This window comes from Amphichorda felina (assembly GCF_050947745.1).
Source record: "Amphichorda felina strain 45539 chromosome Unknown scaffold_5, whole genome shotgun sequence".
NCBI classification, from domain to species: Eukaryota; Fungi; Ascomycota; class Sordariomycetes; order Hypocreales; family Bionectriaceae; genus Amphichorda; species Amphichorda felina.
Genome location: NW_028145045.1, coordinates 927,116 through 1,998,325, shown reverse-complemented (window position 1 = coordinate 1,998,325; position 1,071,210 = coordinate 927,116). Strand labels below are relative to the sequence as shown.

General features: G+C 55.5%; 333 protein-coding genes and 5 non-coding genes across 338 annotated transcripts in view; 172 read left to right on the top strand and 166 right to left on the bottom strand.

Annotated features, from left to right (window-relative positions):
* Positions 1-1,887, bottom strand: part of ACO1O0_005477 (uncharacterized protein) — a gene marked incomplete at both ends in the record, with an annotated part of 2,562 nt that extends 675 nt beyond the window's left edge. Inside the window, 2 exon segments of the mRNA XM_083194898.1 lie at positions 1-1,863; positions 1,879-1,887. The exon segment at positions 1-1,863 is cut by the window's left edge and continues 675 nt beyond it. Coding sequence (XP_083049811.1) covers positions 1-1,863; positions 1,879-1,887 — 1,872 coding nt within the window.
* A 641-nt stretch (positions 1,888-2,528) lies between these two features.
* On the bottom strand, positions 2,529-3,977 carry ACO1O0_005476 (uncharacterized protein; the record flags this gene model as incomplete). Its single annotated transcript, XM_083194897.1, has 2 exons — positions 2,529-2,707; positions 2,768-3,977. 2 exons carry the CDS (start codon positions 3,975-3,977, stop codon positions 2,529-2,531), a joined length of 1,389 nt encoding a protein of 462 aa, XP_083049810.1.
* A 1,987-nt stretch (positions 3,978-5,964) lies between these two features.
* Positions 5,965-6,869, top strand: ACO1O0_005475 (uncharacterized protein; the record flags this gene model as incomplete). The annotated part of the gene is made up of 3 exons (XM_083194896.1): positions 5,965-6,046; positions 6,127-6,708; positions 6,760-6,869. The coding sequence occupies 3 exons, from the start codon at positions 5,965-5,967 to the stop codon at positions 6,867-6,869; spliced, it is 774 nt and encodes a 257-aa protein (XP_083049809.1).
* A 530-nt stretch (positions 6,870-7,399) lies between these two features.
* VMA11 (H(+)-transporting V0 sector ATPase subunit c') lies at positions 7,400-8,192 on the bottom strand (the record flags this gene model as incomplete). Its single annotated transcript, XM_083194895.1, has 6 exons — positions 7,400-7,442; positions 7,492-7,662; positions 7,710-7,822; positions 7,882-7,964; positions 8,044-8,074; positions 8,145-8,192. 6 exons carry the CDS (start codon positions 8,190-8,192, stop codon positions 7,400-7,402), a joined length of 489 nt encoding a protein of 162 aa, XP_083049808.1.
* Positions 8,193-9,752: 1,560 nt separating this feature from the next.
* ROM2 (CNH domain-containing protein) lies at positions 9,753-13,644 on the top strand (the record flags this gene model as incomplete). Its single annotated transcript, XM_083194894.1, is given in 4 exon segments — positions 9,753-9,803; positions 9,815-12,539; positions 12,596-13,443; positions 13,507-13,644. The coding sequence occupies 4 exon segments, from the start codon at positions 9,753-9,755 to the stop codon at positions 13,642-13,644; spliced, it is 3,762 nt and encodes a 1,253-aa protein (XP_083049807.1).
* Positions 13,645-14,166: 522 nt separating this feature from the next.
* On the bottom strand, positions 14,167-15,475 carry ACO1O0_005472 (uncharacterized protein; the record flags this gene model as incomplete). Its single annotated transcript, XM_083194893.1, has 2 exons — positions 14,167-15,174; positions 15,245-15,475. The coding sequence occupies 2 exons, from the start codon at positions 15,473-15,475 to the stop codon at positions 14,167-14,169; spliced, it is 1,239 nt and encodes a 412-aa protein (XP_083049806.1).
* An 880-nt stretch (positions 15,476-16,355) lies between these two features.
* Positions 16,356-18,504, bottom strand: ACO1O0_005471 (Pal1 cell morphology protein-domain-containing protein; the record flags this gene model as incomplete). The annotated part of the gene is made up of 5 exons (XM_083194892.1): positions 16,356-17,158; positions 17,212-17,746; positions 17,817-18,029; positions 18,147-18,349; positions 18,477-18,504. 5 exons carry the CDS (start codon positions 18,502-18,504, stop codon positions 16,356-16,358), a joined length of 1,782 nt encoding a protein of 593 aa, XP_083049805.1.
* Positions 18,505-20,481: 1,977 nt separating this feature from the next.
* On the bottom strand, positions 20,482-21,351 carry ACO1O0_005470 (uncharacterized protein; the record flags this gene model as incomplete). Its single annotated transcript, XM_083194891.1, has 3 exons — positions 20,482-20,594; positions 20,665-21,064; positions 21,115-21,351. The coding sequence occupies 3 exons, from the start codon at positions 21,349-21,351 to the stop codon at positions 20,482-20,484; spliced, it is 750 nt and encodes a 249-aa protein (XP_083049804.1).
* A 432-nt stretch (positions 21,352-21,783) lies between these two features.
* GYP2 (rab-GTPase-TBC domain-containing protein) lies at positions 21,784-25,215 on the bottom strand (the record flags this gene model as incomplete). Its single annotated transcript, XM_083194890.1, has 2 exons — positions 21,784-24,723; positions 24,790-25,215. 2 exons carry the CDS (start codon positions 25,213-25,215, stop codon positions 21,784-21,786), a joined length of 3,366 nt encoding a protein of 1,121 aa, XP_083049803.1.
* Positions 25,216-27,177: 1,962 nt separating this feature from the next.
* PKA4 (kinase-like domain-containing protein) lies at positions 27,178-28,440 on the top strand (the record flags this gene model as incomplete). Its single annotated transcript, XM_083194889.1, has 3 exons — positions 27,178-27,361; positions 27,417-28,062; positions 28,113-28,440. The coding sequence occupies 3 exons, from the start codon at positions 27,178-27,180 to the stop codon at positions 28,438-28,440; spliced, it is 1,158 nt and encodes a 385-aa protein (XP_083049802.1).
* Positions 28,441-29,250: 810 nt separating this feature from the next.
* On the bottom strand, positions 29,251-30,736 carry ACO1O0_005467 (Endonuclease/exonuclease/phosphatase; the record flags this gene model as incomplete). The annotated part of the gene is made up of 2 exons (XM_083194888.1): positions 29,251-30,535; positions 30,600-30,736. 2 exons carry the CDS (start codon positions 30,734-30,736, stop codon positions 29,251-29,253), a joined length of 1,422 nt encoding a protein of 473 aa, XP_083049801.1.
* A 2,746-nt stretch (positions 30,737-33,482) lies between these two features.
* HRR25 (kinase-like domain-containing protein) lies at positions 33,483-34,804 on the bottom strand (the record flags this gene model as incomplete). Its single annotated transcript, XM_083194887.1, has 2 exons — positions 33,483-34,583; positions 34,793-34,804. The coding sequence occupies 2 exons, from the start codon at positions 34,802-34,804 to the stop codon at positions 33,483-33,485; spliced, it is 1,113 nt and encodes a 370-aa protein (XP_083049800.1).
* Positions 34,805-38,444: 3,640 nt separating this feature from the next.
* Positions 38,445-40,505, bottom strand: ACO1O0_005465 (uncharacterized protein; the record flags this gene model as incomplete). The annotated part of the gene is made up of 1 exon (XM_083194886.1): positions 38,445-40,505. The coding sequence occupies one exon, from the start codon at positions 40,503-40,505 to the stop codon at positions 38,445-38,447; it is 2,061 nt and encodes a 686-aa protein (XP_083049799.1).
* A 1,412-nt stretch (positions 40,506-41,917) lies between these two features.
* ACO1O0_005464 (uncharacterized protein) lies at positions 41,918-45,077 on the bottom strand (the record flags this gene model as incomplete). The annotated part of the gene is made up of 3 exons (XM_083194885.1): positions 41,918-42,063; positions 42,121-42,792; positions 43,571-45,077. 3 exons carry the CDS (start codon positions 45,075-45,077, stop codon positions 41,918-41,920), a joined length of 2,325 nt encoding a protein of 774 aa, XP_083049798.1.
* Positions 45,078-55,049: 9,972 nt separating this feature from the next.
* Positions 55,050-57,746, bottom strand: ACO1O0_005463 (uncharacterized protein; the record flags this gene model as incomplete). The annotated part of the gene is made up of 2 exons (XM_083194884.1): positions 55,050-55,333; positions 55,397-57,746. 2 exons carry the CDS (start codon positions 57,744-57,746, stop codon positions 55,050-55,052), a joined length of 2,634 nt encoding a protein of 877 aa, XP_083049797.1.
* A 2,129-nt stretch (positions 57,747-59,875) lies between these two features.
* Positions 59,876-61,490, bottom strand: LAP3 (bleomycin hydrolase; the record flags this gene model as incomplete). The annotated part of the gene is made up of 2 exons (XM_083194883.1): positions 59,876-61,181; positions 61,246-61,490. 2 exons carry the CDS (start codon positions 61,488-61,490, stop codon positions 59,876-59,878), a joined length of 1,551 nt encoding a protein of 516 aa, XP_083049796.1.
* A 931-nt stretch (positions 61,491-62,421) lies between these two features.
* Positions 62,422-64,383, bottom strand: ACO1O0_005461 (uncharacterized protein; the record flags this gene model as incomplete). Its single annotated transcript, XM_083194882.1, has 4 exons — positions 62,422-63,017; positions 63,079-63,401; positions 63,733-64,030; positions 64,371-64,383. The coding sequence occupies 4 exons, from the start codon at positions 64,381-64,383 to the stop codon at positions 62,422-62,424; spliced, it is 1,230 nt and encodes a 409-aa protein (XP_083049795.1).
* A 1,983-nt stretch (positions 64,384-66,366) lies between these two features.
* On the top strand, positions 66,367-69,685 carry ACO1O0_005460 (uncharacterized protein; the record flags this gene model as incomplete). The annotated part of the gene is made up of 3 exons (XM_083194881.1): positions 66,367-66,399; positions 66,458-66,772; positions 66,827-69,685. The coding sequence occupies 3 exons, from the start codon at positions 66,367-66,369 to the stop codon at positions 69,683-69,685; spliced, it is 3,207 nt and encodes a 1,068-aa protein (XP_083049794.1).
* A 275-nt stretch (positions 69,686-69,960) lies between these two features.
* On the bottom strand, positions 69,961-72,743 carry ACO1O0_005459 (uncharacterized protein; the record flags this gene model as incomplete). The annotated part of the gene is made up of 2 exons (XM_083194880.1): positions 69,961-70,272; positions 70,380-72,743. The coding sequence occupies 2 exons, from the start codon at positions 72,741-72,743 to the stop codon at positions 69,961-69,963; spliced, it is 2,676 nt and encodes an 891-aa protein (XP_083049793.1).
* Positions 72,744-73,316: 573 nt separating this feature from the next.
* Positions 73,317-74,384, top strand: ACO1O0_005458 (Alpha/Beta hydrolase protein; the record flags this gene model as incomplete). Its single annotated transcript, XM_083194879.1, has 1 exon — positions 73,317-74,384. One exon carries the CDS (start codon positions 73,317-73,319, stop codon positions 74,382-74,384), a length of 1,068 nt encoding a protein of 355 aa, XP_083049792.1.
* Positions 74,385-74,513: 129 nt separating this feature from the next.
* On the bottom strand, positions 74,514-75,715 carry ACO1O0_005457 (uncharacterized protein; the record flags this gene model as incomplete). The annotated part of the gene is made up of 2 exons (XM_083194878.1): positions 74,514-75,374; positions 75,443-75,715. The coding sequence occupies 2 exons, from the start codon at positions 75,713-75,715 to the stop codon at positions 74,514-74,516; spliced, it is 1,134 nt and encodes a 377-aa protein (XP_083049791.1).
* Positions 75,716-76,263: 548 nt separating this feature from the next.
* On the bottom strand, positions 76,264-76,345 carry ACO1O0_005456. Its single transcript has one exon. It is a non-coding gene; the product is annotated as a tRNA-Gly (tRNA).
* A 4,026-nt stretch (positions 76,346-80,371) lies between these two features.
* Positions 80,372-82,039, bottom strand: ACO1O0_005455 (uncharacterized protein; the record flags this gene model as incomplete). Its single annotated transcript, XM_083194877.1, has 1 exon — positions 80,372-82,039. One exon carries the CDS (start codon positions 82,037-82,039, stop codon positions 80,372-80,374), a length of 1,668 nt encoding a protein of 555 aa, XP_083049790.1.
* A 1,282-nt stretch (positions 82,040-83,321) lies between these two features.
* Positions 83,322-84,448, bottom strand: ACO1O0_005454 (uncharacterized protein; the record flags this gene model as incomplete). The annotated part of the gene is made up of 3 exons (XM_083194876.1): positions 83,322-83,984; positions 84,041-84,107; positions 84,177-84,448. The coding sequence occupies 3 exons, from the start codon at positions 84,446-84,448 to the stop codon at positions 83,322-83,324; spliced, it is 1,002 nt and encodes a 333-aa protein (XP_083049789.1).
* A 1,140-nt stretch (positions 84,449-85,588) lies between these two features.
* Positions 85,589-86,671, top strand: ACO1O0_005453 (uncharacterized protein; the record flags this gene model as incomplete). Its single annotated transcript, XM_083194875.1, has 1 exon — positions 85,589-86,671. The coding sequence occupies one exon, from the start codon at positions 85,589-85,591 to the stop codon at positions 86,669-86,671; it is 1,083 nt and encodes a 360-aa protein (XP_083049788.1).
* Positions 86,672-87,705: 1,034 nt separating this feature from the next.
* Positions 87,706-88,863, top strand: ACO1O0_005452 (uncharacterized protein; the record flags this gene model as incomplete). Its single annotated transcript, XM_083194874.1, has 3 exons — positions 87,706-87,980; positions 88,076-88,142; positions 88,207-88,863. 3 exons carry the CDS (start codon positions 87,706-87,708, stop codon positions 88,861-88,863), a joined length of 999 nt encoding a protein of 332 aa, XP_083049787.1.
* A 644-nt stretch (positions 88,864-89,507) lies between these two features.
* Positions 89,508-90,817, top strand: GCN5_2 (bromodomain-containing protein; the record flags this gene model as incomplete). Its single annotated transcript, XM_083194873.1, has 2 exons — positions 89,508-89,696; positions 89,759-90,817. 2 exons carry the CDS (start codon positions 89,508-89,510, stop codon positions 90,815-90,817), a joined length of 1,248 nt encoding a protein of 415 aa, XP_083049786.1.
* An 824-nt stretch (positions 90,818-91,641) lies between these two features.
* On the top strand, positions 91,642-95,238 carry SMC5 (DNA repair ATPase SMC5; the record flags this gene model as incomplete). Its single annotated transcript, XM_083194872.1, has 5 exons — positions 91,642-92,934; positions 92,992-93,882; positions 93,937-94,009; positions 94,065-94,803; positions 94,869-95,238. 5 exons carry the CDS (start codon positions 91,642-91,644, stop codon positions 95,236-95,238), a joined length of 3,366 nt encoding a protein of 1,121 aa, XP_083049785.1.
* Positions 95,239-96,128: 890 nt separating this feature from the next.
* Positions 96,129-100,728, bottom strand: KEL2 (Negative regulator of mitotic exit; the record flags this gene model as incomplete). Its single annotated transcript, XM_083194871.1, has 4 exons — positions 96,129-99,606; positions 99,659-99,926; positions 99,979-100,357; positions 100,438-100,728. 4 exons carry the CDS (start codon positions 100,726-100,728, stop codon positions 96,129-96,131), a joined length of 4,416 nt encoding a protein of 1,471 aa, XP_083049784.1.
* A 2,206-nt stretch (positions 100,729-102,934) lies between these two features.
* KOG1 (ubiquitin-binding TORC1 subunit KOG1) lies at positions 102,935-107,370 on the top strand (the record flags this gene model as incomplete). The annotated part of the gene is made up of 3 exons (XM_083194870.1): positions 102,935-103,429; positions 103,491-107,089; positions 107,154-107,370. 3 exons carry the CDS (start codon positions 102,935-102,937, stop codon positions 107,368-107,370), a joined length of 4,311 nt encoding a protein of 1,436 aa, XP_083049783.1.
* A 710-nt stretch (positions 107,371-108,080) lies between these two features.
* On the top strand, positions 108,081-109,899 carry ACO1O0_005447 (uncharacterized protein; the record flags this gene model as incomplete). The annotated part of the gene is made up of 2 exons (XM_083194869.1): positions 108,081-109,121; positions 109,192-109,899. The coding sequence occupies 2 exons, from the start codon at positions 108,081-108,083 to the stop codon at positions 109,897-109,899; spliced, it is 1,749 nt and encodes a 582-aa protein (XP_083049782.1).
* A 1,065-nt stretch (positions 109,900-110,964) lies between these two features.
* On the top strand, positions 110,965-112,291 carry YAP3 (bZIP transcription factor; the record flags this gene model as incomplete). The annotated part of the gene is made up of 3 exons (XM_083194868.1): positions 110,965-111,099; positions 111,289-111,677; positions 111,766-112,291. The coding sequence occupies 3 exons, from the start codon at positions 110,965-110,967 to the stop codon at positions 112,289-112,291; spliced, it is 1,050 nt and encodes a 349-aa protein (XP_083049781.1).
* A 979-nt stretch (positions 112,292-113,270) lies between these two features.
* EPT1 (CDP-alcohol phosphatidyltransferase-domain-containing protein) lies at positions 113,271-114,639 on the bottom strand (the record flags this gene model as incomplete). The annotated part of the gene is made up of 3 exons (XM_083194867.1): positions 113,271-114,061; positions 114,121-114,263; positions 114,332-114,639. The coding sequence occupies 3 exons, from the start codon at positions 114,637-114,639 to the stop codon at positions 113,271-113,273; spliced, it is 1,242 nt and encodes a 413-aa protein (XP_083049780.1).
* Positions 114,640-115,544: 905 nt separating this feature from the next.
* On the bottom strand, positions 115,545-116,771 carry ACO1O0_005444 (uncharacterized protein; the record flags this gene model as incomplete). Its single annotated transcript, XM_083194866.1, has 1 exon — positions 115,545-116,771. One exon carries the CDS (start codon positions 116,769-116,771, stop codon positions 115,545-115,547), a length of 1,227 nt encoding a protein of 408 aa, XP_083049779.1.
* A 2,085-nt stretch (positions 116,772-118,856) lies between these two features.
* Positions 118,857-120,991, bottom strand: RIM9 (SUR7/PalI family-domain-containing protein; the record flags this gene model as incomplete). The annotated part of the gene is made up of 4 exons (XM_083194865.1): positions 118,857-119,158; positions 119,249-119,355; positions 119,415-120,735; positions 120,799-120,991. 4 exons carry the CDS (start codon positions 120,989-120,991, stop codon positions 118,857-118,859), a joined length of 1,923 nt encoding a protein of 640 aa, XP_083049778.1.
* A 2,453-nt stretch (positions 120,992-123,444) lies between these two features.
* ACO1O0_005442 (ABC1 family-domain-containing protein) lies at positions 123,445-127,506 on the top strand (the record flags this gene model as incomplete). The annotated part of the gene is made up of 7 exons (XM_083194864.1): positions 123,445-123,780; positions 123,851-124,014; positions 124,091-124,532; positions 124,594-124,852; positions 124,927-125,059; positions 125,448-126,239; positions 126,306-127,506. The coding sequence occupies 7 exons, from the start codon at positions 123,445-123,447 to the stop codon at positions 127,504-127,506; spliced, it is 3,327 nt and encodes a 1,108-aa protein (XP_083049777.1).
* A 2,958-nt stretch (positions 127,507-130,464) lies between these two features.
* ACO1O0_005441 (uncharacterized protein) lies at positions 130,465-131,968 on the top strand (the record flags this gene model as incomplete). The annotated part of the gene is made up of 2 exons (XM_083194863.1): positions 130,465-130,871; positions 130,927-131,968. The coding sequence occupies 2 exons, from the start codon at positions 130,465-130,467 to the stop codon at positions 131,966-131,968; spliced, it is 1,449 nt and encodes a 482-aa protein (XP_083049776.1).
* A 988-nt stretch (positions 131,969-132,956) lies between these two features.
* On the bottom strand, positions 132,957-135,030 carry ACO1O0_005440 (uncharacterized protein; the record flags this gene model as incomplete). Its single annotated transcript, XM_083194862.1, has 2 exons — positions 132,957-133,770; positions 133,823-135,030. The coding sequence occupies 2 exons, from the start codon at positions 135,028-135,030 to the stop codon at positions 132,957-132,959; spliced, it is 2,022 nt and encodes a 673-aa protein (XP_083049775.1).
* A 679-nt stretch (positions 135,031-135,709) lies between these two features.
* ACO1O0_005439 (uncharacterized protein) lies at positions 135,710-136,308 on the bottom strand (the record flags this gene model as incomplete). Its single annotated transcript, XM_083194861.1, has 3 exons — positions 135,710-135,799; positions 135,865-136,183; positions 136,247-136,308. 3 exons carry the CDS (start codon positions 136,306-136,308, stop codon positions 135,710-135,712), a joined length of 471 nt encoding a protein of 156 aa, XP_083049774.1.
* Positions 136,309-137,041: 733 nt separating this feature from the next.
* Positions 137,042-138,574, top strand: ACO1O0_005438 (telomere repeat binding factor family protein; the record flags this gene model as incomplete). The annotated part of the gene is made up of 1 exon (XM_083194860.1): positions 137,042-138,574. One exon carries the CDS (start codon positions 137,042-137,044, stop codon positions 138,572-138,574), a length of 1,533 nt encoding a protein of 510 aa, XP_083049773.1.
* Positions 138,575-139,370: 796 nt separating this feature from the next.
* Positions 139,371-140,422, top strand: RPS4 (40S ribosomal protein eS4; the record flags this gene model as incomplete). The annotated part of the gene is made up of 3 exons (XM_083194859.1): positions 139,371-139,384; positions 139,520-139,942; positions 140,083-140,422. 3 exons carry the CDS (start codon positions 139,371-139,373, stop codon positions 140,420-140,422), a joined length of 777 nt encoding a protein of 258 aa, XP_083049772.1.
* Positions 140,423-143,824: 3,402 nt separating this feature from the next.
* DLD1_2 (FAD-linked oxidase-like protein) lies at positions 143,825-145,622 on the top strand (the record flags this gene model as incomplete). Its single annotated transcript, XM_083194858.1, has 5 exons — positions 143,825-143,833; positions 143,887-144,286; positions 144,347-144,565; positions 144,632-145,030; positions 145,096-145,622. 5 exons carry the CDS (start codon positions 143,825-143,827, stop codon positions 145,620-145,622), a joined length of 1,554 nt encoding a protein of 517 aa, XP_083049771.1.
* A 796-nt stretch (positions 145,623-146,418) lies between these two features.
* Positions 146,419-150,786, top strand: ACO1O0_005435 (RNA dependent RNA polymerase-domain-containing protein; the record flags this gene model as incomplete). The annotated part of the gene is made up of 1 exon (XM_083194857.1): positions 146,419-150,786. The coding sequence occupies one exon, from the start codon at positions 146,419-146,421 to the stop codon at positions 150,784-150,786; it is 4,368 nt and encodes a 1,455-aa protein (XP_083049770.1).
* A 221-nt stretch (positions 150,787-151,007) lies between these two features.
* ACO1O0_005434 (uncharacterized protein) lies at positions 151,008-152,449 on the bottom strand (the record flags this gene model as incomplete). The annotated part of the gene is made up of 4 exons (XM_083194856.1): positions 151,008-151,076; positions 151,228-151,460; positions 151,745-151,821; positions 152,043-152,449. 4 exons carry the CDS (start codon positions 152,447-152,449, stop codon positions 151,008-151,010), a joined length of 786 nt encoding a protein of 261 aa, XP_083049769.1.
* Positions 152,450-154,217: 1,768 nt separating this feature from the next.
* On the top strand, positions 154,218-154,742 carry ACO1O0_005433 (uncharacterized protein; the record flags this gene model as incomplete). The annotated part of the gene is made up of 1 exon (XM_083194855.1): positions 154,218-154,742. The coding sequence occupies one exon, from the start codon at positions 154,218-154,220 to the stop codon at positions 154,740-154,742; it is 525 nt and encodes a 174-aa protein (XP_083049768.1).
* A 3,661-nt stretch (positions 154,743-158,403) lies between these two features.
* ACO1O0_005432 (type II pantothenate kinase) lies at positions 158,404-159,995 on the bottom strand (the record flags this gene model as incomplete). Its single annotated transcript, XM_083194854.1, has 2 exons — positions 158,404-159,260; positions 159,320-159,995. The coding sequence occupies 2 exons, from the start codon at positions 159,993-159,995 to the stop codon at positions 158,404-158,406; spliced, it is 1,533 nt and encodes a 510-aa protein (XP_083049767.1).
* A 681-nt stretch (positions 159,996-160,676) lies between these two features.
* On the bottom strand, positions 160,677-161,797 carry ACO1O0_005431 (uncharacterized protein; the record flags this gene model as incomplete). Its single annotated transcript, XM_083194853.1, has 3 exons — positions 160,677-161,242; positions 161,296-161,722; positions 161,774-161,797. The coding sequence occupies 3 exons, from the start codon at positions 161,795-161,797 to the stop codon at positions 160,677-160,679; spliced, it is 1,017 nt and encodes a 338-aa protein (XP_083049766.1).
* A 1,582-nt stretch (positions 161,798-163,379) lies between these two features.
* Positions 163,380-164,029, top strand: AHP1_2 (Redoxin; the record flags this gene model as incomplete). The annotated part of the gene is made up of 2 exons (XM_083194852.1): positions 163,380-163,784; positions 163,856-164,029. The coding sequence occupies 2 exons, from the start codon at positions 163,380-163,382 to the stop codon at positions 164,027-164,029; spliced, it is 579 nt and encodes a 192-aa protein (XP_083049765.1).
* A 317-nt stretch (positions 164,030-164,346) lies between these two features.
* RPL24 (60S ribosomal protein eL24) lies at positions 164,347-165,192 on the bottom strand (the record flags this gene model as incomplete). Its single annotated transcript, XM_083194851.1, has 3 exons — positions 164,347-164,634; positions 164,807-164,950; positions 165,142-165,192. The coding sequence occupies 3 exons, from the start codon at positions 165,190-165,192 to the stop codon at positions 164,347-164,349; spliced, it is 483 nt and encodes a 160-aa protein (XP_083049764.1).
* Positions 165,193-166,153: 961 nt separating this feature from the next.
* Positions 166,154-166,933, top strand: ACO1O0_005428 (tRNA-specific adenosine deaminase; the record flags this gene model as incomplete). The annotated part of the gene is made up of 1 exon (XM_083194850.1): positions 166,154-166,933. One exon carries the CDS (start codon positions 166,154-166,156, stop codon positions 166,931-166,933), a length of 780 nt encoding a protein of 259 aa, XP_083049763.1.
* A 308-nt stretch (positions 166,934-167,241) lies between these two features.
* Positions 167,242-167,891, bottom strand: EGD1 (NAC domain-containing protein; the record flags this gene model as incomplete). Its single annotated transcript, XM_083194849.1, has 3 exons — positions 167,242-167,474; positions 167,535-167,700; positions 167,784-167,891. The coding sequence occupies 3 exons, from the start codon at positions 167,889-167,891 to the stop codon at positions 167,242-167,244; spliced, it is 507 nt and encodes a 168-aa protein (XP_083049762.1).
* Positions 167,892-168,557: 666 nt separating this feature from the next.
* cbp4 (CBP4-domain-containing protein) lies at positions 168,558-168,978 on the bottom strand (the record flags this gene model as incomplete). Its single annotated transcript, XM_083194848.1, has 2 exons — positions 168,558-168,766; positions 168,822-168,978. The coding sequence occupies 2 exons, from the start codon at positions 168,976-168,978 to the stop codon at positions 168,558-168,560; spliced, it is 366 nt and encodes a 121-aa protein (XP_083049761.1).
* Positions 168,979-170,115: 1,137 nt separating this feature from the next.
* On the top strand, positions 170,116-171,669 carry FUM1 (fumarase FUM1; the record flags this gene model as incomplete). Its single annotated transcript, XM_083194847.1, has 3 exons — positions 170,116-170,317; positions 170,380-171,403; positions 171,480-171,669. 3 exons carry the CDS (start codon positions 170,116-170,118, stop codon positions 171,667-171,669), a joined length of 1,416 nt encoding a protein of 471 aa, XP_083049760.1.
* Positions 171,670-173,029: 1,360 nt separating this feature from the next.
* ACO1O0_005424 (uncharacterized protein) lies at positions 173,030-173,303 on the top strand (the record flags this gene model as incomplete). Its single annotated transcript, XM_083194846.1, has 2 exons — positions 173,030-173,230; positions 173,283-173,303. The coding sequence occupies 2 exons, from the start codon at positions 173,030-173,032 to the stop codon at positions 173,301-173,303; spliced, it is 222 nt and encodes a 73-aa protein (XP_083049759.1).
* A 423-nt stretch (positions 173,304-173,726) lies between these two features.
* Positions 173,727-175,681, top strand: ACO1O0_005423 (tetratricopeptide repeat protein; the record flags this gene model as incomplete). The annotated part of the gene is made up of 3 exons (XM_083194845.1): positions 173,727-173,864; positions 173,891-175,478; positions 175,548-175,681. 3 exons carry the CDS (start codon positions 173,727-173,729, stop codon positions 175,679-175,681), a joined length of 1,860 nt encoding a protein of 619 aa, XP_083049758.1.
* A 947-nt stretch (positions 175,682-176,628) lies between these two features.
* ACO1O0_005422 (uncharacterized protein) lies at positions 176,629-177,429 on the bottom strand (the record flags this gene model as incomplete). The annotated part of the gene is made up of 2 exons (XM_083194844.1): positions 176,629-177,064; positions 177,269-177,429. The coding sequence occupies 2 exons, from the start codon at positions 177,427-177,429 to the stop codon at positions 176,629-176,631; spliced, it is 597 nt and encodes a 198-aa protein (XP_083049757.1).
* A 1,696-nt stretch (positions 177,430-179,125) lies between these two features.
* ACO1O0_005421 (uncharacterized protein) lies at positions 179,126-180,184 on the top strand (the record flags this gene model as incomplete). Its single annotated transcript, XM_083194843.1, has 1 exon — positions 179,126-180,184. The coding sequence occupies one exon, from the start codon at positions 179,126-179,128 to the stop codon at positions 180,182-180,184; it is 1,059 nt and encodes a 352-aa protein (XP_083049756.1).
* Positions 180,185-180,521: 337 nt separating this feature from the next.
* Positions 180,522-181,721, top strand: ACO1O0_005420 (uncharacterized protein; the record flags this gene model as incomplete). Its single annotated transcript, XM_083194842.1, has 1 exon — positions 180,522-181,721. The coding sequence occupies one exon, from the start codon at positions 180,522-180,524 to the stop codon at positions 181,719-181,721; it is 1,200 nt and encodes a 399-aa protein (XP_083049755.1).
* A 734-nt stretch (positions 181,722-182,455) lies between these two features.
* On the top strand, positions 182,456-183,408 carry ACO1O0_005419 (uncharacterized protein; the record flags this gene model as incomplete). Its single annotated transcript, XM_083194841.1, has 3 exons — positions 182,456-182,683; positions 182,794-183,066; positions 183,139-183,408. 3 exons carry the CDS (start codon positions 182,456-182,458, stop codon positions 183,406-183,408), a joined length of 771 nt encoding a protein of 256 aa, XP_083049754.1.
* Positions 183,409-183,955: 547 nt separating this feature from the next.
* RPL37B (60S ribosomal protein eL37) lies at positions 183,956-184,609 on the bottom strand (the record flags this gene model as incomplete). The annotated part of the gene is made up of 3 exons (XM_083194840.1): positions 183,956-184,110; positions 184,191-184,262; positions 184,606-184,609. 3 exons carry the CDS (start codon positions 184,607-184,609, stop codon positions 183,956-183,958), a joined length of 231 nt encoding a protein of 76 aa, XP_083049753.1.
* A 484-nt stretch (positions 184,610-185,093) lies between these two features.
* ACO1O0_005417 (OPT oligopeptide transporter protein-domain-containing protein) lies at positions 185,094-187,666 on the bottom strand (the record flags this gene model as incomplete). The annotated part of the gene is made up of 4 exons (XM_083194839.1): positions 185,094-186,046; positions 186,107-187,004; positions 187,060-187,353; positions 187,412-187,666. 4 exons carry the CDS (start codon positions 187,664-187,666, stop codon positions 185,094-185,096), a joined length of 2,400 nt encoding a protein of 799 aa, XP_083049752.1.
* Positions 187,667-189,134: 1,468 nt separating this feature from the next.
* ACO1O0_005416 (uncharacterized protein) lies at positions 189,135-190,112 on the bottom strand (the record flags this gene model as incomplete). Its single annotated transcript, XM_083194838.1, has 3 exons — positions 189,135-189,454; positions 189,586-189,829; positions 189,906-190,112. The coding sequence occupies 3 exons, from the start codon at positions 190,110-190,112 to the stop codon at positions 189,135-189,137; spliced, it is 771 nt and encodes a 256-aa protein (XP_083049751.1).
* Positions 190,113-198,121: 8,009 nt separating this feature from the next.
* ACO1O0_005415 (ketopantoate reductase PanE/ApbA-domain-containing protein) lies at positions 198,122-200,920 on the top strand (the record flags this gene model as incomplete). Its single annotated transcript, XM_083194837.1, has 5 exons — positions 198,122-198,149; positions 198,477-198,597; positions 198,656-198,696; positions 198,761-199,193; positions 199,255-200,920. The coding sequence occupies 5 exons, from the start codon at positions 198,122-198,124 to the stop codon at positions 200,918-200,920; spliced, it is 2,289 nt and encodes a 762-aa protein (XP_083049750.1).
* Positions 200,921-204,315: 3,395 nt separating this feature from the next.
* On the top strand, positions 204,316-206,345 carry SUB2_1 (ATP-dependent RNA helicase SUB2; the record flags this gene model as incomplete). The annotated part of the gene is made up of 5 exons (XM_083194836.1): positions 204,316-204,535; positions 205,105-205,515; positions 205,568-205,928; positions 205,984-206,241; positions 206,297-206,345. The coding sequence occupies 5 exons, from the start codon at positions 204,316-204,318 to the stop codon at positions 206,343-206,345; spliced, it is 1,299 nt and encodes a 432-aa protein (XP_083049749.1).
* Positions 206,346-211,666: 5,321 nt separating this feature from the next.
* PCL5 (cyclin family protein) lies at positions 211,667-213,755 on the top strand (the record flags this gene model as incomplete). The annotated part of the gene is made up of 2 exons (XM_083194835.1): positions 211,667-212,045; positions 212,107-213,755. 2 exons carry the CDS (start codon positions 211,667-211,669, stop codon positions 213,753-213,755), a joined length of 2,028 nt encoding a protein of 675 aa, XP_083049748.1.
* Positions 213,756-216,019: 2,264 nt separating this feature from the next.
* Positions 216,020-219,252, top strand: ACO1O0_005412 (uncharacterized protein; the record flags this gene model as incomplete). Its single annotated transcript, XM_083194834.1, has 3 exons — positions 216,020-216,902; positions 216,988-217,626; positions 217,703-219,252. 3 exons carry the CDS (start codon positions 216,020-216,022, stop codon positions 219,250-219,252), a joined length of 3,072 nt encoding a protein of 1,023 aa, XP_083049747.1.
* A 1,648-nt stretch (positions 219,253-220,900) lies between these two features.
* ACO1O0_005411 (uncharacterized protein) lies at positions 220,901-221,935 on the bottom strand (the record flags this gene model as incomplete). The annotated part of the gene is made up of 2 exons (XM_083194833.1): positions 220,901-221,473; positions 221,531-221,935. The coding sequence occupies 2 exons, from the start codon at positions 221,933-221,935 to the stop codon at positions 220,901-220,903; spliced, it is 978 nt and encodes a 325-aa protein (XP_083049746.1).
* Positions 221,936-222,718: 783 nt separating this feature from the next.
* Positions 222,719-224,495, top strand: MRS2 (CorA family magnesium transporter; the record flags this gene model as incomplete). Its single annotated transcript, XM_083194832.1, has 3 exons — positions 222,719-223,339; positions 223,401-224,029; positions 224,087-224,495. 3 exons carry the CDS (start codon positions 222,719-222,721, stop codon positions 224,493-224,495), a joined length of 1,659 nt encoding a protein of 552 aa, XP_083049745.1.
* A 1,169-nt stretch (positions 224,496-225,664) lies between these two features.
* ACO1O0_005409 (uncharacterized protein) lies at positions 225,665-225,979 on the top strand (the record flags this gene model as incomplete). Its single annotated transcript, XM_083194831.1, has 2 exons — positions 225,665-225,685; positions 225,806-225,979. 2 exons carry the CDS (start codon positions 225,665-225,667, stop codon positions 225,977-225,979), a joined length of 195 nt encoding a protein of 64 aa, XP_083049744.1.
* Positions 225,980-226,346: 367 nt separating this feature from the next.
* Positions 226,347-229,242, bottom strand: rad16 (ssDNA endodeoxyribonuclease RAD1; the record flags this gene model as incomplete). Its single annotated transcript, XM_083194830.1, has 2 exons — positions 226,347-229,130; positions 229,195-229,242. 2 exons carry the CDS (start codon positions 229,240-229,242, stop codon positions 226,347-226,349), a joined length of 2,832 nt encoding a protein of 943 aa, XP_083049743.1.
* A 656-nt stretch (positions 229,243-229,898) lies between these two features.
* On the top strand, positions 229,899-230,156 carry ACO1O0_005407 (uncharacterized protein; the record flags this gene model as incomplete). Its single annotated transcript, XM_083194829.1, has 2 exons — positions 229,899-229,928; positions 229,992-230,156. 2 exons carry the CDS (start codon positions 229,899-229,901, stop codon positions 230,154-230,156), a joined length of 195 nt encoding a protein of 64 aa, XP_083049742.1.
* A 947-nt stretch (positions 230,157-231,103) lies between these two features.
* Positions 231,104-233,174, top strand: ACO1O0_005406 (WASP family protein; the record flags this gene model as incomplete). Its single annotated transcript, XM_083194828.1, has 3 exons — positions 231,104-231,313; positions 231,374-233,084; positions 233,146-233,174. 3 exons carry the CDS (start codon positions 231,104-231,106, stop codon positions 233,172-233,174), a joined length of 1,950 nt encoding a protein of 649 aa, XP_083049741.1.
* Positions 233,175-233,905: 731 nt separating this feature from the next.
* On the bottom strand, positions 233,906-234,634 carry TIF11 (translation initiation complex factor eIF1A; the record flags this gene model as incomplete). The annotated part of the gene is made up of 3 exons (XM_083194827.1): positions 233,906-234,202; positions 234,298-234,456; positions 234,614-234,634. The coding sequence occupies 3 exons, from the start codon at positions 234,632-234,634 to the stop codon at positions 233,906-233,908; spliced, it is 477 nt and encodes a 158-aa protein (XP_083049740.1).
* Positions 234,635-235,164: 530 nt separating this feature from the next.
* ACO1O0_005404 (uncharacterized protein) lies at positions 235,165-236,172 on the top strand (the record flags this gene model as incomplete). The annotated part of the gene is made up of 2 exons (XM_083194826.1): positions 235,165-235,170; positions 235,195-236,172. The coding sequence occupies 2 exons, from the start codon at positions 235,165-235,167 to the stop codon at positions 236,170-236,172; spliced, it is 984 nt and encodes a 327-aa protein (XP_083049739.1).
* A 1,269-nt stretch (positions 236,173-237,441) lies between these two features.
* Positions 237,442-238,215, top strand: ACO1O0_005403 (polysaccharide lyase family 20 protein; the record flags this gene model as incomplete). The annotated part of the gene is made up of 1 exon (XM_083194825.1): positions 237,442-238,215. The coding sequence occupies one exon, from the start codon at positions 237,442-237,444 to the stop codon at positions 238,213-238,215; it is 774 nt and encodes a 257-aa protein (XP_083049738.1).
* A 482-nt stretch (positions 238,216-238,697) lies between these two features.
* Positions 238,698-239,984, top strand: ACO1O0_005402 (uncharacterized protein; the record flags this gene model as incomplete). Its single annotated transcript, XM_083194824.1, has 2 exons — positions 238,698-238,769; positions 238,827-239,984. 2 exons carry the CDS (start codon positions 238,698-238,700, stop codon positions 239,982-239,984), a joined length of 1,230 nt encoding a protein of 409 aa, XP_083049737.1.
* A 216-nt stretch (positions 239,985-240,200) lies between these two features.
* ACO1O0_005401 (uncharacterized protein) lies at positions 240,201-241,134 on the bottom strand (the record flags this gene model as incomplete). Its single annotated transcript, XM_083194823.1, has 2 exons — positions 240,201-240,981; positions 241,130-241,134. The coding sequence occupies 2 exons, from the start codon at positions 241,132-241,134 to the stop codon at positions 240,201-240,203; spliced, it is 786 nt and encodes a 261-aa protein (XP_083049736.1).
* A 630-nt stretch (positions 241,135-241,764) lies between these two features.
* On the bottom strand, positions 241,765-243,460 carry ACO1O0_005400 (uncharacterized protein; the record flags this gene model as incomplete). The annotated part of the gene is given in 3 exon segments (XM_083194822.1): positions 241,765-241,819; positions 241,837-243,429; positions 243,456-243,460. 3 exon segments carry the CDS (start codon positions 243,458-243,460, stop codon positions 241,765-241,767), a joined length of 1,653 nt encoding a protein of 550 aa, XP_083049735.1.
* A 2,850-nt stretch (positions 243,461-246,310) lies between these two features.
* Positions 246,311-252,575, bottom strand: SEN1 (SEN1 N terminal-domain-containing protein; the record flags this gene model as incomplete). The annotated part of the gene is made up of 4 exons (XM_083194821.1): positions 246,311-246,365; positions 246,451-246,575; positions 246,637-252,169; positions 252,223-252,575. 4 exons carry the CDS (start codon positions 252,573-252,575, stop codon positions 246,311-246,313), a joined length of 6,066 nt encoding a protein of 2,021 aa, XP_083049734.1.
* A 1,611-nt stretch (positions 252,576-254,186) lies between these two features.
* On the top strand, positions 254,187-256,241 carry ACO1O0_005398 (S-adenosyl-L-methionine-dependent methyltransferase; the record flags this gene model as incomplete). Its single annotated transcript, XM_083194820.1, has 1 exon — positions 254,187-256,241. The coding sequence occupies one exon, from the start codon at positions 254,187-254,189 to the stop codon at positions 256,239-256,241; it is 2,055 nt and encodes a 684-aa protein (XP_083049733.1).
* Positions 256,242-257,674: 1,433 nt separating this feature from the next.
* Positions 257,675-259,801, top strand: ACO1O0_005397 (P-loop containing nucleoside triphosphate hydrolase protein; the record flags this gene model as incomplete). Its single annotated transcript, XM_083194819.1, has 1 exon — positions 257,675-259,801. One exon carries the CDS (start codon positions 257,675-257,677, stop codon positions 259,799-259,801), a length of 2,127 nt encoding a protein of 708 aa, XP_083049732.1.
* A 2,168-nt stretch (positions 259,802-261,969) lies between these two features.
* ACO1O0_005396 (uncharacterized protein) lies at positions 261,970-263,862 on the top strand (the record flags this gene model as incomplete). Its single annotated transcript, XM_083194818.1, has 3 exons — positions 261,970-263,519; positions 263,583-263,647; positions 263,834-263,862. 3 exons carry the CDS (start codon positions 261,970-261,972, stop codon positions 263,860-263,862), a joined length of 1,644 nt encoding a protein of 547 aa, XP_083049731.1.
* Positions 263,863-264,528: 666 nt separating this feature from the next.
* RRP40 (exosome non-catalytic core subunit RRP40) lies at positions 264,529-265,357 on the bottom strand (the record flags this gene model as incomplete). Its single annotated transcript, XM_083194817.1, has 2 exons — positions 264,529-265,068; positions 265,160-265,357. 2 exons carry the CDS (start codon positions 265,355-265,357, stop codon positions 264,529-264,531), a joined length of 738 nt encoding a protein of 245 aa, XP_083049730.1.
* A 604-nt stretch (positions 265,358-265,961) lies between these two features.
* SSZ1 (ribosome-associated complex protein SSZ1) lies at positions 265,962-267,776 on the top strand (the record flags this gene model as incomplete). The annotated part of the gene is made up of 3 exons (XM_083194816.1): positions 265,962-266,097; positions 266,159-266,285; positions 266,342-267,776. 3 exons carry the CDS (start codon positions 265,962-265,964, stop codon positions 267,774-267,776), a joined length of 1,698 nt encoding a protein of 565 aa, XP_083049729.1.
* A 980-nt stretch (positions 267,777-268,756) lies between these two features.
* Positions 268,757-269,922, bottom strand: ACO1O0_005393 (uncharacterized protein; the record flags this gene model as incomplete). The annotated part of the gene is made up of 2 exons (XM_083194815.1): positions 268,757-269,328; positions 269,391-269,922. 2 exons carry the CDS (start codon positions 269,920-269,922, stop codon positions 268,757-268,759), a joined length of 1,104 nt encoding a protein of 367 aa, XP_083049728.1.
* Positions 269,923-271,271: 1,349 nt separating this feature from the next.
* POP1 (ribonuclease P/MRP protein subunit POP1) lies at positions 271,272-274,001 on the top strand (the record flags this gene model as incomplete). Its single annotated transcript, XM_083194814.1, has 1 exon — positions 271,272-274,001. The coding sequence occupies one exon, from the start codon at positions 271,272-271,274 to the stop codon at positions 273,999-274,001; it is 2,730 nt and encodes a 909-aa protein (XP_083049727.1).
* Positions 274,002-274,534: 533 nt separating this feature from the next.
* On the top strand, positions 274,535-275,097 carry ACO1O0_005391 (Mss4-like protein; the record flags this gene model as incomplete). The annotated part of the gene is made up of 2 exons (XM_083194813.1): positions 274,535-274,648; positions 274,717-275,097. 2 exons carry the CDS (start codon positions 274,535-274,537, stop codon positions 275,095-275,097), a joined length of 495 nt encoding a protein of 164 aa, XP_083049726.1.
* Positions 275,098-275,356: 259 nt separating this feature from the next.
* Positions 275,357-276,504, bottom strand: ACO1O0_005390 (RNA polymerase II transcription elongation factor-domain-containing protein; the record flags this gene model as incomplete). The annotated part of the gene is made up of 2 exons (XM_083194812.1): positions 275,357-276,333; positions 276,402-276,504. 2 exons carry the CDS (start codon positions 276,502-276,504, stop codon positions 275,357-275,359), a joined length of 1,080 nt encoding a protein of 359 aa, XP_083049725.1.
* Positions 276,505-279,888: 3,384 nt separating this feature from the next.
* ACO1O0_005389 (uncharacterized protein) lies at positions 279,889-280,624 on the bottom strand (the record flags this gene model as incomplete). The annotated part of the gene is made up of 2 exons (XM_083194811.1): positions 279,889-280,499; positions 280,558-280,624. The coding sequence occupies 2 exons, from the start codon at positions 280,622-280,624 to the stop codon at positions 279,889-279,891; spliced, it is 678 nt and encodes a 225-aa protein (XP_083049724.1).
* Positions 280,625-281,401: 777 nt separating this feature from the next.
* Positions 281,402-282,409, top strand: ACO1O0_005388 (oxidase ustYa family protein; the record flags this gene model as incomplete). Its single annotated transcript, XM_083194810.1, has 2 exons — positions 281,402-281,630; positions 281,736-282,409. The coding sequence occupies 2 exons, from the start codon at positions 281,402-281,404 to the stop codon at positions 282,407-282,409; spliced, it is 903 nt and encodes a 300-aa protein (XP_083049723.1).
* Positions 282,410-282,564: 155 nt separating this feature from the next.
* Positions 282,565-283,371, bottom strand: ACO1O0_005387 (2EXR domain-containing protein; the record flags this gene model as incomplete). The annotated part of the gene is made up of 1 exon (XM_083194809.1): positions 282,565-283,371. The coding sequence occupies one exon, from the start codon at positions 283,369-283,371 to the stop codon at positions 282,565-282,567; it is 807 nt and encodes a 268-aa protein (XP_083049722.1).
* Positions 283,372-285,665: 2,294 nt separating this feature from the next.
* Positions 285,666-287,798, top strand: ACO1O0_005386 (BRcat and Rcat domain-containing protein; the record flags this gene model as incomplete). Its single annotated transcript, XM_083194808.1, has 2 exons — positions 285,666-286,231; positions 286,319-287,798. The coding sequence occupies 2 exons, from the start codon at positions 285,666-285,668 to the stop codon at positions 287,796-287,798; spliced, it is 2,046 nt and encodes a 681-aa protein (XP_083049721.1).
* A 1,739-nt stretch (positions 287,799-289,537) lies between these two features.
* Positions 289,538-292,258, top strand: RGD1 (uncharacterized protein; the record flags this gene model as incomplete). Its single annotated transcript, XM_083194807.1, has 6 exons — positions 289,538-289,855; positions 289,918-289,971; positions 290,048-290,660; positions 290,753-290,958; positions 291,020-291,701; positions 291,762-292,258. The coding sequence occupies 6 exons, from the start codon at positions 289,538-289,540 to the stop codon at positions 292,256-292,258; spliced, it is 2,370 nt and encodes a 789-aa protein (XP_083049720.1).
* A 909-nt stretch (positions 292,259-293,167) lies between these two features.
* SRB8 (mediator of RNA polymerase II transcription subunit 12) lies at positions 293,168-297,888 on the bottom strand (the record flags this gene model as incomplete). Its single annotated transcript, XM_083194806.1, has 3 exons — positions 293,168-296,377; positions 296,429-296,633; positions 296,690-297,888. 3 exons carry the CDS (start codon positions 297,886-297,888, stop codon positions 293,168-293,170), a joined length of 4,614 nt encoding a protein of 1,537 aa, XP_083049719.1.
* Positions 297,889-300,216: 2,328 nt separating this feature from the next.
* ACO1O0_005383 (pyridoxamine 5'-phosphate oxidase-domain-containing protein) lies at positions 300,217-301,086 on the bottom strand (the record flags this gene model as incomplete). The annotated part of the gene is made up of 1 exon (XM_083194805.1): positions 300,217-301,086. One exon carries the CDS (start codon positions 301,084-301,086, stop codon positions 300,217-300,219), a length of 870 nt encoding a protein of 289 aa, XP_083049718.1.
* A 1,256-nt stretch (positions 301,087-302,342) lies between these two features.
* DBF2 (kinase-like domain-containing protein) lies at positions 302,343-304,443 on the top strand (the record flags this gene model as incomplete). The annotated part of the gene is made up of 3 exons (XM_083194804.1): positions 302,343-302,925; positions 302,984-304,022; positions 304,080-304,443. 3 exons carry the CDS (start codon positions 302,343-302,345, stop codon positions 304,441-304,443), a joined length of 1,986 nt encoding a protein of 661 aa, XP_083049717.1.
* A 1,276-nt stretch (positions 304,444-305,719) lies between these two features.
* GAT1 (GATA-type transcription factor) lies at positions 305,720-309,125 on the bottom strand (the record flags this gene model as incomplete). Its single annotated transcript, XM_083194803.1, has 3 exons — positions 305,720-307,813; positions 308,185-308,566; positions 308,734-309,125. The coding sequence occupies 3 exons, from the start codon at positions 309,123-309,125 to the stop codon at positions 305,720-305,722; spliced, it is 2,868 nt and encodes a 955-aa protein (XP_083049716.1).
* Positions 309,126-314,638: 5,513 nt separating this feature from the next.
* On the bottom strand, positions 314,639-315,667 carry ACO1O0_005380 (uncharacterized protein; the record flags this gene model as incomplete). The annotated part of the gene is made up of 2 exons (XM_083194802.1): positions 314,639-315,587; positions 315,663-315,667. 2 exons carry the CDS (start codon positions 315,665-315,667, stop codon positions 314,639-314,641), a joined length of 954 nt encoding a protein of 317 aa, XP_083049715.1.
* Positions 315,668-316,784: 1,117 nt separating this feature from the next.
* On the top strand, positions 316,785-317,669 carry ACO1O0_005379 (WW domain binding protein 11-domain-containing protein; the record flags this gene model as incomplete). The annotated part of the gene is made up of 2 exons (XM_083194801.1): positions 316,785-316,857; positions 316,924-317,669. 2 exons carry the CDS (start codon positions 316,785-316,787, stop codon positions 317,667-317,669), a joined length of 819 nt encoding a protein of 272 aa, XP_083049714.1.
* Positions 317,670-318,369: 700 nt separating this feature from the next.
* ACO1O0_005378 (major facilitator superfamily domain-containing protein) lies at positions 318,370-319,815 on the top strand (the record flags this gene model as incomplete). Its single annotated transcript, XM_083194800.1, has 2 exons — positions 318,370-318,838; positions 318,902-319,815. The coding sequence occupies 2 exons, from the start codon at positions 318,370-318,372 to the stop codon at positions 319,813-319,815; spliced, it is 1,383 nt and encodes a 460-aa protein (XP_083049713.1).
* Positions 319,816-320,177: 362 nt separating this feature from the next.
* Positions 320,178-321,380, bottom strand: CAB2 (phosphopantothenate--cysteine ligase CAB2; the record flags this gene model as incomplete). Its single annotated transcript, XM_083194799.1, has 1 exon — positions 320,178-321,380. One exon carries the CDS (start codon positions 321,378-321,380, stop codon positions 320,178-320,180), a length of 1,203 nt encoding a protein of 400 aa, XP_083049712.1.
* Positions 321,381-322,364: 984 nt separating this feature from the next.
* Positions 322,365-324,130, bottom strand: ACO1O0_005376 (acetyl-coenzyme A transporter 1-domain-containing protein; the record flags this gene model as incomplete). Its single annotated transcript, XM_083194798.1, has 2 exons — positions 322,365-322,695; positions 322,755-324,130. 2 exons carry the CDS (start codon positions 324,128-324,130, stop codon positions 322,365-322,367), a joined length of 1,707 nt encoding a protein of 568 aa, XP_083049711.1.
* An 887-nt stretch (positions 324,131-325,017) lies between these two features.
* On the top strand, positions 325,018-325,969 carry ACO1O0_005375 (Cenp-O kinetochore centromere component-domain-containing protein; the record flags this gene model as incomplete). The annotated part of the gene is made up of 2 exons (XM_083194797.1): positions 325,018-325,087; positions 325,149-325,969. The coding sequence occupies 2 exons, from the start codon at positions 325,018-325,020 to the stop codon at positions 325,967-325,969; spliced, it is 891 nt and encodes a 296-aa protein (XP_083049710.1).
* Positions 325,970-326,575: 606 nt separating this feature from the next.
* On the bottom strand, positions 326,576-327,964 carry ACO1O0_005374 (uncharacterized protein; the record flags this gene model as incomplete). The annotated part of the gene is made up of 1 exon (XM_083194796.1): positions 326,576-327,964. One exon carries the CDS (start codon positions 327,962-327,964, stop codon positions 326,576-326,578), a length of 1,389 nt encoding a protein of 462 aa, XP_083049709.1.
* A 1,356-nt stretch (positions 327,965-329,320) lies between these two features.
* On the bottom strand, positions 329,321-329,986 carry YAE1 (uncharacterized protein; the record flags this gene model as incomplete). Its single annotated transcript, XM_083194795.1, has 1 exon — positions 329,321-329,986. The coding sequence occupies one exon, from the start codon at positions 329,984-329,986 to the stop codon at positions 329,321-329,323; it is 666 nt and encodes a 221-aa protein (XP_083049708.1).
* A 9,199-nt stretch (positions 329,987-339,185) lies between these two features.
* ACO1O0_005372 (major facilitator superfamily domain-containing protein) lies at positions 339,186-340,640 on the top strand (the record flags this gene model as incomplete). Its single annotated transcript, XM_083194794.1, has 3 exons — positions 339,186-339,257; positions 339,315-339,523; positions 339,581-340,640. 3 exons carry the CDS (start codon positions 339,186-339,188, stop codon positions 340,638-340,640), a joined length of 1,341 nt encoding a protein of 446 aa, XP_083049707.1.
* Positions 340,641-343,591: 2,951 nt separating this feature from the next.
* Positions 343,592-345,667, top strand: TEF1 (translation elongation factor EF-1 alpha; the record flags this gene model as incomplete). Its single annotated transcript, XM_083194793.1, has 6 exons — positions 343,592-343,596; positions 343,671-343,707; positions 343,982-344,044; positions 344,303-344,441; positions 344,500-345,572; positions 345,632-345,667. 6 exons carry the CDS (start codon positions 343,592-343,594, stop codon positions 345,665-345,667), a joined length of 1,353 nt encoding a protein of 450 aa, XP_083049706.1.
* A 636-nt stretch (positions 345,668-346,303) lies between these two features.
* ACO1O0_005370 (mitochondrial inner-membrane-bound regulator-domain-containing protein) lies at positions 346,304-349,789 on the bottom strand (the record flags this gene model as incomplete). The annotated part of the gene is made up of 3 exons (XM_083194792.1): positions 346,304-348,112; positions 348,167-348,444; positions 348,496-349,789. The coding sequence occupies 3 exons, from the start codon at positions 349,787-349,789 to the stop codon at positions 346,304-346,306; spliced, it is 3,381 nt and encodes a 1,126-aa protein (XP_083049705.1).
* Positions 349,790-350,324: 535 nt separating this feature from the next.
* Positions 350,325-351,452, top strand: ACO1O0_005369 (Smc5-Smc6 complex subunit NSE3; the record flags this gene model as incomplete). Its single annotated transcript, XM_083194791.1, has 3 exons — positions 350,325-350,354; positions 350,414-350,834; positions 350,902-351,452. The coding sequence occupies 3 exons, from the start codon at positions 350,325-350,327 to the stop codon at positions 351,450-351,452; spliced, it is 1,002 nt and encodes a 333-aa protein (XP_083049704.1).
* A 119-nt stretch (positions 351,453-351,571) lies between these two features.
* Positions 351,572-351,987, bottom strand: ACO1O0_005368 (U2 snRNP complex subunit YSF3; the record flags this gene model as incomplete). Its single annotated transcript, XM_083194790.1, has 3 exons — positions 351,572-351,646; positions 351,724-351,930; positions 351,985-351,987. The coding sequence occupies 3 exons, from the start codon at positions 351,985-351,987 to the stop codon at positions 351,572-351,574; spliced, it is 285 nt and encodes a 94-aa protein (XP_083049703.1).
* A 317-nt stretch (positions 351,988-352,304) lies between these two features.
* Positions 352,305-353,655, top strand: ACO1O0_005367 (uncharacterized protein; the record flags this gene model as incomplete). Its single annotated transcript, XM_083194789.1, has 2 exons — positions 352,305-353,291; positions 353,344-353,655. 2 exons carry the CDS (start codon positions 352,305-352,307, stop codon positions 353,653-353,655), a joined length of 1,299 nt encoding a protein of 432 aa, XP_083049702.1.
* A 363-nt stretch (positions 353,656-354,018) lies between these two features.
* On the top strand, positions 354,019-356,072 carry ACO1O0_005366 (Zn(II)2Cys6 transcription factor domain-containing protein; the record flags this gene model as incomplete). The annotated part of the gene is made up of 4 exons (XM_083194788.1): positions 354,019-354,137; positions 354,198-355,001; positions 355,059-355,348; positions 355,435-356,072. The coding sequence occupies 4 exons, from the start codon at positions 354,019-354,021 to the stop codon at positions 356,070-356,072; spliced, it is 1,851 nt and encodes a 616-aa protein (XP_083049701.1).
* A 1,465-nt stretch (positions 356,073-357,537) lies between these two features.
* WHI3 (uncharacterized protein) lies at positions 357,538-359,421 on the bottom strand (the record flags this gene model as incomplete). Its single annotated transcript, XM_083194787.1, has 1 exon — positions 357,538-359,421. One exon carries the CDS (start codon positions 359,419-359,421, stop codon positions 357,538-357,540), a length of 1,884 nt encoding a protein of 627 aa, XP_083049700.1.
* A 7,290-nt stretch (positions 359,422-366,711) lies between these two features.
* Positions 366,712-367,726, bottom strand: RSR1 (P-loop containing nucleoside triphosphate hydrolase protein; the record flags this gene model as incomplete). The annotated part of the gene is made up of 7 exons (XM_083194786.1): positions 366,712-366,884; positions 366,981-367,196; positions 367,255-367,283; positions 367,343-367,365; positions 367,444-367,523; positions 367,586-367,612; positions 367,675-367,726. 7 exons carry the CDS (start codon positions 367,724-367,726, stop codon positions 366,712-366,714), a joined length of 600 nt encoding a protein of 199 aa, XP_083049699.1.
* Positions 367,727-371,887: 4,161 nt separating this feature from the next.
* On the bottom strand, positions 371,888-372,763 carry ACO1O0_005363 (uncharacterized protein; the record flags this gene model as incomplete). The annotated part of the gene is made up of 1 exon (XM_083194785.1): positions 371,888-372,763. One exon carries the CDS (start codon positions 372,761-372,763, stop codon positions 371,888-371,890), a length of 876 nt encoding a protein of 291 aa, XP_083049698.1.
* Positions 372,764-374,184: 1,421 nt separating this feature from the next.
* On the bottom strand, positions 374,185-377,639 carry EFR3 (uncharacterized protein; the record flags this gene model as incomplete). The annotated part of the gene is made up of 2 exons (XM_083194784.1): positions 374,185-377,344; positions 377,425-377,639. The coding sequence occupies 2 exons, from the start codon at positions 377,637-377,639 to the stop codon at positions 374,185-374,187; spliced, it is 3,375 nt and encodes a 1,124-aa protein (XP_083049697.1).
* Positions 377,640-379,273: 1,634 nt separating this feature from the next.
* Positions 379,274-379,686, top strand: ACO1O0_005361 (GTP cyclohydrolase 1 type 2/Nif3; the record flags this gene model as incomplete). Its single annotated transcript, XM_083194783.1, has 2 exons — positions 379,274-379,560; positions 379,632-379,686. The coding sequence occupies 2 exons, from the start codon at positions 379,274-379,276 to the stop codon at positions 379,684-379,686; spliced, it is 342 nt and encodes a 113-aa protein (XP_083049696.1).
* Positions 379,687-380,074: 388 nt separating this feature from the next.
* On the bottom strand, positions 380,075-383,059 carry SEC21 (coatomer subunit gamma; the record flags this gene model as incomplete). The annotated part of the gene is made up of 5 exons (XM_083194782.1): positions 380,075-380,307; positions 380,362-381,180; positions 381,231-382,548; positions 382,614-382,924; positions 382,984-383,059. The coding sequence occupies 5 exons, from the start codon at positions 383,057-383,059 to the stop codon at positions 380,075-380,077; spliced, it is 2,757 nt and encodes a 918-aa protein (XP_083049695.1).
* Positions 383,060-383,758: 699 nt separating this feature from the next.
* Positions 383,759-384,935, top strand: atp12 (ATP synthase complex assembly protein ATP12; the record flags this gene model as incomplete). The annotated part of the gene is made up of 2 exons (XM_083194781.1): positions 383,759-384,059; positions 384,139-384,935. 2 exons carry the CDS (start codon positions 383,759-383,761, stop codon positions 384,933-384,935), a joined length of 1,098 nt encoding a protein of 365 aa, XP_083049694.1.
* An 824-nt stretch (positions 384,936-385,759) lies between these two features.
* ACO1O0_005358 (aspartic peptidase domain-containing protein) lies at positions 385,760-387,580 on the top strand (the record flags this gene model as incomplete). Its single annotated transcript, XM_083194780.1, has 3 exons — positions 385,760-385,964; positions 386,035-387,119; positions 387,215-387,580. The coding sequence occupies 3 exons, from the start codon at positions 385,760-385,762 to the stop codon at positions 387,578-387,580; spliced, it is 1,656 nt and encodes a 551-aa protein (XP_083049693.1).
* A 958-nt stretch (positions 387,581-388,538) lies between these two features.
* Positions 388,539-390,672, top strand: ACO1O0_005357 (acyl--CoA ligase; the record flags this gene model as incomplete). Its single annotated transcript, XM_083194779.1, has 6 exons — positions 388,539-388,578; positions 388,642-388,877; positions 388,955-389,320; positions 389,413-389,833; positions 389,912-390,246; positions 390,340-390,672. 6 exons carry the CDS (start codon positions 388,539-388,541, stop codon positions 390,670-390,672), a joined length of 1,731 nt encoding a protein of 576 aa, XP_083049692.1.
* A 544-nt stretch (positions 390,673-391,216) lies between these two features.
* On the bottom strand, positions 391,217-393,112 carry ACO1O0_005356 (uncharacterized protein; the record flags this gene model as incomplete). The annotated part of the gene is made up of 2 exons (XM_083194778.1): positions 391,217-392,998; positions 393,053-393,112. The coding sequence occupies 2 exons, from the start codon at positions 393,110-393,112 to the stop codon at positions 391,217-391,219; spliced, it is 1,842 nt and encodes a 613-aa protein (XP_083049691.1).
* A 4,097-nt stretch (positions 393,113-397,209) lies between these two features.
* On the top strand, positions 397,210-398,983 carry ACO1O0_005355 (flavin-containing monooxygenase; the record flags this gene model as incomplete). Its single annotated transcript, XM_083194777.1, has 2 exons — positions 397,210-398,539; positions 398,613-398,983. The coding sequence occupies 2 exons, from the start codon at positions 397,210-397,212 to the stop codon at positions 398,981-398,983; spliced, it is 1,701 nt and encodes a 566-aa protein (XP_083049690.1).
* A 451-nt stretch (positions 398,984-399,434) lies between these two features.
* ACO1O0_005354 (uncharacterized protein) lies at positions 399,435-401,441 on the bottom strand (the record flags this gene model as incomplete). Its single annotated transcript, XM_083194776.1, has 2 exons — positions 399,435-401,341; positions 401,399-401,441. The coding sequence occupies 2 exons, from the start codon at positions 401,439-401,441 to the stop codon at positions 399,435-399,437; spliced, it is 1,950 nt and encodes a 649-aa protein (XP_083049689.1).
* A 998-nt stretch (positions 401,442-402,439) lies between these two features.
* ACO1O0_005353 (uncharacterized protein) lies at positions 402,440-402,833 on the top strand (the record flags this gene model as incomplete). The annotated part of the gene is made up of 2 exons (XM_083194775.1): positions 402,440-402,590; positions 402,664-402,833. The coding sequence occupies 2 exons, from the start codon at positions 402,440-402,442 to the stop codon at positions 402,831-402,833; spliced, it is 321 nt and encodes a 106-aa protein (XP_083049688.1).
* A 443-nt stretch (positions 402,834-403,276) lies between these two features.
* Positions 403,277-405,541, bottom strand: ACO1O0_005352 (DASH-cryptochrome; the record flags this gene model as incomplete). The annotated part of the gene is made up of 2 exons (XM_083194774.1): positions 403,277-404,984; positions 405,036-405,541. 2 exons carry the CDS (start codon positions 405,539-405,541, stop codon positions 403,277-403,279), a joined length of 2,214 nt encoding a protein of 737 aa, XP_083049687.1.
* A 3,582-nt stretch (positions 405,542-409,123) lies between these two features.
* Positions 409,124-410,782, top strand: PDH1 (the record flags this gene model as incomplete). Its single annotated transcript, XM_083194773.1, has 3 exons — positions 409,124-409,210; positions 409,329-410,106; positions 410,166-410,782. 3 exons carry the CDS (start codon positions 409,124-409,126, stop codon positions 410,780-410,782), a joined length of 1,482 nt encoding a protein of 493 aa, XP_083049686.1.
* Positions 410,783-411,245: 463 nt separating this feature from the next.
* PIN3 (SH3 domain-containing protein) lies at positions 411,246-412,076 on the top strand (the record flags this gene model as incomplete). Its single annotated transcript, XM_083194772.1, has 2 exons — positions 411,246-411,308; positions 411,366-412,076. 2 exons carry the CDS (start codon positions 411,246-411,248, stop codon positions 412,074-412,076), a joined length of 774 nt encoding a protein of 257 aa, XP_083049685.1.
* A 582-nt stretch (positions 412,077-412,658) lies between these two features.
* cms1 (U3-containing 90S pre-ribosomal complex subunit-domain containing protein) lies at positions 412,659-413,636 on the top strand (the record flags this gene model as incomplete). Its single annotated transcript, XM_083194771.1, has 5 exons — positions 412,659-412,890; positions 412,962-413,139; positions 413,190-413,235; positions 413,288-413,393; positions 413,455-413,636. The coding sequence occupies 5 exons, from the start codon at positions 412,659-412,661 to the stop codon at positions 413,634-413,636; spliced, it is 744 nt and encodes a 247-aa protein (XP_083049684.1).
* A 741-nt stretch (positions 413,637-414,377) lies between these two features.
* Positions 414,378-415,346, top strand: ACO1O0_005348 (uncharacterized protein; the record flags this gene model as incomplete). The annotated part of the gene is made up of 2 exons (XM_083194770.1): positions 414,378-415,084; positions 415,151-415,346. The coding sequence occupies 2 exons, from the start codon at positions 414,378-414,380 to the stop codon at positions 415,344-415,346; spliced, it is 903 nt and encodes a 300-aa protein (XP_083049683.1).
* An 838-nt stretch (positions 415,347-416,184) lies between these two features.
* On the bottom strand, positions 416,185-416,785 carry RAC1A (P-loop containing nucleoside triphosphate hydrolase protein; the record flags this gene model as incomplete). The annotated part of the gene is made up of 3 exons (XM_083194769.1): positions 416,185-416,248; positions 416,332-416,564; positions 416,630-416,785. 3 exons carry the CDS (start codon positions 416,783-416,785, stop codon positions 416,185-416,187), a joined length of 453 nt encoding a protein of 150 aa, XP_083049682.1.
* Positions 416,786-422,363: 5,578 nt separating this feature from the next.
* Positions 422,364-423,270, top strand: SOD1 (superoxide dismutase SOD1; the record flags this gene model as incomplete). Its single annotated transcript, XM_083194768.1, has 5 exons — positions 422,364-422,376; positions 422,633-422,812; positions 422,882-423,033; positions 423,090-423,186; positions 423,248-423,270. The coding sequence occupies 5 exons, from the start codon at positions 422,364-422,366 to the stop codon at positions 423,268-423,270; spliced, it is 465 nt and encodes a 154-aa protein (XP_083049681.1).
* A 1,027-nt stretch (positions 423,271-424,297) lies between these two features.
* On the top strand, positions 424,298-426,952 carry ACO1O0_005345 (uncharacterized protein; the record flags this gene model as incomplete). The annotated part of the gene is made up of 1 exon (XM_083194767.1): positions 424,298-426,952. One exon carries the CDS (start codon positions 424,298-424,300, stop codon positions 426,950-426,952), a length of 2,655 nt encoding a protein of 884 aa, XP_083049680.1.
* A 1,281-nt stretch (positions 426,953-428,233) lies between these two features.
* On the top strand, positions 428,234-429,694 carry TAL1 (sedoheptulose-7-phosphate:D-glyceraldehyde-3-phosphate transaldolase TAL1; the record flags this gene model as incomplete). The annotated part of the gene is made up of 5 exons (XM_083194766.1): positions 428,234-428,272; positions 428,486-428,504; positions 428,657-428,940; positions 429,009-429,392; positions 429,458-429,694. 5 exons carry the CDS (start codon positions 428,234-428,236, stop codon positions 429,692-429,694), a joined length of 963 nt encoding a protein of 320 aa, XP_083049679.1.
* A 453-nt stretch (positions 429,695-430,147) lies between these two features.
* On the bottom strand, positions 430,148-431,503 carry ACO1O0_005343 (Metallo-dependent phosphatase-like protein; the record flags this gene model as incomplete). Its single annotated transcript, XM_083194765.1, has 1 exon — positions 430,148-431,503. One exon carries the CDS (start codon positions 431,501-431,503, stop codon positions 430,148-430,150), a length of 1,356 nt encoding a protein of 451 aa, XP_083049678.1.
* Positions 431,504-432,607: 1,104 nt separating this feature from the next.
* ACO1O0_005342 (cytochrome c oxidase assembly protein PET191-domain-containing protein) lies at positions 432,608-433,155 on the bottom strand (the record flags this gene model as incomplete). The annotated part of the gene is made up of 2 exons (XM_083194764.1): positions 432,608-433,005; positions 433,059-433,155. The coding sequence occupies 2 exons, from the start codon at positions 433,153-433,155 to the stop codon at positions 432,608-432,610; spliced, it is 495 nt and encodes a 164-aa protein (XP_083049677.1).
* A 530-nt stretch (positions 433,156-433,685) lies between these two features.
* TGL1 (sterol esterase) lies at positions 433,686-435,765 on the top strand (the record flags this gene model as incomplete). The annotated part of the gene is made up of 4 exons (XM_083194763.1): positions 433,686-433,717; positions 433,782-433,861; positions 434,064-434,359; positions 434,422-435,765. The coding sequence occupies 4 exons, from the start codon at positions 433,686-433,688 to the stop codon at positions 435,763-435,765; spliced, it is 1,752 nt and encodes a 583-aa protein (XP_083049676.1).
* Positions 435,766-436,931: 1,166 nt separating this feature from the next.
* On the bottom strand, positions 436,932-440,071 carry ACO1O0_005340 (uncharacterized protein; the record flags this gene model as incomplete). Its single annotated transcript, XM_083194762.1, has 6 exons — positions 436,932-437,143; positions 437,229-437,493; positions 437,623-438,086; positions 438,154-439,707; positions 439,760-439,843; positions 440,047-440,071. 6 exons carry the CDS (start codon positions 440,069-440,071, stop codon positions 436,932-436,934), a joined length of 2,604 nt encoding a protein of 867 aa, XP_083049675.1.
* Positions 440,072-441,268: 1,197 nt separating this feature from the next.
* MYO1_2 (myosin heavy chain) lies at positions 441,269-448,589 on the top strand (the record flags this gene model as incomplete). The annotated part of the gene is made up of 3 exons (XM_083194761.1): positions 441,269-441,730; positions 441,782-448,072; positions 448,128-448,589. 3 exons carry the CDS (start codon positions 441,269-441,271, stop codon positions 448,587-448,589), a joined length of 7,215 nt encoding a protein of 2,404 aa, XP_083049674.1.
* A 583-nt stretch (positions 448,590-449,172) lies between these two features.
* On the bottom strand, positions 449,173-449,261 carry ACO1O0_005338. Its single transcript has one exon. It is a non-coding gene; the product is annotated as a tRNA-Pro (tRNA).
* A 713-nt stretch (positions 449,262-449,974) lies between these two features.
* ACO1O0_005337 (uncharacterized protein) lies at positions 449,975-450,280 on the bottom strand (the record flags this gene model as incomplete). Its single annotated transcript, XM_083194760.1, has 2 exons — positions 449,975-450,142; positions 450,200-450,280. 2 exons carry the CDS (start codon positions 450,278-450,280, stop codon positions 449,975-449,977), a joined length of 249 nt encoding a protein of 82 aa, XP_083049673.1.
* Positions 450,281-451,093: 813 nt separating this feature from the next.
* On the bottom strand, positions 451,094-452,457 carry ACO1O0_005336 (PARP-type zinc finger-containing protein; the record flags this gene model as incomplete). Its single annotated transcript, XM_083194759.1, has 6 exons — positions 451,094-451,777; positions 451,822-451,899; positions 451,962-452,037; positions 452,083-452,184; positions 452,244-452,366; positions 452,450-452,457. 6 exons carry the CDS (start codon positions 452,455-452,457, stop codon positions 451,094-451,096), a joined length of 1,071 nt encoding a protein of 356 aa, XP_083049672.1.
* Positions 452,458-453,170: 713 nt separating this feature from the next.
* On the bottom strand, positions 453,171-458,998 carry MEC1_2 (phosphoinositide-3-kinase-related protein kinase family protein; the record flags this gene model as incomplete). Its single annotated transcript, XM_083194758.1, has 6 exons — positions 453,171-455,412; positions 455,467-455,947; positions 455,999-456,479; positions 456,523-457,761; positions 457,812-458,060; positions 458,117-458,998. The coding sequence occupies 6 exons, from the start codon at positions 458,996-458,998 to the stop codon at positions 453,171-453,173; spliced, it is 5,574 nt and encodes a 1,857-aa protein (XP_083049671.1).
* Positions 458,999-460,261: 1,263 nt separating this feature from the next.
* Positions 460,262-460,946, bottom strand: MEC1_1 (serine/threonine-protein kinase M1; the record flags this gene model as incomplete). Its single annotated transcript, XM_083194757.1, has 2 exons — positions 460,262-460,287; positions 460,355-460,946. 2 exons carry the CDS (start codon positions 460,944-460,946, stop codon positions 460,262-460,264), a joined length of 618 nt encoding a protein of 205 aa, XP_083049670.1.
* A 937-nt stretch (positions 460,947-461,883) lies between these two features.
* Positions 461,884-462,913, bottom strand: ACO1O0_005333 (Hsp70 family protein; the record flags this gene model as incomplete). Its single annotated transcript, XM_083194756.1, has 2 exons — positions 461,884-462,672; positions 462,749-462,913. The coding sequence occupies 2 exons, from the start codon at positions 462,911-462,913 to the stop codon at positions 461,884-461,886; spliced, it is 954 nt and encodes a 317-aa protein (XP_083049669.1).
* A 2,956-nt stretch (positions 462,914-465,869) lies between these two features.
* On the bottom strand, positions 465,870-466,573 carry ACO1O0_005332 (gamma-glutamylcyclotransferase family protein; the record flags this gene model as incomplete). The annotated part of the gene is made up of 2 exons (XM_083194755.1): positions 465,870-465,898; positions 465,964-466,573. The coding sequence occupies 2 exons, from the start codon at positions 466,571-466,573 to the stop codon at positions 465,870-465,872; spliced, it is 639 nt and encodes a 212-aa protein (XP_083049668.1).
* An 820-nt stretch (positions 466,574-467,393) lies between these two features.
* Positions 467,394-468,555, top strand: ACO1O0_005331 (putative amidoligase enzyme-domain-containing protein; the record flags this gene model as incomplete). Its single annotated transcript, XM_083194754.1, has 3 exons — positions 467,394-467,703; positions 467,759-468,321; positions 468,394-468,555. 3 exons carry the CDS (start codon positions 467,394-467,396, stop codon positions 468,553-468,555), a joined length of 1,035 nt encoding a protein of 344 aa, XP_083049667.1.
* Positions 468,556-468,812: 257 nt separating this feature from the next.
* On the bottom strand, positions 468,813-471,089 carry ACO1O0_005330 (carbamoyl-phosphate synthase L chain, ATP binding domain-containing protein; the record flags this gene model as incomplete). The annotated part of the gene is made up of 3 exons (XM_083194753.1): positions 468,813-468,884; positions 468,937-469,015; positions 469,069-471,089. 3 exons carry the CDS (start codon positions 471,087-471,089, stop codon positions 468,813-468,815), a joined length of 2,172 nt encoding a protein of 723 aa, XP_083049666.1.
* A 479-nt stretch (positions 471,090-471,568) lies between these two features.
* Positions 471,569-472,396, top strand: ACO1O0_005329 (pyridoxamine 5'-phosphate oxidase family protein; the record flags this gene model as incomplete). The annotated part of the gene is made up of 3 exons (XM_083194752.1): positions 471,569-471,676; positions 471,747-471,921; positions 471,981-472,396. The coding sequence occupies 3 exons, from the start codon at positions 471,569-471,571 to the stop codon at positions 472,394-472,396; spliced, it is 699 nt and encodes a 232-aa protein (XP_083049665.1).
* A 505-nt stretch (positions 472,397-472,901) lies between these two features.
* On the bottom strand, positions 472,902-474,622 carry ACO1O0_005328 (auxin efflux carrier; the record flags this gene model as incomplete). The annotated part of the gene is made up of 2 exons (XM_083194751.1): positions 472,902-474,295; positions 474,352-474,622. The coding sequence occupies 2 exons, from the start codon at positions 474,620-474,622 to the stop codon at positions 472,902-472,904; spliced, it is 1,665 nt and encodes a 554-aa protein (XP_083049664.1).
* A 3,844-nt stretch (positions 474,623-478,466) lies between these two features.
* On the top strand, positions 478,467-480,483 carry wis1 (kinase-like domain-containing protein; the record flags this gene model as incomplete). Its single annotated transcript, XM_083194750.1, has 2 exons — positions 478,467-480,023; positions 480,079-480,483. The coding sequence occupies 2 exons, from the start codon at positions 478,467-478,469 to the stop codon at positions 480,481-480,483; spliced, it is 1,962 nt and encodes a 653-aa protein (XP_083049663.1).
* A 1,074-nt stretch (positions 480,484-481,557) lies between these two features.
* On the bottom strand, positions 481,558-482,459 carry SUR7 (SUR7/PalI family-domain-containing protein; the record flags this gene model as incomplete). Its single annotated transcript, XM_083194749.1, has 3 exons — positions 481,558-481,807; positions 481,902-482,385; positions 482,450-482,459. The coding sequence occupies 3 exons, from the start codon at positions 482,457-482,459 to the stop codon at positions 481,558-481,560; spliced, it is 744 nt and encodes a 247-aa protein (XP_083049662.1).
* A 1,666-nt stretch (positions 482,460-484,125) lies between these two features.
* ACO1O0_005325 (lipoyl(octanoyl) transferase LIP2) lies at positions 484,126-485,061 on the top strand (the record flags this gene model as incomplete). Its single annotated transcript, XM_083194748.1, has 1 exon — positions 484,126-485,061. The coding sequence occupies one exon, from the start codon at positions 484,126-484,128 to the stop codon at positions 485,059-485,061; it is 936 nt and encodes a 311-aa protein (XP_083049661.1).
* A 1,670-nt stretch (positions 485,062-486,731) lies between these two features.
* On the top strand, positions 486,732-488,909 carry DUR3 (uncharacterized protein; the record flags this gene model as incomplete). Its single annotated transcript, XM_083194747.1, has 3 exons — positions 486,732-486,821; positions 486,892-488,549; positions 488,609-488,909. The coding sequence occupies 3 exons, from the start codon at positions 486,732-486,734 to the stop codon at positions 488,907-488,909; spliced, it is 2,049 nt and encodes a 682-aa protein (XP_083049660.1).
* Positions 488,910-489,858: 949 nt separating this feature from the next.
* ACO1O0_005323 lies at positions 489,859-489,930 on the bottom strand. Its single transcript has one exon. It is a non-coding gene; the product is annotated as a tRNA-Thr (tRNA).
* A 1,018-nt stretch (positions 489,931-490,948) lies between these two features.
* Positions 490,949-492,496, top strand: ALO1 (D-arabinono-1,4-lactone oxidase-domain-containing protein; the record flags this gene model as incomplete). Its single annotated transcript, XM_083194746.1, has 1 exon — positions 490,949-492,496. The coding sequence occupies one exon, from the start codon at positions 490,949-490,951 to the stop codon at positions 492,494-492,496; it is 1,548 nt and encodes a 515-aa protein (XP_083049659.1).
* A 618-nt stretch (positions 492,497-493,114) lies between these two features.
* Positions 493,115-494,800, bottom strand: ACO1O0_005321 (uncharacterized protein; the record flags this gene model as incomplete). Its single annotated transcript, XM_083194745.1, has 1 exon — positions 493,115-494,800. The coding sequence occupies one exon, from the start codon at positions 494,798-494,800 to the stop codon at positions 493,115-493,117; it is 1,686 nt and encodes a 561-aa protein (XP_083049658.1).
* Positions 494,801-500,058: 5,258 nt separating this feature from the next.
* Positions 500,059-501,408, top strand: ACO1O0_005320 (uncharacterized protein; the record flags this gene model as incomplete). Its single annotated transcript, XM_083194744.1, has 1 exon — positions 500,059-501,408. One exon carries the CDS (start codon positions 500,059-500,061, stop codon positions 501,406-501,408), a length of 1,350 nt encoding a protein of 449 aa, XP_083049657.1.
* Positions 501,409-503,210: 1,802 nt separating this feature from the next.
* Positions 503,211-504,735, top strand: ACO1O0_005319 (uncharacterized protein; the record flags this gene model as incomplete). The annotated part of the gene is made up of 4 exons (XM_083194743.1): positions 503,211-503,215; positions 503,709-503,934; positions 504,093-504,271; positions 504,426-504,735. 4 exons carry the CDS (start codon positions 503,211-503,213, stop codon positions 504,733-504,735), a joined length of 720 nt encoding a protein of 239 aa, XP_083049656.1.
* A 262-nt stretch (positions 504,736-504,997) lies between these two features.
* On the bottom strand, positions 504,998-507,768 carry ACO1O0_005318 (DUF3433 domain-containing protein; the record flags this gene model as incomplete). Its single annotated transcript, XM_083194742.1, has 2 exons — positions 504,998-507,673; positions 507,754-507,768. The coding sequence occupies 2 exons, from the start codon at positions 507,766-507,768 to the stop codon at positions 504,998-505,000; spliced, it is 2,691 nt and encodes an 896-aa protein (XP_083049655.1).
* Positions 507,769-508,824: 1,056 nt separating this feature from the next.
* Positions 508,825-508,896, top strand: ACO1O0_005317. The gene has a single exon. It is a non-coding gene; the product is annotated as a tRNA-Thr (tRNA).
* A 1,360-nt stretch (positions 508,897-510,256) lies between these two features.
* Positions 510,257-511,963, top strand: MT1 (Sphingolipid C9-methyltransferase 1; the record flags this gene model as incomplete). Its single annotated transcript, XM_083194741.1, has 4 exons — positions 510,257-510,364; positions 510,425-511,548; positions 511,608-511,716; positions 511,778-511,963. 4 exons carry the CDS (start codon positions 510,257-510,259, stop codon positions 511,961-511,963), a joined length of 1,527 nt encoding a protein of 508 aa, XP_083049654.1.
* A 604-nt stretch (positions 511,964-512,567) lies between these two features.
* ERG3_1 (sterol desaturase family protein) lies at positions 512,568-513,631 on the top strand (the record flags this gene model as incomplete). The annotated part of the gene is made up of 3 exons (XM_083194740.1): positions 512,568-513,123; positions 513,180-513,246; positions 513,301-513,631. The coding sequence occupies 3 exons, from the start codon at positions 512,568-512,570 to the stop codon at positions 513,629-513,631; spliced, it is 954 nt and encodes a 317-aa protein (XP_083049653.1).
* A 957-nt stretch (positions 513,632-514,588) lies between these two features.
* ACO1O0_005314 (RmlC-like cupin domain-containing protein) lies at positions 514,589-515,470 on the top strand (the record flags this gene model as incomplete). The annotated part of the gene is made up of 1 exon (XM_083194739.1): positions 514,589-515,470. The coding sequence occupies one exon, from the start codon at positions 514,589-514,591 to the stop codon at positions 515,468-515,470; it is 882 nt and encodes a 293-aa protein (XP_083049652.1).
* Positions 515,471-517,436: 1,966 nt separating this feature from the next.
* ACO1O0_005313 (Oxysterol-binding protein-domain-containing protein) lies at positions 517,437-521,423 on the top strand (the record flags this gene model as incomplete). Its single annotated transcript, XM_083194738.1, has 3 exons — positions 517,437-517,456; positions 517,650-520,149; positions 520,218-521,423. 3 exons carry the CDS (start codon positions 517,437-517,439, stop codon positions 521,421-521,423), a joined length of 3,726 nt encoding a protein of 1,241 aa, XP_083049651.1.
* Positions 521,424-522,145: 722 nt separating this feature from the next.
* On the top strand, positions 522,146-523,356 carry TES1 (thioesterase-like superfamily-domain-containing protein; the record flags this gene model as incomplete). Its single annotated transcript, XM_083194737.1, has 3 exons — positions 522,146-522,256; positions 522,324-523,217; positions 523,306-523,356. 3 exons carry the CDS (start codon positions 522,146-522,148, stop codon positions 523,354-523,356), a joined length of 1,056 nt encoding a protein of 351 aa, XP_083049650.1.
* Positions 523,357-524,022: 666 nt separating this feature from the next.
* On the top strand, positions 524,023-525,246 carry ACO1O0_005311 (uncharacterized protein; the record flags this gene model as incomplete). Its single annotated transcript, XM_083194736.1, has 1 exon — positions 524,023-525,246. The coding sequence occupies one exon, from the start codon at positions 524,023-524,025 to the stop codon at positions 525,244-525,246; it is 1,224 nt and encodes a 407-aa protein (XP_083049649.1).
* A 1,483-nt stretch (positions 525,247-526,729) lies between these two features.
* On the top strand, positions 526,730-528,404 carry ACO1O0_005310 (aspartic peptidase domain-containing protein; the record flags this gene model as incomplete). Its single annotated transcript, XM_083194735.1, has 4 exons — positions 526,730-527,048; positions 527,133-527,422; positions 527,516-528,200; positions 528,292-528,404. The coding sequence occupies 4 exons, from the start codon at positions 526,730-526,732 to the stop codon at positions 528,402-528,404; spliced, it is 1,407 nt and encodes a 468-aa protein (XP_083049648.1).
* Positions 528,405-528,718: 314 nt separating this feature from the next.
* Positions 528,719-531,464, bottom strand: ACO1O0_005309 (uncharacterized protein; the record flags this gene model as incomplete). Its single annotated transcript, XM_083194734.1, has 3 exons — positions 528,719-530,292; positions 530,737-530,812; positions 531,012-531,464. 3 exons carry the CDS (start codon positions 531,462-531,464, stop codon positions 528,719-528,721), a joined length of 2,103 nt encoding a protein of 700 aa, XP_083049647.1.
* A 568-nt stretch (positions 531,465-532,032) lies between these two features.
* Positions 532,033-532,586, top strand: ACO1O0_005308 (Molybdopterin biosynthesis MoaE; the record flags this gene model as incomplete). Its single annotated transcript, XM_083194733.1, has 2 exons — positions 532,033-532,171; positions 532,237-532,586. The coding sequence occupies 2 exons, from the start codon at positions 532,033-532,035 to the stop codon at positions 532,584-532,586; spliced, it is 489 nt and encodes a 162-aa protein (XP_083049646.1).
* Positions 532,587-532,918: 332 nt separating this feature from the next.
* ACO1O0_005307 (uncharacterized protein) lies at positions 532,919-533,324 on the bottom strand (the record flags this gene model as incomplete). Its single annotated transcript, XM_083194732.1, has 2 exons — positions 532,919-533,063; positions 533,122-533,324. 2 exons carry the CDS (start codon positions 533,322-533,324, stop codon positions 532,919-532,921), a joined length of 348 nt encoding a protein of 115 aa, XP_083049645.1.
* Positions 533,325-533,995: 671 nt separating this feature from the next.
* Positions 533,996-536,593, bottom strand: ACO1O0_005306 (ferric reductase like transmembrane component-domain-containing protein; the record flags this gene model as incomplete). The annotated part of the gene is made up of 1 exon (XM_083194731.1): positions 533,996-536,593. The coding sequence occupies one exon, from the start codon at positions 536,591-536,593 to the stop codon at positions 533,996-533,998; it is 2,598 nt and encodes an 865-aa protein (XP_083049644.1).
* Positions 536,594-538,680: 2,087 nt separating this feature from the next.
* On the top strand, positions 538,681-539,694 carry ACO1O0_005305 (ribosomal protein S5 domain 2-type protein; the record flags this gene model as incomplete). Its single annotated transcript, XM_083194730.1, has 1 exon — positions 538,681-539,694. One exon carries the CDS (start codon positions 538,681-538,683, stop codon positions 539,692-539,694), a length of 1,014 nt encoding a protein of 337 aa, XP_083049643.1.
* A 450-nt stretch (positions 539,695-540,144) lies between these two features.
* Positions 540,145-541,921, top strand: MRS6 (GTPase-activating protein MRS6; the record flags this gene model as incomplete). Its single annotated transcript, XM_083194729.1, has 3 exons — positions 540,145-540,218; positions 540,314-541,404; positions 541,581-541,921. 3 exons carry the CDS (start codon positions 540,145-540,147, stop codon positions 541,919-541,921), a joined length of 1,506 nt encoding a protein of 501 aa, XP_083049642.1.
* A 1,414-nt stretch (positions 541,922-543,335) lies between these two features.
* On the bottom strand, positions 543,336-544,889 carry rec8 (Rec8 like protein-domain-containing protein; the record flags this gene model as incomplete). The annotated part of the gene is made up of 4 exons (XM_083194728.1): positions 543,336-544,371; positions 544,433-544,705; positions 544,775-544,811; positions 544,871-544,889. The coding sequence occupies 4 exons, from the start codon at positions 544,887-544,889 to the stop codon at positions 543,336-543,338; spliced, it is 1,365 nt and encodes a 454-aa protein (XP_083049641.1).
* A 1,149-nt stretch (positions 544,890-546,038) lies between these two features.
* ACO1O0_005302 (pyridoxal phosphate-dependent transferase) lies at positions 546,039-547,406 on the top strand (the record flags this gene model as incomplete). The annotated part of the gene is made up of 4 exons (XM_083194727.1): positions 546,039-546,044; positions 546,185-546,226; positions 546,295-546,697; positions 546,751-547,406. 4 exons carry the CDS (start codon positions 546,039-546,041, stop codon positions 547,404-547,406), a joined length of 1,107 nt encoding a protein of 368 aa, XP_083049640.1.
* A 1,056-nt stretch (positions 547,407-548,462) lies between these two features.
* ACO1O0_005301 (alcohol acetyltransferase) lies at positions 548,463-550,108 on the top strand (the record flags this gene model as incomplete). Its single annotated transcript, XM_083194726.1, has 2 exons — positions 548,463-548,502; positions 548,580-550,108. The coding sequence occupies 2 exons, from the start codon at positions 548,463-548,465 to the stop codon at positions 550,106-550,108; spliced, it is 1,569 nt and encodes a 522-aa protein (XP_083049639.1).
* A 1,798-nt stretch (positions 550,109-551,906) lies between these two features.
* Positions 551,907-552,865, top strand: ACO1O0_005300 (fungal specific transcription factor domain-containing protein; the record flags this gene model as incomplete). Its single annotated transcript, XM_083194725.1, has 2 exons — positions 551,907-552,088; positions 552,325-552,865. 2 exons carry the CDS (start codon positions 551,907-551,909, stop codon positions 552,863-552,865), a joined length of 723 nt encoding a protein of 240 aa, XP_083049638.1.
* Positions 552,866-555,652: 2,787 nt separating this feature from the next.
* kap95 (karyopherin beta) lies at positions 555,653-558,659 on the bottom strand (the record flags this gene model as incomplete). The annotated part of the gene is made up of 6 exons (XM_083194724.1): positions 555,653-555,842; positions 555,891-556,008; positions 556,058-556,301; positions 556,364-558,343; positions 558,417-558,475; positions 558,611-558,659. 6 exons carry the CDS (start codon positions 558,657-558,659, stop codon positions 555,653-555,655), a joined length of 2,640 nt encoding a protein of 879 aa, XP_083049637.1.
* A 1,566-nt stretch (positions 558,660-560,225) lies between these two features.
* On the bottom strand, positions 560,226-561,961 carry LEU4 (2-isopropylmalate synthase; the record flags this gene model as incomplete). Its single annotated transcript, XM_083194723.1, has 2 exons — positions 560,226-560,348; positions 560,414-561,961. 2 exons carry the CDS (start codon positions 561,959-561,961, stop codon positions 560,226-560,228), a joined length of 1,671 nt encoding a protein of 556 aa, XP_083049636.1.
* Positions 561,962-563,325: 1,364 nt separating this feature from the next.
* Positions 563,326-565,056, bottom strand: ACO1O0_005297 (uncharacterized protein; the record flags this gene model as incomplete). The annotated part of the gene is made up of 3 exons (XM_083194722.1): positions 563,326-563,535; positions 563,598-564,373; positions 564,432-565,056. The coding sequence occupies 3 exons, from the start codon at positions 565,054-565,056 to the stop codon at positions 563,326-563,328; spliced, it is 1,611 nt and encodes a 536-aa protein (XP_083049635.1).
* A 2,926-nt stretch (positions 565,057-567,982) lies between these two features.
* On the top strand, positions 567,983-570,051 carry ACO1O0_005296 (uncharacterized protein; the record flags this gene model as incomplete). The annotated part of the gene is given in 4 exon segments (XM_083194721.1): positions 567,983-567,987; positions 568,002-568,239; positions 568,303-569,913; positions 569,968-570,051. The coding sequence occupies 4 exon segments, from the start codon at positions 567,983-567,985 to the stop codon at positions 570,049-570,051; spliced, it is 1,938 nt and encodes a 645-aa protein (XP_083049634.1).
* Positions 570,052-570,416: 365 nt separating this feature from the next.
* On the bottom strand, positions 570,417-573,079 carry PFK1 (phosphofructokinase-domain-containing protein; the record flags this gene model as incomplete). The annotated part of the gene is made up of 3 exons (XM_083194720.1): positions 570,417-571,586; positions 571,641-572,111; positions 572,165-573,079. 3 exons carry the CDS (start codon positions 573,077-573,079, stop codon positions 570,417-570,419), a joined length of 2,556 nt encoding a protein of 851 aa, XP_083049633.1.
* A 1,246-nt stretch (positions 573,080-574,325) lies between these two features.
* SRB4 (subunit 17 of mediator complex-domain-containing protein) lies at positions 574,326-576,386 on the top strand (the record flags this gene model as incomplete). The annotated part of the gene is made up of 3 exons (XM_083194719.1): positions 574,326-574,603; positions 574,665-575,050; positions 575,107-576,386. The coding sequence occupies 3 exons, from the start codon at positions 574,326-574,328 to the stop codon at positions 576,384-576,386; spliced, it is 1,944 nt and encodes a 647-aa protein (XP_083049632.1).
* A 638-nt stretch (positions 576,387-577,024) lies between these two features.
* Positions 577,025-581,209, bottom strand: ACO1O0_005293 (SNF2 family N-terminal domain-containing protein; the record flags this gene model as incomplete). The annotated part of the gene is made up of 5 exons (XM_083194718.1): positions 577,025-578,086; positions 578,150-578,593; positions 578,660-579,491; positions 580,829-580,853; positions 581,002-581,209. 5 exons carry the CDS (start codon positions 581,207-581,209, stop codon positions 577,025-577,027), a joined length of 2,571 nt encoding a protein of 856 aa, XP_083049631.1.
* A 927-nt stretch (positions 581,210-582,136) lies between these two features.
* Positions 582,137-586,030, bottom strand: ACO1O0_005292 (alkaline-phosphatase-like protein; the record flags this gene model as incomplete). Its single annotated transcript, XM_083194717.1, has 4 exons — positions 582,137-582,588; positions 582,671-584,546; positions 584,876-585,570; positions 585,634-586,030. The coding sequence occupies 4 exons, from the start codon at positions 586,028-586,030 to the stop codon at positions 582,137-582,139; spliced, it is 3,420 nt and encodes a 1,139-aa protein (XP_083049630.1).
* Positions 586,031-586,701: 671 nt separating this feature from the next.
* ACO1O0_005291 (uncharacterized protein) lies at positions 586,702-587,628 on the top strand (the record flags this gene model as incomplete). The annotated part of the gene is made up of 1 exon (XM_083194716.1): positions 586,702-587,628. The coding sequence occupies one exon, from the start codon at positions 586,702-586,704 to the stop codon at positions 587,626-587,628; it is 927 nt and encodes a 308-aa protein (XP_083049629.1).
* Positions 587,629-588,101: 473 nt separating this feature from the next.
* Positions 588,102-590,060, bottom strand: ACO1O0_005290 (glycosyl hydrolase family 76-domain-containing protein; the record flags this gene model as incomplete). The annotated part of the gene is made up of 3 exons (XM_083194715.1): positions 588,102-589,762; positions 589,842-589,949; positions 590,030-590,060. 3 exons carry the CDS (start codon positions 590,058-590,060, stop codon positions 588,102-588,104), a joined length of 1,800 nt encoding a protein of 599 aa, XP_083049628.1.
* Positions 590,061-591,549: 1,489 nt separating this feature from the next.
* ACO1O0_005289 (uncharacterized protein) lies at positions 591,550-592,769 on the bottom strand (the record flags this gene model as incomplete). Its single annotated transcript, XM_083194714.1, has 3 exons — positions 591,550-591,891; positions 591,953-592,443; positions 592,508-592,769. The coding sequence occupies 3 exons, from the start codon at positions 592,767-592,769 to the stop codon at positions 591,550-591,552; spliced, it is 1,095 nt and encodes a 364-aa protein (XP_083049627.1).
* Positions 592,770-594,576: 1,807 nt separating this feature from the next.
* Positions 594,577-596,130, bottom strand: ACO1O0_005288 (transcription factor domain-containing protein; the record flags this gene model as incomplete). Its single annotated transcript, XM_083194713.1, has 1 exon — positions 594,577-596,130. One exon carries the CDS (start codon positions 596,128-596,130, stop codon positions 594,577-594,579), a length of 1,554 nt encoding a protein of 517 aa, XP_083049626.1.
* A 1,980-nt stretch (positions 596,131-598,110) lies between these two features.
* Positions 598,111-598,908, top strand: SNC2 (synaptobrevin-domain-containing protein; the record flags this gene model as incomplete). Its single annotated transcript, XM_083194712.1, has 2 exons — positions 598,111-598,212; positions 598,633-598,908. The coding sequence occupies 2 exons, from the start codon at positions 598,111-598,113 to the stop codon at positions 598,906-598,908; spliced, it is 378 nt and encodes a 125-aa protein (XP_083049625.1).
* Positions 598,909-599,834: 926 nt separating this feature from the next.
* Positions 599,835-601,412, top strand: ARG6_2 (bifunctional acetylglutamate kinase/N-acetyl-gamma-glutamyl-phosphate reductase; the record flags this gene model as incomplete). The annotated part of the gene is made up of 1 exon (XM_083194711.1): positions 599,835-601,412. The coding sequence occupies one exon, from the start codon at positions 599,835-599,837 to the stop codon at positions 601,410-601,412; it is 1,578 nt and encodes a 525-aa protein (XP_083049624.1).
* Positions 601,413-602,313: 901 nt separating this feature from the next.
* On the top strand, positions 602,314-603,824 carry ACO1O0_005285 (cytochrome P450; the record flags this gene model as incomplete). Its single annotated transcript, XM_083194710.1, has 3 exons — positions 602,314-603,005; positions 603,075-603,547; positions 603,604-603,824. The coding sequence occupies 3 exons, from the start codon at positions 602,314-602,316 to the stop codon at positions 603,822-603,824; spliced, it is 1,386 nt and encodes a 461-aa protein (XP_083049623.1).
* Positions 603,825-608,713: 4,889 nt separating this feature from the next.
* Positions 608,714-610,015, bottom strand: ACO1O0_005284 (FAS1 domain-containing protein; the record flags this gene model as incomplete). The annotated part of the gene is given in 4 exon segments (XM_083194709.1): positions 608,714-608,761; positions 608,778-609,704; positions 609,768-609,815; positions 609,884-610,015. 4 exon segments carry the CDS (start codon positions 610,013-610,015, stop codon positions 608,714-608,716), a joined length of 1,155 nt encoding a protein of 384 aa, XP_083049622.1.
* A 2,397-nt stretch (positions 610,016-612,412) lies between these two features.
* On the top strand, positions 612,413-613,880 carry ACO1O0_005283 (concanavalin A-like lectin/glucanase domain-containing protein; the record flags this gene model as incomplete). Its single annotated transcript, XM_083194708.1, has 2 exons — positions 612,413-612,888; positions 612,944-613,880. The coding sequence occupies 2 exons, from the start codon at positions 612,413-612,415 to the stop codon at positions 613,878-613,880; spliced, it is 1,413 nt and encodes a 470-aa protein (XP_083049621.1).
* A 3,321-nt stretch (positions 613,881-617,201) lies between these two features.
* Positions 617,202-620,094, top strand: ACO1O0_005282 (glycosyl transferase family group 2-domain-containing protein; the record flags this gene model as incomplete). Its single annotated transcript, XM_083194707.1, has 3 exons — positions 617,202-617,618; positions 617,668-619,719; positions 619,906-620,094. 3 exons carry the CDS (start codon positions 617,202-617,204, stop codon positions 620,092-620,094), a joined length of 2,658 nt encoding a protein of 885 aa, XP_083049620.1.
* A 595-nt stretch (positions 620,095-620,689) lies between these two features.
* On the bottom strand, positions 620,690-624,077 carry NEW1 (translation termination modulator NEW1; the record flags this gene model as incomplete). The annotated part of the gene is made up of 2 exons (XM_083194706.1): positions 620,690-621,431; positions 621,481-624,077. 2 exons carry the CDS (start codon positions 624,075-624,077, stop codon positions 620,690-620,692), a joined length of 3,339 nt encoding a protein of 1,112 aa, XP_083049619.1.
* Positions 624,078-624,752: 675 nt separating this feature from the next.
* On the bottom strand, positions 624,753-626,800 carry ERF2 (palmitoyltransferase ERF2; the record flags this gene model as incomplete). The annotated part of the gene is made up of 2 exons (XM_083194705.1): positions 624,753-625,526; positions 625,583-626,800. 2 exons carry the CDS (start codon positions 626,798-626,800, stop codon positions 624,753-624,755), a joined length of 1,992 nt encoding a protein of 663 aa, XP_083049618.1.
* Positions 626,801-627,938: 1,138 nt separating this feature from the next.
* On the top strand, positions 627,939-628,487 carry ACO1O0_005279 (uncharacterized protein; the record flags this gene model as incomplete). The annotated part of the gene is made up of 3 exons (XM_083194704.1): positions 627,939-628,049; positions 628,138-628,189; positions 628,258-628,487. 3 exons carry the CDS (start codon positions 627,939-627,941, stop codon positions 628,485-628,487), a joined length of 393 nt encoding a protein of 130 aa, XP_083049617.1.
* A 408-nt stretch (positions 628,488-628,895) lies between these two features.
* On the bottom strand, positions 628,896-630,332 carry SER2 (HAD-like domain-containing protein; the record flags this gene model as incomplete). The annotated part of the gene is made up of 1 exon (XM_083194703.1): positions 628,896-630,332. One exon carries the CDS (start codon positions 630,330-630,332, stop codon positions 628,896-628,898), a length of 1,437 nt encoding a protein of 478 aa, XP_083049616.1.
* Positions 630,333-632,365: 2,033 nt separating this feature from the next.
* MET16 (phosphoadenylyl-sulfate reductase (thioredoxin)) lies at positions 632,366-633,322 on the top strand (the record flags this gene model as incomplete). The annotated part of the gene is made up of 1 exon (XM_083194702.1): positions 632,366-633,322. The coding sequence occupies one exon, from the start codon at positions 632,366-632,368 to the stop codon at positions 633,320-633,322; it is 957 nt and encodes a 318-aa protein (XP_083049615.1).
* A 503-nt stretch (positions 633,323-633,825) lies between these two features.
* On the top strand, positions 633,826-634,790 carry ACO1O0_005276 (tRNA methyltransferase TYW3; the record flags this gene model as incomplete). Its single annotated transcript, XM_083194701.1, has 2 exons — positions 633,826-634,245; positions 634,296-634,790. 2 exons carry the CDS (start codon positions 633,826-633,828, stop codon positions 634,788-634,790), a joined length of 915 nt encoding a protein of 304 aa, XP_083049614.1.
* A 140-nt stretch (positions 634,791-634,930) lies between these two features.
* Positions 634,931-635,574, bottom strand: ACO1O0_005275 (Mic19 family protein; the record flags this gene model as incomplete). Its single annotated transcript, XM_083194700.1, has 3 exons — positions 634,931-635,314; positions 635,401-635,458; positions 635,528-635,574. 3 exons carry the CDS (start codon positions 635,572-635,574, stop codon positions 634,931-634,933), a joined length of 489 nt encoding a protein of 162 aa, XP_083049613.1.
* A 5,336-nt stretch (positions 635,575-640,910) lies between these two features.
* On the top strand, positions 640,911-642,824 carry ACO1O0_005274 (ferric reductase family protein; the record flags this gene model as incomplete). Its single annotated transcript, XM_083194699.1, has 1 exon — positions 640,911-642,824. One exon carries the CDS (start codon positions 640,911-640,913, stop codon positions 642,822-642,824), a length of 1,914 nt encoding a protein of 637 aa, XP_083049612.1.
* A 339-nt stretch (positions 642,825-643,163) lies between these two features.
* On the bottom strand, positions 643,164-644,936 carry MET1 (uroporphyrinogen-III C-methyltransferase; the record flags this gene model as incomplete). The annotated part of the gene is made up of 2 exons (XM_083194698.1): positions 643,164-644,557; positions 644,624-644,936. The coding sequence occupies 2 exons, from the start codon at positions 644,934-644,936 to the stop codon at positions 643,164-643,166; spliced, it is 1,707 nt and encodes a 568-aa protein (XP_083049611.1).
* Positions 644,937-645,604: 668 nt separating this feature from the next.
* On the bottom strand, positions 645,605-648,111 carry RSM22 (mitochondrial small ribosomal subunit Rsm22-domain-containing protein; the record flags this gene model as incomplete). Its single annotated transcript, XM_083194697.1, has 2 exons — positions 645,605-647,955; positions 648,099-648,111. The coding sequence occupies 2 exons, from the start codon at positions 648,109-648,111 to the stop codon at positions 645,605-645,607; spliced, it is 2,364 nt and encodes a 787-aa protein (XP_083049610.1).
* Positions 648,112-648,507: 396 nt separating this feature from the next.
* ACO1O0_005271 (thioredoxin) lies at positions 648,508-649,294 on the bottom strand (the record flags this gene model as incomplete). Its single annotated transcript, XM_083194696.1, has 3 exons — positions 648,508-648,663; positions 648,753-649,141; positions 649,216-649,294. The coding sequence occupies 3 exons, from the start codon at positions 649,292-649,294 to the stop codon at positions 648,508-648,510; spliced, it is 624 nt and encodes a 207-aa protein (XP_083049609.1).
* Positions 649,295-649,548: 254 nt separating this feature from the next.
* ACO1O0_005270 (putative RNA methyltransferase) lies at positions 649,549-650,693 on the top strand (the record flags this gene model as incomplete). Its single annotated transcript, XM_083194695.1, has 3 exons — positions 649,549-649,575; positions 649,630-649,769; positions 649,820-650,693. The coding sequence occupies 3 exons, from the start codon at positions 649,549-649,551 to the stop codon at positions 650,691-650,693; spliced, it is 1,041 nt and encodes a 346-aa protein (XP_083049608.1).
* A 223-nt stretch (positions 650,694-650,916) lies between these two features.
* Positions 650,917-652,232, bottom strand: ACO1O0_005269 (lipoate synthase; the record flags this gene model as incomplete). The annotated part of the gene is made up of 2 exons (XM_083194694.1): positions 650,917-651,209; positions 651,278-652,232. 2 exons carry the CDS (start codon positions 652,230-652,232, stop codon positions 650,917-650,919), a joined length of 1,248 nt encoding a protein of 415 aa, XP_083049607.1.
* A 2,851-nt stretch (positions 652,233-655,083) lies between these two features.
* Positions 655,084-656,260, top strand: ACO1O0_005268 (class I SAM-dependent methyltransferase; the record flags this gene model as incomplete). Its single annotated transcript, XM_083194693.1, has 2 exons — positions 655,084-655,453; positions 655,542-656,260. The coding sequence occupies 2 exons, from the start codon at positions 655,084-655,086 to the stop codon at positions 656,258-656,260; spliced, it is 1,089 nt and encodes a 362-aa protein (XP_083049606.1).
* A 204-nt stretch (positions 656,261-656,464) lies between these two features.
* ACO1O0_005267 (FAD-dependent oxidoreductase) lies at positions 656,465-657,854 on the bottom strand (the record flags this gene model as incomplete). Its single annotated transcript, XM_083194692.1, has 4 exons — positions 656,465-656,700; positions 656,762-657,040; positions 657,129-657,697; positions 657,847-657,854. 4 exons carry the CDS (start codon positions 657,852-657,854, stop codon positions 656,465-656,467), a joined length of 1,092 nt encoding a protein of 363 aa, XP_083049605.1.
* Positions 657,855-659,460: 1,606 nt separating this feature from the next.
* Positions 659,461-660,319, bottom strand: ACO1O0_005266 (CFEM domain-containing protein; the record flags this gene model as incomplete). Its single annotated transcript, XM_083194691.1, has 2 exons — positions 659,461-660,014; positions 660,088-660,319. The coding sequence occupies 2 exons, from the start codon at positions 660,317-660,319 to the stop codon at positions 659,461-659,463; spliced, it is 786 nt and encodes a 261-aa protein (XP_083049604.1).
* A 2,088-nt stretch (positions 660,320-662,407) lies between these two features.
* On the top strand, positions 662,408-664,061 carry ACO1O0_005265 (uncharacterized protein; the record flags this gene model as incomplete). The annotated part of the gene is made up of 2 exons (XM_083194690.1): positions 662,408-662,581; positions 662,646-664,061. The coding sequence occupies 2 exons, from the start codon at positions 662,408-662,410 to the stop codon at positions 664,059-664,061; spliced, it is 1,590 nt and encodes a 529-aa protein (XP_083049603.1).
* A 1,081-nt stretch (positions 664,062-665,142) lies between these two features.
* Positions 665,143-666,917, top strand: ACO1O0_005264 (uncharacterized protein; the record flags this gene model as incomplete). Its single annotated transcript, XM_083194689.1, has 5 exons — positions 665,143-665,252; positions 665,312-665,439; positions 665,496-666,356; positions 666,420-666,589; positions 666,657-666,917. The coding sequence occupies 5 exons, from the start codon at positions 665,143-665,145 to the stop codon at positions 666,915-666,917; spliced, it is 1,530 nt and encodes a 509-aa protein (XP_083049602.1).
* A 392-nt stretch (positions 666,918-667,309) lies between these two features.
* On the bottom strand, positions 667,310-668,344 carry ACO1O0_005263 (uncharacterized protein; the record flags this gene model as incomplete). The annotated part of the gene is made up of 1 exon (XM_083194688.1): positions 667,310-668,344. The coding sequence occupies one exon, from the start codon at positions 668,342-668,344 to the stop codon at positions 667,310-667,312; it is 1,035 nt and encodes a 344-aa protein (XP_083049601.1).
* A 2,113-nt stretch (positions 668,345-670,457) lies between these two features.
* On the top strand, positions 670,458-671,588 carry ACO1O0_005262 (zinc finger MYND domain-containing protein; the record flags this gene model as incomplete). The annotated part of the gene is made up of 1 exon (XM_083194687.1): positions 670,458-671,588. The coding sequence occupies one exon, from the start codon at positions 670,458-670,460 to the stop codon at positions 671,586-671,588; it is 1,131 nt and encodes a 376-aa protein (XP_083049600.1).
* Positions 671,589-671,701: 113 nt separating this feature from the next.
* On the bottom strand, positions 671,702-672,373 carry ACO1O0_005261 (S-adenosyl-L-methionine-dependent methyltransferase; the record flags this gene model as incomplete). The annotated part of the gene is made up of 1 exon (XM_083194686.1): positions 671,702-672,373. The coding sequence occupies one exon, from the start codon at positions 672,371-672,373 to the stop codon at positions 671,702-671,704; it is 672 nt and encodes a 223-aa protein (XP_083049599.1).
* An 894-nt stretch (positions 672,374-673,267) lies between these two features.
* On the top strand, positions 673,268-674,056 carry ACO1O0_005260 (uncharacterized protein; the record flags this gene model as incomplete). The annotated part of the gene is made up of 4 exons (XM_083194685.1): positions 673,268-673,469; positions 673,566-673,667; positions 673,733-673,825; positions 673,899-674,056. 4 exons carry the CDS (start codon positions 673,268-673,270, stop codon positions 674,054-674,056), a joined length of 555 nt encoding a protein of 184 aa, XP_083049598.1.
* A 1,539-nt stretch (positions 674,057-675,595) lies between these two features.
* On the bottom strand, positions 675,596-675,937 carry ACO1O0_005259 (uncharacterized protein; the record flags this gene model as incomplete). The annotated part of the gene is made up of 2 exons (XM_083194684.1): positions 675,596-675,817; positions 675,911-675,937. 2 exons carry the CDS (start codon positions 675,935-675,937, stop codon positions 675,596-675,598), a joined length of 249 nt encoding a protein of 82 aa, XP_083049597.1.
* Positions 675,938-679,483: 3,546 nt separating this feature from the next.
* ACO1O0_005258 (uncharacterized protein) lies at positions 679,484-681,210 on the bottom strand (the record flags this gene model as incomplete). The annotated part of the gene is made up of 2 exons (XM_083194683.1): positions 679,484-680,982; positions 681,054-681,210. 2 exons carry the CDS (start codon positions 681,208-681,210, stop codon positions 679,484-679,486), a joined length of 1,656 nt encoding a protein of 551 aa, XP_083049596.1.
* A 5,882-nt stretch (positions 681,211-687,092) lies between these two features.
* On the bottom strand, positions 687,093-688,002 carry ACO1O0_005257 (NADHX epimerase; the record flags this gene model as incomplete). Its single annotated transcript, XM_083194682.1, has 5 exons — positions 687,093-687,195; positions 687,256-687,484; positions 687,541-687,637; positions 687,783-687,877; positions 687,927-688,002. 5 exons carry the CDS (start codon positions 688,000-688,002, stop codon positions 687,093-687,095), a joined length of 600 nt encoding a protein of 199 aa, XP_083049595.1.
* Positions 688,003-688,631: 629 nt separating this feature from the next.
* On the top strand, positions 688,632-689,042 carry MRPS16 (mitochondrial 37S ribosomal protein bS16m; the record flags this gene model as incomplete). The annotated part of the gene is made up of 2 exons (XM_083194681.1): positions 688,632-688,708; positions 688,775-689,042. The coding sequence occupies 2 exons, from the start codon at positions 688,632-688,634 to the stop codon at positions 689,040-689,042; spliced, it is 345 nt and encodes a 114-aa protein (XP_083049594.1).
* A 531-nt stretch (positions 689,043-689,573) lies between these two features.
* ACO1O0_005255 (aspartate/glutamate transporter) lies at positions 689,574-691,299 on the bottom strand (the record flags this gene model as incomplete). The annotated part of the gene is made up of 5 exons (XM_083194680.1): positions 689,574-690,247; positions 690,391-690,457; positions 690,534-691,087; positions 691,146-691,228; positions 691,292-691,299. 5 exons carry the CDS (start codon positions 691,297-691,299, stop codon positions 689,574-689,576), a joined length of 1,386 nt encoding a protein of 461 aa, XP_083049593.1.
* Positions 691,300-692,065: 766 nt separating this feature from the next.
* Positions 692,066-692,744, top strand: ACO1O0_005254 (uncharacterized protein; the record flags this gene model as incomplete). Its single annotated transcript, XM_083194679.1, has 2 exons — positions 692,066-692,245; positions 692,346-692,744. The coding sequence occupies 2 exons, from the start codon at positions 692,066-692,068 to the stop codon at positions 692,742-692,744; spliced, it is 579 nt and encodes a 192-aa protein (XP_083049592.1).
* Positions 692,745-695,523: 2,779 nt separating this feature from the next.
* Positions 695,524-696,527, top strand: SHO1 (osmosensor SHO1; the record flags this gene model as incomplete). Its single annotated transcript, XM_083194678.1, has 3 exons — positions 695,524-695,622; positions 695,672-695,962; positions 696,012-696,527. 3 exons carry the CDS (start codon positions 695,524-695,526, stop codon positions 696,525-696,527), a joined length of 906 nt encoding a protein of 301 aa, XP_083049591.1.
* Positions 696,528-697,275: 748 nt separating this feature from the next.
* On the bottom strand, positions 697,276-697,859 carry SPC19 (DASH complex subunit Spc19; the record flags this gene model as incomplete). Its single annotated transcript, XM_083194677.1, has 2 exons — positions 697,276-697,641; positions 697,719-697,859. The coding sequence occupies 2 exons, from the start codon at positions 697,857-697,859 to the stop codon at positions 697,276-697,278; spliced, it is 507 nt and encodes a 168-aa protein (XP_083049590.1).
* Positions 697,860-699,192: 1,333 nt separating this feature from the next.
* Positions 699,193-700,092, top strand: ACO1O0_005251 (uncharacterized protein; the record flags this gene model as incomplete). Its single annotated transcript, XM_083194676.1, has 3 exons — positions 699,193-699,409; positions 699,457-699,593; positions 699,652-700,092. 3 exons carry the CDS (start codon positions 699,193-699,195, stop codon positions 700,090-700,092), a joined length of 795 nt encoding a protein of 264 aa, XP_083049589.1.
* An 847-nt stretch (positions 700,093-700,939) lies between these two features.
* RPN5 (proteasome regulatory particle lid subunit RPN5) lies at positions 700,940-702,539 on the top strand (the record flags this gene model as incomplete). Its single annotated transcript, XM_083194675.1, has 4 exons — positions 700,940-701,026; positions 701,078-701,134; positions 701,187-701,906; positions 701,958-702,539. The coding sequence occupies 4 exons, from the start codon at positions 700,940-700,942 to the stop codon at positions 702,537-702,539; spliced, it is 1,446 nt and encodes a 481-aa protein (XP_083049588.1).
* Positions 702,540-702,735: 196 nt separating this feature from the next.
* ACO1O0_005249 (serine hydrolase-domain-containing protein) lies at positions 702,736-703,676 on the bottom strand (the record flags this gene model as incomplete). The annotated part of the gene is made up of 2 exons (XM_083194674.1): positions 702,736-703,454; positions 703,586-703,676. 2 exons carry the CDS (start codon positions 703,674-703,676, stop codon positions 702,736-702,738), a joined length of 810 nt encoding a protein of 269 aa, XP_083049587.1.
* Positions 703,677-706,027: 2,351 nt separating this feature from the next.
* Positions 706,028-707,148, top strand: ACO1O0_005248 (NIPSNAP-domain-containing protein; the record flags this gene model as incomplete). Its single annotated transcript, XM_083194673.1, has 2 exons — positions 706,028-706,607; positions 706,664-707,148. The coding sequence occupies 2 exons, from the start codon at positions 706,028-706,030 to the stop codon at positions 707,146-707,148; spliced, it is 1,065 nt and encodes a 354-aa protein (XP_083049586.1).
* A 378-nt stretch (positions 707,149-707,526) lies between these two features.
* ACO1O0_005247 (RAVE subunit 2/Rogdi) lies at positions 707,527-708,661 on the bottom strand (the record flags this gene model as incomplete). Its single annotated transcript, XM_083194672.1, has 3 exons — positions 707,527-708,246; positions 708,308-708,547; positions 708,596-708,661. The coding sequence occupies 3 exons, from the start codon at positions 708,659-708,661 to the stop codon at positions 707,527-707,529; spliced, it is 1,026 nt and encodes a 341-aa protein (XP_083049585.1).
* A 571-nt stretch (positions 708,662-709,232) lies between these two features.
* Positions 709,233-710,672, bottom strand: ACO1O0_005246 (cytochrome P450; the record flags this gene model as incomplete). The annotated part of the gene is made up of 2 exons (XM_083194671.1): positions 709,233-710,475; positions 710,665-710,672. The coding sequence occupies 2 exons, from the start codon at positions 710,670-710,672 to the stop codon at positions 709,233-709,235; spliced, it is 1,251 nt and encodes a 416-aa protein (XP_083049584.1).
* A 3,246-nt stretch (positions 710,673-713,918) lies between these two features.
* Positions 713,919-714,500, top strand: ACO1O0_005245 (ribonuclease P/MRP protein subunit POP7; the record flags this gene model as incomplete). The annotated part of the gene is made up of 2 exons (XM_083194670.1): positions 713,919-713,940; positions 714,061-714,500. The coding sequence occupies 2 exons, from the start codon at positions 713,919-713,921 to the stop codon at positions 714,498-714,500; spliced, it is 462 nt and encodes a 153-aa protein (XP_083049583.1).
* A 543-nt stretch (positions 714,501-715,043) lies between these two features.
* On the bottom strand, positions 715,044-716,216 carry ACO1O0_005244 (DUF3237 domain-containing protein; the record flags this gene model as incomplete). The annotated part of the gene is made up of 4 exons (XM_083194669.1): positions 715,044-715,275; positions 715,355-715,452; positions 715,524-715,779; positions 715,849-716,216. 4 exons carry the CDS (start codon positions 716,214-716,216, stop codon positions 715,044-715,046), a joined length of 954 nt encoding a protein of 317 aa, XP_083049582.1.
* Positions 716,217-718,996: 2,780 nt separating this feature from the next.
* Positions 718,997-720,057, bottom strand: ACO1O0_005243 (CAP domain-containing protein; the record flags this gene model as incomplete). Its single annotated transcript, XM_083194668.1, has 3 exons — positions 718,997-719,064; positions 719,135-719,442; positions 719,498-720,057. The coding sequence occupies 3 exons, from the start codon at positions 720,055-720,057 to the stop codon at positions 718,997-718,999; spliced, it is 936 nt and encodes a 311-aa protein (XP_083049581.1).
* A 5,071-nt stretch (positions 720,058-725,128) lies between these two features.
* On the bottom strand, positions 725,129-725,935 carry NdufA8 (coiled-coil-helix-coiled-coil-helix domain-containing protein; the record flags this gene model as incomplete). Its single annotated transcript, XM_083194667.1, has 4 exons — positions 725,129-725,275; positions 725,368-725,500; positions 725,577-725,804; positions 725,916-725,935. 4 exons carry the CDS (start codon positions 725,933-725,935, stop codon positions 725,129-725,131), a joined length of 528 nt encoding a protein of 175 aa, XP_083049580.1.
* A 605-nt stretch (positions 725,936-726,540) lies between these two features.
* NUP57 (nucleoporin complex subunit 54-domain-containing protein) lies at positions 726,541-727,500 on the top strand (the record flags this gene model as incomplete). Its single annotated transcript, XM_083194666.1, has 3 exons — positions 726,541-726,637; positions 726,660-727,342; positions 727,396-727,500. 3 exons carry the CDS (start codon positions 726,541-726,543, stop codon positions 727,498-727,500), a joined length of 885 nt encoding a protein of 294 aa, XP_083049579.1.
* A 1,370-nt stretch (positions 727,501-728,870) lies between these two features.
* GCV2 (glycine decarboxylase subunit P) lies at positions 728,871-732,222 on the top strand (the record flags this gene model as incomplete). The annotated part of the gene is made up of 3 exons (XM_083194665.1): positions 728,871-731,517; positions 731,573-732,091; positions 732,155-732,222. The coding sequence occupies 3 exons, from the start codon at positions 728,871-728,873 to the stop codon at positions 732,220-732,222; spliced, it is 3,234 nt and encodes a 1,077-aa protein (XP_083049578.1).
* Positions 732,223-732,725: 503 nt separating this feature from the next.
* SQT1 (WD40-repeat-containing domain protein) lies at positions 732,726-734,219 on the bottom strand (the record flags this gene model as incomplete). Its single annotated transcript, XM_083194664.1, has 1 exon — positions 732,726-734,219. The coding sequence occupies one exon, from the start codon at positions 734,217-734,219 to the stop codon at positions 732,726-732,728; it is 1,494 nt and encodes a 497-aa protein (XP_083049577.1).
* Positions 734,220-734,796: 577 nt separating this feature from the next.
* On the bottom strand, positions 734,797-735,765 carry ACO1O0_005238 (uncharacterized protein; the record flags this gene model as incomplete). The annotated part of the gene is made up of 1 exon (XM_083194663.1): positions 734,797-735,765. One exon carries the CDS (start codon positions 735,763-735,765, stop codon positions 734,797-734,799), a length of 969 nt encoding a protein of 322 aa, XP_083049576.1.
* A 1,169-nt stretch (positions 735,766-736,934) lies between these two features.
* Positions 736,935-738,374, bottom strand: ACO1O0_005237 (uncharacterized protein; the record flags this gene model as incomplete). Its single annotated transcript, XM_083194662.1, has 2 exons — positions 736,935-737,485; positions 737,540-738,374. 2 exons carry the CDS (start codon positions 738,372-738,374, stop codon positions 736,935-736,937), a joined length of 1,386 nt encoding a protein of 461 aa, XP_083049575.1.
* A 464-nt stretch (positions 738,375-738,838) lies between these two features.
* SCO1 (SCO1/SenC-domain-containing protein) lies at positions 738,839-739,726 on the top strand (the record flags this gene model as incomplete). Its single annotated transcript, XM_083194661.1, has 3 exons — positions 738,839-738,961; positions 739,026-739,235; positions 739,298-739,726. 3 exons carry the CDS (start codon positions 738,839-738,841, stop codon positions 739,724-739,726), a joined length of 762 nt encoding a protein of 253 aa, XP_083049574.1.
* A 236-nt stretch (positions 739,727-739,962) lies between these two features.
* Positions 739,963-741,729, top strand: ACO1O0_005235 (HAD-like domain-containing protein; the record flags this gene model as incomplete). Its single annotated transcript, XM_083194660.1, has 3 exons — positions 739,963-740,468; positions 740,526-740,825; positions 740,883-741,729. The coding sequence occupies 3 exons, from the start codon at positions 739,963-739,965 to the stop codon at positions 741,727-741,729; spliced, it is 1,653 nt and encodes a 550-aa protein (XP_083049573.1).
* Positions 741,730-743,078: 1,349 nt separating this feature from the next.
* Positions 743,079-745,707, top strand: ACO1O0_005234 (kinase-like domain-containing protein; the record flags this gene model as incomplete). The annotated part of the gene is made up of 3 exons (XM_083194659.1): positions 743,079-743,205; positions 743,523-744,922; positions 744,976-745,707. 3 exons carry the CDS (start codon positions 743,079-743,081, stop codon positions 745,705-745,707), a joined length of 2,259 nt encoding a protein of 752 aa, XP_083049572.1.
* A 110-nt stretch (positions 745,708-745,817) lies between these two features.
* On the bottom strand, positions 745,818-747,833 carry ACO1O0_005233 (ankyrin repeat and BTB/POZ domain-containing protein; the record flags this gene model as incomplete). Its single annotated transcript, XM_083194658.1, has 2 exons — positions 745,818-747,560; positions 747,612-747,833. The coding sequence occupies 2 exons, from the start codon at positions 747,831-747,833 to the stop codon at positions 745,818-745,820; spliced, it is 1,965 nt and encodes a 654-aa protein (XP_083049571.1).
* A 695-nt stretch (positions 747,834-748,528) lies between these two features.
* On the top strand, positions 748,529-750,816 carry KIN3 (kinase-like domain-containing protein; the record flags this gene model as incomplete). Its single annotated transcript, XM_083194657.1, has 3 exons — positions 748,529-748,568; positions 748,644-749,090; positions 749,165-750,816. The coding sequence occupies 3 exons, from the start codon at positions 748,529-748,531 to the stop codon at positions 750,814-750,816; spliced, it is 2,139 nt and encodes a 712-aa protein (XP_083049570.1).
* Positions 750,817-752,669: 1,853 nt separating this feature from the next.
* On the bottom strand, positions 752,670-753,188 carry ACO1O0_005231 (uncharacterized protein; the record flags this gene model as incomplete). The annotated part of the gene is made up of 1 exon (XM_083194656.1): positions 752,670-753,188. The coding sequence occupies one exon, from the start codon at positions 753,186-753,188 to the stop codon at positions 752,670-752,672; it is 519 nt and encodes a 172-aa protein (XP_083049569.1).
* A 4,229-nt stretch (positions 753,189-757,417) lies between these two features.
* Positions 757,418-758,718, top strand: ACO1O0_005230 (SGNH hydrolase-type esterase domain-containing protein; the record flags this gene model as incomplete). Its single annotated transcript, XM_083194655.1, has 2 exons — positions 757,418-757,617; positions 757,674-758,718. 2 exons carry the CDS (start codon positions 757,418-757,420, stop codon positions 758,716-758,718), a joined length of 1,245 nt encoding a protein of 414 aa, XP_083049568.1.
* A 2,333-nt stretch (positions 758,719-761,051) lies between these two features.
* On the top strand, positions 761,052-771,188 carry ACO1O0_005229 (type I polyketide synthase; the record flags this gene model as incomplete). The annotated part of the gene is made up of 11 exons (XM_083194654.1): positions 761,052-761,533; positions 761,839-762,121; positions 762,177-762,189; positions 762,257-762,483; positions 762,524-763,359; positions 763,417-766,185; positions 766,261-768,403; positions 768,480-769,197; positions 769,254-769,426; positions 769,854-770,432; positions 771,051-771,188. 11 exons carry the CDS (start codon positions 761,052-761,054, stop codon positions 771,186-771,188), a joined length of 8,361 nt encoding a protein of 2,786 aa, XP_083049567.1.
* Positions 771,189-771,287: 99 nt separating this feature from the next.
* Positions 771,288-772,218, top strand: ACO1O0_005228 (rhamnogalacturonan acetylesterase; the record flags this gene model as incomplete). Its single annotated transcript, XM_083194653.1, has 3 exons — positions 771,288-771,602; positions 771,685-771,789; positions 771,874-772,218. The coding sequence occupies 3 exons, from the start codon at positions 771,288-771,290 to the stop codon at positions 772,216-772,218; spliced, it is 765 nt and encodes a 254-aa protein (XP_083049566.1).
* Positions 772,219-789,663: 17,445 nt separating this feature from the next.
* Positions 789,664-791,635, top strand: ACO1O0_005227 (Zn(II)2Cys6 transcription factor; the record flags this gene model as incomplete). Its single annotated transcript, XM_083194652.1, has 4 exons — positions 789,664-790,150; positions 790,209-790,683; positions 790,742-791,435; positions 791,531-791,635. The coding sequence occupies 4 exons, from the start codon at positions 789,664-789,666 to the stop codon at positions 791,633-791,635; spliced, it is 1,761 nt and encodes a 586-aa protein (XP_083049565.1).
* Positions 791,636-792,782: 1,147 nt separating this feature from the next.
* ACO1O0_005226 (uncharacterized protein) lies at positions 792,783-794,512 on the bottom strand (the record flags this gene model as incomplete). Its single annotated transcript, XM_083194651.1, has 3 exons — positions 792,783-792,860; positions 792,922-793,019; positions 793,117-794,512. The coding sequence occupies 3 exons, from the start codon at positions 794,510-794,512 to the stop codon at positions 792,783-792,785; spliced, it is 1,572 nt and encodes a 523-aa protein (XP_083049564.1).
* Positions 794,513-795,114: 602 nt separating this feature from the next.
* On the top strand, positions 795,115-796,935 carry ACO1O0_005225 (uncharacterized protein; the record flags this gene model as incomplete). Its single annotated transcript, XM_083194650.1, has 5 exons — positions 795,115-795,199; positions 795,259-795,272; positions 795,338-795,410; positions 795,480-795,668; positions 795,728-796,935. The coding sequence occupies 5 exons, from the start codon at positions 795,115-795,117 to the stop codon at positions 796,933-796,935; spliced, it is 1,569 nt and encodes a 522-aa protein (XP_083049563.1).
* A 980-nt stretch (positions 796,936-797,915) lies between these two features.
* ACO1O0_005224 (uncharacterized protein) lies at positions 797,916-799,078 on the top strand (the record flags this gene model as incomplete). The annotated part of the gene is made up of 3 exons (XM_083194649.1): positions 797,916-798,202; positions 798,270-798,336; positions 798,410-799,078. The coding sequence occupies 3 exons, from the start codon at positions 797,916-797,918 to the stop codon at positions 799,076-799,078; spliced, it is 1,023 nt and encodes a 340-aa protein (XP_083049562.1).
* Positions 799,079-801,080: 2,002 nt separating this feature from the next.
* On the top strand, positions 801,081-802,731 carry ACO1O0_005223 (uncharacterized protein; the record flags this gene model as incomplete). The annotated part of the gene is made up of 3 exons (XM_083194648.1): positions 801,081-801,283; positions 801,361-802,166; positions 802,235-802,731. 3 exons carry the CDS (start codon positions 801,081-801,083, stop codon positions 802,729-802,731), a joined length of 1,506 nt encoding a protein of 501 aa, XP_083049561.1.
* A 1,266-nt stretch (positions 802,732-803,997) lies between these two features.
* Positions 803,998-804,918, top strand: ACO1O0_005222 (SDR family NAD(P)-dependent oxidoreductase; the record flags this gene model as incomplete). The annotated part of the gene is made up of 3 exons (XM_083194647.1): positions 803,998-804,292; positions 804,351-804,598; positions 804,679-804,918. The coding sequence occupies 3 exons, from the start codon at positions 803,998-804,000 to the stop codon at positions 804,916-804,918; spliced, it is 783 nt and encodes a 260-aa protein (XP_083049560.1).
* A 504-nt stretch (positions 804,919-805,422) lies between these two features.
* ACO1O0_005221 (uncharacterized protein) lies at positions 805,423-806,187 on the top strand (the record flags this gene model as incomplete). Its single annotated transcript, XM_083194646.1, has 1 exon — positions 805,423-806,187. The coding sequence occupies one exon, from the start codon at positions 805,423-805,425 to the stop codon at positions 806,185-806,187; it is 765 nt and encodes a 254-aa protein (XP_083049559.1).
* A 4,600-nt stretch (positions 806,188-810,787) lies between these two features.
* ACO1O0_005220 (uncharacterized protein) lies at positions 810,788-811,381 on the top strand (the record flags this gene model as incomplete). Its single annotated transcript, XM_083194645.1, has 1 exon — positions 810,788-811,381. The coding sequence occupies one exon, from the start codon at positions 810,788-810,790 to the stop codon at positions 811,379-811,381; it is 594 nt and encodes a 197-aa protein (XP_083049558.1).
* Positions 811,382-824,825: 13,444 nt separating this feature from the next.
* Positions 824,826-826,399, bottom strand: ACO1O0_005219 (tRNA threonylcarbamoyladenosine dehydratase; the record flags this gene model as incomplete). Its single annotated transcript, XM_083194644.1, has 2 exons — positions 824,826-826,166; positions 826,217-826,399. 2 exons carry the CDS (start codon positions 826,397-826,399, stop codon positions 824,826-824,828), a joined length of 1,524 nt encoding a protein of 507 aa, XP_083049557.1.
* A 301-nt stretch (positions 826,400-826,700) lies between these two features.
* On the top strand, positions 826,701-828,383 carry ACO1O0_005218 (uncharacterized protein; the record flags this gene model as incomplete). Its single annotated transcript, XM_083194643.1, has 1 exon — positions 826,701-828,383. The coding sequence occupies one exon, from the start codon at positions 826,701-826,703 to the stop codon at positions 828,381-828,383; it is 1,683 nt and encodes a 560-aa protein (XP_083049556.1).
* A 470-nt stretch (positions 828,384-828,853) lies between these two features.
* On the bottom strand, positions 828,854-830,401 carry ACO1O0_005217 (uncharacterized protein; the record flags this gene model as incomplete). Its single annotated transcript, XM_083194642.1, has 4 exons — positions 828,854-829,369; positions 829,423-830,099; positions 830,162-830,277; positions 830,334-830,401. The coding sequence occupies 4 exons, from the start codon at positions 830,399-830,401 to the stop codon at positions 828,854-828,856; spliced, it is 1,377 nt and encodes a 458-aa protein (XP_083049555.1).
* A 571-nt stretch (positions 830,402-830,972) lies between these two features.
* ACO1O0_005216 (uncharacterized protein) lies at positions 830,973-832,466 on the bottom strand (the record flags this gene model as incomplete). Its single annotated transcript, XM_083194641.1, has 5 exons — positions 830,973-831,100; positions 831,155-832,101; positions 832,167-832,176; positions 832,233-832,305; positions 832,395-832,466. The coding sequence occupies 5 exons, from the start codon at positions 832,464-832,466 to the stop codon at positions 830,973-830,975; spliced, it is 1,230 nt and encodes a 409-aa protein (XP_083049554.1).
* A 351-nt stretch (positions 832,467-832,817) lies between these two features.
* Positions 832,818-832,896, top strand: ACO1O0_005215. Its single transcript has one exon. It is a non-coding gene; the product is annotated as a tRNA-Glu (tRNA).
* Positions 832,897-834,742: 1,846 nt separating this feature from the next.
* ACO1O0_005214 (thioredoxin domain-containing protein) lies at positions 834,743-837,035 on the top strand (the record flags this gene model as incomplete). The annotated part of the gene is made up of 3 exons (XM_083194640.1): positions 834,743-834,986; positions 835,043-836,647; positions 836,701-837,035. 3 exons carry the CDS (start codon positions 834,743-834,745, stop codon positions 837,033-837,035), a joined length of 2,184 nt encoding a protein of 727 aa, XP_083049553.1.
* Positions 837,036-837,460: 425 nt separating this feature from the next.
* Positions 837,461-839,283, bottom strand: ACO1O0_005213 (dynein light intermediate chain-domain-containing protein; the record flags this gene model as incomplete). The annotated part of the gene is made up of 6 exons (XM_083194639.1): positions 837,461-837,598; positions 837,650-838,255; positions 838,355-838,435; positions 838,486-838,877; positions 838,926-839,075; positions 839,130-839,283. The coding sequence occupies 6 exons, from the start codon at positions 839,281-839,283 to the stop codon at positions 837,461-837,463; spliced, it is 1,521 nt and encodes a 506-aa protein (XP_083049552.1).
* An 860-nt stretch (positions 839,284-840,143) lies between these two features.
* On the top strand, positions 840,144-841,157 carry cwf29 (IST3 family RNA-binding protein; the record flags this gene model as incomplete). The annotated part of the gene is made up of 2 exons (XM_083194638.1): positions 840,144-840,199; positions 840,257-841,157. 2 exons carry the CDS (start codon positions 840,144-840,146, stop codon positions 841,155-841,157), a joined length of 957 nt encoding a protein of 318 aa, XP_083049551.1.
* Positions 841,158-841,263: 106 nt separating this feature from the next.
* Positions 841,264-842,509, bottom strand: HSV2 (phosphatidylinositol-3,5-bisphosphate binding protein HSV2; the record flags this gene model as incomplete). Its single annotated transcript, XM_083194637.1, has 3 exons — positions 841,264-842,255; positions 842,307-842,345; positions 842,401-842,509. The coding sequence occupies 3 exons, from the start codon at positions 842,507-842,509 to the stop codon at positions 841,264-841,266; spliced, it is 1,140 nt and encodes a 379-aa protein (XP_083049550.1).
* A 1,130-nt stretch (positions 842,510-843,639) lies between these two features.
* CDC11 (Septin-domain-containing protein) lies at positions 843,640-845,223 on the top strand (the record flags this gene model as incomplete). The annotated part of the gene is made up of 7 exons (XM_083194636.1): positions 843,640-843,654; positions 843,784-843,859; positions 843,946-844,062; positions 844,124-844,211; positions 844,267-844,404; positions 844,459-844,926; positions 844,980-845,223. 7 exons carry the CDS (start codon positions 843,640-843,642, stop codon positions 845,221-845,223), a joined length of 1,146 nt encoding a protein of 381 aa, XP_083049549.1.
* A 740-nt stretch (positions 845,224-845,963) lies between these two features.
* ACO1O0_005209 (inhibitor of apoptosis-promoting Bax1-domain-containing protein) lies at positions 845,964-846,933 on the bottom strand (the record flags this gene model as incomplete). The annotated part of the gene is made up of 3 exons (XM_083194635.1): positions 845,964-846,455; positions 846,521-846,694; positions 846,775-846,933. 3 exons carry the CDS (start codon positions 846,931-846,933, stop codon positions 845,964-845,966), a joined length of 825 nt encoding a protein of 274 aa, XP_083049548.1.
* A 2,650-nt stretch (positions 846,934-849,583) lies between these two features.
* Positions 849,584-851,286, top strand: lag1 (TLC domain-containing protein; the record flags this gene model as incomplete). The annotated part of the gene is made up of 4 exons (XM_083194634.1): positions 849,584-849,806; positions 849,961-850,274; positions 850,332-850,619; positions 850,675-851,286. 4 exons carry the CDS (start codon positions 849,584-849,586, stop codon positions 851,284-851,286), a joined length of 1,437 nt encoding a protein of 478 aa, XP_083049547.1.
* A 565-nt stretch (positions 851,287-851,851) lies between these two features.
* ACO1O0_005207 (uncharacterized protein) lies at positions 851,852-853,836 on the bottom strand (the record flags this gene model as incomplete). Its single annotated transcript, XM_083194633.1, has 2 exons — positions 851,852-853,594; positions 853,684-853,836. The coding sequence occupies 2 exons, from the start codon at positions 853,834-853,836 to the stop codon at positions 851,852-851,854; spliced, it is 1,896 nt and encodes a 631-aa protein (XP_083049546.1).
* Positions 853,837-854,916: 1,080 nt separating this feature from the next.
* Positions 854,917-856,163, bottom strand: och1 (nucleotide-diphospho-sugar transferase; the record flags this gene model as incomplete). Its single annotated transcript, XM_083194632.1, has 2 exons — positions 854,917-854,984; positions 855,047-856,163. 2 exons carry the CDS (start codon positions 856,161-856,163, stop codon positions 854,917-854,919), a joined length of 1,185 nt encoding a protein of 394 aa, XP_083049545.1.
* Positions 856,164-858,692: 2,529 nt separating this feature from the next.
* ACO1O0_005205 (uncharacterized protein) lies at positions 858,693-861,060 on the top strand (the record flags this gene model as incomplete). The annotated part of the gene is made up of 3 exons (XM_083194631.1): positions 858,693-859,042; positions 859,103-860,725; positions 860,787-861,060. 3 exons carry the CDS (start codon positions 858,693-858,695, stop codon positions 861,058-861,060), a joined length of 2,247 nt encoding a protein of 748 aa, XP_083049544.1.
* A 1,240-nt stretch (positions 861,061-862,300) lies between these two features.
* On the bottom strand, positions 862,301-865,407 carry ACO1O0_005204 (uncharacterized protein; the record flags this gene model as incomplete). The annotated part of the gene is made up of 4 exons (XM_083194630.1): positions 862,301-862,417; positions 862,473-863,089; positions 863,179-865,166; positions 865,403-865,407. The coding sequence occupies 4 exons, from the start codon at positions 865,405-865,407 to the stop codon at positions 862,301-862,303; spliced, it is 2,727 nt and encodes a 908-aa protein (XP_083049543.1).
* Positions 865,408-866,872: 1,465 nt separating this feature from the next.
* ACO1O0_005203 (uncharacterized protein) lies at positions 866,873-868,064 on the bottom strand (the record flags this gene model as incomplete). Its single annotated transcript, XM_083194629.1, has 2 exons — positions 866,873-866,935; positions 867,012-868,064. The coding sequence occupies 2 exons, from the start codon at positions 868,062-868,064 to the stop codon at positions 866,873-866,875; spliced, it is 1,116 nt and encodes a 371-aa protein (XP_083049542.1).
* Positions 868,065-868,477: 413 nt separating this feature from the next.
* ACO1O0_005202 (uncharacterized protein) lies at positions 868,478-869,311 on the top strand (the record flags this gene model as incomplete). Its single annotated transcript, XM_083194628.1, has 1 exon — positions 868,478-869,311. One exon carries the CDS (start codon positions 868,478-868,480, stop codon positions 869,309-869,311), a length of 834 nt encoding a protein of 277 aa, XP_083049541.1.
* Positions 869,312-869,474: 163 nt separating this feature from the next.
* On the bottom strand, positions 869,475-872,341 carry ACO1O0_005201 (S8/S53 family peptidase; the record flags this gene model as incomplete). The annotated part of the gene is made up of 5 exons (XM_083194627.1): positions 869,475-870,101; positions 870,176-870,469; positions 870,983-871,496; positions 871,561-872,057; positions 872,117-872,341. The coding sequence occupies 5 exons, from the start codon at positions 872,339-872,341 to the stop codon at positions 869,475-869,477; spliced, it is 2,157 nt and encodes a 718-aa protein (XP_083049540.1).
* Positions 872,342-873,124: 783 nt separating this feature from the next.
* Positions 873,125-874,117, top strand: ACO1O0_005200 (class I mannose-6-phosphate isomerase; the record flags this gene model as incomplete). The annotated part of the gene is made up of 1 exon (XM_083194626.1): positions 873,125-874,117. The coding sequence occupies one exon, from the start codon at positions 873,125-873,127 to the stop codon at positions 874,115-874,117; it is 993 nt and encodes a 330-aa protein (XP_083049539.1).
* Positions 874,118-874,211: 94 nt separating this feature from the next.
* Positions 874,212-876,835, bottom strand: ACO1O0_005199 (uncharacterized protein; the record flags this gene model as incomplete). The annotated part of the gene is made up of 3 exons (XM_083194625.1): positions 874,212-875,903; positions 876,576-876,661; positions 876,724-876,835. 3 exons carry the CDS (start codon positions 876,833-876,835, stop codon positions 874,212-874,214), a joined length of 1,890 nt encoding a protein of 629 aa, XP_083049538.1.
* A 594-nt stretch (positions 876,836-877,429) lies between these two features.
* Positions 877,430-878,441, bottom strand: ACO1O0_005198 (carbon-nitrogen hydrolase family protein; the record flags this gene model as incomplete). Its single annotated transcript, XM_083194624.1, has 2 exons — positions 877,430-877,507; positions 877,569-878,441. The coding sequence occupies 2 exons, from the start codon at positions 878,439-878,441 to the stop codon at positions 877,430-877,432; spliced, it is 951 nt and encodes a 316-aa protein (XP_083049537.1).
* A 290-nt stretch (positions 878,442-878,731) lies between these two features.
* Positions 878,732-880,135, top strand: ACO1O0_005197 (uncharacterized protein; the record flags this gene model as incomplete). Its single annotated transcript, XM_083194623.1, has 1 exon — positions 878,732-880,135. One exon carries the CDS (start codon positions 878,732-878,734, stop codon positions 880,133-880,135), a length of 1,404 nt encoding a protein of 467 aa, XP_083049536.1.
* A 193-nt stretch (positions 880,136-880,328) lies between these two features.
* Positions 880,329-881,450, bottom strand: ACO1O0_005196 (Alpha/Beta hydrolase protein; the record flags this gene model as incomplete). The annotated part of the gene is made up of 3 exons (XM_083194622.1): positions 880,329-881,067; positions 881,133-881,295; positions 881,351-881,450. The coding sequence occupies 3 exons, from the start codon at positions 881,448-881,450 to the stop codon at positions 880,329-880,331; spliced, it is 1,002 nt and encodes a 333-aa protein (XP_083049535.1).
* A 2,139-nt stretch (positions 881,451-883,589) lies between these two features.
* On the top strand, positions 883,590-885,284 carry ACO1O0_005195 (uncharacterized protein; the record flags this gene model as incomplete). Its single annotated transcript, XM_083194621.1, has 1 exon — positions 883,590-885,284. The coding sequence occupies one exon, from the start codon at positions 883,590-883,592 to the stop codon at positions 885,282-885,284; it is 1,695 nt and encodes a 564-aa protein (XP_083049534.1).
* Positions 885,285-885,753: 469 nt separating this feature from the next.
* Positions 885,754-886,362, bottom strand: ACO1O0_005194 (uncharacterized protein; the record flags this gene model as incomplete). The annotated part of the gene is made up of 3 exons (XM_083194620.1): positions 885,754-885,849; positions 885,968-886,292; positions 886,358-886,362. The coding sequence occupies 3 exons, from the start codon at positions 886,360-886,362 to the stop codon at positions 885,754-885,756; spliced, it is 426 nt and encodes a 141-aa protein (XP_083049533.1).
* Positions 886,363-886,880: 518 nt separating this feature from the next.
* Positions 886,881-889,509, bottom strand: ACO1O0_005193 (Zn(II)2Cys6 transcription factor; the record flags this gene model as incomplete). The annotated part of the gene is made up of 7 exons (XM_083194619.1): positions 886,881-886,973; positions 887,028-887,504; positions 887,568-887,985; positions 888,035-888,062; positions 888,237-888,472; positions 888,534-889,277; positions 889,367-889,509. The coding sequence occupies 7 exons, from the start codon at positions 889,507-889,509 to the stop codon at positions 886,881-886,883; spliced, it is 2,139 nt and encodes a 712-aa protein (XP_083049532.1).
* A 336-nt stretch (positions 889,510-889,845) lies between these two features.
* On the bottom strand, positions 889,846-891,120 carry ACO1O0_005192 (D-galactonate dehydratase; the record flags this gene model as incomplete). Its single annotated transcript, XM_083194618.1, has 3 exons — positions 889,846-890,593; positions 890,655-890,891; positions 890,945-891,120. The coding sequence occupies 3 exons, from the start codon at positions 891,118-891,120 to the stop codon at positions 889,846-889,848; spliced, it is 1,161 nt and encodes a 386-aa protein (XP_083049531.1).
* Positions 891,121-891,748: 628 nt separating this feature from the next.
* Positions 891,749-892,870, bottom strand: ACO1O0_005191 (aldo/keto reductase; the record flags this gene model as incomplete). The annotated part of the gene is made up of 3 exons (XM_083194617.1): positions 891,749-892,196; positions 892,270-892,727; positions 892,802-892,870. 3 exons carry the CDS (start codon positions 892,868-892,870, stop codon positions 891,749-891,751), a joined length of 975 nt encoding a protein of 324 aa, XP_083049530.1.
* Positions 892,871-893,615: 745 nt separating this feature from the next.
* On the bottom strand, positions 893,616-895,247 carry ACO1O0_005190 (uncharacterized protein; the record flags this gene model as incomplete). Its single annotated transcript, XM_083194616.1, has 1 exon — positions 893,616-895,247. One exon carries the CDS (start codon positions 895,245-895,247, stop codon positions 893,616-893,618), a length of 1,632 nt encoding a protein of 543 aa, XP_083049529.1.
* A 470-nt stretch (positions 895,248-895,717) lies between these two features.
* ACO1O0_005189 (LysM peptidoglycan-binding domain-containing protein) lies at positions 895,718-897,814 on the bottom strand (the record flags this gene model as incomplete). Its single annotated transcript, XM_083194615.1, has 5 exons — positions 895,718-896,223; positions 896,507-896,528; positions 896,640-897,046; positions 897,124-897,454; positions 897,527-897,814. The coding sequence occupies 5 exons, from the start codon at positions 897,812-897,814 to the stop codon at positions 895,718-895,720; spliced, it is 1,554 nt and encodes a 517-aa protein (XP_083049528.1).
* Positions 897,815-903,905: 6,091 nt separating this feature from the next.
* On the bottom strand, positions 903,906-905,132 carry ACO1O0_005188 (uncharacterized protein; the record flags this gene model as incomplete). Its single annotated transcript, XM_083194614.1, has 2 exons — positions 903,906-904,945; positions 905,018-905,132. The coding sequence occupies 2 exons, from the start codon at positions 905,130-905,132 to the stop codon at positions 903,906-903,908; spliced, it is 1,155 nt and encodes a 384-aa protein (XP_083049527.1).
* Positions 905,133-906,336: 1,204 nt separating this feature from the next.
* ACO1O0_005187 (FAD-dependent oxidoreductase) lies at positions 906,337-907,656 on the bottom strand (the record flags this gene model as incomplete). The annotated part of the gene is made up of 1 exon (XM_083194613.1): positions 906,337-907,656. One exon carries the CDS (start codon positions 907,654-907,656, stop codon positions 906,337-906,339), a length of 1,320 nt encoding a protein of 439 aa, XP_083049526.1.
* A 1,432-nt stretch (positions 907,657-909,088) lies between these two features.
* On the top strand, positions 909,089-910,750 carry ACO1O0_005186 (uncharacterized protein; the record flags this gene model as incomplete). The annotated part of the gene is made up of 1 exon (XM_083194612.1): positions 909,089-910,750. The coding sequence occupies one exon, from the start codon at positions 909,089-909,091 to the stop codon at positions 910,748-910,750; it is 1,662 nt and encodes a 553-aa protein (XP_083049525.1).
* A 950-nt stretch (positions 910,751-911,700) lies between these two features.
* On the bottom strand, positions 911,701-912,840 carry ACO1O0_005185 (uncharacterized protein; the record flags this gene model as incomplete). The annotated part of the gene is made up of 2 exons (XM_083194611.1): positions 911,701-911,818; positions 911,906-912,840. 2 exons carry the CDS (start codon positions 912,838-912,840, stop codon positions 911,701-911,703), a joined length of 1,053 nt encoding a protein of 350 aa, XP_083049524.1.
* A 2,327-nt stretch (positions 912,841-915,167) lies between these two features.
* ACO1O0_005184 (putative Hybrid PKS-NRPS biosynthetic cluster) lies at positions 915,168-927,304 on the top strand (the record flags this gene model as incomplete). The annotated part of the gene is made up of 4 exons (XM_083194610.1): positions 915,168-915,464; positions 915,523-915,667; positions 915,747-924,488; positions 924,621-927,304. 4 exons carry the CDS (start codon positions 915,168-915,170, stop codon positions 927,302-927,304), a joined length of 11,868 nt encoding a protein of 3,955 aa, XP_083049523.1.
* A 1,610-nt stretch (positions 927,305-928,914) lies between these two features.
* Positions 928,915-934,044, top strand: ACO1O0_005183 (glycoside hydrolase family 18 protein; the record flags this gene model as incomplete). The annotated part of the gene is made up of 4 exons (XM_083194609.1): positions 928,915-928,930; positions 929,127-932,723; positions 932,904-933,019; positions 933,151-934,044. The coding sequence occupies 4 exons, from the start codon at positions 928,915-928,917 to the stop codon at positions 934,042-934,044; spliced, it is 4,623 nt and encodes a 1,540-aa protein (XP_083049522.1).
* A 1,409-nt stretch (positions 934,045-935,453) lies between these two features.
* On the top strand, positions 935,454-936,187 carry TVP18 (TVP18/Calcium channel flower; the record flags this gene model as incomplete). Its single annotated transcript, XM_083194608.1, has 4 exons — positions 935,454-935,490; positions 935,553-935,568; positions 935,710-935,811; positions 935,887-936,187. 4 exons carry the CDS (start codon positions 935,454-935,456, stop codon positions 936,185-936,187), a joined length of 456 nt encoding a protein of 151 aa, XP_083049521.1.
* Positions 936,188-939,213: 3,026 nt separating this feature from the next.
* ACO1O0_005181 (altered inheritance of mitochondria protein 21) lies at positions 939,214-941,950 on the top strand (the record flags this gene model as incomplete). The annotated part of the gene is made up of 2 exons (XM_083194607.1): positions 939,214-940,150; positions 940,203-941,950. The coding sequence occupies 2 exons, from the start codon at positions 939,214-939,216 to the stop codon at positions 941,948-941,950; spliced, it is 2,685 nt and encodes an 894-aa protein (XP_083049520.1).
* Positions 941,951-942,165: 215 nt separating this feature from the next.
* On the bottom strand, positions 942,166-943,356 carry ACO1O0_005180 (uncharacterized protein; the record flags this gene model as incomplete). Its single annotated transcript, XM_083194606.1, has 1 exon — positions 942,166-943,356. One exon carries the CDS (start codon positions 943,354-943,356, stop codon positions 942,166-942,168), a length of 1,191 nt encoding a protein of 396 aa, XP_083049519.1.
* A 482-nt stretch (positions 943,357-943,838) lies between these two features.
* Positions 943,839-948,807, top strand: dna2 (bifunctional ATP-dependent DNA helicase/ssDNA endodeoxyribonuclease DNA2; the record flags this gene model as incomplete). The annotated part of the gene is made up of 5 exons (XM_083194605.1): positions 943,839-943,883; positions 944,005-945,279; positions 945,328-945,432; positions 945,472-945,966; positions 946,024-948,807. 5 exons carry the CDS (start codon positions 943,839-943,841, stop codon positions 948,805-948,807), a joined length of 4,704 nt encoding a protein of 1,567 aa, XP_083049518.1.
* Positions 948,808-948,898: 91 nt separating this feature from the next.
* Positions 948,899-952,231, bottom strand: BRE4 (uncharacterized protein; the record flags this gene model as incomplete). Its single annotated transcript, XM_083194604.1, has 7 exons — positions 948,899-948,980; positions 949,034-949,251; positions 949,314-949,571; positions 949,630-949,751; positions 949,798-949,969; positions 950,077-951,396; positions 951,449-952,231. The coding sequence occupies 7 exons, from the start codon at positions 952,229-952,231 to the stop codon at positions 948,899-948,901; spliced, it is 2,955 nt and encodes a 984-aa protein (XP_083049517.1).
* A 951-nt stretch (positions 952,232-953,182) lies between these two features.
* Positions 953,183-953,715, top strand: ACO1O0_005177 (ESSS subunit of NADH:ubiquinone oxidoreductase-domain-containing protein; the record flags this gene model as incomplete). Its single annotated transcript, XM_083194603.1, has 2 exons — positions 953,183-953,457; positions 953,622-953,715. The coding sequence occupies 2 exons, from the start codon at positions 953,183-953,185 to the stop codon at positions 953,713-953,715; spliced, it is 369 nt and encodes a 122-aa protein (XP_083049516.1).
* Positions 953,716-954,100: 385 nt separating this feature from the next.
* Positions 954,101-955,397, bottom strand: BAT2 (branched-chain amino acid aminotransferase; the record flags this gene model as incomplete). Its single annotated transcript, XM_083194602.1, has 2 exons — positions 954,101-955,116; positions 955,178-955,397. The coding sequence occupies 2 exons, from the start codon at positions 955,395-955,397 to the stop codon at positions 954,101-954,103; spliced, it is 1,236 nt and encodes a 411-aa protein (XP_083049515.1).
* Positions 955,398-956,254: 857 nt separating this feature from the next.
* Positions 956,255-959,254, top strand: ppk32 (kinase-like domain-containing protein; the record flags this gene model as incomplete). Its single annotated transcript, XM_083194601.1, has 3 exons — positions 956,255-956,857; positions 956,914-957,754; positions 957,864-959,254. The coding sequence occupies 3 exons, from the start codon at positions 956,255-956,257 to the stop codon at positions 959,252-959,254; spliced, it is 2,835 nt and encodes a 944-aa protein (XP_083049514.1).
* A 578-nt stretch (positions 959,255-959,832) lies between these two features.
* On the bottom strand, positions 959,833-961,425 carry SIR2 (DHS-like NAD/FAD-binding domain-containing protein; the record flags this gene model as incomplete). Its single annotated transcript, XM_083194600.1, has 2 exons — positions 959,833-961,109; positions 961,179-961,425. 2 exons carry the CDS (start codon positions 961,423-961,425, stop codon positions 959,833-959,835), a joined length of 1,524 nt encoding a protein of 507 aa, XP_083049513.1.
* Positions 961,426-963,487: 2,062 nt separating this feature from the next.
* On the bottom strand, positions 963,488-967,831 carry PMC1_2 (uncharacterized protein; the record flags this gene model as incomplete). The annotated part of the gene is made up of 3 exons (XM_083194599.1): positions 963,488-964,226; positions 964,295-967,702; positions 967,791-967,831. The coding sequence occupies 3 exons, from the start codon at positions 967,829-967,831 to the stop codon at positions 963,488-963,490; spliced, it is 4,188 nt and encodes a 1,395-aa protein (XP_083049512.1).
* Positions 967,832-970,637: 2,806 nt separating this feature from the next.
* ACO1O0_005172 (SurE domain-containing protein) lies at positions 970,638-973,151 on the bottom strand (the record flags this gene model as incomplete). Its single annotated transcript, XM_083194598.1, has 2 exons — positions 970,638-971,994; positions 972,253-973,151. 2 exons carry the CDS (start codon positions 973,149-973,151, stop codon positions 970,638-970,640), a joined length of 2,256 nt encoding a protein of 751 aa, XP_083049511.1.
* Positions 973,152-973,937: 786 nt separating this feature from the next.
* Positions 973,938-975,119, bottom strand: ACO1O0_005171 (uncharacterized protein; the record flags this gene model as incomplete). Its single annotated transcript, XM_083194597.1, has 3 exons — positions 973,938-974,451; positions 974,506-974,916; positions 974,977-975,119. The coding sequence occupies 3 exons, from the start codon at positions 975,117-975,119 to the stop codon at positions 973,938-973,940; spliced, it is 1,068 nt and encodes a 355-aa protein (XP_083049510.1).
* Positions 975,120-975,952: 833 nt separating this feature from the next.
* On the top strand, positions 975,953-976,217 carry ACO1O0_005170 (DASH complex subunit Duo1-domain-containing protein; the record flags this gene model as incomplete). The annotated part of the gene is made up of 2 exons (XM_083194596.1): positions 975,953-976,150; positions 976,176-976,217. The coding sequence occupies 2 exons, from the start codon at positions 975,953-975,955 to the stop codon at positions 976,215-976,217; spliced, it is 240 nt and encodes a 79-aa protein (XP_083049509.1).
* A 601-nt stretch (positions 976,218-976,818) lies between these two features.
* ACO1O0_005169 (ribonuclease H2, subunit B) lies at positions 976,819-978,099 on the bottom strand (the record flags this gene model as incomplete). The annotated part of the gene is made up of 1 exon (XM_083194595.1): positions 976,819-978,099. The coding sequence occupies one exon, from the start codon at positions 978,097-978,099 to the stop codon at positions 976,819-976,821; it is 1,281 nt and encodes a 426-aa protein (XP_083049508.1).
* Positions 978,100-978,633: 534 nt separating this feature from the next.
* Positions 978,634-980,975, top strand: ACO1O0_005168 (Mcm10/DnaG-type zinc finger protein; the record flags this gene model as incomplete). The annotated part of the gene is made up of 2 exons (XM_083194594.1): positions 978,634-978,643; positions 978,859-980,975. 2 exons carry the CDS (start codon positions 978,634-978,636, stop codon positions 980,973-980,975), a joined length of 2,127 nt encoding a protein of 708 aa, XP_083049507.1.
* Positions 980,976-986,302: 5,327 nt separating this feature from the next.
* ACO1O0_005167 (dihydrodipicolinate synthase family protein) lies at positions 986,303-987,430 on the top strand (the record flags this gene model as incomplete). The annotated part of the gene is made up of 1 exon (XM_083194593.1): positions 986,303-987,430. The coding sequence occupies one exon, from the start codon at positions 986,303-986,305 to the stop codon at positions 987,428-987,430; it is 1,128 nt and encodes a 375-aa protein (XP_083049506.1).
* A 4,226-nt stretch (positions 987,431-991,656) lies between these two features.
* Positions 991,657-992,076, top strand: ACO1O0_005166 (uncharacterized protein; the record flags this gene model as incomplete). The annotated part of the gene is made up of 1 exon (XM_083194592.1): positions 991,657-992,076. One exon carries the CDS (start codon positions 991,657-991,659, stop codon positions 992,074-992,076), a length of 420 nt encoding a protein of 139 aa, XP_083049505.1.
* A 4,303-nt stretch (positions 992,077-996,379) lies between these two features.
* On the top strand, positions 996,380-998,801 carry DAL81 (transcription factor domain-containing protein; the record flags this gene model as incomplete). The annotated part of the gene is made up of 3 exons (XM_083194591.1): positions 996,380-996,490; positions 996,653-996,747; positions 997,049-998,801. 3 exons carry the CDS (start codon positions 996,380-996,382, stop codon positions 998,799-998,801), a joined length of 1,959 nt encoding a protein of 652 aa, XP_083049504.1.
* A 472-nt stretch (positions 998,802-999,273) lies between these two features.
* ACO1O0_005164 (S-adenosyl-L-methionine-dependent methyltransferase) lies at positions 999,274-1,001,139 on the top strand (the record flags this gene model as incomplete). The annotated part of the gene is made up of 3 exons (XM_083194590.1): positions 999,274-1,000,322; positions 1,000,380-1,000,680; positions 1,000,738-1,001,139. 3 exons carry the CDS (start codon positions 999,274-999,276, stop codon positions 1,001,137-1,001,139), a joined length of 1,752 nt encoding a protein of 583 aa, XP_083049503.1.
* Positions 1,001,140-1,001,254: 115 nt separating this feature from the next.
* ACO1O0_005163 (pyridoxamine 5'-phosphate oxidase family protein) lies at positions 1,001,255-1,002,107 on the bottom strand (the record flags this gene model as incomplete). Its single annotated transcript, XM_083194589.1, has 2 exons — positions 1,001,255-1,001,991; positions 1,002,041-1,002,107. 2 exons carry the CDS (start codon positions 1,002,105-1,002,107, stop codon positions 1,001,255-1,001,257), a joined length of 804 nt encoding a protein of 267 aa, XP_083049502.1.
* A 5,963-nt stretch (positions 1,002,108-1,008,070) lies between these two features.
* Positions 1,008,071-1,009,441, top strand: ACO1O0_005162 (uncharacterized protein; the record flags this gene model as incomplete). Its single annotated transcript, XM_083194588.1, is given in 4 exon segments — positions 1,008,071-1,008,080; positions 1,008,111-1,008,617; positions 1,008,710-1,008,983; positions 1,008,997-1,009,441. The coding sequence occupies 4 exon segments, from the start codon at positions 1,008,071-1,008,073 to the stop codon at positions 1,009,439-1,009,441; spliced, it is 1,236 nt and encodes a 411-aa protein (XP_083049501.1).
* An 825-nt stretch (positions 1,009,442-1,010,266) lies between these two features.
* Positions 1,010,267-1,012,108, bottom strand: ACO1O0_005161 (uncharacterized protein; the record flags this gene model as incomplete). The annotated part of the gene is made up of 1 exon (XM_083194587.1): positions 1,010,267-1,012,108. The coding sequence occupies one exon, from the start codon at positions 1,012,106-1,012,108 to the stop codon at positions 1,010,267-1,010,269; it is 1,842 nt and encodes a 613-aa protein (XP_083049500.1).
* A 6,286-nt stretch (positions 1,012,109-1,018,394) lies between these two features.
* GCN20 lies at positions 1,018,395-1,020,750 on the top strand (the record flags this gene model as incomplete). The annotated part of the gene is made up of 3 exons (XM_083194586.1): positions 1,018,395-1,019,177; positions 1,019,232-1,019,312; positions 1,019,365-1,020,750. 3 exons carry the CDS (start codon positions 1,018,395-1,018,397, stop codon positions 1,020,748-1,020,750), a joined length of 2,250 nt encoding a protein of 749 aa, XP_083049499.1.
* An 858-nt stretch (positions 1,020,751-1,021,608) lies between these two features.
* TUB2 (beta-1 tubulin) lies at positions 1,021,609-1,023,294 on the top strand (the record flags this gene model as incomplete). The annotated part of the gene is made up of 5 exons (XM_083194585.1): positions 1,021,609-1,021,620; positions 1,021,777-1,021,800; positions 1,021,867-1,021,989; positions 1,022,054-1,022,844; positions 1,022,901-1,023,294. 5 exons carry the CDS (start codon positions 1,021,609-1,021,611, stop codon positions 1,023,292-1,023,294), a joined length of 1,344 nt encoding a protein of 447 aa, XP_083049498.1.
* Positions 1,023,295-1,023,759: 465 nt separating this feature from the next.
* On the top strand, positions 1,023,760-1,024,720 carry MRPL6 (mitochondrial 54S ribosomal protein uL6m; the record flags this gene model as incomplete). Its single annotated transcript, XM_083194584.1, has 3 exons — positions 1,023,760-1,024,045; positions 1,024,149-1,024,262; positions 1,024,353-1,024,720. 3 exons carry the CDS (start codon positions 1,023,760-1,023,762, stop codon positions 1,024,718-1,024,720), a joined length of 768 nt encoding a protein of 255 aa, XP_083049497.1.
* A 715-nt stretch (positions 1,024,721-1,025,435) lies between these two features.
* Positions 1,025,436-1,026,078, bottom strand: ACO1O0_005157 (RING-H2 finger protein; the record flags this gene model as incomplete). The annotated part of the gene is made up of 3 exons (XM_083194583.1): positions 1,025,436-1,025,595; positions 1,025,661-1,025,867; positions 1,026,032-1,026,078. 3 exons carry the CDS (start codon positions 1,026,076-1,026,078, stop codon positions 1,025,436-1,025,438), a joined length of 414 nt encoding a protein of 137 aa, XP_083049496.1.
* Positions 1,026,079-1,027,036: 958 nt separating this feature from the next.
* ACO1O0_005156 (Hsp20/alpha crystallin family protein) lies at positions 1,027,037-1,027,549 on the top strand (the record flags this gene model as incomplete). The annotated part of the gene is made up of 1 exon (XM_083194582.1): positions 1,027,037-1,027,549. One exon carries the CDS (start codon positions 1,027,037-1,027,039, stop codon positions 1,027,547-1,027,549), a length of 513 nt encoding a protein of 170 aa, XP_083049495.1.
* A 400-nt stretch (positions 1,027,550-1,027,949) lies between these two features.
* ACO1O0_005155 (LYR motif-containing protein) lies at positions 1,027,950-1,028,306 on the top strand (the record flags this gene model as incomplete). Its single annotated transcript, XM_083194581.1, has 1 exon — positions 1,027,950-1,028,306. The coding sequence occupies one exon, from the start codon at positions 1,027,950-1,027,952 to the stop codon at positions 1,028,304-1,028,306; it is 357 nt and encodes a 118-aa protein (XP_083049494.1).
* A 452-nt stretch (positions 1,028,307-1,028,758) lies between these two features.
* ACO1O0_005154 (uncharacterized protein) lies at positions 1,028,759-1,030,621 on the bottom strand (the record flags this gene model as incomplete). The annotated part of the gene is made up of 2 exons (XM_083194580.1): positions 1,028,759-1,030,303; positions 1,030,388-1,030,621. The coding sequence occupies 2 exons, from the start codon at positions 1,030,619-1,030,621 to the stop codon at positions 1,028,759-1,028,761; spliced, it is 1,779 nt and encodes a 592-aa protein (XP_083049493.1).
* A 4,140-nt stretch (positions 1,030,622-1,034,761) lies between these two features.
* ACO1O0_005153 (uncharacterized protein) lies at positions 1,034,762-1,036,223 on the top strand (the record flags this gene model as incomplete). The annotated part of the gene is made up of 3 exons (XM_083194579.1): positions 1,034,762-1,035,077; positions 1,035,141-1,035,311; positions 1,035,370-1,036,223. The coding sequence occupies 3 exons, from the start codon at positions 1,034,762-1,034,764 to the stop codon at positions 1,036,221-1,036,223; spliced, it is 1,341 nt and encodes a 446-aa protein (XP_083049492.1).
* Positions 1,036,224-1,036,672: 449 nt separating this feature from the next.
* ACO1O0_005152 (uncharacterized protein) lies at positions 1,036,673-1,039,153 on the top strand (the record flags this gene model as incomplete). The annotated part of the gene is made up of 1 exon (XM_083194578.1): positions 1,036,673-1,039,153. The coding sequence occupies one exon, from the start codon at positions 1,036,673-1,036,675 to the stop codon at positions 1,039,151-1,039,153; it is 2,481 nt and encodes an 826-aa protein (XP_083049491.1).
* A 937-nt stretch (positions 1,039,154-1,040,090) lies between these two features.
* PTC2 (phosphatase 2C-domain-containing protein) lies at positions 1,040,091-1,041,997 on the bottom strand (the record flags this gene model as incomplete). The annotated part of the gene is made up of 7 exons (XM_083194577.1): positions 1,040,091-1,040,464; positions 1,040,633-1,040,893; positions 1,040,951-1,041,157; positions 1,041,232-1,041,316; positions 1,041,395-1,041,468; positions 1,041,555-1,041,864; positions 1,041,917-1,041,997. 7 exons carry the CDS (start codon positions 1,041,995-1,041,997, stop codon positions 1,040,091-1,040,093), a joined length of 1,392 nt encoding a protein of 463 aa, XP_083049490.1.
* A 3,061-nt stretch (positions 1,041,998-1,045,058) lies between these two features.
* AXL2 (uncharacterized protein) lies at positions 1,045,059-1,046,062 on the bottom strand (the record flags this gene model as incomplete). Its single annotated transcript, XM_083194576.1, has 2 exons — positions 1,045,059-1,045,115; positions 1,045,187-1,046,062. The coding sequence occupies 2 exons, from the start codon at positions 1,046,060-1,046,062 to the stop codon at positions 1,045,059-1,045,061; spliced, it is 933 nt and encodes a 310-aa protein (XP_083049489.1).
* A 1,417-nt stretch (positions 1,046,063-1,047,479) lies between these two features.
* EFM6 (putative methyltransferase-domain-containing protein) lies at positions 1,047,480-1,048,426 on the top strand (the record flags this gene model as incomplete). The annotated part of the gene is made up of 3 exons (XM_083194575.1): positions 1,047,480-1,047,736; positions 1,047,774-1,047,977; positions 1,048,045-1,048,426. The coding sequence occupies 3 exons, from the start codon at positions 1,047,480-1,047,482 to the stop codon at positions 1,048,424-1,048,426; spliced, it is 843 nt and encodes a 280-aa protein (XP_083049488.1).
* Positions 1,048,427-1,049,452: 1,026 nt separating this feature from the next.
* Positions 1,049,453-1,050,652, top strand: ACO1O0_005148 (RlpA-like double-psi beta-barrel-protein domain-containing protein-containing protein; the record flags this gene model as incomplete). The annotated part of the gene is made up of 2 exons (XM_083194574.1): positions 1,049,453-1,049,528; positions 1,049,772-1,050,652. The coding sequence occupies 2 exons, from the start codon at positions 1,049,453-1,049,455 to the stop codon at positions 1,050,650-1,050,652; spliced, it is 957 nt and encodes a 318-aa protein (XP_083049487.1).
* Positions 1,050,653-1,051,178: 526 nt separating this feature from the next.
* On the bottom strand, positions 1,051,179-1,053,566 carry ACO1O0_005147 (uncharacterized protein; the record flags this gene model as incomplete). Its single annotated transcript, XM_083194573.1, has 2 exons — positions 1,051,179-1,053,146; positions 1,053,219-1,053,566. The coding sequence occupies 2 exons, from the start codon at positions 1,053,564-1,053,566 to the stop codon at positions 1,051,179-1,051,181; spliced, it is 2,316 nt and encodes a 771-aa protein (XP_083049486.1).
* A 735-nt stretch (positions 1,053,567-1,054,301) lies between these two features.
* Positions 1,054,302-1,055,948, bottom strand: ACO1O0_005146 (uncharacterized protein; the record flags this gene model as incomplete). The annotated part of the gene is made up of 2 exons (XM_083194572.1): positions 1,054,302-1,054,826; positions 1,054,887-1,055,948. The coding sequence occupies 2 exons, from the start codon at positions 1,055,946-1,055,948 to the stop codon at positions 1,054,302-1,054,304; spliced, it is 1,587 nt and encodes a 528-aa protein (XP_083049485.1).
* A 1,579-nt stretch (positions 1,055,949-1,057,527) lies between these two features.
* ACO1O0_005145 (uncharacterized protein) lies at positions 1,057,528-1,059,204 on the top strand (the record flags this gene model as incomplete). The annotated part of the gene is made up of 1 exon (XM_083194571.1): positions 1,057,528-1,059,204. The coding sequence occupies one exon, from the start codon at positions 1,057,528-1,057,530 to the stop codon at positions 1,059,202-1,059,204; it is 1,677 nt and encodes a 558-aa protein (XP_083049484.1).
* Positions 1,059,205-1,059,466: 262 nt separating this feature from the next.
* On the bottom strand, positions 1,059,467-1,060,698 carry NUO24 (thioredoxin-like [2Fe-2S] ferredoxin-domain-containing protein; the record flags this gene model as incomplete). Its single annotated transcript, XM_083194570.1, has 4 exons — positions 1,059,467-1,059,835; positions 1,059,952-1,060,242; positions 1,060,350-1,060,628; positions 1,060,690-1,060,698. The coding sequence occupies 4 exons, from the start codon at positions 1,060,696-1,060,698 to the stop codon at positions 1,059,467-1,059,469; spliced, it is 948 nt and encodes a 315-aa protein (XP_083049483.1).
* A 1,693-nt stretch (positions 1,060,699-1,062,391) lies between these two features.
* Positions 1,062,392-1,064,199, top strand: ACO1O0_005143 (acyl--CoA ligase; the record flags this gene model as incomplete). The annotated part of the gene is made up of 3 exons (XM_083194569.1): positions 1,062,392-1,062,997; positions 1,063,045-1,064,070; positions 1,064,125-1,064,199. The coding sequence occupies 3 exons, from the start codon at positions 1,062,392-1,062,394 to the stop codon at positions 1,064,197-1,064,199; spliced, it is 1,707 nt and encodes a 568-aa protein (XP_083049482.1).
* A 1,028-nt stretch (positions 1,064,200-1,065,227) lies between these two features.
* On the bottom strand, positions 1,065,228-1,066,441 carry THR1 (homoserine kinase; the record flags this gene model as incomplete). The annotated part of the gene is made up of 3 exons (XM_083194568.1): positions 1,065,228-1,065,578; positions 1,065,648-1,065,946; positions 1,066,018-1,066,441. The coding sequence occupies 3 exons, from the start codon at positions 1,066,439-1,066,441 to the stop codon at positions 1,065,228-1,065,230; spliced, it is 1,074 nt and encodes a 357-aa protein (XP_083049481.1).
* A 676-nt stretch (positions 1,066,442-1,067,117) lies between these two features.
* Positions 1,067,118-1,068,194, top strand: MET22 (uncharacterized protein; the record flags this gene model as incomplete). Its single annotated transcript, XM_083194567.1, has 1 exon — positions 1,067,118-1,068,194. One exon carries the CDS (start codon positions 1,067,118-1,067,120, stop codon positions 1,068,192-1,068,194), a length of 1,077 nt encoding a protein of 358 aa, XP_083049480.1.
* A 195-nt stretch (positions 1,068,195-1,068,389) lies between these two features.
* Positions 1,068,390-1,070,165, bottom strand: ACO1O0_005140 (alpha-glucosidase; the record flags this gene model as incomplete). Its single annotated transcript, XM_083194566.1, has 1 exon — positions 1,068,390-1,070,165. One exon carries the CDS (start codon positions 1,070,163-1,070,165, stop codon positions 1,068,390-1,068,392), a length of 1,776 nt encoding a protein of 591 aa, XP_083049479.1.
* Between the last annotated feature and the right edge of the window lie 1,045 nt (positions 1,070,166-1,071,210).

Here is a 1,071,210-nt window from a genome sequence, read left to right as displayed (position 1 = left end):
GCACTGCTTGACCTTCCTTGCTCGACGCTGCCGGGCTCTTCGTAATCGCTTCCGCTTGACCTTTACGACCCAACTGCTGTTACCTAAGGGCTTTGGCATGGTAGACCGGGGACCGGTGTGACCCTCTATCCCCGTAGACTGGCTGGCGTCTGCCGTTGTCACTCCTCCATATCCCTCCGATCCCGTGCTCAAACCAGAGGACTCTTCGGCCTCGCTGGAGCTTGATTTGGTGTGTGTTTCTCTAGCCTCGTTGGATGTTGATTTGAGGTGGGACTTTTCGGGATCGTTGGGGCGTGGTTGCATGGGGGACTCTTCGGCCTCGTGGGAGCTCCATTTGGTGTCGGACGAGATGACATCCATACTGGGGAAGTTTCGAGGTTGGGGCTGGGAGTGGCTTTTAGTGGTGCGAACCGCAGGTGGTGGCGGTAGGGCTTCTGGCTTGTGGGTGATTTTGAGTCCGTTCCATACCTGTCCAGCCTCGTCTTCCCTATCCGTTCCAGGGGTTGGTGGGGTGGGAGCGTCGCCATGTTGGATATCTTGATCCTCAGGAACCTCGATATCGCTCTCCTCCAGACGGACAGCCTGCTCTGCCACCCACGATTCAACAGAGGAGGCAGGGGACTCGTTGCCGCCAAGCTGGTCCCAGGACAACCTCTCGCGCTGTGCTAGCATGTCGGCGAGCTTGTCTCTACTGCTATCGGCGTATTCCTTGAGACCGTCGTCTTCTTCCTCGTCGCTACCAGTGGCCACATCTTTGCCCTTAGGGGTATGATCTTGGTATGCCCAAGGGGCAGGTCCACGCCGTTCATCGTCCGAATAGTCATCTTGTCTGCCCCATCGGACCCTCTTAGAGCCACCGCTTCTGGCATCTTGTTCTAGGTCTACCTCGTCCCGGTCATCGTCGTCATCTTGATCTTCCGGATCATACAGGCCCTCCCCGTCGTCTCCATCTTCACTGTACTCATCAGAGCTGGGGCTATCCTCCGCCACCTCGTATGCTAGGGCGCTAGCAGCCGTAGAAATCTCGTCACCGAATGAAGCCCTCACGGCTTGAAAGCTGTCGCTATCTGCAGAGCTATCGTCGCTATTGCCGAGTCTGCTGGCAATACCTCTGCTGCTAATTCCCTTCTTCCCTGTTCTGCTATTGTCTTTCTCATCGCTATCCTCGTTCCTGTCAAGATCGGTACCCAGTAATGTAGTAGTTGGGGGCGGGGATCCCCTCCTCAATCTGGATGCGTCGATGGCGCTGTTCGCACGGATTTTGGCAACCGCAACTAGCATCTGTCTGCCTCGCATGATCTCGCCCACCTGCGACCTCATCGCGTCGTCTGAGAGTTCCTTGACCCCGGCGATGAGGTAGTCCGTGGCTTCGGAAGCTTGTGCGCGCAGGTCTGCAGTCAGGCCACCCAGTCCCTCCAAGACAGCGAACAGGCTTTTGACTTTGGCGCATAGTGTCTTTTCACGCTCGTTGCGCTGGTTCTGTTCCTTCTTGAATCGGGAGAACACCTGGTGCGACGTCTCGAACCTCTCGCCGGCTCTGTCCTGGAGCCACTCGACGGCCAGCCTATCCGGATCGGCTTCTGTCGTCCCTGCTCTGGCCCTACTGTCATCCGAACCGTAACTCATAGGCACCGACTTGGATTCCAGATTGGTACGCATCGAGAGATCTTGCCGCGACGAGCTGAGATTGACACTGCTTCTAAACATCGCAGGCTTACTCCTGTCCTCCCTACCCCTGGAGCTCCCTATCGAGCCGAGACTAGGGCCCGGCTCGCAGTCCGTGTCGCCCGGTACCGAGGGGACGTTGAGAGTCGACTTTTGGCTGCTTCTCTTCCCCATGCTCTTCCCACGATTCACAGGCCTCTTCTTGATTTTTACCCCCCTCATGTTGTCGACAAACCAGTGAGGCGGTGTGGAGTGATCGGTCAAAGGATTGGGGACTCGAGTCCGCAAGGGTTTGTCGGGTGTAGGCGGTCAGCCTTCGAATGCTACTTTGTTTCTCACAGAAATTTAGAATCTCAAATGACCATTCCCACCCTGTGAGGTGCGGTACAATGAGAGAAAGGGGAAGGGGCGCTGGTCATTGGGACGAACCAAGGGGTATTTCGAAGCATTTCAATCGCCCGCCCTCCTGGGCTAAATCTCGAGCTACCCTTGCGAATGGGTATTGAGGGGGCACTAATTGATAGCACGGACAGCTTCCCATATTGGCATCATCTCGGTCCAAATTTGGAAACCGAGGGTTATGTTTAGCCAGAGGGCAAGGCCTGGTGGTGGCGCGTGCTCGGTGCAAGTGCGCAAGGGGGAGGGCCTCGATTCTTTGTCCTCTGCGAAGTGACCACAAGCGGGTTCGATCAGTGCACAAGGCTGTGATTTTGGGAACAAAGAGCTGGTATCTCCTGAGAGAAGGGCAGCGGCGGGTGGCAGTTCAAATGGGTATGTATTATGACATGATGTAGATCATCAGCAACAGGGTTTGTTCCCCCTTAGAGCATCGTGTCAACAAGTTGTAGGCGGCGAAGCGTAGTTTAGCTGTACCACCCTCTCGCCCCTGGACCCCGATGTGCCGTCTCTCTCCTGTGCTCAATCATCGGCTCCGCGATGCCGAGAGTGTCAACAATGTCTTGCCATATCTCCATATCCATGGATAAGATGGCCTGGTACTTGTACCCACCGCGGACACGGCCCTCATCCTCCACATCTCTATCTACCGGGGCTTGAACAGATGTTAAAGACGCGTGGGCAATTAGGAGTGGGAGGGACGTACAGATGGCTGGGAGGTCATCATCGTCAAAGTCGACTTCGATTCTGCCGTCGCGGATGAGGAAGCTGAGGTAGAACATATTTTCGACAGTTTGACCAAATGACCTTGGATTGACCACGAATCTTATGAGATCAATGCCGCCGGTGCTGCGCAGACCGTGCTGATGCATGACCTCAGTCTTCTTCGCATCGTCCATGTCATCATCGATAAGCTCCGCGACTGTCTCCTGTACGTCGGCCTGAACCTTCTGAAGCTGTTGTAAGATTTTGCCACAGATGGCCGCAAGTTCATTTTCCGAGGTGGCAAAGTCGGTGGCATCGAGCACCTCTGGCCGTGTCTCGGTCAAGTTATTTGGCCGGAACGGGGCGCTGCGCTTCGTGATCTTGCGTGCCTTCTTTTCCACTGAGAGCGGTCCTAGGAGGAATCCGGGCAAGGCTGGTCGATGCGTGTATGGTAGCGCGGCAAACCGTCCCAGATGCGCCCAGTTCATCATGTCTCCCTCATCGCCGGCCTCCTCGTCGTCCTCGTCGTTGTCGCGTGGGCGGGACATTCTCCGGTGGCGCTGCGTACTGGAAAGCTCAGGGGCATTGTCGTCCTCAATCCCCCTGCCCTGTCGCATGTACGTGATGCACTTGGACACAAACTCGTCGACATCAACGCCTTGAGAAAGGCTGCCCTGCGTCAGCCGCAGGGTTTTCCGGTATGACAGATCGGTTGTGCTGACGAGAAGTCTTGAGTCGCTGGCGGCCTCACCGGGGCGCTTAACCTTCTTGAGGAAGGCATTCGCCTTCTGGATAGTTTCGTTGAGGCCGCGGGAGCCACTTTGCAGGTACTCCTCAGAGTTCTCTGTCAAATCCTGCAATAGGTTGCGGAGGCCTCTTTGCACTCTGCGCCGCTCCTCAACCGGCTGGTCGGGGTCGTACACGTCGTCGCTGTCCTCCCCCTGATCGCCATCTTCTTCATTATCTTCATCCTCTCTATCCTCGCTCAACGTCTCGGGTTCGATGGTTCGTCTCCTGTTGGTGGAAGACTCCTCGGTTCCCGTGTCGGCGCGTTTCCGCTTTGAACCCGAAACTTGACGGGATCCTTGCGCCTCCCTCACGACAAGATTGCTGCGCGCCCCTGAGGCGCGAGAGGGTGACTGAGAAGGTGACGGAGAGGCAGATGTCGAGAGATGGTCCGCGTCGGAGTCGTCCTCGACGCGGGTGGGCATGGTGGGAAGGCCAGTAGGCCGTCTAATCTAATTATGCTGACAAGAAGAACAAGTTCAGATCTGAAGATGCGAATGAGAGCTTCGCTCAGGACGCCGGCGCTGGGGATGTGGTTTGTTGCTGGAAGCTGGGAGGGGCCATGGCAAGTCGCGTCTGTGAACGCGACGGAAGCACTTTACCAAAAGTGGGGCATTGACTGCCTCGCAAGAAGAGCAACTGCAAGGCAAGGTGATGGCTTGACGGTTTGACGGCAGCAACAACGGCATGCTCCCAAACATAAAATTACTAAAATTGAAGTATACTGCAGCGTGTGGAGGTATTTTGAGGATATGGAGGAGGACAATGGTAATTCTAAAACTAGTACATACGGAACCAGGTAAAACATCCGCACGTGCATCATGTGCTCCATACTACTATCCGTACCTGTGGAGGCCTTGCCTACCTAAGCAGACAGAGACAACGAGGGAGGAAGTTCCTAGCCAAGGCTCCCATCAAGAAGCGCCTCGGCCATACGTGTCTAATAATACGAATTATATGCTCTAGGCACGGTCAGGAGACTCAGGTCGGGCCACGTCGTTGGCGGCTGCATTGGCGATGGACCCTGCATTGGTCTCCTCGCACACAGGATTCCCCCTCGATTGTGCCTTGACCGGTCGACAGGTACCATGACGGCTGAGGGCCCCTAGATCGATGCACGAAATCCGAATAAAGCCGGTGCTCGTCATTCCGCATCACGGCCGGGCTATATTCGCCGATCTCGAACATCTCGAACTCATGATGCGGCGACAGATTGCAGGTGGGCGAATGGGGATGCGCACCCCGGAGACAGTATGCTAGCTTGTATCCAACTAAAAGGAGGGGGGTTTCCCCAAAGGGAGCAAGAGAGAGAGGCAACCACCTAATTGTGCACAGCCACTCGACGGCTTTCGGTTCATCACCAAGCGACAAGCGCATCATCGAGTTCCACCCGCTTGCCAAGGGGGCAATAAACCGGATTCATCATGCCGTGCTGGTGGAACTTCTTTTTCCAGGCCTTTGCAACTGAGCTCCATTGCTGACGTCGAAGATGCCTCGATGACGGGTCCCTGTGAGTCTATCCCCCCCGCCAGCCAGTGCGTGTCACTTACAGCGACCCCGCCATTTTAGAAGCTTGTTGGTGCCATGATTAGGTAGGTTACAGGTATCCCTATCATCCGTGAATCAACCCTAGCTCATCCGGTGGGTTATCCCATTTAGAGAAACTTTGCCTAGTGATACTGGGACGTCTTCGACGTCTTCTTGTGCTCATTGTTCCGTATTGGGTCGCGCGGAGCACTGGCACAAGACCGCCTGCTCCACACCATCCTGCGGACTGGTCGCCTGGTCTCACCTGTCCCTTGTCGTTCCCGGGCCTGGATAGCAATGGACCCCTCCGCTGGCAGGAGAGGTGGTGTGCCCCCCTCAGCGCCACACTTCATGTCCATGCAGCCATGATTGATGGCCATTAATGGCCCTGGAGGGGACCAGCCGCCTAGCAGAAGGCTGGCTGCACTCTGCAATTCACAAGTCCCTGCCTGCCTGCCTGCCTGCCTTTGCTGGACCTTCTTTGCACAGAGTACCTCTTGGGGCTGCTGTGGATTATGGATCTCCTGCAGCTTGTCTCCGCCCCTGCGCCTCTGGGCTGCCCCAGCTGTGAGCTGTGCACATGTTTCCGACCTCCCCGACCCCTCCTCGCTTGCCATGCCTCACCAAGCCCAAGGCGCCTGGACCCAATCTGAGTCTCTGATATACGGATACGTCCGTACCTCTGGCCCGAGGCCGGCTCCGCCCAACCAGGAACTGAAGTCCGCACCTCGTTGAACGTCTTCTCTTCTCGTTTCCTCACTCTTGCTCTCTTCCACTCCAAGACCAGGCCTTGCTTTTGAAGAAGAACAAGTGGGCGGTTGGTACCGAATCTGGATCTCTTCTCTATCTTCTTATCAGCCTGCTCTCTCTCCTCTTGCACATATCATGGCGGCCTCCCTCGTGGCGCCGCGCTACAGCGCCGAGGACTTCGACACGACGTCGATTCGCTCGGCTGCGCCCTCCTATGGTAAGTACTGACCAAGGATACACGTTCGGTATCTCCGCCATTTCTTTATACGGAGTGTATTAGCCTAACCGGTTCGTCAGTCTCGGACGCGCCTTCATACCACTCCAACCCATCCTACCAAGAAAGTCTTCCCCCGTACGCCCCTCGGGAGAACAGAAACGCCTCCAGCGCTGCCTCCAGCAACAACATGGACCAGGGTCAGTCCCGGAACCGGTCCGCCTCCCAGCCGCAGACCATCGGCCTTCCGCCGATCCCTGCCGCGCCCCCGCTCAGCGTCCCGAGCCTGCACAACTTCCGCATCCCGACATGGTCGACGCGCAACGCTCCCGCCGCCCGCCAGCTCCACAGCGTCATCGAGCGCCGCGTCAACGCCGGGATGGAGAGCGCCCGCAGCGGCGCGGGCGGCAGCAGCAGCAGCGGTAGCAGCAGCGGCAGTAGCAGCAGCAGCGGTAGCAGCAGCGGCAGTAGCAGCAGCAGCAACCTCACGACACAACGCTACCAGAGCACTTCGAACCAGACTGAAGAACACGTCCTGAGACCACTTGAGGACCCATATCTAGTCGGCGAGAGGGCTGCCGAGGAGGCCAAGCGCGAGCGGCTGGCGCGCGAGAGGGGTGATGATATTCTTGTCCGAGAGGACAAGCAGTGGGACTGGATGCTAGGTTGGTTTCCTCCCCTTATTTTCACTAGTGTAGATGCTAACGTTTCGACAGAGCAGATGAAGAACTGGGAGGAGCGCGAGAGGAGCTTCTCTAGATTCCGGCGCGAAGTTGAAAATAGTCGTCGCGGAAAGTGGACGCGACGCATGGGAGGTCGCATCTGACCGACGCTGCGCCGTCTTGCCTTGCTTCTTTATCGTAGTAATGACCCTCTTTTTCCTTATGTCATGCATATGTACGTGTCATGTCGCATTTGTCGGCGTTCACGTCTAGAGTGGTTCAACGGGTTCTGTTCTTCTGGGTAGTCGTTATTGGCGTCTTCCTTTTTGCAGACTGGCGACACAGGTGTCGTCCAGCTCTACCACTCGCCTGCCTTTTGATGATTGTCATGGCCGGGTACCTTTGTGATTAGTCGTTAGGAATTCAACAATGACTTGAAGGCGCTCTAGGTGAATGATTTGAGTGACCGCGATCGTCTCGACAACATGGTTTTCGTATTCAGGCTTATGGACCGCAAAAGTCTCTGCCTCTTCTCTACCTGCCAGGTTAAATGTACACGGTTCCGTAACGCCATGCCCTATGCTCTTATCAAGACATTGCTTTGTACCTCGGTGGCTATCCTGTGCACCAAGAAAGTTTGTTGGGACATCCTGTTGGATGTGTCGTTGGGAGGGGTCGCATAACCGCACGGCGATCAACCCTTGCTCTTCGTGTTGAGGATGAGGGCGACAATGAGGCTGGACGAGTGTCAGTTTGGTCTAGAATGCACGCATAGAGAGTACATACCCGTAAAGACCCAGGACTTCTCCGAAAATAAGAATGAGAACCATGCCGACAAAGATGCGGGACTGCTCCATGTATGCCCGGACGCCGGAATCGCCAACAATGCCAATGCAGTAGCCGGCAGCGAGGCCCGTCAGTCCAACAGCCAGGCCGCAGGCAAGGTGCATAAAACCACTGTAAATGTTAGCTCTTATACGGCCTCTGTCAAGGATTCGACGCACGTGAAGAGGTTATAGCTCTGCTGCGAGGGAGGAGCCAGGTCTTCGGCGATGAGGACGGAGATGACGAGCGAGTAGACCGCAAGAATACCGGACATAATGACGGGGATGAGGCACTGCAAAAGTGGTCAGCAAAAGACGATGTCTGTACGTGTCAAAGCTCGCTTCGATATACCTTCATGATCAGCTCTGGCCGGAATGTTCCCACACCGGCGATGCCAATTCCCGACTTGGCCGTGCCATACGCAGCGCCGATACCTGTAGACAAATCGTTCAGTATGACCACCAGGATCAAGAGGGTGGGACATCTAGAGGCTTCTGGTAGGGGAAGTCATACATCCGAAGACCATGGCCGATGCAATACCAGCCTATCGCGGCGTATCGTTAGCAATGGAAGCCCCTGGAGAAGATGACGGCATCGGGCTGTGGCAGACTCACCATCCCAATAAAGGGCGCGAATTTGGGCGCGTACTCGGACTCGTCCATCTTGGCGGCAGACTTGGGGGGCGGATCTAATGAGGCGAGACGGAGGTATGGCGTTGCAAGGGAGCTGGCGTTGGTAGACGTCGCAGCTCGAAGGTGTCTGTTCTGCCCAGGCTGTCTGGTCGGGAGCTTGTTGCCTCGAGCATCTGACCGTGTGTCGTGGCCAATCATGGGCCATGGGGAGCTACTTGGGCTGCACGTGACTTTGGACGCCACACTTCAAGTTGATTGGCCTCCTGTGCCCAAGCCCAACGGTACTCGTAATACGCCAGGTGCGCCAGGGGAGTTGGCCTCAACGGCTAGCTTGCCGGAGGTACCGTCAACGTGCTACGGCCAAAATCAACGTTATTCCCGCCGCAGATGGCTACTGCTACCAGTATGTTATGGAATGCATAGCTGTTCACTCTGGGAAATTTGAAGCCGAACCCTCAGGCGAACATGGTCTCTTGACGCGGGTCGGACCACTCCTGAGCTCCCAGCAAGTACCTACCAAGGTACGAATACGGAGTATCCGCATCTTATCCGCCAATGCGGCGTGGGCAATGCATCCGTCTGGTGAAACGTTCCTACTTTGGCACATGTACCTTGCGCATACGACAGCTTGCTCAGCAGCATCATCAGGGAACCAAGCAGCTTTCTGCGCTTGGCCGGTAAAAAGCCAAATGGCTGTTCCGTCTTAAATACCCGCCAGTCATAAAGAACAATCCGATTTTATTTGCACCCAAAGTCTGACGGCTGGTTCAAGCTGGGGCGGGCAAAGATAAGTACTCCCACCAGCACCGACGGCTTGAAGTACCTCCAGCGCCTTCTGCCAGCCCCGTAGCCACTGACCCCGGCGTCTCCCTACCTGCGGCACTAAGTGTCACTACTCCAGGCCCGTCACTAAGACCGCCAACCCACCTGGCACCACCCATTTGCCAACCTATCCCCGAGCAGTGACAAGTCTCAGGTAGAGAAGTTACAATACTGCCTGTCCGGTGGTGCGTCGCTCTCTAGCATCACTCCATCCCTCAACCCCTCGAGCCGTCGACGACCGCCTGCGATAGCCAATCCATCGGCTTGCTCATTAGCCCGCTTCTGGTTTCTGATGCCTCATCTCTGCGACGCACGTTCCTCTATCCTCGGACAGTGGCTGTGAGGCAAAGAATCTCGACAACCCGCCTCCTCGCCTCGACGATCGACCCCGTCAAACACCCCGAAACGGCTTCTCCTGAGCGAAAGAGCGCCTTATTAGTCCTTCTGCCACCCGTCAAGGCAGGGCAGGGCAGGGCCGTGCGGCTCAAGCAGTCCAGAGCCAAGGGACGGACGTATCACGAGACACCGCACCCAAGACATCCCTCATCCTCTCCGCGTCGACCGACGGCGGCACTTCCGTCGACGTCGACGCTTCATCCTGCGACGGGCCATTTTGTGCCCTGAGGTCGAGAGCGGCCTCTGAGGCTTCGCTGCAGTGCGTGCTGCCACGCCCATTTGCGCTTCCCCTCCCCTCCCTTTACTGGGTCGGCGCCGCCTAACAAGAGGCTTTTCGCTACCTGCAGCCCTCGAAGATGGCGGACTACCATTATGATCCCCGAGCAGCCCCCCAGCGCCCACGAGGCGGCTATCCCGACTCCGGTAACTCCCAGCGAGATGCTGCCTTTTCCAACATTTTCGGTGCCGCTCCGCCCCCAGGCAGAACCCAGACCATGACATCGTCCTCAATGGGCCCGGTGCCAGATCAAGGTCGGACCCAGACTATGTCCTCCCATGGCCAGGGAATGCAGCGCCCACCGCCACAGCGGCCGTACCCGGGGTACTATGGCGACCACGATCAGACAGGCGGCCACCGCACTCGAACTATGGACTCGAGCAGCGTGCCCAATGGCTACTACCAAAGCCAACGAGCGCCGTCTGGGGGATACCAGGGATCTTCACAGCCGCAATACTCGCACTATCAGCAGCAGCAGCAGCAGCAGCAGCATCAGCAGCAGCAACTGAGACGTCCCTATCCTGGACCCCAAGGGCCGCCGCCGCCGCGGATGGATCAACGCGGGCCACCTGCTCAGGCGGCAGGGGCGAGGTATCCTCCTCAGAGACCTTACCAGGGAGGCGGCCAGAGCCAGGCGATGAACAACGACCCCTACCGGTCGCAGTCCATGGTTTCCTCTTCCCGGCCACAAATGTACAACCCGCCCCCGAGCTCGTATCAGCAGCCACCCGCAAACCATTTCCGGCATGCCCCCTACTCTCATCAGACGCAATCCAGAACGACTGCCCAGGGAAGAGTCGTCCCAGAGCGTCACGAGGACCGCTCTATGTCCATGACAGGATCCTATCATCCTCAGGATCGGGACCCCCACCAGACGATGAGCGGTCGGGTTATTCCCAACAGGCGTGCACCTGCAGAGCTGCCCGCCTCGAATGGGTATGCTACACCTAACGGTGGATATCCGCAGGCGCCCGGTGCGCAGACTAGAACTATGAGCATGGCGTCTTCTACTGCAGGTGCCGACCATGCTAGGTCAATGTCGATGGCCTCTACCATTGCGCCGACAATCACGGCCTCAGAATCTGACGCTGGCACGGTCGTTGCTTCTCGACAATCTAGAAGCAAGTCGATTGAGAGTGAACGCCCACCCACAGCTACCAAGATTCGACCTCCTCTTGTCTACCCGGCCATGCTCTCCAAGGTGGCTGAATGCTTCCGTCGAAAGATAATTACTGGTGAGCGGACCAAGAACGAACTGACGTACAAGAATGCCTTCAGTGGATCCGAAGCCGTGGATGTGCTCTCCTACATCATTAGGACCACCGACCGCAACCTCGCCCTGCTTCTGGGTCGCTCTCTGGATGCACAAAAGTTCTTTCACGATGTGACATACGAGCATCGCCTGAGAGACTCGCAATCTGAAATGTACCAATTCAGGGAGAATGTGATGGAGGAGCAGACAGATGACAAGCCGACCGTCAACGGTGTCTTTGTTCTCCTATCCGAATGCTACTCTCCCACTTGCACGCGGGATCAACTCTGCTATTCCATCGCGTGCCCCCGCCGGCTGGAGCAGGTCTCCCGGCTCAATCTCAAGATCAACCCCGGCTTGCGCAAGCCCGAGTCTGCCAATATCAACGACGATGAGGCTGATAAGACTGATGAGCAGAAGCTCTGGATCAATTCGGTACCCAAGGAGATTGCGGAGAAGGTTTCGGAAAAAGAGCAGAAGAGGCAGGAAGTTATTTCTGAGATATGCTACACCGAGCGAGACTTCGTCAAGGATTTGGAATACCTCCGCGACTTTTGGATTGGGCCCTTGCGTACCAAGGCATCTCCCATCCCACCACAGCGCCGAGAGAAGGTGGTCAAAAATATCTTCAGCAACATCATCGATCATCCTAGCATACATGCGGTCAGCTCCCGTTTTGCGAATGCCCTGACCGCTCGACAGCAGAAGGAGCCAGTGGTGTACAACATCGGTGACAAGTTCCTCGATTTTGTTCCCCATTTCGAGCCTTTCATCTTTTACGGTAGCAGGCAGCTGGAAGGAAAGTATGAGTTTGAGAATGAGCGCTCGACAAACCCATACTTCTCCAAGTTTGTGGACGAGATTGAACGCCGCAAGGAGTCTCGGAAGCTTGAGTTGAATGGTTACCTCACCAAACCGACCACGCGACTGGCTCGTTACCCTCTACTGCTCGAGAACGTTCTAAAGTACACCGAAGACGGTAACCCTGACAAGGAAGACATTCCCAAAGTTCTAAACATGATCAGGGATCTCCTTAGCAGGGTCAACGCCGAGTCAGGAAAGGCAGAGAACCGGTTCAATCTTCGCAAGCTGCAAGAGCAGCTTCGATTCAGGCCTAATGAAAGAGTTGATCTGCGGCTAACCGAGGAAGGGCGCGAAATGGTCTTCAAGAGCCAATTCAAGAAGTCGCCTACCGATCCCTCAGAAATCACGGCCTTCCTCTTTGACCATGCTGTGCTCCTAGTTCGGATCAAGCAGAACGGCAAGAATGAGGAAGTCAAGGCTTACAGGAGGCCGATTCCGCTTGAACTCCTTTCCATCCGTGAAATGGACGAGGTTATCCCCCAGCAGGGAGTCAAGCGCGCATCATCAAGCTTGATACCCTCAATCAGGGCTGCAAACCCCGACAACAAGAGGGGAGATGGATGGCCAATTACCTTCCGCCATCTGGGCAAGGCAGGATACGAGTTGACAGTCTATGCCTCCAACCAGGCAGCACGAAAAAAGTGGCTCGAGTATATCGATAGCGCACAGCAGCGTCTCCGTGCTCGGGCAGACTTCTTCAACACCACTGTCATCTCCAGCAACTTCTTTGTCGGCACAAATCACATCAACTGCGTGACACCTTTCGGTAAGCAATGCTCGGTCTTGTCCCGCGGACTTTGGGCCTCACTAACACATTCGCAGATGGCGGCCGCAAACTCCTGTTTGGCACGGACAACGGCATCTACGTGGCTGACCGCAAGAACACAAACCAAGTTCCTAGGAGAGTCCTGGAGACTACCAGCGTCACCCAGATCGACATCTTGGAGGAATATCAACTCCTGCTGGTCCTGTCCAACAAGACTTTGCTCTCCTATTCGCTGTCGGCGCTGAACCCCGACGAGCCAGCCCTCTCTAAGCGGCCGAAGAAGATTCAGAATCACTGCAGCTTCTTCAAGACCGGCATTTGCCTAGGCCGACACCTTGTCTGCTGCGTTAAGTCCTCGGCTTTGTCGACGACAATTAAGGTGTTCGAGCCCAATGATGCTATGACCAAGGCGAAGAAGCAGAAGGGTCTTGGCAAGTTCATGGCTGGCGGGCAGGACGAGCTCAGGCCGTTCAAGGAGTTCTACATCCCCACCGAGTCGACGTCGGTGCATTTCCTCAAGTCCAAGCTTTGCGTTGCTTGCGCGAGGGGATTCGAGGTTGTGTCGCTCGAGACGCTCGAGACACAGTCGCTACTAGACCAGGCGGATACGTCGCTCGACTTTGTCGCCCGCAAGGAAGGCGTCAAGCCCATCCACATTGAACGACTTGAGGGCGAATTCTTGCTCAACTACTCCGAGTTCTCCTTCTTTGTCAACCGCAACGGCTGGCGGGCCCGGCCAGAATGGCGGCTTGACTGGGAGGGCACTCCGATCAACTTTGCGCTGAGCTACCCCTGGATTATTGCCTTTGAGCCAAACTTTATCGAGCTGCGCAATATCGAGAATGGTGCGGTCCATATTGTGCCGCACAAGAATATCCGCATGCTCCATAGCAGTACCCATGAGGTGAGTGCCCTTGATGAGATGGCACGACTCGACCCCCCGTTTCCGATGCTAACTAGACCGCAGATTCTATTCGCGTACGAAGATGAGCGGGGAGAGGACGTGGTCGAGGCTCTTGATTTCTGGAAGAACACGACCAACCAGCGATCCGACACGACCGGGGCACAATCGCCTCCGGCCAGCGGAGGCCCGAAACTACGATAGGGAGCGCCGCCCGGTGCGGGAGGCCAGCGTGCCGTCTAGCAACCGAAACGGTCGCGTTGGAAGACCCGATGGCATGCAGTCGTGTTCCACACCCAAGTGTTTTTGCGCCACAAACGTCCCCATTTCCGGAGGTGACATCTGCGGATACGGATGCAAGCTTTGTTCAGATTTCCAAGACGAGGGGGCAATTTCCCATTACCTTTTCTTTCCCTCTTACGAAGTGTCCGAGTCATAATGGGCGTGTATGAGACGACAAGACGTCTGGGGCGTTTTCCAGCCCAGCGTGGTTTGCTTTTTTTTTCTTTTTCCTTATCTCCTTTGCGCAAGAACGAGGCAGAGCGTTGGACAGATGAGAGCGGAAAGTTGGATCCTGTAATCCGGGGCCGAGCGTTGATATGACGAGGTATTCTGAGTTACATGGCATCGTGGCCTCGTGTCGTGGATACTACTCGGGCGGTTGTTTACATATAATTGTATGCAGTTATTGAGAGATATCATCACCCATGTCATATGTATATCGCCTCACACTCGAGGTCCTCCAAATCCTGCAGTAGGCCTAACCTCCCCGTACTCCTTCTTCCCCTTATCCCCATTGGCAAACGCATCCACGACCCTCCTATCCTTCACCTCCACCGCGCCCCATCTCTGCTCCCTGCTTCCCCTGACTCCCCTCTTCTGCTTTTGCTCCCATACACCCATCTCATCCAACAGCACCTCCACCACCGTAACATACTCCCCCTGCCCCTGCCCCTGCCCTTGCCCCTGGGGCGCGAAAATCTGATTCGCGTCCGTAGCCGATCGAGGGATCCTCGTGCAGAGTAGATGCATATCTAGCATCTGCGTGAAGACGAGCCCAAAGGTAGGCTTGTTCCTCCGCGATAGCGCGGCGCCGGGGTAGCCCGGAATGGCCGGCGGGTTGAAGACGGAGCGGAGAATCGGGTCGAGGGGTCTGCTGCCGCTGCCGCTGCCGCTGCCGCTGTTGGTGGTGTTGCTGGCCGGGTTGGAAGGGGATGTGGTGGAGGTGGTGCTGTTGAGGAGCAGGACGAGGGGGTGGGAGGGAAGCGTGCGCGAGAGGTGCCGGAGGTGAGAGGAGACGAGCTGGAGGGCGGAGTGGGCGGCGGAGGAGGAGCGGTGGGTGAAGAGGCTGGTGAGGAGGGAAGAGACATGTGTGATGATGATGATGTCCGGTGAGGTCTTGCTCTGCTCCTGAGGCTGTTGCTGCGGAGGCGGCGAGGCATCATCATCCTCATCTTGGCTGTCCTGAATCTCGAGGGCCGGTGGTGATGGCGGAGCGGGCGGACGATCGAGGTCGGCGAGGACCTCCCACACGCCGTCCATGTCGAAGACGCACGACAGCATCACCTTGTCAAGATGCTGCTTAACTTGCGCGTCAGAGGGTGGCCCTTCTATGGAAGCGCGGATCCCGTCCCTCAGCGCCTTGAGCAGCTCGCCTGCCGGACGAGGCGTGATGACGAGCGCCGTCTTGACCACGCCGTCGCGCAGCCCTTGGGCCAGGAACTGCACTGCCAACTAGGAGAACGACATAGCTGGTCAGTACCAGTTTTGCTGCGCCTCATGATAGGTAGATAAGAGAACTCACCGTGACGCCAAACTCTTCCTTCTCAGCGCTCACACCCACGACACTCCCACGCTCCAACCCCCCAAGGAGGACGTAGTCGTCGATCTCGGCGCACCCACTCCGGCAGTGCCCGAGCTGCCGGTTCCCATCTCGCCGTCGTGTTTCATTTTCAGCAACAACGGTCGCCGGAATGGGCTCTAGTGTGAAATGGGACTCGCTCGCCTGAGACCCCCGAGGTAGCGGGTCGGCCATGAGAGGGATAGGTGATGAGGGTGAAAATGAGAGTGAAAAGTGGCAGTAATGAGAATGAGAGCTGGGTTAACGGCTGGCTGACTCAACCGTTTCTCGTCCTCCATTGAGATCAACCCGTCAGATACGATGGAATTGATAGCTCCATGATGGCTTGATGATCATTGCCATGGGACCGTGTATGTGTCGAGTTGAGGCGTCGAGTCAAGGTTTACCTTCCATCACGACGAGAGAGAGAGGTTGTACGAGTAGGTACGTGTATGGATGATGTATGACTAAGGCGAGCAGCACTAAGACACCCAGCACTACGCGTAGACTTCACAGCGGCTGGCACGATCCAACCAAGGTATTGACTTCACGACTCTCCTACCAATCTGCCTACAGGTATAATAAAGTATAAACAGTGCAAGTGACACTTTCTACACTCCCAACGCAAATGCTCTCCCTCCAAAACGGTTCCAGGCCTCAGACAACAAGCGTGTTTGCTAACATTGGGGCTCACAGTCTCACTCGGTCACTATGGGAGCGCTATCGCCTCCTCTCCTCAAGCCGAGAACATTGTCTTCTGTTGATATTCTCTAGTCCCATGCAGCAGGGAAACCGAGCGTGTACCCGCACCTTGTCCTCCCCCATGGGCATCTCCTCTGTCTCGCTGCACATCCCAAAACGCCAAGTCTAATTTATGGAGCAATATGCTTCTGCTGAGGTTTCTCGCCGGCCCCAACTGCTCCTCACCCCCGCGAACTCATGTCGAGCAAGCACTCAGGACTGGACCCCGGCTTCCCCCCCCACTTCAGTTTGCTGTTATTGTCGTTGTTGCAAGAGCTCTCAAAACAGGGTGTCACAGCCCAGTTTCATTCCACGCCATAGCGGTTTGCTTCAACTACATCGCAGTCCCAGTTCCAGGGTTCGAAGGGGGGCTAGCTGGGGTCGGATCGAGGGTTTTAGATGGTCTCCGGGGGCCGCCCTTCAAGCTCTTCATCCGGCCCAAGAAGCCGCTAGGCTTGGCAGGCTCGTCGGACGGCAAAGAACCGTCCGCAGTTGCACGTCGCTCCAGGGCCCCACCGGAGCTGGAGCCGCGGCGCCGCGGCGGGCTGTTCGGGGACATAGCGCCGTCCCGAGCCCGTACTGTGAACCCCTCCTCACCCTTGCCGTACTCGGCGAAGAACGGATTGCCCTCTGCCGAGCCAGCGCTAGTGACGTCCTTGCTACTGTAGGCATCGGGCGTTGAGGTCCGACCAGGATAATCTCTGGGACCCTTGTTCATGTGCCGGATCCTCTGAGCCAGGGACTTTTTGCGCTGCAGTCCACCATCCGCCATGTCTTGTTCTTGCTCTTGGCGAGTGCGTTGGATGGCAGTCCGAGCTGCAGGTGTGCCTTCCAGGAAGGTGGATGTCCCCAGGCCAACGCTCTGGTCGCCGTGGATTATATCGCCCCGCGCTACGGGGTCAAAGACATTGCCATCGGCCTTGGCGGCCTTGGAAGTGCCGTAGGAATAGTCCCGGAATGCCTCGTCGTTACCTTGCCCCAGGAACGTGGAGTGATCAGCCTGCTTGTTAAGGGGACCAGCTCCGCCGAGGGAGTTATTGAGCGAATCCTTGGGGAAAGCCTGCATGGGTGCCCGTCGACTCGTGTTTCGGTTCCGGTGAGGGTTGAGGGCATCGAAGGGTCCGTCATGGTGGAACACTTGTCTTGGTCAGTACGCCAACTGAATCTCATTCGCCAGGGCAAAAACATACGTCCAGTTCCATAGATGCCTGTGGCATCTAGCTGATCGATAATGTCCACTCGCCGATTCGGCCGGCCAGACTTGCTTCTTGGCTTGCCATCACGCCCCTCACGACCTTCACGGCCCTCGCGGGGCGGACGCTTCTCGCGTTTCTCCGTCTTGTCAGTCTTGTCAGACTTGTCTGCTTTGTCTGTCTTGTCACGAGATGTTTCAGGAGTATCGATATCGATAAGAGTCTCTCGCTTCTGCCGCTCACGCTCCCGACGCCTGGCAATCATTCGCTTCTCCTCCTCTGTGAGGGGCATCGAGTCGAAATCGAGGACAGACGAGTCCGAGTTGCGCCGAGGTCGTCGCTGTGATGGGCCCTTCCTCGGCGGCGGCATTCTACGACCCTTCAAAGCTTCGCCCTGAGGGCGTACCGGTTGCTTCCCTTTGTCGCGGTCGGTCGGGGGCACGTTCTCGCCTTTGCGCGCAGTAACAGAAGCTGGAAGCTGGAGACCGATTGTCGTCTCAACGGGCTTCTTATCGTCCAGCGTCAGGGAGTTCTGCAACAAGGATGGCCCAGTCAGTCACCAGCGACCCAAAGCTCGGGTTGTTTAGGAGCGGGGAGCATACAAAGATCTCCTCAGCGGAGAGAGACTTGGTGTCTGAGTTGTTGGACATGGCCCCGGGTGACTTCAAGGGCGGAGGTGGCTGGTCGATGAAGGGGTTCCGGGAGACTGGGCGAGGCGGAGGGTCATCGAAGGGGGAGGCGGGAGAGGCGGGAGAGGCAGCGCTTCTGCGGAAGGGGTTATTGGAGGAGAGGTTGATACTCAGGCTGGCGGATGCCTGCGAGTCTGTTGCAAGTTAGTATGAAGGCGATCAGCAGGTGGCGAGCGGGCGCGTGCAGTTTGTGACGCTGAGAAAACGACAGGTTGGGAGGGATAGGCATGGGTGAAACGAGACAATCTCGTCGACATGACACAGTAGGGCCAGCACAGAAAGTGGATCGACGATGATGCCGGCTGTCTTTAGCTCTTTGCTTTTCAAGATAGCGAGGGTCGCAAGGTCACTGCCCCCTTTACGGCTGGGCGCCTCTAGCTCCCTGGCCTCTGCCTCGACGGGCAGGTTGGGAAGAATCCCTCCCGACCCGGCAATATGGACGAGCGCTTAGGGAGGGGCATGAGGGATGGGGGCAAGTACAACGAGTGGTGCATAGGTAAGGAGGCCTAGGATCATGGCCATGGGGGTGGGGGGGAGACGTGTGAGGATCGAAGTCGTGGGTGTTTCACATACCTCGCTGGAACCCATCAGAGGCCGACATCGTGGTGGATTTGACAGACAATGGTTGCCACGGTGGGAGGTGGGAAGTGGGAGGTGGGAGATGGGAGTTGTTGGTAGGTGGTGGTTTGCCGCGAGTTGGAAGCTGTGGTGCCGATTGTCGCAAGAGACGGGCGAGTTAAATTCCTCTGGGACGAGAGCCAGGGCCTAGCGTCATGCCAGAAGGGCCCGGGAAATCCGTAGGTAAGTAGCAAGTACTACTGGAGTGCTGAGTCGCAATCGAGCCTAATCAAGCGATGCGGCGAGGGTGTCGCTGGGTTCCCGAGAGGCACGAAAATTTAGGTGGTCAAAGAGGATAATATGAGTAGTCAAACATTAACCTGGAACTCGAGAGGAGGTGGCCACGGGCTGGCTGGGGTCGGGGAGTGGTGTCGGGGAGAGGGATTCGCATTTCACCAACGGGGCTTGGCAATGAGCAGCCCACTGCCCAGTGTAGTACTGGGGCTGGGGTTCAGAAGGGGGGGGGGAGGAGGGGCCTGGCACAGTGGCACTGCCGCACTGGTGCGCGCCAAAAAGGGGGCGTTGGGCGCCGGCGTCTCTGGCGGCCAGAAGCGCCGCAGCTCCAGGTTTAATAAAATGCTTGTGATTAGCACGGACCATGGACCACAATCGACCACTGGTGGATCATGGCCCATGGACGCCCACTGGTAGGTAGTCTGTCTGGCACCGGGCAGGCTGGCGGCCGATGGGAGTGACGCGTGTGCGGAGGGAGCGCGAAGCAAGTGCCGTAAATCCCGAACGGATGCCACTCTGGCACTCAGTACTCGTGCTACTCCGTACGTAGAGATTTAAGGGTCGGTGAGTGGCCGGGGGCAGCGACACACTCGGGCACTCGGTCACTGGCACGAGGACAGCAGGTTGTTCGGCTTGTGATCTGCAATGCGTTGTGGTCCGGTGGCGGGGCAGCAGGAAAAGAATCGCTTCCTGTCTGCCAGCCGACTGCCAGGTTGTCGCAAACTTGGATGATATTTGATGCCTACAGGACCCTACGAGTGCATGTCAATTATTAGGCAGTATTAGGTATTAGGCAATAATAGGCAATAATACTGATTGGAGCATGCATGGTAAACCACTATCGATAAGACATACGTGGGGTAGCCGACTGCGAACTCATCGAAGGCTTAATGAGCCCGTCGGCGCTGCTGGCTCCCGAGCGTAGCGCGCTCCGAAGCTGTAGGCAATACGTACGTTCTACCAAGTTCAGTGGATGATGCTATTGAGAATCTGACAGGCAACGGGCGGGCTGGACAAATCAAATACTGCAGCGATAATTTGGAATCGCAGTCCAAAGTGCGGAGTAAATAGCATTACGTTGAAAGAGAGTGTCCGTGAACCCTCCTTCCTTGATCACAAGGGTCTCATTTACGTTATGGAGTGCCATGCTGCAGAGCAATATGCAAGGCTTCAAGACCACGGGCCCATAGTATCCGTAAAGGGGTGTCCACTGCCCACCACCAGGGCCCGGCACCCCTAAAACCTCGCTTCTTCACCGCCAAGTCACTATCGCTGCATCTCCACAGCAGCCAAGCTTCTCACCAGATGGATGCCCAGATTCTGTCTCGACTTTGGCGACGCATACTAATACCACGACTTGCTACTACTAGTAGGGAATAGTAGTACTCGTATCTGGCGGCGCGTCTTCTCGGCGCGATTCGTGCACGGGCCGTCCCACAATACGAGTTGACTTTTAATAGCAGCAGTGCCAGCATTCCAATGACCTCGTGCATTCTAGCCACTCGATATGGCCAATTCCCCAATTCCAATTCCCCAAGTGAGGTCAGGGCTCCACTCCGTATTCGGGCCCGCGCCTGCCTGCCCGCCGCCTAGATCCCATGTCTTGAAAGTTGCCTACCACGGCAGCTTCAATGGCGTGGAGAGATTTGTCCCCAGCACCGCCTCTGCTGTGCCAATGTCCCCTGGGCATGGCCGTCCGTCATTAGCATAACCCCATCATGGCCAGTTAATCAGGGCACTCACCGGGACCTCTCGGGGCCCAGAACTCGCCCGTCTTGGACATGTCCAGCTTGTCTACCCACTCAACCAACGTCTTGGCCGCCTCGTCTGGCGTAACCGCTGTCAAAGAAAAACAGAGCTCCAGTCAGCGCAGTCCCAAAAGTTCTACACAAGACGGGAAGCACATTACCGCCGCCCGCATCCCAGTACTTGTCGAACCCAACATTCTTGGTCATCTCGGTCCGCATGAAGCCCGGGTGGGCCATGCCCACGACGACACCACTCCCCTTCAGGTCCAGGCTGAGCAGGCGTCCGGCCATGTTGAGCGCCGCCTTGCTGGCGTGGTGCGCGTAGTTGCCGCCGCCCTCGCTCTCGTGGCGGAGCGTGATGCTCCCGGCCTCGGACGACACAAGGAGCACCTTTGCGCCGCGCTGCAGGAGCCCGGCCCGGGCGAGGCGGTGGACGACGAAGACGGGTGCGATGGCGCTGGTCGTGTACATGCGCTGCTCGGCACCCCAGTCGGGGCCCCTGTCGGCCGTGAAGTCCTCTGTCGCGAAGTAGCCAGCCGAGACGATCTGCGCCGTCATGAGCTCGGGATGCGGCAGCCGTAGACATGGAACCTCGTATTCATAGTACTTACGGCTGCGGACAGCGGGCTATTGGAGTCCGGGAGCTGGGATACCAGTGTGTCCCCCACGGCCGAGTCCATGAGATCAATCCCCGTGAGCCACTTGACGCTGTCGGGGAAATCCTTGGGTGCGCCATTGGAGTCAGACCTTGTCGTGCCGTACACGGTGACGTCGGGACGCGAGGCGTATTGCCTGGCGAGACTTGCTCCCAGTCCTCTGGTCGCACCTACAATCAGCACGCGAGACATGTTGAATCTGTAGCCTCGCTGTCTAGATGGAATGGGGAAGTAAACAAAGTTTCTGAGGGGTCTGTGAGGAGGAATGATGGGGGGCGTTGGTGACGTGTACTGATGCCGCTCGACATGGTGTCTTAATGATGTAATGAGGCTACCCAACTTGACCTTGACGCTAGATACTACCTATCTGAAGGTAGTACTGCGGATGCATGTTTTACTAGTACCAATAATGCGGGGGGGACCAATAAGCAAGTACCCAAGTATTCGTACGAATAGTCATGATCCCATTGAAACGCGGCTTCATGCGGTACTGCTGAGCCGTGTGATTCCAATTATCCCAGATACATCTTTCCCTGTAGTGGTCCCGGACTCCAAAGTTGTAGACCATAAAACAACGATAACCCTCTACACGTACACCGTTCTCTCTGTCCACTTCCGCACACCTCAGCCTTCAAACTCTACCACACCCGGTTCGCTCGTCGTCGACGGCCTCGGCGGCAGTGCTTTGTTAGTCCCACTCTCGGCCGCCGTCAGACTATCCCCATGATCCTTTGCTGCTCCCGCTTCCGCATCCGCTCCACTGAGGAGATCGCGATCCGAGCTCTTGACAGATCGGCGGTCGACCTCCGTGCTGCTGCTTCCGCCCGGCCCCTTTCTGACCCCAATAGCCACTCCGAGGTCCTCGTCATCTTCATCGTCGTCGTCTGGCCTCTGTCCCGGCAGTGCGTTCTTCTCCAGCTCCTTCTGCGCCTCGTCCATGCGCCGGCGCACCTCGGTCGCCACGCGCATCCCGTCTGTGATGATGCCATCCATGACTCCACGCAGGCCGCGGCCTGCACCAGCGGGACCGGTTTGCATCGGAACGGGCGCCCGGGAGCCGAAGCCGAGACTGGAAAAGGTGGTTAAGCCCGGAGCTGTTGTTGCCACTGAGCTTGGGATGCCATCAATCACGTGGAAAGAGGTAGGGAAGGATGACTCGAAGAATTGCTCTAGCAGCTCATCTGCCAGAACAACCATCCTAAAGGTAGGGAGTGTTATATGCAGAGGATGAGCCGGGTCCAGTGCTGCGTTGGCTGCCTCTGATTTGGCCTTGGACACTCGTCGTGACTGCTTTTCATCCCCACCCTGATTCACGCCATCAGGCTGCTTGGCTTTGGTCGGAGTGGCCGATGGCGAATCCATGTCTAGCAGATTCTCCTCCTCTTCCTCCTCATCGTCATCATCGCCAATGGCAAAAGCATTGCTGTCGTCCTCATCGTTGGCCTTGCCCTCGGAAACTCCCTTCCCCTGATTATTCGGGTGATCGGGGTCGGCATATTCGAAGCACCGGCGGATGAATGCGCTTACACTTCCCAGGAACCGCTCATTAGTTGATGCGCCAGGAGGCAGGCTTCCCTGTGTCTCGCGGACATTGGCATCGCCGTTCAACGTAAGAGTAGAGCCAGTTGGGCTCAGAGTCCCTTCGAGGCCTCGCCGGGAGAGGAATAGAAGGGTCTCAGAAATCCGTAATATCCCCTCCCGGTCAACCTTGCCATCCCCATCATCGTCATAGAGTTCAAAGAAGTATGTGATAGTGCCCATGATATCACGTTTGCCCCTTATCCTAGCCAGACCGGTCACAACATTTTGAAGGGTGAGAGCCCCATTTCCGTCTACATCCCATTTCTTGAACAAACGCTCTAAAAACTCGTGCTCGGCAGGCTCGGGCCCAGCTCCCCACGGGGACATGATCTCTGCCGGCCTTCGTGCACTCTGATGTCGGGGACCCCTTTCCCATTCGGAGCCCCCATCTCGTCTCGACGTGCTCGGTGAGTCTGAGATAGCCCATTTCGACATGGATGCCAGGAACTCTCGGAAGGCGTCATAGTCCATGAGGCTGGTACTTGGTCCCAGACCAACACGCCCCTTCTCCACCTGGCTCTGAGCTGACGCGGAGAAAAGATCTGAGGCCCTCCCCCGGCTTGTCTTTGCCTTCCTCTGCTTTTCTTGCTGAATCATCAAAGTTCGCTGCTGTCGATCGTACAGAATGTTGTAGAACCTGTCGTACAACGCCCCTAACTCATCTGCGCTGAGAAGTTTGCTCTCGGGACCCAAGTTGCGGATCGAAGTCCTCTTAGCAAAGTTTTCAATATTATTGAGAACGGCGTCCTTGTTCTTGAGCCGCAGCTCGGTGATGCTGCTGTGGGTGATTCCAGAAAACTCCTTGAACGCGACAACCATGAGCTCTTGGAACCTCGTCACGGCTCGCAGCTTGGGGTTCTCAGACTTGGGGTGGGCAGACTCGTCAAGACGGGAGAAGTAGGACTTCAGGACGGAAATGAAGTTGCCGTCGTCAGCAGCGTCGAGGAGCTCCTCGCCGTTGATCCGCAAAATCGCCAGTCCAACCTGGAACAGGACCTTAGGACCCTCGACAAAAAAGACGTCCAGAACCCGGAAAGCAAAGACAAGGGGCATCGAGTTAATGTAGAGGGAAAGGAACCAGGGGAGGGATACCACGGAGAGCTGGACGTCGCTCTTGACGAGGTGATCCCAGAGGATCGGCATGGTCTTCTCCACCAGGGACTCAAAGACCTTTTGGTCTAAAAGGGTCCCATACATGGTTGTTGAGTAGTATCCCGGAACGAGGCGATCGCAAAGAGCGGAGAGTAAAAAGAAGGCCTGGGATTCAGACATGTAGATGAGGAGAGCCGCCACGACGATGTTCATGGCCTGACAGTAGCCAACATCGGGATTGATCCAACTATAAGCAGTCAGGACTCGGCGTAGCCGGCTGATACCCTCATCGCTCTGGAATCCTGGGTACTCTGGCAAGCTTCGGTTCAAGTCCTTTTCGATCTCGTCAATAGCGAGCGACTCTTGGCCCTCGAACTTTGCCAGAGTCTCCGCGTACAGAGATGGATTCTCAAGCCGCAGATAGATAGATCCAGAGGTAAGCTCCCAGATCTCGCCACGCAAACGGTTGGGGAGGCCGACACGGATGAGCTTGTGAAACGTTGGTTGGCGGATCAAGGTGACGTTGCGTCCATTATCTCGCAGATACTCGGCCCAGAGCCGCATCTTCGCCCTGTCACGGAGCTTCTTAGGGTCGCCCGGGTACCTGAAGACCATACCCAGGCCAGCATCTGGCGGGCTCGCGCCCTTCTTGTCTTCGGTTCGGAGGAGGTATTCGGAGTAGTTTTCGGAGACGACCTTCCGCAGCTTCCCCACGCTGCCGACGCCGGCCCTGAGGCCCTTCTTGAGACCATCACAGAAACGCTCGCAGGCCTGGCGAGTTCCCGCCAGGTGGATGATAATGCGCTGCTCCCGGCCGTCCTTCTTTTCTTTGCTTATATCCTTGGGTTCTTCGAAGAGTAGACCGTTCCACGTAGTGAAGGCGAGTGCGAACTAAGTGGTGTTAGCGTGCTCAGCGTGCTCTGGATAGCCAGAGGTAGGGCTCAGAGGTGACGGTACCTGGAAGTTCTGGCTGCTGAGCCTCTCCACTCTCCTTATCGCGCAAAGCGGGAAGGTGAAGCCGTTACCGCTAGGCCCGGCGCCATGAGTCTGACCGGTGAACGCCGATGACGTGGAGACACTGGCGGACTGGGAGAAGCTCGAGGGCGTGGTGGAGAAGCACATGTAGCTCTCGGAGAGGTGCAGCTTGCCGGCATAGTGCCATCCTCGATCGTGCTCCTTGTCGCCCTGGGTGATGTTGGAGGGGGGGATGGTGAGCTCGGCATTGATCTCGTAGAGGGGGTTCTGGGTGGAGGGGAGGCGGAATTGGCTCTGGAACAGCGAGGCCTTGGAGGGATTGCGATCAGAGCTGGATAGGTTCAAGCCCTGGGTGGGGTCGATGAGCTGCTGGGCCTTCTGAACGATGTTGGTGAAGTTAGAGAACATTGTCCTGGGTCGGCCAGCGGCGCATGACGACGCCGGACGGGCTGGGAGGGGGGTTCGGATGGGGGATGTCAGAGGGCGACCACGGCTGTGTTATTGTCGGAGCGGCGGCTGCGTGGACGAGGGATTGAAGCACAAGAGACACGGTGGGTAACCGTCTCCTGAGGCCTGGCGTACGGAATAGAGGAGGGGGGCTGATGGACGGGCGGATGGGCGTAGGTGGTCGACCTTGTGCTGATACGGGATGGAAGTGCCAGCCACAAGCTCCCGTCAGCTGTTGACATGGGCCGTGCACTAACAATTTCGCGACGTCGCCTCCAGGGCTGCCCTGGCGGGCTGCGTGCCAGGTGCCTGGCAGCCACAGCCTACAGAGCCTGTGGCCAGTGACCACCCCACCACCACCACTGTCTCTCCCTCCCTAGTGGCAGCCTGGATCCGTAGGTACTTCGTACCAGTCTATTGGCTAAAGTACCTACTTAGGTATGGAAACCTCAACTTCACCGTCACCAGTCAAGGATACAATTCAACAATACATGTTCATCCGGGAACAAATCGCGGTACTCATGTGGCCAATCCTGTGCCCATTGTCCCTAGAACCCCTTTGAGGCCTCCTTCAGCTTGGGAGCTCCAGGTTTGGACTGATCTGGATGGAGGGCAAGACACGCTGAAAGCGTATCCCATAGGTATCCGTACACCATCCATCCAGGCACAAACGATCCGGTTGCACGGGAATGGCATCCCCGGCCAACCGTTGGCTTCAATTATCCACCAACGCTGGGGAGGTCCTACCCGCGAGGATCACTAATTGTTGTGCTTGGGCTGAGTTGTATTAAAGAAGCAGGTAAGGTATCAATACCGCGGCGCTGCCTGGACTCTCTGGAAACCAAACCCCCAAGTTTGTTTCCCTTTACGCTCATGACCCGAAAGCCGTTTCAAACCGCTATAGATAAGCCCTGTGAGGGATCATGCATTCACCGCTGTGTACAAAAGACACACGATCAAATGATGCCGATGCCCATTGCAATCACCTGTAGAGTGCGGTGTTGCGTATCATGCAAAGTCCGTCGATATGCGCGAGCCAGGTGGTTGAATCCATATAGGTACATACGTAAAAGCCACAGAATTAAGGTTGGGACGCCCCCCGCAACTTGTTCGTCTCGGGCGCCTCTCGTGAGACACGGTGGCTCCTCCGCCTCCACGATCCTCCTTCTCGGGCCAAATGCCCCCTAAACTGCCAGCCTCCTCGTGCGTTCTCATGCTGGCAGGCTCAAGGTGGCAGCCCAAGAGGCCCAGCGGAGATGGCTGCGTCTGCCACAGGCGCCAGAGCCCTACCCACCTCCCGTCATGTTGCGTCATACTGTACCCCGGTCCCACTGTCCCGCTCCCTAACGGGGGGCTGAGGGCGGGGGATGACAATCAGGATGCCCGTAGGTGGTCGCAGCAGCCTCCAGCTTGCCTCATTCTAGTATCTTCCTATAGCGATGGCGCCTTACTGCTACTGGCAACCAGTGCTGCACTGTGGGATGCCGGTGGGATGCTGCTGGCAAAGAACCTGGGATAAGTGTCCCCTAAGTGAGTAAGTACCTTGTGAGGCTGTGACTTCACCAGCCAGGGCCCAAGACCACCACAACCCATATCCAACCTCAATCTCACGTCCTCTCTCCTCTGCACCTTTGCCTTTGCCTTCGTTTGCCCAACATCCCACCCCCAGAAAACATCCATTTTGCGCCCTCACAACATCCCACCCCGGTCGGTAACTGGCTCCATTCCAATTTGCCTCCCAGTCCTTATCGATATTACTTCCCCTCCTTCCCCCTCTAGAGGCGATGGGGCCCTGCCCGCAACTATTGTAGCCGGCTTACATACAGTACATCCAGCTCGACTTGCGACCCCAAGGATAACTCCAATCAGATGTTGTCTCAGAGCATCAACACCTGTGTCTGACACGCTGCTCTCCTTGACATCATGGCGGCCACCGTCGCCAGCACCCAAGCGGCTGACTTGTCGTCCGCCTCTGCCTCTGCCATGTCCATCCATCGTGTAAACGAGCCCATCCCCGCCGCAAACATGGACGTCTCCCCGCACCCTCTACCCTCAACGCGCAAGTTCTCCCCCCGCGACTTCAAACTTGTCCGAACCTTAGGCACAGGTAGGCCCTCCGTCGCCTAACATCCGCTTAACCACTCTAACCCTCTTTCCAAAAGGGACTTTCGCCCGGGTCTGCCTTGTGCGCCCTGCCACCACGGCGTCGCAACCTCCAGAGCATCCAGATTCCCAGTTCCATGCTCTAAAAATCCTCAGAAAGACAGAGGTCATCAAGCTGAAACAGATTGATCATGTGCGCCATGAGCGCGCTATCCTTGCCGATGTCGCTGGCCACCCCTTCATCACCACCCTTCAAGCCTCCTTCTCCGACCGCGACTCACTCTACATGCTTCTCGACTATGTCCCCGGCGGCGAGCTCTTCACCTACCTGCGCAAGTTTCGCCGCTTCGATGAGCCCACCGCCCGGTTTTATGCCGCCGAAATTGTCCTCGTCCTTGAATTTCTCCACGAGGAGCAGGGGGGTGTGGCATATCGGGATCTGAAGCCGGAGAACCTCTTGTTGGACGCCGAGGGGCATATCAAGCTCGTCGACTTCGGGTTCGCCAAGCGCTTGGGGTACAGGGGCGATCGCCCTGTTGAGACGTATACACTCTGCGGAACCCCCGAGTATCTTGCGCCAGAAGTCATTCAAAACAAGGGCCACACAGCGGCGGTGGATTGGTGGGCTCTGGGCATCCTCATCTACGAATTTCTGACAGGCTATCCGCCGTTCTGGCACAACAACCCTATTGAAATTTACAAGCAGTGAGTCCCCACCCGTTGGTACTTGCTTTGACTGCAGCTTACATGTCCAGGATCGTTGAGAAGCCGGTCTTGTTCCCTTTGGAGCCTCGCATCTCCAACGATGCCCAGGATATCATTCGCTCCTTCTGCACGATCGATCGTTCCCGACGGCTGGGAAATATCAGTGGCGGTGCCCAGAGGGTAAAAGATCACCCATTCTTCCAAGACATCGACTGGGATGATGTCTACAACCGACGACGCCGCGGGCCCATTATCCCACCCATTCGATACCCGGGCGATGCCCAATGCTTTGACAACTATCCAGAGGACGATGGCAAGCGAGACACGTATTCACCCGAGATGGCCCAAAAGTATGACGACTACTTCAGGGATTTCTGAGCACCAGCGGGGTTTATGGATTACCCAACATTGTGCAGCGTAGAGGGAGGACACTTGAACCATGTATATGTATCGTTCAACCCTCGTCGGATCTCACCGCTGTCCTCTTTTCTTATTTATTTTTTTTCGTTTGTTTTTGGATATGGGATTAGGCCTCGAGTCCATGAGGACGCCTGATAATGATGGCTGAAGGTTATCCGGCGTTGGGCTAGGATCAGGAGGAATTGGATAGGGGAACAGCGGCGAGCACAATGGATTGGACTAGCGACAGTATGGCCCCTTGGTGGCTTTATTATCTGTACATGGATCGAGAGTGGCGTCCCGGACGCTCTGAAATTGAAATCCGCAAATTCCAGAATTTATAGGAGTGAAACTACGTCGGCAGGTACAAGTCTCTGTTCGGACTGTGTCGCTACCTACCTTTCTAGCGCCCCACTTCTAGTAACGAGTATGGCAATATTACTATAGTGCCCATCCCAATATCATCAAAATATAAATAGTAACATTATCGTAACATGCCCAACAATGCCATGGAAGCACGGAATTATCGGGATTTATAGTCTCAGCAGATTCCATCCTTTATAAACTTTGGGTCTTGTCCCAATCCCCAACAGTCATGTATCCCATGTGGGAATGCTATATCTATGTCACGGGTTATTAAGTCACCCCCCTGTCGTGGTCCTCCCGTGGACTATGTATATGTATCATCGTGTCCCAATATAAGAAATAAGTTTGAAAGGAAAACGCCGCCGGCCGTACAGGAAGAGAAAAAAGAGAGAGAGAGAAGACGGAGGGCTTTCACAACGATTGTCAGCTGCCACTCCCCGGCGCGAACCAGTACCAACCGGCCGCCGCGAGGACTATCGTCCCAAGCACCAGCGCGCCCTGCTGCGTGCTCCAGAGCATCATGCCCCAACCGGCCATGACCTCACGCCGCCGCGCCGCCGCGCGCCGCTCCCACGCCTCTGGGTCGATCTCGACGGGCAGCCGGACCCGTGGATCTGAGACATCATCTCCGCCCTCATGCAGTAGCTTCTCCAACTGTGGCGGAGGGATGAGCGGCACGGCGGCACGGAGAAAGACAGGCCGATGGTCGCTGGTGGCGAGCACAGGAAGCGCGTCATAGGAGCGAATTTGCATGGACTGCTGAGGTGGCGAGTTGCGTGGCGTGTCAAGGTAGAGGACGCGGTCCGTCCAGCTGGGATACCGGTGTGGCGCAAAGGACCACTTGGGGTCCTCGTCACTGTCCTTAGTTCCTGGCTTGATGTCGTACTTGTAGGTGGGCGGGAACTGGACGGGAGCCTCGCTAAGGCCATGCATGGTGCGCCCATCCTTCTTCTCGCGCGTCAGCTGGTCGTACTGCCAGAAGTGCATGTAGTGGTTGTCCGAGCTTGGGTCCAGGCTGGGGAAGGCGGCTCCGGCAGGCGGGCTGGTCGTCGAGATGCGGTAGTTGAGGTCGCCAGCGACGAACAGGTGCGAAGAAGGTTTGAAGACGGAGATGTCGTGGAGCTGGCGCTGCAACCGCTGGTGCTGCTCGTGGTGCTCCTCGTGGAGCAGACTCTGGCGCTCGCTGTCGCCGTTGTCGCTGTTGATTGTCGGTGAGGTTCTATGCCGGCTAACCACCTCCTCGGGATTCTCAAATGCCATCCCACGCATTATAGCCGCCCAGTTGGCGTTTCGACGGGCTAGGTTCCACTCCATAGCCGCAAGGTGCGTTGCCACAAAGGTGAGCTCTGTCTCGTCGCCACCTTCCGACCCGTGGAACAGGCATCGAACGCCGACTGCACCCTTGTTGCCCATGTCTGCGGGCCCGAAGCCCACCTCAGCCTCCTGTACACCCTTGACGCGGTCCGGATCGCGTGCAAAGACGAGGAGGGCGGTGTACCCCACGTTTCCTGCCTTGACAAGAGCGTAGGGCTTCTTCGGCTGGTCGGCAGTGGGCGTCACGGAGACATCGTCCCCACCGGTTCTCTTATTCTCGTCATCGAACCGGAGGGCGGCGAGATTGAGGGCTTCTTCGTAGCGGGCGATGTAAGGGTTGAGGAAGTAACCCCCAACAAACGACAAGGCTAGTGGCGCAACCTCCTGGAGGGAGCTTTGTGGAGCACGAATTCAGTCACCGCCTCACGCAATCCCGACTCATTTCTCAATCTACTTACAAGACGACCAGGTCGGGGAGGGTAGTGGCGTTCTGCCCCAGCGCCGTCTGCAGATGGTTGGCAAAGGCGCCGACATTGACCAAGCTCTGAGCACAGTTGAAGGTGAGCACCAACAGGTCGAGCGTCGAGGAACCCATGTTGTCGCTGCCCTGGACCTGAGCCTATGCACAGCAGTTGCCTGTGCCGGCCCCCGTGTTCTTACAGTTGACAACGTTCACACCAAAGGACGCGTGCGCGGGTGAGAAGACGCAGAAGAGGCTCGGGCCAAAGGGACGTGTTACGGCGTTGCTATGTCCGAGACTTGTAAGGAAGAAGATTGGCAGGGTCCTTGGTAGCTCTTTAAGTAGTACGTAGTGAAGTACCAATGCCAAGCGGTAGATAAAAACACGGGGTCACATTGCTCCTCATCGAATACCTGGTATTATTTAACACAACATTCCTCGTGTATTTGGTATCCCATGTTTTTTATAAATCCAGTATTTTATTCCTATTATAGTAGATTAGTTATTCCTCTTCTAACTAGTAGAGTTTTGTTCTATGAAATGTATTGCCTGTTGCTTGAATTACCAACAGGTTGTTCTACGTGTCTTGGGACCAACATAGCTCTAACACTCTGTCTGCGTGTGTTTTTGTCCACTGGCTGAGTTAGTACTAGCACACAGCCCATAGTGCTGGAGCTCCCAAGCTTTTAGAGTCTTGGAGGGGCTTGACCCGCGCGGCATCTCCGTCCCACCGCCGATCAGCCCACAAGCCGAGGGTCACCGATGCTGCTGACATGGCGCCTCCTGCTTCGTTCCAAGGTTTTCATGGAACTTTCTGGCTCCCAATTGCCGTGTACTGCTGCTGCCAACTGGCAATTACCCCCAATATGCCTTGCGGCGAAGGTCCTCTTCCAGACGGCCAAACGGCCTCCTCTCCACTTCCAGGCTCCTCTTGCCTACGGATGCCTTTCCGCTGGTCGATGAACCGCCCGCCCCCAATGCCATCTGTCCGTTGGGCTGACCCATGGGCGCTTCATGTCCGCATCCCCTTTATGCAGGTGATTGGCCCCAACCCACAAGATCATTCGCCGCTTGTGGGACGTTGGGTCATGGGTCGATAGCACTGCCTCGTAGTGTCTACACTTCGCCTCGTATCGACCCCGTACTGTACTGAGATCTAGGTCCCATCAAAATCGGCGTCGCCATCATCCATGTTGGTTTAATTACTATGGCAGTTGTTCCTCGATTCATGCCGTAACACCACCACACCGCGTGGGGTAATTCTAGCCTTTGATATAGAGGTGAGTGACCTGGGAGAATACCGAATCCACCCAGACCTACTCTCTCCTACACTCGTACAACCAGCTAGTAACAGCAGTAGTTTTTGCGAACGGGTCGGGGAAACCTTATTTTGTGACCAGAGCTATTAATAGCCCCAGGCGCATCTTAGCAAACTTCAGTCTGCCATCAGTGTCAAACACTAATGAAAAGTGGCTGCACGCGGAACTTCACACAAATGTGGTGGCTCCATTCCAGCGGCATTCCCCTCTCGTACGAGGAAAACAGGAAAATCGCCAACGTAGGGGGAAGAAAGGGATATAGGGAGAGGGGAATTGATTGCTATCATTGTGGGCTACCTAACGTGTAATGGTGACCAGCGTGGCGACTTATGTTCTGCGTGTTGAATCGTGTTCGCAACTAACGAGCCAGTCTCCTCTTGGGCTGCCGTTCCTTGGACGGGGCGTCATGTATGCGGACAACTGGGAGGGCAGGGCCGCATCGATATCTGTTTAGGTCTCGCGAGTGGTACGAGTTTTTCAGATATCGACCTCAACCTCAGTCCCCGCGTGCCCCGCCGCCGCTTCAATCTGTTCAGCCCAGAGGCCTCTCTGAAATATCCACCATCATCCCAAAGCAAGATATCCCTGGCCTGCGACCATCACAGTTTGTTTAGAGGGTACAGCCCCGTTGAGGCGGATGGCGGTCCTCGAACCGGCGCCACCCCCATTCAACCACCTCCCCACAAGCCGGTCCTGACATGTCCGAGGGAAATTGCAGACGGAAAGAGGAGCAAAAGCAACAATCATAAGCAGAATCCGAATGACCAAAGAAAACAGGAAAGAAAAAACTTCTGCCCATAGAGACGCAGCTATACCGCAACGACTGAGTATACACACCAGAGCGCTTCTTAATTTGTGCTGGAAAGTATTCTCATAGTCAGGGACATAATGCTTCGCAGAGGGCTAAGTCTGGCTGGAGAGCAGCGGCATCAAAGCTAGCCACTGTCTTCCAATTCTCGATACTCCTGCTAACGAGTAGTACCGGAAGTGCCGTTCAGATGAGGCTCTAAAAGACGCGCAGATTGTGAAGGACAGCGATCGAATCGCCGCCGCCCAAACCAACAATCCTATCCGTCGTTCAGAGTCATCCGAGCCATGCGTCAAGTCGTCAGTCCCCGGAAATATGTCGAAGAACGAGATAAAGCAATGCGAAAGGAAACGGGGCGGAATCGGTGTCGGAAACCAGTACAATCGACGTCAGCCGGCGAGGTTGAGCAGCTCTCTATCCAGACTGTTGAGGGAGCTAGCTGCAGCCATGCATAGAAGAAGACGTCATTCCAAAGGGTGTATTGTTGGGTGGTCGATTTTGAGTCCGATTCGCGGGTCCCACAAGCGAGAAGAGAGGGGCTGGTTCATACATCATTTCGGGCGGTAGCTGCCAGAGGCATATCCCGCACCTTTTGATGCTGAGCGAAGCCTGTTCATAGTCCACTGAGTCAGCAATACTTGTCAGCAAATTTCCCTTCGGCAAAGCGGTATCAAGCACACTCGACGCGCGAAGGAAAATGATTCCTTACGAGGAACGGGTGGGTAGGTGAATTTGGGCTGGGCTTGCAAGACACTCACATCCTGTCGCTTCCGCCAATGGCGCGGTTGGTATCCGAAGTGTCAACGCCAGCACCAGACCCACGCTCAAGCATCTTACGACGCGAGCTAGGGATGGCGTTCGGCTTGGCGGCCGAAGACTGGCCGGCGGCAACATTGCCACGGGAAGCGCGAGCCTTGTCCTCCTCTTCGGCGGGCTGGTTGGCAGCCTGGGCAATAGCCTGAGCGTTCTTCTGGTACTTGTAGACGGTCCAGTCAAAGACGTAGTCGTACTGGAAGCCCTCGCGGACAAACAGATCACGGAAGATCTTGCGGAGGTAGCTGTAGTCGGGCTTGTCGTCAAAGCGGAGAGACCGGGTGTAGTTGAGGTAGATGGCGAACTCGTTGGGGAAGCCACGGCAAAGAACCTCGGTCGGAGTCGTCATCTTCTTCTCCATGATGCGGTCGTACTTCTGCTTCTTAGTTGCGGCCTTGAGACCCTGCCATGGCAGGGATCCACGGCAGAAATACAGCATGACGTAACCCAGAGACTCCATATCATCTCGGCGAGACTGTTCGACTCCGAGATGGGTGTTGATGGACGCATAACGGGCGGTACCAGTCAAGTTCTTGTTCTCACGGTAGGGAATGTGGAAGTGCGTCTTGGGGTCGCGATACTTCTTGGCCAGACCGAAGTCGATAACGTTGACCTGGTTACCACGCTTGCCGATACCCATCAAAAAGTTGTCCGGCTTGATATCCCGGTGGATGAAAGACTTGGCGTGAATGTACTCAATGCGAGAGATGAGCTGGTCGGCGAGAAGCAGAACCGTCTTGAGCGAGAACTTGCGGTTGCAAAAGTTGAAGAGATCCTCGAGACTGGGGCCGAGAAGGTCAAGAACCATGGCATTGTAGTCACACTCGGTGCCAAACCAGCGGACAAAGGGAATACCGACACCTCCGGCAAGGGACTTGTAGACGCGGGCCTCATACTCGAGCTGAGGGTGCTTGGCCTTGACAGACTCTAGCTTGATGGCAATCTCTTCGCCCGAGATGATGTTAGTGCCCAAGTAGATGTCGCCAAAAGAGCCCGAGCCGATCTTTCGACCGATGCGGTACTTGTTGCCGACACGGAGATCCTAATGGGAGGAGTCAGCAGAACTCTTTTTTACCATCGAATGGCCCGGGACACGGTGGTGCACGAGATATGCAATATATTTCAAATGCACAGCCATTGTACTCAGCGCGGCACGATCCATCAGAAGCAGACTGCTAGGTGGATGGTTGCGGGCCTCTACCAATGTCGTCTTCAGGCATCATGTATGAGGGGTCGCTCGGATAGGCGTACCATAGTGGTCATGATTGATTCGAATTAAATCTCCGTACCGCGGACGAACGGAGGTAGGATATCTCAAGTGGTCCTTGTAGGGTCAGAGGTAGCAGGCCTTGAAGGGCTGTGTTTGGTCAGTGAACATTCGAAGTGTAGCGTGTTGCTGGATATGAGGTTGGGATTTATTGTGGATATGACAGGAACGCGGTAAGAAGGCAGGAGGGAGAAGAGGGTAGGGGAAGACGATTACGAGTCTCCAACTCTTAATCAGAAATGTCGGTGGCGATGGGTCGAAAGCCGCAGTGAAATGGTGATGCATCGGAGGCCAAAGTGCGTACGTAGGTGAAGGCATCACATGTGTGGAGGGTCAGTCACTTACCTGCGGTGGGTAGCGGAAGCGGTCAGGACGCGTGCACGAGGGGGTGCAGTCCGAAGATGGCTCAGGGAAAAAAGCCTCTCGCAGTGATGGACTCGGCAAGACTTCGTGCACACAGGACGGTGCTGTGTGTCGAGGACGAAGCCGGGCGGAGGATTGTGACGTGGTTGTTAAGTGAGGGCGAGGGTTGGGTTTGGTGGCGTGGGGTTGGAGGAGTTTTAGGCGTGGGCGTTGGTCGGGTCAAAGGTTGAGGAGAGGAGGACGGGCTGGGTGAGGAGTGAGGACCTAGAAGAGGCGAAGGGAAGGGGGAGGGAGAGGCGGGAGAAAGTCAGCACGGGGTCCACCGGGCTCGGCTGGGCTGGGCTGGGCTGGTCGCTAGCTGGGCTGGCTGCTGGGCTGGCTGACAGCAAGGGCGTGTGCAATTCGTGCAATTAGGTTCAACGGGCGGCAAGGGATGGAGGGATTTTGAGCACAGGGCAGTCGTCTCGGGTAGTCCTGTCAGTCCAGCCCACTCGTGCTGGCTATTTGGGGCCCCTGGGGGGCTTGGGTGCACTGCTGCACTGCCAGCCTGTGGTTTCCATGCTCGACGCAGCCCGACTCGCCTGACAGCAGCGCTCACCAACTGCCAACTGCCAACTACCAACAGCCTACAGAGTACAGATACTAACTGCCCGTCACCGGTCCCTGAGAGGGCCGGGGGCACCAGTGACCATCCAGGTGACTGTCACGCAGTGCCACCATCGACGCCTGGGGCTGGCCGCGCCCCTCGGTTGGGCATCACTGGAAGCATCGCTCGAATCGTATCACCATCATTATCACCGCTGCTATCTCCCACAAGCATTCACCACCGAATGCCACCCAGTGTCACCTTCAAGCAAACGCCTTGCCAATCGCCTTCGCACAATCAACGATCCCCCCTTCCTCCATGGCCAGATTCGGGGCAGCAGACAGGAGCCTCCTCACTTGGCACTCCTCCTCAGGCCTCCTCAGGCCTCCTCACCGACTGCAGGACCACCGTCAAATGTCTGTCCCCCGCCAAGGAGCCAAGGACTGCCTGTGAGGGCAGGGATTGCCATGGACGGCAGGCGGCCGAGTGATGGGTCGGCGATCGGGCCACGGCGCCAGGCCTCGTCCAGCAACTCCAGCGACTCCAAGGCCTAAGCACCGGCTGAATTCTGAATCGGTCACCGCCTCGGTTCGCAGATCACCAATACGAGTAATACCAATCCTGTCTATCGACTCGTCCCATCCACCATTTCCTGCCCTTTTCGGCTGTCTGCGGAGCTGGATCTGATGGGGGCACTTTTAATACATTTTACAAAAAGGCGGCAGCACCCCCTCCCAGTTAGCTGCGACAACGAGCCAAACACCGCCAAACACGCGGGGGTCGGCGACTGTTGCTTGTTTCTCCTCCAGTGGCTGGCTTGGTGCTGACTCGCCTCCCTCGGATTTGATGCACCGAGAGCCAAGGCCGAGTCAGGATTCACATTTCTCGATGTCGTCACTATTTCCATTCTGGAACATTGACGTTATTCGTACTAATAGCATTAGGATCAGGCCTAGTCGGTCATCGTCTGTTGCATGTCACGGTATTATAATGACTCTCAACGCCCTCGACTTCCTCGACTTTCTCGACACGGCGATGATAATATCGCAACCTCGCAAGCAACGGAGCTACAGTATTTCCTGGCCAGCTCGGCTAGGAGATTTACCAGTTCCGATCGATCGACACCCGACACTCAAGGGCCCTAGGCATGTCGGACTTTTATAATTATACCGCAATACCTCCTTATGCGGGCACTGCCCGCCGGTCAATGAAACTCCGTACATCCAACAATATGGAGTAGGGTTGTATTGATGCCGGCCAGGAGTATATCCTCAAACATCGTCTGCCTGTTGATAAGGGTTCACCAAGACAACGGGACATCCCACGAAAGAAATCAAGGAAGAGGCAACCACGAGCCATGTGCAAACCGTCAGCGCCGCCACTTGTGACCTCCCCCTCATTTAGTACACCGCATCGTGGGCAAGCCCAGTGCCCGCCAACGTCGACTATAAGCTTCTCGACAAACCACGAAGTCAGATGTTCTAGTTCTACGGCGGGTCTTCGTGCGCCTCAGGCATGTATGCAGGGGCAATCAGCAAACCTCCCCCTCAATCCCGCGACTTGAGATTTGATGACATTTTATTATTGGGCATCAAACTGGAACTCAACTCCCGCCGGAGCGATAAAGGGCCTGCGCCCTTATGGGTAAGACATCTCTACCTACAGGCTACATGTCTCCTCGGGCCGGGCGACGCCTCCGCACAACCTTGGGCGCCAATTTTGCCTAGATGCTGAAAATAGCCATCATCGCGGCAGGGGCGCATAATAATCCGCAATACCATGTTGGCTACCGGGTCCCTATAGTACTAGTACTCGGCGCCACGGCGTCCTGACTAGGGCGCGTTGGGGGCACAAAGACCCCTCTCCAGTCAAGGCGAATCCGCAAGTTCCTAACAATGAATCAATGACTAGGGGTACAAGCAATTTTCATTTGAATCTTGTCCTTCAACAAGCCTCCTCATTACGGGGGACCCTTTTCGTAGTCTCCCGGTTTCAGACCCTTTTCCCGAGTCTGAACCCAAGCCTCCCCGTCTTGGCATCAGCCCCAACGTTCTGGAATCCGAGCAGTGGTCTCGTGTTTGCGTGCGCCCTCCCCTCGCTAGTCGCTACGTGGAGCAAAGCAGTCGCAGATCGGACCCGAGGCTCGGCCAATACGGGCAATCAACTGCCAATCACCTTTTCTAGACCCCCCTTTGGACTGCGAAATGGGAGCCTGGCTGGTGGTACAAAATGCCGATCACGTTGTAGGCCCCCTCGCTAACTCCGGATTCGACTCGACTCTCGGACTACCTGAATGACGGTCCCGGGGGAGGCTGCAGGGCTGCAAAATAAGGGGTTCTAGACAATGGGTATTGCACTACTACTGTGTGCCTTCGGGACGGCGGATCCGTTGTTGTACAGGTGATCTTTTGCAAGGTTGGGCATTTACCTCAAGCTCAAGACTTCGGATACGCTGCCCGACAATTGAGGCCCGACATCTAGGTCCAAGACCATTGAACCAGCGTGGGACAAGCTCATTATCCGAAACTCAGAAATGATCATCGATCTAATTAAAACAGTTACATGCAATATACCTAGGCGATCATGCGACATGTTTTACCCGGACGTCCACACAGCCAGTCCTCGTACGCAGATATGTACTTTCCTATCACTGATACCTAGAGCACACACCCCCTCATCCAATATATCTACGGTCTAGGACCAGGCAGCGGCGGCCCCTGCTGCTGTGCATAGTGAGGCTGCTGGGGATACTGGTACTGCGCGGGAGGCTGCGCTTGCGGCGGGTGCTGACTCGGGGGGTAGTAAGGTTGCTGCTGGGGAGGGTACTGCTGCTGCTGCTGCTGCTGCTGCGTAGGGTACTGGCCCGGCATATGTTGCTGCTGCTGGGGTTGGTATCCGTACGATCCCGGCTGCGGGCGGTACTTGGGGTCCGGGTGGGACTGTAGGATCTCGCCAATCTTGTTCTCGACGAGCTGGTTGGTCTTGCGCAGCCACTTGTTGGCGTTGACGCCAAAGATCTTGCCGCTGCCGCCCCCGTAGGGACGCTGGTAGGCGGGGGTGGTGGCGGTGGCGCCCCCCTGGGGCACGTAGTGCGTCTTGGGGGGAGGCGGGTAGGCGGGCGCGGTGCTGGAGGGTCCGGCGCCGAAGCCCGTGGGCGAGACGGGCGTTGTCGCGCCGTGTGCGGACGCGGGCCGGGGAGGCAGGGGAGGTGGTGGGTGGAGAGAGTGTTGCTGGTACCCTTGGGCGGGCGGTGGGTTTGCGTATGTTGGCTGGGCTACTGGTGGTGACTGGACCTGACCCCCATACGGCTGGGTTACAGGCGGCGGCTGCCACTGAGGAGCAGCACCGTATGTCGGCTGCTGGGGAGGATATTGCGGTGGCAGCGGCGAGTGCGGAGCAGATGATGGAGCCTGAGGGAACAGGGACGGCTTCTCTTGCGGAGGAGGCTGGGACCCTGGCCTGGGGGAAATGTCGGCGTATGCCGGAGGTGGCGACTGGGGCACAGGCTGTGGTGAGTGAGGTGACTGTGCTGGCGGATAATGCCCGTGCTGAGGCTGGGGAAGTGAGGCCACCGGGGACGGAGACGGAGCCGGGGAGGTGGCATATGTTGGCTGAGCAACGTAGCCTGACCCCGACGGGGAGGGCGCTTGCGGAGGAGGTGGTGGTGGTGGGTAGTTGTGTGCCGACGACACAGAGCTCACGCCGGTGTGAGCAGGCGAAAGACTCTGCAGAGGAGACGGTGATTGGGGTGGGCGAACATGCTGGGTTGGGAGAGCAGCCGGCTCGGGAGATGAACCGGGCGGATGCGGCCATAGCACTATCTCTTCAGGGCGTGATGACGGAGGCGGGCTCGTGGCCGTAGGGGCGGTGCCTGCTGGCGGAGGCCATAGTACCGTCTCCCCAGGCGGAGGGGCTGGTGGACTCGAGGTCTGGGGCCGGGATGAGGTTGACTCTAGGGCCGGTTTCGTACTCTGGGGGACGTCGGGGGGCAGGGGCACATAGAAGTGATGCAGTGCCATCCCCATGGGGTATGGAGGCGTAGACGCAGGTCCTGGAGACTGTGGCGGCGGGGAAACATGTCCCGTAGAGGACGGCTTGGGGGTTTGTCCCTGGTCTGGTGCTTCCCCCTGGTATGAAGGGCGTCTATATGGCCGATACGTCAGAGTCGCCGTGCCGGGCGGCGGCGCTGGTGGGGTTGCTGACGGCACAGCCTGGTGGCTCTGCCCGTTGGACGGCGGCGGGGAATATGGCTTGTACTTTGGGGAGGAGGGCCGCTTCCCGATGTTCAGAGGGGCAGGATAGAAGTTCTGTGCGGTCCCTGGGCTGACGGGGCTCACGGTCGACGGACGGGTACCATGAGGCACATCGGGGCCCGAGATGGATGACACGCCGGTGTAGCTGGGCGCGATAGGATCCCCCGCAGCAGGGGGGTCTAGCCGACTCTCTGGAAGCTCTGCTGCAGGTGGCCTGGATAACGACGAGGTCGCAGAGTCGTGATTCCCCATGTGCGGATGGACCGTGGCAGTTGGTGTCTCGCCATCGCCACCGGGGCCGTGATATGGCCATGGGTTCGCCTGGGCTTCCGGGTCCGTCTCCTGCCTCGCGGGCTTCTGCTTCCTCCTCGCTGCGTCTGCTGCGTCTGCTGCGTCTGCCTGGGCTGGCGGTGCGTCGGCCGACATCTCGAATATAGGGGCGCCATCAGGGGACATGGGCATCCCCGCGCCTTGGCGAGCGTCCAACTCGGCCATCGAGAGCGGCGGTGGATAGCTGGGCCCGGGTTGGTGCCGTTGATATGCCATATCGCGGTCGTCGTAGTTGCTGTAGTCGTTGCAGTCGTTGCAGTCGTTGCGGCTGTATATGCTCGTTCTATGAATCGCAGGAGACGGGAGAGGGGGCCAAGGGGATCAGGAGTGTCGCCAGGTGGAAATCTGCAATGCGCTGAAGTTTCCGCCTCGTGGGCCAACCTCAGCCGGTCGCTTCGTGATAAATGAGTGTCAGCAGTGGTTCTTGGATTGTAGGATGGAGGTGGGAATGATGGATCACGGGCCAGGAGGTCAGACCCTTGTTGCTTGGCCCGTTGGATCGTGGGTGTGGATCTCTGTCAGTGCCCCCCCCCCCCCGGTCTCGACTGTCGACTGTAGGTGCATCATGGCGGTGCAGCACTCCAGCCTCAGTTGCAGGGGACATTTTAACAGACATTGGCCCCCCCAACAGGCAATGCGGCCCCCAGCACACAGACCCCAAGCCTCAACTCCTCAATACGCCCCAACCGCCTGGCTTGAGCCTAACAAGATTCGAATGTTCGTGATGCTTCCTTCACAGAGGTAACTTAATAGAAGATATTACGGCGGGCTGTATTTCTTGCGGTACAGAGTCCAAACAATACTGTGAAGTATGTGATATTGCGAATCTTCCTCAACGGGTACTAGAATACCAGTCTATGCAGAGATACTTCGTACGTGGCCCCTAGAAGGTGTCCTGGGAGGGATTTCATATACTGCGTACGAGGGAAAACGTAGAAAGGCATGGTAATGGTAGTCTTGTCCAACAGGGACACCGCACACATCACATATCCAGGCCCGAAGACAAGTTAAAAAACCAAACACCATATATATATTTCCAGCAAAGAAACCAAAGTGGTTCTAGACGCAGCCTCGGCCGCCGACTTCCTCCTCAATACACGGCCAAACACCACGCCCATAAACGGGTGGTGTTTATAAAAAAGCAAGACTCTGGCCCCTTGCTTCATCTAGTTACGTATATGACTGACGCCTCATCTTCGTGTTATACAATGCTCTTTTCTTTTTCTTTTCAAACCGCAGAATAATCGACGTCCAAACAAAGCCAACATTGCAAATATAAAAGGGGGGTGGGAGCCAACCACGCAAGTCGGCTCCCGAATAAAATCAAGCCAGCAGGAGAAAAACCTCGCAAGGTGGCCTAGGCGGTGCAGATTCTGCCAGAGAGACCCGACCTCCCCAGAGTCCACCTTGGATTCATGAGCAACCAGGAAGCAGTTGTCGCAGAATGGTATCGTAAAATAGTCAAAAGCCGAATATCGCAAATGCACGGGTCGATGATGATCATGTCGCATGGCAGTCCCCACGGGTAAATAGCAACGCTAGGAGAGACGGGCGATGAGAACAGTACGACAAGGAATCTAGGCGTCGTCCTTCTTCTCTCCACGCCTCATGCGGTCGTTCCATCGTCGCTTGCCGGCTCGAGTCTCGTAATGCGGTGCCAAGGCCTGGGCGTCAGACTGAGCACCTTCGATGACAGAGCGCGTCTTGTTGCGGTAGCAATCCACTAGTTGTCACGTCAGCAAGCAGTCCACTTCCCCCATCGCGTCAATCAAAAACTCACAGGCTCGCTGGAGGAAGACGGTCCGTCCAGAGAAGACACGGCTCTGCAGCCACGCCATACGGTATCCAAGATCGTTCAACTTGACCTCCCTCGCCCGAGTAGACTTGCGCGCCCGCGGGATGGCAACATCCTCCTCGCGGTTCTCGCCCATCGGGGCCTTGACCATCCTCGTACGGCGGCTAGTCTCTCGGCCCTCTGTCTCCTGGATGCCATCGTCCTCGACGTCGTCGGGGAAGAAGTGGGAGCCAGTGGCGCTGGGAGGAGGGCTCTGCATCTCGCGAGGGAAGTAGCTGCGAGGATAGACGCTGGAGCTTTTGCGGAAGCTGTCTGGAATTTCGTTGGTGTCTACCCCCTCCAGGGTGACGCGAACCCGAAGGCGGGACCCCCGGACGTTGTCCTCGACCAGGATGAACTTGCGCTTCTTGGCCTCGGGAATATTGGGGAAGAGATCGTCATGCTGATCGGCACCAGCCCGCTCATGCTGGCGAGCTGGCGCAGTACCGCCAGAATGGGGTGCCATGTGAGACATGGAGCCTCCGGGGGCATTGGCAGGGTAGCCTTGGTTGGCGTAGCCGGTGAAGACTTGTGCTTGCCTGACATCGCCGCTACCTCCTGGGACGCCATGCGACGGAGCCGCAGGGTGGTGATGGTTATCGTATGAGTGTCCATCCCCTGTTGCCAGACAGATGTTAGCTTCGAGTCGACTGTTCAAAGTGGTGGTGAAAGAGGCAATGCAAGGTGAAGTGAGAGGTGACGCTCAAAACAGCAGCAAATAAATAAACAGCAAATTGTGTTCCATCAGGCCTGGGGCGATCGTCTCGACATTGTAAAGTACAGGACATTGGAGGGTGTGAGTCATTGGACAAGTTTCTTTCTAACCATCTGGGCGCGAGCCTTGCCTTCCAGCGCTCACAGCCAATATAAATCATCTCCCTCGACAGGGCAAGGCAAACCAGCGACGCAAAGGCAAGCAACAAGAAACGAGAACAACAAGAACGACATGTGCACAGGGCGTTGTAATGTACAGAGTTGTACCACGCAAGCAGAGTCTGCCGACCCTCTTGCGTCGGCATCAGGACAGATGTTCAAGGGACCAAGTGCTAGTATTTTAATGACATGAAAGAGACTCTCTCCCGAGACGTAATCAGACCCATTCCCGACGTGAAACCACACAAGTGAACTTAGAGAAGAGGGGGGGAAATGAAAAGGAAAAGAAACAGGTATCGGTGCAGAGTACTTTTCATCCGCAGACAAAGGGATATCAAAACAGTTGTGGTATCAACAATCAAGACGATGCCAGGCATGTGAAGAGGTATTGTGCGATGCCGTGTAAACAGACAGGAAGGTAGTGTGTGAACGCCGGGAGGGGCAAAGCAGGGAAATGCAAAGCAGGGAATGCAAAACGCAGCAGATGCGAGTGTGTAATATCACATCTGGTGGTGGAACATACCGACTTCATCACCCCCACCCTGAGGACCTCCATCCGGGTGAGCCCCAGCGTGATGGTGGTGCAGCGACTGACCCATGCTGCCCACGTTAGACTTGCCCATGGGCGGGGGAGCAGCGTGCGTCATGGGTCCGGGACCAGACGGCATCCCTGACTGTCCGCCGGGGCCGGGCATGGGCCCGGGTCCGGGGTGTGGTGACGGGGCCTGCTTCCGGGTGTTCATCTTGGCCATGCGGCGAACTCTGCGGCTCCGGAGCTTGGGATCCGAATTGCTGTTCCGCCAGCTGTCCACGGCCCTCTGGATCAGTCCTCGCTTCCCCCGCAGGGGAGCGTTGAGATGTGCCAGCGCCCATCCAACCCTGTTGCAGTCCGTCTCGTACATCAGGCGGTTTCCGCGGTACTGGTCCTTGGGGCAGCATGCCCGAGGGTACACGCAATTCTCCTGCTTGAACTCCTGGGAGAGCGTGTCCGTGTTGACCGACTCGACGTCGCAGCGGATGGTGTACTCCATCTTGACCCTGTCCCTCGAGTACTCAAAGGCAATCCACTGGACGCCATTACCGTCCTGCCTGACAACGGGGGGCGTCGTTGCCGGAATCGGGCCAGGCGCAGCGTTGGGGTTGACCCCCGCTGCGGGGTTGCCTGGGCTATGGAGAGCACCGTTCTGAAGCTGGTGGGAGGGTGGCAGGGGAGACGACTGTGGCTTGTGCAGCTGCAGGGGAACCTGTGACTCGATCTTCGGTCGGGGACTGTGTGTCATCCCAGGTTGCGCGTGCTGGCTCGGGTGCTGGCTCATGGGGTTGTGGGGGGCAGGGTGCGACATCATCATGTTCGGCTGCGATGTCATGGGCTGTTGCGGGTGCTGCGCATGCTGGGCGTACGGCGAGGCGGTCGGTTGGGGGGGCATCGACTGGTAGTGCGGCTGAGGGGGATAGTACATCGACTGCTGCATGTGCTGGGATGGAGGCTGGCCGTATATACTGCGGTGCTGGTCATGTTGCGAAGGTGATGCTACTGAGGCAGGCGAGTTGGACTGAGGTGTGTGGTAGGACATCGGGGGGTAAGGCGGTCGAGGCATCTGTGCTGCGGCCATCATCTCGGAGGTGTCTGCGCAGGCCGTTGTGTTAGTCGATATCCTGAGGCCGGCTCCCAACGCGTCACGCGCGGCGCGCTTGTGTCTTTTGGGGGAAGAGAAGGCGGTCTGCTCACCTGCGGACGTGTATCCGCCGTTGCTACTAGGTGTATTGTAGGAGCTTGGGTGGTTATAGTATGAGGGAAGGTTGTCTTGCGAGGTCGAGTGTTGCCCGTTGGGCGGATAGGGCTGCTGGGCAAGCGAGTGGCTGGACGAGTACGCGCCCTGATGGTGCTGCTGTTGCTGCTGCTGCTGCTGCGACGGCGGTGGAGGGTGAGCCTGAGCGTGATGCTGCTGGTGAACGACGCTCGATGGTCGCGAGTGGTGCAGCTGGGAAGGCGGAGGACCTTGTTGCTGGTGTTGTGTCGGATGCTGCATGGAGAGGATCCCCATTAGTAAGTTATCGACATTACACGACTCTATAGACGGCCAAGGAAAACACAGAAAAGCAGGACGCGATGGTGTTTTTTAATGCCCCCTTGACACTGTCAGGGTCTGGAGAGGCACGGTGGAGTAAGCGTCCCCTGGTGGTGACTGGGATGGTGCGGGTGAGGCGGGCTAGGCCCAGAACAACCAGGCTGATAGCAAGCTGTCTGCCACTCGCACTGCCTGTGGATGGGGAGAAAGATGAAGATCTTGTACTCCGTACCGTAAAGCGCAAAGAAGTTTTCTTGATCGTCGAGTTCCTGAATAGGGCCCAAAAAATGCAAGAAGAAAAACGAGAGACGCGCAAAACTCGCGATGTTTTCCCAGGGGTGTCCGAGGTCCTTGCCCTGAAAGGTCGAAGAAGCCAAGATCGGAGTGCAAGGGCAACTGGAAAGAAAAGAGCGCGTGGATGCGCCGACAGTTGACAGTGACGGGGGGGGCCAAGGTGAAGAAGAGCAGGGGAGAAGATATTTGAACCAAGATTATGGGGGATTGGGGCATGGTAGGATCTGGAGTGGGTAGGCGGCGGCGGGATAATGTATGGGACTGGACTGGGGGGGGTGTGTCGGATACAGGAGGCGTGTTCCCCAAGACAGTCCAAAGTCGTCTCTCTCGCTCGCTCGCTTTCTCTCTCTCTGATGAATGAGGACAGCAAGCCCGTGCGGGCGGGAAAAGAGCCAGTCGGGGGCTGCCCCATGCTCCAGAGACACGCGAGACTGGCGGTACTACTAGTACATACTAGCAGACATAGCTGTTGAAGTCTTGCACCGAGGCGAGAGCTTCAGCAATTCAAAGGCCAAAAACGCTTGCAATGGCTGACAGGTGTCTCTTTCCCCTGGCGACAAAGAAAACAGGGGGCCAGCTCCTTGGAAGCCTTGGAAGCAGAGAAGCTTGAAGAGACGGGGGTCCCTCGATGGGAGGTGCAGCGGGGTGAGCACAAGAATTGCTGATGAGATTGGGGGCCCAGCGCATGGCAGAAGCGTTGACAGGGGTCGGTCGCATTTGATTGAATGGCCAATGACAGTGCCCGTGAAGAGGGCAAGACAAGGAGCAGCTGCCCAATAAGGAACTCGATGACCGGGGCTAGCAACGGACGAGGATGGGACCGGATTGGGCACGCTGCTTGGTCTCTTATTTTGGCCACAGGCGGTGTGGGTAACCATGGGTCGAGTCGCCCCTTGTATCTCTCGAGGCGCCATCGATGGTCGACCAGAGGCTTGGGCTCCAACACACGCGCAACGGCGCTGGACCGGGTGCGTTCCCGAGTGTTGGGACTTCCAGGGAGCAGCCAGGCTTGGCTGCTTGAGCCCGTCGAGACGAACGCCCAGCGGCCTCTGCAAGCGCGCTGCAGGTGACAGCACGCCGTCCCCCGGTTCCCCATTACCCATGCTGGCACCCACGCGAGAGAACAACTTGAACATGAGAACAAGAGCCGTGACGCCTGTAGGCTGTGGCATCGGGAGTCTGACCGCGGAGGCTGGACGCGGCGGGAGACTCCGCCAGACTTCCGGCCGTCATCCCGATCCCCGTCGCACTCGCGGGTGAGGAGGAGGTTGCCATTCTTGGTGCTGCGTATCCGAAGACCTCTCTGTGTGGTTTGTGTGGTTGGGGGATGATGATGGCTCCACCATGACCTAGACAGGAAAAGCTTAGCGCAATTTCGCCGGCAAGTTGCCCAGCTCCACCCGCTCGGCCGTTCTTCTGCCGCCAACAGCAGCCGCTTTTCAGCTCTCTCCACTGAGAGCACTGCGCTTGTTGAAGAGATGTCCTCGGTGCGCTCAGCGCTCGTGGCTGGAGAGGACCAACATGCGCGAGCCTTGCCCGTTGCTGCTGGGACCTACTCCGTGCATCGCGGTTGTTGCCCGAGCTTGGCCTCCACTGACGTCGGCAGGTAAGAGGTGTCAAGACTACCTCGACACCACCGTTCCCCAGCCTTGCAGCCGTTGGCAAGCCGTTCCACACGTTGGCCCTCTCCAGCCACCCGCCCCATTGGTACGGACAACGTTGGTGCTCGATACAAAGGTACCCGTCGCAAAGCTTCCGGTTTCGCAGCAACTTGCCACGGCTCCAAGGTCTTGGTGCACACCACTGGTCCCAATTCCCCCATGATGGTGAGAGCGGAGCCCCCTCACTCGCGTGAGAGGAAGCACTTCTCCGCCTCGACGGTGACCGGTCGACCTGCTCTCGGTGTGGTTCACACCGGCGGGTTCCCATCTTGGGGAATGGCTGCAAGTGTGCCACTGAGCTGACCCACATGTTCCGCGTCGCACGCGGACGCCCCGGTCTGTGGTGAAACAGATGCCCTCCCTGCTAATAGAACCCGCCCCCCATGAAGCCTGACAGGGTCAGGCTTGCGGCAAGACTGATCTGATATGCCGGGAAGTTCTGTTTGAACCCGCGGGCTGAACAATGATGGAACCGACAGAGTGAGCGTAAAGGTGTACCGCTTGGTGACCGCGAGGCAGCTCGAAGGAATCGCGTAGATAATAGGGGTTCCAAACTTCGACGACCGAGTCTGTGCTCGAGTCAAAAACAGAGGGGGATCGCCAAGGGCGACTGACCAAGTTCGTAAAGGTATTTCCATGCCAGAATGTTGCGTAGTGGATTCAAAGAAATCGCAAAACTCACAGGGTTTGGGATAGATTGTTCTCTGAATTGGCCGGCGATATGTCGATGAGTCGCCATATTTCTCGTTCTTCAACAGACTCGTATGTTTGCGAGGAGTCTTTAGGTCATGTTCTGACATCAAAACATGTCAGCGTCTGGGTTCAGCTCGTGCATTTGCATGACATGACCATGTAACTGCAGGTGTCGGCTCCTCAGCAAATAGCCGTCGAATCTGGCTGCCGAACATCGAACCATGCAGCAAGACATTTCCCAGCTGTGTGGCTGTTGACAGCTGGTGGAGGTAGTAATAGTGCACCGGCTCACCTGTAAGTCGTACCTTGAGCTTGTATACACTCAGTAACTGGCACATCCAAGTCTCTGGGGACCTGAGACGTAGTCGTATCTTTCGAGTGAAGGCGCAAATGTATGGGTAGGGAGAAAAATTGATGAAATCCACAATAGGATGGGGGATGCAGCTGTTGCAAAGACCTTGGGCCCCAAGACTGGGTGCACGACGATCTGACGCTAATGTAACGCCGTGATAACGGGCGACTGAAAACCAAGTCAGGTTCGGGTGCGAAGGTCGTTGACGAAAAAGAAAATGCACGAGTACTCGCAGATGGCTTCAGACGAAAGTGGTCTTCCACAGTCCCATTTCGTCGCGTTAAATCATCAGTCAGACGCGCTGATTACTGTTGTGGACAAACGGTGTGGTGTGGCCAGGGCCCCTGAATTCGGGCGTGAAGCACCTGTCAACTTGTTTCTTGGGCGTGCCACTCTTGGTACTCTGCCACGTGTGCCGAGGTGTTGGTGCCTGTATTTCAACGTCGATGCTACCAGAACTCATCGATAGACTTCGTATCCGCTGAACAGGTGTCATGAGTAGTAGTATTGGCCCATGAGGGGAACCAATTCTATTGACGTTGCCGTGGTCTTAAATGGCAAAGCGCTCAGGGCTTGATGAGGTGATGCCAATCTAACACCAGACGCCTAGACCCTTAGAGTCGATAGGCTTCTACGAGGACGAGTATAAACCTGCCAGGAATTATTGCGTAGCTCATTGAGACGAGATAAACGGAATCGTCTCTCATATCTACCCGCCTCCTTGCCATGCGAGATTTTAGGGTTCTTACCAGTACCAGCGCGCTGCCCGGTTTCGCTCAATTGCGTGTCGACTTGGCTCCCTCGCTTGGGTTGAAGGAAGGCACCGAGCTAACTTAGAATCGTCATCAGATACGAACGAATACTTGCGGCTCACCCAAACACGCGACACCAGACGATCCCAGCTGGGGGCATGGGGCCAGCGCGGCTGCGCTTCAGCGTCCTTTCAATCCGGGGGAATCTTCCCAAATCCCAACGGCAAGGCTGCCTGTCAGTGGACGCTACCCCCGGTCATCTGCGAGGGTACGGCCCGGAAAACACTGAGATGCCTGCAACCCCCTTGCAAAGTCATGCCGCGGGAGCTTCGCGCTAACAAATAGTGTATTGGACGGAGTAGCGCCAGGTAAAATGCAACTTGGACAAAGACTGCGAGGCCATCAGGACAAGCTTAAAGTAAGCTTAAAAGCTCAGAAAAGCCGTCGCGAGACATTAAGTTGCCACCCACAAAGAGTGTGGGCACCAACGGCGCGAACTGCATCACGGCCAAAGTCGGGCACTAGGTACTGAGGTACTTCTCTAGCAGTTAAGGACGAGAGAGGCTGTCGCAGGCGCGGTATCACGTCACAGTAGTCTGTGCCCTGTAGCGCTGCGCTTCGATATTGTCTCAAGCCCGATTCGCACCGCGAATCTTCAATAAATTGATGACTAAAGGAGCGGTGTGAGATGGCGTTGAGAGTCGAGTTTGGAATAAAGGCCTTCTCCTTTCTTAACGAACATCTGTGCCCGGGTCTCGAAGTCCAGCTGGGGGTTCGTTGGTTCGTGATGTCGTTGATGTCTCCGATGGTCCCCTGTCGTATGACGACGTGGAAACCCAGGTTCCCGATACAGCGCCACTTCGCAATGACTCAAATATCCGAGGTCGTCTGCTGGAAAGCTGCACAGAGCCCGCAGATAACCGTCGGGTTAGACGTACCTAATACTCAACGATGCAATTACTACTTCGTTGTGACTAGTAGTACTACTAATACCTCGTATGCGGTAGTACTGCATAGGTAGGTACCAAGGTACTGCCAAGTAAGGATCCAACGCCAGGGTCAATGATACGGCATTGCATCGTACCCTAGAGGCAGGTAGAAAATGTAGATGGCATAGACCTAATGTCGCAGAAACCCCCCAGTCTAGAACGAGAAGTGACTGAGTACTAGTAGGCATCGCTTCCCAAGCAAGACGGTCGAGAACATTTGGATGTTCTGGCCGACTTGGAAGGCAGGCGACGCCTGTGCGGAAAGATACTACTACTAAGGTACGCATGCGGCAAGTTCTACCAGTTGGATATTGCGACAAGCGCCTTCCACGATCGACAACACAATTGTGTGAGGCAAGTGCGACGTCAATAGGATCGCTCACACCCCCGGACAAAACGCCTTGTTGTTCTTCGATCTACACTCTCCATCAAAATGGACCCTCAAACTCAAACCCTCAATACCTTGCTTGACCGTTCCACGTTTCTAATAATAGTAGCCTTGTCGCCTTATCAGCACACATCCACGCTTTTGCGACCATTGTTCATCGGGGGAGGAGGAAACAAATATAAGAACCTACCCATCCAAGCACAGTCTGTACTTTCAAGACGAAAGCAGTTTATGCCGTGAGGGTAGTAGTATTACTTGAATTTTAACTGGCCTGGGACACTGCTAGGTACTTATCATAGTTGAGGGAAACTCGTCACTGGAACCTTCCGAGCCCACGAAACCGGAAATCCTGCTGATGCCCTGCGCTATATAATCACACCTTAGCAACGTGCCCTTTTTTTTCTCGTCTTGAATGGCTCTCAACTGATGATGGCACAGGTGGACGAGAGCCAGTTCGGCAAGTCTTCCAGCACTAATACTAGTGCTAGTATCATCATTCCCCACGATTCAAATCGGCTCCGTCATTGCGTGGAATCCCGGATGCTGGCGCGGCTCCATCGCCCAGCGCCCCCAGAGCCCAGCCCTACCACCCGTGACAGCTCCTGCAGATGCCATCTGCCCTGGGGCCGTTGTACGAGGACATGGCGGCATGGAATGGTATATCACATAGGATCATGGCGTGGCATGGTCCGTTCCAGTGGCTTGGTTCCCGCCCCTGGTTCCAGTGCAGCGACATGGCCCACGGCAGCAAATTCTAACGGCTCATTCAGCGGTATTATTACGGATACAAACGCCTCTAATATTACGTTGCACGCCGTTGTCACCCTCCTAGCTCGCCTCCGACATTGATCCCTCCCACAGCCAGGATCGGTCACAGGGGCCCATCGGCTCTTGTTGCAAGGGCGAGCCCGAATTTGTCGGGGAAGCTTGTTGGAGTCGGAAAGTCGAGTCAATCAACTCAACCGCGGGTACGGATACGTGGTAGTATTACAGGCCAACCAGGTGTCCGTACCGCCCGCAAATCCTTCTTATTTCGCGAAGCATAAACAGGTCTACGGTCTACGGATGGCTCATTGTTCGCTCCGGTCCACCCAATGGATGCGGACTTTTTGAGGTCCGGTCGGCGTTGGCTATCAACGTATTGGGTACGAAACCTTCAACGCTGCTTCTCCAACTGCACCCGCATCCTTCGCCTGTCCCAACTGCACAGTCGGCCCCACCCAAGAGAATGTCGGTCAGGGATGTGGTTCAATTCCCACACACACCAACCCCAATCTGCCCGCCCTCTCCGCCCATGTGCCCCACCAGCAGCATCCTGGACCTCAGGGGGAGGTGCCAGAGGTGGAGCAGGACAGGGCGTCAATCTGCCATCCCTTGCCAGCCCAACCACAAGGCTTCTCCGTGCGTCTCCGAGGCAGTTCGTACTGGGCGCGTCGGACGCGTGATGGCACCCTCCCACTGACAGTTTTGGCACGAGTCCCGGAACAGGGAGAAGCAACAAGATATTACAGTGTACGGATATTATACTCAGTTTCAGGTATTTATCCCATACATAGTAGAATGCGGACGGTTGTCACACACCAAAGTGGCCGAATCACTTCTCTCGTCGGCTTGGCCTTTGCCTAATCATCATCAACTTGGTCACACATCGGGTTGAATGCCGACATTTTGCACCACAGATACGGATATTTTGTAATAATACATGCAGCTGGAGCGTAATTCCACCGACGCGAAGTGGGCAAAATTAGATCAACAGTTTGTGGCGGAACTTTAACCAACTCTGGTGCTTACGAGTGTAATCAGAAGCTCCGCATCTTGTTTGGAATAACACATGCACCAGTCTGCTAACGTCGCCGCGGCAGTAGGTACCGTTTACCCGGACCAACAGGCAAACGTTACAAAGTCCATACAATTTGCGAGTACGAGTTTCCGCGCTATTACCATGGTCATTGCTTTTGGCGAGATGAAGGAAAATGGAAATATCTCATCCGCTACGAGTATTACGGAACAGACTACGCTTTCTCGGGAATGGACGTCATCCTCCGAGACCTCCTCGCCAGTGACTTTAGCCGTCTTCTCCAACCTCACAGTCGCAGAGTTAATACAGAGTCGCGGGAGCCTGGCAGGGAAAGACAGGCATGACCAACGGAACGATTCCCCTCCCACCCTGGACTCCATGAGTCGCATCCCCGGCTCGCATTCAAAGTACGAGTATTATTCGTACTATGTAGTAACAGGGAGGGTATGGACTAACTTGGTACGTACATATCAGACTCACCCCTATTATTATCCATGACAAAAGATTACGAGAAACACGACGGCCATCCTGTTATTATAATACCGAGGACGCAGGAGTATTCGTAATGATTTCTGGTATGCGCTTCATCTCGGGCTAACACAGAATACGGATACTAGATCATCTTTCATGCGCCGGCTTTCTGAGAGCCTTAACATCAATTATTGCTGGGTATCATGTACCAGTTCCCCAATCCTCTGAGAGAAGGAAGCGAAATGTGTTTGCCGGACCACGAGACGCTGTGCGTGTCCCCCCGCCATCCCAAACCTCGAGCTCCAAGCTCGAGAGACCCCGAGGACATCAAAATCCCTCAACGGCCCATGTCACTAGAACACCGAGGTGTCGGAGACAAGAAGATGAACGGTATTATCATCTGTACGGGTATTACCATATTAATAATACTAACAGTACGGATAATACCTCGTACGAAGTACTCGTACGAGTACTCGTAATAGTACATGCGAGTAGTATCATGGTGTGCTTCTTCGGGACTGTGCGCACGTTGCCACAACGGTTTGTGACCAGGGGTGAAGCTGTCGAGACAACTACCTACGGCATCTTGACAGTTGGCACCCTCACTGCGTCAACCCGGGGGACGGTCAATCCCAAAAGCCGCCCACCACCCATCCCAGATACTACCGATATTTATGTAGTATTGACAGGGGCCATCCATAACTTGGGGAGCGCTGTGCAACCGCAGGTCACAGCCTCAAGTTGGACTGTTGGAGCCCCCCAGCGGCCCAGTCCCCACCCACCCTGCCACCAGCCTCCGTCATCATTCATGGGTTTTTTTTTTGGGTTGCATTTGGGGATGATATTATTTGATGATCCTATCGTTCTGGTTGAAGCGTCGGCGCGCTAACAGATGTTTGCAGCCCCAACAGATGGATTTGGGAGTAGTATACCCGCGGGTGGACGGGAGCAGGACTGGCAATTCCGTCTCGAAGACTTACGAGGAGTGCTTCTTGTTTTAGGTCTAGGGCCCAGCGAAGACGGTCACGTCACTGTCTGACGGTCACGCCGTCAGTTGCGAGTGGCCTCAGACCTGGGCTGGTGGGCCTTGGAAGGCTGCAGCCCAACCTGGGCTGGTCCTCGTTGGGCATGAGCCCGAGGTCTCCAGGCTCCAGGTCACTGCATTGCTTGAGCTTCATGTGATCTACTGTGATGTACTCCGTTCCGTACGTGGGGACGAATTGGTGAATCAGCACCCGTTCGGTCTTCCTTTGCGGCCTGCCAGTGGCCGATTAAGCGACCAGCACTAATAGGACCAGAAGCGGCCCGGATGCTCTTGGAGGGAACCGAGACAAATCGGCCGACAGGTATATGTCTTGCATTGGACTCTATGGATACTACTCGTACGTGCGAAGTACATGGCAGCTCTCGGTCGTAGGTCTCATTAGATCTTGCGATGTATCGGAATGTGTTGACAACTTGAGCCCAGCCTGTCTCAGCCCGCTCCTCGCCACGTTTCCGCTTCTCCCTTCGGTTCACTTCACTCTCATCGCTGGCGCCGCCCTGGACACCAGGGCACAGTCCGCTGTCTCAGTTTTCCCAAAGGCTAATACTAGCCTCTCGCCCAGCCGGGCGGTCCAGGCGGTCGGTCCAGGCGGTTTACTACGTACATACCATTGTGTACGGGGCAGACGTTGTTTCACGCGTCGGTGGCACTAATATGGCAACAATCCGGTTCATGCGGACATACGGTGAAGTTGGCGGCCGACATGTCGGTGAGGGCTCTCGGGCGAGGCAGGTCGTGGTAAGGGCCCGGCCTGGAATGGCTCAGTGACGCTGCTGCTACTTAGTTTAGTGTTGTCTTGTCGCGGTTCCTCATCTCTACTCTTCTCCCTTGAGCAGGACGGAGGAGCACCCCATCGCATCATGGCGATGGAGCTTTAACCAGCACGAGGCCTTGGCTATTACCCTGCATCCGAGTCATGGCATCTTCAACGATGATACTAGTTTCGCGGAATCCGGGCCGTCCCCTGAGGTGGCCTATGCTCTCCGGATTTGGGAACTAAGGATCCTGGTTCAGCGCTGTCCTCTGTCTTTGCTTTTCAGCAACAGGGCGGCCAAGGGATCGTGGGATATGGAATCGATGGCGGCCCCCCCCCCCTCCCCTCCCGGTGACTTACACGGGTAGATCGGGTGTGAACCCCTACCTGGAAGTGACACAACCATAACCAACTCAACAATAAGACCCGGCTGGCTGGCCCTGGCACGATGAAAAATCCACGTCCCCCATTGTGCTGGGTATCTACTCGTGCTATATAGTACTCACATCAAAGAACAAAGAGGAATGGGCGCCGAGGGCCCTTGGTAAGAAAGTCGAGGTTAGATCCTCTGTAAAACCCAACGCTTAATCCATTGCTATCCCCCCTTTTCTGCAACCACATACAAAGGTATCACTAAATCATCCAAACCATAGTTTTCCCGGCGCAGTATGGGTGCCCAACAAAAAAAAAAAGAACTTACAACATCTCCCGCTGTCTCCCTTGAGCGACGGCATGCCTATGCCTCGGCCACCCCCCTGTCACGATCTCGATGAGACCGGTGATGGTGGTGATACTCCTGCTCCCGTGCGGCGCGGGGGTTATAGGCGTCCTCGTCGTCGTCCCTGCGGTGCCGCCTGCGCCTTTCATAGTCCCGATCCCACTCCCGATCACGGCCTGGGTCTTCCGTCTCATAATCCTCGTCGCGCTGCCGACGGCGGCGGCGGCGGCGCCTTTCAGCGTCATCCCTGTCTTGGTCCTCCTCTTTGTCACTCTCATCGCCGTCGCGGGCACGTCGGCGCTCTGTGAAATCCGGTTAGCCTCTTTCGGACCCGAACGACAATGACCGCATCGGATAGGACTTACGTCTAAGCACCTTGGTCGCCTCGGCGTACGCCTCAATCTCCTCCCTGCTCAACACTCGGAGCACAATGACAAAGTTGTCCCTGATCTCGAAGCGCTCCTGGCCGACCTCCAGGGCCTCGGGGTTGACAACCTTTCGGCTGATTTTGGTCCAACGGGCACCGGGTGGCACCTCCCTGGTTTTCTTATCATCCTTGTGAGGCGCCACGCCTTCTCGGATGTAGGCCCCTCCTTCGGGGAATCTGGCACTCGGCTGCTTAAGGATGCTCTTGAGCGGCTTCTCTTCTCTCTTCTCCCGCGGAGGCGAGACGACGCGGACCGTCTTCTCGTCGGGACGTACTAGTGCCATCTCGCGACCCCGAGACTCATCCCTCTCCTCATCATCGGGGACCCTGCGGTCCTTGATGGGGGGAGACTGGGAAGGCGACGGTCCCATCTCCGCAGGAGCTGGCTCCGTTGAGGCTGGCTCCTTTTCCGAAACGCTCATAGAGGCAAGCTGTTCCCTGAGGTTGCTGATGTCGTTGGCGTCATTTGGGTTGAACCCGGCTGGGGGACGGTTCCGACGGGAAGCCTTCTTGCCACCGTCAGAGTCAGAGCCAGAGCCGATGAATTCGACATCAAACTTCTCGTCATCGTCCGGCCGGCGGTGCTCCTTCCGATCGGCCTCATCCCTGGCGGCGGCCCGGTCTCGCTCGTGATTCCGGTCCTTGGGGCGATCCGCATAACGGTCTCTCTCATCGGACCCCGAGGGTCCGGCGATGGCCTCATCCTGCGGGTCACGATCCTTGGTAGGGCTCCTGCGGCGTCTGGGCTCCTTGTCGCTACTATCGCGGCTGTCATCGTCCTTGGCTGGCGGGACAAGGCCCATGGCAGCGGCGGCAATTCCCGCACCGGAGACGATTTTATCACGGAACCGCGAACGGTCCTCGTCGCTGGCCCTCCGGCCCTCCCACCTCTCTCTGGGCTGTTCCCTGTCGTCGAGCCAGCTTCGCCGGCGCCTCTCCCGCTCCGCGTCAGGATCCGGCAGGAGCTCCTCATTGGAACGCTTGGGGGGCTCCTCTACGTCGTTGACACGTCCACGGCGGCGCCGATCGTCGTAATCGTCGATCAGTGGCGCGGTGCGGATTCCGAAGCCACGAGAGGTGACGCTTTCGTCACGGAAGTATGGGGCGTCACGGGTACGCTCCGACTCGCGCTCACGGTCCCGCATCTCCCTCATGGTCCGCTCATCCTCACGGCTCCGGTAGTACTCATCATGGTGCGATGATCGAGGGACGGTATCCTGGTAGAGCGATACTGGACGGGGCCGTCTGATGTCGCGATGCTCGGAAACCCCTGGCGTAACCTCGACGGCCCTTGAGGTGCTTGGGGACGGAGGGACGGGAGCGGTCGGGGGCACATCCCGGGTCGACTCGAAGGCCCGGTCGATTCTGTCGAATCCGCGGGTCGAGGGCGGGGGCCCACCGCGCGAGGAGGCAGGGCCCTCATAGGGCCGGCTTGTATTCATGCTGTAATTGCGGCTCAGGTCGGCGCTGGTGTTGACGTTGAAGCTGCGCTGATCGGTGTTGTAGCTGACGTTGGGTCGGTAGTAGCCGCGATCTAGGCTCTCCCTCTGACTCCTCCGGGCGGGCATGGTGTGGTCGAGGTCGTACCTTGCAAGCTCGCCCGCGTTGGTATACTGGTAGCCCTCATCGCCAAGGTCAACGGTAGCGGTGCTGTGGCGCGGGTCGCTGGGGTATATAACGGAGGGGCGGGAGCTGCGGTAGGCCTCGGCGTCGCGGGCAGCGAGGGCAGCATCGGGGCGATCCCGGTCTCTGCCCCGGGCATAGTCGTCGGTGTCGTGGGGGCGATGGCCGTGAGACGGCGCGGTGCTGCGGGATCGTATGGAGGAGGCGGGCTGGGCGTAGAGGTGGCCGTCGCTGGCGCGGGGCGGGTTGCGAATGGGGCTGTGGTTGGACTGATGGGCGCCCTGCTGGCGGTCGGCCTGGGTGGTGGTGACGATGACGGGGGGTCTGTTGGTCGAGTCGAGGGTGGACCGGCGGTTCCGGCTCTGCTCGCGGCCAACGGTTGGGCCCAGCCTCGGGTCTCGGGTGACAGCGTAGGTGCGGGTGGTTGTTGGGACGCCGTTGGCAGTGGTCGTGGTGGTATATCCCCTGGGAGTAGTGGTCGGATGTCTAGTGTTGGGGGACATGACGTGCATGTCGCCAGCGTAGAGCGAGCTGTAGCCCACGCTGGAAGGCATGGGAGGCATGGAGGGCATGGAGGGCATGGTGGGCATAGAGGCCCTGGCCGGGTTGTTCATAGTCGAGGACCGGCCTGGAGGGGCGTAGCCGCCATGATACCGGTCCGTCATGATGATGGTGAATCAGGCCTGGTGAAGCGATTCGGTGGTGGGATTTGGGAAATTTTTGGCAAAGAGGGGCGCGAGGATTATCGATGCCAGATGAGGTGAGACGAGAGGAGGGGTCGGGATTCGAATGGTCGAGGATACTACTCCTATGTATGTGGCATGCACCCTGCAAGGCCGATGGGACCCAACGGGTGGGGTCAAGGCGGTCCAACCTACTGCGCAGTTAGGTATAAGTGCCAGGTAAATGGACGAAGCAGAGAGGATGCGAGAATCATACGGTTGCCACCTGGTCGGGTGATGGTATATACGCAGTCCGTGGTTGGTGCCTTTATGGCAGAGCACGACTGTTCGGATAGCTGAGGACCGGGTGGAGAGGCGATGATGTCAAGGCGGGCGACGAACGGGCGATGACTTCAGCGGGGCTTCCGTGGTGTCCTTCTGCACTTTGTGGTGCAGGGTGATCAATGCAAGAAAGCTGGGGGGGAACTGCGAGTGTCGACGCTGGGTGGGCGGTTGGGTATAGGATGGCGAGCACTTATTAGAACTAACCAGGGGAAACTTCGAGGCTAGGACAAGAGAACAATAGGACAAGGGGACGGGCGGGATCCCATATGCGATGACGCTGGTGGCCGTTGGCGCGGGAGCTTGAAGGTTGGCGTCGGGGTTGGCGATGGCGGTGGAGTCGTGGACCCCTCGCCAACTCGCCATTGTCTATCTGCGATGGATGGATTCTGGCTGGCTTGGCTAGGTGCCCACTGATGACTGCCCAGGCTGAGGCCCAAAGGTGAGGTGGCCTGCGCTGGGCTGTTGAGGCTGTCAACCAGTGTCCACTCCAACCTGGAAACCTCCAGCGTCCACTGCCCTCGAGGCCCAGCCTGCCTACTTACTTACCTGTACCTACCTAGGTACCTCAGGGCCCCGCCGTCTACCTCTCCAGGGGCCAAATGACGGCCGACGTTACGCTCCTCCCAGCTCCTATCTGTCCCTCGCCTTCTTGGCCTCTCTCCCCTAGATGAAGATGAGCCCTCGGGTGATGGTTGCAATGGCAATTCCCTGTTCCTGGCATCGTGCCCCCTCCCGGTCCCTCCAGCGGCGTCCTCGTTTCGCAAATTTAGAAACTTGGCCCTGCCACCACGGTGACTCAGTGAGACCACCATTGCCCATTCCCACCACTCAACTCAGCCAGCCAATGTGCCAACCGACACTTTTGCCAGACTGTCAGACGCCGCGGGGGCCTTATTGGGCTCCTGTCTCCTTGCGCAAGACGTCATTGCCTCCAATCGCCCCAGCCCGGCGGTTTTAGCCTGGCGCTCTGTGGGCGCCCAGCATCAGCGGAACCGCTCGACCCTTTTTTTCTCTTTCGTGGTGACATCCCTCGTCCGGCTGTCACGAGTCGCGCGACTCGCAGCCTCGTTCGCCCCTTCCCATCCCAGTAACCCCCCTCCCCAGCCGTCGCCCTCCCAGGAATAATAGGGCAGAGGGCAGACGGAACGTGCCTGGCCCGTCCAGAGACTGCTACCACCTGTCGCCGGTGGTCTTGGCTTGCCAGCTCATACATCGAGCCGAATCTTGCTCTCTTGGTAATCCTTCCCATTGGGCTCTGCACCTCCGAGTTCGGCGCGTTAACCACACGACTGGCCTTGCCTAGGCCCATTGTGAGTCTTCCAAGTCACGCGACGGGTTGCCGAGCCTCTTCTAGCACTCGTGGCTCATGTCCACCGTGGTATCTCTGAGACGGGCCAAGGATGGGCAGTCCGCCATTGTCCTCCTCACTGGTGTCGGGCAGTTGAGGTGACGTGTTTCAGGAGTTATCAAAAATGTCGTCCGTGTTATCCTCGCTAAAGGGGGCCAAGCCTCGACGGAGCTGGGTTGTGAGCAGAAATTGTAGTTGAGACTAGTCGCCTTGTTTGGACCTGTAACTTGAAACATAAGCACCCGTTAGGCTGAACGTGACCTATCTGGCAAACAAGATGAATTCAACTCCTCGCGAGTATTGTCCGACATCGTATCCTAGCCTTCGTCATTTCTAGCATATCAGACCATACACCTTGTCAGTTGACCCCCCCTATCTATTCGATCATCAGGCCCCCAGATACTACTGCAATGTAGCGCACCCTCTAGTAGCTCAACTCTCAAGCTAGGGACCCCATGGGATCCCACACGGGCAGCACCGTGGGCTCCTTCTTAAGCACATCTCTCACCTCGGAACTCACAAATCTCGGGTCGACGACGGCCTGATACACAAACTCGTCCATCCACGCGTCGCTCATGACGAACCAGCCCTTGTCGCCCGCCGAGGCGCCCCAGCTGTTCTGCACCCTCCACCGCACGGGCTTCCCTGTCTTCTCGTCGACGTGCACCGCTGTAAGCACCATGGCGTGCGTCATCTGGCTCTCGCCGGTGACGAGCCGCTCCGCCTTGTTCATGCCGAGCAGGCTCGTGCCACCAAGACCGAGTTCGTAGTTGAAGAGGTCAAGGTCCATGATGCCCGATGTGCTGTCGCTGAACTTGCCCACATCACTGCCGAAGAAGATGGGTACCCCGGCCTTGAGCATCCTCACGCACGCTCCCTTCAGCGTTGCCATATCCACGTTGACGTAGTTGATCCCTCGTCCACCCACAATATTGCCCAGCCGGTCGACCGTCAGGAGTGTCATAGGCTCGTGACGCGGGTCGTGCACAAGTGAAATCATATTCTCGATGACGGCAGCGTTGATACTGAAGCCGGCACTGGCAATGTCCTTTGCGAACGCTTTGGGCTTGATCTTAAGCTCGCGGGCCTTGCCGTCTTTATCGGCGTACTGCCAGGTGAAGTCGTTCTCCGGGCTGGGGGGCGGGCCCAGGAGCAGCGTCATGATGAGGGAGATCTCCTTCAACATCTTCGCCTTGGTGGACGAGACAATCGCTACCGAGACGGACTCTTGGTCGCGGACTAGGCTGCGCAGCTCGAGGGCGAACTCGCGCAGCTTGGTCTTTACGATGCTGTTAAGGACACCCGAGTTCATGGCGCTCCAATTGTCGGGATACAGCGCCTGAGGGACGAGGCCGTACTTGTCGACCAGGTTGTAGACCATGTCCCACTGGCCGCCATCGGACACAATGTCGCCCAGCAGATGCTGGACGAGGCGGCCGTCGAGATCCTCGTGGGCCGTGTCGATAATCTGCTCCAGGAACCAGTTGGACTTTTCAAGCTTGTCCCAGAAGAAGAGATAGGACTGGGACAGCTCAAAGCTTTCGAGATTGTAGCGCTTCATGAGGGCCACGCGGAAGACGTTGGTGGAGGCGAAGAGCCAGCACCGGCCACTGGATCGCTGGTTGGTGATGGGCGCACCCTCAAAGGGGATCTTGATATTGTAGACCTGCTGATCAGCAATCTCGGTGGGAAGAGATGTGAGGACCTTTCTGGGGTTGTTGGAGCCCAGAGCAGTCAAGGCGAGCCTGGGGATTCGAGTGTTGGCTAGCTATCACGGGTCTAATGTAGGTAGATTCGAGCGGGACGCACCTGTTTTTGGGGTCTTTGAGAATGTTGGTCTTCCATGATTCCAGGACTTTGACAGATAGACCCTCGGGGTGCCAAATGAGGGGTCCGGAGGGGTGCTTCTCGGTTTCGCTGGCGAAGCCGACATTAGTACCAGCGTCATATTCCACGTGCACTCTGTGAAGGCCCTGGGTGACGGCCATTTTATGAAAGACGGTCTTTTCAGGGACGGTGGCCGGAGCCTCCTCCTTGGACTGCTGGATGCCCATGGTGAAGCGTTGGACAAGGGTGCCCTTGGAATGCGTGCTGCCCTCTGGGGTCGTTGGATCTGTCCGGAGGGGAATCAAGGGCCAAGTGTGGGGGCCTGTTGTTTTTAAACCATGACACACATAGGGTATCGGTTTATCTAGGTTCTTGGAGAAAGAGCGAGGCGCATTCGGACCTGGAACCTTACCAGGTGTGCCACCTGCCTGCCACCTTCTAGTGGGATGCAGCTGGTATGCCACCCCATCGGAATGGAGGTGGAATCCATGGTGGGAGGCCCCTCTTTCAGTGTGCTTGCTTCCCCGGATTCCTCGTCACGGGACGTCCCGTCCCCAGAGTCAAGACAGTGTCAGAGTGTCTTGGGGGTTTCCAACCTCATCCAGCAACGTCCATTCACTTGCATATGACTATTATTCCCAGTTGGACATTGCTGTTGCCCAGTTCGAAACCCGCTGCTTGCCTGCGTGCCTGTTATCATTGATCCGCATCTGCGAACCTTGATGGTCCCGTTGGAGCTAAAAACCCAGCCATCCGTAATACCCCGTAAGCACCACACCACACTCCTCCGATCGATGGGTAAGGAACCAAGTACAACATGGGTTTAACATCTGGGCACACCAACAATGGTCTCGTGGAAACAAATTGCATTACAGCTTGTCCATGTACACTTGCTTCCTATCTAACAACTACTCCCCGTTTCCAAATTTCTTTTCCAACATGTACGCGTCCACTCTCGTCCAAAAACAACCAGATGCCACGCCTCCAAATATCCCCGAGAGCGAGACCCGAGTGGAAGGGGCCCAACAAACACCTCAACACGCCGGCAAAACAACATGCGAGAGCATCTGTCATAAGTTCGTCAAGGGGTTAGGTGAACACGGGCAGGACTATGACAAAGGAAAAATAGGGTTAAAATTTGGATAACATATGGGTGCTTTACAGGCGGGAGCCGTGGACGACCTTCATGTCGACGGCGAGCTCCTGGCCGTTGTCGTTGATGACCAGGATGCGGACGCTGCCACGGCCAGACTCGAAAGCCTTGGTGAGGCGGGCGTGCAGGTTGGACTGGTCAATGACAGACAGACCCTGCTTGACGTCGCCAGTCTCGGTCATGGCAGTGACGTAGCCCTCCGAGATGTCAAGGACGCGGTACTGCTTGAAGACGGGGCCGAGCATGGTCTGCACGACAACGCTGGGGGCAGGGTTGGAGATGAACGAAGACTCCTCGTGCAGCTGCTTGGTAAAGAGGTCGACACCAAGGTAGCGGTACTGGCCAGTGGCCGACGAGGTCGAGATACGGATCACCTGGCAAGGGCGGCCCTGGAGCATCAGGAAGTCGCCGAGGCGGATGTGGTGGCAGGGGATGGTGACGGTGTTAGGGGTGTAGTCGCCAGAGGAGCTGGCACGAGGAGGGGGAGCACCGCCCTTCTCGTGGACGTCCACGTCGATGTGGTGGTGGTGCTCATGACCGCGAGGGTGGGCAATGCGGTCGGCGAGCTTGTGGACGCCGTGGCGGAAGGAGTGGTAGTGACCTGTAGGGTCCAGTCAGTCGGTCGGTCGGTCAACAGGTGCTTAGAGAAGGGTGATGCTTACCGTCCTCGTCGTAGTAACCCATGTTGGCTTTTTGCTGAGCGCGGGTGAAGCGGGTAGGCTCAACGGTTGTGTCAGAGACGTGAACGCTTTCCCTGAAGGAAGAGCTAGGAACACGAGCAGCGGCGTCGACGGTGAAGTTGTCGACGTGGGTGGTGGCGGGCTGGTAGTGAGGCCGAGACGGGCTGTCTACGGTAGAGTGGAACTTGGGGCTGAAACGCTCACGATATTGACGTTCAGCAACGTCAATAGGGCTTGTGAAGGGTTTGTGACCGGCGTCAATCTCAATGTGAGTGTCGGTGTATTCAGAACGAGGAGCGGGAGGACTAGAAGATGTTCAGTCAGCTTGGGTGGTGCGCGTGCATGGGGGGATAAGACGCGAGACGGTTTCTCGGTCAACCACAGCCCAACCAGTCAGACACCCCTGACCCTGGCCAGGGGTGTGCAACAAGGCGGTGACGCGCGACCGATGTGACGAGTAAAAAAAAGAAAGGAAGCATGTTCATTCCGTGGTGGATGGGGGCAGAGGAGCTAGCGGAGCCCGGGAGATGGCTGGTCAATGGCGCGCGTTTGTTTGCCGCCACAACCAAGACGGTCCGTCTCCGGGGAGGCTGGGGAGGTTGGAGGGGTTGGAGAGAAGGAATATCAGCAACTTACCGGCTGTGCTCGTGGGCGAAGTGCTCGTGCTCGTGCTGGATACCGGGACGGCGGTAACGTTCTTCTTCACGCGTATAACGGACCTCTTCGTCGTAACGCTCTCCTCGCTGGGGGAATTGAGCGGTGGCAGAGATTGAAGAGTATTGACCTTCCCGTCCGGGTTTCTGGCTGGGGAGTTTGATCTCTAGCTCTTCGTGGGTCGAAGTGGTGGTCTGCGCTTCGCTATCCTTGTAGGTCGAAGGGAAGATGCTGAAGGGGACCGGGACGCGGGCTTCAAAGTCCAGATTGACGACTTTTGCTGGCGCGAGAGAATCTTCTCATACAACCTTCCGTGGCAACAGAGCGACGAAAGGAAGACAAGAAGGATCCTCTGGCTCTTGTTCCTAGAAACAAAAGTCGAAGAGAGGGGGGGAAGAAAGGGGAGAAAAGAAAGAGTCAGGGCTCTTGGTCTTCTTTTCTGCCGGTTTCTTTGGAGAGTCTTGCTTGTCTGTTGGGCTGTGAGATGATGTGGAGGGAGATAATTGGAGGAGCAGAGGAGGAGAGACGCAATGCTTTTGAGGACAGCAACGGGACACGAGCGGATGGATGGGGGCGTGTCTCGGGCGCGAGACAGCACAAGACAGTTGGGCCGGTTTGACTGGGTGGCTCCATGGCGGTGCGTTAAAGGGGCGTGTGTCGATGAGATTCGTGTTGCAGTGTTGACGACGGTGAGACGGGGGTGGCCTGTTGTTTACTTTGTCTCCAAACGGGTTAGATCCCCACAATCGTGCCCGTCGTGCCCATTTGCCCCACTGTCAGCTCGCATCCTGCGCATCGTCGCCGCCCAAAATACAATGGTTCTCTTGTTGTTGTTGACCTGTTCTCTCTCTGCGAACCCCTCAGAAGTGCTGGAACCTGTTCGTATTGTGCATCGATCCCGCACCCTGTGACTTGTGACAGCCTAAGCCTCCTCTTCATGAGGCGTTGGGCGCGAACCGTCTTTTCCCAGCCACATATTAGCTCTAGCTTCGAGGCTCGAGCAAAAGCGATGGCTGGTCAGCCTTTAGCACCTCAAGTCGCCAGCTTGCGGTTGCCCTATTATTATTGTTGTTGTTGATGGGGGGTGCGGGCGGCTCCGCAGCCAGTGTTAGACACCCAACCTCTGTTCAGCCTCGAAGTTACAAATCCTTGGCTGAAGTGACAGGTTCCGTAGATGTCGTGGACTGCCGTTATTGGGCGTCGATGCTTCTGCGACTGCAGATTGTCGTCGTATCATCACTGCAGCACCCAGCACAGCACCCAGATCTCAACCCGCTGCGCCAGCCTCCAACGACCGCCTCTGTTACTGACCATTGGCGCATTTCCCAACCTCTCCGTCCGATCAGAGCACCACCCCCTAATTATAATTGGCGATCTCGGGGGCTCTCTGGGGTATCAATTATGCGGACCCACTGGCCGTCCTGTTGTGCAATTTATGCTGCTCTTGTGCTGATCACTGAGCTGAAATATCAGGGGCTTCAAATCGATAGTTCCCGGTTGCTAGGACAACAGACTGCCTTTAGGCCAAGCAGGCCAGTGATGCCGTGTTGAGTTCGCGTCCAATTGAGAGGGAGCCTGAGCCCTCCATGTCCTTGACGCGTCAGCGACACGGGGTGTGTCTTGATGGTTCTCCGTGCAGGGCGCGCCTCCTTCATCTTGTTGGTGTTGCCGAGCGTGGAGAAGCCTTGATTTACCTCGGCCGGTCTTGATAATCATCCGTTGCGGAGAAGGCATTGGCATCTGATCTCGAACGGGATCGCCCAGGGGCGAGCTATGCCGAACATGGGAATATCCAGGTTGAGGCCGCTGACTTATCCCAGCTCATTAGGTAGGATACTGAAAGGAAGGATATATTATTACCTTATCTGCGAAGCTCTCAGATAAGTGCGGAGAGATGGTCTGACCACGATGAGTTTGGTGGGCAGTTCAACCGCCTGTTCAACCGCCTGCATCCTAGTCCTTAGCAGCACCTAAGAATAATAGCTTGAGCTCCGCTTTAGCCATTCCCGCATAGAGGCGGAACAGCCCTTTGCAATTGGTGGCCTTCGAGTTGAAGATGGAGGCTTTCTTGATGAATTCGGAGCTTCTTCAGTCGTCTCCTGTTCGTCTCTCATCAGGCCCTAGCCACAGCTTGCTGATTTGGAACTCCATCCCCAGACTGGCTTGAGAATGTGCTCCTGGGAGGTGAGGGCTGGTCAAGCAATGCCGCGAATATGACAATGTCGGTCTAGGGTGGGTGTTTTTACAATTGCAAGAAAGGGATTTGCGCCCATGACCTGGGTAATTTACTGCATCCATGGATAGTTTTTGGAACCTGATTGACTACAGGTAGGTAGGTAGTCGTTCTTGCCAGGCTTCTGGGTAGGTAGGTAGGTTTTCTCGATTGTTCCTCACTGGAATTCATTGCTTGTGTCCCACGTGATGTGATGTCAGCGACTCCCCCGAGTTTGCGAAATGCGACTTTGCCCCGCCATCAACCCATTGGAGCTGCCCCACGTTCTGTTGTCGGCGTATCGAGTCATCGCCGCGAGCTGACCTTGACAGAAAAGCTTCGATTGCTCGAGCATCCAAAGCTCTGTTGACATTTGACACCCATCTCTGCCACGAACGGCCACAATGAAGCAGAGATTCTCGTCCTTGGACGTCAAGGTAGTTCCTCCCAGCCTGAGATCAACGAGGTGCTCGCCCTGCTGACAAGTTCGCGTAGGTCATTGCCCACGAGCTTCAAGAGAGCCTGGCTACTCTGCGAGTCTCCAACATCTACGACCTCTCTTCCAAGATCCTTCTGTTTAAGTTTGCCAAGCCCGACAACAAGAAGCAGCTCGTCATCGACACTGGCTTCCGCTGCCATTTGACCGAATTTGGCCGGACCACCGCTGCCGCACCGTCTGCCTTTGTCGCCCGACTTCGAAAATGTTTGAAGACGAGGAGAGTCACCTCGGTGTCGCAGGTCGGGACCGATCGTATCCTCGAGTTTAAATTTAGCGATGGGGCCTATAGGCTGTTCCTCGAGTTTTTTGCGGTAGGCCAAACCGCTCCGCATTCAACAGTGTTCTTGCTAATATGGCGGCGTTAGAGTGGCAACATCATCTTGACCGATGCGGACCTAAAGATTCTGGCTATTTCACGAAATGTCTCAGAAAATGAGGATCAGGAGTCTCAGCGCATTGGGGCTTATTATTCTTTGGAGAACCGGCAAAACTTCAACGGGGTCCCCCCTCTGACGAAAGAACGGGTGCGGGAGGCTCTTCAGAAGGCCGTTGACAAATCCGCGGCAAACCAGTCCGTAGTGAGGAAGGGCAAGGTAAAGGCGGGCGCCGACCTGAGGAGATGCCTTGCGCTTTCCATCACGGAGGTTCCTCCGGTCCTGGTGGACCATATCCTCCAAGGAAATAATTTCGATCTTACAAAGTCTCTCGCCGAGATTCTGGAGAGCGAGACCCTCCTGGATGAACTCTTCAAATCAGTCTCTGAGGCACGCGAAACGGTCGAGAATATCACAGCCTCTAGCCCTTGCAAGGGGTACATATTCGCCAAGTACCGTACCCCTCCAGCCGCGGACGATACGGAGCCGGCGAAACGGGAAAACTTACTTTACGAAGATTTCCATCCCTTTCTACCGAAAAAGGTGGTGGAAGACAAGAGCATCGCAGTCTTAGAGTTCACAGGGTACAATAAGACTGTCGATGAGTTCTTCTCTTCCCTGGAGGGTCAGAAGCTGGAATCTCGCCTCACAGAACGGGAGGCTACTGCTCAGAGGAGGATGGAAGCCGCGAGGCAAGAGCAGGCCAGACGAATAGAGGGTCTGCAGGAAGTGCAAGCGATCAACCAGCGCAAGGCGGTTGCCATTGAGACTAATGTACAGCGTGTCCAAGAGGCTATGGATGCGGTCAATGGTCTGCTTGCGCAAGGAATGGACTGGGTGGATGTTGGGAAACTGGTGGAGCGAGAGAAGAAGCGTCACAACCCCGTGGCCGAAATTATCAAAACTCCGCTCAAGCTCGAAGAAAATACCATTACGCTGACCCTCGCCGAAGAAGAATTCGAGGAGCAGGAGGAAGACCCCTTCGAAACCGATGACGAGTCTGGCGACGAAGACAGCGCAGCAGATGAAACCAAGGGAAAGTTGGTTGATAAGGTTCTGTTGGTCGATATCAACCTATCCTTGAGCCCCTGGAGCAATGCGCGAGAGTATTATGAGGAGCGAAAGACAGCCGCCGTCAAGGAGGAAAAGACACAGATGCAGGCGGTCAAAGCCCTCAAGAACACGGAACAAAAGATTAACCAAGATCTCAAGAAAGGCCTGAAGCAGGAAAAGGCACTTCTACAACCTATACGGAAGCAGATGTGGTTCGAAAAGTTCATCTGGTTCATCTCTTCGGATGGTTACCTTGTACTCGGGGGCAAGGATGCTTCGCAAAACGACATGCTCTACAAAAAGTACCTCCGGAAAGGCGACGTGTACTGCCACGCTGACCTGCGCGGCGCCTCTAGCGTCATTGTCAAGAACAACCCGAAGACGCCGGATGCACCCATACCGCCGTCCACTTTGGCTCAGGCTGGCACTCTCTCTGTATGCACCTCCGAGGCATGGGATGCAAAGGCTGGCATGGGCGCCTGGTGGGTCAACGCGGAGCAAGTCTCCAAGTCAGCACCTACCGGTGATTTCCTGCCCTCCGGGAGCTTCATGGTTCGAGGAACGAAGAATTTCCTTCCGCCTGCGCAGCTCTTGGTGGGACTAGGGTTCATGTTCAGAATCAGCGAGGAAAGCAAGGCGCGGCACCTAAAGCACAGGCTGAATGAAGAGCCCGAAAGAATCCAGAAGCGGTCTGATGCGAAAGCTACCGAGCCTGAACTTGCGGATGATGCATCGGTAACAGATGGAGATTCCGACGATGATTTAGAAGGGGGTTACGAACAGGACGAGAAGCGTGAGAACCCGCTTCAAGGAATGGGAAATGGCGGGGAAGAGGATGACGTCGTCGAGGCGGAACAAGGGGTTGATGAAATGGATCTTGGTGACAAGACTCCCGAACGAGACCCCGTTCAGGCGGAGGATGCTCCCGGCCAAGAGCAAGACGGCGGCGAAGACCAGGAAGCGGGGGAAGAAGCCGACACAAACATGACGGAATCAGTAGCAGGTGTCTCTGAAGCGCCGACCGACTTCTCTGGCGCTACTTCAGCCAAGAGCAACGCGCCGGGGAATACGAAAGCGGCACCCCCAAAGCGACAATCCAAGGCCAAGGCCAAGAAGATGGCCAAGTACAAATATCAAGATGAGGAGGATCGCGCCGCCTACGAAGCTCTTGTTGGCTCTAAGGCTGGTAAGCAAAAGGCCGAGGCCGAGGCCAAGGCCAAGGCAGACCGGGAGGCGGAACTAGCAGCCCAGCAGGAGCGCCGCCGCGCCCAGCACCAGAAGAAGCAGAAGGAAATGGCCGAGCATGAGGAGGTTCGGCGCGTCATGATGGAGGAGGGCCTGGAGATGCTAGATGACGACGAGGCCCTGAAAGCGACGTCGCTCGACGACCTCGTCGGCACACCGCTCCCCGGCGACGAAATCATCGAGGTGATCCCTGTGTGCGCCCCGTGGAGCGCTCTCAGCAAGTTCAAGTACAAGGCCAAGATGCAGCCCGGCGCTGTCAAGAAGGGAAAGGCAGTCAAGGAGATCCTCGAGCGCTTCAAGGCGGATAGTGGTAAGAAGGCCGTGGTGGATGAGCAGGCGAGGGATACGGAGAGGATGTGGCCCAGGGAGGTGGAGCTGATCAAGGCGCTGAAGCCGGAGGAGATTGTCAATAGTGTGCCGGTTGGCAAGGTGAGGGTCATGATGGCGGGAGGCAGTTCGGGTGGGGGGAAGGGGTCAGGAGGAGGCAAGGGTGGCGGTAGAGGAGGTGGTGGCGGAGGAAAAGGGGGAAAAGGAGGCAAGGGCAAGAAATAATGCCACTTAGATGATGGGTCACATATCGTATATATACGGCACCTATACAAATGGAAGAAAACGAAAATAAGTCACCATTCAACATCATGCATCTCGTTAGCTCTTACGCGCTACATAATCGTTTGCTATGGGAACATTGCAAGCCATGTAATTGTCTCCGGATATGCCATGAGCACCACACCAGGTGTATAGGATTCGAAAGAAATCCAGGAAAAAAAAAGGAGAAAAAGGGGGAAAGCAAGGGAAAAAAAAAGGTGATGAAGCAAAAGAGCCGTCTACCGCCCCCTCTCGAACCTCTTGACATGGTTGGGCATCCGCGCAATGCACAGCTCCTCGCAGAAGACGCCCCAGTGGCCGCTGGTGGCGTCGCGGACGTCGTCCAGGAGCTCGTGGCCGTAGCGATGGTGGTAGGCCCGGCGCACGGCCTGCATGTGCGTGGCGTCCCAGTGCATGCGGACGAGGCGCGAGGTCAGCAGCTCGTGGCGGAGCTCGTCCTTGCGAGACGCGGTCAGGGCGTGGTGCAGGAGGAGGGCGTCGCGGACGGGGCGGTTGATGACGCCGTTGAGGATGTGCGCGAGCAGTTCACCCTGGGAGGAGGTCGGTTGGGTTAGTAGACTGTTGGGATCAGGGGTAGCCAGGGGGGAAAAAAGGAAGAGGGGGGGGGGGGGGGGGGTAGGTATTGTCTGGAACATACCACTAGGTTGCCGCTCTTCTTGAGGGCATCGCGGGCAAAGTTGGCGCGGAAGGCATGCTCGTACTCCTTGAGGACGGCCCGGAGGTGGCTGTCACTCCGTTTGACAACGATGGAGATCATCAGGGTCTCTCCGCCCTTGTCGGCCTTGACAGCCCGGCGCAGGTCATCGACGTCCTGGTCGACCAGCTTGTAGTCGATGGGCAGCCTACGCCCATAAGAATCGTACTCATCCATGCGGCGCTCGTCGAGGACCATGAGCACGGCCTTCTTGAACTTGTCCTCCTTGAGCTCCGTCTTCATGCACTTGGTCAGGCTGTTGTCGTACTTCTTGTCAGTGAAGGCGTTTTTGATGAGGCGAATCTCGTCGTTGGTGCGGCCCATGATGGACTCGATGAGCAGCTCGCGGCGCGTCTTGTCCCCCTGGTACCAGAAGTTGGCCCAGTACGCCTCGCTCTCCCACATGCCGAGGGCCACCGAGTAGCAGGCCTTCATGAGGTTGGGGTTCTCGTCCTTGAGGCGCGAGCGAATGTGCTTAGCAATGTTGACGCCCTTGCGCTGGGAGCCTGTCTTGACAATGGTCTTGTACTGGGCGCGTAGCTCCATGACCTGTTCGTGGGTGAGGCTGGGGAGGATCTCGACAAGAGGTTCCTTGTCGGGCGGGCCGTCGCCGCGTAGGGCCTTGGCCAGTCGAGTGGCAATGTCCTCGGGGTCATGGAATCGCGCTCGCCTGCTGCGTCTCTTGCCATCCTCATTGTCCGAAGCAATGGGCGACAACGCCTCCATGCCTCTGGGATCGTCCGCAGGATTGCCGGATGCCAGCAGCAGAGGTGATGGCATGGGAGAGCAATCCTGGTAGGTGCCGTGGTACGATTCAAGCAAAGGCGAGCCTGGTGCCGCAGCAAGGGACGTGGCGGGTGGTCGTCCAGTGTCGACAGTCAGGGAGGACATGCGTGCGGTTGGAGGCTGGGGAGACTTGTCCCGGTTGCTGCTACGCCTGTCTCTTGACCGGTCTCTCTCACGATCAGCTGGCTCAACCGTCAATGCCGAAGGGCCAGGCGACTTGTCGCGGTTCCTGCTGCGCCTGTCTCTCGACCTGTCCCTATCACGATCGGCTGCTTCGACCATCAGTCCCAGAGGCGCAGGCGACTTGTCGCGACGGCGGTCTCGGGATCGATCACGGCCCCCATCACTGGGCTCGACGGCCAGGACATCAGGTCGCGAGCCCCGGGGATCGTCGAGGTAGGAGTCGCGCTTGTGCCTCCGCGAACTCGGGTCCTCCTCCACGGCAGGGCTAACAGGTCGTCGCCGGGAGCCGTCGTCGCCGTAGCGCGAGGAGCGCCTGTCCTCCACCTGGGACTCGGAGAGATAGCTGCCATACGTCTGGGGGCTGCCGTACGTCTGGGGGCTGCCGTATGTCTGGGGAGAGTCGGGGCGGGAGGATCGTGACGGTCCGGGAGGCTTCCCGTAGGCTAAGTCATCCTCGTCGCGCTCCTTCTTCCTGCGGCGACGCTCGGCCTTGTCGGCCTTTTCCCTCTCGCGGTCCGAGTACTTGGCGTCGTCGGAGGGAATAAGTTTGTTGATGTACTTTTGGGGGAGGAAGCTGAACTTGTCATCCTGGGGCTCCCGGCCGTCATACCTGTCGCGGGACTTGGGTTGAGGGTCCTCATAGGTGCTGCTGTACTTGGAGGGAAGATACTTGAGCTTGTCGTCCTTGTCGTCGTCGTCGTATGTGTCGCGCGACTTGGACTCCTTGCCACTCGACCTGCTGCTGTACTTCTTGGGCAAGTACTTCAGCTTGTCATCGTCGTCGGGCCCGTGGTCGTCGTACCTGGACTCGGCGTAGCGAGCACGGCGGGCATCGTCGTCGTCGTCATCCCTCTCCCTGGCCTTCCTCTCCTTTCTCTCCTTTCTATCCTTGCCCTCCCTCCTCTCCTTCCTGTCACGCTTTGACTCGCGGGGCTCGGCAGTTCGGATGTGGGCTTCTGGGTCGTCATCGTCGGGGAATGCGCCAGGTGTCTTGTCGTCGACCCTTTCACGCGAGCTGCGGTAGGGATCCTCGCGCGGAGGCGAGGCGGTGCGGTAGATGGCCGGCTGGGAGTCGTAGGTGTAGAGGGTGTGGTCCCCAGGCAGCATGTGGTGGATGCCCCCCTCAGATGGGTACGGAAGTCCCCCACGCTGAGAAGTTGAAGGGTCGTCTCGACGGGGCGCATAGCGATCGCCGAGGTCGTCCTCAGGGTAGACGTAGCTGGGCTCTCTGACATCGGCGTAGGAGGATCTCTCGGGAGGAGGGGCCTCGTTCCTCGAGCGCCGGTCGCGGGACTGGGATCTCGCGCGGTGGCGGTCCTCCTCGGGGTAGAGGGACATGGTGGGGTGGTTGTCGCTGAAGCTGCTCCAGCCGTTGAAGCTGTCCAAGCGGTTCAAGCTGCTCGGTGTCTGGACGAGCGTCGATCTATCCGTAGACGAGGGTCGAGCGGGGTCCCAGCCTCTCCCTATGTCGGTGAGCTGCCTGGTTTAGCACAGTGCCGTTTTATAGGCCTTGTGCCAGTGGTGTTGCGGCTGAAGCTCCCCACTGCATCCTACTGCATCCTATTGCATCCCACTGCATCCCACCGCGGTTGCGTCAGGGATCATCCATGGCGCCCAGGCACGAATACGTAGGGCATCTACGTATCCGTACATGCACCCAGGCAATGCTGCTGATGCATTGCAGCAGCTCGTTACCCCCACGATAGGGCGACAAAACGGCTGATGGCATCTTGATGGAGATTGCCGGTGCACTGCCGCCCGACCATGACCACCTGGAGGCTTGGCCAGCACATCCCATTGGCGTTGTAGAACTTGTATAAAGCTCCGTCAGCCTCCTCCCATCGTCGCCACGGCGCCCAACGTCCACACATTCTCAATGCCTCGCATCGAGAAGCATGTAGCTTCGCAACCATGGCGGCTGAGGAGCCCTGCACACGCTCCTTCTTCTATGCTGGCGGTCGCTATGTCGACGGTGGAGATGGGCGCCACATGTTCTGCGACCAGATGTACGTCGAGAGGCTGCGCCCTGTCGGCGGAGCGACCCAAGATGCGCCCGTTGTCATGATCCATGGCCAGGCGCAGACGGGCACCAACTTTCTGAACAAGCCCGACGGCGGCCGTGGCTGGGCCTCCGAGTTCCTCTCACAGGGCTACGAAGTCTACCTCGTCGACCAGGCTCTCCGTGGCCGCTCACCAGTCTCAGCATCACCACGCCTGGCCCAGCCACTCCCCCCCGCCGCCGTACCAGCCGAGTTCATCCAGCAGCGCTTCACGGCTCCCAGGCACTACAAACTCTGGCCCCAGGCCTCCAAGCACACCCAATGGCCCGGCACCGGCCTCATGGGCGACCCCGTCTTCGACGCCTTCTACAGCTCCAACGTCCAGTTTGAGAGAGACTGCACCTACCAGCAGACGGCCGTCCAGCGCGCCGGCGCTGCCCTGCTGGACCTCATCGGCAGACCGGCCATCCTCATCGGCCACAGCCAGGGCGGCACCATGCCGCTGCTCCTCGCCGACGCCCGTCCGCACCTGGCCAAGGCTCTCGTCCTGCTGGAGCCCAAGGGCCCGCCTTTCCGCGAGGCTGTCTTCAGCGCGGCGCCCTCGCGGCCCTGGGGCTTGACCGACGTGCCCATCACCTACTCGCCGCCCGTCAGCGACCCTTCGGAGCTGGTGCAGCAGACGCACCCTGCCCGCGACGACGATTCTGTCGAGTGCGTCCTGCAGGCCGAGGACCCGCCGCCCCGGCAGCTCATCAACCTCGTCGATCTGCCCATCATGGTCCTCACGGGTGAGGCGTCGTATCACATGCCGTACGACTATTGCACAGTCCGGTTCCTCCGGCAGGCGGGGTGCCACAAGACGAGCCACGTTCAGCTCGGTGACATTGGCATCCACGGAAATGGACATATGATGTTTATGGAGAAGAACAGCCATGAGGTCCAGAAGGTTGTCCATGACTGGATACAGGGCCTTGGTTAGCTGTGGCCAACATGGCCGCCGACGCCTTGACCCCCCCATCATGACATGACGACCTGCCAACGTAGACAATCTTACGACAGCCTCCTTTCCTCTTTGAAACTTTATTATAATTAGCCTGTGGTAATTCCGTCAGGGCTCTTCTTTGGGCGCCCTCTCCCCTCGCTGGAAGACGTATAGGGCCTCGTCCTTGCCAGCAAAGCTAGGCAACGGGATCTGCACCACCCTTGTCCACGCCTTGTGCTCCCTGTCCATGTACTCGTCCATCGTCATGCCCCTGAACCCCGTGTACCCGTTCCTGTTCTGCGTCCCGACCACGGCAATGGTATCCCCCTGGTAGGCATCCACGAGACCCCGCGTAAAGCCCCCCTCCACGCCACCGCCCACGCCGCCGCCCACGACGGGGTACACCAGCAGCAGGACCATGTCCCTGCCATCGTCGTGCTTCCGCAGCCACCGCACGCCGTCTGAGATGGTCGTGTCGCCGACCCAGTTCACCCTCCACTCGCTCTGCATGTTGTCTACGGGGTGGACCGCGAGCCCGTACCGCCGCAGCATGAAGGTCCAGTAGCCGTTGCCCGACCCCATGTCGGCGACGGGCCGCCCGTCGGCCAGGATGCGCAGGATCTCCAGGCCCTCGTGGGACGGCGCCGCGCAGCCAAAGTGGTGCATGAGGATGGGCAGGACGTGGTGGCTCGTGGCCACCCTCTCGGCCGACGGGCACGGGCCGCACCACTCGAGCGCCCGGCACGACCAGGCCCAGAAATCCAGGTACGGGTTGGCGCTGGGGGGCTTCTTGGCCTTGGGGACGCTGAGCCTGGCCGACAGGGCGGGATGGAGGAACCGCCGCTGGGCGAGGTGGGCGGCGGCCTCGGAGCGGATGGAACCCTTCTTGGCGTTGGTGCCGAAGTTCTTGAGCGCCGACGCCGTCAGGGTGGCAGGGCTGAAGATGGAGACGTAGGCCTCGGCATCGGCCCTCGGCGGGGGATCCCTCTGCGGAGCAACATGACACTGTTCAGCTCCTGTACTTGCGGAAGTTGTTCGGGGATGTGAGGTCTCACAGGGGATCCGTCTTCTTGACGGTACCAGTTGTGCAGGCCGTTGACGCCTCCCATGCTGACGATGCGCTGCACCTCGGCCAGCTTGACGCTTGTCATGGCATGGTATGTGTACGCGTCGGGCTCGGGAAGGCTGAGCAGGACCTTGCTCGCGCCGTAGAGGTCATCCTTGGCCAGGAGCTCCACGGCCAGCTTCTGCCGCTCGGTATCCTGGATGAGGTCATCTGGGTTAAAGCCAGGGCTGCCGACGCAGTGGGTGAATCTAGGGCGGGCCATCGTGGCCCGGCGGAAGGCAGACGATGAGTATCCACCGATTGTATATGAGTGTTCGATAAACGCCGGTTAGTCTGCACTTTTGATAGACCTTAATGGGCTGACGCAGCGATGGGCCGTGGTTGATGAAGTCGCGCATCCTGAAATGGTGGGGACCGACACCACTACACTATTATGGCCTCGGCCCATTCTGGTTGCGGCCCCAAGATACAAGTTGGTATGTATTCAAAGCAACTGCAAATATGCGAATGTTGTGTTTCAGTCTGAGTAATTTCTAGGTACAGTCTATAGGGATTCACAAATATAACCCATCTACCACGGCCTAAGCATGCCTCAAGGCCAACAAGTCGCATGCGGATGTGCCTTTTGGGGGTCGACTCGTTGGTTCTCAAATCCCACCAACTGTCACAATACATGAACACCACAAAACCCATGTTTTACTAGTTGACGAGTTAAGACAAAAAAAAAAGCCAATTCGCAGCCAACACTCTCTATCCGTACTTGTATAACAAAGGTAAAAAAAGCAGCAATGACAAAAAGAAAGATTTACTTGCGTAATCTGGGAATCGAACCCAGGGCTCCCCGACGCTGCTCGGATGGCAACGGAGAATTTTACCACTAAACCAATTACGCTTGTGATACTAATGGTTCGCATAATTTGGTATATGCAATGGTGCATCAATACTCAGCCCCGGTCCCACCGTCCCCGATACGGAGCACCTCCGGGAAGCACCTCCGGGGAGCACCTCCGGGGAGGGCCGCCGCCACCGGTGGCTGGATCCTACCCTGAAGCGGCCCAATACCTAATCCACTATAGGCGTACGCTCCCCTATATCCTTAAATATGGATATCCCCTGATTGCATGCATGAGTCCATGCTGGGGCCGATGGGCATGCTATGTATATAACTTTGACCAAGCAGATCACTTGTTGTTGGCCCAGCATGCATTCGCGTGTCACTGGTCCCACTCCAGGCGGCGCTTCACGCCCCAGCAAACAGGTGTGAAGCCCGTCATTTTCCAAGACGTGAACGTCCCCAAATAGCTGACATCGCCAAACTCCAGCTTTTCACTTATCTCATCTAATCTTTGCGTCAATCTTATAATGGATCTATACGTGTCCAACCCAGACGACATCCCCGCCACGGACCGGTATACAGACGTGCCGTTCTACGGCCAGTACTTCCTAGGCACGATGACTTTCGTGTCAACCCCCAGCACGTCAACTCCCAGTCCGCAGCGCTGACCACAGGTTCGGCGAACACTCAAGCCCAATTGGACAAAAAGTGTGATGTAACGTTCATGACCTTGAACGAAGCAGTAAAGGGGAAATTAATGGCAGAGACATGTAAGTTTTCCCTGGAAAATGGGGGAAAATATACTGATATAGCTTGTAGATAAATTTGGACCTAAATATGCCTACTCTCGGTTCCAATATCGTCTCCAGTCCATCTACGAGATATTCAACCCTTATTGTGAAATCTTCAAGCGCTGCTACAAGAGTTTCACGAAATATTGGCCTCGGAGCCTTCATCTCGAGTCTCGCAAAGATGAAGAAAGCCAACCGCAAAGGCGAACCGAAAGCCGTCATTCACCTCCCACTCCTCCTGCGGAAGACTCTGGAAGCAATCCCAAAGAGACGACGGTTACAATCATTTGCGACAACGACGGCTCCGCGCCGAATCTATCATTCAACTGCCATGGCAGAGTTGGGAGAGGAGAGATGTACTTCATGGCTTTTATTGGCATTGTACTTCTGATTGGTGTCTTGATATTTTCAGGGCTCATCACCTACTATCGTCCTATTCAGCCTTCGTTTCTCAAAGACAATAAGTCAGTCGACCGTTATGCTTTTCCATTCACTGCTATAGGAACCGTTCTCCTTGTAGTCGGGATTTTCATATGCAGTTGGGTGGTGAAACAAAGCACTACCGAGACCTACTATGAGACTATCAGCCAAAGCGACCAGAGCGACCAGAGCAATCAAAGCGACCAAAGCAGCCAAATCTGGGTTGTTTGGCTACAAAAGAACCACACTGTAAACGACCAGGTGTTCAAGCCATTTGCAATTTATCCTATGCGCAACCGGAATCTCATCATGGAATACCGTCGAAGAGACAAGTCGAACACCACAGATCAGTCATCAGACGCTGGTTCAACCCAAGAGGAGCCAGGCTTGGGGTTGGAAACTGCAACCGTTGCTGGAGTTGGCATTTCTCTACTAGGATCTCTCGTCCAGTTTATTGGCTTGCGAGGATTGAACTGGGGCAGCATCAATCGCACAGCTTGGTGCCATGATAATCACGACCATTATCCAGGCATGGGTTCGACGGGGGCTTGCGGAACCTCCATCCGCAACTCACTTGATGCCAAACTTTGAGCTCGATTGGTTTGCACTCACTTTGGGACATCTCTCGAAAGCACCCTGGTGGGAACCAGAAGTAGGGAAGAATACTTCAGAAAGCACCAATGAGGCGGAAAACAACCCAAAAGATGAGTTGCGGAACGAGTACGCAGTGATCAGCGGTGATAGAAAGGATCATGAGCCGCTGGAAGAAAAGCCGAGCAGCATGAATCAGCAGAATCAGCACCTGGCTCGTGTTGCGAAGATTCGCCGTGAGCTGGGGAACCTTGCCAATTGGCGATATGGTTACAGCAGACTTCGCTCAGGCGGGGGACGAAAATTAGGTCTGAGGTTGTTCGGATCGAGTCCCTCTAAAGAACGGCTTGAGCGAGATCTTCGATGGTGGACACCAGAGGGTGCTCCCGAGCTTCTGGAGATCCCCAATATAAAAACCTACTATAAAGATCATGGCATCTTTCCCCGAAGGGTGGTTGGCCTTGCGACACAGGGCAATGAGAACAAAGAAGCATCTGAAGAAACTGAGAATGGCGTGAATCGAGGATCCTTTACGGCATGTCGCATCAATGAAGGCGAACCTGCCTACAACACATTTCAAGATGGAGAGAAATTTGAAGTAGATCGGTGTAAACAAGGACTAGCGTGATCATAAGCAACGCTCCCCGCTACATCTTGCAGCCAAATACCAGCGAGATGAGGCCGTTCAGGTCTTAATCGCAGCCAAAGCAGACGTCAACTTGAGAATGGAAGGCGGAGCCTCGCCACTCCATATCGCGCCCCATGAGACGAACGAGGAGGCTGTTCGTTTACTGGTCGAAGCCGGTGCGAGTCTTCAAATTGCTGATGCAGATGGCAAAACTCCACTTCATGTGGCCGCCAGATACAGCAGCAAGGAAGTCGTACAGTTGCTTCTTCGCAGTGGCGCTGATACCAACGCATTCACTGTCAGTCTGTCCCGGTCGCCACTGCAAATTGCGATCGAGCGCTGAGATATTGAAATTGCAGAAGTATTTGCGGAGCATGACAAAATGGCAGAGCGCAAATGGAGATACCCTACGGTCGCACATATAGATACCTCAAATGGGGTTTTGACGCAGTGTGCCTTATAGTCCGCCGTAATACCCCGCTACATACTGTGGCCCAATGCTGTTCTCGGTGGTCCGGCGAGATATCAGTACTTATTTTACGTCGGCTTTTAGGGATCACATCAGAAATTGATTTAAATATGCGTGATCACGGAGGCATGACTCCGCTAGACCTAGCTTTGGAGAATGAATGTCAGGGGCTGATTGATGCACTTACAAGAAGAAGGGGCATTAACGGGGGTAAAGCGTTGCAGGAGAAAATGACTGAAGGGAGCGGAAGTTAAGGTAGAGGATGAGAGGTGTCTGGCGATTGGTGTTAATCTACCACGGCGAGCACGAGGGACCCAATGTAGCATACAATACAGCCTAGATCCCTTATCAAAAGGTTCAGGGGAAATGGGAAATGCTCCCAGAGTCGAAGTTTGCCGTACAACTACGAGAATACACCTTCGTGAAATCTACATTCCGACCCTTCACAAGGCCAATGTGGGAAGGCCTGTAACCTCCTGCGTCTACGAAGATGTCAGCAGACATGTTGATCAAAAAGGTCCCCCTCAGGAGTTGGGATCCCCCGAGACGCCCTCAAAGCGGACTGCAACTTCCAGAACCGACGAGATTTCCCGAGCCGAGGCGCTCGTTCTCTCCTACATCCTCTATCTTACTTTTCTGCCACTGGAGCTCTGAATAGGCCTGAATAATATTCACAGCGTTTCTCCTCGGCGCTTCCCTTGACCCTTCTCAGCACTTTTGTCGTAGGATTGGAGAACAGATTGGTTTCAAGAATTGTTTCCTTGAGAAGAGTATGGTAGTGAATTTACAACTAATAAGCCACGCGAGAGTTGCCCTTTTGCGGAGAAAAGGGCCTATCGTCTCGCCAACACAGACAAGCTACATCGTACCAAGGAGTGACACGACGATGGCCTCGGAACCCGACTTGTGACAATCAGGCCACCATAAGCAATCATTCACTTCATCCAGGTAATCTCTTATACAATTAGGATGGCATATTAATAACACTGCCCTATTTTATGCTTTAGAAAGCAGAAATCAAGACGCTTTTTCAATCCTCCTCACATGCCATGTGAGCGTGACATTACCCGAGTCTACTGGCTACCCCCGCCTTGAGGACCAAGACCGATACTGAATAGATCTTAAGCCCATTAACAAATACAACCATACTGCTAGCAACAGGAGCAGTCAACGTCCATAGTACACTACTCATCATCATCCGCCCGAGACATGGTATTGTGTAGCTTATACTCCCTCATGAAGCTCGTCCCCACCAACCCCAACACGGCGCATCCCAGCCCGGTCAGGAACACTCCCCTCAACGCAACGCCGTACGCCTCATACACACCCTCACTCCAGCCCTCGGGGAGATGCTTCAGCTCGTCCAGAGAGTCGATGATGCGCTTGATCACCTCGGCGGACCCCTCCCAGCCGTCGAAGCGCGCGTGCAGGCCCGCCTGGAGCAGGTTCTGGTACACGACCGAGGCGACGGTGACGCCGACGGTGGATCCCGTGGAGCGGAAGGCGTAGATGGCCGAGGTGGCGACGGCCTGGTCCTCGGGGGACACGGAGGCTATGGTCGCGAGCAGCGAGACGGACATCATGCCGCCGTAGCCCACGCCGACTAGCGCGAGGTATAGGAAGGGTGGGAAGGCGGGCGTGGCGGGGGTCATGGTGCTGAGGCCGGCGAACCCGACGACGGAGCAGGCGACAATGGCCAGGCCCAGCTTCTTGTACTTTCCTGTCCGCTTCATCGTGTAGCCGCAGCCAAGGGAGGCGATGGAGGTGCCGATGCTCTGGGGGATGAGACGCACGCCGGAAGCCGTGGCCGATGAGCCGCTGACCTGGAAGAAGACGGGGACGTAGTATGTCGCCATGAATAGCACCATGGTGATGAGCGAGTTCATCGAGCAGGCAGAGAGGACGGTCCGGTTGAGGAGCAGCTTCATGGGGATGATGGGCTCCTTGGCCCATCTTGTCTCAACAAAGACGAAAGCCCCCAGGGCGACGGCCGACAGGGGCAGGGACACAAGGACAAGTGGATGTGTCCATGGGACGACGTTGCCGCCCGAGTTGAGGCCCAGCAGTAGCAGAACCAGGGCGAGGGCCAAGGTGAAGGCACCTGCAAAGTCCACCCTCGACAGCCTTGACTTTTCACTCGCCTTGGGGGCCGCCTTGGGCGTCCTGAGGGTCAAGCAGGCCAGCAGTCCCGAGACGATAATCAGTGGCACGCGGCTGAGAAAGGCAGCTCTCCACCCCCAGGCGTCGTTCATCCAGCCCCCAAACAGTCCACCAAGACCGGCCCCGACGCCGTAGCAGATGTGGGCGACGCCCTGGGTAACGCCCCTCTTCCTCAAGGGCACAAGGTCGCTGGCGACAAAGGTGCTGATCGAGTTCAGCCCGCCGCCTCCAATGCCTGCCACGACACGGCCAGCGAGGATGGCCCCCTCAGTCTGTGCAAGTCCGCAGATGAGGGTTCCGACGGCAAAGAGCGTGTTGGACACGACGAGGCCGGAGCGGCGGGAGAAGATGTCGGTCAGCCGGCCGGAGAGAGGCTGGCAGGCCGCATTGGCGATGAGGTAGGATGATCCGAGCCATGAGAGGAGGTTCAGCGAGTTGAAGCTGGTGGAGATGGGGACGGCCAGGGTGGCGACGATGGTGGTATCCAGGGCCGCGAGGAAGACGCCCATGAAGACGCTGCCAAGAACGATGACGAGGTATGTGTTGGAAGGCTCCTCTGAGAGAGACCTCGTCTGGCTGTTGCCAAGAAGGGGAGACTCCTCATCGGCGTCCGGGTTGCAAGTGGACTTGGTGCAGGTGGTGACACGTCCAGGTGCAGCTCCCGAGTGAGGAGGTCCGTCCTTGGAGACCATGCTGGGCTAGCAGAGCTGTTGGTATCCAGAGAGAGTTGGATGGCGATGAATGAACAGAAACAGATGCAAAGAAGACACGCAAGAGGAAGACGAGGGGTTGGTGGGAGAGGTGTGGATGATTGGGCTTCCAGACGGAACACCTTCTCAATCACCCAGGCATCCTCTTAAGGTTCTTGTCACTTCGCCATGAAAATTGAGGCTCATGTATCCGTAATCATACCCCCATTGTCGCCATGTGTGGTGGCTGGTTGCCCCCGAGTCAGACATGGCTGAGTCTGTCTCTACGCCATACGGAATACTCGGTATCATTCGTGTCTCGGCCACAACGATCTGAGCTGAGAAACCCCCCCTGGTCGCCCCCCCGCCAATGGCCGCCGGTGGGTCGCCTCTAGTCTCCGGCCGATCTTCATCGGTGTCCTAGTACCGGTCTTACACCGGGGGCCGCAGTGGGTCTGGGGGCCGGAGATCTGTACTTTGTATTCGTGCATTCACCAGAGTCTTAGAATACTGAGACTCTATGCAACCTTGTCAAGGCGGGGGAGGCGGAGAGGCGGGACACAAGCCGTATGCACACTACCCAGGTAAGCTTATTCAATGAACACATATCCGCACCTTGGCTCCCCGGGATGCTTGAGATGCTTCCGGGTGACAGCTGATCGACCGACCATTACAGACATCCGCCGTGGAGGAGCTCCTCATTCGCCAATAATCATGGCATGAACGCGCGGCGTCCTCGAGATGGAGTGAAGCGTGAAACCGAGACTGGGATTGGGATGATCAGAGCCCCCACGAATAGAGAGACTCTCCCACAACCCCGGATGGCAGACCAATGCTGGGAAACGCGGAATTGTGCAACAGTCTCAGTCTCTTCGCCGAGTCCAGCCGTTTTCAGGGGGAAGGCAGCAGCGTTGGAGCGACTATTGTGGGAGAGTATCTGTACATTGGCAGCTGGGAAGTCCGGATTTCCGCAGGGGATTGACCATGTGGCGGACGACACGAATTAAGGTGTGAGAGGGAGCAACAATTGCGTAGTATTCGTGTGATTCGGAGGCTATGTGAGACAGCGTGTCTAGCGAGCGGCAAAAACGAAGCGATTGGGGATGATGTGCTCGTTGCAGTCTGCAGCTGCCAGCAGAAAAGGAGGTGCGGGGCATTAGAACATCAGATAGAACAGGTCTCAGGTCCCATGAGGAAACATGACGTGTTGTCACGTGGAAAGCCCTCCCTCAAACCCAACCTCCAAGTTGCTCAACGCTCCGTCTTGGCATCTCGCTTCGCTCTCTCAAACCGATACGCCAAGGTCCCTATCCATACCCCCAGTGGCGACCGAGTCCACCCGCTGCTCCTGCAGCGTCTTGTTGAAGCTGCTATACTTGCTGAGGAACCACTGCTCCGCCGTCACCTCCTCCCCGTTGAGCCCCTTGAAGACCACGCTGTCGCCAGCCCGGAGGAAGTAGGCCGTCGAGTATCTGTCGCTGGACATCTTGCCACCGGGGGGCAGCACGCGGTGCATGGCCGACCGGAAGCGCCGCTTCGAGATGAAGCGGAGCGTGTCCGCGACATTGATGATGGCGTGTCCTGGCTTGGCAACCACATACTCCCACTCGTTGGTCGTTGGCGACAGCACCTGCAGGCCCGGCTGCTCCGTGAAGAGGAGCGTGAAAGAGCCGACATCTGTGTGGGCATTGTGGCCCCGAGCCGTCTTGTCCTCGAGGGCGTCGCTCACGGGGTGGTGCAGGAAGAACAGTGTGCTCTTCGAGGGCAGCTCATCCGGGTGGTAGCTCTCGTAACGATCACTTCCCTCGAGCCCGGCGGCGTCCGACAGCTTTCCCAGTAGCGTCTTCAGCACGTAGTGGGCAGAGAGCTGCAGCTTCTCGAAAAGCTCGAGGTTCTCGTGCACCACGCCCGGAAGGCTTGCCCGGTTGAGGAGACCGACACGGCTGATCTAGAGTTCTGTTAGTCGGGGAACGTCATGAATTGCCCATGGTGGTCCCTAATTACCCTCAATGCCTCGAAGCCGTCCCGCGTGTTCTCGTTAACACCCGACTGCACGCCTGGCGGCTTGAACCTTTGGGAAGTCAGCATTATTACTAAATATAACACCCAGAGACTGCAAGGTTATATTAGGCCGGCTTACCCATGGGCATCGGATATGGTCTCAGTCTTCAGCTTCTCCTCCAATGGCTGGTCAAACCACTGCTTCATGATTCGCCACGTTGCCTCGAGGTTCTCTATCACACTTCCCGACTGCCAATCACGGAGATCCAGGTAGAAGAAGCCATGATGCTCACAGGCAGACAACAGGTTCGCCAGCTCAGTCTTGTCCCCACCCAGCAAAGACGAGAAGTTCAACACGTGGAGGTCGGCCTGCTCCAGTGGCGGATTGGTCTCTGTGGTGGCAGCTGGCATGGTTGGGCTCGGGGAGTGCAGCACGTCAATTTAGTGGGAGAAGGTTTTTAGTCGGTTGCTCGAGCGATACTGAGAGGGTCGAGTACACGATTGAGGTAATATACCGTCAGGAGATATGTATACATGCACATTTGTTATTAATGCCTGTCAACTATATTGACCAGGTTAACCACAGACAATGAGCCGGGATTCACGGGCAGCCCGTGATTTACAGACAGGGCGGGGGGCTTGCTGAACGGCCAAACACGGAAAAACAATCAAATCGAGGGAACCGGCGATCCCATGCCGACAGTTACTGAAGAATATACGTACATCATGGAGAACATGGTCGATGTGGCGAGATGCGCGTGAGTGGCTGGGCCTCAAGCTAGACCGACTCAAAAAGCAAAAACAAAGAGAGAGACATGGGCCGACATGACGAAAGCTTGGACGTACCATAGTAAGCTTAGACGTACGCTTGGACGCAAAGCTTGGCTTTGGGCGGTTGGGCCCCCTGCCTGGCCTGGGACGGCACGGGACGGGAGAGTCCTTGTTACTCGCACTATTCTATCGATGATGCTCATTCATACATAAACACTAGTATCCGTAATACTACCCGATGTGTAGCATCAACGGGCAGATCTGAACACAGAGTACGCATAACAGTTAAGCATAACTTGTCATCTGATGGATATGTGCTCCCAAAAAAAACCTATAATTAGTGAGTGCATGGTTAAGAAGGTCGGTGTGGCTGCATAACGTAGCCACGTTTGGAGTCAATACATATCCAAGCGCAGGTGAGTCTATACACGTACCACGGAGTACTCCGTACATACTGCCGCAGGTACATACATGTACTTACATGGCAGTGTCAACGCATACACGTACATGTGCATCCCTAGTAGCGGTATCAAGGCGATATATCACATTTAGCGTGGGATTTACCTGTCTGTGAACCACCTGGCACCGTAGCTCTCGAGCAGAAGCCCTACGACGATTTATATCTGTCAGATATTTCTTCATCCCGGTTTCTTTTTGACGCTGTTTGGAACAGTACCCATACACATAGTACAGCCTTTGTTTCTTCCACCACCTAAACCATCCACAGTACTTCGTACACCAATCCACAGTCCAGACATCCCACCCAAAAGTTCCTCCAACATGGTCGTCCTGCCAGAGCCCCTGGCCTCGGTTGAGCGCACTCCTCTCCTCTTCGACCAGCCCTCCCCGCTCCACCCCCTCCCCAGTCTTACGAGACATGTGCACGCTACTATGCACACTTCGGGCAGGTTCTCGCTCTGGGCCAAGCGAGAGGACTGCTCGTCTGGCCTTGGGCTCGGCGGCAACAAGATCCGCAAGCTCGAGTACGTCGTGCCCTCGGCCTTAGCCGGCGGCTGCGACACCCTGGTCTCGACCGGCGGCACGCAGAGCAACCACATGCGTCAGGTGGCCGCCGTCGGCAACCACCTGGGGCTCAAGACGGTCCTGGTCCCGCAGTCTCATGCATCACCAGCATCATCGTCGGCCGGGCAGCCGGGCGCCTTCGACACTGCCGGGAACGTCCAGGTCAACGGCATCCTCGGCGCGGAGTATGCAGAGCCCAACACCCCGCTCGAGCATGTCGCAGCCGCCATCAAGGAAAAAGGTGGGGAGCCGTACATCATCGCCTCGGGGGCTTCGGCCCATCTGCACGGTGGTCTCGGCTTCGCCCGCTGGGCCTTCGAGGTCGTCGAGCAGGAGGCGGCCCTGGGCGTCTTCTTCGACACCATTGTTGTCCCTGTCGCATCCGGGGGCACCATTGGCGGCATGATTGCAGGCTTCAAGCTCGCCGACCGTCTGGTGGCAGAGTCTAATGCCGACTCTGTTCAGCGGGGATCCCGCGCCATCATTGGCATCGACACCTACGACAAGCCCCCCGGTGTGCTCGAGGCTACGATCCTGGAGATTGCCCAGCGGACGGCCAGGCTCATCGGCCTCGGCGAGGATGCGGTCCAGCCTCACGATGTTGTCCTCGATACAAGGTACAACGCCGGAACCCATACCGCATGGAACGAGAACACCACCAGGGGCGTCAGGTTGCTCGGGACCAAGGAGGGGATTCTCGCCGACCCCATCTATTCGGGGCGGGCCATGGGGGCAGTCCTCAACATGGCAGAGCTGGGCGAGCTGGATGAGAAGCACCATGTCATGTTTGTACACACAGGTGGACTGGCAGCGCTCGGAGCATTTCCTGAGCTGAGATAGAGCGTCAAGGGCTGCTCCCTCATCCACGACGCGTGTACGAGCACGTACTCGCACATGCGCATGTGGCTCGCAAGGTCACAGCGGGTCTGGAGAATAGGAATCATGTCGTACGTACGAGTAGTACTAGATACAAAGTTGGTGAAACAGGAGAAGTCAAGTCCATGCGCCGGCTGGCATCAATCGGGGCATGTATACGTACTCGTACTTCGTAGTAGTATTCGTAGTGGTGGCAGCATTGTGTCATTAATATGGAGTACATGGCACATCTTGTACTCGCGTCGTAATACGTGTATATGTACGTACGGAGCAAGTATGACGGTGGATACACCGTACTGTAAACGATTTACATGCACCCATGTGAGACATCTTCACCCACATCCATTTCTCGTCCACATCGTGTAAATAATCAATATGAGCATGTGTTTTTTTTTTTCAGCCCTTCGCTGGACAAGCTGGAACTGCAGGTTAAATTGCATCCTCGGCTCAGATTTTTGCAGATTTGTTTCATGCCAGTGATGCAGTATGGATACCCCTAAATGTATAAATCATGTACTCCGTACCAAGTATGAGAAGTGCGCGGCCCGGCACCTGGTCAAGTGCAGTTCCGATTGGCATATATCATGTTTGTCTGAGTTAGAGACATCAGATCAGTCTCTGCAAATGCAGGCTGGACCTGCATACTACCATGTACTGTACTGTACTATGTATGACGAAGTATCCGTGTGGAGATGCTAACAACATCGAGGAAGAGCGGAGCTTTCCTCCTCGCCCGTCGGGCCCTCCGTTGTCTCAAAGCCTTTCAAGGTTCTATTCTGCTACGAGTACCAAGCATGGCGCGAGGAGACGGGCGTGACTGTAGTTACATGTCCGGCGTGGCCGCAAGAGTCGTGCCGGGAGGGACATCTCTCGTTCAAATACTTGTAGTATTTATAGTCTACGTGTAGATGCGGTGACTACCGAGTTGTGCGCTGTATCCCTCAACGCCTATATCTCATCTGGCACTCTAATATTAATCTACTACCATCTCTCTCACCATGCCGTCCAACATGGAGTCAAATCCCTACGACCAAGTCAAGACGGCCGATCTCTATACCATCAAGTTTGAGAATCTCTTTGGCCGTGACGAGGACGAGGTGCAGACCCTCCTGAAAGCCTGTGAAAGGGACGGCTTCTTCTATCTAGATCTGCGAAGCCTGGGCTCCGAAAAGCTGTGGCAGGACCTGGACCAATTAAGCCAAATCACCAAGCGCTGGTTTGCCCAGCCTGCAGAGGAGAAATTGCAAACTCCCACACTGTCGCTGGCACATGGGTACGTGTTTTCCTCGACTTACTCCACTGGCTACATGTATACATGTACAGTGTACACGGCCAAGGTACGGACGGGGTTGCTAACATGAAAACCAGGTTCAAGGCTACGGGTAACCAATCCGGAGCCGTTGAGTCGCTCAAGGATGGCTTCGAAGCTTTGAAGGTACATCAAGAACCCGATGATGATATGCTCTTGGTGGTGCATTTTCTAACCACTTGATCCAAAGATTGGAAGATACGAGCTGCTTGGACGCTGGGCTCTCCCACCCGTTGTCCAGGACAACCTACCCCTGTTCGATCACTTCAACGCCTCGTGCCACTTCATCCTGAAGCTCGTGCTGGACTGCCTCTCCGACGGCCTGAACCTCAAGGGCAACGAGCGCCTGGACACGTACCACCGCGACGATGCGCGGTCCAAGAGCACGCTCTACTTCCTGCACTACCCGCAGGGCGCGCAGAACCTGAACGAGGTCGGGCAGAACATGCACACGGACATTGGCACCCTGACGCTCCTCTTCGCGCCCCAGTGGGGTCTCCAGGTGGCATCGCCAGTGACGGGCGCGTGGGAGTACGTCGAGCCGCGCCCGGGCCACGCCATCATCAACGTCGCCGACACCCTGCGGTTCCTGTCCAACAAGCGCTTCCGCTCGGCTCTGCACCGCGTGCTTCCGCTGGGTGGGGTGCAGCAGGAGGACCGGTACGCCGTCTCGTACTTCCTGAGGGCGGCCGACGCGACCGAGTTCAAGGACAGCAACGACAAGGCGTCGAGCGCCAAGAACTGGTACCTGAAGAAGTACGAGACGTATGAGCTGCCGCACGACATCCAGGGCAAGGACACGGTACTGTCCGGGGGGATGGCGCAGGAGCTGAGCGTGACGTTCTAACCTTCTGGGTTGAGGCCAGGAGGAGGAGGAGGAGGAGGAGGTGGAGGAGGAGAGCTGAGATGGGACGGGATAAGGAGATGCCGCTATTCCGGAGAATGAGCTAGTAGTATACACTAGCCAAATGCCAAAAGGACTATTTGTTTGCCGATTGATACCTAGTGGGCGTGCTGTTGCGATCGCTGGGCCTTGTATCCATACACTGATGTCCACGCGCCTGTACTCCGTATGCGTTTCAATATCAGATGCGAATACTACCTAGTAGCCAAGTATGTACGTACATGGAGGAAATCGAGGCTGGCTGAAAGGCGTTTCTGTATTGCATTTTTTTGTTTTTTTGCCCCAAGTCACATGTGCGATTGCGTGCACAGCCAACAGTGCTCTCCCGCAGGCCAACTGGCCGACCCAATTGGTTCCCGGTTGTCGTGAATCCTTGGATTGTTGGAAGACTGTCTCACCGTTTTCCCCCTTTCGAACCATCCCGCCGTGCTGCACCTCGCTTGTTGCGCCGAGATGCCCTCGCGAGCCGCAACGTGGTCGCAAAGCAAGCCGCCACCGCCTACACCGCTCCGCTTCCACTCGGATCGCTCCCCAGGTGAAGATCCAGGCTCGTTGGAGTCGCTGGAGTCGCTGGTGGCTCAGCACAGATGGACGAGGCAGAGCCGCAGTCAGCTCCACACATCCTCCGCGCGAAGCGCAGCGCCTCCCAGGACCTAGATACTACCACTACTACGAGCACCTCCTCTGCCCCGAAAAGGATCAAGACATCTCATGATGGGTGCACAAGCCCGGATGCCGCACCGGTTCCCATGACCAGGATCCCCTTCCCAGACAGGGTACGTTGCATGCTGCTTGGTATCTGCGACCACTGCCCAGCCAACCTTCTAACCGTCTCCAGCCTGCGGTCTTGGAAGAACGAAACGGCGAGATCGAAGTCCAGGTCGTCAACAATGACGGCGCCGGAGAGAGCATGATTATTCTTACTGGCCTCAAGTGCCTGTTCCAAAAGCAACTCCCCAAGATGCCCAAGGATTACATCGCACGCCTCGTCTACGACCGGAACCACACCTCTGTTGCCATCATCAAAAAGCCACTCGAGGTCATTGGCGGTATAGCATACCGAGCATTCGGGGCGCGCCGGTTTGCCGAGATTGTGTTTTGCGCAGTCTCGTCCGACCAGCAGGTGAAGGGGTACGGGGCCCATCTCATGGCCCACCTGAAGGATTATGTCAAGGCAACCTCCCCAGTGATGCATTTCCTGACGTACGCTGATAATTATGCGACCGGGTACTTCCAAAAACAAGGGTTCACCAAGGACATCACCCTCGAGAAGTCTCTCTGGATGGGGTACATCAAGGATTACGAGGGGGGGACCCTCATGCAGTGCTCCATGCTTCCCCGGATCCGCTACCTCGAGGTCGGCCGTATGCTTCTGAAGCAAAGGGAAACCGTGCTGGCCAAGATCCGAACCAAGAGCAACAGCCACGTCGTCCATCCGCCGCCCCGGCAGTGGGCCGGCGGCAGCGGCATCATCACGCCCATCGACCCACTTTCTATTCCCGCGATCCGGGCAACTGGATGGAGCCCGGACATGGATGAGCTGGCCCGGGAGCCGCGCCATGGACCTCACTTCAACGAGCTTCGGCGTTTCCTGTACCAGGTCCAAAACCACAAGCAGGCATGGCCCTTTGTCAACCCGGTCAACAGAGACGAGGTGCCCGATTATTACAAGGTCATCACGTCGCCGATGGATCTCTCGACAATAGAGGAGAAACTGATGCAGGATTCTTACACCGAACCGAAAGACCTCGTTGCCGATCTCAAGTTGATCTTCAGTAACTGCCGGCAGTATAATGATGCGACGACGGTGTATTCCAAGTGCTCGGTCAAGCTGGAGAAGTACATGTGGAGTCTTGTCAGGGAGATTCCGGAGTGGTATCAATTACTTGAAGATTGAAACTGATGTTAACCTTGATCAGCAAGATGAAATGTACGGCTGCCTCTAAAGCCGCCATTTGGATGCCTCTCGGTGCATTCGCAGGAGTGGCGGGGAATTAACCCAAGGTAGTGAAGAAGTATATAATAGCGGATGATTTTACCACTATCAAATCCGCGCCTCTATTTACCTTGTGTTGTACGAATACGGATAGTATGCTTTTACCAACGTGCGAATATATGTGCCCATCCCCCGGTTCGCACCGTACCACACTGCCCGTCCTCCCTGGATCATGGTCTTCTCTCTCGCACGGCTCTAGGCAACCGTCTCATGGATAGCTGGAGGGTTTTACTTGGGTAGTATTTCAAAGATGGTATAATTAGGATATCTTTCAATGTGGCATACGTTCTGGGTGCACCCACCACTACTATCTAGGTTGAACATTCAATTAATTGTTATGCTATGAAAACACTTCCATGCAATGTAGATGACCCACCTAATCCGATGTCATGTCCAACTGCAGTAAAGGAGCTTGTGGAATCAAACAACGACTGGAACTTTCTACTTCGTATAAAGCGGCACGAGCTCTTGTTGAGAGTTATTAGGCGCACCAAGCCAGAGGTGCGGAAGATGCTGCCCCACAAAAGGACATGGAGAATTGGAGATCATTGTTAATTGCCTAACGCGCTTGGACGCGTCGCCCCCACCACACAGTGACCGCCACGCCCACAGCCTCTGTGCAGGGCATCGCCAGCTCGCCAGCCTTCACCAGACTTGATCTGACGGCGCGAGTACGCCATCGACCTCGACTGTATATACTGGAGCCAACGTATCGACTCGGCGCCATGGCGCCCCCGTCCACCGCCCGCCGCCGGACGCGCGACGAGCTCGAAGACGACGACAGCGACTCGACGGTTTCGTCCGGTGCCACCGACTCCCCCAAGCGCCCTCGCCTGAGCTCCGTCGTCAACGGCGAGTCGTCTATGCAGACAGATGGCATCAATAGCACCGTCAACTGGAACACCAACGGCACCGTCGCAGCCAGCTTTTCCCCCGATGACTTTGCCCCCGGCGCCATCGTCCGAGTCTCCGTCGAGAACTTTGTCACGTACGAGAAGGCCGAGTTCTTCCCCGGCCCCAACCTCAACATGGTCATCGGACCCAACGGCACTGGAAAGAGCTCCCTCGTCTGCGCCATCTGCCTCGGTCTGGGCTTCCACCACAGGCTCCTCGCCCGCGCCTCCTCCGCCAGGGACTTTGTCAAGCACAACAAGGACGAGGCCACCATCGAGATCGAGCTCCGCAAGCGGCCCAAGGACCGGTGCAACCCCGTCGTGCGCGTCCTCATCCCCAAGGGCGGCGACTCGCAGAAGTGGTGGCTGAACGGCAAGGAGACGAACCAGAAGACCATCCAGAACCTCATGCGCCAGCTCAAGATCCAGGTCGACAACATCTGCCAGTTCCTGCCCCAGGAGCGCGTCGTCGAGTTCGCCAGCTGCACCCCCGTCAACCTGCTGCACGAGACGCTGCGCGCCGCCGCCCCTGAGGAGATGCTGGAGTGGCAGTCGGAGCTGCAGGGCCTCCACAAGGACAAGAAGGAGCTGGGCGCGGGGACCCAGACTGACGCGGAGACCCTCCGTAACCTCGAGAATCGCCAGCAGGGGCTGCAGGCCGATGTGGATAGAATCCGGGAGCGAGAGGAGATCCAGACCAACATTGAGAACCTCAAGGGCGCCCACCTGATGTGTCGCTACCAGGAGGCCCGGGAGGAGAACAGGGCAGCCAAGGGGCAGAGAGAGGCCGCCAGGGCGTCACTCCGGCGTCTTGAGCAGGAGAGTGGCCCTTCATTGGAGGCCGTGTACGAAAAGGAAAAGTACGCCCGGCGGGTTGGGACCTTGGTGCCTGCCAAGCTGAGCGCAGTCAAGGACGCTGAGCGGGAATCGCAGAGACTGGCAAGTCGCGTGACCGATGCCTCGGAGCAGGTCAAGGAATTCCAGGACAAGATAGATGCGGAGCGCAAGGGGTTCGAGGTCAAGAAAAAGGAGCTGTCCACGGCCCGGACCAAGGTCACCAATCTCCAGGCTGATCTCAAGAACCAGCCGCTGGAATTCAACGGCGCCGACTGGAATCAGAAGATTGTGAGTCCCAACACTGAGATACTGGAATCAAAAGGAGGAGCTAACGTTTCACAATAGCGAGGCGAGGAGCACAAGAAGAGAGAGTTGGAATCGGATCGGCGGCAGCTCGAAACCAAGATTCGAGATTTCAAGGAGAGAGGCCACGGTCTAGGCGTGGAGATTGATAGGATCAAAAAGGACATTCAGGCCTTCGATACTCAGCAAGGCCAGCAGCTGAGTTTCATGAAGAAGCACTTCCCGGAACTGGCTGCGGCCTGGGAATGGATCGAGGCCCACCAGGACCAATTCGAGAAGGAAATCTTTGGCCCGCCCATGGTCAGCTGCTCCATAAAGGACGAGCGGTACTCTGACCAGGTCCAGGCTCTTCTCCAGAACGATGACTTCACCTGCTTCACTGCCCAGACAAGGAACGACTACAAGAAGCTCTCCAACCAGCTCTACAAGGTCATGAGTCTGTCCGTGGTCATTAGGACATGCTCCAACCCGCTGGAATCATACAAGTCGCCAATCGACCGGGAGGCGGCGAGGCAATTGGGTCTAGACGGCTTTGCCATTGACTATGTGGACGGCCCTGCGCCCGTACTAGCCATGCTCTGTGCCGAGAAGGGGCTCCACAGGTCTGGCGTCTCTCTCAGCGATCATATTGACGCGCAGTACGAGGGTCTTGTCCAGAGCGGCACAGTTAACCAGTGGGCTGCGGGGAAGCAATCATACCAAGTGCGCCGCCGGAGGGAGTACGGCCCTCAGGCCATGACTACGGTCACCAAGAACATCCAGCGTGGCAAATACTGGACGTCACAACCCGTGGACACACAGGAAAAGACGGAGCTGGAACGGCGACTGGCTGAGCTCAGAGACGAAAGGGGCAAGTTGGGAGCCGAGTACAAGGAGATGGTGAACCAGCGAGCCGGCATCGACTCAAAGATGGACGAACTTGAGCAGGCAATCGTACGCCATGACCATCCCACCACTAGCAGGATGCGTTGACTAACATATTGACAGGAGCAACTCAAGCAAGACAAGAGTAACCTCCAGAAGGAGTACCAGAAGTGGCAGTCTCTTCCTGAGAAGATAGGTAGGCAGCGGTGCCGCTCCCTTTGGCGCCAGTTGTTGTATACTGACGGGTGCAGAATCCGAGGAGCGCAAGAAGGCGGAATGCGAGGCCAGCATGCGCAATATCAAGAAGACCATGGTCGACCTGCAATTCGAGTGGGACAAGGCAGCCATTTCGAGGGCTCGACTAGCCGTGGAGCACGCCGAGTCGCTCGAAAAGATTGCGCAAGCCCACAACGACCTCCTGGAAACTCGTATCTGGCATATAGAAGCCGAATCGGACATTGGCGGTCTCAAGCAGCGCAACGCTAGTATCATGGAGCGCGTCGAGGCCGAGAAGCGTATCGCAGAGGAAGCCAGCGCCTTGTTCGATGAGACCAAGGCTCGAGGAAAGGAACTATGCAAGCAGGTCAACGATAGGATGAACGACATGACCGAAGAGTGGAGGGCCATGATTGTGGGCATCTGCGAGGGCAAGTCGGCCGACGAGATCCAGATGGAGATCGAGGCCGAGGAGGCCAAGCTGGAGCTCATCCACGCAGCCAACCCCAACGTCATCCGCGAGTTTGAGCGCCGCGCGGGCGAGATCGAACGCCTCAAGCGCAAGATGGAGGCGTCACAGGAGAAGCTCCAGCGCCTAGCCCAGGACACCGAGGAGCTCATGGCCAAGTGGGAGCCCCAGCTGGACCAGCTGGTGGCCAAGATCAACGATGCCTTTGCCTACAACTTTGAGCAGATCAGCTGTGCCGGCGAGGTCCGTGTGCACAAGGACGAAGACTTTGACCAGTGGGCCTTGGACATTATGGTCAAGTTCCGGTGCGTTTGCAACATCCAGCCCCTCCCCTGCTCTATCTCTGCTAACAAGTGAATCCTGCTCTCAGCGAGAACGAAGAGCTCCAGCAGCTCAACGCCCAGCGCCAGTCGGGCGGCGAGCGCGCCGTCTCGACCATCTTCTACCTCATGGCGCTGCAGTCCATGGCTCAGTCGCCCTTCCGTGTCGTCGACGAGATCAACCAGGGAATGGACCCGCGCAACGAGCGCATGGTCCACGAGCGCATGGTCGAGATTGCCTGCCGCGAGCACACGTCGCAGTACTTCCTCATCACGCCCAAGCTGCTCACGGGCCTGCGCTACGACCCCAAGATGCGCGTTCTGTGCATCGCAAGCGGCGAGCACATGCCCCAAGAGGGCCGCAAACTCGACTTCAGGAGGTGCTTGAAGATCCAGAAAGGCCTCATGGCTGGGGCATAATCGGAAAGGGAGAAAGAAGCCATGAGGGCTACGGCGCCCATGTTGTACACCTTTATTAATCAAGGCGCCGGGGAGTCACTGAACTACGGCAAGGAGGATAAGGATCACGAATATAGCCTGCTCCGATGGGCGATGATAGACTTTGAAATTCATGCGGATTGAAACGTGTCTGATTAACAAAAGCTTTGAACGATTTCATGTCGACATTGGCCATATCATCCGCGTTCCACGTCCAGAAATGAACCAAACTCGCTCGCATGAAACGGAGAAATAGAAAAACAATGCCTCTGAAGCGTAAACTCTCGTCTCCCTAGCTCCAACTATGTGTGAAGCCGAACCAAGTAAGAAGAGCACCGACACCAACATCCATTCCATTCCAACCTGGGTGGGAAACCAGCAGCGTATAATTTACATCGTCCTTCCTGCGCTTTGGACGGGAACAAATAGACTTGCGTCTTCCCTCCAAATCATGGCAAAAATCCGTCGGCCTCTTGAGGCAGCGTCGAGTGGTGTATACTGATCGTCAAAAAAACAAAGAAGAAAAAGAAAAAAACACTGATGGAAGAGAAGAAAAGTAACACAGAAAACAACCACCATGCTCAGCACGTTGTTGGAATGAGAGCCTTCGAGGCCCTCAGATAGAAATTAGGTATCGTTTTGGCTGAAACGAAACCTATCCGTCTGTAAAATACGACCCCACGCCACACAACACAACATACTGAAGAAACCGAACTCCAATTCGCCCATGTCGACGAGTTGTACAGTCGTAGGGAAAACAAAGATGCGCCACCGTCGAAGAGCTTCAGAAACGAGACGTCTGGGTATTAATGCGTCGTTAATGCCTCGCGATATCCAAAAAGACAAGACATAGCCGTGATAAACGAATCAGTCTAGCCATGCCGGGCATTATCTGGGGCCACGGTACGCTCCTCGGTGTCAAGCTTCTTTCTCCAGTCGGCGAGGCTCTCGCTCAGTCCTATGGTATCGTCATCTCGCTTGCCAGTAGCAGTGGGGTCGAGGTCAAAGTTCGTGCTGAGCCTATAGTTCTTGTTGGTAGCCTCCCAGTGACTCCGGAGGGTTTCCAGCTCGCTGGCAAGGTTGTCCAACGCGGCGCTGTTCCTAGCATCCGACACGTTGTGGCTGCTGCTGGGGTTGTTGTTATTGTTGCTGCTGCCCTCGTAGTTGCTCCCGAAGTCGGAGCTGTCATTGCGGCTATGCCCGATGCCATGTCCATTGGCACCAGGGCTCAGCTCCGAGTTCATCATGCTAGGAAGCTGGCGGCTCTGACGGCGGTAGTTGTCCACTGAGTGCTCAACCTGATCAAGTAGCAGAGATACCTTCTGCTCAGCCTCGCTAGCACGCTGCTCAAGCTGCGTGTTCTCGGAACGGAGTTGCTCAAAGTTCTTGAGCTGAGTGCTGAGCTTCTCAGTGACTTCGTTGCTGTACTTGGCCGCCTCATCGCGCTGGCGGTTGCTCTGGATCAGCTCCGCCCGAACGCTCTCCAGCTCCTTCTGGAGGTGGGCGCCGGACGCCTGAAGCTCCGCCTCGAGACTCTCAATCTTTTTCTGAAGGCTGCTCCGCTCCGCTTCCCACTCGGCAGGTACTGCGGCCTTCTGGGCGTTAGTTTGTAGCTGATCCTCGAGCTCTTCCATCTCAGATTTAAGCTGACTGTTCTCGGACTTGTAACGGTTCAGCTGTTCTTTGAGTTGCTTTAGCATCTGTTCTGTGCCCTTGACGTAGTGTACAGCAGATCGGTAGTCGTTCTCAAGCTGCGATAACTTCTCGCGATACATTGTCTCGGATTCTTGGTGCTGAATGGCAAATGACTGCTTGGTTTCCTCGTGGGCAGCGTTCGCACTCAGGAGCTGGGACTCGAGCTCGCGCACACGCCCTTGTTCGGGAGAGTTGATCTGCGGACTATTGCTGAGACCACGATTTCGGACAGCACTGGTTGGGCTGATACCACGCTCGTCCAGGATATTCTTCAGTGCAGTATGTTGCACCGTCATGGCATTGGTCTCGAGCTGTTGGGCGGCGAGCTGGTTCTTTAGGTCCGTGTTGGCCGCTTGGAGTGACTGCGTGTCTCTAAGGGCAGACTGCAGTTGCCTGCGGATCCCGACACCCTCTCGGCTGGACTGCTCCTGGTACTGCTCCAAACCGGCAATGCGCTCCTCTGCACTTCGAAGCCTGTCGGCGGCGGCGTCTGCTTCCTGCTGATATTTCTTTACCAGAGCATTGGAGGAAGCCACCTGGTTCTGCAGCGCGGCGACCCGATCGCTGTCCGAATTGCCACCCTTGGACTCATCTCGGAGAGCGATCTTGTCAAGCCCGGCCATGACGGCTTCTCGGTGTGTCTTGGCTTCGTTGGCGTGCAGCTCGGCGAGTACTTCGGCATCCCTAAGTCGCTGTGTGGCGGAAACAAGCTCTGCGGTGCGAGCCTCGTGCTCGGCCTTGAGCTTGTTCAGCTTTTCCTCAAGCTTCTCATTCTGACTCCTCTCCTCGTCAAGCTTGGACTGCAGGTGTGTCTTGCCGTCCTCTGAAGCCAGGATGGCTGCTCGAAGCGACTCAAAAGTCTCATTGTGGCCTTGTGAGGTGCCCATGGACTCTTCATAACTCCGTTCAAGTTCCTCCTTCTCAGCCTTGAGTAGGGCTAGGGCACCAATGGCGTCTGCTGATGCGACTGAGTGCTCGCGGGCCTCCCGCTGTACCATATGAAGCTCGGCCTTCAAACGCTCCATTTCGCCCGAAGTCTGTTGCTTGTAGCTCTCCAGGTCTGCCATTCTCTTCTGCGCAGCATCCGTAGTGTCGTCAGCGAGTTTTCGCGCTCTTTTCTCATTCTCAAGATCCACTCTGGTCTGGCTTAGCTGCGATTGAAGTGCCTTTTGAAGTTGAAGCGCTGCGGAGAGTTTCCTGCTCATTTCCTCGGCCCGGTTGTTCTCATCGCCGTACGCACGGCTGCCAGATGGCCCTGGCTGTGCCGCCAGTTTGGCCTTGGAATAGAGGGCTTCCTGAATAGCAGCATCGCGTTGTCTCTCAACCTCAGTGATGTGCTTGGATGCCGTAGCTGCTTGCTTATCCACGGCACTCTGAACATTGGCCAATTCTGTCCGCATCGCCAGCAGCGCCTCGATCAGGGGTCGATCCTCGTCGTCAAATGTCTCGGTTGATTTTCCATCGAGCGCGGGGATGGATGTGGCGGTTGACACGTAACCGGCCTTCCTAGCTAGCTCCAATTCGGATGCATACCAGGCGTTCCTGTTGCGGGCAGAGTCAAGCTCCTTGAGGAGGACCACTGTTTGGGAGTTTCGTCCTGAGGACCTCCTGTTTAGAGGGTTGCTGGGTTGGCGAGTGGGAGCTGGGGGAGACAACGGGCGAAGGGTAGACAATCTAAGGTTGGGCTCTGTGGAACTGTCTACTGAGCCCTTGACACGACTCTGCCTGCTGTGGGTGTTTCTTGAGCCATCCCAGTTTGTGCCCTCTTGCTTTGAGAGTGCCCGCGCCGGTTGCGCCTGCTGGGATTGGGTTGGTGTCTGCCGTCCATTGACGCCGACCAAGGTCGTCTCCGATTCGGATATGATCTCGCGGGTAATGGGCGAAGGTTGAGAAGATGGAATCTGAGGCGAACTTGCGGGACCTGTGCGATCGGCAGACGCTCCGCGTACCCGACCCGCAGGCGAATCCGCGCCACCGGGTCTTTGAGGCACGGGACCAGACGGCGGAGGTCCTGCAGCGCCAAGTGCGGCTCGCGGAAGCTTGGCGCTTTGAAACCCGCCGTCCATGCCGTTGGGGGGCGGCGAACGGTGACCATTGGGAGGGGTGCCGGCGTTAGATGGGACGCCCATGATTCTCCGCTGATCGGGAGGGCCAGCCGAGCCATCGCGGCCTGGCGCGGAGCGATTCAAGCCGGGTGAATCAGTCACACTGGGGCGCCTCCCTTGCCCCTGGGCGAGTTTCTGGGCGTTCTGCTGCGCATCGGAGGGATATCTGATCTTGGTGGTGTCTAGAACGTAGAGGATCCCGAGGTCGTTGGCGGAGGAGGCGGCCGAGCTCGGCTCTCCGCCCATGGTGACGATCGACTTGCCGACTGTCGTCATGCTGTGTCCGGAACGGGGCGAGGGGGACGGGCCCATGTTCTGGAAGGTGTACCATCTGCGTGTAGTGATGCGGAATGCGGCGAGATCACCCAGATCTGTGCCGTCCTCGGTCCGTCCACCAAATACGTACATGACGTCGTCGACAAGAGTTGCGGCGTGGCCCTCGCGAGGGGCTGGTATATATCCTATGCAATCCAGCTGCATCCACCTGTTGAATGTGGGATCGTAACACCAGACATCGTTGAACCATTTCAGGCCGTTTGTGCCGCCGAATCTGCCAAGGGGTCAGCGTCTGAACCATGAAATAGGAAGCAGAGTACACATACAGATACATCTTATCGTTATAGGTGATGACGGAATGATTTGTTCGGGCAGCCGGCATCTTGGGAGACGCCTCACCGTGCATAAGGATCTCCCAGCGGTTATTGGGCATCTGCAGTTGATTTAGGTCGAATGACGAAAGATCGTTCATAAAATCGTTCTCGACCTGACCACCGAAAATGTAGATCTTGGAGCCCAGGATGTTTAGAGAGTGGCCATATCGACCCGCCGGGCGGGGACCTGATGGGAGAGCGCGAGACCATTGCCGAGTAGCTTTGACTGGTTGTCAGCGTGGTGCCTGGGGTACACAGTCCAACAGACTCACAAGTATTCAACAGGTACAGTGTCTCGTCCAGTATGTCCGATTCGTCAATCTTTGTGTCACCGCCGTAGACGATGAAAGCGTTGCCAACGAGCAAGCTCGAATGGCCTACTCTTGGCCCAGGACCCTCAGCGGTGGTGGCCAGGGGGTAGCAAGCCATGTTGCCGCCAGCCTCAATCATCCACAGGTCACCCTTGACCGTAGAGCTGTTTATAAGGCCGCCCATCATGTAGATATCTCCTTCCTTGGATGATAGCGAGTTGACGGCGGCACCATATCGCGGGAACGGGCTCGGATGCGACGATGTATATGTGAGTCTTCGCTGCGACCAGGGGTAGAGGGAGGCGTTATTCGCGTTGGCCGCCTGAGGCCCATTGCGCAACTACAGTGTGAGGGTTAGCCAGCTTCGTTTGATGCGCGTGTCGCGCCAGATAGCTTCGCAAGCTGTTCCGGTTTACTCACCGGCAAGTCGCTCTGTCCTTGTGGCTGCTGCAATTGAATTTGCGATTGCGGTTGTTGAGTGTGATCGATGCTTCCACCACGTCGCGAATGGCCCCGGTCAGGGCTCCCAGGGATGCCAATGCCATCATTATCCAACGAATTCAGGCTCCCAGTCGGCGTGGAGCGCGCGCCTTTCTCATCTCGAGGGCCGCGACCACCGGTGCTGTGGACTGAGCCTTGGGAGCCAGTGTTGCCGTCGCGACTCGCTAACGCCCGGTCCTGGCCTTTCTTTGACTTGAAGAGAAACGACATGATTGGTGATGGCCGCTCGATGGCGGGCTTAGAGCGAGAGGAACGTTGCCGGTTGTTGCCTCTGCCCCGTGCTCCCGATGCAGTCGCCTAGATTGCAAGCGAGGCAGCAGAGCACCGTAGTGCCGGGAATGATTCGATCGGGAGCCGTGGTGAGCTCGTACAAGCAGGCAGCGCGTGGTCGGCAACGGCGAAGAGCAGACAGAAGGCGTTACCGGAAGGGAAGGACGGAAGGGGTAGCGCGGCGGGTCCGTAGGGGACGGAGATGCGGCCAAACGTCCAAGCAGAGGCGCTGGCGGGAGGATTGGGAGGGCGAGATTATCGGGCTTCGAGTCTGGAGATGGCTGGATGCTCAGAGCATTGGTGGAGGCGTCAGGGGTTGGCGTCGCCGAAATTTCTGGTCAACCTCCCGTCTTTTTTTGGGGGGGTGGCCGGGTGGGAGACAGGGCTCCAGGATGGTAAGTAGCGGGAGAGACCGACGTGGCAGGCGAGTAGGCAAAAGAAAGGATCGGACCCCGCGAGATGTTTAAGGAGAGGTGAGAACTGAGAACCTGAAGGGAAGGGTCCCGTCTACAACAGCTGCTTCACGGGACTTCAGGGAGCGTTGGGGGTGGCGCTGCGGTCAAGCGAGAAATGCGAAGGCGCATCAGCTTGTGGAAGAAGCCACAGGCCAGAGTTGTTGGAGGAGGCGTTTGATGATGGGGGGAATTTGGACGGGGCTCTTCACGCACTCGTTGGGCATGCAGCAGGCTGCATGGGTCCCCGTTTCGGCCTCCGTGCTCTTGCAGTCGTCCAGGTACCAGGGAATAGGGTTGCTTGGTCTTGGTCGCTCTTGCTTGCTCTTGGCCTCTTGCTCCTGAGTCCTGCCAGTGCGCAGCCCGTCCTGATACAGCAAGCAGGAGGGAGCATGTACACCTGCTGCAGTCCAATTGGATTGCCTCGTGCCCATTCAGGGGGTCGGACCTGGACCCTGGCCAATCGCACGTCTCGCACGGACAGGTGACATTTTTAGGGGCACCGCTTGGCTGTCAGAGACCAGCAAGCGTCCATCGCAGGAGGCACTTGCGGCCCTGCGGGGGGTTGGAGTGGACAACCAACCCTCCCCGTCACACAGGACTCGCCTGGTACTGGAATGCACACAATGAGATCGCAGCCGCTCCGAGTCTCCCGCTGGTACCACGCGCCCTGCAGGCAGGGGCTCGAGGGGGACAACTGATCTCACCTCGGAAAGCTACGATGGACATTTTTACTCCCTTCCGTTCGGACAGAGAGCGATTCAAGGGACTGGCTTCCATCAAGAGCCCCTCGTTATCTGATTTTACCGTCGAAGCTGGGGCTTTTTCTCCACGGGATCAATAACCAGCGCATGTGCCACGACTGTGCTCACACACGTCAGTGTGTCTCTGGTTATGACATACATACCTGCTATGTCACTCGCCATTATCACCCGCCTAAATGTTGGTCAGTATCTGGGGTCGTGTTCTCCCGTCAGACTCGATGCCCAATGTTTGCAGGAACAACGCAGCAGGGCAGCAGCACATGGGAGCAATGGCGCGCATCTCGAGTTGCACTCTCAGCTTCTCAATTGGATGTCAGTGCGCGCTGCTCAGTGCCCGTGACCGGGCTGGATCTCAGATGGATGACGATATGGCGGAAGAGCCTCGAGGAGCAACACACGAGCTGTTTTGAGTTGAGGTGTCGCCAGGGCAAACATCCTACGAGTACCGTCAAAACGCTCAACACGCTGCGTGTCGTCCACAGGCAGGTAGGTACGAGTACAACCGTGTGTCGTGACACGACGGGGTAAATGAACCACGAGAAGCTGGGGCCTCTCTGGAAAAGGTATTTCGATGCCCAGGCGGCCGGAAGGCCGTAGAACGATAAGTGTACTACAAAGTGCGTATGCAGATGATGCAGACCACGATGTTGATGGTGATGGTGACGACGATGATGATTCCTAATTTCGCACATGCGACTGGCTGGCTTGGGCTGTTGGCGAATCACAAGCCGCGCTTGGCCGACTGTTGCACACCTCCACCGTCCCCGACTCCCAACTCCCAACCTGGTTCCCGCCAAAGCTTCACCTCTGGGCCATTGCACCTCTCTCCCTCCTCACTATACCCTTTCCCCGGGGGAATGCGCTGGGCCTTCTCGCACAGCAAGGACCCAAGCTCCTTCGCAATGATCCATTGATGCGCCGTCCCAGACCATGACGACCGCGTCCACTCACTCGCCGCCTCCACACACAACGAGCTCTTCCAAGTCGTCGTCGGTTTCGCAACCCGCTCAAACCGTGCATGCTGAAGCTGCTAATGGCACCGCTGCAGCCATGGCGCGGCCCGACCTGAATGGATCGGCTTCTAGTGGCCACGCAAACGGCGACATGTCGCGCTTTAGGCCCGCTGCCAACTGTGGCCCCGACGACGACGTTGCCTCCAACGATGATGACGACGATCGCCGACCCACGAGTGCTCCAGGGCAGAGGAATGGGAATGGCACCCTCGCGACCAGGGACGACATAGGCTCGGAACGCCCGCGGCGTCCGACCAAGCCTATGCTCCAGCGCTCTAAGAGCGAGTTTGGTCCTCGTCATCAGCCTGTGGAAGACCCGGAGCCTGCTGAGGAGCAAATCCCTGAATGGGGCGCGAGGCACGGCTTTGAGGATCACTACCAATCCGAACACATCATATCCCAGTTGGCGAATGTAGGTTGCATTTGTACCCCGAGTCTCCGACCTTTCAAATGATGTCTAACTTTGGTTTTAGAACTGGTACATGTATTTCACCGACAAGCGACATGAAACGACCGGTAAGCCGAAACCGCTGCAGTACGAGCTGCAGGATTGGAGGCAACGAGATAGGCTCAAGACGGTATCTGCGGCGCTTGCCGTCTGCCTCAACATCGGCGTCGATCCTCCGGATCAGCTCAAGACAAGCCCTGGCGCCAAGCTAGAGGCGTGGACTGATCCGACTGTGCCTCCCGCACAGAAGGCGCTGGAGAATATCGGCAAGGCTCTCCAAGCCCAGTACGAGACCCTGGCTATAAGGGCACGTTACAAGCAATACTTAGACCCTTCGGTCGAGGAGACTAAGAAATTCTGCATCTCGCTTCGACGTAACGCCAAGGACGAGAGAGTGTTGCTCCATTACAACGGGCACGGTGTGCCAAAGCCGACTGCGTCGGGTGAAATATGGGTTTTTAACAAAAACTACACCCAGTACATCCCCGTGTCTTTATACGACCTCCAGCACTGGCTGCAGGCCCCGACTATTTTTGTCTGGGACTGCTCTGAAGCAGGGAATATCCTCACCAACTACCATCGCTTTGTTGAGAAGCACGAGGAGGAGGAGGAAAAGGCTCTGGAGGACAACCCCACCTACGAGAAGACCAACTTCAGGCCGTACATCCACCTGGCCGCCTGCGCCGCTAAGGAAAGCCTCCCGACCAACCCCTTGCTGCCCGCCGACCTCTTCACCGCATGCCTCACCACCCCCATCGAGATGGCCCTATGGTTCTTCGTTCTCCAGAACCCCCTTAAGACCAACCTCACTCCCGAACGAGCCAAGAAGCTTCCGGGTCGGCTCCAGGAGAGGCGAACCCCTCTCGGCGAGCTCAACTGGATCTTTACGGCCATCACCGATAGCATTGCCTGGACTTCGCTGCCGCGAGATGTGTTCAGAAAGTTCTTTCGCCAGGATCTCATGGTGGCCGCCTTGTTCCGCAACTTCCTCCTGGCGCAGCGAGTCATGATAGTATATGGCTGCCACCCCAAGTCATACCCAGTCCTCCCAGACACCCACCAACATCCGTTGTGGGAGACCTGGGATCTTGCGGTGGACATGGCATTGGCACAGCTGCCCATGCTGGAACGAAAGGATAGCGAGAACATCGAGTACGAGTACCAAAACTCGACCTTCTTCACCGAGCAGTTGACAGCGTTTGAGGTTTACCTCACCCGAGGCGACGCCATGGCGCAGAGGCCACCCGACCAGCTGCCGGTTGTTCTTCAGGTTCTTCTAAGTCAGCAACACAGAGTTAGGGCTCTGATCTTACTAGGAAGGTTCCTCGACCTCGGCCCCTGGTCAGTCCAGCTTGCCCTCAGTATAGGCATTTTCCCCTATGTCCTGAAACTTCTGCAATCTGCAGCCGTCGAACTGAAGCCCGTCATGGTGTTCATATGGGCGCGGCTCATTGCCGTGGACATCTCGTGCCAGTCGGACCTCATCAAGGACAGCGGATACAGCTACTTTGCTCAGGTGCTCAAGCCGTCCGAGGTGCTACCCGTCGTGGATGGGGACGAGCACAAGGCCATGTGCGCCTTCATCCTAGCTATGCTTTGCAAAGACTACAAGAATGGTCAGGTCGTCTGCAACCAAACGGACATTATGACCTACTGCCTCGAACATTTGCAGAACCAGGGAAACCCGCTATTGCGGCAATGGGCATGCCTATGCCTCAGCCAGCTGTGGCAGGGTCTTCCAGAGGCCAAGTGGAGGGGCATCCGCGAGAACGCGTATGTTAAGCTCGCGTTCCTGACAAGGGATCCGTGCAGCGAGGTACGGGCCGCCATGATCCACGCCATGACGACGTTTCTAGGAATCCCCGACTTGACCGAGGAAGTGGCGCGCATCGAGGAGTCGGTGGCCTGGACAATCCTGGACATGGGAAATGACGGCAGCCCCATTGTGCGCAAGGAGTTCCTCGTCTTTCTCTCACGCTTCATTGTCCGTTTCGAGTGCAAGTTCCTTGTGGCGGCCTACGAGCACCTGGTTGAGGAAAAGGACTACCTACTTTCCTCTCCACAGGGCAACGGCCACAGCCACAAGATGGGGCTCCACTATGCCAGGTCGGAGGGCAGAAACAATGATGGCAGCGTCAAGCCTACCGCGCAAGGCCTCTCCCACAACACGGTCTACATGGCCTGCTGGAAACACGCTCTGATCCTGAGTGTAGACCCTCACCCAGAGGTGCAGAAACTAGCCACCATCGTCGTGGACTACATGCACAATGCGCTGGCCGAGTCAACTGTCGGAGCGGCGGCCTCGGGGCTCATGACGGAGATCCAGCGTCGTGCCCAGCGTCAAGCCAACAAGAACGCGGCAAGCCAGAGGTCGAGCTTGATGGGGGCGCCTAGTACCCCCCCACTACAGTCCCCTGGCCTCTTACGCAGGACGGCAAGCTTCCTTTACCAGTCGTTTATCGGCAATGAGGAGAGGCCAGGGCCCGGTGGCCTCTCAGACGTCCCCTTATCTCCCGGTGCAAAGGTGCCGCCTCCATCCCAGGTCCCGGCCCCTCCCGAGCAGAATGAGCACGACAGCCCGTCTGGCCCTTACAACGTCGCTCGAGAGCCGCTGTCTGGTGCGTTTGAGGGGCGCGATCTCTCCAAGCGGCCCACTCTACCTCTGTCAAGTGGATTCCTGGAGTGGTCCATTGAGTACTTCCGAGAGCCCCAGATGAAGCCAAGCGAAGCGGATGAACCCGGTAGCACCGAGTACAACGAGCGCTTGTGGCGTAGGGCACGGAACGAGGCTATTCTTAGGGAGACGCAACCTCTTAAGCAGTACGCTGGCACTCACCAATGGAATAACCAGCTCGGTATTATAAACAATGGGGCCCAGCCGGCCAAAATGACATTCCACCAGTTCGAGGAACACCTGGCCGTCTCGGACGATGGCAACACTGTCAACGTCTGGGACTGGGAGAAGCAGGAGCGCCTCAGCAGGTTCAGCAACGGGAACCCGGAAGGGTCTAAGATCAGCGACATGAAGTTCATCAACGAGGATGACCAGGCGATGCTCATGACAGGATCCTCCGACGGCGTCATCAGGGTGTATCGAAACTACGACACGGACAGCACCGTTGAGCTGGCCTCCTCGTGGCGGGCCCTGACGCACATGGTGCCGAGCAATGTCAACTCTGGCATGGTGTTTGACTGGCAGCAGGTCACCGGGCGCGTGCTCGTGGCAGGCGACGTGCGTGTGATCCGCGTATGGTACGCAGCGCACGAGACGTGCGTCATGGACATACCGGCACGGTCTGGGTCGTGCGTGACGTCCCTGACTTCGGACCAGATGACGGGCAATCTGTTTGTGGCCGGCTTCGGCGACGGCGCCGTCCGAGTCTTTGACACGCGGCTGAAGCCGCAGGAGTCCATGGTGCGCAAGTGGAAAGACGAGTCCGGGCGACAGTGGATCAACAGCGTCCACATGCAGCGCGGTGGCCAGCGTGAACTGGTGAGCGCCAGCCGCAACGGCAAGGTCAAGGTGTGGGACATCCGGATGGACAAGCCACTGCGCTCGTTCCAGACGACACGCGACACCTTGCGGACCGCGAGCATACACGAGCACCTGCCCGTCTTCGCAGTGTAAGTACAACCTCCGGGGTGTCTGTCGTGAGCTTGACGACGAGGATACTGACTAGCACAACAGGGGAACGTCGGCACACACGGTCAAGGTCTTCAACTTTGACGGCGCCGAGCTCTCTCGCGTAGAGCCGTACTCGAGCTTCCTGCAGCAGAGCCGCAGCTCGCCCATCTCTGCCACATCGTTCCACCCACACAAACCGATCCTGGGCTGCGCGGCTCGCGGCGACCACCACATCAACCTGTTCAAGTGCGAGCAGACGGAGCCTCTCCCATCGAGCTAGAAGCTGTTCAGAGGAGCTAGGCCGCCCTTGTGGCGCAGTCTCACGTCATGAGGGCCGCCGCGCGCTACGAGTACAGAGTATTTCCGTATTACCATATTATCATTCGAGGAAATTGTTTTTGTTAGTGTGTTGATACGCCCGCTTAGTTAATTATGCTTGCACGGCTGGCAGGCCTCCATCATAGGTAACGGCGTTGGAGGAGGCAGACACGAAGGGCTGATTGCTTGGAGTTTGGGGATATATGGCACTTATCCGGCGGTAGCATTTGTTAGACCACTCGGTAGGAGCTTTGCATTAATTGATTGATTGATTGATCGATTAATCCCGCTAGGTGTAATCCGCACCTTATAGTAGTAGGCAGAGAGGTATCAGTACCTGTCACTTACCTAAGTACCTACTAATACTAGCTACCTAAGTAGATGCACATACCAAGACGGGACTGACGTCGGTGCCCCTCGCAGTGAGTGGGTGGTTTGGCGGGGTCAGACTGGAAAGCTGGGCAAGTTGGGCATTTGCCCCGCCATTGAAATTTATCCACCGGCCAAGGAGTCACGACTTGCTGCCACCCCTCTGACTCGACACAGTTTCAATCCATTCCATCTTGCAGCCACGAGCCTCTGTTTTCTCCGTCCCATCATCGACTGCGAATCCCAGACCGGACCTGATAGAACCGACCGACGACGCATAGAACCACCTCCACCACCACCACAATGGCCGACACCCCCAACGAGTCGAAGCCCCCCGCCGAGAACCCCCCTGCGGCCGCCGCTGCTGGTGAGGGAGGCGAGGGAGGCGAGGGCGCTGCGCCCTCCAAGAAGGCCCTGAAGAAGGCTGAGGCCAAGGCCAAGAAGGAGGCCGAGAAGGCCCGTCGCGCCGCCGAGCACCAGGCCGCCCAGGCCGCTGCCAAAGCTGCCGCGGGCAACGCCGAGGACCTGGCCAAGGAGAACTATGGCGAGGCCACTTCGCGCACCCGCGTCGATGCCGAGCGTGTCCACCTCAAGGATCTCTCCGATGAGCATCTGGGCAAGACCATCAAGCTGCGCGCCTGGATCCAGAACTCGCGCATGCAGGGCGCCAAGATGGCCTTTGTCGAGCTCCGCGAGGAGCGCAACTGGGCCATCCAGGGTGTCGTGGCTGCCAACCCCGAGGGTAAGCCCGTCAGTCGCCAGATGGTCAAGTGGATCGGCGGCCTGAACCTCGAGGGCTTCGTCCTCGTCGAGGGCCGTGTCGAGAAGCCGCTCGAGCCCGTCAAGAGCGTCCGCGTCTCCGGCTTCGAGCTGCACATCACCAAGTGCTACCTCATCTCCCCCGGCCCCGAGGTCCTGGGCATGGGCCTCGTCGTCGCCAACAAGGCCGTCACCAACTTTGACGACGAGGACGCCGGCGGCGCCGTCGACGAGATCAAGCAGGGCGTCGAGGGCCTGAGCGTCGACAACGTCCCGGGGGCCAGCATGATCACCCACCTCAACAACCCGGCCATGCACAAGCGCGCTCCCGTCCAGCAGGCCATTGCCGACGTGCGCATGGCCACCCGCAAGCTGTTTGCCGAATACCTCGAGTCCCAGGGCTTCAACCAGTTTGAGCCCCCGTGCCTCATTGGCGCCGCCTCCGAGGGTGGCTCCAACGTCTTCGGCATGACCTACTTTGACAAGCAGGCGTACCTAGCCCAGTCGCCACAGTTCTACAAGCAGTACGAGATTGCCGGTGGAAGGAAGCGTGTCTTCTGTATTGGACCCGTCTTCCGTGCCGAGGTAAGCAGCAAACGAATTGGCTTATAAATGGAATTCTACCTATTTAGATCTAACGCTGGGCTTCTTCTAGAACTCCAACACCCCCCGCCACATGACCGAATTCACCGGTCTCGATATGGAGATGGAGATTGAGGAGTCATACCACGAGGTCCGCGACATGCTCGAGGCGGTGCTGCTCTACATCTTCCGCGGCGTGCGCGAGCGCTGCGCCGAGCAGATCGCCACGATCCGCACCGTCTACCCCTCGGAGGACTTCCTCCTCCCCGAGCCGGGCAAGGAGGTGCGCCTCACCTTTGCCGAGGGCCAGGCGCTCCTCCGCGCCGAGGGCCCCGAGGAGTTCCGCAATGTGTCCGACCACGAGGACATGTCGACCCCCCAGGAGAAGGCGCTGGGCGCCCTGATCCGCGAGAAGTACAACACCGATTTTTACGTGCTCGACAAGTTCCCCGAGGAGGCGCGCCCGTTCTACGCGCTCGAGGACCCGGAGAACCCCAAGGTGACCAACGCGTACGACTTCTTCATGCGCGGGCAGGAGATCCTGTCGGGCGGCCAGCGTGTGCACGTGCCGGAGCTGCTGGAGGCGCGGCTGCGCAAGAAGGGCATCGACCCCAACAGCCCGGGCATCAAGGAGTACGTCGACGTGTTCCGCAGCTGCGGCGTGCCCCCCCACGGCGGCGGCGGTATCGGCCTGGACCGTGTCGTGGCCTGGTACCTCAACCTGCCCAGTGTGCACCTAGCGAGCTTCTACCCCCGGACGCCCAAGAGGCTGACGCCATAGACGGTTATGCTTGCGCAGTTGGCAAGGGGACGCGTTGGTTTGGGACGTGTAGCATAGACAAGCAAGAGAAAAGAAAGCCATGTGATCTACGGAGTGCTCTCACTTGTAATCGGAGTCCAACGTGACTTTTTTTTGGCGGGGGGTTCCTCTAAGATGATAAGCGCCCAGACTTCCTGAGCTTACTATGCATGATAGGCCCAGAGGAAGACACAGGGGTCTGGAGTATCAATTCGGCCTCGAAACGAGCCTGCCCGTTCAACTTGGTGAAAATGTACAACAGTTAGGCCGTGGCTTAGATGAGAGTGGCCACTAGTATCACACGAGAGTGCTATCCTGTGGCCATTGAATAGGGTCCAGGACGGGATTGCCGCCAGGATAGTTGACATGGCGTAAGCCTCTAGGGGAAAATATCGTCGTGGATGGAGGGGCTAATGGTGCCCGTCCTGCCCGTTCTGTCCAGCCATACCTGGTGAATGGGTGCCAACGTGGCAGCGACGAATTTTGAGTTTGTTCAGTTCCACTGGGGAATGACTCGGGAAAGGACATGCACCTAGGTTGTCTTGTATACAGATGGGAGAGAGGCGAATTCACCGACCGATGATTGATTCAATTGGATCGACCCGGGAAAGCATGGTGGTTTGGGCCATGCCCAGCCTGCCAGCACTGGGGTGGGATCAGGGGATTGAGGGGGACAGGTTGTCTTGGAGCGTCCTTGAGGCTGACTCGTGAACTTGTCCAAAGCACAACGTAGCTGGACAGGAACACCTGCTAGAGTGGCGGCGAGTGTATCTAAGTACCTTCTAGGACGGGATAACGGAGTGAGATGGCGGATGGATGGAAGATGGATGGGTGGAGGATTGATGTGGGAGGCGGGCAGCCTGATACTAATACTAATGCTACTGCGGATATGTAGCACGAACATACCTTGCCTGCCTGCCTGGCCTTACCTAGTTTGTCCTTCGGAGGTCCATCAAATCCGTATCCCAAGTCCGTCTCCTCCTCTCCTCCTCCTCGTCCTCCAGCCTCTCCTCCCTCGCCCAGCAGACCACGACGCCCACCCTCGCCATGGACTTCACCGGCCAGTACCAGTTCCCTGGCAACCACGAGCAGGCGTATGCCCCATTCATGCCCCTCGCGCCGCCCACGCCCTCGCATTCCAACTCTGGCCCGTCAGACGACTACAACAACAACTCCCCGCCCGTCAGTCATCCATCAGTCATCAAGCACCCAGCACCCACTCCACTCCAGATCTTCCAAACACCACCCACCCCCCCCCGACCCCCCCCGCGCCTTGCTCCAATGACCATTCACCCAGGGCCTAGATGGCCCAGATGGCCCAGACGGCCCAGAAGATCCAGACTTTGATTATTACTGACGCCCCCCGTGCAGGATGCCTTCGACTGCCTCCCCACCACCAACGACCCCCAGTTCCCCGGCGGCTTCGACAGGTTCGACTATCCCCAGCAGGCCTTCCACGACCAGCCGTCGCAGCAACAACACCAACACCAGCATCACCACACCACCGCCTTCTCTGCTACAGCGCCGCCCGGCCCTCCCACTCCTCCTGCCCAGTCTGCCTTCTCTCAGCAGCAGCCTCCCCGGCAGCCCGCTGCTGCCGCCACCAACGGCGCCTTCAATGGCATCGACCACCAGATGCCGGGCGACGTGAACGCCCAGGCCAAGTCCAACTCCGATGATCTAAGCAACGGCCGCGAGGGCAGCGAGGACGACAACCTGACCCCCGCCCAGTCCAAGCGGAAAGCCCAGAACCGAGCAGCGTACGTATCACACCCCCCAGTTCCAGCCAATCTACGAGAGAGGGCAGAGAAACAAGAAAGCAATGCTAACAATCCCCGTGTTCCGCAGACAACGAGCCTTCCGTGAACGTAAGGAGAAGCACGTCAAGGACCTCGAAACCAAGCTCGCCGGCCTCGAGGCCGCCCAGGAACATGCCTCGGCCGAGAACGAGCGCCTCCGGCGCGACCTGCAAAAGATGGCGACCGAGAACGAGATCCTCAAGGCGACCTCCAGCACCAGCGGCGGCGTTGGCCACCACGCTGCCGCGCACTCCCCCGAGCCCATGACCACGGGCCCCATGCGCTACAGCCCGACCGAGTTCGCCTCAGATGTGCTCGCGGGCCACAACAACAAGACCTTCTCGCACCGCATCGTCGAGTCTGCCGATGGCCAGCGCCTACTGGCCGCGGGCGCCACCTGGGACTTTATCATCTCGCACGATCTGTTCAAGCGGGGGCTCGTCGACATTGGTGCCGTCACCGAGCACCTCAAGACGCGAGCAATCTGCGATGGCCAGGGTCCCGTGTTCTCGGAGAAGGACGTCTTGGAGGCCATTGAGCTGAGCGTCGCCTGCGGGACCGACGATCTGTTATAGGCAAAAAAACGTGGCATGGATATTTATACACGCACACACACCACAACAACAAAAAGCAATCATGGCGCGGATACCATGGTTCAAAGGATAGTTTTACGAATTTTGGATGCATACCACATGGCCTCGCAGCTCTTTGACTTTTCTCTTGAGAGTAGGCGGACCATCAGATCCTTCTGAGCCTCTTGACTTGGAGAAGTGGCGTTCTATAGGCGGTTTATATGGGAAGCGCGGATATCATTGTCAGCTCGCGCTGGGAGGATAGGAGGGCCGGGCTCGGCTCTTGAAATTTTTTTATCAAACCCCTGGGCACATACCGGATGTCATGTCAGCTAGGCTAATTTGAAGGAGCGAGAGGCGCAACTCGTCAGTCGGAGGGGCTGCCCAGACTCTCACAAAGTTTCGCCTTGTGCCGCGCGTCATTGAGTACTGTGAACTAACAGCTCGACACGGGGAATCAGTGTCTCCATCGGCGGGAGCACATACACCACAAGATAGGAAAACACGAGGAAAATACAATTGGACTGCCTTACTAGCTAGCTCTCTCTAAACCATTGCCACCAAAGACAGTCCATGTTGTCATGTCTCTCAATTGATGAAGCAGATATATACCTTCAGATATATCGAGATGGAAGGTGCAAGCCATCCGATGAAATATCGTCTCGCCATATCATACCTCTCTTCCCCCCCCCCCCTTCTACCTCTCTATCTCTCCATCTCTCTCCACCGACTACTAATGATAATCTCTCTAATCTATAAACTCTCGTCTCGATCGGGGAACCCTCATCCCGATGAGGAAAAAAGCTAAGCACGCTTTCGCCACCCATTTAAAAAATTATATATATATCCCCCTACAAGTCCCTGCCAAGAGAGACTAGTCCTGCGCGGAGCAAGCCCCCCATCATTCATCCTCCCCCGTCTTCTTCGTCTCGCGTTCCGTTTCCATCGTGGGTCGTCGTTCAGTTTTGAGAAAAAGCTCTTCTTACTGCGTCTTCTTGCCATTGAGCTTGCCATTCTGCTCGGGCACGTATGGGTGCTTGATGGTCAGGCACCAGATGTCGAGGTAGTCGCAGATGGTGACAATGACATCGACCACGAAGCTGCCGTACACGCCAATCGCAACGCCTAGCAGGAGGAACACATAGGCAACCTGGTAGACACCGTCGCCCAGGACGCTCGGCCAGCCGAAACCGGCGTGCTTCTCAAGGAAGGGGCCCAGGGAGTCGACGACGCCGAAGACGAGCGGCAGGCCGAGCATGTTGAAGAAGGGGAAGGGCAGCTTGGCGAGGTGGGCGGTGATCATGCGGCCGACGCTATAAGCATTGACGACACCGGCAAAGAGCATGAAGGGAACCAGGTGGTTGTGAAGAATGTCGGGCTGCAGGAAGAGGTACGCGCCAATCATGGCCCAGATGCTGAAGAAGGGAACGAGGCCGAACAGGGCGCCGAAGGAGCGCTCGCCGCGGGCACGGCGCGCACGGATGACGTTGAGCGACGACTCGACCGTGTTCAAGACGAGGACGATGGTGCCTTGGACCATGTACCAGTCGGTGAAGGACATGTCGTATACGCGCTGAGGGAAGCCGAGGTCCTCTGGGACGCCAAAGAGACGGAACACGCTCTGCTGCCAGAAGTGCGCACCACCGAGGTAGCCCGTCAGGGCGTAGACGGTGACCAGGAGGAGGACGCCCTCGACGGGGCCGTTGACGATGCCGAGAGTCAGGGTCTTGGTGTGGTACTCATCCCAGGTCTGAACGTAGAAGGTGAGGAGGGCTGGCTACAGCGTTAGCATATGCGCGAGCAAAATGGCTATGGAGAGCGGAAGGACTCACCGGCAAAGAATGATGCGACAGTCTTCCAGCTCTGGCCCATGTTCTGCGAGGCCGCGAACATCAGGCACCCGAGCGACGTGTTGAGGGCGTCAACGCCATGGTCGAACAGCTCGCCAAGGGGACCAGACTGCCTTGTGCGTCGCCTATCCATCCAAATCAGCATCTATCTCCCCCAACATGGTTTTCTCTCCCTTATTCTGGGCCAACTTACGCCTGGGTTCCGTCAACAGCATCAAAGGTCTGGTAGAGGAACAGCCCCAAGGCCCAGCTGTAGTAGACCCAGCTGGGGCAGTCCTGGTCCAGGGTGGGGTTGTACCACAGCAGGGTCAGGACGTTGGCCACGATGAACATGAAGCCGGTCAGAGTGATGAGGTTGGGGGCCATGCCCAGCGGGAAGCACTTGATGACGACATGGGTGTAGAAGGGCTTGAGGATGTACTTGGAGGTGAGGGAGCGGTCCACCGCCGAGTATTTGTACTCCTTGAGCATGGGCAGCTTGCTCTGCCGCACGTAGACCATCTTGACTGCTGTTTCCTCTTCAGAGTCTATATCCGGTTATAGGTCTGCTTCCGTGCCCGAGATGGTGCGTCGTGCCGGCTCTGAGCTCATTCGAGTCGCGACGGGGGGCTTCGAATCGAGGGGAGACGCGTAGATTCGAAGTCGGAAGCTGAGGGGGATCGAGTGAGGGGGAAGCACCGTATTAAAGCGGACGGACTTGTCGAGGAAACAACCTGCAACCGCGTACAACGAATAGAGGTGGTCGGCTGAACCATCCTTGGATTTTTTCCCCGGTTGGCGACCCCCGGAAATTTGTCCACCCCACCTCAGTGGAAGAGCCGAAGAGTGGGTGGGTGCCCTGGCAGCCCTGGAGACTTTTCTGTTCTGGCACAGTGGCAGGCTGCGACGTCATGGCCCTCAAGGGCGACCACCCGCTCTCATTGGCCACTCTGCCAAGCACCCCTTGATCAACCCAAGCCACCCATTCACTCCATTCCACTTCTGGCCTTGTGACGAGGAAGGTGACCTCCATTGTGTGTGGCACTCAAACGCACGACCACCTTTTAACCTCGGAGCTACAACGAATATGGTTCAACGCTCGTCCCCCATCACACTGCCATGCATCATGCACGTATTGCCCAACTCAGTTACTATTGGCTACTAACAAGTTCTACACCTGCCCGGCCATCTTTAACAATACGGCACAGTCTCTCCAACTCCTCCCCCCTCGCCATTACTCCTACTCCATTCCAAAAGCCATCCAACCCCCTCCCAAGCCAAGTTTTGCATTAAAAAAAAAAAGACCAATTGCAAGTTTCCCAGATTCCGTAAAAGTTGATCTCCATGCATCCGAAACCGCACGAGCTGCCTATGATCGTCCATGTTTCCAAAGAAATGACCGCAACGCCTCAACCCTAAAGTCATACTCACGGACCCTCCCTCATGGTCTTCGGGGAACCTTCATCAATATAACGCACGAGGCCCACGAGGGCCATGTTCAGCAGGGGCTTCGCATGTTCAGCTGTTGTCGCCTTGTTCGCCTCTTCAATGCTCATGGATCGGTACTGGGTTTTGTTCTTACCAGGACGCCCATCCCCAATCACGCCGAGATTGTGCTCCGGTTTTCGGAATCTTGCGTCAGCCATCGCATGTGTCGTAGGCTTTCCTAGGATTCCAGATCCAGAGTACCAGCACTTCTTGATTCTGTTGTTGCGGGCAATGATCTCAGGTTTGCTCAGGCAGTCGGTCCCGGGCTCAAACATGAGACGGGTCTCAGGCCTGGGATCACGCAAGTTGGGAATCCAGGGTTCGTCTGGGTCAGATGTATGATTTGGGTCTTCCACCCTGCTCAAGGGAGCGAAAGGTGGCTTCTGTAGGTCGTACACCTTCTTGGCCCTTTCTTGCTCGGGAATTCCCTGGGTGGCTAGTGTCGCGGGACGAAATAGGGGCATGGGAGAGGCTCCGGGCAACTCATCACTCCTAGCTTGTATATGAGTGTTCCCCAGTGTTCCCAAACCACTATTTCCAAACTCAGCTCCCTCCGACTGCTGAGGGTTGGTCTGGAGGGCTTTAAAAGTTGACTCAAAAGTCGACGGACGGTACTGGCGCTGGCCTGGAGGGCCGGCAGTCAATGGACGAGGGGCACCAGGGCCATCCGAAAGTGCAGAGGGGCCAAGCTTGGGCTCCAGGATGCTTCCAGCTGCGGCGAGCCCTAGAGGACCTTCACGGCCCAGCTCATATTTTCCCCGAGCGAGTCCAGTGACTCGCTGATGAAGCTGGTAGACCGAGGAGGACCCATGGACGTTTGTATCCGAGGATGCAGTGTCGCTCTTGGGGGGGGAGCCTATGGGTCGGATCTTGGTAGGCTTTGGTGACACGAGAATCCAGTCCGGCATCACCATTCCTTGTAGGTTTGCCTTCGCTCCGAGGAGGGCCTTGCGGGCTCGCATCTGATTCGGATTCGGGTACGATGCCAAGTTCTGCAGAGATTTGACTGTCATTCCCATCAAGGGGTCTGTGCCAAAGTCGCTATCGCTGCCGCCATCGTCGCTTTCATCCTCGCGGACGGACTTGTCCTCGCTTGAGCCTGCAAAAAGCGAGGACAAGGACACAGGGCCGTCGTCGGAATCACCTAGAGGCTCGCGGATTGGCATTTTGGCCAAGACGTGTTCTGGGCTGTGCAGAGGGTTGGGGCCGACAGCTCGGTCGTAATTCTGCTGGAGGGGAGAGTATTGGTGTAAGATAGGAGCTCGATTGACGGCGCCACGGAGAGGTAGTGAGGCGAGTACAGTCTTCGGTAGGAGTGCCAGGTCAGTGTTGGCACCACCGTGAGACCACTTAAACGAGCGGCCGCGTCTAGTGGGTGGCTGTAGGGGCTGGGAAGCGTTGGGATTGTATATAGTTCCAGCCGTTGTGTAAGTTGGCTGCTTCGATGATGGCGTTCGTGCGGTGGCTGAGAGTGAGGTGACACTGGTAGGTGACGATAGACGCTCCATCTTAGGCCCAAATTCTCAAAATGTTGCTATAAAATAGCGGATTCTCCTTCCAAGATGGAACAAATCTGAGGAAAGTCCAAATTAGAGGATTTTCAAATCTGATGAAGGAGTGACGGGTTGTGGTTGAGTGGCGAGAGCCAAATCGAAAACCGACGATATAAGGGGGAGACGACGTATGCTTCAAAGAAACTTCTTGGGGGGGGTCTCTTAGACCAAGAGGCCCATAAAAGCAAGGAGAATATGGATTAGATTGTCCCCCCAACATCCTAATTGTGGGAAGAGGAAGAGAGGTGGTGAGATGGGCGTTGGGGAGGCCTAGGGAGGGTTAGGGCCAAAAACAGGCAAAGCACTAGGGATGGAAGGAACGGCGGCGACGATGCTCCCTACTTCCCAAAATTTGAGGAGGCAGGAAGCAACCCCAGAAATGCCTACTAAGTAGGTAGGCATGGCAGGAACACTTCCACAGCTGTGGTGAGGGTGCCAGGTAGGAAAGACCAGAAGATAAACAGGTAATCTTGGAATCAATTACCTACCTAGATCCAAAACAATAAAATCAATGTGACGAAAAGGAACATCGGCTAATAATGCCTATTTCGGTGATCCAGAAAAAAAGGCTTTGCGTCGTTGGGTTGCATGACAAGCAGGTGTGGACGGGTTGGATGGAAGTGATCCAAGAAAGAAGGTCACAGATGATAAAGAGCGTCGGTCTCTTTTGCTATAGAGTACTGGTAAGAATTCAAAACGCAGAAAGGAAAACACCGGACGAACGTGAGGTGAAGTGACTTGGCAAGTGACGTCCGGCAAAGGTGAGCCCAGCTTATGTCGTAAGTGAATCATTGTGTGGGAGCAGTTTGACCACATGCCACACCCCTCACGTCACGATAAGATCTCGAGAAACAAAGCAGCCAGTCCTTTTGGGAGTGTGCTGGCCAAATATGGCAGCGGATCGCATCATTTAAAGTTCACAACTGTTGGTAACCGGACAACAACTGGCAGTAGATTAACACGTATATGTGTAGTTCAACAATGAGCAGCCGCCCTGAGCACCGGGAAGTCAGGTTCATGGCCTGTGTAATCAAACAACCAAGTCACGCTCACTTTTGATTGACCGCAGTTTCCATTGATAGGCCTCCAACTCCCCGACTCCCCGACTCCCCGACATTTTGACCTATCCTAACAGCCATGTTCTACGGAACGTTGTCGCCAACCCACGAGGGGCAGAACTATTGTGGACGGGGGGAAGAGACCGATAAATTATTTTCACTCTGATGCGGCGCCCGTGACGCGTCCATCAAATGTAGCTCAGTATATACCAGCCGTGCCACCGCCTCCTACCGCCGGCTCTATACTAGTCACCTAAATTTAGACCGAGGAACATAGACGACCAAGCACCCATAATCAACAGAAACCAACACACAAAGTACATTCCTCGATTGCACAGCATCCAAAGAAACACCGGGGCCGAGATGTCGAATCAAATCAGAAACCAGCGCGCAGAAAATACCCAATATATATAAGCCACAAGCCGGGCCGAGAGGCGATCCCCGTACAGAGAGAAGAGGTTATAGAAGGAGTGTTTTGAAGGGAAACAAGCAAGTGTAAGGAAAGACGCTGGTCCGGAGGATCCAGAAAGGTCGAATTAATCTCAAAATCGGGATACGCCAACATCAGTGCAGCGTCAGTGTGGGGAGAAAAGAGGATCCCAGGGCCAACCATATTTAGCAGCATTAGATGCTTGCTACTTTATAGAGGATAGGCACTGCCTGGAATCATACCGGGCCCTCCTCGCTGGCCGCCGCCTGCGCGGCCTCCAGGGACCTGGAAGTCCGGGTTGTCGAGGAGCATATCCTGACGCTGCTGAGCCGGTCGACGCGAGCTAGGACCACGTTGATTTGGCATTGGAGGTGCTTGATTCCATCGAGGATTGACACCTCGCTGCGAGATGGATGTGAAGGTTGACCTTTCCGACTCGGCAGGACTACGGGCGCCACCGTTGTTGGTGCGCACATCCTCATAGACAGGTTCGGGTGCGGACGGTTGCTGGTCTACAGGAGACGGACCAGCAAAGCGAGGGTCAACATCCTCATAATAAGTTCCCTGGTCACCTTGCGCTACGGGTGGTGGGGTGTTCCTACCAGCGGGTCCAGCATTTGGTCGACCGGGAACGTTTAAGGGCGATAGGGCGCGTGGCGAGTTTCTACCCTCCCCCTGGTTCCATGCAGCCCGGGCTGGCCTGTACTGTCTGCAAAGGGTCAGAAACAATTCACTAGTGGATTCATGGAAGATGACGGCGAGACTTACTCGTCGGAACTGTACTTACTGCCCTCACTCATATAGGTTTCATGTCTACCCACGGGCCGTCCTTGCTGGAGACCGACCATACCGGCAACATCCGAATCGTTGTCTCGCAGCTGGCCAGGATACGGGTCATAACCTTGGTTCTGTCCGGCATCCATCTCAGCAGGGGGCCCTGGGTGGGATTCGTTACCGTGCATGGGAGGCGGGGACTCAGCACGGGGCAAGCTCGTGCCGTCGGGGTTGTATGGGTCGTAGCCGCCGGCGACACTGGGCATCGAAGGGTTCGTACTCGGATACCCATCGGAGGGTTGCCGCCCATAAGAGCCGTAAGCCTCGGCGGGTGACGGTCGCCTGTCGTATTGGCCTCCGTATCCGGGGGGCGGGCTACGGCCACCTCGCATCGGGCCCGGCCCGTACGCACCTCGGGGAGGAGCTGTAAGACCGCCACCCCGTCCTCCACGCATGCCATAGCCACCTCGGCCAGGGCCACCGTAGCCCGCTCTCCCGCGCATAGGAGCTCCGTACATATCGTACCCTCCACGGCCGTAACCGCCGCGTCCACGGTATCCACTGCCTCTAGAGCGCATGCTCTCCATTGACGGGCCCCTAGCAACTCCGTAACCATCCGGAGGACCATTTAGAGGGTTTCCATATCGGTCAAGAGGGGGAGACGTTGTGCGAGCGTCCATGGCGGCAGTTTCACCTAGGTTGGAGAGATCGTTGGGTCTGCTACCCCCGGGCCCAGTAGAGGGACTCCGCTGTGTTAGGGGAATGTTTTCTTCGCTGGTCTGGTCATCCTTCTTTTGCTGCTCGAAGGTGGCGAACGCCGGCAGCGCATCAGTGCCAGCACCGATGGTGGTGGTTGTCATGGGAAGAGGCGGCGAGAAGTCGAAAGGCTTGCTCTGTGTCTCTCTGTTGTAGAAGTTCTCTCCGCTCATCTCCGCATTCTCGGCAATCTTCTTCCTACGGTTTTTGCGGCTGATCAGGGAGCGCCTCATGGCACAGGTAACGACGCCGCTGAGGCCAACCATGATCGTTGAGGCAAGGACGATATACGATCCCCAAGCGATATGCGGTAGAAACAGCAAAATATCGATAATAAAGGCCGCCAAGCAGACGAGGAAGGTGATGATGGTGAAGATGAAGAAGGCCAGGAGGAATCTGGCCGAGTGAGCGGGGGAGTGAAAGTGGGAGGCGACGGCCATGATGAGCATGACGAGGACAAGGAGCGCTGCAACAGGGTGAAGGATAAGAATCGAGGATAGAGTCTCGCGCACTCCCTTAGGCATGTCAAACGCATCATTGTTATCGTCCAAGGCGCTTCCTGGTGGCTGTCAGTTGTGGTGCGCAGAAAACATGGAGGGGGTACCCGGTAGGTAGAACGAACCTAAGTCGTAACCGATACCAATGCTTGTACATTTGCCGCCGGGCTGGCAGAAGCCAAACACTCCAAAAGTGAAGTCTTTGAACTGGCCAAGCGGAATGGACGTTATAATAGGGGTGGAAAGAGTGGAAAGAAGGAGAAGTGCAAATGCCGCTGCCAGGAGCACCGACAGCGGCGTTGACGGTCGCAACCTCATGCTGACGGCGGCGCCAATGGGCCAGGCGACTATTGGTGAAGAGTCAAGGGCGGCTTCTGAGGCCGAGCGATCTCGACGGGTATTCGAATTTCGGCCACCACTATTGCGACATTGAAAGAGTAAATATCGATCGTGTCGCAGCGCCGGTCATTGCGTGGTCGGGAGTGTTCGTACGTCTTCGTGTCGTATGCGCGGGTAGGCTCAATCGTCTTCCAGCGACAAAGAAATATAGCGAGTGTGTTGAAGCCGCAGTTCAGGGGCCCCAGCCTAGAAGCAGCGTGAGAGAACTGCGTTGCGTGCCGATTGACGGTTGAGAACCGCAACGTCGTACCAGGAACGTCTCCCCTGGAGAGCGATACTGGAGGAGACGGCGAGACAAAGGGCGGGTGAGGAAAGTGGGCTGGAAGCTGGGCCCTGGCTAACGAAGGGGAAAAAGCGGGGCGAACTGCGTGAAGCAGTCAGAAGCACTGCAGAGTGGAAGACTCGCAGTAGCCCGTAGCCAGGCTAATCCTAATACAGGAAGTGTCCGGGGCTTGTTGGGGGCACGGTGCACTAAAACTTGAAGCAGGCCAACGCTATCGGGTGCTAACTGTAAAGCCTAAAGCCTGATCTGGGCAGTGAGAGTGGAGTGTGGAGGTCACTTCAAGATTGCTGGATAAATTATAATTGCGCAAGCTCGCAAACAAGTGGTGCGAGGCTTGAGATAAGAGGGATGGAATCGGATACAATACGACTTGCCACTCCGCAGTTTGCACTGTCAAGCGAAGTTTCTAGTCCACACTGATGAAAAATATCCTCAATGCCTCAGCTCGACAACGAGACGGCTCACAGGGGTGCTCCTCGGTGGCATTGATCCCGAGAATCGCACGCGTAACCAACAAATGGTCTGGAAGAATTCCGTCATGCAGGGAACATATGAGTGGTCGACTCGTCAATCGTCATTTCTTCCCCCTCCAGAGGTCAACAAACGACGTTCTAGGCTCGTCTACAATAATACACCTGCCTTGGGGTCGCAGAGTCTTCACGATACCCCATGTTGAGTTGTGGCCTCCAAGATTAGGCGAGGCTGGCCCCTCTAAATCCGAGACAAGTGATGTCAGGATGTCAGCGGCCACTGAGCCGACTGAACCACATGTCCCTGTAAGTACGACGAGTAGGTACCAACCATGTTGGATGGAAGAAGGATAATTCTTCGTGTTACCACCAGAGCCAACCGGAATGATTTCGTGTTGCTTTTGGTGGAGGCGCAGTCACATCCATTCCGTGGAATTTATTATCTGCCCACGCAGCATGCAGCAGGCACCAATTTTTCGGCACAGCGGCAACGTGCACTTGCATCATGGGTGGGAAATTGCTGTCGCCTGGCGAGACGTTGATGCGACGGCCCCAGATCCGTTCCTGTGTCGAGGGTCGTGTGGAGCTCAGGCCTAGTGGGGATGATGGGAGGGATAACGATAGCTCTCTTATCGGACGAAGTACGTCCTTCGTAGTGTTATCATTGATGACAGTACTCATACGGGGCGCCGGAGCGATTGATGATGAGCTGTGTCGAGGAAGTTGGACTTCGTATGCCGTGTGCACTACAGACGCGCCATCGAGACATTGATTCGAAGTTGTCCGATTGATTTCATCACGTCGCTGGTGATTTTAGCCGCCAAGGTGTTATGTAGACGCCGAGAGCTGTCCATGGATGACCGATAATGTCCACAGGTGATGATGCACTGCCAGGCAAACCGCTTGCTTTGCTGATGAGTATCCAATCGCGCTCCCGTATGCTATTTTCGTTCTGAAATTGGCGGCAACATTAACCATAATTCTCATATATCAATACGCCTTACCTCGAGGCTGAGCTTTGGTGGTCCACACGACCACAGGTCGGGAACTTGAAAGTGGCCTTGTCCCTGCAAAGAGGCCACCACGATCCACCAGTCCACCTGGAACATAGCTGGAGAGACTACGTACCCTACCCGAAATCCGGGGAACTGAAGCCCAAGACCGACGAAATATATAAACAGCTCTTAAGACATGGACTCCAGTTGCTCAATCCAGCTTTTGGTTAGGATTCGCGACCTGGAGACGAGCTGTTAACCCAGATGGGAAAAAGCGGCCTGGCCATCGGATGACGTCGCTGCCTCGTACCTCGGTTTGCTAGAGCTTTGCTCCGCCTCTGGGAGCTTCACACTTCCCCCTCACGACACTTTTAGGCGACGAGATGAGGAGATGAGGGGAAGCCAGACGACGGGGAAATCTGTACCTTACCATCAAATAGCCTTTCTCAATTGATGATCCATCAACACTGACCGCACCTCGGCTACCGAAGCATTGCCCTGCCAACATCCCTAGCTATAAGTACTACCTTACTTGCGAGCCGCACAGCTCAGCCGTGTCGCAGAGACACAGACCGCTCATCGCCCCAACCTTCACAACAAAAGCCAGCGAGCACCCAGTCCACCATGGCCGACAGCAACAACCCCATCGTGCCCCTCTCGGAGCCGCCGTGGCTCAACGGCGCACCCTCGCCGTACTACGACGACTCCCACCGCAAGCTGCAGGCCGCCTGCCGCAAGTTCATCGGCGAGAACCTTAGCAGGCATGCGCTCGACTGGGAGACCACCGAGGATGTCCCAGAAAACCTCTACGAGACCTTCACCAAGGGCGGCTTCGTCCTACCCGCCCTTCCCTGCCCGCTGCCCGTCGAGTGGCTGCACCGCGTCGGCATCACCCACATGCCGGGCGACGTGCCTGTCGAGAAGTGGACATCGGTCCACGGCATGATCTTTGCAGATGAGGTGAATATTTAGCCACGTGCTGACTGCTTGTGTATCAGAGCATCCGAGTTGACTGTGGTGTCCGTTATAGATGAGCCGCGCTGGCCTCGCTGGTCCCCCGGCAGCCATCACCACCGGCATGGCCTTCGGTGTCCCCCCCTTGCTGCACTATGCGAACCGCCAGCTCCAGGACAAGTATCTCCCGGATCTTCTCACCGGCAAGACCCGGACATGCATCGCCATCACGGAGCCCGAGTACGTCTGACGAAGTTCCTGTTCCCGCGTGCGGAAAAGCATGAAGTAACTGGTAAGGCTGACGGCGAGTTTGTAGGGCTGGATCTGATGTCGCCAACCTCACGACGACGGCCGAAGTGAGCAAGTGCGGCAAGTACTATGTCATCAACGGCACGAAGAAGTGGATCACCAACGGCGTCATGGCCGACTACGCCACCATGGCCGTTCGCACTGGTGGTGAGGGCTCCGGTCCCAGGGGCATATCCATGGTCTTCGTCCCGCTCAAGGATACCAAGGGCGTCTCGCGGCGCCGCCTCAAGGTCGCGGGTCAGATCACGGCGGGGACGTCCTTCATCGAGCTCGACGACGTGTACATCCCCCGCGAGAACCTCATCGGGAAGGAGGGCGAGGGCATGAAGTACGTTATGAACAACTTCAACCACGAGCGTATGTTCATCTCGGTCGGGGTTACGAGACAGGCCCGTGTGGCTCTGAGCGCGGCCTTTGAGTACTGCCTCAAGCGCGAGGCGTTCGGCAAGGTAAGTCATCTTCTTGACATGATCTCCTCGAGGCCTTGATGCTAACATTCGGGATTCTCAGACCCTCATGGAGCAGCCTGTTGTGCGCCACCGCCTGGCCAAGTGCGCCGCCATTCTCGAGGCTCAGCAGACGTGGGTCGAGTCGTTTGCGTACCAGTTGTCGCAGATGCCCAAGGCCAAGGCCGACAAGGAGCTCGGTGGCTTGACGGCCCTGTGCAAGGCGAATGCCGGCATCGTCCTCGACGAGTGTGCACGCTGCGCCGTCCTGCTCTTTGGTGGAAACGGATATACTCGCACCGGACAGGGTGAGCTTGTTGAGAGTAAGTTGACGAGATTCCCTCGATATTAGTATTCTCATCTAGACTTGGATGCTGACCAGAGACTCACCCTGCAGAAATCTACCGTGATGTTCCTGGTGCCCGCATTCCGGGTGGCAGCGAGGATGTGCTGCTTGATCTCGCCATCCGTCAAATGGTCAAGAACTTCAGGGAGGCGACTTCCAAGCTCAAGGGACCGTCTCGTCTGTAGTTTGTGCCTGTGCTGTTAAGGAACGGACAGGGTAAAGTTGTATACATGCACTCTCGTGAGAATATAGATAGGCCGTACTACTACCTATTGGTAGGCATTCACCTTATTAGATGATACGAATGAATTCTACAGCAAAATAAAAACAGAAATAACGCATAAATATCGTAGATCAGATTAGCCTACGCCAAAGCCAAAATTTAGTTGTTCTTATCGTCCATATTTCACCCAAGGTGCTCCTCCCGGGTAGGTAGCGACCGACGACCTTCGGAGATGTGAGGAAAATCGGCAAAATTAGATGCCGACTCGCCGGCGTTATCGTCTTGACCGACGATCATACGACGCCTTTTTCTTCCCTTTATCCCCCCTCACATCCTCACCCGCGACCAGTCTGCCCGACGGCGACCCCAACATGTTTTCGCAAAGCATGTTTGGCGCCTCGAGGCGCCTCCCGCGCACGATAACACCCCGGTGTCGGGGTGGCAACCTCGCAGTCCCGTCCATCCCTCGACGGCCACAGTCCGGCGGGCCCTTCCAGCCTCTCCGGCCGCCGACCCCGAGCGAGCTGGGTGCCCCGAGGGCTGCCAAGCAGTACAAGCGCAGCAGGAAATGGGCGCGCCGGCTCGTCGTCGTGTCCGCCGTGGGCGCCGTCGTCTACGTGGCCGACCACCAGCTCTACTCGTCCGGCATCATGCGCTCCCTCCGCACCTTCACGACAGGCCTCATCGTCGCCGTCGACTACAAGCTCAACTTCCGCCCGGACCCCTGGATCCCCGGCGACATACAGCAGCTGCACGCCCGCAGCGCCCAGCGCGTCTTCGAGCTGCTCCAGGCCAACGGCGGCCTATACCTCAAGATCGGCCAGGCCATCGCCATGCAGAGCGCCGTGCTGCCGCCCGAGTTTCAGAAGATGTTTGCGCGCATGTTTGACGATACCCCGCAGGACGACTGGAAGGACGTAGAGGCAGTCATCAGGGAGGACTTTGGCATGAGCGTGGAGGAGGCGTTTGGCGTCAGCTTCACCGGCAAGGAGGGCATGGGCCTGATGGAGAGGAAGGCCAAGGCCAGCGCGAGCGTTGCACAGGTTCACTGGGCAAGGCTGCCGGATGGACGCGAGGTTGCTATCAAGGTCCAGAAGAGGGAGATTGGCAAGCAAAGATCGTGGGACATGTGGTCATTTAAGTAAGTGCATGACTCCATGCTGCCCCCATCTGCCATCTATCCAGGCCGGGCTAACAGTTTTCCCAGGACAGTGACGTGGATCTACTCCAAGTGGTTCGACATTCCCTTCTACAAACTGATACCCTTCATCACAGAGCGTCTGGAGCTTGAGATGGACTTTGAGAGCGAGGCGGAGAACGCGGAGAACCTGCGGAAACTCATCAACCAGGAGAAGAAGCTTAAGGGCCGAGTCTATATCCCCATCGTGTACCCGGAACTCACAACCAAGAGGGTCCTCACGACCGAATGGATCGAGGGCGTAAGGCTGTGGGACAAGAAGGCCATGACGTCGACCTGGCTGGGAGGGTATGGAAAGGGATCGCCCGGGGCCGGTGAGCCGCTGTCCCCCATCGACATGGATGCGGCCAGGAGGGAGCTCCGGACGAAGCCGTACAACGTCAACATCAAGCCAGATCGCCAGGAATGGAAGGGCACCCGAGGCCGGGGTGGACTAGGTCTCTCGACCAAGGAGGTCATGACGACCATGGTCGACCTCTTCTCTGCACAAATCTTCAAATGGGGTGTCGTACACTGCGACCCTCACCCCGGCAACATCTTCATCCGCCGTCTCCCCAGCGGGAGAGCTGAGCTGGTTCTGATTGACCACGGCCTGTACGTGTACCTAAAGGACGAGTTCCGGCACCAGTACGGCGTCTTCTGGAAGGCGCTTATGACGTTCGACAATAAGACGATCGCTGAGGTGACGGAGAATTGGGGCATCAAGTCGTCGGACCTGTTCGCGAGCGCGACGCTGCTGCGTCCGTACGAGGGCAGCGAGGAGAAGTTCGACGCGGGGATGGAGAACATGACCCCCTCGGAGCGCCACTACGCCATGCAGCAAAAAGTCAAGCAGGGTGTCCGCGACATGCTGGCCGACGAGGACAAGTGGCCGCAGGAGCTCATCTTCCTGGGGCGCAACATGCGCATCGTGCAGAGCAACAACCAGTACCTGGGGTCGCCGGTCAACCGCGTCAAGATGATGGGCGAGTGGGCGAGCCGCAGCCTGTACGAGGACCCCAACCTGCCGTGGGGGCGGCGGCTGCATAACATGTGGCGCCACATGCTCTTCAAGCTAGTCTTGACGGCGACGGACGTGGCTTTTTACTTCTTCCGGGCGCGGCAACTGCTGGGGCTCGGGGGCGGGATGGAGGACGAGATGGAGCAGCACATGAAGGACATGGCATCCGAGTATGGCATCGAGCTGCAGCAGGAAGTTTTTGAGGGATAGACAGGGGGGCTGGCGAGGCGTTGGAGTTTACATGGTTACACCCGGGACATGGGTACGGATACCTCTTCTCTCTCCATGGCCAATTCTCCTCTCCGTTTATTAGGCTGGGAGTTGGGATGGATGGTTGTGGTTATATACATAGTATACGAGTATATGGGCTCAAACTCTAGATGCATAGAAGCAAGAAATCCACTCAGGACTTGACCACACGACTACACGACCACCTGCGGATGAATGTGGATTTCGAAGATGACTGTACGAGTATGCTTTTACTCGTTTAATTTCGTCTCATTGCGAAGGGCTGTTGGAAGAAGAAGGGTGTACGGATAGTGGCACAAAAGAAACAATCATGCGGCGCGACGACGGGTCTTCTGCAGGTACGGATAATTGACGACGGTTCCTAGCTTTTGAGACAATGTAATACTCCGTACGTACTACTCGTATTATTTGCACTGCTGTGCATTTACAGATAATAGCCGTCCCCTAGGGCTCCAAGGAGTTGAAGTCTATATAGGTAGTACTAGTAGATGCTCCTGCCGAACCACGTGATGTTACTCGTAGGTACCGACATTACTCGTCGCCCGACAGTGATGAGGACTTTGAGGCCTTTGAAGAGCACGCTCGCGATTGGATGAGGAGTATTACGCGCCGGGGGACTGGACGGCCACCTGCAATCTTAAGGGGCAAGTTGGGCAACAGGGGAGCAAGCAGGGGGACGCGACATTAGCTTGGTGTTGCCGACAAGGGGGCGCCAAGTTTCGAAATTCGCCGTCACTGTTTCATCTCGTTTGTGGCGGCTGGAACTTCCGGCAGCCATGCGGAAAGCTTTTCAGGGACGCAGAGGAAACATTTCGCACGGTCACTTTTCAGGAAGGGCGTGGACAGTCTCGGGGACTAATTAGGGACATTGTTATGTCGTATCGCCAATGCACAACAGTCGCTAGTAAACGGTGGACTGCAGCCGGTGCTACGGACTCCCGCGCTGGTCTCTCGACTCGCGTGGCCGCCATGAGCTGTTGCGAACAGGGGGGGGAAATCGTCCGACTGTGGGCCCTCTGGCTGTTGGCGTGTACGGATACTATTATACATATTACCATGTAGTAAGGCCGTCGAAGGATCCGAGGCTCTTGGGTGAATCATGAATGAGGCGTATTATTGTCTAATGAAAGTGTACGAGCTGCAGATAGCCGGTGGGCGAGTCGTGGGCATTGTCTTCTGTGAGGCTTGTGGGATGCAAGTCGCCCTGGTACTCGTACGCCACAGTATCTGTCACAGGTTAGCAGGCAGAGGTGATAAATCGGATACATTGTGGTAATGGGGTTTAATGCTGGATGAGCAGCGGGAAGCCTCCCTGTTTCACCCAGCCCAAGTACCGATGACGGACCTGCAGGGCTGCGATTTGAAAAGTTGTATCTTCTACGGTAGGTATTGCTTGGTTCGCACGGCTATTTCTGTCTTCTGCAACTGGTTCCTCTGGCGAATGACCCGAGCTTGACATCATACGTGCGTAAGTCCTAGTTTTTGACAGAAAAGTTCCCAGACAGTAGTACTCAGTGCTAGGCAGCCTATCACAACCTGAGCTGAATACGACTCACATGAGTGGTTCTGCTCCGTCCGCGTGAGACTGCCGCGCGGTGTCTGAGACAGACTGACAAGTTTGCATTCCCTTCAGGAACTCCTTGAGGCAGGGTTCGGGGACGGCAAGTGTACAGAGTAATACTACTATGTAGGTAATAGCGTGCGCCCCCAGAGCAGATACTGGGTATCAAGCCAGCGCAATATTATTCTTCAGATGAGGCGCTTTGTTTCTGTCGCCGTGCAGCAGTGTTGTTGGTGGACCCTTTGGATATTAGTGCTGAGCAGTGCTGAGCAGTGCAGAGCAGTTGCAGCGTGCACGCATGGACCCTGCAGCACGGGACAGGCTAGCACGCATCTGGCGCAGGGCCGCAGACCCGTAGTTCTTAGACTGTGCTTAGTCCCTGAGGGGCCCCGTAGGCGTTAGACTCGTTAGGCCCCCCCGGGGTCTGTGGGCCACTGGGCTCCAGCTGCACCTCTAGGTCCACTCCACTGGGCTCCAGCTGCACCTCTAGGTCCACTCCACTGTGCTGCACCGCATCAGCCCAGCTGCCCGCTCATCTCCTGCGTCTCCGATTTCCGTCTCTGTTCTTCTGTTCGAACTGCCTGGACGCATCTTCTTCTTCAGGTTGCTGCCCAGAACGGCCAATTGGACTGGATTCACCCACCGCAGGACGATGCTCGCTCCCAGATCTTGTTGACGCCGCCACCTCATTCGTTCTCCCGCTCAGCTCGCTGACCTTTGCTTTCTTCTTCGCTCGCTACCAGTAGCTTCACCTTCTGCTCCCCGGCATCCCCCCTTGACATCCAGCTTGGGACCGCGTTGGTATCTTTACGCTCTTTTTTTCGTCACCTCCCCTTCTGGCAGAAAGGGGCTACATTCTCGTGCAACCCACGATCGAAACGAACGGGGAAATCGACACATCCATCCATTCTCCCCTTCGCTTTTATATTTTCTTTTATTGTTCTTATTCTTTCCCGCTGCTGCTCCTCAGTGACACTGCGATTGCGCCCTCTGTCTTGTCGCGCCATTACAAAGTATCCTCCAGATACGCGACAGCGACGGGAACCCGCACCTCTGCTTCCACTTCACCCATCGACCGACCGAGCTAGCGACTCTTTAACACGCGAGCGAACTGCTGCGCAACCGACCGCGAACCCAATCTCGTCCCCAGCTCACCCCACGAAACGGGAACTTTATCTGGTGGCTTCCGTAACGGACAAACTTTCGACGCAATTAGCGCCAACGGTCTCATTGATAGCACAAGTTCTATTAGGACGCTGCCATTTTGAGTGAGACCCCTCCTCGGTCTACCTACACATCCTTCCTTCGGGGAAGAACCAATGAGCACTTCCCAACAACCGCATCGTTCTACTTTCGGAATGTTGCTTCGACGCAGTAAGAGCGGCGATCTCGGGAGCAAGGGGAAGAAGGCTCAGGCCCTTAGAGAGGCCGAGCTCGAGAGGCAGCGCGCTGCCTCCCGGATCCCCCCCAAGCTGCCCGAGTTCAACAACAACACCGAGAAGCTGTCAAAGTCCTTTGCACCCGAGCTGCGCCCCGACACCTCCCACAATGAACACCCCGCTAATAACAGTGGACGCCAGTCCGTGGAGCCTCATGCTCTGACCTCAAACGTTGCCATGCCCCCCATCCCTCCAAATGGCTTCGACCCCTATGCTAGGACCGAGAGCATGGCCCATCGTGGCCGCTACAGCTATGCCAGTAGTGCTGTCAGCACCATCAACAGCCCCAGGCGCGTCCGCAGAAGAAAGGACCCCACCCCTCTCAAGTAAGCACTTGTGCCTGTGCTTTCCTGGGTCCCGCCGTACTGACATGCGCAACAGCATCCTGATCCTTGGCACTCGCAATGCGGGCAAGACGTCGTTCCTCGAGTTTCTCAAGACAGCTCTGGCGCTCCCACCCAAGAAGAGGAGTAAGAAGAACGAGGAGGACGATTTCCGGGGCCCGGCCCCTTCCGGCAACTTTGTCCCCCACTACCTGGAGACGGAGATTGATGGGGAGCGTATTGGACTGACGCTGTGGGATTCGGAGGGTCTTGAGAAGAATGTAGTTGACCTGCAGCTCCGAGAGATGAATACCTTCCTGGAGAGCAAGTTCCAGGAGACGTTTGCCGAAGAGATGAAGGTTGTGCGATCCCCCGGCGTGCAGGATACACACATTCACGCAACCTTCCTTGTCCTGGATCCCGCTAGGCTGGACCGCAACATTGCGGCTGGGCGCACCCTCTCGGGCATTCAGAATGGCAACCACACGCCTCACCTCCGTACCTTTGGCTGCCTCGATGAGGACCTGGATATGCAGGTCCTGCGCCTCCTGCAAGGCAAGACCACCGTCATTCCCGTCATCTCCAAGGCCGATACTGTTACGACCAAGCACATGAACGTCCTCAAGAAGGCGGTCTGGGACACTTTCAAACGCTCAAACATGGACCCGCTGGAGGCTCTTGGCCTTGACGAGGACACCAACAGCATCTCATCGAGCCGCATTGACGAAGAAGAGGAGGGAGAAGTTATTGCCGACCAACATGGAGCACCGAGATCTTCCCCTTCCTCCTCGCCAAATTCGAAGCGTATCTCAACAATGGATCGACACAAGGCCCAGGAAGAGGTCAAGGAGGAAGAGACACCGTTCCTCCCTCTATCCATCATCAGCCCTGACCTCTATGAGCCTGGTGTTGTCGGTCGCCAATTCCCCTGGGGGTTTGCGGATCCTTACAATGAAGAACACTGCGACTTTAATCGCTTGAAGGAGGCTGTCTTTAGTGAGTGGCGCTCGGAGCTCCGCGAGGCGAGCAGGGAGCAGTGGTATGAAGGCTGGAGGACAAACAGGCTCAAGCACCGGAACGTCCCCTACAACCGGCGATGAGACAACTTCTCCCCGGGTGCGGCATGCTCACCTGCAGGCTGGCACCCTTGCCACGATTCGAGATCTTGTTTGGTTGGCCTCAAATCAGGCCCTAAATCACGGCATTACGCAGATAGACCACCACGATGGTCACCTTTCCTTTTCAGCCTCGGTACTTGTTTCATCGCAGTATTCGGAATCTTGCGGCATACCCCCTTCTGTTTTCTTGCATCTAATTTTGGGCCTGGGGGAGGAAAAAAAAAAGGGGCGACATTTCCCGTGCTGCGCGCGTCACTTACGGTCATCCGGTGTGACGAAGAATGTCTCTCGAACCCATATGGACCTTACTCGGCCGGCGGTGCCAAGTTGTCTCCTTTCACGCTCACTGTACTTTGGTCAATTGGGATCCTGTCTTGATTCGTCCCCTTTGGGAAAAAAAATGACCTCGAGGGTATCTCGTAGCCCCCGGGCACAGACTGTCATCTTTTACGATCCTTTTACACTTTCTTTTTTTTACAAACATGGCGGGCGGCCCCTGTCTCCCGGCTTTGCGGGGCTTGAAACTACCAAAAAGAGAACAGGTTTCGAGCTGGGGCTCGGAGCGTTCTGAGCCTGTGGCGCCTAAGGGTCTGTTTTTATGTGCGTATGTGTGTGTGTGTGTGTGGAGGGAATGGGAGAGAATAACTCAATCATACCCAGGGATATATGTGCTGTATACCAGGCTCGGCTGTAGAATAGTTTTGGACGACATGTTGTTCTTTTTAAACACTGCAACCAATTTACCGTCTCTTCTTCTACTGTTTCCGGAGGCACGTTGTTTTCTTTTACTCCATGGGGGAACGGGATCAGACGGCGAGAGGCTGGGCAACTGGACTTGATTACATCGTTTCGAAAGAGACCACTGAAGTTGCAAACCTAATCGATTTCTACAGAAGAGCACCAAATACGCTGGGGCAGTATTACTTCCTAGGTATCTATGAAAACAAAACGCTGGCACTCCATTTGTACGCTACTGCTGAGCGACATACTCGGTCTTGATAGCGTTCCCATCCCCATCAATATCCTTCTCTTTGCGATATGGGTTCTTTCCGTAACTGATGAGGCGATCAATCTCCTTCCTGCCCAGGGTGACAAGGTCGAAGGAGGGGGGCAGGACGGCGTCGGTCATGAGGTAGTCAACCTTGAGGTTGCGGGCCTTGTCGCGGTAGGCCTGCTGGTGGCGGGGGTGCTCAAACTCGGCGTTGTCAACCTTCTCTATGAGGGACCAGGCGGCCTGGCGTTTCTGGATGAGGCGGACCAGGACGCTGGTGTCGTGGTCGGACCAGAAGTGGCGCTGCTTGGAGGACCAGGGGGCGGAGGCGGAGGCCCGGTCGCGGTGCTGCTTGGTGAGCCGGCGCTTCTCCTCTCGGAGGGCATCCAGATGGGATGTGGGTGGCGTAGCGGTGGAGCTTGGGGCGTCCATGGCGTATGAGGGGCGGGGGGGGGGCGGCATAGAAGATGACGGGGCTGGTGTCAGGGCGGTGCGAGTGGACTGGAGAATGTGAGAGATGGTGGCTGCCTTGCGCTTATCCACAGCGCGACCATCCTTCTCAAACCCATCGTCCTCATCACCTTCTTCTTGTTGTTCGTCTCCTTTAGCGACGGAAGAGGGTGGGGGACTCCCGAGAATGACTCTGTTGGTGTCGTCGTCGTGGTAGTCCGATGGAGCCGTTGATGCGGGACGCCGGACTTGCTGCTGTCGGTTTGAAGGCGGAGCGAGAGGTACTCGTCGACCAGCCCTGTCCAAAGCTCTCAATGATGTCTCGTCTTTGAAGAAACTCGGCCTGCGAAAATGTCAGTTCTGTGTTGGAAGAAGACCGACGGGACGGGACTTACATCTGCTGGTCGGAGGCCCGAATAATAGGCTGCGATTCAGCCTCGGACTCGGTGTAATCCTCGTTGATCAGCTCTTCGGCATCGTGGAACTCCTCCTCAGCTTTCCTGGCAAGGAGATCAAGTTGAGAGTTGTATACGCTCAGAATCCAGTCTCTGACGTCTCGGAGAATCATCTCCTGAGGAAAGCTTTCCCGCAGTTTATTTATAGCAACCGGCCGCTTTTTATGCGACTTGAAGATTTTGAAAATATGTTTGATCCTTTCCCAGAGCGACTCTTCCACCTCATCGTTCTCTCGACCACCTAGCGGCCTATGCGGCCCCTTTGTCAATAGGGCTGGGTAGTCAACATCTTCACCATCCGTATCGAATGGCTCGCAGAATATAGAAGCGAGAATGGGGAGGAAGTTGGCCTCTGCGCTGCTCTCAGCCATGGTTTCGATGAATCGCAGCGCGCGGATGCCAAGCGGTAAAGCGACATCCGGAGCAGAGTTGTCAAAGGGGACAAAGAGCTTGTAGAAGAAATCATCTAGCTCCGCTAGCCGATCGAGAACCTTTTCCTCACCTCCAGACTGAAGCATCTCAACAATATTCAGAGCTGATGCAAGATTCGCACATCCCAGGGTTAGTGCTCCTCTATGTGTATGCTGGCCAAAGTCACCGAGCGAGCCCCCTTCGATATCGATGAAGGGAAAGCCCAGGGGCTCCTCGTAAGGTTTTCGGATGATGTAGAATGTGTCGCGACTGAGTTGAAGCATTTGCTGATACAGGGCACTTCCTCGCTGTGGGCTGTTAAATTGGTTGAGGAGATTGTCGGTTGCGCTCGCCAGGTTGGGAAGGGCCATCCTCATAACCTTGCATCTTGTCGCCACAATCTCGTCATCGTCCTGTGACGCAGCTGGGATAGTGGCCTGGGCAACTCCCTCGCCATCATCATCTTCGGTATCCTGATTTGATGGCCTTGCTGGTGTTGGGGGCTCTGACGTTCCATGTGGTGCGGTGGGAGGAGCACCCCTCCGAGAGCCGATCCAGTGGGGTTTTATGCCAGTAGACTCTTGACTCCATCCAGAGCCTTCCCCGGGTATCTCCTCAGGTTCATGGCTTTCTGCCTTCTTCTTCTGGCCTGGCTGGGCAAGACCTCGACGCCTCTTGGCGGGCACGGCAGCCGGCGCGGCGTCTTGCTCTCGTTTCCCTCGACTTCTGGTATTCATGGCGCTGTCTAGGACTAGACCTGAGGTGCCTAGAGGTTGAAAATTTGCGCGCTTGAGTTCTGCTTGTCGATACGCGGTGCAGGAGGGAAAAGAAAGTTTGTTTATAATAGCTGTTTACCACCAACGGGCAAGCCAGCGACCAGAGTAACCAATCAAAAAAAGGTTACTGAACCCTAACCCTGTAAAATGATGCTGGAGCTTGCGCTCTGGTGCTGATTGGCCGCGGTGAGTCACCCCACATCTCTCGGCTTTCGCCATTATGCATTGGCGTCAAAGGCCAAGGGTGTACGAGTAATGGGTCAAACAACAGCTTGGAGTTTTCTACGACTACGTACAAACAGATAGTTGGTGTACTACTATAGTAAATTGATGGCATAATAGCAAGGAGAGAAGGGCGCGCCAAGTTGTTATGAAGCGTGTAAATTATGATACGACTTCCTCGTAGTTACCCAATCCCCAATGTCTCGGAGCATCTCGTACTTCGGTTTGTCCACCCACTCAACGGAACACCAATCTTTCCACTGACCAGGATCTTTCACAACTCCCATATTTGTGCACCAACTATACCTAGATTATGACTACACATGATGAAGGATGGGAGGTTTGACTCGTGCAATTCCGAACTCGGGTAGATATCCGGAGGCGCGTCGTACATGCACGCCATCTCGGCCTAGCCTCCTTATGCACGCTTCTTTGACGTCGGGACTGCAGCTCGGTCTTGCCCAAACAGACCGAGGAAATAGGCAGAGCGCATCATGAACAGGAAGATCTGGACGCAGAATTTCAGCTCATGTGTACAAGACTATCTGAGCCTCGGCAGCAGGATGGACTCACGGTGAAACCAATGTTTCCGCTCGTCACGGCATTCCACTCAAGCGGCTTCATGAGTTTTTCCAAACCCAGGGCATATGTGCTGAAGCCGACATGGCCAATGTCACCCAGCCAGAGGGCGAAGAGATAACCTTTGACGACTTTGGCCTCTGAGGTGGTGTGGAGGATCGCCAGGCCCATAAAGGCCATGAGCAGGTACAGATTCCCCAGCTGCCACGCCACCACGATGCTATTCTCGTTGACGCGAACAGGCTCTGTCTGAGGGACCTGCTCGCTAATAAACCATGCCGGGTCGATTACCGCGCCGCAGAACCCGGCGACGCTGCTCGTTATGTTAGGGCCTTGGGGGCGTTGCGGCCAGTCCCTATAGCAAGGCTTAACTCACAGCGAAATAGGCTCAATGACCGAAAACACCAGCCGAGGAATGGGGGGCAGGAGAGAGGCCATGGCTGCCGGGACGCTGCCAATTGGCAGCTAGGCACGGGCAGGAGTGATGGTCAACTGGCGTCGATGAGTTGAGAAGTGCTTCATTCCAGGTAACCTGTACATGACAATACCTGTAGGAAACTTGGTGCTTCACTGCGAGGTGCTTCGGGTAGCGAGGTACCGTCCCTGATGATCAGGCCATGGAGCGGCAGAACCCTGTCCTGAAACTGCCACTTCTATGCACCACCTGCCACCAAACAGGTATATAAGAATAGCTGCAGATATTAATCGGAGGGGCCTGACAAGTACTAATGTATATTGAGAGCAGCAAATCGAAGGACAATTGGACAGCGGGCGAATGGCTGGTGTCACGGGATTGGGAACGCCGACGACGGAAGTGGAATGAGGGTGGAGGATCAGCACTCAGCAAAGGGCCCCCCAGATCCAGGAACGGTTAGTCGATGGCCTGTTAGTGCAGCCGCAGGGTCCTAGACACACCACTAACAGTTGCCGTTTAGTCAATCACATGCGGCTACGAATACGGATACCTTCACGTGCAAACGTTCCGTCCGAGATGCATGGCGAGACCCTCTTCCAACGCCATAATGTCTGTGGTCCGCGAAACTGGCTAATCCTCCGGGGCCATGCCTTGAGCTCTTTTCTTCCCCGGCTATCTCCTTGACCTGTTCTCGTGTGTTTCCTCTTTTCTTTCTACTCAATGTGATGGTCCTGCCCTTCGACCCAGCAGCCCAGGATGGCTACCATCGAGCCGCGCTTGATCCACCTGCTCAACGACTCAACCACGCCCGAGCTTGCCAACGCTGACCTCCCGCCGTTCCACTCCTTGTCGCTTCCCGACGCTTCCGACCGCCCGCTCCCGCCACTCGAGCGGGATGCTGTACATCGTAGCGACCGAGTCGCAATCGATGGCTCCATCCGCTCGGTACCGCTGCATTTCGCCGTCGAGGACGAGGCGTCTTTTCATCACCGGACCGACGATGTCCACCTAGAGGGTAACTATGCGGGCAGCGCAGATGTCTACCCAATGCGCATGCTCTTGCGTGAGTCGGATGCCAACGAGTCGCTGTATCCCCTCGCCAGGATCCTCGACGAGGGGCCCGACGCGGCCTTCGACGACGCCGGCAACAAGAAGCGGAACCGAGGTCTGACTGCTAGGGAGGACTACCTGCAGCTTCCGCAGCCTGTCAAGAAGCAGAAGCCTGCCATGCACGCTTCGGTCATGCCGCCTATCATCAATGGCCTACATGAGCCGCCGCCGGACGCCGCGCTTTTCCCCCCCATTGCCTCGCGCTCCTTCCATGAGGGCGATTCGAGCCGCCTGAAGACTCTCCAAGATTCAAACCACACCTCGGATGATCAGCCTGGTACGAAACCGCGTTCTGACTCGGATAAGTCCCCCGGCAAGGGGAGAAAGCGGGCCACCAAGCCCAGGAGGAAATGGTCCGAGGAAGAGACAAACCATCTTCTTCTCGGGGTCAGCAAGCACGGAGTGGGAAAGTGGACGACGATTCTCGAGGATTTTGAATTCAATTTCAACGACCGCTCAGCGGGCGATTTGAAGGACCGGTTCAGAACCTGCTGCCCTGCAGAGCTTCGTGGTTCGAAGGGTGATGGTCAATCCACCACACCGACGCCTACGCGGTCGCATCAGCAGAGGCCCAAGAAGGGCTTGCATTCGGAGAACATCCTTCATGATGATGACGAGGGAAGTTCAGCCGGCATGATCACGCCTCCCACCGAGTCTGACGTGCCACCGCCGAAGCACAAAAAGACGCGAGCACACCGCAAGAAGCTGGAAGATTTGGAGAGCCTTGGTATACATGCACCGTTCAAGAAGTCCCTGCGACGAGAGCGGCGTCCCTTCACAGACCAAGACGACCGGGAAATTCTGGAGGGACTCGACAAATACGGCCCTGCTTGGACCAAGATCCAGCGGGATCCCAGCTTCCACCTCTCAAGCAGACAGCCTACGGATCTACGAGATCGAGTCCGCAACAAGTATCCAAAAATTTATCAGCGCATAGAGAAGGGCACCTATCAGGCCAAGGACGCAACCCGCAGCAACGACATTATGGAACCATCAGTAACCATGTCGATCGGCAACTCCCTCGAGCCGCCAAACCAGATGAATCGCACGGTCTCGAGAGAGGATGTTCCTAGGGGTCCTCCTTTAGCGCAGAGCTTTGAGTTTGGGGACTCAAGTACCCCACAGTGGCTAGGCGGCGAGATGGGCATCTCCAGACTTCTCCTTGACGACTCGAGATAAAAAGCAAAGATAGAGGTTTGGTATCGGGCAACTCCTCCCTAGCGGTTGGCCCACGGGATTCCTCACCGTCTTAGGAGGAGTGACAGACGATGAGGATGGTTGTATCAACATGTTGGATTTTCTGGGCGTTTGGATTCGAGGGAATTGTACACTGGGATACCATGTTTCACCTTTGGGTGAAGGACGAGGCAAAGGTTGCCAAGGACGAAACTTCGATGGCGTATGAAAGGGATTACCTAGACTCTGAACAATGGCGCACGCCAGCCTTCAGGTCATCCGGGTGAGAATACTGGGTCTTATTATGACATGAGGTGAGGAGATCAACGGGAGAGAAGTCATATTGGTATTAGGGTCGCTTCTGGACACGGGGTTGGGTCACTAGGTGCTCTGGTTATTAGTATTTTCACGTGCCAGTCTCGACAACTGTAATATAGGGGCAATAAGCGATGGCTTAGAATTCGCAAATACGAATCGTCTCGGGTGTACATCCCAATAAGTCAACAAAGTGTCACATGTCAGTGTGATCAGTGATAAGATACGGATTGGGTGCGATTGAGGTTCCAGGGTCCAGCTCGGCAGGTGAGGTGGGGGCATTTCTGTCACGTGATCTTTTGCGTGAGCTTTCACGTGACGTTTGCCATTTTTTTTGGCGGATGCAGGGAGGTAGGGCACAGAACCCCCACCGCTCTGGATGAAAAAAAAAGGTGGATAGGCATTTTGTATCTCGCCCTCACGACAACCCAGGCTCACCGGTCAACTTCCACACCAACAGTCGGCAAAACACCCAGTCGTCACCATGGCCCGCGGAATGTGAGTGCAATTGTCCTTACGGCCGTTGGATTGTGGAATGTGCCAATCCAGGCTCAATCAACTTTGGCAATGGCCGCCGTCGTCTCGTCTAGAGATCGATGCTCAAAGGAATCGTGGTCGCTGACTTTTTCGCAGCAAGAAGCACCAGAAGCGCCTTAGTGCGCCCTCGCACTGGCTGCTGGACAAGCTGTCCGGTGTCTATGCCCCCAAGGCCTCGGCCGGTCCTCACAAGCTCCGCGAATGCATGCCTCTGATCATCTTCATCCGCAACCGCCTCAAGTATGCGCTCAACTACCGCGAGACCAAGGCCATCCTCCAGCAGCGCCTGATCAAGGTCGACAACAAGGTCCGCACCGACATGACCTACCCCACCGGCTTCATGGACGTCATCACCATTGAGAAGACCGGCGAGAACTTCCGCCTCGTCTACGACACCAAGGGCCGCTTCACGGTCCACCGTATCCAGGCCGAGGAGGCTGAGTACAAGCTCGGCAAGGTCAAGCGTGTCCAGCTCGGACGCGGCGGAATCCCATTCTTGGTCACGCACGATGCGAGAACGTGAGTTCTGTCAGACATCATTCAGCCGTTGGATCAAGCTTTGGTCGATTCAGGTCGAACGAACCCGCATACGATGCGAGCTTCATCAGACGGCTGTATGTTCCCCCCGTATACCCTCATACTGACAGTTGATTCTCTAGCATCCGCTACCCCGACCCCCTGATCAAGGTCAACGACACTGTCAAGATTGACCTCGCCACTGGCAAGATCACCGACTTCATCAAGTTCGACACTGGCGCCATTGCCATGGTCACTGGTGGTCGCAACATGGGTCGTGTTGGTGTCATCACCCACCGTGAGCGCCACGACGGTGGCTTCAACATCGTCCACATCAAGGACGCCATTGACAACAGCTTCGCCACCCGCGAGAGCAACGTCTTCGTCATTGGCCAGGAGAAGCCCTGGATCTCCCTGCCCAAGGGCCGTGGTGTCAAGCTCACCATTGCCGAGGAGCGTGACCGCCGCCGCGCCGCTCTCTAAATTTGCGGTTGAGATGGGGAAAAATTAAATATCACGGCATGAGGACTGGAGTCTCGGATTTTGACGTTTGCTTTTTGCAGCTTTGACTACCCAGGAGCTAGCCAGCCCACGAGGCGTATGTGAAAAGACAAAGCATGAACAAATGCCTATTGGTCCGAGAGAATACACTGGCGTCACTGTGAATTTCTATCTTGCTGTGGTGGTTCCTACGTCCAAGTCAGGCAATTTCCGCAAGTGAGCTATGGATGTCTATGTCTGCTTCCCTAACACACCGTTGAGCTCCCCCATAACAGTCTCGACGCCACACCTATTTGCAACTCTTAGCCACGCTAGTCCCTCAGCCTGCCCGTCCAAATAGCCTTTCACTTGCCCTTCCGGGTATGAGCACTTAACTTGCCGCTAGATTGATGCGGACATTGTCGATGACCCGCAACGTTTTACATTCCGTCTTAAATTCAGGTTGCATGTTATGGAAACAGACACAAACAAAGTGATGCCATTTTTGTTACTGTAAACCTATGCAACCTTCGATGGTGGCCACGTCTGAATTTTGGTCCGAGGACTGTTAGTCTGTTACAGAGTTCTCTGAGCACGTCAGTTCACTCAACCCCTAGAGCCAGGACGGAACAATTCCCACATTGTGGCCTCTTCCGGATTCCTCTCCTTGAGGGCGGATAATATTGCACTGAATGTTTTTGTGCCCATTAGGAAGTTAAAACATAAGCCATCATCAGTCAGCTAGGCGTCTAGCTCCATCGACCCGAAGTCTTGACTCTTGACAGCGACGTCAAAGCCCCACAAGCCAGGCCCTTGGTTGCTCGTTGGGGTCACACATTTCCAAGTTGGCTCCAACCATCTCGTAATGGAATCGATGGACATCTGGGGAAAGTACCGGTCAGACTTAAAACGTGGGGTTTACTCTTCGGTAGCGATTTCGTTGTATTGCAGTTGGGAATATTTCAGAGCTCTGATAGGAAGCTTGACCGCCACGCTTTGCAAGTTGTTGGCTTTACTTTCCGGTGTTGGATGACGGGCACATTTTTGGGCTGACAACTATTATTTTCCCCATCGTCGTGAATTGACGGTGCTTCCTACATACTGGGTATAGATAGGAGTAATATTTGTTATCATCGGAATGGCAACCAATCATTTCCTCATCGTTGAGAGGGTTGTCTTGGTGTGTCGTGTGACGGGAACCTGACCGGTAGGATGCGAGATGCCGTCTCTGTCGTGTTGGCATATTCCAAGCCGTGCCAGCCATGATAAGCGTGCTTCAATCCCGCAGATGACCGTGCCCAACGAGGGCATTCGAGCTCCTGATGGGAAGCTGAAAAAAAAAACAAAAAACTAATGAATCCTTGCTGCAACCACTCGGTCCTAGACCTCGTCACCTGTACAGTCGCCTAGCCGTCGGGAGCCAAGTCTCATGGACGCGCATAACGTCGGCAACTTGTAGGGAGCCCGGTTGCATGGGTGCTTAGGTGTCTGCATACAGTGCATGTTGAAGTGTGGGAAGCAGGCCCTCTCTGTAGGTACGACTGGATTCGGGGTGCCATCCAAGCCAATCCCTCTGCACCTGCTGTGTAGGAGCTCCCGAAGGGTCGGCGGTGCGCCGATGGTGGAGCGATGGGTGGAGCCCGTCGGCGCCGCATTTCGGGCGTTGGGGGTCTCTTGGGGGTCTTCGTGCTCCCACCGTCCCACGCCTGTGGGAATCCTGGAAATCCCAAGAGGGAAAGCCCGACGGTCAGGCTCGAATCCGGTCGGCTTTGACAACCCGCCCATCAAACTTGAGCTTCTTGGCCCAGTTATCGACTCGTCTTGATCATGTCTGCCGTGCCACCCTCCTGGTGACAGAGCTACCTCGTCTCTCCATCATTATGATTGAATCTTGCCTGTTGCGGACCGCATTGAGGAGGGGCTGTCCCAAAATCCCCATCTAGCCAATGCCATCAACCCCCATGCTCCTAGGTGCTCGTCGCCGATATTGACAATTGACACGGTGCCGTTAACGGTCTCCAGTGCGCCAGATCACTGGTCGCAGGTGACCAACCGCAGGGGAAAGCCTGGCGCCTGCGGAGCACACTGCGGGCCACCGGCGCAACGGGAGAAGCCATTGAGAGAAAAATTTGACTAATGCAAATGCAGCCGAAGCAGCATGGAAACATTCACCGACCGGCCACGCTCAGACGTGGTGTGTTGCCCGAGGGTATCAAGTCAAGTATGTGCTGACAACTAGCACCTACTGACACCATGCTCCCGACGGGCCGTCGTTTGCATCCGGGTGTCTACCCGTAATAGTAGAGACTTTGAAGGATGAGAGGCATACCGGCGGAAGATGATAGAGGCGGGGTACGCCGACAAATCGGCTTGAATAGGCCGCTAATTGCTGAGGTCTCCAGGCTCGGAGCTGGCGGCGGTCGGGCCTTCGCCGGGCTCCATCCGTCTCAGTTGGTTCGTGAAGGACGAAAGGCATCCTGCCCTCAGTCGCCTCACTAACAACCCGGTGGATAAACCCGTCGATTGTCTCATCGCATGAGCTCCATTCTTTTCAACCACTTCGTTAGCGCCTCTCCCGAGCTGGTTAGCCAACTAACACGGGGGGTGATGGATTGATTCGAGCCCGTCGATTAGACCCTCGGGGGCCAGCACCCTCTGCGTGGAGCCTTGGCTTACCCTTGAGTCGTCCTGGCAGTGGAGTGCTTATATAGGTAGTATGCCTCCATCGTCGCGGCCCTCGTGCTCTCGTGACCATTTCTCCTCACGGCGTTCCCACTGAATCCGTCCGGCTCATTCTTGACGTACGAAACAGCCTGTGTCCTCTTCGACAGTCCGTTTTGGGTCTCCTGTCCGTTTAGCCACCCTAAGCAACATTCGCCCCTGTTTGCGAGGGCTTTCGACGCCGGTTCGTGATTCCGACTGTTGTTGTTCCAAACGAATACTTCGCGACTAGTAATAGTTCACCAAAGTGGGAATCGCCAATACCTCACCCAACCCGACCTATAACTTCCATATATTTTATCACCAACTTTTGATCGTTAGGAAGTGCGCCCAGTAGCTCTGGCTTTTGGTGACTTTTTTTTTTATCAAACCAACAACCATATAAGAGGTTCCGGGATGTCGAGTAGGAACGGAATCGGAGCGCTGCTCCGGCGCGGAAAATGCCAGGCGGCCCGTCGGTCTTTCACGACCAGTGCTGCTCGTGGTAATGCCAGACCCGCCGGTCAAGGATGCACCCCAAACGTCGGCAAGTCATGGTCGAGCCGAGGAGTCCTTGCTGTCGCAGGAGCTGCAGGTATTCTGGGCTGGGGAGTTGCGAAGGCACAGAAGGGGGACGGAAAAGGCAGCGAGAGCACATTCCTATCCGGTTCTAAGCGGGAACAGCGGTACGCGACGATACCAGAGATGGAGAAGGTGAGTGATCCTCCTCGGGAAGCGTGGGCTTGCAATTAACAATCGCTCCGTAGGCGATAAAGCAAATCACACAAGAACTCGGGGGCGAAGATATCATCTCGACGGACCCGGAAGACCTGCACGCTCACGGATACTCAGAGTGGTCAACAACAAACCCTGACAACCTTCCCGTGGCGGTGGCATACCCTCGCTCGACAGAGCAGGTGGCGACCATCGCGCGTATCTGCCATGAGTATCGTGTGCCCATCATCCCGTACTCGGGCGGCTCGAGTCTGGAGGGAAACTTCTCGGCGCCTTACGGAGGTGTCAGTGTTGACTTTGCGTACATGGACAAGATTATCCAGTTCAACAAGGAGGACATGGATATTGTTGTGCAACCGAGTATCGGATGGCAGGACCTGAACGAGAAGCTGGCTCAGATGGATAGCGGCTTGTTCTTCCCTGTAGACCCTGGTTGGTTGATGCCCTGGAGGTTTTGAGATGGGGATTTCCAACTAACGTTGAATGATATAGGACCGAGTGCCAAGGTTGGAGGCATGATTGGCACCAACTGCTCCGGAACCAACGCGGTCAGGTACGGGACGATGAAGGATTGGGTTATCAACCTAACCGTGGTGCTGTCTGACGGGAGGATCATCAAGACTCGCCGGAGACCACGCAAGTCGTCGGCCGGGTACAACCTGAACAGTCTCTTTGTCGGATCTGAGGGAACCCTGGGTCTTGTCACCGAAGGTACGTGGGGAGTCTGGACGCTGACCATGATGGCGGAAATAGAGGATAAGTGCTAACATGCGACAGCGACGCTCAAGCTGGCCATCGTCCCCGAAGAGCAGTCGGTTGCCGTCGTGACGTTCCCGACAATCAGGGATGCAGCGTCGGCAGCGGCTGGAGTGATGCAGGCGGGAATCCCTGTGGCAGCAATGGAGTTGATGGATGAGGTGCAGATGAAGGTGGTGAATCTGGGCGGGGCCACCGCCCCTCGCGAGTGGAAGGAGCTGCCCACGCTCTTCTTCAAGTTCTCAGGCACCAAGGCGGGCGTCAAGGAGAACATCGGGCTCGTGCAGAGCATCACCACGGCCAACAAGGGAGGCAACTTTGAGTTCGCCAAGGATGCTCGCGAGCAGAAGCTGCTGTGGTCTGCCCGCAAGGAGTCTCTGTGGTCGATGCTGTCGCTCCGCAAGGGCGGTGAGGATGTCTGTAAGTTTGCCATATGTTGCCCCTCGAATCATTCGTGATACTTGGTACTGACATGCAGCCCCTAGGGAGCACGGATGTGGCTGTTCCGTTCAGCCGTCTGGCTGACATTATCGAAGTGAGCAAGAAGGAGATGGACGACCTCGGCCTCTTTGCCAGCATCCTGGGCCACATTGGCGATGGAAACTTCCACGAGAGTATCATGTACAACCGCAATGACCCAGAGGAGCGCCAAAAGGTTGAGAAGTGCGTCAAGAACATGGTCAAGCGCGCCCTGAACATGGAGGGTACTTGCACCGGCGAGCACTCCATCGGTTGGGGCAAGAAGGAGAGCTTGTACTGGGAGGTCGGCCCGGAGACGCTCAGCGTCATGGGCGCCATCAAGTCATCGCTCGACCCGCTCTGGATCATGAACCCAGGCAAGATTATGGACGTGCCCTGGATGGCCGATGAGTACGCAAAGGACCACGCCGTGGACCCTGTGCGCATGCCGGCGCCCGCGGCCAGCAAGGCTGCCCAGGCCTCCCAGAAGCAGCCCAAGGACTGGCCTATTGGCCTAGGTGGCGCGGCCCTGTCGGCGACCAAGGAGTCCTGATACCCTCAAGGAGGGACTGTAGTGAATAACATTATGGGGTCTGTTTAGAAAGGTTTGACCTGGAAAAGTTTTCTCTTGTTTCCGTTGGCAATCATGAGCATTCGGAGGGTTTGTGGGTTCTCGGACGGGGCTATGCATCACTTAGGTACGCGGACGCAAACAAATACACAGCATTTGCCAGGTACATAGTTACGACGAGAGGCCAATCATATTCATATGGTTAGTGTAAACGCTCCTTGATGCCAACGAGTGGGAAACAACGAAACAGCAATTGACTTGTTCCACCTCACTCACGGGACACAAAGAGCTGGAAATCGCCCACTTGCTGATTGTTCTCTATAGACTATAGTCCACTGCCACATCTTGATTAGCCCTCACGAAGCAATCAAACACTCCATGCTATCTGGTTTTCTAATTCTGGGGGTGTGCGATGCTTGACTTACTGGGACCAGTCTGTCGACCGCAGAATGGTTTAGGGGACTTTGCTCGGTATGAGGCTCACCTCCTCCATCCAGGCTTTCTGGCTGTCTATAATAGTCCTCTATAGCACCTTCGGTCCTTGGCTGTCAAAGATACTAAGTAGCTTACCTACTACGTCAGCGAGTACTATCTACAGTGCTCTGACACTGCCAATCTAGAACTCGGCAAGAACCACCGGGCACGTCCTCCATTTGCATTCATTATCCCTCCTTAGTATCTCTCCTCTGTTTCTTCGCTATAAATTCTCCTCTTGCACCTCCTCTAGACCCTCACACCTCATTCCACCTACCCACTCTTCGTCTTCAACATCTCCATAATGTTGGAACCGCCGACGCCTTCTAATTCCCCAAGGCCACCTTCAGGATCCCCTGGTAGGCAGCCATGGCCTGCTCGTACTGTCAACATCCGCCACCGTGGTGTGTGTGGTGTCCAGTATGAGGGCTCTAGTGATGACCAACTATCCTCTGGCACAACGACAGAAGACTGGGAGCGTTGGTCCGACATCACTCTTAGGCTGGACGGGCTGCCCCCAGAGACCGAAACCGCTCACCTGTTTGAATGGTTCTCCAAGGAGGGCCGCATCGCCTGGATAGACATTTTCGCATCTCAATCTCAATTAGCCCCAGATCGGCCCGTCTCAGCCAAAATCAGATTCGAACCTCCGCCGAAACGAAACTTCTGGGCCAACGGAAAATACGTCGTTCGCCATCCAAATCGCCAGCAGTACCCCAGCGGCCTTACCATCTCGGTTGCTGCCCCGCGAAATCCTCCTCAGCAATGGATAAGAAGTACAAACGACCCTGAGCGTATTTATCCTATCCAGATCAAGCTCCGTTTGCAAAGCCTTGATATTGGTGTCCAAATGGGCAACGACTGCATGAAGACTATGAAGACTGTGGACCCCGTCAAGGGCCGTGATTTTAGGCTTGAACTCAACACTAGATCCAAGACGATCAGTGCATACTTTTCGCTTCCAGCTCAGTACAAAACTTGGAGCGGAACAAGAGACTTCAGGTTCAAGGTCGACATAGCAAGTATGAAGACCATACACCGTACGGCTCTTGACAAGGGCTCTTGCTCTCTTGTGATGCCCTTGTCGCTTCCGCCCCAGTACTTTTTCAAGAATGAGGATCCTCGTAAGACAATGTCAACTGATCTCAAAACTTGGAGTCTCCAGGATACCTGGTATCGAACAACTGATGTGTCCGAGGACCTCTTGGCTTCTTTCAAATATCCAGTCGCGTTGCACAGCGACGTAGCCGACCCTGAGTACATGGAGGTTGGACGATGGACAACCTTCCGATTTGTTCTCGAGACCAACAGCAGTGAAGCAATGACCTCAGCCCAGCAGCTTCGCTTCGCCCTTGAAGACTTCAACATTATGTACAAGGACTCCCCCAATTTTGAAATAACTCCGAGGGACAAGCCCCTCATTTGGACACTTCTGGACCATCCCCCAGTTGCTCAGACGCACGGGGGCGCGCTGGCTTTGCTCAAGTCAACCTCGCAGGTGATTCATCTCGAATTCCCAGTGCGCTATCAGCTTGAGGTCTGCATCTCCCGAGGAATTCTGAACGAGTACACCATCTCCGAGGAGTTCCTCCTCAAGCTCTCGGACATGGACCCTATCAAGGCAAGACTTCGGCTGGAGTTTTTCATGGACCAAAACATTCAGCTCCAAAACCCGATGAGCTTGTTCACGAATCCGGATGCTGAAGCATACTACCCAAACCCTCGGCTGCCTCACTACTGCACATTGGTCAGGAAGGCAACCGTCACCCCAACAACCATCCGTTTCAATACCCCCAATGCCGAGACGTCAAATCGAGTGATGCGCAAATATAACCTGCTACAGGATCGATTTCTTCGCGTTCAGTTCTTGGAAGAATCCGAGCAATCACGTATTGGTATGTTCAAAGACCAGAATGACGCCCTTTACACGCGGCTACTTCGAACGGTGCATCAAGGCATTCGGATTGGCGACAGGCACTACGAATTTCTCGCCTTCGGTAGCTCGCAGCTCAGGGAATGCGGTGCCTACTTCTTCTGCCCCACTAATAACACGTCCTGTGACGATATTCGCGAGTGGATGGGACAATTTGATCATATCAAAGTGGTGGCAAAGTACGCGGCCCGTCTTGGGCAGTGTTTTTCGACTACAAGGGAAATCAGGGGCATCCATGTCCCCAGAATCCGAGAGATCCCTGACATCGAGAGAAATGGCTACTGCTTCAGTGACGGCGTGGGGATTATTTCAGCCTTCCTCGCCCGCATCATCATTGAAGAAATGGAATTGGATGTATTCGACGAGCCATCTGCTTTTCAGTTCCGAATGGGGGGCTGCAAGGGGGTGTTGACAGTATGGCCTCAGGCGAAAGGGATGGAGGTCCTCATCCGCCAGTCCCAAGAGAAATTCAAGACAGCTCTCAACAATCTTGAGATTATACGTTGTGCAAAGCTGGCTACCGCGACTCTGAATCGTCAGACCATCACAATCCTAGAATGCCTGGGAGTCCCACCAATTGCCTTTCTGGATCTCCTCGACTACCAGTTACATCGGTTTGAGAATGCCATGAAGGATAAGAGCGTGGCGGTAGAGCTTCTCACTCAATTTGTTGACGAGAACCAGGTCACGCTCGTGATAGCAGAGTTGCTCAAGTCTAACTTCATTGGCGACGGTCTCAGCGAGCCATTCGTGACCAGCATCATTAGCTTGTGGAGATCATGGTCTCTCAAGCTTCTCAAAGAAAAGGCCAGGATTCAAGTAGATCAGAGCGCCTTTGTACTGGGCTGTGTTGACGAAACTGGGTCGTTGAGGGGTCATTTTATCGCCACAGAAGGGTCCAAAGAGCAAGACATCAACAAACTTCCCCAGATCTTCCTGCAACTTTCCGATCCCAAGAACTACAACAAGACCAACATTATACAGGGCGTGTGTATTGTTGGCCGAAACCCGTCGCTGCATCCAGGGGATATCAGAGTGGTCCAGGCTGTTGATGAGCCCAAACTGCACCACCTGAAGGATGTAGTGGTTTTCTCAAGCACTGGGGATCGGCCGGTTCCAAACATGCTCTCAGGTGGTGATCTTGATGGCGATGACTTTTTCGTCATTTGGGATAGGACTCTGATTCCCAAGGAATGGAATCATCCGCCGATGAACTATTCCGCTTCAAAGTCAATAGAGCGCAAAGAGGGTGTAACTGTGAACGATATCAAGAATTTCTTCGTCTCATATGTCAAGAACGACGTTCTTCCCCTTGTTGCCGTCTCGCACCTGGGGTTTGCTGACGAATTAGGCCCCAAATCGAAACTTTGCCTGGAGCTTGCAGATATGCATTCACAGGCAGTTGACTTTCCGAAGACGGGCGAACCAGTCAAATGGAGTAGAAGGTTTCAGCCTCGAAGGTGGCCACACTTTATGGAGAAGAAGCACTCATATCCATCCAAGAAAGTCCTTGGTCGGATCTATGACAAGATAAGCCGTCAGCCGGTCGAATTTCGACCTGACTGGGAAGACGAGTTTGATCCAAGGATTCTTGGCCGCTTCAAGTTCGACAATGAGATGCTAAAAGCCGCAAGAAAAATCAAGTTGCAGTACGACACGTCTGTCAGACGTATCCTCGCTCAGCACAATGTGGGCACTGAGTTCGAGCTATGGACTGGCTTTGCCATGTCTAAGCCTGCCGTCGGCTCCGATTACAAGCGTCAAGAACATCTGGGCAGAGAATACGATGCTCTCAAGCAGCGATTCCGGGAGATGTGTTACGAGGCGGCAGGGGGGCATAATCCTGACAAAATCGATCCATTCGTTGCTGCTATGTACAAGGTTACCGAGGAGCAGATCAAGATTGCGTTGTTTGAACACAATCGAGGACCAGTCAATGAAGGGGGTCACATTGTCGGGCCTCGTCGACTTGAGACCAGATCCATGCCCCTACTCAGTTTCCCATGGATCTTCCACTGGGTGATGATTCGCATCGCGCAGGGGGCTAAGTATGACGGCCGTAATTCCATGCTGGCACCAGCCAGGCGTCGAAACCAACCCCAGTTCCACCGCAACGTCAAGGTACACGGTAACATTGCGTCCGCAGAAGGTAGTGGAGCATCTGCTATGAGCCAAGGGGATGCCTCTGAGGGGCTGAACATTGCTGCCGGACGTCATGACCACGATTCTGAAAGCACGAGCGGCGATCTCCAGCGTAGTGACGATGTTCACCAAGTTGGTGCAGCAGCTAGCTTAATCGACGAGGGATATGTCTCGACCCAGTCTTACGAAAAAGAGCCAGAAGACCCGTCTACAAACCTTATTTCCGTCTCCGCTCTTCCTGCACGTGTTGACGATAGGGCTACTGGTACGAGTACAAGTAGGGGCTTGGAGGAGTTTGATACTGAGACATGCCATCCCCTGGACAATGCAGACATCCACCAGCACGAGCATTCGCGATCGACATGCCAGCTAGAGCACGAGTGTGACACGGCAACAAACCGGAAAAGATTGTCCAGAGTTACATTAGAGGTTGATAGGAGCCAGTCTCGGACAGGTGACGATACCAAGGTTCAGAGAGGTGAGAAGTCGACCGGGCCACATGAGGAACACGTTGGCGAAACTGCAGAAAGCTTCCACAACCAAGGGGTTGGTGGGTCGCTCATGGATCGGCTGCTTGAGATGGGGATGAATGGCTAGGCCCCGGTGGGTACAGGCGGACGCCGATGGGCCTCAGCATATCCTTGGCATTAAGGCGTATTTCTTGGTCGAGATAGGTTGAGTAGATCGATGTCGTCTAGAATACCCGTATCCGTACTTCCGCTAAAATCCAGAGATGGCTTATCGTCATGGTGTGTTACTTTACCCGTAGGTGGCGTTGGTACCAAGCAATGCCGGCTGAAAAAGCCTTCTTCTCCAAGTCATTTCCTGACGCACAGGTCGGTTCGTAGCACCCATTTCTCGCCGTCAAGGACTTGTCGCCCTTCGTGCTGCAAGGATCGTACGATGATCAGCAAGCCGTTTCCCACTTGCTCTTGAGGTTGACTCGGAGAATGCGAGGTAGTGGCGTCAAGGGGGCGGGGTGTTGAGAAGAGAGACAAGAAGAGAATTTATCATTAGGGGGGGAGGAGGGTGACGAACCAGGAGACAGTCGTCACCATGCTTATGCAGGAGGAGCATGCCCGTTTCGAGCGGCACGGCAATCTCCTCAGCTGCTGATTTGCGGTCGCGTGGGTAGAAGACGGTCTCGCCGCCGACGCAGCCCTCAGCGGCCGACGTGAGGTAGAGGAGCAGGGTCCATGTCGTGCGGACGGGGATGGGGAGGGGCTCCTCGGGGGTATCTGAGGGCAGGATCAGGGAGTTGGAGTCGTCGTCTGTGTGGCGGATCGGCTCGTCAGTGTGTGGTCCTCTGTTGCGGAGGCGCGTGGAGCACTGGACAGAGCGAGAGAGGGATAATAGGTGAGACTGGAGAGAGGGTGAGACTGGGGGACCGTGAGGCAGGCCCTCGAGGTGTCTCATGGCGTGGAGCACAAAACAAGTGACAAGTGAGACAAGGGGAAAGGGGAGCAGGCAGGCAGGCGCCTCCAAGGGTACAGGGGTGGTGTCCTCTCGCAGGGCCGTACGGCGTATGGCGTACGAGTTGACGACTCTCACTCACAGTGGCAGTCAAAGTATTGGCCCTTGGAGTATCGGTAGACGCGAATGTTGGGGCTGAGGCCGACAGGTTCGCCTCCCCTACGGATGAAGAGCGGTGCATTAGCCTATGCGACTTCGCTAAAAGGACCCAAGGGTTGGCATCGTGGCGCTGCCATATAACCAGCCACAATTTCCAGGTTCCTGTTGTAATACGAGACGAAGCCTCAACGCGGAGATTCATGGCACACATCCTTGTCTAGGGCTGGGAAGATGTGATATATCAGGAGTAACTGTAAGGAGCAGGGCCAGCTGTTACTCACCACAGGTCCTGCATGTGGTGGTTGCCATGAACAAGAGCGTCCTTGAGGCCGGTCTGCTCCCAGAGCCTGCGCGCAAAGAGCAGATCGTCAATCTGGAAGCGGTCGTTGACGCGGACAGCCTCGCCACGCTTAGGGCGGGAGGGGGTTGTCTGCATGGGCAAGGTCCTCAGGAAGCTAACGTAGTCGCGGCAGAGCGAGCGAGGGAAGAAGGAGGGCAGCAGGGCGATCTTGGGGGTGGCATCGTGCAGCTCGGCAGTTAGGTCGACGACGGGCAGCGGAGGTTTGAACTGCGGCCACGAGGGCGGAGTGGAGAGGGTGGAGGGAGCCGCGCCGGGCTGGGCAGACGTTGTCGATGTGTCTTTGTTGGCCGGCTTGTTGGACTTGCTGGACTTGTTGGGCTTCGGCATGGTGGTGATTCGGAGGTCCAACAAGACGCGGACGTGTACTACGAAGAAGTAAATAATAAAGGTGTTGTTGGGCGACGTCTCCTCCAACGGGCGCAGCGGCGACAGGGAGCGACACGAGGCGACAACAAAGCCCGTGTCTCGAGACAGCGGCAGACGGGTGTGCTTTGCGGCGTCTCGCGAGTTGATGTCGTCTCCAGACCCCAAGCTGGGACTTGATTCCAGGTTTCCAAAGGCTAGGCTGCAGGGAGAAGTGGAAGAGGACTAGTGGCCAAGGCGCCAAATTGGTCGTGAGAGATGCCAGATCCAGCAGGACGCAGAATGGGCTTGCCTGGAACCGATCGTTTATGCCGGAAGACTGCCGCGGGATGGCTGGCGGGATGACGGGATGACGGGATGACGGGATGGTGGGAGGGGGAAAAGGACGGAGACTGTGGAGGCCGTGGAGGCCGTGGAGGCCATGGAGGGTCGTCGACTTGTCGAGGCTGGCAGAGGGTGGCAGAGGGGGAGGATGATTGGAGGAGGGGCAGATGTCGAGGCAGGAGGACAAGGGCCTGCTCACCAGGTCTGGCCTGGTTCAAGTAGGCGATCCGGGCGGCCGGATAGTCGGGGACCCAGATGCGCGGTCCGTTCAAGATGGATGGATGGCAGGTGATTCGCAGATCGAGTGCTGATCGATCCGCGAGGCGACTGTTCTGTAGGTAGTACCAGGACGAGTAGAGTCGGCGACGCGCCTTCAACCTCGTGCAGCATGCCCTGTCCAACTGCAGTATAGTTACTATGTAGGTAGTCTGCAGTCTGCAGCCTGTGGCCCTGTGGCCCTGTGCAGTCTTAGCACCACCAGCTTAGCTACCTACGACGTAGCTACGTCGTACCAGCACCAGCAGCAGCAGTGCGGTCCGCCACTGTTTAGTGGGGCCGTCTTCGTTGCCTATGGCATGTATTTCGTGCTTCTGTACTATTTTAGCAGTGCTACGGATACTATTATTATTTTTCCTGCGTTAGTTCGTTGCAGTGCTAGGCTCGCCGCTCGAGCCCCTCCCAGGAAACGGGCACTTGGAACGCTCAACGGGTGATGATGTCAAGCTGGGTTCCTTTTTTGATTACTATTCATTCGTTGCTGGGGTCGACTCTGGCGTGTATGCGCCAGCAACTGCGACTCTACCAGGTACTACGAGTACGGATACAAGGCCATGGAGATAGCTGGAGGCTACTGGGGTTACACCGCTTGCCACCACAGGCCAAGCCTCGTGACAACGATAGGCCCCGCCAACGTGCATCGTCATGTGACCTGCCTTGGACGACAACTCTTCCAGGTTCGACCAGAGCAAGGCTCCAATACTGTAACGCTCCAGCCTGGCCCGTTGAAACAAAAACAAAATTGGGTTTCCATTTCTTCCACACACGTTCACCAGACTTAGGAGGCGAGAAGATGAACTTTCCAAACAAAAGCCGTAGTATTCGCAAACCAAAACCTCCCTGGCCAAGCAAAACTCTTAGTTGCATAAGCGAGGGAGGTCGTCTTCCCTGGCGCCTCTTGCCTGAAGAGGCTGCATGTCTGTCCGTCAAACGTCTTCCCAATGGGCCATTGAGTTTCAAGCTTTCAAGCATCCCTCACATTCCAGGTCCTCGCCAAACCCGTTCACGCCGTTCCAAGTGGCGCCCCCACCTGCACGCTTGCACGCTTGCGCATGCCGGATAGGCAAACGTCTGTTCTGTCTCGCCTGTCGCGCCCGTCTCTCCTGAGCGCTGCTCTGTGGACGTTTCAGCCATGGAACGCCTAACTACCGCCCCCCCCGGAGATGAAAGAGCTAAAGCCCCGTCGCCATTCTCACGCCAACTGAGGCAAGTTGGCCTCTGTATCGCCGGCGCTGGCTTCCTGGCGGCCTCCATTGCCGTCTCCAGGCGTTCCGTCCTGCGACTGAGAGCCGCCACGATCCCACCCTTCTACCTCTCCAACCGCCATCCCGCAAGCAAAGGTGATTCCCAGGACCGTGGACTGCTGGCTGCCCGCGCCCTGGGCCTGGCAACCCTCAATGTCATGAGTTTCGGGATCATGCTCGTCGGTGGCATCTCCTGGGCCTTTGACCTGTCGTCCATCGACGAGCTGCGGGAGAGAACTAGGAAGCAGCTGGCAAGGCCAAGCAACCTCAGCACGGAGGACGAGGCGCAGGTGGAGGCAGAGATGGAGAAGCTTCTCGAGAGTGTCTACTCAAAACTGGGGATACCGCGTCCTCCCGCCGAGTCGGAAGACGACGCGGAGCCGCGGGCAGGGAAGACCGACGGCAAGCAGTGATGTTGCAGTTATTATTACCAGGTACCCAAATCCACCAGGGCCATCATAGGCTCCATAGCCCATGGCCATGCATCGCCAGTGCACCACCCACTTCCCGCACCGGAATGCATCCCTACGCACGTGCTTCCGCAGATCGATCTTGGCTGCTGGCGTTTTAGTACGTTGCGACCATCGCAGGCGAAGAGACATCTTCGCCTGAAATATGTATAGCTACAGGACACGATCCTAAAAGCAAGCAACTCGGAAACTAAACCGCATAGCATTAATGGAAACACAACCTCTCCCTCGCGCTCTACTCGTATATATTACATGCAGTACTTATTATCTCTTCTCTCCCCGTTTGGTACTTCTCAACGTGGATCCCCAAGCACAGAGCCTTTCGCGCTCCATCGTGGAAGGAATCAGTGCGTCTTCGACAGGCGAGAAGGCGAGAACCACATTTCCTGATCTTCAATTCCCCACGGTTTCCAGTCGGAATCTCCGTGGAGCAGCGTCGAACAGCCAATGGGGCGGGTATCGCCGGTTAGACCACTATGCGGGCCTCATTCTGGATTGAGCCACTGAGACGCCGCTTTCTTTTCTTTTTCTTCTTCACCCCCCAGAGCCTCGCGAGTTGGTGAGTCGCAGCCGATCTGGGGGGCGGGCAACCCCCATCGAAACGCTTCTGCCTGCCCGCTTCGAGCCGTGGCATGGCAGAAATTTCTACCTGTAGGTTGGCCGTATGCCTATGGAGTACTCCATACTCCGTACTCGTACAGTACCCTAGAACGGCTCCTGGTCGACCCGAGACACCATCCAGACCTTTGCGCTTAGAGGCCATGAACAGTTTTACGAGTACAAAACGAGACACATCCCAGCAACCTAACGACTATGTATACATTAGTTCCCCGAAATGTGGGTACTTATCAAGGCCATGTCCTGGGGGCCATTTCATGGATTCTCTTCCCAAGACGTCTTAGCACAACACGCGGCAGTTCAACCGCCTCACTCCCAATGCAAGCCATAGCGTTGTATTCCCCGACGACCAAGCACTTGAAGTTTCGGCGTTTAGCTTGAGACCAATCCGCCCATGGGGCCCATGAGCCATGGCCATGCGTCGAGATGGATGGGCGCCTCTGATATCCCTACTGGGGTTCCCTACTCGATGAGCTTCCATGCAGATACGAGTACGGCAGAGACCAACCAGGCCACAACGGTGCCTTTGGGGTATAAATATAGCTGATGAGGATGCACTCGCTCTCCGCAAAATCTTTTACTACTATCCTTCATCACTCGATGTGCACTTACACCTGTCAAACCAACGAAAATGGTCGAGGTGCAGTACAATTTCCAGGGCTCCATTTGGACATATACCTATGCCAGTGGGCCCGGTGCCGGCACCATCTTCTTTCAATCGCCACAACGGTCATGGAGCAATAGACGCAAGTCACTCGTCGTGCGACAGGCGAACTCAGATAAGGAGAACGAGGCCTGGGTGAACAGAGACCCGTCTCTGCTCAAGCGGTGTGGAGATCACGACCCTGGGCTTCCCACACTTGCCGACGCTCACGGAGTCATCGCACGGGACGGCTGGGCGCCAGTCATACAACCATCATGCGGGTCAACGGAAGGCGACGGGGCACCCCTTGTTCCATATCACCGAGGCGAGCGAGTCTGGGTCGAACGGAACCTGAGCCCGACAGATACAGGGGAGTCGATCCCGGTCATAAGCATCGACACCCTCGAATTCTTCAGGATACCCTCGAAGTACATCTGCTTCGTCCCCCAGCTAGTCAAGGTCGACCAACGAGGAAAAGACTACTTTGCGACACCGGCTGGTCCCGCTCACGATATCACACGCGACGGTCGGCGATGCCAAGCCCAGGCATTTTTCAAGTGGCCAGCTGGACGGCCGCAAGAGACGACATGCGAATGGGATGGCTGGGATCCTGGTACCGGGGAAACCGGCCCAGTGTCAAGGAGGCTCGATGCTTACCGTCCTATAAGCGACGTGCATCAGCGACGTCAGCTATTTCGACAGCAATGGGCCGTTTTGAGCGAGGACCTGGCAGCAGCGGCCGATGATAGCGATGATTCCGATGATTGCGACCTAGTTGCGGGAGGTGGGAGTCAATTTGAGTCACTACCAGGGCAACTGGCGGTCGAGTCGGCCGGACGTGGCCCAGTCAACGTACGCACTCCCCCTCCTCCCGCCCGAGCCATCAGCTCGTGGCGAAAAACCTCAATGGGCTGACAATAAACACAGAAGGAAAACTGCTGCAACTTGGCCCCCGGCTGTGACGTGACCCGGTGGCAGGTTCAGGTTGCGCCAGACCAAGTGGCGGGGATGGAAAACTTGCCACATTACCACGTCCAGAGCACCGATGTCAGGCACTGCTCCGCCGGCAGGAAGCACAGACATCATTGTGTCCTCTGGAATGGCAGGACTCGGTGCGTATTGGATGGAAGGTCTGTGGAGCACAGTTGCTGTGTGCCCCTAGCAGAAGTATTGGGCCCGAGGACCCCGGGGGAGGCGAAGACGGCATCGCAATTCCCACCCCGAATCGGCGAGCTATTACTCGATCCGGAAGACCCAAGCTACGTTGCGGTCAGCGAATTCGATGGGCTGAGTCTCGAAGAATACGAAGGCCCGGGTGCGCCGTCGACAACACACCTTGCCATGTATCAAAAGCAGAAAAGGGCGGCCCAGCTACATCTTGAGCGCCAAAGGCGACAATATCAATTGAAGTTGCGGATGCAGCATAAAAAAGGTCAGCAGACTGCTCCGTCTGAGCCGACATCCGTTTACCAGGGACAGCCGCGCCCACAGAACCAGCAACATGACGGTCGTTTTGATCTCATGACCACCACCGCGCCCGTTGATCCGTCACTCAACACCATGGTGCCGAGCTCGCCATGCTCTGTGCAGACAAGGGCTCGAGGTTACGGGGGTATGTTTTCTCTCTATCTTTCTTTTCATCTGCCCTGGCATGCTTGCGCTCCGTCTAACAGGTTACCCTAGAATTCATCTCTGCGACGAACCCTTCTTCCACTTGTGCAAAGTGCTCCCACTCCCCGCCGTCGTCGACCTCTATGGTAGTGATCGACCTCACAATCAGCGACTGCAACCCTTGTACGAATGAATTCGGGACGAATACCATTCCACAGCTCGAGTGCTAGATGAGGAGCCGTTTGCAATGCCGCTAGCTAGCTGTGGTCGACTACATTAGCTGCTACAGGAGTGAGCTCCTCGCTACCCCTTTGTGCCCCATGTAGGACGAAATTTCGCACGAGGTATACGCAGCTTGGGTACTGCTAGTAATTAGGAGGATTAAAGAAGGAAATTAGACTAGGGGATACTGCCTCATCTTTAGATGTTTGCTGGGGATTCACATGCATCACAGCACTGGAGTTAAAAGGGGACTCGGGGTATTTTTTTGCTCAGCCAGGGGTTCAAGCTTATTACCTATCCAAGAAAAAATGATAGTCGAGGCTAGAGGCTCGCTCGGTCCGCTATATACAACCATATTCTTGCGCCTAGTAGTGATGCATCTTCATCGCTATATACAAACATGCTTTTTTCGCTCAGTGGTGCATGCCTTGCCTACCTGTTTTCCCGCATGACGGAACATCCCTGTGTATCTTATTCAAACATTTCTTCGTCCCCTCATCTCCCTCGTCCTCACCTGCTGTTGTTCTCCTGCTCGTTCCCCTTCTCCGTACCCGCCTTCAAACCCACCGCCGCCTCCATGGCCTCCAGGCTTGCCCTCCGCCCCCAGTTCCGGGGCTGTCTCTTGAGGAACGCGCCCACGGAGCCGAGGTAGCCCTCGTGGCGCAGGAAGAAAGCCTGCTTCTCGCCCTTGCTCCAGAACTTGATGGCGTAGCTGAGCGTATTCATAGTTTGGCGGTGTCCGCGGATGAAGGACCCACCGAAGTAGATGTCGGAGAGGTTGTGGATCTGAGACTGGAGGTAGGCGATCTGGCCAATGTTATTGGAGATGGCGTAGAGGAGGGAGCGGGAGATATCGGAGGAGGAAAAGGGGGCGCTGGATGGCGTGGGGTGCGCTTCCGTGTGTGGCTGCTGCGGTTGCGACGACGAGACGGGGCCATCTCTAGATCCAGAGCCCATATCTTCGGCCATGGATTCGGCCTCGTGCTTCATGCGGAAGACCTTGCCGAAGGAGGAAGCGATGGTGGTGCTCTTGAGGCCAATCTTGCCGTAGTCTGTCCCGTAGATGTCACCGACGAGCATGTCAACCTTAGTGTTGTCGCCGTGCTCAGCCAGGTTAAGCATATCGTCAAAGGACCGGGCGCCTGTCAGGAGGGACAGCAGCCCCCAGAGGGTTCCTCCTCCGAGCGAGGTCCCCCCAACACGCTGGTAGGAGCGCGGCCCTGTCACCTTGAGCATGGAGACGCCAGAGCCAATGTTGACGAGGAGGTACGGGTATATGGGTTCTGGTGGAGTCACAAAGTGCATGGGGTCGGTCTCGGAGTAGGTGAAGACCTCGCGGGGAATCTCGGTGATGAAGAAGTCGAGACCTATGAGCCAGACAGTTAGTCGCGTTCCACACAGTTCAACGATGCTGATTTTCGCCCACCAATTATGAGACACTCCATCTCGTCCTCTCTAAGAACATCGACACCCAGCGCATCCCGGATCTTGTCGTAGAACTTGTAGGCACCTCCGCCGGTGGCCATGACGCAGAGCTCGCCGGGGCGCGAGCCATTGAGGGCGAGCTGCTTGTCGCACAAGTTCTTCATGAGCTCGACGCAGTCATCTATACGGTCCGTCTCGAAGTTCTGGAAGTTGAGGCGGCCACCAGGGTCGGTGGAGTCGACTTCGCGGGAAAAGTATACGAGCTTGATGAGGGAACCGCCAATCTGATTAAGCAGGTCAATCAGTATAATGGATGCGAGTGTGGGCAGGGACTTGGAACGCACGTCAACGGCAATGTGACTAACTACAGCCGTGTGGTTCGGCAAGCGGATATCGCTCGTCTCGTGGAGCGAGGGACTGGCACGGCCGGTGCCGAGGTCGGTGCCACCAGCGGGGGTGGAGGTGTCGGGGTCGACAATGAAGGCACCCGTGACATTGATCTTGACACTTCCCGGCCGGGTGATGGTGTTGTCAATCTCCTCGGTGGAAGTCATGGTTCGCGGCCTCCGTTGGCGGGGAGACTCCGGGTCGTGGTCGACGACAGCGCTGTTGCTGTCCTTGTTGCGCACGTTATTGTCATGATGGTGACTGTGCTCGTCGCTGGCAGAGGTCGCCATGTCGACCAGCCGGTATCGCCACACTGGCGCAGTGAAAATATGATGTCGGGGCGAGGAATGGTATCGGCTCGAGAGGACTGCTGAGCGATTGGGTCCTATATATTCTCATGGGCGGTGTCTGGTTGATCATCAGTAGTTGGGGAAGGACAAAGGTCTCGTACCCCACAATGTCCGAGATAAACGATAACGCCGAATCGTCGATAGCCGTGGAAATCATGGAGGGGCACCTCCAATTTTTTGGTTTATCGATAGGTGTTTGGTGGGGGGTCTGACGGAGACGCAGCCACGTTCCCAGCCGCCGCTTCGCCCCTTCCAAGTCTAAACCTAAACCCTGGTCTTTTCTCCGATGCTGTTGGGCTTGAGGCAGGTACCAGGCACGGCGGTTCAAAGATGACAGCGGAAGGAAAGGAAAACATATTCAACCCACTGCTGTTTTCAGCGTCAAAGGCTGATCAACACGCCACGTCACCTCTGATCTCCCGCTGTCTCACTTGGTAACCCATCTACGTCATCTTCAGACGTCTCCATCAATTACTCATGGATAATGAATCGCACAGGGACATCTTTACAAAATGTGAAGGGGACATGACGCGTATAAACATCAGGAGTGGGACAGAGGTACAGTAGATCATGCAACTCATATATATCTAATTGCGATATGGTACCGCCACGTATACACACTCAGATGTGGAACTTGACCACCTGCCGGCACTTTGCCTTGCCGGCCTTCATATCGTCTACCATCTGCGGGAGTTCCTCTAGCTTTCTAAACTCGACGGCAGGCTGGATCCCGTGCTTGGCGGTGAACTCAACAGCCTTGGGCATCCGCTGCGGGATGCTGGTGCTGTCGGCCTTGATACGGTACCGCCCCGTCGTCAGGTCAAACGTCGACACTTGGATGTCCTTGGGCGCAATTCCGATAACCATGAGTAGCCCGCCCGTGCGCAGCAAATCGGGTGCCGATGTGTAGGCGGACTGTGCCGCTGCGAAGATGGCAGCCGCGTGGGCGCCCTTGCCGGTGATCTTCTTGATCTCTTCGGCAAAGTTAGGGATCGTCCTGGAGTTGACGACGGCGTCGGCGCCGAGCTCCTTGGCTGACTCGAGGACGTCGTCGCTGATGTCGATCCCTACGACCTTGAACCCCATGGCCTTGGCGTACTGCGTGGCGTACTGGCCGAGGCCACCGCAGCCCACGACAGCGAGCCACTGGCCGGGCTTCAGCTCACAACTGTCGACCGCGTGGAAGGCTTCAGTTGTGTTAGCAGGCTGTTCTACTCCTCCACGGGACCCGGGGGCTTACCGGTGATGCCAGCGCAGAAGAGGGGAGCGCTGCGGTCCATGTTGAGCTCCTTGGGCAGGATGATGGCGTTGCGGTAGTCGACTATGCAATACTCCTGGAAGAAGCCATCAACGACAAATCCTTGGAGGAGCGGCTGATTTGTCTCGCATCGTATGTTGTGCACCTGGCAGCCATCGCACTCGAAGCAGCATCCAAGGAAGTAGTTCCAGCCGATGGGATCACCGACTTTGAAGCCCTTTCCCTCAGCGGAAGGGTGGATCTTGTCGATGTAGCCCACACCCTCGTGGCCTATCGTGACGGTGGATTCTGGGCGGAGCTCAACCATGAGATCAGAGTGGCACAGTGACGCAGCGTGCGTCTTAACCAAGAACTGATTCTCGCCCGGCTCGGGGACGGGAATGTCGTTTATGACGACCTTCTTTAGTTTCTGAGGCGAGGGATGTCAGCAGGGCTCTTGGGGCCTAGGCGGCGGACTCACGCCATCCCACTGTCCAGCCTTCATCTTGATCAGTATGTAAGTATGAAGTGTTCAGGAGTGTCTCTGGTTGCGGGTCTAGGAGTCAAGGAGTGTAATCGAGTTGAACTAAGATAGAACGAGACACCCGCGAGAGGGCCCTCTTTTAAAGGACAAGGCGAACTAGGAGAGGAAAACGTTACGCCTTATAAAAGCGGCTGGCTCCTCCGGTTAAGCGACCTAGCTGGCTAAGGGGTGTGGTATAACGCTGGTGAAAAAGCAACACCCGCTCCTATTCCGTGCCACATAGTACCTAGCTAACAGACCGCCCATTCTGCCGATGACCAGGTGCCTCTTGTTGCAGAGCTAACAAAGAAATGGTATCAAAGATCATTTTATCCATCTCTAATATTCTGCTAGTGTTCTTGGAACAGAGAGTTCATCTCCTGAATAGTCGGATTATCCGGGGATATATCAGTTGGCTGATATTGTACGATTTTGTCTACCCTGTCGATTGCCCTTAACCCGCGTCAGTGCAAAACACGGCTCGGAGGGCTGAGCGGTGGCATTCTCAGGTGACAAGGGGGGATAATAGTACCTACCAACGTTCGAAAGCGCGTGCGCCCTCATCGCTAGGTATTATCACGGTGTCATGTCCAACGTATCAGACACCAAAGGGCTGCACTCCCACGAGTCAGGAGGACCGGCCCCAGGGGAGGGGCATAGGCCCGGATGTTCAAATCCGGGGAGTCGGGGAGCTGGTTGGAGAAGACGATGGGCCATATTGCGGGAAGTCGGTCGGGACCTTAGCAACTTATGACCCTGGCAGTTTGGTGGGGAACTTTTAATGTCTTGCGACGGCCCTTGTCTCGATCTCGCTTCTCGACACGGCGTCTCAAGCCCTCACTTTCAGCTCTACACCCCCGCATCATTCACCTGTGGACGGAATCACTTTCCCTGGTCACCACCATTGGCATCCACCAGACAGCCAAGGCACCCACAGACAGTTACGGACGTCATAGATGGACGAGCTGCTCCTCTGTTTGAAAAGCAGCCCGCTTTCCTGGGACACTCTCAATCTGATTGAATCCAGATCTACCTCGGTATTTCTGGCGAGCACTTACAAACCACCGCTAGCCTCTAGGCCTGCCAAGACGGTGTCTGCGTTTCTACCACGGGGCCCGCAGATCATCAACACGTGGAAAGTTCCTTATCAATCTGCGACATTGTGCGAACCATGGAAAATCAGTGTTCCATTCCAATACCATGGGCACTTGATACTTGTAGTACGTGTAAGATAGAATTCGGAAGGTACTCGTTAGTCTCGCTGTTCTGTTCTATGAGTGGGCCTCTCGCTTTTCACGCAGCGTTGCAGTCCGTTCCGTCCTTCGGAGGGCACCACACACACAGTCCCTACCACCCGTGGGCCGTTCCTACCTAACCTCATCCCCTCCCATATCACGCAACCGCTGGCTTTTCCCGCTCGAAAAAAAAAGCTGAGGCAATACCACTCTCCCAATCTTGTCTTCGACTGCTCCCCCAACACGTCACCAGCTGATCCGACTCTCCCCTGAGCTACTTACCCTCAGAACCCTCCTCTACGCAGAACCCCGCTTCACAGACCCCCACCATGACTGAGCTCAAGGTCGGAGATAGCTTCCCTGAGGGCGTTGCTTTCAGCTACGCCCCCATCACGCCGGAGAACAGCGAGATCACCTCCTGCGGTATTCCCCAGAAGTTTGACGCCAGCGAGGGTAAGCCACCTAATAGTCCCATCTCCTTCCCTAACCTCCACCTCGTCATTGGCCGCACAAGGGACTCACATCCAGCAGAGTTCAAGAAGAAGAAGGTCGTCCTCGTCTCCGTCCCCGGCGCCTTCACCCCCACCTGCTCTGTCTCCCATATCCCCTCGTACATCCAGAACGCCGACAAGCTCAAGGCCCAGGGTGTCGACCAGATTGTTGTCATTGCTTTCAACGACGCCTGGGTCATGTCCGCTTGGGGCAAGGCCAACGGCATCAAGGACGACTTCATTGTGAGTCTTTCTCTTCTCTCGCCTCATGGTAATGATACGCGTACCAGATTGGCTAACTCCTGCTGCCCCAGATCTTTGCCTGTGACACAGACGCCAAGTTCAGCAAGAGCATCGGTTGGACCGCCGGAGAGCGGACCGCCCGCTATGCCATTGTCATCGACCACGGCAAGGTTACCTACGCCGCCAAGGAGGAGGGGCGTGGCATTGAGAAGTCTGGTGCCGAGGCTGTCCTCGCCAAGCTGTAAACGTGGACGCCACTGGAATAGATGAACCGTATTAAGCAGTATAGATATTGAAAGATCAGAAGCTTTGGCTGCCCCATACCCAACCAGAGCACCCCTGAGTGGCCCATATCACGTTCACAGCATTGATCTTGGTTGACCTTGCACAGGTATGTCATTTGCTCAACTACCAATGCACCCTATTGCATTCCATGCACCCGAGATTTGTAGTAGAAGAACCGGCCGGAAAGACACACAAGAACCATGGACTCCCGTCCTCCCAAGTTTTCTCGTTTCCTCCCCCATCCACGCCGCCAAACCAACAACCTCGCCGTCCCCGTTTAGCGGGTACGGGCGGCAGGCTTGGGGGCCGCGCCCTTGGCGCCCTGCTTGCTGACACCCCGCACAGTCTGGCCCTTGGAGGCAGAGGCGGCGTTCTTAGCCTTCTCGGCCTTCTTGGCAGCCTGGGTGGCGGCCTTCTTCTCCTTGCTCTCCTTGATAGCCTGGAGGCGGGCGGCCGAGCGGACCTCGGGGCGCTGCGCGCGCTTCTCCTTAATCACATCGAGGGAAGCACCAACGATAGCACGCTGGGCCTTGACGGTGCGGCGAGTGCGCTTCTTGGCGACCTCCTGTAGGAATTTGTCAGTCTCACTGCTGCTTTCTCTCTATTCGGTTCCCTGCTGCTCCCAGCGCTGCTCCCAGTGGCCTCACTCCACCTCAACGCTGTCGTCACCTAATCGCATTGTGGGGAGGGGCCAACGGGGCGGCCTTCGTCGAGCTCGGGAATTGAATCGTTCGTACCTCAGAGATACCCTTGCGGTGCTGGCGGCGGAAAAGGACGGTCCAGGCGATGCGGCGGGGATTCTTGCGCTGGAGGAAGAGCGACTCGGACTTGCCGTTCTGGAAGCGGAAGACCTTGCTGTCGCCACGGACGTAGATCTTACCCTGTATTCAAAAAGAAAGAGCATGTCAGCCGTCTGTGCCTGGTTTCCAAAGTTCTTTGTGTGTGTGATGGTGATGCCCTTATGTCGCTCCCGGGCCATGTCTTCCCAAGATGACAGGCATCCCACTTATCGCCAACGGAACTCGGAATCGGGGATCGCAAGGGAAGGAACGCGACGGGGAGAAGAGCGTACCTTGCCAGGGTAGATCCGCTGGCCGGAGAACGAGTCGTCGTAGGTTCTCATCTTGTCGCTGGTTTATCGGATTCGAGGCGACAAGGCGGTTGTGGTGTGGACCGTGGAATTGGGCGATGGGCGAGAAGTTAGCAGTGTCGTCGTGATACGCTCAAATTTCTCGAATTGGTGGTGTGCGGGAATGACTAAGCGACCTAGGGCAACCTGTCGCCAAGAGTTGGCGCAGCTCGTTTCACGTGATCAGTCGCACTCCCGCCCCATTAACCTTCCCTCCCCCGTGATTGGCCGGCCCATCGTCTAAGTGCCAACACTGAACAACCAGGGCGCAGCGACCTTGCCTTTGAGTGGTGCTGGGCAGTTAAATCTTCGGGCTTCTGATCTACATATTCAACCCCAAGCTGTGCAATAGTCCGAGACTGTCGCCATGCCACGGGATAGACTTCTCAATGACACCAAGGGCTGATCTCATTGCCCACGCCGTCTTGACTGAGTTCAATCGCCTCCCCGCCAAATGCAAGCCACGTCTTCGTGATAATGGGCTTCACGAATGGATTCCTCTAAGCGGCATTGTCGCAGAGAGTAGTGATGGAAATCTTCATTGCCTAGCAATAGCGTAAGAGTAGCACCACATCAGTGTCCCCGATTGTCTATGTTCTAACTCTCTGGCAGCACAGGGATGAAATGCCTTCCGGCGTCAAAAATTCCTGCTTCTAATGGGATCATTTTACATGACTGGCATGCCGAAATCTTAGCCATTCGCTGTTTCAATCGCTATCTGCTAGATGATTGCCGCCGTCTTTTGACAGTCGGCGGCGATTCCGACATCCTGGAGCTTAATAAACAGACTCCGGTGGACCATGCAACGGGAACAGCGTCCCGTCCATTCAGGATCAAGAGCGGTATCAGACTTCACATGTACTGCTCCGAAGCTCCTTGTAAGCCTGTCCACTCGATGGCGGTGAGAATATGTGCTCACAAATTCCCAGGTGGAGACGCAAGCATGGAACTCACCATGACCGCCCAGAATGATGCCAAGGCATGGGAAGATCCTGCTCCCACAGTCGGAGCAGAATCGACAGACCAGTCTCTGGTCGGGCGCGAATTCTTCTCACGGCTCGGTGTGGTCCGCCGTAAGCCAGGCCGTCGAGATTCGCCGCCGACGCTATCCAAATCATGCTCGGATAAGCTGGCGCTTAAGCAGTGCACCTCGCTTTTGTCGAGTATCCCATCGCTATTTGTCGACCCCCAGAACGCGTACATTGATACTCTCATTGTGCCTGCGTCGCAGTATTCCGAAGTTGGCTACGAGCGCTCGTTTTCCTCCCATGGCCGCCTCAAGTGTCTGGAGGGCCGGTCTTGGTCAGAAGGCTACTCGTTTAGACCATTTGGGATCGAGACCACAGCTATCGACTTCGCCTTTTCGAAGAAGAAGGTCGCAGAGCGCTGGACCAAAATATCTCCCAGCACTGTCGGTGCTGCATGGTCAAGCGCGGGATTTGAGGAGACCATTGTCGGAGGCGTCTTGCAGGGGAGGAAACAATCGGAGGTCAGGGGAGCAAGTCAGACATCTCGAAGGCAAATGTGGATGGCGGCAAGGAACCTGGCAGGTGAGCTCGACGATGGACATTTGGACATTCAATCAGCCCTTGCAAGGAAATCTTATGCAGATATCAAGAAGTGTATTCTTCTTTCGGCCAGAAGCAAGGTCACTGCAAGCGCTCGGAACGAGGCCTTGAGCGGGTGGATACAGAACCAGGGGGACTCGGACTTCCACATTGACGTGGAGTTGTAGTTCTTTCATAACATCATGCGAGATTGGTATTTCTCTAGATGCTGATGGGACTCGTACAAATACGACAAACCAAGCCAGCCCGAATTGCGTCAGCTTTTTCCCGCCGTGACCCAACTTCGTAAGCCATGACCATTGCTTTGACTCCGAGTAAACCTTTGGTAAACCTTAGGAACGAGATAAGGATTTTGATTCCGGGTTCTCGCAAGGAGCAACCTCACCGAGGCAATGCGGACGATCGTCCCTACCGCCTCGGCTCAAATAGATACCCTTCATTCCCCCGCCCCGCCTCCGTCTAGCTTTGAGGGAGTTTATTCGACCTTGCTCTCAAAGTTCTCGCCCTCCACAAGATCGGGGATCTCGCCATCGTCCTCATCCTCCTTCTCACCCTTCTGCATGTTCTGGTAGCTCTCAGCGAGCTTGCGGAGGGAGGCCAGGGAGTCGGGGCCGAGCTGGTTAAGGATACCGGGGACGAGCTCGGTGAGCTCCTTGTCCTCACCGTTGCCGTAGATGGCAAAGGTGTTGTGGGGGACAGCGGCGTGGACTGTGTCTCATGTTAGCATCTGAGGTTAAGGGAAGTATTCATGGTCGTCATGAAGCATACCCTTGGGGGCAGCAAAGTGGATGACGTTGCCATCCGACTTGAACATGTTGACCTCCTCAATGGCCTGGATGGGCTGGGTGCCGAGCTTCTTCAGGGACTGCTGAAGCTTCTTGTCATCAGCGCCGGAGCGGGCAGGCGCACGCTTGACCTTTCTCCGGGGGGTACCCTTTCCACTATTGAGTCAATTGGCGTCAGCGGTCGATTCGATTCGATGGTTCATCGGCAATATGCCGGGTGTTGAAAACTTACCCTAATCATCAAATTAGCATAATGGCAAGCTACAGAATCAAAGGAACCGGACATACCGATACGGGCTCCCTGGCCGAGCTTCTTGAGGCGCTCCTGGACGTCCGCCATGTTGGGCTAGATGTGGTGGATTGAGGTTGCGGGGGTCGGACAAAAACTAGCAGAGCATCCTGTCAGCTGGCGGAGCTTCGCTGGAGGCATTCGCTGGGGATATGATGCCCCTAGGAATCGCAGGACGCATCAATGCCGCTGGAGGAACATACCGGTAGATCAGGGTCGCTTACAGAGCAAATGTCGCCGTCAGCTGATGCAGTCGGTGATGGTAGTTCAGAGGAGATTTTGTGCGTGCCAAGAGTTTGGGTTCCGGAATTTGTGTTTGCCCGCCCGGTGCACCCTGTCGGTCTCAGACGTGGGGTAGGTACGCCTGGGCTCGGCAGCATCAGGATCCAACCGCGCAATCGGCATTACAGAAACTGTTTATTATACCAACCCCGTTACGATGCTTTAAAAGGCAATATTATAACACATTATAGTTATCTCAGTCAAATGAGCTGTGGTTCGAATTCGTTTCCAATTCTTCAGTTTTCTGTATGTCACTCGAAAGAGTGCAGCGTGCTTCATGATGAGTAAAGTTGTCCCAAATCTGTTGTACAAGGCCAATAGACACCGTGAACACCTAAAAATGGTATATGTTCCCCCAATAGATCACATCCTGATACATATAGTACACCAGCCGCCGCTCGAAGACGGCGGACCAAGTTACAGGAAGCGCAAGTTTCACTTCCAGCCTAGCCAGCTTAACCACCCTCCCTGTTGTTTCCCGCTGTCTGAACCTGTGTGCTGGGTAATCATGTTCGCGTTTCCGTCCAGACCAGCCTCCTTCCTCATCTCCTGCCGGCGCGCTTCGGCTTCCTTGTCCTTGGTCTTGGCAGCCTCGATAGCTCTCCTCCTTTGCTTCTCTTCCTCTTCTTGGGCGACGATCCAGACTAGCAGAATATCAGTAATTGTAATCTCCTTAATATGGGACATTGAGAGCCATACTTGGCTTATCCGACTTTGAGTATTCCTTCAGCTTCGTCACAAACTCGTCAAACTCCTGCTCGCGCGCGGCCTTGCCCTCGATGCTCCTTCGTCGCAGGTCGGGATTGTACTTCGCGCGAATCTCTTCTTCAGATGGGGACACCCAGGCTGTGAACATCGGTCCACCGACGCCGAATACTAAACCGCTATACCTCTGGTGTCAGCTGGGGGTTCCCGCGAACTACGAACTGGACCTTGGGGTGGGAGGAAGATTCTAGAGAACTAACGCGATGGTGACTTTTGTCCATAGCCTCCAATTGATGGGTTTCTTCGGCATGCTTGCGAGGTTTCTGGCGCAAATAAGGCGCCTTCTGTCAAGCGGCTGTCGTGGGTAGCGTTTCGAGTTGTTCGCGATGCTCTAGATAACGTCCTGCACGATCTGCATCTCTCACTGGAGACGCTTCCGTCATCGATTTAGGCAAGCGGTCAAAGCTCTCTGGATGAGCTGTGGCTTGAGTGGCATCTTGCGCCACAAGTCCAAACTACCTATTCAGTTTAGCGCATTTGCTTCCCAAACTCTACATTTCAAACCGGATTGTTAGTAATTACACATTGGTAAAAGGAAATCTACGGCTATACAAGATCTCCAAATCTATACAATACAAATTACTTACATTGTTTACTTATCAATACCGTGATTTTTTGGGGGATTTGGATATAATAGAGGGGCTTTTTTCCACGGAACTCGAATCGGACACAATCATACTTCCGAAATAGGAAGTCGACAGCACGTGACCTCATTCTTGACAGATCAATTGAGGACCCAATCTTATCAACCAATCATATAAAGCCCTCTCCTACCCGGTTTTTTCCTCGACCCGGCGGCCACGGCTGTTAAACAGTGATTCCCAGCGGTATTATTTTGACATTTTTTCCTTTGGGCCGTGCGGGTAACGTCTAGTCTCTGGTCTAATAATTGGGAGGTCTCAGAGTGTCAATTGGGGCTTCATCTTCTCAACTACTACTCGAATCCGACAAAGGTAGAGTTTTGCCAGCGCCAGCCACACGTGAACAGTGCATCATGCTTCGATCATCCGCGGCAAGAGCGGGAGCCCCAGGCTCCAGCGTTATGAACTCGTGGCGGACAGCTGCGTTGCCGAGGACGACCGCAGTTGCAGTTGCGGCGCGCACATGTCAGCGACAGCAGCTCCAACAACAACGCTCGATCGTCACATCGACCTCGACCCCGCATAGCAGACTCCCCTCCTCCATCCGATCCAACTCGTACCGCAGCTTCCACAGCTCCGCCTCCAACATGGCTGCCAACACCCGAACTGAGAGCGATGCCTTTGGCGAGATCCAGGTCCCTGGTGACAAGTACTGGGGCGCCCAGACCCAGCGGTCGCTCACCAACTTCGACATCAACCAGCCTCAGGACCGCATGCCCCCGCCTATTGTCAAGGCCTTTGGTATCCTCAAGGGCGCTGCTGCCACCGTCAACATGCGCTATGGCCTGGGTACGTGACCTACATCGCCTAAAGCCTCCCACGATGTCTCCGACATCGCTAACATCATGCAGACCCCAAGGTCGGTCAGGCCATCCAGCAGGCCGCCAAGGAGGTTGCTGATGGCAAGCTCATGGACCACTTCCCTCTTGTCGTCTGGCAGACCGGCTCCGGCACCCAATCCAACATGAACGCGAACGAAGTCATCTCCAACCGCGCCATTGAGATCCTCGGCGGCCAGATGGGCAGCAAGAAGCCCGTCCACCCCAACGACCACGTGAATCGCAGCGCTTCTTCCAACGATACCTTCCCGACCGTCATGCACATTGCCGCTGTCCTCGAGCTCGAGAGCGACCTGCTCCCCGCCCTGCACAGCCTGCGCAAGGCCCTCCAGGCCAAGGTCGACGAGTTCGAGGCCAAGAAGATCATCAAGATCGGCCGCACCCATCTCCAGGACGCCACGCCCCTCACCCTGGCTCAGGAGTTCTCCGGATACGTCGCGCAGCTCGACTTCAGCATCAAGCGCGTCGAGTCGTCCCTGCCTGACCTGCGCCTGCTGGCCCAGGGCGGCACCGCCGTCGGCACTGGTATCAACACCTTCCAGGGCTTCGCTGAGGGCATCGCCGAGGAGGTGACCAAGATGACGGGCACCGAGTTCAAGACGGCCCCCAACAAGTTCGAGGCGCTGGCCGCTCACGACGCCATCGTCCAGGCCCACGGCAGCCTCAACACCCTCGCCACGTCTCTGACTAAGGTGGCCCAGGATATCCGCTACCTGGGCAGCGGGCCCCGCTGCGGCCTGGGCGAACTCCGTCTGCCGGAGAACGAGCCCGGTAGCAGCATCATGCCCGGCAAGGTCAACCCCACTCAGTGCGAGGCTCTGACCATGGTGTGCGCGCAGGTCATGGGCAACAACGTAGCCACGACGATTGGTGGCATGAACGGCCAGTTCGAGCTCAACGTTTACAAGCCCCTGGTGATCCGCAACCTGCTCCACAGCTCGCGCCTGCTGGCTGATGGTATGCGGTCGTTTGAGAAGAACCTGGTTGCTGGTCTGGAGGCCAACGAGGAGAAGATTTCTAGCATTATGAAGGAGTCGTAAGTTGCCCCACACTAAGTCTCCCCCTTTATGATTATCATCATCTTTATCTACCAGAAAGCTAACATGCCCCAGTCTGATGCTGGTGACGTGCCTGAACCCCAAGATTGGCTACGACATGGCCAGCAAGGTGGCTAAGAACGCCCACAAGAAGGGTCTGACGCTCAAGCAGAGCGCCATGGAGCTCCAGGCGCTGAGCGAGGAGGACTTTGACACGCTGGTGAAGCCGGAGCTAATGGTCGGCCCCAGCCCTTACAAGGGTTGATTGCGCTGAGAAGGGGCGGTCCCGCAGCTTGCAAGAGGAGGCGTGCGGGACGTGTAACAGTTATTCAGTTGGATCCTGGAGCCAACACAGCCTAGCATAAAGCATCTGTAACCTATATTATTAGACTTGATACGTTATTACTCCGCCCCTGGTCAAGCAGTGACGATATGTGTGTTGGGCGGAAGTAGCCGCGTGATGCATTAACCTGGAACATGCACAAGTAGGCGATGCTTACTAAGGCATCTATTGGCCGAGGAGTTGGAGACTCAGGGTGCCCCTCCTCTGATTGGCCACTGCCCCGCTAGCTGCCGGAAGTCTCATGCCAGGCACGGTGAGCAGCGAGGCACCTGAGGCCTGCTGGAGGGCCACTTCGGTCACAAGAGGGCCCATCCAGGACGAGCCAAACGCCTAGTCTATCTCCTACCTCGCCTCAATGCTGCTATCCTGACGCCGGGCTTGTTTGCCTTCTTGCCGCCTGGCGCTCCCGCGACCAACCGCCAGCTAGCAAACAATACAGGCACGGTTTCTTCCTGCCGCAGCGTCTCCGGCGGCTCCGGAACTCCTATCCCTAGGTAGAGGGAGATCGTGCCGTGTCACACTTGATACCGTGTAAGCTGCTCCAGTACCCCGTACTTCCTCCACCAGAACCCACAAAGGGCTGTTCCCTTCTCCCTGCTTCCAACTCAAGCCCTTCTCCCGCGGCAAGCGTCGAGTTGGCGCATTCTGCCTCCTTTCAAACGTTGCCCTCGTCACGCCCGCTGACTTGATCAAGGCACAACCTGCGACTGGCGGTTCCTTAGCCCACGGTAGCGTCAGGACCTATCGTTTGCGATTCCAGGTAGCACCCCCGGCGCTTCACGGTGTACCCCAAATCGGCTCCAGCGACTCGGTCCCGTAGAAGCGGCTGTTTTCGAAACTGCGACCGGCACTCACCCAGGGTTTGGCGATCTGTGGCCTCGTCATGCGACCGTAGCGATTCGCAACGCACCACAATCCTCGACGCCCCTGTGCCTACGTAGCGTCGCACCCGACACGCCATCCACCGAGACATGAGAGACTTGTCGCCAATTCCCTGCGCCGAACTCAACGCTTCATATCCGCTCCTACCGACTTGAATTCAGGTTTCCGTCGAGCTGCCGCAGAGTTTCTGCCATGGCGTATCCCGGAGGATACGGAGGTGAACCCCATTATGGTGCTCCTCCAGGCCGGGGAGCGCCTCGACGAGAGGGCCATGGGGCTCCGCCGCCGCCGCAGCAGCGGCAGCAGCAGCAGTACAACACATATGGAGAGAATTACGCATATGACGACTATAATAATAGTAATCCAGGATATGGCCAGAACTATAGGAACCCCTATCAAAATGCAGATTATCCTCGAGGTCAGCAACCACCACAAGCTCAATATGATCCCTACGGTCCGCCTCCGGGGAGAGGAGGCCCGTCGCCGCCGGGGGCTTCGCGTGGTGGTCAATACCCACCTGGAGGCCGAGGGGGCCCGGGACCTGGACCTGGAAGAGGCGGCGGACGTCCCCCTTTACATATCAACAACTCGGAACCAAGCGGTAGGTATCAGCTCTGGCTATTTTTCATGCTTTATACTGACACCATTCACAGCTAGTCGCCCTCCACATATGAATGATGCGCCTCTAAGTCCCCGAGACCCTCGCTACGGAGACCCTTATGGACGAAGAGGAGATATGGACCAGCAGATCGCAGACCAGATGTCAGGGATGGATCTAAACGGCCAAGGAAGGGGCCCGCCGCCGGCCCAGCATCAGGGGTACGGGGACCCCAGATATGGCCACCCGCAGCGACCAGGTCCGGGGGGTTATGGGGGATATGATGATGGATATGGCCAGGCGCCGGCGCCGCAGCAGCCGAGTCACGAATTTGCGCCCGTGGGACGGAGCATGACCATGCCAAATAACCCTGGGGCACTACGGGACATGCACCCGCCCCAGCGGACGAATACTACGATACCATACCAAGACCCTGCTGGACGGGGTATGTCACAGCGACCATCATCAGCGACAGAGCTACAACGCGGATATCCTAACAATGACCCAGGGCACGGGTACAACGCTTATGGAAGTGGTTATGACGGAGGGCAAGGATATGGGCAACAACAGGGGGGTTCTCACGATGGAAATTATGACAACTACTATGATGATGGACGCGGGGGGTATCAAGACCAGGGTAATCGTCCCAGGGAGGCAAGCCAGGCAAGCCTTCCCAACTTTGACATGATTCCGCCCAACAACCGGGACTCCTTCGAGCAGACCTTGCGACCAGGAGCAGAGCAGCCGCAGCCCGGTGCTCATCAGATGGCGCAGCTGAATCATGCCAAATCGCAGCCAAATCTACACCAACCCCAAGCTGCCGTCTTCGAGATGGCGGGGGACATCCCTGATATGCCCCCCATGCCACCGGCCAACGCCGCCGCACAGAGACATAACCAAGGGTACGGTCCGTCGGGCCATGAACGGATGCCGCTTCGAGGCCCAAGCGCGCCGCCGGGGCCGACCAACCTACCCGGACCTAGTCCCATGGGCCCTCAGCCAGCAAGATCAGACCCAGCCATCCGTCCCTCGACGGGGCAGAACCCTGACGCCCTACCGTCACATCCGACACCGGTGCGGGCGGGACTCATGGAAAATTCTGTGGTGAACTTGAATTCCAAGCCGCCTCCGGTCCGCAACTACGGAGGCGTTCCACAGGCGCCGCCACAGCCGCAGGCGGCGCAGCGCTCCATGCAACAGCAATCGCTTCCCCAGACTCGTGTAGTGCCACAGAAGCCGCCCGAGATGCCGGTAACACCGCAGGAGCTGGAACACCTGAGGCAGGTCATCAAGAACAACCCCAATGACCAGGCCTCGGCGCTTCGCCTAGCAAAGCGGCTCATCGAGGCAGCGGATGTACTGCTCGGCAACATCCCAGATCCCAAAGCCCGAGGCAGGGCCCGGGAGCGCTATGTCATGGACGCGCACAAGATCCTGAAGAAGCTGTGCAATTCCCAGAATATGGAGGCCATGTTTGCGATGGCGGACAGCCTGGGGCGCGGCCTATTTGGCGGGGATTCGGATACCAAGGAAGCCTTCACACTGTACCAATCGGCGGCCAAGATGGGCCATGCGGCATCAGCGTACCGCACGGCAGTGTGCTGCGAAATTGGTCAGGACGAAGGTGGTGGCACACGCAAAGACCCCATGAAGGCGATCCAGTGGTACAAGCGTGCCGCGTCGCTCGGTGACACCCCGGCGATGTACAAGATGGGGATGATCATGCTTAAGGGCCTGCTAGGTCAGCATAGAAATCCGCGGGAGGCTGTCGGATGGCTCAAGCGAGCAGCCGAGAGAGCAGATACCGAGAATCCCCATGCCTTGCATGAGCTGGGTCTCCTGTATGAATCGGCACAGCCCAACGACAGCATCATCCGGGATGAGCAGTACGCTCTAAGCCTGTTCCATCAGGCGGCAGAACTGGGGTACAAGTTCTCCCAGTTCCGCCTTGGCTGCGCGTACGAGTACGGGCTGATGGGATGCCCAATCGACCCGAGGATGTCCATCATGTGGTACTCCAAGGCTGCGCAGCGGGAGGAACACCAATCCGAGCTGGCGCTGAGTGGTTGGTACCTCACGGGCAGCCCAGGGGTGCTCAAGCAGAGCGACCAGGAGGCGTACCTCTGGGCGCGCAAGGCAGCGGTGGCAGGGCTTGCCAAGGCTGAGTACGCCATGGGTTACTTCACCGAGACTGGCATAGGCGTGCCGCCCAATCTCGACGACGCGAAACGATGGTATTGGCGTGCAGCTGGTGAGTTACCCATGACGATACGATTCACCTGCTGTTTGCCCGACTTCAGAAACTAACTCGATGTAATAGCGCAAGACTTCCCTAAAGCTCGTGAGCGGCTGGAGGATCTGAAGCGAGGCAGAGGTAATCCCAATGTGCCTCGGCCACGGGAGCGCATCTCGCGAAGTGGGAAACAGCAGGAAGGAGAGTGCAGTGTCATGTAGACGGTACGATGTAATGCTGTACGAGTGAGCGTAGCATTTGAAGCTTTCAAAGGGGACGGTCGCCGGTCTGGAGTTTCAAAGGCTCCATCATGTCCATAAAGGTTGACAATTCGGTGTCGGGGGGGAATCCAAAAAGCATATAGGTACGGATACTAAGTAGCCATTCATACTACGAGTACATAGGTACCTTGAGACGGAATGGGTTGAGATGAAATGGCATGGCCGCATGGGGTTTGGGACACGTACTTGCTGATGATGAGCGAGTGATCTGAGCCTCCACCACAAGTCTCCTAAATTTACTCTCACGCCATCCTCGTTGACACTAGGACGAGGTGAAACGTAGGTGGCTTGAGTTCCAAGACCAGTGTTATTTCCCCTCCGGGAAGGCCGGGGGGGGTTGGCGACGGTCCATAGCAGGCCAACGATAATCACCAGCCCGGCAATCCCCAGGGCAGCGTCAACGTCTTGTCGATGCATCGAACTTCATGTCACACAGTCGGACATTCAAGGCGTGGGTGAGAATCATGAGACCGTGTGACCGGGCCATGTGGGTCTTCCACAAAGCTTGGCTTTAGCTTGTATTCAGCGAGTGTTGGCGGGGTGAGGAGGGGAATGGATAGCTTGGCCTGTTGTGGACTTGTGGTTCACCAGGTCTCGTCATCTCACGTCGACAGCGTCGGTAGCTGCAGGTATAAGACACCATGAATTAAGAGCTTGTGTAAAAGTGCGTGGGGGGCAAACGCCTGTCCATGCCGTAGCATGCAGGGCTCCACCATATGGCCTTGCCACAGCAGTCCATGATAGCTCTAGCTTATATAGGTGACTGTCGTACGAGTAGTACATACGGATGGATATTCATACAATATTAGAACTAGTACTAGCAGTAGTATATGCGTGTATGTACGAGATTACATGGGTAAATGCCGACAGGTCAACCAGCCAGCCCGTCATTTCCAGGTGCCGAACAAGCCGCCAAAGGCTGATCCCCCTCCGCCATCACCACCGCCGCCCTTCCCGGAGCCCCCAGCAGCGGCCTGCTCGCGGATCCAGTCCACCAGGAACTGGCGGTCGGCCAGCTTGCGAGCGTCGACGACGCGGGCGGCGGGCTCGCCCCTCCGGGCGTCAAAGGCGAGCAGCGTGGGGATGGCCGTGATCATGTAGTCGGAGGCGAGCCCCGCGGCGTCTGGGGCATCGAACTCGACGGGCACGTAGTTGACGCCTCCGCGGTCCTCGCCCACGCGGGCCTCGAGGATGAGAGAGCGCAGCAGGGGCTCGACGGCGCGGCAGGAGGGGCACCAGGAGGCAGTCCAGAGGGTGAGCAGGGGCACGTCGGAGGCGGTTGAGAGGGACAGGTAGTTGTAGAGGGAGTTGGCGTTGCGGACGCTGTGGGGGAGCACACGGTCAGTTGTCAGTTGTCTCCGTTGTGGGTTTGACGAATACGAGTACCAGGTAGGTAATTATGGATGTTGGGAGTTGGGACCATGGACTCTGCTGGGGACTTGGCATTGTGGGTATGGGGAAGCTGGTGCTCGCATCAATGCGGCATCATTCGCATGTGAAGGATAGTATGGGCCAATGCGGACGTACGAGTCAAACACCTGGTTCTTGGCTGGGCGCGAGGCCGACGTTGAGAGGCGACAGAGGCGCACAGAAGGTGGCGGTGATGGTGGAGCACGGTACTGCGAGGCCAGCATCGTCCCCGGCCTCTTCAGAGGGCCCGGCATGGAGCGGATGCCACACCACCGCATCGCGAATGCGAATGTGTGACCGTGCATGTGCATGCAGAGCGAGTTAAACCGTGTTCGTGGGCTTGGCTGGCGCTCGAAGCCAAGTGACCAAAGGGATAGCCGATGCGATGGTTCAGATAGATGGTGGGGTGAGAGCGAAAACTTGGTGACGGAGCACTAGGTGGTCATCATCTGCCAGTCGGTGAACCACTGAACAGGCGAGGCTCAAGAGGCTGAGAGCGGCCAGATCAGCAGAAATGGGGAATATGGGGGCCTCGGAGAGATGCAAGGCCGCTAGGAGCCCGCTGGACCTGAGACGCCCAGGCCGCCTGCCCAGGGCCTAATAGCATCCGTTTGCAGCTGATCTCCAGGGCTACCCAGTAGCACGGTCACGAGGATAATGGCATTGCCCAGGCACCCTAGTCCCAGTGACCGAGAATAGTCGCTGTCTCGGATATTGGGGGAAAGACGCTCGGTTCAACGGGAACTCGTATCTTCCCGCACGAAGTATGTGTCCGAGGTTGCACAAATTGTCCCGGTGCCTTCTTGGGCGCTTTTACGTCGGGTGGCGTTTCGTCCAATGTCCAATGGTGCCATTTGCAGCGCATTACACAGTACCGGCGACCCCCGTGCAGTGGCGTGCAGATATTAGGGTATTCCCTAATAAGGCAGAGCCGCCTATCGACAAAGGCACAGCGGCGTCATTGTGCAGGGTCAGCAGTTGGGGATGGGGATTTGGCTCGCGCTGGGATTGGCCTCGAGGGAGATAGATCGTCGTAGCGAGGCTAGCGAGTGCCCGCACAAGCTCATCCGTCCAACCTCACTCGTTCAGCTTGGTTGCCAGGGAATGTCATCGGGGGCATAGGGGCACGGGGCATATATTGGATGCATGGCCGTGTGTCCGGTCATGAGTCGTTCCTCCCAACATCATCGTCCCAAGGACTCCCCCAGTCCTCCGCCTTCTTCATCCCATCTCCCTCTATCGCCCGCCGGCGCGTTTTAAGGTCGTCTCCACGTGGGGCTGTTCGGCGGGGTCCAGGCGCAGGTCTAGGTGCCAAGGCTTTAGGGACTTGGAGGAAGGACCTTTATCTTGTCCTCGGTCTCCTCAGGTCGCTTCCGTTGAGATCTGGCGTCAACGTGGTGCAAGACGGGGCTTGCTCCTTCTTTTGCCTTCCCTCCCGCTTGTCCTGGACTCCCCCTTCGTCCGTTGCTTCCACTTTTTTGGTGACGACTAGCAGCAGGTGGCGTATGATTTCATGGTAAGGAAGATTCAAGAACGGTTGCGCCTTCCCCCAACCATCGTCACCCACGACCCACGACGTCAGGTACCAAACTTGCAAACTCAAACTTCAAGTTCGGCCACCTGGACTCAATCACATCACCCCACCACCTCTGGACTACGCACCACTTTGTCCATCGAAAACCTCCGATTGAACCCTTTTATCTCGATATCTTCTAGGAGTATTCACCACTGCGAAATCACCCTGGACGGCCAACCCTATATCCCTAGGAATCTCATCACCTTAGTTTCTCGATACGACTATATTTTGGCTCGTCTGTTTCTCACTGGATTTGTGCTGCCAAAAGACACTTCTTCTTGTTGCACGAGACATAAGACAACACTTTGCCTCCAAAGTCCATTCCCGTCCTTGAGTCGGACCTACTGCGATAAGATCGTCACTTGCTCGACACGGCTTTCCCGCCACAATCGGGCACCATGGTGTCAGAGAAGCCAGGGGGCCCAGAAAAGCCCCGGCGCTTCGGCCTAGGGAATCTCTTCCGGACTCGCCCCGGCTCCCAGGAGCAACACAGTGAAGATGAGGGTGGACGGCCTAGGCCTCCAACATGGAGTATGGGTGTACTCAACGACCCTAAGACGGTCGAAGTTCCTGGTATGGCTCTCACCCAGCACACCCGTAAAAATGATACTAACCTTGCTCAAGGATCTGTTCTTCTTCTCGCTGCGCATCGCAACGAGCCGCTAGGCCTGCGAAATGTCCACGCCAGAACCTCTCATTCTTCTATTCCAGCCGGCTTTCCGGTCGACATTCCCACGACCCCGGGGGGTACTCGCATTCCACAGTCCCCTGGCAGCTCCAACGCTGCCGGCTCATCTGAGCCCACGTCTTCTGTCCCCACGTCTTCTGCACCTATGATGAAGCCTGGCCCTCCTCCACCGGCTCTTAACGATGACGGAGAGGAAAAGAAGAAAACGGACGATGGGCAAATTATTCTCGAGCCTCAGCCAGACGACTCCGCTAATGATCCCCTCAACTGGCCCACCTGGAGACGGGATAGCGCATTGTTGTCTCTGGGAATCTACTGCATGATTGGAGGCGGAATCACTCCTCTTATTGCTGCAGGGTTTACGGATGTTGCTGAAGATTATCACATCGAAACTGAGACTGTAGCATTGACTACCGGGCTCTACATGATGGGTTTAGGTATAGGATCTGTCATATTCTCCCCTACGGCCATCCTGTTTGGCAAACGCCCAGTATATCTCTTCAGTGCCATCATTTTTATTGCGACAAGTTTGTGGGCTGGTTTTTCCCCAAACTTCAACTCTCTGTTGGCGGCTCGGGTCTTCCAAGGTATTGCTGTTAGCCCTGTAGAGTGTCTGCCATCAGCGACTATTGCCGAGATCTTCTTCCTCCACGAGCGTGCCTATAGAATTGGTATCTATACGCTGTTATTACTAGGGGGTAAGAACTTGGTTCCGTTGGTCAGTGCCGCCGTTATCGGACGCTTCGGGTGGCGTTGGACCTTCTGGTGAGTCTATATGAGTATGATATTGGTGGTTTTCAAGCTAACATATTTCTAGGATCGTTGCCATGATTGTGGCTCTTTGTGGGATCCTTCTTTTCTTGTTCGTTCCTGAGACTTTTTGGGACAGAACCCCAACTCGAAAGCCTCGCAAGAGGCCAAGCTTTCTTCGCCGTTTGTCATCTCGCCATGGTGCTCGGACACCGAAAACACCAGTTCCAGTCCCGACAAGAACGGAAGATGATGCTGAGAGGCCCCATTCACGAGGGGCAGAGGCACGAGCCAAGGACCTCCACGTTGGGTTTGCCCCCGCCATAGCCGGTGGCGATCCTATTCAAAATGAAGCCATGCCTGAGAAAAGCCGCGATGGTGATCAGACACCCCGGAGTCCTGGTCACGAGCCTCATAAGGGCCATCATGTTGGTTTTGTAGACGCAGCTGGGCCGAGTGATCAACCCCACTCGGAAAAGCCCATGAGTTCATCTGACGCGTTTCGGGAACATCATATGACTTCTAATAGCGAGCCTATCATTGCGGGAAAGAAGGTGCCTACGATCGAGGCTCAACAAGCTGCCTCTCATGGGGAACAGGACGTAACCCATGGAACCCCTCGCTCACACCAGAGTATTGATGGCACAAGAGCAGAGTCGCCCTTTTCCAGTGCCCGCAACAGCATATCCAACGTCGACTATTTCTACAACGGGCCCAACTTAGATAACGAGAGGATTCCTGCATCCGAGCTTCGCGCTCCCCCCAAGGTTAAAGCCTACACTCATAACCTCCGGCAGCAGCCAGCCAGGTCCTTCACTCAGCAACTCAAGCCGTACCATGGCCGCCTTAATAGCGATAGGTGGCTCAAGGTCATGATCAGGCCGTTTATCTTATTCGCCTACCCGGCCGTTCTCTGGTCGTCGATTGTGTATGCTTGCTCGATTGGCTGGTTGATCGTTATTTCCGAGACTATGGCTATTATCTACCGCGACCCTACGATCTATAATTTCAGTGCCCTCCAAACCGGCCTGGTATACATCTCTCCCTTCATAGGCGGTATTCTTGGAACCGGCGTGGCGGGCAAGATCAGCGACATCATCGTGAAGGCAATGTCTCGACGAAATGGAGGCATGTACGAACCAGAGTTCCGCCTTGTCATGGCAGCACCCGTCCTTGTCACGACTTGCATAGGGCTCATGGGTTTTGGATGGTCTGCAGAGCAGAAGGACCATTGGATGGTTCCAACCATCTTCTTTGGCGTCATTTCCTTTGGCTGCTCGCTAGGCTCGACGACATCTATTACCTTTTGCGTGGACAGCTATCGGCAGTATGCCGGCGAGGCGTTGGTGACGCTTAACTTTACCAAAAACGTCCTCCATGGCCTCGTTTTCAGCCTCTTTGTGTCCCACTGGATGGCTGACGACGGGCCCAAGATGGTATATATTTGGATCGGTATCATTCAGCTTATCCTGATGCTTTTTACAATCCCCATGTATATTTACGGAAAGAGGGCTCGCATGTGGACAGTGAGGAAGAACCTTATGGAGAAGTTCTAAGTGCTTTTGTGGGAGCTGGAGGGGAACAGCGAGACGATGAGAGGGAGTATTTCTGTTCACCCAGGATCTGGCAGCACGGTACAGTGTGGCAACTTCTGTGATGGCATTGGTTTTTTCTTCTTTTCTTTTTTTTTTTTTTTTTTTTGGATTGCATTCACTGGATACATATCGGCCGAGCATGACGAGCGAGACTTGCATTCAAGATATATGGCAGCATCAGACATATACGGAGTTTTGATTGTTGGATTTGACTTGGGATATAGTTAGAACAGCATGCATAGCTTTGACGAATATTAGATTGGATGACTATTTGAACACGCTTGACTGTGGGGGTTTGGTGGTGCAGTTCGTGACTATTAGGTCTGTCCTCGCATCTCGTCCTCGTGATATTCTAGTGAGAGGATAGTTTTCGATCAGTCAGTTCCCCAATCGAGATGGGCATAACAGTGAAAGCATAGTTTTGGTTTTGTGGTCTCATATCTCACGTAGGAGTTTCCTTATAGATTTGAGACTGATAGAATGCTGCTGATATTTAACTTACAACGTTGTGGGGTAGGATGGCTTGAAGCCAAATTCGTAAGATAGAAAACCTCACACAACGCACCCCACATACCACTCAATACGCTTCTGGTCCGTCTCACTCAAATCGCCTAGCACAACGACGACGCATCCCAACCGCCCGTGAGAAAACTTTTACCGTGTAATAAATCCGAGAGGAGCCAAACAGTGCCGCCATGTCCACAAGGATACCTCCCTTCCTGGAGCCGTACCTGGCCTTGCCGCCCGAGGCGTCGCTGGTCTTGCTAACGAGCGTCCTCGGTGCGAGCTCCAACTGGCTGGTGCTGCGGTACCTGTACTCATACCTCAAATCATCATCGACTGGGGAGAATAAGGACGTCGGCGTTGTGCTGGTCAGTTTCATGAGGGACGGGGTGTTTTGGCGTGAGGGCGCAGGCAGACTGGTGAGTTTAGTTTCCGCTCTCTCAACATGGCCTCAACATAGCCCTCATGGAGGCAACTTTTTTTTTCCTATCTAGGCATGCAGCAACAAGGCTAACACAAGACAATCAAGGGATTGGATCTCGACGCCATGGGGAGGAATGGGCACTTCACCTTTGTGGACGGACTCTCGGGGCTGTTCACGGGGGCGCCAGGTACCGGGAGCGATAGGACGCTGAGGAGCAGCGGCACCGACCATGTGAGGAGTGAGCTGGAGGCGGCGCTGGGCGACGTGCGGACGGGGACCAAGGTCCTCATCATCGACCAGCTGGATGCGCTCCTCGCAGCGTCGGGTGAGGATGTCACAAGCACGTCTCTCTCCGCTATGCTACTCTCCCTCCGCGAGGTCAGTACCACCCCCTCCCGAATCCAACATTATGTACATACAACTACGAACTAACACGTCTATTTCCTACAGAGAGTCCACTCGACAGTCATCACCCTCTCGGCCGACGACCCGCTCTTGCACGCGCAGGCCACTACGCTGGAACGTGAGCATGCGGCGCTGGTGGTCGGGCAGGCGCACGCGGCGGGCCGGGTGCTGGCGCTGCGGATGCTGGACACGGGCACCGCCAGGGACGTGAGCGGTGTGCTGAGGATCACGGGCCCCCTGGAGGACGAGGGGAGGGAGTATCTGTACTACGTGGCCGGGGACGGGAGCGTGAAGGTGTTTGAGAGAGGGACGTGAGGAGACAAAGAGTCGGGTGGTTTGTGAGTGATCAGATTATATACTACAGACAAGTGCGGGCACACCCCGTCTGGAGGTTCGGAAGCCGGGGCGACACGCAAGTACCTAGGTAGGGGGGTCAATAATATATCCTTGAAATATTATCGCGCTCGGAACGTTACGCCCACATGCGCCAGAGCGAGGGTAGCCAAGAATTTGCAGAACCAAGATGCCATTCCAGCCGTCTGTGAAAGCCGAAGCCCTATGGAATCTCGCACCCCGCAAAAGAGGTGAAAAGCAAAGAAACAAGTCTTCATATGCCTTGCTCTCGCCGCAAAAAATGAACACCGTTGATCCCCATGCTCCAGCCCTTGATCCGTTCCCAGGCCATCACCATCCGCTGCCACTGTCCGTCCACTCCATCTCTCGCTCCAAGATCACGCGATGCCCTTGCAATTTTCCTCTTTTTTTCTTAACTCGACTTTGCCGTCATGGAAAGAAGTTTGTCATTGGGTTGTCGTTAAGGGGTTGTTCGGTTCCAGTCGTGTGGGTTTGGTCGAGGTCGAGTTTAGGAGGAGGTCTTGGCCATGATCTTGGTGTTGCGGGCGTTCTTGGGCTGGCCCTCCTGGAAGCCATTCTTGAAACGGCGCGAGACGTCCTTCAGGTAGCGCATGCGGCCGGTGCCGACAGTCTTTCTCCGCTTGGCCTTCTCGCTCCAGTTGACTGTTTGTGTCGTTGGTCAGTTGCCATGTCCCATCGTCAAGGAGGTTCGCCCTCCATCGTCCAAGAGGATGTTGACATACACTTCCGGGTCTTAGCAGCGGGGAAGCCGCAAGAGGAGCACTCCGACTTCTGGACGTGGTACGAACGACGTCCTAAAAAAGTATGTCCCCGTCAGCAAAAAATCGTTCCCGCCAAAGAGGCCACAGCTTCGCAGAGCCCGAATCCGTCGTCGTAGAAATGTGCCGCCGTCGTTCCGTCTCGCGAAGCCATTGCCGGTAGGTTGGGAGGATAACTAACCGCATCGTCGGCAGAGCGTGTGCGTCTTGTTGTGACGCTTACCGAAGCTGGAGGTACCCTTCGCTGTAGCACCCTGTCAGTCTCATCCCTCGCTTCCAATTCTCGGTGACGGCCGTCCGAGTCGCAGGAAATTAAAAAAGGAGCAGCAATTCTCCCATTTCGCGCGCGCAGGACGGCCGAAGGGGACTGGCGACGTACTCATCTTGACTGTTGTGCTTGGGGGTTAGTGTTGGATGACGATCAGGAAATTCTCGCTTTGCCTGGGCTTTTTTGGTGGTCTGAACGAGTTGCGAGCCCTAATTTCGTGTGCTGCGGCAGTTTCGGTGGGTGGGGCGGCCAATGAGAGGTCACGTGATTATGGAACCCCCTCCCCCACGTGATAGTCTTGGCACGCCCACCCAAACCTCCAGGAGCCGTTCAAGATCCGACGGCGTACGACAAACACTCGCAACTAGTAATGGCATTTCTAGGGGTTTTCAGTTCAAACCTGAATGGTCTCGAAATTGTAAGGTTCTGTTCATCTGATTCGTAATTCCCCCTAAAAATTCATCACCAGTAGTATCCGCAAAAATCATATCCCAACTCATGAACCCGATTAAGAAAGCATTCGCCAAAACTCCGCTATGCTGAGCCCCAAAACATATGTACATAATCTCCCATCCCCCTCCTGCCGTCTATTCATTCCTTCACGGCCATTCCGTTGGCCCAAAGGTCTCGCCAGGCCCAACGGTTTTACCCACAGCGAGGAACGCGTGGTCCAGCGTCTTCGTGGCACCCTCATTCCCCCACCAGCGAGGAGGGGCCGTCTCAGTAAGGTACAGCGTGAAGAAGATGAGGAGTGTACACATGAAGAGACCGCAGTCGAGCGCAGCCGACACAATATAGTTGTACTGGAGCCACCAGCCGGTGTACCGCCGCTTGATGAAGTAGTTGAAGACGATGCCCACCATGGCCCAGCACAAGTAAATGTACACGGTCGCGGGAGGCAGCAATCCAGCGCCACCAAAGATGACAGGTGTGTTGACATAGCGCCAGAGAGACTTGGGCCACCGGCGGGCAAGGAGCCAGGTCACAATGGGCGTCGCCGCGCCAACAAGCCAGAACCACTGCAGTGATGAGTAAAGGGCCTTTCCGCTAAAGATACGAGCAGGACCAATAGCGCCCCAGATAACGGATGCTGTGTAGAAGACGCGGCTTCCGGGGCACGTGTAGCTGTTTGCCTGGTCCGCAGAGCAGACGTCGGGGATCTTTGCCAGTGCCCAGTTCATCACGGCCACTTGAATAATGGCTGACCAGATCGAGGCAATGACTTGCGAGGAGAACATGACGCGCGGGGGTACTTTCATGTAGTGACCGAGTTTGAGGTCTTGTGCAAAGTACAGTGCCTGCGCCATGCAGATGTAGCCGTACGTCTTGAACATCATCATGGCAAGTGGTCGGCCAGGGACCATGTAACCAATGACAAACTCGGTGAGCACATTGAGGCCAAGCTGGACGTTGGTTATACCCTGGATGAGGCCGATGGGAACGAGCCAGATGATGGGCATTAGCATGCAGACAATGTAGGCCCAGACGGGGAAGCTAGTGGGCCATCCAGCGACAACTCCAAAGGAGATGGCCACCATCACGACCAAGAGCGCTATATCAGATGTCAGTAAGATGGATAGTAAATGAGCTTGGGGAGGCAAGCGATACGTACCTCCATACCACCAGTCCTCAGCATCACGGTACTTCTTCATCAGCCGCATGTGGACATCGTCCTCCTGGTGACGAGCCATCTTAAATTGATTCCAAATATCCTTGCCGTGGTACAAGGCGACGTGGATAACGACGGCCGACACAGCAGCAAACGAGAGACCGTAGGCTAGGGCGAACTGCGTGGAGAGATACAAGGGCGAATACTCCTTGTATGCCGTCTCGTTGAAGTGGTTGTTGGCATCGAGAATTCGAGTGACATTGTAAACAGCGCCCGTGTTGTCGTAGGACTCGGGTGACTGGACTGGGAAGTACTCGGCATACCAGGTGCCACTAAAGTGGACACCCATGGAAATGAAGACAAAAACGACGATGATGCCGCCTAAGACGTTGGTAATGGCATGGAAAGGGAAAATCAGGGGTGAGCCCAAGAAGCCGCTGATAACAGTCCAATCGAATGAGATGGGCATAAGGCCGTAGCCACTGGTGCCGCCGAACAGCTTGTTGATAATGACATTGTTGGGGGCGATCCAGCAGATCCAGGTGAAGTAGGACAGGCCCTGGAAGATCCAACCGGGAAACCAGTAGTAGAAAAAGGAAGCACCTCCCACGATGAGGAACAGCTTGTATCGCCCAATCTTCCAGCCATTGGTCTTGGTCGGGTCGGAGCGAGAGTGGTCGTGGAGGGTGTAGAAGAGAGCGCAGTTGACCAGGTCAGCGGGCCAGATCATGGCTGCAGGCCAGACCAGAAAGCGGCGAGCAAGACCCGCGAGGCCGTAACCAGTGCACAAGGTGCTGATGCCGAAGAGCAGCTGGAAGGCCCAGCCAAAATCCTGGCCGTAGAAGAGTTTCTGGGCCAAGATGACATCAGTGGCATATAGGGTGCCGCCGCCATACGCAGCCTAAACGGTTGTGAGCAGCTGAGTAGCCGAGATGGTGGGAAGGCTAATAACCTACATTCGACATGGCCACGATCACCACGTGCTCCTTGTAGTTGAACTTGCCAGGCCGAAGATTGAACTTCAGACCGAACAGATTCCACTCCCTATCAGGCATGACAAAATCCCAGGCCAGCCCGATAGGATAGGAGATAAGCTGGATCACATAGGTCGTGATGGCGACACTGGGGTTCCGCAGCGAGAAGAGCATGTTTACGCCAGAACCAATGGTGCAAAGGATCAGACCAATGACCCAGGCACGGATAGTGTTGGCGGGCACATCGACATCGTAGTTGCGCACGACAGCTCTCACCTAGCAAATGGTCAACCCTCCCATTCCGGGTCTCAGGCTCGCGAATGGAGAAACGTACCTCTGGATATGGGCTGTTGTCCTCCATGAGGGCATGCTCGATCTCGATGCCCTTCTCGGCATTGCCAGTAGCGATGGCGGCGTCGACATCGTTCAGCTCGTCCATGGGCATGTTGGGGTCCAGCTTGTGCGCCTTCTCAAACTGCTGGAGATGCTTGAGGGTGTCCACGCCCGACGCCTCAGCCTCGACGGGCCCGGAGATGGGCGTGATCTCCTCCGTCTCATGGCGCTTGCGGAAGATTGCTGGGACGGCCATGGCGGGCAGCCAGACAGTGTGCGGCTCCTCAATGGGTACGCTCGGGTCCTGTCGTCGCTGTTGTGGTCGTCGTCGTCGTCGTCGCCTCGCGTCGGGGCGTCGACTTGTCGGCGTTGGCGCGGGCTCTCGTCGTCGTCGTCGTCGGCGTTATCGTCGCTGCTGCTCGAGGCATAGGGAGGAGGAGCCCAGGTCCCGAAAGTTGAGAGACGCTGTGGACGCCTGCGCCTGCAACAGCGAGGGGGTTTCTGGATCTTTGGGGTTTCCCGGACTGGCTTGGCTCGGTTTCTGGTCGATTGCCAGCCCCCGGGCAGATTGGGACCAGGTGGCCCAGGCTTGCACAGGGCACGGCGGCCATGGGCTGCGCTGCGGGGCCCCTTATGGGGTGCCGTGGAATGCGGTGCGCGTGCGAATGTGTGCGAATTTGGCGGGCCGGGGGCTTATCACTGTCGTCCTATGGGAGTGGTGTGGTTGCTAGTGCAGGGCACCTGCCTAAGGGGGTGTAGAGGGCATCACTGTCACCATTCAGCTTTCGAGGATGGGCGTCGGTCTGCGCGGGGGGATGGAGCTGGAGGCTTGATCGGCCATCCCCCCCAACGCACGGTTGTCGCCGTTTACCTACAACCTTCCTGTGGCCTGTGGGCTCGCTGGCCTGTCCCATGATGGCACTTTTGCGGCAGCTCATACCGATGCTGAGCGGCGGCACTTCTCAATTCCTTCCAGGTCCTTTTGAATTTTGACAAGACCACTGCCGTCGTCTGCCGACGCATTCCTCTCTCCTCCTCGCGCACCCGCCTTCGCTGGGCGCTCCCCATCGTGGTCGACCTCATCTCCCCTTTTACTGTTCCTCATGACAGGGTACGACAGGAGCCATCCACCCCCCAAGATTCTGTGGCTGTAGGCCAAGAGGCCACGGGCCAATAAAGGGCGCCTTGGCCACAGTCGTCAACGGGTGTTCTGTGCGAGCATCTGCCATCACCCACCCACCACGGCCTTTCACGCAAGCACGCAAGCACGCAACACCATTTGCCCTTCAGCCCTTCAACCTTTAGTTTTTTGCTCACTCAGCAATTGCCGATGCACTAAGCACATAGCGATTCCGCCATTCAGAGCCAATTGCGAGGTGATTGATGTCCAAGAACTCCAGACATCCAGGCTACAGGATGAAGGGCTCTGGGCATCATACGACAACCCCCGTTGACAACCCGCCCCGGTCGAGAACGGGGAAAACCTGCGACATCCAGTGGATCTTGGCCCCTTTTCCTGGGACCGGTATTAAATACTATTACCATCCAGCTTCTCAAAGCTTCATGCACATCACCCAGCTGAGCTGGGCAAATATTGGTGCTAACTACGGTAGTCTTTCCATACATACATGAAAACGGGCACGAGCAAGAACAAGCGCCCTCTCAGTGCCCCTCGTGTCACCACCGCCTCTGAAGCTATCGGTAGCGCTCTACAGCCATGCCCGTCAGAACAGCTTCATATCCGCAACCTTTCCTAGGGAGTCATCATAGATCGTCGGCCTCCCTTGTGTGGTCTTGCGCCACTCATCTGTCCCCAAGACTCCGAGAGCGTAGCTCCGCAATGTGTCGTCCAGGAGGTCGTTCCGGTGCATGTCCATCAAGCGCGCCAACAGCGCCGTCGCCACAGCGTCCAGGACAGTCGGGTCCCTGCCAAATATATACTGCCCGTGGCTTGTCCCGTCCTGATGTTGACGCTGGATCAAATTGACCAACCCATCGATGAAAATCCGCGCTCGGGCCTCAACCCGTTGGATGTTCTCCGGATCTAGTGAGCCCCCATGTATCGTGTCGTGACTTATGCCCTTCGTTAGCTTCACGACGATACCACACAGTAGATACATTGTTGGACAACGTACAAGACACTCTTGATTTCGAGGCAGCGCCGATGCGACTCACTGATGTCCGTTCTCTCGAGCATTGCCGCAGCCCTATTTGAGATCCCTCCGCTCCGCTCCTCTGCCCTGACGGCTAATGGCTTGGCGTGGAAGGCAAAGAAGGCCTCCAGGAGCGGTTCGATATCCTCTCTGTGCTGGCCGGGAAGCAGCTCGGGCTGGATGCTGCACAGCCAAGCCAAGATGTCACGGCTCTCCTCTAGGATCTGGGCCGGGCCGTAATCCGATGCGGAGCTTAGAACGGGGACCTGTTGAGTCTCAGCGCTGAACCAGCAAAGTCTCAACCATCACGACATCATGACTGACTTGACCCTTTGGGCTCACGGTGAGATACTCTTCAGTGAGATTCTCCTCCTCCTGGAGGTTGACCAGGCGTAACCTCACAGTCGGTGAAGTATCAGGGTATCGAGACTGACCGAGTTCGAAAGCGAAGCGAACCAGGATCGAGTATAGCGAGAAGGGGGAGTAGTAGAACGTATTCAACGGCTCTCCGGCCTCGGAGGGGCCGCTCTGGTTGTCGGGGACTATCATGGCTATGCCTCGTCCTCGTCGTTGTCCAGCAACGTCAAGCCTCGATTGCCTTGAAATGTGGTTAAATTACAGTCAACCTCGGGGCGCTTTGATTTGATCCAGAGAGTGTCGAGATCGAGTCCGAGATTCTTTCAGCGGGCATAAGTAGGAGGGAGATCCAACTTCCCGGCGGGCAAAAGTGGAGCGGCGCCCTCTCTGATCGGGTAGTTTGTTTCAAGGACGGGCAAAGTTGAGATGTGCCGCCAACATCTCGTGACCCTTCGTTGACACCAACCCAATGATGCCATTGCCCAATGCCCTTGCACCCCGCGGCTCATAGCCCAAAGGGCCGGGGATGGTGTCACAAGGCCAGCATGGGGAATGACTTAGAAATGGCATGAGGGCCAAGGACCCTGCAGGAAACTACTAGACTGCGCCTCGGTAATGTCCCTCCAAAAAGAGCACTAAAAGCATGCCGCTGGCAAGCACAGCTTTGCTGCGGCGGTGCTGCGGCTCAGTCAACGGGGCCAAGGCCGTCGGCGTCGCCGAGCCCCGCGCCGATCGACATACAGTGCCGTGCGGACGGTCATGGTTCCTGATTCCGGATTCGCAACTGAATCTCAGGGACCAAATCATCAAAATGCCTTTCTAATCAATCAAGGCCTTGGTTGTTAGCGTTCCTCAATGGAAAAATGGGGTATACCTTAATCATTCATACTGGGTCGACATGGCTCCTTCCGTGCGCAGCCCCCTTTTTCATGTATAAGTGATGTCATGCCACTTCCCCGGACTATGGCCCTATGCCCCTACGGAAAGATCTCTCCCATGCCACCATCCCAGCTAGAGGCAACCGCGGAGAGAAGGCGTTAGAAGGTGCGGCCTAGCAACGGAAAGCGGTGGACTTTCCTTATCACTGTCTGTCAAAACACCACAACCTTGGGTCAGGTACGTAGATGGCTTGAACTCCCGGGTTTCAATCACGGAGCGATTTTTTTAAGAGAGTCTAGGGCTACTCCCATCCTATAGCTTAGATAAAATTAAGAGCATACCTATTCTCCATGCCCCTAGCAGCCCCAGTCGCGCAGGAGAGTACTGATAGCAGCACGGGCCGCACTTGCTCTTAGTAAAGAGCACCATGCCAACCCCAGCACTAACCCAGACACCAAGTTGCTAAGACATGGTAAAAACCCCCATGGGCTTAATTCCCGGTGCTTTACCATGAATTTTCCCAAACTTTGTGTTCCGAGGTTGCATAGTTTGCCTCGTGTTTCGGATGAGTTTTCAGATAGAGGGCAGAGAAAATGAAAGAGAGATGCCTCCAATCCGGACAACAGGACCATGAGGCCAAACTCCGCGTACACGATATAGAAATATACTCTTACTGTGTGAAAGAGACAGCCAAATAATAATACTCGAAACTTGCCGAAAGCTAGACCATCCCCGTACCAATAGCCACAATCCGAGCCTGCCAGTGTAAGCCAGCACGTATGATGCCTAGGTAGAATCAAAAAGTCTTCGCAACCCTTTCTCCTCCTACTTCCTCCGTAATTTTTATTGGCAGATGAGCTGTCTTTGAGGAGGTTTTTCTAAACTCTCGGAAGCTTCAGAGGGGAGCATAACATTGCTGTCCTATGATGGGCGTTTGCATTGGAGACAAGTCTAATGTCACTGTCCGCAGGGACTTTAGATGTCAGCAGTGCTAAACTTTACCCATAAATTATGCCGGTATCCTCTAAATTCCGGTGTTTGAATTATTACTCTTTATTTCCATGTATCCCCTAGAGATGATGCGCGCCGCCCTTTTCGATGCATAGAGCTACTTCATAGGACGACTCTCCCGCTCATGAGAGCGAATGGGAATATCTCTTTTTTTGCCCTGGTAAGTATCACTTTTACTGTGAAATATTGATTACCGGAATCATTTCCGGCAGTGCTGTAAAAAGATATGGAAATGAGCGTGGTGTTAGCCATGTGCCCTCGTAACATTAATCTCCGAGTTCGTCATAAACACTTCGGACCTGGGCAAACCCAAGACGGCTTCACTCCCCAGGAAAAGTTTTACGCTCTCTTAAGTTTTTTCAACAGTCTTCGCCTAGTTTTCCTGTCGGCTGCGAAGAGGAAAGCAACAAACAAAACGTCAGGTCATGGGAGTAGAGCGATGCGTTGTTCAGATGGCCCCACGACACCGACCAGGTGCGTATATTATCGGTCTGTAGAATATCTCATCTCTAACGCGTCTTTATTTTGTGATTAGTTTTAGAATTTGTATAATACACCCGTCAAGTGGTGGAGATCTCACATTGTGATAGATGCGAGGACTTTCAGGGGGCTTCGATGAGCTAACTAGGTACGAACAAAGCTAACAGCCACCTCAACATCTATAGCATTTTTAAGATATCTTGAGGCCCAATTCCAACTTAGGGTCGTTTAAATGGTCCTCTTTCCTCGATTTTTGAGGCATCCATCACTATGGCCTGGTACACTCGAAGCGAAACCAGGGGTAGTATGCGTTACCCTACACCAATGGTCCCATCCAAGCAACTCCAGCCATTCGATATAGACATATGGACATTGATAATTTAATTACCTAGCCCTAGTTTGAAATTTATGCATACAGGGCTGGATCATTATTTTATGTCGACTTGCCGCGACTATCGAGCGCATGTATTGCGGATACCTACCTGCTTCCTCACACATCCATAATTGAATATCGTATATAGTCTTGACATATCTAACAACACGAGTCTGCTGAAGAATACTCCGGTATTTTCATATAAAGCACACTTGAATAAAGAGATAACAGGTTGGAACTCTAGCAAGAACGTGTCACTTCGCATTTGACAAGCCTAGCGAGTTGCATCCCCCACGGGGCTTGGCTTTCAAGATAGACATGATAGACCACTCGGGCGGCGATAGAAATCTCTTCACACTCACACATTCAATACTATGGTAGTTTCCCACCCCCAGCAACGGAATCTGGGGTTTCCCATCTTCGGCACCTGGGAAGGTTCCCACTGGCAACGGCACATTGCAAATGGCCAGTTGAGCATCGAGCTCCACATCGAAGCCAGGCAGTTCCAAAGGCTGGCTTGCCAACCGGTGTAAAAGGTCCGGCGAACATCATGCCCCCCTGCTAGCAGAGAAGAAACATATCCGCTTGGGTTGTTCATGACTTCCCAAAGCCCACTCCTCAGAGTCCACGCAAGCTCACAGGATGAAAAGCCACATGGTCCAATGCGGATGCCCTTGCTAGGCAAGTTAATGGAGATGAGAGCCCCACGAGGAAGCACGAAGCGTATCCGTCCGTATAGGTCAAGCGGAAGCTCGATTGGTGTTGTGAGCTCACCGATTTGCCTTTGAAGATGACATGGAAATCCAGAAAGGGTAAATGAGCTTGATAGACTTCGAGGCTACCGGGGCCATCGCGATCCGGACCAGGGAAACGCATAAGGCTGGCGGCAGTTGGGGAGACCAACCAAATCATGAGCAAGACGCCCAAGGAAAATTTGCCTGCAGCCACCCACAGTTGCATAAGGTACATACATAGTAATGGCATCTAGTCAACAGTATTATAATAATACTATGGTAATAGAGTTGCAACGGCACCAATAGAGGAGTCACGGAGTGACTAGACAAGTTGATTGGTCTCGATGCTCCCACGTTCTCAACGGTCAGCCACTTCGCGTGGCCTGTGAGCTGTCAAAGGGCTGAGAGTTGGGTTCGGATTCGCATGGGGCCTGAAGACTGACGAAAAAGGGAGCAATGGCTGAACGCTAGAATACTATTGAACTAAAGGCTAGCGGGCGTTGGGTATGTAGAATACCTAGATACCTGAGTGTGGGATTTGGAGCAAACATGGGCTGGGTCTACGGACGTCCCGGAATCTTGTGGGTACAAGTTGCTGAACAATCAAGAGCTGCTGACTTGCATCAATTTGCACGCGGAAAATGGCTATGCAACCGACGACAAAGAACGGGTCACCCCGAAGTTCCAACCCACTGTAGTAACCTCCAGCGCTTGCTGGGTTGCGATCCGAATTCTCAGTACTGCTTCGTAGACATGGGTATAAACGGCGCCTTGTCTATCCGATCGTTGATCCCTTTCGCTGTGTTGGTCTGTTGGCTGCCTCCTAGAGTTTGCCAGGATCGAAAAGCACCGAGGGCCTTCTTCAATCATTATACTATCATCATCATACATATGATATTAAATGATCGTCTCTCGCTTATTGCACAGCCCATCAGCCCGAAGGAAGGCGCGTGCCCAAGAGCCAAAGGGTGTTGAGCGCCTGGGGGATGCCAATTTCCGCTTCCAAGTTTTCAGAGAGTGGAGGCAACGTCACTGATCGCAAGGCATCCAAGCATCTCTCTGCCTCGGGCCGTAAATAGCATGATACAGTGGATCTTGCCGACCGTTCAGTTTGACATTTTACTAGGTAATACTCCGTACTACGTACCACGTACTACTAAGTATACCAGTAGATGGTCGTGATGCCAGATTGGCTGATGAATTTTGGAATGAGCAACTGTGGCACAACGGTGTGGTTAAACCCTACTGGCCGCTGGTGTTCTGTCTAGTAATGTAGACGACTCTCTGTGGGAAAGTATGGATCTAGCACCAAGTGCGGAGTATGTGACTTCGCACCGCGTGTGTTCGTACCTGACGCTGGCTTCTGAATTCCGGGATCGAAGTAAAGGCTTAATAGGGTGTTGGCCCCTCCGGCGTCCTTAGCGCAACGCGGACATGGAGAAGCCGGACACCGGGTGGGTGGACGGGCTCTGGCTCGTTCTGGAACTGTGGGTTGGTGGGTGGTGAGTGGTCGCTGGCAGCAGGGGATAAGAATAAAATTTGCAGGGGGGTGATGCTGGTTAATTCGCAGATCCCCAAAACCGCATCTTAATTGAATGGGGGATTTCGGAACTTGAGAAGCTGGCTGTTTAACAGCAACAACAGACGCGGGTTCTGCTGCCATCTGTTGGAGGTGGCTGGACAGCATGACGATTGGAATGGGTTGCTCCAGAGACGGTTGAGACTAGAGGAATGCCATGGACTTGGGAAGAGCTTCGGACTAGGGCAAAGCTCCGTGCCTCTGGCGACAATAGGCGTCCGTTCCAGTGGCTCCCTAGGTAACGCCGTAATCCGTACAACGGTGCAAGCGGCATGCTTAGTGTTATGTCTCGACGATTTGGGGGGTTAGACAGCCGACGAGACCCGACAGCCTTTGCACATGCTCGGAAGTCGACCTTGGTTTCTATCCGTGCCTCGTCTCCTGCCTGGCTGAGCTGCGATGGACGAGATGGGGATTGTCTGGATGTTCGTAGTATAATCACTCGTACGCGCCCTGGTCATCGTGTAGGGTTGGTGACGGTATACATAGTACAGCAAGCGGTTGCGACGTCTGGATAGACTTCTGGGAAAGTGCTTGGCTCCGCAATGGAGTAGGTTCTCGAAGAAGTCTCTCTGAAAAAAAAAAATCCGTTCTGGCAGATCGGGCCAGCCAAGGAATTCGGATGTGCGGTGATCGACAACGGGAGTTGCGGAGGAGACTCGAGACTGGCTGTTTGTCGGCTGTGGCTGAGGGCTGAGGTAGTACTCACGTAGACCGGGATCCGCCCAGAGCGAACCGCCTCCAAGGCCTCGTCGTAAACTGCATGTACGAGTACGGGTATAACAGGCTGTCAAATCGCCTCGAGAACGTCGCGCCTGTCATCTGTGAACGAGAGAAGTTTCCCTGAGCTGTGCCTGGCAATAACACTGATACGGATGTTGACGACGCCGTTGGCTAAAGGACCTTGTTTCATGTTGACGCTTTTTTTCTCTCTTTCTTTTTTACCCCCGCTGGACCTTCCCCAGGCTTGACTTCGCCCCTTCCTCGTATCCGCAGCAAGCATCCATCCTTCTTCTCGTAATATTAGAAGTCGCCCTGTTGCCTGGTAATACCTTAGTACCTACGTACTTACCTTACATATATTGTAGTAGCGCTCAAGAAACCGGTATTGAGGACATTTTCCCCTCCTCTTGTCCAGGAGTCCCTTGAGATCTGCAACAATGACGGGGTTCCGTCCTGCGTCTGAACTTACACTAATATTATGCCGTAGCTTCAACAGACCCTGGAGGTTTTTCTTGGGCTGCAACTGTGAGTAGTGTGCAGGGCTCCGGGTTGCGGATGTGAGACAGTTGGAGGACGGCAGGTGTAGGTGTAGTACTGATTCGTATGCCACTGGTACCCCCACACCTGCATGCGATTAGGAGCGGACGAAGCCGAACACTTTCAATGGAGAGCTTTGAGCTCTATCGTACGGAGTAGTCGTCTCCAGATTTGGGATGATCTTCAGGGGATGAATTGTGTCCAAGACCAAGACCGGCTCGAAAGCCACGGAAAATTGTTTCCTCTAACTACTATGTACCTAGTTGTCTTGAAGGTCCGGGAACTGCCTACGAGTTCGAGTACTCGTACAGTATTTGAGTATTTTCCAGCTCATCGTCGAAACCTCTCAGCTTGGGGAAGCATACCGAAGATCCCTCTACCCGTAGACTGCGAGGAGATGTCTGACTGCTACCACTTCACTTATTGCGCCTAATTCCATCAATCGGTAACCTGGAACTGTCTCATTTCCTAGTGTTGACTCGCATCCGTTTTCGCCGGTCGTCGGCACGTATCCCACCTTCAGTGAGCTTAGGTACCTTATGTGCCAAGTCATGAGTGCCCGAGTCGCAAGAAACCCGACGCGCGCTGCTCTCAGAGGAGCATTGCATTAGTAGTATCGCCAACCTCAGGTACCTTAGGACGGAGTTCGGATAACGTACTATGTACGTGGACAGCGTATCCACTGACCGTTGTCACACACCGGAGCCCTAGACACTTCTGCCTGTTTTCGGCCACGCACATCCAGGCCGTTCTCGTACCTGAACTCGAACACGCAACCATCAGCATCTTCTCGTTCACAGGGCTCGGTTTCCGAAGTCGATAGATTTCAGTAATAGTCTCCTTCTGAGAATATTGCCCCATTGGCAAACGCAAACTGGCAATGGCTGTATCGAGGTATCTGGGGAAAACTGGAGAGTGATTACCAACCCAACGCAACGAGCCGTCGTTCTGGAAGTGTCCCTGAGAACCAAGGCAACCCGGTGAAAGAGTGGAAACGAAAGGTGCCCGAACTTGATCCTACGGGCAGCGCCCACAGGGCCACAACACCTACGAGCGCGAGTACACAGCGCAGTAATAATAATACGAGTACGGAGTAGCGCTGGAACTCAAAATCTCGTCAGGCCTTTGTGATACCCCAAGGGGTGGCTAGAGCAGCCCGGAAAGAGACTTGCAATTCCTGCTGGTCGGGCAGTTCTGGGCAGGCATCCAGGCAATCACAGCAGCGCCCTGCAAGTCCTGAACCCAACCAGGTCCCTACCGCCGTATCCGTACCACCCGGGCACTCTCCTGTTCCACGTCTCACGTCGGCCAACCATCAGTCACGGAAAGCTCCCACTATTATCCTCCCATCTTGGCCGGCGTGCTTCTCCCATCGATCTCCCAAACCTTGCTCTAGGGCCACCAGAGACGCCGCCAACGCTCCCATCCACCACATTTCCTGCCGTTCGATTTGTTGCTTTTGACGATACGACGCCAGCCCGCCTGTCAAGGCTCCAGGGTTCACGCCGATCAACCGACTCCGATCACCAATACGCAACCGCTCGCTTTCCTCGTCCCTGTGTCCAGTCGAGTCGATCGTGCAGAACTAGACGGGGTTGGCGTTTCAGACTTGCCCAAACTCAATCGACGAGAATCTCGAATTGACTTCGCTCCCGAATAAAGAAGGACGGCCCAACGGTCAACGGCGACTGGACATCTCGCCCAACATTGTTGGAGATCGCTCAGCCTAAATTATAGGCCGGAGCTCCCGCTCGCGTTGTGGAACGACGCCAGTCGACCATCGTGAGAGCCAAGCTCCACTGCTTCTCTACGGATACAACCTCAAGCAACTTGCTCCGCCCGCCATTCCCTGTTACCTACTAGTGCTCCAGAAACCATGGCGCCAATGCCGCCCCGACTCAGGATCCTCTCAGGTTCGTCCTTCTTTCCCGGCTTTACTTTCGCATGCCCAGACCCCACCATTCCCAAACCTTTCCTCAGTTTCACAAGATAGCAGCCGCTCTCTTGTGCCTTGCCTGCGCCTTCAGTGTCCAGGCGGAACGCCAAGCTTGAAACGATCCCTTTTCAGTCCTGCTCCCGTCGTTTCCTGCGTCGCCGCGCATTCACTTGACCGACGTGTCTGATTTCTTACTTGCTGGCCTCGCTGCGGAACGGCGCTGAGTGGGATTGCTCTCGAAGCAAACCCGCAGTCTTTATTCTTGTTCAAATGGACAACAGCGAGCTAATGCACATCTGCTCAGTCGGCGGCAACCCTGTCTCTGCATTCTTGTCATGGAGGCTTCAAGCAACCAATGCCTGTGACGTGACGTTGGTCTGGAAGTCCGGGTATGAGCACGTCTCGCAATATGGCATATCGTTCAAGTAAGTCAAGTCAACCAAGTCAACCCAGACCTCGGAGGCTCTAACCATTGGTTACCAGGTCCCAAAGTTTTGGCAACGAGCGATTCAAGCCTCGACGTGGTAGGATATATACCCCAATCCAGCCCGCCGTTTGCCCCCCATGCGCTAATCCACCAATCCTCAGTTGTGCGAAACCCCGAAGACGCTGCTGGTAGCCGAGAAGGCCCATTCGACTACGTTGTGCTCTGCGTGAAAGCCCTGCCCGACGTCTACGATTTGGCCTCTGTTATCGACTCCGTCGTCACCCCGCAGCATACCTGCATCCTCATCAACACAACCCACAACCTCGGAGTCGAAGCCGCCGTCGAAGAGCGATTTCCAACCAATGTGGTCCTATCTCTGGTCTGCGGTGCCGAGCTCTCGCAGCTTGGGCAGAGTGAGTTCGAGCATAAAGGTTCGACCGACATGTGGGTTGGTCCTGCGAACACGAACAGCACGATTCCCCGTGGAATACAAGAAGACATGGCTCAAGCCCTGGCCATGACTTTGAGCACTGGGCAGGTCAACTGCAAGATGTCACACAACATTCGCCAGGAGCAGTTCGAGCGAGTAATAGGGTAAGTAGCACAGACCTCCGAGCCAATTGGTACTGGGGCGGTACTGATGAATTCCTCGCAGTCCTATTTCGTTCCATCCCATTAGCGTCATCTTTGACACACCAAACCACGCGACTTTGCTCGACAAGGTCGGCGTCAAGGACATGGTCCATGGCGTCATGGGCGAACTATTACAACTAGCCGAAGCCAACAAGTGCAAGTTCGCCCCGGACTTCAAGCAGAAATTAATCGACGACATGACGAAGCAAAACAGCACCGAGAGCATTATGTGGCAGGACTACGTGGCGAGGCGACCAATGGAGGTTGAGACATATCTTGGATCCCCTATAAAACTAGCCCGCGACTCGTCGATCCCGGTCCCTCGCATCGAAACGCTGTATGCTATTCTTCACAACCTCAACATCGTCAATCGCAACCGGCCCAAGGCTGGCGATACGAACACCCTCCACCCTCCGGGCTCTCCTACCGCCACGTCATCCCCTGTCCCCCGCGCACCGTCCCAAAACAGCCACCGTCCGATGATGGGTGGTATGCCGCCTCCAGGTGGCCCACCGCGACAGCCTCGCGGGAGAAACTCTTCCAATTTCAATCAACCCCCGGGCATGCGCCGGGGACCTCCACCCTCCATGAACGGGCCGCCACCTGGCAGCTACGGCCGACCCCCGTCCCACATGAACGGCGGAGGTGGTTCGAGAGCGCCGTCACGCCGCGGGTCAATGGATGCCAATGACTTGGAAGAATTCTCGCACCTGGTGCTCTACGACGATATCCCTGAAGGACAAGAGCCCTCCCTGGGTGGGGACGAGATGGCTCTCCGCGAACGCGAGTTGCAGATGCGCCAGCGAGAGCTTGCATACCGAGACCAGGAGATGCGGCCACGGAGGGGTCCTCCGCCCGGCCCTCACAGGCGTGGCCCGCACCCGATGCGCAACAGCCAGCAAGCCTTCGACGATGATGACGACGATGATGACTACATTGATCCCATGCCATCAGGCGCTCCTACGATCGATCCCGACAACTTCGACATGATGAGCGTGACCTCGAGGAAGAACCGTAAAGTTACAGGCCCTTCGGCATCTCAATTCCGCCATAACCCTGAAGGCCAGGGACCCCCTTCCCGTGGTGGTAGATTCCGTCCTAGCTTTGGCCGCCATCGCCCTGGCCCGGCCCCAGTCCCGATGCCGAACGATAACATCTTGGATGATCCCTTGATGAGCTGCTCGTCAAATCGGTATGGCGCCGTGGATCGAGGTACGATGGGTGGGGGTTCTCGTGCGAACTCGCTCACTGCTTCGAGGCTCGACGAGATGCAGTATGGGCCCGGACCTGGTCCTGGACCAGGTGGTCCTCCCAGCATGAATGGTGCGTTCCCGCGGCGAGCTAGTCAGTCACCCGGGAACCCCTACAGCCCCTCCCTACGGGGAGGAGGCAGACGTACTTCCCCCCCTAATGGATTTGGGCCGCCCATGAACGGCCGCCCCTCGCCCCCCGACGCAGTTCGCCAGCCCGTCCCCCGGTACCCTCCCGGTCATGGGAACTCTGTTGCTCCTCAGCAAGTTGAGCAGCACATAGGGGTGAGCAGACTTCATCCACCCAAGCAGAGAAATGTTCCAAGTCTGACGGGCAGCGCGAGTGCTAGCGCGGGCAGTGGTGAGGCCGAGTCTGAACCGTCTGCACACAGCAGCCGAGACAGCTTCCACCAGCAGCCGTCGGTAGGCGTGCGTTAGACCAACCCACACCTCCTCGCGAAAGCAGCTCGCCTGATCAGCTGGGAGAGGGGTTTGGTGATTTCCTGGAGCCGCAGTTTCTCTGTATGCGGGAACGACACGATGCATGACTAAAAGGCCACGTTTGACTGTTGTTGTTTCGAGAAAGGGCGTCATTCTTCATTACAGTGGACTTCGGCAAGTTCTCATACATACAGGCGGGAAACGGTGAAACAGGGGGGTTTGATGATATCTGGTAATACCGCATTGGGTTTGGGATATATGTCGTTGTCTCATCTGAGCATATAACTGATCGTCCTATTCGATGTCGGTGCACACAACCCGGCATCTTGGACTTCCTAAACACTGGACACGATAAAGGATAAACAAGGGCGAGGAGAACTGGGAGATGACAAAGGAACACGGCAACAAGCATTGATTTTGACTGGACGGCGGTACTCAGCAAACATTAGACTACGGAGGCTTTTTTTTTCCTTTTTGTCACTAACCACACTGCTCTTTTTCCTTTTTTTTCGTGTCGGTTTACAAACCCTGTTGGATGGCACATTGGCGGACATGGGGGAGAGGGCTATAGATGCGTGGAGGATGGTGGAAGAAGAGACGGGGTATCCATGATGGCAAAGACCCTTGATGGCAGCGAGGATTTGGAACGGGGGCCCAAAGCCATGGGAACATGGTGGCTTGGATGGTGAATAAACGCCCTGGAGCGGCTCAACAGCTTGAATACTACTAATAATATATATATTAGCGCCTGAGAAAACTCATATAAGAAAGACACGAGGCATTGGACTTTGTGGAAAGAAAAAAAGATAAGAAAACTCATTGTGCCTTTAAGTATGATCAAATGCCCCTACTGCCCTCTCGTCGATGTCCGTCTGGGTTTGTAGAGAACAGATTTTTTCCTAGGTAGGAGAAGAAAGATATTCATGATAGAAGAGATAGTTTTGTATTTGGCGCAAGTAACAAGGATCCCATGCTGAGCTTATAAGAGTAAAAACGTGGATAGAGTGACGTTCCCTGACTAAGTAGGTACCTAGGCTCGGTTTGATGTTGGGGAGGAGGTGGTATTAATGGTCAGAAAGTGCTAACAGGTCGCCTGTTGTGGTGGGGTGTTTTGATACCTTCAAAACGCGCCTGGCGTCACTTCATCACCGAAGAAACAAGAACCACGCAGACAGACAGGGCAGGCCTCGCTTGAGCTGAATATCCTAATAGTTATTTCTTCTTATCACACTTCAGCGCCAAGAGACAAGTCACCTGGCAGCAGAGCCACACTGCACTGGACTCTTTCTTGGTGCGGGACCCTAAAGCGGCATAGGTAAACAGACGGGACGACAGCCACCGCTGCCTACAGTTATTTGTTGCGAGACTGAGAGTACAATGTCAACGCGAAATATTGGCGGCCTGACACAGAACATGCATCGCCAGAGCGCGGTGCCCTCAAGCGGAGGGGCAGCCAAGTCCCGCCAGCTTGTGAGTGTTGCCCCCCCCCCCCTCTTCTCCTCTTCTCTTCTGCTGCTATAGGACCTGTGAACGTGGTGTCCTGCTTATTCTGTACGTTTAGCATCCTGACGATATTTTAGGCTCAGCTGCATTCTCAACTAGCCCAGCTATCCGCCAACCTGTCCGACACGGAGAACTTGCTGCGCATGACGAGTGTGCAGGCGGAGGCGATGCGGGGTCTGGGAAGCTGGCATGGTGGGCTGTAAGTGATCTCTCACTCCCTCTTCTTTGTGTTCGGTTTGGGATCTAGGCTAATGGTATATTGCAGGTTCATGGCTGCCAGTAAGGTGCTTGGGGAGGAGAGTGTCAAAGAGGCCGGGAGGTGAAGAACACGAGGAGAGAAACTGAGGTTGTGCGTTTGGAACTAAATAATATGATACCTTATCTGCATTTGAATTGAACTATCATGGTTGAGATGTCTAAGATTATTTGGTGACGAATCTCGCTACTCTCTGTTTTGAAGAAGCCATGTGGCTTGTTATATTAACCTTCGGCATCATTGCCCTATGCGCCTATCCTTCAAATCGCCCCCTCTTGCTCTCTAAGAAGAGGGTCTATTTACGCCCTCATCTTGGTCAAGTCTTTAAATAACCAGGGGGGGGTTCTTTTTGTGACACCTTTCTGACCTCGTGGTTTGGCATTGCTTGATCACCTTATCTCCATGCTCGGCCAAAACAACATTCCGTCCATGCATCGGCGGACATGGGTATCTCAGCACGCCCCCGTTCGATAATGTCAGGGCAACTGCATCTAGAAATGGGCGCCGATCCTAGGTGCAGTGCCGAAAAGGCGAAAAAGATACTGCTCCGAGAGTACTTGGGCCAGCCGGTTGGGCCATCCGTGGTTCCCCCCGAACTAAGTCGGCGATGTAATCTCCCCCAGCTCGCTGTAAGCTAAGAGAAGTAATCTTGTGATAGTTGTTGAGACCTAATATTGTGTGGCCATGGGACTTCATGTTGGTGGTGTCGGAGCTTGGGTCGTGCCTTGTTCTGCAGGCTCCTGGGAGGCCTTCGTGTCCCGCAAGTGCTTCCTCTTCTGCTTGCGAGCACAAACAGGAAACCGTTTCGCATTTCCGCAGGTCGAGCAGCAAATGACCAAGACATCCGCCCATCGTTTCCTCCCCCTCTTGCTGGCGTTCTCGACAATGGAGTGGCAATTCTGGCCTTCGATGAGAACAGTGTCGCAGAACTTGCAAATGGCCCTCTTCATGGCAGGGCTCTGGCGGACCTGCCCCTTAAGGGACATGGCCCGCACATCGGATACCATCTGACGAGAGAGATTCCGGGCTGCTCGCTGTTCTTGAGCATCACAATTTGACGTACTGTGCTCGCCCCAGCATGTTGTGTCCTGGTTCTTGATATCCTGTTTCGTAGGTAGGTGGGCGAGATAATTTGCTGCCTGATAAAGATAGGAAGCTCTTGTGTAGACATGTTTATTCAGCACACCTGGCTGGCCCTTCGCCTTAGCCATTTTCTAGCGAGTGATGTCGTTGAAATCAATAATGGTGAGAGAGGTGACCACCATTTGGTGCTACCTTGATGAAAGCCTCGCAGGGTTTACAGTGCAGATGGTTCTAATGTTCGAGTTAACACTGTGCCAGGACAAAGATATCACGTGATGTTCTGCGCACGGTCCCAGTTTTTCCAACGCGGATCGCAGCTGATGACCTCCCTTCGCTCGTCGACATCGTCCCAGGCTAGCCTCACTCAGCTTGGTCATTGTTGACTGTTCCATCCACACTTTTTCTCCCTTTCTGTCGCCAGATCGTTGGTGCCAGAATTCTTTTCTCATTTCTCTGCGGAGCGCAAGAGTAGCTCAACTCTTCCATTCTTATTCACATCATCAACAACAAACACGACACTACCTCCCACGTACTCGCGAAGGTTTTCACCATGTCGCACGAGGAGGAGCTCATCGACTACTCCGACGACGAGATCGTCAACGACACCGCCGCGGCGTCGAACGGCAAGCAGGGCGAGCTCGCCGCCGGAAACAATGTCGACAAGAAGGGCAGCTATGTCGGAATTCATTCGACGGGCTTCCGCGACTTCCTCCTCAAGCCCGAGTTGATCCGTGCCATTGGCGACTGTGGCTTCGAACATCCATCGGAGGGTCAGTCTTGAAATCCTAATATCCCAAGTCCATCAAATCCCCTCCTTTCAAGCGTCCGTCCATCTCGCAAGCAAAGCCACGTACGGCCGATACAAAACGCACCCTCTGTTGTCTATCGTCTGGTCGTCCTTTCGGACATGGAATCTCTCTGGGTGCCCAGGCCACGGGAATTACGAGGCCATCTGCCTCACCTGCTGCGGTGGGCAGCAACGACCGATCGATTCGCGTCGCGAAGCGCATTACACTGGCGGGCGCACTCCGGTGTCGGGGGTCGAGAGAACGCAGGTTGAGATAGCTGGGGGAAGTTGAGCAGAGATGCGCGCAAATCGCCGCATCGACGCCGTGGAGAAATGCCCCGCCGGTCCCCAGTGCTCGATGCCCTCGCATGGTTTTGTTTTGGGATAACCTTTGGTTTACCCACGCGTCGCTAGTTCGACAAACATATAACCATGACGATGGCACGCTTTGTATCCCCGCGAAGCTGCGACGATGGACGGACCCTTTGACGCATCAAACCCATCGTTCGTTACCACTTGAGGAACTATGTCTAACGTCCTCTCGATCGACAGTTCAACAAACTTGCATTCCTCAAGCCCTCCTTGGTGGTGATATTATTTGCCAGGCCAAGTCTGGTCTAGGAAAGACCGCCGTCTTCGTCCTGGCTACTCTGCAGCAGGTGGAGCCTGTCAACGGAGAGGTCTCGGTCGTGGTTATGTGCCATACTCGTGAGCTGGCTTACCAGATTCGCGATGAGTACAACCGCTTCAGCAAGTACATGCCCGACATCAAGACAGGAGTCTTCTACGGCGGAACTCCCATCAAGCAGGACGTGGAGATCCTCAAGAACAAGGACACCTGCCCCCACATCATTGTCGGTACCCCTGGTCGCCTCAAGGCTCTTGTCCGTGACAAGGCCCTCCGACTTGGCAGTGTCCGTATCTTCGTCCTCGACGAGTGCGACAAGATGCTTGACCAGCCCGGTAAGCTTTCTGACCCATAGCCCCTACTTTTTACGCCTGCTAACGGTATCAGACATGCGCACCGATGTCCAGGACGTGTTCCGTGCCACCCCTCCCCAGAAGCAGGTCATGATGTTTTCGGCTACGCTAGCGGAGCATATCAAGCCCATCTGCCGAAAGTTCATGCAGAACCCCACGGAGCACTACGTCGACGAGGATACCAAGCTCACCCTCCACGGTCTCCAGCAGTACTACATCAAGCTGGAGGAGAAGGAGAAGAACCGGAAGCTCAACGAGCTCCTGGATGACCTCCAGTTCAACCAGGTCATCATCTTTGTCAAGAGCACTGTGCGTGCGAACGAGCTTGACAAGTTGCTCCGGGAATGCAACTTCCCGTCCATTGCTGTCCACTCCGGCGTTAGCCAGGAGGAACGGTAAGTTTTTCGTGGCCCCATGACATCGAACGGTTCCTCTAATTAACAATGACAGTATCCGCCGCTACAAGGAGTTCAAGGAGTTCAAGAAGAGAATCTGTGTTGCTACCGACGTTTTTGGCCGTGGTATTGATATCGAGCGTATCAATCTCGCTATCAACTACGATCTTCCCGGCGATGCCAGCTCCTATCTCCACCGTGTCGGTCGTGCCGGACGTTTTGGTACCAAGGGTCTCGCCATCTCCTTCGTGAGCAGTGACCAAGATCAGGAGGTCCTCAAGGAGATTGAGAAGCGCTTCGAAGTCGCCCTCCCGTAAGTATTTTCTTGTCTACACGCATCCAATCTAGAGACTAACAGTGGGTGACAGCGAATTCCCCAAGGAGGGTGTTGACCCCAGCACCTACATGGCTTCTTAAGAATAGTGAACACGAATCTAGCCACGCTAATCTCGTGGTAATTTGTGGGACATAGTTCAGTGGGGAACTGAAGTAGGAATGGTTCTCGTGTTATCGCCTCAGGGTCTCGGAAAAGGAATGATGGGGGTTGCTCTTGTTACGATACTACTACATCAATGAAAGATCGAAGGATCAAGAATGTCACGTCCACTTCTATTTTCCCTATGGCCACAGTATCAAAACCTTTGGCAGAGTTGGCTGTCCGGACAGGTGATCAGTCCTCGAATGACTCATAATGGGCTCATAAGTTGAGTGGGCAGACAGCCATGGCCTTGAGAATTTTCCAGTTGGCCATGCCGGCCTTGATTTACCCTGAAGGAGAGGCGATAGGTATGAGGTGATTCATTGTCCCGTCAAAAACCGAACAGAATGGTCATTTCAGCTCAGCCTAGCTCGCGCCTTGTCAGCCTCTCTCCCTAGATAGAGGAGGCACGTGGCGGGATTGGGGTCCCAACAAGAGCCTCAGGGCTAGTCCACCGCCAGGGAGGCTGCCTGCTATTACTCGTACTCGGCTAGCAGAGACGAGGCTTGTTACGATAATGAGTCACAGAGTCGCAGAGTCTCCTCAGTCGAGCTAGTTCTGCTAGGATTAAGGGGAGGGCCCATGGGTAGCCGTTCTCTCCATTTTGGCCCGGTGATCCTGTGACGGCTGCTCTCAGCGGCGCATTCCAGGCTACTACGTACTCGGGTCGAGTGGATCTTTGGCTTCCTGAGCTCCTGCCTGGCGTCGTGAAGTCGCTGGAGGCTACACGCGCGGGGCCTAGATTACAGCCCATGTTCTTCCTCCAGCCCACGTGAGCTGACAAGGGCCACATGACCCGGATGGATGGTCTCCTTCCAGGCCCCAGCTGGGTTATTACGAAGCTCCCGGCGACTGGGGGGGTTCCAACTCGGATGGTTCGATGGCGAGACAAAAACCGTCATAATTCCATGAGACTGTGGCAGTGCGGTGGAGGATGTGGCACAGCCATTATTTCGTAGAGGTGGAGATCGCATGCGTGCGTAGCACAGCCACCAACCAGACTACGCCAGAGTTCCAAGCTGGGTATTACTCCAAGCTGCTTAAAGTGTACCAAAATTAGAACTGCTGTGGACACGCTATTTGGCCCGGAATTCATGTTAGCTATTGGACGTTGGAAGTGGAAAATAGTATTAGTATAGGGGGAAAAACATAATGCATACTCGTATGCCAGGCGGCAAAGCCACCCCCGCCTTGAAGAAACGTAGAATCTCCCGTGATTGTTGGTCAATAACATAACCCAGTTGGACTACCCTAGACCGCATACGAGCATATCTAGTACTACTGATCTATCTTATGGGACAACATACTAATATGTAATAATGCTAGCATGTTCATCGGAGGGTGTTGCTGTCCCCTCCGCCGTTAGTATCGTCCATCCCGGGACAACAGGTTGTTACGTACGGAATACAAGCAATAGAGTTGATTTCATTCGAGACGCTCTGGATGCGGCCTTCCAGAATTACTAATATCTAGCATTATATGTGTCCTCGACATCATTATTACCCGGCCATCTGTGCTTACCTGTGGCCCGGACACACACGAGGAACACTGTGCATCGTTCTGTTCCCAAGATCGTGATATCTATACATCGGTACTATGCAGCAGGCCTGAGATCGCGGACAAGGTCTGCTACCCTGGGGATGGAATCGAGGAGAGGCTTAGGCGATACCTCGTGCAAGGGCTCGATTGAGAGAGAAGTCGACCACGGCTGAGCCCAACGTCTACTACAGATAGGGCGTCCCTATTTTGGTGGACGGGCCTAGTCGGTATATCTGCCGTATTACTTCGTAGTTGGCGGTGAAATCCCGTGAACTCCTACCGAGAGCTGCACAATGGTCTTTTTCCCCCCTTCCATTTCGGAGGCGCCTGCAGCTGACACAAGCATCACCCCTCTGCCCACCCAACCCAATCAACTTTGATGAGGGCGGGGTTCACCTGCATGTGGTGAGTCTCATGGGACTGAGTGCGGGAGGTGAGCAGGTGAGGTGCGGAGTAGGCGAGAGGGCTTGGAGAACAGTTGTCCTCATGAATCTGTTGACTTAATACTGACGAGGCAGACTGGGGAAACTCAGGTGTCTTGCTGTTGGCCCTGCGTTGCGAGACCTCGCGATAATCTCCATCTAGGCATGATATGATTGTCAGTCCGCCTTGTCGGTGTGCCGTTGGTGCACTTGGGTCGTGCATTGCCAAGGGGGTGATCTAACAATTTGCGGTGGCTGGCGGTAACGGGCGGCGCTGAAATTGTGCATTGTGTTGCTTGTGCAAGCGGCGAACCGTAATGCCACCGTTTCAAAGACGTGGCGCTTGTACCCTCCGTCACAACGCATTGCTAACTGGAAATGGGGCGATGTTGGGCGACCGACCATTGGCAGGTGACAGAATAATGCTAACCAGATAAAGTTTCATTTTGCTGTCAGTTGAGGCGATGCACTGTTCGACCGGCATGGCCGGAGGAGGCGGTTTAACATGGAACTCAGAGAGAGATCCACGATCTCATGGACACGATGGCAAATGGAGGCGGGGGAAGCCTTGGAGACTCGAAGGCCGGCTGCCTGCTTGAGTGGCTGTCCGTCTCCATAGTGGCCAACGTGGGTGTAACTCGGTGGTGGCGAACACGATACGACCTGGCCATCGCACCAATTTCCGAACCCGTGTGAGCCCTTGGCAGGAGACGCGAATCCGCAATGGCACTTTCGCGATAGGGATGAGGTCATTCACAATTTCACGCTGTAAGTTGAATGTCGGTAGGATATTGCCCCTCTGGTCAAGGCCAGTGGAGAACTGCTCTAAGAAGGTCGCACCCTCGCCTCCCTTTGCTCCGATCCTCGCGGGTCACCTATCCCAGGCGAGGACGAGTAAGGCATGTCTCCAAGTGGATGCTCACATATGAGGCTGCCATGGAGTCAGTGGCACGAACATCTTCACGCCGCAACCGGACTGGAGGGGCGGAAGGATAATGCATTACGCAGTATCTATCTGGGAGTATTACAGATAGGCATCGTGAAGAATAGCATGGACAGCTCCGAAGTTCGGTCATGGCCCGGATTAGTGGGCTTTTTTTAGGCAGCATGGGCGATGCAACACGTCTTTCGTGCTCGGACACGGCGATGTCAGGGGATGGCTTGGGGATGGGTTCGGGTTCTGAAGCGATGACTGTATTCACCTTTATTAGGCGCCCTCTTGGGTTCTAGGTTGGCTTAGCGGTGGCGGAGGGCAGAAAGGGACCCGCAGTTGTGGGAGTCATCGACTCATCGCGCTGGCCGTAGGCAGCGGAGCCTTTCGGGCTGGACTGCAGACTGCCTGGCGGTTTCGGCTTGGCGGTGCTGGCGCAACTTGTCCGTGGTGTGAAGAAGAGTCAGTTCGAGGCTGTACACCGGAGCACGGCCGGCGAGATGGTCACCAAGTCGTACACGGTGCTGGAGTCCTCAGCGAGCTGGACCTTGAGGCGGGCGATTATTTCCGTGATTGAAGGGGAGAGAGCGAGGGACCACCCTCTTCCAGAGCTGCAGGAGGATCCCCATCAGACTCAGACTCTCAGAACTCTCAGAACTCTCAAAACTCGCAGAGCGCAAACTGCCTTCAAACAGATGCAGCGTCAGCCAACGGGGAGAGTGCCTTGCTCCGGAGAGGAGGGGGGGGCCTCGGCCACCGACCTCCTGTGGCCGCGGCCAATGAAAGCCCATGTAAATGCAGAATCGCCGTGGTGAGTGGTCAGAACCAGGAAGAGTGGGCCGATGAGATCCAATCTTGGGTGGTGCGCTGTGCTTTTGGTGCGTCGCGCCTCCTTGGTTGTTGCGCTGTCCTGTCTTGCCTGTCCTCAATGCTGCGGGCTCCATGCTGATGACTACGCGCACGGAAGAGGCTAGCACCGAGTGGCAATGCACCCCCATTGGCCGCACATTAGGGTGGGGCCCCCTCCTCATCTCAAGCTTGATGAGGACTCTGAGTGGTCATGACTGGCCTGGCCGCTGAGTGTTCTGCAAGTAGTGCGAGAGACGGCCAGATGCTTGTCCCAGTGTGAGTGAGTCTTTGCCCATCCCTCAAAATAACCGTGGTCCTCGTAGCCTCCAGCTTCGCCTTTCCTTCTCCCCCCCATCGAACCGTCGCCATGAAGTTCGCAGTCGTCCTTATCTGAACGGACCAGCAGAACGAGTATCTCGCTGCTGTTGGTCTGGTCTCCTCCCCACTCCGGCGCAACTATCTGGTCTCCTTTTCTTGTCCCCTTCTCCCCTGTACCTATCTATCAGTCTTAATTCCTTGGGCTCTCTGTGACTCGCAGCGGCATTCACTTGTACCTTGCGGACACACGAGCACCGACCCCAGGCAAACGTCTAGTCACCGGGCCTAAGTCACGACGACAAAGCACGACGACTACGACGACCTCTTGTGTTACTCATCCCGTCCACGACTATTTTCTGCATCATCCTTTATGTTTTGCCTCGTCCTCTATTCTCGATAATTCTCCTTGCCACCAGGACCCCCCAGGCTCCAGTCCCACTGTCAGCCAAGTTCCACGTTACTCGAGAGCGAACGCGGCGGCAACAATCGGTCGCCACCCTCGCGCAAGAGTCACACCACACCACCTCGCTTTGGCCAGGCTGTCAACCACCCAACTCGACTACTTGGTTAACCCTGCCTTGCTATTTGCCGCCTTGTCTTCGCCCCTAAGGCCACCATCGATAGAGTCACAGCTCTTTTGGCCTCCCCTACATATCCCCCCTCGCCGGCTCTGCACCCGACTACTAGTAACTCGGGCATCATCGTCGACCTCACCTCAACCTCCTCAACCTTTCCGCCTCCTACTCTCCACTCCTCCTCCCCCTCCTCCCCTCCTGGTCGATGATCAACTCCTCCGACTAGTTGCTTTGATGGTACGTCGGTCCTAGACTACCGACACCTAAAACCAGTCTACATAGATCGAAGCATTGTCGCAATGCCTCTTGAACGATACAACCTCTTTCCAGTCGCCGCCTCAGCTCTGTCTCCCCGTCTCCGCGTTTGTGTAAAGTCAGCTGCCGGTTCGCTCGTCTAAACGATCGACCTCGATTCGCCCGCTGCCTCTTACATCCCGGACAAGCTTCTGTGACCTCATACTGCCCGTATGCAGTCTCGGTAGCTAGCCCCTCGACTCGGTTTCTCTCGACACGCTCAACGGTAACAACAACGCCCGACTGGTTGACTTGACCTAGACGGCGACTGGAAAAATTCGACATCGTGGCTTGAAAGTCAGGCCCGATAACACCCTACTATTCAAATCAAGATGAAGTACGACGAGGATGTCTCGCCCGGCTTCGTCCATCCGTATCGACATGCAATCTACAACTCCTCTATAGCAAGCTCGGCGTCCACCTCAGCCGCCTCTGTGTGGTCCGACGCCTCCTCCCAAACATCCGATGATGTTTCCGTTTCTGGAAACTCCTCCGACGGCGAGTCCTGCGACTCCTACTGCCGCTCGAAGCAAACTAGCGCCGATGCCATCAGGGCTCAGCGCGTAACCCAGCAGGGGGCAATCGCGGTTGTCCCCGCCGAGCTTCGCCAGAACCCTCGACGAGTGTCTGCTGGTACCAACGGACGGGGATGCCCTCCTCCTCTAGTTCGACAGACTGATCGCAAGGTCAATTTTGTCGATAGCCTTGTCGGTAGGTTAACAATTTGACTCTTTGATTGCAAAGAACCGCATGCTTAGCCTTATACTTGCAGATTCCTCGACACAGATTGTGGATGCCATCTGGCCCACCTCGTCGACGGTCTGCCGCAGCGAGCTTGGTAGCAAAGCCGTGCTCCCGTTGCGCACCTTTATTCAGGAGACGCTCCGCCGTTCCCGCACTAGTTACTCTACTCTCCAGGTGGCTTTGTATTATCTGATCCTAATCAAGCCCCATGTCCCCATCCAGAACTTTATAACCGAGCAGCTGGACGATCGCCATGCCACTCAAGCCCTCCAGTGCGGCCGTCGCATGTTCCTCGCGGCCCTGATCCTGGCCTCCAAGTACCTCCAGGATCGCAACTACTCGGCCCGGGCCTGGAGCAAGATCTCGGGGCTCAACACTCAGGAGATCAACCAGAATGAGATGGCCTTTTTGCAGGCCGTCAATTGGAAGCTCCACATTGCGGACGACGTCTTCCAGCGATGGACTGATATCGTCCTTAAGTACACTCCGTCCACCTCGCCTCCTTCCCCCGGTGGCGCTCCTCAGCTGTTCATACAGAAACAGCATGATGACTGGAGGCGCATCATCCTCGGCCTCAACACCGAGCTCACCAATCTCGAGGGGCTGCTATGCACTCCTCAGTCGAGCCACACGACTAGTGACTTGTCGCCTATGTCTCCGCGGAGCATTCTCAACACGGCGCGAGACGCGTTAGAGGGGTCCCCGGCTGCCAAGAAGTGCTCCGTGCCGATGGTTATGGAGCCGATGCCGACCTCGATGTGTGCACCGGGCCGCTTGGCGCCGGCCCTCACATTCTTGCCTACTCCCCGTCCGACTCCCCAGACCAGCGGGCTCTGCACTCCTGCAGTGTGTGCAACCGTTGGAAAGGGAAGTTCTATGGGTCTCGCCATGGCCCAAGCCAACACTGTCAGCAATGCGCAATATCTGGATCGCCTCCCCATTTCTGTGTCGCCATCCCTGCAGGCCTACTGTCCTGCGCGCCGGTCGTCGCTCGCTAACTCGATCTCGACTGCCTCCTCGCCCGAATCGATGGTTTCGGACTCGTCTCGCTCGTCTCGCTCTTCCTCCATCTCCTCTGCTTCGTCTCTCGCTAGCGCGACCCTGCACTCCAAGTCGAGTGCGTCGTCGCGATTCCGAGCCACGAAGCTGGGTAATGAGAGGCTGAGCTCGAGACCGACGGTCCCATCGGTCCCCGAGGACTATGATGAGGCGTGTTTCTCGTCCTCTCCGGAGTCTTATACCGGACCGGTGGGGAGATTCGGAGATTGGACTATGGGTAGCTCCATGGCTGGGCGAAAGCGCCAGCTTGACGACATGGCAAATGACGCTGCCTCGGATGCTGCGCGCACTCTGCAAGAGCTGCACAGCTACCGCGAATCCCCTGATGCCACGCCTACCTTGACAGCTATCAGAAGGACTGGCACATCGACCTCACTGCAGGACAATGTCCGCAGTCTGCTCAACGGCTCGACCCGAGGTGGCTCAGGTTGGCCCAACACCCTGGTACGCTCGCGGGGTATCCCTTCGGAGCCCTATGTCCAGGCACATGTTCCCGAGTTTTCGCAAAGAAAGCGTGTCTGCTGCTCAGCTGAGGCAGCCAGCGGCTACGAAGCGACATCTGTCCACCCTGCCATCGGCCTGCGGGGCCCAGGGGTGTGGCAGAGCATTCTGAATTGATGACATCGGTCACTAGGTTCACCTACCGAGGACCCAGGTACAAGGAGTGCCCACCAAGTGTCTTCCTGGACACTGCCCCCCGTCGGGGGTAGGTATCTTGATCTTGCAACCAGTTCCCTTTGTCAACCTATCATCTATATATTTCCTTGGACAGGGGAGCTCGTGTGCAAAGCTCCCCTTGTCTCGATCAGGGCTGCCCGCGGCTTGATGCAGCATGATTACGGCGCTCAGGGGTTTGACTTGAGAAAAAGCGTCTCATACCCAAGTTAAGCATGTATCATCATCTAGTGGCGAAGCGTGTCGGCGAGCAGTTGAAGCATGGCGAGGGAGTTGATGATGGGCATGGGATGATTGCTGTGGAACTCTGTACGACTAAAGGTGTTATTTTTGGCTTCCCGACTCTTCGAGCGGAGGTCCGTCATCGAAGCTCGCCTCTATTGCCTGCAGCGCAAGTTTTTAGAAAGGGGCCCGGGGCTTGGGATGTAAAGAGACGGACTAGACGTTTAGAAGAGGAGCCAGACAAGTATTTAAGTAATGAAACGTGCATACAGTATTATCCGTACCTTACTTATTGAAGGCTCTGTATTTGTCCACTTGTGTTGGGATGAAGATGAGTACAACGCTACGGTTACAATGCCTCTTCAGAACGACCACGAGGGATGATGCACTGTCCCTCTCTGATCAGGGCTATGGCGTCTCCCTGCGCCCCCGAGCTGGTTATTTGATGGAATGCTGTTTACATGTGCCTTAGTTCCTTCGATTAACGCCTCTAGGGAGGTCCCACTTCTGGGCGAGTCAACATCAACAGTTTCCAAACGGTCCCTGGTAAACCACCAAGGCCCGCCTATACCTATAGACGAACGGTTATCTATCTATACGCCCTCTATGGGGCCGGCTGGTCCTTGCTGAGGTTGGAGTAGCCAGATCCTCGTTCCTGGACAAAGGCCTCCTTGGCCGCACGTGACATGGTCGTTTTAAACTCGTGTTGACTGCCACCTGCCCCCTCTTGCTTCCTGGGGATTATTGTTCTGCAACACGAGAAAGCTTGGGTCAACACCTCATCGGCCTCCCAGATTTTCTGTCATGGAGCCGTCAACTGCCCGAGCGTCTATGTGCCGCCGGAATCGTTCCCTTGCGGCTGACAGTCTGTCTAGAAGCGGAGCCGGAGACGAAACGCGCGGCGATGAGAGTCGGGGGGATGCGAGCTGGGGCGACGAGCCTCTCCGGGACCGGTGTCGCCGAGTGGGGTTTTCCCTGGGGGGCTCCAGGAACGAGTAGCGCCTGGTGGATGTCTCTCGCGGATGGCATACCCTCTTGTGCCTGCTCAGCTGGCTGTGCAGGCGGAAAGTCTTGCGGCATGGCTCCCCCGTGCTGTCGTTATGAAGATAGCAGCACCAGACCGACAAGTCCCCGCGATCGCTATCGGCGTCCTGAGTGAAGGAACCCTCCGGGTCCGAGAGCCGTCCTTGGGAGGACTGAGAGGAGGCGATATAGGTTCTCTCTGTTGATGCGCCATGGACGCTGGCACTGTCGGAGAACGCCATGGGGGATGTGCCCCTGGTGTGGGAATTCGGTGGCGTCTGTCGCACGAATAACTCGTTGAGGGTGATTTCTGGGACTCTCTTTCGCTTGCGACCCCTCTGCCGCGGTGGGTACGAGCTGCCGGTGACATCGCTTCCAAACGACGATGCCGATGCCGCGGCAGGGCTTGTTGGAGTCGTGTTACGAGGCGGGGTAGTATGGCTGGCCCGTCTACTGCGGTTGGAGTCTGTTGGATAAGATGCCTTATGCTTCCAGTCGTAGAGATCGCCTGCCGTCGTCCCCCACGCAGGGTCGCCAGGGAGGCCTGGCAAGTATCTGGGAGGTGGCAAAGGTGGCGGGACGTCTTCACCACTCGAGGCTGGGATTGAGCATTGGCCGAATCGGGTGCTTTGCTCTGGGAAGGTCATATCCAGTGCGAGGGCGGAGACTAACGATCTTCTTTCAAGTCAAGGGAAAGGTGGCGATGGTCAGGAATATCCCCAGGTTGGAGGGGAAATGCTGTTGGAGGGAGTGCGCCTCGAGCTCAGCCTCACATTATCACTCCAGAGAGAGTCGAAGCCCCGCGGAGCTCGCTGCATGAACCCATGAAGCCGCCAATCAGCTGATGCATCCGCCACTGCGCCGATACCAAATTGAAACGTCGCATTCGTTCGCCCGTGTTGAGACAGCCTTGACTGTCCATCCATCTTCCACCATCTGGCAGCCGGTTTCGACTCTTCGCCATGGCCAGAGCGCCTCAGCTCGGGGACTACACGATCATACTCTTCTGCCCACTGGTGGTGGAACAGAAGGCCGCGTGCCTCATGCTGGATGAGGTCCATGACGGAGTCCCCGAGAGATCTGCAGGCCAGACAGTCATTTACACCCTCGGCAGGATCGCCTCTTATAATGTGGCGATTGCTGGATACCCCACGGGGGAAGCAGGGGTGGGCGTTTCGGGAAGCATGGTTTCGGAGGCCTTGAGGGACTTCCCAAACCTCGAGGCAGGCCTGTTGGTTGGCATCGCCGCGGGCATTCCGTCCCCGACTCGAGATATTCGCCTCGGGGATGTTGCTGTGGCCGTTCCCAACGGAGACAACCCGGGGGTGATTGGCTACGACCTGGTCAAGGTGGAAGAGGGTGAAGTCCGTCTGAAACAGTGGCAGAATTCGACCCATTCCCTCTTGCGCTCAGCCATCACCAGTATCCAGGTCCACCAAGGTCGATCTGGTCCTGGATTTGTGCGGCACCTACACGTCTTGGACACGGCGGCTGAGTTCAGGAGACCTACACTCTCACCTCCCAGCAGTGAGTTCCTGGCGTCGGGGACACAGCCTGATGTCCGCGATGAGCCTCAGGTCCATTATGGCACAATCCTCTCCGGCAATGGAGTTATCAAGTCCAAGGAGAGGAGGGACGAGCTGAGAGACAGATTTGGTGGAATCGCCATCGAAATGGAGGCGGCCGGCATGATGACAAGGCTTCCGGTTGCTGTTGTTCGGGGGATAAGCGATTTTGCGGACGCCTATAAGAACGATGACTGGCAGCCATACGCAGCCGTGACGGCAGCATCCTATGCGAAGGAGATTATCACTAGGCTGGGGCCCAGGAGAGAACCTGAACCAGGTATGTGCCGGCTGTAGCGGCTACTCTATCATATTTGACCCAGCACCCGCTTGGAATGGTACCAGGAACTAACGGACTGCTGTAGAAGCACGATCAGTCATCTCATCGGATGCCGAAATAGCCCTGACACTGTCTCTCCCAGAGCAGCGTCACTTCGTGGGAAGGCAGACCGAGCTTTCGCAGCTGGAGAGCTGGCTGGGATTTCACCATCAAAAGCCTCCGCAAAGATCCACCGTGGCGGTTTGGGGCTTGAGTGGTGTCGGCAAGTCGCAACTCGTCTCCGAATATGTTAGGAGGCAGCGGGAGAATCACCCAACTCGTGACATCTTCTGGATCTCGGGTGAGACGAAGGAGGCGTTTGAGCAGAGTATCATGGGCTTCCTCAAAGTCGCCCACGGACCAGAGAGTAGAAGCTCGGAATCTGGCGGAAACTACGATGAGCATAGAACTGTGCTCATCAACTCATTCTTTAAGGAACTGGGAGGCTCTTGGCGAACCAAATGGCTTCTCGTTATAGACGGAATCCCTGGCGCCTCAGTACTACACCAGCATATTCGACGGTGTATAGATGGCCTCCCACATGGCTCTATCATCCTCATTACTAGGGGGAAAGAGGTTGCAAGCTACTATCACAGAAGGATTGAAGTTAAAGGATTGCCCGAGATGGATGCCGCCAAACTGCTTCGAAGGGAAATCGACGAGCACCTTGTCGGGGCTGATGATGGTAAGGCCATCCACCTATTGTCTTAGCCAGCTCTTCAGCGATGTTGGGCCTGAAAGTTCACTTACAATCTATATAGATACTCTCCAGCTTTGCAGCATGCTAAAATACCACCCTCTGTCACTAACCCTCGCGGCATCTGTCATATCAAACTATCCTCTAACTGTGGCTGATTACGCCCAGGAATGGCTGAAGCGGAAACTGGATGCCGAGATCATCACGGCCGACAGAGCACTTCTACACTCCTTCGAGCTCAGTTTCGAGGAGCTGGAGCATACTAGCCCGCTCTCCGCCCAGCTGTTAATGCTATTCGGCTTTCTCGACCATAGGGACATGTGGTACGATCTCTGCCTGAATGCAACGGATGAGGATTATCCGGCTTGGGTCCGCCAAGTAGCGACGAGATACCGCTTCCAAGAGTTTTATGCACCGCTGCGGAACCTTTCCTTCGTAGAGGGCAAACCTCGCGGCCAAGGAAGAGGGATCATGTACGAAATCCACCCTGCAATACACGAATTTGCCCGGTGGAAGGCGAAGGAAAGGGGCAGTGAAGCAGAGTACATCAGATGTGCTGTATCTCTGGTAGCGGCCAAGGTACCGCGGTCCAATGACGAAGACTTCCTCGCTATAGCACAAAGGCTGGAGCCGCATGCTGATCAGTGCAAGATCTACATGGAGCAAGACCGGATGGGTGCTGGCTTGGATTTGGTCGAGCTCGAGAAGTTTGGCAATCTCTTCCGCCATCTGGGCCGCCACGACGAGGCGTCTAAGCTCTACCAAGGAATACTGAGCCTTCTCGAGGAGGAGGAGCACCCATGCCCTCTAGACCTAGAGCTCATGGCCGGCATTGAAAACAATCTGGGCTTGGTCTATCACGCCCAACGCAACTATGGCCTCGCGATGCAAGCCTACGATCGGTCCATTCACAGAATGCTGCAGAACACGGTGGAAGACAAAGGCGCTACTATGGTCACCATACATAACCAGGGGCGGACTCTCATGATGCTAGGGAGGCTGGATGAGTCGCTACAGTCGTTGGAGTTGGCGGCTGGATATTTTGATCGGTCAACGCAAGAGGATGACGAGGGCAGCGACCAACTTCTGCTGGAGGAACGTGGTCGGATCTATTTCCGGATCCTCAATGATATTGGAGAGATTTGTCTCCGCATGAATAATGTTGAGGAAGCAGAGAACAGTTTCAGGGCAGCCTTTGATGGGCTGAAGCAGTACCTGTATCCGCGGCACCCGGCCGCCTTCGCCGTCAGGCTCAACCTGGGTAGGGTCTGCGTTGAGCAGCACCGCTTTTCCACGGCGAAGAAGATATTCGAGTATATCATCGAGACATATATGGGCTGGTGGGGGGGACGGCACTCGGAGACGATGCGTGCGGTTGCCGAGTTGGCCGACGCACACATGCGACACGGTGAAATGAAGCGTCTGATGGGCGACGGGGGCGACGTGGAATTGGAACTGGCGGCCCAGCTCTGGTCTGAGGTCCTGGATTTCCATCAGGAGGTGTACGGGACCGGCTCAGATACTGCTGCCATGGCTAGCTCCAAGCTGCAGAGGTTGAGGCTGCTTCTCAGCGAGGCAACTTCTGAGGACCCTTATAGCATGTACTGTGCTTAACCGTGCCCTCTCGGCAAGAATATCTGCGTTAAGGGGCGAAGTTACTCGGGCTGTGGTCTCTACTATTTCCCACCCAATATCGTCAAAATAAGTACGAGACCAGCCAACGTGACCTCCTGCGACTACCATGTAGATTTGTCCAGGATGACTCTTGTGACTCTGCGTGGAACCTTTCTCCAGCATCTGAACACAGTCCGGAGCGTGACCCTCAGGTATACTGAGTTTGAGAAGAGCAGCAACCCCTGCGAGCTGAGCGACTTGGACGACTTTGCCACCAGCCTCCGCATTATATAGCAACTAGGGCCTAGTACTTGCTAGACTGTCATCTCATTGGCATCGCACGTAACCTCGAAGAGGCCAAAGACCGCAGCTACAACACCATGAACGCAATCATCGCCTCTGTCCAGCTCCTCAAAGGGCCCTGGCATTCGAGCCGGCAGTGTTCCTGTTCCCTGAACTAAGCTCCGCATGGGAAAGAGCCAGGCGCTCGTCGCGTCGCGGCTCATACTCAAAGACTCGGAGCACTGGCCAATTATCGTTCAGCATACCTCAGTGTGCTGGCGTGTTGACATCCACTGGCTTCTTCACAACCAGGCAATGGCGTTGGCAACGGACTATGTGCGTCAGAAGACTACCGAGGTCGAACTGGAGGCCACTGTGATGGAAATCCCTCTGTCGAGCTTCACATTGCCCAACCCCCCCAAGTGGAGTCTGCCCAAGCTCAGTAAGTCCCGAGTAGGGGGGTGTGTATATCCTTGAACCTGAGCTGGCGGAGAAAATAAACAGCCCAGTACATTCGTGCAAAGCTCAGTATCAATGACCAGGATCCGGTCCTCAAAACCCGGCTTATTTCTCACGAGCCTTCGCGTGAGAACTACACTTGGAAACCAAAGACGAAGATGCCAGCCGAGTTCATCGCTTCTTTGTGGCCGACATGTTTCTGGCATAGGTGAATGACAGATACTTCTATGAATGCTCAAGACTCCAGTTGAGGATATGGTACGGATCGCTGGACGGGATCGACAAAACCTGGGAAGAACCCAGTATGTAAAATGGTCTTCCAGCTGAACGACAGACTCGACACTTTCCGTCTAGGTGCACAAGTTGTGTTCCCAGGAGAGAAAAAAGCTCTTACATCCAAGGACTGATAGATATATGCTTGGGAGAGCAGATAACGAGACGCCAACATTCGAAATGCACTCTGCACAAGGCCGCTGGGCATAGTTGACCTTTGATTTTGGCGGCCAGGCTGAGTTCCGTCGGACGGCCTAGCTGAGCTTGATTTCAAAAATGTTGGACCTCCCGTCTTACGACAACCAGAGGCTGGATTATCCACATAACATTGGATGATTCTTGAGATATCATCAAACAGAACCTAAATATGATACTCCCGCGCATACTGTAGCGAAAGAAGTTGTGTGGCTGTGGTATTTCCATCGTGGGCTTGATAAATTCAAAGCGATACCATCGTCGTATCCATGTGTTGACAGCCGGGGATGATATACGTTGAGTGACGGGCTGTCAGGCTTTCTCGGGCCTGGTCGCTTTGGAAACAGTCTTGGGTTAATTCTTGACGGCTGGTCAGTTCCCCACTACGGGGCTAACTGCCCTCTGGGGTTACCACTGGGTACCCTTAGACAGAGCTCCTTTAGATCTGTCGATAGTCGAGGAACATGTCGAGGGCGTCGCGCGTCCGCTGAAGGATATACCTCGTGCCGTCGGTGTCATCCCCCCATTTCACACGTAGATCAATGTTGCCCAGTTCCTTTCTCACAACATCGCCGGGGAGGTGCTGGAAGACCCAGGCGCCCATGAGGCAGTTGATGGCCATCATATTGGGCTCGGCGGCGTTGATGACGGCGTTGCGCAGGAACTCCATCTTTGTCTCCCAGGGGAGCATCGTCTCGGAATCGGAATCTGGGGGCCCCACGAGCATGCCACCGCGGGCCAGCCAGTACAACCGTCTCTGTTGCTCTTCGGACCATGGGCCTGTGATGAGCGCCTCGGGGATCCGAGTCGTGGGGTTGATATCCTCCCCGTCCCACCGCATGGACTCGACCTGAATGGGACACCACTTCAGGGTCTTTTGGAAGTCATCCTCAAAGGACTTACGGGCGTCAAAGCGCGACTCTCGTCGAGCGGAGGCATGCTTGTCTGCCCAGGTCTGCTCTGCCTGCAGGATGAAGTCGATGGTGGCCCACGGCTGTTTTAGGACGGCCGCCTGGATGAGAGTTAGCTTCTAAGAAATGAATGACATGGGTGAGGAGATGGAACAAACTTGAAGGGTGCAGTCGCCATGAATTTGAGTCTGTGGTCTATCCTTGGCAGGACGCCCATGGAGGAAGGACTGGAGCCACGTCTCGTGGAACGCCCAGATGAAGAATCGAAGCAAGGTGGCTCGCTCTGAGAGCTTGAGCCCGATGAGCGGGGTGCAATTAGGAAGGGAAAGATTTGTACTGTAGAGGAGGATAGTCTCTAGAATCTCCGACGGGAGGGTGTCGAGGTTGGGGCGGGCTCTCGAGGCGCGTGTGGCCATGACGGTGGATATGGACCGTTTCGGCTTCTTGCTTGGCTGCTGCTGCTCCTTTTCCTGCTCCTGGTGCTGTCGCAGGGCCGCGGGAGGCTTGGTCGACGGTGTCTTACGTTTCCCCCGGATGCGCACTGGGGTGAGACCGGGACTCATGGCCCTGCGAGACCCTGAGAGACCCTGATATGCGGATGCAAGGCTGTGTGGTGAGGTAGTATCCGTACACTGTGGTGGTGTACGGATAATAGTACCAACAGTGCTCGTAGATCCCCAAGGCCGAGAACGCAACGGCTGATGGGGCTGCCAAGGTACACTGCAGCTAGGGGGTTGATGGAATGCTATGTTTCCAGAGTTGGTAATTCTGGGTTGATGGGATGGGACCCGTGTCGAGTCAAAATTCCTGGGTCGGGGAAGTGGAAGCGTTCATGGTTGTCTTGTTCAATCTTGAGTCCTTCTTGACTCTTGTCAAGTCTCAGTGGCGTTGAAGCCCCGAAAATGGTGGCAAGGCCGCTGCGGGCGGCGCCGGACAGGAGCGACGGCGGCCTCCAGAGCGGCCTCCAGGGCAGTCTTCAGGGTCTTTAGGCCTCCAAGGTCGCCCGATTGGCCTGCGAACTGGGCGGTGAGCTGACCACAGTGCATCTGCCACGCTCCGGCGCCCGACATTTTCTCCCGAGGCCCTTTTATCTCGGTTTCCTGATGCATCCAGATTTGCTCGAGTCACGGACTCGTCGCAACCTGCTCGCCCACGACGTCGTCCCAGCACTGGGCCTCGACAATTTCCCTAACCCGAGTCGCAGTCGCCGCGATACCTACTCACCGCCGATCTAGTTTGCACCCATGAAGTGACGACGCGTCCCCGGCAGCAACGTCTTTCGAGATCTCCCGCATTCGTTGCCGCGAACGACACTTCGACCCCCGTCTGCCCATCAAGGGCACATAATGTCGTCAGCAGCGGCGGCTGCGTGTCGAGTAACCGTCCCGGTCCCTTCGCGCAGCTTGCTTCGCTTCTTGCGCCTCCAAAACGAGATTGCCCTCCTCAGCCATGGGCCCAGCCAGAACCATCCTACCTTCCCCTCGTCTGCCAACGTGGTAGGCGCCCAGAAGGCTGGTCGACGGACTTATGCTACGAGGTCATGCCCCCGGCGGAAACTGTCGAATTCATGCCCATACCAATGCGTTGACCCCAAGCCATTTGATCATGGGACGAGGCTACTGCTATCTGGATGCCTGTCCAGGCAGCGTCAGACGTCAACCATCAGGAGCTTTGGAACTACGAGCTACACAGCAAAGGTCTCGGAACCAGATGCCACCAAGGCAGCCCATGCGACAAGTTGGCAGGAGAAGCTATGGGGAAGCACGGCCAAGAGGGGGAGCACGGCTCTCCACCCGGACGATCTCCCCTCGCACGAGAATATCGAGCACGGGTCAATGTTCAACAGTAGGCGCACCTTGGCCGCCAAAGCCGCCCTCGAGCCGCGGTTGCGATGCACAGAGGTGGACGAGCACGGCAAGGTGATTTTGGTGGATGGAGAGTTTAAGAAGTCCGAACTCATCGCCAAGGTACGTTGTACACATGCTGTGGCCCGTGTCCAATAGTTGCTGAAGGCTGACACTGCTGTAGTATGGTTTGCTGCCCCGGGATTTGCGCAAGATCGACTCGTCCAACCTGCCGCATATCCTCGTTCGCCCGTCGGCCATCCTTCTCAACCTGCTGCATCTCAAGGTGCTCATCAAGCACGACCGTGTACTCCTTTTCGATGTCTACGGCTCCAAGACCTCCTACTCCCAGTCTGCCTTCATGTACGACCTGCAGGGAAAATTACAACAGATGAGCTCGCCGCCTGCGGGCGGGCTGCCGTACGAGTTCCGGGCCCTGGAAACGGTCCTGACGTCGGTTACATCCGAGCTCGAAGCCGATTTCGAAGCTGTGCGCGCGCCTGTCATGCATATCCTGAGCGAGCTGGAAGACGACATTGACCGCCAAAAGCTGCGGATGCTCCTTATTCTATCCAAGCGCGTAAGCACATTCGAACAGAAGGCGAAGCTGGTGCGGGACGCTATCGAGGAGCTGCTCGAGGCCGACGACGATCTGGCCGCCATGTACCTCACAGAGAAGGCGCATGATATCCGAAGAGGGATGGATGACCACACCGAGGTGGAGATGTTGCTGGAGTCTTACCACAAGCTCACAGATGAGATTGTTCAGGAGGCGGGTAACCTCGTCTCCGGCATTCGAAACACGGAGGAGATGTGAGTCGCTGAGCTAAAACCCTGACAAGTGCGCCAAATGACTGACATGCGCTGCAGCGTCCGCGCTATTCTCGATGCCAACCGCAACGCGCTCATGCTCCTGGACCTTAAGTTCAGTGTAGGGACTCTGGGACTTGCGATGGGCACCTTCATTGCTGGTCTATACGGCATGAACCTCGAAAACTTCATCGAGGAGACCAACTGGGGCTTTGGAGGTGTTACAGGGGTGTCGGTGATCCTTTCGCTCGTCGTGTGCTGGTACGGCCTGGGCAAGCTGCGCAGGGTGCAGAGGATCAAGATGGGCAGCGACGAGCGGCCGCATTTGCCTCGGCGGCAGCATTTCCAGCACTTTGACGACGCGCTGGGCCTGCTGGACGCGCGACACCGCGAGAGGTTGAGGAGGATGAACATCCAGAAGACGACGGCGGCGGCGAAGAAGAGGTGGTGGTCGCTGCGATTTCGATGATTTGGGCCCAAGATATGCATGGCGTTTGTGTGGCGGCGGAGTTTGTTCCGAAATGAGCCATCTCCCCTACGATTCTGTACGATACTGGTAATTATCTGTAAGTCCTATTGCGGTGGATATACCCTTGGAAGCTATAATACTCCGTACACTCATGTACAATAGTACCTAGACACCACACTCATCACTTGTCGTATCTTAATTCCGATCTACATATGCGTACATCTAACATACAGAACTATCTGTGAACCCCCGGCATACTCGTCATGATAACAAAATGCAGGTGTCATGATCTCCGGAGCACGCGCAAGCAAGTCTGTCGCAGGGTGTCACTGAGGAGGTGCACGTTGTCGCGGGGGTTGACGTCACAAAAGAAAAAGGGAGGACGCAGAAACATCGAGAAACTGGAGGCGTGAAAAAAAAAAAAAAAAAAAAAGGCAGACTCAACGCCACTGGTAAGACGAATTTTCGAATGGAAAAGCATCTGTCGAAATTTGGCAATGACCTTCCTCCGGAGATGCCAAGCTCACCAACGTGTAGCCGCATACGTCAGTCATCGCCGTGCTCAATCCCGAATCGCTCTGTGACGCCACGCATCTCAGATCCCACCCTCCCTCTTGCGACATGGAAAACAGGGAAGCAAACGCCCGAGTTATCCCCAGCCCAAAAGCCGCTGTGGCTGACGCCTGTGACCACAGCCAATTCACCCACTCACACACGAAGCGGCTGCAGGGCCCTACATGCCGTATCACTACCTAAATAGTGCTATTACTTGCTAGGGGGACCCGCCCGGTGCATTCGCTCCGGGAATTGTGGACGCACATCGGAATCGTGCGCCGGTGATTTGTTCCTGCCTGCCGTCGCCCGTGCGTGGGGCATATGTGGTTGACGTCAGGCCAGCGCCTGCTCCTGCTCCGTGGTCGTGTTCCTGGCTCTCAAAGGGGTTCGTGCTTCTTGCCCGTTTGCGAGCCCATTGGGTGTGGAGGACGAGGAGAAGCGATGATGGCGTTGGGCAGGTGTGAGTGACTTGGTCGTATAAGAGCATGCCCTGAGCCGGTGCCGCGGTGCACCCCAAGTCTTCCTGCTACATCGTCTCTCCTCATACACACCTGCAAATAATCATAAGAAGCAAACACCTATACAGAGTACAGACATACGATTTATATTTCACAATGGGTGCCGTCGTCAGCTGTGTAAGTTACCCGGGTTCCTTGCCTCGCATTCTCCAGAAATGTCCTAGCCACGGAAGAGTCCCTCCCTCTCTTGATACGCAGCCTTGGACGACACCAGATCTCTAACAGTCCCTTTTACAGATCCAGGGCGTCTTCGGGGCCATCGGGGCCGCCATCATGGCCGTTATTGGCGCCATCGCCACGGCCGTTAAGGCAGTCGTCAACGCCATCGTCTCCCTCTTTGGCATCGTCATCTCCTGCCTGACCTGCGGCGCCGTTGGATCCAGGCGGAGGAGGACAGTTAGTCACGTCTAGTAGGACCCATCTACCGGACCGCCGCGGGTTTCGGGGATGACGTCGGACTGGAGAAGCCTGCGTGGTAGATGGGCCGCGAAGAAGTGGATGTGGAGACTGAAGCATCCGGATCTAGCGATCTGAGCGAGGTAGAGAGAATGGGCGACATGACGACGACGACGGGCTGTTTTGCTTTATGGTTGGGACCCTTGATTTTTTTTTTCACACTGGGGACGCTTCGAGATACCCTGCTCATGCGACTACCTATGACGATTCTTTATAAATACCCTTCTCCTAAACATTGAGGGAGATATGAATCAATGATCAATCCTATGATACTTGTCTTTGCATCCAAGTCTATTATGTGATATCAATGCCCAATAATAAATTAGTCGTCTACCTCGGCCATCACGTTCCTATTGAAGAAGCCATGGATCTGCTTCGCTGCAGTCTTACCCACCAGAGGAGCCAGTTCATCCTGGGTCATATTAACCACTTCCCGCATATTCTCCGCCTCGAAGATGATATTCTTCATATTCTGCGGCGTCACACCCGGCACGACCCTGAGCATCTCTTGCGGCTCCAAGTTGAAGGCCTGATCCTCGGCCCTTGCATCCTTGTCCAGCCCCGCCCTCACCGCCGCCATCGGGTCCGGCTCCTGCTCCTGAGCCTTGAGTGACTCGAAGATCTCGGCCGTCTGGTACGGCGACGATGACCAGATGATGCGGAGTTTGGGGAATGCCAGCGTCAGCAGCACAATCTTGGACTGCAGGTCCGACGAGACGTTCCCGGGGGCCACGCTGCTCATGCTGCCCGAGAGGTCGGCAAAGGGCTCGAGGGTGAAGGACTTGTTCTGGTCGAACTCGATGAGTAGCATCGGGTTCCTGTAGTACTGGAACATGGTCTCGGCCTGGCTGTACAGCCTGCCGTCCTTGAAGGACGATATGAGATCGCTGACCGACTTGCGCTCCACGCAAATGTTGGGCGAGAGGATGTAGTCGCCCACCGTGAGCATGCAGGGGACGATGACCATGGACCGGCCGTGGAGCAGCGACGGAAGTGAAGATCGGAATTCACGCACGTCGACAACCACGCGGGGGGGTTCGGCCGTGGCTGCTAACCTCCCACCTCCGGCGATCCTTGTGTTGACGGTCCGCAGGAACGCCTCCTGGGGATCCTCGGCGCCATGAGGATCCACCGTCATGACCAGCGACATACTTGCCCGCTCCTTGATGACTTTGGTGAAGGCATCCTTCTCCCGCCGGACGGACGATAGGTACCGCTGCTCTTCAACGGATCCCCCGTAGTACATAAAGTATACCCTCACATTCCGGTCGTTGTGGGACGATCGATATACCTCCACTCGGCGGATAAAGGACGCGTCTGGCTCATACATGATGATGTAGCGGGGCTTGACCTCCTCCAGAACATGCTCGTCCTGGTCCCCATCGTAGGGATGGATGACGACCAGGTCTTGCATTTCATAAAGCTGGAAGAAGTCATCCATATCGTCCAGGGGATCAGAAATAATGTCCGGCTTCTGTTGTGCTTCCTCCTCTGTTATCTGCACCTCAGCCATGAGGTCCGCTACCTCACCCGGTTTCTCAAAATATTGGGCGATACTGCCATTGTCGGTGCGACCCGTCATGGCGCCAATATTACCTCCCCCCCGAACACGCCTCCGCTTGTTCGCCGGGGCCTTGCCGCCTCGGGATCCGCCTTGCCCGGGGCGAGAGTCGGTGGCACCGTTCAGCGCCTTTTGATTCTCGGCAAAGAGGGTCTGGGTGGCCTTCGCGAACCCCCTCTTCCATTTCAGATAGTTTCGAAGTTTCCTCCGCATCATGAAGGCTGCCGAGGGCTTATGATCGTCTTCATCCTCCTCCTCGCCGTCCGTCTCCTGCTTGTCCGTTTTAGGCTTGACGTGCATGGTCTGTAGATAGTCCCGGAGCTGCTGACACGTTTCGGGGGTCGAGCACATGATTAGAATAGTCCCATTCGAGTCGTCCCTTGCGGGGGGTTCAAAGTACAGATCTCTGTCAATCTCCTCCAATACTTCGGCCAGCAAGGCCCATTTGGGGAGCTCCTCGAGAACTGGGCGGAGAGCATCAATGTTCTCTTCCTGGCCAATATTTTTCGGTTTGGCTGAGTAGACTCTTCTGCGAGCTGTGTCGAATATCGTTTGGGCTGCATCAAGAAACAGCCACGGAGGCTGCGTCTGTCGAGTAGATCCCGGGGGCGGAGAGTGGGCCGCATGGATGGTGTCCAGATGTTTTAGAAATGAGACGGCGTCATATGTCAGAATATAGTTGAGCAGGCCTCGGAGCGCCGTCAAGTCGTTGACAATCTGGCGGGTTTTGGAGCTGACTCGGTGCCAGTTGGGGTCGAGCTGGCGCCTCACGATCACATCAAAGTTCTTGAGAAGGGCGCTGTCCAGGTTCCAGTCGTCCATCTCGAGGCCCGAGTTTCCCTTCTTCAGCTCATGGATGCTCACCTCGACGCATTCCATAATGGCGTTCTGTATCTCCTTCATGGCGTCCGTGATGGGGACTTCAAGCTCAATGACCTCGGCCTTTTTCTTACCTTCGAGAGACCGCGCCACGGTGACGTGAAATCGCGGCCAGAGGGATGCCTTTTTGAGGAACAAGTTCCTCAGCATGGTAGCCAGAGGCGAGAACCCTGTGGTGAAGGGATCAGGGTTGTCAGAAAAGGCCTTGAGGAAGCCGACCTTATTCTTCTGCCTGTAGACTCTCAGTATGAAGGCCTCTAGAGACGTAGCAATGACTCGGTCCGCATGGAGGACAACCAGGCCAGTGATGGTCTCCGGACCCAATAGACCGGTGATGAGGTCCACAACCAGGATCCGCGAGGTGATGCTGAAGATGCCACCACCGCCGTACATCTTCTCTCTGGCGCCGACACTCTGGAAGTCGGTATTGACAACCGTGAGGCCACGGGCCTTGGGCGCGGCGCTGATGGCGGCATGCTCGGCTAGAGCCTCACCGATCCAGGCGTTCTCGCGCTCGTCAGCGCCGACGACGACGATGAGGTTGTTGCCAGCCGCATCGTAGGAGTGGAGAAGGTTTGTGATGATGCGCATCAGGCCCAGGCCGCGGGCAATGACAGCGAGCTCATCTTCGGCACGGAGCTCCTGGAATAGATCCTGCTGGTATTCCTAGGTGAGGGTAAGCTAGGTCTGACATTGGGCTAGATACGCGGCGGGATTTGAGGAGGTCTACCAGAGGCAGTGAGAGCTTCACTGGTTGGGGCGCATCGCTCGTCGACATGCGGGGCATGCATCAGGGTTCTGGTGATCCATGGATGGTGAGAACCTGGAGGTGAAGTTCAGTGGTTCACGGTTTGACAGTCATGATGCCCAGACCCCAGCGTGAATTCGAACAGGAGCCAGTGGAGGACCCGCTGAAGTGGGGCCGACCCAGGCGCGAAGGCGCTGGAGCGCGGGGGTTTACAGGGCCAAGTGCCAAGGCCCAACAAGGGTACCTATCTGTGCTCGTACGTCGTACTACGTATTAGGTCCTCTTACTACGAGTAGCCTTACCATCCAAAGCACAGACATTGAGGCTGGCTCGAGCTGTGCGAATGTCCCATGACAATGGTGAGATGCAACAGGGTGCCGAATTCCATGTCGGGGTCCAGTATGACCTTGGGAACAGGCTACTTCCAAGTTTCCTCGTGTGCTCCCACCAACCCGTGCGCCACAGGCCGCGCAAAGTGCTGGCTGGTTACGCCTCCCGAGCAGACGTCATCCCGGTCCAGTCATCAACCTTCAGCTGAGGTTCCCCGTACGTGGTAGCGTCATGCCTACAAATAACGTCCAGTTCTCCGCTTTGGTCAAATTATCTATTCTTCTACTCTCATCTTAACAAGCGGTCGATCAGCATAAGTGATATTAAGTTCCTTCGCAACACAACCGACACCAAACATGCCTTCTGACCAGGACAAGAAGCGCGAGGTTAGTGCCCAGTCCAAGGCGCCGCCAACCACCATGATACACTCGTTACTGACCCGGATGCAGGGCGAGAAGCAGTTCTCCATCCAGCCCGTCCAGGAGTCCGGCCAGGACCCCAAGTTCGCTCCCTTCAGCGCTCAGCCCGGCCCGGCCCAGCCTGCTAGCATGCCCGCGCAGGAGGGAACCAAGGAAGACCGCCAGGCCAAGAAGGAGGCTCTCAACAAGAAATGAGATGTCCTTGAACGATTATGGTCATCTCGGGGATACTGTACGAAGTACGAGTCAATGAATAATTAGTGAACGAAACAATTCTGAAATGAAACGTTCGTGATGTGTCAACCGATGGTCCTAGTGATGATTTCCCCGCCATCCGCCAACTTGGGGGAACTAACCCCACTTGCCGACTCACTGTCCGAGTGAGACATGGGCGGCATGAGAGGTCAACTGTGTGATGTCTAACATAATAGCAAACTTGGTACTCGTTGACTCTGGGGCGATGAACCCCAATAGCAACTGCACCGATTGATACTCATAGCAGACAAGGGTGTACGGACCCGTCGATTTCCACCTGCTCGCTAGTACTGTGAGATGACGACAACCTGCCACGCATTCGGGGCGACGCGCAGACTGTGGGTGTGGCTGTGGTGGTGGACAGATGGTGGGTGAGCCACTGAGCGCTCCCGGGCGTGGCTGGTGCCAAGCTGTTCCAGAATGTCAGCGACCCAAACTGTCCCCAACCCCAACGGCTGCATGCTCCGGGCGCTCCTACCTCCTCCACCGGGCTAAGAGGAACGTAATCTGAGCCAACTTCCCATCCTCTTCAACCGCCCCCTCCTCTCCTTACGCCTACGCGCTGGTCGTCGTCATTCGTTAGCAGCCCATTGTAGATGAGTCCCCGCGGACAATCAGGCACCCACTGTCCCCATTCTCCCCCCCGGCATCTTTGCTATCTGACGAGCTCCGTGCCTGCCGCCAGAATCCAGTTGCCTCATGAGGCGCCGACTCTCCGCCCCCCCGTACTGAGATAACACGACTGAACGACTGTCGCTGGACAACACCTGCCCTCTGTGGATGCTTTCAGTGCCTCTCGCCACCTGACCCCTTTTACAATCACCACGGCGCTGATCTCGACGGCAAGCATCATTTGAGAGCTGACTAGCTCCGATCGCGACGCCACAATGCCCTCTATTCTCAACGATGACGATAAGGACACCGTCAAGCGATTCGTGCCCAAGCAGTCCAACAAGATCCAGGCTGTAGCTGTCGCTAGGCTCTACGTTGCCTACCCGAACCGATCAAAATGGACATACACCGGATTGCAGGGCGCTATCGTCCTGGCAGACGATCTCGTCGGCCATACCTACTGGCTCAAGATGGTAGACATTTCGGTAGGCGCTCCCTTTCGTCGTGGCCGTGTCTCTTGCGTGCTGACTACTGATGACCCCTAGCCTTCGAACCGCGGAGTCATTTGGGATCAGGAGATCTTTGATACGTGGGCCTACAACCAAGACCGGACGTTCTTTCACACGTTCGAGTTAGAAAATTGCTTAGCTGCGCTGAGCTTTGTCGACGAGAAGGAGGCGAAGCAGTTCAAGAAGAAGATGGACGACCGTGAGAAGAACGCCAGCAAGGCCACTCGATCAACGCCATTTGGCGGAGCCCACCATCACAAGGAGAAGCATAGCTTGCTTGGAGGTTTGTTTGGTCATCGACACTCCTCTGCCCCGACGCCCCCGGAGTCTCCGCGACAGAATCTACCCCCTCCGCCCCCTTCGATGCCCGCTACGATGTCTTCCATGAGTCTCAACGGCAGCAGGCCGTCCGAATTTCCGCTTCTTGATGCGTTTGATCCTCTCTGGCGAGAACACTTTGGTGAAGATCTGAAGGAGAAGGGGTTGAACGATGACTTCATCCGGGACAACCAAGAGTTCATTGTCGACTTCTTGCGGGAAGAGCAGCAGAAGATGCAGGAACAGGCCGCATCGCCGCCACCGCTCAATGGCAATGACTCGAGGAGTTCTCGACCTCCTCCTCCTCCCCCGCCCCCTGGCAGTCGACCCGAGGCGCCGTCGCCGCCTGCTGGGTCGAAAGCACCGCCACCCCCGGCGCCGAGACGGTCTGGGAAGGTTGATGCTCCCGTGCAAGACTCCCCCGAGTCATCGCCCGCTCCGCCCCGGCCCAGGTTCAGAGCTCCTCCTCCCCTGGCTGATGCAGGCAAGTTTGCTCGCCAGGAACAGACAAAGCCTGCTCCGCCACCCCGATCATCCAACACGGCTCCCCCTCCCCCTCCGAGAGCACCCGCATCTAGAGCCCCGGCCGAAAGCGACAACTCCAGCCACAAGTTTGCTGTCCCGCCTCCTTTCCCTAACAGACGCGAGGTTCCACCTCCCACCCCTAGCCGTGGGCCCGTCCCTCCCCCTCCTCCCCCACGCTCGGGAGGCGATTCGCATGCTACACCGGCACCTAGCCTTCCCCCTCTGCCCCCGAAAGTGCCAGCTGCTGGCCCGCCTCCCCTACCTCCCTCGAGCACGCGACCTGTTCCCCCTCCGCCGGCAGCTAATAACCCACCACCTCCGCCTCCAGTAGCCAGCATGCCGCCGCCGCCGCCGCCTCCGTTGCCTCCAACAAACAATGCTTCGTCGCCACCAGTAGCTCCTCCGCTACCTCCAACATCAGGCGCGCCACCGCCTCCGCCACTGCCTCCAACATCAGGCGCACCGCCGCCTCCGCCCCTACCTCCAACATCAGGCGCACCGCCGCCTCCGCCCCTACCTCCGACATCAAGCGCGGGACCCCCACCTCCACCTCCTATGCCGCCGACATCGTCAAGCGGAGGAGCGCCCCCGGCTCCGCCACCGCCCCCTCCGCCGAACCGAGACTCTGGGTACTCTTCCAGCGCTCCTGCAGCGGCCTTGCCACAAGGAAACATGGGGAGATCTGCTATGCTCGGAGACATCCAGAAGGCGGGCGGAATTGCTTCCCTCAAAAAGGTGGACAGAAGCCAGATACGAGACCGAAGCGCAGCGCAGGTTGCTGGGAACCCCGACTCGGGAGGCGGCTCAAGTGGCCCTCCTACTGGTGCCCCTGGCGGTGGCGGTGGCATGGCTGATGCTCTGGCTGCCGCATTGCAGAAGAGGAAGGAGAAGGTCAGCAGAAGTGGTGAGTTTCCCCCAAGTCCACGCCTATGTGTCTTGGCATTCCGCTAATGCAGCTGTTACAGATGATGAAGACGACGACGATGAGTGGTAAACGGTTGAAACATGAAGCGGATAGATGTAGCGATGGTATGGAGCCTTGGTCCTGTGTACGGAGCCTGGCTTAACAGAGTTCATATTACGGATTGGGCTACTACCTGTGGACGGCGTCATTGATGGGAACGGTGAGTGGCCTTTTTAGTTCTTTTTGGAAGCGGGCGTCTCCGATTTACAAAAAGGCTAGGTAGGTAGCCCAAGCTACCTACTAAGTAGGCCCGTACGTGTGGCATCTGGTGGGCTAATAGGCTCTTTGTGTATTTTACATGGGACGTAGACAAGAGGCAGAGAAAAAAAGCCGCGAGTGCTCAAAGAGACTGGTGTATAAAAATGGAATCATTGTATTTCTTTGTCTATGAAAAGCATCCTAGCCCATGATTCGTAAATATGGTACCTCGTGCATTCGTTAACAAAGAAAAACCACAAAAAGGCGTAGGCAGACTTTTGGCAAGCCGTGACGTCCCTCCCATCACGGCTGCCCTCGACTCCACTCCGATCACTGTCGTGGGACCCGGAAGCGAAACAAAAGGAATGCTTGCTCAACGGGGTTGAGAGAGAAGACAGTATTTGGCAGCCCTCGAGACATCCCGCCACACCGGAAAAAAAAAGGTGAAGCAAGGATGGCGCGCCCCGCAGGGACTGCGAGAGAAGTGCGCGCGCGCGGGGTACAAGATAAAAAGGGAAAAAAAAAGGGTGCGCGGCGACTGGGTTTTTGCCATGGCGGTTGGTTTAGATGTCGTCGATGTCGACTTCCTTCTTGCCGCCGGCGCCGCCATCATCGGACTCCTCCTCAGAGTCGGCCTCGCCGAACTCGAAGTAGGCCTCGCCGTCCTCGCCCTGGCCGAAGCTATCGGTCTCGTTGATCTTGGCGTTCTCGGGCAGCTCGCCGTACGACTTGAGGGTGCGGGCCTCGTCGGCCGTGTACTTGAGGATGACGTCGCCCTTGCCGTCCTGGAATTCGCGCAGCGAGAGGAGGATGATGTCGCCCTGGTTGATCCAGACCTTCTTGCGCATCTTGCCGCGGATCTGTTCGGCCCAAGTTATTAGTGTCAGAATACACGATGTGGCTTCTCCTCCACGAGGAGGAGGAGCGGGTATGTAAAGAAGAAGGGGAGACGTACGTTGGCTAGGCGCTTGCTGCCGTCAAAGCAGAGGGCCTCAAGGCGGCCGTTGCCGAGCATCTTGACGACCTGGGCGTACTCCTGGCCGTCCTCCTTGAAGGTGAGTTCACGACGCTGGTCGTCATTCTCCTTGGTACCTCTTCTGCGGTTCTTGCCGCCCTGTTGTTTTTCTCATTGTCAGCCATGTTGTTCAGAGAGGTCGTTGTGGCAAGACTCAGTCCCTCCTCCTCGCGCAGTGCACGCGAATAGTGGGGGCGGGGTTGCACAGCGCAGCACCTTGAGAGGGGTGACTCCGGGAGGGGGGGTCGAACTGTACCTTTCCCTTGTTCTTAGGCATATCGGCGTTTTGTATAGGAAAATCAGAATGTGGACAGTATGGAGAGTCGTGGGGGGAGCGAGAGGATGTAGTAAGCTAGGTTGGCAGTGGGTGATGATGGTGTGGATGTGTGGGCTTGGGTGGTGGTGCAGGCCTTTTTATTCTCCTCATTACGAGTAGAGTGGCGGGCCACTGTTGGGCCCAGAAAGCCCAGCCCACAGTCCGGTTGCATGGCAGACATGGGTTGTTTCTTTGTTGACGAGATGACTCAATCCGAAAGAAAAATAACACTAGTGCGGTACCTTGTGGGCGGCCCAGAGCTCACCACATGATAAAGTTTCTCAGTAACAGTGTAGTGCATTAAATGTGGCTTACATAATCACGCACAAACATTCGAGTCCGAGCTTGATGCAGCTCCTACCTACGAGACGGTGCCACATTGCACCAACTTTGTCCCAACGAGACGCACAGGACATCACTCGAGGCCTGCGTCTGACTCCCTCGAGTCCGGCGAAGATGGTCCACGGCAGTCCGGCACTCTCATTATCACAATGGCGGTAGCACGAGCTTCCCTACGCCAGAAGCTCTGCTCTGCGCCACTCGCTCCCATCTGCCTCTCACCCACGACGAGCCCCAGGGCCTTCTTCTCCTCGACCGCAAACCGCCCGGCCGGGCCGCCATCCACACGACGAATGATACCCGAAGGGTGCAAGCCTTTCTTCCGCTCCGACGGGACACTCACCACCACCCAGACCAACCTTAACTTTCTCCGAGAGTACGATATCACCCATGACAACGGCGAGGTCTCCCGAACCCCGCCTCATGGCGCCGGCAAGGCTCCCTACGCCCAGTTTGCAAAGTTTGGCGTCATGGTAAACTTCACGCCCAAACACGTCATCTCCCCGTACCACGTGGCATTCCTCGACCCTCGGGGCCACCCCCTCGCGCCCCAGCACCGCGAGCGTTACGCGAACAAGGCCCTGACGCAGCCCATCTGGTTTATCACGACAAGCACCTCAAGCGCCAAGGCTGTGGTGCGCATCACTGCTCAGAGAAGGATCCGGGCGGCGGTGTACATGGCCCTGCAGGCCAAGGGATATGACAAGTTTGGCAAAGGGCAGCACGGGGACATCAAGGGCACGGTGTGGATGCATGTTGTAGACCCTCTCCGGGCTGTGTCGAACCCGGACAAGGAGGCCTTTGGGAGGAGCGTGGTGGACGTGATGGAGGCAGTTCAAAAACGCAAGACTGGGCGCGGCAAGGTCGACCAAAAGGACGTTTACTTCTCCGGGGACCGGCGGGGAGGAAACACGTTCCAATCACACGCCGGAAGGCAGACACGGGATACGAACCTTCGTGGCTCATCCCAACGACACCTTGAGAGTGAGACTCGGAATTTCGGCAATCGTGGCTCATCCCAACGTCACCTTGAGAGTGAGACTCGGAATTCCGACACTCGTGGCTCGTCCCAATCGCAGTTCGGGAGGAAGACTCAGAATCCCAACCTTCGTAGCCCAGACGTGGCTTGGCGGAATCCAAGGCCAAGGAAATGGTTATAGGATCTGATCTTGATGCTATAACAGTCACGAGCTACCCAGAGAAGTCGCGGCCGCAACCCTGAGAAGGGTGAGACAAAGAGCAGAGTCCCGCCGAGAAGACAGCAAAGGGATCCCCGGACGATCCTGTTTCATAAGCTCCCCGTGTGTTTAACTCTATGGAGCAAAGGTCTATGGGTACGGTTCGGGGTCTAGACTCCCACGTGTCCCGCAGCTCCGAGTAATTGTAATATTGTATAACATGTAACATTACTGCTACTACATAGTAGCAGTACTAGAGTGGACAGATAGAGATATGTGGGTCATGTATAGGTACTGTAGCGTTTCTGGTCATTCCCGACGAACGGACGATACGGGGGATATGGGTAAATTGCCCATGTTCGATGTCAAACTCCCTCAGTGCTGGTTTACTGGGGATCGACAAGTCACGACCCCGTTTCTGCATAAGAAGATTAGGGGTCTACACAAGAAAACTAGGGCCGGAGCGATGCAATATCGGGTGTGTGGCGCACATCACGAGCTCGCAATACTCCATTAGGCAACTCGTGGGATCCTTCTCAGGGGCTAGGCCGATGGGGACCTAATAGAATTATGTATCCGTACTACTACGGATACTAGTATCATGTATGCAATCCACTAGTAGGTGCTACTCTACGGGCAAATGTTACCTTGCGGCCGCTACTATCTGGATTGGCGCCACATCTGTAAGAGCATTGTTGTTGTCATTGCATAGTATGATTATTGGCCCATCTCTCGGTGCATCAGTGAGGTTTGCCATAGTAATAGGGTTAATACTATGGTGCATGTATTTCGTACATAATAACACGAGACTCGGCGGAGATCTGTAACAGATACGGGGGAGCCGATCTTCTGAAACAAGTTTACCCCCCTTGGCTACGACGTGCTGTGAAACGGGCCGTGAGAGAGCAGACCTAACCTGCCAGGCTGTCACACAGTCGCATTGCCCATAACCAGGGGTCTCAGAGCGCAAGTCTGTAAATCACAACCGCTTGTTGGCTGCCGTAGGATCCAACGCCCAGCCTCGTATAGGTTTCGCCCGGAGATTCTAGTGGGCTGTTCAGTGTACGGATTAGGGAGGTCGTTCTAAATCCTTCCTTTCGGCTCAGCCCTGGAGCCGACTAATATAAGTTAAGCGTGGCTGTCATAGCATCGGCGGTAGGGCTGGCTTCATCGTACATAGCACAAATCCTCAGACCATCGACACCCCTCTGCCTTCCATCTGTGTTATACACACGTCAAGCTTCACCCACCATGGTTGCCTTCAAGTCTCTGGCCGTGGCCTCGCTGGCCGTCTTCCCCGCGGTCTCGCAGGCCAAGCAGATCTTCTACAACTCGGGAAACCTCGACGGCTGGGACTATGTCCGCCAAGAGCACAACGGCAAGGTGCAGGAGGTCACCAACGTCGTCTACGGTGGCGACTCGGCACTCAAGATGAGCCAGAAGTACGATGAGAACTACGATGGCCGCTACCACTCCGAGGTGGACTTCAACGATGGCTACACGCGCGGCGACGACCGCTTCTACGGCTTCGCCTTCCGCCTGCAGGGCGACTGGCAGTTTGAGCAGGGCTACAACATTGCCCAGTTCATCGCCAAGAGGGCCGGCTCCCCCTGCGGCGACGAGTGGATGCCGTCGACCATGATCGCGATCCGCGGCGACCAGCTCTATACGCGCCTCGTCAGCGGCAACTACCGCGAGCCCGACTGCACCCGCAAGATCCAGGGCTTCAACTCGCTGACCAAGATCACCCCGGGCGTCTGGCACACCATCGTGCTCCACAGCAAGTGGGAGAGCGACAACTCAGGCGTGTTCAAGATGTGGTTCGACGGCAAGGTGGTGCTCGACAAGTCGGGCCTGCCCACGACGCTCAATGACGACGAGCACTTCCAGTTCCGCGTCGGGCTGTACGCCAACGCCTGGCACGACGATGGCACCATGGAGGGCGACCAGCCCTTCCGCCAGGTCTGGTACGATGAGATCGCTGTTGGCACCACCTACGAGGACGTTGTGCCCAAGAAGGGCTAAAGTTGGACGGTGCAAGACTGCGGATACTGGTGGTGTTGGTGAAAGAGGTGGTGGATGTTTGCGTTTATAGGAGGCCCCTTTATAATTAGCGCTGCACGTATCTTAATTCAACAGTTCTGCCGTCAATGAAATTGGTAAAATGGGGGGTGACGGTGTGTGTGTTTCCAGGTGAGGATTGGAAGTGAAATGATGATGAAATGCTTAGCACCTAGGTACCTTGACTTATCTGCGTGCACGTGATCGACTCAGGGACGAGCTGTCGCAAGTGGAAGTGAGCTCAGGCACTACTACCAAGTACCAACAACCTGGAAGTCACAAGTACTAGCACCCTCCAACCCCCCTGGTATCGCAACAAAGCTGCACCAGCGCAACCAACTTTTCCTCACGAACGGCCATTCGACTCTGAAACCGACGAATCTACACCGAAACATTGTCCAAGATCAACCCCGACCCCCATCGAGGAGCTCCGTGAGCCAGCCACAATGCTCGTCTCCCTGACCGTCGGCAAAGTCGACGCTGGCGTCACCGTCCTCCTGACGCCAGACAAGCGCCTAGTATGTCGTCCTTTCTTTCAGCTAGCTCGCCCGTGTTAACCGCAATGTCCCATTCAGATCGAATTTCCCTCCATCCTCCTTCCCCCCGACATCTCGTCCGGAAGCATCGTCGACATCACCGTCGGCCAGAACGCCTCCAAGGAGGCCGTCGCCCAGCAAGACTTCCGCGCCCTGCAAGACCAGATATACAGCTCCTTCGGCGCCCGCGAGCCCGCCGTCCCCGTCCTCCGCTGCCGCAATGCCACCCAGACGTCGGTCGTCCTCGAGTGGGACCCCATCGAGCTGGCCACGGCCGACCTGATATCCCTGAGCCTCTACCGCAACGGCCAGAAGGCCGGCAACATCCCCCGCCCCATGCAGATGCACAGCACCAAGATCAGCGGCCTGGCTGTCGACACAGAGTACACGTTCCACCTGGTCCTGCGCACCACCGCCGGCACCTTTGCCAGCGACAAGGTCGCCGTGCGCACCCACAAGATGACCGACCTGAGCGGCATCACCATCACCACCGGCATCCTGCCGAGCTCCACGAGGGAGAAGCTGGCTGAGGCGGTGGACAGAATCGGCGCCAAGATTGTCGACGGCGTGCGTATCGACACGACGCACTTTGTCACCACCGAGGGCCGCGGCCAGGCCTGGGAGAAGGCGGTCGAGACCAACATCCCCGTCGTGCGGCCCGAGTGGGTTGAGGCGTGCGAGAAGAACGGCCGCATTCTGGGTGTCACCAAGTTCTACCTGGACGCCATGCGGCCAGGCCCGCCCAGCGACGACCAATTGCCTGCGCCGCCAGTCGTGCCGGAGCCCGCTCCCGAGCCGAAAGCCCAGCAGCCTGCGCCTAGCACAGTACAGAACGGCAAGAGCGAAGAAGAGGGGGGGGAGAAGCCCGCGACTCCGCCCAAGGGCGGCGACGACTCGGACGATGATTCAGAGACGGAGGACGACCAAGAGGAACCCGAGCAGAAGGCCAAGGCGAGTTCGGAGCCGAAATCGATAGCTACTCCAGACCAGGATGAGCAGAAAGTGAGGTTAGAGGACAAGGAGGAACATCAAGTAGCCCTGAGGCCGGCCTCCAAGGAGCAAGAAACGGAGGATGACGAAGACGACCAAGAGGAAGAAGACGAGGGCGAGGACAAGGAGTCGGACGAGAAGGAGAGCGCAGAGAAGGAGAAGACCTCGACCCCGGATGGCTCCTCGTTCCATAACGTCGCCCTATAGACATTCCATCACGTTTTAACCAGGCGGCCGGGGGGGGTTCATCGGGGTCCAAAAAAGGAGGGGCGCCAGCCCCATTATACAGTCTACGAACCATCAGCTACAGCGGAGACCTAGCCAGCAACTACTGTAATCAACACCTATCGCTTCAAACAATTACCCCCCACCCTTTTCTTCCCAACCTCGCATTGACATACCTTAACATGGGGAGTTTTCCACTCACGGAGGGACCTCTTCGTTCTTCCAGTCCCAACACCTGCCCCTCTGGCTCACCTCCAGCCCGCGAATCACATCCACCATGCGCTCGGCCGCATACTCTGGGCTGAACAGCTTCCCCTCCCCCACGCTGCCCCAGAACTCCCTGCTCAGGCCCGTCCTCACCGTCCCCGGGTGGTACGCCATGGCCAGCGCCTTGTCGCCGCACCGCCCCCGCAGGTAGATGTCGAAGCCCCTGGCCACGCTGGTCACGGCGGCCTTGCTCGCGCGGTACGAGTACCACCCGCCGGCGCGGTTGTCGGCGGTGGAGCCCACGCGCGCCGACATGCTGAGCCAGGTGGCGTGGCCCGGCAGGCGGACGCGGTCCTCGCGGGGTGACGGGTCCAGCGCGGTGGCCCTCCGCGGGAGGAAGTCGCAGAAGTGCTTGACGAGGAGCAGCGGGCCGAGGGTGTTGATGCGGAGGGTCTCGAGGGCGTTGTGGGCATCGATCTGGCGCGGGTTCTTCTCCGGCTGGAGCAGCACGCCCGGGATGGCGCAGGCCAGGCGGAGGTGGTGTGTCTGGGGCGGGAAGAGCTCTGCGGCGCGGGCGGCGGCGGCGGCGATGGAGGACTCGTCGGTGACGTCGCAGGTGACGATGGAGAGGCGCGGGGCGACCAGATCGGGCGAGGGGAAGTCCTGGAGGAGGGAGGACTTGGTGGAGGAGGGGTCGCGGCGGGTGGTGGCCAGGATGGGGAGGGTGGTTGTCTGCAGGAGGCGCCTAGTGAGGGCGTGCCCAATGCCGCGGCTGGAGGGGCAGATGAAAATCCAAGGAGAGGACATGGCGAGCAGTGGAAGTTACTATTAGTAGGTATGTGGTAAAGCCAAGGTGTATATATCACCACTTGCCATGTCGATGATGCGCTCAAGAAAGGGGTCCATAATCCATAACACACGTCATGCCGGCTCATGCCAGATCCAAGTGGGTTGCCGTAGTGGGTCGTCCCCAGATCTCAGATCCCGCCTCCCGCTGTCTGGTTTGGGGATCGGAACATGTCTAATTCTCGATTCTCGATTCTCCATTCTCAGATTTCCCATCACATTCCCGCATCGTGTTTCAAAAACTAACCCAGTTCATCAATTGATCCAAGCGTCTGTTCGCCCTCGCGTCCCCGCCTCCCAATCTTCCCCAACCGAAGGCTCATGATAGCATCTACCCTTGTTATTCGTACATGACTAGCTAGCCTCCCATGCTGCTGCTGTTGATGATGATGATACGGCATGAATCCAACCAACGCTCGCTGTGAATAACACGACCTAACACTCGAGAAAGGAAATGTCCGTCTAGACGTGTCATAGCCGCCTGCCTCCCGGCTATATCATTCGCCCCTGGCAATGAGCATGGAGCACTCCTCCTTGTCTCATCTGTCGCAGTCGGGCCGCACCCGCCAGCTCCCTCATCAACGGCTCAATGGTCCCCAGACCCGTTACATCGTCACTACCTGCGCTGCCGCAGCATCCTTCCCCGTATATCTGTCCTGACGTGTCCGTGTACATCCTTGTTTCTCCATTTTGTGACACACGGTGTGAGCTACAGGCTCGTCGAAGAGGCACCGATGCAAATTCTCGATTCCTCCTCGCCCCCGCTGCTTCATCGTCTGACATGTATGCCCTCTCGTGGATATTCTCCTGAGACGAGGATTCGGCATTGCGATGGAGGTTGTCTAGAACGGGGACGAGGGCCCGCAACCACACATCGCCGTTTCGCTCCAATCGGTCTACTCGACGCTCCATGTCGCGAAAGCGATGCTCTCTATAGGCCTCGTACAGGCGCAGGATTTCCTTGTCGAGCGCCTGCGTGTTGTCGCGCAGCTCCTCCGGGACTCTGGTGGCAAACTGTTTGGCCCTCGCCTGGACCGCCGCCCTCACCTCTTTTGGTGTGCGCCCCTGCTCTCGGAAGGCTTTCCATTCCCGTCGGCGCGCTAGGGAAGTACGGTCGAGCGAGTTGTGCCTGGCGACAGGGGAGCAATGAGGTGGCGGGGACGGCACAAGCCGAGAACCATCACTAATATCGGGGGGCATTCCGGTGACAACTTGATCCTCCGGTTCTGGTGGCTCTGATTCCAGCGGCGCCGATGAGTATGTCAGCGCAGGCGTCGGCGGTGTATCCTCCGGCGTTGGACAGGGCTCAACATTGATGACAACTTGGATAGGGCTGAAGGTCGGTTGTCTCTTTCCCCCGGCATCCTTCTCGCTGTCCTCCTGCTGTCGCTTGTTCCGTAGAGCTTCCATATCTCTGTGTTTACGCTCGCGCACACGATCTCGACGGCTGTGCGCCGACACAGGCCTTGCTGAACTAGAATCGTCTTGGCACGATCCTAGGCGATTCTCCCCCGGGATGCTGTCGCCGGATCCTTGGGTGGTGTCCACGGCCTCCTTTGCTGGCGCGCCCTTCCCCATCATTGCAGTTGGGCTGGATTTGACTCGGACCAGCTTCTTGTCCCTCAATGGCCAGTCATCTTCTCCCATGGCCGAACTCCCATAATTGATTCGGGGTTGCCTCTCACTTCGAGACCTAGCCAGATTCATTCTTGGACTCCCGGGTTGCGAAAGTATCCCATCAATGGACATGGGTTGACCCAGAGTCCGGTTCCCCATAGAGGACCCTCGTGTGGGGAATCCTGACACCGTCCCTTGGCTCGATGGGCGTACCATGGGCATTTCCGGGGTGGTGCCATTGTCCCGTTGGTATAGAGAAACTGTACCCCGACTCAGCGGTGGAGGGGGCGGAAAGAAACCCTGGATGCCGGCCCGGCCACCTCGAGATGGGGTCCGAGGTAGAGGTCCACACTGCGTGTATGGCCGAGACAAGAAATGCGAGGTAGACGATGGTGTTTGGCGACCCTCGCTGGCCGTCTTCAACACGGTCACCATGCCCTTCTCGTTCACCACAGTCCGTATCGGATTCACATTACCGCCATTGGCCTTTAAATCCTCCCGAGTATAGATGGGATACTGCGACCGTGGTCTATTGCCCATCGGAGATGCCTCTAGCGGAATCGTGATGGCAATGTGCCTATGTCCCCCAATGGTAGTCCCCGAGACGGCCGTGTCTGGCAACCGGATCGAAGGGGGTTCGCGGGCGGCCGACTTGCTGCGCTTGGGAATTTTGGCCCACCTCAGCCACCTCCCCCGTTCATCGTCTGTCCCATCCTCGGGGATGGACATGAAGTTGTCTCGTGGCGGCTCGTGGTTTCTCAAGAAGTCGACTAGGTCAGTGACCCCATCCTGTCTAAGAGTATGGCGGCGTGAGGAAGGGGGGTCCAGAGAGTCGTGAAGGCGGCGGTGGAAGTCCTCGAGGCTGTCAAGGATGTTGGATGCTGACTTGGCACGGTGTGGCCTGTTTGCCCGCTTGGTGTTTCCAACAGACGTACGAGGCCGGGCCCGAGAGGACAAGAGAGTTGGGTCAAGAAAATATGAGGAGCCACCACCCTCCCCAGCAGCCGTTAAGCCGGGGGCGATGGCCATTATAGGGTTATGAGGCGTCGTTATATCTGAGACACGGCGTCCATATGGGTCGTATGCGGCTCGGCTACGTACAGCGATCATCAATGAACGGCATTCGTCCTTGTGACACCTGACTCGGTCAGTTTCTTGTAATGGGATTTTATCATGGGCGTTGGTGTAAGCACCAACCTTGGCCAACTTATTCTGCTTCTCTCCGCCAGAACCAACACGCACTCGCTGCCAGTGCCAACCCAACTGCTTCGTCGTAAAACCGAGAGCCCTTTGCCTATTCGTATAGACGATCACATGAGCGCTGGCCGCTGGCTAGCTGCAGACGGTGGTTACACCCAGCAATAGTAGCTGAAACCTTGGTCCCCCACGACCACGATGACGCTAGACGACCGAGTCGTAATTAGACACACCGCTCTACCTCAAGACAATGTCCTGGGCAGACGCACGTCACTCGAGTGAGATGACTTGAGGAGAAAAGAGGCGAAAGGAAGTTTGGGAGGAAAAGAAAGTAAGCCACCCAAGATCGGCGGGTAGGGGGAGATTATCACCGGTTCTGCTCAGGTCGACTCCAAGCGACCCATCGTCACGGGCCTGGGCCACGGCTTTGCCACGCTAAACAAAAGCAATGGCGAGGACGGCGTCCAATTGTCTTCGCCGACAACCCCGGACGCTGTTCGCCACGTCTTGCGACTGCAGACAGGTAAACCTGGCAGTGCGAGATTGTCTAATGTAGGGCTGTCCGGGTCCCATCACTATCACACCAATGCGCAGTCGTCCCCAACTACCGGGCCAAGACTTACATATATTGCACTTTAGTGAGGCTCCCGCTTGGAGGAGCTGGTCGTTCCCTGAGCGCAGCACAAGAGCCTCGTCATGATAGTAGATACACCGCGAAGGAACACGTGTACGAGTAGCATCCTCCTGAGCTCCGAGGGCTGATTGCTTGCTCACGGACTGCCAATCCCACTCTGTAATATTCAACGAGAGCTTCCTTTCCTTTTTTTTCCCTGGCGCCCCCTTCTGACTGGGGAGTCTAACAAGGAACAGGGCCAACCATGGTCAAGCTCGGTCGTCGTTAGCGGAGACCATCCCTGCAAGGGACCGGGGGGTTGATCACCGGTGCGTTGACTGGCCCACGGGTGACGCATTGGCCCCTTGCCGGCCTGTCAGTCTCTGTTGTTACCCTGTTAGTCTCTGCCCCAGTTGCTTGGACCGCCCACCGCGTGCGCCGTTTGGCGGGCGGCCCCCTTTTGCGGGATGACACCAGAGTGGCAGAGACGTCCACCCAGTCCATCCAGCCCATCCAGCCCACCACGGGCCTCGGGCCTTCGCAAATCACAACCGTGTTGTTGCCCACTGCCGATCAAGCGGCAGCTGATGGAGTGCCCCTTGCGTGGAGAGTCAAGACTCAAGGAAATATGACCTGACGTTGGCTTGCAGGAGAAATGAAGACCAGAAAATCACAAGCCCTTTCCGGTCCCGGCAAGTAGTACGAAGTACAGTAAGTAGGTAGTGAGTACTACTTGCCTACTTACCTCATCATTAGCAAATTGTCGTCCTGCTGCAGGCACAAGGGACGGTTGCAGCAATTTCTAGAGGCTCCTGCCGGTACTTGTGTCTCTCTTACCGATTTGCGAGATGTAAATTGGGGCTCACCTGCCTGTTGGCTTACATGAGGTGTTGAGGTGTCAGGTAGTAATTGTAGATTAACATCGCGACTGCCTTATCGTCATCGACGTCGCCAACACATCAAGTCATCAACCTCCAAGGCCTCAAACTTAACGCGGGGCAACTGTGGCAGTCTAACAGATGACTTGCAGCTTATCCCCTGGCGCCAACTGAACACGCCTTGGCTTGTCATCAACGTTTGAAAGGACTGTCCCGAGAACTCGGGTCCATCCTAGTGCCAACGGTGGGAAAGCCTCACGGCCTGTCAAAGTACATGGCGCTGTTCCTTGCGGATGCTATAGGCGCGATAGTTTACCAGGACCATTGCACTCGTAGGTACGACGTATGGATCTGGCCTGCGCAAATCAAGCATCTGGATGGAGACCAGACCAAAGAGCCCAGGCGCAAACTCCCAGTCGAAAGTCTTGAGCGCTGGCGCCAAAGAGGCGCCGCCACAAACAAGAATGCCGTCTATCCCACCATGCACCAGTGCGCTTCTCTCCTTATCTAACTACCTGAGGGGGTTCAACCGCGGTCTCAAACGCTGTAATGTCTCCCAACCCGGATATAGACTCGTGTGAATGCACACGAATACGCCGCCCTAACAACCCACTCTGATACCCCCCCCCCCCCCCCCCCCCCCCCCCCCCCAAAGATGCAAATGACACTCATGTTCCCTTGTAAACCACGAGAACGCAACGAAGCCCGTAACGCCGGTATATGCCTTGCCCTAAATACACTATGCTGCAGAATCTTGATATGTGAAACTACTACGGAAGCTCCTAGTTTTCCCCTAATGGCTACTTCTTCCTGGGGACAAAAAGACTTGGTTTTGGCTTCGGTCTTCGAGGTCCAGGAGGCGCGTTCCGAGGAGCATTCCCCTGTGTCGGCATCTGAGTGGGGGAGCAAGTTAGCCCAGTTATTAATCCAACACATGGGAAGGTAGCTACTTACTGGAGGTCCTCGATTACGCGCTTGGTGGTCAGAAGATGCCTGGCCTTGCGGCTGGGCTGTATGATTCATCTTCGGAACTGCTGAGGAAGTGGTAGTAGGTGGGGGCCGCTCCGGCGGCGTCATCCCCAAAACTGACATCGCCGATGGATCCATAGGTGGCTTCGGCGGCTTCGGTGGTGCCTTCAATGGTGCCTTTGGTGCCTTGCTTGGCTTCTGTCCAAACTTGCCCGTCAGTGTGGATCGGTGTCCGTCGCCGGCAATCTGTCTTGTTGTTAGAGCACTGCGGTTGATCAGAGAGCTGTCTCGCTCGTATCGGACATACCCTCTTGGCGCCAGGTTGGCTGGCCTCAGGGCCATCCAACGCCCGCTTCTTCGTCTCTGGAGCTTGTGGCTTGTCGGCGGATGTATGGATTATGGGCGGACCGTCTGACCGGGGAGGTGCGGGCGCTAGATTGCCGACCCCGAGGCCTGGGACGCTTCCTTCATTAGGTCGTGGTGGTTCGGTCCTGCCAGATGATGTCCGCTGTTGAGGCGGTACGTCGTGCATTGCAACATCTTCGTTGTTAGTTTGGGCTGGCGTGGAATCCCTGCTCGCCATTTCTGACGCGTTTGGGCTCTGCTCCAAAGGCTTCCGGAACTTCGCGAGAATATCGCCCGAGGTGTAGCAATCGCGGGCCCGGGCGTCTTCGATGAGCTTCTTCCAGAATTCACCCTGAACAAGAGCTCGCGAGTCACCCAGGATCCAGAGTGATGATTTGGCACGTGTCAGACCAACGTTCATACGCCGAATATCTGTCATGAAACCAATGCCACCTGTCGAGCTAGCTCGCACACAGGAGAAGATGATGATCTCGCACTCGCGACCTTGGAAGGCGTCTGTTGTGTTGAACTCAATCATATCTGTGATACCTTCGCCATACCGGGCCCTGAAACGGTTGCGCAACTCATACAGTTGGGCTTTGTATGGCGTAATGATACCAATCTTTTGCTTCAGATCACACTCCCGATAGTCTTTGCTGAACCGCTCGTACATCTGCAAGGCAACGTCGAGTTCTCGAGTGTTGACCAGCGATTGGCCCTTGTGGCCGCGCTGTTGGACACCTTGGACATCAAAGAAACGGTATGGGCCGAGAAGGGTGCTCTTGTGCCACGGCTGTTGACGGAGACGCACCATGTCTTGTCCGTCCTTCAATTGCCCCTCGTAGAATTCTTTGCTTGGGAAAGCACTGATCTGAGGGTGCATACGATACTGCATCTCTAGCAAATGCACAGATTTCGGATGGTTCTGTTGCATCCGCACGAACAAGCTCTGGTCGTAGCCGAAACGAGCAGCAGACTGAGAAAGGACGGTTGGGGGGAGCTGTTTTGGGTCACCGACGAGGATACACTTGCAGCATCCGTACTTGAGTGGAATCAGAGCACTCAGCTCGACACACTGGGCAGCCTCATCGATAATCACCGTCTCAAACTCGACGTCCAGGTTGCGGAACATCTCATGGCCACTACCACTCAGTGTCGCACAGAGCACATGTGCTGAGTTTAGGACCTCCTGTTGAATCTGGCGACGGCGCAACTCCATCTCACGTGCAATCGAGTTGCCACTGTCCTTATTGGCATCGATCTGCTTGCCGATCTGCATCTGTTGGCGCTTCAATTCGTCAAAGCGCCGAGATAGGTTGTCATATGTAGCCCGGTCCTGGCCCCTGGCTGCTTCTAGCATTGGCCGCAATTCTGCTAGTTCCTCCTTGACTTTGGCGGCATCATCGTGAAGCTTGTCTCGGTCCGCCTTTGCCTTGTCTCTGGTACCATCCCCCTCAAGACGACTTCTCACCAACTCATCAAGAGTGACATCCTTGACGGCTGCGTTGATAGCGTCGCTTCGTCCAAGACGCAGCACATTGATATTCGACTGCTTTCCGCTGATGCTTTTGATGCCATTTTTGAGTCGGAGGACCAACTCGTCGACAGCGGCGTTGCTCGGGGCGCAAACAAGTAGTTTCTTCGGCCGAGCTTGATTATTGGCTTGGACAGCAGCTCCAGGGCGCATTGGGACTCCCACATGTGTACCAGTCATTTGCGGTCCGAGTTGCTCGGATAGGAGGGCTCCAACCATGGCCACGATGGTTTTCGTCTTTCCAGTTCCAGGAGGGCCCTGAATCAGCGTGAAACCGTCGTTCTCCTGTGCTCCTAAGACGGCCAGTGCTTGGCCGCGGTTAAGTCCCCAGTTGTTCTGCCATTTGTCCACTTTTTCGTCTCCGTATCGGAGAATAGGGGACGGCTCGGCTTTTAGGATCTCATCCATGAGGTCGTAGTACTGCAAACTTTCCAGCGCCGCATACTCTCGCTCGATTGTCGTCATATTCGTTATCTTTAGTCCGTAAACACTGATACCTGGGTTGAGAATAGGTGAGAGCTGGTTGTTGCGGGAGGCAACCCGGTACGTGACCTCGACAAGGTCCTTCTTGTACACGATTCTATGGACCCTTGCCAGACAGTGTTTGGCAGTGGATTCGAGCAATGGGCTCTCGGCCTCGGATACAAGCAAGATGTCGCCTTCAGAAACACCGCGCTCTTTGTTCTGGAGAACCTGCATCGTGAATGTTACCTCTAGGAAGCTGTCAACACTAGCGCGGCTGGCAATCTTCATGCCAAAAGGCCGGGATGTAGCCTCATCTTTGGCCGTGACAAAAGAGCGCCACGCCTCTGATGCAAGAAGCGGGAAAAATGTTTCCTGGTAAGACTTGGGGTTGGAATATACTGTCGCCACCCGGGTGCCTGAAGGGCCGCTCGGGGGGTCGTTGCCTTCGTGGAAAATATCCCAAGCCAAGATAGTATTGTGCAGCTTTTCCATAGGTGGGATGAGACGTGCTCTCATCTCCTTCACAGACCGCTGCTGCTTGACCTTTTTGACGGGCCTCCGCATCTTGTCGCGGAGTGCCTGACGGTTTCGCTTCTCAGCTTCATCCAGCGTCTTCTTGCCACCCGTACTAAGGGCCGCAAGCTGGTTGTCATTGTCAGAATCGGATTCATCCTCAGAATCCTCGTCCGAACTATTAACCATGATTTCGCTTCGAGAATGGTCTTTGGCCGTTACACCGAGGCCTGCCAGACCAGAACCCTCCCCAGCAACCGTCTCTCCCCTTAGCTTCCTCGCACGTGCAATGGCGTCAGCATCGCGCCTAGCCTTTTCTTCCTTCTCACGCTGCCGGCTTGCTTTCAATGCAGAAATTGCATTCTGATCCAGTACCTTGGTCTTTGCTTTGGCTTTGGCTTTGGCTTCGGCCGCTTTTCGAGCTTCCAGCTGCTTCAGGATAGGGCTATCGATAGACTTGCTGAGTTCGCGAACATCGTCTCGATTCGATTTGGTGGTGATTGGGGTTGGGTATGAAGAGCTACCCGATTTGGACCAGGCATCAAGCTTGCTCTGCTTCTTGGCGATATCCTTTGACTTTTCGAGGGAACGGCTGGGGATAGCAGTGCTCTGCTGGGCTTGAACTTCCTCCTCAACGTGGCCCAAAGCCTGAAGGAGTTCCGCCCTCTGCTGGTCCGTCAAGTTTGTTGGTCGACGGTATCGTCCTGGCACCTCAGCTGGCACGCAGGCATCGATAATCAGTCGGCGAGAGTTGTCAGCGATCTCTAGGTTATTTTCGCGGAGTCGCTTGAGAATCTTGCAAAGTACTCTGACGGTGACATCGACGAGCCACCTATCCTTCAGTCGAATCATGTTCTCCATACCTCGGAAGTTGTCTTTGGCAGGCTGGAGAATCCTTTCCATCATGTGCGTGTCGTCCTTGCCTGTGGCCTTAGCAATAACCGAAGTGAGCAAGCCATCCTCAGCAATGAGAGCTTCCGCGAGCTCCATGATCTCGCGACAGAAGTCCTGCATGATGCTATTGGAAATGTATAGAGACCAAGGCTCGATATTGCGACATGCCAATGACACGAAATGCCACTGTTCCTGCCACCACCGGAGGAGCATCGCCACGGATTTCGGTTCCAGACTCCTGACACGCAGAACGCCAGTGGTCATATCACATAAGCCTCGCAGGATATCTCGGCTCATGTGCTGCATGGGTCTGATAGGGTCCCAGGGACACAACTGCTTCGTAAAGTTTGCGGGCGGCTTCAGCACTTTGTCAAGAACAAATAAAGATGCTCCCAGCGTTTGATCAGGATGGAGCTGTGCCATCTGCTCAAAGGCTTGACTTCGCGCGAGTTCGCCAGTCCAGCTCTTGAGCAGTTCTGCTGATGCCTCTCCAACATCGGATTCACCCTGCATAGCCACCCCAACGGCAACCTGAAATGCCCGTTGGCTGGTGAAGAGGCTACTCAGATCTGTTGTGTCCAGCTCGGAGATTCGGCTGAATATCCTGGCAAGGACGTCCGTAGTGCTGCTCAGTGTTTGATTGAACAGCCTGCTGGACTCTTCCAGGTGGTTTTCCTTCTTCTTGGGCCGTATCTGCTCCAATCTTACTAGGGGTTCTAGCGCCAGCAAGAAATCTTCAGCCAGGTCTGCTTGTTGAGAAGACGCATCAAACATCTCTACCACGCCCTCCCAAAAGTCCCTGGACTGTCTCTGGATGGCAGACTGGATATGCCCGCCCCCGTGCAGCGTGTGATACTCTACTGAGAAGAGCTTCATATCTAATCTCATGGCGGAAACCATGACTTTGCGGGCAGCTGCAGAAACATGGAAAGACCTCCAACCGACATGCTCTTCTTTCGGCGTTTGCAACTGGTTTAAGAGTAATGTCTTGTGCTTCATAACCATGTTGAAAGCACAGTTGGCGTAGAGGTGGGTCGTCCCGGACCCCGTTGTCTCCTGGTCGAGGAATGTTTCCATGGTAAAGTTGAGAGCATCAAACCCCGCGCGAATACAAGCAGCCTGTCCAGGCTCCCCAATGCCTCGGTCTTTTGCCAACGTCTCGAAAAGAGTATGGAGAAGGACCTCACAAGCGTCATATCGCCTGTCCCGCCCTAACGACTGGAGCCAAGGGCCAATCCATGACGTCGGGAACGGAACACCCTCGGGTCCCGATTCAAACCCGCTCCAGCAGTCCTCAAGAGATTGGCGGAGAAGGGTCGGATAGACAGGACTGCCAAAAATAAGGTCGGCAATGACATTTGGTCGTGCGTCACCAACAACATCCCAGAAGGCCTTAGGTGACTTCTTGATGAGGCTCGTAAGTACCCGAAGGCAAACAACCAGAACCCCCTCGCACTTGCAGAACTGGATGTGGCGGAACAGCAAATCGTAAATGTGTGGGCAACCAGGTTTCACTTCCAGACTGCGAAGACGACCAAGGATCAGCTGGTCGTTGAGAGCCTTCAAGATTTTCTCGAACCCCAGCCAAAAACGCTCGATCTCTGGGTACATCTCCGGTTGAGTAACATCTTTTCGGCTGATATCGTCAATAGCAACGATGAGGCCACCGCTGACAGCCCAGTCAAACTGCTCCTCTGTCATTGACTCTGAGTCGATATTCTTCCAGTTTTCGTGGGCCCAATTCCGTCGATCTTCGTTCTTCTGGTCGAAAAGAAAATACGTCATCCCTGGGAGAGGGTCTTTGGTTCCGAGCTTCAAATACGTCTTGCCCTGCAGCCGCATGAAGACATACTGGAACGTCGTGCGTTGCTCAGGGTTTGCCATGTAGGCAACGCAGCAGAGCGCCTCGTAGACTGCAATGTGCACCTCCGGAAGATGGCTCCCAAAGGCAGATTTCTTGAAGACTGTCCCCGTCGACTCAATCTTCTCGATAAATTCCTTAGCCCAAGTGAGATTATGATCGATCCGGCTGATGTCGAGGCGGTCGAGCAAGTCTCGTATCTGGAAAACAGCATCTTCGTTCCAGCGCCTATATCCGTCAGCACTAGACAATTCCAACCCAAATTGTAAAGGTGATCATACTCGGCGAATTTATTGAGGTGGGCTCGGCGCTTCATGTGCCAGTTGAGGACACAGTCCGAGCAATACTTCAGACACCCATCCAACCGGTTGGTGAAGTCTTCGAGCCATTTGCCGGCATCGCGCTTGTCAAAGCCAAAAATCAGGCTATTCCAATATGTAATTTCTATCCGACTCTCTCCATCCTCAATGCGCTTCTTTTTTTCGTCGATCGAGATCTCGGAAGTCGGGTCGTCTAGAGTTCGGTAGTTCTCGGCATCTTCATCTGAAATCTTGGGACACAGGAGGTGGTGCTCGCTGGGAATCTCCTGGAGCTTCTCGAACCATTTCGCCAACTCCTCGTTAAGGTCCGTCATCGTATCTATCCGTCCTAGGGAAGAACATTTCGAGGTGATGCCAAGCACAGAGGGACGCCGAGGGCGTTGGATCGGAGCGCGAGGCGAACGCGAAAGGAGAATCAACCTACAACGGCTGAGAGGTTTGTGTTTGAGATTCCTTGAGAAGTATTAGAGCCCACTGCTACATGCAACAGACAGAGCAGAGGAAGAGGAGGTGGCCAGGCGATGCTAGAGCAGGCACCTGGATAGATGGAAGGCAGGCAGGCACATGGGGAAAACTGAGAGCGCAAAAGACACCTGAATGCCAAACTAACAAGGGATAAAAGGGAATACCGTCACATCACTAGCAATAGACTTACCTGTAGGAAAGAGGTACGATCCAAGCCCTTTGAGTCCCCTACCGTGGATGCTATGCGGTGGTGGTTTAGGCGATGAAGAAATGAGCGAGATTGAGTTACCCCGACGCCCAAAACCACAAACGCGCTTTTGGGACAAACTCGCGCCAAATTTGGAGCTCTGTTGCAGGGTGTTTAATGGGGACGGGAAAAGTGGGGCATTTAAAGGTTGGGCCTCTATCAACACTAAAACCTTCCGAATCTCTGACTTCACTCCATTCAAATAGTAGTACTCCGTAGTCGAGCCATGCTACTCTTGAGTACCTGCTATGCTTCTTTTCGGCTCAAGGTAGGACAATAGATTCTAGAGGATTCGCGAGAAGGCGCCTCGATAACACCTAGAGCGACTGACTGGTCTGTCTTGTAGGACAGTCACTCTCACCCAGCCCAACACACCTGTGCATGCGGTCCTCAAGCACCAGAAGAATGCGACGCGACCACGGAACCGTAATATTCACTACCTGCTAAGCTTTTTATATACAGCGACAAAGATATATATATTTATTAGATGCCACTTGAACCCAGCTACTAGCTTGATATCACTTCCACTCATCATCTGCGAATGCTTCAACACTCCGCCGCCGTAGATGCCAAACTCTGGCTTCGTCTCATGAAGAATTACCAGACACTACATAGAGACCAGGTATTAGTTCTCACGCGTGCCTAGAATTAACTAGGGCTTTGTTGCATCTCGCGGAATGCCTCGTCCCGCGTTCATACGTCACTAGAACTACGCGATGAGGTGAATGCATCCTCAGAAGAAGTTAACATCTGCATGAGTCGAGGCTCAGACGACCTTCAATGGCAGACATCGTCTCGAATTCACTCTGAATTTTCACTCCCTTACCAAATACTATTTCTTCTACATGAGCACCTTGCTGAATCTTTCCATCTTTCTCTCCTACTTTCCCACATCCACCGCACATGAATCTACCGCCGAGCGCTTTGAAGCGCAAACACATCGTGATTATTTCCACCTTCCAGCCCACTTCAGTCGGAGATCCCAAGGTGAATCCCAAGACCACACATTAAAGGAAGACCACACATCAAAGGTTGGCGATTTTCAATGTCACCCTCTTCCCTAGCCCCCATAATTGCCCTGTGGCCGCCGTTCGCAATTCTAGTCACTAACACTCAAACAGGGTCTCTCGTAGAACCTTCTATTCACAACTCATTGGCCCCGATGATTGCTACGAGTTTTACATGATTTTCACAGTACCTGAAATGCTGCAAGATGCCGGGACGTATCACAACGGCGTTCCTCTCCGATCCTCAAGTTGTTCCGGAGATCGAACTCATCACCGAGCGCCCGAGCACCAACCCCAACAATAGATCGAGGTCTTCTTCAACATGTACACTTGGGAGATACGATGAAAGGTCCTTCCAAGAGATTGCCCCAGACGAAGTGGTTGACCTAACAATTGATGACTCTTCCACCTCCCACCAAACACTTCGTGGAGGAGAATACGCTCTAGCGAGCTGGCGAGCAGATCACGACATCATCCGTCCCGAAGACTGCATTGAAGTGAGGGGCATCAGTCTTGGAATCTACGACATTCATTTTATTGTCGTCAAAATAATCGCTCGGGCACACACTGGCAACATCACGCTGCGAGGCATCCCGCTAACGAGGACCCGTGGACTTGCAGGCAAGTTACCGAAGAAACCCAACGAAGTTTGTCGCATCCTCCACCTTGACAACGGCGACAATGACCAGATACCTGCGTTTGTGGAAGTCCCCACAAATTCCGTCATCAAGAAGCGCAGCCTCATCGTCACAAATGCACTCTACCCAGAGTACTGTTGCCAGGACTTCCGGTCCATGCGGGACGACTCGGAGCGCAACCAGGCCAAAGAATTGCACGGCACTCTTGTCTGCAGATGGAGCTTCAAGATCTTTTCAGCGAAGCAACGTACCAAGTCAAAGCCGGTTGAAGAGGTCCTCGAGAGGATTCATGTGAGCGAGGTCCACCAGGTTCAATACCGCAAAAGCGACGAAAGTCTCTCCTACCAGTGGCGGGGTGGACGAATTCCAGGGGGTTCATGGTCAGAAAAGCATCCCAGTCGCCCTCCAACTATCGACCTGGAGTCGAGCGAGCCACAGCTCCAGGCCAGGCCACGACTTCGGCAGCAGGGTCAGAAATATACTCTCTTCGACTCCTTCTCTGGCGCCGGAGGCGCATCCCGCGGTGCACAGATGGCCAACTTCAAGGTCACTCACGCCGTTGACAAGGCTGAGGAAGTCTGGCCGACCTACAGGACCAACTTTCCCAGCACAAGGCTATTCAAAAACTCCGTCGACGAGTTCATTAAGAACCACAAACATCACATCAGGGCCGACATCCTGCATCTGTCGCCACCATGCCAATACTTCTCCCCTGCGCACACCCACCAGGGCGTCAACGATGACGAAAACATCTTTGCTTTATTTTCATGCAACTCGCTAATCAACAAGGTTCGGCCAAGGATTATCACGGTTGAGCAGACGTTTGGCATCACCCATGAGAGGCACCAGGAGTACCTGCGCATTCTAATCAATGACTTCACCCAGTTCGGATACTCTGTCCGGTGGAAAGTTGTGAGACTCTGCACCTGGGGCTCGGCTCAGGATCGCAAACGCCTAATCATGATTGCAGCAGCACCCGGCGAGAATATCCCCCCTTTCCCCCGCCCAACTCATTCCGAGGGTGGCGTCGGTGGTCTAAAGCCGTACACCACGATTCACCGTGCGTTGAGTGGTATTCGTCCCGGTGACGACCTTCATGATCTTGCTACCGTTAAGCGATACCAGCCACGGAAAGCTGCTTACAATCCTAACCGCCTAGCTGGGACACTGACTACAGGAGGTGCCGACTTTGCATACCCGGATGGTTCCAGAGACTTTACCTTGAGAGAATATGCCAACCTTCAGGGATTTCCGCGGTATCACAAATTTCAGGGGACCAGGACCTCTATCAAACGGCAAATCGGAAACGCATTCCCGCCAAACACGGTTAAAGTGCTATACCAGCATTTGGAGAGGTGGCTTCTCAATCAGGATGGGATGCTCCCATGCCAGCCACGCATTGTTGACGCAATCATGGTGGATATTCAGGACGATCCCATCATTGTTGACGACTCAGATGAATCCTCGGTCTGTCAAAGGAGCAGCTCCAGTGAGGGGCGACATGAGTCACCTACCATGGACGATGTCGTGGAAATTCTCGATCCCATGGATATTGACGGTGGCCAACGGCACCACCAATGTGTGAACAACACCTGTAACGAAGTAATGATTGACCTGACTTAGCGAATATCTTGTGTCTTTATTTAATTATTTTTATTTATTTATTTCTTCTTTATGTTTTGTGGACGATGAGTTGGGCGAGGAATCAGGGCTTGGGATTGAGGGCAGGGGACAATCAAGAGCTTGGAGCTGTTTGGAATTTCAGCTTTGTGGTTGAAAGAAGTATTGAGAACTACGAGTTTGGCTGTTCATAATTTGAAGCCGCCTGAGATTTGCTTATGCCTGTATTCAATCATTTAGGGTAGCCGTGCATGGCTGAGATGGACTAGATGAGAGATGATCCCATTTCAACCCCTAGAAATAAGCGTCACCGAGTCGCCATTCCTGCATACAATCTCTATCTTCGTGAGTAGATCGTCAATACGACTTAGTTATACTTGGCCGATGACATATATATTATTTGTATGCAAAATACATACCTAGTACTCATTTTGCAGTCAATTCTAGCTTACAGGACGGACATCATATATGTATATTTATTGCGGCGATGCTGACAGATGTGATATTAGCATGATTGCAATGATTAACATCCTTATTATGATGATAGTGGAAAAGTATTCGTAGAGGATATAGCCAAAATCTCCAGAGATTTAGTAGCTCCAGCTAACAGCAAATTTCCAGGTTTGCCAAAACACGAGATAATGTAATTACTACTACCTACCTACCTAATACTACTAGTAGTACCTATACTACTTAACCCGTAGTACCTTCCGAGTCTTTTAATAGTACGATGGTACCCTAGTAGTAGATGGCAGACACGCCGTGCCTACCTGCCTGTACACTTTGCTACGTAGAAATGGAAGGAACTCTGCCTAGCCTCGGGTTCTTTACTGCTAGTAGAAAGGTCCTTGCCCAATACAATGTGGACTTTCCCCATACACCAGGTACCTAACTACTCACCTGAGGCATCACCTGTGGAGGTTGTGGTCCTCCTCCGGCTCTCGCCTTTTTCCAACTGCTCTCTCACTGCCCTTTCACCTCCACTGCCCTTTCACCTCCACTGCCCTTTCACCTCCACTGCCCATCCTATGTGCTCTTCACTCCACTGACATCTATCCTACATGTCCGACAACATTTGGAATCTGCCTTTGACTCTTGTGTCGTAGGCAAATTCAAAGATGGAGCGTCTCGATACCAACCCACAGGCAGTGCCGAACGATGTCTGTTCAAGTTTCCCCCATGGTCACAGGCAACGAGTAGACTAACCTTGTCAGGTGTCCTTCACGCTCCACACGTTTCCCTGTCAAGATGTCTTCGTCTCGCGTCACGAGCAAGGTACCATCATTGAGATGGATAATGAAGAATCCCTCTTAAAGCGATTCAACGACAAAAGAATTTCCTTCAGGACTTGGGCAATTGCCCCCATTCCGGGGTGCACGACCTCATTCACCAAGTCGTGGCTCCTTCTAGTCAGAATTCCGCCGCTCACGGACGGCATGGAGTTTCCTTCCCTAAGCGACCACTTCATTATTGACATAGAGACCACCGTGGAGCGGGATGATGGGGTTTTTTCACTAGTACATCTACCCAGCACCAGAATCCCCAATCCGTACGAAGAACTAGAAACAGTGGTCAGCCAGGTGCGGAAATGCGCCGCTTTCAAGGTCGACGTACCTCGTTCCTGGAAGAATCACAATGGGATGACCCTCGAGTTGGATCTCATGGCAAATTTTCAGGTTGCTTCCGCTATCGACGATATCCAAAACATTACTCTCAGTGGCAAGTCACAAAATATCGTCATCCAATGGGACACAACCTCGGTGACTTCCTATGCAGAGCTTGCCGCTCTACGTCATCTCCTTGAGGATAAGAGAATCAGAGCCCGTCTCCCCTCGCCAAAGTCCATCACCGCGTTCAAGACGATACAAGATTTTCACGGAACAAACAAGACCTATTTCAATCTCCATGAAGAGTTTCCTCAGCTGAGAAATCCCATCGATCCCTTCTTTCGAATCCCTCCACTCGTACAAGAAAAGTTCAGAGCTTTCAACGAAGACCACCGAAAGGCCTATAATGGTCTCACCCAGGTTCCCAACGGACTATACTTTGTCAACGGATGCCCTGGAGCAGGAAAGACAGAGTGGAATATGGTTCTTGCGGCACTCATACAGTCAAAAAAGCGCCGGAAGCCAAAACGCAAGCACAGTCCGATCCTCTTCTTGGTGGACATCAACAAGACCGTCGACGATGCAGCAGACCGCTACTTCAACCTCTGCAAAGAGGCCGGACTGAAGCTCCGGATCTTAAGAATGCACGGCTGGCCTTATGAAATGAGGAACAGCAACAAGCTTCACCAATCTGGAAGCAAATCGGGAGCAGAGTCTGCAGACATCGCGGACTTTACAAAGAGGTTCCTTACTACTGCGAGTTTGGCACGGCATACAATGCTCCTTCGGGACCCCAACAAAGCTCCGACGCTTGACGAAGCTTCCTGGGAATACTTTGAGCTCCACAAGAACGAAGAGTGCTTTTCCTCGCTTAGAAGGATTCTCGCAAGGATGGAGTCTGGGGAAACCTTGGACGGGGATGGCTGGAAAGTTCTGCGAAGCTCCGTGGGACTACTTTATCGAGCAGTACTTGCACAAGCCGACTTCGTTGCAACAACACCAGTGGCAACGTATGGGACTTTTTCAACGCTTTTTCGGCCGGAAGTCATCTTCATTGATGAAGCGCCCCACGCCAGGGAACTGACCACCCTAATTCCAATCGCCTACTTCGACCCAATTGTCTGGATATTTACAGGGGACGTTAACCAAACTCAGCCTTTTGTCAAAGGAGGAAACATAAGACAAATGGAACGGCAGGGCCTCAAGTTCAACCCGTTTGCAAATCAGTTGCGTTTCAGCACCATGGCGCGAGCGGCAGCTGTGGGTGCCCTGAACAGTCAGCTGCTGGTCAACAAACGAGCATACGGAAATCTTCACCGTCTGCCTTCAGCAATGTTTTACCAGGGGCAAATGAGGTCAGGGCATGATACCTCCAAGTCCATGTACCCTCCAAGTACGGCCTACCTCAGAAGCTACCTCCAGCGTTTGGGAGGGTGCCGAACCCCTCTGAAAGAGAACCGAGTCATTGTTCAGCTTGATTCAAGCGCCGAGCAGACGCAGCGCTCTAGTTTCTGGAACCCGGCGCACCACAAGTGGGTGATGGAGCAGACCGAGAAATTGCTCAAAGATGACAAGTTCCAGAGCGTGACGCGCACAGGCTCTCCCGGAACTATCTTAATTGAGAGTCCTTACAGCATCGCTATGCGCCAGTACGATGCTGAAGTGAAGCAGTTTCCTGACGAATGGCAGAATCGCGTTCAAGTCCTAACTGTGGACAAGGCGCAAGGCAACCAGGCAGATGTTGTGATCCTCGACATGGTTCGGACGACCAAGGTTGGTTTCATGGATGATCCTCAGCGTCTCAACGTTGCAATCACGCGAGCGCGGCAAGCTGAAATTATTGTAATGCACCACATGATGACGCTGAGAACATTCCGGGGCAAAGCCATAAGAACCAACTACACATCCCAGCTTTGGGATGATGCGCTTACGGACGGACGAGTATTCAACCTTTAGGCACCGTAGGGAAAAGAGGTTGATGGGGGGCAAATCCGAGAGGGTATAATTCAGAGATTCAGAGATGATGTCACGGAAAACTGTTTGGAGTAGTTGTGAGGTGTTAATGAAGGGCGCATGATACCAGAGACGATGCTGGGTTAACATTGAGACCTGTGATAGTTTACGGAGTAATACTGAGTGAAACCAACAAGAAACCATACTTATGTCTCGATTGAAGATATCACGAAGTTGTGAGCTCTGTACAAATATATTAACACGACAATGGGATTTCAACACCAATTCACGTATGAAGTACAGAGGCGCCTAACGGCTGGGTTGATTTAAGTATAAATTTAGGGTTATTTCGGTGGCAGCCTTAATACCAACCTCTTCGCACCTTGTAATACGTTGTACTCGTAGGGATAGTAATAGCATCATTGCCTTCCTCCAGCTCGGAGGGGTGTATGATATGACAACCTGGAGCTTATGGGGCCTAAAAGAGTCCCACGCCCACTTGCAAGTAGAAAATTTTCAGCCTTAAGATGATTTTAATTCCATCAGGCTAAAAGACAGACGCATATCACCCTTGCGCACCTATTGGTCTTTTCAACGCAAATGACACTAACGAAAGGAGAAGGCTGACGCGGCCTCACGGGAGCTGTCACAGTCAAACTGGCTGCCACGGCAGGCAACACAGGGCTGCCCCCAAACAGTAGGCCAGAGCCAGGGTCATATCAGGCCAAAAGAGTCATAGCAGTCTACAGGGCTTGGGGTCTCGAAAGAGCCCAAAAGACTCCCCTGCCTCAAGAAGCTGTCAGGATTAGCAGACATCACTACCAGGTAATTAAGGAGAACGACATGTACAGACGCTAGACTGCTAGTATCTAGCAACAAGGCTTTGCCACGGGATGAACAATTTTGCAGCCGATAATTCTCATGTCATAATTAGATAGTCCACAGAGACGCCTCCGGCCTGACAGGTATTACGAGTACTATGTATTATTACTACGAATATTAGTACTACTAGGTACTAAGATACCGGGATAGGTAGTACCTATAGTAGTATCTAGCATGACGACTGGTCCCCGCGGAACAGGGATGGATGGGTCGCGGGGAATTCAGGAAGGGGGCAATTGGAATTGGGGAGCTCCTGGTAGGCTGGAGCTATCTCTATGTACGGATACGGGTACCTAGTCTAGACACAATTACCGTCCTGGGCAAGGGAAGTAGCGCGGCGCAACCAGGACGCTGCAGCAGGTTATTATTATGGCTGTTGTGAGCGAACTTCATAATACATCACGAGGTGTTCACTATATAGAAGTTCCACAGGGACCCGCGATTCCCTTTATAGCAAAGATCCAGAGCCGCTCAGGGGACGACGTCGTCGCTCCACAGCCAAGAAAGCAGGAGCAGTGAGACACAATTGGCGCACACTAACAGTGGTACTTACTGTACGAGTACTCCCCTCATTGCACTAGCAAGGCAGTTTGCGCAGGCGGTCATTTGGGATGTTGGTCAACACAAGACGATTGTGCTCAGGCTAGTGACGGCTCTGACAGGAGAGTGGCGAAGTGCAACGGGCAGCGGCCGCATGCGACGCCAGTGTGGACACCCCTCTCTCTCCATCCTTGGGCCCAGTTCGAGGCAATCGATGTTGACGTCGGGGTCGGCGTCATTTTCGTGTGTAGTGTGCATGGCAGCGCAGGTATTACACGCAGCGACTGCTGTGGAAGGCCCAGGCGAGAGCTGGGGAGGAATACGTAAGGAGTGGAAGATTGAAGTGGGAGGGCAAGCGGGCGCCCCCACTGGCAGTCACCCGTCCACCTGCCCGCCAACCTGTACTCGTACTTGCAGGTTCGTAGCCGAGCTCGTGCCTTGTGCACACAATGGATCAGACTCGGGGCCTCAGCCGCCTGCAGTAGTCCCGGTCCCTTCCAGTTCCCTTCCAGGTTCCTCGTCTGACAGCACGAGCCCTCTCCTTTCTCTCTCTCATTCATTAATATAAGGCATCCTCCTCCAAGATGCTCTAACACGGGGTGTTGAGGAGTGAGCGTTTTCTTCCACCTCCAGCGCGTCCCTTCGCAGTCGCGCGCCCCTGCCGGCCCTCGCTGAGCTCGCTCCGTTGCAGCTTGGGCCCCTGTCGCCATAGAGGCCTCCAAGCCTCCCCTCCTCCCCTGCTTCACGTCATGGCCCAGGTCAACGTCGCCCGCCACGCCGCCAAATACGACACCTCTGCCCTCGCTTTCCAAAGTGAGGCCGGTCGTGATATCTTGAGCGACAGCGCCCCGCCGTCCGTTCCCTCGTCCAATATTTTCCCTCCCTCTTCATCCCCAACCGGCAATCTGGACGAGGAGGCATTGTTGCCGTGGGAGCTTCGAGACCATGGCCCCATGGACCGTCTCGTCGCGCGGGGCGCTGCCAATGGCCCAATGACGCGCAAAAAGATGGACGAGGAGGCCATTGCCGGCACTGTCGTCGGTGTTGTGCTGGGTGTTGCCCTCCTCATCTGCTGCCTCTACCCCGTCGTGGTTCATCGCTTAAAGAAGAGGCACAAGCGCGCCAACCGCTTATCTTTTGACTGTGAGGGTGGCAACTTTCGTGGCGAGCCTGGCATCTCTGCCCGTCGCCTCTCATCGAGCGACTCCTTCAAGCGCAACGAGTCATCTCGCGACAACCCTGGCGCGGCGTACAACTACAACCCTCACGATGCATACGGCAATATCGTGACCAGTCCTCAGGGGCAGGGACGTCAACCCTCAACGCCGGGCTATGTCAATGCCTCGATGGACCAGAATCTCACCATCGAGCCCGTCGTGTCCACCGATGGCAACTATTATCCCAACTCTTTCCCGTTCTGCAATGGAGACGCCTTTCCTGCGGGAGCTCCCCAGCCCCATCAAGTCGTTCTCAAGGGGACCAGCGAAGACTATTACAGTCCTTACATCCCCTCTGAGGCATTCGGCATGTACCCAACTCCCGAAACAAATCCGGGCATCTCCAAGCCCAAACGCACAGTTTCTAGGGTCAATTCTTTGGGATACAACGTCAAGCAACTCTTCCGCCGCCATGGCACGCGCGACCGGACCATGAGCTCGCATACGTCGGTGTCGCGAAGTTACGACGAAGCGGCCGACATGCCATCCCACCTCCGGGAGGGAACCCCTATGCAGCAATTCTTCCCTGACCGGGGACCGACTGGGTCGCCTATTGAAATGACTGATGCTTCGGAACTTCCCTTCTCCACTCGCGCTCTGGGACCGCAGGACGGCATGCCCTTTGGGCCGAGCAGGGGAGACTCGGGTGCTAGCCCCCCGCAGTCTCCCTACTCGGAGATGTTGTTCTCCCACCCGAGCCAGCCTGCGCCTGGCACAGTGAACCCAATGGATATCATGCCGGCATCGACGGAATCAGAGATGTGGCATCGCACCGACTATCAACTCTACGCCACATCGCACGAGTCCCCCCCTTGTATAGATCCGGTTCCTCTGCCGACTCAACCGTCAAATGCTGTCCATCAGTCGGATCTTTCTACTCCAGCACCGGGGACCGCATCGATAACTACGCAGAGCACGCCATCTACCCAGGTTGATAGCCCCTCCCCTGAGTCACTGCACAGCTCCGACTACCGCCAGAGTGCTTCACCGCATGGTCTGGGTGTTCCATCCCCCCGAGGTGGTGTCTATTACTGTGATGAGCCTGGGTGTACCCAAGTGTTTGACCAGCCGCACAAGCTCAAGTACGTATTTCAGCTCATCAATCGTGGCACTCGCCCCCTGATTACTAACCATGCATGGTATAGGCACCATCAGCGGTATCACAGCAAGGCTCACAAATGCCCGTATCCATCATGCGGCAAAGGATTCGGTACGAAGACGCATTTGCAACGACATATCAACGACCGCCATGAGAAGAAGAAAAAGTTTCACTGCTCAATTTCGGGGTGCGATTATTCTAGGGCTGGCGGTAAAGCTTTCCCTAGAAAAGACAACTGGAAGAGGCACATGACCAAAATCCACCATATGGATCACAGCCAACTTCCGGAGCCGGTAGAAATCGACCAAGATATGACGGGTGTGTAAAGCCTGGCTTCTTGGAAACAAGACAGCCTCTCCGTGCTCCATGGGGCGGGCACCAACAGCGCCACATTTCATCAACGAGAATGCCAGCGCTATGCATCGCTACGAACCACACGATCACGGCCATTTCCTTGGTGGAGATATTCACAGGCGGCCCGATGAATCAAGAGACCCCATGATTCTGACGCATCGATATGGTAGGAGCTGGTGGCGTATATTTTCTTCCGGGAGGCATGGCTCAGGGGTTACTTGTGGTTTAAATCGAGGGTGTTTCGACTCTCAGGCGGCACTACATGACCTTTTTTTTTTCTGCGAGCAGACAGCGTCCATTGATGCATTGCATAACACAATGTCATTCGTTGGAGCGGTTCCATCTCACTTTTATTTTTTCTTCGCCTGTATGTGCCGCCATGGAGCCATGGTTAGTATCAAAAAGGGCGGGTTTATGGTACAGCTGTTGGGCGGGCGTAGAACAGGGTTGAATAGGCGTTTGGTCTTTTATTTTCCAATAAGGGAGGGTCTTAGCCGCCGGAGGTGAAGGCCCAGGTGGATATTGGGGCTGGTGAACCAGGCGTTTCCGGAGTTTTGTAAATGGTACTAAACTGTCGCCTTGGATAAGGAGTTCAGCGGCATTGATGATACTTCCATTGAAGAAGCAAACAAACGACTTCAACTCATGTCCTTGATTAGCTTTCTGACTAGCTTTTTCTGCTCCTCGATACCCAGTCCCTGGCTGTCCGTCTCCTGGACAGCCCGCCCAACCACAATGACCGTCTTTGGGCTCTCGCTGTCCACCCAGAACCTCCCATTCCTTCCCGTAGCTGTCTCGAATTGCAGCCCCGCGGCCGCCAGCTCATCGAGCACCACAACCTTGGCGTCCTGCGTGCTCCGGGGCATCATGAGCCGCCGGGCCAAACCAAGCGACACGGCATAGAGCATTCCGCCCGTGAGCGGCCCCAGGCCCTCGGACTTGCCCGTTGACGGGTGGACGCACTCGAGCTCCGCGTCCATGTGCTTGTCGGCGAGGCAGACGCGCGCGTACACCAGGGCACCGGGGCTGAGCTGGGGCCGCGTCTTCTTGGTAGCGCCCTCGAAGGCGAGCTGCGGGAGCAGGGCCGGGGCCGTGTAGTCGGACAGGGCGACGAAGTACGACTCGGCCGCGCTTCGCTGGACGGTGCCGATGACGAGCTCACCGACACGGGGGACGTACTGTTGCAGCCCCATTAGTTTACGCTATCGGGGGAGGGAGGTTGATGTAGCTAGCATTGGGGGGGATATGCTGGGCCAGAGTAGTACTAACCCGCCCTGTCGCGGTTTCTACACGGATGGCATTCTTCTGATGGTCTGAGATGAGCTGTCCTGCGAGCGTGGGGATGATATCGTTGGGTGGTGCGTGGCGGAGGCCGGGTCCCAGGCGGAGCGGCCTCTTGGGGTGTGAGGGGATGAGGGAGGCGTCGATGTGGTCGCCCGGGAGGACGAAGACGGAACTCGAAGCCATTGCGCCGGCGCAATGGGAACTGTCGAGATATCGGATGGGGAATGGCAGAGCTTGAATTGGGTGTGTAAGTTGTGGCTGGTTGCCTCTTTCTCAGCCTCGTCGAAATTCCCAGTAAACGTGGGGCCGGGGTACGTACCGATAGGTATCTTATCGGGCAGCCTGGCGTGGCACGAAGTTGACACAAAAGGCGAGACACCAAAATTTTGACATGACTATAATGTGTGCGTGTGTATGTATGTACCTGTGTATGTTTGATCTTGACGGTCGTGTGCATTCATATATTCATTGTTAAAATTTTCCCTGATATAATTTTATATGAACCTTCTTGTAAATTCATTAGAGCAGAATGTATATACTTCACATATTTTGGTTAGATAGTACTTTGGTGTCCGGGTATTTTTGCTATGCGCTAGCACGGGTCGAATTTTTTGGCTCCCCGGACACCAGCAAAGAAACCCCACCAAAGCCGCCTTCTCGCCCGCTGGCAGTCCCAAGAAAATAAAATCTTTGAACCAGACCCCAACATCCGCGACCGTGAACAGGACATCGCTAGTTGCCACTAATTTTCGATAATTGAGAATCACCTCGAGACGAAAACGAACCGATGGCTGAGACCAGCAACAAGGCCGGCCCCGAGCCGAGCGACCGGGTGGTGATTGGCATCACCTTCGGCAACTCCAACGGCTCCATTGCGTATACTGTCGACGACAAGGCTGAGGTCATTGCCAACGAGGACGGCGGTGAGTCTCATTCCCGGAGTAGCTTTTCTTTGGACCAGTTCTAACAATACTGGCGAAACAGACCGTCAGATCCCTACTGCCCTCTCGTACGCCGATGGTGACGAGTACTACGGCACCCAGGCCAAGGCTTTCCTCGTTCGCAACCCGAACAACACCATCGTACACTTCCGGGACTTCCTGGGTCAAGAGTATGAGATCCGTTTACCCCCTGCAGATGGTCCTGTAGTCTCTGACATGATTGCAGCTTCAAGTCCATCGACCCTACTCACTGCCATGCCGCCGCCCACCCCCAGGACAATGCCGGCACCGTCTCTTTCGTCGTCAAGGACAAGGACAGCGAGGAAGAGGCCTCGACCATTTCCGTCGCCGAGACGTCGGCCCGCTACCTGCGTCGCCTCGTGACCGCTGCGTCGGAATATCTGGGCAAGACGGTCACCTCTGCCGTCATTACCGTCCCCACCAACTTCTCCGACAAGCAGCGCGAGGCGCTCATCAAGGCCGCCAACGAGGCTGGCCTCGAGATCCTACAGCTCATCTCTGACCCCATCGCTGCGGTCCTGGCGTATGACGCCCGTCCCGAGGCTGAGGTTGAGGACAAGGTCGTTGTGGTTGCTGACTTCGGCGGCACTCGCTCCGACGTTACCGTTGTCGCGTCGAGGGGTGGCATGTACACAATCCTGGCCACTGCTCACGACTACGACTTTGCCGGCGTGCACCTCGACAACGCCCTGATGGAGTACTTCGCCAAGGAGTTCATCAAGAAGCACAACACCGATCCCCGCTCGAACCCCAGGAGCCTGGCCAAGCTGCGCCTCGAGGCCGAGGCCACCAAGAAGGCCCTCAGCCTGGGCACCAACGCCCAGTTCAGCGTTGAGAGCTTGGCGGACGGTTACGATTTTTCCATGACCATCAACAGGATACGTTACGAGACGGTTGCCCGCAAGGTGCTGGAGGGCTTCAACCGCCTCGTCGAGGGCGCCGTCAAGAAGGCTGGCCTCGACGTGCTCGACATTGACGAGGTCCTCATGTGCGGCGGCACCTCGCACACCCCGCGCATAGCCAACAACTTCCGCGCCATCTTCCCCGAGACGACGGCCATCGTCGCCCCCGCCACCAGCACCACCGCCATCAACCCCTCCGAGCTGCAGGCCCGCGGCGCCGCGCTCCAGGCCTCGCTGATCCAGGAGTACGAGGCCGCCGACATTGAGCAGTCGACGCACCCCGCTGTCACCACCGTCAAGCACATCTCCAACGCCATCGGCGTCGTCACCCGCGGCCCCGACGGCGAGGATGTCTTCACCCCCGTCATGCCCGCCGAGACTGCCGTCCCCGCCCGCCGCACCGTGCACATCCCCGCCCCTGCTGAGGGTGGCGACGTCCTCGTCAAGGTTGTCGAGGGTGGTACTCACATCAAGGTCACCAAGCCCGAGCCCAAGGCCAAGGAGGAGGCCAAGGATGACGAGGATGAGGACTCCGACTTTGACTCGGATGAGGAGGAGGAGAAGCGCGAGAAGGTGTGGAAGATTGGCGGTGAGCTCGCCGAGGCCGCCATCCGGGGTGTCAAGAAGGGCAGCAAGGTCGAGGTCACCATCAACGTCCAGGCTGACCTGAGCGTCACGGTTACAACGCGGGAGGTTGGTTCCAAGACTGGTGTCCGGGGTACGCTGAAGGGGCAGTAAAGTGTTTAGGAGGCATATGATAACGAGAATCTGGAAGGAATTAGTGGCTGTGGTGGCTTCTTTTTTTTACATACTAGATGGGATGGTTCTTCTAGAGAGATAGAGCAGCGGAGTCACAAAAGTATCCGGGACAAGTTAGCCCATGATCTCACTTCTGCAACGGTTGATATTCGAGTGACACTCTCACTTTTCTCTTTGGCTTGCTCAGGTGCCAGTGGTCTCATCCCCCAATCATAGGTTACCTATGGCAGCAAGATATGACCATCATCAAGGTTTACTAGGTGCTAGCATCCGTAGTGTAGAACGATTTGGATCTTCCAACCCATGCATACTTCAACAGCGAGAGCGTGTAACATCATCCTCGTGTTGGGCCCCAAGTCGTAGCTAGACATGACGATGCCATTTGCTTCAGAGAATCATTGATGAGTTATCAATCGACAAAGCCACCCAGGCAGTAGGATGCTGGAGAAGGAGGGACATTCTGGTCTAATTCACCCGACACCTGATTGTCAACTGGTAGGGAGATGTTGAAGAGGGAGGGGGTGAAGAATGGCATCTGTATCATTATAGAAGCACGGTCACTAAGCAGTGGCAGGAGCTAGGCCCAAAGAGCGAGTTGTAAATCCGTGCCTTAGGGTTCTGACTTCTGTTGCAGCGAAGTTGTGCTACGTACTTCTAGCCGATACGTGGTCACGTAGGCATCTCAACGCTATCCCGGCCGCGTTCCTGACACTGGTGCTCGCATATAATACTCGTTGGACAGAATTTAGCAAGACGCAATTCAAGATCTACGAGAGTCGCATAACGTATGTGTCTTGGTAAATCCTTTACAATTCCGCTTCTCGCCTGCGAATATACGCTATGAAATGAATAGCCGTACCCAGTAAGTACAAAGGGACGAATACCAACGCCTAGCCCATCCCGCTCACAACGTCGCGTGTACAAGCAATGCACCAGAAAGGTTCAATCATCTTACCCTCCTACGATGGTAGCCTCCATGCAACCAGATCGTCCCGAGCCTCGGTCTCCTTCACCTCCTTAGAGATGCGCAAGGCGCCATCTCTCCTCGCATGGTCGCTCCCCGTGGTGCCAGCAGTGTTGAGACTCGTCAGGCTGGGTCGGTGGCTCAGACCTGTCTCGGGCCCCTTGCCATCGTGGCGCCCGAGCCCGAGCCGGGCGTTCCTGGCTGCAATGGCGCTGGCACGCGCTGTTGTTGTGACGGTCGCGGTGCTCTTGTCACTCGCGCCACTGTTGGAGCGCCGGGGACCGTGATGATGAGGGCGGCTAGCAGGGTTATGATGCCCCATGCGGCGGATGTCGCTAGGGCGGAGGGTGCCCATCCCAGCTTCTTCTTCCTCATCATCATTGTCGGTATCGGTGCTACTCTCCTCCGGCTGGGTCCCCCAGCCGTTACCACCAGAGAAGATGTCCTCGATGCACTCGTCGGCGGGGAGTTCGACAGGCATGCGACACCAAGACGCTACGAGAGTGCGCCGGTAGAGATCCTGGACCTCGGTTGTATCCCGTGGGTACTTGGATATGTTTGGAGTGGCTAGCAACTCGGTCAGTATGGCCGGGCGAAAACCAAGGGCGCTTCTTCTGGGATATTCTCACGTCCGGTATCATCCTCAACCTGCGTCGGCTCGTTGGCGACAATCCCTGCAATCCCACCAAACGTGGTGGCTGTCTTCAGGGGAGGGGCAACAAAATTTCGGTCTCCATCTACCTGGACTACCAGGATGCTCATTTTGAGTGTGCTGTTGATCTTGCTATCTTGCATGAGATAGCGCCGTACGATACCCTCCGGAACGTCCTGCTTCTCGCTACCAGACTGCAGGTGTGGTACTCCGGTAGTGGGACTCACGCCGCTGCTGTTGGCTCGCCTCCTCCCGCGTGTTGAATGGTCCCTAATCAGAGCCTCGCTCTCCTCGACATACTCGCTCAGGTTAATTCTGACGACGCCCAAAGTGGTTTTCTCGGTCACAGCAAACTCTTGGATAATCTCAAACTCAATGGGACACTCGGCAAGGTTACCGTGTCTGTCTACCGAGATTCGAACGTGCTGAATATGTTTGCTGAAGCTATAATCGACACGATGGTTGGCGATGGGGTGTTTCGGAGTGCGGCCGCGGTGCTCGGCATGCATAGAATGGGTGAGATGCCATTTTATAAAGGAGTTGCCAGAAACCAGGGGAACATTGTTAAGATCGTAGATCTGTTGGACGGTATGAGTAAGATGGCATGCCGTACGCCATATATGATTGTGGCCTTCTCACCTTGAGATGTACATCAAACTTGGGCTAGTGAGGAAGAAGGTCAGTGTAAGCCCCTCAGAAAGGGGGGGCAAGTTATGGAGTTGTACCTTGCGGCCTTTGCCCACTGGATTAAAACGATGCATATTAGCACTCTAATCTCCCTCGGTGATGAATGACGAGGAGCAAGATGAAAACGAGATGAGGGCTTCAGATGCTTTAGATGCTCTAGAGGTTACGTGCTCGCTTGGGGCAAATGTTGGAGGACGCGAGGGGCGACACTGACGCCTCGAAGGGCGGGATCAAGAGCCAGGGCACAACATGGCTAGCCGGTTCAATGTTCACTCAAAGGGTGTCGCCCTGGATGAGGAGCAGGGCATGAGTTGAATGAGAATGAGTTGAAGGGAGGAGTGGTGAGACAAAGGACACATGCCAGACTTACTTAGAGAATCCATGCCCTCTAGAGTGTGGCAGCACCGTCTGGGGCCATGTGGCCAATCCCAAGGGGGAGCTGCTCCGGATGAAGCGGCTCAGCTGTGGCCAAACGCCCGACACGTGAAGGCGGCGGGGATGTCGGCGATAAACACGAAACCGATGTAGCCTAAGTACCTATAGCCCAAGTAACCCAGTGCTAACCCACGTCACCGGCGTTCTGAAGCACTGGCTCCGCAACAAAGACCCTGCCGGAAGCGCCTCGGGGCGACGATCTATCGGTCAATGCCAAGGAGGCTCAGGGTCTCTCGATCAAGTCCAAGGTGTTCGAGAATTGGAGAACCAGGTCTGTGGCGACTATTAAGGCCTCGACTGTTGGAGGCGGCAACTAGGGATCGCTAAGAAGTGACGAGGGGACAAATAAACAAGGCTTGAAAAGTCTGAATAAGGCTCTAATTCGATGATTCGGAGATGCAGCGTCGACGAGGTGCTCGAAATAGGGTCGTAGGGATGCTTTAGGGGCCTAGGTTGAACTTCAATGCTCAGGAGTCCAAGGCCAAACAAGGCCAATCGACAAGGGAATGATCGTCATCACTCGAGTGGGTGGGGCAACTGAAAGTCCCTGGAGCTCATCCCAGTTGATCTGGAGGCCTGGAGGGGCGTCCACTGCCATGTCACGCCTTATCGATAAAGCTTTGGGGTGAATTTCTCGACCGCGTCGCTGAGGCAAGTTCGGCCGCGATTCACCCAAGATATACTCCGTATATACATCGCCATTGAAGTCCCAATCCTTCCCAGGGCTCCACAAACCATGCCTCCCAAGTCTGGGGCGGACGGCTCCAGCAAGCGCAAAGCCGATCAGCAGACACTCTCGAGCCGAAGCGACAAGTTCCAGCAGAAACGCGCCCAGGTCCATGCCGCCCGCTCCATCCCCGCCCAGCCCGCCGACGCCGCCCTCAAAGATGGCGAGCTGGACCTTCAGGCCTTCCTGGCCGCTCACGAGTTTGAGATCCGCTCGCTCGAGCAGAGCATGGCCACATCCAAGGCTTCTGGCTCCAGCAGGGCCTTCCAGCAGGTGCCCCGAGGCCTGCGCCGGCGTACCGCCAGCCACAACCCCAAGCGCGTTCCGAAGCGGCTGAGGGCGCGGGCAATGAGGGAGATGGCCGAGGACAATACCCCGACGGTCGAATCCCGCAGGCGAAAACCGCGAACGACGAGGGCGAGGATACGCGCCGAGACGGCAAGGAAGCTGAGGATACTCGCAGAGCGCAAGAGGAAGAAGAGGCTAAAGCGGGCCGAGGCTGCCGGTGTCGATCCCGAAACAATGAAGGACGAGGGTGTCGTTGGGCGCAAACCGAGGCCAAAGATTCGACGGAACGTTCCCAACGATCCCCCGACCCCCCCAGCCAAGTTCAGGAAGCGACAGCTCAACAAGACATGGCTCCCGACCCATCCCTGGCACGCCAAGCGGGCGCGCATGACGGACCCCAAGGAGCCCCTCTGGCGATTTTCGATACCATTGACCCCCAATGAGAAGATATATCGGCCCACTCACAGGACCCAGGGTGACAGAGGTGCCGTAGTGTGGGACGTGAGCTATATGAGCACCATCGGCCTGTATGGGAACCCAGCCGGTATGGAGCGGGTACTCAGGCGACTAGGCATCTCTCAAGAGAGCTGTTGGAATGATAGGGGGCGTAAATGGCGTCTGGGTTGCCGGTCCTGGTCTGGTATGCTCAGCAGGGAGACGAAAGATGGCAGACAGCAGATGTGCCCCTCGACGGTTTTCTGGAATCCCATCTCTCCCGACCACAAGCCAGCCGATGATCCCAAAAAGGAGAAGCGGGATGTTTTCTTGAGAATACATCCTTCTGCGTTTCTGGACGTCTTCAACGAACTATTGCGACTCGCCAAGATGGAGACTCCTCAACTATACATTGAGGATCTCCGTTACGAGATCGGAAGCATCGACCTGACGGGCCCGGCTTCGACCGAGATTCTCTTATCAGTGTTGACTCCATACGCAGCTAAGGAGAAGCCGAAACCGAAGCATGCCGAACTTTTCCAATCACTACATGGACTAACCAACCCGTCAGCCCTCCCAGCAAACGCCATGCTGGGCTTCTCTGTCCAGGACCCGCGGCTGAGACATCCGCCAAGGAGGCCAAATGTCCCAGAGGGCGAAGATCAGGAGATGGAACTCCTACAAACAATGGCAGACTGGCCCGCCGAGGCGGAGCTGGGACCCTACGGCCTTTTTGACCGCAATGCCCGACACTCGGCCTCGCAGCTACCCTCACAGAAACTCATCAACAGGAGAAGAGGTCGCATAGCTCCAGGGGCCTTTCTGAAGCCATCGCAAAGCGACCCTCAAATACCCCTTATTCTACTTGCAAGCCGCTCCGGTTCCGGGACACAGACGCAGGGAACGTGGACTCTGCTCGCTCCATGGGCATGCATACTCCCTATGTGGTATAGCATCGTTCATTGCCCACTATCTTCGGGAGGAAACCCACGATTTGCCGGCTTGAATGAAGTGGGACAGGTTGCCTTTGAGCGTGGCCTGCCCTGTTTCCCGGCGGATTTCCCAACCACGGCCGCGGGAGCTGAATGGGAGCGAGAGCAGAGACGTATAAGGAAGAAGGCCTGGGAGAGGCGTCCCAAGAGCAAGAGAGTGGCCTGGAGCAGTCTAGACTTAGGAGCTAGAAGGAAAGGTGAGGTGGGTGACGGCATGGCATGCGACTATGAGTATCTGTTTGGGCTGCCCAAGCTTGAGGACGGCAACCCTGAAAAATTCGGATCCACGAGGGCCGTCGAGGAGAATGCCATGGATGTTGATGAAGAGGAGGAAACCGGGGATAAACCAAAGAAAACACAGGGCCGCCACCCCTTACGCCTGCTTAACCACGTCACCAAAACTACATTCAACCAACTCGTCTCATCGCCAGACCTATTATCAACCCTTCCTCCCAACGCTATTCTCACCGTTCGTATAACGGTTCTGTCACGAGGCACGGTTGGGCCCTGCGCCAGGATATACAGACTTCCTTCCACGCCGATACCCGCGTCAGTCTCGTCCAACGCGGAAGTACCCGCAACGATACCCCCTGAAGCCACCTCTCCCTCTTCCACTTCCCTACCACATGACATCCGAACACAATGGCTAAACCGCATACCCTCATCGAAACCTACATGGTCGCAGAAATGCCGGTCGGCCAAAATCACCAAGTCAACCGACCTCGAATCCCGCAAGCGCATGCTTGCCCAAGAGCTCATTGGCCCACCGACGGCATTCCCACCGCCAAAGTCCAACACGACGGACATATGCGGTCACCCCCTGGTGCCCAACGCAGACGACCTGGTGGGGTTTGTCACAACGGGATCATTCTGCCTCAGCGAGGGTAGAGGGATGGCCATTGGCAGTGTCGCCGTGAACAAGGTGCTTCCAGGGGTGCGGGAGGGTCCCAAGGAGGGGCGGTTCTGCATTGTGAGGAATGCGGGAGAGAATATCGGCTGGGTTGCGAGATGGGAGGCGGTATAGGCGCATATTCTCCTTAGCCATTCGACATTGGGAGGTATTCGTGTCTGGGTGCCAAAGGCTATTGGTAGTACTTTGCGGGGCATTTAGAATCAATGCGTTGGCAGGCTATATCATGCCTCGAATACGATTCATACGGTCGACATCCACACGGGGGATGAACGGTACACAGCAACAGCCACCACATTTCCCATCCCCATACCGCGAATACCGTGAACATTGTGGTGGGGTTCTAGTGCCAAATTGAACGGTACGATCGCAGATCCCTGGACGACACTAATGCAACCTTCCGCCAACTCCCCATCATTCGTCCATCATCAAAGTCCACCGTGACGGCTATCGCGAGAATCGCCAAAGGCGTCGGTGACAAGTTCAGCTCGTGAAATAGATATATAAGTCCCTTCATGGGGGGGAGGGGGGGCTGATCCAGATACCCAACTCACTCTTCAATACAAACCTCCCAGAACTAGCCACTCTAGACCTCAACCCCAGCTTCACACATCATCATCATCATCATCATCATCATCATCATCATAATGGCTGCCGAGACCACCAAGCCCGATCTCCCCACCGTCATCCGCGGAGGCTGCCTCTGCGAAGGCGTCCGCTACGAGATCAGATTCGCCCCCGACCATGACTTTGCCAACAGCGTAAGCCTCTCTTCCAAACTTCTTCCCCCTTTTACCAAGCATGCAGCTAACAAGCCCCCAACCCAAAGTCCTCCACCTGCCAGTGCGAGCAGTGCCGCAAAAACACGGGCTCGCCCATGTTCCTCCAGCACACGGCGCCCGCCTCGCGCGTCACCTTCACCGCCGACGGCACCCTAAGGCGCTACTACGCCAGCCCGGGCAACGCGCGCGGCTTCTGCGGCGCGTGCGGCAGCTTCCTGTTCTGGAGGCCCGACGGCAGGGACAACACCTCCTTCGCCGTGGGGTGCTTCGACAAGGCCGACCTGAGGCGCTATGGGACCCTGCTGGCCGACGCACGGTGCCACCTGTGGTGCGCCGACACGATCCCCGGCGTGACGGATCATCTCAGGGGGGAGAAGTGGGAGTATGACTGCGAGGGCGAGGGGGCGAAGCTCCTCTCCAAAGACTAGTTTGGTCAAGAATCAAATAGGGGGGGTTCAAGTGTGGTGGAAAATATGAAGCGTGCTTGAACTGCCTCTATCCATGAATGAGAAAAAACTATGGGCGGATGAAACGAGCCATTTCATCTCGAGTATACAAGGTATCCAGATCCAACAAACGCCGTATTATACCATGTGTATATCAGACCCCGTCATCCTAAACACCTATACGCTAAATAACGGGGGCTAAAACATAACAAAAAAAAAGGGCATGCCTAGAAAAACCCCTCTAATCCTCTTCACTAATCTCGCTCTCGTCGCCATCGGCCGGCGTGCCATTCTGGCTGTTGGCCACGGCCTCAAACGCCTCCGCGAGGTCCTTCTCCAGGTCATCCTCGAGGTTGGGACTGCCCGCATCCTCGCCGCCATCGTGATGGTTCTGCTGATGCTGCTGTTGCTGCTGCCCGTAGTCCACATCCATCAGCTCAGGCTCATCGTCCTCGTCCTCGTCGTCGGTCTGGGGGTGGTTGTTGACAGGGCTCGGCAGCTTGAAGTCGGTGTCCGGCTCCCCCAGGCTCTCGCCGTCCGCGTCGTCGGCCTCGGACTCGCGCTGGTCCATGAAGTCGTCGAAGCGCCGCACCGAGGGGAACGCGGGCGAGAAGTCGCGGCTCTGCGACTTGCTGGGGTCGCCCCCGGGGTACTCGACCAGCAGCAGGTCGTCGTCGCCCTCGTCCTCCTCGTCCTCCTCGTCCTCGGCGGGCCGCGACTGGGGCTTGGTCTTGGGCTTCCCGCCCGTCTTACCAGCCTGCGGCAGCGCCAGGTTGATGTTCTTGGCCTGCGGCGGGGCCTTCCTCTCCTGCTTGCGCGCGGGCGGGTCCTTCTTGCGTGCGGGGGGGCTCTTTGCGCGGGCGGGCTTTGCTTTGATGGTCTTCTCCGGCTTGGCGCTGGAACTGCTCCCCTTGGTGCTGGCCTCGTCGAGATGGGGGTACCTCCGGGCCAGGCTGTCGGGATCGCTGTTTGAGGGTGTACGGGTAAGGTTCATGTGGAAGGTCGAGTCCATGCGGTCTAGAATAAAGGCCTCGCGTTTGGGGTCGAAGTAGAGGACATAGCGGCCATCGCCGACGGTGCGGGCGCCGGTAAAGGCGTACTCTGTCCGGCCATCGGCGCCCAGGAAGTTGAGGTCGTAGGAATTCTGTTGGGAGGAGCCGGCGGCGGGCTTGAGACGAGCGCGGGTCGAGTCGGTCGAGAAGGACGGTTTGTGGTTGTCTTGGTGGGAGGTCAGCGGCTTGATTGGTGACGGCAAGAGCTTCGGGTAACGAGGATAGAGAACTTACAGCGGACGCCGGTGAAGATCTCGTTGGCTTCTTTCTTGAGGAGTCTGTCGCTGAGGATGACAGGATAATTACCCGTCTGGGTCGGGTCGATGAGGTCGGCCATTGCGACGTCACCGGGCGGCCGAGCAGGCTCCAGGCTGCCCACCAAGGATGTTCGAGTCGGTAGCGGGAAGTGGTGCACCTGTGTCAATGTGAAGGCAGGCTGAGGCCAGTGTCGAGGGCCACGAGGGAGGTGAGAGGCGAGCTGGGAGAGGTCACCAGGGCGTGGCCGACAGTCGGAATGATGGGGGAGCGGAATCCAAGTTCCAGACAGATGAACAAGGCGAGGTGGGGCGTTGATCCGCTATCCGCTCCGCTAACAGGAACCTAGCAGGAACCCGCGCTTAGGTGCTTGGCAAACGGGTAACGGGTCCAGTTCCTGCAGCTCCTGGAGTAGGGTGCGAGGGCGCTGAATTGGGCAGTTCGGACAGACACAGTGAAGGAGAGCCGGCGGTAGCGGTGACGGTGGCAGTGGTAATTAATGGTGGTGGTGTTGATGGTGATGATGGTGATGACAGAAGCTGGAGGGCTTGGGGGGTTCAGTGACAAGTTCATCAGAGACAGATGATGACAGGCCCCAAGCAGACTGCCACGAGTGCGCACAGCACTTATTGGGGCGCAGCACCAACAAAGGCAACAAAAGAGTTGGGAAATGTTGAATGCGAACAAGCCGCTTAACACTAGGACAACGCGAAATAAAGACCAGAAGTTTCGCATAATAAACAATTCCCCAAATGACATCATGATGGGATTCTAGGTTTACTGGTAGTCCGAGAATTTGCCCATGACAACCTCGCCCAGCGCCAACTTAATGGGCTAGTGGCGTAGGGTAGGTAGGCTGCCACATCGAACTACTAGGCAATGCGAGCCCGGTGACGCATAATACTAGTATTATATATTGTGCATACATCGAGTGTCGGTGCCTCGATTGGGTACGTGATTAGATTAGCATTAATATTTGTGCAGTTGAAATGGCAGGGCAGAGAAGGCCGCAGAACGGAGACGGGTAACGATACTGGTGCCATGTACTCCGTACGTAGGTTTTTGCTTGCTTTGGTGCTGGCGTATTACTATTAGCACTGCGAGTATGTACTCGCACTCGCAACTGACCATCGTGGGGGCTGGTCCAGGTGAAGAACTTGCTCCAGGTCCAGGGGTTGACGAGTTGACCATGGTGAATCATACCGGCAGCTTGGGTAGACCGCTGCACCGGCTTCCGAGTGGGAGTATCCGTAGAGAAGGTGAACGACCGAGACAACATTGATGATGCAATCATGCGGTGTACTACGAGTATCTATACTGCCTGAAGGATGTGAATCCGATCCGGCACTTACATGATACTAAAATACTAGACTACTTACTAGTCGTCGTAAAATCCTTGCGTCCCAGGCTTTCTATGGTGTCTCATACGAGGACGCGCCACTCGATGACCCGACGATGTTGAGCTGGCAAACTCGGCTCAGCTGAACTTCCAAGAGTTTGAACCGTATCCGTAGAGATGGGTTAGACCCACCGAACCGGGGACAGTTCCGGTATGTCTGTTATTATTAATATCTTTGGGACCCAAGGGCCAAGGCATCTGCCCTTGCAGCCCTGCAGGCAAAACGACGCAGCCTGCCGTGTCTCAAGTCATATGCATCGGGGGTTCGGGCAAGCAAGTTTCGTGCACAGTGTGACTGCTTGACCAACGAGACAACGGGTGACGTTATCCTGGGAGTCGAGGTCTCGAGGGGGGGATTGGACGGGATCGAGAGTAAAGTATCAACATGTAATAATGTGTATGTGGCGTGGCAGCAGCAGTACTCGTACGAAATCGTAGCGTTTCTTCAGAGCCAAAATTACTAGCGAGATAATATTAGTCTCTGCTCTGCGGCTTGGCCCGACGGGATCTGGGCGATCTTTGCAAACGGCTATGCGGCTCATCGTTGTTGTCACAGGGTGCCAACGACCCAACAACCCAACGACCCGACGTTGAACGTCGTACACGTACCCGTCCGTGCCTCTGTCTCTGTTTGAAGGGAGTCGCCCACTTCGGGCCGACGAAATAAGGTCGGCGACTGCCAACGCCAGGCATCTTTGGAGCCCGATTATTTGTGTACAGATGTGTCGCTCAGAAAAAAAAACATAAGAGACGAGAAGTGAAGAGAGAAGAATATAAATAAAAAGCAAAGCAGCTCTGACAAAAACCGGACACACCAGGCCCGAATACCCGGGATGCAGAAGACCCGAGGGGAAACCATCCCAACTGGATTCTTCACACTAGCATGGGTCTTGGGGTCTTGGGGTCTTGGGGGCTGCGGCTGGGGATGGCTGGGAGTAGCCTGGGATCTGGGGCGGATCTGTTAATCTGTTTGGGCTTTTAGCGGCCGCGAGGATCACTCATAGTGACCCATGGATGCCTGGAGAACCCTGTCAGTGTCAACTGTCAACCCTGTCGCTGGAGCTCAGTGGCGGTTCTGTTTCAACCATCAAATCCATGGATGTCCTCACTCTCCACTACGGATACAGGACGAGGGGTAAGTTATTAGTACTCGTACCTAGCACTACTGTCAGTAATGGCTACCTACGAATACCCAGTACGCAAATTCCTTCTTTCCACGTACGAGTACGAGTACTCGTAGTTATTAATATTTACTAGATAGTACTACACAGTAGTAGGTGGCCGCGTTAGCGGGTGACAGAGATGATTACCCTGTGCTAATGGTCGAGGTATATGAGAACAAATAATGATACCGAGTACTATCCGTAGATTGGAGACCCGGCGGTTATCGCGATGCCCTGACGTCCCGGCCAAAGAGGTTCGGCTGGAGTTTGATTAATGGTATCCGTAGATAGAACATGTAACATGCTAGTATGGAGTGCTCGTGAGCCTATCCGTTCTCGTAGTAGTAGCTTGAGTGGTGTCCGGTGTGGAACCCGCATCAATCGCGTCTACTCGTGCGAAGTAGTACTCCTGTCCGTCTGGTACGGATACTAACCAGTACTGGTAATCTGTAGTACCCCAGCATGTGCATAGCATAACGGCCGCAGAAGCTCACAACCCCGGCAGTCCCTAAGTCCCTGGACTCTTTTACCCCTCCTCCGAATTGGGCAAAGGCCAGAGAGGATGGCGAATACAGAGCCCAATCTGGTGATCCGAGCCCATCCGCCCCGCCTAGACGCCTGTCATCCGGACGGTCCAGGCCGTCGTGGTGCTGTCATGCCGTATCTGCCATTATCCGATACTACTCCCTACTCCCTACTACGAGTAGCAATTCCGATTATCCGCCCCCGCTCTTCTCCCCAGACAGTAATTCGTGTCGCCAGACGGGTAATTTGGACAAAGTACGGAGGAGATTCTCCGAGGTTTCTTGTTCAATCTGGCCGGGGGACTATCTGATATTACCTAGACTAGCGCTCAATAACCATCACCGCCCATCTTAAGCCTGTACGCCCTGCCGTACGCATTCTAGGCCTCACGCTTCTCAACGCCATCGTCGGCCATGCGGAGAGCGTAGGCCTTTCCGTAGGCGTTCTGGGGATCACGCTTCTTAACGCCATCGTCGGCCATGCGGAGAGCGTAGGCCTTGCCATAGGCGTTCTGGGGCTCGCGCTTGTCGATGCCGTCGTCGGCCATCCGGAGAGCGTACGCCTTGCCGTAGGCGTTCTGGGGCTCGCGCTTCTCAACGTCTTCCTCGCGCTTCTTGACGCCATCGTCGGCCATGCGGAGAGCGTATGCCTTGCCATAGGCGTTCTGGGGCTCGCGCTTGTCGATGCCATCATCGGCCATGCGGAGAGCGTAGGCCTTGCCGTAGGCGTTCTGGGGATCGCGCTTCTCAACGTCTTCCTCGCGCTTCTTGACGCCATCGTCGGCCATCCGAAGAGCGTAGGCCTTGCCGTAGGCGTTCTGGGGGTCGCGCTTGTCGATGCCATCATCAGCCATGCGGAGAGCATAGGCCTTACCGTAGGCGTTCTGGGGCTCGCGCTTGTCGATGCCATCATCGGCCATGCGGAGAGCGTAGGCCTTACCATAGGCGTTCTGGGGCTCGGGGTTGGCCTCACGCTTCACGGCATCGCCAGCTGCTTTCATGTTAACCGTGCCGTTGGATGAGCCAACATTTACATGACTGGTATTCACCTGGGATCGGGCCAGCCACGCTGAGGCTGCACAGGGCAGCGACGCTGAGGATCTGGGAAACCTTCATTTTGGAATGTCGATGCTGTTTTCTGCTTGATAATCAAAGGCAAAATGCTGAATGGACATGTTCACTGCGCGGGTTTGATAGGACTTATATGTTCCAATCTGATACTACGCAATAACACCCAGGACTCGCAACGTGGTCGGCGCTATCCGCATTAAGTCCATCCCTACCTATCTATGTAAGAGCTATTACGACGAGTATGCATGTAGATATTAGGGCCATTTGTGAGGATTGGCGGTAACTCGAAATAGAAGGTCCCGTCCTTTCACAGCGTCTTGGTGTCTCTGGTGTCTCTCATTGTGCAGGTTTAGCGGCGCATAGCCTCTGACCAACTCGCCAACAGCAGGCTCACGTCCACATTTTGAATCATACACGGCTCCCTCGTCCCGGCTCGGCCGCCCAGTATCATGGAGGATGTAGGTATTTTGTGATTTTCGACTCGGGTGTTGCTGGGCTTGCCCCCGGGCTAATCGGCACGACCCCTCAAAAGTCCCAAAAGTCCCACGTTCACACGAGTCTGCTTGTGGCAGGACCCTTCGTCTTTGCCGACTATCCGGATTGATAGCATAATATCCATAGATCACGAGCACTCCCCACAGTAAGACCAAACGGCACGAGATGCATCGTTCCTCTGTGTTGAATGCTGGGTAGTGTCGACCAACTTGCTTTTTCTCCGACCCCGCTGCCCTCTCACTCGACTTACCTACCTTTATTATTCTCAGCAACAGGCAGCTTGGACGTTTGCATCTCCTTAAGTCTTTTCCTTCGGAAATTGGCATCATGTCGTTTGAGAAGGACAATGCCTCCAACGAGAGCCTCCTGGGCACCGACCAGGACAGTCAGGGAACCGAGTGGACTCCGTTGAAGCGGCGACAAGGCTGGAGAAGCCACATCTGGGTTGCCCTCAATGTCCTCCTCTTCATCATCTCTCTGGGTCTCTTCGTGGCTCCTCTCTTTGGTGTCAGCCTAGAGTCAGAGATGGATCGCATGCGCAAGACTTCATTCTATTGTAAGTTCCTCTCTTCTCTCTGAACTCTCTCCCCTCCACGCACACACACACTCTATATCTCCCCACCTGAATATGGCCGTCCCATTGGCTCACACAAAAACGCAGCTCCCGTCTGGGACTCCATCAAATTCAAGATGGCCCCCATGGAGACGGAAGGCGGCCTGTTCGAGGCCAAGAACCCCTCCAAGTACCGCGACGCCCTCGTGCCGGACCCGGCCGTGGATGCCGAGTGGGAAGACCTCGAGATCATCCGCGTCTTCCCCATCACGGAGAAGGAGGTGCGGCGGCTCGGAAAGGACCCGGAGCTGCTCGTCAAGTTCCCGCCCGAGTACGGGTTCGGTGACAACGCCTACATGGCGCAGATCGACATGTTCCACCAGATCCACTGCCTCAACCTCCTCCGCCTGCTCGCGTGGGCCGAGTTTGACCGCAACGGCACGGCCAAGACGCCGTTTACCGACCTGCACTGGGTCCACGTCAGCCACTGCACGGATATCTTGATGCAGAACCTCATGTGCAACGGGAACCTGGACATCCTCACGTTCAACTGGGTCGAGACCCAGACGAACCCCTTCCCGGACTTTAACGTGAACCATCAGTGCAGGGATTTCGACGCCATCTATGAGTGGCAGGACAAGCACGCTGTGCCCAAGGAGTGGGGGCGGAACGTCACGCGGCCGGCAGGTGCAAAGCAGATTCCCATCAGCGAGGAGTATTATCGTATATATGGTGTGGATCATAAACAGGTGGAAGGTCATGATCATGATCACGGCCACTAATTGTTGGGCCTTGAGCAAAATGAAATGTTACTAAGTTACTTCAAGGTCCTCGTCCTTCATGGGCATAGTGAAAACTTGCCTCGATCTGCTTCCTATAGAAGTTGATTGTATTTTTAATACGAAAATGAACAAGTCGACCCGGCGTCCCTTTGAAGTTAATTAAATGTATCATCAATATGGGATTGAACAAGTCGACTCGGCGTCAGGTTTTCCTTCGTCTGCCTGCCAAGAATCTTGCCGACGAGCCTCTCAACCCTTAACTCCGGCAATGACCAATCCTCAAAATAGTGCGCGTCTCCCTCATCGGCGAGCAATTTCTCGTACGCCGTCTGGATACTCGCGGCAACGTCCCGATAAGCGAGTGGGCCATCGGGTTTGCCGGCGGCAGAATACCCCAAGCCTGCCGTCTCTTGGCCCAACTCCTTCTCGTCCAGACCCACGAGTTTGGCGGGTGCATCCGGTGAAGAAAGATCATCCTCGATGACTAAAATTAATGACTTTAGACCCGCAAAGCTGCTAAGGAGGCGGAGGAAGTTCTCGGTGCCATAATGCCTCCAAAAGCCCACATCGAAAGCGAAATGCTTCACGTCGTCCATATCCAACGATCGCACATCCCGGAGGGCAAAGTTCTCGGCAATCCACTCAAATTCCATGTCCTTGTTAGCGGTGCCAATGTACAAGGTGTCGATTTCCAGGTTCATGTACGTCATGAGCGCCGTCGCCTTTTGATCGGCAAAGACATCTGGATAGACCTCTTGGGCGTAGCGGCGTGATTCGGAAGACACGTGGAGGAGGGGCGGTATAACTCTGTGGTTGAGGTGCATTTTAGAACCGTCCGGGAATTCGGCGTCAAAGCACAGTTGGACAATGGTTGGAGTCCATAGGGCTGTCTTCCAAATAGAGGCGCGTATTTCGGGCGACAGCCGGGTGAAACATGTGAACGAGTTCGCTGGCTCATCCATGATGGATTGAGCAGATTCTTACTTGTTGGTCAGCCACTCAGTCGACAGGTCTCCATGCCTTCAGACTCTTGCAGTCGAGACCGAGTAGTAGTTGATAGGACGGTGGATCCGGGATACTCATTTCATCAATCTATTGTTGACGCATCCCGTGAGATCAATGGAGGTCTGGCTCAGCCGCACACGTGACCCGGGCTCACCATATCCATGTTGCACATTGGGCTTGTCCGAGTAGCCAACGGCGGGGAGGAGCGTGCTGAGCACGAAGCAAGAATTGTGACCAGTCAGTGATTGTTGGACGGCGACGTTGGTAGGACCCGAAACTCTGGGCGGCTGGGTGAGCCCACGCGCCGGGGGGAAATGACCTGGGATGGACCGCTGGAGACAACCGCTGGAGACACTTGATTTCGACAGGGTGCGTGCTGTGGTGGCCCCGGCACTTTGAATGGTTGACAGGTTGAGTGAGGCGTTCAAGCGTTGTCGGTACTGATGATGAGATCAGTCTTGCAAGCGAGATGCATGCGCGCACAGGGCACCGTACAGTGCGCCAACAGTTTGCAGCACGTTCTGACTTCCAATCCGGGTTGCAATGCCATCTCCCTCCCTCTTGACGTCGTGATCGGCAGGAGCAGGCGACTTCCCTGTTCTCTTGATAGGCGTCGATGCAAGCCACGTACTAGGTATGGCCCTTGAAGTCATCCGTACGTACGTACGGATACTTCGTACCCTTACGGGTACTCGTACAGATAAACACCGCCAAACGCCATCGTTTGTCTGGTATCGACTTCTCAAGGGCGCCCCCGACGGCCAGCTGCCGTTTTGGGCGGGACCAAGGCGCGACCCGATGCACGGATTGGCCGTTGGGCATGGGAGTATGCTAACATGACGAACTGAGTTTGGAACTTGGCGTTGCGCGGCGCCCGGGTCGAGTCGAACCGCCCACCGACTAAGTCCCACGTTCCACCGTTGGCCATTTGCGAAGATGCTCTTAGTCCTATTAGATGGAGGCGCCTTGGAGGAGGGGTCGCAAATTGCACAGGCAAGAGGACAAGGGGGCCCTGTGAGGATCATGGAACTGAGCCCACATGATGTGATCGTGGTGTGAGATGTGAGCGGTATATCAGCTGGACCACCATTAGGGCCTCGCGATTACGAAGATATACTCGTAGGTTATCAACGGCAGCGGCGTCGGCTGGGTGGCCAGTAGCACACTACGACCACCTACCTTGGGTATGGTGTACAGTGACTACTACAGCGGACGCAAGGCAACGGTCAGCGGCCGAGGTCAACTGGTCAGCGAAAGGGGGGGGGCTAGAACGGGCAAATGGACTGAAGCCGCGGTGACAGCTCATCACATCCCTTGACAGTTGGCCACCCGGCCCTTGCTGGCTTGCTGCGTTGCCGCTGGACAGCTGATTGGCGACGTTTGTTTTTTTCCCTTTGTTTGCCGTCGAGAACTTTGCGACCCGGCATTGCTCAATGCTGGCAGTGGTTGGGTCCCCAGTGCTGCTGGGATTTGTGGGAGAGATCAGAGAACAACAGCTGGGGGGAGTCGGGACGCCTCCAATCCTTAAACCCTGGTTTGCTGCCCGGGAATTGTGGAAGCTACGCGGCACTGGCCCGGCTTGCGTCCTTGGCCCCTTCCCAGGTTGCCCTTGGCCCTTGTAACTACCCGGCAAATTGTGCTACAGTGCTCGGGACGCACGTCCTCCCACCCAAGCTGTAGGTACCCTGACCCCCCCGTAGAGCCCGTTAAGGCCGTACGAGTACCCCGTACAGTACGAGACTACCGCTATTATACTGGTACTCGTACGTACCAGTACAGGCCCACGCACCAGTGCTAGAGGGGCGACCATCGCGACGGCGTCTCTCTCTCCGACCCTCGCTCCTTGCCTCCTGCCTGCCATCGTCTCCTCCTCGTCCTCAGTCCTCTCTGCCTCTTCTTTCCTCGACAGACCCTCCCCCATTGACTCGGACTGTCTCTGACCGCCTCCGACCAACTCCCCTCCGCCCTGCGAACGCTTGGACCTGTACGCCCTCTTGGAAGCCGACCGGCGTCTGTCAATCTGAGTCTCCTGTCTCAGACTTGATCCTCCCGTCTTCACCTTTTTCCTGATCTCCACCGAGTTCCGAGTTCCAACAACAAGGCACGTCTCCGCCCTGCCGCGAACCGTCTCTTGTTTTAGCAAACGGAAATCCCTAGAGTCCAAACTCCCGGGTCGATCGACAATGATTTGGCCTTGATAAACCGCCCACAACCCAGTCGACGCCCTGTGCTGCGAGTCTGCTATCCCACAATGGTCTCGCTGGCTGTGTCAAAGTACCCGGCCGAGATGCCCGAGCCCTCCAGCCTGCCCGAGCTCAGCGATACCGTCTACTTCGCTGAGGTTCTCCGGCTCCCCGTGGACAAGTCGGAAGACCACATTGAGGACGAGCTGGTCGCCAAAGCCCACCAGCTCGGTCTATCACCCCCACCACCCTCCCGCAATGGCCTTGATGAACGTTACACATCGAGCGCCCAGTCTACCTCCACAGCACCGACATGCCATGCCCGGACCTTCTCCACGACCTCGAATGGCTCCGCCAGCACCGCCCTCACCGCGGACTCGTCCGTGTTTGCGCCCTCGAGTCCGAAGGCAGCGCACGCTTCCACCAATGACAAGCGACGTCCCCGCCCCGTCAACCTCTCTCAGTACGACAAGTACCTGTCACAGATTGACAAGAACCTCGACCAGCCCAAGTTTCGCAAGGCCTCCGTTTCCACGACGGACCCTTCATCCAAGAGCATCTTCAGCGTTAGCACTAAACGCAGTATGGCTAGTATGAGGTCAAATTTCAAGAACAAGATCCGATGGCCCAAGAAGTCGGTACAGCCATGTCTTCCCAGCCTGTCGGTTTGGCCCACCCACGTACTTGGCCATTGTGAAAGCTGCTAACCATGTCCCCATAGATCTTGTGTGTGCTGCCGAGATGATTTCGCCAACAATGGCAAGAACAAGCCTACTGCTCTGCACAACCTACCTTGCGGGCACACCTACTGTGCCCACTGTCTGCGAGTCATGGTTAGCCAAGCGACTACCGACGAGGCAAAAATGCCTCCACGGTGCTGCACGCAGCCTATCCCCGGCAACACCATCCAGGCCATTCTGACACGGGACAACCAAGTGGCCTTCCTCAAGGCTGTGGTCCAGTTCAGCACGCCGTGGGAGTCGAGGATATTCTGCCCAAATCCGGACTGCGGCGAGTTCATCCCACCTCGGCACAAGGTCGACCCGAAACACCCGTTTTGCGTGACCTGCCGCCGGTGCCGAACTCGGGCCTGCGTCATGTGCAAACGGAACGCCCATGCCATGGGCAAGGACTGCCCAGAGGACTGGGAGCTAGAGCAGGTTTTGAAGATGGGCGAGAAGTCCGGGTGGCGCAGGTGTTACAAGTGCCGAAACCTTGTCGAGCTCGCTCAGGGGTGCACCCACATGACGTGCCGGTGCAAGGCGCAATTCTGCTACATATGTGGCGGCGTCTGGGACGCCACAGTTGGCTGCCCCAATGTCTGCAGCGGCGAGGAGGAGCTGGAGCGACGCCGTCTGGAGGAAGAGGAGCGGCAGGCAGAACTCGAGGCGGAGAAGGCGGCCCAGGAAGCGGCGGCAGCGACGGAGGCCGCCGAAAAGGCAGAGGCTGTGGAGCGGTCAAAGCGCCATGAATCATTCCAGGCGCTGCAGCAATCACAGCAAGATGAGATGAAACGGTTTTTGGACTTTGAGACGTCGGTCATTGACAAGATGCACTCGCGGCACCAGGAACAGAAGGCAGCTCTCATCGAGAGGCAGGCAGACCAGGAGGACAAGATGAAGGAGAGGCACGTCAAGACGGCGAGCCACCTCGAGGACCGGCAGGTGGCGGCCGAGATGGAGCTTCGGGCGACGCTGGAGCAGAGTGAGAGGAGCGTCAACATTCGGCTGAAGCACATGGAGGCTTACTGCAAAGGGCTCGGGCGGAACCCGGAGTCAGAAATGCCGGAGCGAGCGGTGACGGAGCGCGACTTGCGGGAGCTTGGCCAGCAGTACAACCTGCGCGACAACATGGAGCGGTTGAACCAGTCCAAGATCAACGTGATGCGCGACCGCCAGGCCAAATGCATGGAGGAGCTCCTGGAGCGGCAGGAGGCCGAGCTGGACAAGCTCGGGGTCAAGCGCCAGGAGGAGCTCGAGGACCTGGCTGCCCAGTTCGCGCATGAGACGGACGCGGTGAACGGGCTCTTTGGCTCACGAAGAGAGAGACTGCGGAGGCGGTGGGAGCTTGCGATGGAGGTCCTCACCAAGGAGCTTGAGGATAGGAACGTGCGCAAATACGCGCAGCTGGCGACCCCCGAGTGGCCGGCGGAGACGACAACGCAGGACGCAGCTGTGGCCGAGCCACCAGCCAAGACTTGAAACACTTTACATACCTACCCAAAGCCTACACATACCGAGGTGGACTTCATTTATCATTACCTACACTCACGATGACGGATATTTCTTTACTACTTGGCGCTCACCACCACGTCAGATCTGTCGGTTAATTTTTTCCCCTACTTTCATTATTCATGGCCTTGTATCTTGGAGCATGCATAGCATCTCACTGTTGCGAGCAACACATCGGTCTTCTTTGTCTCAGAGCATTTTCGGGGTGGGGGTTGGGGGATTGTTTTCGTTTCACTGGGTCGAGATACCATCTCCTAGGACAGGTTCTGGAGTTTTTTGTTTTCGGGGAAAAGGAAAAGGGAAGGATGGAGGAGAGAAGGAGGAGTGCAGTGCAGCATTGCATTTTGGCCCTGGATACATCGTGCCCCCTGGTTTCATAACCTAGCTGGCCTGCCTGGTTCTAGGAAGGGAATACCTAATTGGGTGGAATGCCGAGCGGTGGCAGCGTAGTGAGGCTGCGGGGTGGTTCGAAGGTATAGATGGCGTAGATGAGAATCGACAGCAATGTTTGACAAGGCCGGAAGCCCGGAAGTGATGGTGGGACTCGATCAATATGTCACATTGTTGGGCTGCGGGTAGCCGTGTGACAAGCCAACGATGGGGCGTTGGTGCCATGGGAGGAAGGGCGAGGCTTCGAGTTATTATTTATGTGGCAGTACGAGTAGGAGTACAAACAGCGAAACGATACTTCCTCTAGAGTTTTTTTTTTGGGCGGGGGGAGGGAGAGGAGGGCCGAGATGGGATTCAACGAGTGATGCATGACCTGGTACCTGGCGTTTGGTGTCTGTTTAATCCGTACGTACGTACGTACGGAGTAGTATCAGACGGTGTCTATTAATATGACCTACCTACCTAGTAGGGAGGTGAGGCGAGGTGAGGTAGGTGGCGTGGTGGGCTTGTGGGTGCGGGCGGGCGGTGACATTTAGGGGCTCGGGGGCCTCCACCCCACTGTGGATGGGCTATGTTAGCGGTCATTTTGGCCCCTCGACAGCTCCTGTGGGCTTCATCAGCCACTCCCGACGGCCTTGAACACGCAACGCAACACGTAGACAGGCGATAATAGCAGACAATAGACTAGGGGAAGACATAGGCGAGAAGTCGGCTTGGACCTGTGATGGCGAGAGCTTTGTGGCCCCTCTGTGATAGCTTGAAGTTGGGAAGATGGCACCTCGACCTTTTACCTTCCCTGTCTGTTCATTTCCAGGCCAGTGACCACAACAGCCCACAGCGGTGCCTCTGCACATGTAGCTCCCGTGCTCGTACTCCGTGGACACCGAAGCCCCCGCCCAGAGGGCAAACCTAACGCCATTCCGTGACAAGTTATTTCCGAATGAGCAAGAATACCTGCGCAGCAGCAGCAGCAGCAGACAGTACACATCACCAGCCAACAGCGAGCGCGGCAACAAGGGTGGACCTGCAAGGTTGGCAGCAGACTTCGAACGGAGTACAGCGTACAGCGTGGCCGGTACGAATGAGGCACTGACCACAGGTTTACAACCAACGAACAGCCGACAGGGGAATGCGCATCCCAATCGACGCGACGTCTACCAGCCTGCGTCTGCGCCTGCGCCTCGTCCTCAACTCGTCCTCCTCCCCCGTCGAAATAATCCTCTCCCCTTGCTGAGCTTGAGAGCTCTAGCTGTCTTCCCTCTTCCTCCCCTGCCCTCGCCTCCTCCTGGTCTCCTCCGCCCACAGACCTCGACGACACCATGGCCGACCCCCGACCCCCGGCTGACGACGTCCAATCCTCGACCTCGTTGGACTACTACCGCGACCGACCTTCCAGCATCTTGGCCGAAAAGCCCGCCACGAGCCCTCCGCCCACCGCCTCCGCCTCCGCCACTGACGATAATGCTTCTACAGCCCCCACGGCTGCCGAAAATGCCCATGACGGCGAAGCCGCCCACGATGCCGGAGATGGCGCTCACTCCCACAAAAGCCCGACCGGCAATCCCGTTCCGCCGCCCGCTGGTGCTGAGCCCAATCCCGAGCTGCTCAAGCACGTCAACGGCGTCTTGACATCCGAGGTGTGCCCTCCTCGACCCTGCCCGCCGTCTGCTGTGCTCGATACTGACTCAATTCCTCCTAGATTGGCATCGCGACGCTGCTGAACCGCCTCAAGCAGAGCATAGCTTCCGCGAAAGTGCGTCCCCCCTTCCCCCTTTTCCCTTGCCCCTAGCTCTTCCTCCGTCGCTTCTGCTCACCCCGTTTTCTGCTAGGAATTCGCCCAGTTCCTTAAGAAGCGAGCTACCCTCGAGGAAGACAATGCTCAGGGCCTCAAGAAGCTCTGCCGGTCCACCCAGGACAGCATGCGCCGCCCCGACCACCGAGCCGGCTCCTTCGCCAAGGCCTACGACGAGCTCGTCTACATCCACGAACGCATGGCCGAGAACGGCACCCACTTTGCCGCCTCCCTCCAGCAGATGCACGACGACCTCGTCGACCTCGCCGCCTCCTCCGAGCGCAGCCGCAAGACATGGAAGACCAGCGGGCTCGCCGCCGAGCAAAAGGTGGTCGATCTCGAGCAGGCCATGCGCAAGAGCAAGGCCAAGTACGACTCCCTCGCTGACGAGTACGAGCGCGCCCGCACCGGCGAGGGCAGGCAGACGGGCAAGGTCCTCAATGCCTTCAAGAACAAGTCGGCTGCCCAGCAGGAGGAGGATCTGCTCAAGAAGGTCCAGGCCGCCGACCAGTCCTACCACGGCCACGTCCAGACCCTGCAGACCGAGAAGTCCCATCTCGAGTCCACCACCCGGCCTGAGACTATCAAGGCTGTCCAGGACCTCATCAAGGAGCTCGACGAGGGACTCACGCTGCAGATGCAAAAGTTTGGTACGAAGAAACCCCCTCTCCCCCCCTTCCTAATGGGACTGAGCTCGAATCGCCCACCCACATCACCAATTCATCTGCTGACCTTGTCACAGCCGCCTTTAATGAGAAGCTGCTGCTTAGCAACGGTCTCAGCATTAGCCCGATCAAGGGGCCGGGAGGCGAATCCCACCCTGCTTCGCGCAGTCTTCGACATGCCGTCATGTCGATTGACAACGAGAGGGATCTCCGCGAGTACGTGGGGGCTCACCACTCCAAGGTCCCGGCCAAATCGGGCGAGATCAAGTATGAGCGCAACCCTGTGAGTAATGCCATATATATCGCCCGGTGTCGGCTGCCTCCATGACCTAACGAACCTCTAGGTCCTCAACCCCCAACCAGCGCCCCTGAGCCAGGCACCGCCTCCGAGCACACCTCAGGCCGCTTCAAGTAGCCCCCAGGTTTCTGGTGTTTCAGCGGCTTCTGCACAGTCCCCCTTGCGAAGCACTGCTGGAGGAGGCTTCGGCTCGCCCAAAAGCCCGCAGGGTCCTCCTTCTTTGAACCAGAGCTTCTCCGCCACCGGCCCTCCGGAACCGGGGCGGCCCTTCACCCAACCGCACAACCGCAGCTACAGCCAGGGAAATATGCAGCAGCAGTTCATACCTCCGAGCTCTGGCGCCCCTCCTTACAACGGAAGCAGGGACGTGAGCTCTCAGGGCGCACCACAACTCGGGGCACTGTCCTTCCAATCCACTGCGGCTCCTCCGCCTCAACAAGCCCCTGCTCCCTTCCAGCCCCCTTCGCATGGCAGGAAGGGTAGTGCGCACATGGTTATCCCTGGCGGTGTCAGGAACTCTCCGCCCCCGCAGGCTCCTCCCGCGCCACTCAACCCCGTCTTTGGTGTAACTCTTGGCCGCCTATATGAGCGTGATGGCCTCGCCGTGCCCTTGGTTGTGGAGCAGTGCATTCAGGCCGTCGAGCTGTTTGGCCTGAGCGTCGAGGGCATCTACCGACAGTCCGGCTCGATGGGCCATGTCCAAAAACTCAAGCACATGTTTGATACAGGTACGTTCCCAGCCCCAACCCCAATCGAGGGCCCTTGGGACAAAACAAAACTCTAACCAGCTACTACGACAGAATCCCAGAGCAAAGCCCTCGACTTTAGGAATCCCGAGAACTTCTTTCATGATGTCAACAGTGTTACGGGACTGTTGAAGCAGTTCTTGCGTGAATTCCCTGACCCTCTCCTGACTTTGGAGCACCACGATGCCTTCATCGCTGCTGCCAGTGAGTGCTACCCCCAATCGTTTATGGCCCGCACGGTGGTTGACAGGCCTGTCTCAGAACACGATGACGACATTGTCCGCCGAGACTCCCTCCACGCCATCATCAACAGCCTCCCTGACCCTAACTACGCCACCCTCCGCGCCCTCTGCCTTCACCTCTCCCGTGTCATTGAGAACGCCCACATCAACCGCATGAACGCCCACAACCTCGCCGTCATCTTCGGCCCCACCCTCATGGGCACCGACCCCAGCAAGGCCATCGCCGACGCCGGGTGGCAGATCAAGGTCGTCGACACCATCCTGCTGAACACGTACCAGATCTTTGATGAGGACTAGTTAGTTGCTCGGGGGCGAATCTCACCCCCTGCAGGATATACTACTACCACTCCGAAAGTGGAAAAGGGGAGAGAGGGGAAAGGGGAAAGGGGAAAGGGCAAACTAAACCGGACTCTCTTTCGACGTTTGATTGTTCTCCCGTTTGCATGGCGTCGTTACTTTTTTTTTTCCCGATCTCGTTATTTGAAACCGCTATGTTTTCTTTTTGTCTCATGTGTAAGAGTAGCACGAGTACGCGGAAGCCTCTTGAGTGGTTGTGTGGGTGCGGAGAGATGGTGGCAGGGGAAGGATCCAGTTGGGACATGGTTCTTCTATTACTTGGTGGTAGTAATATCCTGGATAAACGAGGTGAATAATTACAAAAGTATAGCTCTATTCATCCGTGCATGGACTTCCATGGATAATCGTTCTTAGTATGAGGTATCATGAATAGATTCTTGTGTACTTATTTCTTATTTATGCCGCCTTCTGTCCGCCTCTGGTCTCTTCCCAGCAAATGCATACATACAAGTCACCACCAAGTTACAGGCTCCAGTAGTCCCAACCAACCAGCCAAGGAATAATAATCCCCATCGCCATGCCGCGCAAATGATAAAGCCACCTCGCTAAGGATAAAGACAAGAAAGAAAAAATCGACTGATAGTACCCAACACCAACAAAACCCCCGTCTTCAACAACTCCGACCCTCTCTGTCTTCCCATGCCAAATCATCAATCGTCTGGGTATAAGGCTTGCCTAGAACAACAGTGGGAGGCAAATGAGTATAAAGGATGAAAAACATAGACAAGAAGGCTATTGGCCATGTTCCGTGCGCAAATTGCAACCGCTTCCCCCTTATCTTTGTGTGCTAACAATGTGCATGTCGTGTGACGATCCATCTTCTCGTACATGTACTTGACCCTAGGGGATTTACTGTATCTTGATGGCCTCAAAGAGGCCAAGGCTGAGACTCGTGTCGTTCTCGCCAGTGTTTGGTGTCGACTCGCTCAGCATCTCCCAGCGCCTCATGACGAAAGGCGATAGTTTCTCCTGTATCTGCGGCCCGATACCGTACATGGCGCCCATGCCCCTCGGGCCTGAGCTGTGCATCAGAGTCGACTTGTCCCTGTGCGAAAGGACCAGATTGTCGGCCAGAGTCAGTTGCGGTGTGCTTAGTAGATAGTAGAGCCTGGGATCGGAGGAGAGGTTGGTGCTGGCCGAAGATCCAGGAAGTAAGAGGAGGTTCTTCGCGCACTGGTGCCGCAAATCATCCGGGAGTGCGTCGACGAGTAAGACGGCGACATCCAAGACCTGCTGAGTGAGGTCGCCTACAGCATGTGCTGGTAGAAGCTGCAGTTCGAGGAGCAAGCTGCAGAGGGAAAGGACTATACGAGCCCGGACTTCGTGGTTCACAGGTGCTGTAGGCTTACCACCCGCAGGTGTGCTTGTCGACGGAGGCGTTATCGGTGACTCGGATCCATTTCCTTGCAGAGTGACTAGTCTCAGAAGTGCAGGAAGCCAGTGGTCGAGCACGGACTTGCGGACGCCGTCCATCTCGGCATCTTTCGAGGCAATTATCTCGCACAAATCGCAGAGCTTGTCCACTAAAGTGCTCGTGAGCTGGGATGATTTGGGAGATGGCTGGCCCGTGGTGATGGCTTCAACAACGCCGAGCAGGCTTTCCGCAAGGTGGATCTGATGGTCCGCTGCCGCATTGCTGAACTGTGACGACTTCAGCGATGGAATCAGCTTGACTAGTCTGTCGCGAGCCAGATCTTTCAGATGCTGAGAAATGTCGCAGCTTAGGCAAGGAAGCATGCTCGTCCACGTAATATTGTTGGCCTCGATGGCTCGGTCCATGGCACTCGCAAACAAGTCGTATCGAGACTGTGCCGGATCTTCGCTCGAACTGGGATTGGATTCGCTGACGGAGAGATCAAATTCTAGCTTGAGTTGGCAGAACGGCAACGTCAGCTCCGTCGCCAGACCGAGGATATAGTCGAACGAAATATCCTCGTCCTCGGCACAGCCCGGCAACAAAAGCTGTGTCGTCATTTTCGAGACCAGCTCACTAGCCCCTTGAGGCAAATCTCTGACGCTCATGGCCTTGCTCGCTGCAGGAGCGTTCACCACGACAAGCAGCCTAAGGGCCTCCAAAACTCGGTCCCGAAACGGCACATTGTCTAGGGGGAGCGCAAGCCCGGTTTGGTGAGCTTGTAGGGCCGAGTATTCGCAGATCGAATTTCGAATCAGAGATAGGAACGCGGGCGCATTGTCCGACTTGGCAGCTTCCTGGTGGATCCTGAATTGATAAAGTTCCTCCTGTGTCAAAGGAGTGGACTTGGGCAACTTCATCAGAAACAATCCCAGGAGTTCTTGAAGATAAGTCGCCGAACCACCGTTGCCCGAGTCCATGCTGACTGGAGGGTTGGTTGTCATGGGTGGCGAAGCGTTGGCTGTATGCAGCAGTGCTGACACGGTCAAGCATCCGGCAGTGACCAAAAGAGGGAACAGATCTGAAAGACATGGGCGTGTCGGCAACGAACGGACGTGACTGATCCAGTCGGCCATCAGTTTGTCAAAGTGATGAGTGTCGAATACTCGCATCTTGGTTAGCAGAGATGCAAAGGCCCTGCAGATCTCGTCCCCCTTCGCCCACCCAGCCTCGAGCCGAGGCACAATAGTCCGAAAGAGTCGGTTCATGGTTGGATGATCGATCCTATTCCCGCTGGCCAATAATTTATCAATCTCCTCGGACAAATTCCCCTCTCCAGCGTGTGCCTGGGTTACCATGCTGTCCGAGACGGGCGAGCATGCATCAATGGCACTGCTCCGGTCGCTCTGCAGGAGCTCTTGGCGAAGCTGGTTGGCCACGTCCTCTCGTCCTGGCATCCTTTGGGCAAGGTGGGAGACGGCGGCGAGCAACGGCCGAGGCACTGCTCCTTGTTGACCAAACATCTTGAGCCGCTCCGTGAGAATGTTGAACGACTCAGACGCGGACCCTACAGCTAGAAAGATCCGAATGTTTGCGTTGATGGTATCGGCGCACGCAGCTAGAATTTCCGCGTCAGACGACTTCAGGCAGCACTGGACAACATCGGAAAGCACTGTAAAGTCCTCGGTCGCCTCCAGAATAGCCCGAACCGACGTCAACATGGCCACGGACCCAGTGTGGCTGCTACCAGCGGAGCCCCCGTGAGCCATCGTCTCCTGCAGATGAGAGCTGATGGCACACTGCAAGGCCCTGCTGCTTCTGCGTAATCGATTCAAAAGCTTCCGCATGGGCATTGGTTCTCTCTGAGACAAAGGGTCGTCGGCTGGTAAGGGCTGTCCGAGCGCATGCTGAACACACCTTAGAGCTGTTGAGACATTGACCTCTTCCTCAGCAACCAAATAGCCTCCGGCTCGCCGTAATAAATTGGCCCTTTCTGTCCTCTGCCTGCTCGTGAGACAATCGATGGGTATCTCAACAAGCAGACGTCCCGCACAGGGGCCATGTTCAGGGTCGATCTCGGATGCCTCGTGGAAACCGCCTCGGGCAATGAGCCATTGAAAATACCGGGGCACCCAGAAGATACGGCCTCGGATGAGTTCGGTGACAAGACGGTACATGAGCCCCTTTCGGTTCTGGTCGTCGGCATCAATGCCATCTAGGACCTCGAGCACCGCTGTGGTCACATCCAAGGGCTGGCTCATGTTCCAGGCCTTGAAGGCCTTGAGGACTTTGGAAGCCACGTAGACTTTGGCAAGACCAGGGCGATGGACAGAGGTAGCCCAGTCAACCAGAGTCCTGATAGTCTGAGCCTTGTCATCACTCGCCGCCCAGCATTTTGCCGATAGGTCTAGTTCGATGGCATTTTGGAACGTCGAGTCCAAGAGCCTGACAAGTCTCTGACGGCCAGCAGGTGGGTAAGCGTTTCCTGCCACGGCAAGTCGCAGATTGCGGGAGTTGATGCTGCTGTATGCCCTCTGAGCCACCTCGTCGTCCATGGGAAGAATCGCTTTTAGGGTATCGCGATAGTTCGTCCAAGCACTGGGGTAGATGAAGCTCTCGGGGTTGCTCTTGATCAGCGACGTAAGCATCAAGGATAATTGGCTCGAAAGCTGCGAGAGAATATCTCTATCGGGATCATTATGGATCTACCCTCAGTTAGTCCGGGTTTCTACTCGACGGAGGTGTCTATCACTTACACAATGCACATGACTGAGCAATGCAGAAACAAGTCGCCGGCCGTACTTGCGCGAGCGCAGTAGATCTGCCCAGTATATCCGAGCAATAAGCATCCACATGGGAAGTCTGCCCTGGGTGCTGCCTTCTAGCCCAGACATGAGCCAATCGAGGTAGTGATCTCGGTCGAGGAGCTGTTCGGAGTATAAGTTTGTGGCCAATCGGATTCTGTCACATCGCTGTCAGTACTGTATCAAACCAGGGAGATGTCGGCCGAGACTTACGCATATGTCACCTTGGATTTCCAATCTTCCTCATTGATCGACGAAACAACAGAGTCGACAAACTGCTCCACAAAGATGGTCCAGTCTTTGCACCATTTCACCTCGCCTCCCATGACAATGGCACCATTTACGCCTTTTCTCTTGAAAGCTCGGATCTCGTTGGCGCCAACGCACTTGGCCAGCCACACAGCCCTCTCGGTAGGGATGTTTTTATTCAAACATTGATCGAGAAGAGCCCTTCCTCTGATCCCATGTGGGATAGTTCGGCTAAGGCGTCGTAGCGAGGTGGATGGGTTTGCCAGGTCCTTGAGCCACACTTCCCGTTTGGTGTCGGTCAAGGTGACTCTTGGCGGTGGTTTGAATGTCGACGGGGTGGTGATCTGTCCGCGCTGCCTCCGCTGATTAAGCACGCCCATAAAGATTGTCGAAAGGGCGTTGAGGCCGGTCTTCTGCTTGAGCGCCGGAAAGATGGCGAGCCTCGCCGAGGACGATTCAGAGGAACTGTACTTCTCGCAGACACCTTTGGTAATGGACTCGCTCGTCCACGCGTCTTCCAGGTGTTTTCCGGTCCACGGGAAGAAATCCGCCCGGCCCGAGAATAGCCCTTTCCCAAAAGGATCACCAGTCATATTTTCGTTTTTGTTTGTTGTAGCCAACCGAGGGGCTTCGGGGGGGGTTTCGAAGACGTATGGCTTCGGCCGGCCATCCTTTTTGGCGGTTGAGGGAGTCGGGGTGGCCTGTCGCGGAGGCTGAGTTCGAGTGGCCGTGAGCTGGCGGATCTTTGGCATCGGCATTGGAGGGTTGTCGGATTCCTGGTGGGAGAGTCGAGATGGGGCGGGACTATTCGCACCGTCGGTTCCATCCCCCGTTGGGAGTGCTCGCGCCGACGCGAGGCTCTGCGGTGACTCGGCAGCCAGTTGACTGGCAGCCCCATGGTCGCACGACAGTTCCAGTCGTAACCTTGACCCGCCTCTCCTGGGAGTGCCGATGCCGTGGCGACTCTGCGACGCATCGGTCGACTCGGCAGAGAGATCGCTGAAGGAGGAATCTTTGCGCGCCGGGGACGAGGGAAGATGCTGGTGCGAGAGAGCCCGCTGCGGAGGCGCCGAACGCTGCGATGGCAGCGATGAGGAGCTCAACGTTCGCTGGGGCTGCTGGGGCTGTCGCTGCTGGACGCCCATCGGGGTCCTGGAGGTCATGTTGGGGGATGGGAAGGAGGCGCCATCCCCGTAGCAGATTTGAAGCCAGGAGATTCAGAGACTGGGCCTTCCAAGGGGTTTGTGCGACGCCTGAGCGGTCGTTCGGTCGCCGCTATTGTCGATGGAGTGCGGCTGCCGTACTTGCCGCTGCGCGGTGCGTAGAAGTCTGCAGGATGATGGGGGCGATGAGGGATCGGTTGTTGTGATGCTGCCAGTGAACGGTTCGCCGAGGCGGTGGCGGAAGGGAGTCGGAGATGATGCGAAATAGTGGAGCAAAATTAATCGAGACGCGATGAATGTACAGTCGCTGGCAAGGCAGAAGCAATGCGGTGTATGTACGGAAGGAAAGCAAGGCGACGATGGACGAGAATTTGATGCAGTCAGAGTTGGACAGGTTGGACAGGTTGGACAGGTTGGCAGGCAAAGACGCTTTGGTCAGACGTCGAGGCTGTACGCAGTACGAAGTACGGGGAAGAGGCAACGTGGGAGGGACTTTGGGCCCTGGGAGCACTGCTGCGTTGCGGTAGCCTGTGCGTAGGTCTCTGCGTTGCTGCTGCTGCGCTGCTGCGACTCCTGCGAGTGCACGCTACCCTGTGCCGCAACCTGCAACCTGGAGCCAACCAGCGAGCCAGTCAGCAAGCCAACCAGCGAGCCCAGCCGGCCAACCAACAGCCCACTGATCTGCGGGTGCGCGGTGGTCGCGGCTGCTTGATGGGCAACCGGGGCAAGACGGGATAAGCAGGGGGGGTCGACGGGGCTTTCCAGACGCTAAAGCGAGTAGGTGACCACACGGTGGGGCGCGTCTTGGGGGGGGGGGAGAGGGGATTTCGGGGGTGTTCTGGAGGTGCTTTTTGGGGGTGCTTTAGGGGTGCTTTAGGGGTGCTTTAGGGGTGCTTTAGGGGCGTCTTAGGGCGTCTTCTTGGAGGCCAGGAGGTGGGATTGTGGAACATTCGCCTCCCAGAGGGATGGGCAAGGAACTCGCCCATGACAAGGCATCGAGAAAGATAGCGACTCAGGACGTCGGGTGGGACCCCCTACAATTGCTGGACGGATGACGCCTTCGGCCATGCTCCCAATAGCGCACCTACGAGTAGTATTACTGCTATGTTTGTAGTACGGTACGTACATCCGATAACCACCAACAATGTCGGAAACCAGAGCCGGCGTGGCAGCTGGGCCAAGACTCAACAACAGGTACGTAAGATGTGGCAATCTCTTCCGTCGTCGATCGACTCGTCGCGGGTAAAACTGATCTGGTTGCCTTCTGGAGTTTCTGGAGTTTCTGCAGCTTCTGGAGCCTGATTCTGACCCGCCAAGCTGGGCCAAGCCATCTGGTTAAGGTTGCGCTAGGGGTTTGCAGCGGCCAAGTTGATGCTGGCGATAGAATACGAAAGGGATATCCTCCGTTCGAGTGCGGATACGTACCACGAGTCTATGACATGACATGGTTCGCTTGGGCGGTGGCGGACGCAACCTTTCCGAGCCCCGCGTCTCGGTCCAACCTCCGTTTTCTCACCACAGCCACCGTCAACTTATTATTACCGTCAGAAACATTCCAAACATGCAGCTAGCTAGTATTATTGCAGATACTAGTGCTTGTCGTAGTAGTATCCTTCGGCGCTCGCTCCAGTGTCCCTCGGGAACCCGAATTTCCGACAGCACTTACATATATTATGTGTACTACGTACGGGGTACGGATGCTCGTAACTACGACACTACTTTTAGCACAACTAGGCATGGCTGACGCACTCGGTTCTTCAACCGTCGCCCCATGGCTTGCTCGGCTTCTCCCAGCATCGGAATGTGGAGCATGGCCTCACCGCATCCGGCCCTTGAACAAAGCTGTGACTCCCTCCCTGCCTGCTTCATTGCCCCATATACTCGTACTTGGCAGCACTCCCACCGGTAATGCGATGCCATGTGGACGCCCTCAACCCTAGGCACCAGTTGGCAGCCGACAGTCGGTGCCCGATCTCGTCCCATCCAGAGGATATCGCCGCGGTGCATGCCAAGTAGTACTAGAAATTCGGATATGTACATGCTGCATTGCATCCGAGACACCCATTGAAAATTGAGACAAGACGAGAACCTCCCCATTCATGCACCATCATCATCTGGCCATATTCAAGACAAATCACCATATCATGCGAGGATTTCATGTCATGTGTATACACCATTCTGCAGTACTACCATGCAGTATCCGTAACTGGTAGTAGTATATGCTAGTAGTCAATCACCATGGGTACATTACTCGCCACGGACAGCGGCTGTCAAACTTTGTGCCTTTGACCTGATCCGTAATCGGGTTCGTTCAGGGCTCATGGGCCCTCAGAGCTCGTCAACCGCATTGACACTCCACTCGCTCCAGCCCTTCTTCTCACCAGGCAACTTGATGCCAGACCACTCTTCCTTGGTGACACTCTTCCACTCGTCGACCGGAATCCACCCGATGTATGCGCGGTCCCCGAACCCACCAATCCAGTACACGTGCGTCACCACCAGCCTCGCCCACTCGCTCTTGTGGATGGGGTTGCCCGGGAGCCACCACTTAGCATCATGATGCTTAGCCGTGAAGCACGTGGCCAGGCGCACCGCCGTCGCCGGGTCGTCGTCCGTCTTGATGGGCTCGAGGTACCCGATCAGCGAGAAGCGAGGCAGGTTGGCGGCCGAGTAGGGGACCGGATCGGGGGTGGCCGGGCCCGTTGAGTGCGGCGCCAAGTTGTACGGAGACTCGCCTGTGGCGCCGGAGAGGAAAGGGATGTGTGCGGCGAGGCGCGACATGAAGGAGATGCGCCTGGAGGGCGGGTATGGGGGGGTCCAGCGCATAGACAGAGTGAGGTTGGAGCCGGCCTCGACATTCTTGAAGGCCGTGGCAATCTTGATGGCCAGGACCGTCGGGTTGCCCTCGTCCTCGCAGTCGGCGACGTAGTCCATCAGCCCGATAGGCACCCCGCCCAGGCCACCCGGGCGGTATTCTAAGACATGGTCCGCCTCGTCCTCACGGGATCCTGCATCGGGAAAGACGGTTGACAGCTCGCCCAGTTTGGACAGGGCGAGGATTCGGCGACCCATGACGGCCGACTCGTAGCTCGATGGGATGCGGGAGACTGCGGCGTCGTTTGAGAAGGGGGATGCCGTTAGGAGCTCGGCGGCTCCGACCGCGCCAGACAGGCTGACGAGCAGCGAGAACAACTTCATGATGGCGTGAGGAAATGCTGCTGCTTAAGCTGGCTAATGTCGAATAGGTGATGTATCTTGCGTGGGAGCTACGATGGGCACAGCAGCCTGTTTTCAACCTGCTGTTCAAGGGGCCAAGGAACCGGGCGAGCGGGGAACGTACTGGTGGGTTGGCTGATCAGCTCATGATGCAACGACCTCGGCGATTGATAAGATTAGATCCTGGTGGTCCAACCACTCCAAGCCACCAGACAATGGACCTAGTGATCGTTAGCGCAGCCTCAGCGTGGCAGGTTAAACCGCTAAACATGTTGGCGTTCGTATGAGTAGGGATCTAGATCTTTTTCTGGGAAATATGACGTGCAGAAAAGGTAAAACGAGTAGGTAGGTAGACGCTCTTGGTCCGTAACCGAATGCCGATTACGGACCTGCGATATTGTGCCCATTGTGCTGTGCTGCGCCTTCCTCCACATTCAGCTGAGGCAGGGAGGCAACATCGGGGGCTTGATGCCCTGGCACTGTCAGTAAAATATTACCACGAGTTCGAATAATACTGCCTATCTAGGTAGGTATAATAATGGGCCAATTTGCATGCCAGTCACCAGAGTTGACTCGTCAAGGCTAGGGTCCATCACATCTCAATATGTTCATAGCGTCAGCATGTTTCCCCAGCGACCTGTGCACGCATGGCATGACAGGAAGGTACGGGTGGCTACAGGTAAATCACGGCGCATTCCCCGTGTCTCTCGCGTATCACAACCTTGGGAAACAAAGCAAAGGGGCACCTGGAACTTGGAATGCTCCTGGCGCTACGGATACTGTGTCGGTTATCTACAGTGCCCTCACTGGCAGTGGGCAGCGCACAGACCTCCTAGTTGTTACCACGGAAACAGGGGGCTTATTGACGCTGGGGGCTGCCCCGCGACACCCCAGTGGGCCCCTCCAGGCTCAAGCCCCTCACCCTCAGGCCTGAATGCATTTGTTTGATCTGCCCTACCCGGCACATCTTCATCGCTGTTGGCACGGCCAGCACCTGCATCTCTGCATCGTGCATCTTCCTTACATGTACTACATAGTACTATCGTACATACTAGTACCGCCGTGCCATTATCCCCCTCGCTTCGCCTCATACCCTGCAGGCTGGGTCTTTATTTGATGACACTGCGCAGGCTTTACGACTCTGTTACTCCCCCGCGCCCTTCATCGCTACATCTTGGTTGAGCGCGAGCGACTGGCCATCTCGCGACCATCTCCACCCCCCTCCCCACCGCATCGCCATGGCCAGCTTCATGTCCAACTTCTTCCCCGGCGGTAGGGACAAGCCCATCGAGTCCTCTGCCCGCCCTACCACCCCCATCAAACACAACAGCTTTGTCGAACCGACCACCACTCCCAACGGAAGCCCCAGCAAGAAGACGATCCCGCCTGGAGCCCACAATCTGCTCTCCACCTTCGACAATGGCGCGAACATCAACGCCAGCGCCTTCGAGGCCCCCGTCAAGCTCCGGCCTCAGAGCGTCATCTCAACCGCACCTCTCTCCCCGGGCAAGACCAAGGCCCAACCACTCGACCAGTCGAACCTCAATGTTGATGAGAGCGTCGTCCACAAGAGCCACTCGTCTGGGATCCCCCTTAGGAAGCAGGGGCAAGAGAACACACCGCCATCATTTCGCATGGGTGGCAACGACGCGCCCGTTCAGCATAGTCACGCTGCTCTGACGCGCCAACAGCTCTATGAGCCCAGGGAGCGCCCAACCACACCCGCCAAGAGGTTCAACACTGCACGGGGTCTTACACCGGAGGAACGCGAGATTCTCCAGAAGCCCAGCGTTCGCAGACTGGTCAATGTGACACAGCTTTGTGGGTGGCCCCCCTTGGCTATTGATGGTGCTTGTTTCCCTTGCTAACAAGCTTCCAGACTTTCTCGATTACTACTTCGACCTCCTTACGTATGTCGGCTCCCGACAAAATCGCCTTGCCGCCTTCCAGGCCGAGTACCCCCCGCCGCCCGAGACAGACGAGCAGACATTCAACCAGATGTGGTCCAAGTACGCCGGCCGAGAACGTGCGAACCTCCGAAAGAGGCGAGTGAGGCTCAGACACGGCGATTTCCAGATCCTCACCCAAGTCGGCCAGGGTGGATATGGGCAGGTTTTCTTGGCCCAGAAAAAGGACACCCGCGAGGTGTGCGCCTTGAAGGTCATGAGCAAGAAGCTGTTGTTCAAGCTCGACGAAGTTCGCCATGTTCTCACCGAGCGAGACATTCTCACCACAGCCCAGAGCGAGTGGCTGGTCAGGCTTCTCTACTCTTTCCAGGATGACAAGAGTATCTATCTTGCCATGGAATACGTCCCGGGCGGCGATTTCCGCACCCTGCTTAACAACACGGGCGTCCTCTCGAACCGCCATGCTCGTTTCTATATTGCCGAGATGTTCTGCTGCGTTAACGCCTTGCATGAGCTCGGATACATCCACCGCGACCTCAAACCCGAGAATTTCCTTGTTGACTCGACAGGTCACGTCAAGTTGACCGACTTTGGCTTGGCGGCTGGTGTCCTTGCGCCATCCAAGATTGAGTCAATGCGTATCAAACTTGAGGAGGCGTCGGAGACGTCTGTACCCTTTGGCAAGCCCATGGGGGAGCGTACCGTGGCGGAGCGCCGTGAGAGCTATCGAAACATGCGTGACAATGATGTCAACTATGCCAAGTCTATTGTTGGCTCCCCCGACTACATGGCACCAGAGGTCCTTAGGGGCGAGGAGTACGATTATACTGTTGACTACTGGAGCTTGGGATGCATGCTTTTTGAGGCTCTCACAGGTTTCCCGCCGTTTGCTGGTGCTACCCCCGATGAGACATGGCGAAACTTGAAGCATTGGAAGGAGGTGTTGAAGCGCCCTGTTTGGGAGGACCCTAACTATTTTCTCAGCAACCGTACTTGGAACTTCATCACCACGTAAGTACATTATATGTCCCTCGAACCAAGATACGATGTCGCTAACCAGCACACAAGCGCGATCAATTCACGGAGTCGCCGCTTCTCTAACATCCAAGACATCTACAACCACCAGTATTTTGCCGAGGTGGAGTGGGAGACCCTACGGCAGACCCGTGCACCCTTCGTCCCCGAGCTGGACTCGGAGACGGACGCCGGCTACTTCGACGACTTCAGCAACGAAGCCGACATGGCCAAGTACAAGGAAGTCCACGACAAGCAGCAGGCGCTAGAGAACATGGCGGACCGCGATGAGCAAATGAGCAAGAGCCTCTTTGTCGGCTTCACGTTCCGTCATCGCAAGCCTGCTACCGAGGATGGCGGTAGCCCCCGCAAGCGCATCCCCATTTCATCGGAAGACACATTTGGGACTATGCTTTAGAGTGAGCGGTCGAGCCCAGAGAGGCGGTCCTGGCGCAGGTTCGCAGATCGACAGGCAAAGTACTGAAGCCCGGCGCGTGTCTTATCTCTCTTTCTTCGTACCCTCTGCCTATCAGCAGGGATATATGTGTTCTCCCTGTCTTCTCCTTTTCTTTTCCTCTTCTTTTATTTTTCTTTTCGCTGCTGTGTTGATTCTATTGCATCTTGCATAAGTTCGTGTCAGGAGTTTAGGCGGATGGGAATCGGCGAGTCTGCTCATATGCGCGTTGGGGGGCTGGTTATTAATGGCAACCGGAGGTGTCGTGTCTTAAAGGACACTACTTGTAGGAGTCAAGGGTATATTGTTGTAGAGAGGCACAAAACGAGAAGCATGATTTTTTTTCAAGAGCATTCGTGATCACATTCAAATTCTTCACAACCCTTTTGGTTTGCAATCTTGCCGCTCGAGACGACTGTGTATTTGCAACGAGCAGAATGGACAGGCTCTATAATAGACTTCCAACACCAAGAGAGCGTATACGTTCGCCTCTCCTTGCCCACCACGTGTACTCATTAAACCGAAAAAAAAGAGAAAAGAAGATAGCCCACGATAACATCCCAGAATAAGAATAGTTTCCGTTACTCCGTCATCTCCAAAGAGGCACGATAAAGGGGTCAAAACAAAAATCAAAGGCTGGCGTAAGAGAAAATTGAAACCCCCAGCCCGCCCTGTCTACGCTGCTCCCATGATATCATCCATCCCAAACCAAGTCGTGGCAACGAAATCAGGAAAAACAAAGTCTGGTAGATGGACTCCTAGACCCCCAACAGTTGACAAGTACCATCTTCATTCGTAAGCCCTTTAAACATCATCGCTCCGTCTCGTCTCGTCTTTCCCTTAATTCATACTCGAAACTCGCTCGAGGGGCCGGAGACAGCCCTGGCCAAACAGGAGATGGCCAATAGGTGCCTGGCGCCTGGCGCCAAGCACCAGTATCCTAGGCTTCGTATTTCAAAAAGCCCATCGTAATAACTCCTCAAACATGATCGACAACTCGAATCGAGGTGCCAATTGCGATCCAACCAGAAACTCGTGTCCAAAGAGCAATAACAAACCCATGTCCCAAAGCATTCCATATAGACTGCTTAACGGGATAGTCCAATCAGAGAGCCCACAATCCAACAAATATAATATTAAGTGAGTCGGTATGGGCCATTTTGCGATAACAGGAAGGACCGGTATCGAGATAGACATCGCTTCGTAACCATCTTCTTTGCTTTCTTCCTCCAAGGTCAGATTAAAGACTCATGGTGAGCCACTCCCATTCCTGGGGACCGGCCGAGCTGCCGGGGCCACCCATCATCGGTTTCTGCTGGCTTCCACCCATCTGGACCATGTTGGATCCCATCATAGGGCGCTGCTGCGCTAGATGGTAGCTATTAGGCATCATGCCTCCAGGCATGATTGGCATGTTGGGGCCACTGTGACCACCGGGGCGGCTGGAATCGTTGGACGTTGTCGAGTTGCTAGGGCTGTCCAGGTCCATAGTACTCGAAGGCATCTCAGCATTGCCGCTCTTGCTATGCCTGCGCTGTCTCTTTGATGATGTGGCTGTGTTCCTCATGGACGATGCCCCGGGGCCGGGTGCCGTCTTCGGTGGTGCCGCAGCAATGGGTACAACACCTTTACCGCCCATGGCAGCAGCCGACGATCCAGTACTTCCGAAGTGGCTGTTTGGAGTGCTACCAGCAGTGTTGCCGCCAGAACAGGGGCCGACACTAGCTGGACTTTCAACCTCGTTCGAGCTAACAGCGCGGGTGGCGGAAGGAGGAGTAGCAGCCTGCTGAGCATTGCTGTTATTGTTGGTACTAGTAGCGTTGTTCGGTTTGGTAACGGTGTTTGTCTCCTTAGGGGTAGAATTAGATATGGATAGAGTCGAGTTCTTCCGAGAAGCGGCATTGGATGTGTTTTTCTTGGATCTGGTGCTTGTTCCCCCTACGGGCACGTTGGCGCCGGAGCCCCGATTCCTCTTCTTGATAACATCTGTCTTGAGACTCAGGGGTCGCACGACACCGTGTAACTTGAGGAACAGGCCGCAAGCGTTGCATAGTGGCTGGCCCTCGGGGTTTCGCCTCCACAGCGGCGTTGTTTGAGTGAAGCAGTTGGTACAGGTTGTCGGGCCGTCAGTATCATTCCCTTTCCCCTGCAGGTTGGTGCTAGAGTTTTGTTTTGACATCTGCGGCGACGACGGGCGGCTCGGCGCGACAGACGAAAACCCGGACACAGTTCCAGGTCTTTCTCCAGGAGAGTTTGGCATCGACTGGGCCAGATGCTCAAACCCATTCTGCTTCCCAGCTAGATGGGTGGGCGTGGACGCGTTCCGAGGCATCCTAGGCTGTCTCTTCTCATTCCCAGCCTTGTTGTTGAAGGACTGCGATTGCGAACGGTTGAGGCCTCCGCTCTCCCAATCACCGCCGTTATGATCGACATAATCGGTCGTGGTTCCGCCGATCATGACTTGCTTCCGCGTGGGTCCGCCGGGAAATCGCGCCGCCTGGGTGCTGAACTGGCCTGGGAGGGACGCATCCCATCCCAGAGGACCAGACTCGTCCATGTTAGAGAAGTCGTTGTGCATGCTAAGGTTTCGGTCTGCGAAGGCGTTGTTATCCTCATCGTCCGAGTCGGCACCGAAGGAGAACATGTTCTCATGAGGCATCGGGACGCCAGGTGATGTCATGGAGTGGTCGGACTGGAAGACCTGGGTCGGGTCAATGTGTCCATACGAGCTTGGGGCGGTGCTGTAGGCTGACACAGACTCGGAGCCAGTGCCTGTGGCCGGGAACATGGAGGCGCCGTTGTGATTGTTATTGTTGCCGCCGTTGGCATTGTTGGGGTGAGAGCCACTATACATGAATTGCTGGCCCATGTGACTGCCCATGCTCGGAGGAGGCTGGCGAAAGGCTTGGGGTCGACTTTGCTGGTTTCCAAAGTAGAAGCCATCGTTATCAGGAGCCGGGTGCGGTGTCGACACGGTCGACTGATAAGCGGATCCAGGGGGGGAATAGATGTCTGTGGTGTTTAAAGAGGAGGAGGGGACGGAGGAGGCATTGTACATGTTGGAAAAATGACCATTGGACACCATGGGCGAGGTACCGGGGGAGAAGAAGTGCTGCTGGAAGGAGGCAGCCGAGTTCATGATGGGGTCATTATCCATGAAGGTGTCGAGGCTGAAAGGGACGCCTTGGGGGTTGGAATGTTGCTGCATGTTGATCTGGCCGGTGGCGTCAAGTGAATAGTCGTTCAGATCGGAATCAGGCTCCAGCTGGTCCTGGGCCGAATTGCTGTTGACAGCAAGGACATGAGGAGAGAAGTCTGCTGGGCGCTTCCGGTTCTGTGAGGGCGAGAATGGATGTCAGTGGGCGAGCACTAATAGTAAAGCGGCGTGAACGGGTGGATGATGGTGGCTTTGCAGTGGGCGGCGAGCGGGTAGCTGCTGAGCAGCAGCTGCTGGGTAATAGCTAGAGTGGGGAGCGGAATTGGAGGTGGTGGTGGTGGTGGACAATAAAACAGAAACGCGGCGTAGGCGTGGGGGGCACTACTGGAGGCAGGGAACAGCCAAACAGGTGCAGATGTATGGGCATTTTGGTGCATGGTGTGCATGGTTCAGCGGTGCAGCGGGTCGCAGTGCAGCCGGGGGGGTGGCATCCAGAGAGGGAGGAGGGTGACAGCACAGGCGACAGCGGAAAAAGATTCAAAACTCACCCGGCGCTCGTCAATACTAGTCTTCCGGGGATGGCGCTTGACATAGTTGAACTCGGTGTTCTGGTGATGGGGAGGCTCTGGCACCGACTGCGGCACGAACTGGTGCTGCTGCTGTTGGTGCTGATGCTGGTGCTGGGCCTGGTCCTTGCGGGATTTGATGGGGATCGCATGGGCGGCCGCAGGCCTCTGAAAGTCGTCGTCCAGCTTGGACGCTGGCTGGGGCGAGAGCGAAATGCCCGCCGGTGTCGCTGCGTCTTCGGAGAAGATGAAGTCGTCGATGTTCATGGCGTCTGGGTTGCTGTGCAGAGCAGCCTGCTGGGTAGATTTGCGCAGCTGAGCGATGCCGCTGGGCGCATTCTGCATTGGTGGGCGGCTAATGGACCTGGTAATAGCGGGAGTCACCCAGTTAGCACCTGTGTCCTGTCATCGCCGCCATGGCCACCATCATCACCGTTCCCGTCCGCATGCGAGGAAAACGTGACCGGGAGATTGGGAAACAGGATAATATGTAGAAGGGCGTGTTTCTCTTGTAACGGCCGGTGTCCGTACCTTCGCTGCATTTCCTCCTTATGCCTGCGCATCCCCACGGCCATCATGCGCCAGGTCAAGTTCTCCAGGCGGTTGTAGGTTGGCTGCTGCTGCTTTGCCCGAGCAAAAAACTTCCAGACCTGCGTCGCGAGCGGATCGTCCTGCTGCAACTGCTCGAGGTTCTCGTCGCCACCAGCATTGGCATTGTGCAGCATAGGAAAGAGGGCCGGCCCTAGCAGCTTGCTGCTGTTCATGGTGCTGCTGAAGCCGTCGTCGTGGGGCCTGCCGAGCTCGGAATTGAGCTCGCGCAGCCTGGAGCGAATCTCCTCGTTGCCTCGCAACCGAGGAGGATTGTCGCGGCCCGTGGGCCGTCGAGGAAAGCGGTAGTCGTGTTCTGTCGAAGTTGGGTCCATGGTGAAGGCCGGGCTGGCAGTGGCCGTCGGCGTCACGGTCCTGGCAGCGGCCATGTATTGCACAAGGCAAGGCGAGGAATAGAGGTTGTGAGGATGGGGGATGGAAGAGAAGCGAATGCACCAATGGAGGGGAGAAATGACGGAGACGAATTGTTTCCCCCACGTCGGTTGCGTGGTGGTGTCCCAGTTGTGGTACTAGCAATAGTGACTAGGTAGTGCGGTTGAGGCAGAGTCAGCCCCTAGGCTGCACTGGCTAAATTGGTTTTATGTACTCCGTACGAGGAGCTGCGACACCGGTCGGTCGCACCCAGCAAACTCAACTTTGGCAATCACCCAGTTCAGCTCGGAGAAATTCCAAGCTTCGAGTCCGTTCACCTTGATGAGAGAATATCGACGGCCACACGATCAGAGCGAAGTTGCGAACATTGGAATATGAAAAGTAGTTTCAGAACCGTGGACAAGATCTCGAGAAGGCATGGCCGTCAACATTGTCCGCCGAAGTCATAGTGCGGCTTGGTTGAGGGCATAGGCGCCGTCATGGATGATGGTGTTTGCTAGCCTTCAGGGTTGAACTGGGGATTGAGGCGCTCAGCGGGCTTCTGGGCCCCCCGAAGTCGCCACATACGGGGATGGCCAGGAATGGAGAGGACCAATAAACGAGGTCGAGCCGAGGGCTCCGCAGAGCTCAGAGCTGCTGCCACGGAGCGAATTTACAGACCAGCCAGTGGGACAGCGGCCAGTGGGGCCCAGCCCACTTCAGTGGGGGTTCGCTGTGGCACCATGGCTCACGGCCCCTGGCAAGCCTGGGGCCCTGGGCATGGACTGTAAACCATGTCGGTCTCGGAGTGGAGGCACCGTCGCGGCGGAGGGGCACCTCCAAGCACGATGATGTCGTCGCTCCAGTAATATAGGTAGGCATTCGTACTACCTCGTACCGTAGGAATACAGACCGCAAGCAGTCACTGATCAGTTGGCCTCTCGCTCGTGGCACGACTAAGGCCCATTTCGAATCAAAGACCTGCACGACCATCATTACCATCAGCATCTCCCTCAATCCCAAGCACACTCTGTCGTAGGACAAGTCCGTTCCTACAATGCCACAACACCACAAGGCCGCAACAGCCTCCGACCACCCGACTGAGTTCCAGGCCTGCCCTGTGATTGCGACTAAAAAAAACCCTCAGATCGGTCTAATAAGGCGTAAATGCTCTCCCGCGGCCCACTTGAAGAATATGTCCATGCACGCACTTTACCACTATTCCTCACTACTACTCGTATATTATTGTTTATTACTACTAGTACTTACCTACTGTTATCATGTAGATGCTTGAATTACTCGTACTAGCTTCTGCCAAATCAACAATGCGGATGCCAACAGTGGACGACAACTCGATCGCGCGGGGACCCTGTAGCTTGAATTATCTTCCGATTTACCTTAGGTACTACGGAGTAGTTAGTACCTAGGTAAGAGCATCTGAGCAAGCAGCAGGCAGCCAGCTCGGACAATCGCCGTGCCGAAGCGCCATAACATGCTCCCTTCGTTTTGGGTTGGCAATCCCTCCACCCATCAGCAGAGTTTCACTCCTAGCAGGCGGCCCATACCATGACAGTTATTAAGATGGTGCCGGTGCCCTCTTCATATCTCCCAATTCGTACTCGTACTAGCTCGAAATGCTGTGAGGCGCTACCGGTTGCAAGTACCGGAAACTACAGGAACGACGGACCGATGATAGAAGGAGCGAACTGCCCGACCTCGGAGGCTGTCGCAACCCTCTCTTCAGTCTGCGACAGTTCGGGAAGCAGCCGCCCCAGCAACAGAAGTCCGACGGCGCCTCTCAATCCCATTTCACCGTGATGGCGACGCTTTTCAATCCAACAAACGCCTCTTCTCTTGGCTCTTCCAGCGCCCAATGACAAGGCCTACTCCCTGTCATGGCCACCCGTGCACGGCTGTCTTTTTGGGCTCTTCGTCTCGCATCATGCACGCGAACAAAACTCTGCTCTGGACCCTAAGAAACTCGCTGCTGATCAGTGTACAGCATCCTGCTTTGGACCCTGAAGGGACTCGCTCTTGATTGCCCTGTGCCATCGGAAGTAATGTCGTACTACGCACATGTTCCGTATCGGAGCTGGTCAACAAATAGCAGGCAAGCTCCCGGCACTGGCTGCAGATGCCCCGTGTGGCTGTCTTGGCGCATGCAGCCCCTTCATTCGCTGGTTGGCAGGAGGTAAAGGAGGCTCTTAGTTTCCATTAGGAGAATCTATCAGGTATTTGGCAGCATCAGAAGTGTGAAGGGTCTTGGGGCCCGCCCACCAGGCTCCAGCCGGACACGATGACCCTCCAACGGGGCGAACCAGTGCCACGGCCCACAAGGTCGCCATCGTCCACCACCGCCAAATCAATCCGCCATTTCGGATCAGGGTCCTGGCCAAGAGCTGGGCCGCCAACTTACCAAACCGACCAGCGCGCGACTTGGACAAGCGTCGGGCGCTGTCGTTTGATCCCAAAATCGCCACTCCGAGGTCTCGGAGTCGAAAGCCCGTGTGGACGGCTGGGTGAGATGAAATAATAAGCACCGACACGTCACATTGAAGACCAGCGCGCCGGGAGAACAGACCGAGCACTCGCATGAGCAGGACGTTGACCCCCACACGACAGGCCAATCGAGCCAACGGCAAAAACAGTGTGGCGGCATAGCTAATACTACCCAAGGTCCCAAACACGGCTTCAACCACCATAATAGTAATACCGCTACCGGTTTCACCTCTCTGTCTCAAGCCCCTGTGGGAAACCGATGAGGGAAATCTGTCCCACGCCGTCCCACGCGGGGAACTAAACCTTACGAGTTAAACCGTCAGACCACAACTCGGCGAATTACGACGTCCCGAAATATAATAACACACGCGCTGACCGCTGAACCGAGAACGGGCTTATACTATGGCTCTTACTCCATGGTCCCACCAACTGTGGCCTACGAAGTACGAACCATCATTTCCCCGGCGCTAAATCGCAGCCCAAGGAAAGATCCGGAATACATGTACTCCGTATTATCGTGCCAGGTCGGTCCTCCGACAAGTTCCAACCACCGGACTTCCGACCCCCTTTTTCATCCCTGGCAGCGGAACGGCCGCTCTCCTCCCGATGAAGACCTCTGAATATGCCTTTTCCAGTGGGGTCTACTCCGTAGTCGTAGAGAGCGACAGACGCCGAGCCTCAGCAAACGTTTAACCATATCAATGGGCATTGTTAGGTATTTTATCAGCCTGGTAGCAGAAGATTTGGACGGAGGTTGCTCGGTTCTTCGTCAGCCCCTTGATTACATCCCCTCACTTGTCCGAGGCTAGTTGACGTTTGCAACAACATATACGGACACCGGGCACAGCATGTGGCTAGTCTAAGCTAACGCCAGTCACCCGATGGTGTTGTTGGGGCTCTTTCAAGTTGCTCGAATCTTTCTTATTAATTTCTATTGCTACTAGGGCGCCAACAGCGGGCGCAGCGACGACACAACAGAAAGCCAAGACCCAACGGCGTCATGTTCCAGCCCAGACAAAGCGCTAGCAGGACTAAGCACGGCACCGGGGTTCAGGGTGGTTCCCTTCCTCTGGTTCGTCGAATATCAAGAACGAGGCTCGGACGGCCGAGTCCAACCATGATGGACATACTCGTACCGACGAGGGGCGGCAGAAGGGGGAGAACCCGTGTGTGTCTCCGATCAAAAGATAGAGCGGGAGATGCGGCTACCGTCGTCTTGTTTCATTTGCCAGCACTCGCATGTCTGTCGCCTTGCAGATGAACCGAGATGAGACGACGGGCCAACTGACCATCAGCGAGCTACCTTCACTTGCAGTAGCACCCGCCGTGGGACACAAGCGAGGGTGACAAAATAACGACGACACGGCCCTGACGTCGGGACCATTCCTGGCATGTGATCCACTTTCGTGAGTGGGATGCTTGGCACTTGGCACCACATGGCTCCGGGCGTTGTGGTTCTGATTCGGTCGTGGTCCTGAAACGCTATAGCTTCGTTTTTCTCATTGGCGGCTGCGTCGTCCGCCCGGCTTCCCTCCGCCATCGAGAAGTCGGACCCATCATGAAGACGGACCGCAATGGAGACGGCCATGGCCCATGTTGGTGCCGGGCAACCGGGCTCCCTGCCTTCTCATCTTTGCCGCCCGACATGAACAGGTCTTGACTCCGAGCTCTGCCTTCCATGAGCTCTCCTCCTCAGGTACATACTACTAATAGTATGTACACGAGTAGTCTATGAGTGGGTACGTCCGCCACGGTCCCGTTTCTTATATCCCGATAGCGTCCGGCCACAACAATGTTCCCCGACATGGATCTTCCGGCCGAGATGAACTACCTAGCGCCGGTTCGCGTCGTGCTTGGTGAAGCACTCGCCGACTTCCCTTAACGGTAACTACATAGTAGGCGGGTCTGTGGTGTCCGAAGCGGCGGCTCAATGCACCCTGACGATCACATGCAATAGAGAGCAAATGAAAACCGACGTTGTCATCAGTTTGACATTGTTTATTACGCTAACGAAAGCCTCACAGCGTCGCAGTACTACATGTACGTACCATGTATTAATAGTGCGTAGATCTCGCAGGTTTAGCGGTGGGTCTTCCAGCTCTGCAGCGACATGCCAACGGCGACTGGGCGTTAGTACTATGAATCTCAATAGCAGGTTGTTTGCAGCCATACTGGTCTCTGCTTGGGGATACGTAGTCGGTGGTCAAAGACATATTTTAGCCATGATGGGACTTGTATAATCAGCAAGTTCCAGCATCCCTACATAGGTATCTGTGACGAGAAATCTTTGTCTTAATAAATACTTGTATATAGCACTTTCCACCATACGAAGGAAGCTCTTCTATCATCGTCGATAGCCATGGTTATTATGTACGCCTAGTAAAGACGTAAGCAGCCAGCCACCCGTCGTAACACTCTCTGTGTAGTGTATGCCAGCATAGCCATCTTACTCCGAGGGTTGGGCGATGTAGTCTAGACGAACGAGGTCTAGAGAGTTATGATATTTAGGAGGTTATTGATCATACCTGCTTATGATGCTTCAGTATGTCACATTTGTTAGAGGGGATGGGTAGTATAGTGGGATTAGAATTCAAAGGCTATATTTTCTATATTGTATGCTGTACGGCCAAGTCCACAGAAGGCGCTTGGCCGGTACCTAACGGTCGATGGAACATGAAAGAAGTAATGGTGAGGCCACTTCAATATTCGGTCTGGTTAAAATACCAGATTAACATGACTAATGTATACTAATATAATGAGAAAAAGGCTAAGACCGGAACACCAAGTAACGATATCGTCCGCCTTTTTTTTTTTTTGGCTGACCTGTCCATGCAATAGTTAAACACCGTCTTCTCGTTTATGCCACATTGCTCCTAAATGTCACTAACGCCTTTTGGGTACCGACCCGATCCAACTCCGTGCATGGGCTAAGACGTCAAACCCTCGGTTTCTTCTTCGGAAGGTCTCCTTTATCGTTTTAAATCATACCCCCAGGACGGCGTCCCGTCCACTCACGATCCTCCTCGATGGTCCAATCCCCCTTGACATGGGGGGACGGCGGACTCGGTATTTGAGTTTCGAACCCAGCTATACCGGAATGATAGTAACGCGGCATGACGGGTGTGGTCAGGTCGCATCCTTGAAGGGGGGACACCATCCGTTTTGCCGACTGGACCATTGGCGTCTCGGGGCTGGGCTCGAACTGGGCCGGGTCGGGGTCGCACATGGTGTCACGGAGGAGCTGCCGCCCCAGCGTGCTCATCGACCACCGCGAGGGGTCCCCGGGCTTGATGCGCATCGGTACGGGCGCCGCCGTACTCGTGTTCCTCATGCCCTCATCGCTGCCGCAGAGCTCCATCGGCTGGGTCTTGAGTCTGGGGAGCGGCACGGGGGGCCGCCACAGGGCGTCGGGCGGGTTGTGGCTCCCGCGAGGCGCCTCTGCCTCCGGGGTCTCCGGGGCTCTGAAGTCGGTTGAGAGCGCCGGGGCTTCGATGCTCGATCCCCAAGCGGATTCTGTTCTCCGCTCTGTCGCCTGGGAGGTCGGTGCCGAACCAGCCTTGGTGGTTCCAGTTCGCGCATGGAAGATTCGTGCCAGACTAACGGTCGATTTCCTCATCCGTGATAGTAATCCCTCCGTATTCGAACTCGGCGGCTCGACCTCCTCCTCCTTGTGACCGAAATCAACCCGGAGCGACGAGAAGCTCGCCCTACCCCCTCGATGTACCCGGCCGGAGGGTTTCTTGGCTGTTTCGGCCCCCGAAGGACGCCCTAATTGAACCAGCTTCCGCTTGTATAAGTGGATGGCAAGAAACAAGAGGACGAGGATGAGGACACCCACGGCAACGGTCGTGCCAACCACTGCCGCGGCGATGTAGTCTGTTTGCGAGCGTCTGGCCAGTGATGTGGCTTGTATCTGGCTAAGACTTCTATGTAGGATAGGCTGAGCTGTAGTCAACGACACACCCGTCGCAGCGAGAAGCCCAGATGAGAGACGCATCGACAACATGGCTATGACTATGACAATGACAGGTAGTAAAAGTAAAGAAGCGTCGTCTACCTGGAGGACATTTCCTCGACGTCTTGGACAAAAGCAAGGTGGAGAGAACAGCCCATCTTGGACTCGAGGGGGCGGCGAGCACTCGCTCTAAAAAACCGATGTTTGGGGCCTATAAAGGGAGAAGGCTGTGAACAAAGATAGACTCATTCATGACACTGACAACAGACATATTTCGGGCACGCCCGTCTGGGAAATCATGATGAGGTGCAGCTACCACTAGGTGCCGCCCACTGCAACAGTGCGCGTTGGTGCACAGAGGCATAAGAGGCACAAGAGGCACAGAGGTGCGCCAGAAGTGCGCCAGAGGTGCAGAGGTGGGAGAGGGAGGCTTAGACGCGAGGGCGCCACAAATAGGGCGCTTGCTATTCTTGGGCGTGTTGGCTGGTCCAGGCTCAGTGCAGGCTGTCCACGGGTTCCTGCGAATGAAAAAAAAAATAGAACTATGGCGCAAGTATTATTAGAAGAGCAAACAGCTGGAGTCCTCTGCGCTGCAGCCAACAGCGCAAGAATCACTGCAGTCAGCAGAGAGGGACGCGAAAGGAAGGGAAAGAGGGAGAGGGAAGGCGGGAGAACGGAGAGCAGAACAAGAGATGCTCTTTATAGCTCGATAGCCCGAAATAGGAATTGATAAAGACCTGTGTCCGGAGTCTAGGATCAGAAGGTACGGATGGGGAGGCACTGGAAGATAAAGGAAGATACGAGGCTAGGCGCGCCCGCAAGCCTACTATGTACGTGCACCTTATCTGCAGAGGCAGGAAGCGCAAATGATGGCGATCCCAAGTTCCCTTGTAACTCTAGTGAAGCAGTGGCTGGTGTGGGGCGCTGGAGAGGTGCTGCCACCTGGCGTCCCCATCTGCTTAGTCATCGAATCGTGGCCGTGTGTCCCACTTTCCGGGGCGCGTACCACAAGCTTCCACGGCTCGGATTCTCGCTGCTTCTTGGACTTCGCTGCGCTAGAATAACCACATGTCCATCGCAGAAGACGAGACTTTCCTGCTCCAAATTTACCTTGACCGAATCTCCTCGGCACCGAAGGAACAAGGACCATAACGAAAGAGGCACCGAAATGCCCAAGGAGCGAAATTACAATCCTGTTCAGGCCCAGCGCAAGGCCGACAAGGCCAAGGCCATCAAGAAAGGTGCGCCTTCGCGCAGCTTTTACCAACCACCGCGGCACCCCGACTCATTCTAACCACATCTCACAGGCAAGGCCGAAGCGCAGGGACGCCGAAATGAGAAGCTAGCCCGCAAGAATCCCGACCGACTGCAGAAGCAGATTGACGACCTGAAAGCCATCACCACCAACGGCGGCAAGCTCAGCAAGAATGAGGAGCAGACTCTCGGCGCCCTAGAGCAGGAGCTGAGGTCTGTCAAGAAGGCCCGTGAGGCACTGGGGGATCAGGCGCCCTCCGTTGGTCGAGGATGGAACAGGGACCGGGACCACGACTCCAGACACGGCGTGCTCGGCAAGAGGCGCCGGGGATCCGACGCGTCGACGAGTGAGGAGGACATACCCGACGATGTACAAAAAATCCCCATGCCCCGAGACACCCCGCCACCGATCCCCAAGGACGTGATGGACAAGTGGTACGCCAAGCGACGTGCACGGAGGGACGCAGATAGGGCGGCGAACGGGCAGGACACGGCAGGGGAGACTAAGAAGCAAGCGACACCGATTGTTGAGTCCAAGACGGTATACTCGGCAGAGCCGGTGCGCCGAGATCTCCAAAAGGAGGCCGTGGCAGCATTTGTGCCTTCGGCTGTGCAGTTGAAGATGGCCAAGGGCAAAGGACAGGGCGGGTTAATGGAGCCGGAGGAGGCAGACAGGCTGGAGCGTGAAGGCTATCTGAAAACGAGCGGTGACCATGGCGGCACAGAGGCGAGGTCTCCGTCTGCTTCGGCTCCCAGTCGGACAGTGACTATGGAGGAGGTGGACGACGAAGAAGGTTGAGACAGTCAACGGCCAAGCATTTATGCCTAAACTTGCCTATTTTGGGCAAAAGAGGACAAGCCTGACATATCGGTGAGAGTCTCTGGGTTGGCCATTGGCTCTTTTGGGGTCGCCGTGTCACGGTGGAGAACAACGGCCGGAAGCACGCCACGGCCAGGAGCCCAGGACGCAACCGGCACCCGCCGGCCAAGAAGCAGCGAGCGCTGCACTGCATCTGATCCTGCATGGATTGCGCATGACATCGGCAGCGGCGTGATCCCCGACTCGGCCTCGGCTCTCGAATCGTCCCCCAGGTTGCAACGGTCCGGGCCTCGTCAATCCGACCAGGTGGAGGCTGCCCAGGATGGGGGGAGCTAAATGAGCAAATCATGGGTTTTGATGACACCAGACGGCAAAAACCCCCAAAGCAACCTGGAACCTTGGAAGTCAAAGGTTTTTTTTTCCCCCGGGAGCGCCCCCGCTTCGAAAGCGGGCTTTCTCCGCTGGGTTGAATAACCTTTTTATCTAGCAGCATCTCCATACTTTTGTTCGCGGAGTCAATCTCTCTCCCACACCTTCTTGTCTCGTCTCATTGTCGTCGGTGACGCTTCGTGGTGCTTGTGATGCTCGTGACAGTGCCGTGCATTCGCCCTCACCTTACATACTCGTAAGTGCACTCGCTCACCGCACGCATTTTTATTTTTTTTCAGGCAAATCAGATATGGACTGTCACCAGGTCACCTCGAGGGCTCTGCACGATGGCCCGGACGATGTGATCCAGGTCGACGACCACCAACCCCAGGACAGCAACCACCACCAGGATGGCGAGGGCAAGACGGCCCACAACCTCGAGAAGCGGCCTACTAATGTGTCGTCGGCGTCGTACGAGGAGACGTACCCGGAGGGCGGGCTGAAGGCATGGACCGTCGTTGCGGGATCTTGGTTCGTCCTCTTCGCGTCGCTGGGCCTGATGAACACCATCGCCCTCTTCCAGGCCTACATCCTCACCAACCAGCTCAAGGGCTACAGCGAGGGCACCGTCGGCTGGATCTTCTCCATCTACACCTTCCTGGCCTTCTTCTGCGGCGTCTACATTGGTCCCGTGTTTGACAAGTACGGCCCTCGATGGCTGGTCCTTGCGGGCTCCATCCTGACTGTTGGCGGCATGATATTCCTGAGCTTCTGCACCGGTAGGGTTTTTTTTTCACACCGTGTTTTTGTTGTCAGTGTTTGCTAACGGCCGCCCTCCCCAGAGCTCTGGCAGTTCATCGTGGCCTTTGGTATCCTGTGCGGCACGGGCACGTCGCTCCTCTTCACGCCCAGCATCGCCTCGGTGGGCCATTGGTTCAAGGCGAGACGGGGCTTCGCGACGGGCATCGCCAGCACGGCGGGCGGGCTGGGCGGCGTCATCTACCCGCTGATGCAGACGTCGCTCATGGACCGCATCGGCTTCGGGTGGACGACGCGCTGCGTGGCCCTCATCTGCCTGTGCTGCTCCGCCGTGGGCATCCTGCTCGTCCAGTCGCGCCTCCCGCCAGCCAAGGACGCCACCGCGCACCCGGACCTGCGCATCCTTCGCAAGACGCCCTTCCTGCTCACCACCATCGGGCTCTTCCTCCTCGAGTTCTCCCTCTTCATCCCCGTCAGCTACATCTCCACCTACGCCATGCACCAGGGCTTCGACGAGCGCTTCTCGTACCACCTGCTGCCCATCATGAACGCGGGCTCCGTCGTGGGCCGCGCCCTGCCCGGCTACTACGCCGACGTGGTCGGCCCGTTCAACACGTGCATCGGGTCCGTGGTGCTCTCCATCGCGGCGTGCCTGTGCGTGTGGCTGCCGTCGGGCCACACGACGGCGGGCGTGGTCATCTTCGCCGTCATGTTCGGCTTCGCGTCCGGGACCAGCATCGCCATCGCGCCCGTGTGCTGCGGCCGCCTGTGCAAGACGCAGGAGTACGGCCGGTACTACGCCACCATGTACACGGTCGTCTCGTTCGCGTGCCTGATCGGCATCCCCATCGGCGGCAGCCTCGTCCGCTACTACGACGGCGAGTACGACGGGCTCATCATCTTCACGGGCGTCGTCTACGTCGGGTCGCTCTTCTTCTTCCTCTGGGCCAAGGCCTCGGCGCTGGGGTGGAAGAAGTGGTGGCTGGCCGCCTACTGATAGGGGCCGGCTCGGCTGGCAGGACTTGGTTTGAAAAAGGCAACCATAGAAAAAGGGGGAAGAAGAGAAAGGTGGGCTTGGAGGGTTTGAGTACTGGTAGGTAATGGCTTTTAAAACACTTTGGGGGTCCGGGATGGGAGGGTTGGTGGTACTAATACAGGGCCGGACAACACAGGGACCCTCTACATGTGCATAGGTATGGCGTTTATAGATGAAAATAAAAGTGATTTTTTATAGAAAATCTAGCTTGAGTTGATGGCTGTTTAAACTTGATGTAATTTGTATTATATATATGAGTGTGTGTGTGTGTGTGTGTGTGTGTGTGTGTGTCTAGGTGTATAGGCTTTGTGTATCATGTTCTTCTACGTCTGCTTAGGCGACGGGTTCTGTATATGCAAATCGTGCAGCTCCTTCACGGCGGGTATAATCAGGGCCTCGATCTCCATGACGGGCTCCTCCCGAGGCACCTCGCCGGCCTGGAGGGCGCTGACCTCCTGGGGGGACCACTCGCCGGCGCGCTTGGGGACGCGCAGCCAGTGGTCGTCGCGGCCGGGGCTCACGAAGACGACCTCCCACTTGCGGGTGGGCAGCAGGTTGCCGATGACGAGGTGGTGCTGGTAGCGACGCAGGCTGTGGCGGGCCTTGTGGACGAGGATGGAGGGGTCCGTCTCGAGCTTGTAGGAGGCGATCATGCCCTCGGGGGCCCAGCCGTCGACGAGGTTCTTGAGGAACTTGGGCACGGGGTCGAGGTCGATGACCAGGCGCTTGGAGCGGGCGACGCGCGGGGTGGCGTCGAAGTTGTCAAATTCCTCCTCGTTGTCGCCGCTGGCGTTGCCGTTGTTGCCGCTGGGGCTGGGGCTGGGGCTGGGGCTGGCATTGGTGTTGGCATTGGTGTTGGCATTGGTGTTGCTGTGGCTGTTGCTGCTGGGCCTGGGGCTGGCGTTGCGCGGCTCGGCGGCGTCGGTGGACTGGATCTTGTGCTCGGCCATGCGGTCGGGGGGCACGAAGAAGTCGGAGACGGCAGCGGCCAGGTACAGCAGCCCCGTGCGGCCGAGGGGCGCCATGAGGCGCGAGAGGGCGCGCAGCTCGTGGAGGTAGTCGCCGATGGTGACGAAGGGGATGGTGAGGAGGAGGTTGTCGTCGCGGGCGCGGCGGTAGGAGTGCAGGACGGCGGTCATGGCATCGCGGACGCGGGCGCAGGGCCTCAGACTGCCGGCACCATCCTCCTCGAGGAAGTCGAGGAAGCCGCCGGTGGTGGCGTGGGAGTAGTGGCGGGCATAGGGGACCAGGCTGAACTCGCGGTGCAGGAAGATGACGGCGTAGCCGGCGTCCAGGAAGTACTCGGCGCTGGTGGCGCCACGGGTGCCGGCACTGAAGTTGTCGATGAAGCGCACCGTCTGCTTCTCCAGGGGCACGGTGGTGCCGCCAGATGTGATGAGGACCACGCGGCGGTTTGAGGCAGCGTGGGCGTCGATGAAGGACCGCGCCTGGGCGACGTGGGCATCGAGGAGGCGCGGGGGAGGGTTGGTGGAGAAGTAGGCGTGCTCCTCGTCGGAGGGCGACATGGTGGTGGTGGTGGGTGGAGGAGGAGAGTCGCTGTCGGTGGTGGTGAAAGAGGTCGAGGACGACGAGGATGTGTCCCAGTCAGGGGCAGAGGACGAGGCAGGCGACGACGAGGACGACGAGGACGACGAGGACGATAATGAGAGAGAGGGCGGATGTGAGGACGACGAGAGTGCAAAGGAGAGGGAGAGCGCCATTTTGGCCTCGTGCGTGGTCCTGGTTTTCTGTGCGGGAATCGGATCATGGACGAGCTGTGCTCACAACTACGAAGCAGCTCCTGTCCCGGGCGCAACTGGCGATGCTACTCGTACATGCCATGTTGTACTGCAACGTTCGCACGGGCGGAGGGAGGCCGTCTCTTTATCAAAACCAGCCATCTGCGCCAATCCCTCCATCTCCGCTCTCTCCCCGGACCTCCGGAAGTGTCCCCAGGGCGGATGGCTGCGGATGGAGTCGTCGGCGCGATGAATCATGATTGCATCCCTCGGCACGATGCGACGCCACGGCTGGACGGCTCGACGGGTGGATGCCAGAGTCCAAAGATGCCGAATTGGGGCCCCACTGGCTGCCCGCAGACCTCGGCGCATTTCTCCATTGTCCATATCACTGTAATTGAAACGCGGTACTATGTAATATTGCCCATTGTCGTCTCAAGGTCGTCGTCGGTGCATGCCACCATCATCTCCCCCCCCAGCAATCCCAGTCATCCCAGGCCGACCGAGGGGCCCCGTAACGCCGAATGCGGGGCTTTTCTCGGAGAGTCGGAGCTGCCCTGCACCGACGAATCCCGGCCGACGGCCCGCAGGTACTCCTCTCTGTACTACTGGGTACTAATAGTAGTAGGCTCATGCAATTCGATAGTATTCCAGTCTCCAGTCTATTGTTCCTCATGGCGACATGTATGCTATCGTATATGTCCATCATCCTCCACATCACATTCTCCAACCCGCCCCTCTGCCCCCTCTGCCCTCTCTCCCCTCCCGTCCCTATTTCGACCCTGCCAGCCGCCATGCCCTCAGCGGCAGGCTCTGCAGGTGCATCACCTTGGGCCGGATGTACCACAGGAATGTCACCGCTCCAAACACCACGCACAGCATGTTCACCGCGTAGTACCCATCCCGCAGCATCTCGCACGTGCCTCCGCCAGCCTCGCACCTCTCCTTCTCCGCCTGCAGCGCGCACGAGAACGGCTCCGTCACCAGCGCTCCCTTGAGACCCGTCGCGTCAGAGCTCCCGGGGTGGCACGTCGCAACCGTCAACGAATCCACCAGCTTCAGCACAAAGTACTTGGGGAACGTCCCTCCGAGATTCGAGACACTGCTTCCGCGTTAGCCCGCACGTACATCGTACCATCTTGGCCATCATTTCAAACTTACGTCGCGAGCAGAGTCATGTACGTTCCACCAATCACGGGATCCGAGACTTTTGCGTGGAAGGCAGAGACCGCCACAAACATGACCGTGTTGGTGAATGTCGAGAAGACGTGCTCGAAAATCACCACGATGAGATACCACGGCGTCACACCCTGCACCGGGAACATGGCGACCATCACCTGTGCCAGGATGGCTGCCGCCAGCCGCCCGACGAAGCCCCAGCACCACACCCGCATCGGCGTGTACTTCTGTGACCACATGCCCGCGTAGTACCCCAGCCCAATCTCGAACGGAAAGTCGATCAGCACCGTCAGCGCCATGTTGTCCTTGCCAAAGCCCTTGTCCAGCAGCTTGAGGTTCGTCACCCCGTCGTTGGCCTGGAATCCGATCTTGGCGATGAGGTGCACGATGAGGATCGCCTGCACGTTCTTCAGCTTGAGGATGCCCCACATGATGCGGTACACATCCCACACCCCGTCCTCGTTTCGTGACTTGTCCTCGCGCTTGAGCAGGCCCAGGCCGATGGTGATGGCAATGTACGCCCAGCCCCAGAAGGTCAGGTACCCGCCCAGGGACACCAGGCCCTCGTCCGACGGCACCGCCCGGAACCACTTGTTGGCAAAGTCCGAGGCGTTGAGCGCCAGGAAGACCGTGTACGACATGAAGTGCCCCGCCGTCAGCCCGACCGTCTGCGCCGTCGACGCATACGAGACGTTGCCCGGCGTCAGCAGCGTGAGCGCCCAGCCGTCCACGGCAATGTCCTGCGTCGCGCACATGAGGACCAGGAAGAACCACCACAGCATAAAGCTCCACACCGTAGGGCCGCCCGGCTTGCCCGTCGTCTCCATCATCTTCTCCACGCTCGAGCCGAGCCACAGCATCCCGAAGCCCGACATGAACTGGATCGGGACGATCCACGTCTTCCGCCGGCCCATCTTCGGGCTCCACACCGCGTCCACAAAGGGACTCCAAAGCAGCTTCAACGAGTACGGATATGAGGCCAGGCTGAAGGTGCCAATCTCGCCATACGACAGGTGGTTCTTAAGCAGAAACGGCACCGAGCCCATGGCAAGACCCATAGGAATACCCTGCAAGAAGTACAGCATGACCAGCAGGAGGAAGTTCCGCTGGTCTTGGACAGGCAGGTCAAAGAACCCGATGTCGTCGTTCGACCCGTGGTCCTTCTTGGGAGGCTCCTCGTCGAGGGAGAAGTCCTCCCGGGACATGAAGTTGTTGGCGACATTGTCCGCGCCCGGGTTGGCGCTCTTGCGCCGCATCTCAACGCCGCTACTCATGGTGCCGTTGGCCTCCCCCTTGAGCGACGCCGAAGGCGCTCGGTCGGACTTGGGGGATTGTTTGCGTCGGCTTCGGGTCCCCATCGGCGAACTGTTGAGAATTGTTGTGAAAAAGCAAGGCTAATCGCCGTGCGAATTGTTATAGAGAAAGAGAGAAAGAGAGAAAGAGAGAGAAAGGTTCGGTGATTCGAGTTTTGAAAATCGGCCTCGTAGCAGCGTTCGAGTTCAGGGAGCGTATATCTCGCGTTCGAGTTGGTAGGGTTGGTTTGAGTGTATGTAGTCGCGTTGGTGACAGCCTTGTGGCAGAGAGCGATGTCGCAACAGGTTTCAACAAAAAGGGAAGGACAACGATAGAACTCGGTGGGTTTATCTTCAGAAAATTACGCCGTCCGTTGATGTGAGGACGTGGCTTGACGCGCGATAGCTGTTGGGGGGCGAAGGAGGCGCGAAGCAACCGTGGCCTTAAGAGGCAAGACGGACCCGACCAAACGTTTTTTATGACAAAACCCCCGGGGGGGTGTGAACGAGGGGCTAACCGTGAATGGTCGAGGAGATGATAAATAAAAGGAAGCAAGAAAAGCTACAAGTATGTGTACAGACAAAGCGACTCCATCCGGCAGCAGTCCAGCGTGACCCAGCGTAGGGTCGATGGCTTTTGTCGGCTGGTCGTCGATGAAGATTCCGAGCGACAAGCCGAGTCAGGAGTACGACGAGTACTACAAGGACCCTGAAGCTTGGGGGACTCCCAACGGCCGCCGGTGCCCGTGCCACTTCTGGACTCATTACTAAGCAACATCCCACCCAAGGGGCCCACCCAACGCGCCCACTAAACACGTCCTGTCACAACGCACCGCCACATCGGCGTCAGAAGTACACCGCGAGCCACAGCGCGTCATTCTCCCCAGGCCAAAGGTTGTTTGTTGACATTGACACTGCTGTCCACAGCTCGGCCCTCTGCGCACATCGCAACCATGGCCGCCGAGAAGCGCGCAGCAGAGGCAGAACAACTAGATGAAGATATTGCCTCACTGAAGGCCCAGGGTCAGTCTTCTCGCACATCCTCCACCACCGCGCCTGGCGCAATATTGACAACTCCCCACAGTTGCCGCCGTTCAGAAACAACTCCAGATCGAAACCTCGACAATCATCTCCTCCAAACCCGGACAGAAACTCATCAAGTCCGCCGCGTCATCTGCCGCCCGATCACGCACATGGAGGTCCCCAGCATCCCAAACCAGGCTCCTCAGCCAGGCTGAGCGGCAGGAAGCCCACATCCAGCAATGCTTCTACCGCATCTGCACGCCCGTCACGGCATTCAAGGTCCGCGACCCGGACCCCAACGCCGTCGACGGCGGCCACGTCCTCGGCCTGCGCTTCGAGGTCATGCTCCGCGGCCAGTTCCTCAAACCCTACTACGTCATGCTCAACCGGCCCTACGCCAACTCGACGCACCTGCGCATCCACCGCCACACCCTGCCGCCCGCCGTGCCGCTCACCGGGCTCTCCGCGCGTCACCTACCCCCACCATCGACGAGTCCTGAGGGCGACGGCCCGCCCAGGCAGCAGGACCTCGACCGGTTGGTCAGGGCGCTGCGGCGGGAGATTGTGCGGTACCACAACCGCATGGGCGTGTCGGCGGACCTGAGGCGGGGGATGGGTCTGCATCTGGCAAGGGAGGAGGAGGAACTGGGGCCCAACGACATTGTCGAGGTTGGCATTGCGGATATCGAGGCCAAGCAGATCACGCTCACCTGGGCGGACGAGCGGAGCGGGCGGCTGGTCATGGACGACGATGGGAAGGTGGTCAAGCTGGTGGTCTGCGGGGACCAGGGCCGTGACTGGGAGACGGCAAGGGAACTGCGCGGGGGAAACAATCGCATTGAGGATGTCGTAAAGCAGCTTCAGGAATATGCGGCGGGTTGAACACGCGACACCAAAGCATGAGGACGACAGAATCACGCAAGGATCGCTCGAGAATCGAGACCAGTCCGAAACTTTACTGATTCCCCAAGGGGTACGCCCAAGCTTACTGGAAGGGACTATCGCAGTATTTAATATGCCGAAGTTTACAGAGAGGGCCATCCGACACTCCGCAGCACAAATTCCGACCAAGGTCGAAGCTCACGGGTTGGCAAAGTATATGGGCACGGGAGATCAAGATCGAGATCGAAACAAAGGTATGTATATCAAAAGCATCACGGAGACCCAAATCTAACTCAGATGACCATAGACGGGAAATAGACAGTGGGATGAGGGAGCCAATCGGAATTAAAGCAACTCGACTAGGGGTGCGAGGACACCGAAATATATGCGCCGAACTAGAAGTACCCATGCGTATTTACGCCGCGTTCCCAAATCATTCCCGCATTGCTATGAATCTCCCCTTAGTCAAGACGAACCGCTCTCGCTCTGTTTTTCCAAGTTTGCTAACCAATCGCTTTCGGACTGTGACAACTCCTTTCCATCCCCTATAATGCAGTCGCTCGAGGTTTTAAAACACTTAACATGCCATGCACTTGAGCATGCCGCTTACAGAAGGGCGGCAGCGGCGAAGGCAGCGAAGGCCAGGAAGCCCATGCCCTGAGTGGTCTGGGCAGCGCCGCCGGTGGGGACGGGAGCAGGAGGCATGGTGCTGTTGCTGGGCACGCCAGGCGAGCCGGGGCCGGAGGGGCACTCAGGTCCGGGGCACTGGGGAGCAGGGGACTCGGGCTCCTCAGGGCACTCGGGGCCGGGGCACTCGGGGGCGGGAGTCTCGGGCTCCTCGGGGCACTGAGGGCCAGGGCACTCGGGAGCGGGAGTCTCGGGCTTCTCGGGGTTCTCCGGGCACTGAGGACCGGGGCACTCGGGGGCAGGGGTCTCAGGCTCCTCGGGAGCAGGGGTCTGGGGCTTTCCGGGGCATTGAGGGCCGGGGCACTCAGGGGCCGGGTGGCTGGGGTGGACGGTGGTCTGGGGAGCCGGGTTGGGGTGCACAGAGGTGGTCAGAGTCGAGGGAGGGGGGCAAGAAGTGGTGGCCGGAGCAGGCGCAGCGGGGGTCTCGGTGGCGGTAGACCCAGGCTCGCCAGGGCACTGAGGGCCGGGGCACTCCGGGGCAGGAGTCGGGTCAACGGGAGCCGGGCAGATGGTGGTGTAGGCGGGGACGGTGACGGTGGTCATGACGGTGCTGCCACCGGCAGGGCAGTCGACAACCTCGGGGGCGCAGGAGATGATGGTGGTGGTCTGGGTGGCAGTGACAGTGCTGGTGGACCAGGTGTAGGCCTCAGCCTGCTCCTGCTTCTTGCCCTCCGTGGTAGGGTGGACCCAGTGCCACTCGCTGCTGTCGACGTCGTCGCAGGTATCAATGATGACATCGTGGGGAGGGTGCCAGACGTCGCTGCACTTGGCACAGGGCTCAACGGTGGGGCGGACACCGAGACGGTCGAGGTCGACCTCGATGCCGACGGGCAGGTTGATGCTGGCGCCGAGGTCCAGGTCAACCAACCCACCGAGGCCCAGGTCGACGCCCTTGTTGACGTCCAGGTCAGCCCCCGCGCCGAGGCCCAGGTCCAAGTTCAGGTCTGCATCCGCGTCGAGATCCGCGTCGAGATCCAGGTCAGCGCCGGCACCGAGATCGAGGTCGGCGTCCGCATCGACATCGAGGTCAGCGTCCGCACCAAGATCCAGATCCAGGTCGGCATCCGCATCGAGGTCCACATGGGAGCTCCCGTGGTGGCCCACATGCGCCCCGGCATTGAGGTCCACGTTGGCACCGGCGTTGATGCCAACGTTGGCCTGCCCGTCGATGTCAGCGTGGGTATGCTTGTTGACGTCCACGTTGGCGCCGGCGCTGAGGCCCACATTCGCGTCCACGTCGACGTGGGTGTCGTGGAGGGCCTCGGCCGAGGCGACCATGATGGCCATGGCAACAGTGGTGTACTTCATTTTGGCTTTTTTTGGTAGTGCTGCGAAGATAGAAAGCGAGTGACTGTAGTTGGAGCTAGGGCTAAAAAAAGAAAGGAGGGGAGGCCAAAGGACGAAGGCGTTGAAACTTGAGACTGCTGCGATGCTGAGGAGTGGAGGGGATGACAAGCTGAGAAGGCCGATTCTTATACACCAGTGCCATCCTCAAGAGGACGGTAAGATAGATGGGCCCTGGCTCGGGTTCTGCCGTTCTTGCACTGGTCGACCCCGGACTTGACTCAAGGCAAGATGAGTAGGAGAGACATAGGAGAGGACTAATACTACATGGCAGTATCAATCCAAGCTCCAACCTGCAATCCCGCCTCCAAAGGCCCCAGTTACGGTTCACGTAACACAGTACGGTTCGTCCCTCGCAGGCCTGTTATTAGAAACTGTCGCAGCTATGCAGCAACCGCCCCATCAACATGCTATCAATGTTACATTGACAGAGGGTCTAATAAGGTGTTGTAAATCAGGGGCGGCAGGGAGAGCACTTGGCACTTGTGACGGCGAGGCACTGGTGGACAGTGTTGTTATGTCTTTATGGCTAAGCTGCACATACTATTATGTACGTGTAGTATGGAGGATGTCGCATAATTGCTTTTGTCCGGAGCCAGATCTGGTGCAAGGTCGCGCCGCCGCAGTCTTGCACGTAGGTATGGCTTCTTTAGGCAATTGAAGCACGTACGAATACCCCGTGCGGTTACTTCGTGCCTACTAGTACTCGTGATAGCGAGTAATAGCGTGTTGCCTTTTGTTGTTATGAATCAGTCACAGCATGAAATGGATCCGAAAATAAGCGCAATGTTATGAGTTGTGCCTGGATAATATACCGGCAAGACATTTGATGCTATCTTGTGAGAGGCATTATGCAGGGCATGATGAACAGTCGCCACCTCTCGTTTCCCAGCAGGGGAGCCCAACTTGTGCCCGCGTGTTGTCTGTACTTTGGTGAGTTACTCATCAAGGGGGACTTCTATGTTGAGACTGCCAGGGTGTGATGGTTGAGATGGCAAACTTCAACGTCTCTAAAAAGAGATTGCCTCTGTTTAACCACAACTTTATCTCAACGTTCTAGACTCGCGGCGATCAAGTCTGGAGTCTGCCGCCTCTGGGTAAAGACGGTGCTAGTATTACGCGTCGCGCTGGTGCTTCTGTACGAGTAGCCGAGCCCCTGTGCTGCACGGTTGGCTAGCTCTCCGTGCTCTCCTAGAGAGCAGGGCCCCCCGCGCTGGACTCTGAGTGCAACTCCGAGCTTAGCCTTCTTGATACCCCTGAGGAGGTTTCCATCCCGGGCGCGGGGCCTGCGGCGTGTTGTGTATCCGGGTCTCGTTGACCTCACCAATCCAGAGGATCTCTCGTAACAGGCTCTCCCGCATGTTCGTGTGGTTCTTCGGAGGCGCGCTCCTGCTGAGGTTGAGGTTCGGGGTTGACATGGTCCAAAATAGAGCGGTCGATCTTCCAAGCTCGGAGCTGCTCCTCCAAAACGTCGGTCCACTTGCGGATAAGCGGATGAGCCAGAGCGCCATCCTTGGTCTGCAGGACATCGTGGTCGACCTCGTAGCTAGGCTCCCCGCTTGACTTCCAGTAGTCGCTGCTGAAGAGGCGTTCGACCCCAAGATCCGTCCGTGCATCGGCCAGGAGACTCTCCGCCTTGGTTAATGTCTCGCCCTCCCGCCCGTCGAGAGCCTCGACGATGCCCTCCAGCACGCCTAGGACTTGGCCTGCCTGTAGTCCGATGGCGGCGCCCATGGTGTAGCCGTCATCGAAGCCTTGCTGCAGCGTGGCCTGTTTCCCGACGTTGATGCCCTCACGATAGCCTGCTGTGGCGTGCTCGGTCTCCAGACGCCGCATGTCGGAGGGGTGGGATGTCTCCGCACTTTCATCATCATGCCCTCCAAAGACATCGTCAAAGGTGTCGTTGAGCGTCTCCGGCTGGAGGTGCTCCCCGCCGTGGACGATATAGGCGTCATCGCCCATGTTCTCTACAGGCTGGTAATGCATTCTGACTGAAGCTGCTAGAAGAATTCGCTAGGGATTCGCCGTCTGATCAAGATGTGAAGGATTCATGGGCTTGTGGGGTTGTGAATCCAGGGTAGGTTTTAACTTTTTTGATGCCCGAAATGCTGTTATGTAAGCCATTATTGGGCGCCTTGAGGGGCATCACATACTTCACATACCACCACGAGCCGAACTTAAAACCTCAAAAACAACCAGAAACCGAGCTTACGCTTATCATGCTCCGTGCGGTGCATCCCCATGGGTGGGAAGCTCTGCAGGTGAGTGTAGGTAATGATAGGCTGGCGCAATGTCTGGCTCGGCTTGATGGATGATGGGTGGGAAACCCACGCGTGGACTACTTGGAGCTGTGGGTTTGCAATACCCGTCTTCGGCGACTCATTGCGACTCGGGTGCGCTGGACAAGAATCGCGTTACTCTAGCAAGGGGGCACGCGTGTATCCCGGCCTTGAATTCGTTGGCTCATTCGAGCTTAAATCATCCTAAGAGGAAGTTACAGCCGCCACGATGAAGGAGAAACACATCTTACCAGCAAAGGTGAGGTGATTCAAGGTAGATAGGCATAACATGTGCCTAATACTACTAGTACCCAGGGCAATGAGTCGCAACGCTTTCGTTCAAGAACGGCCAAGTTTCAGTGGATTGTCCGGAGTGTGATGGTGTAATTTGGCTTTTGGTTGATATCTGGAAAGGTACCAGTGACCAAGTCGGCGCTCCTCGCTCTCACTCCCGGAGCACGATGCAGTAGTAAGGCAGACCGCCTTCTGTTGGGCTCGTCAACGATGAAGCTTTCCATATAGATACTGCACTCACCCTTTTGTGAACCAGAAGCCTCGTCCACGATACTCTGTCAAAGCAGAAGAAGACGTGTTTTTGCGGCAACCAAACCTCCCGAGTAGCGACGTACTCATATGCACCGGTGCCGGCGATTCATATTCGTACCATAGTAATACCTCGTCAAACAAGACTTCAAGACAACATGGGTAGGCAATCCGGCTACGACTGGACCCGAGCCACGGGACCCTCCCGTCCTCCTCGGCCCGCGGGGGGCGCAGGCAACGGCGCCACCCCACCGAACCCGCCAAGCGGGAGCGGGCAAACCAACGGTCCAAACAACGGATCTGGATCAGGGACGGCGCAGCACGGGAGTGGCAATGGGCAGAACCAGCCGAAGAAGTAATAGCCGGAAGAAGGAGCTGCTGCAGGGTGCCGGCGATACACGATAATACGCAGTAGCCCGGTATCGGCCTCGGCAAAGGGCAGGCAAGACAGGGCCCGAGGCGAAGCGCATGATATTATTACGGTCGATCCTGGTAGTAAGTATCCGTACTATGCAGTAGTAACATTGTTTGGGAGGACTTTTCCCGGGAGAAGGAGAATTGTTCGTCGTGGAACGGGAGGGGTTGAGGAAGAACTGGAGGGCTGACGGGATGATCCTTGGGTAATGGCGAATCAGGCGAATCGGCGACCATCACCTACGACGGCCGAGAAAAGTCTAGAATAGAAAGTGACAGGCAACCGGGACAGTCACAGTACATACTATGTAGTACTACTCTGTTGTAGCATTGGCAGCATGTCGCACCCCCTCTGGGACTCACCGATATGTTCACCAGCGCGGGGACTAGCTCACCGAGACTTGCCCGACGCTCTCTGCCCGAATTGACGATGAATCATGCCCTTTGCAAGTTTGGTGCCACTGTTGGCATGCCTGGAGAAGATGTGCCATGTAGTACGTACGATGTACGATGTACTCGTACATACATACACGATGCGCGATGATGGCGTTCCCATGGCATGGTGCCGTCGGTTGTCACAGGTTTGACACTTGTCAGTCTGGCGCAGATCTGGCTGGCCTGTCGGATTCTTGCACAAGCTGTGAAGTTTTTTTCAGTTTTTTGTTTGGTTGCTGTGTCGTCGGCCATGCTCCGTGCTCACCGTCTTGCCGGGGCTCCGCGCGTGGTGCCCGGGGCTGACGGGCTACTGCTATTGGTGACTGACCGGAGCGTGAGTCTGCGAATCTGCGAGTCTGCAAGTCTGTGGATGAGTGGCTGGGGAGGGTTCTGGGTTCTGCAAGAAGCGGAAATTGGGGAAATTGGCCCATTGGGTGCGATCCGGAAGCTCTTCCGTAGCGGGTCTAGCCGCATGGGGAAAAGAACCCCTTTTAAGGAAATATGTGCCCCGTGCCTCGGTCTGAGCTATCAAGGTCTTGCTTCATCTTGTGTTCACAACAGGAACTGCAGTCTGCAGCCCTGGACTTGTCCCGTCCTGATAATACCATGTAATAATACTCCGTAGCGGAATACCAGATCGCCGTGTTCTTCCCGTTTTGCAGCGCCACTGTCTGTTTGCTCAGCTGAGAGTTGAGGCCCCGGGGCCCTGCGTTGCCAGCCGAAGGTCCAACTACTATCATTACCTGATACGTACTACGTAGTATTAGTACGGATACAAGTACGGGTAAGCATCAGGGACCTTGTTGGACCTTGGTAGGGGCTTCACCGCCCGCCCACCGCCCACAGTCCACCGCCCAACCATCGCTGGTCCCACTGACATGGAACCGGGTCGCACACCGTCGCAGGAATGATTCGATGAAACCTCGTTGCGGATTTGCGGCGACTTAATATGACATCTCTCTGACAGAATGACCAGGGCCAATTACCAGCTTTGAACAGGGGCCCAAGGGGCGAAGCTGCCAAAAATCAGAGAACAACAACTCGCAACAACAGCAACAACAACAACAACATTGGACAACCACCCGAGAGAAGCTGGAGGCAACTGGCAAATTTGCTTGACTGCCGGTCGCATTCCATTCGTCCATCGATTGCTTTTGCTTCCCCGGGGGATCAGGCTGAGAGCCGGATAATGATTAATAATAACCACAATAAGTCGCCAGATCGAACAAGGAGGACAAAGCGACCCAAGCTGCCGTCGTATTTGCTGATTGCTGATTGCTGATTGCTCACCGACCCAGCTGTCAAAGCAATTGTGTCTTGTCTCGTCCCGTCCGCGCTCGCGGCGAATCATGGCCCGTGTCCGTGACTGGTGAGCAATGCGCTCCACACTCGCAAGCCCATCCATGATCCCGCCGCCAATTGTGAAAATCGTTGCGGCAGTCACTCATGTCAGCTGTCGACAAGTCGTGGTTGTTTGGTCTGTTTGGCCTGTATCCGTAACCTGTTTGGTGATGCCTGCTGCCGGAGGCCTTGCTCTGCCTCCCGACGAGACAAAGAAGGAAAAAAGAAGACTAGAAGAATAAAAAGAAATAAGAAATAAAGAGCATCGGGACGCTACCCTGGTGTCTGTGCTTTTTTGTCATCGAAGAATTCTCATGCTGCTTGTTCCTCTGTTTGGGCGCGATCTGCCCTCGTGTGACCCCGGTTTCGTTTAGATCCCGATACAACCGCCTCTCTTTCGCCTAACGCATCCACTGGGGCCTCTCCCGTGACACCGAAGGTGTGTGGAAGCTGTCAAGGTGTGCTGCTGATCACCGAGATATTGTACCAATACCTGACATGTACATCATCAGACGCATCCCCCTCCCTCTCCCAGCCTATGTACACAGGCCTCGCGCCCAAAACCTTCAACACACGACGCACTGGGACGCCATTTCATATTTCTTTTCTGGCATTGTTTCCCCGTGGCTTATACATAGTAGTTTCGCATCCGCCTGTTTGTCCAGCAGTCCTTTTTTTCCCCCCTCTCACCCCTTCCCTCTCTCACTCTCCTTCTTCCAAATTCCCAACATACACCCACCCCCCTGTCGATCCTCACAAAGGCGAGAAAGTCCGTTACCAGGCGCCCGCGCCCGCTCAAAGCAGGGGAGGGGTGTTTAGCTCCAGCCATCCAGGGGTCGACTTTTTTTTTTTTGCCCTCCCTTTTCCCTGACCGCCGGCGCCGGCTTCTTCTGCGCTTGGAGCTCACAGACCGCAATCGGGTCATAAAAGCCACGCGAACAAACGGGTGTGGTGTGTTGTTGTTGTTGTTGTGCGTTGTATGTATGTGCGCGCGGCAGACCGACTAATAAACCAGGGCAAAGGAAAAAAAAATCGAACAACTAAGAAAAAAAAAGCTGTTCGATTCGTCATTTCAGCGAAGAGAGCGAACCCTGGACGGTTAGGAGGATTTAAAAGCCCGAGGAGCCTTGCTTCTATCCTCGTTCCATCACACCACACTCTCTCCCACTCTCCCACGCTTCACCTGTTCATACTACTCCCTTCGAGCCGTCTCTCGCCCTCGCCATCTCTCACCCTCGCCATCTCTCACCCTCGCCATCTCTCACCCTCGCCATCTCTCACCCTCGCCATCTCTCACCCTCGCCATCTGCCTAGGGCCGCCTAGAGCCAACAACACCTCGACGTCTGTGAGCAAGAGCACAGGCCCAGACTCTCCAACCCCCAACAATCTCGCCAAGGCCATTGCCAGAAGCCAAGAAAGACCGGGAAGGATGCCGCGAGGACCGTACGATACCACGGGCGTCGTGAAGCCCAACGCCCCCAAGCCGCCGCCGAAATGAGCAACATCTCAGGCATGGGTGCCTGAACATCCAGATCGACTGGAGCCGTCGAGTAAGATCCCTAGATGGTCCTAGTTATGAATTGTCTTTGAGTCATCTCGCTAACAGGGAGAAGGGCTCAGTCGTCTCCCCAAAGACTTGATAATACCCCCCCCCCCCCCCCACCAACCGAGCGATGCTTTTCACTTCCGACGTCCCGTCGAATGGGACTCTTGGCAAAACGTGCCTTTTGTTTTCTTCCCCCGGTGTTTTCGGTGTTTGCTTTTCACTCGGACGGAACGGTCGAACGGACGGACGGATCAAAAAGAACATAGACTGGCAACGGGATTGGGGCGACATCCTCCGTCTTGCTATGACGCAACGCGCGGAAACCACATTTAGACTATAATCATTCACATGAGCCTGCAGAAATAACATATACAACCATATAATAATGCGAAGAGAAGCGCGGCGCAGGAGCCAATAATTCGATTAAACAGACTGGGGGTGAAGAACTGTGCCACGTGCTATCGATGCCGAGCTTATTCCAAAGCCGGGGATAAGACGGATCAACTCGATCCCCGTCCCCCGTATTGTGCCCTCGGTCCTTGGTCCGGGAGGGGTTTCCTGTGACTGCTGGGGACTTGGCGACGGCCTCGTGTGCGAGGTTCCCATCCGGCACATAGGTTCGGTAGTGGTTGAGAGGGGTCGGGTATTGGAACGAGGCCTCGTGAAGCAGAGGATATTGTGCGCACACTGCCGGGGACATCAACATGAATTCGTGCGGCGGCGGACGCTGATGACGTCGGGAATCTGTGATGTGGGTGGGGTGATGATGGCGTGGGCCGAGGACGGGTCGTACGATGGCGACGTCAACAGGAGAAGTGAACAGAAGTGGGAGCAGAGTTCCTCAAGCTCGACCACAGTCTGTGGGCTCCCACCTGGGAGAGGGCGGCTGGTTGTGGGCGATTGGTTTGCGACTGACGTGCTGATAGTAACAAGGCTGTCAGCCTTGCTCAAGATGCATGATGGGGCTCACATATAGCGTTGGCCAAGCTCCAATGAAAGGCACGTCGGTGAATCCTTTTTGTGGCGCAAGCATGGATGTTGTAGCTGCTAGTACCTGTGACACTACGGAAAGGGCTGATGGTATCATGCCATGGGCGTGGGGGAAATCGGCTGGGGAATCATGTTGCCCGTGAGGGTGAGGCGGGGAAGAATCGAAGTGGGATGAGAAGTTGCATCAGATTGGAGGAGCGAATGATTATGTGAGATTCCGGCAGGTGCTCAACTCCAACTCCAATCATCGATATCAACCTGCATTACTGGAGCTGAGGTATGATGATTGCTTCTAAAAAGCTCTCCTTTTCACCGACTCAGTTAAATTTCCTAGGAAATTCGTGTCCGTTCGATCCATCTTTTTTCCCAATATAAAAATCCAGATAAGTTCCACCCAATTGACAACCGCTACCCTGGCATGTAGATTTGAAAGGTTGTGTGACCTGGACCTCTGAGGACCTTTCAACTCTGCATCATCGGTTCTGTCATCCCCAAGGGGATTCCCCCGATCTTCTCGTTGTTTATTACCCGGCAATAGCATCTACACCACCAATTCCTATGCTATCTCGTTTATGCTTCCTCTTTTGGCTAGGCATCTGCGGCGACAGCTTGGTTTCGGTTGCACCCGGTCATTAGCCCCCTCTTCGAAACCGAATCCATTTCGACGACAAAATCGAGGCCAAAGGTCGTGTTTACACTGTGGCGGATCTGAATTCCCTTTGAAGTCCCTTGAACAGCTAGGGGTACCAATTCAGTATATTGTATTTCTTTCCCATGGTTACATTTAACTCTAGGTCACTCCCTAGCTTGTTGTGGAGGGACGCTGGGCCAAATATTCACCATGGTGACTTTGGTGGTATCCTTTGGTTCGGCTAAGTCATGATACAACAAATCAGGCGAGTTGTTATTAGTACTGACTAAGGATACGAATCGGTAATCTTGGCGCTGGAAAGAAGTTTCGCATAATACAGTTACAAGTAGTTCTGCCAGCTCGTGAGTCGCAGCCCAGAGTTGTCGCCTGCCTACGTGGGACACTTCGCCTATTTTGATTTACGAGATGGTTGATTCTCAAACAGACCGCAAGGAGACCTGTCATATTTCCAGAAAGGCAGCAGAGGGGAGAGACCCGCGCGGTTAAGGCGGTCTGGATTGCAGCGTGTCAACCACGTGGGGCAACCAACTCCCCTCTCTACCACGATTGCGATATCGAATTTCAAGCATCTTGAGAAGTATTAGATACTTCTTGGGAACCTCAGACGGACGATTTAACCAGAGACTGTCGTCGACGCTCTGTTGATTCCCATACCCCTCTGATGGGGTGTGATCCCACCAAGAGCTTCCCGTCTCACACTGAACACAGACACGTCGCTGGTGGACAACACGTATACGCATGCTATTACTATTCTAGGGACACATCATGAACATCCCGCTCTTTTGGCCAAAGGAATACAATGTATAGAGGCCCAATACCCCCTTGTTGCGCATAAGTGTCGTGCTGGCCCCAGGCTGGGCGTCTAAGACGATTGGCCCGACCTCCTCCCAACGGGTAATTCGGACCCTTTTGCAGCGCGCCGAACGCTCGTCCTTGTTCGAATCATAGTCTCGTGCGCCGACAACAGAGAATTGCCCTGTTTCCAGCCAGTCATGATCTGGCCAAGTCTTCGCGATGGCTGGGGTCACTCACCGCCATATGCCCCGTCCCCACCGAGACGGTGGCGGCCCCCGCCAACAGTTTGACCGCGTGGACTATCGCCGATAAACCAGGGTAACTACCCCTCCAGGGAGAGTACAAATGAGCAGCGCTCGCTGTTTGTGATTTGGGTTCCTTTTGATGTTTGGTCATCGGCAAAGGCTGTGCCTTCCGGCCAGCCAACCCTCGCGCTTTACACAGTAACAACAACTATCACCGGCCGCTACTCGGTGTTCGTCTTGACGAGCATCGGAATGGTGGCGCAGGACTCCCTATCATGGGTGTCGGCCATTTGCCTCTTGTTGGGCATCTGGCTCGCCCCGGTCGTCCTTCCTCGGAAGGCAGCCCTTGGTCAGGACCATGGGCTTGATTATGACTTTATGGCAAGCGGATGGGCCTCCTGCGTTCTGGAGTTGGCCAAGGCAGTCGCTAGCGTCATCGACGCTACGACAGACTTGGACTCGCTCTCGAACCTCTTTGGAGTAGCCCGCCCGCAGAGTAAATCGGCGTTTGGGAAGAGACAGGTGAGACTTGAACGCCAAACTTGGTCCAGGAATTCTGACTGACAATGGTACAGGGTGGAACTCCTCGTATGTGGACTTCCGGGATTGCGTCTTCTGAAAGTGTTCTAACAGCTACCAGACAGTTCTCCTGCTATACGTTACCACGATGATAACGATTCCCTCGATGAGCCTCGATTCTTCAGCAAGAAAGCTGGTGGCTTTGCGGTATTTGTTGAATGTCCCTTCGGAATTCTCTCAAATCTCAGGACATCTGGTACGCCACATCGTTTGGTGTTTGCTCTCCGTGAGACTAACTCTTGAACAGGACGGTCCTTGTTTTCCCACTGGAATCAGAACAAGTTTGACCCGGTCTGGAGTTTAGAGTGTCAGAGAGCGCATGGAAGGGACAGCCCGACTGCTGCAATCCCGACAGCTTCTTTGCATTCCTCCCATCCCGTATGGCGTCTTTGACAGCATAGGCACTTGCGCAGGGTATCCTCCAACATCGAACGGGTTATACGCCCTTCTTTTGGAGATATCGCGCAAGCTTGCTGTTAATACCCGGTGGACAGAAGGAATTGAGGAGAGGACCGACGTGAAGATGTCGGTGTCAACGAGATATGATGAGTTATGATCTAAGCGCAGCCTGATGATGGGACTACACGAATGGTATTCCCCGGGTGGCGCTTGGATAATGTCGTCGTGGAAGGCGACCGAGGCTGGACAGCAGCCTGGGACGCCAGTATAGCAAGGGGAAAGCTTTAGATTTGTTCGCAGGAAGTGCTTGTTTTGGCCGACTAGCACGGGGTTGATTGCTCCGTGCTATGCATGGTCAACTTGCATCAGCCACTGCGACCTCTACCACAGCCATGTGAGGGCACGCACCACAACTGTTTCATTTGTCATTATCTATCCAATAAAACACTTGTCGAACAAGAAATCACGTCGTTAGCTTCGCTTTAGTTTCCAGGAACAGTCCTTTCCTATTGTGGCTGAGGATCTGGCTTCCTCAGACTCCGGTGGAACGCGGCCCCGCCACGCCGCCACGAGCCCTAGAATGGACCCCGGTTCTCAGAGTCAGGGGCCGTTAGTGGCTGGACTGCTGCAGGTACTTGCATCACTGCGGGACTGTCCGCTGTGGGAGGGGTACCGCCATGGCACCGGTCCACCGTTCCTTCCGTCCTTCCGCGATCTGGTGCGACCATTGACGCTATTCGCCAACGTTGAACCTCGCTGGAACGACAAACGTAGGCGAGACGGTTGCACTTCCCGGGACGAAAACTGTCCTCATCTCTTCTTCCCCCCGGAAGATTACTTCGCTGTTCTTTTTTGTAAAGCCTTCCCTCCTTTTGCTGTTCTTAGTTGTGTTTAGCTGGCTTTGTTTTATCTCTGTTTTTCGACCTTGCGCACGTCTCCATCTCTGCGAGTACGCGCGCAGCAACCATGGCGGCATCGGACCCAGCATTGAGGAAGAGAGTCCTCCGCGTCATCTTCATCTCTCTCCTCTTGGATCTGGTGCGGCTTCATGTCTCGGGAAATGGCAGTTGTCGCGGGTGACTGACAACTTTACAGATCTCCTTCACCTTTATTCTCCCGCTGTTCCCCAAGCTACTCGAGTTCTATCGCGACCGCGAAGCGCCCTTCCTGGCAGATACCGGCCATCCGACTCTCCTTCAATGGCTTCTTACGGCGCTCAATCGTTACAAGCATGCCTTTTCGCGACCGATCGAGGCCCGATATGATATTGTCTTGTTGGGAGGAGCTATGGGCTCTCTATTCTCGTGAGGACCACACACAGAGGCCACACATACCCGATGCTGACAGGTCTCCCAATCCAGCTTGCTCCAGGCTATTGCCTCTCCCCTGATTGGCGCCCTCTCCGACCGCCACGGCCGACGAACCGCTCTGCTCGCATCCATGTGTGGCAACATTCTCTCCGTTTTGCTGTGGGTGGCAGCTACCGACTTCCGTACATTCGTCGCTAGTCGCGTCGTCGGCGGGCTGTCCGAGGGCAACGTCCAACTCGCCACCGCTATGGCTACCGACATATCCGACAGCACCTCCCGCGGCTCTACCATGGCCATCATCGGGGCGTGCTTCTCAATCGCCTTCACTTTCGGGCCAGCACTCGGTGCTTGGCTCAGTACCATCCCCACGGTGACTGCCAACCCCTTTGCCACTGCAGCGGGAGTTAGCCTAGGGCTTATTGTCCTCGAGACGGTGTACCTATACTTCTATCTTCCAGAAACCCTCCCTGCATTGGCCGGTAAGGGTGAAGAGAAGAAGGAGAAAAAAGAGGCGAAGCCGAAGCAGGCGGAGAGGACAAACTCGCATTTCCTACTCAACGCCGTTCACTTTGTCTTCCTCCTCTTCTTCTCGGGTATGGAGAGCTCGCTTTCGTTCATGACCTACGAGCTATTCGCCTTTGACTCGTCCAAGAATGGCAGGCTACTCGGCTTCATCGGGCTGGTTGCCTCCCTCCTCCAGGGCGGAGTCACGCGCCGGCTTCCCGCGCTGCTGTCTGTCCGCACGGGCGTTCTAGCGTGCCTCGCGGGCTTCATCATACTCGCCCGTGTCTCCACCGTCGGGGGACTCTACGCTGCGGCGACATGCCTGGCCATCACATCGGCGACGGTCGTGACGGGGCTCAACACACTGAGCAGTTTCGAGGCGGGTGAGGACGAGAGGGGCGGTAAGCTGGGTATTCTGCGTAGCTGGGGCCAGCTGGGGCGAGGCATAGGCCCGATTCTGTTCACGAGTGTGTACTGGTGGGCGGGGAGGGATTATGCCTACAACATGGGCGCAACGGGGATGGCGGTTGTGGCCGCAGCGGTGTTGTTTGGGCTAAAGACGCCGAAGGGGGCAGAAAAAGCCAAGGTTATCAAGAAGGATCAATGATGGATAGAATCACGTATATGTCTTTTACAGATATTGTGTATTTTTTGCGAGCTTCTGAGTAAAAGTAGGGAATGAATGGACACACGATGGTATGACACGATCAGAAGATAGCATACGACCAGACAACGACCCGATAACCGCGTAGAGGTGAAATAGAATGTTAACGTAATGAGACGTAAAAGAATAGAAATTCATTGGAAAAAGATATATATGGAAGAGTGGACAAAAGAAAAAAAATTGCTAAAAAAAGACCACCCGCACTTGGATTTGCACCGAGATCCTTGGCTATGGCCCATATCATGATAGGAGTCCAACGAGTTACTATTACTCTATACGGGCCTTTGGCCGATTGACTAGTTGTCAGGGCAGTTGGACCTTGGACTGCGTAATGTGATCTATTTATCATTGTGAGTGCCATTGAGCGCGTGTGACTGTTGTCAGAGTGAGGTGAGTGATGGGTGAGAAGGGATAATGCGCAGGCTGCACACAACGACGAAGGCCGCTCATCAGCACCTAGGTAATTCAAAATTCGAGTCACGCCAGGAACAGTATCATATAACCCGCATATGAGCACAGTATATAGCGGTAATAGTGCTTTGTGTTTTAGTAAGACATTGACGAGATCAGGTTGGACGGGGAATAGTTGGATGGTAGCTCCACCAGGCCCTTTGAGGTCGATCCGTACCTTTTTGGTCATGAGTGCCTATTAATGAAAACGGGAGATCTTTTGAGATACTAGACTAAATCATATATGGATATCAAATTAAAACCGCCGACTGGCACCGGCTGGGGGCTGAGAGGGGCACCTATTTTGGTAATCTGCGGTCACAGTGAAGCGTCTTGGGCCTCCACCGACGACTTCAATTCCCACTCAGTACGATATATATATATAGAAGCCTAATCCCAGATTGGAGGGTTTAATACTATGTACCTGCGGCTACCTAAATGGGAATAGTTTTCAAAAGTGAATCTTCGCCCTTAAAGAGGCTTCGGGTTGAACGGCAACGAACTCTTCTATTGTATGCAGACACCCCCAAATCTCACCGATTTTCGGAATTGATCCATGATAGGAGCTCAGGAATACATTAATGATATCACTCTGTATCCCGAACCCGCACTTCTATTCCGGGTACTACGTGCTATGTATTCCAAAAATTCAGATGCCTTTGATGGAGACTTGTCGCGCGAGATCGACGGAGTTCCCCACTGTGGCTGGAGGCGGCAAGCCTGAGAGCTCTCACTGAAACCTTATAACGTCGGGGAGGACGTATTTACGCTTTGGAAAAGCCAGGGAGCGGGGGGTCTGTGAGCTCCAAGTCTGGCGGGCTGGCCTGGGCCTTGGCCTGGGCCCAACGGTAGAACCTCCCTCCCTCCTGCAAGGGAGGGGTGCACGATCTGGAAGGGTGGAGGAAGTGCATGTAAGGCAGCCAAAGCAAGCAAGCGATTCGTTACAGCACATTGTGCAGGGCCTCTGGGTCCCCTTCGAAACCGACGTCGACATCCACTATCGAGGTTGGCGGTGGCAACGCCCTCGCTGGAAATGGTGGGGCATGACGTGCCATTTGCTGGCCTCAAAGCTCTCAACATCTAAACACAGTTGAAAGGAGGGGTAGAGGGGCAGGGCGGCAGAGGTTGGGTGATTTATCGCAAGAGAGTTTGGCGGTCGTGCGAATAGAGGGCGGTCAGCTCATTCTCCTATCTGGCCATGGCCGCCAGCCTGGGAAGCATCGCGAGGCACTAATACCTGGTGTAGGTGGCTTCCAAGGTTAGCTGGTTGAAGCACAAAGGGTCCTGATTCTGGCTGGCCATTCAGCGAGGGCCGTGACTCACGCCGTCTCACATGGAATACCTCCAGTTGGGCCAGCGGGCGGCTGCCAGTGTGCCACCACGTTGGGCAGAACCGGCGGGGTGTGCTGGGTCGCAGGTTGGGCAGAGATGGACCGTCGGTCTTTGCCATCCTGGGCGGCATTGAAAATTTCTTGGTATCCATTTTATGTCCCCGCTCGCAGCCGCTAGCACTGCCAGGCGAATCATCCACTCGGTGTATTTCTGTGCAGAAGGAGGGGTTGTTGTTTTTTTCTGCGCGACGCGAGGAGAAAATTTCTGACGATCCAGGGCAGATAAAGTACCATATCACGAGGGAAGTTGTTGGCTGCTGGCCGGAATTGCTCACTGTGGCCCTGCTCATGGCCTGAGAATTCCAACAAAGCCGCTCTCATCCAGATGCAAGCAGTGGCGTTAGGTCAATGCTCGGTTGGGGTTGAAGTCCCCGGCCTGCTGGGGCTGCAAGTCATCGACCGGGTAACCCAGCTATGGCATCATGAGGGGCAACATCAGGACGCAGAAGGCATCACCAAGAGAGCAAAAGTGAAAATAGAGGCATACTGTGCTACTATTATGTAGTGTAATATTACTCGTAGCACTATCAACTTGGGGGAATGCCATGACCGTTGCCCACAATGCTTGGCACTGTGAGTCCCGCCATCCACCGAGTCGCGTAGCCGCAGAGGCAGCGTTTCATCGGCATCCTCGAGGCCAGACGCCTTTCGCGCCTCAGTACAACAAGCAGGACCAACAGGCAACGGGCCAATCAGAGAAATCAGAGAAAAAAACTTGTGCACCTTGTAGGGTTTTGCCTGAGGTGGCTGCCCCACCATCGAAGATTCACCCCTCCTCTGCGGCCCCCCACCAACGCCGCCCGCCCACCTTTGTACTTTTAAAAGGCTCCCTCACACCTCCGTCGAACCTTTCCCTTGAAACTCTTGGTTCTTCGTCCACGCACACCTAGATACGAGCTATCTAATCTGCGCAACGTACGTTTTCCTCCCAGCTCGCCTCTCTTCCTTGCCTCATTGTCCTCATCAGAAGAAGACTCGAAGCAGCCGCTGACCTGACGCAGTTTTCACTCAACACTTCCACATCACCGAACCTCACGAGGAAATACCGCCAAAATGGGGTATGTGGCCTTTTGGGAGAGGCTTCCTCTCCACCTCCCAAAGCCGTGAAGCATTGGTGCTGACTCTCCTCTAGTAAGGACGACAAGACTCACATCAACATCGTCGTTATCGTAAGTTCAAGCCCCTCACCGTTGCTCTACCTCAAACAACCTTGCTGACAATCAACTCCAGGGGTATGTGACATTCGTCAAGAACGCTTGATCGCTTCCGTTTCGAATCGTACTGACGCAACCGTAGCCACGTCGATTCCGGCAAGTCCACCACCGTGAGTCTCCCTGCTGCTCGTCGACATCGCTGTCCGAGACACCCTGGCACTGTTACCCCGCCTGCTCAGGCGCGGGGCAGTCGACCGCGATGGAATAAGGTTGCTAACTTTGCCTACAGACTGGTCACCTGATCTACCAGTGCGGTGGTATTGACAAGCGTACCATCGAGAAGTTCGAGAAGGTATGTCTCAGTCTTTGCTTTTTTTCTGTTGTTTTCCCACACTTGCGTCAATTCGCCGCCCTCTTGCAAAGGCGGCCTCTTTGGGATTGCCCCTCACCACTGCGAAAATTTTTTGTGTCTTATCTGCTGTTGGTGGGGTCGGGGATACCCCGCCACCTGCCAATAGCAGTGCGACCGGCAGTGTGCCCCTCAACACCACAAAAATCATGGCGTCTAAGATTTCCCGAGGATACTGTTGCTGACTGAACTGAATTATAGGAAGCCGCCGAGCTCGGCAAGGGTTCCTTCAAGTATGCCTGGGTTCTTGACAAGCTCAAGGCCGAGCGTGAGCGTGGTATCACCATTGATATCGCTCTCTGGAAGTTCGAGACCCCCAAGTACCATGTCACCGTCATTGGTAAGTGCCCAGATCTCGACAGAATGCTGTCCATTGCAATCGCCTAACCGCCCTGCAGATGCTCCCGGTCACCGTGATTTCATCAAGAACATGATCACTGGTACTTCCCAGGCCGATTGCGCCGTTCTCATCATTGCCGCCGGTACTGGTGAGTTCGAGGCTGGTATCTCCAAGGATGGCCAGACCCGTGAGCACGCTCTGCTCGCCTACACCCTGGGTGTCCGTCAGCTCATTGTCGCCATCAACAAGATGGATACCGCCAAGTGGTCTGAGGCCCGTTACCAGGAGATCATCAAGGAGACTTCCAACTTCATCAAGAAGGTCGGCTACAACCCCAAGACCGTCCCCTTCGTCCCCATCTCCGGCTTCAACGGCGACAACATGCTTGCCGCCTCCACCAACTGCCCCTGGTACAAGGGCTGGGAGAAGGAGACCAAGGCCGGCAAGTCCACTGGCAAGACCCTCCTCGAGGCCATTGACGCCATTGAGCCCCCCAAGCGTCCTCTTGACAAGCCCCTCCGTCTTCCCCTCCAGGATGTCTACAAGATCGGTGGTATTGGCACAGTGCCCGTCGGCCGTATCGAGACTGGTGTCCTCAAGCCCGGCATGGTCGTCACCTTCGCCCCCGCCAACGTCACCACTGAAGTCAAGTCCGTCGAGATGCACCACGAGCAGCTCAGCGAGGGTCTCCCCGGTGACAACGTTGGCTTCAACGTGAAGAACGTCTCCGTCAAGGACATCCGCCGTGGCAACGTCGCCTCTGACTCCAAGAACGACCCCGCCGCCGGCGCTGCTTCTTTCAACGCTCAGGTCATTGTCCTCAACCACCCCGGTCAGGTCGGTGCTGGCTACGCCCCCGTCCTCGACTGCCACACTGCCCACATTGCGTGCAAGTTCTCCGAGATCCTCGAGAAGATTGACCGCCGTACCGGCAAGTCCGTTGAGAACAACCCCAAGTTCATCAAGTCTGGTGACTCCGCCATCGTCAAGATGGTTCCCTCCAAGCCCATGTGCGTTGAGGCTTTCACCGACTACCCTCCCCTGGGCCGTTTCGCCGTCCGTGACATGCGCCAGACCGTCGCCGTCGGTGTCATCAAGTCCGTCGAGAAGGCTAGCGCCACCAGCGGCAAGGTATGTTCTATCCCCAGTCTCCCAGGTCATTGCCACTCAATGCTAACCGAATTGTTCAGGTCACCAAGTCCGCCGCCAAGGCTGCCAAGAAGTAAACGGTTTCTCTCATCGACTCTTATCGCCCTGGCTGGGTTCCACAAGAGCTCATGTCCAGCGGTTAATGTACTCGCTTCCACGACGAAATGATGTTGCGATGATGAATACTGCGACAATGTCTTGGGGCACATGGTGATTTAGTGGGCTGGGGATATCTCCGACCCTTTATCATGTGCTGGGAACAAAAAAAGATGCTCTAGAGTAGAAGTGAATCTGACTCGACCTTTCCTTTGTAGACCACAATCTACACATCCAACCATCCGCTTGATCCGTGATATACTTTGGCCTCGTTCACATTTAATTGCCAAATGATGGTCGATAATGAAAACTGCGTTTGATGTTACATGTCTACTTCTAACTGCTGATGATAATTTACAGGTATATATATATTATACAAATCATGTCCCCAGTAATGTTACACCTGCTCTAGCAGCCTCTGTCTATAGTGCCTCCCATAAACTTTATTTATGCACGTCTTTCTGTTCCCAAGTCGTCTCTCAAGTTGAGTTTGTGGGAGGTTGTCGTCGTTTCTCTTCGCTAGGTCAAACCCGTCCATCATTCGAGCAGTGACCGTGACGCCCAAGCAAATGAGTTCCCCCGACAGTCCTCGCTTGGTAAGTCTGAACCTTGTTGCCCTACGAGGCAGATCCAGCTTGTGGAGGGGTGTTTTCCTTGAGGCGGCTTTCGTCGTGGGTCCGAAGTGTGCCTTCTACCTCCTCCACGAGAAGCTGGCTAGCTGCGATTGCCTCCTCGAGCTCTTGGCCAATGGTGGCGGTATTCTCTTCGACTAGGTTCTGTGCGCTACCTTCGCCCTGGGCTCGAAGAGTCTCCTCGATACTCTCAATGAGGTATGCACCGGCTCGCAGAACCTCCTCGAACTCTCCAACAGCGCTAGTGCTGGTGGTATCCTCTGCGACGAAGTCTTGTGCACCGGGTTCGCTCTGTGCTCGAAGAGACTCCTCGATACTCTCGATGAGGCACGCACCACTTCGCAGAGCCTCTTCGGACCCCCGGAAAACGCTGGTGCCGGTGCCGTCTTTGGCAATGGAGCCTTCCGCACCGGGTTCGCTCTGTGCTCCAAGAGCCTGGTTAACACTCGCTGCGAGATGCTCGCCACTTTGTAGAGCCTCCTCGCTCTCTTCAGCAACATCAATGAGCTCGCCTGGCCTGGGCAGGAGTTCTTCAATCAATGGCGACTCGGTAGGGCGGGTCATGTCTTGCTTCTCTGCGTCGTTTAAGTCTTGAGAGGTGCGCTCCCAGAAGGGGTCATTTTCACTCGGTAGCTCGCGCACTTGGTCGGAACCCTTGGTCCATGACCAGCATTTGCCCTCGATGGCAGTCTGGACCAGCTCAAGGTAGCTTTTCATCTGACCGACGGCCTTTTCTGGGTGCTTCACCGAGATCTTGGCTTCAAGTGAGAGCTCTTGGCGGGTTCCGCCATGCTGACCGGCCTCGATGCTGCTGTAGCGCAAAATGTGGTTTTGCAATTGCAGGTCGACTGTCTGGTGAATCTCAAGACCTGCAAACATGTACGGGAGGTCGACGGTTGAGTCTTGCTCGTCTTCCTTGCCTAGCCACCGCTTGGGCATTGAAAATTGGGTGCTGCTCGGTGTCCGCAACCTGCCCTCCGCGAGATTGAATTCAGACGCGGCAAAGAACTCCCGAATAGGCTTCTGCTCTGAGATATCCAAGGGGATCTCCCGCTGCTGCATGATGCGTACATCGACGCTCTCTTCAGGAATCAGCGTGTCTTTCACGAACCAGGGAACAACAGCGTTGAGTGTCGAGCTGCTCGGCATGGAGAAGTTGGAAAGGTCATCCTCAGAGTTAATGGGAAGCGTGAGTCTCACTTCCGGAGCCTCGCCATCGTGGGTGCCCGGCGCAGGGGCAAAGTTGAGGACAATTTGGCTCCGCTTCTTGAGCTCCGCTTCCTTCTTGGGAATGAATTCCGCGAAGGCTGCAGGGTGAGGGACCACCGGGGCAATGATGCGGCGACGCTGCTTCATCTTCCTTCGTTCTCCCGGTTCCGGTTTAGAGTGTAGAATGTGACCAAAAGTGGTAGTGAGACGGTTCCAGGCATTGTCTTCGTAGATGCTTGGTTCTGGCCCGGGGATGCGGACCTTCTCGGCAAACTTCAACCATCTTCCCTTGAATTCGCCAGGTGCGCCGATGGGAGTGACAAATCTTGACCATGGTCTTAGCTTATCCCGCCAGGACATGCTCTTGTTCTCGCGGCAGTGAGGAACGAGCATCCCGGCCTGAGAGATGGCAACCTGGCTCTTGAAACGGCGCGCTACGATCTGCTCCTCGCTTTGCAGACGCTGCGTTGGCCGCCCCCTGAGTAGCCGTAATATGATATCTGCTGAGTCTTCCATAGGAGTGACTCCTTCGTCTTTCATCTCCAGCAGATCGTCCTCATTGGCGATCCGTGAAACTTTGAGTCTCTAGGAACTGATCAGCGTGAGCCCATCAAAAAATAAATTCACTTGGAAGTCTACCTTTGCCTCTTTGTTGTGCTGGATGACAGTCTTCGTCACCCGAGCCAGTTCATCCAGCACATCTTTGCGCAGAGACTTGGGGTCAAGGTCCTCCACAGACACAGATCGGGTGATAACGGTTTTCAGTATCTCATCAAGTCTGGCCAGGAGCGTTGGGATAGCAGCCTTGCGGGCATAGATCTCGAGGGAATGGTGGTGCTCGGTTGGTGTTATTGTCTCGCCGATCGACTCGTCAAGCAATCCAGCCGTGAGAGCATCAAGGACTCCGGTGTGCGATTCTAGGCTACTGTCAGCTAGGTCCGAATACCATGGTAGAGGGCTCGACATACGCGCAACTAGTTGGAAGCTATCCGGCCGGACAGATACTGTTGCCAAACCTGGACTCTCCACTTCCTCCTGGATCTGCAACCCCCATTGTACTGTCATGATCATTCGAGCGAGATGGTGTTTTGTCGACGCGTGTCCCGGTTCTTCAGGGTTCGACGGCTTCCAAGCAGTTTGGCTCATGAGCCATGAGTAAGAAGGGGTTTCGGATGGGCGAGGCACGACAGTCTTGCCCCTCTGGCTGTAGTATAGGGCTAGTTGGTTCTTGGTGAACCCAAATGCAAGGTCATCATTCAGCTGATGGAAGCGGTTTCGGGGAAGAGTTAAGGAGTCGGTTGGGCGCATCTCCTCAATGTGTTTCGAGGCTTCGGCGGCAGCATCGACCTCTGCGTCCTCTATCGGTAGCATGCTTTTCCAGTCCAGTTCACCCGACGAAACGGTCTGATCGGGCAAAATCAGAGAGCCTCGGGGTTTCCTGCCGAGTTGATTTGGGTTCTTGATAATGAGCGCCCCGACTCGACGGCCCAGAGCGTCAATGCTGAGGTGCTGTTGCCGGAGATACTCGTGCTTGAACGGCTGTGGTGCTCGAAGATCCGGGAGAGGTTTGTGGGTATCTCGGGCCTCTTCAGACTCAGTCTCTTTAGACTCGATCTCTTCGGGCTCGATCTCTTCAGGCTCGAACTCCTCAGACTCGATCTCTTCCGGCTCTTGAGATTCAGGGGCTTCATGGTTGGATTCGGGCAGCTCGGGCAGCTCGGGCAACTCTCTTGGCTTTTCCGGCGTATGCAGATCTCGATGGGTTTCGATAGGCACCTCGGGCTTCGGCTGTGGGCGCTGCCAGGGTTGGTAGTCTTCCGGGAACGGTTCGTCTGGAGCCGCTGCAGTTCGGATCTTGGGAGCAGGAGAATTCGAGTCTCCCAGTGGCTCCTGTAGGCCTCCTCTAAAGGCGAAGGGGGCTTTGTTGTTGCTCTTGTCGGCTCCTCCCCATCCCAGGCCCTCATCCTCCTCTTTGGCCTTGCCCCTTCCCCTGCCCTTCCCCTGTGGCTTCCGGCGGCGTCTCGTCTGACGCGCCTTTTCCTGTCTCGCTTCCTTGTCTCGCTCCTCAAACGTCTTCTTGCCCGATATGAGCGCCTCGACAAGGTCCTTGCTCTGGATGCCTGTCGAGTCTGAGGCGTAGCGTCGTAGGCCAAAGCCATCACTACGCGCCAGCAGACTTGCGCCGAGGCCTGCCCTGCGGCGCGCAAGACCAATTCGGCATGAGAGGCATACGCGCGGCGCGCATATCGCCCTGGAGATCATGAGGGACAGATCGGCTGTGAGGTACCGTGAGAGCGGTACAGAAAAGCTGGGGTGCTCATCTGCGACGACTCGAGAAGAAGACCCTTGGATGCCGTTGACAATTTTGCTTATCGATAACTCTGCACTAGACAAAAAAGAAGCAACGACTAACTCACGGTACCTAGCTGGAGTTCATGGGTAAAAGTAGAATCTGGCACCAATAATCTCAATATGTAGATATAATTTTCAAGACTATTTTCTAATGTTCACATTTATGCTTTATATATAGATTATTCCTTTAGATTGCAGTCTGTGATGAGGGAAGAGTGTTTCGCGTTGTCGCCTGGCGTATTTCTGTCTCCCACTTCCCAGCTTAACGCGTACTACCGCGTTCGCCCCTCCAACTACGAAGTACGCAGTCGATACCTCAACTTCACGTTTGTCAAACCTATTGTCGCTTCTATGAACCCTGACCCTCTGAGAATCTCAGTAGAAGCCGCCTCTTCAGACCTTTAACAAATTTGCGAATTTAGAAATCACACACATACACACAAAGATGCCCCCGACACAAGTACGGCGGCGAATGGTACGTACGGCGCATCACCCCAGACAGAAGAAGTTACCCGTTAACATGTCCCCCCACAGAGGGACGCCGCCGAGGACTCAGACGAAGATGCCCGACCCCGACAGCGCCGCAACCGCCAGGAATCCGACGACGAGGCTGAGGACGACTCGGGCGATGACATGGACGTCGACGCCGGGGCGGCGCAGAGCGCCGACGATCAGCTGGCCAAGAAGCTGGTCCGCTACGCCATCTCGTGCGAATACTCGCGGACGCCGATACGCCGAGACGGGATTAAGGAGAAAGGTACAGACAGACAGGAGTCCACACGGCCCGGGGATCGTGATCAGTGGCTGACGGGGGCAAACGCAGTTCTGGGAGACCGAGGCCGATCGTTCAGGAGGATATTTGCGCTGGCGCAGAAGCAGCTGAGGCTCGTCTGGGGCATGGAGCTGCGGGAGCTGTCGGTTAGGGAGAAGATGACGCTCCACGAGAAGCGCAAAGGTACGTGCAAACATGCAACGAGGGTTGTCCGAAGGCACAGCATGCTCACGAGAGGGGTCCACAACAGCAATGAGCTCAAATTCACAACCTAAGACGGGATCTGGCTCGTACGTCCTCAGCACGACGCTACCGGCGGCATACCGCAACCCGACCATCATCCCGCCGTCCAGGACGCCGAGCACCGACGAGGAGGCCACGTACGTCGCCTTTTGCACGCTGGTCGTGTCGTGCATATGGCTCAACGGCGGGGAGCTCACGGAGCAGAAGCTTCGGCGCTACCTGGTGCGGCTCAACGCGGACCGCAACGTGTCGACGGAGAAGACGGACCTGACGCTCAAGAAGATGGAGAGGCAGGGCTACGTGATCAGGCGGGTAGACCGGCCGCCGATCGGGCAGGACGGCGAGCAGACGGTTACGTGGCACGTCGGCACGCGCGCAAAGGAGGAGGTGGGCATCGACGGCGTCATGGGCATGGTCAAGGAGGTGTCTGGCGACTCGACGCCCGACCTGGACAAGAAGCTCCGGGCCAGCCTGGGGATTAAGGATCATGCGAACGGGCGTGACGAAGAGGCCGAAGAAGAAGCGACTGGTGGTAACGAGAGAGACGATGGCGAGTAATAAGACACAGTATCGCTGCGAGTTGTAGTATTTGTGTGCCTGGGTATCTTTCCAATAACGCCGTTCCCAATTCCCTGTGTGCCGTGACAGCCCCTGACCTAAGAAAGTCCAATCGCCCATCACCTGTTATCTCGGGGGATGATAACGTCCTCGCCTTCCCTCGGAGGCGGCGGTCCGCATGGCTGGATCATTTTCTGCCGAGACAGGTCAGTCTGGTGGTTCTTCTCCCAACTCACAGCCATTTCGCGCAAGGCGAATCGTAGCGACATACCCGGATCATCTGCGCGCGGACCTTGGCCACGGGCTCGTTCTCGGCGAGGGCAATGTACGAAAGCAGCGGGCGGTGGCCGACGATGGACGAGTACGTGTCGCGCTGGATGTTGGTGCGCCACTCCCAGCTGGTCGTGTCGGGGTGGCCGGTACCAACGTACTTGGCCTGGAGGCGCTCGAGCTCTTGTTGGTTACGGAGCTTGTCGGCCTGGGCGCGTTGTCAGCATCGTTACTGAGGCCATTGCCTTTGAAAGAAACGTACCATGGTGATGAGATTGCAGCAATTGACTGGGGAACAATGGCGATGAAGATGCGAGATAATACAGTACGAGTTTGAAGGTTGGGAGTCGTCGATGATGGCGCAAATTGGTTAGCGGATGATCCTCGGGTGGGTCCCGGCGCGTCCACTTTCACTTGGCCAACGTTGGACCCTTCATGAACCCTCGAGTCATCACCAAATTCATAAAAATGCGATGAGAACGTCTTCTTCCTTTCAGGACTTATGAGACCTACATACGGCGCATCCGGAAAGCGCCATACCGACTCACTCACCTAAGCGGGCGAGAAGCGACCATCGACATCATGGTGTCATCAACCCCAGCCTTGCCCGAGCACTGGACGGAGCTCAACGCCGCGCGGAAGAACAGGCGGCTCTGCGCCGAGGACGTGGCGGCCATCAAGAAGTCATGCGAGGTGGAAGCCGGGGTGAAGCACGTGGCCGAGAGCCCGCCGCACTGGTCCGAGGCCCTGGACAGGATGCTGGGGCGGTACAAGGACAGCCAGGACCGCGAGTGGTTCTCGGAGAGGCGGGCCGTCGTGTTCGGGCTGGAGGACATGTTTGCCGAGGCCAAGGCGTGGAAGACGAGCCTGGGGGACATTGAGGCGAGCATAGGCTCCGAGAAGGAGGCGTGGTACCGCTGGGTTCTGCGCAGGTACCCCGAGTTCCTTGCCGTGGCCTGTTCTGGCGTCGACCAGGATGAGGTGAGGAGCATACTGGACGACCCGGATCGGTCGAGGGAGGAGCTCGTGGCCATGGTCAGCCGAGCCGTCGGCATGTCTGAGGATTGGTCGTCACGGGTGGATGCATTCGCCGACAAGGTCGCGGCGGCCGGTGGAGACGCGGCGGTGCTCAAGAAGCTCTACATTGAAGAATTCTTCAAGGACGCGTCAACGGGCGAGACACTGCCAGATGCGCAAAAGTACCTAGACATGTACGAGTCAGATCCGGACGCGAGACTAGAGGACATGATCGACAGGATCATTGCGGGCAACAAGGAGGACCGTGGCTCGCAGGCGCAGCGCGAAACGCATCAGAAGCGGCTAGACCAGCTGCTCAGGGCCAGGACGGCGTTTGAACAGAAGGAGCGGGATAAGAGCCAGCAGCAGGGGGCTCAGCAGGCGAACGCGGTGGACGAGCAGTATTACAGCCTCCCGGCGTGCTCGGTGTGCAAGAAGGAGGTGGATGCGAGCCGTGTCATCTCGTGCCCGCTGTGCCAGATGGTACAGCAATTGGGTGGGCAGAAGGGGCTGACACTGTACTGCTCAGATGAGTGTCACGACAAGGGATACGTAAGCTACTCTTGCACCTTTTTTTCTTCTCCCTTTTACTCTTTGCTGACAGGCTCACCAGGACGAGCACATGGACAAGGAGCACGGGTGCGAGGCCGGGGACAGGTGTGTGCAGGAGGGCGACGAGGACGTGCTGATGGAGGAGGATGAGTCTGCAGGCGCCATGGCGTGTAACGAATGTCAGGACCAGAACCAGTGGACGCTGTTCTGCTCACGGGCTTGCGCGTACCACAACCTGGGGCGGCACCGCAAAAGCAAGCATGGGCTGGAGACGGAGCACGCAGAGGAGCTGGTGTCGCCGGTGCGCCAGATGATTGATATGACGCTCACCGAGGAGAAGACGGGGCTCAAGTTCGAAGGGTGATGGGGGTGAGGGCGAGAGAGAAGTACTGGGTTGGGTTTGGGTCAGGTCTGGGTTGACAGGATACCCCAAGGTCGGCGTCACGGTTTTATATAAAGGCATCATCATCTATGGTCACCATCTATGCTCATAGTGGATTTTGGACCGATCTTCGTCGCGATGCAATTGCATGGGCGCATTTGCATTATTTACACACACCATTTACATCCGAGAGGCGCCGGATGTCAGCCCTCTTCGGCGGGTCGTTGCTCCGCCGACTTGCAGATCTCGGTGCTTGGGATGCATCTCACCATCCTCTTTCATCCCCTTTGACCTCATGCCTCATCGCCTCATCACAGCACAGCACAGCTCGCAACGCTAAGAGCAATGAATACCATCTGGTCTCACGAGGCACCCTCCGGCCGGCGCAACCAGACCGCCTGCGAGGCGTGCAGGGCCACCAAGATCCGCTGCCAGCCCAGCGAGCAGCCAGGCGTATGCAGAAAGTAGGCAGTACAGTACATTGACAGGCAGGCAGCCCATGTTCTTTGACTGACAACACCCAGGTGCCTCGACTCAAAGCGCGAATGCGTCTCGCGCACAGGGCCTCGCACCCGTCGGCCAAGGCGGGCCAAGAATGGCACTCCTCCTCCTCGTCCACCTTCACAGGCTGCACCCAGCACCTTCAGCATTGACTTTGAGGTGCCCGTCCAGGACGACGTCAACGACTCCTTCGATGTGCTACGCGAGACTCACGAGCAAGCGATGGACAAGATCTTCCCGCCAGAGGATGACGATGCCTTTACCTTCTCCTCTGCCTTGGCGACCCCGCCAGCGTCATCGTCGACTCCTTCGTCTTCTACCCCGTCGCTCTCGATCGAGACCCTCCATGGCAAGCCCCAGTTCAACCTCTCATCCGCCGAGTCCCTCCTTACCGCCTTCAGGTCTATGCTGTCCTGCTTTCCCTGCATCGTCCTCCCCAACGATGCCACCGTGTCTCGCCTTGCGGCTACGCGGCCCTTCGTCCTCCTCGCCATCCTGGCTGCTGCGTCTGGTTCGAGGACGCTCCAGGGCCACAGCCTGTACGACGACGAGTTCAGGAAGGTCCTGGCCCTCAAGTTTGTGGCCGGTGGGGAGAGGACCCTGGACCTGCTCCAGGGTATCATCATCTACTGCGCCTGGTACCCCTTCCACTTGCGGCCTAGGAACAAGCACGTCTTCCATTACATTCGAATGGCAGCCGACCTCATCCACGATCTGGAGCTAGACCAGGAATCGTCACAGGGCTTCATCCTGGGCATGGAGCCGCCGCTGGACCACCAGCTAGACGCTATGCGTGCCTACCTGAGCTACTTCTGCTTTGTCGGGGCGTGAGTCTCCCCAGATCCTGCGGACATATGTGTGCTTTCTAACCTGGCCCTTTCCAGCTTCATGGTCGGTTGGCGCAAATACAGAAACCTGTCGGCCACCTTCACCCCCTGGACGGCCGCATGCTGCGACGCCCTCGAGCACAATGCTCAGTCCAACAAAGAGGCCAACGGTGACATGGTGCTCAGCACCCTCGTCCGCCTCTCAAGCATCTCCAGTGAAGTCTCTGACGCCATCCACGACCGCCGTGGCGAAAGGACAGACCAGCAGACCCGTCTCCTCCTCCTCGGTCTCGAGACGCAGGCCCGCGAGCTCCGGCAGCGGCTCCCTCCTCACATAGCAGCAACTAGTAAGTCGGGAAACCATCTCCACTCCCCAGTCCCTCGGACCTGACCGTTCCTTTATCTCCCGTGAGGTTCGCCCTACTCTTCACAGACTTCTACCCCAACGCCGGCAGTCTCATCGCCATTCCCGTCTCTCCCGCCGCCCCCTCGGTCACTCCCACAGCCCCCAAGCTCGCCGCCCTCCTCCCCTCCCTCGCCCTCTTCCTCTCCGAGACGCTGCGCCTCGAGCCGGCCGCCTTCTCGTGCTTCACCGCCGTCGACTGGAGCCGCCTCATCGTCGCCATCATCCTCGCCTTCCGCCTGTCCCTGTCCGTCCCCGAGTGCCCGTCATTCGACCACCTCTCGGCCCGCACCGACCTGCGTCTCGGCGAATTCCTCGACGCCATGTCCCGCGAGACCGAGGTCGACCCCGCACCCAGCAGCGCCAACACCAAGGTCGACATCCTGTCCGCGAGCCGCGTCGTCATGCGTGTCGTCAAGACCAAGTTCGACCGGCGCGTGGACCTGGCCGACAGGAAGGACGCCGTGGCGAGAGGGGTCGCCGGCGGCTGCCCGATGCTGGACGGCAGCCTGGACCAGTACCTCCCGCTGTGGGATGCCGGGCTATGTGCCACCGATACGACAAACCCGACGACGACGATGTCGGGAGGAGGGGGTCAGAAGCCCGTCTTCCACGACCTGTGGGCTACCATGACCATGGGATGGGCAGATGAGGCGTGCGAACCATGACGCGCACCTAGGGCTAGAACACCGTAATAGCTTTCCTGCTTTCATGCAAGCCAGCCTTCTTCTTTCTCTTATTTTTGCCTCCCCTATTGCGCAAGGATAATAGGCCCCGTGTAACCCTGCAGAGCCTCCGGGACGCAGAGGCGCCCATCCATGTGACTCCCTCTCTCTCGCTCCCGATACAGCAACCCTGATTCCCACTCCCACCCACATCAAAAAAAACACCACACCACCATGCGGCTCCCCCTCCCTCCCATCTCGACCCCCTTCCCCGGCTGTCCGGGGCAAAGCCACCTGTCACATACGACTCGTCCGGCGCATCGCTCCAAGCGGCCCCCCCTCCCATCTTGCATGGTCCCGCCGAGATACAATAGAAGGAGTAATAATAATAATAATAAAAAGGGGGAACCCCCCCTCCCCCCCTTCTCCAAGCCACACGCAACGTCGGTGTAGAGCCTTCTAAGCTCTGACGAGCCACCACCGTATCACCACACACGAAGCGCTTTGCATCATGCAAGTTGCCCGCGCGCCAGTCTCACCCGGTCCGGCCCGCAGGGGACGCGCCGCCCCCTCCCCCCCCCTTTTTTCGTATCCCGCCGCGATTCGCTGTGGCTTGGGTGATGGGATGATGGGCGAATGGGCGCTATCAGATCCGGCAAGGCGTGAGCAGGCGTCAAGTCCACGTGAAACTTTATAGTCCTTATTTATGAGTCTAGGTAGTTGATGGGTAGAGTTAGGTATCCCTTCGTGGCATCACAAACGAGCTTTATATCGAAAGTCGCCCATTAGGGAAAAAAGGGGGGAGGGGGTGGCATAACAACGTGTACATTCGTATTTCATCTCCCGAAACCCCATCAGGGCCAAGTATGTAACACCACATAAGTCCCCTGCCATGGGTTTCAACATCTAGATACCATGAGAGCCGTAGGCAAAGAGCAATCAACGTCGCCACTCGGGCACTATCAAATCTCTGGAATATACGCTACAGTCTCTGGCAATACTGTTTCAATATAATCATAATAATCAACCCAACATCGCTAAATGTGGACACAAATATACAAATATACAAATATATAAATATATAATTATCGTCACAACAAGTATATCATAATCTGCGCCCAACCCCGAGTTCTAATACCATGCAATCCATGCTCAACCCAGTGGTATAATAATGATGCTCTGCCGAGAGCCACCTTCTTTTTGAGGAAAATAGAAAAGGGATATCCAAGGGTATAACAGAACTCCTTTCCAAACTTTCCGGTACTGCCTTTTTTTTTCTTTCTTTTTCCTTTTGCTCTTATTTTCCTCCATCTTGTCTGTTCCGGACGCCTGTGCTGAGATGCAGTTCGTCCGACCCGCGCCTTGCTATAAACCCAAGCGTTTTCGAAAGAAAAAAATAAAGAAATCCCAACAAAGTCCCCGAGAGAGATCCAAAATAGAAATCCAAAATAAAATGGTAAAAATGCTGTTACCCCTTTGATGCTCCGAACTTATGGTATCCCGAGGGGTTCCAACCAAAGGTTCTGTTTCCGAATGCGTTTTGAGGCCCGTTCGGCGGGAATCCGTTCTGGTTGGTGGTGTGGTTCCCGTTCGGTGCGTATCCATTCTGGCTGGAGGAATGGCTCCCGTTTGGTGGGAATCCGTTCTGATTAGTGGTATGGTTCCCGTTCGGTGGGAATCCATTCTGGCTGGAGGAATGGCTCCCGTTTGACGGGAATCCGTTCTGATTAGGGGTATGATTCCCGTTCGGTGGGAATCCATTCTGGTTGGAGGATTGATTGCCGTTTGGCGGGAATCCGTTCTGGTTAGGGACATGGCCGTTCGTCGAGAATCCGTTCTGCGTGTAGGTATGATTCCCGTTCGGGGGAAATCCGTTTTGGCCAAAGATATGGTTACTGTTCGTTGCTGCCGCGTTGTAATTGACATGGTTTGGAGCGAGGCCAGGAGGCATGGACAATCCTGGAGGCGGTCCGCTCGCCGTGGTAAATCCGTTTGCTGCGCTGCTCATGCTCCCATTCATGCCTCCCGTGGCCCCAGAACTGCTGCTCGAACCGGGATTGTGCTGAGAGCGCACACCCAGAGGATTCTTCGAGAAACTGAGCCGGATACCTCCCTTGGTACTATTATGTAAGGGGTGCCCATATAGTTCGTTGAGCGCCTTTGTGGCGAAGGAGATGTCTTCAAACTCCACAAAGCACATGGGGCCGTTGTGCTTGGCACGGAAACAGAGTCGCTTGTAGCCGCGTTGCTTCGAGAATAAGGTCTTGAGTTCCTCCTCATTCGTCTCTAGCGGTAGATTGCCCACATAGAGGGTGTTGCAAGGGGGGTTCTGGTCGGCTGGATTAATAGGAGGGAAGTGCGACGACCGATAGTAGCGATTCGAGGGAGGTGGGTAGCCCTGGCCCGTGCCATTAAAGGGCGTCGTGCCGTTCGCATGCGCCGACATCGGGTTACCGTATGGCGAAGGCACGGGTGCGGATGATGAGGGTATGCCCGAGGTGTTGAGACTCAGGCGGTCGAATTGACCAACGGGGATCTGTGGCTCGGTGGCACGTCTGCCATTCACAGATGATACAGAAGGGCCACCATTCTCGGCGTAGGCAATGGGGTTTCTCAAAAGATCGCTTGTCTCTTCATCGGTCGAGTTATTCTCGATGAGAGACTTGCCAGAGACACGAGTCCGGTCGTGAAGATGATTTCCCATCTGGGACGGAGGGACGAACGGATTGTTGGTCGAGAAGAAGTCGGGATCAACGTGGCCGGGGAAGATCTCGGTGTTCATGTTATTCGCGAAACCATGCTGATTTTTACCGCCCATGGGGCGCGATCCAGAACTAGGGTTAGAGGAGTTCGAGTTAGACGTCGTGGTCGGGGAAGCGGTCGCGCCAGGGCTCGGGGGGCTAATGCGGCCGAACGTGTAATTGACAGTGCCGACGGGACTCGTGGGGAGTAATTCGACAACCATCTCTGCGGTTTTGGCGAAGTTTGGTCGGCCATCTAGCTTGTTTTTGGCCTCGACCGCGGCCGCCCTGGTCCGAAACCTGACGATGGCGGCACAAAAGTTCTCGCCGTAGGGGTTTTGGTCGGGGACAAGCTGGACATCGATAAACTCCTTGGACCATAAAAACATGTGGTATACAGATTCTGCAGTCGTAGCCCCGGCCAGGCGGCTTACGCGGATGCGAAAGTACGGCGGCAGCGGGGAGTTGGCGAACGGCGTGCCGATTGGGTTCATCGCGTCGGAGGCCAAGGGAGGAGGAGGCTTGGGGTGGGAGGGAGGGAAGGAAGACTGTGTCGTCGGATGGTAGGATCGCAGCGACTGCGAATTCGAGGGAAATCCTGGCGCCGCCATGGCTAGCGAGGCGGAGGCGGAGGCGGTGGTGTTTGAAGTTACGGGTAGCGTTGCGTAGATGGCAGGAATAAGGCGCCCAGGCGCGAAACCTGCGCGAATGGCTGATATGAATCTATTGAGGTTGTCGGTCGCGTCTTGGGAACTCATTTGAAGCGCAGGTGGTTCTGATGGTACCGACGTGCAGGAGGCGCGCCTCTTTGAGAGAGGGTGTTTGGGCGATGCAGGCGACGATTTGCGCAGTCGGCAGGCGTTGTTGTCGAGGCCAGAAATGCGACGATGCGACGACGCCTGGCAAGCCTGGATGCGACGATGTAGGAACCTGGGAAGGGAAGGGAGTGGAGCGGCGAGGTCTGCAGGTGGAGGGTCTGGGCAGGTACGAGTCCCGCTGGCGCAGCTGTGCGATGCGATAGGGTGGAGCGGGCTCCCAGGCTGTGTGGAATCTGTGGATGCGTTGGGTGCGTGGAACCGTGGAACCATGGAACCGTGAGACTGTGGGTGCGTTCGTTGGTGACTGGCTGACTGTCAATACGGTGGTGTGTGGCACACAACCGCTGTGGTATCCGTCCGGAGTACGGAGTACTCGTACAGTACGAAGTACTTCGTGCTCGCAGTGATACCGTACGGTTGCGTGGTTTGTCCCGTCTTGTGCCGGTGATGGATGGGCTTACCTGTTAGCGGCTTCCAGGTGCGTTGGTGGGCAGAATCCCAGGCCTGGAGTAACGGGCACCGAAGGCAATCGGGTAGTCAAGTAGTGCTACTATTAGTGGTGTCTAGTGGTGGTGGACCGTGGTCTACCCCAGTAGTGGTGGCACTGGCTGGTAGGCGCCTGATAGCGAGGGGCAGCCGTCTCTTCTTTTGGTGGCACTGCGCCGACCCGTCAGATCCAACGCCGGTCGCGTGAGGAGATTGAGCTGCAGCAGAGCACTAGATGTGCTGAGTTGGGTAGAGCTGAGTGCTATGCAAATATGGGAGGGCTGTTCTGATTTTTCTTTCGTTTGGTTTGTGATCGGAGCATATGATGTAGGAATGGTGGCGAAGTGGGAAGGAAGAGTGGGTGGTGGGATGCCGACACCGAAGGAGCAAAAATATACAGGCAGGGCCGGCCCAATGTGATTTGGAGGCCAACAACCAGTAATCACCTTTTTGTTTTGGTTCTGGGATCAAAAATGTTCCCGGACATCAGAGCTTGAAGAAGCTTCACCATGTACGTGGTGGCTATGGTGCAGTATTCCACGGCGACCGCGCACCCTCTCTCTCTCCGAGTGTATTGTATGAAGCCCGCGTGGGAGACTGGGCAGGTGAGTGGGAGGACGGACCTGGAGGCTTGGATTGTTGCTCACAGAATAGACCAGAGATACGATTAAGCTTTCTCGCGGCTACCTGACCTTGGGTTGGTAAGCTCGAGAGCCGCAGCACCAACAAAGCAGAAGCCAGGGGCCTGGGGCAGCAAGGTATGTACGAGTAGCTGTATGTACGGATATGTATGTAAGTAAGTACGTTGGTATGTAAATATGTAGGTATGTAGGTATTATGTAGGTCTCGTCTTGCAGACAAGGCACAGCTACCGTTGCTGCAGGACTGCCCACCACCGCGGGCGACGACGGCTCTGCGAGGATCCAGCAAACAAAGAGTTACCTACTAGTGAGCCCCATCCGATGTACTCTCGGGGTACCCTTGCAGCTTGCCATCTTGGACGTCTGCTGGACACCTGTTTGGTTGCCGTATTCCGTAGTAGCCGTACTAACTAACCACTACGGTTACGATTCCCATCAGCCAGCCTAGGCGATATGAGACATCCATCTACGAAACGTATCCATCACTCCCTTCCCCGCCTTGATCGTTGTTCCGCTTGCCACGAAGTAACGGATATGCAGAAGAGGATGAGCAACGCAATCTTGGCAATGTGATAGGCTGGCCAACAGGGAAGCGGACACCACCTCCCGACCGTGTTCGAATCGACCCAGACAGCTGGTATAAGAGCTGCTCGTTCTCCAACGCTGTTGAGGCTCACCCATGGCCGCTTGCCACTACATCGGTCAAATATCCTCCTCACTTACGAACATTACCTACGAATGAATACCTGCTACATAGCAGTGAGATTTAGGTGGCCTAAATTGACGAAAGCACATGCTGAATGGAATTACCATCTGCCCCCCACCCCTAAATTGAGCCATACTCGTACCTATCCCTATCTTCGTAGAGTCTATAAACGCCATGGCGCTCCCCCGTTTGCCCAGAAAAGAAAGTATCGACTGCCCATCCTCGTGTGACCCGATCAGGCCATCGTGCCAATAGGCATCGCGACTGGCCAGAGCGTAGACGGCCGGCTGAACTTAAAAGAGCCAAGGGGCACGAGCTAGAGGAATGCTAAAATGCGCGGGGGAACCTGTGATCTTGTGGAGGATGTGAGCAATGCGTTTGCCGCACGCGGTAAACTGACAAGGACACCGGACGGACTCACCCGTGCTCTCGATGTCCGGTAATTATTTACTAATAGTTCATGGGCATATCTAGCTAGGTACTTGCAGGGTACCTTTATACAGCCCATGGCCTCAGTTCGTTTAAACCAGCACTCGGCCATTGGGTTTCCGTTTAATTTTTGTCCTGTTTCCTTGCCCCGATTGGAGCACCCTGAGCGCCTGGTTTTAGAATCTATTCATACGTACGTCGTTTCATGGGCCAAGGAGCCTCTGTTGCCCGTGAAACGCCTTTCCTGAAACTATGGCTGTTCTCCTCCCACATCGACTACCAGCCCCCTGTGGCGTTGAGGTAAACGTCTCTTTTATACAATCACTTTATTCCCTCGGGTTGACTGAGCACTTTATCGTAAGGGGTCAGCACTTCAGGACATCAAGGTTTCAAAACTCTGATGGCAGCCCTAGATTTTGCGCAGAACGAGGAAGTCAATGCGATTGCTATTCGCATGTACGAGTATGTACTCCGTATCAACCGGAAGAAGGGCGAGGAAGGGGATTTAGTGGAGGAGTGGGACCCGGATGTGAGAAAGACATGGGGGAATGTTTGGAGGTGGGGCCCCTCACCATCGCTGGTGCTGATTGACAGGCGGATTTCTCCTTGGAGCCTCGGGGGGCCAGACAGCGAGAGAACATCTGGGTCTCCACGCGCCCAGAGAGTTGAGCCGCAAAAAGAGGTCGTCGTTGCTCTCCGGGCGGTTTGCCTAGCGTCCGCTCAACTCCTGTACGCCTTTTGTCGCTGATACCCACACGAGACGTTTCGATTTTAGGTTGCTGAACCCCAGGTCCCTACTTCGAGTTTTGCTTCGCCTCTCTGGTATCGTGCGCATCGCGCTGGTCGAGGGGGACGCTGCTGACCCGTGAAAAACATGTGCAAAAAAGCTCGAGAGCAGGGGATCGCAGACTTCGATGCCTTGCCGCTCCGCAGAAAGGCCTGCAAGAGTAGCATGACTCGACCACATCAAGAAACCCCAAAACGTGCCTGTGCATCCTCCCCGTGCCGGGGTTCCCAGTGCCTCAGCCTATTTGGGGGTGCCCGGGCGCCAACTGGCAACAAGTTGTTGCCAACGAGGCTCCCCACAAGGGAGGGGCCATGTGGTTGTGTGGTGCCGGACGCGTCGTCCAAAAATTGCGATTGCTGCTGGTTGTTGTGGTGCGTATCCGCACGGAAGTACGACGGATATGGGGAGCCGACAATCAGTGATAAATCAAGCTTTGCTGCAGACTGCGAGATACAGTCACCTCCCTCCTAGGAAGGCCAATAGGCATTTAGTCATGTGGCGGCCTGGTGCCTGGCTGCCTCGGGACAAACAGGATCGAAGGCAATGGACTCGATCGTACTGGTCTCATCAGGACCAGTCGGTCACCACCGGGAGGATGAGGGGACGCGAGTCTCGTACGAACGACGATAAAAGTCCGATGTAGTAGTAGAGAGCGCCCCGTGCACGGCAGTAAAACCTCCCTTGTGGTTAGAGGATGACCCTTGTTGCGCCCACCGAGTCAGTCCGGCCAGTGGCCGTTGAGCACTGGCGACCTACGTCCGTACAGAGGTGAGACCGCGAGTGCGTCGAGAGGTGAGGGAGGTGAGGGGTCGATCACTCTCGACTTGGGACGGGCTCCGGAGCGGGCAATCAGCAGCGCAGCGCCTCAGGGCAATCATCAATTCAATTCCATGACAGGAGCGACAGGGGAGATCCCTGCAGGTGCGGCGGCGCTCCACCAGTGGGATCGAGGCCGCAGCTTGGTCCGCGCCCGCCAGAGCCAAGTTCGGTCGCGCTAAGCCTGGCAGGGTCTGGCAGGGAGCACAGGCCACAGGGCCTTAGGGCCCCACTTCCACTGCCCCGGCGAACCACGGCCACGGCGTTCCAGTGGAGTTCAGAGATAGGCCGGGTGGGATTGTGCGCTCAGGCAAGTTCCAACTGACCCTCGCTGCTGACTTCGACCTCTTACCTCACCTAGCGGTTGTCGATGGTTCGGCCTTGTGCCGCGTCGCACTACCTAATAAGTGCGTTGTACGAGGGGCAGTCATACGATTGGTGTCCCGATCATCGGACGAGAGAACCCTGAATCTACCGTAGCTGCGTGTGATGTCCAGCGCACCCATCCACAATTACAACGCCCTGCGCAAGCGGGAACTGTCAAGGCCCTTGCGTCACAGCCCCTGGTGCCAGAGGTACTAGTACTAGTACCGCATCTCGCAGGATATGGAAGACGATGCTGGTGATGGTGATCGGAGGAGCCGCACCGATATTGACATCAACCTTTTTTTGATCTTTTGAACAACCGGGTGACCATGTCAAGGCTGTATGTGTGCCCTACACCATCTATTCTCGCCTCCTCATTCGCCCTCTGAACTCTGCCTCGAGGCTCCAAAGAGGTTGGTGGATTGACTGGGCCCGGGATTGCCTCTACTACAACAATGAGTCTCTTCCGCTAGGTAAGAACAGGGAACACGGCAGACATGAAGAATCACGAGATCCTGTACAATATTAATAAGCGATGGCAGAGATTGGTCGAAAATGCGCTATGACTCTGCGATGAGGAAAGAAAAATCGGGTTGTCCATGTTAGTGATCCTATAAGATCAGCATGGTAGGAGGGGGGCAAGACAGGCAGCTATATTACCGGTCAGCAAGTTCCGGGAAAGAGCTCCTTGGGCGGCCTCAACTCCTCCACCACCAGACACCCGGCTTTCTTCCCCGTCATGTCTCCTCCCTCTGTGTTGCCCCAGGTCGCACACCCATACCGACCACACCGACCACGATGGATCATGGGGGTTGGATTGACTGATTTCTCGGTAGCGACTGATGGATTTGGTGTTGCACAACGCCCACACCGTGTCAGATCCCGCCGTCCCACCAGCCAGCCATCCCTGAAAGTCGAAAAAAAGCTGATAACCCACGCGACCGATCGACGATCACCCAACGCTCCTCCATCGTCAAATCTCTCCGAACAGAAGAGATGATGACATGCTCTCCCAACTTATTCTTTTCCTACGATCCAACCCCACCTCCGACCCTTCTTTTACGTTCGCTGAGACAACTCTTTGATCAGCCTAGGCCGATCAGATGATTGGGCGACAGCTCCTCCGTGCGGCCACAACTGTCACATCGACTCGGGAGCTATGAGTTGGTTGAGGCACCATTTCCCCGTCTTTGAACCCTCGGTTTGAGGCTTTGAGCCCCTCTAGTTTCATGCAAGAGCATCTATCCCTGTTCAACATGGACGCCTACCTAACCTCCCAACAACTTGTCTCCTTTGTCGTCGACTCATCTTCAACACACATAGCCCCCTCCCACACCCCAATACAGCTGACACCAGGCTTGGCATAAGTCGTCGAAGGATATGACTGGATCGGACCAAGGATTTATTACTATGATGTCGGGCAACTTATACCCAACGTCAGAGGGCAACGAGTAGCATCGTGGGCGATGACTGTCCATGGGCATATTCTTTCCCTTTGCAGGCCAATTATGGTCACCTTGCCCCCAGCCGTCCAGCACTTCGCCCGTGCCGCCAATGCAGGATGGGAAGGCGCGGCGATCGCCTCGCGCGTCTTGGCTGCCGATTTGCCCTGCCGACGGCAGGAGAACGGTCTCGGCCCCAGGCCCGCTTTGTCGACGCGGCCTTGCATGTATCAAGCATGACATTCCTCGGCACACGGAGAGTGTTGGGTGAGCTCTCCTTAGGTAGGCGATATAACTGTGCCACAAATAGTCGTGTGAGCACCGTTCCAACATGAAGTTAGAATTGAGGCACTCATTTGTTCTTATTGATCTTCACGATGGAAGCTGCTCTATTATATGCTTACCATATGGCATTCCTCCCAAGGATATACCTACAAAACCACAACTGCTCCTACAGATCTTGCCATTTACCCGTATTGGATTGTCAATTAGCTTTGTATTCCTAAAAAATTTATAGGCCTGATGCGATTGCTGGCTAATACTACTAGTACCACGCAGTAGTCAGTAGTCATGGTAAATATTCCAAGGATGGCCGCAAGAGGCTCGCCATTTATGACACAGTGGCCTCAATATATCATGGGAGAGTATCCTGGGGCGCTTTTGTGAGGAGGATATGTATTTATTCTCGGGCACTTAGTCTTTCCGGAGCGCATCGTTATCGCTGATAGTTCTGTAAGTTGCGATCACGAATTAGTTGCCTTTGAGATACTAGCAGTGGACAACCCTTGACCTCACTCAATAGGGCACTTCCAACATCAAGGAACATAAGAGAAACGGCCGGCGGGTTCGGCAGACAGCTTCGGCCGACAACTTCGGCCGACCACATTGCCAGTCCCGGGTTGAGATTGGCCGCAACAGGAAATATAACCGGCCATTGGGTTTCCATACTGTTCCAACCACTTAAGACCAGCATTGCCCGTAGAAAGAAGAGCTGTCTCTGAAGGCCAGATATTCTTTTGGCCCTGTCTAAAACAGCCTGCAACACCACAAAATTCTGCTGGTTGGTCTTTGGACGTTTCTATGCGTCATGGGTAATGTCTTAAAACTCATGTTCTCATTTCGTCTTCCACTCTCCAAATAGCGGGAAAACTCTGAATCGTCCAGGACTTATCCCCTTCACATACGATGTGTTCATCTTTTGATACTTCTGGACAGCCCATCTCCTTCGGAGGCAAATTGCCCAAACCGTCATGATCTAATCGCTGGTGATATCCATGGACCGCGAGGTCCGATGCTGTAGATAAGTCAAATCGTCTGCTAATACCAGATCCAAACAACTTTTGCGGTATCAAAATACAACCATTATCCGTAAGACAAAGCCGGAGTTAAGGTCATATTGCCAAATCAAAATCATAGAATGACACAAACGCGCTTACGATCACGAAGCCTTGGTCGCCCGGACTTCCTAGTCTTTAACCCCAAGCCGTCCTGCTTGTAATTGTCAGCGTCATCGACGTATCCGTAATCGTCGTCCTTGCGGAGCATTTGGCGGCAGAGATCAATGAACACTTCGTCCACGTTGGCTACGACACGTCAGTACACCTGCGTAACCTTGTACCTCCAATTCAATGCCTTACTCCTTGTCCGAGCGCTGGACTCATAATAGGGAGCTTCCCAACGTTGTGAGATGGAGAAGCCCTTAGCTCTGCGGACAGCGCGATTCTCCTCAAGGTCAGCCTTGTTGCCCACGATAACGATCGGGACATTTTCATCATCCTTGATGCGGATGATTTCGTCGCGCAAGTTGGCAAGCTCGTCGAGTGATGATGATGACGTGATGCTAAAGACCAAAAGGAAACCCTGGCCAGTTTTCATGTAAAGATCTCTCATGGCCACTGAGGATTTGTCAGTATGCTTTGGGGTAAGCTTTGAATACATGCTGACCGGACATACCAAACTGCTCTGTTCCCGCAGTATCAAGACTTTGGGCGCCGTTAGTCATCAACCTGGCGTTGTAATGGTCACCGACGTTGGGACTTACATCTCGAGTACAACTTGGCGGCCCTGCATGTCTTGGGTCAGTGTCCGGCTCCGCAAGAGTGGCCAGAGCCGGAGTGGCTGGGCGGGATAGCGTCCACTTACATCGACCTGCAGCTGGGTGCGGTACGAGTCCTCTATGGTGGGATCATAGCTCTCAATCCACTCATTGTGAACGAATTGGGCTATTCCAGCATGAGCGCTCCGCGGTAGGGTCTCCAAGCCAAGCGCGAACGGACGGACTCACCAGTTAGGCAACTCTTGCCAACACCACCTGCGATGGAATGGCCGATCAGCTGGTCGGTCGATTGGGTAGTAGTCATGAAGTCAACCAACCTGCTCCCAGTACCACGACATTGAACTCGCGACTGCAAAAGTCGTTAGCCATGCGACAGGGTAGTGGGTTGAGCCGAGTTTTGAGAGCTAGGGGCCCAAATGCAAATAAAGCAGAGGCTCACCTGGGTTGGAACCGGTAATTTCGTGGCGGCATTGGGTTGATGCTGTGAGTTGGGTTGCCGGGTTCACTGGTTCCATCAGTCGCCGTTTTTTTTTCTGTCTCAGGGTACAAATGGGCTCGTGCGGATCACCGGCCAGCGAGGCAGAAATGGGGTGAGGGGCACTCACAGAGGGGGTTGGAGAGTAGCAATCCTGGGGAAGCTGAAGAAAAGGTGTTACGCCGCCTCTTTGACGCGGTATAGAAGTGTTGCGAGGAGGGAGCAAAGGCGAATGGATAGGTAAGGCTCTGAAAGTCAATTGAGCGACAAGGCGAGCGGTGCCGGCGTTGCCTGCGTCATGCGGCAGCAGCTTTTGCCGATGGGGACCTCGTTCGTCGATTTGGGCATGCGATGCGGTGACGGCAGCGACGGCAGCTATTAGCACTAATACTAATAGTATGTTGTAAATAAAGCTTGCTGAACTAAGCCGGTAGTAGTGTGTAGAGTGGGTATGTCGGGCACAGATATCAGTCGGTCAAGGGATGTCGTGGGTGAGGACCTTGTTGATGCGAGGTGTACGTATGTAAGCCGTCAAACAGGGTTGGCGTGGAGCTGGACAGAGAGCTGGCGATTGAGCTCTTTTATTGCGGCACCGCAGAGTGCAACGAGCTGCAGAGAGGGAGGAGAAGCGACGCGGGAAATGCAGGCAGACCCCTTTGCAGCAGGCGTGGCCTGTTTACCGAAGACGAGTCGGGACGGACGAGGGACGGAATGGTCGATCCAACGTTGGGACGGAGCTGGTGGGGGCAAGTTGCAGATGTGGTAACGAGCCGGGTTCACCTACGCGGCGGTACTCCGTACTAGGATGAGCAAGAGACAACAGGAGGTACGAGTAGAGAGAGCCTCATATGGATCAAGCTCTCGGGTGCTCCGAGGTAGTAGGCAGAAGGAGCTCGACGGCGTGGAAAATGTCTGCAGAGGGCGCCGGCTGCAGAGGGTAAAAAATATCCAGCAAGTCCAACAATGAATGGAGCGAGTGGGCGCAGCGGTTGCAAAACGTTTGGTGCGAGCTCTCGTCCGTTTCCTCTGTCTGTGGGGGAGTTTAGCAACGGCCAACCAGGTCCTGGGACTCCTGGGACTCCTGGCGCAGAGGGGTTAATATCAAGAGGACCAGGGATCCAACGGAAGATTGAGGTCCCCTGAAGACCGGCACCAAGCAGGGGGGCCAAGGGGCCAAGGGCGGCCAAGCACCCCAGTCTCGACCAGCAAGCTCTGCCGGGACCAGTCACCAGAGAGTCAAAGAGACGGGAGCTGGGAGCCTGGGAGACAACAAGAGATGCGATCCGTCTCTTGTCACCCGCCGCTGAAACCAAAAAGGCGGAAGGGTGAGGGAGCAATAGAAAAGCAAAACCCGCCTGGCAGACCGCAAGGGAAAGGAAAAACACAAAAAGAGAAATGGCGGGCAGGGACAGCTGCAGTCCTGCAGGCAGTCTGCAGTCTGCAGTTTCCAGTCTCCAGTCTCCAGTCTGTAACCGCTGCACCTGGTGCAGTGGCTTGTCGGGGCACCTTCTCATGGAAGCTTCTGTGCCTGCAGCATGTGTGGGCTTGTGCCTGAGCCACTAATGTGGTCAGGGGCTTTCCATCCGGGGGCATCTTGAAGCCAGGGGTACTTTCCCATCCGAGGGACCTCTACGGCCCCTAGTTAAGGTATGTACAGGCAGTCGCACTCGCACGACTTCCAGGTTATCAAGGTATTCGTGCCTGCCTAGGTACGCACAGGTTGGCAGCGGGCAAGCAAGCAGGCACTACCTACCCAGTGTGGCCGGTAGCCGTCAACTGCACCTAGTTTGCCCGTCATCTTCACCTCTTCCTGGTCACACCCTCACCCCTCGTTTTCATCAACCTGATTGATGAGGCCAATCGATGACAGTAGAGCAGACGGGCTCTCCGACTTGTGCGAGAGACCCCAGAACGGCAGCCCATCAGTCTCGATTGCAACCCTCGTGGGTCCCCACTCCACGAGACATTTCCGGGGCGCTGGCACTGGGAGCGCTGGTCCAACAAACATCCCAGAGACCCAGACATGCCCGTTGCAACTTGGCTAGGCCCAAGGCCTGAGCTTCCCCGGCCCCAGTTGCCCAGCTGCCTGGAAGTTTGACAATCTATCGGACACGCTTCATCGGGAAGTTTCCGCAAGGCTTTCGGCAGCATACTCGGCGAATAGGTCCCCAGGTGGTTGATGACGCCTGGCTGTCCGCAGGGCCCCCGTTTCTCGCTATTTTCCTCAATGCATGATGTGATGATACAGGCATTTCAGGCCACTGGTTGCAAGCTAGCTCCGGGGTCGACAGCGCTTCATTCCCGAGGTATCCCTGCCTGACTGCACGACTTTGCCCCGTCTCGTCTCGTCTTGTCACGTCCCCTATTACGTATCATCCCCCTAATCGACGAGTAGCGCAACAGTTGGAGTGGCGCCCGCGGGTTGCCGCGATTTAGCTGGTGAGGATCTACGGATACTATACTAATGCTTATGTAGATGACAGTCACCATCACTGCCTCTTCCAAGGCCGCCAACGATGCGCGGTATCTGCCCGCTTCCCGCCTGGACTTCCACTTAGGAAGAGTGCCAGTCGTGCCCACCCACGTTTACATCACATCAGCCCCAACAGAGTTATTCCATCGTGTTGATTTGGTGGTTCCTTGGGCTCAATGTGGACAATCCCTTGGCTTGCTCACAATAACACCCTGATAGGTAATACTACTGAGGAATCTCATGGGAATCGATCGCCCTGACCGGGTGATGGTCAGCACAAAAACCCACACCTCCATCTTCAGACCCGTTTCTTGATATAATAGTAATATCCGGCTTCCACTTTGGGCACCGGGTGCGCCGTCGACTCAAGCCCCCAACTTTGGCCCGCAACGTCCCGGACTCCAGCTGCTTCCCACAGGTATTATCCCGGGGGCTATTAGTACTACATACCATGCACGTACTGCACCGTTGTCTGTAGGTAATATCTACTAGTAGGTAGGGTCCAAAAAAGGGAGCGTGCATAGGCTTGGCATCGCGATGCAACGACGTGCATCGTCTGTCCACTCGTCTACGAATCGCATTGCGGTTGACTACCTTGAGGTGCGTGTAGTAAATTAGGTACATGACAGACTCACATGCGTCCCATGGCATCGTTCCTTTTTCAGCACCACTACCCAGCAGCCTTAACCTTTTGACATCCGCGCCCTTCTGATGCAAATAATACTGGCAGAATGGGGCCTTGATACAGAGTCGTCCATGTCATCCCACGTGGCGGGCTTGCCCGACGATCGACGGGACCCCTGGCCAGCAATCCGGATATGAGCGACGGGTGACTGACTGTCCAGCCCCCAACTCAACAACTACAGTAATACACAGCACGAACAGTAGTAGCACGATTACAACCCACTGCTTCTACGACTCAGGGAAATTTGTTCCGGAAAACACGATGACTAACTCGAACATTCCCGCCCGCGATTCCTTGCGACGTATTCCTTGCGACGTCTATGATGAGCCAGTGTACTCTGAAATTGGTGCCGAGTTGACCGCCGCACTACTTCTCAACTTGTCAGGGGAACCCCCGTGGGGGTACCATGTCACCTATTCAACATATCGTCAACATGGCACGTAAAGCACGATAGCGAAGATCTCATAATCCCATACGAGTCATGCTTTGCAAACGACCGTTGCTAGTATTATTCTGAGGCGCTATTTTAACCCGCAAAACTCTATGAAGCTAAACGTCATCAACGGTCGCGGGCCGAACCTAGCCTCCAGACTATTATCTCGCTGTAGCTTGTATTATTCCATGAAGCCCTTTCTTTCGATATCGCTACTCGAAAAGAAATGTAGTCTCCTCGCATATCCGAAAGGACCAGCTCAATTGTCCACCCAAAACAAAAAGCAATTATCTCTTTCCCATGAATGCAACGCTCAATCCCAGGAGTATCAATGCCCAAAATGCTTGTAACCCGCGCCAGTATGCACCAAACACCCCGAAACACCCGACCAGTGTGCTTGTGAAGTCCATCCCCGGCCCCCTTTTTGTCCATTATTAGCCAGCCATAATAGCCCTTTCTATCCCTCAATCAAGGTCGACAATGTCCTGGACAAGGAAAGAGTAATATGAATGTGGGCTGTAGTAATTATCGTAATACTTGTTATGGTAAGCATAGTTGTCTGTATCAGAGGGGTCACCATCGCCGTCGGGCTCGTTTAGAATTGAAAAAATGATCCCAAAGAGCACGAGGGCAGCGACGGCAAAGGTGATCAAGATGGTGAGCCCCTTCTGCTTTGTCGTGCGCCAGCAGTAGACGTAGAAGTCCTGGGCGGCCTGGTGAGGGTATGGGGGCGGTTGCAGCACGAGGGGAGGCGCCTGCTTAACGTTCGCCCCGACGTGCTGCACTGGAATGGCCGGGGCTCCGGGGGCATGGTAGTATATTGGTGCCTGGTTGTTGGCTGGGGCCGCATTGCCAGCTGGAGCTGCGTTGCCGGCTGCGCCCACGTTGCCAGCTGGCAAGGCCGGTCCGCCACCACCGCCTGTGCCACCGGCGGGCTGTGGCCCCGACGGTCCGGCCGCGGGAGGAGGCGGCTGCAGCCCGGCCCCCAGGGGCTGCATCTCGACGTCGTTGGATGGGTTCCCATTGTAGGGAGGCGGTGGACCTAGTGAGCTGCTGGGGCTGGGCGGTCTATGGAGCAGCTCGGCGGCCGTGATGTTAGCTGAGGCTGTGGCGGCGGTGTTGGTTGTCAGAGGGGGCAGGGTCGGGCGCGTGGATGACTGGCCTGAGGGCGTGGTACCAGGGGTAGTAGTGCTTTGGTTGCTCCGGCTGCTGGGCCATATAGACTCGGTGGGAGTGATCATAGGTGACGACATGGTCCCCGGCGGAGGAGCGTCGTCAGGGTAGGCCTCGTTGGGGATAGAGGCGGCTGGGTGTGACGGGTCATCCTCAGGCAGATCCATGGCGGCTCGACGAGGCGTGTCCTTGGCTCGCCCTGTCCTGTGGCTCCTGTCTGATATCGAGATGGTATCGGTATTACCTGGGGTATTCTTATTGACGTGCTGTGATGCTGGCTGTGTGAACGAGTGAATGGCGGTCAGCGGTGATAGATGAGAAACGAGTGGTCATGGAGTTGATGGACAGGATGTGTTGTCGAGAGAAGCCAGTATGCAGGCAGGGCCCATGGCCAAAGGGGGTGAAGCGACGGGAGCAACGACGAAAGAAGGAAGTCGCCTTCGAGGATGGACGAGAAGGGGACGCGGGACGCGGGAAGTGGGAAGTGGGAGGCGGGAAGCGGGTACGAGTAGCGGGAAGCTACAGCCCCAACCAGTCAGTAAACCACAGGCAGAAGAAAGATGAAACAGGTCAATAGGATCAATAAGATCAACAGGATGGGCGTCGGCAGATGGCAGCAGCAAACACGGGCCTCGGAGGCTCAGGCCATCCATCAATGACGGGCAGACAGCAGTCGCAGGGCCTGAATTTGGCAGCAGATGCAAGAGGCTGAGACATGGACACTGGCACGACACTGACACGACACTGACCGTCTGCACACAGCCTGCTCTGTCGTTGGCCAGCCCTGCCAAACACGTCCATGTTGGGGGGGCCCGTGCTGGCAGAGACCCGATTCAGTGATTCACCGAACCTCGAACAAACTCACCGGTTTCGGCCTGTTTGGTCTCTGCTGAAGTTCTGTCTCACCCCACCCAGGCCACCGTCGCGGCTATGGCCTCGAGTAGTATCAACTTTTCGACCACCCTGGACTGGACTGAACCCCCCCCACATGTCCAAGTCATCGGCAGTTGGGCTGCGCGCCGATGCATAGCGCAGATCGCTTGTTGAGAGCCAAGAAGTCAAGACGCGCACCCTTGAGGCGCTGCTCGCCTTGGCACTGGCCCTCGCTCGTCGGCTCGCATTGACACGCAGCACCACTGGTCGGTGACATGCTGTGGTTTCTCGTGGTTGACAGATGGTGAAGACATTTGGAAATTTGATTTCGGTCATGTGTCGCTCTTTTTTGAATCCATCCTTTTCTCTCTTCTCTCCTGTCGCTCTCTCCCACCACAGCCTCCGGCCGCTCTCCTCCATGCATCTCCATCTTGTATACGTTAGTAGTGCTTGAGTGGTTGCTATATTATTAATACACACACCTCATTCCCCTCGCGCCGACAAGTACACACATATACCCTCTTGCCAACCTTGCACAAAATTCCCTTCCCTTCCATCTATCTGCAAAGCATAAATGTTAATGTCGCCCGCTGTGAATGCTTGGCCGCCAGCTCCCTTGTTGAGCTCTCCGCGTTTGTGAATAATAGATCCCTGCTGGATCAAAGAAAAAAAAAGAAGGGGGGGTGGGGGGACAAAAACAAGCCCAAACATGTTCCTAGTAGGGCGGCTTCGTCACGTTGCTCAGCCCGCTCTCCCCCCCGTGGCTATCAATGTGGCCCAGGAGCTCCTGCAGGTCCATCGTCTTAGGGTTCTCCTCTGATATACGACTCTGCTGGATCCTCAGGCTCCCTGCGCGGCTGCTGAGCTTCCGCCTGAGGCCCCTTGAGGCATAGTCCTGGATTGACACGCCATCGGGGCTCTTAGGGGTTGGCAGCGGCGGGACTGGAGGGACAGTCGCTCCTGCTCCCTCCTCATCCTCTCCGTCGAGTTTGGCTGTGCTCTGGTGGGGAGGGTTCAAGGATAGAGGACCTCTTTTTGAGACGGAGCCTGAACGCTTCGGGGCATCGGATGTTGCTGCACCCTCCGGTTGCTGCGTGGCCGGGTTGAAGCTCAACTCCGACGGGCTGTAGTCGTAGCTGACCATGCTATCGCCGCTGTCATCCTCCACCGTGGGGAACCCAGCCGCCTGGGGAGACATGGGAGACATGCTCCCCGACAGCACCAACTTCAGCTGATCAACCGACGCAACGGCTCCTTTGCTGGACGCGGTTGCCGACGGAGACCTTCCGCTTCGGACGCTCGGATTCTGTAGCCTAACCATTGAGCCATGCCGTTCACGGTCAGGCATCCGTGCCGACTGTGGCCGCAAGTTACGCGGGCTGCCATAGGGAGATGGGATGGTCTGACCGTTGCCATTGATCCCGGCTGTGTTGATGGTGGTAGGTCTATTGCGAGTTGTGGCCGTCGTACCGCTTCGAGACCCGTTTAGCGACTCCGTTTTGCCCTCGGACGCGAGTGCCGCGGCAACTCCCTCGCGGGACCAGCCTGTCAGCATCTGCTCGCGGAAGCTGCCTGGAAGGTCCTCCTCGTGGTCCCCAGCCAGTGTAGGGCTCATTGTTGAGCCTAGGATAGGGTTAGACATGGCGCGTCCCGGCGAAGCACCCGGGCTGGCAGGTGGCGATCGGCTAGTCTCTCCGTAGCCTATGGCGATGCACTCGACCAGAGATGATCGGTCATCGAAGGGTAGAAGTTTCTCCTTTTCCAGTGCGGTCATATCCCATGTCGGCTGCGAGCCCATCTGGCCTGGTAGTCCGACCGATCTAAGGTGAGGGGGTGGAATATTGATACTCTCTACCCAGAGACCCTTGCTACGTCGCCGGACGATCTCGTTGTAAATGGCCCGTCCCACAACCGAAGCCTCAAAGTCGAACTTCTCGGAGAGCGCCCAGAAGTATCCGTGGCAAAGAGCGGCAATGCGCACCTTGTGGACCGGAAGTTCCATCTCCTGAACGGCTTCTTGCAGCCGGTAGATCATGGGCAGCCCATAGCGGACAGAGTTGACGCCCAGGCGGAAGACAAGCTTCGTCAGAAGAATGTGGAGTACCGTGAGGTCCGTCTCGTAGTTGACAAACTGGATGGCATTGTCGTAAATGGCAACATGGAGCAGGGGGAGAAAATGCGATCTCCGTCCCGTCCAAGGAGCGCGCTCACGGGTCGACGAGGCGGAAAACACACGGCGAGGCGGATCGGGACTCTGGAGCTCACGGTTGTTCGCCATGGACCGATTGCGAACAAGTGACTCGTCCCTGGCTATCAAATCGGCCGGCGTCGTCTCGCGATCCAGCCAAGTGCTAAATGCGTCAACATAGGCCCTCCGAACCTCTCCATCGGCGTCTCGCAGAAGCCACTGTGTGCCCTCCCAGACGTGCAGGGGCACCCGGTTCCTCAAGAGATCCATGTTGCCGCTGATCTTGGTCTTGGGGTTGGCAACGAGGAGAATGGCCTTGATGACCTTTAGAGCACACACCCGCCCCTTTCCATATGAGAGGGAGGCATCAATACTAGACTGGCTCTCCGTCAGGTCGACCACCGAGGCTCCCGGCCCGCCATCGTTGCCTTCGGCCTTCTCGCCCTGCGGCGTTGAGGTTGTGCTGGACGAGCGAGTAGACTTGATCCGGCCAATGATGGCCGCAATCATGTCCGAGACCTGGTCTGCATAGTAGACGTGAGTGGCCAGGTCTCCTGTGCATTGCACAAGACGATCTAGGAGATGTTTGCGCTCCGGAGATCCCACATCAGCATCCCCATCAAGCTTCTCATCCGTGAAGCTCTCCCCCTGGCTCACGCCACCTGCAGGCCGCAACAGCTTCCTCATCTGGCGCACCAGTCCGAGCAAGACGTCCATGACGCTCAAGCCAATGAGGTTGATGTCGGAGCGAAGGAGGGAGTCGATCATGGCGACGAGGGCCATCTGGTGATGCATCTTGTCATCCTTGATGGGGTTGCGTACAAGAGTCTCCATGGCCGCAACGAGAATAACGTATCGGTCCTGGACGGGGGCCCATCGAGATATGGCGTTGTACATGGCAATGGCCCAGCCGCTGTCGTCCTTGCCCTTCTCTCCCAAGCTGGCTACCTTCTCCCCTTGGCCGACCTTGGCAAAGATAAACTTGAGCAGAGCGGCGGTGGCGGCATTAATCTGGGGGCGGTTCGGCACAACAAAAACGCTCTTGAGGCACTGCATTGCCAGAAGATTGATCTCCTCCTCAACCAGCTGGTCAGCGTCGTTGGGAGAGCCGGAGAATGTCACAGGATTCGCATCGCCCCCCGTGTCAACCGTACCAGCTGTACCGACGGTGGCCACGCTGTTTCGCCGCCGAAGCGCCTTCTCCGAGTCTACCTTTTCCTCCAGCTGAAGTCGCTGTAGGAGCATGTCGATGAAGTCATCGCTGTCGGACCACAGATTCTCCAGGATCGGGGGCATGATCATGTCAATCTGGCGTCCCGTGACGGACCCCAGGGCCTCCGAGGTCGTTATACTCCTGATGGCCTTGAGTCCCGCAGTCCTCCACCGGGCTTGTACTGAGCGGGTGAGCGGGCCCTTGTTGGCGGGCGGCTGAGTGGAGGCGAGAGCGGCGTAGGAGCGGACAATTGTTTCGTACTGGCTCGAATAGTCTTGGTCGGCGAAGAGGGACGAGGCGTCGTGGTGCTCGCAGAAGGCCTGGAATGCTGGGAGGGAGGACTCGATCATGGTAATGTCGTTGGCGCGGAGGATGAGGTCGAGGATCTTGAGGACGCAGGGGGCGATGAGGGCGACATCTTTGGGGGACTTTTCGATGAGAGCGGCGAGGATGCCGAGCGTAACCTGGACATTTCTACACGCAGAGAGGGAGAAGAAGAACCCCCCTCGGTCAGCTAATTGCTAGGCCAGGGTCCGTCCAAGTGTGCAACATACCCGATGCGCATGCGCCAGGCATCGCTGGCTGTCTTCTTCTCGAGGAAGGCGCCAATCTTCTGGATCTTGGAGCGGCGGCTGGTCGCATAGAAGAGCAGGTAGCTGAGCTCGCTGCTATTCGGCTTGACATCGACGGCGCCCTTGGCCGCGCGGGGATAGCACTTGAGCACGAGGACCTGGTGCTTCGGCCGGCACTTTTGCTTGATGGCGTTCATGGCTGGGGGCTGGCGGACAGGCAACGACCTTGCACAGGGTCGCCTGGGGGCTCGCTCGCGGTGGGCGCGCGAGGACCAGCGGACGGTCGCGTTGCCGTAGGGGTGTGGGTGGGAGTGTGGTGGTGGCGGGAGGATTCGAGATATTGAGGTGGAAGAGAACCCCCAAGAGGAAAGGAGATCGCCCGTCGAGTAGTAGAGCCAGCGCTGGAGCCGGGCGTGCGCTGGGAGATGGGGTGTATGGGCTCCAGTATGGGGCTGGTGTGTCAGCATCCACTTCAGGCCGTGTTCCCCTGGGGCAGTGCGCGAGCCACCGCTGGAGGCGCTGTAGCCCCCTGCTGGGTGACGCTCCCACGAGTCCCACCAGTCCCAGCTTTCTGGCCATGCCGCTGAGAAGACATCCATGGACATCACCACGCCGATCCGCTCGTTCTCCATGCTCGTTGCTCCGGTTTCCCTCCTGGCATATTCGTAGTCGCGGCCGTCTTGTCGAGATTTGTCGGCACCGAGCCAGTGCGAGAGAGAGCAGCGGTGCGGGATACACAAGATGCAAGGGGGAACGTGTTCAAGTCACCAAAAAGCCTCCGGCGCCGTAGGGCATTTTACTCCTACATACTAGCAACTACTGTGGGTATGTGATGGCTTCCGCCCTCGTGTATTTAACGCCAGTGTTGTCATCATTCAGCGTCGATCTCCGTCAAATGGAGACCGAGGTTGCGAGCCACACATCCCACGGGAGTCGCGGAGAATGATGAAGGAGAATGAGGGGAAGTGATGCTCCCCAGATCTCACCCGGTGTCAACCCCAACAAACTCCACAACCTGCCCAGCCCATAGGGATTTGTCGGCTTGTCTATGTCGAGACACCTCCACGTCTCGCTCCGTCCTCGCTCAGAACGGTAGCTGAACCCCAGACTCAAGTGGTAGTCCTCGGTAGCGCAACAACCCCCCAACCCGTCTTACGGTTGGGTCAGTCCCTACTACGTATGTGGGCGGCGCGGGGTGGGAAGTGGTCCTCGCAAAGTACGCCTCGCTTCAGACACTCCAGACCCAAATCGACCTCGGATGGCGGGTTTGGCTTGTTCGACGTGGAGTTGCCCCAACCGTTCGACAGCGGTCCATGGCTAGGGCACAACCTATCTCTACTACAAGTCTACAGTAGGCAACCATCTCGCCAAGGACAGTAGTAGCCGGGGACGCACAGATTATCTCAAATGGTACGGAATACTCTGAATAGACCGCTCCCCTATCATGTTCGGAAAACATTGTTAATACTAATATACTTCCACCTGTTTCAAGCTTCGGCGACAGACAGCTCGTTGCCCGGCTGCTTCTTGATACTGAGGTATGAAGCAGAAGATTATCTGTGGTAGCTACGAAGATGACTACGTAGTACGACTGTAGGTGTACGTACGTCGGAACTAAGAATCGTTGCGCTGCCAAGAGGAGGGCTGTGCGGTCGTAGACTTACGTCACAGCTAGTACGTATAGTACTAGTCGAAGTCTTAGAAGCGCGACAAATAGCCAATACGGAGTGTTCCCTCTGTACCTACGTAGATACGCACCACACCTCCCATCCACGAACTATCCTTTCCCCAACAGACCCCAAGACCATTCGCAGATCACAAACCACCCATCATGGCCTCCTCCCTTGCACGCTTCACCCTCACCTTCTACGCCCCACCCACCGCCGTCGCCGCCTGCAAAGCCGCCATCTTCGCCGCCGGCGCCGGGCGCTACCCGGGACCCGGCGCCTACACCGAGTGCTGCTGGTCCACCACCGGCACGGGCCAGTTCCGCCCGGGAGACGCCGCTAACCCGCACATTGGCTCCGTCGGCGCCCTCGAGGAGACCCCCGAGGTGCGCGTCGAGACCCTGTGTGTCGGCGAGGGGGTCGCTCGCCAGGCTGTCGAGGCACTCAAGAAGTGGGTTTGGCCTGGTTCAGCGGGCAAACCACCTACTTACAACTACCGTACCTGCTGACTGATTCATGCAGAGCACATCCATACGAGGAGCCGGCTTATCACGTCACCAAGATAGAGGACTTTTGAAAGAAATACAAACTGTAGGATTGCTTGAGGCGAATATGGACTTAATGTTAAATCATAAGCGAGACCAGTTGTTCCTTTTTTTTTTTGCAGCCTGCCTCGTCGTCTAGATATACTGCTGATGATACGAATAACCCGATGATATATAAAAATTCGCCATCAGTCATCATCAGCCAGCCACCTTGCGCTTCTCCCACTTTAACGCTACCAACCGCGCAGTGAACCATTCATGTTTTCCTGGCAACTGCAACTCTAAAGGGGGCCAAAGGGATCGTAATGGGACTGTACCGCGACAAGAAAACTTCACCAATCTCGCCATGCCGGTTGCCAGCCTACTTTGAGCCACCCATTTCAATACAACGATTAACCTCAACGCCTAGCTTGTCTAGTTTCATGCCACAGCCGCGATAACCAGCGCCGCCACATTCTCCTCCTCGCTCCTCGCCGTGATCTTTGTCGTCACACCCGTCTTGGACGAGTACGCCATCCTGACGTTGGCCACTACGCGCCCGCCCAGGACACTCTTGCCCAGGAGTTTGAGCGTGTGCGTGCTCTGGTTGACGGGGACATCTGTCCCGTCGACTGGCTGCAGTGAAAGCGCCTTGGCGAGTTGCTCCGTCGCATCTGGGATCTGGTTAGCGCGGGGGCCACACCACACTCGAACGGAATTGTACTTACCTGCAATGCTCTTCATGCCGCTCAGCTGCAGAGTCTCCTCGGCCTCTTCTCCAGAAGCGCCAATCTGCTCCCACAGGTGGTTGAAGTTGCTGGCGAATGTGGGGATGATGTAGTCGCTGCCGGTGAGGTCGAACTCTGAAATCTCGTACTCGTCATCGTAGCCAGTCTCCTCAGGCTCGCCAGTGGATGGGTCGATCTCCTTGCTAGTGAACTTGAGCACGTTGGAGAATGTGCTGACCGGGAGAGAGTTCTCTCCGTTGACCTTCTGGAACGCAACATAGACCTTTCCGGGCTCGTCGGTGGGCAGGCGGGCGGCCTCCATGATAAAAGCCTCCTCGAGCTCGTCCTCCTCGGACGGCGTCGCCACGACCGAGACATTCTCCAGAACAGTCTCCGGGAGCGTGTTCTTGATCTCGAATTGCAGGACAACGTGGTTCTTGAAAATGTGCTTGACCAGGGTAACAACGTACTCGGTCTCAGCCTCGGTGAGCTCAATGACCGGCGACGACTTGAGGACGGCGCCAAAGCTGTCGATCTCGGGGATTTCCGACAGCTCCTGGGCGTATCGCTGGGCCAGGGCGGACGCGGATGCTGCAGCCTCGGCTCCGGTGGCAGCGGGCTTGGCATCGCCCATCTTGGGGGCCTTGAGCGTCGGGGCCGTGGCCGTGAGCTTCTTTGTCCTGTCCTCGGCATCGGCCTGCTCCCTTGTGACGACGGGGATCTTGGAGATGTCGAAGGGGGCTTCGAAAGCTGACGGATCCTCTGAAGTGACGTACATGACGAGCTGGTGCTCAAAGGTTGGCAGAGAAAACATGGAGTCTAGGCAGGTTAGTTACGGCCCACAACTTGGGACAAGAAGAATTGCTTACCGTTCTTGACAAATTCGCGAGCCATATCGTCATCCTCCTCGCCCATGAGCTTCAGGTTGAGGGCCGCACGGTCTCGGACCTCGTCATCGACATCATCCAAGCAGCGCGTGAGGAGCACCCTGACGCTGCTCTTAACATCGGGATCCTTCTGACCAACGCCAAACTTGGCAAGCGCGGTGACGGCGGCAGCACGGACGATGGCGTTCTCGAGGACCACGCGGTTATAGATGTAACGGATATACTTGGTCGGCTGGGTAGTCTTGGGCCCCTCCAGACCAATGAGGTGAAGAATGCGGACCGCCAGCTTGGTGAACTCGCAATCCTCGATGAACTCGCAGAGATGTGCAAGAGCGTCCTCCTTGGAGTCGGGGACGAACTTGATCAGGTCGAACATGCTCTCCACGACGGCCCGCTTGAAGTCGTAGCCACCTTCGTCGCGCAGGATGCCGCTTAGGAATGTTAGCATGCCAGCCTGCTTGCTGGGGAACTTGAGGCAGAGGGTGCGGATTGCCTCGACAATAGTGATCTTGAACTCGTCGGTGATCTCGGACATGAAGCCAGAGACCTGCTTCATAAGCCGGTCCACGCTGGCCTCGTTGCCGGTCTTGAGCAGAGTTGTGATGGCAAACGTCGCAATCGACCGGTTGGTGTTGGAGATGAGCAGCTCAATATCGGGGTTGCAGACGTTGACAGCCTGGGGCTTGAAGGAGGCAAAGTTGTGGAGGATTCGGAGGGCCGCGAACTTGGTGACGGCCCTGGGGGAGGTGAGGAACAGCTGCAACACGTGAACAGCCTGGTTGACCTCGGCGTCGGTGACGTCCCTCATGTCACAGATGGCCTTGGCAGCCTCGAAGTTGACCATCTCACTCTTATGGCGAAGCCAGCCGTCCAGGAGCTGCATCATGGGTTTCCTGAGCGAAGGGTCCTCCTCGGCAAGCTGGGCGGCCAGTCGCACCAGCATCACCAGGGCCGCGGGGTTCTTAACAGCGCCAGCGGCGCCGAACTGCTGAACCATCTTGACCAGAGCCATTCGGTCGTGCATGCGCATCTGGTACAGGAGCCCAATGGCATGGTACTGGGACATTGTCGAGTTGTTCATGGGCATCTGGCCGCTGGACGAGGAGAATCCAAGGGAGAAGCCACTGGAGGACTTGGAACCAGCAGCAGCCTCCTGGGTCTCGCTCTGCCAACGGCGGACGACATCCTTGGCGATTGGGAGGAGATGGTAGGACGAAACGAGGGCGGCGGACGACACGGAGGGGTTCTTATCGACAATGGCAGTCTTCATCACACGCTCGATCGATTGGACGGTGGTGGCCTAGTTCACACACTGTTAGAACTCTGGGGTAGGTAGGGAGCTGCGCGTCGGATTGGGCCACAAACGTCAATGATGCGGCACAGGGCCCTGATCGCATTGGGACGGAAGATGGCGTCTGTGCTGCCGCCAGTATCCTTCATAATCGTACTAGTGACCATGATGATATCCTCGGCCGAGTTGGCCAGCTCCTTGATGACGAGGTGGACCATCTGTCGCAGGCTGGGGTCCTTGTTCTGGAACAGCTTGGAGATGCCGAAGAAGAGGGTCGTGGCTTCGTTCTGGGGGAACTTCTCCCCCGTGTAGAGGAGAAGGGCAATCTTGGTCAGGAGAATGCGACATCTTCGCGGCTGGATCGGGGAACTGTTGAAGAGTCGGGCTGTCCGCCATTTAGCTGGACTGTGGGGAGCCAACGCAGGGCGATTGTTCCTTTCTCACCTTCTTGGAAGACCTGGGTACGATCCACCTTGACCAGGCCCAGATCGGCATCTTCGTCCTTCTTGCCGTAGCTCATCTTGGGCGGCTAGGTCGGGGGTAACGTGGTTCGTAGCCGTTGTCGATGGGAATTCGGGGGCATGGCCAGGAATCACCACGTCGCCCGTAGGGACCTCAGGGATGGGGAGGTGCAATCACGTGATGGCATGACTGGCGAGCCCCACCACTTGTGCGTCGTGTCTTCTTTAGCTTACTCCGTAGGTAGCTTGAAGGACGTTGAATTGCAACGATGATCAACATGCCAAGTATTCCTTCTCATATCGAGTTAAAAAGTAATAATAACCAACTGATGAAGAATTGAGTAATCGTGGAAAGTACCAGCGTAATACTCCCAATGGCACGGGTTTATCTTCACATCATTCGAAAATAGTAGTAGGTGAATCCCTAAGAACCGTTACTTGGTTCGGAACCGTAGACGACCACTAAACAAAGACCGCCGCCAAGGCATACTATATCAAGGCCGCCTCTACCTCAGTCCAGTGTCTTGGAGATTACGATGTAGCATAATAAAATCATTGAGCCCACGGGGGTGGGCTCCCTGGTGGGATGGCAGTCTGGGGGCTGGACGGGGCCCCCTTTTGAGTTCCTCGACCGAGTCAGAGCTCCCAACTCCACGCCTGATGTCATTCGCAGCGCCGATTCGCGCCTACTTGGTCCCGAAAATTTGGCCCGGCCTGTCAACCACCCACACTTACACACTCAACATCCCCACGCAGACATGAAGCCACCTGCTCGAATACCGCTACGGTCGGTGCCGCGGCTGCTCAATGCCGCGCGGTTTGTCCGCCCGATCCATTCGACCGTTGCCAGGGGTGCAAACGTCGCGCCCATCGTCGGCACCGGTCCTCCCCCCGAGGCGCCGGCAGGGCCTACCGCCGGCGCGTACCAGCGCGTTGAGCGCCGCAGGAGACAGGCAGAGGTCCTGAAGCACGCCAAAGAGATCCGCAGCAGCAAGGATGGAAAGTCCTATGCGCTGAAGAGCAGGTTCTGGACCGACGTCCGGGTCTGCGAAATCGATGGTGAGTGATGGCACTACCTGGGGATCTTGCTTGCCCTTTGACAACTTGGATACGGGGCCAATGCTAACGGTAAGAAAAGGCGCCCTGGAGGTGAAGCTTGATCAGAGGCCACTGCGCCACCCCGAGACCAAGGAGATCATCCGACTGCCCCTTTCCAAGACCAACCTCGCGTCGGCCCTCGCGCTCGAGTGGGACCTCCTGACCTCGGCGCAGGAGGCCACCAGGCAGCACCTCATCCCGCTGACCAGCCTGGTCTGCCGAGCCCTCGACATCCAGGCCGACGACAGCGCCAAGACCCCCGAGGACTCCAAGATCCGCGCGGCCATCGCCACGACGGTGCTGCGGTACCTGGACACGGACTCGCTGCTGTGCTGGGCGCCCCCCGCGGGGCCTTACGACCTGAGGAACGACGCCGGTGAGTCGCTGCGCGACGTGCAGAAGAAGGCGGCGGAGGAGGTCTCGGCGTTCCTGACGACGCATGTCTGGCCGGGCGTCGAGATCCGGCCCGTCCTGGACGGGGACACCATCTTCCCCCAGCCGCAGCGCGAGGGCATGCGGGACGTCGTCAAGGGGTGGATCCTGGGGCTTGACGCGTGGGAGATTGCGGGGCTGGAGCGGGCTGTCCTCGCGGGCAAGAGTCTGATCGCGGCAGCGAGGCTCGTGGCGGAGTGGAGCGAGGGCTCGGCCAACGTTGGGGAGCCAGGGACGATGGGACGATTTGGCGCCGAGGAGGCTGCCACGGCTACGGGATTGGAGGTGGCGTGGCAGGCTGGGCAGTGGGGAGAGGTTGAGGACACGCACGACGTGAACAAGGAGGACGTCATGAGGCAGCTGGCGAGCGTCGTCCTGCTGGTGTCTGGGACAGGCAAGGCTTGAGGGACGCTGGGATGGAGCCAAGGCGACGACCTTGGATGTATAAATGCATCATAGATGGCATGCCCTGTATAATACTACATATGGGATGGTTATAGAGTCTTCATGGTCAGGCGGAGGCTCTCAAATGCGTCTTCTGTGCTGTCGTCAACACCAACCGCTATCACAGCGAGCTCCCTCGTCTCTGGGCGCAATACTGCCGCCTCAGGCTGGCACCACACATTCACCCTTACGAGTACGAGACACCGACAGCGGTGCGTTGGTGCCTGGCCATGAGGTGCAAATAAGCATTGGGGAGTCTCGATCTGGGGGCAACCCAAGGACCAAGAAGCGCCACCACTAATGCAATGCATTCAGCCGCACCAGAGGGGCCTCCAACAGCTGCATTCAAGCTGAAGGTCAGCATTAGCGACGATCAGAACTCGCAGCTACGTTGGATAGAAAAGCTTCGAATTTACTATCCGACTTCTTGATGATATCTCAGGTCGTATGAGTCTCCTGCTGGACTGCCAAACCAAGAGACCAATGGATCATGGACAACACATCATCGCGAGACCGCCCTCCCCGCGTCGTCAATTATGAGACCGTGGCACTGTGCCGCACGGAAGGGTGCAGCTGATCGCCCTCAGCCCGTGGACGCTGTGCTTGGCTGTGACAAGCCAAGGCAGTAGTGACATGCAGTCGGGTCATCCAACAGCCCCCCTTCCCCTTCCACCCGTACTATTGATATGCATGTATAAAGCTGAGCAGGACCCTGGCGCCCGGGCTGGCTGGACGTCCCGATGGCCTCGTCCTGGCGCCGAGACGCACCCAGCACACTCGTCAAGATGCAGTCGCTGACACTCTTCCTGGCACTGGTGCTGCTGGCGAGCAACGCGGTGGACGCTGGGCGCTTCCCCCGAGCCGTCAAGGGCAATGGCTTCCTCAAGGTGCCTGTTGGGACGGTGGAACGGGCCCGCAAGTCCAAGAGGGACGGCGAGGACCCGATCCTGACCGTCCTAGACAACGAGGACTTCTTTTATGCGACCGAAAGTAGGTTGGAGCCAAAAACAAAACTCGTGTAGCAAAGGAATTGTCTGACGCAGCCCTGCACCCTGTGCAGTCGAGTTTGGGACTCCCCCACAGTCTATCACGGTCCTCGTCGACACGGGGTCCAACGAGCTGTGGGTCAATCCCGACTGCAGCACCGCCGGCACGCAGTACCAGGCTGAGGAGTGTTTATCATATGGATTCTACGACCCGGATGACTCCAAGACTCCCGCGGTGGGACCACTGGGCCGGGGGGAGATCACGTACGGCGACCCAACAGATCCTCAGACGCTCACGTCGGTCAACATCCAGTACTACCGCGACACCATCACGCTCGGCGATGCCACCATCGTGAACCAGACCTTTGGCGTCGCCACGGCGAGCGAGGGCCAGTCGCAGGGCATCTTCGGGCTCGCGCCCGACGTGGAGCGCGGGTTCGGCGGCGACAAGCCGTACTCGATGGTGCTGCACAGCATGGCTGAGCAGGGCATCATCGAGAGCCGGCTCTTCGCGCTGGACCTGCGGCACGCCGAGGCGCAGACGGGGGCGCTCATCTACGGAGGGGTCGACCGCAGCAAGTTCATCGGGCGCCTGGAGACGCTGCCGGTGATCCGCGGGCAGCAGGGCGAGTTCCGGCTGGCGGTGGAGCTGGACACGATGGGCCTGCGGCTGGACAAGCTGTACGCGTACGAGCTGGAGGGCCCGGACCGCAACGTGATGCTCGACTCCGGGTCGACGCTCACGCGGATGCACTACGCGGCGGCGGCGCCCATCCTGCAGGCTCTGGGGGTCGTGGACGACGGCGAGGGCTACTACTACGTGCCGTGCGAGGCGCGCGAGAGCGGCGGCAGCGTCAGCTTCGGGTTCGCGGGCAAGGAGGTGCAGGTGCCTTTCCGCGACTTCATCCTCGACTCGGGAGGCATGTCGGCCTACTGCGCCGTCGGCCTGGTCATCACCGAGGACCAGCAGATCCTGGGCGACTCGGTGCTGCGCGCGGGCTACTTCGTCTTTGACTGGGACAACGAGGCGGTGCACATTGCGCAGGCGGCCAACTGCGGCGACGACGACATTGTGGCCGTGGGCAGTGGGAGCGATGCGCTGGCGGATGTGACGGGCAACTGCGACGAGGACGACGCCCTCTTTACGGGCGGGCCAGTGGTGAGTTTTCCCTACCCCTCCCCCTACCCCTCCGGTGATGTTTGATCCATTGTCTGTCTCCTCTGTACGGATCACTGACACGGGGGTGCTGGCAGCCCACCGCAACACAATCGGAAAGCGAAGAGCTGCCCACGGGAACGTACACGACCACCTACACCATCACGTCGTGCCCGTCGTTTGACCGTGGCTGCTCGACGGGACTGGTGACGACTCGGACTGTCGGTGGCAGTGCGACAGCGAGAACGACGCAGACGAACAGCCCGGGTGGTGAGAATGACAAGGGGGGGAACGACGATGGAGACGATGGGCACGATGGAGACGATGGGGATGGTGGTGATGGTGGTGATGGAAGCAATGGAGACAATGGGGACGACGAGGGCGCGGGTGTGCACGGCCAGGCATTGAGCCTGGTGCTGTTGACGATGGGAGCGGTGGCTGGCGGGATGATCAATGTGCTGTGATGATTCTCTATGAACAATACCCAGCGAGCGAATTGTTCTCGGGCGGTATGAAACTCTCCGTCGCGTGCGTGGCCGTTGGACAGCCCAGCCCCTGGTGCCTGGAGTCAATTCCACCACGTTTGTTGGCACCTGGTGATCTGTAGATCTGTAGCGGTCGCAGTGAAACAGGACCACGCGGTCCACGTTGTCTTGGCGAGAGCCCCGAAGTTCTTACCGTTCTTGTAATACTAGCTAGTACGGATACTGACAGCAGGGTGGGCCACAAGGCGATTCAAGGCGAGTCGAGATGGCTGACAGCGACTGAGACACACATCGGATCCGGTGACCAAGGCCAAGCATACCATACCTGTGATCCGGTTGTCGAAGACTGCTGTGCTTTTATCCGCGCACTGGTGGACGGCAACACTGCTATTTCGTACGAAGTGAGTACGAGCACTCGCCCAGCCCAGAGCTCCATTGGGTGATCGAGTCCATCCATGGCATTGGCAGCCCTCGAAGCCCCGCCGTCCACCACCCCATATAACCCCCCATAAGCCCCCATAAGCCCCCATAAGCCCCCATAAGCTCCCATAAGATCCCCTCTTCAACCCCCATAAGCCCCAGGTTTTTGTATCCACCACGGCTGGCGGTTGGCAATGGTGGCATTGATTGGTGGCTCCAGCGTTGGGGGAGTTGGGGAATGTCCTCGGCAATGGTTTCGGCCTTGACGGGTACGCACTACTATTACTACCTGCAGTGATTACGGATACCAACTACTACCATGTGTGTTGCTTCATAATACTATAAGGGTACCCATGCCCAGACCCCTGGGTCACCTGGAGGAGGCTTCTTCTACTCCGTACTCTCCGCACCCTCCGCACCCTCCGCACCCTCCGCACCCTCCTCTCCCTCTTCGCCCTCTTCTTTGCCCTCTTCTTTGCCCTCTTCGCCCTCCTCACTCTCGTCGCCGCCGCCCATCATGGTCTTCCTCCCTCCCTCCTGGGTGCCTCGGCTGCCTGGTGAGTCTCCCCTCTGCGCCGCCAGTGCCCGATCCCAGCTCTGTTATACTGACCCCCACGCAGAGGTACCCGACTCCATCTCCCTCGAGGAGTTCATGAGCAACGACAAGCACCGCCAACAACCCCTGGCCAAGTCGCGGAACCCCTACACCTGCGGCCTGTCGGGCAAGACCTACACAGCCCACGAGGTCGTCCGCCGCACCGATCACCTGGCCAGGGCCATCGGCAAGCGCCTGGCCTTTGATCTCAACGAAGGCACAGAGTGGGACAGGGTCATCTGCCTGTTTTCCCTCAACACGGTACTGCAACCCGAGCGAAATCCCACACCCCTCCCCTTTTTCTTTGGGCTGCCCGAGGTTGCTAACCGCCGTCTCAGATTGACTACATCCCCTTCACGCACGCCGTCCACCGTCTCAATGGCATCGTCTCCCCCGCCAGCGCCGCCTACTCGGCCCCCGAGCTGGAGCACCAGCTCCGCTCATCTGGTGCCCGCGCCCTCTTCACCTGCGCCCCGCTGCTCGACACGGCCCTCAAGGCCTCCAGGGCCGTTGGCATCCCCGACGAGGCCATCTTCATCCTGCCCATGCCTGGCGCGCAGACAAAGGCCCCCTTCACAACCGTTGACGAGCTGGTTGCCCAGGGGAGCAGCCTGCCGCCCGTCGCGCCTCTGAAGTGGATCAAGGGCCAGGGAGAGCGGCAGGTCGCCTACCTCTGCTATTCCAGCGGCACGTCTGGTCTTCCTGTAAGTGCTTCCTGACCGATATACCGGCCCCGGACAGCGGAGAGGCGGGGGAGGAGGAGGAGGAGGAGATGCTAATAATTCTCGCCTGGCAGAAAGCAGTCATGATCTCCCATAAGAACGTCATCGCCAACGTCATGCAGGCCGAGCTGCACGACACCCCCGCGAGGAGGAAGATGGGCATCGAGACGCAGGTCATGCTCGGGCTTCTGCCCCTCAGCCACATCTACGGCCTGACGCTCGTCGCCCTCCTCAGCCAGCACCGCGGCGACGAGGTCATCATCCTGCCCCGCTTCGAGCTCGACTCGTTCCTGGCCGCCGTCGAGCGCTTCCGCATCGAGCAGCTGGCAGTCGTCCCCCCCATCCTCATCCAGATGCTGGCAAACCCGGAGAAGTGCGACCGGACCGACCTGAGCAGCGTGCGGTTCGCCTTCAGCGGCGCCGCGCCCCTGGGCGGCGAGCTCGTTGAGGACCTGAAGAAGAAGTATCCCGCCCTCCATGTTGGCCAGGGCTACGGTAAGGAGACGGCCCCCATTTCTCACCACCCACCCCCACCCCACCGTTGGAGGAGTTTGGCCACTGACAATATCCCAGGCATGACCGAGGCATCACCCCTGGTGACCATGACGAGCGAGCTGGACCCCCTGATCGGGTCGTCCGGATCCCTGGTCGCCGGGTTCAAGGCCAAGATCATCGACGCCGACGGCAACGAGGTGACGGCCCACGAGTCCCGCGGCGAGCTGCTCGTGCAGTCGCCCTCCATCGTCCTGGGCTACCTGCACAACGAGAAGGCCAACGCCGAGACCTTTGTGTGGCACGAGGACGGGCGCTGGCTCAAGACGGGCGACGAGGTGCTCGTGCGCAACTCGGCCGCCGGCCACGAGCACTTTGTCGTTGTCGACCGCATCAAGGAGCTCATCAAGGTCAAGGTAAGCCACACACATCATCCCTCCCCTTACATCCTACAATGTGTTGGGGGGAGGGGGAAAGCACATCTCTCTCTGACCAAAATACCCACCTAGGGCCATCAAGTCGCCCCGGCCGAGCTCGAAGCGCACCTTCTCACGCACCCCTTCGTCGACGACTGCGCCGTCATCCCCGTCCACGACGACCGGGCCGGCGAGGCGCCCAAGGCGTTCATCGTCAGGTCCAAGGACGCGTCGGGCCACTCGCACGACGCCGCGGCGGCGGCCATCTCCAAGCACGTCGAGGAGCACAAGGCTAGGCATAAGTGGCTGCGGGGCGGCGTCGAGTTTATCGAGGCCATCCCCAAGAGCGCGAGCGGCAAGATCCTGCGGCGGATGCTGCGTGACAAGGAGAAGCAGGCTCGGAGGGAGAAGGGGTCCAAGCTGTAAAATAGTATTACTTAGACGAGCGAGCGGGGAATTTGACTTTTACTTTTTACTTCGAGTCTTCGTGCAAGATGTTAATACCCGATGCCTTCTTTATAGAGTGACTGCTGCTTCAAAGAGAGGTATACCCTCCCGAACACTCATTCGGCAAAGTATGCATACTACCCCTTTTTTGGCTGAGAGTAGCTCATTACCCGGATCATAGGTCTTCACAATCAGGTGGCTGCATATGAGTAGGTATTTGAGCACATGATTTTCCATTTATATGGATATTAAATATTACCAAGACCAGCGCAGGGGGTATATGATGCGTTAACCACATCTCCCTGGCAAATTTCCACCGTCCAATATTCCGCCTCAAAATCTGCCCCTAGTCTTTCTGTACACTAATGCTTATTATTCGTAAGGATCGTAAGAAGGGTATGGGCTGCCTCCATGAAGAAGGGAGCTAGTACATGTGCTTTGTTGTTTATACAGACTCGATCGTCCTTTTTTTTTTCTATGCGCGGGAACCAAAAATAGGGAAGTTGGAAGCTGGTCGGCCCGCTTACAGAGCAACAGCCATGACCATGACAGCCAGGCCGACACCCATGCCAGCGCGGACGTGAGCGGCGCCACCGGTGGGGGCAGGCTGAGAGACAGTCGGGGTCGGGATGGACTGGCTGATGGTACCGATGCTCGGGGGCGTGGTGGTGAGGAGAGTAGGGGCGGCGGGGGCAGTAGGCGCGGGGCCAGTGGGTGCGGGGGCAGGGGTGGAGGGAGCAACGGGATGCTCATCGGACTGAGCCGGGGCGGGCTGGGTGGGGATGTTGACCTCGGGGACGGTGATCTCGGTGGAGACGGTCTTGGTGGTGCTGCTGCTGGGGATGGGGGTGCCGTCCGAGACGCAGGGCTCCGTGATGGTGGTCTCGACAACAATGGTGGTGTAGGGCACCGAGGTGACAGTGGGAGTGCCAGTCACGGTGATGCAGGAGGTGATGGTGTCAATGCCAGTGACAATGCCCGGGTTCTGGGGGATGTAGGGAGCGCAGATACCCTGGAAGAACTGGACAGCCTCGGAGATGATGTCGTCAGTCTCGCCGTGGGCGTACAGGCAGGCATACGTCTCCTCGACGAACTCCTTGTTGGGGCAGAAGCAGCTGGCATCGAGGTTGTCCTTGCACTCCTTGACAATGTGCAGCCAGGTGTTGAGGCACTTGGGAACAACATCGGGGCAGGGCAGAGGGGCTTCGGGGAGATCAGTGGGGACCTCAGGGAGCTCATCCGAGGTGGCCGAAGGGACCTCAGAGACAGGGCAGACGGTGGTGCTGATGGCAATGGTCTCGGTGACAACCGTGGTGCCGTGAGCGGGGCAGTCGGGAACCTCGGGGCCACAGTCGGTGATGGTCCTGGTGGTGGTGGTGTAGACGGTAGAGGTGGTCATCTCAGGAGGTGTGGTGACCTCGGGAGGCGAGGGCGTGGTGACCGGGACGGACGGCACAGGAGTGTTGGGAACGGAAGGCACGGGGGTGTTGGGGACGGATGGGACGGGGACGGAAGGCTCCTCGGGGTTCTCAGGCTCCTCGGGCTCCTCAGGCTCCTCGGGGTTCTCAGGCTCCTCGGGCTCCTCAGGCTCCTCGGGCTCCTCAGGCTCCTCGGGCTCCTCAGGGTGGTCGGGCTTGTCAGGGTGGTCGGGCTTGTCAGGGTGATCCGGCTTGTCGGGATGATCAGGCTTGTCGGGATGATCAGGCTTTCCAGGATGATCAGGCTTTCCAGGATGATCAGGCTTGCCGGGATGGTCAGGCTTGCCGGGATGGTCAGGCTTCTCCGGCTCCTCGGGAGTGTTGTCGTCACAGTCAAAGTCGATCTTGGGGATCTTGATCTTGCAGGTATCCCTGGGCTTGTCGGGCTGCTCAGGGAAGATGATGTGGACGTCGGTGGCACCACCACACTGGGTGTTGCGGATTTTGTTCTTGCTGCCCTTCTTGCAGTCGGAAGAGTGCTTGCAGGAAGTGCCGTCGGGCATGTCGTAGTGGAACTCGAGGCGGCAGTCGAACTCGACATCGACCTCGAACTCCTTGACGGAGAACTTGTCAAAGCCGGAGCGGGAGCCGCAGCCGAAAGAGGGGGCCTGGTAGCGGTCCTTGCCGCACTCACCGGAGATGATCTTGCCACCACCCTCAAAGTCGTCTTCGCAGGTCCAGCCGTTGAAGTCAAAGCCAGAGTAGTGGTCGAAGCGGCCGGGAATCAGGTCCTTCCAGTTAAGGCCACCCTTGAACTTGTCATCGCACTTGTTGTCCGAGTTGCCAGGGCAGGTGAAGCGGTCGGCATCGTGGAAATTCCTGCCGAACTGGTCTGGTGTTAGTCGAGTTGCGTAGGTAGCTGGTACTGGGGGTCAACATACTGTAGCGGCAGCAGGGCCGATGCTGGCGGCAATAGCCAGCAGAGCGAGTGTGTTCTTCATAATAAAGACAATTGTTCCAGCGAGTGTGTATTGAATAAAATCAAACGAAAGGCGAGTGACAAAGGTAGTTGTCAACAGGAGTAGGGCCAAGGAAACGAATGACTTGGTCCCAAAGAAAAAGAGATGCAGCGATGTACGACTACGTTTTTGGCAAACGAAAGAAGAACAACCGGAAGACTGGAGAGGAGGGGAGAAGATGGATGGGGCATGCCGGCATCTATCTATATATTCCCCAAGTTACATCAACATGGCGGTTGCCAAGGAGTTCGGGGGTTATCAGGCGGGCACTGGCTCGCAGGTGACATGGACCACATGGTGGAAGTCACCAACAAAGGCGTCGGTGTGCTCGATATTGGCTCGGCGAAGTTGCTCCATGCTAGCCCCTGGTCGTTGGAGCACGGGGGAATGGTAACGATGCTCCCGCGACCTGGTCTCTAGGCTCTAGACCTTGGCCCTTGTCTCCACGTAGGAGCCTCACTCACTGCCGAAGCGGCCATGGACTACCCAATCTGGGTGATGTTGCTTTTCTCGTCCAAGGTTTCAAGGGCCAAGTGACAGACAGTGACAGTCTGGCTCCAAGACCGGTATCGTTTGAAACGGGGCGGTGCCATGCCCAGCGCTCGTGGTGTTTCAGTGCATCATGTCGACTAAGGCGGGTGGGTGGTGGAGGAGCGATGTTCGGTGGTTCGATAGTGTCGTCGCCGGCTAGGAGGAGCAGCTTGGCAGTCCAGGGCAGCTCAGGGCATCCAACCACAGGCAGCTACCGCCTAAAACCACCGGGATCCACCATCCAGGCTCCTGGCCACCTGATTCGGTGGGTGTCACTGGGAGAAGGCACTTGGCGGCCAGATTCATCCACCAGATTCACGACAATCCTCCGTGGCCGTTCGTATTTCTTTACCACCTGGAACCTGGCGGATGATCAGGGGTTTCCGGCTCCAGGCCTCAGAGGATTGGCGGGGAGCGGGAATACAACTGCATCCACGTTGATGCCACCTATGAGATGCCATCATCGGACCCACGCACTCCCACGACGAAGTAGGCTCTCCGGTTCCGCGTCTCACGATGCTACATATTAGTAAAGACGACGGCAGCCCTGAGACGACGGGCCTGAGACGAAAACGTTCTCGAGCTCCAGCGAACACTACAAATGTGCCGCAAGGTCGTATCTGGAGGATTGAAACGGTCATCGGCCAGGGCCGTTGAGTTGTGCAGTCCCTATTAGGAGATGTGCTTAGGCCAAGTCTCCTGAAACATAAACCGAGGCAACAGAGCTCCCAAAGCTCCATCATCCTCGAGTCTTTCGAGAATGCTCAGCATCACCTGGCTGCACGTCCAAATGTGGTTCAAGCAGCGAATTGTACTCGTACGAGTATTAGAAGCTGGAGGTGGATGAATGCCATGTTGCTCTCCCGTCTCTAACAGACAGACCCTGGACCCTGGCAGCCCTTTCCGTTTTTTCCCATTTGGGGGGAGGGTCAGGGGCAGGGGCAGGTTGGCCTCGAGGGCGCTAATGCAGGTGCGCTACTGCAGGTACAGCGCGCGCCCAGTACCTAAGGTACCCACTAGACTTTGGTCTCCCCCCCGCTGGCCGCCGCTCGATCCAGTCCTTCCGGGCGTTCCTTCCTGGACTGTCCCTCGCCGTCCCCGGCTTGTCTGGATATTTTCGTCCCCATCACCGCAATCAGAAACACGCCACCACACTTCACGCACTCTTTTTGCTCCCATGGCGGGGGGTTTTCCCGCTGCACATGACTCAATGTCCGAAGAACGTGACGGACAAACCCAGATCGATAACAACTGCCGTTCAAACACGGAGAAGAGAAGTCCTTTGACCCTTGCAGGACCCGTTTCAGCAAAGACTCCTCCGTACTCGTAAATAGCCTTCCTACTCCCTAGGCTCGACCCAGAGTGGCCCCCCCAGTCTGCTCGGCAGAGTCGGCGCTCGCCCAAGCCCGCCACCATCGACAATCGAGACTTGGAAGCGCCCATGCCCATGCCCATGGGCCATGCCCGAGGTTCCGAGGGCACCTACCATGTATGGAGTACGTACATTATACCACTTCGATGCAATAGTAGACAGGGTTCATTCTCAAAATGGCATTTGCCGATGGTCAATAGCTCAGTTCCCTTTGATGAGTATTGACAGCGGCTCATATAGCGACGGCCATTTCATTTCCCCCCATATTGTCGCCAACAGACGCCGTGTCGCCTCGTCATATTGGCTCCTACTGGCATTAGGAGGTGTGGCTGAGCAGACGCATTTCCTTCTTGGCGACTCTTTGTCATGCAGCTCATGCCATTATGGGGCCATGGGATGAAATGTACTCCGTACGAGTAGGGAGATATGGAGACCAGTAGCCGAGCGAAGCCTTCGTTTGCTTATTCTTTTGTGACTGTGCCTGGTTGGAGGAAAGCAATAGCCTTTAGAGTGACGTTTATGCTTACTTGCCTGGCTGCCAAGAATCAAAACCCGCGTGCGAAGTATTATAACGCAACCACCATTTGCGCTGTCGTGGTATTAGCATCAAGCATCGGCATACCTACATGGTACTAAGTTGACGGTGGTTAAGCCCACGAATGCACCAACGTGACCTGGGGTACCCCAGGGGAGCGCTATGTAAGCGCTTATAGCTAGGGATGGCTTATGACATTGGTTAACGAGGGTATCATCTTCCAATGTGGTGAGTCGTATCCAATGCCCGCTAATCTATCAATTTGTGACTTATATTACAAGTAATATGTGTACTCGTACATACATCTGTACTTGGGTATCCGCAACTCCGTGTTCCCAGAGGCGCACCAGTCATAATCGTCACATGCCAGCTAGACAACGCAAAGGCAGAGATACAAACATCTGTCGTTGTTGACACCCGCTATGCAAAAGGCTCCAGATAGTGGCTTATTTGAGATCCGTCAATTCAACAAGTTTGCCTCGAAGCCTAACTTTAGATAGAAATATCGTATTGATTACGAGTAGGTGGCGTTGTTGGCACATGATGGCGGGGTGCTGTCGGAGAAATCTGGGAAACCTGGGAAATCTGGGAAATCTGGGAAATCTGCAGGGGACACGATCAATTGACTGGGCTGAACCATTACGCCGGAAGCACGTGTTGGTGAAGCAGCATCTAGCTAATAGTAATACATGCAATAGCCCGACGAAGCCTTCCGACAACAAGGAGACCCATTGCGGATTCGGGGTGAATTGTCAAGTTGATAGGGTGGTTGCATAATACTTACTGGTGTTAGGACTGTGTCAAAGTCGTCCTTGGGCAAGCAAGCAAGCACGGCCTCTTCAGGGTCTCCAGGTCCATGCTGTCTTTGCAGTTCCCAATACGACCCCTGCTCGAAGGCATTTATCTATGACTGTGGCCACAATAAACGACAACGAGTATCGACAACGAGTATCGACAACGCCCATGTGCAATGGGCGACTGAGCATGACTCGTGCAACCGATTACTACATAGTACGTACCTCCAAGCCTCCAACAACTCCACCTCCTATCATCTAAAGGTTCATCAGCCTGGGTCCGCGAGGGTCCGCAAGCCCCCCCGCAACGTATGCTTGAGCGTATCCCATCGTTGTATTGACTGCCGATCGCAAATGTCGGTCGCCAAAGCCCTGGGTTCATCGTCCAAACCCCTCCTTTTGTGGGGAAATGGGAATTGGTGCCCATGCCAGCACTGCGACTTGGGCCACTCGCGCGTCGAGGTGGGGGACATCAATGCCAGGATTTCTGGATTCTTGGATCTGCCGGCGGTCAATGAACGTATATGGCCAAGTGTACGAGGGGAACAATGGACTCGATATTCCTATCCCCTACCAGTTGCGACTGCAATGTGCGGTGTGGATGGATACTAGTAGTCCCTCGGCTAAGCTCGTCATGGGGGGGAACATCTGCGTGACACTCGACCCCTGAGCCACGAGGAATAGATATATTGTGCTTGTTTAACTCTCCGGTAATCTTAAGGCTGTACTAGCTCGTATGAACCCAGAATTAGATCGTGTTCTGCGGGTGTATTGGTGAAAGTGCTTTCCAGAGCCCCAACCAACCTCCTCTCGTCGGTCGATACACCCTCAGTCCACCCGCACCACAATGGGGTCCCAGGGCAGCAACATGCCCAACGGCGATCATGAACCCCCTCATTACGATGCCATTGTCATCGGCGGTGGTTTCGGCGGCTGCTACGCCCTCTGGAAGCTCCGCAAACTGGGCTTCTCAACACACCTCTTCGAGGCCGGGACGGCCCTGGGCGGCGTGTGGCACTGGAACAGCTACCCCGGTGCCCGCGTCGACTCCGAGGTGCCCTTCTACCAGTTCACCATCCCCGAGGTCTACCGTGACTGGCAGTGGTCCCAGCGCTTCCCCGGCCACGACGAGATCAAGGCCTACTTCCGCCATGTCGACAATGTCCTCGGCCTGTCCCGCGACGTCAGCTACGGGGCCATCGTCAACGGCGCCACATTCGACGAGAAAACTGCCCGCTGGACCATCTCCACGTCCACTGGCCAGACGGCCACCTGCAGGTGGTTCCTCCCGGCCACCGGCAGCTCCCACAAGGCCTACGAGCCCGACTTTCCCAACCTGGGCGCCTACCAGGGCCGGGTGCTCCACTCGTCGTCGTGGCCCACGGCCTCCGAGGTCGACTTCAGGGGCAAGAACGTGGCCATCATCGGCGCCGGCGCCACGGGCGTCCAGCTGGTCCAGGAGATCTCCAAGTCGGCGGCCAACCTGGCCGTCTACATCCGCAACCCCAACATTGCGCTGCCCATGGGCCAGCGCGACATCAGCCCGCTCGAGGGGCGCGCCGCGAAGGGCCTGTACCGGGGCCTGTTCGGGCTCGCGCGGGAGGCGGCCTCGGGCATCGCGTGCGACGCGCAGCCCCTGGTCGCCTCGCAGGTTGGGCACGCGGAGCGGCAGCGCTTCTGGGAGGAGCTGTGGGCGCGCGGCGGGTTCGCCTTCCAGGCGGGCAACTACGCCGACGTGCTGGCCGACGAGGGCACGAGCAGGGCGTTGTACGACTTCTGGGCTGCCAAGGTGCGCCAGCGTGTGCGCGACCCGGCCAAGCGGGAGGTTGTCGTGCCGGACGAGCCGCCCTTCCCGTTCGGCACCAAGCGAAGCAGCCTGGAGCAGGACTACTACGAGTGCCTCGACCGCGACAATGTTGATATCGTGGGGCTGAAGAAGACCCCGATCCGCGAGTTCACCGAGGGGGGCATCTTGACCGAGGACGGCGCGGAGCGGAAGCATGACATTGTGGTCATGGCGACGGGTTATGACAACATGACCGGCTCTCTGACGAGCATGGGACTCAGGGGTAAAGACGGCATCGACATGAAGGAGAGGTGGAAGGACGGCGTGTGGTCGTATCTGGGCATCCTAGCCGGCGGGTGCCCCAACATGTTTATGATTTACGGGCCTCAAGGTGAGATAGAGCGTGACTGTCCTCTTTGCTTGTTGATTTGTTGATTCCCGAGTGCTGACACGCCCCTTTCCAGCCCCCACGGCCTTTACCAACGGACCCATCTTCATCGAGTGTCAGGTGGACATTATAGCAGACTTTCTGGTCAAGCTGCGCGACGAGCATATCCGCACCATCGAGCCGCGGCGGGGGGCTGAGGAATCCTGGAAGGATGTGTGCCAGGGCATCAGTGACATGCTGCTCTTCCGGCTCAACGACACCTCGTGGTACCTGGGCACCAACATCCCTGGCAAGAAGAAGGAGCAGCTCCTCTACCTGGGCGGTATCCCCGCCTACAGTGACGCGTGCAAGGACGGCTTCAAAGACTGGTCCAACTTTGAGGTCAGACATGAGTATGGTAATGGTGTGAAGAAGTTGGCCGAGAAAATGCCCCAGTTGAGTGTTTGAGAATCGACAATATTCGCATCAACCTCTATCACAGATTCGTGGGAGTGTGTTTCCCGTATTACTAGAAAGAGGGGCGAGTGACAGCAGAGAATGTGCGCAAATCTGCGTAGGATTGATTGACATGTATCCAGTGTTGAAGAGGCATCCCGGTTAGCGAATCTCCGCAAGTTTCCGATGTACCAAAGTCCATGACCCATCCGACCGTTGTGGATGCCACAGACATCCCACTCCCGTTAGCAGAAGCGGCTCGGCCCGGATACCACAGGCAGTGGGGGAGATGGCCTGACATTGCAGCAGTGAGCCAGAACAGGCAACTCCTGTGTAATTACGACGTAGTTCAATGGGGTATTATGTGGCGGACGGGGTATTTCCCAGCGTCACTTGGCATCCGCCTCGTTATATTGGAGACAAATCGATAGTGGCCAGTCGATATCGTAGTGTGAACAGTTGCTCACCCACCTCCTTGCATCTTCTTCAGCCTCGCCTCGGCCGCCCGTGCTCGCCTTTCTCGATCGAGCCTCATCCTCATCTCCGGTGTAAGCCCACGTGCTTCCTCTTCCCTCCGTTCCTGCGGTGTCTTTGTCAACCCCGCTGCCAGAGCGTTGGCCTTGGCCTTTCTGGTCTCGGCCAGTGTTGGCTCTTGTGAGCGCAACCTCTCCTCCTCGGCCTTTCGCCGCTCTGCCTCCTTCTGGCTGGCTTCCTTCTTCTCCCGCTCGTCCCTGCCATCCGCCTCGGCCTTACTCATGGGTGGAGGGACATTAGCCTTGTCCCAGGGCCACTTGTCCTCACCCAGCTCGGAACGCGCAACACGAAATGCGTCTCTTGTTGAGCGATCCCCCGCGAGCTCGAACGCGGTCTTGCCCTCCTGGCTCCGGATCTGAGGATCAGCTCCGGCTCGGGTCAGTAGCCCCAGAACAAGAGGCGCGGAGTTGTGCGAGGCCGCGAGGTGCAGCGGCCTTGGTGCGTGGTGGCTCTGCTCCGGAGGCTGGAACTCAAAGTCGGGGCTCAGGTTGTTATTCTTGAGATAGGAGAGTAGGCTTGGAAGCTTGGAGCGTCGGATGAATGCCTGTATCTGTGAGGTATGGAGTAGAGCCGTCTCTTCCTCTTCACTGAGTTTGGGCTTGGCGGGTTTCTGGCTTATGTGCTTCGCAGCCGTGGGCGGCTGGTCGGTGTCCTTTGCAGGCTCCTTTGCAGGATCAATCTCGCGAACCTTGAGGCGAGTGAGCTCGATGAAGGACCTCATGAGCTCGTTCTGCGTGGCCCGCCTTGTGCTGAACGGAAAGCCCCGCAATCTCGGGTCATTGCTCCGCAAGACCTGGCCATCGTAAGGGCCAAATAGTGTCCTCCTGTTGGCAGGACCCGTCGCGCGGACGAAGAGTAGTTCCGACGTGTCGATGAGGCCCTTCCAGTCCTCGAGCACCGCTCGCACGTCCTGTATCAGTGCCTGCTCATTGTACCGACGCAGGTCAGAGCCGGCCGAATGGGCGTTGCCTTTGGCATTGTCATTTGCCGACTGCGAGCCTCCCTGCTTCCGCCTCGTCGTGTAGCGGTGAAACGTCTTGTGCGCTAGCACCGTGGCCTCCCGGTTCATGGTCGTGGTGCCTCCCTTGCCGGGACGCGGCGCCAATGAAACAACCATAGCGGCGAAGTGACCGCCTCCGATCATGCAAAGGAAGATGTGCGGTCCTTTGTAGGCGACCTGAGGCAAGGTCCCATCCTTGGCGGGCTTGGGCATCGAAATGGGTTCCAGCTGCTTTTTCCTCAACACATCAACCAGTTCACCCTGTCGCTGCTGCTCTTCGGTGAGAATGGCCCGGTACATGCCAAAGTAGTTATTCTCTGGCAGGAGAGGTGAGGTGAACCAGAGCAGTGGCGCCTTGCCGCGATTCTTCCGTCTTAGGCTCTCTTCCCCGTCTGCTCCATCTTCGTTGCCGTCTCCCGTATTACTGTTCTTGTTAGCCAGTCTCGCCTGCCTCCTCAGCAGCGCTGTCAAAGTAGACTCTTGTCTCCCCTCATCCTCTTCGTCCTCCGAGTCGTCCGAGTCTGAGCCAGAGAGAGACTCGTCCAGGTCAACGATGAGCTTCTCAAACTCAATCTCTGAGACGGGCTTCCGGCCGCGAAGCTTTTGTTTGAGATTGTAGCTGTGGAGATCGGATTTCTGATGGCTCCGCTGGTCCTCCAGGGAGGTGAAGGTCTGCGCGCAGAGGGAACAGCTCTGGGAGCCAACGAGGTTGTCAGAGGATGCGCTGGGGCTCGTGTCTTTCGAGGACGGCGAGTCGTCTTCGTTTATGATTGAGACGGTCCCGTCATCTGGTTTAGCGGCTAGACTGTCGAGGATGTTTAGGGGGAGATCGTAGACTAAGAGCTATTGTCAGCGCGAATAGGTCGGTGATTTTGGGCGGCGGGATTGCGCACTGTAGAGGGGCCTTCGTAGGAGGTCTTCTTGGGGTTTCGCCATGACAGGGAGAGGTATTGGTAGATTTGCGGAATGTTAGGCTGGTGATGGCGACTGGTATGGCTTGTAGAGAGTGTGGTCGTTGGAGCTTGGAGCTCGAGGTTTTGTATGGAGGTCAAAGAACTGGTTTGCACGCCTCCAGTTGCTTGATGAGTCAAACGGCCAAGCCCCACCGACGACTCATCAGGTTCAGGCCTACGATTGGAATTTTCAAGGTATTCAGGATCTACTTTGCAAATTCATAGTATGAATTTGCACCTACCCAATCACTCATATGTTGGATAGAAAAAGACCAGGTTGGTCGTCAGCAAAACAAGTTGGCAGGTCGATCAGTGCTGTACCCAAGGTAATACTCCTCCTCCCACTGCGCTACGAAGGAAAGGCAGCAGCTCCCTTCGATGAGGTAAGGCACTGCATAAAATACCCCGCCACCTGGAACAGACGTCACCAGCGAGCACATTTAAGCAATAGGCAGTCTGGGTAAAATCCCCCACCATCCGTGATCCAGACCCGCCCCTGTCCCCTCCTTGTCCCTCTAGTTACTTCGTCATTGTGCCTCCTTTCAAAGCCCCAATACTACTACCTAGTAGTAGTGTGTGGCTAGCCACCTTGACCACTTCCATCGGAGCACCATGATCCCGGCCCAGCTGAATATGCACCACCACAGCCCACTGACAGCTGGTGATCCCTAGTTCTAGCCCGCCAAGCCAGAGTGAGATTGGCCCTCCCTGACCCTCACGATTCACAGATCCAGTTTGAGCCCGTCATAATACGCCAACCCCCGCAGTATCGCATGATTGCCCCCAATGTTACGAACCAAGCATGACGATGGACGTGATCTACAGCCTGGCAGCTCGATGCTAGTACCACTACCGGTTATGCTAGCTTAAATAACACCATCCTGCCCTCCGCCTTCTCCTCACATTTGTATCCCGCATATTCCCCCCACATTCCGTTATCCCAACTACAGCATATTATACTATTAGTAGTACCTCTACAACATGGACTTTATCAACAAGGTCACCGGCGGCGACAGCGACAAGCAGTCATCCGACAAGAAGGAGGAAAGCAGCGGTGGCTTCATGGACAAGGTCAACAACGCTGCTGGAGGCGGCAAGCAGGGCGAGAAGAACGAGGACGCCCTTGACAAGGGTGAGTCTCCCCCTCGGGGGGACACAAGTTCCCATAATCTCTCGTCTCTCTCTTCTGACCAAGATATCATCAGCCGTCGACATGTTCCAGGACAAAGTCCTTGGCCAGGGCGACCAGAGCAACGAGAGCGCCGCTGAGCAGGCCAAGGACGAGGCCATCTCCGACTTTATCCGTGACAAGTACAAGGAGACCACGGGCAAGGACTTTTTTGTCTCGGACAAGGACAAGAAATACGGTGCCTAGACATGTACAGTACAGATGCGTAATCTGAATTTGTATCCATCTCGCTCTGTCGACACCCTTGAAGTGACTTCTCTTAATTGATCGCGGAGAATTGTTGCAGAACACCCAGGTTGTTGTTGAAGAAAACTTGGGAAACGGAAGGTAAGTATTAAAAAATGTTGAACCGACATTATATGTTGCTGTGACCCTTGTTGAACCCTGCTTGGCAGTGAATTCCTACTCACATTCCCAACCTCGTCCATCTCACGCAATACACCTTATTCCACCTTTGAACAGCCCTCCCTTCCCCCCCTCCAACCCGGAACCATCCTGCCATCCTCTGACAGGGAATGGGAATACCCTCTACTCCCAAAGCTCACCATGTATCCCCACGGCAATACTCCGCCTCGACAGGCTACTGAGATTCTTAACTCCCTCCCGCAACGGGAGCCAGCTCCTATGCTCTACACCGTCGGGCCCATATTCTGAGGGCCAAAGTAGGCCGGCCCAGGGGGGTATCCTGTATTATACTGCGCGCCTCCAAATCCACCTCGATTGTTGTAATTGTTAGAGTTGCCTCTGCGTCCTCCCCTTCCCCGATACCCGCCACCATATCCTCTACCCCTGGTCGGGATCCAAGAGGGACTGAACCAGTGGCCATCGCCAAAATGGCGGGGATCATAGGTCCCAGGAGGAGGGAAGTTGTGAGGAACGAAACCGTTCAGATTCATCATTCCCTTGTGAGGCATGGCCCCGGGGCCACTGTGCATTGGGCGCCGCTGTGTCTGACTGCTAGCCACGGGGGGCTGCTGTGCCTGCTGTGACTTCTGTCCATCTCCTTCCCTTTTTCCCTCGGATGTCGGTTGCGATGAGCCAGGGCCTCTAGAGGTAGGCTCACTGGATCCATTAGTATCCTGCACGGCCCCTCCACCGCGTCGACCGCCTCTGCCATGGCCGCGACGTCGAGAGAATGTCTTTCGGGGCGCCTTGGGCTTCCTGTCCACCAGGAACTCGATTCTCTTGATGGGATCAGTGACCATGACATGGTTGGCAATCCCGCACTTCTCTAGGTCCTCCTGACTAGCCGTGCAGGGTTGGAAGACGTTCTCCAGCTTCTCAAGCCCCCGAGCCTCAGGAACCCACGCGCGCACATAGCTGCCATCCTTGTCGTAGTCGAACGCCTGCTTAACTGGGTTGAAGATTCGGGCGTCTCCGCGAGGGTCGTTGCCGATGCCAGCAACATACTGCCAATTCCCCCAGTTAGAGGAGGGATCATAGTCGGTCAGCATCATCTCGTACCACTCTGCCCCATAACGCCAGTCGATTCCCATGTGCTTGGAAAAGAAACTAGCAACGTTCTGCCGGGCCCTGTTGGACGTGTACCCAGTGTGGAACAGCTCCCGCTGTGAGGCATCGATGAGGCCCATCCCCGTTATCCCCGCCAGGAATCTCTCCACGATCTTTCCGATATCTTCAGCCGATGGCTTTTGGCCCGGCTTAGCGACAGACTTGTCTGCCGTTTTCCACTCCTTGGTGTAGGATGCGCCGTCGCGGGATCCGGTGAGTCGAAACAGTTTGCGACCGAACTTCTGCATACAAAGTCTCATGTAGTCGCGCCAGAGGAGCTCGAACCGCACCGATCGTGTACCCTCATTCTCTCCTTCCCCGTACCCCTCGCCAGCTTCATACGCCTGGTTAGTCCCATTTTCGAAGTCTAGGAGCTCTTTGTGAATCTGGCGGGCAGACACGCAGCCGAGGGCCAGAAACGCGGATAGCTTCGTGCTATAATCCAAGCCCATAAGTCCATTACGTGTTTCATTATACGTCGTCATGGCCCCAGATTTGATGAGATGGTTCAGCCGATCCCAGGCACTGCTTTCACCGCCGCGAAAAGGATGAGCCGAGGCAGTATTTTCGGGGTACTGTGGAGGATTGGGGATTAGGTCGCCCAGTGGCGCGAGTAGCCTTGCCTCGAGGTCTTCGATGCTTGAGGCCTCCAGGAATGGTGAATCTTGCGGTGGTATCGACTGTACATCCAGGAACTTGGGTAGTGCTGACTGCTGGGGCCGGAGAAGAACGGGGCGTGGTCGTTCGCGAAGTGGCTCCTGCGACTTCCGATAACTCGTAAACACATCTGGGAGTTCTGAAGGTTTTTCTAAACCAGTATCCCGACTTAGTGTGTTAGTATCACTGAACATGACGGGTGCGATTTAACAGACTTACTCGTCTATAAAGTACTTCTCGTCTGACCACAGCTTGAAGCTAATATCGTTGGAAGAGCAGATAGAGGCGATAGAGTCCTGGTCGTGCTGCTCCTCGTAGGAACTCTCCTCCGTCATCCAGACACCATCCACGATGAGGCCTTGGCCCTTGAGACCGGTAATGAGATGCTGTAGGACATCGCCAGGTGACCCTACTCGAACAAGGAGTCCACTCTCCAAGCTCTCCAGCGTCTGTTTAACGTCCCAAACCGCCTGTGCAAGGAATTTGGCCCTGTGGGGTCCGCAGCGCCAGAATTTGCCGACCTGGCTCACGGCCGAAGGATACGGCGATTCCTGTCCTTCCTTCAGAAAGCCCGAGATTTCGATTTGATTCGAAGGGAAGATAAAGACGGGGAGGAGGTGGGTGTACCCATGGGCCGTGGATGTGGCCAGGTGGTGAAGAATCGGGTTGTCGGATACTCTGAGATCACGCCGGAGCAGATAGACTAACAGTTTGCCTCCGGCCATAGTGATGGTGTGTCCTCGATCAGGTAGTGAAACTAGGGAGGTGCCAATAAAGAATGACGACTGCCAAGGTGGATATCGAAAGGAGACTTGGCCTTTTTCGCGAGGTTCCGCGTAAACTAAATATCGTTGGCTTGCTCCGGGAGCTGAAGATTCGTGGGCCTTAATTAAGAACAAGACAGTTCAGAAAACTAGTCCAGAGCCCACCATTGAAAAATATAAAGGCAAGCTCTGCGAAACGAGCTATATTACTTAGTATAGCTGAAAAGACTCGACGACAGAAGCAAAAGGTGAAGAAGCAACGTGGACCGTAATCGGCGGCAACGGCTGCTTGAGTGAGGCGAAATGTCCCAAGTACTCGTAATGATACATGGGCTAGTACCCAATGATCAAGCAATAGTCCAAGACCTCTCTGATGGAGCTGATGCGGCGCGATCTGAAAGTCTCGTCGGAGGGACGCAAATCGGGGTGAGCGGCATGAAGGGAGTGCTTATATAGGTAGCCGCATCCAAGATGACGGGGGGGCCAGCAACCTTGAAGATTCGAGAAGATAACAAGTAGATATGTGATATGAGTTGGAGACAAGAGACAAGAGGAATTCCGTGGTGGCCGTATTCGTAGACCTAGTAGTCCTCACCACAGAGCTTGCAGATTCCAAGTTTGAATCCCTGACCGGGGGACAAGAGTAATTGAAGGGCACAGAGAGCTCTGGCAAGCCCGGTCAGGGCTGTGTGCCCACATGAGTTCCATTGCGGCGTTAACAAGGGCTACGTCGACGTTATAGAAACGCCCTGGTGGTACGGACTAGGCAATGAGGAGGCCCAAGCGACACGACTTTGGCGTGAACCAAGTTGGTGATGAGAAGGCGGAGTCGTATCACGATTTGTACGTACCTACCACATCTCTCCGATCCAGAGGACCCCTACTAGGTATAAGTGTATCTGGAGATCGAACCAATCAAAAGAGCGCTATACGAGCGCTAATTCCGGGCCGGGCTAGCCCCTGGATCACTCACCACGCCCTCAGCCCCACACACCCCTGCGCCCAACCTGTACGTCAGGAACGACCCGAACAAGGGATTCCGCAACTGACAGCTTGCGCCTTCTCCATCAACCACCGAGTCCATGCGGTATTGACGGCATTGGACATATTTGCAAGGTGCCTTCCCCCAGAACCCGCAAGCTGCAAAACAATCGCCCTTCGTCTGTCTCACCATGATGCCAGACACCAAATCCAACAGGGCCAGTAATAACCACGTACTGGGTACCCCAGGATCTACTATATACGTCACGGGGTGCGGGATCACAGTCCTTGGTTACATGGTCCTATTATATACAGCGTCACTTTTCGGGGTTCCTTTGACGCCTCACCGTCGTTGATGGGTCAAGATCCGTTATCCCAGTGAGGCTGAACACGAGAGGGGGCTAAGGTAATACCGGATCTTGTTGCTCCCGCCGCTAGTACGAGTATTACTACGAGTATGTACGTGTGTGACCCGGCAACTCACGGTTCCGATGTCCGAATCCTTGACCGCTCCCGTCCATCACTGGGAACGCCGCCCATTGTCGGACGGCACAGAGTGGAAAGAAGCACGGATACTGCATCTGGAATATAACTCCACGGAAATACTTGCGACTCAAGGCCACCATGTACAAATACTTTGTCGTGGCCCTGTCTAGTTGCCCCCTCCATCGACCACCCGGAAGCACTCCCGAAAATGGTGACATATATTAGTAGTACGTATATATATCTTCGTATCTTGGCGATGATCCGCCTTCCTGGCTGCTATTGCTGTCCATATAATCCACACAGGCCTTTAGGTACGCCATTACTCATATAACACTCATCATCTGAAGGTCTAAAACTACTGGAGACCACAATGTATCTTTCTTCAAACACCAGAGGTTACTTGATACTACGATCTACTTCTATCCTCTCCACGAGAGCCCGGCATTCAAGATCGGCCAATTGGAATGCGAAGCCGCGCCAGCAAGTTCTAACGGTCGTCCCCTGGACCGTCAAGGGGCATTAGGGCCCCCATCCCAGATCCGATTACTGAACTGGTTAGCCCATCTGCGGGACGGGTATGCGCAGCATCATGCTAGTATACTAGCATTAACTGGACAATGCTTGCCATGTGGTGTTTATGTGGGTCGATTCGATGCAGAGTTTCTTCTTCTTCGCAGATGCGATATTACAGCCCAACTTCAACACGCATCCGAAGGCCTCGACCCGTTTACAACCAATAAGTTTGTCCTCGGGCCTAGTGTAATCGTACAGCCACAAGTCCTCCAGCCAATCCTCGCGGGGACGTACGCAATATGCGTCCAAACTAGGTACACTCTGCGCTAACACCTCGAATAATAGCCTCTGACCGGAGGTGGCCATCCAGGCGCGTTCTAACAGTATTGGTGCGGAATCCCTAGGATTCTCCAATTGGAATTCGGGGCAGCAGCTCGACTTACCGCCAAAGAATGTGAACACAAGTCCCATACTGCCCCTCTTTGAATTTCTGTCTAGGCTGCACTTTGTTTGTTGCTGCTTCATTTACATATTTTCTTCTGTAAGAACTCGCTGAGCTGGGAGCTACTCTTGGTTAGTGCCTCCAATTGGCAATCTTCACCCAATGCCATATGGCCTACCCTGGACCCCCCGGGCATTCCTGCACCATGTCAAGCAGCCATTATTGCGTTACCATCGAACAACTACTAATCTACCAAAGAAAAACTTCACACTACTTCGTATGGTGGTCCGCTTACCATACATTACAGTATTAACAGAAATTGATCAATTGACCCTAGTTTTCCAGGTTTAATGCCCTCTGTGGTGTGTCCCGTGGATAGCCGGGCACACGGATGCCTGGGATGTTAGTAATTTGAAACATCGAGGGGTCGTGGACATATGGCATTCTAGCATTCCCATGGTGAACGAGAGATTGGATGAAGCTCAATTGATATCAATGCAACGCATGCAACGCACAGCCTCGTCAATCCAATGCCGCAATGGAAAAAAGAGGTCGGCGCCGATCGGTGAACGAGCAAAGCCGACAAGCTCGGCAACTGGTGAATTGCCAGCCAAGCTGGGAAAGCCTATCGCGAAGGATCCCCTGAGCGTTTGCCCCCCACCAGACGCTGACTCGCTGGAGCTGGTGAGGCCTGAGGGGCAGTCTGGGGTCGTCGTTGGGAGCTGGGCTTGGGGGTTGGGGTTCCCACATTCTGATAACCGAGGATAGCCTGCGGCATGCGGCGGCAAACCATATCCCCCTGACCGTCGGTGAAATAGCTCTCCTGTGGCCAGACAACAAACATAAAGTTTGCGTTGTCGTGCGCAACAACTATCCTCCTCTTTGACCTCCCCAATCTCCTCCCGACTCACTGCTACCCCCCAGCTGTCGAGAGAAACATGTCTGCCGTCAATCGCAGCCTGCGCACAGCGTCCAAGCAGCTGCGCACAGCCCGCATCGGTGCAGCCCCTCTGGCATCTGCAGCTCGCTCGGCCTCCTTCGGTGTTGCCCGTGCCAGCTCGACTCCATCATCACACTCCAACTTCTCAACATCAGTCGCCAGGAAATCTGGAGCGCCCGCCATGCCTTCCGCCCCGCGAGAGTACGATCCTGAGATCAAGGACATTGCCGACTATGTCGCCAACAAGCCAATTGACTCTGAGCTCGCCGTAAGTAACCCCTTTTTTTGCTCGGTGTTTCTGCGCCCGCCAGCGTTCGCGCCGTTACCCCGCGCTTCGTCCAGCTCTTCTTAACCGCGGCAACGCTGACGCCTGACCTCAACAATAGTTTGACACTGCGCGATGGATTCTCCTCGACACTCTCGGCTGCGGTCTCGAGGGTCTGAGGTTCAAGGAGTGCTCTAAGCTGCTGGGACCTACTGTCCCCGGCACCATCGTGCCCAACGGCACCAGGGTTCCCGGAACCAACTATGTGCTCGACCCGGTCAACGGCGCCTTCAACATTGGTGCCATGATCCGCTGGCTCGACTTCAACGACTGCTGGCTCGCTGCTGAGTGGGGTCACCCCTCCGACAACCTCGGCGCCATCCTCGCTGTCGCTGACTGGATCAACCGCACCAACAAGGCCGGAGGCAACCTGGCTGGAGGCAAGGTCTTCACCGTCAAGGATGTCCTTGAGGGCATGATCAAGGCCCACGAGATCCAGGGCTGCCTGGCCCTGCTCAACTCCTACAACAAGGTCGGTCTGGACCATGTTGTCCTCGTCAAGGTTGCCAGCACCGCCGTCGTCTCCAAGATGCTCGGCCTGAACGAGAAGGGCATCGCCGATGCCGTCACCCAGGCCTGGGTTGATGGCCAGAGTCTGCGTACCTACCGCCACTCCCCCAACACCATGTCCCGCAAGTCCTGGGCTGCCGGTGACGCTTGCCAGCGTGCCGTCAACCTGGCCCTCAAGGTCCTCAAGGGCGAGCAGGGTGTCCCCACCGTCCTGTCCGCTCCCGTCTGGGGCTTCTACGATGTCCTCTTCAAGGGCAAGAAGTTCGAGTTCCAGCGCCCCTACGGCAGCTACGTCATGGAGAACGTCCTCTTCAAGGTCTCCTACCCTGGTAAGTAGAATTCCACGAGCCTAGAGGAAATATGCCCTTTTTCTGACAAACCCTCCCAGCCGAGTTCCACTCCCAGACCGCTGTCGAGGCCTCGGAGCGCATCCACCACCAGCTCAAGGCCATGGGCAAGTCGGCCGCCGATATCAAGGGCATCACTTGCCGCACGCACGAGGCCTGCATCCGCATCATCGACAAGCAGTTCAAGCCCATGGACAACTTTGCCGACCGTGACCACTGCATCCAGTACATGTGCGCCACCATGCTCGTCTTCGGCCGCCTTGAGGCTACCGACTACACCGATGGCGGCGAGGCTGCCACCTCCCCTCTCGTCGAGTCCCTGCGCCAGAAGATCAAGTGCGTTGAGGACCCCCAGTACACCAAAGACTACCATGACCCTGCCCTGCGCACCATCTCCAACGCTCTCACCGTCGAGCTCAACGACGGCACCGTCCTGGATGAGGTTGCTGTTGAGGCTCCTCTCGGCCACCGCCTGCGCCGCGACGAGGCTAAGCCCGTCATTCTCGCCAAGTACAAGCGCCATCTCACCCCTCACCTTAGCGAGAGCCGCGTCCAGGAGCTCGTCGAGCTCAGCCAGGACCCCAAGAAGCTGGAGTCTATGACCGTGGACGAGTATGTTGACCTGTACACTGTCAAGGAGAGCCAGTTTTGCCAGTAGATTGGGGGATATCGGCGTACTTAGATTTTATGTGAAAAAAGAATTTGAATAAAATACCACCACAACTACTAATAATTTGGAGTGCCCTTGATGTGCAAGATCATCATGATGTGCATGCCGCTTTTCCGACTTGTGAACGTTCACGCCACCAGCGCCCAGTGAGACGAGGCTCTTGGCCGCATGCGTGCGTGGACTCTCGGGGATCCGAGACGTGCGGCGGGGCGACAAACAGTGCATAGAGTACGGTGGTGCACTGCCCCAATGTTCCGAGAAGGCTTTGGGTCTAGGTCCAGCCTGTCATCCCATCGCCTGCAATCGCCTGCATTCTTGTCGCATTCTCTCATTTTACTACAGCACACATCTCAACTTCTTTCCTCCGGGGTTGACCTCAGGAACCCATCATCCCACGCAGTCCCTCCCCTCGCTGAGACAACAACCGCAGCCCTGACGGCTAGTCGCCATCATGGTATCCGCCGACCGCCAGACCATCATGGAGGCCAATCGGTCGCTCCGCAACATCAAGAATGTGAGTCCGGCCGCCAAAGGTCCGGCGTAAGGTATGGCCCAACTGACCATCTTGCAGGAGCTGGAGAACCTTCTCGAGAGGGGCGTTATCGACGAGACCGTCTACGACAACATCCACTCAGCCCTCCCCGAGGAGTCCCCCCTCTCTGGACCCCTTCGCACCGCGACGTCTAGCAACGCAACCCCGATCCGCACCCCCAACCCGACCAGCGGGCCGACCTCGCCCCCTACCCAGGCCTTTGCCAACCTCGACGTCAACAAGTCCAAGTCGCCGGCCCCTCCCTCGTACGAGGACACCCCGCCGCCCAACCTGCCCACCCGCAAGACCGGCAAGCCCGTCATCGCGCAAGCCCGGGCGCTGTACCGCTACGAGGCGTCCGACGCCCGCGACGTCTCCTTTGAGAAGGACGACAAGATCTCGGTGCACGAGTACATGAACGAGGACTGGTGGATGGGCCAGAACGATCGCACCGGCCGCGAGGGCATCTTCCCCCGCAACTACGTGCTCGTCGAGCACCAGGAGAAGGCCCCGGTCCCGCAGTATGGGTACCCTGCCCAGCAGCAGCAGCAGCAGGCTGGCGGGCCCCCGCAGCAGCAGAACCCGTACGACTCGAACGTGCCGCCCATGGCTGTTGCCGAGGGCGACAAGACGGAGGAGCCGAGCAAGGCACAGCAGTACGGCAAGAAGTTCGGAAAGAAGATGGGCAACGCGGCCATCTTTGGTGCTGGTGCGACGATTGGTAGCAATATTGTCAACAGTATCTTCTAAGCAACTCGATTTTGGCACTTGGTCACGGGACGTATCGGAGTTTGGGCATTGGAAGAACGGGCTATCATTGGACGGGCTGTTGTTTTATTGAATCTCTTTTGTAATTTGGAAGACTGAATTTATCCCCCGTGTAGTCTGTTATGACTGGGAATACAGTGAGTCTTTCTGGGAAGATGAGAACGAACTCATACGGGCATCGAAACGCTGGAACTTGTGGGTTTAATTCCAACACTATTATCTAGATCATGGGCACATTTGAGGCTGGAAAATATCTGGAACACAATTTATATCCCCTTATTCATCAGGTATAAGCTGAGAGCTAGCAGTTGAGGATAGCAGGTTAGGTGTAGCATTGTACAAGTATATATCGACGAGTGAAGACAGGGAGCAAGAATGAAGCCCGTTTCTTGTCCAGGCATTGGATCTGGTAGGTGGGTCGAAGTGATTGGCCAATGGGCCACATGATTGGTTGGGAGCCGTGCACTGGCTTCCCGCCAGATTCCCACCATCTCAGTTCTCAGAGCTAAGTTTTCTTACATCGACACAAGTACCAGGACAGTCTTGTGATCAAAGGAGCCAAGTATGTCTAATACCAAGAAACGGGCGGCCGAGGGCGATGTGCCTCCGGCCAAGAAGGCCAAGAAAAAGAAGAAGCAAAATTCCGAGGAGGATGACCTTCTCGACACGGAACTCAGCGTCAACACGCTGTTTTCTCGCATGGACAACCAGCTGCTTGCCGACTACCTGGCCCAGAAGACGACTCGCTTCGGAACCGACCTCAGCCCTGTAGAGCTTTCGGATCTCACAGTTTCCGGTAAGACAGAACCAATCAGCAGTCTCTTCTTGGCTTAGTGATTGTCAATTTTTGCTGACTCTTTACCGCAGCTGGCTGCATCAAAGACACCTGCTCATGGGAGTCGCCGAGAACGCTGTCTAACCTCGCTGACTTTATTGAGAAGTTTACCGAGGACAAGGAGAGCCTGAGGAAGCCTCCGGCTAAGAAGGGATCCCCTCACACACTCATCGTGGCAGGGGCTGGCCTGAGAGCCGCAGATGTCGTTAGGTGAGAATGACCCCTGGCTTAATCCTTCAATCTATGCTGACTACTTCAAGGGCTGTGCGAAAATTCCAGGGAAAGGACAATGCGGTCGCGAAGCTGGTAGGTGTCCCTTTAATAGAACTGTATGGTGCCAGCTGCTGACTTATCGCAGTTTGCAAAGCACATGAAGGTCGATGAGCAGGTCAGCTTTCTGAAGAACAAGAAGGCTGGCGTTGGCGTTGGCACTCCCGCAAGATTGAAGGAGCTGATTGAAAATGGTGAGGAGAATATGAATCTCTGTTATCAGGCGCAAAGAATGCATATGCTGACCGTTGGTAGGCGCCTTGGGTCTGGATAATCTCCAGAGGCTCATTGTTGATGCTTCCCATATCGACCAGAAGAAGCGGGGAGTCATGGATATGAAGGACACCATGATACCGCTCGCCCAATTCCTCTCACTGAAAGAGTTCAAGGAGCGCTACGCAGACGAGGAGAAGCCGTTTGCCCTGCTGTTCTACTAGATACCCATTGGATGCCAACATTTCGTTCTCACCAGGCTCACAAGGCTCACCAGCTCACTACAGATGTTGAGCCGGCAAGGCCTACCTGCATCAACCGGTAGTATAATCTGCAGGCAAAGTGATGTCTCTGGGTCGGCTTCAAGTAGATCGCCTCGCTCAAATTTGCCCCATGGGAGTTGCTTCTCGCACCCACCTCTGATGAATCCGGAGCCCCTCGCGATACCTCAAACCGCAATAGGCGCTATCAACTAGGAAACACTGCTACTGTGGTAGAGAAAGGATAAAGGGATGGTTCCAGATGCATCATATTCAGATCAGGGAGAGGCATGGTTCGGTTATAGGAGTCCTTTTTGCAAGAAGAAATGGTCATAGATGAGCATAGATTATGGTGGATTTTCTAGGGCTTATGAAGTTAATAATAGAAGCCACTATCTAGACTTTCGCCAAAGCAAGAGTTGAAAAATGGCATTCCTCATACTTTTTTGGGCTTGGCCCAAGTTAATTCCATGCTAGCATTTGTACCTGGTTGAGACATGAGACGGTGAGGCCCCTCCCCCGCATGAAAGTGGGTGTTGGGTGGAGACTTCAGGGACTTGGGCGCCCCCAAAAACTCGGCAAAATCTGCTGGCAAGAAAAAAAAAAGTTGAATTGAGTGCTCTCCTCCACGCATCACCACAACAACCAGCCTCTTTTCCCACCCAAGTTAATTTCTAGGTGAATTTTTCAGCACAAACCCTGAAAATGAAGAGCAAACGCGCAAGAGAGGCCGCCGAGGTCGACGAGAGCCCGGTCGACGTTGTGGCCGAAGTCCCTGCGAAGAAGCGGAAGCGTGACGGAGACCAGGAGGACGACACCACCGCGGTGAAGAAGAGCAAGAAGGATAAGAAGGACAAGAAGGATAAGAAGAAGGACAAGAAGGAGAGCAGGAAAGAGAAGAAGGAGAAGCGCAAGGACCTGCTGAACCTCCCCGAAGAGGATGAGGCTCCCGAGGAGCAGGCCGAAGCCCCCGTCGCTCCCGAACCTGAGGCCAAGGCCAAGGCTGTGAACGGTACCGACAAGGACAAGAAGGATAAGAAGAAGGAGAAGAAGGATAAGAAGAAGGACAAGAAGGAGAAGGAGAAGGAGAGCAAGGCTAAGGAGGCAACCAACGGCGAGGAGAGCCCCATTGACCTCGACGCCACCACGGCCACCAAGGCCGACCGACATATTGTCTTTGTGGGCAACCTGCCCTTCAGCGCGACGGCGACGACCATCTCGGCCCACTTCGCGTCGCTGTCGCCCATTGCGGTGCGCTGCCTCAAGAACAAGGACGACGACAACCCATGCCGCGGCATCGCCTTTGTCGAGTTCGGCAAGGTGTGGCACCAGAGGACGTGTCTGGATAAGTTCCACCACTCCATGTTCAATGACGGCGTGTCCGCCCCTCGACGGATCAATGTCGAACTGACGTACGTACCCTGCTTGATATGCATCTTTGATTTTTAGAAATTCTATGCTGACATGACATGGAACAGCGCTGGCGGAGGCGGCAAGACGAAGCAGCGACAGAACAAGATTCGTGAGAAGAACATCAAGCTCGACGAGAACCGCGCCAAGCGTATTGAGAAGGAGAAGACAACTAAGACGGAGTCGAAACAGCAGGAGGCCCAGTCCAACATGGAGGATAACATCCATCCTAGTCGCAGGGGCCGTGTCCCTGGAATGGGTTAATTGAGCCGCCTTAGTTTTCAGTGGCATTTTTTTGGGTCAACACGCGTGATGTGGAATGGTTATTTATCTTTGGTACAGCTGTGAATGGCATAGAGAAAAGAGCAGAGGCTTTGCTTTGCATCATATAGAGATGAGATACCCCCTAAGGAATTGGACGGATGTTGAACCTCGGATGGAAGTAATCTACGGCTGTGATTCATTGTTTCTGGGGCTATTAGTCGAAGTTGAACAAGACGACGACGAAAGGTGCCATCCATGTATATCTACAGGATATAACAAGGCGAGGAGAACAAAGTCTAGGATATCTTTTAGCCTAGGGGGGTAGAGAGAGAAAGACAAGGAGATGCAAAATTCCATTGCCAGACGCCAACGAGCAGCAAACTCATGAATCTTGCAAACCCATGTAAAAAAATAACAAGCAAGCGTAAAAAGAGAGAAAATGACAACAAGATAGTCCACTTCTTTACACCTCCCTCTCCCCTTGGATATAGACCCTCTTCATCCATCCCAGCAAAAAAGAACCCAACCTCCCAGCTACCTTATCCCAGAGCAGAAGCCGGAGGGCAGATCACCGTTGCAGCGGAAGAAGTTGGAGTTTCGGCATTAAAGGCGGCGTGGCTTGGAAACCCTCGACTACTTCCGTAGGCGTAACATTAGGGGGGGGGGGCGTCTTGTTCTCATCCGCCCGCCAGGTCTAGTTTCGGCATCTTTCATCAAAATTCCGCGTGGTGTCAACAATATCGTCTAGGGTATAATCGTCTTGGATAAATCGACCCTTCGTGTCCAAGCTGGCGTTCGGGGGGTCCATGCCGCATGCCGCCTGATCGTCGTGGCGAGTTTACAGGATCGAGCACTTGCCGCGCTTCCTGTTCGACTGCTGAGGGCGGGGGTTGAGGACGGCGCTGGATTCAAAAAGTGGTTAGATTTGGGAGCTTATATATATATATATATATATTGGTAGGAGGCTTGGGGACTGGGAGCTAACCGGATCGCCTCGTCGAAAACGCTCTTGAGGTTGCGCTGGGTGAGGGCGGAACACTCGAGGTACTTGTAGGCCTTAATCTCCTTGGCACAGGCCAGAGCCTGCTCGTACGAGACGGGTTCCATGCGCATTTGCCGGAGGGAGTCTAGGGTGGCGGGATCTTCGCGAAGGTCGAGCTTGGTGCCGACCAGGATAATGGGGATATTCGGCGCATGGTGGTCGATCTCGGGGAACCACTAGAAGTCGACATTGTCAACGCGTGTCACGGAGATGGTGCAACAGGGTTGGAGGATGATGATACCTTGGCCTTGACGTTGTCGAACGACGGCGGGCTGACGATGGAGAAGCAGATAAGAAAGACGTCCGTCTGGGGGTAGGATAGTGGTCTCAGGCGGTCGTAATCTTCTTGACCGGCGGTATCCCACAAACCGAGGCTGATGGGCTTGCCATCGACCATAACACTCGCCGAGTAGTTATCGAAGCTGCAACGGCCAGGGGTTGTCAGTTTTTAGAGTTCGCACGATCGAGGGGTGGCGTCGGGGAGGGTACTGACACTGTGGGGATGTATTCGCCGGGAAAGGCATTGGTCGTGTAGGAGATGAGCAGGCATGTCTACGAACGATGTCAGTGGGTGGGTGGTCTACGTGTACTCGGATGTTGTTCAATGACGGACCTTGCCAACGGCACCGTCGCCGGTCACCACGCACTGCAGGAGCGGTCAGCACATGTCGCTTTTCCAAGGAGCGGCCATTGAGGCGGGTGGGCGTGCCTTCAAAGACTGGACTCCAGGCTGGGCCATGATTGTGGTGCTTTGAAAAAGGAAAAGAAGGAAAAGAGGCCCGGCGATTCGTGGTAAGGGGGGAGAATGTCTGGGGGAGGTTCCGTCGCGACGTCGGGGGGTTTAGGCGGGCAGTGGGCTGGGGAGCGATTTGGTGGAAGTCGAGAAAGATCGGGGCTGGCCGTGGCAAGGCGAGGAATGACGGTGAAACGGAAGGGTGGGAGGGTCTGGTTCTGGCGGGATGGTGGAACCGAGGCGAGGGGCGCTGTGTGCGAGTTTCAAGGCTGCCAAGCTGCGTGTCAAGAAGGCCAGCAAGGGGAATCGATTTGGCACAAGGGAGACGAATGAGTTCTCCTTTTGGAAGTTTTGGCAGGGAGTGAGGGGGCCAATGGAGCGACAGCAGCGAGAGCAAAGTCCTATTACTACGGTGCCAAACAAGAAGTTAGGCCACGAGGGTTCCGACGATAAGGCCGGGGAGCAAGTACGAAGTCCACGGGGTTGACTGGGTTCCAATGGTGGTTGACAGGCGACCAGGGGATCTCTCTGGGAGGCTTTCAGGTAGGTTGTCCTACCAGCTGGACCTGGGTGGTTATTGGTGTGGCAAGTGAAAGTGGGGACGGCCCAATGGGACCATCCAGTTTCCTAGCGCTGTCTGCCCTGGGAGCGAACGAGGAGTCTAGGACAACAACCAACCCCTATAGGGGTTACAGGCGATTGTGAAGACTAGATTGGAAGGGGGCTGAGCTGTCGAAGCAGCAATAAAGCCTCAAGGTTTCCTACGATGGTGGTGGATATGTTCTGTTCTGACTGGTAGACCTACTGTAGTCAACTGGTGGGATCAAGGTGGTGGTTGGCTGGCTGGCCTGGCTGTTGGCCGTTGCCAGCGATGCTAATGTCGCCAACGGAAAGGGATGCATCAACCACCAGCGGCTACGAGTTACAGCAGCCAACCACCGACCATAACCGCCCACAACCGCCCACAACTGCTAGGACGTGCTGCTGCGAGCGCCTGTGACACCCATTACTAGCTCTGGGCCTCCAACGTCTGATACACGCTTTATTATTCTGTTTGGGCTGGCGCCAACATGCAAGCCAATTAGTCAAGTAAATGGTTCATCGCAGTTCACGGATAGCTTAGAGATGTGGGGTGGGTAGCAATGAGACGGGATTGATAACACAGGCACAGAAGACAGAGGGGGCAATCGAGACGGAGCAATCAACATAATAGCAGCTGGCTATCTTGAGCATACGAGCCATCATACCCAGCATCTCCTCCTTATTCGAGCTGGTCTGGATACACCATGGTGAGGCAAGAAAAATCGAGACTCAATGGAATACCTACACCCAAATACAAACATACACGCAGGCAAACGCATACACGAAGTCACAAACCCACTCGGAAGTACAAATGTACACGAAGGTCACAAACTCTATGTATGCCCGCACATTAGGCAAGGTCCGCAAAAGCTGCAATGATGGAAAATCGCCGCATCGCCGCACCGTGATGTATATTTCCACATATCACAGATATAATCAATTATATGCCATCTCTTACTACAAGCGCTGCTATGAGCGCTGCTACTATCTATATATCAAATAGCAGACTGTATCTTCCCTGTCTATTTTTATGTGGGCTATTGCTGCCTTTGACTGCAACGGTTGCTATTAACTTGTTAGAGGCAGAAGAGACGAGATCGCGTCGACCTACTTTCGAGGCACGAATTCCCGTGTAATGGGCCAAGGAGGGGCCACATGATAGGGACTTATAAGACCAGTCCTTCCCGTCAAGACTTGATATTCTTCAGAGATCAACACAGTCACCTTATGCCATATAACTGCAATATCGCTGCTATATTGCCGATAACGTGCCTCGTTATACCTCTTCACTCTCCTCCGTGTATCTAGTCTTGTTAAATGATTATAATATACGTATAAATATAGATTATAATGCATACACAAATATAGATTATAATACATGCCTAAATATAGATGATAATATAGGTATATATATATATATATATATATATCGTTATTATATAGCGTTTTCCTTGAGTTAGAGGGTTTTTATTATTATAGCTTTTATGGATCTTGCTCAATATTTGACCGTATATATGCGGATACGTATACACACGGAGTCACAAACCTACACAAGATAAGATGTGTGGGACACAAACCTAAAACATTATTACACTTGGCTAGAATATATATCTATATATCTGAGCCAACTGGGAGCCCTCCCGTCACTTATCATTCTTCTCTCACTTTCCCTTCTCACTGTACTTAAAGTCAAGACATTTGATCACCTCTACACCACGGTACCAGCCAAAAGCACCAAACCGGCCAAAATGGCCTCGCATTTCTATCGTCACCATTGAGCTCCGGAAGCTCGAGGCGATCACGCCGCCAAAGAGAGACCTCGTCAGATGAGAGCGCTTTAGGGGTTTTTGGCGCTTCCTGCACCAGATACCGTGCCGGTGCACCGCCGGTCCGATCTCTTCCCCTACAAAACATAAATCTAAAGCCATCGTTTGGGGAAGCGACAATCCAGACAATCAAGGAGCGCATAGGCGATATTATGAGGGAATACAGCGTCCCCAGGCCACCAAAGGCCCCGGAGAGCGAGGAGTTCATCGATTTCGGATGGGACGTTTATGACGATGAAGATGAAGATGACGACAACGCGCACATCGAAGTTGTCTCCAGAATGATCCCCGGAAACCCAGACACGGAGCGCCCCACGGTTTTGATCACGGCCGAGTGGAACGAACAGTCCTCGGGGATCTGGGATAAGGTCGTCATAAAATCCAAAATCATGGCTGACGAGATGGTCTCCCGCGGCCAACTAAGCACCACTTTTGAAATTGAGATGATTGCCACGCAAATTGCGTGGCCCATGTACATGGGCGTCATTCGCAACCAGCCATACCTGGCCTCTCAATGGCCTGTACTCGCCCAAGGTATTACACGATACTGCAGTCGGACTCTCGCTCGCTCGACTTCATGAGGACTATATACCTCTGCAGGCTCGGGTACCTTTCTCAGAGCAGCGATCAGAATCCTATGACAGTTTACATTGCTGTGGATTATGACTTTCCTGAGGACGAATGGGGTCCCGTTCTGGAGCGCATCGAGGGCTACGTCCACAGCTTTCGAGCCGATCTCCGAGTCCATCTCGAGCACAACACATGCGAGCGCAACGTAATCGGGCGACTACAACCATCAGGACCCACTGTGCTTAATTTGAAGGAACGGGAGCCTTACACTTGGGGGTCGCTCTAGGTGCAGACATCGGGTCCGTCCTGTATCTACGGGACCGTCTGGGAGAGAGGCGCCACGCTGGGGTTGGGACCCTTGGCTGCTTCGTCGACATCAAGACACACGCGAATTCCGAGTGGAAACGGCTAGCGCTCACCAACTACCATGTGGTCCGTCCCGCCTTGGGAGCGCTGGTCGTAGGAGACGGCGGCGGCGGGGTTGAGCTCATTGGCCCAGACAGCCCTGCACTTAGAGCAGACCGCGAAGGTCTCAAACCTTTCCAGTCACCCTCGGTTTTCATAGAACACCCGTCACGAAGGAGGCATAATGGGACTTTGGTCAGTCTCGAAGAGCGCATCGAACGCGGCGAGGCACGTGGGGCCAGTACCCAAGTCCAATTGTTGAGAGAGATCCATACTGCAAAAACGGTGTTTTTTGACAATGGGCAATATATTTCGGGGAAGATATGGGCGGCTTCAGGATATCTGCGTCGCTCTGGGAACAATAGCAGGATAGACTGGGCGTTGGTTGAAGTCCACCCCAGTCGGCCAAGTTCCAATGTCCTCCCTTCACTTGACACATGGCCGGGGATTGGAGACACCCCTGAGAATGCTGGCTGCGGTCCAGATGGGCGACTCCGTCTCGACACCCGAGGACCTCCTGTGGAAGAGTTTCTGTCCTGGGACTTGGCCTTCAAAGTCGGCGCAGTGACGGGCCCTACTGTCGGGGTCTACAGGGAGTTCCGCGCGATGACCAAGTATGCCAACGACAAGCACCTCAATGTACCACCCAGCATGGAACACGTTGTCTATGGCAAAGACGGGAAGCATTTTGGCTTACTGGGGGACTCTGGCGCTGCGGTTTATAACCAGAATGGTCTGTTCGTGGGGATTTTGTTCACTGGACTTGTTCCTAGACAGACAGACAAGGAGAATAATACCTATGTTACCCCGATCGAGTATGTCCTTGAGGATATCAAGGCGTTTACTGGAGTGGCTAGTACTCGTTTGGCTCCGGAGTAGCCTCTCGTTATGTATAGCTAGTACTCAGACAATAGAGTTGTTCTGTTCTATTTTGGTAATAGAACCTGTATGCTAGCTTCCGAACGTGGAGTGGGTACAGTCGCACATTAGGCAAGGTCCGCAAAAGCTACAATACTAACAGAAAAACTCAAACTCGAGGAAAACGCTACTCCGTACGGATACACAGCAACGATATATATTTGGACGCATATTATAATCTATATTTATACGTATATTATAATCTATATCTATACGTATATCGTGATCTATATCTATACGTATATTAAAATCTATATTTATCCGTATATTATAATCTATATTTATATACAGCTTTTGCGTACCTTGCCTAATGTGCGATCGTGGCAAGTGGGACTAGGTCCAGGTCAATAGCCGTTCGGAAAACAGCCTCATGTTTCCGGGGAGGTCAGCGTGGCCGAAGCGCAGAACCTTATCGTCTTTGCGGCAAACGCAAGCTCGATTTGGTAGAACCGAGGCAGATATAATACGTCACAGGCTCAATGTGTGACTAGCATGGCGCTTCTCGGCTGTCCATGTGCATCCATCGGCCGCCGAGCTGGCCGTCGGAAGCCGTCGAAAAAGCACGGAATCAACTCGTTCGTTGAGCCCATGGAACCAAGGAGGGAGGTCAAGCCCAATCCGGTGCTAGGAGGGTTTGTCGGGGAGGGTTTGTCAGCGATGGGAGCAGCAGCGGAGTTCCGCATCCATGACGACCTATGACGAAGCGGGGCATGGCGGGATGGCGACCGAGGGGAGAGAGAGCTGAGAGCTCAAGCAGCTCGAAAGTCCCCTCACTCCCCTCTCCCAGATCCTCGTAACTCCGGCCCAGTATATTACCACTCAAAACTCTGCGACGTCTCTCCACTTCTCGCCTCCTCATCCCTTCCCTTTCTCTCAACTCATCGCCAGGTCTCCAGGAATCTTCAAAAGCCCAGGAACAAAAACCACAAACAACCATCAAAATGGTCAAAGCAGGTATGGAACCCCGCAGTGTCTGTCCACGGGGACGCAGAGCCACTTTATACCGCTGCCGCCACACGGGCGAGCGCGTTTGAGCGGGTTTCTGGCGTTGCCATTGGGATTCATGTCGAACCTTGATGGCCACTACCGCGCCCCCTTGGATTAGCCCGACAGTCTTTGTCTACCCTGTTGTCCTCTCTCTGCCTACTTATAATCCAAATCGGGCAGGGTCATGGAGCGCTTCGGCTAACCAGCCCCCCCTCCTGTGCAGTTTCCGTCCTCCGTGGTGACGCCAAGGTGTCCGGCACCGTCATCTTCGAGCAGGCTTCCGAGTCGGCGCCCACCACCATCACCTGGGACATCACCGGCAACGACCCCAACGCCAAGCGCGGCTTCCACATCCACACCTTTGGTGACAACACCAACGGCTGCACCTCCGCCGGCCCTCACTGTGAGCCCAAGCCCCAGACCGACCCCCTCTGTCTTCCGGCGCGCGCCGCTGACCTGAGGCTATGAACAGTCAACCCCTTCGGCAAGACCCACGGTGCTCCCACTGACGAGGCCCGCCATGTTGGTGACCTCGGCAACATCGAGACTGATGCCCAGGGCAACTCCAAGGGCTCCGTGACGGACAAGCTCGTCAAGCTCATCGGCCCCGAGAGCGTCATTGGCGTAAGTCGAGGGGAGGATGTAGACAAGGTATACTGAGTACTGACGGAATTTTGCAGCGCACCGTCGTCGTCCACGCCGGTACTGACGACCTTGGCAAGGGCGGAAACGAGGAGTCTCTCAAGACTGGCAACGCCGGTCCCCGTCCCGCTTGCGGTATGTTCCTCGGATTGTTCTTGGAGAGTTTAGCTGTGATGTGATACTAAGTCTATTCTAGGCGTCATTGGCATCTCCTCTTAAGCTGGGAGAGCTTGAGTGAACTGCTGCAGGGCCATGAAGCTCCGAACCGAGAGTCCCTTTGAATATTGCGAAAAAGCATTTGCGCCATCTTCGATAACTGCTGTAGCATTGATCAATTGAATGAATGGTTCTCTCGAGATCAACTTGGTGATCCCACCTATGCAGCTGCCTGTGTGACGTACATACTAGTTAGGAGTACTTACCCGAGCAGGCCACGGCCTCGGAACGTGGAAGGTCGGATGTTACTACCATGAGGGGCAAGCCGTGTCGCATAGCGACGGGGCCATGCACGTCGGCAGTCCGACAGGTTTCGGGTCCCTAGGGGTTGCGGCGGAAAATTGTAGGTTAAGTTTGGGAGCACATAAGTAGAAGTGACGCAGCCCTGGCCGAGTTCAACGTGTCAGATGTCGAATGGGTGTGGTCGTGTCTGGGCCAGGTTGCGATTCTAGGTGGAATCGAGCGCCCCTCCCAACAGCGCGGTGCCCCTCTTGGCTGCCCCGCGCGTAGGAGCGACCCATGCATGCCCCTGGCAGGCTCGGTGAGCTGATGGCCTGTTGAGCTCTGACCTGACAGGAGGTGCCAGGTCCCCACACTTTGGCCTTTGGCTGGGGAAACCTGTTCGGGACACCTTTCCACACGCCACGAACTACGAGACACATTTCCTTCACCCCAAATTCAATATCCCTACCTACCCCAATTGGATCCTCTTCTCGCTGGCGACTTGCTCTGCGAAAGTCGGCAGTTCTGTCTCCTACTCTCCCCATCTCCCTGGTAAGTTGAGCTGATCTGTTGGTACCTACAAGGCGGTCACCGCTACAAGTTATCGAGCTCCTGGTTCCAACATAACCGTGTGGAAGAAGCCGCCCTCCAATTCCTATGACAAGCCAATTACCATCTGGAAGCCTCCATGGAGCTAGGATCCTGCTTTCCCCATTATTCAACACCCCTCCAGCATCTCTTCGACAGGATGGCTAACAAGAACTCCTCGACATAGACCACCGTTTCCTCCCTTTCTCCCACATCAATCATGTCGAAGACCTTTATCGGCAATGTCAAGAGTGTCTTGAGTGGAGACACCCTGATCTTGACGAGCCCCAACAACCCGGCCGCCGAGCGAACCCTCTCCCTTGCCTATGTGTCCGCACCTCACCTGAAGCGGGAGGGCGACGAGCCCTTTGCCTTCCAGTCGCGGGAATACCTGCGAAACCTTGTCGTCGGCAAGCCTGTTCAGGCCACGGTCCTGTACACGATCCCCACATCCGGACGAGAGTTTGGCACTGCCAAGCTCAAAGATGGCACCGACCTCCCCGATGAGCTGGTCAAGGCCGGCTGGCTGAAGGTCCGCGAAGATGCTGGCCGGAAAGAGGACTCCGACGAAGTATTGGAGCGTCTCGAGAAGCTCCGTGCGTTGGAGTCCGCCGCGAAGAGCGAGGGCAAGGGGCTCTGGGCCGGCGTTGGCGGCATTATCGAGGTGCAGAATGACCTGGGCGGACCTGAATTCATGAATATCTGGAAGGGCAAGACGGTCGATGGTGTGGTTGAGCGAGTTCTCAGCGGCGACAGGCTGCTCGTGCGGCTGCTGCTTTCGGAGAAGAAGCACGTGCAGCCCCTTACCCTGCTCGCTGGCATCAGGACTCCTTCCACCGAGCGCACACTCCCTTCCACCGGTGCATTGCAGCCGGCAGAGGAATATGGACATGAGGCCAAGGCCTTTGTGGAGTCGAGATTGCTGCAGCGCCTAGTTAAGGTGGAAATTGTCGGCGCCAGCCCCCAGGGACAGCTTGTTGCCAACGTCATCCACCCTCGCGGCAATATCGCCGAGTTCTTGCTACAGGATGGTCTGGCTAGATGCAACGACTTCCACTCCACCATGCTCGGTGAGAAGATGGCCCCTCTCCGAGCTGCCGAGAAGCAGGCTCAGGCCAAGAAGCTCCGACTTCACAAGCACCACGTTGCCAAGGCGGAGGGCAGCAACCAGGACATGGTTGTGTACAAGATTGTTGGCGCAGACACTATTATTGTCAAGAACAAGGCAGGCACCACAGAGAAGCGCATTAGCTTCAGCAGCGTCCGTGGTCCCCGTGCTGGCGAGCCCTCTGAGGCGCCTTTCAGAGACGAGTCCAAGGAATTTCTGCGGCAAAAGGTGATTGGCAAGCACGTCAAGGTTAGCGTGGACGGTACGAAGCCGGCCAGTGAGAGCTTTGAGGCCAAGGATGTCGCGACAGTCACGCAGAATGGTAAGAACGTCGGCCTGATGCTCGTGGAAGCTGGATGGGCGTCTGTTGTCCGCCATCGCAAAGATGATACCGACAGGGCCCCCAACTACGACGAGCTTCTGGCAGCGCAAGAGAAGGCCAAGGAGGAGAAGAAGGGAATGTGGTCTGGAAAGCCTCAGAAGGCGAGACAGTACCTGGACCTGTCTGAGAACACACAAAAGGCCAAGATCATGCTCGCGACCCTCCAGCGGCAAAAGAAGGTCCCCGCTGTTGTTGACTTCTGCAAGTCTGGATCTCGATTCACCATTCTGATTCCACGCGAGAACGTCAAGCTCACTATGGTGCTTGGTGGTATCCGAGCTCCTCGGGCCCCGCGAGCAGATGGCGAGGGCGGCGAGCCGTTTGGAAAGGAGGGGCTCGATCTTGCCAACCGACGATGCAACCAGCGTGACTGCGAGGTGGACATCCACGACATGGACAAGGTCGGTGGCTTCATCGGCGCACTCTACATCAACCGCGAGAACTTTGCCAAGGTTTTGGTTGAGGAAGGTCTTGCCTCGGTGCACGCCTACTCCGCTGAGAAGTCTGGCAACGCGGCCGAGCTTATTACGGCTGAGAAGCGGGCTAAGGAGGCACGAAAGGGACTCTGGCAAAATTGGGATCCGTCCCAGGATGAGGCTCAGGAGGAGGCTCCTGAGGAAACTGCCGACGAGCCTTCAGTCAACTTGGAGAAGAAGCCTGCTGATTATCGTGACGTGGTCATCACTAACATTGATGGCAACGGCAAGCTCAAGATCCAGGAGATTGGTAAGGGCACCGCCGCCCTGGAAACATTGATGAGCGAGTTCCGAAAGTTCCACTTGGATTCCAAGAACAAGCAACCGCTGAAGGATGCCCCCAGGGTGGGCGAGTTCGTCTCGGCTCAGTTCTCCGCTGATGGCGAATGGTACCGCGCTCGCGTTCGCTCGAACGATCGCACTAATAAGGTGGCTGAGGTTGTCTATGTCGATTACGGCAACAGCGAGAAGATTCCCTGGTCCAAGCTGCGGCCTCTGGACCAGCCGCAGTTCAGCGTCCAGAAGCTCAAGCCCCAGGCAATCGATGCGTCGCTGTCGTTCGTGCAGCTCCCGACGGGTGCTGATTACTTCAACGATGCCATCGGCTTTATTGCCGAGCTGACCGAGGGCAAGCGTCTTGTCGGCAGCTTTGACTATGTGGACAGCAAGGAGAACATCAGTTATGTCACTCTCTACGACCCCAAGTCGAACAACGAGCTCCCCGGACTTAACGAGTCGATCAATAAGGAGGTCGTTGCCCATGGATACGGCATGGTGCCCAAGAAGCTCAAGGCTTGGGAGCGCAGCAAGGCGTTTGAGTCGTACCTGAAGCACCTCTCTCAGGTGGAGAGCCAGGCCAAGCAGGACCGCCTAGGTATGTGGGAGTACGGAGACATCACTGAGGACTAAGCATCCTCTCCATTGGTTATAGGTGCAGGTGCATTGGGGAAAAGGCGAAAATCTACAGGTATCTCCAATATGGGTGGGTGTTTCGAGTGGAAGACGAGACAAAAAAGCATGGTTTGGGTTAAACATAATAAATGTACACTGTACGGAGTATTATATCATAGGAATCCTTTTCGTGATATATAATGAAATCGGCACAAACAAATTGGGCAGGCATTGCCGCGCGGCGAGGCACAATGGACATGGCAATCCTGCGGTGAGCTGTCTTGTTGGGACTCCTCAACGCATATGCGCCTCGTGTAGGGATGCCCACGATGTGATAGGGCGAGGAATCCCAGGTGCAGAGAAGGACACGGCCTTCTGCTGGCTTCCGCCAGTAGCGACGAAAGCTCCATATTTCATGCCCGCCGTTCGCAAACAGGGGGGATGAAGCGAGAATATCGGCGGGCGAGAGTGGGCGGGATGGGATGGTATTGTAATTTGTATATATGCCGCAGCAGATCGAAATCAACCACGCCCATGATGGATCCAACAAGGTTCGTACGAGTACGGAGTACGTATGAGGAATCGAAGACGGCGGAAGCCGGATTTACGTGGGGGTAGGTGGCAGATGTCTGTCAGCAAGGCCTGGACCAGTGGACGGAAATGGGGCGGGCATCCCGCCGAGGAGGCATTCCATACCTAGTCCATACCCGCACCAACGAAGCCACCAAGGGACATCTGGCATTTTACCGGTACCGCTATCGCTGCAGGCTGCAGGTGGATGCGGAAGAAACGGTTATTATGGCTGGCATTGAGGTACAACCCCGTCGATTCCAGGATGCCGTGTGAGGGACCAAATCGAGACACAGGCGCGTTTGACGGGACTTGCAAGTGGAGATGCAGAGCTCCCGGAGTATATTTGCCTCGCCCGTGATGACGGAATTGCGTGCATGGACGAGTACAATTCGGCGGGAGAGAGAAAAGATTGCGCTCATTGCAGTCCATCGCGACGATATGACCTAATGGTGCCCCACCACGGACTGGTGTGCTCCATGGCGGCTGAGTGGAAGGGTGGATAGAGTGACGATGATGGTGGACTCGCTGGAGTCCTAGACTGGCGCTTCTGCTGCTGGTGGGTGGCGGGTGGTGCTTTGAGAGCAGAGTCAAATAATCCTCCAGGCCAGAGCAGGCCAGAGCAACTCTTTCCTCCTCCATTTCTTCTACTTTTGACCCCCTCATACCCATCAATCTTCATCCAGTTCTCTAATCTTATCCATCTCGTACTTACAAACACTTTTCATCATGTCGACTTCTCTGGATCAGCTCAAGGCCACCGGCACGGTATGTTTCTCTGATCGACCTTGCACCCCACCAACGCCGTCACTGCCCCTCCAAGGAGGGGTCGCCGTGCGAAGCTTCCCAACGCTCCCGAGTTGACGAGGTCGTCCGCGCGCAACGGAAAATGACCTCGACGGACGCTTCGGGATGCTTCGAGCTTCGTCTCTGGGTAGCATTGAGAGTAGTTGCTGACATTTTTTCTCCCACCGACTTCAGGTCGTCGTGTCCGACTCTGGTAATTCCCGCACCTCCCACCTCAACAAGCTCCCTAGCTAATAAGCTCATACAGGTGACTTTGCCAGTCAGTCCAGCCCGCCCCCATCACTCCTTCGGCCGTCTCCCGGATCGAGGCCGATTTCTTGACGAACGGGAACTAACTCTCAACAGCCATCGGCAAGTACAAGCCTCAGGATGCCACCACCAACCCCTCCCTGATCCTGGCTGCTTCCAAGAAGCCCGAGTACGCCAAGCTCATGGATGTGGCCATCGAGTACGGCAAGAAGAAGGGTGGAAGCATCGAGTCTCAGGTTGAGCACGCCCTCGACCGCCTCCTGGTTGAGTTCGGCAAGGAGATCCTCAAGATCATCCCCGGCAAGGTCTCCACCGAGGTCGATGCCCGCTACTCCTTCGACATCAAGGCCTCCGTTGGCAAGGCCATCCACATTATCAAGGTGCGTGGACAGAAGAGACTACGCCGGGGCGGCTTAGGCCGAAAACAGCAGCTGACAGCTCTCCACAGCTCTACGAGGAGCAGGGCATCTCCAAGGACCGCGTCCTGATCAAGATTGCCTCTACCTGGGAGGGTATCAAGGCCGCCGAGATCCTTCAGCGCGACCATGGCATCAACACCAACCTGACCCTCATGTTCTCCCTCACTCAGGCCATTGGTGCCGCCGAGGCCGGCGCCTACCTCATCTCTCCCTTCGTCGGTCGCATCCTCGACTGGTTCAAGGCCCACACCAAGAAGGAGTACACCAAGGAGGAGGACCCCGGTGTTTCTTCCGTCAAGAGCATCTTCAACTACTACAAGAAGTTTGGCTACAAGACTATCGTCATGGGTGCTTCTTTCCGCAGCACTGGTGAGATCACCGAGCTTGCTGGCTGCGACTACCTGACCATCTCTGTACGTCTTCTTATGCCGCCCCAAAGTGATCCTTAGATACCCCGGATTTGTTCTAACATGACCAGCCCAACCTGCTCGAGGACCTCCTCAGCTCCACTGAGCCTGTCCCCAAGAAGCTCGACGGCTCCCAGGCCGCCAGCCTCAACATCGAGAAGAAGTCGTACATTAACGACGAGGCCGACTTCCGCTTCGACTTCAACGAGGACCAGATGGCCGTCGAGAAGCTCCGTGAGGGTATCAGCAAGTTCGCTGCCGACGCCGTCACCCTCAAGGGCATCCTCAAGGAGAAGCTCTCTGCCTAAGTGCATTGCGGGGAGAACAGAAAATGCTGGTAATTTGAAAGCAAAAAAGGAAAAGCATAGTAATTAGCGCACCCAGATTGTGGGACTCAAGGAAGGATCAGCTACGAACGATACCATGTCACATCTGCCGCTCGCTCACATGTCTACCGGCTTGTTATTTGTCTGACGAAAGATTTGGGTCATTTCAAACTGTCGATATAGGCCCTTGCGGGAATGGCAATATCAAAAAGAAAAAGAAAAAAAACTGAAGAAGAAAAATTATAGCGTTGTGCCTTCAGAAAATCAAGATGATTCCATGTCATTAAAGAATACCATTGTTTATGTTATGACTCTAATATATTTGCCCTGGAACCATGTACGCCAGACACCTTTCCCAAAACACGCTTGCCAGACCCAGCTGATACGGCACAGAACAAGTATAAGAGACAGAAATAGATGCAAGCCCTGTTCCAGTTACCTATTCCCGCTCTCCTTGTTTTGGCACCGGACCTGAGTGGTCATGTGTTTGAACCCACCGCCCTCAGTGCCCGCGATGACGAGAGCCGTCAGCGCCTCACCCCTGTAGCAGGCCGAGTCGAGGCCGAAAGTGAACTTGGTCTCCTTGTACCCGACCTTGGCATCGTGGCCGTAGATGACGGTGCGGCGCTGCTGGGGCGGGAGGCGCAGCTGCTGGCTGTTCCAGGCGTCGACCCAGCTGTCGCCCTTGCGGCCGTCGTTGGGGACGACGATGCGGCGGTCAAAGGGGACGGGAGAGGTGTCCATCTCGCTGTTCTCCTTCTCCTTTGTCTCTCCCTCGTCCGATCCTTTCTCCCGTTCCTGCGGCCTGTCGGCACTTTCCTCTTCGCTATCGGCCTTCTCTTGGAAGGATTCAAGAACGGGCCCGTCATCCATGGCGGGCTCTCCAGACTCAGACGAGGTCTCGTCCCGGCGTTGCTGACGGGGCGGCTCGTCGGCCTTCTTCCGCAGCTCCTCCCTGGGGTAGACGAGGGTGCGCATGTTCATGACGGCCCAGGGGTCCTGGTTTTTGATGTCCACGCCGGGCACCAGACCCGCGTGGGCAATGTAGAGGAGCAGCGGATCGATGGTGAGGATGACGGGCAGCTTGGCAAGCCACTGCAGGTGGTCCTTGGACAGCTCGCGGGCGATGACGAGGTCCTGCAGCTCACCGCGGCGGTCCTCGGCGTGGGTGGTCTCGAGGTCGGCCATGACGCCGAACTGCGACTTGAGCGCCTCGTGGGCCAGCAGGACGCGGTCCTCGTGGTTACCGCGGACGGCGCTGGCGTTGAGGGCCATGAGGCGGGAGACGACGCCGGGCGAGTCGGGGCCCTTGCTGATCATGTCGCCGACGGCGATGATGTGGTCCTTCTCGGCGTTGAAGGTGACTTCTTCGAGAAGCGTGTCGAGCTCACTTTCCATGCCGTGGATGTCGCCGATGACGATTAGGCGGCGCTCGTTCTCGGCGGTCGGGATGTATTCACTCGGCAAGGCATCGACGAGCGTCAGGCCGTCCAAGGTCGGGCGATTGTAGTCTCCGTAGCTCATGGGAAGGTCGGCGTGGTTTAGTTTTATGGGGGGGCGTTCGACCTTAACCTCGCTTCCATCATTGGCATCATTGCCCTTGTCATCGGTGACGCCGGTGCCGGTGCTGGCGTCCTGGCCGCTCGCGGGAGGGCCGGTAGTGTCGCCGTGGAAGCTCTCACGAGTGAAGGACATGGCGAAGAGGCGGGTGGTACATAGGTAGACGCTGGCGATGAAGAAGGCGGCCGTGGCAAGGACGAGGAATCGCCGGTGCGATGAGGAGATCAACATGACGACGGCGGCGGGCGGCTATGGCCTTCGTGCCCAGCCGTAGAGAGGGGTGGGCGCGTGTCGCGTGTAGAGGATGTAGGGGCGCCCTACAGAGGAACAGCTAGGTCTTTCAGTCGTTCGCTACAGGCAAGAAGGATGTTGCAGAATAATGGCTGGGCGATGCATTGGATGGATGATGATGATGCTGGTGCTGGCGGTGATGCGGCGTGAGAATTGTGAATGGATTGGATATGTGTCTTAGGCTGACAGGAGAGTCGGGAGGCCGTGCTAAAAGGGGAGAGACATGGCGATTGGCAGCATTTTCAGGCGCTTTGACGTGAGGCGCAGGCAGACCTTGTCCCTGGAAAGTGGGTATCGAGCACATGGACATATTCCCCGTTCAGCCACATCCGCCAGTCTTCAGCCCTTCACGTCAGTCTGTCAAACGGTCCAAGTTCGATTTAATGAGGCGTCGCCGCCATTACCTAGTGTATATGCTACATAATAATACTGTTTTTGCACCAGGCTAGAAGTCGTGGAAAACATATACCTCTGGCAACTCCATTTCTCGCCCACTATTTTTCAGTGGGCCGACTAGGTAAATGAGGTCCTAATACTCTTACTATGTACGGATAGGAAGATGCGTATCGAGACAGGCATCATGATGGACCAGTGACCTATATCTACGGATACTACCGTACGGAGCAGGGAGGACTCAATCACAACTCCAGCATCTCTCGAGCGGAAATATTGCGGGTCTTGTTGGCTCTGGATATCTGGAAACTCAAATCCAAGGTCATATCGGACACTGGCCTTCGAAGAACAGCCACAGTCACTGGCTGAGGGGTTTCCCTGAGATCGGAAAATTGTGGAATTCTTTAATGTTACAATTTGTATACAAATGCTAGATGTTGTACAAGCCGACGTGGACCAAGAAGTGCCAGCCCCTAATCTGACCATCCCCACCAACCGGTTGCCTTCATACATCGCCCTAACCTGTCAGGATGGGCAAGTTCCAAAGGCACCGTGTGGGTTTTTAGCTATCCCTCCTGATCCATGCAGAGCCCCAAGTCGGGAGAAAATACCCATGCTGCTGAACCAAAACGCCACCCCATGTCCATTCCCTTATTTCGACCCGTTCTGCTGCTGTTGCTGTTTCTGCTGATGTTGCCTCTGCAGCTCCAGCTGGTACTGCTCGTTCTCAATCTCCCTCCAGTCCTTGGGTATGGGCTCGTTTCCGCTCGTCTCCTTAACGCCGCCAGCAAAGGCAGCCTTGCCGGCGTACAGCTGGTATCCCTTGCCACCCTCGGCGGTCTCCAAGGTGCGGTAGGCAACGGGCATATTACCGCGGAAGCGCTTGCGCATGTCAACCATGCCGCGCTTGCACTCTCCAAAGCCCTTCTTCAGCTGCCGGCACTGCAGCGGCAGCGTGTCGACGAGGGGTTCGCGGAGGCAGTCGGCGGCGCTGTTGCGCTGGACCATGACACAGTCGGATTCCTGGAGGCATTGTGCGAGCGCCTCGCCTGGATAGGATGAGTTAGCATTGGCCGGACTGTTCTGGAGGGAGGCCACCCACGCAGCTCTTTGCAGGAGCTCGGCATCTTGCTCTTTGGTTCTGCGCAAAAGTCGCCCGAGGTTGATTGATGGTTTGGACGGATCCCGGAATGCTTCATGCGATTTCTTGGGGAGATGATTGGCCTGGGCATAAGGGTCGTGTGGCGCATGTGTGGCGCACAGGCACATGTGACACATTAATTGTGTAAGGCTCTAAGGCAGATACACTAATAGTGAGTCAATATTAATAGCGCCCTGTGCCGTTGCAGCCCGAACCTTGCCATGGTCCCTTGCGTCCTCATGCACCCGCCAAGTTATTTAGTTGCTTTGCTGTTTCTGAATTATTGTTCATAATACGTCTCCTCCAATGGTAATCGTACTAAATAGTACCGGGAACGTGACCATCGGTCGAAGCAGAGCATCACCGGACGCAGTAAGTGGCGCCTCGATCTCACTAAGCTTGTGACCGCCTGGGCTCTACATGTGACATCACTCTTTTGCCTCACAACCGCGCTCCCATCAATTGTTATCTCACCCCAGTCTCACCGCCAGCCCCAACCTACTATCCCTCCGCAACATTGCTGATGGAAATGGCTTCAATGCTATCTTTTCAAATGCACATATAGTACATCTTGCTCTCTGCGCCGCCATGCCTGTTCCGTTTCTGGGGAGACTGCACGTGTATGTCTACGCCACATGCAGGGCTCCGGCATCGCATCGAAGCCATTGCTGACGCCGGGCACAGCACCGAGTATATCGCCCTCGTTGGGTCGTTCTTCTTCGTTGGCCTCGAGGCCATCATTCGAATTCTGACCTTAGCATTGCGTAAGAACCAGGGCCCCCTCGTGAGACGCAGCACATAGTTCTGACATCTCCAGCCCCCTTCCTGGTCGACTTGTGCTACCGAGCCTCCCGCCGAATATTCCACAAATTCTCGAGCCCCGCGCAGAGGAAAGCGGAGAATAGAAAGAAGTGTAAGGCGGACTCCCACCTGGCCTCGGTTCCTTGCGCTGACTTGCGACTACAGCAATATCGACGTCGGTCCGAGATGCCGCCGACTTTGTCGAGCTTTGCCAGCTATGGGGATACGAAGCAGAAGAGCATATCGTGCAAACAAAAGATGGCTTTCTTCTAGGGATACATCGTTTGCAGTGGAGGAGGGGTGAGGAGGGACAACCAGTCAACAACGGCCCCACGAGCATCAAGAAGAGAGTGGCATATCTACATCACGGCCTGCTGATGAACTCGGAGGTCTGGGTTTGTATGACCGACGAGCAGCGATGTCTACCATTTGAGTTGCTGGAAAGAGGCTTCGATGTTTGGGTATGTAGCATGATCTTGGCAACATGGTCCATACGTTTGGCTAATCATCCTCCTCGTGCTAGTTCGGGAACAACCGCGGCAACAAGTACTCGAAAAAGGCGATACACAGCTCCCCTACGTCGATCGAATTTTGGGACTTCTCCATGGACGAATTCGCTTTCCATGATATTCCAAACACTATAGAGTACATCCTCGAGACTACACAGCAAAAGAGCCTGTCATACATTGGCTTCTCACAGGGAACAGCCCAGGCGTTTGCAACGCTTGCTATTCATCCCCAGCTCAATAGCAAGGTCAATGTCTTCATTGCCTTGGCCCCGGCCATGGCCCCTGCGGGGCTTTCCAACGGCATAGTAGACTCCCTCGTCAAGGCGTCTCCTCAAGTGCTATTCCTCCTCTTCGGCAGACGGTCCATTCTCAGCTCCGCCACCATGTGGGAGACGCTGCTGTACCCGCCGCTCTTCAGCCGCGTCATCGACATGGGCCTCTCCTTCCTTTTCAACTGGCAGACCAAAAATATCTCGGCGGCCCAGAAGCTAGCTGCCTACCCGCATCTTTACTCCTTCACTAGCACCAAGAGCGTCGTCCACTGGTTTCAGATCATCCGGAACCGCTCCTTTCAGATGTTTGATGACGACATCCACCAACTTATGAGCATCAGCACCTCGAACAAATTCTCCAAAGTTGCCAAATATCCCACACGCAACATCAGGACGCCGGTTGTGCTGGTGTACGGAGGGAGTGATTCGCTCGTGGACATCAAGGCCATGCTCAAGGAGCTACCACCGCAGACCGTTGCGACAGAAATCCCCCACTACGAGCACCTCGACTTTCTCTGGGCTCGGGACGTGGACATACAAGTATTTCAACACGTCTTCGATGCTCTAGACAGCTTCACCGATGCGGAGCATACCGAGGAGGAGTATGATCGGTACTTCACCGTCCGCCAGGAAAGCCTGATAGGATCAGGGACTATGACAGGGCACGCTCATCGCCGCAGCGAGAGCGAGGCATCTCTGACTGGTATCGGGGACGAAGGTGCTGATCCGGAAGCTCTTAGGCATCGGGCGAGAGAGAGACGGGCCATCGGCCCGCTCCCCAGGAAGGGTAGCCAATTGAGGACCTTTGGCTCGATTGATGAAGACATGTGGTCTTCATCTCCCGAATCTGCAGATCTGCCTCAAAGAGTCCGTTCTGAGGCGGCGGCGCAGTCGTTGAACGGCACTTTGGAGTCGGAAACCCCCCCGCCGGCAACAAAACTGAAGGGAACTGGTGTTCGCAGGCAAGTTATACCCGAGAAAGACGAGAGTGAGGATCGAGGTAGTACCAACGGAACAACCAAGACGGCTGGGGATGCAGTGGCTCAGAGCAACGCCGGCGACACGCCTTCAGCGGGCAATGACTAGGCGGCGTCTTAGGAAGCAAGGTAGGAACTGGCGGTTAAAGAATGCGATCAAGATATATACGTGCAAAACAAGAAATATAGCAACGAATGAAAGAACGAGATATAATCTCGAATGAGGGGGTCGTGAGGCGCGATTGTGCGCTTTGCCGTGAACCGACATGATGGGGAGGGATCCTGATTGGAGCAAACTCATCGCTTTCCACTCTGTGAGATGATGGCGAGTTGAATATGGGAATCGAAGACCTGGAGAGAGAGGGAGAGTTATGCCCTCCAGGAGGCAGCCCGTACGGATACTATGTACTCTGTATTACTTGGTACCGGATTGGGGTCAGAGACTCGGAGGGGGTCGTCATCGCGTGGATCAGTGGAGTAGCCGAGAGGCTGATGAGACAGCTGGCCCCTGAGACAAGGAGGTGGACCCATCGAGTACGAGTACGTACCGAATTCGTACCGACGCTGTCACACCTTGCTTTGCGCCTCAGCAGAGTGTCATTACTCGTATCTTGGTCAAGGATTTTCGGGACACGGGAAAGGGTGGAGTGAAGTGTCTTCTTTGGGACCTAAGGATGCGTCACAGGGATCGTTACGAGCGTGTGTTACTCGTATAGTACGTACGGATATGTACGTACAGTTTCGTTTACTTGGTCGGCTCCCGGGTAAAGCAGGGATGTACGTAGTACGTAGTACATACTTCGTACCCGTGCGTGCATGCTATTTTTATTTTAAACTTTGTTGAAAACCAGTAGGTAGTAATGAGAGTTCATATTTTGGGGTATCCTATGGGCGATACTAATAATAATAGTGGCCAATAACTCAGAGATCCAGAACGGTGATATGCTCAATTCTTCAACTACGGCACTCCATACCGCTTTCCACAGTAGATGATTTAAATGAGGCAGGACACCGATTTCGACGTAAAATGTTCTTGGTATTCCACTGTAAATGTATTCACGGCCATGTTCCGCCGTGCTGTCCAGAGTCTAGGTGGCATCCCGCCCCAGATCATGCCGCGGGCTGTCCTTTTCACCTCTGGAACTGCTGGCTGAGATTTCATCCCAGGATACAATGCTTCTCAATCCGGCAACTCCACTAATATAGCATGTTTCTGCCGCGCACGCGGCAAGGGTCTACGAGACAAGGCCGTCCAAGTCCAACGTAGCAGCTCACTCATATGCTGACGTTGCCCAGGGGCAGGATCTTGGAGGGGTCCTTGCGGAACTGTGCCCGGTAGTCGATGATACCCTGGCTGATGGTCTTGAAGTCCTTAATCTTCCGGTTCCGAAAGTTGGTGAGCAGCTGCCGGAGCCCATTGATATACTCTTGCTTGTGTTCGCCTTCGTAGTTACCGTAGGCTCCCAGCTGGAGGAGAATCTGATCATCTGCAACCCAAGTGTCTCGTCAGCATCGACCGGCATCGTCTTCTCGAGCGCCGAGTCGCTAGCTATCCTCGCCCAGGACACATACCAGGGGCTTGCATTGCCTCAAAGTGCTGGAACTCGCACTGCTGTCCTCGTGGGCATATAGTGCCGGCCAGTTGGTCAGGGCATAACTCCTTCTTTACATCAATCTTGTTGCTGTACGTTAAGGATCGCAGACCGCCAGGCACCGCATCGGAAAAACGAGGGTGGAAGCGATACGCACGAAAATACTTCAGCGGTGACTCATAGGAGACGAAGCCCGACTTGGAGTTGGGAGCATTGGGGCCACCAGCCGGTGGGGAATCTTGAACCTGTCTTCTGTGTTAGAATGCCAAACCAGCTAGCTAGAGTGAGTACAAGACTACTTCTCTCGGGGAGGGTGGTTTCGATTCTTGGTGGCCGGTGGATATTGGTTGTGTGATCGGCGTGGTGGCAGATACACCCTGGACTTCCACGTCACTCCCTTCTGCCGAAGGTATCTCTCCAGAAGGGGATGCGTTGAACGATGGCCCTTCAGACTCTTCGTTTGACGTCGATGATTCCGCTTCAGGGGGTTCATACCCATCCGATTCATCGTCTTCACCTTCGTCAGGAGTTTTGCCAGGCGCCACATTGCCCGTAACTGCCGCGTGTTGACCTTCCAATGCTGGTGTATACACTGGTTCCACAGGAGGTGCAGTCTCCTGTTCTGCTACATCCACATTTTCAAAATGTTCGTCCGGACGGACAACCATGGGCTCCCCCACGGCTGTTGTCGGAAGAGCAACATCGCCATCGGGGGCCGCGGCACTCTCAAGTTCATTATGTGCTGGGGTTTTGTCGGTAGAGCATGCGCTGGGCTGCTTTTGATCTTCGTGCAAGGATGTGCTAGTCAGTTGCGGCAGCACTGCTGGGGGATTCCGAGCTACAAATGTGCCCGTTAGTGTATAAATCCTGTAGAAAACCAACCAAAGCTTGCCGTAGTAACTCACCTGCGGCTGATCTTGACGACGAAGACTCCATGTCTTCGTCTTCGTCAGAGTTGGAGCCAGCAACAGCTTCCTCCTTTAGCATTTTCTCCTCCAGCAGGCTGTCTTCGATCTCCTTCTCCATCATCTGAACTTGAGATTGAAGTTCCTGTAGTTTCATCAGCTTCTCCCTCCGACGAGCCTCAATGATGGGGAGGCGTTCGCTAGCAGCACGCGACCGGCTCCGTCCGCCATCCGCTTGCCCACTCCGGCGTGTCTCCGAAACTTTGGGTAGTCTTTGCAATTTCAGTTCCACCGTAAGTTGCGGAGAACCTCCTTGGGTGACTGGATCCTCGGTTGATGTCAGCGGTGTGCCCGAACCAGCACTTCCAACACTCTGGGCTCTGTCAGCCGGGCCCACTGCAGGAGAGGCGGGTGTTGAAAGTTTGGCCTTTTTCTTAGCCTCGGCTTCCGCAATCTTTCTCTTCATCGCCTCAATCTCCTTATTCATAGTTTCCAGGTCACCCCTACCCGAATAGGCGGTGGGAGGTGTCGGCATCGGAGTCGATAGCTGTCGCTCCATGTGATTGGCAGGAGCAGTGTGCAGGTCTCGGTAAGAGGGTATTTTGAAAGGCGATCCGGGTCTGTTGGTTGACACTGGTCTGAGCTCGGGGGAGTCAAGATCCATGGCTTCGTCGTCCTCATCATCGCTAACATGAATCAGAAACGGCTGGGTCTGACGGCTCTGTCCAAAAGGGCGCTTAAGAGGTGCCTCGGAGGCATCGTTGAAGTCGACGGCGACTGGTCGCTTTTGTTGGCTGGTCGACGAAGGCTGTTGGGCTGGAGACAGGAAAAGACCAGGTATAGGGGGTGACGACTGCGTCCTGTCGTTTTGCGGGGGAGCCTGTGCCTGGCCTGGTAGTGGAACAACAGCTGTTTCGGAGTGCACGGCTGGTGAGCCGTTCTGAGTGTCGCCTACAGCGCCACGGCTTTGGCTGCGCTCTTGGCCAGATCTCTGCGCCCAACGGGCTCTCTCCAGCGCTTCCATCTTTCGTTGCAGGAGTTTGGATTTCTCTGACAGAGATTTAGTTGATACAGAGGTCGGAGTGGGCAAAGGTGACGGGGCTTTGGCTGCTGCTTCTGGCGGAATGGCCGTCGGCTTGGTACTCTTGGCAGCCAGCAAACGTGCTATTCGATCCTTTCGCTCTTCGTTCGGGTCGCTTGCCTGAGTTGGTTCTGTGGCCGATAGAGTGGTTTCTTTGGGCTTGTTTTCGCTTCCCAAATTGCTTACGCTTGTCGGGTGCTGAACGTCGGAATCCGGTGTGGCCTCGCTCATTTGCATAGACTTGCTCGAGGGGGCCATGAAGTCCAGGCCGAGGTCACGGAACAAATCTTGTAAAACTGACGGATCGACTCCCTCGTTGAGATAGTCCTGGTAGCGGACGTTGAGGGGCCAAAGACGAAGGATGGAATCTTGCGCTTGCTTTCTAGCCTGCGATAATGACTTTGGAGCCGAAAAATGCGCGGTCTGAGCTTGCGATAGATGGGAAATGCCACCCGCCTGTTTTTGAGGGTTTTCTGTTATATGGGATTAGCACACGACGAGGGCTGGATCTCGGGGCGCACTAACCAGGTGGGAGCTCCTGGTTCTTGACACTCTGCTCAACTTCATGAGGGGAGAGATACGGGGAGTATGAACCCCCGCGGTCCAAGTCTGTTATTGTTAGCGTTGGGTTATGGCCGTCAAGTCGATTCACTCACCCGACAGTCCAGGTTCCAACTCGTCTTGGGGCACTGGAGCCTTCGTCGCCGCTCCAGATCCGTTAGTAGGCAACGCTTTATTCCGCAAAACGTTGCTTCCAACAGGTGCCGGATCCACAATGGGGTATTTCGGCTCGTATATGTCCTCCAACTCACCTTCGCTTAGCTCACCTTCGTCCATGGCATCGTCTTGCGGCCCAGCCTCAGTCGGGCGGTGTGCCGACGCAAAGTTATGAGTGATACCCCCGCCTGCTCCTGGGCTTTGTTCCATCATGGACGAACCAAAATTTTGTCCTGGGAGGACCACAGCTGGTGCATTTGCCCATTGTTGCCGACATTCTGGCGCAGGATTCGAGAAACCTAAACCGAGACCCGGGATCACATTACGATTATGGTCGAACGCGTTTGGATTCATAGCATCCCCATTCGAATACGTTGGGATGGTTTCCGAACTACTCGGATTGTAGGAAGAGGCGCCATGCGGCGGATAAGGGTGATTTGGGTCGGGTTGTCGTTGGTAGTGGCCCTCGGGCGGACCGTATGCGTAGTTGTGGTGGCTCATTGTGATGGTCTATCAAGGGATACTTCGGTCGCATCGGGCGCTACACCGTTTCCAAATATTCGGCCAAGTTTTACCGCTTCGTCTGACGCTGCCCAGCCTAAATATCCTGTGGCGAGTCGACGTTTGATGTTTGTACAACCGGAATAGGACACAACCGACGGAGGTCGTCGGAACATGAGTCCAAACACGAAATCTGAAGAACAGAAGAAGACGGCAAATTCGAGAGCGATGCGTGCTTTTCAATGGTGAACAAGGCAATAAGCGCAAGCGGCGATGGTTCGACACAGGGGCTTCGTCGCGGCGTCGACGCGCGCTGGGTTGAGGGAGAAGCGATGGGCAATTTTTGGTTGAAGTTCGGATCCATTTGTTCAAGATCGATGATGGCCATCCAAGAATGGACTAGCGTACAGGTGATGATCGCTGACGTGGGTTCCTCTGGAGCTGAATCCCAGCAGCTCTGGGCCTCTCAGCTCTGAGAGAACTGAGCATGCATCACGTGGACACGGTCTAAACGCTGTTGTTTACATCCAGTCTCCCCTGGCAACCGCAATGCGCTGGAAGTGCTGCCCTTTAGAGGGAAGGCTCCCACCTCGGACTTGACGCAGCAATTGCTTGATGTAATTCTTCATAAATTTACCATCGTGAGCGAAGCGAAGTGGTGTTCATTTTTCTTTTTTTTCTGCTATTCTTTTCTTAGCAAAACTTTGCTCTCAGAGTCTATCAGCCACGGGGACTCATTGCTCGCCTCTTGTTTACTCCGCACGAGCTTGGTCGACAAGCAGCACCGCGAATTGCTGTCCATGTCCGCATCCCAAAATGTCCTTCAATGCCAATGGCTCGGCGTCACGGCGCAGTAACCCTTTTTCCAGGGCCTCTCCATCATCACCTGCGCCTGGAAGCGCAGGGCGACCGAAATCCAGCATCTTCTCCTCATCGCCAATTGGATCGCCGACGCCGGCCTCCCATATCCGCAGCCAGTCCACCACCTCTCCTCCGAGTTCATTAGCACCATCATTAGTCCCCGCTCCCGGTCAGCTTAGGCACTCGCGGAATGTCTCGAAAAATGGCTCCTTGACATCAAGTACTTTTGCGCCGTCATTCATCAAGGCCGAGGAATCAAGTCGAAATCATGACCCCGTCAAGGGCATCGAGGGCGAAAATGACTTCTCTGGCAAACGCTACGTCTGGGTTAAGGACCTGGAGAAGGCGTTTGTCAAGGGATGGGTGGTGGAAGACTTAGGTGGGAACCGCATTCACGTCCAATGCGACGATGGAACTGTTCGTGACCCTACTGTCCAGACGTCAAAGCATCGCTAACGGATACCTTAGCAACGAGACATTGACGCGGAAAGTGTCGATAAAGTCAACCCTGCCAAGTTCGACAAGGCAAACGACATGGCCGAACTGACCCATTTGAACGAAGCGTCCGTAGTCCACAATCTCCAGACGAGATACCAAGCCGACCTTATATACACCTACTCGGGGCTGTTCCTCGTCACCGTCAACCCTTACTGTCCACTCCCCATCTACACCAATGAATACATCAACATGTACAAAGGACGAAGCCGCGAGGATATGAAGCCTCACATCTTTGCCATGGCCGATGAGGCCTTCCGAAATCTAGTTGAAGAAGGACGAAACCAAAGTATTCTTGTCACTGGAGAGTCAGGAGCAGGCAAAACCGAGAACACAAAGAAGGTCATCCAGTACCTCGCCGCCGTTGCCCATTCCGAGTCCGTGGGGAGGAGCAGAACACAGCAGTCAAATCTGTCTCAGCAAATCCTGCGCGCCAACCCCATCCTCGAGGCCTTCGGAAACGCTCAGACCGTGCGAAATCATAACTCTTCGCGTTTCGGAAAATTCATTCGCATCGAATTCAGCCGAAACGGGGCTATCACTGGAGCATTCATCGACTGGTATTTGCTCGAAAAGTCAAGGGTTGTCCGGATCAACTCTCACGAGCGAAACTACCATGTGTTCTATCAGCTTTTGAAAGGCGCTAGCAGGCAGATGAAAAAAGAGTTTCTTCTCGAGGGCCTGACTGTGGAAGATTTCCAGTATACCCGCGACGGCCAGGATACCATTGTTGGCGTGTCTGACCGCGACGAATGGGATTCCCTTATGGAGGCGTTCGGGGTCATGGGTTTCTCAGACAATGACCAAATGTCAATCCTACGCACAATCGCTGCAGTTCTACACCTGGGCAATATCGGGGTAGTGAAGGAAAGCCGAGCTGCCGATCAAGCTCGACTTCAACCTGGATCAAAAGAACAGGCTGCCAAAGTTTGCCAGCTCCTCGGTGTCCCACTCGAACCCTTCCTCAGCGGTCTCCTACACCCTCGAGTCAAAGCCGGTCGGGAATGGGTAGAGAAGGTACAGACACCGGAACAAGTCCGGCTAGGCCTAGATGCCCTTTCCAAGGGTATCTACGAGCGTGGTTTCGGTGACCTTGTCAACCGCATCAACAGCCAGTTGGATCAGACAGGCATGGGAACAGATGACTCCCATTTCATAGGCGTCCTGGATATTGCCGGATTCGAAATCTTCGAACAAAACAGCTTTGAGCAACTGTGCATCAACTATACCAACGAGAAGCTGCAGCAATTCTTCAACCACCACATGTTTGTCCTTGAACAAGAAGAATATGCTAGGGAGCAGATTGAGTGGCAATTCATCGACTTTGGTCGTGATTTACAGCCCACCATCGACCTTATTGAGCTATCAAATCCCATCGGTATCTTTTCCTGCCTCGACGAAGACTGCGTCATGCCAAAAGCAACCGACAAGACTTTCACTGAGAAGCTCAATTCGCTGTGGGACAATAAATCAACGACAAAGTATCGCCCATCTAGACTTGGACAGGGATTTGTGCTCACGCACTATGCCGCCGATGTTGAGTACTCGACAGACGGGTGGTTGGAGAAGAACAAGGATCCCCTGAACGATAACATCACGCGATTACTGGCGGCCTCGACCGACAAGCACATTGCCACCCTCTTTTCCGACTGTGCTGAAGCCCACGATGACCCCGGCGCCGCACGCAGCCGAGTCAAGAAGGGGCTCTTCCGAACAGTTGCGCAGAGACACAAGGAGCAGCTTCACAGCCTAATGACCCAGCTACACTCTACCCATCCTCACTTCGTTCGATGCATCCTCCCGAATCATAAAAAGCGACCGAAACAATTCAACAACGTTCTCGTGCTCGACCAGCTGCGGTGCAATGGTGTCCTGGAAGGTATTCGCATTGCTCGCACTGGGTTCCCCAACCGCCTCCCATTCTCCGAGTTCCGTCAACGATACGAAGTCCTTTGTTCAGACATTCCAAAAGGATATCTCGAAGGCCAAGCTACGGCCTCTATTATGCTAGAGAAGCTAGGACTAGACAAATCCATGTACCGTGTCGGCTTGACCAAGGTCTTCTTCCGAGCCGGAGTCCTCGCTGAACTCGAAGAGCAGCGCGATGCCTTGATTACGGAGATCATGTCTCGCTTCCAATCAGTAGCGAGGGGCTTTGTGGCGAGACGTTCGGCGTACAAGCGGCTATTTCGCACTGAGGCTACGAGAATCATTCAGCGGAATTTCCAAGTGTATCTGAACCTTGCTGACAACCCCTGGTGGCATCTTATTGTTCAGATGAAACCCCTTCTCGGAGCAACCCGCACTGCCAGCGAAGTCAAGAGGCGCGATGCTATGATCAAGGAGTTGAACGACAAGATGCGCTTCGAGACAGAACACCGGCAGAAGCTGGAGGAGGAGCGCAGAAACTGCCACGCAGAAATCATACGCATTCAGCAAACATTGGAAAGCGAGCGTGCTCTTGCGCTAGACAAGGAAGAGATCTTCAAGCGGCTCCAGGACCGAGAGGCGGAACTAGAAGAGAAGCTCTCCGGTGCGATCGAAGACCAAGAACGGCTAGAAGACCAGCTAGATGAGTTTATGGAGGCAAAGAACCGCGCAGAGAGAGACGTTGAGCAGTATCGTTCTCAACTCGACCAGGCCGCGGCACTTATTGCCAAGCTCGAAGAGGAGAAGAGCGAACTTACCAGGAAGGTCACGGAGCTTGAGAAGTCCATTGCGGAAATCGCGAAAAAGCAATCCGAACGAAGCGAGCAAGAGAAAGCACTTGAGGGAGAGATTCACATGCTTCAGAGTCAATTGGCCCTCAAGGACAGAAAAGCGCGCGATCTCGAGAGCAAGCTGCTGAAAGTGGACCAAGATGCAGAGGTCAAGCTCCACGCGACCCAGAAGGAACTTGACTCCGTCAAAGCTAAAGAGTCGCGACTCACCCGTGAAAACAAGGACATTTACGAGCAGCTCGCCCAGCTGTCGAAGACATCAACTGACTACGAAGATCTTGTTCGACAGAAGGAGAGCGAACTAGCCCTTCTTCGCAATGACAACAAACGTTTCGAATCCGAAAGGCGAGGTCTCGAGGACCAAAGAAAGGCACTGGCCGCCGAAAGAGAAACAGCCACGACAAAACTCCATGACGTTCAAGCTGAGCTTGAAGTCATGAAGTCTAAGCAGACCCAGTTGCAGCGTGAGGCTGAGGACGCCAACAGCCTGCTTCAGGCACGTCTCTCTGAGGATGCGCAGGCGGATCAGAACCGTCAGCTGCTAGAGACCCAGATCAAAGACCTCAAGGAAGAACTATACAAGGTTCAGACCGAGCTCAGCAGAGAGCGCCAGTCTCGCGATGATGTCCAGCTTCTGGGAGAACACAAGTACCAGTCCCTCAAAGAAGAATACGATCACCTCAACGAGTCCAAGATCATCATTGAGAAGGAGCTTTATGCGCAGCAGGATACGCTGAGAAGGACAATGGAAGCTCGCACTACCGCAGAGAAAGAGCGGGATGAAGCCCGTCAGGAAATTCGGAGGTTGCGAGCAGCAAAGTCAGCTGCTGAAGACGCAAGGCAGAAGGCTGAGGAGGCCGGCGAGCGACAAGCTACCAAGGCAGCCCTTGAACGCGAGAACAGCCTCCGCAGAGATCTCGATGCTGCCAATCAGCGCCTACAGTGGTTTGAGGAAGAATGCGCCAAGCTCAACCACCAGGTCGAGGACCTCAACAAGCTCATCTTGACATCGGGCGAATTTGGCTTGAAGAACGACCAGGCCAAGGAGAGGATGGAGCGTGAACTCGGCACTGTCAAGAGCCGGCTTGCAGCATCCGAGAACGACAATCGGGCACTTCTCAACAAGCTGCAGCAGAAGGGCCTCGAGATTGCTCGATCCACTTCACGGGCAAGCGAGGCTTCCCGGGGCCAAGTCATCTCTTTGCAACGAGAGAAGGCAAGGCTTGAGGAGCAAAGTGCCAAGCTCAACAAGCAGCTGGGAGACGCGCAGGTCACGATTGCTTCTCTGGAAAAGAAGGCCGAGAAGCTTCAGCTGAGCGTTGAGGATCTTAATCACGAGCTCGCCCGCGAAGCCAAGGCAAGCAGAAACGCGGAGAAGGCATCTTCCAACTTCACCGCCCAGCTCACGGAGGCGAACCGAAGCGTGGAATCAGAGCGTCAACTACGGACCCAGGCCCAGTCCACAGTTCGTACCCTTCAATCGTCACTGGAAGCGAGGGACAGGGAGCTGGAAGAGCTTCGCGCCCAAATGCTAAGCGCGCTCAAGTTTGCCGACCCTGAAGTCCACATCCCTCCACAGTCAGATGCCAATAATGAAAAGGCACTGCTCAAGAACTTTGACCTAGCTAGGAAAGTCGAAGAGCTGCAGCAAAACCTCCGCATCCAAACTGCTGCAAGAACCAACGCAGAAAATCAGGTCGCTGAGCTACGGGCTTCACGCCACGAATCCCCCAGCCGACCCAAGCTGGAGGAAATGCATTTTAACGAGGCTCCCTTCCACAACGGGTCTCCAACCCAGAAGCGATCTGCGAAACTCGCCACTGCTCGGCCATACTCCAACACATCAACTCCTACGCGTCGCATTCCCGAAGCTGACCATCAACAAGAATCTGGTCGCTCCGACAAAACGGCCGATGTCCTGAGCTTCAACAACAAGCAGGACTTGAAGGCTGAGGTTGAGGAGCTGCAGAACCAGCTACAGCTGGCCCAGATGCAGAACCGTCATCTGCAAAGCCAACTCGACCGCAGTACGCCTACCCCAGATGGTTACGATGGGCAGAGCCCATCCTGGCGACGGATGCAGAAGCTTGAGAAGGCGAATAGCCGGCTGCACGACATGTTGGATGATTCCACTAAGAAGGTGTCAGCGCTGGAAAAGAGCATCCGTAGTGGCGAGCTATCGCTCCGAGACATCCAGACTCGCTCCCACGAAGAGCTCTTGGACGTCTTCAACAGCCAGGAAGAGTCGCGCCGGGCCCTTCTACACAGCCATAAGGACGCTGTTGCAGAGCTGGCCGAAATCAAGACCGGGTTTGAGAAGCTGCGCCATGACCGGGCAAAACTGCAGGTGGAACTCCGCGACGCCAAATCCGACTTGGAGGAGATGACGACCGCCCGCGAGCAAGAGTCTCAAAGCCGAAGCCAGATGCTGCAAGAGTATTCTGACCTCCAGATCCGTCTTGATGCCGAAACTTCCAAACTTGCAGATGTCACCTCGAATCTGGACGTGTACAAACGCCGAGCTGATGAGTACTTTGGAAAGCTGGAGCAGGCCGAAATTGCCGTGCTCAGGGCCAGCCGTGCTGAGCAGTTTGCTAAGTCACAAGCCAGGGAGGCAGAAGATACATACGCCGAAGTCATGGCTGAACGCCAAAAGATGGACGCAAGCATCGAGGATCTTCAGCGACAGAATCAGCGACTAGAGGAGAGGCTTGAGGACATGTCGACCGACCTAGAAGGCGTCACTCAATCCAAGAAGAGACTCCAGCATGAGCTGGAGGACTATAGAAACCAACGTGCCATGGATATTGAGGATAAGGAATCTAGCTTGGAACAGACTCGTAAGAAGTACCAGGCGGAGTTTGCAACCCTCACAAAGGAGCTCGACCTAGCCCGCGAAGAAAAGCTCTACAAACAATCCGAGATTGGTCGTTTGCGCGAGGAGCTTGACGAGTTGCGTTCTAAGTGGGACGACGAAGTCCTCAACAGCTCCACATGGTCCAAGGAGAAGTCACGCCTCGAGTCTACACTGGCTGACGTTGTATCGTCCCGCGACGAGGCCGTTAATGCACACAACGAAGCGCAGAGCAAGGTGGTATCGCTCCTGTCACAGGTGCGCACTCTCCGTTCGTCTGTTGATGAAATCACCGCCGAACGAGACTCGCTCCTCAGAGAGAAGCGCAGTGTGGAAACCCGTCTCGAGGCAGCCAAGGCAGGTCTGGAGGATCTTGCCAAGGGAGAGAGCCCGTCTCTGCGTGACGCCGCGATTACGGACAAGGAGATTCTTGATCTCAAGTCGACTCTAGCGCAACAGGAGGACATCGCCATTGCCGCCGTGGAAAAGATGCGGCGAGCGGAAGCCTTGGTCTCTGAGGTTCAAAAAGACATCGCCTCTGAGCGTGAGGCTTGTGCCTCACTGCAAAAGGAGAAGGCGACGCTAGAGAAGAACCTGAATGAGGCTCAGCTTAAGCTGGTCGACCTCGAGACGAAGGGTTACTCTAGCGCAAGCCAGGATATCAAGTTCCTGTATAAGCGGATTCAAGAGGTGAGCAGACCAAAGCATATGTTTGCGCATAGCAGCTTTGCTAACAAAGAGACAGCTCGAATCACAGGTTGAGGACCACGAGAATGAGCGCACAAGATCCCAGCGATCCACGCGCAATATCGACCGCACTGTAAAGGACCTTCAGAGCCAGATTGACCGAAAGGACAAGCAAAATACTCAGCTGTCGGATGACGTAGCACGGATGCGTGACAAGGTGGACAAGCTCCTCAAGACGATTGATGAGCTCCAGTCATCTGAGTCGACGAATCAGCTGTCTGCTCGGCGGGCTGAGCGCGAGCTCCGGGAAGAGAAGGAGAAGTCGCTGCGGCTAGAACGTGAGTTAGAAGGTTGGAAGAGCCTGCGGGTTGAGAAGGGATCAGGCCCCGCTGCCGGCAGCATCCGTAGCCGGACGGGGCCGTGGAGAGCAAGCGAGGGAGGCGATCCTTCGCAGTTTGATGTTCCAGCGAGGAAGAGCAGCCTTAGTAGGGCGCCCAGCCTCACCAAGGGATTTCTGTGAATTGAGTAGCATGGGGCAATTGGGTGGCATGGTATGGAAGTGAGGATAGGCGTTTTATGTGTTCATGTGCGACTGGCACGTCGGGGTTTTCTGTAATGAGGCATGGCAAAGGATTCTGTCGGCGAGTTGTATCTGGCATACGGTTTCTTGCTTAGGACTGGTCTGGTTATTTGTTATGACATAGGCATAAATGAGCCATTAACGTATCACTTGCACATGTAGCCGCACAATTCGTCCCATGTCGTGAGGGTGAGCCATTGAAGACAGATAAGCAGGACTTGCAATCGCGGACTTTAGAAGACACAGGTGACCGCGACAAGACGAGACGTCTGCTTTGTACCAAGCAGCAAATCACCCAAAGTTGCGGTACGAGGTGGTAAGCTAGGGATCATCAATACTGAGAAGCCGATAATATCCGCATATTTGTACGACGGACAAAACCAACAACTGCGCAAGCCTATGAATAGACTGCGCATCGTTGAAAGAAAAAAAAAACTGACCAAAAAACAAACCACGATCATCTATCTCTCCTCGTTTAATACAAACAAACCACGAGATCAGATGCATAAAAAAGCAAAAGAAAGGGTCTGGCCGGGGATTGAACCCGGGACCTCTCGCAATCGTGCTTTGGGTGAACCCTAAGCGAGAATCATACCACTAGACCACCAGACCAGTTGATTTGTGATGTTGTATGATGTACAGAGAAATATTTCAACCTATATAATTACCATAGTGGGGGTGAGTAGTATATCGTTAGTATTTACGTCGTAGTTCCCTCTCGGCCCGGAAGCCACCCTAGACCGCCGCCCAGAAACCTTCATTGAAGGGTTAAAAAGCTCGACGACGAAAGAATTCCGGAGATTGTCCTAAGGATTGAGAGGCATGGAGATTAGCGAGACTGTGGGGGCTACGTGTCTGACCTTTATGGGTTTGTCTGTGGTATGGACGGCTCGGGCTGCCGTGATGTTTACATCATCGATTTCATCACTCGTCCCAGAACTACATTAGGATCCATGCTTACAGTAGGACTTTATGCTCAACCATGGTTTTTCTTATGCTACCCTATCTACGAAGTACCGTGGTGGATGTAAAGGTGAGCCTGCTATTAAATACCCTCTCTGTAAACTGCTTGATGTTGTAACCCGTCTCATCAGGTACCTGCTTCATCACCAACTCAATGTCAGGAACGAGAGGGGGCATTCAGCCCAGGCTCGTTGGTTCGATAGCACACTACAAACAACAGCTCCGATCACTCGACAGAAATAGACGCATATGATACTTTGAGGGGATCAAATACCGGGTTGAACGTCTTGTTATCCCGCCCTCTATATCATGAGACTAGTGGTACATGGTATTTCTCATTCATTCATGAAGGCTCGATGCCCTTAGTTGCTGCTACCCCTGCCACCCTGGCCGACGTCGGGACCCTTCTTGATGCCTTGGCTTTGCCCACCGGAGGCGTTGGCATCAGAGAGGCCCTGGCCCTTGTGGGGCTCGGGGAGAGGCGCTGTCTTGTCTGCGCGGGCGACGTGGTCACCGATGTTTTGCTCGGACTGTTGGCATAGCTGTTAGGATACGACTGGCATGGGGATAAGGGATCGGCGACATACGCCTTTAGGAACACCGTGGGCGGCGTTCTGGCCAGCCTCAATGGGGCCGTTGTCTGAAGAACCGTCTCCGTGGCGAGGCATAGTGGTATAAGTGATGTAAGTGGTTTTTGGGCCTGGCAGTGATGGCGGACTGATTCGTCAATTCGTGATGGCAGATGTGATAGAGAGAAGAAAAAAAACCAGCCTTGACAACCTTGGATTGGAGCTTATTTATTCTTCGGGATGTCAACGTGTGGCTTTCTGGAACGACGTCATAAAGTGTTGAAGAAGGAAACGTCATGATGGAGCAGATCGTGGGGCCTGTGATGCGCTCGGCCGCTTTTGCTGTCTTGCGGCCTTGCCTTGCGGTACTTAGCGTTTCGGTGACGGTGGGCGGACCAAATGCCCCGAGTCCCGCGCTAACCAGGTTTCCCAGATTCCTAGATTGGCCCCCTCGATTTGGACTTTTGGTACGTACTTCGTACCGACTCCCATTTACACCTGCTCTTGGCCGTCTTCCAAGTTCTTTCGACTTCTCTTAACCTCATGGCAACCCACCGGGTCTAGAGGTAATAGATGCGGGTGCAATTGGCTAAGTAACTAGTAGTATCGCTTGGGCTAGAAGCCGCTAGGAGTCAAACCCTCGAATCGTTCCCCGAGGCGGCGACTCACATCAAGTCGGCTAGCCGTATGTGCCACCATCGCAATTGTTTTATAACTGTCAGCGATGAAAAAATATTTCTTGGTAAATTAAATACGATTGTTTGGCTACCTGCGACGCCCAGAAGCAAAATTTGTCGTCCAGATTGAATCAAATTCAGATTCCGATTATCAACATTTCCATCCATCAATTTTGTACAACTCCTCCTGTGCACCCGTACATGCTGTTAAGGGGAAAGAAATATAATGATTTCTCTAAACCTTGCGAGGCCTGCCACGGCGGCCCTTGGCGGCAGCGGGAGCAGCGGGCTCAGTCTTGGTTTTGGTGGCACCGCGCCTGCCCCTGGCCGTTGGCGCAGGTTCCTCCTCTTGGTCGCCCGCTTCGTCTCCTGACTGACTTTGCGATGGTACGATGGGGGCGGCGCCAGACCTGCGAGCCCTCTTAGGGACAGCCTTGGGTTCGCTGTTGGCTACAGCCGAGGACCTACGGCTCTTCCTGGCTGGTGCGGGTTTCTCCTGGGGTTCCTCCTCCTTGCTGGCGTCGGCCTTGGCCTTGGCAGCCGGCTTGCGGCCCCTCTTCACCGGGACGGGGGCCTCATCTTCACTCTCGGCCTTGACCTTGCCGGTGGGCTTGCGGACTTTCTTTGCCGGGGCCGTGGCCTCATCCTCGGCCTCGGCCTCGTCCTCGTCCTTGACCTTCTTGCCTGTAGGCTTGCGGCTGCGGGCGGGTTTAGCCGTGACAGGCTCCTCCTCTCCCTCTTTCTCCTCTACCCCTTCCTCCTCTACCTCTTCATCCTTAATAGCTTTGGCCGCTTTGCCGGAGGACTTTCTCGCCTTCTTGGGCTTCGGAGCGTCTTCCTCATCTTCAAGCTCCTCCTTCTTGCGACCGCGCTTGGCCTTTTTGGGAGGAGGCGATTCACCGTCCTCGGTAGCCTTGTGCTGAATGTTAGTGGCATGGAGCTGTTTAAGGGGGTGGTGCATACCTTGGCCTTCTCAATGTTCTCTTTCTGCTTCTTCGTCAACCAGATGCCCCGTTCACCTAGCTTGCACTTTTCTGGATCCTGTGATGGGAGTGAGCAACAGATAAAGACAATGAACAATTATCAGAGGCTGGTTGTCTTACGCCCTTGAAATCCTCAACATCGATGTGACCCTGTTCGATGGCCCGTCTTATCTTGGCCTGGACGTCAGGGTGGTCGCTGTGCAGTGTTAGTTGCGATGCTGTGTCTTGGACGGGGACATACTTGAGCTCATCATAGCCGTCAATTGCGTCAAAGTCGTAAGTGCCGTCAGGCTTGGCGATGGCTTCGCGGACATTGGCGATCATGGCGCCCGATACGCAGCCCCTACAAGTGCCAACCAGTAAGCGAGCGCGCTCAGCTATCCAGAGCGGAACGTGACAAACCAGTGCTTCCATGTCCAGCTTGCGCGGTCTATCGACTCAATCTCGACCCAGGTGCCCCAGCGGATGGAGTCCTTGGTGATCTTGTCGCCTTCCTTCTTGCATTTCGTCTCCTTGCAGACTGCCCTATTGTTGGGCGAAATCTCTGGACAGAGGTTAGTTAAATCTTGGGAAGAGGAGAACAATATTTGTACTCGCCAATGCGATACTGGGGCATTCTGGCGAAGTGGTGATGGTGAAGTGGTGATGAGTTACTCCAATGTGACGTCGCGGGGCTGGGGGTCCCGACAGGCGCGACGGTTGCGCGATGTAGGGGCAATTAATTCACGGATTAGAAAATGCAGAACAAGAAGTACAGTGCTAGAATTCAGAATAAGAAAGGATGAGAGCGCGATGAGAATACGGGGAAAGTCTCAACGTGGACTGCTGCCTTGGTTGGAAGAGGTGGAAAGGAGGAAACGAGATGAAGGGGAAGAGGGAGCAACCGCGTTTTGTGTCTGGGACTGGTACCTCAGGCTTCAAAGGCGAGCCCACCATTCTTGCAACGTACGTTAGGTAGTCAGCACCCAACCTCTTTCCTGATCAGCTTTTCAATAATATTTCTTTCCTCGTATTTCTAGTTTCATCGTTCCTTCTTTTCATTTTTTTCCCCCATTCTAGGCAGGGGTCACTTGCGCAAACGCGCAAGTTTTGACACTCAAGCTTGCCTCACCACCATCACACGGACCAACGGGACGAGTTCAATGATACGGCCTGTTTATTTCGCTGTGTATGTTTGACTGCCCATTGTTCCTCGTATGCACATAAAGTTAAAAGTTCAGATACATCTCATTTTAGCCTTTTGAAGTGTCTCTTTAGATATCCTACCTAGTTATATCATCCATGGAACTCCCACCTTCCACCATGATCCGCATTAAGAACCCCCATGCTTCATAGGAACGAACACCACCCAATGTACATCGCCGTCAAATTCCTTGGGTCGACCGCCTGCTTTATCAGCTCCTCCACCTGGCCCTCTACCCCCAGAGGGATGCTCTCGTTCGGCAGCAGACCCTTGACCTTCCTCTTGATACTGTCTACCACGCTCTGCGGCTGCAGCTTCACACCGCCCATGTCGGCCTTCTTGTGCGCCCGCTTGTCCTTTTGCAGGTCCAGTGTCGGGTCGTAGATAAATGCCTCAAGGATTGTCATCAAAGTCTCCTCTTGCTGCCTGAGGATGCTCAATGTCAGCTCAGAGGACTTGCGGAACGGGCCCTCGTAGCCGTAGATGCCCATGGCTGCAACCATGTTGTGTGTCAACCGGAACGGCACCCGCTCTGGCGTTGCAAATGTGAGCCCCTTGTCAAAGAGGCAGTTGAAATCTACGTGAAAGACTCCTCCGTTCCCTTCCTCTAAGTTCACGTTCTCCCCGTGACGATCGCCGAGTCCAAGAATGGTCCCAACCATCGACATGACCGCACATGATCGTGTGTATCGAAGACGTGCCGCGAACCAGGCTGACGGGTTGGGAAACTGCTGAATGAACCAGAGGTGAAGGACTGGGGGGAACCGGCCTAGAACATCTTCGGTGAAGATTCTGATCTTGCCCTCCGACATGGCTGCCTCGTTCATGAGCTGCCTTAAAACCGTATAATCTGGGAAGATTTTCCGTGAGGCATACAGCTTTAGTAGAATCTCACGCATCGTCTTGATACCTGGTACCCACTCGATGATGCCGCATTCCTCGTTCAGAGGCACCACGGCATAGGTTCGAATGTATAGTTGCCTCCGACTCGACTCTGCATCGCGTTTGAGTGATCGGTTGATCAGTCCATTGAACTCCATCAAACGCTGATCTGTTCGAAGGTCGTCTTTCGGTTTGATGAGTAGCATGTAACTTTTTCCGTCGGTGCCTCTGGCAGTCAGGCGCCGAGGCTTAGCGAGTGAGCTCAGGACTAGAACATCGTTCAGGAAGGAGTCAATTGTCACCACATCCCTCGAAAAAGCCTTATGCTTCTTGACATGCTCCGATACTGCCGGAAGCGTTGCCGTCAGTGAGCTTTCCACAGGGACAACCAGGGGACACGGAGTGCATTTGTGGTTGAACCGAAGGTCCCTTGTGAGGCTTGCATGGACTGTTTTATTGCCATGGAAATCTCCGTTCTGGCAGGCAACGAGGAGCTGCTCAGCAAGTTTCTCCCCCATCCTCAGCATCGTTTTGAGGTCGTACGAGGCTCCATCGATCTTTTTTGAGACATTCCTTAGTGCCTGGAGAATCTGCGTTCCTCGGGCCTGTCTCTCGGACACCTGGCGAGTCGTCATGATGCCGATGAGGCTCCACAACGCTTGACGAGGATGCGCCTCGACCACCTTGACGATGATGTGTGTCAGGCGGTCAAAAACATTTTGATTCGGGTGAGCAATGCGTGCGACGATCTGTGGCAACGCAGTGTAGAAGATGTAAGCCGGCAACCGGTGAATATACTTGTCGAGAAAAGTGTGAAGCAAACTGAGCTGTTCTGCTCGCCGTCGATATAGTTCGCGCGACAGCGAAGCCTTGCCCTCGGGTGGCTTGTCTAATTGAGCGCCCATATCAAGCCAAAGCGTGAGGATTCTCGGCAACGTTTGGTACAGGTACTTTGTTCCTGAATTAAGGGACCGGAGATAGTTCTCGATAACCAGCCGGGCCATTTCGCCGGTGACATAATGGTCGCTTTGGATGTCAATATGGAGTGGCTTCTCAGCTTCCAGGATCTTCTTGTAGTGGCGACCAAGATAATAGTGCCCCTTCTCCCATGTCGCGTATGTTTTTGGGGGCTGTTGGTACTTCTCGCGGAGAGCAGTAGCGTGCGTGTGTCCGGCCGCGTCGAGCCATTTTGCTAGAAGAAGCTGTGCCCGTGCCGTCAGAAGTTTCTGGTGCGAGTTGAGCTTGGCCGTGCTGGAGGTGCTGGCTGATAGTCCTGTCTGCGTCATAAACTTATTACGCTCAATAGCACCTTGGAGCATCTGAATGGCCTTGCGGCGGTGGTTGTCAAGCCAGAGTAGCTTCGCATTCTCAATGGTAGCTGCGTCGTCGCCGAGCTGCGATGCATGCAAAACCGCATTGAATGACTGGTGTAGTGAATTCGACTTCCTCGCAAGTCGGGCACTGGATAGCCACAAGCCTGACACATCCGCATTTGAGAATTTAGGCCTGTACAAGTTAGCACAGAGGGTAGAGCATTGTCGAGAAAATTCCCAAACTCACCGCGTCAGCTCCATGGCTGCTCGGCGAATGCCAAGGAGATATTGCTTGTCGTTGAAGTACGCCCCGATCACATTCAGTCGGCCATCTAGGACCTCCATCGTCTTTCGATGCTCCTCATCGTCCTTGGGATTGGACCCAACAATGAACTCCAGATCAGTCAGAACATGACACTTCAAAAGCTGCTCGTGAGCTGCTTGTAGGGACGCTGTCGCCGATGCGTTCATTGTGGCTGCGATGTTCTCCCTGATCTCTGCAACAGACTGTGTGAACTGATCGGGGTCCCACTGACTGCGAAGAGATTCGAAGAGGGTACCAATGGAAATGTTGAAATCTTGCATCATGCTGCCATTGAAGCGGCTGGTGAACTTTCCTAGACTTTCCCATCGACTAGTGACCCAGGCGGCCTCAACGGCGAATGGCATGATTTTATTGACGTTGGAAATGTTGGTCCGCATTCCCTCCACGTGATTCAGCAACACATCTGGTACTATTATCAGTTTACTGGTTAACGAAATAGTGTAGGAGTAAATACCATGCTGTCCGGCCTGCTTGAGGCAGTGGAGTAGATCCAATTGCACGTCAAGGTCATCGGGTTTCTCTGCTAGCTGCATCTCATACCACGTCTGAGCTGCAGTCCATCGTCCTGCCTTTTTGTGGCTCAGGATCTGCTGGTTGATATCAAGGGCAGGTAGGTGGGCAGAAATGCCCTCCAAGCCATCGGGCTCATCGATGTTCGCGTATATGCCCTGTAACTCCTCCAACAGCCCCATTCGTTCGCCAGGCTGTCTCGTCTGCTGCTCTATTTTCTGAGCATACTGTTCAAGATGGAACAGGGCTCTCGCATAATCGTTGCACTCGATGGCACATGAAGCAATTAGATTTGGTGGAATGATCTCCAGCTCGCGCTGAATACGGGACAGATTCTCCTTGTCTTCTGATCTGATCTTAGCCACAGATCGTTTGTCTTGTATCCACCTCATGGCGTAGTCGAGGATCCGGAAAACGGACTTCTCCTGGTTAGCGGGTGATTACCAGGGAGATAATTGGCAGACTTACATGGTAGTACCGTTTCTTGTCTTCCTTTTCTGCAAAGGGCGCATCATCGCTTGGCTTATGCCCTAGAATATGCTCCAGCTCTTTCAATATCTCTTCCTTCTGTTTCTCACTGCTCCTCTTGCCAAGAACAACATGTAAGAAGAGGTATGGAAGCAAAAACTCGGCAGGTGAGAGATCTTTGACTCGGATGACCCTGGTCAAAGGCTCAAAAAGCATGTCAGCATGCGGATTTTGCCCTTTTCGTAGAAGATCCATGACAAAAGACCTCAACCACATGGCGTACGGCTTCCCAGGAACAAAAATGGGGTATGCCACAGTGGCAGGTGGTAAAGGTGCCAGTATATACCGGGAAGAGAGAAAGGGCGTAAGCACATCTCGCACAGGCTCGGGCATTCCGATCCACTTTCGGTAGATATCCGTTCCTCCCACCATCCCAGCGTGCTTCATCGCGCATGCCGCTTTGATATCGCACCGGTCCAGAAGCTCCTGCATGGCATATGATAGAAACCCTTGAATTCGGGTATCTGTTGCGGACAGAAATGCCGGAACTAGGACCTCTTCAAGGACGAACAGGCTGAAGTCTGTAATCTCCTCCGTCGTCTCAAAATTATTCAAGATGACAATGGATCGCTGTTCACGGACAGTCTCTATCTGGTTAGAATCCAGGCAGCCGACGAGGCCAATGCATTCCATGCAAAGCCTCGAAATGTCCGCTTGGATGCCGTTATACTTGCAGGCACAGTCCAAGAGAGCCCTGAGCAAGTTCGTGATGACGGAGTCTGGGCGTTGGCTGATGGCAGCAGCATAGAGAGCAGTTTGATTTCTTCTCAAGTAAGGGGCAAGCTCTATCAAGGCCAGGTGAACAACGCCAGAGCTGTCGTTGCGAATACGCTGAGAAAATACGTCGAAAGCTGCCTCGGGAGCGAGAGTTGGCCGTAGCTTACCTAGCCTCAACTCCACTTCAGCCAGTCCCTGCATATGGCCAAATGAGGGCAGCTTGCTAATATACTTGCTTAACGAAGTTTCATGGTTATCAAGTAAGAAGGAAAGCATATTCTTGACGATATCTGCAGTGGTGGCGTCGAGCAGAGCCCAGTAGCGATGAACAATGAAGAATGTCGTCTCAAGTAATGCCTCTACATCCTCCTCTTCGAGATTGAAGAGCATCGTTGCCCAGCAAGCGAAGGCCTCCCCTCGGAGTGGATCCTGGGGTAGGGCAGACAAGAGGCAAGCGGACATCTGTGATCGGGTTAACCAGTAAACGTCAATATATGATCTCACAGACGTACCTGTGGACGAGCCATTCGGGAATACCCTTGGCAGAGTTTGATCATTTCATCTAATGCGAGAATGCAGCGCCGCTGCTCCATGACCGGTGGTCCAGTAGACAAGGAATCGCTAATGGTATCAGTGAAGCGTGCCATGAGGCCCAGGAGATAGGGCTGCAAGAAGCGACCAATGACGTGTCCCTTCTTGTTCCTTGTGTCCTTGTTGGTAGCCAAGAACATGGTGGCCATGGTTTGCATAGCCTTGCGGACCTACTCCATTTGTTAGTAAACAGGTCTGAAATTAGAATCCATGGAATGTTACTTACCAGCGCCTTCCGTGTCTGGTCAGCGTCTCCGGCCGCCTTGAGCAGCTCCATGACGATCAGCACAGGCTCTGACTGTAAAAGATCCAACAGCGGTTGCGCATGAAAGTGAGGGGATATCTCATTCAAGCGTGATTTTGCAAACCCCTCAAGGTCGTCTGTGTCTTGCACAAGCAGCAAAGACAGCGTGGCAGCTAGATTCATGCTGTCCATGAGGGGACGCCAGGCTTCCTTTTCTTGACGGGCTTCTGCAATTTTCTGGACAATATCCTTCTTCTTCTCTAGGACCAGCCACGGTAGCGCGTGAGTTTGTATGAGCAACAAGAGCTCATTGATAGACAACTGTAGCAGTTCGGCTACCGCACGACTGCGCTGCGGCCTCCGGATCATGTCTTTGGTGACAAGGTACGCAAGGCTTCTCCAATACGGCTCGAATAGGCGTCGTGGGGTGGTTCCGAGACTTTCGGCCAGTTTGACGAGTTCGTTGAACGCAAAAGCTGACACAATGTTGTTGCTGTCGCCCAAGTACTCCAAGAGTTTGATCAAGACTAGATTGAGCTCGTCTTCCTCGACGACTCGGCCAAGCTGGCCCCAAGCCATGATGCAGGTCTCGGTCAAATGTGCTCGTTGCTTTTCTGAAATAGACTTCAGGATAGCGATGACGTTCTGACGATTTCTTCCAAATAGCTCCGGGGAGATGCCTCGGCCACTTCGTGATGGGGGATTGGGGACCACAAAAGCCATTAGGGTTCTTCCAGCGGCAATGCGTAGTTCTCGCACCGAACTGTTCAGAGACTGGATACACCACTGGCCAAGTCCAGAGGTTTCAAGGTTGAGAAGCTCGGGATCATCGCAGTGGAGCACCAGCCTTCTCAGTGTCTGCATGGCAGCAATTCTAGGCCTTCTGGAATCCAAGAACGTGGGTAAGCGAACCAGTCTTGAAAATGTCTCAAACCAGGCACCACGAAAAGGCGTGTCAACTGGATTAGGCGGCAAATTCTGGGCTCCGCCGTCACATATTGAGCAACTAAGGTTCGAGGGGAGCATCTGGGGCCAGGATGCACTTGGCAATGTACTGTCGGCAAAGCACAATCCTCGTGACAAAGTATCGAGCGCGAGACACTGAGTCGATTCATCGGTTTGTGGAAAGGTCTCACTATTAGCAGTTAGAATTATACGGCGTTAACATCAACGGTATACGTACAGGAACTTCTCTTGGAAATCAACGGGCCCTTCCCCATCCAAACTCCTGATTTGGAGGATGTGATAGATGCTCCGGATGAAGGGGAAAAAATCGGGCTCCCCGTTTGACACTTTGACTTTCTTTGTCACAGGAGCTAATTTTTGCGAGTCTTTGTACCGCAAGTGCAGCTTATCAACCATTTGACGAATCTGGTTGTCGTGGAATTTTGACGGGTGAACGCTTTCGTCTAAATCGTGCGAAGGAGGTCCATTGATAGTTTGTCGAAGAAGCTCAGTACATCTCTAAGAACTTGTCAACCTTCTGCATCATCTTTTCAGGCCCCGAGAACGCGACTCACCCAGATGTCGGTATTTTCCCCAACAGCCGGATATTGGGACGACAATAAAGCCAGTTCGTTCACGAGTCTTGATTCAGCTAGCCGAGCTACCGTTTTGTTCTGGAGAGAGGATTGTGTGATAGCTACGAGAGCCTTGCAATAAGACAACCTAGCACCGTCACCAGATGCATCGATGAGAACCAATTCTCCGGGAGATGCGATCAAGTCGCTACATATTAAGATGAGTAAGGCATATGCCTTGTCCCTAGGAAAAAGCGCGCCCTCTTCCCAGTCGGACACGCCAGTCAGAATATCTTGCATAAGGTTGATGACGAGGATGGGTTGGCTCAAAGAGCTGGCCTCCCATCGTTTTTGGACGAGCCGAAGATCCATCAGAGCGTCCAAAAGCCAGGTAGCATTTTCGGACCAGGGCATTATGGAGTAGAATGTTGGGTCGCCCGACACAATAGGATACGCGAGAATGGTGACTAGGCTTGATGCCTGTCTCAGAGCATGGAACGCACTGGAGATCATGTACGACGTGTTCCGGGTTGTGTGGAACCAATTCGTGCCCAGCACCTGCCCTAGAGCAAGAGCAGGTGGTAAAATAAGCTCAGTTTTTACATCTTTATGTGATGGTATAACCGAAACGCCCTGGAGATGGTCGAGGAGTCCTTGTCTGTTTTAGGAGCCTGTTTTAAAATATTCAGGGGGGACTCACCTGTGAGCGAAGCTCTTAGGTATAGACCTAGCGCGGGAGCAACTTCTCGCAGGGCCTCACCTCGGGTAGTGACAAGAAGCAAGTACTGTAGGAAGCCTTCGATAGACCCTTGCAGCTCTAAGCAATGGGGATGGCCAAGCATCCGTAGCAACTGCGGCAGAAGCCATGTCCATAGAGGTTCCTGGCCCCGGAACAGAAATCCCTCTCCAACGATATGAGAATTGAGCACGGAAGGTGTTTCCTTAATTGTAAATCTCAAGAAATTAATCGTTTTCAAAACTTCGGCTCGGGCATAAGCACGGTCGAGGAACGGATCGTCAAGCTTGATGTTCTCGAGGACAGCGCGGCAGTACACATAAATGAGCATGTGATTGTGCTCAACCCTTTCGCTCGGCGTCTTCAGAAGGTCAGGATTATCCTTGACACGCTGGATTGTAGCAAAATGTCCCTTGAGCTCAGCATTCTCGTCGGATCGGGAGGACTTGGTGGAAGGCGAGATGTCCTCAACGAGCTGGGCGGCTAACGTGGATGGCGGGGGGCCGGCGTTTGCATATGCGGCGTCGAAGCCTCTAGCACCTGAGGCGTTGGCCATCGTCGCTCCGGCATCGTGTTCAATGGCGATACTGCTGTTGCTGCGGTGGTGCTGATGATGAAAACTCACCAACAAATCGTTGTTGGTGGGGGGTTGACGCGACAAGAAGGAACGAGGTGACGCGAGATCACATGACTATCATTGAATGCCTGTCTATTTCACCCACATCTTGCCCCTTCCGATTGGCATGGCACATCACCTCGTCAACACGCAGTTTCTTCACCCACCTCAATATTTAAGCAACACAACGACTGTGTTGGCGTTGTTGTTGGTTTATTTGTTGTTTATTCACATTACTCGGACACTTTTGGCCCACTCGGCCGTTGGACTCCCTCAGGGGCTGGTCTACTCCCCTGTGCACAATCATGGATCCCTTCTGAGCCATGGTCTTTCACTTTAATGCTCATATTTCACGGTAATCATGTCATGAACTACGCCTGCGATTGGGTTAGACTCATTTTCGAAGGATAAGTTCTATGCGTATGTTGCTCACCTCCAAGCTTTACCGCGTATGTGATCTTGGCTGACCCGTACGTAGCTTCAATGGCCCCTTCCAGAGAGTAGTAACGATGATGCCCCATGCGTGTTATTGCAGCCGTCCTCTTGGCTGAACTGGAAACCTTGTTTAGGTCAATTGACAGTGTTGCAACAGATCGAGTTTTTGAATCCACGTGTACTGGCGGCTCCTCGTCATCGTTGCAGAATATCTCGATCTCGGTCTGGGGCTCGTGGCCAAGCCCAGAGACGGGTATGTCGCATTGATACTCAATCGTCGATGGTTCTCCCTCTGGATACGACTCTCCCTGAGGACGGTTAGCCACTATCCATCACTTTCCCACAAAGGGGACCGGACGTACTTTGCGGATAAACCACAGCATTTCTGTCACTACCATTTCTTCTTCTTTTTCGGACCAATACCTGGCTCAAAAGTCAGCGTTCACACCATGCGCCAAATGATTATGTTGATCACCCACGCTTGTCTATGATCATGCCTCATCATGTCGTACCTGGCGAGCAGACAAGTCCCGTATGATCGCCGGGCAACCCTTGAGGCCACCCCCACTGGTGACAGTGTTGGGCCATATTGAGCTAGCCCGTGGATGACGGCGCCTTTGACGACGGCTGTCCAGCCACTTTCTGGCTGGAGAACCTGTGTTCCTGCGGCGGTTGCATCACGCACTTTGGATCTGAGGTACCGGCTCTGCCCAAATCCACCCACCAGGACGACTGCCGTCACCTCGTCTCCTGCCATCGAGACTTGTTCTCTGACGAGGCAGATAATGTCCTTTATGATTGGGTCGAAAATCTTTTCCTTCATTTCTTCCTGCGGCATGGTATATCGATTTCGCCTTAGCCCTAGGCTCGGATCGACCTTGAGGGTCAGCGGCTCTCCCCTGGGAGAGAAACTCTTCTTGAACTGCCACTGTGTGAGCCATGGAAGGGGTTGCGAGCGACATTGTATGTCACTCACCGATTCAAAGTCATTTAAGGCATGTACAAGTCGCTCGGTTGTCCAGTATTTGTCTCCATGAGTTTGCTTCAGATGTCGCCGGAATCTCTTGTTCAGCATAGACGAGCCACATTTTCCACCAGTGCCTTCAGTCACCTCTTTCAGCGCGAGCTTGTTGGTTTCGGCTACCTCGTATGTTATGAGGTCGACGGTACCACCGCCCGCATCGCATACTACGAATCGTCGACCGAGCTGCAACGTCGAGGGGCTAAGATTCTTCAGAGTGTATAGCGCTGCTGCTTCCTTGTTCTCGTCAGCTCCATCACGGGACAAGGTCGGAGCTGGGGCTTACTGGCTCAGATATCAGCTGAATTCTCTTGCTCCCACAGAACCCCGCCACTGCCGCAGCTCTCTCGGTAGCTTCCTTTGCAGCGTTTGACCAAATTGCAGGGACAGTGACAACAAAGTCCATAGGCGTCTCCCGCACAACCCCTGGAGACAGGCGCTTCTCCAGCATGCTGATGAAATGCGTATGGAGGCAAGACAGGTACACCTTGGTTAGCTCTTCAGGCGTCGCCCCATCCTTCCTAGCCTGAGCTGGGTCGTCTAGTTTTCTGGCGTGGAATACTGTGAGACGCTGGCGCCATTTCGGAAGGTGGTGGAACGCCGACTTACAGCTTGAAAAACCGGATTCGTTTGGACGAGTCGGGGATTTGGAAGCCCCATTGCCATCCAGAAGCGACTTTTCGCAACTCCGTGGGAACCTTGTCGCTGCTCCTGAAAGAGTTCACGGATGGCCAATTTGAGACGACGTGTTGGACATCGGGCTATTCCGAGTTAGCACGCCACCCTGGCTACTTCAGGACGAGATTGTAGCTCACCCTACTGGTTTCGGCCCAGGCAATCCCAGAGTAAGTTGTTCCAAAGTCTATGGAAACGATTATCCTCCTGTCCGTCTTCCCGCTCTCCTTCTCGCTGTCTGCGTTTCCCGAAAGAAACTGTTCCGCCCAGTTCGGCATCTTTGACAGGCACTCTTCAAAACAGCCAGTGAGGTCGAGTTCGTAGTCCCGAAGATTTTGAACGGGATCATTAACGAAGCAGTCAATGCATTTGATGTCTCACTTCACTGGTCGGTGCCATCTAGGATGCAGAGTTGCTGAACTACTCGTTCCTAAGGTGTCATGGGCAAATGACGACCGACGTGGATCTCAACAGGTAAGGCTTCAACGAAGGCTGGCCACAAAAACACCCGGGGTGGAAAGATGACTGATCACGAGGGCATAATCGTATCCTCCAACTTGGTCCTGGTTGGGCCTACATGCAGGCGACATGCAGCCGCCGCCTTGCTCGCGTCACTTGTGGAGCTGGTCTACTAATTGACCGACTCTGGCTCCAATGCTCTGACCACCTCCGTCCACTGCGCTGCACCCACCACTGGGCACCTACGCGCCCAATTCTCTCTCGTCCACCAAAAGCTTGAGGCTGCGCTTTTGGTTTTGTCTTTTGTCTTATTCGTATAATAAGCAATGATTGGGTTTGGTGCCTCGCCGGAGAGGCCAATGACGTTCGGGTAGAGCCGCTGCCCCGTCACCGAGTTTCAACATTGAACCAGTCACCAAAAACTTGTACAACGTCAATTATTGGATCAATCATCCTTTCCAACGCGACTCTTCCAGAAAAATACCTTGGCCTTGCGTTTGGTCTGCCCTTCTTCACAATGGGCGACAATCCCGAAGCATTGCAGCAAACCACGGACGGAAACATCACAATGGGTCAAGAAGAGTCGAAGCCCGAAGAAGCTGCCCCTCAAACACCCCCCGCTGAAGAGAAGTTGGCAGATGAAGTTCGCCTTCGCCAATATACAGAACAAGTCCTGGATACACGGCAGCAGGAGCTGGAAGCTCAAGAAGCGGAGAAAAAGGCGCTACAGGCAGAGCTGGATGCGCTCAAAAAGGAGCTGTCCCAAACGAAGACCCAACTCTCCGAGGCTCGCAGTCAAACAAGAACCAAAGACAAACAATTATCAGATGCCAAGGATCAGATATTTCGGTTGCAGTCGACACGGAAGGACATTACAGAGTCTGAGGCTGTCGATGCGTACCGGGGCCTCTTCGGGAACGTACAACGATGGGTCGAGAACCGTATGAAATCCATCCTGGACGATCTGGACTATGGACGACTCAGATCCCGCCCATCTCCCACCCAAGCAACTCGATTCGCATCTTTTATGAGAGAAGCTGCAAAACGTGGGCTTGATACGGATCAATCTGACCCCTACCATGTCGTTGCCGTCATTATGAACTATCTTTGCATCGTATTCTTCTCAAAGCCGTTCTACTGCCCTCTGGATGATTACGAGGGAGATGCTACGTTGGTATTTATCAATGACCTGGAAACCTCACTTTCACGTCTACCTCGAGGTAAGGCAGTACTATTGAAATTTGGTGCGCGGCAACAGACGAGGCTAACGAAATCAATATAACAGACGATGGGCACTGCAGAGAGTGGAGAAGCGAGACCCTGACAGCATTAACTACCCAGACTTCCTTCAAGTCGAGACGAGCGAGACTTTTAACCTTGGTCTCCGAGGACCTCGCCGAACTTTTATCCGTCATTGTCCCCAAGGCGTCGTCAGCGGACCTCCAAAGCTCGTTACGGAGGAGCGTTGTTGAACCAGCCGCGAGCCTAGCTCATCAGCTTCACTTGGCCCCCAGTGTCTTCTCTCTAAAATGGCCCGCGCGTGGAGCCTGGTCACGGCTCGAAGTCTATGAATGTCTCAATTTGGCCGCCGGTGGCATAGCGCTAGACCTCACCGGAACCAAAACGAACTCACCATCAAGACGAAAAGTGTCCTATCTGTTTGATGTTGCTCCTGGTCTCTTTGTAGAGAGGATTGAAGAGGGAAGGAAGATGCCGTTGAAGGCCATATGCAGGCCGACGGTTCTCGTATTTGGCGGGGAGGAGGGGGCTGTACAGAAGCCGACTGTTCTCCGATGGCTTTGGGACTCCTCCAACGGACCTCCAACACCTGGGCGCGAGAGTCCAGCCCGTGCAGCTACCCCGAGAAGTACGAGTAAGTCGGTCTTCATTTTGCCAACCCAGCATGATTTTGACGGTACAATAGGGCCCTTTGGAACTCCAGCTACCCGAAGGCGGGGATAAATGCGCCCCCCGTCGAGTCGAGTCTGAGAAAGAGAGTCAGTTGTTATCACCACTAGCGTCACCAAGATCAAAGGAAATGTTATACAATTTAGAGTTGTTTACATCCAGTTCATCCAATTTGCGCTGGGGGGGGGTTGATACGCCAAGTCGTCATGTTCCTTCGAATACCACCATCACATCATCACCCTGATCGAGACGAGAAGTGCCATTCTTCCACAACTATTACCGGTACATCCCGAAATCGAGCCACCGGGCGAGGCGGCAATGGCGGAGGCGATGAACGCGATACAACGCGCGCCTTGACGCCTTTTTTAGCCGCAGGACGGTTCGTCCGAGCTTTCTGCGAAGTCCTCTGTTTGTCAGGCGGGGTTGGTCCTTGTGCCCTTCGGGCGGGCGATGGCTCACCAGTCCTAGGAGAGGCATTCCGTTTCTGGCCCTGCGTTGCCGCTGCGGCTGCCGTTTTCGTTGTGGTTGCCGTTGCTGGTTTATTTTCCGCCCCGGTGCCAGATTCTGGGATGAATGGCCTGATGCAGTTGCTGATGTAGCTCTCCTCCATACCCAGAGCTTTGGCATCTGCGAGGCCGAAATTGATGCGGTTCACATACTCGTCCTTTGGGGGGCTGTCTTGGACATAGTTGAGACTGATGTAGACGAGAACCTTCTGCACCCAGTGTTGGGGGTGCTCAGCCGTTTTCTGGCCGTCCTGCTTGACTTGGCGTGAGATCTTGGACGGCCCACCCCTGTTAACGATCCAGGAGGTCGGGCGGCGATACAGTGGGCTAGGGGCGCGTTGAAGGTGCACGTTGATGTACTTCTTCGCGTAGGCATTCTTGGAGACGCCCTCGTTAATATCTAGCTTGGCCTCGTCAACCGAGTTGATCTCATAGACAAGACCGTCAACCCAGTGCCCCGGGGCGGCGACAACATTGGCATATCCTCTTTCGTTGATGTGCCAGCGGTAGTTGACCAGCCTGGCCATCCCAATATACTTGCTATTAGGACATCTTCGCTTCATCTGCTTCAGATGGAGGTTGCTCCCATACGCAAAGTAGAATGTGGTAGGGCGGCTGGGGGCTGGTTGCTTGCCGTTGCCGTTAGATGGAGAGGCCATGGGTGGTGGTGACACTGAGTGCTGAGTGCTGAGTGCTGAGTGGTGGGTCGGGGTTGAGATGGAGTCGGCGGGAAGAAGATCCGAATGTCCGTGGAGAAAAGAGAGACAGGCAGACGTGCTGAGCTTACTCCGTAGTGCGGGATGGGAATCGGTTATGGGGGAAGAAGCGGCTGTCTTGGAGACTCCAAGGACTCCGAGGCGATCATCCTGCTTGGTGGAGCGGCCCCTGCATGCATTGGGCACCAAACAACCTCATGATGGGCCGTGCTGGGGGTTCCCGACCAATGGCCACCCACCACGTTCTGACCGCTGGATGCCCGTCGTGGCCGGGCATTAAAAACACCTCGACTCATCATGCCAAACGACGTAGGCGCTCAGGTCGTGGCGACGCGGCCAGCTGTCAGGTGCCTGGGCAGCCTGGGCTCGTTGTCAGGAGGTTGGGCTGGTGCCACTACAGTGGGTTGGCGTGGGTTGGCGTGGGTTGGCCACCCCGGAGAGGCTCCACGCCCTCTTACACGCCGCTCATATGAGCCTCAATCGCCGCCTCGACACCTCGTTGGGTCCTGTCTGTTCTCCAGCCTGAAACTTGGACACGAGAGATGGTCATGCGCTCACCTGCTTCGTCAGAGATTAACTGCTGTGAAGCTCGTGGTACCTGACAGCTCGGAGCCGAGGACCGACATCTGATGAATGGTCGAGAAGAAGACTACAAGTATCTATCCCAATGACTGCCCACTCTGCCCCCGAGTCAGAGATTCTCGGCCGGATATTCGAGATTCTATCACCGTCAAAAGGCTCAGTCATGGTCCGACACTACAACTTTGGCATAGAAATCGAGGCCGTTGCCAAGCCCTACGGCAGCGGCGAATGTTTCACCAACGTCGACTGGTATCGCCAGTTAGCTCAGAAGCTTCGGAATAGAGGCATCGAGGCCGTCCATGACGACTGCTCACGTTACAGCAAGCACCCGGAGTACTATGGTGGGAAGTGGTTCGTCACTCGCGATGGCTCCTTGAAGCGCGATGCGCCACTAGGTACGAAGTTTCCTTCCCATAACTAATACCGCGGACGATGCTAAAAGGAAGACAGTTTGTATGGAGGTTGTGTCCCCCAGGCTCAACACCACGATGCCAATCAGCAGCACCCTCTCCGACTTCTGGGAGGCCATGCGCGTCCACTTCAACCCTCAGCGCGACATCTCGTGCGGCGGCCACGTCCACGTCACGCCGCTCAGCCTCAACAACAAGTTCTCCTTCCGCTCCCTCAAGAAGATTGCCTTCGCCACCGTAGTCTACGAGGAGTTTGTCGCGGCCATCCTGCCCCAGGCCCGCCGCGAGAACAAGTACTGCCAGGCCAACAGCCAGAGCGTCGAGTCGGGCCTGCGCGAGACCCTACTCTGGGGCAAATCGCACGCCTCGCTGGCCCGCGTCGCCGCCGAGATCAGGAGCCGTGTCAGCGAGACCGAGCTCTACTTCTACATGCAGGGCAACCGCTACGTCCTGTGGAACTTCCAGAACATCTTCCCCAACCCCAAGACCGGCCGCTGCACCGGTACCGTCGAGTTCCGAGGCGGGAACCAGTTCCTCACCACCAAGGGCACCCTCGCGTGGGTTGCCTTTGTGCTGGGATTCATCAACCTCGCGCTGCAAGAGGTGAGTTTTACCCATTATGGAGATGGAGCGTGTGTGTGTGGGCCTCGGTGAATGACGCTAACCCAATGGCAGGACCTGCTCAACAAGTTCACGGCGTCATCGTACACTTCGCCATCTGATCCCAAATTCCGAAAGAATATTGAGGAGTGGTGGAAGCGTCTACGCAAGGCTGCCAGGAAATCGATGATGAGCCGACATATACCGGAAGACTACAACAGGATGCGAACAAGGTAGACTCCGTTCGGCAAGAGGGTTTGGGTTTTCTTCTATTATTCTGTGATCAAGGAATAGCATAGGCGGAGTTTTCTCGGGACATTCAAGAAGGGGCCTTTCTTTATTTTCATAAACTTGGAGTTGGGATATTTGGGTTGGCAGGTTATACGGAAGGTTTACATAGGAGAACTCCCACATGCATGAAAGCAAAGGTGCTCCGCCAAAATAAGATGAACAATTACATTGGCTCTATCAAACATGAACTCCGCGTCGGTTGTCTACGGTGATTCTTCCTCTGTGGCGCCTTGCTCTTCAAACAAGACAAGTACAGTGCCGGCTTTGCAGATATCCTAAACAATTGTTAATAAGAATCCGTAGTATTAGGGCTCAATAATAACTTACCCCCTCTTTGTGCGCCAGCTTCTTGATGACTCCGTCCTGAGGTGACCGAATTACCGTCTCCATCTTCATCGACTCGATACTAGGTGTCTTGGTTAGCTGAGATTTTGGATCATAGACATCGTTAAAACTTACACCACGAGGGGAGCCCCTTTCTTAACCGCCTGCCCTTCCTCCACCTCATTCTTCAGAACCTTGCAAGGCATTGGGGCCACCACAGATGCGGTGACATCCTTCAAGCCCAGTTCCTTCTCATACCACTTTGGGGGCATAAGAGCGAGGTCCGTCTTGACTCCGTGCTGGAAAATGGTGATCTTGACGTCATTGTCGTTGGTCTGCGGGACGAAGGAGGACTTGATTCGCTCTCCGGGGAAAAAGGACTGGAGGCTCACGCCCTCGCCTTCCGTTTGATGCTGCGAGGAGACGTTGGCAAAGACCTCGGGTGTCTCCTCGCCCTTGCGCGTGACGGTGATGGTGAAAAGGCTCGTGCCCGTCTGGGCTACGCTGACTTCCACAATCTCGCCCTCCTTCTCGCTGTACCCATCCAGGACCTTAAGGGCAATCTTGCGCTCACTCGTCGCGCTCTGGTTGCCAAACCCTAGAGACTGGCCGTGCGGGGTGTCCTTCTGTAATTGCTGGCTCACAACGCCCAATGCTGCCTGCGCAAAAACCTCGTTCTTGATATGCCGGGGCTTGAACAGTGCGTCCTTCCACTTGTCGATAAATCCGGTCTCGACGTCGCCCTCGATAAAGGCCGGGGTTTGACACAGCCGCTTCAAAAATTCGACGTTTGTGCTAACTCCCACAACCTCGTACTCTCGCAGCACTGCCTCGAGCTTGGAGATGGCTCGCTCACGAGTCTCCCCGCGAACAATAAGCTTGGCAATCATGCCATCATAGGCTTCCGAGATGGTGCTACCGGAAAGGAAACCCCGGTCGAGACGTACATCCGGGTCGGACTCGAAAGAGGAGGGTAGGTAGGCACGAACCAGCTTCCCAGAGTCAGGAAGGAAGCCCTTTTCAGGGTTCTCGGCATATATACGAGCTTCGATGGCAGCGCCCCTCTGCTTCATGTTCTCCTCGACCTGAGCCTGTGTGAGGGGCAGCTTCTCGCCAGCGGCAACACGGAACTGCCATTCAACAAGGTCGAGGCCGGTCACCATCTCAGTGACGGGGTGCTCGACCTGAAGACGGGTGTTCATCTCCATGAAGTAGAACTTATTGGTATCCTTGTCGAGGATGAACTCGACGGTGCCGGCACCAACATAGCCGACAGCCGAGGCAGCCTTCCTAGCCTTTTCCCAGAGGTCTTGTCTTGTTGCTTCATCGAGTTCCGGGGCGGGGGACTCTTCCAAGATCTTCTGATGCCTCCTTTGAACACTGCAGTCTCTCTCACCCAGGGCGAGGGTGTTTCCCCACTTGTCGGCAAAGACCTGGACCTCAACGTGGCGCGGACGAACAATATACTTCTCCACTAGCATGACCTCTCCGCCCTCACCGAACGACGCCCTAGCCTCAGCCTTGGCGCTATTGAGCTGCGCCATGAACTCCTCCTCGGTCATGACAATGCGCATGCCCTTACCGCCGCCTCCGCGAACACTCTTCAGGAGCACGGGGAACTCAATTTCCCTCGCCTTCTCGAGAAGGAACTGTTCCCCTTGTTCGGCGCCGTGATAGCCTGGAACGCATGGAACGTTGGCGTCGGTCATAATTTCCTTGCTGCGGGCCTTGTGACCCATGTCCGCCATGGCGGTTGCGGGGGGCCCCACGAAAATGATCCCCTCCTGCTCGCACTTCTCCGCAAACTTGGAGTTCTCGGAGAGAAAGCCATAGCCGGGATGCAGCGCCTGAATACCGTGCTTCTTGGCCAACTCGATGATTTTGTCGCCGTCCAGGTAGGCATTAGAGGGTCCCAGGGCGAGAGACTGGAAACCAGAAGAGGCATGCCATGAGGCTGCGTCGACGTCGGTATAAACAGTAGTAGCGCGGATGCCCATGCGCTCCGCCGTGCGGTTGACGCGGATGGCAATCTCACCACGGTTCGCAATGAGCACCGAGTTGATGGCAGTCTGCTTGGGTGCAGGCGTGGAAGAGGTAGATACGTATCGAGGGAGAGCGCCCCTCACGGGGAGGCGCTTGGTTCTGAGAGAACGCATGACGTCTGGCTGAAGCTGTGCGCGGGTGGTCCTGATGTGAGAGGAGAAGACAGGAGCAATTGACCGCGCTAGAAGTTCATGGAGGAGCTGAAAAAGGATGGAAGGAGCAGAGGCTTCGGCTTCTCGACGAAGAGCTGGTTCGGCAAGTGGCCCTGGAAGTTGAGCATGGGGAGGACGGACGACCGCCCGGTGGGAACCGAGGCCGACAGTAACCGCCCGCTCTTCTCCCCATCCCCCAGACCAGAATGCTGGAGCACCGCTGCACTCGCCAAGCTAATAGCAGCCTAGGCTGCCTAGCAGTAACTAGCACTACCATGTTAGCAGGTTGGCAGGGAATCCCCACTCCCCCGCCTTAGTCATCACTGCCCCGCGATCGTCGCCCAGCCAGTTGGGGAGCATTGCGTCGTGGATCTTGGACTCAAACCACCACACTCAACAAACCGCAACAGCAATAGCCTGCACATCGTCAGCATCACACCATGGATAAGATCCCACTCAATTACGAGCCGTCCGAGGGGGATACTCATAAGCAGGTGACGAACGTCCTCCCGCCTGAAGTTGTCCAATGCTTGGAGAGAGCCCGATTCGTAAGTGCCTCCCCCTAACCGCCCGTTCCGAACCGCCAAACGAGCCCAACACTAACGCAAGTGACGATAGCTTCACCTGGCGTCATGTGACGACAACATCCCCCACGTCTCCCTGATGAATTATACATACCTCCCGCAATCGCCGTATAGTGCTTATCCCGTCATTGTCATGACGTCCAACCATTCCTCCCGAAAGACGGCCAGCATTCGCGCCAACCCCAACGTTTCGCTCCTCGTTCACGACTGTTCGTCCATTGCCGCCCCCGGAGCCACTTGGCAATACACAGCTGACATGTATACACAGGGATCTCCCACCGGTCGCCCACGCACACCCGCCGCGCCTCCGGCGGCTCCCCCGTCCCCGAACCCCCTTCCAGCCTCGCGTCCCTCCTCCTCAACCTCAACTCGTCGCAGATTTCCAGCATCAGCGCCACCATAGGAGGCGTGGCACGGATAGCGGAGCCAGGTTCCGAAGAGGAGAAGTACTTTTGCGATCGCCATCTCGAGAACCACACGTACGCGGAGGGTGCCCAGCTCTTCCGCCAAGACACCAGCACAGGGATCAACGGTGACGGGAGTGGAAGGACAGCCTATTTTGTTCCTGGCGGGGATGTTAACGTCATCATAGTTAAGATCAAAGACGTGAGGATCAGCGATTGGAAGGGAACTGTGAGGGATTGGGCTCTGGAGCCGGAAGCAAACATCGTTAACGGGGCATGATGAGATTGCCACCTTGACAGGTTCGTTCGTTAATGAGTTTGACCTCTAGGGAGCCGAGGAAGGCATCCCGCACTGTACGATGATAATGAGCAGGGTCAGTAATCATGATCAATCCTTGGGCTACTGGTAGTTTTAGTTATTCATCAATTCTCTTTCTGCCTGAGCTGGATAGGTTCCTAGTCCACAGCATCACTGCTATAATTACAGCCCATCTGTCCAGATACCAGTCTAACCAATCTAAATTGGACATCCTCATCCCAAGGAAGTCTATCCAGCCATTCCCCTACCCAAACGCCGAAGTTTCCGTTGAGTCCCAGAGAAATCAAAGAAGCCTGAGCGTCAAGATAATATCTAACAAGGTCGTGATAGGTCGTTCCAAAAAAAAAATGCGATTACCTGGCCCATTCCACTGTTTCCAGAGCCATCATTACGAGAATAAGAGTAGAAGGAAGAATCCTAGAATAGCGATTAGCGTTTAGTTTCACGCCGAGACATAGATAGTCACCTACCAGACAACGTAACTCTGGAAGAGAATCTTGCCCATAGTCTTTTCATAGACGTTGTTGATCTGGCAGATCTGTGCAAGTTGGAGTGCGCTCGGGGCTCCAGAAAGGAGGAAGCACACAATGACGAAGATTGGATCGTCGAGTATGCTAATGGCAAGGTATTTGGCCATCAGCGCGAGGATCGGGGCCATTATGGCCGTAGGAAGAATCATCCGGCTGATGAGGGCCGCGATGAGAAGCTTGTTCCCCAATTGTTCTTCCTCGGGGTCATCTTGGATGCCGTCCCGAGCCGTCGTGTTGCGAGCCAAATTGGCACCCAGGACCACTAAGATCAAGGGCACTGCAACGCCAGCGCTGGACTCGATGGCGTCAGTTACGCTGTTTTTGACGAAGGAGCCCTCCTGAAAGAAGAGCCTCTGCAAGGAGGGGACCGAGGCGACAAGAACAGCAATGAGCATAGCCCATAGCGGTGGGTTCATAAAGTCCCAAATGAAGCGGTTGGTCTTGGCCCCAGCCAGCTTCAGAAAGCTGAGGACGGCCTGAATTGGTCTAGGCAGGCGCTCATAGAGACGGGAAAGCCCATCTGCGGACCGTGTCTTCCAGGATTTGAGTTTGTTCTTGGTGGAGAGCTTGGCCTCCAGCCACTTCCGTTGAAAACGGCCGCCCACCTCCGGAGCCTCAGGTTCATCCTCGGTCGGGGGCCTAGGGAAAAACAAGATGTCTGTGCCATTACCGTTGAAAGTCTGATTGTTGTTGAGTGCAGATTTCATACCGGCTTGGATCCTCTTGTTCGGCGATCCATCCTCGCCAACCATGTCCACAAGGGATGAGCTTGACGCAACGGCTACAGGCGTGCGACCAGCGGGTTCATAAATCCGCGAATCGATCGTGGAGGTGTCGTTGTCGTCCTCAGTGTCGCCATCCAATCCATCCATGAGGGGACGAGCTTCGTTATCATCGTGTTCCACAGTGTCTCGATATTGGCCCTCCTCGGCTATATGGTCCTGGTATTCGAGGTATTTGTCTTTCGGGGCAAGCAACACATGGTAGCCCCAGCTCCATCGAACTAGCTGGCCTAGCTGCTGGAAGATCAGCAGATACAGAATGCCCCGCGCGCCGACTTCGTTATCATTATCGCCTGGAATTCGATCCCAGTGAAGACCCTTGAGCGTCTGGGACAGGGAAATAACGAGCGAGATGGGGAGGGAGTTTGAGTTTCCAAACACCCCCATCGCCGTGACGAAGTTGGAGGCTCGCCTATTAAATCGAAAGAGCCTAGCGACGATTTTGGCAACAATCCATGATACCAATGTCTGAACAACAAAGATGGCGGGGATGATGGCGAGGTCGGAAAGCTTCGCAGAGCTCAGCTGCGAGGCAAGTTTGGTGAAGACTATGGCAATTGTCAGAGCCCGTATCAACCAACATCGGTGGTACATGGCGACTTACTTAGACATGGCGTGAAGAGCGTGACGTTTAAATTAGCCAGGAATTTCTGCTTCTCTGCATCGAATTGGCCGAATCGCGCAACAAGGTATCCCGGCAAGCTGACGCAAACCACCTCCAGGACAGCCTCGAAGACGAGCATGCACAGACGGCCGACGGATGGGTGCGAGTCGTGGGCATTCTCGAAGGAGCGAAAGGGAGCGTCGTAGGTGTCTCGTGCGAGAGTCGCCAGTCGAAAAGACGTCGGCGCCTTCACCGCGCCGTAAAAATCCATCAACGAGATTCGCGCTGTGGAATTTACGTTGGCAATGGCAGTAGGTCTTCGAGGGTTCGCGTTGGTGGCAAGCTTTGGGCTCCTTTAATAAAACCCGTGGTGCGCGTACAGATATCGGTGGCGGCGGAGGCGCAAAGGGTCGAGGCGCAGTCGTATGGACAAGGCTGATCACTGAAAGCTTCTTCAAGGCACAACCACACCACTTGTTCGGCTAGTGGATAGATGATGTAGACAGAGGAATGAACAATGAGCGCACTGTCATTAACGAGAACTAGACTACTGACGGGGATGTCAATCTGATACGCTGACTCGCCTGAGGCAGGCGAGGACCCATCCGTAGATAGCGCTGAGCCCCAGCACTGCCAGTAAGGCAAGCAGGGTCCGGGAGCTTGGGAGGTAACCAGTCTGCCCTGCTACCTTCCCAGAGCTTTCAGTTTGGCCCATGGAAGGTCCCATGGCTGATTGCCCTCAACACCGCTTAGGTTGGGTTTCCAACCACTGACATCCCCCCAGGATGACCTCAGTTGGGCCATTGTGCTCAGTTGACGTGGACTTTGCTGGTCGCGGTGAAGTTCCTCCACTTCCTGATTCCCGCCACCCTGGTGGCTCTGCCGGCATCAGGGTACCTGACTAGTACCTGTGGGGTCATGGCGAATCTTCATTCGCCCCAGTACCTGCAGGTCCCATCCAATCCCAGGTCTTGTTGGGACCACGGGCCCAGGTCCCTAGGTGTCAGAACCTTGCAAGCTCTCAAGTTGCCAAGCGGGTTTCTTATCGCGATGCGATCACAACGGAACAGTGTTGACTTCATCTCACGCGATGTTGTGGCACCGGCTTCAACACCTCGCATGTATCAAGTGCCTAATAATAATAGTATTGACATCTTGTTTATCTGCGTGTCCGTAAAGAGACCATCCATTTATTAATATCATTGGGTTTATTCCCCCTGCACCCCACAAGTTTGACGAATCAGTTCAATGTCACTCTGTACGGATACTAAGTTGCTGTTTGGACATGGCGGGACTCACGCGAGCAAGCTATGGGCCATCCAATGTGGTTGATATTGTCGCATCAGGTATTTATGTTAACATCATGACATCCAAAGATATATTGAAATGGAAATCGATAATATTTAAGATCACCCCGCTACCTAGTGGCATTATTTCTAGTTTTTGTAAGCGGTATTTTTATAAGATACCGGAGGGAGAGCATTGCATACAAGTTAGGGATGTCTAGGGTAGGTGCTCTGTATATTATTTACAACGATTGCGGCACAAATGTGGTGAAGAGGGAGGCGTTAAAAGTATAGCACACTCAATATGTCTCATACTAACAGCTGAATATAGCTATACCGCGTGTATCTGTTAGTGAGATACTACGTACATATACATATAAAACGTGCAAGACTTTTGACGCCTCCCTTCGTACTCGTACCCCCTATGGGATGCTCAATAAAAAGTACAAGTTATTCCAACGAGTATAACGCACCTTGTCACACGATCATGATACTCCCAACACGCAATTTTCATGTCAATTTTTATGTCGGGGCGGACTGGACTGACCTTTGATGCCTGTCTGCAGCCCTGCAGCCCAATGGGGAAGGGGGAGGGGAATGGATGGGCTTACAAGGGTGTTTCCGGATCAAACACTCCGGGTCTGGTGGTATCGTCGATTTGAGCGGCCACGAGTGTGTGTACTCGCCCATCAACCTTGAATTCTGACAAATTGAGGAGTTACGCCCGGATTGGAGGATGAGAAGAGGAGGGGTTTGCGGGTCGTTTTGGGCACCCGATGTTCACCTCTAGGATTGTGACGTTCGTCTCGTGCTAATACGTCATTTCATTTGAGCCTTGTTAAGCCCAGGCGCCTTATACTCGTAGGTCAGGGTCTCAGCCCGATATTTGGATCGTCCGCGCAAATAGTGATGAGCCGTGCAAAGCTGCAACAACCGTCGTGCCCGGCCGCCAGCGGGTGCTGAAAGGATTCTTACCCCGTTCCGATGCACGCCACGTGGTTCGGGGCCACTTGGGGCAAAACCTGAAACGAAAGGATGATGTTACTATCCGTAAGAGTACCTAGTATTACTCCGCAGTTCGTACGTATGTAGGGTCTGCCGGCAGTCCATCTGAAAATGTGTTTCATGAAGAGTACAGACGTTTACGATGGCCTTGAACATCTTCGAAACCGGAGGGCTTTTCCTTGGCCTCAAGGGTGGATCTGGGCTGGGAGCGTACGAAAATACAATCTATGCACACGATCTTTGTGGGAGCTGGTTCATCTGTTTCGGGGACCAACACGCAATAAAACAAGAATCGAAGACATCATCGCATCGCTAAGATGACAGGATGACAGGGGTGTTGGACAAGGGCAGCTGCCAGTAGACAGGCCCCAGGCTTGGTGGGAACTTGGAAGCCACACATTGGGCCCTTGGGGCCTCGGGGGTGGCTTGTCGCTCAGGACCGACGTCATCACCAGGGCGCGAGATCGCCAGTTCCTGGTCCCTCCATTTCCTCGACCGTCCGCCGGCTATCAATGAATGCTGTTTCATACGGATACTCGTCGAGACTCTAAGTGGCTCCGAAAGTGAAGGACATACACACTACTAGTAGTATGGATATATGATATAACTCTGTTGACTGCGCCATGTGGGAGTTCTCGACCAACTTCCTCCGTAAATCTTTTCGCTTCATTTCCATTTACTTTGTCGACGCTCCTGGTGGTCATCGCCAAGGCAGGTCCTGGCTCTCTCCGTGCGCTGGCAGGTTTTTCGCCAAGTTCATTATTCCCACCCTGACGCCTAGCCGTCTGGGCCGAGTTCTTGATCTATTTCTACCTTACCTGTCCAATTCTTCATTTTGTTCCCCGGTTCTGTTTTCTACTTGCCTTGCTTTGCGGAATGCGCCCATGAGTGTCGCTTCACTGCTGTTGACCAGTCTGCAAACTCCATTCCTTTTCGCACCCACCGCGCAAGGCTGCATCGTGGCTGAGTCCCATCCACTTTTCGGCTGCTGCGTGGCCTCCCAGTCAATCCCATTTTCTCGCGCTCTCTTCAACTCTCCACTTTCTCGGGCTCGATATCGACTACCCGACCCTCCTCGACATCAGTAAGCAGCCTTTGCACCCAACTCAGTGCATCGTGCGACCCCTGACCTCCTAAGCTTGCCCGGGAGTGCTACAAGTGCCGTCGTCGAGTCTTTACCTTGTTGGGCCGCGCCCCTCATTGCGACTTGTTCCTCAACCCCGCACCCAGCCAACCAAGGTTGACACTTGACATCTGACTTCTGAGGTTGGTTGCTGCTTGCTGGCATCTTTCCGTGTGCCTCTGGGTTGGTAGCTGCCAAATGTTAGTATTGCCTTTCTCTTCGGCGCCTGTTGCTCGACTTTAGCATCTTCTCCCAACATCCGTGATTAACTGTCGCGTGTTAACATCATTTGTGACGACAGCAGCTTCCGATCGAGAATTCCGTTCGGCAGGGACGGTTTCGACAAACTCCTGTGATTCGAACGGACTTTTGCCACCGTCCGCCTGTGAATGGCCCAAGTCCCTGGCCCAAGACTCTCTTGACTCTTGAGTTGGCCCTACTTTATCTTGGCTCCCCAGAGCCAATTGCACGATCCCGCTGCCCTGATCCACTTCGATCCGTCGAACGCTCGCGCAACCGCCACATCCCGCCTACCATCTGCCACCGTTTTGCACCACAAGTCCATCGCCGCTCGTGCGGACGCGTCGTTTTTGACCTCAGTCTTCAGCACCTCCTTACACGAGCATCGCTTGACCACAGCGCCTGCCCTTCCTCGTCCTGGTGGATGGTAACGCAGATCCTAAACAGATCACAGTACCGCCATGAGCGGCACTGACTCAATTCCGGCTACGCCGGACGAAACATACGATGCCACTACCCCAGGCTCCCCAGACTCGGAGGTACATTCGGATAGAAGCACGCCATTAGATGAGCATATGATCGAGACCTCGACCGCGGGCCACAAGAAAGTCCCATCGCTTCGCTCCCTTTCCGACCCCCACAACATGAACCCCAGCTCCACGCCACTTGGGCTATTGGGCATGGCCAGAAAGCCACCGCCGCAGCCAACCTCCTCTTTCGCTGGAGGGGGAGCTTCGATGGACAACAACATCATGGCTAAAGCCCGGGCACTCCACCAACAACGACTCCAGGCGTCTCCAGCCGTTGGCCCAGTCGGGGCTACACCATCAGCGACGGCGGGGGGGAGCTCCAATGGCTTTGCGCCGAATCTGCGAATGCCGGAGGGGCTACATCGGCCTGGTCCCGGCACCCATCACAACTCTGCTCCTTCAGTACCGGGGCCATCGCTCAGCGAAAGGAGGGCTAATAAGATGGGCGGCAGGGGCATGTCCCTTTCTGATATGGGCGGCGGTAGCCCCTCTTCCGGCCTGCGTAGGCCGGGTGCTCCTAAGCTGATGGACATGGGGGGTGGGAACGCCAATGGGCAGGACTTGGAGCAATCCAATCGGGGTTCCAAGATGGATGATTTCAAAAAGTACATTGATGCGGACAAGGGCTGGATCACATTCGATGGCGCTGCCACTATTACTCGAGAAGGCGTCAATTTTTCCAATGGCCAGACATTCAAGATATCTCTTGACGAGGTGGAGATATTGGAGGAGCTCGGGAAAGGCAACTACGGAACCGTCTACATGGTCAAGCACTCTAAGCCACGAGCCCCCCGGTTCGGGCAAGGCCTCTCGGGCCCCAAACCGACGATGCAGCATTCGCAGTCCGACTCTTCTGTTTTGAGGAGAGATCCGGACAGCGCAACGGGCAAGAGCGATGGGACCACTGGTGTTACCATGGCCATGAAGGAAATCCGACTAGAGCTGGACGACGCCAAGTTCACCACCATCCTCAAGGAGCTTGTTATCCTCCACGAATGCGTGTCCCCCTATATTATCGACTTTTACGGTGCCTTCTTTCAAGAAGGTGCTGTATACATTTGCATTGAGTACATGGACGGCGGTTCCATCGATAAACTATATGCAGGAGGCATTCCCGAGAATGTGCTTCGGAAAATCACATACGGAACTGTCATGGGGTTGAAATCATTGAAGGATGAGCACAACATCATTCACCGTGACGTTAAGCCTACCAACATCCTCGTAAACACGCGCGGCCAAGTCAAGATATGCGATTTCGGTGTCAGTGGCAACCTTGTGGCTAGCATTGCCAAGACGAACATCGGTTGCCAGAGCTACATGGCTCCGGAACGTATCTCTGGTGGCGGTATGGCACCCACTGGAAACAGCGATGGGACTTACAGCGTCCAGAGCGACGTTTGGAGTCTGGGCTTGACCATCATTGAATGCGCCATGGGTAAATACCCGTACCCTCCTGAGGTGTCTTCGACCATCTTCAGTCAACTCAACGTAAGTAATGATATGGCCGTGTAATTACCAACGAGGTAACTGACTGGTATCGCAGGCAATCGTTGAGGGGGAGCCTCCCCGGATGCCCGAAGAGGGCTACTCGGATACATCCAAGGAATTCGTCAAGAACTGCCTTCACAAGGTGCCCAAGATGCGCCCAACCTATGCTATGCTTCTGAAGCACCCATGGCTTAAGGCTTTGACCAAGCCGCAGACTATAACAGAGGAGGCGGAAGAGGGCGATGAAGCTGAAAAGGCTGCCGAAGCCGTTGGAAAGATGCGTCTTGGCTCTAGCACTGAGGATGCTGAGATCGCCGAGTGGGTTCACACCGTTCTCCAGCGCAAGAAGGAAGCCAAGCCCGATGCCGGATCGTCTCGTCCAGCGCTGCACGCGGCCCCTCTGGATGGTGTCAGCCCGATCACGAGTCCAAAGATAGGGGCAGAGCCGTCTGGATTTTAAAGCTGGGGTTGATATTCAACGGCAATGGTAAAAAGACATACTACATCTGGGACCAGGTCATGTGCACAAACCATTTGGGAGAGAGGAACGAGCTTGTGCGCCAATGAAGCTGGCATTCGGTTGGTTTGACACCAACAGATTGGACACGCAGGACGTTCTCGGGCGGCCCTGATTGATGGATCTGCCCGCATTCTTCGTATGGCCACCACTGGACACTCAGGCCTTTTCACTTGTATACGCATCGATATGGGACTTTTTTTTCTTGAGGGTTTAGACTGGGAACCATGGGTAAAACGGGCGGCCGTTGTGTCACTTTTCGTTATTCCAATCGCTTTTTCTCTAGATCCCTCGACGGGGGTTCTTCCATATGTTGTTGATTTTGGCTGAGCAAGGGGCATGGCACGGAGTTTCCTGTACGTTAGGTATACGAAGACAGAGGAAAGAATCGACGAGGGCAACTTCTGACGCAGATCCCACGGCCAAAAAGTTTATTGGCGACATGATTCCCACCCCCCGGGGAGGGGGGGATGCCTAATGATTTCTATAGCCAATGTGAAGAAGCTGTGCTATGCTGCTCGATGACAGATAGACGTCCTCAGGTTCACACGTATATAAAGTATATGTGTGTGTGGAGGTGTGTATGTATATTGACAGACATTTATTAGTCTATGTGCAACCGTGAGCTGGCTGCGAGCTAAAGAGAGGGTTTGCAAAATCATCGATATCTTCAGCACTCGATTACAGTATTAGAAGAGACCCGTCTCGGCGTCTCCATTAGCTAAACTCTCCTTTTCTCAATCCGATCATGGTGCGATCCCCAACCATCCCCAATAAACGCCGTGTAAATGAATGTGGTAGTGTGTCAGGCATATCAGCTAGCGGTCTTCCCCCGCTGTATACTTGGTGTCTGTCATATTGCAGTTTTCAGGGAGCCGGAGGCGGCGAAGCCGGTCTTGGTGCGACCGTGGCCACCGTTGTATCCGTGTCTACCGGGGCTTCCGCGGTGTTTCTCGGCGCGGAAGCAGCAGCAGAAGCAGCAGAGGTTTCGCCGCGCAGAGGGCAGAGGAATCCTTCCTAAGAGTACTCCTCCTTGACGCGACGGCCGTCGTAGGAGCGACTACGGCGGACGCTGCGCTGGCGGCGCCATTTCCGGCCGGTGTAGCCGCTCTCGCTCTTATGGCTGGCCCGAATGCCGACGCAGAAGAACAGCAAGGAGAGGACAAGGCATGCCCACGAGGCCCACATGAAGCCAAAGGCGTAAGAGCCAACTTTGGCGCTGCGGTTGTGCCTGTGGAAGGCGTTGCGCGCCTGAACGAAAGTCGCACTATGGTGTGGGATTTGGGTTAGTGAATGCAAGTCAAGATACCAGCAGTAGTAACTTTTAGAGCGAGAAAGGGGCATATGTTGAGGTTACGTACGTCATGAGAGTGGTCCCTAGAGTGTGGAAGAAGAGCGAGACAAGGGCGGCCATGGTGGCGATGGCGGCACCGAGGCGACCGCAGCAGGAGAGGAAGGCAGCGAAGAAAGCCAGGGTCTCGAAGAAGAGGGTGATGAGGATGAAGGACCAGCCGAAGCGCCACATATAGTAGTAGTGGTAGGAGGTGGTATGACTTCCATGGCTGCCGATGAGGTCGGAGGGCGCGTTCTCGGCATGGCTGGCCCAGGCCTTGCCAAAGGCTGGGGCAGGACGCGGGTCTTTGCAGTCAGTGTTGCCGTCGCCGCAGAACCAGAAGTAGGTCCATTGGGTGACGTCGCGAGCGCCGGTGATGCCAGAGGTGTCGGCACGGAGGAAGTAGGTGCGACTGAGGGGCGTGGAGCCGCTGACGCCCGAGAGGATGACGAACCAGAGGAGGAGTAGGGAGCCGGACAGCAGGAGGATGCCCGCTGGGCCCATGAGGGCGTCTGTCCAGATGGTCAGTTCAGAGTGTGATAGCTGGAAGGGATTGGTTGAGAGGTATTGACTCACTCTTCACCATGGCGAGGACGAGTTGTCGGGTGAACGGCTGGTTATTCTAGCAGGGCGATGTGCGTGGCGTTTCACGGCGCCAAGGGAGTCAGAGATGTAAGGTGCGGGAACAAGATCAAGGGAGAAGCAGATTTCCCGTTTGTTATGTAGGTGCACTGAGTTGTAGGTTTGGCGGTGGGACCGGCCGGGGGGGGAGGGGAAGGGTAAGTAGGTGGGATGGAGTGACGGCAGCAGATTTGAAGCAGAGAGCAGGTAGGGGGAGGGGGTAAATCTGAGGCGGGCGATCCCAGCGGAGAGGAGCGGGAGCCTTTTGATGCTTAGTCCTAGCAGCTTTACTAAAAGCTTCGTCAAAGGTTCTTTGGCGCCGCGGCACGATGAAGCTGGAATGTCTCGGGTTGAGCGCGATCTCTCTGTGGCTAGCGTTGGGCGCCGGCCAACCTCTGGGGCGGATCAGAGTTTAGATCGACAGGATGTGGAGGCGGGGTCGAAATGTGATGGGCAGTTCTGTTTCGTGGGAAGCACGTTTGGAAAATAGAGGACGTGGTTATGTGTGTTTCGGTGAAGAAGGTGAATGGGAAATGTGGTGACACTTTGATCACTGTGTACGTGCGATGGCAGCGCAGTGTTGGGTCAGGTAGCTATGGATATCTACTATGTACAACAGGTTGGAGGATGCATGAATGCATTCCATTACGTCGTTGAGGGTCCGTTGGGTGGCTCCTGCGTCCGGGAGCTCGGCAGAGTGGGGAAAGCTCCAGCCCCAGTGCTCCAGTGGATCAGTGCTCCAGTGGATCAGTGCTCCAGTGGACCAGTGCTGAGTGCTCCAGTGGTCCAAGTGCCGGAGTTTTTTGGGCTTGGGCTTCTTGAGAGCTTTTTGAACCTTTTATTGGGGCTGCCACCGGGAATCTGTGGGAACCGGGCATGACGGGAGCTCCCAGGAAATCCAGCCCAATTCACTGGTAGCAACTGGCAGCCACTTGCGACCACTGGGACTAGCGGGAACCTTTTCTCCCAAACAGCTCAACTTGATGTCATGGACTCTGCCCGGCATCCAGCACCGCCGAGATGACCGACGGGAAGTGCGACGCGCAACTTACACGGCAGCTTACACAGAGGTGACGACAACCAGCATCTGTCACGCTGTTCCGCGGGCTTGATTGGTGCCCAGCAGCACATCGAAGCTTGTGCGAGGGTTGCACTGCTAGACTAGACGAGTTATTGGCCCTGTTGGACGAGACGCCTAACATGTCTGATGGTGCCACCGCCAAATTCCCACAAACGATTTCCGTGCCATATCAGAGTCTTGGACGGCTGTACGGACTACAATGGAGACTGTACGGGCCGTCATCCCACCAAGCCAGGTGTCCATAGTATCCGGGCGATAGATCGTGGCCGGTGTACGCTAGTAGAGCCCGGTGTAAATGAAAATCTACCCAATTCATAACTGTTTACAGTAGTTTATCAAGAGGACGTAAATTGACCATGAAATGCATCGTGACTTGAATGCTGATGATGTCCTTCTCTGGGCTGGGTCTAGTTAGTTCGGCCATTGGCGCTGCACGGATCCATGCTGGTTAACCCGCCATAAGCCGAGATGGCCGTTTTTGCCTGACGGCTCAAACGTTCGAGCCTTCACCCAACTCTAACGCGACAACAAGCTCCAGACGCGACCTACGATGCCACCACGTGTGGCTCCATTGAGCCCCTTGCGCATGCTCAATCCTCGTGGCACAAGATGGACCAGTTCTCTTTCACGACTCTCGTCCTCCCCTGACCTCGCCATCCTTCGACACCATCATCTACCCGCCGACGCCCCCAATGGCATTGTCCCCTACGACGACGCTGATAGACTGCAAGAGCGTTTACGCTCCGAGTTCCTCGCCTGGAAGAGCCGGCCCGAGCTATCCAGATCCACCCCCGCCGATTGCCCCCGGCCGCACCTCATATCCTTCGAGTCCACACCCACATTCACCCTCGGACGCCGCCAGGACGACCTCACCCCAGCCCAGGCCGCCCACCTCCGTCGAGACCTCCGAGTCGACCTGCCCCATCGCCGCCGGCCGCTCACAGACCTCTCCCTCACCCCCAATGTCCGCAAGACGAACCGCGGCGGGCTGACCACCTACCACGGCCCGGGCCAGATCGTCTTCTGGCCCGTCCTCGACATGCACTCCCCGCTCTACGCCAGGTACGGCGTCGCGTCCTACGCGAGCCACCTCGAGTCCACCACCCAGCGCCTCCTCGCCGAGGCGTTCGGCATCCGGACGTACATCAACCGCGACGAGCCGGGCGTCTGGGTGGCCACCCCGGGGGGCCAGCCGGAGCGCAAGATTGCGGCCATGGGGGTCCACCACCGGCGGCATGTCACGGCGCTGGGCATCGCGCTCAACGTGGATATCCCCGTGGTGGGGGGCGAGGACGTCAACCCGTGGGCTCGGTTTGTGCCGTGCGGACTCGAGGGAAGGCTGGTGACCTCGGTTGCCGCCGAGGTCCACTCGAGGCAAGAGGAGCCATGGGACTTGGACGCGCTGGCTGCTCGCTGGGCCAAGATCTTTGAGCGAGGGCTGCTGGATGCGTCGCAGCGGGTGTTTGATACGCAAGGGCAGAGGTAATCCTGGTGAAAATCCGGGGGTGCTCCGAGGGGTGCCTTCACCATGGAAAGGCCCGAATTTGTCTTATTTTCGTCCGACCATTGTTGTGAGTCGGTCAAGGCACCTTTCTTGCCCTTAGCTAGCTGCTTACAGTACCTAGGTGCATACGGCAGTTTTGAATCCCACTTCCACGAAGCCAACATCGGCCTCGCGAGTAGTTTCGACCGTTTCGCGAACCTGGACAGGCTCTCAGCGTGGGATACATGGGAGCATGTAGCACTCGGAGGAGCCCCGATGATGACCAACGCTCAAACCTCATCCTCATACCTCACCCCACACCGGATCGGGTCCCACGGCCGCAGCCGCTCTGCTTTTCCGCCAGCACGGAATACCATGCACTGGTTGGAATCATCGCTCCTCGGCCTGGTAGCTTGGGGTTCTTCACTAGGTGCAAATGCATTGTCCTTCAGGGTGCTGGGGGTTCATCTGAACAAGCCCGATGCTGAACCATAGTGACGCCTCCCGGCGACCGCCGGCCGGTGCAAGACAAGATTCTTTCGTCGTATCTTTTTTTTTCTTGCAGGGATCCTATGAGGATTGGGCTCTTGGAGGAGAATGCGTGGGGGGGGACTCGGTTACACCTGCTTCCGTGGTTTTCGGGTTCCTCGTTCCCATATCCAACAGTCAGAGGGGCCTCACGACAATTGGGTCAGACGCCTTCAATCTTTTTTATTTGTCGACAAACACAGAAACAGCTCGACGGTCATATCGCATCGCATCCTCCGGACTCTTGGCCAACTAAGATCCCTATCACTGGGTAACAATTGGAGGAGCTCCACCGATAAGGCGGCTGCATAACCCGCCATGATTGGCCTCGTCTAATTCGCCCAGGCTCAACTCCAGGATTCCTTATCGCTGCGATTCTCGGAAATGCCGCCGCCCCCAATCAAGCTGAAGCCGCTGGTCCTTATCAGCGGCATGGATCTCGGCAAGCAACGTGGATTTTCGTCTCGTCCTGGAATCGAGTAACCCCAGATAATATGCGGCCGGTTGGGGTGTGGGTTCTCGGGGTAAGCTCAAGCCTACTTGATACACAGTGTTCTATACCTCCTCGTATGCCGAGAAGATCTTTCACCCTGACGGCGTGGGTGGTCCGTGGGGGATTATACTCACTGTGCTCCGGGACATGGTCGACAATGAGAATTTGACATCTTCAAAGCCCATTACTAGACAGCTAGAAGAACTGTTTTGACGGTGGCCAATGCTTGTCCCCGCGGTGCAACGGACTTTGTCAGAGCGGGCCTCAAATTTAAGCTTGTTCAAAACTGCACCGTCTTATGCCTCTAGTCTACGCCGTTATGGGGCAGTTGGCTTGAGCTTAGCAGAGATTCCCAAGGGAATGGACCTCTAATAGCAGGGGTCCATGTGTCGTTTTTTTATGACTGTTGCAATGCTCTACGCTCCTTATCTCTGGCATCGACTTCAACACACATGCATGGGACAAGACAATACAATCCCACCGACACCGGACCATCGGTCCATCGGGCGGTTTCGTGCGGTGGGAGCGCGTCTTCCCCCGGCCTTTGCAGATGTATAATAACTGTCGCGTCGCCCAGGGTTCTTTCCTAGCCCTGGCGTCTTGCTTGTGAAGATCATCTCCAAACATTGTCGCTTTGCAATTTGGCCTCGATATGTCGACCAACTCTGTTGGCCCAGCCCTCAACCAGGGCGCTGGCTATGGCGTCGTCCTCGGTCTCGGCTTTGCCTTTGCCCTCTTTATGGTACAAAGAGCCAACAATCCCCTGCCCTCCAACGCCGTCGCATCTGTGCTAACTTGCCCGGCCTCTCCAGATCTCAATTACTCACATCCTCAAGCGCTTCAACAATGAGGTCCAAACATCAGAAATGTTCAGCACCGCCGGCCGCTCCATGAAGTCGGGCCTCGTCGCCGCCGCTGTCGTCTCGTCCTGGACATGGGCGGCCACCCTGCTCCAGAGCTCCGGAGTCTGCTACCGGTACGGTGTCTCCGGCCCGTTCTGGTACGCCTCGGGTGCCACCGTACAGATCCTCCTTTTTGCGACGCTTGCCATCACGCTCAAGAAGCGATCCCCCAATGCCCATACTTTCCTCGAGGTTATCCGGGCCCGATACGGCGCCCCGGCGCACTTCACCTTTATGGTCTTTGGCGTCCTGACCAACGTCCTCGTCTCGCTGATGCTCATTGCCGGGGGGTCGGCCACGATCAATGCGCTGACCGGCATGCACGCCGCGGCGGCCATCTTCCTCATGCCCATCCCTGTCGTCGCTTACACCTTCATCGGCGGCCTCAAGGCCACCTTCATCACGGATTACATCCACGGCGGCGCAGTTCTCATTATCATCATCGTCTTTGCCCTGACGACCTACACGACGTCCGACCAGCTCGGAAGCCCCGGCGCCGTCTACGACCTGCTAGTCGAAGCCGCCAAGGCCCACCCCGTCTCCGGCAACAAGGACGGCAGCTACTTGACGATGCGCTCTCAAGGAGGCGCGACGTTCTTTATAATTAACATCGTAGGCAACTTCGGAACCGTTTTCCTCGATAACGGATACTGGAATAAATCCATCGCCGCATCGCCCGTGCATGCGATGCCGGGCTATATAATCGGTGGTTTGGCGTGGTTTGCGATTCCGTGGTTGACGGCGACCACTTTGGGACTCGGTGCGCTAGCGCTGGAGAGCAGCCCCACTTTTCCGACTTACCCCAACCGGATGAGCGAGGCCGACGTCTCAGCCGGTCTGGCTCTGCCATATGCTGCTGTTGCTCTCATGGGTAAAGGCGGTGCTGTTGCGACCCTTATCATGGTCTTCTTTGCCGTCACCTCATCCTTCAATTCGGAGCTGGTTGCTACTTCGTCCATCTTCACCTACGACATCTACCGCACCTACTTCAGGCCTGACGCCCCCGGCAAGACTCTGGTGTGGATGTCCCACGCCTGCATGGTTGTCTATGCTACCATCATCTGCTGCATCTCGGTCGGGCTATGGTATAATGGCATTTCTATGGGATACCTGTACCTTCTCATGGGCGTCCTCATTTCCTCAGCTGTCATCCCCGCTACGCTGACCCTTCTGTGGAATGGCCAGAACCGCTGGGCAGCCACCCTGTCCCCCATCCTCGGCTTCGTCTGCGCCATCATTGCCTGGCTCGTCACCGCCAGCAAGACCTGCGGGTCTCTCGATGTTGCCTGCACCGGGACCAATGACCCCATGCTTGCGGGCAACGTGACGGCCCTGCTCTCCCCGCTAGTGTTCATCCCCATCTTAACTCTCATCTTCGGCCTCGACAAGTATGACTGGCAGTCAATGCTCGAAATCCGACAGGCTGACGACCATGATGTCGTCAAGGATTCTGGCCTGGACCCCGAGGCGCAGCGGGAGGTTGAACGAGCCCAGCAGGCCGACCATGAGGCCGAGCAGAAGCAGCTGAATAAAGCGTTCAAGATTGCCTGCACTTCAACCGTCATCCTGTATGTACTCTCCTACCTCCTTCCGAGTGTCGACCGCGCCCATGCTAACCCCTCTGCAGGGCACTCTCCTTCCTCGTTTTCTGGCCGATGCCCATGTTCGGGTCCGGGTACATCTTCTCCAAGAAGTTCTTCACGGGCTGGGTCGTCGTCGGCATCATCTGGATCTTCTGCTCCTTCATCGCCGTCGTCATCTACCCGGCCATTGAGAGCCGGCAGACGCTGTTCCGCGTGCTGAGGCTCCTCCTCACGGGCAAGCGGCCCAAGGGCATGGTGCTGGAGCCGGTCGCGGTGGAGACCCCGAGCGGATCCGCCACGCCGGTGAGAAAGGAAGGGGCGGGGAGTGACGAGGAGAAGCCATGAGTCGGTGGTGACGGAGACGAGGAATGGGGCTGGGTGGATGAAGAGCCCTCTACTACTATTTAATCAGTTTTTGCCATGCACGGAGGTTCAGGCGATTTAGATACCCAGAATACTGCTCATAGAAGCTGCGCTCACTGGCCCATGTCTTGGGCGGCGCAAATATATTACACGATCGAAGATGTGGGATGATTTCGGAAATAGTATTTCCATACTTGAACTGGGACGGAATGGGCGATTCATCGTTCCGAGTTTACCGGAAACTACGAAGGCCGCATTGGTTGATGCGCGGGTCTTTGAATTATGTAACATGGACTCAATTCGCCGTTGCGCCGAGTCGCCGAGTGGCGCTCCGAAGCCGTGGATTGGGACTCCGGTCCCCCGGCCGTAATGTGGGGCCGGGCTTTCGGTCTCCTGCGGCGCCGAGATAGATACAACACTTGCGCGCGGGGCCCATGTGACATTTCGCTGAAGACCATCATTCCGAAATCCAAAAATATAATGGGAGCGGCGAGATGTGGGTAGCTTGATTCGAGCTGAGACCAGCGGCGGACACAAGCTAGATGCTCCCCAGACCAGTCGTCGGTGAAGAAGTAGGAGGATTGGAGATTTTCAGGTGGCACGATGCCTCGACATGCTGCTCCATAGAAGCACTTGCTTATTCTCATCACAGCTGGCAGCATGGTTCCCCAGCCAATGCTGACATCGCAACCATCCCTTATTAAAGAGCATTCCTTACACTACCACTACGATACATGCGTCATGACGTGGGTCCGCAGAGTGGTGAAAGGGAAGGAGCCACTCTTGGAGTTCAATTGAAAACTGGGACAAGGAAAAAAGAAGGAGGGGAAAAAGAGAAAAAAATAAAAGAAAAATTCAGACCATGCATCTGGGTGGATGCAAAAAAAAAAAGCAAAAACAGAAGACGAGCCGGAGCTCGCCAATTAACCAATGCCCAGACGCGGAATCGAACCGCGGATCTTATCATTACTAGTGATACGCTTTACCACTGAGCCACCCGGGCTTGCTCGGTTGATGTGTTGTTGCCACCGAATTAAACATTATGGAGCTGGTGCATAGATTTGCAGGATGCGTGCGGAGGAGTTGTGGGGCGGGTATGGGGCAGGTTCAACTGCACTTGCCGCATGTGGAGGCATCCTGTGATTTTGGTCTTTGGGTAGGTATTATTCCTTGGGTAGGTACGACTTGAGAATGCGGAGATATGAGACCGCAGTTGCAATCGCGCACCCTGAGCACGTACAAGCCAACTGCAGGACTAGCTGACTGATAACGGGAGCTGTGGGACTTGCTTACAAAGTAGACATGCTGAGGTTGCGCGCATTGAGCGGGAATCACCGGACCACAGACCTGTCGACCAGGACCATGACACCATCAATACCCTTGCACACGCAACGCACCTCTGTCCACCCTGCCGGCATTCGCCTTTATGTATGCGCCCAGCCATGGAAGTGTTAAAATGACTACAACTCCTTTCCAATAAGGGCTGCTGTGTGACATGTGATTCTGGGCACCACCACTGCCGCTCGCTACCTAGTGGGCAGTGGCAGGAGGTCGAAGGCAAAAGTTGGTTCGTTCCTGCCAAATCCGAGCTCAGCAAAGTTCAGGGTCGCAGCCCACCTTGGATCGACGCTCCTCCGCCCCTCCGAACTTCCGCCCCTCCGACTCTGCTTGGCCCTCCGAACTCTTCCCCATGCTCCTCTCTATGCCCGTTGTCCATCTGCAGCTCTGATAGTCTCTTTTCTGACTGTAATAGAATGGACTTCGCAACAAATAGCGCAGTCACCTATGCTTAACGCAGGCTCGCTTCGGTCGGGCCGCCCATTCAGCGCCGAGCAGGTCCCCCCACTTGACCAGGCCTCGATGCAACTTTGAAGTTTGCGGTTTTCTTAGTTCCCGCCGCTTCGGCCCATTTATCCCTCTTAGCCCCCCTATATCTACTCTATCTGTACAGCAACGGAAAAAAAAATGTGAGCCGACCATCAACCTCCTCGCCACCAAGGTGAGCCCTTGCCTGAATCACCATGGACCCTCTCGTGACTGCTGAGCTCGAAAGGCGCGCCGATGATGGCGTCGCCTTTCGCGCCCGCCCTCACCACACCCACCATACTTGGGCGCGCACCTTTTCGTCTCTGCCCGAGCTGTATATCCAGCCCGAGACCCTCGCCGAGGTCGAAAAGACCATCGATGTCGCTCGCGTCTGTCGCAGGCGCATTGCCACCACCGGCTGCGGTCACTCGCCCTCCAACCTGACCTGCACCTCGAGCTGGCTCATCAACCTCGACAACTTCAACCACGTTCTCTCTGTCGACCGCGAGACCAACATCGTCGTCGTCGAAAGCGGCATCCGCCTCTACACCCTATGCGCCGAGCTGGAGCGCAACGGCCTTGCCATGCCCAACCTCGGCAGCATCAACGAGCAGTCCATTGCCGGTGCCATCTCCACCGGCACCCACGGTAGCAGCGCCCGCCATGGCCTCATGTCCGAGGATATTGTCGCCCTCAAGATCACTCTTGCCTCCGGCGAAACCGTCTCCTGCTCCGCGGACACTAACCCCGACCTATTCCGCGCCGCCACCCTGTCTCTCGGTGCCCTGGGTATCATCACTGAGGTCTCGATCCGCACGGTCCCCTCCTTCTCCCTCCGCTGGACCCAGACTGTCGATACCGACTACAAGGTCTTTGAGGCTTGGAACGAGGAGCTCTGGGATCAGAGCGAGTTCGTCCGCGTCTGGTGGCTGCCTTACTCGCGCCGCGCTGTCGTCTGGCAGGCTGACAAGACGGACGAGAAGCCCTCACGTCCCGTGTCTCATTGGTTTGACGGAGCCATCGGGTACTATGTATATCATAACCTACTTGCCCTTTCGCTCTTATTCCCCCGCATACTACCATGGGTAGAGCGATTCGTCTTCGGTATGCAGCACGGATTCGCCAATGGGACCACCATATCCGCAATCCAGCCCAGCGGCCAGGCACTCCTCCTCAACTGCCTCTACTCACAGTACGTCAACGAATGGGCTCTTCCCCTGCACAAAGGCCCCGAGGCCCTCCGTCGTCTGTCCTCCTGGATCAACCACCTCACCCCTGAGGACCCTGACTACGTCCCCCACAATATCCCCTTCTCCGCCGACGGCCTCTACATCCACGCCCCGCTCGAAGTCCGCGTCAGCGACACTACCGTCACTTCCTCCCCGCGGCCCTACCTTGACCCTACCGTCCGCGACGGCCCGACCCTCTACCTCAACGCTACCCTCTACCGCCCCTATCTCATCGACCCCCCCTACCGCGCTAGCTTCTACGAGGGGTTTGAGTGGCTCATGAGGGACATGGGCGGCCGCCCCCACTGGGCCAAGAACTTCCAGTCGCGCCGCCCCGAGCTCGAGGCCCTCTTCGGCAAGGACCTCGACGCCTGGCAGCGTATCCGTGACGAGATCGACCCCCAGGGCATGTTTGTCGGGCCCTGGCACCGCGAGCGCGTCATGGCCCCGGGGCCTAAGCTCGAGTTCGAGGAGATCGAGACTTCGAGGACCAAGGCCAAGGATGGGAGCGTTCTCACCGTCGGGTCTACATGAAGATCTAATTAGACACTTCTTTCAGACTCTCTTGCCATCTGTACATACCTTTTCCCCACATTATTTCCTCCATCTTCATCCTTGTTTTTTCATGGCACATACTGCATGCCATTCATCAGCGGGCGGCAAGGTCTTTATGACTACACATAAGCATTTGATAGATTTCCAAATTACTTGCCCATATGAGCTTTCACCCTTCCTTTTGAGAATTGAGTGGGATCAAACGCGAATAGATGCTCCAGTGGTATCCGGTCAATGCTAACCATCTACATTAATACACACTGCATCCAACTCCCGAACGTTAACCATTGACAAACGAAGAAACGCCCTTCATGCCGCAACTCCAGTCTTAACCCTCGTGGGAAAGAAAGGGAAAAAGAAAAGACAAAAAGCCGCTCCAATTATTGAGGCCAAAGCAAGACAGTTCGGGTCACTTCCATTGCGGCCCCAACAAGCAAAGATTATGGCACAAGATGAATGGTAGAGCGTAAAGAGCCAGGTGCAAGCAAGCCGATGCTGAGATGGTGATGTAAACTAAACACCTCTTATGGATAGAATCCCACTCTTAGTGTAGCCAGGTGCGCAAGTACGTTCGGACAAAATAGGGCGGTCTAACGCCTAAACCCGGCTGGGTTGGCTGGCACTTGTTCGGCTGCGCTCATCCTCCTCTTCAATCACATCGCTCAGTCGTGTAGGGTGGTGATGCCGGGGGACCGTCTCCCACCCCGGCGCCCCATATCCCTGGCCAGTGTAGTCCTGGGAATCCGAGTAGTCTCCAGTCCATTGGCTACCAGGTGCTGCCGTATTGGGAGGATCGTAGCTTCCGCTGGGCGGGTTGGTCGTAGCCGGGGTATCATACTCTCCTACTTCGACATCAGAATCCGAGCACGAGGACGGCGGCGCAGCGAGAGGGATCTCATTTCCACGGGTGTCGGGAACGAAGTTCCCCTGGGCGTCAGTCACGTACTCACCTTCGCTGTAGCCACCTTCTGAAACGCCACCTCCGTAAGCAGCTTGTGGTTGTCCCATCTCCTGGGGCCGGTAGTGGCCTCCGCTGCTTCCGGCTGGCGTTGGCGACGCAGGGCCGGAAGGAGACTGCGCCTGTTCAGCCGGGTAGCCTTGGTAAGATCCCGGGTCCCGAGCGCTGGGTTGTCGGCCTGGGGCACCGGACGTCATGGGAACTACCTGGACCCCGCCCACGATAGTGGGATGTCCGGACTGGAGGGACAGCGTCCGGTCACGTTCGATCTGCTCTCGTCGGCCAAGTTCCTCCCATGCACGTCGCGCTTCGTCCTTGGATATGGCAAGCTCTTTGCGCATTTCGGCTAGCTGTTTCTGGGCAAGCGATGAGCCTTGGCCCTTTTCCACAGCTTCGCGGATAGCTTCGTCCCGGTTTCTTCGTTCCTGGTCTAGGGCATTCTCCAGCATCGTATTGACCTCCTGGGAGCGCTCCAGCTCGGCCCTGGTCTCAAAGAACCAGCGTTGAAATTTCCGTTCGGAGCTCGCCCGGAGACGCTGCAGTTCGACCACGGCATGGAAGAGATTGGCACCAGCTGCGGACAAGTCGGTGACCTGGCGAGCAAGCTGCTGGCTCACGGGATCACGATTCAGCTCGTCTTTGTTCTGCTCCAATTTACGGATCCAGTAGCTTGTGAGACCTTCCCAGTGAGCTGACAAAGTCTCCCAACGCTCGAATGCATGGGGAAAAGAATTCCGCGGCTTGGAGCTGCCCGAAGCACCTGCCGCAGCGAGCTGTGTAGAAGCATCACCCCCTGCCTGGGCTGCGACGGCCGGCTGTTGCGGTTGTTGAGACTGGGGCTGTGACTGAAATTGGGGTTGCGTTGGTGGTTGGCCGGAAGGCTGCTGTGGTGCATAGACCTGTGATGGTACTTGTTGGTTTGCGGAAAATCGGTTCGTGTTTGTACGATGATGAGATGGTTGTGGGGTGGAGGGAGCCGCTGCCGCGGTCTGCGATGTCTCAGCCTGGCCTTGGGAGTCGACGAATTGCTGGGAGCCATCCAGGTTTGTGGCAACGCCAGCAGGCCGACGCTCCGCTGCCGCCCGCTGTGCTTCTTCCTGCAAGCGGGCTTCTTGCTCAGCTCTAGCGCGCTCCAGCTTCTGCCTCTCAGCCTCCGCTTTTTGGCGGGCCTCTCTGGCGGCCCGCTCCTGCATAATCATCCTAGGACCCCTGATCCCAGATGGTGAGCTTGTCGGTGCAGGAGCGCCGGTCGGGCGGCGTGGAGCAGCCATGGTATTCCCATTAGATGTAGGGGGCACGCCGCCACTACTCATGAGATCCGCCATGCTTGCGGTCTCCTCGACGATGTCCGGTGTGAACGGATTTGGATGTCGGAGAGCTTCCTCTAGAGCGTAGAGAATAGCGTTATGGGTGTGCTTGGAGACCTGGACGACAGGGTGAGGCTCAGGTCGGCTCGAACGGTAGGAACCGCGCCGGGGTGACTGTTGAGGCTGAGAGGAATCCGATGATGCCTCATCCGGGTCTTCCGTCAGATCTTGAGACGGAATTCGCCTCCGACTTGACCCAGGGCGCTCTATGGTATGGGGAGTTCGCGGGGCAGTAGATCCGGAGGCTTGCTCTCCTCGCACGTCTTGTTCTTGAGCGACAGTTGCGGGCCGTCGATGGTCAAGGCCGACGGAGGCCGCGGCAAGGTGAATACGAGGCGGCTCTGGGCTCGGTGTCGCCTCAAACTTTGGGGTTCGTCGGAGACGGTGGGATGAGGAGGCAGGAGACGAAAGTCTGTCGGAAGGATCTGGGGCTATCTGATGACTGGGCAGTGGCGTCGACTGCTGCCGGCGTTGGGGATGACTTGTGGTAGACGTGGGCTCGTAGTTCTCGTGACGGTCGTTAGAAGTGGAATGGGGGCGAGGGCGCGACAATGCTGCGACGTCGCAAGGTCCCGGGAGGAAACCCGACAGTTCGGATGCTTGAATCACCACCAAGAGCTGGCGGTGAAAGCGCGGGGAGCTCAATTCCCTCTGGAATGCGCCAAGGAGGCTTGTGCGGAAGCTTCAGGCACGCACTGCGGCGAGGAGCAGTGGGCGTTAACGGCGGTGGCTGGTGCAAGCAACGGTCTTTGGAGTACAGAAAGTCGGGTACGGAGTACGAAGTAATAGTATTCCTAGAAAAGGAAGCAAGCAACGCAGCGCAAACAAGGCTGTAAAGAACAAAACACAAATTTGGTCCTGAGCAAGCAAGACCAGAGAGGATGAGAAGACACAGCCCTGGAAGGTACCAGGGAGAATTTGGTGTCTCTTCGCTGAGGAGCAGGGCCTGCTCACCTGCTGCTGGGTGATGTCAAAAATGGTGGTGGCAGGAAATGCAGGAAATCATAAATGGGGGGGCTGGTGGCGGCGGTGACCTGGGAATCCTGGGAAAAGCCAACGCCACGGTTCGGCGACCCTCGACGCAACTCGGCGCAATTGAAAGAGCTCAGTGCCGAAAGAGGCGGTCGCAGAAGCTTTAAAGACTGTGTGCGTGTTGGACGTGGTGGTGATGGCGTTTGGCGATGGCCAAAGGGGTCCTGGTGCTGATAGTGCCTGATGCTGTTGATGCGATTGCGCCCCGCCGACCGTTGCGAGGTGCGACTCCTTGTGCCCAGCCTCTGCACATGCGCATGTATTTGTCGGCGCAAGTGACAAAATTTGGTGATGGGCCGAGCTGAGCCGTGCTGTGTGCTGTGTGCTGTGGCTCTCTGGCTGATGGATGCGGCCGCCACCGCCGACCGACGTTGGACTCGAGCGCCTCAATGGGCATCCAGAGTCACAACACTAAGGTAGAGGAACCAGCGCGCGAGCATCTGGGACGACTCTGGAGGGCCAATTGGGTCCCGTCGTCTCTTCAAGGCAGTTCAGAGTATCATGGTCTGGCGTTGCGATGACAGTGCAAAGGTGCCAAGGGGCCTGCCTGACTATGACAGTATTGACGAGTGAGTTGGCGGAGAGAGAGGTGAGGCAATCGCCGTCAAGCGCGCGAAGTTTCCCTCAAAGTCCATCTGTACATCAGTAGAACTCCGCGCATTCATACCCACCTTAGGTAGTACCTACCTTACTGTAGGTCACTCTTTCCTCGCCACATCCTCAACTTATTATTCGTACCTGCCGATAGTAATACTACCTAGTTAGTAACCTGGAAGGTAGGTAGATGCCTACCTAGTAAAACAGGGTATGCCTTCCCCTTTCAGTTCCTCATGTCAACTCTGTTCTGTGCCAGTCGAACCCCAGCAGCACTCCTCCTCTCTTTCATCACAGTCCCAACATCCCGCATCGCACAAACGCTCATTTCGATTCACTATATGGCTCCTACGTACATCATTTATGATTCTAGATATCTCATGCTCATTATGAAGCACCTACGAGTATTATTACTGGTGCGGTGTTTATCTCAGCCATCCTTCATCAAACGCACCCGCGTGACTCGTTCCCAGTACGTACCTGTTTAATCTCCCATCCAGGTGAAAAACGTTCTGTCAGTCCTCGTATAGAAACGTATATTAGGTCGGGTTATCACCGAATCCGACGACGTGGCAGTGGGATCGGGTTGCATCCTTGGGCGGTTGGACCGTGCCAGCTCATCCCTCCACAGCCCTGCGTCATCACCTCCATCGGCCATTCAACCCCAAGTCCCCAACCGCCGACAGGACGCCTCGGCGCCTGGGGCCGACATGGAGCTCTCTTACTTCAAACACGAAAAAAAAAAAACCCCCCATCTGATGGGAGGACGAATAGGCCAACTTCAGAGGGCTCCCCGGGGCACCTGTAGATCGGATTTCCCAACCCGAATACTACTGCTAATCACCAACGGCCTGCGACTTGACGGGATGGGGTGGAGGGGCGGGAAGCACCGGCCTGGTCCACTTGGCACCCACCAATCAGCCCCCCATTCATTGTACTCTCGCACCCCGTTTTGGGGTCTGGGCTTCGCGACTCCATCGACAACGGTCACTCAACCCAGAGGCAACTCGATGGAGCGTACTTCGTAGCCTATATTATTGTCATATTCTAGCATGAAACAGACGCCCAAGGTCCGCGAGGTCTCATCTGCGTTGGACTTTAGTGACCTCAAGGAACATGTGAAGCATACCAAACTAGATACGGTCCTTGAACCCATTAGTACCTCCTACCTATATAAATCCGTGTGACTTATCCGTATACTGAGTTTAATCTCGACCAGATTTAACCTTGGCTAGTATCAAAATCAGGCCATGCCCATGCAACGACCCCTCATCGTCTGACAAACCCCCCAAACTAGGATATCAAGATACGACAGTGCTATCAGTTTATTCACGAGAGGTTTACTTCACTCGGTGTAGGGTAGTGGGACTGATGTAGACGAAAAATGTGCTAATGGAATATGGCGTTTCAATACGATTGCCTCGGGAAAATGTTCCCCAGCTCTATTCGTATGCTCGGGGGCCTCTACTCGTATGCTGCTGGTACGTACTGGTATGGATGCTCGTACAAGGACTTCTCTCCCTATTGTGGCCTCTGTGTATGAATGTGTATGAACAAGCTAACCTCCTCGCAACACGAGTAGGACGCGACTGACAAAGAGAAGCGCGCTATCTTGATCTCCCCTGAGACTCGCCTCGACCGAGCCTGGCACCGGAAGTTTCGCCTCTATCCTTCAGTTCTCATCCAAGACTTGCAGTATATCAGGGCCTGCCCCTGCTCACAATTCCGTCAGTCAGGGGTAATAGCACAGCCCCTATTGCTCAAGTTCCGAGACCTGCACAACATTTTCTGCACATTATCCGTACCCGTACATGAAACTTTTCAACCTACATACTACGTACGTATTACCACGTACGGGTAATAGAACTAATCCGAATAAGTGACCACACTTCTACAACTAGCTGCATAAGACGGCTCATTCTACCCGATGTGCATTGGCAGATCTCGCGGATGCAGGAGCCCTACGTAGTACGAAGTACGAATAATACTAATCATTGTCTGCCGCAGGGCCCTCGCACTTGGCACGAGAGGCCCTGGCGCGGCACTCCTCGAGACTAGAGTACCCGTATAGTGAGCAGTCAAGCTATTATCTCCACGTCTGCGTTCGGCTCTGCCTTTGCTATCTACCAGACCTAATTCCTGCCAGAGATAACAACTGAAGGGGGCAGAACACAGAATTTGGGGGGTGGACGTCTCCCGCGCGAGGTAAATGAGTGTTTATTGACCTCTTACCGTTGCCACGGCTGTTTGTTTTCTCGGGCCCTTCTCCCTTCGGTATCGGAGACAGTGTCTTGTGGCGTTCCTTGATACGAATCGACTACGGATACTCGTACGTACCCATCTCCAACTAGGGCACTTGGGACTGCCTCAGAGAGCCATTGGGAGAGCAATTGTGCACCAGATTGATATTGGTTCAATTGTGAAGTGGGGAGTATACTCATAGCTGCTCACGGACCTTTGATGGTCAGACTCTTTGAGGCAGCGAGCGTGGGGGAAGGGAAGAGCCCTTGCACCTAGAGTGTCCGGCCACTCTCTCAAACACGCTTCCAGCCGTCGGTTGTAGCGCATTGGCCGTTGAATCCTTGTGCAGATCACTAGGGCATCACATCTCGTACGAGTACGTACGAGTACGTACGTCGGCGTCCCTCCCGGAGGCCATTGCGTTGGATCGAAGCCCCCGTCTCACCCCACGCGTCAAACCCGATCGACTGGGAGCTGTTCAATCGGCTAGCCAGAAATCCTCGCGACCGTTTGTCGATCGGGGGATTAGCTCTCTGATCAACGGGACTCGACGGAACTTGACAACGGTCGATAACGTTGTGACTAGTATCATCTTGGAGTCTTCCATCAACCATGACCGTCGGGGAAGAACAAACTCGGTCATTCTAGAACGGCTGCGACGGAGAAGGATTTTTTTTTTTTAAGTTGCTATCCGTGCATACGTGTAGTCTCCATAGTTGCAGGAGCGTGCAGCTCCCGGCTTTACTCGTACCGGGAGCATGCATGCAGATGTGGGTGTGCTTGCTTTTGGCGCTCCGCCCTGGCATCAAACAGCTCCCTTTGCACAGCTAATTCGTTATACTATCGCTAATACAATACCAGGACTCGCAATGGCAGGATGACAGCGTCACTTGAAGAGGCAAGCGGGTGGTCTGATTCCCAGCTAGCCGAGGACACGAGAGTGGTGCAGCGGGCACACATGCCCAGTTGAATACCAGCTGACGAGGAGCGAGCCTTCCACCAGAATGCAGCAGACCACCTAATTGGGAGGCAGTGTGGCAGTCCTGATGATCCGGCGCCAGGATAGGAATGTCTCCCGCCCAACAAGGGGGCGAAGCAGCTAGTTCGAGTCGTAGCAGACTCCCTCCGGCGAGTCGGTGGGCTGGCTGTAGGTGGGTGGCCAGGCAGAGCGCGTCGTGTCTCGACTACACAGGATGTCTCAAGGGACCCCGACCACGTCTCTGTTTTGTGATTATTTGTATCCGTACGTATATCATGCCGTCTCTCCGGTCCCTCGACGACTCCCTTTGCACAGCACAGGTTAGAACGTCGACTTTATGCTTGCTCTGGAGCCAACGACTTGGGCCGCCATGGACCCTTCCAGCAAGTTAGCAGATCTGACCCTTGTGTCCAAGTATTATCCAGTCGCAAATTATTCCTACCCTCGAAATGAGGCCACGACAAAACCGGGGACCCATGCCATGGCTCTCTCGGACAGGCTATCCGTGGGCTCGGAGGGTTCTGCCCCAGGGCTTGTCGACGATAGGACGGATTCAGAGGCTTCCGGGGACGATGACGAGTATCATTATCGTGCCCTCGCGGCTGAGATCTGGGATAGCTTCTGGAAGCCGGGAGAAGACGAGGAGAAGGAGGATGAGCCGGAGATTCACCCGCGCAAGCAGTATCCTGCACTGATACCCTCGCCTCAACGTCGTCGTCACCGCTCGGCCGAGGATCTCGAGCAGATGGGCCGAAGCCCTGCATGGCCGCTGCCTGAAATCCCTGGTCGCAAGCTTCGCGAAAGACAGCCAGCAGCAAGCTATTCGCCCTTTCCCAGGCCAATAGCCCTCCCGCCTCCAGGGAAGCCTGCTGCTCCGTCGTGGCAATGCTCAAGGCAAAGGGAACCGAGGGAAGGAAAGAAAACCCAGCAACCAGAGGAGCCAGAGACACCAAAGGAACCAAGGAAACAGCCTCCAAGGCCGCCTCGACCGGATGAGAAGCTCCTCACACCATGCATTCCGCAGGAGCCTTGCCCTGTGACGACTGTCTTTACCTCTAGTGTCCTGTCAATGGACACGCGTGGGAGCGACGGGCCGTGGTCTGCGCCTCTACCTGAACGGGACTCAATGTCGTCTCCCGAGCCTCGACCTCGTCCTAGGAAGTCCTCGCTGGCCAACCGCCTGCCCATCGCGGCGGAGATGCAGAGGCCCAAGACGTCCCACGGGTCGCGGCCCCCCACGCCTCCCACGCCTCCCATGTCTCCCACATCTCCCACGTCTGCAGAGGCCCGGCGGCCCAAGAGCTCGCGCTCTCTCCGTCCGATGTCCCCAGTCGAGGTCTCGCGACCGAAGACGTCTCTGGGCAGTCGGCCAACAACGCCCTTTGAGCCGCTAGATACCCCTGCCATGTTCTCGCCCACCACATGTCTCCCCATCCCCTCAAGAAGAAGGCGGCTGACGCCCGACCCGGAGCCCCGGTCCTTCTTTGAGCACGACTCGGACTGCGAGGATGATGGTGAGGGCAGCCGGTCGTTCTTCCGGTTCCACAAACGGTCGACCAGCGACCCCCGGCGGTCAGCACGGTCCTCGGAGGAGGCTCCACGTCGGCGCCGGGGCTGCACGACCTCGGGCCCGGCCTCGCCGACGCACAGCAGTAACCCAGAGAGGAAACGTCCCGCCGCCGACGTGTTTGGCCGCATGCTGGGGCGACGGAGCAGATGAGTCGACGACGACAACAGACAGTCATTTATACGACGTGTCGCGCCTCCCAGCCGCCATGGACGGCTCAACTATCTTTTGCATGAATTTCCTTTTTCCTTCCCCCTGACAATATGGTCAGCGAGTTGGCAAAACGAAAGCGCACGACCACCAACTCTCACTTTACCCACTAACTGAACATGACACCGCTACGGATTTCCCTTGTTGTCCCTTCACGCTTCTGACGGAACGATTTCCTTTTTTTGTTTTTTTGTTTACGATTACCACACATATATGAACGCTTACGGAAGCGGGGGTCTGATTTTTTTTTTTTATAATCATTGTTTCCCGCATGAGAAAAGTACGGCTATGATGATGAGTTTCGACGGTGATGTTTTCTTCTCCCTGCATTTACTTGGAGAGGCTGCTTTGGCTTTGACTTTTGCACACCCCGTAACGACGGCCAGAGAGAGTCGCGTGTTGCGTTGTTTACACCACCAGAGACATGTAACTACGTACCATTGTGTTCGGATTAGCTCGAGTTGTGTGTAAGAAAATCAAAACGGTACGATAGGTCTCATAACATCTCGTTCGGACCGAAATCTTGTCTTGGGGATAGCCCAATCGGGGATTCTTGTGGCGCACACTCAACATACGCGGGAGTACTTGCGTACACCCATTATGCACTGCCATAGGGCTGGTATGCATGTCCCTAAGGCCGCCCCCGGCATTCCTGCCCCCTTGTGTCATCTCCCTGGACCCGTCGACGCTCGTACGAGTGTTAATAGCCATGACGTGTGGCCTTGTCAGCTGCCTGGGCAACTGACCCGGCCTCTCTGCCTGGTGACTCTGCTGTGAGCATTGGATGTGCTGTTTACTTTGCATGGAAGACCTTATGGCCATAGAATGAGCGTCCATGGTTGGGAATGACCAATCACCCCCCTGAGATGGAGATTGGGGTGTGTCATATTCATGCTTGACATGGATGGGATACGGATCTGGGGATGTCATCTAATGCTATAGAAGGGAAGACTTCTAGTAGCCCACGAACTATGTGTCGCCATTCCCATCTTACATATCGCAGTGCCCCATGGCCTGGGCTTGCTCAAGCAACATCCCAACTCCGTAGTCGCTGCACACCTCCAGGAATGAAATATCGGGACAAAATCACCCCCAGCATTCAGGCAAGTCATGCGATGTGGTATCCAGCAAGACGCCTCTTTTTTTTTCTTGCAACGCCACGATATTCTAGCCCACATGTTGGAGTATAGAGAGATTTGGCATGGTTTGGAGATGATTCACCTGCTCCACTGTTCTCTCCGTAATATATTTGACAATGGTCCCTTCTCGAGTCTGCCCCATCCTAAGGACTCTCGCGGCAGCCTGTTGTTCCACTACAGGATTCCAATGAGGCTCAACTATATGGACCCAGTTGGCATTGGTCAGGGTCAGGCTGGCGGCATGTCAGTCTCGACGAGGAGGATAATACCGTAGGTAAGCAATGGACCGCATGTAGACAGGTCACATACCCGACGGCGCCCGAATCAATCGTCAAGAGCATCACACATATATCCGAGTCTTCCTGAAACCGCGATAATATCTCCATGTGGCCAGCACCATGGACTTTTCCATCAGTTCTAAGAGATCCGATTCCCCTTTCGGAGAGCATGCAGGCCAAAATATCAAGTATGGTTGAGAGACAGTGCAGATCTTCCCCTCTGCTTCTCCATTTGGTCAGCGTTGCCTATCTATTACCTTTACCTGGGACAATTTGGAACTATATAATTTTCTGAAGAACATGTAGGCCTTTTCAGACAGCAGCTAGAATGTGGTAGGTCGTTAATACAACGTCGTATTTCAGGGGCATATTAAAACGGCTTTGCTTGGCCACCTCCATGGAAATGTCCTATGAGTGTTTGGATGGGCTAAGTACCTATGTTGTAGAATGTGAATTGTATATTCGTATAGTGCCAAATGTCATCTTATCATCGCAGCCACAATGCATCCCTCGGCCTCCTACGTTCTAAATCCCAACAAAGCCTACGAAGCCCCCTCATTAACGTGGTGGTGTTTAGACTAGGGACTCCTTTCCCCTCTCCTCCTCTTTCCTCATCTCATCTTATTTCCTTACCCTGATTTATGACCGAATACGAAAACCTTAGTTAGGTACTAGTAGCCGTATCCTATGACAAGTACTCGTCCTTTTCGCTCCTTAATTCCATCTCAACAAACGTCGTCACCAATTTTACCTCTGCAAGGGTAATCTCTCAACTAGAGGGAGACACTAAATCAGCATCCAAGTAAGCCATAGCAAGCATCGCTAGCGACAGCTTCAGTAAATCGCTCGAGCGATTTCGTCAGCGCCTATCAGAAGACCAAAGGCGGGAGTTCTTGTTAAGCAATCTTAAGGATATCAAGCGTACGATCCAGCAAATCCAGGACAAAACTGGTTCAGAGAAGGGGCTACGGAACTTGAACAGGGTCAAGAAGTTCCCGGAGGGCATAAAGCAGATGGAAGATCTTGTCAAGATTTTCATCAATGTCAGCGAGGTTATGGCATTCAGATAGGTGCGTTTCCTATGGCTGGCCAAACTAAAGGCTCATTGCTAACTATAAACAAAGGGCCCTATAAAGCTTGGTTTGATGGTGAGAATGCGATGATCTCGCCCATACGGAGCTCGAATCTTTGACTGACTTGCCACAACTAGGTTACCGCCATCAAAATTGACACACTCGAGCTGTTGCTCGAGATATATCAAGTTATTGGCGAAATCCTCTACGTTGTTGCAAAGTACGACAAGTTGTTTCAGAACCATCCTGATATAAGGGAAATCCTTGAGACTTACTTCCACAACGTTTTGGGATTTCACTATGCCGTTCTCAAAGTGTTTGCAAGATCAGGTAATTCGTCATTCCCCCCATGGCCAAGTCGCCACTGTGAAAGCCAGCTAGAGGATCTCTAACTCTTTTCAAGGCTGGAGGAAGCTTTTTAATTATACTTGGCCGATCTTTAAACCCCGTTTCAAACCCATTCTTGACAGTATGAAACGGGACCGAGCGTTACTATCCGACGAAAAGCTGTCAGTGGTGATTGAGGAAGCCCAGGAGTCTCGAGATGCCACCCAGACCCAGCTACACGAGCTTTCTGCAACACTAACCAAGAAGCTCGATGAAGCAAAACAGGTTCTTAGGAAGGAATTTCTCGCGCAGCAGGAGTCTATAATGGACCAGAAATCCACGATTTTGATCAAACTAGACCCCTCCGACTACAAGAGAGACCAGCACATGGCATTGATGCAGCTTTACTCGTCGTTTTCTTCGCACCCGGCCAGGTCCGTTATTATTATTTAATCAGAATCCATGCGGACTTTTATGTCGTCTCTGCCGAATATATCGCTAAAACGCTCAATTTCCTCCCCTTCGCCAAAACTGTAAACCGGGAGTGTGTGTGTGTGCCATCGTCCAACGCCGGTCTTCATAGAAAATCGTAAGAAACCAAAAACCGTAAAACTCCAAATCGCGCGCCAAAATACGCTTTGGCAAACAAAAAAACAAACCCCCTCTATTATCTTCGTTTCGTAATCATTGTCACCGTAGAATATTATTATCGTCATCACACCATGGATCTCGTAGACGACCCCCTCCTCGTCGTCATAACCTTCTCGGTGAAGCGCCTCACGCGGCGCACGCTCAGCCGCCTCTCGTCCTTGCCGGGTACGACGCCAAAGAACCAGACGCTCTCATCCCGGGGGTCGGCCGCGCGGTCGACGCCCAGGCGGGCCTCGAGGTCAGCGCGCGAGCGCACGGCGCGGAACGCGGCGTCACGCGTCAGCTCGTCGGCGGAGCACAGGCTGATGACGCCCGCGAGGCACGTCACCTCGTGGGGCAGGCGTAGGAGGCGGCGGCGCGGGAGGAGCAGGGTCAGAGCACCGACGTAGAGGAACAGCAGGGCGAGGAGCACGCCGTAGACGGGGATATTGGGGAACATGCGGACCTGACCGGAGGGCTGGGTGGTCAGGGCCATGAAGAGCCCGCCAGCAAGGACGGGGATGCCGAGGGAGAGGGCCGCGATGGAGGACACAACGCCGATGCGCCAGTGGCCGACGCGCGCGGCGCGCCACGCGGCCTCGAGGGGCTGGCTGCAGGCAGCGTAGTCGGCCAGGATGGTCTTGCGGGCGATACCGCCGTCGGGCTGGGCGAGCTCGCCCCACGGTTGGGCGATCCGCATCGCCTGGTCAAGGCTCTGGAACAGGAGGTAGAGGATCATGCCTAGCAGCGAGGGCACAAAGCTGTAGAGGAAGTTGGCGGCAGAGAAGGCGCCCTGAGCGGGCTTGGCGGAGAGGAGGGGAACAAAGCCGGCTTCGAGGCGCGTCTGGGGCAGGAATGAGACAATGAGCAGGGCGAGCAGCAGGGCGCTGGCCGTCACTGCGAAGGCTGCTAACGGCAGGTCTCGGAGGCACCAGGGCAGGTAGCGGTAGCGCGACTGGGGCATATTGGTCGGGACGGCAAGGTCGTGCGAGGCGAGGGACGCGTCGCGGCTGATGCGCTTGCCCATGAGTTCGTGGACGGTATGGGGGTCTTGTTCGGTGGGTGTTCCGGACGCGCCGATACTGTACCAGATGCCACCGGCCTGGGTGTCCTCGGATCTCCAGTATCCTAGGCGGTCGAACCACCGGTCCTGCAGGTGGCCCTTGAGGGCGCTGGTGGACGCGGCCGTATCGGCGCCCCGGTAGCCCTGGGTGGTGTTGCTGCGGTTGAGCAGGGGGAGCAGGTCGGCGATGGAGCGAACATCCCACATGAGCCCGGTCCATTTGCCAAACCAGAACACCATTAGGACACCCGCAGCCACCGTGAGAATTAGGTACAGCGCCACCAGCGTCCAAGCGACCCCCTGAGAGACGGCCCAGATCCAGCCACCATCAACAAGGATGCATGTGAAGACGGTGCTCTGCAGTGGAACTGTGAAGAGAGCCAGCCAAGCTGCGACACTGAAGGCTTTGAATTGCCAGGGTCCGACAAGAGTTGGGAGCAGGAGCGTCGAGGGGTAGAGTCGCTGGAAGAGAGCCATGTAGCGTTGTCGGGCATCTTCGCTGGCCAGGGAGGTGAACGGTAGGATACGCAGCGACGTGGCGACAATGGCCTGCGCGTAGACGAGAAGACCGGCGGCGAGGAGCTGGGGCATGAGGCGGAAGACGAAATAGTAGCCCGAGTAGATGGAGCCCGGGTAAGGAGTCAGACCCGCGTGGCGGTCTGAGTAGATGGCGGAGAAGATGAGGGTGGCAGCCATGAGGAGGCATAGGACCATGAAGATGATGATGGAGAAGGGTCTCAGGATGCGCGGCTTGAAGCTGAGGGGAGGATAGGTGATATCGTTGGGATAGAAGTTGTCGCGCATGTCCTTGGTGACGGGAACCCACAGCTCGGGATCGGCTCGAGTGGCTCCATCACTGTTCGGTGCTGACGGAGGGACTTCATGTTGCGGCTGTTGGTGTTGCTGCTGTTGCTGCTGTTGCTGCTGTTGGTGTGGTGGAGGTGGTGGCGCCGGAGTCTGGATGGGACTGTGCATATGGGAAGACAGGGGCGAGAGGGCCCTGAACTCCTCATCTGCCGATAGAGGCTGAGGGTCGCCGCTGAGGCTTCTGCGGACGCTGGGGTCACGGTTGTTAGGACTGCTGGGTTCTCGCCTAATGTCTCGGTGGCCAGCATAGGTGGTCTGGGGCATCGCTACGGGAGGAAACCCCATCTCCTCGTCCTCTGTGCGTCGTGGCGGCGGCGGGGGAACACCCTCCATCTCGTCCTCAAAGTCTCCCTCCGAGAGCAGGTCCGAGACATCGCCGTGGCGGCTCCGGGTCAGGGCCTCGATGGCATACTGGATGTAGGGACCATCGTCAACGCCGGGTGTCACCTTGCCCGCTGCAAGGGTCAGCTCGTCCTTGAGGCCGGCCATGTGGTTGGCATTCTGGGCGGCGAACATGGCCAGCTGGGCCTCGTCGAAGTGGACCGTCGGGCCCGCTGGGGGTGCGGGATGGTGGAATGGTTGTAGCGGTGGCTGATCTTGGTGCTGGTGCCTGTCAGGCCCGTAGATCTCGTTCGACGAGCCGGATGGCGGCGAGAGCGGCGAGGGAATGTATGGCACAGCGGTGGGCTGGGGAGAGAGCGAATTGCCCGAAGAATCGTTGTCTACACCGGCAGGCTGTTGGCGATGGTTCTGTTGGTGGCGGCGGTGTTGTCTCTGTCTCGTCGGGGAGTTGTTGTGCGACGTCTCAGAGGTCTGGAACTGTGGCGGCCACTGAGCTGCAGTGTGAGACCACGGTCAGCAATGTCCTCTGTGCGAACTAGAAGTTAAAAGGGAGGTTTTTGAGGACGCACTTGGGGCTTCGACATGGTCGAAGTCGAAGTTTTGAAAATTCATGCTTGATGAGTTGTTCGTCTGGCCTGCTGCAACTCTGCGTTAATGCTGCATGCACGATGGCTTGCCACACACACTATCCGTAGGGTGGACCAATTGCTCGTGGAGCATGCGATACAGGAGGGAAGATGCATTATACGAGGCCGCTGGAATGAAATATGGTTGGGCTGTCGGATGAGTTGATGCCATTCTGCGAGGCTGGTCTGGCGCGGGTTGGGAGAGGCTGGGCGATCTCCCAGCCACCGCATGATGCCGATGGTGACAGGGGTGTTGAGCTCTTGGCCCTGTGCCGGTGCATGTGTGCTGGTGCATGTACTGGTGCATGTGGTGGTGCCGCAGGGTTCTTTGTCGTTTCCTGGTAATACTACCCCGTACTCGTACTAATATTGCGTATTTTCGATTGGCCTGGCAACTCATTATTTAATGATACAATTGTTGCAAGTCTTGATGGAACTTTAATTCTCTTGCGCAAACTCTGTTAGTCCACAAGTTTCCATGAGGGTGCGACGTTGGGCAAGTGCTGTGCTGTCGGGCGTTGCTGCCTTGATGGTGTGCTGAAGAGCACCTGGGAGGCTTGAGGTGGCGCCCCACCACGGCCGTCTGGCGGGTGGCTGAGGCCCCACTAATTCGGGTGGCTGGGCTCCTGGCGCCGGGCTCTCCTCCGTCCTGTCGCGAAGATCATGCTCCTCAATATTCTCCCACCGCCCCGTCATCCATCTAAACGGGCTCGGAGGTGGCAAATGCCTCCATCAGCGTCTCTGCTTTTGGGCCTGACCGTACTTTCCCTTCCCGTATTTGTCGTCGGGTACGGGGCATAATCGGGGCGTGCCGTTGCCGTCCTGCAGTAGTGGATAGAAGGCATAAGTTTACCTATCCGATCTCCGTATTCGTAGTCGCCATGCCATCACCTATTACTCCGCATTGTTATTCGCAGCATGGAGATGAGCTGAGTGAGATCCAAGTGGTCTTGGACTATCAGGGATGTTACGCTCGCCGATCCACAATCCGATGTGAACACATCAACCAAGCAAGCCCGGGTGGCTCAGTGGTAAAGCGTATCACTAGTAATGATAAGATCCGCGGTTCGATTCCGCGTCTGGGCATTGGTTAATTGGCGAGCTTCGGCTCGTCTTCTATTTTTTGCCCTCTGCCCTATTTCGGTGGCTTCGGCCGACAAATTTGTGGAAAGCTTGGATAGCCGGAGGGTCGGTTATCCCGAGGGCCCACATGTAGTTTCACCCACTGGGGTTAGAATGATGTGAAACTTCAGTCCAAATCCGATCGAATCGAATATGAGCATGAGAGAGGCCTGGGGCGCTTGTTTCTGTGAACATTACTCCGTATCAGTGATTGAACACGGTACATATTCAGGTGGGACCTCGGATGATGCCAACGTTCCAAGTTTCAACTGACGTGCGTTCCTGAATCCTGATGTGGCTTGTGGGGGGAGCTAAGAGCGGTTCCAGCGATAATGCAACACCGATAAGGGAGCTAGGAAGTGTCTGCATTTAAGCACGGCTTGCCGCTACGAATTGCTTTAACTCTTTACCAGGTACGAGTACGAGGTACATAGTACGAAGTGCACTCTGCTGTTTGTATAGATAATACCGTAGACCGCTACTCGTCCTTTCCACAGACACCATCTCACCAGTCTCAAGTAGAAAACTCTGCGTCAATGGATGGGCCAACGTGGCGGACGGCACCCCTCTTTCGAGTTTCACTCCTGAAGCTTAAATTAAGCTAAGGCTAAAGACCAAGTCTGATTAACTTGGGGATCCCGGCCCATCTGCAATTGCACTGCCGAGCATACTGCTTACTACTCGCGAGTCGCACGGATAGACAAAGACGAACCATCCCACTAATATCCCACTGAGCAGCTAACCCAATGCCCAACTCATTGGGCTCGTGGTACCTTGCTGGACTCGTCGGGAGAGTCGGGACACCGCTTGCGATGCGCTTCTGATAAAAAGAAATGGGACCCCTTTAGGTCCGTCGGTCCAATTGTTGAGGTGTTGACCCACCTGTCACTGGAGCGCCTGTCCAAGTTGCCTCCGGACGTCCCAGGTTGCTGGCAGTTGGCAGCTGGCAGTTGGTCTCATACACTGGAGTGACTTCGGTGGACAGTGGACAGTGTGAAGAGTGGCTCATTTGGCGGTGTGAACCTGACGGTATACGGGAGAATAAGCGGGGAGTCTGCGAGGGGCAGCCAGGGCCAGGGCCACCTATGGAGCCTAGGCACTACCTGGAGGCTAGGCGAGGTGCCAGCGTGCCTGCCCCAGTGCCCCTGGGGCTGGACAGCAAAGGGGGCTAAAGGGGCCAGAGGGGGCTATGGAAGGGAGCCAAAGGGGGCGCACAGGGGTGGCCTCTGCGCCATTTCACCCACCTGGGCTGTCTTTCACCTCAACTCTGAAGCTTCAAGAGCTCTCTCCTCAGACCCTCACTCGCACCAATTGACCACCCATCATGGCGACCAAGGCAGAGCTGGCGGCCGACATCGCCTTCATCGACACTCCGCCCCCCAAGCCCTCGACTTTCGAGACTGGCGAGGACTGCGGTGTCCCCATCACCAACGTGAGCCTCGGCCTCATCCATCCCTCCGCCATGTTCTGTTGCTAACTGACGTTTCTCAAGTCACCTACTATCCTCAATGCCCCTCTCCCTGCTGAGGGCGCTGGTGCTGAGAGCTGGTCCAATCTTATCCTGCTCGGCGTCCTCGTTGGCGTCCCCTACCTTTTCTCTCGCCTGCTAGGTGGCGGCTTCAAGACTACCGTCTTCTTCGTGATTGTTCTGCTTCTGCCCCTCCTCGTCCTCTTCTGGACCTACAAGTCCTCCTACAGCCCCCGTGTCAATGATAAGGCCAAGCTTCCTGGCCGCCCTGTCGAGCACTATGTGACCTTCAAGGACGAGGCCGACAAGGCCAAGTGGAGCGGCCGCAACAAGGTCCCCATCCAGACCTTGTCCGAGATGTACCTCGACGGCAAGGCCGACTTCAACGGCGACACCCTCGATGCCCTGGAGTACCGCCACGACTTTTCCAGCTTTGCCTTCACCAAGGAGCTCTTCCAGTTCATCCTCTTCACCTTCTTCCGCGACGTCATGTTCCACAGCCGCGAGCAGGATATGGAGCAGATCCGCCCCAACTACGACAACGGCAACGAACACTACGCCTGGTTCCTCGGCCCCCGCATGATCTACACCAGCGGTGTCATCTCCGACCCCACGCGTGAGGAGACCCTCGAGGAGCTTCAGGACAACAAGATGGCCGTCGTCTGCGAGAAGCTCGGCCTCAAGGAGGGCGAGACCCTACTCGACATCGGCTGCGGCTGGGGCACTCTCGCTAAGTTTGCCAGTCTCAACTATGGCGCCAAGGTCACCGGTGTCACCATTGCCGAGAAGGGCGCTGCCTATGCCACCGACGCCCTGCGCTCCGCCGGCATCACCGAGGAGCAGAGCAACATCCTGTGCATGGACTACCGCGACATCCCCAAGCAGAAGTTCAACAAGATCTCCCAGCTTGAGATGGGCGAGCACGTCGGCGTCCGCAAGCTCACCGGCTTCTTCCGCCAGTGCTACGACATGCTCGAGGATGACGGTGCCATGTACGTCCAGCTCTCCGGTCTGCGCCAGGCCTGGCAGTACGAGGACTTCATCTGGGGTCTGTACCTGAACAAGTACATCTTCCGCGGCGCCGATGCCTCCACTCCTCTCTGGAACTACGTTCGGTCGCTCGAGAGCGCTGGATTCGAGATCAAGAGGTGACTTTCCATGAATTTTTGTTTCACAAGTGTCCCAAGGGCTAATATTCTTTGGACAGCGTCGACACTGTTGGTGTCCACTACTCGGCTACCCTCTGGAGGTGGTACCGCAACTGGGTCGGCAACGGTGATGCTATCAAGGCCAAGTACGGACAGAGGTGGTACAGAGTGAGTCGCCATGATGCACAACACTGCAATGTTCGAAATTCACATGCTGACGCGGTTATAGATCTGGGAACTCTTCCTCGCCTGGTCCGTCATTGCCTCCCGCCAGGGAAGCGCCACCTGCTTCCAGATCATGGTCGTCAAGAACCTCAACGCTACCCACCGTATCGACGGACACAGCACTCAGTTCGGTCTCTCTGGCGCTCTTGCCGCGAGCAAGGCTGCTGGCAAGTCCTCTCTGCCCAAGTAATCGGGCGGCTGTCGCTGTGCCAGGTTTCTATCTCCCAGGCTAGGTGAGACGGCCGGAGCATAAGCCAGGCGGCTCAATTAATAGTCTGGGCAAATAATCGGTGCAAAACCGTTCACTACCGTTCACTACCGTAGATGTGGTCGATGGTTCACCATCCGGCGCAGTGGGCTACTAGGTAACGTACGGGATGGAAACGCCGGGATGGGATTGTCTGACTGGCCGAGATCTACTGCCACCGACGATAATGATCAATGGGACTGTAGACGGAGGGAAAATGAGGCGTCTGGCGGGATCATTTCGTACTCGGATAGCTTCGAGTGGAAGGGTATAAAGCAAACCCTGGTCATGTAGAGATAGCATTGCTAATCAACAACCGCGATGCCCACAAGATCCCGCCCCACTAATGTTCGTACTCGTATGTACGAAGATGGGCTGATAAAAGAATCAGGTGAGGTGTGCCTGTTGATGCCTGAGGCACCAACCTTCCTACTACATCACTCAATCCACCCCCCACACAACTCATCTTCAACTCATTCGCATCCGCGACGCCATCAGTTCCTAGCAAGCCGCACTCGTCGCCAACGCGTCGTGTCAATCGTTCACGATGGATGTGGCTCTTGAGCTTCTTGATCCCCTCGTCTTTGACAAGGCGTACGCCTGGGCCTTGCCTCGCCCCAGCGCTCCTGGCGACCTGAGCAATGGCACATATCCAGATCCCAGCGCCACTCTCCTTGGCGCCGCCCCTGAGTCCCTATGGCCGCGTGACAACATATATCGCCAGGTCATATCGATCCTAATCGTCACCCAGCTAGGAGCGACCTCGCTCTACTTCTTTTTTAGCACTCTATCCTACTATTTGATTTTCGACCGACGTCTCGAGTACCATCCCCGCTTCCTAAAGAACCAAGTCCGCCAGGAGATTCAGTCGTCGCTATCCGCCGTTCCCTTCATTAACATCCTAACTCTGCCGTGGTTCCTGGCAGAGGTCCGTGGCAAGAGCTTGCTGTACGCCGACGTAAGCGAGCACGGCTACAGCTGGCTGTTGATCTCGGCCGTGCTGTACATGGCCTTCAACGATATCGGCATCTACTGGATTCATCGCCTAGAGCATCACCCCAGCGTCTACAAGTACATCCACAAGCCACATCACAAATGGATCGGTGAGTCTATATGCTCTAGTGGTGCCGCTGCCATGCTAATGGTACATGAACATTAGTTCCCACACCATGGGCTGCCCTGGCCTTCCACCCGCTTGACGGATATGTCCAGTCTCTGCCGTACCAGTAAGTCCCTCTCATCGTCGCTTTGCCATCATTTAATTGACATTTGTTAAACAGTTTGTTTCCCTTCATCTGCCCGATCCAACGATATCTATACCTGGTCCTCTTTGTGGGCGTCCAGATCTGGACCATCCTCATCCACGACGGCGACATGATCACGGGTCACTGGACCGAGAAGTTCATCAACAGCCCCGCCCACCACACGCTCCACCATATATACTTCACCGTCAACTACGGCCAATACTTCACCTGGGCCGACAGCTATTTCGGCTCCCACAGGGCTCCGGACCCTTCCCTCGACCCTCTGCACGATGCCCTCAAGGTCATGCGCGCCAAGGGACTCGTCGACGAGAAGGGCAACCCGATCAATAAGCCCAAGGAGGAATAAAGCGGGTTACCTTTCTCACGGGAATGAACTCGTCTCCCATAACTAAAGCCTGCCGTTGCAATCGCAGTCATCGCAGCAATATGTAATTACTAATTCAATGGACATACTCGCAACCTAGCTCGAACTTTACATCATTGGAAATATAGAACGCTGTATACACTTTTTTTAATTAAGTTGACTTGCTCTATTCCGTCTCCCTTGCCTCAGAGTGCCCGAGCCAACTTCCATCCCCTCGTCTCGGACAGTACGCCAGACGGGACCGGGGCTGGTGGGAGCGTTTTGAGCTGTCGCCATGACTAGCTACCCAGGCCAAGCGTAGAGATTCATCGGTGGTATCGCAAATAGTCTTGATGACGATGCGTAACGAGCCTCACACAGCAGTAGGCATGCCTTTGTCGTCTAGAGCAGAGTGGTAATCGTCAGTTGTGCTATGGAATCTAGCAGGAATGATGAGGTAATGATTGGGAATGATGGAAGGTTGTGCCTGGACCCTGAAAATATGATTTGGATGTAAAAAAAATTAAATTGGGGACAGAGTAACGGGCAATGGCGTGCGCGCTGCAAAGCTTATTATCGAGCATTCTGTACGGAGTACGGATACAGCAGCACGCTTTGCCGAATTTGGATGACAGCGTGGGGGTTAGTCAAGATTATGTTAAGCTGAGAAATCGCCATGTGCCGCCTATGTCAAAGACCTGTCATGCTTCCAAGATGCTCAGTCATTGCCATTTCTCCCCTTTCATGTCTTGAATTTTCTTCCGCCTTCGGTGGAATTGGGTATATATGAGCCGTTTCATTCTTGGGTCTGCAATTTTGGCTGGCCTGATTTCCATCCTCATCTTCACAGTCAACGCAGGATACCTGACTTACACTGCTCCATCATCCCTGTTTCAGAACAGCAACATCAAGCTGTACCAAGACACAGCAACAACAGCAGCAACAACAACACATCAACCCATGAGCAAGGCTGTTAAGAACATGGTCAAGTCACTCCGACATGCCAAGATCACGCCACACCGGTCGGGCGCCCGCGGGCACTCGGACCACGGCTGGCTCAACACGTACCACAGCTTCTCCTTTGCCGACTGGTACAACCCGGCGTTCTCGCACTTTGGATCGCTGCGGGTGCTCAACGAGGACCGCGTCAAGGCCGGCAGCGGCTTCCCCACGCACCCGCACCGCAACTTTGAGATCTTCAGCTACATCCTGTCGGGTGAGCTGACGCACCGCGACTCCATGATCGCGCAGGGCCGCGAGGAGGGCGCCCAGGCGGACAAGTTCTACCGCATGCGCCGCGGCGACGTGCAGTTCACGACGGGCGGTACGGGCATCGCCCACTCCGAGACCAACGAGCACACGTCCGACCCCGTGCACTTCCTGCAGATCTGGGCCGTGCCCTGGAAGAACGGCCTGACGCCGCGGTACCACACGCGGCACTTTGACGACGACGGCAAGAGGAAGGGCTTCGTGCGCATCCTGTCCCCGCTCAAGGGCGGCGAGGACGCCACGGCCCAGGAGGAGCGCGACGCCGAACCCACTATCTCGGGGACGATCCCCGTCCACGCCGACTTTGCCATGGGGGCGGGCCTCATCGCCCCCGGGACGGCCTTCGAATGGGTGGCCGGCGCGGGCGCCACGCGCGAGGCGAAGAGGAAGGTTTACGTGCACGTGCCCATGACCAGGGGCGGCAAGGCCAGGGTCAGGCTGGACGGTCGCGAGGACGCAGAGCTGGCCGAGGGGGACGGTGCGTTTGTGGAGGGCGTGAGCGCGGGGGACAAGCTCGTGGTGGAGAGTATTGGGGAGGTGGAGGCTGAGGTTGTCGTGCTGGACTCGGCGTGATGCACCAGCAGATATAAATACCAGATATAATAGCGTTAATTTCAAAGCACATTGGGACCAAATTTTTGTCTCATTTATAAGTTTCTCTAGTTGTACTGATGATACGTGAAGGATCGCATCTCCGACATGATGTGTCTTGGGTTGTGTGTCCCTTAGGTCTAACATGGACATTGAATCCAAACCCCTGATGATGATGAGTGGGATGGACCTTGCCAAGCGGTTAGCAAAAAAGCGAGACACCAGACAACTACTCGTACTCGTACAGGTACAGTATGATAATACCTAGTACGTGTATAGATAGAATGCGAACATAATGCAATAGTCACCTATTATATACATCGATACACATAGATACACATAGGAGTGCATATATCCCACCCGAAGAACACAGGGAGCTGGCCTGTGAGTGTAAGAGCAGGGAGCACTTTGGCAGTGTCTTCTTTTAGGGCTTTAGCCACGGTGTCTCCAACTCGGTTAAAGACAAGACGTGCAATGAGCACGTCCTTGCAAGGCTGCGAATCTGCGCCCACTAGCACCAAAACCAGCCCTTCGACAACTTGAAGCGCCTTCTCCTCGATTTGGTCCGGCTCTACCAGGACCGAGTCTACTACACCCACTGGGGCCATTACGGACTGCCCTCCGACTGTCATCGACTACGCCAAGGACGGATACGTGACCAAGGAGGCCATCCCCATCTACACGGTCCTCTATCCCATCACCTAGACCGACGACAAGTCGCTTCCGGGACTGGCTGACAGATCAGGCGGTCCTGACGCCACTAATATCATTTCCAATCCGGTCAGACCTAATGATGTTCCTTGCGAGGGTGGCTGCGGGTGGTCATCTTGGTCGAGTGAGGCTACTGGTGGAGTACATCCTTCTGTGCCCTGTGATGGTAATTGCCCGGGTGCAACAACGACCTAGGCGATGAAGACGGTCGTTGTAAGTGTCTCACCTAGTGGCTAGAATAGCTCATTCTCTTACCCCTCGGGAATGTTACTAGTATGCCCGTCCAGGGCGGAGCTTGACTCTCGACATGACGATCTTGGCTATTTCGCTGGTCATGCAGGTTATTGTTATGTCATGTGCATGGAGTTGAGATAGACAGAATGCGTCTGTCGTCGAGACAATTCTGCTTCTTCGCCCGTCGCATTTAATCCAGGCAATTTATAGATGGCGTTTGTCGATGTTTCGCGGGTTCCACTGGAAGCGTGTTAAACACTCACTCGTCCCCAAGGCGGGCGGGATCTAGACTCGTCGAGACTTTAACGAGTCTACCCCTCTTGCGGTGCGCGAATGGAGGTGGCGGTGGACACGTTGCGCTACCACCTACAGTAGTATTAGCACTGCTGTATTAATAACCAACCAACCAAGCCATGGAAGCGGCTACAGGCGGTGAATGTGAAGGGAGACGCGTCCCAAGCTGTTTTGGTCGTGATGAGCGTTGGTTAATGAGGGTGAGTGGGGAGCTGGTACCGTGTGTGTCCTAAGTGGCACCAGACGCAGCTTCCCATTGGTCAGATCGAATTACTAAGGAGGCCTCGGGCCTCTCCCCCCCTCTGGCTTGAAAGGGGGAGGAACAACGTCATGGCGCTTGCTCTGTCTTTGATCCTCCAAAGGGACGTGGACTAAACCACAGATCCTGCACCGTCAACAATGGCATTTTCTTGACTTCTTGGTCCTCGGCTCCTACGTTCCTTTGCCATCCTAATCGACACCCTTCCTGCGCATACAATGTGCCTTTGACAACCCAGCTAGCTAGCTGTCGCATTCGCCCTTGGACCTCCGCAGACACGTCGATCCCTCTACCGAGTAGTAAACGCTCTCCGAATCTCGAACCAAGAAACCTACCATAGCCGAATTGATAGGCGTCTATTGTTTCCGTTGATATTTTGGAATTCCCTGCCGGAGGCGGCAAGGTCGCAAGAAGTTTGGGTAGCAAGGGCCATCCCTTGAAGCCACAGAGATGTCCGAAGCAGGTGAGAGGTATGTGACGGCGATATCCACGCTCGCAACAAGCTTCCCAAATCATGGCGCTTTGAGTAACTTGCCGGGAGGCGTGCGTGGTCGGTGACGACGACGTTTACCTGGGCAAGTTTAAGCTTCGTGCCCCTTCCGTGGCGGAGCAACCGCCTGCCGGAAACCTAATTTGTCCTCTCAGCTAACTTTGTCGCCATAGCTCGCACAAGCGCTCTATGTCGGCTGCCGCCCTCAATCTGCTCCGGCGCAAGGAACCACGCGACGACGAGTCGGGCTCTGAAGACGCCCAGCCAGCCGTGAAATCCGCCATGTCGCACCGGCCCAGCGTGCGGAGTCCCGGCTCCAAGCTGTCCACCGCGGGCCCAGCTTTGAGCAGGACACCCTCTGCGGCGGCCTCTGCGACGCCGTCCGCGGCCCCCTCCGCGACCGCCACATCGCCGACAAAGCCTACCCAGGGCAATGACAAGGGCCCCAGCCTGGAGCAGTCGGTCAGGAAGTTCCGCATCGTGGAGGCCCTTCGAAGTGGCGATACGGCGTCGATTTCGAAGGCTATCCGCGAGAGCGAAAATGGTCCGCGAACGAGCATATCGTCGATGGCCGGCGGATCTAGCGCAGGTCTCGAAGACACAACGATTCTGCATCTTGCTATCCAGTGCGCTGAATTCCCCGTTGTCGAATACGTCTTGTCGGACGGCCAGAACACCCTCGACATCAATGCCCGGGACAAGGATGGCAACACGCCACTGCACATTGCTGCGACGCAGGGCCGCACCCCTGTGGTGAAGCTCCTTCTCGAGCAGAAGGGCATTAATGACGCCATTATGAACTCCTACGGCAAGCTCCCCATCGATTTGGCCAGAAACCCCGAGATTTTTCAGCTTCTACAGCTGTCGCGGTCTCTCTTCACCGATGGCAAGGTGAAGCAAGTCCAGGAGCTGATTGCCAAGGGTGACTATGATACTCTTGCCGAAGTGCTCGAGGAGCCTCGGTTCAAGACCGTCATTGACATCAACAGCCCCGAGTTTGCGTCCGAGCCTGTGACAGTGGCAACGGGGGGAACCCTGCTGCATGAGGCTGCCAGAAGAAAGAACATGAAGCTCATCCAGGCCCTGCTTCTCCATGGGGCCGACCCCTTCCGACGTGACCGCAAGGGGAAGCTGCCTCAGAATATCACAAGCGACGACAATGTCAAGGCTATTTTGAAGAAGTCGCCGGCAGCGGTCGCAGCGCAAAGAGGGATCCAGGAGAAGGCAGTACTTGGCCACGCCGCCTCTCAGGGAGCTGCGGCCACAGCTTCGGGTGACCCCTTGGCTGGGCGCGAGGCTCGTGAGATGAAGGGGTATCTGAAGAAGTGGACCAACTATCGCAAGGGATACCAGCTTCGGTGGTTTGTCCTTGAGGACGGCGTCCTGAGCTACTACAAGCACCAGGACGACGCAGGGTCCGCGTGCCGTGGCGCCATAAACATGCGCATCGCCAAGCTCCACATGAGTCCCGACGAGAAGACCAAGTTTGAGATCCACGGAAAGTCGTCAGTCAAGTACACGCTCAAAGCGAACCACGAAGTTGAGGCGAAGAGATGGTTCTGGTCTCTCAACAATTCCATCCAGTGGACCAAGGACCAGGCCAAGGAGGAGGAGCGACAGGCCGCTCGGAGCGCGGAGCTTCTCAAGCAGGCAAAGGCTGAGCAGAGTGGAACGCTCTCCGTCCACGACTCTCACAGTGACAACGCGAGCGTCACGGACCTGCGCCGGAATAGCTCCCAGGGACCTATTAGTCGGTCGGTATCGAGCGTAAAGGCGTCAGTGCAGAGGCCAGAGCATGCAGGTGCGAGCACCATCGGTAGCATTGAAGATGATGAGTTTGCCGATGCGGAGACGGAGGCATCACGGTTACATGGCAATAGTGGACCCGTCATTCCAGGCGAGCCTGATGATGATGATGAGTACGATGACGACATGAGCGCACGTGAAGAACCATCATCGACCCGTGATGCGCTCAACATCACTGCTCAATCGGCCAAGCTACAGCTCGAGACCATGTCTCATGTTCACGCCGCGCTTGTTATGGAGTCTACCAAGAGCCCTGCGACCCCCATCTCGGATACCAAGGTCGCACAAGCCCTTTCAACGTATGACGGAGCTATCCGGAGCTTGACAGGCCTCGTCGGCGACTTGCTGCGCATCTCCAAGGACCGCGACGCCTACTGGCAGTATCGCTTGGATCGCGAGTCAAACATGCGACGCATGTGGGAGGAGAGCATGGCACAGGTCGCAAGAGAGCAAGAGGAGCTTGAGGCTCGATACAGCGAGGCCGAGGCCAAGCGGAAACTGGCCAAGAAGGCCTTGCGCGAGATCATGGAGAGCACGGGGGAGACACCCACGACGGAAAAGTCGCAAGAGATTGTCCAGAAGGAACAGGACGTCGTGTCGATGAAGGGCTTCAGCCGGAAGCCCAGTGCGCTGGAGCAGATGGCCACCTTGTCGGAGGACGAGTCTGGGGACGAGGAGGAATTCTTTGATGCTGTGGACGCTGGCGAGGTCGAGGTGATTGACGTTGCCCGTGGCGAAGCGGCACATGACAAGGATGTGGTGATCTCGGGCGGCATCGACATCAGCAGCTCCTTCAAGGGCTACGAGAACGGGATCCGACACCGACTCAAGATGGATGCTGACGATCGGCCTAAGATTTCACTCTGGGTAAGTGCTTCCATGCTGCTCGAGCGCCTAACAGCATTCCACAGGGTTTGGAGACTAACAGGTACCAGGGCATCCTGAAATCCATGATTGGCAAGGATATGACCAAGATGACGCTGCCAGTCTCCTTCAATGAGCCGACCTCACTTCTCTACCGCTGTGGCGAGGACATGGAGTATGCGGATCTACTTGATCTGGCAGCCAGCCGCGCCGACTCGATTGAGCGCCTGGTTTACGTGGCTGCCTTTGCTGCCAGTGAATACGCCTCGACCGTGGGGCGTATTGCGAAGCCCTTCAACCCCCTGCTTGGCGAGACGTTTGAGTACGTGCGGCCAGACAAGAACTACCGCTTCTTCATTGAGCAAGTGAGCCATCACCCGCCGATTGGAGCTGCTTGGGCGGAATCACCACAGTGGACGTACTGGGGCGAGTCGAATGTCAAGTCGAAATTCTACGGCAAGTCATTTGACATCAATCCCCTCGGAACGTGGTTCCTCAGGCTGCGCCCCACAGCGGGTGGCAAGGAGGAGCTCTACACGTGGAAGAAGGTGACGTCGTCGGTGATTGGCATCATCACGGGCAACCCGACAGTGGACAACTACGGACCCATGGAGGTCAAGAACTGGAATACAGGAGAGGTGGCTCAGCTCGAATTCAAGCCCCGCGGGTGGAAGGCGTCAAGCGCGTACCAGATCGCGGGCAAAGTCTTGGACGCTGATGGCAATGTGCGCATGAGCATGGGAGGTAGATGGAACTCGAGGATCTACGCTCGTCTGACACCGGGTTACGAAGCCGCCGTGGATGAGCCGTCCAAGGAGAGCAGGCCTGTGCATAAGGGTGGTTTCGGTGACCCGAGCCAGGCGTACCTGGTGTGGCAGGCCAACCCTCGGCCGGCAGGGATCCCATTCAACCTCACTCCATTTGTCCTGACGTTCAATCACATCGACGACAAGCTCAAACCCTGGATAGCGCCGACAGATTCGAGACTGCGGCCGGACCAGCGCGCAATGGAGGACGGGGAGTACGACTTTGCGGCGACGGAGAAGAACAGGCTGGAAGAAGCGCAGCGCGCGCGACGGCGTGTGCGCGAGGCCAGGGGAGAGGAGTTCAAGCCGGCGTGGTTCACCAAGGCGCGGTGCGAGATATCGGGCGAGGAGTACTGGCAGTTCAACGGCAAATACTGGGAGGAGCGGGAGAAGGCTGGACCCAACGGCGATCCGCACGTCTGGGAGGGGCTGGAGCCTGTGTTTGACGATGAGCTGGAGTCCAGATTGTGAGGATGATGGCAGTGTTGGGATACACGAGTCAGAAGAGGGGGGTGGATTCGCGCGCCCGTCGATAGCTAGTATTACATGTTACCGCATAAAGTACGGATATTATTATCATGATTCCAAAGCAAGTGGTAACCGTATTTCGTACGAATGTTGTGTCCAGGACCAGGGTGGGATAATAGTGCATGTGCAATGCCGCATGCACGTGTGAGCATGACAGCGTCTCCTCCAAGATCCGGCACGAAGGAACCCCCAGACTCCATCCAGCCTGAGCCCTGGTGGCTGGTTATCATTTTAGGGAGCTCCCCCACCCCACTGTGGCCTGTGCCTGGGGCCTGTGCCTGGGGCCTGTGCCTGGGCAGAGCCACCCACCAACCCCACTAACCTCATCCGCACATACGGAGTACGACGTACTCCGTACAAATCATCGAATACCGCGCACGCCGACGCGACCGAGCCTCGGCAAGTCGCCAATCCCGGGGCTTGATTATCGATTAGGTATCATTCCGCAACCACCTGCAACGCAGACGCCTCCAGCTCATCGCCCGTCCCACATGCCTTCGTCTCCTGTTCAGATTGCCCAGCCGTACTGATAATACTAGTCAAGTATTAAGTCTTTCGCTGCCCACGTCCTCCTGGGCCACGACGGGGCCGCACCACCATCGCCACGCTTCTCGCCTCCAACCCTCCTCCCTCTCGCCTCCAGCCACTCGTTCCACTCCATAGCCATGCCCTCCAGCGAAGAGCGCCCGACGCTTCTGCGGCCCCCGGAGGCGGATCCCGACAAGGCGCCTGTTGAGAATGCCCTCGAGGTGACAGAGCTGGGCGTTCTGGGGCCGGTAAGCACCTCCTACATGGTCACCCTGTCTGAATCCACCACAAGTCCACTGACCCAAACCACCGCAGGACATCTTCACCAACGCTCGCGAAGTCTGGCATCCCCCCGGCGCCCGCGGCATCTACGGTGGCGCCGTCATCGCCCAGTGCCTCGCCTCGGCCCAGAAGACGGTGCCCTCCGACTTCCTCCCGCACTCGTGCCACTGCTACTTCCTGCTGGCCGGCTCGCCCAGCATCCCCATCCTGTTCCACGTCGAGCGCGTGCGCGACGGCCGCTCCTTTGCCACCCGCACCGTCCAGGCCCGCCAGCGTGGCCGCTGCATCTTCACCACCACCATCAGCTTCGCCAAGGCCGAGGACTCGTCCAAGAAGCAGGTCCGCCACGCCGCGCCCCTTCCCGACGGCGTCATGGCCTCCAAGCCCCCCGACGACTGGGAGGAGGCCGGCCCCGGCGAGTACAAGGGCACCATCCAGAGCGCGGGCTTCACGGTCCTGCGCGGCGAGGACGACACCGCCGAGCCGCAGGACCGCCGCTGCCGCATCTGGATGCGCGCCCGGGGCCACATCTCCGAGGAAGGGGGCCACCAGGCCCACCTCAACGCCCTGGCCTACATGTCCGACAGCTACTTCATCGGCACCGTGTCGCGCATCCACCGCCTGTGGCGCTTCCCCATCGCCCCCCGCGACGTCGACAAGCTGCCCGCCCGCACGCGCGACATGGTGCGCGAGCAGCTGCGCCACGAGGGCATGGGCGCCGACCCGGAGTCGTGGGAGGGCCGCCCCCAGGTCGGCATGCTGGTCAGCCTCGACCACAGCATCTACTTCCACGAGCCGCGCCGCGTGCTCGCCGACCAGTGGATGTTCACCGAGATGGAGAGCCCCTGGGCCGGCGAGGAGAGGGGTGTGGTCACGCAGCGCATCTTTGCCGCCGACGGGACGCTGCTGGCGAGCTGCATGCAGGAGGTGAGTTTATCACTAGATCCCCTTTTTTTTTTACTCCTTCCCCTTTTTTTTCTCGTCAAGTTTCATTGTTGCTAACCGGTTGCAACAGGGCGTCGTGAGGTTGAACCAGGATGGAGGGGAGAAGAGCGGCAAGCTGTGAGATTTCACGACACAAAGACAAAAAAAGAAAAAAAAAAAGTAAAACATAAAAAGAGTCAAATGTAGAGATCGGAGGCGTTAGTTACGAGCAAGATCTTACGGTATATTACTAGATGCTTCCTACACTAAACATCTCCTACACTACAGAATACAGAATACAGAATAGATGCATATAATCCAAGTTCTTAACCCCTGTTCCCCTGCCTTGCCTGGACAAAGAACGTTGTGGGGACACTTGTACACAGTCATCCATCTTCCCCTTTGTTCTATAGTCTTTATGGTAATAGACTCTGGTGTTCTTTCTCTCTAAAGTACACATTGTTGAAATGGCATTCCTCATTTACTGCGCATACCGTCCCCCATATCGCCCTTAACGTAGAACTTGATGTTCATGGAACTTAGCAAAGTGTTCAAAGAGGCCATAGATACTTCATCAGTCTACAACCTGTTCTCAGCATCGATGGAACACATCAGTCTACCTGTATAAGTTCCCCTTCTTCCTCTCCTCCAGCATCGTTTCTCCCCATCATCTCAAAAACACACAGATCTTCAGATCAAGCCAAGTCTTTTTTTACAAATCTCGCGAGTTTACCTTAAAACATATCCCTTTCCCCCCCCCCCCCCCCCCCCTTTAACAGCCCCAACAACCCTTTCGAAATCGCTAACCATGTGCTACGAACATAGGACAGTCTACACCATCTGCGCCCACGCTACCGACACCCGGAAGTGCGAGCTGAGCCGCAAGGTGCGCACGTGCGACGGCAGGAAGTTTGCCGACGTCGAGCTGTGCCTGGGCTGGTGTCCGACCTGCCACAAGCACATTGCCAGGGCGCACCGCCGCGGGGGGGACAGCGAGCGCAAGCTCGACCCCCGCGACCCGGCCGTCATCAGGAACTACTGGGCCCTCAAGTCGTGGTACTCCAAAGACCGCGTCATGGCCATCGAGGAGGTGCCCATGGACCTGCTCGGCGCGGACGACCCCGTCACGTACCGCGTCACCACGGCGGTCCCCAAGCACCCGGCGGACGAGGAGGCCGGCTTCAGGCAGCCCGTTGATACCATGCCCGGCGCCGAGGATGAGGTGGTGGTCGCAGTGTCCCGGATAGAGCCCATGCCGCTCGAGCCCGACGGCACATTCAACTTCGAGAAGGCCGCCGTGTGCTTCCAGTGCCGCCAGTTTGGGCCGAACCAGGTCTACTGCGACATTGTCTCCAAGGGCTTCCGGTCCACGTACTCTTTCCAAGTCCACCGGCTGGTCCAGGGCGCCCACGAGCAGACCCTGGGGACATATGCCAAGAAGGCTGTCGTCCGCAGGCCGTCCACACCCTCAACTGCAAAAGGTCAAACATGGAAGGGGAGCGTCATGGAGCTAACAAAAGAAGTGGATGAATTTCTCGCCCGCAGACCGACTGTGCACCCACTCCTGGGGCCCCAGCGGGAGCAAGCTCCTCTGAGCGGCCCGGAGAGACACTTCCAGCTGAACAAGTTCATGGCCATGCATAACAGGCCCAGGAAGTATGGGTCGGCGAGGGAGCTCGTGTGGAATGCCCAGACCCGGAAGATGTCGTGGCGGCCCTCGCTCAGGCATGGCAAATTGGCGGACAAGAAGAGTGAGGGAAACATTGCCTGCTGGTCCTTCCCGGCTGAGGAGCACCGCGCCTCGGGCCGCCAGCGGATCGAGGAGATGATGGAGCAGATGCACTTGCTATGTTTTCAACACGGCAGGGACTGGGTCTCGGGATGCGAAGAGTGCCAGAAGTCCCAGGTGTTGTACTGGACTATCAACACCACCGTCCTGGGCCCGGGTCCCCCCGAGACGCCTTGCCCGCCTCCGAAGGGTGAGGAGCCGCTCATTGAGCTGCCAGAGGGTTGGGAGTACATGAGCCACTGAGCGGTCAGATATACAAGAGTACTTATATATGTGGAACGGGAACCCCCATTGTGCTCGATGTTGGGTATTAGACATGGACATGGTTTTGGCGTTTCGGAGTACTCATTGTATTATTACCAGTCATTAGGTAATAAAACATAAATCGGCATGAATTAACGCGACCATTCCTTTACAGTTTGCGTCTGAGAACAGGGCAACAACGGCTTCAGAACACTGTTGGCTGGCGCACATGTGAAACATGAGAACCAGTCAGCGGCTATTCATGCATGTGCGGCGTAGGTAAGCAATTCGATATTAATAAACTCGCAGGTCTCGAGGGAAGGCAGGCTATGGGGAGAGTTGTTGGTTGAGCCGGGACACTGAGATGAGCCATGAAGGTGGTGGTGGACCGCGTGAGGAATTAGTTGGTGGAGGTGGAGTTGTTCATAAGCGATACTAAAAAGGTGGAGGATGGAATTGGATGGATGTCCAGTCACCAGTGGCGGTTGGGCGGGATGGCGCAGCTGCCCCTGCCGCCACTCGACGATCCTCTGAGGCAGGTACGTCATGCTCCCACTGGCGCCTGCAGCAGGACGGACTGCCAGAGGCTATTATAAGCACCAATACCGTTGAGTACCTACAATGTACGGATAGTAGTGTCTGAATGGACACGTAATACCATATTGATGGGGCCCAATTTGGTCCACTGAGAGTCTGAGACGCGTGGACAGATCTTGCTTTGTGCTGTTGAGGATTCGTAGCTCGTGCACCGGTGCTACTAAGTAAGTACTAGTGCTAGTCGCCCCGTAGATCATCAACATGCACGTACTACGGATACTATCCGTATAGATACTAGTACTACGAGTGCTCGACTACTACTGCTCCGTGCTACTTACTACGAGTACTCGTAGCACCTCCATGCTTCACCTGGGCACAAAGCCACCCGGGACTGAATCATCCGGCCACTTGGCAGCCTAAATTGGCTGTCGCCGGGCCGCGGCATCGAGGCATTCTTTGGAACTTCTGCACCAATCTGAATGCCTGAAGGTCGGGCGTCCTGTCTCAGCCTCAGCCCATTCAGCCCTAGACTAGGTGCCTAATGCTAGTATGTATCCGTAGCTGTGGTCTGCTGCGGAGATCCAATCGAACCCAGGCAGCCCACCAACCCACGTTGTCCCCAGGATCACTTCAAGATTACTCCGTACCATGTACGTAGTAATCAATAACCCCCCGTCGCTCGCGTTTTCCATCCGACCATCCGCATCCATTAAGAAGACGACAAGACCCTCTCGTCTACCGTGCTATCTGATCCTAGGACTTGCTTCGCTCTTCCCCTCCTTTCTTTTCTTTCTCAGGTTCTGCATTGTCCTCCTCGGCACTGCGCTGAGCTCTGCAACTCATACTCGTAGGACCTAGCAGGCCACGCGGCCCGTATCCATCACCAACCGCCTCACCCGCCTACCTACCCTCCCTCCCGCATTCCAACCACAGTCGCCCGCCCGACATGCGCCACGCGACGCTCCTCGGCCTCGTGGCCTCTGTATCCGCCGGGCACATCTCCGTCCCCCTTTTGCGGGAGCAATTCCGCCATTCGAACCTCCACATCAAGCGAGATGACAATGCCGACACCCTGACCCTCAAGGCCCTCAACGATATCAGCAGCGGCGGCTACTACTCCGAGTTCGACATCGGCACGCCCCCACAGCGCATCAGCTTCCAGCTCGACACTGGAAGCAGCGACACCTGGGTCAACTCGGATGAGTCCGACCTCTGCAGCGACATGGAGGCGCAGAGGGCAACGGGCTTGTTCTGCGGCGAGACGTGTATGGGCTCCCTCACCACAGACTCGATTGGCCCCCCGGCCCCAAAACACAGATTGTTAGCTAACAGATGGGTTTTATTGGCAGTTGACTCTGAGAAGAGCAAAACCTTCGAGTTGGTGGACCGCAATGGCTTCAACATTACCTATCTCGACACCCGCAACATTCAGGGAGACTACTTCGAAGACACCGTCACCATCGGCGATGTCAAGGTCAAGAAACAGCAGCTCGGCCTGGCCCTGAAGTCTGTCCGGCCCACCGGTATAATGGGCCTGGGCTTCAGCTCCAACGTCGCTTCCGAGGAGAAGTACAAGACCATCATCGACAACATGGTCGACCAGGGCTTCATCGAGACCCCCGCCTTCAGCTTGTACCTGGTGAGCGCCACTCCCGAAACCTTGAGCTTAACGGGGAATGTGTAATGATGGCCGGATACAGTAACTAACGCAAGTCAACCGTTTTCCTTCTAGAACGACCTCTCCACCGACGCTGGCAGCATCCTATTTGGCGGCATCGACGCCGAAAAGTTCATCGGCGACCTCGCCACCCTGCCCCTGCTCACCGAGAACAACATAACTAAGGAGATTACTTCGTACAATGTCGCCATTGAGGGCTTCGATGTCCGCTCTCCCAAGGGCGAACACACCGTTGACATCCCAGACCTCAACTCCAAGGCCATCCTCGACTCGGGCTCTACAATCTCCCTGCTCCCCGACAAGCAGGTCCAGGAGCTCTGGGACGAGTTCGACGTCATCTCCCTCCAGGAACTCCCGGTCCCGCTCATCGACTGCGCTTACGCAGGCGACAAGGGGAGAGGCTACATCTTCGAGTTCCTCTTCGCCAACAAGACCATCCAGGTCCCCATCGATGAAATGGTCATTGACGCCTTCGGCAGTCTCCAAGACCAGCTCCTCTCCGACCGTCTCTTCAAGGGCTGGGAGGGCGTCTGCATGTTCGGCATCGGCTCCACGGCCAGCTTTGGCATCAACACGGATCAGTTCACCCTCCTGGGCGCCACCTTCCTGCGCTCCGCCTACGTCGTCTACGACATGGCCAACAAGCAGGTCGCCATAGCTCAGGCCAACCTCAACTCGACCGACTCCAACATTGTCGAGATCACCGCCGGAGACCTCCCCAAGGTCACCGGTGTCGATGGTTAGTCCCAGCCCCCCCTCCCTCCCCGCCTTCCTTTACTCTTGGCCCCGCGGCTGCCCTGTCCACTCCGGAAGTGCTGACCAGGCCACAGAATCAGAGGGCAACGACGGCATTGATGACGCGGCCGTGGGGCGCATGCCTCCGCCCGTCATGGCCGTTGCAGCCGTGGTGGGTCTTCTGGGCGTATTCATGGTCGCTCTGTAAGAATCTTGCTTGTATGCTTGCTGTGTATTTTTGGCGTCTTCCTCCTTGTTCTTTTCGGTGCCAGCTGTGATGCGCATCTTAGAGCAGACATACATACTGTGCATACCCTGTTTGCCTACGATTAGATGAATACCATCATTGCATAAATAGATGAGGCCAATGCAGTTTGATTTTCCTTAAATATGACAATGCGGTAATCCCGCAGACTCCATGAAGTTTCAGACCCAAACTCCTCGGTCTATCAGCCAAACATGAACACAGCCATACGCCCCAAAACAAAGTACCGTTCCGAAGATGGTTCCGCATATGCCGGGTCACTCCATCCGGTTGTACCGCTCCCTCGCCTTGTCCTGCACGGAGCTCACGTACTCGGAATAGCTGTTCTTTGTCTTCCTCTCCGCCAGCTGCGCCGCGTCGCCCAGGTTCCCACCTTCGGCGCCCAGACCAACGCCCTCTTGGTAGGCATTCGACTCAATGACCTCTGTGCGGCCTTCGCCAGCAGCGCCCAAGCCGGAGCCGGTTGTCCAGCCCATCTTGGCCAGCATACCGGCACCCTTGGACTGCTGAGCAGCCTTGGGAGGTGGAGGCGGCTCGTTCTCCCTTTTCGCCGGCTTGCTCGCGTCTTGCCTCGACGGGGGAGGGCCGGACGGCTTCTTAGGCTGCTTGAAGATCTCGCGCCTCTCCTTGGCTCTATCGCGGTACTGCGGCTCGGCGGATGGCGCTCCCTCGCCGTCTCCCTCCTGCCCAGCCTGCTTCTGCATCCTCTTATCTCTGGCGGCCAGCCTAGGTAGGGCAGCCTTTACCTGATCCTCGTTCTCCGTAGCCGTCTTGTGGTTGCGAGACCTCTCGTGGATGTTAACCTCCTCTACCGACTTATACTTGCGCATGCAGATTAGGCACATGAGTCGGTCGCGGTCGATATAAGAGATCTTGTCCTGGGGAGGTTCCTCCGACTCCTTGGATGCAGACCGAGGTGGGTCGGCTTTATCAGGGCTAGGGGTTCGCTTCGATGTTCCAGAGGCGGGTGACGGCGCCCCTATCTTGGCGCCACCTAAGGAGATCTTGATGGGAGCATTGGGGTCTTGCTTGGGTAGATCGTCGAGGCTTCCGACGGTCCCTCGTGGGGGCTCTATTTCCCTGTCCTGGTCAGGGGGGCCGTCCTTTCTTGCTCCGCCTTGTTGCCCGTGAAGCTCATCATGTTTGCGCTGCCACATGGCCATCTGACCTGCCATGACCACTGGCTTCTTGGTCCCTGGTGCACCCAAGGGGCCATCCGCCTTGCGCTTCTTCGACTTCTTGGCATCGTTTGCATCATCTGCTGAGGCCTTCGATTGTCCGCCAGCGTTTGGCGGCTCGGATGTAACCACTTTTTCGCTGGGGTAGAGCCGGAGGTCTCTGTACCTGACGCGGAGAGATGGGTTGAACAGCGGGTGGAAGGACATGCGCTCGATGTCCGGCGTCAACTCCCGGTCTTCCGGAAGAAACACGCCCATGTGAATGGTGCACACATTGACATTGCAAGCTGCTACCGTGAAAACCCGCGATGCCCGATACTTGGCCATGGCGGCCGTGGCATCTTCCATGGTCCAGAATTCCGCGAAGCCATACTTGAAAGACTCGTCATTGTAGACATCTCTCATGAGAAAAACGCGGTGGAGCGATCCGGGTCGAGCTCCATACCCCGAAGCATCTCCGGTCGGCGCAGTCGACTTCAGCTTCGGCACACCGCTGGATGTGTCCTTGGTAGGGTTTGGCCTTTCCAGCTCTAGACGCTTCATGTCTGCAGCGAGCATGTCTTCATTCACGAACCCCGCCAATGGATAGACGACAAGGATTTGCGAGGGGACATTGGCGGCGTCAGTCGCCCCCGTTAAGCTTTGCTGCCAATCTGGGCCCTCTGGTGGATGCCGGTCAGAACTGTGCAAGACAAACGCAAAGCGACTTGGGGAACACACCTGACTGGGGAGCGCCGCATTTCTTGCACCTGACTCGTGTAGGATAATTCGAATAATCACACTGTGGCCTGTTAGAGGAGGAGCCCATGTTTATACCAGAATTAGAGGCCAAATACCGAGGAACATGCCCAGTTCGCGGCTCCCGAGGCTCGATGATCCATTTCATCTCGGTTCCGGGCGTAATGCACATATACATCAAATTTCCCGTCTGGAACCTCATCAGTGGGATGCGGTAAGTCAAGGAGCAACTTTGGAAAGTGTTCTTTGATAAACGCAACTGAACAGTCAGTCGACTCAAACTGGACAAATGCCCGCCGGTGCCCTAGCGCTTGTCAGATGAATTCGAACAGTGTCTATCAGCGGGCACGGATGCATACCTTTGGTAGCGGACACTCGCACGTCAATCGAGGGGAACTGAGTCGCTATGGTGTTTCTAAGGATGCTCTCTTGAAGCTGTGAGCCATTGAATTAGCCTCCGGAGTTCTTAAACCGCCTGCTATCATGGCTTCCAATGTGGCTATGTTGTCCTTGCGGTAAACTGCAGGGCAGAGCCTCTGAGTGAATGGATGCTGTGCATTGACGCGAGGCACCAGCCAGGGTCACCCTGGGGCCAGACAATGTGATCGTTCAAACCGGTGCCGGGGTTACAAACCTCACGGGCCGAAACTGTGAATGGCAAGCCCTCGAGAATGACTGTATCGCTTGGTCTACCGGCCTCGCGTATCGGGCTTTGCGATCCACTGCGACTATGATAGCGCCTCCTCGGTGGTGAACGGAAGCCCGGGTCGTCTCTGTCGCGGTAGCCTCGGTGGTCGTGCTGGTATCTCTCCTCTTCGTAGTGACCGCGGGGTTGGTCGGACCGCCCCCGGTCCTCGTCATCGTACATGCCGGTGTAGTCGTGGTCATCACGCGGGCGACGACCGGCGCCTCTCGGGCCGGTGTAGTCCATGTCCCTGTCCCTCTCGTCGTCGGGGAAGTCTTGCCTGGAGGAGGCTCGCCATCCCGTGGGGAAGTTAGCCATCAAGCTCAAACTCTCGTCAACTTGTCCCAAGCTCATGGATGTTCCCGATCCTGTCCTCTTCTCCCCCAGTGTGCGTGTGGTCATGGTTTACCCTGCCGGGATCGATTGTAGCCGTCTGGGCGCCCTTGGTAATCCCGTTCTCTGCTCTCGGCCCGCCCTCGGTGGGGTGATCTTATGCGGTGATCGTCGCGCATAACGGCGTCAGGCGACACGATGGCCGAGGGTGCACAAAAAGGAGGCAAGTCGAGAGCGATGCCGTTGTGCTTGGTGTGGTTACAGAGATGCGAAGTCGAAAAGCACCGTTGCTTCAGCTTGTCAACCTTTGGGTGGGTCTTTTGCAGTGCCTTGCAGGCAGGGTCTTGGGTGACGTATAATTCACGTGTGGCCAGGACACTTGACAGAAAACCTACACAATATGCATATAAATAGCCGGGAAAATACTGCGCGATATTAGAGACGAGATTAATGATAATTAACGGAGTTTGACTTTTGAGAGTCGCTCGCAACTTCGCAAGCAGCCATGAATAGGATTGTACCATACTTGGGTATGCTGGTTCTCACAGAAAGCTCCCCGCGCACTGGATCAAGTACCGACACACTACCCTAAGCTCTCAACGGCATCTCCCTTCTCCCTTCCATCAGCTCCATCACAATGGAAAATCTAAAAGACCAGCTATGGGAGTTGTCAGATGGCAACTGCCATGTCGCCCTCACCAATGACCACCTCAACGTCCAGGAGGTAATGGACAAGGTGCGCAGCCCAGCAGCCGGCGCCATAGTCCTCTTCGCGGGTACATTCCTCGAACCCTCAAACCCTCAAATTCCAACTACACTTGCTCACAGAAACCCCTCGCAGGCACAACGAGGGACAACTTTGCGGGCAAGCCCGTCAAGGAGCTACAGTACACGGCCTACAACCCCCTCGCTCTTCGCACTATGCTGTCTATTGCGCGCTCCCTGGTTGCTGCGCACGGTCTGCAGGGCGTCGCCATGGTCCACCGCCTGGGCACCGTGCCTATCGGCGAGGAGAGCATTCTCATCGCTGTGTCGGCACCGCATCGCCAGGCTGCGTGGCGGGCGGGCGAGGAGGCCCTCGAGGAGTGCAAGAAGCGCGTCGAGGTCTGGAAGAAGGAGGAGTTTGAGGGGGAGGGGGGCATCTGGAGGGCGAATCGTGATGGCGCCGTGGGGGAGAGGGTGGATTCGTGAGGTTCTCCAGTCCCTCGCGCTTCTTGCCTTTATTAAGAAAAGTCATTTTCTGGATATGACATGTATGTACTGATGTTTATTCAACGCTGGATATACCCAACCGCTACCGACCAACACTCTCCTTCTCGTTGTATGCTACTGTATTTTCTTGGTCGTCGTCTGACTCCTTCTCTGAAATGTATCGCTGGTACACGGGCGGTGGCTCGCAAAGATACTGAAATGGGCAGGGCGGTGGGTGGTTCGAACAACAGCGCCCCAGCATGACTATGATCCGTGTTAGCTCCTACCGTTGCTTCGCGGCAACTAGCCAATACTCTGGTATGGGCATCCATTTACATACCAATGTGCCCCTGATAGCAGTCTGTAAACGTCTTGTCCGTGTTCAGGCCGTGTATGTCCACCAGCTCCGTCAGCGCCGAGGGATATACTATGATGCCGTACTCGGCGTGAAGTATCCTCCAGAACTCGGCGGGCAATCTGTGACCCCTTGTTAGTACAACTCGCGCGCTCATAAAGTAGCGGGCTCTGAACAGACTTAAACTGCCCTATCTTGACGGAAGAATGGACAAAGAGGCAAACTGTCTCGAGGACGAGCCGCCCATCATGGATGGCGGTATCCAGTTGGGCGTCGCTCAGCTTGTAGACTCTCTGAAGGCGATCTCTCGAGAACTTCATAGCAACAGACCAGCTTTTGGAGATCTTCTCAATATCATTGTCGCGAAAGTCTATCTCGTCCATGGCTGTGGGTCTGACAAGGAGCAATGATGCACTTGTGTTGCTTGTGTATACGTATTATGTGGTGCTGGTGAGCCGGGGGAGCGAGCAACGGGTGAATAGGACTGGCGTCGGCCAAGATGCAGTGCGATTTCTAATCAAAGCAATCAAGGAATAATGGGAGTGATGCTTGAGAGGTCAGAATTCTACTTCCGAGAAAGTCCCTGTTCTTTTTTTTGTTGATGTTTCTGGATTCATCGAATGGGCCTGCCAAAAAGCTACCTTCCTGACGGATTGACCATCAAGGTCCTCACGGGCGGCAAGCACGTCGTCATCGCCAACCCCATTTAGCCGTCACTCTTCAACGGACCTTACCGCCAAGATGCATCTAGTTTATCTCAAGTACCGACCTACCTTAAGCATTCGGTGCTTGAGGTCTCAGTTGGAATGGCAGGGGACGGAAGCTTTAGAAGAGCCATGGATTACGACAAAATTAAAATCTCTGTATAGATGCCGCGTCAGGAGCCCTTGAAGGCCGCGATAGATTGTGCGATAGATTGTAGAAACATAAGGGAACAAAAATCATCGCTCGTGGTATCTCCCTTGGTTTGTCCTCCACACAATTACACCCGCCCCAGGACCTTGCCACCTTGGTATATATAGTGCCTCTTACTCCGACTCCAGTACCTTAGGTATTACAAAGCATAGTTCTCCGTGTGGAGGAAGATCTCCTCGAGCTCGTCGTCTCCCCATATCTCGGCCTGCAGCTTCGCCACAGTATTTGCAACGCCGACTCTCATGGCAGGGGGACCGCAGACGAACACGGCCGTCCTCCGGCCGAGGATTCCTCGCCCGTCCGCGCCACCCGTCGCCCACTCCTTGAGCATGTAGCCAAGGTCCGGGCGCCCGTACTCGACGCTCCAGCCACCATCGATCTGGTGGGGCACCGGGAAGGCGAAGCGCATTAGGTTCTTCTGGAACTCTGTCGGCGTCTCGGGGAACCCAAAGTCGAACCCGGATGGAGGCCCGAAGGTGGATGTCGGTCGTGGCCTCGGCGTTGGTGGTACGGCGGTTCGTAGGTGAGCCAGCTCGGGAGCCCTCACGGGGAACTGCTCCTCGGTTGGGGTGGCTCCAGGTGGAGGTCGTCTCGGCGACGATGGTGCATTGTTCCAGTGCGGAGTGTTTGTGTGTTTGGCTGGAGGGGGATGATACTCCTGGCTCTTTGAAGTGTCTGTTGTGTCATCCATATGTTTCTTATCTTCGGGCCACTGGTTCTCACTCCACGGTTTCTGCTGGTCGTCTTCAAGCGGGGAGATCAGCTTGGAAGGGGGTGGCCCAGGAGGCGGTGGCGGGACCTGGTGGTGGTGTGTCTGCATGTACTGCTGCTGCGGAAGGGCCGTGATACGATCCTCATTCTCAGCGCGGAGCTCTCGTTCTCGTTCAGGGTCTCCCTGCGCCTCGGCATGTATCATGGCCGAGTTTCGCTTCGACGCGACGCCCGCCACGAACCCGTCAAGTTTGTCGTGGAAGGCATGGGCTAACGCCCGGTTGGTGTTTGGTCCGCTAGACATGATCTCCTGTCCCGGCCGTTGGCGAACTGCCGAGGTGACGAAGAACTTGCAGGTGACGCTCTCAGGGGGTGCGGCTTCTCGGCAGATTCGGAGCTCCTCCCGAAACCAGTCCATGGCTTCGAGCCTCTTCAATGCCCACACGACCACAACCTTGCGTGTTATGGCCTTTCCATCTCGCATACGCTTAATCAAATTCAGGAGCTGTGACATGAGGGCTGTAATCCCACTGCCACCGGCGATGAGAATACATGTGTCGAATGCGGCGAGATCTCGCCGCATGCCACCATAAGGCCCGTCCAAAAATGCTCGGTACGTGTGGAAGGGCCCCTTGTCAATGGCTGTCTCCAGGACTCTGCGAGTGAAGCCTCCGTACGGCCTGAACACAATCGTACAGTCACGGTACTGCTCCCCATACTCGGAGGGAAAGTCGTCGCTACAGAGCGACGAAATGGTAAACGGATGGTTGTCCAAGAAGGAAATACCAGGCATGCGCAGATACACATACTGCCCGGGTTTCCAGCGCATCTGAGTCGGTATGGTGATTTTAATGGCGTTCTCGGCCAACAGGGTGATTGCTGCCTCGTCGCCAACTAGGAAGGACATGCGCCTCCATGGCTTAGTCCAGTTGAGCTTGAAGAACCTCATGGCGTAGCAGACAGCCCAAATGCCCACTGTGGCATATAGATAGCTCCATGACATGAGGTAGTTCTTTGTGTGCCAGAATAGCAGGCCAACGTACGCAGCGCCGACAGGCACGTGAAGGATAACAAAGGCCTCATAAGCAATGCGCCGGATCCAGGGGAGCGAGGCAACGCAAAGCCATCCCAAGGGGACCAGGCAGGCGATGCCAGTCCCATAGATGTAACCGCTCCCGCCTGCAAATAGTCGCTGGAAGACGTCCATGCCACCGTCATCCCACACCGGCTGGATGTAGAACGGGACGGTATGGACCAGCGACAGAAACAGGCAAAGATATCCAAGCCAACGATGGAAGACGTTGAGCCTCTCCGGGCCGATTCCAATCATGGCGGTTATGATGTTGGCCTTCATGCTCGTTGCGATGATCCAGGGTGTCAGTGCCACAGCAATCATGCCGGACCTGACGGCCAGTGGCGGGGAGCCAAACTGGATACTCTGCCAGTAAAGGGGCTGCTGAAGGAAGCAGTATAGAGTGACGAAGGCTGCTGCGATGAAGACGCAAGTGAGCACAGCCAGAGAAGAAAAGGTGAATCGATGCTTCCTGAAGACGATGTCGGGGATTGGGCGGTAAAAGACCCATCGGAATAGGGCCAAGGCATCGTTGACAGGACCGACGGAGGAGAAGTGTGCTTTTGGTCGAAACATCTTCTCTGCTGCTCCCTCAGCAGCTTCAGGGAAGAATTGTTGCGAGGTCTGCCCACTGCGCATGGCCGCCATGGCGTAGTCGGCGTCGACGTTGTACAGGTTCCGATAGTGCTCCTCGACCTCTTCCTTGTAGATAGCCTGGCGGATCTTGTCCTGCCAGAAATGCCAGAAACGCACGACAATGACCGAGACCATCAGGGCCAGGGCAAAGTACGTCCAGCCGAGACCATATTTGCCTGATTCCGTCCAAGGATCGACCGTGTTGGCCTGTACTAGCCCCGGCGGACTCGTAGGGGTGAGGGGAATCTCGATGCGCTTGACCAAGCTGGAGAGTTTCCTCAGGGCCAAGCCGGCCATGTCACGGAACTGAGGAGCCATCTCGACCAGCGAGATGAGCTTCCCAAAGATGAATGGTCTTCTATCTGTTGTCGCCCGTGCGGTGCGTCTGAATGCTCAGGCCAGCATGGGGACAGCAGACGGCCTTTGGCCGCGCAAAATGACGAGCGCAGTCCACCTGGGGCCAACAATTGGCGACCGCTGGCTTCACCGAAGGGTTAAAGTCCGAATTGTAGACCAAGGGGCGGTTAGGCCTCGGACGTCGAGATGCGATTGTGGTGGGCACTCGGACGGCGTGTCGAAAGAGGGAGGGTTCTGAACGGCGATGCAGGTCCCAGGCCGCAGGATAGAATCTCTGTTTCCTGTATCCGTATAGCTGGGTGCAAGGCGCTCAGCTTTTCACTTGCACGAATGACCAGTCAAGGCGGGAGGGGGTTTGCGAAGTGATGCGACGAACGCTTCAAGGCCAGGTAGAGGGAGCAACAAGTTGACAAGTATCAACGATGTGGCGCTGCACGCATGGGGAGATCAGGCTTGATATTGGCCGACCCCGATCGAGGCCGCAGATTTAGCAGATGCTGGGAAGTTGGAAGCAGGGGTGGTCACACAGGGGATGGGGCAGCCAAGAAGGTGACAGTGAAGACGGTGAGGTGATGATATGCAGGTCAAATCCGGCAGACCATTGGAGACTTGCCCACCCCGGGTTCTCGGGGGCTCTGATGGCGGTGATGGCCCAGGCGGCGCTCCAAGTCCGACGCCAGGCGCTTAATGGGAGAATACGATAGACGGGCAATGAGCACCGGCGCCGGCAAGACATGCAGCTAGAAGTGTTGCTCGCACCATGGCGAGCAGATTTGGTGGAAGCTCCATATTGGATAAGTTCCGGGCGACGCCGGTTCGACAATGTTGGGTGAGACTGACAGACCAACAGGAGGGACGGCAAGAACGGGAACAGAGCCAGCCTGGAGAGGAACCGGATTGAACGGGGATGATCATCGCGTGTTGGCAGTGTGTCCGGACAGGATCAGCATCGGGGGAACTACCGCGAGCAACAAAAGGCTGCAAGACAGTGGGGCGGGGATCACGGGAAGAGCCATTGAGGACGGGGAGATGGGGGTCAATGCGAGGGCTGGGGTTCCCTGGGGGCCGTTGGTGGCGCTTCTGCTATCGAATGGCTGGGGAGAGATGGACAGTTAGGACATGGTGGAGGTGATGGGATGAGGAGGAGGAGGTGACTCTGGTTGCTGTCTCACTGATCACTGATGAGCAGGGCAGTGGTGGAGGGTGCTGTGGTGCTGGGTGCTGGGGGTGCTGTGGTGCTGCCACTGGTGCTGCCATGCCACTGGTGCTGTGCGAGAGGTGGGGGTGCTGGGACGGCTGGAGAGTGGGGACTGCCTGGCGGTAAGAGGCCGCATCTGATTTGCCAGTGGTCACTGGGCGGCCAACATTCGGCGGCCACGGATCCACCTCCAGGCCCAGATTGTTGGTGCTGATGTTTTAAACTGTTCAATCACTGGACTCTGGAGTCCTCTCGGTGCTCAAGCGAATAGCTATGATCCCTGGCCCGTGGGACAAACGTGGAAATCACACACAAAAGAACTGCATGTCGAGTTGTTGGCTAATCAACTCCTCTCGGCGAGCAGAGCCGACAGCGTTGGTTCCTGAATCCTGGCTGCAGGCTGCAGGCTCCCACATTGGCACATCCACACAACGTGATGGCCAACAGCCAGCAGGCCTCGCATCGGCCGACCTTCTGCGAGTGCGACCCGGTCGCTTGATCGCCCACGGCGGGACACTGTCGGGTCGATTGCACAGCGGAAGCTTTCCGGACGATGGAGTCCGTAGTCGTAGACGCCGGGATGAGGCCATCCTCACAGCGGTCCCTGGAGGAAATCCCTTGAATCGCCCTGTGTTGATGAGTGTGCTGGTTGGTAGGTATTCGTTCAGTCGTCCACTGGAAGTCCAACCACACTGGCAGCCTTGCGTGCCCCACCAAGATTCTACGGTCCAATTAGACACCGCCGTTAGCAAGGCTGTACCTCGACTTTTTCCATCCCACTCGCAGCTTCGCCCTCAATCTTTCTAACGATATCGTCATCTTACCTCTATCCTCGCCCTCCACACACATAATGGCACCTGATGTAGGCCTGTCCAGGGCTAGCTTTGCAAAGCTCTCCCCCCACCCGTACCTTCTCGCCAACCTCGACCCCTCCGAAGACGATATTCCCCCAGCACGAAGCAATGGCCGCGCCCCCAATGAGGTCCGCTCCCCGACCGTTAACCTCTCCAGTCTATCGCATGCGAATGGAAGCTCCCTGGTCCGCATGGGTGACACAACTGTTATCTGCGGCGTCCGTGCTGAGACCATTCTGACCTCCAACATCCCCAACTACCGTGCCTCCAACACCGAGACAGAGCTCAGGGACTACGATCTCTTGGTGCCCAATATCGAGCTGGCCACTGGCTCTGCGCCCCAGTTCCTTCCCGGCGGCCCGCCCACAACTCTTGCTCAGACCTTGAGCACGAGGATATTCTCGCTTCTCCATAGCTCCAAGCTCATCAACCCTGATGACTTGCGGATATGGCACACCCGGCTAGATGAGAACCTGGAGGCAGATGCGGGTGCGATGGAGGAAGATGACGGGCAAGACAAGTCGGGCGCAGACCGGAAAGAAGTGGTTGCCTACTGGGTCCTCTACATCGACCTCTTCTTCATTTCCTTTGACGGGAACCCATTCGACGCAGCCTGGGCGGCCACTCTGGCTGCGCTACGGGATACAAAGATTCCCCAGGCGCGCTTCGACCCGGACAGAGAGCTGGTTGTGTGCTCGAGGCAAGGGCCCAAGCCGCTCACCCTTTCGGGGAGCCCCATTGCATGCACGGCTGTCGTCTTCACGGGCAAGGAGACAGATCGTCCGACAGAAGGAAGATACTGGCTTCTGGTGGACCCGGATTCACTCGAGGAGTCTCTGTGCGACGAGAGCCTGACTGTAGTCGTGGACTGCACGGGTGGACGGACGAAAATTCTGTCCATCTCCAAGCATGGGGGGTTGAACCTGACCCCCAAAATGCTCACATCAAAGGAGTTCCTACAGTGGACAAGCCAGCGGTGGAAGGGATTTGTGACGGCGATCAATGGTTAGGCATAGTTAATGATACCCATGAACAACTCTCTCGTGTCCATGATTCTACGTGCGACCAGACAGGCAACTGATAAAAAATACTAAGTAGTAAGGCGAAATGTGTCAACCATTCGAACCACCCTTTCAGACGTTATATCTAGGGCAGTAGATACCGGCAGACGAACTTCATCTACCGCTCGTTTCAATCTCACAGTACCATAGTCGCCCCTTGCGGGACGACTTCGAGCACGGCGTGAAAGAATGAGCGGATGTTTTGATGAAGAGAAAAAAAAGACCAGCAAAATTTCCGCGAGCTCCAGCTTTCAGTGGGAAATACCTGGTGGCGCACAGACCACCTCGCGTCGTCCACCTCCTGTGGGGCTTCCCACCCAAACACGTCTTTCCGAAATTCTCCAACCACCGAGCAACTTGCCCTCATTTTCTCTCCCCTCCCCAACACGCACACTCACCATGGAATCCCTCTCAGAGACAAAGTGGGATGTAGTGATCAGCGGCACTGGGCTCCAACAATCCCTTCTCGCCCTGTAAGCTTCTCGGATTCCATCGGCTATAGGAGGACTGCTCCCAAAAAAATGTGTCGAGATCTGACTGACCTCAGCCTTGCCTCTGCGCCCTGAAGAGCCCTCTCGCGATCCGGCAAGAAGGTGCTCCACGTCGATCCTAACGAGTTCTATGGCGCTGCCGAGGCCGCTCTCAGCCTGCAGGAGGCCGACGAGTGGGCGGAGAAGCACCGGTCTGGCGACTCGGATGCTGCCTTCGCGGCCGCCGAGGTGATCAGGGCCGGGGAGGGCTTGTCGTTCTCCCGGGCGTACAGCATCGCCCTGGCGCCCCAGCTGATACACACGAAGTCGGATCTCCTCTCGCAGCTCGTCTCCTCCAAGGCCTTCCGGCAGGTTGAGTTCCTCGCTGTCGGTTCCTTCTACATCTTCCAGCCCTCCGAGCCGGCCGGCTCCAGGCCGTCGTTGAATCGCATACCGTCAACCCGCGAGGATGTCTTCTCCAACACGGTCATACCGGCGCGGTCGAAGCGGTCGCTGATGAAGTTCCTCAAGTTTGTCCTCGCGTATGACGTGGAGCCAAACACGGACTTGTGGAGCCCTCGGAGAGATGAGCCGCTGGTGGACTTTCTCGCCTCCGAGTTCAAGCTCGACGAGCGCTTGCGGGCCTATGTCATCACCTTGACGCTCAGTCTTGACGGGGCAATATCGGTTGGCGCGGGCTTGGCTGCCATCAACCGCCATATGGCGTCCATGGGGCTGTTCGGGCCCGGCTTCGCTGCCGTCTATCCCAAATGGGGCGGCCTGTCCGAAATCGCCCAAGTGGGTTGTCGAGCAGGCGCGGTGGGTGGCGCGGTGTATATGCTAGGAACCGGTATTACAGATGTGCAGGTGGCTGAAGAGAGCACCGAAGATCTCGAGCTCCCTCTGGCTATCTCACTCTCGAATGATGTTTCGGTCAAAGCAAAGACCTTGGTCCAGGACTCGTCAAATCCGACTGCCGGGGTCACCTCGTTGAGCAGACTAACTGCTGTTGTCAATAGCGGTTTATCTCCAACATTTGAGGCTACCGTGGAAGGAACTCCGACACCTGCCATCTCCGTGGTCGCGTTCCCGACCGGGTACGTGACGACCGATGATGGCGAGGTTTCCGAATTTCCCATTTACGCGATGCTACACTCAAGCGACACAGGAGAGTGCCCGAAGGGACAATGTAAGTTCCATTTCTCCTCATTCGCTCCTTAGCCCTTTTCATGATGATCTTCAAAAAAAACTTATCTACATTGTCTGAATCACAATGACGATGAAATTTGCAAACTGATACGCACCACAAACACTTTATTCCTTATACGATCTTGATAGCGGCATTCACTGACGCTTTATCTCTAGGCGTTATCTACCTGAGCACGGTCTTCACATCCAGCTCACGAGGACTTCTGGAGAAGGCACTGTCGTCGCTTCTCGCTGCCGTGGCCGACGACCCTGGCGATGTCACATACCTTTACAAGCTGCACTTTGAGCAGCGGGGTGGGTCGGCCTCTGTGGATGTTAATGGTCCCGTAGTTGGCCTCCCATCGCTGCCTGTGGATCTTTCATTCAATGATTCCGTCATGGATAGGGTACGGGCAGCTTGGGAGGTCGTCATGAAAGGCGACGAGCCCGCCGAGGGCACCGAGTACATGAAGTTTGATGACCGAGAGGGGGCTGCCGATGATGATCGTTATGACTAGTTAGTAGAGATATCTAATGAACACCTTCATCTGATTAAGCTTCTATACCCCGTATTGCAAGAAAGCATCCGGGCTTGGCAAGACAGTGACGCCCTGTTGTGGTAGTAGGCGCTGAGGTGGCCTCAAGTCAATGCGGGATTCTTTGACAGTTCCTGTTTCTAACCTACAATTTGCCTCGTCGCTAACCACTAATGTCACTCTCACTCACCACTACGTACGTAGACCTCGCTCTTCTGGGCACCGCTTTCACCCCGGACATATTTGGGATATTCTCCCGGATCATATTCAATGGCTGGCAAAGCATATTGTGAGTAGTTCAGTCTGCATTCTTTGATTAAACTAGTGCTAGATGCACACCATCTTATCAGCTCGTCGTGGAGCTGCGATAGACCCTATCACCCCAGGACTACTTCTCTCCATGATCCATACCGTAATACCCGTGTAGCAAATCCATGATGCGAGTGTACGCCTCAAGATGGTCCCCATGTAAACCCCGTTGAAAATCAGAATAAACCACGTCCATCTGCCCTCTTCATTCGTCACTTCCTTTGAATACCCCGTTGTGGAACCCGAACTCCTGAAATGATCAAATCTGCATGTATAGACACCATAACCCGAAAATGCAAAAGATGTTGGCGTTCGACTTTGATTAGAACGCTGAGCACGAAGTTTTTTTCTGAGACAATAGATCTTCACCTCCGGAACCCCATCGCAGGTAAGAATGCATGCTCAATTAGTTTGTATCCCCAACGACTGATGTGCGAATCCCGATGTGAATAACGCCAAAAGGCTTTAGAGACTCCGCACCGTCTTGGTGAACTGTGAGGGCGTTCATAGTTGCAAGAGAGAGGACATGAAGGAATGCCTGTGCTGCAACTTGCTTGTCGTGAATACCTGGGTTCGCAAGCTGCTCAAACTCAATCCAGCGGCGTTGATGTATATTGGTTCCATTGGAGGACTTCTCGGCTCGATCAAAGGCGTAGTTGAGAAACTGTTGGCTGGACGCGTTTAGTTCTGTTCCAGACGCCTGGGCCCCAACGCCAAACTCGAGACTGTCCATGGTGTCAGAGTCCATGAATGGAATTTGCCCACCAACGTCGTCAGAGCTATATTCTACCTCGCTGTGACGCTCAATAGAATGAACGACGGTTCTACTTCCAAAGAGGGGACTGGGCGCTGCCTTGACCGAGGCCTTTTGAGCACTACCACGGATGGATGAGCCTGGAACAATAGAGTCGACATGAGTCCAAGGCATCTTGGTAGAGGATTGACGGCCATCTATGGCTCCAGGTGCATTAATACCCACCTCGAGCCCAGAGTCATCGCCAAGAAAGACCTCCCCGTTGTCGTCTTCATGGTGGCGGGCCACTTCACCCTCTTCATCAAAGCGTGCTCTGACATTGCGCTGGTTCTCCTAGTTATCAGCAAACGCCTCAGAGTGTCCGCGGCGACGTCCACGCTTGGAGATTGAATCTTGCTCGTTGTCGTCAACCAGTCGCCCATGCAGGCGAGCTCGAAGGACGCTCCCTGCAAAGTCCTCTGCCAATGGATGAGTCAATCCACCGATATCCCCGATGATAGGTATTCCCACTTTGGCTATGCCGTTGCCATAGAGAAACGCTAGAGCATTTTTCTTAGCCTGGGAAACTGAGGTAAGTTTGGGACGATTGCGGAGTCTTTCCATGTTGGCGACATAGTTCTGTGACCAACTACGGAACTCTTCTCGAGAAATGTGATCTTTTTGGTCAAACATTATTTTGTTCCGCTTTGGGCGACCTCGGCGCTTGACGGGAGCGACTGCGCGCTCAGTTTCGGAAGTTTCGAGACTTAGTGTTGAAGATGAGGAGGAGCTAGGCTGCCTTGGGCCAGCCCTGGAAGGGAATGCCTTAGCATCTGGAAGTGCCTGCTCTCCTTTGACGGCCGCTCCACGCCCTCCGTCTTGCTCAGGATGTTGCGGTAGCTGTTCACCGGCTTCGAGAACCTGCTCATGAAAGAGCTGAGCCTCGTACTCTCCATCCATAGCCCCAGGTAGGGGTGGTAGCTCGGGCAGTTCGTCAAGAACCCCAATAAAGTTTCCGTCTTCGTCAATCTCAAGGCCGACTCCGCTCAGACCGACTTCATCGTCAAGAAATGGGCGATACTGGTCGAGTGCACTGGGTTGGTGTGGCAGTTTCGCCAAAGATGGACTGAAATGGCCTAAATCAAACGGGAGGCGATAACTTGCCGCAGAGTGTGAAGAATCGGGAAGGTTGATACTGAAATGCGAAGGTGGTCGACCAGACGAAGAGTTCTGTTGGCTGGCCAAGGGCGTGAGCTGTGGCACGTTTTGGCTAGATGACCGACTCTGGAAGGCGAGATCCGAGTCCCAGTCAAGTTTGAGCAGGTCAAGACGAGGTATGATACTAGTAGGATCAAAGTTTGGGTCGTCCTGGAGGGTGATGTTGTGTTTCCTTTGTTCAGCGTCAGTCAATATGCAGAGTGTTGGAAACAAGGCCAACAAAAACAACGTACTTTGTCTTTCCAGCTTGGGGATCAATCTGTCTCTGGTGCATGGAGCGGAAATACGAAAGCATCTCGGACTGGGTTCTCTCAGCATCGTTGAGGACATATCCGCACTGTTGGGAGAAGACTCGAGAGACGCCATAGAGGAGGTTGCCCTGCAAACGCAAGGCGAGGGGCGCACCGGGGTCGATGATAGTCTCGCATGCCTTGGGGACGTTGACCTCCTGAATGACCTTTCTGTTTAGCTTGCGCTGCGTTCCTTTACCAACAGTGGCTACCAGCCTGTGTCAAAGTTAGCAACGCCCCTGACTGCGGATACGGCCAGGGCTAAGAACAAAGGGGAGCACGCACCAGACGGTGGCCACACCATGCTGGCTGTTGGTGAGAACTGCAGTATTCTTTAGCATCAGGTACAATGAAGTTTGTATAGAGGGATATGCAGCATACTCTCGTGGCTGTAGAACATGTTTGGCTAGCTCTACGAAGCTTTCTCCTGGAGCCGAAGTTGAGTGGGATCGCTCCGCGGCCAAAATAGGAATACAAGGGATAATAAGAACAAAATAAGATGCCGAAAGACGTTCCATTTAACTGCTGCAACGGGTTTTAGGCATCCAATGCTGGAATTTCGGCTGTGTAGGGGGTGGAGGCTGAGGATAGAGATGACGATAGATATCTACCTTAGGGTTGAGGGGGTGAGGATGAAGGAGGGACGTAAAGAGGAAAGGATCGAAGTCGCGAAAAGACTTGGTTCACCACGCGTTATGACGCGACACGGTAGGCCCTTATCGGCTGGCCTCTTTCCCAGCGACACAGTGATATGAAAGAGCAGGCAGCTGCCAGGCAGCTGTTGGCGGCTGCCACTATCCAAAGGCGGTCGGGAAGTCTAGCACTGGATACCACCTACGGCCACCAGACACTCCGGTTTCTTCCAAGTGCTGTGATGCTCTTCCAAGAGCTTCTAGAAACACGAGAGATATCTAATGAGACGTATTCCCGAAACTCGATGCATTCCGTGTTCAACCCTGGGAGACCACAAGGCAGTATCTACCACACCTTTTCGTTCAGAAACCACAGATTAAGCACAGTGTGTTAAGCCTATTTAATCAAGTCTATTATTCTGAAATGAAATATTCTGAGAATAGCCAGGCAGTTGAGGCTTGAGCTCAAGGTGCTATTTGACCCCTCGGCGAGCTAATTGAGGCCAGAACCCATTATGGCGGCCAACTCATACATATTTCGTTAACAACAAGATATGTAAACATGAAAACCCAAACTACCATTATTTAACTGATCTGAATCATGATTCAAGTGATGAAAGAGACATTAGTTTCAGAACGTTGGTGGCATTGGCGAGTGACAACGTCGCATTTCAGTGATCGGGCAGTGATGATACCCCGCAGAAACGGACCCATTGTTGCCAGAGCTCCCACACCTGCGCCAAACTTTCCGTAATCAATAACCTACCAGTAGTACTACCTGTCAACTGCCTACTTAGCTTTGTCGGTTCAACACCTCTCAAGCGGAAGTGAGCTCTAACGGTATATGTGTAATTAATCATGTTGGACCCGTTATTGTCTCTGAGAGGCGGCACCACCGTCGCCAGCCTCAACCGGCCATGGAGGTTCGCCCCTAAGGCGACCTACGACCCCGACAACAACACTGACGGTCTGATTTCTTTCGGTACCGCCGAGAATGTGAGAACTATCTCTCGGCTAATAGAATTTGGCTAGTCTACGAATGTAATGTGCTGACTATAAGCAGAGCCTCGTCACACCAGACCTGGTAGACTTTGCCAGGAACAAGGTGAGCAGCGAGTCGCCTTACCCAAGCTATTAAGAAGGGGATAAGCTCATCTCCGCCTCCAACACCAGTACGAAATCAGCGGCACAGAATTCCTTTATCGCGGTAGCTCCTCCGGCGGCCATGACTTCCCCAGCGCTCTCGCCGAGCACCTCAACGATTTTCTCAACCCTCATACACCTATTACCGAGGCCCAAATATGCATCTCGGCATCCGCAACCGCCATGCATGACACGATTGCCTGGGCCCTCGCCAACTCTGGAGAAGCCTTCCTCACAAGCCGACCCGTCTATGGGCGCTTCGAGCTGGACTTCTTCAACAGGGCGGGCGTCAGGGTGGAATACGCCGACACCCACGCCGAAGACTGTTTTGATGAGACGGTCGTGGAAAAGTTCGAGGATGCCCTCAAGAGTTGCAAGGCTCGGAAGGTCAATGTAAAGGCCCTCTTCATTGTGAACCCTCACAACCCCCTTGGTATTCCGGTCCATACCTGCTGGAGCCACTCGTCAAACTAATGCACAAATCAGGGAGATGCTATCCACGCAGCACGCTCACGGCCATCCTCGACTTCTGCCAGAAACACAGATTGCACCTCATCTGTGATGAAATCTACGCCTGCTCCGTCTTCGACTCGGGTGAGCCCGGTGCGGTGCCGTTCACGTCGATCCTATCTATTGATGTCGAGAAACACATTGACCTGCGCCTTCTCCACGTCACGTACGGTCTCAGCAAGGACTTTGGCGCGGCAGGGCTGCGTGTGGGAGCCATCGTTACTAGGAGCCCGCCCATCCTGCAAGCCGTCGACAGCGTGTCTCGCTTCCAGAGCGCCTCGGGGCCAAGCCTGGCGATTGCGAGCGCCATGCTCCGAGACAGAGACTGGTGCCGCTCGTTCATTGACGGGAGTCGAAAAAAGCTAGCGGCAGCCTACAAGCACGCCACTGCGGGACTGGGCGGGATCGGTATCAAGTACCTACCGGGGAGCAACGCGGGCTTCTTTATTTGGATTGACTTGTCCCCGTATCTTTCGGAAAGGGATCGTTTCCCCGAGTATGCACTGGCAACGAAGCTGGAGAAGGCCGGTGTTTTCTTGCACCCGAAAGAGGAGCATTCACTTGAGCCCGGATGGTTTCGCCTGGTATACACGCAGGATCCGAGGACCGTGATAGAGGGGCTCAAGAGGTAAGCACACCTACGGCATGAGATTGGTTAGCCGACTGACAGATGGGCAGGATTAAGTTAGCGATCTCTTAGTCGCCTGAGGTGATGGCTGAACGCCGAACTGCTACGATATATACTATATATTACGTATATACGGCCACGAACCGATGATCATGAAGAAAAAAGCCGAATGCCTACAATATTATCATTAGTGGGCACGTAAGTAAACAATTGATCACTTTGGCATTGGTCTTTTGTGGCTTCCCTATGCATGAGTTCCCTTATGCGGGCTTGGGGTCTCTTGACAGCTGAATCGGGACTGGGCAGAGGGCATTGCAAGGCTGTAGCGCATTACGCAGAACTGTGGAAGTGGCGCATCTAGAAATAGATTTGAAGACTATTTGGGTGAAGTATACGGATACTTCGTACTCGTACGTGCGTATTCTGATAATATGACAATTGCGGTGCATACACTACGAGTACTGGCTGTATCACCAGCGTCCGCTGGGCCAGAGGTGAGATTTTAGCGCCCGCCCTTTGCTTGTCCGTTCGTTCTCCCATGATCCATGCGGAGACCGAGGAGTTGTGTTGGGAATTGGGATATATAATCAACCCTGCCTAGAAACCTAATGTATGCGAGGATATGCTAGGATTTAGAGGGCTCCCTACAATGGTAGTATTGATACCGCGGATACAATCTGGTATCGCTATCCGCGAGCAACCTGCATATGAAAACATGGCTCCAAGGGCGCCCCGATGTGAGGCGTGTCAGCTCAATGAGCCGGGGTCCAAGCTAGAGGTTCCAATCAGCGCAATCAGCAGTAATCCAGGAGTGTCGCCAAGGACTCTAGAGATCAGGGCAAAGCCTACGAGCAGTCGTATAGTTTGAACTTTCCGCCATAAAGCCAATTCTGCCGTAATGGGGAAGGATTTGTCACCCCTTGGAGCTGCAGAATGACCTGAATCAATCCCACACACCGGTTCTCGACTCTTTATCAGCTCGTCTGCTCCCCCCAGTTTTGTTCCCGACGCATTCCGCACACAACACAGCAGTCGACAGATTCTAAACCTAGCGAACAAAATGGGCAAGCTTTCGGAATACACCATCGTCCGCGATTCTAGTACGTCACATCCAGTTGGATAGCACAATATCAACCACACACATTGAGGGGCCTACGCGCTAACTGTTGAGTCGTAGACTACCTTGAGCGGATGTGGTATCTATATCACCGGCTCGGCATACAGTCCAATGTTGTTGTGGCCGCTCAGTACGCCAGCGTCGACACTAGCCGCCGGCTTTCCAAAACCGTGGTCCTGAATGCGCTCCGGGCCGTCGTCGAGGCACAGCCGCAGTTGCGCATCGTTGGTGTACCTACTCCGGCTGTGAAGAAGGGAAACCTTAACTTGAGCATCGCCATGCTACACAGCATAGACCTGGTGTCTTGCGTCGAGTTTGTGGACGATGCGACCCACTCGGGCATCACTGCTGATATCTTGGAGCGAGCTCATAACGAATGGGAATTCCTCAACCCGGACCGACCATGGTTCAAACTCATCGTTGTGGGACAGGATACGGTGGTTTTCATCTACCACCATTTGGTGGCCGATGGCACCTCTGGGTCCATCTTCCATCGAGAATTTCTTGCGGCCCTCAACTCTATGACTTCCTCAGCCGGATCGGATACACCAGGTCCATCGGGGGCTTCGTCGCCTTGGGTTGTCCACGCTGACCCGTCGACGTCCAAAATTGCCCCAAGTATATATGAAATAGGCGCCAAGGCTAGGGAGCTCGGTAAACCTTGGACCCCATCCATGTTGTTGGCGCTCTGGCCCGTGTTTGTCTTCTGGGTTATCCAGCTCTTCTTCAGCAGCCGTTTTGTGTTCAACGACCTGCCGGATGCGAAGCCGCACCTCGCCTCGGTGACAGGTGTAGCGGAGGAGTCACAGAGAATAGTGTCCAAGATTGTCCTGGGCCGCATCCCCGCGCCAAAGATGAAGAAGGTCCTCGCTGCGTGTCGAGCCAACGGGACCACTTTCACTCCACTTCTCAACGTCATGATCATGCTTACACTGGTCAACGACTACTACCCCCAAGCGACATACGGGGCATCTCGAATCTCCACTGATATCCGGATGCGTCTCCCCCCGTCTTTAGTAGAGCGCGAGTTGGACACGATCGGAAATCGGGCAGGAGGTATGGGTCATATCGAACGGGTGCAAAAGTATCGGCGCCTTGTCAAGAAGAGCGGTGATCTAGACAAGTTGGGGAACAAGACGGAGGGCACGTCGCTGGATGCTCCGGGGATATGGGAGCTTGCGAGGTCGAACAAGAAATGGATTGAGGACACGATGGAGTCCTCCTGTAGAGGTCTGCAGACCCACCAGGCTTCGGGGCCAGACCTAGACTACTTCGTGACAAATGTACTGCCCATGGTTGGCCTCGTGTCGCGGGCGACGTTCCTTGTGTCCAACACGGGGAGTTTCTTGCCGAGACAGGGCGAAATTGAAGGTCATGAATCGGGATGCTGGCGCGTGGTCGACCTGGTCTTCTCGGCAGCGCCAACCAACGGGCATCTGGGCAGCCGGGGCCCCGTATTTAACGTGGCAGGTGTCAAAGGTGGCGACACTACTGTGGCAGCGGGATGGGAGGAAGGCGTTGCGAGTTGGGAGTTAGTCCAAGGGGTTCTCGACGCAACGCTGGCACGCATTGATGCTCTGGTAGCGTAAAGCGGGGGAGCGAGCGGTGATACCGTGAAGGTCAGACCCAGTGACATGCCAAATGAATACGACTTCAACGGGGGCTCGAAAGGGCTACGTATCTGGAGCCGTCGACGGCGCCCGCTCAGATATCGTGGGCAAGACAGTACTCGTACGAGTAAGTTGGAGACTTGGGCGCCCATCGCCGCTCACTCTAGGACCCGGGCGAGCACGGAGGTCGCGGTACCGATACTTAATACCGGGGGTTGTTGAGTGGTATCCCGGGGGTATTAGAAGGGGCAACGTCACCTTGGGGGCTTGATGAGCTTTGGTGTTCGGATGTTCCGTCGGTTGGTCAGAAGCGCCTCGAGTGTGAAGGCTTACGGGCGGTGGTTGGACCAAGTGCGTGTCCGTACTTTGCAACTAGCCAGGATTTGCGACGGGAAAAGCACAGGCAAAGGAAATGAATAATGTACTAGTCAGCAGGAATTCTCCGGGAAGTGGGAAAACCGGCCCTCGTTGCTTTTGCAGCAATACTCGGTGCAAGAAGCAACGGGATTGGTGTACTGGTAGAGAGGATCACGTGTGTCAAGTATTTGGTGTCAATACGAAGTACGTGATGGGGGCTCCCCTCCTAACCCCTAGGCCCATCTACATACTCGTACGAGGACTAGCCTCCCGCGGGACCTACGACGTATCCGTACATGTACCTTATGTATGAGCCGCCAGCCCCACAGTGAAACAGACACTGGACTGGTTGGACAAGTTGACAAACCCTTACCCTTGCATGCTAGCAATGCCCATTGCCAATGCCCGTCATTACTATCACTAGCACTCCGAGTACCTAGACGTGTACGTACATACACCAGGTACGTATGTAGATCGCACATCCATGACTGCAGGCTCCCTATGGCTGCTCTATTATGTGCGGAGAAATTCGAGAGTAATCTAGTTTGGAGCTTGAGATGCGTGTCTCGCCCCATTCCTCCGCCCGTGACCCGTCCGATGTCGAACCAAGCTCCCCCAAGAAGAGGCTAGTCTCTTTCCCCTTCCCTTTCCGACGTTCTGGAGAGGCCTGAGGGCACAGACGAAGTCGAGGGGGTGTACCCGTAGGCGAGTCCCGGCTGCCGTTAAGGCCAGGCAGACGGTACCAGGTATCACCTGCTGTTCGTACTTATTACCAGTAGGTAGTCAACTCATCATCTTTCCCCTGCCTCCTTCCCGCTAGCACTGAGTACGAATATGTAGGCAGGTACGGTCATCTCAGCATTTTCTTCGGATTTCATTTCTTGACTGTCTCTTGACTGCCGCCTTTTCTCCTCCCGATATCTTCAATAGACCTACACATAATACTCCAGATCTGGGGCCGCTGCTCCGCTCACTCCTACTGCGTCCGCCTTGTGCCTCTGACACCTGCAGGTCTTCCGCCCGCGGATCTGGTGATCATACTGGTCGCACTGGTCTTTCTCTTTCCTACCGGCACTCCGGCAGGCAGCCCACACAGCGGCGATCAGTAGTTTCCGAGCACCCGCTGATCCGATTCCATCGCATCTCGCCAGATCTGACATCTGACCCGCATCTGTGTGAGCGACGGCAAGATCGGCCCAAACCCCAGAGCCCAAGCATCAGGATCCAGGACGCAAACTCCCTTGGACCCTCTGTGTAACCCACGATTTTCAGACGTTGACGTTGGCCCCCCTTTTCTCGGCAGCGTCAAGACCCCATCACCAGGTAATGGGACGGAGCCCGCTCCCGTGCCCACGCCCACGCCAGCCTCCACCTCTGCGTGGCATACGTCGTATTACGGAGTACACCTTCACCGGTCACCATGGACTCGGGCTCGATTGGCATCAGCATCTATCATCCACAGCCGTATCAGCACCCCTCCGCCGACTACCAGGGCCACCACCATCCACTCAGCACCGGCTCTGTGAGCGGCGGCACCTCGAATGGTCCTACACCCAGCCCGAGTCCAGTTGTACGGCGCAGAGCCCCAATCGCCTGCCGGAGGTGAGACGTCCATGTTTCTGCACTCCCGCCGCTCTTGAAACAAATTGCTGACTCCGTGTTTCCTGCTCCTTTCTAGATGTCGCCGTATGAGGAGCAAGTGTGTACACGAAAAGGCTCGTCCGCCGTGTAAGGCATGTGAGGAAGCTGGGCTTGGAGCCGAAGACTGGTATGCGGTTCCTACTAGGCGCCCCAGAGAAGTAATCCTGTCGAGGCTAAAAGCAAACACCTAACCTCAGCGTCTTTCCCGTGAGGGGTCAGCCAGACGATGATCGCCAGTATCGTCACCCACGTATCAGGGCGAGCAAGTTGGCCAACAAGAAAGACACGGCCCGAATTCGACGGAGTACCCTCGACTCAAGGCTACCTGAACCCGCTTCAGCGCCTGTAGACGAGTGGGAGAATATGCCTCCTCTGAATGAAATCGTTGATGCCGTCAACCGCTTCACCCACCACTACTTCCAGCTTGGCTTCATACACAAGCGAAAATTCCCAGACCGATTGCTGAAAGACTACCGTTCCGTCAACCTGTTTCTTCTTTCCGGAATCCTGAGCATATCTGCCCGTCTCAGCCCGGCACTGTCGAAACGATATGGCACCGGTGTCAAAGCGGCTGAGTTCTTCATGGAACGTACTGCTGCCATGGCCGCCGTGGAGTTGTCCCGGGATCCAACGCTAGAGAGGTGCCAGGGCTTCTACCTATTGAGCCTAGCACAGCAAGGAAATGCGATCAGGAACCAGAGTCACGTACGTCTACTGAAGACGCTTCTAATGAGCTAGTACTAACGTCTCAAGATGAACCTGGGAATTTCAATCCGGATGGCTACCCTCATGAGACTCCACAGAGAAGAAAGTTACCAGCAGATGCCCAATCCCACGTCCGACATCATTATCCGTTCCGAATCTGCTCGTCGGACATTGGTAAGCCTTCTTAGGAAGCGTCATGATCAACCACTCATGAACAGTATAGTGGATGCTCCATAGTCAAGACAGCCTTCACTCCGGCCCTCACTCCCCGATATCTCTCGCCGCGTCTGACATCACCGCCCTCCTGCCCTGCGACGAAGCCGATTTTGATGCTGGCCGCCAGCCCCTTTCTCGCGCCGCCCTTGCCGATACACCCCCTGCCATCCGGAATCCATCGCTTGTATGCCACCCTAACCGCTCCCTCTTCGCATCCCTAATGCAGATACATCACTTCTGGGGTATTGTCTCCAGACGCGCTGTCCATTATGCCCACAGCTCGTCCCCTATGAATCAAGACAGCGAGTTCTCCCAAATCACGAGGAAGCTACAGGATTGGGAATCATCGTTACCGAAAGAGCATCGTTGGGATCGGGCTCACCTACGATACCACAATGATGCAAACCAGGAACTAGTATATTATCATGGACATTCCATTAAGATGCTACATATGGCTAACACTTTTAAGGCTTATCTGGGTGTTACAATGATGATAAGACTCTGCCACATTGTGGCACGGAGACCCTATCTTGGAGAGTAAGTACATATGTCCTAGAGCACATGTCCTAACTAGCTAACTAGGCCATACAGCATCATCAAAATTGGTCAAAAAGAGCCCAGCCAGAGACCCTTTCTCAGTGATCTCTCCAAACAGCTCTTTTCCAATGTTCGCAGCCTCTTCGAACAAATTGATGCACAGTTCACCGATCGCTCTCGGGACGACGGTGTGGGGGCCCAAATGACTGCTTTCTGCGTATACTGTTGCGGGCTCTTCTCTGCCTACCTATGCAAGTACCCCGACAGTATGTTCCCACTTTGGCTCTCATCATAGTAGCAGTCACTGATATACAACGCTAAAGTCTGTCCCGACTCCGCGATCTCAAATGCCGGTCACCCCATGCTCTCTCGTACCCGGTCTATCCTCTCAGAGTGTAAGGAGGTTTGGCCTCTTGCCTCTCGGTGGCTTGACTCGCTCGAAAAGTTCTTTCATGATCCTCACGCTACCGCACCGATGGCCGAGGGATCCATGGCTGATGGGAAAGATATGGTGCCCACTATACTTCACCGCGTTCCCGCCCCTTACCCAGGCCCCCATTCTCAAGACCTGCCATCCTCCCCTTTCACCAACTCGACATATTCCCACTCCCACCCAACGATATCCTTCCCCCATCAACAACAATCACCGCAACAACCACAAACTCACCAAGACACATTTTCTCAAGCCCAAAATTCATTCAGCATCCACCAAGGATCACAACTCCTACAAACCCAACCGCACCCCAATCAGCCACCACAAGACCCCGTATATTTCTCCCGCCCAGATCCTCATGCCGGGCCCCTCGTCTGTATGGACATGCTCATGGAAAGTTTCAATCCACCCACAGTTGCTGGTGCAGCGGCACCGCCCTATGAGATGGGCAGTACCACCGTCATGGCATCCACTACCAAACCATATTACAACAGCCTAGGGGGCCCTTTTGCTGACGGGTTTGAGTCCGAATTGCAGAACTGCGTAGGCGGGGCAGTCGAGTGGGTACAGACTAGAAGTTGGATGGATGGGTGTTAAAAAAATTGCGTTCAATGGGCAAGCAGACAATAGCTCCCAGCATGGTAGATTTCATATATCCGCAGAATTGTAATATACACATAGCATTTAAAGCGAAGTTGCTAGTTTCCCCCCTCCCCCCCTCCTTCTTGCACAGAAAGGGGTGGGAGGGGAAGGTGTTCGTGCTGGGTGAAGGTCCAAAAAGGATCGTTGTCGAAAATAGGGGCATTGGATACAGGAGCTCATAAGCATGTAGGCATACATATATGCAATACCACATCAGCATAGGATAACGGACCGAAGACACGGCAATTGGCCGAATTGCTCAGTTTAACAAGCAAACACTCTTGCATTGTCGACGAGCTCACTTGATACTCTAGTCTAATGCATCCTCATCCCGTAGCACAAGACAAACGGGAAAAGTCTAAGGTATCCCTGGTCCCCTACACGCTCCTGATTTCATGCTCCGCCGCCGTCATCTGAACCAGACCGCATCATCATCTCGCATTCCCATTCACTTGAAGGGCATTCAAGAATTAAAACAAAACCGCCAAAAAACAAAAGTCAGGGATGTGTGCTCGCCCGTCCGAATATGCTCCTCCGTCGAAATGATGCCACCTAGACTCCCTTGATTTTCCTCTCTACATGAATTTTTGGGGTTTCACCCGCCGCTCTTCCGTCTTCCTTTTCGGTGATCCTGAATGAGGGCATACATGACATTTCTATTCCATCATCGCGAATCGGGCATGGGTGAATGGGTCGGAAAAAAAAAGGTTAGGGGATGGGGAAGGGGATGGATGTGGGGAAGGTGGGGTACATTTGGTGATATGGAATGGTGTTGATGATTTGTAACGTGCCATGATGGGGTATTGTGTGATTACTGCGGTGTCATTGGTGTCTATATACACATAGGGCGTCGTGTAAATCGTGTGATGTGGTGACGTGGTACTAGGGAAAGGGGGAAGGCGTCTGGCTCGGAGTAATAAAATCCCCGCAATACGGTTGCGGGCGCCGTGGTTGGTTGCGCAACAAGGCTGTGACATCGATCAAGGTCGGTTTCAAGTCTGAGACATGACGTTCTGAGCTCCGCCAAGCTGCTGCTTGACCTGCTCACGAGCCCACCGAGCGGTCTCGATGGTTCGCGGCGAGAAATCACGGTTCGTCTTGGTTTCCTTGATCATCGCAGTCAACCAGTCTTGACGGAATGCATCAACCAGCTCGCCGTGAGGATAGGCATCAGCCAGGTCGCTACTCTCATGTTAGATGCGTTCGTCCAGATCATGGCACTCGACTTACCCGATAACCCCCATAGCAGCACGCATCAGCGACTCGCTGCGGTTCATGTCGCTAGCAATCAGGCTCAGCAGCTGGAAAATGGATGGCACGTATTGCTGGAGGGGTTGGGCTTCGGTGTCTGTCAGCGTACCGTCGACCGAAAGAGCGTCTAGGAAGGGGGCACATACTCTTCGAACTGGCCTTCATAGCACCAATAATGCCGCCCCAGGCATCCATAATACCTTCGCGCAGCGAGATGACGTAGTCGTACATCTCATACGGGCCCTCAGGAGAAGCAGTGATTGTCGATGCCTGGTCCAGAACCTGGGCCACCACCGACAGGTATGTTTCAAAATGACCGCCGATGGCACCAGCGATATCGCCAAAGCACTGCAGGATTGCGGGCTTGAACTGGTTCGAGAGGGATGTGCTCTGGTCAGAAGGTTAGCTTAGGTGGACCAGCAATCTCAGGGGTAGGGATGGCGAAAACATACCCTCAAGTTGTTGAGCAGGTGGTTCATGAAAGTATCGCAGTAAGGCTGACTGCGCTCGCCGATCGACCTCGTAATGTCGCTGACGAGGCCAATAGCCATCGAGCAGAGGCTGGGCTCATCCTGATTACCCAGAGCATTGTAGAGGAACGGCGAGAAGGCATCCATGTACTTGATGAAGTCCTCCTCCAACGCGTTGGCGAGAGCGCTGATCGTGGCGAAGACAGACTCCGGGACACTGGACTTTGAACCGACAGTGCTGAGCATCTGCAGGAGGACCTGCATGATGCGGTCGGCCTGAGGAGCGATTTCCTTGTCGAGACGCGTAATGATGGCTTGGAGGACGGTGCAAAGGCTGTTCTGCATCTCTTCGAGGGTCATCTTGTCCTCAACGCTAAGAACCTGCTGCTGTAGCGGCACAGTATCTTCAATGTTCTTGATGATGACATCAGAGAGCGAGGCAATGGTGTGCAAGCTCTCCCCGGCAGCGTTCTGGATGAAGACGTTCAGAACCTCGTACGCGGCAGTCCGCACGGTGGCCTCAGCATCCTGGCGACTCGTCACCTCCAGGAGAGAAGAGACGGCATTGTTGAAGTGGGGAGTAATGGGGTTCGACTGCGCACCAAAGTCTCCAGCGAAACGCTCCGCAAGGTTCATCAGCGCCCAGCAGCAGGAAGGCGCCATCTTGGGGCTGTTCATGAGACCCTTGAAGAGAGACTCAATGAGAGTGGGGAGGTGCTGCTGGGGGTCTATCGCCTCAGAGCAACCCTCGGTGATGCGTCCCAGGGCATAGGCAGTGGAGTCCCTGACCTGGATAGACTGATCCTCCATCATGGTGATGAGGATAGGCAGGGCCTGCTTGACAATGGGGTCAAGAACCTTCTCCTCAGGACCCTCCATGATAGCACCAAAGGCAGAAACGGCGGCATCACGGTTGTGCCAGTCCTCGGACCGGAGGTTGGCCTCAACGAATGCGAGGACGGGAGTGATGATGGTAGCGCCGACGGCCTGGGCGTACAACTGCAGGCACTGATAGGCAGCACGAGACAGGTTGTACTCGTCATCAGTGGCGTCCTCGTCCTGCTTCGTCAGAAGCATCAGGAGGACTGGGACGACCTCGCTAGCGGCAACACGAGCGAAGTTGTAGAAGGGGCGCATCTGGTCGGAACTCTCAACGTTTGCGTTGTCGTCCTCAATGGAGATCTCCTCTTCGCAGACAGTGCTCCAGAATTCGACAGCGAGCTTGGCAACATCCTCGTCCTCGGACTTCATACCGAGAATGGTGAGGCCGAAGAGCGCCTTCTCCATGTAGAAGCGCATATTCTCGTAGTAGAGAGCCATGATCCTGTTCAGGCAGCCAAAAGCGCCCTGCTGGATGCGGGAGTCGTCGGCCTGTGTGGCCTCGCACACAACCTGCATAATGTAGTTGCGCTCCCCCTCGTTCTTGAAGTTGTTGCCGACAAACTCCAGAGAGTCGCCCAGCGCGGTGATGGCCGCCAGGCGAACCTCGCCGTTGGCCTCCTCCTTACGGGCTCCCTGGACGACGGCGGTGAGAATGGCATTGGAGTGGGAGACGAGGGCCATGCGCAGCTCCGATTCGGGGCTCTCGCAAATGTAGCCAATGGTTGTCAGCGACGCCTGCTTCTGGTGGTCGGCACCCTCGCGGACATTCTTGACCAGGAAGGGCATCAGATCGCTCCACTGGTTACGGGGCAGCTCGATGGCGGCGATGGACGAGATGACCTGGGCGGCGGCAGTGCCGGCCTGGGTGTTGCTGGAGCCCAGGGTCTCCAGCGTCAGCTGCTTGACCCGGTTCTTGGTCTCGTCGTCGGTCTGTTGCAGCCATTTTGACTGGAGCTCTTGATGACGAGCAACGTCGCGGGCTGTGAAGGCGTTCTTGAGGGCGATACCGGCAGCGGCTCGGATGGAACCGTCGGCCTGCTCATTCGCTAGCTCCTGTACAAGGGTAGCGAGGTACAGCGGCTATGAAGGGCGTTGGTCAGTCTCTCCTCACATGGACGTCGAACAGGGGTAAAGGGCCGGGGATGCCACGTACGAAGTTACTCTCCGCTGCCTGTGTGAGTTGTTGCTCGGCGGCGTTTCGCAAGTTCGCGTCTGTGCAGAATCAGAGTCAGCATAGGCTTATCTTGAAAAAAAAACCCGCCACAGCGCGTTTGAACGGCCAAATAAAGCGGGAAAGCGAGGCTGTGGAGGCGCGGGGGGGAGGAGGGGGGGAGGGCTGAAACTCACCAGGAGACAGCGAGTTGGCGAGCACCTGGTTAATCTCGGAGCTCGACATGATTGCGGTGTGCAGAACGTCTCGTCATACGGCTGCAATCGCAAAATCTGGCGCACGTGTCGAAGGGACCAAAAGTCGGGAGGGAGCGACGAGGCCAGCAGAGTGGGGTGGAGGAGGGGAGGAGGGGAGGAGGGGAGGAGGGGAGGAGGTCCAAGGTTGAAAGCGCCGAAACACGATGGTTGCAGCAGGACGAGGCGAGTTCTCGGGCTGTCTAGGGTAGAAACGAAGAAGAAGTTGAGACAGTGGTTCAGAGAGAGGGAGCTCTGGGTCTCTGGAGGATGTGGGTTCGTGGTGTGAAGTCGCACGGAGGCGTTCGAGGGGTGACAGAGAGGTGGGAGGGAAGAAAATGATGGTTTGGTCTGCAGTATTTTGGTAGTAGGTCGAGGGGGTTGCTGACGATGGGCTGCCCTGTCGGTCAAAAAGGCACTCTACGAGAAAAGTACCTCTGCTAGCAGCACGCAGGTACGCCAGCCGGCCGCCACTCCCCACGCTGGCGTGCGGGCAAAAAACAACAAACAACAAAGGCGGGTCGAGCGAGCGTGAGAAAGAAGACGGCGCACGCCTAGTACGTTCTTTACGGGGAAAGGGACCTGCAGGACGTCGTCGGGTTCAAAAATCAATTGTCTGTTTGACCAAGTGCCCCTAACAAGGAGACACGCACATGAAGAAAAAGGGCGCGAGACAGAACAGCGGACCTGTGCAGCGTGCCTCTGGTGCCTGCAGTGTGTCCCCATGCAGAGGGGTCCAACTCAGCTTCACCGTCTCCCGCCCGCCCCAGGTGGTGGTGGTGCGCGTCCAAGTTCAGTGGTTCGGAAGCGCTGAGAGAACACCCAGCCAGGCTTGTGCGGGCCCACATTTGATACATGTGTCGACGAGTCAGAGGTTGCGGCGGGCTCGGAACATCCTCGCATAACGGGGCTTCCCACTGGTGAAAATCCCCCCTCCCTCCCCTGGAGCTCTGAACTGCAGGCAGCGATGACGCAGCATTCCGGTGCTCACAGCCAACTTGCCTCGTCTAAACCCAGCTCAAACAACAAGCTTTGCGCCTTTGTGTTGATCTGTGGGGGTCAGAGTTCAGAGTCCTCGTGTGTGAGGGGCAGCCAAAGTCCTCGCATTGTCATAGAACTCTTTCCCGTTTGCAAAGCCTCTTGGGGCGTCTTTTATTTTTCTGGCCCAAGCCTCATTTCCTAAAGTAAATACTAGAAGTCCACCACCCCACCTTGTTTTCCACGGCAACCGTTCCCCAGCGACCCGTTCCGGGAACGTTGGCGAAATTTCAACTCCTGGGGCAGCTTTGAGGGCTTCGTAAACCTCACCCATCATCGGGTTTGTACTCGCACGTACAGATACAAGTACTACTCGTCCATGATACACGTATAAACCTCTTTTAGTTGAACAGTCTTATTTATATTGTGCCTCAGTGATTTTCTATTGCTTTTTCTTCCCCTCTCCCAAATCATAGGTTCATTTTCCCATCCTTCACTTCAATTCAAACAAACCACGCCCTGTGACAAGTCATGCCCAAATGCTTCCACTCATGTGCTTACCCTGTACCAGATTGTTCCCTTACGCACCACTAACCTTCGCTTCCAGCATACTCACCACGTTAGACGGCCCCGTATTCTCATTGGCCTTTTGTGCGATGGTGGCTGCCATGGTTCGGGGCGAGCCCGGACGGCTGCTGGCAAACTGCATGATTATTAGCAAGCCGTCTGTGACGTATTAGAGCAATGCTCACAGGCGGGCAAACTTACATTGCTGGCAGCGCTCAGGAGAGCAATCAGAGAACTCTGAACCACATCCTCGTGGATACCCACGCCCCAGACGGCCTCGTTGCTTCCGGCCGCCGTGCACTGCAGGTACGTCGCGGCCTTGACGTCGCGGCCGACGCCAAGGGCGTGCTCCTTGTAGTCCTTGATGTCGAGGCTGACGCCGACGGCCTTGAGGGCGTCGGACAGGCTCGAGATGGGCCCGTTGCCGCGTCCGCGCAGCTGGAACTCCTGCCCGTCGATGGCCAGGACGCCCTCGAAGACGCGCTTCATGTTGCCCGTGTCCTGGGTCTTGCCCTCCTCGGGGGGCGCGGGGGACGTGGAGCGGTCGGGCCGGATCGAGTAGTCGACGATCTGGAAGCGCGGGTTGGCCTTGAGGTGGTACTTCTCCTCGAACAGCTGGGTGATCTCGTCGGCGCGCAGCTCGCGGCCCAGCTCGTCGGCGCGCTCCTGGACGACGTTGGAGAAGGCGACCTGCAGGCCGCGCGGGAGGTCGAGCTGCAGGTGGCGGAGGATGATCCAGGCAGCACCTCCCTTGCCACTCTGCGAGTTGACGCGGATGACGGCCTCGTAGGTGCGGCCAATGTCCTTGGGATCGAGGGGCAGATACGGGACCTGCCAGCGGTCCTCGTAGGACTCACCACCCTTCTCGCGGACCTGGAAGCCCTTCTTGATGGCATCCTGGTGGGAGCCGCTGAAGGCGCAGACGACAAGGGAGCCACCGTAGGGCGCGCGCTCGTGGACGGGGATCTTGTTGCATACCTCCACCATCTCGATAACCGAGTTGAGGTCTGAGAAGTCAATGTTGGGGTGGACGCCCTGAGTGTAGAGGTTCAGACCCAGGGTCACCAGGTCGACGTTGCCCGTCCGCTCACCGTTGCCGAAGAGGCAGCCCTCAACACGGTCAGCGCCGGCCATCTGGCCCAGCTCGGCGGCAGCGACGGCGCAGCCACGGTCGTTGTGGGGGTGGAGGGAGACGGCGACCTTCTCGCGCTCGGTGATGTTGCGGCAGAAGTACTCGATCTGGTCGGCGTAGACGTTGGGGGTGGACATCTCGACGGTGGCGGGCAGGTTGAAGATGATGGGATTCTCGACCGAGGGCTCCCAGGCATCCTTGACGGCCTGGCAGATCTTGACGGCGAACTCGGGCTCCGTGTCGGAGAACGTCTCGGGGCTGAACTCGAAAGCCCACTCGGTGCCCTGCTGCGTGGGGTCGTCCTTGGTCAGGGACCGGACGAGCTTGGTGCACTTGACGGCCAACTCGAGGGACTCCTCGTGGGAGAAGTTGAAGACGATGCGGCGGAAGCACTCGCTGGTGGCGAGGTAGATGTGGATGATGGCCTTCTTGGCGCCCCTCATGGCCTCGATGGTGCGGCGGATGAGGTCCTCGCGGCAGGGAGACAGGACTTGGAGCCAGACATCATCGGGGACGGTTCCAGGGGTCTCGATCAAGCGCCTCGTGAAGTCGAAGTCGGTCTGGGAGGCTGAGGGGAAGGAGACTTCGATCTCCTTGTAGCCCAGGGCGACGAGCATGTTAAAATACTTCCACTTTTCCTCGCCATTCTGCAACAAGACGTATTAGCAACCGGGGCCAACCTTGTCGGGGCTTAGGCAGGAGGAGACTTGCCATGGGATCGGGCAGAGACTGGTTGCCATCACGAAGGTCGGTCGCCAGCCAGCGTGGGGCTTTGTCGAGAGACTTGGAGGGCCATTGCCGGTCCGGGAGGTTCAGGGGCTGAAACTTCCGGTACTTCTTCCACGGCTCCTTGAGCCTATTCTCTCACAAAATGGCACACGTCAGTCGGGAGTTCCCAATGTTGCCTTTCAACGAAAGGGTAGAGGTCGTGGGGAGGGGCATTCCTACATCGGCATTTTCGAGGTGGATGGCGGGGTAGCAAGTAGTGTCGGTGGCGAGGGGTCAGATCAGGTCGAATATCTTCGTCTCGGCCAGCGCGGTGGTGGAAGGCAAAGGGGAGTAAAGGAATTAAAAATTAGGGAGAGGCTCTAGCAAAAGATGCTATCTGGAGGGGCAAAAATTATCTTGAGATTTGGGTACGACGTCTGCCGTCGTGTGGAGGAGTTGCGTGACCGGGGCAGAAAAGTTCGGGTAGAGATGGTAAGGTATGGAGTCGACATCCGATGACGGGGGAGCCGATGAATCCCATGACACACTAAAGGCTCTATGATTGACTCACGCATCCACAGACACTGAGACCACCAGTCGACGGTGGCAACCGTCAATTATACTTTGGGCCCAGCAGGCTGCGCGACGCCTGGGACGCCGTCAACACTTGTCAAACACTGGCCACGAAAAGTTTTGGGCCGGGTAACTGATTACCCCTCGCCAGTCCGTGTACTACCTATTAGTCCGTGGATCCAGAATGCAGTGCAAGGGCGCGCGAAACGCAATGCCAACGCAGTACCCCGGTGCTAGCCGGTGCTAAGGTCGTGAATCCTCAGTAGACCGTCCGTAGTTGTCAGACCAAAGGCGTAATAGGCCGCATAGTATCCACTTGACTCGGTTGTTGTCCGTCACGATGATGGGACCCCGTCCTGTAGACGCCTGTACACCGTCCATCCGATGAACACAACCAATGGGTCTCATCTGCCGATCACGCTGTTGCACGCCTTTCGGAACGCATTCGAAGCCAATCTATTAATGTAACATTCTTAGTCTTCAATATCACGAACCCCTTGTGTGCCTTGAGCTAATTCACAATCTCTATTGAGATCAGTCGTAATTCGTCATTGTCCCGAATGGGGGAGATCCGAGCTAGATCCATCCATCCAAAGCCGAAACCGAAAGCCAATGCCTACCTATGCCGTCCTGTGTTAGGATCCAAATTCGATACTCGTATGGAATCCATCATGTAGATGAGGAGTTCCCGCGGAGGAAATCAGCGGTAGAAGGGCCTGCGGCTGTCATAAATAACCTCACGTTCCTTCCAACGCTCCTCGTCCCACGGCTCTGCCCGGTGGTGGATTTGGTGACGGTGCCGCCTCTCCCAGTCGCCCCGCCAGTCCGTCTCCCACCGAATCTCGCGCACGCGGTCCTTGCGGTATCGTCTGATCTCGTCGGACAGTTCGACCAGTCTGAGAACGTCCTCCTGCAGTGTCCGTCAGCATCTGATTTCGTCTGCCTTGCAGTGTGTGTGTGAAGAGCACTTACATATCGGAGATATTTCATGACGTAGAGGAACATGGGCGTGTCCTCGTACTCATAGCCCATCTCCTCGATGGCCTCCTTGACCACCAGGTCCTTACTAATCTCCGTCCACATTTCCTTGGACGGCGGGGCCGGCGGCGGCGGAGGTGCCGGGGGACGGGTGTATCTACGGTCGACCCTCCTGTCGATATCGATATCGACATCCACCTCCAGCCTCCGATCCCGATCCCAGACGTCCACGTCCACGTCCACGTCCACATCACCGCGGTTCCGGCCACGCTGACGCTCGCGGGGCGGTTCCTGGGGCGCGGGCCTGGGAGCCTCGTCTCTCTCGGGGATGAACTGGGTACGCCTTACCCCGCTGTATTTAGTCCATTGAGTGTCGGTGGCCCCTCCGCCAGCACCATCCATGCGCACTCGCTCTGTGCCAGGCGGCACGTCAATGATGCCCCAATTCCTGGTCGCCCCGTGCCAGGCTTCACCGGGATAGCCTCGGGAATCGATTTTCCGGGTGATGTACTCGCCTTCCTCCTCTGTCGGGGAGTAGACTGGCGCCGCCGAGTGTGCTCGCCGACGGCGGGTGTCTTGCACAACTAGCTCATTGTCTCGATGACGAGGGCGGCTCCTGGAGCGAGAGCTCGATCGGTAGATTTCAACTTCGGTTCGGTTCTTGGACAGGGAAATGTCAATGTCGGTTTCGCGCCCACGCTCGCGCTCGCGCTCCCGGTAGATGGGCCGTGGGATCGGAGGCGGGCTAGGTGGCTTCGCTTTTACGACGCCTGCCTCATGGGTCAGTAACAAGACACGCTCGCAGGTTGGCTGAGTTATTTAGCATACCGTGATCGATATCTCTGTAATGTGTAATCACCTCCCGTTCTATGGTTGGTCCGCGGACGGGTTTTGGAGGCTCCGCAGAAGACGATGACGATGACGACGACGACGACGGGGATCGCTCCCGCTGTCGGTCGATTATACGAGTGTGAATACGCTCACGGTCACGCTCGGGAGACCGTGGTCGCTCCATGTACCGGACGGGACGGGCCGAAGGGGACCTGCGGCGCTCGACTGACGGGCTCCGGAAGCGTTCCGTCTCGACGAAACGTGTCTTGGTGCGGGACTCTTCAAACTCACGCTCGGGAGGGTACCTGCGTGGGGGAGATACGCTCCGGGGTCGGCGGACGAAGCGCTCCTCGCGTACGCGGGCGGGGCTGGGGCTGCGGCGCTGGCGATCGAACGTCTCAACCTGGCGCTGGCGGAGGACCATGGGCCCGGCGTCGTTGCGGCGGGCATCCTCGCGGAGGAAAGCAGGTGTTCTATCCAACTCGCGAGGGCGGGGCGGGGGGCTCCGAGTGACAACGCGGCGGCGGTCGTACTCTTGAAAGTCTGGCTCTGAGCGGCGAGGAGGAGGAGGGTAATAGTCCCGCTCCTCGAACTCAGTCATCCGGGGGCCACGACCTGCCATGGTGTACTCTGGAGTTGGGCAGCAGTGGTGACGGTGACTGAGATAAGAGCTGACGGCCTGATGCGGGTGTTGGCGGGGTAATTTAGAGTGAGGGCAGCTCAGCTCTCCTATGACGCGAACTCCAGAAATATGTGGTAGATTAACGCAACGTATGCGTGAGAATAGGAGATAAGGCCTGGGGTATCCGGTCTGTGGTTATCTACCGCTGAGGAGGATGAGGACTCGAAAGTCAGGTGGAACAGGAGGCACTTGAGCTAAGAGCAACGTGATCCCAATACCCGCAGCCTTGTCGTGCGGTTGAGGAGACCCCTCAGCTGGCGGCTAGCAACAGAGCTGAATGGTGGCTCTGGGAGGCGGGAAGGCCGGCACCGCTCGAGACAGCACAGCCTGGTGACGGGAGGGAACCGGGCAGAGAGAGAGCCTGGCGCAAGAAGAAGACCCAGAGTCGAGAAGACGGAGTGAGGCGTGCTGAGAAACTCGGTCCAGACCATGCGACTTCCCGCTGAGAAGTCTGTTGCACCGGTCTTCCGGAAGAGCGCCAAAAGTCAATGTTGGTAGGAAAAGGGAAAAAGAGTTTTGCTGACGCAAAGCCAAGTGAGTCTATGAAAGCGGGCGGGCTGTTTGGCTTGGTGGTCTTTGGGTGGTCTTTGGTGGTTTGGCTGCCTCGCAGGCTGACTGGTGCCCCATGGGTGGCGGGCGGCAGTGGGCTGCAATGCTGCATGAAGCACAGGTGGATGATGACACCAGCCGACCCTCCTTCGATCACGAGCCAGGGTGAGAGCGGGGGGCCAGGCGCCTAGTGCTGAACGGGATAGAAGGCTCAGGAGTGTTTGTACATTAGTCTACCTCTCCCTTGAAATCCCTTGGGGTTCCAAGTTTCCCTGTCCCGCGCTGCCAACTTCCAACTTTCCTGATTTTGCCCGTTCGCAGGTGAGTGCGTTTGCGTTGACGCAATTATGCAGGGCTCCAGTTCAACTGCCCGCTCCAACGCTTTCAACGTCTCCAACGCCCCAGACACCCCGCTAAGCTTGGCTCTACTGGCCCCTGGAATCCCTGGGTTTGGCGCCCCGTTGGGTTAGAGTTACCAGGGCTCCATTCTATAATAATCATAGAGCGTCTCGTAGTATCATGATTGGGTACCTTGATATTATGTATTCTTTTGCCCCGTGGCCTGATGGATAGCGGCTATGGCCGCTGATGGCCGTAGCACTAGACACTGCTTAAGCTCTGCTAGGGCTAGACTGTCACAAAGTGCACTTTCGATCAATGCATCTTTAAGGAGATAGCTTCCCTGTCCAATAGATATATAAGACCTCACTTGCCTAACTCAAGTCATCTGACATTGGCATGATAGTGCACTTTCTATCAATGCATATTTAAGGAGACACATTTCTGAATTGCTTTACTTGAACTGATAGATATACATCTGCCTACTAGGTACCTACTACCTAGTATCATACCTACTTACCTTGGCCGACGACTTGACGTTACTAACCCAAGTCACTATCAACACCAGCCAAAATGATCACGCTTATCTCTAGTAGTGGTGGTACAAAAGTCGATGCCGATAAGGCCGTTGTCATGAAAAGCACATGGTTTAAAAACCTTTTCACTAGCACTCGGGATGGGCCGAACCCGATCGACTTATCCAAAGTTAAACATGCGACGGTGACGGTGCTCAGGGCTTACGTTGAATATCTGGATACGGGGCGGATTGGCGCACAGACCCCTACGATTCAGGATGAAGGTGAATTGTTCGCTGATTATGTTTGCGACGATGGGTTCAAGTTCGCTATCGTATTGCATTGCATGGCGTTCGGGCCAAAGCCTGGGGACGAATTTGCTCGGAGAGCGCGTAACGTGGGGTACACTGGGTAGCCCCCTGTAAGAAGGTCACTGAATTGAGGGACCATCGTGGGATCACGTGCTATCTCTCTATATTTAGCTATCTTGTATGGTCTCGATGACGAATGGTTATGAGAGCGAGTCTCAGCTTTCAAAATATTAACCAGCGCGTCGTGGAAATCGTGAGCGGTGGGCCCATTTAACCCCTGGTCACTATTCATTTCCGTCCGCCGTAATACGGATAGTATTAATAATGTTTTTAGCTGAAAGCTGAGAATGGGTTGCGTATTTTTACGAAGCAACAAGAAGGCAAGGATGGAAAAAGAAATCAAATTCAAGGTGACATGACAAGGTGCTGAAGGAAACGTAAGGCCTGGACACGATCTTCGAGTGGTGACTTCCAGATTACCTAGGTACGTAGTAGGCACGAAAGGAACGACAGGGGACACCATTCGGACTCGGACTTAAGAGTCGGACTCGGCAAATTCCACTTACTTCTACTTTCTTCACCTCGACATGGGCATCAGCACAGCAATTCACCTTTCCTTTTCTCACTCTCGCTCCTGCAATATTCTTGGACTGACGAATGTCCATTGGCATTGGGGTATGTAATTTGTGTCTACGAGTATACAGTTATTGGCATACCTTCCCAGAGTCCTCGAGTCCTAGGACCATGCCCGAACCAGAGCGGAGGAGGAGGAGGCCAGCTGTGTATGTCGGACATACCTGAATAGGATCCTCAGAACATCTAAGACTGATCGTGATATCCATAGCTCTTGTACTCTATGCAGGAAACGCAAAATCCGCTGTAATCGGGAACTGCCCTGTAACAACTGCCTTCGCTCCACCTCAAACACCTGCGTCTACAACGGTCAGCGACAACCGCCGCACCAGCACCAGCACCAGCCTCGTCTTCAAGAGCCTGTCACCGAGTCCAGTGAACCAAGGGAACTCGTAGAGGCCAATTACACGACTCCCCAAGATACTCCAACCACCTGGAGCACTTCGTCCGACCCCACGGCAAGCCGTCACTCAGCCTCCTTCGGTCCCCGCTCAACCGCTACGAGTCTCCCTGATCAAGATGAGGTCAATGCCCTAAGAAACCGCGTCAAGGAACTAGAGGCAAAGCTCTCTCAGACGCGCTCAACCCCTCCTCCTCAGCTCTCAACCACCACTCCGCAACCTGCCATTGAGACACTCTCATCCGGGATAACCGGAGCTTTCCACATCGAGCATGGTGGCAACTTCTTCGGCCACACTGAGGTCAGCTCCCGCAGCGTGGTTCACAAGAGGCGTCTTTTTGGCCAGAGCCATTGGATTAACAGTGGCTTTATAATGGTCTGTCACCTCTCCCTCTCTCGCTCTAGTCCTTACAACGTGGTCATCTAACCCTCTTTCCAGTTTCGAGACCTTGTCCTGGCTATAGAGCCGTATGTGCGGGACGAGTCATCCAAGGCTGTCTCAACGATGGGCAAGTGCAAAGCCATCGCGAGGGAGATCAAGGCGAGACGAACTCCCGAGTGGCCTGCACCCCTGACGACGGACCTTCCCCCCAAAGGGGTCGCCGACCAGCTGGTCGAATGCTATCTCCGCACCCTCGAGACCGTTTACCGCATCCTCCACGTCCCCACCTTCCGGGGGGAATACGAGGAGCTCTGGATGTCGGATTCTAAGCCTGACCCAGCCTTTCTTGTCAAGCTCAAGCTAGTTCTCGCTCTCGGCAGCTTGACCTATGACGAACGCCACTCCTTGCGTACCGCCGCCACTGGTTGGGTATACCAGGGGCTGACCTGGGCCTCTGACCCGAGACTCAAATCCCGCCTCAGTATAGACTTCATGCAAGTCCATTTGCTTCTTCTCCTTGCTCGCGAGATGGTGGTCAACAACACCGAGGCCGTCTGGATTGCTGCAGGCTCCCTGCTCCGCACGGCTATTTACATGGGGCTACACAGGGACCCTGTTTTGTTCCCTAACTATTCGACCTACTCTGCCGAGATGAGGCGCAGGCTGTGGAACACGATACTCGAACTCTGCCTGCAGTCCACCATGTCCTCCGGTGGACCACCGCTCATCTCCCTACAGGATTTCGATACACAGCCTCCCGGTAACTTCGACGACGAAGAGCTTACAGCCGAAGACCCAGTCCCTAAACCAGAGCGCGAGTTCACCCAGATGACCGTTGCGAGGGCCCTCCGCAAGACACTTCCCCTGCGCCTCGCAGTCACCAAATACCTCAACGACGTGAATTCTAGGACGAGGTACGAGGACGCACTACGCCTCGACAAGGAGCTGAGAGCATCCTACAAAGACTTTTGCAAGGCCCTTCAGTCATGCGACCGGTCGAGATCTGGAAGCAGCGGCACTTTGTCCCCTTTTGCCTTTAGAGTGGCCGATTTCATCATGCACCGGTACATCTCATCCCTTCACATCCCCTTCTTCGACCACGCTCTCCGCGACTCGTCCTTCGCCTATTCGCGCAAGACAGCCGTCGACAGCATGCTGAAACTCTGGTGTTCGGCGTACCCATCAACTTCCATCGCCACATCCCGCAGCCAGGACGAGGACGGTGCCATCCTGGCACGCTTCATCAAGTGCGGCACGGGCTTCTTCCGCACAGTCAACCTCCACGCCATCGTCACCGTGGCACTTGAACTGCGGGAGCATCTGCGGGAGAATGATGGTTTTGGCCCGACTCTCCTGCGACGGGACCTCCTCTCCGTACTGGATGACGGCGGGATCTGGCTCACCGAGTGCATCAAGGCGGGCGAGACGAATCCCAAGGGCTACCTGTTCTACGCCCTGATGCGCGCCCAGATAGAATGGCTAATACAGGGCGCTGTCGAGGACAAGTTGGCGGGAATGTTGGCTAAGGCGGCTGAGGAGGCTAGCGAAACTTGTCTGCGCCTGCTTGAGGACTTGGCAGCAGAGGGTCAGCCCGAGGGGTTCTTGGAGGAGTTGGATCATAGTTCCTGGACAACACCGGCTGAACTCCTTAGTGACTTTGAATTGATGGTGAGTTTATAATGGTCTTGGTAGTGTGGAATCTTTTGCTAACATCGGCCACAGATATCAGATCGTCTGTTCAATGGCACCAGTACAGAGCAAATGGACTGGGTTCTCAACGACTACACTCCGCCGCTGTCCCGGTAGTATATGGTCTTCCCAACACATACGCAAATCTCCAGCGTCAGCTACTCCAGGGAATACTATAAGGTATAACATTTATTAGTGTATCATTAGCGCTCGGTTGGTTTAACAATCCCCCAATAGCATTAGCATGGAGTTCAAGATTTTGTTTGAATTTAGCTGTTAGAGTTTACGGCTCTAAATAGTGATTCTTCCATTCGTCTTATTCTTCTCGGAGGTATAGGATTACCACCTCCATCTTTCCAAAATTCGTAAACGTGCCCGAAAAGAGATAAATAACAAATGGGCAAAAAAGTAGCAACATACAAACACCATGAAAACCAACACCCTAAACCAACACCCTAAACCAATCTCAAGTCACTACGTTTTCACGCCAACCCGCGCTTGACGTCCTTTGCGAGCAGGCCACTTAAGTTCTCCTCTGGATGGGGGTATGGCGGCCTGCCGCCCAAGATATCAACAATCTCGTGCAGATGCAGCCAGTGGGCCACCTTGGGCCGTCTGTTAGGCCAATCCGTGGCCGTCTCCTCGAGCTCGACCATGGGCGTGAAGACAACCTCTGAGCCCCGAATTCCGATAACGCTCGTGCTTGCAGGATCCTTCTTAACGCGGTTGTGCGAGTTACGCCCAAAGTCCTCGAGATGCTGGATGCACTTAATGGCCAGGCGGACGGCGCGGCAGCGGTCCATGGCGGACGGCACGCCGCCCTGCTGGACATGTCCAGGGATGCTCTCGCGGCTCTCGAAGCGGTCATGGGCCTCGTCGCGGATGATACTGGCGACGAGCTTGGCATCGTACACCTTGCTAGCCTTCTCGTTGATGAGAATCAGGCGGCCAGCGCGAGACTGGCCCTTGTCCTTCTTGAACACCTCCTTGAGGTGGTTCACGTCAGCGTTGAGCATGGCCAAGCTGATGCCCTCCTCGGGAATGTAGACGGCCGAGGCACCGACGCCGAGACCAGCAAATGTGGCAATGTAGCCTGAGCGGCCGCCCTGGGTCTCAATGACGAAAACACGCCGGCGGGTGGCAGAAGCGGACTGCTTGATCTTGTCGCAGTAGTTAACCAGCTCATTTAGGCAAGTATCGGACCCAATTGAGTATTCTGTTCCGGGGACATTGTTTGAGATGGTAGCAGGAAGAAGGGTGATGGGAATGCATAGCGAGGGGAACTCGTCTCTGGCCTTGCGCAGCTGCGAGATGGCGTGGAATGCCTCGAATCCACCAATAAGGAAGAGCGCATCGAACTCGTACTGCTCAATGAGATTGGCAATCAACTCCATTCCGGACTCTGAGGGAAGCTCGCGGTTGGTACCGATCTCCGAACCACCCTTGCTGGCCCAGCCGTCAACCTCAAGCCAGTCGAAGGGACGGACGGCTCCAACAGGCTTGTCGCCGTGATGGCGTGCAAAGCCTGCGAATCCATTGTGGATGGCAATGGGCTCATGTCCACGAGAGATACAGTAGGCAACAGCTGCGCGGACGGCGGCGTTCATACCACCAGCAGGCGCGCCCACGTTGATGAAACCAATCTTCATTCGCTAGGGGTACGTTAGCCATCAGTTCCGCAGTCCCCTGCCGGAGTGATCACTCACGCTCTTCTCGGGCAGTCGGTTCTCGTCCACCAAGACGTTTGTTGTCGTCATGTAGGACTTGTGCTGATCGGCAAACTCGGTGTCTCTCAGGTGCATAGCCCTCTCGAAGTCCTTGGCTTGGATTGCCTCGGCCAGTTTCTTGGTCTCCTCTACAGCACGCATGAGCGGCTTGCGAACAATCTTGTTCTCGTTGATAGCGATGAAGCAGGTCTCCGTCTCGGGCGTGGCTTCAAGAACAGCCCTTACAGCTTCGACACCCTGAAGTGTTCCAAGCGTACGATCGTATGACACGGCAGTTCCTCCTCGTTGGACGTGACCGAGGGTGGTGATGCGTGTATCGAGAGCCAGCCCACCCTCGCCCTTGTCAGCGAGCAGGTCATGGATCTCGGTGGGGGTGATTTTGTTGCCGTTCTTGTCGCGGGCACCCTCAGCAACGATAACGATGGTCTTCCGCTTCCCCATCTTGCGGTGCTATAACCCCGTCAGTCTCGGCCAGCAAAGGTAGACCCAGATATACCACTTACACGGCGGACCACCGTTGCCATCTCTTTCCTCCAATCGTGGTCCCAGGGGCGCTCGGGAATGAAGACAAAGTCGGCACCAGTGGCAACTCCGGCCATCAGGGCGAGCCATCCACAGTGGCGGCCCATGACCTCAATGACAAAGGCTCTGGAGTGGGAGGAGGCAGTGGCCTCGATGTAGTCGACCATTTCACAGATACGGGCCAGGGCAGAATAACAGCCAATGGTGGCGTCGGTGCCAGAGAGATCGTTGTCAATGGAGCCCACGAGGCCGACGATATTCAGGTGCTTATACGGCTCAACCTGTTCCATGGTCAACTCGCCACTAGCAACCAGTTCTTCGATTAGAGACGGCCACTCTTGGCGGAACCGGTCGGCACCGGTCAGAGAGCCATCGCCTCCACAGATGATGAGGGCATCGATGCCGTGGAGGACCATGTTCTTTGCAGCGGCCAGTCGGCCAGCTCGCTCAAAGAAAGCCATGCACCTAGCAGTGCCAATGAGGGTGCCACCCTCTGAAAGGAACCCACGGACGTCGTACCATCCCATCTTGCGGATGAGGTTGCCGCCCTGGACCAGGCCCTCGTACCCTTCGTAGACACAGTAGGCGTCGCAGCCCATGTGGATGGACATGCGCACGACGGCGCGCACAACGGCGTTCATGCCTGGGGAGTCTCCTCCCGAGGTCATGACGGCAATCTTCTTCTTGGGTGCCATGGTGGCGATCGCGGTGATCGCGCTGGTGGCGGTGTTGGGGGTGCTCGAGGCAGAGGCGTGGGTGGGGGTGGACCAGGTGGTGGTGAGCGGTTCGAGGCTGCGGGAAAAGGTTCGCCTGAGGGCGATGAAGATGTTGCGCAAAGGCTTGAGGAGGATACACACTGGGCGGGAGAAGAATTGCAGGATGGACAGGAGCGGCATTTAACGCTGGGGAGGCTAAGGTGGTGAAGGGCCGATGGGCGGCAGCATGGGCTTTACTACCCTCGTCCTCGACAAAACCTGAGGCAGGACAATATTTAATAGGTACGGAAAGAGTCAAGCGCCCAGGACTCAGCGCTCAGCCAGGCATCCAGAGAGGCCAGATATTTATAATACGAAAGGTAAAAACAAAGAAAAGCTAGAATTGGGGGGATTTGAGTTTGGACGGAGGCCACGCAGATGCTAGAAGCATGCCTCTACGTATTACGAATAATACATGCCAGCAAAATATAGCGCGGGTTGCGGGGGCGCAACTTTACCTACAGCTGGAGCTCTAGGCCTGGTGAGGGGAGCTCTTATCGTTATCGGTGGCGCGGGGGATCGCTGAACTCGGCGACGCCTGACGTAGTATTGGACGTATTGGACGTACTTTGTACTACTGGACTGTCGACCTTGGTTCTGGCATTGGCCAACAGGTGTCGCCTCTGCAACAACCAGAGGCATGATGCATCATGCAAACGAGTTTGCGAAACAGCCAAGCAGGAGGCGGCCTTGGTATCGTATGATTTCGCCCTTCACCTCTGTATGGAAGCACAGCTCAATGCAGAGCCCAACAGCAAGGTCGAGCACCTTGGGACCGTGCCTCCTTTAGCCCCTCCAGACGAGACCAATATTAAGCTCCCGCTTTTACTCCGTGTACTGTCCCAGGATTGATTAATAGGCTTGCAGAGCTCCAGCCTGCACCAGCTAGTAATAATACCCAGTGCTGGATTGTTGGTTTTTCGTCGAGAATTACACAACAGATTTAGTCAATTGGATCCGTAAGGGGATTCTACGCCAATATCGATGATAAAAATTTCCGTACCAAGTATAATGCGCGCACTCGGCGGTTGAGCTGGTGGGACCTTGGTGGCGGCATCGGCGGCTTCTTAAGGACCGGCGGGCAGTTTGAGGCTCCCGGGCGGACTTGATGGACTGCACCACTGCAGCCCAGGGCAGCGCTGTGGAAGCCCCCACCTGACTAACCCACAGTGGGTGCGTCAGGGCGCAGGGACCCCTGCACCACCTAGCCTGGCAGCCTCGCGACAACTGCGCGAATCCACCAACTTTGAACTCCAACAGCCACCACCACCACCACCACCACCACAGCCCACTGCGCCCAACCGGAACCCCTCAAACCCCCACGGGGCCGACACTCCGCCTTCAATCGACGACGCGTATGCTCCCCGAGACACTATAACAAGCCATCATGGGCTCGGGAGATGGCACCCCGCTGTCCCTGCGGCCATTCCCCGTCGCCGACAAGAAGCCCAAGAACATCACCGAGTTCATCGCCCGCGTCAACGCACAGCCCGGCGGCTTTCGCTGTCTGTCCGAGGCCAGTCTCCGCGAGGAGGCTGCGAGGTTAGCCCAAGGAAATGGCGTCGCCCATGACGACGATGTGGACATGTCGGACGCGGACGAGGACGATGAGGCCGCTGCCCCAGACCTAGGTCAGGCGCGGATGGACGTTCTCAGGAACATTGAGTACGTGAGCGCTCACATGGCGAAGAGACCGCGACCCAAGAAACTGACAGGCACCCCACAGCATAGCCGGTAATACCGCGATGCTCACCCTCGACTCCCTGTCCCTCCTTCTCTCGAAGCAGAATCCCTCCCAGGCCAGCCTCACCCTATCGAAACAACTTCGCGAGGTGGCGGGCATTGGCACCCTCGGCGCCGACCGGTTAGAAAAGACAAACATCACCGAGGAAAAAGAGAAGGACCGAGAGTCTGTCGCTCTGGGATGGACGTTGATGGAGATCAACAAGACACGGGACTCTGCTGAGGCGGCCTGCACCTTCCTACAGGATGAGGTCGAGTCGGAAAGCAGATACTGGGAAGATGTCATTGGTGTTCAGAGCAGCGGGTGGTCTATCTGCAAGATGCCTCAGGAAAGACATACTCTCGGTGTCAGATTCGGGTTCTCCGAAGGTACTTTCACCCTGTCCCGTCTCCTCCATCCATGGCACACTAACTTACCCTCGCAGCTGCCCCCGAGTTCAGAAATAACGGCCTTGCTCCCATGAGACGAGATGAAGATGGCTCGGTAAAGCTGGACTCCGGTCTGTTGGGCGGCGCATCGGAGAGACTCGTTGTCACACTCGAGCGAGGCGGCAAAGTCGTTGGACGATCCACAATTGCGCCCCAGACGGGCAGTGAAGCACCCCCGGAGGCACGAGTCCTGGAAGCTCGCAACACTCTTTTCGCCCAGGAATTATGGTACGAACTCAGCCGAGAAGCCCGTACCTTGGCCGCCTACGATGTGAGGCTTCGAGGATCTAATCTCACTTACGAGATGGACGAGGAGACCAAGATGACGATAGAACTGCTGTCTTTGGACTCGACGCCACCTTCGAATGGGCCTCTGCCCGAGGACGACACCACCGAGGCCATATCCTTGGCCCTTCATATCCTACTCAGTTATGCACACAGGCATAATGAGCTTATGAGAGTACGACCACTCCCGCCTCACATTCCCCGATCAAGAGGGCAGCACGCATACGCCCTCTTGCGCCCCATCATAGCGCGCACGATATGCCTACGCAGCACCACGGACAGCACGCGCAGTGTGGGTGCTCTCGTCAAGACCCTTCAGAAGGCTGGCCTGGGGGCCTCCTTCACCCTCCAGACCGCCCACCCCACGATCCCCGAGTCTGCCTCACAAGGCCCCAACCAGCTCTCCGCCCCCCAGCTCCTTGTCCGCAATATGCTGCAGCCGCCCGAATTCATGCTCCGCATAAACCTCGTACCCGAAACGTCCCTCACCGTCCGCGGTCGCACCTATCTCTATCCCATCACGGCAACCTACTATCACGTCCTACTTCCCCCGTCTTCGCTGCTAGAGACCATTTGCCCCCCACACAAGGATGGCTACACGGACCTCTTTTCCCTCACCGAGTATCTCTACGAGGCCACCGAACGCCTCCTCACAGAGCACTTTATGGACAAGCTTCCCGGCGACCAGTGGACCAAGAACGTCGAGGGGACAGGCATTCGTCAACTCGACAACGAAGAATGGGAGCTCCACTTCTCTATTTGCGGGGACAAGGAGGAGGAGGAGGAGGTAGGTGGCGAGACCAGCACTAATGGTGCTCATAAGGACCCTTCCCCGCCAGTGCTGAAACTCAGCAACCTCAGTACCGTGGACGACAAGCGTGAGTGCAAGGTGTACACGTGGCGTGGCCACGACGAGGCCCCCTCCGCTCTTTCTCTAGAAGGCAGAGTCACCGGGCTCGCCGCGGCCGTTGAAACGCAAAGTGAAAGCTAAGGCAACCCAGAAGGCCCAGCCGGCTGATGCATGATCGGGTAGCAGTTGTTGCGTGGGTCTTGAGTGCCTACCAACGAGACAGGAGTAAAAAGTTTACATACAAACGTTTATAAAGCCCGAAGGAAGAGCCATGACGTACGCGGAGGACAGGTTGCACAATATTATACCCCATCTATTCTCAAATCACCAGCCGCCGCTAGTCTAGCGAAATCTTGTTCGTAAAGACAACCACTATACTCTACTTCCAGACGCCTGGCTCTCGTCATTCCTTCCCCACAAACACCATTTGTATTATATCAAATAATCGCCATGGTCTGATCTAGGAAAAGCAGCTCATATAAGCAGCGTCCCTCAATCCGTTTCGTAAGCATCATATACCGTGGACCGCGAGGTCGTAACTCTCTTACGCCTCAACCCAGTTCCCCCAAAACCAAACCAGCAAAGCGAATGTATTACAATATAACGAAAAAATTCCACAAGGAGGAATGAGATCCGAAAGCCAATACACTCTCCCGTCTCGTTCACACCAACTCCGCGGGTTCAATCCCTCCGGACGCATATTAAACACCAACAGAGAAAACTTGTATATCAGTACACTCTTCTCGTCATCAGGGGATATCAAGTCTTGACCTAACGAACTAACGCGTTCCGTTGAACAGGAACTTGAGTTCACTGGTGCTGAGTCGTCCTATCTTTCGGCTCTCTGACTCGTCTAGAGCAGCTTCAACAACCTCCTTCTTCTTCTCCTGTAACTCGATGATGCGATCCTCTACCGTCTCTTGGGTCAGAATACGATACACCTTGACTTCTCGCTGCTGGCCGATGCGATACGCCCGATCCACGGCCTGCATCTCAATGTAAGGGTTCCAGAAGGGGTCCAGGATGATGACCCGCGAGGCGGCTGTCAAATTCAACCCCGCATTCCCAGCTCGTAGAGAGACGAGAATGACCTTGACATCGGGATTGTTGCGGAAGGCTGTTGCCGCATTGTTCCGGTGAATCGCAGACATGCTCCCATCGTATCTTTCAGGCTTTCTCTTGAAGCCTTCGTGATGCATGGCAACTTCCACAAGGTCGAGGAGCAGCGTCCATTGGGAAAATATTATCGTCTTCTCGCCTGAAGCCTCCTCGATGCTCTTTAGCAGCTTCATGCATTCTGTAACCTTGGCTGACGGGAGCCAAGTCTTCCTCAGATATGTCATGTACTTCTTGAACGCAGCTCGGTTTTTCGGGGCTTCTTTGCGCAGAGACTTGAGCATACTCGGCCGCACTTCCTCAGCCTTCTCCTTTCCTTTGTTCTTCTTTACTTTCTTCTTCTTCTTCTTCACCTTCGGTGCTCTCACCGAAGTCGAATCTTCATCCTTGATCGGTTTCTTAACGCCCTCGTCAGAGTCAGAGAAGTCATCGACCACGAAATCTTTTAGGTTTCCCTTGTCATCAACGTCGTCGCCATACTCGTCGGACTCAGAGTCCACCTCCGTCTCGTCCTCGCTGGCCGTCTCTTCGTCGTCGACTTCCTCCTTCTTGATGGTCTCTGGCATATGCACTTGCCGAAACGCGTCGTAAGTGAAGCATTTGGCAGCATTGAAAGTACCGCGGCACACCGGGCACCGACACGTGACCTCTTCGCCATTCCGTCCCTCGTTTCCTTGCTGGATGCCAGATATTTGAGCCGCATCAACAAGGCGGCTCAGGCACTCCTGGCAACTGTCGTGTCCACATGGGACGAAGAATGATGGACTCGGAACCGCATCGTAACAAACCGGACATTCAAAGTCCTTGATCTCCTTGATTCGGTCCACGACAGAAGAGTCCAAATCCTTCACCAACTGTAGCATTTGCTCATCGGTTATGGCTGCAGCTCCATCAGGAATATCCAAATTGAGGTGCGGATGGCAACATGTCTGACGAAGCCGCAGCAAGAGTACCAGGATGTTGGAGTAATTCTTCCCCACAGTTCCCTCGCGGAGGTATTTGTTGAAGAGGACTCTCGACTTGGTTTCTAGCTGGTTGTAGTAGTCGCGTTCGTCGGGACTCAGCTCGACGTGAACCTCCTCTTCAATTTTTGGAGGCAGACGCACAATAGGCTTGCCATCCAGCTGCGAATCCTTCTTCCGTCGAAGCATAGTTGCTTTCAGGAGTGCCCTAAGCCTCGTCATTGCTGTGGGCTTGGGCTCGCCACGCCTTCCAAACAAAGTTCCAAAAGCCTGAGATTCGTTCGCTTGTCAGCTTCAGCCCATCACAGAGAAGATAGCCATATGGATATCACTTACCGACGTGAATTGAGTCCACTGGCTGTATGGCTTGATCCTAAGGAAATGAAGCAAGGAGAATAACTCGAACACTCCGTTCATCATTGGAGTTCCGGTCAGGCACCAGCGATAGGTGCTTCGGAGTCGATATGCCGCTTTAGCCGTCTTGGTTTCCTTATTTTTGATGCACTGGGCCTCGTCCAATATGATACGGTGAAAGACGGCCTTGGTGGGGTGAAGTAGAGGCAATTTTGCTGAGATTGCTTTGTCGTTGAAGTCTACCTGCCGGTCGCCATTCTCGAGGAGCAAACGATCAAGTCGTTTCAGTTCCGCCGCAAGAGTGCCATAGGTAGTCAGGACGACGTCGTACATTAGTAATTCTTCGGTTGTCGACTTCTTCCCGTGGTATATCATAGTCGACAGCTTATGGGACGATCTAATCTTTGACCTGATCTCCTCGTCCCATTGTCGCAGCAAGGCAAGAGGGGCAACGATGAGATTTGTCTTTGGGCGAGACGTGGCTTTCCGTGTAAGCATGAGCGAAATCATGGATATCGTTTTACCCAGGCCCATATCATCTGCCAGAATCCCGCCCTTGTTGGAACCCTCTTCCATCTTCTTCGCCCACGTCAGGGCGAGTTCTTGATGTTGATATAGTGTCGCCTTAAGACCTTCGGGGGTTCCATCGCGGTTCATCTCTGGGATATCCATGTCTGGGCGAATATTTTTCAGGAGATCGTCTAGTTCCTTATCTGAAACCCTGGAGTCATGCATAAGATCGTGGATGTAGTTCGTCAAGCGCTCTGGCATCGAGTCGCCCGACTCATCGGTCCCATTGACAAAGTCGAACTGGCTAGTACGCTGAATGATGGAGGAAAGGGGGTTTTGGGGTTGTTTTGGGAGTGAAAATCGTTGTGTCGGGAGTGCAAACGGCTGTGCCGGGCCTGTAAACTGTTGCGCAGGGTCCGAAAACCGGTGTGGTGGGACTGCAATCATTTGCACTCCCCCGAACTGTGACGGTGTTGCCGAAAGCCCAGAAAACGAAGAGTCGTGACCAAAGTGAGCCATATCGCTACCCGGTCCGAACCCAATATCTTGTATCGATGGTAGAGTGAGATGTCCATTAAACGCACCAGGTACACTGGGCGCACCAAATGTAGGTGGGCGGTATCCCGGCGTGTTCCTACTACCATACGTACTAGACCCAGGGGCGGGCGAAGAGTTGGTCAACCTTGAGTAACTCGGCTCATCCCATGATGAATTGTAACTCCCCGGCATGAAATTTGGCTGCTGCCTCGCAATGGAACCGTCGTCGACCCGCAGCGCCGGGCTAGCGGATGGAAATCGACTCGAACGATGATCCGACAGTCTGGGATTGAGCTGCTCAGTACTCATGATTCGGTCAAAAGCACTGCTCTGTCCTGAAGAGACTGGATAATTTCCTGAAGGAGACCCCGCCTGGCTTGACAGCTGCATGATCAAATCTTCATCTTCAGTCTCCTGATGGCGTCGGTTTCCAGTGGCACTGACATCATTATCATTATCCCTATCAACAGTCAGCTGCTGCATCAATACCTCCAGGCCAATAAACCTACCCAGTAAGGTCAATAAAGTCAAGTCCATTAAGATTGGATGCCCTGGTAGGCGAGGAGCCGAACGAAAAACTATCCATCGGTGTCGGGGTTGTTCGTCTTGACTTATTCGCACTCTGTTGGCCATACGAGGTAGTCAGGGTGCGCTCTCGCTTCCTGCTTGGAAGAGAGACTGACCCGGCATCACTCGAGGCTTCCTGCACCCTTGAAGGAGTGGAAATATCATGTTGCCTTGATCGAGAGGGGCCAGCAGAATAGTTACCCACAGGGTTCGCTTTGAAGAAGAAGTCGTCCATGTTAGCACTTTGTGTATCTATAGCAAGAGCAAGAGAGCGTGTCATAGAAAAAAAAAGATAGTTATCGGGGAAGAGAGAACAGCAGGCAATAGCTCAGGCAGCTGCACAAAGCGAGGGGTGATGTGATGTGTTTCTGTGGCAAATGGAACAAGCAAGGGGCGGCCCTCGGGCCATGACAGATAGAGCTATAATGAAATCCTCGGACCCAGTACACAAACACCTATCGAAGCATTGAAAAGGGAAAAGGCGCTGGAATCGGCAAGACGTTGCAAATCAAAAAAGAAAACAATTTTTTCACGTACCCGAAGCGTGAACCGGAGTTACGACCTGGCGAGGCTGTTGTCTCAAAGTCTGAGGCGAATCTGAGGACGCACAGTCAGACTGTCAGTCTCCTTGTCTGACAAGGCCGATGTGCCCAAAAAGGGCAAAAGGAAAAAAAAAAAGCGGTTGAGCCTCTAGGAGCAGGACCACTCACCATCATCCTCGGTTGCAGGCTCGCCAACTGCATCTTCGATTGCATCTTCGCCCCGCTGCGCCCTCTCGAGGAGCCTCTCCAGCCTGGCGATGTCGGTCGTGATCTCATCGCGCTCAGCTTCGACGCCGTCGAATGATTCGCCCTCTAGGGAACTGAGCATGACCTGCTGGCAGGTCAGCTCCTCCGTGAGCTGGTCCACGAGGTCCATCGCTGCGGTAGGCGGCCGCCGGGGCGAGTCGTCGGCAACGACTCATCCGGTGAGGCAATCAAGAGATGGAGGGGGCGCCGACAGGCGTCGTGGCCAGTGGCCACTGTCTGGCAGGGGCCGTGTTGGCTTCAAGGCTGGGGGTTGGGCGAAAACAAGACGCCCCTGATAGAGTTTATGTCGATGATAGAAAAGTGAGTGGGTATTGAGGACGGAGAGAGATAAAGTCGGTCCTTCCGAAGGCACCGTCAAAGTTGGACGCCCCCGGAACCCGAAAGCCAGGAACCCGCCCGCGTTTGGCTGTCGCGTCACGTTCGGGGCCTTTAGCTGGGTAGGTGGGCGCTATAGGAATCTACTAGACTACTAGTGGGGCAGGTGTGGGTGCGAGGAAGGCGCTGGACACTCAACCAACTTCCAAGCGGAGGTAGGCGCTTGTTGCACTGTTGGGCTTGTCTGGCAAATGGCAACCTCGTGCTGGCATTACGCCGGGAGGTCGCCTAGTATTGCGGATATTAAAACATGCAGCGGCCAGTGAATAAAAGCACGGTCGACATTTTTTTTTCACTGTGGGTAGACTTGGAATGGCAAAGTGTTGGACCTGTGTAGCTTGTCATGCGCCGCTGTTGCACTTTCCGAGTCAGTGTGCAAGCCACGCTGTCAACGATTCGATGCAAGGCAAGAGGCAACCACCCGAGCCTTGTGGCAATGCCTCATACTACCTACCTAGGCGAACCGACAACTGATAAGCACTGTGACCTTACTCAGCGTATCGCGATGATCTGAATGTGTGTTGCTGTTCTAACCTCTCCATTCGTTGCGCGAATCTAAATATCAGTACGCCCTAAACTCCATGCTCGAGATCCTACATCTACAGACCCGTAGAACGGAAAAAGCAAACCTGGAAATGGGAAATAGAAATACAAGCAAGTCTCAGCCAGAACCGGTGATTGCGTCCCACACCTTGTCTACTTTATGGGTAAACCAATCCCACAAGTCTTTGAGGCCACCCTCGGACCCCTCGTCATCCCCATCGTGATCGTCTCCGTCGGACGCGGGCGGTTTTTCGCTCGTAGGCTCAGGCTTCGGGGGCGCAGGCTTTGATGCCTCCTGCGTCTTCTTGGGGGGTTCCTCTGCCGACGATGACGCCTCCCCTCCGGCCTTGCCAGGAGCCGTCGGCCTCGGGGGATCAGGGGCACTGGGGGCACTGGGGGCACTGGGAGCCGCAGGGCGCTCCGGCTCTGGCTCAGGGTCCGCGGGGGGCTCAGGCATATCCCCGGGCTTGTGGACGCCAATAGGTTTCAGCGGCAGCCGCAGGGTGCCGTTGTTGGGTTTGGGCTCGATACCGACAGAGTCACACAGCATGTTGTACACCTCTATATTCTCTGTGAAGGGTAAGCGTGTGAGCATGGCACACAAGTGAACTGTTTTTTTTTTGGAACGGGAGGTGTAACAGGTCAGACTTACGGAAGACTTCAATCTCGCTATTGGCGGGGTGAGCGAATGCAGGGCCCCGAGCGATGAAGATGGCTCGCATGAGCGGGTGCTCGTGGTCATAGCCGTGCAGTCCACGGGGATGGTAGACGGTGCCGTCTGCTTTGGCCTTGGCCACGTCAAACTCGTCCTTGGTGACGATGGCCCAGCCCGTCTTGGGCACGATCCACAGCGGAGCGATACGGTCGTTCTTGGAGAAGTGATATCTGTCGGGCATATTCTCGTCACGGAGATAGACTTCGTAATTCGGGTTCGACTCAGCCTTCTTGGCCAGCTGATCGTAGAGGGGACGCAGGTCAGCAGAGTGGTAGGGCCGCAGGCCATAAAGGGGCCAGCCGTCGATGTGCTCAATCTTAGATGTGTCGATGAGATCCTCCAGCTGGATCAGACGGGACGTGTCAGTCGTCGCCATGCCGTGATCAGACACGATCATGATGTTGACAATGTCTGTGAGGTTGCGCTGCTTCAGACCCTGGAAAATCTGGTCCACAAAGCCGTCGGTGCTTTGAATGGTAGACCGTATCTCTGTGCTGTTCGGGCCATACTTGTGGCCATCGGAATCCACGTTGGGAACGTAGGCGGCGATCACCTGCGGCCTCATCTCGCCGGGTGCCGCGGTCTTATCCTCCTTACCTGGCTTGTCAAGGAATCCCAGGATCCGCGACACTTTCTTGTCGAGAGTCTCCTTGCCGTCAAACTTGTCGATGAAGGTTGGCTCGACGTGAAGAACATGTGCCTCGCTCCCCGGCCACATGTGGACTGCGGTCCTGATTCCTTGGTTCTCCGCAGTGACCCAGAATGGCTCGCCACCCCACCACTTTGGGTGGAGGCTCCGATCCGGATCCTGGTAGTGAAAGTCGGCTTTGAGCTCGGGGTCCCAGAAGGTGTTGCCCACCACTCCGTGGCTCTCCGGGTACAGGCCCGTGGCCAAGGTATAGTGGTTGGGGAAGGTGACGGAGGGGAAAGACGGGCGCATGAACTTTGGGGACACACCGTCCTCGATGAGAGCATTGAGGCGCGGTGTGATGTCTCGTTGGAGGAAGTCGGCCCGGAAGCCATCAAGGCTGATGATGATGGTCGTTGGTGCGAACAAGGCCGTGCCGTTGCTGGCATAGTCCTGCTTCGGGGTGGGCGGGCCTTTCTTGTTCTTGGATAGCTTCCACGCCATGAGCACCAGTATGGCAAAGCCAATGGCGATGAGACTATGGATGAGGAGCCATCGACGCCACGTCTGGCCTCTCCGGGCCTTTGCATCGGCCATGATCCCGAGCCGCTGCCGATCCATCTCGTCGCTATCATCGCGGTCGCTGCTCTCACCCGTCGACGAACCCTCCTTCATACCGCCCTCCTCCATCTCGTACATCAGCTCGCCATCCTCGCCGTGCTGCGCGTCCTCGAGGAGCCTCTCCCTCTTCTGCTGGCGGCGGGCGCGGCGGGACCTGCGCTTCTCGTCGACCAGGTCCTCGACGGAGCTGGCCGCGGAGGCAATGGACGAGTTGCTTCCCCTGCGCTTGAGCATCCGCAGCGGGTTGGGGACGGCCAGGGCGGAGCCCCGGCGCTGGCGCTGCTGCCTGCGGCGCGAGTCGGTGACGAGCCCCTCCAGCTCCTCCTCCTCCATCAGCACCAGCCTGTCGCGGGCGCGCAGCTCGCGGCTGTTCCTGGCACGCAGCTGCAGCTCGTCGTCATCGCTGTCGGTGTCCTGCTCGCTTCGGCTGTGCACGGAGGAGGCGTCGTCGTCGTAACCGAGGGGCGACAGCAGCGATCCGTTGTCGCCGTCGTCACGCAGGACGCGGGTGTTGAGTTGGTGGGCAGACATGGTGCCGCGTCGTCGTGCCCTACGAATCAGTCGCTGGCAATTGGGTAGGGCATCGAGCGTCGGACGCCGCTGGGTTGCGACTTTTTGTGGAGGAGCAGTGAAAGGAAGCAAAGTTGAAACGTAATTCAAAGTTGGGGACCCTGAGTTTCTTGGCTCAGGATTACGCCAAGGATCTTCTTGATGGCGCTTCCCGTGATCTGGACCGTGAGCTACCCTACAGCCGGCCATCTCGGTTCCAATTCCAAGCCTCCAAAGTCAAACCCAATGAGTTAAATCGTAAACATGAACTTTATTGCTACCAGTACTCAAAAGACAGTTCTGAAATATTAAGTTAATAGAGTTGGGCATTATGAACCCCCTACGATCCCCCACAGCGAGCCCCCTCGTGAGGCAAACCACCCCTCGGCCTCATCAACCCCCATGATGGACGTCAAGATGATCTTGCCAAACAGGTCGACATGCTGCGCCCTCGCCTCACCCATCACACTCCCAAGAGTTGCATTGACCACGACCAAGTGGCTTGTCTCGCCCCAGGCGCGCGCAAACTCGACAGGCGATCGCGCATGCCACAGCGGCGCCGACAGCGTGAAGGAGTGGCACATGCCCAGGCGCCCGTCGCACGACGAGACGGGCTGGCCGGAAAGGACGCGGTGGGCCTGTAGTAGGAAGAAGGTGAAGATGAGCGTGCGCCTCCCGGACTCCTGGAACACCCAGTCGCGCCAGAAGGCCCTCGTGGCCGCTAGCGGGTGTAGGGGGAGCTCCGTCGACGGCGGGTGCTGGGCGCCCACGTCGAAGTTGACGTGCGCCAGGAGCGCCATGGCCGAGTCCTCGAGTGCCGACTGCGTGCGCTCTGCCGACGCCCGAGTTGCAATGTCGCCGTCAAAGACGCGGATGATGTGGTACAGGAGGAGCGCCTGCGTGCGTGCGAGGCTCTCGAGGGGTATCGTGGGCTCGGGCTGGGCCATGAGCTCGTTGGTGCGCGCGTGGATGCTGCGTAGGACGACGGGGGCGTTGCACCGGTTCTTGGACATGTACAGTGCGCAGCAGGCATAGGCGTCTGGCACGAGTCAGCCGTGTGATATAATATTGCATAGCATGATCCTGGGTGAGGCATGTTTACCCTGCATAGATCGGGGCATCTCATCCTCGTAGAGCTTGGGATGGCTCCAGGGCGTCTGGGTCTCCAGCACCATCATGGAGGGCACCTTTTTGATCTGGTCAATGGCATATTGCAGTCTCCGCATGGGAACTTCGGGGGCGTATTCGAAATTCTTGGTAGTGGGCGCTGCCATTGTCGAGGCTTGGTGGATAAGCTCCAGGGCCGGCTCATCAAGGGACTGCATAAGGAAGTTGAACTGTGGATCGGCCGGTTCTTGTGCAAGGTCGGGGAGCCCAACACTGGGAAGGACAGGGCCCAGGGTAGTGAAGAGGTTATCCTCGAGCAAGGCACACGAGGGATCCATGGGAACAGGCGACGTAGCTGAGGAGAATAGGTTGGGCAGGTCTGGCATGGTCATGGAGGACGGGGTCGCGCCGGACGAGGGGCCTCCATGCGTGGCCCGGCGGCTCCTCCGAACCGGTAGCTCACATGGAATCCCCCGCTGGGAGCACCTCATGCACGACGGAAATCCGGCGTCGCATCTGCGCTTGGCCTTGATGCACGCGGCGCAGGACCTCTGTCGTGGTGGTGGGTTGTGGCGTTCCCGCGAGGTCAGTGACATGGGGGGAGGGGAGTCGAGTGCCAGCATAGGGATATGATAATGCGGTACGAGTATGGGGAGACTTGGTGAGGATTGCGGTGAACGATGGTGCCTGATGAGATTGTGAGGTGGGCGATGCTCCTGAGCTGCTGAGCTCCTGAAGCTGACATCGGGAAAAGTGGAGAAAGGCGGAACTCCGCCCGGGGTGGAATCGGAGTGATGGCGGAGCTGGAAACGGGGCAACGGCAAGCATCGACGGAACTCCGATCTGGGCTGCATACCACCTTCCTTAGCCTAGACATTCTTATAAAAATGCATCTTGGGCTGGCTTTCATACCCAAGGACTTGAACTCTAACTCCATCTTCACTTGAGCATCTCTCCTCTACATTTAGACTTGTACCCTCAAACTACTAGGTAACATCTTCAACCAAGCACCTCTCCTCTACACTTAGACTTACACCCTCTTCAGAAGTACACCTTGCCCAACATGTCCCCCACCATCTTCGTCTGCGGCGCAACTGGCACCCAGGGAGGCGCCGTCGCCCGCCACCTCCTCACCACCGGCGCCACCGTCCACGCCCTCGCCCGAGACCCAACTACCCCCAAGGCCAAGGCCCTTGCCTCCCTGGGCGTCAAGCTCTGGCACGGCGACTTCGACAATGCCGAGGCCCTTGCCGCCGCCCTCGCCGGCACCCAGGCCGTCTTCCTCAACTTCATGCCCGACTTCACTGACCTGGGCGCCAACCTGCGCCAGGCCGACCTCATCATGCGCACCGCCGCCGCCGCAGGCGCCACCCACGCCGTCTACTCGAGCGGCATAGGCATCGACCGTGCAGACGAGTTCGAATTCTTCGACAAGGACAGCATGCTCGCCGCCCTGCTGGCCTCCAAGGTGGACATTGAGCGCGCGGTGCGCTCGTCCTCGCTGCCCACGCACACCGTGCTGCGCCCGGGCAACTTCATGGCCAACTACGTCGACCCATTTGCCAGGATGCAGGTCTCTGGGCTCGCCGACACGGGGCGGTGGACCACGGCGCTGCAGCCCGGCGTGGTGCTGCCCCTGGTTGACACCGCCACCATCGGGGCCGTCTCGGCGGCCGCGCTGCTCGATCCGGCGCGGTTCCACGGCGTGACGCTGAGCTATGCCGATGAGATGCTCACCATGGGGGAGATTGTCTCCAAGCTGGCGGCCGTGACGGGGCGGGACCTGCAGATGGTGCCCATGACGGATGAGGACATTGATGCCCAGAAGGCCACCAATCCCTTTGTCGGCGGGCAGCTGGCCATGAGGTCCATGGCCAAGTTCATTGACATGGATGAGTTCAAGGCCTGGAACTTCCCTCTGAGTAGCTTTGATAAGTACTTGGAGAGGGAGAAGGAGGCTGTGAAGGCGACGTACCTCAAGTCGGCATAAAGGGCGGCAGATACCATCGGCTTTCCTGGTACACGCGAATAGCGAGAAAAATCTGGTTGAAATCAGATCATGAATGCTTGGACGGAAGTGATTGCTCCAGTGTGAACCAAGTGACTGTAAACTATCGGTACCCGGCTCTAGACTAGACTATGCCTCGGGGAACTCGCCAAGGAACATCACCAGCACTACCATACGGCATTCGTAACGGTAATAAGAATTAGGTACTCATCATCTAAATCTATATGGAGAGTTTTAAATCATGCTAAAAACAGATACTCTGTTTCCCGTAGCATCAAGGACTGAGAGGGATCCTAGTCTCCAAAAAAAAAAAAACACCACCCATTCTTGATAAAAGTGCCCTAGCGCCAGTCCCAGTAAACACCAGCAATGAAAACAATGCATCAAAACAATTCTATCCATTCCATGCTCCCAATACCCAAGTACTTCAATTCCAAGCAAACCATGTGCTTGTCTCATCCGCGTGGCGGGGCGGGGCTGATTTCGTCGTCTGCTTGGTGAGACGGCTGAGGCGGTCGTGGCTGTGTTGAAGCCGAGGCCGGATTCACGTCTCCATCCTCAGAGATTTGAGCAGAGTCGGAGCTGTGGCCTTGGTTTGATGGCGACCGCTCACTGCCCGACTCCACCACCACGCTCGACCGTATGGACGCATTGTTAGGCCATCCTAGGGGCATATTTGACACCCTCCGCGAATGCCGCTCCGTTCTGTTCTCCACCCTGGATACACGCATCGCGGCTGCTGGCGGAGCATTGACCTGCTCGGACGAGCTGCCCTCGGGGCTGGCGGACGAAAGTTGGTTCGCATCGCCCTTCTCGTTCACCTCTTGCGTGTTCCTCTTCCGAAGGACGGCCGCAGCCCCTGCCGCCGGAACCGCAGCAACTGTCGCTGCGGCAAACTTGAAATCTTTCATCTGCTTCAGGGGGCTCTTGTCTGAGGTCTCGTCCACGAACAGCCAAAATATACCCGCCACTAGGAGCCCAATGACCAATGCCGTAAGAATGCCGGCCGCAGCACGCTCGCCTGTCGATATGGGGGCGAACACAATGTTTCCCTCCGGACGTTCCCTCCCAATGTCATCACTACCGGCATTCGGGTCGCCTTTGCTTTCTCCTCCCGTGCTGGAGGTCAAAATAGGACCTCGATCCTTGATCATGCACGAGAGCGTCACCTCAAGCGCCGCCATCTGCTGCCCGACGCCGGTCGTCCCGTCGTATTTTTCCGTGCTCCATTTCATGCCACACATTCGTTTATTGTCCCCGCCAACGCATTGGTTCGTCGCGGCTATTGCCGAAGCTTGGAGCCAGGGTAAGATGATGTCGGACGTTTCGGGTACCCACTGGGTGGTGGCCGCAAGCCAACGGCTGAGATAGGCCTTGAAGGACTGCTGATCGATGTTGCAGCGGTCTACAGGCTCGCAGGCCACCTCCTCCATGATGTTCTTTTCGGGACCTGTAAAAAAGACCTTGGCGCCCTTGAGAAGTCCATCCAGCCTGTCTTTCCATTCCTGGTCCTCGGTGAAGTTGTACATGGCGGCGGCCCCATGGATGAAGGTACCCGCGTTGTAGGTGAATTGCCAAGGGACAATCTTGGTGCAGTTGTTGGGAATATGGGCGCCGTCGTAGACGTACCAATGCTCATCGATGAACCCAACCCCTGTCATCCAGTCCCATGTCTTGGCGGCCCAATGGCCGTACGTCTCGTTTCCGGTAAAGAGAGCCAGGCGAGCCGCAAGAGCGAAGAATGTGCCCTGCGAAATGGAGTTCTTGTAGTCCCAGCCCTTGTTCCAATTGAAAACCTGCCACCGCAGGCCGCCGTTGCAGTTCTCCATATCCCAGCGAGCGGCCTGGGTGTTGAAGACAGCCTGGGCGAGGGCGAGCCACGATGGCTCATCTTGCTTGGGGTGCGGGAAGTTGTACTCGGCGGCGGACATGACGGCGAGGCCCCAGAAGCCCTGGTCATCGTTTCCCTCGGTGAGGGTCTGGTTCTTCGGCATATAGTCATTGTGCTCGCCAACCTGGAATAAGAGGCCTTGCTTGGTGAGGTCGACATAGGTATCGTCCCTGGTGTAGTACCAGTACTCGATGAGGGTGCCCATCAAGGCACCACCTAGCCACCCTGGGAGAATAATCAGGTCTATGTCTCGCCAAACGAGGTATACGACATCCGGAATCGGGCCGAGAGTGGTGGGACTTACAGTAGTATGGCGGCTCGGGCAGCACGCCTGGTATTTGTCCAGGCTCGTCGCCGTGGTAGAAGGTGAGCATATCCTTAGTGATGTCCTTTGCGATGCTTTTTATAGAGTCTGGCAAAGGTTAGCCCTGAGTCGTCATTGCGCTGCACCGGAGGCGGTATGGTAGGCCGCATGGTGGCGTGGATACGTACCTTTCGAGTCCGTATCCAGATCGTATGCCATGGTAAATCTAGCAGAGACGACGGCTAGCAGCAGAACCGCCAACCGGCAGCCGAAGCTCGACGGCCCTCTTTGGAGACGCATCGTGACTTCGAGGATGAAGCTAGCAACAATGACGAGCCATGTGCTATCATATATACTCGGATCTGGGACGGTGGGAAGATACTGGCTGCGATGGGGAGTCTGACGGCGCAAAAGTTCCGAAATCAGGGCAAGAATCGGACGAGATGATGCTGGCGGGGCTGGAAAGGCGAAGGCGCAATAACAGACTAGCTGTTAGTCGAGGGTTGAGGTTTTTTTTTTTGTCGGCGGCTGCAACAAAGCAGTTGTCGTCGACTGCTGGCAATGGCACAGTATGGCGGTTGCTGGAGCTGGGCGGTGGTGCGTTGTCACGTCGATCACCCAGGGTCTGCTGGGATGCATGTATCATGAATGCACCAGGAATAGTATAAAGTAAGGGCAACAAGATGATATGACGGCGACGCGATGTAGCAAGTCACGCAAGTGTTGTCTCAACGATCAACCCGCCAGACAAGAGACACAACAATCCCCCCGCATTCGGCGATGGGAATGGTGTAGGTGGTGGTGGTGATGAGACATGGGAAGGAGCGCCCATGGATGGGAAGCAGAAAAAGAAACAGGGACGATGGATGCAGAGTCGCGGCGGCTCAAAGCCTGATTTCAGAGGCTGGGCAACGGTGGGCAACGCAATGGGCTCCACTAACACGGGGCACGTAATACCCGAACACGGGGCCCTCCGACTCATTGCAGGCGCTGTGGGACGTGATGGGCCCTAATGGGAGGGGCGCTTCCAGCCCTGGACACTCAGTGGTCTCCTCAATGGACAGCAGCTGGTTCTCGTAACCTTACTATGTGCATAGGTAGCCTGGGCGGCCCTGGACTCCCTGGGGGAGGGGCGGGAGCCCACCACCTGGCCAGGGCATCCTTGGATCGAAATGTCATCCCCCAACCAAGCCAAAGTCTCCGATTTCTCACATGCACGAATGGCTCTCCTTGCTCCTCAATGGTCGATCCCGATTCAGGATGCGCTGTGCACAGCGATGTTGTTGATTCGAATGGCCATTGATGATTTGACCCCTTACCCTCCGGAATCCGGATGACGACGATCCTTGTCCAGTCCCGAGGGAGGAATAAAAAAATGTTTCCGTTTTCGGCTACTGTTATTAGCCAGGAACCAAACACACCGCGCCGCCACCCGACAGTTCAAACTTCGACGGGTTAACGCCTCACGTAATCATTGTCATCAGGCACTCGGCTGCAAACGAGGTATTTCTGATCATCACTGGGTTCAGTGTTGTTCCAGGTATTACTCACGAAAGCAGACACCTACTCGTAAGATATATAGTAGCCATGCATTAGCAGCTTGTCCGCATACGGCCCCATGCTCGGATCCTCGATCGCATTCGTTACCATTATTCTCGAATTGTCGATCTTGTACTCCGTACGTACGCGCCTAATCTGTCACCATTACTCAGGCCTTGGAGCGAATGTCAGCCACTACCGCCGCCGTCACCTCCTGGGTCGTCGCCTTGCCGCCCAGATCCGCCGTTATGACGCCGCTGCTGCAGACTCTCTCCACCGATTTCATCAGCGCTGCTGCAGCCTCGCCCTCGCCCAGCCATGCCAGCATCTCGGCCGCCGTCCAGAAGGTCGCTACGGGGTTGGCCACGCCTTTGCCCGTGATGTCGAACGCTGACCCATGGATCGGCTCGAACATGGACGGATTCTCGCGCGTCGGGTCGAGATTGCTTGTGGGCGCAATCCCGATGGACCCAGCCAGTGCAGCTGCCAGGTCAGAGAGAATATCCGCATGCTACTCGTACGCCGGGTTATTAGACTCTGAAATGAAATTACTTGGCCGCGACACAACTCACTAGATTGGTGGCGACAATGGTATCCAGTGTCTCAGGCTTGAGCACCATTCTCGTCGTCATCGCATCCACCAGCATTTTATCCACCGTCACGTCTGGGAACTCGCTGGCCACTTTGGCGGCCACCTCGTCCCAGAGGACCATGCCGTTGCGTTGGGCGTTGCTCTTGGTGACGACGGTCAGCAGTTTGCGTGGCCGGGACTGCGCCGTCTCGAAGGCGAAGCGCATCAGCCGCTGGATGCCGTGATGCGTGAAGATGGACACCTCGGTCGCCGTCTCCCACGCCTTGCCTCGGTGCGACCGCCCGCCCTGGCCCGCGTACTCGCCCTCGCTGTTCTCGCGGATGATGACCCAGTTGAGGTCACCCTCCCCGCAGTGGCGCAACGGTGACTGCGTCCCCGGGAGGACCCGCGTGGGACGCACGTTGGCGTACTGCTGGAACGGCTGGCAGATGGCTAGCCGGAGACCCCAGAGGGAGATGTGGTCGGGGACGTCTATGTTCTGGTGTGAGTCCTGAACGCCTGCCCATATTATGATGCTTCGGGGTTTTTTGCCTACCTGGAGCACCCACGGCGCCAAAGAGTATAGCATCGTGCCTTTTGAGATCTTCCAGCCCGCCATCCGGGATATACTTTCCCGTCTTCTTGTAAGTCTCGGAACTCCAGTCGTAGTTGGTGAACTGGAGCTCGAAGGATTGCCGGGCCTCAGCGAGCGCCTTCAAGACCTCGATACCAGCCTCGATGACCTCGGGACCGATCCCGTCGGCTGGGATGGACGCGATGCTGTAGAACTTCTTGCCTTGAACGGTACTGGGCGACATGCTGAACGCGATGCGGAGGATGCGATCCGATGTAAGATTCAAGTTGCTTTGGTAGTGATGACCTGGGCATGAAGGGGTTTGTGTCAGTCAGTCCCCTCCGAATGATGCCCAACAAGCACTTTTTCGGAATTGTCCTGCTATATCCGCACACACACAGATGGACCGACCCACCTCGTCGTCTGGAGTGGTGTGCAGAGATTCCCCACGTAACGGTGTAAGAAAAGCCCGCGGACAGCGTAATATGTTACGGTTGTCTCCCCGCTCCGGATGTCCGAACCCCACCCCGGAAGCGATCCGGGTACCTCCGCACTTGATCATCCCCGACAAAACAGTAGTTGCTTTGGAGATATATCCTCAATTTTTTGCAATATCATACAGCTGAAGACCGCCGTGGACACCTGGCATCCACTGCCGACTCTCTTTCTTACACCCGACCAGCGTCGTGCTGACTGTTCTGCTCTCCTTGTTACCACGATAAATACATGATCTTCTAATGATTTAGATTCTAGGGATACCAAGATCATGGGTAAAACGCGAGTAATGAGGTAGTTAAGGCGTAGCAAGAATAAAAGGGTATATATACAAGCCTCCACCACGCGGGTCGCTCTGACCCCTGACACCTCCGTTTTGAAGAGCATAACGGCGCTTATATGCCTTTCTTTGCTACTTGATCCATATATTCATAATAACATCGTTAAGCCGGCTGTCTCCTGGTTCCTCTTTGCAAAAGGGCAGAGACTACGCCGTCAACTTGATGATCTTCATATGGGTCTCAGCTACGGTAAGCTCCACGCCTGAAAGAAGACCGCCAGTCTGTCCGTTGCCAATGCAGTGCCAGCACGTCCTGCAATTACATCGTACACTTACCTACTTTTACAGTGACGGCTACGGCCACTAATACAACGTTTGAGTTGGCCTGCACCACCGGCACCGGGTCTCCCGATAGTCCTGATAAAACTCACGCCCCGTGGTAAACCGAACCAAAACTTCCTTGAAGAATTTAAAATCCTTACCAGAGGTTCGAGATCAAACAAGAAACATGATGTATCTATAGTGCAAGATTAATGGACACAATCATCTCAGATGGGACCACGTAGGGTCCGTATATTGGTCGAACTGAGCTGCGGCTAAGAATGGGTTGTCGATGGTGGCAAAAGAGCTATCAAACAGCTGATCGTACCACATCATGGATTCCTGACCCTCACTAGGCATGATAGTTGGCCCTGTTTCGGCGCTCTCATATGCCACTGCTGCTGCTGCTGCTGCTGCTGCTGGCAATGGCCCGGGGGCCGTCGTGAGCTGCCTGGTCCATGCAGATTGGGAGATTCCTGCCATTAGTGGAGAATGAGAGTGTTGGTTTCGCATGCCTGAGAAAGTCTGCGTGTTCTGTAGCGACTCGGGCGGGATTCGGTGTGGTGGATTATCATGGATGAGTGGTTCGGGTGTTCCTAGCCCCAAGTTGGCCGAGCTGATAACAACCGGAGAGGCTGCAGGTCGGCTTGGCCCACAAGAGTCAGGCTGATTTGAGTTCGAGGCTGTTGTACGTGCCGAGTCATACAATTGGGTCTTTCTCCGGGTGATACGAGTCGCAGCGTGATGGTGATCGTCTATCCCAGAAGTCTCCGTGCCGGATGTTGAAATCCTAGAAGCGGCTTCGGGGGCTTTCGATAGCTCCTTCACGGCACAGGTAAGTTCATCGATGGCAGATAAACAGTATTCTGGCCAAGACGTGTCGCGGGTTGCAATGTGGCGGAGTGCTTCTTTGCTGGACTCGATATGTCTGAGCAACGAGGTCAGTATATCATAATTAACCTATACCTCTGGAATCCCCTCCTGCTGACCTTAGAGCACTCTCCAGCGGCATCTGCTGCTCGAATACAGCGTAGGCGAGGACAAATGCGCTTATCCAGGTGGCCCAGATGAAGGCCGGCCAGAGCATGGGTGCCGCCAGAGTTCGTCCTGCTGGATCCGCAGGGTTCCTGTTGCGGGCCGAGTATCGTTTCATAGCGATGCAGATGGATTTAGCAGCTGATATACAAGCTTGCATAGCTGAGGACCAGACCGGCGAGGAGGGGTCGGAAGCCATTAAGGGCCTGTTCAGGGAAATAGTCGACTCGTACTTGGATAACAGAAGCACAAGACGGTGGCTTGGGGAGATGAGTTTTGCACAGGCCTCATCCTCGACATCATCTGCCAGCTCAGCTCCCTCTACTGTGTCTTGGATCTCGTTGGACCACTTTGCCAGTTCTGTCTGAACAAAAAGAGATCTCTCAGCCGTATCCTGGCGCGCGTGGATTGACTTGTTGCGTAACTCGAGTATCAGGCCCCGGATTTTGGCATGCTTGGTCATGTAAGTTAGCAGTTGGAGTCTCTCATCATTTCCATCTTCTGCTTGAGAGACTCCATGTTGTTCCTCGCCGGGGTAGCAAACGTCCACATCATCATCCCGTATGTCTAATGGCAGGCCTAGAGACTGAGACAGGAATCTCTCACAGCAGTACAGGCACCAGAACACCCTCCGCCTGCGGGATGCCTCTTCTCCCGTGAAGAAGGGATACCGGGCTGGACAACGGTGAAGTCCCAGATGAAATGCCATTCGGACAATGAGCCCACCAAGTCGAGAGGCTGCGTTGAGACAGAGCATGGATATCAGGAACAGCTGGATACTTAAAGCTGCTTGGGTCGCTCTTATTGATGCTGGTTGACGTAAGGCAAACTGGGAACAAGACACGGCCTCATCCACCGTGCCGAAGAGGAACGGGGAGGGGATAGTTTCCCCTAACGGGGTGCCTTGCCGACTATCTGCCAAAGAGATAGACAGAACAGATCTTAGAATAGAGCGATCGAGGTGGTGAAGGGAGGACAGTCCAGACTTGCTAGCATCTTCCAGGATTCGAAGCACCTCAGGTCCATGGAGGAATGGCAGAATAGGGTGCCACGACTCAAAGTAACTCTTTGACCACCGCACCAGCTGGTCAAAGGATGGAAGCGTGTCATCGTTGACGTCAACTTCACCTTCCTTCCAGATGGATGCATGTTCGTCGTCTGCGTGGGCGGTCTTTCGCCTGAGCTGATCGTCCTCGCCGGGGACCAGCTCACCAAGCTGTTTGCTCACATTGGCCGCGGATCGCCGCGCCAACCGGACGTGGACATTACGGATGAAGTGAATACCACTGCTGCTGCCGACAAAGCGTGCGGAGTCGTGCTCACCCGTGTCTCTCATGAGGCCATGTTCGCGCGTGGTGGGCCCCCAGTGTCCCTGGTCGACGGATCGCCTGCGCTTTCGGGACGCGGAAGTAGTTTGGCTGGGAGTGAGGTTGCCAGGATCGGAGAGACTGTGCGGCGACTGTGCAGCCGCCATGGCGACAGCATAGCCGTTATGCAGTCGAAGTATTGTGAATCTTAAACTAGTCGGTCTCCTATCATCTCCTAATGTCTCCTCTGTAGTAGGCTGGTAGGTTTCAATGTGGGACGATGGTTGACGGTTGTCTCAGCAGACCAATCACGAAAAGCATCGAGAACGCAGGGATACCATGTGATGAAGAGGATTATGATCACAAGGTGAGATGGTGATGGTGTACAGGTTAGGTGAGGGTGTTGCCCACCAGTCCAAATTAGGCGGACAAAGAAACCCCCGCTCTCTTATCCGTACACCCTTCCTCCTCCTGCTTTTATTGATTATTCCCAACTCAGGTTGTTTCGTCACGATAATTTCGACGTGGCACCATCTCCCATCGTTGGCCTAATATAGACCACCAAGATAAACCGGTGAACCGGTTACGATGCCCCCCTAGATCCATGGCGGAGAACTTTCGTAGCAGGCGGGGCCGGAGAAGTGATTCCTCGCCACACAACTCCATCGCTTGCGAGCCCTGCAGGACCAAGAAGCGGAGGGTGAGTAGCATATACTCATGCATGTAAATATATACGCCCCTGGGAATACCTTTGACCATTGCATCTAGTGCGACCGAAGACTGTAAGGACTGAGAACATTGGCATCTCCCCTGAGCCGTAGAGGTATGCTGACTCGCCTCGAGTCCCGTCTGCTTGCAGTGTACCCATGATCCCTCGCAATGCCATTACCCTGAGCAGAATAAAAGGTCTTAGTCCCTCCGCGTCGGTGAACTACTTTCTTCCGCTGATGGTCGGTGTTAGAGGGCTGCCTTTGGGCTATGTCAACAAGCTGGAGGCTCGGCTTGCTGAGACCGAAGCAGCTCTTTTCCACATTCTCAAACAGAAGCATGGTGGTGATTCCGAACCTTCGCTGTCATATATCCCACCGGCTCTGCGGTCTTCTATTTCCACGGGCCGGAACAAGACCGAGCGCCTCAAGGAATGGGAGCGGCTTCCTCTACGGTCGATGAGCGAAGTACACTCGTGGTACTGTTCTAAGGCCGCCGAGGGTTGTCGTGGCGCAACCCCACCCATGACCAACAGTTCATCCGCATCGCAAGTCCCAGCTGTTCACGAAACGGAGACTCTTTGGGGCCCAGATACCAGACCTGGGGACAGGCTCGAATTAGCATTGGCGGGGGCGGCACCGACTACAGGTGTCGCCATTGAGTCACCAGAGTCCAACGCCAGCAGGGCAAAAGAGTTGTCGCAGTCTCAACCCCACTTGTATTTTTAGGCTCATTTGTCGTTTGGGGCCTGCCTGGGTGAACAATTTAGAATGAAGGTGAGGAGATTCGGTAGGCATTTGACTAAGTGACCAATCTCCCTCCACTCAGACAGTCAGACCGTCAGAGGGGTACCGTGCATATCGCTACTCGTATCCGTACAGCCACAGGATAGGAGCACCAGCCACATTTCTTGACCCACTCTCACCCGTAACGCGTTGCTAGGCATCGGGCTGTGACAGGGAGTGTTTGGGTGAACGGGACAATAAAGTGGCGGTGTGCCAAAGCCAAACGAGGCATCTTGAATTCTCTGAGGCACTGGTGGTTTGTGTGAATGAGAGCCCCTACTGTCGCGATTAAGTGAGAAACAAAATGCACATGGACTAGACAAAGGGATGCATGCCAGCCACCGTTGCTACTTGTGTGGCGCAACAGAGCATGTGAACGAGTGGCCCAGCCACTTGCCAGGTTGGGCCAGCGCTTTCGTCACCCCATGCAGCGCCTCGTTCTGGCCAGTGATTTGGCCTCCCCCCAGTAGGGTCCTTGTCTCATCCCCATCCTTCATCTTCCAACCTCTTTCTCAACGCAAACAAGTCATTCCCACCCACGACATCCAGCGCCCTTCGCCGCAACTAGAGAATCGCTCGCATTTTTGCATCAAGCGCCCCAATCCCCGAAACTCCTACATTTGAAGCTCTCTCGAGCCACCACCCGCCGTTACCATGCCTGATCAGGAACCCCCCTACGACCCCTACATCCCCAGCGGCCAGTCCGCGCCCCAGCAGGGCCAAGGGGGCAACGCCAGGACTCAGGCCCTTCAAGCAGTAAGTTCCTCTCCGTCTCCTGGAGATTCAGATGGATACGCCTTCGGACGATGTTGGACGACGATGTTGGACGACGATGATACAGTCCGCTCGGGTATCTGGCGCCGGCACAGTTGGTTCGCAACATGACTTGGCCCTGGGCCATACGAAACCCCTTGTCACGACTGCGATACTCAAGATGCATTGGACAAGCCATCCATGGGAACTACAACCTCTACTGCTAGTCGCGAAACCGGGTTTGCGACTGTTAGGCGCATGTCGCTGACGGCTGGGAAATAAACTTTGCGGACTGGCGTGTCATCCTCAACACCCTATGGACAGCATCGTCGTCGACCCGAAATCCATCAGCACGACACTCTACGGGTCTCTAAAAACAGCGCCTTATCAGTATCATGGTTGCTAACACGATGCTTCTCCTAGCAAATCGACGACACCGTCGGTGTTATGCGCGACAACATCAACAAGGTCTCCCAGCGCGGCGAACGTCTCGATGCTCTGCAGGACAAGACCGACAACCTGGCCATCTCGGCCCAAGGCTTCCGCCGCGGTGCCAACCGGGTCCGGAAGCAGATGTGGTGGAAGGACATGAAGATGCGTGTCTGCCTGGTAGTCGGCATCATCATTCTTCTGGTCGTCATCATTGTTCCCGCTGGTAGGATATACTCTTCTCTATTCGACTTAGAACTCACTGGCTAATGCGGCACGGCAGTTGTTACGACGCGATGAGGTGTCGTTTTTCTTTGGTTATCTTGGGTCTACCCGCCACGCGATCAAGGCGACACTGATGGTCGCTGGCTACGAACACGTGCGGAGATGAGACGAGTCGATGCACCGCCATCGCATACGCTACGAATCCGCTATGACGCTGGGGGAGTTTCTTCATGTTGGCCATGGTTATGTTTTCGTCGATTGCACCAGCTGGTTAGGAGCGGAAGGCGCCGGTCAAGCATCACCTTGTCGCCATCCAAGGATGGCTTGTCCGACTACATGTACGAATGGAGGCTAGGCGTTTTCTGCCCGTGATTAATGGAGATACAATATCATTATGATGCGATATATTAGTGTTGTGTATACGTATGTATTGGTATTGGAACAATTGCAACTGCGTGTGTCGACCCGGCAACGAGGCGACAAAGCAGTTGTTGGCGAGGCCAACCAGAGACAGAACTCACGTGGCTGTACGGAGTACTGCTACTCTGTACCTTGAAATAGGGCGAAACTCGGGTATATAGGTACGTACAGATGGGAGGGAATTAATGACAGCACACCGGAACCCTGCTACACATATTAGTCCATATTCCAAGGCAAGCCAGATGCTTAAGATTGTAGCTCCGCAGTGACGTCTCATGCGCTGTAAACTTTCATGAAAGAGTGCTGCTCCTCAGGCCTCCCACCGACGTCCGTGGCTGCGGCTTCGGCCACTTTGGCAGAAGAGAGAAAAAAAATATCGCCTGGCGCCCCTCCCCCACTGTGGGTGCCAGAGTCATAAGTAGCCCCCGAAACACGACCACAGTCACCGCCGGTCTAGGGCACCGAGGTAACCTTCCATCCTTGAACATCACACTGCACCCACGACCTGCCCGCTCACCACCGCATCAATTGGGCTGAAGCACCCGAATATCATGCTGTCTGCTGCTTCCGTGGCCCTGCGGGCCGGTGCCCGTCGCGCTGTGGCCCGGCCTGGGTCAATTGCCGCCGCTCCGAAATCGAACCGATGCCTCAACCAGTGTCTCAACAATTGCCGAGCCCTTTCGACCACCAGAGCCCTCGCGGTGGCGCCCGCCCGTGACCGCACCCGTGAGATTGTCGCTCAGACGGTGAGCAGCATCGGAAGCAAGCGTGAGGGTCAGCAGTACCTTAAGCTCTTCACCTCGGTCTCGTCCCAGAAGTTCGCCGTCATCAAGGTTGGCGGCGCCATCCTGACTGACTACCTCGACGAGCTGTGCCGCAGCCTTCTGTTCCTCTACGAGCTGGGCCTTTACCCCGTCATCGTTCATGGCGCCGGTCCCCAGCTCAACCGTCTCCTCGAGGAGGCGGGAGTCGAGCCCCAGTTCGAGGAGGGCATCCGCATCACCGACGCAAAGACCCTCGGGGTCGCCCGCAAGCTCTTCCTCGAGGAGAACCTCAAGCTCACCGACAGGCTCGACGAGCTCGGTGTTGCAACCCGCTCTCTGAGCGGTGTCTTCATGGCTGACTACCTCGACAAGGACAAGTGGAAGTACGTGGGCAAGGTCACCAAGGTCAACAAGGAGGCGATTGAGAAGTCCATTGAGGCCGGCTACGTCCCCATCATGACATCCATGGCCGAGTCCGAGGACGGCCACCTCCTTAACGTCAACGCCGACGTTGCGGCTGCTGAGCTCGCCCGCGCCCTTGAGCCTCTCAAGATGGTGTACCTGTCCGAGAAGGGTGGCCTGTTCAATGGCGACGGCGAGAAGATCTCCCACATTAACCTTGACGAGGAGTTTGACCACCTCATGGCCCAGCCCTGGTGCCGGTACGGCACTCGTCTCAAGATTAAGGAGATCAAGGACCTCCTGGATACTCTCCCCCGCAGCTCCAGCGTTGCCATCATCCACCCCAGCGACCTCCAGAAGGAGCTATTCACCGACTCAGGTGCCGGTACGCTCATCCGCCGCGGAGACAAGATCCAGAAGGTCTCCTCCGTCTCCGAATTTGAGGACCTGAACAAGATCAAGGCCACCCTCATTAGGGATCGAGAGGGCCTTGATGCCGAAGCTACTGTCGACCGCTTCGTCGATTTCCTCAAGGAGAACCCGTTCACCGCTTACTTTGATGATGCCATGCAGTGCCTGGCTGTCGTCATTCCCCCCAGCGAGAGCCGTCCCATGGCCACGCTGGCTACCCTCAACATCACCAAGTCTGGCTGGCTGAGCAACGTTGCCGAGAATGTCTTTGCCTCCATCAAGAAGGACAACCCCAGCCTCGTCTGGACCGTCAGTGAGGAGGACGAGAACCTGACCTGGTTCTTTGAGAAGGCCGACGGCAGCTTCAACCGTAATGGGAGCGTTCTCTTCTACTACGGCTGCGATCTCAGCTCCGAGGCTCTTGTCCCCATCTACCAGGACTTTGTTTCTCATGGACGCGCCATGATGGGCGATTCTAATCTCGAGGCCCGCCTTCGTCGTGCTGCTCAGGCTGCCAGCCAGTCGCTTAACCGCACTGCTCAGGCCGTCTAGTAGGCTCGCGCCTACTCCACCTTCGCTCGCGGACCCCAGAAGACCTTTGGCCAGCAGCGACGTGTGTATGCGCACTAGGATGTGCGGAGTTTGAGGGTATTCCTACTATGTAAGGGCGTCAGCTAGATCAGATGGGTTTTATCTAGAACGGGAGTTGGGTTGGAATTTTTTATCTATTGTTCATTTTGCTTTCATAGGGTCATTGTGTCTCTTGCACTGAGCCCCTGTATAGCGGAGCCTTTGCTGTACATACCTCGCCGTTTATCAACCAATATCCCTAGCTCACGCCCGTCCGTCGTCATCTGGCCTGGCACCAATAGTTGCCCCTCGGTACATGTGTCGGCACTTCGGAGCTTGCCCAATAATTTCGGGAAATGACCTTCGTTTTGGCAAGTCTTGCGTAACTCCCATCCCTAATATCCGATACACACCTCGTGATAGCTAGCAGTCTACACTACTCTCAAATAACCTGATACCCCGGTGATTGCTAATAGCTTACATCCCTTCCCTCCATTAACCCGATGATGCGGGGAATCTGTTTAAGTCCCGGCATGTTTACGTAGGACTTGTGGTTGGGAGGTGCGGAGAGTCGGACTGCGTTCACATGCCGTTTATGCAAGACAAACGGCAATCCGGCAGTCCCCAAGCTGCAGGTTTGGTTGCAACAAGTGATGTAGAGGTGTCAACGATCGAGGCTTGACCAACCAGCTACTCCATCACCGACAGGAGTAAAAGCAACGCAACGCTTTCTCATTCAAATTAACTACAATAAGACTGCGGGGTTGCTCACATGGCGTCAGTTGTCAAATAGGAAAGCCTATTTAAAGCTACCTCGTCCACGCGATCTCCGACCCCAGATGAACCTGGCGTTCCAGCCACATACATCCTGGAAGGAACAAAGATGGCTGAGACACTCTACCTGGGGACAGCGACACTGCCTGGGGCCTGGATGGCCCTGGCTGTGCTCGAGCAGCTATCTGTTCATTTCGAGAAACATCAGCTTACACCCTATGCTTCCTATTTCCCGCCATGGGCCATCATCTTCGTCGCTCCTGTCTTCCTTTACTGCCACAACAAGCACTACTGGCTTCGGAAGCACCGTGTTTATGGCACCAAACCAGCCGCTGTGTACGCCCACAGCGAGCCCATTTTTGGACTGGACTGGCTACTCGAGATGATAAATGCCATCAAAGTCAACAATGTCCTCCAGGTCTGGCATTCAGCGTTCAGCCGCGTGGGCAGCAACACGTTCTGGCACCTGGCGACGGGGAGGTGGATAATCTTCACTTGCGAGCCGGAGAACCTCAAGGCGATTCTTGCAACGCGGTTCGACGACTGGCCTATTGGTGGAGTGAGGCAGAAGTCGACAGAGATAACGCTCGGGCCGCACTCCATCTTCTCATCCAACGGGAAGCAATGGCAAACCGCCCGTGCTCTCATCCGTCCGAGCTTCACGAGGAACCAGCTTGCGGACCTAAAGTGTCAGGATAGGCACGTGGAGAGGTTCCTGGCCAAGATACCGAGAGACGGTTCGGTGGTGGAGATGCAGAATCTACTGTACTGTTTTACCATGGATTCGGCGACGGATTTCATGTGAGTTGTTCTCCAAGCCGCAATGGGCCCAATAAGACAGTGCTGTGTGTAGGCTTATACGGCGTCTAGGTTTGGATACTCGACCGACACGCTTGTCAAGCCCACAGAAGAGACTTTGGAGTTTACCCGATCGTTCGACTATATGCTCCATACTTCAACCTCTCGTGGTCGTCTTGGGTGGCTCATTTTCTTGTTGCCCAGCAAGCAATTAGACAAGTCAGTCGCCACATGCAAGCGGTTCATTGACCGTTACGTTTCCCAGGCCATCTCGGATAGCAAGATCAAAGAGAGACCGTACTTGTTTCTCAACGAGCTTCTCGACTCGGGAGCTTCGCAGGAGCAGATCCGCGATCAGCTGCTGTCCATGATTGTAGGTGGAAGAGATACGACTGCGAGCACCCTGTCTTCCGTGTTCTGGATTTTGGCAAGGCGGCCGGACCTATATCAAAAGGCCAGAAACGAGATTTCAGTCTTGGAGGGCCAAAAGCCGACGTGGGAAGACCTGAAATCATTCAAGTACATCAACATGATACTAAAAGAGAGTACGTTTGACCTTTCTCTCAAGTCAGCTTTTGCAAGTTTGCTCACAGTTTTGCAGCGCTACGTCTGTATCCTGCTGTAGCGACCAGCTTGAGGCGCGCAGCAAGGGACACTGTTCTTCCCAAGGGGGGAGGTCCGGACGGCCAGTCCCCATTGTTTGTCCCCAAAGGCACAGAGTGCCGCTGGTCTCTGTACAGTCTCCACCGCCGAAGGGACACGTACGGGGAGGATGCAGAAGAGTTCCGCCCCGAGCGCTGGGAGTCAATCCGAACATCGTAGGTCACCCTTCTCTTGCAGATGATATACCGCGTGGTATCCAGTACTGACCGGTCGGCGATTGCAGCTGGGACTATATGGCATTCAGCGGTGGTCCGAGGATTTGCATCGGGCAGCAATTTGCCCTAACGCAGATGGCCTATGTGATGACCAGGGTCTTGCAGACTTTTGAGGCCTTGGAGCCCTGCGATGATCGACCCATGATGCACAAGGTCAGCGCGAGCTCAAGCTTAGCGAACGGGTGTTCCGTGAGGTTCACTCCTGCTTGAAAGGGTTGCTGCTGTTTAAATCAGCCACCTGGGTTCCCTCTAGGAAGGTTGAGTGAGGGGAGGTGGGTGTGCTTGTGGAGGAGAGTCGCCCACACAGAATGCAATAGCGAAGTTTTAGTGTTATTTGAGAACTTTGTTCTTGCTATAGTTCCAGAAGAATTAATTCCTGGCTTAGAGTGAGAGCATCTTTTCTACTTCCCAATTCTGGGACAGAACTTAGTGATGAGAATCAGTGTGACAAACAACATTGGTCGTTGAAGCTGTGGAACGTGGAAGACACAGACCACAGACGTCAACAAGCCTGCTCACGTGACCACCCGTCATTTGCAGGCAGGCGCAACCGCAAGCAGCTTCTGAGCTCACCTCGATTGGAAAACTGATCTTTCCCATTGTCCCATCTTGCCACCTCATCAGCCCACCTTGTTACCCGTTGAGGCTTCGAATTGCCTCCAGATTGCAAACAAACTACCCAGCGGCCATGCCATCGCGTTCTCCATCGCGCGGCCGCGACCGCTCGCCGACGCGTTCTCCCACGCCGCGATCCGCGTACTCTCGATCGCCTTCGCGCCGTCGCCATTATGACTCGCGTTCGCCCTCGAGATCACCAACACCTCCCGCCCGTCGCAATAGCCGCTATAGGAGCGAGAGTCGCAGTTGGAGCAGGGGCAGAGGTCGAGACATCAGCAGAGAGCCAAGCGACGAGCCACTAGCTAAAAGCACCAAGGTTGGTTCAGCTTGCACCCTGATCCCGTCAGCTTACATAGGGCTGACATGCCGGGCGCAGATCGTCGTCGAGCGACTGTCGAAAAACATCAACGAGGAACATCTTTACGAGATTTTCGGCGAGTTTGGTCCCGTAAAGGATCTTGATCTCCCCATCAACAGGACATGTGAGCCTCGACCCCCAATCGACCAGCTGAATCTCACATGGGGTATCTTGCCGCTGACAAGAGCTGATATGTAGTTGGAACCAATCGAGGGACGGCTTATATCCTTTTCGACTACGAGGCAGATGCAGAGGCCGCCATTGCTCACATGCATGAGGCCCAAGTCGATGGCGCGACCATTAATGTTTCTATCGTCCTACCCCGAAGGAAGCTCTCGCCTGCCCCCCCCACTGCCAGGCGGGGTGCCAACATCGATCCCAGAATACCATTTACGGGTGGGCGCGGAGGCGGGCCGCACGGGCCCATTCCCAGTGGCCCAATGAACCCCGGTGGCGGTGGCGGCCGTCGACGTCCATCACCACCGAGCCGATACGGCCCGCGATCTGATGTCTACCGACCTTCATCTCGATCGCCATCTAGGTCTCCGGAAGGCGCACCACCCTCGCGTGGTGGTGGTGGCAGCAGATACCGCAGTCGGTCTCGTAGCTCCGCCTCGTCCCGTTCGAGGTCTCCGCCAAGGAGGCGTGGCGGTGGAGGCCCTCGCAATGAGGTGGATAGTAGACGTCGGAGCCGAAGCCCCAGCTACGATAGTCATGCTAATCGGAGTAGATCCCCTAGTCGCAGTTGTGGCCATGGGTACAGATGAGATTTTCCGGTAGCGCTTCGAGGACTAGATTCGTACTTGTTCTGTCGGCGTTGGTGGAAGGGAAATACAGACGCGGTGCAGCATGCCTGAACTGCGCGCCATTGCAGAATGAGTACTGTGACGCACCCAATATGTTGAGGCTCGTACGAGGCTAACGGTTATACCAGGATCCCATGACATGGATGGAGTCGTTCAGACTGAAAGTGGTGGTTCAGTACCTAGACTGTCTACCTGAATTCCGCTTTGCTGCAGCCGTACCGGGCCCCCGGTGGCACCAACAGAAGGGCATCCCCATATCAACAAACAGCCATACAACTTTACCAATCTCGCATTTCCCTGATTAGTGTCCGTACGTCTTCATGTGCATGGTCTTGCTCATCAATGGTCAGTTTCCCCCAACGGACCACCACTCACAGAGTGATGCGCCCCTCTTCTGCATGCCAAACCACAACACCGCAACGGTGCAGTTTATGCCGGAGGACAGCCCACAACCTCTTGTTGGTTCGTTAACCCCGGTTCCACCGCCTCACATTTCGAACCCCAAAAGAACAGGAAAGACATCGAAAACTTCTATGACAAGACGCCAATCTGGCAGGTGGGCACAGACACCCCCTCGTGACTTCGTCTCCCCTTTCTTTTTCTTCGTTGTTTCCAACAGGCCCTACACTTCACAAAGAACCTCAGGTTCCCTTTTAGCACTCGCTCCTAGTCCCCATGGACTTGCGTGGCCTGTGGGCGCCCCCACATGCCCTCCAGAGGGATGATGTGCATATTTCGTGATCCTAGGCAAGTCTCGTCCGAACGGACTGCCATAGCCGTGGCGGCACAGGGACCGACCGAGTCGCCCCGCGAAGGATCTAACGTATTCGTTTCTGCGCATCTTTACGAAGTCTTGGCCACTGCGACTATCCAAATTTAGCCGATGGGGTCTACACATTACAGTCAGCCTGGAGCTGTAGTCAGGCCGGTCCGAATCCTCAAAGAGTCCTACACCGAGGCGTCTATTGGCAGATAGTGTATCGACGAGTGGGACGAGCTCCTCCAAGATGGTTTGTTACCGTTCTTTTGGCGCGCCAGGCGCATATGCCATGAACTCCTGCGATGCGAGCAACTCGCAGATCCACCATTTTGGTCGCTAGTTGCTGCGGGCGATTGCTGTTCAAGCAGGTTTCCAGGACGGTGTGCCACTTTGGTCCATGATTCCCCGCCTCGCCGCTTCCTTGACAGTCACTGGATGCGAATATGTTCGTATTGAGCCATCCCGAAACTCCAAACCTCGGGACAGCCTCTATGCAGGTTGACGGATGAGGCCCAAGGAACCACTTGCGATGACCTCAGCAGGAATTCAGCTCGTACCACTTGGTTCTCATCACTTCGGACACGTCACATCATTGATTGGTCCTGACCTTTTCTGGACAGCTCTTGTCGCTGTCAGATGCGCTCGGTGAATGTTCCAGCAAACTTGCCACACCCCTGCAGAGCCAGAGCAGGAACTTTGGAAACCCAAGCTCACAGGGCGCCAGGTGGATTGTTTAGCTCTTTTCTTAGCTTTCTTCCTCTTTGTTTCCAATCGCAAAGCTCCTCTTTTGGCAATGGTCGCGGTCATCTGCCAAGCCAGAGCGTACAGCTCGGGGTCTTGCGTCTACTTTTGGGCAGGTGTTGTGCTTCCATCATCAAGCCCTTTCCCGCCCTTCCGTGCCTCAATGGCTGCCATTTCCGATTAGATGCGAACGCTAGACCCCAATCGCGTTTGCAGGCCTTGTCTTCCTACGATACACTCGAAGCTTGGCCCTCGTCGAAAGACGCTTATTCGGCGCTTGTGTTGCACCCTCAGGATTCTCTTTGATGACATCCCCGCCAAAGAGTGCCCAGTGTTCTCGATTTATACCCAACTTCTAGTAATCGGCCCCCTCCCTTTCCAAACCTGGCCCACCTGACACGACTACTTGCTGCGCTCTTCAAGGCCCCGTGACGCGACAAGAGATGAATCGAGCGAGTGTTGGTTGCCCAGCGGGCCGGACGGGACGATTACGGCACTAAAAGAAGGCACCTTTGGCGCCTCAAGACCCTTTATCATTGTTCCACAAAGAGGCTCTGCCTTCTCGATTGCTATCGCGAGCTGACGCAGTTTCCCTTGGGCCGTTCCAGCCCCCAATATATAATCTTGGTCACAGCCCCAGGAGCAGGATGGTCGCACCAGCCCATGCTCGACTTCATCCGCTTCACACGAGCTTTTTTTTAAATAAATAGAAAAGCCTGACAGCCATTGTGAAGAGTCCAGAATTCCGAGGTCAACTACTCAGTTGCAACAGAGACCCTAAGCCTCCATGCCGCCCGACGCACCACCTACGCCTCCTGGAGGCCCGCGTGTGCCTATTAGGCCAGGTCCCAACCCTCCACCAACCCCACCACGCAAACGATAATACTACCACCATGTAGCCAAGATGCCTTGCAGGCCTATTTGGGTATGTATGTCTTCTTTTGTGCTACTGAGAAATCTCTGCAATCAATTTCATCGATCTAATGTTTGACAGACGATGCCGGACGACACCATGTACCGTTGATCTGATGTCGCCAGAGTGGGGGATAGACGACGAGCCTCGCTGGTCGAGGATCTGAACACGTTCATTCATGTGCATTTATAAAGAATTCATCCTCGGGGAATATAATTGCATTATTTGCTTTTTTAATTCTATCCTGTCTCTCACGATTCCGAGTTACTGGTTCCGTGACGTAGCATCGGTGCTACCCTATATTAGGCCTCCACGACTCCCACGAGGGCCGTCTCGGAAGGAGGCAAACAAGCCCAGTTCCTCTGTAACAGCCCGTTTTGATAAACTAACCATGTGTTATGAAAATTTCTGTATCTGAATATAAGGAGTTTCCAACAGTTACAGCTATTACGGATTGATGGGTGCTTAGTATCAAGATATACCCTCAATATAACCAAATATCACTACTCAAGTATTAACCACCAATCCCCTCTTTTTATCATCCATACCTCTACGATATAGTGTATCCTATTACGTTGTTTATCTGCCATAATCTGTGTTTTTATTTCTCACAGCAACGCCATCCCAGCCCCGACGCCTAAAACACCCAAAGCCGCCCCAGCCACTCTCCCCGTACACCTCGGCGCTGAGTCCTCACTCACACTGGTAAACAAATCAGACGATGTCTCGGTCGCGGAGGCAGATGCTGTGCTCGTGACGGGGCAGCTGACGGTGCAGGGAAGCTCCGAAGTGAAAGGTGCCTCGGCGGAGAAGGGAGGGAACAAAGGTGGCTGGTTGGGGGCTTCTGGGTCCGGTTGGACGGCGGCGGCATCGGGATTGAGGACGCTGGAGATGAGGTGCATGATGCCGTTGGCGATGAGGATGTCGGGCTGGACAACCTGCGCCGAGTTGACGTATTTGTTGTTGCCGGCCTGGCGTACCATGAGGGTCGGCTCACTGTCGTCTCCTCGTCCGGCAAGAGTGTCGAGGTGTGTGCCGTTGCTGAGGTCCGATGAAACGAGGACCTGGTTCGGCACGATGTGGTAGCCCATGACGCGGGCAAGGGCCTTGGCATCGAGATCAAGTAGTGATCCACCGACGGCCTCGAAGGCCTTGTCCTGCGGCGCGAAGATGGTGACATTCTTGCGCTCCGCGACATCGGGCATCAGGTCAGCGGCGTAGAGTCCACCGAGAAAGCTAGGAAGCTGGAAGGAGTGGGTGGTCTCGCCAAGGCGCGCTGGGGGGATGAGCAGGTTGTCGACAATCTGGATGAGCCCGCCCTTGAAGGGGATGTCGGTATCTAGTAGGGTGCAGCGGGTACCCATGCTGGTGGTGAGAATGACAGTGCCGTCGCCGCCCTTGTTGATGACGATGTTCTGGCCAGACGTGACGTTGGTGTAGCGCTCGTCGGTGAGGAGGGTGGAGCGGACGACGCTGGGGCCTTCCTCAAGGGCGCCAGTGGCAACGGTGCCCTGGAGGATGTGATACTGGAGAAGGGGTACAGTCTTCTTCTTGTCCTCAGGATCCCAGACTTCGTTGAGGGCTGTGTACGGGATGTTATCAAAAGCGTCGTTGGATGGAGCCACAATCTGGTCGTGTTAGCCTGAGCCGACTTGTTCGCAATGGTGGTTTGGATGGGGGCTCGCTCTTACCGTGACACCCCCATACGTGGGAAGCTGTAGGAGCACATCTGGGTATTTCTGTAACGAGTGTTAGTTGAAGGCTACAGTGGGATCTTCGGAATGAGAGCGGACGTGTTCAAACGAACCTTGATGAGATCGTAGAAGGTGGTCAGATCCTTATTGCCCGCGAGGACCGACCCTAAGTCTTTGGATTCATCTTGAGCCAATGCCAATGAGACAAGACCTATAAGACTGAGAAGAGCCTTTGCATAGATCATGGTGATGTTAGTATGAGACCACCGACGTGATCAAGATGGATTGACGATGGTGTAAGCCGCAATAGGCCGGGATGACATCCGGTGCCTCTGTACTGGCTGTGGCTGAGGAATTTGAAATACACCAGAAGAAGAGTCCAGAGTGCGCCAGGTGCTGTAATAGTCTATCCGCGCAAGATGGGAACGATAATTTGGACATGGGGTGAGCAGTAGAGATTACGTGGGGGGTGCCAGACCGCCAGACACCAGGTGGTAGCAAGAGATCAAACCGCTGCTTGAGGCCTAAGAGAGGTCGCAAAGCCCGAAAGCTCTGAGTTGATCAATCGACCATCAGACTGTTGCTCAAGGCTCCATGAAGCATCTGCCGTCCTGTTGCAAGACATACACCCCCCAGGGTATGTTCAATTGAGTGCTGACCAGGGAATCATAATCATACCCTGCCACAGGACTTGCAGTCCAGCTGTCCAACATCGCTTCTAATTTTGCTTAGCTCTGTACGGAGTACATTCGCAGTGGAAAAGTGCCGACTGCCGGCGGCGGATGCAGAATGCCGTCCCCAAATTCTGTGATTCTCCTGCTAGGCCTGGGATTCGTCCTGGTGGGTATTCGTAACATCGGCTCTGATGTTGCGCTTGGTTCTCTTAGCCATGCATTCTGTGCTACGCTTGACTACTTGGGCAAGGCGGTAATAACGTAAGAGCTTGCATGATGCAGCGGTGCCACGTCAAGGAAGGACTCTGCAAAAAGAATTAGCTAGGTATGGGGGCATCTTGGCGTTTTGTTTGCTGCGTTGGCAGGGGCATGGCGACAATGAATACGAGGTTGGTTGCACCGACTGCAAGCTTGATGCTGTGATCCAACCACCCCATCTTGCATATCTATGTCCAAGGATGCGTCTAGCGGGCGTTTTAAACAGCCATGGCGCTGTTGGCTCGTGTTGCAGGTAAACAAGCTGATACGAGGCAGAGCCTTACACGCCAATTCCTGCAGTGCTGTTGTTACTCCCTAGGGACTGAGCGTAAAGAGTTGGTGACACTGCTGTCGGGCTGCAGGCACATCAGCTCGCGTCACAGATTTTCGGAGAGATCATCCAGCCCTACGGGCTGCGCTCATCCCTAGACGCCCGAGGGCAGTGATATGCGGAGGTGTACGGATATGCTGTGACTTTCAGCCGTATGCGGTTCTTCAGCCCCGGTGAAGCAAACCTCCATGCCTATAGGCGCGTGCCGCGCCTCCGAGAGCAATGGCCGGATCCCACCTCGAGGAAAGTCGGGCAACGTTGTGAACCTGAGACCCCCAGAAGCGAGACACGCCCAATACCTCGCTCTGGGGTTTCCACGTTGTCAACGCCGATGACGATCTTGCGCAGTGGTGCCCTAGCGATGGGCGGGAGCGGTGAGTACGAGTACTGCTAAGTAATACTATATTAGTAGGTACCCCGAGTTGCTGTACGCGACCAGAGACTGAGCTGGAGACTCAGAGGCTAACTAATAGCAGCTGGAAGGCGGGAGAAGGGGAGTGGATTTATTAGGGGAGGTGCTAGGGAGTGCCAGGGAGTGCCAGGGAGTGCCAGGGAGTGCCAGGGACGGGACCCTGCAGGAACACCCCTGCCAGGCGCCCAGGGTGGCCTCGGGAAGGAGCTAGCCACCATCGCTGCTTTATCAAAATCATCGAAATTTCATCTTCCTCCAACGCCCATCTCTCTCGTGTCTGCGTCAATATGGCGGAGAACGTCCGGGCACATTTTGTGCTACCGGAGATGAAAATGCAGCTACCCAATAGAACCCGTCAATGGACTCGGTTCCGTCGGCGAGGTTATCAATGAGTCGCTATTCGCATATGCACAAGCAGGTAAGCGGCGGGCGGCTGTCAGTTGGGCCAGCGACAAAAGCCTGCCGCGAGGCGCCTTTGTTGGCTTCCTCTGCTGCAGCACCGACCACACAACCCATCCTGGGCAGATCCTGTGGTGCGAGTAATAAGGGTACCGGTACAGTGGGAACTGAATGGTTCCAGACTTCTGGCAACAGTCTATTCTTACTCGCTTCGTATGGTCCTTCCAACCGACAGTGGTCGGGCAACCCAACTTCACGGAGACACTACCTCCCACGCGAACCCTGATTAAAGATTGCTGTTGATTTATTCTTTCATCGAGATCAACGGTAATTGATACCCACTGCTTTTCGAAGACTTTTCTTTTGCTCTAATCTCGCTTCAACTCGCATCCCTCACCCTTCCAAGCGGAGCGCCCTCGCCTAGGACCTGGACTCAACTTCGTGTACAATACCCGGGGTCTGTTGGCCTAGAGTACCCGCATCAACACGGCCCAAACTCAGGGCATTTATTATTATCATGGAGCAAGATTCCTCCCACAACGGCTACTATGGCCGTCTCTTCGCTCCAATGCCTTCGACGGCTACCTCTGCCAACATCACTCCTCTGCGCCCTAGCACACCCCAAACGGACGGCGGCCGTAATCCATTTGGTGACAGCATCGACACAGCATCTTCTCACCGGCAAGGCCCAAATACAAACCCCTTTTCCAGCCCCGACCCCTCCCGTCCGGCCTCCAGTTACGGCTACGAGTCTTCTGGCGGCTTGGCACATAGAAATGCCGACCAGCGCTTCTTTCACTCCCGGAGAGTTCAGAAAGGTGACGTGGAGAAGCCTTGGATTGGCAAGAAGGAACCCAAGGAGAAATGGGTGACAATCTTCCCCCTCGTTGGCATGTTCATTGGGCTAGGCATCTCGGGCTTCCTGGTGTGGGACGGCCTGAGCAGTGTGGTCCACCACAAGTACTGCTCTGTCATGGATGACGACTTTGGGAGCGGACTCAACACCAAAATCTGGACCAAGGAGGTTGAGCTGGGCGGTTTTGGGTAGGCACCTCCTTTAAAAACGGCTATCAAGAGACTATATAGCTAACACCTATAGCAACGGGGAGTTCTGCCAGACAACTGGTGGTGATGACAATGTCTTTATTGAGAACGGCAACCTGGTCATCAAAGCTTCCCTCCAAGACTCAGATAAGATCGACAAGAACGCCGTCATCAACCTTCTGGATGACGATACCTGCACATCAGACCAGTGGTACAGTTGCGTTGCCGCTACCAACACCACAACCGGCAACTCGAGCATTGTCCCACCTACCAAGTCAGGTCGCATAAATACTAAGAAGGGCGCCACCATCAAATACGGTCGTGTCGAGGTTACAGCCAAACTACCCGAAGGGGACTGGCTCTGGCCCGCCATCTGGATGATGCCCGCCAAGGACACGTACGGCGCCTGGCCCGCCTCGGGCGAGATCGACATCATGGAGTCCCGCGGTAATAACTGGACCTACGGCCAGGGCGGCAACAATATCATCTCCTCCGCCCTTCACTGGGGACCTGACCCGGCCAACGATGCCTGGTGGCAGACCAACAACAAGCGAAAGATCCTGCGCGGCGCCTACAGCGAGGGCTTTAATACATTTGGCCTCGAGTGGTCACAAAAGTATCTCTTCACCTATATCAACTCACGTCTGCTCCAGGTCATGTATACCAATTTCGACAAGCCCATGTGGAACCGCGGTGGTTTCTCAACATCCACCCCCAATAGCACCCGCGTTGTCAACGCGTGGAGCCAGACGGGGCATGACAACACACCTTTTGACCAGGAATTTTACCTCATCATCAACCTCGCCGTAGGCGGCACCAATGGCTGGTTTGAGAACGGCCAGTCAGGGAAGCCCTGGATCGACGAGAGCCCAAACGCTAAGAAGGACTTTTGGGAGGCTCGCGACAGGTGGTTCCCAACGTGGAAGCAGCCGCAGCTCGAGGTCAGTAGAGTGGTCATGATGCAACAGTGTGATGGAGGGGAGGAGCTTTGATAGGCTGCATCGCGATGAACAGGTGGTTAGTGAGCTACGAATCAGAGCTATGAAAACAAATCCCGGGATATAGACGTCATGGTTGCCAAGCTTGGACCAAATAACTGGCATAAAGGGGCCGGACAGGGTATTTTCAGCCTACATGGCGTTTTGTTTATTCATCAAATCGCTCCTAGTAGGTAGCCCCTGATATTGAGGGCACCAATAATCAAGTGTTACATGAGAAGCCAGCTTGCATTGGATACAGCCTCCGAACCTCCTGAATCGACCTCATGTTCGGGATTGTGGACGACAATCGCATCTATTTGCGGCGGCCCCGGTGTAACGAGAATAGGAGTGGTGCGAGATATGCATCCCCGGGGGCTGACACGCGTGCGCAACCCAAAATGAGGCTTAGATGGGTGTGTCCTTGATACTAATCGAGGTTGACGTGCCAGCAAGGTGGGATATGATCGTGGTTGAGAGTCTGTTCCACGCGTGGCTACTCAAGCAAGGGTTTCTCATCGATCGTATGGTGTTTTGGTTTGTTTCGCATGTCTTTCATCGGCAATATGGATGCGCGCCTGGTGCCCCACGGCCTCTTTGCGTTGCCATCTCGTGCGAACGGTTCGCATGAAGCTTGGTAGTATTACCACACACCTACTTTGTGTGGTGAGATTGAACAGCTGGCAGGCGCTGATCCCTGCTGCGATTGATAAAGTTCGTCGATCTCGGGAGTCGGGAGCTGGGGATGTTAGTCCAGTGGAGACAAGACACTGGCTGGATAGATTTGTGTCACAAAACCGGGACATATTATCCTCGTCCCTATCGTTGTTCGTAAACAGATACATGGTAAATATTTCCATCAAATATTTTCTACATATCGCACCCGTACCTACGAGTGCACGTTCGGGCCGGATTGTCGGGCAAGGGTGTGGTATTGAACTTCTTCAACACCAGGCATCTCCAACGGGGGACCCGTCCGCTATTACTGAAACCCCGAATGAAACAGCGTGTTCTATTTAACTGGCTGCATCTGTGCTGCGTGGCATTTTTGTGGCCAAGGAAGATGGGACATAGCAACATCCCGATAAGTGTACCGATATACCATGATATGTGACTGAGGTAGTAACAGGTCAGATAGAGCGGGTGACATCGGCGACATGACAGCTTGGCGTTCTCTGATGCTTCGTCATGCCCAGCCAGCCAAACCCCCGATTCCGTCAATGCTGGCTGCAGTATCGTGTTATTCACTGGCTGGATTTTGGCGCACGTTAATCCGGTATCCCCTCTTCTGCGTTGTCGAATACGAGGATGGAATTGTCAAACCCCCATCGGGCTCGGCGCAGGGACGCCAATGAATAGCGCAATAGGGCTTGCGCGCGCTGGGCTGCAGATACGACTGCAGGGGAAGCTGGTTTGAGATTGATGATTATGTTTCTCGCAATCAGTCCACCCTCTGATGCTTTGAAACTTTGTTAAATTGAATAAAGGGAGGGCTGGTCAGGGGCTGACAAGCTCGAGGTATTTGAATAACCTGGGAGTCGAGAACCACTGGAAGTCCTCCAAGTAAGTTGGGAAGGAAGAGGGGGTGCGTGCATCGGTGGCGCTTGGGGGTGGAGCCCGTACCGTAGGGACTAGGATCGGCAGCCACAGATCCACATACCGGTGACCTGTCGCCGCTTTTAACCACCGCTCTTCCCTTTTCAATGCGCTACCCTTGGACGAGGTACCTGTGGGCGAGGTAGGCACTCCCGCCTGTTTCTGAGCTTCTAGTTAATGGTAGCGCCTACCTTCCTCGCCAGAGACAAGACCAGGCATCGGTGAGGAGACATGTGACTCAGACAGAGACTGTCCAGCAACTTCAACGACAAAGCAGCTCTGCGCTGAGGTCGTGTCGTGACCAGCCTCATAAATGCAGTACCACTCCACATACGAGTACTCGTACCGGTCTTCATTCTCTTCCCGACAACGAGAACCCGTTGTTTCTATGTTTAGTTCCTGCCGCCCCAGCGCTCGACTTGCCGCCGGAACCCGCAATGGCTTACGGGGAGGCTGGCCAACAAAGGAAGCAACGGCTCCCGTGCCGAGGCGAATGGCCGTGAGGAGTGCATCCTGCAAGCAGCCAAAGGTTCCCGTGGGGGTTTCTCGCACCGGATAATAAGCCTCAACGCCTTGGTTCGTCGTCCACCACAAATGCCTGTTTAGACCCATCCCCCTGGCACCACTTTCGGAGAATAGTTGGCAGGTCGAGTGATCAGCGCCAAGCACACTCTATTTTCAGTTTGAGGCAGACAAAAGAAAGCTTCACCAGCTTGCCCGTTGGGCCGTTGCCATAGACGCTGCCGTCAGAACAAAGAATTGGCGCGGGTCATGGGCCTCATGGCACAGGCGTCCAAAATGTCCACCCGAGTTTCTTGGCTGGGCTTTCGACCTGAGCCAACCCATTCCGCCTTCCTAAGTTTCTATAACCGCGCGCAAAAAGCCTCGAGTTCGGGACAGCCAGAAACGTGTACGGCAGCCAGGGGTCGACACTATCACCACCCCCTCTCCCCCCACCCTGGTCGATCCTGTGTCTGCACATCGTCCTGCTGGCGTCTGGTCCTAGTTACCTGCAGTTGGATATCGGACGAATTCTTCTGCTCCATCCAAGTACGAGCTTTGGGTACCCAGCCAAGAGCAGCTCAGCAGCTCGTCTAACTTCCTCTTCTCGTCCCTCGCCGAGACAGGGCTACAACACGCGTTGGCCTTTGCAACCACCAGCTCCCCATCTGCACTCTTCAAGCCCTTTCCCCCTTGCCTCCAATTAGGACTTGGTTCTTTTATCTGTCTTCACGATAGCCCTGGGCCAGGATTATCATCGAGATCAGCCAAACGTGTGTCACGGTTGTTCGTCTGATCGTCTTGAAGCCAGCCCAACAGCTGGCACACCGACTCTGTCTCGCTTTCATAACTCGCCTAGAATTCTATTCTCTGGATTCCCACGTTACTTCCCCAGCAGGTCTTTGTCCCCTGTTCCTCTTGTCGCCAGTGTCATCATAGGCAGGGACTGAGGTAGCGCCTAACCGCTTGGTATTCGACCCCTACAGACACATCCCGTATCGTCTTCTTTAACCCAGCTGTTGAATAGAGTGACGACAATTCCGTCTCCCCGCTCTCGCGGGCCTCTTTTCTTCGCTTTGCGAGTTTCGTCTTCTTCCCGGTCCAATATCAGCTAGTGTCTTTGCATTGGGGACATTTCATCTAACAGCTGAGGCATCTCTCTTGCCTCAAAGGGAGGCCTTTGTTGGTCCACCAAGATAGATAAACTCAAGCTGTTGGGATATTACACCATCTTACAACATGGGCTTGCGAAGCTACTTCAGGGCCGATAGCAGGCCAGTAGCCACTCCAGCGACTTCTCAAGAACCGCCTCCTCTGCAACAAAGCCAGGCCGCTGTCATGTCTGAGAAGCAACCTCCGCCATTTATAAGAGGCAACGAAATGGAATTACAGCCCCCTGCAGCTGTAAGGTTCCCCTCGCGACCCCAGTCCATATCTGGCCGCTCCTATAGGAGCTCTGTGTTCGTCGACGAGATCAAGCACGAAGTCATGGTCAACTATCTATACCAGCAGCAATGCTCCCAACTTTGGGTCAGCGATGGCTCGGGAGAGGCCGAAGGCGTGCTCTTGCGGAAGTCCAGAGGCCACTATATGGCATGTCCGCCCCAGTTGGGCAGCTCCCCTTTTGCCATAGCTTGCGCGGCGCTCAATGTTCAGGTGGGCATCTCTATTATGAGCAGTCATGACGACGCTGACCAGTCTTTAGTGTGCCATGACCGTAAACTCACGTGTCATTAAGACCTTTCTCCAATGGTCCCCGGATGCCGTGGACGTCCCGTTGATGAATGGGTTGCGGGTCCAGATTTTGCCCACGATCCAAGACCTCACCCGAGCAAGGAAGCACCAGTTCGCTGCCTTTGTCGCTTCGGAGGGGTTCTTGGTAGTTTGGGACGACGACGCGCTGCACTTGGTGCAGAGGGCCAAGGCCATTGAATCGGAGCTGATGGAGCTCGTGTGGAAAACCGGAATCACTGACGACGATGATGACGAAAACAAAGGCTCTGCTGCTGCTGAGGCTGAGATTGATGAGGAGACTGGCGATGTGAGGCCCGACCAACGCCCGATTCATCTACAAAACAGCGTTCTCGTCGCCCTGACCATGATTCTTGTCCTTGTCGCCCTTGGAGCAGCTTGGAGACAGCTGGCCATCGAGGTCTCTGTCGACGGCGATTACACGCGCCTCGCCCTCATCGCCCTCTTTCCCGTCCAAATATTTTTCACTCTCTTCTTTGCTCAGGTCATAATCGGCTGCTTGGCTCAAATCTTTGGGCCGATTCGCCAACTGACCGTCAACTCTAAGTTCTATTCTGGACGCCCCCCGAAAAGACTGCAGACAGATGTGCTTCCCCACGTCACCATCCAGTGTCCCGTTTACAAGGAAGGCTTGCAGGGAGTTATTATTCCCACAGTCAAGTCTATCAAGCACGCTATATCCACATATGAGCTGCAAGGTGGCTCGGCCAACATGTTCGTCAATGACGACGGTTTGCAGCTCTTGTCCGAGGAAGACCGCCGAGCTCGCATTGACTTTTACGCCGACAATAGCATTGGATGGGTTGCACGACCAAAGCATGGCGAGAATGGCTTCCAGCGCAGGGGCAAATTTAAGAAGGCGTCCAATATGAATTTTGCTCTCATGATCTCGTGCAAGGTCGAGGAGAAGCTGCAGATGATCAATCGCCACGCTGAGTGGAGTCAACACGACGAGGCGCAGGCTTACGAGCAAGCCCTAACGGAGGTCATGGAGGAGGATGGCCGTGCCTGGTCGGACGGCAATATTCGCGTTGGAGACTATATCCTCCTCATCGATTCGGACACGCGCGTTCCTGCCGACTGCTTGCTTGATGCCGTCTCAGAGATGGAACAAGCCCCTGACGTGGGCATTCTGCAGTTCTCATCTGGAGTCATGCAAGTGGTGCACACATACTTCGAGAACGGTATCACTTTCTTCACCAACCTAATCTACACGGCTATCCGATACACCGTCGCCAATGGCGATGTAGCCCCCTTTGTCGGTCACAATGCCATCCTCCGATGGTCGGCAATCCAACAAGTCGCCTACCAAGATGAGGATGGGTACGACAAGTTCTGGTCTGAAAGTCATGTGTCTGAAGACTTCGACATGTCGTTGCGTCTGCAGTGCAGTGGATACATTATCCGACTGGCCGCCTGGGCCGGCGAGGGCTTCAAGGAAGGTGTCTCGCTGACCGTGTATGATGAACTGGCACGCTGGGAGAAGTATGCTTATGGCTGCAACGAGCTGCTGTTCCATCCGATCCGGACGTGGCTTTGGCGCGGTCCCTTCACCCCCCTTTTCCGCCGATTCCTCTTCTCCAACATCCGCTTCACATCTAAGGTCACCATCATCTCGTACATTGGAACATACTACGCCATTGGAGCGGCGTGGATCATGACGGCGGTCAATTACTTCCTCATGGGGTGGTTTAACGGGTACCTTGACAAGTACTACATCGACTCGTGGAAGGTGTGGTTTTCCATCATCATCATTTTCAATGGGCTCGGCAACGTTGCCCTAGCCGTCATGCGCTATCGTATTGGTGAGCGCAGCCTGCTGTGGGCTCTGTTCGAGAACTTCAAGTGGACAATTATGCTGGCCATCTTCCTTGGCGGCTTGTCGCTGCATGTTAGCCAGGCCTTGTTGTCGCACATGTTTGAGATTAACATGACGTGGGGTGCGACGAGCAAGGAGGCCGAGTTTTCTAACTTTTTTATCGAGGTGCCTAAGGTTTTGAAGAAGGTGAGTTTACAGGGTGTCTCTTTCTCACCCCATCTGTTTTTTATATCGTTCCTGGTGGTGTTTGGTTCTCGTCGTCATAGTGTGGACTTGTCGGTCTTCATCCTCTCACACTTTGCCCCGTCCCTTCTGTGTTGTACAACAGCAGCCACTTGTAAATGGACTGACCGACTGACTAAATCTCCTTAGTTTAAATTCTCCATCATCTTCGCCCTCATCTCCATCGCCGGTATGGTCATCCTTGCTGTGGCTCCCTTTGTACCTCACGATTGGAAGATTAAAGACTTTGTTGCCATTCTGCCGATGTCGACAGTCGCGGCCAGTCACTTTCTACTGCCCCTGGCGCTGAATCCGGCGCTCATGACGTTTTCATGGTAACGATATCGACCACATGCTGCATCATTTCATAAGAGACGCAGGGTTGAAAAGTTGAAGAAAAAAAGGAAATGGAAATAGGAGGAACAGCAGGCCGTGTCCGGGTAATAATATCAAGCTAAGTCATTCTAGCGCGGGTCTCTTTCACTAGGTATCTGGAATTGTCCATTATTTTCCTTCTTATTAGACGATATGGCCTACTAAAGGCAAGGCATCTCGGGTTCCCTAGGCTAAGTGTGGGAACGTTACAAAGGACGTGATGGTTCTATGTCTAGAAAAATGATATCCGTGCCAAAACACAACAGGAACTTCTAGCATCGAGCCGCAATATAGCAATTAAGACATGAGGTCTCAGAACTTTGGAGATTCGAAACACAACAGATGTGTAGATCAATTCTACGTCTAGTCTACCTGAACGCCTCTATACCAAATCCCATCGAAGCTGAACGTTCTAACCAGTCTACGCTTCTAGCGACTCTTGTTCAAATCTTCCAAGGTCTAGAACAATAACCATACTTTTCCACCCATATAATGCGACGAACTATATCCCCGGAAAAGACCGGTCATGAACAAGCATCATCATCTCATCATTGCCACATTAGTTGTCCTCATCATCAGTGTCCAGAGGATGCGGCGTGCCCTTGGGGCTGTTGAGCCACTCAATGTGCCTCAGGCGACGACGGACCTCACGCTCCTTGAGCTCCTTCTTGGTCATCTTCTTCTTCTTCTTGGCCTTGAACTTCATCTCACTGTTGTCCTCAGCGCCAGAGTTGACGGCAGAGGCGGCGGCCGAAGACACGGCAGTGCTGGTGACGCCGCTAGTGACACCACTAGTGATGCCAGAGCCGGGGCGGCTGTCCTCGAAGCGGTCGAGGGCGATGGAAGCGTTACCACGCTGGGCGACGCGCCCATCGTTGACGTGCCACTGCTCGGAGCACAGGGCGCCGACAAACTCCTCGTTGTGAGAAATGAGGATGACGCCACCCTTGAACTCGCGGATGGCGACGGCGAGACCACCAAGCGAGTCGCGGTCCAGGAAGTTAGTCGGCTCGTCAAGGACGAGCAAGTGAGGGTTGTTCCACATGGCACCCGCAATGACAACCTTGACCTTCTGGCCACCGGAAAGAGAGCCAATCTCGTTGTGGTTGGCAATCTCGGGGTCGAGACCTAGGTCCTCAAAGTGCTTGGAGATAACCGTGGGCTGGAGCTCACGGTAGCCGAGACCCTCGCGCGATGCCTCGTGATCGTCGAACTCCTGGACGAGCTTATCGAAGCCCCACTCAATGAGGGTCTCGCGGGAGACCTGGCTATTGTACTTGGGCAGGTAGCCGCGCCATTTACTGCACGATGTTAGTTTGAGTTCCTTTGGTCAAGCATGTGGGGACTTACACTTCATATTGGAAGGTCTTCTTGTACTTCGATCGACCAACCAGCGACTCCAGCTGCCGGGGAGACTTGCCATCCCCAAGGTCAATCTGCTTGTCCATCTGCTCGCGATCCTTGTCAGACATCAGACGGGTCTGCTTCATGTGAACCTCGCGGTCGTCACCATTGGCGTATCGCCACTGCAGATACTGGTTTGGCGTCTTCTCGAGGTGCATCTCAACGTGCTCCAGAGCGTGCTGCTTAATGTAGCCGATACGGAGGTTAGGGTGCTTCTCGACCTTTCCACTACTAGGGATGACTTCGCCAGTGAGCAACTTGATGAGAGTCGACTTGCCGGCACCATTGGGACCAATGATAGCCACACGCGACGACAGGGTGAGCTGGCAGGACACATCCGAAAGCGATGGCTTGGGCGCCTTGGGGTATGTGTAGGAGACGTTGGTCATGCGGATGATGGCTCTGGTCTGCGACTTGACACCAGTCAGGATTCCCGGGGGAGGGAATTTAAACTGGGCATTGGCAGCAGACAGGGTGTAGTAGCTCTTGGCCTCGGGCTTGATCTTGACAAAGTTGGCCAGGTTACCCTTGTAGCAGGCCAGCTTCTTGTTGGGCTCGTAGTGGTAAATGTCGGTGGTGACATTGTCCAAGAAACCGGAGTCGTGAGAAACAATCAAGCTGGTGATATCGGGGTGCGACTTGAGGTAGTTCTCCAACCACGCAACGTTGGCAACGTCGAGATGGTTAGTCGGTTCGTCCAGCAGGAGAACATCAGCACGCTGGAGCATGGCGCGAGCCAGGGCAAGCTTCATCTTCCAACCTCCAGAAAGAGACCCAACCTGCTGGGCCTGGCGACCCTCGGGGCCAGGGGTGAAGCCGAATTCGGTCAAGACTTCAGTGATGCGCTCCTGGCCCTGAGAAGCAATGGTAGGATCCTTGGAAACAAACTCGAGAATGCTGATTTCGGCATCCTCACCCTGGTTATGCTCCACGTAGCACGTCCGCAGGACATCCTGGGGCGGGAAACCCTCAAGCTTTCCATTGGCAATGCTGCGCATGAGTGTCGACTTGCCCGCACCGTTGCGACCGCAGAGACCGTAGCGGTGGCCCTTGAGAAGACGCAGGTTCGTGTGGGACAGAAGAAGCATGCCACCGTATGCCAGAGAGAAGTCGGCATTGACGATCTCAGTCTCACCGTCATCCTCTTTCTCAGGGACGCCGTATCGTCGCTCATCTTCCTCCACATAGTACTGCTGGACGGCATCCGCCACCTTCTGAGGAGCCTCGGAATGTTGCATCAAGTTCTGCAAGTAAGGGTTGACCCGAGCAGAAATCCTCTGAACAAACCGATAGTTGACGTCAACGGCGACCATCTCGCCGATGTAGGGACGCACAGTCTTGTAGAGATCCGACTGTCCCTCTGAAACACCACCGTTCTTCTTGATGTACTCGTCGAGAGTCTTGGCGACATCCTCTCCGGTGGTCCGGGCCACGACATCTTTGTCGTCACCCATGGCCTTCTCCATGGTGGCAAGTGCACGTTCGGCCAACTCTCGGACCTCGGGGAGCGAAGCTCGATCACAGACGGCCTTGACACCTGGGATCAGCTTGGGGAGGAAAGTTCGGGCCTCGACAGGATCATGGACAAGCTTTGTCAGGTTCTCCACGATGACAACGGTCTGGCGCAGGACTTCCTGGGCAGTGGTGGGGGTGTTCAGGGAACGCTCGACGAAGGGAGTGAGGAGAGCCAGGACGGGGGAGGTGACGATAGCAACGAAGGTCGTCTGAGACAGGGCATGGATAGCCTTCTGGAGGGTCTGAGTGGACGGGTGTTGCATCGTGTCGATGAGGAGAGGGATGCGCGGGGCAACGTCGTCGTTGGATAGGAGGGTTGTGAGGGAGTTCATGGTGTGGACGGCTTGCTTCTCGACCTCGGTCTTCAAGTCGTGCATGCCGTTCTCAACGATGGGAATCAGACCGGCAAGCTTGGATCCCATGGACTCGCGGAGCAGATCCTTCTCGGCAGCCTCCTCCTTGGTGCCAGAGAGGGAAACCTTGGCCTTGTCCGCCATCTTCTGCAGCAGCTTGAGGGCCCCGACGGTGCCCTGCCACTTGTTTGACTTTCGGGAGAGGTAGTCTGTCAGCGCTGGGAGAAGTCCGGCAACGAGGGCCTCGGCGCTGAGGTTGCCGAAGAGGGCGTCAAGGCCGTACTGGGCGGCCTCCCGGACGACGGTGCCCTTGTCTGCCAGGGCGTCCAGCGCGCAGGCGAGCATGCCGCCATCCTGGGCTAGGAGGATAACCTCGCTCAGGGGCTGCTTGGGAGGAAACCGCTCAAAGATGGCGCCCAGGAGATTCTGGCTGCACTCCCTCCGGAGGCCGCTCTTCTTGTCGGCGGCGGCCTTCTTGACCTCGGCGAGGATGCCATACTGACGAAGGCCAGTGGCACCGACCGAGTTGAGGAGGAGCTCGCAGAGACCGTAGCAGGCGTCGATAGAGGCGGCCGAGGTCTGTGCTGTGAAGATGGTGTCGAGCAGCGACGAGACGACCTCCTGGGATGGCGGGGGAGGGGCGTCGTGGGACGGCGGGGTCACAGGATGAGGCATCGTGGAGGATGTTGGACGGGGTATCGTATCCTGATCTTGGTCGTCTCGTGCTCTCCAGTGATGGAGGCAAAACGCAGGCTTGCTGCTGGGGTATCGCGCTGTCGAGTTGTGGATTGATGGAGGGGAAGAGAAGAAGGAGAAGGCCAGGTAGTCGGGGTGGCGGCTCCTGTTATGGTTGGGCGGGTGGTACCTGAGCGGCGCATGGGAAATTTTTCAGAAATCCCCCCTTATCGCTGGCCTTATCGCACGGTATTCCCACCACAGGGGCCCATCCCACCCGTCGGCCCCGCCAATCTCCAAATCTGTTTTACAACACCTTGTGGGTCGTCCCAGCAGCCGCTCCAAACTCTCAGCCACTCTCAGCTACGCCACGACACGAGCAACTGTGTATTGCCATCTGTACCTGAGTAGGTACTACAGTGATTATTACTCGTAGCACTAGAAGCTGAACACGCCTCAACAAGGGGCAAGATCCTAGGACAATGCATGGCAAGAAAGTAACGGCCAATATTCACGTGAATCCACAGCCAATCTACAATACATGGCTCAGCTATCAAGGGTATAATGAACAAGAAACATCCCGGCACTGCCCACCGTAAGTTGGAAAGATACGCCCCATCACCGTGACCTCTCTCAAGGCTCGAACCAGCCCAGCCCTAAGCCCGGCTCCGCCACTTAAGCATTATTCTCTCCGCGTAGCGCCACCGGTCCTTGGAACTGTGCCGGCGCCGCCGCAACATTCTGCATCTCCATCCCCTGCGCATTCTCCTTGGGCCGGAGGTCCCTGCGGACCCCCAGCCGCTGATCTCCCGGCCGATACTTGGTCTTGAAGCGATAGTATGTCGGCGGCCGGGGGCGGCAGAGGACAGCCGCAAAGTTTTTCCAGATGCTGCCCTGAGAGTACGCTCTAAAACGCTCCTTCTTGAGGAACTTGTGAGAGTTCATGTACTCCCGCGTGGTCTCACCGCGGGCCATAAGGAAGACGTGGTATCCCATCAAAGCCGCGGGGTAGCAAAATGTGAGGAAGCCGAGGATGAGCAGTGCGAAGGGGACGCGAAAGTGTCCCATGGCATCACCAAAAGTTATCTCTTGGCGTCGCTGGTAGAGGAGAATCTGAGTCAGGCTTGTGGCAACGACGTACATGGAGAGAATGGTGCCGGATGTCACAAAGGCAAAGAAGTATCGGTAATTGCGCTTGCCCACACAGTTGTTGAGCCAGACACAGTGATGGTCGTGTCCTTCGACGCAGTTGTCGCAAAGGCGGCAGTGGTGCGCCCGAGGGGGTCGCCAGATGTTACACGTCCTGCAGTGCTTGACGGGCACCTCCATGGCTGCCGTATTGGACTCGGCCGACTTGACAAGGGTCCAATCATTAGTTGGAGGCCCCAGCCGTAGCGGGTCATCATTCATATCAAGCGGTGGGAATTGGTGGAGATTGCGAGGGAGGATCTGTGCCGGTCAGCTTCAGTATTACGTTGGATTGATCGATGGCAATTGCGACTTACTCCCGGGTCCGTGACTGACGCATGGATAAATGATGACATGCAGACAAAGGCAAGGTAAGCAAAGGTTATCGGAATGGCGGGTGAGACATTGTGCCACAGCCACGGTGCAGAGAACACAAAGAACAGAACACACGGGACCACAATGAAAAGGCCCGTAGCCAGGTTGATTGGTCGCCCTTTTGTGTTCTGCCACCTGCCGCCAAGGCAGAAGTTGGTGTTCCCCTCGAAATACTGGTAAACTCGGCCAGCCTCCTTGTTCTGCTGTTCCCGGGGGGCGGTGTGGTGTCTCGGATGTCCCTGCGAGTCCATCTGGTGGAACTTGGGTGACGATGCGCCTGAGGAAAGCTTCTCTGCACCTTCAGTGTTGCGAATCTGACCCTGGCTTGACTCCCTCCCGGAGAGAAGGAAGCTCGAACGGAAAGACCGGGGAGACTTGACAGGGCTAGGAATATTCCCGGAAACGCCTTGATAGTTCTTGTCCACATTTACTCTGAGGCCGTTTCGATTGGCATCCGAGTTTTTGTTCAAGGGACGCACACTGTCCGTGAGGCTTCCAGTTGGGTAGTGGCCGCCAGTCGGGCTGGTATTAGCCGTGACGCGGTCCTGCTCCGTCATCTCCGTGCCCCGTGAAGGAGGAGGCTGCAGGTGCTCATCATAACCGCCGGGGCTCTGGGCAGTCGCACCACCCGGTCGGTTGGAGGATGTGCTGCGACGCATCACACTTCCGCCAATATCCGTCACCGCATCATCGAGGTTCAGGTGCTGGGACTGCCGCTGTTGTTGCTGTTGTTGTTGCTGCTGCTGCTGCTTCTGTTGCCCAATCATCGTCACCGGTCTAGATCCTCCCCTGTGTGCCTGAAGCTTCTGGGAGCTCATCGGTCGGAAGAATGCGTTGGATGTGAGTGAAGGCACATGGCTTTGGCTCATCCGGTTGCGCGTACGTGCGGGAGGTTGGGAGGGATTCGCAAAGGATTCTGGCCGCGCAGGGGCTCCAGAGATTCGGTTCTTTAGGGTCGATTTCGACTTCGCAGATGTCACCGTATCGCCAGTATCTGGTCTTGAAGCGCCGCCCACGCTCTTCCCGCTCGGCGCAACCCCATCGTCGCTCAGTCGAGATGATATCACACTAGGGGAAGTAGGCGGGTTTTGTTTCGAGAAATCGTGCGACGCGGGGAAACCATCGTCCGGTGCAAGTGATGTAGGCCGCCTGGACGCCATGGTCGTTATAAAAAGTTGCTGTGCTTAGGCGGCTTAAAGCATCGCCGTCCGCTGAAGAGCTGAGTCGTCGACTTGGACCGAAGCCGTTCCTCAGCGCGGGGCAACAGAGTCAAAGGTTCGGTATTTGTGCCCCCTAGTCGAAGCTCGACGGCTCGATTGTTGAGCCCGGGAATCTGGCCCACGATGATGAATGGTGTCTTGGATCTCAAGAGTCGTCGGGGGGGGGGGGGGGAGGCCGAATTGGAGCAATGACGACGGTACGGGGTAATCGGAGGAGATGGAGCAAGGAAAATTAGGGTTCAGGGAAAGTGGGACGCAAATCAGTCTGATACGAGTAAAGAGCCTTGGAAAAAGAAAGGGTTATAAGGACAAGGAAGGTGAGGTGAAGAAAATTAGACAGAGGGAGAGACTGGTTCGGACGGCTGTGATGCGTCTTGGAAGAGCTGGACAGACGGGTTGGCCTGCGTGATGTTCCTTTTTTGCTCTAAGTACGGGGCAACACTGCAGCGCGGCATCGTAGAGCACATCCCGTTAGCGTATTGTTACGGCATGTCTCAACTGCCATTGGTGCACAGACACCTCATCACACCTGTAAGGGGCACTATGCTTCAACGCTCTACTACGAGTACTACTATTCCACTAGGCCTCTAGCTGACGACGGCTTCAAGTTCGAGTCAAAAGCCCCTTTTATATAATAAGCTTCCTACTCGTAGGAAGAATCGTGTATTCTCTAAACATATTTTAACCTTCTCACGTTCAAGCCAGGAATCGCGTTGCGGCGCGCTAGCCATTGCGCCCGCATGCCGTGGAAATTGCGCCTTGGATATTGCACATGGAGCTGACAGGCACACGCAGAGGATTGTGGCCTAATTTTTCAGGCACTAAGTTGGCCGTTCCCAGAGTCTATTACGAATACTACGAGCACTCGTAGTTGTCACAAGGAAAACGTCATGACGATTACATAACCGACACGTGACATGTCAGAGAGCTAACCTGCAGCTGCATTGACCAATCACGGCTCTTGGATCCGGGTTGGTTGAGATCATACGAGAAACTCTACTGGGAGAGAGCTTCAACCTCGAACGACACCTCCTCAAACACCCGACTCTACCTCCCAAGCGCACAGCAAACAATCACAATGGCGTCCCGCGTCGCATCCCGCCGTCTCTTCTCCTCCACGCTTCGCCGGTTCCAGGACCAGGAAAAGAAGGAGCTCACGAAGGAGTCCAAGCAGAACCCCGAGATTTTCGTGCGTCATAATTACTTGCCGAGCTTCCCACACGCTGGAAGAAGCCGCATAAGAGGAACGCAAGCCATGGCTAACAGTTTTCTTACAGGTCCTCGGTGGCGTTATGGTCGCTGCCCTCACCGGCGCCGGCTACTACTTCGGTGCGTCCACCATCTCCCCGCGCCCGCCCTCGCAAAACATAGATCAAAACTAACATGCAGCCCCGCAGGTCGCTCGCCCACCACCTCCACCTCCGAGGCGTCCGTCAACATCCCCAAGGACGGCATGCCCTGGGAGGGAGGCGCCCAGGGCAAGTACCAGTACCACCCCGGCGGCGACCCCAGGGCCCCTCCCAAGGACGCCCCCAGCGCCCTCAACGCCGTCGTTATCCCCAACGTCACCCTTCCCAAGGAGCTGCACGACAAGTTCAACAAGTGGGGCAAGGAGGGTTTCCCTTAAACGATGCCTCAAAAGTTTGGCTATCAAAAGTTTTGCCAAGGAGGGGTGGGAGCGGAGAGGATGGGACCATCCGAACTGTGTAGATATACGGCTTGGGTCGATATGTTCGACAGGTTGTTTGACTACGGAAATACAAAATTCTTAGACTCACTCCTTGACCAGTTCTCCTGGAAAGTGCCGGATTTGATGGCTGTCCCTAGTGTGACTGGGTGGAACCGAACTCGGGTCTGGATTCACCACATCCATCCATCAAGATCGGCTTCAGCAGAGGATCTATTACATGAGCGTGTGATGAGAGACATGATAAAATAATCATTCACGTCGTGTACTCGTGATGTGTAAAAGCTACTTTCTAATCCAAAAGAGTATCCAGAAATGATCCTTGCGGCGCCCATGTACAATATCGCCCTACGCCACCAACTCCTCGATCTCCTCCCCTGTGAGCCCAAACAGGTAGAGTAGATCCGCCAAGCTGTCCCCGTTGAGCCGGGCTCCGGCCTCCATCTGCACACGCGGCTTCGCGTTCCACGCAACGCCCAGTCCAGCCTTCTCCAACATGAGCAGGTCGTTGGCCCCGTCGCCGACGGCGACGACCTGGGACAGAGCGATGCCCTCCTTGGCAGCGATCTCTACGAGGAGGTCGCGCTTACGCTCCTTGCCCACAATGGTGCCCTTGACCTCGCCCGTCAGCTTACCGCCCTCGACGATCACCTCGTTTGCATACGCATAGTCCAGGCCTATCTCTTTGGCAAGCCAGCCCGTCAGGGGTAGGAAGCCTCCGGAGAGCACCGCCGTCTTGACGCCTAGCCGCTTCAAGCCCCTGATCAGCTTTGTGACCCCATTGGTCACGTCGAGGATCGGCCTAAGGTCCTGGAAGACGGTCTCCGGCAGGCCCTTGAGCAAAGCCACCCGTTCGCGGAAGGACGCCTCAAACTCCAGCTCCCCCAGCATGGCCCTGTGTGTGATGTCGGCCACCCGCTCGGCCAGATTCGGCGGGTCCTTGATGTTGTCGGCCAAGAGGTCAATGACCTCTTGCGTGATGAGCGTGCTGTCCATGTCGAAAACGACGAGCCGGGGGTGTCTCCTCCATACCGACTCGCGCTGCAGGTTGACGTCGACGTTCCACTCCTGCTCAAACCGGTATATCATCTCGTGCTTGCGCAGGTCCTTGAGGGACAGGTACTCGGGCGATGGTGCCGGGGAGAAGGTGAGCTCGACAACGCGGGGGGCCTCCTGGTTATCGAGACAACGGTGCGAGGAGTGCGGCTCGTCCGCATTCGGGGGCATGGGGAAGGTCGACATGAGATGGAGGAAGGATGTGATACAGAGGGGCGAGATGTAGGAGCCGTAAATGTGGTCTAGCTTCTCGCCCTCGTGGGTGGGGGGCTCAAGAGGGAAGACGTTGATATCCCTCGTGGGAGCCATGTTGGAGGGGAGGGACTCGTCGCTATCGGCAGCGGCACCCTTGGGGGGTGAGCGCGATCCCGGAGCGATGCCATGGGCACCCCTCTCCTTGTAGATGAGAGTTGCGACGAGACGATCCGACTTGCGGCCAGCGAGAGGCGCGCAGTTGGGGTGGGAGTAGCTATGCGTCACTCCGGAATCGACAACGGTAGCGGGGCTATCCTCGGAAGGAATGCCCCGGAATGGGAGGAAGGACTTGGGCGATGAGGCCTTAGAGGAAGTCAAGTCCTCGACAACGGTATCGATTCCATGGTGTGGCTCAGGCCGGCCGGAGGCCCGATACTGCTGATGGTCGCTCAGATAGGAGCTGCTACGCATCGAGCTGGTCAGCTGGGGTCTGGAAGCATTTTGCTTCTGCGGGGCTGCCGCGTCGTCGGCCATGGCGTTGGATGCGCGCGGGCGGGATCGGGGAGAAACAAGGTACGGGGCGACCTCGAGGCAAGGGATCCCACTAAGCCAAGTTGCGGTGGTTATCGTCCAGCCGCCACGGTACCTTTGGGGAAGGAGCAGAAGGGTTCGAGCGTCGCCGGGGCTTCACCGCACACCGCATACATCAACATAAAAAAATGACGGGAAGTTGAGGATCAACCGTAGTGGTGTCATGGTGGTGGAGTGTGAGATGGGGTTGCCAAATCCAATCATCCAGTCCATCGGGCAGTTACCCCGCCGGACGTTAGAGGTCATGGGTGGCCAATTGCAAGCGCGGAAACCAAGGCGCCAAGAATTTGATATGGGCCTCTCAATTGGCCATAAATCGATTCTGTCGCAGGTTTTCTGGAACTGTGGTTGGCTCAGCTAGCGCGCTGGCCAGAGCCCACTGAAATATTTACCGGCTTGGAAGATGGCGTCATTTCGACAGTCCGAAGCGTCACTGCATCTAGTTAGGTAATACACCACGTATATAAAAGGCGATGGCACGCCGTGAATCCCATTTTGTGGTTCAAAAAGGCGATCACAGGATATCGAGGGTCGACCCAAGGCCGCTAGATAAATCATGAGAGCATTCGGTGGCTTAATATGGTCACTATCCGTGGGCTCCCTGTGTGGCAGTGTTTAGGGTACCTTACTATAAGCACACAATGTCGAACAGGTAGGATACACGGATGCAACTTGGGGATGATCACTCCCATGTTCATCTTCTCCAAAGTCGACCGTGGGTATTAAAAGCCTGGACAAAGAAATCAGGGTCCCGGGGGAACTTGATCTCCGTGCTGCTGACACAACAAACCTTGAATAGTCAGAATTATACTTCGACTTCGAGAACAATCGCATTCTGGCAGTCGGCATCCGACGCCCGGGATGGCATGACGGCCGACGACCCGTGAGTAACAACGGCACCCCACCCTGCCGAACCCGGCAACCGCCCACCACTCTTGGCAATGGCAACATCTGCTTCAAAATCACGACGTCCCGAGCTGATGACCAGTTGGGCCAGCTGTGCCGCTCAGAGCGCTCAATGCTGGGCCTTCCCTAGTGGTTGCATAAGACGACTGAAAAATTGGTAGACGACTACAGTGTATGAACCACCGCCAGTAGAAAAACCAAGCTTCGATTACTACCTACTATGTTGGGCGGCATGTTGTAAGCCAGTAGCTTACAAACGTCGCCTCGATTCTTCCCCGGATCTCCGTCTATGATGACATGGGCCGCCCGACATGATCTCAATCCAAGATCCAGGTTGATGATTCAGCCCAGGCACGCGAGACCCTTCCCACATTTGGATCCGAGAGCTCCTCCACGCTCTAGATGTACCCGCTACACCCCTCTGCCCTCGGACTGTCGCTGTCTTTGGGGTAGCTGTTACTAGACTCAACGCCAGCCGAGCCTCGGGGGGCCAATCACCTCACACGCCCGGGCATCGCGAAAGGAATAGCGTCGATGTCGTGATCACTTCCACTCACAGCGCCCAAGTCCACCAAGAGAGAGCTTTTTTCACGGCGGCGAATGGCGATTGCGCAATAACCAGGGCTCGCCATTGCCGGCAACGATGGGTTTCTCTCCTGCTAGGCAGCTGTGAGCCCGACGAGCCCCGTGCCCACCAATTGGTCACCAGTTCTTGTGCTTGTTGTTTGCTGGCCGTCCTTTCCGACTTAAGCAGGACAAGCCCCCTCTCACTGACCTGTCCGTGTTGTTGATACCTCTGACCTGATCTTTGATACTCCCTCCTCTGAATTCCACCTTGAATACCATCTTCTGGAGATCGTGTCTTGCTGTCCCTGTCGTCAAACCCGCATCAGCTTTGAGCTATTCGTTGGGGAAAAAAAACCCCAGGAAACCAACCTCTCATACCTTTAGTCGAGACCGACGGCCGCCTGTCGCCTAGAGGCTCATATAGTCCCTGCTCCTCCCGTGGTCCAACCCTCTCTCCTCTCTTGAACTGTCACCACCTTTCCTTCTCTCAGACTCTTTAAAATATGGCCTCAGTCATGGAGCAGACACACCCCCAGTCGTCCTTCCAGGACGGAAAGCTCGACCACAACGAGATCGACTCCGGATACACATCCGGCCAATCCGACTATTCCCCCTCTGCCTCAACGCCAAACCTGTCGCTCCTGTCTCTCACAAAAGCCCATATTGAGCACCTCAACGAGAAGCTTGAGCCTCTGCACCCCATGGACATCCTCCGCTTCTGCAAGATCATGTTCCCCAACCTGTACCAGTCGACGGCCTTTGGTCTGACCGGGCTCGCCACCATGGACATGCTATCCAAGATCCAGGAGGAGAACCCCGAGTCCCATACTATCGACCTCATCTTCCTCGACACCCTGTACCACTTCCAGGAGACGCACGATCTTATCGACCGCGTCCGGGAGCGCTACCCCAACGTCCCTATCCACATCTTCAAGCCTGACGGCGCTGAGACTGCCGAGCAGCTTGAGGAGGTGTACGGCAAGGAGCTGTACAATACGGCTGCTGAGATGTACGACTGGATCGTCAAGGTTGAGCCTCTTCAACGTGCGTACGACGAGCTCAAGGTGGCTGCGGTGCTTAACGGCCGCCGCAGGTCCCAGGGTGCTGCCCGGGGCACTATCCCCATCGTCGAGCTGGACGAGGAGCGGGGCATCGTCAAGATCAACCCCATGGCCACTTGGTCCTTCAGCCAGGTCGACGCGTACATCAAAGAGAACGACGTGCCGTACAACGTCCTGCTTGACCGTGGGTACAAGTCGGTCGGCGACTGGCACTCGACTAGCCCCGTCGGCGCGGGCGAGGACGAGCGTGCGGGTCGCTGGAAGGGCCAGCAGAAGACGGAGTGTGGCATCCACAACAAGAAGTCGCGGTATGCCGACTTTGTCAAGGAGATGGAGGCAAAGCAGCAGCAGGAGCAGCAGCAAACGCCATCGAGCTCGGCGGTGGATCCCGTCGTGTGAACGGCATCCCTGGTCGCTCTAGACGTGTCTTATGATTTGGATTTGAGATGATGGGCTGCATTTGCATCGGCGTTTCTTGAGGATTTTAAAAAGCGGAGATATACCATCCAGCAGGGCGTTAACTGACTTGATTTTGGCGAGGATGGGGGGAAGGAGGGGTCTAAAGTAGATGATGGTGTAGATCATGCTACACATCAAAAGAAGACAGACTTGAACTGAAATGGCCGCGCATCGCTTGATGACTCGTATTGCTTGTGAATGTCGAGGTGGATTGAAGATGAAAGATGGCCGATCGTGAGATTGGAAGCTGCAAGTAGGGTCGTACGAACAAAGAGCTACGAATACCCCGCGTCGTGTACTCGGTAGCGTCGTTCAGATAGCCCACTAACATGACTTTGGCCATGACGCACTTTTTCACGACTTCCCATTAGCAGCCTCCGTCATTCTATTACCTACTGAAAATCCCCCTGTCAATCGAAATCGAACGTCGGATCGTTCCCACCATGCAGGGTCTGCCGGCCGCCTCTGGGCATTTCACAGCAAAGAAGACTAAGATTCTGAGCCAGCTGGCGGTGCCTGATGCCGAGTACTCTGACGCCTCGCCCAAAGGCTCCGTTGACGAGGGGATCCGCGATCTCATAGCCGAGATCAATGCTGTCGATGGGATTGTCACGACGAGCAGCTGTGCCGGCCGCGTGAGTGTCTTTGTGGAGGGGAGGAAGACGGTCGAGGTGGGAGGCGATGGCCAGGTAGCTGGTGTAGGAGGCAAGGGAGCTGGAGGAGCCTGGCTGTTCGTTTCCCATGATCCGGTCACAGAATCGCACGACTGGATCAGTTCTCTGGACCTGGCGGCGCCAGCTGGGGAGAAGACTCATGGATCATCCGCAGACAGGAGGTTAATACACTTCAAGTTTGAACCTATGGTACGTATTTCCTATTCTATCCTGAGGGATGGTGGTTAACAGGTCCTGAGATCCTCCATGTCCTCACAGCCTCACTGGCTCATGCCCAACTCATCCTCCGCTGTGGCCTCCACGCTGGCTTCCGTGAGTCTGGCGCGGTCAGCCTCACCGCGCCTTCTGCTCAAGACCACCCGACTCCTGTGGTGGCCATCCGATCCATGGGGTTGAGTTTGGAGTCTCTCATCGGTCACCAGATCGAAAGCCACCGAGAGCAACTAGTGTCTACAGAGTATCTACATTCACTAATGGCCATTGCCAACGAGCGTTTTGCCGAGAACACAAAGCGCATTGAGAGGTTCCGGGAGGCCCTCCGAGACCTGTCCAGACCGCAACCTACCAAAAAGAACCTCGACGGCGAGGACTGGGAGGATCCAGCGGCAAGACGGGAGCGCAAACGCGCAGAAGGGTTGAGGAGGAGAGCAGAAATGCAGAGTGCAAAAAATGGGGCACCACCCGTCGACTCTAACGACGCGGAGGCGGTAGCACAGCCGCTGTCTGGGGTTTGAAAAAGCCTTAAAATGGCTCGGATTTGTATACCTCTATGCAACCTTTACCACTGCCGCAGTGCCGCAATGCCGTAATGTACAACATGACCGTTCATTCCATCTCGCCCGCCCCGACCAATATCCATCATTGTAGACCCATTTCACGACGTCACCTTGTTCACCCAGTCCTGCTCCATCTTCTTCACCTCGGCCTTGAACTTCTCCACCTCCTGCCAGCAGTCCAGCGGCCGGCGGTCGTTCTCGGTCAGGCACCGCACCACGTCGAGGCGCGAGCTCTCGACGCCCTCGGGCAGCGGGACCAGCTGCTTGCGGTCCTCGAGCTTGCGGCGCAGTTCCTCGACCTGCTTGTTGACGGCGTGGCTGGTCATGCCGGCCTGGTCCTCGGACGAGCTGGCAGCCGCGGCGGCAATCTTCTCGTGGGCGACGTTCAGGGCCTCCGACTCCTTCTTCTGCAGCTTCTTGAGCTCCTCGGCGACGCGGGCCTGGACCTGGGACTCGATGAGCCGGGCGCGGGAAGCATCGGTCTGGTAGAGGGGGTTCACGATTGTCAGTTCGGATCCAAGGGAGGGAAGTTGGCATCTGTAACGGCAGTGAAAAGGGAGAGGCGTACTTCGTGGCTCGACTGCAGGGAGTCGATGAGGTCTTGTGATACGGAGCTTGGGCCCGAGCTGTTTCCATCAATGTCAGTTGCTCAGCAGGGCCATTGGGGGAGGTTGACCGGGCCGGAGTGGACGTACGACTTGAAGACGTGCGCCGCGGACGGCTTTGACTCGCTGGCACCCATGTTGCCGGGTGTCAATGGCTATGCGACAATTGTGGACGACCGGAGGTGCAGCAACTCGTGATGCGCTCGCTCTGGAAATTTCCGGGCTGCTTGTCGTCGTCCGGTAATGGCCCGGCAGACATGGTTGTCTGGTGCTTATGTAATCCGTCATTAACCAGCGAACAAGTTTCACCTACTCCGTAGGTACCTTGGGTACTACTGAGCCGGATTGAACTCGTCATTTCTTGAGATCTATAATTCTGACCTACTCTTTTCTCTCTTAGCGCCCGCAAGACAGTATGCAAGAGAATGTATACTCGCAATGCCTGCGACTACTCAGGCTTATTGAAGCAATAGCGATAGTATCTATTGGTGAAGGGGCCGACCTTTTTTCAGGCCCTAATAGCGCTGGCTCTGGCCACGAGGGCTGGCTCTGATGCCCATGCTCCATACAAAGTCTCGAGAGACGAGACCGCTGTTGTAAAAGAGTAGATAGTAATACAGCACTGTAATTGGCTTGTATATCCCCATTTATTCGTACTTTCTACCTATATACCCGTACCTTCACCCAAGTCTAGCAGGTACGTAAGGTCACAGCATATACCTTCACATCATTAAGTCCACTCGTAGGTATGAAGAGTATGTGGGAAGTACGGCTTAAATTAGGTCTGAATATACGAAGAGCCATTTTCTAATATACGAATAGTACTGCTTGTTTCAAATAAGGGGGTTGTTTTCTAAGTCATTTTGACTCAGTCATGAGTATATCCGTGTGCCTCATTTTCTAGCATTACCTAAGAAGAAACATAGAGCAAGAAAGACTCGCTGGTTTATTGGCTGCTTTGCTAGGATCAATCCATCATCGAAGGGGCCTAGATGTACTACGGAATACATGAGATAAGAAATAGTTCGCCTGTTATATCAATTCCGCTATGGTCATATCTAGCCGCTGCGACCTCACTATTGTTCTAATTATTCCACTCCGGTAAGTGGTTGTGGACAGCTCGCCATATTGGCCAACCACGATTTACTTTGAAGCTAACCTCCTGTGGAAACACAAGTACACAGTTATTCAGACGGCTCTTTATCAACCGTCTCTCGAATGATGGGTTCTTGAGCACGACAATCTACCCGGTATGGTGCCTTGTCGTACAAAACTTGATGAAGTGATGACATGTAATACCGTATGCCTGATCGTTTGGCAGTGTTGCAGTTCAGCTCTGCCACGATAGTGCAAGCGGGACAGACTGAGAAGCTAGGTAGTAGTGGTATCCCGGCCAGCATCTTTGCCATTTGTGCGTACCATGTTGAGTCATGCTGCCATACATACTAGTAGACTAACGTTTTTGGATGCCGGGGAGTATAGATACCAAACACCCGTCGTACAAAATGGAATGTGTCTAGAAAGATTCACTTTTTAGCAATATCAGATTCTCGACCTGCAACTAAGCTGGTTGCCTACAATGGCTGCCAAAGTCAACTAGGCAGAGCCTGAGGTGGTCTTCGCGCCCTCGACGGCACACTCCTAGGAATGCTCTAGTCGACAAGACTCTCGAGGGATCCCTGCCATTGATCGAACCAAACGGGTGGCTAAAGGGAGGCCAATGTAAACCTTCCGAAGTAGGTGAGGCTAGTAGCACAGCCCTTTGCCACTCGACCTCACATGAGTGCTATGCCATATTACAGGGGCAAGGGACTTATCTTCTCGGAAAGTCGCCCCTGGATCCGGCTGTGGATAAGGGTGGCCACGCTGTGGGCGTCACCGTCACTGCCAGGGCGGGTGATATCTTTGTCTTTCCGGTACAGCGATGAAACAACATCCAGGAAAAATAAGATCTAGGAGCTAACGGGGACAGGGCGGGATAATGCACTTTGTGACAGCAACGGAAGACGACTATGAGATCGTCGGATACTTTCCTCTGGTATGTCTTTAGACAGCCTAGATCACTCTCGGCCGCTGCCCCTGTGCTGCTGAGCTCCCAACCAAATCAGACCCCTTGGGTGGCTAACAGGGCGGTAGAGCGGGAAGAACTCGCGCGAGCAGCTGTATGGCACGGAGTATGCGTGCAGTACAGGGGAAGGAACTGAAAAGATGCGAGAAAAGTGTAAGTTAGTGAGCGTGCCTGAGCATGACCCAGTTCACGGCCCGGAGAGCCCGATGACAGAGCTTTGGTGCGCCAGAGATGAAACTTTTCATCCTAAATGCCAAGTAATGGACTAGGCTGCGAATGGGATCTGGTGCCAACGATGGCTTGACGAGACAGATTTGGGGGGTAGGAACGTGGTATACGTGGTAGGAGTGTAGGAAGCCTCGCTGAGCTGTCGAACGATAAAGAAAACCCATCCTCTTACGATATTTTTGTTTTTCTTTGTGTGGATAACCTCTTGTGGGAACTGATGTGTTATCGTTTGAACGTTGCATGTAGCCTGGCCAGACCCAGTAGGTGAGTGTCACCTCATTGGATGTGAAGTGATCCCACGAGATGGTCAGTCTAGTATGAGCAATTTGGCGTGTTTCAATCCTCCGTGAGCCACGTTGCTGTTGTGGTTGTCGCTTCGCCACCGATAGCGCACAGCGTTACCTCTTTTCTCAAGTGTTGCAAGAATGAGCAATGTTCCCGACCTCGCGTTCATTGTCACTTCCAGACAAGATCAGAGGCATGAGGACGTCATCTCACTCGCAGGCGTCTGTATCCGTATCAGGTCAGATTCTCGCCGCCTTTGGTTCCGTTTGGTCCGGGGTTCATCGGATCCTGGGTGTGGCCGAGGTTTGCCGATGGGGTGGTAGTACCAAGAGATTTTGTCGAGATAGAGTTGTGTTTAAGGCTCTCCATGACGGCAAGGATGCCTCGGTGGTTGCAAACATCCAAGATCAGTTGCAAGGAGGCCGAGGGTGGGGGTGGGCCTGTGACAGGTTCGGGGCCATGACTCGGAAAAGGCTTGTTGAAGGCCCATCAACCTGCGACGAACTAGCGCCCGCGACTGATGGCGACGGAGGGTTGGCGATCCGGGTGTCGCCCGTGATCTGACCATTGGGACGAGATGCGGTGGAAACCGGCATCCGACTTAATATATATGCCAAGGCTGGTAGGTACCATTACCTGAAATTCGTGGGTCTGGGTGGTCATCGGATGCAAAGACGTGAGGGAGGAGGAGGAGGAGGAGGCGAAGAGGTCGAGGCGGATGAGGATCGGGTTGCGAGATGGGGAAGCTGGCTGGTGGATGACGATGGGCGGCGACGGACGAGCCTTACTCGCAGCCGCTTTGGAGGCTCGTGACCGGGTCTCCTGCGGCCTCCAGGCTTCTTCCAGTGCGGAGGGCGGAGGACGGAGGGCGGAAGCGGAACGGTGGCAGATGCCATCGTGGGGTGGTGGGATCCAGGGTTGTGGCATTGTGACATGGTGGAGTGCTGCCAGAGTGCTGGTAGCATCCATCGTATCATCGCATTTTGCGCAACACCGTATTCTGGCGGAGGAGGCTGCTTGGCAGCTGAATCTGATACGTAGCCTCTCTCGTCTTGGGTTCCTGGGTTCCTGGGTTCCTGGGTTCCCAGGGCAGATCGGATGGGCCCGAAGAGAGGGCGAAAGTGAAACTGCCAAACTGGACAGTGACATGGGCCAAAGGATGGGTTTTCTGGGTTTCAAGGTGGACACTTGCAAAGAGCGGCGGCGGCAGCGGGCCGTGAGTGGCTACGAGAGCTGGAAGCTACTCGTACGAGTACTCGGCTAGGTAGGTAGGGGTGGCTATCAGTGGCTATCAGTGGCTGTCAGTGGCTGTCAGTGGCTGTCAGTGGCCATCACTGGGTGAGGTGTCAATAGCGATTGGCGATTACCGCGGACACCCCTGCGGGCGATCGGCTTCCGGGTGGCTGGTTTCAGAAACAGTCAGCCAACCACAGTGCCGTCCCTCCTCCCTTCTGCACCGTATTCTGACGCTCCGTCGTTCGAAGAAGGCTAGGCGGCTCTGATAGGCTGCGGTGCTCTGAGCCGCGCAGACCATGGCCGCGTTTCGCCTGGCCTTGGGGTCCGTACAGCGAGGACGATTGGTGGTGCGATACGCCCACTGAGCGAAAGAGGCAAAAACTACTCTCTCCTTACTATAATACTCCTGAGTCTGACGGGCAACCCTGCCCCAGCCAATCTTGCAGCCAATCTTGCCAGCCCAGGCCAGTCGTCATGGCCAAGCCCTTGACCCTCTTGGGCCCGCTGGTCTTGTCGTTCGTAATTCCAACGGCTGGCCGGGCAGGGGGCGGCCCCTGTTTTCGCGCCCGACCCTCCAATGCCCTGCCATCTCAGGTCTCACTGGGGTACGTTGTAATCGTACTACTGCGTAGTTCCGAAGCCAAGACCACTAGCCACGCGCTGATACCTGGTCAGGAGTGTCGTGCAACTTTGAATTGCTAGTTATTACATGTATCTGCCCAGGTGGGTTCCTGGAACGGACGGGACCATTGACCTCTGATGACTCTGGTGACGGACCAGTGACCACGGATGACCTCCCAGGGCTTCTAAAGGTACCTCACTGCCCTCACCTCGTCCTCACCCCACGGACCTCGACAAATCCTGAACCTCGATAATCTCAAAGATCTTCTGCTTGCTTCTTCTCCCCTGAGCCTTGCTGGTCGTTCGTCTCCCAGCCCTGCATCCTTTCACATTCCTCTCTCTCTTTCATCTCATCAGCATCAGCGTCGTCAGCTCTGCCTCTCTCTTTGTCTCGGAACGCCCTGGTTCACCGCTGCCAGTGTTCAGTCGGAAACAAGAGACCAAATTCCTCCCTCGAAGATTTTTGATCATTCCCGTCTGTTGTTTTCCTGCTGTTGTTTGTTCCCATCATCAAGATACCCCAACGTCTCGACATCAAACGCCGCAGCTTGAAGACGATCATCGTTGAATATTCTCGACCACAATTCGACACTAGCGATCTCTCCTATTTCTACTAGGATTCATTCTTTGGACAAGAAACCCGCACGTCTTTTAGCACTTTTGGCTTCAGGAACCGCACTTTTGCTATCTTCCGTAACGCTTCCATCACTTTCTAGGGCTTTGTCCTGCTTGGCGACCTTCACGGCAATCAGTTCACCAAGGAACACTGGGCGCCCAACCGATTCTGCAGTTCCTCGTATGGTGCCAACAATGCCTCGCTGCAGACCTTCATAGCCATTCCTCGCCCCTGCCCGACGTCTTGTCCGTGTTTGCACTGTTCACTGGCCTTGAACTCCATCTCGAACGTTCCCCTTGGCCACTCAACAAAGGAGCACCCACTGGACCCGGCACCGGCCTCTTCCGAACACTATCCCAAGAATTACCCGTATAATCCAACCTCTCCTCACATTTCAGACTTCTCTCCTATCCCATACAATGGACGACTCGAGTTCCTCACGGCTACAAATGGCCGGCTTCGACCCCCGCGTCGCAGCATTACCAGGCACCCCTACGATAGACATACGTGCAATCGACAAATCAGCCCTCGACATAGAACCCACATCAACTATTTCTCCTTACTGGCAGAACCTCAACGGCGTCAACCAGCCCATGAATATGCTGTTCAAAGAGGCGCTGTGGTGGATGCTTGGCGGCGCAGCCCTCGTTGTGCTCACAATCCGCATAGGCCAGCTCGTCTGGGCCCAGCTTCGGCAGCTCTCTGCCATGGCGATGCCTCGCGAGAAACAGGGCTACTGGAGGGTTGCGCAGTGGAGCTGGATGCCCGCCCTCAAGAAACACATCATCTATGCTCCTCTGTGGAATAAGCGCCATAACCGCGAGTTTCGCCTCTCATCAGCCATCAACGTTGGCACTCTACCCTCGCGCTTCCAGTCCATCATCATCACCATCTACATCGCCAGCAACATCATCTACATGTTTTTTCTTAACTGGAACAACGAAAACAAGTTCGCCTTCTGCGCCGAGCTGCGTGGCCGCTCCGGCACTCTTGCCATGGTCAACATGGTCCCTCTCATCATCATGGCCGGCCGCAACAACCCCCTCATCCCCTTGCTGCAAATCAGCTTCGACACTTACAACCTGCTGCACCGCTGGATGGGCCGCGCTGTAGTCATTGAGGTCATCCTCCATACCATTGCCTGGGCCATTCCGGCTGTCGCGGACCTCGGCTGGGATGGTGCCAACAAGAAGATCGTGGAGAACTGGTTCTTCGGGTCTGGTCTGGTCGGGACCGCCGTCTTGGGGCTTCTTCTCATCACGTCCTGGTCGCCTATCCGTCACGCCTTTTACGAGACATTCCTCAATACGCACATCATCATGGCTGCTGTCATCTTTGCCTCTACCATGATCCACTGCATAACAGCTCATGTCAAGGGCCGTCTGCCCCAACTGCCCTGGATCATCGCCATCATGGCCTTGTGGCTCTTGGATCGCGTTGCACGCTTCCTACGCCTCGCCTACGCAAATTGGCACCGGAAGAGCTTCACATATGCCATCTGCGAACCCATGCCGTGCGAGGCAACACGCGTGACCCTGCAGCTGCCCCGATATATGGACATCCGGCCGGGGACCCACGCTTATCTTCGCTTCTGGGGAATGAACCCCTGGGAGAGCCACCCATTCTCTATCGCCTGGGTTGACCACAGCAGCATCGCCGACCCCGGGCTGCCTCTGTCGGAAGTCGAGAAGGACCCCCTGGGCGGCTTCGACCGCACCAAAGCCTCCACATCGGTTTCGTTCCTCATCGGCGCCCACACGGGTATGACCCGCAAACTATACAATGCGGCCAAGGCGGGAGCCACCAACAACAACTACGCCATCAAGGTTAGAGCAGCCCTGGAGGGCCCTTACGCCGGCCACCATAGTCTCGACTCTTACGGCCACGCGGTCCTCTTTGCCGGCTCGACGGGAATCACCCACCAGCTTTCCTACATCCGCCACCTCCTCAACGGCTACAACAACGAGACCGTTGCCACCCGCCGTGTCACCCTTGTCTGGATCATCCGCGAGTATGAGGCCCTCGAGTGGGTCCGGCCCTACATGGACGCTATCCTGCGCATCCCTCACCGCAAAGACATCCTCCGCATCCAGGTCTTCGTCACACGGCCCCACAACGCCCGGGACATCACCAGCGCCAGCGAGACGGTCAAGATGTTCCCCGGCCGACCCAACATCCCTCTGCTCCTCGTCAAGGAGATCCAGGAGCAGACGGGTGCCATGTGTGTCACTGTGTGCGGGCCGGGTGCACTGGCCGACGATGTCAGGGGCGCGGTGAGGGCGGTGCAGGGCGAGACGGCCATAGACTTTGTTGAAGAGAGCTTTACTTGGTGATCGAACGATCGCGGAGTAGGTTCATTATTAGGATTTTTTCTAGAATAGGCATTGGGCGTGATTCTTGGACAGGCGTTTCAAGGTTTTTGCATATTCAAGCCGCATAGCATATAGCATTTGTGAATACCATTTTCAGACATTTGATTCTTCAACCCTAGGTATTAGCTCCTGGCTCCCCTCAGCAGGTTGTGTGTCCCCTAATTTCTCATGCATGGTGGTATAATAGTCTTAGCTACTAAGCAAGTGCCCAAACTCCTGACCTGTCGAAAATTCCACAATGTTCCCCGTGACCCCGTCTATGAATGCTTTTCAAATGCTTATTATAACTTCAAGAGCAGATTATGCCTCGCTCAGCTTGAGATCGCTCGCGATCCCCAGGTCGCTAATATCCAGTCCCCGAAACCCTTCCTCCACCGCCCACGCTCGGCCCTTCTCGCTCGCGTGCAGTGCCTCGCATGCCGCTCCCACGACGAGCAGGCCCGGCGGCCGGCTCCCCTCAGCCTCGATGGCCTCGGCGACGTGCCGCAGCGTCGTGCGGATGACGCGCTGGTCCGGGCAGCTCGCGCGCTCGATGACGGCACAGGGCGTGTCTACCGGCCACAGTGTGCGCTTCTTCTCCCTCTCCGCCGCCGCTGCCGCCGCCGCTGCCTCGTGCCCGCCCTCGCCCTCTGGCAGATCGATGGGCGAAGTCAGCTCGCGCACCAGACCCCCGATGCGGTGCAGCGCCATGAGGAACACGACGGTGCGCGAGGCGACGAACTCGGGCGGCGCGGGGGGCTTCCCCTTCTTGCCAGTGCCAGTGCATATGAGGATCTGGTCGGCGACGTCGCGCTGGGTGGCGGGCACGTCGGCGAAGAGTGGGGCGCTGAGGGCGCTGGTGATGCCAGGGAGGACGACGAGCCGGTCGTCGGCGACGCCATTGGCGCGCAGGAAGGCCACCTCCTCGCCGCCGCGGCCGTAGACAAAGGGGTCGCCCTGCTTGAGGCGCAGCACAGTCCTGCCCTGGCGGTAGCCCTCGAGGGCGCTGTCGAGGAGCTCCTGCTGCGCGAGGTCGGCGTTGCCGGGGAACTTGCGGGCGATGCTGACGGGCGTCCGGCGGGGGATGAGGTCTAGCACGCCCGAGGGGACGAGCTTGTCGGCGAGGATGATGTCGGCCGACTCAATGGCCTTGCGCGTTGCCTGGGTCAGCAGATCGGGGTGTCCTGGTCCACTGCCTGCGAGGATGACCCGGCCGGTCTTGACAGGAGTCTGAGGATCGCCTCCTCCGTCTTTGCGTTCAAGCCCAGGGTATGACTGGAAGAGCTCCTCCACATCGGCATCCCCCACGCTGGCCAGCCTGCTTAGGGGCCAGTACTCGCATACCTGGCTCAGCCAGCGCATCCTCCTGGTCCGGAGCTCATCATCGTCGCCCTCCACCACGAGCCTGTTGAACTGGGCGTCCTGACCCGTCGCATCGTCCAGCTCGCCGATCTGCCCCTGGTTGTCCTCCTCCTGCACGCGCCGGCGCACCTCGCCGAGGCGGGCGCATGCGGTGCCCAGACTCGGGGGCAGGGACGCGGCGACCTCGCGACGGATGCGGCTGGCGAGCTTGCACCCGCGGCCGTTGGTGGTGACGCCGATCTGTAGGGGTCCGTCGGTGTGGGTGGACAGGAGGGTAAAGGTGCAGAGGTGGGGAGCGTCGACGACGTTGACGGGGATGCGGTTACGCTTGCAGAGAGCGGAGATGTGCTCGCCTGTGGTTGTCTCGTTAGCGGGGCACTTTGGCTAGATGCGAGCGCAAGGTGAGTTGTGGGACGCACTCGAAGGGTCGCGGGGACCTGAGGTGACGAAGACAGCGTCGACAACATTACCAACTTCTTCCCTCCCTAACCGCAGCAGATCATCGTCTGTGAATGTCTTGCGCTCCCACTTTACATCGCCGTCATCGATGCGGCGCTGAAGAGCGTAGTGTAAGTCGGCTTGTGGCAGGGCGATGAGAATGGGATGGGCGCCTGCGGCAAGGGACTGGGCACATCTTGAGGAAGCGAGGGGGTTTGTGCCGATAACGAGGTGGATATTTCCACGGCAGTTGAGGCCTGCCAGCAGAGATGTGGGTGGTGATGTTGTCGCCATGATGGCCAGGTGGGATGGTGGGATGGTGGGATGGACCCTGGAACGGACTCTGGAATTCTGGCCCTCGATGGTCGGTAGAGGGTTAGGGTTGAGTTCAATGCAATGCTTTTGACAGTCCCAGACAGCTCTTCTTTCACCGTGGCCCAGTTGATATACTATGTAGGAGAGTTAAACACCATCTTGGGTGAGACTCTATTTACTTGAAGTGAACCATGGCGCCATTACGAGACGAGTACCAAAGCCGTTGCGAGCCTGTATGCCAATTTTGCGCCGCCGCAATCGGCATCTATTCCAACGTCTGCCCAAAATTGACGCCATGCCGCCCCGAGCCGGTTATCGGGCCAATGACGGTCGAGCTATTTCGACTTTTTCTGATAGGCGGGCACTTTTTGACCACTCAGGTGCCTCCTCCAATCGAATGTCCGGAGATGCTCGCTTTGCATCACGCATATACAATCCGGCGATTGACATCTCCAGGGAGATGTCAGTTTACAATATCCCTGTGACTCAATGTGTAACAAAGCGTGGAAATGTTCTCGTCATATTGTACATGGCCTTAGGCGCGCCTTTCCTGTGTGCTGCCCGTGCCTGAGTGGTGGTACATGTAGGTGTTTATCCAAATTATACAAGTTCCCAGGTTATCCATTCCAAAACTCGCAACGCCCTCATCACCGCTGGCGACGCTCATCTTTTTCCTCTTTACGGATACCGACCTCCTCTTGCTCCACTTCCTGCCCAATCTCTTCCGCCAGCTCCTCAATCTCCTCCTCTTCGGCTTGACGCATCTCCTCAATCAAGTCAAGCCTCTTCTGCTGCTTGGAGCGGGGCTGCTTCCGCCTCTTAGTTCCGGCCTCCTCATCCAGCTCAGCCTTGAACGCCTTCCTCCTCGAGCTCTCTGCACGCCTGTTCATCTCCTTCGTCTGACCGACCCGCAGGGACCGTTCCACGCGCGTCTTGGCCCCGAGAGCCCACAGATCACCCCAGCGGGACTTGCGCGCGTCGTGGTACGCCAGTTTGCTGAAGCTCTTTGGCACTGTCCACCGCTCAATCTTGCCCTCTGGCGTGCACACATCCATCGTGACGTGGGCTTTGCGCTTCAGAGCCGGCAACACCAGGCGCGGCAGAGTCTGCATGTCTGGCTTTGTCTCCGAGTGCTCGTAGCCTATCTTTGCCATCTCTGTCGCCTCCTTGCCTGAGGGGTGGGCCGGTTTGGCTACACCGCGCTGGACTGCTACGTAGCTGAACTCGACATCGCCGTGGTTGTCCGCATGCTTCCGTAGCATCTTGGTGTAGAAGTTGGGCCGGACAAATCTCTGGTTGAAGTAGCAAAAGTCCTTGCGACCCTTAGCCTTGCCAGGCTGAGTATACATGGGACATGTACCCTGGTTTGTGCAGGGTGCAATAACATGACCGGGTTCTGGTTCTCGGTGGTAGGTCGGGTTGAAGTCCTCTGGAGCTATCCTTGGCTCACCAGATTGCGGTAGCAGAAAACTGTGAATCATGGTGTGCCTTGCGTGTGCAACGGCCTCAAAGCCACGGGGGTGGGCTTTCTCCAGGATAGCTAGGACGCCACCATCTTTCTTGAGAAGATGCCATAGGTTGTTCAGCACTGCCTGACGGCGGTGGGTTTCGCTCTCCCGGAGGAGCTGATGGGAGGCGATAATGATATCATAGCTCTTCCGGGGCTGCTGCTGATCTCCGCCGTCGAGGCGCGGTCCTCGCATCTCGCCTGAATGCTCATAATCAGGCAGACGGGGCAGAAATGTTGTGTCCTGGAGGAACGTCTTGAGACGGTGTCGAAGGCGGTCGGACGCGGCAATGACCGTTTTCTGGCCTGGCGGAGATTCCCCCTTGACCTTGCCGTCTTCCTTGAGCAGTTCCCACTCTGCCTTCAGGATTTGTTCCCAAGCAATAAGACCCGCGCCTCCAGCACCGACGTCGAGAACACTCAACCCCTCCCCATTCTTCAACTTGGATTGGATCCACTCACTGCCCATGCGCTTGCGCACTTCACGAAGAATGGAGAAGCAGGAAGCGTAGGCCGCCGGCATGAAACCAGCCATGAAAGCATCAGCCTCAATTTCCGCCATCTGCCGCTGGTTCGCCAGCAAGCCGACGCCGCCCATATGTCCCGTCCTCAGTCCCGTCACTGTCTCTGCAGAGAGTGGCAGCCCGGCGCCACCATAATTCCTCTCAGCAGCTTCTCTGACATGGTCGACATGGGTCCGACGAAGCAGCTCCGAGATGGGGGTAACGAGTTCCTCTCCGGGTACGGGGATTTCGATAGAATTGCCGTGGAAACTACCCTCTAAGGTGTAGGGGTGGAACCGCCTATAGACCTGGTCGCTGGGTTCTTCGTAGATTGGGCCGTCCTCGAACTCCTCGGGCCACGATAGTGCGTCTGCGCTTTCCATAACCTCGCCGGCCTTCGCCGCCTCCGCCTCAGCAGCGGCCTTGATTGCCGCCTCCTTCTGTTTCTTCTGAGCCCTCGCAAAGTCTTCAGCGAGGGTTTGCAATGCGTCTGCTTCTCGCTGGTTTCTTGCGACCGCCTCAACATAGCTGGGCTGCTTCTCCGTAATTTCCAGGACTCTGGCCTCTGTCAGGGACTGCTCCATATCTTCAATCTCTGCTTCATCTAGCTCCTCGATATCTTCCAATTCCTCCTCGAGTATCTCCTCAAGTCGCTCTTCAAAATCTTCGACTATATTCTCCTCTTTTGCGGAGATCTCGTACGTGATTTCTTCGAACGCGCCACCCTCTACCTCCTTAAGGAGGGTGCCCTCGTTGGGAGGTTGTGGAGCCGCCTCCCCCATATCTGCATGGGATGGGATGCCGACATCCTCAGGCGCTGTTTCACGCAGCGGCGGGCCGTAAAGTCGCACGTAGAGGAGATACTCCTCCTCGGTTAGATAGTCTTTTGGCAAAGTATCTCGGAAGCGTTGCTTTGCCTCTCGGACGACCCGCTCAATATCCTCGGGCTCGGCCTTTCCAGCGGAACCTTCTCCTTGAAGAAGACATGCTGACGAGGAAAATAGCCTTGTTCTTGATCGGTACGTGGGAGGTCGCGCGCAAGTGGAGGAAGGGTGAGGGTGCTGATTTCGAGTAAACGACCGGTTGCTGCAGAGACTGCGCCTCAACAATAAATTAGAAGAGAGATTATACTTCGGGCAGGCATTCCGGATGCCCTTAGCCGAAAGCATTTTGTGAACGAGAGTGTATAATGTACATGTGGTTGACGGAAGAAAATGTATGGCAACTTGATCATGAACTTTTTGGCGATACGCGACAGCACGTGACTATAAATTGCCATTGACATTGGGGTGATTGGCTGGGAGACTAGTCATCTAGGACGGTGGCTCCGCTCTAGGTCTCCATCACTGTGGGCCGGTGGAGAGAGTCTGAGTCGGTCGAGAGTCGAGACCCTTTAAGGCACCAAGGTATCTGATGTATGACTGATATATTGTAATACGCAGAAGCCAAATAAGATCCAGCGAGTGTTAAATTAACGGTACAAAAACGATTTGCTACAACCCCAACGCCCTACTCCGACTATGAACGGAATTCTAGAACTTCACTCAGAGCCCAGGTCTGCCAGTGTCCTGAAAGCAGGCTTCTGCGGCGGTCGGGACCCGTTCGCGCTGGATGCAGTCCCCTTTGCCTTTGCCTTGGGCTCTACCCGCCTATGAATATTGAACTGCGAGTTCTCAGCAGCCTTGTACGCATCGAGCTGTGTGTATAGTTAGCCAATCGCGATTCTGTGCGTTGTTGCTTCTTTGGGCTACATGCTGATAAGAGAGACACGATATACAGTCCCACAAACGAAACCAGCATGCTAAACAGCTTTCCAATATCGAAGCTAGGACCGCGTCGCGCAGCCACGGGGGCGTCGCTGCCCAGGGTGCGCCCGGGCGTCTTGAAGGCGGCCCCCGGCTTGCCACCCCCAGGTGAGTCGGCGAGCTTGACTGCCTTGGAGATGGCCGCGGACAGAGCGGAGGGGTCGGCGCCCTTGATCGTTTCGATGCAGTTGCCGTTGTGGAAGATCTTGAACGTGGGCATGGCGGAGACGCCGTTGGATTGCGCAATGGTGGACTGATTGTCGACGTTGACCTTGGCGAAGGCCACCTTCTTCGGTCGCGAGTGCTCCTTGGCGAGGCGCTCAAAGTGAGGGGCGATCATCTTGCAGGGACCGCACCAGTCGGCGTAAACTGTACGGGTAAAAGCGCACAATGGGTCAGCCTGGGTCGTTGACGAGAGCGGGGATGGAAGGGGGGACTCGTACAGTCTGCGATGACCACATTGGTGCCGCTGAGCAGGGACTGCCACTCGGCAGCCGAGCCAATATTCACAAGGCCGCTCATGGTGGAAAACGTAACGCTGATATGGATGGTTTAGGAGGCAAGGTTGCAAGCCGTCGCATTGTTGAAGTGGACAGCCAGATGGCGCCAGAAGCTGACCAACCACAGGTGGCGTTGTCTCCAATTCGGCAGGCGGTCGGAAAGCTTGGCTACAATTCTGCCGGACAAACGCACCCCGCGACGGAACTTTTTTGGTCAGTCGTGGCGTTGACCGACTTGGAATTCTTCATCCCTAGACTTCAGACTAGCTACACACAATGTCCTTCTCAGAGCGCAACGCAAAGGTGAGTTTTAACTTAACTCTAGATACGGATTGATTAGTCCTAACAAGGCCCCAGAAGCGGAAAACCGCCCACAATGGCCCCCCCGGTCCGGGTGGCCGCCCAATGTCCTTCAAGCCTTCAGCTCGGTTCACTCCTGTTGAGGGCGGTAGGGATTGGACCGTGTCCGTGGCTGTCCCGAGCAGCGTTCTGTCAGAGTAAGCTCACCACAAGCTTTTAAAGGGTTGTATAGGCTGACACGATACAGTCTTGCCACAGCTGATCAGCGCATGGCCATCCCCGGCCGCATTGCTCGAGCTCTCGCCGTCTTCTGCGTCGACGAGGTCATCGTGTTCGACGATAGCCCAGCCAAGTTGCGTCCTGCCAACGTCGAACCCAACTCATACACTGCTGAGACGGATCCTTGCCACTTCCTTTCGCATATCCTGAACTTCCTCGAAGCACCCCCATTCATGCGCAAGGCGCTGTTTCCCCTCCACCCCAACCTACGTCTCACCGCTGTGTTGCCGAGCTTGGACATGCCGCACCACCCACATCCCAAGGAATGGGTCCCATACAAGGAAGGCGTGACTCTGTCGGGCAAGACAACCACAGGCAAAGGTACCTTGGTCGAGATTGGCAATGAGCAGCCCGTGGAGATTAAGGAGGTTATCCCCCCAATGACGAGAGTGACGCTCAAGCTCCCCGATGACGAGACTGGGTACCCCGAATGTGTCCACCCAGAGGCACCGAGGACGGAGGGAGGGTACTACTGGGGATACCAGGTTCGGAGGTGCGAGTCGCTTTCATCTGTCTTCACCGAGTGCCCGTACGAGAATGGCTACGATCTGAGCGTCGGCACGTCTGAGCGCGGTACCCCGATTTCGAACTCGTTTCCTCCGGGGCAGACGGTCCCCTTCCAGCATCTTCTCATTGTTTTTGGAGGGCCTCGCGGCCTGGAATACGCATCGATGAATGACGAGGAGCTATGTACCATGAACGTCCAGGGGTCGCGAACGAGCGAGCTGTTTGATCATTGGATCAATGTGATGCCGAATCAGGGCAGCCGGACGATACGCACGGAAGAGGCCGTCTTCATCACCTTGACAGCATTGAAGGGCTCTTGGGATTCGAGATACTAGCGCATATGATGGATTTAGCCCTGGGGCACTGGAGATATCATGTTGATTCCATGATTTCATTGATTTAGTCAATGTTGAAGGCCTTGCTTCTAATATTGAGACCTATTTCCTATCCTAAATCTTGCACCATCAACGCCGTTCCATGCAAACCCCATCAGGCAACGATTAATTTATATCCATGATTTATACCAAAAAAAAAAAAAAAAGACTAGGCCTGCTCGAATTAGGCGGTGGGCTTCTCAGCATGTAACGCCGCAGCCTGATCGATGCTGGTCCCGGACGGCACCTTCTGACCCGCCCTCTTGCGGAGCACGTTCTCGATGAAGGCCTCACCGGCCTTGTACGAGGAACGGACCAAGGGCCCGCTGGCGCAGTAGAGAAAGCCCATGTCCAGCGCGCGTTGCCGCCACATCTCGAACTCGTCGGGCGTAACGTACTTCTCGACCTTGAGATGTCGCTTGGTGGGGCGCATGTACTGGCCAAAGGTGACGACGTCAACATTGGCCTTCCTCAGTTCTGTGGTATACTCTGTCAGCTTTCCAATCTTCCGAACATCCTGCAGCGGGCGATGTATGGCAACTCACCGGTCAGCGCGTCCATGACCTCCTTCTCCTGCTCACCCAGGCCCAGCATCAGACTCGTCTTAGTGATGATGCCCTCCTTCCCACGCACATCCTTGACGTGCTTGAGCACGCTCAAGCTCTGGCGGAACGTCGCCCGGCGATCGCGCACGTACGGCGTGAGGTCCTCCACCGTCTCGACGTTGTGCGCATACACGTCGAGCCCGCTCTCGGCCACCACCTTGACCATGTCGAGGTCGCCGCGGAAGTCGCCGGTCAGCGCTTCGACCAGCAGCGACGGCTTCTTCTGCTTGATCTTGCGGATCGTCTCGGCAAAGTGGTGCGCGCCGCCATCGGCCAGGTCGTCGCGGTCGACGCTCGTCAGCACCACGTAGCCCAGCCCCCAGCGGGCCAGCGCCTCGGCCGTGTGCTCGGGCTCGTGCGGGTCCAGGGGCGCGGGCGCGCGGTTCGTCTTGACACTGCAGAAGCGGCAGCCGCGCGTGCAGGTGTCGCCCATGAGCATGATGGTGGCGGTCGCGGCGCTCTTGTCGGAGCCGCCCCAGCAGTCGGAGATGTTGGGGCATCGGGCCTCCTCGCAGACGGTGTGCAGGCCGAGGCCGCGCAGATCCTTCTTGATCTTCTTGTAGTTCTCGTTGCCGGCGGGGATCGGGGTCTTGAGCCACTCGGGGAGGCGGGTGATGGTCTTCTTCTTGCCTTCCGGACCGACCTGGGCGGTCCTCAGGGTGTACGCTTCGGTGGGGGCTAGCGGCTGAGACGCAGATGAGGTTCCGAGAAAGTCGTCGAAGGTCCCGACAGTGGTATCCTTGAAGTAGGTCTTGGGCCTGAGTGTCGAGGTCTTATTCGCGTTGTTGGGGGACGAAGGCACGGTGGCAAAGGTCCGCACCGCCAACGGGGTTGATGTGAGCGCCCTCCGTAGGGGCATCTGTGCTCTCTGCATTGTGGGAGCCATGGAAGCCATTTTTGTCGGAAGGCTGTGGCGAGGGTAGGGAGAATGAGAAGAGTTGTAAGAGTCGATGATGCGCGTCGCCTGGAAATGGGGGTTGAAAATCGGGTTCAACTGGGGCAAAGCCGATTGGACCCGATACAGCGTTGGGAGATCTGCCAGGGCCTGAAGGCTGCCGTTCCAGCGCCATCAGCCGCCGGCTCAGCTCCGAGCTCTGCCATAGTCAACATCACTCACGGCCATGGGAGGAAAAGAAAAAAAATTCCCGTTGAAATCATTTGCAAAATTCGGCGTGGGCGAATGCCAATAACTACCCGTATATAGCATTGGATCGTCGAAACATTTGCAGGCGAAATACGAGTAGATTGCCAGCCAGCGCCGGCAGTTCTTCCGACCAAGGCCACAGAAGGTAAGCTGGCGTTGAATCTCTTGAACCATTCTCCTCTGAGCGTGTTGCAATCTTCTTATACCTGCGTATCAGGTCCTCGTGAACTGATGTTGCGGGATTTCGCTTCTACAATTTCTTTTGGACCAAAAACCAACGCCGCAGCCACGATATAATATTAGACATGGCTGTACCCAGTTCGCCCAGGCCAGCCATACTCGGGTGGGATCCGAAACACCGACAACGGCACCGAAGGCTTGCAAAACGACAGAGATGATATATTACTGAAGCTCCCCGCCCCAAACGTAAAAAAAAAAAGGTTGGATGCAACCATGCGAATCAGGTTTCAGCTGATGGCAATGATGGTGAGGATTCTGCAGTGAGCAGGCCATGCTGAAAACATGAACCACCTGAAGCAACTGGGGATCAGCTTCTGTCTCGACGCCGCAACCCTTTACAACGACCGCAGACCCCAATGTTAACTCTTTCACACCCGGTGGCCCTCTCCAGATGCTTGATGGCCTCGTCCAGGGTTGGATTACAGGTATCAAAGCAAACCCGGCGTGTAGGAGAAATATCTCCAGACTCTCGATAGTCTTGAATGTATGCAGATGGCACTAGTATTACGGACGGATACCTTGAGATCCATCCAATCCATTCTGCCAGGGCGAGTCATGACTCATGCCCGACATTCCTAGGGCCACGTGCACCCCGTGCGCGCCATGCCGCTCACTCCTCTGAGCCTCCCCAAGTGGAGACGCTACGGGACTGTCAAGCGGGAGCTACGGAGGACTGAGGCTACGTAATCGTACGGAGCTTTGTTACGCTCCACAGGATACCTTGGCGCAAGGCCCTGACAGATTTCATACTCGTATCTCCAGCTTGGGGAATGGCACGGTGTCGCTCAAAGCACGCCAACTAGGTTCTGGGAACACAACAACAATAACAACAACTTAGTCGCAGTTATGGAGTCTAAGTCTAAAGGTGGGGCGTGTTCAGCGTGGATGCTTGGGGAGAGACATGGACAAGTAGAAGGGCCAGATCGGTGGCTCAAAGAGGGTCTATAGTAAAAGTAAGAAGATTCTGTAGGCGACCGACTACTACTGCGTAGTAGGAGCGGAATCAGGTTTACATCGTTCTAAGAAGAGCTTTTCCACTCGAGCGATGAGGTCGAGACCGGCCTGGTCACAGACGGTGCGCAATTTTCCCATTCCAGTTGGTTGTTCCTGCAGCATCAGATAGCTTTTTGAAGGAGCTGCGCGTCCGTCCCGGCGAGGTTAGTTTCGATGTTATCGGACAGCCACCAGCATGGTAAGCAGGGAAGTTTTGATCATTTTTTGGGGGGACGCGCCGAAAGGTCTCGGATGATAAATCAGATGTGTTTACGACATCACACCCGCCATCGCCACCCCTACAGAGCTGGGTGCATACGTGACAGACGGTGGTCAACGCGTGACGCCGAGGTGGTCCGATACGGTGGCACATTCTTAGAAGCCCGGGCTAGTCGGGCAAGAGACGGAGCTATTGTCGTGGGAATGCTTGGGTGAAAGAGTTATCTCCTCGGCAGTAGTACGTATACATCATACCCGGCCGGCAATCGTGCGTCTCTTCTGAACCTACATCGGCGTGGGAGTGGTCCGGGCTGCAAGTGAAGTATGATGGGTTGATTATATATCTAAGTCTAAGATGGTGCTGTGTACTTGGAAGGTACTGCATATTACCAGTAGCACGCAGTACGAGTAGTGGTATGAGGAGGAAGAATCGGGTGGATGGAGGTTTGGTGTTCTCGACGTCGGGGGGTGACTGGCGCAGACTTGCAGTGGGCTGAGGCCAAAGAGCAACGGCGCTAGGCCTGGATGGGGCCGACACCCTTGGAACTCCACCGGCACCCGCCCCGGCACAAGACCACACAGTCTTGGCCGGCAAGAGCTGGGCTGCTGGTTGAGCCTGCGAGTATTCGTACTAGTTTGCTTTTAGCCTCTTGTCCCTTCTCTCCCCCTGCACTCAGCCTTGAACCTCCGAGTTTCTTCGACTTGGTGGATGACAGTCTGAGACTCCTAGTGGGTGGTGGCGGTGAATGGTAGTGAATGGCAGCCCTGGAGAGGCTAAGAGGGCTAAGACTGGACTGGTGCCCAACGGCTGTGCCCGTCCACCGGGGCCCCGATCGACTACCCCCCCGTCCCCCCATCCTCCCATCCCCCCCATCCCCTCCAAGGACCCGCTTGGACTTTCCATTTTGAACTTCCCAGCAAGCCTACTGACCTACCCGCTGTCCCCAGAGCCTGGAACCTGTTATTACTTCGTACTGCGTAGTACTATGCCATATTATGCCTCCCTCCCAGCATCACCTTCTACCGGCCCTCAGCCTCCCCCCCCTTTGCCACGTTTTCGAGCCCCTGAGCAGCCATATGTGTCACACTGGCAGTTGACTCTGCCGTCCTGTCCGCGTGGGTCTTTGTTGGGAGCTTGCTAATAAATGCGATGGCGAACTCTGACAAGACTGCATCATCAAGCCCGGTGGCACCCTCCCCGAGTCGCAATGATCTGGACGATGACCTATTCCCCGACGCCGAAAATGCCATCGAGCCCGATTCCACTGCCAGCGAAGAAGACTACGCGACCGACTCGGATTCAGCCGCCTCCACGTCCCTGGCGTCGAGCGTGCGTGACCATGTCTTTGAGAATAACAGGCGGTTTCATAAGTTCAAGGAGGGCCGGTACCTCCTTCCCAACGACGAACCCGAGCAGGAACGCGAGGATATGAAGCACGCCATGGTTTTGCATGTGTGTGATGGCAAGCTGCATTTTTCACCACTCGAGAACCCCCAGAAAATCCTCGACGTGGGAACCGGTACTGGGGCTTGGGCGATAGACAGTAATACCTCCTCTATCCAAGCGAAATACCTTGCCAACGTCGCTAACGCCGCCAAACTTTCCAGTGGGTGACGAATTTCCAGGCGCCGAGGTTGTCGGTATAGACCTAAGCCCGATCCAACCACCCTGGGTGCCCCCTAATGTAAAATTCTACGTCGACGATGCCGAGTCCGACTGGGTTGATGCGGAAGGAAGCCTCGATCTCGTCCACGCCAGACACGTATGTATGGGCATCAAGGACTGGCCTCGACTTCTTAATCAAGCATACAAGTATGGGATTACTTTTTCCCCGCCAGGATACTTTGCGACCCCATTTCTGACTGCCTATAGGGCCCTCAAACCCGGCGGATGGATCGAACTGCAGGAAATGCGGCTTGTAAGCAAATGCGACGACAATACTATGCCTGATGACTGGGCGATGAAGCTCTATCTTGAATACATTGTTGAGGGGTTCAGGACATTCGGCATCGATCTCCTAAACCTGGACCAAAACCGCGGACGGGTCGTTGATGCGGGCTTCGTCAACGTGGAGGAGAGGGTCTGGAAGGTGCCTCTGGGCACCTGGCCCAGGGATCCCAAGATGAAAATGGTCGGAACCTACCACCGATCTGTCGTGTGGGACGCTTTGCAAGGCGCCGCCATGGGCGCGTGCACGCGCGGTCTCAAGTGGTCGTTGGAGGAGTTTGAGGTCTTCCTGACCGAGGTACGGAGGGCCATGATGGACACATCTGTCCATGCTTATTTCACATTTCATGTCGTATATGGCCAGAAGCCTCTGCGCTAGTGGTAACGATATTTTCTTTTTTTTTTCTTCCTTTTTTTTCTTCCTTTTTTTTTAATCATCCCCTCAAGCGTAGGGTTCCATCGTTATTAGCGTTGTTATGGAGCGAGCATTGAGTATCGGTGTTAAGATGATTAGAGGCTAAAGCAGACCAATCTACAGAGGACCCTTCGTGGCTGGAGATCTTATCTTGTTTATCCGCCGTGTTTATTCTTTAGCAAGCCCCCGCTTAGAGACCAACGTTTGGTCAAAATTGTCCATGTTATGGACCATGTTCCCCTCCTTGACAGCCGTCTCAACAGCCCGACCCCCCCTCTTAACCACATCGGCATCATAGGCATCAACCGTCTCCTTGAGAGGTTTCTTCGCAACCGAGACGCTAGTGAGGGTCCGGACGAACCTGAGAGCATCGTCCATAGCATGGTTGAGACCCTGGCCACGGACTTGGGAAGGCAGATCAGTTTTTGACAGGTCTTTGTTAGAACATAAACCAAGGGCACTTACACGGGAGCATGGGGTGCGCAGCATCTCCGGCCAGGGTGACTTTTCCGTCGTGGTTGGGCCATGGGATTGGCTTCCAGTAGGAGAGCTCGCGCACGAAACAAGGCGAGCCTGCGGGAATACCCGCAGCGGCAGACTTGAACGGGTCGCAGAAGGTCTGGGTTTTCTCCTTGAGGATATCGATGGCCGCGTCGCCGTTTACTGGTGGCGACTCGCCTCGCCAGAGGCGAGTGACATTGAAGACCCAAGTCGACATATCGTTAGGGTCGATGGCATCCTCGACTATATGGGTTGATTTGGGTGAGTGATGGAAAATTGGGCAAGGGGGGCACTTCCTAGACAAGAAATGACTTGATCATAGGGAACTTACCTCCTATTCCACCGACTCCCGCGGAATGATATGCCATGGTCCAGATGGGATGGGCTTTGACAATCTTTTCTGCTAACTCACGTCCCAGCACGGCGCTCGTGTAGCCACAGACGTAATCCGACTTGGTGAGCTTGGACTTTTCCGGGCCAAGCAGCATCCCCCTGACCTGGGACCTGGGACCGTCGGCTCCCACAAGTACGTCCGCGGTAGCCTCGGAGCCGTCACTGAATTTCAGAGAAACGCTGTCGACGGGACCCTCCGCCACTTGGAAAGACTCGAGGGTCTTGTTCCAGCAAATTTCGATGTCCGTGGTGGCGAGCCGCCGCAGCTTCTGCCGGGTCATGCGCCTCATGACGGTGGGCGGCGCCTGGAAGAGGAGCTCCCCCGTGTGTCCCTGGAAGAAGGTGACGCCGGGGGACTCGAGGTCGGTGGCATCGGCAGGATTGCAGAATACCGTGTGGATTTGGGACCAGAGCTCGCCGGGGAGGATTTCCTTGAGGCTCTCAAAGCCCCAGTGGATGAGGAAGCTCACTGGGCGGTTGTCTGTGAGGATGGTCAGAACCCCGTCCCTGTTGAACTGCTTTGCAACGATGGCTTGAAGAGCATTTACCGCGGTATTCCAGACTCGGGTCTCGTTCGTAAACAGTCACTTGGAGACCATTCTGCCACGGGGGATTTTAAGTTAGCAGAGGGCTCCCCCCATGCCGTGCTCGGGAACAGCGGCATAACAAGAAGGGAGGTGTATATCTTGCCTTCTTCAACCCCTGAGCAATAAGAAGGCCGGTGACTCCGGCCCCGATCACGGCCACTCTCTTGGGGCGGGTATCAATTGCCATGTTCAAAGGTAATATGGGTATCGTCAGTATCGTGTGTCTCGGGGTCCAGTATCGCTTCTCTCCAAGAGGGGAGGGTCCGGAGGGAAGCACTGGGTCACCTTATCACGCCTATTCATACATTTACGAACTGTAGGTCAACACCCCCGGCTGTGGGGCATGACCATGCCAGGAACTATTCGTAATTGGGACCAGTTTGCAGCTGGAGACTGACAGGCAATGGACATTGGCTGGTTTGGGTTTCTGTCATGCACCTAGAAGAGCGTGCCAAGCATTTGTTGAAGAGCACAAGACCCCAGCTGTTCTGCAGGGGTGTGACTGGTCATTGGTAACCTGGAGGATGGGTTGCATACGAGTATTATCCATTCACCGGTCGCAATTCGCGTACATAATACAGAAACTGGTGCGGAGGATGCGGCGATTTGATTTGCGCATCGAGACTTCGACAAGCTTAGCCCTGTCCTGCATGGCATCGGATGCACAACGAGTCTCTAGGAGGGTACTTTGGTCCCAAGTACCAAGCTACTGGTAAGCACAATGTTTAAGACAAATACGTAATCGCACAGGTATGCACTAGTATCAGCAAGGTATGTAGTATTGGCAGCATCAGCTGTAAAGTGATCGTGGTATCAGCTCTCCGGGCCATCGAGTCCTTGGGGTGCTGGGACACTAATGCTAGCCCATTGCCACATACGAATTACGAATAATAGTTAGTAATACTACTCGTGATATAATACGAGATATTTGCTGTACCATGTATATGTCAATAATCGATATATGACACCGCCCCCACAACACGGCAGGGAGGCTCTCCCAACTTCCAAGGCCGGCCAGCCTGGTTCCAGGGCCAGCCTGGTTTGGGCCCAGGCCCCAGAGTCACAAGGTGGCTCTCAGTTTCCCCACACAACGATCGTAATACTAGTAGTAGAACTCCCGAGTCCCGGTTAAGCGGACACGGAAAGGTGCCACTGTTTTGGATGCCGTCTTGGTCTCATGGGCGCTGGGGCTGCGCCTCGCCGGGTCTTACATGAATCGAAACACAGTCTAAGCTTCCCGTGTCTAACCGACAGACAGAGTCAGACAGGAACCTTGACAGGGGTTTAATGTGGCCCTCCCGCCTCTTCGGTAATCAGCCCTTTCGAGACTTAATTCTAAGTTCCCGGGTTTCTTCTCATGGGAGATTGGGCTGTCTTGACTCGAGGGTTGGCGGATCGATATTTGATATGGGGATCAACCCAACTAAGGACCAGCCAGCCATCCGCTAGACTATTGTACGGTAATAACCCGGGTTCTTTATAGACAGTTTTGTCATTCTTGCGCCTTGGGGCGGCTTTTTAAACTAGGTAGATAATAAATATCGAATATCCCGGTAATCCCCCTTATGTACACAATGTTTTACTCGCCCGGCTTCGTATATACCTGCCGCACAGCGGCGAAACCCAACGAAATTGAATATTATACCAGCGCTCGTTCCTTGGACTTGGAGTTACCAGACGCTCTTACATGCCGATCAGGGCAGCGAGCACAAAGGCGCCAGCAAGGACACCAACGTTGGAGCCGAGGGCAGCACCGGCACCATCCGGGGGCGTGTCGGGGCCAGTAGGCTCGCCGTCACCGCCGTCACCGCCGTCGCTACCATCGCCACCATCGCCGCCATCGCCGCCATCGCCGCCACCATTACCACCCTCACCACCTCCAGGAGTAGTAGTGGGAGCCGGGGCGGGGGTTCCGAGTCCAGTGCTGGGGCCGGGGGTCTGCACCACGGTGGTGGGGGGGGGACCTGCTCCCTCGGGGATGCTGATGACCCCAGTGTCTTCAGGCGGGGGCGCCCCGGCCGAGGTCGAGACGGTGACGGGCTCGCCGAGGCCGGTGCTGGTAGGGGCAGGCTCAGGCTCACCGAGCTCGGTGCTGGTGGGCGCAGAGACGGGGTCACCCAGGCCGGTGCTGGTGGGCGCAGGCTCAGGCTCACCCAGGCCGGTGCTGGTGGGCTCAGGGGCGGGCTCGTCGCTACCGAGTTCCTTGCAGAACTTGTCGTAGCCGGCCATGGCCTCGCCTAGAGTCACGGTTGGTCAGAGACGTGGTCATGATTTCGGGTCATTGCGCTGTTGCGCGCGGGGGCCACTCACCAAACTCGGCTTCGGTGCATGCCTCCTCGATGCAGTCCTCGCTGTGCGTCTTGAGGGAGTAGATGTCGCGGCAGATGCACTCGTTGTCGTCCTTCTCGCAGGTCGAGTTCTCCTCGACGGCCGTGTAGATGCACTTGGGGGCGCAGGCGGGGACGTAGTCCTCAATGCTCGTGGCGCGCACTGCGGCGACAGCGAACGCCGCAGGGAGCAGATAGGTACGGAGAGGAGCCATGTTGATGGATTAAGCGAGTGCTGATTGTTTGGGATCAGGAACGTATGAGACAACCAGAGGAAGAAAAAAGAAGGGGAATCGGCCTCTATTAATGATGGCCATCAATTTCGCGAGGTGACATTGCCAAAGCCTATGAGGATGTTGGTGGAGGGTGGGAAGGATGGAAGGATCCGAGCAACACGCATTGCGATCCATGGGTGCGCTCCCCCTGGTCCTCAACCGCCAATCTGCCACGACAGCTTGTTGTAGAGAGGAGGATCTTCCTCGGTGATATTTTGGTTCCAGATAGAGAAGGTGGGCGCGAGTACGGGAGTCAGATTCGGGCCTTGAAACCAGCGACACGGGCGTCGTGCCGTATTACTGCTGCAATGTGGCATTGTATGTAACGTGCCACGATCTACCCCAGAAAGACTCGACCACTGGGAACTACAAAAAGGGCCGCTGCTGCGCCGTCCTCTGCCGATCTCCCTCGTGTTGTCCGAGCCCAGAAACAATTAATAGCATTAGTATCCGTCGTGCTATGTATGTCAGATTGAAAAACACGCCCAGCACCAGATTGGCTGGTTGGGCATACTTGTAGCCTGTACGGAGTAGCATGAAGCCTGTTGGTAAGATTCCCCCAGAGTCGCTGGGAAATGCCGGATCCATTGGTGGAGTCTGACTTGCTCCTTCTCCATTGCTGATTGCCCAACTGCTATTTTCGTAAGTGCTGCCTACCGTAAGCGGCCTCTTCTTCGAAATGGAAAGACCCGGAGGATTAGAGAAGAGCGCCTTTCCAAACTCCCAATCCTCCCAAGCTGCATTTTGCCGGGGACAGAAGGAGTGCCCACCAATTATGTATCTGCAACACTTAAGTGTCTCGAACCTGACTGGACCTCTGCCTGAGTGCATATCCCCTCTGTGCAATCCTCCGAGCCTTTAGAGCCTAACTCCACGTCGGGAGGTGGAGATGGGTTGTTACCCTGCACCACCCCCCGCAACAATCCATCTACCGGCAGGAGGCGGCTTGGCTTGTCCGAAAATGAGGCTTTGGTAGTTGAGCCTCATGTGGCATAATAGGGGTCCGTTTTAACGAAGGGCAGCCTGGCCTCTCTCACATGCTACCAGCGGGAATGTCTGAAAGCCCTCTCCAAGCAGACATCGCGGACACGCAGCGGTGACGGGAAAACGACAGGTGTAATACTAGTGACCGTGATTTAAACGATGTGAAAGTCATTACCTAGGTGGCGCCGCTTACTTGAAATGTACCAAGCCTAACCAAAGTACTTGCCTTACTATATTCTAAAAGTGCCTAGATTATAGTTTAATACTACCTAGGTAATTAAGCAAGTAGACATGCATGTGGTGTGGAACGACTGTTGGAAGGACTAGAATTCCATCTCAAGTTATTCCTCAGGGGAGGGCAACCTGGTGTGAATACTAATAGGGCCTTGTCCCCCCTCTCCAGTATATATTTTTCTTTAAAAAAAGGTTATAAATATATTTAATGCAGATTTTTAATACGCAGTTAGGTTAAAACGATGGCTGTCCATTGTCTTTATAGTTTGCTCACGAATGGTGCTAGAGCCACCATTGTTCAAGAGGACAACCCTTGGTAAACTTTACCCTGGCAAGATTCCAAGTCTAAGCCTACACTCACTGTCTTATATCGTTTCCCATTGTTCTCCGAGTGGGGGTTTCTCAAAACAGCAGCCAATGGTATACAATTATCTCTTTCTTGGGGCCCTGATCTGAGATCTTTCTTTGTTCAATTTTGCCGGAGCCCATCCATGATCATGTTCGCTGCCAAGGTCCTTGTTCTGTCAGAACAACTCGAGTTCCTCGAGTCTACCAATTGTTCCTATTATCTAAGCCTCTCTTTGTCTGCTGGTCTAATTGCACAACCCACTGCCTTCGTTGTGGTTACAATCTGGGACGGTAGTAGCGTGAGGTAGTGAGAGATATATATTCATGTATACAGACCCATTCAGCTGCATAGTTTTGGTGTACCAGATTCACCAGATCATTGATTTTCATCTCTAGACACAACCATAATCCTGCCAAGATTCCTTTTTCTTTCCTTTGAAGACTCTGGCCACCGAAACCATCATGGACGGCATCATTCATTTCCAGGAGGAGAGTGGAGGGCCCGAAGATTATGTGCACCATTACCCAGTTGAACCCCACATCTTCAATTACTTAGACGGGACATATAGGCGCGAGGACGGCCCCGAGTACGAAGAAGACTTTGATAGCGACGGCGAATGGGACTTCTACAGCAGGGTAGGTCTCTCAATGCAACGGGTGTGGGTTTTAGACAATGGCGGGCTAACCACTGAGCTTTTAGAAAAACTGGCTTGATGAGGAAATCCTGCCGCTGTATCAGCTCCCTCACCTTAACCCATGTTGTATCGCCTGCAACACTACCCAAGGGCTAACCCCGTGCCCGAACTGCCAACTCGTCTTTGCATGCGAGCAGCATTCCGGACCGGCCGCCTTCGAGCCCCACAGAGCAGCCTGCTGGGAACTGTCCGAGGCAAAGTCTAGGCTTCGGGAGCGGGAAGACCTGCTCCAGACGCTGACGGGTTCCCATCCACGGGATATCCTCTTCGACGGCAAGGGTTGGACAGAAATTGCGGTCGCGGGCGGTCAACAGACTCGTGGGATGATGAAAGAACTTCGTTGGAGTCTCGAGAGACTCTGCCTCGAGTATCGGAGGGCTATGAGGAATATACAGTCTGGGGTTGCAGTTAAACAGGCTCTAGAAGGCACCTTCAGCGACTACGCCCAGGGCCTGTTTCGGTACGTTCCAGGTTATGATCGCAGTATTTTCCTGTGGTTGTTTATCAGGGAAGACTGCGACAACATGTGCTTCGCCTTCACAATAGCCTCTGTAGTAGGGCTTGGGTATGACGACCCCCTTGAATTGGACTTTCGTCCAGAGGACTGCATCAGCGACTATGCGTTGTTTCGTCGGATATCAACACGACCGTACGATTTTCTGGCCGAACCACGGCGCATTCCCCTGAGGGCGGTCTACCACCAAAGCGAGCACAGGAGGCACGACTTGCTTTTTCTTCAGTTGCTCCTCAAGCTGAGGACCGCTGCTCGGGTGCGCAACATGCAAGCCGCCTACCAGCTCCTCTTCAAGGGACTTCCATTGGAGCTGGTGACTCAGATCCAGGTAGAGCTGGCTCCCGATCTTGTGGATCCAGCTCCTGATCTTGGGGGGAGAAGCCGTGCATTCCGCACAAGCGTGCGGTACGGCGAGGATCTCACCAAGTATGTGCAGATTCTGGAGGGGCAAGCCCGCGCCGTGCTGGAGAACACATTTGAGCATTCCAGGATGCACTACTTCTGGCCGTCATTTTTCATCCCCTCCATGCAAGCGCTTGGTAAAGAGGATCGGATCCTGTATAAGACCTACCATAAGCTCCTGTCGCAGGTCCCGCACGCCCTTGACCTGATCCGCGAGGCGTGTGTGGAAAAGTATCCTTGGTTTGAGGCGGTGGCTCTGCACGGCGGGTTTCCCGACACGGGACACGGATGGCCTCGTGTCCGCAGCGACGCCAATATGGCCAGATTCACCGGTGCCTCAGTACGACGAGAGTTCCCGATAAGTCTCGCGCACGCAGGCGATGGAGTTCTTCGATGGAACGCGTTTCAGCCGCGTTGTTTAGGCGTCCATACCGATGGGAGGTTTTTGAATATCAATGGCCTTCGTGGTCGCGTCGTTTGCAGAATCACCCAGAGCACAGAGTAGAAGAGATGATCACAAAGGACCGCCTAGATATGGGCTGGGACCGTGATGCAGTTATGGTCCGGGGAAGAAGGGTTGGATAGCTAGGCACTTGTAAGTTGTGTTGAGCTGGTGGAGAACAGGTACTATGTAGGTGTTGTGATGAGGCAGACGATCAATGTGGAACGAATGTGTGCGGATAGTTAAATGTACGTACATAGTAGTAGTAATAGTGTGTGGTGATGGGGCTTCACGGTGCAGGCAGGTGCGTTGGCTAGCAAGTTGGGTAACAAATAGAACATGACATCCTGGGGTAACGGCGCGCAGGTTTAAATCTTATCCAAGGTCTTGGAACAGGCTTCACCCCGTAGCCGTACCTCGCATCCGAAGAAGTTGGGTTTATCCGAAGAGGCTGGAGGCTTTGGGACTGGACTTGCGGAATACGTATGGCTGAATTGCATATGGGGGACTTGGGGGGGGGGGGCCTCACACGGATGTTCAAGTTCGGCCAGGAACAAGATCCACCTGGGCATTATCCCCTGCCGATGCAGCCAATGCAGCCAATGCAGGGAATGGATTCATTTGGTGGCGTTGGCAAGCGTCGGGAGCGGGGAGTTTAGGGTCTCGCCCACCAACGCCAGGCACGTGGTTGGGTCTCTGGCAGAATCTGAGGCAACCTTGAGATTGCTGAGAGACTGAGACTTCTGGCCCGGAAATTCGGGATGGGGATATCGAGCAGCAGTGCTGCATCACGGACTCGCACAGCCAATAGCGAGAGCGCCGTTTGTCTTCATCCCTGCCTGCGCATCCGGCAAATGTCCAACCCCACAGTACCCCAATAACAATTGGGTCCTCTCCTCCTCCCCAAAAACTCCCCAACCTGGAGTCCTGGACGACTCCGCCCTCGGGGTTGAGTCCGTCCTGGGGAGGTTTTTTCTGGGGAGCCTAGCTGTCAGGGGGCCTCGGTTTCTTGTCCTGCCGCATGCTCAATGATATCGGTTGGAGGGGCCTGTCTGGATTTTTTTCTCCTTTCCTCTTTTTCTTGTCCTTGTCATTGCGCGTCAAACACCACGGCCTGGGTTGCTTGCCGATGACTGCGCCCAACATGACGTCTCCAAGCACCGAGAAGAATGTCCAGACCGAAGCCGCTGGGGAAGTTCACGTCGAGGGCAATGTCCACTCAGTCGCTGGGCGCGGCCAGGCGGCGACTGACGAGTGAGTCTTTGCCGTATGCCTCTGATGTGCCGACTACAACTACTGACCTACGACTTCAGATACGGCAACTCGCTTGTCCAGTTCGACCCCGCGGCTGTGCGCAAGCTTCGCCTGAAGATTGACCTCTGCACCATCCCTACCGTCGCGCTCCTCTATCTCTTCTGCTTCATCGACCGAGCCAACATCGGTACGACATCTTCAGCTGTTCTTGCGCCGCATTGTTTCCTCTGACTCTAGTACTAGGAAATGCTCGCATCGCTGGTCTGGAAGAGGATCTCAACCTCAAGGGATACGACTACAACATAGTCCTATCCATCTTCTACATCTCGTACATCGTCTTCGAGATCCCCTCTAGTGTCTGCTGCAAGTGGATGGGCCCCGGCTGGTTCATCCCCATCACCTCTCTCCTCTTTGGCGTCGCCTCCATCGCCACCGCCTTTGTCCACACCAGGGCCGCCATCTGCGGCGTCCGCTTCCTCCTCGGCATCTTCGAGGCTGGCATGCTGCCGGGCATTGCCTACTACCTGTCGCGATGGTACCAGCGCGCCGAGCTCACGTTCCGCCTATCGCTGTACATGGTCATGTCCCCTCTGGCAGGCGCCTTCGGCGGCCTGCTGGCCTCGGCCATCCTCAAGCTCGACCACTTTGGCGGTCTCGAACGCTGGCGCATGATCTTTGCTATTGAGGGTATCGTCACCGTCGCCCTATCCGTCATATCCTTCTTCACCCTCACCGACCGCCCCGAGACGGCCAGGTGGCTCAGCCAGGAAGAGAAGGAATTGTGCATCGCGCGCGTCAAATCGGAGCGTGTTGGCGCCACCGAGGTCCTCGATGGTATGGACCGCAAGAAGCTGTGGCGCGGCATGTCCAACCCGGTTGCCATCCACGTCGCTGTCATCTTCCTCTTCAACTGCATCATCGTTCAGGGCTTGGCCTTCTTCCTGCCCACTATTGTGGGCAGCATCTATCCCGATTTCAGCGTCGTCAAGAAGCAGCTGTACAGCGTGCCCCCCTACGTTGTCGGCGCCTTCTTCACCGTGGCCTTCCCGGGCCTGAGTTGGTACCTTGACCGGAGACAGGTCTTGATTGCGCTCAGTGCGCCGAGTACGTTGTCCTGGAACTATCCCCTGCCCGTATGGCTTGATATGCTGACAAGATTATTTGTAGTGACCGTCATTGGATACATCATGTTCCTCGCATCGAAGGTCAATAGTGTTCGATACGGTGCTACGTTTCTTATCACCAGTTCCTCCATGGTGATGGGACCCATGTCAAACGCTCACATCAGCGCCAACGTTGTCAGTGACACGGCCCGCAGCAGCGCCATTGGGTTAAATGTGAGTGCCACTTCATTTATTTTTATCATAGCCCCTTTTCCCCGATAGCTGACTTGGGAACTAAAAGGTCATGTTCGGCAACGTCGGTGGCCTTGTCGCGACATGGAGCTACATCAGTTGGGACGCGCCCGACTACCACATCGGCAACGGGCTCAACCTCGCGGCTGCCAGCACCATGTTCTTCGTCGCAGTTGCAGGTTGGTTCTGGATGAAGCGAGACAACAAGAAGCGCGACCAGCGGGATGCGGCGGTGGAGCTGGAGGGCTTGACACCTGAGCAGATTGGAGACCTCGACTGGAAACACCCTGGTTTCCGCTGGAGGACTTGATTGAATGCTCTGGAACTACCAGGGAACCACTAGTTTTCCGTTCTTGAATATACAAGGATACTAGTACCTCTTGTCTACAAAGGGGCTTGAACAAATTAGGATAAAGAAAATAACATTTATTACTACTTAGTGAGACTACCTGTCTATCAACAAGTGCAGGAACATGAACCCAGGCGACCCAAATCCAAAGCCCCCCACCCCCCAAAAGAAAAACAATCGCTAACTGGACAAAAGAGAATAAGCCAACCATATCAATAAGGGCAGGAACATAGGCGACCTAAATCCAAAAGTCGGCAAAAGTCAATAGCCAAAAGGGACAAAAGCACGGGTGCAAAAGCCAATAGCCAAACAAAACAAAAGCAAGGACAAAGAAAACATCCCCAACACTCCCACTAAGGAGCCGAACCCATGACATTATCATTCCACCACATTTGAATACAGCCTGATGGGAGTTCCTGGGTAATAGTGCCGCGCAGCTCCCCGTAGCGCTGGTCGATCTCCTCTTCCGACACCACTCTCCTGATGAAAGTGCGCATGGCCTCCCAGGTGCCATCGAGGAGTGTGACGGCCAAGAACACGTCCAGATACGCCAGCTGCGCGACGTGCTTGGGCCTGGATGCGCAGTCCTCGAGGCACATGTGGCCGAGGCACAGGTAGCCCAGGCGGGGGTCCGGGGTGTCCTTGTCGTAGGAGTCGATGGGGAACAGCACGAAGACGCTTGGGTCGAAGAACCCCGACCAGAAGAAGGGGTTGACGCTGTGCAGGTGACCGATCAGGAAGAGGATGTGATTCTCGAGATCGACGAGCCCCGAGTGCCCAATGGAGGGGAGATCGAGAGGCCGGTTCGGGTTGTCCATGTCTCGCAGGCTCTGGAGGGCTAGAATCTTGAGGATGATGATGAGGAACTGGAAGCCAATGTCAGGGTGGGGCTCTAGGGGCCTGAGGAAGATATCCAAGGTCACAAGGTGAATCCCGGCCTGCTGCTCGATGCCATCGATGAGTGTCTCGAGGCACTCCAACTTGCCCAGCCTCAGCTGCAGGTTGGGGATGGTGCGCTCGACCATCCTGCGGCTGATGTAGGGGCACCCCCTGAGGCTCAGGAACATGTCCAGCGAGACCTCTGTGGCCTTGCGGGTCTCCCAGGAAGCCAGGAGGTTTGCCTTGGAACTGACGGTGTTGACCCAGGTCTCGTGCAGTTCCAGCAACTCGGTCGGGTTGTCGTGGGTGCTGGCCACCTGTGCCATGAGGTCCCAGTTATAGAGGTCAAACTGGTCGCCGACGTAGCCGTCGAGTTTGTCCTTGGTGTCCTCGATAATGTCATCAAGCATGATCTTGTTCATGCAGAAAAAGCTGTGGTTATTGAAGTCTTCGGCCTTGTGCGGGGCGCAGCACCAGAGGGACAGCCCACATAGCTCGCAGGGGATCATGGTGTCGTAGTTTTCCAGACAGACCCTGCAACGGTCGTGGAAGACCCTGATAGCAGGGTTTTTCCATGGGTTATCCATGGTTTCGTTGTGTTGGCTGTCTTGAGTTTTAATGGATAGGGTTGGTAAGGCCGTTTCTGAGAGAGATGAAGAGCACCGATGGACTGAGAGTGAGAGGTCGTTATATACATGTGCGTCTTCCCTGTTCAGTGGCTCTGTAACCGTGAACTTTGAAATATGAACTATCGATGAATTGGGTTCAAGAGGAGAAGCAGAGGAAGAATGGGGGGGGATAAGGAGAACTGATACTGCACATACATTGCGAACGATCTTAGGACATAATATCACTGTCAGCACTCGAAGTGCGAGCGATGAACAAATCGATACTACAAAGATACTATCAGTTCCCCGGAGAACGGGTGGAGAATAAACGGAAACTAGTTCAGGATGAAGTTGGCCCGCAGAGACCCTTAACAGTCTTCATCGGGCTTGGTTCTGACTGGCGAAGGGTCTCAGCCGAAACGGCCCAAAGAGAGCAGTGTGGACGACATGGAACTCCTTGAGGGTGTTCTATGGCCCGATTCTATGGCAGCACCAGGGCCCAGTCGACTATGTAGAGAAGAAGACTACAGGGTAGAGGAAACTGAGTTCACTTTGCCGAGCGTGTCGACTTACATGATCACCTTGTGAGAAATCTATGTTCAAAGATGTTTGTCTACGGATCGCAGTGTTCTATCAGGAATTTGTGTTGTTGGAGATAGGTACAGGTCTCGAGCTCTTTGACGAGCATATCAAATTGGACCACCATCCATCGCCCACACCTGTCGCATCGCGTGAAGAATGTATATTTTTAGAAGATTATTGTTTACTGGTTTTACCTAACTCTATCTAGCTCAACGAGGACCGCAACCTTTTTCTTTTTCCTCTACTTCACTAGAGAGATGGCAAAACGGTTCAATTTTAGCCCACAACTTGGAATCCAAGTGAGTCCTGAGCCACTGTGCATGTTCTGGATACTCCCGTAAAAATTCGAGATTCTCTTTACAATAAACAGTTATACCACGGCAGAAGAGTGACCGGATAATTTTGCGCCGGTGTTTTGGATGTTATTTCTCATTCGCCCGTTAGGAAGCCAGTGAAACTTCCTGCGCTCTCATGTAAATGGCCAGTTCTTAAGTTCTTTCTTTATCTTGGAAGGGAGCTCCTCGTGAGCTCGGACGCTGGAAGCTTTGTTAGCTTGAGACAGGGGTGAGATTAGATGTGGTTAACATGATTCGACTTATAGAGATCCTTCTGTCCATTTATACCACAGTACTGGTACCTCTTCCTCTTGGATAGTGTGATCATAACCGTGGTGACCAACTAAAAAAAAGTATTTACGGTGCTCGATGCCGATGTGGTCGCCATGTGGAAACGAAAGCATGCGCTCTTAGGTAGAATCGAAATTCCGTTTCCAATGATGTTGGCAGACTGTGTTTTCAATAAAGGTGAGTTTTTCTTGGCGATCACTGGCAGGCACAAGGTGCGTAGTTGTCTGTAGCAAAATCCGGATTTTGCCTGCAGGATTCGGCTCGGGTTGCAGCGCTGCTGAGTTCTCCATGATTTGGTGATGATGGTGATAGCGAGCGCTTGTGTTGCTTGTGTTGTTGTGTTGTGTTATTTTGTTGTTGGCAATGAGTAGGCGTCAGGCAGGGATTGAGATGTGGGTTATGTGGTATTGGAAGAAGGAAAGGAACAATGGGTTAATTCGGATCGCGGCTAGATATATATAAGAAGGTAAGGTACTTATTGAGTTTGTCTTGTCAACTTTTTTCAACATCCTGTTTCTTTTGTTGCTGTGCGGCTCATAGATTCATCAATACCAGGTACTTTAATGGGCTGAACTCACCTACCTACCTACCTAGCTAGGTACAGTCAGGGAACGTGACCGCCGACAGGAACACATAGATAATGGGCTACCCACTTTCATCATCACCATCGCCATCCACCATCGCCATTCACCATCCATGCCCAGGCCGAACCTAACCATCACGTTTCGCCATCAATTCATTGGACCGTGTTCTGATCCCATAGACTTGTCTGGACAAACAGAACAAACACCTTTAGCCATCCTTCAATGCACCTCAAGAAGGGCTGCATGGTCTGCTCTGGCACGACCAACCTTCAACGCTGCGAGTACTGCAAAGTCGTACACTACTGCCGCAGCCACCGCCAGGCTCGGTACCGGAGCCCCCACAGCATCTCATGCACCCTTATCGAAGATGCCCGCCTACGCCTTGCCTCTGAAGAAGAGAGCCTACGCTATGACTCTGCCCATAGCATCGGCGGTCTCTACTCCGTCCCGCTGAATGTCTTTGAGAGCTGCGTTGGCTTCTTCTGGGACATTCTTGCGACAAGAGACTATCTGTTAGCCCGCCATGCCTTCACCGATGCGCTGCTCAGGATCGACACTGAAGACGCCGTCCTCCTGGTCGTTAGTGAGTACGCCGACATGCTGCGCCTGTGCCGCCGCGACGACCTGGAGATTAGACACCGCATGCCCGCACAGCTTCTGCGGCTCGGGGAGGACCAACAGTGCTACGACTTTCTCAAATTCTGGGCCAAAGAGGAGGACAACTACGTCGATAGTGAGGACCCCGTAGCACTTCGCCGGCGCTACGACGACTCCGACATCCTTGAAGATCCCACGGCAGCGCTTAGGCTATCTGAGTCCGTGTTTGAGATGGGCAGGCTCATACCGGCCTTTCTCCTCAAGCTCAGCCTATGGCTGAAGATGCGTGAGATTGCACAGACACTTATAACCTTAAGGGAGATGCGCAAGAACATCCCACTCGAACTCATTATTACTATCCAGCTCCATCTCGCCACTCCAGCCGTCCTCAACAACGCCGCTATCATAAGTGACATCCGCAACGGCAGGAATCTCGAGCATCATATTGCCACGCTGAGGCACCATGCCGGGCTGATATGCAGGGCCATATCGCATGCATCTGGAGGGTTTTGGGACGTCTTCCACATCACCGACGAAGAAGACGACTTAGAATCATCGCTGCTACGCCATCTGAAGGGCCCGCCCAGCGAACCAGCTGTCATAGCCCTGCAACGAAACTACCAGGCGTTTGTGGACATCCCCCACGCTGTTCCCATGACCGAGAGTATCATGCTCGAAGAAGAAGAAGCGGGAGAATGGGAGGTCGATGACGAGGAACAAACCGATGATATTTTTGTCCACGACTCGCCTGAATGAACACCGGCCTAAACAAGAGTGGACTGCCCCCTGGCCACGAATTGTTGGACCGCCGATGACAAGGCATTCCTGCGCCCCAGATACCACATCCCTCGATCATGAGAAAGAAGACCTTAGCTGCCAATCTTCCTAGCAACAATCCAGAGGAACTTCTCCTCCGTATCACCCTCGACTTCAACCTTCTCAACCTCCAGCCCGCCCGCCTTGAGCGCGTCAACCGTCCCCTCCTTGCCAAGGCCACTCCAGTACATCCACCCATCCTTGTGCAGCCACTCCTCAAACACAACCCCCGCCGTCTCGTGCACCGGGAAGTTGGCCACGAGGATGCCACCGGGCCGCAGCCACCCGCCGATCCTCCGCAGCATGGCAGCCTGCTCCTCCTGGTCCAAGTGGATGATGGTGTACAGCCCCACCACGGCGGCGAGCGACCCGGGCGCAAAGTCCAGCTTGGTCATGTCACCCGGGTGGAAGTCGACGCGGTCCTTGTAGGCGGCCAGGTTGGCGCGCGCGAGGTCGACCTGCAGGTCGGACAGGTCGTTGGCGTGGGCATGGACGGCCGGGGCGCGCGAGAGCAGCGTCTCGAGGAAGGGCTTTCCCGCGCCACAGCCGACTTCGAGGACGGTGTGTTTTTCGTCCTCGGATGTCAGCTCGGGGCAGCGCGCGAGGAGCTCGTCGAGGTAGGCGAGGCGGAGATGGTTGTGGCGTGCCGTCCAGGCATTGTAAGTGTTGCTCATGGAGTTGTAGGACGCGCGGAGGCGCTCCTTGACATCCTTAGGGGGCTCCATGTTCACGCCAATTGGGCAACTAATTACGGTTTAACTGGGGTTTTTTTTTGGGCTGATTCCTAATTCTGAGTTGGTGAAGTGAAGTCGTATGGTGAAACAGGAAGTGAGGGGAACGGAACTGCCCGCCTCTTTATCTACACGTATTCAGCTGCTTCTCGAGACAGGGCCAACAAGTTGCAACTAGCTGTTGCCCCGCATGCCCGAATGAGTCAACTGACTGGGGCACTAGATTGATGTAGTATCGATATGAAGATACGCCAGATATTGCTGACATGGAGGTCAGGATGATAACTTGTCACGCAAAGCGGGGACGAAATTAATACCTATGACTGCGTTTACCGTATCGCACGAAGAGGTTCAAACGATGTGGCGCTTGCAATGAGAGGCAGCGGCAGCCCTCGGAGTCATCGGCATCAAAGTGCGTCCTTGGAGTCAGACGCAGCCCTCGCAGTCAGATGCAAGCCTCCGCGGTTATACGCAGCACTCGCAGGCCTCAGAGCCCCTCGATTTTCCCACCCAACGTCTCCAGTGAAGGCTCCGCAGGGCATAATCTTCGTCATACTACATTGATTTAAATTCGCTTTGCTTAATGACAAGGTAGTACTTAGGCGTAGGGACGACGATGAAGTCGTCCCATGAGTTTGATGTTCAAGTTGATTTCAAGAGATGGGGCTCGGCCCCGGAGGGATAGGAGTACTACTCGTACATGCAAGGTGCAGGTCTCGAATGTCACTGGTTGTTATCACGACCCCATAAATTTAGACCCCCCGGTTAACACAGTTCAATTCATCTAACGCGAATTTTCGTTTATCGAGCTTCGCGATCTGCACTGAAACCCTCATCGTGAGATATCAACCTCATTGAACATTTCACCACCAGGCCCGCCATGCCATCATGTCTAAAAGCGCCGCCATCGCGACGTACCGGCGGTTCCCCAAGGAACTATTCCGCGTCAACAGCGGCTGGCGCGTGAAGCTGCGGCCCTTCAAGACCAACAACCCCGAGGCCTTCTACGACATCGCCACCGCTCACGAGGAGGGCAAGCGCCTGCGCGAAATGAAAGTCCTACCCAAGGCGCTGGAGCTGGACTATAAGTGTGAGTTGTTGCGGTTGGCCCTCCGCGCCCGCGGGTGTGTGTGTGTGTGTGTGGAGGGTGAAGGGTGAGAGGCTGACCTTCGGCTCTTGGATGTAGCACCGAATGGGGCGACGCTGAGGCCCAATACGCCGTATTTGCAGCACTACGTAGCCCGAACGTTTCGGGGGCAGAATGTCATAGTCTACGGCGTGCAGGAAGGTGAGATGAGTCGAAGTTCCTCCTCCCCCTATCATGAGAGCTCCCACTCATAGTCGGCCCTCCAGGAACCGAGGTCCCCGAGGATCTGATCCTCGTCCACGAAGGTCCCGACCGCGAGGAATGGTCCCTCCAGCCGGCACGGGAGATGACCCTCGATGGTAAGCCGGCTCTGCCTTTAACCCCTCCTGTACCTCTGCGATCATCTATCCACCTGACCCTCCTTATTCCCAGAGCTCAACGAGAGCATCACCAAGTTCCTCCTCGATAGCGGCTCCCGCATGACTAGGGAGCAGTGGTGCAAGGCGTACCCCAAGCCCACGGAGCCGCACGGGCCGAACTATCCGCTGCCGAAGAACTGGCGCGCGAGGGTGAACCCGCCGAAGAGCTAGGGGACGATGTAAGACTGCGTTGTATCCGCGGGGGGGGGGGGGGGATGGGGGCGGTCATGTTAGCATGGTACCGGCGCATATGGGTGTTGCATCACGGCATGGACAGCATTGGTTTTGGATTTTCTGTATACCAGTTGTAGTGCTACTAGTACAAGTACTAACTAGTTAGTTTGCATGTGTACGAGTATAATATATAGTACGAGTGGTCACCAGTCACAAGTTTTGGGATCAAATGCCGTTGTCGACTTGATGATGACGCCAGTTTGATGTCGCACTTCGCGATGCCACATGTCTCAACTAAATTGGGCATTCTGGTTCAAAACAATCAGATGTTTCACAGCTGGCGCACCAGCTACTACGAGTACTAGAACTCCCCTACTATGCGTGAGTGCTATGCCCAGCCAGGGGGTTGATTCACACGCGTCTCGAGATGGGTACAGGTTAGTTCATGTTGGGTTGCGATCAGAAATCGATTGCTCGATCAAGCTATCTACAGATGTTCCGATACGCCGCCCCGACACCGTCCCCTGAAAGCCACCAAGCCAACTTTCGGAAATGTAGCACACAGTAGAAGAAAAATAAGGCAGCATACTCCAAGACCACAAGCCTCATCCAGAGAACGAGGAAACCGTGCCAGAGAATGCTGCAAATCCCACGGGGAGAGCGACCCGGGCACGGTATCCTGATCTCCGGATCCCCACTCCGCTTCCAAAGGGGTATCTCCAAGAAATGAATCAAAGTTCCCGTTGAACCGTAGGTAGAAGTTAAAGTTTAAGCGAATATCCTCCTCGATGCGTACACCCCCGTCCTCTCGGTCCTTGGCCCCCTCCGTCATCGTAAGGCCAAAGTGAGAGGATAGTTGTCAGAATTGAAAGTGAAAATAGTCCAAGCCAGTCGATACACACTATACGAGTTGTGGTGCCGTTCCGAGAGAGATGATGATGATTTTTTTTTTTCAAATGTCTTCGACGCTCAACCCCGAAGCCTGAAAAATTGCTCACACGGGAGGAGGAGAAAGTTGCAATGGCATAAGTAGGTGTCGATAGAAAGTGAGAGGCTTCGGAGTCGAGGTCAAAGAGGTCTACCCTGCTCTCGGAGGCGTGGCTGTCTTTGCAGGTCCGAAGACATCCAAGTGTTGAACTGGGGACGAGAAAAAAGTCGGAGTTTATCAACACCCCTATCTGGGTACTTCTCATGGGGAGTGCCAGAAGGAGGCGGCGATAAAAAGGGGACATCGAAAGTTTGATGTGTCCGGTTGGGGAAAATAGTGTCGATAAGAACGCGTCTATGCGGACATCGAGGAGAGACGCCGAAAAGAAAGTTCGCTTTTGTCGTCGAAATGTCGTTTTGATCGTTCATCGTCGCGAAGGAAAATCAAAGTAAAAGTGCCAATTGGCAAAGGTAGTAAGTGACAAAGGAGATCATTGCGCCGTTATGTGGATGGCAGAAGAGTGACTGACGAATACAGTGTATCCGTCCGCCTCCCTGAGCCATCCATCAGCATAAGCAAGCTGGCATCTTGCTGAGCAGAGACGTAGCTTAGATCATGGCGACGACAACCATACCCAAAGCACCAGCGAGGACGACGCGAGAGGCGTCGAGAACAGAGCCGGCGCCAGGCTTGTCGGTGACCACCGGGGGCTCATCGCCAGGCGCAGTCGTGGTGGCGATGGGGGCGGAGGTGAAGGCAGAGCTAAAGCTCTCGGTGGGGGTCGAGCTAGGGGTAGTGGTGTTGAACTGGGAGGAGGTGACGGTGTGGACCTGGGAAAGGGTCATGGTCTTGGTGAGAGTCGTAGTAGCGGTGCAAGTCGTAGTGCTGCGGCCGTCCTCGGCGAGAGCAAGGGCCGGGAGGACGGCGAAGAGGATCTTGGAGATCTGCATGGCGAGTGGAGTCTGACTTGGGTCGTGTAAGGTGATGTTGGGTGCTGGTGTTGATATCCAAGATTGATATCAGAATTTCTCCCAGAGATCGGACTGCGGTTTGTTGCGTTAAGCGTTTGGAATCAACGGTCGAGCAGTGTCAAGTTGCAGTGATGTGGTGGGTGGTGTTGGTGAAGAGCAATCGCGTGGTGTCGAATGAAGGTGAGTGATACTCGGATCCAAATGCGAGTCTGTGGACGTCAAGAATGAATGAATGTAGGTGCCGCAAGCGGTCAAGCAGGGAGACTTTGCCAACGAAGTCCTGTTCGTGAGAGGGTAGCGAGGGTAAACGAGGTGAAAGAAAGATTGAAAAAGGGTGAAACGCAGGTGTGGTGAGAAGGGGAGGCAAGCTGGGTAGGCAGGGTCACAGTGACACGCAAACACGCGGGCCGTCACAGCCAAGGCCCCAAGTGACGCCGCCAGTGACCAAGTGAGGAGGCCGTTGGCCCGTTGACGCCAGATGGGCCATTTTGGGCGCCGGGCTGTGGGCGGTGGGCGAGGGGCCGAGATTGTTTGTCTGACTTGAGCCAGTGGGCAGACGAAGCTGGGCTGTCCCCAGTTGGCGAACCTGGGCCAAAGTGAGCCCTGGCGGCTGTGAGGCGTTCACAGATGGTACAAGTGACCAAAGAGCGGGTGTTCTGCCCACATCCCGCCATGGCAGGTCCATGTCACTGTTACCTAAGGGGTAGGCGCGCCATACCCAGTAGGGCCCACGAGGCCATTTTAGGCCCAAGACCCAATAGTACCTGTTACATATCTCAGGTAGTATAATAAAGGTATGCAGAGCCTAATACGCGGAAATTAGGGCGCGCGACTTTGTCTGAGCTAGGCGGCGAAAAGGGTGGTGTGGACAGTGGCAACTGGTGGCCAGTTTGCCAAGGGCACGGAGACCATTCGTCTGTCTGGGCGCTGTCGCAACGCCGTTATTACCCGTGAAGATGTCTCCTTCGTGCGTCCGTGTACGAGTAATACTCGGTATTATATGGCGCAGTACGATGCTGATACTGTTCGCTGTTCCATGTCCATCGCGAACAGACAGACTCATCATCACCCCCTCTCTCATGATTTCGTCCTCCCCTCCACGTGCGACGCGCCGCAATCCTGCGCTGAGATCTCCCGGCTTGGCACACTGGAGTCCTCCCGAGTCCCCAGGCAAACCTGCAACCAAGCATGCAAGGGATGCGGAGCTGGAAATTAGGCCAAGGCGCCCCGCGCTTTGGCCGAGTAGAGAGCGTAAATCCAATACGTAAGGCGATGGAATCTTTGCCAGTCGTGAGCTCGCCAGCTCCTGTCCCTTGCGACAGAAGCGCCGAGGTCGAGGGCAAAGAATTGTGCTCAATTTCGGACGCAGCCCTGGCCGCTCCTGATTGGGCCCCACCGTCCCTCCGCCATTGCCTTTCACAAGGAAGGCTAAACCCAAGTTGCCCAGCGACTTCCCTCACTGGTTTTGCTGCCGTCCACCTGACTGGGCAGTCCACCGTCGTTCCTGCATCGCCCGTTCCTGGATCCTTTCCCTCTTAGGAAACTAGTCTGGGGAATGGTAGGAGCCGAATGTGCCCTCGCTGCCGAACTCCACCGTCAACACAAATTCGAAATCACTTGAATCTTATATCGACGTCGTCCCCATTCCCGCGAACCACCTGCCTAGAGCAGTATCCCTTGGAACTGCTGCTGACATAGGAGAATTGCCGCATTCGACATTCCAACTAATAATACTACTAGTATTACACCACGGATATGCGCCGTACTAGCCTGTGCTGAAACGCAGCACGAGGCTGGCCACGTCGCAGGAACACGCAACTGCCTAGCCCAGCTTCCCGGACGATCATCATGCTGGGCGGCTATTACTGCAGAGGTTTTCCATGTCGATCCTTGCAAGGATTAAATATTATGGAGGTTTTGGTGACCTCTAGGACGCCAAGTCACCGCGTCTTTTCATCACATAATACTACTCGTACGAGTACGTGCAACGCCAGCGCATTCATGCAGCCTTGACGTGGCATCGCACAGCATATGCAAATTGTGCCACGTGAGACGACGCCCGGAAGAAGCTGCCATAACGAAAATGCAAGGGCGGGCTTGTTTGAGTCTCTGCTTGCTCTCTCAACCACTCCCGAGTTTTTCCATTTGCGGCTCTTGCTACATCCCCGACGAATAATTCTCGAAGTTCCCCGGCCTTGCCAGCACGTCAACCAGATAAGTGATCTTCCCTACGGGACAGGGCAGCCGCAGCCCATCCCAAGCGCGGGCGACTCCGGATAGTCTCCAAACTCGTTTTGGAGAAAGAAAGAAGAAAATTCCCTGCGACTCCATCGGGTTGGCAATTGTACCCTTGCCCAACAAAGTTCAGCTCACGGTCTCACCGAATCTCCCTAGGCGCGGATGCAGGAAGTGCCTAGCATTTCAAAAGAAGGTTATCCACCAGCAGGTCCACCATGTCATCAGGATTCAGGACGGGGCGTCCAAGGAGTCCCGATATTCGGACAGAGTCCGAATCGAAGCCGTGAAGACCCATGGTAGCGATACCCGAGTCCCAAATGAGGCACTCCACAGGATATTACAGTTTGTCTACCTCCTGCTTCATCAGCTCTTGAGGGAAATATCTTCATCGCAGCCACCGACGTGGCTAGGCCAGTGCACGAGGGTCGGAGGCCGGTGGCCCATGGCTGCTACATAGTTGGGCGTAGAGGACCGAGCTCCGTCATACTACGAGACATATTTACATTCTCGCAGCGCCAAGTCAGCCCCGAGAAGTTCGTGTTCCCCCTTTTCGCCGCTTGGAGCTGGGCAAGAAAATCTTCATCGCCCATGTTCTAAATGACTAGTTTTAGAATCGCCCATCCAGGTATGTTAGTCAAAGTCTGGTGTCCGAATCTCGGAACCGACAAGATGCGCCTAGCAAGCTTGCAATATTAGCCAGGGAGCTTTGATGTGACAAAGCCCTGTGATAGATACGGCTTGCAGTCGTTCCACTGGGAGACCATCGATGCAGTCGCTTTCTCTGCCTTTGACCTAGGTCACAAGAGGATACTGGGGTGAAAACATGATGGTTGTGAAGCTGAAATGTTTGTTCTCTCTGGTGTTACAGATCTCAGTATGCCCACCGTCGCATACTCTTAACAAAATGAAATGGACGTTGTAAATAAGAAATTTATTATGACTAGATTCACTTTGCTAACCTCTTTATCTGGCCATCCTGAGATTGCGGTAGTCGTCCAAAACTCGGGCCATTCAGGGCGCCGAGCCGACTTGTTTGATCAGTCCACCGCGGTGGTACTATGGGCCAGGAACTTGCGGCACAACAAAACAAACAGATTGAATGGGGCCGACCAACTTGCAGAAGAGAACATGCGTCAAAATACAGAGGAATACAATCTAATTATGGTTCCAGAGTCTAGATGTGTAAGGGTATCCAACCATCGCTTCATCATACACATACAATAAACATGCGGAATACCACCCCGGGACTCTGCTGTCCGAGGTTTCCTCGCGCCGCACAGACTCTTCTTAGGCAATCCAATACCAAACCTTCATCCAGACATTCTTAGCCACCGGCACAACATCCCTCGCGGCTAGCTCATCCATCTCCTGCTTGCCCGAGAAGACATCAATCTCGGATATGGGGATGGCGAACTTCCAGTTACGGGTGAAGATCTTGTGGCCGAGGTAGAGCACGAGGAAGATAGGAATAGTGATGTAGGCGGCGATGAAGCCCTCCACATCCCACTGGCCCTTGATGAAGAACTGGAAGCCGTTTGTGAGGGTGAGCAGGGTGATGAGGAAGAGGGTGAAGTACGACAGGTACGGCTGGAAGGGGGTCTTGAAAGGCAGCTCGGAGAGGATGTTGTTGAGCACCATGGCCTTGCGGAAGCGAATGTACGTGATGAGGACGACGATCCAGGCGATGTAGCCCGAGATGGTCGAGATGTTCGAGAACCACGTGAAGACGGTCTCGCCGGACTTGGAGGAGTTGAGGAAGGCCAGCAGCCCAATCGCCCAGGTCGCCAAGACGGCAGCGTAGGGGACACCGTTTCGGTTGGTGCGGCTGAAGATCCGTGGAGCCTGACCTTTGAGGGAGAGCGAGTAGAGGACACGGCTGCCAGAGTAGAGGAAGGAGTTACCGGCGGACCAAGCCGAGGTCAGGACAGCGGCGTTGATGATGTGGTTGAGCACGTCAATGCCGACGTTCTGGATGCCAATAACGAACGGGGAGGCACTGGCGTTGCCCGAGCCCTTGTTGCTCAACAGCTCTTTATTGTTGTAAGGGACCAGGATGCCGATGAGAAGCGAAGAGACACCGTAAAAGATGGCCAGGCGCCAGATGAAGCGACGAGCAGCCTTAGGGATATTGCGTCGAGGAGCGACCGTCTCACCAGCCGCAGTGGCGATGAGCTCGGGAGAGGTGATGAAGGCGAACCCAGCCGCGGCGAAGGCGTGCCAGTAGGCGAGGAAGTTGCCCGTAGCCCCCTTCGCGCCGTACTCTTTGAAGGCGCCTGGGTTCTTCCAGTAGGTGAAGCCGCGTACTTTGGTCTGGTTCGGCCCGCCGCCAAAAAAGATGACGATGCCAAGGATGATGAGACCCATAATGGTGATGAACTTGATGCTGGCAAACCAGAACTCGGCCTCGCCAAACAGGCTGACGGCGAGGATGTTGAGCAGCAGCATGACGACGAGGACAATCGCAATCCACACGGCAATGTGTACCGGGGGTTCCCAATATGAGATGACGATTCCGGCAGCGACGGCCTCGGCGCCGACAAGTATCGAGTACGCATACCAGTAGTTCCAGCCAGCGGCAAAGGCCAGACTAGGATCGACAAAGCGGTTGACAAAGTAGGGAACAGTGATACCGCGCATGGGTAGATAGGTGGCAATCTCGGCGAGGATATTCATAACGCAGTAGACAACCATCATCATAGACAGGTAGCCCATGAAGAGAGGCGCGGGACCAGTGTCGCCAAGAATGGCGCCGGAGCCGACGAAGAGACCTGTGCCAATGGCACCACCTATGGAAGAGGTTAGCCCCCAGTGGCGGCGGGAAGGAATCTTGGCCTCGGCGACCGGGCGCACGACTTACCGAGAGCCAGGAACTGGATGTGACGACTCTTGAGACCACGCTCCAGCTGGGCGCCCTCGCCGGCCAGACTGAACTCGGTTTGTCCCTCGGGGTAAGGGGACTCGACATCGTGGCTGTCGGTGGGCACACTGCCCATGTATTCCTTTTCCGCCCCCATGGTGTGAAGGACGGTGAGTCGACGAGTCGAAGCTCGAGTGCTTGCAGGGAATGGCGGTGGACCGAAGCTCGCCTGGGGTCAGATTATTAGATTATTTGCGATGGTTGACGCTCTGGGCTTGCGCTCGGGAGGTGACCAGAAAGGTTGAAGTTTCTGGCTGCGGCAAGGGGATACTAATAAAGCACGCAGAGTTCAAGAGCTGAGGAGATGAGGGAGCCTGGGCAACCGGGCGTAGATAAGCCGTGGACCTGTTGCCCATCCATTGCCATCCATGGGAACGTGGCTTGCATACGGAACCTGGGGGGGCCTGGGGGGCCACGGGACGGCCGAGCGAATTACCGACCAGGCTACTCGTATCAAACTATCCATAAGTGGTGCTAGTATTAGTACGAGTACTACGACGAGTGAGTGCTGTTGGTCTGTCAGGCTGTTGGCAGACTCCTGTTGGCAAGCTAGCTGGAGACTGGAGGAGTCACTGCGCTCGGGCGGCCCAACCCCCAGGCAGGCCGAAGCCGGGCGCCGGCACGAGAACAATTCTCGAAGCTAAACTAAACTGATAAAGTGCGAGAGGCGCACGCGGTGACGCGGGGGAGCCGAGATCCATCATCCCCCGCATGCGTTTGCATCGTTCGATGCACCGATGCACATCACGCCCTGCCAGCAACGACAACCGACTCCTTCAATACTGTAGGTCCATGGACGCATGGACGCAGGGTCACAGGGCCGCGTGCTCACGATAGTATTATCTCGTAGCGTCGTCGTACGATACCCCGAGCTGCAGCGAGAGATTTAACCCCTATCTCTGACCGCGCCAGTGGCCTGAGGCTCCCCAGGAGCATCCGTTCGCGTCGGCGGCGTATTAAAGAGGGGTGGACTCGGAGATGCCAAGGACGTCTAGTCTCCTTCCAGGCTTAGCTGGGCCCATTGTGGGGTTTAGCTGGTGCTGTGGATGATGGGCTTCTGCGTCACTGCCCCAACCGGCCAATCAGATCCCCGCAACCTTCGCCCCAAGAGCCCCCAGAGCCCCCAACAATCACCAGCAACCCTCTTGCGACCCTTGGGCCCTTTGTCTTCCTCAGACTCTCCAGGCGTCCCAGACTTTTTGCCTTGGGTCCCCGTGGGAGCGCCAACCATGACAAGGTGAAACCACTATCTCCCGGTATCGGTAGCCGTCGCTTGCCATTACGTAGTTTTGCGCATTGTGGCCTTGTGACAGGCCGAATGGAGGCCCAAGATTCTCAGCTTCGCTGTGATAGGGCGCAATCAAGGACAAGATTTGACTCAGGCATCGCGGCACCCAAACCCAAACACGAGTTGCCTTTCGCCTTGTCTCGGATCCCGGGCTTAGCCTGACATCAAAGGCAAGCTGCAGCCTGCATCAAAGCCCCTCACATCAACCCAATCTTCTAGCCTCAACCTAGAAACCTTCCAGCCAGGGACCTAATCGTAGCGCGAATGCATAATGCTATTACCCGGAACTCTGGTCATTCATACCTGTTCAACCTTTGAGCTACGCACGTAGTAGTGTAGGCCTATCATTTCTTCTTCCCCAGAATCTTAGATCCAGCGGGCCGTGAACCTTGACGTGGCTTGCCCCTCTTCGACACCCACAAAAGCGGATAACAATGTCGTCGTAAACCTTATCGGGATCTTTGATGAAGAAAAACATCCAGTATACGGCATGCCTCGTACTCGTACGTTCGTCAGCACCGACTGTCTGCCATGCAAGCTATTCGAGTGCGAGTATGACTTTTGTCACCGCTGCATCTTGGCGTCTTGGTGTACGGAAAAATATCGTCGAATCATTATTAGGCATATCAGCCACTCTAGACGCCGTCTACTAGCCGATAGCCGCAAATTCAACCTCAATGAGGACTGTGCCTCAATACTCTCGGCGCTCACGCATGAAAACTATTGCTTTTGGGACAAGTCGGCGGTCGACCAAAGCTTCTTTCTTTAGCTGTACTATAGTGGAGGTGCTGACAGAACTGCCAGTGGGGTTTATGAGACCTGCTTGAGGGATCAGCAACTTCTTTGAGACAGTTGACAGACTGATGGGTTGAAAACTCTTCAACTATTAATAATCAAAGCCAACAAAGTCCTCGAGAATATCGTTGACTCAACCAAAGTAGCCACCACACGCACCCGTCCTCACGATCATAAAGGTGCGAGACGGGGCAGCATGATCCAGACCCTTTTCATTCAGCTCGTGGTGTTATTTTTCCCAGCCAAAAAAAAAAAAGCCCCGGGGGGGGGGAGGCAATAATTACCCCATTGCCGCAGCAAGATTGACTGTCGCGGCCGCGACAGCCCTCGTTGAAATATACCGCCTGCCAAGCAGATTTCCACATGCCAGTCACAAAGACTAGCAACGCGTGGGAGCATAGAAGGGCACCTCTTGTATCTCAAAAACTAACCCTGACATTAAGTAGGTGCCTAGGCAAAGCGGCTTCCTAAAAGGCATGCTGGGGCGACTTGAAAAGTGCTGAGCCACAGCTTCTAGCTTTACCCATTCGAAGGGGAGCAACCTTTTCCGATCTGATCGACGATTGGTCTATTCAAGGCGTTCTGTTCGGCAATCAGTAAGAAATTCATATAGGAGCTTTTGAAATACGAAAGATTATGCCTTCGCAATAGCTAAATGGGAAGGTTGAGGCCATCGTTGTGGAAGGACGAGAGTAGCGAGGGTAGCCTCTCCGGCCAAGAGGCCCCGGAGGGCCCTCGAGGTCAACAGCATCAGAGGCTAACCGCAGCCCTCGTAATTAGAGGCATCGCCAGTATCAATGATATCCTTTATAATCAACGTAGCTTTGCCTATTCCTTAGTGCCGCATCATCGCCAGCAACACGGCTTTGTGCCGTCTCTGGTAACCCCTCGCTAGGAGATGGCTCGGCGACACACCAACGTCGTACAGCTGTAGAAACAGTAGCAGTAGAGTCTTCTTGATTTTCAAATCACTGTAATCGAGCCTGTGGTGCTATTTCTTTGTATCCTTTCGTTCGTGAGAAGATCTGGTGTATGAGTCGATATTAAGATGAGCGTTCCTGGAGATACTGGGAGTGTCGAAATCCGATACGCAAGATCGAAAGATAAATCCGTTCTGTTGTCCGATTCTCAACCATAGGCTAGCCATGGGAGGGTGTTAGTCAACTGAACTCCCCTCCCGGGTTCGAAAGAAAGGAATAACTATAGAAGCAGATAAGCCTCGTGGTACAAGTTGACCGAATAAAAAGGCTCTCGGAGAGATCCTGTCATGTTGGTGGGGGCGAAAAGTTTTCCATATCGTGACAGTTGGGCTAATCGAGCACCAAAGGCGGCCTGTAAAGAAGTTCGTGGGAACTATCGAGCCATCAGGCGATTACATGTCAATCGATTGTATTTAGCTGTGCTCTCACCAGCGAGACGTTGAAAGGGCCAGTCTCAGCTTTTGCATCAACCAGAACCCACGTTTCAAAAGTCCCTACCTAACTACGTGATCTGTGCCGACCTTGCGTGCTCTCCAGCCTGCCAACCAACAGTGCTGTAGCCGTACGACTCTTATATCCCGTATTACATGGCTCGCCTCCCTTCGCCAGGAGTATTTGCTCCGGGCAAATTTGTAAGCACATCTTAATGATAGTTCAAAATCGCTCACCGCCCACAAAATTTTACATCTCCATGTGGTTCTCTCCAGTCTTGGACCGGGAAGGGTATGCGCTGAGATGGATCACGAGAAAGTTTCCTCGTGAATCCTCGGCGTAGCAGGTCTGGAGCATGCGAGATTGGGCCATATTTGTGGTCCAGAGAGCACATATTGATAGGTCTAAGTCATAGATGGTCATCGAATCCATAGAGGCGTCGGATGGCGTTGGTCTTCATGAGACACTAGATGATAAGCGTGGCGTAGAACAAAGACGATGAAGAGTGGCAAGTGAATGTTCATCGATCACTGGGAGAGCTGCTTGTGGCAGTGCATCCGATCTGCAGGAGATCGCCTGGCGGGACGATCTTTGACCGTGGCCCGGTAGTCATTCAACGGCGATCCACCTATAAGCTTGCCATGTCTTCGTACTGCGTAGGACGAGGTGGTGTTAACGCGTGGCATCCGGTTCGTGGCAATGGTGGCGTTGGAAGCATCCGTTGTGGCTCATGCGAACCGCACCACTGGGGGGAGCTTTGTAACCCAGAGATATGGGTCATGGTGGATATGGAAATCATAGTCCCCGATTCTAGCTCGCCATTGGGACCCTTGAAATCGGGGGCGAGTCAACACGCTTGAGCGTGGGGACTGGGGAGGCTCGCGTCAAAGGGTCGGCCGACCCATTGCGCCACATCCGGCCCTCAATGGCACCGAGTGTGGTGGTTGTGGTCAGCTTGTATTGGTAGCGGCAGTGGACTCTGGAGGGGCTGAGAATAATATCTGTCGGGTTGGACCCTGGCTGTCCACGTTGCGCAGTGTGTCATGGAAGGCGGGACTCTGTCTCTCCTCAGCAGGTTCGTGACAAGTTCACGGGTGGAGCCCATAGTGAACCAGCTTGTCGATGATGATGTCGTCGAGAACGCCCAGAAGTCTTTGTCGCTGTTCCGAGAGCTCTTGACCGGCATCGAAGAACCCGGGTAATTGGGGCAGTCTTGCTGCCAGTGCCAGTGAGGTGGAGGGTCCCCAAGGCGACCGGTCCACCAGGTGGGCTCTCGGATCTCAAGAAGTCGAGACGTTTCGATGGTGAGCGGCTAACGTGACAGGCTGCTGTTGCGCTGCCACTTACGTCAGAGGCTCCGAACTTGCCGTAGATTGGGCTCGTGCCTAGATCTTCCCGAAGTCTCGTCTCGGCCAACGACCTCTGCCAAGGTTGGCACGTAGAATAGAAGAGAATGCAAGCGAGAAGGACAGAATTCGAAAGAACATGTCCGCAACTTGGGGTAGAAGTTGTTTTCCAGGGGACTTTCCATAGTGACATCGTGAGAAGGAAAAGCGGGCCCGACTATTGAAACTGCTGGCCTATCACGCCGTGTATGGAGCTTTTGCTCCGACCCATTTGGGCTGGAAGACGTTGACGGGGCCCCCCGATCTCACAGGGACCACCACTGCCACTTACCGTAATATCGACCACACACGGCTGCTTGACGCTCAGGGCATATAGCGTGTGCACAATATTTGCCTGCCAAGATGTCTTTTCTTTTCTTAGATGATGTGCTCCAATAGCCACCTGCCATGTCTCCTGTTAACCTGGCTTGAAGACTTGCCACGGTCCACGTCCGAGTCGCTCCCCTTTCACCGGAGCCACGGCCGCTGTGGGTGAGGCGAGACCACTGCCGACAAGCCCAGGCAAAAGCCCAGCCTACCCGCCGCCTTCTTTTAGCTCCGGCCCGAGCCCTGGACGGCGGTGGCGACCGTTGTTCCGTATAAGCAGCCGGACTCCGCTATAAACAGCTTCTTAAACCAACAACCTCCGGTCAGTCCCATCTCGTTCAAATCTTCCTTCAATCTCCAATTACTGACTTCTGGAAGGCCTCCATTATTCAGGGCCCCCTCTCTGGAGGCTTTACAAAGACAACACCATTGATGTTGGTGTGTAGGGGCCTTACCCCTTGATCCCTCTAGGGAACACCCACCATCGGGATAAATGTGCACGCAGCATATGGCGAGATGCGCAGTCTGCGGAAAGGAATATCTCGCCTTAGTTGCATTCTGTCACGACTTTCGCCCGCCGCTGCATGCCTGTCCCAACGGACTGATCATCCTGCGTGATGATATGCGTGACGGACATTGTCCCAGCCCAGTCTGCCCGAATAGCGTAGGGGGCGGTTGTTCCCTCATGTAAATCTTCCTCCGAAACCCACGATATTGGCTATGGGAAAAGCGAACGAATCCGGCCGTGGGAACGCGGGTCGGTCAATGGAGCTCAGAGTTTCTGGCCACTTGGCGACACTTCGACAACCTGATCAACACCCTCATACTTCGGGACTTCGAAATCGTACTTCTTGGCAATGGAAGGGGGTACAAAGCTGTAAATACACGAATCAGCCAACTGTATAGAGAGAATAATCGATAATAAAGGTGCGTACCGTCCACCAATAAAGTGGCGCCCCGTGAAATGGTTTACCAGCGGTTTGGGAGCCGTCAGGCTAACAAGAGTTGCAGGCATAAACTGGCTACCTAGGCCTGACTGCGGAGGTCCCTCCTCAATGTTCCAAGACGACGGAGCGTCCACGGAAGTGACTGGTTTCTTTGTCTCTTCCAGAGCCTTAATTACCGCTCGAAAAGGCTCCCGAACCTCTCCGGAAAAGCTAAAGCCTGGAGGAGCAAACGTCAGAGCTGGTATTCCAATACCGGGTAAAGTGGGCACAAACCGAAAATAGCATCTACAACATGGTCTGTGGAAGCCAAGGCAGACGGGAAATCATCAATAAAAGGGACGTCTAGATCCTCCAGCTGCTTAGAGAGTCGCTGGTTACAAAATTAGCAACTATACCTAGAATCTCGCTATGGAAATAGGTCGGGCCCTAGACTTCTAGGTCTGGGAAAATTGAAAAGGTAATAAAAAATGGGGGTTTTCATCTTTATCGAAACGGGTACACATCACAAAGCATACCTGATACAGCTCATTCTTGCTTCGCTTGGGATAGAATATGGTGGGTTTATATCCATAAAAGAAGAGGTGACGGGCGGCAACAAGCCCGTCTCCACCTGGTTCCGGTTAGAAATGGCGTTCTGGACATCGGGTTTCCTGGCGTACCGTTGTTTCCCGGACCACATGCCACAAGGACTCTGGGCCCCTTATCCAGAGGTTGGACCCGGTAGACTGGCTTCATGGTGAGCTTTACCACGCCGGCCAAACCGCGGTGCACTGACCAGCCTGTGACACGGACAGCCCCGCCAGTTCCATGAGCTGATCGATGGAGAATGCGCAGGTGCTCATGAGTTCTTGATCGAGAGCCGCGGCGGCTTTCGCTCCCAAAGTCTGGGGATTCAAATCAGCCGACATCACACATTTATTCGGGCTTTGCAGTTGGACTTTCGAATGAGAATCTGGAGACCGGCGGTTCGTACCTTCATGGCCATGTTGATTTCTATAGCAGACTGGTCAATCTAAGATTTTATAGTATACTTCGTACGGTACTAAGACAGGTCTGAGAAATAAAATCGCAGGATTGAGATTGAGTATGCGTACGGATGCGTCGATCGGTGCTGATTTGGTGTCTGAGTGTTGGATTGACATCACACTGACACATTGACCACAAGGCGATCAAACCGTCCATGCCAACCATCTGGGTGGGGAGGATGAATGCGCTCAGTCACTGGCCACTGTGGCTGACGCGCCGTGGCACGACGGAGGCCGGCAAAACCACGGCGCCGACCCAAAAATTATCCCCAAACCACCAAAGCTTCGTCGCGACGATCCATCTTCAACGACCGCCAATCCGCCTTCCGGTAAGAAGCCATGGTCGTCAAAATCCGTCTCGCCCGCTTCGGGCGCCGCAATTGGCCCCATTACAACATCGTTGTTGCCCACGCCCGGTGCGCTCTCCGCCTTGATCCCGCCGAAGAACGCCCCCCTTACTAACATGTCGACGTGGATAACAGGACAGCACGCAACTCCAAGCCCCTCGAGGTTCTCGGCACCTACGACCCCGTCCCTAAGCCCGACCCTTACGGCAACCCCAAGAGTCTTCACAAAGACATCAACCTCGACATCTCGCGCGCAAAGTACTGGATCGGTGTCGGCGCCCAGCCCACAGACCGAATGTGGGGGATCCTTTCGATGGCTGGTGTGCTGCCCAAGAAGAAGTTTGAGCCCTCGAAACAAGAGCCTCTTCCTCCCGTGGAGGTTGACAAGGTGCGGATCCGCTAGAGTGTGAGGAGAGGACACGACTGCCTCAAATCCGCCAGGGGGCTGTCAAGAGATGGGGATTCGCGAGGGGATCGTCAATGGATGGGGAAGTGCTGAGGTGTACGATACGTGTAAAGCATTGTACGGCGTTTGCTTGGGTATGAGGCTTTTCAAATGGCCCATTAGAGATCATGGACATTAGTTATTTTGTCAGATATACATGGCCGACTTGAAGTCGCCGGGTGGGGACAATGTCCTACAAAAACACGAGTAAAATTTACGACACTTGGTCGCATATGGAATATCACGTTTTGAAACCATGTTTTATATCTTGCTCTACTGTTATAGTCGTAGGCAGTCAAACGAGTGGTGTTTCTAAAAGTAATTGGTCTCCGTATGTCGCCCTCTTAAGACGCCAGTCCCCTGGTCGTGCAACCGCATGGCCGCTTTCAAACTCCGCCAATGCAGTGCCGTCAAATCATGAAACTCCTATATCCCGGCTGTATGTTTATGAATATGAAAAATGATCGTAAGGAATTTCCGATATGAAGTTTAATGTCCCACAGCAAAGAAAATGTTCATGATCAAGCACACCGACATGACCACGATGCCGTATATGGCTATGACGAGGCTGAGCTTGCGCAATAGCCCATGGTCGATGTGCTCCATGTCCCACCGCCATTTCCTCCGCCATCGCCAGGTGGTACCGTGGGCGCTGGCTTCAGATCCCACGCTGCGCAGACTGGCAGTACTCTGTGCCAAGCCGCCCGAGTCCTCAACGTCGGACCCGCCAGCATCATCCATGTCGTCGTCCTCCTTCATGAGTCGTTGGTGATGAATGCTGTCCGGGTCGCTAATCTTATAGTAAAAAAGTCCAGGGAGAATGAAGCTAATAGCTGTCGAGCCAGTGCTGCCGACAAAGGCAAGCACGCGGTCGAGACTGCTCACAGAGAGAGCGGCAATGTAAGCTAGCGTTAGAATAAGAGTAGTCAGAAGCGCAAAACGCCCGTCCGACATGGTAGCAACTCCCCCGTGGTCGCTCCTCGGGGCGGCTGGCGTATTGAGTAGCGGCGAAGCGGTGCGGCCGTTAGATCGGTTTCGATTCGGGCGCCACTTGAGGACTGCATCGAGAGACGCTCGGCATGGGTGCACCTGGAGAGGAATAGAGAACAGAACCAGGACAACAATGGCAGCCTTTCCGATCGTCGATGCAACGCCGGTGGGATCTGGGAGGGATTAGACACAAGCAATTCCTAAGAGACCGGTCCAAACTCACACATAGAAACAATGTTAGCTACAACAGAGTTTCCAAAGGTGATGTAGCCCGTAATCGAGACCACAATGTAAATTGAACCAGCTATGCCAATACTGGATCCAATGACGCCGATGATACTCGACGGCGAGTAGTCCTTGATCTCGTTCATGATGGAGAACATCTGTATAACAGGTAAGCACAAGCCGCAGTATAAGCACAGGGGAACCAACATTCTGATGACATGTATAAGCAAACACTACAACAGGGAGCGCGCTCAGCGTTTCCACCACACCGGCCCATTCAATGACTCGGATGTCACTAGGGTCGGCATGGGGGTCCGCGGCAAAATGATAAATGACCAAGACGATGAGATATCCGATGGAGACTAGGGCAACGATGCTGGTGTATTTAAGTGAGTCGAGTCTCCTCAGAAAGCTCAATGGGATGACAAGGAGCATGAAGGCCGTTATCCAGAAATGACGGTCGATGAGGTACGGATACTGCCCAGCATGGCCGTCGAAGCCGCGAACAACACCGGGCATGAGGTCGCCGATGATAATCATGTAGGAAACACCGACCCCAAAGCACTTGACGGCAATGGCCAAGTCGAATAGAACCGCCGCGTTCGGGTAGGTGATCTGGGACAGGGCGAAGAAGGAAGAAGTCCCCCGATCGAGGTATCGAGCGCACTTGGACTGTAGATAAAGACCAAACGCAGAGCACATTCCGGACCACAATATGAGAATAACGCCGAGCATGATACCCGTGTGCGATAATACCGACGGCATAGCGAGCGTTCCGGCACCAACAACTATTCACGCCACCCCGTTAGCAGTGGGTCGCAAGAGACCTGGGGCAAAGTAGCTTACTAGTATTCAGCAGATTGACGATGCTGCTAAGCATCGAAGCCTGGCCTCCGCCATGGCGGACGTCTTTGCCGCGGCGTCGTGCTCTACAAAGATAATCAAGGTCAGCGATGCGCGGCTCTTATGCGGCGAAACCAGGTCCTCCTCACCTCGCCATGTTGCCTCCTCGAGAGTTCCCATCCGATATCGTCGAATACGTCGTCATATCACTACGTCATACGCCCAGATGCCGTTGATATACAGTCTGGGCTCGTCTGGGAAAATGTAGACGAGTCCAAGGAGGCAGTAATTCAAGTGGCCGATCGCCGACTGTGGCCGGTCACGAGAGCCAACAGTGTCGTGTGTCGCAGCCTAGCACCGTCAGGCGACAGAATGGTTCAGGTGCAGGTTTGAGAGGAGATGGCGCCGGGGTCGGTTTCGACGGGTCGACAACGGGAGATAGTGGCTTTTTAGGCGTTGGTAAGACGGTACGTGGTATCGAATATGGACAAAATTGGGATGTTGCGGACAGGTGCTGCTGACGTTGGGAACCATGGAGGCCACGAATCCCACGATCTCTCGCTTCCCAGGTTTCCTTGCTGGGGCGGCCGGGGACCCGCGGACGCCAGCGGCCATCCAAATGTCTTTGTGTGGGGTAGCACAGCCAATCAACATGGCCCTGCAGGAGCCACACTCCAGGAGTTGCCGCTTTGCCATTTGGGGAAAGCTCAATGGTGGTCAAACAACCTTGAATCGATAACCTTCCCACAACCTCACCCGCTCGTCTTGACGTTGGCATTCGCTCGTGAAAAGGTTGATCCCGTCCGCGGATGATGTCAGGGGCCGTACCATCCAAAGAAATGCAAACACATCATTGAAACTGCCGCCTATCCACGACAACCCGACTCCTAGCTACTCCAGCGTTGACGGAACTTCCCTCCATCATGGCCACAAACACTTTGGATGACACAACACTGTCGACACTCTCCCTCCTCGAGTCTCGGCTACTCCGGGTCGAACATCTCCTACATGGCCAAACAGAAGCCCCGACGCTATCACAAGATGACCCAGCTACACTCCAGATGGCCAATCTAGAGAGACGGTTCTCTGCGCTGCTTTCACGAGTACGCGTCTATGCAGAGCTGTCAAAGATCTGTATAGCAACACCGCCCTCATTAGGGACTCCGATACGAGAGCTAGCCGTACTAATGAACAGCAGACAAGGCACACCCTGACTTTTTCCACGCGCCTCCTGCCTCTGAACCGCCTTCGCAACTCTCTCCGGACGCCATCCTCGCAATTGTCCTCGCCTCCGCACCCTCGTTCCCATCAGCGCTCTCCTCACTCACTGCCATAAAAGACAGCCCTATTCCCGACCCATCAGAAAGCGCGTCCCTCGTCGCCCTGAACGAAAAGATGAGAGCCTTAGAGGCAACACAGATATCTCAGGCAGCTGAGATTGCTGACCTACGCACACGGAGCGAGGGCGTCATACGGAAATGGTATGAGGGGTCAGTGCTGAATGGCTCTCAGTTCATGGCTGAAGTCGAGGGCCGAGTGGAAAAGATCGAACGATGCGTAAGGAAGGCAGAGCACGACAAAGAGGCCGAGAAAGTGTTATGAAGCTATGAAGTGATTCGAGGTGATACAACCCACAGAGTCGCCAATGATACCCAAAGTCCAAGGAAACTACAGGTGGATTCCCGTCCGGAGGATGAAGTGCCTGTCAAAGCATACAAAAATAGACGTTGACGGAGCTGGTTTTGAAGGTATCTAACGATCAGTACGCCACGAGGCACGCCTCACATATTGGAACTGAGGAGCTTTGGGGCCACCAAGCATTCATGGCGCACAAGCAGCCCAGCGCAGCAAAGATCGAAATTGCTAACCAGCACTGTTTCCCTGCAAACCAAAAGCTGTCAGGCGTCACCATTTGTCAGAGCACATATGAGCGCTACGTAACTACATTCCCCAGGGACTCACCACAAGAAAGGCTGATACTAGTCCAATTAATGTGCCCAGTTGGTACTTGGGAATGCTACGCAAGCTGCTCGTAGACTTGAAACGCAGCAACCCAGGACTTTGATAACCCCCAATTCCTCAAAACGTCCCGATATTATCGAACAAGGCAACATTTCAACCACGCCACAGCTTCGAGGCTGTCCCTTGAAATTTCATGAACTCCGCTTCCTCCGTTGACAAAGAAAACACTGGCGAACAAAGCCACGGTGTGGCTGGCCAATGAGGCGGCCTCGCCGTCGTAGGCAAAATGGGCGTCGGGACGGCGTCAGGGGCAAGATACAGTGCGAAAATTCCCGGCTTGGAGTGGAACCAGATGGCTGCCAGGGCTAGGGGTGCACAACGCACTGGTGGAGTGGATCTATGCACTTGTAACTGGCTAGAGATGTGACCGTTGGAGATGACCCAACTCAGATGCCACCACTGCACCAGGGCTCTGATCATCGCTATTTTCGCGCGTCTCGGATCTCGTGAAGATCTGGAGAGCAGGTGAGGGGCCCCGTAGGCTACTGGACCTTAATGGCTGATCGGAGAAGCCGACATGAACTGAGACAGAGGATCTCTTAACTCGCGCGCTCGCGCTTGCCTGAGTTGAGTATCTACCTGTAGCTACTAAGACGCAGTTTTGACCTTATCCTCGATACCCTAAACATGTACAAGTTTTGGGCGAGTATGCCAGTCCCAAGCCATAGAACTGGAGAATATGCCGCCCAACCACGTTTGTTGCGACTTGCAACTTTGGTGAAGTGTCCATTGGCCCACATAGAAAGCCTTCCAAGGGGATCAAGGGCCATTCTTGAAACAGCGCTCCGAAAAAGCCGCGTGGTTCCCCAGCAGTAGCTTTAGAATGCCCAAGTGCAGCAGGTACATCCATTCCTATCCGAAACAGCTGGAACTTGGATACGATCTAAAGCCGGTTCAGCGCAACTCCGACCAACTACTTATCTAATGATGGAGATATGTGATCAAATAACAACGAGATATGGCGAGTTCCCTCAACCTTCCGCCCTGTGACCACATACATTAAGTGGCCATGGTGCTGCTACGACTGGGGGTGAATGCCTCTTCACTCATCAAGTTAAGGAGTATTAGTACTAATACCTATATTTTCGAAAGCATGACCGATGAAGATCTCGCGATACGGATACGTACGGAAGATGTGGTCCAGGAGCACCAGGAGCCAGTGTGGGGCAGGCCAGAACCTAAAGGGGAAGTAGTCGGGCAAGCCCAGTTGCCCTGGAATCTTGGATCGTGGGATTTGGCATGGAATTCCATTTGCACACTGTGTGCTGGCGCTGCAGGGGATCCAGCAACCACCTTTCATTTCCACCACAGGTCCAGGAATGCGGATTGCTCGGGCTGACAGAGAGACCGCGAGGCGCAGTCTTCCAACCATTCTCTCACTGCCGCGTACGTCCCGGTTCCATTGGCCGTCAGCATGCCTTGTGCAGGGCCCTAACGCACTTCTGCACTGAGCCGTGGTAGGTAGCCCCCAAGCTGGAATCACGGACTTCACGGGCTGGTAGACACCTAAAACCAAGGCCTGGTAGCCGCTGACAGTGGAAGACTCTTCAGCTACCTCCATCCACTCATCCCATCCTCCTCCTGCACTGCTGCAGCGTGGCACCACCCTTCCCTCTCCCCCATTCCCCATTCCCATACATTCCATCCGCACTCGCTCAACCCCATTCATTCGCTCGTTTCTTTGTCCCCCTTTTGCGCCTTCATCCAGCCGAAGCCATCGTGCTTATCTAGACGTCCGTTGTCAATATCACTATACCAGTCTCCGTCGCCGCTCTGCTGGAACAAGCGTCGTCGCACTGATCACGAACCGAAAACAGCCTTGGCTCCCGTCTTCCGACTGCTGCCCTCCCTCCCGTTTTCAGATCGATCTCTGGCACGAGACAATCAAACTCACAAGGAGAGACAACAGTCACAACCTCCCCAGCCCCCTCTCTGCAACTCTCCGTTAAACCCAACTGGAACCTTGGGTCAAAGTATTGTCTGGCTTGTTACTTTTCTTCGATTCTTCCACCTTTGCGATTTTCGTCGTCGTCATCTCGCCGATTTAACGATCAATCGACTTTGATCTTGCCGACTACGAGTGTTGGTGCTTCTCCCCACGCGACTCATCAAGATCGTCAAGGCTTAGTTACCTCTCAACGTGGTACCAAGACCTGCGCTCCCGCGCCGCCGCACATTTCGCTCACGTCAGTCCCTCGCGCTCTCTCGATCCTGCGCGCCACGAATCCTTCGTGCTGGGCCATTTCCACACGACGAGGGCACCACTCAACATTTCAAGTGTCGACGCACGCACCCAACAATCGTTCCTTGTTAGTCGCTTATGTCTTGGGACTCTCCGACATCGCCGTCACCAAAGAAAATGGAGAGCTCTGGAGGTTACGGCAGCAGGAGAAAGGGCATCCAGATGGGGAATATCCTCGGCGACCCTTTTGCCCTCGCCACCACCTCCATGTCCATGGTACGTTATCAGTGTACGGTCAGCTCTGGCGGTATGCTAACAAGTTCAGGCCGCATGGGTTATTGCCTTCATTGCATACATTGTCGCTGCTGTTAAGGCTATCGATGACCCCAATTTCAACAGGTTTCCCTGGTGGTCTATCTTCTATTCCCTGCTCCTGAATATCTTCGTCTTCGTTGTCATCGCCAGCGACACGATCCATACCTATCATGTCGCCCTTACCTCGTATTGCACTGCAGGCATGGTTCTGTGCTCCATTGCTATTCACTCGCTCGTTTACCACCCGATCCCTGCCAGACAAGCGGCCGCTGCTGGTTTCATCATCCTTAGCATCGTTCAGGTGGGAAAAACATCTACAGCCACATTATAGCTTTACTAACATCGAACAGACGGCCTGGGCCTTCTACTTCGGCTCAACCCCATCGTCCACTCCTCGCGCTTTCCTCGACTCCTTCGCCTTGACCAAGGAGTCCGCCACGATGCACCGACAGACCCTAAATGCCTATGGTGGTACTGGCCGGCCCGAAACCTCCAACTCGGTGCAGCCTCCTCAGATGTACACGTCTGCCCAACTCAACGGCTTCGAGAACCCATCCCCCGTTGGCAACACCTCTCAGGCCAATGGCAGACGCACCTCCGGATTCGAAACATACGGCTCGACGCTTCAGCCTCCCAAGTCCACCGCCTCGCCGGGCGCCGACACCGAAGTCGTGCCCCCGACCGAGTATCCTTATCGGGCCAAGGCCATCTACAGCTACGAGGCCAACCCCGATGATGCCAACGAAATTTCGTTTGCCAAGCACGAGATCCTAGAGGTGTCAGACGTCAGCGGTCGGTGGTGGCAAGCGCGCAAGGAGTCGGGAGAGGCGGGTATTGCGCCCAGCAATTACCTCATCCTATTATGAGCTACGAATAGCGGGGATGCATGTACGAAGCTGTGGTGTTAGCATTATTGAGTCAGCGCGGAATGATGTTTCTTGCCACTTGCAATTGGCGGCCCAGCACTGCTCCGCGTTATTGGGTTAGGAACATGTATTGGATGGAGTATATTTGGACGAAACACCTTGGGCCAATACCGGGCATGCCTTCATCTTCTTGCAGAGCTTTGTCACGGCCCCTTTCAAGGAGCCGACACTTTTTGACTTGTTTTTATTTTTTGGGATGGTGTTGGTATTCAATTGGTTTCACGAAGAGCAATCTTAGCTACGGATAAGATGGAGACGGCGCCAGGGGGTCTACCGCCAAAGAGCGGCTGGTAAATGAGTAGGAGGATCGGACGATATGAAAACGATGCAGTGTAGGGCAAAAGTCTCCTCAGAACCCGTTGGCGCTACAGATAGCATTCCAGTATATCGTGAAGAAGTTCGACCTGCTCTCTGGAGAATTGAGCTTTCGCAACGGAAGTGAATCCCTGGCCGGAGATTAATGAAGCGGGTATCATTTCACAACGTAAAACTGCGCATACTATCCGTCGTATCGCGCTTGATCTCTTGATCGCACCACCTAAATCCAAAATTTTGAACCGCGCCTGGACATTATAGCGGTCCAACTTTCGGTTTCAGCACATGGTGCACTCAGGCAGCAATCAAGCCGTGATTGCCCGAGGCACTTGAGCAGGTTGACCCCATCGAGCAACGTGAGGCCACACAAGCCTCACCCCTCGAGCCTTTTCCTCAGTTCCCTCTCCTTTTGCAACACCTCCAGTTCCAACCTCTCGACACCGTACCTCAGCGCCTCCTTGCGCTGCCTAACAGCTCGCGCGCGCAACTTATCCTCGCCGCTCAGCACCCGGCCCCGGGACTTCTTTGCCTTGTTCTTGGCCGAGCTCAAGCCGCCGTCGTCGGCGGTGAGGCGGCCCTGCTGTAGCTCGGAGCGCGCCTTAAGAGTCTCGATGCGCCTGTCCTGGCGCTCAATCTGGGCGTCGGCGCGGGAGAGGAGCAGGGCAATGTGCGGGGCTATCTCGTCACGGAGGGAGGCTTCTGCTGCGGCGAGGGTGGATTGCGGGATGAGTTCGTAGTGCTGTGTTGTTTATCGCAACGAGGTCAGCCCTCGAACACAACAGCTATTGAGGAGAAGTTCGAGGGACCAAAACGTACACGGACGGTCTTGAGGACCTTGACGAGCCGGGGAAAGTCGGAGACTCCGTGGTCGAGGGTCTCGACGGAGGACTCGAGGAATTTGAGGGATGTGTGGAGGGAGGATACGCAATCGGCGTAGGTTGCGGCGTTGGAGGCCATGGCGGGCACCACGATTGTCGTGTGCTCGGAGATTTCGCGTCTACACGGCCACTTTTGGACAATGCATTGCCGAGTTTGGCCAGTTCCTTTGGTGTGCCGTGTCTCGAGGCAATTTTAGTGAACACGGGCAGCGAGGAACCGAGAATGTAGATGGTGGTCGAGAGGACGGCGCTGGTAGCGGACGCGCCGTGGCAGCGCTGGAGGGCGTTGGACGGTGAACCCCGCGGTGGATACTCCACCAGCAGCTTCTCACCAGAAGCTGCCTGAGCTGGGCTGTGCAGCTCAGCAGCCTCAGCTCTTAGCCTAGGTGCTGTGGCTGGTAACCTACCAGAACAGGAAGCTTCTGTGGAACCCCCCACGTCGTGTTGGATGGCTCCTTCAGTTACTATCAGCAACTTCAACTGCTACTTCTTCCAGAGTCATCTCCTTCAGCTCTCTGGGCCTTACGCCAGGTGTCTCGTTACGCACACAAGCTTATTCCCCTGCCACTGGAATGCAATTGCATTCCAACAGGCATAAGACCCCGTCTCTCATTTCCGATCGTTAATTGCCTACTGTCGGTAGGTGGGAGACGCAGTTCATGGCTGTGCAACAACTGCAACCCGTGCTGTGCTACGTGCCCTCTCCACCTCCCACCTCCCACCTCGATGCTCACCCGGGTTGCCACCATCATCCACATGAGTATCTGCTCTCCCCGCTGGGGCCACCGTGGATGTGATACATGCTCCGTACCCGTCTATCTGGGTCGGTATCGGATCGGGTGAATCATGTGATAATGAATCAGGTTTTTGTCAGCTCGGCAGCCAGCCAGGCAGCCCATCCGCTCCGCCGATGGCTCTCCCAGTCTTAGAGCCGACCATGGGGCCCGCTTTGATCACGGTCGTCTCGGCGGCCTCTGTTACAATCACCGCCCCGATCGCCTCGCGCCTGGCCGAGGAACTCTTCACGATGCCACCTTGACGCCAACCGAGACTCATCGGTCTCGACTTGGTCCAGAGCAGCGTCCCAAGTGGCGACACAGCTCACGATAGATCACAATTTGATGGCGCCCTTGAGTCCAATGACTAAAGCGAACTGACTCTCCCTTGACCAGCCTGAGACCTTCCCGACCCCGGGTGTTTTTCCATTCTTGCCACCCGAGATAGGCCACAAGCCACAGGCCCGGCACATCACGCACTCACCATCATATAAGGTCTCATATCTGCTTCATCCCGCCTTTTCCCCAGCTTTTTCGTCCCCCTGAAGGGTCTTCTTCTCTCCGGCTCTCTCCTCTGGCCCCCGCCTATATTATTTTTATCTTAATGTTATGGGGCCTGCGGTTCTCGAAAGATACATGGCCTTCAATGTGGACCTAGCCAGCCCCTCGGACTCGGGGAGCCATGGGCTGCGCTTCTTGAACGAGGACTGGAATGGAAGTATCGCCAACGGGCAACAGCTCACCTTGCGATGGAACGAGAGCATCGATGGGGAGGGGGCGGGCCTGAAGCTCTTTAGGGTCCGGTATCCTAGAGATGGGGAGATCTCGTTCGAGCTGGTCTCGAACTTGACGGGTGTGTTTCCCGACGTGCCATGTCTGGGCCTTGCTAAACGCTTCTAGAGTCAATGGATGATATGCAGTGCTATTGGACACCTGAGAATCTGATCGAAGACAACCTTTATGCCCTGTGGGTTACGAGGATTGATGGCGACGAACCACAGTGGGCGTTATCGCCGCCATGGAAACTCGCCGAGCGAGTATGTTACTCCCGTACTCTCACACTCAGCCCCCTCGTCTAGCTAATCCCCTGACCAGTCGTCAAATGGCCTTCACTGGGAGAACTCTATCGGGATACCCATCATCGTCATACTCAGCGTCTATTTTCTTTCCCTAGGAACGTGTCTCATGCACCGTCGGCGGAAGCGAATCAGGCGAGAGAAGGAGCTCCGCCGCAAGCAAGCCGCCGCCAATGTTGCTCCGACGATATCACCCGATGCAGACAGACACCCCTCTGTGAGTTCTGTCGTCTCGGTACAGACGTTGAGCGAGGATGACGAACTGGTGAAGAAGACCGAAGACCAGACATGGATCGTGACGAACCCGCTGCCACGAGGCCACAACCGAGGCGTGGAATGGAACAGGATGGTATGGAGGGACGACGCCTGCGCCGGGTATGGGCCGGGGCCTATAATACGACACGACGAGCACAACTGGGGCGGCGGATGGGATGAAGGCCCCATCGGGCAGGCCAGGTGATTCGGGGGGTAATGGACTGGATATATGGGGGCGTGTTACGTTACGATGAAGGTCACGTCGGGGCGGGAAGGCCATCAATCACTGTCAGCATCTACCATTGGTACAAATAACATGTCGATAGCACTTAGGTCTGAAATACTAGTATGTAGTTAGCTCTCCTAGCTTTCCTAGTATACGAGCTGGGGTATACACGGTGTTATCGGTGACTCCTTGGGATGTCTAGTGCACTTGTAGGGTATCTCGGAGGCCTCGATGGGGAAGGATATTGGGTACAGGTGCTATGGACTCGTGACTTGTGGGATTGTCTCACTACATATAATGTGAGTCTTATCTGGGGCGTTGTGAATGATGCGGTTTGTAGGTTCCCCATGCTCATGTGTTGGTAGCTCACATAGCCTGGCCGAGGCTGCCATGTGGTAGAGTATAGATGGAATGATACCCAAAAAATTCCAATACAACAATTGGAAACCTTGAACTCACCAAGAAACGTGAAAGGTACGGTATCATAAGTTGGTATAGAACTAAATACGTTTCATTGTCTTGGGTGTAGGGTAAGAACAATAGAAGGAGGTAGTTGGGCTACTCGTCACGTGCACTCTGTTGGCCAAGGCAGGCAATCGGCCATCGGAGTTAATTAGTTCCACCTTGGACAGCTCCAGGGCGATCATTCGTCAGGCCGCAGGCAGGTGCCTCTTGCGTTGCCTTGTCAATCAACCAGCTTCCTAACAAACCCCCCCACGACCATCAAACAGCATCGCTCCTCACCCCATCGCGACCATAACACCGAACTCCTTTTCCACCACCCAAATACAACACGAAGCGCATATAAGCCCACAGAATCGCTATCATGTCCGAAGGCGGGCTTCTCAAGCCCGAGAAGGACTTCTCGAAGGAGGTTGACCAGCAGCTTCCGGAGGCGGAGGAGCTGGCAAAGGTGCGCCAATGACCACAACAACAGGGCATCTGAATGCTGACAACTCCATAGACCAACCTTCAGGGAGCTGTCGAGAAGCTCGCGGCGCTCGAGAAGCAGACCCGACAAGTGAGCAGTATGACGACATGGAGTCCATACGGCGGCTGCTGACAAAAAGTAGGCATCCGACTTAGCTTCGACATCGCGTGTTCTCGTTGCGCTCGTTACACTATGCAAAAATGCGGGCGATTGGGGCCTGATGAACGACCAGACGCTGGTTTTCTCCAAGAAGCACAGCCAGCTGAAGCAGGCCATCACCAAGATGGTGCAGACCGTCGTCAGCTTCCTCGACGAGACCCCCGACCTCAAGACGAAACTCTCAGTCATTGAGACCCTGCGAACAGTAACGGAGGGCAAGATCTTTGTCGAGGTCGAGCGTGCTCGTGTCACCAAGATCCTTTCCGATATCAAGAAGGAGCAAGGCGATCTGGAGTCCGCCAAGGATATTCTGTGCGAGCTTCAGGTGGAGACGTTCGGATCCATGTCAAGGAGGGAAAAGACCGAGTTCATTCTTGCTCAGGTCGCGCTGTGCATCGAAAGCGGTGACTGGACACAAGCAGGGATTTTGGGCCGAAAGATCAGCACCAGGTACTTGTCGCGCAAGCCCAAGAAGACCCAGGAGCAGCTGGACAAGGAGCAGAAGGAGCGTGAAAAGAAGAAGGCACGTGGTGAGGAAGTAGAGGAGGAGAAGGAGGACGACACGACGGATTTGAAGCTGGAGTTTTACGAGCAGCAAGTTCAGTTGGCGAAGCACGACAACAAGTACTTGGATGTCTGCAAGCACTACCGCCAGGTTCTCGACACGGAGGCGGTCGAGGAAGACCCTGACAAGCTTCATCCGGTAAGGGAATCCGATAACGACATGACACGCCACCTGCTAACATCCATACAGGTCCTCCAGCGTATCATCTACTTTGTCATCCTAGCCCCTCATGACAATGAGCAACACGACCTCCTCCACCGAATCTACCGAGATTCGCGAAACACCAAGATCCCGCTCGACGCGGAGCTACTGAAGCTCTTCACCGTTCACGAGCTCATGCGATGGCCCGAAATTGCCAAGAAGTTCGGCCCGCACCTCTGCGAGACGGACGTGTTCGACGCCAAACCCGGGCAGGACGAAAAGGCACACCAGCGGTGGGAGGACCTGCGTAAGCGTGTGATTGAGCACAACGTGCGCGTCGTTGCTAAATACTACACACGGATTCAGATGACTCGTCTGACTCAACTGCTTGATCTGACGGAGGATGAGACGGAGAAGTACATCAGCGAGCTCGTGACGGCTAAGACTATCTACGCCAAGATTGACCGTCCGGCTCGCGTTGTAAGTTTCGCCAAGCCTAGAGATGCCGATGACATCTTGAATGAGTGGAGTCACAACATGAAGAGCCTGCTGGGCCTACTGGAGAGGATCGACCATCTCATCACCAAGGAGGAGATGATGGCACGCATCCAGCCAGCGGGTTCAAAATAGATTAGGGATTTGGTCGGCACGGATCGTGATAGATTTGTCATGGCGCAAGGTGAGAAGGGACGTGTGACTGTACAAGTTAGATAGTCCTCCGGGGGAGGAGGTGTAAACAACTACACAAACGCGGCGCGCTTTGGTCTATTCCAGCTCCGTATCTATATCTATATTTATATGGGCGTAGTCGTTCCAGCCGAATCGTCTATTGTCCCGCTTGGGGTTTCTCCTCGGCATGTTGCTTGATGAACCCTGCCAGCGGCATCACCCATTCCTTTGACACTGGCACATGGTGGCCTCCGGGGTGGACCACCACCAGAGGGTCCACGCACCGGTCTGCTAAATCTCGACTCCGGCTCTCATCCACCACAGTGTCTAGGCTCCCTAGGACATGTAGGGTTGGTGTGGTGATCTTGGGCTCGTAGCACCACTTGAGGCTATCGATAGGAGTAAAGAAACCTGAGTACGGAACGGCAAATTTGAGAGGCTTGCCGCCGTTGGCCTCCCGCAATTGTCTCGCCCAATCGCCCTCGGGACCATCGGGGGCCACTCTCTCCGTCTCCAGCGCCGCCGCTACGATGCCCGTCGCAGCTCCGCCCTGGCTGAACCCGCACACGCCGTCCACGCCGCCGGCCTCTTTAATGGCAGCAGCGATGGTGGCCATGCCCTCTTTGAAGAAGCGGTACTCGCCCGTGGCATCGTCCCTGCGCCACCAGGCCCACGAGTCGAACTCCTGGTCGCCGGCCTCCTCGCCGTTGCCCTCGGCCGGCGGCTGGTACCCGGGGATGTCCTGGGGCCGGAGCCGGTTGGGCCCTGTGGGGTAGATGAGGCTGGGGGCGAGGGAGATGGGGGCGAGAGTCTTGGTGAGCAACTTCTCGAGGGCGCGGGTCTTGGCGCGGAAGAGAGGGCCGGACTGAGTGTAGCCTGGCGTGTATGTGTTAGCATTGAGTCCATTTCATGTACTGATACTACATGTTGGATGAGAATACGGGGCGAAGTGAATGTGTATTTTACTCGCGAGTACACCGAATACTCATTTGGTTATATAGACTTACCATGGAGCATGAGAATCTTGACCTCTTTTTTGCCGCCGTTGCCTTTGGCCTTTTGCGGCACCGAGCCGTTCAGTTGAGTGCCGGAAGACATGGCGCGAACTGAAATGAGCGAAATTGGGGGGAGCGCAGACGGTGCGGCAAAGGGTCTAGGCTTTGGGATAAAGCCTGCTAATAGGCGCATCCGTAATGAGAGTACGGCGAGTTAAATAAATGGTAGTATACGGGTTCCAAACGAGGGGACTCGGTATCTTGATATGGTGGATGGCGATGGAAGAAGTGGGATTAGTAATTACTACCTAGGTATATTTTGACGCCGGCTACGGAGGAGATTCGGTGTTTGAATCGCGCTCCGTAGCCAACCTAAATCATGATATTTTGCTTTATTCTGTCCTTTGCTGGGTAAAACTTGTTGCTTTGTTTGAACGTGGAATTCTAACTCACTAAATTATAGACATGCTCATGTCCTGACTTACGCAAAGGTCAAATTGTATCACCGTGGGCGAGGAATTACCTACATGAAACACAACTGAGGATATACTCCCAATACAGTCGCAATATTCGGTCTGAGAGCGTCGACAATTCTCCGATCTGGGGGTTTGGATTTTAAATACCAGGCTATCTCCAGCATATGAACTCAATCACTCTGGCTGGCTGGATGAGGAATTGACCAGCCTTATACACTTTCTGGCTGTCCTCATTTGAGATTTATCTCCCATGCTGTAGTTGGTATCAAATATATCATCAATTTTCCAATTTCAATCTAGTTGACCATGCATGTACAGTTCACTAGAGGCGCAACACAGCTGGGTGACCGGGTTATATCGTCAACCGTCATTGAAGCTTTTCGGAAAGATAATCAAGACGCGCAAATCCGGCGTCAATACAGGGGATTGCTGGCCGTTGGTTGTCGGTCACACTTGGTAGGCCTCGTATGATAAGACTGCTGGTTGACTCCGAATAGGAACGGAACAGGGGATCACGAGCTTCAGCTCACGGTTGGCCACAAAAGAAACTGCTATTGACGAAGCAATCCGTCGCCGCAGTGGAGTCTCAGCACCCGGGTGTGATTCTATGATACAATTCCATCTTTAACGACGTCGAGTGGTATTATCGAGCTGTCGAAACGTAATGCTCGCTGCCCGTCATCCTTCGCAATATCGTCTAAACTTAGTGGCCGCCAGACTTGGCGTTGGGGTTGCGGGGGTCGTTCTTCCACTCGTCGGCTGCAGTAACGTAAGCTTGGATTCCCTGGTACGGGGTTCGAGGGGTCCATACAGGCCATCATGGCGTTCTGGGCAGAGTTGGCGCCATAGGCGATGACAAGACCTGTGTCTCCCGTCAATATCCATTCGCACACCGCCAATTCGTCGCCGAGTCGCATCAATCGCAAAGAGTCGGTCGCTCGACGATGTCGCGGGTTACGCACCGGCAGCAAAGAAGGGCCACATCGGCTTCACTGTCATCTCGGGTCAGTCGTCGGTTCAATGGAGACGGCCACGCAGCAGGATTGACGCACGGAAAGGAGCCGGGAACTTCTTGAAGGGAGCGACGCCGAGCCAAGACATGATGCCGGTTGTGAGGAAGTCGACGGGGATAGATCGGGTTGAGTTGCGTTGGTAGTTGTCGAGGTGAAGTCTTCAAGAACGAGCCTTTTTCCGCCGCGGTTAGCAGAGATCACCTCCGAGTAGTTCTCCCGTACCCGGCATGCCGGTCTTGTTGCCTTAGGCAAGAACGCCGGAGGGACACTCCTCGGAGTCGCAGTAAATGATCATCCGACCCCGCGTTTTGGCGCTGTCTCATAAATCACGTGATAATGGGAGATGGAGCTGCCTGACATCATTCGTGGAGCTTTCGTGGAGCCTTGAGAAGCTGGGGGAGCTGCCTGGATGAATCCCTGGACAAGTCGTCATTGAGTTCCAGGTTACGTGCCTCAGCTTACCGCCGGTCCCCCGACGGCTTGCACCTTCTTTCAACACAACGTTTCCCGTTACTGCTGTGCCATTCAAGGTGCAACGCTGGAACGCAACATTTTTGACACACACCTGCATCTCTGAGAGTGCGGGGTGAGAACAACGCGCAGCTTGCTTTGCCAACTAATTGAGCCGTCCAATCGGCCCTCGGCGCTACCCTCCATCTGCCTCATCCAGAACCTTGGCCTTCAACCCTGCCTTACCTGCCTGACTGCTACCTCTAGCACACTCACCACCATTTTACACTCGCTCGGTGCTTCCCTCCCATAGTGCCGCGGACCAATCCCATCTAGCTGCTCTCTGGAATCCATCTCTGCTTCTGCCTTTCTGCTACTTGCCGCTCGACATCAACAACCTTCACCACCTTTAGGCGAGCCGGTTTTGGCTCTAGTCGAGGGTTTTCGCACGCGTTATTGCCACAGCCTGAGCAGGATCCTTTCATCTGCTCTCCACCTCTCCACCCACCATCACGATGCTGTGCCGACACATTGCTCGCGTCGCGGCCACGACCCCTCGCTCCGGCGTGCGGGCTCTGAGCTCGACGGCGGTGCAGCAGTCCAGCACACCATCCATGGGCGACGTCAATCCCTCGCGCGCGGCCGTCGATTCGTTCAACAAGAAGCAGAATGCATTCCGAGAGCACTTGATGGAGGCACAAAGGGAACGGGAAGCTCGTGCGTTGGCCCGCCAGAATTCTGCCGCTTCGTTCAAGCCCGCCACGTCGGCTTCTGTGTCAACTAATGAACCTGCAGGCGCCGCCGCAGAGAAGAAGAAGCCCGAGCCGGACCGTAAGTCGGGCCCGCTGACCAACCTCATCTACGGCACCAAGGAGGGCAGGGAGATGGACGCTCAGATTGAGGCTAGCTTCAGCCAGGTCCTGGCCCGGGGCAAGTACGTCCACTCCATCGTCTTCCATGAGGTGAAGCCCGACAAGGTGGAAGAGTACGTCAAGCTCGTCGGCGAGTGGTACCCCAAGATGGCGAACCTACCAGAGAATAAGGTACACCTGGTGGGGAGCTGGCGGACTGAAGTGGGTGACTGCGACACGTTTGGTGCGTTTTCAGATCGACAAATAAACGAGATGCGACATGTGCTGACAATGATGCAGTCCACATCTGGGAATACCAGAAGTACGAAGGTTACCACGACTCTCGATATAACATCACTCACCATCCCGAGTTTGCCAAATTTGACCGCAAGCTGGCGACATTGATCAACTCTAAGAAGATCTCGCTGATGCAGGAGTTCTCCTTCTGGCCGACCACTCCACCCCGGCAGCTCGGAGGTGTCTTTGAGCTCCGGTCCTATACGCTCCATCCCGGGAATCTGCTCGAGTGGGAGACGCACTGGCGGCGAGGATTGAAGGCTCGCCGAGAGGTCATGGAGGGAGTCGGGGCGTGGTTTGTCCAGATTGGCGACCTTAACACTGTTCACCACCTCTGGCAGTTTGCCAACCTGGAAGAGCGCCGCGCGAGGCGTGAGCAGAGCTGGTCCATAGAAGGATGGAGCGACACGGTCCACAAGACGGTGCCCCTGATTCAGGAGATGAAGTCGAGGATCCTGATCCCCATGCCATGGTCGCCTGTGGCGTAGAACAGCTCGCAAGCTGAGGGTCGGAAACTAGCTTACAGTGCTTTGTGTTACGAAGAGGTGGGGGAGCGGAGGAGCGCTTGGGGCGAGTTCCATTGCACAACTTGAAAGCATTGCTGGGTCACTGGTTTACAAAGGGCGACTCTTACGGGTCGGTGTACGAGCGTCTAGCCAACGCTGAATGTACAATTACTGCATGTTTATTTCCTTGCGTCGTATCTATGCTGAGACAGTGTTTTCAATGGCATCCTCGCCGATGTGCAATATAAGTATAGTTTGATCCGGTTTCGTGAACCAAACTACTGGTACATGATGTATGTGTGAAAGCCAGACGCCTGGGTATCCGTTGTCCAATGTATGGGCCTGCCATTCCGCGTGTTCTCACTCGTCTAAATCGGTTCTCATAACGGCCGCCAGGTTCCGCCTCGTCTGCCCCAGCATGTGGCTCAGGAAGCCCAGTTTAGAGTACAGAGATATAAGACTTGGATCCGCGCTCTCCACACGGATCTTCTCCCTGACATAGACCTCCTCCAAGTCCCCGGGGGGCTGCTCGTCGGTATGCCGCGACGAGGGCCTCGTGAGGCTGTGGCGGGTCCCGGGGCGCCTGGGGTCGGCCGTCTCGATGCCGGCAGGGTTCCACCGGAAGATGGTGTCCATCTCGTCGTGCTCGAGGCGGCGGACGGTGCCGATGGCGAGGCCGAGGCGGGTGCCCAGGTGGAAGGAGGCGTGGACGGGCTCGAGGGCGCGGATGACCAGGACGACGCAGCTGTCCTGGAGGCCGATGTACACGCTAATGTTGGGGCCGAGGGCCGGGGAGAACAGATCCGGCGGGCAGGAGGATGTCTGCCAGGATGGGTCGGGGGTGGCGCGAGGCGGGCCCTTGAGGAGGGCGGCTGACTCGGAGAGAGACTCTGAGAGGAGGGCGAGGCTCTGGGCGAGGGAGTCGGGATCGGGCGGGGCATCGCGGGAGAGGATGATGCCGAGGAGATCGAGGGACTGTGTGAGGTTGGTGTGGAGGGCATCGAGGGCCTGGATGTGGATGGCGTGGGATGCGAGAGAGACTGTCTGCGGCGGCACGGTCCGGAGCTGGAGGTTGAGGGTCTGTGCGCGGTTGTCAGCGAGAAGGAGAGGCATAGGCCATGGGGTTGGAAGTTCTACTCACGCCCTTGACAATGCGCGTGCCGACGCGGGTGATGGTGCCTTTGACCTTTTCGTTGCGCGGCGTGCTCACGACGAGAGTGCTGCCCGGGTCAATGGGGGCGAGGAGGGCATAGCAGTCCTCAAGGCCGTGCTTGAGGTCCTTGCAGACCTGGACAGTCTCGTTGATGATCCATTGCAGTTCGCGTGCCTTGAGGTCGATTAGCATCTTGCTCCTCCGCGTCATAGCCGATGGCTCCTCTTCCTGATGGCGAGAGCTGTACACTGGGGATTGAGATGGGGAGGAGCGTACCTGGGTCTCTGTCTCTTTAATCTTCAGCTCAGCGGCTGGGACAGGTGGCCAGATGTCAAGCGACATGGCGTTTTCTAAGTGTTTGGCGCTGCCGGGCAGGCAGCCATGTCGTGGAAGCGGACAAAGTGATGGTTTGGCGACGGAGAGACGGAACAGTCGATGGTGAGGTGACGTTGTTAGAGCCGTTGTGGGGGTCAAGGGTCCACTACGGTAGGCAGGTAGGTGACAGATTATTTTCGTCACACTGATGGCTATGAAGGCACCTAATATGAAGGGTTTATTTCATTTGGCTATCTAACAGTGCACTACGTACTGTAGTACGGGCAGGGTGTCATTCGAGACGTTGTTCTCGTTCACTTTCGCATGAACCATGAAGAATTCGCATGCCTGTCTCAAATACTTCCCCACCTCACTTGCTGGAGTCCTTGACTCTGGGCGGGCAAGTTCTATCCTGCAGCCTTCAACCTGATCTAGTCAGACTGGAGGCAGCCGCATTACCTCGTTTCGGCCACCTTGTCCAATTCCCAACCCACTATAGTGTATTACCATTACCGACTATTCTGTTATTAATTATACCAAGGCACCGATCTCCGCCTCTCGCATCGCAGCGCTCGCTTCAGAATTATGGATACGTTCCTCAGTGCCCATCACCAGCTGCCTGCCTCACGTCACGGGGCCGGAAATTGAGATACGGCCCGTCGCTAGCTGTCGTAAAAATGTCCTGGAGCTCAAACTCGACGGCGTCGGTAGCGTAGCCGGCCGCGTGCTCAAACTCAAAGTGCCACACCGACTTGGCCAGGGTGAGGCTGATCTCCTGGTACGCCATAGCCTTGCCGGGACAGCTACGCCCGCCCGCGGAGAAGGGAATAAAAGCGGCCCTGGTGACCCGGTCATCTTTTTCGGCGAGCCAGCGCTCTGGCTCGTACGTGAAAGGGTCCGGGAAGTACTCCTCATTGTGGTGGAGGGAGTAGGCGCTCACGCCTACCTGAGTGCCCGGCGGGATCACATGTCCGTCTACCACCAGAGGCTTGCCCCTGCTCTCGGGTGACTGCTGCCTCCAGAGGGTGCCTGGGGCCGGTGGCGACATGCGCAGCGCCTCGTCGATGCAGGCTCGAAGGTATCGGCATGCGGCGAGCTGGGGCCCTGCCCGAATGTCGGCGCTGGTTGGGAACGCTGACTTTAGCTCTTTCGCGAGCTTCGCCTGGCACTCTGGGCACCGGGCGAGATAGAAGAACAGACTGCTCATGGTGGTCGATGAGGTGTCTCCGCCCGCAGGGAGGAAGAAGATGGCTTCGATCCAAATCTCCCGGAGCGCCGCACTATCTTCGCCCTCCGAACCCACAGAATCGATCATGAATGAATATAGATCATGCTTGGCGTGCTTCTCCTCTGCTAAACGTGCCTGGATCATCTTTTTGACGGTTCGGAGGAAGCTCTCACCGCGGAAGACCGAGACGAGATGGAAGAAGAACTCCAACCGGAGCTGTGTGAGAGACTGGAACTGAGTGTACATGTTGAGGCGGTGGCTACCCGTCATCATGCCATGGACCAGATACCGATGCGTCTCTTCAGTCTGCAAATCCAGGTCGTATCCAAAAGCAAGCTGTCCCACCACATCGATACCGAGCCACCTGCAGCGCTCCGACATGTTGACGGGCTTGCTGGGATTTTCCTGGTACGATGCGAAAAGCTGCTTGACAAAGACATCGATATGTCTCATCATCGTGGGCTCGAAGGTTCTCATGGAGCGCTCATTGATAGCCGGTGCAATGAGCTTGCGCTTGACACGATGCAGCGGTTTGTCAAGGGTATTGAAGACGTTGGTCAAGGGTGGGGTTACATTGGCGGCGGCATATGCTTGCGACTTAGACAGGCCTTCGCTGAGATATATGTCTACGGACAGGATGAGCCATGTCGCGACAAGACCAGAACCAAGGAGTTCATCCTACCTTGGACGGCGTTGAGGGAGTTGAAGACAAGCTTGTTGGGCCCATGTCTCATCACCGGTCCTACGTTATCGAACTGTTAGCCACGTCGTCAAGATGGTCCACAGCCCATCGGCCGTATACGTTCGCATGGGGGGTTTGGCACCATATTTTGCGTGGTCCTGCCATGTCTGAAGATGGAGTCGGCGTTTCCAGGCATACCAGCCGCCATAGGCATCGGATACCCACGCCAGTCGTGGCCCAGGGTACTTTTTGAGAGGATGGAGGAAGATGCGATAATATCCCCCGAGTAGAATGTACTGGAAACGTTTGTAAGTACCACTAACTGACACTACTAGTGTATAGACGTGTATTGTGTACTCACGGACAGAATTAAGAGCAGAATGGAATAACCCGTGAGGGTAAGCACCACGTTGATGAGGCCCATCATTACGGGGTGGATGCGAACGCTAAGATGGTGTGACTGATGAGGCGATTGCCAAAGGTCCCATCAGTCGAAAGTATTGGGAGCACAGGACAAGATACTAATAGTATTTTTGTGAACCTCAAGTCAACGGCCGGAAAGATCGGATCAGCTGGCCGGCATCGCTTTCAATGTCTCGGTCAACATGCAACTACTGCGCCACTGTGGCCGACTAGCCGCACATACTCGTACTCGTACGGATACACTGTTGGCTGATCATCTTGGCCTGCTGACGCCGGCACAGCTGATCCGATGTGATTGGTGCATCTATGAAACTGAGCTGCAACTCCAAGGCTGCTATTTCGGAAAATACCTCTTTGGTTTATTGACCGGCAGTAAGACGAGGAAAGTATGAGTAGAGCGAATACTACCATGTAGAATCATCGGCTTCCGGGCAAATTGTTATCACGGGCCGAGACCTGGTACGATGGATAAGCTGACAACACTGTTTGTTGAGCGACCTTAGCTCAACCCCTTTAATCTCGATGATTAGCAAGCAAACCCAAGCTAGTGCGGCTTGTTACCTATGCGTCGTACTAGGTAGTCATCATCTGAAAGCAATTTGCGCCAACTTACCTAGATAGGTACATGTCGATTCTCTCTTTAATGGTATCACTTGCTGAATGTTTGTACAGAGTCGGCAAAGTTACTGGTGTTCCTTAGATGTGTGCATAATTACTCTCTTTGTACCCGTAACTAGAGTACGGCATGAAACAGAATACATGTACGGCAAATAAAAAAAAACATAACAAGTACAGCAAACATCGCCACAATAAGTATAGCTGTACCATGCTCACAATAGGCACAGCAATAGCTATTTGCATCCTCATATTAAATAATACTATCATGACAATATGTTGACTTTCTGGATCTAGGCAGATGGAAGGCGGCCAAAAGGAAGGAGGCATATGTGTGAGTGGATAAAGACTCTGAGAGGGCCTGCTCACCTCGTTTTTAGTTTCTACACCATCAAGCCAGTCTCTTTGTTACCATACTCGTAGTTTATGGGGTTGGACCTAGATGAAAATTTGCTATGGCCCGATCAGTGACACTTTTGGAAAACTTTGTGGCTTGTTCAAAGATAAACTACAAACACCATGAAAAGATCAATGCCTATTCTCGTGTCCTACCTTCTGCTACTATCTGTTCACCAACCCTTCACTCTCTTTGACATTTACTTACCCGATGTCCATTGTTTTGTCAGCCCTCAAACTCCGTCATGGACGCTGATCTGTGGCGACAACTTCTCCACGCCCTCGAGACCGATCCTAGCTCATTAAGGGGCTTTTTGAACGATACACCTGAGGTGCAGTTTGTCAACGACTGCATCCCAGATTAAAGAGAAATGATGTGAGATTGTCTGACATTTCTAGTAGGTTGGGGAGCGGGAACGGGGCAGAATACCTCCAAACAAATTCAACGCAAGAGCACTGGCTATCCTTATGGTCACCCATCCCACAATAGAAGGCTGCTCTTGAAAACTGCGTGGGTGCCTCCCTAAGCTTTGAATACCTACCTATGCAAAAAAAGCAGTTAATAGAGTAAGGACTTGTATATGTCAATCACACACACAGAATAACTTCTTATTGGTTAATGATTCATATTTCCCCAGATCATTCCCGGACTCCTGAGATCCTCGCCATATTCAACGCCTTCCCCAAGTCGCTCCAAATACAACCCCGAGTTTGGCCCTGGCCAAAAGACGACGACAGGAAGGATCTTATGCCGTATCGAAGTCTGTCACGGCCGCTGATTTGAACCTATTAAACAGCTCCGGCAGTCCTAGCAACAAAATTGAGGGACGAAATAGCCAGACATTTCAACTTGCAAATCCTCATCAGCCGTGAACAATAAACATAGAGGATTCAGCTAATGTTATATATTTTAGTGCGAGCAGCGAGGCGAGGGCACCTGTATCGTGGCTGGGATAAGTGATCCCAAGGCGGCCTATATTTCCCGTGTCGGGGCTTTGGAATTGGATTATTCCCGGTAAACGGGCTGCCTTTTTTTTTTAGGGGGAGAAATACGACGAATGGTTTAGGTTATTTAATGATAAGGGTACTGCCGAGTCGCCTCAGAACCTACTATCTCTCAACCGTCAATTGTACTTTTGGTGGTATAACCTAAAGATCTCTTTGAAGCCCTTGAGAAGATGGAACCAGGTCGTCGTGCAATGGCACTTAGCTTAAAACCCTTCGTTTCCAACCTAGTTAGAGAAATCGTCAGCAACGACTTTTAAGAACTCACACATCGCAAAAACGGGGTTTTGATTCGAACAGGCCATACATTCAGTATCAAAGCGGGAAAAAAAAGAAAGAAGACCTGCCCAGTTTCGAGCTCCTAGAGCTTCAGGAGGGCTTCCTCCGTGTTGCCGCAATTTCTGGAGCTGTAGAAGTTTCAGATGACTGTTATATTACGAGTGACGAATATTTAGGTCAATGGGAGGCGGAAGACGAAGAGGACTGCTGGGAACAGGAGGAAGAAAGTAGAACTTTTAATGGTAAAGATAATATGAATGTAAATGAGAATACGATAACTTGTAAGTAATTGTCTTTATAAGCAGCGATATCTCCATAATAATTATAGAAATATCTCCATAATTACACTTCTACTATTATTATCAGTAATTATTATTTCCTGTGTTTTACAGACTATAGAGATTTCTTTCAGTACGAGTTGGTTGCTTTACCACCTCTTTTACCTACGACCTTCCAATTAGTAGAACCCGAAGACAATAGTGGGTCCACGTGATTGGATCGTAAATTCATTCTCTCACCATAAACACCAACTCTCATTTAACACATCCACCACCATCAAACTCAAATCGTGCAGCCGAGGGTTCCATGCACAGCTTCAATCCTAATTGAATATTCAGCAGCTGTTCCACAAGACACCAGGCATCCGGAAACCTACCATGGCCCGCTCCAAAGACAGCAGTTCCCATCGTGGCACAATGACCAAGCTACCACCCATCCCCCAAGGCAAGCAAAACAAAGTCCCCGTCCCCCAGTCTGGCTCTCCCACATTTTCCTCACTCTGACACGTGGGTTCTACAGGCTCCAAGGTCCAGAAGCGACCACTGATCAGGCGCCAACCCTCGCGGTCATCCAAGTCGCGCATCATCTACGTCTCCACCGGCACGCCCTTCATGTCGGCCGTGAAGCGCGTGCGCAAGCAGCTGGACCAGGGCCTGCGGAAGAGCAGCGCGGCGCCCAAGAATGCATCGCTGCAGTCGCGCGTTGATGCCTTGGAGCGCGGGCTGGCCAGCGACAGCGGCGCGCCGCAGGTTGCCGTGACGGTCGTGGGGGCGGGTAGGGCAGTGGACAAGACGCTGCAGGTAGCGGGGTGGTTCCAGCAGCAGGGTGACTGTGAAGTAGAGGTGAGGACAAGTACGGTGGGGACGGTAGATGATGTCGTCGATGAAGAGGAGGAGGCCGAGGATGAGAGCCGGGTGCGCAGGATGAGCTGTCTCGAGGTGGTGGTCAAGCTCAAGTGAAGGTCTCCTCACAGCCCAAACTCTGGTCTGCCCTCGAGAGCTCCTGGATATATTTGCGCCATGAGCTCTACGGACTCGAACAGGTCACACAAACTCACAGAACGCGACTTTGTACAGCCAAGGTATGTCTCTTTTCCATTGTCACCGCGGCCATGGTAGTACTACGTTCGGACACCTAACTTTAACCCTAGAAACGATGCCATGTATGGAGGTGCCGATTCCGAAGCGGCAGTCCCTTCCAAAGCCCAGACGTTGAGGATATGCGAGCTGAGAGCTGTTGATTTGTTGCTCTTTCGTTGATCATCATGGAAAACCCAGCGGACCCTTGCGCCGTCACCAATGCAACCCAAGCCACCATGAAAACCGGTTATCGCAACAATCAACACCCAACTCCGTCCCAGAAACCGAAAACTCCCCGGACAGCCCTTGATTAACCGGGGCCGCCATGCAATACAAAATACGCAGACATATTAACAAAATCATTTGTCAGCCTCACCGTCTCCACCACTGCACCCATCGTCCAGAATACCGGCCCCGTGCCTCCTAGGTCACGCGGTAGGCATCAATGATGAGCTGGTCGCCCTGCCACACACCGCTGGCGACCCAGAGCCCGCAGTTGACAATCTCGGCGTAGCGCTTGTCGGGCGTCTTGATGGTCAGGAACATGCGGAAGCCGTACCTGCGCGGGTCGATCTCCTTGGGGTTGCGGGTGCTCAGGAGGGCGTCGAGGACTTCGCAGGGGCCGGACAGGGAGCCTCGGGTGCGCATCTCGAGACTTTATTACCGGTTAGAGGGGGCATTCTGAGCAGGGATTTTTAAAAAAGGGGGGGGGGGTGGGTATTAATTTAACTCACGTTGCGGGCGACTCGTCTGTTGTCTGCATGATAAAAGCGCCCTCGACGATGCGAATGGGGCGGAATCCTCGAGCTTGGCCGAGGTCATAGCCACCAGCCTGTCGGTGTGGAGTCAGCTATTCTGTCCACCTTCACGGAACCTGTCAAGGTGGGGAGAGAGAGAACAAACCATGACTTTTCCATGGCCAAAGGAACCTGACCAGGAGCCTGACTGGACTACGGTGATCTCCTTGTGGGCGCGGCCCTGGACCTGGGACGGCTCAGGCTTGAGGGTCACGGCGACTCGGAAATCAAACTCGAGAGTTGGCGTGGGGAATGCGACGGCCGGGCTGGGGAAGTGGTCCAGCGCGCGCTTGCAAGACTCTTCGACGCTCCTGCGGTGATGCTCAACGGCGTCAGCAAATGGTATCCAGCCAGGGGACCCACTGGTATGTATATATAGTATGCTACTATATATACGCTACTAGTACTACTCGGCGTAGGGCTGAACATACTTTGCAATGCAGCCATCCTGGGGATTCTCAAACACCTTGGCGGGGGGCGGGATGCTCATCGGGGTGACAAGCGAAGTATCCCACGAGGTGGCGTCCCAGTCGGTAGTGTGGTCGTCGTTGAGGCGGCGGGATGGGGCAGTTGACTCGGTGGGCGCGGTGGTGAGAGCAGCGGTGGCCGAGGTGGACGTTGTGGCAGTGGGCGGTGGCAGCGAGGTAGAGGCCGCCTGGGCGTGGGCGCGAGCCGCCATGGTGCACTGTCTCTTGGACGGCGACGGGGGCGGCGTCGTCGTCGTCGGACCGAGGTGCAGCTGCAGCAGGGCCCGCTTACCAAGGCATCTGTCCAGCTCGCCCACGACGGTCTGGCTCATTGAGGGAAGAGGTTGGATGGGGTAAATGCCAGCAGTTGGCGATGGATGGGGGGCGCGACAAGAGGATGATGGCCCGGGGTCAGGTCAGATTGGGGATGCGTCTGATAAGGCGATGGGCTATTATAGTGTGTGTGCCAGCACCATGGAGTAGCAGTGGCCGACAATATGTAAGTAAGAGGAGAGCAGGGGGGGGAGGGCGAGAGGAGGGGAAATGGGAAATGGGACGGTATAAGGAGACGAAGGCGCCATCCGAATGGAGGATGTATATATTACGGGATGGTGTAAGAATGGTGGACTGATTTGAAATCTGGGGCCCGGGCGCGGGCGGGTGCAGGTCCACTGTCCAGCGCAGCAGTGCTATAGCCTGCTAATAGTATCCGTATGTTCCATGGATAGGTGGTGCTGTGCTGGCCCGGCCACTGTGCACAGGTGCGGCCCAGGGGGGCGCATTGGGCGAATTGGGCGAATTGGGCCTGTAACCGACCGGCCTCGCAGTGCTCGCTCTCGGGCGCCGAAGCGGCGACTGGCATGACAGCCTACTGAGGGCCCTGGGGGCGAGGCAGCGTTGGGGACAAGCGATAGGTTCCATACGATTAGCAATCCAAACGATGCGTAACAGCGCGCACCTAACCCCAATCGCCGATGCCGCGCTGATACGCACAGCTGGCCAGCGCTGTGTCAGATTATTTTAGGGCGGGAAGCATAACATGACCGCTTTGATGACAATTCCCCGTCTCCCCGTTTCCGTACTCTCCGGTCTTTTTCGCAGCGCCACCAGCTTATCTCCCCCTTCCTCTTTGTCCGTTCTCTCCGACGGGTGCTGTGCTCGTACAGTATAATACCGTACGGTGTATGTAAGCCTGGATGGAGTTGCGGAATGTCTGCACTCCGAAGGGGAGAGAGGAGGAGGGGGGGTCAGCAGCGAGAAACGTCGTCGCCTAACTCCGGCCAGCCACAGCCAACTTGCACTGTTGGAGAAGCCCCAGAAGTGGGGAGATCACGTCGCCCTGGTGGTGCCATTTGGCATTGGACGCCCCCTGGACAACAAAAAAAGAGGCGTAGTGGTGGTGGTGGTGGTGGTGGCCAGCCCGTCCCATCCCCGCGCGCCACCCACCCAGCCACCGAGGCGGTACAGGTCATGCAGCACGCTTCTGGAGAGATGCTTGCGATTTTCCTTTTGCTGGCCTTTCTTGCGGCCCGAGTTCCTCGCCCCTAGTCTAAGGCAAGAAGAAGGGGCAAAAAGTAATACAAATTAAAAAAAGAATCACACTCAGCCTCAGGCTTGCAAGGTCCCCTCATAGGCCACAATAACAGGGCTGCGCTGTTTGCCGATTGGAAGCCTCGGTTATGTTCGCTACGTACGAGTATGGACGGACGGTTGGGCCCATGGTTCGACAAAAGCACCAAGAAGAGGCAGATGGGGAAATCAGCAGACGAGGAGCGGAACCGGGCGGCGGCCCACGACGTCACGGTCCCGCACCCAGCAGCCACCGGAGCAAGGCCGTAGTATGCCTGCCGCCGGCATCTGTTTTTTCGGAGGAGGGGGTTGGGGTGCCTGACGAGGTTTCAATGTTCGTGTGGCCCGACTGGGCGACCACTCTGGTGATGGGCGCGACTAATCGTGGGCTGTTTTTTTGGTGCCCAAGGGGAACAACACGGGTTCGGCAGTGCCCGCAACTGGCATGCGAATCCTCCACCAGGCTTTGCCCTGTTTTACATTTCCGATGGCCCATCATTATCAGCCTTTAATGACGACACGTTCGGGTCCCCCCAAAACCCACGCCGGGGACAAGCTAATAGGGCTGACGGCGACGGCAACCCACGGGATTGTAACGCCGCTCCGGACACTGCATTTTGTAAGTCCGACTCAGATCCATCCGTATAGGACTATGTAATACGAAGTACGGATACTCCGCATCTCGTAGCATCCCCACTTGCCCTTGCTCACTCATCACACAGACATAAGGTCCAGATTTGTAACCTCAATCCTATTGCCATACTTTTCTACATAACCTTGGCGTGCCCACCTAAATCTGAGTCTCAAAACAGGTCGAGGCGGCCGTGCCCGGCAGCAACCAGGCTGGTCCGGGCCACCACCTGAGCCCCGAATATCACCGGGCCGAGCCCCCTTGTAAATGAGAAAGAAGAAGGAAAGAAGGAAAGAAGCGAAATAAGAATCCCGGATGGCCCATTCAATGCGCATAAAATATCCAGAAAATAATATATATATATATACAAATACACACACACACACACACACCTATACGCACATACACACACCTATACGCACATACACACACAACACATATCTTCTCCCTCGACCCAAGCCAGTCTAGCTCGCAGACGCCTCCCTAAATGAATAATAAAAAAAGAGACCAAACAACCCGTAATGCATCATCGCAGACGCCATGCATCCGTTGGCTTGTTGTCGGTCGAGGGGGGGGCAGAGGAAGATATCGCTGGGACAAAATAGCTGGGAAGAGCAGCAAAACGTCGTCCCATTCTGCGTGTCTTTGATATAGGCAGGTTATGTGTATGTGTGTGATAAATAGAACCAAAAAGGTCAAATGTATGAATCTGACAGAGCGTACAGATGAGAAGCGAAGGGAAGAAGAATAAAGTTTTTCGTGTTGCCTTTCTGGACGCGAGCCCTATCTATGCACCTCTTGCAAGAAAAAAAAGAAGTTGAAGAGGCGCCTATATCTTGTATCCAAACAGCATGAAGAGATGATGCCGCCGGCGGGGGAGGGCCGAACACGGGGGATGGCATGCCTGCCATCTTAGACGTTGGCCGTCGGGTCGCCGCGGGGCTCGAGGACGTTGGCGCCGTACTGGCCGCCGTAGTTTCCTGTGGGGGTTCAAGTCAGTATGGGGTGCACACTCTTATATAACCAGATGTTGATGGGTGTAGAACTTACCAGGGGGGCCGTAGTTGCAGACGGTGTACCAAGACTCGAGGCCCAGGACGGTGCCGGCAGCGCACTTGGCAGTGTGGCAGCCGAGCTTCTCGCTCGACTTCCAGACAAGCTGGGTGAAGTGGCCCCAGGCCATGAGGTCGGCACCAGCAGGGGGGTCGTCCATGCCGTAGTAGGTCCACGCGTTGACCTCGCCGTTGTACCACTGGTTAGTGACGCCGGAGGCAGCCGTCTCAACCATGAGGTCGGAGATGTCGCCGCTGCCGCCCCACGAGGCAAGGTTCTGGCCGTAGCCGCCGGTGCCTTGGTCCCTGCTCCACTATTAGAGATGTGCTTGCCAACTCGAAGTTCCCCAGGATAACTTACATGTCGTGCGCGAAGACGCAGGACTCGGCGGTGTTCTTGGCCCACTGGGCAAGTTCAGCGTCCCAGGCAAGGGCGGGGGAAGAGTGGTTGGCGCGGTGGAGGTTGTGCTGGTACAGCATGCGGGTCTGGTAGTCGCCGAGATCCACGTCGGGCTTCTCGGGCTCAGGGGCGGGAGCAGCCGAGGTAGTGGGCTTAGGGGCAGCAGAAGTAGTAGGCTCAGGCTCGGGAACAGGGGCGAAGGTAGGCTCAGGGGCCGCCTCCGAGGTGGTCTCGGGCGGGGGAGGAGGAGCCGCAGAAGACGTCGGCGCGGGAGGAGGAGGCGGGATAGAGGTGGTCGTGGGCGCGGGCGGGGCCGGGGCGATGGTCGGCTTCGGCTTGTGCTGGGGACGGCGCGTCTTGGTCTGCTCGGTAAAGATGGCGCCCTTACCGGCCGTCACGGTGACAGTGACGGTCTCGACGACCCAGTCGGTAGCCATGGCACGCTTGTCGAGGGGCCGGGCAATGGGGCTAGCCATGGCCAGCACGGCGCCGGTGACGGCGAGGAACAAAGAGCTCTTCATGTTGATGATTGGATTTCCTCGCGAGGTTCAGAATCAATGATAGGTCTACATGATGAGTATGTTAGCAAGGCTGGATACGTCATTGAGTGGTGCAAGGGGACTGAAACGCGGGCTTGGTATGTGAAGTTGTGAATCAATGACAGGGTCTTCCCGGTGTTTCGTATGGCTTGCTAGTAATAAAGTTCCGGAATGTAGGGGTAAAGGGTGAGACATTGACGTTGAGAGCGGGTCCGGGTGAGGACCGTGAGGACCGTGACGCAAGTGAGCCGGGGAAATATGAGGCCCAGGCGAAGCGCTCGAGTAGCTTTTGATATACAAAATAGGAAGCTTGGACCTACCGTTGCAGATGTCGTAGTCGACCAGCGAAGAGAGTTGTCTTTCGAGTGGCAGCACTGCTGACTTGGAGATGATCTGGAACTGGAGGGATGGTCCGTCAAGGACGAAAAGCGTTTGATCCGAAAGGAAAAAGTGGCAGGAATCGAAAAGAGCTGTGTCGACGACAGTCCTGTTTTTCCGCCTGCGGGAGTAGTTGGAGCGACGAGGGGTTGAGTCTTTTCTAGTTGGATTTCGAGAAACGGTCGACGTAGGACCAAAAGGAGTGTGAATGTGTCGTGAACGACACCAAACGGCTGAAGGAGCGAAGCCGGTGGGTGAAAGAAAGCAGCAGGTTGAGGCTCTTGAGACTCTACGCTGTGGAAGGGAGGGACAAATCAAGCAATCGGTGTGCGGACGACGACGTTAATAAATGATCGACTCGAACAGACCGACTGGGCTTGGGGGGAGAGGAGGGGGGTTTGCCAGTAGGGACTGTGGGAGTGCAGGGAAAGGGGAGAAGGCACAGGACCGGGGGGGGAGTGGGAGACCGGTGTTTGGGATTACGCTGTTAACGTGGTACTGCACGCCCCTGGAGCTGGCCACTGTAGCGAAGCAGACCAGAATGTGCCCGTCGGCTACAATCCTCCATGGAATGCATGGGATGGGAGACCCTTGGGGGCATCTTGTGGCCTAGGCGAGCTACAGCTGCAGGGGCTGCTAGGGGCGTGGCTGCAGTGTGCGCTAACAGCTGGGGGCGGGTGGCCAGCGCTGATAATGAGAGCAGGAGGTGCAGGGCCAGGGCCCATCTGCCTCAAACAAACAACCACGACGCCTCGTTACAGATGTGCTGCAGTCAACATCAAGCCACCTAGCCTAGTCGTTTTGCCTCTTTCCCGTTTCTCCATCGCTGCCAATGTTGTTCAACGTTGTGTGTGTTTTCCTTTTGCTTCTCTACAAGTACGGATAGTCCAGTACCGAGCTCGCTGACGATGGAGTCGGTTAGTGGTGTCGACCCCCAGGATAGGATCTTCGCCCGGCACTTCCTCTCCCCCCCTTTGGCAGTCGCCAGTCGGTGCCACGGTGATGCAGGCGGATGGGCGTGCCTTGGGCGTATCCTCCTGCCCTGCGACCCCAATACCTGCTCAACGTTGCCTCTTGACGATATGCTGTGCATCCTGCCGACGGCCAGTTGGTCCCAAATACCTAATCCTGCGTCCATCCATGATGACCGCAGCCTCCTCCAGTGCGGTCTATTTACCATTACGAGAACTATTACTCCCCTGCGCTTGGGTCAATTCCTCGGTCAGCGATCCTCCCGCTGATGAATGATCTTCTCACCGCAGGCGCACCTAAGGGCTCCTAAGGGATGTGGTGCCACTGGGGAACCGGGCCCTGGGCAACTGGAGCGCTGGGGGGTGCGTGTGCCTTGCAGAATGCAGAAATGGCGCCGATGGGCAGCTGGGCAAAGCGCTGCGTGCAATACCATTGGCCAGCATCTCGACCAACCAGAGCTGGCCGTCCCCACCAAACAAGCTACTACCGCCGCCTGGGGCCTTGCCCTTACTGTGCCTGAAACTGTTCCAATCTCCATCTTCAGTGCTTCACCTCTGGCCCTGGGGTCCAGACTCCCTCGAGGCCCTGGCCATGCCACGCGATAAATGCCTCCGGACTCCCGCGACGGCGCTGAGCCCGCAAACCCGGCACTCCGGACGTGGCCCGCTGGATGTCACTAGAGTTTCTTTGCCCTTCCACGATGTCACTGCGAGGCAAAAACACGGCACCGACGCGCGAATCCGCGACCAGACGCTCGTGTTCCATCTGGAGGCCCTCACTTGGGCCCAGCGCTTGCAAGCGGGGCTGCGACTGCGGCGCGCCGGGGTGATCCCAAGGTTTTCCATTGCTTGCAAGCATCCCGCTGCCTTCTGTATCCGCATTTCAGTTGGCGCCGGTACATAACAAGTTAACAACAGGCAATACCCTCGTTTCTGGATTACTATCACGGCGCAATCCGGTCAGCACGGTTCACATCCTGGCAAGCCATGCCTTTCCTGCGGAACCGCGATGACCTTCAGCTGCCCGCTTCCCGGACGTTGCTAACTTGTTTCGGGCGCCTCCAGGCTCACGCAGCGGCGTATTACATAGCAGAACAGCCACTGGGTGCTGTCCCACAGGATCGACCCAACGGAACTCGTGCCGGATGTTTCACCCGAAGCCTGGCATTGTGCGGCTTCCAACGTCCTCAATTGCCTGCATTGCTGCTGCATTGGAGTGCCGGGGGCTCGTTGGTCCTGCCATGGGTCCGTCTCTCAACTTGATACGCGGACTAGACTCCAGACCTCTACTCATCTATTGCGCCCATCTCGAAGACAGGGCCTTCATTACCGCCGGAACTTGGCGCACGGCGCTGGCTCTGCCAAGCTCGCCTCCCCATTTCAGGGCTAGTATTTACCGATTACTCATGGGACTACTACGGAGTACTACGTACTAGTTGTACCTAGTAATAATCGTACTTGGTTCAAAAAGAGTGGAAAATTCGTCACCTGAGCCTCAACTGCTGGATATGGATTCAAGGTGGGGGACTGCAGGCCGGCATCGTGGGCTCAGGAACTGGTCAACAGCCGCGTTTATAGTCCTGTCCCACGATCGCATCCCCCGGACGCATGGTTGGACGGCATTTTCGAGTGTCGAAACATGTTCGGCCCCAATAGCGAAACCACACCTTGTTCCTCGAAACGCTCCAAGGGACCACAACGGAGGCCCCACCTCGGCCAATCCACCTCCTGTTACGGCCACCCCAGAGCGTCTCTGCAGCTGCCCCTCCGCCAGCATCAATGCCTGTCTGTGCTCTCGTTCTCAACCGCCAACCGCTGGCCACGACCCTCCCGACGCAATTTAACTTGTCGTCCACATTGACGTCAGGCAAGATCATGGTCTCAACGCTGCCCAGTTGCTCCCGCTCGAGTTTTCAACATCCAACGTCACGGAGCGCTTCGGTACTGCCCTCCTCCGACCGCTCGTATTTCAAGTCGACCGCTGGTGATATTGCTGTCTTGGAGCGTACAATTTCCAGCGACCGATCCTGGAGGAGCTCGCAGTGTCCGATTGGCTGCCCAACCAACGCCTGCTCGAGCCCGAAAGGACATCTTATTATTTGTTCCTGCACATGCTCGCCCCTAAGGCTGCTGGCTGCAAGATGGCAGACATATTCCTCCGTCAGCCTCGCTGGGAGGATCACATGCTGTCAACATATGAGTGGACGCCTTGTGCAACTGACCGGCTCAGCAGATTACATATCTTACCATGTCCGAGCAGTGTTGTTCGGGAAGTAAGATTTGGCCATGCTGATGTTGGTCAGAATGAAATCAAAAGAACTGCGGGGGCGGTTACCCTCGTGCAAGCAGCAAGGAGTCAAGGACACCAAGGGTAGTAGTAAAGCCACCGGGTATTGGCCATCTGATGTAGTACTGGATATTTCGCCCCCAAATCCTATACACTACCTTGCTATCATCAAGTCCAGTAGTCGATATAGGACTCAAGACACCCGACGGTGACAGAATCCTCCAAGAAATCATCTTCGAATACGAGTGTTCGGGCGTCAAGACCCTGGGGGTGTTGAAAATGAACGTAGGGGAGAGCTTCCTGCCTTGGCCTGCTGTGCTACCACCAAGTCGTCTAACAGTGAGATATGTGCATCCGAGGTCATCACGCGGTGTGCTGTGGAACAGCTCGCGCTGCTCTGAGTAGAGATCTTCGAGCAAGATCACACGTATCTGCCAAGAGTGCAACATTGACTACTTGGGCTTCCCGCCCAAGGATAGCGAACCGAGTGTCTAGGCCGATATCCATATAGCATGTCTGTCTGTGTGTCCTGTTGGTCGCGGTCACTCTATGGTAGCCTACGAGTAATACGGTGGGTGATACTATAGGAAACTTCCCGCCGACGACTTAATCAATGTGGGGCCTTGAGTCACGCATCCGGGGAGTGTTTAGGTTACGCTTGCGTATGTAGACATGCTGAAAGATGATGAATGGCCTTCCCACGCTGTACTGCTCCCTAGGTTTCTTTGTGCGACCCAAGGTATGCACCCCAAAGTTGGACGACTCTTCCACCGCGGTGGCATTAGTTATCGTCATGATACTCATATCATGCACGGAGTTCTATTTGCCGCTTTGGGAGAACTCACTCTGAAGCAGCCTAGAGGACCTGTTGTGTATCCGCTCCTTTGGTCGCAGGTATATTGATGTGCCCTGGAACAGGCCCCTTACGTTCGGTATAGATAAACGTGCAACCCATACTAGAGCATCAAAAACTCCGGAAATGGAAAACATATATTGCTTCTGAGTTGGCAGTGGGTATGCGCATGTCGGGATGCACGACTCATTTACCCTGTAGCCGTCCGTAAGTCCACCAAACCAGGGAGGTTTGTGAAAATGAGGAGGTGCAGACTCCTGCGGCAGAGACCAGGTATGATAAACACAAAAATCTTTTGCCAGTTAGCGATCGGATATGGCTTGCCCAGCCACATTTGTCGATAGGTGCGGTTCATGACACATGTTGAACCCGTTCGGGATGTTCTATAAGAATAGTAGCATCCATCTATTCGGGACCAGCGGAACCAATGGGGCACAAGATATCGCAAAATGTCTTCTTTCAGCAAACCGGTGAGAATAAGGGTTGAAACTTCTCGATTCAACTACACAATGTACACATGTATCACCCGACATCCCCTCACTCCACAGCGTCCAGCCCAGCCGTTCATTGCTTCGCCTCGGTGTCGCTCTGGCCCGCCACGAAGGGCTTGCCCTCAATGGCGCGGAACTTTCGATCAGCCAGGATCTGCTGCGGCCGCAGCTCGACGGGGGTGATGTTGGTGGGCTGGTCGGGGATCTTCTTCTCGAGTTTCTGGCGCGCGAGCCTTGGTTAGTTTCTCTGCGACTTTGGCGGGGCCTGACGGCGGGGGGGCCGGGACAGATCCGGTGCAAGGTTGAACATACCAGGTTGTCATACGCGCACTTGTTGAGCTTCCACTCAAAGGGGCGGCACTGCCAGAGCTGGTGGTTGTGGTTGTCGAGGCACTTCCAGTGGTTGCGGAACTGCTCGAGGCAGTGCTTGTTGAGGTCGTCGATCCTGTTATTTCGCAATCACACATCCCTCCGTCAGCACGCATAAACCAGCGCAACTTTTGAATGAGGTGTAGACGCACACGCTGGAAGCGCAGCGGGTGACCCGGCGGCCCTCCTTCATGCACTCGAACTCGCCGCGGCCGGGCTTCTCAGTCTTGCACTGCATGTAGTCATCGTTGTAGTCGCGGCAGCGGGCGCCGATGAAGAAGGACGCGGAGAGCAGGGGCGCGGAGCTGGCGCCGACCTCCTTGACGGCCGGGACGTCCGCGGGGAGAGGCGTCGTGTCGATGAGGACCTCCTGGTGGAAGCTGGGGGTGACAAGTCAGTGTTTTTTCGCTCTGGGGGACACCGATGCGTCCTGCGCCGCCGGGCGGGGCCAATCGGCGCGGAGAGCGACGGCTGGTATCGAGTGAACGTACTAGGGCTTTCGTGCCGACATGATGGATGGTTGCGGGCAGCCGTCGGCAAGGTTGAGGTGGTTTGGATGGACGTTCGAGGAGGGTGAAGCTGGGATTTGAGGTGAGGTTGGAATTGGAGAGCCGTGATTGGCTGGAGTGGGGCAAGGCTGCGCGCTCACAACTTTGGGCTGTTGCTCTGGAGAGGCGGCTGCCAGAGTTGCTTGCAGGTGTTTTCGCGTTCTAGCGGTATCACGAACCGCCAAAAATCATTGCCGCGACCCGCTTCGGACAACAACGACCGTTTTTTAATTGCTGGAGTGTGTCTGATCACTTCATTCAGACTCCGTGATTCTCTTCCATTCTCTTAGTCTCGAACAATCGATGCTATACGTCTAAGGCATAGCTCCCGCCTACTTCTAGCCCAACCGCAGCAAAGAACTTTACATACCAAACCGACCGACCAGACTTCACCACCATCATGTCCCTCTTTGGGCAACCCAAGCCCCTTGGGGGTAGCCTCTTTGGGCAACCTCAACAGTCTCAGACCCAACAGCCGCAGCAATCGGGGGGCCTCTTCGGCCAGTCGACGGCCAACCAGCAGCAGCAACAACAGCCTCAACAAGGAAACATGATGGGGGGATCGATGATGGCACAGTCACAACAAGCGCAGCAAATGCCTACGCTAGCTCAGTCTCAGGCACAGCTATCAAGCTCGCTGTGGTCGCCTGGAAAGGAGACACCTCGTGAGTCTTTTGCGTGGTGCAGATGGAAGCGACAGTGTTAACCGCAGCGGCATTCCCACAGATCAAAAACCTATTCTTGAGCAGATGAAGCTGGTGTCGGAGAAATGGGACCCCGCAAACCCCAACTGCGTCTTCAAGCACTACTTCTACAACAAGGTCGACGAGTCACACATCCCCTTCTACAAGCCCTCGGCGCACGAGGACCCCCGCGAGTGGGAGGAGGCCCTGCAGAACAAGCCCGCGCCGGGGTTCATGCCAGTCCTGTGCTCGGGGTACGGGTCGCTCGCGGACCGGCTCAAGACGCAGAAGCGCGCCATCTCCGAGTTCAACACCCGCCTGCACCAGGTCAACGGCAGCCTGGACGCGATCCTGCAGCGGCACGAGCTCGAGACCGAGGTGCGCGCGCTGGCGGCGCGGCGGCGGACGACGGGGCTGAGCGAGCGCTGCCTCGCGCTAGCGGCCCGCGTCCAGGTGCTGCGCAACCGGGGCTACGCGCTGAGCGGCGACGAGGACGACCTGAGCGGGCGGCTGCAGGCGCTGGAGAGGGAGGTGCAGGACCCGGCGGTCGGGGCGAGGGAGGAGGAGCTGTGGAGCCGGCTGATTGTTCTGCGAGGGTATGCGGACCAGTTGAACAAGGAGAAGGAGAAGCCCTCAGGGGCTGACGGCGACGGCCTAGACGAGGAGACGGAGGCTAAGGCTAAGAGGGTAAGTGACACAGATCTTGTGCTGCTGGGCTTGATGCTAACTATGTGGATTAGGTGCTTCAGGACTATGAGAAGCAGCTTCAGCACTTGAAGAAGGAGGTGGAATTATTGGCCGAGGACCATGCTGAGTGGGAGAAGAGCAGAGTACCGCCGAGGTGATCTGGCGTATTAGGGAGGGATAAAAGGGTACATGTAGTGTGGTTTGGGCTTTCTCCAGTGGTCTTCTATCTGTACGGACAAGGCTGGAGTTGTTTGATGATTTTTGGGGCACAATAGACGCTGAAGCATCCGAGGCTTGGCCGTGGAAAGATTACGCAGTAGTCCGTGATGCGTATCAAGTCGGCAAGTGGTAGTAACTCGAAGGACGGGAAATACACCATCCGGTATGCCTTTATGCAGTCCTGTGAAATTCTATTGTACAAGAGTTCGAGATCCCCATCTCTTAGATCCTCTGCTCCGGGTATTCGTTACACATAGTACAGCCTGGAAGATTTTCAGGCAGAAATAGTTGATTGGTGGCACGCCTCGGCCGTGGGAGCGGTTTAGAAGATCTTGCTGACCATGTCGATGGCAAAGGGAGCTGTCGTGGAGTCAGACAAGAGCTCTTGGGATAGACTAGAATAAGGTAAAGCTTACACATATAGAGCAGGAAGGCAGTCGCAGCAACCTGCTGGACGGTGAAGACGGCCTCGGCCTCCATGGCGCGAATCTCCTCCTGGGACTGCTGGGGCGGCGCGACTACATATCATGGTCAGTTCCTATATCCCCGCGAGGACGGCAGGTCGTGGTAGGTCGGGACTAAAGACGTACATCCTCCAAACATCTTGACTGGTGGCTCGAGGGCGACTGGTTGCGGGGGGTATGTGAAGGTGTCGGGCGACAGATAGGAAGTGAAGGTCGCAAGCGAAGTAGGATGTGATGTCGTTCGTCGTGGTAGAGAAATCTTGTACGTACTGCCGACTACGTAAAGGGAGCTACGGCTGCAGGTAGGAGTCGCTGGGGAAAAACTCTGGGCCGGGCGCTAGTGGAACCCTGGGAAAATATTTAGTGGATCCAGGTTGCTGATAAGTCCGATAAGGAACTGGGGCGCATTCGCTGTGGTTCTGTGGCGTCGGAGGAAGCAACAGGCCGGCGTCGGCTCGGCGCCCGTTCCTGATAAGATAAGCCGGGGAACCACAATTTCACTCCCAGTGGCTCGGTTCGAGGTGTCAGTGTCGGATACCAGCCGAAGGGACCATTGGGGTTGGCCCAACTCGCGCACATCATCTTGCTACTCATCCTTTCTTTGAACTTGGACCTCTACACTCTCTTCATTTATTCAATTCCCCCCCTTGTTCACCCTGAGACGCCGTCGACTCAATTGAGCGCGACATCTCCCAATCAGGGATCCGCGTCACAGGCACTTCTGCTTGTTGGAGGCTATAAGGATTTGAGCCTCAGCGTCATACCCTGTACCTCATCGCTTTCACTCAACCGACCCGGAAGCTTCTGGTGGCCCTTTTCTTTCTCATCAACCAGCCTAAAACATCATGGCCTCGCGTCTGGCTCGCGCCCGGGGAATTTCCCTGGGTTCGGCCTCGCCCCTGACCCCATGCCACCGTGTTGGTGCCTACCAACGGTGCATGCCTTCGCGGGCCACATCCGCCCCATTGGCTAAGACCTACATCCGCCATCTTCACCAGGATGCGAACACCGAGGCTCAGGGCACGAAGGCAACTCACAAGAAGCAGCCCAAATGGCTCGCGGTCAGCGGAATCGGATCTGGGACCAATATCCTTGAACATGTAAAGGAGGGCGAAATGCCGTGGCTGGATTTCCACACGAGGCACATCGGCCCCCGCGACAGCGACATTGCGCAGATGCTGAGCACCGTTGGCGTGGAGAGCAACAATCTGGACGAGTTCATCTCCCAGGTCGTCCCCAAAGATGTGCTGGACGCTCCGAAGAAACAAATTGTCCGCCGGGGCGTGACAGAGGAGAAGCTGATGTCTACCTTCTCATCCATGGCTAAGAAGAACAGAAAGAAGACTTGGATGAACGGGCGCGGGTATTACCCTGTCCCCACCCCGGCGGTCATCAAGCGGAACCTCCTCGAAAACCCTGGGTGGTATACTAGCTACACTCCCTACCAGGCTGAGATCAGCCAGGGCCGCCTGGAGTCTCTACTTAACTACCAGACAATGGTGTCGGACCTGACTGGCTTGTCTGTCGCCAATGCTAGTCTCCTGGATGAGGGGACTGCGGGCGCTGAAGCCATGACCATGTCTCTCAACTGCCTGTCCTCGTCGCGTCAGAAGAGGCAAAACAAGACTTACGTCGTCTCTTCCCAACTCAACCAAACCACGATCGATGTTCTGCGCGGTCGCGCCGAGGGTTTCGGTATTGGCATCAAGGTTGTTGACTTTTCGGACGCCGACACCCTCTCCGGAATCAAGGAGCTCGGCGATGATCTTGTTGGAGTCATGGTTCAGTACCCGGACGTTACCGGTAATGTCCATGACTACCGGGAAGTCGCTGATGTCGTCCACGAGCTCGGTGCTCAGCTGAGTGTGGCCACCGATCTATCAGCCCTGACAATCCTCACGCCTCCTGGAGAGTGGGGAGCCGACATCGCCTTCGGCAATTCCCAGAGATTTGGTGTCCCTCTTGGCTGCGGTGGTCCTCATGCCGCCTTCTTTGCCACCAAGGAGTCGAACAAGAGGCGGTTGCCGGGCCGAATTGTGGGTGTGACCAAGGACCGAACGGGGCGACCTGCTCTGCGCCTGGCGCTCCAGACCCGAGAGCAACACATTCGACGAGAAAAGGCGACGAGCAATGTGTGCACTGCCCAGGCTCTCCTGGCCAACATGGCAGCTATGTTTGCCGTCTACCACGGCCCTCACCAGCTCAAGGCGATGGCACTGGAAAACCTCCGAGGTGCGCGCATGGTGCAAAGTCTCGCCAGGTCGTACGGGTTTGACTCTGCTGGGTCATCTCTGCATCCAAGCGCCTTGTCCTTGTCCGACACAGTGACCATCAGAGGCCTGACCGCGGACCAATGCACCCACCTTTACGAGTCTTTTAACAAGAGGGGGATTAGTGTTCACGTCGACCAACAACGAAACGAACTCTCCCTAGCGGTGTCGGGCACATTTGCCCCTGCTCTGCTTGTCAAGATCTCTGGGGCTTTCAAGGAGAACGCCGTCAAGAACCAGCACTGGCACCACGTGAAGAACGCTGAAAATATTTGGGACGCCGCGCATGCGCTATCAAGAGAAGAGCTCTTCCAGACGATCCCGGAATCTGTCAGACGACAGTCTAGCTTCCTGACACACCCCGTCTTTAATTCTCATCACAGCGAGACAGAGATGTTGCGGTACCTGCATCATCTTCAGTCGAGGGATCTGTCCCAGGTCCACTCCATGATTCCGCTTGGGTCCTGCACCATGAAGCTCAACGGTACCAGCATGCTGGAGCTCATTGGTGTCAGCGGACATGCCGATATCCATCCCTTGTCCCAGGACGCGGACCTGGGGGGCTACCATCAACTTGTGGACGAGCTCTGCGAGCAGCTCACCCACTTGACGGGCATGGACGCGACGTCGATTCAGCCAAACTCCGGCGCTCAAGGCGAGTTTGCTGGCCTGCGCGTCATCCGCCAGTATCACCTGACCCAGGGCCACAACAAGCGCGACATCTGCCTTATCCCCGTGTCGGCACATGGTACCAACCCTGCGTCTGCGGCCATGGCTGGCATGCGGACTCTGCCCGTTAAGTGCGACCCCACGACCGGAAACCTCGATATCGAGGACCTCAGGGCGAAGTGCGCCAAGCATGCCGACGAACTGGCAGCCATTATGATTACGTACCCCAGCACGTATGGTGTCTTTGAGCCCGGCGTGAGGGAGGCTTGCCAGATCGTCCACGACCATGGCGGCCTTGTGTACATGGACGGAGCGAACATGAACGCCCAGATTGGCCTCACCTCTCCTGGCGCTCTGGGCGCCGACGTCTGCCACCTGAACCTGCACAAGACCTTCTGTATCCCCCACGGCGGAGGCGGCCCCGGTGTTGGTCCTATCGCCGTCAAGGAGCACCTTGCCGAGTTCCTGCCGGAGCGTACTAACTGGGTGACCAGCGCGAAGTTTGGCAGTGCTAGCATTCTCCCCATCAGCTGGGCGTATATGAAGTTGATGCGTAAGTTCTTACCCAAGTTAGGCTCTATGGTTCGTTACTGACCTCTCTCCCACAGGCGACGAAGGCCTTGTCAAGGCTACCAAGGTTGCCCTCCTGAACGCCAACTATCTCCTCGCCCGCCTCAAGGACCACTATTCCGTCGTCTACACCAACGATGCGGGGCGCTGCGCTCACGAGTTCATCATCGACGCACGTCCCTTCGGAAAGACTGCTGGCATTGAGGTCGCCGACATCGCCAAGCGGCTGCAGGACTACGGCTTCCACTCCCCCACCATGAGCTTCCCGATACCCGGTACGCTCATGATCGAGCCCACTGAGAGCGAGAGCAAGGAGGAGCTTGATCGCCTCGCCGACGCACTCATCCAGATCCGCCAGGAGATCCGCGAGATCGAGGAGGGCAAGCAGCCCCGCGAGGGCAACGTGCTCAAGAACGCGCCTCACCCGCAGCTCGACTTTATCCGCGGCGACGGCGAGGGCAAGTGGGATCGCCCGTACTCGCGCGAGAAGGCGGCCTACCCGCTGCCGTACCTGCTCGAGAAGAAGTTCTGGCCCAGCGTGGCACGTGCTGATGACGGTAAGCTACTTACACCAAGAACTACCTAGAGATGCGATCTCAGATGGCTAATGCTGGACACAGCTTACGGTGACATGAACCTCTTCTGCACATGCCCTCCCCTCGAGGACATGACCAAGCAGGATGAATAGAGTAGAAGACCGGCATTTTCACCGGACATTGTATATATATATATGCATGCGCACTAGACCGCAACGATGATGTTTAGCTTTGCTTTTTTTTTTATCAGGATTCTCATGGATTTCTATCAACTGGCGGCAGACCACGATTTCAACATCTGCGAGGGGGCGTTTGAAAACACCCACATTTCTAGCGGGCAGGGCCTCCTGTAAGGGAATTTATTTTAACATTGTTATGGGAAAAACCTTTGCATAGACACTTGGGACGGGTTCCCGGAGGATAGAGAAGGGTAGTCTTAATATAAAACTCAGTGGCCCACGTCACCAAAATCACATCCCACATGCTTGCGTCGTTAGACTGGTTACTACTACGCCTTTTATTTTTGGGCGAGTCCTTACTTTCATATGATCATCCATCATGCCATACCAACCCTATGTGGTCTTCCCAAGTGTCTATATATGCAAACGAAACCATTCATTTTGGGTCCCTGATTCTCCTCCACGCTGTAGGTACTTCATGCCTCAAACACCAACGCCACACCGTCGTCACCCGCCGTGACCACCCTCTCACCTGTCTCGCCCTGCACGAACCCGAGGACACCTCCGCCCTCACCATCGCCGCGGTGGCCCTTCCACTCCTTCTGCAATCCCGCATCCGCCACGCCGGCCGCGTTGGTGCCTGTCACGCCGCCGCCGCGCAGGTCCCAGCGGCGCACGACGCCGTCCATGCCGCACGTCGTCAGTAGCCACGAGTTGCGCACGAAGTCGACCTTGACGACCGAGTGGTCCTCGTGTGCGCCCACAATGTTCCTGCGCACGGCGAAGCGGCGCGTCGCGTCGTAAACGCACACGGAGCCGTCGACGGAACCCGCGGCCAGCAGCACCGTCGGGGGAGTGGCGTTGGCGAGTGTGATGGCTAGCGTCTCGATGCTGTCCGACTGCGTGTGCAGCGAGGCCAGGATCTGCCCACCCGCAGTGGCGTCGGTGGAGGTCTTGTTGCCGCGCTGGGCGCCGCGAGCCTGGGGCTGGGTCGTAGAGGTGAGGCGCGGAAGGGAGACGACTTTGATGGCACCGCCGGCGCCGCCGGCAGCGACGAAGGAGCCCTTGGGGTCGACGGCGAGCGAGTACAGGCCACCCTCAACCTCGAAGCGCTGGTCCTCACCGGTGAGGGACAGGACGGTCATGCCGTTCTCGCTGGTGATGTTCCTGGCGGCGGCAGCGCCCCAGACGTCCCAGGCGTAGAGACTGCTGTCCTCGGAGACGGTGATCAGGAGCTGGCCGTCAGGAGTCCAGGCGCCGGCCGTGCAAGCCATGGTGTGAAGGAAGTAGGACTGGACAATCTGGAGGGGGTTGGCCTTGTCGGAGGGATCGATGGTGTAGACCCAGACAGAGCCATCTGAGGCGCCGAGGGCGACGGTGTTGGGGTTGGCGGGGGAGGGGCAGGACTGGATCCAGTTGACCTCGGGGACCTCCTGGGCCTCGCCGATCAAGGAGACGTTGAGGGCGGAACCGGGCTTCACGTCGGTCTTCCAGGCGCGTATCCTCCCGTCGAGGCCGCCGCTGACGAGAATCTCGCCCTGGGGCAGGGTCCAGGTGAGTGTGTTGATGGAGTCGGTGTGGCCGTCGAGGGAGAAGAGGCTGTCGAGCTGGGTGGTCTGGGCGTTCGTCTGGGCGGCGGCCGGGTCGGAGGCATAGCTGGCAGGGAGAACGGGGCGCGAGGGCGCGGAGGATGTGTCGAAGAGCCAGCCGGCACCGGGGGCGTCGTCGTCCTCACCGGCTGAGCCGCCGACGGCGATGAGGGAGGAGTGGAGGGGATGCTGGGCGATGGTGAAGAGCGAGTCTTGCGGCAGGTCGAAGTAGGCGATGGAATCGTTGTGCAGCACCACCTCCTCGCCCTCCTCATCCGAGTCCATGGCGACGTCGCCGTCCTCCTGGACGAACTCCTCGGCGGCATCGTCAGCCGCGAGCATGTCGTCCAGATCCTCTTCCTTGTCGCGTGGGTTCGCCATGGTGGGGGTTAGAGCTCTGTTCTTTTCTGATTCTTGGGCACTGCGGCTAGTCCTCTGTTACCGAGGGGAAGGTGTAGTAGACAGGGTCGCCCGGGTTAAGTCGTCTTGACACGATGGCAAAAAAGTCTGTGGAAGGATGAAGAAGTGGAAGTGCTTGATAAGCAGTGTCCAAGTCGTCAAGGCGTGGAGGGGCAGAGGATTTTCTCCAGTCGAGGTTTGCGACCGACTGCGGGGTCCTTGCCTGTTTTTTTCGCGCCTTCCTTCCATGTCCCCCCATCCATTCCCACACCAAGATCTTCATCTCATGAATTGTCCCACGCTCTGTCTACCTAGGTACTAGGTAATAGGTAGGTAGTCTTTACGGAACCCTCTGCACATTCAGAATTCTTCAACGGTGAAAATATCTGATAAGGATATATTATTATATATCTGAACCATGACGCCGCCTCCCAAGGGTCTATGCACTCCTCTGCACTCCACAAAATTACAGTACCACGTTCTGGACTCCATCGCTTTTATCTCTTTCTATTCATCATCCCCCCCCCCCACACAAAACATGCCGTGCCCCCGCCGATGACTATGGACGAGGTGTTCCGTCTGCATTTGGCGACGGTGTAGCGGGAGGTCCGTAGCTGGGTGACACCGAGCCCTCATGAGGTAGACTACCCTGAAGCTCCGACACGAATGTCTGGGCGGGCATCTCGTGAGCACTCACCCCCCCAGCCATCTCCTGGGGATTCGGAACGCCGTGGAACGACGTGCCGCCGGACCCGTACAGCTCGCCTGACCCCCCATAGGCAGAAGGACCGGGCTTGGTCTCGGCCGGGAGCTCAGTGGTGTCGACGGCGCCGTAGGACCGCTTGCGCCTCCGGTACAGGAAGAACAGACCGACGGCCAGGGCAATGACGGCCACGGGGATGACCACGCCGATAGCTACTTTTGCGCCCGTCGAGAGGCCGCCGCCGCCGTCGTCGGATGCCGAATCTGCGCTGTCCGTATCTGTGTTTGTTGGCTTTGCAACACTCTCTCCGCTTCTCGTCTCTGTCTCTGTAGCCGATGTCGCTTCTGTCGTCACCGTCGCTGACGTCGACTTCACCAGGTCGCTGGACTCGTATACCATGCGCAGGCCGTACGCATTGATGCCATCAAGGCCCGTCATGGTCACGGCCTTCGTGTTTACGTCGTCGACAGTCACCAGCAGCACCGTCTCCTGGTTGCCGGCGTTCCAGGTGCAGAACAGCGACTCCCAGGCGTCGGAGAGCGTCTCGGGGTCCTCGACGCACCATAACGTCAGGTCGCCGCGCTCCGGGCAGCATGTCACCGTCGAGGTGCCCCCGCTGGACCTCGTGCAGCTGGCCTGCGCCGTGTAGCCGCTGGGGCAGCCGGTCCCCGGGGAGTAGTAGGCGGCCGGGTCCGGGTCGAAGTTCTCGGGCAGGCAGGTATTTGCAAAGTCGAAGCCGACGACCGTGTTGCTCGTGAGGTCGCTGCAGTCATCGGGCACGACAAAGTCGGTGGGGAACGCGCCCACGAACGACGTGATGGACATGATGGTTGATGCGCTCCAAGTAGTGCTCCGTAACTCCGTGCCTATGCGGACAAGCGCGGACTCGCGATCTTCATCTCCTCCCAGTCAACGTGCGGAGGAATTAAACTGCCTGTCAAAATCCCAGAGTCTCAGATTCTGAGGTGAGAGAAGCACAGCAGCCCGTGTGGGAAAATCGTGGAGTCCCGTCTGGCAGGTGATCCTGCGCCCTACGGACTCGCGGAGTCCAATCCCCACCACATCAGCCTGTCAGCATTCTCAAACGTCCTGACCCCAGCATGTTGTTCGGATCACCAATGGCCATTCACCATGGATCTTCTCAGGGGCCCCTCCTCTTGGATGTGTAACAGGCTTGAACCGATAGTCTCACTGTATCCCCCTTCTTATAGGGCTGCCACACTGCTACGCCCACCATCCTCGCGACCTCGCCATCCGCAACGCCTTCCCCTGTCGACCGGAAAGGAATAGACTACGGATACGAAGTAAGTAAGTAGTACGTATAGGAACCAGATATTTGCTCCAACTGCGGAATAGCGGAAGAATTATAATGGCAGTGCTCACTGCTGAAGAGGGCACCTCAATCCCTGTGCATGTTCTTTGTTTGAGAGGCTGGGAGGTTACTGCGTTGGCTGTGTCGACTTCTACTATGTAAGTTCTCGTTTCTCGGCAGTCTTAAAATGGAGAACGCGAATCGCGACCCCGGCTTCCCCGTACCACGGCGGCAATTGGAGTCCGACCAGACCAATGAAGGCTGTCGATGCGGTTGCAGAAGAGACAGAACGAGCTAATAAGCCGTTGACGACCTATGTCAATGTCGAGAGATACTATTATCATCTGTGTCGCGGAGTAATGCAGCATCTGGATATTCTTCTGACTGAATCCACCAAACGTTTAATTCATCGTTTGCGGTCTAGACAGGCGACGGGAATGGAAAACATGAGTATTTCCGTATGTATTACACAATGTGTGCCGAGTAGCCTTGGCTACAGATTCCTCGTCTAGCCACGTTGGGCTTGCCTATGCTATACTATTATTCTCATATAAGCCCAGTGGCATCCCATGAAAGAGGAATCCCAAGCAAAGCAAAGCAAAGCAAAACAACGCTCTCCTCCAAAACTCCGAGTCCTAATATATCCTTACCATCCAAGACAGTTGTGCCTAACGCCGTTGGTTCAATCGTCAATGACCTCGACCCAGTTATTCTCCGCCTTCTTCCTCCTCCACCGCTCGCCCGCCGCCTCTCTCACCACGCGCTCCTCCTCGCTCACTTCCGTAGCCTGTCCGGCCATCTCGCGCATCTGATACTTAATCCCAAACGCCAACATCTTCTGCCACCCGGCGTGCGCTTTACACCGCTTCCGCTCGCACATTCCTTTCGCGATGTCATCGTCGTCGTCACCGTCGCCGTCCGCGTCGTCCCCACGCGGTGGAACCCCTAGGTGCTTGGCCTTGAGGATTGCCTCGCCCTCGGGGCTCTTGACAAAGGCCGCAAAGGCGTCGCGTGCCGAGATGGTGTCTAGGCGGTAGTCGTACCCGCAAATATCTTCGCCGAAGCGCCCGGCATCGATGACGGTGCGTCGGCGCTTCTGCGCCAGCTCAACCAGGGTAAGCATGTGGTCGCAGAGTAGCGTCTCCTGTGCAAGATGGTAGCGTGCCTGGGCTGCACTGTCAAGGAGCGTCCTTTCTTCTGCTGTGAGAATATGCGATAGATCCTCATCCTTGCCTAAGGCTACAAGTTAGCACCGGCCCTGACACGCGTGACTTTGAAACAACGTACCGGTTGTCCCTTTCTCGGTTTGGGGGGTTGGAAGCTCGCCTTGAAATGGTACCTTGGCCAGCTTGAGCATCCCCTTCTCATCGATGCCGGCCATTCCACTGTTCAGCAGCGCCATGAGCTCATCTTGCGTTAACTGGTCATTGAGGCCCGCCTTGGCCTTGCTCTTAGGCAGCCGCGACACCATGCGCTCCCACCACGCCTGGGCATGCTCGTTGGAGCAGAACACGCTCGGCTCGGGTGACGTCAACCGCGCGGGCTTGCGGCACGCGCCCAGCGCACACGTCTTTTTGTAGAGCGTGGTGAGGTTGTCGTTTGTGCAGTTGGGGCAGATGAACATCTCAATCAGCGACTCGCCGATTCCCTTGTCCAGGTTGATACACTCTCCGTGGAACCAGTCCTCGCATTTTTCGCAGCAGATCATCCACCTGTGGTCATCGGGCCCGCGGCAGAGGCAGTAGGGCCCGTTGTCGGACTCGTCGTCCGTATCGTCCTCGTCCATGGCATCGTCCGGCGCGCCTCCATTGGCGGCGGTCGCAGGCTTTGGCCTCTTGGGGGCCTTCTTGGGGCCGGAGGGTCGCGGCCGCTTGGGAGTCTTCTTGGCTATCGTTGCGGTGCCCTTCTTCTTCGTTTTTTGTCCCCCGACAGCCATATCACCGGTCTCGTTGGTTTCTGTGGTAGGGATGGGTTGTGAGGGGGATTTAGAGGAGGCTAGGGGTGGTGCAGCATCCAAATTTTGCAGCTGAGCTGAGGGGGCTGGGGTGTTCTCGCTCTTGATGGGCTCTTCGATGAGCTCGAAACGAGCCTGCTCGTGAGTAGGAGGATTATTGTAGTCCATTGTCAATGAGTGAATGTCCGTATGTCATTCAAAAGATCTAACAATCAAACAACGCCAGTATTTGCGTTAGCAATTGAGAAAAAGCCCGAAAACCCGGGTTAAAGAAGCTGAGAGCAAAGTGATTTGATGCATCTGACAATCGGTATGTTTGTATACGATGCGGTTGATGATGGTCCAACGGATTCACAACGCGTCAGGTCCTGCTTTCACCTGAAGGGTCTTGGTCGAAGGAGGCGAAGAATGTGGCTGGAGCAATGACTAAGCCACTCCCAAGCCACGGCAAATTCGCGGGCCGCGAGCTCCATTGAAGCTTCTGACTCTCTACCAGCTTCCCACCATTAACCACACTCATTCATCATCGCTGTACGGCCATGTCGCATGCGTTAACCTCCTCCAAGGCGATGCCGGGGCTCCTGGCTCGCCTGTCGACCCGACAATGCCAGCGCTGCTACGCCAGCAGCGCCATGCAGCCCAAGCAGCTCCGGCCGACGGTGCCTCGCACGCCCATGCAGTCGCGACAGCCGATTATCCAGCGACGGACCAAGTTCAAGACGATTGAGCAGGCAAAGAGCCGGTACAGCACAGGGGTATGCGACACCACCGCGGAACCGAGACGTCCTGGGGATTGGCGCTGACAGATTGCTACCACAGCCGTTTTCCTGGAAGGCCGGGCTCCTGTTTGTCGCAACCTGCGCGGGGCTGATGTGGTACTTTGAGTTTGAGAAGGATCGCATGCAGAGGAAGAGAATAGCCGAAGCTTCTAAGGGCATGGGAAGGCCCAAGGTGGGCGGGCCCTTTGAGCTGATAGATCAGGACGGGAACCCCTTCTCGAGCGAGAAGATGAAGGGCAAATACTCCCTGGTATGTCGGATCCATTGGCTTCGATTTAGTCATGCACATGAGAACTGATGATGCGGAAACAGGTCTACTTTGGCTTCACCCGCTGCCCCGACATTTGCCCCGAGGAGCTGGACAAGATGGCGCGCATGCTCGACATTGTGCAGGAGAAGGTGCCCGCCGGCGCATTGCTGCCCATCTTCGTGACGTGCGACCCGGAGCGCGACGACCCCAAGTCCCTCAAGAGCTACTTGGCCGAGTTCCACCCTGACTTTATAGGCCTGACGGGCACGTACGACCAGATCAAGGACCTGTGCAAGAAGTACCGCGTGTATTTCAGCACGCCACAGAACGTCAAGCCGGGCCAGGACTACCTTGTGGACCACAGCATCTACTTCTACCTCATGGATCCGGAGGGCGACTTTGTGGAGGCGCTGGGGAGGCAGCACTCGCCGGATGAGGCTGCCAAGATTATCCTGGACCACATGAAGGACTGGAAGGGCAAGGCGGCCTAGTGGTCTGATACCTAGTTGGGGTAATGACGGAGGACGGCGGTGCTAGGGCGATGTAAGATGGGCTACCACGTATAGTGTACCATACTGTATCATCACAAGGGAAAGCCCACGAGATAAATAGCTTCATCCACTCAATACTTACGGGTTCAATCGGAAAAGCTCATCATCTCCAACTCTTGACTGTTTGCTGAGGGTTGGTGACGTGCAGACCCACCGTCGATGTGGATGCAAGCCCGATGTCGTGCGATTGGCCAACGCGGACATTGTCCGTGAATCCCATCCGGTCCTCCTCCGACATCATCTCTCAACCTCCCGCTTCATCCAATTTCGCCAGCACCTTCAGCGAACAATCGGTGTTTTCCGCGAGGATGAAAACACCATTGAGGCTGCTTGGCCGCTGCAGCGCCCATGTGCGGGTGCAACTATGGGCGCCGCACCAGCCCACTCGGACTCTAGCTTCACAAGTCAACGGTGGCCTGTCGAGGAATGTCCGCGAACCTGCTAACGCCCGGGGATTCCGCACCAGCCCGCGATACTGCTCCAAGAGAAATCCCGCCAATGATGATCCTGAGGATTACTTCGAGGCGGGCCTGTCCAAGCGGCGGCATGACCAATTGTTCTCGGGGGGAACGGCCGCACACCCCAAGCGCAAGGCCCAGCCATCACCTGCGGCTGTCCCGTCGGCGACACCTTTCTCTGAGGAGGCAAAGGGACTAGCGGATGGCTTTGGGTTTCTCTTCGAGTAAGTCTGGGGTTCAGAGACGAATTGCCTGTGACCCCCTCACTGACACCGGCTTAGCTGCGATGGTGTCTTGCATAAAGGCAACCACAAGATTGATAGTGCCAAGGCAACGCTGCGCCTATGTCACCATCAGCGCACAAGGTATCTTTTCCTGACCAACGGTGGCGGGAACACGACGGAGGACCAGAAGGCTGCCAGTCTCCTCAAGAAGGTTGGGACGGACGACAAGGAGCTGGTTGAGGGGAGGGTCATCCAATCTCACACCCCGCTCAGTACCTTTAAGGAGGAGAGCAAGCGGGATCAGACCATATATATCACGAGTCTGGATCCCAGCAGGGCTCGGGAGATTGCTCACTCGTATGTTTCTTCTATACCGTGTTCATCGAGATGAGATGGCGGCTAACCCATTGACAGTTACGGCTTCAAGAAGGTTGTCACTGCTGCAGATATTCTGGAGCACTATGACCACATCTATCCGTTCCAACCCAAGAGGATTGCACATGAGGATGTCCAGCCATTCCCCGACAGTGCTAGGATTTGGGACGGCTCGAATCCGCTGAAGTACGACAGTGCGGAACTTGAGCGTGGCAACTATCTCAAGATTGACCACATCTTTGTCTTCAACGATCCGCGAGACTGGTCTCTGGAGACGCAGATCATCTACGACCTCCTCATCTCGCACAATGGATACTTAGGGACGATTTCGAACAAGAACGGCAACCGGACGCTGGAGAACGACGGGTGGCAGCAGGACGACCAGCCCACCGTGTGGGTGTCCAACCTAGACCTGCTGTGGAAGACGGAGCACCCCATCAACCGCTTCGGAACGGGGGCGTTCGTGCACGCGCTCCGGGGCGTGTGGCACGAGTCGACGAGCCACGAGCTGCGCTTCAAGTACATGGGCAAGCCGTCGCAGATCACGTACGAGTACGCGCATGACTGCCTGCTGCGGGACGACACGTCGCAGGGCTCCGGGGCCCGGGGGCAGCGCCGGCCGCTGCGGCGCGTGTACATGGTCGGGGACAACCCGGAGAGCGACGTGCGTGGGGCGCTCGAGTTCCAGCCGGACGACGGCACCGAGTACGTGCCCATCCTGGTGCGGACGGGCGTGTGGCACCCGACCGAGGCGGCACCGCGCCCGCGCTGGGAGCCTGCGGTGATTGTGGACGATGTCCTGGACGCAGTGGTGTGGGCGATGCGCCAGGAGGGCATCGATATTGACCGCAAACAGGTTGAGCAGCATGCGGAGCTGTCGGCTTGATTCGTGCTCGATGGCTTCATAGGTAGACGTAGAGCCCCTAGCGGCAAATCAGCACTCTAAGCTTGGGCAGCTTCTTCAATAATGAGCCCGTCATCCATTGTGTAAAACATTTGGGCATCAGAACAATGTCAATCGGCGATTGGGTCTTGGATGTGTCGCTGTGAGCCTGTAGTTCTCCTGTTGTGCGACCCCTTCTGGCGGCGATCACCAGCGTCACATGCAAGGGTAAGTTTCCAGGCGGGAAGTTGCCCGTTTCGGTGTATCTGTGGGAAGCGGTTAGCCAAAAAAAGTGAGACACCAAACGACCACCTGTACGAAGTACGGAGTACAGATATAGTATAATAATAATACCCACGTATACGGATACAGACAGAACGCAAACATAATAAAATAGTCACTTACGTATACTATGCATAGACACACATAGGAATGTAGATGTTTATATACAGTAGATAAGCCCCAATATGATATACGGATATGTACTCCGTATGCGAATGTGTATTATAATAATGATGTCTCAGTTTTTCTTTTGCTGATGGTTTGCGTGGCTTGTGAAGACGGGACATGTGGCGTTGCCACGTTCTCAGTGGTCGCCCAGCCCAGCATTTCCCAGGGTCCTTATGCAAAGTTGCCCTATTTGCATCCGCGCGGCCAAGAAAAAAATTATATCGACGTCAGCTGAGCATGGGAAGGAGGCGATGTTTGATACGAGAAATCAGGGTCAACAGAGTGGTACCAATCGGTGACTGGACAGATTCCCAAGCCAGCCGACAAGGTAACAAGCTGATAAACAGCAAGTATTACCTAACTAAGTAGCCAACAGTAACGTGACCAGGAGGGACAAAGCGATTACATCACAACCTCGCAGGATTCGTTCGTCCATGTAACTTGTAACCTGGAAGCGACTTACATGGGCTGGCAGAGCGTGACATGGAGTCAATGCATAGACCAGAGTTAATGATACGATTGAGGTGGCTGCCATCGGACCAGAACGCTAGATATCTTTCGTACATGCTCGAGTAGGCCGTCCTTTGTCGCTGCCTTGAACCTAATACTAGCGAGTACTAGCTCCTGTCACCGACAAGCCGCCGATAAGCTAACCTACCTAGAACTGGCCTGGAACTCGGTGGACTTGGAGCACTGGGCTGGCCCCCCTTTTGCCCCTCCAGGTCTGGCGGTGCCCACCAGAAGCGCCTCCGCGTTTTCCTTCTGCACCCATCCAGACTTTGCCTTTAACGCCATTCCATCACCCTCTTCGTCTCCCCAGCCGCCACTTGTTTTATCCGTCACCAAGACCGTGTCAACAGTGTCCGCCCCCTTCATCTTCAACCTGCCTGGAATCGCAGACCATGTCTACTGGTGCTAACACTGGCGGTACCAGTGCCGGAGGATCAGGCAACCAGCCGCCGCTGCGGTCAGCCCTCAAGACAGAGGATGATGGCGACAGGACGCCGCCGGCTAGTGGCTCTCTGAAGGGTAAGTACATCATGAGACAAGAAACAATCTTGCTGCTTTTCATGGCTTAGTCGGAGGGGCATGGCGATGCAATGCATCGAGTGGGGTCTTTGCCAGGGTCGTCGTTATCGTTCATCTGGGATCACTAGGCCAGACTGGACTTCGCAGAGGTACTATGTAGTCTGCATTGTTTTCAGCTGGGGTTGTGCTGCTGTTTCCTGGTCCCTTAGCCGTCTTCAAGTGTCGACGATGGTATATATTTGTTCTCTACAACCGGCCTCACTTGGTGGAAATGTTTCAGAATGCTTCAAAGGAACACATGGCTTACGCCGTCACAGCTGTCCAGATTGCCGAGCCTGTCCCTGAGAGGCCCATAGATGACGATATACTCAGTGTCAGGCAGTTTCGCGCCGGCCTCGGTCGCAGGATGAGCGGCAAACTGCCCCCTCCCCAATTCGCCACAGGTTCAGCAAAGTCCTCAGTCTGTGGTGGGTCGCCCTCCCTGCGGCCAGTTGATGACCAGACTCATTCGTCGCCTGGTCATCAGAGCCGCCACCGGTATTACAGTGAGAAGCTCTTAGCCCAGGTCGGAGACTGGTTAGACCATGAGAGGAAGAAGTCTGCCAACCGCAAGAAGAAGCCCCGGCCGCGCAAGTCCCCCTCGCCTCCGGCAGAGAAGGGCGTTGAAAAGGAGCAGCCAACTGGGAGAGAAAGGGCCGGATCTCTCGATTCTCAATCTAGCGAAGTCTCCCTTGATAGGTTGCAGCGTATTCTTGAGGACTCCATGGCATCGTTGGGCCTGGGTTCGCTCCCTCACTATGCCCCCAAAGTCTTTCAGTCACGACACAGAAGGCGCAGATCGTCGCTTCAGCGCGGTGCCTCATCGGACACGGATTACATTGATGGCGATGCTATCGTCCCCGACTGCGACGTGTGGCTCGACAACTCTAAGACTCTGGGATATAACGGTGGCCCCGCAGATCTCGAGGAGTTGGATCAACGTGCCCAGCGAGAGCGACAGGCATGGATCAGCTTCAAGAATGAGATCATCCGCACTGCGCACACCTTGAGGCTTAAGGGCTGGCGGCGCGTACCTCTGGACAGTGGCGAGAGCATCGATGTAGAACGTCTGAGTGGTGCGCTTACCAATGCTGTCTATGTGGTTACCCCCCCTCCGAACATCTCCAGCCCAGAGGGCAAGAAACCCCCTACCAAGGTCCTGCTACGAATCTACGGACCCCAGGTGGAGCACCTCATCGACCGCGAAAACGAACTCAAGGTGCTGCAACGTCTAGCTCGCAAGAAGATCGGTCCACGACTACTAGGCACATTCCGAAACGGTCGTTTCGAGCAGTATTTCAACGCGTCTCCCTTGACTCCGAAAGATCTGCGTGATCCCGAGGTATCCAAGCAGATTGCCAAACGCATGCGAGAACTACACGACGGCATCGAGCTGCTGCATCACGAGAAAGAGAGCGGCCCTGGAGTGTGGAAGAACTGGGACCAGTGGCTAGAGAACACTGGCAGAATCGTCACTTTCTTGGATAAGCAACTTGATGCCACCCCTCGCGAGTCTGGGCGCAACTCTGTCTTCCATGCCTGGAAGTTGAATGGCTACGTATGCGGAGTTCCTTGGCCTCAGTTCCGGGCCATGGTGGAAAAATACAGGGCACATTTGAACAGCTACTACCGGAACCAGAAGGCCCTCAAAGAGTCACTGGTATTCGCTCACAATGATGTAGGTCTTCTTACTTATGATGGAAAGATTCAACTGCTAACCGGGTGGTTCAGACACAATACGGAAACATTCTCCGCTTCCAACCCGATGACAAGAAGTCCCCTCTTCTCCAGCCCGCCAACAAGCATAAGCAGCTCATGGTGATTGACTTTGAGTACGCCGGTGCCAACACTCCTGGGCAAGAGTTCGCAAACCACTTCACCGAGTGGACCTACAACTATCACGACGCCAAGGTCCCCTGGGCCTGCAATGCTAGCCAGTATCCTAAACTCGACGAGCAGCGGCGCTTCCTTAAATCCTATCTCGACCACCGCCCGCAGTTCCCACACGCCGGCTCCACACCCCGTCTGGCCCCGCTAGACAGTAGTGTGAACAGCACGCCGGCTCCGCCTCTACTGCCCACCAACTCAAGCAGCTCCATAGTGGACTTCATGCTTGACTCGAGGGCACCGCCTGGCGGTTGGGGCGCCGTGGACCAGGAGAGGGAGGAGCAGATGGAGAAGCACGTGCGTGAGCTCCTCGAGGAGACGAGACTGTGGCGCCCGGTCAATAGCGCCATGTGGGTGGCTTGGGGCGTCGTGCAGGCCAAGGTGCCTGGACTGAACGCCGGGGAGGTACCAGGCTCAGGAGAAGATGAGGAAGTTGCTGTTGACGACTTTGACTACCTGAGCTACGCCCAGGACCGGGCGTTCTTCTTCTGGGGAGACATGGTGCAGGCGGGGCTCGTCACGCCAGAGGAGCTTCCAGAACAACTTCGCACCAAGCTCAAGGCCGTGGAGTATTAATGTTTTCGAGCTGGGCAGCGATCACTGCAGAACAATAGGACAGTACCCCGTATATCTTATGATGTCTAGTCTTGAAAAATACACCCAAGCGTTCATTTCTTTGTATATCTTCATGCGTCCAGCTTGAGGCGGTCGAGCATCGTATCAATCTTGCCTAGCAGGACTTGATAATTGATGGCATCTGACGCAAACTCGTCCTCGGCTGACTCGCCGTCTATTGTTTTCACAGCTGGTTCATTCTCCCCTTCTAGTGCCTCAGACTGCACGCCGTTGCTTGCTTTCACCTCACCCCTACCCCCGTCCATATAAGCGGGGACAGGGTTGCCGTCCTCAGCAGCATTCGCCGCCTGGTCGGCAATGGCAGCTGCAGCCTCGGCGTTGATCTCGCCATTCCCATCCATGACGTCCTCCAGGCCGGTGTCCTCAAAACGCAGCCTGAAGCGCTCAGACAGGTAGTACCGAATGTCATCCAGCAGTTCGATCGTGTCCGTCTCCTCACGGCTGCGCAAGCGCCCGGCGCTCTCGCGGATCATCTCCTGGAAGTCGTCCTCGTCGATGTAGTCCTCGAGGCGGTAGGCCAGGTAGCGCGCGGCAAACTCCTCGAGGCGCTGGACGCGCAGGTCCCAGGCGGCGCGGATGACGTCGTAGATGTTGACGGGCTCGACCTCGAGGACGGGTCGGTCGGGGGCGCCCGCGGCACCGGCTGCTACCGCGATATGCACGTTGGATGATCCACTGCCGAGGGTGGAGATGGCGACGGCGGCCTTGGACTTGAGGGTGTCGAGGAAGAGCATGTCGGCGGCGTAGAGGAGGTCGAGGGCGTGGTCAAGGGAGATGCGGTCGGTGCTCTCTGTGTAGAGGAAGGCGAGGATGAGCTCAAGGATCTCAGGGGCGCAGTCGACGGTGACGATGCGGAGGTTCTCGGACCGATGGGACTCGACAAAGTCGCCTGAGAACATCCTGTCAAAGTACTCGCTGCGGATGAGCATGGCCTTATGCGCCGGGTAGAGGACTGACTTGCGCGGCTTCTTGGGAACAGTGTCGCTGGTGGGCGCTGCTTGCGAGGGTGGGCCAATGGGGATTCCCTGCTCATTGCTTTCTTTATTCGATAGTGGCTGGCCATCTTCGTCGTCTTCGCCATCTGGCTCGTCCGCTCGTAGAAGCACGTCGGCAAAGATGGAATTGTCGTGTTTCCATTTGACCTCGTCGACGCGATCCGTGTCGACAATCATCTTGCGTCCTAATACATTCTCCCGGAAGAACTCGTCGACCTGTCTCAGTGCCCTCTCCACCTCATCCTGATACCGCTGCCGGGCCAGTCGGCGATCATTCCCAGCCAGTATGGCCTCCCACAGCTGTTCAATCTCGAGCTGCTTGCTTATCTTGTCCAAGCCCTTGATGACCTCCTCTTCGGTCACGTCACTGCCTGGTGGAACTAGGTCCCGAGGCAGGTTGCCCAGGTACACATACCGCATAGCGATCTGGAAGGCCTCTACCGGGATGGCATGCGATAGATTCCACTTGGTGGTTTCAGGCTGGTCGGTAAGTTTCTTCTGGAAGTAAGGGGTCCTAGCGGCGAGGATGAGCTTGTGCATGTTGAAGGAGTCGGATCCGGCGATCAGGGAGATGTCGGCCAGAGAAGGTCTCAAGTTGGTGAGGAGCGACGAGATGTGGGTTGACCAGTAGACGTGTGGATCTGAAGACTTGGAAAAGTCGTACTGCAGGAGCAGGTTGCGTATCCTGTCGTTGAGGGCATTGTAGATACAACGCTCACCCTGGAACGTGTTCCTCTCAGCAAGAGCGCCTGATTCCAGCAGCAGCCGCACGAGCTCGTAATGTCCGCAGAGACTAGCCTGATACAGTGTCAGCCGTATTATCCTCATTTATTTACAGGGGCTGCGTACGATAATGAGCGGTGTGTAATCGAATTCGTCCTTGCCATTGATATTTACCCCGAAATTGATGAGCTCCTGGCACTTTCTTAGGTCTCCGTGTCGGCAAGCCAGCAGGAATTCATTGAACTGCTCGCTCGTATCCAGCGGATTCTCATCCCGGAGCTTCCCAGCCTTAATCATCAGGTTCTCCTGGGCCAGAGTCCCCTCCAGTTCGTGCTTCTTGAGGACCATGGTGGCGACCAATTGCGGGGTGTGTGCGACGTGGGACGGAAATTATGCAGGTCTACAAGACTCCAAAAAAGGATACAAATTTCTTCACAACTGGGACAAAAGAAAACAAACTCTATGAGAATCCGAAGAGAGACGCTGGCGACAGATGCGCTTGTCAAGCAAAGTAGGAGCCATGTCGTCGAAGCTAGGTGATGACCGACGTTGAAGCAGTGAGACCCACCGACATCATTGCCCCACGTCAGTGGTGGATCAATTTTATCTTATCGCTTATCGATTTCTCGATAGTGCATGCAGATGTGCGTTGCCGTGCCAACAACCGCATGTAATCTATTGTTTACACTCCACATGTCTTGTCAGGTCGATCGCCGAGTCAACGGGTGGCGTTGGTTGGCTGTTGGCAACGAAACTGGCCATGCTGCATGCACAACCATGCAGGCACCGTGGTCCCCGTCACTCCTGTGAATTGCCTGCACGCTGTCTCGACTTTGTTCTTCACGGCCCATGACACTCGCACTCCCCAAGTTGCACACCTTCAACCTCACAACAACAGACTTCGTTACTAACAGCAGGGTACCATTCTCCCCCGCCCTTCGGCCTCTCTCTTGCTGCCGTGCAGCCATCAAGGAACTCCCCTTGTATGGGTTTCTCTGGGAGGCTTATGCTCTAGAGTCGGCACAGTCGTGAATGCATTCAACATGACTACTGAAGAACATTACGATACGTTGGAGAAGATCGGTACGTACCTACGGCCACAAGCCTACTCTCCATCTCTGCAAAACTCCAACTAACTCGCGCCACCCCGAATTGCAGGCCATGGCTCGTTTGGAATCATCCGCAAGGTCCGCCGCAAGACCGACGGCTTCATAATGTGTCGCAAGGAGATCTCCTACAGCAAGATGTCCCAGAAGGAGCGCGAGCAGCTACACTCCGAATTCCAGATCCTCTCCCACCTACGACATCCCAACATCGTCGCCTACTACCACCGCGAACATCTCAAGATGAGCCAGGACCTATACCTATACATGGAATACTGCGGTAATGGTGACCTCGGCAGGGTCATCAAGGACCTACAGATCAAGGGCCAGCGGGCCCCCGAGACTTTTGTCTGGAGCATGTTCAGCCAGCTTGTCCAGGCGTTGTATCGTTGCCACTATGGTGTTGACCCTCCGGAGGTGGGCACGAATCTGCTGGGGCCGGCTAAAGGCATGGCACAGGGCCCCCCCAAGGTTCCCCCAGGCACCATGACGATTCTTCACCGTGACTTGAAGCCCGAAAATGGCAAGTCACCTTCCTCCTATCCTGAAGCCGACCCATTGTCTAACACTGAACAGTCCTCCTTGATAAAGACAACATGGTCAAACTCGGCGACTTTGGCCTCTCCAAGATCATCAAAACCCACGACTTCGCATCCACCTACGTGGGCACCCCATTCTACATGTCACCCGAGATCTCCTCCGCCGAGAAATATACCCTCAAGTCGGACATCTGGGCCCTGGGTTGCGTTATCTACGAACTGTGTACTAGACAGCCGCCGTTCAACGCCAATTCGCATGCCCAGCTATATCAGAAGATTAGGGAGGGCAAGATTGCGCCTCTTCCGGACCTGTACTCCAGGGAGCTCAGTCAGGTCATCAAGGATTGTCTGAAGGTGGACCCTGATCAGAGACCTGAGACGTGGCAGTTCCTGAACCTACCCACCGTCAAGCTTATGCGGAAAGAGAAGGAACTTGAAGATCGGAACAAGAGGATGAAGGCAGAGAAAGACTTGTTGGAGAAGAAGGAGAAGGAACTTGCAGATCTCAGCAAGAGGCTGAGGGCAAAGGAAGACTCACTGGAGAAGAAGGAGAAGGAGCTGAGCGACGTTGACTCGTCTCTTCGCCGTGAATGGGAGGTAAAAGCTTACCTGGAGATTGACCGCCTTGCGCAAGCTCAGTTCGAGAAACTCAGCAAGCAGTTTGACATCGAGCTCAAGGCCCAAGTAGAAGCAGAGCTACAAAAGAAGGCGTCGTCCTTGGCGGTCGAGCAGCCAAGGTCCGAGCCGACTGATTACCAGCGTCTGTCGGGTGACACAACTAGCGGCGACGAGTTCCCTTCGACGACAGATGTCACAGATTACTCGATGGGCACACCAGACCACAAGCACAAGGAGCCTAGGAAGGCTGGACGGACACCGTTTGGTCGCGCTCAGACCATGTTTGCCGGACATGCGGGCACACCGATGGACATCGAGATGGCATCGCCGAGTCCCATAGCCATAGCATCTCTATCGCTGTCTCCCCGCCGCACAGCCGTAACCAAGGCGCAGTATGTGCCCGAGGGTAACATCTTTGCGGCTAACAAGAGTTCCGATGAGCCTCGATGGATCAGTTCCGGCAACAACACGCCCGAGGAGTCTGATGAGGAGGATATTGTCCCGTCACCGACGAGGCACATCAAGTCGACCAAGAACCCATTCACGTCCAAGTCTCGCCCCGTGCTTACATCGCAAAAGTCCTGCCCAATCAACCGCCTGAAATCCCAACCCTCTAGCTCTGGTCTGGTGTCCAAGGTGGGCCTGGGCCAGCCGCCCGAGACTGGTCCACGATCGCCCATCAGACGACTGAGCAAGATACCTTCGGCGGCGAATCTGGCGGGAGAGAGTGCTGCCCACGCCGCCGGCCTCACCCGGACGTCGTCTCTGACCAGGAGGGACAGGGACAATAGGGACAGCAGGGACGGCGAGGCGCTGGGCAAGGTGGCGGCCAAGAACAACATCAAAGGCCGCACACTGGTCGAACTTCAGCAGGCTCGGGCTGGGGGCCGCCCTCTGAGCGTCAACGGCGCCATGGGACCCTCGTCCAGCATGGAGATGAGCCCCAAACGACGCCTCGGCGAGCGCAACGTTAGCAGGGCCATCAGCGAACCCGCTGCCATCTGGGACCCAGAGAGGGACGAGATGCCCAGCCCGTTTCTCGTGCGTCATCGCAGGATTGCTAGGGCGTAGAGGTATTCGCAGCCCTGAGAAATGACTCACATTTGTCTCTGGGTGTCCATATACAGCACACAGGACTAGGCAAGCGATGGGCACAGCCGAGACACACGATCCACCTGGCATTGGCGAAGAAATGCCAGCCGACCAGACGCACTGTACCTTTTTCATTTGTTTATACAGGACGGCGTTAGCGGATATGACAGGCGACAGTCTGCCATGGGGAGCACCAGGCGTTGTCTGGATTTGTTTGCAACTGCGGAAGCGGGCGAGATGACTTGATGATACGTATCTGGATAGGCACATCTCCCCCCTTGGAGTAGCTTCTCTTTTTCTTTGAACACTTATTATTTTCTCCTCTTCACTTTGTTCCCCGCATCACATCACGATCCCGTGTTGTTCTTTTGTTACAGCCTCCAGGGTATGGGTATCGCTGCACAGGCGCTGTATATAATACGTGTTTGCCAGCCCATGGCGTTTAGGGTTTTATTATAATAATAGGCACTGTAGATTGTTGGAAACCAAATTTGATGCAGAGCTGCAGCTCCGCCATGTGTCTCAGCGGGTATCTTGCATGTCTTGCATGTCGGGTGCGAATGCATTGCGTCTGTGCCTTGCTTGCGACCGCACCATAACTCCACGCACGCAGGTCCTACCTGTACTTGGGTGCCTACGTTACCCTACATCTACCACCATCCGGGCGAACGGGACGGTTCAACTCGATGGCCACCCTCCTTTGTCCCGCGAATGATGGATTGAGTAATTGTTACTGCGTGCGGATAGGTGCAGAGCGCCTGGAGTGGCGATGAGGACTGGCTTTCCCCCCTTCCCCCTCTTTATCTCATCCCGACTTGGGCAGGTGAGGGTTGTGCGAACTGGTGGAGGGCGGACGGATTGGCGGATGGCGGATGGATGGCGGATGGCACGGTCCGCGCAGCCAACAGCGTCCGGATACCCGCCGAGGGCTGCTCACATGGACAGCTGGACGGGGATAAGAAGGAGGGTGTTCGTCATGGGTTCCTGGTGGGCTGCTCTCGGTGTGTTTCGCGCTGCAACTCGGGGCCATTTCTGTTGCACACCCACGTCTTTTGACGCCCATGATGATGATGGGTGGTGGTGAATACTGCTGCCTCGGCTGGGTTGTGGTGGTATAACTTCCTCTGAGGGGCCTGATTTTCCCCTCCTCACCATCACATGGTCCTCGGCCTCTGTGGTGCCTCTTGCAACGGATCACGGCCGAGAGGGTGTCGTCAGAGTTCAAAAGTCCAAAGACTACGAGTACGAATACTAATTCTGGGAAGCAAATCGCTAGGGGTGGTATTCTGCGTGCCTACGAGACAGTGTCTCGTCTGTCTCGACATGAAAGGAAAATGCTGAACAGGGGTATTCCAAATCAAAATGCAACCTAATATCCGCGGAGTCAAACAAATCCCAATGAAGATTAAAAGAGTCCAGATCGGGAGGAACGTATGAGAGACGGAAAAAAGCAACTTGCGATCCAACGCCGTGTACCCCCAAACCCAAACCAAACGGAGCCGTGAGGCCATCCCTTCTTGACCAGCCGCGAGGCCTCTGCCATCTTTCAGAATTCCATGCATCGCCCAAAACTGCCACAAATGGTCTGCTCGCTCTGCTTGCTTCGTTTCCGATTCCATCACGGCCCCCAAGCATGTGATGAGTGATGAGTTTGTGTGTCCAAAGCGGTACCGTAATAACCCGCGTCATTCGGCCATTTTTTTTTCTTCCTTCGCTTTTGCTCGTGAGACTTGTTAAGAGTTTTGAAAAGAGATGATTCCTAGTGCGTCTTGTTTCTGATTCGCGTCGTTTTGGGTTGTGTGTCGACAGTGTATTCGTAGTGGAAAATCGCTTCAACGGCGGTGGTGACGGTGAGAGGATTGTTGATGTCGATGGCCGTGTCGATGCGAAGAATGCCTGTGCCGACCGGACGAGCCGCTCGCGTCCAGATCCCTCTCGAGGTTCTCCACGCGCGACCTGTGCTGCTTCACAATCTCCTTGATGTGGGCGATGCGGTCAAAGTCCACCTCGAGCTCGTCCAGCTGCTGTATGATGTCGGTGTAGCGCGCAATCTCCTCGTCGGCGCCGTCGATGATGTTCCCCGCGCGGTCGTACTGGACCTGGGTGAACATCTGGGCCTGCTGGCTGAGGTACTGGATATTCTGCTCGATGCTGACCATGAGCCGGTCAAAGTAGCGCCCCAGCGCGGCGAGCGACGAGCTGTCGAGCAGCAGGAGCCCCTGGCTGCTGGCCCTGCTGGCGGCGCGGGAGCTGCTGGACCCGCCGTCGACGGCGGCCTGGCCCTGCCGCAGCAGCTGGATCTCCTCCGAGGTCAGGCCCAGTTGCGTGTCCGGGACGGCGTTGGCCGTCATTGCGGGAGGAAGCGCGCGGGGCGCCGGGGCGCGCGAGAAGCGGCGGGGTTGTCACAATGTCGGAGCCGGCACCGCGGTGGTGATGATGATGGTGTCGATGGATTGGATGGAGGCGATGGACTGCTGGGTCGGCGGTGGTTGGTGGGGGAATGAGGCAGACGAGGTGGTTGATGCCCAACGACGATGGCGGACATGGGGAAGCGTACGACGGCGGCCCTGTTCGGCGGGTGCAGTACGCAGAGCGTCATGATCTCGGAGCGAAGACGGGGTCGGGCATGGCCGGCTGGGCAGAGGAAGAGAGGATTTGCTGGAGCAGTGGTGGTGGGAGTAGCAGTGGTATTCGTTGTTGTTGTGGGAGCCTGGGAGGTTTTGGTCGGCGATAACGGCAAGCTGGGACAAACCAAAAAGGGCGTGGTGCAATGCTGCAATGCTGCAATGCTGCAGAATGCTGAGTGCCCGCCGAGGGCGGCTGGGTGCACCGCAGCGTTTCTGGGGAAGGCGAGGCTCCCTGTGATTGGGGAATGGCCACAGGGCCGCTGTTTGCGTGCCGCTGTGAGCGTTTCGCAACTACCTATCCGACAGGCAGAAGGGGGCCGCGGGGCGAGGTTCTGTTGCAGCTCTGGGTTATGAGGACGAGGGGAATCAAGGACAGGCGCAAGACGCAGAGAATAGATGGGGGAGCGACGAGAGGTTACCCAAGGCAATGGGTGACTTCGGCGAGGTGGGTGGTGTGATGCGGCATGAGAAGGTATGGATTGGATATAGAGGGGCTTCTTCCACTCGACCCTGACCACTGCAGCCTGCCCCCTCTGCCCACTATTATTAACCCTCTGGTGCTCTAGCCTCTGCCCACCCGAACGGCCGCCCGAACGGCTGGTGGTGTCTTGGCCCACCCATCCCTCCATCAGACCTCCATCAGACCTTCACCAGACCTCCACCGGAGCATCACATATCCGCCCGCCGTTCGCCTCTACGCTCCAGAGCAGCGCACCGCCAAGCGCATCCGGTATCTCCTTGCGATCCCCTGGCACGATGCCAGAGCATTATACCCATCGTCGATCGAACCTGGGATCGCCGGGGACTGGCTACTGGATCAACAGCCGAGGACGCGAAAGCTGTCAGACGACCAAGCGGTCTGGCATCGCCGCACGTCGCTGCGCCTGAAACGACATGCCCGTCAAGGCTGGCCCTGTTACAATATCTTCATTCTTATCAGCTCACCGCTACTAAACCAAGACTATTGCCCTCTGCTGCGGATGCATTCTGACCCAGGCGTCTGCGTGAATCTGACCCACCGCCACTCGCTCTGCGACACTCTCTCCATGTAGCCACCTCACCAACATGACATTCAATGCCCAGCACTCTTTATATCCGTATGTCCTCGTGTCGAAGATTTCCTCATAGTTCTCCTCGCTGGAAGGATACTCTAGGGGTAGACGATCTCGATAGGCCTCGACGTCTGCCTGTGAAACTCGGTCTTGGTCGCTGGCAGACAGGAGGATAAGAGCGTAGTCATCCATCTCTCCGGGGAGATCGTCCGAACTCATTCCCTTTATCGCCCCCAGTGTTGGCCCGAAGAGTCATAGACCCACAGACAGCCACGTAATCCGTTCTTAAAGAAGTCGGAGTAGTTGCGCTTAGACGAGCTGAGTGCCAGCACTGGCGGCGGTGAGATCGTGTAAGTTGCAGCCTTTAGTGTCATGGCCTCAAAAGCCAATGCGCAGTCGGAAAGTGTCTCAGCAGAAGCCAGCCGCTTCTCCAGGGATATCGCCAGCTCCAGGAGCCGGGGGTTGGAAGCAGCTTGTCCCTGGTTGTCGAGCGTCGTCCTTCCACGAGAGATGCTTCGTACACCACCACGCCTGTCCCGGGCCATGAATTCCGCCACCTTAGTTTTGATGGAGACATTCTTCCCCACGTACGAGTCCAGGCGCCAAGGGTCCCAGAAAAGATATCCGCTCCAGGCCGTCCAGCACCAGGTAGGCGATGTACATCTAGTGGCGTCTGGTATCCCATCTGATCGCTCCCTCGGTCGCACCCGGCAACTGCCCATAGGGCGCCAGAGAAGCGCGAGACCAAAAACATCCTCTGGAAGTGCACTCGAAAATTTCCAGCCGAAAGAAGTACTCAACGCCGAAAGAAGTCCAGCGAAGGCATTCAGAGAGTCGGAGGGGTAGGATAGGTCTCTCCATGAGTACGATTTGACAAGTGCCTCATAGATGTCGAACTGTCGACTCTGATTACCCTCGGCCTTCCTGTCAAGAGGGTTCAAGCTCCTAGGGAGTACTCTAATCTTGCTAGTCTCGTCGGTACAGCTCTCTAAGTAGTAGGCAGTAGAGCACTGCTTTCTGAGACGTATAGACGTCTCTTCGGGAGTATTCCTTCCTGGAATGCCCATGCTCGACGGTGCCACTTGGTCGCTTGCTCCAGAGTGTGAAGATGTGGTAAGCCAGCTACCAGCGTCATGGATCCGATCTGCACTGGTGTTTGAGCTGATCCATGGGAACCAGCGGTAACCCTAGGAAGGGGAGAATTGGCATTTTCGGAAGTGAGAGCAACAACTGTCAGCAGGGATAGACCGTATATTTTGTCCATGTGAGAAATGTATTCTTCCTTGACCCCTGGATCGTCTTGGACGATGCAGAGCGCATCAATCCACAGATAAGTCTCTCCAAGACCTTTGACAAGATCTATGGCGCCGTTGATGAGCTGTGGGAGCTGTGCGCGGATCTTTGACAATGCCCCTTGATGCTGAAGCTGTTCGAAGTTGTCCTTGACAGTCTGGAATGACTTCTCGTCTCCCCAGACGTAACTCAGAGCTAGGTAGCGACAGTCCCAGCTCCTGCGGACTAGCCTCATATCTTTAACATCGATCAGGATTAGATCTAAAGAAAGGCCCATGGGAGCGCTGGGGCTACACCTTTCTCCATGTTGTAGCGTACAGGCGTCAATCCAGCTCCTGACCAAGGGGTAATCCATCTGGGCCCCAAGCAGACGAGCGTGAATTTTATTACATGAGCCAGTATTGAGGGATAGGATTCTACCGATCACAGTAAGATGACCACAATGCCCGGCCGGTATTGTACTTGTCGTGGCATGAAACCAGACCTCGAGCCCTGGTTTGTCGGGGTCGCTGTATCTGCCAAGATAGCAAATCTCAATAGGATAGACGTCAGGTCTCCAATGCTTGGTGGAGTGAACACTCAGAGCTTGAATAACAAGCCTGCACAAAGAGCAATGACTGCTCTTTAGGATATTCTGGTAGGGACCAAGTTCCACAATGCCTGGGTAGTCCTCATGGTAGAGGTATCTGGCAATGTTGATTGCGCGGCAACGGGGGCAGAGTTCTTGGGGTTTAGATGGTATATCCATGGTAGCATCTGGTTCTCTGGAATGACTTCAACCAAGGATAGTACGGAAGAGTTGAACATAGGGTCGTTCAATTCTCAAATCCAAATTAAAGAGAGTTGTACTATGTATTGAGGCGGACAGACGACTGCGGGGAAGGGCAACCAACAACGCACCTGCCATCCATACACTGCCTCCTTGGTCCTTCCCTCTTCAAGAGAACTGTTAAGCTGTTTCTCCATCGTCCGCTTGGCAACATTCTGCGCTTGGTAGAGCCACCGAATTTCCATGTTTGCTTCCAATATACTTATATACCTCTAGAGCAACGGTCCGGAAGCTATGCATGGTGGGGTCGATATTAAACCGTTTATTGAAGCTTGGCGAGTTGCAGCGTCGCGGAGTCACCCCCTCCGCACCTGGCCGACCCCTTGAGCTCGGGTAAAATGGTTCTCGCGACGTAGACGCCCGCGGCTTTTCGCCGTGGCGGTACGTCAAGAGGCCTCTTTATTCTCCGATGATCGATGGAAAGAAACGGTGGATTTGGCCAAGCTGATCTCAGGTTCACAAAGGTTCACCATTGTGTGAGCATGGACGACAGTCGACAATTGCTACAGCGAGTTTTCGTTGTATGTCAGGGATCTTGTGGGATTCTTCTTTCATTCTTGGATGCAAATTTTGAGGTACTGATATTAGCATCGGAGCCATTCCCTCCCACTGGTGGATTCTCTGTCTACCCAGAGGTCCGAGGGACACGGAGCGGGTTTCCCAATGCTGAAATCGGTTCTGTCAAGACCACCAACAGTACATAACTAGCTCAATAAACCCCCCTATGGAGGCATTTATGAGTTGCGTATGTTGATCTTTGAGACCACTGGGCTGCCACGATGTTTGCCCGACTCACGGCGGCGTTTTGCTTGCTGTCCCTCAGCACATCGACCATTCTGCAGAATGGCCAGGTTAGAGTCACAGACTACCCGAATACCCAAATCGACCTATCCGAAGGTTCTTGGAGAACATACGGCGCCAACGCTACCGAGATACACTATATGGGCAGATGGGATGCCAAACACGTCTCACACTGGTCGTAAGTGCGCCCAACTGGCTTCTCGTCGTGAACGAAGCCCGCTAAAATATAGACAGTGCTCCCGGAGTCCGATTCGGCTTCAGTGGAAATGATGTGGCCATAACGTTTGGAAATTACACGCAGTCTGGGACACTCGTCGGTTACCGTGTCAGCGGAATGGACTGGCAGTTTACCAATGTTACGGGCGGCGCAACGCATCAATTCACTAGTTCAGTGACCCCTGGTGTCAACGAGACGTATCCCTTTAGCCCCAACGTCTTTGAAATGCGCGTGTCGAACTGGGGTTACGGGATCCAAATCGACAAGGTCCATGTCTCCAAGGGGGAGTCCATCTCGAAACCTAGCGTCCGGCCCCGATCAATCGAATTCATTGGCGACAGCCTGACATCTGGGATGTACGCCTCGTACGAAACTCTGTTTGGGTTCGCCTACGGCGTTGGAGAGGGGTTCGGCAACACCGAGTACTCGATCACGGCCCGGCCCGGCATCTGTGTCACTGACCAGGAGTGCTTTGGCAACCCACGCGGCCAGTCGCATCAATGGTTCTACACAACATCGGGGGACTGGAGGTCACAGGAGATATGGGGTGACAGGGAGCAGCCTTGGAACTTCAACGCGCATCCAGCAGCCGACCTTGTTGTCATAAATATCGGCACCAACGATGCCAACGAAGCAAACAACGTCGACCCGGTAGACTACGTTGCGCATTACAAACGGCTCATTCAGGGAGTCCATGGGAAATGGCCAAATGCCCAGGTCATCATCATGAAGATGTGGATCGGCTTTTACCAGTCGGGCAACTCGTATTTCCAAAACCACGACCTGGCCAGCGAAGTGTACTCTGTCTACGAGTACTTCAACTCGGATGAGTATCTCTCTGCTCCCATCATTTACGACGGCGTCACAAATCAGACCACCACATTGGACAAACCTGCCGAGCCGTTTGTCCATTTCTTCAACACCACGGGGATCCTCCAATTCAACGACGTGGGGCCGCTCTGGCACCCAACAGATGTTGGTCAGATCAAGATGGCGAGCCACCTGATCCAGTATATCAGCAACAAATTTGGGTGGGAGATGATGGCCACAGGCCCCGAGTAGGTGTCCCCAGGAATCTAGAGCTTCAACGAGCGACAAGACATGTACTGACAGTTTGCGATAGGGTGTTCGCTGATACATTATACTGGAATGACGAGCAAAACTATTGAGAAAGCCTGACGAAAATCATCTGAGCGATGCTTGTTACGGTCGAGTTTAGAGACCTTGGTAGACTTTGTGTGCTTCTCCATAGCTGTGTTAATGGGCGAAAAACGGGCAAGCTCCAAGTGCCCTATCGTATACTGGTTAATTAATATGCGATCTATCCCGAGCAACCTGTAAGCGGCACCTGTCGATAGAAGCACGGTATTTCAAAGCAAGTGGAGGAGGTTAAGGGCGTCTCTTAGAGGGCACAATGGAGATTGGGATGTTTTGAATTCTGGAGACGTATTCAAAGATGACATTGTGTGATGCAGGATATTTGTCCCAGCGATTTCTGTGATTATAAGCGTAAAACCCCAAGCTTTAAAATACGTCGAGGTTGATTTCTTCAACTCTTCCTGCGATATTGAACCTGAAAGGATGGCTTGATCCTTCCCACGGTTTCATCAAAATCATATTGAGCCGGATCAGCACCTAGCACAAACCTCCAATCATACTTTAGTAGCATGTGGCACAAGGAAATCTTGATGTGACACACTGCGAACAAACGCCCTGGGCAAGCATGTCGACCAATGCCGACCCACCAGAGAGGTGGATGCTTGTTGGCAAAACGGTTCATCGAGACTTGGAGCCTATTGTTAAACAACTAGGCTGACAAGAGATTTATGGCGAGAAAGCTAGGCATACCTGCGTTTGCGTGACGGATACGCTGGATTTCCTTCAGGTAGCTGTTCATCAACTCACCCAATGGCGATTATAATCTTCTGTCGGGGGCGCTAGGCAAGCTTTGGGCGGTCGCATATGTTGATCATTGCCTGGGTGGGAAGTGCGATCTAGGCTCCCATGGCGACCTTGGACGAGGGGTGTTAGCAGACACAGGTGTTAGCAGACACACCTTTTCCCATGTATCTGGCAAGGGATTTCATGAAACAATCCATCAATAAATGACAACAAGGGGATTCAAAAAATTGTAAAGGCCAGTTTGGGCTGCCGTGTAGTCCACCTTTTCGGGCCTTGGCGAGCTCATACATCCAGCGGAGAGTGTTGACCAGCTTGGGAGGTCTTTCGCTAGCTTGGAGAGCCTCGTCCACTACCGGTTCCTGCTTTGCAACTTCTGCGTCAGTGAGTTGACGCGCATCTTGGACGGCTTTGCGAAGAACAGACAGCTGCGGGATGAGCCGGTAACTGATTGGCCATTCTCTGCGGTTCTTCCTTAGGAGTAAATGGATGACCACAGCTACAATGGAAGCTATAGAGATGTAGACCAGCAGTGGTGTTGGAGTATAGCTTAGTGTGACCATCTTTTGGGAGATACTGAGGTATAAAAGGAGGTGAGAAGGAGTAGACCCGGTGGCAAACTTCGCAACTTTGATAGCACACAGCGCCTTTGGGTGCATCAACCTTAAGTCTAGACATGTTCTGGGAGCCGGGGACTTGTACACTACGGCGGTGTTTCTGGGAAATGGGATATATAGAACGATGAGACCCTTAGTTGCGGGCCGTGGCACCAAATCGGTGGTATTCTATCCGAAATTTGAAGTAGATATAGTACATATATGCATGCTGTTATGGGCGGGGACTAAGGACTGTCCCGCCAATGGCGACGAAGAAATAGGCATCGGACAGATAAAGACTTGGCTCTCCCTTGTCCTTTTATAATCCTCTGCCTCCGATACATCCCGGTCAGATTTCTCGGCATCATGGGGGTTCTGATCTAGATCGCCACTTTGCTCTAACATTGGCTCTTGGCTTCCTTGGGATGAATCATATGATGCCACAATTCTAATTGCATGGATCGAACAGCCAAGGCGTCATCGACGAGCTCCACAGGTCCTTACGAGACGAGATGCTGCTGGTGCCGGAACATGTGCCCCGGATGCCTGTAAGACATGGCGTACGGGTAGAGTATTGTCCGACTCTTTGCAGGACCATGACTCACCATTTTCCGAGAACCTACGGATACATGTACTTTGTACTTAGGCGAATTGTACGGAGCAGAAATGTCACCGTGGTACATATGTGGTGTCTCACACTGGCGTGCCGCTGGCCTCACTTGGCATTAGGGGGGGCTGAGGCTGATGTCGGTGAGATATGGAAAGCCGGGCTCTGCAGCTTAAAGTATTATATCGCCGGCGCTTGTGAAGGCGCATGTGTCGATATTCTATGAACTTTTCTAATTCCCCCCAACCCATCTTCCCACTTTACTTGGCGACCGCGATTCATTCCAGCTCGCCATGGATAATACCGAGCCCATTGCCGTCATCGGCATCGGATGCCGCTTCCCAGGCGGAGTAGGGAATCCTGAGGAGCTCTGGGATCTCGTCAGCCAAGGCCGGATGGGGCTATCAGAAGTGCCCTCTGACCGCTGGAATGCCAACTCCTTCTACCATCCGGACCCGCAAGCTAGGGAGGCACTCAACACCAAGAATGGGTACTTCCTTAAGCAGAATGTTGCCGAGTTTGACGCCCGGTTCTTTGGGTTCTCGGCGTCCGAGGCCGAGCAGACTGATCCGCAGCAGCGCATGTTGCTGGAGACCACCTACGAGGCGCTGGAGAATGCTGGTGTCCTGCTGGATAGCCTCAGGGGCTCAGATACCTCCGTGTTTGTGTCGGTGTTTGCGAGGGACTACGACCGGATGACGTGGAAGGACATACCTCTGATTGGAAATCATTCCATCACTGGCAACGGCGAGGCCATCCTGGCTGCGCGCATCTCGTATGTGTTTGATCTGAGAGGAGGCGCAATGACTCTGGACACTGGTTGTGTAAGACTACGAGGACCACCCCTGTTTTGGAGGTATAATAGAAGATTAGCGCTGACACCAGCAACAGTCTGGTAGTCTTGTAACTATTCATCAAGCGTGTCTTTCGCTAAGGGCCGGGGAGTCGCGAATGGCCATTGCGGGTGGTACAGAGCTGCTACTACATCCCGATCAGTTTATTCCTTGGAGTTGCAACGGGTGAGCCTGAGTCTGGAACAGATGCAATGAGGAATTTTCGGAACTGACAGGGCCTCTATAGCATGGCAAACCCAGAAGGGCAATGTTTCCCATTTGACAGCAGAGGCGCAGGATACGGCCGTGGAGAAGGTATCGGCACCGTCATTCTCAAGCGTCTCAGCCATGCGCTTCAGGACGGCGACCCTATCCACTCAGTCATCCTCAGCTCTGGTATCAACCAGGACGGAAAGACGGCTGGTATCCTGCTCCCCAACGCCAAAGCCCAATCCGCCCTAGTCAAGCATGTCTATCAATCTGCTGGCCTGGACCCCGCCCAGACGCTATACTTTGAAGCGCATGGCACAGTATGTCTTGTGAGAATTCAATGTTGGAGAAGATAACCTGCTAACTCCTCACAAGGGCACGCAAGCGGGTAAGTCGGTTTAGTGTATGTTGCTTTGTAGTGGGATGAGATGGGATCTAACAGCTTTCATCCACAGGCGACAAGGCCGAGATTGAATCAATTGCAGAAGCCATATCGAGCACCAGGAAAGATCATGAACTTTATGTCGGCTCAGTGAAAGCAAACATCGGTCACTTGGAAGCATCCAGTGGCATTGCAGGTTTTATCAAGGCCGTCATGGTCCTCAAGAAGGGACAAATCCCGCCACAGCCCAATTTCATCACCGAGAAGCCTGGCCTAAGCCTGAAAGAGAGGGGAATCAAGGTAAATAAAAAGCTATCCATGACAACTTACCGTTTCGCAGTTGCTGAATACCTCCCAGATCCCAACTGAGCTCAGGCCGCTGGTCCCTGTCGGTCACGAGGGACCCAAAAGAGTATCCGTAAGCTCTTATGGGTACGGTGGGACAAATGCCCATCTTGTCATGGAAGCCTCTGCTGGAGTTACTGTCAATGGAGGATCTCTCAACGGAAATGTAAACCACTTGATGAACGGCGGAACAAATGGCCATGATGATGTTGGTCCTACCAGTACTAGCCGGTCTCCACAGGCCGCACTCCCCTTTCCCCTTACAGCTCATTCTGAAGTCGCGCTGGAGTCTATGCCTGAAAAACTGCGGCGATGGATTTCTGCAAGAGAGCGCACATACGAAGAGTTTAAGGACCTCTCATATACCCTGTGCTGCCGCAGGTCACAGTTCCAATGGAGGAGCGTCCCCACGGCATCGACTTGGGACGAGCTACAGGAGACATTAGCTGCCACGCTATCCAAAACACGGGCTGTGACCTCGGCCAACCTGACTTTTGTCTTTACGGGCCAAGGTGCGCAATGGTTTGCCATGGGCCACGAGCTCATTGCTACATCGCCAGCCTTTAGAGCATCGCTCGACGAGTCGAATGCAATGTTGGGACGTCTCGGATGTCAATGGAATCTGCTGGAGGAGCTGGGAAAGGCAGATGGGGATTCCCGAATCGGAAAGGGAGAGCTCTCCCAGCCAGCAACGACGGCTATCCAAATCGCACTCGTCGATCTTTTTGCCAGTCTTGGAATCCGCCCAAGTAGGGTTATCGGCCATAGCTCTGGAGAGATTGCCGCGGCGTATGCGGCTGGGCACCTGGGCCGAATGGCTGCTATCCAGGTGTAAGCCTTTATCCCATGTCTTCTCATATTCGTATTATCGGCTGACCTCTGTCACAGTGCCTTCTTCCGGGGACGATTCTCCGCCATGGCCAAGGAAACTAATGCAGTTCAAGGAGCAATGCTGGCAGTGGCCTGCGGAGAGCAGGTCGTTGAGCCCATCCTGAAGACGGTGACAGCCAGTGGAAACGGGAGGGTTGTGATAGCCTGCGTCAACAGCCCTGACAGTGTGACCGTGTCTGGCGACGCAGCATGCATTAGGGATCTGGAGAGGATATTAGACCTCGAGGCTGGCATCACAAGCCGGAGGCTGATGGTGGACACGGCCTATCACTCCCATCACATGGAGAAGGTCGCTGATGAATACATGGAGTCGATAAAGAACATACAAGCTCTTGAGTCCCGCCAGCCCGAAGCTGCCTTCTACTCCTCCGTCACCGGAACAATCAAAACTTCTGGTTTTGGAGCCAACTATTGGGTTGAAAATCTGGTTTCCCAGGTTCGTTTCAGTGACGCAGTACAAGCCCTCGTTTCTGCCGTTATGGTAAAGGCAAGTTCAAGCATTGCTGCGCGAGATGCTGCCAACATCTTCTTCGTCGAGGTTGGACCGCACCCAGCCCTCCAAGGGCCCGTACGACAAACCCTGTCTCAGGTCTCAAGTTTAAAATACACATACTGCCCGTCGCTCATCAGGAAGAAGAATGCGGGCAGCACCATGGTCTCAGCTGCCGCTCGCCTCTTCGAGCTTGGGTTTCCTGTCGACTTCAAGTCTGTCTTGCGCATGCAGGGCTCGGATGATGATCTGCATAGCTGCATCAGTGATCTTCCTCCATACCCGTGGGACCATTCGAGGAAATATTGGCGCGAATCTAGGTTGAGCAGAGACCACCGATTGCGGCAATACCCCTACCATGACCTCCTTGGACTGCTGGATATCACGAGCCCCTTGCATGAGCCACGATGGAGATACCATATCAGTGTGGAGCGCCTACCCTGGCTCGCCCACCACGTAGTAGAGGGTCAGGTCATCTGGCCGGGGACCGGGTATATCTGCATGGCCCTCGAGGCGATGAAGCAGCTGTCGCTCCTACGCAGCCCCAACACTACCATCGCAAGACTCGCGCTCAAGGACTTTGAGGTCAAGAAGGCAGTCGTGGTGCCGAGCGAGCAGCTCGACGGCCAGGGCTCTGATGTGGAGATCCAGCTGGTGCTGTCCTGTGGAAACACAGGCGAAGACAGCCCCTGGGAGTCGATCCGCATCCTTTCTGGCCTCCCCGATGGCTCATGGGCGCAAAACTTCTCCGGGATGATCAGGGCTGACTTGATGCCGGCCACGAAACCTGTCGATTCTGAATGGATTGGAGACGAGAGTAAGGCTGAGCTGGCGCAGTCACTCGAGAATCTGGAGAGAATTCGATCCCTGGCCAAGACTCCTGTTGGCCCCCAGTCTCTGTATTCGACCATGAGGGCAGCCGGCAACGATTTCGGACCAAGCTTCACATCATTGACCGAGATATCTGTGGGGAAGCGAGTTGGCTTTGCAAAGATGGTCGTGCCGGATATAGGCATCCACATGCCTCGGTCATTCTACCAACCCCATACCATCCATCCTGCTGTCCTGGACGTACCCAACCACGTTATGGGGTTGCTTTTCTATGAGGAGTGTTGTCAAGCCGCAGTAATGCCCACGACCACGGCCGAGTTCAATATTTCTGCTGACACCGCGGTCAAACCTGGAGATGAGCTCCTCATCGCCTGCGAGATAACCCCTGAAGGGAAGAGATCAGCCAGGGGCAACACCTGGCTGTTCCAACAAGCCTCCGATGGCAGCGGCGAGTTGACACTCGTCTGCACCACAACTGCAATACAGTTGCGAGCGGTTGGTGAGGCAGTCGATGGCAAGGAAGCACGGCCGTTTAGCCGGAAGAAGAATTACCGAGTTGCTTGGGCCGACCACGTCGACTTTTTGGCGGAATCTACCTATCATGATCTGGTGACTTTGGCGTTCGCCAGCCCAGAGGGAAGTCTTAGTATCGGCGAGCAACTACAGCTCAACGACCAGGCTGCATCCATCTATCTTGAGAGAGCAATGGTCAACTTAAAAACAAGGCCGGAAACTGCGGCCCCCCATCTTACTATTTTTCATGGCTGGATCACCGACTTCCTAGGATCAGAGCGCCATAGGAAGCTCCTGGAGGAGGTACAGGGTGGGGATCAAAAAGATTGTCTTCTTCAGAAGTCCATCGAGTCTGGAGTGGAAGGCCAGATGTTGGAGCGAATCGGAAAGAATCTCCCTGCCATCCTTTCTGGCGAGCTTCATGCCCTCAGCGTCATGATGGAGGACGATCTTTTGAACAGATTCTACATGGAAGGAACCCTGGGGGCATCCAACGCTCAGGCCGCAGAGTTCGTCCGTCTCCAAGCACAGAACAGGCCACACATGGCGATCCTGGAGATTGGCGCTGGGACCGGCGGCACAACAGCATCCGTATTGCAGGCTCTCGAGGCGTACGGAGAGTCTCTTCTCGAGAGATACTGCTATACCGACATCTCTGCGGGATTCTTCGAGCATGCTGAGAAGAAGTTCGCCAAATGGAGCCGCTTCCTCGAACTGAAAACGCTCGACATTTCCAAGGATCCTGTTGAGCAGGGCTTTGAGACTCACGCGTACGATTTGATCGTCGCTTCCAATGTCATACATGCGACTCCGTGCATTGCTACCACCTTGGCGCATGTTCACAAGCTGCTCCGACCAGGAGGCCGTTTTGTGCTTGTCGAAATGACAAGGCCCACGGTTGCAGAGGGCATGATCTTTGGTACACTGTCGGGGTATGTTGTGTCCTGTCTACCTTGTCTCCGTTGCATCGAATTATCAGTAGTCAATCATACTAACGCCTTGCGTAGGTGGTGGGCTTCCGAGGACGGGCGCAAAGACTCGCCGCTCTTGACCCGTGAAGGATGGGACGATGCCCTCCGTCAAGCCTCTTTCAATGGCATCGAGTTGGCCTCCTACGACCATGACGGACCGCATCCAAGAACCTCGGTCATCGTCTCCAAGGTGATTGACACAGAACCCCCTAATGGATCTACAGTCACTCCCTGTCATATAACCATTGTGAACCCAAATTCAACAACAGACTTGTCCTCATTGCTCAGCGCTGAGCTATCTGCTGCGTTCCAGGACAAGGGGTTTGCCTGCGCGACTACGAAATGGGATACCCTAGACCTGACAACACTCACAGATGAGGAGTCGACAGCCTATGTCGTTCTGGATCTCCTGAATAGAGCTATACTATCAGATCCATCTGCGACCATGTTTGGCCGGATCAAATCGCTCCTGACAAACTGTCGCAGCGTCTGCTGGGTTGGCTACCAAGAGTCAGCCACAGCCCAGATAGTCGCGATGAAGGGGTTGGTTACCGGGGCAGCACGCTCATTGCGCCGCGAGAACGAAGCTATGCGGTTCATCACACTGGATATCCAGGATACTCTGGGGAGGGATATTCTCCCCGGTGTTGTTGACTCCATCACCAAGATTGTCGGCGCATGTCTGTGCCCAGCAAGCAGAACCGACCGCGTCGACGACTCCGAGTTCTCTCTTCGCCAAGGCCGGCTTATGGTGCCGAGATTGCACACGGATACGGAATTCAACCACTGGGCGGACCGCGTCAATGACGATTCGAAACTCGAACCGTGTCTGTTCCAGGGCAGCGATCCCCTGAAGTTGGAGGTCAAGATCCCGGGTCTCCTAAACAGCCTTTGCTTCACCCACCATCCTGCGCCAGCTCCCCCACTGGGCGACGACGAGATCCAGATCAAAGCATGCGCTTTTGGCGTCAACTTCCGAGATGTGTTCATAGCCCTGGGTCAGATGCCGCCGACAACGCCCATGGCCGGCGAGGTTGCTGGTATCGTCACAGCAGTTGGGTCGGGAGAATTCGTTCAGGGCACTTACAAGGTGGGTGACCGAGTCATAGGCCTGCTTGGAGCTGCGTATTCGAGCCGCACTCGCCTAAAGGGGGCCCACTGCCACGTACTACCTGATTCTGTCGGTCTTGTTGAGGGCGCTTCCATCTACACTGTCTTCATCACGGCGTATTACAGCCTGGTGGAGGTCGCGCGCTTGGAAAGCGGCCAGTCGGTGCTCATCCATTCAGCGTCAGGAGGAGTCGGCCAAGCCGCTATCCAGATCGCACAGCACCTCGGAGCCAGAGTTTTTGCCACCGTCGGCAGTTTCGACAAGGCCAAGTTTGTTGCGAGCGAGTACAGCATCCCAGAGAGTCACATCTTCTCTTCCCGTCAGTCTCCCAGGCACATGAAGCAGAAGATCATGCAGCTCACCGCGAACCGGGGAGTCAATGTCGTCCTCAACTCCCTCTCGGGCGAGATCCTCGCTGAGAGCTGGGACTGCCTTGCGCCCCTGGGCGTTCATGTCGAGCTCGGCAAGACGGACATCTACAGGAAGAACCGTCTGGACATGGCACCCTTTGACAGGAACTTGACGTTCGCGGCGGTCGACCTCACTGTCCTCCTGGATGCGATACCTGATAGGATGTTCAGGTTGCTCGGAAAGATTCTACAACTGTTTGACCAAGGCGTCCTATCTCCAGTGCGGCCGCTGAATGTTTTCGCCCTTGACCAGATTGAATCGGCCTTTAGATTGATTGCGGAGAGAAAGCATATGGGCAAGGTCATTCTTGAGGTTCATGAAAACACCAAGGTCCAGACCGTCTTGCGACCGCCACATCCTCTAAAATTGTGCAGCAACGGAACGTATCTTGTTGCGGGCGGCCTTGGAGACTTGGGCCGGAGGATTTCCCGCCTCTTGGCTGGCTTCGGGGCTGGCCATATTGTCTCCTTGTCACGCAGGTCGATCGACAAGGCAGATCAGGCCAATCTAGAGAGCCAGATTGAGAATCTCGGAGGTAGGCTTCACATCATACAGTGTGACATAACAGACAGGCAGAGCATCGACCGCGTCAAAGAGTTTTGCCAGACCTCGTTGCCCCCTGTGAAGGGCGTCGTCCATGGTGGAATGGTACTCAAGGTAAGTCCTCAGCCCATTTCCGATGGGTGTGATAAAATGACCACGCTCTCTAATATTTCATGTTCCCAAAATAAAGGACCGCCCATTCGCCAACATGGAATTGGATGACTGGGTAACATGTCTGGGGCCAAAGGTGGCGGGCACCGTCAACCTTGACGATGCCTTCTGGTCCACCGACCTGGACTTCTTCATAACTCTGTCTTCAGTCAGCGGTATAGCTGGGCGTCTCGCGCAGTCCAACTACGCGGCAGGAAACTGTTTCCAGGACGCCTTCGTGCATGAGCGCAACGGGAAGACCCGCACGCGGTACTTTACCGTCAACATCGGCGCGGTTGCTGGCTCCAACTCGATCGCATCCATGACGGCGACACAGTCGCAGAGGGAGCTCCTGGAGTTGGCGGGCATGACCTTCACCGAGCTCTTCCAGGTGCTCCAGTACGCCATGGACCCCAGCAACGCAGGGCCCGATGGCTGCGGCCAGTCTGCCATGGGCTTTGACAGAAACTCCCTGCTGTCCCAGGACTATTTTGCTCTGGCAAACCCGTTCTTCAGTATGTTGCCATATACGGAGACTACTGGGACAGAATCGATACAAGGTGCGAATCCCACACGCAACGTCGAGACAGCGTTGCGGAATGCGACATCCATGGAGGAGGCAGCCGGAATCATGGCAGAGGCCATCGGGGAAAAGCTTGTTGCCTTCATCAATCGTGACATTAAGGACATCAGCTTCGATCAACCGCTTTCCTTGCTTGGAATGGATTCCTTGATTTCCATTGAGCTGAGAAATTGGAGTAAGCAGCCTTGGACCGACCTCCCTTGGAAGAGAGAGTTGCTAACACAGTTGAAGTGGTGCGCACATTCAGTGTCACCCTCCAAGCGTCGGAGCTGAATGGCCCTGATAGTATCATCGGTCTTTCCCATACTCTTGCTGGAAGATCTGCACTGATCAGCAATGGTGCCCGCGCCAAGCCAGCCCGTTTAGTAGAGACCGAAGAACAGGAGCAGAATGGGGAACCAGCGGTGGAAGCCGCCCAGCAACAAGACGGGCACGGGTATGGATGCTGACGACACTTCGAGCAGCTACCAACACAGCCAATTCCAGATTTCAAACAAGCCATGGGGTGCCATTTCAGGAATGCATCCCACTTGGCCGCAGACTTGGAGGAGCTCGAAAGCTTCCGCGCTACGATATAGGAGCTGACAACAGAGATTCATGGGCCAAGGTCAGTTTTCTGTTTTTGTCTCATGACTCCATCTGAAGTATACACATGCATCTAACTTTGATCCACAGGAACGCTAAGTCTTGCTAGAGATTGGTAGCCGAAACGCAGAGTGCCTGCGAACAGTAAAGGCGGCTTCACTAGTGATCAACCTCGACGACGGCACCCCATCTACCATCACCAAACAAATCACACATGCCATGCTAAACGATGGATTCAACCGGTAGTTTGACAAGCCGATGCAGTTCATCGTCGCCACCAACGGAAAGTCTGCCATCAATCTGGGACACTCCCACATCGACGGTGTGACGGCCCTAAGCCTGCTGTATCTCCTCCGCGATGCCATCGATACCTACAGACCTCCTCTCAGGAATGGGTTGAATGGGAAATCAACCGTGCCATCTCTGCTGCCAAAGGAGATCTCCGTCGTCACCAACCCAGACATAGAATGCCCACATCCACAATCTCCAGAGCAACTACGCTGGTATCCTCCCGCAGCGCGAATTAATCACCAAGACGACGGAGCAGTTTGGCAAGAGGTTCCTCATCCGCTACCGAATGCCCATCAAAGGGGCCTCATGCTGCGCGCTTTTGGCGACATGAGCGCAGCCGTCAGGACAGCCATGCGGGGAGGGGGGTTCTTCCGGCTGGTCAACGTCATCAATGATCTGTGGCTAGAGGACGAGCCTCGACTTGCCTACTTTGAGCATCCCGTCTGCGGGCGCGTCTCGTCGTATACCATGACCGTCGCTATGCTGGATCCTCTTGCCTCTTGGCCCTGGTGCGGCGGCCATGCCGGCGAACCCGTAGGCCGTCAGAATCAGATACGGTGTTGGTGATGATGAGTACGTTGCAACCCGTCCTCCTACTATCACATGAGATCGCAGTGTGCACTATGCTAACCAATGTGTGTTTTTAGCATGACATTTAGGATTCTTGGACCGAAGGGCAAGGTCCACGAGTGGCCTAGATGCTTGGACAAATCGGCCACTGTGAGTAAAATGCTGACTTCAAGTCCGCCTGAGCAATAAATGTTGGCTACGCGGTGTTCACCTGCCATACCTTAGATATCTAAGTAGGCATCCGTACCCCAGCACTACAATACCACCTACTACATGTGCTGTACATTTTACCCTTTGTAGGCTTCGTTCGGGCCATTATGTGTCAAACTAATTTAGTCTCTTTTCCGCCAGTGACAGAGATGTATTTCCATTTTCATGATTGACGTTGCGACGCCCCAGTGCTCAACCGGCATAGATGTACCGACCATCATTAATGACAGCATGACCTTTGAAAGTACCGGAAGATCTGTAAAAGCAAACCCCCCAAGAAATGGCACCGCGGGGGATCTCCCACACATGCACGGAAGCCGATCTAACCGTCATCTAAAAGACGACACCCTACTATATTCCTTGCAGCCCTAGTGGACGGGAAAATGGAACAAGGTCGTTTCTCCCCTCGGGATAATGCGCAGCGGCGGCATCATTCTGCCCGAGACTTGTCAACCGCTGCTTCCTCTGCGGAATAATGCTGAGAACAGCTTCATGCTCTTCCGGGTATAAATAACGGGAGGTGGTGAGCGGGGGAACTGAGGAGGTCTGTCTGTGGTTCTGGGCAGAGAAACAGCAGCATAGATAGGAACAACCCCAATCACGACCAACATGCGGTCCGGCAGTATCATCCTCGCCCCTCTTCTGGTGCCCCTCACAGTCATGGCACGACCCCCTCCGCGCGCGGCCGACTGCGACGCCTCGTCGAAGCCGCCAGCCTTCTTCCTGGCAGGCGACTCGACGGTGGCCGTCGATGGCGGCTGGGGGGATGGCTTCCTGACGTATCCCCGCGAAGGGGCTTGGGGGATCAACTTTGGCCACTCGGGGGCCACGACCGTCTCCTTCAAAGCGGACGGGGACTGGGCCAACCTCACGAGCCATGTGGAGGAGAGTGTGGCCGAGTACGACGTCTATGTCACGATTCAGGTAAGTTGGGACATGGACAAGGCATATATACCTACTTTGTTGTTGGCCATACTGATAAGAGGGGGAATTTTTGGGTGAATAGTTTGGACACAACGACCAGAAGGAAGAGAAGGGCATATCCCACGCCGAATTCGAGGCCAATCTCGAGGCCATGGCGACCGAGATCCAAGAGCTCGGCGCAACTCCTGTAAGACATGTCCCCCGAGCACATACATGTGCATGTAGCTTTCGCCCCCTTGGGAACTTTTCGCTGAACACGCCGCCCTCCCAGATCCTCATCTCGTCGCTGACCAGACGCACGTTCGAGTCGGACAACAACGTGGCCCAGTCGCTGGAGATTGAGCGGCTCATCGCCATCGTGGCGGCGGCCGAGACGGGGTCCGCGTACCTGGACCTCAACAGGGCGAGCACCGACTACGTCAACGCGATCGGCGAGGGCGCCAGCCACGAGTACAACTACGAGGAGGGCGACAACACGCACCTCAACGAGCACGGGGGCGTCGTGTTTGGGCGCATGGTGGCGGACCTGCTGCTGAGGAGGGAGGAGTGCCTGGGGCAGTATATCACGCCGGACGAGGAGCTGAGCGACAAGATCTGGAGTGGACTGCCAGCATGAATGGATTTGGTCTCGGGGGGTCGGAGGCTTGCTTCACCAGGGGCATCCCATCCAGCTCTCTTCCACCTGAGGGGATTCAAGACCAAGTCAATTACCTCCTGCCCACAATCGTAATAATAATAAGGGCCCCACGTGTTGCGGTTCTTCGCGTTCCAGGACAAGCTCCCCCCATGTGTGTTCGCCGTCCTCGACGGTCGCCCACAACGTAGACGTGGGGACATTTGATGGCATCATAGCCCACGTTGCATGTTCTGAAACTCGGAGGCAGCTCCGAGGCCCCGTTTCGGCGACGAGTTTGCGAGCCAGGCAGGCATAACTCGTAGGTACGGATACTCGTAGTGATAATAATCATAATCAGTTCCCCGGCGAAATTAAGACGAAACCAAGAAATGGTTGAGATGAGAGGCTGATTAGTATTATTACCGCGCGGCGCGGAAGGAATCATGCATGCTTGGCACGCGCGAGGATCTGAGCTTCCCGGGCTTCTAGTAGGGAGTATACTACGTACGGAGTACGGATACGGAGTACGGATACAATCTACTACGTAGCAAGCAATAGTAAGCCCCTGAGGCGCCCGGATCAGCGTGCGGCCCGCCAGCGGACGAGCCATCGGGTTCAACGGCCGACGACGGGCTCCACTGTGCGGTGGGTTGGTGGCCGAGGAGGAGGCTCACTCGTTCAGTGATCAAACAGGTTTGCAGCAGGTTGTGGCTGTAGTCCACGCCCTTCTCCCATGCATGGCGGTGGGTTATTCCGAGTACTATGTACACGGTGCCGGGCCCCCGGGTTCGTCCTGGAATAGTTCTGTGGAGAACGGGAGGGAAAAAAAAGGGGGGGGGAAGAGGCAGGGGGTGAATGGGCGTGTTGGTTGCCCAAGTCTGGGTCTAGTGTGAGTCTGGGTGACCAGCGTGTGTTTGGAGAGGCAGAATCGGGGCAGCAGTGGGCTAATTTGATGCCAGATTGGGGGGGCTGGGCAGGGAGACAACTAATCAAGCCGACTCCGTAACTCCGTGGCGGAGATGATAGAGATGATGGAGATGAAAGAGATGAAAGAGATGAAAGCGTGGTGCTATTAATGCTAGGCAGGGCGTGAAGCCATGAGGGTCAGCGCCGGCGTTTCAGAAAGGACTGGCATCGCTGTCAAGAGTGGATCAAGGGTGGGATCATGGCTGATGGGCCCGATCGCACAGCGATCCACAACGAGGTGTCCGAGCCGAACTATGAATCCCTCTCCTTGACTTCCTTGAGCATGGAATCTCGTCTGGCTGTGGCTACCCGCCATCCCGGGTGCGTGTTTGGGTTTGGGGAGACGGGGGGAGGCTGGGACAAGGCGCCAGGCCACCCTTGCAACCATCAGGGGGGAGGCCAACATGGCCCCATGGAGGCCCATGGAGGCCCTTGCCAGGCCCATGGAACGTGACGACCGTGTTGCCCAACATGGAGCGCTTGGCCGATGCGAGAACATGGGGCCATCATAAGCACCACGGGGCCCTACCGTATTATGCATTGAATGCAATGGGGCCATGATGGGGGCATGATGGGGTCATCATGGCATGGGGGCACCATCAGCCATGATTCCATGGATTCCATGGGGGCAGCTTCGGCTCTGCCACCGGGTTGCCGTCCCGAGTCCTGGGAGACGGGAGTCGGGCAGTCGGGGACCATCATCTCCCATCTCCCCCATCTCCCATCCCTCATCCCTCATCACGGGATTCAAGGCCACTGTCCTCTTCTTCCTTGTCCCTTTTTCTTCGTGTCTGTGAGAGAATGCGCGCTATGGATGGCATACCTAGCGTCCAAGTACCAGGCATCATCCCCGACTAATATGGCTCAAATCCCATTGCTTGCCCTGCCCGTACTAGTAGTATATGCTCTCCGTGCATAATACTACTAGTTTTGCCTATCTACTACGTACGGATACGGATAGTACCCGGCTCATAATCCACATATCGCCTATCTGAAGCCCGTCTCCTGTCTGACCTCCCAGCGGCCCGACTGCTACTCATCCTCCCGCCATCGTGAAGCTTCACCGAGCTCCCTCCCCAGCCGTCCGACCGGTCGACGTCCCGGGCTCGGCCGGAGCACCTCCCCCTCCTGCATGGACGATCCACCGCGCAGAATGATGGACGGCAGGGATGGAGCGTGGCACGCCGTGGCACAAATCACAAACCAGAGGGAGGCGGCCGAGGAGGCTTGCCCTGGGCGCCTCTGTTATCACTCCCTCTCCCTCCCACGAGTGACAGCTCACCCACCCCGTCCAGCTGAGGGGGGACAGCCCTGGGCCGACAGAAAGCCCCCTCCCTCTCTCTCTCTCTCCCCCCGCCACCACGGCGCGTGCTGGGCCGTGTCAAACGTGTGTGGCTCGTGGCTGCCGCCCTGGTCCCCCCCGGCAGTTGAGGGGGTGAATATCCACTCCCGTCAGGTTTCAGTTTCTGCTGGCTCTCCCATTTCCTCAGCAAGACGAACTGCGTAAGAGGCGGGGAAAGGCTCCTGGCTCGCCGGAGATGGGATGTGGAGGGGGTCCACGGCTCTGACTGCTTGGCTTGTGTGACGTGCCCCGTGCTCCGGAGCCGCGTCCGGGGGTTTGTTCTAGCTTTCGCCTCTCCGAGGGAAGGCAACTCGGGACCGATGCAACGGCTGAGGCCATACACAGAGCCTCTGGTGGCACGGGCAGCATCGTGGACGGACCGGGCCTGCGGAAGAACCAACCCGTCCGCTGCACCATGTGCTATGATTCACACAATAAATATGCCTCTGCCCCGTGTAGCACTACTGTGCGTTGGTCACACTAGTCGCCAGCCAAGTGACCGCCATAATTCTCAGCTCTTGCAGTGTGAAACCAACTTGGATGCTGATCCCCCTGCCCCCTCCTTCATATGGCAGAGGCAAGTTCCATCTAGCGCTCTCGCTCCAAACTCGGAGGAACCATATCATGATACGGGGGACCCGAGTGACCAATGCTATGTTATATCGGAGGGATGTCATATTAGTGTTCTGGAGATTGCCTATTAGGAGCACCTACATGTACATGGATGGTATTAGCCCAAGACGGGGACGCAAGACCTTGCAGCCCCATCCCCTAGGCGATTGCCTCCCCTCGAGTCCTCTCCTCTAGCGGACCTTGGGGGGGGGGGCCATCAAACATCGGGGTCCTGATCTGCGAAGAGAGCCTACCGACAAACCTACACAAGACGGGCCAGGCTTCCCAATGCTCACAAGCGCACTCTGCTCCCCTCTCTGATGGACGGATATGCACATGCATATCCCCAACAGTGACATGCATGTGGATACCCGTCGCGAGGAGTTCTTATTACGGGGATGGAACAAACCATCTGGTACGCAAGCATCCCAGCCGGGGTTGGACATGCATTATCAACGAACATCCACGGACCTTTTTCGTGCAGTCGGTCGATTCCTTTTTGATGAGAGAGTTCAAAAAAAGGGTTTGAAGTCCAAGCTTTCCCATCAGAACGGGTATTGACACAGCCTCCCTAGGACCCCGGATCCCTGAAATGTGAGGGGGGGCCACAACGGGACCCCGTCACACATGCCAGACCAGGCAATGATTATGGCCCATCCGCAAGTGACAGCAACGTGGTCCCGTTACGCTAGCCGCGGGACGCCGTCTCGGGAATCCGGCGAAGAAGGAAGAATAGCAAAGACAATAGCCCACAGGCCTGAGGTCTCAAAGCTTGCGGGAGCCGACGCCTCGTGGCCAGCCACGATCCCGGGGCAAAAAGCAATTTAGCACGGGCTGACTCCAGCACTGCAGAGCTAAAACTTAGCTCGTAGGAATCACATCTAATAACAGATTCCTTGAACCTTCGCCGCCTCGGTGAGAGCCATCGGAAACCTGGGCTGAGATTTCAATGTTGGTTGGTGCTGCAGCAACCGCCAAAGCCAAAAGTTTGATTCTTGAAATGCCCTCCCGTCTGTGGCTTGACTGCATTTGACTGGGCTTCCCCCCAACGGGCCTCAGAAGCGCCTATATCACCCGTGTGTTACTGCGCTAACGGGCCCATACTGCATGTAGTCGTCCGCAAGTGGCAGTGGTACGAGTAGCACGAAGCTGTGGTATACCATGTACCAAGTATAGAGTGTGATTACCAAGCCATGCACGCAACCTTGGTCACTGCCGAGTGGCACATAATGGCCACCTTTGGTGAATCGCCGAGATCAGGGCTGAGATCGGTCCACTTGGTTTAGCCGCTTCTGCCAGCCTATGAGCCCAAAAGTCATCACTCCATTCCATACTCGGCGGTTCCGTGTCACCAAGAACTCTCCAGCTGCTGTCTCCCGCCACTGATCTGCAAATCCCCGAGTGTAATATTGACAAGGTACTGACGATGATAGAATGGAAAGGAAAGGTGATCGTTATACGTGAAGTTGTATATTTTCATTCCACCGAAGCTGGTCCGGGGGGCTCCTCTGTGCCCGCCTCGTCTTCCTGGATGGTACATATCTTCCCATTCTGGCTTGACGTTACGTTCTATACGTTATCCCTTACAAAAATTCCCTAAAAAGGGACCTGACGAATTGAAGATCAGTGGTATCTCTGGTTACCAGTGCCGTTGCCCAAAATAGAATAAACTCCGTGAAAATGCTTCCAAAATTCCTGTTTCGTTGTAACGCCGTGGTATATGTTGCAATCGTCTTGATTTGCCTGCTCTTTCCTCCTCGGCAAAGCTCATGGGTAGTGTTGCTCCATGGTATTCCAGGGAGTAGTGGAGAGCAGATGTTCCGTGTGGTCGCCATTTCTCTTAATTTGAACGCCTTGATGTTAAAAAAGACTCCCGTGGTATCATTGTCGTCCTCCTCTTCTTTCCCAAATCTCCGAGATCACAGTCGGGAAGCGGTCATGCCAGAATAGGTGCACCTGTCTTGACCTCGACGCTGTGGCAGCCCCTCTCATGACGCTTCATGTTGCTTCGTACACTAAAGGCCTTGCCACAGCCAGCCTGAGAGCACTTGAAAGGCTTCTCACCAGTGTGCGAGTGGCTATGGATACGGAGGCTGCTCGGCCGGCTGAAAGCCTTGTTGCAAGTCTGGCAGATATAGCGATCCGGGCTCTGTGGGAACAAGTGACCAGGAGCCGGATTTAGGTAGTGGTGGTGTTGCCACGAGATAGGCCCTGACGCAGGTGCCACGGCAACCGGCATGTTGACGGGAGGGAAGGATTGTGGAAGCGGCCTTTGGTAGGCCAAGCCAGAAGATTGAGTCTGAGAGGCATGGGATGGAGGTGCCGTCGTAGCAGGGAAGTAACTGCTAGTATGTCCCTGAGAAACCGAAGGGGTTGTGGCCACGGATTGATGGGGGTGGCTTAGTTGCGGGGGAGGGGCCATGTGGTGACGCTGGATGTCGCTTTCCAGCGGAGGAGTAGTTTCGTGATAGTAGCCTGACGTGGTCGAGGGGGCAGAGGCACGGGTGTGACCGGTGTGCTTCTGAGGAGGCGACCAAGTGTCCAAGGGGGCGTCGGTGCTCATCGGTGGCGAGGGAGGAAAGCCCCTCTGATGATGGGGGAAGGCCTTTGCATAGCCAGATCCCGGACGACTCTCAGTTCTCATTACTGACGGACGTCTTGAAGAAGAATCTAAACACAATTCCGAGTCAACACGAAGGTGGTCCCAGATCACAAGTGCCAAAGATGCCTGGTACATACCTTCCGATAGAGGAGACTGCAGCTGAGAGGTGGGAGAGGTCTCGTGCGTCGGGGAACCAGCATCTGCCAACCCGATGAGGTTGGAGATGGAGGGAAGCGTGCACTTGGTGTACTCCATGGGGGGCGATGGCGGTGGTCTGGCGTAAGTGTGAGTTCCGGTCTGATATCCGGTGTAGTGACTCGATATCGTCGCAGTCATTCTTGGCGGCGGGGTGAAAACGGGGTAGAACGAGCGCAGTGGTGGGATAGATGCTGAACCAGCAGGCAGTGTCAGTTGATGCTCCGGGCAAATGTGATATACGTCGAAGTCTTCTGGAGTCCTGGCTGATACCAAGGCTGTGGTGACCGAGTGGATGATCCGGGAGCGAGGTGCGACCGTCCAGATGGTAAATGGGTATGATTACCAACAGTTCCCAAGTCGTTGGGAGGCTTGGGGCTGTGCCAAGTTTAAGTACGGCGGGCGTTGGCCACAAGGAGATGCGCGAGCTGGGGCGGGAGGCATCCACAATACCTGCCTATATCTGCTGTCCCAGTGGGCAGATATGCTCTGATCAGATCTGTAAAGCCCACCCCTTGATCCCTGGTCCGTTTGCCGCAAACCGCCCAAGCGCCGCTGTCACGACAGACCAGATGGGGAGGAGTGGACCATACAACAGCTTCGACGGACCCAGGGGACCATCTCTGACAGAAGCCCTGGTGGTTAGTGGGCGAAGATAGGAAGAGGGGAGGGGTGCGTACGGATACAGAGCCCTGGCGTGGAGCCCGGCACTGAGCCCAGCCATGTGAATCCAAGAATTCCTGGTGGTTTCCAAGCGACCAGGGGGTGTACCGAGCCAAGGATGTGTGTTGGCTGCCCTTGTCAAGCCAAGGAGGACGCCGAGCGAGGGTGTGTAGCGACAAGGTGTACTATTGATGGACCCGCAACACATGGAGTCTAACGGCGCAAAATGGGTCGACATGGAAAGTATGTGGATCCGTCTGCTGGAGCTGTCATCGTGGGATCCGCACCGCATGATGGCTCTAAATCCAAGGCGTCAACTCGGCCGGATATGTACATGTTGACGGGTTCAAGGGCCAAGGTGAAGCCCGGTCTCCTGCAAGCCTCCTTCCGAACTCGAGCGAGATGGGCTGTGATCATCCCAGCCATAGCTCAAGCTACGTCAGGGCTTGAGAGGCCGTGGGCCTGGGAGTGGAAGGCGCAAGGAGGACCCCGAGTCGCCGACACTGTCAGTGCTGGTGGCATGGTGCTCCTCACTGAACTATTCCCATCAAGTCTCAAGCCAAGACCAACAGTGCCAGTCCCAATCATACTCGTATTACCGTCCATCTGACGAGTGCCCCGAACCGTCGCTAGAGAACAAGAGTCAAGAGATCGCGAGCAACATCATGAAGTGGAGCTGGCCGGTAAATGCCGCTCTATGATCTATCACTAGAACAAGCCCGCATGCCTATGTAGGAGTTAGAGTGTGTCAAGACGAAAGGATCGGTGTGTGAATGGCGCCAACAGCGAACACAGCGCGACTGTCAAGTTAAGTCTCGCCTGATTCCTTCATTGTATCCGTTATAATACCTGTGCTTCCACAAAGCTTCTGGCATGATTCCACGATCGCGTGCCACAAAATCCATTCCACAGCGAGTCAGCCGTCGGAATGCTGCGTCTCGTCATCCACCACACATCAACCCCACTCCGTTCCCCCGGCCCCGGGACGCCCAGAAAAGAGTCGACGACTCGTGCGGTTGTGGGCGACGGCGCTCACCCATCCGTGCAGATTCTCTTGCGCTGGTCTGGTGGGGGGCCAAGTTCAAGCTGTTTAGCGAGGTCTGCCAGGGTTCTGGGCCGGCGTTGCGGCTTCTTGAGCCGGCGCTTGTTAGTAGTGTCTTTTTTTTTTTTATTTGGCACCCCCCCTGCAATTTCTCTTGCTGCGAGCCCTGCGATAATCAAAGTGTGCTCCTCCGTGACAACAGATGATCGACGCTCATTGTGGCTTTGCTTCGCAGTCAACTCCTCGACAATGTCTCAACTAAGACGAGATTCATCTCCCGTTCCTCGTGGTTCAGCCTCCACTAATTTGTAGTCTGAATGAAGGGTGCAGTGTCCACAATCCTGTGGGCGGGTTGTCCAACTGCCGAATTGTCGCAGGGGGCATCCGTTGCGATTGCAATGGAGACTAATAGTAGTCATCTTCTTTGGCAGGCCAGACTTTGCGAGACTTGAGCAACCCTGTGTTGGAGATAGGACTCTTGCTATGCCTCAGATCTAAAGCATTTTTCAAGTGCCTTGGTAGAGGGTGAGTCAATTTCAGAACCCAAAGTTTCCAACTACTTCAAATAATGCGTTTTGTCTCGATACTCCGTACCTGTATCCGTACGAGGTATTACCACTATATGTATTAATAATGATGTACCGTAGTTGGATGTGGACATTCAACGGGGCGCTCCGTTACTAACGGCAGCGGCTGAAGTTAAATGCCCAGTTGGAGGCGCAAATAGCTTGGGTGATCCGTCTCGTATTCGTATGGATGCACTCGTACTTCGTACCAGTACCGCCAATCAGCTGGTCTAGATTATGCTTACAACTTTGAAGTAAGTTTAGGGATTAAATGTTTGGTAATAACAGGAGAACAGCCACATGTGTTCTCACCAGGGGCAAGAGCTTTCATGGCCGAGCGACTGAGCCACTACAGGCCGCATGATCATCTACAGAGAAGGTTAGATGCGGAACGGGATTCATACTCTAAAAAGTTGCGCCTTCAATTGCTGGCTATTGGTAAATGGACTCAGTCGGTCGGCTGGTCCAATGATATCCGGATGCGAAACCGAGCATGCTGACGAGGGGCGTAAACGGATCTTGGCGGGGGATACTTCGATCGCATCCACTTTTGCTTGATAATTCTGGTCAGCGGAGGTACCTCGGGGACTCTGTTGCTACCAATACATCCCATCGGAAAGTGACCCCTGACAAGGCTAGAGCGTTCCGACCCTGTGGATCACCCGAAACAGTGATACAAAGGCCAATCTCGTTGGCTGCACGGAGAATGGGCCCCGACAGGTGGAGCCATGCGGAGGATCTCCGACTCTGTCGATCACCAGTTTGATCCACCAACGTCGCATTGGCCAGCCCAGCCAGTTCATTGATGAAGCTCAAGGCAGTCGCCAACTCGCGTTGGTCGCCTTTGTCGGTCTCTGGGGTTCTCAATCAGCCCTCGCGTGTATACTACCAGCACGAGATATAAAATATTGAACAATGTTGTTGCTTGTCAGTTTAACGTCCATAAGCCGGATTGTCTCCTGAGCCTCACTTGTCATGGACTGAAAGCTATCAGCCCCGAGCCCACACCGATGAAGCCTGGCGTATGATGCCGACGTTCCTGAACAACTGTACAGAGTACCCAAAGGGGAACTTCTCTTTCCTCACAGTGATTGCTTTCGACATTAATAGCAGTGATGGCAGTTATGGCAATTACTTGTGATTGCACACGGCGCGATGCTGCGCTGATGCACCATTTCCCGTCACCATGCCTGACGGCTAAAGGGTCATGTTTCACAACCCGGTTAAAGTGGATCCGGTTGGTTGGTCCTTGTCCTGTCGGCCGCCCCACCAAGACTTTTGAGTTGAGTATCGGATCAGGGCCGTCTTCGCTCCGTTTTCCTGTGTATGAACGACTCTACTCATACGAATACATGTGTGTGCACAAGTCGCGAGTTGTAGTTTGGAGCGACAGTCAGCCATCTCGTGCTCCGTCAATTGCAGCACGATGGGTTCGGGTGCGTGATGATGGAGAGAAGGTTGGGCTTGGACATGGCGAGTCGTGGAAACCATAGTGTTGGTACTGCGTGTCCGTAGATCTCGACGCATCGAAAACTTCCGACTCTGCACGGCGTCATGCTAGTGATCCCACCATACCTGACGGTCCTGCCTGTCGACAGATGGAACGGGAAAGAGTTGGGCTGACCACCATCGTGATGCGATCACTGTGGTGGCTTGCATGACTCTAGCCTCTGGCGCTCTGCTGGGTTACTGGGTAGACCCCTCAGCTAGGTGGACTCCCTGTTTCCACGGGGACGCTGTCACGCTATCGAGGAGATCTGGGGGGTCCCGTCGGTGGGTCGCCGGTGATTCGACCAGAGCACCGGAAACACTTCCAGAAAAGTCGTAGACGATGGGGTGGGAAGCATTGGATGCGGCGATCAGCACAAGGGGATTCCCCCGCCCGAGCCTGACGCTTGGACCTTGGCCGTCTTGGCAATGCATCCTTGGCGTCTCTGCCCTGCGTTGAGGTGCAAAAATAGCCTCGCCCCCAACTTGGGTCGCCGACTTCTGCGGAGGAGCCCGAAGTTCCCTGCATCATGACGGATGCCAGCGTATTCGTAGACGGACAAGGGACAAAGGGACGCGCTGCCCATCGTATACGAGTAATATTTGCCTTCCCGTAATAAGTCCCTTGCGTTGGTTGATTATTGCGCATGTCCTGCCTCACCTGGTTTTTCTGTCATTTTGGGGGGAGGCAGCCCAGCCAAGGTGTTCGGACGGCTTTGTTGGTAGAAGACTGGTCAACCGTGCAAGGATGAAAGGGACGGTGCAGCTTTGGCATGCCATGTGTTGGTACCGAGACACATGGAGCTGCTGGCAAACCATTTGGCCCGCGCTGATGTCGAGGTGGTTGATGTCGGGTGGGAATGGAGATCCCGCGCCAGCTGTCACTGGGATTCACGGGAAGAAGTTGGATAGGCAGGCATGGTGGTTCGGGTGATTTGAAGTTGCGAGCAGCTCGCAACTTCCACCGAAAGAATAATGGCGTTGGCGGCTGGGCAGCCACTAGCCGCGCCTGAACCCCCCGCTAGACGGTGCCCTCAAACACCCTAAAAACTGCGCGATTGAAGCACTACAGCTCACCTCAGCGCAGTACTCGTACGGTGTGTCCGTTGCATTACACCTCTTGATGCGCTCACGTGCATCGAGTTTCCGTCAGCCTCTCGACCAAATTTGGTATGTGCGCGTGCCTCCAAATGACCTTCGCGCCTTTTGCTCCTGGCGATTTGGCCGGTTGTGCTCCTTCCTCGTGGGTCAGAATCCATTCGAATCGCGCATCATCATGTGACGTCGAGGGCATTGATGGAAAGCGTACTCCGTACTCGTATGGAATCCGGAGGAAGGAACCCCCTTCCCTGCTCTCCTTGCCTCGTCGAATTAAGGAGGATCTTGGACCTTGGCTGTCAACTCTGTTCAGGAGTCCAATCCAGGACTGCGCTAATAACAGGAACAGAGCGACGAGTCAAGCTCGCCTATTCGGGAGCCAGGCCCAAGATTCCAAGACATTTTGCGGAGTCCAGTGCGTCAAAAGAGGTGGTTCGTGCCTTTAATTAATTCAAAATCCCCGACGCCGCGTGCTGAGAGGGTCCATCTTCGACGCTTATCTGTACAAGTGGTGGCTTTGGTGCTCGTCCTGGCTTTTTAACTCGTCTACGACCTGGGTCTCGAGTGCTGTGGGATCGTGGGCCGAACTCTAGCCCATTACAGCGCCACCGCACACACGGCCACAGTTTGGCGCTGTGGTGATGGCCACGGCTTTGGCATGTCGAGCCTCCAGTATTACCATGGCAAGACTGCGGGACTGGCCTCCTGTGATCTCCAGTGGCCGCGACGATCTACCAGGGACCCCCTGCTGACCCGCGGACTCGGCCACGCGAGATGCAGGTGGGTCATGAGAAATCCGAGACCGATTGGCATTGTGATATCGACACCCTGACTCCACCTATCGCATGGATGCACGTTAGGAACCCTTTCCCTGTACCCACCTGGCCGCCGTGCCTCGGCCAGGTTAGCTGGTCGAACCCGAACAGAAGCTCGTGGGACCTAATCTGCCTTCTGAAGTCTCACTTTCATTCTAGCTACCTTGCTCTAATGACAAAGGGCGAACTGGCCCGCACTAGGTATTACCATGGTTTTGCCCAAGAACTCTTCCGACAGTCAGGGACGCTAGCAATTTGGGGTCCTCCACCGCCACGAGGTGATTGCCAGTCCTGGTAAGCGTGGCTCGAGCTGAATAGACCCAGGCGTCTCAAGGGACTCCAACCACGGATCACCAAGATCAACAACATCCTCATGGTTGAGGTGAAAGCATTTGCTGTTGCCAGATTGTCAATCGATTAGTATGTTTCACTACCGCAGGGCTTACGGTATTTAGTAAGCCCTCAAGGTTACTGTGCCTATTTGTATCGGGGCCTTGTTCCTCCTCACGAATCGAATGGCGCACTACTGGGATACCTAGTTGGGCTCGGGCATCTTTACAAGTGTTGTTCCTATGGTCAGCTTCTACCAGTGCCCAGCTGCGACATACCCTGCAACAGACCGTCCTGGCCAAATCAACACGGCCTCGTCGTGCATCCCTAAACGGGGTTTCTCTGATAGGTAGTTATTCCATGGGATAAAAATCAACGAGTGCTTTCTAAAACTCTCCCCATCGGCGTTGACAATCATCTGTTTGCTCCCGGCATCCGCAAACATGCGAATGCCACCATCAAGAAGTCTAGCCAGCGGTCAGCAAAAGAAAAATAAACACTAAGACAGTATCATAATAATACACATATTTGTATACATATTTAGTTATACTTACGCGGGCGACCACGTTTTTGGAGACGGCGCAAGATGCTACGAATACATAGGCTCTTAATGGAACATTGGTTCCTGATTGAGCGATAAAGGCCTTCTAGGAGGTCGGGAAAGACCTTAATACCCTTTGGAGACCCTGCCTACGTTTTTCAATCGTCCAGTCTCCAGGATATTTCTATGTATATCTATGTACACGTATAATAGGTGCTTGTTATATCACGTCCAAATTCTACCTGTTCTGTCTCCATACTCGTAGATATATACACATATTATTATGCTGTATCTGTACGAGTATTAGTGGTTTGGTGTCTCGGCTTTTGCTGACCCCTTATTGGCAAAACAACCGCATACGTACGTGAGCGACACAGTATCAACTAGTTAGTTGATGGTCAATAGAATTGTGTTCATCGTTAGAGACAGTGCTGCTAGCCATATCTCTGACGTCCTTGACGTGCCATAAACTGTGAGGCCATGCAAGACCTCGCTACGCATAACATGAGACTTATACGTGCAAGATGTCTGCTCTCCACCTTCTCGGTGGTTGGGCTTCAGGTTAGATCAAGTACCACAAAAAACAAATTCAATCTTCAGGATTGGGATTACCATGCTAAGCAGGTATGCTCTGGGCAATGGAGAAGGCTTTGGTGAGTCTCTGGGCGATAATGATTTTGTTTGGACCCTCTAGCTAAAGGAGATTAATGCTTACGAGTAGTATATTAGCCAGAAGAGATGGGGTCGAGATCTTCCACTCGGCTCTGAGGTATACACTACCCGGCTCCCGGCTGCCTTCAAGAATACCCTGTTACTGAGACCCAGTATTATTCCATAAAGGGTTTTTGAAGGACGGGAAGACATCTCAATTTAGCAAGGCATAATGTGATAGAACCCAACCGGGAAGCTGCCGGAGACTCCTGATCTTCTCACCCCTTCGCATACCTGCCAGAGATGATGAATGAACGAAAAGGCTCTTCTCTTAACTCGTGGTCCCCAAGCTCATTTATTCCGAGAATCACACGAATAACCCAAAACAGACACACTGAGGGATGACCAGCTCCCATACGGCAGACATACATCATAGTACGTGACACCCGCGAGCCAACTTCACCAGTACTCATCTTCGGGGACACCCCCTCGCCCTCTGTCAGATCCTACAATACCGTAATCCTTATCTAAGCGTCAGAGGCCTTCCCACTCGGGGCTGGTGGTGCAGCCTTTATGCGCAACCCCTGCTCGACAAGGCAGGCCTGGGGAGAATGATGGACCTTGGCCTCTGGAAGATCCACGGGCTGATCGCCTGTACATAAGGGATGGGCACATATGCAACGGCATACATCCGCAGCTGATACCATGATGACTCTGTATACTTGCTCACGACTATAGCCTCGAAGGATCTGCCTAGCTGGGGGCGTGAACGTGCAACTTCCCTCCGCGAAGCAACTGCTAGCTCTAAGACGGCGGTTCCCCCGGACCTCCCGTCTTCACAATTGCGGGCTCACGGCTCGTCTTCCGAGTTAGAAATCCAAGTCAGCGGTGTAACTGCCAGGGCGCCAAACCAAAAGTCTTTTGGAACCACAGTGCCCTCCGTTCTCGCCAGCGAAGAGGTTTGCTTGCCATCCGGACACCTCGCGCCCGTATGGCTGAGCCGCACAGCGGCTACTGGAACAATACGCCGCAAACGACATTACCCAGTCGAGTGCAAGTCGTTCGTGGATGTGGCTTGCCCGTTGCGTTGCACCCGGATGACCGATTGGCGACCGTTGAAAAGATCGACAGTGTTAGGACGGGGGGGTGTGCGTGCACGACCGTGACCCATACGGGGATGCCAGGCCGCTGACCATTATGGACGTGGCGCCGACGTGCATCCCTGCAACCCTCTTTTGACAAGCTGTGACAGGTTGTCAGTTGACGGCAAATGCACAATGGGCATGCTTACCCTCAAGCAGCCAGTCTCTTCGGGCAAGACAGCCGATGCTGGGGGCGTGGATAATATCCACTTTGCACCCACCCGGCAGTCATGGGCATCATGGCGGAGGGGCTTTGATCACTGGAACAGCAATCTTCTGGATCCGCTGGAAGCTCCATGAGTGGGTGCTCCTCTCTCCAGCTTCTTGGTCACTGGTTTCGGAGCTTTGCGTATCCTAGGACGACGGCCAAGCCACCACGCAGGATTCACTGGTCGCCGATATCATGGGCCACTGGGTCCGCGGTAATTACACCGTTATATAGTACATAGTAGTATGTAATGCTAATATCGAAGTGGCAAATAAGAATTCGTGCCACAGAAGATCATGTTCGCTGGACAGAGATGAATTTGACCGACAGATGCACATGGTGTCTGCTCCGTGGGGTCAGTCAAGCCCTATCCGCAATGAAAAGGGAACGCACATCTTGGGCGGCTATTGCTGCCATTAGAAAAATGTGAGCTGTCATGTGCGTGGCGGGTAAAGAGCAACTACATCCGTAGCAGAGACATGTCATCCGAGTGATGGATATAGGGAGGTCTCTGATCACTCACTCAGGGGATGCTGGGTTTCACAGGATATAAGATGTTCCCTTCAGCTGGGGTCGAAGAACTCCAGAGTGTAGGGAACTAGGCAATGATCCCCGACTCTTACAGATTGATAGTCACTCCGCTGAGGCACACCCACCACACTCAAGGAGGGGAGTGATGGTGGGTAAACCTGTGATAGTTCCCATATGCATGCGTTTTCACCGAGGCGCCGAGCCAACCAGCCATTTAAGCTCCCTCGCTTTGCATGAAATGTGCAATACAATGGGGGTCATAACTGTCGGACTATAGGGTAACATCGTTCTTACGTGCGAAGGGCCGAGGGGCGCTGGGGTGCCATCTGCCTGACCTATAGTCACCGTTCAGCTATGGGATTGGTGGAAAGGGACTACCAATAGTTAATGCGGCTCACCATTCTTCTGCATCGGGACGTAATACGAGAGGCACGCGAGGCTAACTTCTAATAAGGCCTGAAAGCCGGTGATGGGCGAGAGACGGTTGCTGATCCGGTGGGACCCGGGGGGATGTCCTGTGTTTGCTTTAAATACACTCGGATGGCATCTCGGCAGTCCAAGACAGCAGTCGGGCAAAGTGTGTGACCATGCCTTGAATGGGTAGCCACCACCGAGTGCCAATGTTGAGATACTGACCCCTTTTCCTGGTTGGTGCGCTGATAGTCTGACGCCTGGAAGCGCCACTCATCGCTTCCACAAAGAGTATCAAGTATTCCCGTGTTTGGAGACATCATCTTCATTGATGGGATGTGTAGTATGCAAATATGATACATTGAAGACCAGATCATGCGATTTATTAATCAACGGTTCCCTGGATTGGAGGGTCAAAAGAACAATAATTTGACCTTGAGCACTACCAGAGTCTAAGGTCACCAATCTCAATGTCGAGTACTCTTCAAAATCTTTACAATCCTTCGGAGCTTGCACTTCAATTTGAGGCACCCCTTGAACAAATACAATGCTGAACCCACTCTGCTCCTAGCAAAAGTGGTCGGGGGTATATAGTCTAACATAGGTTGAAACTGTAACCCATACATACCTATATACATATATATTAAGTTTGGTGTCATGTCGCAGTCAACAGGCACCTGATGTTGCATCGCCCACTGCCACAGACGTTCCAGAGATATGTGAGTCTATACTACCGAATCCTGGGGAATCCGGATGTGAGATGGCTAAGGTGAAGAGGATGGATGCACCGGGCTAATCACGAGTTGCCCCGGTTGTGGTAATGAGATATGCTAGATGACTCAAGTTTCTTCTAAGTCTTACAAGGCTTGGAATGTGTCGTACGGGCAACTTACCACTGCTCACTGGCATTCGCTCATGTAGAGCGAGAGACAACTCTGTTTGTCTATTCCTCCGGAGATAAGCTTCTAGACCTCAGAGACGCTACCAAACAGCTTGAAGTACTCTCAAATACGGCGTCTGGGTGGAGTTGATCCTGTACATATTGTCTCGTGGTTCGGATGAATAAATAGCTCATGATTCTCGAGGTGGTCTTGGACATGTGTGTCTACATAACGGGGCCTAACTTGTAGAAGAATATATGTATTTGTAATACCGCTGATTGTAAACCTAGGAATTTGAGAAATGGTACTTCAACTGATAGTCCCTTTGGCGAATACCGAGACTGGGGGACGGCCCGCCTCTCCGCTCCGCAACTACAGTGGGGAGAGAAAATGGGACTGATGGGGTTTACGTGGAATACGCCTGATTCCAAACTTCTACGGATAGCACTCGTTCTCTAGTTATATGGTGAAGGTTTCGCCAGACAAACGGGCAGGTAGAAACGCGAGATGCGAGTTTTGGTATGGCGATTGCTGCTATAGACTATGCGGTGATTTGAAGTTCGAAATAGGCACCATCCATTGATTTTGACGTAAGATAAGAGCTCTGAGCAAAACGATGAGGTATGAGCCAACTGTATGGGGAGGGCAGGCGTTGTTGACATCAACATCTAATGCTAAGCCATGGGTTACCCGTCTGAAGAAAAGGGAAAACGGATCGGAATTTCATACAGCCGCAGCAGCCTACTACCGCGTATTCGAAATCCCGGGCAGTCATCCTGTCGCCACGCACAGGACAGTGGCGGAGATTCGACTGACACATTTCCACGGCCGGTTTTCAGATTCAAAACTTCTCCTCAAGCTTCCATTCGAGACTATTCTTGGGAAATGAGAATTGAGTGGATTCAGAATTGAACTTGGATTGAAGCCATCGCGCTGGATGAACGCGGTGAAGAAATGGATGAGATTGGCAATTGTAATTGGATTGAAGTGAAGAACGAGGTGAAGACGAAGTGGAGATGAGATGGAGGACGAGAGAGATGCACTGCGTGCGCCTTAGCTTCCTAATTCAGACTAGCGCATCCTGGTGGTGCCTGAGGACGGGCAAGATTTTATCCTGGCGAAGTAGCAACAGCACAAGCGTGAGAGGAGAGTGACTGCCTTACCAATATGTGACTAACAAACTCAGCGACGAAATCGGAGCTAACAAAGTCACCGGCATAGCCAACTGGGGCGAAGAACCCATCATCATGGCCATGATATGCAAGACTCTCCCTCCAGTCGACTGTTTCGTCGAGCATCACGCCGGCACACGGCCCTGTAACCGCACTGACGCCCTGAGAGGCTGAAAGCCTGAAACCACCATGGCCGACATCTCCACGCCCACCAAGCGCTGCCACAACTGCCGCCGCCAGCGCCTGCGCTGCGACCGCTCCTATCCACACTGCAACAAGTGTCTCCTGGCAGGCAAGGAGTGCCTTGGCTACGGCCAGCTCTTTAGATGGACCGGCGCCATTGCCTCGCGCGGCAAGCTGGCTGGCAAGACATCCAGCGCTGATGTCTCGGCTGTCCCCAGCACCAGCCCCAACGAGTCCAAGGACCACCGCACAAGCAAGGTCAAGGAGGCCCGCAAGGACGATCGCCGTCCGGCCCGCTCCCGGAGCAGCTCCCCGCAAACTCCCGCGCCGGTGGCATTCGTTGCGGAGGATCATTCTCGCGCCCAGGACCGGGACTCCCGAGAGATGGTGCGCCGAAGTGAGACCCCAGACGCCGAGTTCTCCAGCCCCTGGGTTCTGGCAGACCCGCTCGTACAGGACCTTTCTTACTCGTACCGGCACTATCTGTCGTACTGTACGTACTTTTGTCTCTCAAGTCGTACTGGACCACTTGCTGACGCTGTTACTCGCAGTTGCCAATCGTGTTTGCAGGGACTTGGTATCACACGATGTCCCGGATCGCAATCCTTTTCGCGGGCTCCTCACCTTGACCACGGGGAACCCACTCCTCCAGCACATCATCGTCGCTGCGTCGGCTGCCCACATGTCTAATCTCATTCGCCCTTCACTGCCGCCGCTCGTGGAGCCAAACCTACAGGTCGTCAGCCCTACCAGCAGCGCAGACTCGAGACGCGCCTGGGAGGATGCCCTGGTTGCCAAGCACAAGGCCCTCCGGCTCATGCATAACGCCGTGCAGAACATCGACTCTGTGGGTGTCGATGTTGTGCTCGCCGCCTCCCTGTTCTTCGTCAACGTCGAGCTCATCGAGTCTGGCAAGCACGGATGGAAGGCCCACCTCGAAGGCGCCGGCAAGATCATGAGCCTCCTAGGCCCTGCTGAAGGCACAGTTCGTGACTTGCGAGACTACATGCTGTCGGACTGTTTTAGGTAGGTCGCCGCCATATTTATGTCTCCATGTGTGGGACTAGCCACTGACCTGGTCCAGTTACTTTGTCCTGGCCTCCGCATTCACACCTTCTACATCGACCGTCCAGTCCTATTTTCAATCATCACAGATCCCCTTGATCCTTGGGCGAGCCACCGCCAACAGTTACCTATGCTGCCCACCCACAGTCATGGAAATCATTTACGCCGCAGCGCAGCTATCCAATGTCAAGGTTGAAGACGACGAGTCTGCTGCCCAAGTAGCGATCGCCGGCATGTCACTATTGAGGCGGATCGAGGACATCGACGTCCGTACCTGGGCCGCTGACGCCCTCAATCTCCCCTATCTCAGCCAAATCGCCCTCGAAAGTCGCATAAATGCCGGCCTGGCTCATCGACTGGCTGCTAGGCTTTATATCGTGCATGCGATCGAGCCTGTGCGGAAGATTTTCGGCCAGGAGGGCGCGGACGCACTGGACCAGGCCTTGTTCGAGCAGCTCTCCAAGATCCCACCTGATGACCCCAACTTCAAGGCAACCACCTGGCCGACGTTCCTCTCCGGTGCCGGGGCGAAAGATACGCACCGGCGGGCGTGGGTCATGGAGAGGCTGCAGAAGCATCTGGGTACCTGCCCTTGGGGGTTCCTCTACACCGCGATGGAGACGCTCCAGGTTCTCTGGCGCCTTGACGGGCCCGAAAGGGCTGACAAGACCTGGGTGCAGACGCTCAAGGACCCCAAGCTGAACTTTTTGATGGTATGAAGAGACAGCTCGACACAAGAACAACATCAGATGGACCACCCCTTGGAACCAGGGCTGGAGCCTCACTCGTTCCAGGCGCTAATGTCCAGAAAGCCCGGGTCTCGTATGGTGTCTCCGACCTGGAAATGGACTTCCTAGGGCACTTCCAGCCAGCATGCGACCTTGTGACGAAGGTGGCCCTGGTGCCTCTCTAGAAGCTGCTGGAGGCCCCTCTACCGGGACCAGTCACAAAAACTGCTTAGCGTCTATACGCCCCTAGGACCGTATCCTGCACGATCCATGGGTCTTTTGGGCGCGGAGGTGACCACAGGGTGCTAAGAGTCCTAGCGAATCAGATAAGAATTCCTGGATCCTTTGAGGCATCTGGACCAAAAACTGTCAAGTTTGCGCTACGGCTACCCTATTCCATCTCTTTTCTCCGCACTGAGTTCAGGCTCGACTTGTCGAACAGAGAAGTTGTGTAGAGCTCTGGTCGATCATCAGTTATGCCCACCAGTGAGCGGCAAAAGAGTAGCCCCCGAGAACTGGGCGACCTGGTGGTCATCTTCAGCAACAAAAACTTTGGTACCTAACCAACCGGCCACACCAGGAGACATATGCGGCCGTGGGATCTACAACCAAGCTCCAGAGCAGCCACGCTCGCGCCAGCGAAGCAAGCTCGCATATTCTCAGAAACAGACTTCCGAGATGGATGTCTAGACATTATTGGGGATATCTTGAACCTGGGAACCCGACGAGGTGGAAGTCATGTCGCTGGAGATTGATGTGGACACGCAGCTCAGGGAAGATTCCTAGTTTTGAAGCGTGGGAATGTGGTCCCGACCATGGGAGTTGTTTTGCAAGCACATCTGCAAGAGGGAAGAGAAAGTCCCTCACGGACGGAAGAGTTAATAAATAGAGATAGAGGCTCCTCGCAGTCGGAGGTAGCCCCAGGGTCTTAAGGACGTATTAATTTGGTGGTTAACAACATAGTCATATTTAATCCACACACTCATGCACCTTGAGGCGCCTGGGGCGATTCTCCAAGTTTTCAGCGTCCACATTCATCATAGTGTACGTCGACGGAACAGACAGGGTATGGGCCACTCTCCGTGACCAACAACAACATGTGGGTAGGGTCGAGGGGCAATGCCAACATGAGGCCTAGGTATTTCCAAAACAAAATAAAAAAAAATAAACTCAAAAACAAAATAGTCAAACGGCTGACTGTTTATTGGCATCCCGGACACTCTTATAGAACTCTATCAGCGAACCAAACCTCAGCCAAGTTGATTAGAAATGGAACCCCCCTTTTCGGATGGATGATATCAGGATACTCGAGTGCAAGGCCCCTGAAGAAGATTAACCAAACCGTTCTGTTAAAGCCGCTCGAACATATTTCCCCGATCGGTTCTTGGGGATTGAGTCAACGAAAGTGACCTGCTTGCTGGTCAGTCCCACCCGCAGGCCGCGCTCTGTTGGGCAGTATTAAAGCACCCACCTTCTTGGGAACATTGAAGTTGGCCGACTGTTGCCGAACAAAACGCTTGATGTCTAGCGATGTCAGGTCGCATCCCGACTTGACAATCACTGCAACTCCTGCGTAGAATCTGGTTAGACAAACAAAGGTGGGCAAGGACAAAAGAAAAAGGGGGGGGGGGGTTGGTTTGAGTGAGCAGGGTGGATTGCCACCTACCGATATCCTCCCCGTAGGTCTCGTCCGGCACCTTGAAGCACGCAACCTGGTGAACGGCGTCGTGGGCGAGGATCATGTGCTCGATCTCCAGCGGGCTGATCTTCTCGCCGCCCTTGTTGATCATCTCCTTGATCCGGCCCGTCACCTGCAGCCAGCCATTCGCGTGCAGCACACCCAGGTCCCCGGTGCGGAAGAAGCCGTCGTGGAAGACGTCGCGGTTCACATCCGGCGGCCCGTCCAGGTATCCCGGGATCACGCACGCGCCACGGATGCACACCTCCCCTGTCTGGCCCGGCTGGTCGGTGAGCCTGCACGGCTGCTGGTCCCCCCCGTCGGAGATGCGGATCTTGACCTCCAGCTCCTCCGGCACGGGGTAGTGGCCCGGCACGCGATCATCGGAGCCTCCGACGCGGTTGCACAGGACCGCCTGGACCGTCTCGGTCATGCCGTAGCCCTCCAGGACCGGGCAGCCCAGCGCGCTCTCGATCTGGGCGATCAAGTCCCCGGAGATGCTGCTGCCCCCCGACCGCACGAACCGGATGGGCACCCCCCCGGCGGGACGCGGGAAGGACAGGAGCAGCCTGTGCATGGTGGGCACGGCGTGGTACCAGGTGGCGCCGAACTCCTTGAACTGGTGCCAGACGGTCCCGGAGAGCGACCGGGGGATGATGGCACACCCGCCCGCGGCGAGGCCGCACAGGAGGGACGAGCATGTGCCCCCGACGTGGAAGAACGGCGCAACGATCATGGTGCGGTCCTCCGGGAGCAGCGCGTGCGCCCTGACCAGGATGCGCACCGACGCGAGGATGACGGCGTGCGTCAGACCCACGGCTTTGGGCAGGCCCGTGGTGCCGCTGGTGTAGTGGAGGAGGACGATGTCGTCTGGACTGACGTCCTCCGGGGCGACAATGCCAGCTGGGGGCGCAGGGAGGAAGTCCTGCTGCGCCGGGGGTCCCAGGAGCAGCACCTCCTGGGCGACCTCGTCCCAGGAGCATTCCGCCACGGGGACACGCAGGGCTTCGCAGGCATCGACCACGGGGAGACTCTGGCGGGCGTCGCGGGAGATGATGGTGTAGGAGGGCCGGATGCGCTCGAGCATCTGGGCCTGCTCGTTGTACTTGGCATCTGGGTTGAGCGGCGCGGTGACGGCCCGCTGGCGGATGAGAGCCAGGAAGACAATGACAAACTCGATGCCGTTGGGAAGTGCGAGGGCGACGCGGCTCCCGGGTGTGATTCCCAGCCGTGCGAGAGATTCCTGGGCTCGCACAACCAGCTCCCCAAGGCGCTTGAAGGAGACTTGCAGGGTATCGCTGGAGGTCCCTGGGGCCGGTGGGATGATGATGGCCGGGGTATCTGGGCCCGGCGATTGCAGCAGGATCACGTCGGGTTGAAGCATACTGAAGACGGGGGCACGAGAGCTCCTCTACTGTGGAAGACGATAAATCCAAATTGGCCGGAGAGGAGAGTGAGCCGTGTTGATTCTATTTCTTCCCTGCTGTGTACGAGTAGCTTGGGGGGAGCGGCTCGGGGACACTGCCCAGATCACAGATGTCTGGCTCTATTACCTGGAGGCAGCTGAGCCCAGCTTTCTCCCGCTGCGTAGCATACATAGCCATTGGCCTACAGCAACTCTCAGGCCGGCCTGCATGTCATAACTCAATGCCTGCATGCCGACCAACATGTCCCGCCTGCATCAGCTCCTGGCTATTGCCTAATACGTACATGGTAATGGTAACGCAATTACTGTGGGACCACCAGGTTGGGGGTCAGCCTATGCGAGTAGCACTCGTATACTCCGTACCATCCATCCCATTGACTTGACTGCCATGAGCTACTGCAGATCCTCTAGGCCCATCTCGGCCGTCTAGAGCACTAAGGCATACAAGGGGGGCGGTGGGCAAGGCGAGATCCAGATAAATACTCGCTACACGCGGGTCACACTCGCTGGTGAATTCGAGTACCTTGCCGTGCAATCACCATAATACCACAGTGTGCATCATGGAAGATCAGTTGCGCCAGATCTGGGCCAGTGCCCTCTCCCTGGAGCCCGAGGAGATTGGCCAGGACGATAATTTATTCGAATGTGAGAACAACTACCGGCAGACATATCAACGTATCCCCCAGTCTAACTCTGTCGTGCAGTGGGAGGGGACTCGGTATGCTCGCCGCGGGATGCAGCTGTCGTCGCCCAGTAGGCTGATATCGATGGTGTCGAACATAGGTCAAGGCGATCCAGATCATGGCCAAGGCGGCAGAGAACCAGCTCTACTTTGACATCCAGACTTTGTATGCCAGTGAGTGTGCTACCCTTGATTCGCGCCGCGATTGATCCCAGCTAAGGCCATGGCGCGCGACTTGCCCAGATCCGACCGTTGGCTCCCTGGTTAAAGCGCTAGGCCAGGGCGAGGCAAATGGTCATCATCTACCGGTGACGACAGAAAACAACAAGCCAGCCGACGATGATATGCTGCTGCGTGTGCGGCGGCGGATGGAGGAATTGGGAATCCCCGGGGTTCGGGCTCTGCGTGCCGCGAAGCTACGTGAAGACCAGGGTATGGATAACCCTGCGAGATGCTACGCGGAGACTGTAGAGAATGCTCACCGTCTGCAGTTGATTTCATCCACATGACCGCAAAGGGCGCCATCGGGGCGTCACCAACCTTCATCTACGAGGTGGAAGGGGGCGACGTGAGGGGAGAGCTGCTCAAGGCCATCGCCCTGGTGACACTGAAACACCCCATACTCCGCTCCACGTTTGTGGACGTCGACGGCGAGTACTACCAGGTGGCCCTCGACGATGCCGCCCCGGTGCTGCTCGGCAGGTCCGGCCCGATAAAGCAGTACGCGCACGAGGCCAGCACGAGAGTCCTCGCTGCAGGCGATCCGACGGCGCACTATGCGCTTGTCGACGACAATGGCACGCTCTTCTTCAGCTTCTCCGTCCTGCACTGCTTCTTCGACAGCTTCTCCCGGACCATCATCGAGAGGGACCTGGTGGCGGCCCTCGGAGACCCCGGGGCCTTGGCCGGGCAGCCCGAGCGCCCGTGGTACGGCGACTTTGCCAGCCACCTCGAGGCCAACCTGGACGAGGCCAGCGCAGAGGCATTCTGGCTGCGGTACCTGGAGGGCAGCAGCCGGGTCGACACCATCCACCAGGGCCCGCCCGGGGCGATGCGGCAGTTCGACCGGTCCATCCACGAGACCATGGCGGCCGACGTGGCACAGGGCCGTCAGATCCACCTGGCGACGGCCATCACGACGGCATGGGCGCTTGCGCTGATGCACAGGTCCGGGTCCAGGGACGTGGCCTTCACGCTGCTCACCCTGGGCCGGCTGTACCCGTACGAGGGCATGGACAGGCTGGTCGGGCTGCTGGTCAAGGATCGGCCATTCCGGCTCCAGCTGGCCGACGACGACGACGACGCAGCGGCGGCCATCGACTCGGTGCTCCTGGGGGTGCAGGGCGACCTGGTATCTGCAGGCGAGTACGAGCATGGGCCGCGATTCCCCAGAGGGCCCTGCCTGCAGTCGTACGTCAACATCAAGCTCGGGGGGTCCGCGATGGAGGCCACGGCCGCGGGCGGGCTGACGCTCACGCCACGGCGGGACCTGGAGCGCTGGGAGAGCGAGACGCGGTATGCCGTGTACCTGGAGGTGAAGCCGCTTGGGGGCCGGAACCGGTTCGAAATGCGGTACCATTCGTCGCTGATTGGCGACGAGGAGGCGGCTGCGCTGCTTGGGAGGTTTCTTGCGCTACTGGAGGGCATCGGCGGCTCCGCTGGTGGCAGGTCGGTGGCAGGTCTGCTAGAGGAGCTGTGAAAGGGGCAAGGGGAGAGGTGTGCGGGTATGTACATCGTACATGTGCATCATGCACCATGCATGTACATCGTCAGTACGGAGCACATGAGGGTGGCCTGGATGGGAGGCTGGACTCTGGGGAAGCACCCCAACGTGCATGTGAACCAAGATCATCTCTCCTACCGCAGTACTAGTTAGCAGTACTACTAGTAGTACGAGTAGTGCGTACGGATAGCAGTACTCCGTACCAGTAGCAGTACTATGTGTGGAAATACGGCGTTATTCCGCGCCTGTGTTGGCCAATCCCCCCCCCCCCGCGCTATTATTGCATGTACCGTCGCACTCCGAGCACATTATACCCGCACCTACAGGGAGGCCCATCTAGTCACCTTTTCGATCTTGATGTATGACGATGTCCGATTCTCAGAACGCTATCCGTACAAAGTACTCCGTACATGCCTTCCTTTTCCGTGCGCTTTGCCGGTGGCGACTGGCGACATGGCTCTCTTCATCGGGCATTCGGGGAAAGACCACACAAGGTATTACGTACTTGCCTGTTCTGGTCAACTTGCCCTCGACGTATCTCGAAATATTCCATCTCTTTCAGCTTTCAGCTGAGTCCTGCTTCTCTTGGCTGCTACGCTGGACTTCTCCGTATACAGTCGATGCAGGGCGGTGTGGTAACAACTGGGTTACGGAGTATCGCACCAGCATTCAGGGGTCTCGGCTGCAGGACGAGATGTGTCTACCCAAAGTCTTTGTTAGAGCAGAGAAAAAGAAAAGGAAAAAGAGGGGGGAGGAGGGGTGTGTCCATGATGCTGTCTTCAGACGAATCTCTTGCTCTTTGGCTCTGTACGCGTATATGTACGTTCCAAGTACCGTCACGATCTCTGCTAAATAGCCCCTACAATCCATCACTTGATTGTCCCTTGTCTCCTTGCCATCTGCGAGCCACGCAGCAACGTCCACTAGCCCTCAATCCATATCTTTCATTCTACCCAATGATGGAATCCAGCAAAGCATCCCTCCCAGGCTTCACGCCTGATTCCCCCACTGCCGCCCTGGAGACCATCAGCTACAGCGCTCTCCTGGGCGGAGATGCCTCGGAGTCCGCCAGGCTCCTGTCCGTGTCGGTCCAGGAGGGCTTCTTCTACCTCGACCTGCAGGGTGAAGCCAACGAGGCGGGGACTCTTGCTCAGGTCGACCGGATCTACGAGTTCATGCGCACATGGTTCGACCAGCCGGCAGAGGCGAAGCTCGAGCACCTGCAAACCAACTACACGGATGGGTATGGTGCCTGCAATCAGACAAGAGACGAGCGTGGAGTGCAGAGTCCAGGGCTGATCCTGTTGCAGATACAAGGCGGCCGGGTTTTTCGCCGGTGCTTACGACGGCACCCGCGAAGCATACGAGAGTCTAAAGGTTTGTGCAGCCGCGGCGTTGGCCCTGATGGGCAAATCTCCTGGTTTCAGTTCACTGAGAATGTGCTCGCCAGTTCTCGCACAAGGGGCTGCGCTCGGGGGCAGCACCTCCTCCTCCGGCGGGGGATGTTGATTCGTCCGCAGTCGACTTCGGGAGCTATCTCTCCCAGGCAAACACCATTTCCCGGCAGCTCCTGGGCTCGCTCTCGACGGCCATGGGCCTCCCCTCGTCGGAGAGGTTCGAGAGCTTCCACCAGACGGCCGAGGACTCCAACTCGGTGCTCGTGCTGCTCCGGTACCCGCACGTGCCCGAGGAGCAGCAGAAGAAGACGGTGGGCCACAACAAGCACACCGACATTGGGAGCATCACGGTCCTCTTCACCAACCAGTGGGGGCTGCAGGTCATGGCGGCGGGCTCGAACCGGTGGGAGTTTGTGGAGCCGCGCCCCGGCTGCGCCATCATCAACGTCGGCGACTCGCTGCGGTTCCTGTCGCAGAAGAGGCTGCGCTCGTGCCTCCACCGCGTGGTGCCGGTGCCGGGCCAGACCTGGGACCGCTACACCATCGCCTACTTCCTGCGGCCGGACAACCGCGTGTCGTTTGTCGACAGCAACGGGGAGCTGGTCACGGCCCAGCACTGGCACGACACCAAGTACGAGGTCTTCCGGGCCACGCACGAGGAGCAGCGCCAGGGCACCGTCCTCACGGGGGGGCTGGAGCCCGTGGTGGCATCTGCCGTCTGACGACGTGCTGGCCCAGCTCTAGCCTCTGGTCCACCTCTTAGGGTTGGTGGCGTGAGAAAGATGTGCCAGGCAGTCAGACCGGCTGCGGCTTGCACGCCACGCCCATGTTGCCAGGTTCAAGTCTGAGATCCGAGCCGATCAGATTACATCAAACACATATCGCGCATCATGCATGCATCCCCCCGCCGAATAACTAACATGCGGCTATTGAGACTACTAGTAGCACGAGTAATATCACTACCCCGCAGCGTCCAGCTTGGGATGCAACTCCAATATTACCAACTGTTATTGAACTTTGAATCCGACATTGCCCACATTCGTGGGGTTCAGATATCGACAGGGTCGGGCCTCCGGGAGTCTAGAACTGTCGTACGAGTAGCCTCAGGTATGAGTACTCGTAATAGGCAGTATACTCGCAGGGGCTACGTAGTACATCAACCCGAAGGGTACCCCGTACTAGCTGTGCCGTGCCGTGCCGTGCCGTTGGGATGGTGGCCCAGCTGAGATCATCGCCAGGGGCATTGAAGAATGAAGATAGTTCCACCACGGCAAGGATTAGCACTCATGGGGAGTCATGGGCAATTGTGTACGAAGTACAGAGCCGTATGCTCATGCAGTCCTGGCCCAGGACGGGGCGTTTGCTTGGGCATCCGACCCTGGGTCAGCCCGGTGGCAATGCCAATCTTTTGCCAGTTACGGATAATACGAATAGTTCAGCTACTGTTCTCAACTTCCCACACCGAGTCGCCAAGGCGGGCATCTCCACTAGTTCCATCGCCAAGGCGGATGAGCTCCCCACGGCCCCCAAAGGACCCTGAGAGGCTGAAGAGGCTGAGAGATTCCTTTTTCCCCGAAGCCTTGCCCCAATCGGGCCATCATGTCTCATCGGTGGCTCTGGCTTCCCCCCCCCCCCCCAAAAGACTGCGGGTACGAGTGCGAGCTGGCAATGCTCTCTACGAGTATGGATACGGATACGTACGAGTATACGAGTATGCGAGTACTACTACTACTACACTACTACTACTAGTCGTACTATGTACCAATCTAAGCCTAGTGAGTTATAGTGTCGCCAGTCCTAGATCCGGCATCATCTATAATAATAATACCGACGGACCTCCTTTGGGTCGACTCGTCTTGCATTCCAAGATATGTAAGACATGTGACGCACTACCGGTTGTCAGTTACAACGGTGGGAGAAAGCATCGAATTGGCCATGATCCGGTCTGCCGGGAATTGAAAAGCGTACCAATACGTGCCCCCGTCGGCCATCCGTGAAACGCCGGATGTTCTTGCGCTCGTGGTCAATATACTATTACTCAACATCCGTGGTACTACGATTACGAGTACGTGTATCATAAACCCATCACGGCTGTGTGTGGGCCCCACGCGCCACGCATATCCTGCACTGCGCTTCTTCTTGGTGGCCATGGCGCTGGGCTCCATTCCCGATGCGTCCCGACATCATTTTAAACTTTACTTTTGCCAAAGAGGCGAACTGGGGCTGGCTGGACAGCTTGAGTGACTACCCTACTCGAACAAAGGTTCCGGCCAAAACCAACAACCTATCCTATACCTACTCCACTAATAGCAGCGCACCGGGATCTTGGTATGTTGCTGTTAGTGAGGCAGGTATAGAATGAGTTGTTGTGTTGGTCTCGGCCACAAACTTCGTACAAGTCCCGGATCCGCCGATCCCTGAGTACTGAATCTTGCGCTCTCGATTGGTGTCTGGTAACGAGGAGATGGACCAGGATGAGATCCGAGGCAGATCTTTGGGTGGTGTCATCCCTCGCTGATTGGACACGGTGCCTGTATATCAGCTTGAGAGTACGTTGCAAGTATGATAACAGCACAAGGCCGTGAACACTCGCGTGGTGACACCTTGGGGATCCCATCTCGGGGTCGGGTCCCTCTCATCTCTGCTCCCGTCTCCTTGATTTGCTTGGGCACGCACGATAGAACAAACTTGGCTGCCCGGCACGACACTTCCAAAGACCTAACAATGGCCTCTCGCGACCCGGAAGATACCACCACCACACCTTTGCTCGCTCCAGGGAGAGCAGACCGGCGTGGAAGTTTTCACAACGACGATACCTGCAACGTCCTCAGCTTCAGTCCCAGTGGCGACCCGGACAACCCACGCGAGTGGCCAGAGTCGTTCAAATGGGGTATTGTGGTTTTGCTGGCTTCTATGGCCTTTACGGTGTATGTGTCAAGCCTCGGATCCTTTGCAAGCACCTACAACAGACCCGCGCCGCGCATATGCTGACCGGACAATCCAGCACCTTTACCTGCATCTCGATAGCTCCGATAGCGAATAGAGTCGTCGGCGACCTGGACGGCGACAACGGGACCCACCCAGCTTCTGTGTTTCTCATCACCATCTGGGAGCTCGGCGAGGCGGCAGGCCCCCTCCTCATCGGGCCTCTCTCCGAGATGTACGGCCGTCTGCCCCTGATCACCATCACCAACATGCTCTTCATCCTCGGGACCGTGCTGGCAGCCCTCTCGCAGAACACGACGCAGCTCATCACCGCGCGTGCGCTGACGGGCATGTCGGTGTCGTCCAACGTGCTGAACCCCCCCATCGTCGGCGACATGTTCGCGCCGGAGAGGAGGGGCAAGGCCATGAGCATGTTCATGTTCGCCACGCTCGCCGGCGGTACGCTGGGGCCGGCCTTCAGCGGCGCCGTCGCGCAGAGGCTGGGCTGGCGCACCGTCTTGTGGACGAGCACCCTGCTCGCGGGCCTGTGCCAGACGCCCTTCTGGATGTTTTTCCAGGAGACGTACAAGGTGACTATCCTCCGGAAGAGGCTGGCCGGCCACACCAAAGATGCCAAAAATGCCCGGGCCGATGATGCCAGCTTGGGTAAGGGTGGGTATCTCGACAACGGCTCGGATAGCCTGTGGACCTCCATCCGGCGTCCGGCCATGGTCCTCTTCGGCTCCGGCATCCTCATGGCCCTCTCCCTGTTCGGCTCCGTCGTTTTCACCTACTTCTACATCGTATCCGTGACGCTCCCGGGCATTCTTCAACACGTGTATGGACTGTCAGAAGCCATGACAGGCTATGCCTTCTTGGCAAATGGTAAGTCTGTGTCGGCCACCCACCCTCCCGCGGCTTGCTAGGATCTAGGCTGACCTTGTCCCCACAAGGCGTTGGCTCCTCCATCGGCATTTTCATTTGCAACCGATACCTGGATACGATATACATAAATTTCAGTGCCGCGAACAACGGAACCAAGCTGCCCGAATACCGACTGCCAATGGCCATTGCCGGTGCATTAACACTCCCCCCGGCCGTGGCATTCTATGGCTGGTGTGCCGAGTACCAGCTCCCGCTGCCTCTCCTGCTGCTGTCCGTCGTGTGGATCCGCACCTCGCTCATGCTGGGCTTCCTGCCACTGATGGCGTACGTGGTGGACGCCTGCGGCCTGTACTCTGCATCCGCAGTCACCGGGATCATCGTGACTCGCTGCCTGGCCGGCGCCTTCTTGCCCCTCATGACCGTAGTCATGATCGAGGGCCTCGGCTACGGGCTGGGGTTCACCTTGCTTGGAGCTGGCTGCCTGCCTCTGGCCCTGATACCGGTGTTGATTCTACGATACGGGTCTCGCTGGAGGCAGCACTCCATGTACACTAGAACTGCCTAAGGCTCAATGAAAGATATAGGCATCCTATTTTTCTTGAATACTGCATGTGACAGCTAACAGATAGAATGATGATGAGCTGGGCCCAACAACGATACATTGGTTTACCCTGCAGACTATGTTACTGAATTGTTACTCCGTCTATGTCCTTATTTTCCGAATTAGATTATGCATGAGCGTCCACAGTCTATCTTGCCGGCTTCATGCAGCTTTCTCTAGTATTGAGAGTAGCTGCGTCAGTGCTGATGTAACCACAACTAGTTAGGTAGTATTACTCTCTTGCTACTAGTACGGGTAACGCCTATGTGAAACACCGTCGTACATACGAGAACGGGAGTGGGGCCCGGGAGAGTCGCAGGCGTGGCGACTTCTGTAATTCCGGCCGGCATGTACGGAATACCGTACTCCATGTCCGTACTCCGTATCGTATCGGAGTACGGATATACCCCATTAATCCGCCAAACTCCCGGTCTTGGCACTCCGCCAAACTGCTCGATTAACTTGATCCCTTGAAAAAAAGCTTCTGTGCGTGTTTAGGTGCTCACGTAATATTACCTGGTCGTGCAGAACCAAGCGTCGCTTCCATTTGTTCGGTTCTGTGAAGTGATTGCTCGTTTCGGCCAAGAGGAGTAGGCCTAAAAAGTGGGCCAAACGGGACTTTTACGCAGTATCCGTAGTTCAGTGCGTTGGTTATGCTGCTATACTGCACTCCGTACGTATTACCCCCTATAAAAGTGCTACTTTTAGCTTGGGTTACTAGTATTTAGCCCCCCCCAAGACCTCGCACGCTCAACAAACTTGTACTCCTCATAGGCGTTGAGACCCACCAGGCCACCGGTCCACCAGGCCACCAGTGAAATGCAGGGATACCGTTTGCCATTTTAGGAAATCGCCGTTAAGACCGGGCGGAGATAACCCGCGTCAACTTGAACACACAGTATTGGTGGATTACCAAGTGGACGACGATGGGCTCTTGGAAGTTATCGGAACGCCAGGGAACACGTCGATAACGACCTTTTTCCGAATAAAGTATGGCTACACAAAATTGCTGAGCAATGCCAGAATGCGCCTCCTCGTCATCAATAAAGAATACCACGAGTAGAGAAAAACACCAGATATCGTGAAGGCTATAAATACTACATGTAGTCATGGCCTCATCAAATGTATTCCGTACAAACCAGCAAACCTCGTGCCTCAGCAATCCTACTTATACCATAATTCATACCATAATCCATCACTCATCTCCAAGATCGCAACCTTTTGATAATCATGGTCGCCGACACTCTTTCCCTGGAGGGGCAGGTCGCTATTGTGACGGGCTCCGGGCGCGAAAATGGCATTGGTGCCGGTATTGCCACAGCGCTGTCTCGCAATGGCGCCCGGGTCGTCATCAACTACGTCTCCGAGTCGAGTACGGCCCGCGCCGAAGCCCTTGCCCAGTCGCTGAGGGACCAGGGCGGTAAAGTAGCCCTCATCAGGTCATCTGTTGATACACCCGAGGGTGCCAAGTTTATCGTCAAGGAGACGCTGGCGGCATTCGGGGTGGATCACATCGACATTCTCGGTAAGAGGCCAGCTGGGTATATACCTAATACCAAGTAAGCGTCTGACAGGTTTACTAGTGAACAATGCCGGTGTCGGGTATGCCGGAGGGGTCTTGGGGGCGACCCCGGAACAGATCGACCATACGCTCAACACCAACATCAAGGGCACCATCTACATGTGCCAGGCTGCAGTTCCGCACATGGTCTCGGGTGGCCGGATCATCAATGTTTCCTCGTCGTCGACGAAGCGTGCTCACCCCTCGATTTCCATCTATGCCGGCAGCAAGGCGGCCATCGACGTCATGACTTGGGCCATGGCAAGCGAGGTAGGACAGAGCCTCCCCTGCAAATGCTCACGTACCAAGTACTTTGTGCTAACCTACCCTTTTTTTTTCCAACGATACAGCTGGGTCGCAGCCGCGGCATAACTGTCAATGCCATCGGGCCTGGACCCGTCGCAACCGACATCGTCCCGCCTGAACTGGTGGACGAGGTGATGGGCCCTGAACTGGCGGATACGAGGGCCGCTGATAGGTACGGGACGATTGAAGACATGGGCGATGCAGTGCTTCTGCTGGTATCGGAGAAGGCAAGGTGGATTAGCGGACAGTATATCGGGGTCAGCGGCGGCCTTACGGGTCTGTGATCCAATGCTACGGTCGTCTTACCATAGAGATCAATAGACATCTACTACAAGTTTGACTGGTATGTCTGAGCGTGACGGCATTGTATGTGGCAGCCTGGCTTACACGGGGCTTCGAACAGGGGTGACGAATTGAACCGACTGAATATTCGAACATGTTTCTCTCAGATGCAGCACCATGGACTGAACTTCACGGGTATTTTGTCCGTCTCCCACGAGTACTAGGTACTTTATACGTAGTTGTTGACACCAAAGAAAGCCCCACATGTTCAAGTCAACACCCAACAGCCGGCGCTTCCAGGAACCTAATTCTGTGGAGATGTGGATGACAAATTCTGCGATGGCTGCTTTTGAACTATCCGTACTAAACCTCGCATGGACCCATCGCGTGCTATTATTACCAGTTCTCTCCAGCGTCACTCTTGGCAGCCTGCGAAAAGCCCGGGATCCCAAGACGGCCATCTACGCTCGATCATGGGCAATAATATTATTAATAATAATACAAACATGGCGTCTCAGCCGGCAGCGCCCAGGACTGCCAAGAACCCCCCGGGCGTTGGCCCGCCCAGGGCAGCAGGCCTTGAATTCGTCACCATCTCCCACCCGGACGACATCAGGGAGCGGAATACACGTCGCAAGATCAGCCGTCATGTCATGAAGGACATCGGCGCCTCGCGAAGGCGCAAGCCAACGCCAAACCGGCATGGCACGCCATCGGAGCCTCCACCGCCGCAGCCTCGATCGTCACAGCCCTCTTATAACAATAATACCACGGTTACTGCCGATGCGATGGATCCCCTAAGCATCCCCGAACCACAACAGACGCGGCCGCGCGATCCGTTTGGACTGTCCCCCATCACTGCCCTGTCTCAGCATTTCGCAGCCCGAGCCCAGCAGATGACCAATTTCTGTATGAGAATCCCCCTCCCCCAGCTTGCGTGTGTCCTCCTTACAACCGCTAAACGTGCGTGCGCGCATGCGTACGATGCAGTGACACGGCCAGACTCGCCCATGTGCCTGCAGCTGCGCAGGCTCTGCTTCACCCTCGCCATGGTGGACGACGGCGCAATGTACATAGCCCTCGCAGACTCGGCGGTGTACGACATCGGCCTGTGCAAGAGGCCCACGCTGCTGGAGAACCCGTACGCGCTGGGGTACTACACCAATGCCCTCCGGCTCATCAGTCGCCAGATTGCGAGCGCCACGGCAGCCGTTGGTGATCGCATCATTGGCGTAGTCGCGGGCATGGCCAGCTATGATGTGAGGCTATGACCTTTGCCCGATTTTTTTTTCTTTTTCATTACGAGACCTTGTGGATGATACTAATGCCATGTTTCTTATAGCTTGGATTGAAGAATCACAGCCGCTGGTCCGCGCATATGGACGGGCTTAGGTCAATGGTGGAGAGCCGGGGCGGTATAGAGTCCGTGAATTCCGAGTACATCCTAGGAGGGCTCGTGTGGTAAGCCTGGCCCCCCAATCTTACTGCGATCCTGTTATATTTATTTACCTTCATCAGGTGTGGCATTGTCGGCTCAATAACCATAGACCTGCCGCCGAAATTCCCTGTCCCTGCCTCGATGCGTAGGGGGCTACCGTCGTCGTGCACAGCACCTTTCGCCTCGAAAGCCGTTGGTGAGTTGCAGCATCGATCAGCTGACTTTGCGACTCTCTGTTCCATTTTCGAGCGCATGTCCACAGTGGGGAAGATAGCCCTCACGATTCCGTATTCAATATGGCTGGCACATCCGGTCCTTCAGTCCAACTTTCTCGTGGCGGCCCACAGCCTCCTTTCCATGCCGCGAGTTGCCGTCCACCGAGTCGTCTCCTCGTCTTCCCCCGGCCATGCCGCGCTGAACGAACTTCTCCGCCTGGGGCTTCTGTTATTCATGCTTGGGATCATATCCAAAGTGGCTGGGAACTACGAGTGGGAACTCAACTACTCTGGGCGAATACCCAACCTCCTCAGGGCGGTTGAAGTTGACTGGAGTGGCCTGGAAGACTTGGAGCTGTGGGTGCTTGTGCTGGGGGCACTGCATGAGCGAGGCCACGATCGGGAATGGCTGGTCGCTCGGATTTCTCAAAGGATGGAAACTCTGAACCTCGATTGGCAGGGGATGGTGCAGCAGTTGAAACAGATTGTCTGGATTGATGAGGCCTTGGGGGAGGCAATGGTGAGGCTAGAAGAGGATTGGATACAGCACGCTGATAGAACCACTTTTGATTGCCGAGGACATACATAGTAAAACCAGGTGGCTTGTGATGACAAGCTCAATCTACCAAATGACAATGAGAAATGATCAATTTTCTGCATCATCGACACTCCCGCTGTAAGTCGTCGCTCTCTATCTGAGGCGACTCGTGATCCACCCGAACACCGACGTCGGATTTGTCCTTCTCACCGATGATCCTTGTTATCTGGGGAACAAGACTCATCCCAGAATACCTAGTTCCCAAGTCTTCTTGTTTCAATGTCAGAGACTCAGAGGATTTCCCATCTCCGTCACCACTTTCCCCGTCTTCCTTCGCCCGGATGCCAATTGATACCGCTGCCACCGCTGTATTACCACACTACGTCCGCTACTTATAATAATATATGAATATCAGTATGATAACAAAAAGAAAACAAGTAATAAACAGGCCGACATATCGACCTGCAGCCAATACTCATGGAGCTCGAGGAGCCCGGCCCAACGTCCCCGGCTGAACGTCCCCGTGGGCCCTCTATTGCCTTCGCGCCACAATGTCATGCCTAGACACCATTCAATTAGTTTATGGAAGTTCGATGAATATTTCTATCGCCTACCTGATATGGCCGTTGTGGCCGGCCGACTGACCCTCCCCCATCCCACAGAGATGAGATTGTACTGTTGGCTATAATATTCATCATTAGCAGTGTTCTTGAGAATTTATGGGGTTTAAATGGGGGCTACTTACTGGAGGAACGCTCGGGGACTAACCATTTTAACAATTTTCTCTTGAACGTTATTATTTAGGTATTTGTCTCTATAATCAGTGTTAATACATCGTGTATTAACCTTGCCATATGCAGCCAAGAATGGGACTTACTCCAGCTCTGTGTAAAGCTTGAAGAACAAAGAAGAACAAAGAAAACAAGGCGAGAGAACATTGTCATGAATCGAAGAATGGGACTTTTCCAGCTCTGTGTAAAACTGCGAGAACAAAGAGGAAGAAAGGAAACAAAGCGAGAGAACATTGCGGTGCATCCTGCCAGTACCCTGACTCCTTGACAGAGCAAGAGCAAGTTGATCCATGACTTCCACGGTCTGCCTCGACATTTCCTAGTTTATTCCTGAATGCATTACTTAGCAGCACCTACCTGCCCACCTAGGCACTTAGCTCCGCCCAAGCCAGGTGCATGTTGTCCAACTGGACTGCAGCATCATTCCCGTCCCGATAGCGTGTCTATTGCCCTACAATCTTCTTGTAATCCTTGACAGATGACCTTACTGCTAGGTTTATAAAAGCTTCTCCGGAAAATAAATTTATGAGTACATGTAGTTATAAAACAAATGTTTTACATGAGCAGCAGACGTTGAGGAGGAGTAAAACATGCTATGTACACATGGGATGTTAGGATATCATCAGACATAAACACCTACCACTATCGATTGAAAAACATTCTTTCATTTCGCAGGCAAGTTTACTCGGGGAAGAGCAGGCCCTGGTACAAAAGTACAGGGAGTTGTAGCTTAGTTCTCTTGCCTGAATTATGAATTCCTGAATTATCGAGCGCAAGTACCAGTCATATGGCAGTCACGTACAGTTGGGAGATAGAAGGGGAAGGAATAGAAGCAATCGTTGATGGGTCACACTCCTAATGCCCTATGGCTTATGGTGTTATTTATATATCGTAACTTATGACAAGAGGAAGAAGGAAAAGGTAAAGTGCCTGAGGCGAGCCCCAAGATATACATCCAGTGGGTGTCACGGGACAAGTCAGCTAGGAACATCTACTTGGGCAATTTCGTTCCTGCTACCATGTTTTCGGAGCTGCCACGTAAATTTCCACGCCCTCGGGTCTTTCTCAACAGGCTTTCTTCTTGGCTCACTAGGAGTTAGGTCGTAATCTCCTTTTCCAGAGGACCCAGTTCCTCCACTCCTTTGCGCATGCCTCATTTCAATTTTAAGTTGAACGAATGTTGGACAGGCGCTCCTAAACAAGTGGCCTTGTACCTACCTGCTACTTGGCAAGGATGGCCGTGTCAACAATGACGGCCCAGGGGGCAATTCTATGTATACACATATCTAGGTACCCTTCAAACTCAAGACGTGTGTGGCGCCACCCTGACCACGTCCCAGCTGCCACCTTCGTTATATTATAGCTACCTATTTAAGCAAAATTCGGTTGATAATACGTGGCATAAAATAGCACAGCTTTAAGCATTTCTTTGGTGACACATCATTGCTAACAACGCCGTCCCGTAGATATTCCCCTCTTACTCTTTTCATTAGTCACGTTGGCTACCTTTACTAGCAGCTCCCCCTTTTATCTACTCAAGAGCCCGTTACCGCTGTAGGGTAAAGTGAATATATACATGTACGGTTAAGTCAACGAGCATGATCCTGCCACGGGTGTTGGACATGCATTTACACTTCAAGCCCTGACATCCTATCCCCCCAATCATACCCTAGGTTCTAAAGTAAACAACAAAAACAAAGAAACAAGGATAAAATAAGGTCCCAGCCTCATGAAGGTCGGGAGTATTATTCATATTGACGCACAAAAATAACTTCCACGGCAGGTCCGATATTCTATTAAGTTATTTAAACCTTCAATTCCCGCTCGCTGCACTCGTCTCTTCTCTCTCTCACACACACATAGTCACTATCCTCTTGTTGCGATCTACCATTCCCGCACCGTCAAAAATTAGTAACTAGAGATCCCCCGACTCTCTTCCTCAATCGGCATGATGACCCCATCATCGGATTCAAAGACTACACAACAGGAGGTGAACAACATTAAGCCTCCACCCTACGACACCCGGCCCCCAGATGAAGAAGCCACAGTTCAAGATGCGTTTTGGGACCGAAAGTGCCCTGAGAATTGGAAGACCTCTCCTCGGCCAAACCTGATATTCGAATTTTCGCAGAAGACGCTTCTTCTTGCGCCTGGGATGAAATCTCGGCAAAACTACACTACAAGTCAAGAACAGTGGGAGGCAAGGATAGAAAACCACGCGAAAAATATACCTCGACTTATGAGGCGAGGTCTCTATTGGTCAACCGCCAACATACGCAAGGAGCGCGGTTTCGTGATCTAGGGCCTTTAGAGAAAAGACGGCTGGAATCATATGAGGGTTTACATTCTGGAGGACCTCGGCCAGGACCACCAAGGCCCGGAGTGGGTCGCTGAGCTGAAAGTTTCCAGTATGACGATATCAACACTTAGAAATTTCAGGCTGGACTGGCTATCTATGGAAAGTATATCCGCGGTTGGGGCCTGGAATTGGGATAACCAGTGTATCTATCAGTATGATGCGGCCGATCCGGATGTTAGGTTTAATGCCATATACGACGATATGCCTCTAGATGGCGTCTGGCCTTGGCCGAAGGCGTCGAAAATCTAATAAACATTCATGTTTCACCAACTAAAGACATAGCGCTAGGTACATGTAGATTCCAAGCACGTGAGACCGAGGACGGCACGTGAGACTGAGGAGGATTCCTGTCATAAGACTGCTTTTATGCCCATGTGCATCTTGAAGTTGAATATATGAAACATCGCCTCTTCGTAAAACATTGCTTCTTTCCTTCCTCGCGAATCTTATCAACCACCCCGGATCGGGGCAACATCTCATTTCCCAGGCACCCAGAATCTTCTCAACGCAGTATAAACACGACAGGCGCAATGAAGAACCCCATCAGGCACTGTTGCCTTGTTCTTTCACTCCCTGGGGCTGTCGTCGCAAACCGCATTTCGAGCAGCCTACACACGCGAGACGCCTGCTCCAACCCCCAGCCCAACACATGTACCTTCTACTCTGACTGCCTCGAGGCTGCGATAGGGTGCGGTGACCAGGGCTACCCCATCAGATACGGCCTCCGCTACTGCACTCTCTTCGCCGACGTCGCAGGGGGCATGTCGCCCGCTGGCCAGCAGTGGATCACTGACACCATGCTGTGCCTGCAGAACGCCCTTGTCCCCTACGCCACGGGCGAGCAGCAGGCCACATGCGACGAGGTCAAGAAGTACGCCTTTGGGACGCACCCGGACTGCTACGTCGACAGCGGCTTGTGCACGCTGGCCCCCTCGGACTGGGCCATCATCGTCGACACGGTCAGTCTGCGGGAGCTGTTTGGCAGCTGGGATGTGCTCAAGGCGGCGCTGCAGACGGCGGGCCAGTGTGGCAAGCTGTATGCCTGGCTGATTGCCCACGAAATCTTCCACGTGGTTGAGGATACGGGTGAGACTGTCGATGAAGCAGGTGAGGGGCCTTCTTAGCTATGAAGGATAGATGAATGTGAACATAGAACACCTTACCTTTTCTTCTGACAAAAAGAATGGCTGGTTTAATGTCTTGATTTAGATGTTTATATCATATATTAGTTTACTTTCCATAGCGATATTACTACAGTACTATTACCCTCATTCCGATAATCTTTATATACGTATCATGGCAATACTATAGTTCCTATTACAGCAACATTATAGCGCTTATTATGGCGATAGCAGCGGATAGTGGTAGATATAATTGCCTGATTAGCTAGACCTAGCCCCTAGTTCCCTAGCCAAACCCAAAACCATTGCAATTACTTATCAATAATTGGCCGCGTTCCTTAGTACCTAGCGGTGTGGCAGGGGAACCGGTCGTCTTATTCTAGTCGGTAATGGTGATGGATTGATTGACTGATTGCTTGATTGATTGAGAAGAAACGACGATGATTTAATGAATCGTAGACGAAACAATTTTAGGATCCTCAGCAATGGAAATGCCATCATCAGATAAGTTTGGTTAAACTTTGTGTAGCATTGTGGTAACAGGTTCCTCGACTTGCATTTCAGCACAAGGTAATGCTTTTCAATTCCCTAGAGCCCTTGCCGCATTATTTCTTCACCTGGGTGACTTTCCCATACTGGACCAAAATCAGAAGCACCTCCGTTGAGGTCCAAGAAAACCTGGGCAGACGTTGCACGCATTTCGGCCTCCGGTTACTGTAGTAAAGTTGAAGGATGGACCTCCACCTTGTCGTAGGCCCAAAACTGCTCCTCTTCGGGTTGAAAAGGAATAATGATAGCCATCAATTTAAAGGTGTGAAAATAGATAGTGAAGTACATGTACAGGTGAAGGTTGTATCGAAAGACGCTTTATCCCTTGGGAGGGGTTGGAATCTAATGGCAAAATGCCTTTTGTTTACACCCAGCCCAAATCCATTAATCGAAATTGAAAGACGTCGACAATTCTGGCTTAGACCATTCATCTTGATCCTCTCTACTCTTAGGAAACTTCTAGTGAGCAATGTCATATGCGAACATGACAAACTGTCAATCAAGAGAATGGGGCCATTTACTAGCCTAACCATACACACAATGAGGAGTTTATCAAAGCGGAATTTGGTTGTTGTATGGAATCCAATGATTGTTGTCTAGTAACCTCGTGGGCTAGGGCAATGGGCAGTAATGGCTAACACGAGTTCACAGTCAAGTTCTACTCAAAGAACAAACTCCCGAGCGCCCAGCCCCTCTACCTTGATGTAATTTCGGCCCCAAATCAATATAGCGGGGAGAGCACCGACCATTAGTATCTAGAACGGACCCAACCAGGGGTTAAATATCATGCAGGTGGCTACGGTTGTCTGGGCACTTAAAGGCTCAAGGGAAATGATCTGCGCCACTGTCTCGCATTAAACTAAGATTTGGAGGTTTAAGCTCTAGCCTAGAGATCTGATGGCTTTTCGTATGCATTATGAACAGGATAAGACAAATACGCCCCTTTAAATCCCTCCCCCACCCCCCAACATGAGCATCGGCAGTATACATCAGGCGGCCAAAAAGTCAAGATAAAATGTTTTCAAAACTAGCTTAAGAATATCTAAGGGGAATTTAATTAATATATACAACGCACAGGATGCCTTAAAGAGAGGATCCAGCAGTAATACGTAGTACTTGTGAGCATACATGTACCATACTACACGAATCTCGACGACAGAAAACTTTTAGGAAATTCAACTCTAGCCGCGACACGACTGATCGAGTGTGTAGAACTAAGATTCCTGAAACAAAATCCCATTTAAAAAGCAAAGAGAACGCGCAGCGAGATCCAAATACCGGTTGTTGTGATTGAATTGTTACGGAGATGAAACCAGCCTCAATCCAACCCGTGACTATTCCGGTCACCTGTTCAAACTACACCGTCAACCTGCACGTCTTAGTATTAATTGCGCATGTCTCTGTACTAGTGAAAATTATGGTCACTCTGGGGACTACATCGACCAATGGCGGCTACTATGGTTGGAGGTTTGAAGAAATCCCACAACAGACTAACAATATATCTACTAAATGCAGCTCTCCAGATATCAATTCCTATAATCATAAAATTGATAATAATTTCTATTGAAATGAACAAGGTATATTTAGACAGTCGATACCAACAGTCACTTGAAGGGGCCTCGAGAAGGCTATAAAGGAGCTAATGAATGTTATTAGTGGGTAGGACTGTGTTAACAATCACTATGGCATTCTCTTAAGCTACTCAATGAACAGTTCCTAGGGTGTACATGGGTCATCAGTATTTGCAAATAATTAGATACGGAATCAATAATACAATGTCATATTGAAATGTTTAGGAAAAGGGACATCAGTCAATCCTATGAAACAAACCTCTCTACCACCAGAAGAATAAAAGGAGGGGATATTTAACAACTAAGTAGCTTTGTATTATTTAAGACTATCTGTTCCATCTTCTTCATGTAGTTACTAGAATGCCATTACCGGCCTAAGCTAGTTTGTGAGATTCTCTCTATCTTGGTCTGGGAGAGTAGTGAAGTGAGAATTCATAGTTGTCCTGATTTCTATTATTTTCTAACCGTGGACATGTATCTAACCTGTAGGATATGGTTAATAACACCCCTGTATTGTGTTACTAGTGGCCGGATGTCTGCATTATGACTTTGAAGCTATAATAATGGGTCTCCTTTGATGTCCGTCCGCCAACATCGCAGCCCAGCTCCCGCCATGTGTGTGTATTCTCTCTTTCCTCCCTGCCCCTTCTCTCAACGAGCCCATTTACCGGTGAGAGCAACGGGCCAAACAGCTTAAAACACGCCCGGTTGTCTGCACTGGTGCCCAGCCATGCGCGGCAAATCACGGGGCGATTGGGGTCTATGACGGCCCTCGGCATGGCTGTTGCTTCGGATGCAGCCTTCTTTTCACCAAAATGCAGCCGAGGATAGAATAATCCAATTGAATTTGATCAAAATCATGCAATCTCCTTTCTTCCTGCGGGGCATTTATAGACCTATATGCCCTTCTTACTTTGACACGAGAGCCTAAATGCGCTTTTGAGGCTAACCACATCATAGCCGAACTGCAATGTGACGTAGGATTACGATAGACAGTGAACCTGGCAAAGACTTATTGATTCAAGTCTTCCTTTCTGCAGATAAACCCCACCGAGATTCATAATATGGGCCATCGGGCCCATCTCGAATGTGTTGGGAAGTAACAACAACAAGCCCCCCCCCCCCACCTTCCCCGCCAAACACGTACAAGAGAAGGCAAAGGTGTGAGAACCATCCCTTGATGTGGAATACTGCTGTACTGTCATGCAAGGCAACCGGACTAAATTGGCAGGCATCATCTACTGCGTCCGATTTGCACCGGCTTCGGGCAGCAAATCCATCTGCATGTCCAGCTGCCTGTGTCTAGCCACAGATACTAGTACCTACCTAGCAGTGCCCACCAAGGCCCCAGGCGATGATTCCGCCGGGAACCGGCGGCCGGGTGTCCGCAGGGCGTGCGTAGCATGATTTTGGTAAGCCAGAGTGGCTAGGTACTAGTAGACAAGTGGGCTCGCTGCAAAAAGACGGTGAGCTGATGCCCATTGAGGACTTGGACCTAACACCCTTCCAGCCGCGAATGTCGCGGCTGATCATCATATCTAACGCCCAGAAAAGCCTATGAGTGAGATCAGTCCTAGGTACGAAGGAAACTTAGACAGTCTGGCTGCCTGATTTAGGACTTTTGACATGGATGATGGGGCCCAGAGAATCATGGCATTCGTACACGTAACGCCGTGGGAAATGCAGGCAAAAGCTCCCCAGTTGCATGGCCTGGCCATCTCGTGATGCGTATATGCGTATATATCTGTACATGTACCTCCTTCAACTGTCGTAAGCTACCAGCCAAGCCGCTTAGATAAGGGTTGGGGGCAATAATCGACGGCGTAATCTCACCGAAACAAAAGTCGCTGACCCGGACCTTTGTGCAAAAGTGGGGTAATTCCTTTCTGGTAGCTTACGACAGTTTACAGAGATCGTGTTTTTGTCGTAATAATATTCGTAATGTCGCGAGGGTCAGGTGTACGCGGAGGATTACACAGCCCCGGGCCCGACTCTTCATTATCTTGGCTACGGTGTCTTCATCGGAGGCTCCGGACAATTATATCCAACCTTGCTGACGTGCTTATGTGAGCCTGGACTTTAAGGATACTACGGGGCGGAGACATTTTTGATGTCTGACTATGACGAACAACGTGGTCAAGTTTAATAATACGATCCTGTCGCCTTGGGTAGTGGATCCTGTCAGAGCTCGCCTTGCGCCCGTTTGTCCATGAAGGGAAGTATCATGCTGAGGGTTTGGTCAGCTCTTGGTATTTCGGTTTAAACATTTTGCAGATCTGAGAGAGCGAGTCTGGCCGGAAAGGCTAACAAGACACAAGGGCAGTACAGCACCGAAAAAAAGCAAAGTGAGGAAATAAGTAGATGAATAACTGTATTGTCTATGTAGTACAGCTGATTCAAAATAGCACATGTGGCCCAGGCAACAGAGCCGCATTCGTACATTCCTCCCGGCAAGACACACCGGGCCGCACACTTCTACTACTACACCTACTACTACTAGTAGTAGGTTGAGGTTTTGATACTACGTACCTTGCCTAGGTAGTACCTACTAGTAAGTCTGAAACCCGCTAGGTCATCCACGTGCAGGATTCCTGTCAAACGATCAGATCATGGGGCATGCACGTAGTCCTGTCCACCACATACATGTATTGACAGAACGGTGCTGAAGGCAACTGTCTTCAACATCAGCCGCAGCCGCACCGTGGACGGCCAGGCTGGCCGGTCATACCCAGTTATCCGGCCGAGTTGCCGAGGTGCTCCGCCCAGTCGGAGCATACGCACGGTTCGAAGATTTCGTCCATCCCCCGCAAGAGAACATTCCGGGGCCTTTCTAGAACCCCTTTCTCGAATATCCAGGTATGCTTCTAGAACTTACCATGCAGCATCGCATCATTCCCATATCAGCTCAACATAATGGCGGTCGCCCTAGCGCGGGCCGAGATGGCAATATGATTACACCTACATGGCGTTATTGATACGGCTGACAGGCATCATATGGCAGCCTTCCCATCGGCCGACTCAGCCTGGTGCGTGGCCTGTAACAAATTCACGACCCCATGATTGATTGCCTTACGGCCGTCGGCAGCGCCCGCACGTATCATCTGACCGAGTCCAATCTACCCGCCATGGATATGAATAGGACCAACTACTTCGCGGGGTACAAAATGCATTTACAATAAGCAAATACAAATGCAGATGAAATGAAGATGCGGCACCCCCACATTCGCCTCACATTCAAGCCGGGTGCGTCCTTCGGTGACCATGCATGGATAGAGCTCCTTCCCCAGCCGGCTGTTCAACATTAGTGAACCAACTACGGATACCTACCCAAGGTAAGGTATGTTTGATATCCAACCAGCAGCATGCTTCAATAGCTGGCGGTGGTTGGTTGGCTTGGCGACAGCAAGGCAGCCGCGCTATGATCAAAGGGGAGGGAGATGATGTCCTCATTGGATGCATCCAAAATCCCCTCATCTGACGCCTTCCGCCTTCCCATTGAAACTAGGCAGCCTACGGATATATTCCTCGTACACGACATGCCCATCACATGCATGATCCAGATTACAGGAGAGTCTTGCTAAAGACCTCACTATGTACTGCGACATGGTTGGTTTCGGATATGGAAATACGCGTAGTGGTTCATGCACTGATAGCAGGAATGGGTATTGCGTATCATGGATTCATGTCAACATACCAATTCCAGGTCCAATTCAACCGTTGTTGATGGCCACAAGACCAGCTACATAAGAAAAGATATCAACGAGTGTCCATTTTCAACAGTGTCCATCCACAGTGACTGCATCCTAAAGTTCTTCTCCATGTTCGGTTCAGTCCATTCCGGAGTAGACCATGCAAATGAGAATCCGACGTCGACGAAGATTATCGGCCGCCGGGTTCGTGCAACCAAATACATGATACAGGGGTGGTAATTAATCCCTATATCATTACAGTATCCTATCCTTGCTGTATCAGTGAGGCTTCGACTAAGCTTCGACAGCCCTGATGAAACTCGCTCGACAAATGACCCCCTGACTTCTTGTACGTCAAAGCCATCTACTTCAGGGTCTCAAAATATCTAAAGCACGACCTCAGGGGTATCCTGTTTACTATCCTCCATCCAGCGGCTGTCATCACTATTCTCAACTGCAGAAGTATTTGCACTTCTTCAGCCATTTAGTTGAGGCAATTTGGGTGGCTTGGCCCATGCCTAGACGGCTACATCCGTCATCCCTGCTTCTAGGATAATCTCAACATCTGCAAATCAAGAGTTCAAGGGAAGAGAGCACGAGACTAACCTTGTGTTTGTGCCTGCTCTTGCTCGTCTTCCATATCATTTGCATAGGCCTCTGCGACTCCAAACTTTCGCATCCTGTCGTCCCATGTTAACCACTTACCCGAAGCTGCCAGCCTACGGCCCAGCCAGAGGATCCTCTCCTTCCTTTGATCGGTCATGGACGCAAGCTCGAAATATTTCTCATCCTCCTCCACTTTGCTATTCTTGAACCACGACACGGGGTAATAATCTTCAGTGTAAACGAGGCCCCGTAGTGCAAAGTCCTCTGGCAGCGGTCGTGGCGAATCATTCTTTTGCGCACCAGGGAATTCCTCCTGGTCGATTCGTAGTTCAGACGAGCATGTGCTTGACTGATGCAGAAAGTTGAGCATAGTTTCCGTTAACTTCCACGGAAATTCCTTCTCTAGGTGAACCATACCCCCTGGGTACCGTGATACATGGAGCATAAAAGCCAATATCGTATGAAGAAAAGGCAAGGTATTAGGATCTCCCCAGCGACGAACCGTGATCTTGTAGACTGAGATCATGAATGCCTTTGCTTTAGTAAACTTGTCGTCAGGTCCACTCTCCAAGGTCGAGTTCCCCTCCATATTCACATCTATCAGCTCTGGACGCTGGCGAATGATTCGCATCATGAAATTATCTTCTGATCCATAGCCTAGGAGGGAGCAGGCTAACGGGATAGCTGTGTGGTATCTAATCGCGCATTAGCCACATTTGTTTCTTTGGAGCAAGGTAGAGATCGAAAACCGAAACACAAGAACCCTTACCCAGTTTCTAGCCATCTTTTCGTTGTGCGCGCAATATAAGAGTCCAGGAGGCTCAGATATTCCTCCATGGACGACTCAAGCAGATCCTCGTGCTTCCCAGAAAACAGAATCGCGTGTACTCTTACAAAGGCTGCATCGATGGGTTGTAACCGTGGCGGATTATCGCTGAAGAGAGGATCAAACAGCGTCATAACGCTCTCCCGCGCGCTGGGAAATGGTATCGGAACGCATAATGACTTCGTATAGAAGTATAGCTGCTGAATTGCATTGGGGCGCGCGAGGATAGCAAGGTGATGGTATAGACGCCCGGTCGTAGGTGCTTTCTCAGAAGCCAAACTATACCAAGACCGCGCTACTCCAGTCCAAGTCTCGCGGTCCTTGATATCGCTGTCCTCGATCGCCATACGATACCGGGCTAAATCACCAAGGCACTCGACCCATGTATCTTGAAAAGCAGTGACTGTTTCATAAAGCAGAGCCATTAACCCGTACGCCATATAAATAAAAGTTAGCATCTGATCGTAAGATGCAGGCAGTCTATGCCGTAGAAGCTCTAAGAAGGAGTGTATGCCATGGCGCCACATCCTCGCAGGCATGGCGTATTTGGCTGCTAGACGTCGCAAAGCCTCGCTTGCAGCTGGATGCTGGCTGGCTAGGAAGAAGTCGTGGTGTTCATGGAGCAGTGTTCGGTGCAAAGCGATCAATGCTTGCCATTGTTCACTGCCAGGTTGGTGTTCTGTATTGGAAGATTGTGCTGTATCCACCTCGATGCACTTAGCCTCAATCATAACAAGTCCCGTATAGATCCCTTTGACCTCGGCAACCAGCTGCTCATGGGAAATAGGTTGCGATTCTGGCTGCGAAACGAGCGATGTATGTGGGCGTTCAGGGTCAACTTGTACGCGAAAGAGATCCGGAACTTCTGCCTTTTGTGACTGTCGGGCGCGGCCCGGTCTTTTTTGAGGTTCTTTTCCAGGCCCCGGCCTGCTGGTGCGAGGTTCATCAGAGGTGGGATCAAAAAGCTGTCGATTTGACGGCTGCCCTTGACTGTAACCACGATCGAAGTCGTTAGACTGCGTGGGCGGCCGTGCGCGACTCCGGTGTCCTGGGGGAGTCGGAGTTGGCGGAGATGAAGCTCTTTGTTGCGAATCCGAGGCTGGAGGGGAGCAAATCTTCTTAGCCTCACGTGGGCCATCGTCTGCTACATCTATAATTGCGTCTGCTTTTTCTAGCTCGTCCCCGCTGGCGCCTGACACGGGTCGCTTCTTTGCTGCGCGCGGTGGCTCGTCGCCTGGCACGGGAATTCTAACTTGCGACGTGGTTAGGCTAGTTGGGACGCTGGAAGATTGAGATAGGGAATGGGACGCACGGAGAGTTGGGTATTATCCTGTCAAAGGCATCTTGGATGTCCGTGTCGGTCGCTAGACCTGCATGCCTGGAGGCATCCCCCACCACGTGCGATTTGAATGTCTCCAGATTGTACACAACGTCTAAACGGCAGAGCGGGCACCTGCCAGTGGCAGGACGTTCGACAGCCTTGCCCTTTTCTGTTTCCTTCTGCCGGCTGATATTGCGCAGGTGTGCGATCCAACCCTGTTCTAATCGACTCATCGTATGGTGACCGGTGGTGCTTGTGCGATCGCATTGATGTTCTGATTCTAGCGGTCAGGACACAGTTACAGCGTTGGTGATGCTTTATTAAAGGGCGACAGGTCTGCAAATCATGCCGTAAGCAGATGCACGAAAGGATTCCAAGAGTTGAGGGCAAAGGCGACAGGACACCAGGCGGGGGCGTCGAGTAGTCAAGACATACGACATCGTATTGCAGCTGCTACTTAGGTAGGTTGGCCGCGTCCCACTGTGCCGACAGTGGGGTTTGGGAGAGCCAAAGAGCCAGGGCTCTCTGCTCGTTGAACGTATGAAGGTGGACTACCACGGAACAGCCAGGATATCTTGACGCGTACCTCTGGCAGACACTGACCAAAAGAAGATAGAAAAAGTAGGTGGCCGGACGGTCGTTCTCCCCTGCAGTGTTCTGGATGCCCATCCTTTTGAGTGAAAATCATTCGAGGCAGCCATTGAGGGGGCGCGACCCGAGGGCGGTTCGCATTTCGGAGCCTTAGTTAGGTACTTGTACCTTAGGGTACGCGGTTCGCAACCAGCGCAACTCTGGTATTGCACCTCCGATAAAACTCAAATGAAAGAAAAATTGGAACTATCTTACTCACCGAACTTTGACCCTTTTTTGTACAACGTTATTCCCGTAGATAAGGTAGGTGGGCGTAGTAAGACGTGTAGAGATAGGTAATAGGTACAAGATACTCCAAGTACCTAGTGCATTGGACAGTGAGGCACTCTGCTCCAGCAATCGGCTCACTGAGGGAGGATGCGCAACCTTTATTTATCCTGGTGATCTTTCAACTCTAGCTGAGATGATATTGTACACCATGCAGCCCAACTCAAGCTGCCTCATGCCCAGCCATTTAGTCATATACCTACATCTATGTAGACCTAGTGTTTCCACGACGCATTGATGAGGCTGTTGCCGCCCAACGTAAGAGTACCGTACATACCTATGCATCATTGCAGCAGCGACCAGCTATAGAAACCCTCGGTGTTGCTCAGGGTGCAGGGATAAGATATTAGGCGCAAGCAGGCGGCTAGGGCCCATCAGGACCGATCCTTGCGGAGAAGACGGGCGTTTTCGGTGTCTTCATACGCAGGTTATGGCCAAAAGCATCATGTACCTTTCCCATTAACAGAAATACATGATAACATCGTCTATTGCTGTTGGTAAGATAAGTACTGACATTTACTAGATCATTATTTTTAGCCACAACCTTTGTACGGTAAGTTGTTCAGCTTGCGGACTAACATTAGTGGCCCCATGCCTCACCAGAGTCACGGTGGAAGCCAGCACCCGGTCCTAGACTTTATTTCTTCTCCCTTGACGAACGAAGGCGTTGCGAATCCTGCGAGATCGACCCTCAATCATACCCCTTGAAACCCCAGCGCACCAGTGCAGTTTCCCTCAAAGTCTCAGAATCCCAATATTAAGAGTATCTCAACATGTGAGCTCAGAACGTGCACGTGTGACCACCGAGAGCCGCCAATCCCAGCCCAGCTTGTTCTTACTCAACTTCTTCGAGTTTCAACATTATGGAATTGTACCTATCCACTGCCGTTCATTTTTTGCCTCTCTAGTTCCAAATTTTCAATATATTGAAAGCACTGTTGTCTGACTCACGACCAGATTCCTCGTCATCGCCACGGTGGCGCCACAATACACGTTCCCAGATGAGGCTCAGCAGTAAACCGTCTATCACATCGCAGAAACCCTCGTATCGGGTCTGATTCGATCGATACTACGAGAACATACTTGCAGAGGCAACGGCGTACTCCTGCCGAACTACCACCACTGCTGAATAGCTTGGTTCTTTTCTTGATCCCTGGCCGACGTCCCGACAGGCAGCCTCAGGGTCCGACGCCAGAATTCTGCTGGGGCCTTCCGGACAAAGACATGAGCATAGAAGTTATCCAGCGCGGGAAACTTGTACGAGACTGGGAGTCCTGAGACTGTCAGGGGGGTCTGAAACTAACCCCGTCCACAAAGCTTTCCGCCACTACTCGTACTCGTATAGGAGAAGCAGGGTTGATAGTACGCACATGGCACAGGCCACAGGATCCGTCACCAATCAATCCCTACCTTACCCACGGATCATTCCCTGACATTAGGGGCCATGGACGGCATAATCACAGGATAAACCCCAATAGTGCTCTCGGCTCGGCAATGGGTACAAAGGTTGTATCACACGGACACAAGCCAGTAATTGGTGGGTGGCCTGAGAAAAGGGCTTGAGTGAGGCTCGACAGTTGCCTGATGGCATCTCATGGCCCTGGTGTTGCTAGATGGCAACGGGGCCGCGCGCGATGGATGGAGGTGGGCGTCAGGGAGGCTATGTGTTGGAAGCTCCCGTGTCATCTTTCCTCGGTCATCGAGGTGGTATCAGATGTCACATGCTCATAGAATATTATGGAGCTTCCGTTATAAGTTGGATGAGGCGACCACGACCGATGGATGCCTTGAGATGGCATGGCATGTCTTGACGGACCGACGTCTCGGGGAACGCACGCCCGGCGAAAGCACATTTGAATTATCAGGCGACTCAATTTTTGGCCACCCGAGGCAACCGAATTCACCCTTTGTCCGACTCACCCAAATCATGACTCGTCAAAACAAGCACTACCTGGTGGCGCACGCACTGTGGTGCACCAACGCTCGGAGCTGGCCTCAAGTGGACCAAGGCGAAGGCTTGAGCTCCCCTGCTCCAGTGATTTCGTCTAGGCAGCTTCCTAGCCGAAAAGGACAAATGCTGCTCTATTCTGTCACAGTACCACCGGGGGTGGAACGTGCCTACAGGCAGCGAGCGGATACATGTGATCTTCCCCGACTCACCGAACACCTTGACGTTTGGTCATCACTTGAAGTGTACTCTTCCAGTGACACTTTTTGGTATTATCCCGACAATCCATTCAAATATCTACTTTCCGTTACCTCTGCTGATGCGAACGTCATGTCACCTTAAGGCTAGAATTCCAAAGGATAGTCCGCCCCATCACTGTTCCAGTGCTTTGATATAATACGACAGCTAGAATGTGCCGGACGGCAACCTGGCCTCGTTCTTTTGGAGGCAGCCGTTGTCAATGATGCTTAGGCATCGGTACGTCAATCATGCGGCTATGTGCAACTAATACCCTAGGTCTCACATGCAAGACCAGTACCCACCGGGGACGAATGGTATTATTCGGTATTGATATCATGAAGCTTTCTCAACCAAGGAGGCATCAGCAAGTGATCCAGCTTAGACACATGCATTCCGTGTCACCAACCCCCAATACAACGTGTACTTCAAGAGTTCAGTTGCCTCGCGCTGAGTTACACGTAAATCAGGCAAACACGGTCTAACAAAATTGCCAGATTTCGTTACTTCGCCTCATCGGACCCAACATCAATGACTCCGATGCCTTAATCCGAGGCGAACCAGCTGGTAAGGCTTCCGACTGACTCCTTGGACGACATCCCAAGAATGCAGCTGAGCTAAAGGCACAGAGGTCGGAGGTGTGCATCAGCTGGATAAACCCATTCGATGGGATGCGAGTTGCTGTATCTTGTCGTGTCATCTTCTTTTTTCAGCTGTTGTCTTAGGCTCTTGGTGAGGCTGTGGTTATCCCCAATGAGTTAGCATTTGGGCAAGGGGGGGGGTTCAAGGGTGACCAGTGATGTTACCGGTGTAGGAACCAGTGGTTAAAAGTCCTGCGCAGACTCCTGCTAGAAGTCCGTGTCACTATAAGTAGGTACATATGGAATGACTGGGTAGACTGGCTCTGTTGCCACACTGCTAGATCCGCTACCAGCCTCGGTTGCTGCCCAATTGCTGGGCTGAGCAGTGTCGCCTCAAAATCAACACGCAATCCGCAACCATGTAATAAGCCAGCATCATTTTAATCTCCAGGGGGCGCACAAACGACCTATTGAAGAGAGGTGGCAATTTGGGGTTTCAATCTCCAGACAGCCGGGTATAGCATCAGGATCAACAAGTCGTGTACATGTATTCCTAGGCTGCTTGCGCATACAGACTCTCCACACTCAGCAATCAACAGGTCGAAGCGTATGCGAAATGTGACCATCAAACCATTGTACGGAATGTATCGGAAGCACACATGTACAGCCTACTTCAAGTGGCCTAATGGATCAAAAGTCCACTGTGTTACACCGCGTTCGTATATGCCCTTACCCGAAAGATGATGCAGACTAAGAGGGCAAGAGATTACGGCAAACATAGCAAAAGAGCTAGATGTGACAAACATATGTACAATTCCCAGTTTTGCGTATATGAGATTCTTCGAGCTCAGATACTTGAGTGCTTAGCATAAGGGGGACTGGATATAAATGACTACCTGTTATTACAATGTACCATTATACCAACTACCTGATCGAGCAGAGCATACTCCGTGCATCAGCTTTTACCACCCGTGCAACGGCTTGTTGATAATAATCTGAAACACCGGTACTTATACAGCAAACGTGTTATACTCAGCACGGATAGACGAAATTAACTCACTAGATGATAATGCACCCAGGTAACTCACAGTAGACTAAAAGAGAGGAGCAAGGCATGTTCAGGCTCATAAGCTCCATGGACTAATCGCTGAGGGTATTGTCATTAACTTTTAATGATTTTTCTGTGCACGTCGTTCATACATCACCTATACTGCTCGTACTTCTCAATCTCGGCCCTCTTCGCGTCCACCTTCGCGATTGTCTCGGCATCGTACAGCTCCTCCAGCTCCTTACCCTCTTTCAGTATCTCCCTATCGTGCCGCGTAGCCTCCTCCTTAGTCATACAGACCAGATCGCTCAGGCGCAGCTTAGAACTCCTCTGGAGGTCACCGGTGGCAGCATCGCCAATGGTGAGAACACTGCTACCCTCGGGCTTGCGCCACCGAATGAGGACGATACGCGTAGGGATACCTGAGATAATGCTACGGGCGTGGTAGAAGTCATCGGTGAGAAGAGAGACATCGTTGGACGACAGGGGCACCTTGAGGCCGATAATGCCCGGGTGGAACTGTCGGGCAAGCCTCTCCTCGGAGCCCTGCGTGTAGTTGAGGATTCCGTCATACATCTTGTCGCGGCCCCTGGCCGGAGGGTAATCGACGGGGTAGCCGGTGATGGAGAGGATGACGTGGTTGGCGACTGTGAGGCCGAAGATAGCAGGCATAGTGCCGAGGACGGGCAGGATGCGGACACGGAAGTTGGGCATGGGGCCGAGATCGCCGACAGAGCCCTTCTGGTACTCTTCCTCGGGCAAGGGAAGAAGCTCAGCCTTACCCTCGCCGGTGCGTTCGGTAGAGAAGACGCAGGGAACGCCAGAGGTAACACCCTGGAGCTTGAGGCGGCGGCGAGTGGCGCGGGAGAGGCCGTCGTCGGTGGTAGTGCTGATGTCGCCGATAATGATACGTGTCGGGTCCGACTTACAGCCGGCACCCATGGCGCTGATCACAGGGAGGCCGCGGTCGTGGCAGAACTTAAGGAGGGAGACCTTGGTCTCGAGGTTGTCAATGGCGTCGACGACAAAATCGGGCTGACGGCCAGACTCTGCCCAGGGGCCAAGCAGGCTTGGAGCAACACGCTCCTCGTACATTTCCTGGCGCAGGTCGAACTGAACCCAGGGGGCGATGGCGATGAGTCTGCGCTCCAGGCACTGGACCTTGGGGATTCCCACGTCGGCGAGGGTGGCGACAGCGTGACGGTTGAGAGAGCTGAGTGTGACCTGGTCAAAGTCGATGAGACGGATCTTGGAGACGCCGGAGCGAGCAAGAGCGGCAACACAGTGAGAGCCGACACCACCGCAGCCGACAACGACGACAACGGCATTGCGCAGCTTTGCGAGTCCATCATCTCCTAGAAAAACTCGATTTCTAGCAAGCTGCTCCAGGATGAGCTCCTCGTCGAAGTCACCGGCCTGCGCGCGCCGTGCCAGGGCCTGGTTACGGGCATCCTCCAAGTCTGCCGCCGATGCTGGTGCACCGAAGCTGTTCAACTACACGTTGATCAGTACACTCGTCTTCAAATTCATTTTATACCACTCACCCGACGAGCATCGTGGTCTTCAGAGAGTGAAGGTATCGAGTTCTTAAGCTCTGACAACCTCTCTTGCCTCTCTAGAGCCTGGTATCCCAAGAGAAGTGAGGCTGCAGCCGCTGCCGAGAGGACTCCCGTCGCCAGCAGTTGTAGCCGCTGGCTTGAGAATATGTCAAGAACATTAGATGTCATATTTTCTCATCGTAAAGGCGAATTGCCCTTTGGAGATGTATATACAGGTTTTGGCGCATGAAATGAAAATTGGCCAGCTTCAAGTTAGGCGAGACGAATTCCAGATTAGTCATCATGTGTTTCCTTTCCTTTCCTTTTCTTGGTCCAGCTCTGACTTGACGATCGATCCAACTTCCCAACTTCACGAAGGTATAAGCCGGCACAACTACGAATGCGAGACGAAGAACACCCTCCCACGAACTGACCGCTCGGCACTCGAGTACCTCGCGCAATTGGCGCTCCAGTGCAACACTAGCCTATCATGCGGCCTCAGCCCGTGGTTCGCAGGCTGTGGCTGTACCAGTCCTCCATTTCCTCCCCAACGACCACATCACGACGCACTACAATACTCGCCCAGAGGTCATTGTCGCTAGTCCAAGCATCGCGCATAAGTACGAGGTGTCGGCCGACAATTTCATTTCTCTACTCCCCGGCCACGAGCCCCTCCCCCATCCGCACCTATGCATCCCAGCGCTCCAAAACATGGCTCCACCACCAGGCCAAGCTCCTCGTCCGCTACGCCCTCATCTCCTGGGCCGGCATGATCTGCATATCCGTCATCTACTTCTTCTACGACCAGGAGAAGCTCGAGCGCGTATACCCGACGCCACACGAGTGGGGATGGAGGGAGCGCAAGATGCTGAGGCACGCGCACAGGTGCACCGATCCGGAAAACCGGGAGTCCTCTTGGGCCAAGGTACATGGCATCGCGAGAAATCTCTGCCTGGCGTTGGAGGATCCTAAAAGACAGGGGAACAAGATCCCGCGGCTCCATGACCACGAGGATCCCAACGACGAAGTTCCATGGGAATTCATCCCCCACGACCTCTCGGGTGTGAGCGAGGAGTGGCGCCGGGCCTACTTTGAGACCATCATGCTCACTGCCAAAGCTGCTGGTTGCGTCGACGGCCATTTGACTGACGGCAAGTCTAAATATGCTTGGCCTCCGGAATTTGTCATTGGCCCTTCGAACCCTCGGCCGCGGCCCATCCCTCCGGGGAGCCCTCCGGCACCGCGCGAGGAGGACTGCGAGCTTGCCTGTCCTCCGGCCGACCGATACTACCTCAAGATCCTGGCCACCAAGGGCCTGAGCGCGCGCCAGAAGATGGAGGCGGCCCTCGAATATGCCAGCTTCATCGAGACCAAGCGACAACCCCAAAGCCCTGAACCCCTCTACAATCTCGCCCTAGCAGAAGCCACACAGGGCATGGACCAGACCAAGCTGCCCTTCCACTCCAAAACCCTGGTCCTGAAGGACAACGGACCTGCGCCCTCGCAAAACATCTTCGACGCCATCACGGCCATAGCGAACCACAAGGCACGAAACGGCAACGCTGCCGCTGCTCTGCCCATCTACGTCTCCCTCCTCAAGGCCCGCCGCTCCCTCTCCGACACCCCGCCCCGCATCGCCCAACCGCCCAAGCCGAGGCTGGCTTGGCACCAACAGCTCATCAAGCTACTGGCCCAGCCCGACTATCCTCCACCGCCGCCCGATGGCACGCAACCGCCCTGGCGCAGCCCCGAGGAGCGTTGCCAGGAGGCCTCGCTGAACCTGTACATTGGCGAGATCCTGTACACCTCGTCTTCGCGCGAGAACGGTGTGGCATGGACGCGTGAGGGCGTCGATATTGCCGAGCAGGAGCTCCGCGAGCTGAACCAGTCAGGGGGCCCCGCCCCCGCCAAGGACCGCTGCCGCGAGTGTCTCAAGACGGGCCTGGACAACTGGGCCGTTATGGTAGCGCGCCTAGCCAAGGAGGAGCAGCTGAGGAGGGAGAGCAAGCCAAGCGTATTTTCGTTCTGGAGCAGCGGTAGTAGCCGTGGGGACGCCGAGGGGCGGTGGGCCGCGGAGGGTGCCGTCGTCGAGGAGAGGACCAAGCGGACGAATGATATGGTGGAAGATCTGAAACCGCTGCCCGAGGGCATCATGCGCTACCTGAAGGCGTGAGGAGTGTATAACTACCCTAGTGTCACAGCGATTACGTCAATGTTCTTGTATCATAGTGTCTGTGTTAATGAAAGGTTATTATATCATTCTCCAGGTTCTCATCAAATTACTCTCCTCAATTCTCCTGCTGCCGCCAATTTTCGTTTACCAATTCTGCGACTTGTCGCCTACGAGGGCCAAGCGCCGGCAAAGAGAACTGAGACACTATCGGAATAGTAATAGTATTACATATTCAAATGCATATTCGTAGATATATTCGGGAGTACTTTATGACATATCACTACCTGTACTCCGTACTACATATCTATATGCATAATACCACCTATTCCATTATATTCGCGTTCTATCTACACACGTGGGTGCTATTCTTATCCTCTGTACGGAGTACTTGTACAAGTAGTTGTCTAAGGTAGTGCCTCGCCGTTTCTATTAACTGCTCGCCTAGGTGCCTACACCATCCACTCCTCCTATCAACCGCTGCCGTCAGTAGAATTAGCCGTGAACTCAGCCTTCTCCGGTTCGAGTACCGCCTCCATGTCAGCTCGAGCCTCAACTCCCACATTGGGATGCGGCGCTTCACTCGTCTCCTCGAATTGCTTCCACATCTGCAAATGTTTCCTCTCCTTCTCGATCACCCCCGGATCGACAATGTCCAACCCCGGCTTTGCCGCGTCGTCCACCTTGCCCCAGTCTTCATCTGTAAGCTCTAGGGCGTTTTGTCCTTCTCCCTCCTGCTCACCCTCATCCATCTGAGGCTTTGGTATGATTATGATGATTTCGTTCTCTGCTTCCGGCGACAGAGCGTTGCGCTCGAGGTAGGATAGAGCTGGATGAAGGGCTTTGATGAGGATGCACTCGATATAGTTGGGCTCGGAAGATGAATAGCACGGCATGCCAAGTGGAGCAATGTAAAGAGACTCGTTTCCGGCCGGGGGCGAAAGGGGCGTATCGACAGGGTCGGGGCAGCGTAGGTAGCATCGGGCACGCTGACTATGTTAGTTACTTATCATCGGGACGCTGGACAGCGAGAGGGCCTTACCTTGGCCAAGAAGTCCTTGAAAGAAGAGTTTGTAAGCTTGGTTGCCTCGCAGATGGTATCCATCAAAAGGACAGAACTCAAGCGGTGTCCCCAGGTATTCCAGGCTTTCTCATTGTCAAGGAACTCCTCAATCGTATCACAAGTGTTTCCAAGAGCCACGACATCAATGACAGCTTTCTCTCCGACCGTCTTGGCCAGAACCTCATTGAACACGTATTGAATGTGCATCGCCGGGGTCTCGTTCTGCTCGATCTCGTTCAACTCCTTGTGATACTTGCGCCCAGCATGGACAAGGCTCGGCAGTGGAATCGCGGAGCTCGTGCTAACAGTCAGCGCCCTCTTCTCGTCGGGCCACCAGTACAGCTGTCCGACATTGGCCAGCACTATCCCCGGCGGCGCAGCATCTGTAGCCGTGCTACGCTGAGTCCTCAGCTCCTTGACGACGGAGACCATGCTTCCCTTGTTGATGCCGCCGCGACCACCGGCGACACGTCCGGCAAGGATACCCAAAGCCTTATCTGTCTCGCCAAAGACTACAACGACTCGGCTCTTGGTCTCGAGATTCGCATCCATGAAGATGGGCACATGCTTCTGCGAGGGCGATGTCCCAAGCGGGAGGGGTGTCTTCTGCAGCCCTTCGTCCTCAAGTCGTTCGTATATGACCTTCTCCAAGGCGTCTATTATTTTTTAGCACAACCAATTCTCTAGAAAGACAGGGACTGGCGAAGGCGCTGCTCACAGTCAAAGGCGAAACGCTGGCGCTGGTTGATTCTGGCGTTGCGATTGAGGAAGTACTTGAAATAGGAGTCTGGGCTGTCTGAGGACCGAATTTCGTCCTCTTCATTGATAAAATATCTGCATAGAGAGCATCAGAATTTGCCCTAGAAATGAATTTCTCAAAGTAGACAGACCCGAGGCGTTTGAGGTCGGATGGGAACGAGGCGTCTTTGGGGAGTCCACACCAGTGCCGACGGAACATGATGGGTAATGCGAGAGTTCCGAAAAGGTCCCAGTTGCTTTGTTTGTCTTTGTTTGAGTTTTTGCAGAGGGCAGGGGGGAGGTGAATTTGCTCTGTAGGAGAATGGCGGCAAAGATGGAAAGGTGAAGAAGTGGTGATGTATCACCCCCTCTTATACTGCCACAAAATCGGGCGGTGACCAGAAGAAACAGGAAATATCGAATACAAAAGGAGCAAGCCTTCACCTTCAGTAGGTAGAAAAAACAGGTACCATCACTCAACTTGTAGTGTCTCCCACGATAACTTCCTATAGCGGGGTTGGCACAGGCGAGTTGGTGAGGAGGTGAGAAGTATTGAGTTATTCACCTACAGTACCTGCCTGATATTCCGTGGTCTTCTCGATTCTTGTGTACCTATCCGTGCAAAACTGTGCAAACATTTCTTCCGTCCCATCTTGCCAGTGTGTCGCGCAGGTAGACGTAACTCATGCGCTCAAAGCAAACAAACGCCACCCAATGTTGCCTCCCGTATCCGTACAGTCTCTACCCAAACACCGCGCCAAAAGGAGGGAAAACATGAGCTAGAAAATCCATCATTGGTTTCCGCCGGGATTGTACCGACTACGGAAAGCTTGGCTGATGCTGAAGCGGCTGCTGGCAGCGCCGCGATTCATGTGGCTTGCTAATGCCTCCTCGAGGGCAGACTGCGTGACCGAGGCATCTATTGATACTGTCAGCACTATTGAGCAAACCATGTAGAGCCAAGGGCACATACCGTCCAGGTCGCTAAAGCTGCTACCCATGCTCGGCGTGCCATCACTGCCTTCCCGGGAGCCCTTTCCGATAGGGCTCTTCCCAGACAATTCTACCGTTCGACGTGGGGACAGTGGTCCAGGGGCCCTCTGATCTCGCGACTTTCCAGGGTGCTGTACAAGGGCCGCGGAGCTCGCGTCCGAGTCGGAGGTCTGCGAGTGATTCGGATGAGGATCTCTTGTTGAGCCCTTTGGCCCCCGTTTTGACGCACTAGAACGCCCATCGCCCCGCATCGTTGAGTTCAGGTCCTGGGCTGGTGCCTTAACCTCGGCGGCAGGAGGTTTGTATGGCTGGAAAGCAGGCTCCGACTCGTCGTCCTCATCGTCGGTGTATGAATTCGTGGTGTCTTGTTGTTGCTGGAATCGTGGCGGACGACGGATGATTCGAGACTGGGCCGGGAGGGACTCGTCATCGGATGATGTTGTCGAGCTCGACTCGGCGGGGCCGGGCGACGTTGACGGCTCACGCGGAGGCTCAGCTGGCGGCATTTGGTTAGGAGTCGAAGACATTGGTATTGATGAAAGTCTTCGCCGCCCACTCTGTTCAGCAATCCGTGCGCCAGAACCAGGTCTCCCTGAGCTCCCCAACCGTGGCGACGACGACCCGCCGCCAACATCCCGAAGAACAGCTGTGCTAGTTGAGGTGTTGCGGGACACCACAGGGCGAGTGGATGTATTCAACGGCGTTCCTGTTCCACTTCCATCGTTACGTATGGCGGGCGATTCTCGTCGCAGCGAACGTATACCAGCGGCTGAGTCTGAGCCTGGAACTGGAGAAGGCGCATGGGATCCGCCTTTCGCTGCGGCGGTTGCCTTGCGCACTTGGGCGCGGACCTGCGAGGCGTGGCGCTCCGTGAGATAGTCTACCTGCTTGAGGAGGAAGTCGACAGGGACATTAAAGCGATCGGCTCTGGGATGGTAATGTCAGTCGTGGTCGAGAATATGGGAGGGCATGGGGCATCGTTGGGGAGGTACATTTCGTTCCCTGGAATGCGGTTAGCTACGTAGTTCAGGATAGCTTAAATGTGTTCAAATGCTCACAGTCTATCTCCGTTTGTGTTGCGCCTGACAGAATCTTCCACAGTGCATCGTCCTTGCTCGAGTCCCAGTTGACCTAAACAAAAAAGAACAGCAGTCAGCATCCTTATCGGGCCCTGCCAGCCAGCTACGAAGCTACCGAGCACAGGTAACACAGGTACTCACAGGCGGCGGGTCGACAAAGTCGCCTCGGGGGATGGGGACCCTGACGAAGACGGTGTATGTGGGCTCATCCATGACGGAAGACCGCCCACTAACGGATGGATGAGAAGGGGTCGGGTTAGTATGGAAAGCGGTGGGATGATGAAGTACGAGGAAGCCCCGTTGAGCCTTGAATGATGGAGCGCACGACGGCCAGCGACGGGCGAATCTGGGGTGATGGCCCTGATGGGCAGGGCTATCGATAAGCTCCCGGATCAGCGTGGGAGGCCGGGCCCCACATGCCGATTGGCAGCCGCCCCAGTATAAGAGACCTGTGGTCCCCGACAAACACGGAAGCTTGCACCCAAAGCTCCTTCCAACTCCTCACAATAGGCTCACCTCGACATAGTCCCTAATCACGCATAATAACCATCATCTTCCACATAGTCGGGTATGGTGTAACGGCTAGCATAAGGCACTCTCATCAAGAAATGCCTTGATTCGGGTTCGATTCCCGGTACCCGAGTTCTTTATGCCCTTTTGATAGCATATCACGACCTTTACTTTTTACTACACGCTCTATTTAGCTTTGTTAAATCTCTATTAAGGGCTGATAACCCAGTTCCGCGCCCTATCCCTCCAGGACCTTGGCCAAGGACCTATTGCAGAGTATTGTTCCACACCTCCGACTCGCTCGTCTCGCAACCACTCGACTCTCCGTCCCCCTACCTTCTCCATAGCACCCCTTTCTCTCCACACCGCACCACTAGTACCCAGATATCTCTTGTGCCTATTGCGTGACCTTTCTTATGGCCGCCTGTTGGTTTGAGGCTCCCGCCTTCGCTTGGGCGGCCGGACCGCTCTTGAGCCCCTCCACCTCCACCTACTTCTACACCTGCTTCTGCCACTACCTCACCCAGTTCACCTAATCTTTTGTCCGCATTCTCTTAGCTCCGTAGTAAAAGTGCCCGTTCTCTGACTTGAGAAGTTTCCGCGCTTATTCGAATCCATCGTTCGTGATGTGGTGCTCGAACTGCGAAGGGTCGCCGTCAAAAGAGGCCATGGAGGGGAATTCGTGCGCCATCCGCTGCAGGGCACCAAGTTCTCTGATACCATTCTCTTAAGAGAGAGAAATATACTCCTCAGAATTCTATTTTATCCTTCATAGTTATCCCTAGTACTCCCCTCCCTGATAACTCAAAAGATCGAATGCGCCCACGCTCTGCGCCATTAGCGATAACGCTCTGCCAATTTAGTCCAATTCAGCAGGGTCCAAGCTAATGAGAGGACTATGTCAGTTTACTTCAGAAGTTAGGTAAGTGATGCAGTCTAATGTTGGCTTTTCTATAGGTAGCCTAGGAAAACATCCCACCTCGTAAATGTTAAACTTGAGACCCGACTTCAGCGCATTACGCGTTCACAAGATAAGTATCACTACTCGGAGATCATACCTCATAATTTTTCGTCGTGTAATAATTTTACAAGCCGGAGGATGCGATTGAATTCCTACGAGATTTCTTCGTGACTTTTCACACACGCTAGAGCCCTCGAAACAGTTTGGTTTCCTCGCTGACGCAGGGTAGCGAGAATATCCTCAAGTTGAAGAAGTGGCCTCAGCCCGGCCAGGAGTATTACTGGCACAATCAAGCGCCCCAATGGTAGCAAAATAAACAATTCCCCCTCAGCTGGGAAATAATAATAGCCTCTAGGAGCACGCACAGATGCACTATAGGACATGTCATGCCCAAAAGCGTAATGCTTGTTATAAAGCGAAGACAGAACTGCTAGGCTGTTCCAGAAATTAAACATCGAGCTAAATACATTATCAAAAAATGGAAATACGTAAGATATTATAGAGGGATATTAAGAAAGTTGGTTTGAAATCGGGTATCAAGATAGAGCTCAGGGGAGCGATGCACTGGATGTGACGAGTGACGACACTGGTGGTGGTCCAAAGAGATGAATGTCGCTGCCGAAAGCGGCGTCAAGACCTAAAGAGACGGGAAAATGCTTACATAACGGGCGCCAAGAGCGGCAACCCCGGTCTTGAACTCGGGCGAGATTCCAGTAAAATGCCCCGCCATAGCTCAGCTCAAAATCTCGCGCCCATCGTCACATCGATACTACAACCTGTGACGGGGTAAATCTTCAACCCTCCACTTCTGTTATCAACCTGCCGAGCCGTCATCTCACTCCCTTTTTCCCCTTTGGATAAGAATTTTGTTTCCATCCTAGGACCAAGTTCTCCGGGCCAATTGAGCGGTCCAACCCCGCAAGCCCAGATCCCCCCCTCATGCCCCACCATCATCATCGTGTCACCCAAGACCACGGCGTGATATCACAACCTGAATTCACTTCAATCTCCATCCACAATGGTGGCTTCTGAGCTTACAGCCTCGGCCAAGGCCATGGGTGCGATCCGCCCCGAAGACCCGAAATCCTCCTCCTCCCCCCTCACCCCCCTCAAGAACCGTGCAAATGAAAGTCTCAGCCCCTTCGTCAAGAGCTTTGCAAACAGCCCTGTCGCGTGGCAGCCGCTTGACAACGCCACCGTTGAGCGTGCCAAGAAGGAGCACAAACTCATCTTCCTGCACATAGGCTACAAGGCCTGCCATCGTGAGTTCCTGCCTACTCACAAACCTCTACAGTCGGGTAGCCTCTAACGGCAGTAGATTGCCGTCTCATGGCGGCAGAATCCTTCTCAACCCCTGAGTGTGCATCCATTCTCAGCGAATCATTCATTCCCGTGGTTGTGGATCGCGATGAACGGCCTGATCTGGATGCCATTTATATGAACTACGTCCAGGCCGTCAGCAACTCCGGAGGCTGGCCATTGAACCTCTTCCTAACCCCCAACCTGGAGCCCGTTTTTGGAGGCACATACTGGCCATGTCCTGGCTCAGCGCGCCGAACTTCTGGAGAAAATAGCGACGAGGTGCTTGATTTCCTGACAATTGTGAGAAAGGTATGCGACATCTGGCGAGACCAAGAGGCTAGATGTCGCAAGGAAGCCACCGAGGTCGTGGGACAGCTAAAGGAATTCGCAGCCGAGGGGACCCTAGGCACTCGCGCTCTGACAGGGACACATCCTATCGCGGCCTCCTCCGGTATCACATCCGGCGCAGTGCCCGCTCCGTTGGAGAAGAAGACGGCCGCGCCGAGTGAAATAGACCTAGATCAACTGGAGGAGGCTTACACCCACATCGCCGGTACCTTCGACCCCGTATACGGAGGGTTCGGCCTGGCCCCCAAGTTTGTAACGCCGCCCAAGCTCAATTTCCTGATGAACTTGTCCCGTTTCCCTGGGCCTGTCCAGGATGTGGTTGGCGAGGCGGAATGCACGAATGCGCTCGGGATGGCCCTGGACACGCTCCGACAGGTCCGCAACGGAGCGCTGCATGACCACGTCGGCCAGACGGGTTTCTGCCGCTTTTCTGTCACCCCTGACTGGACGATTCCCAACTTTGAGAAGCTCATAGTCGACAATGCTCTTCTGCTGTCCTTGTACCTGGATGCGTGGAAACAGCAAGGGGGCAAGGAGAACAGCGAGTTCTTCGACGTTGTCGTTGAGCTCGCCGAGTATCTTTCATCCCCGCCAATCGCCCTTCCCGGCGGTGCGTTTGCGTCGAGCGAAGCCGCAGACACGTACTCCAAGAAGGGAGACAGGGATATGCGGGAAGGCGCCTACTACCTTTGGACCCGCCGAGAGTTTGACTCCGTGGTTGATTCTGTGGACAAGCAGGCCAGCCCTGTGGTTGCGGCGTACTTTGGCGTCCTAGAGGACGGCAACGTTGACGAGGACCACGATCCTAACGACGATTTCATCAACCAGAACATCCTGGCAGTGCGTCGAACTGTCGGGGACCTAGCGAAGCAGTTCAACCTTCCGGCCCAGAAGGTCGAGGAGTATATCAGGGAAGCCAAGACCGCTCTAAAATCGAGGAGGGACAAGGAGCGGATCCGCCCAGATCTGGACGATAAGGTTGTCACAGGGTGGAACGGCTTGGTAATCTCGGCATTGGCGCGAGCCAGCACAGCGCTGAAGGATGTGCGACCTGAACAGAGCGCAAAGTACGGCGAGGCAGCCAAGAAGGCAGCTAGTTTTATCAAAGAGAACCTCTGGGACGCCAACACCAAAACGCTCTATCGGATATGGAGAGAGAAGAGGGGCGGCGAGGCCTTTGCAGACGACTACGCCTACATGATTCTTGGCCTCCTCGATCTCTTCGACTCCACACGCGACGAGACCCTCCTCGAGTTCGCGGATACCCTTCAAAGTGAGTTTCACAGTTTCAGTGACATGTGCATGCTTTTCTCTAACCCGACGCAGAAACCCAAATTTCTCTCTTTTACGACCCGGACGGTGGCTTCTACTCCACGACAGCCTCCTCGCCGCACGCCATCCTTCGCCTCAAGGACGGGATGGACACGTCTCTCCCGTCAACCAACGCCGTATCCGTGTCGAACCTCTTCCGCCTGGGCGACCTCTTGTCCGATGAAAAGTTTACGACTTTGGCCAAGGAGACCCTCGGCGCGTTCGAGGTGGAGATGCTGCAGCATCCTTGGCTGTTCCCCGGGCTGCTGGGAGGCGTGGTGACGGTCAGGCTGGGGGCGGAGAAATGTGGTGTGGACGTCAAGTACAAGGCTACGAGGGAAAAGGCGTGATATTTACGGTATCTACAAACGGGGGATTTCGGAATTCATAGGAGTGCGTTATGGTGCTTGTATTACTCAAATTCTTGTATACTGGATCGCCTATCAAGAGATATATATACTAGTAGATTTCTTGTTCAAGTGAGGATGGTGACGACATGGGTGGACCCAGAATCCGTCAGGCTCCCTTCTTCCAGGTACGGAACACTGCCATCAGCCTGGAGGCATTGGTCGAAACTTTCTTTGTCTTTGTCAGGGGGTATCTAGTTATTATACAGCAGCCGCCCTTCCCAAATGTTCTTCTGTTATTCTTATCCACGGGCACAGCATCCAGCTGTCTGTTTGTGAAAAGGGGGTTCGTCTACAAATGAAAATCGAAGCCCCTCGATGGTTCTAGAAGGGCTCCAAGCTGGTGGAGGTAACCAGTGATAGGCTCATTACCTTGGGCTATCTCTGGCCATGAGGCTGCTGAAGAAACTCTGTAGCTGCTCGTTATCGAACTTTTCGGTGACATTAGGTGCTGGAGATTCAGCCTCGGCCGGTGCTGGCTCTGGTGAGGTGTATGCGTTGCGATCCTAGAACATGTTAGATGTGATGTCCAGGTCTAACCGTGAGGCCAAGCATACCTTGATACGTTGCAGCATGTCGTCCGCATCCACGTGGATCCCGCCAACGTTGAACTGAACCGGACCGATGTGCTCGCTGACGTGCTCTCGCTCTTTGAGAGCCGCGCCCGTCTCGACCAGTGTCTTCTCAGACTTCTCAGGGATCGCCTTTGCCTTGAAAACATCCAGGATCTTCAGCTGAGCTTCCAAGAAGTTCTGCGTCTCGTCGCTATGCACTGTTACGTCCGCTTGACTGTTCAAAGCCGTCTCTACCACGGAGAGGCCACCACTGTTGGGCTCCTGGCACCAATCTTCGTACCGTGCAATGGCGCTCTCCGTCTGCAAGGGTTCCGTAGTCTCCTGCTCGACCTTCCTATTATGCTCGAGGGTTTCGATGCTGCACGGGTCGGCACCGAATCGATCGTCAACATCCTCCGCCCAACCTTCTGACACTGTCTCGGCTTCAAAGTTACCCCCTAGCACGCGAATCTTCCCCCATGAGTCCCAGTTAGGCGGCACCACAATCTTATCGCGGTCGATCACATTATGCTTGAGAGGTTGGCGTTTGAGGAGAGAAGTAATTCCGAGCGTGGAGTGGATCAGGGACGGGAGTTGGGACGGTGCGTTCTGTGAGGTGTATATGAGAGATGCGCCATCTAATCAAACGTCAGTGGGTTATAGTCATGGGATTTCAAAAGCGGCTGGTCACATACGTCGCAATAGCACTGTCCGTAGATACTGCAGCACTGTGTCGAAGTCTGGCTCTTTCCAAGCGTGGTTCTTTTCCAAAATCTCCATCTTTTGTGCCTGCAAAATGTCAGTATACGAAGAACCATTGGGTGAAGCAGGGTCCTCACGCTCTGGCAGACCACGCAGAGCGGCAGTCCCAAAGGATCCGACCACTCTCCTGGCCCTTGTGGTAATGAGCTATCGCCGTCCCCAGACGCCGCCGTAGCTGAAGGTGTGCCGTCCAAGTTTGTCGATGCGCCTCCCCTACCGCGGGACTTCCAAGCCTCCATTATTTCCTCCATCTGGTCATGTTGTTCGTTCCCGAGTTTCTGCGTGACAGATCTGAAGAGCCTGATCCACCGACATATCTGGCGTAGCCACAAATGAGGCTGGGACCAGTCGAGCAGTATCACTAGTGCGGTGTTCGGTATGGCTTCGGGTGTGAGCAACGGGGCGACGAGTGAGGAGAATTCGTCCGACGGTTGAGATAGGAGGTAGAGCGATACCCGTGCAAGTGTGTCTATGCACGGTTAGCAGTGGCCAGGGAAGGGGTGGCAGAACTACTGACCATCTTGGTCGGCATCAAGGACATCGTAGTATGTATATCCCAGGGCAAAGTTGTTGGCGATCGGCGGCGTCTTATGGCGGTCAAAGGTGCGCTTCAACTCCGAGCTAGACAGCGATTCCAGGAAGTCTCGCTGCGTCTCCGGTGTACCCCCTGAGCAGCTGTCAGATGCGGGCCACGCACACTCACTCCGGATTTCTTCCTTACCTAGAACAAGGAGGTTCTTCTCCGGTAGTCGTTTCCCACTGGCTACAGACTCCAGCATGGATGTCCAGAGATTCTTTTTCTGGTCGCCATTGCGGCCATCTCCTTCGCCTGACCCATTTGTATGGGTAGACTGCCGGTTTGTGCCGGCATCCATAGCCGCTCAGGCTTGTGGAAGCACTAGTATTGCCTATAGAAGCTTGTCGTGCAGGTGGTAGATCATGGGTGGTGAATGCGACTCGTCTGCGTCTCGGCTATGAAAGGGAACGCGTCTCGTCGAGACTCGGGGATTATGCTAATGAGGTTACTAGAGCATGTTACTCGGGCTCATCGCAGGGCGTCGACTCCTCAGGGTTCCTATCCGAGCGAGTGAGTAATAAAAACTTCTAGTCAATCCAGAATCTCGTCGTTGTCTCAGCGGTGTTCGTTTGCTGAGGATCCCAGACAAGGCATTGTCTCCTTCCGCCAAATGAGTCCCCAGATGCTTGTCGCGTCGGTCCGGAAATTGACCCGCGCAGCTTGGAGGTACGTATCTTTCATCACCAGAGTTGGAGCTCCCTAGTTTCACGCTGTCCATGCCGCAACTAGGAGACGACGAAAATTTTGTATCGTATAATGACATCGATCATTTAAACATGTTTACAAACTGTACCTTTTCAGAAAATAGTTAGGAGGGACGTAGTCAAAATCTTAATCTGGAATGTCGCTTCCTTACTACCCCGGAGTCAAGCACCCTTAGTTATACCACGAAGCAAATGATAGAATCGAGTATATTGTCTACCAAAGTATGAAGCATTGATGTCGAATTATTATTGACCTAATATAAACATTTGCACAAGGTAATACTGTTAACTCGAAGTTGTACAAACCTGGTGTGTACCTCGAGAGCTCTTTCACACTGAATTTCATCGGCCAATCAAAGCAATTATACATGGTACCTGGGAGCTTGAACTTTCCAGTCCTGGAAGAAAAGCTTCAACTTAACACCGTCTCCAAAGACAAACCACGCCCATCAAGATGAATCAAATCCGCGCGATCCAAGCGCTGAATAAGAAGGAAATAGAAAATGGAATGTGAGTGGTCCTTTAATCGCCTGGTCACTGCGCAATGACTGACGCTCTTCCTCGTAGATCGCCAGATGCTTCCTGGCACGTCGACTACCGCGATACGGCTTACGTCTACTTCGGCGGCCTTCCCTACGAGCTCTCCGAAGGCGACATAATTACCATTTTTTCCCAATTCGGTGAACCGACATTTTTGAAGCTCGCACGCGACAAGGAGACCGGCAAGTCCAAGGGCTTCGGGTGGCTCAAATATGAAGACCAGCGCAGCACCGACTTGGCTGTGGACAATCTAGGGGGTGCCGAAATCGGCGGGCGCCTCGTTCGCGTGGACCATGCGAGATACAAGGCACGAGATGATGAGGATCTAGAGGAGTTCAAGGTTGGATGGCAAGACATCATGAAGAAGCAGGGCCAGAACCTAGACGAGGAGAGCAGTGAGGAAGAGGAGGAGCGAAGGCCAGCACTGCCTGAAGAAAGAGAGTTGGCACTTCTAATCAGGGAACACGACGACGATGATCCTATGAAGGGCTTCCTGATCGAGGAGAAAAAGAAAGAAGTTGAGGAGGCGCGGCGACAGGCGGATAAGAAGGAGAAGAAGCACCGACACAGACACCACCACCGATCACATAGGCCACGAAGAGATGGCAGCGAGGAGGATCGCAAAGGGAGGTCAAGACGAGACGAGTCACCAATGGGGGAAGAGCGCCATCGCACGGACAGGGATTCAAGGAGGCACAGAGGTCCGGACGACTCGAGGAATCGCGAGAGCAGCCGCCGAAAGCATGACGAAGATGACGAATATCGAAGCCGCCATAGGGATCTTGATCGAGACAGGCGGCGTCATGACCGCGAAGAACTGGAAGAGCCGCGGCGGAGGAGGCACAGGGACCGCCCTGATGACGATGATCACCGGCGGAAATCGAGACGGAGAAGCAGAAGCCGCTCACCACGGCAGCATGATCATTAGCGCAAGACAATAATTCATGAATACGGTCTAAAATCTCAATCGAGCCTGGTACCCTTTCCCCGGAACGCCAAAACTTCCTGTCCCGTTATTCCAAACACGATCACGCTCACATATTCCCAAGATAGCGTTTCCAGCCTTCCCGTACGCAGTGCCGCTTACCGTCCTCCCCATCGATAAGAACAAATTTCTCCCATCGAGCATCCTGCCCGGCCCCGAGGACAATCAGCGCGTCCTCGGCAATCCATCCTATCAATCCCTTTGCCGGCTTCGTAGTTCCCAACACAGTCCCTTCGGAGAACGGGATGGCCCCAATCATGGTATCATCGCTGGCTTCAAACGGGGCCGAGGCAAAAGAGTAGATATCGGAGAAGACTCGAGGCATCATGGGGATCTTGCTAAGGATGCCCCACTTACCTTCAACTTCCGATCCGGGAGCAGTGCCCTGTTGGTTCCGGCGGAATGCGTTTGCTTTCCGCGGGTGAGGTACGTCAAAGACATGCAGTGTGGATTTGTCGGATGTGCAGGCAATAAGGGTACCCGAAGGAGAGAAGCCGAGAGAAAATATCATGGCAGGGTCGATCCCGCGACGAAGCTCGGCAATCTTTGCGCAATTCCCGGTCGAGTATACTCGGATAAGAGTGCCCGTCTCGCTAGCAGTGGCCAGGAGCTCGCCATCAGGACTCAACTGGATAGCTCTCAGCGGCGACGAGTGAGCTGGTATGATGCTCACATTTCCGGTTCCGAGCTCCACAATCTGGACTTGGCCTGGCGTCCTTCCAGGGAACACAAGCTGCTTGTCAGAGAGACAGCATAGGCCAAAGAAGTTGTCTGCCGTCTCGTAGACATGTAACAAGTCCGGCGGCTTAGCAAAGGAGTAGACCCGGACGCTGTTCTGAAGTACAACAACTATGCGCTCGCGGCTGAGCTGAACTCCACGGACTGCTGTGAGTGCTGTTATCTCCAGAGCCACCTTTCCTTTGAGATCATCCCATATGACGGCCTTGTTCATGGCAAACTTGGGTGATTTGCCGCCGCCGACAAGGGCTAGATAATTTGTCGTACCCATCATTTGAACTAACCCCACGCCAGCGTTGAAATCTAGAGGCCATTAGTCACTTTTCTTTTGCTCCCGGGATCGGCCGCTCTAACCTCTCGAAGCCTTGAGCAAACATGACTTCGTATGGTAGACTGGATGGGTAGTTAGCAACGTGGGGGATACACAATGTGTCTCCTGCTGACGAACCGCAGATGCCGGATTCGAGACCGATGCTGAAGCAGCTACAGTCGTCATTAAAAGAAACCGACAGGACCGACGTCGGCGTAGACGAATCGATAGGCTTCCGGACATTCATGATGGGTGTTGGAGCTATCGGGGGCTCACCCCAGGGTAGTGGCGCGACTGGTTGCCGGAAAACGGCGGTGTTGTCGTTGACTATAGAGCAGATATTGTTTTACTTGTGCATTATGAGGGGATGGATGCGCAGTACTGCATTCCTGGTCGTTGCTGAAACACGGATGTATGGATGTCGCTGGCCTTTGAAGGGAGCTGAGAGGGATGAGCTCAGATGATGCGGCGGGGCACCGACTGAATGAATGGATGCTTAGTACAGAGTACTTCGTAGGTTGGCAGGCAACAGGCAGGGACGATGGTAAGGGCACGCTCTCAAATTACGCTGCGTGCGAACAGTGTACCGGAGAGTGAGCGAACGGCCGACAGTTTTAGTTAGGATATAGAAAGATATCTATGATGGCACTTGGACTCATCACCAGCTCCCTCATAAGCGTCCTTCCGATGAATGGCTTCCAGGTGACCAGATGTGAGGCGACAGCTACCCGTCAAAGTGTGGCTAGGAGCTCATGTGGCTGACCCAAGCTACGTACCAGCCATATTCACGTGATGCCCCATGGCTAGGTACCTAAGGTACAGGAAAGCTTGGAGCTCCCCTCCCGAAGAACTCCCGGGCCGTGAGACCTTTCTAGTTGAAGGCTGGCGTTGAAGGCTGGCGTTGAAATTTGGCTTGTTTGGTTCTTGGCAAGGGGCACAGACCACCTCCACCCGTGGAACTTGGGCCTGGGGCAACAGCTGTTGGGCCGTTACGGTGACTGCGGTCAGTGGAGGGCTGGCGGGTTTCGAGGGTCTCGCTGATGCTGGGTGCTCGGAGGTGCTAAGGAGCTAGGTGGGAAAGAGCTGGACCCCCTGAGTACGACGCAGGAGCCAATGAACCATTGGCTGGCTTGAAATTGCACCCAACCAGACCCCAACCTGGAAGAGCACCTCACCCTGAACGCCCTGAACAACCGCTTGTCTCTCTAGACATTTTCTCCTTTGCTGCCCTCTGCACCACCTCGTATCCACGACTCCCTCACCACAACCTCTCCCGAACGCAGGGCCCCCTTTTTTGACGCCTCGCGGAATTCAGACTCGGTCCCTTTCTGCTGCTTCCTGTCCTTGCTGCCACGGACCAGCAATCCAACTGCCAAGATGTCCTCCGCCGCTGTATGTCCGCCTCCTTGAAAATGGAACCCCATGATAGCTTGACCGCAACGCGGCCTCAATGGCTGTCTAACTCAACTACCGTCCCGAGCTTTCAAAGGACTTGATTACTGATCCATACCTATTTAACAGAAGATGATCCGCCGGAAGAAGAATGTCAAGAAGGGTATTCAGTTCTGCCTGATGGTTTGCGGCGCCTCAGGAACTGGTACGACCCCCGTCCCGAAGCCGATGACGCTTTCACACGCATAAACGAGCGCCCGACTACGGATCGAAGCTTACATGACCGAATAGGCCGGACGACGTTTGTCAATACCCTATGCGGCAAGGGCGTCCTGCAGCACAAGGATGCCGATGACGCGGGTGATGCCCACGTCGAGGATGGTGTCAAGATCAAGCCCATCACTGTTGGTGCGTATCGACCCGCCATGCACGTCGGCTTGGACGATTGGAAGGCTGACCCCTATACCAGAGCTGGAGCTGGATGAGGAGGGTACTCGCATCTCGTTGACCATTGTCGATACCCCTGGATTCGGCGACCAGATCGACAACGAAGCTAGGTGATTCTCTCAGGGAACCTAATTCCACCCACACATACTGACATTGGGCGTGCAGTTTCTCCGAGATCGTCGGTTACCTTGAGAGACAATACGATGATATTCTCGCCGAGGAGTCCCGTATCAAGCGTAACCCCCGTTTCAGGGACAACCGTGTCCACGCCATGCTCTACTTCATCACTCCCACTGGCCACGGGTGAGCAACAGATTATGCGTTTCTGCCCCGCATTCACTAACAGTTTCCACCCAGTCTCCGTGAGCTGGACATTGAGCTTATGAAGCGCCTGGCTCCTCGTGTCAACGTCATCCCCGTCATTGGCCGCGCCGACTCCCTTACCCCTGCTGAGCTGGCCGAGTCGAAGAAGCTGGTCATGGAGGACATCGAGCACTACCGCATCCCCGTCTACAACTTCCCGTACGACATCGAAGAGGACGACGAGGATACTGTCGAGGAGAACGCTGAACTTCGAGGCCTCATGCCCTTCGCTATTGTGGGCTCTGAGGATGTTGTTGAGATCGGCGGCCGTAAGGTCCGCGCTCGTCAGTACCCGTGGGGTGTCGTTGAGGTCGACAACCCCCGCCACTCCGACTTCCTCGCCATCCGCTCTGCCCTTCTGCATAGCCATCTGGCTGATCTCAAGGAAATCACCCACGACTTCCTGTACGAGAACTACCGTACCGAGAAGCTGTCTAAGAGCGTGGACGGTAGCTCTGGAGGGTGAGTTCCTAAAACCACTAGCTTGAAAGTTGAACAACACTAATCCACCACAGCATTGACAGCTCGATGAACCCCGAGGACCTGGCCTCTCAGTCCGTTCGTCTCAAGGAGGAGCAACTCCGCAGGGAGGAGGAGAAGCTCCGCGAGATCGAACTCAAGGTTCAGCGTGAGATCAACGAGAAGCGACAGGAGCTGCTGGCTCGCGAGTCCCAGCTCCGCGAGATCGAGGCCCGCATGCAGCGCGAGTCGGCTGCTGCTGCCCAGGCCTCTCCCGAGGCGAACGGCGACCACGAGTAGAGTACCTGACATTTTGCACTGGGGCTTTCTATGGTATCCGAAAAGTGCGGACCTTGGTTTATTCCATACTGCTGGCGTTGGTGTTTTTCTCTTGCGAAGAGAAAGACGATAAAAATATCCCTGTCCTGTTCCAGAACCGAGTTGAATTTTTCTCTCTTTTTTAGCACGCGGTCCACTACACAAGAAGCTGCCCACGATTGAGATGGTGCTAGAAGTCTCAAGATAGGTTCCCTGTAGGGCATGACGGGGGGTGGTCGTCGGAACACTGGGTGTATTTCTCGAATAAGAGTACACGGTGGGTGGCAGCGTATAACGTCGGCTGCCGATCAGATTGGGGGCGCCATCGTGTGACTGGACAGCTCACGGGGAGACGAGCAGCCTGGCTGATTTTTTCTTCAATGTGCTGCCGGCTATCTGATTTGAGCTGTATTGGTAGTTTTCAATTAGCCCCTTATTTTCCTATTTTACTAGTGGACTTCTAATGCAGATATCAATCATCTTGGGCTGTCTTGAGCGTGCGCACTTATGATGGAAGTTGAATTCATTGCTGAACTAGGGTAAGAAAAAGTGACTGCAAACTAAACGCCTGGACCATTACTACTGAGTCCCATCCCATTCCCAAATCTGCGTGCAACACCTAGCGCACTGGGGAAGCTAACTGTACTCTCGCATGCCAGGAGAAGCACCCTCAATCTCATCATTGCTTGAATTGAAGCAACTCATTGGCCCCCTCATACAGCCTAATTATTTGACTGGCTGTTGAGAATTCGTAGGATGGCGAGGAAGAGGTTGATGATGTCGAGATAGAGGCTGATGGCAGCGGCTATCTCCTCCTCGACGTGGTGCTTGCGCATGACCATCTGGGTATCCACGAGGATGTACCCGCCGAAGATGAGGGCAGCCAGCCCGCCGTAGATGAGCTCCAAGGTAGAGCCGTGAGGAACAAAGGCGGCTATGAAGCCGAAGAGGAGGAGTCCCCAGAGCGCGCCAAAGAGGTAGGGCATCCACGAGGTGAAGTCGTACTTGGACTGGCAGGCGAAGAGGGTCAGAAAGACGAAGATGCCCGCGGTGAGGAAGACGGCGTTAAGCACGATGGTCGTCTTGTAGAAGGAGACGATGACGGAGATAGTGTAGGCTTCGGCGAGGGTGAAGAGCGAGAGGAAGAGCAGGTTTGTCGGGTACGACTTGCGCTTCCAGTAGGTGAGGCCCATGAAGACCATGGCGCCGATGAGCTTCGTTCCAGTTAGTAAGTGTCGCTGGGTGAGTGACGGATAGTATGTAGGGTGTCGTCACGTACCGAGGCCCAGACGACGGCAACATGGCTCTGTATCCAACTCTTATAGCCCTCGCTGAAGAAGGTGAGGGCGCTGACAGCCGCGGTGACAATCAGCTGGACAGTGAGGATGGTGTAGACCTTGCGGATGAACTGGTTGCGGATATCGACGGTCGCCTCGGCCACGGAGCCTCCGAACTGTAATATGGTACGTTAATATGGTGCTCTGCTGCTGCGCCTGCGGGCCCTTAGCATCATTGCCCGGGGGCCGTTCCCACCTTGAAGTCATCGGGGATATTGTCTTCGCTGCTTCGCGGGGCGCCGAAGAGACCCTGTTGCTCGTCGCGCGAGGACGAGGCCGCGCCGTAGGCGGGAGGCGCACTGGTGTAGTCGTCGGGGTCCTGCTGGGCCACGCCCTGGTACTTAGTCGAGGACATTTTTGAGGTCGGCTGTCCTTGGGTAGACGCTCTAGGGTGTTTCGGATACGTGTTCGATGTTGGAGACGATGATGGTGATGGGGGAAGTCCTAAGCTTCCTGAAGGCGAAGGGTAGCTGAGTCGATGTCAGGCTAACGACACACGGTGTCATGTGGGGAAGCCAGGCGCGGCTGATGGCGTTTCGGTGGGGCTGTGCTTTGGGGTGACATCTTGGACTGTGTTGCTGTGTGACATCCGTGCATGAGGCACAGTGTGAAAAGTGCGAGCTCCCCCCCTGGTTCTTGTTCCTGGATCAGCCTTGTTGAAGCAGCTTGCACCCCCGAATATCCTTTTTTTTCTCTCTTTATATATATTATAAACTCCCCCCTCCATTCCCTTCACTGGCCTTATTTTGGTTGCTGTGACGGAGACGATGTTTTAGGCTGCGGCTGAGTATCAGGCTGGAATGTTCTAACTTAGATGCTGGGTATTAAGTACTTTGAAAGTCGTACTAATAGAGCAACTGACGTCAAGCAGGGAATGGCAACCTAAGGTGAGCTCGAATACAAACTCGTACGCGACTTTGAACATTCGGGGAAGTGTTTAGAGACAGCGATAAAAAGTCTAATGATGAAGTTACATACGGAAGCGCATCTCGTAATATGGAGAACGGATTAGTAGTATACCGACAATAGCAATACATGAAAAGCTGAGCACTGCCAGCACTGCATTCGCAACTTGGAGGTGCAAGGCCGAGGGTAAGCTTGATTTAGTGGGGCTCCAAAAGTGACGCTTGAGCTCCTCCTAGTACATGTACCTACTGAAGTAGGTAGTGGGGTTGAAGTCACAATGAGGAGAAGAATTCAAGAGCAGAAACAACTGCTCATCGCTAGTGGTGCTAGAGGTACAGGGGTATATGTGCGTTGCAATAGGGGCAGAGCTGAAACCCAGAGGTATGTGTTGCATGATGGATTGTTTGATCTCGGAAGACTATCCACATATTCTGCCATACAACTAGTAGTATTATACGTACATACTGCTTGCTACTATTAATAGCAGTCACATCCTCTTCAAATACCAGGGCGCACGATATCACGTTGAGGCCATCTACGATATCCGCGCCGCCACTCTTCGGCCCAAGGCTCCCAGTTGGACCGGCCTGTCAACCTGTACGAGTATGACCTGGAGTGGAACTGAATCATACCAGGTAGGTAGTTGCGTGGCCACCTTGCTGAAGCCACAAGGACAGCTACGAGCATTTTAGCGGTAGCGAGTCTGTTGATCTGTTTGACCAAGTGCGGCTTTGGGATAGTACAAAAGGGCGACCCGTGGGGTATATGCTACTCGCAGAGGGGCTAACAACGTAAGTAAGTATCTACTATGTAGGGCAATCCCCATGTGCCTTTATCTGATACCGCTACAGGAAGGAGGGTGAGCGGCGTGAGGAGTATAATATTGGGATGATGGACAATGAGGAACACCAAATTCAACAGATCCAACAACGATCCAATAAATCCGACTGCCGAAGAAAGATGTTGAGACGATATGCAGCGTCCTGTGCAGTTTCGTTAGTGGTCACTCTGTTGCTGGCGATCTCTCAAGCGTGGCCTCGGGATGGTTGGCCAATTCCAGCAACGGAAGCGGGGCAATGGCGCAGGAGGTGGGAGGCTGGCATTCCAGACTCGGATCAGACCGTCGGCAAGACAGAGACCAAAGCTCTGCATCAAACGTGGAGAAGTTTCAGAAGAAAGACGCAAAGCTTGGGCTAGCAATCTGTGAGAGTTGTCTGAGGAAAGACATGATGGAGCAGTCCCAGGCTCCGGCCCCCGGGTCGTCTTGTCTTTTTGTCTTGTCTTGCCAGTCCGAGGCAAGCAATTTGCAAAAGACCAGACGAATCTCCGTTCAATTGACCCCGCCAGCCCGGCAGTCCGCCAACGGCGTCCAGGCATCAAAAGCACCCATGCGCTGAACTGCCCGACCATTCCCCTAATGATGATGGCCTCATTGGCTGCTTTGCACTGAAACCCCTCTCACCGCCTTCGGGCTTGTTGCTGCTTGGCTGTTGAGCCCCACTGAGAGCCCCTGCCGTTGTGGGGCACATCGTAACCAAGGTTGCAGGACTGAGGAGGTGCCCTGCTTGAGCACCGCAGCGGCGCATAATTAGTGCAGGTCCCAGAGGTTCCAGCACTCGTGGGAGCTCGAAATTGTGCTGCAACGGCCGCGCTAGGTGCTCCACCACGGCTACTTACTACTGCCGCCTGCCCACCACCTCGTGTTCCAGCTTCCGTCTCGTCGCCTGGCAGCTCTTCTTGCTTCTGCTATTCAGCCTCTTATCGTTCGCTAAGACGTCGTGCCGCTCCTACGGGAATCACATCCCAATTTACGGCCTCGAGAGCCCTCTGTCGGCATTTAATCGCCTCCACAACTGCCAGGTTGTGGCAGATTTCTCGACCCCTAGCGCGTCCACGGTCCCCTATCCTGTTCAACCCTTGCAGCAGGCTTGATCGACCACACAGAGATTGTACCTCCTCCCGACTCCCTCCTGCCGAGGAGACTCAGTTCCCTTTCTCTCTTTGCGAACATTGCCGAATCCTCGATTTCCGGCCGTCTCAACCATCCCGCCGCTCGTTGCTCACCGCTCGCCGCGCCCTCAACCCCACCACTCTATATCATGGGCGACGACATTCGCTCTCCGTCGCCGGTCGACGAGAAGGCTGTCGGCGCCGCGAAAGCTGCTGCTCGACCGCATCTCAGGACTGGCTCCAGCAACCCCAACATGAACGGCCCGCTCTACATGCAGACGTCTGGCAACGTAGTCCTGGTGCGGAAGCTCAAGCGCAAGGAGGAAGGCACCTGGAAACAGCTTGCTCGTTGGTTTGTTGAGAACCAGATTGGTACGTTGACCCCTCCGCACAAGCCAATTCCTCCTCAAGATTCTTTTGAAGCCACCCTCTTTTCCCCTGGTGGTGGCGAAACTGCCCCCTTTCTTCCCCAGGTCCCACCAACAACTGTGGCGCTCTCGTGGCTGACGTCGTTGTGGATCAACAGGTCTCTCGTTCAACCTTCTCGCGCTCCTCTTCCTGGTCAATGCCTTTATTCCCAAAGCCAGGGGCGTTGCCCACAAGTTCTTCCACCTGTGCCACTATAACGAGAACACCGGGCGCTATGGCATTGGAGCCGACGATGTCTACTTTATATCCTTCTGCATCGTTCTCTTCACCGGTCTGAGAGCCTGGACGATGGAGTATGTTCTGGCGCCAATCGCCAAGCTCCAGGGCATCACGAAGCGTAAGGACTTGACGCGCTTCAGCGAACAGGCGTGGTTGCTGGTCTACTACTGCTTCTTTTGGCCATTGGGGGTGGTAAGTGATCTCAAGGCAATATCTCGACTGAGGCGAGACGTCTGACTTTGGATATAGTACATGTACTGCAAGTCTCCCTACTACCTGAATCTTAGGGAGCTATGGACGGCATGGCCGGACCGTGAGCTCGATTGGCTCATGAAGTTCTATATCTTGGCGCAGTGGTCTTTCTGGCTGCAGCAGATCATTGTGATTAATATCGAGGAGCGGCGCAAAGACCACTGGCAGATGCTGAGCCACCATTTCATCACCTGCACCCTTCTCTCCTCATGCTACGGCTATCACCATACTCGTGTCGGCCACCTCATTCTCATCCTTATGGATGTCGTGGACATTTTCCTCCCGGTGAGTACAATTGTGACCCCCAACGATGCCTCTGTCAACGACTTACACATCCCAGCTTGCCAAGTGTCTCAAGTATGCGGGATTCACCACGATCTGCGACTACGTTTTTGGTATCTTTATGGTGTCATGGCTTCTGGCGCGCCACGTCTTCTATGTCATGGTGTGCTGGTCCATCTATGCGCACACACCCGAGATCATGCCCAATGGTTGCTTCACGGGTAGCAATGGCCGGCTTGTTGGCCCTGTCGACACTCCGGCGGGACTATCGTACCTGTTCGAACCGTTCTATAACACAACTGGGCACGTGTGCTACAATGAGACCATCAAGTGGGCATTCCTCACCCCGCTCGTCCTTCTCCAGGTCATCACCATTTTCTGGTTCATGATGATCATCCGGGTTGCAGTCAAGGTCCTCCGTGGACAGGGTGCTGAGGACAACCGCAGCGACGACGAAGGTGGCGTGGAGGAAGAGGAGGAGGAAGAGTTCGTCTACGAGGTGGCGGAGCCGCTCAAGGAGGAGGTCGGGGTGGAAGCGTTGGACCTCAAGAGCTGGGAGCGCAGGCATGGCGTCAAGATCCAGTCTAGCAGCTCGGGTGTGAGCCTGCCGGGCCACAGCGACCGGAAAGAGCTGCTCGGCCGCATCGGCTGTGAGAAGCAGGTTGAGTAAAAAGACAGAGGGGCCGTGGGCGTTGGTGGCGTTTGGTTGCCTTTTCCTCTTCACATGGCGGCCAACATTGTGATTCCCCCCTCCCCGTGACTGGGTGAGCTCTCTGGAAGAGAGGCCCGGCTCGGGGACACATAGAAAGAGAGTGCAAGCGATGCATAGATGACGAAGCAGCCTCGGGGAGGCGATGCACGACAGTTATCTGGCCGCGTACTGGGCTGGGCATATGTTTGATTCATTTCAGGTTTTTTTTTTTTTTTTTGCGGAGAGGGATGGATCCTGAGGTCCCTCATTGGGTTTTGCTGGTTATTTTCGTGCTTTGAACTGGGGTCGTATCTATGCTGCACTGCTGCAGACTTATCTTGCGTGAATACAAGTGATATCTTCTACGAGAGCCATGTTTTCGTCTTACACGGTGCTGCTATTGGTGCTTGCAGTAATGGGCAAATGTAGATGTCTAATAAACTCGAGGCGCTGTACTATGCTACGGCCAACTTGATAGATCCAACTGGATAGACCCAACTCAGCAGACGGGGAGTCCTTCTCCAAGGGCCAGCCCCTGAAGGCGTCAAGAGCTCTTTTCCTCCTCCAGCAGCTTGGTCCCCATCTCCCTTAGCTTAAACTTCTGGATCTTGCCGCTCGCCGTCTTGGGGTACTCATCCACCCACCACACGTACTTGGGCACCAGGTGCCCCGACAGCTTTCTCTTGACCCACTCCCTCACGCCGTCCTCCGTCACAGCATCCCCGTCCGCTCCCGCATGCCGTATCACGAACGCCGCCACCGCCTCCCCGAGTCTCTCGTCCGGCAGCCCCACGACGCTCACCTCCTGCACGCCGGGCATCTGGAACAGGCAGTTCTCCACCTCGAGCGGGTGGATGTTCTCGCCGCCGCGGATGATCAGGTCCTTGATGCGGCCCGTGATCTGCACGAACCCGTCCGCGTCCATGCTAGCCTCGTCGCCCGAGTACACCCACGTGATTCCGTCGGCCTCGGTCTGGCGCACCTCGGCCGTGCGTGCCTCGTCGCCGTAGTAGCCCTTCATGGCCAGGTAGCCGCCCGCGGCAAGCTCGCCGCGCTCGCCGAGGGGCAGCACGATGGAGCGGTCGTGGGGGTCGACGATCTTGACAGCGGTGTGGGGCATGACGGTGCCGACGGACGTGGTGCGCTGGATGAAGGGGTCCGAGGGGCTGGTCATGACGGAGACGGGGCTGGTCTCGGTCATGCCGTAGCAGATGACGAGGTCGCGGAGGCCGAGGGCGCCCTGGACCTTGTTCATGATGGCCTCGGGGACGCTGCTGCCCGCGCCGATGCCCTTGCGCAGGTTGGGCGGGGCGCGGGGCACGACGCCGGCCTCGAGGGCCTCGATGACGGCGATGAACATGGTGGCCACGCCGTAGAGGCCCGTGGCGTCGTGCTGGGAGCACATGCGGAGCGTGGCGACGGGGTCGAAGGCCGGCGAGGGGAAGAGGATGGCGGCGCCGGTGGTGGCGGTGGCCATATAGCCGAGAACGCAGCCGAAGCAGTGGAACAGGGGCGGGGGAACGACGATGCGGTCCGAGGGGTCGAGTCCCATGCGGTTGGCGATGAAGCGGCCGTTGTTCAAGATGGAGGAGTGTGAGAGCATGGCGGCCTTGGGGACGGAGGTGGTGCCCGAGGTGAACTGGATGTTGATGGCGTCGTCTGGGGAGAGGGGCGACGAGGGAGTGATGGGGTTGGAGGAGCCGTCGAGGAGGGAGGTGTAGGGCAGCAGGCAGGGGTAGGACTCGAGGGGGAAGAATACGTCGGGGTGACTGTGCCTGTTGTCGACGACGACGACATGGCGAAGTGAGGGCACCTTCTCACTCTGGATGCGCGTGGTCGAGAGGTCTTGGCCGAGGATCTCACGGAGGAGGCCCTCGTTGCTGGAGCCCTTGCCTGGGCGGTATGCCAGGTCAGTAACGGCACCGATGATGAGGACATTGGCACCGAGGTGGCTGAGAGCCGCGGTGACCTGATGGGCGGTGAACTTGGGGTTGAGAGGCGCGAGGATAGCACCCAGCTTGAAGAGGGCATAGGTGAGGGCGGCAAAGGGTGCGCCGTTTCCGAGAGAGACGGCGACGCGGTCCCCCTTGCGGACACCGAGCTGGGCAAGAGAGGCAGCGAGACGGTTCGACAGGAGGTCAAGCTCTTCGTAGGTGAGGGTGGTCTCTGGGGCGGAGAGGCCGGAGTTGGCTGGGACTGGCGAGCGTGCGATGACTGCTGGGCGGTCACCGAACTGGGATACTGTTGAGGCGAAGTGCTCGGGGATAGTTCCGTTGAAGAAAGCAGGCTGCGTGAAGGGTTGGCATCTGGCGAGTCTCAACTGGGCAATGTGGTACTGGTGTATGGAATCCAGTTGGCCACGGTAGCAAAACTCACCTCGTTGGGTCCTCTGCGTATGCTCAACCCTTCGGTGCTATTGCATCTCCTCTGGACGCCCTCAATGCGGCGGCAACCCAGCACTGCTCGTCGCAGGCCGGAGCTCAGAGCTAGCCTCCCTGCGGCTGAGCTACAGGTATGTAGGGGCAACATGACGCTTCAGTCCACCCGTGGCACCTTTGTTATGGTACTGGTATGCATGAAATGGGAGAGTGACGGGGGGCGGAAGAGGAGGATTCGGGGGAAACGTGAGGAGGAGGAGAGGAGTAGCAGAAGAGAGCCGAGGGGAGCAGTGAGAGCCTGGTGATGGAGGGCAGTGAGGAGCGCGGTCAACAGCCGAGATGGTCCCCCCGAACTGGCTGAACCCCACACGCAGAAGGTCACTGAGGTCCGTTATCCATGGTTATCCATGGCTTCCCCGCACACTCCAGTGGGTTCCCCACGATTGCACTGGGCCTCCTCAGTGTCCTTACTGGAGTCAACTGCGCGCCCAGCCTCCAAGCTCCCCCATCTCCAAGCCACCAGTGCACCGTTGAGTGGCACTAACCAGCTCTCCCCCCCACAAGGCCCCTGTTCGGAGAGCACTGCGACTTGGCAAACGGCGAATCCCCTCACAAGCTGGCAATTTTTATAAATCAAATCGTCGTCGCAATTTCCGCACTAGTAGCTGTAGTTTTATTGACGCGCCTTGAGAACCGCAACTCCATTGTGGCTTGGACGCGGAATTGAAGCCACCGTCGTCGGCTAAACACGGCCGTGCTCCAGGCTGCCTTCGCACTTCAAGTGTTGGCAACCCAGGCCTTCACACTCCGCGGTTCGCGTTGCGAGCTCTGCCAAGGCCTGCCCTGTCCCTCGCCTCCAAGACCACGTAGGCCACCCAAATGGACCCCTAATTCCAAGCTAAAACACGCTCTATCCTAGAATAGCTCTATAAGCCACCATGGCCTCCCATTTCCACGGCCGGGTGCATCATCGATGGTGAACATGTGACCGGACAATGGGGCGAGACAAAAACCGAAACATCCAGACGCCTGGTATATAAGAGGCCGCCGGGCCACTCGATTGGAACATCGGCCGGCGTTGCAAAAGATTGAATATACAATCGAGAAGAAGAAGATGAGGGAGTATTATTTGCTTTTCCGTTGGTTCCGTCGTGATCGGGCGTTACGGTAGGTAGATATCGAGTTCTTGTCGTTCGTTATGCTTGTATAAGCCTTGCATGCCTTCAGATCCTCAAGGCACGAGGCTCCACTGCTGGTCCTGCTCGCCAATGTGGCGCTCGCTCTCGGGCTTCCATGTTCCTGTTCGCCCAATTGTTAGTCTATGGCCCCGTTGGCAAAGAGGCGTGCATGCTAGGACCTACCCTCAAAGTCATGCTTGACAAAGGCCATCGGGTCGTCGGGCTCCTTGGCGCCCATCTGTCCGACGCCCGGCGAGAAGCTAGTAATGGGGAGGACGGCCACGTCGCCGACGCGCCTGCTCATCTCCATGCCAGTAAACTTGGTGTAGTCGATGGTACCTTCGCTGTTGCCCATGTCGAAGAAACGCTCGTCGTTGAAGTAGTCCATAATGGTGTCGGTCCAGACGGCCGGTCCAGTCAGCTCGACCACGCTGTTGTCGAGGAAGCTGGCTAGCTTGCCGGCACGCTTGAGCTCGAGGGTCGAGTTGGTGATGCGGGTGATGACATCGCGCAGGACGGGGTGACCCGGCTTGCTCTGGATGGTCCACTGGCAGAACTGGATGCGGCGGCTGTACCAATCGGCCCAGTCTGGTCGGTCGGGGTCGGCCTCGATGCCAATGACGAGGCCGACCGTCTCGCGGGGGATCTGGGAGGGAAGCCACTCGAGGGCGCTTTGGATGGCGTACGTGTCAATGTCGGAGTAGATGCCACCGCGGGCGTAGAGTATCAAATAGCGGAAGAAATCGGCCTTGAGGACCGGCAAAGGCATGGCGAGGTAGGCCTCGAGAATCTCGGGGACCGTGGCGTAGAAGAGGCGGAGCAGGTTGACGGCGTCATCGTCCGTAATGACCTCATGGACGAAGCCCGGATGTTGATTAGACCAGGACGACTCCTGCTCGTGGAATGTGAACCGGGGGTCGCTGGGGGAGTATTTCCACGTCTGCCAGATGTAGGCGGGGAATTTTGATTCCACATCGTAGGGAAATGCGTATGCGAGCTTGTCATACGTGCTCATGTGGGACATATCGGCCGTGGGCTTCCGCGGGGTGCGAATGCTCTGCTTCGTCTTCCGATGCTTCTGAACGACGGCGGCGGGTGCGGCGGGAGGGCGGTCGCCCGAAGAGGGGGAGGACGAGTCTTGGGCAGCATCATTCTTCCCATCGGCGGTCGATTCGGTACCTTGCTGAGAGTTTGTCGTCGCGATCGTAGGAGCGGTGGATGAGTCGTGGGATCGTGTGAGGAGGAAGAAGACTGTGATTAGGAAGACGGCAGCGACGATGGCGCGGCGGGAATTGATCATCTTGAAGAGGCTCTAGGCGGCGACGCGACCCTGACCAGGAGTTGAGGCGAAAAAGGAGAGCTGACCAGGGGGCCCGCGACGTCGGGGGCGAAGGAGAGACGAGACCAAATGGGCGACTGGTTATAACGACATGGACGATGACGGTTGTCTAGATATGACAACTCCAACGAGAGACGGAGGGGACTAGGAAAAAGAAAAAGATTTTCGAGAAAAAAAAAAGGGCGATGACGAGAATTGGATCTTGGGAAGGTATCTTGGGCAGTCCCCTGTTTGCCTGTGGGCGTCAGGTTGTCGAATCCACAATGGTTGCAAGCTTGCAGACACGTTGTGGGCTTGTGGGGGTCCTGGCGGTTGGTTGGCCGGCGTTCTGCACTGTTGCCAAGCACTGATGTAATCTTAGGGACTGGTTGGCTGATGGATGAAGGATGGGGAAGCTGGCAGGATGCAATAACGCTTATGACAGTGGGAAAGATGGAGGAGATTGAAGAGGTAATGAGGCTACGGAGCAGGCACTGCGAACGGGGAGATGATGATAATGAGAAATGAAGGATAAATTGCTAGGCAGGCCGTTTGCAGGCGCAGTGGTGCTGAGCACCTCACCTCAGGCGTAGGGAAGCAGCCATATTTAGGAGCCTCTCAGCCTCTCTCAGCCTCTCAGGCACTAGAGCCTTGACAGATAATACGTACAGAAGGAGGTTAGTGCCCACTGTCCAGTGCCCACCACCTGCAGTCTAAACTAAGATGCCCACATGCCCAGTGCCCAGTGGGCAGATTTCCAGTGCAGTGGGTGGGCCAGGGGCGGCAGATCTCTGTGGTAGGTGAAAATATGAGGTCAGCCCAGGCGGCAGGTGCGTCCCTGACAGCCCTGTTGGGGCAACTTGGGGGTCTGGCGGATCGTGGATGCACCATAAGCAGGGGTTCTTAATCAAATCGCCGCCGCCAGGCGTTTCAACTTTTTCAAACCGACTCATCGTTTGACGATCATGGTGACGCTGCAGTGCGACGATGCGACGATGCGACGATGGTGCAGCAATGGTAGCTTTGCTGCAAGAGCCACAAAGGATCTATTGAACCTTGTGTGCTCCTCACACGACGACGAGGCCGTTTTCGCGACGCATTCACTGATATGAGGCGTCGCACAAGGTTCAGCTAGCCCCTGGATATGAAACCATCAGCGCCGAGTGGGCTATGATATCCGTACGGATACGCATGCAAAGCTCAGAAGTTCCTAGTTCTAAAGTTCCAACTTCAGGATGGGGGAGATGGCCCAGCGGTCCCGCCGACTCGCATGCGGTCGAATGCCCTTGTGGCCCATAGCAAGGCCAGAGCTGGGCTCGTGGGTGCTTGCGATCGCCCGTAGCTTGAGGACGATGCCTATCCATGCCGCACTTGGAAGGGGGCACAATCCCCCGATTCCCCCTGTGGCTCTGACGGGCAGCATCCTCCGTTCGCAACGACTTCCTGCTGTAGTGCTGGGGACACCGCACCGCGTGCACGACAATCAGTCCCGGCACTGCGAGTGTGCCCCGATAAGGATCTGATGTTCAGATGTGAGGAACACCTACCCAAAGGGGCAAGCCAAAAAATATAGGAGCTAAGCCTCTGCATGCGCGCACGCGGTTCTCGCTGTCGCAGGTAGTAGAAGTGCTATGGATACCTTACCAAGCGATCGGCAAAAAAAACGAGACACCAGTATAATATTGCAGAGAGTACGGAGTAGTATTATGGGAGTAGTATTCGTATATATTCGCGCGTGCTTTACAATATACATGTATATATACTCACACATAGTTTTATTCAAGTCTATGTGTATAATAGCTGGCTATTAGTTTAGGCTAGCATTCTGTCTGTACGGAGTACCACGTGTGTATCCGTACTATTATTATGCTGTATCCGTACTTTGCACGAGGAGTTGCTTGGTGTCCCGCTTTTTTCTGCCACCCGCTTGCTTAGATTGCTATGCGTTTCGATGACGCCGATGGGATGTCGCCATTCGGATGATGGTTGTTTGCCTAGCAATGGGACCTTGGCTATTCTTATTCAGCAAGAGCGAAATTCCCGTCGAAACACCAAGTCCATCCCCTATCATCAATGACGATGCCAACGGCGATAATGTCGCCGTCTGAGCCAGGAGCCACAGTCACCCCGCCGACTCCAACCATCATTAATGCAAGCCCCTTCGGCAGCCCAGGGCACCGAGTGGTCCCCGACGTATCACAGTACTATTGCTGAGTCTATTAGTCTATTACCCCGCCGTCGGCGTTATCAGGCTCCCAATCGGCTCATCATCTCGTGATGCTCACGATCCGCTGTATCTCGAACCCGGCGGTTAGCTGGTCCCCAGTTGATCTTACTTGATCCTTACACCATCTTACCCCTCACCTCGCCAGGCACTCGTGAACCACGTCAATGGGTTTTAGCCTGAGCCTATGAGACAAAGTCCAATCTGCGAATATATCCCTTCAGGTCCCACGCTGCTCTGTCTACCGTGATCTCTTTCTTGCAAACTGACACATTTTTTCTGTCCCAATGGCTGGAAAATCCGTGGACCATCCGCACCCGCTGTCCCAACTCTCCGAAGCCGAGTTTCGGAGAGCACGGGACTGTGTCATCGAGCTTCATGGCAAGGACTCGAATCTCTTCTTTCGCTCCATCTTGGCCCATGAGCCCAAGAAGGTTGAGCTAGTACCCTACCTGGAGGCTGAACACGCCGGCACCCTCGACGATACGGTCCCGCGGCCGCCTCGACAGGCATTGATCGAGTACGATGTGGTCACGCCCACCGTGCACGAGTATATCCGGGCCGTGGTGAATATCGAGACGGGAGATGTCGTCTCCAAGGATTCGGCGAGTCCCAGAGTTAAGCCATACTTTACCGTGTAATACACCTTGAGCCCACGCCTCCCGAAATGTGACATGTATGCTGACGGGCGATGTAGGGGCGAGTTTTCCATGTTCCAGGATGCCTGCGACGCGTCCCAGCTGTTCAAGGACGCCCTGGCCGAGTTCTCCCTCCCGGAAGGCTTCAGCGTCACCATTGACCCCTGGCCGTACGGCCCAGACCACACCGACGAGACTCCCCGGTACATGCAGGGCCTAGTCTTTGCTCGGGACTCATCTAAGGAGAACATGGACTCCAACCACTATGGTTTCCCGATACCCATCATCCCCGTCGTGGACTGGGTGACTAAAGAGGTTATCCGCGTGGATCGTCTGCCCACGGGGGGAGCCGACGATGGCCTGGAAGCGGCCGCTCGAACAGAGTCACCCAAGAAGCTGTTCCACAACAGCAAGCAGGCCGAGTATGTTCCCGAGCTGCTGGACCAGCCTCTGCGCCAGGATCTGAAACCCATCAACGTTGTCCAGCCCGAGGGCGCCTCCTTCACCATCCAGTCCGACGGCCTCGTCGAGTGGCAGAAGTGGCGATTCCGCCTGGGCTTCACCCCGCGCGAGGGCGCCGTCCTGCACGACGTGTGCTACGAGAACCGCCCTATCCTGTACCGGCTGAGCTTCAGCGAGCTGACGGTGCCCTATGGCGACCCGCGCCCTCCCTTCTACCGCAAGCAGGCCTTTGACTTTGGCGACGGCGGCGTGGGCCGCGCTGCCAACAACCTCGAGCTGGGCTGCGACTGTCTGGGGGCCATCCACTACGTCGACTCGTTCCTCGCGGCTGCTGACGGCTCCCCGACGCCCGCCAAGTCGGTTGTGTGCATGCACGAGCAGGACAACGGCATCCTCTGGAAGCACACCAACTTCCGCACCAACCGCGGCGTTGTGACACGCAACCGCGAGCTCGTCATCCAGTTCATCGTCACGCTGGCCAACTACGAGTACATCTTCGCCTACAAGCTCGACCTGGCCGGCGGCCTCACCCTCGAGACGCGTGCCACGGGCGTCATGAGCGTCGTCGCCATCGACGAGGGCAAGACGAGCCCCTACGGCAACGTCGTGTCCCCCGGAGTGCTCGCCCAGAACCACCAGCACATCTTTGCCGCGCGCATCGACCCGGCCGTGGACTCGTACGCCGAGGGCGACACGCGCATCATAGTAGAGGAGAGTGTTGGGCAGAAGATTGACCCCCAGAAGAACCCCTTTGGGAACTACTACCAGATCCAGAGGAAGCCCGTCGACAAGGCGATGTGGATCGACGCGGAGCCCCGGCTCAACCGCGTCATCAAGCTCGAGAACGCGCACAAGACTAACGCCATCTCGGGCAAGAATGTGGGATACAAGCTCATCTCACCCGCGACGCAGACCATGCTGGCCGACGAGAACAGCGTCACCGCCCAGCGAGCACTGTTTGGCCACCACAACTTCTGGGTCACGGGATACCGGGACGGCGAGTTGTGGGCCGCTGGCGAGTTCACCAACCAGAGCCGCAGTGAGTCTGGCGGCGTGGGAGACATGGTCAAGAGAGGCGACTGGTTTTCCGACGAGGCTGCGCAGGCTAACGGACCGGGCTCGGAGGATGCCCAGGAGCACGGCGGTCAGAAGAGCAGCCCCGTTTTGTGGAGTGTGTATGGACTCACCCACAACCCTCGCGTGGAGGATTGGCCCGTCATGTAAGGTCCCTTATTTACCCCAGCCGTCCCCAGCTACTTCACTGACACCCTCCTCCCCCAGGCCGGTCGAGATCCACCAGATGCACCTCCGTCCCGCCGACTTCTTCACGTCGAACCCGGCCCTGGACGTGCCCTCGAAGCGCAACGACGCCAGTGTTCTGATCCCGTGCTGCGGCGCCAAGACGGTGCAGGAGGATCCCCTGAGCCACTTGCAGGGTGGAGCGCCGGATATTGGCGCCAAAGAGGCTGGGGCCAAGGTCGACGACGAGCCCAAGTCTAGTAAGAGGCTGAGCCGGGCATTGTCGGGCTTGCTGAAGCTCAAGGGGAAGGACTAGCTGGTAAGGAACCGGAAAGACCATCTGTGGATGTAGAAAGATAGATTCTTCATATCCAGACCCTATGAGACAAATCAGACAAATGTTACCGGACGACTGTAATTATACTTTGGGCCACTCGGCGTAGGAATGTATAAGAGCCCGGGGCCGGGCCCGGCGTAATGTGGGGCCCGCCCGGACCTGGATCTCTTGGCATCATTGCTGACCGGTGGAGGGAGAGTTCAGATTCACAGCAAGCGTGTCGCAAGGAAGAACCAAGGAATACAATTATCTTCGAGCTGGAAATATAATTTATACATGGCGGGGATAGTTCTGCCGTGTATTCTTTATGCGAAACCGGAATATTACGTCCGCGACGCATATTATTCCTGATCTACGGAGTATATTGCCATGGATATAGTAATCAACGCTCCAATCCAAATCATTCTCCCCAAACTGGCTGTGACAGCTGGTACAGATCGACAGCCATAACTGTTACATTTTTAACGACAGTTTTGGGCCGCGTACTGGGATTCCCAAATCCTGGGTACGAGTCTATGTTGAATCCCACCATCCGGGTGAATTCAGCGTTTGCTATGATGGCGACTGTGGTGAGTATCTTCCACCTGTGGATCAACGTTTGATTGGCCTTCCCGATCATAAGCTGTGTTATGTGGAATATCCCCGTAGGCGAAGGAAGCCCTGCGTGGCCTGATCCGACTAGGAGCATCTAGCGGTGAGGAATCCTGGTTCCTCCTGGCCATGCTTTCGGAATGGGGACCCGCATTTTCAGTCTCACACAATCCGGGTTCCTGGCTCGTTGGCTGGGCATCTCTAATGCCAAGGCCAAGGCGATTTGGATGGATGTCGATTGACCCCTCTGGCCTCGGGTTGTGTTTTGTGGGACCTCCACCAAGCGTAATAGGAGAGACAGGGTGAAGGTTAATCGATTGTGTTGGTCCTGATTCCTGTTCCATGTCACCTTCCTGGCGACGGGGATCCAAGAATCTGCGTAGAAGACTGCCCGCCCGGCCTGGGGAATCCGGCGTCCCGCCCGGTTTGCGACGTAATCATCCGAGTTTGTGTAAGTACACGGATTGTCTCTCCGTGGTGGGTACCCAATTGAAGATCCGGGATCCTTGATAACTGTCTGGGTGTTCCCAAAAGTCTGAGGGGCCTCTAACGGCTCTTCTGACCGCCCGTGTATGCCCTAGGTTGTTGGCTTCGACTCTTTGGGCGACGTCAGCCCCAGATCCGCCAGCTAAGAGTCTGTGAGCTTGGCAAAGTGCTGGTTCCAGATCCATCCAACGATTTTCTCAGGGTCTTCTTGGTTCTTGGCTAACCATAACTCGCCCTTTACGGTATACACTTCAAAGACCTACACAGAATTTAGCTAGAGTTACTTTTATTGTCTGTTGAAACATGGTGCTCACCTCGCCGGCTGCGTAAGTCAGATAAGGATAGCCTGCCTCGTACTTCGTCGTGGGCAAGTTGAACTCGAAAAGGGATGCTGCAAGCCACAGCACAGGGGGCTCATTCGTTTCGGTGTTTTCTGCAAGCGAGGCCTGTTCCATCGCAGGCACCTCTACGACTGATTTACCTGGCTCGAGGGAAGCGTCAGCGGTTATGGAGCCAGGAGTGCTCGGCGACTCGGGCGTTTTGTGGTGGCCCGATGTCAGCGCAGCAGAAACAAGGTCTCTGAACTGGAGGCTCTGGGTGTCGGGGTCGCACGCTAGACGATGGGTCAGGCAACGTGTGGCCTCCCTGTTTGCAGTAAAATCTTTAGATTCGAAGAAGCCTGTGCCATCCGAGTTGACAAAGAAACGAGGAGCTTGAGTGAGCTCGATCCCAATATCTTCAGTCACAGACCCTGGCGAATAGATATTCAACACGTGAAGGAGGGGGTACTCGATTCTGAACTCGGTCTTGTTGGTGGCATTATGGTACGTGATTTTGCTGTCGTCTGGCCAAAAAGTGACGATTAGATCCTCGGTGTCTGTCCTCATGCGCATCCAGCTGCCGATGTGGATGGAGGAGCAAGAGAAGCGGACTATCACTGGATGATTAGCTTTCCGGTATCAACGTTCTAAGCTGAATGTACCAAGATAGTCTGGAAAAGGGGGGAGTTGTTTTTATTACAATTTCCGTTGTGCTCCGCATGGTCTGCCTTTTCGGAGACGATGTAGCTGCTCTCTGACTCTTTAGGCTGAGAAAACTGCCACTCGCTAGACTGACCCTCTGGCACTATTCTTATGGGCACCTTCATTTCCTTGAAAAGACCTAAGAAACGCAGGAGCGTGCGCCTCCGTTTGAACTCAACGATCAGATCACCGCGCTTTGACCGGCCTGCAAGGGGTGTGGCCGTTTCGTGCCCACCCGGCATGTGGATAAAGACTCTATGGGCTGCCATGTTGTCACTCGACGTGTCGCACCGGACCGCAGACACCTCGTCTAGGTCTAGGCTAAAGTCAAACGGATCTTTGGGCAGTGCCCACTGGACAGGGTGTGTTCTCCGAAGAACTCGGTGCTCCAGCTTGCGCTGGTACGGGTTCCACCTCCAGTACTGTGTTTCTTCGGTCGAGCCGGCATGCATGCGGGACCGAATCTGCCGCAATCGGAAGGTATTTTTTCTGAGGGGCTCGCCGGTGGAAGATTCAGCATCCAGAAAGCCATCCAGGGTTTCGTTGTCCGTTAATGACTCCGATGCACCATCGTTTGAGTCGACATTTCCGACAAGAGTTGAAGTGCGGGTCGTGATTTCTACATCATGTTCTTGCTGGCTTGCTCCGTCCATACCATCCACAGCGAGATGGGAAATCTCTGAACGGTAACGGGCATCAAAAGCTCGGAAAGCTAACGACGCCGCAATAGTTGTAGGATGGTTCTGGCCAAGCACCCTTTTCGCAAAACGCAACACTGACCGGTGCCGCTCTTGAGCGCCTGAAATGTCCCCGGTCTTTTCATACAGCGCCGCAAGCTTGGCCATGGGCTCGATACACCAGGCATTGTCAACTCCTGGAGAGCCACTCTGAGAACCTTGAAGAGTCTCTATCGCTTGGACATAAATTGAAATAGCCTCACTATACTGATCTTGTTGCTCCAAGGATCCGGCAAGGCTAAGAAGACTTTGGATTGTGTCTGGATGGTCTCGGCCCAACTGTTCCACCCTTTCGTCGAGGATACCTTGATGGAGACTCTGGCCTTTTTTGGGTTCGCCCCGTAGGCAGTATAGTTTGGCTGCGCTTTCCCTGGCCCTGAGTGTCCTGGGGTCTGACGGACCGTAAAGCGAAGTCATATCGTTCAAGGCAAGTGTCGTATATTCTTCGGCATCTTCCCATTGGCCCGCGCCTTGGTAAGCCGAAGCGAGAATCGAACTAGCCTCGAGCAGTAGGCCACGTTGGTTCTTGTCGATAGAGATAGTATAGATGATGCGCCCGGCCGATCGTACTGCATGGTCCCATTCATGTAGCTTGTTGAGGGTGGTGGCCAAATCCAATAGGGCAACCTGTAATTCCTCCTGATTGGGCGCTCCCGGGTACTTGTCAAAAAAGTCCACAACTTCTTGCTGCATCAATCTTGCCTGTAGAAGCTTGCCATGTTCTTGATAGGTCCTCGCGAGCTCCAATAGGCTGTTCCGAGTTTTGGGATGATCATCCCCGAATATGTCTTGAACCGCATTCACATACTTCCTCGTGATTTCTTCCGCCTGTCCCCAGAGACCTTGGCGGTTCAGGGTGCTAACCACACGAGAGACAAGCTCCCATCTGATGTCTAGCCCAGTGCTGGTCGAAATATCAATATTGACGCTGAGCGCCTCCAATGCATGGCCCAGATACTCGCTACGCAACTCGCGATCCTGGATTATGTTGCGGGGATATACTTTGTGCAAGACCTTGATGGCGATACCTGGGACTACTAGAAACTGGCGTCGTTCCCGAAGCCAATCACGCCTGAGAGAATGGGCCACCCCATGGATGGCGAGTTTGAAGCCGTCCTTCTGATAACGAATCAAGAAGTACTTTTCCAGTTCCGCCACTACGCTGTCGGCTGTCGGCTTCCCTTCTTCCAATGACTTGGCCGGATACTCATCGCACAGCGCCTCAAGCAGTGACTTGGGGACATCTGTGCTTCGAAAGAAGCTCAACACAGAGAGGGTTGTGGATACAAGCTCGTCTTGCTCTGATAGATACGGAAAGGCAACACGCCAGTATAGAAGCTGTTTGGTTGACATGGCAGTGTTGTCTTTGGAATATTCTTGGAGGCGTCTCATAAACCCAGGGACATCGGCTTCGAGTATTTGTATAAAAAAGGCCGCGAGGGAGATTGCCGAACGATCGAAATCTAGTTGCGAAGACAAAAGCACCTCATGGTCAGTTGGTATACCGGAGCCTCGGGTCGCTTTCCGCACTATATTATGGGAGCGGTATTGGTCGGGAGAGCGAATCTCTAAGGTATTGCAATTCCCTGCCAGACGGCGCCGTAACTCTTGGCTTCTGGTAATGATGAGAATCGATCCCTCAACGCACCGAGGGATATATGCCTCCATCGCCTGTTCGGCTTTGTCGAGGTTCGATCGATCATCATACCAACCGTGCTCTTCCACCATGTGCACTTTGACTCTGGAGTCATCGGCAGAGTAAAAAAAGCAGTCGTCAAAAGTACACTCAAAATAACGAGTGGTTTCGTGTTCGATCCTATCCCGTCGTCTTAACTGGGAGTCGACGGCGTGCTTGGCACGCTGGATGACGAAAGGGTCGCCCCTCTGGACGAACACTTCTGGGTCATTGGCTCCGTCAATGACCATGCACCATCTTTTTTGCAATTCTAGGTGCTCCTTAACGGCTAGACAGACGTCCAAATTGGGGCTATTAAGGCCGGAGAGGCCTTGGCCCCTGGCAATAGCGCGATAAGATTCACAGAAGGAGTTTCTTGTGGAACCATCAACCCAGAAGATTGGGAGCTCCGCCAAGTCCTCCTTGAGCTTATAGCAGAACGCAAGGGCCGTACGAGTTTTCCTATGGCTAAGTTAGCGAGGTCAGGTATTGACGGCTGTAAAGCGCGACCGTGATGGTGAATCGCATACCCGAATTGAGCTTGCCCTTGAATACACGCAATTGGTTGATCTTTTAATTGTGCTGGAGACTCCTCTAGGCGTAACGAGGACCCGAGGTACCCGTAAGCAAAATAAAAATTATTCGTCATGCTATCGTCTAAAAATGAGTGTGTTCCCGACGAGCGGGAAGAAGTTTGCTGGGTCGCTCGTGACGACTTGTCTCCTTGCTCATCTGCGAAGCAGATATCAACAGGAAAATCACACTGTCGACTAGAAATCTCTTGATCAGCTATCAGGTCTAGGCGATTGTAGTCGTACTGGCACGGTTGGCGATGATCTGTCTTATCACTGGCTGCTTGATCCTCATCTTGGACGGCGAATATCCATTGAACGATATGAGTCGCATCGGTCATATCAGGCCTGAAAGTCCATACCTCACCCCCATTATCCACCTCGCCTGGCCTTGGCCAAGGAAGAGCGCGAAGGGAAAAGTCGTGAATATGTTCTAGCACGTGGTCTAATAGTTCCGGCGAGTCAGAAGGGCCTTTGACTTCACAAAGGGGACATGCGTTGATGCCCATCCTTTGCTGCGCCGAGTGTGGTATGAGACTCGAGATATCTGCCCCTTCGATTGAATTTTGGTGGTTGCTATAAAAGTGATCCATGATCGCTGTCATTGTTGTGAACATTGGGCTGTCCTCGCACATAGGGCACTGCCATGTTGGAGGATGGTCCTGTCTGATGTGCCGCTCCAATGCCGTCCTAGTGCTATAGAGAACATCAGGGGCCGGACAACCATCGACGATGCACGTGTAGGGAGATAAATCCTCGCTCAAATGCTTTCTGGAGATAGTTTAGTTAGTGGTGGGTGGAATATCGTAAAATAAGTATTCAAGGTGGTAAAATACCTCCACTTCACATTGTTCCTGGCATCTTCAATGGGCAAGGTCTGGCAGCAACATGGACATTGGAACATAGTTTGGTTCGGATCAGTAAGTTTGGGCTGGGGGTACCGGGCAGTTGCAGCAATCTGTGTGATTTCTGTCCTTGGCGTGGATCCCTCCGATTTAGTACGGCCCGAGTTGTTGTACCTCAGCTTGCTCTCTGCAATCGACGCAGTAGTTACTGACATAGTCAGCGTCTCTTGGAGTTTTGGGCCAGAAGAGTTGACTTTGTCGGAAATCTCGAGACGTACGCCAAGGGGCGTATTGGGCGATTGATTGCCGCGAGTCTGAACGTCTTGACGGCTATTGGCACTGTCCTTGGGTGTGCCCGAATCTTCAGGAACTGGGGATAGGCCCGTATCTCTTCTCTTAAGGCCCTTAGAGTGTCTGTGAGCTTGAAGAAACCGGTTCCTGCGCCGCAAGTTAGCTTGCACGAGACGTTCCTGAACAGGTGTCAGGGGACCCATTTTGGCCTTGAAATTATTCTCGCCGCGGCCGCCCTCCTGTGGCCGAAGGACAGCAATGCACTCTAGGTGGGCCTTGAGCTCGGGGTGTTCATCAGGATTGAACAGGCGATCAGCTTTGTGGAGACGTGACTTTCTGCCTGTCCGCCGAACGGCCAGAGAAAGCGAGGCAAGGTTGCTTAGCGAGGAATCGATATCAAGCAAGATCTCATCTAGGGGTTCATCGTTTTGTTGCAGCTCAGCGCATTCCTCGAGGGCGTGGTAGAGCATAATGAGATTGCCCTTGACCAGCGACAGGTCCATAGGGCGCGAGCTGAGCCTCGAATCGAGGGAGGCCTTAGACAAAGCCAGGGCGCCGATGCCATCGATCCAGAGATTGAAGTCGGCGAGGCGATACTCGATGCGCTCGTCGAGCTCCGGCGCCGCAACGTAAGCAGCATGGTTGACGTTGGGATCCTGACGATGATCCTGATTGGATTTAAGTCGAGATGGCACCAGGCAACGCTCGAAGGATGCAAGGCATTTTCGCGAAATGTTTGCGGCGCTTAGTCCCATGAGATCCATGATGCTGTTAGCCGTGGACGGGCCTTGGAGAGGCCGCCGTCATCTGGGTCCTATGGTGCGCATGAGGCTCTGGATGCTCCTGGGGGAGGGGCACTATGACTCGTGAGGGATTGACAATCTGGATTTGGAGATGGTCAGAAGCTGAGATGCAGGGCGGCTGCATCGTCAGCCAGTTGCAACACCGTCTGTCCGACAATGATTGGTCGTCAGTTGTGGCTGATGCTGGAGGCAACCGAAGCGCCCCAAAATATGAGGTAGCTGAATTCTACTAAGGCAAGTAATCACCACTCAGGTAGGCAGGGGCGAAGGGGATGGGAGAGGATGGAGGGGATATATTCGGAAGGAACTACCTGCTGGAACCTACCCGTCTACTTTCGCAGTTGTAAACCCAAGAGCAATCAACAATCATCACAATGAAGAATACCTGGTTCCTTCCCCCTGACCTCACGTTCAAGCCCGACGGGCCTTTGCAACTTGGCTCGATTATCGAACACCCCAGTAAACCCACGAGCGTGATCGCCTCACCCCGCACCGACGACATTCCCCTCCCCCAGATCCAGGTCTCTGTGGAGAAGAATCACTCGCACTCAAAAGAGGTCACCCGCACTGGGACCATCAGATTCCTGGCAAGGTGGGCCGAGTTGATCTCTGGGTCAGTCAAATACGAGGCTAGCCGCCGGAGCTTCATCCAGTATGGCAACGTGGACCACGAGGTTCGCGAGCTGACCGCACCCTTCTCCAACGAGTTCCTACAGGCTATTCTTGCGCTCGAGAATGTCCAGGAACACATGAACTCGGGCATGTTCCCTCGCAGGAAGCGACCAATCTACCTCGTCTCCAGTTTGAGGGTTCCAACGTCGTCTTTCACGGTGACGAGAGAGACCGGGGCCGGGAACCAGGTTGGGATCTCTGCAACTGGGCCGGCGGGACCAGTTCCGGTCGAGGTTGGTGGCGAAATATCGGGAGGCGTGGATCGTACCAAGGTCAACTCGTATGAAACAGCGCCTGGGATCGTGTTTGCGTTCAGGGTCTACATAATCCGACCCAAGGGCCAAGGTGGCAGGGCGAAATCGGAAATGTTTACCCATCGAGCCGAATTTGCAACTGGCCGAGCTGACTCGGAGCCAGAGATTATGGAGATCATTGAGGCAACGCCTGAAAACCTTCGGGAAGACATTGATGTAATTGCGACGTTTGAGGAGGAGGACTTGGGCGACGGCGAGTCTTGCCTTTGGCTTTCCAGCTGATCTTTCCATGTACGTGAGTTAGAGCAACTGTTTTTGTGTATACGATGTGTCAACCTTTGCCAATCCGGAAAATACAACACGTAGGACATCTGGTTCGTGTTGAGTAGACATGCAGATAATATGGCTAAATATAAAAACGCCGGCCAAAATACAAAACGACTCGTCAACGTTGCGAAATGAGGGGAGACACAGAGTCATACATGGCAGCCCACGCCTTCAACGGCTCCGAAGCCCGTTCGCTCCACAGCCACACGGGGTTCACAAACTTTTGATGGCCCTTCTGCTCTGGTGCCATCTTCTCTAGCATCCTTAGCATTCCCTCTCTCGTCTTTAGGCTCCGGACGAGCCTCGGGTCATGAACTGTCGTAACATGCAGTAACTCTGCGTATGTGATCGTCGTGGCCGCGATACCCGCCGCCACGGCGGTGGCAACAGAGGACCCGGGCTGGCAGATGTGAGAGCCGAAGCATGCCTCCATTTCGCTGCAAATATCTTTGGGGAGGTTGTCGCCATAGGTGCCTAGAACAAAGGAAGTGCCCGGGTCAGTGGGGGGGTTTGAAGCACTGAAGGTACCATCGCAGTTGGTCGCCCGAATCGAGATAACAGAGCGGTGCCGTGCCGGGAACGTTTCGTCCTGGTGCGCGGCGTTATTCCCTGCGCTGGCCATGAAGATGGTATTGTGCTTGCGCTCCACATCTTCTATAGCCCTGGAAATGTCGTCGTCGAAATGCTGGAAGCCGAATGACATGGAGATAATGTCCACCCCCTGATCACCAGCCCATCGGATGGCCTGTGGCTTAGTTAGTCACAAGAAGATCTCTTATGCTAGATACTCCAGAGAGATAATCACTCGACACAACTTACATCAGCAATATTTTGCTTGCTGAACTGCAGTTCCTCGGTATTCCTTGCCACTCTTGCAACATGTACCTGGGCGAGCGGAGCGGTTTCCATGACAAGGCGAGCCATAAGGCTGCCATGGCCGTAAATATCTCTACTTGGCGTTTTATGAGGTCCATCCTCGGACTTGACATAGTCCTTCCATCCTTGTATACGAGCCGAGTTAACCTTCTTTTTAAAAAACGGTAGCTCAGAGCTGTAGCCGGTATCAAGAATGGCGATCTTGACAGATGGAAGCGCCCCGACCGAGCGCTCGACCTGTACCATTCTTATGTGTTGTGATATATAGCTCAGGTTTTGCAACCACTCTTGCGGTACGACCGGTTTACCCGTATGGAAGGAGGCTACCTGCGGACGGGCACTCCTGTGGGCTGCCTCAGCGTCTCTACACCTCGATATATAGGAGACATAGCGTGGGTCTTTCTTGAATGCTGTGTTTACGAGAACAGATAGAGGTTCTACCACCGTCTCGTAAAGTCGGCGTCTTCTATCATCGACATCAGGTTCCCCGCTAGTCCTGTTGGACAAACCGTAATCGAGTGTTGTCTTGGTTTTTTTGCGCTTGCGCTGAGCAAGGAAAGCGCTAGGATCCAAGCAGCTCGCGACAGCTTTGGTGAAAATCTCTCTATGCTTGGGTCTTGTCCAGGAAGTGTCTTCGAGATCATTTAAGCGCTGCCGTGCGGTCCCATGGTCAAAATTTAAGGCGGAGGGGAGGTTTGAATGGGATATCGATTCGAGTGGCTGTTTCAGTCCGATCTCCAGAAGGATTACACCGAGGGCAAGAATGTGAGGGAACGGGTGCGTAATGTCTGGGTCATCTAGAACCTCGGGTGTCTCTCCACCACCGCCAAAGTTGAGTGGCATGTATGCCCGCAGGGCGAGCTGATCTTTGGGGTGTCGCTGGCCATCAGTTTCCTGCATGAACCAAATATCCTGGCTGCCCCATTTCGACTGCATCAAGTCGGATGCATAGAACTGCCAAAATGCATGAGCAATCGTGTGGGCAAGAATGATCTTATCCTTGTCCGTAAGCTTATAGTCCTGGAGCACTCTGCGAAGTGAGAGACCCTCGCCAGAGCATAGAAAGCGCTCGAGGGGTGTCAATGGGAGGAGTCTCACAAGCCCGACTCCGTGAACTAGTTTGACTTTAGCGCGCGCATTCAAAGGGAGGTTTAGGATCTTGCAGAAGTAGTTAGAATCAACTTTGGACAATGAATCGTCGTCGCTGTCATCTTCATCGCTCATATCCGGGAATTTGACAAGAGGTCTCCGCATCGATAGTTCCCTATCCAGTTTTTGTTAGCGACATACACACAACAATTTTCCTCAGTCAGACAATTAAAACTCACGTAGGAATTCCCACCCACAGGTCTTGCCAGTAGCCCATGTCGAACCCAGAGATGACAATTTCAAACTCGGCGTGTTCCCTCCCAGGCTGCAAGCTCCCGTCAAGATGCAACCTTGCGGGGTGTGAAATGCCTCCAGCATGCACCATATCACCTGCAACTAAATCCCAATGGTCACTCAGGGTGCTTGGTACCAAATCTCTGCAAGCGGCATGCTGGCGAAGAATGTCAAACAAGTACTTGCTGACATGCCGGGGATAGTCGTTAGGCCGTGCAATCTTAGAAGCTGGAGTCGCCCAGTCGCGGGAGACATCCTTGTGGTCGCCGCCTCTGAGATTGGCGAGGAACTCGTCACACAGAGCCTTTATGACATCGGCCACCCCTTTGTTCTTCCTGAAGCTTTCAAGGATGCACTTCCTCAGTGCTTGATCATTCTGGCTGGCGATGCATGACTGAACCTGCTCCGGCGTCATCGGTCCCTTCCGCTGCGGATGTGACCACTGGTTCTAGCTAGGTCAGCAGGTCTTGTCCACGAAGTGCTTGGCATGAAATGACATACCGTGCAGATGGGCAAAAGTGTGTGCAGGATGCAGATCGCTGCATTCTCGGCCGTGTCGTCAATCTCATGGGGCGGATAGGTCTCGCCAGCAATCAGGCACAGCAGGGTGGCCACCTTTCCGGCAGTGCGCTCTCCCGTGGTGACGCCGTATTCCATGACGATGAGACAGATGCGCTTTGCCGTCTGAGCCAGAAGCTGGCACGCGCTGGCGCCGTCGGTCGCCATGATGCCCAAGCATCATCCGTCCGATATATCAGTACACAGCGACACCTAGGCTCAACCGGCGCTTGAGGCATGTCACAGCCTCGTCCTGCGATGATGAGCGGGCACGCACGTGAGCGGAGTTCTCCCAGTTGTGCTTCTCAGCTTCTCGGCTGTACGGAGGCGCCCCCATTATGCAATTCCGACCTCTGGTTGGGCGCAGCAACTGACTGCCCGCCCGCCCGCGTCTGCCAGGAAGCACTGACGAATTAGAGGCCAAGAAAAGAAGTAGAATTAATGGCAGAGATGATGTTGACAATGTGGACCTGGAACTTAATATCTAAGGTACGGACTACGACGTAGAGTCATGCCCAGTGGCACAGGATGTGAGACGGTCCTACAAGCTCCTGCCACTGTGTTACTGTGTGGCTCCTGCCTTCGTCACCACTTGCACTACATAAGGACTAGCGTTCCCTCTAATTTATCAATGGGCAGGAGCGATCATCGCCCATCTCTTCTGCCCTCAATGTTCATGCAGCTGAATCAACTCTCAAAAACATCGTGAGATTTGTGGGCCTCTAACGTGAGCTCAGCCCAACCACACGTCCACGATGCTCCCACAAACGACGCCTAGTGGGGGGCCGTCATCCACTATGATGCAGACACGGAGAGCCTGTTGGCGATGTTGGAACTGAAACGAAGATCGGCGGTATGAGATGAGGCCGTATTAATAGGGGGAGGCGGCCGTCTCTGGAGGACGAGCCGCTTCGCTCTCGACACTACACAAGACACCGAGTAGACATCACCATGGCGCCCATCATCCTGCCCTCGAACCAGCCCCCGGACCGCCTCTTCACCGGCGGATCCCGAATCTCGGCGCTGCGCTCGGAGCCCCCCTGCGGGGCCCGGCAGCCCGAAGACTGGATCGCCTCGACGACGTGCTGCTTCGGCTGCGAGTCCTCCAAGCTGGGCATGACGACGCTCCCCGACGGGCGCGTCCTGGCCGACGCCATCGCCGCCGACCCGGACGCGTGGCTGGGCGCCGAGCACATCCGGCGCCACGGCGTCGACACCAAGCTACTGCTCAAGTTCCTCGACGCCGGGCAGCGGCTGCCCGTGCACGCGCACCCCCACCGCGACTGGGCCGCCAAGCACATCGGCAGACGGCACGGCAAGGCCGAGGCATGGTACATGCTGACGCCGGGCGAGATCCACATCGGCCTGCGCGAGGACATGTCGGCTGAGGAGCTGCTTAGGGTTGTGGAGACGCAGGATATTGACGCCATCCTGCCCAAGATGCACCGAATCGCGGTCCAGCCGCACCAGGTCGTGTATGTTCCTCCCGGGATGCTGCATGCCATTGGCAAGGGCATCCTGATGGTGGAGCTGCAAGAGCCCGAGGACCTGTCGATCTTGGTCGAGTGGAAGGGATTCGAGGTGGACGGGCCTAGGGACGGACACCTGGGGCTGGGTTTCCCTACGGCCCTGACGGCCGTAGACCGCAAGGGGAGGAGCGACGAGGAGATGGCCAAGCTGATCACGACTGCCACGGTCGGGTCTGCCGCGGCCAAGGAATCCGAGGAGTACTTTGTCCTGGAGCGTGTGCCCGTTTCGGGAACTCAGAAGTGCACACCTGGATTTGCCATCATGGTTGTGTTGGAAGGGACGCTGGTCCTGAAGACGGATGGTGGCGATAAGCTGGATGTGAAAAGAGGAAACACAATCGTCATCCCTCATGGCGATGGCGGCTTCGTTCTCGAGGGCGAAGGTGATGTCCTCATTGCGCGACCGCCTCAGTAAAGAAGCTACAGCAATAGAAGCATGAAACGATTTATAAAATGTTACACGGCGGTCACGATGAAAATGGACGCTTGCCTGTGCCTGCAAGAACCCGTCAACTGTCACCATGCGGCACGACGGTATGTCTCACCATAACTCTAAAGCAGCGGTTGAAAGAGGCCAGGCCGAATCGGAGAACTGTCGGTTCTTGGTAAACGTCTACCGAAACACGGTGTACCATGGAAGGGTCTGCCAAGTCGGGCATGTTGACCTGTTTCGGCATCTTGTCGTCCTGGAGAACACCCTCGACATCGGAGTAGTTTGCAAAGACAAAGTCTTGGGCAATGGAGGAGCCCTTGGCCAACTCAGAATCATGCTCCGATTTAAATATGTCGTCAACGTGATTTGAAACTGCCTTTGGCGACTGACCTTGGACGTACAGCATGGCCCACGGTTCTCGATTTTCAGGCTTTGTAGATAGGTCACCCTGTATTCCGTATAGAACAGCGACGTTGGTCGGTTTCGCTGCTTTCAGCTTGGACCCCGTGTGTATGGGGAATATGTGGTAGGAAACGAAGCTGCCCCTGGTGTTGATGCTGCGCTCGACGATGCCCTCGGAGAACTTGGTGCTAGAGCGGTTCGACACAATGAGAATTTTTGTCTGGACATGCATGCTCTGTATCTCCTGCTGCGACAGTACCGTCGCGATGTACTTGGGCGTCGCGCCATGGGACTCCCAACCTCTGCGTGATTGTTCGTAGTGGAGCTCTCCCGGAGACCACCTGACGTAGGTTGACCCGTGTTTCCAGAGGTAGATGCCAACCCACCGGGGCGCAAAAAGGGTCTCCGGGCTGCTCTCTATGCAGTCCAGCCCCAGAAGCAGACCATCGTTCGTCCTATCCAGCTCTCGCAGCTCGTGTGGCATCAGGTTGTCCGCGATGCGAAGCCCCCTGTTCGTGAGGCCAAAGTCGGTACGGAGCTGGTTCCTCTCCAGGGGAGACTTAAGATAGCGACAGCGGAGGAACTCTCTTGGGGAGTGGGCAAAGATGCCACGGAACCGGAACCCTTCGGCCGCGGACTGCTGCCAGGCAAAGAGGCTCAGATCATTTGTGGACCTGGCAATCTCCTCCTGCAACCGGAGGAAGGCCTTGGGCCCTTCTCCATACAATAAGGGCATGTTGACGTCGAATATGCCGAGCAAGCTGTAGGCAACGTCCTCGATGCGTGTTGTTCTACGCTGGGCTGCCCAGGACAGCCGCCTGCCAACGGGAACAGCATCCAGACAGGACGCATCCTTAAGCACCGTGGCGTCAATGCCCGTGATCTGGCGCAGGACGTGCCACAGACTCTCCTTGGTCCCAAAGACCTCCCACGAGCTATGGCAGAAGTGAAGCCGGCCGGGGGCGATGAGCTCCTGCAGCGTCCAGCCCCTGGAGAACCAGCGACAGCGGCCCAGCCTCGCCTGGACTTCGGCGTCGGAATCGGCGTCCTCGCCAGGCCGGATCTGGAAGTCGGCGAGGTGGACGAGGCACAGCGACGAGGCGCGGTACCAGCCAAACATGGAGTTGATGGCCTCGCTGAGCTCGGTGCTGCTGGTCTTGTCGATGCAGCACGTGTCGACCCAGGCGTATGCTAGCGGAGGGCTCGCCATCCGCGCCAAGCGGCAGGTCATTTCGATCTTGGGCCAGCCAGCCTTTTTCTGGGCGACCGACTTGTGCGACATGTCGCCAAAGGTGACCTCGCCGTCGCCCCAGGTGTGGGAGAGAATGGCATAGTCGACGGCCGTGGCGCCCGAGAAGAACTCGAGCTGCAATGTTTCTGTGTTGATGAGCCACATGCTGGGCCTTGCATGTGGTCGTTGTCGCTGTTGATGTTGCTGGGGTCAGGTGTGTGCTTCAATGGGGAAAATGAACCTAATAAGCAGAGTGCAAACAGGGGTGAGCGGTGGATGTTGAAAGCAATGTACGTGGCCGAAGTTGTGGGAATATGCGGGACAAAAAATTGCCGACTTACACCGTGCCCAGTACAATAGCAATACCCGCAATGCTGTTAATACTGTGTAGGTAGAGACACGAGTAGATGAATGAAAGTCAAGAGATCCTTATGAATTATGACTGTCAAAGTAACCCATGAATTCTAGTGAGTGGCGCCAATTTGGCGTCTCTTTTGTCTGCTATGTAGGGTAGGTTTATCGTACATAATACTGTTTTGGAGTCCTTACGAAGACAGTCCCTTCCAAGTTCCGTGAATTCCGTCGCTTATACCCAATTTTAACGGTAGCAACTAGGCCGGAAGGACTTGATGCCTGCATAATCGATGCACTCGCCCTTGTCGGTATCGTAGACGTCCAGCTCCGTCTTACAACCAGCATCGCTGTATAGGAAGAAGTGGCAATACCCAGCAGGCTATAGATGTAAACAGGTCAGCGTCATCATTCTTTTTGTAGAAGAATTTCAAAGAGAACAAAGGTTCTACTAACCTGGTCTTCGTATCCACTGACCGAGGTGAAGGTCGTGTTGGGTGTGATGCAGTCGGCGCCACCAAATCCTGACACGAAGAAGGGTTCTATCACTCTGGGTGTCAGAGGTGCATCCTCTGGAAAGGAGAAATTATGTATCATTACTTACGGGCGTCTGTGCATCCAGGGGCAGTGTGGAATGTGCCGTTCCAGTGGGCCGTGGCCGTGGCGAGGGCTGGGAGGGCGATGGCGGCGCCGAGGGAGGATGTTGAGAAACGCATGGTGGTGGTTTTGCGTTTATATCTCTAGAGTATGTTTGGAAATACTATGACTTGGTGACGAGATGAGTCTAACACGCCAAGAGATGGCTCTTAAATAGCGTGTCCAGCTGCAAGGAACACGGAAACAGTCGCCCGATAATGCTGAGGATCGGCAGTTTTTGTGGATGACCATCGTCGATTCAAAAAACGCGGTGCATCAAGATAACCGTAAACGTCTCCTATCTAGGAAAATGAACAGCGCTTCTAGAAAATAGCCTGACAGTGTATCGTGCAGGAGTAAGCGTGGGCTGGGGATCTCTTACACACTGCAAGGATATGGATCCTGAAGCTATTGGACCAGGGGTTCATCGCTTCTACGAGTTCCATAGGATAACCTGCATTCTATATATATCAACCCTGGTTTTATTGGCATGGAGTAATATTTCAGTCGAAGGGGCATGGCTAATTTGCGTTGAGGTTCATGACGCAAGTGTCCTTACTTATGCTACTGGGTATGATAGATGGAGTAACGATGGACCGCGAATAAGCCGAATGTCATTGTGTCATTCATCCGAATTGGATGGGAGTGCTCCATATGAGATGGGAGTGCTCCATCTAGGAACTACTACCGCCCAAGTACTTCTCGAAATGGTGCGCAAATATCTCTGGTCGGTTATAGTGACCGGCATAGTCCTGATTCAACGTCAATACACAAGCGACTAATGCCAGTCACAGGAAAAAAAGATAGACTCACTAGAACATACTTATACTTGACCAATTCATCGACATCAACAGTGGCAAAGATCAGGTCCTCATCTTTGCTAGGGGAAATACCAGGCACCGGCCCCCCAGGCCCCAGTATGGTCGCCCTCCGCTTCTTCTGCTGCTCCCGTAGATAGACCCGGATCTCGTCGTCAACACCATACGCCTCAATGGCAGCATCATCCAGCGTGGCCACCGAGCTGATCACATAGCACCCCAGGGAGCTGGCCAGCCCCCTCAGGTTTGTCTCGGCGGCGTCCTCGACATCCTGACCGGGGCAAAAGTGCGGCGGCCACGATGCGACGTGGACGACTGGGTAGTCGAGACTGACCGAGTACTGCGCCAGCGGGTTGCCGTTCTCCCCGCAAATGAGGCTGCTCAGACATCCAAAGTCGGTGGGGATGGACGTCTTGCTGCCTGTCTCACCCGGTGCGTGGACCAGGCGCTCGCCCGAGGTGGGCATATACTTCTGGTGCTTGTGCACAAGAGTGCCATCACGGGCAAAGAAAAGGTTGGTGTTCCAGAGAGTCCCCGTCGTGTTGGGGCGCCGCTCATTGATGCCCACCACGGCGTAGATACCAGCCTCCTTGCACGCTTTGCCGATGGCATCCGTCTCTGGGCCGGGGACCTCGACGGCCTCGTTGAAGAGCCGGCAGAAGAGCGAGGGCGCCGGCTCGGTGCTCAATGGCAGCAGCCCCAGCCATCCTGGATATCCCGGGATGAAGGTCTCGGGGAACCCGACGACGTCTGCGCCATTGGTGCCCGCCTCGAGGATCAACTGGCAGACTTTGCGAGTCGTGGCTGTCTTGTCAAGGAACACAGGCGAGGCTTGCACGGCGGCGACTTTGATGCGTTTGTCTGTCATTCTGGGAGAGGTAGGAGTGGAGGGATGGAGAGATGGAGTCAAGTGGTAAGACACGGATATACGGATACGAGTCTACATGTATGTACCATGCAGTGATGCAGGCAGCAGCTGACAAGGCGTGGATATGCGGGGAACATTTCGGAGCACCGGGAAGGTCGCTGTGTACTCCAACCTCGTCACGTATATGCTCGTATCATGACCATGACTTCTCAGGTGGTGTAGTGGCGATTTGCGGATTTACCTTTAGTAGCTCCCCTCGACGTTGATCTTCCCCCTCCTTACCAAGCACAATGCCCCTTCTCGATCTTCCCAACGAGATCCTCGACAATATCACAGAGTTTCTGTCCCCACCACATATCGCCCCCCTCGTGAAGGCCAACCGCCAATGTCATACCTTCTTCGAGCCCATCCTCTACAAGCAGGATGCCCGCTCCGAGTCCCCCGCGGCCCTGCTATGGGCTACCTACAGGGGCAGCGTGGAGATCGCGACCAAGGCGCTCGCCTACATGAAGCAGGATGGCCCAGTGCCCAGGAAACTGTCAGCAGGGTACCTTCCAAGCGACCTCCCCACCTTCAACGCCCGCGACCTCATCGCCGACTATCTCCCGAGAAGCCTCACAAGCACCAACAACATCCGGGAGCCCGTGACCATGGTGCCCCCTCTCGGCCTCGCCGCCATGAACGGCCACAAGACCATTGTGAGGCTCCTCCTCGCGTCTGGCAAGGTCTGCGTCAACGTGAGGGACGGCGAGAAGAGGACGCCGCTGATCCTGGCCCTCGCCTTTGGGAACACCGCCACGGCCGAGGTGCTCCTGGGCGTGGAGGGTGTCGATGCGCTCGCCTGGGACCACCGCGGCCGGTCGGCGCTCATGTACGCCGCGCGCGAGGGGAGCCTGCGCCTGGTCGAGCAGCTCGTGTCGGTGCACGGCGGTGACCCGGGCCAGAGCAGCCGGTACGGACAGACCCCTCTGTGGTACGCCATGGGGCCGGGCTGCGATGCTGTTGTGCGCTATCTCCTGGACACGGGAAGGGTCGACGCCTCGGGGCCCATGGGCTACAACGAGAGGCCCCTCGTGTGGGCGGCGGCGCTCGGTAGGGCCAAGGTGGTTGAGATGCTCCTGATAACCGAGGGCGTGGACCCGATGGCGCTCGACGACAGAGGCGTCCCTGCGTTGTGGTACGCCGCGAACCAGGGCCACGACGCTGTTGTTAGATGTTTCTTCGACACGGGAAATGAGGATCTCCTCCGCTGCGGATACATGGCTTTCATCTGGGCAGTGACGAATGGCCACAAGAGCACCGTCAGGCTCCTCCTCAACACATATGACGTTAATGCCCAGCAGGCCAACTCGGATGACTACACTGCCCTGCACTTCGCGGCCGCCAACGATCGAGAGGATATGGTACAGCTGCTGCTCGATATCGAGGGCACGGATCCCAACGCCCGGGATCGCTACATGAGGACGCCGCTCATGCATGCAGCGAAGCATGATAGCATCAGTGTCATCAGGCTGCTCCTCAAGCGGGGAGCCGATCCGGAGGCCAAGGATGACGCCGAGAATACAGCCATCGCTGTTGCTAAAAATGCTGGCCATGACGATGCGGCTGCCATGATGATGGCTGCGGTTCTGGACAAGCGCATGAAGGCCTTGTACCTCTCTAAGGGACAGGGTCATAAAACACCAGACCTATGACGGGGCAGGCCTGAATGTCACTAATCTAGATTGGCTTTGCTGGTTTCATGTTTCGTGAAGCACATTTGCTCAGATTTATAAAGATTCTCCTCTCTCAGCAAACTATATCCAAGAAAAAATAAATCCCAAAGATAATCATAACTCATCTACATTCATGAATTGCTCTCAGCAGCATTGTCCCATGCTAACACGCTTAGGCGCCGCCGACAAAGTCAATGTCTTCCTGGACCCAGCCGTTGAGTCTCTCCTCGAGCTCGGCGTCATCCTGGGCAGCCTTGAGAGCCGCAGCCACGTTGGTGCACTCGGCGATCGGGCCAAAGTAGGTGCCGTGGGCGGCCGTGTTGAGGCCAAAAGTTCCGGCGTTGCAGTCGACATTGTCGTTGCCCGGGCAGACCTGGATCTCGTCGATGGGGTAGTCCTCGCCGGTCGACTCGGACACGGACAGCCAGTACTCGGGCGAGGTGTGGCGGTAGCCAAAGATAATCGGAGGCAGGCGGGGGACGGGGTCATCAAGGTGGGTGATGCGGAACTCGTTGCCAGACTGGGCAGAGATGTAGTCGCTGACGACGGCGTTGCCGATACGGGGAGCGCCATAGGTGTAGATCTCTACGGCATGGCCGTCGTTGCGGAGCTGGCCACCAGCGAGCATAGCGACGGCTCCACCAAGAGAGTGGCCGGTCGAGACAATGCTGTATCCGGGGTAGGTCTCCAAGGCAGCGGCGAGGGCAGCGGTGACGTCCTCGTACATCTCGTTCCATGCATTGTCAAAGCCGTCGTGAACCTTGGCGTCGGTGGTGAGTGGGCTGTCAACAAGGATGAAGTCAATGTTGCTGATCCAGTTGAGGATGTTGCTGCTGCCACGGGTCGACAGGACAAGCTCTTCCCGGACTTCATCGACGGAGAGGTACGCGGCAATACCAGACCAGGTACCGCTGAGAAGGGCCAAGTTAGCGAAATATGCCCAAGGGTCATCTCAGGTGCCACATTGAAATCTTACTCAAAGGTTGCGAGGATGGTGACGCCGTTGGCCTCGAGGGTAGGACAGTTGCCACCGCAGGTGATGGCAGCGCCGACCTCTCCGTCTTCCGAGTTGCAATACGAAGCACCGCAGTGCTCAGCATAGAAGGCAAAATTGTCGACGTCAGCCTCACTAACACCCTCTGTTCCGCCTTGATCAGCATTGGCACATTGGCGGTTGAGAGGAGTGAGCCTTACGGATGGTAGGGTTCTTCAAGGCCCGGATGTACTCATTTGCGGACCGGACAGGGCCGGCGGCTGCCAGGGCAGCAAGGGAGAGGAGGCGCATGGACAGCATTTTGAATACCAGGACCAGTCCAGACTTGTCGAAAGGGTGTATGTGCAGCAACCTATTGGACTGAGGGAGTCTGGATCTAGATGATGAGTAGGAGAGGGGAGTGAGAACGGGATACCACTTAGATCCCTTCTCTTAGCCTGGCGCGAGGAGTCGCTGTTTATGTAGGCGGCCAGGAACCTCTTTCTTCAGCTGGCCTAACGCACCTGCGAGCCCACAAAGGAACCATGTTATGTATGCTGTGATCCCATGCTGCGATCCGGTGGGGAATAGACAAACTGCGAGTGCGAGGATAATAGCTTCCCCCTTTGGCGCCTCCACCCGTCCTTTGTGGGCAATATCTGGCACGAGCGACAATGGAATGTAACCTCTTGGCCCCCTCCCCCGTGGCGCCCACTCGTGGCGCCCAAAGATACGGCAGGTACAGAGGCACGAGAGAAAGGGCCAAACTAACCCATCGTGATTCGGTTGGGCCTCCTATACGTCGCCGTCTGTGACGGTGTCATCCCACGGGGCTATGAACCAAATGACCGCTGTGCCACTGGCGCTTCGCCGGTCGGCAACTGGGCAATGATGAGCGGCGGAGGGTCGGTTTTTGAGAAATTCGTAGCAGACCTTCCGTTCTGGGAACCAGTTGCCCCGAGTAGGGGTGAAGAGAGTGCCTCTGATTGATCAGAGACGCCGTTGGAGAAGGGAGGGGCCGCCGATCTTGGGCGCGCCCCGCTGCGGAGGCTGTTGTCGCGTTGTTGGTGGAAATCGTGGGGGCTGGGTTGGGTGCAGTTTCACCGCAGATGACGGGCTTCTGGATTCGATAAGCTGGGACGAAGAACTATCATCAAAAAAGGGGGTGTGCCGCATCTGGGTCCCTCGATCTCCTCTTCCTGTACAGATAGGCGATGGCTAGTTCTTTGAGGATATCAGATGCCGTATTCGTGAGCATGGGGCGACGGAGAAACACGACCAACGCAACATGGCAAAGATTCCTGCTCTACAATTAGCACCGTGCGACGATGAATAATCTGTAGACTGCGGGTGCGGAAGAAGATGCCAGTACATACGACACACTATAGTAGTGGCAGTAACAGGATGTCGTCTTGGCTGACCACGAGTGCATGGGGGAGGACCAGTTGAGAGGTGGCGCGGAGGCGATTCCGCATCTCAGTGGAAGTGCCAAGCCCATGACCTCCCCATCGTGACTTGCTTGATTGAGTATGCACGGAGCCCCGTTATGGCCAGTTGCTGCATCTAGGTAATAGAAGTGAGACCGACTGCAGATACTTATCTAACCACGGGGAAGAAGAGTTTCATCAACGTCTCCTGGCACCTCTCCGACTCGGGCGAGCGGCTGCCCATCGTCGGACCAGCAACGCAACCCGGCGATCTGCGATGTCCTGCATCTTGTTCCTGAGAATCGGGTACCGGGGACGGCGGAGGCGACTTGGTTGTCGATCCGTTGAGATTTGAGACAGTGTAGGGATGACCGAACTGGAAGACGTTAGGCTAGTACGTATTCACTGTCGTACGTGCTTTGCCCCGAGACAAAATGGCATGACGGTTCATCACGGGATTCAAGCTGTCGCTCGCCGGGACTCAGTTGACTACCGAGGGCGCGTCATGATGGCTTCTAAAAGAGGATGCATCCAAGAGCCGGTGCAGGGCCACGTCATGGACCGAGAGGAGCCGATGGAACGATCGAGAGCCAAGAGGGCCAAGAGGGCCAAGGACGGCGGAGAGGCGGAAGAGGGAGGGAGAGGAAGGAAAGTTGGGAAGATGCAGGATGCAAGCGCCTTGCTACCTCCCCCGATAGAGGGGGCACATTTGTCTGCCCGGCTTCCAGCTGCTGGAGGGTGGCATCCACCCATAAAGTCCCCCCATAAAAGCCCAGAAGAGGCCCCCAAGCCGCCGGGCCAGCCCTAGAATATCTGCCGGCGTCCCACTACCAGCCCAGTGAGCCCACTGTTGACCCCCTGTCCCACACTAGACCCTCCCATCTCGCACACCCCGCATCCTGGAGCCCCCCAGGCCACCAAACTCATCTCAACCGCCCACCAATGTGGCAATCTCGCCGTGCTGCCTGCCTAGGATTCCTGGAAATCAAGTGAACCACCAACAACCCTGTCGACCCCGGTTATCCGACTCACCATGTCTGCCCAGGAAAAGAAGAAGGGAGAGGCATATTACGATCTCGGCGGCTTCCACCGACGCGTCACCACCCAGCACCCTGCCGCCCAGACCTGGTTCGATCGTGGGCTCATCTGGTGCTACGCCTTCAACCATGAGGAGGCCACACGATGCTTTGAGCGCGCCATCGCCCACGACCCGGCCTGTGCCATGGCCTACTGGGGCCTAGCCTACGCCCTCGGTCCCAACTACAACAAGCCCTGGAAGCTCTTTGGCCGCCGCGAGCGTCTCGACACAGTCGACCGAACCCACGATGCCGTCGAGAAGGCCACCGCCAATGCTGCCAATGCCTCCACCGCCACTCCCGTCGAGCGAGCCCTCATCCACGCCCTCGCCTCCCGCTACCCCGGGAACCAGGAGCCCACCAAGACAAACTGCTCCGTCTGGAACAGGAACTATGCCGATGCCATGGCCAAGGTCTACGAGGCCCACCCCGACGACCCGGATGTCGCCACTCTCTATGCCGACGCCATGATGAACCTCACTCCGTGGCAGCTCTGGGACCTGCATACTGGCGAGCCCGCCACGGGTGCACGCACCCTCGAGACAAAACGTGTTCTGGACCACGCCATGTCTCTAGACTCCGGATACCGACACGCCGGCGTCCTGCACCTCTACATCCATCTCATGGAAATGTCCAAGGAGCCCGAGGCCGGTATGCCCGCTGCGGATCGCCTCCGGGGCCTCATCCCCGACGCGGGTCATCTCAACCACATGCCCAGCCACCTGGATGTCCTCGTGGGTGACTACGCCAGCGCCGTGACCGCCAACACAGCTGCTATCAGCGCGGATGAAATCTTCCTCGCCCGCCAGGGGCCCATGAACTTTTACACGCTGTACCGGTCCCACGACTACCACTTCCGCCTCTACGCCGCCATGTTCTCGGGTCAGTCCCAGATCGCATTCGACACGGTTTCCCGGCTCGAGGCGACCATCTCGGACGACCTGTTGCGGATGGAGTCGCCGCCTATGGCAGACTGGCTTGAGAGCTTCCTCGCCATGCGCGTGCACGCCTTCATCCGTTTCGGCCGCTGGCGAGAGGTTCTCTCTCTGGACCTCCCCCAGGATCAGGAGCTCTACTGTGTCACCACGGCCCTAGTGTACTACGCCAAGGGCATGGCGTGCGCGGCGCTGGGCATGGTCGACGACGCCGAGAAGCAGCGCCACCAGTTCCGCAAGGCCGTGCCGCGCGTCAAGCCCAGCCGCACGCTCTTCAACAACAAGTGTGTCGACATCCTGGGCGTGGCCGAGTCAATCCTCGACGGCGAGCTCGAGTACCGCCGGGGCAATTTCGAGATTGCCTTTGCGCACCTGCGCGAGTCCATCGACCGCTACGACAGCCTGCCCTTTGACGAGCCCTGGGGATGGATGCAGCCCACGCGCCACGCCTACGGCGCGCTGCTGCTCGAGCAGGACCACGTCGAGGACGCGCTGGCCATGTACACGGCCGACCTGGGCATCGACGACACCCTGCCGCGCACGCACCGCCACCCCAATAACGTCTGGGCCCTGCACGGGTACCACGAGTGTCTGGTCCGGCTGGGGCGGCAGGAGGAGGCCCAGGCTGTGAGGCCCAAGCTGGACGAGGCGCTGGCGGTGGCGGACGTGCCGATTCGGTCGTCGTGCTTCTGCCGGACGAAGACGGCTAAGATGTGAAAGACGAACAAGAAACCATGATCATGAAATGTATTTATATCCTTTAATGCGTTGCACTATGATTTCCTCGGCAGGTGGCGAAACCTGGAGGGTTCAATTCGAGTACACTAACGTATATCCTACGGCGTAACTTGGCGCCAATATGCTAGTTTGGATATCTAAGTTAATTCTTTTGAATTTTCTCTATGATGAGCCGTTGGTATTGATGCTCGAACCTTGCATATGCGATCCCAGGCCAGCAAAAAAAAAAAGATCGAACGCGGCCAAGAACATCACGAACTTGGGTTCCCCCTTCAATGGCCCAAAGTCTGGGTAGTTGGCCACCAGCTTTTGCATCACCTCTACTCCAGTCTTCTCTTCCAGTGTTGACCCCGTTCTTAGTGAGTACAAGTACACCGCTAGCTGCGCAACGCTCGGATAGTCGAAGAAAAACCTGCTACCCTAGAATTTTATCTCTGGCATAGAGTTCCTAGATGAGATGGGCACGAGGCATGATGGCTTGCAGACTGTCTATGCCTACGGCAAAGAAGTCTGTCTCGATCTCCAAGCCCGAGATGTCGATGTTCTGGAGATGCACATAGCATGGGCGGCCTGGATGAAGGTGCCCTTGTCGGCACGAGGGTGCACGGTGCTTGCGGGCATGATCTGGGCCGTCCCTGAGAAATACGACAGAACTGCTCTACCTTCTGGTTCACGTCTTTGATGATCTGGCGATTTATCGGCGTTGTGCTGGTGACGTAGTCGTCGAGGCGATCGAGGTGCTTCCAGGCATCGGGGATGAGAGGGTGCTTGGCAAAAGTGTCCCTGGTGCGGACCGAGTCTGTCGGGTCATCCGAGTTGGAAATGGCCGTGCTGAGGAGACCGCTGAGAACATCGACCTCGTACATGCCGGTGGTCATCTCGCCAAAGAGTAGATGCGCCTTGCTCTTAGCCAGGGAGCGGAAGTAGTTCTGCACCTTGTTTGTCTCAAAGTCTCTCTGGGACGTCAGGAGCCGGCTCATCTCAGTCCTAAATCTGTCAGCACGCCAGTCTCATATTTGAATTCACAAGATCAAACATAGTAGAACGTACACTCCATAGTGGGATACGAGATTAGCCCCGTTCCGGACCAGCAGGTCGCCCAGGTCATCGGCACAGCTGCTACCCCCAGATGGTGGTGCGCTTCCCCACGACGATGCCCCGAAAGGTGGTTCGGCAGGATGGAGAAGCCCATACGGGTGATGGCGAGGAGGGTAACAATATATCCGTAGTCAAGATTGGAAAAACCCAGGATGCCCACCACCTCGGCTTTGCTTCCCTTTGCATGCTGTCTTCACGGAATCGGAAAAGGGGCCCGGAAAAGCACCAGGGGGGCACGATCATAGCGGATGGACCTCCATCCCCAGACTAACCGTCTCTTTATTATTCCTGGCCGTTTTATTAGTTACCTGAAGCTGTATTCATAGCGTGTCTTACAAATATGGTGCTGTCCTAGTTCCGACTGTAGGTGCCGACAAGACGGATCTGCATCATTATCATCCGAAGCTATAGGTTAAGATGATAGGAAATATATAAGGAGAATCTTCCAGAATTCAAATAATTTCGTCAATATACGACTCAGCCCTCCGTCCCTTCGCCGATCCCCAGATTCCAGTTGTCCATGTTTGCCTCGCCAAGAAATAAATGCAGACTCCCCATACCACCAATGACCTAGTCGTGGTTAGTACACACGACCATCCTCTCATAGACATAGTCAAGACTTACCAGAGAATCGAACTGTCCCCATTCCGCCATCTGGATTATGGAGCCCCCGGGGCTGCTCTCGGCAAATCCCATGGTCTCATCTCCATTAGGTAACTGACCGCCCCCCTCACCTCCTGTCTGTCCAAGACCAAGGCGCCCATCCTCAATTTCTCCCATGTCCAGGTTGCCCGACAGGCCCAGTATGGACTCATCCCCTTCCATAGACACTGCACCTGCCTCATTCTGGCTCCCGTCTCGCTGCTCAACTGCCAGCGCCACAAGATGAGGATTATGCCTCAGGAGCTCCAGGCGTAGCTCCTGCAGCACTATGCTGAACCGGTGGGCAAGCGATCCAGGACTGGCAATTGACGTGATCAGCGACTGCCCCTTTGTAGCAGCGTAAAAGGCTGGGAGATATGTATCCGGGGGAGAATGTCGCTGCTGGATAGCATACACGTAGAGCACAACAACTGCGCAAAACGCAAAATAGTGCAAGAACTATGGATGGAACTTGTCAGCAACGAGCAATCAACGACAAAAGCAAGCGTTGATGAAACATACCCATAGCGTGCCATAGAGCTGGCCGGCAGTATCTAGCTCCTCCAGCTTGCCCACAATGCTGATGGCTGCCCTGAGACCCTGCTGGACATGATCGGTCACTACCTCCGCATTCTGCATATTCTCCTTCTGCCCTGAAGACGCCAGGTTGGCCAGGCTGGAAAAGTTGTTCAGCAGGAACGGACGGTGGACGAGGATCTGTGCGTGCCAGAAGGCCAGGTTCAGGAAGTTGCGCTGCCGGAGGAAGATGGGTTGGAAGAGTGACGGATCGACGCCGTCCGTGTCCACCAGGTACCCGAGGGAGCCTCGCCAGACATCTAGTACCTTGGCGTACGTGGCTGCTAGCTTTTGCTGGTTCTCGGCAGACGGGGGTCGGATGCTATACAGGTCACGCAGTATGTTGGCTACAATACGTGATAGCCTGTGAGTTTCAGCTTACAGCCCGTGTGTTATTGCACCGTGCTTCTTACCTGATGTGAGCTACAGAGCCAGACATGACTGAGTGTAAGCTAGCTTGTGGTTTCGGAACCTTCTGTCTTGTAGAAAGCTGGGAGTCATCTATGCAGAGCGGTAGCTCCTGGTCTATGTCCTCATCATGGAATGTCCGCGGACGCCCCATCGCGACGCTTAGGTACGTGTCAAGGTTGTAGGCGCACCAAAAAGTTCGCTTACGGCACTCCAGGTCGACGTAGTCCACGTTGCCGCTATTTGTATCTACACGGAATCTCCTGTGCATCCCCAGGGCCAGCATGAGATGGGCCGTCGTGCCAAACAGGCTCCAGCAGTGGTTCATCCGGGAATGGGCCAGGAGATAGAAGCATTGCATTAGCCGGGCCTGCACGCTTGTGAGACGTATGGCGCCCTTCTCCGCTGAGAGTTGATCCTCTGCCGCCGAGAAGAATCGGAAGCTAGTAGTTACCACAGCCATCAGCATATGTTCGAGTCTACTCAGCATAATCGTCTACACACCTGGAAGTGGGATCCACCTTGCCAGTCGTGGCCTGGGGAAAGTTCTCGGCGGACGCAAAGACCATAAACAGCAAGGCTATCTTGCTCCTCGCGGTGCTCTGCTGACTCATGGCCCCATTCGTCTCATACAGCTCCTGCAGCCACGACTCAATAGTCTGGCGGTGGACATAGCGGTGCGTGGCCGAGGCGAAGTCAAAGTACCGGCTCACCAGGGCCTCGGCCTTGGAGCGCGGTGGTAGGATGAGGAAGCGCGGGTCAAACTCTGGGAGCATCAGGTCACCAAAGGTGAAGATGGAGGTGTTGGGGGATAGGGCTGCCGAGGGCTGCTGCTGGAGCTTGCGCTGGATGCGCAGCATGAAGGGCGCGCCCGATGCAGGACCGACATAGTGAGCTTGGCGGTCCGTCTGAGCGGGCTCCGGAGAGTTGCGTGGAGACTGGACAGCGGAGGGGCCGGGGCCGGGGTCGTCGCCAGCTGGGCGAAGCGGTGTGGCCTGATTACCGACGGAGGCGGGACTATCGACGTGATCACGAGGTGGGAGAGGTCCCTGGGCAGCATCCGTGTGTCTCCGGGCCCCTGGATCGGAGTCACGCCGAATGTGGCCCGGGACAACGCTGTGCTCACCGGTATCCTCCAGTTCGATGGAGGGAAGGCGGCCTCGGCGATATATCGCCGTGTACTTGCAATCATAATGGAGGCGCAAGCAGAGGGTGCACGGATACTTCCCGGAGCAGCGCGTCTTGCGACTAATTATGTGGGCAGTTAGTCTCTGGGTCTCTGGGAGACCGTGTCCAGGATATATCTGGTGTCAGTGATACCGGGAACGTTGACTTACGCCTTGCAGCGATCACAGGCTCTGCTGGCCCGGACCCGCTCACGGGGAGGCTTGCGCTTCCTCCCGGGGGACTGGGGGTCAGCGCCGGGGCCGCTGGTGCCCACCTCCATCGCAAAGCTGCTGAGTGTGTAGAAGTGTGCCATTTGTTAGTGAGGTGGAAAAGGAGGCCGGCAAAGAAGCCCGTGCCCAGGTTTATGGGTTAATAGGTGGTGGCACTGTTACACTGTAACACAGTGGTAGGCGGATGTGTGTATCCAGTGTGGGGCAAAGAAATATGCGGGGAAGGCCCTCGGCTCTCTTTCAAGCTTTCAACTTCTCATTTCCCCGTTTCACCATCTCTCTGCTCCGTAAGGCAGGTACAACCTACGAACTATGACGATTAACGAAGGAACCAAACTCGGTCGCAGTTTCCGTGATTACTACTGGTACCTACCTTAGTATCCGTACCTGTACCTACCTAGTACTTACCTAGAATACATCTACCACTCCCTCCACTCACCGCCTGGCCCAACAAAACCAGGGCTCACCCACGGCTGCGCGTCCTTGCTCAGCTCGCGCACCTTGTCCTCGTCGACCTCAATGCCTAGTCCCGGGCCCTTCATCAGATCAATGTACCCATCTTTGACATCCCAGATCTCCGGGTTCTTGATGTACGACAGCAAGTCGTGCCCGCCCGTGTTGTAGTGGATGCCCAGGCTCATCTCCTGGATGGCAAAGTTGGCCGTCGCAGCGTCCACCTGGATGTTTGCCGCCAGTGCAATCGGCCCCAGCGGGCAGTGCGGCGCAATCGCCACGTCGTACGCCTCGGCCATGGACGCGATGCGCCGCAGCTCCGAGATGCCGCCCACGTGCGAGATGTCGGGCTGCAGGATGTCGACGCAGGCCGCCTCGAGGAACGGCTTGACGTCCCACCGGCTGTGCAGGCGCTCGCCCAGCGCGATGGGCAGCGACGTCAGCTGCGACAGCGCCTTGATGCCCTCGACGTGCTCCGACAGCAGCGGCTCCTCGATGAACATGGGCCGGTGCGGAGCCAGCGCCGCCGCCAGCTGCTTCGCCATCGGCCGGTGCACCCGCCCGTGGAAGTCGACCCCGGCGTCCATCCCCAGCGCCTTGACCGCTTTGACCCGCTCCACGCAGCTGTCCAGCGCTGATGGCGAGTCCAGCCACCCGAGGTCCTCTGTGCCGTTCATCTTGACCGCCGTGAAGCCCTGCGCCTTGCGTCCGAGCCTGCTCTGCTGTCAGTACAGATCCATCCGGCTACGTAGGAAACCTGTAGGAGCACACTCACGCTTGTGCTTCAATGTCAGCTGGCCGGTCACCCCCGATCCAGGCATACACCTTGAGCTTGCTCCTGACCTTGCCGCCCAGCAGCTCGTAGATGGGCACGCCCAGCTTCCGGGCCTTGAGGTCCCAGAGGGCAATGTCGATGCCTGCCAGCGCGCTCATGAAGACAGGCCCGCCCCTGTAGAAGCCCATGCGCCACGACTTTTGCCAGATGTGCTCAATATCGCTGTGCTCGTCAGTCCTATATCCCACCTCCCCAGATAGGCGTGGACCAGATGGTTGATTATTACTCACTCGGCCTCCATGCCCGTGTACTGCGCGATCCAGGCGTCCAGGCACCCCTCGACGGCCTGCGTGTGGCCCTCGAGTGATGCCTCGCCCCAGCCCACATTGCCGGTGTCGTCGGTGATCTTGACGAACAGCCAGCGTGGCGGCACGCGGAAGTACTCAATCTTGGAGATCTTGCCCATGGTCAAAAGCTAGCTAGTATCAGTAGATGGAGAAGAGGGGAGAGGATGGCACGGTAGTTGGATTGAAGATTCCGCTCTCTTCGCTCGGCAATACCCCGAGGGTGGGCGCTTATTAACAAGGCCCCCCATTCAGGTCTTGGGAGGGGATCGGAGGTTTCGTGACGTACCCGTCCCGTTTCCCGCGGGGGTCCGCCGTGCTTGAGGTATCCGGCCGACCCCGGACTTGTCTCCGTAGGGGATGCGTCCGAGTGGGGGTCAATGTTTCCAGACGAAGGGAAATACGTATTATTACGCCTGTCCCCTGGTCACTCGGTGCTTAATGAATATCCTTGATGCGGGGTGTAACAAACATAGAATCCCGGCACAGGGGACTTGGCAGAGTTGTCTGTCGCTGAGCAAGTCAGAACATATGAGCACCCCCATATATTAGCAAGGTCAAACACCTGCGGTGAAAAGGCCCTTTAAATACTTATATTATCAGTACTAGATATATAAATGCCAAGAGAGATATTACAGCACAGGCTCACGTCTCGAGGCAGCTTGCGATAGACCTTTATACGGAATATATATAGACTTTCTATCTAACCAGTCCGTCCATGTTTGATTCTATAGTACCCCGTCCCAGTCTTCATTTCTTCTGCGACGCAATCCACGCAGCCCTCCCCTTGCGCAGCGTCTCCTCATCGAGCTCCCCAAACACATTGACGCCCAGGCGGGCAGGGAAATTGTACCGGTGGTTCCTCTCGAGGGCGGTGATTCGCTCGAACGCGGCAGACGGCAGCTCAAAGTCGACAAAGTTCTCGGCGACGCGCGACGGCGTGACCGACTTGGGCAGGACGACGGTGCCGCGCTGGACGGCCCACTGGATCAGCACCTGGGCGGGCGTCCGTCCCAGCTCCCGGGCCACGGCGACGACGGCCGGGTCGTCGATGGTCTTGGGCCGGCCGTAGACGTTGTTGCCCGAGGGGCTGTAGGCCGTCACGACGATACCCTGCTCGTTGCACCACCGGAGGAGGTCCGGCTGCTGGAAGTAGGGGTGCGCCTCGACCTGGCTCACGGCGGGCTTGATCTTGGCGCTGCATGGGGGGGTTGGTCAGCTGGTCTCTGTCTTTCTGTGAGATGACAAGATGTCCTCTAAATGCGACTCACAACTTGAGAATCTCCTCGATCCTCTCCTTGGTGAAATTGCTCACGCCAATGCTCCTGATCTTGCCCTGCTCCACCATGGCCTCCATGGCCCTCCACGTCTCCTCGATGGGCACGTCGATGACATGGACGCCGCCGTCGGCCGGGTTGATGGGCCCGCGCAGCCTCTTGTTCTCCTCGGACTTTTTGAAGGCGACGGGCCAGTGGATGAGGTACAGGTCGAGGTAGTCGGTGCCCAGGTCGGCGAGGGACTCGTTGACGGCCTCCTCGACGTCGGCGGCCCGGTGGTGCGTGTTCCACAGCTTGGAAGTCAGGAAGATGTCGCTGCGCGGCACGCCCGAGGCCCGGATGCCGGCGCCCACCTCCTCCTCGTTGTCGTAGGTGGCCGCGGCGTCGATGTGGCGGTAGCCGTGCCTAAGGGCGAACTCGACGGCCTGGGCCACTTGGTTGGGGGGTGATTGCTGTGAGACGGTCTCGTGTCAGTTCCCTGCAGCGGGCAGACAGTTCATGTTCTTTGTCCAGGATCCCGACGTACCCAGGTTCCCAGCCCCACGGCGGGGATGGAGTAGCCAGTGTTGAGCTTGAAGGACCGTCCGGACGACATGATGGGCAATTATCTCGAGGTATTATTATTCGAGCTATGTACAGGACACAGGACAGCGACAAGTTGGGAGACGGCAAGGCCCCGCGATGCGGGACATTGCGCAGGTAAATAAGTCGAGCACGCGATTCCCGCGTCCCTCGCCCCCCCTTCAGCCTGCAACAATCAGGGACAATTGAGGGTCCACGAATCCCCGCGCAGGGCGGCCCAGCGATGGGGGCTGTGGGTGGAGGCATGGAGCCTGGGAGGTGCAGCCACAAGACTAACAGACAGCCATATCCGAGCTCTCGCTTATCCGACTAGGGCATTCTGCCGACTCCCGAAGCCCGTCATCTCGGACGCGCCCAACCCCACGGTCAGGGAGTTCGGCGTCGCTCGGTGCTCGCCAGCCGGGAATAAACGGGGCTCGTGGAGTCATGGCTCGTGGGGTTCCGGAAAAGCGCCGTGCTCGCTTCGGAATCCGGATCATGTCTCTTTTGGCTCAGAGCCTTCCGCTGCAGGAGTGCTGGCCTCAGCGGATAAAGACCCCGTTGCTTTGAATGTAGCATTCAGCTTGAGATTCAACGCTATCGGTGCTTTCACCTGTTCTTAAGCACATGGTATAAGAATCGAGCGAGTCTTGGTCCCACGAAACGTGTATACACCTGTGTAAGGACTATAGGTACTCCATAGAGCTGTCTCTAATAAGAAACAGAAAGCCTTTCCAGTTTTGGAACCATCTGCCCCCCTCCTTGAGCGCGAGCCAGCCCTAGTACAAGTACGGCAAGAAGGCGACAATAGCATCTTCAGTTCCCCCAGCCTTGCGGAACAGGTCTAGCACCTGCCTCGTCGGTCTCCAGTCCCCAACGTGAAAGAGGACATGGGCCCGAGAACCAGCCTCCAACTGGGCAATCTCTCCCTGGCCCTCGTCTAAGACGGCCTCATCCATGCAGTCTTCATAACCAGTGGTCTTGCCGGCGGCACTGTATGTGAGGAACCACTCGCTGCTCGTCTGTGGGATCTCTGTCGCCATGTACCAAGATTCCAAGGACGGCATATCTGCGATCCGCTGCGCAACCGCCTCCAGGAGGGGCATCATGGCGTCATCGTTGGGCATCTGGCGAAAGTCGTCCCCCATATTGCCTAGTCCGTCGCCATCCACCCGGGGCTGGAGAGATCGCTGAAAGGCCAGGGCTGCAACGGTTTGCTCTGCGGTGCCGTATCCCGGTGGCCAGTAGCCCCCTGTAGACCGCGGTAGAGGCTCGTCGCTTTCGGGCTTGCTGTAGGGGTCACCCGGCTTGGCTTTAAAGTACCACTGGCCTGAGGGGCTGGCCATGTCAAAATTTATCCAGACGTCTTTGATATCCGCCCAAGGTTTGTCTTGCTCAGCGCCATCATATGAGGGTGGCCAGAAGAGGGCAGCATCGACCATTCCGTCGTAATTCAGAACCTGGAGCTTGCTATTCCCGATTATGGTACGCAGCCTCAAACACAAGGGGTCATGGTGGAGTTCCGGGTCTGTAAAGTCGGCCAGTTTGAGGTCGTGTCGTACCGTGGGCTCAGCGATGGCAAAATGCAGGGTCCTAGTCTCAGGTGAGAGCTGGAATGTCTCCAGAGATGCCGTGAGGTCCTGCCGAAGTTGGCGCCTCAAGGGCATGAACTGGTCCGGTTCGGCATAATTGAAGGAAACACTTCTCAGTCTCGGACATGCCGCAATGAGGGCAACCTGGGTACTAGGATGAAGAGCGCGGGTCCTGTTGGCCCCACTAAGCGAGTCAATACAAGAGACTGTGGGCAGAGGCGACCGGAGTGAGAGGTAGGAGTAGAGATATCTGTCGTTTTTCAGATCTTCGCGGCGGCCCAGTTCGACAGTACGCTGGAACCGGTTGCGTTTCTCTCGGATTTCGTCTGGTTGGACCCGATAGTCCATGGGCGAATAGACGTCCAGTGCGAGCACCAGACGGCACTCAGCTGGCCATTTGGATAAGTGCTGCACCAATTCTGAAACCCCCTTGGTGAAAACGTCGTCATTCGCCTTCCTGTCGTCGTCGGTCTCGTACTCGGCGCAGGACTGGTCATTGTAGACTGGCAGCACCACATCGTAATGCAGCTTGCGCAAAGCGCGACGACGATGACTGCATCGAGGTAGGTCAGAGAGGGCGCCTTTGAATGTCTCGAGCTCGGGCTGATTGCTCTTTATGTGTATCTCTCGAAAGGTGATGGTCTCAATAGCAGACTGCCAGGCTCTCGACAGTGAGGCAATCCCAGGTCGAACAAGGATGCCTGGTCTTTCGTCTGAAGCCCCAGGACTCGGGAGGCTCTCAGAGGTGTTGCCGGTGTCCAATGTTTTCGGTAGAAACGATGCAATATTGCACAGCACCTCATGGGGTAGGCTCTCCATGTCTGGTTGCGATGATGATGGGGCGAAGAGAGTGGTAGTATGCGAGTACCAAGATCGAAACTCTCGCTCGGAAGTCGCAACGACAGCCCGCCCTATTTATCAAGGATCTACGGATACTCCGTACTCCCGCCGTGCGATGGCCTGTCACACACAAAATTCCCAAATCTGATTGGAGGCCATGTTTGATTGGTTTAAAACATGATGAATGCCAGCAGTATCTCGTGCCGCTGAGATACTGTGCCGATGCTCCCTGAGCACTGTATCAGAACTTCAGAACTTCAGAGCGTCAGAATGTAAGAGTGTACGAATACTTGCACATTCGTTTACTGCATGTCCTCGTACGAGTACCTACCACCCGACATCAATTCCCCGATTCTACAACTACACACCCCAACATCTTAAAGTGAGTTTCAACCATTTTCAAATCTGATTCTCGTCAAATCCACCTTGCAAAAAAAACTCAAAGGCCCCTACAGCTGAATCACAGGCTTCCTCTGACTCTTGACCACGACTCCGATGCAGTACCAGTAGCCAGACCAGAAGCTGGTTGCACACCCGCTGCCATCCTCTTTCAGAAGCTTGTTCCAAGTGTACAGCTGCTGCAGCGAGATGCCGTGGCGATCAGCAAAGACGCCGCACGTGTCTCCGTCCTGCGCCTGCCCGTAGTCATTGCATGCTGGCACGGCGTTGCCTGGCTGGGTCGGCGTCGGTACTGGGGGCCCAGCCGAGGTCGTAGTAGGTGGTGGTGTCGACGAGGAGACACCTACACAGTAGGCCTGTCCCAGCCAGAAGTTGTCGACGCAGTCCGATGACACGGCCGGGTTCCATTCCAGGAACTGCTTCAGAGTGATGCCGTACTTGGCCGGCACCGATGAGCAGGTGTCACCCTCCTCGACGACGTGCCATTTGTTGCAGTTCGCCGGCTGGCCGGTATGTGTCGGCGCTGGAGGCGTGGGTCCCGATGTAGTGGTGGGATCTGGAGATGGGGGTTTATAACCAGGTGCACGAATACAGTATGCCATCGCTTGGGATGCGGTTAGCCACGTCCGAATTCAGGGGCATTTTATCATTTGCCGTACCTGGCCAAAGGTTCCCACAGTCTGGGCCCACAGCAGGGTTGTACTCGTAGAATTGAGCAATTGTTAACTCATATATCTCAAGAACGTCCGTGCTAGTCGAAAGGGTGTCTGTCAGCTTTGGCTCCTTCGTTACTCTCGAGTTGGAGACTCAGGAGTCGGGGGTGTATGACGGGCTCGTACCATTGCCAGTCTTCGGGTACATCTGCGTATTGTGTACAGGTCTCAATTGCACCATCCTGCTCCGATTATCAGCAAGCTTCATCATGAGCAATCAGGCAGATAACGGTGGTCAATCTGAATTCCAGCCACGTACCCTGACAGGAAGGTCGTACCCGGGCCCAGGAGCCTCGGGCGGGGGGTCTCCTATGTATTGCTTGCCACAGTATCGCAAATTGGGGTTGAAGGCACAGTCTGGCGTCGTAATGTCGGCCAGAGCCGGGTTCCAGAAGGCAAAGTCTTCACGAGACACCGAGAAGAGGTCGGCCACGCGCTGGCACTGGTTAATCCACGACGTGCCTTCGAGGATGCCAGAGTCTTGATAGTTGGCCCCGTCCAAGTACCTATAGCAGTCGTCCCGTGTTCCAGGGGCTAGAGGTGCCTGCGTTGGCATATCGGCGATTGGAGAGGTCGTGTTGGCAGGCACCTCGGGAATCGCAGAAGTAAAGGGGATGGTGGTTATGTCTGTTGGTCTCCAGCCTGGCTTTCCCGGGTATGTGTTGACTATATTTAGGGGGGTGGCTTGTGTCAGTTTGGTGAATCCATCCGGCTTGGGGATAACTGGAAGGGATAACACTCACTATCACCAACAGCCTGGAAACAATAGCTCTCGTACGCAAATAAATTGGTGCAGTTGGTGTAAAGACTTGGGTTGAGGAAGTAAAAGTCATCGAGGGAGATGCCGAACCTGACGACCAACAGGTTGCAGTACTCGTCGGGCTGGACTTGATAGTACATGCCGCACCGAGGGTTGGTTCCGTCAGCAACATCAGTCGGTACAGGAGCGGGTGTGCTCGCAGTGGTGGGAGCCAGGGTCGTGTGTGGAGGATCCTCGTACTCTTTCCCAGGAGGAGAAATGCAGAGCTGGTCCCCTTCCATCCTGTCAATGTTGTAGCACCCAGCATTCAGAACCTGTATGAATTCACCAGGATCTCAGCTATTGCCTACCCGCAGGCCAGGCGATATTTGGACTGATTGACTTACGGGATTCCAAGCCTTGAGCTGGACTTCTGTGATGTCGGCGCTTCTGGCAATGCCGTGGCAAGTCGCGTTTGCTTTCACGGTGGTGACATTGCAATTGTTCACAAGGCACAGGGAGCCGCTCGTCGGGAACTCCTTACACCAGGCACCAAGCTGGTTGTCGGATAGAAGCCACGCCGTTCCGATCTTCTGTGAAAGCGATATCGAATGACAATCATCGCCGGACTGAATCTCGTATTTTTTCCCAGCACAAGGTGAGAGAGTGGGACCGGGTAAGTCTGGTCTGTTCATCGAGTTAGTCACCGAGTTTGATTGGGTATTTGGTCCATCACTCGAGTACCTCTAGCCAAGGATGAGTGTATCTACTAAGAAACGGACAAAAAAAAGAGAGAGAAAAAGAAGGAGAGAGGGAGAAAGAAAAAAAAGACTCACATGGTAACTGGCAGATTCGACGTAGTTCTTGGCATATCCTTCACTTTACAGCTAGAAGTCTTGGACTCGTAAATGGACTGGCTCACGATGGCCGGCCCATCATAGTAAGGAACACTGGCTTGGATCCTTAGGCTTTTTATGAAGCACATGTCGCACTCATCTACTTCTGTGCCATTTCCAACAATGTCTGTATATCGTATCGGGCTGTCTGCAGGGCGCAGGATGGTAAAGTCAGTAATAGCGTACCTAGGATGTTGCTACATTCGCAAGGATAGGGCTTCTTCTTACCACCTGGATCAGCGGCCATGGCGGCGTCGCCGGTAACTGAATTACACCATCGCCCATTGTCCCGAAGGCATGTCAACGAGTACTGGTAAAGAAGTAGACTCGGGATGAGCCCAAGAGGTGCTCCTCCCTCATCATCGTACCCTTCCCACGTATCCTCGCTGCAGGCCGCCACCACGCTTGTCTCGTAGGCATCAAGTGCAGACTCGCAGGTGGAAGTACATGAAGAATTAAGGATGGATTCGCCGTAGAAGAATCCATATCGGAACCTTGGCACCAGAGTGGTACAAGAGATATCCGCCGTCAAAGCATCGACGCAGCCAGCGGATAGGCCAGATGGCGCAGTGACATTTGTAAGAAACTGAATAGCTTCACTCGGCTGCCACAAACTCAAACAAAGGACCACACTGTAAGGCCACCATGTGGATTGAGAGGTTCTGGCCATGATGATACATGTGCTCTATCCAGAGCCTGTAAGGAGTGGGAAGAGTGAAGATGGGAATAGTTTATTCCTGCGCCTTCCCAGAACCACTTAAGCACACGTAGTAAGGGTATTGAGGTAGGTAAATGCATCAAATAATATCTTCTCGCTAGGCTAGGGTCCAGATGAGCGGGGGTGATGTTCAGAGATGGAGCTGGTACGAATATCGGCTATCAAGATCGTTGCACTTGCAGCTGATTGAGAGTGTTGCCATGTTGTCTCAGGAAAAGGGGAGCTAACCAGGTACCTGCACACAGTACGAGTAAACTGTACCTATGTAATCACTCGAACCGCTCATTGCCAAGGCCACAGAAGCATCGATATCTCCGTTCCCGCGTCTGACATGCGTCTCCGGCTCTCCGTTGCCGTGTCTGATATGCGGGGTGATAATGGATGGTAATCGTGATAATAATGCAACAGTTGAAGGTTGGAAGCTGACATCAGCCTACAATGGTTCCCAACATCCTGCGGGGGATGCTAGGATGGGCATGGAACGACGACGGCAGGAATGTCGCCAAGTGTCTCACTGCACATGTGCGTGCATCTCTATAGGTCGCCTCCTGGTCCCGTGCTCCAAACATCTTCATCTGCTCTAGATTGGGCCACCACAAGGCACTTAAGACGCTCAGCCAGGAGGTGGCAAGACAAGGCCAAGAATGAGCAGAGAGCCACTAGCTTGAAAGGCTGACAGCTAAGATATCCAGGGCAGCCACCTGAGGGTTCTCAAGGCCCTATTTACATAGGCAACTTACAAGGTTGCAAACTTGGCGCTTGAGGTGCCACCCAATACCCATATGAACTTGATCCCACTTAACCTGATGGTGCAGAGGCTGGGATTAGTCAAAGTCACCACACATTGATGGCCCACCACCTTCCAAGGTCGTAGACTCATGTTCATTATTACTAGTACCTGGTGCTCCTGACATGCCGGAAGGGTTTCGGGTGACTGTCATATGATCAGTTGCGGCTGTAATATTCAACCAGATGTTCCCATTGATCAAATCTCTCTGCAGCATAGATTTGCAGCCTGGGGAGCGTGCTAAGTTTGCAAGCTAACATGTAGGTATGGTCTTGATATAATGGTTTTCTCGAGTTACCTTTTCCCCTATAAACAAGAGGATAATTATAGTTGGAAATGTAGCAATCAGAGCAAACGATCGGATACTTGGACCCGGTGATCACCACTGCTTCACCAGCACATTACATCTGTTGAAGGGTGCTGGGGGCACCCACACAGCCTTGCGCTCCACCACACACTAGATAGTCTCTAGGGGCAGGATGCAGATCCTCCCACACCTACACACACAGAGGTCTATCCACACATTCGTTCCACATTGATCGTGCCGACCTCATCACAGCATCCTTCGTTTTGCCCCTTTATGAACAGACCTTCATGATGCAGCCCAGCCTTGCCGCTTTCTAATCCTGTCATACGGCGCAGGCTGACGTGGGCCCATCTCCCGGGCCACAGACCAACCGACGACACATTTCCCTAGTTCGCCTAGCTCCCTTAGGAGCCTCGTCTCGATATCGACCTGGATACCTTGTGGGTCTGTCTTTCGTAAGAGATAGGAGACCCCTGGCATTTTATCTACCTTCTTCACCACCTTTAGGCACTCGAATCTACGGGATACCTGCCTCGTTAACATTGCCCTAAGTAAGCTCGACATTATTAGCCTTAAAATCCATTCGGTGGGATAGCCTAGGTCCTGCTATTCAATACGAAGACTTCGCTGCTTCCGTGACCAAACTGAACCAGGCCCTGTCCAACTTGAAGCAGGTCATATTCATTGGCGTAGAAATTTCCGGGAGCATGTATGTGGCAAACAAGTCACCACGAAAAGATCAAATATCGCTTCATGGTCGCAACTCATAGCCAAAAATCGGGTATTTTTGACCGAGGCAGTGCTGGCCAATGTGCCCGAGAGGAAGATGAGAGGTGAGTGGAGGGCAAGCAGGCATTTAAACATATGATGTTTCAAGCAGGGAGGCAGGGTCCCATCGAGAGCCTGGAAGACATGCGACAGGCGCTGCAGCCAGCTATTAGATTCTGGCTTTTCCCTGTAGAGGTCTAGGACCACTCCCTGAAGCCTGTCCAGATTGTGAACATCAGTCACCGTTCTGGGAGGCAAGGAGGGTGCGAGATTTGTCAGAGTATGCCCCTGAGCTATGTGTCTGTACTATCTACCATAGACTCCAGACCTCAAGAAAATAAGGAAGGAGAAGAAGGTGGCCAACTGCTTGAGATTATTAAATCATGCGAGCCTACTAATCCGCCAACTTCTCCTCCTTTCAAACTGATTTAAACCCCAGCGCAGTTATAGTCTTTCCACAACTTGCAGTTGATACCTGGGTTCCACTTCTTGATCTGAGTCTCGGTCACTTTATGCTTCTTGGCAAGAGAGGAGCGGTTATCGCCGTCCGCAACCTTGTGCCACTTTCTACAGGAGCAGATGGCCCCCGGCTGCGTGGGGGTGGGGTACGGCGGCGTCTGGAAGCCGGTTGGGGAAGGGTCCTACTCAGGGGGTTTGGCAGGGTTTTCCTCGGTGTCTTTGGAGATAAGTTAGCCAACTCGCTTCCAGGATTAAATTCGACTTCCCAATACTCTTCAATATACGCGAAATTCTCGTCCACGGATGAAGTGGTAAACAGAAGGTGCACTGGTCAGTTTGGACCGGAGGAATTTTCTCGTTACGCTCATCGTCGAGGATGTGGCTTCTGGCCAACGCGTCGGACATGGAAATGAGAGCTAACAAGGCAAAAGAATGCATAGAACACATCTCTCGATCAATCTGGTGAAAAACAAGGTGAGGTGATACGATAAATGATCGAGAGCGTATGTATACTGTGGCGAGCCACCACCGGCCGTTGCCATTATTATTATACCTACCGGCGCTAAGGTTGGGACCCTGAGACCACAAGTCCCACGTCCTAGAGCCTTGTAGGAATCCTATGACCCTGCTGGGAAATATAACACGCCAGTACCTTCTCAACTCCAGTTTGGGTGCCAGTGTAGCAGTGATCCTCTTGTTGGCTTCCATGTTAATGGGCCAGTGCCAAGAAGCGGAAACGATAATATGTTCATTGTAACAATCTCATGCACGTAGGGCCTCTTGTTGAATATCCGTGATGCAGATGGTGGATTGGCCATCTATGAATAGATGAGCTGAAAAGTGTGACTCAAGTTGCTTGGGGGTTGACTGCACCTCGGCCCCCTGGATATCTAATTACCTTGCACGTATCGAATCAGTACGAGTATTCATGCCACCGTAGGCATAGTCACCAGGGCACTTTCAATATATGGGACTAATTCAGGTACTTACCTAGGGTCAGAAAATGTGACGTTAGCTTTCTATCAGCACCCTAGTATCCGTGGTATGGCCCTCCAGATTCACAGGGACAGCCCGAGAATATATGTATACGGACGGCGGCACCAGCACACAGCGACGTCGCGATAGTTTGCGCGCATGCTACTGGCGGCATTGATTGGATCAAGCTCCTCTTGACTTCGACTCTTCATGTTTGGCATCTTGCGCGTATATGTTGTGTATATTTACCAGCCCCCACGATGCAGCCACCCAGTACGGTTGCATATTAGACAAGGTCCGCAAAAGCTGCAATTATGGAAAATCCCCGCATCGCCGTATAGCGATGTATACATCCATATATCAGAAATATTGTCAATTATACGCTATACCTCTTACTATGAGCGCTACTACGAGCGTTGCTACTATCTATATATCAAATAGTAGACTATATCTGCCTCTGGCTATTTTTATGTGGACTGTTGCTGCCTCTGACTGCGACGCCTGCCTCTGATTATATTAAAGCTTTGCTACTAATTGCAAAGCGTTATAATCGCTATAAAGATTATAATACGCCGTGGAAAAAAATATATCATTTCTATGCAGCGTTTTCTTTAAGTTGGAGTTTTTCTGTTATTGCGGCTATTGCGGACCTTTACGGAGTACGGTGGGATATTAGAGCAGATGTGTTGTGCAGTCACTGCCTATATCCCATCGTAGACCTTGCCTAATTTGACCTCTAAAACCCACTATCCTGCAGTGTCCCCTTGATTCTCGCCCTCGGCCCTACCCCTTCTCATCTCTTCCCGCGCGCGCTTCCGTTTCGCGCTTCCAGAACCCCATCACTCACCGAAAGAGGCATCTGACTTCCAGTTTATCCCGCCCGTGCCGCGCGCACCATCCCTGAAGAATGTTGAAACGAGAACATTCCCGATTTGAGCACATTCTCTTTGATATCTATGCCCTAGTACGTGCTTCCGGTTTTAGGAGCGCGCACATGGAGCCAAGGACCATGTCGGATACGAGCTCATGACCGGAGCCCAGGTGAGCCAGGACTATGCAGCACCGATAGACGAGGATACAGCCCAGTAGAAGAAGCTTCCCGGACAATGCTTGGCACTCCCTACTACTTTTCGTAAGGTACGTCACGCACCTGAGCTTCCACCTCCCTCTGCTTCACCACATGGGTCCACGGGTACACGTGATTAACACAGCAGGCATTCAACAGCCGTACCGTGACACGGCCGGAAGGGTCAGTAGCACCTCCAACGCGGCCTATGACTGCGCACCCCCCTATCTGACCCCTGAGAACACTGGTCGCGTGCTCTGGCCTTTTCAGACAAACCAAGAGAGGAACCTATGCGGCATAGAAAGCACAGTCAACCACTTTCCTTAGGTAGAGTCTCTTAGAACAAAACGGAGGAACTCTCTCTGAGACTACCCGGTACTGTGAGTCTTCAAATCAGGAACGCAACACGCCTAAAGCCACAAATGCTCCCCGAATCGTCCCCTCGGCCGTTGCCATATTTGCGAGTGGACCGGTGATGCTCCTGCTCTGCCCTGTGTAGTGGGTGTGCTCGGGTGTGCTGGGAACGTCCCAATAATATGTCGTATGTATGAATAGTACGAGGAGGTGAGGTTTGACAGGATGGGAGCCCAGAGTCATGCCATTACGGAAAACCGATAGTTATTGCATATATAAGGTGTCTCGGCATAACTACCAGTCAGTCACTCTGCAAAACGACAATCATCATCTTTTGTCCGAGTCTAAGATCCAGCATACAGTTAGGCACACGGTCCCCTCAGAATTGTGATCAAGCCAACACGGCGAGTTATCGCAAGAGCAGCTTTCAACCTTTGCATAGAGCTAGCCTGGCCTTTACTTCCCAGTGGCCGAGCTCGTCGACACTGCCTCTTCCTCTTCCTCTTGCAGCTGCCGCTGCTGGTGGTCAGACGGCGGCGGGATCCAGGCCTCTGCGTCCCCGAACCTCTGGGCAACTATGCCCGCACTCCCGGGGATCCTATACCCCCGCGCCAGCTGCTTCTCATAGCTGATCCTCCTGAGCCGCTGGGCCTCGGAGGGGGTCAGCCAGATGTACACCTCGACGACGATGGCGTGGATGATGAGGGCGAGGAACCCGGCGGCGACAAACGTCGTCATGAGGGCCGCGTTTGTCTGCCCTGCGTCCGTGGGGTTCGAGACGCCCTTGATCGAGACGTGGACGGCGCTGCTGTTGGCCGGCGACGCGGCGGCGCAGTCCGGGTAGGCCGCCTCGTAGGTGTCGAGGGCGTCGCGGGTGAAGGTGCCCTCGCCGAGCCTCTGCTTGCCAAAGTAGATGTACTGCAGCTCCGCGCAGGAGACGCTGACGTACTTTGCCGCTGCCGGCCAGCGGGCGATGATGCTGATCATGGGGAACTGGATGATGCGGAGCGTGACGATGAAGCCCATGATGGCCCAGGAGCGCAGCATCCAGGCGCGGTGGCCGTCGAGCTGGGCCCTGCGGATGTTGTAGACGGCCAGACCGAGGCTGGCGGCCGTGAGGAGGGTGACGAGGCCGGTGAGGGCCTGCAGGGGGAGGGCGCCGCCCATGGCTGTGTCGGCGAGCATGCAGGCGCCGATGTTGCCGACGACGGCGAGCGTGATGGCGACGTAGCCGGCGATGCGGTGGTAGAGGATGAAGTGGTGGCGGATGCCCGGGACGAACTGGAAGACGGCGATGAGCCCGGCGGGCAGGGAGGCCGCCAGGTGGAGGAGCATGCCCACGCGGTAGCGGACAAAGTGGACGACCCAGTAGCAGGCGGCCGGCATGCCCGTGGAGCCATCGCTGGCGGGGACGCGGGGGCAGAAGCGCCCGTCTATGTCGAGGAACTGCAGGCGGGCGAGGATGAAGCCGACGAGGGCACCTCCAAAGATGAACCCTGCAATGTGAATCGTACACGTTAGTCCGAGAATCCGTGGCAATGGATGTGTCCCAGCAGAGATTGACTTACACATGCTGAAGTTGTACGCCTTGGTGAAACCGATGGGCTGGTAGACGGCTCTCAGCATGGTGCTGATGGTGCTCCTGGACCTGGCGGCCGTTGGCTTGTCCGAGTTCTGAGCCATGATGGCGGGAAGTGAAGCCTAACACGGATGGTTGGATAAAAGTAAACTGGCTATGTTGTAGTAGACAGTATAAGCTGGTAGGAGGGAGGCATGGACAGATAGAAATGGGGGGAGAGAGAGATGAGGGAAGAGCCGAAGGATCAATGTGAGAGGTGAGGCAGTCAGAGCAGAACTTGGTAAAACTCGACTCTCCCACCAGATGTCCTGTTCCGTGACTAACTTCCATAGTTGGATAGAGTCTAGAGTCTTCCTCAGCCGTGCGGGCGTGCCTGTAAACGACAGACACAGCCGGCCGAAATGTCAAGATCTGATGTGCATGTATGTTCCAATACGGACCCCCACTGGCCACATGCACGCATATGGAGCAAGTCAGCAGCCCACTAGCCATGTGGAGAAAATGGGGGCGAAGATGAGGGGCATGGGGTTTGGCAACGTGTGTTTTGCATATGCAACTGGGCCCTTGTACTCTGCTCCAACTCACACCCCCCCCCCCCTTTTTCTCCCCTTTCTTCCGGGAAGATCAGACCTGCAGGCAGCTAGTATTACCTACATACATATCAGTAAACCCGGGTCATAACCATGTGGATTTGTAACAAGTTATTGCGCGATACTTAGCGACATTTATGCACAGAGGGATGGGATACGGCTGTGACGATGCCGAATGGCCAGCTCCGCTCCCCTTGCGGTTAGCCCCTGCTTCTGAGACGACTACGTGATATTGTGACCGTGGGTGAGCATTCCTCTCACGTCGCATGTATTTCCACAAAGGAAGACAAGGTGGAAAGAGAAAGAACCTTCCTAGGGGCTTGAGGCTGACGAGCGTGCTCGATGTATCGTTGTATCGTTGACACTGGGGCCCGGGAGCTGAGGATAGGCACTGTTCAATTTCAGGAGCCGATACCGGTCCAGGACGCAAGTTGTCAGCTCTGAGGTACAAATGCCATCATGCAGTCAGGTCAGGGAATGATGCCGGCTATCAGGCCAAGCTGGTCATCGATTATGGGCACAGCCATCTTGGAAGACGATGATGGCCCTTTTATTCTTCGGATCCGTCACGACATGAATAGTGATATTTCAGCATCAGTTGGTATTTCCAAGTTACGGGAAGCTTCCCCTAAAGCGTCCTCATTGTCAAACTGAACACTGTTTGGTCGTTGCCGTAAATCGACATTACACACCATCTGGACCATGGTATACCATCTATCTAGCTCCTCCGCCACAGAAGCCACCTAAATCCAGAGTAGAATGCCTTGAGAAATAACTTGGCCACTGGCAACAGGAAAGAAGGCATGTCATCCTTGGTCACAGCCACAAGGTACTGCTCAATTGTGCTCGAGGGTGCGTTGGGCGTGAACAGCATCAGCTTCATCACCTCCTCCGACATTGTCGCCGCCTTGAGCACGCGATCTTGCATGTCCCTCTCGTAGCGCTCAATGCTCTGGGCCAGGAGATCCCGGGTCCATCCCCCCTCGTGCCCGACCACCTCGACAATGGCCTTGGCCAGACCAATGGCATCGCCCATGGCCGCGTTCACTCCCTCGCCGACAAACGGACACATGACATGCGCCGCGTCGCCGAGCAGCGTCACCCCCGGCCTGGACTCCCACGACAGCCCCTTGGGCAGCATGGACAAACTTCGCGGCCAGACCTTGGACTCGTCGAAGCTGGACAGCAGCTCACGCAGCTCTGGTGCCCAGTCCTCGAACTCGCTGAGCAGGGCGGCCTTTACGGCCCGGGGGTCGCGGACGTCAAAGCCGGAAGTCGCCATCCAGTCCTCGGGCTTGACCGCCCACATGCTGATGTAGATTGCGCCGGAGCCCAGCTGCTGGCCCATGACGACCTTGCCGTCCGAGAAGGCGAACAGGCTTCCGCGGTTGACCAGGCGGCTCATGAGGGGCCGGTAGAGCGCCGCGTCCGGGCATATCATGTTCCACCCGCCGATACCGCTGAAGAAGGGCTGCTGCGGCGTGAGGAGCGGGCGCACGATGCTGGATGTGCCGTCGGCACCGACGACGAGGTCGAAGCGCGCCGGGTGCGTCGACCCGTCGGCGAAGCGCAGCGTCGACGTGCCGTCAGCAAGCAGCTCGACATGGGATACGTGCTTGCCCCAGACGACGGTGCCCTCGGGCAGGCTGTCCAGCAGGAGCTGGCGCAGCTGCAGCCTGTCGATCTCGGGCTTGCCCTGGGCGAACCAGCCGCCGTCCTGGGTGCTGCCGACGCTGAGCCACTGGCGCATGTGCTTGTCGCAGAGGGTGACGGAGTCGCCGTCCCAGCGGGCCATGGACTGGAACTCGGGTGTGTCGAGGAGGCCGGCCAGCTTCAGGGCGGCGAGACCTGTGTCGTCGTGCAGGTCAAGGGTACCGCCCTGGTCGCGGTCGTGGAGCTGGGTCTCGCGCTCAAAGACGGTGACTTGGACGGTGTGGCTGCCGGCGACGAGGACTCGCAGCAGACGGGCGAGGGTGGTGCCGGAAGGGCCGGCACCGATGACGGCGATGCGAAGGGGGGTTGTGCTGGCGGCTGTCATTTCTGTTGCTGCCCCTTTCGCGTGGGCGTGGTGGGCGTGATGGATGTGGTGATGGTTCTCGGGAGACATCTGGAGATAGGGGGAGAGACATCCAGGATGAATCTAAGAGGGAGATGGATCATGGAGCCGTGCCGACCTGGAATTCCTGCAACTCCTGGAAGTCCTGGAAGTCCTGGAACTCCTGGAGCTCCTGGAGCAAAACAGTAACGCTGTAGCGAAGCGGGAATAAACCTCCTCTCGGTCTTGCTCCATGACCATGCAGCAGGATTCAACATCGGCCCGACTCCGAGGAACGAGCAGAATCACCCGCTACCTCGTATGCTCGGTGAAGGGCACGGGCAGTCAGCTTGTCCACCTTCCTGATGCCGTGGTGTTTCGATGCGTGGCTGGAGGCCATGATGGAGTTGAGATGATGGAGGATGGGCTATCCATGCAGAGGGGTGTGAGTAAAAAAAAAAAAAAAAAAAAAAAAAACTAGAAAAAGCGAGAGGGAAGAAGGAGAAAGGAGAAAAGAGCATGGCGTAAGCTGACGGAGCGGTGGAATGGTGAACAGCCTTGCATATCATCGACGCCCGCTTGGAGGCTCTGCTGACTCCACAGCGGGAGTCGGGACAATATAGTACTAGTATCGCCAAGCTGACAAAGGCCGCTGTCAAAGCTCTTATGCAACCGCGGGAAATCGGGGGATTGGATTGGCGCAGGAATGGGCGGAAGTGGCGGATGCAGCCGATCTCAACCCCTGGCCTAGTTTCGAGTGCAGATGCAGTGCAGATGCAGTGCAGATGTAGATGCACGTCCCAGCTGTGCCCGATGTGGGAGGATACATTGTCGATGCCGCCATCAGTCCCAACGAGCACGCCAAACTCCGCAGCGGCGGCGGAGTTGGTGCGGACACGGCTCATGGTCCATGTCCATACGATAGATATTACATAGAGTACGGATACAGAGGTCCCGGCAGGACCATGGACCCTTGCACGCATCCATCTGCATCCATCTTCCACGCCCGCGTGCGTCCTGTAGCACACCGTATAGCAATTAGTAATGCCTGCGGACTTTGACGTGAACAGGTGCTGCTGTTGGCCCCTTAGTCCGCCAGTACGAGTACGCCCCGGTGACTGGTGCTCGGGTCAGGCTACTCCTCGTCTTTGAGCAGTTGGCTTCTACCCGCCAAGTTCCCTGACAACAGGAACCGAGGCTGTGCATCCCTGGGAGACATTTGCTGTTCTTCCCTTCGTCTGGAATCGCCAGGTCACTCACTCCATCACCGGCTGCTGTCACGCTGGACGGGATCAGGTGGGAAGCTTGTTGACATAAGATTCTGTTGTTGATAGTCTTCTTATTCCCGCCACCCTCATCGAAGCCATTCTCCTTGCTTCTCGTTTGCTCTCCTCTTCTCCGACTCCAAAGACGAATCTCCCCCAGTGCCGTCAAGATGAGCAGCCAGCCGTTGAGCGACAACGAGCCCGAGGCCGGTTCGGGCCCAGCAATCTCCCCAGGCGACGACGCCCATGAGCCCGAGTGGAAGGCCGACAAGCGCTTCTGGCTCGCCCTGGCGCCCATCCTCGTCCTTGCGGCCATGGTGTCCCTCGACGGCACCGCCGTCACCGTCGCCTTGCCCGAGATGGCCAGCGACATTGGCGGCAGCGCCATCGAGGCATTCTGGACCGGCACCAGCTTCCTCCTCGCCTGCGCCGTTCTGCAGCTCCCGACGGCCGCCCTGTCCGGCATCTTCGGCCGCGTCCCCGTCATGATGGCCTCCACGCTCCTCTTCCTCGTCGGCGTCATCATTACCGCCGTCGCCCAGAACTTCACCGTCGTCTTCGTCGGCAGAGCCATCCAGGGCGTCGGCGGCGGCGGCGTCATCCTGCTCAACGACATTGTCATCACCGACCTCGTGCCCCTGCGCCAGAGGGGCAAGTACTTTGGAGTCGTGGGCGGCATCTGGGCCTTGGGCAGCGTCCTGGGGCCCGTCGTCGGCGGCGCCTTTGCCTACGAGGCCACGTGGAGGGGCATCTTCTGGCTGCTCGTCCCCTTTGCCGCCGTCGTCCTCGTCCTCATGCCCTTCACCCTCAAGCTCACCAGGCCGGCCGGCCGCGTGACGGACAAGCTGAGGCGGTTCGACTGGTTCGGCAGCTTCTTCTTCGTCGGGGCGGCCACGTGCTTCCTCATCCCGCTCACCTGGGGCGGTGTCCAGTACGAGTGGAGCGAGTGGCGGACCATCTTCCCCCTCGTCCTGGGCGCCGTGTCCCTCGTCGCGTTCGGCCTCTTCGAGGCCTTTGTCGCCGGCGAGCCCATCCTGACGACGAGCCTGCTGGGCAGCTACGAGATGCTCTACAGCCTGTGGTCGGGCATCATCAACGCCGCCATTGTCTACGGGACCGTGTACTTCCTCCCGCTGTACTATGAGGCCGTCAAGGGGTACACGCCCATCATTGCCGGCGTCGCCCTCTTCCCGGCCACCTTCACCCTGGCCCCCATGTCCGTGGTGGCCGGCGCCGTCATCTCCATGCGCGGCGAGTACCGCTGGGTCACCTGGGCTGGCTGGGCCGTCAGCACCCTCGGCCTGGGCGTCATGGTGCTGCTCGACGTCGACACGTCCATCGCCCAGTGGGTCTTCCTGACCATTGTCATGGGCATCGGCCAGGGCCTGCTGTACACGTCGCTCGCCATCATCAACCAGGCGGCGGCGCCGGACCGGCTCATGGCGCACGCCATCTCCATGTTCATCTTTGCGCGCATGATGGGCCAGGCGCTCGGCGTGGCCATCTCGGGTGTCATCTTCCAGAACCAGATGCGCGCCAACCTGCTCGCCACCGAGACCCTGCGCGACCGGGCCGCAGAGTACAGCCGCGACGCGAGCGGGCTGGTGCCCCTGCTCAAGGACATGCCGGACGGCCTGGAGAAGCGCGAGCTGGTGCAGGCCTACGCCGACTCGCTCAAGATTGTCTGGGCCGTCATGTGCGCGCTGAGCGGCCTGGCCATGATCGGCGGCTTCTTTCTCAAGCACCTCACCCTCGACAGGGAGCACGAGTCGGAGCAGAAGATACGCGAGGGCAAGGACGAGTCGGTGGTTGAGCAAGGCAAGACGCAATAGTGGCTACACATGTAGCTGCCAGTGTTTCAGGGCCATCAAGTATGTGCAGTGGCAAAGACACGTACGCTGCGCTGCTGGGAGCGAGCGGCATTTCGCACAGTCAACATCGGATTGTGACAAAAACAACATAGACGGGCACTTTTTTTTACCTGGCTTTATTTTTTCATGTTTTTTTTTATTTTTCGGACAATAGTCTATACAAGCCATTCTCTTCCCCAAACTAGCCTTGTGGTTGTCCCTAGTAAAAGCCACTGCTATATAGCTGGTCAGTCCAGGCCCTAGTCGAGCAGCATTGGCAGATGATTTGACTTTGATTGAAACGGGAAAAGGGACGCTATGGAGGGCAACACCACGGACCGAGTAGCACAGAGCGCCATGTAGAGAGCAGTGCCTACCATGTGCTCAATAGCCGCGACTCGATTGGTGAAGAGCTGAGGTACGTAGTCATGTATCCATATGAAGCGATGATGGGACCCCGACGAGTCTTGACTTGTAAGAAGAGAGACAAATGCACGTGGGGTTTGTCTAGTGCGGCCGTTGTATGCGTGCTTGAGGATCTCGAGCAAGCACACCATGGTCAGTGGCGGTATTGCATATTCTCCATAATACAACTGTCCTAGTTGGGTTGGACGGCATGCATCATGGCCCTGCTGATCTCTGGGGGTTCTCTTCTCCCTGGGCCGCTACATGGAGGCTGTCATGGGCTAAAGGAAAGGCCACACTTAAAAATAAAGAAACGGATAGACGGATAGACTACGGAGTAAACAGATAAATAAATAACAAGGAACAACCCTGCCGTCATGCTGCACCGGGCATGCACCAGGGATGGCGGGGCCCGAGCCGGGGGACAAGGGACGGGGGGGGCACCCGAAGCGGATCTTTTCATGGATGTGTATACGACGTATGTGCATGCCAGGGTCCCAACTCGTCCCGACAAGGATGTGATGAGCTCATTCCTTTAGCCCTGCATCTGTCTTGGCGTCTAGCTTCCTCGCTTCGGCCAGAAGCTCGTCCCATAGGCGCTGCGCGAACTCTCGCCCTTCCGGCGTGGCTACGAAAGGAGCGGGCCTGTACAGGAAGAGGAGGAGTTAGCCAGGTGTCGGATGCTATCTCAAGCAGGAAGAGAAGAAAAGAGGAAGAAATGGCAGCTCTTACGCTTGCACCCTATTGTCGGCCACATAGAACCCACTGGTCTGGTCTCTGTGCAACCCGCCCCTTGCAGCCCAGAACACGGCCCTGGCGCCGTCAGATACCGAGCGGCCACGCAGGAAACGGTTGAGGTTCATGGGAATGCGGAGGTAGAAGGGCAGGTTATTGTCTGCCCCCGTCTTGACCGTCCCCGGGCAGACATTGTTGACGACGACGGTCCCCTTCCCCTGCGGCAGACGAGACGCCAGCTCCAGGGCCAGCTGCGCGACAAAGAGCTTCGTGTCCGGGTAGCGCCTCACAGATGAGTACTGCTCGCGCGACGCGTAGTGCTCCAGGATGCTGGTCTGGCTGCCGCGGGGGGGGCCGGGCAGCGGCGTGTGGAACGCCTGGCCCATTGAGCCTACCCAGGTGATTGTAGGCGGTTGCTGCTGCTGCTGCTGCTGCTGCTGCTGCTGCGTAGATGTCTCGGTGTAGTGCTCGCGCGAAGTGGACTGCACCAAGGGCAGGAGGAGAAGCTGCAGGACAAAGTTGGAAAGGACATTGACCTGGAAGCACAGCTCGTTGCCCTCGGGCGACGTCTCCCAGTGGGCCGTGTTGATGCCCGCGCTGAGGACGACAAAGTCCAGGCGAGACGCCGTCTCGAGAACCCGGTTGCCGAAGCTGACGACACTGTCGTGCCGGGAGAGGTCGAGCTCCAGGACGGTGACCTTGGATCGGGGGTTGTTCTTGACCACCTCTGGATCGCCGAGAAGATCCAGCCTCGTCAAGCTTCCTCTCTGGAGGCTGCGGGCACCGATGATGAGGCGATCAAGGCCACGACGGAGGAGCTGGTAGCAGAGCTCGAGGCCAATGCCTGCTGTGGCGCCGGTGACAACAGCAGTTTGCCCGACGAGGGAGAGGCCCTCCGGCAGCTGCGGGATGGAGGCTTGGTAGAAGGGCATAATGACTGGGTGTGAGATTGCAGAGGATGGTAGTGGGAGGGAGAGGTTTGAGAAGTGAGTGGTATGATTGTAGCCTCTCGACACAGCCCACAGCATGAAGGGTGAGGATTCTGAGTGAGAATTTAGGGGTGTCTGCCGCTCTCACTTGTGTTACCCATCCATCTGTATATCCCGTACGTACGTACAACACTGCCCTGCCTTGGACCAGCTGCCACCCATCCGACACCGGCTCCTTTCCTACAATATCTAAGGCTCCAGGGGGGGGGCTGGGCTTTATCAGCCATCACCCGGCCACTCCTCCGATGGGGTTGGTTAGAGGCAACACGTGGGATACCTCCTACTCCCAGTCCATCAGACTTGTACTTCAGCCTCAACGACATGCAATGCGAATCCTTCCAGACGCCCCGGGGGACGAGTTCTACACCGTCATTTGTCAGAGGGGCGGGTGATTGCCCGACCGGGGACAGCCGGGATACAGCGCACCGGGGAGATGGTCTGACAAAGTATGATGCGACAGTGGCACGAGATGGGGTGCGATCACTGTCAGCGTGGCAGCGCAGTGTGGTATCAGCCTTAGACAGAACCACGTAAAGAAGTCCTCGCGGAAGGATGAGGACCGAGATGTTCTCCACGTATTACTGGGCCCCAATGCGGCCGAGGGATGCACGGCTACACGGCTACACGGCTACGCGGCTACAAGCGAATGACAAAGTGCAGAGTGCAGATCAGGGTCAGCACGCAGCATTCGCCCGCGTGTAGGATACTGATGTGAAAGACTCCGACGGCACTACGTAACCAGGAGAAGAAGAGCGATACTCTGTAGCGCCACTATGATTACTGCCGTCGCCGAGATAGCCCATGTAGATTGGCTAGGGACGGGCCGGAGGGACCGTAGGAAAGCCGGCGTTGACAAGGGGTTACCAAGCAACCTGCTTGATTATTGCATATCCGGGATATACGCAATGCCACTTACGCCCCCACTGCTCCGCAGATGTCAGCTTTGATCCTTGTTGCCGTATCTTTGCTCGCCATCCTATCATCCTGGTAATGAGGGCTCTGGTGGTCACACCTGGTTCTAGCCTCTGGTGCTACATAGTACGTTGATTGCCAAGATGCCCATGTTATGCCCATACTTGATCAGACACAGATCCGTGGAAACGCTGCAGACTCCGACCATGATGCTGCGGCCGCCCTAGGGTCCGGGCATCAAGATCCGGGGAGCGCGGCAGGTTGTCTCGGACCCTTGGGTGTACCTTGGTGAACTCCTGCAAACATTGGGCTGTGTGGAGCTTGCTGATGTGCTCTTACAGTGTGGTTTGATTGGCGCAATCGACCAGACGGCTCCAGTGTATGTATACGGCTTCGAGCATGAATGATTAGATTTGACAGCCTCTCGACGACTCCCTGCCCACGCTGTTGTTATCTCCTTGCCATCGTTGGCGAGCGGCTGGGATACGCGAAGCGCAGACTTGGTGTGTTGAGCCATTTCTGCAACCTGCTGTCATCAATGACTGGCCCCGAGTTGTGACTCTCTCTCCCTGTTCCTGCTCCTGTTCCTCCTGTTCCTGCTCCTGTTCCTGCTTCTCTTCGCGCCAGTCCTCCAGGCGTTCTGCATAAGCAAGACGTATCAAAAGTTCCACGCCGCCCTCGTAGATGCTTACAAACTACATGATTGGAAACGATCTCTTCTTCAAGATGCCTATTGCCGGGCCGTGGCTGATTGGGAGGGGGCGTAGGGTGGACTGGAGAACAGGGCACCGTGTCAGCGGACAAGCAGGGGAGAAGCCAGTGTCGAGAGGCCTCTTCTGCCTTGCCACATGTCTCGTGAGAATTGCGACATGCCTTTTCGGCGGCTAAGAGGGATTCGAGGAGTTCTGACTGTAGCCCGGCCGACCTCGGAACTGAGGATGGAGAGAGACCCTGTATACCATGCGCCAAGCTCGCAGCTGAAGGATCTGATCATTTTGGGGGATGTTTAGCTCTAGGATTCTTCTTACATTATTGATGACTCTGGGTTTTGTGGTAGACCCCGATATCAGGGAGTATATTTAAGAGCCACATCCTGAATATCACCGTCATGGCCGTTTACCCCATCTCAACTCCTCCATGCTACTCCCAGTCCCCCTTCTATCTTGTAGTAGTGGATATCTGAAACGAATACTCAACTCTCATCACTTCATGCTTTAGAGCGTCGCGACCGACGCAAGTTGCGACTGGGTGTTCTGCCCTGATCATCCCGCCATCATCATCACCACCCCCAACACAATCACACATCAACGGCAGAAGACTGAGTCAACTGAGAGAGAATACCAGGGAACATGGAGAAAATGTCTACCGTGCCTGACTCCATGGAGTCCTCGGACCACACGCCGGAAACCACCAGCCCAGGGGAGCTGTCACTGTCCTCGTCGTCGGCGCCATCCGTGGCCCCTGGTGAGACCATCCCCAACGTCCACCAGGACCCCAGTGTCATCACCGGCATTGCCTTTCGACTGCCTGGCGCCAAAACACTCGATCAGTTGTGGGACAATGTTGTCACCAAGAAGGATCTCCAGCGTAAGATGCCCCATGATCGATTCAACGTGGACGCCTTCTATCATCCGCTGGGGACGAACAAAGGAACAGTACGTCTTGTTCACTCACACACTATCAAAGCACACCCTGTGGCTGACCAGATGCTAGACAAATTCCAAATATGGCTACTTCCTGGAAGAGCCCCTGTCCGAGTTCGACAATGAATTCTTTCGGATATCTAGGCAGGAGGCTGAGTCCATGGACCCTCAGCAGCGATTACTCCTGGAAGTTGTGTATGAGGCTCTGGAGGATGGTATGTCACGTCCGCATTGACCAGTCATGCATCTTCATGTCCTTCATGTCCCACTGACCTGTGACTCGCACCTACATAGCCGGGATCCCCCCCTCGAGCCTCCGTGGTTCTCGCACATCAGTCCACGTCGGCTCCTTCTCCAACGACTACATGTCCATGACCAACAAGGACCTCGCCGCATACCCCAAATACACCGTCACAGGCACGGGCAACGCCATCCTGTCCAACCGCATCTCCTACTTCTACGACCTCCACGGGCCCAGCATAACCATTGACACGGCTTGCTCTTCCTCCCTCGTCTGCTTCCACCTGGGCAGCCAGTCGCTGCGCAGCGGCGAGGCAGACATCGCCATTGTCGCCGGATCCGCCCTCCACTTCGACCCAAACATCTACATCACCATGACCGACTTCGGCATGCTCTCGTCCGACGGCCGCTGCCGCACCTTTGACAGGGACGGCTCCGGCTACGTCCGCGGCGAGGGCGTGTGCGCCATGGTCCTCAGGCGCAGGAGCAGCGCCGAGGCCGCGGGCAGCCGCATCCACGCCGTCGTCAGAGGCACGGGGTCTAACCACGATGGCTCCAAGGCGGGCCTGACACTGCCCAACGGCGCCGCCCAGGCCCGGCTCATCAGGCAGGTCTACAAGGATGCCGGGCTCGACGTGAGCGGCACCGAGTACTTCGAGGCCCACGGTACGGGCACCAAGGCGGGTGATCCCATCGAGGCCAAGGCCATCGGCAGCGTGTTTGCCGCCGGCCGCGACCGTCCGCTGTACGTCGGCTCGATCAAGTCCAACCTGGGCCATCTCGAGGGCGCGTCTGGCCTGGTCGGCATCACAAAGGCCGTCATGTCGGTGTCGTCGGGCAAGATCCTACCCAACATGCACTTCAACAATCCGAACCCGGACATCGACTTTGAGGGTCTCAAGCTCAAGGTCCCGACCGAGGTGGAGGACTGGCCTGCCAACAGCACGGGCATCAGGAGAGCCTCTGTCAACTCTTTTGGATACGGTGGCTCCAACGCTCATATCATTCTGGAGAACTACACGCCCCGGCCGCAGGTCCGGTCCTCGGCGTTTCCTCTGCTCCTCCCCACGTCCGAGGAGGAGGTGCAGACCAGGCCGTATCTACTGCCACTAACTGCGCACAACGACGGCTCGGCCAAGAACAACGCCTCTGCGGTCAGGAGGTACATTGAGCAGACACCAGGCGTGTCGCCGGCAGACCTGGCGCTCAGCTACAGCCTGAGGCGATCTGAGCTGCAGCTGCGATCATACGCCATTGGGTCCAGCAGGGAGTCCCTGCTCGAGGGGCTTGACAGCGCGGGCAACATGAAGTGGATCACGCCTCTGAACAACAACAAGTCGACTCCCCTCCGCCTCGGCTTCGTCTTCACCGGGCAGGGTGCTCAGTGGCACGCCATGGGCCGCGAGCTCATCCACAAGTCCCCCCTGTTCCGGCAGACCATCGACAAGTGCGACCGGATCCTGTCAGGGCTCCCTGATGGTCCAGAATGGTCGGTCCTGGGAGAGCTGCTCAAGACCAAGGAGGACAGCAGGCTCGGTGAGAGCCTCCTCTCGCAGCCCCTTTGCGCTGCTCTCCAGCTCGCCATCGTGGATCTGCTCAAGGCGTGGGGGATCGTGCCCACAGCCGTCATCGGCCACTCCTCCGGTGAGATTGCTGCTGCCTACGCGGCAGGCATCCTGTCGTTCCGCAACGCCATCATCTGCGCGTACTATCGTGGCCTGTACATGTCGGGGGGTAGCAACCTACCCCAGAAGGGTGCCATGATGGCTGTGGGCGTGACGCTGGCCGAGGGGGGGTCCCTGCTCGAGCCGTACACTGGCCGCATCGCCCTCGCCGCGGTCAACAGCCCGACGAGCCTGACACTCTCGGGTGACGAGGACGCCGTTGTCGAGCTCAAGGGGGAGCTCGACCGCCGTGGGGTCTTCAACCGACGTCTCCGTGTCGAGCAGGCCTTCCACTCGCACCATATGGACCCCCTGGCACCAGGCTTCGAAGCCGCCCTGTCCAGGACGCCGGGCTTCCAGGCGAATAGGGCACACGGCGGTGTCAGGCTAGTGTCCAGCGTCACGGGGCGGGATTCCAGCGCCAGGGACATGGGCGCCGGGTACTGGGCGGCCAACATGACTGGTGTTGTTCGCTTCGCCGACGCGCTCACGGGCATCCTCTTGGACGAGAATGACGAGCCTGATGTCGATATCCTCGTCGAGATTGGCGCCCATCCAGCCCTCAGGGGACCTTCGCTGGATGTCGCCAGGAGCGTCGGCCCCGAGCTGCCCTATGTGGCCTCGCTGAGCCGCGACAAGCCCGCCTTTGAGAGCCTGCTCGCATGCGCAGGAGAGCTCCACGGGCTCGGCTTCAACGTCGATCTCGCCGCCGCCAACAGCCACCAGTGGATCAGCAGCAACAGCCGTGATGATGCGGATGACGAGGTCGACAAGCTCACGCCCGGCCGCATTCTCCACGGGCTGCCCTCGTACGCCTGGGATCACAGCCAGCACTGGGCAGAGACGCGGGCGATTCGCCAGCACCGTCTGCGGCCGCATCGACACAGCATCCTTGGCGCGGTGGTTCCGGGGACGCTCGACGCACACCCTGTGTGGAGGAACTACATCAAGCTGTCCGAGCTCCCCTGGCTGGGCGAACACGTCGTGCAGGGCAAGATCCTGTTCCCCGCCGCGGGATATATCTCGATGGCGCTCGAGGCCGTGGCAGCACTGGCTCCAGGTACCAGCATGGACACGAACGCGAGCGGATTCCAGATCCGCGATGTGGCCTTCAAGTCTGCGCTGGTCCTCGACGATGGAGATGCCGGCACCGAGGTGCTGCTGGAGCTGCAGCCGCTGCCCACGTCGGCCAAGAACACGTCCAACTCGTGGCACATCTTCTCCATCTCGTCCTACGGCGAGCGGGATGTCCTGGTCGAGCACTGCCGCGGCCAGGTCCGCGCCGAGTGCGACTCGCGGACGCTCGCTGCCTCCGTATCGGCCGCGTCCCTGGCCGAGACCCGTCGCGCCGCGGATCGCCGCAAGGCGTCGGCCTTGTACTACAAGCAGCTGCGCAGCGTCGGGCTCGACTATGGCGAAAACTTCCGCCTGGTCTCGGGCAGCATCGAGAGCGGGCCCAACTTCTCCCTGGCCCGGCTGGGCTTCGACCCGTCCAGGGTGGTGACCTGCGAGGCCGACAGGTGCATCATCCATCCTACTGCCCTCGACGCATCCTTCCATGCCATCTTTGCTGCCATCGAGACGTGCACCGGGAAGCCCCTCGACGAGAGTTTCGTGCCAACCTTTATCCGCAGTGCGGGATTCTCGGCCTCTCTCCTTGCTCGGGGGAGGGATGGCCACCCCCAGGACCTGGCCGTGCACTGCCATACCGAGATGCCCGGCACGAGGGTGGGACACAGCACTCTGCGCATCCTGGACAGCAATGCTGTGGATGGCGAGCACAAGGTGCTTGTTCAGTTGAATGGCCTCGAGGTCACTGCCCTCGGCAACGAGTCCTCGGGTGAGAAGAGGGAGCTCTTCTTCAACATCCACTGGCGGCCCCTCTTCTCCCAGCTCGACACGGCTGGTGATGCCTCGGCGTACCCCGGGACTCTCCCGGCAGCTATTAATCTCTGGGCGCATGAGGTGCCGGATGCGTCCATACTGTACCTCACATCATCCAAGGATGCAGTTGCCGATGCCCTCCGGCAGCTGGGGGGTTCCAATGGAGAAAGGAGAAAGTTTGGTCGCCTCTCCGTGTGGTCCGAGACCGACCACGAGGGTGCGCAGCGCGCAGTCCAGGAGCTTGAGCCATCGTGGCCAGGTCTGGTCGAGTACGTGCAGCCCGAGGCGGCGGGCCAGTATGATCTCGTGGTCCTTGAACCTGGCCAAGGGCTGCCCGTCGCGGGATTCCTGAAGCCAGGGGCTCATGTCGCAACTGTGGGCGACGCCTCCCTTGGACATGAGGAGGGCGCCTTCAGGATGCTCTTTGGTGCCCAGGACTTTACCGTCTGGAGGGCACTCGCTGATGTCGCCGGCGGCGTTTCTCAAAAGGACATGGAGCAAGTCACCGTCTTGATCTCCCCAAGGCAGGTCTCCGCCACGACACAGGCCATCGTCTCGAGCATCGAGTCATCCTACCCAGGACCCGTGCGGACTCTGGCTCTCGGAACCGATCAGCCAAGCACCACAGGTGTGATTTCTCTCGTCAGTCTCGACGAGGACGTGCTGGCCGATCCGGCCACCGAGGCGGAGCATCTCGCAGCCATCCAGGCGCTGGTCGACGGACCAGCCAGCAACGTCGTCTGGCTCACGCGGGATGCTGCCGTGGAGAGCCGACGACCAGAGCAGGCCATAATCAACGGCCTCTTCCGCACCATCCGCAGCGAAAACGACTGGTCTCGGTTTGCCACCCTTGACCTCGAGGCCACCACCGTCATCCCAGGGGAGGAGGGAGAGGAGGAAGAGAAGGATGTCGCTGCCGCCGCTGCCCACATCGCTCAGCGGGCTGTCCAGGTCCTCAATGGAATTGTAGACGAGGATGAGCTGGCCGAGAGGAACAAGGTTCTCCTTGTCCCCCGTGCCAGAGGAGATGACGCGCGAAACAGCAAGCTCCCCTTTGCCGGCAACCGCCAGGTGAGCGTTGGCCCCATCAAGCAGGAGGGTCGGCCCCTGGCCCTCAAGATTGGCAAGAAGGGTCTCCTCGACACCCTCGTGTTTGACGATGACGAGGATGTCGCGGACCCAGACCTGGCGGACGACGAGGTCGAGGTCGAGGTTCGCGCATCAGCCCTCAACTTCAGAGATGTGGCGGCCGCCATCGGCATCATCGAGGATCACCGTCTGGGCGACGAGGCTGCCGGCGTCGTGGTCCGCACGGGCAAGGCTGTCTCCGCGGACGAATTCAAGCCAGGAGACCGCGTCGTGACGGCCCGTCCGGGCCAAGGAGCCCACCGCACCCTCGTGCGCAGCCCGGCCATGCTCACCCACAAGATTGGGGACATGGCATTCGACGTGGCCGCGTCGTTCCCTCTCATCCTGGTCACGGCCACGTACTCGCTCTGCACCATCGGCCGCCTCCAGAAGGGCGAGTACTGCCTCATCCACTCGGCCGCCGGCGGTGTCGGTCAGATGGCGGTGCAGGTTGCTCAGTGGGCTGGTGCCAAGGTCATCGCGACCGTCGGTTCTCAGGAGAAGCGGGCATTCATCAGGGACAAGTTCGGCATCGCCGACGACATGATCTTCTCCTCGCGCGATGACTCGTTTGTCGAGGGCGTCATGTCCGTCACAGGCGGCCGCGGGTGCGATGTGGCCCTCAACAGCTTGGCCGGCGAGCTGCTCCACGCGACGTGGAAGTGCATCGCGCCGCTGGGCCGCCTCATCGAGATTGGCAAGCGTGACATCCACGAGAACACGAGGCTGGAGATGGACCCCTTCCGCCACAATGTCACCTACGCCAGCGTCGACATCATCACGCTACGCCGCGTCAACCCCGTGCTCCTGAGCGAGCTGTTCAGGGAGTCTTTCGACCTCGTGCAGAGCGGAGAGGTCAAGCCCCCCAGTCCCATGAGGACCTTCACGTTTGCCGAGTCGCAGAAGGCGTTTCGTACGCTGCAGATCGGCAAGTTCTTTGGCAAGATTGTCCTCACCACCGACGGCCAGGAGCATGTCCCCATCACCCCTGCGTCCTTTGCTGATGCCCGCATCTTCAACCCGGCCAAGTCGTATCTGCTGGTCGGCGGCCTCGGCGGCATCGGAAGGTCCCTGTCCGAGTGGATGTTTCGCAGGGGCGCACGCAGGCTTGCCTTCCTGTCGAGATCCGGAGCCAGGAGCCAGGAGGCCCAAGACACAGTTGCCTGGCTCAACGAGCGCGGCGTGGAGACGTCCGTCTTCCAAGCCAACGTCGACCGCCTCGAGGAGGTGCAGGGCTGCATTGAACATCTGCGCGACAGCCTCGGCGGCATCTTCCAGGCCGCCATGGTCCTCCGTGATGGGCCCTTTGGTCAGATGACAGCCGGGGACTGGCGGGCTTGTGTCCATCCCAAGGTGCTGGGGACCAGGAACCTGCACCTCGCAAGCCGGGGGGTCGATCTCGACTTCTTCGTCTGCTTCTCATCCATGTCGTCCATCATCGGCTCGGCGGGGCAGTCCAACTATGCCGCCGCCAACGCCTACGTCGATGCCCTCATGTCCAGCAGGAAGGCCCATGGGCTGGCTGGCACGACCATGAATGTCGGCGTCGTGGGCGATGTCGGTGCTGTGGCGGAAGATGAGGCCTTGGCTGTCATCCTGGACCGTCTGGGATACGAGCCCATCTCCCAGAACGAGCTGTTCTACCAGGTCGAGGAGGCCGTCTTGACATCAAAGGATCCGGGCTCCCCGGCCCACGGTGTCCACCAGGTCATCACGGGTCTCAACACCAGCCGCAAGGACGTCTACTGGGCCTCCAAGGCACTTTTCCGGAACATCTACGCCAACCTGGACCTGAAGTCGGACGACAGCAGAAAGGGGACCAAGTCCCTGTCCGCCCAGCTGAGCGCCGCGGAGACGCTGGAGGACAAGACCGAGCTCCTCACCTCGGCCTTCATCGAGAAGGTGTCCGCCGTCATGGGCGTGCCCGCAGAGTCCATCCAGAAGGTCCAGCCACTGACTGCCTACGGCCTCGACTCGATCGTCGCCGTCGAGTTCCGCAAGTGGTTTTCCACCGCTGCCTCGGTCGACGTGCCCCTGTTCGACATCCTTGGTTCCAAGTCGATTGCAGCTCTCACAGCCAAGGCTGCCGAGTCACTCAGGTCTGAGGGCAGGTCGCGGACATCAGCAGCAGAAGGGCCGGACGCGGGCAGCAACAATGCTGCTTCGGCGGACAAGCGCACGACCGCCGAGGCAGGCAAGCGACGCCAGGGCAGCGGCGGCGGCTTCGAGATTGTGCCGAGGGTCCGCAAGACTCAGACGCCGCTCTCGAGCTACCAGAGCCGGCTGTGGTTCCTGCACAACATATCGGCGGACCAGAACACCCTCCACTTTGTTGGCTCGTTCCTCCTCAAGGGCCGGCCCCAGCTGGCCACTCTGCAGGCAGCCTTGGATGAGATGGCCAGCCGGAACGACTCTCTCCGGACCATCTACTTTGAAGGAGACTCCTTTGCCGAGCAGACAACCGCCGACAAGTTCCAGTCCCAGATCGCCTTTGAGGATATCACTGCTGCTGATGATGATGTAGAGGCGGCGCTCGCCAAGGGCACAGAGCGCCTCCGCAGCCTCCCCATCGACATCGAGTCCGGCCAGTCGGTGAATGCATGCCTGTTCAAGGTCGGAGAGGATGACTATACCCTCGTCTTCTCGCTACATCACATCAACTTGGACAACGGCAGTACCAAGACCTTCCTCGACCAGTTCACGCAGATCTACGACGCCATCTCCAGGCAGAGGGACCTCGCCAAGATCTCTGCTCCTCGCCTCTCCTACGCGGATTTTGCCGTCTGGCACAACGACTTCCTCCACAGCTCCCCGCAGGTCCGTGCTGACTTGGACTGGTGGAAGGATACTCTGCGAGGCGCCCCCGACTCGTCCGCCCTCCTCCCATTCGCGCCTGAGAGCCAGAGACCGGAGACCAGGGCCGCCGAGAGGCTCGTCGTGGAGGCAAGCGTGTCCTCGACGGTGTTGAGGCGTCTCAAGCGCATCTCGGCCGCGTCCGACGCGACGCCCTTCCACTTCCTCATCACCGCCTTCCGGGCCTTCATCTACCGCTACACCGAGGAGGAGGACTTGACATTGCTCATGGTCGATGGGACCCGTCCTCACCCCGAGGTGAGCGACATCATGGGCTTCTTCGTGAACCTGATCCCGCTCCGCCTGAAGCTCGAGTCCGAGTCTTGCGCGTTTGAGAAGCTCCTCTCGCAGGTCTCGAGGGCCACTTTTGACGCCCTGAAGCACAACTCGGCTCCCTTTGACGCCATCCTCGAAAACTCGGGCATTAAACGCAGCGCGGCACACTTCCCCATCAGCCAGGTCATGGTCAACTACCAGATCTACGGGAAGCCGCCCGTCGTGTCCACGGCCGACTTCGACATCACCGACGTCAGCTTCCAGGACATCCCCACGCCGGGCGACCTGTCCCTCGAGGCCATCGAGGACCCGGCCGTCGGGCTCGCGCTCAAGATCCAGTACGACGCGGCCCTGTACCAGGCCCATGAGATGGACCGCTTCCTCGAGAACTTCACCGTCTTCCTTGCCGACGTAGCCAGGGACCACCGCCAGCCGGTCAACGAGATTGCCCTCTCAGGCCCCAAGGAGCTGCGGCATCTGAGGGAGCACTGTTGGGGGCTGGACGTCACGGCGGACCCGTGGCAGGGCAAGTCCATCGTGACCAGGATCCTCGACGTGGCGCAATCCCAGCCCGCCGCCGTGGCCGTTGAGACATCCGCCGGCGATAGCATCACGTACGGCGAGATTCTGGCGCGGGCCAAGAAGGTCTCCGTCGAGCTCGAGCACCTCAGCATCACCCCAGGGGCCCTTGTGGGAGTCATGTACAAGCCGGGCATTGATATGATCACCGCGCTGCTGGGCACCGTCCTCGCGGGTGCGGGATACCTGCCCCTCGATCCCGGCTTTGCGGGTGATAGGCTTAAGCATATGGTGGAGGAGACACGCATCCCGGCAATTCTCGTGCAGGCCGAGTTCAGGGACCTTGCGGCTACGCTTTTCAACGACGTTGCGAAGGTCGTCCAGGGACAGGGGGAGAATTGGTCAACGGAGACATGGATCCAGAAGGAGACTTCGCCAGGCGACCCGTTCTATGCAATTTATACTTCGGTCAGTAAATAGTCAGAAACAGGATACGGTTTCCTCTTTATCTGTTTAATGTTCATCTCATTTTGTTTCCTTTTTTTCGCTGTGAAATATTCGATCCAGGAGCTGACTCGAGAGTGAGAATCATAGGGAAGCACAGGTAAACCCAAGGGAGTTATGCTCACAAACGAAAACACTCGAGCTATGCTCAGTAGCCACGGCAAAAGGCACGACTTCTCGCCACGTGACAGGATTCTATTCCTGACGTCTTTTACTTGGGATGTCTCGGTTGCCCAGATCTGGGGGTCGCTCACCTCTGGCGCGACCATGCTTCTCGCCACAGAAGATGTCCGCAAGGATCCAGACGCCCTCGCATCCTTCTTGCTGCAGTCCAAGGTCACGGTCACCTACACCACGCCTACGCAGTATACCTCCCTGCTTCTGAGCGGAAAGGAGAAACTGTCCCAGTGCTCCGACTACAGGACGGCCATCTTCGCCGGCGAAGCGCTGACCGCCCGTCTGGTCAAGGAGACCTACGGCCTGGGTCTCGACAGGTTGAAAATATACAACCAATACGGCCCCAGTGAGGCCACCGTCCAGACTACCTCCTACGAAGCGCCGTGTCCCCAGGACAACGACGGCTATGTGTCCATAGGCTACGGCCTGCCCAACTGCTCCCACTACGCCGTCGACCCCAAGCTCCAGCCCGTACCAGAAACAGTCATAGGGGAGCTCTGCGAGGGCGGCCCCCAGGTGGGAGCGGGATACGTCGGCCGCCCGGAGGCCACGGCTCGGGTGTTTGTGGATAACCCGTTCGCGCCGAGAGAGTATCGTCTACGCGGGTGGACGGCCATGTACCGCACAGGTGATCGTGTGCGGTTCCTCCCTGGAGGGCAGATGGAGTACAAGGGGCGCATCTCTGGCGACACGCAGGTGAAGCTCCGCGGGTTCCGGATCGAGCTCGGGGAGATTGAGAACGAGATCGCCTCCATAGCCAAGAACTCTGCAACAGCACTACCGGTGGTTACGGAGGTAGCCGTCATCTGCCGTAGACGGGGCGATGCTAATGAAGTCTCGTCCCTGGAGATTGATGACCGCCACTTGGTGGCATTCCTCGTTGCCTCGAATGTGGACGCCTCCAGGGAGAAGGAGAAGCAGGAGCTGGTAAACGCGATTCATGAGCAGCTAAAGGCACGTCTGAACCAGTACATGCTGCCCAGTGGATACCACTTGTCCAAGTCATTGCCAACACTCCCAAGTGGCAAGCGGAATCGACGACTGTTGCAGGACATTGAGCTGGACCTAGTCTACCCTGTCTCAAAGAGGAACCCTGCCGCAGATGAGGGAGCCACGGAGGGCACAAAGGGAGCAGAGATCTTGAACTCGGTTGTCGATCACTTCCGAAAGGTTCTAAAGCTTGGTCCCAACCAGCTTGTCGAACCGTCTTCCAACTTCTTTGACCTCGGCGGTCACAGTCTCCTTGTCCTGAGGCTGGCTGCCCAGATCAAGAAGGAGCACAAGGTCAAGATCGAAGCCAAGGAAATCATCTCCGACGTCACGCCCCACGCCGTCGCGCAGGTCGTTGCCGGCAAGCTGGGGATAGAGCTTTCGGCATCTCCGCCGCAGGAAGTACATGTAGACTGGAGAGCAGAGGCATGTCTTCCAGATGAGCCCTCCTTCTACCCAGCTGCAGAAAGATCTGGAGCAGCCCAGGTAGACGGAACTGCCTATATCCTGCTGACGGGTGCAGACTCGGCGACGGGAATTCACATCCTTGGGCGAATTCTCAACGCTGATACTACTACACGCATTGCGGTCTTGGGGACAGAATCTGCCATTACGTTTGGAGATTTGCATGCGAGAATCAGGGACTATGGTATTATTCTCAATAGCCCAGATGACCTGGCTAATCGCGTTGATACCCTACCCGGCTCTCTTTGCGAGCCCAGCTTGGGTCTGACTGATGCGGCGTTTGAGGCCCTGGGCCAAACCGTGTCAACCATCTTCCATTTCGGCAGCCAGGTGTCGCTCCTGAGATCGTACACGGACCTCAAGAGGGCGAACATCCTAGCCACGCAAGACATTGTCCGCCTGGCCAGCCTAGGGAGCCGAAACACTCCTATCCATTATCTCTCTACCTGGAGTGTTCTTCACTTGCAGGGCTGGGCCACGTCGACGCGCACTGAGGGAGCAGTAGGTGATTCCCGCATCGTCAAAGACGAGCGAGCCCCTGGCTTCTTCACCCCGACCGGGAATCAGTTTGCCTACTTCAAGACCCGGTGGGCGGCCGAGATGATGCTGTCCGAGGCCGCGAGGCGAGGCTTCGCTACGACCATCTACCGCACCTCTGGTCTAGATGACCACTCTTCTGAGGATGAGAGCAGCAACTTCTTCCTCAGCCTCGTGAGGAACATTCTCCGGACCGGCGTGGCGCCGGACTTCGGCAACGATGATGACGACGGTGGCATCTGGGCTGATTTCGTCTCTCCCAAGTACATTTCCGAGTCTGTCCTACGCCTCAGCTCTGCCGACGAGCGACAGCATGGTGCAGCGCAGATCTTCCATATCCGAAATCCAGCTGCGGTGCCTCTGCGCAAACTGCCGCAAGTATTGACTGGTCTAGGTCATGAGCAGCGTAGTCTGCGCGTGGTACCTGTGGATGAGTGGCTTGCCGGGTTGGAGGGACAAGGCGAGGTGAATGTGACGGTGTTGAGGGAATACCTCACAGTTGGACATCGCATGTTTTCAATGGATGATGCCAAGACGAGACAGATTTTAGGTAGAAGGGGGGTTGATGCAGAGGATGAGCTCCGTGCTGTTCCTGACCAACTATGGAGAAACTAGATGGATATTGACAGCTAGAGTAACGAGTATCGTATTTCACCTTCTGGACCAACCTACTTGGCTAAACCCTTCAACATCACGTAATAACATGCAGACGACCCACCCCAATGACATATAAAGCGGGAATTCCGGGCGAATAGAGTTAATATTACTTTCCAAGCTGTTCAATCAGCCAAAGTTGCAAGTATTCGAGCTTCTGCTGCTGCTCTTTAAAATCATCACACCGTTGGGCTAAGTGATCCAGTAAACTGGTGGCATGCCTTATAATTTGCCTGTGATGACAACTTTTGGTTTCATGTCTCTGCACAGCCTCCGCAAATCTGCCTACGTATATAGAGTAGATCAGTTTTTCTCATCTAGGCGCCTGCACGCATAGTCTTGGATTGCCATAGCCGGTAAGGTGATTGTATCCGTCACTACAAGTCTCTGTTTCTGGAGCTTGATACTTCTCGTATAGTCGGTCTGTGCTGGAGTTTGTGAACGAAGGAAGCATCGGTAAATACCTTTACTACTAGTAAGTAAGCCCTAAAATTTATCAGATGACAATCATCCGAGACCCATCCCACCTCCTAGGTAGTAATGGTTGAATCCTGAATCCCGATTGCCGATCTTGAACTTTTGAACCCGTTGAACCCCCATCCGCATGATCACATCAGGCTCAATCACGAGCCCTTGTAGACCATGCGACCCATCTCCGATTGGATCAGTAAACAATCATATTCGACCAGGTCTTGTTTCACCGTGCCATCGGCCTATCGCGCTTATGCACCGTGGCTGACATGCTTGAAAACCGTGGACAAGCATGTCTCAGAGTCGATCAGGGAGAGGCGCTCTTGGCATATGCTCCTCTACGAGTAAATAGAACATCACTAAAGGTCAGCTTACCTCCTATCCAGCTCCATACCCCGCTATTTGTACCTAGATAATAGATGGCTATGTAGTTCGCACTGTGAGCAAGAAGACATAGAGCTACCCAATACATAATCCGTATGTATTTGTTCGTTATTGGACGTATGCCTCTGAACGAAAGGCTCGCGGCGAGGCTCTCCTCGACATAGTGAACAACTCAAAGATGTACCCATCACTGTTTTCGAGTAGCCTTCTATTGCTCCTTCCTTTGAGCATCGTGCATGCCATCCCGTTCTTGACGCCAGAATCTCTCACAAATTCTGTTGAATTCGAAAATGATGCCGGTCAACCAACTTGCCAGAATCCCGTCAGCCCTTTCGATTACTCCGCAAAACTCCGCTCTCATCAGCAGCTTCCTTTCTGTGATGCGAGTGAAAGCCCAGCGGTTACCGATATTTCGGCATTACTTCCAAGACAAGACCCGGCTGATGACTATAGTTGTGGCGAAGGAAGGCCATGCAAAAATGGTGCGTATCTACCAAGAACCATTCTGACAACAGGCAAAACCAAGATGGGGTCAACAAAAGGCATGATGAGCTTATACCATTCCTTCCAGGCGCCTGCTGCCCCAAAAAGACTGGGTATTGCAACTACGGTCCAGAGGCTTGTGGTACAGACAATAACAGTCCAAACGACGTATGCTGGTCCAACTGCGATGCCAAAGCCGAGTGTGGAAGATATGCTGAGACGCCTGGGAAGAAATGCCCCCTGAACGTGGTATGTATACACCATTCAAATGCCTTGAACCCCGTCAAAAAAAAAATTAAGGCTATAACTGCATGACCCCGAATCCTGACATGTTTTCCCTTCCTTTAGTGCTGCTCACAGTTTGGGTTCTGCGGCACCCAGCCCGACTTTTGCAAAGTCACAGACGACGAAGAAACAAGTTGTCAAAGCAACTGCGATCAGCCAGGGCCCAAAGATAAGGATGGCAACGTGCAGAAGAGAGTCATTGGATACTATGAGGCATGGAACTACAAGAAGTCATGCGCCGGTATGGGCTTCAGGGACATCCCCGTTGACGCGCTGACCCATGCATACTTCTCCTTTGCGTACATTACGCCCGGCGACTACAAAATTGCCCCCATGGATGACCTGCCCACGGAACTTTTTACCGACTTTACAGCTATCAAGAAACGCAACGCAGGCCTGAAAGCCGTTGTCGCACTGGGTGGATGGACGTTCAACGACAATGGCACTGCGACACAGCCCGTGTTCAGTGACATGGTCAGCACGGCCGCCAACCGCAAGCTCTTTATCGGAAACCTGTTTGGCTTCATGCGTAAGTACGGCTTCGATGGTGTCGACTTTGACTGGGAGTATCCTGGTGCTGGAGATCGCGGCGGCAAGCCTGAGGACGGCAAGAACTTTGTCAAGTTTCTCAAGGAGCTCGACGACATCAACAAGGAACAGCCGGAGAAATATGTCGTATCTTTTACCATACCCACCAGTTACTGGTACCTCCGTCATTTTGACCTCAAAGCCGTTGACCATGTCGATTTTATCAACGTCATGAGCTACGATCTTCATGGCATCTGGGACGCCACGAATCCCATTGGAAGCAATATCTTTGCCCACTCCAACGTGACCGAGATCAAAGAGGCCCTCAACCTCTTGTGGAGAAACGACGTCCCTGCTAAGAAGCTCAACCTCGGTCTTGGTTTCTACGGCCGCAGCTTCACACTGACCGACCCTCTCTGTACAACCCCTGGATGCGGTTTTCGGGGTGGTGCTCAGCCAGGGCCCTGCAGCGACAACTCCGGCACCCTGACCTACCGGGAAATCCAGCAGATTATCAAAGACCACAAGCTCAAGCCTTACCATGATAAGAAGGCGGCTGTCAAGTGGATAACGTGGAACCAGGACCAGTGGGTGTCGTTCGATGATGCCGACACCATCAAACAGAAGATCGAGTTTGCCAACGATCAAGGCCTGTCGGGACTCCTCATCTGGGCCATTGACCAGGATACGCAAGATCTGGAGGCGCTTAAATCTGTCGTTGCTCCCAAGTCACTCAAGGCCTTTGCCCAGAAGGCGGAGAAGGAGGCCTACTGGGAGGATGCCACTGTCCCCGACTGCTATGTCACCGACTGTGGGGGTTCCTGCAAGAATGGATGGCTTCCTATCGAGACACAGCCCTGCGGTGGTGCCAAGCCAGTCACACGCCATTCAAAGGAGAAGGATAGCACGCTGTGCTGTCCCCTTGAAGGTGCTCCCAACAAGGACGACTGTACGTGGCGAGGCACAGCTCCTTCGTGCAACGGCCACTGCCACGACAATGAGGTGACGCTTCAGTTGAACAGATGGGGCGATGGCAAGTACTGCGAAGATGGAAACAAAGTATATTGTTGCAAGAGTCCTGTCGCAGAGGGACATGGATGTTACTGGGCGGGCGTTGGCAAGCAGTGTAACAACGATGATGTCCCCAAGACCTTCTCTGGAACCTTCTTGCAGGTTTTTGGAAACCTCCTCGAGCTGTTCGGAGGTCTAACGGGCAAGCTTCTTCTAGACGCCCTCGACGAGTTTGACATTGAGGCATTGAAGCTGTACTGCTGCCCCAAGGAAGACGATGCCGAGTTCGAAAACTGCGAATGGTACGGAAAGCCAGGGTCTTGCTTCGATAACCACTGCCCTGTGGGATCGCACTCGGTTCAGCTTACCGACAGTCCATACGGACTTGGAGAGGACTGCTTCCCACGTGTAGAGCGAACCAGGGTCTTTTGTTGCGATCCCGTTAATGGGAAATCTCCCTTCCTTCCTGTATCGCTCGACAAGCTTTTCAAGAAGCCCCCCACGGGAGATAACGTCGACACTGATTATGACCTTGAGACGGACGACACGTGGGGAACTGGGAAGCCCAAGGACGCTAACGAGGACGACCCTGGAGACTCTTCTTTCAGCTTCGTCGTCCTCACTTCTCCCGAGGAACTCCAAGTGTCCCTAGACAAACGCGACGGTTCCCACTGGGAACTGTTCAACTGCACCAGCCCTGACCATGAGGGGGAACAGACTATCCAGATGGTCTGCACCGACATTTCTGAAACTAGCAACTGTCATAAGATTGGCCTTGGCCATGGCGTGCCTGGTACCATCTTACAAATGCCCGAACACTGCGGGCCTGGAAAATATGCCGTGGCCAAGAAGATGAGAGTCAGCGACCACCAACTTCTGCCGCGGAGCCTGGATCATCTGAGCCATAAACCCGTCCTCTACGACTTGACGTTTGACTACGACTTCAAGCGGGTACCTCGTGATCTCGGAAACACGCAGTTGCGTATCGATTACAGCAACCAGAAAGGTTACTGGAACGAGGTCGTGGCCGCTGCCGCAAGTGACAAGAAGAAAAGAACAAAACGATCCCTTGCAGATGTCGGCCACAACCACAAGCGCTGGCTCGAGGAGGAATTCCGCGAGGATCTCCACTACGGGGCCTTGAGCACTGAGGACTTTCACAAGCGGTGGTTTGGCGAGTCCGTGCTGGAATGGCTGCGGAAGATGATCAAGCCCGAGATCAAGAAGACCTTCACCCACAACCTGGACGATACTTATACGGCCAAGATTGTCGAGGAGCGATGGGACTGCCCCGGCCGCGACGGCTACATCCTCGCGCAAGCCCAAACCAATATCAAGGTAGGTACAAGTTTCGGCTTCACCCTCGTCGCCACGAGCCTGTTCCCCCTGGACCTGAGCGACTCGTACCTCACCTTCACGAACAATGGCGAGATCACCTGCACCTTCACGCTGGAGACATTGATGCGCTTCAGATATGACACGGAGGAGTTCAACATCGGCTCCCCCATCCCGTTCCCAGGATCCGGACTCCGCATCCCCGGCATCGCCACCATCGGGCCGCAGGTGGCTCTCAGGGGTCGTTTTGAGGCCAGCCTAACCATTGCTGCAACCCTCGAGGCCAAGCTCGACGTTGTCTCCTGGGAGTACGAGTACCGCGTGCCGCAGACGGAGGAGCTGCCACCAGAGAATCCCGACGAGGCCGACTATGGCAAGACGGGAGACAAGAACGGCCTCCTCGCGCCCACCTTCTACGCCGGTGTTCTGGCTCAGGGTGATGCCAAGGCCCATCTCATCGCTGCCCTGGAGTTCGGGGTGAATTTCGACAAGGACTGGAAAGTCGACCCTCTGAAAGCCCAGGTGGCCGCCGATAGCTGGGTCGGTGTCAGCCTCGCCGCCAGCGCAAGCACCGACGGGACATGTCCATTTACCTGGGGCTTAGATGCAGGAGTGGATTTGTACGCCAAGGCCGACGGGTTCTCGTGGACCACGGGCAAGTACAAGCTCCCAGGCTCAAGCAAGTTCACCATTGTCAAGGGAGGCCAGTGTCCAGATCTGTCCCCTGGCGGTCCCGCTAGGGGAGGTCTACTCTCGGAGCCGTACTGGTCCGACATTGATTCCCGGTCCACCCAGCTGGACAGCTTGAGTTCCAAATGGGCCTCGGTGGAAGAGAGGTCATTAGAGAAGCGAGCCATTGGGCCTTTCATCCACATACCCGCGGGTAATCTGATATGTCCCAATTCGGAGACGAATGTTGGCAAAAAGCCATGTGCCTTAATATCGGGGTGGGAACAGTCTCAGCTTGACGACGCTCTCACCAGGAGGGACTTGTTAGACGCTGAAACCTGGAATGCGTCGCACCACGGTGCTTCACGACACGATGACAGGTCAATACATACAGACGGCTCGTTACATGAGCTCTGGGAGCGCAGCACGGAGACTGGCCGCACTGTCACCTTTTGCGGGAAGCAGGTACTCAAGGTGCCCCCTTATGAGACCTCGGGGTCGTTGGAAGATGTGAGTCTATCAGGGTTTCTTTCATTATTTTACCCTATTTTCTTGATCTTTTGCAAACTACACGCAGTACTTTGGCCGTGGTTTCTCTTCACGGTATGGCTCACTGACAACCAAAACTTACCATTCTACAGAAAGTGGCAAACGTGAAGGCTTATGACTACAAAAAGCCTGATGAGTGCAACAACTTTGAATTCAGTGAAAAGGACCCGCGACGGGAAACCAAATTTTACGCGACTGAGCACATCCTCGAACTGCAGACCATTGCCAACTTCCTAGACTACGCCAACGACGAGATCGGCAAGACCCTCCCCAGTTACCGCCCAGGCGCGGGGGACAATATCAAGCAAGATTTCTGCGCCGCCATCAAGCAGCTGTGGACAAACGCCCGGGAAAGCGACCGGTTTGAGATGGACGGCCAGGCCCGCGACCCTATCGACCACATCCTCGCCGTGATGCCCAGTAATAGCAATAGCTATGTCAGCGAATTCGTGTTGCTAGAGACGGGAGTCAACACAGCCAAGAAGGGCATGTGGTCGAAGGGCAACATCAACTCCGATACCACCATGGACGACTACATGAAGTCGGACCCAGACCGGGCTGTCAAGAACATGAAGGACGTTATCTCGTCCATGAAGTACCTGCAGGACACGACAATCAAGGATCGCCTGATCGAGGAGAAGAAGCGCATTGCCGCCCGCCTCAAGGCGCTCGACGAGGACAAGATGCCAAAGTTTGTCAAGCACACAGGCGACAAGGAGTGGTCCAAGTGGAAGTCCCAGAAGCTCGAGGACAAATGGAACAAGTTCATCAAGCAGCGCGCCGACAATGCCAAGGATAAGGCCGTCAGCTATCTAGACACGAACATCAAGACCATGAGGGATTCCTACGTGACCGCCACCAACAAGGAGCAGGCCAAGGGGCCGGGGGAGGAGGCGAAGAAGCTCAAGACGCTGATTGAGAAGATTGAGAAGCTGGATGAGGAGTGGAAGAGATATAAACCCATCTCATGGACGAATCCATTTTAAGGAGTGGGTGGTATCTATCTCTGGGCCGAAGTCCAGTTGGCTAATAATGGACTTTTTGCCCTGGGTTTGCTTGTATTTATGATAATAGATACTAGTTCTGTTCAGGAAGTTTCAATATCAGAGGCCGTTCTAAGAGTATACCTAGGTGCATGTAATCAATGCATGGTAAGACCAGGTAGACTGGATACGGTGGGATGGTTAGCCCGATGTTTGTGGGTGCCAGAAAGCCATACATTGCACAATGGAGCAGTGATAGTAACTTGAGAGTGCTAGGCTCAAGTGGTATTAGGTTTGAGGTGTCTAAATGAACGGCACCGAGTTCCTAGAAGTGCTAAAGATGACTTCCGCTTGCCTAGACGAATCGTGGTAAATTTATAGCCAATATGGATAGTAGGAAATTAATTTCGGGCACAGTAGGTTTCATATTCGAGAATGTTGTAAAAGCATGAATATAAGTAGCAGCCTACGGCAGGAAATTTCATTTTCAGGCAACAGGACCGCAACACATGCTCTCATTATTGTTTCTCATCAGCCTGTTACTGTTTTGAGAACTACTCGAGGGCACAGTACTACTATGTATTTTATGGTATCATCTTCTATGGGGTAAGTGTGAGACTAGACGAGCAACGTCTAGAAATCGCAGCATTGCGCTCCAGGGTAAGTGGCCTGATGCTTCACATGAAGGTTTTCGACGTCGCCGCGTACGCTCTACGTCACCCACCAAACTGCGCCTCGATGGCTTCACAAGCGGCGGGTCCACTTTTGGGGTTGCCTGATAGGCAACGCAAAGGCTACATAGGATGATGTACGGAGCAGTATACCGGTGCAAGGAAGTTAAAGTCTGAACCTTCGAGTTCTGCCACATGCCAAAACGCTCTTCAACCCCCCGCTTGGAAACTCCAAGTCTTGGAATTCCCTAACAGTATTGAAGAACCACAGGACTCGCCTACTTTTCCAACGAATTTGTCTGCGTTTTTTGATAAATCTTCGTCCTGGCGACAAAGTTTGAAGAGTTGAGTCAGTTCAGCGACTTCCATTTCCTGTGGCCACGACTTCCCTTCTTGGCACCAATCTGGAACAAGGTGACCCAGCCGTCCAATCAGAGCTCTTCCTCTCCCCAGCAACGTCAACGCATCCTCAATCAAAACTGGAGACTTCCGACAAGGGACCACCAAAAGGCTACGTGCATCGTTTCAACGCCAACTGCTGACATCTACACAAACCTCTCAACCCTCACCAACGTGCACCGAAGGCGACTCCTACTTGCGACTGCGACGTCGAGACCATACTCTACCGATAGCCCATCGAATCTACACACCGCGGCTTCTTGTTGTGCTGCGCGCGACCTGCTGACGACGACCGCCGCCTCTCCTATTTCCCAACCAAAGGCTCGCCCTTAAATCGCCATCATGACGCTCAAAGAGGAGTTCCAGACCCGTAATTTCAGTATGTGGCATCCTAGAGCAAGCTCTCTCTATCTTCTATCGGAATACTGACATGTCTTCCAGGCATCTACGGACAATGGTGAGCTTTGCGACGTGACGCGGCCACAAGCACTGGTCCTTGGCGGCCCTCGACCAATCTATTCCGCGCTCGAGCTGGCCGCCGATACCACCGCGACAAATGGAGAACATCTAGAGATCGAGTGGCTGACTTGGTTCTTAGGCTGGGCCTTTTGTCCATGATCGTCTGCCTTGCTGTCGGCATTTCCAACATCTTCACCTCCATCACCCACCCAATCATCATCGTCTTCTGCGCGCTCGCGATGTAAGTCTACCCTCAGAGGAGCTAATCCTGCGAGGTCTCCGAAAAACAAAAGCCTAACGATCTACGCGACTATAGAGCATCCGCCTTCCTTATTCTGTTCGTCGAGGTCCCGCTGCTGCTCCGCATTTGCCCTACCTCCAGCAAGTTCGATGCCGCCGTCCGCACCATCTCGACCAACTACCTTCGCGCCGCCGCCTACGGCGTCATGGCTGTCCTGCAGTTCCTCAGCACCATTGGCCCGGACACGAGCCTGATCGCCGCGGGCGTCTTCCTCGGCCTTACCTCCATCTGCTACCTGCTCGCCGCCGTCAAGGGCCAGGCCTTTGTCGGCAGCAAGACGCTCGGCGGCCAGGGTGTCGCGCAGATGATTGTGTAGAGGACCTGTGCTGCATCCGATTTATAGCACAGCACACGATCAACTGGGAAAAAGACCTCGGCCCGCCCGTCAGTCTTGCGACTGGCAAACGATGAACTGCGACGCGGAAGAAAGCAGTATAGGGGCAGAAGATAGCGATACGCAAGGGGCACTTGAACCAAAGGAGATGTCCACGGGTGGATGAGGTGGATGGGTTTTCTTAACCTAATTGTATGAACTTGGTGTTTGCCATGGCTCTCAGAGAGGAGAGCAACAGCCTTGTTTGCCTAGCTAGGGCTTGAGTTTCGGCGTACGGGGAGAAGAATAGCTGGTACTCTTTATGGAATCTACAATCAATGATTGAGACGTGCATATACTATGGAATAGTGTCCTCTTTGCTGGGATGGTCTTCTTCAATCAAGAGGGATCCTCCAAGAGGCTGGGAAAGTAACTACTAGGTAGGCAGATGTTCTGGAACACTTCCCAAATAAGGAGCTCCATATAAACTGGGCCGATGTGTCACGGGCCGTTGAGAGCAACGGCCAGGCGCTGCGGCGTCTTGATTTCGGGGCCCGGAAAACCATTTGCTGGCCTCGTGACGGCCTAAAACCCTGCTACTGTCGCGACCTCGCCTCAAGGGGTAAGGCGCAGGTGTAACTCGGTAGCTCCGGCATGCGAATGCACGATTGCGGAGGAGAGCCCCGGATTATGGCCGCCCGCAGGCGTTGACTCCGTTGAGGCGGGCGCTGAAAAGCAGGGCATTCCAGCGCCGAGGAGCCCAGGCCAGCGAAAGTATATTCCGTTGGGGGCTCGTATTCCCAGAATAGTATCGAACAGGTATGTATCCATGGGTGGTTTGGATACATATGGATAGATAGATAAGCAGTACCCAGCACAACGTATGGAATAGTTGTCCGTGGTTTCCACTGGCGGGCGGTGCTACTATGCATGATGATTCAACCCGAGGTTTCCTCTGGACCCAAGCTACGAGTACTAGTAGTACATGTGCCGGGTCCTGGGACGGCCGGGAGGGGTTCTTCCTGTTCCTGACGAAAGATGATGCAGATCAGCCCAAGCGATCGAAGACGACGACCTGACAGGTGGGAAGATCCGAAACGATTCACGTCATCTGACCCATCCCAACGACTGGAGCCGGTGGGTGGTCCTGCATAGGTCCTGAAGCTCCGATGTGGCTCGTCTGCGGAAGGCTGTTGCAAATGCACCTAGATAGGTAACTTATGTGTCAAGACTGTGACAAGTCGCCAACGGGAAAGAGGAAATTAAATGCATAGTCATGGCATTGGCATCGCTGTTCGCATCACCCCGCACTCCATATGCAGTCGAAGTTAGACGTTGGATCTCGATTCCTGGTTCTTTGCAATTCCAGAGAAGACCTTTGTTGGGCGATCCACGGATGGCAATGTTCCAAGTTTCCCACAGTGATGCTGGGTGGGTCCGAAGCACAGTCACAGCAGTGGACCAGCCCTGTTTACCCGAATGCCAGCCACCAGAAGCTACTTTGTACAGCGCTGCGGCCCCAAACTGCCTCACGAAGGCGTCAGGAGGACATTCATGGATGCCCAATTTTGAAGTGGTTAGTAACCGCGTGTTGTCAAATGACTGGACCCAAGCCGCAGCTCAATGCATCCAGACCGCCTAGGGGCCTGCATCTACAATCTATAGTAGTACTTCGGACATAGTAGCTTTATTAGAGTCAAGGGCAGTTGGGCTGGCCAGGGGGCTGAGGCTTGCAGGTCACGATCCAGTCCGGCCGGTGGGGCGGACGATGCGGGGGACGCGACGCACTGTGCGGTCCTGGCGTTCGGCCAGGGACCGAGTTTGCGGGAAGCCAGTATTTGCCGGTCTGTTGGTCATCCCCTGCTGACTCTGGAAGCTCTCTCGACTCAAAAGGCGCCCGCGCATGCTCTCAGTTTGTAGTCGGAGGTCATGGGCAGGAGGTGGTGATGGGATCGGCGCATTGAGGACCAACTGCACCGAAACTGGTGCCACGAAACGGTTCCGGTCACAGGCCTCCCACCCCCCGATCTTTGATAGCTGGAACCGGCAATTGGCGGGGCTGTGCCAGGTGAGCAACACAGTGCGCGATCCGCCTGGCGCACACGCTGGGTCGAGCTGGGTCGACAAACCCCTGTTTTTTCTTGGCCAGAATGGCTCCAGTTGCGGTTGCTGGTGGTGACGACGAGAGACCGTCACCTGGTCTGAAAGATTTGCGATTGGAATATAAGACAGCCTGTCGTGCCGTGCCTCATCAATGGTGCCGATGGTGTGATACTTGAGATACTATATTAGTTCCGTACCCGTTAAAAGCCATCTGCCCCCGGCCTCTCACACACGCGCATCTGAGCATTGGCTTTTCTTCCAGCACTTACATTACGGATATACTTGTACCCAAAGCTTCTCTTTCATGTCATCATAACGACACCCACCGGTACTCGATACCACTATTACTATTTCAACTACGATTACCATACCTAATGTAAGTTGCGCCCGCTGCTCCGTTTGGAGCTCTGTGCTTTTTTTTCGTTGTCGCCCTTCCCCCTATCAGAGCCGGGGATATGACCCGTGCTTATCGCATGCACGGGAGCTGTTATCAATATGCGACAAGCTATCTGTCCACAGCCTGCAAGGATCGCCAAGTTGGCAGGATCAGCAGAAGCCTCTTTTTGGCCCTGAGGAGCGTCGATTCCGATTTGTCCGCTCGGGCTGACTAGCAGGTGCTGCTGCACTGCTGGTTATCTTGCCTGCATTGCAACTGGGGATCGAGGGTTGATAAGATACAGCAAGGGAGTGTGGCCCGGGCTTTGACTTCCCGTCGGATCCTGAATGGTTGCGCCATCCCTTGCTATTTATTACACCGCCGAAGTTTGATCCCATGCTTCGGGAGTAACTCCTGGCCGCTTGCGTATTGCTCGGGGCTTTGCGCAGTTTTTTCATTTCTCGTTTTCTTCATTTTGCAACTCTTTGTTGTCGTTCCATATCTAAACTATCGGTTTTATAGTTTCTCCCCACAGACGCTGTCAGCAATCATGACTGCCACAACCGCACAAGCGACACCGGCGGTGCCTCCGCGCCCGTCCAGAAATCCGGACAAGGACAGCTCCAACGGCGCCGCCTCTGGTCCCAAGATCCCCCCGAGGCCCTCGAGGAAGCGCCCCGAGCGCTCGTTATCCCCCAATGCCGACCGCTTCGCTCCCTCGCCCTTGAACGAGACCATCCTCGCCAGAGCCCACTCGAGGACAGGCCTTCTGAGCCCCAACCGTGGGCTTTTCGAACCCGTCGAAGACCCAATCCTGCGCCCCGGAAGCGTGCCAATGCCCTCTGTCGGCGAGGAGGGAATGGAATATACCGCCATCGCCGAGTTCGACAACGCCGAGAAGGAGCGGTCCCGGTCGACGTCGCCCGAGCAGACCCGCACCGTCGCTGAAGACCTCAAGCTCCATGCTCCCAAGCCATCCCTGCCTGCCGACAGTGCTAAGAAGCGCGTTATGGCCGTCACTCGCACCGACTCGGATCGCGCGGCTGCTTTTGGCATTGGTCACCCCAATGCTGAGGACCGTGCCGTGTCTCGCGAGGGCGTCCACAAGAGGTCCAGCACGACCTTCTCCGTGAGCAGTGACCTACAAACCGACGATGAGCATGGCATCCCCGAGATTGGCCAGCGTGTCCCGATGAACCCCCACCTGGGTGACGTGCAAGCGCCTTCGCCTGGGCCTTCGGAAAGTAGCAGCAAGAGCCACATCCGCAAGCATAGCGCCCGGATCCTTCCTCCAGGAAGCTACGGCCTCCACGGCCACGGTGTGGCGCCCCAGGACAGGCTCGAGAGGGAATACTACCAGAAGCACCCAGAGCTGTTGAAGAAGGAGGAGCACACTCCTCTGCATGATCGCCAGAATGACTATGCCCTCACCAGCACTGAGCTGAACAGGCTGGTCAGGGACACGGCCAGCCGCGGTGCTGGAACTGGTAGGAAATAGCAACTCCCATTATGATGCGATAGCGGCTAATTGCATAGTAGGAACTGCCCCTGAGTTCCGCGGTACTCCTACCGACGAGGTCGCTTTCCAAGCCAGCGACGAGTATACTCGCATAACTTCACCTCGACCTGGATCTGCGGCCCAGAAGGACGGACATAGTAGGTCGACGTCCTTGGCCAAGGTCGCCTCCAACACATCCACCCCGTCGGTTATTGAGCCAGATGAGGCTGCCATTCACATCGACGAACCCACCCATGCCGAGTACCGCTCCTACGGCGACGAGCCGCCCGCTGAGGATGACCAGAACCACGTGTACTCCGCCCCAATTCTCGCGTCCGACGAAGTCGAGAAGGACGCCAATGGCTACAGGCAGCAGCCTGCCGTCCACCCTCACCCGGAATTAAGTGGTAGCAATCACGATTCTGAGGATGCGCCTAGTCGACCTACCAGCGGACTCTTGAGCCTGCACAAGAACAGCTCGCAGCCTGAGATTCGATGCACGCCCTTGGAAGATGTCGAAGAATACGAGCCCCTTTTCACCGAGGAAGCCAAGAAGAAGGAGAAGAAACTGGCCGAGGCGGCAGAAGAGAACAAGAATCACTATCACTTCCCCAGCAAGGATATCTGGGAGGATGCGCCTAGCAGCGTTCATTACACAGCAACTGTGTTGACCCCAGATCTCCCCGAGGCGGAGCATCACAGGTCGCGGTCGTCCGGCCACCAGGGTGAACGGCCGATCACGCCAGCCCATGCCTTTGCCCAGCACCAAGAGGAGCTGGCTGAAAGGGAGGCTAAGCGTCGCTCCGGTGGAAACTTTCTTCCCTTGAACGAGTCAAGGCCTATGTGGACGTCACATCAGGAACATTTGAAGGTGGAGAAGCGGGCGACTGGGCCTCGTCGGTTCCCAAGCCGTGATGTTTGGGAGGACGTTCCCGAGAGCCAGCTCTACGAAACGACCGTAACAACACCTGAGGGAGAGGAGAGACCTGAAGTACCCACCAGACCAACTAAGAAGCCGTCGGAGTCATCACAGCGCCCTTCCATCCCCACACGTCCTAAGCCCAGGCAAGGTTCGGGCGACGATGCTAAGTCGAAACCGCCTGTGTCCGAGAAGCCCAAGCCCCAGATCCCGGCCCGCAAGGAGAAGCCACCGGTGCCGAGCCGACCTGCTGGTGGTAAGATTGCGGCCCTTCAGGCTGGGTTCATGAGCGACCTGAACCAGCGCTTGAAGATCGGACCGCAAGTTCACAAGAAGGAAGAGCCCTCGGAGAAGGAGGCTTCGGAAGAGAAGGAGAAGGTGCCGCTGTCTGATGCTCGCAAGGGACGGGCGCGTGGACCTCAGCGACGGGCCCCGGCCAAGAGCCCTGCCCCGCCGGCGGAGGAGCCCAAGTCGTCAGGCCCGGTGCTGAGCTTCTCTCTACCTCAGTCCTCGTGGTCAATCGATCCAGAAGAAGGCAGGCTTTCTGTCGACGACGAGGAGCCCGAGCAGAATTCTCCTAAAGAGGAGGCACCCTCCCAGGAGGAGGAACCCGGGGTGCAGGCGGCGGAGCCGGAATCCAAGCCAGAGCCAGAGGTCGCGGAAGAGCCGAGTAAGAGTGAGAAGGCCGGAGACGCGGAAGCACCCTCAGAGACAACTGAGGAGATAAAGACCGCGGAGGAGCCTGAGAAGGAGGAGAAGACGCTTGTGGCAAACATGGCTGGTGAGAGTGTGTTGGAAGCTACAGTGGAGAAGAAGGACGGCGGCGACAAGGTCGATCCCGTAGACGTCGAGAATGAGGTCAAGGCTTAAGTGAGCATTAAATAATAATTGTGTGTTTAAATAATGAATGAAGGACTATGCCGTTCTCTATTGTAATCACCCATCTTGCCCTTGCCTGTTTGTCTGGTTGCAAAAGTGAATAAAGGTAATGTAGGTTGCTAGCTGTATTCGTACGTGCCCAAGGATTACACTACTAGTAGTATACAGTAATAAGTACATAAATATCATGAGCTCACCAATCCATGTCACTTCCATCTCTTGTTTTCTTGATCCACGCCGTGGCGTTCCCGATCCAGGAGCTGGTCAAACTCGCGCTGCGCCTGGTCCCTGGGTGTGGACTTTTCCAAATCCGCAGACGAGTATGTATAGCTCTCCTTCGGGCCCTGGTATCTTGTGCTCTTGTCCTGTTCCTCGCCCCAGCTCTCCCGCGTTTGCGTGGCCGGGGGCGACCACTGCGCCCGGGAAGATGGCTGCTTGCTCTGGGCTTCTGCCTGGTGGCGGATGCGGTCCCACGCGGAGCCGCTGGAGTCGCCCTGGGTGGCTCTATAGGTTGGGGCGACGGGCGAGGCGTCGTCGTATGAGTCGGCGCTATCCCAAGAGTCGCTGCGGGTCTGTTCTTGCCTCTGAGGCTGGGGAGTTGACTCCCACGCAGCCTGCTGCTGCCTGCTCCAGGACTCGCTGCTCCCCTGGTCCAGTGACTGAGATTGAGATCCGGAGCCCCAGGCTGAGGAGGACGCTTGGGCCCATGGGCTTTGCTCCCTCGAGGGGCCGCCAGATGCTGTTTGCCCGGGCTGAATACCTTCATGAGATATCCGTTGCAACTCCTTTGCTATATCGAGACGCCAACCCTGAAACCTGGGGTCCTTCCTCATCGAGTCCGCAGAGCGCGTGGTGTTGATGCCCATAGCTACAGGCTGGAGCAATAGCTGCACCGGAATCCCGTAGGCGACGATCAGGATCACCGGCCAGGTAAGAGCGAGGGAGCCCCTGCGCTTCAGGAAAGGTGGGACGGTCTTCCAGCGAGGGATCGTAGCCATTACGATGCCCGCGTCCAGAGTCGCTTGCAGCATGGCTGTGGACTGGGCATTGTCGCGCATGTTGTCGGCCACGGCCTCGACCTGCGGCTGGTCGAGGCTGCGGCCGTTGATGCCGGCAATGGTGGCGATGAGGCCCGTGCCTTGGGCGAGGACCTTTCTCTTGTCGATGCCCATGAGGCTGTAGAAGAGCCCATAGGGCTCGTCGCCGAGGGCCCTGGTAATTTGCGCGCGGGCCTCGTCCTTGTAGGGCGCGGCCACTGCGCGGAGGGTCTGCCCGGTACGCTCGAGTTCGGCGATGCGTTCGCGTATGTTGTCCATGTACACCATGTTCTTCTTTGGGTGGTCACCCCCGCCATGGTCACCGCCGGGGCGGCCATTGCCGTCGTTTGACCCCTCCATGATAAGAGGCAAACAGATAATGGCCTCTGAGAAGTGCGCTGGGGGGGGAAGATTCGAGGCCGGTAGGTTCGGAGGTGATTGGGGTGGTCGAATGTTGAGACCAGATCCCCGCTACTATTGCCAGTTAGGTGGACCGATGATGATGCAAACGGGTCACAGTAAGAAGTGGAGCCTTGGAGCTCTGCCCTGCTGCCAGCTCTAGGTAGCGCTATCGACAAAGACGACGTCACGTGGGGATGGTTCGTCAAATTGCCCAGGTACGTACCTTAGTGATCAAGCCCCCTGTAACCGTGCAACGGCTGGCGCGTTGTTAAAGTGGGGTGCGACGCGCCTGGCGGGTTCAGACGCGTCCCCTGCACGGGAGCAGCAGCACCACCACCACCACACCACCATAAGGAGGAGGTCGACTTGGAGTCTTTCATGTTGGACCAAAGCGGCCATGCTGGAGCATCTTTCTTGCTCTGGTCGACCTAAACTTAAAAATGCCTCTGCAAAAATCGTACTCGGAGCATATTGGGTTATCGAGGGTGAAGCCTCCATACTACCTGCTCCCACTTGCACCCATTGCTAACGCTGAAACCACAGCGGTCACCTTGGCAACGTTCTAGAAGCCATCCTGTTAACCAACCCAACCCGCGACCATTGCAGCCAGTGTCCGAAGTCACGAAGAAGAAACTCAGCAAGTTCCAGTACAACCCCGCTCAGAATGACGAATCCAAGGACTCGACCACCGACGAGAAGGAGATAGAAGCAGATGGCAGTGTTCTGCCTTCCAAGGAGGATGATGACAAGACCGCCGCCACGCCGATAAACCGCTTAACATGGAAAGACTTCATGGACCCTAGTGGCGCCGCCGAGGAGGAGGCTCACATCTCTCCCAACGAACGCATCATGTGGGATAGCAAACCGGATACCCTTTATGCCGATGCCCTATCCCCAATGTTAGCCCGGAAAAGCAGGAAGCGCGCGAGAAGCAGCTCACCCATATCATCGCCTGCTCACGACAACCCGACTACCCCCGCAGTCAACGTCAAGAAGCTTGCCCAGGCGCTCAAATCCCCCCATGCAGACCCAACGTTGGAGCTGTGGGATCGGTATTCACTCGGCAAAAACGAAGCTCACACCACGCCTGTCGGACTTGCCAACCCAGCGCTCGCTCAGCTGATGATATCGTCCTCGCCGCGGCCGCACAGAGATGTGGTGGGGAATCATGGCCTGGCAAGCCTGCGAAGAGCCGCGAGCCACGGGCTCAACGGCCCAAAGCGGCGCAAGATGGAGAAGACCAGATCCTCCTGCGGCGGCAGCAACTCTCAACGTGAGATGGAAGCAGCTTCAAAATCTTCCTTGGTTACCCAGCTACTGGACAGCGTGAATAGTAGCATTCAGGAACCGGAACCGGAGGAGACGAAGGAGTTAATGCCCACATCCCCGTCTCCCCAGAAAAAGAGGAGATCCCCTATCAAAGATTCGACACCCTGTCGAAGAGGAACGGAAAGCAAGGCCCCAGACGTGCTTTCGGATTACGGCGATGATGATTTTGATGACGATACATTCATCGAGTTAGAAGCGACCATGACTGGATCTCGACCTGCTGTGGATCTTACCTCTGACGACCTCGAGGCTGCGGTTGATGCGGCCCAGGTGAACCAGAATGTTGGTGCCGCGGACGAGATTAACGATCTAGACGACGAGGACTTTGACGCAATTGACCTCACACCGAGCGCCCAACCCAAAGCACTGGTAAACACCCATCGCGGAGTGTCCCCGAAGAAGGCCGCCGCTATTATGACCTCAAGATCAGACGATAAATCAGACGACTTTGACGACGAATTCGGCGATCTAGACGATGGAGATATTGATTTTGATGCTGTTGAGCTGGCAGCGACCCAGTCTGTCGCGAGAGCTCAGAATTCGACCCAATCTGTAGGTTGGCAAGGAAGCCCAAGATAACCTTTGCTAAGTGGAAGGTAGCCCGGCAGGAAGCCCAAGACCATCCAGCGATACTTAGTGACGAAGGTTTTAGAGGGAGATTACGTCGACAAATACGGCGTGACTCGCCCTGAGAAGGCAAGCCTTGTGCCAGCCCATCCCATGGGCCAAACTAACATTTGATAGATACTCTTGATCCAAGCTGATGGCAGCAAAATCTCGAGGGTTGTCCACCTCCGAGGGTGCTGGTACGACACACCTGCCCATGCCGAATCATATGTCCATGTGATTGGGGACTTCTCGTTGAAGGGCCAGTGCATTGTCGACGACGCTGAGAATCTCCTAATCCTCCACCCGGACCAACTCATCTCCTCTACCGTGGTCGCAGACTCTTTTGGCTGTATGCGGCGTGCGGTTCTGCAGGACCGCGTCAAGGCCACAAGCGAAGCCTCGCCGCCGCTCGTCTATGGAACTATCCTTCATGAGATCTTCCAGGAGGCTCTATTAGCCAATAAATGGGACCGACCATTTCTCACCAAGGTCATCGAGAGGATCACAGAAAAACATGTCGAGGATCTGTACACTATCAAAGTGAGCATGGCCCTTGCTCGAGAACACCTCGAGTCGAAGATGGCCGAGCTCACTCACTGGGCTTCTGCCTTTGTAGCATCTGAGCCTAAGGTATGTTCAATTCAAATTACAACTTTTATGTGCCTCACTCACTCACCATTTACATAGGCCGATGGCATTGTTGAGGACCGAGGCGGTAGAAAGGCGAATATGGCAGTCACCAAACTATTAGATGTCGAAGAGCACGTTTGGTCCCCAATGTACGGCCTGAAAGGGAATATCGATGCCACCGTGGAAGTTGCTATGATCGATGGCAAAAAGAAACGGACATTGACAGTTCCCTTCGAAGTCAAGACTGGCAAGCATCCTAGCCCGAACCACATGGCTCAGACTGCTCTCTACACACTCCTTCTTTCGGATCGCTACGATATTGAGATAGCCTGCGGTATATTGTACTACATGGAGACCTCAAGGACGTTGCGAATACCGGCCATTCGACACGAGCTACGCCACATGGTGATGCAGCGGAACCAGCTAGCGTGCTATATCAGAGAGCGCAGCGTTCAACTGCCGCCGATGCTCAAGTCTAAGCACATGTGTGGCAAGTGCTATGCCAAGACTTCGTGCTTCATCTACCACCGCTTGGCGGACGACGGAGACGGAGTGTCAAGCGATATGCACGAGAAATTCGATGAGATCGTCAATCATTTGACTCCTCAACATCAGGGGTTCTTCATCAAGTGGGAAAACCTACTAACCAAAGAAGAAAAAGAGAGTCAGAAGAACAAGAGAGAACTCTGGACCATGACGAGTGCGGAGCGAGAAAAGAAATCTCGCTGTTTCGCAGATGTCATCATTGAAGAAGGCTCTGCCTCTGTCGACACGGAGAACCCTCGTATCAACAGATTTCATTATACCTTTGTCAAACGGCACCACCCACCAGGTTTCTCATTTCTGGAGTCTGAACTCAACGTGGGCGAGCCGATTGTGGTGTCGGACGAGGAGGGCCACTTTGCCCTAGCTATTGGCTACGTTACAGCTGTGCGGAAGCAAAGAATCAGCGTGGCTGTAGACAGACGACTTCACAACGCCCGCATTCGCCAGCCGGGGTTCGACGAGGTCGACAACCAAGTCTTTGCTAGCATCATGGAGGTCGCGCCCGAGGGCTCAGCACCAGAGGCAACACAAGGCAAGATCAAGGAGCCGCCTATTCGATATCGACTAGATCAGGACGAGTTCAGCAACGGCATGGCCACAGTCAGGAACAATCTTGTGCAGATTATGGCGGACAATGCTCCCCAAGCGAGCAAGATACGACGGCTGGTGGTCGATCTAAATGCCCCCCGATTCAAGACAGTGGCGACACAGTATACGGTGACGGGCGGTGATAGTCTCAATGTTGACCAAAAGAAGGCCATAGAGAAAGTCATGAGCGCGCAAGACTACGCCCTAGTTTTGGGTATGCCTGGCACCGGCAAGACGACGACGATCGCCCACATTATTCGTGCCCTTACTTCCCAGGGCAAGAGTGTGCTGCTCACATCTCACACGCACACCGCCGTCGACAACATTCTTCTCAAGCTCAAATCCGACAAGATCCCCATTCTTAGACTGGGCGCACCAGCCAAGGTTCATCCCGAGGTACAAGATTTTGCCACCTTGGCTGGCCTTCCCATGAAGTCGTTCGAAGAGATCAAGGAGGCCTGGCACGGCACACCAATTGTTGCCACGACCTGCTTGGGGATCAACCACCCTGTCTTCCAAGAACGCTCGTTCGATTACTGTATCGTGGATGAAGCTTCTCAGATCACTCTTCCTATCTGCGCCGGACCCATCCGAATGGCTAACACCTTTGTCTTGGTCGGAGATCACAACCAGTTACCACCAGTAGTGAGAAACGAAGAAGCTCGGGAGGGGGGCCTGGACGTGAGTCTATTCAAGCTGCTGTCCGATTCCCATCCAGAATCGGTCGTCAACCTAGAGCACCAGTATCGCATGTGCGAGGACATCATGACTCTCAGCAACACCTTAATTTACGATGGCCGACTCCGTTGTGGCACTGAGTCGTTGCGATTCCGCAAACTCGAGATCCCAAGGATGGACGCCTTGAGACAGAGGCATTACGACGCATCATCTCTTGCGCTCCCAGGCACACCACGGTCTTTCTGTGTTGGGCCCGCCCCGTCCCGTTGTTGGCTCTACGATCTCTTGGAGAGTGAGGCTCGCGTTCGCTTTATCAACACAGACACGCTCCAGCCTCCTGTTCGCGAAGAAGCCCAAGGAAAGCGTATCGTCAACCCGGCCGAGGCCCGCATTGTTTCCCAGCTCGTCGACAGTCTCCTCGGCGTTGGTGTTCCCGCCGGGGAGATCGGTGTTATGACCCACTATCGTGCTCAGCTATTCCTCCTCAAGGAACAACTCCGAGGGTACACAGGTGTGGAGATGCATACAACCGATCGGTTCCAGGGACGTGATAAGGAGGTCATCGTGTTAAGCCTTGTACGGAGCAACGACAGTTGCAACATTGGCGACTTGCTCAAGGACTGGCGGCGGATCAATGTCGCATTTACGCGGGCAAAGACCAAGCTCCTCGTTGTCGGGAGCATGAGCACCTTGAAAGGCAGCGGCAAGGAGAACATGCTGAGCCAGTTCATCTCCCTCATGGAGACACGGGATTGGATATACCATCTACCCCAGGACGCTCTGGAGAGCCATCATTTTGAGGATCTGGGTACACAGATCACAGCCACGGGGCCGACGCAAAAGTCCAAGTCGCCGGTAAAAGCGAGGGCATCCCCAAAGAAAGCGCAGGGAGGCGCGAAACCAAAGGACACTGGAAAGGAGAATCGGCGATTGTTGCCAAAGAAGGCAACCATTGGAGAGCGGGCGTTACTAAAGGGGAAACTCATCACCAGGGATATTTTGAATGAGATGACCAACGGCGCATACTAGCATTTGGAAATTACGGCAGGCATAGCGCGCAGGAGTATTGGGTGTTGGAAAATGGCAGGTTTTAGGGTATCAAATCCATGTCTTGAGTCCACTATTTATCCTCATCGTTCTCATCGTTCTCATCGCCAGAGGAGTCGGAGTCATCGTCGTCGTCGTCCTTGAATTCTCCACATCTATAAATTCGTAAGCATCCTGGGTACGTCCCGCAGAGGCTAGTAAGACTTACGCTTGCTCGCCGACGATTAGTTTCGTATACTTATCCAGCTCCTCGAGCTGCGCGACACAGCCAGTCAAGCTCTCTTTGTAGGAGTAGCTGTAGATGTCGCTCCACTTCTTGTGGTGGTGCACGTCGCTCTGCTCGGCGAACGCGGCCATCTCGTTCTCGAGCTCCATGGTGCGAAGCAGCAGCTTCCTACGCGCAGCGGCGGCACTAGGCAGGTAACGCTAACGTCTGTTAGGAGTCATGTCTTGGGCAATCCCCCAAACCGGAGAGTAGAGGAACATACGGGGACTGGGCGCTGGGATCGCAGGGCCCCGGCGAGAATGTACAGGTTTCCCAGAATCGCAGCCACGGCGTCACGGCGGTATCCCAGGAGTTTCTCAGCAGCGACCGGGTTGTCACGGATGTAGCCAGGGTTGTAGAACATGGCCGACTGGCGGACGGTGATGAGATACTCGAAGAAGCGTTCGCATGCGTCGGCGAGGGCTGAGTAAGGGAGCGGGTCAAAGGGACCACGGAGGCGGATTTCATGCCGGGTCATAACCTAGGACCACGCGTGAGAAGAGGCTCAGTGGATGGGGTTACGGGACGGCCGGGCTTACCAGCAATTGCCTGATGCGGACGAAGCCCTCTCGGAGGCGGCCCTCGAGCATCTCTGATCGCTCAATGTCTTCAGGCGTAGGTTCGTGGCCTTCTTCAAAGTAGACGTATCTAGTCACGACGCCTGAGCCGGTTAGAGTAGAGCAGGTAGTTCAGTAAGAAGCCCTTACTTCGATAGATAATGCTCATGAAGAACATCATAGAAGACAAGGCAAACCTGAGCTCATGTCTTGCAACAAAAGGCCAGAGGACCCAGTTGACGACAATAGGAACAACCGTTCCCACAAGAAAAGCAAGCCCCATGTACAACGCTACACGAGCAGTCGACCTATCCTGGTTGTACTGGATGGAAAGAGATATGATTGTGAAGGACAGACAGGCTATTTGGCCAGATCTCTAAGTATAAACATCAGTAGTGGATCGCCACGATAGACTAAAGCGCAACATACCGGATGAGAGCTCTGTATAAACCTATAGAGCATGGGAATCATGAAGATGGCAGCAAAAACGGCCAGGACAAATGGGTTTCCGCCGCCGGCGGCGTGGGCAGCGCCAGCCCATACTGCTCCTAGGACAGCAGCAAACGCTCTAGTAACGAGGTCTTGGATATTTCCGCCCACTCTAGGGTGGATCATGATCCAACTCACAGAGACTACCCACCAGGCTTCGTAGTAGTCCCACCAATTCCGCCCTTTGAGGTACGACGGAACTGAGAGCAAAGAAGTGACCAAGCAGACTTTGAAGGCGTACCGGGTCTCGAATCCCTGAAGGCGATGGAGCACACGCCAGGCTTTGTATCTTTTTCCCTTCTTTTCCTTATCCGTCTTGGCATCAGTCCCGGCATCCATCGTAGCATGGGTGCTCTTGACCCCTAAGGGCTCTTCATCAGGCTCAGGCGAGCCTGGCCTCATGCGCGGCGCAGGCTTGTAGTCGCGAGATTTGATCTTGTCTAGGAGCTTCGCAATATCAGAGAAGGTGACCTGGTAGGAACCTGCAGTGATGCCGCCCCTATCATGGCGGACCTGGCGGTTTGTCCTGTGCAACGATTTCCAGAACGGATACGATGGCATGTATATCCGCGGCCAGCTCGGACTCTCTTGCATGCGCTCTACCTTATTCAGGAGTTTATGAACGGTGGCAGCAGCCTCACGAACATGCCTCGCAAAGATGAAGAGTTCAACCACTTCAGACTCCTGGGTTGAGGAAGGGTCCAGTTCGCCCGAGCTGAGTAGCTTCGCCTCAACGTCGTCAAATGCTAAGAGGGTCGCTTTGAGGCGGTCCCGGATAGAGCCAATGTCGGAAGAGACGTCGGGCGGAGGTCCTATATGTTTGCGGTAGCCAGACAGATCCATCAACGCAGCGTGGCTGCGCCTCAGCCCTTCCCTCATACACGCTAGAATATCCTTGGAAGGCCCTGCCAAAGTATGAGTGACCTTACGGCTAGCATCCTCCAGTTCGGTCGAGGAGGCTGAGCCGAGTCGGGCCCGACCGGGCCCCTCGTCGAATCGCCGTGGGGGCGCATTGGCGGTGACAGCGACGGTCCCTTGATCACCCTGTTCCTGGAACATGAAGGTCTCCGTTTCCATTGACAAAAAAGCTCGAATGACGGCTTGCATCAGATTTCGCAGATCGCTAAAATCATCTGGACGAAACCTCGTCACAGTAATGTCAATGCGCATGTCACGACAGACAGTTGAAAGATCGACATAGGCTTTGGCCAGCGACCTCCTTAACCTTATGTCCCGAGGGCGAGGAATAACGAGAGAATCCTAGGATTGTCAGTACACATCTCCCCTGTTCTTAATTGGCACGATGACTAACCTGAGCGATGAAGAAGAATTTGTTAATCATAACAGCGAGAGGCCGGGCACCAGCGTCGGGGAACACTAGACAGTTAACGGCCAAGGCAATGCCTTGACCTATGACCCAAGGCAAGCCGTAACTCAAAATCTTCTCCCAGTCTATGCGCCGGCTAAATGTCTCGGCCAAGGTGGTAAAAGTGATGGCTATACCAGCGCACAAAACAGCCTGATGAAACTTGACAAAGAAGGATCGCACCCAGGCAATGACAGCCATGAAGAGGGCGAGGAACGTGGCAAGAATACCCCCATATCCAGCACTGGCTGCCAGAGTCGAGGTGGATAGCAGCATAGCAATCACGCCCCAGCCGAGTCCTGCAGCGGTCCCGACGGTAGTCATGATGGCGCCCTCAATCTGGGATCCGACCGTTCGAGCAGGGTGGTTGAGAATGACGGAAACAACCATGATGTAGCTATACCTCCCGAGCCAGTCCCGAGCAGCTGGTATAAGACAGATGATATAAGCGATGAAGAAGGCCAAGAAGGTCTTGAGCAACCGAATGCCCGCTCTAGTCGTTGTCACCCGGATGACCAGTGAGCGCATCTCATGCATCTGCCTGGACAGGAAATATTTGGGAGACAGCGGATGCCCCTTGTCAAATGCCCGTGGAAGAGTGGTTTTTGCATATTCCCTGAAGTCCAAGTCTGACGTATTTGAAGGCTTGAGGAACAAGGCGTCGAAGAAGCCATCGCGTAGCTCGGAGACTCCATAGGTTTCCGTGTCGATCTTGTCTCCCGAGACCATCTGCTCGATTTGTCCCAAGGTGACGGATGAGTTTTGCCTGCTTCCAAGGGCAGGTCTCGCTTGAGCCAGATAGTTCTGGTTGAGAGGTGAAAGCCCCCCAGGCAAATCACGACCAGCAGCATCGCCAGTCACATTGCCGTCCAAAGACTCGTTCGGAGCTCCATGGCTGGGGATTGCTGAGCTGGGGTCAAGATGCATCTTGCAGATTAGCCCCACGGGAGCATAGGAGCACGATGGTCTAGGCACTGAGGCCTGACAGCAAGACGAGGTTAACGAGTGTACGACCAGTTGGCGAACTGTGACCCCTGGGGCCCAAAGCTGGGCTTTCTAGAGCTGTGATAAGGCACCATGAAGGCCGGGGCTCTCCGTTATCAGAGGTGTCCTCAATTCTTAATCAATCGTGCCTCGGGAGATCTGCGCTGCCCAAGTGACCACTTGCAGAAGCTATGATGAAGTTGGCGGCCTGGCAGCTGTCGGATTGGTGGAGATCGTGGGGTAAGAAATCATGGAGTGTTTAGGGTGGAGGGAGGGGGACGCTCAACCTGTCCCACGGCAATGTGCTCCGAAACGGCAGGTTCTTCACAAAGGAAGTGAGACAAATTTGGTTTAAAAATAGGGCAACTAGATCTTCAGATACCTCAGTAGTCAGATTCAAATTTGCAGCAGACTACGGGCATTGGGTTGCATGGCACGCATCATGGTCATTTTCAAAGCCAATTCATGACGGTGTCTCTAGCGATCGACGCAAAAGTGGAGCCTCGGGTCGTGAGTGTCATTGAGGATCCCGATGCCGTCACGTGACTTCCATCCAGTCCGAGCGCCTCGCACCTTGACCCATCTCAACGACAACCACCAACGTCTCCCATCTCAGCCGGCCGCCAACACAGCCATTGACCGAGACCACGAACCCCAATCCGCACATCCCGAGCCGCACACCGGGCCACCATTGCCATGGCCCTCATCCGACACGCGGCCGCGCCCCTGCGCTCCGTGCGCTGTGTCCGCCAGTCCGCCACCACCTCCACCAGCGCCACAAGAAACTTCTCCCTGACGACCCGACGACAAGGCGGCGGCGGCGGCCAGCAGTTCGACCCTCCCACCGGCTGGCTCTGGGGCATCAAGCCCGGCGAAAAGCCCGAGCCCGAGGGCTGGGAGTGGCCCATGTACATCTTCTGCGGCAGCTTGGTCGCCACCGGCATCGCTCTGGCTTTCAAGCCTGACACGACGTGAGTCTTGTCCCCCATATTGGCGGCCATTCGGCTACTCCCGATTCCATCCTCCACGGATCTGTCGATCTGTCGTGGTTCGGGACAAGCTTTGGCGTCCACGAATGAACCCCGTCGTGAGTCAATTTTGCCAGAGCGAAAATATGCTAACAGGCTCCTCGCAGTGTCTCTACCTGGGCCCTTGAGGAGGCCAGGAGGCGGTTAGAGGCCGAGGGCATCCTGCCCGACCCGAGTGCGAAGGGCGAGAAGAAGGATTAGATGGGTTCTTTGGTTATTTTTGCATCGGCATGGGACATGCAAGAGGAATACGGAATCGATGGAGCTGCATAGTGCCCTGGATTTAGACCCGCGACCGTGTATATTGGCACTCCGTCTTCCCAGTGAAGATTCCTCTCGGTTTACGCCATTACTAGAAGAGATGTACCTTTCTTTTGTCACCAATGACACTTTACACTTGACACACAACCAACTGGGTCGGCCTCCAGTGCCACCTCGCATGGCCCACAAATGCTTTGCGGAGCCGATATCTCGTGCGGTTACAATGAACGTAGCAAAATAGGCTAGAACTAAATCATGTAGATTCTCCACCGCTCTATTGATATACTGCCAAATACTAACGCATATATATGTTTTCTCAACCCATCTACGGCTTGGTCACATAGCTCCACTCGTGCTCCTCCTCGCCATACTGGATACCTTCGATCCAGTTCTTCATCCGAAGAGCAATCTCGCCAGACTCCTCGGTCTCCTTGAGGCCGCAGTCAATGATCTCGCCCTTCCACGAGATCTTCCTGACGGGGCTGACAATGGCAGCGGTGCCGGCGCCAAAGGCCTCAATCAGGCGGCCCTCCTTGGAGGCGTCGTAGAGTTCCTTGATGGTGTACTTGCGCTCGCTAATCTTCCAGCCCTCGGGGACGAGACGCTCGCGGGCCAGGGCGAGGACCGAGTCGCGGGTCACGCCCTCGAGGATGGTGCCGTCCAGCGGCGCCGTGACGAGCTCCTTCTGGCCCGTGGCCTTGTCCTTGATGGCGGCGAACATGTTCATGGTGCCGACCTCGGTGACGTACTGCTCCTCGCCGAACAGCCACAGGTTCTGCTGGAAACCACGGGCGGCGGCCTCGAGCTGCGGCAGGATGCAGGGCGCGTAGTTGGCGCCGAGCTTCTTGTCGCCGACGCCGCCGGGCCAGGCGCGCACGGCGTAGTCGGTGGCCTCGAGCGAGACGGCCTTGAAGCCGGTGGGGTAGTAGGGGCCGACGGGGGAGGCGATGACATAGAGGAGGGCAGAGCCGGGGGCGCCGACGCCGAGCGTCTTCTGCGTGCCAATCATGGTCGGGCGGAGGTAGAGGGAGTAGCCGCGCTGGTTGGGGATGGACTTCTTCTCCACCTGGACGAACTTGTTGATCAGGTCGATGAAGGCCGAGGGCTCAAAGGTGGGCAGGGCGATGCGGGCGGACGACTTGTTCAGGCGGGCCATGTTCTTGTCCGGGCGGAACAGGCGCACATTGCCGGCCTTGTCCTTGTAGGCCTTGAGACCCTCGAAGCACTCAAAGGCATAGTGGAAGACGCAGGTCGCGGGGTCGAGGGAGAGGTTCTGGTAGGGGACAATCTTGGGGTCGAGCCATCCGTCCTTTTCAGTCCACTCAATCATGAGCATATGATCTGGCAGAGATAAGGTCAGCGAAAGGTGTATACAGGCGCGTGAGGGCCCAATTGGGCGTACCGGTGAACTCCTTGCCAAAGACGAGATCCTCAGGCTTACTGAGGGCCTTGGGGTGCTTGGTCTTAGTGATCTGGAGCTTGGAAGGATCCAGGGCGCGCTGCTTGGAGGCCGATGCGTGATCGGCCTTGACGCTGAAGGGGCGCGCAGCGTAGCAGGCTGGCAGCGCTCGCGGCGCCCGAGTGGCGCTCCGCAGAGCAGTGGATCGAAGAAGAGACCTCATCGTGGTGAGCAATCCGTGGAGTTGCAAGGTTTGCGGTGAGCACGGGGGGAAGGGCTCGAAACTTTTGAGGCGCAACTTGGGTGGTTGTATCCGTACCTGTACCTGTCCGATTTCGGGGAATAAACACTACACCGGAATTACCACAAACGAGTTGGTACAACGTACCCAACTGAGACTTGCTCGCTTCCTAACACGAGTAATGCCTATGACAACAAGAGAGGAGCGTCCTGGCACAGATTGGCTCGCGTGACTCTTATACCGGCTCCCTAGTGAAAATACCCGCATGCCTAAGCCGTTGGTATCGGGGCTGCATCGGAGCTCAATGTAGCTCCCTGTGCCCGTGACAAGGCGTTGTATGCCGCCCGTTCGCTGCACTGCAAGGGCGTGGACCTGCAGCGAGCTCCAGCGATTCGGGCGGTCATTCGCCGAAGCTACCCGTTCGTGCCGTTCGCCTGCTACGAGTACTCGTGCTCAGCCACATCTGGCATGTCAGCCACAAGAACCCACGCGTGGCTCGCGTTCTCTAAGCCAAGCATGCCAAGTTACAGGTACAGCACCGTCAGCACCCGCTTCACCACCGTAATACTTACCATCTTTGGGTGTCAAGTCGCCGCACAATCCCAACGCTACCCACGCGCGGCCGACGAGCGCCAGAAACCCAGAATACGACTGCGCAAACCTGCCCTAATCGCTGTTCAAGCCACGTGCGACTGCCTTCTTGTCGAGACTCTCCAAAGCCCATTGTGCGCAGCCGCGCAAGCCCGACGTAACCGCCCCTCCACCCCGGCTCTTATCCCATCTCGCGGCGTCTCGATATGATCCAACCAGTCCTCGACCCAATCGCATAACCCGACACCATGTTCTCCTCGGCGCTCAAGTCCATCTCTTCCACCAACATCACTGCCAACTACTCCATATCCCCGAACCCGACATCGACGGCCGGCCCGTGGAAGATCTACGATGGAAAGAAGAAGTCGACCGGCAAGGTCTACAGCGTCTTTGTCTTTGATAAGAAGTCGCTCGACTCCCACGGTAGCTCTCTAGGCAGGTCTGGAGGTGCCACTTTCAAGCGCACCGTCGACCAGCTTGTCGACCGTCTGAAGAAGGAGGCGTCCAGTCTAGCCAAACTCAGGCACCCGAGCATCCTCGAGTTGGTGGAACCGGTGGAGGAGACGAGAAGCGGCGGCCTACAGTTTGTGACGGAAGCAGTGACTGCGTCCCTTGCGAGCGCTCTGCAAGAGAAGGATGATCAGGAGAGGTCTGGCGGCCCTGGTGGAAGGGGAAGTCGGTTCGTCACCGAGGATGCGGACGGTGTAAGGAGGAGACGAGAACTCGAGATCGACGAACTTGAGATTCAAAAGGGCCTGCTGCAAATCAGCAAAGCCCTCGAGTTCCTACACGAGAATGCCGGTCTAGTACACGGCAACCTAACCCCGGATGCGGTCCTCATCAATGCCAAGGTATGTCGCCCATCCTCGCCGACATGGAACGTCGCCGCCGACTGACACGCCTCAAGTCCGACTGGAAAATCAGCGGGTTGGCTTTCTGCAGCCCCATCGAGGGATCTACCAAGCCCACGTCGATACACGGCGTCAACTTGTACGAGGTTCTGAACCCCGATCCGAGGTTGCCCAAGTTTGTCCAGCTCAAACTCGACTACACATCGCCCGACTTTGTCATGGACAACAATATGACGGCTGCTGCCGATATGTTCTCACTAGGACTGTTGTGCGTGGCACTCTACAACTCCCCCCACCGCTCCCCATTGGAGGCACATGGCAGCCTCTCATCCTACAAGAAGCTCTTTGCTTCCTCCTCCACCATCCCCTCAACCTCGAACAAGTTCCTCTGCTCCCGTCCCCTTCCCAAGGACCTTGCAGGCCATGTGCTTCCCAGGCTCATCACACGGCGGCCGGCCCAACGGCTAACCGCCAAGGAGTTCCAGGAGAGCGAATACTTCGACAATGTCCTAGTGTCGACGATTCGCTTCCTCGACGCGTTCCCAGCCAAGACGCCCAATGAGAAGAGCCAGTTCCTGCGGGGGCTCACCAAGGTGCTGCCGTCGTTCCCCAAATCCGTCATCGAGAAGAAACTCCTCCCGGCTCTATTGGAGGAGCTCAAGGATAGGGACCTCCTCTCTCCCATCCTGCAAAACGTGTTCAAAATCCTCCAGCTGCTCCCCTCCTCGCGCCGCGCGTTTGGGGACAAGGTGCGACCGGCGCTCAAGGATATCTTCGTCGTCAACGCCAAGCAGGGCCAGCAAGAGAAGGACCCGGCTCGGGACGCAGGACTAATGATCTTCCTGGAAAACCTTTCCGTGTGCGCCGACAATTGCTCGGGGGCAGAGTTCAAGGATGGTACGTTGCCCGCTCATATCGACGTATCTTGATACTGACCATGACCTAGACATATTTCCCGTCCTGTTGGCCGCCATCGAATGCCCAACTCACTCCATTATTGACGCAGCCATGCGGAGTCTTCCTGTTGTCCTGCCCGTGCTCGACTTTAGCACCATCAAGAACGAACTGTTCCCCATTGTCTCCGCCGTCTTCACGCGCACCAACAGTCTGGCCATCAAGGTCCGCGGCTTGCAATCTTTCGTCATCCTCTGCGGTGGGTCCGCCGATGCTGCAGCTGACGATGGGCTCAACGGTCTGGATGCCCAGAACAAGAAGATCACGTCGTCGACCGCCTTGGATAAGTACACAATGCAGGAGAAGATTGTCCCTCTGATCAAGGGCATCAAGACCAAGGAGCCCGCCGTCATGATGGCCGCCCTCAACGTTCTGCGAATCGTTGGCCAGGTCGCCGACGCGGAATTCGTGGCTATGGACATTCTCCCCATCCTGTGGAGCATGAGCCTGGGACCGCTACTCGAGCTGAAGCAGTTCCAGACTTTCATGGAGCTCATCAAGCTACTCTCGCGCAAGGTCGAGGATGAGCAGACCAGGAAGCTGCAGGAGCTGGGCGGGACCAACGGCTCCGTCGGCGCCAAGAATGAAGACTTCCTCTCCTTTGGCGGCGTGACGGGCACGTCGTTTGACCAGAGCAACGGGGCGACCGAGGACGACTTCGAGTCCCTCGTCAAGGGCCGCACAAGCACATCCACATCCGCCACACCGGCCAACGGCTCTGGTGGTTTCGCCAGCTGGGATGATGCACCCAACTCATCTTCCACCACCAGGGGGGCGGGGTCTTCCGCCAGCACACCCCAGGCGCCAGCTTTCTCCTGGTCTACCCCCAGCCCGTCCGCGGCCGGCCCGACCAGCCCCCCTACCCGGGCAGGCGCTATGAAGTCTCAGCAGTCGAGCTTCCGCACCGTCACACCCGACCTTAACCGCTTCGAGTCCCTCACGCCGGCATCGACGCAGTTCAGCCAGCCCATGCAGCCTACTCAGCCGTCCGCCCCGCCACCTTCGGCGTCTATCAACTGGTCCTCCGCCGGCACAGGTGCATCTAACCCCTGGGCATCGTCGTCGACGCCAAACTACTCGGCCAGCACGCAATCCAGCTTTGGTGGCATAAACACCTCCATGTCCAACATGTCCATCGGCCAACGCCCCTCCATAGGCTCCCCCGACTCGCGCGGGTCGTCCTTCTCGCTCCCACCACCCCCGGGGGCAGGGACGTTGTCCTCCTCGGGTTCCGCCTTTGGCATCCAACAACCTCAGCAACAGCAGCAGCAGCAGCAGAAGAGTCCCTGGGCATCTATGGGCGCCCAGCCGTCATCGCACATGAGCATGAACAGCGTTATGGGCGGCGCCGGCGGTATACAGCAGAAGCAGCCTCAGCAGCAGCCCCAGCAGAAGCAGCCCCAGCAAAGGTCGGGGCTGGACAAGTATGAGAGTCTGATTTAGGGCGAGGCGTTATGAGCAATAGCGGATTAATTTTTCCACGCCATCATAGCCGGGAGGGGGAAGGGTTACTTTTTGTTTTAAGACGTACATAAGCATGCTTCGAAATAGACATGACCAGTATATTATACCCGTATCTTGAAAAGTCTCTCATGTTCATTTCTTCGCTCGATGAGACCCGATCACATCCAGTACACGAATCCCTCTTCAGGGCGGTCCATTATTTTGGAAAAGCAAGGTCATGTAATCCATCTACAGCTTCTACAGGCCTCCTCTTCTGTTCTCCATAACCACACCCTTTCGCGAGAAAATCAACAACAGTGGCGCGAGGGTTATATGTCCTCTCGCACCCTCTGTCCCTCTTTCCTTCCCCTTCTTCATCCAATCCTTCTTCCCCGGGTACAACAAGTGCGAACAGAGAAGAAAACTAAACCGCAAAGGAAACCGGACGTATCAAAAGTTTCCGAGTCCAGACGCCTCGCACCAGGTCGTTGCCCGCCAACTCCCTACACCAATGGACACAAAGAAAATGAGCAAAAAAGAAAAGAGAGAGAGAAATTCAAACATCCTTGGCAACTCCTCTACTTCGAAGGCTTGTCGGGCGTGAACATGTGGCGGCTCTTATAGCCCTCCTCGGTGGACACGTCGATGCGGACGTCCGGGTCGACCATCTCGTGGCAGAACTCCCAGCCGAGGCGACGACACAGCTCGGTGACGACGGTATCGCAGTCACCGAGGAGGTCAATGTCAAAGTTGATGTGGTTGACGGCCTGGCGCGAAATGTAGATCTGGGGGATGTGCGAGGGGAGCCACGAGACAATCTCGGAGACGGGCGTCACCTTGAGCGAGGTGCCGATGACGATGACGAGGTCGACCTTGTCGCGGTCGTGCTCGGTGAGGCGCCTCGAGAACTCGTCGGGGAGGGCCTCGCCGAAGAAGGTGATGTCGGGCTTCATGATGCCAGCCGTGGGCACGTCATACGTGGAGTCGTCGTCCTCGTCAGAACTATTGGCGGCGGAGGCGCCCCAACGACGGCGACGCTTGCCATCAGCACCAGCGGAGCGCTTGCGCTTGGTCGGGGCAGCGGCAGCGCGCAGGTTCTGGATGCAGCGGGGGCATTTGGGGATGTTGCCAGCTTTGATGTCCGGGAAGATCTTCTCACCCTGAATCTTGTAGCCGCACTCGACACAGCTGGCGGTGCCGAAGGAGCCGTGGCACTGAATGAGCTTGTCCTTGGGGACGCCGGCCTTGATCTCGAGGTTGTCAATGTTCTGGGAGTAATTGGTGAGAAGCTTGCCACGCTCGTGCAGCATGGCGATGAACTTGTGAGTCGGTGTGTACTGATCAATGGCGGGGACAATGTCCTTGGCGACCGAATAGAATATGCTGGGGTCCTGCTTGAAGACGTTGATGTCGAAGACCTCCTGGGGGTCGCTGAGACCGAGGTGCTCGAGCTTGGAGTAGAGACCGGTACCCTTGGAGCGGAAGTCGGGAATACCGAGCGAGGTAGAGATGCCAGCACCGGTGAGCAGGATGATGTTGGAGCTGCGGCGGATGAGGTCGACAGCGTCGCCAACCGTGTTGTAGCGGGCTAGCTTGGCACGCTTGGAGAGCTCGCGGGTTATGGCCAGGGACAGCAGGCTGCAGTAATCCTCATCCGGGGCGCCCTCGAGGAAGGCTGGGGCTTTGATACCAAAGGCGCTCAGCAGCTTCTTGGCCGTGTAGCGGCCAGAGTCGACGGTGCGCTGGCAGAAGACAGCTGGGCCATATTCGCGCAGTTCGCGGCGCAGACGACTGGCCTCTTCGGGTGTGCAGACAGAAGAGCCATTGGTAGCACCGGTGCCTGCGCTGGCGCCATCTGAGCAGCAAGTACGAGTCAGCAAAACTTGATCGTCATCACCATGAGGCTCAGCACAGGAAGACTCACCCGACACGGAGGCAGAGGCATCATCGTTGACAAGCTCCTCAAAGACATCCTCGAACAGCGACTCGGTCTCCCACGAGTCACGCACGTCAGCAACGCGCTCCTCGAGGTCGGCGAGAGAAATGTGGACAGCGGCGTCTCTCAGCTCGTCTGACGTGGGATTGTCAGACAGCTTCTCGGGTGCCTTGCCGGGGCTGGTCTTGCGCTTGGCCAGGGTGACACCCTTGGCTGCGCCACGTTTGCCGTTCATCAAGGCTGTGTGTGTGGCCTTGCAAGGTTCTATGGATGACAATTCGGTAAGCCGGGTTTTGTGGTTTTGTGGTGTTGTGGTTTTGTGGTGTTGTGGTGTTGTGGTGTTATGATGGTGTGCAAAGTGTGCAGGTAGATAGATGGTGAGACTAGCTAGGCCAGAGAGGAAAGGGAAAGAAAAGCGAGAAGAAGAGTGGAAACAGTTTCGCGACTATGTGGTCTGGTGTTGCGGTCGAAAAGAATGAATAAGGGTGGGTGAAGCGGAAAAGGACAGCGATTATTAACTCGGACTCCAGAAGGTCAAAAGGCTAATAAACGGCTTCGAGCACGGATACGAGGATTGGAATATGGGCGACCCCCTGTCTCAAAGTCCTCGAGGTGGTTTGAAAGGGAGATGGCCGAGAGACCAGCCAACAACCGCCAATCCAGTAGTCCGGTAGTAGTCCAATTCCGTAGGCCCGAATCCCCAATGCGATGCGACCCCGAAGAACGCGTCAGGTGGTGATGGGGAGAGGAAGAGAAACGAGGTGAACAGTGTGAACAGTTTGAACAGGTAAATAAACAGGTAAACAGGTAAACCGAAAAAGGAAGAGAGAGAGAGTCGCGAGGGAGGGGCAGAAGGGAGTTGCGACAGAAAAGACAAAAAGTCTTGCCGTCCAGCGTCGTCCGCCCAATCCGGTCAACTTACCCCAGGAAATACAAGCAACAGAATGCAGGCAAGGAGCGAATGCAACAGCAGCCAGGGGAGAGGCGAAAAGGGGCTGGAGCAAGGGTGGAAGAGAGTGAGAGTGAGAGTGAGTATGACACGAGCAGTGAGATGAGAAATGCGAAATGCGAAATGCGAGATGAGAATAAGAAAGAAATCAGAAATAAGAAAGGGAAAGAGAATACGAAAACCGGCGCCAATCGCCAGGAAATAGACTCATGTGTGCCTAAAACAGCCAGCCACCCGGAAAAGCGTGCGTGGCGCCGCTCCCGTGTCATAGTAGAAAGAAATGGGCCACTCATGACTTGTCCCTAATTTTCTGTCCAAGTGCTGTAGACTGTAGTACGGCCACCGAGTACGGCCACCGAGTACGACTCTGTACCGACTCCATCGCGCCCTTGATTCATCGATGCCTCATCAATGCGCCTCACCAATGCCTCATTCGCCGTATTGCTGCAGAAGAACTGCTGCCCTTGTCATGCTCTTGTTGCTTCGTAATCCCCTCGAGTCCTGATACTGCTAGCGCAGTCACTCGTGGCTGGAACGATTAAGACAAGTCAACTCAAACCCCAAACTATAAACGGAAGCTTCCCTATCGCCACCTCGACCCACGCCCTGACCAGCGAACACTCCGGACTTTGAGCCGTAACACAATAGACCCCAGAAAGGCGGTATGCGCTATTCACAGTCAGCCGGAGTTTCTATTCCGCCTCTGCCGGTCGCCTCCATCCCACCACAACTAGAAACCCCCCCGGCCCCTCCGTTAGTTATACTAATAGTCCTCTATGCTACCTATGTAGTTACCTACCCTATACTATTCCTACCTGCAACAACCATCTTCGTACCTACTCTCTCTATTTTGCGTCTGTATAACAGGGACTTCGCAGTTTAATCACTCTCGCCTGCCTTCATTATCATTCCCGGCGCTTCTAATATATGCGTGTCAAAGCATCACACGCGCATCTTAATCGCAGCACTCAGAAGGTGAAATCCTTAGTTAGTCTACCAGTCTTCGGAAATATTCGGGCCCAACCTGCTCTCTACATCCCCTCAACTGCCTCCCCACCTCATTTGGCTAGCCACCAGCGCGCCACTACGACGTACGGAGTACATACAGCCTGTTCCTACGCTGCCAATTTCAACACAATCTACCGACACCACGGTGCCACATCGCTGAAGGGTCCAGACCGTTGCTGGGCTACTCTTATTAATCGAATTCTAATCTAAGGGGGAAAGACGGGATGCGAGTTGCCTAACAAGACAACCCATCTATGAGTAACGTATAATAATACAACAATGCCACCGAGGTATTCTGTACTGAGCCGGCTGTTATTGTTTGCCACTCCAGCCCACCACTTCAACCCCGCGAGCTATTCCTCTCGTCTGCGCTACCTCGCCGCGGCCGCGCTTCGCCATTATCCTCGGCCCCCTCTGACGTTCCTCTGGCCGTTGGTGACCACCCAGCTGCTACACCCGCCGCAACAATACCCGCCATGACCGTGGGCGCTCCCAGCGCCGAGTTTGATCTTGATCTTGTCGACCTAGATCGCCGCCGGGACTCCGGAGTAGCGGGCCCTGACTCGACGACCGTGCCACCCTTGGCCGGCGAGGGCGGCGGTTGGAGCGAGTCTGATCTCGACCGTGACGGGCTCCGCGATCGCTGGATGATGGCCTCCCTCGGATGCTGGACGGCAAACTTCAAGTTGTTCAGGCGTCCTCCCTTCATCCGCCTGAGGAATCGAAGCTCGTCCCGCACCTCGGCGAGTGGTTCGGGATATAAGCCCATCTCCTCGTCTGACACCTTCACACCAGGCAACTTGGACGCGCGCCGTTTCAGGAACTCGGGGACCAGAGCTACAACCCACTTGTCAGGTATGAGGCGGATTAGCGCGCCCACAAGGATCGATAGGACACCCAACACCAGGGCAATGGCCCATAGCCCTCCCGACTGCTTTTCCTTGGCGATAGAGAAAGCCGCACCGCCCACAAAGATGATCAAGACTTGGCCACCGCTCATGAGGGCACTTATGCCAATGAAGTATGGATTTTGCAACAAACCCTCAAAGATGTTGAAATGATTGTCTAGGCGACGGTTGCTGGGAACTTGGTTAGCTTACTGCAGTCCGTAGTCCATGTAGCTGGGTAAGATTGGCGGTGTACTTACTTCCACTGATTGAAAATCTGCATCCACACAAAGGTATTGAATACGAGCGTGGAGATTTCGTCCTTGCTGGGTTGTCTACCCAAAGGCAGGATACCGTGTGGTCCACCATAGTACAGAGCGAGGGTGATAGCCAGCTGGTATATGGCTTGGCCAATGATCATCTTCCACATGGTGGGCGTGATGATGAAATTCTTCCGCGGTTCCGGCTTCCTTTCCAAGATGCTGTGCTGTGGCGGATCGGTCGCAAGGGCGAGTGCCGCGAGAGTGTCCATGATGAGATTGACCCACAGTAGCTGGACAGCTGTCAGGACTGACTCCTCACTGTCAGAAGACACAGCTGTGATGAATGTGAGGACGACTGCCGTTATATTCACCGTCAGCTGGAACTGTAGGAAACGCTTGACCGCATCGTTCACCGCGCGTCCCCATTTCAGCGCTTGGACAATGCTGACAAAATTGTCGTCCATCAGGATGATCGACGACGCCTCCTTGGCCACTTCTGTGCCCGACTGGCCCATGGAAAAACCAACATCGGCCGTGGTTAGGGCGGGAGCATCATTGGTCCCGTCTCCAGTGACTGCTACGATTTCATCCTTGTCTTTGAGTCTCTTGACGAGGATGCGCTTGTCTTCCGGACTCGACCGAGCAAGGACTTGTAACCGTGGAATGATCTCCTCCTGCTGCAACCGGCTCATGTTGCGGAACTCGGGCCCTTCCAAGACTATCCCATCAGGCTGCAGGATGCCGCACTCTTTCGCGATGGCTTGAGCTGTAAGTTTGTTGTCTCCCGTGACCATGCGGACAGTGACGCCGGCCTTCTGGCACAAGGCTACTGACTCCGGAACACCAGGTCGAAGGGGATCCTGAATGCCAACCATTCCGATAAAAGACAGATCCTCGAATAAGCTCTCCACATCCACCTCGTTGGAATTTCCCTCTACCCTGCGCGTATCTTCTGGTGGCCAGGACTCAAAGTCCCGGTATGCGATGCCAATCGTCCGCAAGGAGCGGTTGGCATATCGGTCTATGAGCCCCGAGATTGTGCTCCTGTCTTCCTTGGTCATGGAGGCAATGGCGGTGTCCTCGGCTGGGTTACGCAGAATACTGCTACACTTGGCCAGGATGATTTCTGAGGCGCCTTTGACGTAGAGCCGGGCTCTGTTGTTAGGCAACTGGACGACAATAGCCATGGCTTTACGGGCAGAGTCAAAGGGAACGAGCTGGATAGTTTTCGATTTCTCTCGCTCCTCCTCAACAGGCCCCATTTTCAGGTGGTCTTTGGCAAACAGGAGGAGAGCAGTTTCGGTCTTGGAGCCAATAAACTTCATCTGTCCGTTCTCTTCACCCTCGAATGCGGTCGAATTAAGGGCAATGGACTTGAGTAAGAGCTCCTTGACGGAAGGACCCAGCATTGACACGCACCCTTCAGCAGATTTTGCGTTGGCATCATCCATAGGAGTTGTGTTAGCTCCAGTCTCGGTTTCCGGTGACTCTGATCGACGGCCGCCGAATTGATAACCGGTTCCAATCGTTCCCGAGACAACACGCATTTCGTTCTGGGTCAGGGTGCCGGTTTTGTCAGAGCAAATGGTCGTCGCATTGCCCATGACCTCACACGCCTTGAGGTGACGGACGAGGTTGTTGTCCTTAATCATGCGCACCATCGCATAAGCAAGTGCTAACGTGACTGCTAGGGGTAAACCCTCAGGGACAGCAACGACAATAATCGTCACAATGACCAGGAAGATGTCCAAGAATTGCTGACCCTTCTGCGCCGGAGTGACGCTGGCTGGCTGTTTTGGTAGGTTGACAAGGAATTTGATGAACAATACGACAAAGAGTAGGAATGCAGCTGCAGTACCAATCTTTGCAATCCATATTGCAATGACATTGAGCTTATGCTGGAGCGGAGTCATATCCTGATCGTCGTTCAGTGCCATGAGGATTTTGCCGTACGAGGAGTGGACGCCAGTCGAGGTGACCATATACGTGCCAATTCCTTCGGTTACGCGGGCACCAGACTGGATAAATGGGTCCATCTTCTTCAGGTTCTCGTGGGTTTCTATTGCGCGGTAAACGTCGTCCGCTGGTCGTTTGCGGATGAGATCCGATTCGCCGGTGGCCTGGGACTCGTCGCACTTGATGTTGAAACCCTCAATGAGAATCCCATCGGCAGGAACCAAATCGCCTGGTTCAAGATGCAGGACATCTCCGGCCATGATGTCGTAAACGGAAATCTCACTTGTCTTGCCAGAACGGATCACCTTGACGACGCGATCCTGCTTCTTCCGATTCAGTTTTGCGAAGCGACGTTCTTTTCTCCAATCAACAAGGGACGAGACAAGGACGACGATCGCAATAGCCACCATGATAGCCACTCCCTCAACCCATTCCACCCTGGGCTCGCTATCCTTATCACGGCCGCTACCATCCTCGTTGGCGTTTTCGACCCTCTTGGCGAAGCCGTACTGAGTGATAAGCTCGCGCTTGTCGTTATTCTGGTTGGATCCCGACTCGTGGGAAAAGGTTTGATAAAGGCCGACAGCAAGACTGACAACGGCCGCGATGCTGAGTAGGATCAAAACCTTGTCCTTCATGGTAATGTACATGAGCTGTAGGAGGCTTTTGCCCTGGCGCTCAGGAAGTCGATTATCCTTGAAAACACGGAGTCGGTCCTGAAACGGTTCACCCGCATTGCCGACATGCATCTCATCGGAGGCGGCGTGGGCCAGCGGCTTTACGTCTTTCCGTGTTGCTTCATCGAAAGAAACAGTCCCGCTGAGGTGGCCTTCGTTGACATTCAGACCAGCCTTACGATCTGTCCGCAAGCCTCGCTCGAGGCCGGCCAGGCCGCCTAGCTTGTAGAAGGCCGCAAGACTCTTTGGGTCGAACAGCTTTGAGAGCTGACCGGGCGAAAAGGCGAAGGGGTTGTTTTCAACCTTGAACTCAGCCTCAGACCCGACATCAGGGTTGAGCGCGGTGTCGTCTTCCATGATATTTTCGTTGTGGCTCTGAAGTTGCTTGCCTTGATCGGATTGTCCTCCATTGGAAGGCACGACCGTCACATCGCCTTGTGATGAGACAGATCGGGAGCCATCTTCTGTATCGACAGACCCCTGCCTGTCGCGACCACTACCGGGGACTTCAAGAAATCCAGATGAACGGTCGTTGCCTCTTGACTTTACGGGGCTCGAAACATTGTGGGGACTCGGGGGTAGACTATTTCTACTATCGAAGGAGGTCTGGATATGTAGGTCGGGAAGTTTCCCTGGTTGGTCAGAGGCACTGGCTGGGCCGTCTTGGGACGTTGGTGACCAATTGACATTCTGCGGAGGTTGTGAGTGTTCAGGCATGTTTGCGGGACCTTTTTGGCCGTTTTCTGCGGCGGTATCAATTGTGATGGCCGGGCTGAGCAAGGCTGTTAGCTCCTAAACAATGGCAGGTATTTACCCCCGGGGTATTAGGAGTTTAAATACACGAGCTGGAAAGGACTTACGCTCGTTCCTGTGGCTGTTTGCCGCCTTTCGAGTCGGCCATGGCTAGATGGCAGCTCGTGGGCTGTGGGCGCGCTTAGGGTTCGATGGCACGATCACGAACGGCACCATATGTTGTAAAGATAAAGGAATGGCGGTGGCGCAGAACAGAATAATTAATACACGTGGAGAGGATAATTGGTCCTCGTCGCGTCGAGGAGCATCGATGTAGGGGTTTCGCGGAAAAGGCCATGGAGGCCGAAGTACAATGAACAGCAAAATACTACCGGAGACGACTGGGAGGAGCCCCAAATGGCTTCAGCAAAAAGCTAAGTGAATAACGACATGGGCAAGAAGAAGAAGAATGGTAAGGTACTCAGGTGAGCTGGAGCCTTGGGAGTGAAGCAATGGAAGAGTGAAGTCGCGGTCTGGGGGGAGCTCTTGCTCCATATCAAAGCAGCCTGTATGCATTGACAGGTCCTGGATCAAGCCAGGGGTGGCTGTGCTTAACGAGAGTATGATTGGTTGAAATAAAGACTTTGACCGGCTGGAGCCACCCCCCGGGCTTGGCAACTGGGGCAAGCTGGCAGGTGCAGTGGAGACTCAAGATCGGGCCCGAGGGAATCAGTGTCAGGCGGTGGCTTCTCACTCCCAGCGGTAGAAGGGATGAAGTAACGGCAAGTAAGTATGCCATATACGAGTAAGTACTACGAGTAGCAAGCTCCTACCCTCACCTTGTTTCCTGCCGCAAAGCAAGAAGCCTAAAAATCCTCGCAAGATCGCTGACCGACCTGGAGCCAGTTGGGCAGCGCAAGGCCTTCTATGACGGCATGTGGTACCACCAGGGCCTAGCCGAATCCTCCACTTTTCCGTCGGGCCCCGCCACGCACCCGGTGGCCTTCCACTTCCAGGTTCTGGCCCCATCTCCAGTTGAACTGCTGGCCCAGGCCACTTTGCCTTACTACTGACTCCATGCACTCGAATGTGAAAACAGGAAGCGTCTCGAACAAGGCACTGGATCCTCTACCAAGTATTGGCGCTATAGTCACACCATTGGATCGAGCAAGACAGCCTCATTCAAGTGTGTTCTGAACTTTTCGAGTTCTGCCGAGAACCCCCCACAAGCAAATTGCATTGGGAAATTACGGATACATCGTAAAGCGCAAAGCCCTGCAACCACACGGCCCATTTGTGCCTCCCAAGGCTCACTCGGGTCCTCGCCATACCCTGTAGCATAGCCGTACTCAGTACGAGGGCCAGGTTGTTGTCTTCTATCTCACTCCCATCTCCAGGCGCCCTCGGCTCGGGTGGTGGCGGCCACATCCCACTTCCCGACAACTGGTATGACCTCCATTACTCGATCATCTTGTTTTGTTGGGCCCAGATCTGGCATAGATTGGCAAGCTGAGCTGGCAGCATACTAATGAGAGGTGTATAACAATAGAAGTAGTAGTATCCGTAGTAGACAGTAAGACAGTGTGCACATAGAGCTCTACACCGCGCTATGGCCGCTTGGACGCAGGGCAAACGGTGATGACAGTTCACCGCTTGCCTCGCGTTAATTGACGAGTCTCTAAGTTTCCGGCCCAACCTTTCAATGGGCTCATGAGAAGTTTGTTGTGTTGGCGCCCGACCTGCGTGCAGCGTGTCTGTATCCCGGTACGTGGCAGCAGCGGGGGCCATGCGCTCAGAACGTGAAGCGGAACCCTTTTTCGATCGCAATCGGATAATCCCCATCTTCTGTGTGGATCGAATCATGAGACCAACAATCGGGTCTCGGAGATCCTTGGGCGGCCATAGAATCCAGATTCTCCCTCGAGTGGTTGCCGCCGAGGGTCACGTCATGCCTCGTGGACAATGTAGCGACCTCGTGGCGGCTAAAACGGCACTACTCGATTATGAGTCGTCAATGAGGCAGCGCTCACAAATCATGAACACTCCAGTGCGTTGGAATCAGGCTTTCATCCTCTGGGGAGGGAGCCCACTATCTATCGGATGATGGTGTAGTATCTGGTTGGGATCAGGCCTCGCTCCACTATTGGATGAGACTGATGGTCCTCGGACTTAAAATCTGGCTTTCATGAGTGTCCGACAACCCGCTGTCGATCGAGTTGAATTTATGTGGCATACCCCTGCAGTCCTTGATTTTTACCTAGTGAACACGTATGTATGCTCGTCTGATGACTGTAGCGAGCGCACTATACTTCCAGTCGATCTTTCATCAAAGCAAATTAAGTGAAGCTATCGATCCTTATGGTCATTGCAGACTATATACCTAAATGAGCTCTTATTGACGTGTTGGCTCTTAATACCACCCAACCAACACAGCCTCGCTTCAACATGTTATCTCCATGTCATCTGAAGGGTTGTAAACACGAGGGCTTTAAAATCCCCGTAGCATGGCGTCTGTACAACCTCAGACTCTAACAGCCCAGCATTGTTGTGTTACAAGTCTAAGCGACATCCCGGGAACCTCCCGACGTTGTCCAACTACGCAAGTATCAGCTCTATGCGGATGGGGTCGTTTGTATCACGCCGAGACGTCCTGTGTTACATCTCGAGGTCGCGTCTAGTTTACTTGATTATGTTACTGACTCCGTTGCACCATTATCCTAATTTTTATGCCAGGCTGATCAGAAAAATAACACCACGAGGGCTTTCCCAACACATAGAATATATATACATATGTTTTAGGTATATATCCGTGTGTTTAAAGTGAAGTCATCATGAAGGCTTGGCTGGAATTTCACCACTAGTTAGTAAACGGATTCAAGCGATGTCTATCGGATATATAGAGTCTTATTGTACGTATCTACCAATAGTTTAACTTTTCATCTACCATGTGACAGGAATCCATGATAGCACCCACCTTACCTCCTCCCAAGGTCGACCTTCCTAGCAAGCACCATCCCAGTATCGCTCCCGCCGTCCTTGAGCTCCGCCTCTACCCTAAAGAAGGGCGCAACCGCACACCTCATGACGCCCTCCCAGAACCCCCTCACAATCTCCATCAGATCGCCGCCCGTCTGCTTGAAATCCGGGAACGCATTCACCTCCAGCAGCCACACCCCGCCCTGGGCGTCCACGAGGAAGTCCAGCCCGTACACCTCAAACGCGTTTGGCAGCGTCTGGAAGTGGATCGGCATGGCCCGCGCCGCCGCCTCAAACACCTCGCCCGTGACGCTGCATATCTGGCTAAAGATGGCCTCTAGCTGCTCGGCCGGCAGGTCTAGGTCCCAGAAGCGACGGACCGAGTTGGCGTGCTCGGGCGAGGACTGGAGGCAGGTGTTGGTGAGGAAGGACTCGATGTCCGCCGTTGCGGGGTCTCGGGGCGGGGTGTAGGGCTTGGCGGCAAAGAGCGCGAGCATCTGGCGGTAGACGTGGACGGTGAGACTGCCGCTGCAGAGGACATAGGTGCGGATGTGGAACTTGCGCTTGTCGCCTTCGAGTAGGAGGGGTGGGTGGACATATGGCTGAGCCACAAAGTGACGAAGATGCGAGGTGTTGATGTAGTCTCCAGAGTCGCCGGCTGACGCGTCGGGGGCATCGCCGCCGTCTTCGTCTTCGTCGTCGCTGTCCGGCCGATCTTCCTCCCAGCGGTCGAAAATTTCCTGCAGTTCCTCCATTGTGCTAAAGAGCTTGATTCCCTGGCCCCGATCGCTCATGCCCGGCTTCAGAATCCACCATTCCCTCTGATCTGGGTCGTCCACAGACTCGTTGCGATCCATGCTCTCCCGAAGGTCGAACGCCTCGACCAGGGAATCATCGAGGAACTCGGCGTAGTCAACCTCGAAAGCCTCACTGCGCTTCACGTGCTTCTTGAGTACCGACTCGGGGTTCTTAGCAACCCAGTGGTCGATGGTTGTGGAAAGGTAGTGTTTCCTGATGAGCGCCTTGCGGATCATATAGCTGTTTATCATGCATGTCCTCGGATGCGAGGCGGCAAACTCAAAATCAATCCTTTCATACGGGGTTATGGCCAGGACCTTGGATTCTGGAGAGGAGGCAAATTCGGAAAGAGGGAAGACTTCGTCGGACTCGGGCAGCTTGTCGACCAGTCGGAGAAATCCTTTGGAAAACACGGTCTCTAGGGCAGATAGGATGAGTGGCTGGACGTAAGGATCGTCATAAGACACGACCGCCTCGATAGCCGGGTGGGCGTGGCTTGCTACTCCGTTCTCCCTGATGGGTAGACCCTGTGCCATATTGTGTGACGTTGATGTTGGCCTAGGGTATTATTGGTAAGAAACTGGTTCATTGCAGTGCACAGCATAATTCACATGCAAATTCATTCGGTAATTCTTTCTAGGCCGCATCTAAACTCAACAAGCAGAAGCTGAATCGCTGGGTAGTAACTCACAACTCTAGTTCCCTCGAACCGCCTGCTCCCAAAGCAGTCGCAAAATTGGCTTTCATCGGAGTGATGCTGCCGGTAAAGTTAGCACATACTGCGGCAAGAGATAATGGGAGAGAAAGAAAACGCACCTCGTCTGGCCCTCCTTCACTGCCCACCCGTCGTTACCAGGCCCGGCCTCCTCGACACTCTGATACACATCCGCAAACTTGGGCGCCCACTTGAAGTGCTTGTGCATGAGTCCCTTATTGCCTTCCATAGAGGCTTGCCCCCCGTTGGCCTCGCCGCCCTTACCCTCTCGGATCTTGGCCTCCTCCTCATTCTCATCCCCAGCCTCCCCGTCAATCTCCTGGAAGCAGCTGCCAGCCCGCCAGTAGTTCTGTAGCATCTCGGTGAATAGAGTCTTGTGGCTCTCGACACCCTCCACAAGCGGCACGTTGACACTGTACAGGTCCACGCTGTCGTCCGTGGGCCACTGTTTATACAGCGCCTCGATTACCCTGATGCCGTGTCGGCATGCTGCCTCGATGATATCCGGGTCGTGGTTGCGCGTGAAGAAGGCAAAGCTCAACGCAATTGCCTTGCGTCTGCTCACCGCAGCCTCGAGCGCGGCGCCTAGCGTCCCCGAGCTCAGAGCAAACACAGCCGTGGTATTCCTGCCATAGTTGGGCCCGCTGACGACTAGATCGACAGGCCCGCGGTCCTGGAAGAAGTGATGCAGGCCAATCTGGACACACGAAGCGGGAGTGCCATCTATGAGGACCCACTCCTCAACATCGCCCGAGGCGGATGGCCGCTGGTACGTTGAGCCCTGACTGTTCTCTCCGTGGTCGACGGGCGAGGGGTGGTAGTAGAGGGGTTTGAGGGTCTGGCCGATCATGTGCGCCTTGCCGATCCATGAGCGTTGAGTGTGCGGGAGGCAGACTGAGACAATGTGGCCGGCCTTCTGGAGGTGTCTAACCAGGCATTGGACGTAGGGCGACGACTCCGGCGATGGCGGCCCGTCATCGTTGGTGATGAGGATATGCATGGTGTCGGGTTCTGATAGGGTCCAATGACAGGCTGGAAAAAAGAGCCAAAGAATTCTATCTAGAAACAGCCTCTGGGCGGTTAGTTGGTTGCGATGATGGCTCTGTTCGTTACGCTGGGTTGGGCGTTGGGTCAATGGGTGAAGGCGAAGGTTGAAGACTTGCGAGGGGCAACGTGGGGCATCAAAACCCGATTCTCGGGATGCCTTAACCATAATAGCCGCCCCATTGGGCCAAGCACTAATTATCCCTAAAATAGTCACCAGTAATAATACCTACCTACAGGCACGCATTGTCACTTTTAAATTTGTCATCGAAACAGCATTCACATTACTTCCATAGAGATTAGATTTCAGATATGCTGAGAGGAGTCGGCGGTCGATAAAAACAAACTCTATCCTGAGTACTCATGCTTATTCAATATCAAACTTGACCTGTTTGCCGAGGTCCAAAAACATCAACCGTAACGCCCTGTTCCTCTTTCGTATCGTCGTGACTTGGGAAATTAAGGGAAAGTGAAGGCAGCCCGTGTGCCGTTGTCATACAAAGACATGAGAAACAAAACGAGCATCTTCCAAAAAATCCGTATCCTGCAGGAACAACAACAAACCCGGCCAGCGCCTCAACGAGCCCGCCTAGTCCCTTGGAGCCGACCGGACAGTGTGGAAGAAGAAATGATCGCTGCTCATACAAGGTCGCTTCGACCGCCGCACGGATCCTCTCTTATCGCTTCGAGTATAATCCGGGGATAACTAGCCTGTGATGCCATCCCACAGACAGTGGATTTGCTAGTGCCCAACGCTGTTTGGAGCACGGGGCCGCTTGGCGCGGTTTTGGGGAAGAGGTTCGCCGGAGCGCTTAGCGGACACTGTATTGGACTTGTGAGTTTTGGCCACCGAACCCCATTTGTTGTAATTGAGAACAGGCTGGGCGCGTCGGGTGCCTTCAATAGGGGTGGGCTGATCACCCAACTTATCCATGGAGCGCGTCGTCCTCTGGGTAGTTGGTGGTGAGGCGAGGAACCTGGGCGCATTCGGTGTCTTGCCCTTCCGAATGGGGGTAGTTGGAGGCGAGTCTGTAGCACCCAGGGTCGTGTCCTCAACATCAGTTGCCGCCTCTTCGTCGTCGTTGATCACGTCATCCTCTCCAGTAGCGTTCTTCGGCCAGAGCAGCTTGGGCTTGAACTGTTTAGGAGACGGTCTTGAAGGGATATCATCTCCGACATCTGTAGCGAGTTCATCCAGTTCTTCCGAGTCACAGTTTCCGGGCTTGGCAAAGTGCCGATAAAAGGTCTTGCCACGACTGAGAGAAAAGTCAGTAATTGTGAAATCTGAGTAAACTGAATACTGAACTCACAAGTTGAACAGCATGCCATCGTCTCGATGGACTGCCTCTTCGATGCTGTACGAGCCATGGCCAGGAACACGGACCCTCTTTGATTCGCTGGATCGCTTCTTCTGTTTGCATGGGGTCGGATTGAAGAATGGATTGCTGTCATCTTTCTGCGGGATGCGGTTGCAGGTGTCATTGTAAATAGCAAAGTCTTGGTCCACATCCTCAGACTTGAAACTTTCCAATGTCGAACCCGAGATCTTCTTTGGCACCCTAGTTGAGCGGTTGGTGGATCGGAAAATGTCGCGGCTGACTGCGTCGACGTCCGCTTCCTTCTTTTCCATCGCTGTTTTGCGAGGAGATTTCGTAGGTGTGGGGAGCATATCGTCGGCGATGCGGGTGCTGTTGACACGGGCGCTGTTGATGCGGGTGCGGCTGTTGTGGGCGGTGTTGTTTATTTTGCCTTTTAACTTTGTTGCGGGCGGAGACGCAGACTTTGTTTTGGGGGGCTTGGGTTGCGATGAAAGCCTGGGCGACTTGCGCGGCTGATAAGGTTCCCAGTCGTCGTGGTAATTTCCATATCGCGGCGCGGGTGGTGTTGATGGGAGGTCAGCGGCAGGCGAAGGTGTCGATGCCATGTTGATTGAGACGGAAGAACACGTGATGCTCTGCTGTCGTACGTTTATGGTATGCACTTGACCGGAAGCCCGAGTTCAATGAACGAGCGGTCTCGTTGTACAGCTGGGCGCTCGATGCCTCAACACTGGGAAGACCAGGACCAAATATGAGCGCGTGATATGTGAATCGATCGGGTGAAGTTGCGGTCAGGGATAACGCAGCGTACTTATGCTCGATGTATTGATGAAGATGGATATTTCGAGGGAAGACAAAGTGGAAGGGTATAAGAGGTGCGACGGGGGTGTTGTTGAGCAGACGACAATTGTTGACAATGTTTGATGATGGGAAGTTAAGGGTTCAGCGTTGGCCGGGCTGGAGTGCAGAAAGAGGAGGAGGTGGTTGGGGACCCACTGGGCACCAAGTGGCAGTCGGCATCCAGTCCGGCTGGGGCAGCTTGGACCTTGACAGCCAACCAACCCCCCTGTTTTTTTAAGTTCCCACCCACTGAAAATCTTAGGGCAGACGCGTCGCGTCACAGACAACGTGTTTCTTTCGCGTATTGTGGAGCCAATCAGAGCCGTCGCTGCCCACCACAGCAGGGGAGCCCCTCACACTCTAAGATTCCACTCCAACAGCTGCGAGCCCTGTCGGCACATTGGCAGTTGACGACCACTTATCCGGGGGACAGGACGCATAACGTCACTCGCTCCTTGTCAAACATAGCATCCCGCACCTATTAGTACTCTGTATTGGTACGGCGGGTTTATTGGTTCTTGACACAGCTAGCCGGTCTATTGGCAATCCCCGTCAGATACCACCCACACCTGCCAGCTTGGCACAAAGGCACGACACCATGGCCGACGACTCCGAGTATACCGAGACCGACATTTGGGCATCACCGTCCCAGGATGCCCCACCCACACGTCCAAAGACTCCCAGAACTCCCAAGACCCCCAAGACCCCCAAGACCCCCAAGACTCCCACCGGCCAGCAGGACCGGCCGGCAGAACCCGTCGACCCGGAAGCTGCGCTACGCAGGGAGCTGCAAGGGGTGCGAAGCATCAATGAGTCTCTAGAGGGCGTCCTTGCGACTCTCGAGCGCGCAGGGGGCAATATGAATGTGTGTCCTATGGATCTATCCCCCCCCCTTCCTGTCTTCTTTTATGCTGATGGCAATCCTAGACTGTGTCCAACACGGTGAACCACGCCTCGACGCTGTTGAACTCCTGGACGCGAATACTATCACAGACCGAGCATAACAACCGCCTGCTTCTCCACCCGGGCTGGAAAGGCGCCGCCGAAGACCTGGCCGAGCAAGAAGCGGAAGCGTTGCGCAGACAGCAAGCTGCAGAAAGGCGAGCCGCGGAAGAAGAGCAGAGGCGGGAGGAGCTGCGGCGGCGGAGGGAAGAGGAGGAAGACAGGCGTAGACTCGGCGTGTCGACAACGGGGCGGGGGACTCGCGGCACCGCTGGCGTTCGTGGGACTCGTAGTCGTGCCAGAGGTACGGGGAGCTATATTGGTCGTGGTGGAACCAGTTCAAGCTACCTGTCTGATAACACGGCGTCGAGCTCAAATAGCCGGGGCACCTCAAATATTGGACGGGGTTTTGGGGCCGGTAGGACCCGGCCACGAGGCACCCGATGATGGCCAAAGGCTGTCTTCCTATAGCTCTGCAGTCGTAGATTTGAGATACCCATGGATGAAATTGAATGTCCAGCCCTATTTCTTCTGGAAGAAGTGACTGAGCTTCATCATACCGGATGTGTTGACCTTTTTCAGCTCCCTCACGCCACGGCTCTCGCCAGCCTTCTTCCTCTTTTCCTCCTCCAGCTTCTTTTTCTTTTGCTCTCGGATCTCCTCTTCTTCCTCGTCGCGCAGATGTTTCCGGGAGTAATCGCCCATTGACCTTGACGCCAACGCCTCTGCCCGAAGTGTTGCCAACTTTGCGAGGTACTCATCTAGTGGCGCAAAGTTGACGCCGCTCTGCTCAGACAGACCTTCCTTGAGCCACTTTGTCACCGCCGGTGATATGAGTCTCTCGCAGATCAAGTCCAACGCCACACGTAGTTTCTGCAAGTCTATGACCTCCTGCGATGGTTTGGTTGTATATTCAACCTCTGCAGACTCGTCGTCGGCTGATGTAGCTGCTGTACTGGGAGTCGCAGATGTGGATTGGGAGTCGTTCGTTTCCGTCTGTGGTGTAGACTCTCCGGACTCAATCGTCGCGTCTGTAGCCTGACGCTCGCCTGGAAGTGGCGCGCGCTTCTGATTAAGGACTGGTGCTTGTAGTGCCTTTGTGACAAATTGCTTCTCCAAGCTCGGGGGCAACAGACCGCCCTCTGCAAGCTTCTTGGCCTTTTCAAGACATGCAGAAATGATCTTGTCTCTGCTCAACCGAAACATGCTCTCATCGCCCGCATCGACTGTGTCGCAAATCGCCGCCATCCTCGCTTCCATCAGGGCGCGCGTCTTCTCGCAGCGCAAGATTTCAGACAAGTGGGATAATTCCTCTGGGAGTTTGTCAAAATAGTCGTCGCTTGATAGGAATAAGGGCTTCCGGTCCTCTGAAGACTTGGCGATGGTCGATTCGGCCAGCGCAGGGAGCAGCAGGAAAAGGGGGTCTATAGGTGTCGCGACGAAGAGGTCCGCGCTGGAGATGACCTGGCCTCTGGCTGTCCCATCCTGACCATCGTTGCTCACGTCGGCGACTTTTGTGGTGCTCTCAATTAGCCAGCTTCGTGGTGCGCTCCTCGGGGTGGCGACCTTGGTGAACTCGTAGAAGCCGGTCTCGGGGCAGACGAAGTAGCGAGAAGGCTTCGCATGTCTGGGGTGCGGGAGAGTGATGATTTTAGCTTCTTTTGAAGCCTTTGTCGGGAGGATGAAGAGTTTTGGCGGCGAATCGCTACGTGCGCCGAGTGAGAACTTGGAGTAAGATTTGGGGGTGCTATCAGTTCCCTGCGGCTCTGCCGTGGTAGGCTTCGAAGCCCTTGTCCGGGCCATGACTGTCGCGAAGGGAAAGTCGACTTGTGGGAGGTAGAAAGAAAGAAAAGGCAGATAAGATGGATTGATCAAATGAGTCAGATATATAGATAGGTGGTACGTCAAAGAAGGTAACTTCGACAATCAATGGCAAGTAATCGAGGTTCAATGTCAAGGTTGAGCTCTGTTGGTTGGGAGGGTTCCAGCTTGGGAAGGGTATCACCACCTGGAACACGCCCCTGCAGACGCGAAACTGCGACGCGCTTTACGCGTCCCGGCCTCAGCCGCTGCCGCCGCTACTGACTGCATCTACTACCGACGCATGTTCAGGTCCAAACGGTGGAACTACTATTAGTTTAAAGACTGTGAGCTGAGAATTTCAGCGACAAGTACGGGTGTTGGCCTTGTTTTTTTTTTGTTTGCCTGATAGCAGCTTGAATATTCTCCGAGTATTACCACTTAGCATCATCAATTGTCCCAACTCTCTCGCGATCGGGCGTTATACACCAACCCCGTTGCGGGCTGCCCAGGCTGCTCCCTCAGTGGGACTCCGCCATGGCTCCAGGTTTGTCGCTTAAAGATTCTAGGTGATGGATCGATGAACTGATCCCCATGCAGATGGCCCCAACCCCGAAGCACCATGGCCACCTCGCTCCCCTCAGGAAGCGCTCTTAGGCACTCCAGGCGGGCGTCGACGATATCGGCAAATACTCGACCGAACATCTCCTTCCCCGTCGCCATCGAAACCGAGAAGAGCGATCGCACAACCGGATGAAATAGACCTTGACGAGGACGACGACGAGGAAACACTGCAACTCAAGCTCCAGGAGCTGCAAGCTCGTTTGAAGCTCAAGAAGCTCCAGAATGCAAGGGCAAAGGACCCAGACTCTTCTTCGCGAAGCCTGACAAGCGGACTACCACGACCGGTGGCGACAGAGCGGACACAGTTTGGACGAAGTACGGCGCCCTCAGGGGACGAGAACAGGCGACCTAGGTCCGAGAATATCGTACAAATTCCAGCGTCACCGGTGAAAAGAGCACGACACCCCGAGGAGCAGACGTCGCCGCGCAGGGTCCAGCTGGGAATTGACAAGGGCCTGAAAGCTAAAGACGTTTCATTGAAGAGGGCGCCCAGTTTGAGAAGAGTTAAGAGCTCCGAAGGGTCGCAACATGACGGCTACCTACGACGGACCAGAACTCCAAATCCCACCGACCATCCTGCTCCATCCCGACCCCTAAGCTTCAGCGAGAGGCTCGCCTCGGTAAAGACGGATGAAGCATATAACGCCGAAAGACAGAAGAGGATTCAGCAATCTCGGAACAAAGCGTTTGGTCTGGGCAAGGAGGAAATGGAGCAGTACAGGAATACTGCTGTGGACATCCTAGAGGAAGCCCCTAAGCCCACCATTTACAGCAGGGACGAAGTATTGTCAAAAGAATGGCGTGGTACAAGCGGCTTGCGACGAAGTAATACGACACCAAGTATCCGCACTCCTCGAAAAGAAGGCAAATCCGATTCCGGAGAAGGAGAGAGCAGTTCCCAAGCAGACGGTGAGGGTTCCTTTGAGCCATACTCGACAATCCACCTTTCGCGAAGATCTCTCCCCCACACGGTGCTTGCCCGGCAGGTGTCTGGCAAGAGGATTATGAATATCAAGGATATCTTGAGAGAAGTCAAAGCACCAGACTTCTCCCTTCCAGACGTGGAGCAGGACGTGGTCATTTTTGGCATTGTTGCAAAGAAGTCGGAGCCCCGGTCACATAAACCTGGCACGGCAAAGAACGGGAAAAAGAACGAGGATCGCGGGAAGTACATGGTGATGAGCCTCTGTGATCTGGACTTTGAAGTTGACCTATTCCTGTTCAACTCTGGGTTCGATCGCTTCTGGAAGCTTACAGAGGGTACGGTCGTTGCCATTCTCAACCCCAATGTTATGCCACCTCCCCCTGGCCGCCAGGATACAGGAAGGTTCAGCCTTGTCATTAATTCTGACGAAGATACCATCATTGAGATTGGTATTTCACGCGACCTGGGCTATTGCCAGTCAGTAAAGAAGGACGGCGACACTTGTGGCACCTGGGTCAACAAGAAGCGGACCAACTATTGCGAATACCACACCAACGAGGCGGTGCGGAAAACCAAAGCGTCACGAGTCGAACTCAACGACGCTGGCTTCGGCTATGGACCCAAATCGAAGAACCAAAAATCTCGCTCCAATAAGGATTCCAACTTCGATCCCAAGATGAAAGGTCCTAAAAATTACGACTGGGAAACCAAGACCCGGTGGTTCGCAACGCGCTCCATGAGCGCGGCCGACCTCATCGACGGCAAGGATCAAACTGCTGAAGATAGAAAAGAGAGGAAGGCCCATCTCCAGCGCAGCCTCGAGGCAAAGGAGAAGGAGCGCGAAATGATGAGGAAGCTAGGCCAAATCGGCAACGCCGCAGGTAGGGAGTACATGAAGCACTCCGGGCTCAAATCAGCCAACAGCCTAAGGTCTAGCGTATCCTCGAGCAAAGCCGGGCCCTCTACAGATGGGGATCTGCAGCAAAAGTCGGCTTTGGCATCGCTCAATTTGGCGGGCAAAGAGCGGAACATTCACCTCAGCCCGATAAAGCGGAAACGGCCCGAGAGCTCACACAACGGGATCACAACGAGCAGGTCTACTGCTCTCGGGTGGGGCGGCGGCTTGAAGGACAAGCTCGCGCGTATGAAGGAAGGCGAGAAGCTTCGCAAGGAGACACCAGGACCGCATTCTCCCGTGCGGAAGAAGACACGATTCGTGACGGAAAAGGGCATCCGCGAGGCCGGACGGGAGAGCCTCGGGATGGACCTCGCCGAAAGACAGGTATCTTTTGATGATGATGACGATGACGAATTAGTTATTGTAAAATAACCTTTGTATACCGGCATAATAGGAGCATTGCGCTTTCGAACATTCAATGCGATGGTTCTCTGGGCAGCGTCTTGGTGATCAAGCTGCCATTCAGACGGTCAATGCCGGCCTTTTTTCTATGGCCTCGGTGACATTAACGGATAGTGATGGTCCTACAAATATCTGGCATCAAGTGCGCCCATTATCTGGGCTGTTCATCTGAGTTCTGGTTCATCTATAGGTAAAGGTGGCCACGTGGCTGTTTCATCCCGTTGTCCCCCCTGAGATGCAGTTCAACACGAATTTTACAACCCCGTGACGGAGCCTGCCTCCTAAATCGATGTAGGGCCATGTCACACCTTTTTCGCGAATTAGTGATATCAGAGTCATGGAGTGTATCCACCTCATCAATTGATGCGATCAATAAAACCCATATGCTCGCCTCCCATATCAGGAACCCCTGTCAGGGCACTGCGTAAACGAACATGACGTCCTACAGACTTTCCCGATTTCAGGTGGTCTAAATCCACTCTGGGGGGCCAAGAGAACTGGAACAAGTGTCTAAGGAGTCCAAAGGAAGTGTGTCATGGTCGCATGACGTCTTACCGAGACGGATGCAGTCGCCGGGGATGGTGGAACGCTGGGGTTTCCATGGCTGCCAAGATCGTTACTTAGGCAAGACATGACTGCAGGTGTCAGTTGTAGGGCAGCAATAACAACTCAAACGAGCCCCAGATTCCGGCGTTCAAGAGTCTCCTTCCTCTCACCTCTCACCTCTCACCTCTCACCACAGAAAGGTGTATCGGCTTCGCACGGCATAACGGAGAAGAAACCAAGGGATGTCCAAGGCGGAGGCAGCCCAACCTGTTCTTTCTTGGCAGAGTCACTGATGACGCCGCGCTTTACTTGCCCGAGGTGGCATTGCACTTTGCCCGGCCGTGGCTTAACTGATGCCCAAGGCTGTCCTTACCTCCATTGGTTCGTCCGAGGAACTGAAGGTGCAGATGCTGTGGGGGCTTGGAGCTCGGAATGATTACCAGCAGTTCTTGGAATCACCCCAGTCATCGAAGCTAAGCGCCCTCGGATATGCACGCTCCCCGCTCAATCCGGCAACCAACGGCGACCATATCCCACTTGAGATAATCATTTGGATCGATTGTAGGCGGGATTAGTCGGGATGATGTGCGGAGGTGTGCTCCATGGCTGGGGAACCTGGAAGACCACAGTCTGGGGTGCAGCTCGATGGCCCAGCGTCTAGCTACATATGGGAGGGGAAATCCTGGGTCAAAATGGTGTTGGAGAACGATGGTTGTGACGGGATACTATGCCCAGGGCTAGTCATAATTCCTTGTACGATGTAGATCAGCCATTGGAAGTCTTCTTTCATCTTTCAGCCGGCAGATGGGGTTTTGTAAGGCTGAATCGCTCCGACCCACGGATGGATAGGCGGGCTAGCTGGGGCGAAGGGTATATATATCTGTCAACAGCTTTTCTCCGTCTATGACTAGGAGTGTGAGCTTTACGTCCAGTTAGAAATGTTCTAATCGAAGGGGACGAACATCAAAATCTAGAATTTGGAAAATGAAATAATCGGCTGAGGGATTGTTGGTCGTCGAGGTACTCGCAGTAGGCGATGTTGACGAAATCGGCCACTTCCAGTAGGTAAGGTTCCCAGCAACATCACTATCACATTGACAAGATCAGTCGATTTCTCGCAGTAGGCACCGGCTAGCTCCACTTAAAGTATTGCCAAGAGATCTCCGGTAACTGACCAGGCGAGAATGACCTAACTTCTCTGATGAGAGCGCGCTAAAGGCGGAATATCACAGCTCAGTCATCCATCCATCCCATCAGGATCATGATTCATGCGTGGAGGATGCATCCCACCGACAGGCGGGGGAGGGGCTTTAGTCTGTGGGCTCGGAACCGTACCGAATCCCCATGCCGATGTTGATCATGCCATCAGCCATAATTTACCCCCTAGTTGCTGTGCGTAAAAGCATGCGGAAACAAAAGCGTATCGAGGCCAGAAGAAGAGCCAGACAACGCAAGATGTCAGCGAGGCTGCTCGTGTCCTCTGATATTGACTGCACAAGTCGGGGACTTGGGGACTCGGGGACTTGGGGTCAGTGTAGGAAATACTATGTACCTGTATCCAAATCAAGGTACAACGACTGGAAATCTGACAGGTCGCTTCTCAAGATATAATTGGGTATAGGTCAACGTCGCAGAATAGAGACAGGGGGCCCGAAGTCACAAGATGACTATGGAGCCAATTAGTCTTTGCTTTGGTCTCCGACAGGCCATGACGGACTGCAGGTGTCGATGTGGTTTAACGTCAGAGCAGCCCGAAGGCGTGGTGAGCAAAAGATTGGAAACGAAGGGGGGTGGACCCAGCTGAGGGAATCGAACCCTTTGAGGGTATGTCTCGCCATCCCAGGTGAGGGGGTGATTAGGTGACGATCCGACAGACAGTGGTCCCAAAGCTGAAAGAAAGATGTGCGGGAAACATCACCAAAATCCCCAGGAGTCGACGGCCTCGACGGCCACAGGTTGCAAACTTGGAAGGCAGCGTGACCGCCAAGGCCCAAGCGTCGACCGGCATGACCCCCACGCGGCCACGCCCCAAGAAAAGATCAAGGAACGAACCGGGCCTGGGGTTGGGGCCAGGCTTCCAGCCTAACAGCCCGCCAGGGTCCAATATTTGGACCCACGAGTCTGGGCCGCAAGGGGCTGTTAGCCTGTTGCAAGGACCAGCCCAGACCCGGCCAAGGAACCCCCAACTGAACAGACTTGACGATGGCTGGAAAATGTTGTCGACAAGATGAGGCAGATGAAGACTGTGGAATGAGGCAAACGAAGCCGGATATTAAGTGGGAATACTCAGGAGTCAGGTGACTTTCAAGGCCTGCTCTTATCCGCCCAGGAACGACCCAGGTAGGCGATCCAACTTTCAAGGCAGGTTAGGTTCTCAAACTTCCAATTCCAGGAAGCACCACCGCCAACGGAGGCAGGAGCTGGAGACGCGGAAAGCCCCCGGACTCCCCTGCCCCTCACCTCCACTGTTTCTCGTGTTCCACAAAATATTACCTTACCCTGATAGTACTCGTATGGTACCTCACATTGATACCTTGCCTACTTACACCTTAGGTAGCCGTCGCAGCTGCCGGGCTGCGTCGACAATGTCGAGACTCGAGATGTACGAGTACGCAGCCATTGCCATCAACTTACGACATAGAAACTGACGAACCCTCCATTGCAACGATTTGCGTGGCGTGCAGACAACCGACGCCTCTGCCCATCCGATCGACCAAGGATGGCGCCGCTGTTACCTAACGCAAATCCTACCAGTTCAATACCATCGGGCTTAACAGGCAAGCATGTCTTGTCCTTGGTCGAGCCTGGTCCAACGCCTGGGCAGCCCAGGCACCGTACGGCGCGCCTCGCAAGTGCCAGGACCTATGGGGAGGGCCGCGCAGCTGCACGCCTGCACATTCTCCAGGTCGTACCGAACAGGTTGCCATCTGCAATACAGGGCATAAGTGCGGCTCTTGTCCCAGCTCATCAGCGAGGCTTATTAGTGGTGGTCAGCCCATTCCGACCTCCGTGCTCGCCTGGTGTCACGAGGAGCACGGCAGGCCTCCATGTGTGAATCGTGGCGAGAGGCGACACGTCGCCAAATGCATCCGTACCCGTCATTCTGCGCGTCAACAATCACATGAGCCGCCGGAACATCGCGTATTACGTCGCCCATTCATTCGATGTCTATCTACAAACAATGGGCTACAAGGCACATCTCCAGCGCTGGGCTAGATCGCTTGGCAGACTCCCTCTAACACGACATACGTGGCCACGGATGGTTGCCACGGTTCGTCTCCCACGAAGTGTAACAGACAGTTGCTTGGCAAGACTGCTACTCGGTGTGTAAGAGATGGCCTGATGGCCTGATAGTCTGATAATCTTCTCAAGCTGCCATGTCTCTAACAAAAGCTCCGCTACGTTTGTGCCTAGAAGGTACTTATACCAGGTTTTTATGTAAACCGCCATAATGTGCTAGAGACGATGGCCATTTATAGCTACAAAACAACCTCACAAGAAACCACCTCGGATGTCGGTTCAGCGGGGTTAGCATAAGTGCTGAATTTAGATACCACACCGAAATGATGATTCGATATGAGTAGCCAATTACTTCGAACGTTCCATGCAGTCCGGGTACAGACCGGCGAATATCGTCACAGCTCGCATCTCAGACTTAGGGGATCGGAGACATCACGGGGCCGACTCCCCTGGAGTCTTTACACGGACGATACGGGGCCCTCCGCATCCAGAACCCGGTCGAATTCCGAGGTGGATGCAAGGGACATCTGCCAGTCTCAGCAAGTCGCGGATAATTATCCCATCATGCCCACTCGAGGTCACCTGAGCATGCACGAGCACGGATTCTGGGCGCCTCTCTTGAGGCCCAACCCGGCCAGCCCCCCCAAAAACCGGCAATGACAGTGTTATGACATGTCACCCCTGTCGCGCTAACCCCCACACTTTTGTTGTCGGCGGCCGGCTTGGGACAATGGGACCCTGATCCCTGTCGGCCTTCACTTTCGGTACCAGCAGTCGGTCGATCGTCTTCGCCCACATCGACTCATTCACTTTCGCCCCTTCGTGGACAACCAGTCAAGCCCCTTTCTAGGAGGGCCAAGCCCGCGTTGGGTGGACCCTGGTCCTGTTGTCAATCCTCAAGACGGTTGAAAAGGCTTGCTATAGGTTCGTACTTATGGAAAGAGGTAGGTACCCGCGTACCTCGCCCGGCCTGCCTCAACGATCGAAGTTTGATGGACCTTCTCCCCATGGGCCCCAATTCCCTTAGTCGACGCCATCAAGGCACTGAACATGAGGGCCTTGCATGGTCTCATGACCCTGGTCACATTGACAACAAAATTAAATTGTTCCATGATCCACTCCGGCGGTCGGAAGCCTTGGATGAAGGAGAAGTCGGACGATGGGGCACATTCAGTTTAACCAACACTGCTTGGATGCTACCAGCCCAACCGTATGGTCTTAGGCAGGTGAAAAAAAAAAACCCATGGTCCCGTATAAATTGGCCCTTTCTCCTTGTAAGACTTGTTCGATACCTCCTTTCAATTTCGCCATCCCTTCCCTGAGAGCTCCCACAGACATCCTTGGCCTGATTGCTCCAATATCCCAACTAGATCTCTTATCCTGTTCTAGGAGGCACACGTTTCTGTTGCCGAGAAGCATAACCGCCGAGAGAATTACACATCGATATCTAAGACCTAGATATCATCTTTCTACCCACTCCTCTCGATTCAACCACAGTGACGAATTGCGTTATGGCTCCCCACAACGACGCTCCCTCGCCTTCTGGGAGCTATACCGGCGGCTTCGATACACTTTTGTCGCGGAATCTCTCTACACAGCGACTGCGAGATGTGGACCCAATTAGTTCCCAGTCCTCTCTGAGCAGTCTCCTTGACGGCGCTTCACTGGATGCCGACCTTCATATGGCACGCCCCCTGGTTCCGGGAGTGTATGTCCCTACCATGTGCTTCTTCATGCCAGGCACGGAGGATGTTGACACGTCAACTATCGCTCAACATGCCGTGAGGCTTGCCCGCGCTGGAGTGACCGGGCTAGCCACACAGGGCTCGAATGGCGAGGCTGTCCATTTAAGCCACGGTGAACGACAGCTAGTCACCGCCACTACAAGGCGGGCCCTGAATGACGCTGGCTTCTCGCACATGCCATTGATTGTTGGCTGCGGAAGCCAAAGTACCCGTGAAACCATTCAGTATTGCCGTGAGGCTTACGAGGCCGGGGGCGACTATGCATTGGTCCTGCCTCCGTCATATTATGCCGGATTGTTTGCCCCAGGATCCGAGACCATCGTCGAGTACTTCGAAACGGTAGCAGACAACTCTCCCATCCCCCTCCTCATTTACAACTTTCCTGGTGCCGTTGGAGGGCTGGATCTATCATCCGACCTCATTATAAAGCTTTCCCGGCACCCCAATATTGTCGGTGTGAAGCTCACATGCGGTAACACGGGGAAGCTGAACCGTGTGGCGTCCGCGACTCGCCGGCTTTCCAAGACGCGCAACCCAGATCACCCCGATTTTCTTGTCCTGGCTGGCTCTGCCGATTTCCTTGTCCAATCTCTGGCCGCCGGTGGCCACGGCATTCTGGCCGGTCTGGCGAACATTGCTCCCAAGGCTTGCATCAAGACCATGAAACTATACCAGGAAGGTAGTCTTTCCAAGGCACAGGACATGCAAGACACGGTGTCAAATGGCGATTGGGCGGCGATCCAGGGCGGCGTGATAGGGACCAAGGCAGGCTTGCAAGCCTGGATGGGATACGGTGGCTACGCTCGGAGCCCGCTCCCCAAGCCGACTATCGAGGAGACTCAGAAATGGAAGGAAGGATTCCGCGAGCTGGTCGCATTGGAGAGGGTCCTGTAGGGCACCAGGGTTGCACGGCCTAATCTTCAGTCGTTCCCCGCTGGCGAACGACGTGCCGTGTGGCCATCACAATGACCTATTTCTCAGGAGTTGTCGCTCTCAGAGCACACATTTAGGGGGATTTATACTTTGTAATTGGCGCTTTGGAGACATTGGTTGGGCGGATCAAAAAAAAAGGGAAATTTGAGAACAAGGAAAAGAACAAGATGTCCATTCGGTGACATAAGCCAATGATATCATGATCGAAGATAGCGTAGTTTCTAGATTAGTGTTAGATCTTCCACGGTCTGATCTCGTTGACGTTTCAGACCAGGGTGTTCGAGTATCCGATGGTGCACATTTGCGCGCTGTGGATATGGCCTTTCATACCGAACGGATCTATGGGGGATAAAAGCTCTTTAGGAAAATATTGTGCATTACTCGATCCTTTTGGGTCGTTTCTTGTCCTATCTAGCTTGAACCATCAAAACTACGGAGGCTTTGCTTGATGTCGCCGGATTCGCCTTATTTCATTCTTCCAACCAGTGCATCACAGGCATTCTAGAGCTCTTTGGTCACTCGCGCTATCAAGGCGATCTGTTATCATACTAAGCGAGGGTGTGGCAGACCCTCTACCCCGATATTGAGTGTTTATGCCATGGCGACCATGGCTAGCATATCCCCTACCTTAAGGTGGTTGCCATATTACCAACTAGAATTTTGTTAAAACGACCCTTTGGGCCTCTGACCGTGTTTCTTTCTTTCCTCTTCCTCAACCCTCGCAGTTCTTACGGAGCAACTCACGATGCAAGGCCGTATTCTCAAAAACGCACGGTGTTTGCTATAGACACTCGAGAATGACTCCCTGTTGCTCATGTTTGTGACGAGGTGACCACAGACATGGTCGAACAACCAGCTGGATCAGAGATGCCGGGTACCCCTGATCGCACAGCGCAAGCTATCCCCAGCGGTTTGCTCTTCTCAAACTGCACCGTAGTTGGAAAGAGGCTCCGACGGCGCCTATGTTCAAGTGGGATGACCTCATCCTTGGGGGGCGCAGGTCAAGTGATCAACGGTGCACTAGAACCCTCCCCATCATGCCCCAATCCCAGACATTCCAGTCTATGTAGATCCATCGTATACGGGCCGGAGATGCGGTGCCTTCGCGCAGGAACTCGAGAGATTGGCCGCGAAGTGAAAATGGTCCACGGGAGCTCGCATACGCGGCGTCGTGCAACTTGCCCATTCAGCGTCTATTCCAGGACACGGGGATTAGCACATCTACGGACAGAATATCGGCTGGCTGCTTCGAGGACGAGAGAAATGATTGTGACACTACCTGCGGAGATCGGGACAGAGCTCTACATGGTGGCAAAAGACTTTAATACAACAAGCCGGCAATGCGAGGGTGCGCAAAGGTTTTTCTAAGCGACATGTACAGGCCTCGCAAGATAGATTCCATGGCCGTAGTCGACATGCCCCTCTGCCGAGTCGTCTCGCTGTTAATGCTGGCGGCAATCCCACAAGTATTTGCCGAGTGGCCATATGCGGTCACAGGAGTTCCTGTGGATCCTGATAGAGGGCGCGTGCCTCTACGAAAGAGCATCAACGAACTCGAAGCTGACAGCGGCCCGCAGTAGTATTCTTTCAACCATTTCCCCATCTTGGCCTGCCTCAACTGACTGTAAGTAAAGGCATATTTACATAAGAGCTCTGGCAACTATGCAGCAAAACAACTCGTCCGATCCTTTGTCATATTTTCAAGTAATGGGTAGAGTTAGCCCCTCAGACCCGTGAGCTTGAAGACGGACTACTCGCTCATTAGCAACAGGCATACACAGAAAACCGTACTTAGAATGAAACGGGGGTGGAGGGAAACGAATAGATGAGTGGCAGGGCTACTGCCCCCCATGGAGTAATTTTCAACCCTGTCCAGGGGCGCAACCCCTCAGCTCATGTTGTGTCCAGGAGCAGCTTTTCTTGACTTGGCATCGTCCCTTCGTCCGTCTTTACGAGGTATGCTCTCCTCATGTCAATGAATGAGCTCAGCTCCCACTCGTCATCTTGGTAACTTCTTGTCGAACATGCAAAGCGCATAGCCCTAGAATATCTAAGTGAATATCGCGATCAGTACATGCGCGCCGCAGAGGAGTTACGTTCCCCTTTTTGGGACTGAGTTCGGGACGCTGCAAGTAAATATTCCGAAAGGAGGTCTTCTAGAAGAAGTAGATATCGATAATCCGCTTGCGACATTCAGTTTCTCCAAGGAGGCTTTGGAGGGAAAGTACAGCCCATTCGACTCGGAAAACAGGACACAGACGTATCAATGTCTCTCGTCGGAAAGCTATCCAGACTCGGCCAACCTCAAAATCGCCTCGCGCCCATACAGGCGCTGGATCTTTAGTGATGCCCCCCTTCCATGTGAAGACCACTTGTACTGAGAAACCCAGTACGACTGCTTCACGTACGCCAAAAGCTTTGCCGACTTTTCATCGACCGGCAATAGCGGAATCAGCCTTGAACAAATCCACAACGGGATTCACTGGGACGCAGCTTGCGGTGGGCAGTTCCTAACCTCCGACTTTGCGGTCTTCGATCCCCTGTTGTAAGTTTTCTCCGGGATCGCTCATTGGGAGCCATTCGTTACAGCGTAAGAGCTAAATGTTACAGTAGTAGGATGCACCATATCAACGTGGATCGCCTGTGGGCATATTGGCAGGCTAGACCTCCAGAGAATACCATCTTCATTTTGCCATACCAAGGAGGAGCCCGGTATTCGACTCCGCGTGGGACAAATATCACTGCCGACTCACCCCTCAACCCCCTTTTCAAACATGATGGCAAGTTCCATACAACGAGACCTGTCGAAAGGATTCAAAATTTCGGATACTACCAGGGGTTAGAGTTCTGGGAGAAGTCGGATGATGAGATGCTCCAAGAAGCCAAAAGCCTTATCAATCGACTATATGGACCAGACGAAGTTGCATCGGCACGGCCCATAAAAAGCCGGGGCACTGCGACGACGAGGTACTTTGCGAAATAACAACTTGACGTAACTAAGCTCGAACGCCCCTTTGTCGTCGAGTTGTACGTTGGTGAGCAAAAAGCAGGAAGGTTTGTCGTTATAGAGCAGCCCAAATCAGGTATTCTTCACGGAGGTTTCGCCCTCGACGAGGCGCTCGAGGCATCGGGGATATCGAATTTGCCGACCGACCAGGCTGTCAACTCCATCCGATCATCTCTTAAAATTGTCATCGTCAAGGTACTTCAATGACAGTCATGACAGCCCAACATCCAAGTCGAATTAAGATATGTTGACATTTGTTAATTTCAGCAGGATGGCGTTTACGTCGCTGTTGACTCCATCGGGGGAGTCCAAGTTGAAATCGAGGAAGTCCTTGTCGCCCTGCCAGCCACAGAGGATGAGTTTCCCCTATACGAAAGCTCGAGGCGACTGCCAGTTGCAGAAAAGATGAGGTGGAGGTTTTGAGAGGTGCCGTGAGAAAGAAGGTCCCTGAATGACGGTCCCACCCATTAGTATGCGTATGATGAAAGTGACTCCAAACCTAATATGTTGGTTTTGGGAAAGGAGGCAAGTCTTCACATCGCTCTTTGTCGGTTCCACAGATATAAATAATGCAGTCAGCCTGTTCCTGGAAGAAATATGCGGCAACCATGTCTTCAGCGTTGGACTAATGCCACATGCCAATGCCGTTTGAGGCAGGATTGGCACCCCGGTGCTAAATAAGCTTGTGCGATAGCACATTCCCGAATGGTGAGACGGGCAAAGGTGGCTCGAAGGAGGCGTCCACGTCGGTAAGAAAACACGATGCTGTGGGACAGGCCAACGTGAGATATCGCGAGCTTGTTCAAATATATCGTTGGAGTATCCGAAGCGTAATTGGGATGAGTCGATGCGATATTTCGTCCCCATTCCGTCGCTATTCTGTCCTCCTTGACTAATAGACTTGCGGGAGGCCAATTGCGCAATCCTGTGGTTTTTGGATACATGTCGGAGGCATCTCGGTTCAGGGAAAATGTTGGACTTCAATCTTAGCATTAATATCATCGCCTTCAAATGTCATCACATTCCAGATTCCATCAAAAGTTTGGTGGTGTTGATGGTCTGTGCCGTGGGTCACATGACAAATCCTTTCAAAATGCTGAGAATTTTCATCGCTGGTTGTGGCTTTGAGTCTTTTAACAAAGGAATAGACTCGGGATAAAATCGACAACATCGGTATACCATGGCTTTCGACATAGTATCTGCTGTTGAGGGCGATGCCGCTGAGGTAGCAGATGTTCATCTGAAGGCCATGGGCGACAACGCTCTGTTGCACGCCCAGTTTCCTAGCGATGAGAGCCTGGCATTCCTCCGCGGGTGGTTGGCGAACGATACGGTCCAACACATGAAAGACGACAACAAGGGTGTCCTGCTCGCCAGGGGTGTCGAAAGCAAGGAAATCGCGAGCTTTGTCAAATGGCAGGTACACAAAGCCCAGAAGGCCAGCGCCGACCAACCTACCCAGGCGGAGAACTGGCCCGAGGGTTGCCGTACACAGTACTTGGAGCCATACGGAGAGCTCACAGAGAGGACCAGGACGCAGGTTATGGGAGACAGCCCATATTATCGTATGTCGCAGCTTTTCCTTATGGGTTCTCGTTGATGGTCGCGGACACGACGGAATCCGAGACTGGTATCGTTAACGAAGCCACCAGATGTGACATTTCTTTGCACGAAGCCGAATTACGCTGGCCAGGGCGCGGCTTCAAGTCTTCTTCGAAAAGTGCAAGAAGTGGCGGCAGCGGATGGCATTGCGGTTGTGCTCGAGAGTACAATGAACGCCGTGACTTTCTATCAGAGGCTGCACTTCAGCATCGCGCAAGGACTGTCCATGATACTTCCGAAACGAGGATCGGATGAGCCAACGGATCTGTATGAAGAAAAATGCATGGTATGGAGGTCAGGTGACAGTGTAGGCCAGAAGCTACAATGACCCCAAGGTCGGTTGACGTCGGGTTAAGAAGGGGTTGGCGATCAAGCTATAGAACAGACCAAGAGTCGTGGATTCTGGCTGTTCAAGCCGTCTGGAAACTGGCGGCCCAGCTTGCCGCAACATGCCGAAAGGTTGATTTATGCATATTGAAGTAGGTAGTCGCGTGATCAGTGAGGAGCAACCAAGCCCCCACCCTCAACACAATCCGCACGTGGCATGGAAGCTCGAATTCGATATTGAATCTGGAGACTTGGCGATGACGCACAAGCAGAGCTCTAGCCAGGAGCCGAGACAATTCTTGAGTACGCGGGTCGAGCTTCCAGACGTTGGGGATTACGCTTGCCCCAAAATAGGAGGTTGGCGGAGTTACGGTATGAGAGCTTGCGAGCAGCGACCAGACGGAAGATCAGGATTCAATCCATCCATTCATATCTTCAAATTAGTCTCCCTAGCCGAGATAACACTAGGGAAGAGCCGCTGCTGTCGTCATTTGACGCTTGGTCGGCCGTGGTGTTTGGCTGTGGTACTCGAGAATGGAGATGGAAAGGCAAGGGGTGTATGATGGACCACAAGACATGCTGGAACCTGTAGTAAAGGAGAGCCGGATGCCAATACCCACAGAGGGGTTTGGTAGCAGTAGCACCTACCACTGTTGTTCAGCTGCATCTCAGCCTCGTGCAAACCTCTGTCTGCCTCAACTTCATACCCTTTCTCGTAGGTGAACGAACCCCAACGAGCCCCCACGGACGGACATGTCGGGATATGCACCCCACACCGACTCCGTTGCCCTGCACAGACTAAGGGCGCACGTCGAACACTGGTGGGAGGGATGGAAATGCAACCAGGTTTCCGATTATGTATCGAGTTGCAGATTGATTGGACGGGCGGATGATGAAGGTTGTCACCAGAACTGGCCGAGCTGGCGAGTGCGCTGACACTGTGTAGCAGGTGCCGAGGAGTGTCTCGGGGCCATCGCTCTTGGCGTCGGCAGCGTCGTCGGGAGGTGACGGGATATCGCTCCGGATGGCATGGGCCAAGTTCGGCCGTTCTGGCTTCTGAGTTCTGAGACCGCACGGCGGATTGGCGGTGCGGATAGCATGGGTGGATGAGGTGGATGGAGTGGGCACTCTGGGCGGTGGCATAATATGGCAGAATAGCAGGACGGACCAGTGTTCATTCAGCATCGAAGGTAGCGCCACCTGCAACACTGTCGGATGACTGCATTCCTGTTTCGTGGAAGGCGCCAACCTAGGTAGAATTGGGTGCTCCTGCCACTGGCGCTATATAGGAGATAATAACTAATTAACTGCCAAACTGCCGACCGACAGGGCAGGAGGGAGGCGGCGAGGGGCCGCCAACACGTGATAGAATACGTGTGTACCTACCGATTGTCAGGGCCTGGTCCACCCCGGATGGTGGAGCAATCGCCGGACCTGCCTGCCCCCACCCCCATAGCTGATCGTCCTGCAGCAACATTGTCCCCGACGACGACCGCCCATATTCTTGTCCATCTGTCCGTCTTGCCTGTCCACCGCAAAGACCTCGGGAAGCTTCGCGGGATCGCAGCAAGCAGAGGCCGATGACGGGACCTCAGCGGCTGAGACGATGGAACAAAGCTCCGAGTCTCGACTTGGAGTTTACCCGCGGAACGGGAGTAAAAATGACTCGGGCATGCCAGCGCCATTACGTTAGAACAACTGCGGCCCCATGCACGCCATGTTTTCCATTTGGTAATAGCGAAGCCTCCGGAGCGCTGCCACTGGCGTACCTTATACCCGCGACCGGCGCCCTTGTGCAAGGGAAGCACCACAGCCATTCAAGTACCACAGACCTGTCTCTACTTACTTGGGTTGACCGATATCTCTTATGTATTTGTATTTCTATTCCCTTGCTGCCGGGCAATAGATAAGGCACGACGCACCGCACTGCGCACGCGAATGATGGGGCTCCCTTCTATTTGCCCGATGATGCAAAGGACCCTGATCGCTGCACTCCATGGACTCCGTATTAACGCGTACGGATAGCGCAGTGACGCCACGACGGCAGACGGACCGTCTCTGCACTGCTGCAGCGTCGTCCCGCCCGCCCAACAAGCCATCCGTTGCAGGACGACCGACGGGCAACTGCGCTTGTTGCAAAATGCCGCTCGCGGGTTCTGGCGGTGCGCATGATGATGGCCTGACCGCTCAACCGCTCTCCCTCGCCATGACGAGGTCCAGCTGCGTCAGGCATTGAGCAATGAGCATTTGAGCATTCCACGGCAAGCAGGTCTCACGGGCTGATGTGACTCAATGAGGTAAGCCACCGAGGGAAACCCACGGGGCAGGCTGCTGCAGCGCCTCAGCGCCTCAGCGGCCTGGAGAAAGGCCACAGGAGGTCAAAGCCCCCGCGCAGTTGATTGGGCTGGGGAATCTCGCGTTTCAGCGGCGATGCTTAGCCAAGCTTAGCCCCCATCCGGAAGGGGAAAGAAAGCTTGGAACGCAGTGGCATGACGGAGGAGCTTGAGGCCTCTCCGCCTTGTCTAGACTGCCAGGCTGCTAGTATTACCTACTGCCAATCCCAAGGCCCAGAGATACCGGTAGTCAGCGGTTTCTGGGGTCACAAGCGTGACGACTTGACGAGGCACATGCTTTTGGTACATGCCTGACTCGAAGGTTTGCCTGGTGCAGTCGAGTACCTATCCGTACTCCAGCACTCCGTCTCCCTCATCAGTCCCTCTCTTTCTCCCTCACTTGTGGCCTCCCGCCCGCTCTCGGACAGTGTTGCCCTCCATCTCGGTTTACAAAACTCTCTTGGCACCCGGCTTCGCAGCGTGTGCATCCATTTGCATCTTCCCTTCCCCCGTTTTGCCGTCCGCCTCATAAAGTCATAATCCTCAGCCGGCAGTGAGGTTGGCCAATCCGAGGGACCCTGCAGCGGAATTACGCATCTGAAAGATGGGGGCACTTGTCTAACAGCCTTTCCATTAATGTTGCTTTCATCTATTTCTTTTTTTCCCTATCGCCTATCTATGCCATCGACCCCAGTCCCCGAGATATTCCTGCAGCCCCAGAGTCCAGGACCAGGAACATTGGGGCGTTGACGGCAAACAGTCTCCAATGACGCCGATAACGCAAGCTTATCTTGTCCTGGCTGCCGTTGTTACCTGATTACCCGCTTGCGAGACGAACGACAACCTTAACGTTTCCACGCTTTCCACGCTTTCTCGCAGCTTGGCACCCGAGGCCCCGGTCCCTCGTCCACTCTGGCGACGTCGCTTTATCTTCGAATACAATCTCACCAATCCGATCCACGGCTCAGTCACTCCTCCGTCTTACCCATCTATCTTATCGCCCTCTCTAGGGCTCCCACGGCTGAAATCTCCGATCTACGCCCGCCATCAACCCCAAACGACAGTTAGCATTGCGTGCCTCAACGTTATCCCCATATTACCTGGCCAAACATAGCTTACAAACCTCCCTGCACCATCTGCCACCATTGGCACCACCAAACCCTCTTGGTCTTATCTCCAGGTCTTACTTATCCCGTACGAGTTACTCCATACACCACACACCATCGCCCGCAAGCTGCATTTTGCGCGCCATTGCATACACCAGGGCGCTGTTCAGCGGGCGATCTCAGTCTCTCGGGGATAGCAACGTCCACTCCCGATTGTACTATACTAGTACATCCCGCATCTGGACTCTGGAGAGCCCGCCTAGCCCTCTGCCCATTTGTCCCGTCGTGCCACTGCCGCGTGGGGCCTGGTCGATACTCGATAGCCAGGTTGCCAGGGCCTGTCTGGGACTCTTTGCCATCAGAGCCCACCCGTCTGGGAGGCCTGGAGAGCCCAATCGCGGCCTCGCCAGTGGCCTGCCCTTGACCCTCTGGCGTCGGCAAAGACTGGGGACAAGGCTGTTGGCCACCTGCATGGTACCGCATACAATCATACTACATAGTAGACCATAGGCACCCTTTCGCCGCCTCGCCCATCATGACCCATAACAACAACTTGGTCCAGAGGACCGCTCCCATCCCTATTGCGCCCAAGCCTCCTCGGCCCGAACCTACCACCCATCGTCAAGACAGCCTCCGCCGGTTCGAGGTAGGTCCGGCCAGCCTGCAGACAAGAGCCTCTACCGACTCAGTCTCTGCATCCGCTCCAACCCCTGGCAACACCCAGCCGCTTGGTCCTTGTCGTGCCTGCAGATACGCGGGCACCAGGTGTATACCCAGCGAGGACGACGACGGTTGCATGTCTTGCCAGGTCAACGCTGCCGAGTGCTCCTTGTCCTCGAGCCCCCAGTCCCGCAAGAGGAAGCTCAACGGCGACCCTTCCCACGAGATAAGCGGGAAGCGCAGGTTCGTGTTTCTGCGATTCCTTTACCCAATCCCCTCGTGTCATCTTGTCAGCCATCTCATTCTTTCCCTCCTTGCCATCTGGCGTCTACCTACCTGTGCTGTGCATGATTCGCTCCGCTCTTCATCGGACCTTCAAGACCATAGCCTGCTTAAACCCACCTCCACACACGTACAATCTCCCGTCGACCGATCCTTGCTTGCATGCTGGATACGTCTTGGCTCTGTGGCTAACACATGATTGGTCTTGCAGCTCCCCCGGCGTCTCATCCAGGAGACCAAACCCAAACTCAAGCCTATCCAGTACGGCCGCCAGCAGCTCTTTTCTTGAGGACATGGCCAACGTCGGTGGTCCCACCATGCTAAAGAGGACCCTTGGCCTCCAGTCCGATCGATTTAGCCAGTACATCGGCCCCACCACCGACTTTGAGCCGTCGTTGATCAACCTATCCTCCTTCAACCCCCAGGACGAAAGCCTTCTATCAAGAGGCACGCTGCGCAAGGTCAGCGACGACGAAACCTTCTTGATGCTCCCGGACTACAACACCCCTGGCTATGAGCACCTCGCCCAGGACTTGGATGACATAGAGGCCGTTGTCGCGCCTCACGGGTGCCGACTCATCGACCTCTACTTCCGGATAGTTCACCCCGGGTTCCCTATTATTCAAAAACATGTCTTTCTGGAAAAGTACGAGCGCTCCTATCGCGAATTCTCCCCTCCCATCCTAGCGGCCGTGTACATCCTCGCCATCAACTGGTGGGAGCACGATGAGGACCTCGCACGTATACCTCGACCCAACGTAAGAGAGCTCGAACGACTCATCCGCACAACCTTGGCAGATGCGTTGTATCGGCCGAAACTGTCGACGGTCCAGGCAGGCCTGCTCCTATCTCAGCGACCCGAGGGTGACCAGTGGGCACCGACAGCCCAGCTCGTCGCCATTGCCCAAGAACTTGGCCTTCACCTAGACTGCTCGAATTGGAAAATTCCACCTTGGGAGAAGGGGTTGAGGAAACGGCTGGCATGGGCGCTGTACATGCAGGATAAGTGGGGTGCGCTGGTCCACGGCAGACCGTCGCATATCTATGCCTCCAATTGGGGCGTCAAGAATCTGACAGCCAACGATTTTCCCGACGTGGAGTGGGATGAGAACGATGTAGAGGAGAAGCAGGACATTGAGCGCGGAAGGCTCGTCTTCACCCGTGCCGTGCAGCTATCGGAGATCCTGGCCGAGATCCTCGAGACATTCTATACCCTCACCGCCATGCAGGAAGTGACGGATGCAGGAGCGCAAGGAACACCGATGGTCCTGTCCCTAGCGAAGCCGATCCAGCTGAAGCTCAAGGAGTGGTACGGAAACCTACCAAGCAACATCCGCCTCGACTCGTCATCGACATCGTACTCGCCAGTAGCCGTACCCTCCAATCGCTTTACGAGTATGGGCTACCTACACCTTGCCTACTTTGCTACCGAGATCACCCTTCACCGAAGAATCATCCGATCATTGGCTGCGACAGCGTCCTCGACAGATCCGTACGTTCAGAACATCTGCCGCAGTGCCGCAAAAGCACGCCTCATCTCGGCCATGGATTTTGTCAACCGACTTGGACCGAATCACCTGCGCTCGTTCTGGTACTTTGCGTCCAAGACCAACTTTGCGCTAATAGGCACCTTCGGGTCGCTCCTGTGGGCAACCTCCCCCGGGCGCGAGGAGGCAGAGTGGTACCGCCGCCGTCTTTCCGAATACCGATGGACACTGTCCGTCAGCTCTAAGCCAGGCGAGGGCAAGGGTCTCACCGACTTTGCCATGACGATGCTCGATATCTCGACGGGCCTGCTGAAGCAGCTGCCCGAAAAACCCTCCATGAGCAGGAGCGGCAGCGCGGTAGATTTTGGAGGGCCCTCATGTCCAGGCTCCTTCTCGGGGCCGGGGAGCATACTGGACAACTTTAGTAGCAACGTCCCGAGTGCGGATGTCAGTGGGGTGCAGAGTCCGAGGAGCACGAGGTACAGCAGTGATGACGATATGGATGACTACCCGACGAGAATGCAGTGAGAGATGAGGTTTCCGGCTGGTTGGGGATATGAGATCCGTTTGATATGTCTTGAGATACTCCTTGTCGCATTAGAGCGTTGATAGGTTGAGCGGCGTGTGTGGGTTTTGTGAAGGCATCATAATGCCTGGTTTTTTTGTTTTTTTTAAGGGTCGGCAGGAAGGATTGGAATACCATAGACTAGGGATCATTATGCAAACACGCAGTTATGGTTTGATACGAGACGATACAATCGCTAGCATCTTGGCGAACTCCATGAGAAGATTGTGGCGGAAGCTGCTAGCCACAAATCACCAGCCACAGTTTCACATCCAAGCACAAAGGGGGCCTTTCTGGCGCGACACCTGGCCTGTCGGCTTCAGACCTCCGACTTTCCCAGTTAGGCTTCCAATGCTGGCCATTGAAGACAGCCATGCAACAAAATTGATCTGATATATTCTTATCCTTTTCACTGTGACCTCGCCGCTCATCGCCATGCCACCCAAAAAGTCCAAGCCCAGGGCGCCTGGCGCGCCCAGAGGCCTCGCAGAGAGACACACCGCCGAGCTCAAGGACGACATCGCCACACAGGAGGCACACCAAAGTGACGGCCCCTCATCCACCGCCGGGCAGCAGCTCGCGGCGTGCCTCAGGGCAGCCGCCATCCTCGCCCTCCTAGGCATCTACTCCAACGTCTCGCAGCTGACCCTCTCCCCCGTCTACGGCAGCATCCCTGCCTCGGTGCACCACGCCCACGTCCTCATAGCCGGCTGCTTCGTCGGCTGGGCCGCCAACCTCGCCCTGCGCCACGCGCCCCTACCCCTGACGACGGCCCAGCTGCTCGCCGTGGTCGCCGCCTACGTCCCCGCCCTGCAGTTCGTGCTCTTCCCGCTGAGCGGCCGCCTGGGCGCGAGCCTGGGCCCGCTCGTCACCGAGGGCCTGACGCTGTTCCCCCTCGCGATGCTGTCGGCGGCCTGCGTGGCCGACCAGCTCGAGGGCGTGCGCGTGTCGCCGCGCCTGCCATCTTTTGTCGCCGACGCGGCGCCGGGGATAGGGTCTTGGGCCCTGTTCAAGTTCGCCGAGGGCCTGGCGGGCAGGTTCCTGGGCCGGCACGTGGGCGAGGTGCTGGCGCTGACGCGCGTGGCCATGGAGACGCTGCTTGGTGTGGCGTACGCGGTGCTGGCGCCGTCGCGGCTGGTGGTCGCGCTGGCGGTGGTGCCGGGCCTGCTGCACACGGCGGTGCTGAACACGCACGTCATGACACCAGGGGCCACGGTGGCGCTCAACAGCACGCTGGGGGCCGAGGGGTGGTTGCTGCTCGACCGGAAGGAGTCGCTGACGGGTTACCTGTCTGTGGTGGAGAGCCTTGAAAAGGGGTTCCGCGTGATGCGGTGCGACCACAGCCTGCTGGGTGGACAGTGGACTATGCTGCAGGGCAAGAAGGTGGCCGAGCCGATCTATGGCGTCTTTGCCATGCTAGAGGCAGTGAGGCTGGTGGAATCGCGGGAGAAGGTGGCGGACAAGGATGCCACTGCGCTGCTTGTGTAAGTTGCCACGAGTGTTGAGTATAATCCAATTATCTTAACTAACATATTTAATAGGGGGCTTGGGATCGGCACGACGCCATCCGCTCTTGTCTCTCATGGCATTGACACGACGGTGGTGGAGATTGACCCGGTTGTGCACGAGTTTGCAAGCAAGTACTTTGACCTCAAGGAGAACAACGAGGCTGTGATTGCGGACGCTGTCAGCTACACAGCCGGTCTCGTCGAGGCCAAGAAGACGTACAATTACATCATTCACGATGTCTTCACCGGCGGCGCGGAGCCGGTCGAACTCTTCACGCTCGAGTTTCTTCGGGGTCTCAGTGACCTGCTCGACCCCAACGGTGTTATTGCCATTGTAAGGAACACATTCATCATTCACGAAGCTGCCACTTGCTAATATGAGGAACAATAGAACTATGCAGGAGATTTCAGCCTGCCGGCCCCCAAAATCGTCGTCCGGACCATCACCCAGGTGTTCCCGACCTGCCGCATCTTCCGCGAGAGCCCGACCAAGGAGGGCCTCAAGGACGGCGAGGCCGACTTCACCAACATGGTTATCTTCTGCCAGAAGCACGCCGGCGAGCTCAAGTTCCGCCCGGCCGTGGTCGAGGACTTCCTCCACAGCCGGGCCCGGCAGATGTTCCTGGAGCCCAAGCATGAGGTCCAGCAGCTCGACTTCTTGAATGACGACAGCACTGAGATTCTGCGCAAGAACGAGACGGGAAAGATGGCGGACTGGCACAAGACGACGGCGGCTGGGCACTGGGCGATCATGAGAAACGTACTACCGGCCAAGATTTGGGAAATGTGGTGATCAGTCCGTCCGCCCCAATTTGTTGAAATGGTGGCTCCTGTCTATGATTCGGTATAGTAAGCCTATTTCCCCTTATACCCAGCAAGATACATATTAGATAAACCCCATACATTCCTCACTTATTCATAGCCACCTTGGCACTGTGCTCCTTGTTCTCCGAGCTAAAGTCCTTGGCGAATTCCTCAAGGTGCGCCGGAAAGTCGGCCTTGCTGTACGAGCTCGGCACCGGCTCCCCAGCAGCCTGGTATAGAGGCAACACGCCCGTCCACGTCTTATCAACAAGCTCCTGGTTCGCAAGGTCGTGTCGCTCATCGGAAGCGTTCCCCTCTCGGATCTTAGCGCTGCCCGAGGCAATGCTGATGCGCAGCAGGCTCGTGCTCTGAAGCTCCGCGTTGGTGACGGGCAGGCGCGTGTGGCGCCATCGGTCAGGCACAACGCCGTTGGTAATGAGCTCCATGGCGTAGAGCTTCTCTTCATTGTCCTCAACGAGGGTGGCGTGGCCGAAGAGAACGGCGGAGCGGTAATTATACGAGTGGCTGAATGACGAGAGGGCGAGGACGATGCCGTCGACATGGCTGACGCAGACGCACACGGGAAGACCCTTGGTGTCGGCGTCGCCTTCTCCTGAGGAGGAAGATGCGTTGCGGCCGAGGTTCATAAGGCGAGACGAGACGTAGCCGTGGACGTAGAGGTCCAAGGGGTCGGAAATGTCGGCGCTAGGGCGGGCAAAGGAGCCCATCTGGCCGATCATAGGGAGGGTGACGGGGAAAGGCGATGAAGCGATATTGAAGGAGACGTGGACGATGGGAGACGAGTTGATGAGACCATGGATGGTCTTGAGGGCATAGCTCGCTGTGGGAGCATTAGTGACCTGGGGTGTGGAAGATGGGATGACTCTGACCTCGCTCATCATGCCTCTTAACCTTGTTCGTGGCATCCTTGGGGTACTCGAGCTCGTGGCGGCCCATCGTGACGGTGAGATGCTAAGACAGGTAGCTCCAAATGGCTTACGTTGAAGATGATGTTTGAATATAAGCTTCTGTCGGACCCGGGCCGGGAGTCTTTTATATGTAAGCCACGTCGCGCCAGAATCACGGCGCCCTACAGTCGATCACGCGCAGTTTGAGCTGCAAGTCTCCCGCACTTGTTCGCAATAGCAAGATGGCGATTGGGTGCCGCTTGCCAGCAGTGTGGGGAAGCGAGGCCATCGGCCTGCATATCGGCGGCGCCTCAAATCATGACGGGGACGGAGCTGCCTTTCGGGGACGGGCTTGGAGGCTCGGGGGTTGACTTTGGATTCGTGATGTTCCAAGTTATCAGTGGTGACTGTGCTGCATCGGATACGTTCCGAGACCAGGTATCAGCGTGCATATAAGCAATGCTCCTCGAGTCACTTGGGGACGGAGCTGCCTTTAGAGGATGAACGAACTGCGAGGGTCGGGGGCTGAATTGGGGGTTTATGATGTCGTCAATGGTGACTGCACCACATCGGATACGTTCCGAGGTCGGCCAGAAAGTCATGTTTCCCAGCGAGGAGTTACAATAGAAGCAACACATGAAAGTAGAAGTCATCTACCAAGCAGGAAGGAGCTACTCAAATTTTCTTTTATCAAAACGAGATTCATAGGTACTGTTACTAGAGGGAAGTTGAATGGGATGAGGGAAAGTGCAGGGTAGTTTCTCATGCAGGAGCACGTAACCGTCTGCGCCTGCACCTGCACAGTAGACAGCCGACTCGCTAGGCAGTAGCGACTCAACCTCGACCTGCTTTCATCACCCGAAGCGATCCATCGCCAGTCTCATTATCCTTGCCTGTTAGGATCCACGGCTCCCCGTCTCATCCCCAGACGTCAATGCCATCTCAGATGCACGACATAGCGCCACCGTTCAGCCACCTGAGCAGCGTCGCTGTCTCAGATGCTGAGGCCATGCACAGGTCCGACGCCTCGGGTTTCATGTCTGGAACTCTGTGGAAACGGCCGAAAATCCAAGTCGCCTCGAGCCCTTGATTACCCAATCACGAACACTTCCAAGCTCCATTCTTGACGTCGAACGCATTGCTCAATCCTCTGAAATGTTACCATGCCCAGTATGTGGCCATGCGGTCGCATCCTTTGGCTTATCCTACTACTCCCTTGCGATGGCTTCATCCTCCGCTCTGATATTTGCTCTACCTTAAGCGCTTAGGGGAGAAGCTCTAGCCAGATGACAGCCTCGTGGCTACAGTATCAGATGCCGCCATGTTCTATTCCCTTAGTTGATATCTTTCATTTCGTTCATGCCCTTCATCTCCATGACTCCCGTTGACTGGGCCATCTGCCTCCTTTCTCTCCCCATCTGGGGATCCCATTCTTAGCCCAGGCGGCCCGTCGCCGTCATGGCAACCAACGGCAGCTCGCAGTCCTTGGTTGCGGCTTTTGCATTGTCGGTCAAATCTTTTGCCATAAATCAAGTGAGTTCCAGACGCTGACCGAGTCTAGTGGCATCATTGCCAACGCCGCATCTGTTGCTGTCTTTCGTTACCTTTGGGTCCGTGGCCCACCAATCTTTCAAGACAGCCCGAGGCTGGTCCTCGTTATCTTTCTTTTGTCTTCTGCCCTCTGGGCAACCCTCGACTTTATTGCCCTGACCACCGATGGGGCATCCGCATGTCAAATCTCTGTCGCATTGGGGTCCGCCTTTGACCAGTTTGCCCGCACCGCCTTTGAGCAATTCGTGCTTTGGACATTAAATCATGGCGTCAAATCATCATGGAGCATGCTTGTATTTCAAATAGTCCTCATACTCCGATTTGTTCTCGGCGGTGTCTACGTGGGGTTTCAGAGGTCGCAGTTCAACCCCATCTGCATCTCGTCTGCTGCAGTGCTACCTCTAAGTATCTCTGTGCTGGGCGCTGACGGAGCTATCACGTTGTTCCTCTTTGCGAAATCAATGAAGACTGGGAGTTCGGAGAGAAGGAACGAAGTGGAAGCAAAGCGGAGAAAGATTTTGCTTCTTGCTATGGCTGGTGCTGGCCTCTGGACGGCTGTTAGTCGAATGACACTACCCCTCGACCCTGGCCTTTTGCTGACACTCGATTCTAGTTAAGTGCTCCAATGATATTAGGTATCAAATCGATGAGCCTATTTCTCCGCAAGACTTTGCCAGCCATAGGTCTCTTGGTGCTGATATGTGAGTTTGCTCGCGTTTATACCCGATCCATCTAACACTTGTAGCCCTTATTATACTTTTTAAGAGCCGCTTTGTTACTGCATATGATAAAGAACCGAAACTATCCTTCTCGAACTCTACACCTCGGGAGTATCGTATAGACGATTTTGCTCGAAGGCCCGGGCACACTCAAGAGCATGCCGGGCCCATAGCTCAGCGACCCCCCAGCCGATATGTCAATGTAAAGCAGGGGGAACCACAGACGCGTATGTCAGCTTTCAATATGGAAGGCCCGAACCGCAATAAGGAGCTCCCACAAATCAACCACCCGCACCCGGGACAGTCGAAGATTGGCATTGGGGGAATACCAGTGACAGGCCAGCTATTTCCACCTACGCGTCCGCAAGAGCGGATCATTACCAGCGAGGTCGGAGATGCCCAAAACTTGGCCAAGAGCCAGTCCAGGTTTGCGAAAAAGAAGAAGCAGGATATGAATGCTGCAATTACCGCCATATCAGCGCCAACCTTGAACAACAGCAGCTCAAATCCATTGGACAGGATCGCAACTGTGGACTTGGAAACCGCCGCAAGGAATGAACAGGAGCGGCAAGAGATGTATCTGAAATCTCTTGTGGGATATTCGCTAAATACCCAAGATCCCTTATCATTCACACGGAACTCCGAGCAGATGATGGAAGGATCGAGGAGTGTCGGCAACCGAAAAGCTGTTAGTCAGCCCGTTTCACCCATCAACACCAAGACACGTCTTCAACCTGTCTTTGAATTGGGTTCTTCTTCTGCAGCATCCTTTGCCCGGTTGTCTCCTAGGGTCGGGGGTATCGGATCAAGGTCGCCAACACAACCCCAGGAGCCATTCAAGAGACAGATACTGCCGCCCTTGCCACCCCTGAAGACGCCGCGGACAGTTACTAGCCTGACCGCTTCAAACAAACAACAACCTCAATCAGACCTTTGGAACATCATTTCTGTTCCGCAGAAGAAAGAGGGAGTATCTTCGACCATGCCTCCACTAGGCGCACCACTGCAGTCTCATCCATCCTTCCACCCTTCGGCCGAGGGCACCCTCGCTATTACCCGGCCCTCACAACCAGTCAGTCCGGGTACGCATAAGCGAAGAGCCTCTAAATCTTCGAAAAGACCAATGGATGATGACCAGATATTCACGGACCCCCGTGCTCCGCCGCCTATTCCACAAAAATGTCTTGAGAAAAACGATTCCACCCGGAGTAAAACACTCGATACTTATCCTGGGCCTCCATACAAAGTCGATGGTACTATATATCACTCCCCTAAACGAGCAACTAAGGACGGCTCTTCTACGCAGACCTCTGCGTCAATGCCAGCCCCTTACAGTCCGCCCAAAACCGAACCGAAATTGTCCATCTTCCCGCCCGCCTATTCAAACAAGTCTTCCGGTGGTTCTCCAAGGAACCACACCTCAGCTGCGCCCAAAGGGCTTTTTTCTATGGCTCCAAAACCAATGGGACCCGCAAGACTACTTCCCGTGAGCCAGAAACCCAAAACGGTCAACGCTTTTGGAGAGAGACAAGAAGATTCCATGGACAACAAAATCTTTTTTCTCCGCGACATCGTGTACAACAAGTCAACCTCAAACAGTGTGAAGCCTGTGCCTGAGAGGAAAGCCCTTTACACGCACTTAGACTTGGAGGTTCTGGGCCGCGAGTCAATGCTGAACAGGCCAAGGCCCATCCCCAGAACCCCTGAGGCGGCTCGCTTCCTAAAATATCACGGGGGCATTCAGCAGCGATATTCTCACAGAAGGTCCGTGTCCTGTTCGTCAATTGAGCCTAAGAAATCTATCCTACGCAACGCTACCATTGGAAGCCCTAATCGGTTGCCACCGCTACCCCCGACTCCCCAGGGTGGTATCATTAGGAAACTCTCAAATGACACCAAGAGCATGAATTTTGAGGAGAAGATGGATATCTTCTATCCAAAATCTCCTGGACTAATGATAAGCACCTCCAGGACCTCAAGACGCAAGTCAATGTCTTTACCCGAGATCTCTGGAGATGTAGAGATACCGATTATCCCTGATGAGCAACGGAATAAGGTTCAAATGGATAGATCAACGATCAGCTCGGTCAGAACGCAGAGCTTATTCAACCTGGGCGATCCATCGGAGAGACTTAGCATGTCTCGGAGCACATCCCAATCTGACTTCAGGCCGATCCAAGACGATGCTGAGAAGAAACCAGAGTCTCAGCATAGCCATCCACCCGAAACCCACGATTCTAAGCACAACCAAGGGGAGAAGGATCCAAAAATTCTCTCTCAAAGAAGCATCAACAGCCGAGGTACGCCGATGCAGAAGCAAGTACACAACGGTGATGTTTCAATCAATCCTTCACCTATCCAATCTCACACCGAGGACCTTGATATAGAAACTCCTCGACCGGTTGGCATTGCCCAGACTGACCTTGGTGGAGAAGTCTGCCAAATGGCAGAGACGTTGGTCCAGGATGTCCTGGACAAAAAGTCCGTTGTGCCTCTTACTTATAATGCGTCCCTTGGCAGGGGACCTAAAGACTCTTCACCGAATGGTAGCCCAGCCATTGAGAACGCTAGAGATCACAAATTATGGCATAACCGCATTGGGCAGGAATGCCCCAGCTTCTCTCATCGGCGAGAAACAGTAAGGTCTCGACGGGGACCTCCGCCCACACCCCTCCTGCTCAACCAGCCAACCAGAGCGATTCTTGTACAAGCTGAACCGTCCCCTCTAGAGTCCCCAGAGTACGCTCTTGGGTTGATAGAGGAGAAGCTACGGAAGCTAGAGAGGTCCAGCCGTGCCTCGTCTGTGGCAGAAGACCAACGGATGACTCTAATAGCGGATCTAGAGAAGGAGATGGGTATCCAGGAGAATCACTGGCAAAAGCTGCGCCATACAATTATTCGAGATTCACTTTCGACAGTTCATACATCTCCCCAACAGGTCCCTGATGTACCTGAACAGCATTTCTCCTTGTGGTCAAAGGTACACGAAAGTCGGAGATCCAAGCTTTGCATGGAGGCCGGGGAGTTGAGCAACCATTCAGGATCTCCAGAATCCACACAATGGAACTCTGGGCTATACGACACAACTAGAAGGAATAGTGTATCTCGGTTGAGTAATGCCGGCAAGAGGATGAGTCTGTTGGCTGTGTCTCATCCTACGACGGCTCAGCTTGGAACCCCTACACCACCAGACACGGACGAGTCTGAGGCTGAAGAAGAGGCTGCGATTCCTGTGGTCTACTTCGAAGATACAAGTCCGATAGAGTCCCTGGCCCCTTCTCTGTGGAGGGTTGAAGTTCCGTCGCCCATAATTTCCAAACTTGCACCGTCCCTCTGGTCTCCGACCACAGCAGCCTTCTTCATCCCCCCGGAGCTTCCCAGTTATCAAGCACAGACTCTACGGCCCGGAGCTGAAAGAATATTGGAGCCATTGTCAATTAAAAGCTCCCATCTTTGGACACTTGACAAGAAACCCCAGGAACCGCAGCCGCGTGGGCTTTGGGGGCCATCCTCAGATCCACCCAGTCCGGATCCAGTCCCAGCACGGAAACTGAAGCCTCTGGCGCAGAAGCCTGCCAGGAAGAGCAAGCGGATAACTGCACTCCCCGATATTCTCGAGAGCCCCAAACCCCTTCCAGAAAAGAGAGGTACACTAGGTATCTTTCAGTTCCCTTCGGGGGAGAAGTCGGACACGGGGACAATTCGTCTGCCGATGTTCAACTTTGCCGTAATGCCAGGCACCATGACCACAGGTCGGCCCACAGTCAACCCAATGTATCCAGTCGCTATTTCCGCCTTTGAAGTAGACCAGCAGCAGTCGTCATTCTTCGATGACGGCGATGAAGAGGATCTCGGTGATAACTTCTCCGAGTCTGACAGTGACGAGGACAACAGCGACGAAGTTGACGAGACAACCCTTTGGGAGATTGCCAACCTTTTGCAGCCAGACAAAGCCGCTACCCGGAAGAGTTTTACTCTCAAAGAGTGGCAGCGTAGCGGTCAGCGGACAAGTGTCGTAGCATCGCCAACCGATAGCCTGGACAGTCCGCAGCACGCCACGGTCCCCATGGTCCCAGATATCAAAGCACTCGAATTTCCCAAGCCAAAGCCCCCATCTCTGTGGCAGGCCAAGTCTCACTTTTTCCGAATTGAGAAGAGCCAAGGGCTCCCGCAGCCTGACAAAAAGATTTGGGAGTCATACCTCAACGCTGTGTCCGGGCCAACAAGGAGCTCGAAAAGAAGTGCCAACCCTAGTCCTATCAGCAACGGCGACCTCTGGGGCGTGCCACGTGTGGCGACACCGCCATCGCAAGATCCAAGTCGCGTAAAGTCAATGATGGCCCCCAGCCCCAAAGATGGGGACAACGCCCAGCCTTGCCAGCTTTGGTCGGCGCTAGCGGCCCCGAGGCATCCACAAACAGAGGGTCTTTGGACCGCTACTTCGATATTCACCAGAGAGTCAACAATCGCCAGTCAGCCTGCTTCTGGGCTGGGCATATGTTTAGACAACTTCAGACGACTCGACAGGAACCTCCCGAGCTCAACGCGACCAGACCCCGGGTGTACCAGGGCCCCAGAACGGCAGCGAGCCCCGACTTGGTTGAGCATGTCGGCAGGCAGGCCCAGCCAGCCGAAGCAAGTCGATATTCCCTCAGGTGAATTTTCCAGGGCTCGGGACCCGGAGGCCGAATGGGACGCCACCCTACCACGTGCAATCAATGCTGGGCGACCAGCAGCAGCAGCAGCAACAACACCAGCGCGCATGGCCACCACGACAACGCGCACAGAAAACGAAACCACCACAGACCCGACAAGGACTATTTTCTCCCTCAGTGGCCATCTTTGGATGAAGCCGGTCTCGCCGCCGGTTGTGCCTCGGACTGAACCCTTGTGGAGCCCTCTCACCTGCCAGACGCCCTCGCGCCAACATCCTGAAGAGTCATCGCCGTACTCTCCACACCCGCGGTACGACCGCAAACCGGCCCTCACCCCGACACATCTGGCTGTGAAGGATTTCCGAAATCACCAGCTGTGGAGTCTGGAGGAGATGGAATCGCGTCGGGAGGAGGGCCCGCCCGACTGGCTGAGTAAGATGAAGAGACGGGATATTTGATGCCGACTCGGAAAGGGTGCGGAAACATCTGGGCAGCCCGTGGGGAGGATAGTAAATATCAAGGAGCATAGCGGTAAATACGTGTACGATACAGTAGTCCCCATGCCATAATCGCATAATGGTTTCAGTCCTCGAGAAGGGTCTCAGTCAGTTTTTCATGATCATAAACTTCTATTAGCCATGCATTCAGAGTGAATGAAAAAAAAAAACGGAGTCCAACTATACGCCGATGCCACATGATGACCTTGTTCCCTTTGCCGTCCCCCCCATAATCCTGTAAAATAAAGCCAATAGTGCCCTTTGCCCCTCCCTTTTTTTTCTTGGATGATTTCAATTTTTCTTCCTTTTACAGCTCATGGCCGAATGCGTGAAGTCATAAGAGGTCCAGTGACCAGATCGCCACGGCGGGCTGAACTTATGAAAATCAATCGTCTCGAGTTTGTCCCCTTCCAAGACAGGCCCGTCATGGCACAGGCAGAGCCGAAGTGACTCACACCTCTACCTCTCCCACGCGGGGGCTGTCAAGCTAGTCGTCGACGTCTATCGCGTGAGGTCGTAACAGGACAGAGAAAATGTTGTTGTTAAAAGCAATTGGCGTCCGCAGCGGAGAGGCCCAGATGGTGACCGAACCTATCCAGGTGTGTTGGAGCTGTCGGTGGTATCCCCTCCTCGGTGCTGTTCTCGTCTATGAGTCGAGCAATGTAAATCGTCAAGTTTTAATCGTAGAACCGTCGCTATGCAAACCAAAACAAAAGAAAAATAATGACAATTGGTTGTTGTACAATTCCCCACAGCCGTGAGTCTTTGCTGCGGTTGTGTCGTGGTCTAGTTGACCGTCATCATCTGCATTCGCCGCCTGATGCCAGGGGATGGCGAGTTCTCTGGTGAAGCGCCCTCGACCATCGTGTTACCACGGCTTCGAACAATACGTCGCGGCGGGCTTGATCCCGGATCGTCAAACACCTTTGTGAAGGCGGGACTCGACTCGAGCTGGCGTTCGTGTCGTGGTGGTCGTGCTGGGCTTTGCGTGATCTGGTCCGCCCGCCGTATGACGTCCGAGAGTGCATCTCGGAGATCCCCCGCTCTCTTAACAAGGATCTTCAAGCTGTTGGTGTCAAAGTGCATCTTTTTGGAAGCATTTCCACCCTCGAGCAGTGAGTCGATGATGGAACGTTGCTGCATGACTTCAACCACCGAGCGCACCATCCCGTTCACGTCATGAGGCTTATTAAGTCTATGCTCGGGCGTCCTGGGCCGGCTGGAGCGATTCAACTGTACATTGTCGTCAGAAAGTGGCCACTTTCCACCAAAGATGTCGTCGTCTGGCGAGAACACGGATCGCCGGCGCGGTGAGGGGCGATCGCGAACCACCGCTGTCTTTGACATGACGGGCTCTGGGCCGTCCAGGGCAGCGTCGAACTTGTCGAGAGAGGCCAAGTCGAATTCGTCGTCGAAGAGACGCTCGTTTGCTTCGAAGGTGTCGAGATCAATGGAGGAAGTGGTTTCGTGGTCTGCCTCCAGGGAGTCATCGTCGGGGGATGCAAGGGCGATCACTCCCTCTGCTTCCTTCCACAGGGTTTTATGGGGTCCATCCAGCAAGTCCAAATCTCGTCCGTGACGGCAGAGTCGCTGCAGGTCATTAACCAGCAGTGACAGTTCACGAATTTGGCCCGAATGCGCCCTGACACTGGGTTGGGCAGCTTGGATCGACTCTGGTACAGCAAAAAGATGCTCATTGTTCTTTTCGTCGCTTCCAACCCCGCCGCCAAACTCAAAGTCATCTCCCCAATCTTCGCTGATGGTCTTTGTGCCCATGCCCCAAGTCCCATACTTGGACCCCACCGGCTTTGACTCATCTGGACCTTCATGGACAACCGGGACGCTCTGACTGCGGACGTGAGTAGGTGCAGGTCCTTTGCGAATAGCTGAGCGGCCACCTCTAGCATCCGCCTCTTGGTTTGCATAAGCAGTCTGTGGCCGCGCCGAGCGCCCATTCGTTTCCTGTTTCGCGTGTGTCGACGGCTCGCTCCACTCGAAGAGATTACTCAAGGGCCGCTCCCTGCGGACATCACTGGCGCTTGGTTCCAGAGCACTGTTCCCGCTTACACTGGCCAGAGCGAGTCGCACATTGGGGTTGATGGTCCTGGAGTTGGCCGAGTTTCCCTTGGATGGTGCGGAGAGAGCATTGTAAGGGGCATCGTCGTCCCTTGCCCAGTCGTCGTCGAAGTCGTCGTCTAGAGAGAATCTACCAAACTCTTTCGCTGAGAGCCCAGACTCAGTGCTAAATCGAGGTTCAGCGGGAACTTCGCGTCCACCAGAGAAGCGGGCATCGCCGCCACGAATAGCTCGAACGGGCGTCTGAACGTTTTCATCTTCTTCTGATATTTTGACACCTCCTTCCCAGTCTTTGCCCAGAATCTCCTGGATAGACAGGCGCTTGGCCTTGCCATGGCCAGCCGTGCTTGGCGGTGACTCATCATACATGGAATCCAGCGGTGTTTCCACCATTCGCACGCGGCCAGAGGCACCGGTCCGGAGAGAGTCGAACATTGTATCGCTCCTGAAATCCGTATCCTCGTCATCACCTGACGTGAAATCACGAGGCTCGCTCTCGGAGCCATCCAAAGTGGAGGTCTTCCCATAATAATGTCCCCTCAGCTGCGACATAGCAGTGGAGCTCGTCGAGCTCCCCGAGGGCTGATTTTGGCGCAAGCTTTGACTCACAGCCGCGCTGGAAGACCTCGAACCGGACAGGCCGGCATGGAAACTGGAAAGACTGGAAAGCGGGGGCACTGGGGAGGATGCATTTCTTTTCCGGCCTTGTGCGTGAGAAATGGAAGCTGAAGCAAGCAACACTCCCTGTTGGGAGGTATGAGGATGGGGGGCGGTGACCACCCGCTGCGTAGGATTGGCTCGGCGTTCTGTAACAGGTCGTGATGCGACCGTGTCTGACACATGACGATTGCTGTCCTCTTTCGGAGTATCCCCTCGTTTAGGTCGTCGTAAGCTTCCAGACGTCTTAGATACCCAATTACCAGCAGAAAATGGCATTGACATAGATCGCCGGGCTCGCCTCGGGGGCGTGCTCTCTGCGGGGGGTTTCATGTTTTGCGCGACCTCGGCATTCTTGTCCGGCTCCTCTGTAACATCTACAGGAACTGAATCGACGGGTGGTGTCGACGTCGCCGAGACCATGCTGGGCTTAACAAGACAGGGCCTCTGGCGATGGTCGCTGCCGTATAAATGCACACGGTTAGGAGTGCTGTGTCGGCCTTGGGGGTTCGGGTCCGTGGTTCGACCGACAGTCCATCCACCGACACTCGCTCTCCTCGAATGGAAAAACGACGCCCATCCGCTCTTTACGCGGGGCGCAGATTCCTTTTCTAAAGCAGAGGGCAGAAGCCCCTGCGATGAAGAGCCTCTATCAATCGAATTGTGAGAAGAGGCACCGGGCGTGCTGAGGGCGAGATGAGCCTGAAGCTGCTGATGGAGAGTGGCAGATCTCTGATGACTCGTGGCAGGTCTGCGTAACGTCGGTAGGTGGGATTTTGATCGAGGACGTGAAGTAGCGCCAAAGCTTTCGCCGGCATTGGACGGTGTCCGCTTGACGAGTTTATTCGGAGTAGGTGGAGGACCAACCGGGTGCCGGGGCGAGAGAATTGGGGCTCCCGATCCGTATGAGAAGGCAATCGATGTCGAATCTGGACCGACGCTAGATCGAGGGCTACCGTGTTGTGACAGTGGGCGGAGGGAGAGCCTTCGGATCCAAGAGCTAGTAGACGAGACAGAACCTCTCCGTGCCTCGGAGCCCGTATTAAACGACGGGTCTCCCTGCTTCGAGACAGATGGACGCCTGGCCGGTGTCCTCGGTGAGACGATCTGGGTGGTCTTGGGCCTCTGGTATCGCGATAGAGGGGGCCTCGATACCACAGGCGAATGTGGTATTGTGTGATGCTGCTGCCCCTCTACTCTCATGGAGGCCGCGGCTGAGCTCGTGCCGGGTCTAGACGAAGATACGTAGCTGGTTCGGCTGCGAGATCTGGGGTCGTCGCTCTGCTGCCTCGTTGACAAGTGGGTGGCCGGCCGGGCAATAAAGGAGTCGTCAGGTTCGATGGCCTCGCCGAAGACTAATCCAGTGGCCGCAGCAGCAATGGCAGTGCCGGTTCCGACCAGCTAGAAAGGCACCATAAAGTCAATTGAAGTGCCACGTGGAGGGGAGGGCGGGGGGTTCGTGGGTAGCGCGTTGGTTGAGTTCGAAGTAAAGGTTGGACAGGGGTGGCAGAGCGGAGCGATGTGAGAAAGCTGGAAGGTGATGATAGATAACCTTTTGGTCATGGAGGGTGGAGGGGGAGGAATTGCTGGGGTGTTGCGCGCGTCGAGGGGGATCCAAGTTCAACTTGCAACTTACACTGGGAACCGTCTGCATGGTGGCCATGGGTTTCGTCTAGACGGCAGAGCCCCCACAAACAAGCATCCTAGGAGAACGATATCGTGATGCTTGGGGCTGACGGAGGATACATTGTCGACCCGGGGAGCTGTGGAAGCGTTGTGCAGCCCCAGGAATGCGTGTTGCGCGCGGTAACAATGCCTGTCGACGCGCTGGGGAAGGGACAAAAGGTCCGCGTCTTTGGGGAAAGGAACCCGGCGCGTGGTATGGGAGGGGAACGTCTGGCCTCGGGCTGCGAAGGAGACCTGACTCCTATGAGATGGTGAAGCAATGCTCAACTGTTAAGGGGAGACGAGTTGGCGGTTGTCACACGAGAGCCCGAGGTCCAAACACAGCAAAGAAGAAGGGGAAAAAAACAGTCAAGAGAGACCAGCACAACGTTCCGCGTGAGAGAAACGTCCCGTGTTGCCTCGTGCGTCGTGGAGAGATTGCGAACTGAGATTTTGGCTGAGATGGATCGGCCCTGCAGGGGTGACGCCCCCCAGCCAAAGGCCCAAGCGGCGAGGGGCCACTGACTGGGCTCACTGCGTGGAGTCTGGCACTGAGTGAGGTGGGCCAGGGCAGGACCGGGTAGGCGCGATTAGTGAGCGGAGGCGCTGTAGATTAGCGCTGGCTGGGCTGCAGCAGGCTTGTAGGGGCCTGGATTCTGGAGCAGGCGTCAGCCCGGAGCGCGGAGACAGCCTGGAGCCATCATTGGATTGTTGGGCGCTGGGCAGGGCACGTCAGTGTTGGTGGCTGCTAGGCGGTGGCAGGACTGGCAGCTGGCTGTACGAGTACATACATAGGCGAGATGAGGGCATCCATGGATTCTCATGGGTTCTCATGGGTTCTCATGCACCGGCAGATTTTTGAATCTCTTGCATTGCCAACACCGCCTGTTGTTGGACCGTTGTTGGTGGCTAGCTGCGCAGCACCCTGCAGCCGCAATCATCACAGTCCTCAGCCATTGAAACACCATGCCTGGTATCCGCATCCGTACTCCGTATGCGTCGGCCGCCGCCCTATCATTGGGTCTGCCCAGCAACGTTTCCTCCGCCTCCTGTGCTGGTTGTGCTCTTCTTCCTCCGGGCCACAGCTCGTGGGGATAGGCCAGCCTTGGTCCTTGGATGCCCAGCCGAATTGCTGACCTGGAACAGGGGCCTCCTTGGTTCTGGAAGCCTATCGACGCCCGTCGTTCCTCGCATTTCGAAATCGAAATCGAGGCGAGAAGCAAACCGACTTGGATCGTCGCTTGACGCCGAGGTGACACCACTGACTATTACACCGGCGACCTCGAAGCACAACCGCCCGGGCCACGGCACAAAGGGCAGAGGCATACCCGTCTTTTGTTTACCGTTATACCTGCGGGGCCTCTGATTAGCTGTTCAGCTTGTTGCTGCACGAATGGGCTCCCAAACGGTCGAATGACACCATCCAGACCATGCGGCACAGCCTACAAGTGACCGCCACTCCATGCCCTGTTTCGGCAACCTCTAACGCTGCCTGAAGGGTGATACTACCATGTTGTCCCAGCAAGACGTCGTGCCAGCCGGGATGCACCAAATCTTGCATCTGGATTGCACCGCTTTATGAGATCTGTTCGACTCTGCAATCTTGTTTTGTGCTCGCAGTATTAGCTTTTGCAATAGGCTAGATTCCTGATTTTATTTGCTGGGCTATTATTAACATGTACTTTCGTAAGTAGTATTTGTTCGTATCCGAAGATAAACAGAAGAGGCCATCGTCACGGCCACCCGCGACGGCCCGGGATTACGGCCAAGCGGGGATGGGCAACGACCTGTCGAGATTCGGGTCAGGAAGCAGCAGACTGCCTTCTCCAACTCCGATAGAACGAAATCCCGTGAAACCGTATCACAGCAAACTTACTTGTCATTTATCAATGGTGCACACTTCGGCCCGCATGTTGTGTAAACTTGAGGCGGCTCGACGCCGATCTAGCTCTACAATGTTGCCTGGAGGCTCGGGTCTCCCGTACAGATCAGTATACTAATCAGATATTCGCTTTTCCTACCTAATAAGTGCATGTTACATGATACTGACACATGCTCGACGTCCACAAACAACGGTTTGCTAAAATTGAAAGTAGGTTTCAAACTCCTTCAAGCCTCATCTTTCAAGACACGGCAACGGGGGTTGGAAGTTGCTCCCAAAGGGCTGTGTGTGCCACAACGAAACATACAGCAATCTATCATCAAGTCCGATACGAGAGCCATATGCATACTGCCTGTGACGTGCCGCCAGCCCACGATACACCGGTGGGCTTACAAGTATGGCAGTGATAACCCAGGGTCCCAGGCCGATACATTTCGCCTGTCATCCACCCCGGCGGTTGGACGCCGATGGATTTTCATATGCTTCGATATTGAAACAAGGTAGGAGTATGTGCTATTATCATGTATGCCCAGCCTTTGGGGCGAAATCTCCACTCCCTCACGAACGGCGGGGACCATTCAGACACTCGGAATACCAATATGTTGGCAGCCACTGCCCACCACCAGACCAAGAAAGGCCATGTTCGTTCCGAGGAGCCGCAAATGGCTTGCAAACTGGTGGGCTAGGGAGAAATGGAGTCTTGTCACGGTGCCCATCTCCGAGAGGCATGTACCATGTCTTATTGGCTGGCCTAGTCGGAGTGGCCGTGGATATGCGACCCCTCAAAAGTTGAGCCCGTTTGGAGAGGGCGAGTGCCTGGAGCTATTAGAGGCATTCCAGAGGCCATGTTGATCCTGAAACCGGATTCAACGTTGTGGGGAAGCTAGTACAAAGTACGTATCTCGTGTTCATAGAGGTCCTGCCAGATCCTGGGGCAAGTCTGACTCTGACACGCGAAGGCCAGCCCTGTCTCGGGGCTGAACACTGAACAGTTAGAACGCATGTTTTTATCCCTTGTCGAGTCCTCGTGTCTCACTCAAGCGAGCAGGGAAAATACCAAGTTTGACAAGACAAACCGCCATAAGTCCCCCATGCTCATCTCCGAATGTTTAGATCACGATTCAGACAAACAGCAGCAGCCAAGGGCCCACGTTAAATCGGGGATATACATACAGTAGACGGGTCCACCATGTGGTTCCCAGATCCCACCTGCAATGTTATTAGTATTTTTGAGTCTCGGATTGGAACTTGGATGGCGTGCAGAAGGGCTGGCCATTCAGAACATTTGATGCTACGAGCATTACTCGCACACACATGTAGGAAGGTATGCGGCAAGCCAAGCTGTCTGCATGGTGCAAATGCCCGTCATGACCACGTCACTAAGCTTCCAAGGCGTTGGTTTCGAGGCTCCCGTTTGCTGTGCTCACTGGGTTGCCTAAGCGATTGGCTCGGCTGGCCATGTCCACCCTGGGCTAGCGACCGAAAGTTGTTGCCCGTTGAGGATGTGCCTCCGGTGTCAGCAGTAAATTCACTGCAGGTTCGCAGCTGAAGCCTGGAGCCTGACCAGACTAAGGGCAGACGGAGAAAAGCCTTCAAGGGATGCTGGGATTTTGGGATTCCGTCCCGTTCAAACATTGAACCCCCCCCCCCCCCCTTCACAGTCTCGTCAGCCGCGTGGCGTCAATGCTCCATCGTCGCGCCTAGTTGCATCCAGAAGGCCACCTGAATGTCTCCTTTCACCGTCTCGAGATCGCCAATCGTCAAATGTTAAATTGTCAATCGTCAATGGGCCCCGTCCTCGTAGATCTAGGCCGCCGATTGGCTCGGGGCCCCCGGTGTCCACTGTCCACCGCCCGGGGGGTTTTTCTGATGCAGTGACGCTTCTGCTCCCCACGCGCTTGAACGCGGATCAATCCCACACTGCACTTTTAACGCGCTGGGCATCAAACTCCGGTGTTCTCAACTGATTGGTTGCTTCTCCCAAGCTGAAGAAACTCCGGAATGTCATCTTCAGAAATTTACTCGTCAATGATTAAACTACATATATTAATATCTCTCACTCGCCGTAATGACTTCTTGGCTGCATAGCTTAGGGGTTCTTGAAAATGCTGGAGATCTGACCTGTGCTGTCACAGGTGGACAGAATCCCCGGTGAAACCCAGCAAGTGATGAAATCCGCTGTGTTCTACAGTTTGAAGCGATGATTTTGGACTTCGGTGCATATGAAAAATGATAATACACTTATCCTTCCGAAGAGGGTAGGAATAGCTATCTCATTATAATTATTCGTTTCGTCATGCGAGATATCTTTGTGTGAATATCGTTATTAGGTACCCAGCGTCCCCTCTGGGGTACAGGGTAGGCAGCATTGCTTTGTGCCGCCGCCAGCGCCGATCACGACTGGTTTACCCCCACAAAAAACTGACCTCAACTTGTGGCGGGGCAAAAAGACACTCGCCAAAAGTGAGCCGGATTTCAACCATCAACCTCACTCCGATACACAAAGTGACCCCGTGCAAGCCCGTGGTGACTCAAGACTGCCCTCTCTGAGCCCGAGCTTCATAGCCTGACCTTTTACATTCGGGATCGGACTCTTCGAAGGCTCGTTCGCCGCACTGGGTGGACACCGTAACCATGGACGCCGATATCAGAGCTGTGCTCCCCAACATCGACCCCGTCATTTCAGATTACTCAGTGGGCTATCTAAATCATGCCTCGACTCTGTGGTCAGATGAAGAGGAAAATACCGAGTCTTCGCCGTTGGATGAGGCTGCCTTGACCATCAGGGAGATTCTCCTTTCAGCATCCGGCGAGCCGAACCCTAAGCTGGAACAGAAGATCAACGAGCTCGTCAAGAAATGGGTCGACAAGCTCGCAGAGGCCAACGGCGGCCAGAGGAGAGGGCCTTCGGCAGTCAAGCGCCTGGACCAGACCATCCAAGTCAGCTCCCAACGCAACATGTCGTCCACGCTGGCTGTGGCCTCTGGCGGCGTTGATTTGGAGTCCGCCAATGCCAGAAAGGTCGAGTCCAAGGTCGACCGCAAGAAGCTTGAAAAGGCCGAGCGCAAGATTGCTGCCAAGCAGCAGAAGAAGACCTTCAAGACGGTCGAGTACGAGGCGTCGAGGCTTCTCGAGCAGCCCGAGTCGACACAGTCGTACGAGGAGTTCTACATGGCTGTCAACCCTCTCCAGACTAGCGCCAATGCGAACAAGACCAAGGATATTACGCTCGAAAACATTGATGTGTCCATCAATGGTCTTCGCATCCTGACGGATACCACCCTTACCCTCGCCTACGGCCATCGCTATGGTTTGGTTGGCAAGAACGGTATCGGTAAATCCACTCTCCTTCGAGCATTGTCAAGGAGAGAAGTCCCCATCCCCACACATATTTCGATTCTGCACGTCGAACAAGAGGTGAGAGACATGTTCCCAACCCAGGCAATGTTGTTGTATGGCTGACCATGGCAGATTACTGGCGACGACACACCCGCGATCCAGGCTGTGCTAGATGCCGATGTGTGGCGCAAGGTTCTACTGAGGGAGCAAGATGTAGGTTCTGCCGGGTTATTACAAGAAGATTGCGAAGCTGACATGTTTTTAGCAAATCAACGCTAAGTTAGCCGAGATAGAGGCTCAACGAGCGCCCCTTGCCGACACGTCGGCAGACGCCGCAAGGCTGGATAAGGAGCGTGAGACCCATGACACAAAACTTGGTGACGTCCAGGCTAAGCTCGCCGAGATGGACTCGGATAAGGCCGAGTCGCGTGCGGCCAGTATCCTGGCTGGTCTCGGTTTCTCCGCTGAGAGACAGCAGTATGCCACCAAGACCTTTTCTGGTGGTTGGAGAATGCGTCTGGCTTTGGCGCGAGCCCTGTTCTGCGAGCCTGATCTTCTGCTTCTTGACGAACCGTCTAACATGTTGGACGTTCCCTCCATCACTTTCCTCTCCAACTACCTCCAGACCTACCCCAGCACCGTCCTGGTCGTGTCCCACGACAGAGCTTTCCTCAATGAGGTTGCTACCGATATTATTCACCAACACTCAGAGCGACTCGACTACTATAGGGGAGCTAACTTTGACAGCTTCTACGCGACTCGCGAAGAGCGCAAGAAGGTGGCTAAGAAGGAATACGAGAACCAGATGGCGCAGCGTGCTCACTTGCAGGCTTTCATCGACAAGTTTCGATACAACGCCGCCAAGTCATCCGAAGCCCAGTCTCGCATCAAGAAACTCGAGAAGATGCCTGTCTTGGAGCCTCCTGAGGCCGAGTACAGTGTCAAGTTCAGGTTCCCCGAAGTCGAGAAGCTGTCGCCGCCGATTGTGCAGATGTCCGAAGTCACCTTTGGATACACCAAGGACAATGTTCTGCTACGGAACGTGGACCTGGACGTGCAGCTCGATTCGCGAATTGGTATCGTCGGACCCAACGGTGCTGGTAAGACGACTATTCTCAAGCTTCTTATCGGGAAGCTGTCACCTTCATCGGGCATCATTACGGCTCACCCCCGACTCCGCATCGGCTTCTTCGCACAGCACCACGTCGACGCGCTCGACCTCAGCACCAGTGCAGTCAGCTTCATGTCTAAGACCTATCCCGGACGGACGGACGAGGAGTACCGCAGGCAGCTGGGCGCCTTTGGCATCACGGGAACGCTGGGCCTGCAGAAGATGGGCCTGCTGTCTGGTGGTCAGAAGTCGAGGGTGGCGTTTGCCTGCCTAGCCCTGACGAACCCGCACATCCTCGTGCTGGACGAACCGTCTAACCATCTTGATATCGAGGCTATGGACGCGCTCGCCGAGGCGCTCAATGAGTTCCAGGGCGGTGTGCTGATGGTTTCCCACGATGTGACAATGCTGCAGTCGGTGTGCTCGTCGCTGTGGGTATGCGACAACGGGACGGTGGAGAAGTTCGACGGCGATGTGAATCAGTATAAGAAGAGAATTGCGGCTCAGGCAGATGCCGCAGGCGTTGTCAAGGCTCACTAGACGACCACTTCTATTACAATATAATAAAAGAGATACATATATATCACTGATACTATGCGAATATTAACCTGTGATGGGCTGATTTCTGGACATTGACAACAAAGTTGTTGGTCTTGGATATGATGAGCATCGTCACGTAAAGTGAGCTGTGGGGCCGTCTTCATCTCGCCCTAATTGGTGGCAGCCCAACCACCGTAGCTCTAGCTGGTGATGGTTGTCCTATCGTAGGCTGCCTAGACTCGCTCGGCAGATAAAGTCCCACAGCCGCCCTCTGGCGACGCCTTAACGGTGGGATGACCCAGATACCCATGAAACAGGTGTTTCCTCCCAATTCCAGAATTGAATTAACAGCATAGTAATAGTAGTACGCCGTAAGAGAGATGCCGGGTGGCCTGCATTTTAAGGTGATTTTCCCAGCGGAGGCTCACATTTGAAGTTGACGCCTTGCCGTTTTGGGATGGGCAACAACCAGGGGGTAAACAACCAAGAGTGGGCGGCCCGCACATTTCGATTGGGCCTGAATGGTTCACTGTTGCCTGCCATGGCCCCAACAGCAGTTTGACCAGCACACTACAGGCGGGGGGCCAGCACCCAGCAGCCAGTGGCAGCAGCTGCCACCGCCTGAACAGCTCGACAACGGTGATGAGCGCCGGGAAGTGACCGGGGTCTCGTGGCGGTGAGGACCAATTTCCATCCACCACCTCACCTCCCCAGCAAAAAAACCACTCCTCTCCTTCTCGACCTACACCACACCACCCGACCCCATATCCACGTCCTCCTCCAGTTCTGTAGCTCAGTGCAGCTCTTGAGGTCCTCGCTCAACCCCGACCACTACTTTTCCTCCAGAAATCCTTCAAGATGCGTGAGATTGTGAGTCCTCAAGCTCCCGCCAGACGCGTCCCGACTGCTGCCCCTGACTTTACCCCGCCGACGGTGTCGAGCAACAAAACATTCCTGCCCAAATGGGCCGCACTTTCACAGAAGGGGAAGATTTGGCTAACCATGGCGTCTTTTATCTCGATTTAGGTTCACCTCCAGACCGGCCAGTGCGTAAGTTTATCTACCCACCGACATTTCGATTCATTAAAGGCAGAGCTGATTGGACTGGTCAAATAGGGTAACCAGATTGGTGCTGCTTTCTGGCAGACCATCTCTGGCGAGCATGGCCTCGACAGCAACGGTGTCTACAACGGCACCTCTGAGCTCCAGCTCGAGCGCATGAGCGTCTACTTCAACGAGGTGCGTAGCTGAGCGGCTTCTCATATTTTTTGGCATTGCGGGTGGGTCCTAACGCGAGACACAGGCTTCCGGCAACAAGTATGTTCCTCGCGCCGTCCTCGTCGATCTTGAGCCCGGTACTATGGACGCTGTCCGCGCCGGTCCCTTCGGCCAGCTCTTCCGCCCCGACAACTTCGTCTTCGGTCAGTCCGGTGCTGGCAACAACTGGGCCAAGGGTCACTACACTGAGGGTGCCGAGCTCGTCGACAACGTCCTCGACGTTGTCCGCCGCGAAGCTGAGGGCTGCGACTGCCTCCAGGGCTTCCAGATCACCCACTCCCTGGGTGGTGGCACTGGTGCCGGTATGGGCACACTGCTCATCTCCAAGATCCGCGAGGAGTTCCCCGACCGCATGATGGCCACCTTCTCCGTCGTCCCCTCGCCCAAGGTCTCCGACACCGTCGTTGAGCCTTACAACGCCACTCTCTCCGTTCACCAGCTCGTCGAGCACTCCGACGAGACCTTCTGCATTGACAACGAGGCCCTCTACGACATCTGCATGCGCACCCTGAAGCTGTCCAACCCCTCTTACGGTGACCTGAACTACCTCGTCTCCGCCGTCATGTCGGGTGTCACCACCTGCCTGCGCTTCCCCGGCCAGCTGAACTCTGACCTCCGTAAGCTGGCTGTCAACATGGTTCCCTTCCCCCGTCTGCACTTCTTCATGGTCGGCTTCGCCCCCCTGACCAGCCGTGGTGCCCACTCCTTCCGCGCCGTCAGCGTTCCCGAGCTCACCCAGCAGATGTTCGACCCCAAGAACATGATGGCTGCTTCTGACTTCCGCAACGGTCGCTACCTGACCTGCTCTGCTATCTTGTAAGTAAAATTCTCGTCGTGATTCTAGACGTATTAATAGCTAACTTTGAGAATAGCCGTGGCAAGGTCGCCATGAAGGAGGTCGAGGACCAGATGCGCAACGTCCAGAACAAGAACTCTTCGTACTTCGTCGAGTGGATCCCCAACAACATCCAGACCGCTCTCTGCGCCATCCCTCCCCGTGGCCTGAAGATGTCCTCCACCTTCATTGGTAACTCTACCTCCATCCAGGAGCTGTTCAAGCGTGTCGGTGAGCAGTTCACTGCCATGTTCCGTCGCAAGGCTTTCCTGCATTGGTACACTGGTGAGGGTATGGACGAGATGGAGTTCACTGAGGCTGAGTCCAACATGAACGACCTTGTCTCCGAGTACCAGCAGTACCAGGATGCTGGTATCGATGAGGAGGAGGAGGAGTACGAGGAGGAGCTCCCTCTTGAGGCCGAGGAGTAAGAGGTCTCTTTTTCAGAGACTTACCTATACCCTCGCCGGCAGGTTTTCCGTTACTGGGATAAATCTTGAGTTTGTAGCCGGCCTTGTTCAATTTCAATTCGGGGTTGTGGAGGTAATTATGACCAAGGGGTTCTAGATATCCTCGAGCGGTAGCAATTGATGTAGCAATTGTGGCCAAAAAATAAGTCATTGAGATACCTATACTGGCAAAGCTTGTGAAAATACTAGTATTTTTAATCACCTCATAATGGCTATATCCGTACGAATACATGCGAAAGCATCCAATCCTTAGCTTGGTCTGGGTCGTCAATTGAATTCGCGGTGAATGAGACGCGTTCGGGGTGCACGTGATATGCTGAGTCATCACCAAAAAGTTCGGGTCGGCGCTTGTGCTTGGGGACGAAGATGATGATTGCGTGAAGTCGCAAGCTCACGAAACCACGGCCGCCCGTCAATTCGAACCCAATGGCTGCGACAATTGCTCCCTGCAGGGGCAAGGCATTGCACCATGCCATATTCTCCTCGCCTGCCGTGTCCCTGCCCCGGTTCCTCGTCCCCGCGTGGCAGACGACATTAACGACCAGCCCGCGACAGTTCTCGACGACGCCGGGATGCCAGTCGAAGCTGGGCCGCACGCCGATATCGATACCGCCGGGCGTGGAGCTGATCATGAGCGAGCCCAAGATCCACCGCGGAGCGCGGGACTGGAAGTCGAGCGTTAAGAGAACGATTACGGTCAAGGGACCTCTGGGTACGGATTTGCTGCTGGGGTGCCCTTTTTCTTCGCCCTCCCCCTGGTGTGGGTGCTCGTGAAGGGAGAGAATGATATGGCTAACATGGGAGTGGTCCTCTAGGTGAGCTGGAGCTCGATATTCCCGATTACGTCAAGATGGAGCATGATCTGGAGGCCAAGACGGCGACGCTGAGCATCCTCAACGTGGACGAGAAGCAGCAGCACGAGATGTGGGGTACGTTCCCGCCATCCTCCTCGCAACAACTGCAAACTGCGGCCGGAGATATGGGATGCTAACATTTGGGGGTACCTCCCCTGTGTGTAGGAACTTCGTGGGCGTACCTCAAGAACTGCATCATGGGCGTGTCGGAAGGGCACAGCGCGATCCTGCGCCTCGTGGGCGTTGGCTACCGAGCGAGCGTCGAGCAGCGGGGCGCCAAGCAGCAGTACCCGGGGCAGCAGTTCCTGTGCATGAAGCTGGGCTTCACGCACCCGGTCGAGGAGGGCATCCCACAGGGGCTCAAGGTGACGACGCCGTCGCCGACGCGCATCCTCATCGAGGGCACTGACAAGGAGACCATCATGTCCTTTGCCGGGCGCGTCAAGCAGTGGCGGAAACCGGAGCCGTACAAGGGCAAGGGCATCTTCATCAACGACGAGACCATCAAGCTTAAGTCTAAGAAGATCAGCTAAGCGGCTGGGTGGTTGGCCGGGCGGGAGCAGCAGAGCTGGGGTGGCGGATACAAGTGTACTACTATTACCTATATATGGCATATTAAAATGTACAGTAACGTGTACTATTTATTTCCCCTTTTACGCTATCATTTCTTCTTCATATTTATGTCATGATCTTGCTTCTACAATTGGGGCGACTAGTATTGCGTAAATTATTCTCGTCATCATCACTGTCTTTGTAGAGAGAGCGAGTATTTGTGTTGTTTTTGAATAGTAGCTTCTTGCTGGGCTCCAGGGGTATCTTGCAAACACGTCCGTTACACATGCGCCTCGAGTCCCTCAATGCTGTACAGTACATTCTATGGTATGTGCTGAGGTCGGAGCCCCCTCTTCCATCCCAGAACTCCACAAACTGTCTGGAGAGCTTCGCGCAGCCTCTTGCCAGATTCGGCAAAAAATAATTCTAGGAAGGTTAGGTCTTTCTGCGATAAGAGCCTGTTGGTATCCCCGGTGAAATGGTTGACCTCATAGCATCCCGTCTACAGCATCATCAATGATCGCCACTCATAGCTGTCCACGTAGCGGGAATGGTGGGTGTCATGCCTGCTCTTCTAAATTAGACTCCTGGACTCTACACCTGACTTCCTACCTTGCTATTCTTCTTCTTGTCCTTCTTCGCCTCGTTTCTTCTTCTCACCAGTGCAACGGGGAGGAGGGAGGGCAGAGGATCTGCTCACGTCAAAGGGTCGTCTGGTATGAAGCGCAGCATGCATAGAGGACACGTGTAGTGCTTCCGGAGATACCACCGCGAGATGCAGTCCGAGTGGAAGATGTGCCCGCAGCTGAGGCGGCGCACCATGTCGTCGCCGTCCAGGGAGTCGAGGCAGATGACGCTTTCGCCGACATTAGCCCTCGATCGCAACAGCATGTACTGCAAGGGTGCAGGAACGGGACACACCATTCGAAGAAGGAGTCCGGCCAGGCTAGATGGTCGCCCGTTGGGTTGTTCTCCGTCTCTTGCTTCACCTGATCGTACGTCTTGGCGGGTGCTACCTCATCGAGCGCCTCAACATCGCCGTCGTCGGGATCCGACTCGTCGGACGAGAGGATTGCAACCTCGGGGTCGATGAGTAGAGTTCCCAGGAGGGTCCCTCGGGCAAGCGCGCTGCATCCCCCGCAGTCTCAGTCTGTGTATCACTCTATACTACTAGGGATGGTAGGGCGTGGTACGTACGCAGCAGGTAGGACGATGAGAATGGGCAGAACAACCAACAGAACAACCGCTAGGAGGAATCTACCAGCGGATTGCTCTGGCTCGTCTACGCTCACGGAGAGTGGGTCGGATGGCGAAAGTTGTTGCTGGGCTTGCTGGCCATCCATCGCCGGGTCTTGTATGCCCGGGAAAGAAGATGGAAGGATGAGGATTCGAGAGGAATTCTGGGGGGAGGGCGAGAAAGGAGATGGAGGGAGACATGAAGGGTTGGTGCTCCGCGCCGCCTTGATGGCCTGGTCTCGACCTCTTGTCACACAGCTTATTCGAAGCTTAGTTAGTTTACTGACTTCTTCTTTAGATCACACGCGTTGCAAGGCATACATGTAATTATGGCGTTGGTCTGGGAAGACTGAAGAGGACTGTACCTGAAACTATGTTTCCTACCCCAGCTTGCCGGCAACTGAGAGTCTAAGAGACGAGAAAAAAAAACTTCTAGGTTGATGGGAGTAGCCTTGAATACCTAGGCACCTTAGTTTCCCAAGGTAAAAGTAGGTAGTTAAAGTATGGTTATAATGCAGCAATTACGTATGGCAGTCCCAAGCGTGAATCCTATTTAGCGGGCGCCTGGCGTTGCTCCTCACATACCCGGCACATCATACTTTGACTGACATGCAACCTACGTAACGGCTGGCCTATAGACCCATCCAACCATCATATGAAAGCCGATGCATTCGTCAGTCGGCTGCCCCGGGCACGATTCCTAGTGGCACTACTCTTAGTACTAGTAGTGCTGGAACTCACAGCATGGAGGCGGCACTCAGCCAACGTCGAATAACCGAGTGGCTGTACTATGATCTTGTTACAGCTTCCATGGGAAATGCTGGTAAATGGTAACTGGCCAATGTCACCAATCTATCTACTACCGGTATCAATAGCTTGCCAGTAGTTGATATCACGGCATCATACTTACGCATGGCGACGTAAACCCTCTCTGCGCCCGGCATTTAAGTATAAGTATATGTGAAAGAGTCCCTTCCCTCCGCCTCTTACCGGCAATTCCTTTACTCTACCAGCAGCAGGAAACACTCGACCAATACAACACTTAACACAACACCGCAAACATGTCGCTGTCCCTCTTCCCAGGCTCCCTGTACACGCCCGAGCCGGGCTACAACCCACTCTACCGCCTGTTTGACGAGTTCAACAACTACAAGAGCGACCAGAACATCACCAACTTCCGCCCCAAGTTCGACATCATCGAGCACGAGAATGAGTACGAGCTGCACGGCGAGCTTCCTGGGCTCGACAAGAAGGACCTCCACGTCGAGTTCACCGACGCGCAGACGCTGCTGATGCGCGGCAAGGTCGAGCGCGCCTACAGCGAGGGAACTCCACCCAAGGACTTTGCCGAGGGCACCACGCAGCGCGGCGTCACCAAGATGGGCGAGAAGGAGAAGGGCGAGGGCACCAAGTACTGGGTCGCCGAGCGCAGCATCGGCGAGTTCCAGCGCAGCTTCGTCTTTGGCCACCGCGTCGACCAGGAGCGCGTGTCGGCCGAGCTCAAGGACGGTATCCTCACCATGCATGTCCCCAAGGCCGACGCCTCCCGCGGACGTCGTGTCCAGATCAAGTAGAGGCTGTACTCGCATCCAAATGTACCTACCTGTCCAAGTTGTATAGTTGGAGGATGCAGGTCGGGATGGCTTTCCTCGTGTAATAATGGAGAATGCTCAAATTTTCTGACCGACCGATTAATCAAACTCTATTCCAACCTATACGTGTCTTAGTTATACTAGCATAGCACCGCTAGCTTCTGTATTATCGTCTTACTCTGTAATTGCCTAATCGGGCAATTTCGGGATCAACAGTGGTGCCTCCGCGGGCCGGCTTAGTCAGCAACCTACCCTGCACGCCAAGGGCCAAACCTCGAATTCTCCCATCTCCACCATGGAATCCCCGTCCTCGAACTTTAACATCCACCAAACCTACGTGTAAGGAAACCACGCCTAAAAACGAAAAGGGCCACCAGACAAGATGGCGCCCTCCCCAACGCACGTCCGCTCGCTCTACCGCTCCCTCCTGCGCGAACTTCCCCCCCGGCCCATCCTCCGCTCCCCGCGCTCGTCCCTCCACAACCACCTGCGCGAGTCCTTCTCCTCGCCGAACACCCCCCGGGCCACGACGACGACGATGACGACGACGACGAACTCAGACAGTGAGGCTGCCCGCGCTGAGCAGCTCGTCGCCTACCTGCGCTCGCAGCGCTCCTACATCGCCCTCATCGAGCGCTACAACCCGGGCATGAACATGGACGAGGAGGAGCGCATCCGCCTCACGGCTAGGCGCGTCGGCATGGACCTGCCGCTTCAGTATACCAAGGAGAAGAAATAAAATGGCTCTCAGAGAGAGAAAGGAAGAGAGAAGAAGAGGACAGATCAATTACCGCGTCGCGGTATCATGAGGGCATTGTACGAATATGCCCACATGAAAGAGACGCATCGACCAAGCGGCCATCGCTATATTTGGACGACGAATTTATCACATTGTACAACTACGAATGGATCCCTGTACGGATAGCTGGAGAGATACCCCCACTGCGGCCGGATGGAATATGAGGATTGCGGGCGTGGATTCGTGCTATTATCATTGTAAGACTGGCCTCACCACAAAGGCCACTATATCTGGGAACTATATATACGAAGAATATCGAAACATGCCCGGCTGGCCACGACGGGTGCCGGGCGGGTATCATCGCCCGAAAACGAATGTGTCAACCTCCTAAAATGCTCGCTAATGCGCTTGGTAAGAGGGGAAAAAACCCCTTCCAAAACTCGACAGATCCACTAAACAGTAATGCCACCCTCGTCTATCAGGGTCTCATCCCACCCATCTGTTTGCAGGAGCCAGTCGGCAATCCTCTCCTTGACGCTTCTGATGCCCTCAGCTAGGGCATTGTTCCACTGGTCCTGGACCATGCGCACCTTTTCCTTGAGGTCCTCGGTGAGTCGGGTCTCCTCGCTCTGTCGCATCGATCTCGCTCTCTCCTCTCGCTCCTCGGTGCAGACGGGCGTGCCATCAGCCTCCTGCACCTGCGTGGCTAGTACACGAGCCTTGGCGTGAACAACCGCCTCTTTCACCTCATGCAGCAGGCAGAGGAGGTTCGTGTGCGCCTCAATGAACTGGTAGGCGCTCTTCTCCGTATGGTTCAGCAGAGTGAGGAGATACTGCATCGGGTGATCGTGATAGGACGGGTTCTCGTTGAATTCTGACAGCGGAATCTGGATATGGAACCCCTCGAGATTCTCGGGTATTTTTTCGACTAGGCGAGATAGAGGTGGCGCGATATCCCAGAATGCTGACAGCTGCAGGGCCACGCCGCGCTGGACTGCGTCATCGACGATGGCACGGAGGTCTCGTGTTCGATCTAGAACCCCGATGGCGTAGTCGTACTCGCGTTTAGCAGCATCTTCGGCAAAGAAGGCTTCGGCATTCTTCATCTTTTCCCTGTTTCCCGCAAGTCGGTACGGAGTCACAACTACCTCGCGGAAGCGATCGTTGCGATCCGACAAGATATCATAGATAGCTCGATGCAGCGACTCCCTCGCCTCGAAGATCCATTTCAGCAGAGTCAGCTTCTCGAGAAGCTCTGGCCGGTCGTCTCCCTCTTCCTGCGGCATGTCGACATCGTTTTGCCCACTGTCAAATAGGCGACGCGACAGATCATTGTAAAGCTCCGAGGCACGGTCGATTCTGCTCGTTAGGAGATCATTGAGTGGCATGATCACCTGGCTCTGGAACTGCTCGTATTCCGACTTTTCAAGCTCCTTCTTCTTATCGTTTTCCCGAGCTTCGGAATCCGCCTCGATGGCCCCGGCATCGGTATATCCTAGGTTGCCGCGATTAATCTCCTGTTGTAGGTTGGCGCGCAGGGCCCGGCGTCGCTCCGAGGCAGCCTTTTCACTATCGTCCCGACGTTTGGCGCTTTCAGCGGAGAATTTTGCCTTGATTCGGTCTGCGTCGGAGAGGTCGCTGAGCGTTCGCACGGAGCTCCGGATGGAAGCCAGCTCGGGGTGGTTATTGTTCACAGCCGGGTGATGCCGGGGGTAGGGAGGGGGCAGGGTTACGAGGCGAGAAACGTCCAGACCCTCGCGATTTCCAGGTGCAGGCGAAGGGCTTGACCCGACCGGCGTCTCAGAGAATCGAAAAGGCTGAGGAGTCCGACTCACGTCCTGGGGCTGGTCGTGCCAGCCAGTCTTTTCCGGGGGATAATCAGTGGCAGATCCATGCTCGCTTGGAAGCTGTGACGACAGATCAGGGTCGGCTGCCTCTGCCCATTGCTCCTTGGGGACGCCCATGTACTTGGACTCCCGCTTGGATCGTTCAAACCGCTGAGAAGGATCACCCACTGATGATTCCCACCATCGACTCGATGGCCTGCCTCGAGAGCTTCCATCTCCAATTTGGTCACTCACGCTCATGCTGAGGATGGGAGAGAGCGAAGGCATATAGTTGTTCGTCACAGTGGCACTGTTCTGGGCCGCGGAGCTAGGGGATGGAGGCAAGCGGGCGGATCCCGGTGCTGAGCTCGGCCCTGCTTCTGCAGGGAAGCTCGCGCCAAAAGAGCCCCGGTGCGAGCGAGTTGGTTCAGACGATTGTGGTGTCCACTCCTCCTGGGAGGTTGTGGATGTGCGCCTCGTCGTTATCATCGGTTGGAACAGGTCTCGGGATAGGTCGAAGATCTCCGAGCCCATGGCTCCAATCGCGGACGAGTATCTCTCGCGACGGACCCGAGACTCGTTTACCATGAAGTCTGCAAATAAGCGTACCCGCTCGGCATCAGTTGCGGCCGTGGCTTCGCTCGCAGCGAAGCTCTGAAAGCGCTCAATAGCTCCCGCCGCAAACTGTTCTGCACTCTGTGTGACTACCAAATGTTTTGACACCGGGGTAGTGACCCAAGGCGGAGGCCGCGATGTTTCCCGAGGGTTGTAGCTTGATGCTGACCTTACTTGAGGAGGTGGAGTTGGTAGAGATTTTGGAGCTACGGACGAAGAGGTGCCTGATTTCTGGGTGAGCCGCGGCGGCTGAGGTGAGAAGGGCGGCGTCGCTGCTTCCAGTGGATGGAGAGGCCGGTCAGTCCTTGTCATCCGAGGCGTCGAATTGCGTGAATCTGGTTGCCCACTTGACTCTCCCCCTCCAGCACTTTGAGGGGTCATCTTTGGGGGACGGGGAGGGGCTCCGCTCGAGGAGCTTTCAGGAACGACAATATCTAGAATGGCGCCATGATGCTCTCGTTCGTCCATGGACCCACGAACTCCTTGGCGCGAACGATTTTCCGATCTCCTCTGGATAATTGTCTTGTCAAGGCGCACTGCTTTGGCTCGGTTGAGTCCGCTCGCGCTGGAGGAGGAGGTTGGGGGTTCAGGGACGTTTTCTGCATTCTGGGCAGTCTCAGTATCAATGGTCAGGCCTGAGTGGTTCCTTGTGGGCTGGCTCTGCTGGCTGCTCTCGTCCACCCAATCCAACGGCGTGGGCGGTACAGGGCCTAGGGTTGAGGTCGTAGCTGGCCGGGGACGAACAGTTGGGATGGATATTATGGGGACGCTCGTTCTATCCAAGCCCTGAACGCTCTGCGACCTTGAACTAGACGGCGGGGGTCCGGGTGGAGGTGGCGGGATGACCATTCCCGACTCCAGTCTGGTTTGCGAGCCCGACCGTGAACGCGCTGACGTCGGGGTCTCGATGGCACCAGCCGATACAGCTCTTCGGGCATTGGGGGGCCCGGGTTGGGGGGCGCTGGAAACAATTGAAAGCGGCCTCGCAGGTTCTGGAATATAGAAGCCACCTGGGCCAATGCTCTGCCTTGCTGACGGGGCATGATGATGTGATTCGGGTGTGGCGGGCTGGTCAGAGTCCCGACGTCGACCGAAGGAAGGCAGGCCGAAGCGGCGCTCACGAGAGCTTCGCCTACCAGTTCCCGGGGGCGGGGGGAAAGAGTGGTTGACCGGTGGCTCGGGGGAGGGTCGATGGAGATTGGAAGATGATATCCTCGGTGGCGGAGGTACCGAAGTCGAGTTTGGAGCAGGATCATAGATGATGCTCGTGGGACGTGGCTGCTGGCTCCTTGGGGGGCTGTATGGTGGTGGAGGAGGGGCGGATGCTGCTCAGGTCAGTACGCTCCGCCTCCGAAAGATATGTGAGCGGGAGCATGGGGGCTATGTACCTTGAACTTCACCGGCATACCGATGCTGGTGATCGACTGACTGGGCAGGCGAAGCGACCCATTCTTGCGGATTGTACGGTTGTATCGCGCTGCTCGGAGTGTGCTGCGTCGTCGTCAAGTGAGACGACGCCATGGAGATGGCCGATATGGGCGTATTGAGCTGGTGCTGGTACTGGTGCTGGCTGTAGGAGCCCAGCGAAGATGTCATGAGAGGGTTGAGTCCTCGGCGAAGTCCCACGGCGTCGCGGGAGGAAGACATTGTGGCTCGCAGAGTAGCCGCCGGCAACGATAGCCGGGCTAGACGGCGAGTGTGGCCGCTTGTTGGGTCTCACGTTTGGCGAACGGGCAGGGTGGGTATCCTTACGCCGCACTCCCCGGAGCAGGTATCAATATCCGTACTAGCAGGAGGTATAGCAGAACCCAGCCGACGAGAGCAGAAGTTCGAGGACAAGGGAGGCTCTTTGGCGACGCTCCAATGGATGGCTCCTGTCAGGTCACAACGGGTGTCTCTGTCACAAGAGCCATGCGGGAGCCCGTCTGCCTGTCTGAGTGACTGTCTGAGAGACCGACGGAGGCGTGCGCGGGGAGCTGAGGCCGGTCTGAGGGCCAGAACGGAATGGAGGAGCGCGCAGGGACTAAGGCAGGGTGCCAGCATACGACGACACGGACCAGTGGTGTCGCAGCTGTCGCAGCTGTCGCAGCCAGCCAATGCAGGGCAAGTGTGCGTAAGCCGCACTTTGTCCAAGTCGGCACTATTATGTAGGCATGGACTGCCTGGAAAAGGCTGGCGGTGAAGTGCGAGGGTGCAATGGGAGAGGCGGGAGGCGACGGGGATGCGGAAGAAGGCCGGTAGAGAGTTGGAGGGTTGGAGTGTTGGAGGGCTGGAGGGGAAATTGTGACTTGTGAGTGGTCTGATGGCAGGCTGGCAGCCTGGACTCCTTGGCCTTGGCCCTGGAGGTTGCCTCATGCACGCCGTGACTGGCCAGACTGCATGCGACTTTGATGCTGGAGTAGGAGCTGTACTCGTAGCATGCCGGCTAGTAGCTATGACTAGTCGCCCAGGTACGTAGGTAGGGAAGCAAACGTGGGCCCACCCTACTACTACTACATAGCACTCGTAATAGTACGTACTGGGCACGGATAGGTAATAGATGACTGAACATTGAACACAGCGCCCCTGACTCGTGGCCCCGCTGGTGTTCGACATTACGACGCTAGGTCGAGCCGGCAGCCCCTAGAGGCTGGGGGCGGCCCTGGCAGATTGTGTCTTTTTAAAGAAACTGGCCCGATCCAGGGGACTGGTTCAACATGGGCGGATAGGAAGTAGTAGTCCCATTTGGGGTGCTCATTTTCATACTGGAGAGGTGAGCCCACAGCCATCATTCTACGAGTAAATACGTGACACTTTAACGGAGTGGCGTTCTGTCTACTGGAATAATGAGACGGCCACGGGCGGCAGACTGGGCAGAGGAATACTACCTAGGAGGATTCGGGACAGTTCCTAGGCTCGAGCTCCAGTGACGGAGATTGGCACTCCAATTGGCTCAGATGCTCGAAAGCTGGGGACAGGTCTATTCTTAGATCGGATGTGAGATCTACTGTTATGATTGGTCAGCTGTACGTGGGGAGTTCGGTGCGCCGGCGCTTAAATGTTCATGCTATCTGCGTGTACGAATAATATTGAGGCAGGACCTGGCAGCGTGGACGAAACTTCCCATGTTGCGAATACTACGGTACCGTCCATCTTCGTCTCCATTTTTCTCTCTGTCGTATGATCCTTCCGGTTTGATGTGAGAGAATTGAATGTAGCTGCAGATGACCATCAAGGAGACTGATCGACGAAAGTACGAGGACGGAGGACATGTAATCAATTGGGGGACTTTTGCCATTGATATTGATGCCGCTGAGCTTCTGCAGGCCAGCCAGTCTCTCTGACGGCTCACGCGAGGTTTGCTGCATCCAGAAGTATCCGCAGGTGCTACTAATAATGCCCTGTTGAAGATTAGAACGGCCCTATGATTCTCTGTTCAGAGGAATAAATCAATCCATAAAAGTATCCCGGTTTTGACTTCGAGATCAGCTTTAACTCTACTCGTAGACTGTTTGGAAGGCAACCTCACCTGGGTCATCACTGGGTACTAGTACTAGTACATAGTACTTCACATAAAGAAAAGTACGAGTACAGAATATCTTGGGGAGGCTCCCAGAGTTTGGTTGAGCGGAACAAATATCACCCGAAACAGAGTGGCGGTCTTGCCTACTCACCAATGACATCATGGACTTACCTTCTGCGCTGAGAACGAGCTGTTCAGCTACGCTATTGGGAGGCTGAGGGCGCTCCACGGTTGCAAGGCGCATCGAGACGCCAAGACTTTGGTGGGCAGGACCCTCATGGTCTGGCCGAACTTAGCTCCTCGGAAGTGAAATTGGTTCCATCAGAATATTCTTCATTCATCCACATTCAACCTGCTGAAAGGCTGTGACAATCACTGAGCTTTTCCATCTCAGTACCCCGATCCTCGCCATGCGCATTGGCTGAGTGGCGAAGCCACCGACGCAGACGATCCCGACGACGACAACCTCGTGTCCCCCAACGTCATGCTGAAGCAACAGGATAGCACTGCCAATGCTGAGGGTCCAGAGTTCTCGCCGCGCGGCGGGACTGAAACCTACCGACTATGACCACGAGATCAGTCTCGTTGACCACGATGGAGCCCTAGTTCGGGGAGGCGACGGAGTTGGCAACGCCAGATTTGATAGAGCCTCGACCGAGTCGCCCCTTCTACAACCTGTTGGAGTGGAGGGCCAGCCGTCATCGAGATCTTCGCCGCGACCAGAGGAAAGCGAAAATGGTGCACATATACAGGAGCGCCCAACCGGTGAACTGGAATGCCAAGAGGAACTTCCATACCCTGCCCTCAGACCATCAATCGAGATTCAAGGTACGCCGGATGCCCATCTTGTTCCGAGCTGGCTTATATACACCGGCCGCTGACACTGTCTAGCTCCGAGTCCAGAAGCTTTCCCCGAGGGGCCTCAGATCGTACCCAAAAAACCCCGTGTCGCACGAGAGACTGTGATTGATATCCTCTTCGAAAACGAGAGAGGTGGCTTTTTTTGCGGGCGGCCACTGTTCTCTTCTGCCGCCCTTGGGAGTCTGGATCCTCCCGCATGGAGTGAGTGGCGGTCTTCTTGCGCACAGAGTCACAATGACCACGAACTGACCTTTCTCAGCGAATGGATACCACAAGCCCTCCCCGACAAGCATATTCAATGCCCAGGTTCCCGACCCGTCCTGGGAATGGGTGTGGTCTGACTGGCACATTAATCAGCAAGAAGGGGTAGACGAGGGCGGCTGGGAGTACTCCTTTGCCTTCAGCTCCAAGTTCAGCTGGCATGGTGCGAGATGGTACAACTCCTTTGTGCGGAGGCGCGCCTGGACAAGAAAGAGGGCCAAGAAAAAAGAGGAGGATCTCTCGGTCGACCCGCATATGCCCAACGGCGACTATTTCACTGTACAACCCGTGCCAGATCGAATGAGTCGAGGATCTCGGCAGAGCTTGGCTAGCAGTCGATCTCCTAGCAGAGTAAGCGTCGCGCATGCCTCATCTGTCGAAATGGAGCAAGCTAAACCCGATGTCGAGGACCTCGAGACTCTGCTAGACACGCTCCGGTTTTCACGAATAGATCGTGAGAAACTAGAAGCAACCGAGAATTACCTGGAGAATGCACTTGACCTGTCGAATTTACAGCAAGAAATGCATGAGATTATGTCCCTCTTCATTTTTCAGGCGTCCCGGCGACTGCTGCTGAGCCACTTGATGACAATTTACGACGACACGAACAAGGCATTGGAGCAGAGCGACACACCGGAGCTGCGAGGACGCAGAGATGCTCTCAAGGCGGCTCTTAAGCATGCAGATGAAGAAGTCCGCAAGCTGGCATATTGGAGCGACGTCAAGCAGATGGCAGAAAGGGGAGAGTCACGGGGTGCTGTTGCCAGCGACAAAGGCTGGCGTGGTGAATGGCAGGGCGTAGACCAGAGCGGACCGGCGGAGCCGAACCGCGGCAAACTGCCTGGATGCTGAGCACAACTCGACGTTGTTCTTTTTTCTCTCTACCTGTTGTCTATGTACGGAGTACGACCGGATCTCTGCCAGGCGATCTTACTGGGTCACAGGTTTGGCGGGTTAACACATTACATGGTTGGGAGTCTTGTTACTTGGGAGCATAACGATTAACACCGGGGGCATATTGTTGCGACGAGCCTTCTAGGCTTGGAAATTGAATATGGATAGCGAGTACTAATTCTGATACCAAAGCAATACATTATTTTCAATTCAATGGGAGCCGGAGGTTGTACTGGAAATCTGCAATCGGAACTTCAAGAGAGGTGGATTAGCGGGGCAGCATGAATCTGGTGTTGATTTCGCACGTGACTGAATGTGAAAGTTTCCCGGACGAAGCTGCCACCAGAGGAACACTAACCTTTACAACGTCCAAGCCATCTCCAATGCCGGACCGCACCTCATGACCAATGTCCCTGGGGATCAGCTCACTATGCAGGGCTTTGGTGCGCCCTGCCGGCAATGCCGGACTGATCGCGATCCCCCAGAATGCCCTGCGACGCCGGCTTCAACAACCATGGCCGACACTACTCTCGAGCTCCGAGCCCTTGCGTAACGCCTCGACCTCTCCCTCTCCCTCTCCCCTTCCAGAGCCGAAAACGACTAGCCGAGAAGATAAGAAGCAGCGAAATGACTTCTTCCGCAATGCCTTCTCTAGTCCGACCGACGAAGAAATCGAACACAACCTCTCCTCACCTTTCGTGCCGCCGGCGCGCCATTACCCATCCAAGGCCGTAACAGCCCAAAGCGCCGAGGAGGCCCGGCATGTTGCAAAAGTTCAAACAGGAATGGACAAGTTATGGAGCCACTTCAAGTCTAAAGACCACTTTCTGGCGAGCCAGCTCAAGTGGGCTGATACGTTTGCCCTGCTTCAACGGGCGACGACCCAAAAGACCAAATCGCCAAGGCAGATGTCGGCAATGCGGGTTGTGATGCCTGGGAACTGGGATCTGGAGGTTAGCAACCAGAATATCGACTTTGTAGACTCCTCCACTGGGCTGCAACAAAAACTGCGAATATATCACGACCACCGGAACCCGTCCGCGATTATCATGCGCGGTACCCAGGGAGCGCTAGCCAAGGCTGCCGAGGAGCTCCTTAAGGGCCGCGAAGGAATCCAGATTTTTCAACTTGGTAAGGTGGACGTATGCGACTACGAGACGAAACAATTGTGGCCCAAGATCAAGGAGCAGAACAAGAGTATACCCAAGAGCAAATCCCACAGCCTCTGGGTACACAGAGAACGGCCGGAGGAGCATTGGATCGACATGAAATATGAGGATATACCGCGGCCATCTTCCTGGACAGTGGAGGACTTTGACTCGTATATTGCAAAGCTTGTGTGTGGCCGCTTGCGTCCCCACCTCGCCTTGACGGTATACTCTGAGCAGGCGAAAGAGGAGGGCAAGGCCTTGGACACCGACGGCATCCGCGTTAAGCTCATCATGGACGCTTTCATGGACCCCGAGGCAAGGCCCTACATCACCACACCTACCTTGAAGATGGCTCTGGCCTTCATGGCACAACGTGGCGGTCACCGAGCCTCAGCAGACCGCCTCTTCACCCTTGCCGAGGGCTGGGGCCTTCCGATGGACACAGAGACATTCAACATCATGCTGGAAGGCTATGTGACGAAGCGAGACCACCGCCACTTCTATTTGTTCCTCCGTAAGATGAGGGCCCGCTACTATCCGGCGAACGCACGCACGTGGCTCCTTTTTTTGCGGCTAGTCGAGAAGGATTTCGAAAAGAGGCAGATTGTCGCGGCCATGTGGGAGCTGGGCCTATTTAAAGACCCAGGACTCTCGCGTGGCATTGCTGGGACTATGGCATCTCTTGACGCATACACAGCCTTCCGTTCAGGCAAGGACCTGGCGACGTTCATGAATCAGCAAAAAGGAAAGCACGGTGACCAGTGGCTGTCCAAGGATGCGCTCCATGCTATTCTGAAGGAGTACTATCGCTTCTATGGCGAGTCAAAGCCCAATCCGTCAGCCGCCTACGGTGTTCTCATCGAACAGTTCGAGCAGGATGGTGGTCGCATCACCATCGAGACAGTCAATGTCATCATTAAGAACTGTTTTATCAACAAGGACTGGAATGGGGTGCTATGGGCGCTACATCTCATGGAGGTCCATGGTTGCGAGGCCGATGATATAACGTACGAGTGTATCATCCGTCTTGCTACCGACACTTCCAACCCTCGCGCCCTTGCTGCTGGGTTCTTCTATGGAGCTCTTGACCGGCGCTTGCGCAGCCGCTCCCGGTATCACTTGAACCAAGTCTTCTTTGGGGAGCACAAGAATGGCTTCTGGAAAACCAATTATGTCCCAATATTTACAGAAGAAATGGCCGCCGCCATGAGACAGGTGGGCTTTTCTCGGTCCACACAGGCCGTCTCACAGGCCATCAGGGTCGTCAACGCCGCCGCCAAGGATAAGGTCCCGACCGAACCCCTTGCCAGCACCTTGCTGTCAGCCCTGCTTCTTGATATCGAGTTGAAGAAGGGAGGTAAGGCAAAGCCATTGGAGATCGGAATGAGGGACAAGACCGAATCGGACGGGATAGACGTGTCGAATGGCCAATATGAGCCGCCAACGACCATCTTCCACCTCGACATTTGCTTCAATCCCGAGACCATGAACCCCCGTCGGGAACTCCGTCACCGGAGGTATCAGACACCTTATCGTCGCAGGGATCAGGCACCTAATCACTCCGTGGTGAACGTATCTCCAGAGCCGACAACGCCACCCCTGGAGGCTCCTCCTCTCAAAGTTTTCCTACCGAAGAAGACTCCCGCTGAACACGCATCTAGTCCTGATGTTTCCGACGAAACTTCCATGGAGGATGTGTTCCTCGAGCGTCTCCGCAAGGCACGGCGCGAAATGTAACAACATAAGTACTACTCTAGGACCGCGCCGTCCGCTGTATTTTTTGTGTATATCACTGTTTCTCATGGTCATTTGTGCCGAGCATATAGAGCTGGAATGGGGGATGAATAGTGTACTGCTAAGGGCCTCAAGCCGCGGCATATACCCATTTGCATAAAAGGATGAAGGGGAAGGGGGTGGAATCATAGATGTACGATATGCCGTGTATACCATGCACGCCTGCCAACTGCAGCAGTATAGATCACATCCATCATCACCACAACATGCCCGCTCACTAGGATGCGTCTCCTAAGCTGCAGGGTTCGCATTGCAACGTCCAATGGGTGTCTGTGTAGTAATAGTATATGTGTCTCTCTCCAGAACCTCGCCCACAAACTGTCTTCTACTCGAGCCCACACACCCCCGATACCACCATGCCCACTTGTTGGTTTGTTCGTCACATGCTAACTAGACTGTATACCTCCCCAGCCTAACCCCACTACAGGTCGCCATCCCATCCCAAAGGGGGAGAAAAAGAGATTAAGGAGTAGTCGAATAAATTGGGAGAACAAATAAGAAGTTGGATGGGAGAGAGAACCGGGCAGGCCGCATGGCGAGGGCGTGGCGAAGATGGAGAGGGGAGGAGAGGAGGATCCCTGACTAGGCCGCGGAGGATTTCTCTTCTCCCTGTGATCCAGTAGTAATGTAAACCATTTGAGCCCCAAACAACAGCATGAGAGTGCGTATGAGTGTGCGACATGAGTATAACCATGCAGAAAAAAGAGACAAGCGAACATCAGACGTCTACCTCCCCACTTCAGCCCTCGCGTTCCCATCATGTGCCTCGCTCCCCAATCCACGTTAAAGGCCTGCCAGCACCCTCTGTGGTGCTGGCAGTAAAATCAACGTTGAAACGACAAGTGTCGCGACCGAATTTGTCCCCGGGCGGAATGACCACCTAGTCCTTCTTACTCTCTTCGGGGGCCGCCTTCTCGTCCTTTGACTCACCCTCCTTCTTTGGCTCTTCGGCCTTGGTCGAGTCTGCTGTTGAAATAGCCGGTTTGGTCTCCGCAGTTTCGTTCTCCTTAGGAGTGGACCGTGTCTCGGTGGACGCCTTGGAGACCTGGCTCTCAAGGTCTTTGTCCTCGTCGGCGTTGTCGAACATTGGGGTGTCATCTGAATCGGTAAGAACCTCCGTTCCATCGCCAAGGAAAATGATCCGACCCTTATACCCACCGACACCGAAACTCTTTCCCTTATTGTCCGCGTCCACCTCGTAACCACTGTCACTATCCTCGTAGTTGTGGTGGACTCCGGGGCCACGGAACTCCGCTAGTACGGGGACAGGCGCGGTTAGCTCGCTTTGTTAAAATAACGGATCAAGACAGGGCACAGTGAAACGACGAGAAAGAGGTTCTTGATGGGACACAAGGCAAAAAGATTGGGAAACGTAAAACGTAGAATCGGAAATAAATCAACCAAGCTGGGGTATAGTCGTACCGTATTCCGGAGGAGCACAAGGACCGTCTCCGTTAGCGACCCTCCTCGCAATCTCCTCGTACCACTCTTCCTTTGTCTTTCCATGGAGGAATCCGATAATAACCATGGTCATGTTGTCGCAGCCGACACCGCCCGTCTCAGAGTTGGACGCCAGACAGTTATCCATCATATTCTCGCAGATTTTATCCAGGCTTTGCTTGGCAGCAATCCCCCTCCGGACAAACTCGACCACGGCCTGCGAGGACTGGCAGTCCCAGATACCTACGAAATTGAGTTAGATTTCTTTCCCCCTCAGAGTAGAGCTGGAATAAAACTCACCATCGCAGGCAAGAACGAGGAACTCGTCCTCGTCAGTGAGGTCGTGCACCTCAACCTCGGGGAACGCGGTGACAATCTGACTCTCGGGGGGAAGCTCGGCACTCTTCTTGAATTCGAAGTCGCCGATGGCACGCGATAGAGCGAGATTTCCGTTGACACGGCCGAAGTCGACAAAGCCGCCAGCCGCGGTAATTCGATTCTTCTCGGCTGGATAGCGCGAACGCATCGGGTCAGCATTCAGGGCCTAGGCGTGAGAATAGTTGCGAAAAGGGGGAACCAACTTTCGAGTTGTGGCTTGTGGTCCTGTGACAGGGGCTTGGCGCGGCCCTTGATGCCTAGAACACCTCTGGAATCACCAGCATTGGCCTGTGTGAAACGTTAGGAGATCACCGACTATTATCGCCACCGCCTCGTTTAGAGTTGGGGGGGAAGACCGGATCATACCACGTAGAGCTTGTCCCCAGCAATCAAGCTGACACAGGCAGTGCAGCCGGAGACCTCCTCCTCGTACTTGGGATCTATTTCGATCATCCACAATCAGCATAAACGTTCTGATGGTGCAGCCGATCGCGCGCATGCGATGCATGGAGGAGCATGGGCATACCATTGAGGATGGCCCGGTCAGTAGCCAGGAAGCCATCCTTGAGGCCCTGGATGTAATCGCCCTTCTTAAAAGTATCCTGCTTGGCAATGATGTTGTGTATGTTCTCGCCTGCGAATAAAGCTACCTTGTCGCCGCCGTGGCCGTCGAAGACGCCAAAGAAGGAGAGCTTGTCGGGATTCGGCTTCGAGTCCTTGGAGCCCTCGACAGCGAGGTCGAGAACCGTCGTGTGGGCATCCTCCATGCTGATGCGCCAGCCCTGCATGGCCGAAACGCCGTAGATAAGTCGTTCATCCTCGCCCTTTTCGGATGCCTGTAGACCGCGGGGAAGGGGAAATCGTCAGCGCAAATTTCAAATGACAAACGCGGGGCTTTGCGTTCAGAGCGCGCACGCGGTGGGGGCGCTGCGTGGGGAGAGGGATGGGAGGGGTTCGCAGCTGCGGCATGCAGGCATGATTGCTAGGTATTCGCGCAGAGAGTGGTTTGTGTCAAGGCCAAGCGCGAGGGCGACCAATGCTGCGGTGGATGGATCGCGCGGTCGAGATCGAAGCGTAGTGTTGAGGAGGGGTTCATCAAACAGGGCGACGAGCCCCTCCCTGCCGACCAGCAGCAATGCTCAACCGCGACGGCATCGACAGCATCAGGATAAAAAAAGACGTGGCATGTCGCAGCGGAGCAGAGGCAGAGCGGAGATGGAGAACGGCGAATGGATCGGGGACGCACCTTTTCGACAACGGGCTCCGAGAGGGTTTGACCCATGGCAGCAGGTCGATCGGCAGCGTCAGCTACCGCGGGAGGGAAGGAATGGAGGAGACGAGGCGAATTGACGCAGGGCGCGAAGTTTCAAAGCGACACGGCTAAAGAGAGCGGAGCGGCGGGGGGGGGAGGGGTCACTCGAGGTGGTCAGGCGAGCAAGGTGGTGATGATGGGACAATGTTGTGAGGGTCGAGGTTCGTGGTGGTTTGGGCCTTGGTCTGGCCGGCCGGGCAAGTGGTGAGATGGATCAGGCAGGGGAGCACCTGGGGTGCCAGCGGTACCTGTGGGTGGGTAGCAAGTAGCGGCGCTGCAAGTGTACTGGCAAGGTGGTGATATCGATAACGGTTGGGACTGGACCTCAGAACTGGCAACAGGACGGTTGTGCAGGGCCGGATTTGGGACACCAACAGAGGTCACTCAAGGTAGGGCGATAGCGCTTGCCGTTGGCAAGACAGCGGTACAATCCAGTGGTGCTGTGAATGGGGCAGGTTCATCACTAACAGAGTGAACTACTGGACTCGGCGGCGAGTGTTGAGTCGGGGGCCTGGCTCAGTGGCTTTGCAAAAATTCAGCAGGAAGCGGGGTACTGCTTGCAGACGCTGCCCGTTGCCCGCTGCGGCACTGCCAGTTGCTCACAACTCAGAGTCATTAACACCTACCTCCCGCTGACGCCGAATTGGACACCGATAAACACCCTATTATGCTGTCTGGCAGAGGAGGAGGTCAGGATCATACGATACCTATAGTCGGATCACCTAAGATACGAACGGACACCAGATAAGTCAGACAACGAGCCAACCCTAGTACAGACTCCCAAGGTAATATTATGTACATGCACGCATGTATTCGTGGTAAGTTGTGCAAATTCTTCTCCAGCGCGTGGATGCATAGGGAGTGCATGGTGGGTGAGTGGGTGCCAGGGTGTGGCGCAGATGGAGGGGGAGGGGGAGGGGAACACGAGAGATGGCGAGATAGAGAGGGAGACCGAGGGTTGAGTCTGAGAGAGCCGAACTCCAGAGTTTTCAGAGCTGGTCGGATGGCGAAATCTCGGCTGTCCACTAAAAACCCAGACACCGACCAAGACCGCGAGGGCCCAGACCTCAAGATGCAAAAGGCCTCAAGCCCTCAGCCGCGAGCAATTACCCCCCCTTGACAACGACTGTGGTTGCGAGAGAGTTTGAGCGCCATAAACCGCGCCCCTTTTGGGCCACTATCTGGCTTCAGCCCTTCGCCTACTATGGGAATTCCATAGTATGAATATTATACTTGAGTCGTTCAGATCTGATAAAGTACATAATTAGTAGTCTATGAAAGCCATCATATGCGTGTAATGAACGACGTAATCCCTTCAACTCCCAAGAACCAAATTTTGGTATCACATCATCTTGTCAAAGCCCAACCAGACAGCATCAGATAAACACCTTGAAACTCCCTTCTGACGGCTTGCCCGAATCTTCTCTCCTCCAGTTCGTTGACCATGCTGACCACCCACTGGATTTTGCTTCCTCATACAACTTTGACAAGCGACTCAGCGATGCCTCTGGACCCCCCCACTTTCTCGAGCCCTCGCCGGTAACACCGGTCACAGTGGCAGCAGGACTGTTAGGCCTCTCACCTGGCTTTGCCCCTTCTCTCGCCGTCGGCGGTATACTAGGTCGCGCTGGGTGAAATGGATCCCCCTCGACCATCTCCTTGTACAATGAAAGGTTTGGGGCGCTCCGTCCCTGTGCTCCAATCACTCGCCAGTTCTCGCTCGAGCAAAATGAAGTATCAGATATGAATGAATCCCGCCCTGTCCAGAAGCTGTCTCTAGTCCGTCGGTTAAGCCATTGAATGTTTGATAAACGGGACAGACTTGATGGTGGAAGCTCTGGCACATATGACTCGTCTTCGGAGATTGTGCTCCAGTCCCTGTCTGAACTGCTCATTTCCGACATTTTGGGCGATGCAGCCGCGTTGATGGTTGGGGAAATTGGCAACGGATTAGACATAGCGCTTCCAGGGCGTGATAGAGGTAGAGCGGCTGAACTTGTTGTAATGGAAGAATACATGGCCGTCGATCGACCTGGGCGGAGATAAGAGGCGTCTGGAGTGTGCTGTATGCTCGGCAGCCCGTCTAAAGATGGCAGGGTGAGGTCCATTGCACTTCTGAATCCGTCTTCACTACCTAGAGGCTGGGAAAGGAAAAGGGGCATAGGGAGGAGCTGATGAGTTGGGGGAGGTGTGATCACTCCCGAACCAGGACTTCGTGTCGAAGTTTGGCTTAATTGAGCGGCAGGTATTGTGTCGATCGTGTACCATGATGCCCTTCCGTCCTCAGTTCCAGCGTCGCCTGGGGTTGAGATAGCCCTTGGGCCAGCATTATGCATGCATGCTTGGCTCATATCAGGCGAGGAAAGACTGCCTAAAGTGTCCGAAGATGGCGATGAAGGATGGGAGTCTGCATGCACGCAGCGGCTCTTTTCTCCTCGAACCGCGGGTGATTCGGCATTTTCTGAGCCCCCCGACCGGCTGCCCTGTCGCGATGACCCATTGACATGGAGACTGCCCAGGACCGGGCGAGAGATATTGTTGCGGAGCTTCTTGGACAAGTAGGCGCGGCGGTTGCGGCGTCGCCTGACGAAGCAGACCAGTAACATGATAAAAAGGGCAACGGCAAGGATCGGGATAACTGTCGCGAGAAGAATGGTACTAGTGTTGATACCACCTTTATCCTCTTTGGCAGCGTCTTTGTCCCCTTCTGTGTCGTCGCTATGGCGGGCCGTTTCGGACGGAGTCGAGGTCGTTGTGGTTGGCGTTGTCGTGGTTCTGCCATCTAGGGCTAGAAAAGTCATGGCTAGAGTTTCTGTCTCCTTCTGGCCGGAGCTCTGCGACCATACCTCGATGACGATCGTCAGCTCGCCGGAGGCGGACTTTGGCACCTTGCCCTTGATCTTGAGGCCGTCAAGCTTCAACCAGTCCTGCTTGGGCTTAGTATGGAGCTTTGCTTTGATGTCCGAAGGATCCTTGACGTGTGCAGCAAGATCCAGACTAAAGTTCTCGCCTGGAGTAGTTTCAATATTGTGAAAAGTGGTTTCGAACAAGCCCGTTGCCACATTGATCATGGCCCATACATCGAGAGCATCTAAGAATGGGTCTGTGAAGCGAAGCGTAAAATTTGTCGAGTGGTCACTCTTTCCAGGCGTTCCTTGAATAGTCCACGTCTTGGGATCAAAGGAGAGCCAGCGTGGTAGGTTCGTGGTCGACACGCTCAAGTCTCCGGGTTGCACAGGTTCGTTGTCAAGCTTGATTCCGCCTACTAGCCCGTCGTATTCGATGTGGGAACCCCGGCTTGCATTCAGCTCAATGACGGGGTTCTCCGTAGTGAGCTTGTGACTCCCTACAACAATGGAGAAGTCCATTGAGATTGAGGAGAAACCTTCAATGTCTGATGCCACGAGTCGTATATCAAACGTCTGCGGCGGCTGTGAGAGCGCATCGGCAGCTGGAGTCTTGCCAGAGAACGTCAGAGAAGCGGCGTCGAAGCGGAGCCATGCTGGCAAAGGACTATTTTGCCCCGACACCGCATAGTAGTAGCTAATCCTTCCTGCTGCATGATGGAAAGTGTTCTGGTCAAAGGTATATTCGAAGTCGGTGGCAGGATAGGATAAAATAGAGGAAGGGGCAGAGTAGGCGCCAAATTTCTCGATCTGGTCCGAGAGAGGGATCTTGATTGTCGGTCCTTGGTCGCGTGATATTACTATAGTGGAGTCCATGGTTGTCGAGCCCATTTCATCCGTTGCGATGATCTGGACGGGTTGCCCGACCACCTTTCCAGCAGGGACACTTTCATCTTCAGGAATACCATACAGCCGGGGTTCGTCACTTTCCAGAGACAGCCAGCTGGGATGATCGCCCAGAGAGTACGTAATGTTAAACTCAGACTGGAAAGTGTGCGATGGTAAGGAATATGTGTATAGACTTCCTATCCTTGCAACTGGTGGGAGTTGTGCGTTGAAAGGGAAGGAGACCGCCGGAAGACTGACGACGGCTTGGAGGTATGGCGTTAAGAGGACAAGAGCCCGTAGAGTAGAAGTCATGATGGCACAGTGGCGTGCCTATTTAGTAACGCCTAATGATGAGAGAGGATATAGATCAACCGAGGCCATCCAGAGAAGGAGATTTTGTGAGGCAGAAAGACGAGAAAGTGAAAACGGTAAGAAGAGGAGAGTGACATGAAGATAGAGATAGAGAGATAGAAAGATTGAAGCAACGCAAAACAGAAATTTGGGAGGATCTGGTAGTCATTTCGATGGCTGGACGGCACATCGGCCTTGAAGCGATACTGATCCCTTCATTCCTGCGAAACTGGGAAAGCAGAAAGCCATTATCAGATGAGGGGAGAAGGACGGGCGCTCTGTAGCGGGGTAGCAGTCAGCCAAAGCCCAGATTCATTGCGGCGGGAGGCAGAATGTCTCGGGCGGAACTCATGAAGGGTTCGTCAATAGCTTGGGAGAAGGGTTGAAATAGAGCGCTCCTAGGGAGAGCAAGGCGCATCGAGGCTGGGGACCCAGGAGCTACATTCCAGCTTGTGGTCCGGTGGACTGGGACAGTTGACGGTGCGACATCGGATGCCACTTCGCCCACCGAGGGCACTTTACCCAGCTGTCCAGGGCGGTTTTTCTGGATGCCAATATCGAGGAAATCTGAGAGATTCACTGATACAAGCTGGGAGGTTGGCTCAGCTCGCATGGACGATATGTCGATGGTGGTGAACGGTGAGAGGGAGAGCGAAAAGCTCCCTGGTTGACCCCCTGCCGTTTTGGGAAGCGGCGCCCAGACGGCAGGTGGGACCGACGGAGGCCCCCCAGAGCCTGGGCCAAAGTGGATCGCACTGGCACACCAAAATGACCACTGCCGATATGGATGGACCCTTATCGCACCGGCCTCATCGGACATAGAGGAGCGCTCAGAGGCCTAGGAAACCGGAAAGGCGCCTTAGCCTCTTGCCTCTTGCATGAGAAGCGCGTGATATTATGCTGAGGCCAGCGATAAAGCGAGATAAAATGGCGGCCTTAGGCGCCATGTGCGCTCTCCCGCTCTCTTCTTGAAATCCCCGTCTTTATCTTGCCTTTGAGTTTGCGTCGAAGCGCGACGAACGACCAGCATCACGAACGAACAGCATCAACGAAAATGCCAGGCTCGATAACCCCCTCGCCTTCGTCCTCGCCTTCGCTGGATCCGGTGGCTGTGAGCGAGGACTTGACCCCTCTGCCCACCCTTAAAGTCAAGGGCAACACGGATATCACATTTGACGGCCAGCTCTCGCGCCCACTCAAGTACCATGAAGACGTGCGCTCAGGCTGCGGGGGGCAGACATGGCCAGCGGGCATGGTCCTGGGAAAACACATGCTCCGCTACCACCGAGACGAGCTTCAGAGCGCTCGAATGTGAGTTTTGCCCATCGCACTTTTTTGGTCCCTGCAGATTAGCGAACCCCACTGACTCGTTGGGTCCCGGTAGACTGGAGTTAGGCGCTGGAGGCGGTCTGGTCGGCCTCGGGGTGGCGTTGGAATGCGGGGTTCAGAGCAGGTTGCTGGTGACGGACCAGCAGGAGATGCTGGAGTTGATGCAGCACAACATCCGTCTCAACGATATTGAGGACCGGGCCAAGGCATTGATCCTGAATTGGTGAGCTTATCCCTCCTCATATTGACAATGTCTGAGGGGCCTTTTTGAAATTAATGAATGAATGCAGGGGTCAGCCGCTCCCTCGAGAAGTGGTGGACCAGAAGCCCAATGTCATCATTGCCGCCGAGTGCGTGTACTTTGAGCCGGCGTTCCCTCTATTAATGCAGACGCTGAAGGACCTGCTTGTGCTCAATGAGGACGCTATTGTCTACTTCTGCTTCAAGAAGCGCAGACGTGCCGATATGCAGTTTGTCAAGATGGCGAAGAAGACTTTTGCGGTGGAGGAGATCTTTGATGAAGACAGGCCAGTTTTCCAACGCCAGGCTCTCTTCCTGTTCACTTTCAAAAGTCGCCGAGCGGCAAGCGGATGCACGAATGGTGGTACTAGCAAAAAGTTGACAAACGGCGTAGTATCAGACAACGGTAGTAATGGTATATGCAAGAGTTGATGAAACACTGTAGGTCTGCTGGCGAGTGCACGATTGTAAGACGCGGAATGCGGTGCAGAAGCGGCACTGCTTAATTATTGGACTCCCACCGACGTGGTGGCCGGTGAGTGGAGGGCGACCCTTTCACCGGTGAACGGCAGCGAGACCAACATGCGACTCATGTGTCAAGGCATGCCGTTCCCCGACTCTTGATTGCGGGGAGTGACACAAAGCTTTGGTAATATGGGGAAGAGACGAAGACGCGTGTCTAGTTTCTCGCGGTTTATCATGGAGTCCCCTTAAATATGTCTCCAGTATGGAGGCCTCCTTGCCCAGGGATGAGGCGCAAAGGCGGCTAACTGATGTACTGCATTGATACATCATTTCGCAAGAGAAAACGAGATCATCGTCGGTGAGAGTGTGGAACATGGACTATTAGTGGCACATACGAAGGATTATGGTACTGCAGCAGCTACTAGTAGTACGCATAGTACGAGTACTCCGTCGTAGTACTAATATTCATATGTGGCAAGCTGTTTCGAGGGAGTGTGTCTTGCTTGACAATGGCCATTGTGACTTTTATCTGTCTCGGACAGACAATCGATCGGGGCGGTTCGGCTTGGGGCTGGCGACGTGGCCATCATCCATGCGTGGACTGCACGAGTGCACGGCATATTACAGCCGGCCACGACAGTTGAGGGCAAGCCGCACGCAACCAAGGTTTTTGACATTGCAAGGGGAAAATGGCGTTTCCCCTGACGTTGGTTCCTGCCCCGAAACTGCTGGACTCTGGTGCTAAGCCTCCGCCGGCCCAGGCACCCGTCGCCCGCTATTGGCCGGGTGCCTGAGGTACCTGGGACACCTGCAGGCCCGCCTTACAGTGCAGCCAATCATGCTGCTCCAGCGCAACGATCATCCTCGTTGCGGCCCCAGAGGGCACTGCCAGCAACGGTTGGGGCTGGCCCGGCTGGGCACCTGGGCATCCATTCAGCATTCACACCACTGACACCACTCTGTCAGCGGCCCAGGGCCTCCTTGGATGACCCGATGGCACAATGGCACGGGCCAACACCTGAAGTCGAGGCACGAAAACCACGCTTTTATCCCGGCCTTGTCCTGCTTCGTATTTCACTTCTCCAATCCCCTCAACCGCCACTCTTTCACAACTTTCTCTACCCTCCTTTCCAAACCCTTTGAGCAGGCCTCGCCCCTACCATCGCATACTACCCATCTTACAGACACATCTTGTCTGATACGCGATTTCTCTTCCGCTTCCGAGGCCGACCCACTGTTGAACAGGACTCGCTGCCTTTACTTTCTTGAATTTGCGCTCGACCCCTAACACCTCGAAGCATCGCTAAGCAAGCGACTATGAAAACCTCTGCTATTCTCGCCTCGGCCCTTCTGGCCGCCGCCGCTGTCGCTCAGCCCAGGGGCCACGGCCACCATGGCCACCAGCACCGCCGCAACAACGACAAGCGCGATGTAGTCACTGAGACCGCTTGGGTCACGGAGTACGAGACCGTCACCAAGCTTGTCGACGTCTCGACCACCCAATGGATCACACCCTCCAAGGAGGCCGAGCCCACCACGATCGCTCCGCCTCCACCACCGGAGACCACCACGTCCGCTCCTCCTCCCCCGCCTGAGCCTACTACGTCCGCCGCCCCTCCTCCGCCCGCGCCCGAGCCTGAGGAAGAGAACCAGGACGGCCAGTTCTACGAGCCTCCCGCTACTACTACCGCGAAACCCCAGCCTAAGCCTCAACCTAAGCCTCAGCCTAAGCCTCAGCCTGAGCCCGAGCCGGAGCCGCAACCCGAGCCTGAGCCTCAGCCTGAGCCTGAGCCGGAACCCCAGCCGGAGCCGGAGCCTGAGCCTAAGCCCAGCAAAGATGATAGCAGCAGCAGCGGCGGTGGCGGTGCCTATCATTCTGGTGAGATTACATACTACACCGTCGGCCTCGGTGCCTGCGGTGACGACGACTCGGGCAAGGACCAGTCGGAGAGCATTGCCGCCCTCTCTCACCTCCTCATGGGCACTCAGTCCAACGGCAACCCCATGTGCGGCCAGACCATCACCATCCGTGCCAACGGCAAGACCGCCAAGGCCACCGTCAAGGACAAGTGCATGGGCTGCTCCATTGACGATGTCGACGTCTCCGAGAAGGTCTACAAGGAGCTGTTTGGCGGCTCGCTCTCCACGGGTCGCATGCCCCTCTCCTGGTCCTTTGACAGCTTCCAGGGATAGACGTCATCGTCACGATATGTTGTCTCTCGCAGACGCCGCTCGCTCGTTTATGATTCGGATTTCTGGGCTGCTATATCAAATTAGCTTACCCCTTCGGCGCAAGGGTGACCGACTTCACCATGGGAAATGGTGGCGAACTGGAGTACCATTCTCTTTGCGGAGCTCCGAGGGATGCGCGCTTCGAGCCGCTGCCCCACGGGTTTACTTTTCTTGTATATATATATACCCTTTGCTTCTTCGGCGATTCTTGCATAGATATCGGATTGGAAAATACAAAGACATACGGACCATCCCGTCTTTTGGGGGTTTAGATATTCATTCATACCTGTCCGACAACAGAAAACACAGTAAATTGGTGCTGTCTTCTAGTAATACCCAACACTATACGCCAGGGGCGGCATCCTGCGAGCCTCCCATGCATTATCCAACCCATGTACTCCGTAGCAATGTAAAAAAATAATCAAAAGAGACACCGTACTGACTACACATACTCTGAAAATCCAGAATGCGGGCGAGGCCTCTTGTACTACAGCAGGCTCAGCAGCTCTTCAACGTAGCGTCTTGTATCCACCCCGATTCCCTGTGCGAGGCGGCCTGCACCCTCGCCACCGACGCTTTCGCTCCTGAACCCAATGTGGTCGCTCGCCCGCCGGACGAGGAAGATCTCCTTGCCAACGGCTGTTTGCATATGGTGTCCTTCATCCTTTTCATCATCTGACACCCTCGACTCCCCGTCAGACGTCGACTCGTGGATAGTCGACAGACTGGCCGACCCGTCATCCCGCCTGCTATGCTCAAGGAGCCTCGTCCATACGATCCACCACCCGCGGGAGCTCTTTTGCGTGCGTTCTAGCTCTGTCACTCTGGTGCGAGTTGCTTGGTGAATATTCAGAAGATGGAGGTGCGTGCTGAGGGCATCGGCACGAGACCACGATTCCTCGGGCTCGTAGGTCTCTGGGATATTGGGGACCGTGCAATGGACAGTCATCGTCTCGGGATCCCAGACAAGGTCGTGGATGTGGGAGCGGGAGGCGCCCACGCTTGGACGCTCGGGGCGATATCTAGTCGAGGCCACTAGGGACTTCTTCAAGGGGGATAGTTGGTAGTGGAGCGATCGATACAGCGAGTCCCATGCCAGGGAGTCGGTTCGTAGCTGGAAGAGAAACGTGAACATGAATGGCCTGTTGACGTAAACAACTACGCGCAGCTTCTTGGCCTTGTTGAGGTCGTGGGAGTTGTAACCAGGCACCATGTTGCCAACGACCTGAGACTGCGTGAAAGCGCTGGCCGGGTGCTGGAAGTCTTTGACAATGGTAGCTTCTGGCTGGTCTTCAGACCCTGTCTCCAACTCGACATTGACAGTCCGCAACACAGTACGCGAATTGTACTCTGCGTCTTCATCATCAGAAGCGGTGCTTGTATCACCAGTCGTCCCCTCCTCGATTTCGCCCTTCAGTCCAATTAGGTAGTGGCCTGACGCTTCGGAAGCCGATTCCCGCCGAACTATGACAGGCCGTGGGGTTTCAGCGGGCTTATGGTGTTTGGTAGGGTTCTTCAGGCTTGAACTTGACGATTCGGCTGGGGCATCGCTGGAGCTGCCTGTGCCTGGCAGGGACCAATATGTGCCGTAGCCTAATTTCAGGTAGCTGACCATCTTGTCGAGCTTCCCCTCGTCATCCTCATTCGACTGCGGCTGCCGTGCGTCTGTCGGTATCGCGTCCGACGCTTTCTTGTCCGCAGGGGGTTCTTGTCCAGGTTTATTTGCTGGCTGCTCCGTGTCATGGGGACGTGCTTCCGCATGTGCAACTGACTCTGTCCGTTTCGGTTTTCTCGCCCTTGCGCGACGGACCGATGTTGGGCTTTCAATAATGCCGTAGGCATGCTCTCCCCAGGTGTACAGATCCTCCATCCAGTGCGTCACATCTCTCAGCGACTTCTTGGACAAGGTCCCGGCCCCTAAAAAGACGGCACCATCTCCGGGCCCTGGCTCTTGACCGGTTCCCAGCCAATGGGACTGCTCCTCCCCGGCCTTTCCCTTAAAATCGGCCTCGGAATCCGGTTCGCCAAACTTGTATACGACAAGGTCGACGAGCCCTTCTATCCTACCTACCAACCCTTCCAGGACTTCACGCTCCCCGCTCCCTCGATCTTCCTCTCCGACGCCCACGCCCAGCTCGCCAGAAGCAGCAATATTGATCCCGCCGTAGACCTCTCTTGCAGGATTGCCATGTAGCATAACGTTCCACGTCGAGAGGAACAGGTCCCAGTACCGGCTCAGTATGGTGACAAACTTGGTTCTCCTCGTTCGGACAAAGAGGGCACTCAGGGAGGAGTCGTGGTGTAAGAGGAAGGTGTTGTGTGCGCGTAGAAGATCGCTCATGAGTAGGTTTGCTGGTTTCATTTCTCGGCTCGAGTACTCGAATTGGTCCTCCTGCTTGTCCCCGGTCTTAGTCGGGAGGCGTGGCGGCAGGGGGATCTTTGTGAGGTCGATGCTCTAGCAGCCCAAGGTCAGCTCAGCTCGGTCATGCTGTTTCTTGCGATGCGCGAGGGGGTGGAAGTCACTCACGGCCAAGATCCACCAGCCTGGTTCCAGCTCATGGAGCACAACCTTGGACTTCTCCGTATCGATAGCGTCGACGGCGGCGCCGTCTGCGAAGCCCCGGCTGAAGCTGGCCATGCCCTGGGCGAGCCCAATCTGGCGCAGGCGCTCGTGGCGCTCCTCCTGGGAGATGCGCTCGGTGGGCCTGCTGGTGCGCATGCGGCGGCGCTTCTTGTCGGCCTGGGTGGTGACGGAGGCATAGTAGACAATCTGGTCGTCGATGGTCTCGTCCGTGCTGCCGAGCGAGGGGTTGAAGATAGCCAGGAAGCCCAGGTGCGCGGGCGCGACGCTGCCTGCTGCTGGAGCGGCGGCCATTTTCGCTCACTGGGCAGCAGGCGAGCCGCTCTGGGGTATCGCAGGGCGAGGTGTGAAGGTCGCTAGGTAGAGGATAGTAGAAAAGAAGAGTAGCGAGGTAAGAGAGCCACGTCTGTCAAGTCCAATAGTGGCCCCTCGTCAATGCTAGGTGTTAGGTGGTGAGGCAGGGATGGTCCGCAACAGACGCTCTGCTCCACCAGCACCCAACGCGTGTTGTCGATACCTTACTATAAGTGCTAGACACAGGGTGTGCAAAGACGAGCAGCGGATCGCTCATCACACCGCTCGGGACCAACGTGGGGACTAGCGAACGGTGCAATAGGGGCGATTGGGAAGGGCAGAAAAGAAGTTTAGCGAGGCTGGTAGCGTGTTGACCCATTGCGTCATGGCGAGGGACGCAGACGATCACCAACCTAACTGGAGTTCACCATCAACTTCAACGCCATCAGACTTGCTCTATTTCGCATTGGCATCGTATCACTTGCTGGTGCAATTTTTATGATACCTGGCGTCGTATACTTTTCTGCTCGACTTTTTGAGAGTTTATTCCTTCATGGTCTGGCATATACCAGCCTAGACTCCCGTGTTAAGGAACCATAGTTGTATTCGTCTCAGCTTTGCAGCCGTGTCTATCCGAGGGTCAATATATATCATTATCAAATGCATCCATGTCATATATCTAAAGGCCTTTAAAAAAGCTCTCGCTTTAAATCGCAGTTGGGTATCCCGATCACATCATGCGTTGCTTGCCCAGGAGCTAAGGCGATTCTTCCCAAAATCCATCCCCTCTTCAACCTTGTAGCCCCATGTCATTTCTCTCTCTCTTGCAATTCGCATCCTCTCGGTCTCCGCATCTCCATTAAACCTCCGCGATTGGAAAGCCTTGGGTTTCGGGCCCTCTTTTTCTGCCCTCGACTTCTCTTCCAACTTCTTTCGCTCGCGGGCTTCGAACCAGAGCCACAGGAAATAGAGGATGAATGTGACCAGCGTGAGCGGTACCGTAATGGCACAGTACAGTCGAAACTGTGGTGCAAGTCGGACACCGATGCTGTCTGTCTTTGTCAAGTCGACGCTATCCCAATCGAAAGTCGGTGTCGAGAAGAGGCTCGATACGAAGCTTCCCGGGAGGAAGAACATGGTGACCACTGCGAGAGTCTTCATTGAGGAGGCATCCCGCTGGCTTGTACGTGAAATATCCTCTGTCCGGCGTGCCAGTTTATAAGTGTTGATGGCATCGTATTGCGAGGTGAGCTGAAATAACTGCAATAGTTGGTTAGCGCAATATTCACCTATTCCTGCGAGGTGAAGAGATAAACATACTGCTTCAATTTGGATCTCGGTCCGCCTCAGGGTGTGTTCTACCTCCACCTGTTGCATGTCTAGCCGATTCTGAAGGAGTTCCACGCTCTGCTTCAACAAATTGTCTCCACTAAGACTCCCGTCATTGTCCCCCGATGGAGGGCGGCCTCGATTTCGGAAGTTGGCATCATCGTCGACGGTCTTTGTAATAAACTCTAGGAGGTTCCGAAGCACTTTGCCCTTGCGTGTGACACTCGCTAGCTTTGCGGCATGGCCGCTGCACTTGGCCGTCCACTCCACAAGCTGTTGTCCACCATCATTCCTCTCATCATCTTTCCTGTGGGCATACTCCCTGTAGGTGTACTCGTGGAAGCCGGTGTAAATTTCTACTTGCCTTATCGAACCCACGATCTCGGCCTGTGTCATAGATATTTGGCGACCCAGCATCAGACTGAACAGATAGGCGGGAAATGCAGAGCTGCGACAGAGTTCGGCGTTCCACGACACCCCTTTCAACAAATTTTGAAATCCCTCTAGCTCATTCTTTTTAGGGGTCGAGTTTTCGGTTTTCTCTTTCTTGGGGGGTGTTCTGCAAAATATGAGAGCCTCGGTGATGCCTTCGCCGGCGGAGGAGTCCTTAAAGGTGGTGTGAGACCAAGTGGCGGCTATCTTTGGCCCATAGCAAAAGGCGTACGCCCGTTGGTCAAACTCGGTATTAGACACTCGCGGGAGGGCCGCAACACCACTGTAGAAGGTTCTGAAATATTTCCCGGCAAGTTGGAGCCCAAATCTTTCGAGAAGAGTAGACTGGATAGATTTAGAGAGGCTGATTGTCTTGGCGCTGTCGTCGGCAACCAGCCACACAAAGCGTCCAAGTAAGGATTGCTCTGTGGGACCGGATCCTTTCTTGCGCTGATTGAGCCAGGCCTCCTGATCCTGGGGCTCTATACTCCGCGTTTTCACTTTGACTTTGTTGGTGATATGTTGCAACCAGAATTCGGTTGCCTGAATGGTCTCAACGGTGGAAGACTCGGGGAGCTTCCACAAGTCGGCGTCGACATGTATGCCATAGATATCGTCCATGGCGGAGAGGATTCCTCGGGATAGGTGCTTTGGTGTCGACGCGTACGTGTGACAACGGGTATCGTGGTGGTACCGTGTACAACAGAAATGAGCACGAGTAGTGTTAGTATGGCCCCCAAACGGCCGGCGCGGGATGGCCGGTTTATTAAATTGAACCCGTTGGTTACCTCTAAAAATAAGCGGCTGGGGCGAAAGTGCAGCTGGGGGGAGTCGAGGTTTTGGGCTGGTGAACACCCATGGAGCATGGCGGGGGGGTCATGCATATTAAGCGCCGGGAACAGGCGAACAGTGCGCCCGGCTGATGAAGACTCACAGCCTTCGCCGGGAGGACGAGGCTGCTAGTCGTCACGCATGGGGTTCATGGAGGGCGAGCGAGTGAGCCTAATGGTGCAACTAGGGTTCCAGCTGAACCGTAGCCTGTACGGAGAGCGAGTTGCAATCGAGGGGCCTGCGTGGAATAGGGGAGTTATTGGATGCTAACCATCCTTAGGAAGCAGCTAAAGATGAATTGTAGACTGAAAATGCAGAAACGGATTTATGGCTGAGCCTGGATCCTGTCAGTCTCGCCAATCTTGTTCACGTATGATACTATAATAGGCACCTGCTGTCGAATACTCCTCGTTCTCGAACCTACCCTTCCCGAGCCCCCAGGTGGTCAGCTCACTGTAGTTTCGAGATTGCATTTTCAACGACATTGGCGGTCGTCCGGGCTGGTCAAGGTCAATGATGTAGATACTGAGGCTGGGTGTTTTCTCGTGGGCCTCTTTTGCGAGGACCTCCATGGTACGAAGGAGAATGCTTTCATCTGTTTACGCTTCAATGTTAGCGCTAGCGAAGGACCTGAGGAAGTCTGTAAGCCTCCAGTCTCGGGTCTGAACCTCAAAGCGATCAAAGGCAGGTGACGTCAGTATCGGGTCGTTTGCTGTAGAATCTCCCCCTCCCTTTGTATTCATGCCTTACTCTACAGATACAGAGCCATGGATGCGCCATTCTGGGTGGGCAATACGCTCCAACCTCGTGAAGCACGGATGGAGCAGCCATCCCGTGCAAAGCTGCAAATGCATCCCCTCGGCCGTGGAGACTAAATTCGGGTCCATGGGGCATGCAGCACCACCTGCACAGCCCGGTGTAGACCCCGCCGCTTGTCTCCGCCGACGAATTGGATCCCCTCAACCTCGTACCAAGCCGGGATCTCGCATCAACGCCTGTAGCTCCGCCATGATGCTTCGTCGCTTTCCAGTCTGCGCCTTTCTCAGCTGTCGCACTCTGCCTTTCAATTCCCTTCAATCAGCCCAGAGCTAGAGGATAGGCATTTACAGGGCCGGCACGAGAAGAAGCAGCGTTTACTGCTGGTGCCAGTGCCAGTGCCAACATTGCGAGCTCAAGCTGTGCAGCGCTCTGACTATCGAGAAACGGTGATACGTCATTGCAGCATCCCGGATCCTGCGAATCCTTGCTTGTTTTGTGCTCGCTGACGGCTCAGGCTGACAACAAACCCTCGCCTTCCTCCCCGACGAGCCTCCGTCAATTCGGACATTCAACTGCTGCCACACCTTCACCGAGAATCTCGCTTCCCACCATGGAGTCCAACTTCTCCATGATCCGGCGCCGGACGTCGGATCTCCTCCAAAACGCCAAGGGCAACATGCCGTCCAAGTTTCCCCAGATCCCATCCAACTTCCCTCAGATGCCGTCCCTTCCTTTTGGGAAAGAGAAGACCATAGGTGGGACCTGGGAGCGCGTCTCTATCCCTCCACTCCCTCGCTCCTCCCACTCGCTCAACATCGTATCCGGTTCGGCCTACATCTTTGGCGGCGAGGTCAACCCACGCGAGCCCGTCGATAACGATATGCACGTCATCACCCTGCCCTGGAGCAGCGCTGGTGCCGACTACTACCGCATCAAGCCTGTCGCAGCGAAGCTTGAAGAACCTGCGCCGACCACTGCCGAAGTGGGGTCAGGGACTCCCACAGAAGAGGCAGCAGAGGAGGCAGCAGAGGAGGCAGAGGAGAAAGACATGGACGAAGTCCCACTCAAAGAGGAGGAAACTTCCGAGGACAAGGGGAAGGGAAAGGAGCCTGCCGCAAGGGACGAGTTATACAAGAACGATGTCCCTGAGGCTCGAGTTGGCCACGCGACGGCCTCCATCGGGTCTCGTATCTTCCTCTTTGGAGGCCGTGGTGGGCCTGATATGAAACCTCTGGAGGAAACTGGGCGAGTCTGGGTCTTCGACACACGAGCCAGTACCTGGACCTACCTTGACCCTGTTCCCGCCGTCAAGGGTGGCACCATCGTTCCTCACCCAGCAGCGCGCAGTTATCACTGCGCCACCTCGACCGACCGACCCCGCGACTTTGCCAAACCACCCCCACACCAACCCACCAACTGGCGTCAGCGATTCATCGGTGATACGTCCAGGACCGGTATCCCACAGGATCCCATCGTAGGCAATGTCGCCGAGGATGCGGTCGATCAGGAATCCGAAGGTTACGGCACATTCTTCGTCCACGGCGGGTGTCTTGCCAATGGCGAGCGCACCAATGACCTGTGGGCATTCAATGTCCACACCAAGACATGGACCGAGCTACCGGCGGCACCTGGGCCTGCAAGGGGTGGAACGGCCATATGCATCAGCAAGAGCCGGCTGTTCCGCTTCGGGGGATATGACGGCGAAAAGGAGGTTGGCGGGCAGCTAGACTTCCTGCATCTCGAGGTTGAAATGTTCGATGACAAGGTCAGCAAGGGCGAGGTGGCCATTCACGCCCGCGGCGGGTGGCAGACTATTGTGCAGAACAACCCCGGCGCATCCTCTTCCGAGATCCCCGTTGAGCCGGTCCAGGCATGGCCTGCACCTCGTAGTGTTGCGTCCTTCCACGCGCTGACCATCGGGGGAGGCACCGAATATCTGGTGCTCGCCATGGGCGAGGGTTCACCGAGCTCCGAGGGCCACGCCGGCGCGGGCAAGTTCCACGGCGACATCTGGACGTTCCAGGTTCCTCCGCTGGGCATGACGCCTGCCAGCTTTACGCATGCCGTGTGGCAGGCTATGGGGCGCAAGACAGGCGAGGGGAAGTGGCAGCGGGTGTTGACTGCGCCGTACGACGACGACGACGACTTTGACGAGCAGCCTGGTCCTCGGGGTTGGCTGGCGAGTGCTGTCATGGTCGATCTGGAAGAGAGCGCCATTGTGATTTCGGGTGGACTGAGCGAGGGCAACGAAAGGCTTGGAGATGCCTGGATTCTTCGTCTTGGGTAGCGGCCAGTGGTGAATCAACAGGACCACTTTGGGAACAAACGGGAAAATGTAACTTCGGGACACGACTTGTGTGTGTAAAGGACCAAGAACAAAGGAAATCTCACGATGATCGGACAATATGTGTCTCTACCGTGAATAGCATTCCACGCACCGTTATGTACAGATCTAACCCCTTCTTTCTTGATGCCGAACCCTATCCGCTACAGACATACAAGAAGACAAAAGGAAAAACAAAAATAGTTTAGCATTGCGTCTCTCTCTCTTACAGGTCCGACCTCGTCTTCTCCGCACCCCACGGCTCCTCAACGAGATTCGTCAAGCCGTTGCTATTCTCGCACGTCTGGCGGCCGGTCTGGGGGCCCGGGGTCGGGGCCTTAGAGGCGGCGCCGGCGGTGGCGTTGGCACTCTCCTTGAGAGCCTTGAGGACGGCGACGATGGTCTCCGGGGTGAGGTCCTCGTAGTACTCGTCGTTGATCTGGACCATCGGGGCGTTGACGCAGGCGCCCAGGCACTCGACCTCGATGACGGTGAAGAGGCCGTCAGGGGTGGTCTCGCCCTGCTTGATGCCTAGATGCTCTTTGATGGCCTTGACGATGGCGTCGGACCCGCAGCCGCCGAGCTGGCAGGGTGTCTGGAGAGAGGGATATGTCAGCATAACTACCCGACATGTGTCTCTCACAGCAAAACAGGTATACCCCCTCCGATAAGGTAGAGGAGAATGAGGATAATTCGAGATAGGTAACGTACCGTCGTGCAGATCTGGACGTGGTACTTGCCCACGGGGGTTCGGTTGTACATGGTGTAGAAAGACGCCACCTCGTAGACGCGCATGGGGGGCATTTCGAGCAGGCGAGCGACCTCGTTCATGACGCTGATGGAGGTGAAGCCGTGCTGGCGCTGTCCGAGGTCGAGGATGGGCATGACGGCGGCCTTCTTGTACTGCGGGGGGTAGCGCTTGAGGATCTCGGCGATGATGGCCTCATTCTCAGCGTTGAACTTGAAGGGAATATCGGGGTTGTTGTCGGGCGTGTTGCGGTGCTGCAGCCGGGTACAAGGTTAACATCTCGGGGTCCCCCATCGCGTGCGGCATCGATGAGGAGGCCAATTGGGCCTCAATTGGCCCGCCATTGGGGGGTTTTACTGACCACCATGAGGGTGTCGCTTGTCCGGCGAGCCGTGACGGACAGGGCGCGGGTCTGGCAGAAGGGGGCGCGCGAGGCGGTCCGGAAGGCGGACCGGAAGAGGAAGGGGGTGATCTTGGTCGCCATTGTGAGCGTGTCGTCGCTGGGGGCGGGAAGCGGCGTCTGCAACGGGTCGTCGAGGGGCGGAGGGTTGAGTAGATCGTGGAGCTTGGCCTTCAAATTGTCGTCGACGTCGTTGCCGGCGGTTTTGGAGCTGCTTGCAAAATGCGCACCACTGATTGGCTTTGTCGGGTGAAGTTCGGCTCCGAATACCAACCACTAAGCCAGCACCCATTTCGCTCACCCTACCCATCCCTCACGTTTCCACATCTCTGGCATCCATCGAACCCTGTTTCTCACGTCGCTTCATATACTGTGTCGTGAAATAGAATTCAACAGAGACTCCTGCTGTGTACAAATTATGACTTGCGGGCGCGGCTCAATGATCGTAATTGGCCGCACCTCGCCAAATCTGACGAATGCCTCTCGCCATCGTGCGCCCTGTTTTAACTCTCAATGCCCCTGATGTGAGAAATCAGGCTCGAGTTATCTCACATTGGCCGTATCGTGTAGCTGCTCGCCTGCGGAAGCTTCTGCAGGGTGGCACTCCAAGCTGCGGCCGTCCAATCTGAGGGCATCCCTAACCGAGTTTCCGACGCCATCTGCATTGTCTGGTCGCCGTCACAGTTGAGATGCATCGTAGGGATGCGTGTCTTCCGTGGCAGTGCGCCTGATTATACGCTTTCATTGGTGTTATTGACTTATAATCATCGTGTGAATCTGCCATCGCTGTACGAGACGCTAGGTCACGGTATGCTGGCTCGACCTCATCACCCTCACCTACAGTCCCACGAGTCACTTATAACTTTAGATCTGCAAGTCCTGTCGCGTGGCTTAAATTAGTATGAGATACGAACCCACAATCAACTCCCCATATGAATCATCCATTTCTACAACACTTATAGCGTGGGCAAATATACTGGGCTCATCCGGGTTGTATGGTTGACAATATGATGGGAATAGAAACTCTGGGATGCCGCGAGATCTGGGGGCTCCCTACAACGCAAGGCGACAGGAGGCTTACCCTTGGGATAGAAATCTCTTCCTGGGGTAGTACGAACTTCGGCTACCGGCCATTGTCTTTTATGCCACCGAGGCACACGGGCATAACATCGCCTATGCATCCTAGCCGACCGTGTAACGCTACCCCGATACTTGACGACAGACTCTCCTTGTAATGGCAGCTGGATCAGATTTTGGTCAGCAGCCATCCCATTGTTGGTTTCCGAGGGCTGTTGGCGGGAATAGCTGCCATGCTGTTGCATCTACATGACAGGGAACGCTTCGAAAGCTCGATAACAGGTGGACGGGCAAGGGAAAAGTGGCGAAGCGCCATGGGGATCAACTGTTGTTGGGCTGCTTACTCGTCGAGCCTCAGTCAGGAAGATCACTGTGTCAGATGCCACACCATATGAAGTGCCGTGGGTACTAGAGCAGGACATTGCTTCATTGTCTGTTATATAGAGCATCTGCCTTGTAGCGGCAGCCTGATGGGTTGGCATCACCTCGTCGTCGTCGTGCTTATCTCCTACTCAGTTACAAATTGCCCATGCCGCGTTCTCACATCTATAATCAGACTCCGGTTGCTGGACCGACCAACCTGCGAGGGCTAAGACACCTCAAAGCCAGTTGCGACCCAACGACACATACAGGGGGCTGGATGGTCCATTTCGATTTGGGCTACAGATTGGCCGTGGGCGAAAGATTAGACGTGGCATTGGCCCTGTTTCAACTTCATGTACGCGCCATATTCTGATCGGGACTCACTGATTGATTGGCAGTGAAAAAGAGTTGCTTTTGGCTTGACCGTTGGTTAATTTCTCAGTATAAGAAGGCCGCTTCTGCCACATCTTCTTATTATTACGAGTTCCTCTTTCAAACAACCCTTACTCCAACTCAACATCATAAGCATCGACCAGCATACCACCACAACCAAATCTTACGCCATGGCCATTGAATCCCGCTTCTCGGTGCCGGTACCCAACTGCTCGATTCAGAAATGGATCTTCGGCTCCTGCTACGACCCACTTCCGGACAGGAAGGCCTGGATCGACGCCGATAACCCCAACACTCAGTACCTGACTCTATCTTCTGCCCGGCTACTGGCCAAGCGCATTGCTGTTGGTCTCCTCGAACATGGGCTGCGGCCTGGCGACCGTGTTCTAGTCTTCTCTGGAAACAATGTCGTGTTTCCTGCCATCATGCTGGGGATCTGGATGGCCGGCGGCGTCTTTACCGGTGCCAATCCAAGTTTTGTGCCTCGAGAGCTAGCATACCAGCTCAAAGATAGCGGAGCAACCATCATGTTGGCCGCGACTAAGAGCTGGGAAGTGGCAGCACAAGCTGCCGCTATGATAGGAATGGACTCTAGTAACGTGTTTGCCTTTGACGGCTCCATCCCGGATTTGAACAATGCGGAGAACACCACCGCTGCGGAAATACAGTCTTGGACAAGACTCGTTGTTTCGAAGGGAAAGGGGGAGAAGTTTGTGTGGGATGAACCATTGGATTCCAGCACGGCGACGTGTACCCTGAACTATAGTTCTGGAACGGTATGTTCGTGCAGATTTAGGAGATAGCGCCTGCTAATTCCTGACAGACAGGTCTCCCTAAAGGAGTTGAGATCACGCACTACAACCACGTCGCCAGCGGTCAGGGCGTTGCCTCGCTTCATAGACTACACCCGGAGTACCTTCAACGCACCCGTCGTGGAGCTGCTCTCTGCTTCCTCCCTATGTATCATGCCTTTTGCCAAGGTTACTTCATCACCGCTTTCCCTCATGAGGGCATCCCTGTCTACGTTATGTCGCAGTTTGATTTTCCGAAGATGCTCTACCACATAACCAACTTTCAGATAACCAAATTGTTTGCCGTTCCTCCTATCTTTGTGGCACTTTCAAAGCATCCTCTGGGGCGGCAGGCAGACTTGAGTAGTCTTGACATGGTGGGAAGTGGAGCAGCTTCCCTAAGTCGGGAGACACAAAGAGAGGTTAACCAAATGCTTTCTGGGAGCGGCCATAGGGTGGTACGGCAGGGGTGGGGTATGACCGAGTTGACTTGTACCGCAATGGGCTGGGATCCGACAAACGATGCCTGGGAAGGAGTCGGGGAGCTCATGCCGGGCTGCAAGGCCAAAATCGTCAATATGGGGACAGGGGAAGAGGTCTTGGAGGCTGGTGTTACAGGAGAGCTGTACGTGGCAGCACCGACGCTCATGAGGGGTTACTGGCGGAACCCTGAGGCAACGCTCCAAGCCATCACGACCGACTCTACGGGTACGCGGTGGCTACGCACAGGAGACATTGCCTATGTCTCGCCCTCTTATACAAAAGGGGCCATCTTCCATGTCGTTGATCGGGTCAAGGAACTCATCAAAGTAAGGGGGTACCAGGTGTCACCCACGGAGCTTGACGCCCTGCTTCTAGAACGAGACGACATCATCGATGCTGCTGTCGTTGGGGTAGTGAAGGATGACGATGAGGTCCCCAGGGCATACGTCGTTCGCGAGTCGGATAGCGTCAAGATATCAGAGAGAGAAGTTGAAGCCTGGGTGAGGGAACGAGTGGCGCCGTACAAGCGACTGCGAGGAGGCGTCGTGTTCGTAGATGCCATTCCCAAGAATCCGGTAAGAAATATTTTCGCGCGTTTCTTAAAAGAATTCTAGGGCTAACCATGGCAGTCTGGCAAGATTTTGCGCAGAGTGCTCTCAGACAGGGCTGGGCGGGAGATAGAAGAGACACGAGCGAAAATCTAACCTCGTATGCGGGAGACCTGTCTATTCAATAATTTAAAAGACGCTTAAGAAGTATAGGGCATGGCTAAATGCATGCTACCTGTTCAGAATGGATTCCCCTACTCCCTCCCCAGGGCTCCGGCAGACATGCATTTGATTATCTCTTTTCCAAAGCTTTACGAGACTACACAGCTTAAGCACATCATTATCCTGAAAAGTTTCGTATTAGATAAAGCCCAGCCATGAAACTGTCTTGATTGTATTTTAGAATAATGACGTGCTCCTAGGGGTCCATGTTAGCTAGGGGCTTTGGTGCTGTCAGATGTTGGGTTCACTTTATGAGTTGCCTACCTTGTGCTTTCACGAGCTTAAACCTAACTCCCTCACACTTCCAAATGCCCCAACCTGTTCATCTTCGTAACCACGGGCGTGATGCAAAGCCACGCCAGAATGGAATTTTTCGTGGTATCGTTCGCCCAAACTCGACGGTCCAGAGCAGTGGCCAGATTACAAGCGACGAGTCCTAATCGACGCCGAGGCGATGGGCCTAATGCCAATCCTTCAGGGCACAATCACATCCAGGACACCTACCGAGCCTGGTTTTAAGGCCAAAGATGCCAAGGCATAGAGTCTGATCATCTCAGTAGCGAGGGCATGCAAAAATAACCCCTCTAGCGCTACCAAATTGTGATGAAGCCCAAATCACTAGGGTAGCCCGCAAGAAACCACCATGACAATGTCAAATTCGGGGAACTGTCCTAGATGAATATGCAGTAGCCATAGCATAATAATAATTTCAAGACACGCATTATGTTGCGTTTGATTTCCCGTAAGCTCTATGTCTTGTTTCAGCAGCTTCATGAACCGGTTACCCAAAACCCATGCCTCTTGAGTGTTTCGTGTCTTTTTAGGTTTAAACATATCTTTCTCCACGGTCCGCCAACTCCAAAACAGATGCTAATATATATAACATGGGGAAAAACAGAGACCTATCTCTGTAGGTGCGAAGACGCCAAGCCAAGCCTGTGGAGGGGGTGGAAGGGGTGGTCTCAACGAATGACCTTAGTACCATCCGCCGGCTCCAGCACCTTCCAGGTGCACTGGAGGTTCTTGTTCTCGTTGCACTCCCTTAGCTTGTCGATGATCTGGCCGGCAATTGTCTCAAAGTTGTGGGTCGCGAGTGCGAGGATCGTGGGGCCGGCGCCCGACAGGCACACACCCAGGAAACCGTCGACCGTCTTGGGGGACATGGACTCGACAATCTCGTTGAGCCCGGGGATCAGCAGCTGGCGGTATGGCTGGTGGACCTTGTCCTGCATGGCCAGGTGGATGAGCTCCGGGTCGGGGGGAGACTGGCCCAGCGCAACGGGCAGCAGCGCTATTCGCTGGAGGTTGAAGATCTAGCGTGCGTGTTAGTGACTTATACATACTCCGAGCTCAGCCCGTTAGGGATGAAAAATAAGGCTTACCACATCCGGCCGGACGTATTTGTCGGGGAGGACCTCACGGGCCCTGTGGGTGGGCACCACAAAGTCCGGGATGATGGCCACGGCCTTGATCTCGCTCGTCCAGGGGAACTTGATGTGGTGGCCGATGCCGTGCGGCGGGTTCGGGGGCTTCTCGCCCGTGTCGACGCCTCCCGCTGGGGCGGGCAGCACTTCGCTGAGGGGGATCTCGATCCGCGCCATGTCTTCGGGCTTCAGCGGCTTGAGGTAGGTGCCTACGAAGCCTCCAAACAGTGCGGCGCCGACATTGTCCGGGTGTCTCTCTGCAGTCCTTGGTCAGTGCTGTGCGTGGGTGCGACGTCGTCTGCTCTTCCTTTGTTGCGTGGTAACGTACCGATCATGAGGCAGTAGTCGAACAGGCGGTCGTCGGTCAGATGCGACAGGCCGCCGACCTCCTTGCCCAGCATAACACCGGCAACGACGGCGGCTCCAGAGCTGCCCAGGCCCCTGCCGAGAGGAATTGGGTTCTTGATGTGGACATGGGTCTCGACGGGGAACGAGCGCTGGTCGTGGCAGCGCAGGACGTAGAGGGCGACGCGGGTGATGAGATTCTTCTGGGGGTCGAGGTCAATGTCGGTTCCGGCCTCGCCCTGGCCCTCGTAGGTGACGCGGCAGTTGAGGGGCTCGTTGGAGGTGGTCTTGGAGCGGTCGATGGTGACGTGCAGCTCGAGGTAGATGGACAGGGCCAGGCCGATGACATCGAAGCCGGGGCCGATGTTGGCGCTCGACGCGGGGGTCCTAATGACGAACGACTCCATGGCTGTAGCGGGCCTTGGGCTGATCACGATGGGAGAGACTTGGTTGGGGGACTAAATGGCTTGGGCGCGAGGTTTTCTCAGAGATAGAACTGGAATGCGGCCCCGAGACCGGAGGCCAAAATCAATGTCAATTGCAGGCGTTTTGAAGTTTTGATGGCGGCGTTGTGGTGGTCGTGTAGTGGGGCAATCCCAGCACCACACCTAAATACCGACCCCGCCGCCTCTCCAACCCTCCGATGGCAAGTCGTTGGATGATCCCTCCATCCCTCCATCCATGATCCCTCCAACTCATCACGCCGTTGATGCCCAGGTGGTGGCTGCCATGCAGATCCCAGGGAAGCCTCCAGGTGTCGTAGTGTACCACTGTACGGATACTATGTGGCCCTAAGAATTGTTCAAAGTTTAAACACCCAGGGGCCGACTACCCCGTACCTCGTTGAGATCCAGCCACTCCCCACTTCTAGAACTGATCGATGTTGACTCCTTTCTCCTCTTCTTCTCCTCTCCAGATATCTGAATGCTCCGTACCCCCCTACTCATCCTCGCCCTGGCCATCCTCGCGCCCCTCGTCACCTTTCTCCCCCGCCGCCTTCTCCCCTCCTTCGTGCCCCGCGGCTTCACCACCACAACCGCCACAACAACCACAACCACCGTCCTAACCACCACCGCCGCCGCCATGTCGTCGCCCGCCTACGCTCAGGAGCTGTACATTGCCCAGCTGGCCGTCCAGCGCGCCGCCATCCTCACCAAGCGCGTCTTCCACGAGAAGGCCAAGGGCACCGTCGACAAGAACGACAAGTCCCCCGTCACCATTGGCGACTTCGGCGCCCAGGCCCTCATCATCGCCGCCCTCCGCCACAACTTCCCCCACGACGCCATCGTCGCCGAGGAGGAGGCCGCCCAGCTGCGCGAGGATCCTAACCTCAAGGCTACCATCTGGGACCTTGTCAAGGACATCAAGCTTGACGACCCGGCCGCCGAAGCCGCCCTCGGAGGCCCCATCGCCGACGCCGACCAGATGCTCGAGCTCATCGACCGCGGAAACAGCCCCGGCGGGCCCCAGGGCCGCATCTGGGCCATCGACCCCATCGACGGAACAAAGGGCTTCCTGCGCGGCGGCCAGTACGCTGTCTGCCTCGGCCTCATGCAGGATGGTGACGTCAAGGTCGGCGTCCTCGGCTGCCCTAACCTGCCCGTCGACGACCAGGCGCCCCTCACGGCCGACATTGGCTCCAACCAGACCGACGAGGGCCACGGCGTGCTCTTCTCCGCCGTCCAGGGCCACGGCGTTAACAGCCGCGCCCTCACCCCAGGAGCCCTCGCCAACCCTAAGCCCATCGCCATGAGGCCCGTCGACCCCTCCTTGCTCGCCGACGCCACCTTCTGTGAGAGCGTCGAGGCCGGCCACTCGGCCCACGGCGACCAGGCGGCCATCGCCCAGAAGCTCGGCATCACCAAGCCCAGCGTCCGCATGGACAGCCAGGCCAAGTACGGCTCCATCGCTCGCGGCGCCGGCGACATCTACCTCCGCCTGCCCGTCAAGGCCACCTACCAGGAGAAGATCTGGGACCACGCCGCCGGCGACCTCATTGTCCGTGAGGCCGGCGGCCAGGTCACCGACATCCACGGCAAGAGACTCGACTTTAGCATCGGCCGGACCCTGGCCGACAACAAGGGCGTCGTCGCCGCCCCTGCTGGCTGCCACCCCAAGGTCTTGTCCGTTGTCCAGGAGGTCCTCAGCGCGAAGCTGTAAACATCCCTCCCTTACGAATGGACTGGGAAGGGGAAAATGTGGTCGTGAGAAAACCGGCCCTAGATTTGGCAAAGGGGTGGAGGCGTTGAGCAATATAGTAGGTTGGACTGGGACTTGGAAACCAGCTATTTAGACACTGAAACCTGAATATTCACATATACCAAGATGGAACAACTCCTTTTTCTAGCTCAGCATCTACAGAATCCAATATGCTCTTCCCTCATACGGTGCGAGTGGCTCCGACATCCCACCCTCAGTTTTCCCGGCCATGGTGCTCACGGCAAGGCGCACCCGGCATCCCTGAAGCTCATCAGGCACAACAAAGCGCTGGTTCTCATCCGAGAAGTTGAGCACCACGAGGGCTTTGTTCATCTCTCCGCTCCCCGTGACGGCACGGCCCCTGTGTGCCTCCTTGGTATAAGTGAAGAGCGCCTTATTCTCGTGATCGAACTCGGCGAAGACACCGTGCGTAAAGAGCTGGCTAAACTGCTTCCGGAAACGCAGCATGTACCTCCAAAACTCCAATGGGCTATTTGACTGCCCCCACTGCTTCCGGATGTTTACCTCTGGGTAGTCGTCGTGCACGCGCATCCAGGGCTCGCCGGTCGAGAAGCCCGCGTTCGCGGATGCGTCCCATTGCAGGGGCGTGCGGGCGTGGTCCCGGGCAAGCACGTTGATCCCGTCCATGGCGGTCCTCATGCCCGTCGGGTCGTTGCCTGTGTGGTCCCGCATGCGCTCCCAGAAATTCTGCGTCTCGAGGTCCTTGTACTCGTCGACGGACCAGTCGCGCGGGATGTTGGTCATGCCGATTTCCTGGCCCTGGTAGATGAAGAGGGTGCCTGTGAGGGTCGTGAGCATTAGGGCGAGCAGCCTTGCGGATGCCTCGCGGTGCGCCGGCGCGTCTGATGCAAACCGGGAGATGGACCGGGCGCTATCGTGGTTCTCGGCAAAGACGGTTGTCCAAGTGTCCCGACCCTCTATGAAGCACTGCCACTTGGCTAGGGATGCTTTCACATCCAGCAGGTCGAATTTCTCAGGAATGTACTTGTGAACGGTGCCCATCCCCAGGTAAACCATGTCAAAGTGGAACACCATGTTCAGCTCCCGCTCCTTGGCACCGACATACCGCAGAATCTCATCCGCGTCTGGAGTGCAGGGAAGCTCCCCTACCGTCATGATCTCTCCGTACGGTGCCATAGCATCGCGGTTCATCTCCTTGAGAAATTCGTGCATCCTAGGGCCATTGCAGAAGAGGGGATACGCGTACTGCCAGGGGTTCTTGGGGTCCTTGATCTCGGCATCGACGAACTCGCTAGGCTTGCTGTACTTGTTGACCGTATCGACGCGAAATCCATCGACCCCTTTTTCCAGCCAGAAGCGGACGGCCGAGTCGTAGATAGCGTTGCGGGTCTCATCGTTGTCCCAGTTCAAGTCGGGCTGCTCGGGGGCGAAGTAATGCAGGTAGTACTCCTGGGTCTTCTCATCCCACTCCCAGACACTCCCGCCAAATGCTGCCCGCCAATTGTTAGGTGGCTGGCGCTGACCAGATAAGTCGTACCGCGGCGCGCGCCAGATGTACCAGTTTCGCTTGGGGTTATCTCTGGATGATCTCGACTCTTGGAACCATTGATGCTGATCCGACGTATGGTTGATGACAAGATCCAGGATCAGACGCATGCCCCTTTGATGTAGGCCCTCGATGAGGTTGTTCATGTCGGCCAGGGTTCCAAACGGCGCATGGATATCCTCGAAATCGGCGATATCGTACCCCATATCTACCTGTGGACTTTTATACATGGGAGATAGCCAGAGCGTGTTGATACCGAGGTCTTTCAGGTAGTCGAGCTCAGAAATGAGCCCAGGGATATCGCCCATGCCATCACCGTTGGAGTCCTTGAAGCTAGCAGGATAGACTTGGTAGACAACGGCGTCCTTCCACCAGGGCGAGTGGTTTTCAGGCACGGATCCCATGGCCAGCTGGCGGCTTATGCAACTTGCAATGAGGATAGAATTATAAGTGAGTCTGGTCACTCTCTAGGGACGGTGAAGCCATGGCTTGGAAGAAGGCCTCCGTTTTGTACTGGTGTCCGGGGCCCCAACAATCGGGAATCGAATGATGTCGGCTTCTAGTTCTGAACTCCATGTCGGGCCGCTCAGGGCATTGCTGAAGACACATTACATACTAGTATGCAGCGAACTTGCGGGTCTCGCCTCGCAGAGTGCTGGGGCTCGCATGGTGCAGAGTGCAGAGGCATGTTTCATGAAGGTTAAACAGTTGACGATATGGGATCATCAAGCTTGGCTCGCCGTCGACGAGAGCCACCGCGGTGTATGATGGCACCTGATTGGTTCTATACCGGGCCGAGGATTTTCAGCTGTGTAGACCCACTCCATGTCCCTTGTTGACTCTTAGAACCTCGTTACGTATATCTGTATATACCTCACCTGATAGGTGGCCCCCGCCCTTTTACCTAACATATACTCTACTTTTTCTATACTTTTATAGGGATACTAATATATTAACTAATAGGTAATATGGGGCTAATTAATTAGCTTAGAATTACCTATAGAGTTTACCTATAGAGTTTACCTAACTAGAATATCTATAATATAAGCGATCTAATCGGATCATCGCTCCGACTAATAAAGCTGGTCTAGATAAACCGTATAAACGAATAGTCTAATTCTGATATTATTAATAAACCTTCCTCCCGTATACCTAGGCTATAATATTATCTAATCCTATGCTACGTAACCTACGCTATATAAGCTATCTTATCTATCGTAATAACTCTCCCCTATAAAAGGTTTAAGCTTTAATAATAAAGGTTTATAATAAAGGAATTAATATAATAATAAATAATAATAATAATATAAAAAAACTATAATAGGCATTATTAAATAATATTAATAGCAAAGAAATAAAAGAAATATATTTAACCTAAAAAAAATTAAAAGACTTTATATAATAAGTTAGGGATAGACTACTATATATAAGAATATAAATAAAGGACCT